This window comes from Balaenoptera borealis (genome assembly GCF_965194805.1).
Source record: "Balaenoptera borealis genome assembly, chromosome: 8".
Classification (NCBI taxonomy): domain Eukaryota; kingdom Metazoa; phylum Chordata; class Mammalia; order Artiodactyla; family Balaenopteridae; genus Balaenoptera; species Balaenoptera borealis.
In genome coordinates, this window is record NC_138865.1 from 104,897,265 (window position 1) to 106,050,697 (window position 1,153,433).

Below are 1,153,433 nucleotides of genomic sequence, written 5' to 3' on the forward strand. Positions count from 1 at the left end.
ACAGTGGTGTTCTCAGCACAGCGGTCCAATCCCTTTTTCTAGACCCGTGGCACTCAAATTTTCACGTGCATCAGAATCCCCGGAAAGGCTTGTTAAGATTTCTGGGCCCCACTCCAGAGCTTCTGATTCAGTAGTGCTGGAGTAGGGCCCAAGAATGTGCATTTCTGAAAACTTTCCATGAGACACGTTGCTGCTGATCAAGGGGCCACACTTTGAGAACCACAGATCCAATCCCTCAACCGTCCATATACTCACACACCTACTCTGCTAGGTGACGAGGATTCTAAATGGATAAAATAAACACCACATGGCCCCCGCTCTCAGGGAGTTCCCAGTCTATTGGTAAAGACATGAGAGTGGAAACACATGTTTTCTAATGTCAAAGGCCAAGACTGAGAGGGACTCAGGCTTGAGGATAAGAATTTGATGATCAAATGGAGCTTCGAACATGAAGACCAAGAAGGGAGAGAAGGGGGTTCCAGGCAGAGGGAGAAGCCTGGATAAGAGAATGCTGGTGGGAGAACGCATGGTGAGGAATTTCAGTCAGAATATTGTCAACACGTGGGCAATCAGAGGAGATGGGGCTGGAGAAGAACCCAGAAGGCTTCTTCGAGGAGCCTTGAGATGAGCCTTGAAGAACAAGTAAGGCTTTAGAAAAGAGAAGGAAGGGTATTCTGGCTGAGAAAACCTCAGGTTCCTCTGACTTCAGAGACCCTATACTGTCTCCCTCATTTCCTCTTCCTTCTTCAATGTATGAGGGAGCGCACAGATATTGTCCTTTGACAAAAGTTAGTCTAGGAGGCGGGGTCCTCCCCTGTGGCTCCTACCAGGAACCTGTCTGGGCTTTGCAAGGAAAAGCAGCAGCTCATTCTCCTCAATACATTTGCACTGAACAAACACATTCCTTTTCAGGATTAAAAACATACCGAGGTAACACAGACCACGTGTAGGACAAGAAGTAACCAGACATCTCATTTTCTCCAGTTCCTGGACAGACACAGTGTGTCCATACATCCATTCATCTGTACACACACACACACACACACACTCTCTCTCTCTCTCTCTCTCTCTCTCTCTCCAAGCACAGGCCAGGGAGGCAGAATTCCCAAGGACCAATTTCAAAACCTCTTCCCAAGGAGCCAAGGAGAAAACTTAGTTTCCAGACATTTAGTGCACCATCCAAGACCCAAACCCAAAACCTTGATATTTCTCTTCCACTAGGGGCATAGCTTTCTGTTGAGCCATTACTAATTTTTCTCTGTGTTGATACTTTAAAAATATTTTCCATGAAGCTCCCTGCCAAATGCTTTCATCTCAAACATCTGCAGTTCTCCTGTAACTCATGTTAACACATATAAAGCATCAGTTATTGGGACTCCATTCACCTGTAAATTTGTCTCAGAGCCTGAGATTTGGAAATAGGCTCACCTCTCAAGGATACAGCTGCCCAAAGTTTTAGATTCTGCCTTCCTTGTAAGGCTTGTCTTTTGCTCCCATCCCCACCACCACCTACCCACCACTCACTTTATGCTCCAGCCAAACTGAACTTCCTTCGGTTACTGTAAAGTGCCATGTCCTCTTAGATCTGAGCTTTGGACTCAGGCTCTGCTCTTTACCTGGAACACTCTCCCTTAACTACACAGAGCTCACTGCTATTCATTCTTTAAGTCTCAGCTTAGATAAGTGTATTAATAATTAGTATTATAGCTTACACTGATTGCAGGCTCACTACATGCCTGACACGGAATTAAGTACTATGCACTCACTTATTTAGCACACACATAGTCCATTGAAATAGATACAATTATCAGTATTCTCGTTTTATACATGAGGAAATTGAGGCAAGAACTTTTAAATAACTTTCCCGAGGTCTTAAGACCATTAAGGGCTGAAATCTGAATTTGAACCCCCAACATAACTATGTCCGATGATGCTCCTGGAAGCCTTCTCCAAGCTCAACCCAGCCTGGAAGACCTGTGAGTCCCCTCCAGCCCCTATTTCCTCCCAAACTGCCTCAACCATACTACACTAATTGTCCATTTACTTCTTCCATTTCTCCAAACACACAAGCTGCTTCCCATCCAACCTGTATCTCATGGCTCACCATAGGTCTTCTGGGGTTGTTTGAGGAAGACACGAATAAATATGGACAGAGCCTGAGTTTTAGGTACCATTCATGAAGAAAACACATGTTAACCCAGTGAGTGATACAAACTCCAGGCTGTAACTAAACCAATGGAGAAAACAAAAATTTTCAGCACTTCGGTAAAGTGTGCTAACACAAAAATTATATTACCAACCTTTTTCATTTTTTCATTAAAAAAGGTGCCCTGAAGACGTCCAATTGCTCAGACTTAACCAAGACAAGCATGTGGTTAGAGACAGAAACATGATTTTTAAAAATGATCAGTAATTCCAACACTTAGCACAGCCCAATTGCCTGTATTTGAATAGAGTCAAGTATGGAAAATCAAGTAGAAGCCTATGCTTAAAGTGTTGATGGCAGGTGGGGAACTGGGCAAACGGAAGGACATTGGAGCATCTGAGAAGGGACTGTTGTAACCAAGACTAGCCCACCCGCCCAGGCCATCTAGTGAGTTTCAGTTGGAAGATGGGTCTCAGCCCTCAGAGGCTCAGATGTGAGGGAGTGCCAAGCTTCTGTGCCTCAGGCTGGGACAGGTTCTGCAGTCTGGACCTCCAACTGGCAGCAAGGGGAACGAGGTGGCTTCCTGGACTGACCTGCCTTGCCTCTCTTGACATCCTCAGGTTCCGAATGAAAGGGCTGCTGGTTATCAGGTAGTTAACAGAGCTGATGATTGACTGGACGTGTGGGCTTTGACTCCTCATTGTGTGAACAGGATATCCCAGACATCTGACCTCCTGACCATCACCTGTCTAGGTCAGTTGGAAATTTGGTTCTATTCTTTTCAATTTTCACAGGTATTCTAATAAAGCCACACACTCTCCTTTTCCTTACCACCCAGAGTTGGCCATGCTCCCCCTCTTCCTTTCTTCTGCTTTCTGCTTCTCTTTTTGAGCTTCTTATCCTAAGGCAATTGGTCAGAAGGAAGCTGCAAACCAAAAGATAACAGGCTATCCTGCTACCAGAATGATACATAAAAATCCCACTGCACTTATGCTACAGACCAGACTCCATCGACGGCCCAGATCGCTCTGCGTGATCTAGCCTGGCACCGTCCAACACAGTAGCCACTAGCCACATGTGGCTACTGAGCATTTGAAACATGGTGAGTTTGAATTGAGATGTGCCACACGTGGAACATACACTTGGATTTTAGTGACTTTGCACCAAAAAAATAAATAATTTTGATAATTGTTTCTATTAATCACATGTTGAAAGGATAATATTTTGAATATTTTGCATTAAATAAAACATACACATCTTCCTTGATTTATGATGTGGTTACGTCCTATAAGCCCATCATCAGTTGAAAATGTCATCGTAAGTTGAAGATGCATTTAATACACCTAACCTACCAAACATCACAGCTTAGCCGAGCCTACCTTAAATGTGATTAGAGGGCTTCCCTGGTGGCACAGTGGTTGAGAATCTGCCTGCCAGTGCAGGGGACATGGGTTCAAGCCCTGGTCTGGGAAGATCCCACATGCCGCGGAGCAACTGGGCCCGTGAGCCACAACTACTGAGCCGGCGCGTCTGGAGCCTGTGCTCCGCAACAAGAGAGGCTGCGATAGTGAGAGGCCCGCGCACCGCGATGAAAAGTGGCCCCCGCTTGCCACAACTAGAGAAAGCCCTCGCACAGAAACGAAGACCCAACACAGCCAAAAATAAATAAATAAATTTATTTAAAAAAAAATGTGATTAGAACAGTTACATTAGCCTACAGGTGGGCAGAATCATCTAACGCAAAGCCTATTTTATAATAAAGTGTTGAATATCTCATGTAATTGATTGAATGCTGTACTGAAAGTGGGAAGCAGAATGATTGTCTGCGTCCAGAATGATTGTAAGTGTATTGGTTGTTTTCCCTTATGATCCTGTGGCTGACTGGGAACTGCGGCTTCTACTGCCCAACATCACGAGAGAGGATCGGACCGCATATCGCTAGCCCAGCAGAAGATCAACATTCAAAACCTGAAGTAGCATTTCTACTGAATGTCTATCACTTTTGCAGCATCTTAAAGTCGAAAAATCGTAAGTCGGGGACCATCTGCATTATTAAATTTAATTTCACTCATTTCTTTTGAACTTTTTTACTGTGGCTACTAGAGATTTTAAAATCACGTGCATGACTGACACTATATTTCTATTGGGTGTCACTGATCTAACGAATACTTAATATTCAGCCTCAATTCTTGCTGCTCTTCCTACCACAATCCACGCTCCAGGTACACTGAACTCCTCCCAGGCCTTCTAGCCTTGAACGTCCTCTATCTCTACCCAGCCCTTATTTATCTGGAACATTTTTTCAGTTCATTTACTTTTACTCATCCTTTGGGCCAGAGTTCAAATATTATTTCCTTGGAGTAGTGTGGTGCATGTTCAGCCTTTCAAATTTGGGTTTAAGGGTCTCTCTCTGCAACCTCACAACCCCCTCTGTTTCAGTCCATCACAGCACTTGCCAGGCTGTGGGGACTGACTCTTTCTGTCCCTCCAGTCTGTAAGCAACAAGAGTGAAGGAACTGCTACTATAGCTGGTACATAGTAGGTGTTCAAGAAATACTTAAGGGATGAATGCAGGACACCTAATCTGATCATACTGCCTCAAGAGCACCCAACACCCTGCAACAGGGATCAGCAAACTACAGCCCAGGACAAATATAGCCCGCCACCTATTTTTGTAAATAATTTTTTGGGGGAACACAGCTATGCTCATTCGCTGACCTACCATCTATGTCTACTTTTGAAGTAGAGGTAAGTAGTTGCAACAGAGATCATATGGCCTACAAAGCTTAAAATATTTACTGTAGGACCCTTTAAAGAAAGTTTGCTGAACCCAACCCTATCAAATAATGCCCAGCTCTTCAGCACACATTACGGCTTACGTGTCCAGCCTTATCTCATGATGCTCCACCTGTAATACCTCTCTGTTTTCAGGTGTGTTGAACTACTGGCGGTGCCAGTAACCTCCCACACTCGTGTTCCTCCATTCCATCTCCAGTACACACTGTAGCTCTCTACATTCCCATATATATAAATATATATATGTGTTGTGTGTGTGTGTGTGTGTATGTATATATAAACACATGTATACTGCAATTATAATTATATATTATAAAAATGAGTATATATTCACTTATAAGTCTTTCTCCTCTAGACTGTGAACCACTCAAGAGAGGGAACAACACGTTCATTCAACAGTATGTATTAAGCACCCAACATGTTTCAGGAGCTAGAGACAGAGTGGTCATGATGTTCATGGCACTTATAACCAGTGGGATGGGGCAGTGAGACCACTCTCCCTCAACTCTGTCCCCACTGTCCGACCCAGGGCCAGGCATGTTGTAGTCGCCCAGCACATGTTTGAGTAAATGAATGAATGTCTCCCCCCAGAATCACACTTTTATCTTTACACAATGCTATCAACATTGAAGTGAAATTAGGAGTCAGACCTGTTTCTATGCCCTGCTTTGACAGGCAGGCAGACATGAAATAATGGTTTAGAACATAGATCTTGGAGGCAAACTTCCTGGGCTTGAATCTTGGCTCTGCCACTGGCTCTCTGTGTGATCTTGGGTCAACTGCTAGAACCTGGTGTGATTCATTTTCCTTGTCTATAAAGTGGGGATTAAAAAAAAAAAGCCATTTTGCAGAAATGCCATGTAGATTCAATAACGAATACTACGTATGCAGAATGCACAGACCAGTGCTTGGCCCATAGTAAGTGCTTTGTAAGTGTTGTCTTCCATTATTATCATTGTCATTGCTATTGTCATCACTGCCTAAGCAGGGGCATGTGACAACTTTAGGAGCTTCATTGGTCATGTGGGGACAGTGATATCTGTTCTGCCCACTTTGCTGTGGGAGTCTGATTAGAGACAACAGTGAAAGGGCTTCATAACCTGTAAAGTGCTCTCCAGATGACAGCCATGGGGATGATTATCTCCCAGATGTGTGGGCCACGCCATCACGGGCACATCTGCAAGGAGCAAACATCTGGAGGCCTGGTATTCCATCATCTCAGCCTCTGCCTCCTTTTCCCTCCTGCTCTAGTTCCTGCCCTCACAAAGTCCTTTCTCCCACCCAGGGGCAGCTTGCCAGTTCCAGGGTTGGAGCAAGAAGAATATCATTCCTCTGTTCTCTGCCCAATGTGGAAATTCCATCTCTTTGTAATTTTCATCATGTTGGAGTTGCAATGAAGGTCCATTAAGCCTTCTTATGGGAAGAGAGAAGGGTGTGGAGAGAGAGGGGGAATGGGAATCCCTTTCACTGGGATTTTTACTAGAACCCCTCGATTAAATCTTTCCATCCAGTCACCAAAGCCCTCAGTGGGTCATGGCTACTGCTAGAATGTGATTTTTTAAAAACAGACCAACAGCAAAAGAGTGCTTCATTGAATTGAAGCACACAACCATTGCAATTTTTTCCCCCAACCTTTTTTCCCTCTTTGCTTTCCGAAATACACCACCATCTAGGTTAGTTCTCAAAGCAGTTTTGGATTTAAGGCTGAGACTGCTTTGTAGGGAGTCCCCCAGAGTAAGTCAGTTCTGTTCAATACACATTTATTTAGCATCAAGGATGCTTCAGGCACCGTGAGGGGCCTCAGAGGCCCCGAGGTGAATGAAGCACTGCCCGGCTGTTGAAGATCACACAGCCTGGAGGGGGAGACAGTCATAAAACCCAGAGCTCTCTGAACTGCTGTGGCAGGGCTAACATAGATGTGATCCCTGGCACTTGAGGAATCTCAGAGGAGTGGGCAGGTACCTAGCTTTTGTGTTGCCTGAGCCCAGCATAGGACCAAGCACGTAGTAGGTCTTGCACAGGAATATCATGAATGAATACATGAGCCCTATATCTGAGAGTTCAAGGAAGGCTCCCCAAGGAAAACACTCTTGCATCATGGTTGAATATCCATTCCAGGGTTCATAGGTGGCAAGCGGCAGCAACAGAATTTGACACAAGGAGAACTCATCATGAGCATTTGGGGGAGCTTGGTCCACAGGTTTCCACCTGTGCAGAAAAGAAGGCTGGAGAACAAGACTTGAAAGAGCTAGAAAGCCAGGTGGGGTCAGGGGCTCAGTAGCAGGAAGAGCTCAAAAATCTCATCCAGGCTCCGCGGCTAACCCCCCACTGTTCCTCTCCTGCATCACTCTGCTCAAGACTCAGAGTCCTGAGAGTGAGGCTCTAGTTGGCACCTCTGCCTGGATTATGAGAGGAATCATCAGTAGTGGGAGAATATAACACTGCAATTTACATTCCACCAAGACCATACCCAGTGGGGTGGTTCCCACCCTTTCCTTCCAAAAAAATCAGGGTGTTGCAGAGAAGGAGTAACTGTTGCTGAACAGCCAAAAAAGACATTGCAACTACCTAACAGACTCAGGCAGATGAATAAAGACAGCCAGAGTATGCACACTCATGGAAGCAGGATGAGTAAAGTTACGGAGGTCTGGAAAAATAAGGAATGGGCAAGGAATTTCAAGCAACTTGGTGTTATTTACATATAAGGCATGAGAAAAAAAGTAATGGTACGAACAGGGGCACAACATGGTGATGCTTAAACATGAAATTGCACCATGGAGTGACTGGGATAATGAAGGAGGCTAGGGAATGCCACTCTTGCCTGTGTCCCTGCTGCCTGGAAATACTACGTTGTTTTTGCCCAGCGTCAAGGACTGCAGCGTGTTCTGTAACTGTTACAGCCCACTGATACTGGGACAAATAGATTAAACAAGTCCAAATACCATTAACCCAATTACAGATGTACTGAGCGGGCTCTGAGCTTGACTCGTCCCCAACTGGAAGTTTCACTTGAACACTTAAAAGGAACGAGGGCAAACAATTCTCATCGGAGGCCCATGCCCCCTGCCCCCAACCAACTAAGGAAACCTCTGCTGTCCAATAATCATCCTTTATTCTGTTTTTGTTTGTTGATTTTGTTTTTAGCACAAGACCCAGTTTCTTATGTGAAAGATCGTGTGGTTGGGTGAGACGCTCTTTCTCCCTGAAGTTAGGTTTTCCTGGAACTAATAGTGATGCCAAAGGAATGAGCAAGTGAAAACTAAAGCAAAAGTAAACCACATGCCTTTCTTGAACACCTACTGTGTGCCAAGCTCTATGCCAGGCCCTTTCTTATTTATTTATAATGTGTTCCCTACAATGTCCCAGTGAGGTAGGTGAATCTGGTGATTCCTGTTTTTCTGGTGAGAAAATCTAGCTTCAGGTCTATACAATTCCCATGCTTGGTGAAGCTGGAATTTAAATCTAAGTTTGCCTGACTCTAAAGACCCCTATTCATTCCTCAGAATGACTCTATCCCTTAACACCTCTTTCTGTAGTTATTTACCCCTCATCCCAGAGACCTGAATCTCAACCTGGTTGACTCTCAATTTGTACCTGTCTAGTTATGCGAAGGTAACCACCTCACGAAAAAAACAGCCCTTCATATGGAGACAAAACCAGTCTCCCTGGGCAAACCTCTGGTCCCTACTCTATTCTCTTAAGCCCCAACAGAAGAGTCCATTCTTCCAGCTGCACATCTACTATTACAATATCTAAAGATGAGATTGGGACTCTGTGAATTCTCTGTGTAAGCTCACAGACTCTTTGTGCTGTGGTTGGAAAGGTTCTTGGAAATCATCTAGACCTGTGGTTCTTAAACATGGCATGCATCGAAGTCACCCTGGCTCATGCAAAAATACAGATTCCCAGGGCTCTCCCAAGTTTCACTCGATTGGAATCTCAACAAATGGGGACTAAAAATCTGTATTTCTCCTAAGCTCTCAGGCTATTTGGACGTTTCAATCCAATTCTCCAAATTCTATTACGTGGGAGATCAAGACACGAAGAGGGGAAGACATTTGCCCAAGGCCACGCAGCCAATGAGTCATATTTTACTTTCCAAGCAGGCAGGGCCAGCCTTGCTGATCCCCTCAGACAGTCCCTCTCAACGCTGGGCTCCTGCTCCGCCCATGGAAGGCTGTGCATTGACTGTGGAGCTGAATAGCTTGCAAGCAAGTAGAGAAACTACGTCATCCCCGATCGTAAAACCTGGTGAGCCGCAACCTGGCTGGTATTTGGACTACAGAACTGCCTGGGGAGGCCGGCCTGACTTGGCACTGGCCTTGTCTCCTGAACAGAGGTAAGGCTTTCTTCCCTGCCCCTCCCCACCTGCCCAGACGTCAGGAAAGAGGATGGGCCTGAGGTTACCAAGGAGGGGTCAGAAGAGCACTGGAGATAAAATCGGAATATTCCACACTCGATTCTGTCAGCTGCATGACCTGGTACAGGTACTTCTTCCTTTCTGGCCCTCAGTCTTCCCATTTAAAGAATGGGAGCATTGGCCTCTGGTGTGGTTATGAGAACAGAGCTGCAGAGTCACCATGTCTTAAGTTAGACTGCATCCCAGCTCCTTACTAATGGTGTGACCCAGGCCCATCCCCTAACCTCCCTGAACCTCAGGACGTGTTCTGTAAAATGGGGATATTGGTAGCCATGTCATGGGGTGTGTGTGACAACTAAATGAGATAGTGCAACTAATGTGCTTGCACAGACCCTGGCCCTGGAAAGTGCTCAACAAATGGTAATTATTGCTCTTGTTGTTATCGAAATTTGTCATTTCTCATCTGAATCCCCAAGAGACCAGCCTCTCTGGCCCAGGGGGAGGGTGCTGAGGCCTTACATTTGAACAGACTTCAGTTCCCATACAGCGGTCTTCCAGCCCCCCAGTGGCACCTCAGCAACTCCACCAAAGGATGTCTTGGCATACCCCAAAGGGGATGGCTGGCTCTGGGGTCAGAGGTAAGAGGCCAAAAGACCTGTTCTGGCCTGGAGATCCTGTGTGACCACAAATCCAGCCTCAGTTTCCTTGTCTAAGAAGTACAGATCGGGACTTCCCTGGTGGTCCAGCGGTTAAGACTCCTCGCTTCCACTGCAGGGGGCACAGGTTAGATCCCTGGTCGGGGAACTAAGATCCCGCATGCCGTGGCCAATAAATAAATAAATAAATAATAAAATAAAAAGTACAGATCTTCTAGCCCTGTCCTAGAAGACTCACATAAAAATGGCTTCAAGACTATGCAGAGCTGCATTAGCACATATCTTCTGAGCACCTGCCATATGGTTTGACCAGTCCTGGGCACAGAAGACATAAAACATGGTCCGACCCAGGAGTTCACATGTTAGGAGAAAACAGAATCCTAGAGGCATAATTAGAACTCAGTGGACTAAGCAGAGACATCACAGAAGTATGGAGATTGTGAGAAGCAAAAGGAGGAGCCCCTGTTCTGGATTTGGGGGTCACAGTCAGAGCAGCTTTCTTGGAATAAGTAACACTTCTCCTCTGGGGGTTTGACTTGTAAACAACTGCATCCTCTACAAATACATAGGATTGTTTACCCTCTCCATTTCCAGTGTGGGCCCTGAGGGCTTGAGAACCTAGAATGTTAGAGCCGAAGGATTCGTCAGTGAAGTGCTATTCTTACCGATGTGTTTATGAAAAGACACCAAAGGCAAGACTGGGGAGAAACGAGCCCGGGGTCCCCTAGCCTGTTAGTGTTGGAGCTGGGTCCAGAATCTGAATTCTTAACTTCCCATTTGGGGCACTTGCTGACAACCTCCTCGCCAGCCTCCTCCTTTCTCTCTCTCTCACACTCTCTCACACACACACACACACACGTACACACACGCTTGTCCAGCAGAGCACACCTGTGGCCCCTCGCCTTCCCCTCCTGCCAACTCCTGTAAAACAGGAAAACAGAGCAGCTTGGCTTCAGCTGTAACGTGTACAAATACACGCAGCAAAGTTTCCAAAGGGATACGGATAGTGAGGGACAGTGAGAGCCTTTCAGGGTCTGGCAGGTTTACGGGCGGACGCCAATTAAAAAGCACACCCCACACAGAGCCCATGGGTTTTGTTTGGCTGCGGCCTTCTTTCCAGAACCTTCCTGTGTGGCACTGATGGTGCAGACTGGAAGGGCCACTGTTCTCAAGGGGTCCTGGGCATTCATGTGCTTCCCAGGATCCTCCCTCAGGATCCCCTCATTCTAGGCATCAAGCTCGATTTTGCTGGATGAATATATACTTTGCTCTGAGCTAGGCCCAGTGAAAGGCTCTCAGGTACAGAGAGAATCCTGCCCAGTCCATGCACGTGCATTCCTCATGGTCCTATGGGGGACAATGACACTGAGTGAGGAAAACGCTGGAATGGAGGCAGGGAATCCTCGCCATAAGACCCCAGAGGAAAGAGTTACCAACTCCCTCTGGCAGAGGCAAAAGGTCTCAGGGAGCCAGTGAAAGACATTTCAGCTGGAGATGCCCAAGCTGGAAGGGCACTGCTAAGAGGGGGATCAGCATATGCAAAGGCTAAGAAGGAAGGTGTGAGAGGGCATTTCTGGGGATTTTTCAATGCGGCTGCAGAGTAGGGTGTTGAGTACAAGAATGACAACAACAACTAACACTTACATAGTACTTGTTACATGCCAAGTACTATTCTAAATATCTGACATATACATACATACATACATACATGACATATGTGGACTCATTTAATCCTCACTCTAACCTTATGAGGGGTACTACTACTTCCCGCAATTGGGCAGAGGAGAAAACCAAGGCATGGAGAGGTTGTCACTTGTCCAAGGCTGTTGGACTCTTAGCAACCAGTGGTTGTATGACCACGAGTGGGACTGCGGTTGTTTCTAGGGCACTAGAGTTGGCTGGGGATCCAGGATCTATAGCCCTGCTGGGACCTTAAGCCTGTCTAGACTGGCCAAATGGAGCCATTCATTCTGCCATTGTCAACCTCAAAGGGAGGTAGTGAAGATTAAAGGGAGAGAGAGGTGAAAATGTTCTTTATACATGAGTCATCATCTAATATACTTCCTCATGTCCATGGCACATACATCTTCCCCACTATGGTGGGGGCATACGGAGAACCCAAGGCCCACAGAGAGGGAATGGCTTGCTCAAGGTCACCCGGCCGCTCTACTACACAGGTAAGACTAGAGCCCAGAGCCACCCCCCACCTCAGAAGGCAACAGAGTTGTTCTAACAGTAGTTAAAATTCTGGGGTCAGATGATACCTGGATTGAAATTTTGGTTCTGCCACTTACTAGCTGCCTGAGACCAGGGAGTTTCTTAAATCCTCTAGGGTTCAATTCCTTCATCTACAAAATGGGGTGATAATTTATATATCACAGAGTTGTTATAAGAAGTATATGAAATATATATGTAAAGAATCTGGCATATGGTAAGCAATCAATCAATTAAATGATAATGGTGATAAGGATAGTGACGATGATGATGATGATAATGATGATGATGATGATGGAGGGGGAGGGGGGAAGGAGAGAGGAAGAAGAGGAGGAGGAGGAGGAGGAGGAGGAGATGATGAAGAATCCAGCACTCTTTTCGTAAGTTCGGTACTTAACTCCTCCACAAGATTCTATGCTGGCTTTACATAGTCCCTCACTAGGGGACATTTGGAACTCATAACGCATTTGTGCATAGTGACACACAGTTCCATGCATGGCTTCCACATAAAGCTAAATTATACTCTTGGCTCTCTTACCTTCCAATGACTATATTTGCATGATACAAATCCTGCCTCATCCATGCACTGTCCATTGAGCCCAAGTGGACTTGTCATCCGCTTCATATCCCACGTTCTGCCCAGTCTAACACTCAGACACCAGAGAAGAAAGGGAAGACCCAAGTCCCTGGGCCTCTTAGTTAGCAAGTCTTGCTGAGTCACCTCAGATCCAGCTTCACCACTGCAATGGCCCTAGCTCAGGCATTCTCTTCTCCCTCCTAAACAACACTTACCTAGTCTAGCCTACCCTACCCTATCCTATCCTACCCTACCCTACCTTACCTTACCCTACCCTACCCTACCCGACCCTAACCTACCTTAACCTACCCTACCCTACTCTACTCTATGCTGTCTAGTGCCACTGGCTCTCTCCCTTCTCCCCAGTCTCCTACTTTGCAACCAGAAGCGTGTTCTCAAAATGCTTATCTGCCTATGTCACACTCCTGCTTTCAATCTAATGCCTTCCAATGGCCGGTGTACTCTACACTGCCAACTTCTCCAAACACACCCTCCCCTCTCAGCCCACACCAATTGCTAACCATCCCTCAAACATGGCACACTCAGAAATATGCTGGTCTCTCTGCCCATAATGCCCCTTCTCTTCCACTCTACTTACTGAACTTATACATCCTTTGACTGTAAAGGCTTTCCTGGTGACTGTCTTCCTGATGCAGAGTTAATCTCACCCAGCCCTTCTCATGTAAATAAGCCACTGTAATAACTATTTATTGAGAGCCTTATTCTCAAGGCTTTATATACATTATCTAATTTAATCTTCCCAACAGTACTTTAAGGTAGTGCATTCATCCCCTTTATAGATGAAGAAAGCGAGGCTTAGAGAAGTTAACGTCAGCTAACCTGAGCCTCTTAATTAGCAAGACCTGTTGAGTTTGCTTTATACATTTCTCTCAGGGTCCAGCCCTCCCTCACCATAAACTGCACAGCCAATATTTAAACTCAGATTGGCTTGATTCCAAAATGTCTGATTTTATCACACTGTATTTAGTTAGCTAAGTTCTGGGAGTTTCTTAAGGGCAGGATCTGGGTCCTGTTCATCTTAGTACCCCAAACCTGGAAATTAGTACTCAAGCATTGGTTGGAAGTTAGAGGGACTTAGTTTCCGACTTAAGATGGAGAAGGGGGGCATTACACCCATTTGCCCTAGAGATAGTAAGCACAGCGCTCACCAGTTTGAAATACTTAAAGTCTGTCCAAGTTTAGATCTCAGGATCTCAACATCATGAATTGCTAACTACAGGATTTGAGGCAGGTTATTCAACCTGTCTAAACCTCATTTTCTTTAATTGGAAAAATGGTAACCACACTAGCACGTGGCTAGTGTTTTGCATGTTTTGCACATGGTTAAATGTGATAAGTATGTCGAGTCACTGCGAGGAGAACTCCCCGAATGGTAGTTATCAGCATTTGTCCGTGAAATGCACTCTCTATCATGAAACCTGCCTAGAGAAGACACTTCTTGACCATACAGAGAGAGGATGGGAGTCATGTAGAGGCGATTTCCTGGGCGCCCCTAACACACACCTCTGTGTGTTCACGACTCCTCTGTTCAGTGGTGGAAACCATATGGAAAGTCCCATCTTCGCCAGCAGAGTGAGACATGAGCGTCCCTGGCATTTGTTGTGGCAGTGCATGAATCAATCTGTCTGTGCCGAGGACAGGGCGCTGGACCCAGAAGCTTCATTTGCACCTCAAGAATTTTTCTTTTTCCAATGAAACGGCTTAACAAATACTGGTTTAACCTCCTTGCCTGCGATGGCAAGGCCCCCCCCCCACCACACACACACCTGTCTCTCCAGGCTTCTCAATCCCACTCCTGAGGGCCTTATGGTGGCTGGGAAGGGCAGGAGGCTCCACAGTGCCAGGAAAAGCAGGCTGAAACCAGAGAGGGGCGTGGACGGGAGAACGAGCTGGGCACAGCCTGATGGTGGATATTCACAGGGGCCAGCCACCTTTGGCAAACTGGGCAGCTATCCAGAGGCCACAGCCATCTCTGAGAGCCTCAGAGAAAAGCACATACTTCTTGGGGCTCTTGCTATTGTGTTAAGTTCCACCACTGTGGCCACTGCTCTCTGGGTTAAACTTTTGATACTATTTACAACCCATATACCTCACAGGGATGCTAGTCATTAATTCCTGCTCTTAATCAGAGTTCTCTATGACTTTCGCAGACAGTGTCCTACTTATCTCTCCAAGATGAATAGCATTATGCATATTGTCCATTAGGAGGAAAAAAAGACCCTACTGTGTATTGTGCTGGGTGCATTATAGTTGCTATCACACTCAAGCCTCACAATAACGCCACGGGGACAGACTATCATTTACCACATTTTGCTGATAGGGACACTGGGGTTCAGACATCCAATTACTCATCCAAGGGCAACAGCTCGTGAATAGTGGCAGATGCAGATTCAAACTGAATCAGGCTCAGACCACAGCCCCAGCGCACTGGGGAATTTAACTTTATGCAACTGTTGAGCTAAACTCTTCCTCAGGTTGTGTCAAGACAGTGGAAAGCTATAGCAATGGGGTGACTCGCTAAAGGCCTGGGACCTAGGGCTCCGGAAAGGGTACACATGACAGCAATTTAGAGTAGGGCCTGGCATGGGGCAATACTGCAGACTGAATGTTTGTGTTCTCCCCAGATTCATATGTTGGAACCTAATCCCCATTGTGATGGTATTTAAAGGTGGGGCCTTTAAGAAATGATCCCATAAATCCCATAAATGGAATTAGTGCTCTTATGAAAGAGACCCCAGAGAGATCCCTCTCCCCTTCCACCATGTGAGGACCCAGCAAGAAGACGGCTGCCTATGAACTCACCAGCTCTCACCAGACACCAAAGCTGCTGATGCCTTGATCTTGGACTTGCCAGCCTCCAGAACTGTGAAAAACAAATTTGTATTGTTTATAAATCACCTAATCTATGATGTTCTTTTATACCATAACTGACTAAGATAGGCAAGAACTCTATTCCTTTTCTTTTCATCCTCCTTTTTTTTGAAAGAAGCTTATTCTTCTCTGACTATACTATACTTGGAAGAGTAGTCATCTACACTGTAGTGGGAATTTATTCATCTAAATTCCACCTTCATACTTACAGAAATGTAAATCCAATAATAATAAACTTTCTTAAAAGAGCACCTTTGAGCTTAGAGTGTTGGAGGTTGAGCAGATCTTTACGCACCTGAGTCGTCTGGAAGGATCCCCTTCTGCTTTATTTTTCCATGTGGATTATTACGGTCCTTTGGTGGGAATTCAGCATGTAGGTTTTCGGGAAGGGGATTATGGATCTCATCAGCACTCATCAAAACCGAGAAATACGCTTATTTTCAACTGCTTTTATTCTACTGATACTTAGTATTTTCCCCTCTGAATTCCCATTGCGCCCTTCACTCTAACAGGTGTCGTCCCCACATTATGAAACACCTGACCTACGTCCCATTTCCTCCAGCAAGCTAGCATCTCTGAGGAAGATGCCAGGAAGTTAAGGACATATACAGCCTCTCTGTACTCATTACCCTCCCCGGGAACACAACGGAAGTAAACAATTGCCATTTAAAAGGAGACTTAATGGTGGAAGGTTTCCCTCATTACCTCAGGATCCAAACTGCCATCACTTCTGGAAAATGACAGTAGTCACCGTCTTCAAAGCCTTTGCCGGTCCGACCTCCATTCTGGCGCTGGAATGGTTTTTCTTAAACAGCAAGTTGACTCCTCTGCGAATGCTCCGCAGTGGCTTTCAGTTACTTCAAATACCGTCAAACTTTTTGTCCACGGCTTCCAATGCTCTGCCTAGCTCCCAGCCTTACCTCTTGCTTCTTCCTACTTTGATCTCTATTCCCAATGAAAGTGCTTGCAGCCCTCGAAGGAGTATGCTTTCTCTTATCTCTGGGCTTTTATCCACAGTGTCCCACCTGCCTGGAGCAAATCCCATTCTCCTCCCCCCATCTTTTGGGCATAGGCATCACTTTTTCAGAACCCCTCCAGGTTGTCTCACGACCCAGCAATGAGTTCAGAGAACCTCCATTCTTCCCCTACCACAGGCTGAAATAACTGGCTACCTCTCTATAAGTTCCATTGGACTGTACACTCCCTGAGGACAGGGAGCGTCTCTGTCTTTAGTTGCGTGCCTAGTGTATAGGAGAGAATGAATAAATACCTGTTGAGTGAATAGACAGAAGGCCCCCATCAGTAAGAAACAGCACCCGAGCAGAAAGAGAGACAATAGGAATTTTTAATGCATGGGGAGCCCTGCAGGGACTCTGGGCAGACCCACAGGCAGCAGGAAGAGGCAGGGGTCCTGCAGACTCAAACGCGTCCGAAAAACAAAGTCCTAAAGACCCGAGCTTCCTCACTGCAACAATCCTCGGGGATGCCCTCCTGATGCTGAAGAGGTCCAGTTGTCTCTCCATAGGTCTCCTCCTGGGGTCCATGGCAGGAAGGAAGCTGAGTGTAGCAGGAGGAAGGAAGAAGGGGAAAGGCCTCTTGGTCTCCACCTGAAAGCTCCTGCCTCGGGACTGACCACCATCCGGAAGAAAATGTTTAAAAAGGAGAGACTTTGATAGAGTCAAATAAGATCTTAGAAAAAAATAAAAGATAGGGGGAAATGAATAATTCCAGTGGTTACAAAGTTCTCTGTCGGCTATCCACAAGAGGAAGAGTTTGCTTTGGCCTTGCTGGCAAGCCTCATCTGCCAGGCCCGTCCTCAGCTGTCCCCCAGCCCACCCAGGCCCCAGGATCCGCGAGAGCACCGCTCCCCCTCCCACGGAGAGTCTCTGTGCTCACGGAGGGCAGCAACCTCCCTCACCGGCCCTTGAACTCCCCATACGTGTTGCGGGCCATGGACACCATCTTCTCCTCGCATGTGATCTTGGTGTCCTTGAGGATGCTGTACCACACCATACCCACAGGCCGGACCTCCTCGCTGCGGCAGAAGAGGTAGGGCACGCTGTCCACGCGGCTCTGGATGTAGGCGCTTCGGAGGAGGCCGGAGCAGCGGCTGCTCACCCTCTCCAGACGCCGCAGGACCAGGTGGGCCTTCCTGGAAGACAGAGGAGGCGGCAGTGAAGGCAGGGGCCTAGGTCAAGCATCAGGCCTTTGAGGGGGGTGAGTAAATGTCAGTGGGCAGACGACGACTTCTTGTCCCAACAATCCCCTAGCCGCGCCTGATTTGAATGTGGTATTTTGAACACCTGTTCAGAATTACCTTGGAACTTGTCCTCTTTAACTGTGCAATGTGTAAAAAGTAAAAGAGCGGTATAACCTTTGACCTAACACTTTCACTTCTGAGATGCAAGCGTTACAAGGTGAGCAGCCTGAGGACTCTGACCAAGTAAGTGTAAACTATTATAATAATGATAAATGACAACAAGAACAGAAACTAAAATGCATTAACGCCATGGGCTAGATGCTGGGTAAGTACTTTATATACATTTAAAAATTTGTATATAATCTTCACAACAGCCCTGAAAATATTGTTATTTCCACACATATTCAATGGCTATGGAGCCCAGGTTTCAGAGAGGTGACACTACTTGACCAAGGTCAAACATCAAGCTGACCATTGGAGTTGGGCATTTGGATCTAGGCCTGAACACTCACCAAGTCCCTCTCTGTCCACTTTCTTACTTTTCTAATTCTCTCATACTCTTTTCTCACAGTCAGAATCAAATCTTGTCCTCTGTGCTTCTAATTCATGAAAGCCTTTCTATCTCTATACCCAAATCAGAACTTCTCTATTTCATTTTTCTTATCTCTACAATAGTGATGGTGGCCTTACTGGTTGTGAGATTAACTAAGAGAAATGCCCAAAGGCTGGCCCTGAGTAAGCTCCCAATGAATGATAGCTTCTATTATAGAGAATTGTTGTGGTGATGTCTCAGGATCAAGGTCATACTGGACACTAGTCTCAGCAAGAATCGCCCTGGACTGCGGTGATCATCATTAGGAACTTATCTAGAGCTCTTTATGTAGCACCAGATAGCGGATCCTCGGGGAGACCCGATGGCTGCAGAGAAAATTAAAGCAAGCATCTTTGCGATCACCTAGTCCAAGGCTTCTCAACAGGAGCACCATTGACATGTGGGCTGGATAACTCTCTGCTGTGGGGACAGTCTTGCAGGACATTTAGCAGCACCCCCAGGCCTCGGCCTACAAGATACCAATAGCACCCGCAGCCCCAGGCATGACAATAAAATTGCCTCCAGACATTGCCAAATGTCCTCTGGGGACCAAAATCACCCCATTTGAGAACCAGAGACTTAGTCTGACGTAATCTCATTAAAGATGTGGAAACTGAGGCTTAGAGAGGGAAAGGAACGACCTTTTCGCGGGTCATACCATAAGTCAGCTTTGCTGTCCAGGTGTCCATCTCCTTGTGGAATCCACTTTTCTCTACATCTCAGCATCCTCAAGATGCCTAGGGATCCTGAGGGGCTAAATGAGAGGCTCTCCCCTGCTGTCCTCTCCATGCCCCTCTGAGACCCCAGGAGGGAGGGCGTTTTACGACAACAGACCCCACAAATGGGAGACTGTTTTAGGCACCTGCGTGGCGGCTGGAAAAGGGCTGGGCTTATGCGTGTAGCTTTTGTGGGCACGATTTATGAGGTGCCTTTCAAAAAGTCCTCTTTGTATAGCTCACCACTTGGGTGGAATATTTCCTGAGGTGCCAAGAATTCATAGCTTCATAATCACACTCGAGTTACCACTCGACCCACAGGCCTCTTTCACCTCTGGCAGGCGCCTCCTCAGGGGGAGCCCGAGGAGCTTACTCTCAGCCCTCCTTGTTTCAGTTCTTGCTCTGTTCCTTAGCAGCTCGGTGTCCTTGGGAACCTTACTTAACATCTCCAAACCTGTTTCTTCACTTGACAAATGGGGCAGTTGAGAAGTTAAAGGAGACAAAGTCATTGGTTGCTCCTTTACAGAGCATTTATTATATGGCACAGCTCCCGATTCAGTAGGAAAAGACAGACAGATGGAAAATTGCAACACCCGTGGCAAGAGCAATGATAAAAGAAGGCGTGAGAGCTGTGGGAAACAGAGGACAGTGCCTAGGTAGGATTGGGAAATCCAAGAAGACTTCCTGTAGAAGGGGAACTTGTGCTGAGCCTCATGAATGAGTAAGGTTTAGGTAAAGAAGAGGGCACAGGCATAACAGGAAGCCTAGGTAAAGGCACAGAGAGAAGGGATTTCATGGTGAAATATGGTGTGCAAGTGGGCTCACAGTGGGAAACGGGAGAAGTGGCAGGACCCCAGCCACTGGAGCTTAGAAGCTGGGGCGTTTGTTGTATAGAGTAATGGTGTACCACACAGGCTCTAGAGCCTGGTTGCTCAGGTTCAAATCCTGCCTCAGCCACTTACTAGCTCTGTGATATTGAGGAAATTGTTTAACCAGCTGTGCCTCAGTTTCCTTATCCATAAAATGGGAATAATGACTACATCTACCACAAAGGTCGTTTTAAAAATCAAAACAAAAGAAACATTAATGAGTCTGTCATACAGAGTGAAGCAAGTCAGAAAGAGAAAAACAAATACCATATGCTAACACATATATATGCAATCTAAAAAAAAAAAAAAAAGTTTCTGAAGAACCTAGGGGCAGGACAGGAATAAAGATGCAGACATAGAGAATGGACTTGAGGACACGGGGAGAGGGAAGGGTAAGCTGGGACGAAGTGAGAGAGTGGTATGGACATATACACACTACCAAATGTAAAATCGATAGCTAGTGGGAAGCAGCCACATAGCACAGGGAGATCAGCTTGGTGCTTTGTGACCACCTAGAGGGGTGGCATAGGGAGTGTGGGAGGGAGACGCAAGAGGGAGAGGATATGGGGATATATGTACACGTATAGCTGATTCACGTTGTTATACAGCAGCAACTAACACAACAATGTAAAGCAATTATACTCCAGTAAAGATATTAAAAAAAAACAAAACAAAACATTAATGAATCTATAGTAAGCCCTCAATAGGGGTAAGTGGGGAATTATTGAAGACTTTCAAGCAACAAAGTAGCAGGTTCAGAGACAAACTGCTTAAAAACGTTTCTAGCTGCATTGAGGAGAATGAAACCTGGGGAGGGCAAGACCAGCACCAAGAAACACGTACAGACACAGCCAGGTGTTACGTGTTTCCTGTCACTGTACTTAGGGGTGCTGGCTTGTTTCTCCTCTTGCTTTTAAAAAGCTACTTGTTCTTTCTCTTTCCTTATTTACAAAAAGGGAATAACATTTGCCCACCTCATGGAGTTGAAGTGAGGATTAAATAAGTTAATAAGTGTAAAACTCTCTTAGAAAAGTAGTTGGCACATACTAAGCCCCTGATACATGTCAGAAAGTACATCACCATCACCACCACCTCCACCATCAGGATTTGTGTACTGGTTTAAGCTTTGAGCACTTACATAAGTTAGTGGCAGGAGACAGACAGACAGAAATAGTAAGAACCTCTAATTTAGGGGGAGAGTTCTGGGTTGGAAAATATGCTGGGTGCTATGGGAATATATAAAATGGACACCCAATCATTAGTTTGGGGGCTCTGAGAAATCTTGCCAGGAGACATAACATCTGAGCTAGGTCTTCAACGATGAAACAAATTTTTCAGGTAGATGGGAAGGCAGAGGAGATAGCTCATCCAAAGTTGGGCTAAAGAGGGCATAAAGCATCAGTTTTTTGAAATGGTTAAGTGCAAAGAATGGGTGAGAGATGAGTCAGTTTGGTAGAGATCAGACCATCCAGACTCTTTTGAGCCATGGTAAAGTACTCTATTTTTTGGGTGATGGAGAGTCATTGTCTGATAAGTCATAAATACAAAATGAGTTGGGAAGGACAAGTCCTCCAACATGACCAAATGCTTTGTCTCCAAGGGCCCAGCTATTTCCAAAGAGAGAATCTTGGAACTCAACTGGGCCAAGCCTTTGTATGGATGGGGAAACTAAGGTTTGAAATTAGAAAATAATTTGCCTAAAGGAACACCTTAAGTTAGTAACAAAGGCAAAGCTAGAACCTGGGCTCCTAAGTATACAGAGCTAAGGATGAAATATTTGGCTCTGGAGTCCCAGATTCAAATCCTAGCTCTATAACTTAGCTATGTGGATCATAAGCAAGTTCTTCCTACTAACTCTTAGTTACTGCAAAGTAAAATGGGAATAACAATGTTTTTGGAAGATGAGATAACCTGGGTAATTTGCTTAGCTTCTCAGTAAATGTTAGCCAAGATTCAAAGTAGTATTTTATAGTAGAAAGGACATAGGCTCCAGAGCCCATTAGGGCAAGCCACTCCTTCTCCGTGAGCCTCAGTTTCCTCATTTGTAATATGGGGACAGAGACAATTATTTTGTAGTGCTGCTGCTAGGCTGGAGTGAAATTACCGCCATAGGCATCTAGCACAGGAATTTGCATATAATACACACTAAACCAATGTCAGTTTGCCTAACTGTCCCCTGCTCTTTCTCCACTGTACACTATGCCTCAGCACCTTGGTTTGCAATGAGACAACAAAGGCAGAAGAACTCAGAAGGTGAAGCCATGAAGAGAAGGGTTGGAGGTGCTCAAAGGCCGAGTAGGGGGACGTGGGTGAGAGACAAAAGGTGAGAGTGCTGGGTGATAAATTGTAGGCAATGGAGATTCATAAATCAAAGGCCAGGCATGCCCCAAGCTTTGCCTGGAGGGGGAAATCGCAGGTCAGAATGACCACTTTTCTCAAATACCAGAAATGAAATCTTCCTCCTTGGAGACAGGACCCAGGCCTGGTGGGATAGGAAGTCAGAGGTAAAGGAGGGACAGCACATATTAATTTATCATTGTCCCAGCAGGCAAGATCGAGACAGGAATGGCTTGTGAAGGAGTCAGCAGCTAGACTCAGATGCCGCTTCTTCGGGAACTGTAGAACCTTGGAGTGACCGTTCTCTTCCCATCACCATTACCCGATTCACTGTTGACACAGTTCTCAGACAGAGACCTAATTCTAAGGGGGCCTTGGAATGGAGAAAAAGAGGACAGACAGTAAGGAAACATCCCCATTGGCCTCTCTCCCTCCTCTCTGTCTCCTGAGCCGAGCTTAAACGTCTCTGTGTTAGCTGACCTCAAACTTAATGAGAGTCAAGGGCATAGTGTAGTTGCAAAAAACTGGAACACAACCTCTGGAAGTAGAGAGGGCAGATTAAGGGAAATAATGACTTCCATTCACGCTGCCCTTGTCAGGCCACATCTGGAGAGCCCCACTCACTTCTGGTAAGAGGGACATGTGCAAACTGCAGCCAGATCATGATGCTGAAGGTTGTCTCAAAAGCAAGTCTTCTGTGGAAGTGCTGAAAGCAGGAATCAAGTGTCACTGAAGCGGGGATTTAGGAAGATGGTTATGTTGTTCCAGTAACTGAAAACAAGAGGGGAAAACCCTGAGGGTCAGGGATGATAATGACTACAGGTGACTGAGGACCTACTATGTGCCAGAAACCTATGCAACATCATCTTAAGTGTAATCCTCACTGCAATTCTACAGTGCCTACTTTAGTCCCAGTCGTCAGGTGGTAAAAGTAAGCCTCAGGCTGGTCATATGATTTGACTAGGGTTAACAGAGTAAGAACAGCATCTCAGATCGCTTCAGCAAAGCACCTAAGTGTTAACAAACCACTCAAAAACTAACAGAAGGCACACACACACAAAAAAAACCTTAAAACTAAAGTCTTCTAAATGTAGATGGGGTCTTTCTATACCTCCAGTGGGTTCCCCTTCACTGGAGATGATCAAATCGAGCATGCCTTAGAAAAGAGTCTGTCTTAGTCTGTTTGGGCTGCTATAACAAAATACCATAGACTAGGGAGCTTACAAATAACAGAAATATCTTCCTCATAACCTGGAGTCTGGGAAATCTGGGATCTTGGCACCGGCAGATTTGGCGTGGTGGTTGGTGAACCTCTTCCTGGTTCATGGAAGGCACTTTTTCACTGTCCCCTCACACGGCAGAAGGGACAAAAGACCTCTCTGAAGCCTCTTTTATGAGAGCACTAATCCCATTTATTAGGGCGCCACTCCTATGACCTAATCAGTTCCTAAAGGCCCCTTCTCCTAGTTACATCACCTTGGGCATCAGGTTTGCAATACTGTCTATGAACTTTGCAATGGCACGGACATTCAGACCACAGCAGAATCTAACGGTAGTGGGAGTTGGAGCAGATCTTTGTTGCTTTTGTTTGTTTGTTTGTTTTTAATCTAAGAGGAATTAGGGGCTTGATTCATAGAGAAATACCATCTGATGAGCAGTTCACAAGAGAACATGCTGTGACAACTGTCATAGCATCGGGTACCTGAGATGAGAGGACCACATTCACTGAGATTCTATTCATGTTTCAAAGCCACGCTAAAATTTCATCCTCAGGAGGTCTTCCAGATCTTCCCAGCTACCCTAAGTCACGTGTTCCTCTTTGTTGCTGAAGCATTTCATTTCTCTGTTGAGATTCATACTATATTATCTGTTAGTTGTGCACATATTTTGGGATGCAATGTGTTATACTGGATAGGACACTAGTTTGACATCAGAAGACAATACTTTGAGCTCTGACACTTACTAGTTGTGTAACTTTGAACAATTTACTTAACTCCACTGATTCTCTGTTACTTCGTCTTCAAAATTAATTGTTCAGGAGATGAAATGAGATAAAAATGACTGGGCCAAAATAAATGTTCAACTAATGTTTCCCACCTGCTTCTTGGACAGTGTATAGTTCCCCTGGTATCTAGCTCCTCCTGGTTGTGCAAGAAGAAGGGATTAATAATTTTCAGTCCTTAGCTTTCAAAATACAGCACTTTTCTAGCAGAGGTTGATAAAGGGAATGAAATAACACAGGAGCATCATGTGGATCTAAGGAAGTAATCGGGCAAGTGGGCAAAATATTTCCCCAGATTTGTTTATAATAGAAAAGAAGTTGGAAGGAATCTAGTTGGTCTTTAACAGAGGACTAAATTAATATGTGATGCATTCATATAATTAACTGGCTAAAAGCCCCTTCAAAAAGACAACGTATTTACACATGCATCCATAGGAAAAGACTTGTACGTGTGCTATTAAGCGTAAATAGGCAGAAAACAGAACAAAGTGTATGTACTTCTTAAACATAGCAGAGTTGATGGAAATGGAACTGTGGTCTGTAGATGTCAATGTATCCTTAAGTCTGTACCCGTTTCCCTACTCATAAGCATATCCATGTCACATCCATATCGATATCTGGAGAAGTACGTGCACACTTAATTTTATCTCTAGGTGGGGATTAGGGGTTCAGGGGTACAACATTTTTGCTTGCCATTATATATATATCTGTCTCATTTACATGTTACAGAATGAACAAGAATTACTTTAGGATAAAATACAATAAAGGCATTTCCGTTTTGAAAACATGCATACACTCACACGTATTTTAAAGCTGGTGCAATGAGTATGTGCAATGAAGCCATGGTTTTATGGCTTCCCAGTGGTTCACTGGGGTTACTTTCAGAATAAATCCACATCAAGTTTAGCCTCAGACCACCCCCACTAAACAGAAAACCAGAAGCTCAGGTACTGCCACGTAAATATATTTCCTCAACATCAGGTTTGAAATATGATTTGTAAGGTGACTAGTGAAAATATTTACATTTGGCTTTGTCTCCTCCTTGTTCTCTCATAAGAAACCATGAGACCTTCCAAGAATTCATTCCTAAACTGATGGTAAGAATAACTGGGTCTCAATGAACCCAAAAGTATTTCGATTTTGAACTGATGGAAACTTCAAGATAATTATGTACATTGCTATATTATCAGTGGGGAAAATGTTCTGTGGGACATTTGTTCAAAGTCATAGTTTGTCTTGTTTGTATTTATCCATTCTAAGACATCATCAATTTTAAGAGATGCTATTGATTTAATTACAGCCTTTCAAGAAAAGAAGAAAGAATACAACACTTAATGTGCAAATCTATTGTGCACAATCCTTCATGATTTCCGAAATGCCAAAATACGCAGAAAAAAATAAAAGTGCATCTGAAATGACAGGAATATGACTCTAGAAGCCTAAATTTGCTCTTGTTCTCAATGTCCTAGAAATTCCAAGAGAGTGAATCCAAGATATCTAAGGAAAGAGCTAACATAATCTTGGAATGAAAAAGGTACACTGACATCCCAGGCTTGAATATTTTCACTAAGAACAAAGCAATGACAGTTCAGAGCATGTGCTAATCCTTCTCAGATGGGAAAAACTTCTTGTCTGCCTGTGTTGAGAAAGATCCCAGAATGAACCAATCCTGGGATGATTTCTGTGAGCTATTAGCAATGTCTGCCATGGAAGCAAGAGGGGCTGACATTAGAAATACACCATTTCTAATCTAGCCAGATAAATTCCACTGAAACAAATCTCTTCAAGTGCTTGCTTTCTTTTCCCTACTCTATCATTTTACTCAGGCATAACTGAAGAGGATTGAGAAGCTCAAGAGTGGTCAAGGGTATTCTGACTGGAGCAAATTTTGGTCCCTGGCCACCTATAAGTTCAGTTTTTCAATTCTCCTAATAGGAACCGTATGGCTGGGACAGCTGGGTGTCAGCGGGTCTTCTCTGAACAGCTGTTTGCAGTAACCTGTGGTTGCCATGGGAACCAGGCTCTGGAGGACATTGACCTGATAGATTTATTAGGTAGCAGCAAGAGTCACCCTTTTGTCACTAAATTTTATGGGGGTACATGACCACAAATCCACAGAGGAGTAGAGAACATTTTGGGGTTTGGTGATTATAGGCCAACAAAATCCTAACTGAGCTCATCCCATGATACCAGCCCTCAGAGTGCTCCTGGGAAAAGCTCTTATTATCCTAGCCATCCTAGGTTCCTGAGAAACAAGCCATGCTGTGCTAGAGGTGAAAGGACACTCATGGTGTGCCTCTTCTCTGGTCTCTATGACCTTCAGGGCTTGCTGGTTCCTTGGCTTCGCAGCTGGAAGGGACTTTGGAGTCCAGTTCTTTCATGTTGCAAACGAGGCCCAGAATGGAGATGAAATTTGTCCAAGGTTACACAGCAAGTGGGTGGCAAAGCTAGGACATGAACTCAAGGCAGGGTCTTGCTCTCTCTCCTTTACACTTTGATGTTCTGCATACTTGCTAACCCTTAAGAAGCATGGTACATTTACCCACAGTGATCCTCTGTTTAAAACCTTTACCCAGCTTTTGGAAGAAAGAACAACTCATGAACAGGGCTCGTTAGAGCCATTATGATCTGACCTCTGCTGAACTCTTCAGCCTTGTTCTTTTCCCCTTTTCCTTCTCACCTTGAACTCTCTGCCCCACTGAGATTTATCCTTCCTGACGAAGGTATATTCTCTTACCCCACCCTCTCTCACCCTTGCACTGGTTGTTCCTTCCAGTGAGAGCACTCCTCCCCTTCCACCTGGAGGACTCCTGTTCACCCTTTACTTCTGAGCATACACTTCACTTTCTTCTCCAGGAATTCTTCCTTGAGCTCCAGGTCTGGATTAGCTGCACCAACAGCTGCATCCAGAACCGTGTCACTCAAAGTGTGCTTTTTAACTAGCCGCATTGGCATCACTGAAGAGCCTGGCAGAAATGCACACTCTCAGGCCTATCCTAGACCACTGAGTTGATGTGAATTTTAACCAGGCCCCTGAGTGATTCGCCGGCACGTTGAAGTTTGATAAACGTCGTTCTAAAGCACACTGCTCACCCTTCTTACACTGTGCTTCTTGTGACATATTTCACTGCATCTGCCTGCTGACCAGTCTTGTTCTCACTAGATGTTGAGCCTGGTAAAGGCAGGAGCTGTCTTCTTCACTCATCTGTTTCCAGCCCGCAGCACAGGGTCTGGCACATAGTAAGCACGTTAAATGAATCGATGACTCCATAAATTAATAAGTGAGGATATCCTCAAGTCTCTTAATATTTGCAAGGACAATGCATTTTTTTTTTTTTAGAATGTTATTTTTAAGCTAGAAAAACCTTAGAGTTTGCAGAATTCAGTTGTTTCCAATGGGGATCTATAGGTCCTTGATAGCTCAGGTAGACCTCAGGGACCCTTAGGACTGGAAGGGGGAAGTGGAAGAGGAGACCCAGCAGGGGGGCTCCAGGCCACCCACTCTAGCTTCTACCAGAACAACTCTGTAGTCATCTGGTTCACACATCTACTCATCCCATTATCCAATGATTCAATAAGTAATCGTTTAGCCCCTACTTACAAAAGTGAATGGGGCATAAAGGATCACTAGCTATACATAAACTGACATTGTAGTGGGGATAATACCTTATAGATAACTCAGAAGTAAACACATAAGCAATATAGGATACTAAAACTAGTAGCTACGACACAGAAAATTAAAACATGAGGATGTGATAAAGTGAATGGGTAGAAATTTCAGAGGATTCTCTGAGGAGGTGACTTCTAGCTAAGACCTGGGGTTCTCTGTAAGCTTTATTTAGAAAACAGCTTTTTCACTGTTAAGAAAAAAAAAAAATGTACTACAAAATGATAATTTTGTTAGGGGAACCACTGACCAAAACCACTGCCCTGGCCAAGCCCTATAGTAACCACTTGCATGAGTTATCTTACAACAGGAGGTCCTGGTAAGGAACTCAGAACTAACAAGCTACCACCAACTGGAAGAATTCGGGAAAGGTGAAAAGGAGAGAGGAGAAGCCAGTCCATATGTCCTACAAACCTCCCAGAATCCTTCTTGCTGGAATCCATCTTGGCTGAGCGATGCTCGAGTGCCACCAGGAAGGACCCTGAGTGAGAATGATTGGCCAGAGACAACTCATAAACTAACCCCATTACCATAAAACCCGAGACTGCAAGCCACATGGCAGAGCAGTTCTCCTGGGTTCCCTTACCCTGCTGCTCTCTGCCCAGGCGCCCCTTTTCAATAAAGTCTCTTGCTTTGCCAGCACATGTGTCTCCTCGGACAATTCATTTCTGAGTGTTAGACAAGAGCTCACTCTCGGGCTCTGGAAAGGGTCCCCCTTCCTGCAACAATCTTATAGATAAAGAGACTGAGTGCCAGAGAGGGCCACAGGCCAAGGTTGCACAGTGAGTTTATTAGCAGTGCCAGGATGGATTAGGATGCAGCTGCCTTGATTCCTGCTGATGCCAGTGTGGGACATCAGAGAAATCTCAGATTCCCTCAAGAGACGAGAAAGACCGAAGGAGGAGGGAGTTGGGTGGCACAGTGGGTGTTGGCAGATAGTGCCTGGTGACTAGCTGGCCGGAGGTGAATGGGTCCATGACTGAGTGGGTTGTTCTGCCTCTGTGGGTGACCAGAAAGCCTTTCCAGAAGATTTATGTCCTGGAAGGACCCCAGAAGATGATAAAGACAAAGTCAGGAGTGAAGCTCTGGTTTAGCTTCCACCTAAAATCCCTGAACCCTGTGGGAAAGCCCAATAAAGTAGCATGCCTTTCCCTGTCCCCAGGCAAGATGGCAGCCCAGATGACTCATGCAGCAGCTTTCATCTGGGGCTCTGTGCTTCTGTCTGTCTGCTCTCTTTTAGCTTTTATCTAAAGAACATTTCTTTCATGTGAAAGGGAGAAAGTTACAATCCAGGACCCAGCAGAACAGATAAGGCCCGCCCCAGGGAAAGATCCTTTTTAATCCCTCAACCAAGCCTTGAATTCTTGGGGTTTACTGCAAGTGTTGTAAGGGCTCAGGGTGAAAGCTCGGGGCAGAACCGGACTCCACAGCAAACTCTGGGCAGCTCATTTAACCCTGTGGGGCCTCCAATTCCTTTTCATTCATAAAATGGGGAGGGTACCCTACTTTGCCTAGTTTACAGGGTAACTTTAAAGCTATTTAAGGCATAACACGCTGCCCTACTAAGTATTTCAGGAAGTCACGCAATCCTCTTCAGTGCCACGGACACTAGCCTGTCCCAGGGCACTGCACCGTCTCTCCTGGATTAGTGTTACAACAGCCTCTATGGCCTCACTGCCTCCTTCTGGTCTAGACACCTCTAGTCCAGACTTCCAACTGCAGTCAGAGGGATCTTTATCCCTTGAAGATCTGATAACATCTCCCCCCTGTGAAAAACACTTGAAAAGCTTCCCATTACCCTAGAGAGATAATCCAAACTCTTTAACCCTACTTACAGGGCATTCGGAACTGGCCCTTGCTGACCTCTCCCTTCTTATCTCTTCCCACTCCTGCTGTCACACACTTTGCTCCAACTACACAGAAATTCTTTCAGTTCCTCCACACAGTGTTTACCGAAGTGTGGAAGGAGTTCCCCTGGGGCAGGAGAAAGGATTTTAGGTGGTACTCAGGAAGATCACAGATCCAGTATTAAACAACAATGAATCACACTGAGGAAAAGCATTTAGATTCCCATTTTCACTCTCTTCCCCTCCTCCAGATTACTTTAAGAAAGAGAGTTTTAGTTCAGGACTGTGTCTTAAGTACTTCTCTAACACTTGCTAATCTCCCTTTTTAAAGGGAAAGCCTCAGGCTCAGCTAGGCTTGAACTACATTGTTTTCTGGTTTTGTTTTTCTTCCATTGTACTGAATGCTTAAGTTTAATCTTTATTAAGGGTAGATGGTGCTAGTTTTCCCTTTACAAAATGATACAGTGTTTTCTTTTCAAATGTATTTTCAGTAAGTGGACCTAAGGAAGAAATAGAAAATAAATGAACTGCATATGGTATGGCGATATGACAAAAATCATAAAGGTGGCAGGCAAATGACCAAAATTTAAGAGGAAAACCCCTGCCTATGTAGTATTATCTCCTCTGAACATTTCACAGGCTACTCCCTTGGCCCCAAACCCTCCAATCCTCCTCTCCCTCCACTGGTCGGACACCTACTCACCCTTCAGGCCTCAGAGTCTCAGCCCTTATGGGGGCTTCACTGGGTTATCTAGAACGAGTGTCTATGCCTTGCCTCCCCAAAGGGCCCCTTTCGTCCATTCTTTTGACCCTTATTATTCCTATTCTTTCCAACTGCTTGTTTAATTACCTGCAACAGTAAGCTATGCGTAGGTAGGGACAGTTTCTACATTTTTAACATTGCATTATCAACTACCGACCTAAAAGAGGGGCTACTAAGTTTGTGCTGAATAAATGAATGGATGTCATTGTTGGGTGCAAGGCGTGAAATGCAGCCGCAGTTTCAGATACTACTTTGCGAAGCTTCAGAAGATAGTGACTGCGTGTTCGTTACGGTTGAATCCTCCATGGCAACTATCACAGTGGTTGGCATAGTCACTGCTGGTGACAAAAAATCGTGCCTTAGGGCTTCCCTGGTGGCGCAGTGGTTGAGAATCTGCCTGCTAATGCAGGGGACACGGGTTCGAGCCCTGGTCTGGGAAGATCCCACATGCCGCGGAGCAACTAGGCCCGTGAGCCACAACTACTGAGCCTGCGCGTCTGGAGCCTGTGCTCTGCAACAAGAGAGGCCGCGATAGTGAGAGGCCCGCGCACCGCGATGAAGAGTGGCCCCCGCTTGCCGCAACTAGAGAAAGCCCTAACACAGAAACGAAGACCCAACACAGCCAAAAATAAAAATAAATAAATAAATTAAAAAAAAAAAAAAATCGTGCCTTAATACATGTTGAATTTATGAATGTATTTAGTCTTGGTTACCAAGGGACTTTATTCCAGAAAAAAAAAGCACTCGGATTTCTTACGAAAGAGTAGGAAAAGCCCTAGATTAGGGGCCATGACCCTGTCACCATGCTCTTCTACGATGTTGGTTAGGACATATCCCCTCAAGGAGGCTACGCTTCCCATCTCTAAAACTGCAAGTGGAAGGTGAATAAGGGGAGGGATTGACTGAAAGAACACTGAGGTCTCTGATCTGACATTCCGGGAGTCCAAGAAGCTAAAATTCCAAGATTCTTTCATTCTCCCTACCCACTTCCCCTCTCGAACCCTGACATGACTAGGGTTGACTGCCACTCTTATTTATTTCATAAAGCCCATTCCCAGCCTATGGAAGAAAGGCTCCAGTAAAGTCAAACGGAAGCAAGAAGAATTTACCACCCCGCTCGCGCTCACATGCCCACGTACCTGGGCCCCAGCTCATCCTCACTCCTCCAGACAAAGTCACCGAACTTCTCATAGTGAGAGTTGTAGTGGTGCTGGACTCGAAACAGCATGGAGGCTGAGACTTCCATCAGTGTGTTGTAGGCAGTCTGCTGCTCCTTCCCACTTGTGTACCCATTGTACAGATTGTAGATCTTGTCAGCTATCTCTGGGGAGGAAGAATTGCAGGCACAGATCACTGGACAGTAGGAAAAAGGGAGGACGAAAGCATGCCTTGCAACTAGGAAGGCATATTCATGCAGGAGTTCACTAGTGCGGTCTTTGGGGACAGACAAACCTTAATTCCATCCTGAATATGTCATTGACCAGCTGTGTTCAGTTTTCCTATCTATCAACCGGAGATAACGATATATAGTCTGGAGGGACATTGGGAGGACTAAATTAAAACGTGGATGTAAAGCACTCAATACAGGGTCTGGCACAAAGTCAGTGCTTATAATTGCACTCACTAACATAAGTTTTGTGGCTATGATTTAACAGAAAATTCCAAACAAGTGCAGAGGCTTAAATAAACTGTCTTGGGCTCATCTCAATAGTCAACTTCTATCTCCTCTCTGCAATACTCCCAACACATTTCTGTGATCAGGTCTAAAAGCTCTCCATTCAAAAATCTTTCAAAGAAAATCTAGACCCTTCTGTTTGCCATTCATGGCAATTTCTACTCTTTCAGTCATTCCTACTAATTGATGTAACTAAAATTCATTATGGGCTGCTCTCTTGAATAGGAGGCACATTCTTTCATCTTTGAAGACTTTGAACAAAATTTATGTATGTTCCCACATTACTGCTAATGGCAATTGCCTTCAGGACAGTCTGGGGGACTTGGGTTCAGGATGGGAGGAGCATTTACTTTGTACAGTTTTCTACTCTGATCTTTATTGTTCTTATTTTTTTAAACCATGTTCATGTGTTATTTTAAAATAAAAATACTTAAAAAAATTACCAGGAAACCATCTCAAATCCCCTCCCTTTTGAGACTCAATAGCTCACCATCTCCTCTTGTCTGGTAGGTAGCACACAAACATCTATCATCAAGCTTATGACTGAGCCATTTGAAGAAATGTCTCTCTCTCTCTCCCCCTAGAATGTGAACTCCTGAAAGATGAAGAGCATGTCTCTTCTGCATTGCTTGTACCAGGGTTCTTAGAAAATATTTGCTCAACTTGAAGTGGACCACCAGGTCTCATGAGCTACCATCATGTTTTTGTAGAAACTGTATCTACACATTGTCTAAGAACTAAGTATATGGTAGATCGGATTTATTGGTTCTATTTTTTTTGACAGGTGTTTTGCCTAATGCTTACAACTTCATGGACGAGGAACAGCAGAAAAGGTTTCATCTTGCATGCTAATTCTGACAGATAGTTACTGACTCTAGCTCTATGCTGAGGATTCTGAGGCCTCCACTGGGCTAGATGGGAAGGTGTGCTCTGATCAGCTAATGATATCTGCCATGAGCGCAGCAAAGCCAAGTGGTCCTCTAGGTGCCACCGATTTGCCAGCTCTAGCGTAGCCTGAAGTGGAAGAAAGGGATTGGTCCCTAAAAGCCTAGGCCAAGGGGCAAGAACACAGTCATGGGGTTCTGACTCTCCACCATTCCTTGCCTCTAAGTCAGAACACAGATTCTATAAAAGAGGAGCAAGTCTTTCTACTGGCAAAGATACTGCTGGTCAGTCTCAATTTCCTTCATGGCTTTGATTAATTTATCTCCAGGTTCCTCCTTAGTCCCTGGGCTTTCTTCTCCCTGTGCCAATATGCGTGTGAGGCAGGAAAGCAGTGGTAGTTAGTGACTGCCGGGTGCAGAATTTAGAGAGCGAGAATATGGGAGTTACCTCGGAAGTGAAGAAATGGGTCACCTACCTTCTGCCTTACTGTCATCTACCAGCGGACAGGCGGTCCTCAGGGTCACTGTGCTGAGCTCTGAGTGCCTCCCCCGTGTATCCACTGCATAGAGAGTGAACCTGTAGCACAACAAGAAAACAGCACAAGGCTGTAACTTCAGAAAAGGCCCTGGAGGTTCCAAAGAGGAACACAAAATCATAGCACAGGAATAATAGTTGAAAGAACTCAGGGATGCTTAGGCTGCAGGAAAATGATTTGGAAAGAAAAAAAAGATAATTATTAAGCATGTATTGAACACCAACTGCCTTGCTGGGCATTTTGCACATAATCTCATAATTTACAAGTAGCAAACCTAGAAGGCAGGGATTATTATCACCTGCGTTTCACCAAGGAGAAAACTGAGACTTAGTTGTGTATCTTTCCATGGTCTCACAGTTACTGGGGGGCAGAGCAGTCTGAATCCAGGACTTGAGAAGTCAACCCCGATGCTATCTTGCATGGCTTTATATATTCTTTCATTCATTCATTTAACAAATTTTAGTTGAGCATTAACTGTGTGCCAGGAATTATTTTAGGTGCTAAGATTATAAAGATGAGCAAGAGAGTTAAGGTCCCTGCCTGCATAAAGCTAAACAAAAAGTAAGCAAAAAAATAGATAATGGTGAATGATAATACACTAAAGTGAAGGGGGACATGGCTGCTTTAGACAGGTGTGTCCACAAAGGCCTTCTTGCTGAGAGGTTTGATCTGAGACATGAAAATGAGAAGGAACTAGCTTATGGGAGGAAAAGCATTCCAGGCAGGAAAAGCAGTAAGTGCAAAGGTCCTTAGGCGAGAAGGATCCAGACTGCTGGAGGAGTAGACGGTTAGTGCGGCTGTAGCAAAGAGAGATGAGTGGGAAGATGGGTGGGTGGGGACCCTGTGGGCCATGATAGAGTCTGGGAGTTATTCTAGGTACAAGGTATGTCCCCAGCTTTCCGCGTTGTTGCCTGCAGCTCCATGCTGTACTGGGGGGAGTAGGCAGCCTGTGTGGTATTCGACGGAGAGAATTGGTAAACTGCAGACCTGGTGGATTCAGGTCCAATCCAGGGCACAGAATTCTTTCTAGATTAGACACAGTTGTCTGGCCTACTTTGAGAAGGCTCTCTGACCCTTCACACTTCCAGATTCTCCAAGTTCTGAAGTTTAAACAAAGTCAAAGGAGTGAGTAAACTTTCAAGAAGAGGTAATCCTTGGAGGCCAGCGACAATCTGAATAGAAGGGAGAAGGGCTAAGCGTCTCAGCATCCTGTCCTTGTCATGCCATCCTCTTTCACCAGCGTTCAAGGGTAGAGCAGTAGTGTGGAGTGGGAAGAGGGTTTTCTGGGTCAGGTAGAAGCAACTACAGTCCCAGGGGCCCTATTTCCTCTCCTCCTTCTCCAAAACCTCAACTTAACCGCATGTTATAAAATGGGCATAACACTATGACTGCAAGTTGTGGAATGATGAACCCTGACTGACTGCACATATTAGGTAGTTAATAAATATGAGTTGGTTGTCCAAATTAACTAATTTGACCTATGAAGTTTTATCTGCATTATTGCTATTAATTCCCCCAGATGATCCTAAAAGATAACTACTACTACTCTCCTTATTTTATATATGAGGCTCAGAGAGGGAAAGCAGCTTGCCCAGAACCACACAGTAATTACTGAGACTGGCAATTAAGTCTAGGTGTGTCTGACTCCAAAGCCCATGCATTTAACCACTATCAGCTACTATCCTCTGACTAAAGGTCTGTGGATATCACCTCTGTACAAATACACATCCATTAGGCACACTTGCCAAACTCCAACTATGTTGAAACAGTGCCATTTCACATGTTTTTCTAATCTTATGAAAACCTCCTAAAATAATCACTCTCATTATCTCCATCTTTCAGAAGAGGAAACTGAAGATCAAAAAATTAGGCAATTTGTCCAAAATCACAGTTAGACGATGAAAAAACCAAGACCTGTATCCTGGTTTGTCTCACTCTAAAACCCATACTCTGAACTCTCAGCTGCCATTTTGCTGCTCCAGCTCCAGCACTACTAGCTCAGAGGGTCTGAACCTGGAAGTCTCAGAGGGCCTCTCAGCTTTAATACCTCATGAAATGATCGTCCAAAGGTTGTTTTTATAAAAGGCACTATAAATCAGAACTTCTTGGTACAAGGGGCACAGTAAGCAGAAGCCAGTATCTTTCTGGAGAAACTACCATTTGTCTTTTTTGTGTGAAAGTCTCCTTTTTAAGAATAACTCAATTTCTCTTTTGAAGAACTGTAAGAGGTACTCATGCCATCCCAAGAATGTGTTTTTAGCTTATTCCTTGATACTGATTCTGAGTTTCGTTGTAACTCAGACAGTACCTTAGCACCATCCTGCCTTTACGAGGAAGCTGGTGTTTTTGGTGCACATGGGAATTCATCCATCAGTCATGCCAGGTCTGTGTGTATGACGCCACGAGCCAGGCTGGCAGCGAGCCTCATAACCATATACGCTCCACATTCTTTGCTGCTATGGGTCACTGCCACTAGGCCCATGACAGACCCACGGAGACACCTCCTAGCACTGCAGGAATGTCAGCACTGAGCTGTCCCACCAACATGCTGCAAAGGGAACTGGGGTGAGGGGTCAAGCAGGGAACAGGTCACCCAGAGCCCCAGAAGCAGGAGCCTTGTAGACAATCAGCATCCGCTCAAACCTTGGCTCTGAGGTTCACTAGCTGTATGACCTTGGGCTGGTTGATTAACCTCTCTGATTCTAAGTCTCCCCAAATGTGAACCAAAAGAAACAAGTCCCCCCTCCCTGAAGAATTGTCAGTCCAAGTGCAGGAAAACTAGCCCACTTCCTAAATGTAATGATAGGCTTGGCTGCCATCTAATAAGTGCTCATCGGTGTTGGGTCCTTTGTATGCACTATTGCAGTTAATCTTCCTAATGTATGAGTCAGGTACCGTGACTGTTTGCATTTTATCAGTAAGGATGTTGGTTCCAAGGAGGTCAAGTAATTGACCTATTATTACATATTAAGTAAGTAGCAGTGGGGGACCAGAACTTAGGTCTGTCTAAATCCGAAGATTATACTCCTAACTACATTGTACTATACTATCTTGTCAAATCTAATTTCACCTTTTATCTTTCATCAGCTAGCTTGGAGTGCTGGCAAGGGTAAACAAGTGTGGGTCTAAACCTAATAGATGTGACTAAGAGACCTAAATATGGAATATTTTGGCCCCATCTTCAGATGCAAGCCAATCTATTCATCTGCTTTCTGGACCTTTTGGGTTCAGCCTTTGGCATGAGAACAACAGCATTGCGATGTGGGGATTATCTCTCTCCACCTGTCATATCTCAGCACTGTGAGCGGAGCTCAGTTCTAGCACTTACTACATCCAGGATTGTCTCAGTCAAGGGAAGCAGCAGGTGACAGAGGAAGAAGTCTGGTCTTGGAGATGGCCAAGCTTGCATTCACTTTCCATTCTATTCCCTGGCTCTGTGACCTTGGACTAGTCACTTTACCCCTCTGTGCTTATTTCACCTCTCCGCATCAAGCATCTGTGGTAGGGAGGCTGCTGTCCATTACACAGGTCAGCGTGGATGAATGTGAAATGTAAGTGCTATACAAGGTGAGTTACGACCAGGAAGAAGGGTCGGAGGCAAGATCGTAGTCAAACTCCAGGATGTGAGAATTAGTAAGTGACAAAGGAGTGAGGTAAGGAGAGTATTGGGTAACACTGTGTAAGCACTTACTACCCACATGACATCTAGGAAGTGGCAGAGGCAGAACCCAAACCCTAGCCTGAAGCTTGGGTACAGCTATATCCCTGGCACTTAACACAGTACTAAGCATATGATAGGCACTTGAAATATTTGAGTAAATGAATGAACTTGAGCATATCCCATCGCATTTCTGAATTTCAGTTTCTGCATCAACAAGATGGGGCTAATTGTAGAGACAGTGCATGGCTATCTCAAGGATTACATAGAGTGATGCATGAGAAGTGGCTTGTAAGTTGCAAGTTTTAATAAAGGCCATATAAAGAGCACTTATTTGGACAAGGGTACACATTTTTAAAATGTTTTCTTGGAGTATAAGAGAAGGAGATGCATTTCAACTGAGGGGAACATAGAAGGCTGTAGTAAATATGTGAATGAGTCTCCAAACATGAGGAGTTAGAAGAAATTTTAAACACTGCTTTCCCACTGGCCAATTATGTTTCCAGGATGCTTCTGTAATATATTTCCTCCACCAAGAGGGTCCAGGGTCACCTCTCTCCTTAGCCAAGAAGCATGAATAACAGCATGCTGGGAAAGAAGTAGTCTTAGGTTTTCAAATTATAAAACCTGGATAGAATCTTGCTTTCCCCAGTTGCTGGCTGAGCGTTCTTGGGAAGTCACTTCACTATCTCTGAGCCTCAGTCTCTGCACCTGGGAAAGAAGTAGTCTTAGGTTTTCAAATTATAAAACCTGGGTAGAATCTTGCTTTCCCCAGTTGCTGGCTGAGCGTTCTTGGGAAGTCACTTCACTGTCTCTGAGCCTCAGTCTCTGCACCTGTAAAACAGGGTGAAGTTAACCATATCTCACAAGTTCGGGATCAAGACTCAATGATATACTGATTGCAGCATGCCTGGTTCAATCTTTGCTCCCCAAAAGGTAGCTTCTATTTGTGTTATTAGAGTAACCCAACATGTCAGTAGAGGCCCCAGGATAGAGGAGTCCTCAGGCCACCCTGCCAGTGGGGGTGGAGGGGTGCCGAAAGAGGAAGATGTCAGCCTTACGGGCCTGGGTCAGAAGTCACAAGGCCATGTGCTTTCTGCCTGTCTCAGCTGTAATTGTAGAACTGTTCCAGAGACACATCTGAAAGCTGTTAGCAGACCAGGCAGGGCTTGGAGGGGCTCTTTGAGAGGGGCAGAAAGTGGCAGCCCCTGATGTGGGGAAAGAGAAGAGAATGAGAGAGGCAGGCTGAGAAACAGATATACGCATACACACCCACAAAACAGAGTGAAAAGGGGAAAGAGAGAGATTAAGAGGGGACACGGTCAGATCTGTGTTTCTCAGGGGTCGGGAAGGGTGCCGGCTACCTCAGCTCGGTTCTCTCATCTTTACCTGCTGAGGCAGGCTGAGATCCACTGATAATGTGGACGAGAACTCCTGAGCCATCACCGAACTCTACAGCCTCACTTTACAGGTGAGAAAACCAAGGCCCAGAGAGGAAACAGACTTGCACAAGGACCCGCTGCCAATAAGTTCAGAGTAAAGACACTGGCTTTCCCGACTTCTCCTCCAGTGCTCCTCCTAGACACCATCCTGCTTCTTGCACAATTGACTGACGTAGCTCCAATTGCACCTATGGGATAATTTCACTATAATAAGAGGTGACTCCAAAGATGAAGTGGGGGGAATCCCAGGCTCAAACCCTTGCTACTCCTTCCTCTTTGTTTCAGGGGAAAGAACACTGGCCAAGGTGGTTGAAAACTTGAGTTTGCATCCCGGCTTTTCCAGAGACTGTGGGTTGTGAGATCTCAGATGCCTACAGCTATAGGATCTTGGTGTACTGGGATTTCAATGTGTGGGGAAGTGCCTTGGGATTGACGACTCAAATGCAAAGTGTTTTTCAATGTTTCTTCACCATCTTCAGGACAAAGCACAAACTCCTTACCCCAGGCCCCCAGCGTGACTCCTTGATGTTCCTTCATTTGACACCATCAGTTTGAGACTCTGTCATTGAGTCTCAAACTCTGGCCACAGATCCAGCCTCGTTTAACAATCTCTGCTTCCTACTCTGTTTCATAGTAGAACCACATCCAACTGCTAATGGATCCCACCTCTTTGCCTTCACACTTGCCGCACCCTCCATCTGGGTCACCCGACCCCTTCTCCACTTGACCCTCTCCACCTTGTCCTTGGAGCATCAATCAAACCTCATCTCCTCTGGGGAAGCCATTTTCCCTGCACGGTGCCCTGTCACGGCGCATGTGGCATGGCTAGGTCAGTGCCCAGACACTTCTCTCGTGCCCCCACGAGTATGTGAGTGTCTTAAGGACTGGACTATGGCTTTGCCCATCTCTATCCACCTACATCTGGTGCTCAGACACCTAAAGCATGTGCTGCCCAGCAAATACTTTCCAGAATGAATGACAGACTGAATGAATGACTCAATCAACTATAAGGCAGTAGTTCCCTTGTCTAGAAATCAGTTTCCCCATCTGTAAAATGAACAAAAGGTGATTAGATTAAAAGGCCATGAAAGGAGATAGAATAACAGAGTGGCCCAAAGCATGGCCTTGGAATCAGGCAATTTGGTTTTAAATTCTGGCCCTCCATTTATTGGCTGTGTGAGGCCTTGCCTCAATAAACTCACCTGTAAAATAGGAATCATAATATTAAAACCCACTAAATAGGGTAGCTGTTAGAATGAGATATGGCAGGAGATTGCTCACCATTGATGCCTGGCATGTTAGCAGCCAACGAGAGAGAGCTGTGGGTACCATTACCAATATTATTATTACTATTATTATTATTAGGCCACAGCCCAAGGCTCTGACACCCTCCCCCCACACCCAGAGTAAGTTGTCCTAGTGGAGATTAGAGGAAGGGAGGTGGAAAGGAAGCTGTTGTTGGTCCCATCCAAGACCCCCGGAACCCTGTCACAGCAGGGGTGAGAGAATGAAACCAAGACATTAATTGGCGGTGAGAGCTTCTCATGGATCTGACAGGGGGTAAGAGCAGGGACAGGCGTTCAGAGGCCCACGTCAGAACTCGGTCCCCGAGAGGACGGGAAAATGCGTTTGAAGTCTCCAGGCCAACGCCTGCTCTTCCCCAGCCGCCGCGTGATTTAGGCATTCTGGGGAGGCAAAAGTCTCCTCTCTGATTTGAAGGGAAACAGATGTTTCCAGGCCAGAGGCCCTGGTCTTGTAAAATGCTCCTTCCCCCACACAGCTTTGGCAAACAACTTCCCGTTAGTTCATCCCCCCCACAACCCCCCTCCATCAACTACCATCACTCCCCTCCCTGCCATTCCCAGCACAATGTGGAAGGCAGGGGTGGTGGGAAAAACACTGAGTCCCGGCTCCAGCTCGGGGTCTGTGCAGTCAGATGGCCAGGGACACCTAACTGCCCTTTTCTGGGTCTCAGTCTCTCGTCTCTGCAAGGAGGGAACTAAACCAAGATCAGCGCTGAGGGATGGGCTAGCTCTGATCTTCTAGGGGCTTTGCCTCTGAAAGAGTTGGGATGATCCATTCCAGATCTTTCTCCATTGGAGTCTATGGCAAAGAGCATGGACTTGCATTAGCAGGCTCTGGGTTTGAGTTTGAACTCCATCAGCTACAGGGCAAGAGCAACTGAACCACTGGGCCTTGGTTTCCTTATCTGTAAAATGGGGACCAAGGTTCCATCTCACAGGGTTGTGAGAATTAAATCAGAATTCAATCCCCCCACTCAAATTTTAGGTTTCTTATGAATGAAATTGAGCACCGTACCTCTTTCCTTGGTCTACCCATGGTGCTCAGAACAGTCTGAACCCAGAGTAGGTATGCAATAATGTTTCCCACTGATTCTTGGCAGGAAGACCTGCTAGACACCTGGCAGTCCCAAGACTCAGGTTCTTAACCCAGTTCTGCTTGAATAGTAGAAAGAGAATTCTCATTTTCATGATCACAAAGAAGCAGGATGGGTCATGATTAGAACAGACTTTGGAGCTCAAATGTTGGTTCTACACCGTACTATCTTTATGACCTTGGGTAAGTTAGTTAACCTCTCTGTTCTTCAGTGTTCTTGTCGTTAAAGTGTGGATAATATCACCTCCTTCAAAGGGATGCTGGAGGAATAAAGAACTCAAAAGAGCACCCGGCACGTGGTAAGTGCTAAATAAGCTTTCACCATTTTTCAATGTGTGTGTTTAAATTATGAATCTCTTCTATAATGATTTTAAAATGAGATCCACCCCAACCCAATTCTTTGACATTGTTCCCATTGAGAGGCAGAAGCCTATGTCCCTTCACCTTGAATGAGGCGGGTTCATGAGTGCTTTTATTAATAGAGCACAGCAGAAGGGACACTGTGTAACTTGTGAATCTGGGTCATAAAGGGCTATACAACGTCCACCTTGCTCATTGAAACATTCTCGCTTGGAGCCCTGAGCCTTCATGCAGGACATCCAACAACCCTGGTGTGAGGAAGGCACGCCACGCAGAGAGGCTACGTCAGGCACCTCAGCAGCATGATGGTCAGGTCATCCCAGCTAATCCCCAGAAAGATGCACAAAGGAGCCTTCAAGCAGTTGAGTCACCTCCAGCCTTTGAACCCTTGCAGCTGAGGCCCCAGACTTAAAGGAGCAAAGACAGCCCAACCTGCTGTGCCCTGTCTAAATGCCCGATCCACAGAATCCATTAGCATAATCAAATGGTTGTTTTAAGCCACTAAATTCTGGGGTCATTTGTTGTGTCATCAGTAGTCACTAGAACAATTTCCAAGCATCTAGAGCAGGAGTCAGCAAACTATGGTGCACAGCCAAAACTGGTCTGCTGCCTGTTTTTGTAAATAAAGTTTTAATGGAATGTAGCCACTCTTGTTTTCTTAAAATCGATTTTCTGTGGATGCTTTCACACTACAGTGATGGGACTGAGTGACTGCAACCGAGAACATATGGCCCACAAAGCCTGAAATATTTACTATCTGGACCTCTAGAGAAAAGTTTGCTGACCCCTGAATTAGAGCTTTGACAGTACTTAACATTAAAATCATTTGCTTACATTATTTCATTTGATCCCATTTGATCTGTAAAATGGTCATTCCCATTTTACAGATAGGCACAGTGAGTTCAGGTGACTTGTCCAAAGTCACACAGCTATTCTGACCCCAGGTCTAATTCTGACTGCAGCTATTCTGACCCCAGATCTTCAACAGCCTGCTGAAGATCTGGACTCCAGTTTCGCCCACTGAATGGGCAGTGTGACCTTGGAGCATGTCCTGCCCTCAGTTTCCCAGACTGTGAAACGAGGGCATTGGGCAAGATGGTATGGACTGGCTGCAAGAATTCAGATGTCCCAAGTTTCCCCCAGCTGGGTGCTTTCCACCAGGCAAAATATCTCTATTAGTCCAGGTATATCAAAGTAGGACTTGAGAATGATCAGCCAGGGGCTGTACGGATACCACATGCAGCCCACCTACTCCCCAACACCAAAACCCAACCTTCTTATCTCCTAACTCGGGCTGACAACCCATGCTTTCTGCCAACATAAATATTTAATTCCAATGCCTGGCACAGAGAAACTGTCCTGGTATTAAGGACTCTAGCCCAGGTTTCTACTTTCAAAACAACCTAGTCTGAGCCGTGATTGGGAGGCCCTGCTTGGGACAAAGGTGAGGCGGTCTGCGGTTGGACTCCAAACATCAGTTCCCTACACTTGCACCCCTTTCAACCCCCCCAGCTCCATGAGCTAACAGGTAAAGAATCAGGGGAAGGGGGAGCCAGCAGGGAGAGCTCTGGGGGAAGGCCAAGTTTGGAAACCAGTGTGGGCCTAAGCTCAGGCAGAAGCAACAACAATCTAGAATCAGTGCTAGACATGCGCTGCTCTGACTGCCAAGACCCCCCAAATTCACTGGGTTATGAGCATTACCTTAAAACTCACAGTGCCAAGAATACCAGAACTCAGAAATAAATGCTTCGTGTACTGACATTTAAAATGAAATAGATACAAACTGATTTACAATGAAAACATGTCGAGGGTATCTCCAATAACCAACTGAGGAACGAGTGACTATCACAGCAGCTCCACCCTGTGTGTGCCTGCCACTGGTGGAACATCGGATAGACACCTGGCACTGTGCCAAGCAGGGGAGAAACCACTCACGGGTAAGAAGAGTGTGGCCCCTGCTTTCAAGGAGCTCACAGGAGAGCAGGGAGATGGTCAAGTGAACAAGAAATGGGACGCAGTGCTATGGCACTTCAATAAAAATTTATTCTTGTCCCTACGTTTGCTTCAGGTGTGTCCCTTCTCCCTTCTTTAAACAGTGAACTAAGCCTTGGAAATGCATTCAAGGGCCACCTGAATCCTCTGTCAGCTGCAACCTACAGGGAATGTCAACCGTCTATAACAATCTCATTTTCTCCTACAAAAAAACATGGCGGACAATCCTGACCTTCCCCACTCAGAAAGCCTTAGAGGCGTGACTATGCCAATGGATTTTAATACACAAGTACTATGCACATGGCCTGTCTAAACTCATTCATTCACCTATCAGGTATAACCTGACCTCTCTTGAAAGAAAAATTCTGGTCCACACTTGACTTGGCTTTAGCAGCAGTTCCTGCCTTACTCCTTCCTTTTCTTCTTCTCTGTCCCTTCCCCTTCTCACCCCCTCTCTTTTCCTACTTCTCTTTTTTTTCAGGGAGTGGACAACATGACAACACATAGTTGGACTGACCACAGCTCTTAGTTGGAGGATGTTCATCTTTTAATAGGTTGCTTTAAGGTGAAGCAGACACAGTCTAAATTTATGGTTCCAAGTGAAGGAATGAATTATGCATGGAATGCCCAATTCCACTTCAACTTGTATTCCTGGGATCTTTAAAGCAAATTGTGGCCTTTTTCTTATATCTTTATTGCATACTGGACAGCCTCTCTGAAACCCAGATAAAAACAATAATTTTTAAATGACTTCCGTTACAGAAATTTTTACAGGAAAGCATAACTTGGAAATATGTTGATCTGAGAGACAGAGGACATGATTTGTAGGTTTAACCTTGTCAACTAGCTATGTGGCTTTGGTCACATGATTTGACTTCTCTGTGCCTCAGGTACCTATTGATAACTCCACAGGGAGGCTGTGAGGACCAAGCAGTCATTATGGATGCAAAAGTGCCTTAGAGATTCCACACACATTTCTTGGGCACCTACTCTGTATTAAACACAAAGCTGGGAACTTTTATACAGTTGTCTTCTGTTCTCTTTACAACTGTCTAAGGGATATGTATTATTAAGTTTGTATTTACAAGGAGGCAAGTGAACCATGGAAATTTGAATTGACTTTCCCAAGGCTGTGCAGATAGTAGTTCAGCCAGGCCCCAGTGTAGGTCTCCTAACTCAAAGTCCAGTGCTGTTTCCAAATAGAATTATTAGGTATTCATTGGTCCCAACTTGGTCTTGAGTCACAGTTCAGAGGAGGTTAGAGTTTATTAGGAGGATGAACTCCATGTTCCCAACTTTTGACAAGGAAGAGATCTTAGTACAGGAACACCATCGCCGTCACCCCGTTTCAACACTGACATTGCTCCTCTTTCCACATCTGACCCTAGAGTCCTTCTCTTCTTCTGTGGTGCCTTTTGAGATTGCATTTTGCCAAAGCCAAGTGCAGAGGAAAGGAGGCCAAGTAGAGGTCACCAACTTGGATTTACCCTTGGACACTGAGTTAGGGAACACTATAGGCAGGGTGGTCCTTATATACTTCTGGCTGAGCTCAGTCTCTACCACATATGTGAGCTTTGCTTCCCCATGGGTGGATGGATGGATGGATGTGGGGAGAAGGCGCCAACCCCTGTGCTTGGAGTCTGAGGGACTGAATTTGATCATGGCTCTATTTCCTGTTCCCGTCATCTCTGAGAGCCTCAGTTTCCATACCTGTAAATTGGAGTCAATAATATCTGCCTGACAAGATTGTTGTAAGAATGAAGTAACATGGAAAACACCTAAAACAGTGCTTGGTAAGGTAAATGTTATCTTGCTTGTCTTGCTTATTCATGATACTCAAGTGAGATAAAGTGGGAATATTGCTTTTTTGAAAACCAACCCCCTGGGCAAAGAAAATCACCCTGGAGGGTGTTGTAAGCAATAATACCACTGCTTTTCATAAGGTTTGGTTAGAGCTCTAGCTCAGCCACTGGGTGTGTAGCTAAGCCATACTATGTCTCTGAGCCTGTTTCCTCATCAGTTGCATAGTGACAACAATACCTGCTTTCAATAGCAGTAGGAGAATTAGAGACAGTGCATATAGGGAGTTACTGGCTGAACTTTGGGCTGCTCCAACTTTGTCCTGATCAACACTATGACCTTGGGTGAAGTCCTTCCCCATGGACTTTGCTTTCCTTTCCTATGAAACAATGGGCCACCAGATGTCTTCACTGGTGAATTCTACCAAATGTTAATGCCAGTTAACACCAGTCCTTCACAAACTCTTCCAAAAAAAATATAAGTAGAGGTAACACTACCAGCTAACTGTATGAAGCCCGTATTACTCTGATACCAAAAACAGACAAAGACATCACAAGGAAAACACACACGCACACACACGCACAGAGTCCAATATCCCTTATAAATATAGACACGACAAAATACTAACCAAGTATAGTAACATATATAAAAGGGACTATACACCATGACCAAATGGGATTTATCCCATGAAAAGAAGATGGATTCAGCATATGAAAATCAACCAATATAAATACATCATATTAATAGAATAAAAGACAAAAATTACATGATCATCTCAATAGGCAGAGAAAAAAGCTTTCACAAAACCCAATACCCTTCCATGATAAAAACACTCAGCAAACTATGAATAGAAGGGAACTTCCCCAATCTGATAAAGGATATCTGTGGAAAACCCACAGTTAACATCATACTTAATGGTAAAGACTGAAAGCTTTCCTCCTAAGGTCAGGAACAAGACAAGGATGTCCACTTTCACTATTTCTATTCAACATTGTTCTGAAGGTTCTGTTCTAACAGGGCAGTTAGAACAAAAAAGAAAATAAGTCATCCAGATAACAAAGGAAAATGTAACACCTATCTCTTTTGCAGATGACATGATCTTATATATAGAAAAGCAAAGGAATCTACACACAGACACACACACACAGACACACACACACAGAGATCTAAAAGAAAAGTTCAGTTAAGGTTACAGTTTAAAAGATTAATACAAAGAAATCAATTGTATCCTATACACTAGCAATGAATGATCAGAAAATAAAATTAAGAAACAATTCCATTTACAGTACTGTCAAACAGAATAAGACATTTGGGGATAAATTTAACAAAGGAGTACAAGACATACACACTGAGAACTATAAAGCATCATTGAAATAAATTAAAGAAGACCTAAGTAAATGGAAAGATATCTTGTGTTCATGGATTGGAAGACTTAACATTGTTAAGATGAAAATATTTCTGAATTTATCTATAGATTCAACACAATCCCTATAAAAATCCCAGCTGATTTTTTTTTTTTTACAGAAATTGACAAACTACTCCTAAAATTCATATGGGAATACAAGGTACCCAGAATAGCCAAATAATCTTGAAAAAGAGGACAAACTTGGAAGACTCACACATCCTGATTTCAAATTTTACTACAAAATTACAGTAATCAAGACTGTCTACTACTAGTATAAGGATAGATATCGATCAATGGAATAAAATTGAGAGTCTAGAAATAAACTAATATGGTCATTTGATTTTCAACAAGAGTGCCGAGATAATTCAATGGGGAAAGAATGGTTTCTTTAATAATAGTTTCTTCAGCAAATTATGTTGGAACAATCAGATAGCCACATGCAAATGAATGAAATTGGACCGTATTCTTACACCATATAAAAAAAAAATAATTCAAAATGGCTCAAAGACCTAAATGTTAAAGTAAAAACTATAAAACTCTTAGGAACAAACATAGGAGTAAATCTTCATGAACTTAGATTAGGTAATGATTTTTAGTTATGACACCTGAAGCACAACCAAAGAAAAAGATTATTAGACTTCACCAAAATAAAAAAAATACTTTTGTGTTTTAAAGGACACTATCAAGAAAGTGAAAAGACAACCAAAACAATAGGAGAAAATATTTATAAATCATCTATCTGATACAGGTCTAATATTCAGAGTATATAAATAAGTCTTACAACTCAATAATTTAAAATGGGCCAAGGATTTGAATAGACATTTCTCCAGAAAAGATATACAAATGGTTAATAAGCACATGGAGATAGGCTCAACGTCATTACTCATTTAGGGAATGCAAATCAAAACTCTAATGAGACATCTCCTCTTATCCATTAAGATGGCTATGATAAAAAAGACAAAAATAACAAGTGTTGGCAAGGATGGGAGAAATTGGAACCCTCATATACTACTGATGGGCATGTAAAAATGGTGCAGCCATATTGGAAGAGAGTTTGGCAATCCTCTCAAAGTTATCCACAGAGTTACCATATGATCCAGCAATTATATTCCTAGGCATATATTTAAGAGAACTGAAAACATATGTCTGTAGAAAAACTTGTACACCAATTTTCAGAGCGGTATTATTCTTAATAGCCGAAAAGTGGAAAGCAATTCAAATAACCATCAACTGATGAATGGATAAACAAAATGTTGTATATCCATACAATTGAATATTATCCAACCATAAAAAGGAATAAAGTCCTTATTCACACTACAATATCACTGAAAGTTGAAAACATTATGGTAAGTGAAAGAATCCAGCCTGAAAAGGCCACACATTGTATGATTCCACTTATATGAAATGTCCACAACAGGCAAATTCCTACAGACAGAAAGTAGATTAGTGGCTGCCAGGGCTGGGAGGAGGGGGCAATGGGAGTGACTGTTAATGGGTACTGAGTTTCTTTTTGAGATGATTAAAATATCCTGGAATTATTGTGGTGGATGAACACATTTGTGAATATCCTAAAATCTACTGAATTATATACTTTAAAAGGGTGAAGTTCATGGTATGTGGATTAGAACTGGGGTAAAAAAAACAAAACAAAAAACTCTATAAAAAAAACAAACAAAACCAGTGGTGTCAATCTAGAAGTATCCTGCCTCCAAATGGTGGCCATGGCAGGCATTTGGGGCCTCGGTCTCTTATATGTGCAGCTTTCTGAGGTCTGAATTTGAGCAAGCACCTCCTGCCCCAGCCCCTGTCCCAGAGTTTCTTAAAGGAGAAACAGGACCTTCAATGGAACCTTAAGTGGGTAGTTATGGCTTTGGTTTATCTGTGAAGGTAGGAGCCTGCGGACTGCAGCACAACTGTTCAAAACCTCAGTATGATGCCGAGGTCAGAGGCATAGACTTGGAAGTAGGGAAAGTTCTGTGTTTAAATATCCTCTCTGTTGCTCACAGGCTATGTGACACTGGGTAAGTACTTTACTTCCTCACCTTCGTTTTCTTGTCAATAAAACAAACACATTTCCACCTGTCTCACAGGATTGTTAGGAGGAGTCCTCAGAGTAGGTAAGATGCCCTTAGCCAAATTCTCAATCCATAGTTAGAATTAGCATTTTTAATAATCCTCATCTGCATTTCCTATTTCTTTGATAAACAGAAATAAACAACTGTGTTCAATCCAGTGGGGCTTCACCTTGAACCTCTGGCGTACTCCCAGCAATGCAGGCTGGCTCCTCTCTCTGCCTGGGATTCTCTCTCCCCACTTCCTCCCCTCACCTCCTTCAAGCTTTGTGCCAATGTCTCCTTTTCGATGAGGTTCCCTTTTAAATTTCAACTCCACCCCAACTGCTGCACCTAGAAGTCTATTAGAATATCATTCACTTAGCTCCCTGTTCTTCTTCATAATATTTGTGATCTTCTAATACATAATCTCCTTGTTTGTTATATTTACTGATTTTGTTTGTCACTCCCATTTGAATATCAAATTCACAAAAACAAAGATTTAATCTGTTTTATTCACTGAGCTATCTCCAGTGCCAAAAACTGTGCTAGATCACATGGTAGACCTCTAATCAATGTTTATTAAATAAATGTATATACATAAATGTGTGTGTGTGTGTGTGTGTGTGTGTGTGTGTGTGTGGACTGGGGGGTAGGATGTGAGAAATCACATGTGCATTGCTCAGGGCAAAGGTGGATCCTTTTTTCCCCCACATTCAGCCCTTGGAAAGCTGGGGAAAGGATGAGGTAGAGAGAGAGGAGGAGAAGGCATTACGGTTTCACAAGCTCAAAGACGCAGGAAGGCTACTCCCTCTGTGGCTGCTGTAACACTTGTTTGCTCACATCACAGTATTTCTAGAAACCTATGTGCACCCAAGAGCCTTGAGTGCAGCAGGTGCAGCCCAGCAATCCTATGTGCCAGTGGATACTATGTGAGATGAGATTAAAAAGAAATACTATAAAACACAGTCCTTGCCCTTCAAGGGGCTCCTGATATACTCGACTACACGATATATATATATACACGCATACACACACACACACACACACACACACACACACACACACACACACACACACACACACACAATCTCATACATACATATCGTCTTTGCCAATCATTGGCTATACGTTATCTAATTTACTCCTTACAACAGTCTTAAGTACTAGATCATATTATCTATATTTATCTGTATTTTCAGATGAAGAAGCAGAGTCTCAGAGACTCAGAGATCTCAGAGAATGAAATGAGATTCCTGAATCCCATGGGTAGCCAGTTTCAGAGCAGGGTCCCATCCCAGAGGCTACTTGACCCCAAATCTGTGGTCTTCGTGTTATACAGCGCCCCACCATGAACTAACAACACTTTAGTCCTAATCCAAAAGGCACTCACCCTCCTCCTTGAACAGATAAGACATGTCCACAGGCGCCAATGGTGAACAGGACAGGACAGAAAGTCAAGCACTGGTAAAACTACTCAGAGAGGTGAAAAGGGGTTGACAAAACCTTTCCTTAGGCAAGAGTTATAAGCTGTTAGCTTCACCGATTTAGGAAGGCCAAAGCAATAGTGGGTAAAGGTGGGTGGCGCAAACAGTATGATTTAAAGATCAACTATCTAATCCCAAATGCTGATAAAAAGGTTAAAGATGATGAAAACACCCTGGACTTGGACTTGTGATATCTTAGAATTCTCAACAGAGGTGGGAACTGCGGAGGGGCTGGAAGCAGCTGCCCAGAAAGCTTGAAGGAAGCCTTGCCTATGTCAGCCCTAGGTTCCTAAAGAGAACTCAAAAGCATTCTCATAAGCTGAACAATTGTTAGCACCAGGATAGCACCTTATCAAATAGTTCATTTAAACCCTTTGTTTAACTAAGGCTCAGAGAGGGCAATCAACTTGTCCTAGGTCACACAGTAAGTTCAAAGCAAATCCAGAATTTGAACCCAGGTCCCCTGCCTCCAAGGCAGGATGCTGTATAGGCACTTAGCAATGGTAAGCAGATTCACAGTGAGGACTAAGAACAGTGCTGACAGCGGGGTGCCATTTCCCAAAGGTATCACCCTGCCTCTACCCCACTTAGCCTGAGCTGTCAGTGAGGTCCCCAGACAGCCTTTACACTGGGCAGTTGTTGCTGTTTTGATTTTCTTTTTTCCTCCTCTCACTCCTTTGATGATTGCTCTCTGGGCCACGTGCCCTGTTCTTTGCTTGCCAGTAGGGCCCAACTTCTTCCCATCAGCCATAAGTAAGTGTCAAGGGCTATGGGTGCTACATGCCTGATCCCTGACATCCCAAGAAACTTGCGAAGGAGGTGCCTCTCCCTCCCTCCCCCATGTGCAGACTGGGGGCTCAGGGCCCTGCAGTGACGCGGCAGAGTACCGGATTCAAACCCAGGTCTGTCTCTCTCCACCACCAGGGCCACATACTCCCCAGTATGCTGTCCCTCTTCGCTCTAGCCAGCAGGTCTGATCCCTGCTGTGAACTCAGGCAACCCCACATAGCCTTCGTCTAATATCTCAGAGCCCCAACTCAGAGCCCCATCCGGCTCCCTTTGCCCCATGAAGATAAGCCTCTCTGGTCCATTGGACACGACGGCCTTGGAAACCTTGAGCCACCAGAATAAGGGAACAGGCTGGCTGGGCACGGTTGGGGCATCCGGCCCTGATAAGACCTCGCCACGGCTGGACAAGCTCTCAGAGACGTAAGCCTTTGCGTAAGCACAAGATTAGAAGAATACATTATTAACATATTTATTTATTTTCTTACAGGTATTGACATAAAAAGGGGGGAAAAAAAAGGTTCCCAGGAGAGATAAGACACAGTGGGACTTTCTGTGACTATGGTTGTTACAGAAATTAAATTAAGATTCATAAAAAATAATAACAAAAGCTGCAAAATATCAGTTGGAGGCAGCTGCAGTTTTAATTTGCTAACATATGAGACTAGGAGTGATGGTGGAAATTAAAAAGCGAAAGAAGAAGCAAACAAATAAACAAACATAAACTCACTCTGTTCTTTGGACTAGACTGATACAAATTTAGGACGGTGGTTACATCTTAGCAGGGAAGGAGGGAACAGAATAAGACTGGTGGGGAGGAGGCAAAATAATCTTCAATTTTATCTTTAATTTTAATTTCTTTCAGGAGAAAAGAGCTCTGAAGCAAATGTGACAGAGTCCTGACATGTATTAATCCTGCATGGTGGGCACATGGGGGCTTATTGTACTTGTCTCCATACTCTCTGCATTTTATTTTCATTTTCATGATTAAAGCGAACAAATGAATGCATTCCTGACACCTATCAATTTACACTTTGCAAAGCTTATTACACAAATAACCTTGAAAGCAAGACAAAGCAGGGTTTATTGCTTGCGTTTTACATTCAGAGAACTTGATGTTTTCCGGGAGGGTGAGGAGGGGGCTTTTCAATCAAGGACAGACACATAGTGGCAGAGTGATAGAGCTGGCACTTAATCAACTGCTGGGTGAGGGCTGCTGCATTCACCTTGACTTTGAAGACAAAACTGTTCTGTCTTGCAGAAAAATCTCTGAGGTTTGGATTGGTCCAAGGACTAAGACAGTACCAAGACACTTCTGATCTCCAGCTTCTCGGCCAGTCTACGTACCTTCATGTCACTATGCTCTCCAACAATGAGCCCTGATGTCATTGGCTCAGCAAATGTTTTCTGAAGCCTGGATGTGAGGCTGGGGCTTCTAGGCAGTTCTCTACAGCACCCTGCTTCACATTCACACCAGGCCATTCTCCGGGGGCTCTCCTCGCCTAGTCCCATTTGTCAGTTTGGTTGCTGCACCTGAGTGGGGTCTGCCACCTCCATCTCTGTCCCCCCAGAAGGAAAACCCACCTCAGAATGCAGCCAACACACAGGAAAGTTGGGGCAGAGACACAAAGTCCATATCACATCATCTGAACTCCTGGATGTCTCTGGGGCTGCAGCCAGCACACCTGTTGAACTTGCCAGTTGATACAAGTGGATAAATTCCAGTTTTTCATAAGCAATTTTGATTTGAGTTTCTGTTACTTGTATCCAAGGGTTCAGACTCTTACATACCGTTCTGAAATATCTTTTAGAAAGTTATTGTGAAGATTAAACATGCTAATGCTGTTTAATCACACACTTAACATAATATCTGATGCATTTCTACATGCTCAAGCAGCAGCTGGGGAGATAGCCGTCATCGTTAATAGGACTGTAGTGGATTCTTGTCCCAGAAGGAGGACTGTCCCTGTGCTCGGCTCCGCAGCTCAGCTTAGTGACCAGCAAATAAAACCTCTACCACTGCCTGGTCATGCGACTTTGGTCAGATCTCTCTCTACCTGGCTCAGAACCACTTTTGCAGGCTCTGGGAAAGACCCACACCTCTTCAGATGGGACTAATTGCTTTTTCCTCTGAGTGTCTTAGTACCTAGGACATGAAACCGTGGAAGCACTGTCTTCCTCTATCCTTTACTTGCTGTCATCCCCCTGGCATGTGAGCTCTCTGGGAGAAAGAAACCATATCTCATTCTCCTTTTAACCCCATCAGCCTCTCACATGGTAATGGCACCTCTAAATCATTTCTTGCTGTTTCAGAAGCAGACGAGAGTCAAGTACTCTTAAAAATCAGAAACAGAATAATGGGGACTGTTGCCAACTCCCACAGGCTTACTTAACTTACTTAATTTTTATCTTCCAGAGGACAGTCATCGCCCATAGTAGGCGCTTAGAAAATGCTTTCTAAATAGAAAAAAAAAAAGAAAAGAAAAGAAAGAAAGAAAATGCTTTCTATCTTGGGCTAGCCCAAAAAGCAAGGGACCGAAGTTGAGTCCTTACCAATAAGCATTAGGCAGGATAAACTGGTGCATGCTGATGGGTTGTTTCTGGCCCACTACTCACCCTCTCTCATCCTGTTCATCAGAGGCTGTAGATTTCAACCACCCTTCTTTCTTCCAATTCTGGTCTATATCAGACCTCACTGCTTCTCCCCCAGGCCTTGGGAACAGCTTCCTTATTTGCTTCCAACAGTTCTCTCCCACCTCCACCCTACTGCCAGTATATTAGCCAGAGTGCTCTTCCTAAAATGCAAATCTGACAATGTCTACTGAGCAGCTTAAAACACTTAACGGTTCCCCTTCCCCTCAAGATAAAGTCCATACTCCTTAGCCTGGCAATAACATCCCTTTATGATTTGAGTCTTATCAACCTCTTCAACTTCATCACCCAGATTTGCCCCATTGCCTCGTGGTGACTTGAGTAGGGTTTGTAAATTGCCAAGTTGCTTTGTTCTTCAGTAACTTTGTACATATGATTTCCTCTCCCTGGAAAACCATTTTCCCTTCTATCTTCACCTTACTGATCCTGTTCATCCTTTAACACTCAACTAAAATGTCACCCTTTCTGGCCAACTTTCACTGGAATAGGAGGCATTCTCCCCTCTGAGCCCTCATATCATGGGCCACATTTTATCAGGAACTCTAAGGTGGCAGGGACGATTGTGTTCATCTCTGGGTCTTCGGGATATAGTGCACAGCCCCACAGAGAAGCAGATACTCTAAAACAAATGGAATGAATGAACACCAATGCTGATAGGGAGGATGCTACATTTGAACGTACCCATAGAAGTTAAGTGTACAGTGTCTAAGAAAGGCTACAGGAGGTCATGCCTGGCTGTCAAAAACTTCCTTGTCCACCATCTTTTTCCCACAGGTCATCATTTGTATGATGCTGTAGAACCACTTGACCAGTTTTAATTGGCTTGTGGTATGGTGGGCTCCTCCCAGTAGAACAGGGAGCTCTTTAGGGCTGACACTATGTCTCATTCCTCTATGTGTCCCTTATAGGGTTTCACAGAAGGGAATACAGTGAGGAGGTTCAGAGCATGGGCTCTGAGGTCAGAAAAGACCTGCTTTCAAATACTGGTTCTGCCATTTACTCTCTCAGTGACTTTGCCCAATTTACTGAACCTCTGTGAGCCTTTATTTCTTTAAAGTGAGGGGAAAAAAGTGTCTGTCTCTTAGGATTATAGTCATGATTAAATGTAATATTACATGTATTCAATTTTTTATCAAATAACTATTTACTGAGTGCCTTCTGCATGGGTGCGTTTGAGTATATGGAGACAAACAAAACAGACACCATCTTTACCTCCACAGACTGCCAAGTCTAATACGGGACAGACGTTAACACACATGAATGCGTGTCATTGCAAAGTTTAATAACTGCAATAAAGGAAAGGGACAGGGAACCTAGCTGAGATTACAGGTTCTGGGGATGCCATTCTGAGGAAGCAACACTTAGGCTGAGAACTGAATAAGAGGTGTAGCATGTGCCCAGGCCCTGTGATGGATGAGAGCACAAGATCTGGTGTGCATTGGCTCATTAAATGCTAATGTGACTTCTGGGGAGGCTGGGTTAGTTAATGGTTAGGAACTTGGGCTCTGGAGCCAACCTGACTGAATTTAAATCCTGGCTGTGTTACTGACTAGTGCATGACTTTAGCAAATTTCTTAACTTTTCTGGGCTTTGGTTTTCTCATCTATAAGAACGGGAATAACAAAATACTGGCCTCATTGGGTTATTGAGAGGATTGGATAAGTTAATTTGTGTAAAGCATTTAGAACAGTGCCTGACATATTGAAAGCACTCTAAGTAATAACCGTATGTATCATTGATTCGTTCATTTTTCCACTGAAGTATTTATATGGATAGTATTATGAAGGAGGAGGCAAAAGTCTTGCCTGAAGAAGACATAATGAGGCTAGGAACTGAGAAAAGTAATGGGAAATAATGGCAGGTTGTCTAATAAAATACCAGGAACTCAATTTGCTTCTCTATAAATGGTATAATCCTTGCCTCTAGAGTAAGCACATGTCATGGTGCCAATGGCACTCCTGAGACAACTCCAAAGGACTTCCTTTGGCCGGCCATTGGTTATCTGGATTTGGACAAGGTTACTGGGATTCCTGGGAGAAAGTATAACTCCATGACATCGTATTATTTTAAAAATTAACAGGATTATAGCAAGAACAAACAAAAAACTCCAGGGATTACCACTGCTTTTTTTTAAAGATGCTTCTGTGGATTTAATATCCATCTCTAGGAGCCAGCAAAATTGCTGTTTATTTATCCTGTAGCTTCTGAGTGTCTTTCTTGCCCCTATGTGCTCTCTCTCCCTCTCCTCTCCCTGTTACAGGCCATGGATAGGATTAAGAAAGATCTATTTATGGTCTGCAGTTACTATACTATACATGTTGAAGGAGAGATTTCTGGGGGCAGGCCTGTGATAAGGGTGAGAGGAGTTGGATACAGTTCTGGGAGTCAGGCAGGCAGCTCACCCACCCATCAACCTCTCCACAAGTGAGGCAGCTCCCTGGGCCTTCCTTGCCTGTTTGAGTCTGTGAATGTTTCCCAGAAAGAAATAGTAACTTCTCCTTTTTCTGGCAGGGGCGCCTGATGAAAATCCCTGAAAACAGGGCCTCTCCCTCCCCTTCATGCTGGCCTCACACATGCTAATGCAAATGAGTCCTGACCCAGCCAGGGGTCTGCGGGAAGGCGGCCAGGAGCTTTAGAACAAACATGCAAAGAATGTTATTTCATTTCTGGCATCCTGGGGAAAGAGGGACAGAGAGAGGGAAGTTGGGCAGTAAGGGGGTGGAGTGAGAGAGAGAATGAATATGAATGCTCACCGCAACAGGACTAAAGCAGATGGAAAGAATGGGAGGAAATTGATAGGAATAAAGGGCCTACTAGGTGCCAGAATCTGACATATAGAATACATATATTTTCAATTCCACATGCACATTTTGAAGTCGAATGTATTATTACCACTTTTTGGATGCAGGTAAAGGCTTGGTCTCAAAACTTAGGCATTTCTTCGTAGGCTACCCAACTACAAACTGGTAGAGTCAGGATTTGAACCCAGATTTTAAATTTTCAAATCCTGTGCCAAGTCTTCTCAGTGAGGCTTATGTCATTTGATAGATTCCCAAAGAAAACCGTGGACACAACAGTCTCACATCCTAGGACTCTCTTCATCCACTTACTCCTCTCATCTCTCTCTGCCGCCATCCTAATTCCAGATTCAGTATCTCTTACCACGGTCCCTAACTCTCCCTGCTCTAACCCACACTCCACAGATATCATTCTAAAACCCAAATGTGGCCTCCTCACTGCCACTCAAAACGAATCAATGGTTCTTTGGTCTGCATTAACAAGGCCCTGCAAGTCCTGCCTCTCCAAGCTTTCATACTATGTATCTCAACTACCCTGAACTTTCTGCTGTTCCCTTATGTGTCCCTTCAATTCCCCACCTCCTTGTCTTTATTTCAGCTGTTCCCTCTGCTGGTGATGCAATAATGGCCCTAAATCTAAATGGTCAATGTTATCCACTCTTCCAGACCCAGCTCAATGCTATCCGGTCTTTCAGGCCCCCAAGGTACACTGACTATTAGAGACCACAGCCTCTTCAGAACTCCCATGCTTTATTATGAGGCAAATCACCCTCTATCCCAGGATGATTAGCTCCTTACAAGTTTGTTCCCAACACTGGGCAAAACTCCTTTGGTCTAAGCCATAAGTTTTCAAATTTCAGCTGCACCACTGTCTATGAGAGAAATGTGAAAGAATATCCACGTGTGGACTCTGGAGCCAGATATCTTGTGTTAGACTCATGGTTCTGCCATTTACTAATTAAGTGACCTTGAACAAGTCATTTAGTCCTTCTGTCTTAGTTTCCTTATATATAAAGTGGGGATATTAGAGTACCTATCTTAGAAAGTACCCTATTGTGAAGGTTCAGAGAGTTAGTGGACATAAAGATCTTAGCACGTTGCGTAGAGGTAGTAAGAGCTTGATAAATGGTTGATGACAATAGTGATCGGTAGGAAGTGGTCATGGCTTTGCTATGTAGGTCCTTGGCTAATAGCTGCAGATGTTTACATGAAGGCCTGACTCCATCCATTCAACCCGCTATACTGCTTCCTGACCTTTGGTGTTTTCTAAATTGAATACCTACTAAATCCCAGGCCATATGTTAGGGATTCACAGACTCCTAAACGTGGTTTCTAAAACCTGTCCTACTCTTGGATTGCTGACAATCTTATTTCTCTATGATTGTGAGAACTACATTAGGGATGGGCTCAAGAAACCGTAGAAGGAAGGAAAAAAAAAAAGGAGAGAAGGCATCTCTTGTTATGTCAAATGTTTGGGCAAAATGATACCAAAATTGCCACATCATGTCCAGAGGGCTCCTGGAAGATGCTCAGAGAGAGCAGAGACATGTAAGCAACTTCACAGAGGGCAGGACAATTAGCCAATCATGATTCTCTTTCATGGTCATCCCTGATGAAGTCCTACTAAAGAAACGTCTTGTATGTACTTGATATTGAGCACCTACTGTGTGCTGGACCTGCTATGCCTGGGAGCTTTGCATGTGTTAACTACTCTATATTTGTATCACAGCAAAACTCTAATGTAGAGAGTACCAATACCCTCACCTTACAGATGTGGAAATTGAGACCCAGGAAAATAAGTATGTTGTACAGCCAGAAAGTGACTGAGATTTGAATTGACACTAGGACAGTCTAACTTAAAATCCTAGGCTCTTAGCCTCTCAGATGCCCAAGATGATTGGGGGCGTGTACGCTCGGGCCTAGGACCAGAGAGCAGCAGCTGGTCTATGTTGGAATCTAGAGCCCTGGTCCAGCCCGGCTCTGATGTTGGTTCTCTGAGTGACCAAGGGCAGGCCCTTGCCTTCCCTGAACTTCAGTTTCTCCTATAAAGAGAGAAGGATCAGGTCCATGATGTCTGAGTCCTCAAGCTCTATTGTTCTGTGATTCAAATGTGAAAGCAGAATGGGGTTGTTGGTACATGGGGGAATCTGTCCTTGGGGGAAAGGAGAATAAAGCAAAAGGAAAAATGCCAGAAATCTGGATTCTGTCTTGCCTCTGAGTTTCTGCACATCATTCATGGTGATCTCCTGTAGTCTGTTAACACCTTTCCAGTGATGACCTCAAGACTGCTCATAGCAACAGTCTCCTTCACAGATGGAGGTGGGAGTTTAGAAGTGTGTGTGTGTGTGGGGGGTAGGCCCTCAGCATGTGGTGTTGGACCCACAGCCAAGATAATGGGAGCAGGGAGAGGCCTGGCTTTGAGTGTGGGTCCATTCCTATTTCAGGAGTTCCCAGAGTCCTAAAAGGTCAGAGAAGGAAGGGACTCTGACATCCAGTCCCCTCACTGTGATGAGGAAGAAACTGAAGTTCAGGAAGAGGACGCTCTTTGTCCAAGGCCCCTGGCTGATGGGCAGTATAGCTGGGCACAGAGCCTAGTGTGGCTTGTGACTCCATCCTGGGAACTCCTCTCCACGCTGAGATGTCTCTGTGCCTTCCCCCTACCAAAGCACCCCCGAGGTAAAAGGCAGGGGGTCAAGGCCTGCTGGTAAGAGCCGTGGATTGAGGGCCAGGACCCCTGTGTGCTAATCCTGGTTCTGCCTTCACTGTGAAGCCTATGGCTCTCTCTGGGCCTCGGCTCCCTTATCTATATACTGAGAGAGTTAACTTAGATTCGAGATTTTAAAATAATAACCTGCAGGCTAATTGTGACCTACAAAATTGGTTTATATGACCAGTATTAAATTGGTTTCCAGCAAGTACTAATTAAGAGATTTCATTTAAGCCTAGGTTTATGGCTGACGTTCTCACATAGTAGTGATGAGCCGGAGCTAAGAATTCTCTGCTCCATTTCTCGTTTACCACTGTCCCCACCGCTCCCTGCTCCCTGCTATCAAGCACCTGGTCACACTGACCCACTAATGTCACTTGCCAGTTCCTCCTTATAAAGCCCTGCTGAGAGTTTGTTCCATCTCCCTCAGCTTCCTGCTCCCCAAGCGTGGGGCTTACCATCCCCTGAGATTAGCAGCCCACTGAGGGCCAGCACTGGGATGTTTCTTGACAGTGACCTGAAATTGGCCTTCCTCGCAGCCCTTCGCCTCATCCTGCTCCCCGGGGTCAGAGTGAACACAGCTGTGCCTCTGCTACCTGTGTGGCTCTACAGGGGGCTGAAGACGGTGGGCCATCCTCCTGGGTCCTCTCTTAACTTGAACAAACCGTCCAGGCCCCTGAAATGTTCCCCAGGGGCATCGTTTCTAGGGCCCTTGCTGACCTGCTTCCTCTCCTCTGGACATTGGTCAGATGTTTAGTCTTCCCCCTGCAAGCCAACTCTCCTTGCAGCCGTGAGGCTCGTCCACACCATCCTCCACTGAATCTTTCCCACGCTGCCCTTGGGGCTCCAACACGGCTGGCGAGGCCCTCGCCTGCTCAGTAGGCCCAGCTCTCTTACTTCCCCTCGCCCTCCTGACTCCAGATCTACTCTCTGCCTCATCATGCTGTCTCTCAGTTTCCAGGCTTCTCATAATCTATCCTCTGCCTGAAACCCCTGTATGAGTTTCCTGTAGCTGCCATAACATATTACCACAAACATAGTGGCTTAAAACAACAGAAACGTATTATCTCACAGTTCTGGAGGCCAGGAGTCTGAAATCAAGGTGTCGGCAGGGCCAGGCTTCCCCCCGAGGGCTCTTGGGAAGAATCCTTCCTTGCCTCTTCCGGCTTCTGAGGGCCCCAGGTGTTCTTTGGCTTGTGGTAACATAACTCTAATCCCCACCTTTATCTTCACGTGGCCTTCTTCTCTCTGTGTGTCTTTTCCTCTTAGAGTGACACCAGCCACTATATTATATTGGACTTAGGAACCAACCTAATTACAGTTAAATCTCATCTTGATCCATAGTTCATTACATTTTCAAAGACTCTATTTCCAAGGAAGGTCACATTCTGAGGTTTCAGGTAGTCATGAATTCTGGGGGGGATGCTATTCAACCCAGGGCAACACCTCCTCTTCTGCAGGAAGACTTCACAGTAGTTCTGCAAAATAGCCCTGCACTAGACCCGTCTGGGTTAGCGACCCTTCCTTGATATTTCCACAGCCCCCGGTCTTTCCCAGCAAAGCGTGACGTGAAGCATCACAGAGCTAGTCTCCTCTGCCTCCCCACCACAACTGTGAGCTCCATGAGGGCAGAGACCTTGTTCGGCTTGGTTAGTTCTGAACCCCAAGTGACTAGCTTGGTACAAGGCACATTGTGGATACCCAACACATATGTCCTTTTCCTGAGTGCTCGGCACAGCCACCAGTTGTTAAGAAGAGGAAAAAGCTGTTTCCGGATGTTTCCAGAACTGAGCCGAGCCCATGCTGCTCCACTTCGGCCCAGCACATGCCCTACTCAGGGCACCAACTCACTGGATCCCCAATGTGTGAGGACCTCGCCTTTACTTGCACCAAATGGCCTCACTGTCTCTCAACTCAACCCAGCCTGTTCTCCACACCCCAGTCAGGGTCGTCACCAAAAACACAGGTTTAAATATAGCCTGGGCCTGCTCAACAGCTTTTCTTGGCTCCCCACTGCCTGCAGGACCAAGTCCAGCTCCTATGCCCGGCGTTCAAGGCCTAGCTCCCCAGCACGGCCTCAGGTCCCATCTCTCCGCCCTCCACGAGTTTGCACAAGCAGTCTGTGCCCTGTCCCTCTAGAAGCCTGGCTGGCGTCCCATTCCTGGATGAAATCCTGATGCAGTTTGAGGAAAGAACAGCCTGCCTGAGAGTCCCCAGCAGGTTTTAGGAGCCTCACTGTCTGTCGGCTGAAAAACAGCATTATTTTTCCTCTACGAGTCTCTCTTGGCTTGGGACTCACGGCTGTATTTGCTTCTGGCTTGAGGACAGTTCTTTCCCTCTCTGGGGCCCCAACTGAACACTTTGGAGAGGTTAGTGTGACCTGACGCTAGATGGAATTGAGTCTTGAGTAGCTAGGCTGCCCCCCGTCACCCCACCCCCTGACCAACAGGACAGGGCACCGCAGCCAGAGAAAGTTCACATTCCATCTGGGTTATGGGACATCAGAGGCGCCCGGCCCCTGCTGAGCTCTGGGACCCTTGGCCACACCCAACTGGCTGCTCACCCCAGTGTCATATAATAGGTCCAGACCTTTGTTCTTAGGCTGTGGTAGGAGGGGTAGAGCGGGTGGATAACGCACAGGAACATGGAAGAAGAGAGATCATGGGACCAAGAAAGGCAGAGACTAAGAAGTGATAAGAAAAGGAGAAAGAGGAAGGATGTACAGATACAGAGAGAGCAAGTATGAGAGAAGGAGACACAGACACAAAAGACTGAGACAGACAGACAGACAGACGAGAAGTCAGAGTGCTGAGAGAAAGGCAGCATCCCTGCGCAGAGCAGAGGGAGAGCAAGGATGGGACGGGAAGAAAGAGAGGGAAAGAAGAGTCAGAAACAATAAGAAATGGACAAAAAGGGGCGGCGGGGCGGGGGGTAGAGGAGAGATGTTAGAAAAACAGGAGGGGACTCAGGGAGAGAGGAGGGAGAGAGGAAGGGGGGGGAAGAAAAGAGGAAGGAAGGGAGGGAGGGAGGGAGGATGGAAGGAGGGAAGAAGGCTGTGGGAGGGAGAGAGGGTTGAAGAGAAAAAAAAAGGACTGAGAAAGTTTCACAGTGGGGAGAAAAAGCCAGTAAAGAGCGAGGCAGGAATTGTCAGGCCCGTCCTGGCTTCTTTCCCTTCTGTGTCCTGGATCAACCTTGGGCCTCAGCCTCAGCTCTCAGAGGCTACAGCCCAGGCCCCGGTCAGCATGGAAGGCTTCCTCTGTGCATATCTCCTTCCTCCCAGGAGCTGAAAGTCCCCCGAGAAGCTGGCCCGGTCACGCTGGGACTTGGCTCAAGAGGCCCACTGCATAGACGGGGGTCACTGAAGCTGGAAGAGGGAAGAAGCATGGAGCCTTAAGCTGAATGATACTCTTCCGCCTGGATTCCAACCTTTCCCTCTCTGATCGCCAGGGGTTGGAGTCCAAATCCTTGCCTCCATTATCTCCTGAGATACACAGCCTCCGAATTCATCTGAATTCACGAAACATTCTTTGGGATGGCCCCATTAGACCCCTCTTCTACAAAGGGAGAAACACAGGCCTCCAAAATGGAAACTCCTTGTCCAAGGCTTCATAGCTGCTTAGGGCCAGACACAGGATGACCCTCCAGTCTCTCGCCTCCCTTCATCTGGGCAAGCATTCATAAACGCCAGACCTGAAGGGCTCCTGATGACTTTCATGCTTTTTCCAGTAAATTCTGTGCTGATTCTTGGCACAAAGAGAGGAAATGAAGAGGGTAGGGTAGGAATGTAAATAAAAGGAAACTTTGGGATTCCATCTAATATGTAATTATAGTATCCATGGCGGTGGCCCTGGCTGCTTCTTCGATGTGCTGCCCTGGCTCTGCCCGGGCAGGGGTTGGGGGGGTCCTGGAGGTGATGGGGGGCCCAGCAATGCTCCATCCAAGGTGTCAAGGCCCCCTGGGCTTTTGGAATAGTATTTTGGGGCAGGGAGCCTGGACTTGTTTGCAGAAACACATGGCAGACTGGGGACATTGGGAAACAACTCAGCAGATGAGAGCTGGAGATACTGGGCATCTCAAGAATGGCATTGGGAGTACATCCCCAGGAAGAGCAGGGGTCCTTGTGCAGACTCAGGGCTCAACTGTTTACGTGGCATCACCAGGATTGCAGAGGCAGGGAGAAGTCTGGAGTTCAGTGGGAGTCATGTAGCTTTTGGTGTCAGGACTCAAAATCTGTTTTCCATAGTGTTTCCAGCTCATCTGAGTATGGATCTCTGCACAAAAGATCCCTGTAAACAGCTTCCACCCCTGAACCTTGTCACTTCTACATGTCCAATTCTTCTCATAAACTAGTGTGGTAATTTCAAGTTCAAGCTCTGGAAATAAATTGGCTGAATTCAAATTGTATCTTCTCCATTTACTAGCCTTGAGGCTCTGGTCAACTTATCTAACCTCTCTGTGCCGTAATAGCCTAATCTGTTGAACAAGAATAACAGTCACTGCCTTAGAGAGTTGCTTTCAGGATTAAATTAGGTAAGATTTAAGATAGATAGATGGATAGATAGGTAGATAGATAGATATAGAGACATAGAAACCTAGAGATAGGTATAGGGATATGGTACCAGACCACAGCTGACACACAGTGGCTGTCTCCTGAATACTTGGTGAGAAAGTGAGTTAGAGATGGTGAGTGAGTGAAGGGGAGAAGTCAGTATCTTCAGATTTCTGCACTGACTTAGAAATTTGTTCAAATCATTCAACAACAATTTACTGGATTCTTTACTGGCATCAGACACTGTTCTAGGCACCAGGAATACAGGATGATGAAGGCCGACATAGACCCTGCTCTATGCAGCTGACGGTCTAGTGTGAAAAGACAGACAACAAACCAATAAATTAGATACTGAATCACTACAGCTTTAGTAAGTGCCACGGCTTTATGCGTCTGTGTGTATAGCAGGTGTTATCTGTTCTAGATAATGTGGTCAAAGAAGGCCTTTCTAAGGAAATGACATTTAATCCTAGACCTGAAGGAGAATAAGGTACTGATCATGTGAAGAGCCAGGAGAAGGCTATTCTGGGGAAAGAACAGTAGAAGCAAAGACCTTAAGGAAGGTACATTCTAGTACATTCTAGCAAGTGTGCCTAGGGAGTGATGAGTAAAGGAATCAGTGCCAGATGAAGGATTAACTTGCTCTCCCCACTGGAATGCTGAGAACACAGTGGCCAACAGTGGCAACACCAGGCCCGATGCTTAGGTAAAGTATATAATCACAAAGAGTAATAACAGTGGTTATCCTTCCCCCTCTCATCATTTATTAAGTACTGACAATGAGCTAGACACTCTCTTGTGCTCTTTACATGTTTCAGTTCATCGAATCCCCACAATCCTATGAAATAGGCCCTGTTATGATTCCATTTTAAAGTTGACAAAATTAAAACTCAGAGAGGTTAAGAAATTTGCCCAAGGCCACACAGCGCAGGTATTGGAGCCAAGGTAAAAACTCACCTCTGTCTGATTTCAAAGGCCTAACTTAAAAATATGTATATTGTGGTGGGGTGTGGGAAGGGATGTGGACTCAAGATATCTATTGCCCGTCCCTTGGTTGCTTTTCTTGACAGAGTGATCATAACTTTTCATGTGCACACAATCTTAGGACAAATTCAAAGCACTTTCTCATATACTACCCAGTTTAATCTTTGCAAAAACTTGGGGAGGTATAATTAATTAGCTCCATTTCATGGATGAATGAATTAGCTCCATTTTACAGATGAGAAAGATGAGGTGTGAAGTACCTTTCCTGAGGATCTGGGTCTTCTTGTCCCCAATGTTCTTTCCATTGCAAACGTTTGCTTGCAGTTAGAAGGCCCTCTTCCACTCTTCCACTATTCCTACCAGGTACTTCTGACAACTCCACATGTGTGAGTGGACGAGGACAGGGGCAGCATGTGGGGGAAGGGAAGGGTGGGTCAGCTTGGGTACGACTCTCAGCTCTTTCGCTTTTTATCCTGTGACTTTGGGCAAAATGTTTACTTCTTTAAGTCCCAGTTTTTCCCTCTGTGAAATGAAACATGACGATGATGATGACACCAGATCCCTAGGGTTATGGCGAGGATGAAATGAGACAGCACATGTAACATCCTTAAGCACTGTTCCTGACACATAGTGAGTGCTCAATAAACTATTATCATCACTACACTCCTGGTATCCAGGAAGTACTGGGGGCACTGAGAATCAGGACACTGGTCTGGAGTCTCCATCTCTACCTCAGTGTGCAAGTCAGAGAGCTCACTGAGTTTAACTTTTCCATTTCACAGATGAGAACATCAAGGCCAGAGGAGCAGGAGGAACTGGGCCCAGGTCTCGCTGGGAACAAGCGTGGGAACTGCTGTCTGACTCCTGACCTCAGGCTCTTCCCTCCTCCAGGGCCTTGGTTTTCCTTGTACTCCTCTCCTCCAACTCCAGCCACCCCTGATAAGAAGGAACATTTCCCCTGAGCCTCTGGTCGCACCATGGATGTTGGCACGTGGTTGCAGGACGCAGGCTCCCTTGGCATTCCTTTCACAGAGCTGAGGCCAAGGAGGTGAGGGCGGGCCTGGAGCAAGCCTCTGAATGTGTGGGAATGAGCTCCCACCCCAGGAATTAGGCCTGGCTGCTGCTGTGTGTTTGCGCAGGACACTTTGGCAGTCGTCCACGATCAGAGAAAGGCAAGGCAGCCAAGACAAGACAGAGGCTAATTACCTTGGACAATAGGAAATTGGGGAGTGGCGACAAAAAGGGTGTCTAGGCCTCCGGCCAGGCAAGGGCAGGGATGGTGAGTGCCCAGCCTGGGCTGACCCTTCCACCTTGAGTGGAGGTTCCTGCTCAGGGTTACCCCCGGACTCCAAAAACCCAAAGGTGCAGGAGCTGGTCACACCGTCAGAACGTCTGCGGACCCTCTCCCTCTGCTGCTCTTTGTTTGTTTTCATTCAGAAGTAAAACAAATGAAACAAACAAGGAAATTCAATTTAAACAGGCCCAAGTGCTGATGTTTCTGTTTTGTTACACCAGGGTGAGCTTAGGACGAGAGAATCAGCCTTGACTTTCACTCCTCCAACTGGTCTCAACTCGGCGGTGCTGTGTAAAATTACATGGATAGAGGGGCTGCAAAAGCAATTTGCCTTCCTAAGTGGGGTGGAGAGAGGGAGTGGGGATCAAGGGGGGCCCGATTCAGAGAGAGAGAAGGAGGAACCAAAACTCAAATAAGAAACAGGACAGAGAAACAGAAATTAAGAGATTAACAGATAGGAAGGCAAAGAAGGAATGATTGGAGAATGGCAGACAGACAAAGACAGTGAACTATGTAGAGAATACTCACACAGGAGAGGGCATAAAAGGAAAGGGGAGATGGACAGAGATGCAGAGAGGTACGATAGGGTAAAACAAAGGTGAAGTTGGAAGGGCAAGAGCCCAGGAAGAGAAGAGAGAGAATGAGAAAAAATTCCCACGGCAGAAGTACGCATTCCCAGAACTCTCTAGCTGGTGTAGATCTAATGCATCTTCATTTTGAAGATCCTGAACTTGTGAAACAAGGAGAGGATGTGAACATTCTGCCCAAGGTCCCAGAGGCAGGAGTGGCAGTAGTGGGATGTGAACCCAGACTTTCTGCCTGAGAGACTGCGCCTCCATGCCTGTGTCACCTGAATCCTTCCATCACACCTTCTGGCAGCATGGATGGAAGGTTTGGTGCCCAGTTGTGCTTAATTAAAACTCAGGGGTCTGGACCATGCTCTCTTTTCATCCTATTTCTGCCCAAATGATCCTGGGTGCTCATTCTTTTCAGGGCTAGTGGGACCCCAACCTGCCTCATAGAGAATAGCTCTTCTGGGATTGTCCTTGGAAAAAAGAGACACTGAAAACCATCAACTGAGTCAAGGAGAATGAAACAGGAAGAAGCAAAAGTAACTAACATTTCCTGCAGACCTCCCGTATGCCATGCATTCTGATAAACCGTTCGTGGAGTTTCTTACTTAATGCTCTTCCCTATAACTCTACGAGAATGGAAAGATTACCAGCCCCCCTTTCCCAGCGGGAGAAGCTGTTGCATAGAGCAGTGAAAAAATGACTTGCCCCAGGGCAGGTCGTGAGTACTCAGCAGAATCAGGATTTGCACCCAGCTCCGCTTGCCTCCAAAGCCTGCGCTCTTTCCACTGCCACACATGGCCTTTTTGGCCCAAGAAGAAGAAAACTAATTTTGGTAAGAAACAAGCAAGCAGAAAATGAAAACCCCCAAGAACTGACACTGGAACTATTTTAAAATTTGAGACCGAATCGGTCAGACTTCAGGGAAGGAGAGCCGCCAGTGGGATAAGAGACGGGTCCAAACAACACCCTGGCTCCTTGTCAGAGTGCCCAGGTCCCAGGGCCATTAATAAAATCGATTTCAAAAATAAAATAGAGAAGTGTTCAGAGTTAGGGATGACAGGCTCGTGACAAGCACATTTCCAGGACAGGAGAAGAAAGGATGTTCTTGCTTCAAGAGGTGGGAAGGAGATGGGGGCGTGTGTGTGTGTGTGTGTGTGTGTGTGTGTGTGTGTGTGTGTGTGTGTGTGTGTGTGTGTGTGTGTGTGTGTGTGGAAAAGAAGAGGCGAGGGAAAGCGCTCATCACTTCTATCTAAAGGATGGCAGCTGATTTGTCAGCTCTAAGTGTTAATTGCTTTCGGGGTTCCATAAAATATTTCACTGCTTTCTACATAATGGGCCTGTGGGATTCCAGCCTGGCTAACTCCAAGTCCCCACAATGTCACCCAGAGACAGGGTTACTACTTGTGTCTCAGCAGACAGGAATCACCTGCCAGGGCTCGGTCCCTCTCTGCTAGATGCTGTCTCTCCCAGCAGTTGGAGAACGGAGGCGGAGGGAGTTGAAATTAATTATTACTACAGCAAGGGCAACAAGAGCAACGGTGATAACAGCTAACACTTCTCACTCTCCTACTGGGGGCTTGTGACAAAGTGAAGAACTTCTGCGCATTATGAGCTCATCAAACCTCTTGGGGTCCCAGTGAGCCAGACACCGTATTACCTACATATTCACAAAGGAGGAAACGGAGGCTGGAAGGTTGAGAAGCTCACTCAATGCCAAGCTGATAAAGCGCAGGGTGGAGATCTGAACCCAGCTCTGTCTGCCTCCAGTCTATGCCCTCAATGAGGGACAGAAGATCCAGAAGCCAGCCATAGGCAATCTTTCAAAAATGCTGTTTTCTTCATTTGATCATAGTCTTTAGGGTTGGAGAGGATCATACAGCTCATAATCTAGTCACATATTTGTGTTTCATAGATGCAGTGACCCTAAAGCCCAAGGGGTTGGTGTCAGAGCTTACTGATTGAGAGGCTATAGACTCTTGCTCCCAAGATCTAAATACCAAATCATTATTGAAGGCCTGAGGTAAATGCTATCGCCTCTGTGAAGTTTGCCCACATGTCCCGCTGGAAGACACCTGATACCATATTGTATTTCTGGGATTCCATTCCTAGAGCTCTCACTGTCCCCAGTTGATTTTGCCCTTCTGTATAAAATAAAACTTGGGCCCTAACATCTATGAGATAGTCAGTGGCCAAGCCAGAGTCAGAAGTCCTGATTTCCATCTTACGGTGATATTCCTGAGCTTGGTACGTGAACGCATTGGGTGTTACCAATGAGCCGGAATATGTCACATGTTCAAAAGAGCCCCATGGTCTTCAGAAAAGTCATGGTCTTCCAGAGGAAGTGGAGATAGGATGTGTTTTGGAGGTGAGGGAGATTTACAGATTGTGAAGGGGCTAATATTTACTGAGCACATACTTAGATACTATGCTAGGTTGCTCCTGGTTTAATTCTCATGCAACTCTGCAACCTGGGTTTTATTATTTCTCTTTTACTGAGGCTCATAGAGGTAAAGCGACTTATCTAAGGCTACACAACTAAATATGTCATAGCCGGATTTGAATCCACAGCCTGTGGTCTTCCCTACTACCATTAAGTTATAAGTTACCTGAGGATAGAAACTTTGTCTTAGGCACATTTATACTTGCATTCTAGCACAGTACCAAGACATAGGAAATCTTCAGACAATGTCTGCTGAATAAGTAAATGAGTTACAAATGAGTAAATAAAAATGTGAATGAATGAAAGAATTGATGAATAAATAAGTGAGTGAATGATGGAGTATAAGAGTGAACAAATAGATGAATGGAATGGATCGATGGAGAGATGGATAAATGGTTGGATAGATGGATGGATAAGTGAATGAGTCAAGGAATAAAAGAAAAAAATGAATGAGCTGAATAATTATTTGGTCAACAATGCCTACCTTATACCCTGAGAAAACCATAATTCAAAAAGAGGCATGTACCACAATGTTCATTGAAGCTCTATTTACAATAGCCAGGACATGGAAGCAACCTAAGTGTCCATCAACAGATGAATGGATAAAGAAGATGTAGCACATATATACAATGGCATATTACTCAGCCATAAAAAGAAACAAAATTGAGTTATTTGTAGTGAGGTGGATGGACCTAGAGTCTGTCATATAGAGTGAAGTAAGTCAGAAACAGAAAAACAAATACCATATGCTAACACATATATATGGAATCGAAAAAAAAAAAAAATGGTTCTGAAGAACCCAGGGGCAGGGCAGGAATAAAGACGCAGATGTAGAAAATGGACTTGAGGACACGGGGAGGGGGAAGGGTAAGCTGGGACAAAGTGAGAGAGTGGCATGGACATATATACACTACCAAATGTAAAATAGATAGCTAGTGGGAAGCAGCTTCATAGCACAGGGAGATCAGCTCGGTGCTTTGTGTCCACCCAGAGGGGTGGGAGGGAGACACAAGAGGGAGGAGATATGGGGATATATGTACATGTATAGCTGATTCACTTCGTTATACAGTAGAAACCAACACACCATTGTAAAGCAATTATACTCCAATAAAGATGTTAAAAAGAAAAAAAAAACAAAAACAATGCCCACCTTGTCAACAACTGCAGCTTTCTAGATTAGTAAGGGAGGCGGCCTATGGTTTCATAATTAGAGAATGAAGAGAGCTGGTTGCTAGAACTGTATGTTATAGCTTATGATGGTTGCATTCGAATGTGGCAACACTCACTGAGTTGGGAAACAGAGAAAAAATGAGCCCCTTTTCCCTCTGAGATGAACAGATGAGTCTCAGAATGACTTCCTTTGCATCTCCAGAAATTTGGATGCAATGACTCTAATCTACCCTATGAAAGAGTGATGATGACACTATCACTAAGGGACTGGATGAATCTACTAATAAAAAAATTATATGTATATATACTACATATACGTATACACTTCTGATATGCTAATCTAACATTTTTCAGAGGAAATATCATGGAATTGAGAAAAGAACACCAGGCAGGGACTCCTGTCACAGCCTTCCTTGCTAACTTGCCACTTTCCCTCTTTGGGTTGCAGATTCTTCATCAGTAGGAGGGATGGTTTTAAGTTACTGGCCTCCACGGACACTTTAGCACTAACCTTGTATGATTCTGTGACTCACTGTGGCCATATGTCTCCAATGGACACTTCTAAGCCTTAGCATATTAAGGTGCACACACAGAGTGGCCTATAAACCATTCGGCTGGCCTGAACAGATTACTCAAGCCTTGCCTCCCAGACTTAAAATTGTCCTGTCTGCTTCACGCTCCCCACACACAAAGTATGTCTTACTTGTAAAGACCATCGGGCTCCAGACACTTGAAGATGACGGAGTAGATACTGACTTCAGGGACCTCTCCATGGCTTCGACCAGCTGCTACACAAGATGTACCCAGGCCAGAGAGTAAGTCATCGGCAAAACTCAGGAATTCTCCTGGAGGGAGACAAAGAAAGATGAGCTCCCCAGTTCAGGCCTTGGTGAGCAGACATTCCTGCTATTGTCCAAACCCATCAAATGTCTGGATACCATTATTAAGAGGATTAATGGACGGAACAAGCATAGGATACGAAAATGACACAGATCAGTGTCTACTCCTGATGACTCGTTTTTAAATTTATGCCTGAATTTTCTCAATTGTGAAGTGGAGATACTAATACCTACCTTTATAAGAGTGTAGCAAAGCTCAAATGAGGTAAATTACTGTGTAATAAAAATGCATGAAAATGCAACAGGAGGACAGGGCTTTCTGTCTAGAATAACTATTCTGGCCTTGTCACTGCCACTAACTTCCTCTTAACTCCTTAAGCAAGCCTCCTTGGAATTGCTGTTTCCTTCCTTGTACGATGAAGGAGTTGGACTAAGGATGTAAAATAGGTCTCATGTCATACGGTCACTCTTACGCACTGGTACTGGATTCAGGGAGTGTCATGTTGAGATGGGCAGAGACTGGTCCAGCTAAGGGGGAAAGAGTTCCATGACTGATTAGTGATGAAGGTCATGAGATAGGAAGGGACAACAGAAGAGAAAGTGCCCCGAACCCCATGATTTCTAAAAGTCAGTCTAGCCATTGGATTTTAGGAGGCTGCTGAAGTTTACTAGAAACAGAGCTAATAAAGAAGACGAGATGAAGACTGGAAAGAATAACTGAACATCTGGGATCTTGGGATCTAGTCTTAGGTTTGTGAAGCATTTGCTGTATAGCTTTGGAGAACTAAATTCCCATCTCTGTACTCTAGTTTTCTCCTCTGTAGAGTGAAGGTGCTAGAGTCACTGTTAGGATTTCTGACAAAATAAAATAACATAGATGTGCACAAAGATTAAGTTATGAGGGTAAACACTGCGGTACTATTTAAACTAGCAAGCATTTTAAAACAACTAAATGTTCAATGATATCAAAACAGTAATATCAATTATAGTTCAATGATGCAATGGAATATTTTATAGCCATTAAAATAATATTGTGGAAAAATATGAAGTTATTTGAAAGGATATTCATGGCATAGTAAGTTTAAAAAGATAGGTTACACTATTACAGAATAATTTTTGGTGGACATTTTACACATATATCTATCTAGAAAAAGAAGGAATAAAATATAGCAAATGAATAATAGTGGCTTTGTCTGGAAAGTTAGATAATGGGTACTTTTTCTCTCTTATTTTTGCTTATCTCTCTTTTTTAAAATCATCTACAAGGAACATGTATTGCTTTTGTAGCAAGAAAAAAAAATCAATAAAAATTACTTAAAAATAAAGTAAATGAGCCAGACTAAATGGCCTCTAAGTTCCTTTCCAGTTCTAAAACAGGATGATTTTAGAGGCACGTGAGGTATTGTATACCACACGATATGAAATGATATGAGGCCTCCCAACTGTTGATTCCTTGTTCTTCTTCATGCCTGATATGGAGGGCCTTGCAGTCTCTCCTCGCTTAGATTCTTGGTAATAAACAGGAGGAGAACATCTGTTAACTATCTTCTCTCTACTTGGGATTAAGGACAATCCAACGTGATGGTACCATCATGAAACAATAATGTTGGCCGAGTGTCTGAGAAGACACGGTGCTTCTCTACCAGGGAACTGAGTGGAGAGAATTCACAGATCACTTCCTTTTGGTCTTGTAAAGAAGGGTTTCATCCTTCACTCACAAGTGAACCATGTGACATGTGTCTGACTGAACTGTCTAGATGGCCCTGGGATTCAGACGGACAACAGTTCTAAAACGTATTTGTCCCTATGGTCCAACAAAGCAGATCTGATGAGTAGTGTTTTTTGTTTTCTGCTTTTTACAAAGACAGTTCATAGACTCGATATGTAGATGCCAGAACAAGTGTCTGAATCAGGCTAATGTCAGTGACATACAAGTTCAGCTGCTATTGCCAGGCAGACTTGGGACTGAATTTGAGTTCTCCCATTTATTACAAGTCCCTTAACTTCTCAAGTCTCCGTTTTCCTTTCTGTAGCAAGGGGTCAATGACTCTTTTATGGGTCTGGAATCTAGAAAGAAAGGCTGAGTCCAGGAAGAAAGTCTATCTAGAACCAGAGGTTTTGCTATTAAAAAATGAAGAGGTAAATTTAATGTTTCTTTTATCTCAATTTTTGGCATCCCTATTTCTTCTATAGGCCTCTTATGTCAAGCTTCTTCCATAGTAAAATCATAAACCAACAATGTCTTCCAATAGGTATCAAAGCAGAATAATGTATGGGGTGAAAAATAAAGGAGAAAAAACATGGGACTATTCACTGGATGGAGTGAGGGCTTTGTTTCTCTTGGTTTTTCACGATTCCACATCTGGCTGCTTGCATTTGTTTTCTTTGAGCTTGGATACATGTCTGTCTGCTTTTCAATTTGTTTCCAGATAGCCATTGAAAGAGTTGGCCCTTCGTGAGGGAATTCAGTATGCCTGTGGCCTGTATTAATTAACTGTCTTCAAGCCAAAAGATGGTTGACATTCATTTTCAAATGGACATAGTTTTCCAGGTATTTCCATGCATTTCAGAATAATTTAGACCATGGATAAAAGCCCCATAAATATGTCTGGTCAGTAAGACTGGCACACAGTTCTAAGGTTTATAATAGGTTTAGTTCAAGTGAAGAAACTGGATAATGTGGAGTATATAAATAGTCATATCAAGCACATTATAAGGATATTTAGTGTCCAATTCTGTTTGGGACTATATATACATAATAACCTTCAAATGAAAAGAGTTAATATGAAGGAAACTGATATTTTAGTAGCAACTTTTGTTTTTCCCATTTAATCCTCACAACATTCAATCTTAATGAGTTAAATGTTAGTATCTCTGTTATAAAGCTGAAGTTAAGCTCACAAATTTAGGAAGAGACAGAGCTGAGATTTGAACCCATATCATCCTAATTCCAAAGCCATACCTTTTCTTTTATGTTATGCTGCCTCCTAGAGAATGTTTAAAAAAAACGATAGTGTTAGAAAGGGAACTTTCTCAATTCTTTTCAATTTGAGATTGAATTCATGCCACTCTCTTAGCTCTATGGGCTTGGGAAATTAAACAATAAAAGACCTTCTACAGCTTGTAATCTGACAACAGGAAGGGTTGTTAAATACAGACCCATAAAGTGAATTGTAAGATTGCTTGTTTTGGCACTCTATTCCAGAAGGTTTAAATGCAACCTAGAAGGGGACAGGTGAATGCAGCGACCCTCACTGCCTTTCCTTTCCTAGCGGAGGGGGAACTAAGAAAGGCCTGGGGGCTTCTCCATGTACAAAGGTGAACCAGTGCAATTCAACACATGTATTGTGGTTCCACAGTATACCATGTTCCACGCAGCACTATAATTGAATGAACAATAATAAAGTGCAGTGGTTAAGAGGTTGGGCTCTGCATTTACACTGTCTAGAATTAAATCCTGGTACATCCCCACTTACAGCTTGCTTTAGACAGGTTCCTTGACTCTCTACAGCTATTTTATCATATGTTAAATGGGTATAATAATGCTATCTAATATATATTGTTTACAAATAACAACTATTTGTAATTATTAGCACAATGTCTGGTATACAGTAAGAGCTCAAAAAATATATCAGCTATCATTATTGTTTTTGTTATTATTGTGTCATCATAACAGAGGAGATATAAGGACCCTTAGAGATTATTTTCATCCAAATTGTTCCTTTTCCAGGTGATGAAAGTAAAGCCCAGATAAAGAAAGTGGCATGTCTGTGGCCATACACAAAGTGGGAGGTAGACTTGGAACAAAACTTGGACTCTTAACTCCTATGGCCTGTGAGATAATTCATATCAGCCAGCGTATTGAGATAAAATCACTGAGAACTGAAGAGCTTCCAAAGCTGCCCCAGGAGCCTGTGCTCCTCAATTTTTGACCAACTTTACTCAACACGAATGTGAGCTTTATTTACTGGACATTTACTATGTGCCGGGCACTGTATGTACACGGTACACAGCTCTACCCTGTCATCTTCTTAAACTTGAAATCTCTGAGAAAGACAGAACGCCCAGGAGAGACAGAAGACGTTCAACAGGCTTCACACATGTAATAAATTCTAACAGTGGCTTGAGAATTAGAATATTTAGAACTCTGGGGATAAGAAGAAATGGCAGATATGGTGGGTGCTGAAGTCTGTCTCCTCTATACCTATACTAACCTTCAACCAGATCAACTCCAGTTTGATCTAATTTATATACTAATAGTCCATGTTTTATTTAGGTTGAAAATAAAAACTGTTTTAAAAATCTCGGCTTAAAAGTTTTATTGCTTAAAATATTCGAATCCTAAAACTCTGCCACATTCCCTGATAGAGATATAGAGGCTCAGGAATGTTACACCCCCATTCAAGGCTTCGAAGCTACTCCCAGGCAGAGGCCAGAACCCAAATCCAGCTCTTCTGCCTCTGAGCGCCATGCGCCTTCCACTAGGACACTCTGCGCAGGCCACTTCTGTCCCCTCCTCTCTAGGAAGTCGTTATGGCCACATGGCAGAACCCTCCTGGACCCAGGCTGCTACTGCCGCCTCGCCCATGCCTGTCCAAGACTCTAACATTCTTTTTCTGTTTTTCTTTCCTTGAAAACAGATAGGGAGTTGGGAGTCGCTGTACAGGAATGCGCCTGTTCCCCATTATGGCTCTTCTGGGGCTGTAACCCGAGTGGGCTTGGGCCAGACCCTCACACACATTTCTTTATCCACTCAGACTCGAGCCTTGCTCTCATTACCATCCACAGAAAAGGTCAATCACAATTCTGCTGAAGCTACAGAACCAACCCAACAAAGCACAGAGCGATTTTTCTACAGGCCCCACCCCCTGCCTCAATTCTCTCTCTCTCCCTCCCCTTTCATCACTCCCTCCATCCTCTTCCTCCTTGTTTTCCCTCTCCTTCTCCTCTCTCTCCCTCTCTCTTTCTCTCTCCCTCTCTCTCTCTCTCTCCCTCTCTCTCTCTCTCGCTTCTGATTGAGTTGAGGTCACAGTCAAAGCTGGCCACAAGAGCAAATTGAAAACAGGTTGGGAGAAAAGCAGCAAAGAAATTCCAAAATGGAAGGGGCCAGAGCAGTGAGTTATTTAGCCCAGGTGGGGAGAAAGGTCCCTGCTTGGGACTCCACACTCTTTTCAAGAAACACCAAGGGGATTTAGAGCTACTCTGGGCCTGGCCTCTCTCTAACCTACAGATGCTCTTTGCTGCAGTGCCCAGGGAGAGGCAGGGCTCTGCATTTCCCCACCTTTCCTTTACTTGGACAAATGTAGAAATTCATTCTGAGACCTTGTCAGTGACAAAATGCATCTCTGAGGGCCTCACACCATTCAGCTGCAGTTGGTTCACTTCTTCCAAAACAATGTTATTTTAAATCGGAAGAACCAGTGTGTGACGATTCTCATATTCATTGAGAGAGGCAGTATGAGATACGAAAAAGAGAGTGTGTTTGGGCGGCAGATGACACCTGGTTTTGAAGCCAGGCTCCAACACTTACGAACTGTATTACATAGGGATGGATGATTAAACTCTGAGAGACCACTTCTTCATCTGGAAAGCAGATGATCAGAGAACTGGGCAAGGAGTAAGTAATAGATGCAGTATACCTGCTACATGACTGGTTCACCAATGTTAGCGCTCCCTCGCTCCTGCTGCCTCATCCCCATCATGTCTCATCAGTTTGCCTGATGGCAAAATTTTTAGTGGTCAAATTCAGCTGCTTTTAGAAACATTACATAATACCTAACTCCCTAAAACCTTCCCTATTTTTTTGCAAAATGAAGTAATTTTAAAAAGAAGGAAGGAAGAAAGGTAGGCAGTCAAGGAGAGAGGGGAAGAAAATGTTTATTTAGCTCTTATTACACGGCATCAGCAGTGCTAGACATTTTTACTTAATTATCTTGATTAAACATTCAAAGCAATCCTGTCTTGATTAATATTCAATACAACCTAATGAATTAGGTTAATTGTACGTTTACAAATGAGGGATTAGGTTCAAAGAAGGTTAAATGCCTTGCCTAACAAGATCCACCAAGGAAGAATGGTAGAGAAAAGGCAAGAACCAGGACATTCGTCATCCAAAGCCTGTGGTTTTCCTGCTACACATTTGCCTACAGACTGTAAGATGCTTTTGGTGAGAGTTGTATTTTGGTTACCTCTGTGTCGCCAGTACCCAGCATAGGGCTGGCCATGCAGGTATTTGCGGAATTCTGTGAAACCAAACTTCAGAGGTTGAAGCCTGGATCCACACTCATCTCCCCAACACTAGCACTTGTCAATAGAACTTTCTTTTGGGAAATCAGGCTGCCTCCTGCATGATCTCTTTCAGGAGTGCATAGGACTCCCATGGTACAGGAGAGAAGGGACTGCCAGAGACGTAAGGGATCCAAAAAAGGCCGTGGCGGTCTAGCAGATATCTACTGAGAGCCCCTATATGCCTGTGTTGTGCTAAGGGACTTCTGGCACATCCTCATACAAGCCCTCAGGTGGACATCTGTAGGTTTGACCTGCTCTAAAATCTGTCTCCTTCCACTTATAGCATGCCGGATTCCCACCGGGGAGCCAACTCTCCCCCAATTTCAGTCTATATGATTTAGGTGGAGCTATGGCCTCCTGCCTCCTTCAGAGATGAGCATGTGATCAATGGCATGATATGCCATACCAGAGACCAGCACGAGATGAACAAGTGACCCAGGCCTGATCAATCAGACTAACATCTGGGACAGAGACCAAGTCCTGATGACATCACTTGAAGCCTTGGATCAGCTGTGTCTGAAGCTAGATATACCCTTGGATATTTCAAATACATGACTCAGTATTTTCCCTTCTCTGCCAAAGCTAGTTTCTATTTGTTTTCCGTTACTTGCAACCAGGAGTCCTACCAGATACAAATCCTATGAGGTAGATTTTGTGATTGCCATTTTATAAATGAAAAACAAACAAACAAAAAAGGTCACAGGTCTTAAGCGAGTTGCCCAAGGTCACACTCCATCTAAATAACAAGGCTGGACCTCAAATCCAGAGCCGTCAGATGCCAACACCGGAGCCTTTCCCATCATAAAACACTGCCTAGGGCAGAGGATAAAAGGATTCTATTATTCAACAAATCACCGAGTTATGTCCAGCGTCCTGCTTCCTCTGGCCTTGTCTTCCGACCTCACTGCCTGTGCTCCCTCCCGCCAGGCTGGTATCCCTCCTCCTCTAATATGCAGACCATGCTCCTAACACAGGGCCTTTGCACCTGTGCTCTCCATGCCTGGACAGTTCCTCCCCATGGCTTTGCGTGATTCACTCCCTCTCCTTAGCCAGATCACTGCTTAAACGTCACTTCCTCAGAAAGGACTTCTCCAGCTACTCAATCTAATCCAATCCCTCTCTATCCCCTATTTCACTTCATAAAACATATCGTTCTCTCTTATACTGATGAATTACTGGACTGCCTGCATCCCGCCCTGTAAGCCCCCTGATGAAGAGACTTTCTTCACTTAGCAAGCTGCCTATACACAGCATGTTCTCCATAAATACTTGTCTAGGGAATGAGTGTATTTACTCTGTACTGTAAAAAGAGCTGAGGGCTGTGAACGCAACATGAAGAAGAATGTCTTAGTTTGCATTCCCTGGAGAGCAGAGCCTAAGAGAAGGGCTTGGGTGCAGAGGGTTTATTTAGAAGGTGACTCCAAGAAGCAGGCATGGGGAAACGGGAAGAATGAGGTAGGGAAGAGGAACAGTCAACACAGAGGTGCATCACTAAATTTGCCGCTGTGAGTCATGGGGGCTTGATCCTATTGCGACCTTCTGAGGAGGGAACGGGATGTCCCCCAGAACTGTTCGGCTGAAAGTTGGGGGGCTGGAGCACATATCCGCCGATGATTCCTGATGGCCATCAGTGGAGAGCCTCCCTGGGAGAGTGAATTTCCCCACACGTTTTTTACTGCAGCTTGCCCCCAGGCCTAGGGAGCTCAGTCTCATACAAGGCCATGGCACAGAAAGTACAAGTGTGCATTTGAGGTCACTGGCAGCACAAGGTGAGCCTGGATGTGCACCACAGTTGCAGCTGAAATAACCCTGGGCCGAGAGGCTACGTCACTGCCCCAGTGGCATCTGCTACAAAGACCCAATCTCTGCCTTTGAGGAATTGATAGAAAGATCCACGGATAAGCCTTCCTCACTGAGGTCTAGGATAGACCCGATAGCTCCACTGCTGAAACAGTCCACAGTTACCGAACACCCACTCCATGCCAGGGAGAGGATTGGGCACCGCAGGCACAGTCCTGAGCCGCACAGGCAAAGCCCCCTCCCTGGGGTGCTCACAGCTAAACAAGGCAGAACTGCAATGGCCGCTTTCGTGAGCAACCCTCCAAAGACTCTTGCAACTTATTATTAATACAGAATTTAATAATATTAACCTCAGCATTAATATGCAGTTGGCTAATAGAGCCTGCCCTTTTCTACAGTTGGATTCAGTAGGGCCGCAAAAGCCCTCGTCATCCCCACCATCTTGAGGACAAATGATGCTAATACATTTGGCTAGACTGGGTGTTGCTAACGTGTGCGAGGAGAGCCGGTCTGGGGACCGGACTGCGGAAGAGGAAGGGCGTGGAAGGAGAGCCAGGCCCCCCATCCCCCTCGCCATCACTCTTTGAGGGCCACAGTGTGTGTTCACTGCCATGACAGCACTCATCCACGGAGGGCTTTTTCTTTTTTAAATCATATCCCTAAACATTACATTGTTGTGAAGCAGAAAGAACCAACTGTACACTATGTGCTTCTCATCAGACTCTTGGTTCCTCTAACACATCCTACTTTCTCCGGGCCCCAGTCTTCATTCAGCGTCTCCCTCTCTGGGCAAAAAGGCAGAAAACTTGTGTGCTGACGGTGGGCCCTAATAGCCCCTCTGACTGCAGTTGTGATGAAACAGCATATAATCTGGCAGAGCTGGGTTATTATTCACATTTTGTCAAGAGGACAAGAGAGGCTCAGAGTTGGGGCACACTGCCCAGCCACACACTTAGTACACAGCGAGCCTGGGACTTGAACCCGGGCTGATCCGGTGCCAGAGCCTGTGGTTTTTCCACCACAACACGCACTCTTCCTAATTGTTCTATCTCTGTGGGCCTCAGTCTCGTCGTCTCTAAAAGGAGGATGTCAGCATCTACTCTGCAAGGGGCTCATGAGGAGTGAATTCAATTAAGTCCATTAAAAAATATATATATATGTGCCTTATAATTGGCAAAGAGTGATGCACCTGTTGTTAGGGGAAATCCACAGAGTGTAGGTAAGATGATTAAAACGTCCGGTGGGTGCTTCTGGAGTTAGAAGGAGGGAGAAGAGACCGTCCTTTGGGGGGTAGTGAGGTACGTCGGTGTTCAGCCCCAAGGACACACCAGGGAAAACAAAGTGTGAGGACGAAGGACCTTTACGAGCCCAAAAACATAACCACCGGTGACACAGAGCAAAGAAGAAAGGGGCCAGGGGAATGAGGATGCTATAGGGCAGGGAAATCTAGGGCTAGCTCCCCGGGATTGGAGCTTCCAAACTCTTCTCAGCTCTGGAGAACTGGCTTCTCTTCCTTGATTTCAGCTGAAGTTCCACATCCTCAGAGCCTTCTGTACCACCCTGTCTGAAGGAAACCCATACTGCTCATTCTCAGTTATGCCTCATCATAGAACTTGTGATTTTCTTCTGAGCACTAGTGACAAGCTAGTTACTATGGTTGTTTGCTTTCCTCTTTATTTTCATTTGATTACTAAAATGTTAGCTCCATGAGTTCAGGAGCCTTGTCCATCTTGTTCGTTGTCTCCTCAGTGGCTGGCAGAGTCTGGGGGACACAGCAGCCATTCACTAAAGATCCACTGACTGAATCGGGGGCAGGTGAGGCTGGAGAAGAAAGTAACTAATGACTCAGCTAGGCTTTGTAAATGTGTTGAGACAACTTAAGTTTTCCCTCATACCCAATATCTTTCTGAAAGTTTCCCTTGGTCACCCCTCCATCCAGCAAGAGTCAGACTCCTACTCTGGGCTCCCACGGTGTGGCCTTGCTTCCCACCATTGTGGCCCTTAACCCACTGTCCTGCGATCACCTACTCAGTGTCTCCCTCCCCCGTGGACTTGGAGGACCTATGGAAAGGGACCTGCCTTATTCACCGTCTGAGCCCTGCGATGGGCACGCAAAATAAGCAAGTTGATGAACAAGCAGGATGAAGGCCCACGAGGGGAGCAGTGCGCTAGGGCTTCCTCATGCAACAGCCTTTGAATTGTGTCAGAAAGAGCAATCCCAAGGGGCCAGCAGATCTCGTGTGAAAAGGCCCTGAATCCAGAGTAAGAGGACACGGGCTGCACCCCTGCCTCTCTGTGAGACTCTGTACAAATCACTTCATCTCTCTCTGCCAATGCAAATGGCCATGATAGAAACAAGCACCCTCCCATCCCTTACCTGATCTGATCTTGCAGCTAACCCCAGCGTTGTGACCCTTTTATTTTCCTCTATACGGGCCTATCACTTTGCTTCCTCAGTCTTAGCTTCCCTGAGCTCTTTGTCTAGTTGTCAGCCCCCGACACACACCTCAGGAAACTTCCCTCATTAATATAACTCCTCTTGATCTCTGCCCAACCCTGGCATTTCTATGCAGACAAGCCCTCTGCTGCATCACCTCAGCGTCCACACTGGCTGTCCATGAACCCTTTGATTCTTGCCTCTGCAACGAGAAATGCCTTTCTCTTCCTACAGCCCTCTCCTTTGTAAAGCCCTTTACAGTTTGCATTGCATGCCCCGGCCTCCGCATCATATTTAAGCTTCACAAATGCTCGGTGAGGTGGGCAAGACAAGATGGAAGTGAAAAATCACATTCTACAAAAGGGGAAACTGAAGCTCGGGAAAGAGGTACTGGGGCTGGAGCACACATTTCCTGACTCCTGATCTAGTGCATTAGCAGCTGTACCGCGTGCTCTTGTCTCTTCATCCAGACTGTGAGCCCAACCATGACTAACACAGCTTCAGAGCCACGCCCTGAAGGCACATTTATGAGGCACTCACCCTTACTGAGCCCTCCACATGTTACTGACTTAGACTATTATATTCACTGAGACACCAGTATCAAATACTGGGTGGCGGGAAAGTAGCAGAAAAGGCAGTATTGTGCTCAGTCCTGGGTTTAAAAACTGACTTTGCTAAATGACTCTTCCACGCAAGTTACTTAATTTCTCTAAGCCTCATTTTCTTCATTTGTAAAATGGATGTGAAAATGCCTATATTAAAGGAATCAGTGGAATCATATTGAGAATTAATTTAGACAATTAGCACAGTGCCTGGCACATGGTAAACATTCAACAAATGGCAGCTTTACTGTTATTACTGTTATGAAAAACACCAATTCACGGAACATTTCATATGGGGTAAGTAGAGAAGAGAAATTCAACTATCCAAGGAGGGACTTCCCTGGTGGCGCAGTGGTTGAGAGTCTGCCTGCCAATGCAGGGGACGCGGGTTCGAGCCCTGGTCTGGGAAGATCCCACATGCCGCGCAGCAACTAGGCCCGTGAGCCACAATTACTGAGCCTGCGCGTCTGGAGCCTGTGCTCCGCAACAAGAGAGGCCGCAACAGTGAGAGGCCCGCGCATCGCAATGAAGAGTGGCCCCCGCTCGCCACAACTAGAGAAAGCCCTCCCACAGAAACGAAGACCCAACACAGTCAAAAATAAAAACAAAACAAAACAAAACAAAAAAACAATCCAGGAAAAGTGAATTATCCTCATGAATTTAGTACCTCTTGCTCCTCCCAGACCAGAACTGCACAAACTATGTGCCCAGAGATTAAAAACTGCTGAATGCCCAAAACTTCTCCCCTTTTCTAAATATAAGCCTCAAAGCCTGGGGTGAGCAGATAGTTGGGGTATCTTCAGTAGATAAGGGAGCCTCTGCTTGTCTTTCTTCTTTCCCCCTGCGGGGAAATGTAAGCTTCAAACCCAGTCTGACCAGGACCCTCCAAAGGTGGCCTCAGGGGTACCCCATCGAGGCACCAGGGAGGACTGAATGAGATCCCGAGTCCATTCCATTACCCAACCCGCTTCCTCGCCACCCTCACGCATGCACACTGCTCTCCTCATCCCATCCCTGCACTCAGGCCCCACAGCAGGGAGCATCCAGGAGGGTGGAGAGAAGGCCAGCAAAGATGAGTCAGGTTTTCCGGTTGTGCGAGCAACACCATTCCACCAGGCTGAGGTGCATCACTGAGAAGGAGGTGGGACCTGGGAGGTGGCAGAAGGAGGTAGATGTCCAAATGAGAGAGACAGACAGACAGGCACAGACAGAGAGAAAAAGACAGAGACAGACACACAGAGAGAAGGAAATAGGGAGGAATAGAGAAGGGCAGTCAGAGAGAACCACAGCCAGGAAATACTAAGAGACAAAGAGACTGACGTAGAAACAGACAGCGGTAGAAAGGAATAGAGAGAGAAAAAGGGAGAGAGAGTCATAGACGGGAAGAGAGGGTTGGAGAAAGACAGATACAGGTAGAGACCAAAACAGAGGGGAATGGAGACAGAAGGAGGCCAAGATTAAGAGAAACAGGGAGGAAGGGAGGAAGGCATAAAGGGAGGGAGGAAGGAAACTACCCAAGAAGAGAACAGGACAAGACAAAAAAAGAAACAGCAGGGGCAGAGGCAGAGAGAGATGTGGGGAGCGAGCGAGCTGGACGTTGAGGTCCAGCAATGCAAGACGAGGAGCGAGGACGCGTGGCTCCCCCAGGGCTGGCTAGCGTCCCTTCTCCTCTTCCCATTCTCCACGGCCTGACCCAACGCCCTGACACAGGACACAGACCCTGGCCCAGAGGGCGGACGCTGCTCCCTCCCCTCTTCAGCTCTGGACCCCGAACCAAGATAGCCAAAGACCCTATTTACCCACAGCCTGACTGGAGGAGGGCCTTGGGGTCCCTCTTAAACCCCACGGGGAGAGGTGACTTTCTGAAGAGGCTCAGAGGCCAGAAGTGCTTCCACCAGAAATAGGCACCCTTGAGCATTTGATCAGGGCAACTTTAGTGACCTCTGGTTCCACCTACCCCAGGGGAAATGATCTGGAAGGTGAAGAAGGGAGAACGAGTAGGCAATAGCCATGTTCATCTAAATCCCCTCTTCTATCCCTCCCACACACAGATTTATTTTTTTCACTCTCTATTGAAATGACTCCCTGGCCTCCCCATTTATATTAAAATTTTCCTTTAAATAGAGAAGGTGAAATGAGTCCTCTCTTCAATCCACAATGAAAGCTATAAGACAAACCGTCGTCGGTTTTCAAGCTTGGAAAATTTGTCTGGTCAGTTTTTCCTACTGTTTAATACATGCCTTAGGTTACACTGAATGGGTAAACACAGTTTATAAGTGACTAACTCATACCTAACTCTACAGGTTTATAGCCATATATATATAATATATTGTAATATATATAAAGTATATTATACATATATACCATCTGCATTTATATAGCATACATAAAATGTATCTGTATATATGCATGTGTGCATATATATACACAATACACATATATTTATATGTACACACATAAACACACACACATATAAATACGCATACACATGCATGGGTGTATAAACAATCCCTCAAATTTGTACAGCTCCTTAGGGTTTACAAAGCCCTCTCTTTCTCTTGCTTGATCCTTACAACAACCCTGGGAGGTAGACAGGGTAGGATTATTGCCCCCAGTTTACTGGTACCTGTGGTTAAGGCAAAGGCTCCAGGGACCCTCAGGTCTCGAAGCGGTCACAGTTCCCCTCTCCACAGTCATGCAGACTGATTTCATGAGCACAGGTCGGGCAGTGCCCACTTCTGGACCTGAAAGGATGCAAAGCCAAGGGAAGCCTGAGGCATCACCTGTTTCAGGGCTTCATTTTACAGACTGGAGGACTGAAGCTCAGAGAGTCGCTGCTAACCTATACGGTGCCTCTGTGCAAATTAGAAAAAAATAAGCATCCCTTCCTTAAGACACCTTCCTTCTATGTATCTGAAAATTGCCTTAGCATTCTGATTTCTTAGAACAAGACACTTGATCAATCATTAATACGTGCCCACAATGCCTACAATTGGAATGGTGGGCTTTTACATGTGGTAGCATTCTGCACTGTAAAACTTGTACAACTGTATGTGGCATTCCTAGGAGTGAGCTCGGCCAAGGTCAGGGCAGAGAGGAGGGCAGGAGAGAGGGTTGGGTAGGTCAGATGAGGAGGGACCAACCTGGATTGCTGGGGTCCAAGAAGACAACTCATTTCACTTAAAGCTTAACAGGAGAATGATAATAACTAGTGTTTATTAAGCACTTAATCATGTCTGATGCTTGCAGTAACCCTTGAGAGTAGGACATATGTCTAACCATTGCTTGCATTTCTTCCATGCCTTCTCAACTAATATTAATAATAAATATTATTCATAATCTTTTAGGTACTATGCTTAATATTTCATGCATTTCAGCTCATTTCAGCTTCACAAGAACCAAAGCTATTTCCCCACATTTCAGATGAAGATATCAAGACTCACAGAGGTGTAGTAACTCACAGAGGTGGCCAAGGTCACGTGGCAAATTGTGTGGCTGAGATTTGGGTTTTATAAGGAAAGGATAGAGGTAGAGATATTGTCACATGTTGCATTCTCTGAAGATAACTGAAATGCTTTCCACACTCAGTCACTACTGATCATCCTAGCACACCAGACCCTACTTTGTATATAGGGCATCAATATCCAGCAAAGGGAAGGGATTTGCCTCAAGTCATATCACATGAAGCAGCAGCCAAGAATGATAGCAGCAAAAAAAAAAAAAAAAAAAGAATGAAAGCAGCTCTCTGACTTCTCATTCTGTGTGTTTTCCAGTGTCCAACAGTCTACCCATTCCTTTAATCACATTGAGGCTGCTGATGAATGGAGCCATCTGGATTCATCGAGTGTCTGCTCTGCGGACACTATAGTGGCTCCAACTCAGCTTTTCCCTGGTAACTAGCTTGCCTCCTTGTTTCCACCTCTCCCTCACCAATGATGCAAATGGATATGAAGAGTCATCAGAAATATAAAAGGGAAGAAAGGAAGGAAGGAAGGAAGGAAGGAAGGAAGGAAGGGAGGGAGGGAGGGAAGGAGGGAGGGAAGGAGGGAGGGAAGGAGAGAGGGAGGGAAAGGAAAGGCAAAACAAAATCAATGGCAGAAGTCTGCTGCTACAGGCAAAGAAAGCACTGTGTTTGGACACCAACAGAACTGGGTTTCCTGCCTTCAGCATCCTCTTGTATAAATGGGAATAAGTACTCCCACTTTGATGGAATGTTTTAAGGAATTAATGTGATGTAAAGTGTCTGGCCCAATGCTTGCCCTTGACGTATAAAATATGCTTCCAAGGCAAGGAGAAGTGGCTCTTGGGTAGGGGCACTCATATTGGGCTAGAACTTTACAATGTACGTGTCATCTCATATCCATCAACTCCTTACCATGGTCTGTAAGACCTAAGTGGTCCAGGGCCGCACTACTGCTGCAGCTACAGCCCCTTGCCCTCTCCGTTGGCTGACTCTACTTCAATGACTCTGAAGTCATGTCTTCAGAGAGGTATTCCCTGATCACCTTAACAAAAATGGCATCCCCCCGCCTCCATCCCCAACCCCTGCTTTCTTTTATCTATTATTTTATCATCATCTCCCCTTCTCCCACTTCATGATAGGGAGGCAATTGTTGTTGTTGTTGTTCAGTGCCATGTCCTCAGCTTCTAGAACAGTGTTTGGTACACAGTAGGTGTTCAACAAGTGTGTACTGAAGGAACTCATGGTTCCTCACAAAACACCAAGAGGCTAGCCAAGCTGGCATTCTGATTCCCATTTTACACATTAATAAACTGAGGCCTGGGGATGTGAAGAAACTTCTCCAAAGGCCTCCCACTGGTAAATGACAGAGGAGGGACTGGCAAGCTGAGCTGTCAGACTTAAATCCAAAGTCATTTCTATCCAACCAAGTTGTATTTCCCATTACCGCTCCCCTTCACCTCCAAGTAAACCCTGGGGAGTGGTGTTACTTGGGATTCTGTTGCTTAGGTGATGTCGCAGGAGATGGAGGTGTGAGGAGTGATTTCCCCGTGTGTTCTCCACCCAGACATGGGCCTTGCCAGGGTCATCCGGTAGACAAACCAGAGCACTGGTGCTCGGCTGGGAGCAGGCAGCAAAGCATCCGTGTTGCAGACCAGCCAGCAGCAGCCAAGTGGAGGAAGGGATGGTATCAAGTTGGGAGAATGTGGGAAGAGGGCAGGCAGGGATTGCTGTAGCCTCTCCAAGGCTCCAGAGAGCCAGGCAGGAGAAAGCCAATTACCCTTTCAGAGCAATTTCCGCTCTATAAAGAGGTGATGACTTACTTCATCGCCCCGAGGTTTCCACTTGCCTCCTGGGGATGGCCGAGTCCGACATGGGAGGGAGGGACTCATGGACTCCTCAGTTCCCTAGAGAGGAAAAGAACCTGGGCTTGGACTTGGGCTGTGCTTTGACTTCCTTTGTGATTCACCTGCCCTCTCTGGATGTCAGTTCTCTCGTCTATTAAAATAATTCTTGGGCCTAGAGGAACTCTGGGGATTGGTTTGGGGGAGATGGTGTCGAGAAAAACATGTGCCATGTCACGTGCCCATGCAACAGCCTGGCACTGTGCTTGGTGCTCTACGTACGTGATTGCTTTAATCCTCACAGAAACATGTGAAGCTGGCATTATTATGCTTATTTTTCAATTGAAGAAATGGACGTACAAGATCAACAACTCATACAGATGGTGAACAGCCACGTTGGGATCAGAACCAAGGGCTATCCAGGCTCTAAATAAGATGTCCCCTTCAAATGCAGAGTTGGGGTATTGTCATTTGACAGCCTCAGAGTCAGAGCCAGGTCCCTTAGGGACCACTGAAGTGAATCTTCCATTTCCCAGATGGAGAAGTAGGCACAGAAAGGAAAGTGAGTTGCCTGAGGTCACACAGCAGGCTCAAAGCAGAGTCAGATGAGTTCAGGGAGGAGGCATTAGACAGTGGCTACATGGTGGCGGTACTGACACAGGCACCACCTTCATCATCTCACCCAGCTCTACAACCTGCAGGAGTTTCACCATGCTCCACTATCTCTTCTAGAACTTCAGTGCCCTTTCAACAGGACCAGTCAACAGACTGTGAGGTAGGGGGGTGTGTGCGTGTGCGTGTGTGTGTGCGCGTGCACATGCGTGGTAAAGACACCCACTGGCAAGTCCTCCTCCATGAAGGCATCACTGACGCCCTTGCCCACATGCATCATAGCACTTTACAGTTTACAGGGCACTTTCCTTTTCTTTCTTTCTTTTGATCCTTACAGCAACACTTCTGAGCAGATGATCTTACTTTCACTTTGTAGATAAGGAAAGCTGAGGATCAGAAAAAGGAGTTGACTTGTCACAGCAATAAGTGTGAGACATGGAATTGTGAAGGATCTAGGAGCCGGATGCAGCTCCGCTAACTTCCTGTCAAGTGACCTTTCCTCAGCATCCCCACACAAGATAAGGGATGATTAGAGAGCAAAGAGGGGAGTGCTTCCACAGAAGGAAGCACGGGGAAGAAATCAAGGCAAGGCTATGGGACAAGGAAGAGGTAGTTTGGAAGACCTGAGCAAGACGGAGTTGAGAAGATCCCCCAGGTGCAGTTTTCCAGGTGGCAGTGAGGGTGGAGGTTTCAGCCTTTGCAGTATCCTTTCCATCCCACACCTCTCCCCATCTCTGAATTTTCAAACAAATTCCCTGGTAAGCTGAATTTTCAAACAGTTCCCATTTGGATGTCAGTATGAATCTTGATTTCTCCCTTCTTCTGGAGACAGAATGCTGATTTTGATTAGGGTCAACCTCCCCCTCCCCACCACCACAGACAGAAAACAGCAAAACCTACATCATAAGTCAACTGTTATTTGTCGATGGTTGCTTTGGTGGTGGGCATGTGAGCCAGGTGTAGGGAAAGTGTGCTGGAGGGCTCTCGAGAAAGGTTTCCTCTCTCTCTTGGGATAGAAACGCAGGAAGAGAGCCCATTTCCTCCCTTGAACAAATGTAACGCTGCAAAGCCCTCCGGTGATCTCGTGGTTGGTGCCAGGCAGCCCTCTTGCTACAGGCTTGGAGAAGAAACAAGAGCATTACAGAGAGCTGGGGCTGGATCTCCCAGAGGTCACACTTGGATCCACCCGACCTCTGGACTTATGGTAACATGAGGTAATACAGTTCCTTATTGTGTAACTTGCTGTCAGTCACAGTTACTGTTACGTGCAGCCAAAGGTCACCTGACTCCTCCTGGTGGCTCTGATGTGTAGCCTGCTTTGTGACCCCGTGCAGTTCTCAGTAATGGGGTTGTGACCCACTGAGTCAGGTCATCAGAAGTTATTAGTCACAAATAAGAAAGATAAAATATTTAGGAATGTTTGGGGCTTCCCTGGTGGCGCAGTGGTTAAGAATCCACCTGCCAATGCAGGGGTCACAGGTTCGAGCCCTGGTCAGGGAAGATCCCACAGGCCTCGGAGCAAGTAAGCCCATGAGCCACAACTACTGAGCCCACGTGCCACAACTACTGAAGCCCGCGCGCCTAGAGCCTGTGCTCTGCAAAAGAGAAGCCACCACAATGGGAAGCCCGTGCACCGCAACGAAGAGTAGCCCCTGCTCGCTGCAACTAGAGAAAGCCCGCGCGCAGCAACGAAGACCCCAAAAATAAAATAAATAAATAAATTTATTAAAAAAAAGAATGTTTGGATAAACAACAAGGTCCTACTGTATAGCACAGGGAACTATATTCAATATCCTGGGATAAACCATAATGGAAAAGAATATGAAAAAGAATATGAAAAAGAATGTATATATGTGTGTAACTGAGGCACTTTGCTGTACAGCAGAAATTAATACAACATTGTAAATCAATTATACTTCAATTAAAAAAAATGTTTGGCTTTTTAGAAAATCTAGACCAATGGTTCTGAAACTTTATTATGCATCATTTATTATGGTGGGAGATTCTTTTTAAAACAGAGATTGCTGGGCCCTCACCCCCCAGAGTTACTAATTCAGTAAATCTGCAGTGGGGCTTGAGGATTTAAGTTTCTAACAAGTTCCCAGATACTGCTGTTGCTGTTGGTAAGAACCACATTTTGAGAACAAGTGATTTAGACAATTTTTATAATAATGTCCCTCACACTTATCTGCATATAAATATGATTTCTCGGGCAAGAGAAGAAAGAAGAGGAACTATAGCGAGAAGTCAAACTCCTGGAAATCTCTTGGGGAGGTGTCTTGCATTGACTACACTCTTCACATGTGTCATGTGGAAATAAGGGTTGAGATACAAGATTCCAGATGCCCATGGCTTCAGACTCAGAGAGACTATGACGTAGGTGCAGTGATTGATGACACAGAAAGATGCTCGTCTTCATCCCCTGCCACAAGGCTAACATGTTTGTGAGCTCAAAAGGTACTAATATTGTCATTATCCATATCTCTGTTGTCATCATTTAGACTTTATATATTCCTTTCACATCCATCATCTCATTTAACCTTTATAACAACACTGTGAAAAAGATCATGATGATTATAAAAAGGATGAGGAAGACAAGGGAGAAGAGGAGGTGGGTGAGGAGGGGAAAGAAGAGGTTGACTGCCACTGTACAGATGTGGAAACTGAGGCTGAATGACTTGTCCCTGTCACACAGTAAGTAAATTCCTGAGCTAAGACTCAAAGCCAGGTCTGCCTAAGTTCTGTATTCTACTAAACCGTGATATTTTTGGTGAGTTGGCACAGGTATTAACTGTGGATAAGAAAAAGAAAATTCAGGTACTCTAGGGCTATCTCACTTTCCAAAAGAAGGCTAACTTCTTGCTTTAGAAGCAGAGCAGACCTAGCCTACTGGGACAGCATGGTATCGAAAAGAGAGTATGTTGACCTTGGGTGGGTTACTAAACTTCTCTGAGCATCCATCTCCTCGGCTTTACAAGGTCATGACGCCTTCCTTGCAGAACTGTGAAAACTGGCAATATTATATAGAAAGACCCTAACAGTCCTTGGCCCAAAGTAGGCCCTGAATAACAGGAGGCTCTTGTGATTTTGATACTGATGATTATTCAGGAAGGTTCTAAGAATGAACATGTATGAGGCAGGTGGCAGGAAATGGTTCAGATGGGATGGCTTGCAGGGTTGGCTTGTGTAGACATGGGCACTTCCTACTTAACCAGGCCTTTGATGCCAGCTTCAAATATTATTTTCTAAAGTCATAATTTGCTAAACCGAGAAGTTCACAGGCCTTACTTCACAAATTATTGCTTTCCTGTTTCAAGAGCCTCCCATAACTAGAACTAGTCCTCCATGAAGTAGGCAGAGAGTAGGAGCTGACTTCCACGAAGAAAGCATTGTCTCAGGGGCAGCAGATGCATGGAATATATTTTTTGGTCAGTGCTCATTGGATTTTTAGCAAGGAGAGAAAGGTCAAAATGTTAAAAAAAAAAAAAAAAAAAAAAAAAAGAAAGAAAAGAAAAGAAAAAAAAATCACAAAGCTTAGATGCTCAGATTTGGATGGAAGTCTGTCTTGCTCTAAAACCCGGACCCTCACAGATGCTGCCTCCCCATTTCATTGACAGGATGTTTCTAACATGGGTTGGACACCCTGGTGGAAGGAGAAGAAAGGTGATTCTTGGTGGGATAAATATTGAGGCTCCTATTTTTCAGTGGCTTCTGCAAATGTCTGTATTCTTCACCAGAGTAAGAAAATGTCTTTTATAATTTTGTTCTATAGTCTTGCCTAGTAGGTGCTACGTGAAACGTAACTAAGTTGACGGGAAGGCAAGTGAGTTGCTGAAACACAGTGCTTTACTATTTGAGCTGTAGATCTTAACCACCTTGGGTAAAAATGTTTCCATGGGAAAATGTGGTCAGAGTTCCCTTCCATGCTGAGGTGCCAGAAACACCTTTCCTTTGCAGCCTTTCACTGATTTTTGTGAGGCAGCATGGCATAATGGAAAGAGCTCTATATTTAGAGCAAAATGACATGAGTCCCAGTCCCAGTTTTCCTGATCTCTTAGATGAATGACCCTTGGAGTCATTCTCTGAATCTCAGTTTCTTTATCTGTCAAACAGGCATGAAAACTCCTACTTCTCTGGGTTCTTCTGAGCTTAAAGGAAAATAACGTTTGCAGAATCACTTTGAAAACCGTAGAGCCCCTGTGCAATTTTGAAGAGTTGTTAGTAACTCTCCAGTCTGTGAGGATGTGAGCCCCCCTACACAACTTCTACATGAAAGTGGGCATTCACTCCTCAGGGCTCTGTGGCCAAGGTCCCAGGCCTCTCTGTGGAGATGTGCCCGCTTCTGTCTCTAAGCTGCCCAGGTGTCTCTGCTCCAAAAGCTCCAACTTCCAAAAGGCATAAGCCCCGAGATAAAGAGAACTAAAAGAGAGCGATGATTGCAACACTTGTGGACAATACGTGGAGTAGCTCTTGCTTCTGCCTGGGGCCCTGCTGGCAGAGCGTAGGGTGGAGGGTGGAAGGTGTGGCAGAGGAGAAAGCATCCGAGCCCAGGTGCAGGAGACTTCCCCCGCGCAGGGGCTGGGGTCTCCTCACCTCGTTTACCCTTGTCCAGCCTGGTAGCCTAAACACCATGGACAGCTTCTGCCCTCTACGGCCACTGTAACATGTTAATAAATCAAGCAACAGCTTAAAACCCACATCCAAAAGCTATTTGTCTCATCTCTACCACTGGTCCTTGGGTTTGGGTGATAAGGTTAGCCCAGGGCAGCAAGCAAGCACAAGAGATTTATTAAAGCAAGGCACCTGTGTTCAACCGCTGTGGCAGAGAGAAGTACTGAGAATTCCCGAGGTGCGAAGGGAGGCTTCTTGCTCCTTTATCCTACAGGTGCCCGCCTTAAACAAAGCTCTTACCATACCGTTCCCCTATTGAAAGGTCCTTAATTATTCACGATGGGTCTCAGAAGAAGGTTCAAGTTCTTTAGAGTCACCCTAAGCAATGTACTCCCAACCACCATTCCAGACCCACTTTCTGCACAAACCATCCCTTCTGGATTCATCTCCAAACAGCTCACAGTTTCGTACCTCTTTGTTTTTGCCTGAGCTATTCCCTCAACTTGGCAGGTCACTTCATCCCATCCCCTTGCCTGCTGCTGGCGTAGTCCCTCTTACTGAAATCCTACTCATTTCCAAGGTCCAGTTCAAATGCCGTCTTCTCGTGCCTCCTGGTCCAAAACCCTCTCTACAGCCCTATCCATTCCTTCTTCTCTAATCCACAGTTGACCTCTATTATTTGGTGCTAATTTCATTCACACAAAGGCTAAGACATCAGAAGGCTCAGGTTTGCATACATGTTGTCACCTCCCCTACAGGCATGGTGCCATATGGTGGAGACCTCTAAAAACTTCTCTTTCCTTACCTGTTGTATGGGGATAATTATAATCCTCGCCTTATGAGGTTGGTATGACTACCAAATGTGACAAGAAATAAAAAAATAAATGTTAATTTTGGAAACATGACATTGTGATTTTCAGTATGCCTCCCCAGTTGGTTTTTGTTTTTTAACTTCCTGGTGAGCCCAGACTGATATCTGTACCCTAGGTGATCAGATCCAATTCTAACATAGTGCAAGTGATCAGAAAATGTTTGATGAATGTGGAAGCAACCTAAATGTCCATTGACATATGAATGGATAAAGAAGAAACGGTATACATATACACAATGGAATATTACTCAGCCATAAAAAAGAATGAAATAATGTCATTTGCCGCAACATGGATGCACCTAGAGATTATCATACTAAGTGAAGTAAGTCAGAGAAAGACAAATATTATATGATGTCACTTATATGTGGAATCTAAACAATCATACAAATGAACTTATTTACAAAACAGAAACAGACTCACAGACATAGAAAACAAACTTATGGTTACCAAAGAGGAAGGTGGGGAGGGATAAATTAGGAGTTTGGGATTAGCAGATACAAACTATTATATATAAAATAAACAACAATGTCCTACTGTATAACACAGGGAACTATATTCAATACCTCGTAATACAATCTAATGGAAAAGAAAATACAATGGCTGATGAATAAACGAATGAAAAAAATGAGTGAGTCGATCAAACAAGAATCAGGAAACAGGACAGAAGACTTATTTTGACATGAGAATGACCCCTTTCCCATCAACTAAATTACAGTTCCCCCAATATTCCTTTTCATAACACCTAAGAGTTCCCTTCATAGAACCTATCACAGTGTGAAATGTCTATGTATATATGTTGGTTTAGTATCTCTCAGCTGCATTTGAAAAGCCCTCCAATGATGGGGACCATTTCTTTTTGTCCACTGAATATCCAGTACCTAGGACAGTACATGGCATGCAATAGCCACTAAATATATAACTGTTAAGTGAATAAATACAGATATTTTAATTTTATTTATAAAAACAGAAAATCATGCCTAGATGAAAGGTGAAGTCATAGTGTAGCTTTTTTATTCCATAACTGTTTATTAATGTAAGCAGAAACACCTTCTTGTTCCCATCCCATCCCCCAGTCTGCGTTAGGGGCACAGTCTTTACTCTCACTGTCTCTCCGTTTCCTCCATGGAAACACTTAGGCTGTATTGCATTTGTCCGTGTCCTTGTCTGCTTGCCTACTAGACTCTGGTTTCTAAAACAGAACCACCTTTCATTTATCTTTATGTCCTAAATGCACAGCCATGTATGCAGAAACACAGTAACAGAGCACAAGTGCAATTATGAAGTTCTGTTTGACATGTGGTTCAAGGTCCCTCTGCTTGCTCGTAGTTGCTTTTTTCTTCTATTTGGCCTATTTGTTCACCAAAATGCCTCCAGGTTTATACAACGGTGGAACAAACATAACTGAAATTTTGGTTCCACGATTTACATTGGTAACTTCACATTCATTTGGCAGTTCTACCACATTTCTGACAACTGCAGATTTCCTGTCCAGCTAGGACCTGGACATACAGGAGATGAAGTGACATGTTTAATGTGTATGTGTGGTAGGGTCATTGGGAGCTGCAAACACACAGGGAAGTCCTGGGAGGTGAATAATTGAGATCTGATGGAAGCTGACTGACCTTGAGTTTCCAAAGCCAGAAAACCCAGCAGAGTACTTCGGAGAAAAGCTTTAAAGACAGCACAGACTTTGGAAAGAGTGTCTACTGCACATGGGTGAAACCAGAGTATTTAATTGACAATCACATAATCAGAAGAGCTGGGACAGCTGCTACACATGGGTAATAGGTAACCAGCATAGAATCAAAAAATTAAAATTTCAAGTCATAAGTACTGAGGGGTGGTGGTAACGATTCAAGCCAGAGAAGACCTGAGCCAGGGCAGCTGGGATTGGAAGAAGTATTGTCTGTAAACATGAGGCACTATCATGTGTGATTTCACATAGTTATCACAACAACCCTCTAGGCTGCTATCATTTTACAGAGGATGGCACTGAGGCTCAGAGAGGCTTCATAAATTGCCTAAGGTCACACTGTTCCTAAGTGGTCATGTCAGGATTAGAAACCAAATCTGCATGTTCCATATTCTCTAGTGACACCTTCTCATTGATGCTTAGGATACCTCTGGCTGATCTGTCAGGAATGGGCTTGAGCTGTGGTTCCTAGTTCTGAACTAGCTTCTAAGAAAAAGAAAGAAGGAAAGAGAGAGGGATTGAGAGAGAGAAGAGAAAAAAGAGCGAAAGAGGAAAAGAAAGAAAAGACAGAAAGAGGAAGAAAGAGAAAGAGTGAAAGAGAGTAAAAGACCAAGTGGGAGAGAGGGAGGGAAGGAGGGAGAGGGAGGGAGGGAGGGAGGGGGAGACAGAGAGAGGGAGGGAGGGAAAGCAAGCAAGCACAAAAGAAAAAGGAAAGAAAGAAAGAAAGGGAGGGAGGAAGGAAGGAAGGGAGGGAGGAAGGACGGAGAAAGGGAGAAAGAAAGAGAAAGTGAGAGAGAAAGAAAGAAAGAAAGAAAGAAAGAAAGAAAGAAAGAAAGAAAGAAAGAAAGAAAAAGGGAGGAAGGAAGGAAGGAAGAAAGAGAAAGAGAGAAAGAAAGAAAAAGAGGGAGGGAGGCATGGAGGGAGTGAGGAAAAGATTCTGGTTCTTTGCCAGCCCTACTGAAAAAGGATCTTCATGGCTGTGACCTGTGACATCATATTTACAAGCTCTCTCCAGGTGGCTCTCATTCCCAAGGTCAGAGACCCACAAATCTGGAGGGGACTCTTGCTCTGGGTGGTGTGTGACATGTCAACTTCTAATATCCCTTCAAGTTCCTGGGCTGTGTGTCCCAAGTCTCGCTGTTTGTTGGTGCTCAGAGTAAACTCTCTTCATGGTGATCTAAGGAAAAGTACTGAAGATATATTCCATGCTTTATTAATTCTAGAATACATTCCTTTTTTCATCTTTCAGTATGTCTGAAATTGAGCTGTGCCTGACAAGTGATGATGACGTCAAACAGCTTCCGTCAGCCTGGCAGCAGATGTCACCGCTTGTGCTCGTGTGAACTTGGCTGTTGTTCCTAGTGGTACAGTTGGATGCGGACAACCCTCAATATTTCAGGCCACAAACTACTTAAGAACTAATTGTGGAAGGAACATGAAACCCGACTGTTGTTCAATGGGCTTCACTGACAACTGCTGTTAAGGTCGAGAAAGCACCAGCAATAAAACTTGAAGGAAAATCCCAGGGAGAATAATGGAGTCTTCTTTTAAGAAATAAGGTAATAAAAATGAGTGATGTACTGACACATGCCACAACATGGGTGAATACTGAAAACAATATGCTAAGTGAAAGAAGCAAGTCACAAAAGACCATATATTGTAAGATTCCATTTCTGTGAAACCTCCAGAAGTGGCACATCCATGGAGGCAGAAAGTAGACTGGCGGCTATATAAGACTAGGGAAAAGAGAGGAATGTAGGGAGCGACTGCTAATTGGGTAATGGTTTTATTTGGGGGGGGAGGGTGTTGAAAATCTCCTAAAATTGGCTGTGGTGATAGTTACACAACTCTGTGAATGTACTAAAAACTATTAAATTGTACACTTTAAATGGGTGAATTATATGGTATGTAAATTATATCTAAATACAACAGTTAAAAAAAACTATTGGGGAGAGGGGAAGAAATACAGCATAACCAGTCCTCTGGCAGGCAAAGAACAGGACAGTATAAGGAGAACCCTGGGATTCAAAGACCTTGAGTCAAAAAGTGATTAAGAAAAGGCAGAAAGCTTACTGTGAAAAAGTTTTATGATTATCTGAACATTTATTTTACTTTTATATCACAAGAGTGATGTATTATAAAAACAGAATCAGAATAAATGGGCTCTTTCAATAAGTCTAAAAATTCAATTCATAAGAAAGCATTGGGGTATAGTTCAGTTGGCAGCATTTTCTTTTCTTTCTTAATAGCACCTAAAATAAAGTGGCTCTTAAAATCAACGGCATCTCGAAGTGATGAAATATAGTATTTGAGTCTCAGCTACTTGAAGCTCGTTTTTCCAGTCAATGACTAGCTATGAAATACTGGATATATCCCTTACCTTCTCCATTCCTAAGCTTATAAATCTCTATAGTGGATTTATTTCTAAGGATCCTCTTGGATCTGAGATGTTCTAATTTAGATTTTTATTCATGCCTGGTGGGAAATTCACCATTCATTAGGTCTTGCACCAGACCACAGGCTTGACAAATAAGGAAGAGAGGAAAATATCACATCCATTTAAATTTATCTCCTGAAAGGAATATGCTAGAAGAGAAAAGTAAAATGATTTCTTGTACTTTTCCCTTGATTATCTGTAGTTTCATTTCTTAATCCTCTCTGAATCCCAGATCCCCAGAGATCTTTTTTTTTTTTTTTAACATCTTTATTGGAGTATAATTGCTTTACCGTGATGTGTTAGTTTCTGCTTTATAACAAAGTGAATCAGCTATACATATACATATATCACCATATCTCTTCCCTCTTGTGTCTCCCTCCCTCCCACCCTCCCTATCCCACCCCTCTAGGTGGTCACAAAGCACTGAGCTGATCTGCCTGTGCTATGCGGCTGCTTCACACTAGCCATCGATTTTACATTTGGTAGTGTATATATGTCCATGCCACTCTCTCCCTTTGTCCCAGCTTACCCTTCCCCCTTCCCATGTCCTCAAGTCCATTCTCTAGTAGGTCTGCGTCTTTATTCCTATCCTGCCCCTAGGTTCTTCATAACCATTTTTTTTTTTTAGATTCCATATATATGTGTTAGCATACAGTATTTGTTTTTCTCTTTCTGACTTACTTCACCCTGTATGACAGTCTCTAGGTCCATCCACCTCACTACAAATGACTCAATTTCGTTTCTTTTTATGGCTGAGTAATATTCCATTGTATATATGTGCCACATCTTCTTTATCCATTCACCAGATCCTCAGAGATCTGACAGTGAATGGAATAACACAGTAAAAGGGGAAACTCTGGGCCTGTGGTCAAATGTGTTCACCACGGCAGCCAACTGCTTGGGCGGCAGCTTTGGCCCCTGAATGAGTTCTCCCTGGTGTGTAATCGTCCAGCCTGTAGGCAGCTTCCCGATGCTCTGTGTACAGGGCACCAACGAGGACTTCTGAAGCACTAACCCCAGAGGGAGCTCACACAGAGACAGGACTTTCAAAAAGAATAGAAACACAATGGAGGAAGAGAATGGCTTGTAAGCTCAATCAGAGAATGTAAATTTTTTAGTAGGTTTGAGATTCCTTTTAATTATCAGACTTCGCATAAGATTATTTTTGTCTACAATGCAGAGGCCTATGTTTATTTTAGCACTCTTCAAAATAAGTGAGAAATTGGAAATGCCTAAATGTCCAACACTGGAGAAATGTTAAATAAAATCTGGAATATCCATATTATTAAACAGTATACAGACCTTAACATATTTGCGAAACGTTTCTAACACTATAAGGAAAGGTTGGAATTCCACTACCTAACAAAAAAAGTAGAAAAAATTTAAAAATATATTTGTTCTCCATGACATAAGGACTATGCATTCTCTAGAAAGGAAATATGCCAAAAGTCTGATCATCCCAGACTGGTATAGTTCTGAGTGATTTGTTCCTGCTTCTGCATTCCCATTCTCTAATGAATGTGCAATAGCCTTTTCCATCATGACAGTTAATTCTATATAACTTTAAACATTTTTCTTATCATAAAAAATAAAATACGGTTGTTATAGAAAATGAAGGGAAAAAGAGGAAAGTATAAATCTGCCAGACCAAACACAAAGAAACAATTTATAAAGCACAATAACAACAGTATATATTCTTAGAGTCATTGTTGCTTGAATATATATACAACACACACACACACACGTACACACATACACACACGCACACACACACGCACACACATACACACATGCACACACATACACACACGTACACACATACACACACGTGCACACATACACTTATACACACAGAAGACCCATAATAGTTTGAACCACTGTGAGATCTACCCAAACAGGAACTCTGCTTTCTGAGAACTGGTGCCAACAGGCATAACACTGGGCTGTTTTAGCTGTAGTTTTCATAGGTAACCCTATCCCTTTTATCATAGCTGATTGAACCAAGAGTAAAAACTTAACCCAAAGTGGCCCAATAATATTTTTTTCTCCAGGAAATTAAAGCTGGCAATACCAAGATACTAGGAGGAGAGGCAGCTGGCTGAAACACAGGACTGGGGCAGAGACTCTACTCAGTGAGCAGAGGCCTGAGGTGATGGGCCTCCAAATGATGAAGACAATAGCACCTGTGGTTCACAAAAACTCCCTAGTTCCTGTGTCTTCTTGATTTACAACATTTCCCCTTCAGCTCTCAGTAAATACACCCACACCCTATAGCCAGAAGTGTTTTAATTAAGACATCTCATATACTATTTTGTAACTGGCTTTCTTCAATGGTAATGTTTAGATGATTTTCTTTTCTTTCCTTTATAGTTAACACTGTCATGAACATCCTCACATGTAAATCTTTTATGAAAAATTTTTTCCTAAAATATGTTGTCTTTTGATATATATTGATAATTTTCCTTTAAGAAACTTTTATTAATTTATATTAAATCAACAAACTATAATAAAGTCCAATGAACATTATTATATGATTTTTAATGAAATAAAAAGGTAATGTAAACTTTTAATGGTTTATAAGATCCTCTAATGTCCACTGTCTTATAAGGGGGGAAAAATAAATCCTGTCACTTCCATTGAATAAGTTGTTTTAAAATCAGATCAATTCAAGTTAATATATATTTTACTTTTGGTCAAAGATCACTGCAAGGGTGTCTCCCCCCAAAACGTAAGTTCACTATGAAATTTAAAAATAACTTGGGCAAATCTGAACAAAGCCAAGTTATAGATTCTGGGAAACACAGGTAACATTTTGGAGTTATTAAAGACCTTCATCAGTTCCATTCATCAAAGTGTTGTTTTAAGAGTATTATTTTTGGAGTAACCTTGATGTTCCTCTTTTGAAGTGTCCACTCCAAACAAAAAGTCATATAGTATGTGTGCTGGACAGCAATATAGCTTTTTTGGGACTATTTTAAATTGAATATTAGCTCTACTAAATATGGATCCTAAGGACCATCTGGCAAGTTTTGTTTTGTTTTGTTTTTCTGATGGATAGAAAAGGTTTGAAGGAAATGAGGGAGCTCTTCATACTGTTGAGTCTCATAAAGGGAAATTGATACTCACTTTTGCTGATTATGACATAGTTTTGAAACAGATTGTCAAAAAGAAAAAAAGAAGCTTAGTGAACAAGGGAGGTGTTAATATCTCTTCAGGATCCTGATTTCAATTCCTTTAGATACACCCAGGAATGGGATTGGTGGATAATATGGTGGTTTTATTTTTAATTTTTTGAGGAGCTTCCATACTGTTTTCCAAAGAGGCTGTACCATTTTACATTCCCACCAACAGTGTATAGGGTTCTGATTTCTCTACATCCTGGCCAACATTTATTGACTTCTGTTCTTTTGATAACAGCCATCCAAACAGGTGTGAGATGATGTCTCATTGTGGTTTAGATCCACAATAGCCAAGATGTTGAAACAACCTAAATGTCTATCACCAGACGAATGGACGAAGAAAATGTATAATATACATACAATGTGATATTACTCAGTCTTTAAAAAGAAAACCTGCAATATGTGACGATATGGATGAACCTTGAGGACATTATGCTAAGTGAAATAAGCCAGTCACAGAAGGACAAATCATGAATGATTCCAATCATATGAGGTACCTACAATAGTCAAACACATAGAATCAGAGTGTAGAGTGGTAGTTTCCAGGGGCTGGTGGGGGGTGGGGGAGGGGAATGAGTAGTTGCTAATCAATGGGCCTAAAGTTTCAATTTGGCAGGATGAATAAGTTCTAGAGATCTGCTGTACAATGCTGTACCTATATTAACAATACTATATTACACACTTAAAAACTTGCAAACTTGCTAAGAGGGTAGAGTACATGTTAAGTGGTAAGAACCACAATAAAAAAAATTTTTTTTTAGAAGCTTAAAAATGGCAGACCTTCAAGATGGCGGAGGACTAAGACATGGAGATCACCTTCCTCCCCACAAATACATCTACATGTGGAACAACTCCTATAGAACACCTACTGAACACTGGCAGAAGACCTCAGACTTCCCAAAAGGCAAGAAACTCCCCCACATACCTGGGTAGAGCAAAAGAAAAAAGAAAAAAACAGAGACAAAAGAATAGGGACGGGACCTGCACCAGTGGGAGGGAGTTGTGAAGGAGGAAAGGTTTCCACACACTAGGAAGCCCCTTCGCGGGCTGAGACTGCGGGTGGCGGAAGGGGGAGCTTCAGAGCCACGGAGGAAGGTGCAGCAACAGGGGCGCGGAGGGCAGAGCAGAGATATCCCCGCACAGAGGATCGGTGCTGACTGGCACCGGCACTCACCAGCCTGAGAGGCTTGTCTGCTCACTCGCCGGGGCGGGTGGGGGTTGGGAGCTGAGGCTCGGGCTTCGGAGGTCAGATCCCAGGGAGAGGACTGGGGTTGGCTGCATGAACACAGCCTGAAGGGGGCTAGTGCGCCACAGCTAGCTGGGAGGGAGTCTGGGAAAAAGTCTGGACCTGCCTAAGAGGCAAGAGACCATTGTTTCAGGGGGTGCGAAGAGAGAGGATTCAGAGCACCGCCTAAATGAGCTCCAGAGATGGGCGCAAGCTGCGGCTATCAGCGCGGACCCCAGAGACGGACATGAGATGCTAAGGCTGCTGCTGCAGCCATCAAGAAGCCTGTGTGAAAGCACAGGTCACTATCCACACCTCCCCTCCCAGGAGCTTGTGCAGCCCGCCACTGCCAGGGTCCCGTGATCCAGGGACAACTTCCCCAGGAGAACGCACGGCACGCCTCAGGCTGGTGCAACATCACTCCGGCCTCTGCTGCTGCAGGTTTGCCCCGCATCTGTACCCCTCCCTCCTCCCGGCCTGAGTGAGCCAGAACCCCCGAATCAGCTGCTCCTTTAACCCCGTCCTGTCTGAGCAAAGAACAGATGCCCTCGGGCGACCTACACGCAGAGGCAGGTCCAAATCCAAAGCTGAACCCCCGGAGCTGTGCAAACAAAGAAGAGAAAGGGAAATCTCTCCCAGCAGCCTCAGGAGCAGTAGATTAAATCTCCACAATCAACTTGATGTACCCTGCATCTCTGGAATATCTGAATAGACAATGAATCATCCCAAAATTGAGGATTTGGGGAGCAACTGTAGACTTGGTGTTTGCTTTCTGCATCTAATTTGTTTCTGGTTTTATGTTTATCTTAGTTTAGGTATTTAGAGTTTATTATCATTGGTAGATTTGTTTATTGATTTGGTTGCTCTCTTTCTCCTTTTTTTAATATATAGATATACATATATATTTTTTCCTTTTTCACTTTTTGTGAGTGTATATGTGTATGCTTCTTTGTGTGACTTTGCTTTTACCATTACTTTGCTTTTACCATTTGTCCTAGGGTTCTGTCTGTCTGTTTTTTTGTTTTGTTTTGTTTTCTTTTTGTTTTTTTTTAAATATAGTTTTTAGTGCTTGTTATCATTGGTGGATTTGTTTATTGGTTTGATTGTTCTCTTTTTTAATTATTATTACTTTTTATTTTAATAATTTTATTATTTTTTATTTTAATAATGTTTTAAAATTTATTTTTATTTATTATTATCTTTTTCTTTCTTTTTTTCTCCTTTTTCTTCTGAGCTGCGTGTCTCACAGGGTCTTGGTGCTCTGGCCGGGTGTCAGACATGAGGCTCTGAGGTGGGAGAGCTGAGTTCAGAACACTGGTCCACCAGAGACCTCCTGGCCCCACGTAATATCAATTGGTGAGAGCTCTCCCAGAGATCCCCATCTCAATGCTATGACCCAGCTCCACCCAATGGCCAGCAAGCTGCAGTGCTGGATGCCCCATGCCAAGCAACTAGCAAGACAGGAACACAACCCCGTCCATTAGCAGAGAGGCTGCCTAAAATCATAATAAGGTCACAGACACCTAAAAACACACCACCGGATGTGGTCCTGCCTACCAGAAAGACAAGATCCAGCCTCATCCACCAGAACACAGGCACTACTCCCCTCCACTAGGAAGCCTACACAACCCACTGAAACCAACCTTAGCCACTGGGGGCAGACACCAAAAACAACAGGAACTACAAAGCTGCAGCACGCGGAAAGGAGACCCCAAACACAGTAAGTTAAGCAAAATGACAAGACACAGAAACAAACAGCAGATGAAGGAGCAAGGTAAAAACCCACCAGACCAAACAAATGAAGAGGAAATAGGCAGTATACCTGAAAAAGAATTCAGAGTAATGATAGTAAAGATGATACAAGATCTCGGAAAGAGAATGGAGAAAATACAAGACACATTTAACAAGGACCTAGAAGAACTAAAAATCAAACAAACAATGATGAACAACACAATAAATGAAATTAAAAATTCTCTAGAAGGAATCAATAGCAGAATAACTGAGGTAGAAAAACAGATAAGTGACCCGGAAGATAAAATAGTGGAAATAACTACTGCAGAGCAGAACAAAGAAAAAACAATGAAAAGAATTGAGGACAGTCTCAGACACCTCTGGGACAACATTAAACGCACTAACATTTGAATTATAGGGGTCCCAGAAGAAGAAGAGAAAAGGAAAAGGACTGAGAAAATATTAGAAGAGATTATAGTTGAAAACTTCCCTAATATGGGAAAGGAAATAGTTAATCAAGTCCAGGAAGCGCAGAGAGTCCCATACAGGATAAATCGAAGGAGAAACCTGCCAAGACACATATTAATCAAACTATCAAAAATTAAATACAAAGAAAAAATATTAAAAGCAGCAAAGGAAAAACAACAAACAACACAAAAGGGAATCCCCATAAGGTTAACAGCTGATCTTTCAGCAGAAACTCTGCAAGCCAGAAAGGAGTGGAAGGACACATTTAAAGTGATGAAAGGGAAGAACTTACAACTAAGATTACTCTATCCAGCGAGGATTCAACAGAGAAATTAAAACCTTTACAGACAAGCAAAAGCTAAGAGAATTCAGCACCACCAAATGAGTTTTACAACAAATGCTAAAGGAACTTCTCTAGGCAGGAAACACAAGAGAAAGAAAAGACCTACAATAACAAACCCAAAACAATTAAGCAAATGGTAATAGGAACATACATATCAATAATTACCTTAAATGTAAATGGATTAAATGCTCTAACCAAAAGACATAGACTGGCTGAATGGATACAAAAATAAGACCCATATATATGCTGTCTACAAGAGACCCACTTCAGACCTAGGGACACCTACAGACTGAAAGTGAGGGGATGGAAAAAGATATTCCATGCAAATGGAAAACAAAAGAAAGCTGGAGTAGCAATTCTCATATCAGACAAGATAGACTTTAAAATAAAGACTATTACAAGAGACAAAGAAGGACACTACATAATGATCAAGGGATCAATCCAAGAAGAAGATATAACATTTGTAAATATTTATGCACACAGGAGCACCTCATTACATAAGGCAAATGCTAACAACCATAAAAGGGTAAATAGACAGTAACACAATCATAATAGGGGACTTTAACACCTCACTTTCACCAATGGACAGATCATCCAAAATGAAAATAAATAAGGAAACACAAGCTTTAAATGATACATTAAATAAGATGGACTTAATTGATATTTATAGGACATTCCATCCAAAAACAACAGAATACACTTTCTTCTCAAGGGCTCATGGAACATTCTCCAGGAGAGATCACATCTTGGGTCATAAATCAAGCCTTGGTAAATTTAAGAAAATTGAAATCGTATCAAGTATCTTTTCTGACCACAACGTTATGAGACTAGATATCAATTACAGGAAAAAGTCTGTAAAAAATACAAACATATGGAGGCTAAACAATACACTACTTAATAACCAAGAGATCACTGAAGAAATAAAAGAGGAAAGAAAAAAATACCTAGAAACAAATGAAAATGAAAGCACAGCAACCCGAAACCTATGGGAGGCAGCAAAAGCAGTCCTAACAGGGAAGTGTATAGTAGTACAATCCTACCTCAAGAAACAAGAAACATCTCAAATAAACAACCTAACCTTACACCTAAAGCAATTAGAGAAAGAAGAACAAAAAAAACCCCAAAGTTAGCAGAAGGAAAGAAATCATAAAGATCAGATCAGAAATAAATGAAAAAGAAATGAAGGAAACAATAGCAAAGATCAATAAAACTAAAAGCTGGTTCTTTGAGAAGATAAACAAAATTGATAAACCATTAGCCAGACTCATCAAGAAAAAAAGGGAGAAGACTTTCTCCGCTGACACTGACTCAACTGACACTGCAGAAATACAAAGGAGAATGAGAGATTACTACAAGCAACTATATGCCAATAAAATGGACACCAGGAAGAAATGGACAAAGTCTTAGAAGAGCACAACCTTCCGAGATTGAACCAGGAAGAAATAGAAAATATAAACAGACCAATCCCAAGCACTGAAATTGAGACTGTGATTAAAAATCTCCCAACAAACAAAAGCCCAGGACCAGATGGCTTCACAGGCGAATTCTATCAAACATTTAGAGAAGAGCTAACACCTATCCTTCTCAAACTCTTCCAAAATATAGCAGAGGCAGGAACACTCCCAAACTCATTCTACGAGGCCACCATCACCCTGATACCAAAACCAGACAAAGATGTCACAAAGAAAGAAAACTACAGGCCAATATCACTGATGAACATAGATGCAAAAATCCTCAACAAAATACTAGCAAACAGAATCCAACAGCACATTAAAAGGGTCATACACCATGATCAAGTGGGGTTTATCGCAGGAATGCAAAGATTCTTCAATATACGCAAATCAATCAATGTGATAAACCATATTAACAAACTGAAGGAGAAAAACCATATGATTATCTCAATAGATGCAGAAAAAGCTTCTGACAAAATTCAACACCCATTTATGATTAAAAAACCCTCCAGAAAGTAGGCACAGAGGGAACTTACCTCAACATAATAAAGGCCATATATGACAAACCCACAGCCAACATCGTTCTCAATGGTGAAAAACTGAAACCATTTCCACTAAGATCAGGAACAAGACAAGGTTGTCCACTCTCACCACTATTATTCAACACAGTTTTGGAACTTTTAGCCAGAGCAATCAGAGAAGAAAAAGAAATAAAAGGAATCCAAATTGGAAAAAGAAGAAGTAAAGCATGATACTATACACAGAGAATCCTAAAGATGCTACCAGAAAACTACTAGAGCTAATCAATGAATTTGGTAAAGTAGCAGGGTACAAAATTAATGCACAGAAATCTCTTGCATTCCTATACACAATGAAAAATCAGAAAGAGAAATTAAGGAAGCACTCCCATTTACCACTGCAACAAAAAGAATAAAATACCTAGGAATAAATCTACCTAAGGAGACAAAAGACCTGTATTCAGAAAACTATAAAACACTGATGAAAGAAATTAAAGATGATACAAACAGATGGAGAGATATACCATGTTCTTGGATTGGAAGAATCAACATTGTGAAAATGACTCTACTATCCAAAGCAATCTACAGATTCAATGCAATCCCTATCAAAATACCAACACCATTTTTCACAGAATTAGAACAAAAAATTTCACAATTTGTATGGACACAAAACACCCTGAAGAGCCAAAGCAATCTTGAGAAAGAGAAGCTGGAGGAATCAGGCTCCCTGACTTCAGACTATACTACAAAGCTACAGTAATCAAGACAGTATGGTACTGGCACAAAAACAGAAATATAGATCAATGGAACAGGATAGAAAGCCCAGAGAAAAACCCACACACATATGGTCACCTTATTTTTGATAAAGGAGGCAAGAATATACAATGGAGAAAAGACAGCATCTTCAATAAGTGGTGCTGGGAAAACTGGACAGCTAAATGTAAAAGAATGAAATTAGAACACTCACTAACACCATACACAAAAATAAACTCAAAATGGATTCAAGACCTATAATGTAAGGCCAGACACTATAAAACTCTTAGAGGAAAACATGGGCAGAACACTCCATGACATAAATCACAGCAAGATCCTTTTTGACCCACCTCCTAGAGAAATGGAAATAAAAACAAATATAAACAAATGGGACCTAATGAAACTTAAAAGCCTTTGCACAGCAAAGGAAACCATAAACAAGATGAAAAGACAACCCTCAGTATGGGAGAAAATATTTGCAAATGAAGCAACTGACCAAGGGTTAATCTCCAAAATTTACAAGCAGCTCATGCAGCTCAATATCAAAAAACAAACAACCCAATCCAAAATTGGGCAGAAGACCTAAATAGACATTCTCCAAAGAAGATATACAGATTGCCAACATACACATGAAAGGATGCTCAACATCACTAATCACTAGAGAAATGCAAATCAAAACTACAATGAGGTATCACCTCACACCAGTCAGAATGGCCATCATCAAAAAATCTACAAACAATAAATGCTGGAGAGGGTGTGGAGGAAAGGGAACGCTCTTGCACTGTTGGTGGGAATATAAATTGATACAGTCACTATGGAGAACAGTATGGAGGTTCCTTAAAAAAGTAAAAATAGAACTACCATATGACCCAGCAATCCCACTACTGGGCATATACCCTGGGCAAACCATAATTCAAAAAGAGTCATGTACCACAATGTTCACTGCAGCACTATTTACAATAGCCAGGACATGGAAGCAACCTAAGTGTCCATCGAGAGATGAACGGATAAAGAAGATGTGGCACATATATACAATGGAATATTACTCAGCCATAAAAAGAAACGAAATTGAGTTATTTGTAGTGAGGTGGGTGGACCCAGAGATTGTCATACAGAGTGAAGTAAGTCAGAAAGAGAAAAACAAATACCATATGCTAACACATATATATGGAGTCGAAAAAAAAACGGTTCTGAACAACCCAGGGGCAGGACAGGAATAAAGACGCAGATGTAGAGAATGGACTTGAGGACACGGGGAGGGGGAAGGGTAAGCTGGGACAAAGTGAGAGAGTGGCATGCACTTATATATACTACCAAATGTAAAATAGATAGCTAGTGGGAAGCAGCCGCATAGCACAGGGAGATCAGCTCGGTGCTTTGTGACCACCTAGAGAGGTGGGATAGGGAGGGTGGGAGGGACATGCAAGAAGGAGGAGATATGGGGATACATGTATATGTGTAGCTGATTCACTTTGTTATAAAGCAGCAAGTAACACAACATTGTAAAGCAATTTTACTCCAAAAAAGATGTTAAAAAAAAAAAGAAGCTTAAAATTACTTTAAAAACAGAAGCTTGGGAAGGTAGAATAATGTATTGCTATTCCATAGCCGATATTGCTTAGCTGCATCAGTGATCCCTTTCATATCATGTTCCCTTAAGACAACAGTCTTTATTTTCCTCATCCCCCTCTCTAGTGGCCTCTCTTGAAAAATCATCCTCAGCCACAGATGGTCAACATTATGATGGAATTTTGTTTTCCTCTCGTGTGAATTTGGACCTGATAGAAGCTTCTCAGCTCCTTGCTGGGACCTGCTGACAAACTCGCTGGCCCCAGCACTATCTGTGACATCAGAATGATGCTTCTGAGGTTCCTGTTGGTACCTTCTGCCGAGCCATGGGGCCCCTGGACAAGCACTAATGAGAACTTGGAGTTCAGACTTTGTCCTCGCTCCTTGAAAAGCCAACGTGACCTGGGCTGGATGACTGAACCCTCCAGTGGCTTTTCCGTTAGAAAATGACAGAGTCTGGTTGTAACAGAGAGAACAGGGAATGGGTTAGCAATATCATATTCCCTGAGGAAGTACTTGGGAAGGAGCTGCCAAAAAGGACCTCATTTACAAAGTAAGGGGGTTGCACTCAAAACTCTCCAAGGGCACTTTATGGCTGACATTCTAGTATTCAATGATGAATCAACCCTGAAACTTGCACTGAGGCAGTCATACTAAGGAATATGCAGTGTCTTGGGAGAAGGAAGATATTTGCCATAAAAAAATGGAATGTCCCCAGATAGTTAGGCAGAGGAGACAGGAAGCAACTCAGAAGCCCTCCATGCCTAATCAAGTTACCATAGGACAGCATCCCCCCCCAAAAAATGTTTATCATCAAAAATTATCCTTGACAAAGGAAACAGGTATCTTAGACATGATAGTGGTAGGTCTTTCCCTGAAATGGTCCACGTTTTTTTTTTTTTTTTTTTCCTATGGGTGATTCACTATGTTTACACATCCCAGGTAAAAAGGAAGGATGACTTGGACTCCTCTATTTACATAGATTCAATGCGCGTTTGACATTTCTATCACATTTCTGACAGTTTTACATTTTTGTTCCTGGGTTGTCTGCTTGATTAGTTCTTAGGTGTATCAGAAGCTTACACTGGAACAGAGCAAGGGCTCACAGACCTTATACTTTTGACATCAAAGGTCACACTTTGGATTAGGCACTGGGGGGCAGGCCTCTAGACCACAGGAGCAAACACAACAGCAATTTTCCAGGAGCCAAATCAGTGGGAAACATGGCAAAGAAGATGAAGCCGAGAGACATTTTTGTGGCTGTCTTATGGACATAAAAAGTCATGAAGCATAAAAAGGCCTCAGAGGGATTCCCCCATCTTTCTTCCCAGCTGCAGAAACATTCTCCCTAGCTTGTTTTGGAATCTGAGCCAGAAGACCCTTGGTGAGAATGCCAATGGCCTGCTCCTGGCCCAGCTACCTGCTCCCTGGATGCCTGAACAAACACGGATGGGCCCTGCTCCTCTGCCACCTCTGGGACCGTTCCTTCCATCTTCCCAGAGATGTTCTTGGATTGCCCCAGCAGCTCCTGGCCCAGAGTTGGGCCAAGCTCCCAGATGTGCCAACTTGCAGCCAGGGATGCCAGACCTGGCATGGGGGGCCACCTGCCTGGGGCCATGGGCTATCCTCAAGAAAACAGAGGGTTTGAGAGGGCCTGGAGTTTCAGCCCCTAGCTGTGGCCAGATGCCAGTGAGGTTCTGTAACTTTCACATGTGTTCCTGCAGAAGTATCCTAAAGATTTATATAGAAAGTATTTCTCCCAAAATTGGAGAATGAGCTGTGGATTGGAGTCTCCACATACACCCCTCCACTCTCTACGGACTCCTTAATTTGCGATATGCCAATGACTTCTCGTTACTTTAAATCACTCATTTTTCAAACATCTCAAAGCAGTAGAATCCACTTTTCCTAAACTTTACACATACATCCCATATGAAGACAGATGAGAGAGGGGTCAAGAGATTGTATCCAATATCTCCCCACACCCACTCCCATCAGCTATTCTCGCACACAGCTTGCTGTTCCCTGAGGTGTAGCCACAGATCTCTTAAGCTCAGAGAAACATATTTGAAAATCATGGTTTAAGGATTTTTATAAACAACTTAAAGCTTTCTTAAAATCCAATTTCAAAATCACTAATTTTTAGCAGAAAAAAAATGTTAAGCAAATTCACATGTTGTCAGTGTCAGAATTCATTCAACAAGCATTTTCTGAATAGGGTGCAGGCCAGACACTGTGCTAGGCATTGGGGATGAAGAGATAAATATGACACAGTTCAAATACCAGATAGACCTTACTGCTGAGTGGCCTTAGGAAAGCCACTTGCATCTCTCTGAGTCCCTGTAGTTTTAGGTCCCTGTGAAGAGAAATGTGCTAACAATGTGAGAGGTGATGATTACTGTCATCTGGAATCTCTTCATTTTCCACTAAAAGAAGCTGAGTTGCAGAGTAGGATATCAGATTCAAGGCCCAGACTCAACTTTTGGCCCCCAGGCTTCCAACTGAGCAGTGTTTCAGATTCCCTGGTGGCAAAGCACGAGAAAAGACAGCAAGGAGACACTGATGAGAACGACTTGGGAACAGCAGGAATGGCAGTGATGCCTGAGTCTTCTGACCCCAAAGTGAAGGGCTGAAGATACTGAATCTTAGATGATGGTGTGAAAGGATTCCATGGGCAGGGTGCCCAGAACCTAGCAGAAATGACGCTGTCAAATCTAATTATATCAGTCTGATAGACGCTGAGTTTCCATTACAGATAACATTCCCTTCTACTTTGCAAACGTTCACTGGTCGTATCATATTTGATCTTCCTCCTGAGGATTTGGGGGCACACGAGAGACATCATCCCCATTTCAGAGATGGAGAAATTGAGTCTCAGAGATGTGAGCTGAGTTGCCCAAGGTCAGACAACTGGTAAGTAGCAGAGCCTGAACGTCTCAAAAAGTAAGGAGCCTCGAGCCCCTGTTCTAGGCGAGTAATAGATTAAGTTAGAGATAGGCCTGGGAGTATGAAGATGGAGTGACTTTAAGAAAATGAAAGAAGGCAGTTGACATTAATTGAGTATATACCATCATATGCAAGTGAAGCCAGTGATTGCCTTGTGGAGTTTTACCGTAGAATGGGGATGACAGGCATGTCAAGAGGTAAATAGTAGCTGGTGTGATGAGTCCTTCACCAGAGATACACACAGGAGCTTGCATAACTGTAGCAACCAGGTGACAGATGTGTTTTATTCCCAACTCTCTAATGAGGAAACTGAGCTCAGAGATGCTAAGGAACAGCGCCCAGGCCATGCAAACAGTACGTGGAAGGAGCAGGAGTTGAACTCCAGTCACTCTGACACCAAAGCCCTTGCTCTTTGGACTTTCACCCAGCTGCCCTGAGCTTGGATGAGAGCATCTGCAGGCATGCTGGATGGAGGGGGCAGGAATAATATTCTTTCTTTTATGGGGTGCTATGATATTTATCTAGAGGCTTTCATCTGAGAGATGTGAAGTGTTTTATAAACAGGTTCTTATTATTGCCTCTCTCCTCTTCCACTCCTCCACCTGAGTCCTTGGGAACCAAAGAGGCTGCCAGGAATGGCCAAGGTCACAAGTATGGACAGGTGTATGTGTGATGGTGGTTCCCTGAGTGTGGACACAGCTGCGTTTGGCGATAACAGCAATAATCTCTTATTTGTATATCTCTCTGTTGTTTACTAACCTCTTTCATTTGATCCTCACATCAGTCATGTGAAATAGACAGAGAAAGCACTGATTTACAGAGGAGGAAATTGAGGCCCAGAGAGGTCAATTCACTTGCTTAAAGACACACGACCTGTCATAGAGGAGTGGGGATTCAAACTCAGTTCTGCTGATTCACATGAAAGCAGTGCTACATAGTGGCTCTGGACTATGGACTTAGGAATCAGGCAGACCTGAGATTGAGTTGTGCATCTACTATGTGCCTTCAGGGCTGCATGCCTGGAATGGTGGACTTCCTCTCTCTGATCCTGTTTCTTCATCTGTGAAGTGGACAAATTAATCATTCCTACCTCAGTGAGCTGTGAGGAATCCCCATGAGAATTATATATAAAGAACTTATCATAATGCCTGACATGTAGGGAGTTCTCAATAAACAGCAGCTATAATGAAGAGCCCAACCAAGGTCTCTATCCACTATAAACGCTGTTTGCAGGGGAGGAATGGAGCTTGTGTACACTCAAGAGGGTCTGCTTGGAGGCAGGTCAAGGTACAGGGTTTACCTGCAACTGCCACCCAAGCTGAAGCATCAGCGTCCGTGTGGGGTGCGTTCTCAGGCAGCCAGTTTGCAGCTGAGGGAGGCATGTGCCCCCCGGCTCACCCTGCAAGTGGCCCTGCCCACCTGTCTCCTGTCCTCCCCCTCTGGCAGCCCCACTTTGCCCAGGAGAAGAGCAGCAAACCTGCGTCCTCAGGTGCTCTCCCAGCTACCCCACCGGGGGACACAGCCAAAGAAAACCAAAGCACTCTGTTTGTTTTCTAAGCCGGAGCCAGGAGCGATTCCCGTAAGGCACGCCTGGCTTAACGGGGCTGTGTCTTGCCTGTAAGCCAGGCTCTGGCAGAGTCCGAAGCCTGCTCTCCTGCCTGGCCCCCCTGCAGGTGGTGGCATTTGCTTAAGGTGACTCCAGGTCCGGGCCAAGGGGGCAGAGATGGCCGGAGGCTTGGCTCTGGTTCTCTCTAGCCTGACTCACCATGTGACCCTGGACCTGTCCTTCTCCCCACTCTGGGCCTCAGTTTCCCCACCTTTACCAAAAGGCAGCTTCTTCTAAATCAGTAATTGTCGCTGCTGGGGAGCTTTTAAAAAATGAATGCCTGAGCCCCACCCCATAAATTCTCATCGAATCGGTCTGGTGTGGGGTCTGGGCAACAGCAATGGTTAGAAGCTCAATAGGTGATTCCGGTAGGCAGCCAGGGTCTAGATCCATGACCCTAAATGAGTTCTCAGAGCCCTGTGAACACAGTCATTTAAGAAATCTATGAAAGAGGCAAAGGCGCAGAAGCAGCGAATTCTAGAAGGAGAAATCCTAATGGCTCTTTGTCTTTAAAACCCCATCTAATCAAGCTGCCTCACTGGACAGATGGGCAAATTGAGGCCCAGAGAAAAGGGATGAGTCTAAAGCCTTCTGGTGAGTCACTGGTAGCCTGGTCTAAACCTGGGTCTCCTGAGTCACATCACAAATAACAAAATGTAGACAATAAGAGGATTTGAAGAAGGGAGAGGAAGATGCTGAAAATAAAGGAAAAAAGAAAGTAGAGGAGGGCAGATTTAAAAAGGAAGAAGAAGAGAAGGAAGTAAAAGGAAAGAAAAGGAGGCAAGGGAAGAGAAGGGGGGATGAGCAGAGGAGAAAGAAAAAGAGAAAGAAAAGCCTCGGCAGGGGCACGAGCCACTTGGTTAGTTCCCAGTGAGTCAGGGCAGCCCTGAGCCACTCTTGGCTGTACAGTGCGTATTCGGCAAATGCAACCCAGGCAAGAGCTCCATCCCAGCTGGGGCCCCAGGCCCGGGCTGGAGCCTGCATGGGGGCGGGCTGACTCACAGCTGCTGCTTCCTTACTCCGCCTCCAGCCTCTTGCTCAATCCAGGCAGCAGGCGGGAAGGATGCTCTTTTGCAAGGTGATCCCAGCAGAGAGGGCCCTGCAACCTTTAGGAAAGGACGTGTGCTAGAGATAGGGAACAGATGAGTCAGGAGACCCTGTGCTCCGGCCCTGCTGAACAGCTGCGTGGCTCTGACACAGGCCTATTCCAGAACCCTGTCTGATGCCCGCCTCCACTGGAGTGCCCTTCCCCACAGACACCCTATGCAGCAGGGCATTCGACATCTGCTCCTGCAACATCTCTTTCATCACCATGCCCCTCCATGCTTCTTACACTACTTGTAAAACCATTTACTTCCCCAAATGTGTGTAGAAGTTTCCTACCTTCATACCTTTGCTTATGATGTGCTCACTTTCTAGCCAACGGACCCCATAGGCATCCTTCAAAATCCTGCTTAAAAAAATCCTATATGAATTTTATGACAGAAAAAAAAAATGTCAAAAGTAACAGCAAAACCAGTACAAAAGGATGAGTAAAACGATTTTCGAAACACCCATAAAACAGAAAAACCCCAACAAGTGTGACTGGAAGAGAGAGAGGGAGGGAGGGAGGGAGGGAAAGAGAGAGAGAGAGAGAGAGAGAGAAGGCAAAAATGAGTTAATATTAAAAATGACAACCATAGATATAGGGGTCATTGAAAGAATAAGAGAATGTTACATCTATCTTTTCTATTGGGCTAATTCCTACTTGTCCTTTAGAATTGTGTGCCTAGTAGGTTCTTAGTAAATGTTTCCTAAAAAAAACAAAAAAACAAAAAAATCCTATATGAAATGTCCCTGTTTTTTTTTTTTTTTAATTGTTTCTATGAGGGTAGCCTTTCTTCTTTCTTTTAAATTGAAGTATAGTTGATTTACAATATTGTGTTAGTTTCAGGTATATAACAAAGTGATTTAGTTATATATATATATATTTTTCAGATTATTTTCCATTATAGGTTTTTACAAGATACTGAATATTGTTCCCTATGTTACACAGTAAATCCTTATTGCTTACCTATTTTATATATAGTAGTTTGTATCTGCTAATCCCAAACTCCTTATTTATCCCTCCCCCCTTCCCATCTGGTAACCATAGATTTGTTTTCTATAACTGTGAGTCTGTTTCTGTTTTGTACACAGATTTAGTTGTTTTATTTTTTAGATCCCGCATGTAAGTGATATCATATAATATCTGTCTTTCTCTGACTTACTTCACTTAGTATGATATTCTCTAGGTCCATCCATGTTGCTACAAATGGCAATGTTTCATTCTTTTTTATGGCTGAGTAATATTCCATTGTGTGTGTGTGTGTGTGTGTGTGCGCGCGTGCGCGCACACACACACACACATACCACATCTTCTTAAACCAATCATCTGTTGATCGGCACTTGGGTTGTTTCCATGTTTGGGCTATTGTAAATAGTTCTGCAATGAATATTGGTGTGCATGTATCTTTTCGAATTAGAGCTTTCCTCTTTTATGGATCTATGCCCAGGAGTGGGACTGCTGGATCATATGGTAGCTCTATGAAGTGTGCCTCCAAGATATCCACAGTCAGAATCATTCCTCTCAACTTCTATAAATCTATATCAAGTGTCTTGTCTCTCCTCTGCAATACTTAGCACTCTGGACTTCTGTATCAGACCACAAAATTGAAAGTTCCTAGGTGACCAGATTTACATCCATGTAACGTCTCTGAGAATAAGCTGTGAACTCAGACAGAGCTGGGTTTCAGTGTAGGTCCTGGCACCAGCTGTACCTGTGCTTTGTATAGCAGGCTGCAAGACAAGGCTACCAGTTCTTACCTCCTAGGGTAGTTGTGGGTATCACCATCAGAAGCATGGGTGAGGAGGCGATCAGGAGAGAAGAAGGAAGAGAAAACAAGAATGAACCCTGCAAGGCTGCAGCTATGAAGATGCTGTTATGCTCTTTCACTGATAAGGAAACTGAGGCTGGCAGATCTGAAGCAACTTTACACTAAAGACCTCATTCCCCCCTCCTAATAGTCCTGTGAGATAGGCAGGAGTTCCCATCCCTAAAAATGGAAAAATACCCTACTCAATGTAGGGAAGCTTGGGACAAGACCAAGGACAGATTACAACTCAGACTCTCCTGACCCCTAAGATGCCTTGCTTGCTCTTGCTCCACGGCTCTGTGGCCTGCCAGGAAGAGAAGCAGGCTTGGCCCCATTGTCAGTAGATGTCAGCCTTTGGGCACACAGGGACCTAACCTTGGGCCTAAAGGAAGCAGCGCACTCAGTGAAGCCCCGCCCGCTCCGCCTTTCACAAGAAGCCAGGATGTGGTGCAGGGAGAGGGGAAGGGACATTCCAAGGGCCCACAGAACCCTTTGGGAAAACATTTATTTGGTTTCATCATCCCAAGGAGCTTCTCAATCATGGTGACTCGCAAACATTAGTAGATATGGAATCACTTGGGGAGTGTGTAAAAAATAAAGATTCCCAGAAATTCTGATTCAGTAGCTTTGGGGTCAACGCAGTAATTTGCATTATTAGCATGCTCTCCCTGGTGATTCTTATATAAATGGACCACACATTGCAAAATACTTTAGCCCAGCCCCTGATCTAGATCATCTCTCTCTCCTCCCCGCCTAGCCTGCCCCTCCATCAGAATTCATCTTTTACTGAGAACAATGACTAAATCGATGTGGACACCCCATTCCATTCTGCTATTATCCACTATTTCCTCCTGTCTGGCTTCGTCTGGCCCCTAGACTGGGGGAGGAGTATCTGAGAGGGCAACGGAACCCCTCCACCTCTGTTAGGTCAGCCCCTGCCCATGAATGTCAGGTCCCTGAAGCCTCCCTTCCTGACTTTTTTGGGACTTAGTTCTATCAGCTACTTCAGTTCTCTTTCTCCAGAATTGCTTCTTCTCCTGTATTTCCTTCCACTGGGAAACTGGTATCAACATCCATAAAGTCAGTGGTCCTGACTCAACCCTCAGAGTCTATATCCGCTCTGACCATTCAGCCTTCTCCTGAAGCAATCCTCCAGCAAAACACACATGCACACACGTACACACACCACACACACACACACCACATACATACAACACACACACAGACACACACACACACCCCACATACATACAACACACACACAGACACACACACACCCCACATACATACAACACACACACACACACCACATACATACAACACACACACAGACACACACACACCCCACATACATACAACACACACACACACCACCACCACCACCTCCACTGTCCTATGGCTTCTACTTCTTAGCATCCCTCCCCCCTCCATCCTCACTGCTGTCTCTCTAGTTTAGTCCCCACTTCCCCCTGGAGCACTGCAGTTCAGTGAGACTGAAGAGTAGAGCAGGAGGAGTAAGAAATCGTGCTGGAGAGCAAGGAAGCAGGACCTTGCTGTCTCAGATTCTCAGGAAATAGAAAGAGCTGTAGAGAATTAGGGCCAGTCAGGGAAAGGGAATACGATGTCTAACCAAGTTTGTAGTTCTGCCCATAAGGATATGGCCAACAGATTTTGAAACAGCCTGCCATATGTGTGTATACACACGCACACACGCACATGTATGTGCATGTGTGTATGTGTATGGATGTATATGTATACACACACACACATGAACATATATACACACGTGCACATACATATACATATATACATACGTCCTTGATTATAATAAACTTCAGAGAGGGCTTCCCTGGTGGCGCAGTGGTTGAGAATCTGCCTGCCAATGCAGGGGACATGGGTTCGAGCCCTGGTCTGGGAGGATCCCACATGCCGCGGAGCAACTGGGCCCGTGAGACACAACTACTGAGCCTGCGCGTCTGGAGCCTGTGCTCCGCAACAAGAGAGGCCGCGATAGTGAGAGGCCCGTGCACCGCGATGAAGAGTGGCCCCCGCTTGCTGCAACTAGAGAAAGCCCTCACACAGAAACGAAGACCCAACACAGCCAAAAATTAAATAAATAAATAAATAAATAAAAATTAAAAAAAAAAAACTTCAGAGAAATGGAAGCGTCCATGAAGAATTTGGTCCCTTGTTCCAGCAGTTTCCAGAGGCCAAAGTTGGCCCACTGGACTCTTGTAACGCCAAAGAGTCTAAGAGTCCTCTCTCATGCGATGTGTGAAGGTGTGGGTGAGTGAGCAAAGCACCTTCTTAATCAACTTCCTTCCCATGACTGAGTTAATCTATCATCCAAAATAGGCATATTACTAGGGAAATAATGCATTTTGCTTGTTTTCATTTATTTTCTTTGGGGGTATTGTTGTGTGTATATGCATGTATATAAGGGGGTGGGTGTTTTTTTTTAAACGGAAAGTGAGTTTAGAAAATGGGTGTTTTAAACTCTTTTAAACAGAGAACCACTTATTCCTAATCAAATCTCAGGGGAAAACCCAACAGGTAAAGGTAAGGCACTCTGATAGTAGCAGGAAGTGAGTGGGTGCAAACTCCTGTCTACTGTAATTTACCTTCCTTGGTGGCTCTTGGGGTTCCTCAAAGTATACCTAGGTTTCTAATAATATATTTTTAGAAACTGTCAATCTTGTCTAAACTCCTTATTTTGAGAACCAGAGAGAAGGAGACTATGCAGTAGGCCATGGTAGAACTGGGATTTGAACTCTTTCATACCAGTGTCCCTCCAGCTAAATGGCTCTACCTTACATGCCTGTGTGAAAAACCCAACTCAGGGGTCAAAGGAAAGATGAAGATCCAAGGGCCGGTGCCCTGAAACTTGGCATCACCTTGGACCAGGTTTGAGTCTGGACACTCTGGACCAAGCCGCCATGGGTACGGCAAATGAGAAATGACCTCTGTAGGACAGTCAAGAACTGTTGGTGGGATTTTATAGCTTCCTTTGGAAATCCATGAAATTATTTGTGTGAGGAAGAGGATGGGACAGGTTCTGGGGGAGAGGAGGCAGTAGGGCGGTAGGCAACAAGCCCCATACAGAGAAGACAGAGGCAGCATCAAAGGATAGGGCCAGGTGAGACAGAGTTGAAGGTTTCCCCTGGTTGAGAGTCTTAAGAGATACCTAAGCCCAGTTCAGGCAAATCCCCTTTTGAAGAGCAAATTTTTCCTCCTCCCCTTTGCTTTTTTGTTTCATTGCTTTTCTTTTCTTTTCTTTTTTAATGGTCTGCTGGTTTCAGGAAGATTCTGTGAATCTTCAGACATGTAAGGGAAGAGGCCAGAGAGTCCACCTTTGACTCTAAAACAAGACTGATCAATAACCAGTCTTACTTCACTTCATTTTTGTTCCCAAATTAAAAATAAATTAAAAAGATGCAACTTCAGATGTTTATAGTATTCACCTCCAAGGAACCCTAAGTGAGGTAATAAAGTCCAGAAAACACTGAGCCAGGGGTCAGTGCTTATTTTTCTTCACTTTTCTCTTCTGGATCTCAACTTTCCCCATCTGTTATATCACCATTATCCTCGGCAGATATTTACTGAGCAGTAACTAAGTGTAGGGCACAGTGTTAGGCCCTGAGATGGAATGGAAAGCAGATGTGAGAACAACTGTCTGCTCTCAAAATGCTTATAAGCGTGTAGCTCTGAACTGCAGTAGAAAAAGTGCTAGGTTTGGAATCAGAGAGACTTGAGCCCAAGTCAAATTTCTATCTGCCCCGGAGGGTGTTACTTGGGCAAAATGCTTCAGCTGAGTCTCTGCTCTACGCACGAGGCTGTGGTAACAGCTCCTACCTAGCCCAGCCCTGGTGCAATGTGCGTACTCAACTAAGTTACAGCCTCTCTTACCTCTCTTAGAACACCTGGGGAAGTCAAATTCGGGGTAAACTAGTCTATTGACTCCTTGACCTTGAACAGAAGTTGAAGTTTAGAAAATTGCTATGGAAGAACAGGACAGCAGGCTCCAAAGGGTCTTCTACCAGCTATAGGTAAATGTATCTGAAGGTATAAGTTACTCAATGAGTACCAAATGAATGAATGATTAAACTATTAATAATAGTCAAAGTTCAGCATGCTTTCAGATGATTTACTTTCTACTTTTTATAATTTAGCACGAATTACCTTATCACTATAGTAGTCACTTAATTCACTCAGTAAAGCAGAGTGAATGCTGAAAAACCCAATTATCTTTCTTAACAATACCACAGACACAGAGTGCTGTGATGGCAAAAAATAATAATAATAATATAACCTTTTTCTTGACAAAATCCTTACCCAAGAGACCCTACTCCTGAAAAATGAATTGTTCCATGCAAAGAGGCAATTTGGTGTGTGTTTGGGGGGCAGGGGAGAACCCACTCTGGAACCCAGGGTCCGCAGTCTAGTCTAGTCCCACCGTTGTCACAGATTTACTGTGTGACTAGGAGCCAGTCCCTTCCCTGGTAAAAACCATTCTATCGTGTTACAGGGTGTTTACCAAAGTGTGGGACACATCAGAATTAAATCATTTAATAATAATAAAAGAACTTTCTAATTTTCTTTCAGTCCTTCCAATTCAGTCTTGGAGAATGGCTTGGTTTAGTGCTGATATGCTCTTGACAATTCTGTAACATTTGCCAGCCTTCCTTTCTTAAAAAAGGCAGAACAAGGCTGCAGTTCAGAACCTTCCAGAGGCAACAACGTCTGTCTAGAATTATTAAAAAAAAATTGTTTTGTTTTCCTTGTACTGATTTTTAGAGTTATCTTCTATTTATGGCAAGTAGTCCTGGTTTTCCATTTACTGGTAGTGATAGAAATTTCCATTTAAAAATCATTGATTTAACCAAAAATAAAAATAATAAGAATGAGTCAATTTTAAGAAGAACACATTAAGTTAATAATATCCCAGGTATGACAAAATTGGGAACGTGATGCTCAAATGAGGGGTAGGAGAAATTGTGCTTGATGATTTTCCAGGGTCCTTTGAGGAGGGGAACTCAGATTATCTGTGCTCTTCAAACCCTGAAACTGCCAGCCAGAACATTCTTAAGGGGATCAAATGAACTTTGGTTTTCAGGGAAACCAAGTTTTGGTTTCCAGGAAAATTAATTTGTATAATGTGATTCCCGGATATTCCGGAGCATCTATTTTCCTCAACCAGTTGCCTGTAAGGGAGAGAAGCAGGTCTACAGAGGCCCTTGGAAGAGCGAAGTGCCCCTTAACTTTAGAGGCCACAGAAAATGGCCTACAGCTGCCCAGAGGCCACCACCGCAAGAGGCTGAGGCCCTATGATTTCTCTGAGCTCCCCACCCTGGGCCTCTCCGCTCCCTGGCCAAGAAAAGAGGCAAGGCCAGCTGCACAGGCCAGCCCACTCGTGCGCAGCTGGGATCTCTGAGCCAAAAGCAAGTCAGGGGCCTGGATGCAGAGCCCTTCTCCTGTACCCTCCCCCACGCCACCTCGGCTTGAAACACAGCAGAACAAGAGGGTGAAACCAGGACAACCCAGAACTGCAGAGAACGGGTTTAAGGAGGATGGGGGTGGGCTTTTCCCTCCCCACTTAGTACATTTCACCTCCTCTCCTCCACCACCCCCCAGGCCATCGGAGCTCACCAAGACCTCTGACTGGAGCTGACCTCAGGGAAAGCTATTAAATAGTGTTCTGAAGACACTGGTAAGGTTAGGAGTGGGGGAGGAGGAGGTCCCCAGCTCTGGAGTGGGGAGGAGGGGAGGAATGGAGATGGATTTCTCCATGGATTTAGCATTCACTGAACAATAAACGGGGTCAGCTAAATTAAAAAGAATAAATCCCAACCCTGGAGCTGATAGCTGAATGACAGGAGCTGTTGGCTGTGGAATGAGGAGAGGCGTCAGGGTGTAGGGGTGTAGGGAGGGATGGATTATTATTTAGGATAATTAGCCTCTCAAGTTAGGGGCTGCTAGTTCTGTGAGTATATTGATCCATCATGTGGACGAGTCATAAACTCACAGCATGGCAGCACCAGCCTGAGCAAAAAGGATCTACTACATTCATCCAGCTGATCGTCCATTCAGCAACACTGTATTTAACACCCACAAGGTGCATGGCTCAGAGCTAAGTACTGGGAGTGCAGTGGAGAACAGTCCAGGTGCTGCCTCTGCCCTCAAAGTACTTTACCTTCCAGCAGGAAAATAGAAAATCTCAATAAATAATTGCAATAAAGTGCAAAGAGAGCTCTTAGGTGAGGGAATGCTTGAGGCCCGCTTCACCTCTGCTTAGAAGTTTCTGAGACACTTGGAGAAATGTCTTTGCATCCCTGGTCTTAAGTTTCCTCAGTGGTGACAAGCATGGGGGTCTAGATCCATGGGTTTTAAGTCCTAGGGCTCTTTAGAAGAGCCCAGGGGCTGCTGAGAAGGAGACTTCAGCCTAGATCCCTAAGCCGCCTGCTTTTATTTTGTTTTGAACGTTAGGTCTTTCTAAATCGTGTTTGAATAAAGAGTTCTGCTGATACTAAAGGAAGGAGGGAAAGGAGACAGAGAAAAGGAAGGGAGGGACAGAGAGAGGGTGGGAAAGGGAGAGGAAGAGGGAAAGAGAAAGAGAGAAATCAAGGAAGGAAGGAGTAAGAAGAAGAAAGGGAGGGAGGGAGTAAGAAGAAGAAAGGGAGGGAGGGAGGAAGGAACAAATAAAGAAAAACTGAGAAATCAAGAAAGAAGGAGGGCTTCCCTGGTGGTGCAGTGGTTAAGGATCCGCCTGCCAATGCAGGGGACAAGGGTTCAAGCCCTGGTCCGGGAAGTTCCCACACGCCGCGGAGCAATGAAGCCCGTGCGCCACAACTACTGAGCCTGCGCTCTAGAGCCCAAAAGCCACAACTACTGAGCCCTCGTGCCCCAACTACTGAAGCCCGCACGCCTAGGGCCCGTGCTCCGCAACAAGAGAAGCCACCGCAATGAGAAGCCCACGCACTGCAACGAAGAGTAGCCCCCGCTCACCGCAACTGGAGAAAGCACACATGCAGCAAGGAAGACCCAACGCAGCCAAAAATAAATAAATAAAATAAATAAATAAATTAAAAAAAAAAAAAAAGAAAGAAAGAAGGAAATCAAGAAATCAAGAAGGAGGTTGATAACTAGGTCATCACCAAATTCCTCCCAGGTTGGCTTTCAAGGGCCATGTGACACAGATGTTCCCAAATTTAACCCAGTAGCTCTGAGTGATAAGAATATATCTATGACCACAGTCACACGTTGAAGTAATTTTCTACCCACTTTATCTATTTGTTTTCCTGCAAGCACCTAGGAAGTCACTGGAGTATGTGTCCACACATATGCATGTGCACATTATAGGTAAAGTATATGCATTATATATACAGACAGAGAAATGTAGGTAAAGAGATATGTAAATAGATGTACCACTGCATGTGACTAAGTGTTGTTCAATTCAGTGATGTAGTGGTTAAAAGCCCAGTGCTTTGAGTCTAAATGACTGCTACTTTCTGCATATGTGATTTGAAGGAACTTAACTTCTTCAAGTCTCTCAGTCTCTTGTTCTGTGAAACGGGAAGAACGATGTCTAACTTTGCAGTATTCTTGGGTGGATGAAATATGAGAGTGTGGTGACAGCACTCAGCATGGTGAGTAGCACATAATAGAAGTTCGTAAGTGATATCTTCTTCCCCCTTTTTGCCCCTTCCTAAATGCCTAGGCACGGACAGCCACCATTGTTCTGATGCGCCTTTCTTGTTCTCAGTGCAGACAGGGACATTGCCACTTGGAAATTGCCCTTAAAGAAACCACAGGTTGGTACAGAAGTTAAAGGACTGTAATTTGGAGGATCTTAGGCTGAGTCCCTTCACATTCCCACATAAATTACTTAAGTGATGCATGGCCCTCCAATGGAATAATGGAAACTATATATGAGCAAAGATAGAAAAAAAAATATGAATTACCTGCAGTCACTGCACTTCAAAATAACCACCGTTGGCATCTTGGTGTGTATTTCCCCTACCTTTTTTCTAAGTATATATAAACAAATGTAATATTTTCTATGTCTCTGAGCAATTATAAGGCCCGAGGAAGAAAGAGGCACCATAATACAGACAAACAAAATGCTATAACAAACCAACACAAACACTTCTCATTTTGTTCTTTGCTTCCTTAGCAGCTCTGAACTTGCATTTGCTTCAAGTACTGTTCATGTTCCAAGAGGCTATGATTGGATACACATTGTTGGATTTTTGTTTTCATAGAAGTCCCATCACAGAGCTATAAGCACAGAAATAAGATGACCATGTCCATGCATTGTGATCAGTCTTTCAGCAACTGAGCCCTGGGCTCTCACTAGGAGCCAGCGTGTATGTGATGGGGACTGAGATGAAGACTTCGTGCCTTGCCCTGGTCTGCTCTGGCTGGCAGGAGACCCCGGACAGATACCAGGTTAGCCTGTCTTTCATAAGGTACCAGATTGTTGGGGCACAGAAGAAAGAGCCAGGACTGAGGCCGAGGTGTACATCCTGATGATGTGAGCTTGTCTGAGCCCTTGTTTCCTCTGATGTAGAACAGAGATGAGAATTTTACCTACTTCATAAGACTGATAAGAGGGTCGAAGAAATCACGTAAAATTGCCTGGTGAGTGGCAGATATTTAATAAATGCTCGTTCTTATTCATTTTCTCATTCATTCAGTAAATATTTATTGAGTATCTACTGTGAGCCAGTCATTCTTGTAGGTGCTTGGAATAGACCAGTCAACAAAACAAATAAACAAAACCACAAATGACAGCTTGTTGCCTTTCTAGAGGTTACATCTGGGGAGCAGGGGAAGCAGTTCTCACTCCACCCTCCCTGCCCTCTTTCTCGCCAGCCGGTGCCTCCTGTGGAAAACCTGAGCCTTGTGGGGCTGGAGGAGACCTCCTCTCCTCTGCTCTCAGGTGTCAAATGTTGCCCAGAAGGACCTTTGGAAACTCCATGCTAGGCCTTTGTTCCAGCGTAAAGCCTTTGTCCTAAACTTACTCCAGCCCGTAGACCAATGCAGAAGGCTGAGACCTTGGAAATCTGATCAGACCAGATGCACAAGAAAATAACTTAGGGAGGAGAAATTCAATAGACACGCGTTGAATACATCTCGACACCAGCCCTATGTGACTTGTACTGAGAAACAAGATGAAGCACAATCGCAGTTTTTTTCACAACTTATTTAGAGGCAAATTCTAATCTGAATTCATTGTGAGCTGTCTATGGTGTTTTATCTTTAATTTTACTTAGTGTGTTTGTGTAAGTACATGCATAGCTGCAGAAAAAAAGAAGTTTGATTATGGAGTTGTTGACAGAGAACCCAATAAGAATGTAACAAAGTATATGGCATATGTACTTCATTACATTCTACAAATTAAAAGAAGAAAAGAAAAGAACATCTGAATCCAGAAACACACCTACCACTAAGGATTTTGGGTAAGGGATTGTGGGCCTGTAGTATTGTTTTCTCTATTTTACAGGTAACGAAGCTGAGCTGCAGGAAACCTAAGGGATTTGTCCAAGGTTACACTCTAATAACAGAATCAGGATTTGAACTTTGGAAGTCTAATTTGAGAATGTGTGTTCTCTATACTCTCCGTACAGGCCTCTATACTATTCTCCCTTTCTTACTTGCTGAACTATTATTGTTGCCAGGCAACTTATCTTCTTTCATTTTTTCATTTAATCCTCACAACAATCAAACATATACCTACGATTATTGTCCATATTTTGTTGGTAAAGGAACAATTGCTCAAAGCAACATATTTAAGGTCATGCTGCTTAATAGGAAGCATGGCTGGGATTTGAACCCAGGACCATCTGGCTCCAATCACTGCATTATACTGCCACAGCCCCGTGGGGTCCAAAATGGTCTGCCATTACACATAACTTTACATGTTCCTTTGGTTTATGTACATCCCCTCTCTCCACTCCTTGTAACTTATTCTCTATATAAAAGCACAGTGATACTTGTAAAATAAAATCTGGTACTATCACTAATTCACTTAGTCATTGATTCAGTAAACATGTATTGAGTACCATCATGCCAGGCACTTTTCTTATCACTAAGAAGACGGTGAAGAATAAAATGAAGACTTGCTCCTTATGGAGCATCAACCTCTTCCCCGTATTTCCAATATATTTAGAATAAAACCCAAAAGCCGTAACATTAGACCCAGGTGATCTGACCCTCCCCACCTTTCCTCCTCCTCACTTCTCCTCCGCTCACAATAGTCATCAGTGAGTTCGTCCATCATTCCAGCTTCCCTCCAGCCTCACATCCTTAACACACGAATGTTCTCTTTTCAGGAATGTATTTCCTTATCCATTCATTACTTTAAAAAATTCAATTAATGTGTTTGTCTCCCAGTAGACTGTAAGTGCCATATGCCTTTTCTTGTTGACATATGTATCTCCAGCCTCTAGAAAAACGTCTCTGGGACCCAGAGGGCATTCAATAGTACTTTTTAAAATAAGTACAGATAGAAATACTATGTTCAAGGCACAGATATTTTTTTTAACGCTGAGCCAAGTGGTGTACTATTATGACATTTATTTTCTTGTATAACATTTTTAGTTTCCTGGGGCTAACTCCTTCTCATTTTCCCTGAGATTTATTGAGATAATTATTGACATACTACATATGTAAGTTTAAGGTGTACAATGTGATGATTTGATACGCATAAATATTGTGAAATGAGTACCACAATAAGGTTAACAGTTGCATCCACTCTCATAATTACTTTTTTTAAAAATTTGTGATAGTAACTTTTAAGAGCTACTCTCTTAATACTTTCAAGTATACAATTCAGCACTGTTAATTATAGATGCCAGGCTATACATTAGATTCCCAGAACTTACTCAATTTATTACTGAAAGTGTGTATCCTTTGACCAACATCTCCCCCTTTCCTCTACCTCCCAGCACCTGGCGACCACCATTCTGCTCTCTCTTTGAGTTCAACTTTTTTAGATTCCACATATAAGTGAGAACACACTTTATTTCTCTTTTTCTGTCTAACTTATTTCACCTAGCATAATGCCCTGAAAGTCCATACATGTTGTCACAAAAGGCAGAATTTCCTTCTTTTTATAAATAAATAATATATTATTCTACATTTTCTTTATCCATTTATCCATTGCTGGACACTTAGGTTATTTTAGAGGCACAGAATTCAAGTATTCATATTTGGGCCTGGATAGAAGAAGGAGAAGGAAGATAGTAAGGAAGCTTCTCAGAGAAAGTGAAAGTTATTTCAAAGAATCATGACTGGTGTTTGACAGGCAAAGGGACAGAGAAAGGTGCCACGGGAGCAAAGAACAGTGTGTGCACTTGCTAGCAGGACTGAATGTAGAGGTGTCCAGATGAACCCTGGTTGTTTATAAAAATGAGGGTGAGAGAGTTTGGGAGAAGTAAGTCTGGAGACATCATATATGCTGAAAACCAATGCTCAAAAAAAAAAAAATCAATCAATCAATCAATCAATAGTCCCTGCTTCAAACTCAAACTCATCCCGAGAGCACAGATTCTCCAAACATCCCCCGGGTCCCCTCTTATCTTTCACCCTCTAATCCAGTGTGTACCACGATGTATTCGGTCACCTTTCTGTGTATGTCTCCCCTACTAGGCTGGAAAGTTCTGGTGATCAATAGCTATGATTTATTCATCTTAGTTTCCCCAAAGCCTGGTATAAAGGCTCTGGTAGAAGTTCAAGAAATGTTTATTGATTTAAACTGAATTGAAGTAAAATAAAATAAGTTGAGGCAAAATTGGTTGCTTTTTTCTTATCTCTCTACTGTACCAGTTCTCATCTTTTACTTCTTTTTTTTTTTTTTTTTTTTTTAAATGAGTTGCCTGTCTTTTGATCACTGAGTTTACGAGCTTTTTTTTTTTTTTTTTTTTTTTAACTTTTGAGTTTATTTATTTATGGCTGTGTTGGGTCTTCGTTTCTGTGCGAGGGCTTTCTCTAGTTGCGGCAAGCGGGGGCCACTCCTCATCGCCGTGCGTGGGCCTCTCATTATCGCGGCCTCTCCCGTTGCGGAGCACAGGCTCCAGACGCGCAGGCTCAGCAACTGTGGCTCACGGGCCCAGTTGCTCCGCGTCACGTGGGATCTTCCCAGACCAGGGCTCGAACCCGCGTCCCCTGCACCGGCAGGCAGACTCTCAACCACTGCGCCACCAGGGAAGCCCTCATCTTTTACTTCTTAAAGTTTAGCTGGATCATCAGGTTCCAGATCAGAAAAAGCCAAACCAAGTTTGTGAGACAAAGGAGACCACCAAAGAGAAAAAAAGAAACAGAGAATAACTTTGAGAAAGACACAGACATAATGAGACAGAAAAAACAAGAGTCTCCTTGTCAAAATTTGGAGGGACTGGTTGGCGTCTCCCACAAGCCCCAGGGAGCAAAGATAAAGATCCCATCCCTATGGGCATCACACTGCACCCATTACACCCACCACTAATTTAATTTTTACAGCATGAACTGACCTGCCAAACTTTTATTGTTGAGACTACTTAAGAAGGTACTATGGAGGGTAAGAAGGAAAAAGCCATGCCCTCCTCTTCTACAGGCCTGGGTCACACGTGTTCCCTTATTCCCTTGGCTTTCTCCCAATTCTTATAATTGTGACTCCTTATATTTCCTTAGGGGTTCCCTACTGGCCAGGAAAATTTTAAAGTCTGAGGTCATTTTGCCATCCTGAGCAGCCTTTCTCTCAGCAGACAAGCAGGAGGTAGAAACCAAAACCAAGGTGGCTGCCTTGGGCCATGAGGCTTGAGTGACAGACATCAGCTGAGGTTAAACCAAACCACACTGCAGAAGCTGGGAGAGTCCCAAGTAAGGTTCAACTGAGTATTTCCTAAAGTGGGATCCTAAAGATTGCTCCTTTGGGAGATACACCATGGTCATATGGTCAAATACATTTAGGATACATTCCCTAACAGTCCCTCTCCTTGAGATTCACAATGACCTTCACCATATTCAAGTCTCTGAGAAGTCATTGCATAAAGAAACCCACTTAGACTTGATTAACCAATAATTTCCCTAACTAATCCCAGGACTCTTTTTATGTTCTATGGCTCACTTATTAGACTTCCATAGTACTAGTGTTCTCCTGTGTAGACTCTGAAGTTCAGGTCAAGGAGAGGTGGGTGTGACCTTGACAAGTTAAAGAATGCTTCTTGGAGAATGCAAGGTTTAAGCAGGACCTTGAAGGATGAAGAATGAGGAGGCACTGATTAGACAGAAGAGAGGGGGAAAGTCAGAAGGCTCATTTGTTTGTTCCATAATGTATTTGATAAGTATTCATTCAGTTTCTATTCTCAGCCAGAGGGTATTCTTGGTGTTGAAAATACAGAGATAGCCAAGAGAGTCATGAACCTTGGCCTCATGAAACTTGCATTCTGCAGTGGGAGTATAGATCTAAGCAGGCCACCAGAAAGCAATTCCTCTGACAAGATGCCCAAGAAAAAGGGGATGGGGCCTGAAGGTTAATTAAGAATTCTCCCAGCAGAGAGGCAAGAAAAGGAATTTGAAATAGAGCACAGTTCCCCTACCACTCCTCAAATACCACCTCAGGACTTTGCATATGTTTTTCCCTCTGCCAGGGACACTTTTCCTCCAGGTTCTTCATCTTTGTTTCTTTGGTTCACTCATGCATCCCCCGCACCTGGTGCCTGGTACACAGTGAGCACTTCATAGGCATATGTTGAGTAAATGAATTAATGAGTGAATAAAAAGTGTAGGAAATTCGAAGGACAAAGAAAGGAGGGAGATAATAAGCATTTATTTAGCATAAACTCTTTGCAAAGCATATAGATCGTAGAAATATTATAAGATCAATGTTACGTCCATTTTATAGATGAGTCAACTGAAGCTCAGAAAGGTAAAAGACTTACCCAGTGCCATACAGCAAATAAGTAGAGAAGCTCAGATTCAAACCCAGACCTGATTCAAATAGTTAAAAGGACTCAGGCTTGGTTAACTTTTAATGATCTCAGGTGGCTCTTTGGGTTCTTGCTCTTCACCTTAATGCACTTCTCCCCTGAACTAAATGTGCAGCTTTCTGAAGTGGCCCAGAGTGCATGGAACTGGTTGGCTCCTCGTCATGGGACTGATGAATAATAGCACAGCAGCCCTTGGTGCTGGGGATGACTCAGCAGAGCACAGGTGGGGAAAGGAGCCCATCTCTCCCCACCCCAAACACCTCATTCATTCTCTGATGTCAGGCACCTGACTACTCCCATGCTGGGCCAGTTAATAGCTCACCCTATAAACGGGTGTGTAACAAAGTCTACTGTAAGGCCGTCATCCCTTCATCAGGTTTGGCTGATCTCTGTGCTGGCCACATGATTAATTCCAACTGGCCACTGTCCCCTGCCTGGGGTCATTCAGAACTTCTTCACTCCTTAGCTGGGAATCTACAGACTCACAGTGTCTGTGAGAGGATTCAAGAGTTTCCTTCCTCCCTCCCTCCCCTTATCCCCTCTCACCTTTCCTTCGTTAATCCATCCACTCAGTTTTTCATACAGTTATATATCTATTCATTCATTCATGAATTCATCTACTCCTTCATTCATTCACTCATGAATTACTACTGCATTCATCTATAATCATATCCATTCATGTATTCACTCATAAAGGCATACATTGATCTACTCATTCTCTTAATTTAACCAGGTATTGTATAGGATATTATGAGAATTATCTGATCTTGCAGAAATCACTTAACCTCTCCAAACATCAATTTCCAGCTAAAAGAGGTAGAGCGGCAGGGGTGGGGGTGAGGGGGCCTCAATGATACAAAACTTCTAAGTCAGTTAGAATGAAAGACCTCCTCCAATTCTATTATTCCTTGAGTTTACAATGTGTAAGATACAACCCTTGCCCTACAAGAGTTCATAACCTAGAAAAGGGTCTTCCAAACTTTTTTTTTACTGTGATTCATATATTCTACATCCCGACCTAGTATACACATGCATTATACATGTTCTAAACAAAGCTTTATGAAATAATATTTACCCTTGCTATATGCAGTATAATCTAATATATTATATTATATATTTATTTTAAATGTTGGCCACAATACAGTAAGTTGATTTCATGGCCCACTAACGGTTATAATCGGAAACTATGGTTTAGAAAGTCAAGAGAGAGACTTGGTTACAAGTATGTTTAATACAAGCTAGCTACCTGGACACCATGATAGACTCTCTACTCTCATAATCTTCCAAATCCAACAGCCACCTAAATCTACTCATGTAGGCTCTGTCTCTTAAATGCCTCTTGATTGAATTTCCTTCTCAACATTCATGCCCCTGCCATCTCCCTCCCACATGGGCCTCACCTCCTGTCCTGACTTCCTGTCTCCTGTCTTACCTCTCCAGTCCATCCTCCAAACTGCAGCCAGTGATTATTCTAAAATACGCATTTGATGAAAAGTCTGTAATACTCCTCACTTATCTACGGTCTACAAGATGAATAAATGTATCCAATTCCTTAGCTTTGTCTGGCCTTGATTCCTTCTCCAGGGTCATTTCTCACTAACTCCACTCTTGTATCTTACGCTGAACCCATGTTGATTTGCTTGCAAGTCCTTGAATCTTCCGTGTTCTTTCATGTCTCTGAGCCTTTGCTTTTGAAGATTTTTCTGTCCAGGATTCCCATTCTACCCAATAACGGGCTCATTCAAGGGTCACTGAACCACTTATTTTTCTATGCAGTCTTTAATGACAAGCCTCCTCACCATCCTGCTTATTTCTCACACTTTCCTGCATGTGCCTGTTTACTTGTCAATCTCGCTTGTATGGGTCCCTAAGGTCAAGGACCATGTTTCGAACCTCTCTTCATCCTCTAGACTCAGCACAGTGTTTGGCACAGATTTAGGTGCTTAGAAAATATCTTTAAGGTTGTATGATGTGATCTGGATAAGACATATCCAGTGGGATTTGACATGTTTATATCTGTGGCAGCCTTGAGAATGCATCTTGGAAATTCAACTATATGAGGCTCATTTAACCAAGAGCCCTAGTCTGAGTGTTCTGAATTCCACTACTGCATTTGCACAGAGGCCACGCTTCCTAACAGGCTGCTCCCAACCAATGACTGGACATGGCAGGGATACTGAGACACAGGGCTCCTCCTTGGATGCTAGGCTGTCTTGAGGACTCCTCGATGGCCTCACCAAACATTCCTTAAGCCTTCCTTCTCTCTCTCTTCCACTCAGGGCCAGATTTGCACCACAGTCTGATGACACTCCTGGTCTTCACAGCAACTTCTCATCTCCAAACACGTGTTTCCCCTAAGACAATCCTTGGATAGTTCATCCCATCTCAGCATCTGCTTCTCAGAGGACCTGAAATAACACACTATCCTCAATGGATATATGAGGGAACTGAGGGTCAGAGAGGTCACATGACTTGTGAACAATTCATGAGACTGAGGTCCAGTGGTGTGCTGGTAAATGTTTAACAACTGGCTCTCTGGATTAAAAAAAAAAAAAAAAAAAGTGGGGGAGGCACTGACTTGTGGCATTGGCTGATTTCCATGGTGTAAATACTCCCACCATAGCCAGTTTTACACTTTTATTTATTTATTTATTTTTACAATTTTCCACTGCTGCCAATGTGACATCACTGAACATGGAGTTGGGAAGAGATGTGCATGACTGTTCTCAGGACCCTGTGCAAACCGGCTCCGGCACACCTCCGCCAGGCTGCAAGCCTAGGTTTCTGTCTCTCTGTTGGGCATCTTTGGACAGCCCTCCCCAGTTCCGCTTCACTCCTGAGTACTCTTCTCAGGAGGGCCCTGCAGCCAGTCTGTTTCTGGAAGTCTCTGTTGGGTCACCAGGTTGGAGACCTTGTGTACTTTTGGCTTCTGCACGAGTCTAGGAGGTGGATGGGGGTTCTAAGGTCCCTGGAAATGGAGGCTCTGCTAGGGGGAAGCAGTCATCTGCTGTTTTCTTAGAGAGGGCCTGTGATACCAAAATGGCCTTGTGTGAACTACCTGGCTGTGATGTGGAAGACGGATTGAAGGAGAGAAGGCAGAAGACAACGAGACCCGTAAGAGGCGGTTTAAATAAGAGATGCAAAGCCTGAATGAAAGATGGTGTTGTGGAGACCGTTTCACAAAGGACATCAAGGAGGCGAGGGAAGGAGGGATAGAGGGAGGGATAAAGACCATAGTTACGAGTTACTGAGCCTTTACTACCTGCCGAGTCTGTACGAAGCGCTTTCTCATTTCACACCCCACCTCCCAAATACCAAGGTGAGAGTTACTGTCTCCATGTTACAGATGTGGAAACTAAGCCTCAGAGAGACTGTGCCTCTAATAATAACAAAAATGAAACAGGGAGCAAAAACAGTAGCTAACACTCATTGAGCCTTTACTGTATATGATACCTCCCAGCAGCCTTATGAGGTACTATTAGCGTTCCATTTTAAAGATGTCATTTAACTACTAGCAAATGGTGGAGCTGAAACTATAATCCCAGCACTTTGTCTCTTGACCAAGGTCTAAGTATCTTGTTCTAGATGCCATTAATTACTCAGATTAAGTTCCCAAATGTGGGATACACTCTTTTTCACTTCTCCTTCCCGAATAAGGACAGAGATTAGGAACCACACAATGTAAAAAGGAATGACACTGAGATCCATTTTACAGATGGAAAACTTGGGGTGCCTTCGCTGTGGGGACAAGGATGCTTGGAATTTCAGCCCACGATGGTACCAATCAACCAGCCCACAGTGAACTCATCATACAGAAGGAGTTTTGGAGATGCTTTATCCTAAGTCATTAGTATCCTAAGTAGACTGATAACCAAGAATAGCTGGGGAGGAAATTAAATGTATTTGAGGACAAAGGCGGCCATTGACCTCTCCGTCCTGGGAATCTGAGTCTGTAGCCAAATCTCAGCAGACACAGCTGGATAAATCCAGTGTAAATCCCCTTGCTCAGTAAGAGACAGATCCCACCAGAATAAACAACAACATGTGAACACAATGCCCTCTAGGCTTTACCAGCTAACCCTCCATTCTCAACACGTATGGCCTTGGTGAGGAAACCTGAAGCCGGTTATGTCACCAGCCTGAAGCTGGCCCCTCTCTGAACCCAGGGCCAACTATCACATAGCACTTGTACGTGGATAGGGTCAGGCCTTAATGAAGAGAGCTAAAGTCACCTAAGATGGAGCAGGAGCTTGACCAAACTGAGCCAGTCAACATTCAAGGGGTCAAGAGGTAGAGGGTCCTCCTTCCCAAAGGAACCACCTGGAGGACAGTTAACAACTGTGTGATGTACTAAAGGGGCCCAGGAGAGGGAGAACACCACTTTCTAGTTATTCCAAAGGGATCCTTTCTAGGCAAAGTGAGGCCTTTTATGACTCTGACACCAAGAAAAGTGATAGGGTCAGGGAGCAGTAGGAAGGGGAGCAGATGAGAGACGAGGGGCTCTGGGTTTTGATAATCGGCTCTGTGACCTTGAACAAGATACCCTTCTCCTCTGACCTGTGTTCTCTTCTCTCTAAATCGGGGGTAACTGCCCCTGCCCTTGTCTCCAGGTTGGTCAGGGAAGCCACAGGCCAGAGCAGTTAGGAGTGATTGCTGAGAGTCAGACATGTCTGGTTTACACCTCTGTGCTGTCACTGGCTAGCTGTGCAACCCATGGCAAACTACTGCGTGTCTCTGAGCCTTGATTTGCTTGTGTGTGAAAGCGACAAATAGAGCGCCTGCCTTACAGGAGTGCTGCGGACGTGTGATGAGACAATACGTGCAAAGTGCTTAGCATGGGTCCTGGCATAATAGTAAGTATTTAATAAATAGTTGCTAATATGATTATTAATGAAAGCATAGCAGTAATATCAATAAGTTAATAAGGCATGTTATCAGACCTCAGCTTTCCCACCTATAAAATGACTAGATGATTCCAAATGTTCCTTCCGCCTCTGCTGTTATCTGATAACAACGTGAACTGGAAAATAGAATTCAGGTCTCTTCAGCCTCAATCCACATTTGGGCTCACTGGTTCTCCTGCCATTTCTTCTTTTCTTGACCTATAGACACTTTGGGAAATCCAAGAAGCCAGAGATCCATCCCCACACCCACCTCACACGGTAGGCGGCGTCACGATGGAGCCGAGGGATGAAGCACACGAGGACAGAGGGCATCACCAGGAACTTGGGAACCACATGTCAGCACCTAAGCTGAGACCTGATGCCAGGCCCAGAACCTGGAAGACATAGGCCTTCTTACTGGTGGGAGAGTCCAAAGTATGCCCTCATGCCATCTAACTCAGAGTCCCTTTGCTGTGATTGTCTCTCTCCCCTTTCTGTTGGCGCTCACTCAAGATCTGAAAAGCCAGAGGAAATAATTAGTACCATATAGTGAAAAGGGGTCGTGGGCTTGAAGTCAAACTGCCCGGTATGAATCTGGACTTCTAACTGTGCTGCCTTTGGGCAGGTGGCTTCACGGCTGCAGCCTTGGTTTCTTCATCTGTAGCATGGAGCTGTTAATCCCCATCTGCCAGCGTTCGTTTTACGAGCTTTAACCAAGATAATGGATATACAGTGCCCAGCACAGTACGTGTAGTAGGCTTTCAATTAATGTTCACCTCTTCGCCCTCTTCTTTCCTTATCAATATAAAAGAAACCAAATTCTATGCATTCACTTAACCCTTTGCCCTTGTTTTATAAGTTTTACATTGTGTCTCTTTCCCCCCTTAGGCTGTACATTTTGAAAGGCAGATTTTGAGTCTTTTATTTCTATATCCCAGGACCCTGCATTGGCCTAGACCAGGATGGTTGCTCAAGAAGATGTGCTGATCTGAATCTGTTTCACTGAAAATCTTGAGATTCCAAGAAGAGAGTTGTATTTACTCAGCCTCACAATAAGCAAGCTTTGAGGAGTCCTTCACCATCCTGACTGTTCTGTCATCTCTGGAGGGACACCCCCTCTTAGGATCACTCAGGTTTTCCCTTTTTATTTTGAAAAAGTATACTTTTAAAAGGGAGACTGAAATATACCCTGAGAGTTTGGTTAGTAGTTTCTATGTGATACTGCTGCCAGGGGCCAGCCAGACTGTGGAGTGTAAGCGGCTCACATCAGGATTAAAGGAGATGAGTGGGTCAGGGGGGGCCTCGCTGGAGCTGCAGGGCCCCAGGGAGATGGAGCTATGGTTTGGTGCCTCTGACTCCGCTGAGAATGAGGCCCAAGCTCTGGCCCCAGGCTGGTGGCTCACATTCATGGGGGCACCATCCACCCCAGCTGTAGCCACTGAGTCTGTGCGGCCTCCCCAAGGGCACCACCAGAAAACAGCTTGCTCTCTGCTCCGGTGACTGGGGAGGAGAGGCGAGCAGAGTACCAGATCTGGTCCCCAGCCCTCCTCCCTGGGTCTGCCCCTCACTCTCTCTCACCTCCCTATCCTTTTTTCCATCTTTCTCAACCTTCTTTCTCTTCTCTCGCCCCATATCTGGCTTCCCTTTCTTTTCTCTTACAGAAACATTTACTGAACTCCGAGTGCTTCTGAGGCACGTGGACCTGTGCCCACACAGCGAGTGTGAGCATCGTGTGGTGTGTGCTGTGCGAGTGGATGACATCTCATGTGATAGGCGCGCCGGTTTGTGTTGGGGGGATCAACGTGGCATATGGTACGTAACATATGTCTTTACAGTATGCCTGTGGGGAGCTGGCCATGTTTATACATCGTGTGTGCTTCTGTTGCTTGTCTATGATACGTCTCTGGGGGTGTCTGTTGTGTGTGGTGGGCTATCCCCAGGCTGTGCGTCTCCGTCAGTGTTGTGGGTCCACTGTGTGTGCCTGTGTGCTTACCATGCGAGTCTTTGTTATCTGCCTTTTGTATACTGCACACGGCTGAATCTGCCTGGGGGTGATGTGTTTACATATGTGTGTGCGTCTGTGTGTTGTCTTTGTTGTTGCTTAGCTGGGTGAGATGGCCGTGTGGCGTGTATCTTTGTGCAACGGGTTGCGTTCATGTGGGTCTGCATCCTGTATGATTTTTTTTAAATTCCTGGGCTGTACGCTGTGCCTGTGCGGTAGATACTGCACGTGTCGTTTGTAGGTGTGCTGTGCGTACGCTGCGTGTCTCCCGTGTCCCCATCTCTGTGAAATGCATGTCTGTGTTTCCCCTGCCGGCTCTTCCTCCCCTTCGGGTGCCCCAGTCTCCCTCCCGCCCCTCTCCTCCCTAGGCTGTGACCGGTCTCAGCTGACACCTCCGCTGCTCTGGCAACCCGAGAACTGCCTGGAGAAAGGTCAGCTGGCCCCCTTCTCCCTGGGCCTGCCGGGAGCCAGGCCTTCAGTGTTGTGTGGTGTGGGAGCGCCCTCTGCCAGCCGTGTGGCCCACACTCGCGACTCGGGTTTCCTCTTCCCTGTCTGGATCATCGCTGAGACTTCCAGCCTCATTAATAAAGGGCCTTCATTAGAAGGGGAAATGACCATATCATTTCTCGCTCAAACCAAGATGCTTTTGGGAAGAAAGAGGGTGTTATCAAGTGCACTGAGGCAGTGGGTACACAGCAGAGGCGTCCTGAGTGCAGGGTAAGGAAGACTTCCCTGACCGCCTACTCGGGTCACAGCCCCGCAGAAAGAGACTGCAAAGTGTGTGCTGGCCCTGGCTGGTGAAAGTAACAGCTACTCCCAATTTATATTCACGCAACTGAGAATCTCAAACCCACACCTACCCAATGACTTCATGCATTCCCCCCCCCCACCACCCTCTGAATAATTCCTCAAGGCCTCAATTTCCCCCTTCCACAGAGAGCCAAGGTTGAGACCTAAGGGTTCCAGTTCCAGAAAGAGAGAGGGGTCAACTGTGCAAAATGAACACTGAAACTTTTGCAGTGGATTGAACGCAAGGAGGTCAAAGGCACCCTTGTGAGAGGGTTTTACTTAGTGGAGGAAAAGGGAATAGTCGTGGATGTACCAGGACTTGCAATGCCCCAGGTATGTGATTCTAAGAGCCTCAGCGGGAGGAGGAAGGAGTCATGTGCTCACATGTGGGCATGAGTGCAAACACACACACACCTCCAAAATGCAGAACTCTCAAACAGCCTTCTTGGCAAATACCCCTGGGGCCTGGGAGCACGCACCTTGACTACTTCGCTACTTATAGAACAAACAGACGTAAATGGCACTATTTTGTACAAAAATGTGGGTTTCCGTTGCATTCCTTCTGCTGGTGATTGAAGAGGAGGCTGATAAGGAGAAGCTGTTTCCGTAAACACAGACAAGGTTGCTGGGGGACCCAAGGAACACCTGGCCCAATCAGTTTAAAGTGTGTTTTCCAGAGCATTACCTCTCATGAGACATTAATAGTTATTTCAAGGTGTGGCCAAATAAATTTGAAAAATACAGGGTTAAATAAAGTGAAACAGATTTCTTTCCCATAGGCTGTCTCACAGCTTTTAATATGATAATATGTTTTATAAATTTCTGAGAAAGGGGATGACTACATGCAGTGTTTTCTAGAAGTACTTGGAATTTTTTTTTTCCTCCCAGACATCCATGGGAGAAAATTTTAAATTTACACATTGGTAAAGCAAAATTCCAAGCAGCATAAGTCAACTACCATTAAGTTCCCACTTACTACAGCAACCATGTGCTTTGTTTTTGCTTTTGTCAGTTTTGTTTCTTTGGATCTGACAATAACCTGGATAGGTAGGTGCTTATGTTATCATACTAGATTACAGATGGGAAGAGAGGATCAGGGAGGTGAGGTGCCTTGTTCCAAGTCATGACATTGGCCAGGGACAGAGCAAGACTTGACTCTCCAAAACACATATACTTCTACTTTGCTAACTACTACTGAACATAACTTGACAGAAAGGTTAAAATGTGGTCCCTGCCCACAAGAGCTGTACATTGTACTTAGAGAGACTTTTTCAAAGTATACATAAAAAGAGGGGAAATATGGTAGTAAAAGTTCATGGATAATAAGTGGCATCATATTATGGGAGGTGAGCACCCTCAGGGAGAACTGGGAAGGTCAGGGAGAGCTTCCTGGAGGAGGTGAATTTAAGCTGTGCTTTGAAAGGTGGAGAAGCCTTAGTGACATCAGGTGTCAGCACCTTTTTAATGCAAAGGGCCAGATAGTAAATATTTTCTTCATGGGAGCCTTCCAGCCTTTGTTGCAAATACTTGACATTGCCGTTGTTGTGTGAAAACAGCCATAGACAATAGTAAACGAATTGATGTATGGTTGTGTTGCAATAAAACTTTATTTGCAAAATAGGCAGGTAGTCCGTGGGCCCTAGTTTGTCAACCCCTGAGGCAGATGAAGGGGGGAGGGGAGTGAAACCTTTCTGGGCTAGGAGAACCTTTGTACACAAGTGCAATGAGCAATAGACTCTAAGGCCAGTTCCAGGCCCCAGGCCTGCTCATAACTGTTCCCTTTCTGTCTCCCACTCCACCCCAACCCCAGCTGTGTTCTACACCCTGAGGGTGAGCTTACTGCAGCTTTGCAAAGAGCAAGCTCCCTGCATTTGAGATAAGCTGAAGTGGAAGGTGCCTATGAATTTGTACTTGGATTTAGTCTGTTGGAAAAGCAGAGAAAGACAACAAACCTAGTTTCCTGTTGGAAAAGGGAAATGCTTCCCTGTTTCTATCTACTAGATAGCCAAGCCAATCTGCAGAAGTCCCAGCATTCATCACATGGAATATATCAGAGCAGCGTCTCCATTCTTCAATCTCTAGCACAGGCCCAGTGATGTTACAGTTCTCTCCACTTGGTACAGAATCAAAATTAAGTGCTCCAGCCTGGCATTCAAGGCGCTGTACACCTGACCCCAGTCTAAGACTCAACCTTATTCACTTCAGCATCCACTCTAGCTAAACCACATTTGTCTCTGTGTCCCTGTGCGTGATTTACAAGTTCTGACCTTCAGGCCTTGGCACTTGCACATAGAATGCCCTCCTCCTTCCTTCCTTTCATCCAAGTCCTACTGTGACCTTCACGACTCTACTCTGAATTCATCCTGCTTGGTGAATAACCTCCAGTTCTCCCCTCTAAATTGCCACAACCAGATACTGTGTTTCTTATGAGCAGTATCACTTTCCTGGGCTTAATTTTTCTTTGTTATCCAAAATGAAACTAACTTTTTAAAGATTATAAAAAATACAAACTTACTGTTTAAAAGACCCAACCATTCCAGAAGAAATTATAATACCAGAGAGAGAGAGAGAGAGAGAGATTGAGAAATTCAGAAGGGGGATAAAGTCTGAAAAGATGAAAGGGGTACTATGGCACAGTCTTTCAGGAAGTGTAGTCGCTTCGGTGTGGCTGAATCAGGGGTCCCTACAGAGGAGTGAGGAGAGATGAGGATGGGGAGATGGCAAGGGCAGAGCATCCTAAATTCTGTAGGTTTCATTGAATCTTAATTTATAGATTGCCAGAGAAAAAGCGAGAAAACGGATGGCATAACCCCACCAAGTGCCGAGCTTGACACATAGTAGGTGATCAATAAATATTTATACGTTAATGTAAGGTTGGTCTTGGGGTATAGGCTGAGAAAATACCTCTAATGGGATTTCCTAACATTGTTCACATAGGAAGGCATCAGTGAGAGAGAGAGTCTGCCGTAGTAAGCTCAGGGGGACTGGCTTCTGCAGAGGGTCCTGTAAACTAATTTCTTAATCATTTCCCCCTCCAAACATTCACTGAACGCCTCCCTCTCTATACTGGCATGTGTGCCGAAGCTAGGCAGGAGAATGTGAGTGGCTAAGGTCCACCGTGAAATTCTGAGGGAAAGCGTTTAAAGGGCAACTCTGGCGCTGTGCTAGGAGAGAAGCTCAGGGCGGGGCAGAGGAAGAGTACAAACAGCCCCCTCGTCTGCACACTGATCATCTCAGCCTGGGTAGTATTTTACAGAGTAGCAGAATCATAAGTTTGGAAGAACCCAAAAGCCCGATGCCTCTGAGCCCAACCCCTCTCTCCACATTTGAGTGCCATCTGGCCCCGCCTTGAACACTCCCAGTTACAGGAAGCTAACTCAACCTGTGTCCAGGAGGCTGGCACAAAACTGCTTCCAGGATGCGAGTGTAGACAATGAAAAGAGGAAGGGGGACTAATCCCCTAAGAAGACTTAGTATATGTTAGGAGCTGACTCGCTGTACTACTTACATTGTTCTAGGTAACCCTCATGGCAAGCTTGTGAATGGGGATTAATACCCCTGTTGCACAGGCAAGGAAACTGGTGCTCAGGGATATTGAGTCATTGGACTTAATTACAAACCTGCTAAGTAGGAAAGCTGGAATTCAAACTTGGGATGGTCTACCACCCAGGGTCCATGGTATTTTAGTTTTTCAAAAGGAGCTTCCAATCAGACCCAGAAAAGGCAAGATGCTTTAGGTAGCCCCCGCAAGGGGCTGCTGTAGAAGGGGTGGCCCTGTTGGTAGATATGGCTGCAGAGGGAGCGTGAGAGGATTCTAGGCTGGGGTGGGAACGCAGGAAATGCTTCAGGACAGGATTAGGGCACCTTGGCAAGGACGGTCCTGCTGGCTCACGTGATGTTGCTTCTCTTACGACTGTGCCTGTGCCTGCCCCATGATGAACATTTGGGCACTCTCCCCTTATCATCCCATCCCCAACTCTCAAACGAAAGAGCAAGAGAGTAGGGCTCAGGGAACAGGACTGCCCTGGCCTGATCCCATAATCGCACAAAGCAAGCCCCACCCTGGATCTGTTACCAACTCTCCTCTGAAAACCATCAGAAAACTCATCGCACACTCCCCCTTGCTTACAGAGAGCTTTCATCCTTTCGACAATCTTTGCATCTTCTCTGGCCAGGCACTAGGTCTACAGAAGCAACAACAACAATAGCAAACACCTACCACGTTCTTTTTATGTGCCAGGGGCTCTGCTAAGTGCTTTACGTGCATTTTCTTACTTAACGTTAACAACAGCCTTGTGAGAGAGATGCTGTCATTGTCCCCGTTATACAGATGAGGCACTGAGGCTCGGACTAAGTTATGCAAAGGGACACACATTAAGCGATGGAACTGGGATTGAAATCAGAACCCACGTGCAGAACCTCCAGGAACTAACGCACAGGGCCGTGAAAGAGGAAGACACAGGAGAGGGCTGCGTGCTGAGCCTGTGAGAACAGAGTCTGAGTTGGAAGCAATGTCCAGGAGGCAAGTGACGAGGATAAAAAGAGGGAGGACACACCCTCTGAAAAGCACTCAGTATACGCCCCGTGCTGAGAAAGGTTAGTTACAATGGTTGTCTCATTTAATTCTGACTGAGGAAATATAGTATGTAATACGTTCTTGGACAAAGTTATTTTTGTCCATGGCACTTTCTTCCCTTTGGAAGAATTATAGAAGGTTCAGATCATCAGAAAAGCAGTCTGGAAATTTCATGCTTTAACAAGTTCCAAATATTTTCGTATTATTATTTACTTATTTTCTTAGGAAGTAGATTCCACACTTGGAGGATGGGGGGGCCAAAAAGTAGCCACATACAGAGGTTTTGATTCCCTCTCAAGAAGGAAGGCACCTGGAGAAACCGCAGCCTCTGATTATTAAGCCCCTACTATGGGTCTGTTACAGCCCTAGCTCATTTAATTGTCCTGACAACTGCAGGACAGTGGTACTATTATTCCTATTTTATAGATGGGGTTACTCTTGCCTAGAAAGGCGCAGTCCATTGTCACCCAGGTGAGAATGGAAGGGCTAAGGTTTGAATAAAAGATCTATCTGTCATAAAGGTTTTCTCTTCCTCCTGCAATTTACCACGTCCACTTCCATAGTGAGCCCAGCTCATCTCTTTCTTTTCCCGTGCCTGACTCTACGAGAAGGTAGCAGATGCAAGCATCAGCAGGGTATAATGTAAGGAGTGGAGCACACACCATCCCTCCAAGCCTACCACCTTTTCTCCCCACCTCTTGCTGTCTGAAATGGTTACTATTAGAGTCATCTTTATGAAGACAGGAAAGGGCATTGGACTGAGAGTCTGCCCTCAGGTCTAACCATGGCTCTGCTGGGCCATGGGTGTGGATCCACAGACACACTATCTCCCTGACTGGCCCTGTCACCAATCGTAAAACGTGAGGACATGAGAAGGTATCAAGAGGCCCTTCACGGTTCCACATTCTAGGATGTTAACACCTCAGGGGAGATGCAGGGTGTCAGTTCTCAGAGCAAAGGTGAACATACACGGGACAGAAGAGGCAGAGATGGGAGGGTGGGGAAGAGGGAACAAGACTGAAATAGGAAACAGGTCTTAAATAGAGGGGGCAAGAGGCATCCCAAGTTGACAGCTCTGCCCTCTTCTCTAGAGCCTCACAGATAAAGTTCATCCCTTGGCCCTGGGAAGAATATCAATCAGAATTTGAGATTGGGGAAGGGGAGCAGAAGACAGCCAGTAGAAAGATCTTCCATTCACTCTGGATGCCCTGAGACCAGGCTATGTTCTAAGTCCTCTCTTTGCTGCAGGACAGCCGGATTGGTGGCATGGGAGAGCCAAACGTAATTGCAGAGCCAGCCTGGTCTTCCCTTTCTTTTTACCCTGGCTGCCATTTATTTTCACATGAAAACCATAAAAGATCCCAGAAATGGGAGGTGCACTTAATGGGTTTTTTTGGCACCGAGAAATTAATCTTTTTTAAACCAAGGGGATTTTTTTTTTCTTTCCTAAAGATCTTTGGCAAACAGAAGCTAAATTGCTTCCAGACCTCATGAAAGGTATTTTGTGCAAACGAGGTGTGATTTACACTTCCTTTAATTAGTCTGAACCCTGGAAAAAGAGAGAAATAATAGAAAACAAGAGCTATGTAGAAAACAAGTCCAAACAGCCCTAAAATAACAATTTTGTAAAAGCATCAGTTGAGGGTGTTAGAAGGAGACCAATAACAAAAAAAAAAGAAAAAAAAATCCTTCTAATTCTGGGAGTGGAGCAATTATAAGTGAATTGAAGTTTTGTTGGACCCCTTTCCCCAGGGATGGGGGTGGGGAGAAAGTTTGGCAGAAAGGAGCTTTAGTGTTCTGACTGAGTTTCAAGTTCTGGTTGACCTTCCTTCCGTTAAGCCTCAGTCTTTTCTGAGGGCATTTGGGGTCTAGGAGCCAGTCAGGGAGGGAGTGGACAGTTTTGCTTGCAATCACAGACATTTTACCATCCAGTTTGTCTCATGGCCGGGTTGCAATATAGTGTTTTGGAAGGGACATGGCTTTTGGAATCACAGATGTGGGTTCAAGTTTTGCCTCTGCCATTTACCACCAGAATGACTCTGGGCAACTCGAGTCTGCCGTCTCCTGACCACTCCCTTACTCCTTGAAGCTCTCTTCTTCTGGTTGCTCAATCCCCCCAATCTTCTTAGTGTCCCATCTGCCTGATCCTGCTTAGTCTCTTTTGCAGGGTCAGCCTTATCTACCTAGAATTTGGGGTTGCTCAAGGCTCAGTCCCAAGCCCACTTCTCCTCTGGGTCAACTGGCTTTATCAAGACTGTGTATCCACATGCATTGTTTCACCTTTCATCTGATTAACCCTCAAAGTTCCACTGGACGGTCCCATCTTCTCCCTTGGTTGGTCCTCATATCCAACTGTGTTGCTATGCCTTTACTTGAGTGTTTCCAAGTACCTCAGATACAACATACCCAAAAAAGAACTCAGGATCTTCTACCTTAATCACGTCTGCTTCCCAAAGAAGAGCATCCCCACTTACGCACGTGTCATCTATCCTGGACCCTCATTCTCCTGCACCTTCTATATCTGATCCAACACCAGACCCCGCTGACTTTATCTTTGCACTGACGTTGCATGATCTGAGCCAATCTTGCCCCATCTCTGGGCAAATTGGGAAAGTTGAGTGAGATGATCTCTGAGCACGTCCTGGCTCTGACATTGTGCGACGACTCACTGGTGATCATCTTCCTTCACCCACTCTCCTCTTCTTACTCTCTCACTCAGCTCACTTAGAGTGTATTACAATTTCTGGATCCATCCAGAGCCTGGGCCCAGAAGCCCTTGTAGTAGTTTAAGTTATTGAGACAATACAGGACCCAGCAAAGCAGCCTCTGGTATGAATCTCATTGCTAATCCAGTTCCTTCTGAAGACTCATATCCCTCAAGGTGGGGGCGGCAGGGGGGTGGATAAAAGAAACCAGAAACTATCACAACACTTTTTAGGTAAAAGGAATGGCCAAAGTGATGTGCTACATAAGCTAGAAGAACAATTTCATTTGACCTTGAGAATGTTTAAGGGCCTAGGGCTCCATTCTACCTCTAGAATACGGGCGATCGTAAGGCCAGTTTCATGGATAAATGCTCTGTCCATAAAATGAATGAAGAGTAATGAACCAGAGGTGCTGGGCTCCAGTCCTGGCTCTGCCTCTGACTCGCTGGGATCAGTACTTTCTACTCTCCAGGGCTCTACCCTCTTGTCTATACAATGAAGGGGTTGTACTAGATGACTGACATGGGCTCTGGCAGCTCAAAGGTTTGCAGGAATTTTTTATGAACGATGCAGAGAATGAGAGGGTCTAGGGATTGTCCTTTATAGCTTTCCTAGAAAATTATGCATCTTCCCCACGAAAGGAAGAATACAAATAACAATGGCTGAAATTTATTGAGCACGCATTATGTGCCACACACTAATGTCCACAATTGGAAAAAAAAAAAAAAAAAAGAAAAACTAAGAGGGAGGGAAAAAATAAAGGTTAACTGAGATTTCAAACTTCACGCTGACTGATTCCAAGCCTGTGTTGGACACCTTACTCTCCACCTATCCAGCCGTTTCTGTTGTTGTTGTGCCTTTGTTTGTTCATGCATCCGTTCATTCATGCTACAAACATCCCCTGAGTATTTCCTCTGTACAGGGAACTGAGCGAAACACAAGGAAGCATGAGAAAAGGTCCATCAGGAAGCTCATAGATGGGCTAAAGAAACTAAGAATCATGAGCAGGAAGTTTAGAAAAGTTATATTTCTTTCCAAAGGGCCACTCTGATCATGTTTATGATCCTCTTCAAAAGGCATCCTAAGGCTTCCCTTTGCCTGCAGGATGAAGTCCAAACAGCTTAGCCTGTTTTCTAATCCTTCTGTGATCTGGCTCCTGTCTCACCTCCTCTCAACCACATTCATTCAACAACATTTGTTAAGTATTAACCATGTGCCAGACTCTGTTCTAGAGTACTGGAATGCAATGTTGAGGGACAAAGGCTTGGGCCCTGCTCTCCTGGAGCTTACAAATATTAATCAAATTATCATATCAATACAGAAGTAGGCATTTCCTTAAGCTTTCCATGGTCCAGCCCCTCTAGATGCAGGGTCTCCCATCCCATCAGATGCTTCCAGCCCAGGAAGCCTACAGTGATGCAGTTCTTGTTGGATTCACTTGAAGATCAGCTGACCTCTTAACAATGTGACTTGTCCTACTCATCATGCAGAAATACCTACTTCTAAAGAGAGACTTTTTTTTTTTCTTGGTGCCATAAAATTTTTTAAATTTTGTTTCCAGATAGTTTTTCAACAGTTCTTGTGTACACTACCACACAGTGGCATGCCCTCCCTCCACAGGAGTCACTATGCTTAAAGTCAGTTTCTTATTGTCCATCTCCCCTACTCAACTCTAAATTTCAAGAAGGCAGAGGTCTTGTCTAGTCTTGTTCACCAATGGAATCCAGCACTTAGCCCAGTGCTTGGCACACTGTTGACATTCAGAACATGTGCTGGTTACACTGAATCATCCTTAATGATCCCTAAAGCCTTAATTGAAAAACACACTGTGGCAGACATAGATTTTTACCACCACTCCCTCTTTTTTTTTTCCAGGATAGGGAAACAGAGCCTGAAAGGAGAAGCAACTTTCCAAAGGCTGCAGAGAAAGTTGGTAGCTCAATTAAAGTCAGAACCGAAGAGAATCTGATGTCCAGAACTCCTGGGTACCACATCCATTCACAAACCTTGAGTCTGAAATGGTCAGGAAGTTATGGCCTCCGGGGAAAAAGAGTGCATGACTGGAGGCAGGTACAGTCTCCCCAGCCTTTGCTGTATACGCATTCATCTCAGAGAGAGTCACTGAGAGGACTGTTCCAGAGCTAGAGGAGCCCATCTGCATGGGAGAAACCCTAGCCTGCCCTCAAACCAGGCCTCTGAGAAAAAGATTCAATCACTCCCTCTAACCCAAACTCTCCAAAACACTATTTCCTATTATGTCTCGAAAACCAAATTTAACCCACCCGCGTCTCGAGATTAGATCTGTGAGCTCACAAAGGCTCAGTCACTCAATTAAGAGGAGGGAAAATCTTATCCTCTCCAAACAAAGTGAAATGTGACATAACCCAGTTGCTAGGATTATGTCTCATTCAGGAAGAAGGAGAGGAGCAGAGAGAGAATGGGTGGGTATGTCATTACAGGAATTTTCCAGGGGAATTTGAATGGTGTGGCCCTCCAAACTTCAATGTTCCAGTCCCCAAAACAATGCTGAAGGCAAGGTCCTGGCTTTAGGAGAGGCATAAAGGTGAAGAAGCCTCTTCTCCCCTTGCCCTGGATCTCTGGGTAGTCTCCAGGTGCATTCTGATTCCTCCCTGGATGCCTGGCCTGGTATCAATGAGGAGCCTAAGCCCAGAGAATCCTACAGGCAGGTGCCAGTCTCCAAAACCTACTTGGTTAGGTTAATGCAGAGTGTGGGAAAATTCCTCTTAAGGACTCTTAAGACCCTCCTCCGGGTCTTAATTTGCACATGCTTGGAATGAAAGTTGACAGACGTTGACTTGGATAATATCTAAAGTCCCCCAACAATGATGGTCTATGATCAGTAGTTAAAAGATACTCTGGCATACCAGAAAGGGCAGGGACTCTGATAGACCTTGATCAAATCCCAGTTCTGCACTGGAAAATTGATTTCACCTGACTGAGCACCAGTTTTCCCTTCTTATAAAAAGGACTAACAATTTATAGTTTACAGAATTGCTGTAAGGATTTGAGAAAGTATATCTGATGTCCTAAGCAGAGTGTCTGCATACAGACATATGCAGTAAATGGTAGTAAGCATTCTGAAAAGGTCTTTGGGCTTTGGCTAATGAATGACTGATTTTAAGAACAAGACCTTTAAGATAAAATCTTGACAGAAACTTTGAGTTTAGAAAGAAGCCATGTTCTCAAGTTAAAGATTCTGCTATCAAAAGCAACTGCTTGTCTCCTAGAGGCCACTAATTCACAGCTGGTGAAACCTCACTTCCAAAAACCAACTGGTCATGTTAAAAAGCAATACAGTTACAGAACATCTAGATCTGAGGCCAGGTTTGGAAGGAATCATTCTTTCCATGTGGAGGGTTATTATGTCTTGGGTATGGATTCAAGGGTAGAAAAACTGGGATAACTTCTGCTGGGTACCAAGCCACGTAATTAATTTTAGGCCATCCACATTACCATGCCCAGGTTTCAGTTTTCTCTCATATATAGTAGGATAATGATATAAGTTTCTAGAGTTGCTGAAAGGATTGACTGTGATAAGCCCAAGCCCTTGCAGTGTAGCTGGTTGGCAACAAGAGCAGGAGTCCTTAATAGCTGAGACCCAACTGTACCTCTTACTAGCTATGTGTCCTTGGTTAAATCACTTTCCCTCTCTGAGTCTCCATTTTCATATCGGGAAAAGGAGTCCAAGGATACTCTATGTTGTAGGACTATTGTAAGCAATTGATGAGACAATATATGAAAGGGGGTTTATAAAGTAGAAGGATTACTCAAAAGCAAGACTTGTTCATGTCTACGCCCAGGCCTTTCTAGAGAATATTCTAGCATCTCCCTCTTATTCTTCCAGTCTTAAAGTGATTGTACTTCCATGTAGACAAGAATTTCAAGGTCCCGGGCTCATCTCTGCCCTGTGAAAAGGTTACCAGTATTTTTTCTTGCCATTTAGAGTGACCGAGGGGAAATTGGCCAGACTGTTGTCATAGGTCCAGAGTCTTACTACAAAACTGAAACTCCACCCAGAAACCTGAGTCAATTAAAGAATGAGGCACTGGGCATAAACTACGCCAAAACTATCCACCCTCTGCTTTCCAGGATCCCAAATGACCCTGGTCATTGAAAAGCCATCCCTCTTACCCAGAGGGAAATTTCAGCTCTGCTTAAGATGAATTTAATGCCCAGCATTAGTTCTTAAAACGCAAACAGGCCCTTCCAAAACTGTGACCTTCTGTTCAAAGACTTGCTTTTGTTTGGTTGTATCTTGTAAAACACTTTAGCAGCAAATTTAGGACTTATAAAATAGAGTCGATTGACAGCCTCGGGAACTGAAAGTCTCTGTTTATTCATTGAGTAGAGACAGTGACAGCGGTAGCAACAGATGAGATGGTGTCTATGCCAGAATTTCTAGAGGAAAGATATCTCCGAACGCAGAATTGTAATAGGTCCTGGAGTGGGAATCAGGAAAGGCTTCGTGGAGAAGATAGAGCCAGTTATAACTGCAGTAGGCTTTAGAACAATGATGGGTAAAAACTGGACACCACTGGACCTTGGGTATATTAGCATCTCAGAACATGAGTGGCCTCATCGGTAAAATGTAATGATACACTTCCTGCTTCATTTTTACTACTGAACAGTATTATGCCACAGGGCTCAATAAATGATATTCTTCTCTGACATCTCACACTGATTTTTTTAAATTGAGGAATAGCATTTATATACAATAAAATGCACAGATTTTAAGTACATAACTCAATGTTTTTGAAAAACAGCTGGGTTCTCTGGCATCACTCTGGCATCTAGGAAACACAGACTTACATGGAAACTTATACATGAACTGGTACAACATTTTTTTCTTTTTCTTTCATTGGGAATACTGAGGTCTAGAGAATTGACTTGGGGAGGTGGATGTGGGGAAGGTCATATAATTCTACGGTGATCAAAATGATCCCCCAAAATAGCAAAGATCTATTCAGTGCTAAGTATGTCCCGGAAGATAACTCTCCCCACAAAATGCTTCATTATCAACCATATTGAAAGAGGTGCAGACACATGGAGCCTTTTAACCATAGGTCAACATACTTGTTACAGTAAGAAAGATGGGAAGAATGAAAAAAAGAAAAAAATACAGTCCAATATTCCTCATGAAAATAAATACATACAGCTTCAGCAAAGTACTATCAAAGCAAATCGAGCAGAACCTACAAAGGATAATTCATAATCACCACATTGGGAAATAACCTAAATGTCTTTCAACTGATGAATGGATGAAAAACAGAATCTTGCTCAGCAAATAAAAGAAATCAACTACTGATACATACAACATGGATAAATCTCAGATGCATTATGGTTAGTGAAAGAAGAAATACTCAAGGCTATATACTGTATGATTCTATTTATATGACCTTCTGGAAAAGACAAAATTATAGGAACAGAAAACAGATCACTGACTGTCAGGATGGGGAGAAAAGACGACTACAGAAGCACAGCACAGAGGAATTCTGGGGGGTGATAGAACAGTTCTGTGTCTTGATTATGCCATTGGTTACACAACAGTGGGCATTTCTGTTGAACCTTGTAGAAGTCTATACCAAAAGGCATACATTTTACTACATGTAGATAATACCCCAATAAAAAAGAGAATTAAAAAAAAAAAAGAGAAAGATGGGAAGAATGAAAAAATGCTGAAGGGAGGAACAGATTGTAGTTGAAGATGTATAACTTCTGAAAGCACCAAGCATATTGAATAGACAGTTAACAGAAACTCCATAAATAATCATTGAATGAATGAGTGAATGAATGAATGAATGAATGTATCATCTGCAGACAGCTGCATCAACTTGGACCACAAACATTTATTTCAATGTTTGGAACAGTGTCCCTTAGTTCCACATGCACACATTGCTGAGGAATCCAGTGTCTCTCTCGAGGTTAACCCCTCTGCCTTTGAATTGTGAAAGAATTCTAGATGTTTTCTCAGTCAAGTCTCCCCAGTGCCTTATGGCAAGGTCTCCAGTGGTGCCTCTTTCCTTCTTTGCCTGTAATCCCTGCCACTGCCACGTGACATCACTTCGGAAAACAGGAGTTCTGTATGCCGGGTCGTGGTGAAGGGAGAGGCATTAGAAAGTTGCCTTACACAGACCACAACCATTCTCCAAGGGAAGACATCCCCACTCCCTCGGCCACAAGAGACCCAGGCTCAGGCTCCCAAGCATACAGCTCCTTAGATTATGTTTCATTCCTCATCCCCAGGCCATGCCCACTGTGCCAAGGTGCCTGTGCCTTGGCTTTGAGCCCGATACACCAATCAGACTTCTTCCTCCCAAATGTTGAGACACCCTCCATGTGGGGATGATCTTAACCCACCTGAGAGTCTCTAGACTTTACCAGGGAAAGCGATTGGATCTTCCACCCATTTGTTTCCAGTGGCAACTCATTTTTTAAAAAAATAAATTTACTTATTTATTTATTTTTATTTTTGGCTGCGTTGGGTCTTCATTGCTGCACGTGGGCTTTCTCTAGCTGCGGTGAGCAGAGGCTACTCTCCGTTGTGGTGCGCGGGCTTCTCATTGCGGTGGCTTCTCTTGTTGCAGAGCACGGGCTCTAGGTGCATGGGCTTCAGTAGTTGTGGCACGTGGGCTCAGTAGTTGTGGCTCGCGGGCTCTAGAGCGCAGGCTCAGTAGTTGTGGTGCACGGGCTTAGTTGCTCCGCAGCATGTGGGATCTTCCTGGACTGGGGCTCAAACCCATGTCCCCTGCATTGGCAGGTGGATTCTTAACCACTGCACCATGAGAGAAGTCCCAGCAACTCAATTTAAAATCAAATTTTCATAGCTTCTCCTCTTGAGCTCTGCATGTCAAATGTCATTGAGAGGGTAGGCTTCTTCAGGCCACCAAATGCCCTCATCAAAGCCTTCCCCCAGTGCAATTAAAAGTTACCTACCAACCTTACCTTTATATTTATATCTAAGAGAGGCCATTCACAAGAACCTTCTCAGACAAAAAACCTCAGCTCCAAGCTAACTTGTTGTCTCTAGATATAAAAACTTCTGCCATCTTTTTAAATGGAAGCTTCCCTTAAGAACAAGAGAAATGATAATAATAACAATAATAATGATGATGATGATGATCTACAACTCCAGCAATATGAATGAGTCTCACAATATGGTGAGCAAAAGAACCCAGAACGCAACAGAATGAATTTGTACATTTTTTTTCTTTTACATATAGCTTAAAAAGCAGGCAAAATTAATCTATATTAATAGAAGTCAGGATAGTGATTTACCCTCGAGGGAGGGTCTATGCCTGAATGGGAGCACAGAGCCGACGTCTGGGAGGCTGGCAATGTCCTGTTTCTTGATTTGGGTATTGGTTTCAGGGCTGTGTTCACTTTGTGAAAATTCGTCAAGATATACATTTATGATTAGTGTAATTGTGTGTATGAATGCTACATTTCCAAGGAAATTTCGAAAAACAAAGGCACTCTGCCAAAAATGAATAAAAGAATAGAGGATAGTATATTTCTTTAATACTCTAGAGGCTCGAAATCATAAACCTTAAAGATAGAAAGGCCTCAGAGGTGATCCATTTCAGCCACCTCATTTCAGAGGTGGGGAAAATGAGGCCCACAGAGGAGAGTGCCAAGATCACATAGGGACTCAGTGTCACATCAGGTCTCCCGCAACCCAGCCCTTCCTAATGTTGCTTTCCTTCTTCAGATGATAAAGAGGAGACGCAGGTGAAGTCTAAAGATAAGCCATGAATCTGGGTATCCAGATATAAAAATTTTCAGACGTCGATTAGTATCTGCCTTGCAAATGGCCTTGGCAGCTGAGACAAGGCAGATGTGGCCACACAAATATGCTGCCCATGACACATGGGTTGGAAGAGTGAGGCAGAGGCAGCTCTAAAGGAACAAAAGGAGAACATGTCTGCCTGGAATGCACTGGGAATGAGGATTCCCAAGAGGTCATCCAGGGAGAAGCTGTGCCTGAACCCCAGAGAAGGCTGGGTACATTTACTCACATTCCAAACATTTGTGCTTTTGCAAGGGCGATAAAAGGGAATCTGCTTCCCTGCCTGGAGGCATGATCCATGGGTTTCCCAGGCACTGGGTGTGGGCCGCTCTCGAAGGCATGATGCAGTGTTTGATGGATGAAGGCTGAGGACAGTCACTAGGCCACACATTAATAAAAAGGATCAAACTGCCCTGGTTGGTGGAATGGGACGCTAATGCCATTCTCCATGTGGACATCAAAGGCAGAGAAGGTCTGGAGGGAGCTAACCTGCTTTACATCTTTACCTTGATCCCACTTGTCCAAATTAGAGCCTCTGTTCTGTTGCCCAGACCCTATGCAAGCCAAGACTGGAGGGGCTCACCCTATACTGCAACCACCCATGATACCTCACCTGCATCTAGCCATTCTTAACTGAGAATGAGAAGGTGTATTCTAATCACAACTTAGCCCCTTCCATCACTTTCTGCTGCCCAGAGAATGGAGTCCAAATATCTTCGCCTGACCTTCATGGCACTCACCCACTTGACCACAAACCCCAGTGCCTCTCACACTATGTTCCTCCAGGCACGTTTCTTTTCTGTCTTCATGTCTTTCTTTTTTGGTTTATGCTCTTTTCTCTGAATTGCCTCTTACTCATCTCTGTTATTGAAACTCTTCTCATCCTTCTAGGCTGATGTCAAGGCCACTTTCTTCATGAAGGCCTCCTTGATTACCAGTTCCCCAACCCAAACTATTTTTTCTTCCATTGTAAGTTGTTGTATATATTTAGTCATATTTCATTTTTATTCTATGATCATACAATTGTCTATTTTTCATTTCTCTCTCCCTAGATGGAGTGCTCCAAAAGAGAAGGGATAGTATTTATCATGTTCCGCATTGGTTTCCAATATGCTTGAAATGTGTAGCTGTTCAATATACACATTTTCTGAATGAGTATATAAGACCATCCTTGAGGTCACCACACACTCCTAGTCTCTGATTTCAGCCTCAACTGCAGTGGACAGTTGCAGTGTGAGTTCAGACTCACTTTGTCCTGCTCCAATAACTTCCACCTTGAGATACGCCAGGTGTGTCTTTCTGCTTTCTGGCCTGAGACCTTCCTTGATGCCATGGGAGTCCTCAGTTCAAAAGGGTAAGCACAGCCCAGACAGAAGTGAAAGGAACGAAAATCTTCAAACATCATGGGCAGGGAGCCAGAGCAGACATACTCCAGCTTTGCATCCTCAGGCAGCAATTCTGAGAGGTATCTGTCTCCTTCTCAGGAGGCACCAGTGGAATCAAGCCCATACCACTCAGTAATTACCTGTGAACACACCCTTGTATTGGTTTTCTCTTCTTCTGGTGTCACTGCCCAAGCTGCCTCACAACTGTTTCCTGTGTGTTCCTATCAAGTAAGCCATTTGCTCCCAATCCTTGCTCAGGCTTTTCAGGTTAACCAAAATGAAAAACAAAACAAAACAAAAACAGGATGAATAGATGTCCTCTACTTTGACTTACAGTTAGATAACCCAACTAACCATTTCTAACATTTCTCCAGTGTCTGGAGCCAACTTTTCACCTGGTAGATAGTCCATAATTGTGTGTCAGCTAGAAATGAATTTTAAAATATGAGCCACTAGTATCAACTTAGCATGCAGAGGAAAATCCCACTTATAAACTAGATAATCATCAAGACAGGTGTGTCCATGTAGCTATCTTTAGGTGACAAACATTAGGAGAATCCAATCTCACTGACATTTGATTGTGTTGTCATTTTAGATTCAGCCAGTTGAGTCTACTCACTGCATCTCAGTTTCCTCACCCCCTGCCTCCTTATGCTAGAGGCCCGGAACTCCCCTGAGATGCTCAGCCACTGCAGAAGAGCCAGATGTGATCTTCCGTAGGTGTGATTCATCATGCACCTGATGACAGCACATCTGCACCAATGTGTGAAACATGGGGACCTGTAGCCCCAACCCAGGATATGACCCAAGTGACTCAGAGTTTAAGTTTCCTCATGATTTCTCCCATGAAAACAGTGCCTAGCCCCTCCTACACACCCCCAATCAAAAACACACCTCTTAAAAATTGTGTTTCTTTTTAATTACATAATCCTCTCCATTTTTTCATTTAAAAAACTTGTTTTTAGTTCTTCCCCCTTCAGGGATTCCTTGGAAGCTATCAAGAGTAGGGACAAAGAGTAGGGACAAAGAGTTGGGTTCAAATCCTAACACTGTCTCTTGACAACTATATGTGCCTTGGCAAGTGACTCTGCCCCCTGAACCTCGGTTTTCCAAGCTGTCAAATAAAGATAATAATAACTACTTTTCAGAATAACTCTGATGATTAAATATTATAAAGACACCTGGTATATAAATGCTCAATAAACGTTGGTTCTCTTCCCTTTCCCTTTAATTAGCTGTACACTTTCCATAGTGCCTACGAAGTTCTAATACGGAGCAGGTGCTTAACAAATGCTACCCCTCTTGCTTCATTCTCGCTCTCTTTATATTGGATAACTTTCTGCTTCTTCACTCATGGTGGTTTTAACTGCCTGGTTTCATGAGCTCTGATAATAGCATAATTTATATTTTCGGTGCTAGGGATATAGCATGGATTGAGACAGTCGAGGTCCTCACCCTTGTAAAGCTTACATTCAAGAGCAGGGGAATCAAAAATAAATGGGCAAAAACATAAATAAATGAGATTTCAGAAAATGATAAGCGATGTGAGAGCAGTAATACTGGGGGATGTGACAGGAGTGACAGAGGAGCAACCTTACATTTGGGTGGTCAGGGAGACCTCTAAGTGAAGATGACAATGGGATGAAGAAACCAATTGCTATGAAGGTGCTAACAATCCAAACAACTGGGGGCAGGAAATTCTAGGAAGAGGGAAGTAGATGTGAAGCTTGATGTGTCTGAGGATGAGAAAGAAGATGAGTGTTGACTTCTGCCCTTACACATTAGGTTAGTCATCAGCTTCCTAAAAGCCAACTCAAGAAGGGAAAGAGTTGAGTTGTATTGTTCTCTTTTCCAAATATAAAGGAAATATATATCAAGGATGGTTATATAAAGGAATTTATGTTCTTGCCTACAAGAATGTATGGCCTCTGTCTTTTCTGGCCTTTGAAAATGGTATGCTCCTTTCTTGGAGGTTTTCTGTCCGGACCTCAGACACCCCCAAAAGATGACTGCTGCCTGGGGTCTGAAATAATAAGTGAGTGAACCCAAATCCATAGGTATTGTGATCCAACTCTTTGGCACCTGTATGGTCAGTGTTGAGGGCAGTAATTATTCCAGGACTCTTGTTATGTCCTCTAGGTTTACAGAATTAAATCATGAACTTTGAATGACCTCAGTCAAGTCAATTCTCCTCTCCAAGTCTTATTCATCATCTGTAATGATTGAGTAAGAGGTGAAGGGTGGGTGGTGGACACTGGGTAGAGGTTTATCTGTGATCTCTTATGGTTCCTTCCAGATTTCCTGTGATTCTAAAAGGCTCTTTGGAGTCATGGAGGGAATACTCCCAGGGAATTCTTATGTGTTGGAAAGCTCTCCTACATCACTGATGTCAGCTGTGCCTAAGGCTTTTAAATGGGTCAACAGTCTCCAAACACAAGCTGGAGAGAAACCTGGAAATTATGGATTAAAGGACAATTACAATAGGGCCCATAATAACTCCCTTAAAAGCCCATCTTCATTGTTGTTTAATAACCAAATTCCCTCTTTCCAGGGTACTCCACCCTCACCTTCTCCCACGGGGATGGGTGAGGCCGGATCAGGGCAGGCTAATTTAGTTCTTCCTGGGGAGTTTGGGGTCAGGTGAACACAACTCCTTGATCTCATCTCACATGGCTCCAGGGATGTACCCAGAATCTCTCCCTTGGGAGACAGGACAGGATGACTCAGGAAGAGGGAATTCAATCACAGGAAGTTTATGAAGAGTGGAAATGGGATTGGTGGCCAAATCCAAGCCCAGATACTCCTAAGGGCACATGGTATGGGAACCAATGCTGGGCTGGGGGCCAGGAGATCCTGCCTAGGTGCTAGCCTGAACTTACCAGGAGACTGAGAGGAAGTTCCTTGACTTCTGAAGTTCAGCTTCTTCATCTGAATTGAGGAGATTGGCTTAACTGATCTGTAAGGATCTTGTAAGTATGATATTTTAGGATTCTAGAAAGCTTATGATGCAGTGGGCTACTTCTGTGTCTCAGTTTCTGCTTTTGTGAAAATTAGAATAACAATAGTAACTTCATCATAGAATTATTTTGAAGATTAAATGAGTTTACCACAGCGTCTCTACTTCGTTCATTTAGTGTATTCCTTTAATGGTTACCCGCTAGGCTTCTACTGCAAACCATACTCTGTACTAGGTGAGAATGAGCAAATGAATTCAGTGATCAACTACAGGGATACCTTCACAGAGCTAGAAGTCTTGTGGGAAACATAGTAAAATTCAAAAACTAAAGTAATTTTAATAAGACATTTCTGTTATGATTTGACAATCAGCTCAAACCCCATCCATGTATGGCAAATAGCAGGCAAAAACATTCCAAGAAGTGGAGAATACAAAACTCTCAAGGGAAGAGAGTTCTCTGTCCCTGGCCTAAGTTACAGATGACACATTCGAATATCCACAGGGGCAAAGCAGAGAACACAAATTAATGTAGCAGGTTGAATGTCAGACAACCTGGAAGAAGGGGATTATGGCAAACTAGAGTGTACATGCATTCTCTAAAGGGGGCAGCTCAACTCTCCTGTCTACTGCTGCCATGTGGGAATGTGAGCCCAAGATTAACAAAAACTACCCTTTTTCAGCAGAAGCCAGGAATCCAGATTTTTATGTAAAAATCTTGCAGATTTCAAATGATGACAACATACTCAAATATTAAAAAAGAACGCTATGTAGCCACTGGTTTGCTACCTAGTTTAAGGCAAATTATTTCAGATAAGTAGGAGCATTATGAATGTTTTCAAAGATGGTAAGAACAAAGGAAAGAGGATGAGTGATTATTGTATATCTTCGATGCACCAAGCATCTCACACACATCATATATCATTCCATTGGTTGCTCACAACGATACTGAGAAATATTGATGTTTAGTACTGATTTTTTTTTTTTTTCTTAGGAAAGTCACATATGGGGAATGTGTTTTGGGAAACACTGGTATAGACAGATAAGAATGGCAGTATGAGGAAGACTGAATATAGGGACAAGACTAGAAGCAGGGGAGCCTGGTGAGGAAGTTATATTGGAATTATCTAGAGTGGTCTTAGTGGGGAAGAAAACAAAGACAGAGTCGAGGCATAATGGAAAAGTAATTAACTAAGATTTTTTTTCAAGTCAGTCAGTAATGTCTTAGAAGGAAAATCTACTTCTCTCCCACCTCCCCATGTCAGGTGGAAGATGGAGAGACCTTACAGGTGTACCCCTTTTCTTCTATTCTCTTTTCACCTTAGGGCTATCTCTTTGATGCCTCTTCTCAGTTCCATGTTGGCCATCTCTCCAGGTGGGCAACAGAAGCTGAGTCTTAGTCCTACGGACCGGGCCACCTGGTCTAACCCCTACTGCCACACAGAATCCTTTCTTAGGGCAATAAAGTTCTGTAGAAAAAGACCATTCAGCCATTCTTTTTGCTCCCCCAATCCAGGGGCTCCTTGCCTCTGGCTAGTATTACACTGCCAGTGAGAAAGAAATGTGGATTAAACAGTCAGGAGACCCAAATTCAATTCCTGACTCCGCTCTTCTTAGAAGTTTGACCTTCAACTATCAACTTCACAAGACTTATCTTCAACTCCCTCACCTGTAAATGGAGATAATAATTCCCCGCCACTTGGAAGGAATAATTTGCAGATAAAATAATTGGCGGATAAAATGAGATAATGGATTCAATTCATCTTCCATAGGGCAGCCAGGGTGATGAAACTTTCACTCTTTAGCATGCGTTAAACAACTCCCTGTAATTTCACCCCTGCTATAGTCTCTTCTCTTTTATTTCTGCCACTCAAAATTTAAACTTGAGCACACAACCCTTTTATACTTTAAGGTCACTGTACATGCTTTTCCCTCTACCTGGAATACTCTCTATCCTCATGTACCTCTCAACCTTCACTTCATCTCTTTCTTCCTGCTCACACTTCAGGTCCTTATTGGGTGCCTCCTATATGCCTGGCATTTTACTAGGCACTGGGCTAGAGTCATGAAAAAGATGAACATAACTCCACTTCAGAGGAGCTAGTATTCTAGCGAGAAAGGAAAATGCTCAACCTTTCTTCCCCCCAAATCAAAATGCATTCGTCATAATTATAGTAAGTGCTACAAGAAGAATATTAAATGCTAAAAGTTCACATAATTAAAGAAAGGGCCAAATATAATCTGAAGATTCTGATAAATGACATTTAAGCTGAGACCTGAGTGTATAGACCTAAGTGGGAAAGAAAATCAGTGCTATCAAGAGCAGACAGGAGACTGGAGAAGTAGGCAAGAACAGTTATTCATAACCTTAAAGGCCATGTCAACATTTTTTTTTCCATTTAGTTAGAAGAGTAATGGAAAGCTCTTAAAGGGTATAAATTAGGAAAATGATACTTATAAATCAGATATTCATCAAATATTTATTGAGTGTTTATGATATGCCAGGCACTGTTCTAGGCACTGGATAGGATCCAAAGCTGCATTTTGAAGGGTAACTCTGGCTTTAGAATTGATAACTGAAAGGGATAAAAAGTGGCTAATATGAAGACTAATTAGAAAGTCATTGCAGGCTTCCCTGGTGGCGCAGTGGTTGAGAATCTGCCTGCCAATGCAGGGGACACGGGTTCCAGCCCTGGTCTGGGAAGATCCCACATGCCGCGGAGCAACTAGGCCCATGAGCCACAACTACTGAGCCTGCGCATCTGGAGCCTGTGCTCCGCAACAAGAGAGGCCGCGATAGTGAGAGGCCCGCGCACCACGATGAAGAGTGGCCCCCGCTTGCCGCAACTGGAGAAAGCCCTCGCACAGAAACGAAGACCCAACACAGCCAAAAATGAATAAATAAATAAATAAATTTTAAAAAAATGTCCCCATTCCTCTACCTTAAAAAAAAAAAAAAAAAAAGAAAGTCATTGCAAGAGATGATGGGTGGTTTAGACCATGCAATGAGAATAGAAACAAAGGAATAGATTCAAGAGATAATGTTGTATGTCAATTATATTTCAATAAAACTGGGGAAAAAAGATAATGGAGATCAAAGCAAAACAACTTGGTTGTAAATTGAATATGAGGATGAACTAGAGAAAAGAGTTAAACCTTGGGATTTTGCTTCAAGGAACTGAATTTATAGTGGTACCAGTTATAGAGAGAGTAAATGAGCACGTAGACAGGCGCACACTAGTGGGGAGATGCTAACAAGTTCAGTTTTGTATGTGTTGGGTTTGAATTGCTTGTGAGACATCAAGTTGCAGATGCTTCTAGTCAGCTGGATATGAACAGACAGTTCAGAAGAATGAGGTGGAAACACAAATGTAAGAGCAGTGATTATACTGATCATAACTATGGGAGTGGATGTTAGCCCAGAGAGAGTTTAAATTGAAAAACGAAGATAAAAGACCAAGGTCTAAGCTGCTCTAGGATTTAAAGAGCAGATGGGGAGGACCCAGTCTGCAAGGGAGGCTGAGGTGGAGTCCGAGAGGCGGGTGTAAAACCAGGAGGGAGAGCATGGTGTCAAAGAAACCAAAAAAAGCAAAGGTTTCAGAAGAGAATGATGAATCCTGTAGAATGCTTGAAGACATCAAGTAAGTCTATGGCCCAAAAAAAAAAAAAAAAAAAGTCATTGGATGTAATGACATGGAGGTTACGGATGTTTGTGGAGAAAAATGTTTCAGTAAACTTGGAGGTAGCAGGAGACAGAGTGGAGGGAGTTAAGGAACCAGTAGAAAGTGAAGAAATGGAGTCAGCCACTGCAGACTCTACTTTCAAAAGTGTGTTTATAAAGAAGAGAAGTGAGATAGTTATGAGAGTGTAAGATGGAATGCTTTTTTTTTTAAAGAAAAACATATGAGCACATTTAAACAATGGTAAAAGTAATCTACTAAAGAAGGAGAGATTGGAAGCATAGAATATAGAGGGATAATTGATATGTCAAATTTCCTAGAAATTTAGTAGGGTACAGGAAACAGTGCAATAGAAGGATTAACTTTATAGAGGAAGAAGGGCACCTCCTACATTGCTACAGGAGGGAAGGGAAAGAATACGCAGAAAGAAGCATACAGATTTAAAATAGTTAAGGAGGGAAGTTTACCTACTCCCTATACTATTTTCTCTGAAAATGAGGACCCAAGATTATTTGCTGAGAGAGGGGTAAGAATAAGGTGCCATGAATTGAAGCCTGGTGAAAGAGAAAGTAAATTGATAGGAGAAGTCTAGTAGGATTGCCAGGTAGCATGAAGAGTCCGGTTGACATTGGTGACTGTTGATATATTTGTGCCAAATATTCTCAACTGTGTGCTTCTCACTAGCTGTTTGATGTATGTATTAGCAGAGGAGAGGATGGAGAGCTGCTGTGTGCATCCAGTGTAGGGGTTTGGCCAAGCAGGGCAACGGAAGAACAGAAAGGCAAGAGAGATCAGGAGGTGGTTGAGAACAGTGATTAAAATATGAGCCATGAACTCTACCATGGTGTCTCAGTCCTTCCGGGTTGCTACAACAAAATACCATAGATGGGTAGCTTATAAGCAACAGAAATGTATTTCTCACAGTTCTAGATGCTGGAAAGTCCAAGATCAAGACATCAATAGGCTTTGGGTCCACTTCCTATTAGATGGCCTTCTTCTCACTTTAACTTCACAAGGTAGAAGACTGAGGGATTTGTCTGGGGTGTCTTTTAAAAGGGCACTGATCCAATTCATGAAGACCTGCCCTCATGACCTTATCACTGACCAAGTGCCCCACCTGTTAATACCATCACCTTGGGGGTTAGGCTTTCAACATATGAATTTTAGGGGGACATAAACATTCAGTCCATTTCACATGGATAGGGAGATGACTAAAAAATAGTTGGAACTGATAGACGGAGATAGAGCAGTGATACCTAGGAACAGGGAATCATGTTGAGTTAAAAGACAGATATGGTAGGGGTGAGAGATAAAAAACAAACAGGATAAAAGAGAGTGGGATATTGGAGCTAATGATTTTGATGGGACATCATCACATGAGGACAACTCCAGGGTGTGAACTAGGAGTGGGTGGCTGAGCTGGACCGGAAGAGAGTTCACTGGAGATGAGCAGGCTAAGGAAGTGAGAGACTGGGTGGTAGGGCTCGGAACCCAGGAGGACCTGAACACATCTACTGTGATGACAAGAGCATAGATGGAGAGAAAACTCAAAACCAGCAGCTTTGATACTTGGAGCATCAGTTCCAGTTGAAGCAAGAAGATGAAGGCTGGATTCTATTTAGCTTTATCTTTTGGGGAATGACTGCATTTCAGGGTCATAAGGAAGGACGGATTTAATCATGACAAAGTCTTTGGATGGGAGGTAGGCACCTACCTACCATAATTCTTCCCTGGCCTAGAAGGAGGTTCTGGAGAGTACAGAGGGAAAGCTAGCTTTTCTTCTCTTGGCATCTATAATGGGCAGCTGCTACGAAGGTCAAGCATGGTGACAGGTGGCAGCAGGGAGAAAGGGAAACCTCAAGAGCAGTCTTTTCAGCCAGAGGGTGAGCTCCACGTGGGGAGGCTGATAGTCTTAAGTGAGGTTTGACCAGTATGATTAATTACTGGGACCAGAATTTTGAACAATTGCCTCACTTCCTCTGCATAGCCTTTACCGATGCCACTAGACTGAGTTAGAAACCTCTAATCTGTGCTCTTACAGTGTATGAACTGTTTCATCACCTACCATGCTTTAGGGTAATTTCTTGCTAAACTGTATTTATCTCCTAGTAGACTTATAAACTCCCCAAGGGCAGGATTCATGCCCTCCTTGCTCCTGTTCCATGCCCAACACACCCTGTAGTGTCTGGACCACAGTAAGAGCTCCATACACATGAATGAAACAGACAAGCGTGCTTTGTGAACTGTTAAAAAAACAAAACAAAACAAAACACTCGGTGATATAAAAGGCAGGTTGGGTGGCATGGGGGAATGGAGAGAATTAAGACCCTCCAAGTACCTTTTCCCTTTGGAGGCCCTTGACTTTAGAAACCTCTCACCCAAAGAGCAGCTGGAGTGACAGAAACATTTTCTGAGGACCTGAGATCAGTTCCAGATGTTTGCAGGCATGTCAGTTTGTACCTCACCCTGTAAAACATATTTCCTTCACCCCCCTCCACTCTAGCTGAGGGAGTGGGGCCCAGTCTCCAATGACATCACCTCCCTCAAGTTGGTCCAGGGCAGGCAGACAGCAGGCGGGTGAGGGCTCTTCTAGCTTCTCAGACAAAGAGTAGGGCTCAGCCATGGCCTGCACTGTTTGAGGAGCTATGAGTAATTTCCACGGAATTTCATAAACAGCTCCGATGTAATCACTCCATCACAGCCGCTGCTGCCACCATCCTCTCAGCTACTGGGGGATGTGAGACCTTGCTGTCCTTTGCTTTAAGTTATTCCCCACACAAACCCACCTCCATAACTGCTCCCCGTCACTTGAGAAGGTCATCGGTCTAAGGTCTAAGATGGGATGGTGTGTGTGCAGGGAGAGGGTGTGGGCGGTGTCCTTTCAGTCGTAGATTAGACTTAATGGAAACAGGGAGGGAGGGTTTAGAGAATTGCGTTGGGGATGGAGAGAGGTGTCTTCTGACCCTTCAGGATATTATTCTTAACCCAGATCTAGATGAATCTAGATGAGCAGCTCATGCCTAAGCAGCTCGAAGAGATAAAGACAGGAAAAGATAGACTGAGACATAGGCAGAAGGTGGCACGAAGTAAAAAAGGAAAAAGAGGAGACAGAGAGAAAGATGTCAAGAGGGACACACATAGAGGAAAAGAAGGAAGGGAGGAAGGAGAGAGCGAGGATAGAGAAAGGAAGACACAGAGATAAGAACTGAGAGTTGGCGGGAGGGGAGCCTGGTGCTGATAAGCTGGGGAGCAGCCCATCAGGCTCCCAAATGCCAGGACAGAAAGGGGCACTGACCGGCTCCAGATGTTGCTGCCTTTCGTGAGGAGATGTGGGGGATGGTAGAGAGGGCCCACTGCCTCGTGCGGGGTCCGACAGAGCCAGCTGGCCTTTCAGTCCTGAACCAAAACCCAAAGCGAAGCTGGGAATCCCATGGGGAGAGGGAGAAGTCTCTGATTTTTAAAAGGTTAAAAAATATTCCAGCAGCTGACCAAAGAAACTTCAGGGGAGTGTGGTAGGAGGTTATGACGTTGGGTGAGACCCTTCCACTTCTTGTCTTTCCTTTTCTGATCCTTGCAATGAGGGAGTTGGACTCACTGCTAAGGTCCTGCTACTCTAAAGTTTTGGGATTCTCAGAAGCTGGCATGTATGACAAAGAAGCAATGAGTCTGGAGAGCTACATTCTCTAGAAGAGCCCCCCAGCTGCCATCATATGTCTAGATACTCCATCCTGCCCAGACACACAGATACCCTGTATCCCCTAATTTCCATTTGCTTCTTGGTTTATTCTCAACAAGAACAAAGCACACCAGAGGTAATATCACTGGTGGAAAGATATTTGGACTTGGCAGGGAGAGCAGGTAAAGAAACCAGAGCCCCCATTCTAGCACTGACTCTCCCACTAGCTCATGTGTGTAACCTCGGGACAATCCCCCCTCCCGCCTTCCTCAGCCTTTTTCTCCGTAGGTCAAACATGGTATTTGGATTCATTAAATTTGCTTGTGCCTCACCCCGCCTTCTTATTCCCACCCCCCTGCATCTAGCCCTGCCCAAGAGGCTGAAACCCATGCCAATTGCTCTGATGAGGCCACGGGGGAGAACCAGACGTCTGTTTTTAATATCGATGACAGATTAGCGTGCGGGGAATTCAGCCACCCCCCCCAAAACAAGCCCTGTCTCTGCTCAAAACAACTGGAACAGGAGGCTAGTTATGCTTGGCTTTCCCAATAGAGTCCCAGGACCGACAGAGCAATGGCTTCTCCGAAGGAAACAAAGAGGGCGCCAAACCCAGGGGTGGGGGACAGGAGAAGGAGACAGGGAGGGAGAGTACGCATTTCAACAGCTAGTTCAAAAGGGTGTTGAACAGATGGCAGTCATAAAGCATGTGTGTGTGAGAGAGAGAGAATGTGTGTATGCATGTATATCTGTGCACACGCATGCGTGAGCTTGTGAATAAATAAACAATTACAGCACTGCACTCGGCTGCCAGCAAAAATCCAGAGATCAAAGAAAAAGCCCTCATTTCCTTATTCTGGCCTCACCTGGCCAAATGTGTGAGCAATCCTAACTCTCTAACAAAACAAGTCTTAAACCTTATTTTATTGTTTGTTTTCTTCCTAACATTGAATTTTCCTTTTTCTTTTTTTAATTCATGGAAATTAGAAGCAACTAGCATTTATCAGTACTTACCATGTCTCAAGAACTGTGCTACATTTGACTCTCAAAGTAGCTAATGAAATAAGTGTTATTTTCCCCATTCCACAGATAGGGAAACTGAGACCCAGAAAGGATGTCGACTGGCCCTAGATTTCTCATGGAGAAGTGGTAGAAACTGAAAGCAGAAGCCAGGTTTTTTTGGGGAAAAAAAAAAATAGCCCACGCTCCTTAATTTGGCTGGTAACCTCTAAGATAAAGTTCAGTCAAGTTGACTGAAATTTTCAAATTTGGTCCAAGTTTACTTTTGAGATTGTTGAGACGTAGTAAAAGTGGCAAGGAGGCAAAGAGATGAGGTTTCTGCTTCAGATATCCACTGCCAATCATCTACAGCATCAATTAATCATAACACATTTTAGAAGGCTTACTATGTACTCAGCTAGTCTCTAGAACTACATAAGACCTCATAAGACCACACAGTACTCAAAGAATTAACATCAGAGTTGAAAAGTTAAAACATGTATATGCCTACCCACATATAATTCAATTCAGTGAACACTGAACGTCTATGTACGTCAGGCACTGTGGAAGGATACCAAATTATAAAGACATAAGAGTCATTATCCTGCTTCTTTAAAGACAATTGTCCACTGAAAAATTCAAGAATTGGATGGTGGAGAGAATTAAAGTCAAGTAGCACAAGAAAGAATTAGAAGAACCTGTAAAGATGGTGGCAGATATGTCATTATCTTCAAACTTCTGAATGGCAGCAGGAAGAAGAAGGGGTAATATCTCTGTGGGGTGTCCCCAGACCATGTAACTAAAAAGAAGTTTTATCTCTATCAAAAAAAAAGGAACTCTTGGATCAGAACACTGGTTCCTAGACAATCAGAAGGAAGAATCTTGGATTTCCATTTCTGGACTAGATGGAGAAACAGAGACTAGATTTATTTACCCTACTACCTGAAACATTAAGGATTTTTTAAAAAGAAAATAACATAAAACAAGTTTTCAAACTGGAAATCTGGCAACAGAGGACAGAGATCTTGAAATATGGAAAACAAATTCTGTGAGCCCTAAAATTTCTGCAGCTTCCTGCCTTTAGAGAGTTTCTAGGTCACTGCAGGGAGATGCCTGGAAGATTCCCTAAATTGAGAAGGCAGAGTTCTTAGTCCAGGGAGATGAAAGTGACTAGAGTTTATAGGATAGAGTAATGGAGAGGAGAGAGCTGTACAGAGAGAAAATTGAAGAGATCTGTGTAGGGTCCCCTTTCAGTACTCAGCAAAGTACTGGTTAATGGATGTATGTAAGGAGCCTACCAATCCAAGAGGATTAGACAGAACAATGCCCATTGCTCATACAGGGGCCAGAAATAGTGCCTATTCCTCCCAGTCACACTGGAAAATCTCATAATTCATGGGTCATTGTGTAGAACACACTGAAGGGTCTTGCCTCAGTAGTAGGGAATAATTAGCCCTAGACTAAACACTGCTCTGGTTCCATCTAACAAATCTTAAAAGTAAGACCCAAAAGAATCAAACTGTCTCCAAATAACTTAACTGTGGCCCAGAATAGAGTTCAAAAATATTTATAGGAATACAAAAGTATCCAGAACCCAACAAGGCAAATATCACAATGTCTGGCATTTAATCAAAAATTACCTGGCATGCAAAGAAGAAGGAAATTCAACACATAATGAGGAGAGAAATCAATCCATTTAAACTGACCCAGAACTGATACAGATGTTAGAATTAGGAAACAAGGACATCAAAACCATTATTATAACTCTATTCCATACTCAAAAATGTTATGACTATATATGCCATATACTAGCCAGATCAAATTGAACTTCCTGGGACTTCCTTGGTGGCACAGTGGTTAAGAATCCACCTGCGAATGCAGGGGACACGGGTTTGAGCCCTGGTCCGGGAAGATCCCACATGCTGTGAGGAGCAACTAAGCCCGTGCACCACAACTACTGAGCCTGAGCTCTAGAGCCCACGAGTCACAAGTACTTTAGCCCACGTGCCACAATTACTAAAGTCCGTGCGCTCAGAGCCTGTGCTCCGCAACAAGAGAAGCCACTGCAATGAGAAGCCCGCTCACCACAATGAAGAGTAGCCCCCGCTCAATGCAACTAGAGAAAGCCCACGTGCAGCAATGAAGGCCCAATGCAGCCAAAAATAAATAAATTAATTAATTTAAAATAAATGTTTAAAAAAACAAATTGAACCTCCTAAGATGAAAATTACAATGTCTAGACTTCCCTGGTGGTGCAGTGGTTAAGAATCCTCCTGCCAATGTGCCAATGCAGGACAGAGTTTCGATCCCTGGTCCAGGAAGATCCCAAATGCCCCGGAGCAACTAAGCCCATGTGCCACAACTACTGAGCCTCTGCTCTAGAGCCCGCGAGCCACAACTACTGAGCCCACGTGACACAACTACTGAAGCCCACGCTCCTAGACCCCATGCTCCACAACAAGAGAAGCCACCACAATGAGAAGCCCGCGCACCGCAACAAAGAGTAGCCCCTATTCGACACAACTAGAAAAAGCCCACACACAGCAATAAAGACCCAAAGCAACCAAAAATAAATAAATAAATAGAAAATTACAATGTCTGAGTTAAAAAAAAATCACTGCATAGATTAACAGTAGATTAGATATTGCAGAAGGCAATGAAGACATAGCACTAGAAACTATCCCAAAGGAAACAAGCAAAAAGAAATAATTTTAAAAAATGAAAAGAGCATCAGTGAGATAAAGAACAATTTCAAGTGGCTGAATACACATATTTTTAGAGTCACTGAAGGAGAAAAAGATGGAGAGAGAGAAAAATAATGGCCCCCAATTTTCTAGATGGGCTAAAATGGTAAACCCATAGATCCAAGAAGCTTAATAAACCTCAAACACAATAAATTGCTAATGTAAGCAAGACACAGGAGCAACATCTTTAAATTACGAAAAGAAAAATATGCCGATCTAGAATACTGTACCCAGCCATAATAGCTTACAAAAGCAAAAGCAGAAAGAATTCATCATGAACAAACCTGAACTATAAGAAATAATAAAATATATCCTTCAGGCAGAAAGATAATGAAATCAGATGAAAATATGGATGTATGTAAAAGAATGAAGAACACCAAAAATGTAAGTACATGAGTAAACAATAAAACTATTAATTAAATATACTTAAAGGATAATTACTCTTTTAGGAAAATAACAATGAATTATGAAACTTATGTATATGAGTAAAATGTATGACAATATAGCATAAAGACTTGGAGGAAAGAAATAAAAGTATACTATATAAGGTTCTTTTACTGCATATGAAGTGTTATAATGGCACTTGAGGGCACACTGTGATATGTTAAATATGAATATATAAACCCTAAAGTAATCACTAAACAAAAGAGAGTTATAATAAATCAACAAAAGAAATAAAATGGAATAATTAATACACTCAATCTAAAAGAAGATAGAAAAAGAGAAGGAAACAAAGAAAAGTGGAACAATAGAAAACAAACAGCACAATGATAAACTTAAACCTAACCACAACAATATCATATTAAACATAAATGGTCTAAACACCCCAAGGTAAAGATAACAATGTCAGCTTGGATTAGGAAAAAAAAAAAAAGAAGAAAAAGAAAAGAATAAAGACCTAAATGCATGCTGTCTACAAGAAACCCATATTAAATATAAAGGCACAAGTATGGGCTTCCCTGGTGGCGCAGTGGTTGAGAATCTGCCTGTCAATGCAGGGGACACGGATTCGAGCCCTGGTCTGGGAAGATCCCACATGCCGCGGAGCAACTGGGCCCATGAGCCACAATTACTGAGCCTGCGCGTCTGGAGCCTGTGCTCCGCAACAAGAGAGGCCGCGAGAGTGAGAGGCCCGCGCACTGCGATGAAGAGTGGCCCCCGCTTGCCACAACTAGAGAAAGCCCTTGCACAGAAACGAAGACCCAACACAGCCATTAAAAAAAAAAAAAAAAAAAAAAGGCACAAGTAATATAAGAGTAAAAAAATAAAAAATGGTAAATCATTCTAACACTAATCAGAAGAAAGCTGAGAAAGTTATATTAATATCAGAAAAAAGTAGATTTTGGAGCAAAAAATGTAACATGGATACAGACAACCATTTCACAATGATAAAGGGACTGATTCATCAAGAGGATATAAAAATTATAAATGTTTATTCATTTAATAACAGAGCTTCAAAACGCATAAAGTAAAAACTGATAGAACTATAAGGAGAAACAGATATATCCACAATCATCATCAGAGGTTTCAGTACCATTCTTTCAAGTATTGATAAAACAAGAAGACAGAAAATCAGAAAGGATTTAGAAGACTTGAACAACACAATCAACCAATTTGATCTAACTAGCATTCATAGAAAAACTCATCCATAAATAGAAGAAAATACATGATTTTAAACTGGACACTGAAAACAATGATAGACCATATCCTGTGCCATAAAACCAGTCTTAATAAATTTAAAATGATCCAGCAACCCCACTCCTGGGCATATATCCAGAGAAAATCATAATTCAAGAAGATACATGCACCTCAATGTTCATTGCAGCACTGTTTACAATAGCCAAGACATGGAAGCAATCTAAATGTCCATCGACTGAGGAATGGATAAAGAAGATGTGGTACATATATACAATGGAATATTACTCAGCCATTAAAAAGAATGAAATAATGCATTTGCAGCAACATGAATGGACCTGGAGATTATCATACTAAGTGAAGTAAGTCAGACAGAGAAAGACAAATATCATATGATATCACTTATATGTGGAATCTAAAAAAAAAAATTATACAAGTGAACTTATTTACAAAACAGAAACAGATTCACAGAGTTAGAGAACAAACTTAGGGTTATGGGGGAAGGGTCAGGCGGAGGGATAGATTAGGAGTTTGGAATTGACATATACACACTGCTATATTTAAAATAGATAATAGGCCCTACTGTACAGCACAGGGAACCCTGCTCAATATTCTGTAATAACCTAAATGGAAAAAGAACTTGAAAATATGTATAACTGAATCACTTTGCTGTACACCTGAAACTAACACAACTTTGTTAATCAACTATACTCCAATATAAAATAAAAATTTTAAAAAATAAAATGATTAAAGCCATAAAAAGTGTATACTCTGATATAGTGGAATCAAATTAAAATTCAATGACAGAAAGTTATCTGAAAAATCCCCAAATATTTGGAAATTAAGTAACATGCATCTAAAGAATCCATGGGTCAAAGAAGAAAACAAAAGGGAAATTAAAAGATATTTTGAACTGAATGAAAATGAAAACACAATTTATCAAAAATCTGTGGTAAGCCACTAAAGCAGTAATTAGGGAAAATACTTGTCTTACAAGAAAAATCTCAAATCAACAACTTCAGCTACCACATTAAAAATCTAAAAAAAAGAGGAACAAACTAAACCTAAAATAAGCCAAAGAAAAGAAATAACAAAGGTCAGAGTAGAAATCAATGAAATGGAAAATAGCAAAAATAGGTGAAATCAAAGCGGATTCTTTGAGAAGATAAATAAATTACACAACCTTCTTTCCAGATTGATCAGAAAAAAAGAGAGAGATGACAGAAATTACCGATATCAAGAATGAGAATATCACTATAAATTCCATAAATATTAAAAAAATAATAACAGAATATCACAATTTTTTGCCAGTAAATTTTATAACTTACACGAAATGGATAAATTCTTTGAAATACACAAGGTACCAAAATCACTTAAGAAGAAATTCATAACCTGAATAGCCCTACATCTATCAGGGAATTAAGTTAGTAATTAAAACCTTCTTACAAGAAAAGCTCCAAGCCCAGATTATTTCACTTGTGAATTCTACCAAACAATTTTTTTAAAATACATTACTAATTCTACCCAAACTCTTTCAGAAAACTAAAAAGGAGAAAATGTTTTGCAATTTATTTTGAGAGGCCAGAATTATCCTGACCGCAAAACAGACACAAGCATTACCAGAAAACTACTGATCAAAATACCTGACAAATAAGGATGCAAAAATCTAAACAAAATTTTGACACAATAAATCCAACAATATATAAAAAAAGATAGTGCATCATGACCATGTGGGATTAATTTATTCCAGGAATACAAGGTGTTTTTTTTTAATCCTTTGAAAACGCATCAATATAATTTACCGTATTAACAAACTAAGAAACATAAACTATGATCGTTTCAATGGACACAGAGAATTCAACATTCATAATAAATAAAGATACAAGCACTGTGCTGGGAGTAGGACAGACTGGCTGTGGAACTTTGGGAAGGTCACAGACCTCTCTGGGATTCACTACTTGAGCTATAAAAATGTGCCTGGTAATCATTCAGAGACTAATGTTAGCAACGTGGCGGCATAAGAATTTTCAGCACTTGTCTCTCCCCCACCCCCCAACGCCCCCATCACCCCTCTAACAACCTCCATCAAAAAATCAATTTGAACCAATCCGAGTAATGGCATCGTGGGGACAACTTGAACCGAAAAATCAATTTGAACAGCTGTCCGTGCACAGAAATACTTCACAAGAACTAAGGTTTCTAGGTGAGGGATCATTGCACCTGGGTGAAGCACAAAAATAAGAAAAGATGCTTCGAGGAGGTTAGGAAAGATAGATTCTCATTACTCTTACAACCTCTCCCCCAAGCCTGAGCAGCCCAGTGCAGAGAGAGAAACCATCCCTGTGGAAGGAAAGAGAAAAGTGAGACCAACTTCACTTTGCACTCCAGAGCCAGCTCCCATGGCTGTAGGTGGCTCCCAGAAGACCTCTGTGTGAATCCAGGACTCTGGCTCATCCCAGCAACTGCTGTCTCCAGGGGCCCCAGCAGCTTCCATGGCACCAGGCTCCCAGTGGGCTCCCACGAACCCAGGTCTCCAAGCCACCCTGGCACCTGCCAGCTCCGAAGGCCCCCAGGTGATCTACCCTTGAACCCGGGTTTCCGGCTGGGCCCAGCACTAGGCCAACTACCACAAGCTCACGCTTTTGACCCACCCTGGAACCAGGCTGGCTCCCAGGCTCCTGACACTCCAGCACCCCAGGCCTGCCCTCATGGCCCAGCCTCAAGGCCAGCTCCCACAGACCCAGGCTCCCTGCCTGCCCTAAGCCAGACCAGCCCTGCAGACCCACCTCCAGGATGTCACAGCCTCCTGTATACTCTTTAAGTATACTTAAAGCACTCCGTAAGATCCACTTTCCGCATCTTCTCCTGCATGTCTGAATAATTTCCAAATCCTCTTCCCCAGCATGAAAGACAACTATCTCAGTACATCTCACTAGAAAAGGCAATTCCTTGAATTTCTTTATCGCAGTCCCAGAGATAATATATTTACAGATCAAGGTCTTCAAAAATGTAACCTGTAGGCCTTCCCAAGTAGAAACGGTCAAATCCTTTTCTGAATTAACTAACACTTTAATATATGACTTTGTGGATCCAACTTAGAGAATCAGAAATTCCCTACAAGTACAATTTGCTACCTTCCCCTGCAGAAAATCATACCAAAAAGCACACAGGTGTGGGAACTAGGTAACAAACACCAAACAGTGAAACTTCCCAATGCCTTCCCAGTTCAGAGGACACCAAGTCTCCAAAGGTATTTAGAAAATCCCAGTTTCCCTCCTCTGTCATACCATCTCAACGAAAGAGGAAGTCTTGAACTTTCTACTTACCCGTGTAGAGTTCCGTATCTGTGTATTCATCCACTTTCTTGTGCTGCAGAATATAATCAGAGACCTTGGTCCCAATAGCTGGCTGAACATCTACCCACTCCAAGGAGACCACGGTGCTGGAGGGCTCTACTGCTGGGGAAAGCCGCAGCCTAGGGGGGTGACAGGGAAGGTTGTTTGTTTGCCAGCCAGTACTGTCTGGGCCCCAAGAGTTTGCACAGGTCAAGATTAAAAGCACAGGATTCGGTCTGGCTTCAACCCGCCACCATACCCCTTGTGTAGACTTAGGCAATTAATTACACCTCTTTCAGCCTCCGTTTCCTTGTTCATAATGGGGATAAGAAAGAGCCACCTTTTGGATCAATGTGGAATCCAGTAAATTAATCCAAGTACACAGTATGTGCTCACAGCAAGTTGATTAGCTTTCCATTTGTTTAAACTATATTCTCAATGATGCTTCGCTGTCAATTAAACTGGCAGTGCCTTCAAACACAGTCATCTGCCAACCTCTCTGCCATTCTCTTCAATCCCCCAGTATATCAGTCAACGCTTTAATATCCTTAAATCAATACTTCCTCACAGAGGGCAGCGATCCTGGGGAATCCTTTTACAAAGCAAGAAATAACGGAATGTTTGAAGGTGAGAACTGGGAGGGTCCTTTGAGAGAGGAGGTGCAATCCCCTCATTTCATAGAAGGTGAAAGCAAAGCCCAGAAAAGGGGATGATCTGCACAAAGTCACACAGCAAGTTGGGGACAGAACCATGATGGTGACTTTGCTTGTGCCCAGCCCAGATGCCTTCTCTCTTTCCACTATACCCACTAACTCTGCAATGACTATCTTACAATGGATCCTCAGTATTGGCTCCTGCCCAGATCTCTTCTGCTCCTCACACCACTCTCCCTCTTAATCACACTGCCCCAATCAAGATGACCTTCCTTTACTTCCTCAAGTGGTGAGTTTCCTGAGTCAGGGCTTTCCCATGGGCTCTGTCTTTTTCCTGAAACACGTCTGTTGCCATTTGCTGCCTGGCAAACTCTGACTCTAATTCAGGTCTTCTCAGAGAGGCTTCCCAGACTATCTCCCTCTCCTCCAACTAAAGCATCCCCTCTTTGTTCTGTCCATTAGCACATCTTTGTTTTTCTTTCATATTTTTATTATTTAAATGTTTAAACGGTATCATCCTTTCCTGTTTTTGCTTTGACATCTGTCCCCCTCACTAAACGGTCAGTTCCCTAAGTGCACAGACTGTGCCTGTCTTGCTCATTAATGAATTCCCCAATGTCTGACACATAGCAGGTGTTCAAAACTTATTTGTTGAATGAACGAATAATATAAAGTTTCTTAGAAAAGGTCCTACAATTTCTTTATCTCAGTAGTCCCAGTGGTCAACACAGGAACTGGCAAAGCAGTAGTTAGTGCCCAGTAAACCTCTGCCGAATGGATGAGTGAAGAAAGTAATGATGGCTGGCTTGGCGCTATTAAAATAGCACACGCTGCAGTGTAAGTGTCTACCCCTGAGCCACGATTCCATTCTGCCAAAGCTCCCTGCTTTCTCAAAGAAGGAGGTAGGCCCCCAGAGACTTCAGGCATCTGGTGAAGCACCTTAGGAACAGAAGCAAGCCATGGCCTACACTGGCAGGACAAGAATATGAGTCCATGGAAAGGGGTGGCCAGAGGAAGAGGGGCCATACATACGTACACCGGCTGCGGGAGAGGGCTGCAGTTGGGGAGCCCACTGGCATCAAAGGCGCTGAGGTCACACCTGCACCAGTCATCGATCACATCCCCTTTCCCTGAGCACCAGTAGGAGCTCATCAGTGCACTCTTGAAGGCCTGGAATAAAGGAGGACAAAAGAGATGATTATGACAATGGTGGAGAGATGGAGAGCGAAGGTCCCAGTGGCCATGACAGTCATTGACCCAAGCTTCAGAGGAGCTCTCCTGGGCACAGGACACCATCTCTTGCATAAAGCCCCAGCATTCTACCACTGGGTTCTTCTGTTTTGAGCCATTCTCCACCCAATAGCCAGAATGATCACTGAGACAGGATAGTAAGAGCATCCATTGAGAACCTCCCCTGGGCCTGACACTCTACACATATTAACTTATTTCATCTTCAGTACCTCACACGATAGCTGTAATAAAAATTATCATTATTTCCCATTCTACAAACCGGAAAATTGGGGCACACAGAAGGTAAGTAATTTGTCTGAGGTTCATAGCTAGTAAGTGATGGAACTGAGATCTGATCCAAGACAGTCTGGCTCCAGAACCTGCCCTCCTTAACACCTTGCCACACTGCTTCTTGTAGAAATCTGACCACCTCACCACCACCCTGCTTCAAAACCTTCAGAGGCTCCCCATAGCCCTCAGGATAAAGTCTAAACTACTTGCTCTAGCTCCTGACCACCTTCTTAGTCTCATCTCTCACCACTCCTCTGATTTTCCTTTGCATGCTACCGTCTACCCTCATGCAACCATTAAGATTTCCACCAACAGTGAATTCCTGCTTATGAAAAGTGTGCTCTAAATCAGGAGACAGCAAAGTGTTTCTGCAAAGGACCAGACAGTAAATATTTTTGACTTTATGGCCAGGCAGTCTCTGCCACAATAACTTAACTCTGCCTTTGTACCATGAAAGCGACACAGATTATACTTTAAATAAACGGGCATGCTTGTGTTCCAATAAAACTTTATTTACAAAGACAGCTGACAGGCTAGACTTGTTCTGAGGTACACTGTCTGCTGACCCTTGCTCTAAATGATGATTGATTGATTGATTGAGTATTATTATTTTGGCTGTGTTGGGTCTTCATTGCTGCTGTACGGGCTTTCTCTAGTTGCGGTGAGCGGGGGCTACTCTGTGTTGTGGTGCACGGTCTTCTCATTGCGGTGGCTTCTCTTGTTGCGGAGCACAGGCTCTAGGCACGTGGGCTTCAGAAGTTGCGGAGCATGGGCTCAGTAGTTGTGGTGCACGGACTCTGTAGTGCAAGCTCAGTAGTTGCGGTGCATGGGGTTAGTTGCTCCACGGCATATGGGATCTTCCCGGACCAGGGCTCAAACCCATGTCCCCTGCATTGGCAGGCGGATTCTTAACCACTGTGCCACCAGGGAAGTCCCCTGATGTTCTATTTAATTGCAGTGTGCTTCATTGTCTCTTTCTCTCTCTCTCTTTTTTTTTTTTTTTTTTTTTTTTTAATACATCCTGTCCTCTCTACTGGAATACTCAACCCCACCCCTACCTTGGAATCCACTTCACTCTTTTGGTCTCAGATGAAACCTTCTTTTCTATGGGAACCCTACCTTAACTTTCTTAAGCCTGGAATCAGGCTCCTCTTCTGGACACCACAACACACTAGACCACACCTAACCATCACATTCCCTTGCCTGTCTCACCCAACAGACTCTGATCCCACCAAGGGCACAGGCCATGCCTTGTTCACATGAGTGTTCCCATGGGACTGAGAACACTTATTCAGTCAATATTTACTGAATAAATGAACGGACACTGAAAAACTGATCATGAGGCTGAGGTTCAGATGTGCTTTATGCTTTCGTCACTCCATTTACACTGACATTTCACGGCACTGGGGATTCAAAATGTTTGACAGCTCTTTTTCAAACTTGGGGATTCCAGAGAATGTTGATCTCTTACTCCTTTGCCAGGTAACAGACTACCTGCTTGCTTTCTTTTTTCTTTTAATTATTATTATTATTTTTTATTTTCTGTGTACTTTTCAAACTAAAGCTTCACAAAACCTACTACCAAGGACACTTGATTACCCAGGTGACACTATTTCCATCTTGCATTGCTTTTTTGTTTTTTATTTATTTATTTATTTTTGGCTGCACTGGGTCTTTGTTGCTGCATGCCGGCTTTCTCTAGTTGTGGCGAGCGGGGGCTACTCTTCGTTGCGGTGCGTGGGCTTCTCATTGTGGTGGCTTCTCTTGTTGCAGAGTACGAGCTCTAGGCACGTAGGCTTCAGTAGTTGTAGCACACATGTTCAGTAGTTGTGACTCGCGGGCTCTAGAGCACAGGCTCAGTAGTTGTGGTGCACAGGCTTAGCTGCTCTACAGCATGTGGGATCTTCCCAGACCAGGGCTCGAACCTGTGTCCCCTGCATTGGCAGGCGGATTCTTAACCACTGTGCCACCAGGGAAGCCCTCCATCTTGCATTGTTGACAAGACTCAACTACAGCATGCTTGTGTAAAGTGGGTCTGGGGTCTGCCTCCTTAGCCAGAATACAGATCTAGAAGGAGAACATGTGTATCAAGGACACTACTGTGTAAGCCACCAACACATTCCTCTCAGTGCCTCTGGTGAGAAGGCTCCGATTATTCCTGCCATATGTCCTTACTCATATCCTCTCCAAGGGGTGAACAAATGATCTAATTTCTCCTGAATTAAGAACAGTGACCCAAAGAAATAAAAAAGAATTATAAGAGCTAATGTTCATGAAGCACCTAATTACACAGTGGAAGGTACTTTAAGGGCATTAAAGTGTAATTCTCACAATAGTCCTGAGAAACAGATACTGTGATCTTCATTCACAGGTGAGAACTAGGAACCTGAACAGTGAAGAAATATTCCCAAGATCACACAGCAAGCAAATGATGGAAGCAGAATCCCAGCCCAGATCTCTGTGACTCCCAAGCATAGGTCTTTTCTATTTAACCACTCAGGACAGTGGGGTTGACTCCAAGTAGGATTGCCAGATTCAGTAAATAAAAATACAGGATGCCCAGTTAAATTCACATTCCAAATAAACAACTTTTTTTAGTATAAATATATCCCATTCAGTGTTTGCATATAAATTATGTGGGCCAGAGTCTGGCAAACAATAATAGCACTGTTCTTACAACAAGTTAGAACCTATGTTAGGAACAACATAGGTTCTCCTACTGGCACCAGAGGGGGCACTCTCATGAGGGCAGAAACCAGATGGGATGGGTCATGCTGACTGACAGACTTTCTTCTCCCTCCATTTGCCGGTTCCCTCTGATTTAAATTAACATGTACAACTGCTCGTGGTTTAAGATTCTGTAACATCTCCAGCTAGAGCTAAGGGCTTAATTATCATAATGGTGAAATCCAGGGCCATGGGTGAAAGTGACACAGATGGTAAGAGATTGCCTTGGACTCCAGCAAGGGGAGGAGAGAGAACATCCTGTTTTGTGTACGTGTTTTGTTTTTGCGTGTGTGCGTGTGCGCACGTGTGTGTGTGTGTGGTTTTTGTAATCAATAGTCACTGGAGCTTGTGAAAAACAAAACAGGAAATCTCTCTGGACTTTGTGAGTTTCACCATCCAAGCAGCTCTTGGGAAGAAACATTGCCTGTGAGTCTCCACATCCACTGGCTCTTTCCCAAACCCTGAGGAACAGAACGGGGACTGCAGCAGTGGCCAGGCAAACCGTGGATAGAGCTCAAACACACCCTGATAAAAGGCCTACATCAAACAGGGAGCCCTCGCAAGGCAGCAGAAGCCAGCATGCATCAGCCCAGGTTCACTCTTTTCTTACATCTCCAGTCCTTGCAACACTCCATCCCGAATCCAAATAGATCCCAAGGGAGGAACAGCATAGAATGTTCCAGCTTCCAGGGACTCCATAAATCATCTAAGTGAATCTGTTTTACAGATGCACATACAGTGGCCCAGAAATGCTAGTTGGCTGGCCCAAGGTGATAGAGCAACTTTGTGGTGAAATGACTCGATTCCTCCATTTAATCCTCAAAATTACCCTTTGAGATGGGTGTCCTATTCCCATTCACAGACACATGGCGGAGTAGGATTTGAACTGAAGTTCGTCTGAATTCTGGCACGCCGGACTTTCCCAGGTCGCACAGGAACTATAAATGCCAAGATTTCATCCAAAACATCCTTTTCAGCTGTTCTGCTTGTATCACGTGCTTATGTGTTATTTGTTGTGTGCATGTGTGTGTGCCTGTGTGTGTTCTCAGAGGAAAATGAAACCTTACACTAGAGGCATTGTTGACTCCTAGCTTTTGAAAAAGTGAAGGCACTTAAGAAACAAATCCTGTACTTAATACAGGGCTAAGGGCTACATTTGCATGGTCATTGGTTTTCATGACAATGAAGGTTTGCATTTCCACTACTAGCGAATGCTTCCAACTTCTGGCTAATTAGCTAGCAAACCAAGCCCCTCAGGATGAGAAAACAGCCACAAAAAATGTTAAGCAATCAAAATAAACTAGGATTTATTCTTGACTCTACTGTTACTTCCCTAATTGAACTTTGCATAAGTTGTTTCTCTAGTTAAGCCTCAATTTGTCCATCTGTAAAATGAGGACACAGAGGTTTTATTTTGGAGGGTTTAATTAACTGAACTTCCTCCTCCATACTACATGCCATCTAGATGCTGAGAAAGACGATGGACTAGACCCAGTCACTAATTTCAAAGGATTCACAGTCTAGCGATGAAGACGCACACAATTACAATTAATATGGTTCAAATGCTGTGAAGTAACATGCAGGAGGTTATGGGAATACAAAGGAAGAGGACTTTCCAGCTCTAAAAATTTTGACAATGTCTTGGGAATCTTAAACTTCAAGTTAACACTCCGTATTTGATTAAGATAGATTCTTGGGACCATCTATACAGAATGCCACTAAGCCTACGAATTAAATTCCGTACTCTATACTTACAATGACTATTTTTTACACTGAAAAATTATACTCAGGGGCTGACATCAAGTCTGCTATTTTTGATACTGAGATGGTTCTGCTTTGTATAACCAAAAAGATGCCCTGAAGTCCTCACTCAAAGCTTCGTGAATCTGTTGTCTTCAGTACTAATAATAAGCTTGGTCAGGTGGTGCTCAACCCATACCAATTGAGGAGACGAAAGGCCCTCTGGAGAAAGAAACAGATTACCTTTTTACCACCAGGCTTCCTTTCAGTACCTAACGCAGTATCTAGCAGATAACATAAGTCAGCCAATATTTGTTAAATTGAATTAAAAATTCACATGGAATGCTGAATGAAATGAACCAAGTTTATAAATGATATCATAAAGCCAGGAAAATGTGTGTGTGTGATGCTCTCCTTCCTCAAGATTACTTGTATCTCCCACGTCAGTGAAGGGCACTCCCATCAATTTGATGCCTCCAGACAGAAACTGAGGGTTACCCTGGGCTCCTCCCTCTACCTCATAACAGCTTTCAAACCAACTTCTCTCCCCCGGCCCCATGGCTGTCTCCTGGGTGCAGGTTAGTAATGCCTCTTCTCTAGGCAATTGTCATAGCCCCTGGACTGGCCTTCCAGCTCCAGTCTTTTCCAGCACATCCTCTCCCAGCTTTCTAAAACGTCACTGCCTATTTCACCCCCTTGCTTGCACCCCTTCAAATACTCCACCACCTTCTGGTTGAAGCCTCTACTTCTTAATCTGATTTCAAAGTCCTCTGTTGTTCAGCCTGTGGCTTTTCTCCCATCTTCTCCTTACTGTTCCTACTCTGTGCTCTAGCACATACCATCTTATAGGAGTGCACTGCTTCATACCAAGCCTTTGCTCATGCTGTGCCTTTGTCTAAAATGCCCTTTCCCCACTTACGTTTCCTTGCTGAAATCCAGGAAACTTTTTGTCCACCAGGACCCTGTCACTTGAGAGGTTCTGTCTCTCTCCTCTCGTTCAATTTTTGCACATGTCACAGTCCCTTGCAATTTGCTTGTTTATGTGTACTTCTTGCTTATCAGACTGGGAACTCCTCCAGGCCAAGGTGATATACTTGATTCATCTCTCTCTCCCCAGCTCCAACCAAAAGCGTCAACACATTGTAGGGTCCCCAAAATATGTGTTAAATGCCATAGATATATGTAATAGGATGCTCGCCCAAAGAATAAACTTGCATACTTGCTGGGGTTTTTTTTCCAGCAAAAGAGATGACAGAAGTGCAATTGGTCACCTTAAAAAGACTAAATTCCTTGATGTCGTTGAAAAGGGGTCAGGGTGGTGTACGGAAGTAGAATCCCTTTTGGAGGCATTTGGGATGACTGCTTGGAGGAGAGTAGGTTGGTAGTTCTTTGCCCAGGAAGCACTTGGGTCTAAAATAACATGCTCCTATGTTCCTAGAGAGAGATGGGAGGAAGGGAAGTGGGTGACATTCTAGTTTTGTAGGAAGACTAATTCCTGAGCCCATGCTGACCACATTTGATTGGTCAGGAGGGACTAGGATTGATGAACATAGAAGGGTTGAAGAGGACATCATAGCAGTGCATGTGCAGAGGCAGAAATACTGGTTTATAGCCTGGCCTGGACCTCTCGGATAGGACCTACCTGAGCCACCTGCCATTCAGTCATCAGCACACCCCCTAGAGTGGTTATAGGAGATGCCAATCACTCCTTGCCCTGGTAGTTATAGGAGCTGGAGACCAGGGGCTGGAGCCCCCATTCTTTGGGAAAAAAAATAAGTAATGCTGGTGTGTCCTGACAGTGAGGAGATTAACTGGTCATCTCGTTACAAATCAATGACTGCATACTTAAGCAGCATGTGTGAGAACATTTGGGAAGAGAAGTGGGTAATGTTAGTTGACTTAAGAATTCTTATTCCCAAACAGAGCAGGAAGGCAGGTGTGGTGACTTTAAAACATGACCCTAAATATCTTTGACATTTCCCTCACCATGAGGCGGGATCCAGGTTCTCTCCGCTTGAGTCTGGGCTCTACAATTGCTTGACCAAAATAAGTATGGCTGCTTCAATTTCTGGGCTCAGGCCTTAAGAAACTGGCAGCTTCCACATCATGTCTCTTGGAATGCTCACTCTTAAAGCCCAACCACCATGCTGTGAGGAAGCCCAGACCACATGGAAAGGCCACATGTAGGTATTCCAGGCAACAGACCTAGCTGAGGACCCAGCCAACAGCCAAGGTCATCTGCCAGATGGGTGAGCCATAGACACCTGCTGACTGCAGCCACATGAGGGAACCAAGTCAGAAGTGCCCAGCTCAGCCCAGTCAACCCCCAGATCATTAAAGACAATAATAAAATGATCATTGTTTTAAGCCACCAATTTTGGGGATTGCATAGGAATGAATAACTGGAACAGCAGGTAATTCACTTCTGAATAATCCTGAAAGATTACTTAGAAGAGGTAGCAACTAGGGAGCAGCTGATCAAAGGGAAGTAGACACCTTAAATTACATACTTATCCCAGGAGTTAGAGGACTCTGAAGTGCATACACACCTACTCATTGCCCCAGATCCCTGGCATTTCAGACCTGAAAGAGTCCTGAAAGGTGAAACTGGCCTTCACAACTTTGCACAGACTAAGGGGCTCAAAAGGAAAAGCGACCTGTCCAAGTTTACACCACAAGAATCTGGCAGAAAATAAACTAAGTTTTTCATATCAATTAACATTCACTATACAAGGCTGCTTACCTTTGGAACTGGCTTCAAGCCACTAATTTGTTATGCTTTTAGATAGGAAACAAACATAATAGCAACATTTACTGAGAATGTCATAAGCATTTTAATACACATTAGCTCATTCAATCCTGTCAATAGCCTTATGAAGCAGATTCTGCTATTACCATCCCCATTTCACAGGTGAGGAAACTGAGGTCTGAAGGGTGAAACAACCTATTCAAAGTCACCCAGCTAAAAAGTGGTAGAACAAGGATTTGAACTCAGGTCATTTGATCCTACCGTCATGAACAATATTCTCACTAACTAGAGGATATTAGTAACAGCACTTAACACTTATTGAGTGCTTACTACAAGCCAAGCATTGTTCTAAACACTTTATATGTATTCCTTCTCACAACAACCCTAAGTACTTTAGACATATTAACTCATTTAATTCTCCCAACAACCTGTGAGGTAGGCATGATTATTATGTTCCATTTTACATTTATGCCCAAGATCCTAGGGCTAGTGAGTGGCACAGCCAGGATTTCAACCCAGGGAGTCTGGTTCTAGAGTCTGTGCTCTGAAATGCAAAGCCTCCAAACACACAATCCATTTTTTTTTTAAATGTTATTTATGTTCCTGATTCCCCCCACCTTTAGCATATATTGAGATTTTTCACTGTACCTATGGGAATGGGCCAATGAAAATGCTATAGGTAACTGCCATTTACATTTAAGTCAAACGTGAGCAATGTTATATAGTTCAATGTAATAGAAGCCTCAGGAGTGAATAAAGTCTCACAGGAAGAGGCTACAGAGCTCAGACACAAGAATCCCAGGGAACTCTAACATTTTCTGCCTAACTTGCTGTGTGACCTCTGTAAGTCATTTACCCTCTCTGGGCCTTATTATCACCTGTATTTTCTTCAACTTGGACATACATTCCACAGCATTGCTGGTTCTAATCATTTTTTGATTTGTGTTCTGGAATTTGCTTTTTCTCAAAGCTGTCCACAATTTTCCCACCCCCTTTAAAACTTCTCATCCCAGATATACTGCCTGGGATCCTTAAAAATTCATGCCAGTAGGCAAAACCATGGGGACAGTAAAAGGACCAGTGGTTGGCAGGGGTTGGGGGAAGGGAAGGATGAATAGGGGGAGTGCAGAGGATTTTAGGGCAGTTAACCTATTCTGTATGATACTATCACGGTAGATACACATCATTATACATTTGTCAAAACTCACAGAGTGCACACCAAGAGTGAACTTTCATGTAAACTTTGGACTTTGGGTGATAATGATGTGTCAGTGTCAGTTCATTGACTGTAACAAATGCATTACTGTGGTGTGGGAGGATGATGATGGGGAGGACTCTGGGGGGGTGGGGCGGGGAGTGTATGGGGACTCTTTGCACTTTACACTGGGATGTTGCTGGGAACCTAAAACTTCTCTTAAAAATAAAGCCTATTTTTAAAAATCCTGCCAGAACACTCTATGACATAAATCACAGCAAGATCCTTTTTGACCCACCTTCTAGAGAAATGGAAATAAAAACAAATATAAACAAATGGGACCTAATGAAACTTAAAAGCTTTTGCACAGCAAAGGAAACCATAAACAAGACAAAAAGACAACCCTCAGAATGGGAGAAAATATTTGCATATGAAGCAACTGACAAAGGATTAATCTCCAAAATTTACAAGCAGCTCATGCAGCTCAATATCAAAAAACCAAACAACCCAATCCAAAAATGGGCAGAAGACCTAAATAGACATTTCTCCAAAGAAGATATACAGATTGCCAATAAACACATGAAAGGATGCTCAACATCACTAATCATTAGAGAAATGCAAATCAAAACTACAATGAGGTATCACCTCACACCAGTCAGAATGGCCATCATCAAAAAATCTATAAACAATAAATGTTGGAGAAGGTGTAGAGAAAAGGGAACCCTCTTGCACTGTTGGTGGGAATGTAAATTGATACAGCCACTATGGAGAACAGTATGGAGGTTCCTTAAAAAACTAAAAATAGAACTACCATACCACCCAGCAATCCCACTACTGGGCATATACCCTGAGAAAACCATAATTCAAAAAGAGACATGTACCACAATGTTCATTGCAGCTCTATTTACAATAGCCAGGATATGGAAGCAACCTAAGTGTCCATCGACAGATGAATGGATAAAGAAGATGTGGCACATATATACAATGTAATATTACTCAGCCATAAAAAGAAACAAAATTGAGTTATTTGTAGTGAGGTGGACGGACATAGAGTCTGTCATACAGAGTGAAGTAAGCCAGAAAGAGAAAAACAAATACCGTATACTAACACATATATATGGAATCTAAAAAAAAAAAAAAAAAAAAAAATGGTTCTGAAGAACCTAGGGGCAGGACAAGAATAAAGATGCAGATGTAGGGAATGGACCTGAAGACACAGGGAGGGAGAAGGGTAAGCTGGGACGAAGTGAGAGAGTGGCATGGACATATATACACTACCAAACATAAAATAGATAGCTAGTGGGAAGCAGCCGCATAGCACAGGGAGATCAGCTCGGTGCTTTGTGACCACCTAGAGGGGTGGGATAGGGAGGGTGGGAGGGAGACACAAGAGAGAGGAGATATGGGGATATATGTATATGTAGAGCTGATTCACTTTGTTATAAAGCAGAAACTAACACACCCTTGTAAAGCTATTATACTCCAATAAAGAGGTTAAAAAAAAAAAAAAAAACTCCTGCCAGTTAACATCTCTGTAGAAGAGGCCCCACAGATGATGAGCACGCCATTGATGGTTTGTGAGCAAAGGGGGGAGTGGGATGAAGAGGAGAGACACCTATTACGCATTTCTTTACTCCAGGTCTGGTGCTGGGATGTCTGTCTCTTAGCTCCTGTAAGACTCCTAGCAACCTGTGGATATGGCAGCTCTTACTGTTCCCAGTAATCCGAACAGATGAGCAAATGTAGGGTCAGAGAAGAGATACCAGCCCAGGTCCCCCAGATTGAATGCAGCAGAGCAGAGGGCCTCTAACTCTGAATCCCAAGCTTTGCCCCCTGACCTCCCTTACCCTACCCCTCAGTTTCAGCCTCTGAGTTAGATCCCCCCCACTCACAAGGCCACACAGTAAAGGAATACTAATAGGCAAGGACCCATTTCCTTATGAGAAATTGTGCAGCTCAGTCTAGGGCTCTATAAATCACAGGAACTGACACCTAATTTCCCCTGTCAGGATAAAGTTTGCTTTTCAAGCCATTCTCGCCTGAATGATGAGAGCCCGACAAAACAGCTTGTTAATGTGGGCGACAGGGGGAAGACGTTTAGGGGCAGCCAAACCCCTTCTTGCCACACTTACCTCTGCTAATGAAAAAATATTAGAGAAATAAATACACAACCCACTGAGACGTTCCTACACAGGGCTCTGTCAGCTGTCTGTTTCCCAAGATGTACAGAGACAGGATGATACGGTTATATGATCCTCAGGCAAGGAGCTATTTTTCTTGTCAGTTCACTCCATATTTTAGCTCCTGTCCATCTCACGTAGAGGATGAAGTGCTGGGTTTTAAAGCATTAAAAATAACAGGGAGCATTTTTGAGCAAACCTATATGTCACACACAGTGCTCAGTGTTTGACATGAGGAGGCATTTCATTTGCACAGCAATGCCATGATTCGGGTACCTCTATCACTCCCATTACACAGAAGATGAGACTGAGGCCCCAGGGAGTCTGGGTTCCTTGCCTGTGTCACATAGCCAATATTTGGCAGAGCAAAATTCAAACTTAAATGTGTCAAATTCCAAAGCCTAAATGTTTTACCACTGTGAGCTTATTTAATCCTCATAATAAGCCCGTATATTAGGTTGCATTGTCTCCACGCATTCTTCGAAAAAGTTGAAACTTTAAAAAGATTTGGGGACTTCCCTGGTGGTCCAATGTTTAAGACTCCGTGCTCCCAATGCAGGGGGCCTGGGTTCGATCCCTGGTCGGGGAACTAGATCCCGCATGCATATCGCAACTAAAGATCCCCGCACACCGCAATGAAGATCCCACAGGCCGAAACTAAGACCCAGTGCAGCCAAATTAATTAATTAATTGGCCTCGTGTGATCAGGTGACTTGCACAATGTCACCAACCTAGGGTGACTCAGATTCAAACACATCACTTCCTGCCACCATGCTTTTTATACCCTATTTTCCAGCTATGCTTTCTCACCTCTCACCTCTTACATGCTATTTTCTCTCCTTGGAACACTCTTCCCCCATCCAATAATTTCCCCCACTGACCAGCCCATCAGCTCTCAGCTTGGAGACCACCTCTTGCAGTCCCTGGTCCCTGGGATAGACCCCTTCCTTTGTAACACATCTCTTCCCACCTTCCCCTATCACAAAACTTATTTTCCTGTGTTGTATTTTATTGTCTGTGTCATTGCTTGTCTGTCTCTCCTCTTAGACTGTACAAATTGAGGTTGAAGCCCTGTCTACTTTGTTTACCATTTAATCCCTCGTGCCTGACAGAGTAGGGGCCCAGTAATTGATTAATCAATTGGTCTGTCATAAGTTAATTAATGTTAAGAACCCTAATCCTGTCACATCTCTGTCCCTTTGCCTCCTGTTGGCCTTAGCTTGGAAGATTTCTCCTTTACCTGGGGCCTCGGGATAATCCTGGGCTCTTAACCTCTGCCATGCTCCTACCGGATGCTCACTTTACACCTGAGACCAGCCCAGGAGATCTAAGAGCCAAAGTTCTTGACCCAAAAACCTTCCACACCCTCCAGTAAAATATGGAAGGGCTTTTGAGCTTTTTGTACAAAGCATCCCAAAGATCAGAAGGAACAAGTGCAAAATTACTTTGAAGACTCTTTCTTAAATATTTATGCAAATGACACTCTGCAATAGACTTTGATTGCTTTTAATATTAAAACAATGGAGTTTTTCCCAAGGTGTTTCTCATAGTATGATTCCTGGCCCTCTTGCCTCATTAATGGCCTGAAACACTTATTAGAAATTCAGATTCCCACTCAGACCCACTGAATCGGAATCTTGGGAGAGGTGCTACAGAACCCATGATTGAATACACTCCCAAGTGATTCTTAGGTATTATTAAGTTCAAGAATCTCTGATCTCTTTATCCTGTGGCTTTAGATATATCCTGGCATATCACAGTATACCCCCCTGAGTCAGGGTACTTCAGTTTGAGAATAAAAACTGACAGGATTTTTAATAGATACCCTTCAGGTTATCAGATACAAGGGATGGTTTGGTGTGCATATTTGAACTAAATAAAAATAACCCTGTTGCTTTGGCCAAGAGTAGTGGGACCAAAACTGGCCCAAATTGGAACAATCACATGTTTTCCCTGGGAATTTAGATTCAAATGTTCATTGGTCTCTGAGTGCTTGAACTGGTATGAGATGCAAGGCTAGACTTGGCTAGGCTGGGCTTGTCATGTTGAGCCACATGGATGGAAAGCAGAAAAGGTGGGAGGCGGGGGAGGAAGGAAAGAGAAAGAGAGAAAGAGAGAAAGAGAGAAAGAGAGAGAGAGAGAGAGAGAGAGAGAGGGAGAGGGAGAGAGAGGGGGACAGAGAGAGAGAGAGACCAATCAATTGCAGAGGGAAACAGAATGTCAGGCTCCAGGATTACTGCTGACAGTGGCTTCCTGGATGCTGGTAGCTCAGCTGTGCTCTCTGTCCTTGAGTTACATGAGAAATCACTGTATCATTATAATAATTTCTCCATTTTTTGCTTAGACTGTTTCAGTGGGTTTCTCTTTTTACCAGTAAAAGAGCTATGACTGAGACAAGTATAAAGATTCTGTTTCCTAGCCTGGCACACAGGGCCCTTCACACAGTGATGCCACACAATCTCCTTAGCTCATCTCCCATGACTATAGTCTTCCTTGGTCCTACATACCATCTACATTAAACCACCTGCCATGGACCAGATAGGTGACACACTTTGATGCCACTGTGTCTTTGCACATGGTTTCCCTCAGCCTATAATGCCTTTACTCCATTCTACCCTTGATCAAACCATACTCATTATTTAAGACCCACTACAACTGCAATCTTCTCTGGAAACTCTTTTCTGATTTCCCAACAGAACTGAAGGCCTCCACTGCACCTTGGACAACACATCTGTTAGTGAACCGCAATATTTTATAGAACTATTTATTTGCATATCTGTCCTCTCTACTGAACTTTGAGTTCTTTGCCTTATTTTATCAGAAGCTCCTGCACAAGGCCTGACCCAAAGAAGGTACTCCATAAATGTCTGTTGTATGAGTAAGTGTTGCATGAATGAGTGGTAAATTCTGAGGATTAGAAGACTGAGAGCTCTTTGGATGTCTAATCTATGTTATCCTAGTAGACCTGCTCAGTCATCAGGGCAATAGATTGTGCTTACATTGTTCCAAACTGTCTCCAGACCATTTGTCCTGCCTGTCACTGAGCTGATAGCAATTGTGAAAGTGATGAATGAGCAATAGGAAACATCAGTTATAACTCCAGGGAGAAGACACAGCCATATCAGTAGCCTCATACATCTAATCGTGAGTCATCTTCCCAAGGCATCTTGCCCTGTGACCTTGAACTGCCAAGGGCTTCTCAGTCCTGTACAAATCCAAGTTCTTCAGAGGATGGCTCCTCCTCTCAGCCTGTCTCCTACAAGGCACTGCTCCTGGCCCGCTCAGTCCTGGAGGGGGAAACCTGGATGGAACTCACACACTTTTCCCAAGGTAAGCCTTTAGCCAAGGATCCCAGCCCCACCCAACAGACAAGACCTGTCTTCTAAGGCCTGCTGTCCTTTGACAGATAGTAACTCCTCTCCCCTGTGGTGAGAACATCTGGAGATGACGGGCAGGTGGGAAGGTTTCAAGTGGAGGATCCGTCCAAGATTGTGGAGTTTATGTTGCTAAATGCTAGCTTAAGCTAGTGGTGAGTTCCTGAGTAAAGGACTGCAAAATTTCCCTTCTGTGGCCACTGGTGACCTCATTTTTCCAGTACACCCATTTTCCCTTAGGAGGCATCTGAAGGAGGTAGTCTCTCCAGCTGGTGGGGCTTCCATGGTTGGGCCTGTGGGTAAGGGCAGGGACAGAAAGGTCGGAGGAGAGGAGGGGACATGCTGTCTAGACCCATACTGAGTTTACCTTTGCCTTTGAGAAAGTGCCTTGGAATTTTGGCTAAAAAATTATGGAAAGGGAGATTTTTACCAGGTTCATTGTAGCCATATTTCCATGCTGATAAGTTGGACTCTGAGAAGTCTTGATCCCTTAATCTAGCAAAGGACGTTACATATGCTGGAGGGATGGCAGAGCATGGAGGTTAAGAATACAATCCTTGGAACCAAACCCCTGGGTTCAAGTCTTAGTGTCATCAAAGAGCAAACTTGATAGAAGTGACTTCAATTCTCTATGCTTCATTCCCACATGTGTAAAATGAGGATGTATTAATACCTACCTCAATAAAGAACAGCATAAGAATAATTTATAAAGTGCCTAAAATAATGCCAGAACCACATATGTGTTCACACATATACATATATTTGATAATTAAAGAGTACTGACGAAGCTTTTAAACTTGGATATTCTCTAAATGGAAGCAAGATAGTTATTATGAATTATTATTGTTTATTATGAATGTAGTAAAGTTATTTACAATTACTTACAGGCAACAGTGATTCTAGGCACATCTATGCTCAGAATTATTTTTATTCTTTTTAACATTTTTACAATGGGGAAAAATATGTCATTAGAACCAACTATCAGGGACGGTAAGATTACCTTTGCTTTGGGGAAGCATGCCTTTCCTAGTCTCTGTGAACTGACTACCCTTTCAGTTTTTTAATCGGCTGATGCCTGAAGGTAAGGCAATTACAATTATTGTACACCTACTCTGTGCTGGATGCTTTAATCAGAAGCAATAGCAGAAGCAGAAGAGAGAAGGAGGAAAAGAAAGAGAAAGAGGAGAAAGATGAAGAAGACAAAGGTAGAGGAAAGAAGCTGCAACTAATATTGATTGAGTTTCTAATCATTCTAGGCATTGATAAGTGCTCTGCATATATAATCTTATGCAACCTAACAACAACTCTGTGAGTTAAATACTGTTACCATCCTCACTGAGATTCTGAGTATTTAACTTGTAGCTCCAGAATATCTGGTAAAGTAAGAATGTAAGCCTAGGTCTATCTGATTCTTATACTGCCCTTCTTTACATCTGTCATCTGATATAATACCCAGAAGCAACCTAGGCAGCGAGTCTTCTTACCATCCCCATCTGACAGATAAGAAAATGAAGTTCAGGTAGGCTAAGTCACCTGTTCACTACAGGTAAGCAGGTAACGTTCAACAGGTAAGCAGATTTGGAATTCAAATCTACATCTGACTGACTCCAAAACTTGGGCCCTTTCAATAACAACTCACTAAAGCACCTAAAATTTCAAAATCTCACTAATAAGTCTGTTTACTTTGAATGTAACTAATGTAACTCCCTGGAAAGAAAAAAAATTAGTAAATAAAGCTATCTATCTCTCTCTATATATATAAGTATAGAGCTATACCAATATACCTACCTTAGACATATATCTAAATTCCTATTTTCTCCCATTCCATTCAAAATGGGATCCACACATTCAAGAAACAACTATGGGAGAAGCACCATGGAGGGATGGACAGAGTCTCACTAACGTATGATCCCCCACCCCCAAGCAGCTACCATGCTTCCACTTCCTGGCATTCCCTCTGAGTTTTTGAAGGGAAGCAGTAATTTCTGGAAAGGATTCAGGTTGGGCAAACTAAAGTCGAAGGAGCCAAGCCCAAGCTCTTTTAAGAATGGATTGGGCTTCCTTGGTGGCGCAGTGGTTGAGAGTCTGCCTGCCAATGCAGGGGATGTGGGTTCGCGCCCTGGTCTGGGAGGATCCCATATGCCGCGGAGCAACTGGGCCCATGAGCCACAACTACTGAGCCTGCACGTCTGGAGCCTGTGTCTCGCAACAAGGGAGGCCGCGACGGTGAAAGGCCCGCACACCGCGATGAAGAGTGGCCCCACTTGCTGCAACTAGAGAAAGCCCTCGCACAGAAACGAAGACCCAACACAGCCATAAATAAATAAATAAATAAATAAATAAATAAATAAATAAATAAATAAATAAATAAATGCTGGCTTAACTCCTAGAGAGTTTCATTAAAAAAAAAAAAAAGAATGGATTGATGCTTCTAAAAAAGGGTTGAGAAGAGGGTGTTGGCTTGAGTAAACAGGTCTTTGTTGAGTTTTAAGACGAGAACTTCAAGCAGATGGTGTAACCAAAGCCAGCTTCTAAAGGGCTGAGAAGTGACCAAGAGGTAAGAATGGAGCGAGATGTTTTATCATCAAGGAAAGGTGAGGAAAAAGATAGTGATAGGAGGTGACTCTAGATTCCAAGAAAAGCTACTTGATGATGGAATAGCTTGTCCATGTCCAAGAGTAGAGGAAGGACCAATGATGAGGTAGTCTCTCTAGATTATGTGTTGAGACCACAGGCTATGGGACCACACAGACACAGGTTTAAATTCTGGTTCCATAACTACTGGCTTGTGACACTGATACGAGATTTTCCCTCTGAGCTCCCGTTTCCTTTAGCGAACCAAAAATTTTGTTTTGAATACTATGAGCATGACAGTAAAGATAGAAGCTATTGTGACCCAGGGCAGATCCAAAAGTCTGGAAGCAAGAAACTTGGATTCTACCCTAATTCTGCAGGCAAGTAAAGCAGTCTCTGTGTATTCTAACTTCTTTCTTCATAAAGCGTACATCAAGAAGGACATAGGCATACTGAGTTCTTTCAGAGGATAATACTCAGAATGGCTGGGATAAGACTGAGTCTGAGATAAGAAACAGACTTGTGATGAAAAACAATTGCAGGAACCGGGGATGATTACCAGAAGAAAAGTCCAATGGAGACCAAAGATGTCATCAAACACCTGAAAGGTTGTCACTTAGAACTTAGGAGAGAGGACAAACTTTTATTGAGCTGCTTCTATAAGCCAAACATTGCTGCTAAGCACCTTACGTGGATTATTTCAGTTAATCTGCAAAACAATTCTATAAGGTAGACATTATTAATCCCATTTTACTCATGAGAAAAAAAAGAAGCTTAAAAACTTAAGTACTGTGCCCAAAGGCACAAAGAAATTTTGTAGCAAAGCTGGTATTTGAATCCTCATCTCTCTGACTCCAAAACATATGTTCTGTCTGGTAAGTCAATAGGTAAGTCCATCTCAGTACAGTGTTGATGGATGGAACTGGAAACAACAAAGACAGGGCATGTACAGGAAAATAATTTGACTCAATATAAAGACAGATATTCTAGTAGTGAGAAAACAGGCTGCTTAGGGATCACTGAGCAAGCTGTTCCCGGGAGTATCCAACACAGGCTCCTGCAGGGTATGGGTGAAAAGAATCAAGCAACAGACTAGGGCTGGACTAGATGCCTGGAGAATCTCTTCCATTCTGAGTCTGTCTTCTCTTTCTCTCTCATACACGCTGTTTTGATCATAAAATATAATAATGAAACGTGGGAGAGACGAAGGAGGAGGGACAAGGGGAAGAACAGGAAGGGAGAAGTAAAACAAGTAAGGGCTTGTCTATACTCAGCACTTGCTACGTACCAGGCACAAGGCTAAGCATGTTAGATGCCCATCTCATTTCATACAATAACCTCAGAAGTCAGGTATTATTATTATTATTAACCCCACATCACATCTGAGGGAACTAAGGCTCAGAATCCCTTGCCAAAAGTTACAGGAGAAAGGGAACAGCCAGGACTTGATGACAGATTTGACCGGCATCAAAGACAAAACTGTTCTTTTAGATCACTTTGATCTACAAGTCTATCAATACTGGCGGTGGTGGACTGCCAAAAAATCAAGCCTGGTCGAGCCTCTAGACCTAACTACCAACTTACAAGAAGTACAGGGGTAGAGGAACATGCTAAATAATACCATGGGGCTGCAATGAGCAAAATCTCCTGGGAACTATACCCAGTTTTCTTGATAAAATATCACAAGGAATAAAAACAGTTGGGGGAAGAAACCTATAGATTAAAGGAGACTTAATTATCAGCCAATCATAATGTTTGAATCTTATTTAGATCCCAATCTGAACAAACAAACTAGTACCAAAAATGTACAACAGGGCTTCCCTGGTGGCGCAGTGATTGAGAATCTGCCTGCCAGTGCAGGGGACACGGGTTCAAGCCCTGGTCTGGGAAGATCCCACATGCCGCGGAGCAACTAGGCCCGTGTGCCACAACTACTGAGCCTGCGCGTCTGGAGCCTGTGCTCCGCAACAAGAGAGGCCACAATAGTGAGAGCCCCACGCACCGCGATGAAGAGTGGCCCCCGCTTGCCGCAACTAGAGAAAGCCCTCGCACAAAAACGAAGACCCAACACAGCCATAAATAAATAAATAAATAAATAATTTTTTTAATAAAATAAAATAAGACAATCTAGTAAACATGAACAATGACTAGATATTTGATGGTGTAGAGGAATTATTAGTTTGGAAAGCAAGGCAATGATATTGATATTTTTTGAGTCCTTATATTTTAGAAATATGATCTTTAACATTTACATATCAAATTATATAGTGTTTGAGGTGACAGAGCCGGTGATGCAGGCTTGCAGTAAGTTGATTATTACTGAAACTAGAAGATACGTACATGGAGGTTCATTATACTAGTCACTTTAGCTTTGTACATGCTATACTTTTCTAAACTAAATTGGTTTGGAGTTAGGTAGCAGAAAATCCAGGAATATGACAATGCTCCCCCAAGTGGGAAAATTTGGAGATGAATCTAAAAAAGAAAAGAAACATGTAGTTCAAGAAGAAGCTAATTACTTGAGGGTTTCTCCTCTTCTTGGGACTTAAATTTATGGTCTGGGACCCTTCTGCTCAGAAACTCAAGGAATGACATGACTCTGTTGACCAGAGAAGGCTCTGCACAGATTTACCGACTGTGTAATGGTACAAACTCATGCTGCTTTCAACTGCATCTGCCTGGTGAATTGGGAGGCACATCTGGAATGACTTTTTTTTTTTCTCCTAAGATTAGAGAGAAATAGTCAGAGAGAGTTGAATTGTTGGTGAATTCTCTCTGCGCCCTCAGCGTCACTGCTGACTGAAGTTGCCTAATGACCCCAGAAGAGCCCCCTGTGAACAGGGATAAGCTCCAACAGGGATGGGGCCTGCAGCTTGCTCTGTTCCTGGAAACCCAGCACTACCCTGGCTGCTTTGCATGACACCCACCCAGATAAATGATGGTTGTATGATGGATGAGTGCTTGTGGGACAGCTGGAAAAGGGATTCCAGCCCCAGCTCTGACATTTGGTAGCCCTGTGTGGCTTCAGAGGGTGGTACCCACTCTTTGTGAGCCTCAGTTTCCTAATCTGTAAAGTGAAAATAAACACTGCTACCTTCATAGGACTATTGAAAGAATTAAGGGAGTTAGTGTACGTGAAAGCACCATGCAAGCATGCCGATGCAAGTTGGTCATTCATTTTTCACACGTTCATTTAGTTATTCTCATTAAAAATATACTTATTGAACTTCTACTATGAGTCAGACACTATAGTAGAAGCTATTGGTGCAATGCTGAACAAAAGTTTGTCCAGACCCTGGTCTTATGGAGTTTACCTCTTAATGTACAGGAAAATATTTTGACTCAATATCAGAATGGATATTCCAGAAGTGAGGGAAACAGGATGCTTAGGGGTCACTGAGCAAGCTGTTACTGGGAATGTTCAAACACAGGCTCTGTAACATTTGTGAGGTGTGGCAGAAAGGAATCAAGAAGTAGACCAGGGTTGGACTAGATGCCTTCATTCCTGAGTTTATCTGCTCTTCCCTCTGCATTGGCAATGTTGTCATGATAAAACAAAATAATAAAATGTGGAGGAGGAGGAGATACAGACATTAATCAAACGATTAGAAAACATACACAAAAGTATAATTAGAAATTACGATAACTGCTATGAAAGAGAGATAAAAAGCCTCAAGAAAGTAAACAAATAAACAAACAGGGGGATCTTATCAAATCTAGAGGCCTCAGCAATCTGGTGGGTGAATAGCAGTCAAGTCAGTGGAAAGAAGAAAGGAGGGGGAGGGTAAAACAAGTTCCAAGTAGAGGGAACAGCATGTACCAAGGCTCTCTGGCATCACAAAGCACAGTTCCAGAAAAGTGGACGATCAGGAGTTTTAAGAAGTTAGAAAGGCAGTCCCTTGTAGGCCACGGTAAGCACCTTGGTCTGGATCCCGAGAGCAGCTGGAGGCCAGTTACGGGTTTTCATTGGAAAAGTGATGTGAGCAAGTTTTAACTTTGAAAATATCACTCTGGTCACCAGGAAGAAAATGAGTGAGAGGAGGTGAGGGTCATTGTTAGCCAGTTAGGAAGCTACTGCAACAGTTCAGCCAAGACTTGGACCAACATGGGTAAAAGTGGACATATTTGAGAAATTCCTAAGAAGAAAAGTCTACAGGGTTTGTTAATGAGCTATAGTTTGGGGTGGTGGGGAGTGAGCACGGTAGGAAGGACAAAGAGTTATCAAGGATGTCTCGCTGGTTTCCAGACTACAAGAACTGAGATGGAAATCAAAAGGTGCCTATCAAAAGAAAGGCAAAGTCATTCATGGCCAATGTGGTGTCTGCACGGGTTACAAATGAGGAGAAGCTACTGTATTTCCACTGCGTGGAGGGAGCCAGCCCTGGAATGAATGGGGGTGAATCAGTGTAGACAGCAGAAGTAGTCTATTCTTTCAAATATTTTGGCCACTGAGTAAAAGAAATGAAGACACAGTGGCAGGAGAAGGTAATATTAGGCAATGATAGTGTCTTTAGTAGACATTAGACTTCCATTTTTTTACACTTTATTAAAAAGTTGAAGGGAAGTAGCTAAGAGAGAGACTACAGCAAAATGAGAAAAAGCAGAACTGCTCAGGTCACACCCTGGCTCCACCAGTTCTTATTTATAGGATCTTGGGACAAGTGATCTAACTTCTCTGTGCCTCAATTTTTCCCAAAGGGAAAAGAAAGATAATAATAGTGCCCATCGTGTGGGGTTGATCAGAGAGTTCAGTGAACCAAGTACATAAAGTGTTTGAGCTGAGCTCCTGGCACAATTGAAGTGCTCAGTAAGTGGTTGTTCTTAAAAGTACCAGGAAAAGACATTCTGTGATTCTCTTTTTTATTACATTTGTTAACTGAATTCAATGTCCCATGGGGGAAAAAAAAAAGCTCTACACTCTGACACGCAAAAATGCTTGCATTTGCTAAGTCTGTTTGTCTTGCATATCTTACTGAATCTGGTAGTTTTCTGGTCTCATGAAATAGCTATGTTTTCCAGTTTTGCAAGCAGACAAGCCAAGCATTAAGTTCCTCTTTTGTAATTGACCATGAGCGTGTTGAGTAATATGTGGATTATATCCCCCTCTTTTCTTTGATCTTCCCTCTTGCCAAGAACTGCCTGACAGCCTGGTTCCTGGCCAGTTCACCTCCTTCTCATAATGCACCGATGGAGAGGAAGTGGCCCACAATAGCAGAGATTTACTCCAGATTATAAGTACTTGACTTTCTTAATCCCTAAGCAAGGAATTCCCTGAAGGAATATCAGAATGAGAAAGACGTATGAACCATGGTTTTGAGTAGTGGTTCTCAAGCTCAGTGTGCATCAGAATCACCTGGGAAGCCTGTGAAAATAAAAATTCTCAGCCTCACTCCTCTAGAGGAACAGAATCAGTAGGAGGAAGCCAGGAATCTGCATTTTTTAAATAACACTTCCCCCCTTCTCAACCTAAGTGATCCTGATTGACTTTGTGACATTCTGAGATCCAAGTCTCCACACTCCACTACACACTCCTGACCTCTTATTCTGCTTTACTTCCCCTCCCCTTTGCCTTTTAATATCCTATACTTTTCACTATTTTTATTGTTTACTTTATGTCTCCCACATACACTCCAGTAGAAATTAAGTCCCCAGTTGGTTGAAATATATCCCTGTTTTGCTCCCTGATGTATTCCGAAAGCCCAGAACAGTGCCTAGCCTATGGGAGACCCTTAATATACATTTGTTAAAATTATCTGAATTGAGTCCCCACCCTCCCAGACATCCCATACATGGACTTCTGCAGTGGACACCCCAACTAACTGGTCCTCTTATCTTAGTGTTCTACAACGTTTGGGTCAAAAACATTTAGAAAATTTGCTGATGCCATGTATCTTTTCCCCCAGAAGAAAAATGCAATAATATATAATTCTGCATAAACTTCCTGGCGATGGAGATCCAACAACCCAGATCCAAATCAATGATCTGCAGACCTGAAATTAATAACCCTTGACATAAAACCAGCCCTGGTCCCTACAATTCGCCCTTCCGCTGTTGATGATGTAGTTATTATCCAGAAATTCACATCTGGTTACGGCTTTCCCTTGACCCCCAATCTTCAAGAGCTCCCTATTGTTCAACATGGTACTCCAATCCCTCAGCACAACGTTCAAAGTTTCTGCGACCCAGTTTTCTGCACATCACTTCTCATTTTATCTCTCCCAAATTTTTCACACCCGTAGTAAGAATGACTGACTAAACATACATTTTGGACACAGACTTCCTGGGTCAGAGTCACTAGCTGTGTGATGGTGATGAATTATTTACCTAAGTCCTCAGATTTTTTTTTTTTTAATTTGTGAAATGGGCATCATAATGCAAAGGTGCCAGGGGATAGAGTGAGAGAACACATATGAATACACATAAGGCACTTTAAAAATGCCAGGCATATAGTTGGCACTCAATGCTTGTTGGGTTTTATTCTTCTATTCTAAATGTTTGTCACACAGCATTTGACATAACTTTCTTTCCTCTTCTTTTCCAATATACCTTAGTTTAAACCAAGGTTTGTCAAATTTTTTTTCAGAGGACTACAGTAAATATTTTTGGCTTTGCGTGTCCTACTGTCTTCTGGGGCAACTGCTCAACTGGGCCGTCATGGCAGGAAAGCAGACATAGAGATGTGTAGATAGATGAGTGTGGCAGTGTTTCACAAACTTTATTTATAAAAACAGATGGCAGGCTGGATGTCACCCGTGGGCCAGAGTTTTCCAACTCAGGCCTAGGTTAGCTTCAGAATCTCACAGACTTGGGTTCAAGCTTCTCTGAGCCTCAGTGTCCTCATCTATTAAATAGGGATGATAATAATATTCCCCTCAGAAGTTCTTGGATGATTGAATGAGATAAAGCACAGAAAGCCCTTGGCAGTTTTTGGCATATAATGTACATCTGGTACCTAGGATTATCTTCATCATCAACAGAGTAGTCTCAAGCTATATCCACCATCTGTCCACATCCACCTTCCCTGCTGCAAGAACCTGTTCCAGATTTACTGCCCCCCAACCAGAGTTTCTTTCTCCCTCTTTTCTAACACTGTTGGAATGTCTATTGTATTGTTCGAAAATAAGTCATGAATTAATGTAACATGTGTAAGCAATTAGTTACTTATGTGGCTCTCCTGCCTCATCTCCTAGACTGTGAGGTCCTTGAAGGTACAATCTGTGTCGTGTTTCCCTCTGTATTATCTTTCCTCGCACAGTATCTACACACACCCAGTGAGAGGTCGTGGTGGTGATGCTGCTGCAGCAGTGGTGATGGTGGTTGTGATAAGGGTAGTGGTCACAGTGGTGGGCATGGCTGTGGTGGCAATAATGGGGCGGGGGGATGATCTTGGCTGTTAATTTCTTTTCAAAGAGCAGTCATTTGGAATTCTCTTCTCAGTTTGAGCCAAGAAGTGTAAATTGAGCAAACAAATCTTTCTGGCAGAGGGGAAGGATCTGCTAGAATATTAGAAAACCACAACAAGACCAAAATTACACATGGTTCTTCCTAGGGCAGCATGGAAAGAAAAAAAATATATCACATTATTGGAATTCAGGGGACCCGAGCAATAGAAAAAAAAAAAAAAAAAAAAGCATCCAGATCTACAGAGTATTTTATAGTCTTCAAAACACCAGCAAACAGTCTCTTAATTTTTCTACATGAGAGCCCTATGCGGAAAGTTACCACCATTGCGCAGATGAGGACACCGAGTCTGAGAGAGACAAAAGACATCTCCAAGGTCAGAAGCCATGGCTGACTACTTCAAATTCAGACTTGGCTGTATGCCCTACAGCAAGTCATTCCTGTCTCCAGGTCTCAGTTTTACTATTTGTAAAATACAGAGGGTATGATTTTAATATCCATCTCTACTCATAAATGCTTTGTCATTGGGATGGAGTACAAGATATGCGAATCTTTCTCTTCCCAATGTTAACTTAAGGAGTAAAATTGGTAATATCTTTGGATGGAAAATAAATTGCAGGTCACAAGGTGCCTCATCCAACATCAAAATATTTCCCTGATTTTCAGGGCAGAACCTAGATCTGACCCTAGATTTGTCAAAAAGGACTGTGGGATAAAGTTAGCCCATACTTTTCGTCATACAGATAAGGAAACAGAGACCAAGACAGTAGAAGCATCCATGCCCAATGCCATATAACAATCAAGGACAGAACCTGGTACAGATTCCAGGTGTCCCAGTTCTTCCAAAGAAAACTCCCAACCCCAAAATGGATAGGGGTAGATACTGTAATGTCTACTTTATAAATGAGTAAAATGAAAGGTCACCCAGACGATCAACGGGAGAGATGGGACTCAAATCCAGCTCAATCTGGCTCTTCACCATGACACAATTTTTCCTCCTGCATTTGGAGCCTCTCCTTATTCACCCAAAGGCTAAGTTAATAACCACACACAGTCTTGTACATTTAAGCACTAGTTGTGCTTAGCTAAGCTCTGTGGCTTTGGGCTGTGTAAGGGCCATTTAACAGGTGGAGGGAGAAGATTAATGCATTAATCAAATTCTCCATCATTAAGACTTTTTTCCTGCTTTGCTTATTCAGAACCACAGCACAAAGTGTAATGAAAGGCTCCTTTCCATCTGAGGCAGAAGGCGTCATCCTTTCCCATGCATTCAAGGAGATGGACCCAAGGATATCCCAACCACCAAAGGAGCTAGTGTCCAATGGTCCCCAAGGCTATGAAGAGCACACCCTGGCCCTTGCCCAGAATCAGAGGCCTGAACAGTCCCACAAACCTCAGGCAAGTCACACCCCCTCTCTGGTACTTCCTGACCATGCCATATAATGGGACTCAGCAGCTGACTTAGCACCTCAAATAACTCAAGGAGACAGGTGTTCTCCCAGAGAAGAATGGTTCCATTCTGCTTTGGAAGGTCTACAGAAGGAAATCCTTTTACTCATGTGTAATTCCACCTATGGTATCCTTTCCTATAAAGTACAAGTTCCAGTAATATTTATAAAGTGAGAAAAATGCTCCTGAAATCCTTCCGTTTGTGATCCACCCTTTTAGGTTAATCTCTTGCATACAAAATGCAGACCCTACTCTGAACGTCATGGCCCTAGCACTTTGGGCATCTGCAAAGTTATCGAGTACTACCTAGAAGAGGAGATACCAAAGGAAGCACAGAAAAAGGAAGGAATCAGTTTAGACAAACGTCATTTTTATCATTATCATAGGAAGCATAAGCCCATTACATGCTACATGCCAGGTACTATACATTCATTATCATCTGATCCCCATGAAGTAGGGATCACAAGAGTCCATTTTATAGACATAAAAACTGAGGTTTGGAGAGGTCATTCAGCAACACTCCACAGGAGTAGGGGATTGAGGCAGGATCCCAACTCAACCTGAGTGGAGCACAGATCTTGCACTATCTGATTCCACTTCGGCAAAGTCCCTTGTAGGAAACTCAGAAAGAAACTCACCCAACCTCTCTGCTTTTTCAGGTAGGAAAAGAGAGGCCCAGGGAGGAAAAAGGACTTGCCCCAGCCTCGCTATGACTCAGTGTCAGATTCCAGGCCAAGGCCCTTTTATGTCTTATCCATGTGGTCCCTGCCTCTGACTGCAAAGAAACGCAGAGAGATGGAGAAGCCTTGGGAGAAGTGATGGGGGTTTGGGGAAGAGGCAGAGGAACAAATGATGGCCAAGATGAAAGTGGCTGCTTTCTCATCACACCAGTCTCTCTCAGGGGCCACGCTCCCCTCCTCCAGGATTGTTTCCAGACCTGCACTGGGCCTGTCCTACCCACTCCTACCACAGCCTGGCTCCTTTGAAAAGGCCTAATGCACAGCAGCCCCTAGGCTGCTGTGAAACTCTAAACAGGCCTGTCTTTGGGGGCTGGGGAGGGAGAGAAGAAACTAGTCAAGCAGCTCTAACATTCCTTTGCAGGTATAACTTAGAGGAGAGGAGCTTGGCGCTGAGAAGACAGCGTCTACCTGTCTGCTCTAATGCCTCTATGCTCCCCACTATCGGGGGCCAAACTCCTCACCACCAGAGCCTTCAGAGCTCTGCCTAGCCTGACCACCGTGGCCTCAGGGAAATGGGCCACGTTTGCACATCCTTCAGGTCTCTGCAGGAGCTAGGCCTTCGACCTGGAATGCTCTCAGGCTCCTCCTCTCCCCCAAATCCAGTCCTCCACTTTCACTTTAGGGACCCGACCCCCAAGAGCTAATTCCAGTGTCATTTCCCTAAAGAAGCCTTCCTTGATCCCACAAAGCCCTCGGTCACCCGATTTTAACCCAAAGGCCTGGACTTCTCTTGGTACTCAGCACGGTTTGTTCTCACTTATTTGGTGGGAGTGTTTCAATAATATCTGTCATCTCCACAAGTCTGTAAACTCCACGAAGATAAAGACCACGCCCATTTGTGTCCATTTGTCCCACTCTTCACTTCTTGGGGCGTGACACCCACTTCTTGGGGCGTGACATGGCAAATAGTAGGTGCTCAAAAATACCGAATTAACGAAGGAAGGACTCGTGCTTCAAAAGCAGCAGATGCCACATAAGGAGAACAGTGACATCTAGTGACCGCTTTCACATTCCTGGGCTTCTCTGAGAGAACGTGAATCAGCCTCAGGAAGACCCATTTCCAGAACTGACGATGCTGAGGGAAGCTGGCATAGCATCTGGACGTGGGGAACCTGACTCCTAAGCAAAGAGGAAAGGAACCAGCGCTCGTCTTGCCACCACACGTGCCAAGAACACATCATAAAAGTCCTGTGACTTGGGGCTTCCCAGTGGTTAAGAATCCGCCTGCCAGTGCAGGGAACACGGGTTCGAGCCCTGGTCCAGAAAGATCCCACATGCCACAGAGCAACTAAGCCCGTGCACCACAACTACTGAGCCTGCGCTCTAGGGCCCGCGAGCCACAACTACTGAGCCCACATGCCTAGAGCCCGTGCTCCACAACAAGAGAAGCCACTGTGATGAGAAGCCCGCACGGTGCAACAGAGAGTAGCCTCCACTGGCTGCAACTAGAGAAAGCCCGCGCACAGCAACAAAGACCAAACGCAGCCAAAAATAAAAAATAAAAATAAATTACAAAAAAAAAAAAAAAAGTCCTGTGACTTAGCTAGTATCGAACCACCTCAAAGATGAGGAGTGTGTGGCCCAGAAAGAGCCGTAAATAGGGATATTCATAGCCTCTCTCACCAAACCCTGGAGAGCTACCGACGTGCTGCTTTTTTTTGTCTGCACTGACACGGCACTGGTCAGACAACCCTTGGTATTTACTGGAAGCTTCAACAGCCTCCTCAGGGGTCTCCCTGCTGCCACTCTTACGATTCCACAGTTGACTCTCACCCTGAAACCAGAGGTTTGGAGATGTATACACGTTTGGCTCTCTTGGCTTTTCTGTTGTTGGTCTGGGGACCTCTGATGCAGAGTTAGATGATTTGAGATGCACGGCTCGTGACTCAAGCTCATTGCTGCACCATGCATGGTCAGGCTTTATGTGTTCATCCAGTTAGTATTAGCTGGTTAGCTACTTTTAGCACTTTCATAAAGCCCCACAAATCCAGCACCCAAACATCAGCTAGAAACTTGACTACCATCATGTAACTAATGCTCCCTCGTGCCATTACCCTGCCTCGCTTGACTTAAGATTACCATCATCCTAAATCCTACGTTCATCATTTCCTTGATTCCTTTTTTAAACTCTCTATTGCATCTGTATTTATTTTTAAAAGGCAGTGTATCTGATATGCGTGTATGTGTGTGTGTGTCTGTTTTAACTTAAAATAGAGGGAAGGGTATCATGCTATATAAACCGTATCTTTGGGATTTCTTGTCTTCATTTCACATTATGTTCATCAATCTCATATTAAGTGTCACTATAGTTCATTCATCTTGGCTGTAGTACAGTGTTCCACTGTATGCATATTCGACACCTTATTTAACTGCTCTCCCATTGGTGGTCATTTGGGTTGTTTCCAGAGGGCTCTTTCTGCCACACAAATCTAATCCTATCAGCTTCCTGCTAACCATGTATCTTCAGCATGTCACTGCCCTCCAGATAGTGTCCAAACTCCAGGACCTCGCTTATAGTATCCTAAATAATCAGGTGCTTTCTGTCCCCTCTGGCCTCATATCTGCTCTCCCTCCATCTCTTGGTCTTAGTCATGGGAAATTTCTATAGGTCTTTGTACAGACCATGTTCTTTTCTGCCTCAGGTCTTCTACCTGATGATACTCTCCTCACTTCCTTATTCTCATCCCTGATCTACCCTCTACGAAGCCCTACCTGACCACTCACCATGCACTGGCACTTACTCAGCCCAGGAGGATGCTTTGGGAGGGGCACGCAATCCAGAGCATCCGACTGGACTTGGTCAGTGGTCTACCAGATTGCCTTCTTTGGAGGCCCAGGGTTGTCCAGAAGTTGTTGCAGAGGGAAGGGTGGGGACCAAGTAGAGATGCTTTATCTGCCTTCTTCCTTACTGAAGGAGTGGCATCACTACTCCTAGTTTTATGGATTGGGGTTCCTGAACATTACATTTGGAAAAAATGTTCCACGAACACAAGTGTGCAAACCAGTGAACTAAATCATTGATACAGTCCTCTCAAGCCCTGACATGCTATAATTGAAAGTCAGAGAGATAGAAAGAGGAAAAAGAGGAGATATAATTTCATGATTAAGCATGTAGGCTCTGGAGCAGACCAACATGGAGCAAATCACTCAACATCTTACATTTCCTCACTTGTAAAGTGGGCATGAGAAAAGGATGAACCATATGGAATTGCCATTTTTATAAATAAAAAAATGGTCAAATGTCAGAAATTCCATATGAATCAACTCAATATTTATAAGTAAATCATAGATCTGGAGGGTAAATTAAATGAGATAACCCAAGTATAGTACAGAGGCAGAGGCTGCTAGGTTTTCACCAAACCCGTAGCTTCTTCTCCCAGGCAAACAGATAGAATACATTTCCCTGTCTTCATCTGCAGACAGGTGTGCCCAGTGGCTGAATTCTAGCTTAGCAGAATAGGAGCTGAAATGATAATTTGCCATTTTCAGGCGTGGCCCGTTTAAACTTCTCATGTGCGATCGTCCATGTTCTTTCTTCTTCCACAGCAGCCGTGGAAGCATCAGATTAATGGAGCACAAGATGGAACAGGCTGGGACCCTGAACTACTTCTCAGAGTAAAGCCACCCATCAATCAAAAACTTCTACTTAGGACTCTGCACAAACAAGAAATAACCTCAATTGTACTAAGCCATTGAGATTCGAGAATTTGTCAGTTACAGCAGCTAGTGTTACCAAGTTATATACGTGCTTACAACATGGTAAGGGATCAATAAATGCTAGCCCTCACCATGCTGTTGATGACGATGATGACAATTCCGATGGACAAAGGGCCCACGAGGGCAGGAGGTGGGAGGGTTGGTTCTTAGATTTGACTTAGTGGCTGTGTCAGGGGACCTCACCTCTTTGGTGCCATTGTCCTGGATGAGAGTGTAAAGTGGTACCACGCGGTTGATTTCCAGGAGCACCGGTGTGGGGCTCAGCTGCTCCTTGCCCGGTCGGCGGCAAAGGTGGCAGGTAGATGGACAGCGGCCTTTCTCCTCACAGCGGATCTCCACACCTGAGATGAGCTGGTCATCAGACAGCATCTGGGCCGTCAGCAGGCCTGAGAGGTAGGTGATGAAGGGCATGGACTTGAGCTCCTTCTTGCTGCCCAACTCCGTGGTCTCTGGAGAAAGAGATATAAGTTCAGTATTGTTCAGTACTGTTCAAAAGGTCGGACTCTTGAACCCATTACGATGTGCTAAGGAGGTAGTCATCCACTGGAAAGGGAAAAAAGATGATAGAGTGGTTCCTTCATGATGCTTTGGAAAGAGCACTGACCTGAGGGCTCAGAGACCAGAATCGTGTCTTGTTATACCATTTTTATTAAATAACCCTTTGCTTTCTCTGGGCCTCACTTTCTTTATATTTAAAGTCAGTAGGTTGGACTAGAGAATTCTTCAAGGACCTCTGTAAGATGTAAATATTCAAGCATATTTTTCCCAATAAGAAATTCTTTTGTTTACTGTTAATTTGTATAAATTCTACCTTTTTTTCAAAAACTTGTTTCGGTCCTATATTTTTCATGCAGTTCCATGTAATGGGTGAGAGACAAGCTTTGGAGTCAAGTCAATTTCAGTTTAAATCTCATTTCTGCTGGATAATAGCTCTGCTGCCTTGGGAAAGTCTTTGAATGTCCAAGAGCCTATAGTGATTAATTCTATAATGTGTGGTTAACAATAACAACTGAAACAGTTATGACTGGTAAATGAGATAGAAGGAGATGGACCTGTCTGGAAAAGGCATTATTTCCCCTTTCTTTCCATGCTCATCTGTTCCCTTATTCAAATTTCTTTTCCTCAGTGTGCTGTCATGTGCATGAATGACGCATGCCCCATTCTGTGCTGTCCCTCTTTATCCCTACAAGTGGCATTTCACACCTCTGTGCCTTTGCTCACCCTGCCCTACGTTTCCCCTCTGCCTCTCCAAATCTTTACCACCCATGAGCGCTCCGTTCCAATGTGACCCTCTTCAGGAAGTCTTTCCTCCTTTCCCCAGCCCTTCTTCTCTGATAAGTATTTCTGCTTGTAAGACCCTATCTTGTTAAGCTCATTTTCTGTTGACCTCTCCAACCATAAAATCAGTTCAGGGAGACCAGGGGCCGTGTCTCCCACTCCTGTCCCCCCAGTATTCAGTGCCTAGCATGGTGCTAGGGATATACTTGAGACTTTATCAAGAGAGAGATTATATAACTGTGAATGGTTAGAACAACATTTATGATCTAGTCTAGAGGCTCCAAAATTCATCTGAGGAATTCTAGGGATCCCAACAGCCATCTCAGCAGCTGGTTGAAGAAGGCAAGAGGGAGACTGAGCAGGCAGGACTCTAAACCTGCATCTCAGCTTCAAATAGAGTGGTTCCACTTGTATCTCTTTTATAGACTGGCCTTCGGTGTAAGATTTCATAAGAAGAAAGGGCTCAAAGCTTGAAAAAGTGATTTGTACAACTCAGAGGGTTCCATTTACATCACGGATGATGTAAATGGTGTCCTCAAAGTTGTGCAACATACAGGCTGAGTGGCAAAACAAGGTGGTCCTGTACTAAGGCACAAAACTTGGTCCAGATGGCAGTTTCTTCCAAGCCTGGTGAAATCAGGGCAAGCTCCTGCCTCAGTGGAAAACAGGGGCCCTGGGCACCGAGACCTGGGAGAAAGAAGGTTGTCTCCTGCTTTTGCTCTCGGCTTGCAGTGACATGCAGCTGATCTGGAAATAGGCTTGCCAATTAGAAATACAAATAAACGCAGTCTTCATTCATTACTCTCTGGGCCCTCGGGCTTGGGATCTGGGCTCCACCTTTTCTGTCTGGCTGTCAGCAAATACTTATGAGCACAAGATCAAAGGCTCTGGGGGAAGACGACAAGGCAAATTCCAGCTAACCAATCCTTCAGAGGGATTAAAGAAGGGTAGTTACTAAGATAAACAAAACAAAGCTGTGAAGAAGGCATCTCAGCAGCTGGGGAGACAGAGACAGTCTTATATACAGACATGTCAAAAGAAGATGATGATGATGACTTTTGGAAGTGCAGGCCAGAGGGATAAATTTTGGAGAAGGGGGACTTCCAACTTGGGAGAGAATAACTCTTCAGGGGAGAAGGTCAGGGAAAGTCAGAGCTGCGAGGACATTAGGGAGCAGTTAGCCCACACTGTGACCCAGAGTTCACTAAACTATGGTCTGTGGGTCAAATCCAGCCCTCTGCCTGTTTTTGTAAATAAAGTTTTATTGGAACACAGTCCCTCATTTGTTTATATATTGTGTATGGCTAAAATGCCAGAGTTGAGTATTTGCAACAAAGACTCTATGGCCCACAAAGCCTAAAATATTTACCATATGACCCTTTACAGAAAAGGTTTGGAAACCTCTGCTCTATAGCCCTTGCTATAGATGGGGAAACTGAGTTTCAGAGAGAGGTTACACAGGAATGTGGCAGTATGATGGATTAGTTAAAGGAAAAACTTTGGAATCAATAGACCATCAATACACTTGGATTATTAACCTCCAAGGAGAAAAAATAGAGTGGGGCACCTTTTCTCCATAAAATATCTTTTGAAAACTATCGAAAAAGCATACCTTTGAAAAGTCTAATCTGGTAAAACCCTCCCATTTAAAATGAGAGGAAACTGTGTCCCAAAGAAGGAAATTGGCTTTCCAAGGTCACATGATGAGTTAGTGATCCTTTCAGCACATGACCCCAGCCGTCTGTTAACCAATTCATCACTTAAACTAAACTACTCTTGTTATCTCATTTTTTAGAACACAGATGCCCCATCCCTCATAGCACCTTGCCATAATTTAATTGGGAAAAATATGTAACATGGTGCTCGGAGTAAGAATTCCCTTGATCAAACAGACATTCAGAGACATTGGGTTAAAGATCTATCTGTTTAACAACAAAATGAGCTATTGATCTTTGCTGGTCTGCTTTTGTCCAATAAATCCTTTTTTTTTTTTTTAACAATCGATCAGTTCAAAAAAATGGGGTTAAAAACTCATAGTCTAGGCTGAAAACTGAATTCTAGTAGCAGTATAGAATTCAAGCTGAATTTAAGGGCTTGTTTTGCAAAAGGAGGGCGCTTGGGTATCATCTGGTCCAAACCCACGGCTTAACAAGTGAGGAACCTGAGACCTAAATGGAAAAAGGGATTTACCTCTAAGTCCCATGCATTTATTAACAACGATCCTTTTCATAAAGATTGTGTCATACCTAAGTTATGATCTGGAGGAGAGTTACAGCAGGGAAGACCATTAGCCATTCCATTAATTATTCCTCTGTAGATACTACAATTGCGAAAGCTAATTGCTTCTGAACCAACTTCACTCTGTGGCTAAAGTCATCTTTTCAAAAGGCAAACTCTATATTCTCCTCCTGCTTAAAACTCTTCCATGGCACTTCACTGCTCTTAGGATGAAGACCAAAATCCTTACCATGGCACATAGGTAATATGCGATCTGGACCACCTGTCTGCCTCTGCAGTCTGATCTGTCATCCTGTTCCTCCCGATTCTCCTACTTTCAGCTACACTGGCCTTTATGTTTCTTGGCTACACCCTGTCCTTTCTCTCTCAGTCTTGGCACGTGCTCTTCTCTATGCACAGAACGCTTTCCCCATCCCACCCTCTGGCCCTGCCTTCTCCTGGCTCTCACTCACACTCACCCTTCATATCTTAGTTCAGGGGCCAGGTCCTCAGAAATGCCTTCCCTGAACTCCATCCCCATGCCTCCAATCTCTATTAGGGTTTCATACTAAAGATCCTCACAGCATCCTGTTCTACGTATCACCTGTTAATGTCTCCAGACTATAAGATCCATGAGGGCAGAGACAGTGTTAGTTCCGTCGACTGCCATCCACTTTACGTATTACCTGGAACACAGTAGGCTTTCAATAAGATTTTCAATAATATATTTGAATACATGTATATTAACATACCCTGATCACTGTGCCATCTCATCAAAGCATTGATGAGTCTAAGAGCGAAGACTTGTGAATTTCAGGATTGACAATTAATTGATGGCTTGTAATCAAGTGGTAAGCTCTTCTCAAAGTAAAATTAGCTCTCTCAGTTGAAAGGTTGACAGATGAATAGCTGATCAATTTGCCAGTTGCTCTGACCTCCTCTAGGTTCTCACATAGGCCCTTGCCATTGAGGGGATGGGAGAGTTTAGTTAAAACAGGCTGTCTTTAACAGGCCAAGGATAAAGAACATTTTTGAAGAGACTTATCCTCTGTTCACATTTCCCATCCCTCTGAACAATGCTTCCAAAATAGGATCATGTCTGGTTTCAAGCCCAATTCAGTTCCAATGACACTACAACCCATTCATTTGAGAACCTGCCAACTGAACTCTCTTTTTTCTCCTCCCAAATTCCTGCTGGGTATTATTTTGTTGCCACCAGAAAGAAAAAAAAAAAAAAGCCTCAGTTGAAGTGACAACTCCTTGTTGGGAGGGCAGCCAGGGCTTTTCGGCAGGAGGTGATGGCACTGCTTGCCCTCATCCAGAAAACAAAACAAAGGCATCAGACTAAGGGCTTCTGGGAGAGCCAAAGCTGCGTGAATGTTTGTTCAATATTCGGCAACAGTGCAGGGCGCTGCGTCCCGAGTCAGACAGGCTTGCTTTGGCAATAGGCTTGCACTTGAAGCATTTAAAGGCTCCACAGGGACCAGAGGGGCTCAAATTAGAAACGCTGAGGATGGGGGTGGGGGGAAGAGGGTGAGACTTTTATATCATAAAGAATGGCCTTTATTACAGCAATGGCCTCCCAGGAATTGCTGAAATGGGATCATTTCTTAGGCGGAGTTACTGTCTCCTCTTGGAGGAAAGCAATTGCTCTGAAGCCTGACTCAAGGACCCACAGAAATATCCTTAACAAAGGGAAAGTAGCCAGCTGAAATGGCATCGGCAAGGACTGAACTTCTGCGTTATGCAATCTGAACTTCTCAGCCTGACAGTCAAACTCCAGCACCATCAGCGTGCCCTTTATAAATAATAGTGCCATCCTGAAAGACTACTTGCAGGGATTAAATAAGGTGCCCGGCAAAGGTTTAGCACTCAATCCATACTAGTTGTTATCAGTGTTGTCGTTGTGATTGTTTTAATTATTGCTGTGCTGTTGTTGTAACAAGATGTTAAAACTGAAATTTCTGTTGAGACACCAAGACAGAATAGAATTGAAATCCCAGAGCCAGGCCCCTATACGCAGAATTTACAAAGGAGATGAATCCTGACTAGTTTCATAACTCTAGAAACCTCAGCCAGAGCAAGGAAGTAAAATGAGGTCAGAGAGTAGATGGGAAGGATATAGGAGAGATTTGCTTTGGAGACAGCTATTACCTAACGTTCAGAGTCCCCAGCACCCCAGGTGGGTCACGTAGAGCACGTTACCTTCTAATCCCAAGGTTTGTGATAAGGAGCCTCAAAAGAGTGCCTCCTGGAGAAATTGCTACGTTTTCTCGGCCACGGGGAAGATAGCGGACTAGGGTCGTACCCCACCTGCAGACGTTCTAGTGGCCTGTGGCGGCAGAGCAGAAGAGGCAGCATAGGGGTTCGCCCCAAATCCCAGAGGTTGCCAGTGGGAAAGATGCTTGAGTATTTCCCCCAGACCAGATGTGGGTCACATAAGAGAAAGAGCTGGGCTGGATCTGTTTTAAGTCTTACCCAGGAGGAATTATAACAGAGGTTGAGGGGTCCCCACGGTGATAGTCTCCATAAGGTGAGCAGCCAGAGAAACAGAGGGTGGAGGGGGATCAGCAATAGCCAGCCGCAGAGATGCTACATCGTCTCAGGTCTTGGGAGAAGGCCCCGGCCACAAGGACCGCTGAAAAACCACAGAACGCCCCCCACCCCGCCACGAGAGAGGGTCGGTTTTAAAAACCTGCCAGGACCCGAGAAAACAGAGCCAGATACAAAGGTATCAGGGCAAGTATGAGCTTCCTAATCCTTACCATTCCTCCCTCCTGCTTTGACTGTAGAGGGAGAGGAAGAAGAAGAGCAAGGGAGAGAAACAGAACGAAGGCCAACTTTGCCCCACCTCCTAATATCCCCACTGGGGAGGGAGAGGAGATCTGAGTTGTCAGATTTAGAGATTTGATTAAAATCTTGAACTAGACATCCTAATTCCTGATGTGAAACTGTGTTATCAATTTAAAATGTCTATAGCACTGTCTGTTCCACAAAAGTTATAATAGATTAGATGTGGCTTGCTAAGATTTTCATCTAGGAGCAGAGGAAGGTTATCCAGGGAATATGTTAAAAGGAGTGTGGGAACCAACTATGATATGTACTTTCGAACATGCATATATTCATAAACTATATTTTGATCATTCTCAATTTGTACTATCAACTGAACCGTTTACATCACCATCATCATTATAGTGCTTATCACATTTTAAATTTTAGTTAATGTTAAATTAATATCTGCCTCCCCAACTAAACTGTGAGCTCCATAAGAGCAAGAACTATGACCTTTTTCAATGACCGCGTGCATCCCCAGCACAGAGTTCAATGTCTGATGTCATGCAGACAGTTTGCAGGTGACTATCTGAATAAATAAACAGATGAATGTGTACTCTGATTCTTTTTTTCCTTTAATCCCCTCTATTCCTGTAACCCTTATCAGACTTCAAATCCACTATCTCAATCTTATCACCATAGCCCAAAAGGCAGACGGTCTTAAACCTTACTTTATTAATGTACAAATGACAACTCAGAGAGGTAAAGCAATTTGCCCAAGACCACAGAGCTTATAACTAGGTGTTTTTTGCACCTGGTCCTACTACGCCTTTCATTGTCCATATTTCTTGCCGAAAAATTGTCAGCACTAATTCTTGCTCCTGCACAAGTCATCCCTGTTGTAAACACCTGGGCCTTCCCCGTTCCTGCCACCCCCAGACAACAACCCTAGGCTTCCCCACCCCTTTCCATGGGCTAAGGGATCTCATGGGTAAAAGGCACTTTAAAGGTCAGCTGGTCAGAAATTCCATCTAATGTTTCATTCACCACCAAATGATCCTCTGACTGCTTTTTGGATGCTTCTAATGACACAGAACTCATTACCTTTTTAGGCCTCCAGTTCCATCATGGGGCAGCTCTGTTGAACTTAGACTGGCTTGCCATCTAAAAACTGCAATTCTCATTCTAATCATAAGACCCAGACCCAGAGCTATGCACTTTGTGCTTTTTGGACACCCTATCTGCAGTACTCAAGCGTGCCCCTGCTTGGGGTCATGCTAAGATTAACCAACAAACTACAGTTCAGGCAGGTGAACTCCCACCCTCAGGAACTGTGGGGCACTCTTGAGTGCTTTCTGATTAAGGTGTGTATGTCCAAGTGTGTGTGCGTGTGTGTGTGTGTGTCTGTGTGTTGTGTGCATGTTTGAGGAATGGAAGGGGAAGCAACAGTGGAGACTCTAAAAAGAGGACAGGTCTACAAAACTGCCAAATCCTAGGACAACTGATCTCCTGTTCTAACCTGATTTGCAGCTTCTTCCCTAAATTCACAAGTAATATGCCAAACTGCAGAAGGGAAGCTATAGGACAGTGACTTGTTTGGGTTTAAATTCTAGCTTTTCCATTTCCAGCTGGATGACCTTGGACAAGTCATTTAACCTCCCTGAGGCCTCCATTTTCTCATCTGTAAAATGTCAACAATACTAGTACCTAAACCTTGGATTATTTCGAGGATAAATGAGAAACAGAACTCAATGAAGAATTTATAAATTCTAGGGTGTCAGGTGCATCATCAGAGGTCGTTTGTTCCAGTGCTTGGCCTTCAGCTCAGCATTATTCACTCTTGTGCACGTCTGAATCTGTAAAGCTTCCCTTGTAACCTGCTGGCGCTTTAACCACACTGTCAGGAATCTCCTTAAACTATCCACTTCCTACCTGGTGGAACATAGTAGACAAGGGTAGAATTGAAAGCTTAAGTCCAAAGCTATTAAGTCAGACTACCTGATTCTGAATTCTGCATAAGTCACCTCACCTCTCTAATCTTAGTTTTCTCATTTGTAAAATGAGGACACTAATTCCCCATTGAACTGCTCTGAGCATCAAAGGAGAGATGCAGCATCTATAATCTCATATAGTCCTAGCTATCATCCTACAAAGTAGAAATTGTTGTCTCTGTTTACAGAGGAGGGAACTGATACTCAGAGTGACAGAGTATAACCTACGAGAGGATACTTGTTTCAAGTGACAGCAGGTCAATCTCTGAGGAAGGTCATATTCTCTGTGGGGCAGGGAGAGGGACCCCTGGATAATGCCCAGTAGCCCAGTAGTGGCTGATGTCTTTTGTTTGCAAATTAGAATTATTTTAATATTTTTAAAAAGCACAAAAATAGCCATGTGGTCCTGCTGTATTATTTGCCCTAAAGTAAGGGGCAGAGTGAAGAATCCCAGTGCAGCTCAGTGGGCCCAAAAGTGGTTCTTCCCACAGACTAAGGCATGCTCAGCCCCCGCCTCCCCCTGACTTACATCGCTCTTGCTGTTCAGGGAGCAGTCAGCATTGCAGTGTATCATTTACTCCTGCCTCTTGAGACAAGGTGGGCTGTGGCCAGTAACAGGAAGGTGAACAAAAGGCCATGTGTGATCTTCTGCTGCCCTCTAGTGCCTGCTTAAGACAATTGCTCTTGGGAAAAATCTTAGTTCTTTCATGCCAAAGCGTGATTACTGCGGGCAAAGCAACTTGCTAGGCACCGAGGGCAACAAGAAGGAGAGTAAAGGCTTAGTTATGATATAAGGAAGCCTAGCGTGATGACTACAGGGGTTCTGAACAAGCATTACTTAGAAGGCCTACCAGTGCCAGGTTTGGAGCTAGGTATGGGGTGGGGGTGATATTATGAATAATGATTTGTTTCAATCCTACCGGTACTTAAGTGCAGAGATTTGATGGAGTGTATCAGCTAGGAAGGAAAAGCCAAAAGAGAAGGAAAGGGGAGAGACGGAGATAAGGCAGAGAGAAGAGATAAACAATGGAGCAGGATCTTAAAGGAAACAGGAAGAGATGAACTCCCAGGTAGCGCTGGAAAGGATGTGGTCTGAATGTCGGTCAGATCTAGGTTTGAATTTCAGTTTGATCAAAACTATGCATTTGACCCGAGCTTCTGTGTACAGTTATGCGAGTTGTGTACTGCACGACAGTGACAAGGCAAGGGGGTGAGTGCGGGGCTGCATCCTGTCTCAGCTCCACTGGCCATGCCTGTACCCACGGGGCTGAATCCAAGCAGAGGAGCACCATTTCCTAATTCACGCAAAATGTGACTTATGGGCTAGCTAAGGCCTTGGGTGTGACCATGGACAAGCTACTTCCTCTCTTGGAACCTCTGCTTGTTTATGCATAAAATAAGGCTATTATCACCAATAATAAAAGTTACTGTAAGAATTTAGATAATGTACGCCTGTGCCTCTCCAGAGATTTCCGTTCTTACTATTACTAGTATTATTATAACAACCTCATTTCATTTTTAAGATGTGGTGGGACAAGTGCTTGAAAAGGGGAGAGGGTAGAAAGGAAATTCACATTTCCTGAGCTTCTATTCTTTGCCAAACACAAGACACTGTAAATCTCATTGAATCCTCACAACAGTGCTTTGGACTAGGAATATTACAATTTTTATAACCATATTTTACAGCCAAGGAAACAGAGATTCTGAGAGGTGACACACTGCAGCCAAAGGCCATTAGGCATTCAGGCTTTGACTTCAAAGCCTCTTTTCTGTCTGATGAAGAGCAGAAGCATCATTAATAAGAAGCCTGCTTTCTCTTCCCTGGGATCCCATTCCTCCTCTTTCTTAAAAACTCTACTCAAAACTTATCCCCTTGAGGAAGGATTCCAAAATGAGTTCCTCCTCAATTCCTTCCCCCTCCTTCCAGTAGCTTCTTAGACTAGGGATCAAGGAGGACATGCCCAGAAGGAATCATCCCTAGACAGGATTTAGGGAGCGAGAGGCCTCTGAGATGCTAATGGCCTGTTTGAGATGAAGACTCCCAGATCCTACTTAGACAGGACCTTGAGGCAGCAGAGCAGGCCAACAAGACAAACCAGGCCACCTGGGGCTGGTGACAGGTTGCCAGGTTCAAACGTCAGGGAGGGTATGAACTTGGGATGGCTCAGTTGGAGGCTTTGGTGCCATCAGAAAAGAAACTGCCACCCTCTGACCACTTTCTTAGGGGTTTTGCTGTCACACTTCTAAGTCTTCATATTCACTGAAATCTTAACAATACTCAGGTTGAAAGGTCACCTTTAAACATGTTGATAGGCGATGCTTTTGGAGAACATGTTCAGGGTGTTACTTCTCCCACTAGCTTCCCTCTTCCCCGTAGCTGTGCTTCTAGGGACAGGAAAAGGGACTAATGAGCCTACCCATCAAAAGATCAAATTAAATGAAAATAGAAATAAAATGAAAATAAAGACTGAGGGACTTCCCTGGTGGCGAAGTGGTTAGGAATACACCTGCCAATGCAGGGGACACGGGTTCGATCCCTGGTCCGGGAAGATCCCACGTGCCGTATAGCAACTAAGCCCGTGCACCACAACTACTGAGCCTGCACTCTAGAGTCCGCGAGCCACAACTACTGAAGCCCAAACGCCTAGAGCCCGTGCTCCGCAACAAGAGAAGCCACCGCAGTGAGAAGCCCACGCACCATGACGAAGAGTAGCCCCTGCTCGCCACAACTAGAGAAAGCCTGCGCGCAACAATGCAGACCCAACACAGCCAAAAATAAAAAATTAAATTTAAAAAAATTTTTAAATTAAATGTAAAGCAACTATACTCTAATAAAGATTAAAAAAAAAATTAAAGGATTGAGACCCATATGGGATTCTCTGTCTTATCGCTGAGAAAATCAGTAAAATTAATATTAATCATAGCTATGATTTTACATGCACATATTCCAGGCCAGAGGTACTGTTATTTGTCTTGCATACATTGTCTCGTTTGTTCTGTATAAATCATAACAATGAGAGTCTGGTTGCATTATCGTATTTTAAAGTTGAGGAAATGGAAGCTCAGAGAGGTGTAATCAGGGAGAATTAGACTTCTAATTTGACTTATCCTACTTCTAAACATGTTCCCACTATCTAAAACTGCCTCCACTATGTTATCTTGCTGGAGATTCAGGTTATAAGTTCTGAAAATCAAATGTACAATTCCTGTTGCTTCTGCCCATTACATCATAGTGATAAACAGCATGACCCTTAAATAATAATTTGTGGACAATAAATAGAGAATTAGTTAAAAGACTAGGAGTCTATATTCTTAACAGGAACTGGGGCAATCTTTATATGTGATATGGAGTAATCATAATACGTTTTATTAAATGGAAAATACAGAACAGTATTTATAGTGCTTTCTTTTGTATAAGAAAGAAGAGGGAGTATAGACACATACATACAAAAAGATGTAATCATATCTATCTATATCATATCTACCTATATGTAAAGAGTTAGATATAATATGTATAATACCTATTAAGAAACACTGAAACAATTAACCAAAACTAATAAAAATGGTTACCTACTGGGGGATTGAGCAGATAGGGTCAAGAGAACAAAACTTGAAGCCAGAATTTTTTTAGTGAATCTTGCTTTATAAGTTTTAGCTTTGGAACCACATCAAATTTTTACAGAATATTTTTTAATCAAAAAAGAAAGACAGGGAATTCCCTGGTGGCACAGTGGTTAAGAATCCACCTGGCAATGCAGGGGACACGGGTTCGAGCCCTGGTCCGGGAAGATCCCACATGCCGCGGAGCAACTAAGCCCGTGCGCCACAACTACTGAGCCTGCGCTCTAGAGCCCGCGAGCCACAACTACTGAGCCTACGTGCCACAACTACAGAAGCCTGCACACCTAGAGCCCATGCTCTGCAACAAGAGAAGCCACCGCAATGAGAAGCCCACGCACCACAATGAAGAGTAGCCCCCGTTCGCCACGACTAGAGAAAGCCCGCGCACAGCAACAAAGACCCAACGCAGCCGAAATATAAATCATTTTTTTAAAAAAAGAAAGACAATACAATCTCTACAAATTATACGCAAACTTTAAATGTATATATCCAGCTATATATCAAAGTGTTGGCATAACTACACAGAGAAAATAATTATGTTGAAAGGCTTTAAAATGCAGTATTTTGATTTTACATGCTTAGGGAGAAACAGTCCAAAGAAAAAAAAATGTTCTGCAAATAAATCTTAAACTAGATTTAATGGACTTACTGCTAGTTGTAATACTGGTATTGCTGTTTTGAAACTATTGTGTGTAACCTGTGGGCTATAGCAGACAAGCCACCATGTTACCGTCATTAGGAACTAAGATCATTCCTGAATTGTTTATCTCTTATGTTTATAAAGTCAAAGAAGTTGAGAAAAATTCTGTACCTTGAAATTTCTATTGGAAATCATATACACTAATGATCTGCTTTTCTCTTTAAAAAAAATAAACATTTCATAGCTCTGTCCACTGAAAAAGCCTAGAAGTAATGGTAACCTAACAGCAATAAATACCCTTAACACCCATACTCTTGTTTTTAAATATCATCTTCCCCTAAAAGGAACAAAAGATTCTTGGAAAAATTCCTTATTCCAAGTCTGGGATAGGTATGGTACAAGCTGAGCCTGGGAAGTCTTGCTGCGCCCAAAAGCGAGATAGCTGCCAAAGACCAATGTGGTCATTTCAAAAGGACAGGGAGACCAGTTTAGAGGGGCTCACACTGGCCTAACACTGAATAAAGTGAACAATTACTGTGATTGATTAAAATAGACCAGATAAACAAATTTCCTATAATTCATAACATTCCTCAAATCAAACCCAAAACCAAAGCCAAAGCCAAAACTCAAACTGGAAAAAAACAAACAAACAAAAGCTCATTGCTCATCACTGGGGATGGCTAAGAGACCAGCTCATTATTCTGAAAACTGGTAAAAGAATCAAGTAGTAGTCAAGATTTTAATCATGAACTGGATTTCAGGGTAACCACAATTTACTTTATGGAAATACTGCATTTAATACAGGCAGGAAGGATGACAGAAAATTACCATTTTGTAATCTCTAATAAAATAATAGATATAGACAGCTATCATTGATGAATGCTAAAACCATTAGTAGAAAGGCTGACGGGAGATATTCTAATGAATGGATCAGACTCGCTGCACCTGAACCTGCTGATCAACTTTAACTTCACTAAAAGTAAAAATCAGACATTAAGTGCCTTTGATATATGCCATAGGAAGTACATGGGACAGCCTGTATACTTCAGCCAGGGCTTCTTAAGCCCATGGATAGAATTCAATGGTCTATAAATTTGTATATGGGGAAAAAAATACATCTTTATTTTCAGTATCCTCTAAATGCAATTTAGAACATATAATGCAATTTTATGCATTATAAATAACTGTATATCAATTTTTTTAAAAAGCAATAATATTTGCCTACTTTGGGAAAACTAAATTAGAATAATGGATAGCAGTGACATGAAAAGAATATGTGGGTAAAGGTGATGAGGCCAGTTGGGGAAAGGAGACTGTCTCTTAGTCTGCTGCCATCCAGTCCTAAAAGATCTCAACTGGGAATTCCCTGGCGGTCCAGCGGTTAGGACTCCATGCTTTCACTGTCGAGGGCCTGGGTTCAATCCCTGGTCCAGGAACTAAGATCCCACAAGGTACGTGGTGTGGGCAAAACAACAACAACAAAAACAAAACACCGATGGATGGACAGGGTAATGGTAGCCACGATAAAGAGAAAGCTGCTGAAATCCTGGAGCCAAGAGGGCAGGAGATCTGGACTGGGGTTGATATGTGGGGCTTAGGAGAAATGAAGCACATGGCCAAGCTTCCAGTAGCCTCACTTCGCACTGAGTCGAGTTGAGGTTGGTGCCACTGCACAGGGAATGTTCTCTGAGCAAGCCTTCAATGCCACTAACGTTTACCAAGTCTCTGCTCAGTCACTGTCTGATTACTGCTGACCTTTTGTAACCAGGCAGGATCCTATGGGGCCTTCCCAGAACTGACACCACTCCATCCCCACCCCGCCATGTCCTCCACCTGCCTCTTATCTGTATAAAAATTTTAGCCTCCTAAGGCCTTCTCCAAGTTCCAAAGAGTAAATTTAATCAGAGAAGTGAGAAAACGCAGAAAGGAAAACAGCTAAGCAAGACAAAATAATAATAATTTAGCCATTAAACAAAGTCCAGTACTTTTAGTTCCTCCTCAAGGTCTACAGATAATATTCTGAGCCGTATCCTTTGAGCTGTTCTGCAGACACTGAAACCCCCACCAGGTGGAACAAGTTAATGATATGCTGCCCAGAAGCACAGAGACCCCAGGTGGGTTGGAACCAGAAGGCTGATGATGTTGACTCCCAATTACCTCACCAGCAACCAATTAGAAAACTGTCCACAAGCTGATCACACACCCGATAGCTCCCTCCTTCACCCTTTCTTTAAAAACCTTTCCCTGAAACGCACTGGGGAGTTTGGGCCTTCTGAGCACTAACTACCTGGACCCTTTGCTTGGTGCCCTGAAATAAACGCTGCACTTTGCTTCACCACAACCCAGCGTCAGTAGATTGGCTTTACTGCCTGTGGTCAAGCGGACCAAAGTTGGGTTCGGTAACACTTTGACTATCCACACTAGTTCAAACCACTACAAACTGGATCTGGCCAATGCACGTAAATGTGATGATATTGAAATAAAAATTCAAAATCCTAAACCAGCTGTTTCCATATCAGCACAAGGAAATAAATCAAACAAAAGAAAGCACAAAGGACATTTATGCAGTTTTATTTGTGATGGTTAAATGTTTAAAGATGAGCTTTCAACTTGACAAATTCTTATAGCCAGTTTGACAACCATAAAGGCCAGAAAAATATGATTTCAAACATTTTTCCATAAAGTAAATAAAAGATAAAACCTTATATTTATTTTTAAAAAAATGTTGGAGACCCAGCATGGTCACAAGTATGCATGAACAGACTAAAAGGAAACTCGGTAAGTATTTACATAAATATAATCAATATAATGGTTATATTAGGTGATGGATAAAGTTGACTTTAAAAAATTCTCTTTTATGCTGTAAATTTAAATAGAATTCAAACATTTACTGAGCACTTACTAAGTATCAAGTATAGGCTAGGTTGAGAAACCCACAGGGATTGAGTATGACATACAGAGATTGGAGTCAGTTTCAACAGAAAGTAGACAAATGACAGACAGACAGAGGTAAGATAAGATATCTATGTAAGATGTACATAGATATGTACACAAGCAGCATGAAAGACCAAGGGAGGGAGAAGAGAAAGGAGGGAGGAAGTGGGGAGAGGGAGAGGGGGAAGGTGGGTAGGAGGGATGGAGCCTCGAAACCAGCCTGTGATGATCTTACCTCCTGATACACACTGTCTGTTATAATCTCTTCCACTTGAGTAACTTGCTTTTAACCAACAGACAAAAAAGGCTATGACCTCTCTCTTGCTGGTTTTGCTGAAACAAGCTGTCCTGGAATAGCTCCTGTGGCAAGGACCTGAAGGCAGTTTCCAGCCAAAAGCCAGCAAGGAAATGAAGCCTTCAGTCCGACAGCCCTTTAAGAACTGAAAGCTGCCAACAACAACCTAAGTGATCTTGGAAACCGCTCCTTCCTGAAACTTTCAGGGGAGACCCCAGCCCTGGCCAATAACTTGATTGCAGCCTCTTGAGAGACCATGAAGTAGAAGATCTAGCTAAGGTGTGCTCAGATTCCTGACTCACAGAACCTGTGAGATAAGAAATGCGTGTTGTTTCAAAGCACAAAGTTTGGGGGTAATTTGTTATTCCGTGATAGATAAGTAATACAGATAGACAGATATAATTTTCCATTATTTCATGGAAATGCTAGCAGTTATAAATCTCCAGACTCAGACAAATTTGGTTAGGATGCATTCGAGTTTTAACTCCTTAGATTTTCTATCCTATTTTCCATAAACAAGACCTTTATCTTTCTCCTCAATTCAGCTGCTAATATGAGAAGGAAAAGAGAACATTTTGTCAAAATAGTAATAATAATAATAATGACACTAATAGCTATCATTCATAGAGCACTTTTCCAGGAAGTCCTCTAAAAACAAGATCTATTAAATCATCTAAAATTTACAACATTACTATGAGGTAGATAACTACTATTATTCCCATTTTGCAGGGGTGGAAAGTGAGGTACAGAAAGGCTAATTAAGCTGTCCAAGGTTACACAGCTTGTCAGCTGCAACAAGTTACTAAGCATTACTTCGAATCATCTTCTAATCTATTCCCCAAACCTTCCAGGTGGGTGGAACTGGGGTTCCAACCCAGGTTTGTCTGACTCAGAAGCCCTCTACCACACAATGGTGGACTTAATAAGCAAACTTAATAATAATAAATGCAATGCAATGGACATTACTGCATGTTAGGCAATATCCTAATATGTAAGTGCTTAACACCCATATCTTATTCTGCTCCCAACGATGTTGTGAATTAGCTGTTGTTATCACCATTTTAAAGGGAATGAAAGAGAGGTTAAACTACAGATCTTATTTGTAAAGGGAGAAAACAATGCTTAGCTGATAGGGGGACGTTATCAGTTGAACTGTGTCCCCCAAAAGATATGCTGAAATCCTAACCCCCAGTATGTCAGTATGTGACTCTATTTAAAAATAGGGTCGTTGCAGATGCAATTAGTTAAGATGAAGTCATACTGGAATTTTAATTGGGTAACATAGAGGTCATAATCTAATAGGACCAGTGCCCTTAAAAGAAGACACGGGTATGGATGCAAAATGTTGCCTGCCATATCAGGAGACAAAGAATGTTGCGGCCATCAAGCCAGCAGCCACTGAAGAAACCCCCACCTGTGCACCCTGAGGGGATTCAGGATGGAGAAAAGCAAGATACTGGCCCCAGATAGTTAAGGTGCATATCAAAGGAATGATTTCAATCAGCCCAGACTCTTGCATCTTCTCATAAATAAAAAAAAGCACTAAATTCATTAACTTGAAAAGTCTGGTTTTCTTTAACTAACAGTAATCTTTTGATGTTCAGATTACCTGGTTTTGGTTGCAAAACTCCTACATATCCTGGCTCCTCCCTTACCTCTTGGGAGCAGTCCCATAGAGCTATCTGAGAGGCTGTCTTCTGGGCTTAAGTCCCCAGATTGTCCGCCAAATAAAATATAATTCTCAACTTTTAGGTTATGCATTTTTTTCAGTCAACACAGACACACAAGGAGAGGAGAATGCCATGGAAAGACAGAGACATACAGGGAGAAAATGACCATGTGAAGCCGAAGGCAGAGATTGGAGTTATGCTACCATAAACCAAGGAACACCTGGGGCCAACCGAAGCTGGAAGAAGGCAGGATCCTCCCTAGAGACTTCACAGAAAGCCTTGCCCCACTGCCACCTTGATTTCAGACTTCTAGCCTCCAGAACTGTGAGGGAATAAATTTCTGTTTTAAAACACCCAGTCTGTGACACTTTGTTACAACAGCCCAAGCAAACTGATACAGGTGGTTTAAATGTTAAATTAAAAAAAAAAAAAAGTTACGGTAAAATGCTGAATAAAGAATAAAGTATTCCACAAAGAGTATTTTTTAAATGTCTCTGTCTATGAGGAAAACTAATAATGTGTCAAGGGTATGCAAAGCCACAGGATTAAAATAAGTGCATTTTCCCAGGGTGTTTATTTTACTCTGAGATTTTTGTGGGAAGCATGGTAATTAATTTAACTGGTAAGTAATTTAAACATTTTTTAAGGCAAACAGATTTTTTTTTTAAGAGAAAAGAAACGGTTTGTTGTTGTTGTTGTTTTTTGAAAGCATGATTGGACTATATCCCCAGACTGTCAGGAGTACCATTAGCTCCTCCCTATGATAGGGGAAAGGTCAGTAAAAAAATATGATGAGTCCTGAATTGAGACTTTGGGCTTGTAACTGTGGTTTTCATCAGAGTGCTAACTCCCCACCTTGTCTAAGAAGGGGGTATAAGTGAGGTCTCGAGGCTGGGAATAAACAGTTTGACAGTAACTCTCGCATCTCCCCCACCTGCAACACAGTGGTTGGTAGAAGAACCCCAGGCCTCTGTCCAGAGAGGCTCCTTGCCATTCCGGTGAAACAGGTTGCACTAAGTCTCCAACATGGCTGAAACCCAGGGCAGAGGGCAGTCCCTCCTTTTCGCTGGCAATGTTGCTCAGAACAGATCATCTGAGGGTCTTTGCCTTGACAGGATCATGATCTGTGGTCATAATGACAGGCACCATTTGCCTCATTTTCCTTGAATTCCTAAATATCATCTCTCTTCTCTTTTGAGACTTAAAAACAAACCTTACTTAATAAAGTATCAATAGAAAGATAGCTGGTGTCGTAAAATGTGGGTAGTCTTTGGACGGCGGTTTGGAGCATGTCATGAGCCTAACTGGCCTGGATTTGTACTCCAGCCCTGCCACTTCCCAGAAGGTGACTGTAGGCAAGCCATTTAATCTTGCTGAGCCTCGGTTGCCTCTTTTGTAAGATAAAGCTACTGATGCCTACTTGAATCATTGCTGAAAAGATTAATTGTGACATAGGGCAGTATCTGTGGAGTGTCTGGTATATTGGTGGCGTTCAAAAAATGGTCCGTTCTTATTCGATTGACCCCACTGAGTCATTCCGCAGCTGGACTAACTCTAGGTCAGACAGGGGACGTGATTTGCCTAAGGTCACATTTCTGAGTCTGACTCACTCAGCAACTTCTGCGTGCTGGGCACAATGCTAACAGATATGACAACCAGCAGGCAGTGTCCTTCAGGGAGTTCACGGCCCACTGGTGACAACTGCAGGGAAGTGGGTAATTAAAGTCCAGCCTGGTGTGTGCTTTGTGAGAAATCATCAAATTGCAAGTACTTGCTGGGCAGGCAGTGAGCATACCCTTCATTAAATGCAAACCACTATATATTAATAATCTCAGTTAATCCTATCGCAAACCTCATCTCCATTTAGAAAGAAAGAGGGACTTCCCTGGCGGTCCCTTGGTTAAGACTCCGTGCTTCCACTGCAGGGGGCACAGGTTCCATCCCTGGTCGGTGAACTAAGATCCCTCATGCCCCATGGTGTGGCCCAAAAAAAAAAAAAAAAAAAAAAAAAAAAGAAGGGCCGAGAGGTTAAGGGGCTGGGTTCTCAGAATCAGGTTCCAATCTTATCAACTTGGGGCCCTGTTATTCAGTCACCTCGGCATCAGTTCCTTATCTCATAGGGTCACTATGAAGACTAAGTGAACTATGCACGTGAAGTGTTTAGCTGCAGCCGGCCAGTTTCGCTATTGTTTTTGTTCGTTGTTTTATCGTTGTGAAGGGTCACAGTGTCTACCCGGGATGTCAAATTCAAGCCCATCCTCCTTCAAACTCCTTCTTATTCCTAAGCTATACTATACGGTCACCTGCAGGAGCCTGTAGTTGGCCGCAAACGACCCAGGGCCCTCGCCTGCCAACAGGCTAGACCATCTCTTACCTGCGAAGACTCTTACCCCTCCTGGCTCCCCCAAAACTAGACTTGGTTTTGGGTTCCTGGGTAGCTTCAATCTACAGGGACAGAGGCTGGAGAGTGTGCTCTCATATCTACCTCCGCTGTCGGCCTCCCAGCTGAGTAGGAGTCAGAATCCTTCACGAGAGCAATTTGTTCATCAGATAAACTTATCTCTAGGCTGCTGCGGTGTGTCACACGGAGAACTGAGGGGCCCGAAGCGCTACCTTCCCAAGTGCGTCCAGGTTCTGTGCTTGCCCGAGAGTGGATGTTGTATTGTCTCCTTGACCCATTTCTCAGATGGCAAAGCTGAGGTGGAGCGAGGCCTTTCTGACAGGTGCCAAGGCTTGGCTGACGAACACTCCTGGAGGCCATGGTTTAGCAAAAGGGTTGACACAGATTGGAGTCAGACACGTGAGTTCTGGTTTAGCTCCCGACTTGCTGAGCGAACTTGGGCCTCAGTTTCTTTAACCGTACAACGGGGACAGAAAACTGAACTACGTGTTCCCAAGACACCTCGCCCTTTCCAGAGGGCTCGCCGCCACCAGGCTGCCGGGCCGCGAGCTCGAGCCCCGCTGCCTACAAGCCCCAGCATGCCTCGGGGGGGCGGGGCGCAGTGACGGACAGGCGGCTCTGCGAATTGGCGCCCGCCAAGGGACGCGCGTTGGCGCGTGCGCAGAGCGCGGCGGGCGGGTGGGCTGGCAGCGGTGGACGCGTCGGAGCCGCGGGCGGTCAGGTAGGGGGCGGGATGGACGGTGGGGTACGCGGGACCGAGGCCGGAGTCGCGGGCGGTGGCTGCCGAGCGGCGCGGGGGACTGTGCCGGTGTGCAGCGGCCGGTCCACGCCAGAATGGCAGGGTCTGGGGGACCGGATCTGAGGAGTGGGACCGGGGTGGAGGTGGGGCTGCGCGGGGGCAGGCTCGGGAGGCGGCGGGGGTCCGAGAAGGGGCTGAGGAGCTCGGAGGAAATGCGGCCGGGGAGGGGAGCGAGGGACTCTGAGAAGAGTCGCGGTGCAGCATCTCGGGAGGTATGAGGTAATGTGGGGCCCTGAGGAGAGACGGGTGCAGCATCTGGGAGACGGGAGGGGATCTGAAGGCCTTGGAGGGACCAGGGTTGCAGAGTCTCGGACATATGAAGGAATGGGGGAGGCTTGGTGAGGTTTGGGGTGCAGAATCTCAGGAGGTTTGAGGGAGTCTGGGGGCACTAGGCTTTGGGGCGGGGGGCGAGATCTGAGGTCAGAGGGAGCAGGGTCCGGGGCTATCCTCATGGCTGAGGAGGAAGCGTTTTCCCGAGTGGAATCTGGGGAAGAATGAGGGGCTGAGTTCGTGCGGGAATCAGTGGGAAGCAGTATCTGGTCGGCAAAAAGAAGAGACCTGGCTAAGGCTTGAAGCGACAGAAGACACGGGTGGGCAAAAGAGGAAGGAGCAGGGCTTGAGGGCGGGGCAGGATTCCTGATGGCATGCAGGGGGTGGAGGCTCAGCTTGAGAGAGGGCACACATGTGAGGTGTGGGACTGGGGTGTTAAACTGTGGTGCAGGGCTGAAGGCTGCAGAGGTTTGGAGACAGAGATTAAAGGATCTGTGTCAGAGCGATTCAGGGCACATGAGTGAGCAACTGGTGAGGCTGGCAGGGTAGAGCCCAAAAGGCTGGAATTCCGTATTGTAGGAGAGTTGGGAATGGGATTCAGGAAGGGTTGAACGGTGGGGTGGAGAGGTACTGATTGGACTGTAGAATTAAGAGACTGAATAGAGAGTCGTGGATGGGTGTCTTGGGCCGCTAAAGGAATTCTCCTGAAGTCTCTGCATGGGAAGCAAAGGGAGTTCTGGGGACCCAAAGACCTAGAAGTAATGTATGAAACTGTATATGAGTGTATGGAGTTGAGCAGAGTTCAGGGGTCCAGCAAGAAAGTCGTAAGTCTTTGAGCTCAGGACTCCTGAAGGAGCCTGACTTTGCCTGTGAGGGTCAGAACCTCCCTCAATTATTAGCCAGAGATCCCTTATCATGAGGCAGCCGTGGTACGACCATTGACTCCACTCTGAACCCCAGACCTGCTGAAAGTGGTAGGCTTCGGGGGGGGGGGGAAGAGAGCGGTCAGTGGAATAGGAGGCTCTTCCAGGTCATCTGTCCCAGCCCCGCCTTTGCCTGTCCCTTCAAGCTGTGGTGACAGCTAGTGTGTGAGACTTCCAGGGGATGAGTGGAACATGATCTCACGTCTTATTTTCCTTATCAGTGATATAAGTAGATTGGATTAATCCCACATGAGGTGTTGGAACTGGGAGAGAGACAAGAAAAGGGGATCTCAGATGCATTGAGCATTTAGTCCTGGGCCAAGTTCTAAAGAAATGGTTCCTAACTGGCAGTGGTTTTGTCCCCCAGGGGACACCTGGCAATGTCTGGAGCCATTTGTGGCTGTTATAGTCGGGGCGGGGAGGACTACTGGCCTCCCGTAGGTGACACCAGGGACGCTGTTAAACACCCTACAGCGCACGGAACAGTCCTCACAACAAAGAATTATCGGGTCCAGAATGTCAGTAGTGCCAAAGTTGAACTCTGCACCAGAGTCTGATATCCCGGATTCCGATCTCGGCTCTGTCCTGAATGAGTTACTGAGCCTTCCTGTAACTGGCTCTTCATCTGTAAAATGGGGTTAATAACAGGACCTACATCACAGATTATTGTGACGACTCAGTGAAGGAGATCAGAGTGCTTCGTGTCTGGTGCATAGTAAATGCTCAACATTCAGTAATAATTTCATTTTCATTTCTACTTTCTTACTCATTTTCATAACAGCCCTACAAAGTAGGTGCTACAATATCCAGTTTTACCCATAAGGAGACTAAGGCTTAGGCAGTGACTTGTCTAAGGTTCCATAGCTAGAGATGGCAAAGGTAGCTTCATATTCAGATCTCTGGAATCCTGTATATCCTCTCTTCCCTTGCTTTTTCTTTGCTGGGGCCTGCCTGGTCTTACTATCTATCTCAGCCCATTCCCCTCTAATGAAAGGATGGCCCAGTGAGTATCGCTGAGTATCATATTGAACTGTAAAGGGAATAAATCCATCTGATTAGGTAGGGAGTAGCCCTGGACTTTGTTCTTGATTTGCTCTTAGACCAGGACCAGTGGGTAGATAAGGAGAGGATCTTGAGGTTAGCAGGCAGGATGAGGTGCAGGAGACTAGAGGGTGAGGTATAGAGGCCACTGGCTTGAAAAAACACTTCATAGCAGGGACGGAGGCTGAAGGCATCCATACTCTGGAAAGTAACTCCTGTTCTGAATGATCTCTTGTGGGCTTCTTTCCCTTGGAAAAGAATGACAGCATTTGCTCTGTCAACTCCAGGACTAGCTATAGCATTGCTGAGACCAGCTCAGAAACATAGTAGGACTGGATCAGAAGGCCAGAGACTTAGCTGGAATATCCACACACAGCCCTAAGGAAGATATGTAATGGAAATGGAATCAGCCTGGGAATCAGAGGCTTAAAGTTCAAAATCTTTCCTCTGCTGCTAATTTACTAGGTGATCTTGGACAAGTACTTGCCCTTATCAGCTTCAATCTCTTGAAAAAAAATAGCTACCATTTATTGAGTGCTTATTGTGTGCATTATCTCAGTTAATCCTGCCAATGATCCTGCTAATAATCTAGGTGCTCTTCTACATTTTACAGATGAGAAAACTAATAGGTTAAATGATTTACCCAAGGCTCCGTAGCAAGTTGCAAAGCAGGGATGTGAGCCCAGATCTGTCTGACTCATAAGTTACGTTATACTAGTTTTAGTAGAAAGGCTTTTTCAATACTTAAGAGCCCATACACTCAGGTCTGGAGAGCGCTTGGCGGTCAAAAGTTTACAAGGCCCTTGAAGTGGACCATTGTCATGCACACGGATGCGCTGCCTCTGTGACACTACCTCCATTAGGTTCTTCTAGTGGAACAATCAGATGAAAAACCCATTCCTAGGTACCTGTACCAGCCTCTCAGCCAGAGTGCCTAGAGCTAATGGTAGCCTAATCAGCTAGGAAACTATAATACACCTTTTGCGTGGCTGTGGTTTTATGGCTGGGAGTTGACACACCTGGATTTGAATCTCACTTCTACTACTTAGCAGCTTTGAGACCTTGGACAGGTTGCTTTTCTTTGAGCCTAGTTTCCTTATTTATAAAGAGGAATAAAACATACGTCACATAGTTATTATGAGAATAAGAGGTAATCTGTAAAAGGTGCCTGACATTCAGTAAATCGCAGTTTTATGAGAGGTAGCAATTATGAGAGGATGGTGAGGCTGGAAGGGGACTGAGTATTGCTTTGCCAAATTTCATTGAACCTAAGCAGCCCCCACTGGCCTCCCCCAAATCCCCATCCCCTCCTGTACCTTTCCCAGGATCTGCTTCCTGATCCTTTAATCAAAAGCTCATGGTTAAATGTGCATATGCTGAATGCAGAGAAAGGAACTGAGAGTTGGGTGGGTCGAGATCAGTTGGAAGTCCCCCGAGAAGACTGCTGATTTTCCCCTTGTCCTATATTCTTTGAGTCTTATTGGCAGCATTGCACATGTTTGTGGAAGATTCAGGGCATCCTTTCTAGGTCCTGCAGTTTTGGAGGAAGACAGAGGACAGACAAGTGTTTTTTTTGTTTTTTCCAGCAAACTCTATTATTGATTTAGAGTTCTAGCTAAAGGTTTTTTTTCGCTACAAACATGCCCTTCTGGGTTGTTTTGTGTGCCCCACAGTGGTACAGCTTTGGGGTCATGCCTGCGTTTCCCGATGAGCCCCTACTTGCAGAGTTTATCTTAGCTGTTGGCAGGTACCTTAAATGCCCTGAGTAATGTAACGTTAAGAATCCTCTCCCACACACAGAACTGGGTGAGTGTCAGATGAGGACCTCACTGACTTTCTTAAAATCAGCCCTTGCTAGCCACTCCTGGAGAGTGACCATTGGTGGCAGGGAGATGGTTATGCACTTGCTTCGCATTCCATTCAAATGCTGGAGGAATAAACAAAGTTTAGAAAGCTGTCATGAAAGGAAATGTGATAAGCCTTGGGAAAAACCCAGTCAAACCAGGGGACTGTATCAGAAGTAGGATGGACTTTTATGTCTTGTGAAAGGAAATGTAGGTGCTGTTTCACATGTTTTCTAGTTTTTATGTGAAGAACTCTGTTCCTGTCTGTTTTTGCTCAAAATTATATCTCCAGTGTTTTCATGGGGCTGGACTCATAGTAGGTGCTCAGTAAAGATTTGTTGTTTAATTAATTTCTTAAAGTCCTGCAGTTTTGCTCATAGCTTAAGCCCCCCAAGGGGCTAACAGGTTTAGGGAATAGAGACATCTAGAGAACTATCCCATGGTGGGGATTCAACCACTGGATGGCAATTTGAAACCTTAGGTCATCTCTAATCCTTTGATTTTGAGAACAGATAAAACAATCTCCAGGGAAGGTTCAGAATTTTAATTTTTGGAGTGTATTATCTGGTATCTTGGGTACTGCCTGCCTTTCGAAAAGTGCCTGTTCATTCCTTCTCACTGGCTGGGTGGTAGCCACCGCCACCACTGCTGCTACTCCTGCTACTACTAAAATCTGTTTTTTATTGCATAACTACTTTTATGGCCCTCTTGGTATTTTCTGAACAAGAGAAGTTGTGAATTCATTTGCCAGTTTCTAACATGGATATCTAGTGTCCTCAATCAAATTCCTTCAAAGCTGACAGGTTCTTTATTAATCTTTATGTGCCTTTATATGCCATAGAAGGAAAGATTCTTCATCCTTTCAAATGCAGTTTGTAAACTAAATGCTTTGTTAATACTAGTACTAGTTGTTAGAATGTTAATGCTGTTCCTGATTGTTACTAAAATTATGATAAATAGCAGTTTTTCATAGCATACCTACCAGTTTTCAGACTAAGCACTTTCTGTGGATTATTATCACAGTAACCGTTTCATAAAGTAAGAAATTATCATCACAGTAACCTTTCTATAAAGTAAGAAAACAGGTTTAGTGAGATTAAATAACTTGCTTCCTGTCCCACAACTTGTAAATGACATGCTGATTTGATCCCAGTTCTGTCTGACTTCAAGGTTCATGGGTTTTTGTTTTTGTTCTGCTACCCTTGTTATTTATGTCATAGACTGGGGAAAGCCTAGTGGTGCCAGAAGCAGCTAGATCAGGCTAGGGTATGACTATAGAATTTTCCTGAGTCTTAGGGCAGCTGGAGCAAACACAGCTTAAGGGGTAGATTCTCATCTGAAGCTGAATCAGAGCTGGGCTAGTATCAGTATGGGGTTTGCAGTACTAATCATGAGATCAAAGAAATTGGTGGGGGGGGGGCAGTAAGCTGAGGTGAGGGGTCAAGAGTTGACAGTACAAAGTGCACAACAGGAAATATGTTCAAAGTATCAGGGAGGCAGCCAAAATTGTAAATAACATGTTGGGGGTTCATTCTGATTGGTTTTAGATTTTATAGCTGGCAGAAAATGGGCAGCTAACTTAAAGACTTGGGATGATAAGACAATTCCTTTCACACGTACGTCTTTTCAAGGGAAACTGAGTTTCAAATTGACTTTCCACCTGAATCCTTCTCGGTGTTAACAATAATGACCAGCTGTATCCTTCTGGAAGAGAGGGGCTGTATCTGCCGGTCACATAGCCTCAGACCTAGGAAAGGCCTGAACCATGTCTCCCATTTCTACAACCTGGGAACACCACTTTCAGCAGGAGCCTAGCCTGATACACAGCTATCTCCACGCCTGACGCTTTAGTGATGGGACCTCATGTTTCCTGGCAAAGCATGGCAGCTTTAGGAAAGGAACCTTGATATTCTCTTTTGCCTCAGAGAGCCTAGTGAAGCTGCATACAGCTGAGATATTTTGGGGAATGGGCGTGGGCATAGTAAATTCATTTTTTAAAGTGGATGGCTTAAACAGGGAGGCAGGAAGCTTTTTAATTGAAGGAGGTGGTATGATATTCCAGAACACTGGAGAAAGAATTTGCTGGTATTTTTACAAGTTGGCAGACTTGTTTAATTAGCTGATCTGCAGTGCCAGTTCTGAGAAGAACAGATGTCCCTGTGCACTGTAAAGTAACATGCTCTGGATCCAGATACCAAATGTTGCCCTCAGTCTGTTGTCCCAGATGATGGAAGAGAGAACTGAAGCTATTGGTTTGGAATTGAGGAGGTTTGCATGGATCCTGAGTTGAGGTTTCTATCAGTGTTTCTATACGATTGCAGCCAGACCCATGACATTTAAGCATTCAGCATTCACAGCTTCGGAGAGTCCCATGAGACCTTTTAGGTTCATGGTATGTGGTAATGTGTTATTTTGTTGAGGCATGGATTTGAATCATAAGAGGTTGCCAGGCTGGTGTGTGGGAGTGGGTCACTCAGCTAATAAATCAATCTAACCCACTCGAGAGCAGCTAAATCTCGTTATTCTTTCTTAATTGTGGAGACAATTCTATGCTGTTAGGCAGCGTTTCTCAGAGTACGGTAAGTGTTGTATGATGGGAAAAAAAAAAAGCTTGAAGTAATGTTGGGTTAAATAAAGTTAAAGATATCTGTACTGCATGGTTCTACCGTGTTTGCACCATGTGACCTTGAGCCAGTTTTTCTGAGCCTTCGCTTCCTCATCTGTAAAATAGGATAATGAAAATAGTACCTACATCATAGGGTCATTATGAGTATTAAATGAGATTAAGTATATGGAGCATCTAGCATGGTATCTAGCACATAGTAAGCACTAGATGTGTACTCTTTCCTTTCCAGTAGAAGGAAAGTGGGATTTCAGGGAGGTTGGATTGACTTTAGACAGATTGTGCATGTCTGCTCCCGAATATCTGTCAGACTGTGATACGAAGCTAAATATGGGGAAATTTGTAACACGTATCTCCGTGCTGACTCCCCTTCTTCTATATGGGTGGAGAAAGCATTAACGACATTTGCAAAGCTTTTCTCCGCTTGCTGCATTGCCCTTAAAACCAGGCTAACTGGTCTTCCTCCTCCTCCTTCTCGATGGTTGACCATCTGCAGATCACAAGACTGCACAGGTGCAGCTGTAGGATTTGCATTTAAGAAGGGCTGAATTTATCCTTGTGCCTCACCTTCCTAGATCTATTCATTCTTATTTTGGGGTATAAATTGACATTGACATAAGGCTGCAGAGAGAGCACTGAGACCTCTGTGGTTCTACTTCATGAGCATATGTGGATCGAGGAGGGTGGGAGAATTCATGGCATGTACTGCTTGTAGGAGGGGGTATTTCAGGCCAAAACTAACTTCCTGATAAGGGACTACCATTTCTCAAATCATCCGGGCTTGAGTCTTTGGATATCTTAGCTCTACCACTTCCCCACCCCAATCCACTCAGCTAACAAATCTTAGTGATCGTACTTATGGAATATTGCTCAAATGCATCTTCTTTCCATTTCCACCACCTGCTCCCTAGTTCAGGCTCCCTGTAACTTTCGCCAGGCAGTTTTGCAGTATCTTCCGAACTAGTTTCTCTGCCTTTCCCCCCACTCCATTCAAGGCTTTGATCATATTAGTTCCCGGCTCCAAAACATGCATTGTTTCTCTGTGTTCATCAGAATGAAGTTCCAAGGTCTCACTTTGGCTCTGAAGACTTCTTATAATCATTCCCCAATTTACCTTTCGAAACCAGTCGGTGACTGAACTGAGTGATGGCAGCCATTGTCTAAATGTGTCTTGAGTGCTTCAACTCGTAGAGGCAGTGGAATAATGGCTTCCTTTTCTCTTTAGCAGGGTTCAGCCCTCTGGAGCATGGACACTAAGCCGTTCAGTCCTGGGCTGTGCTAGCAGCCCCTCAGAGCAACAGCCATGGCTGCGGCGGCAGCTTCTCACCTGAACCTGGACGCCCTGCGGGAAGTGCTGGAGTGCCCCATCTGCATGGAGGCCTTCACAGAGGAGCAGCTGCGGCCCAAGCTCCTGCACTGCGGCCATACCATCTGCCGCCAGTGCCTGGAGAAGCTGCTGGCCAGTAGCATCAATGGCGTCCGCTGTCCCTTTTGCAGCAAGATTACCCGCATAACCAGCCTGACCCAGCTGACGGACAACCTGACGGTGCTGAAGATCATTGACACGGCTGGGCTCAGTGAGGCCGTGGGGCTGCTCATGTGCCGCTCGTGCGGGCGGCGGCTGCCCCGGCAGTTCTGCCGAAGCTGCAGCGTGGTGTTATGTGAGCCCTGCCGGGAGGCGGACCACCAGCCTCCTGGCCACTGCACACTCCCTGTCAAAGAAGCAGCTGAGGAGCGGCGTCGGGACTTTGGAGAGAAGTTGGCCCGTCTGCGGGAGCTTATGGGGGAGCTGCAGCGCCGGAAGGTAGCCTTGGAAGGAGTCTCCAAGGACCTTCAGGCAAGGTATAGAGCAGTCCTCCAGGAGTATGGGCACGAGGAGCGCAGGGTCCAGGAGGAGCTGGCTCGCTCTCGGAAGTTCTTCACCGGCTCTCTGGCTGAGGTTGAAAAGTCTAATAGTCAAGTGGTAGAGGAGCAGAGTTACCTGCTGAACATCGCCGAGGTGCAGGCTGTGTCTCGCTGTGACTACTTCTTGGCCAAGATCAAGCAGGCAGACGTAGCACTACTGGAAGAGACAGCCGACGAGGAGGAGCCGGAGCTCACTGCCAGCCTGCCCCGGGAGCTCACCCTGCAGGATGTGGAGCTCCTTAAGGTCGGCCACGTCGGCCCCCTCCAGATCGGGCAGGCGGCTAAGAAGCCGCGGACGGTCAACATGGAAGACTCCTGGGCCATGGAGGCTGCAGCCTCTGCTGCCTCTTCCTCTGTTACATGTAGAGAGATGGACATGAGCCCTGAGGAGGCGGTTGCCAGCCCTAGGGCCTCGCCTGCTAAGCAGCGGGGTTCTGACACAGCCGCCAACACCCAGCAGTGCCTCTTCCTCAAGAAGATGGGGGCCAAAGGGAGCACTCCAGGCATGTTCAACCTTCCGGTCAGTCTCTACGTGACCAGTCAAGGCGAAGTGCTGGTTGCTGACCGTGGCAACTACCGTATACAAGTCTTTACCCGCAAAGGCTTTTTGAAGGAGATCCGCCGCAGCCCCAGTGGCATTGATAGCTTTGTGCTGAGCTTCCTTGGGGCCGACTTGCCCAATCTCACTCCTCTCTCAGTTGCCATGAACTGCCATGGGCTGATTGGTGTGACTGACAGCTATGACAACTCCCTCAAGGTATACACCTTGGATGGCCACTGCGTGGCCTGTCACAGGAGCCAGCTGAGCAAACCCTGGGGCATCACAGCCCTTCCATCTGGCCAATTTGTGGTAACTGACGTGGAAGGTGGAAAGCTCTGGTGCTTCACCGTTGACCGAGGGGCAGGGGTGGTCAAATACAGCTGCCTCTGCAGTGCTGTGCGGCCCAAGTTTGTCACCTGTGACGCTGAAGGCACAGTCTACTTCACCCAGGGCTTGGGCCTCAATCTGGAGAATCGGCAGAACGAGCACCACCTGGAGGGCGGCTTCTCCATTGGCTCTGTGGGCCCTGATGGGCAGCTGGGTCGCCAGATTAGCCACTTCTTCTCGGAGAACGAGGATTTCCGCTGCATTGCTGGCATGTGTGTGGATGCCCGTGGTGATCTCATCGTGGCTGACAGCAGTCGCAAGGAAATTCTCCACTTTCCTAAGGGTGGGGGCTATAGTGTCCTTATTCGAGAGGGGCTCACCTGTCCCGTGGGCATCGCCCTCACACCTAAGGGGCAGCTGCTGGTCTTGGACTGTTGGGATCACTGCATCAAGATTTACAGCTACCATCTGAGAAGATATTCTACCCCTTAGGGGCTGGGAAATGGCAGTTTCTTCTGCTCCCCAACCAACCTCCCTTCCCTGTTCCTTGGTTGTTGGTGGTACTATAGTGTAGACTTGGCCCGTGTCCTGATTCCAGCTGGCTAGTCCTAGAAGTTTAGAAGCTCTGTCTTCTAGTGTGTTTCATTTGCATTATTTCCTCGCCTAGGTTTAGAGCTTTAACAGATGCATTACCCCAAATAGGACACGTGATATGAGGTTAGCTGATGTTTAATTAGAACTTAGGCACTTCTAAGGCTTCAGTAGAGAGCCTCTTTCCCCTGTATTTGAAATTTCCCCGTGTACTGAATCCTCGTTGATTTTCCTCTCTTTTGGCTTTGATAACTCTAGTCCATTATTTCCTTCCTATTATAACATGCTCCGTCTGTGACACTTTCTCTTCAACTCTGCTGCATTTAGTGTGCATGCATTTAGTGGGATCTACTCTACCTTTCAGTGACACTTCGGACATCATATTCCTGTGGCATGATGTCTCAGGTCTGACCACCTTTACCAGTGTGAAAGACCATTCATTTAGTGCCACCATGGGAGCTATATAGTCCCTTTGGGAAGCAGTACCTCTTGGCTCTGGGGGTTTTGTGCCATTTTGGATTGGTCTGTAATTGCAGGTGTGACAGAGAATGGATTGACCCTCGTTGGTGTCGAAGGCTTTAGCCTGGAAATCACTTGCCTCTTAAAGGAGCATGTGGATTGGAATTATGCCAAAGCATAGGACGTTGGAAATAAACAAAAATAAATGCTAATATAGTCAGCAAACATTCTTGAATAGTCTCTAGAGCACATCATTTTTCACATTACCTCTCTCCACTGCCCTGTGCTAAGAGTTGTCTGTGGAATTGTACTACACGGGCCAGGGCCTACAAAGTGGGGAGGTGGACACATCTCGTTTTCATTGCTAAAGCAAAATTGTTTGGTCCTTATTCTGTATTTTCCTCAAGTCAGTGCATAATATTTGGTTTGGGGATTTATTTCCATTCCTCTATCAAGCATTAACTAATTGATAATTGTTTCTTCATCTCTGGTGTTCATGTCTTTTAATTAAATATGGAATTTGGGAGGGGAGGGGAGGGGAGGGATAAGTTGTACCTTGCTGCTTTGCTTCCATGTCTGACACTGCATTCTTTGAGAGTAGTACGAATCTACCTAGGTCAAAGTTCAGCAAAAAGCACTATTATGTAAAGATAATCCAAAACTTACTTGCACATACACGTGTACAGAATCAGCCCCCAAGGTCTACAGTCACCAACACCCTGTTCTAAACTCAGCCTCCACCATCTGCTTTATCCTTATAATTACAGTTCAACAAAGGAAGAAACTTGTGCTTTTAGGAAGCCGAGAAGTGGGTGAAGGACTTTGTGACAGGGTTCCTCAGGCTTTGGTGTTTACCAAGCAACATATCTTGTACTCTGGGTGCAGGGCTGATGGCAAGCCAAAAAACTGTTACCTTGCTTTCACAGACGCCAAAATCTGCTAAGCCGAGCTACTCAAAATTGTTTTTTTGGTGGTGGTGTTGCTTTTTTGGCCTCTCTTGTGATAGCTGCCAAAGGATAGGAAAGGAGCTAATTAAAATGATGTTGAACTGGTCTGTCTTGTGCTTTTCACCTGGAGAAAGCCCCATGTTCTGATTATGAAATTGCATCTGATTTCTAAAGATTGTATAATTGAGAGGAAATTGATCCAATTAAAAGTGCATCACAAATGACTCCACTAGTTGTTAGAGCCACTTTATCCGTGGTAGCACCTGGAAGCAGGAGATCTGTCTTTGCTGTCAGTGGGGGACTTGCTGAGGCAGTAACGGTGGCCGGCCGAGGCCTTTGGCACAAGGTTTGCAGCAGAGATATGGATATAACATTGTGGGCTGGCTTGACATAAACAATGCCAGGAAACCTCCAGCTGCCTATGCTTTTTGAAGGAAGTGCTGTCACTTGGCCTTCAGCATTTAGGTCTACCCCATCTCTGAACCACACTCATGCCTTGGCCTTCAAATGCAGCAGGTATCTGCTGGCTCAGAATGGAAATAAATGTGGTCTGAATGTTTTTGTTCCTTTGATGTGAATATTTTAGGCTGTGCTGAGTACAGTCAATTTTTCAGTTATTTACCAAGTTGACTAAATTGCAGAGTATAGCCTCAAGATACTGCTTTGCTCAATTATAGCAGTTTTTTGTTTTGTTTTTTTTTTGTTTTCTCTTTTTAAGCAGTAATACCTTTATTCAGATAAAGTCTTACATGCAAGTCAATTATGTAATAAATCAAAATGCAGCTGCACTGATTGAAGCAGGCTTGTGGGCCTGGAGAACAGGCTTATCCCCTCACCTAACCTGTGTACAATTGCAAAACTCGTGAATCTACAGAACACTTTCTGAAAACCACTAAACTACAGCATTGCTTATCTTCCAGTTCCATCTTATTAGCCATGTGGCCATTGGCAAGTCACTTACCCCTTCCTCTTCTGGAAAATGACGAAAGTGATCCCTGTCTCCATGACGGGTGTAAGATGTGAGATAATAGATGTTAAAATACCCGCTACAGTTCTTGGCATACTCAATCAGTGAGAGCTATTATCTTCTTCTATTGAGTTGTTCAAAAGAGTGGGGTTAGGTTGTCCAACCACTCCGAATAATACCTTCCATCTTTCCTATTGTTACAGGTTCCTATTTGCCAATCAAAACCTTTCTCAGGCATTTCCTCCCACTAGCCGTAAGTCTTCAAATAAATCTGGTCACCTGTTCCTTTTTACTATCACTCTACCTATTTCATGTTTCTATTATTATATAATTTACTGTGTTGCAATTATTTGCCCATATATTTGAGCTTTATTGAGGGTTAGCTTTAATCTCTAGCTAAGAGCACATAGCATGGTGCCTAATATACAGTATGTCCTCAGTTATTTAATTGGCTGTTATTTATATGACTTAGTGATGGTAGGCCCTCCAGTAACACCCTCACATTGGCTAAAAGGTAAAGGCAGACAGATGACTTATAGGTTCATTAACTCCCTGCTTTCCTTTATCATTCTGAGTAATTATATAGAATTTAAGGTTTTGGAGCAATGATTCATTCAATATTGAGTACCTACTGTGAGCCCAGTACTATGCCAGGTGCTCAGAAAATTTTAAAAAATGGTAAGTAATATTAATGTGTTTACTTTCTCATAAGTTATTTCACAGTCTTTCTAAAGTATTTGGAATTGTATTCCATTGCCCTGGGCTTCCTCAAAAGCCAGGAATAGGCACCATGTGGATGATTGTGAGGGTCAATCCCAATGTGCACTGCAGCCTGAGATACGTCCACAGACAGCCACTCCGTTATTCCAAACAGCAGGATAAACTTGGCTTGAGTCTGTGTTCCTGTGGGTAAGACAAGTAATGCTTAAAGTAGTTGTACTTTTAGTCTAGTACTAATTAATGGCTTCTTAAAAGTGAAGTGTTACCCAGCTCTATAGGAGGGAAATGGAAGGCAAAGTCTAGTATGAAACTCAGGGCTCTACCTTATACCTGACTAGGCTGCTGATTTGCATTCAGGACGTGCAGCTCCTCAAGGGATCACAAAACAAATTACAGGTAAGAAACAGCAGATGCCTGGATGAATTTTACAAGCAGGCAGTGGTAAGGCAGGAGGGTGTTTAGCAAAATACTTACACTCCAGAACTTTGGCTGTATCTTGTCGATATCATTAATATTCATGGTACTCTGACTAAGTCTGAAGTTAGGCAGTTCTGGGACTGGCAATGCATTCTAGTGGGAAAGCCACTGGGCTTGGTCTGGATTGTATCACAGCTCTAACTCTTTACTAGCTATGTGGCCTCAGATGATCACCATACCTCTGCATCGGTTTCCCTGTCTATAAGATAAGAAAGTTGGGTTAGATCATCACTAAAATCCTTTCTAGCTCTATGATTTTAATTATTTTACCAAATAGAATTGTGGTTGAGTTTTCCCCCAATGTTTTTGCATAATTTTGCTGTAATTTTATCATGTTTACATTAGAGTAGTAGAAAGAACCTGTACTTCGTAATCAGCCCCAGCTTGGTCCAATTGCTTACTCTACCCCAACTATTGTGACCTTGGGCCACTTGCGAACTACTGCCACTCTGTTGAGCTACTGTTTCCTCATCTTGTAAAAGGAAATGACAGTTTATGTTTTAAAGGGCTGTTGTGAGAAATAAAATATACTAATGGGATAGTTATATAAAAGGACCTAATTCAGAAAATGTGACGTGCCCAGAAAATGTGATTTCCACTGTAGGGGGCAAAGACCTCCTTTCCCTCTTGGTGAACTGATGCAAATTTTTCATGTTAACACTGGGGGAGATTTCAGACCTGCATTGGTGATTCAACCACACTGCTCAGCTTCTTAATTAAAAAGCCTATCGGAAGAAGAGTGGGATTGCCGGAGGGGCAGAGGCAAAACTTTCACAGCAATGTATCCCACTAGGAAAGCTGCACATAAAACCTAAAGGCTAATTATTTGATTAAAGTAATTAGGATGGCATCTTGACTTTTGGCAGAAACATGCATGTTTAGCTATTCCTATAGATGGCTAGCATAAAGGGATTTTTCCCTCCGGGTCAACATTCATTAACCCAAATAATTACACAATTTAAAATAAGCCTTAAATCTCATTGTCAGGTGGAGGTAATATAACATATTGTAGTTAAAACTTGGGCTTTGTAAGCATGGGGCGGGGTGGGGATGGGTTGGTGGCGAGTTCAGTCTTGGTTCCTCCACTTAGTAGTTCTATGACCACTGAGTCATTTAGCCTCTCAGCCTCAGTTTCCTCATAAATAATAAAACGATACTGTTTACTGCATTGTTCTGAAGAAACGATGGATGTAACACACTTAGCAGACTTTCAGACATTTCATAAACTTTCAGTAGTGCTCAGTATCTTAATATTATAGTAAATTAAATGTATGAAAAGATTACCCATATTTTTTGTGACAGAAGGATTTTATGAAACTGGTGAGGAAAACATTTACTTCCCTCGAAGGAAAATTATTTAGTAACTCACTGAAATCCTGAGTGTAAACACAAGAGTTTGTGTGACTGCAAGTCAAATGCATATCTTTCCTATAAAAATAAAACCAGGATTTTCTTTTGGTGATTTACTCAGTTTACCTAGCTATAACTAAAATGCCACTGTATATTTTCACAGAATATTAAGATTTAGATTTCATTCTTTCATTTATTCATTCACTTACTCATTAGACATATATGACATCTACTGTTTTTTATTAATAGCAGTAATTATATGAGTAATGAATGCAAAGATGACTCAATCATGAACCCTGCAGTCAGGTAGCTTGTAGTCTGGCTGGAGAGATAAGGAGTGTAAAAAATAATACAAGTATACAAAAGAATAAGATAAACGGTGCAAGATGGAAATAGAGTGCCAAGTGTTTAAGAAAAGACTGCTTTTAGTTGAGAGGATCTGGTTCCTGAAGGGCCCTGCAAGTAGAGGGAGTGTCATGAACACAGGTACAACATACCAGGGAAGAGTGAGAAGCTGGTACCAGCAGGAAGTTCAAACCACAAGAGTGACTGGGCATTAAAGCAATTCAAAGGTCAAAAGTGGTCCATTTGTCCATGACCCTTCAAATAATAATGCAAGTGGTTCTCTTTTTCCTGTCCTAAGCCATATCATTTACTCCTATCAGTAATCATGGCTCAAGGAGGCTTCATTCTTATGGAACTGGTAGGGTATGAATCAGAATCTCCTTGGAGACCTGAGGGAGACCAAGGTGGAGGAAGAAGGTGTAGTTTGAAAGTACACCTCCCCGCACCACCCCCCCCCCAAATATTCTAATATACCTCCTTACTGGGAATGCCTGATGACATTGTCTCAGAAAAAAAAAAAAAAAAAAAAATCCTGAAATAATATCCAGTTGCTCCCCCTCAAAAGCCTAAGCCAAATGAGTTCTGCAATCGCAGCGACATAACTTTGTACTAGTCTTACTGCCTTTTTGATGTTTGATGTTGACAGCTTTCAAAACCCACCATTCTCTCTTTATCTTCTGCCCTATATCTGGACATGCGGCTAAGAAAGTTCAAGTACTTCCACCTTTAGTGCCAGTGGGAAGTCCCAACCACACAAGTCCTAGCCCCTGCACGGGAATCCTCACCCCAGCCCCACCTTCAAGCCACCATAAAAACCAATCTGGCCTCCTTTTCCTGCTCTCAAGCTATTTCTGGACCTGCTTGGTAGGCCACATTGCTCTCGCCAGAAACCCTCATCACGTGAGTTAGAAATCTTTTCATGACCACTTGGTGGATATATAGCATCATCAATCTCAACATCCGAACCGAGTTTTGGGTGGTCCCCCTCTTCTCTGTGGGATAACCACACAACTGGCACAGTAAGCACATTGTTAGGCAATGACCACCATCCCAGGGGCTCTCTAGTCTCGCTTCGGTTTGCTAACTGGCTAGCTTGTTTTTTGAGGCACTGCCTGCCGGCAACCTTGTCTTTTAAGCTGTGCAGCTTGCGCTGCATTTGCTGAGCCCTACCCTGCCTCTCTTATAGGTTTAGCTGAACTGAGTTGGAAGATACGATAATTGGCGTTAAGGGGCAGGAGCAAAGTGGCCCTGGGTCATGTGTCTTGGTCCAGATCTATGTGTGTCTCAGATGGAATCATGTGTCTAGATTCCAGCATAAGCTGTGACTTCAGGGGAATGACTCTTGCCCTGTGACTACTGGTTGGTTGTCTCAACCAGGCATTGCCCCCATTCTATAAAGTGCTCAGGGAAATACTGATACCTTATGCAATATATGGGTCTGTCGGTGGTGGTTCATGTGCAGGAAGAGCAGTCAGCATGTGGAACGTTGCGGTCTACACTCTAAAAGCAGATGGCTCATTAGGACTCTACAAAATGTCTTTGCTGCTGCTTTGTCACTGTTGGCCAAAACAAAAGATCCTGATCTTCAGGGTTATAGAGAAGAGCATCCATGGTTCCCTTGTGGCATAGCTGAGGGGTTAATTCAAATTCAGTTTAAGCCCAGGATCCTTAAACCCTATGAAGGTTATTGCCATGAGGGAGACCCTAATCCTGATGACACAGATTTGCAACTCTGGAGGAAGAAACTTATGAGTAGGGTAGCGAGGACTCCCCCTGGCCCCTCCCCACAAAACTATATACAGTAACCACCAAAAGGAAAAAAAAAACAAAAAACAAACAGTGAATACAGGAGGAGGAAACAAACACAAAACTCAAATAGAGGTCACAATTTGACCCAATTAGAATTTCAAAATTTACTAAAAGAATTTATACAAAAAAAAAAGTTCGAAGATTGCTAATTGGTTTTTGTGCCTCGACAACCTAAACTCTGAAGTAGCTTTTAACATCTGCTGAAATGCCCTAATTACCAAACTTTCATGGCTTTAATCAATACTGGGGCTCAAATTAGATTTACATGTGGGAATTCCCCTAAATTTAAACAAGGTACGCCCTATAATCTTAAGCGAGTTACTAAGGACATTTCAGGATATGTAAGGAAGACAAATAGGTATACCTCACCTTAATCATCAGAACTAATGCCTTGCCTAAATTCCCCATAACCATAACACTCATTACCTTGAAATATTCCATACTGAGTATGGATGCTCTGACCCAATGAAATAAATTAAAATTGAATTAAGTTTTGGTACTTACAATTGGCTTACCAAAATGGGACCACATGGACCCTGCCCTCCCCCATTAGTTAAAATAGTTAATATGGCCCATTTTAAACAGAACCTTTGAGGTTTAAAATCCATATACAAGACCTATTTAGAAAAAAGAGTGATTATCCCCACTGCTTCATTATTTAACAGCCCAGTTTACCCTGTTCTTAAACCTGAATGAAACCTCACAATGGATTACTGTAACCTTAATGCTGAGGCCCCACCCATTAATGCTTCCATACCAATTACTGAAATAATAAATTCCATCCAATCAATAACTGGTTAATACTTTGCACTCATAGAATTGGCTGATATGTCATGTTCAGTGCCTATTTCAACAGCCTCTCACACACAGTTTGCCTTCAACTTCAAAGGGACACAATCCCCCTTTATCTGGCTACCCATGAGGTACCTCAGCAGCCATGCCTTCACACACAATCTTGACAGACAAGATCTTAATGCAACAACCAACTTTCTCCAGGAGCACGGTAATGCCATCACACTGATCACACCCTCTTCCAAAGACATTAATTTGACACGCTCATTGAGGACATACAAACATTCACAAAATAACTCACAAAAAGGGACGGGCCATTGCCCTATACATTGTACAAGGTCCTGCCACTTTGGTTAAATTCCTGAAAGTTATTTAGCTGAGGACCATTCCGTTCCTGACACTGTCAAAACCAGCAATTATAATGTTAAAATAAGTCCAACTCCTTTCAGGCCTTTTGGGTTCTAGAGACAACATATTTCTCATTTACAAACTTTACTTAAGCCCATTTATGCTATTACTCACAAATCAGCCTACCTTGACTGGGATCCTGTACAACAAAAGACTGTAGAATCTACCCAAATTGCAATACAGCAGGCACTCCAATCGGTGACCCCCAGAGACTCCTTCACTGTAAAGGCTTCAGCGATCTCCTCTCATGCCTCCTGGAGTCTCTGAACCACATATGATAACCGTAATTTGCCCCTGGACTTTTGGTACAAGAAACAGCCCTCCTCGTCTCCACGCTATACGCCATTACAGTGCAACATCAGGCTGCATACTGGGCTCTCCTGGAAACAGAGGCTGTGACCCCCAGCTGCCCACAGCCTTAGATCATGGCAGCAGCACCCTGAAAGCTCTGCACAGCCCCTGAGGCCTCCTAGCTCCAGCATAGGGCCAAACCTCTGGCATATCACATTTGTAGGGGGGTGCCCCCCATCCTTACTCCTTTGTCAGATGTCATGGTGCTGGAGAAGATCACCCCCTCCCTTTCCCAGACACCTTGACCATCTGGGGAGTCCCCTGGGATCAAGTGAATGACCAGCAAAGGGACTTTATATGCTTTCTAGATGGCGTCACCACTATCATAGAATATGGAGTTTGCTGCTTTTTAGTCCTTAACTGAGATGTCCCTGATAATGGGACTGGACCCAAGAGTCAGCACAACTGGCCAAACTTCATGCCGTCTCCTTTGCACTGGATGCCCCGGCCAACAGTCAGCCCCATCTGTACATTTCTACAGACTCTCGGGCCATTGTCAATGATCTGCTCATCTGGTCTAGACAATGGCAGCGACAATTCCCTATCCAAGTTTGCCTCTTTGAGGTAAAGAATGCTGAGAATCTCTTGTCTCACAGATACCCAAAATATAAAAATCAAGGTCACGTATGTCTCTACACATAGTAAATCCACAATAAAGGGTCTCACCTAGGACACTCTTCCTCCCCTTCAGAGTTCCAGACATTATTGATAGTGACCAAAGCACTCATTTCATTTCTCAAAATATATCATGTTGGGCTCTCATACAAGGCATTTAATGGAACTAATATTTCCCTCACCACCCTCAGACCGCAGGCCTCATAGAGTGACATATGGGTTACTTAACAAGTTCAAGTTCAATTAAATGAAACATGGCACATTTCAGTCATCAGTCAAATATCCAGAGTGAAGTGTAATAAAAATTCTGACTCCATATTTGATCTCTGCCAGCTTTCAAGCCCCGCTACTCCCCCTTCCCCACTGGCCCCCTCACCTGGGCAAGCCTAAGTGCTCCCACCTTTGGTGCCAGAGGGGAGTTCAAACCATGCAAGCTTCAGCAGGCATATGGAACCCACTCCAACCCCACTCCACCCTCCTTGCCATTACGTAAAAGCCAAGCCAGTCTCTTTTCCTTGCTCTCTCAAGCCATTTTTGGACCTGCTTGAGAGCTACCTTTGCTCTCCCCAGAAAGCTCCGTTACATGAGTGACAAATCTTTTACAGTCCTCTTGATGTGTGTGTGTAGCACCATCCGTTTCATCATCTGAACCAAATAATGGCTGGGAGTCCATCCCCCTACTTCAGAGTGACAACAAATGTTTAGAGTTAAATATTAAAAACAACGTCATAATATGATAAACAAAAAAATTGTATAATTTTAATTTCTGAGCAACCACATGAATAAAACCATGTGCTTTTGTGAAATGACATTTAATATTTACACTTAAAAATAATAACTCTCTAAATCTCTCAGCCCCAAGAATCTGAAACTTGTTTGACAAATTTAATGATTCTGTAAAAATGTTAGAAATAAAGTTAAATAAAAAATATTACACTCAAAGAGTAGAGAGGGCGCAGGCATGTGTATTACCTCACCTGATCCATGACTCTGGGGCTGGATCTAGGAGAATAAAACTTTCATTGATTGATACCCTGGAAGAAATGTACGATGCACATACAAATGGCACATATACCCTGGATCCTCCAAAAAGGTTAATTAATTGTTAGCTAAATGAAAGGTGCAAATGATAAAGGAAAAAAATCTAAAAGTATGTATTCTTCTCTTCTGCTCTGGTGACCATTGCCCCATATGCCTGTTTTTCTCCTCAATGAAATGGGGATATTAACTCCAGCCTACTTAATATGTACCAGGACTATTCTTAATGTCCCGTAGACTTTTTAAAATTTTTATTGGAGAATAGTTGCTTTATAATGTTGTGTTAGTTTCTACTGTACAGCAAAGTGAATCAGCTCTACATATACATACATCCCCTCTTTTTTGGATTTCCTTCCCATTTAGGTCACTGCAGAGCACTGAGTAGAGTTCCCTGTGCTAAACAGTAGGTTCTCAGCAATCCCACTACTGGGCATATACCCAGAGAAAACCATAATTCAACAAGATGCATGCACCCCAATGTTCATTGCAGCACTACTGACAATAGCCAGGACACGGAAACAACCTAAGTGTCCATCAACAGAGGAACGTATAAAGAAGATGTTGTACATATATACAATGGAATATTACTCAGCCATAAAAAGGGATGAAGTTGGGTCATTTGTAGAGACATGGATGGACCTAGACACTGTCATATAGGGTGAAATATGTCCCATACATCTTACACAAGTAAAAGCTGGCCTAAAATGGGTAGCCTGGACAGCCTCTCTCTGAATGAGATAAAGCCTCTCTAAATAAAACATCAGAAACAATACTGGGTGTGGCAGGGGGAAAAGCAGCTCCCTAAGGAAACAAGTTACAAAAGAGGAGCTTTATTTTTATGCTGGGAGATGTTGTTTTCTTCCTATGAATTCAATGACCTATGAAACTAGGTCTCAAACCTGCATTTTTCAGCCCTTACCTTCCTTTTGAGTGGTATATATCCAGCTGCCCACTTTATATTGCCAGTTGGCACACCAACTGTGGGCTGGTGTATTCAATGAAGATATCCCTTAGAAAACTTACACTCAGCATATTTAAGACAACTCAGCTCTCCAATACCTGCTGTTCGCTACTGTTGCATTTACGGAACACAAGCATCAACTCGGGCATGTAGGCTGAAACTTTGGCACCATTTCTAATCACTTCCCTCACCTCTCACCTCCCACCTCCCACCTCCCACCATTCAATCATAAAGTTCTCATCCTGCTAGCAGCTTAATATTCTTCACACCCCTTTATTCTTTTCTTCATCCTCATAACTATGATAATTTAAGCTCCTACTAACCTTAAATTTAAGCTCTTGAAACACTGTTACAACTTCCTAACTGATCTTGTTAAATCTAATCTAGCATCCTATCTACTACACTTCCTCCCATCCCAAATCAAGCCCAATCCCACACCAGCCAGAGTCAGATTTAAAACGTAAGTGCTAATAATATTACATAAAACATTTAAATGGCTTTAAAATGCTCCTGGTAAAAGGAAACATTCCTTAACACGGTCTACATATCCAGTGGGATTTTATTCCCACCTATTTATCTTTCTAGATTTATCTCACCACTGCTTCCATCCCTCTCTAGGCCGTTTTAGTACTTGCTTTTCTGCTACCTAAAACACTTTCCCTCTCCCTACCCACCAATGTCTCCTAAATCTTACCTCTTCCAGGTCTTCTGAGGTACCCTTCCTGATCCACTGCACAGATTGAGTCAGGTGTCCACACCACCTTTTGTGTTTCTGCCTTTTAGCACTGACACATTGCATTGTGATTTCCTTGTTGCCTACCTCTCTCTAAGGCTAGACTGAGCTCTGTGAAGGCAGAGCGACTTTTAATTTACCGCTGCATCTGCAGCATCTAGCACGGCACCTGAAACAAAGCAGGCACTAAAGCAGTTGCTGGATAAAACCAGGGCAGGGGGTCAGCTTAGCTCATATGTTGATATACAGGAACACTTTGGGTCACATTTAGCACCAGCTGATTATGCCACCTCCTGCTCCTCCCACCAGCTGCCTCGCTGAATCCCTGACTGTTAGTTGCAATAGAAAAACGGGATGTGGTTGAAAGCTGGGGGGAGTGGTTCCCTCAGATTTCACTTTCCTTAGAGAATCTTCTCAGCTATAAAATAATTAAAAGTTGTGTTCCCTTCTGGAAATTCAACCCAAACTTTGTCTTGGTGCAAAGTCACCAGTGCTTCCAAAGAAGGCTCAAAAAGACACCTTCGATTGTGTGGTATGTAAATGATATCTCAATAAAGCTGTTAACAAACAAAAAAGATGTACCTTTGAACACATGGTCCCTTGAATTGCCTCTCAACACACTTTCTTTGATGGGGAAGAGAGAAGAAGGAGCTAGTTCGAGTCCTAATCCTGTCACTAATGTATAATTCCTTTGAGCAAGTTGCTTATTCTCCCTGGGACTCCATTTCATTATCTATATTAATAGAGTCATTAAATTAAGGATTTTTTCAGTTGTAAATGTCAGTGATTCTGGTGCCCCAGATCTTAGGGGCTTCTTGAGCCAAGAGCTCCAGAAGGAGTCTTCCGTCTCCCTGGACACCTGTGGAATGGGAGGGGACAGAAGTGCAGATCCCAAGGACCCTAAGGAGGTACCCCTGGGGCACAGAGCTGGTGTGTCAGATGAAGACAGCCAAGGCCAGCTCCAACCCAATGGATCACTGGTCAAGTCCACCTCTAAGGCCTGCGTCAAAGCCTGCACCCTGACCCAAAGCCAAGGTGTTGCTAGGAAACAAGAATCTGGAGCCAGCGGGCCAACATCATGCAGGCTGGAATCATGTTGGTCTATCTGCCTCTTTTCTCACTCTTCCTGACCAAGTACTTCTAATTACTTCGGGGGAAGAGAAAGGCCTCTCAGAGAGAACACACTTGTTGGAGTGCGCACTGTGGTTAAATAATAGTAAAAAGTAAATGGTGAGAGGACTGGAGCGAGAAAGGATGGAAGAAAGAGACAGCAAGAGAGAGTACCTTTTACCACCTGTGTACCTTTGGATTATATATCTTACTCACTCTGAGTCTCAGTTTCCCAGGCATAAAGATACCAGCTTTAGAGGGTTGTTTGGAGGATTAAATGAGATCATGCATGTGAAGTGCCAGCGAATCTCCTGCCATATAGTGGTTCTCAGTGCATGGCTTTGGTTATTACAGGGGGGCAGTAGGGTATGTGGACTTTGGAGTCAGACAGTCCTGTGATAGAATCCTGCCTCTGCCTGTTACCAAGCCACATGACCTCGAGCACATGAGTTTTCTCATTTAGAAGATAAGGATAATAACCTGGACCTCACAGGGATTTTACAAACACAGTGTGAGATCGTGTGATTAATTGTTTCATAGTAGAAATAGAAAACAAGTCAGTCATTGCTGCCCACTCCTCTGTCACCCAGCCCCCGCCCTCCCCCCAACACACCCCTACACATTCTTGACCACTATAAGCTTGGTGTTCGGCTGTGCAAACACGGTCCCCTGTGCTCCACCGCTGGGCTCCAGGCTGTGCTTTCTGATAACTCTGCCTTCTATTCCCACCTCCAGGCTCAGGCAGGACTAAAATTCACAAGCTGGCAGATCAACAAGAGACAAACAGCCATGGTGTTAGAAGGTCTGGCAGAAAGAGGGCTTATATCTTAGGCTGCCGTAGTCAGGACTGGAAAGAGCTACATCATTATGCTTTTTCTTTAGTAATAAGCATCATCACTAACTTGATTGTGTCTCACAGTAATAAATGATAATAATACTAGCTGGCATTTCCTGAGCACTTCTTATATGTCAGGTGCAGCGATAATCACTTTACAACCATTGATGCTTTTAATTCTCATAACAATACTGTGAGGCAAGCATGATGAGGCCCATTTTAAAGATAAAAGGACTGAGGCTCAGAAAACCCTAAGTCACGTCTGGCAAATGGGACGGATGACTGACACACAGCTTGATTTGTATGTTGTTATTTGTTGAAAGGTAACCTCTGGTAAGGAGCGGGTAAGAATGACTGATTTCACGTTGAGTTCCTACTATGGGCCGATTAATCACATGATCTCATATCACCTTCATAACAACCCTGAAAGGTCCAGATGTTTTTCCAACGATTCCTCTGGTACCTCCCATACCGGTCCCTTGTTTTCATTTAATTTTAGGCATTTGGAGATTCAGCCTCTCCTATTAGTGAGAGTTCTCTGCTGTGGACAGAGCCAATGGCAGAGGCGCAAAGACATACAAAGCTCTAACAAAGAAGCCAATGGCAACCCTCAGGAATGCCGGAGGGGATTCGGGCACTATTGCTCCCAACTGCTCTGGGAGGACTCAGCACCTGCCAGGCTGCCCCACACACCCAGCCTGCGTCTTGCCTGTGCCATCCGTCTACACCTCCCTAGATGGCAAATGCCCTCACCCCCCAGGGCTCGGCTTAGAATCTTCTCCAGGGAAATTCCCAGCTCATCCCAGGTGGTTAGGGGCCCACCTCCCCTCCTCCACCCTGGCCCTACACGACACACACACACACACGCACACACACGCGCGCACACACACACACACACACACACACACACACACACACACACACACACACACACACACACACACACACACACACACGCCTTATGCTTCCCTGGCGCAGCATGTATCCAAAGGGTCGTAATCATCTTTTCACCTGCTGAAAATCTTTCCCATTTGACTGTGAGCTCTTTGAGAGCAGAGAGCGTGTCTCATTCACTCACCTTGGCATCCTCAGCACCGGACACAGGCCCTGGCATATACTAGGGGCTCAGAGCACTGTTGTGGAAAGTTGGGGGCTGAGAAGGGACGAAGGGAACATGTGAGACAGGGGAGGGAAGGCGCCCTGTGGTGTGAATCTGTGGGTGACTCTGCCCTCAGGGTGGAAAGTTCGACCTGCTAATAATGACCTGGGAAGGCAAAAGCTTCCATCTGGGTATCTGTGTTCCCTCCAGACCATTTCGTTCTCAGAAGGGGGCTGAAGGCAGAGAGAAAACAAAATCCCCATATTCATCTCCAGGGAAATTCCACATCCTTAGAGCAAGACTGATGCGAGAGAAGGGTCCTATCTAAAATCCTGCTCCCTGAGTCCCTGTGAGACCTTCCTGGGAATGGAACTGTGATAGAGGAACAAGTGTGGTCTGGCCCCAGTCTGAATAGAATCAAGGTAGCTACTTTACAAGAGTGTCAATCTCTGAACGCGTCCCCTAACTAGGACAATAGGGACAGTCTCCAGTGGTTCAGGAAATGCTGTTATTTGTGCATGTGTTTTTGTGTGTGCAGGAACTCTGAAATAAGACAACGGGCACGCTGCCAGATGAATGGCTCCGTGATCTATGAGCATGTGGGGGGCTGTGGTGACTAGGAGTCTTTGAATTTGCTGTAGGTTTTCAGGTGAAGAAAGACCAAATTATGCCTCTAGCTGGTTATTAAATTTCCCCCTTTGCAGCGGCAGGTCCTAATGGATTACCGAAACTGACCTCAACTTTCCCATCTGTAGAATGGGAATAGCTAACCTAGACGGGGATGGAAAACACCTTACACATGAGTCACCATTTCTCACTCTCACATTCACGGCAGATACTGCTAAGCGATTCCTCCCCACCAAGCCTGGTCCCGACCCAGAATCTCTTTCAGTGCATTATTCCAGGCAGCATTTCACCGCCATTTGATCATAACTGACACATACAGGGAAACGCAGGTCTGGCTAGATGATTGCTAAGGCCTCTCTCAGCCCTGACGTTTTAGGGTTTGGCTTTACCTTATAACATTGCTCCTAAGTTATGCTAGAGAAGCACGTTGTGCAGAGGGGTGAATAAAGAGAGTACTTCCACCCCTGCCTGGGCCTGAGGGACTAAACTCTTGAGTCTCAGCTTTCCCCAGTTCTTTCAACTGTGGATGAGAGAGACAGAACAGGAAAGCAAACAGTTCCCCTGGGTCTGATGCCAACATCTGAAGAGGTTTCTGAGGCTGCTGTGATAGAGGTGGACAAGCGAGGTCTTTGTGCTTAAAGCGGCCTGCGTTCAAACCCCTGCTCTGCCAAGTTCCCTGGGGTGAACTCCCGTAAATCATCTCCCCCGTCTGAGCCTCAGTTTCCTCAAGCGTGAAATGCAGATAATGCTGCCTACCTTACAGGCTGGTTGTGAGGAGTAAATTGGATGAAATAATGTATGTGGAAGTGCTTTGTGAGATGCGCTGTGCCGAGCACAAGCGGAGGATTATTATTCTTGGGATGTACCAATAGGAAAAATACTAGGGTGTTCCGTTCCAGATGGACTCAATCTAAACGGGGGGACAAATGCTTTTTTTTTGGTAATTTCATCTGGTAGAAACAGCAGTCTCATGGGCCTATTTGTATTTAATGAACCACATCCGGTATCGTCTTTTTGCATGGTTCTGAGGAGAAAATAAGTTGGCTGTCTCCTTTGGCGTGCTGCAGGCTCGAGAGTGTCCAGCTCATATTTAACGTCCTCCTGTCCTCTCCAAGAAAAAACACCAGCCCAGAGCTAGACCTATCCTACAAACAGCTGCACGGAGGCCAAGGGGCCAGGGGAGGGGCAAGGAATACTCAGACACCTCCCATCAGCACACTGGGACCTTGTCCAGGCTGAGACTTTAACCCAAGTGATAGTTAAGGAGTACACGGCTCAACGTGACGGGAAGGCAGAGAGCATGGAGACAGATGGGGCTAAGGAGGTTGATGGGGACACAGCAGATCTGAGAGGGCCCTGAGGCCATGGGGAGGAGTTTGGAAATCAGCCTCAGGGCAATGACAAGGCACCCAGGAGTTTTCATGGAAGGAAGGGCACGATGGGATCTCCATTTTAGAGACATCCCATGATGCTTAATTTTTTACGTGGACTTGACTGGGCCATGAGGTGTCCAGATATTTGACCAAACGCTATTCTGGATGTGTCTGTGAGGGTGTCAGTGAGGGTGTTTTCGGCAAAATAATCAGCAGCCTGAGTAAGGCAGATTGCTCTTTCTGATGTGGTGGGCCTCATTCAATCAGTTGAAGGCCTTAGTAGAAACAAAGGCTGACCCTCCCATGAGGAAGATGGAGCTCCTCCTGCCTGAGTATCTGAGCTGGAATGTCCATCACTTCCTGCCTTTGGACTCGAACTGAAGCATCGGTTCTTCTTAGTTCTAGAGCCTGCCGGCCTTGGAACTGGATCTCATACCACTGGCTCTTTTGGATCTCCTGTTTGCTGAGATCTTAGCTTGGACCTTCTCAGCCTCCATAACCACATGAGCTAATTTCTAATAATAAATCTCTCTCTCTTTCTCTCTCTATATATATATCTGGATATGTGTGTATGTATACATACATACATCTATAGATACAGAACCAATTATATATATAGCTCTCACATATATTATACATATCATAAATATCATATGAATATATATCATATATATGTTCCTATCACATAGAATAAAGAGAATTTTATCTATCTACCCATCTATCCTGTTGGTTCTCTCTGGAGAACCCGGACTGATCCATGTCCTCAGGGCTGCGCAGCTGGACTGACGTGGGACAAGAGTGGATGCAGGGAGACCAGGTAGGGGGCCAACGCTAGAGTCCAGACAAGCCATGACGGTGGCAGCAGTGAGGTGGAAAGAAGTGGGCAATTTCAAAAGCTATTTGGTAATTAAAATTAATAAGACTTGGGACGGTTTGGAAATGGGGGGAGCGAGGGAGAGGGAGATGTTGAGGATTTCTAGGTTTGTGGCTCTGCCTCTAAACAGATACAGGTGCTTTTCACCAGAACCCTGGAAAAATTCTAGGCTGTGTGGGGCAGAGTTTGGGCAGGCAGAGAGCTACCGTGATAGCTCATATCAGAGGAAAGCTTGGAGGCAGAAGTATAAAGTGGGAGTCATCAGTGTAGGGATGGCAACAGAGAGCGTGGCTGAGAGTCCCCACAGAGACAACGGCAGTCCTGCAAAACCATATTGACTGGTTTGGCAGAGGAGAATAAGCCAGCAAAGGAGACAGAGAAGGAACAGTCAGGAAGGAAGGTGGGCAACCAGGAAGATCCGGTACCACGGAAGCAAACATAGACAGTGCCTCAAGCAGGAAGTGGTCAACTCCATCAAATGCTAATGAACGGTCAAGCAAATGGGAACTGAAAACTGCCCCCAGATGATTTCACCGGGGAAGTAGACCAGTACCCATGCAGGTCTCAGCTCTGAGGTTGACTCCTGTCATGTCTGGTTGGCATCTATGAAGCAAGTTCCCTCAGGAAACTGAAAGCCCAGGAGAGTTCTCCAGCTCACATCAGCCCCTTGGCTACACCTGTCCTCACAAAAGGAAGTGACACTTGACTACATCTTTCCCTTCTCCTCCCCCTCCCCAACCCCTGAGCTGCCTTTCAAACAGCCAAAATTCCTTTAAAGAGTAATCTAGGAATGTTTCAGGTGACATTCAAAAGGGCATTGTAATTCAAATGGAAATGCAGAAATTCATTCCCTTGGACAGTCTTGGGAAATTATAATAGATAAAACATCTCTTAAAGGTGGCAACAGGCATTTATCTGTGGAGACATCTCTATGCTATAGGCTCTCCCAATCTGAACTCAAGAGCAGTTCAACCTTCACATGGAGAACGTCCTTTCATCAGGGTCACCGAGTCTCTAAACTTGAAAAAGACATTAATCTCATACACTTTCTCTTCTACACTTTTTGTTTCTCCATTTCTCTTTGTGGATTTTGGTTTCCCTGTGTCTATCTCTCTTTGTTTTTCTGTCTCCTCCTATTTCCCTCAGTCAATCTCTCTCCGTCTCTCTCTGTCTCTGTCTCTCTCTGTCCCTGTCTCTGTCTCTCTCTCACACACACACAGAATGAACAATTCCTTTACATGCACACATCATTTACCTTCCATAGTCACTTTCTCCGTGAAAAAGAAGCAACTGAAAATTCAGGAAACCGATCAGACCCTTAATTTCTGCATTCATCACTATCCCCTCTGAATAGAGAATGACAAGGGCTAACAAAAGTGCAGGGTCACAGAGCCCTTTTGACACCTCCCTAGTAGAGCTCCAAGGCTCCCTCCCTCACTGGCTCCACCCCAGCAGTCCCTCTCCACCTGAGTCCAGTCTACCCCCGTCCTTAGTGCTGAGTCAACTGACAAGAGAGCGGAGTAAAGTAGCAGCCATATCTCCCCCTGCCCCAATATATACACGTGTGTACCTACACACATACATCTGGGATCATGGTTACCTGAGTGGATGCGGCAGCCATGGGTGGAGGGAGTGGATTGGACCATGATAGTAATTAGATGCCTGGCTCAGTGGTAGGTAAATAAGTCCATCATTGATGTGTCTGTGCTGCCATCGGATCCCGTATCTTGCATATGGGAAAGTAGATCTTAGAGTGTGAACCGATTTGCCCAAGATCACACAGCTTGTAAGAGGGAAGCTGGGATCTGAACCAAGGTCCATCTGACTGCAAAACCTGTGTTTTATCTGCAAATGAGGAAGTCTTTATCCAAGATAGCCAGAAGAAGGGTAACTTTATACAGAGTCTTAATCATGATATAAGACTCATATGTCAAGGTCATGGCTAGGAAGAATGTGTGAATATCAAGTCAAAGAGTGAAATGAAGCCTCAATTGGGAGAAAAGTAGCTTCTCAAAATATAGGTGCCTCAAGAAAACAGTAGCATATAGTGAAAATATTAAGCTGCGGCAAGAAACTAAAAACTTGACGTGGTGCTTGGAGCACGGCCTGGGAGCAGAGGTGATGGTTAAAGGAACCTGACAGGCTGAACAGCTTCCAAGCTAATCATGCCTGGGCTGGAGCTTCTGGGGATGACTTAAGTTATTCTAGTTGCCTTCTAAGGTCCAGCTCTTCCTGGCTTTGGCTGGTACCATCTAATTGACCTGTCCAATGCTCCAGTCCCCTCTAGACTGGTGGAATGCCCATAATATCCACTTGGTGATAGGAAACCCCATCTCCCTGCCTGGATCTTTCTAGTCCTTCTTGGCGTGCCCAGTGCCTCTCTGGAATCATCATCAGAAGCTGGGTCTGTTGTTCAAGCTTTCATTTTGCCCTATTACAGGGAAACAATACAAAGGTATGGACGACCACTATCCCTTTCTGCAAAGAGCAGATACTGTTCATTGATCACAGCGTTCTTTCCCAGTGATCCCAGTGACCTTCATACAGTGGTCTAGAAAAGCCACTCCCCAACTAATCAGAAGTGGTACACGAAACAAGTTACGGGCGATCGTATGACAGTGACTGGGTCTCCTACCACATGCCAGCCACCTGCCTTTCCCAGCCGCCTATCAATAGATTAAAAAAAAAAGTCTATCACAAGAATGACAAACTGTTGGAAAGCTAATACAGGCTGGACCCACGTGAGGACAGCACCCATGTCTTGCCTACCGCAATGCCCCAGCATGTGGCGCGAGGTCTGCAGAGAAGAAGCACTTAGGAAGTACCAGTGAACCAGAGGTTAATGAATGACAAATGTGACTTTTTTTCCCCCCATGGAATGCACACTCAGAAGCACTTAGGGGAATGAGAGTGAAATAAAACTCTCGTGGGAGATATTTTAATCACGCACATTCACCCCAACCCCCTTGACTTTCCATGACTTCTACTGGCTGGATCACAACAGTGGCCAGAGCCCCACCATTAGTGAACCTGGAAAGGCTGGGACATTTGTTTCTAATGTCTGGGGATGCTGGATGTGGGCTCAGGTTGGAATTTAAACACCAGCTCATTCAGTAACAAACTGTGTGGCCCTGGTAAGCCCCCAATCTCTTTTAAGTTCAGATTTCCCTTCTCTAAGATAAGGGGTGAGTATTCGTGCCTTCTTTGCCTCAAGGGGTAGGTGGGAGGACCAAAGGAAGGCTGTGTGTAAACTGTGAAGGGCTGTACGATGTCCGTGGTTGTTATCCACACCCTGTTTGGTCTCTTCACAGCCTACTCTTTCAGCCTTGGTCTTTCCTACCAAGAAGAAACCACCATCTGGGTCTAAACATAGATTTCACAGAATCCTAGAGCACTCCACCCTCTACCCTTGCTGGGTTGAAAAGATATTTGCAGGGACTAGTGACACAGGTGCTTTTCAGGGAGAAATGAGGGCTGTGGCCACACATTAGCAAGAGCTGTGGCCAGGACTACAATCCTCAGCTGATGTCCATAACGTTCACTTCACGTTAAGCTACTGTTTTTTATGTACTTATTGTATGCGATGTGTTTTACCTGTATTATCTCATTTCATTCTCCCAAAAGCCTTGTAAGGAAATTATTATCCCTCACTTACCAAACAAGGAAACTGAAACTTAGAAGTTACTTTGCCTGAGGTTTCCTGGCAGGGATGTAAGAAGAGTTATCGACTTGAAATCCTGTCTGTCCCACTTCGACACTGTTCTAATCCATCTTCTTCCCACAAGCTCTGCCCCAAGAGTGACCAGCTTCCAAACCCAGATTCATCCTGACCTGGTCCCCAGTGAGCCCTGGTTTCACAGATGTCAATGACACACAGTTGACATTTAGATGTCAGTGACACATAGGTGGCTGGGGAGAGAAGGGACACACACCAACTATCTCTGAGTCCAGAGTTCTTTCTGTCCCTCATGGGAAAATTCCCAGCTTCTCATCCACCTCCTCCCCATCATCACTTGCAAATTTAAAAAGTAAAACTATAGTGTTTGATGTACCATCCAGGTGGTCACATCAGGTAGAGACAGAGAGGAAGAAACACACAGATCAGCCGGCCTCAGCGTATCCCTATGCTCTTCTGGCAGCGAGCACGGATGAGGGAAGAAAGAAAAGTGCCTTTGCCCTGGAAGCCCAGAAGTAATAGCTTCTGTACCAAGTTCACTCAGCAAGTTTGTGGCAAACTTGAAGTTTCTCTGAGTCTTGAAGGGGGTCCCCAGCTGCTGTTTCAGCATTCTGTCTGCCCTCCTCCCCATCTTACTTGCCATAGATTCCATGCATCCATTGTGTATAAGAAATAGCACTTTCTGGAGTGAAAAAGTCCAAGGCCTGGAAGCAGCCGAGGGTGGAGATGGGGTGGGATCCAGCATTAGCGCAGCGTCCCAGGCCCCAATGCCGGACGAGGCAAATTGGTTCAGTGGCCACAGTGAGCGAAGGTTTTTATAAACATAACCTAATTGTATTACTTCAAAGTCCGGAAGCTTATTGCCCTGCTTAATGATGTGTCACCTTATTTATAGGGTAGCACAATGAGACTTCTATTGATTTAATGCACTTCCTTAAAGACAGTCGTTGTCACAGCCATAAACCAGAGCTATTCCCAGACAACTCAATTATTCCCCTGCGCCTATAAACCCCCGTGCCCCAAACAGTCGCACACACGAGAAAGGGAGGGATGAGACCATGACAGGGTGGAGGGTGCAAAGGGAATTGTTGGGGAAAAGACAAAGGCCGGGGCTTCATCCAGCTGGGGACGAGGGGCAGCATGAGAAGAGCTAGACAGCAAGTGTGCAGCAACCCGCTCTGTCCTGGCTCTATCCAGAGGAGCGGTGTGACTCTGAGCAAGATTCCTCTTCCCTTTCAGCCTGAGTTTTCCCAGGTGTGCAATGGGAGTGCTGAGCCCAGTGAGACCTGTCAGGTCCCTGTGGCTCACACATTCTGTGGTTTTAGGAGTTACGGTCGATCTGGTTCTTGGAGATAGGATGGTTGGTCCATATGGAGAAGGTGCAAGCACGTTTTAACATTACTCCTCACCCTTTCCGTCGATCGATCGAGAGGCTTTCTTTTCAAATGAATTGATACTAATAGTAACAATGGTAACAGGAAGTGATCCTCACCCTGCTACGTGTGTCCGCGGGGCACCTGACTTGTTGGCTTATCTGAGACTCATCTTCTCATCTGTGAAATGGGGCTGTGACTACATGGACCTGTTATAATACATAATGCATGTATGCCACAGCTCCATCTTTCTCAAAATGCTACTGCATAAACCACCTTCCTTTAATGTAGGAGGGAGACAGGAATGGCTAAAGTACCCATTTCACAGGAAGGGAAAACTGAGGTGGGAAGGGAATGGATTTCCCAAGGGGAGTGGCACAGACTGGTCTCCCGCGTCTGGGAAATTCCAATTCTGATAATAGCTGAGAATCGGAGGGAAATAAGATCTGCTGACCCTCTCTGAGGATAAAAGTCTCTCCATGGCAGAGACTTGAAACTGTCCCCCAGACAGGAGGTGATCGCTCCTAAAGGAGCCAGAGCTCTTCTTGGGTTCTTTCAAGAACCTGAAGAGAAGAAGATGTCAAGGAGACACCACTCCCACGCCACAGCCTCCTCCACCCCCCGACCCTGGCAGTTGTTTTGAGGGGAGAAAGTGGGAAACAAGGAGCGTGCAGTAGAAGGCCAGGGTTCTGGAGTCCAGAACACCACCCTGGGCTCTCAGGAAATGCCTGAACTGAAAGACTCCTGAGAAATCATCACACGGCCCTGCATTCCATCCACAGTGAACGAGAAGCCCAGAGAGGGGCAGGGACTTGCCCAAGGCCACTCAGTTTCTATGGGGCAGAGCCCGGATTTAGCTCCCAGGGAGCTCAGTTATCTCCCCAGCAGCCTTACCTCCGAACCGCATCTGGCCACCACCTCCAGCAAGCCCTCCAGGCTTACCTTTCTGATACTGGAGCCACAGCTGCTGCTGGACCTTCTTGCTGGGGAAGTGGATGACGCAGGTGAGCTCGGAGCCATAGAGGGCTTCTGCGACGTAGTGCGAGCCGTAGTGCTGGATGAAGGACAGCAGCTCCTCCCGACTGCTCTCCTTGGTCAGGATCTTGAGGACGTCAGTGAAGCCTGGACAGAGGAGCAGCACGCAGAGGTGGTCAGGCTTGGGAGGCTGGTGGTCGGCAAATGACAAGCCTGGATTTGGTGCTGTATCCATCACCATAGTGTCAGCCAAATGTGCGCAGCTTTCCCTCACTTATTTTGCAAAGACTGCTCTCTCTGGTGGACACACAAGACGCTAGGTCTGACAGGGAATCAACAGCAGAGGAAGGCCTATAGCTGGCGACCTGAACATCACAATCAGGAAAAATCAAAGCCGATATCTACTGAGCACCTAGCGTGTACCAGGCACGCTGCTAGATGTTCCAGACACTTTAACCTCAGCCCAGCACTGCAGTCCCAACCATAATAAGCCCTGTCAACTGGATGAGCAAGTCAAAGGTCATAAACTGGAACTGATTTGCCTTGGTCCTCCAGCCAGAGGAGCTAGGATTCCAACCCACTCCTCTTCTCACCCCAGGATGCATGCACTTCCCATGTACCCAATTATCCAGGGCCTGAGCTGTCCACGGCTGGAGCCTGTGGGCTGCACTGGCCCAGGCTCAGCAGACAGTCTGTGTCCTCATATCTGATCCCTGGCTTAGCTTCCTGTAACATCACTTCCCTTTCTGTCCCTGCCTCAGCCTCCCTAAAACAACAGATATGTCCTTTCTCCTGCCATTGTCAAGGGCCTCCTTGCTGTTTCATTGCCTTCAGTCCTATGCCAAAGGGGCCTGAGTCCTCAGTGCCTGGCATGGGGCCTGCACAACAATCACTCAGTAACCACTGCTCCCCTGCCCTCTTCCTCCTCCTACAGGCAGGTCACCAAGCTATTTTTCCAGGGGACTTAAGACCTTCTGGGCTCCTCCCTGCTATGGATAAAGCCCAGTGACCTTACCTGGGTATCCCAGGCCTCCAAGGTCATCTCCCGTGAGCTACAAACATCAGGCTTTACCTCTGGCCAAATCAGTTTTCTTATTTCTCCTGAGTGTGATCTGGGATTTCCATCATTCTTTCTTTATGTATATCCCTCCCCCACTCTCAACACACACACACACACACACACACCACGATTTACCTGGAATGGACTCCCACTTCCTCCCTAAGTCACACCCATGCTTTCAGGCCCCAGGAAGTCACCCCTCCCCCAAGAAGCTTTTCCCACCATCCTGGCATGGAGCACCTACCCTTTGCACCTTCAACAGGCATCACCTTGAAAGCAGAAGATCTGTCCCATTTGTCTCTGAGTCTGCACATGCATCCTTCCCCACCCCCAACTCAACCAGGTTCATGGCACAGATCCCGGACACGGCAGACACACCGATGCCCGTTATTATAAGAGCAACTGATTCTGTGCCACATCAAAGTAAAATGTAAAAGAGCAAGCTCTTCTTCAACATTAGAAATGAGCTCCAATTTGCAAACATTTGATTTACAAGGGGGTTCTCGGGAGCATCATTATTGATTCATTAAAGCAGATACACCTTTGTAGTTCTAACAGGAACACGGCAGTCTTATTCACAAGCGCGGTGTAAAGGTGTGGGTGGTGGTGAAAACAGAAACAGGGCTCAAAGAGTGGGTCCTTGATTAGAACAACCCCTCTCCATCAACCTGTTAACCCATGCAGCTGGGTAATTAATGCAGCAGAGTTAATAATGAGATGGTTTCTGTTAAGTAATAAATAACACCATGGAGATGCCCTGTGGCTCTTGATCCAGGCAGACAACACTGCCTTCAAATCCCTGCCCTGCTCCTGTTCTGCCACTTACTAGCTGTGTGACCTTGGGCAAGTTACTTAACCTCTCTGACCCTCAGTTTCCTTACCTGAAAAAAAACAAAAAGTGATAAAGAAGGCCTTCCTCTCGAGACTGATGTAAGCCCTAAGATATGAAACGTTATAAAGCGCTTGGGTGATGTCAGCCATAATTACTATTTATACTTCCCAATACCCAGGCTAAAAGAGTTCCATGTTGCTCACGAACAAAGCGATATTGAAAGAGAAAAGATAAGAAAAGAGCTCCCCCACCATTGCAAGATACTTGGAGAATAACCCAGTGGCAGTGCTATGAGTAAGAGTCAGGGTAGAAAACCCAAGGCCAGGCCCCGTCTTTTCAGTTTTCGTTTCCTTACTTTTCAGTTTTCGTTTATCTTTTATTCCTTCATCAAAAAGGAGCACCAGTCATGTGCAGGAATGTAAGGTATAGGAATAAATAAGACCCAAACCCTACCCACAGTTCTCAGGTTAGTGGGGGAGACAGACAGGATTCTGATATGAATCAAGCACTTGTTAGTGCTTTAATACAGGCAGTTGAGCACAGGGAATTCCTTGAATTATTCCAAAGGGTATAGATAATGGGGGAGGCATCTCCGAGTATTGCAGGATGTGCAAGGAGATCCAGGCGGAGGAAACAGCATGCGCAAAGTCACAGAGACAAGAAAGAAAATGTCTCATTTTGAGAACTACAAACCGTCCCCGTCAGCTGAAGCACAGGGTTCATGTGGACAAAGTGTGAGCAGTGCGTGCGTGCGTGCGTGTGTGTGTGTGTGTGTGTGTGTTGGTGGGGGGAGGGGAGCAGGGAACGCATTACTGCTGAGTAGGAAATGGGCAGGAAAAGAAATCAGCCAGGAGAAACCGGAGGAATCAGTGCCTGAAAAAACTCATACCATCCACACGCCTGAAGTACTTCGAGAATGTGTGACCTAGATTTGCCCCTCTCTCCTACTCATCCCCCACACCCTGCTCAGACACCCCTTCCTCCAGGAGCCTCTCTGACTCCCCAGAATGGACAACGGCCCCGTTACTGCATTGACCTGCTGCAGTGTGTGGACACCACTGTCCTGCCTGCTTGTCAATCCGCCCTCCCTGTGAGATTGTTGATGGCGGGGGGGCGTGGCCTCATTCCCTCAGCATCTCCAGCGCCAGCATCCTTGGGGGACCTGAGCTGAATCACGCCAAGTCCCCTGGCCGCGGGCGGCAGTCCTCACCTGCCGAGAGGGTGATGGTGCTGAGCTTCACGCGGTACAGGTTGCTGCGGACCCGCCATTGCTGCACCATGGGGTAACCCATGGCCTCATCATACCTGACGTCTCCTGGGGAGGGAAGAAGAAGCTGATGTGAGCCCAGCATCTAGAGGCCTCACCCTACAACCCCACCCTGCAGCCCTGGGCTCTGGGTAACAGCCGCCTCTTCTAAGTGGACAGAGGATCGGCCCTAGAGTGCGGGCTCTCTCTGGGGCTGGCAGTTTTATCTGGACTCCACCTCCAGGCCTCTTCCTTCCTGGCCTCTGACCTCAGCCCCAACCCCGCCTTTTCTCTCTGCTCTACAGCTCACATGGCCCCCTTTACCCTACAAGCAAGAATGGGTTTACGGTTCCACTAACTCTGGCGGCGATTTGCCATGGGGTGCTAGATAGCACGGTGCCTCAGTTTCCCCACCTGATACCATGGCTGCCTGGGCTGATCTTATTTCACAGGCGTATTGTGAGACTCAAATAAATTAATAGCAGTGGAAGTCCTTTGGTAACCTTGAAATGTCCTACGTGTGGACTGGGGGCCAGAGAACCACAGCCCATTCATCACATACGGCCTAAGGCTACTTTTGCACAATGACAGCAGAGTTGAGCAGCTGTGACAGAGACCACGTGCAAAGCCTAACACATTTACTATCTGACGATTTATGTTTGTTCACCCTCTACAGACTGTTTGTTTCCTAACATGGAAACATAAGATGTCCTTTGGTATCTCGTAAAATACCTGTGCGTACACATAAAAGGTTCCCATTTCAAACAAGACCAAGAAACACTGGCTAAATAAAGTTAAAAAAGATTTAAAAAAAAAAAGCTGTATAATTTCTCAGCGCCTTGAATAAATTAATACGCATTTTAAAGGTACATGAAGATAGTGCACAACATTTTGCAAACTTTTTTGACCAAGGAGCCCCGTTTTTAGGTTTCACTGGAACTCATGTTCCGTAGAATGCATTGTGTGAAACACAAGTGTAGACAAAATATAAACAAAGAAAAAAAAAACACAACAAAATGTTAGCAAGTGGTTAACATAGTGTGGTGGATGTGTGAAAGATCCTTGTCTTCTGATTTATATTCATCTCCGTTTTCTAAATTTTGTACTCTAAGCACTGCAGACTCTCTTTTTTTATAATCAGGAAAAAATATGTGAAAAAGAAATGCCAGTCACATCAGCAGTTACTATTATTGTTGTGTATCCTCTGCAAATGGCAGGCACATTTTCTGTCCTTTTCTCTTGTCCCCTGGTGAGGAGGCACTTAAAGAGATATTTGATACCAAGATGCAAATGAGAATCTCATTGGAACAAATGATTTCTTCCTGGACATTACTGCAGTATTAAAGTTGTCCATTACTATCAACTTTTTTTTCCCCCCTTAGCCTCAGGAATAATATAATTTCTTAGAGGCTTTCATTTTAAAGTAAAATATTCATGATCCCCAAAGATATGTCCACTGGAGGGAGGTTGTTTTGTTACAAATACGTCCTCTCTGTTTATCTGCTCTGCCTGTCCTTCCCTTCCTCCGCAGACACCGGGGAGAGAAGGAGAGAGGGCGGGAGAGGAGGAGAGGGCCGTGTTTTGAGTCAGGGCAAAGAAAACAGTCTGTACAGGAAGACTAGACACCAGCACCCAGGCAGCCTCTGCCCCGTCTATGACTGCTTGCCCTAATTCAGAGCAGGCTTGGAGGGGCCATCCCCAATAAAGGGAGGCAGATATTTTGATGCACACTGTTGATGCGGCTTATGCCCTTGGTGGAATGGTGTCCCCAAGGAAAACAAAACAAAACAAAAAAAACCCTACTACCTCTTTTGATTATCAAGAAATTTACCAAACCATCTTCTCTGCCCCTCACCCCATCCCTGGGTCTCCCCCATAAGTGATCATCACTCCATCCCTCACTATCCCCATCTCTGGTCCCTCCTGGATTCCAGCTTGAAATATAAGCCCCTTCAGTGAAATGTCAGCTCCTTGAGGTCAAGGCCATGGTCTATATTATTCCCGCTCCTGCAGAGACAAAACAGAGCCTGACATATAGTAGGCTCCCAATAAATACCGATGTACTGACTCACTCACTTCCTTGCATACCATTCCTGACCAAAAACCCATCCCGGACCTACTCAATCCCTGACCCCCATCTTACCTGGCTCTATCCTAGATCCCCACCAAAGGATTAGGGGTAAAATGAAGCCCCGGGATTGGGGGGCGGTATTTTTTCTGGTAAGTAAAAAAAAAAACAAAAACAAAAACCTCTTAAAATGTAACAGTTCCTTTATGAGGACACCTCCAAAGATCCCCAGATCAAAACAAATAATCCTAAGAGTTTGTACCACTAATGCAGAACCGCAATGTACTGTATCACAAAAGCAGAGCCAGGGTCCTTACATCTTGGGAAAGTCCCCCAAAAGGGCAAGAGAGGAACTGGGAGAAGATGAGGCAGAACAGATGGGCATCCCGCAGTGGGATAGAAAATACAAGCCTCAGGAGAGCCTGCAAAAGACGGCTTCTCAGTGGGGGAGAGACGGAGGTTGGGGGGGTGGGGGGACCGACTGCAGAGTGGAGTGAAAAGGGCAGAAGACCTGGAGCCATGGCACCCGGTTTTAGTCCTCGCGGATTGACTGTGTGACCCTGATCGGTCCCTTCACCTCTCTGAGTCTAGATTCCTCACCTATAACACGAGAGGAATGATACCCACGCCCCCAGGATGGCCCAGTGCCCACATTCAAAAACAGCTTGTGTAACTGAGATGCTGTCACCGAGAGAGGCTCCTGGTTGGGGTGGGGATGGGGGAGGTCCACTTATTTTATTTTAAAACGACTTAAAAGTGAACTGCATGATCTCACTTCTATGTGGAATCGAAAAACGTTGGACTCACAAAAGCAGAGAGTAGGGTGGCTGGAGGCAGGGAAAATGAGGAGATGTTGGGTAAAGGGTACAGAGGTTCAGTTATGCCGGATGAATGCGGTTTTGGGATCTAGCGTGCAGCCCGGTGACTACAGTTAATAATACTGCACTGTGTACTTGAAGTTTGCTAAGAGAGTAAATCCGGCCTCGGCTCGGGAAGCCCCTAGCTCTGCACAGTCCATACGAGTCCAAGAAATGGTAGGTAGGTCCCTTTCACATCCCATCCCTCGCGAACACAGAGGCTAGGCAGGGCCCATCTTGGACGTGCTGAGAGCTGAGATGGACTGGAGAGCAGGTGTGTGGTCAGGGAGGCTGGGAAGGGGTCCAGCATGTGTGTCTTACCAGTGAGCAGCTGGAGGTCTGGGAGGGGCTCGGAGAGGACCCCCCGGCACTGCTCCTCCACCGGCAGCGGGATCACCGACAGCCCGTCGGCCAGCTGAGGAAAGTCCTTGATGAAGTTGTTCTCCCTGTGGAGAGGAGCAGAGAGGCTGCCAGATGGAGGAAGCGGAGGCTGCAGGTGCTGCTGGGAAGGAGGGCAGGGAGCTCGTAGTCACAGAAGAGACTGACTCGTGAGCCGGTGCACGGCCTTGCTGGGATGCCTCTGGCTCCCTGAATCCCAGCCCTGAGGCCATGGTGCTAAGGACGGGTTCCAGAATCCGGCAGGCTGGGCTTCAATCCTGACCCACCACTTACTAGCTGCATGATCTTGAGCAAGTTCCTGGTCCACTCAGAACCTCAGTTTCTTTTTCTATGAAAGTCAGATCTCAGGGTAGTTTTAAACACTTAATGGGAGAAAGCTGCCAACTGCCTAAGACACAGTCTGATATTCTATAAACTGTCTCTTTGGCTGCTAAATGTCCCTTTACATAAGCGGTGACAATGGTGAGCCAGGATGCGAGGGAACTGAGGAGAGCGTGGAGTGCTTGAAGAAAGAGCGGGTGAGACTAAGCTGGAGAAAGGAAGGCTTGAAAGAATGGGTGTTTGCGTGCTAAAGTGGAAGGATCCTAAGAGATTTTTTGGATCAAACTCTTCCTTTTAGAGATGGGGAAACTGAGGCCGGGAGAAGGGGAGCAAATTTCTCACAGACAACCAATGGGTTAGACTCAAAACCAGATCTCCCCACTCCTAGGCTAGTGCTCTTTCTTGCCCTAAATTCTTCAGGTACCTCTGGCGCTTGTCTGCAGGGCCACTCCAGGAAACAGAAGACAAGCCTCGGGGTGCCCTTGGGGCACTGAACCCTGAACAAAGGTAGTCTTAAGGTGTGGGGGATGAGGTGATAGTGCATTGCAGGGAGGCAGGCTTCAATCTTCCAGACAATAGACCTGCCTAAAAATGGAACAGCCTGCCACTGCGAGGTGGTGAGCTTGCTGTAGCTGGGAGTATGCAAGTAGGAAACTTGATAGCCACTTGGCATGGACGGTATCCAGGGCATTTCTGTATTCAGAGCTGACTTTTGAGGTCCCTTCTTATTCAGAAATCCTCAGAGTTAGAGACACCAACTACAGTCTGGAGAGGACGAGGAGCAGGAGGAGGAGGGGGATTGAAGAACAAAGGGAAGGGGATGTTTAGCGCTTCATTTTGCCACCTGGAACGGGCAACCTTGAAATGAAAATCAGAAAGAGGCAAACAAAAATCTGTGATGCCAAAGCAATGCCTTTGAAGCCTGGATCGCGGGCAGTTCAAAAGCAGCCAAACAAGCATTGTGTGGCCTGGGTCACCTTCCTTTCTGTACTCCACGTCCCCATGCACTCCACCCTAGGCACCTTCAAAGCTCACCATCTAGTCATTCATTTAGTGAACACCTTCTCCGTGTCCGATCATTTAGTGAACACCTTCTCCGTGTCCGACCCCTGCGGAGGTCAGAATCCAGGGGAGGACCCATTGTCTCCATCTTCAACATCACCAGCATCTTCGTCATCATCATCATCGTCATCTTTGACAATTATTGATTGAATCCTTAATTTGCTAGGATCTCGCTAAGCACTTTGCATCCATTTAATCATTTAATCTTCACAGTGACCCACAAGATAGTTATCATTATCTTCATTTTACACGAAAGGAAAAATGAAGTTCAGAGTTAAGAGGTGGTAAATTTGGGATTGGACCCTGGTCTCTCTGACTGCACATCTGGTGAGGTAAGCGGCTGGGCCTTGGACTGTCTGCTGGGCATGCGTGTGCACGATGTTGAGTTTCTAGGCCCACACTTGTACAGCTAAGCATGCTATTGTGTGCATCATGGGTGTGCCCATGTTTGTGTGCAGAGCCGTACTTGCTTATGTCTACACGTGTGCCTGTTGTCATGGGTTCCACCTAGGTGTTTGTGGCTGGCCTTTGATTTGTCTGCAAACTTGGACATGTGGATCAGCCATGTGAATAGAAAAAGAGAACCTGCCAGGGGCCATGGAAGTGCCCCCAAGTAGCATGTAACACCCACCAGGGCCTAAGGAACTAAGTTTCTTCCTGTCCCCCTCATGAGGTGGCCTCTTGTGATACAGAGCTTCCCTTAGAGATGCAATGAGGTGGAGGCCGTCTCCCTGCCCTAGTCATTCAACTAACATGCGCTGAGCACACACTCGGGGTGCAGCCCTGAGCTAGGTACTCAGGATCCAGAGATAGACTGGCTTCTCCCCTTGTCCTTTAGATCTTCCCAGCTGTGTGGGGGAGACAATGGATCAGCCATGCGGAACAGTCAGTAGGGCCAGCTATCAGGGATTTGGATGGGCTGGAGGCTTCTGGCCAAGGGTCCCTTCCCCCCGAGACCCAAGCACTTGTTTTATGAATAGGAGAGGGCAAGACTGAGATGGCTCTGAAGATTGAGTTCCTGATCTGCCCACACTGCATCCTAGCTGTGAAACCTGGAGCAAACCACTCAAACCTCAGTTTTCTCATCTGTAAAATGGGGATCCAAAGCGCGCTTCAGCCTGCCTTAGTGAAATCACAATAATAACAATGATGGCAATAACTGTTTGTTGAGTACCTCCTCTGTACCAGGCGATGTTCCAAGTACTTTACATTAGTTCTCACCCAACCATATGAATTAGGTGTCCTTAAGACCCCTAGTTGGGAGGTGGAAAAGCAGAAGCACAAAGCAGTTATGTAACTACTTAAAACCACACAGCTGGGAAGCGGGAGATCTCAGGTGGTCTGGTCCCAGAGCCCACACGCCACATCACTGCACAGGTGCGGGGCACTGAAGACGCTGCCTGTGACAGTCACAGGCTGTCAAAGCTGGAAGAGCCGTAGCACCCCTGGGTGCACTGAGCCCAGACAGGCTGCAGCCGAAAGAAGGGGTCTGTTACTCATTGTAATCTGACCACATACGAGGGGCTCTGCTCTCCAGGTGACTTCACTACCCTCACTCCAATGTTGTGAGATGGGCGTGATCACACCCCCTCTTGACTGATGGGGAAATGGAGGCTCTGAGACGTGAAATGACTTCCCTGGACTTACACACCAAGTGCATTTCGGGAAGAGGGATCTGAAGGCAAGCTTATCATTTTTCACTTTACCACCCAGGGTCACGACTTCACATCTCTGGCTATGCGTTTATAATCGCAGAGGAGGGGGGCAATGACACCCTCGCCAGCCCCACGTTCCTCTCCTCTAATCCTTCTGCCTTCTGTTTAAGCTGGGCTTGACTCTGGGCAAATCTGACCTCAATCTGACCTCAGGGAGTGTCAGCACAGTGGCCGACTCAGGAGGGCAGGGGGCCGGCGCACACTCCCCTTCTCGGAGGAAGGTTTTCGCGGGACGCAGGGAGGGTCTCAAGGAAGAGCGTGAGAAGGTAGGAGACCATGGAAGGGGGGTAGTTCACAGGCCAGTGCGGAGAGCGGGGAGGGAGGGAGGCAGGGGTGGAGCAGGGAATGACAAGACAGCTGCAGCAAAGACCAAGGACCAGTGATGGTCCCTCAGGACTGGGCCCCTTCGCGGCTGCCTGGGCGATGGCCACAAGTCCTGCATGGCCTCTGCCAGCAGAGGGCGCCCAGGGCCTTTGCATTAGTCAGCTCTCCCGCGAGGCAAAACAGGATGGGACGAGCAGAGCTGGGAAGGTGCCCCTGGGCTGAGGACCTCAGACAGAACCCAGGCAGCAGCTTCAGAATCCACCCACCTGGGGAAGGTGATGGGGAGGATGGCAGGGTGCTGGCTGAAACTCAGTTGGCTCGAAAACAAATCCAGATTCTCAGAGCTCGTGTGTGAGTGGCTGTGTGTGTAGTAAAAACTACCAGGCAGCTAACGAATCCTAATAAGAGGAAGATAGGAAGAAGAGTAAGTAATATTTGTTTATTGATCCTATTTGTTGATCATCAGCTATGTTCTAGGTAGTGTGCCAAGATACATGTGAATGTGTATGTCATTTTCACCACGTGAGAATTCTATAACTACTATTATTATTCCCATTTTATAGATGAAGATATGGATACTCAGAGAGGTTAAGGAACTTGTCCAACTGAGGTCTACAGTTAGGAAGTGGTAATGGGGCTGCTAGCTGAGAACCTGGTACTCAGTAAGCACACATTCAATGGATCAATCCAGAGCCCGTGCTCCTGATTGATCACCGGGATAACCTGAGACCAGGCCAGAGAGGGGTGTGCTTCTGAGCCCAGGGATATCACTGTACGTGCATATCTGCGTGTGTGTGGGTCTGCATAAGCTGTGTCTCCAACGGCGACAGGGTTACTGTTTCTTTGGACAAACATCTCCCCCCCAAATATCCATGAAAACAGTTCAATCTCAATTGACATTATATGGAAACAATTCACAAGATTTTTAAAATAGCAGATCCTGGGGTTCTGGGGACTCAGGAGAACTGTGGGAGTGGGAGGTCTCTTTCACTCCACAAACGTGTTTGGGGGTCTCCCATGCACACTAGGGGTACGGCAGTGGGAATTCAGAGGAGGTGCCTGGTGGAGAACGTAGGCACTGTGTGAAGGTCTCAAGGCCTCTACCATCTAGCCCCTGCCTACTCCTTCTGCCTTGTTTCATGAACCACTGCCCCTGCCTGCTGTCCAGCTGCACTGATTGGCCGTAAGTTCCTCTTACGGGGCACACTCACTTCCTACAAAGGGTCGGCTTAGGATTTGCCCTCTCTCTGGAAAGCTCTTGCCCCCCAGCCCCCTGCAGCAGGCCAACTCCTACTTGTCACTCAGACCACACATTATTCCTCTGCCCTTCAGAAACCTTCCCAAGGCCAGTTCTCCCTCTCATAGCATCTTGCTCTTTTCTTCTAGAAAGAGCTTCATAGTTCCTAACCCAGATGTGCTCTTGGGGACCTTGTTGGATATCTACTCTCCCACTAGACTGTGAGCTCCACGGGGGCCAAGACGATGCCTGTCCCATTTGCTGCGCCTTCCCCAGGGCCTAGCCCAGTGCCAACTGCATACAAAGTAGGTGCTCAATGAACGTTTGTTGAGGAAGCAAAGGAAGGAAACCCAGAGACAAAAGTAATGTGTGTATGACCTATGTGGAGTCCTTTCTGATGTTTTGTTACGGGGTACCCAAATGCTTTAGTTTCCAAGGGATATTGGGGATTTTAGTCTAAACTGCCAGCCTTTCCATAAGAAGCTTCAAAACCCTACTTTTTCTTCCTCTAACTTCCTAATATGCAGACACCCTGGCTCCCATGGAGCTCAGATAGGGGCCAGGGCCACAGAGCTAGCGGGCACGAGAGGGGAAAAAGTGATCTCACTCAGCAGAGGCTGGCCGGAACTGCCACTCTTGGTGAGCACATGAACACACGTGTGCACTCACATCGGGGAGGTGCAGGGGATGGGGTGGGGGGTGAGGAAGGCTAGGAGGAAACAGGAGGACCAGTCCAAAACCCCCCCCCTTCCAAGAAACCATGTCAATTTTCCCCACTTGGAATAAATCTTTCTTGTCACTTTTCTCTCATGCCTCTTGTTTGTGAGTAAATTCCAGCAGTTACCTTGGGATCTGGTGGTGGAAAGGGCATGGGCTCAGAAATCATACAGATATGGATCCAGATTCTGGCTGTGTGACCTTGGAGAGGTCACTTGCATTTTATTCAGCCTTCCTAATGTCATCTGTAAAATGGGAGTAATGAGTTTAACTTCAAGGGGTGAGGAGGAGGATCCATACAGAGTTAGCTTTTTTTTTTTTTTTTTGGCTACACCACGCGGCTTGCGGGATCTTAGTTCCCCGACCAGGGATTGAACACGGGCCCTCAGCAGTGAAGTGCGGAGTCGCAACCGCTGGACCACCAGGTAACTGCCCCTGAGTTATCTTTAATGCTAGTCCCTTTTCCTGAACCCCATACCAGATGCTGGATTCCTTTGAGAGCCTCAGAGAGCCCAGCCCGGGGCCTGCTACAGCACAAGCCCCCGCAAGAATCTGTTCAACTGTGTACAGAGTAGGCGCAGGCTTCTTCACCCCCCATGCCCCCTGCATACGACCTCCAAGCGACCCAAACCTAGGGGGCCTTTCCCCGGAGCAAGTACCTTGCGTAGCTTCCGTGTCATCAGCCATGCTGACAGGAACGACAAGCCAGGGAAGCTGGGCTCCTCGGCCATCCTGGCTCCCCCCCCCCCAACCCTTCCCGCGGTTCTCCCTCCCTCCTGTCCCCATTTAGGAATAGGTGAGTGAGTGTTTTGGATACACTAATACACAGCCACCAGCATGCAAGAGCCGATCACCCCTGGGTTCTGGGGAAATTAGCATTTAAATTGAGGTATTCCAGAGAAGTAAATCATCCCAGAGCCAGCCAGCACTGTCTGTAGCTTTTCCTTAGTCAAGGGAAGACTGGGAGTCTTGGCCTGCATGCTGCTGTGTCCGCAGGGAGGGGGCCGCTCTCCCTGGCTCTCCCTAGGCTGCCCGCAGCCTCCTGAAAGGGTGCCATGAAGAGCCCGGTACCAACGAGGACACCTCCCCTGGTCTGAACCACGACCCATCCTTCGCCTCCAGCTAAACTAAGCCTTTCTGTCAAGTGAGAGGCAACTTTGACTGAGATGTGGTTTCCTCTGTGATCAAGGAGTTGGGTCCCTGTCCTCATCTTGACTCTGTCACTGCCTTTCTGGGTGGTTTTGGAAAGCCACTCCCTACCTCTGGAACTGGGAGGGGTGGGCGGCTGGTACAAAATATTTGTTTCTCTGAACCCCAGGCTGAGACGCATTGGGCTGGATTTTGTAGCCATTCTGTAGGTGCTGGAGTCATAGGGTCTCATGGTGAGTAATCTGATACTCACGCTTGTCTGCCCTTCTTGGGTACAGTTAGAAACTCTGTTCTCATGTGATTTGCTTCTTAATTAGGAGTCTTCATGCAAGTTTTCTGTTCAAGCACCCTGAATTTAGTCATTCTTTCATTCAACCTTTCATTCATTCATTCAACAAATTTTCACTACTGTGTCCCAGGCATTGGGAAAACGATGATAAGACATTCCTCATCCTCAAGGTGCTCACAGCCTAGTGTAAGATACATGTTATAAATTGTGTGAAAATGTGTGCAAGGTGAATGATGGTACTGAAAATGTTAAAATGAAGTCTTTTTCATTCCCTATGAGTCATATTGGTCTAAATCAAAGGCATCTGTCCTTAGATAGAAGAGCACATACCTTCTAGAAAAGAAAGGGAGCCATCACTCAGCTTTGGGCTAGATCTCAAAGCTGACTTTGTAGTGTCTTGAGCTAGACAATAGTTTTGAAAGCCAACCTGTGCTGGGAGTGAAGGTCCCTTATACATCAAAGGCAGGCCTGGCCAACCGAGATCATAATATCTTATTTTAATGTACAGTTGGTACAGGCTATGACCTCAGGGGAGTTCCCACAGGACAGAAAAAGGAAGGCGAAAACCCTTTTTTTTCTGCCACTAGTTCTGGGAGGAATTGCCCAGGAGAGAAGACCAAGAAGCCAAGAGTTCAGGCTTCAGAGTCACCAATCCTCTTTCTGGGCTTCTTGGAAGTCAACATCCCCTCCCTACTCACCCCAGCCTTGAGGGCAGTACCAACAAATGTTTAAATACCAACAAAGGTTTGGGGAAAATCCAAGGGGGATGGGGGTGAGCAGGAACAACGGGCTTTGCTCCCCTAGATCAGGGTATAATCTGGGTGGGGGGGGGTTGTGAGCCCCTTTCTCTGAAAAGCCAACAGAAGGTCCCATGAGAGGGTATCAGTAGGTGAGTAAGAGGCCAGCAGAAGTCAGCCCCCCAAGTCCTGCACCCGCAGGGTAGAGACAATAAAGATGACAAGACTTCTTGGCATAAGACTCCTGCTCCCAAGGAAGCGGGGATGGGGAAGGAGGCCTGAGATTAGAACAAGGGTCCCATAGAGAGTGGGGACTTTGTGACTGTGGACTTGGCAGTGGATTCCAATATGTAGCCCCTCTCAAAAGAAATACCCAAGACCACCCATATCACAGTGGCAGCCAGTGCAAGGGCTGAGAGCCAAGCTCAAACAGGAAATCACAAAGTGGACACCAGCAAGGATCCAGTAGACCACATGTTTACCAGCCCCCATCTGCACCCTGAGGCCAAGCGGAGGTCAGGGAGACTGCCTGGTAAGGGAAAGACAGGGCTGGCTGTTGAGGAGTTCACCTTTGAACAGACTAAACAGTTACCCTAAAGAGTATGTTCTGTATCCTTAACTGGCAAGTTGAACTACATTTTTTGCTGTCAGTGGAATGAAAACTTGAGGGAAACATTATATCGGCTGTAGAAAATTAAGAAGACTACAGTGTTTTGCATAACTGAGTTGCAGTGAAAAAAATGTTTGAACCCTTAACTATTTAAAGACGCGGTTATAGGGCTTCCCTGGTGGCACAGTGGTTGAGAGTCTGCCTGCCAGTGCAGGGCACACGGGTTCGAGCCCTGGTCTGGGAAGATCCCACATGCCGCGGAGCAACGAAGCGCGTGCGCCACAACTACTGAGCCTGCGCGTCTGGAGCTTGTGTTCCGCAACAAGAGAGGCCGCGACAGTGAGAGGCCCACGCACCGCGATGAAGAGTGGTCCCCGCTCGCCGCAACTAGAGAAAGCCCGCGCACAGAAACGAAGACCCAACACAGCCAAAAAAAAAAAAAAAGAATCAGATTTATATTAAAAAAATAAAAATAAAAAATAAAGATGCAGTTATAGGTTAACGTGGTAGTTTAAGATTCATAGAGGAGGTTCAGAGACCCAGGGAGGGGCACTTAACACAGACTGGGGAGGTCGGGAGGGCTCCCTGGAGGAGGTGAGTCTTGACCGATTGGGAGGGGTTACCCAGGGAGAGAGTGAGGAAGGGAGGTGTGGGTGAGGTCCAGGCAGAAGTAATAGCACGTGCCAAGTCCAAAGGTAGGGGTGTGTGTGTGTGTGTGTGTGTGTGTGTGTGTGTGTGTGTGCGCTAAATGATGCTAAGGAAGGTGCGCTTTATTCTGAGGGCAAGGAGACCCATTATAGGTTTTAAGCAAGACAGTGATGCCATCTGATTGGAGCTTTAGCAAGAAGGCCTGGATGCAGGGTGGAGGATGGGCTGGGAAAGGAACAAGGCTGGGGGGAGGGAGACCAGGTACGAGGTTTTGCAGCAACCCAGCCAAGACATCATGGAGTAGCTGGATGGCAGAATTTAGGTGAGAGGCACAGGTCTGAGAGAGACTCAGGAGGTAGAACCTGTTGGTCTCCATCATAACTGCATGTGGTGGGGAGTAGAAGAAGAGTCATGGGATAAGTCGGGTAGTGCTGCCACGGATGGCTGTTCTCTGCACGTCTGTCTCCATCCCAGGCCCTGTAGGTCTCGGTTGTAGGGATCTATTCGGCTGACTCCCCTCGGATTCCAGGATCTGGTACAGATGCAGCACATAACAGCTGTCTGTTCTGGTTTAAGCCATCATCCCCTCTCCCAGGGCCTATGGCAACAGCCTGTTAACTGCGCCCTCTGCATCTGGCCTTGCCCCTCCGACTTGTTTACCATCCTGTGGCCAGAGTGATTTTCTAGAAGGACAGTCCTAACTCAAAGATATCATTGGCTCCGTGTATTGGTGTTCTGTTGCTGCCATAACAAATCACTGCAACCTTAGTGCCCCAGAATGACATAAACTTATTATCTTATAGCTCTGTAAGTCGGATGTCTGACATGGGTTTCTGGGCTAAAGCCAAGGTGTCAGGCGGGTTGCACACCGTCTGGAGGCTCTAGGTGAGAATCCATCTCCTTGCCTTTTTCAGCTTTCTGAGGCTGCCCACGTTCCTTGGCTCCATCTTCAAAGCTAGCCAAGACAAGTCAAATCCTTCTGGAATCACATGGCTCTGAGCTCCTCTCTTGCCTCCCTCTTCCACTTTAAGGATGCTTGGGATTACACTGGGCCCACCTGGATAATCCAGGATAATCTCTTTGTTTCAAGATCAACTACGGGCAACCTCATTTCTACCTGCACCCTTCATCTCCCTTTTCCAGGTAAGATAATTTATTCCACGGATTAAAATGTGGACATACTGGGGGCCGTTATTCTGCCTACCACACTCAAGTTTTGTGGGGTCTTTTTCCAGGATTATGTCAATGCCTCTCCCTTCATTTGCGGGTTCGATGCCCCTTCCCTGAGTTTCCACAGTACCCTATCCTAACATTTTCACACTGGACTTGTGGTCCTGGTCACTCCTTGTCTCTTTCACTGGACCAAGGGCACTGCAGGACAAGGACCATGTCTGTCTTATTCACTTTTATGCATCCATCCCTGACACAGCGGCTGAAGCACACTAGGGGCTTAATAAGTGCTTATTCAGTGAATGAACGAATGCCTCCTAGCTGAATGGAAATGCGGGGCGGGGGGAGGGCGAACAATGCCTTCAGCTGTGGGACTGCAATCTCCCTCCCGTGAGGCCTGGATCATTGCCTCACTCATCGCTGCCTCCCTACCCATCTTGCCCTTTCTTCCCTAGATAGCTAGTATCAAAATAGCAGGATCATTTGTAAAGCTGATAACTATTGATTGCTTACAATGTGCTAGACATCATTCTAAGGGCTTTGCACATATCTCATTTCATACTCACAACAATCCTGAAAGGTAAGAACCCTTATTCTAATTTTTATTTTTATTTTTTTTTAAGGAGAGAACAGAGGTACAAAGAGGTTAATTAAGTTCACAGAGCTAGTAAGCTGGACGTTGAACAGTCTAACTCCGTGTTCTTAAAAACGATGCAAAAATATGCTAGGGATGTTTTGTTTTCCCCCTAAATGAAATGCTGAAAAATGAAGGTTGAGTCACTGAAAATACCAGTGCTGGTTGAATGTCCCAGATGGATCCCCACATTAATAACAGTAACTGCCCTTTATTGAATGCATACCATGTGTTAGATGGTCTGGAGGATTTGTTTCTAACCTTCTCATTACAGACTGAATGTCTGTGTTCCCTCCAAATTCATACATTGAACCTTAACCCCCAATGTGATGGTATTTGACGGTGGGGCCTTTAGGAGGTAATTAGGTCATGAGGGTGGATCCCTCATGAATGAGATTAGCACCCTTATAAAAGAGGCCCCACAGAGCTACTTGTCCCTTCTGCCATGTGAGGACATGGGGAGAAAGTGCCATCTATGAGCCAGGAAGTGAGCTTTCACCAGACACTGAATCTGTCAGTGCCTTGATCTTGGACTATCCAGCCTCCAGAATAGCGAGAAATAAATGTTTGCTGTTTAGGCCACCCGGTCTACAATATTTTGTTATAGCAGTCTGAACAAACTAAAACACTTCTCAACAATTTTGCAAAGTAGGCATTATTACCTCGATGATGAACGTGAGAAACTGGGGTGCAGAGAGGCGAGGTCATTTTCCTAGGGTCACATACAATTGCATCAGGGCTGTCAGCTCCACTCCTCTACCCGCCTCTCCGACCATGCTCACACCTGTCTTTCTCTCTCCTGCCCTACCCTCATTCATACACAGGTGTGTATTCACACACACACACACTGAATTTGAAGCCTGGGTCACACATTGCACAAGCCTTCCCTCTCTAAACGCAAAACCGCTTCCACCGGTGGCACCAAACTCACTTTAGCATTCCAGGCATGGCTGTTACTAACTCCTGCCCTGGTAACTGCGATCCCTGAAATTGAAAGAAATTGCAGGCTAGAGAAACATTATCTTCTCCTCAGCCGCTTCGCCCTCCATCTCCTCGCCTGTGTGTCAGCGCCGGGATTCCTCATCCTGTCATAACACGGGGAACAAGCTGCTGTCACTACGTCCTCCAGAGCGTCTTCCCGAACGGTCCCTCTCAGTTCTCAAGAGAAGGAATCCAAGGCCCTGACAGCCGGGCATAAAACTTTAGAGCTGGGGGTGGGGAAAGTTCGACATCACTAGGTCCAACCTCTGCATTTTTCCAACCAAGTGCTATCATTATCTCTTTTTTTTCAGACGCTATAAATGAGATTTGAAGAGGAAAATTAGCCTTGCCCCAAATACAGCCCAGATGCAGCCGGATGAGATCCAAGCCTAAAACCTGCCCCCTCCCACAGATCTGCAGGGTGTGAGTGCAGAATCCCCTGGTCCGAGGTGGCAGCTGCCCCGCTGAGGGAGGGGCACCACTCAGCCTAGATCTGTCTCTCTCCATGCCCTGAGCTACGGGTTCCAGTGTACCTCCCTCCCTGAGAGGTCTAGCTGCTAATTCTATCACAGTCAAGGGCAGAAGCCAATATCCCTGAACCTTTAAAGATATTTCAAGTCCAATTAGGATCTTCATATTCTGGTGTTCAGGGCCCCTCCACCCCACACCATTATTCATGTCTGTTTCCAGGATCTAGCAGAACAGCAGACGTAGAGCAGGGGCACAAAAGCACTTGCCAAATGATTCCAAGGGCTGAGGCACTGACTCTCCCTGAATCCTAGCGTGTGTTCTCACCGTTCCTCATGTGCGTTCAATCCTGCGCTGGAGGAGACCAGTTCTGTGAAGCTGTGCCATTAACTTGCTGTGTGGCCTTTAGCAAGTCGCTTCCCATCTCTGGGGACCCTTTCAGCCCTGGGTCCATTTCCTTGACGAACATGGATATCCCTAAATGGCTCCAGAGGGCTAAGAGGAAGTTCCCAAGAGGGGAAGCCCTGTTCCCATGGACACTGTATGTCTTCTTTCTTACCTTTTCTGAAGCAGTCTTTGCAGTCAGACACACCTGGATCTGCATCCTGGTTCCACCTCCCATCCCCTGTGTGGCTCTGGTTGGACAAAACATTGCATTTTTCTGGGCCTCTGTTTGTTCATCAGAAAAATGGGAATAACAGTCATCCCTGCCTCACATACTTGCTGTAAAGATTAAGAGAGTCCATAATATGAATAGCTTAGCAGAAGGCCAGGGACTAGCAAGCTCTCAATAAATGGTAGCTACCGCCGCTGTCGAGAACACTGTTCCAGCACAGTTTAATTTAACATTCTCAAAAAGCCTATCCTGATGACGAATAAGAAAGATGCAGATTTTAGAGCTGGAACAGACCTCAGATTCTTTTGTTTTACTCCTTTCCACACAGCATACACAGCTTGTCCAAGTCACATGACAGAGCTATAATAAGAACCCAGGGACAGGTGGCCACTGATTTGGAATTCTTTTCTTTATAACATGGGTTTTGTTTTTGTTTTTGTTTTGCTGGTTGATTTGATTTTTTGCAACCACATACCCTACTCCTGACTTTTAGGAGAGTTATTTATGCTTGAGGCAATGCCCCCCAGCTCCATGTGTTGAATCCTTCTCTTCTAACCTCAGCACAGAGACTGTTGTGAGGTGTCTCTTCCCCCCACATTGAGAGCAGAGACTGTGTCTTCCTTCTCCTTCTCCAGCTCCCAACAAAGCCTTAGATATATAGAAGAGTCTCAAAAACATTTGTGAAATTGAACCTTTAGTAGGTTAGACTCCAAATTAAAAGAATAAAAAGATGTTTCAACGCTAATTATTAGAGAGATGCAAATCAAAACTACAATAAGCTATCACTTCACTCTGGTCAGAATGGCCATCATCAAAAAGTCTACAAATAACAAATGGGGGAGAGGGTGGGGGGAAAAGCGAACCCTCTTGCACTGTTGGTGGGAATGTAAATTGATACAGCCACTATGGAGAACAGTATGGAGGTTCCTTAAAAAACTAAAAATAGAGCTATGATATGATACAGCAATCCTACTCCTGGGCATATATCTGGAGAAAACCATAAGTCAAAAAGATACAGGCACCCCAATGTTCATTGTAGCACTATTTACAATAGCCAAGACATGGAAGCAACCTAAATGTCCATTTACAGAAGAATGGATAAAAAAGATGTGGCACATATATACAATGGAGTATTACTCAGCCATAAAAAAGAATGAAATAATGCCATTTGCAGCAACATGGATGGCCCTAGAGATTATCGCAAACGTCATATGATATCAGTTATATACAGAATCTAAAAAATGATACAAATGAACTTACTTACAAAACAGAAACAGACTCACAGACTTAGAAAACAAACTTATGGTTACCAAAGAGGAAAGGTTGGGGGAGGGATAAATTAGGAGGTTGGGATTAACATATACACCCCACTATATATAAAACAGATGATCAACAAGGACCTACTTTATAGCACAGGGGACTCTACTCAGTACTCTGTAATAACCTGTATGGGAAAAGAACCTGAAAAAGAATAGATATATGTATATGTATCTGAATCTCTTTTCTATACACCTAAAAATAACACAACATTGTAAATCAACTATACTCCAATAAAAAAAAAGAAATTAAAAAAAAGATGCTTCAAAACTCTAACTTAAAGCAACAGATAGGAAAAATCAGAGCCACATTTTAACCACACAGCATCAATGCACTTATAATAACTTTATTCCTGCTAGTAGAGAGGGAAAACTTTTATTTTTTTTTTTAATCCAAGCCATGAGGTGAATTTTAGAATCTGAACATGTGACCTCAGAACAGCTGGTTCTGGTGTGAATTTGTGGCTGGGGTCACATCTCTGAAAGTTTCTACTTCCCTTTCGTCTTTCCCATTCCCCCTGGGGCATCTTGGAAGTCTTCCCGTATAGCCGTCTCTAATGAGCTTTTGCAAAATGAGAAACCTACTGCAGTAGAAGAAAATCTAATAGCAATTGCTTTCTTGTTTGCTCTCTCTCTCTCCCTCTTTTTTTATTAGTCATTAGCAACGGAGGAAGAAAACACCCAAAGGCAGTAGAAAAGGCAGCACTATTTGCACGTACTTCCTGCAACACTGTGCTAATGAGGAGCCCTGACCATCTCTCACATCCCTTCGTTTTCAATTCCAACACATCTGACATCAGTTGTAGCCAAATCCAGAACCCAGCTAGTGTGGACATTAGCCAGTTTACATGATAACCAAGGTGAAGTGTGCATACTGTTATAGGACAGTTGAAAATGGCTTTTAAGTGCTCCTTAAAATCAATGGATGTCAAAACTTTAAAGGGGCCTAGGAAAACAAAAATCCAATTAATGAACACAATTTTTGGCCTTTTCAAAATCTGACACCAAAATATAATTAAATTCAGTTTCTAAGACCCTGGATCTAGCTTCCAGCCTTGTTAATTACTGATCACATTGTCATATGAAATCACATGGCCATGCTCAGCCTCAAGTTTGCCTATAATAACTGTATCCACATGCACTGAGAATGGATCTTAAACTCCACCTCTTACTAGATGTGTGATCCTGGGAAACTTATTTCATTTCAGGAGCCTCAGTTACCGCACTTGTTAAGTGAGGATCATAATAGTACCAATTTTGATAGACTCAGTTACAAAGATCAAAAGGGGCAATGAATGTAAACAGCCTGGTATATATTTAACTGAGTTGTGGTTACTGTTGCTATGGTTATTATTTGTTTCCTAGTAAGAAGGACAAGGTTTAAGTCTTGTTCTGCCTTTTGCAACTTTGGATAGACTGCCACACTTTACTAAATTTCAGTTTCCTCATTTGTAATAGGGACTAAATAATAATACTGGTGATTGTAAGTTGTTGTGGAATTAAATGAGATGGTGCATGTGGCATGCACATGGCACCTCCTACTATGCACTCTTAACTACCATCATCATCATCATTATTAATAAGAATGTAATTTTTAAAATAATATTCAATAGAAAATCCCAAAGAATCAAGAGCAGCAACCAAAAATTCCTGGAATAAGTGATTTTGTCAAAATTACAGGATACAAAGTTAATGTACAAAAGTCAAATTATTTCCAATATGTCAGCAATGAACAATTGGAATTTGAAATTAAAAACACAATACCATTTACACTGACACCAAAAAATGAAATACTTAGGTATAAATCTAATATGTATAAGATCTATAGGAGGAAAACTACAAAATGTTGATGAGAGAAATCAAAGATCTAAATGGAATAATAAATGGAAAGATATTTATGTTCATATTCAATGTTGTTGAAATGTCAGTTCTTCCCAAGTTGATCTATAGATTCAGTGCAATCCGAATCAAAATCCCAATAAGTTATTTTGTAGAGATTGACAAACTCATTCTAAATCTTATATGGAAAGGCCAAAGACCCAGAATAGCCAATACAAAATTGAAGGAGAAAACAAAAGTCAAAGAACTGACATTACCCAACTCTAAGACTAAATAAATTACTAATTTATTAAATAAATTTATTTATTAAATAAACTACTAAATAAATTACTAATAAAGCTACAGTAATCAAGACAGTGTGGTTTTGGTGAAATAATAGATAAATAATAGATCAGGGAACAAAACAGAGAGCAAAGAAATAGATCCACACAAAACTATCAACTGATATTTGATAAAGGAGAAAAAGCAATTCAACAGAGAAAGGATAGTCTTTTCAAAAAGTGGTGCTGGAACAGATAGACATCCACATGCAAAAAAGAAAAAGAATCTAGACACAGACCAGACATTACACTTTTCACAAAAATTGACCCCAAAATAATCATACACCTAAATTTAAAACCCAAAATTATAAAACTTCTAGAAGACAACATAGAAGAAAATCTTGGTGATCTTGGGTTTGGTGATGGATTTTTAGATACAACATCACAAGTATGATCCATTAAAGAAAAAAATGATAAGTTGTACTTTATTAAAATTAAAAACTCCTGCTTTGTGAAAGACACTGTTCAAGAGAATGAAAAGACAATCTACGGACTGGGAGAAAAAATCTGTAAAACACATATCTGATAAAAGGCTTGTATTCCCCCTCAAAAAAAAAAAAGACTTGTATCCAAATTATGCAGAAAACACTTAAAATTCCACGATAAGAAAACAAACAACCAGATTTAAGAAATGACAAAAGAGCTGAATAATAGACACCTCACCAAAGAAGATATCTAGATAGCAAATAAACATATGAATAGATGCACAACACATGTCATTCTGCAATTGCAAATTAAACAACAACAAAATACCACTACATAACCATCAGAATGTCTAAAATGGAAAACAGTGGTGACACCAAATGCTGCTGAAGATGTGGAGGAAGCAACAGGAAGAGTTCATTGCTGGTGCGAATGCAAGATGGAACAGCAACTTTGAAAGGTGGTTAGTTTCTGACGAAGCTGCTGTGCTTCTTGATATTTACTAAAATGAATGGAAAATTCATGTCTGTATAAAACCCTGCACATGAATGTTGGTGACCTTATTCATACTTGCCAAATTTGGAAGCAACCAAGCTATCCTTCAACAGATAACTAGACAATCAAACTGTGGTACGTCCATACAATGGGGGTAGTTCTCAGCAATAAAAATAAATGCGTTATCAAGCCACAAAAAGATACGGAAGAACTTTAAATGCATATTTCTGCATGAGAGGAGGCAGTCTGAAAAAGGCTACATGCTGTATGATTTCAACAACATGACATTCTGTAAAGGGTAAAGCTTTGAAGACAGTAAAAAGATCAGTAGTTGCCAGGAGTTCAGGGAGAGAGATGAAGGGATAAATAGATGCTACAGGGGATTTTAGGACAGTGAAACTATTCTGTACGATACTGTAATGGTAAATACATGACATTATGCGTTTGTCAAAACCCAAGAACCGTACAACATAAAATAAACTATGGGCTGTAGTTAACAGTATAGTATCAATACCGGCCCATCAGTTGTAACATATTTACCACACTAGGGCAAGATGTTAATAATAGGAGGAACCGTATGGTCAGGGTTATTGAGGGTAATGGGAACTCAGTACTTCCTATTTCATTTTTCCATAAATCTAAAACTGCTCTAAAATAATCTATTCATTAAAATAATGATAATAAGCATAGGCAGATAGTTGTTTACTAAACTGTGTCCTTGTACAGTAGAGGTTGACAAACGACGGCATTCTAGTCTATGTGGCCCCCACCTAGTTTTGTAAGTAACATTTAGCTAGCACACAGACCTGTCCATTTATTTATCTATTGTCTGCTGTTGCTTTCATATTACACTGGCAGAGTTCAGTAGTTGCCATAGACCTTACATGGCCCACAAAGCTGAAAATATGTGCTATCCGGCTCTTTCAGAAAAGAAGTTTGCTGACTCCTGTTTTAAAGTAGAGGCTTTCAGGCCGGGAAGTACATTTAGAAGTTGCTGAGTTCAATTACCTAATAAATTTTGGTATCTGTACTATCTTATCATCCCAAAAGGAATAGTTCCCTACTCTAACCTCTGCAGCTAGTGTGAACTGCACATTAACCTTGCTATTAGAAGTCAGCCTCTCTTCCTCCCTCTGCTATCCCTTTAACCCACCAAGCCCAGTCTTTCCATCCAGAAATACCACGTCAGAGCAGAACTTGGGCATGTACTCATCATGCAAAGTCTTCATTCTGAACCACACTTCCTGACCCAGTCGTTTCTGCTTCCAATACCTTTCTGGTTATTGACCTTACTGTTCATACCTGTGCATGCAGCCCCTGCTTCTGATTTCTAGTTTCACTGCCAGACCCAGTGCCCCAGCTATGGCTCTGGCTCCTCTGGATCCATTTAAATTGAAAAGTATTGTGGCCTAAATAACGGCCCCCAGAGATAGCCAGGTTCTAATTTCTGCAACCTGTGAATGTTACCTTATATTATGGACTGAATTGTGTCTCCCCTCAATATTTATATATATATATATTTTTTTTAATTTTTTTTAATTTTTATATTTTTATTGGAGTATAGTTGATTTACAATGTTGTGTTAGTTTCAGGTATACAGCAAAGCGAATCAGTTATACATATACATATATCCACTCTTTTTAGATTCTTTTCCCATATAGGTCATTATAGAGTATTGAGTAGAGTTCCCTGTGCTATACAGTAGGTCCTTATTAGTTATCTATTTTATATATAGTAGTGTGACTTCAATATATAGATGATTGGGATTGACATAAATATTTTTGCAGTATCCTCCAGCACCTCAGGATATGTCTGTATTTGAAGATAGAACCTTTAAAGACATGATGATGTTAAAATGGGGCCACTAGGGCGGGCTTAATCCAATATGATTGGTGTCCTTATCAGAAGAGGAATTTCGGACACATGGAGACACTAGAGATACATGAGGAAGACCATGTGAGGACACAGTGAGAAGGTGGCCATCCAAAGCCAAGGAGAGAGGCCCCAGAGGAAACCAAACCTGCTGACACCTTGCTCTTGGACTGCCAGCCTTCAGAACAATAAGCAATAAATTTCTGTTGTTTAAGCCACCCAGTCTGTGGTATTTTGTTATGGCAGCTCTAGCAAGCCACTATACCTTATATGGCTAAAGGGACTTTTGAGAGGAAGAGTTCCCTAGTCTAACCTCTCCATCCATATTAAAGTTCCTAAAATGGGGAGATTATTCTGGATTATCAGGGTGTGCCCTAAGCATCATCACACATGTCCCTTTAAAAGGGAAGCAGAGTGATAGGCCCACAGAAGGGGCAGAAGGGGATGTAGAAATGGGAGGGGAGATTGGAGTGATGTGGCCACAAGCCAAGGAATGCCAGCAGCTGGAAGAGACAAGCAACAGATTCCCCCCAAAAGCCTCTAGAAGGAAGACCTCCTAACACTTTGATTTTAACTTCACATGACTCAGTTTGGACTTCTGGCCTCCAGAATAGTGAGGGAATAAATGTATGTTGTTTTAACTACTAAGTACATAATAAAGTTTGTTACAGCAGCCATATGAAACAAATATGTACACTTTCTCAGATAAATACCATTTTGGGGTTAGTTTGGTATGCAGACTCCCCTTCTCCGTGGCCACCTAGCTCTCAAGCAGGAGTCAGGAGGCCACTTAACCACTTTCCTGCCCAAATAAGAGCAGCGCGTTCATATAACCACATCTGTAGGAACTCTGAGGGGCAAGGCTTTGCTGTCAGCCAGGATGAAATTTGAATCTCCACTCCAAAACATCTTATCTACATGATTTGGGGCACATTACATAACCCATTTAAACTTCAATTTCCTAATCAGTGTATGGGGATCAAATTGACAGCCTTCTAGGGTTGTTGTGAGGATTTTAAATGATATAGGTAAAATGAAGAACACACTTTCTGGAATAAAGTCGGTTTTTAATGTTCTCAGTAGGTAAAAGTAATAATTGTTATTATTAACTATGCTAGGTTCTGCAGTAATTCTGAGTGTACCTGATTTCCTTTTCTCAAAGCCAATCATGGACTTTGTAAACCATGGTGTGGGGTGTAGCTCTGGCACCAGTTAAATTAATTTGTACCAACTACTTCCTTCTCTCATCCATTAGTATCTCTAACTATCTATGAGATGCTTAGAACCAAAAAAAGCATGGTCATCACTGACCCCAATCCTGCTATTTGACACTCAGGAGAAGTCCTAAGTGGCTTAACTTCAGAGAGGCTAAGCAACTTGGCCAAGGTCACATAGCTCATAAGTGACAACTTTGGGATTTAAGTCCAGGTTTTCAATATGTTGTCCACTATATCACACTGTGTCTCATCTGCTAAGCCTGTCTCTCCAAATTCTACACCCAAAGATAGCGTGCTCGCACCTACAGCACCTCTTGAACCGGGTCAGGTGTTTCCTGACTATAAATAAGGCCAGACTCCCTCCTTCCATCCTGTGGGGACTTCTTTCCCTAGGGCAGCTCCTAGAGAAGAGACAGATGGGAGGACACCCAGTGGGTGGCAGGAAGCCTTGCATTGGAGAAGGCGGTGACACACCTAATAGTCCTCCCTCCCCCCAGGAAACCAGGAAATCGGCAGTCACCGAGAGCGCCTTCCCACTCTGTCAGCAATCCAGACCATATGGTTAATTAGCTGAAATTTGCGACCGCATCTGTGATGCTATTTCTCTTTTTGGCATGTGTGAACTTAATTACTGGAGCCATGGGAGGCTCCTGGCCCACTGGGAGTGCAGTGGGCTTGGGGGCCACAGGGCATGCCCATGGCTCAGGAAGTGGGATGTGTGGGTGACTGAGGGTCAGAGAAATAGAGGATGGAGAGGGCCATCTGACCAGCTGAGGATGGGGCTTTTATGGTGGTTGTATCGAAACTGGGATATAACGTCACAAGGCCCCCATCTGTGTATGTTGGCAAGTCTCCTCAAAAGGAGGCCAACCTTCCTGCATGGTAGAATGTAGGGTTCATCCCCTGGTCACCACTGTCATTCAATTCTATCCTTAGTTACTACAGAATATCTGTCTGGCCAGCACATACATACCACTGTCTCCCCAGGACACAGGACAAGGCCCATATCATAGAAGGTGTCCAATAAAGAAGGCTATGGGCCAAATGAACGAACAGATCCTTGAGTCTTTGTTTCCTCATCTGTAGAATGGATCATAAAAGCTATATTCTACCAGTTTGTTAGGATTAAATGAATAAAAAAAATACATGTAGCACCTATCATGGTCCCTGACATAATGATAGGTGTTCAATAACAAGTTGTTGAACGAATGAATGTATGAATAGCAGAATCACAGAGCCAGTGAATGTCAGTACTGGAAGAAGCCTGAGAAGTCAAAATCAAGTGCAGTCCTCCCACTGTGCCTCAGCTTCCTCATCTGCAAAATGGGGACAAGAAAATCACCTCCCTTATGGGGTTGCTTGAGGATGAAAGAAATAATATACACAGATCTTTGAGAAGAGTTCCTGGAAGGTACTAAGCACTCAGTAAATACTGTTGCTGCTGTTGTGAATGATAATGAAAAGGGGAAACTTGCTGTGAGGGAGGGAAAGGGCTCTGGTCAGACAACAGCAGTCTGTGGTACATCCTGGACCATAACTCAGGGCTCCTCCTCCCAGCCCATACTGCTGCTTCCTGAGCAGCAATGGGCTGGTGCCATGCTGAGAGTCCCAGGGCTTGCTCATGGGACAGACGTGTGCCAGCTCTCAGGGGTCACCGGTATAATAAGGGAGACACAGTGTCCCCCCTTTGGGGACCACTCAGACTAAGAATGAAGACAGAGTCCAGGGATGCTCTGACCTATGTTGGGTCAGAAGCGTCTTGTCCATTGTTGGGATGGTGCGGGGTGGTGGTAGGGGGGTCTCTCCAGGACTGCCACGCGTGACCTTATAGATCATGCCACTGCCGAGAGGGCGAAGAGAAGGTGAAAGCCAGCCTTGCTCTGCAAGTCAAGCTCGGTGCCGGGGGTGTCTGCCCAGAGGGGGCTCCCTGTTCTGACTCATACACGGCTGCCCTATTGGCAGCTGTGGGCTTGGTGCTTGCTCTGGGGCCAAAGGACAGCTTGGAGACAGAACTTGAAGCCTCAGAACACAGGCAGACGTTCACAAGAGCAGGACCTGTGTCTGTCTTACTCACCTCTCGATCCCTAGTACCTAGGACGGGGCCTGAACTGGTGGACACTCAAGCAATTACGTGTAGAATAAATGAGCCATTGTATTCTTAATACGTATCACAGACCCTGCTGTGGGGTGTGGGCTCAGCGCGTGCTGGATAAACGTGTCACTGAAGTAGCAAGAGGGGAAGGATGGGAGAGAAAAAACATGATTTCCTGGACTTTAAGCCCCATAGAGTAATAGTAGCCAACTTACTGAGTACTGACTTCATACAGACATAATATAAAGAGCTGTATTTGCATTATCCCCTAAAATCTCAGAACAGCCTAGTGAGGAAGGTACTATGACTGTGTGCCATGTACACACCAGGGCCCTGAGGCTTAACGAGGCTAAGAGATTATTAGCCTGTGGTCACATGGCTCCTACGGAGTAACGCTGATGCTACAACCGGTATTCTGTTGCCTCTAGTGCCCTTTTTAACCACCATGCTCTTGTCCCCTGAGTCGGTGAGCTGGCCTGTGAGATATCAGGAGACCTCCTGTGCCTTCTGTCTGCTACGCGATTTCCCTCCACTCTCATAGTCCTCACCCCTTCCCTTCATTCAGGCCTCTGCTTTACTGTCACCTCCTCCGAGAAGCCTGCCAGGGCCACCTCATATGAAGGAAAACTTTCCAATTCCTTACCCTGCTTTATTTTCCTCCATATCCCTCACCACCACCAGAAATATATGTTGGCTTTCTCGTGGCTGCCTCCTCATCCCCGTCCCTTCCCAGAAGGGTGAGCTCGATGAGGGCAAGGACCTTATCTGTCTTGTTAACTGCTATGCTATTAACATCCAGAATGGTACCTGACACATAAAAGTGCTTGCCATGTATTTATGAAATGGCTGGAAGGATGGCTGGATGACCTTGGGCCCATTATTTAAATGTCTGTTTAACGCCTGACATTCTCTTTCAAATTCTCATTCTCTGGCTCTGGCTTCTTCACCCGTCAGACAAGATACAGATACCAGACCTGACACCTCCCGGAATGTATGAGAAGCTGCATCAGGACAAGTTTGGGAGCTCACCAAAATAGACAATATCATCATCATCATCATTATTATTATTAAACATCTATGCATGCCCTTGTGTACACAGATCTTTGGCCCTGCCCAAGGGTGAAAGTCCAGGTCACTGCCAAAGGCTCCCCACCTTGCCAGGGCTGGGACGCACAGCTCAGCCTCAAAGTCCCAACTTTTGCCATTCCCAGGACAAAGGTCTCCACTAAGACAAGCTGGTGTTAGGTAGACTTAAGACTGCCTTTGAACAGGGAAGCAGGGGGCAGCTTTTTTGGTAGCACTGTTTCATGGCAACATTATTTTGGGGAAGTCATTTTGTCTCAATTACCTCTTAACACAAAACCAAAGTGAGGGTAATACCAGTCTTACAGGGTACTTGCTAAGATGGAATAAGCTAATGATTCTGAAAGTACTTTGTGAAGTGTAAAGCTTCACACAGGTGTAGGGCCCTAACCTTAAGGGGAAAAGCCGGGCTGGGCAGTTCAGACCTGACTGAGAATTGGGAGCATGGGAGGATTTGGAGCAGGAAAGAGACGCATTAAGACGTGGTCTTTGGGGAGGGAATCTGGTAGTGTGTACAGACAGGCTGGGCCTCCAAGGTGCCTTTTTCCCTTCTAGACTGTGCCTGGGGAAGAGCGAGCTAGAGGCTGCAGGGTGAGGGATCCCCTTTCCAAGCATCACAAGGCAGTGGGGCTGGCAGGGAACGGGCCTGGGTGACAGGCACCGCTTGTGCCACCCTGATTAGCTGGGAAAATGCAAATCTGCACTTCCTTCCCCGCCGCAGCTAACAAGATAATGAATATTTTCATCAGCTGCAGAGAATACAAACATCTGTAGGAACACCAAACCTACTCTCGGGGGTGGGGGGAGGAGGGGAGGACACGGAGGTGGGGAAACGCAGCTTCTCAGCAGTTTTAGGGAAGAAGAGATGTGCTGAAATGCTGGAAGGGTGGCGGGGAACTCAGAGCCCTGGGTGGCGCCTCCTGCACGTGGCACGGTGGGAAACAGATAACTACCCACCACAACCTATGGCCGCTGCTCATTCAGGGTTGACGTGCAGTCCTGGGTGGACTTTGCTCACAGCGCCCCACCCTCCCCGGTCCATCCAGTGGCAGCTGCATCCGTCCCCCACCCGCCCACTGACCTGCTCCACAAACATTTACTACTGGGGGCCAGGAATGAACCTAGGCTCCAGGGGCATACACATCCCTTGCCCTTAAGAAGCTCATTCATTTACTTAACTATTAAATGTCTATTCGTGAAGTGCCTACTCTGTGCTGGGCACTCACATTCTAGTCGGAGAGACAGATATGTGAACTGGTACCTATTGAAGGAGGGCTCTGATAAGAGGTGAGAGCAGAGGACCACCTAATTCTTCTGGAGCAAAAAGGTTCCAGGAAGACTCCTGGAGGAGGTGATAGACCCCTGGTGTAAATCAAGGATGAATTAAAGTATTTCAGGCAGAGAAACTGGAAGAGCATTCTAGATAGAGGGAACAGCATGTGCAAAGTCAGGGAGGCAAGAGGAACCCCATGGAACTCAGGGAACCACAAGTAGCTCAGTAGAAATGGATGGGACCAGGCAAGGCAAGGGCCAGGAGCAGTGACAGAGGAAGCCTAATAGGTGGGCTTGAACCTGATTAGGTGGAGCTTGGTCCACCACGCTAAGGAGGCCAGACTTTCTCCTGGGCACAATGAGGAACTGCTGGCAAGTTCTGAGCAGAGGAGTGGCATGATCATATCTGCGTGTTGGAAGACCACTTTGGCTGCAGCATGGAGAGTGGATTCAGAAGGAAGGCTAGGGGGTGAGTAAGGGGGCTGATGAGAATTCCAGCTGGAGGCAGCCTGGCTCACGTGCAGCACTGAGGAGGGCTGTTCTCTCGGGCCTGGCAGATCCCCCCAGATACAGACATGGCTTTGCCATTTAGCAGCCTCTGTGATTTTGCAGAGCATGCAGAGCAAATGAGATAGTGTGTCACAGTGACCTACAAGGTGTAAGACGCTGTAGAAATATGAGTTATCAGTTATTTACTTACAGCAGTACTATTAGATCTAATCATTACTTCACTCTGCTGTCTTTCTTCCCCATCCCTGATATCCAGAAACAGAAAATAGCACAAAATTAGAGCCTCAAAGGCTCCAGTTTTGACACTTACTGTCTGTGAACTTGGAAAGTTCCCTGAATTTCTGTGCTTCCGTTTCTGCATCTCTGAAATGGGCATAACATTCTTCTCTTTGCCTATTTTTCAGGGTTCTTAGGAGGGCTAACCTGGATGGCTGACATTCAAGTGCTTTGCTTTGAAAAACATGAATCTTTAGCACCTTGAATGGGAAGTGGGTGTGAACTCCAATCCACTGAGCACCTCCACGGGCTACACATTTCAGATTAGTGGTTGGCAAACTACTATGGCCAAATCTAGCCCCCTGCCTGTTTTGTTGTGTAAGCCACGAGCTAAGAATAGTTTTTACATTCTTAAATGGCTGGGGAAAAAAAAAATCAAAAAATCATATTTCATGTGACATGTAAAAATTACATGAAATTCAAAACTTAGCGCCTATAAATAAAGTTTTATTGGAATACACCCACAACACACCAAGGGGATGAGTGGGGAGATGGAGTCATTGACACACTGTCTATGGCTGCTTTCCCCCTACAACAGCAGAGTTGGTTATTTGTAACAAAAATCACATGGCTGCCCCCACTATGGAAGACAGAATGGAGATTCCTCAAAAAATTAGGAATAGAACTACCACATGAATCAGCTATCCCACTTCTGGATACTTACCAAAAAAACCCCACTAATTTGAAAAGATATATTTACAATAGCCAAGATATGGAAACAACCTAAGTGCCCATCAGTGCGTGAATGGATAAAGAAGATGTGGAATATACACCTAATGGAACAGTCCTCAGCCACAAAAAAGACGAAATCTTGCCATTTGTGACAACATAGACTTTGAGGGAATTATGCTAAGTGAAGAGAAAGACAAATACCACATGATTTCACACATATGGGGAATACAAAAAAATCTAGTAAACAAAAAACAACAACAAAAACGACATAAATGAACAAACCAAACCAAACAAAAACAAACACACAGGGGACTTCCCTGGTGGCACATTGGTTAAGAATCCGCCTGCCAACGCAGGGGACACGGGTTTGAGCCCTGGTCCGGGAAGATCCCACATACCGTGGAGTAAATAAGCCCGTGCGCCATAGCTACTGAGCCTGTGCTCTAGAGCCCGTGAGCCACAACTACTGAAGCCCACATGCCTAGAGCCTGTGCTCTGCAACAAGAGAAGCCACCGCAATGAGAAGCCCGCGCACCGCAATGAAGAGTAGCCCCTGCTCACCACAACTAGAGAAAGCCTGTGCACAGCAACAAAGACCCAATGCAGCCAAAATAAATAAATAAATAAATTAATTAATTAAAAACAAACAAACACGCAGATACAGAGAACAAAGCAGTGGTCACCAGAGGGGAGGGGTGGGGGGAGGGTAAAATGGGTAAAGAGGATCAACTGTATGGTGATGGATGGAAACTAAATTTGGGGTGGTGAGTAAGTTGTAGAGTATACAGAAGTAGAAATATAACATTGTACACATAAAACTCATATAATGTTATAAATCAATGTTACCTCAATTAAAAAAAAATAATCAGGTGGCCGCAAAACTCATTTTTTTTTTCTTTCTGTCTGTTTTCTTTTTTTTTTTCTTTTTTGTTCGTTTGTTTGTTTTGGCTGCACCGTGCAGCTTGTGGGATTTGGGATTTTAGTTCCTCGACCAGGGATTGCACCTAGGCACTCAGCCGTGAGAGCGTGGAGTCCTAAACACTGGACTGCCAGGGAATTCCCAAAACTCATTTTCTATAAAGGACTCAGATATTTACTCTCTGGCCCTTTATAGAAAAATCTGCTGGCCTCCAGGTTAGCTATATTGCCCTATTTAATTATTGCAATCCTATGAGGTAAGGATTTTTTTTTTTTTCTCTCCACTCACAGATGAGGAAACTGAGGCTCAGGGAAATTGGATCACAGGATGAAAACTGCCTCAATTCCATGACTACTTTATTTCAAAGCTGAATCTCTTCTTACCTCACCCTGATCCTCCCCGATGGAGCTAATTTCCTCCTTCTCTGGAGGCACACCCACTAATCACAGGTCCAGCGGCTGCCTTCTTCACCAGACTACAAGCTAAGTGAGGGTGAAGGCTGAGGACGCTGTGTTCCTCCCTCTCTGCAACGCCTATCGTGGTGCCTGTCCCACAGTCGGTGCCCGATAAATAACAGCTGCCACTTCGGACACCTGGCTGAGGTAGCCATTCCGCTCTATCACACCACCTCTCCAACACGCACACCCAGCATTCATAGTCACCAGCCGCAAATTTATAAGACAGATTCCTTTTCTCCCTTGCCTTTTTGAAAATGAGTATAAATCTGCCCCCGAGTGCAGCGATTTGGAGATGCCCGCGTACGCTCTGTTCCCGGTCTCTCGACAGAAGCCCAGCAGTCGGTGTCTGCAATGCTGTGTTGCACGCAGCTTCCGTGATCAATGCCAACCTGTCTCTTCCTCCAGCTGCACGGTGGCCGGGAGCCCCTGAAAGCCACCTTCAAATACCCAGAACTTCAACTTCTCCAGGCAACCCTCATCACTCCGACTAAAAACAGGCAGGAAAATCCCCACCGAGGGTGCAGCGCTGAGAGGAAACACCGTCTGTGTTTGTCTGGGGTTGTGGAGTCAGGCAGGTGACCCTGAATTCTTACCTCATCCGCACTCTAGCAGTGAGTTGCTGTATGACTGGCCCAGGGCAAGAGCATTCACCTGCTGAGTTTGTTTCCTTATAGGTAAAGCGGGGTTGCTAAAACCCAGCTGTCAGGGTACAGAGAGGACTGGACAGGATATGATAGACGAGAAAGCGCCTTGCAGCGTTAGGCTCACGGTAGATTCTCAGTAAGCGCTACTATAGTTCCCTTTCTACAACGTGCAAAGCACTGTGCAAGGCCCCCTGGGAGTGGGGTGAGGGGGAGAAAGAACCAGATAACTAAGCAGCAGGGAAGGCAAGAGGGCTGCAGAGGGAGCCCGGAAGAAGGGAAATGAGAATATAACTTTTACTAACGACCCTTGGGGCAGAATAGTGTGCTGGGCACACCCCTTAGAGGACCTCTTAATCCTTCCAGCCTTTCCATTATATAAGGGGGGGTTCTCTATACATGGATAAGAAAGCTGATCAGAGAAATTACATGGCTGTCTAAGGTCACACAGTTAGCGTGGCAGGCACTGTAATGCTCCACTCAGGTCCCCCTTCACTGTCGTCCCAGATGCTAGAACCAGATGCTAGGTGTGCTGTCAGCGTGCAGCCCTTTTAGGGACTGCTTTGGCCGCAGAGAGTCACCTAGCCTAAGATCCTGCCCCTACCTGGGTACCCTGCACCCATGACTGCTCATTGCAAGGGTATAAAGGATTAGCCATCCGGGCCCAACTCGGGCCAAGCTGAAGGGCCATTTCAGCCCAGAGCTCCCCAGCTGAGGCTGTGGTTGAACCTGCAGTGCACTGTGACTTCTTCCCAGCCCTGCTCCACACCTACTAACCCCAAAGCCACTCCCTAATCAACATTCTGCTTATTGAACTTGGATTCTGCATCCTTAGCAAACCCAACTTGCAAGGATAGCTAGCGAGTGATGCAGGTAACATTTGAACCACTTCTGTTCAGTCCTCAACTGGAACCTCTTTTGGTGGACGACTTCAAGATGAAAGTCATTCATTCATTCATTTCAACTCTTCACTGAATCTTCCAAGAATCGTCATCCCTTTCTTCATCCCTGCCTTCATGAACTTGGAGTACAACAAACTTACATTTACTGTTTCTGATACCACTCTCTCTCCACCTTTATGTGAGTTCTGGCATCTGAGCATTTTAACTGCCCCCTGTTATTTTAATTGGAAGTTGAGGGCAGGGTAAATTTTAAAATATAATAATGGTCTAATGCAGGCATCTATCAGATCCTCAGTTCTTCTGAAAGACCCCTCTGTACCTCGGCATCTGCGTGTGTCTGCATACTGAGCCCCACCACTCCGGCTTTGTCTGCCTTCTCCCTTCACAGTTCTGTAAGGATCCTCTTTATCTTTGAGAGACGCTGCGTGAAATGCAGATGCCTCTACAGTACGCTTGCTAATGACAAATTTGAGGACCAAGACAGCATGGGGCTGAATTAGGGTAATTCAGCCCAAGAGGGTTCCTTCTGAGTGGAGGCCAAGTTCTACCTGAGAGCACCGTCCGATGTGGCAGAGCAGCCTAATGAAGCTTTCCGTGCAGAGAAAGCCCTGTTCCGCTTTCCCTGCATTAGTCTTCCAGGCACCCCGCAGTGGAAACCGGAGTCCTGGATCAGCCAAGCCCTGAGGCAGTCCAAATCCTCCTCCCCACAACAGTGGAGTTAAATCAGGACCAGCTGCCTTCCCTCTGGCTAAGCCTCTACATCTGGGACTTGAAATGTAAACTTGCTCAACCTTTCTTGAGGCTACGTGGCATCAGGAATCAACAGTTCAATGTGCATGCTTCTTGCCCAAGAGGTTTTGCTTCCTGGATTCATCCTAAGAGACAATCAGTCAAATGTGCACAGCTGTATTTACAAAGATGCTTATCACAACATAGCTTATGATAGTGAAAAGCCGGCAAATATCTAAATGTCTATCAATAGGGGATTGATTAAATGAATTATAAGTCTGGGTAATGGAATATGTGCAGGCATTTAAAAACGTATAGCTGATCTTTATAAATTAGAGAAAGATCTCTAGGGGATATTTTTAAGTGAAAAAAATGATAAGCATATACCGTGCCACCCTAGTTATATACATTTTTCTATACATAAAATGTGACTCTAAGCACAAGAGGACATTTGACAGGAGGTTCACAAATGTGAAGGCGGTCACACGCAGATAACACTCCAGGTGATTTTTAACTTCTTTTTTTTTACAAATATTGCTTGGATTTTCTATAGAAATATATATTAACTTTATGGTGGTGGAGAATAAAGGCTGTGGCCTTGGACAAATAATTTTCCCTTTCAATCTTTTGTGAAAAGAAGACTAATATTACCTACTAATAAGGCTACTAAATATTCAATTAAAACTTATCTAAGTCACTTAAAACAGAGCCGAAGACAAGCCTCAAATGATCACTGGTAATAAAGAAGCAGGGATTGGGCAGACATCGTGGACAAATGGCCTAGACCTGTGACAAGGAGATGTGTTGACATCTGGGCCAAACACCATCCCTCCTATACCCACCGGTACACACTCATATACCGACACAAATATACACACTCACATACACGTAAACACACACACCAGCACACATTCTCACTTATATACACACATACACATAATTACACACAAACACACACATTCACACTCACATACACATACATACACACACCAGCACACATTCACACCCACATACACTTAGGCACACGCAGACATAAACAAATACTTAGGCACACACACATATACTTAGGGCACCTGAAGACATACATATATATATATAAACACACACAAACACACTCACACACACATCTATATATAAGCACACCCACGGGGGCACGCATGGCGAGGAGTGGGAGAGGACCAAGCCTGCAGAACTAACCACTGATCCGGTTGCCTGCCGCCCCCCACAGCCCTCCTCCGGTTGCGTCACGTCCCCGCTGCCTGCTCTGCGCCAGCTCCCAGAGCTCGGTTCCCTGCGAACAGCGGGCGGGGTGGCTGGGGAGAGGGGAGGGTGATTGCTGGAGTTTAATTAAGCATGATGCCCAGAGACAGGCTTGGAGGATGCCCTGTAAGAGACATTCTGCTGAACTCGGAATCCCTGTTCTCTAGGCTAACGCAGGCCTGACAAAACATTTCAAAGCAAAAGAGAACATTAGAACGAAGGAGCTGACAGCTCTTAATAGCACAGTAACAAGGAGACACTAATAACGAGCGTGTCTGTGGGCTGAGCAGCTCCGGAGACAGAGACTACGAGGTTTCTTCAAAGGCACGCTGGCAATGCCTGGGCCTTTCTTCTGGTGTCTTCTGTCTTCCATGCATCACAGTAGAGGGACACACTCCTGGTGAACTGTGCTCAGAGCCCGCTCTGCGAGCAGGGGTCCCTGCAACCAGCACTGTCGGATCGGACCTCAGGAGCCCCCCTGGGGTTAACGCGGTGGGGACCACAGAGTGATGGAGTCATGCGGTAAATATCTCAGGAAGGAAGGAAAGGAGGGCAGCAGGAGAGCGGAAGTAAGAAGGAGGGAGGAAGGGAGGGAGGAAGGGAGGGAGGAAGGGAGGGAAGAAAATCTCCCAGTTCCTGATTGCAGATCTATAGGAAAAGAGAGCTCATAACTTCCATTAACAACCTGTGTAAATGTTGATGGTTTTAATCCTCTTTTCAAGACTAAAGTTACTAAAGACCTACGTTGGGTCAGACCTCGTGTATTGAAGATGAAAACAAAACAAAGCAGAAGAACAATGACCCTGTCTTCAAGCATGTAGTAGTCTAGTAGGGGAGTCATACAGGTAAAAAAAAAAGATAACGATAATATATTGTAAACTCCCCAAATCCAATGTTTTGTCTCCTCTTTCTGCCACAAGTCCTCCTTGTAAAGGAGTTATCACACTGACTCTGATTTCTCACCTCTCATCCTCACTCAGCCCATTCCAAAAAGCCTTTGGTCTCATGCATTCCACATACCTCACCCTTACCACGGTTACCGATGACCTTCAATCTGACAAGCCCCCTGCTCTCCACCTTCATCGAGGGGACCTCAGAGCAGCAGATGACATAGATGACCAAACTCTCTTCATGAAGCATGTTCTGAAGACCCCATGACCTCCCTCCCTCTGGTGTTTCCCCCTCCTGCCTCCCCAGTCACTTCTTCTCTGTCACCTTGGGTGGCCCCTTCTCTTGTCCCCACCCCTAATCTGTTCTGGCTCTTTTCACTATCTGTAGTCTCTCCAGGAAATCTTATCTCAAAGGACTTTTAAAAAATAATTATCTCCATGCTGGTGACTACCAATGGGTTAGTTCAGAACTCAACTCTGAGGTGTGTTTGCTCGTCAAGTAGTTATCCTTGGGAGGTTGGATATACCTGACGTTAGCTGAAGATAGGCCCAACTGGTGTGCAGGCTTGGAAGAGAGCATACACGGAGCATGTGTAGGGAGAGAAGATAAAAGTACTGAGGATCGAGCCCAAAAAGACTGGGAAGTGTCTATGGAGGTGAGAAGGAAACCAGGAGTGCGCAGTACACAGAAGCCAGGGAAGAAGTTTTCAAGAGAGAGTGAACACTGGGGTCAAATCAAGAGAAGAGCTGGTGTGAGGGAAAAAGTGAGAGGTGTATTAGATGGGACCATGAGCAGGTGTCCCGCTGGCCTTGGGGGAGGCAGTCTCTGTGGATGACAGGAGCAGACGCCTATGTGGTAGGTGGGGAAGCACGTGGGAAGTGAGGGAGTACAGACCATTTGCATAGACTTCTCTTTCTAGAAGGCTGGCTGTGAATGGAAGCCATACGGTGGTAGCTGACGGCAACTCAAAGTGTGGGGAGTGGATGAGATGGGAGAAATGAACACATTTATGGGCTGAGGGGAAAGGATCAGGAGAGAGGGAGACATTTAAGGTAAAAAGAGGGTGGTTACTGATGATACAAGTTTCTTAAAAGATTGGAGGGGATGAGATGAGTATTAGTTAGAAGAAGAAACACTTCTCCTAAGACAGGAGTGGGTGTGTATGAGGGTACGTGTGAAGGAGGTTTGGAAGTTATGTCCTTTCTTGCCTGATGGTCTCATAGTTTTTTCCTTTAAAACAATAGGAGAGAGAAGGCAGCTGAGGCTGTGTTAGAGGCTTAAACAAGGACTCTGAAGGTTTAAAAAAAAAAGCCACTGCAGGGATGGAGAGGAGGGAAGAGAACAGTCTACTAGAGCTGAGGAGCCAGCTGATACTGGAGACCACGGATGGGTATTGGTGCCAATCTGCATTTTGGTGTGAATGATGCAAACGATCTGTGGCTAAATCAACTATATTCCAATAATAATAATAATAATAATAATAATAATAATAATAATAATAAACAACAACAAACTACGTGTGGCTGTCCCCAGGTTGGAAGGAAGATAAGTGATGGGGTTGATTCAGGGCTGGGGAATCTATGCAAGACTAGCCCTTCCTTCACTTACTTCTTCCGCAGGACAACAATGACAGCAAGAGCGGTTACCACTTTGTTGAGTGTTGGTTAGTTGCCAGGTGCTTTACATACAGTATCTCTAATTCTCAGGATAGTACTGTAAAACCATTATGTATTCTCCCCTTTTGCCCTGAGGAACTCAGTTCCCAGAGAAGTGATGTAATTTTCTTCAGGTTTTACAAGCCTGTCTGGTTGCAAAGCCCAGGCTCTCTCCCTCACTCCCTACCTTGTCGTAATCTACAGATGTGACCGTAGTTGCCATTTCCGCCCCCACCCCGCACCCTGAGTGTTTGCTTCTCTAGGATAAACAACTCCAGGCTTTGAACACTTCCTTATGGGACCTCATTTCCATTCCCCTCACTCTCCCATCGGCCCCTTCCAGTTTGTTAGTTTCCTGTTTCCAAACACGTGTGTTCCTGCATGCACTTTTTTCCAGGTGGTAATGAGTTCCCTATGGGAAAGCCAAGACTCCTCAGTAAAAACGTCTTGAGAAGGACTCTCTGGAAGGTTTTCCCCAAGGACACATTCACATGCTTCTATCTAGTTTTCGCCCTAAGCAAATTTGCCAACTAGGAGGTCCTTCAAAGAGCCATGGATGTAGAGCCCAGCATTCCATGACCTTGATCACCTCTCCACCTCTCCTTCCAAAGACTGACCCTCATGCTCCACAGAGACCAAACCATTTGGAGTCTTATGTGCTTTCTTTTCAAGTTTTGTGCTTCTTTACTTGCTGATCTCTCTGCCTGAAATATCCTTTCCTCTGTCCTTTCCTATCAACCACTCATTCTTCAAGATTCAACTCGGGCATCGCCTTTTAGAAACCTTCCCAGGTGGCCTGGCTATATCAGGTGCCCCCTGGCTTTCACGCTTCTTCTCTCATAACACAGAACAAGCAGAGGACAATGATTAAACAAGTGGGTGAGGGGCTCATTAGTCAGACTAGACAAGAGCTGGTTCAAGGCACTTACTACTTGTGTCACTTAACCTCTCAGTGTCTCCATTTTCTCAGCTGTAGGATGAGGATAGCGTACACCAACCTCATGGAGTTATTGTAAAGAAGATATAAACGAATCCCCTTAAAATAAACTAATCCCCACTTGACTTAGTAACATTTGTCAAATATACTGTATTTAGTTTATGCTTATATCTACCCCACCAGCCCATGAGTACCAAGAAGGCAGGGATAGCATCTAATTCATGTTTCCATCTCTAGCACCTCATTCAGAGTTGAGCACACAGTAGGGGCTCATGAACAAATGAATGGATGGATCTAAGTCACCTCTGTATACTGTCCTTGTAATCACATTATCTGAAATTACCTACTTCATTTCCATATGTTTTGAGAGAAGTTGAGGGATAAGATATATGTTCTTCATTTGCAGGGCAGGAGGCCTCCCCAAGAACTGGCTGGATGCTGGGGGGATTTGTGCATTGAGTGCCAAGCTCTGTCCAGGACCATAGATAGTGGTGGTGGCCATACCCAAATGGAATACAGTCACGTCCATCTAGAAGCGGCAAAGTCCAGAGGCCAGGCAGCCAAGCATGTAAGCAGACAAGAGAAGATCCAAGTCCCATGGAGCAGTGGGGGGTCAGCATCAGGGTGAACTTTCCACTGGTTCTCATACACACAACCTTCCTCGCTGTTTATGGCTGACAGTAAATCTGAGAGCTCCATCCAGGTCCATTCTGATTGTTTGGTACCCATGCCATTACATTTTCAAAATATATTAGATATTACCCTTTCTCTGAAACATAGGGACCCTAGGTTCCCAGCAGGACTGAGGTAAGTGATGAAGAACCCCAATTACAGGTTTGCAGATCCAAAGGCTAGATTTTAGGTGGCCACAAGCTAAGAGCAGAGAAGCAGAGTTCAGGCCAGGCAAAGCCAGCCATTGGGCTGAGTCAATGAATTAGCAATCTGAGCCCTGCTACGTAAGCTCCCCCTTAGAAGACTCTACCAGCCAGCAGTTCACTATGGGTTAAAATGATCAGCCCCATTCCCAGGACTGCCTTCCCCTCAACCATTATCCCTCCAGCTCTTTTCTTCCGACACCAGAGCCACCTGACTCCAGCCAGCAGCCTCGTCTTGGCTGCAGTCACCAGGACCTGACTGCAGTCCAAGGCAATTTACGAACCTCCAGGTCAGAGCTCAGGAGGCTTAACTTCACATTAGCACGTGCTGCTCATGTCTGTTAAGCATGCACCAAGTGGTAGAGTCATTATTTCTTTACAGATGTGTGTTTCCTGCTAGCCTGAGGCTTGCCTAGAAGCAGTACATTGTTTTAAAAAGGGGGTGGGAGAAATAAAGAAAGGAATGGAAGGGGAAGAATTAGGCTGGCTTCTGGTTTTACTCTCATTTTAGGAACCAGTTTTGGACACTGAGCCTCCATCCCATATCTGTCTTGATAGCCTTGCCCAGCAAGCCATGTTCTTTTGATGCTTTCCCTCTAAGAACTAAACCTCTATTTCTAAAATTTTATTCTTTGGAACATACCTAGTTCCCATTGCAAAGTTCTGGGCCCCAACTCTGAGCCACCATCTACTTGCACTGTCCTCAGGGTCCTGTACTGAACTTTACAACCTGCTACAGTAAAGTATTTTTCCTTTCCGGGAGTCTTCTGCCAACACTTTGCCCCAGACGTCTGTGGATTTGAAGGAGGAAATGCTGTAGCCTAATGGGGATGTCATGAGGGAGAACAGGGGTCACAGTGAAGATAGCTAATGACAGGAAAGGTAGGTGGGACCATGTCTTCTTCATAAGAGAGCACTTGACCCAAGGGCAGGCCTCGAAGTATAGGAATAAAACAGAATTCAGAATTCAGGTGGGGAAGAGGAGAAAAAAAGACATGCACTGAGCGCATACCACACGCCGTGAACTGTGGAATTATGTATATGATGTCACCTACGGTCCCCATCACCCCTTGCAGTAGAAGCCAGTGCCTCCATTTTATAGATGAGAAAACTCAGGTTCAACGAGGATAAGAGACTTGCTCAATATCACCAAGCAGGTAAGGGGTAGAGCCCAGAATAGAATCAGCTCTAACTGTAAAGCCATTCCTGCCTCCTAAAGAACTAGATCTCTAGTCTAGATAAACAGACTAAGGATGTCTCCACGCTTTTAAGACATGCCTTGTCCCAAACTAGTTCAACATCCTCAAGATAATTATCTCTTATAGTTTAAGAGAGCGGTCACTGTTCCCTCTGCTTACCTCATCCCTTCCATGAAGAAGTTGTAGAATCATGGGCCATCAAAACTATAAGAACATTAGTATCTGCTAGAACAGTGGTTTGCTCATTTCTTTTTTTGTTTTTTTTTTTAACATCTTTATTGGAGTATAATTGCCTTACAATAGTGTGTTAGTTTCTGCTGTATAACAAAGTGAATCAGCTCTATGTATACATATATCCCTATATCTCTTCCTTCTTGCATCTCCCTCCCACCCTCCCTATCCCACCCTTCTAGGTGGTCACAAAGCACCGAGCTGATCTCCCTGTGCTATGCGGCTGCTTCCCACTAGCTATCTATTTTACATTTGGTAGTATATATATGTCCATGCCACTCTCTCACTTCATCCCAGCTTACCCTTCCCCCTTCCTGTGTCCTCAAGTCCATTCTCTATGTCTGCGTCTTTATTCCTGTCCTGCCCCTAGGTTCATCAGAACCATTTTTTTTTTTAGATTCCATATATGTGTGTTAGCGTACGGTATTTGTTTTTCTCTTTCTGACTTACTTCACTCTATATGACAGACTCTAGGTCCATCCACCTCACTACACATAACTCAATTTCATTTATTTTTATGGCTGAGTAATATTCCATCGTATATATGTGCCACATCTTCTTTATCCATTCATCTGTCGATGGACACTTAGGTTGCTTCCATGTCCTGGTTATTGTAAATAGAGCTGCAATGAACATTGTGGTACAGGTCTCTTTTTGAATTATGGTTTTCTTAGGGTACATGGCCAGTAGTTGGATTGCTGGGTCGTATGGTAGTTCTATTTTCAGTTTTTTAAGGAACCTCCATACTGTTCTCCATAGTGGCTGTATCAATTTACATTCCCACCCACAGTGCAAGAGGATTCCCTTTTCTCCACACCTTCTCCAGCATTTATAGTTTGTAGATTTTTTGATGATGGCCACTCTGACTGGTGTGAGGTGATACCTCATTGTGGTTTTGATTTGCATTTCTCTAATGATTAGTGATGTTGAGCATCCTTTCATGTGTTTGTTGGCAATCTGTGTATCTTCTTTGGAGAAATGTCTGTTTAGGTCTTCTGCCCATTTTTGGATTGGGTTGTTTGTTTTTTGATATTGAGCTGCATGAGCTGCTTGTATATTTTGGAGATTAATCCTTTGTCAGTTGCTTCATTTGCAAATATTTTCTCCTGTTCTGAGGGTTGTCTGTTCGTCTTGTTTATGGTTTCCTTTGCTGTGCAAAAGCTTTTAAGTTTCATTAGGTCCCATTTGTTTATTTTTGTTTTTATTTCCATTTCTCTAGGAGGGGGGTCAAAAAGGATCTTGCTGTGATTTATGTCATAGAGTATTCTGCCTACGTTTTCCTCTAACAGTTTTATAGTGTCTGGCCTTACATTTACATCTTTAATCCACGTTGAGTTTATTTTTGTGTATGGTGTTAGGAAGTGTCCTAATTTCATTCTTTACACGTAGCTGTCCAGTTTTCCCAGCACCACTTATTGAAGAGGCTGTCTTTTCTCCATTGTATATTCTTGCCTCCTTTATCAAAGATAAGGTGACCATATATGCGTGGGTTTATCTCTGGGCTTTCTATCCTGTTCCATTGATCCTGATCCATTTCTGGTTTTGTGCCAGTACCATACTGTCTTGATTACTGTAGCTTTGTAGTATAGTCTGAAGTCAGGGAGCCTGATTCCTCCAGCTCTGTTTTTCTTTCTCAAGATTGCTTTGGCTATTCGGGGTCTTTTGTGTTTCCATAAAAATTGTGAAATTTTTTTGTTCTAGTTCTATGAAAAATGCCATTGGTAGTTTGATAGGGATTGCATTGAATCTGTAGATTGCTTTGGGTAGTAGAGTCATTTTCACAATGTTGATTCTTCCAATCCAAGAACATGGTATATATCTCTCCATCTGTTTGTATCATCTTTAGTTTCTTTCATCAGTGTGTTCTAGTTTTCTGCATACAGGTCTTTTGTCTCCTTAGGTAGGTTTATTCCTAGGTATTTTATTCTTTTTGTTGCAGTGGTAAATAGGAGTGCTTCCTTAATTTCTCTTTCAGATTTTTCATCATTAGTATATAGGAATGCAAGAGATTTCTGTGCATTAATTTTGTATCCTGCTACTTTACCAAATTCATTGATTAGCTCTAGTAGTTTTCTGGTGGCATCTTTAGGATTCTCTATGTATAGTATCATGTCATCTGCAATCATTTCTTTTCTTTATGTGCAGCAGAACCTATGTTTGGAACTCCCACACATGACACTGATATTAGGTAGAGTCTTCTCCAGCCCCATCTACTCTTCTGGAAGGGACTCTTGAAGCTCTTCTGAAGACCCTGTGCTCCTCCATGAAATGCAATCTGATCCACTTTGCCCCCTCATTTGTGGCTGAGAAGGCTAGGGACCAAGATCAGGAAGGGGTCCACCCAAGGTTACTCGATGACCTTGAGGCAGAACTGGGACAAGAGTCCCCATCTGTTGTTTCTACTGTTCTCTATTCTATACAGTGGACAAGTCATATCCATCAGAGTAGAAGAAAAGGTGTTCTGTGTCTATGCAGGCCGGCTGTGTGGGAATGGGATCTGGAGATAGAAACTTCCTTCTGGCAGAGGAAGCAATCATTAATAATAGTGGCCCACATTAACTGAGCACTTTCTATGCTGCTAGGCACAGAACAAAGAGCTTTACTTGCATTATTCCATTTCATCCCCTCAGTGGATTACAATCCCATTATGGAGATAAAGAAGGTGATTCTTAATTCCTCAGCATTAGGTGACCCAGCCAGTGAACTGCTGTGTTAGGATTTGATCCCCAGCGTTCTCACCCCAGAGACCATCTCTTAACCAGTTTGCTGTACTGTCTTCCTAGGTTAGATTCGTTCATAGTTACCAATCTCTCCTCCCCTCTCCTCCTGCCAATCTCCCAGCAAACGCTCTGCATGATGAGACATCTCATTTTCCTCCCATGACCGCCAATATGCAGGGTCTTGGGTATAAATGTGCACCCCCCGCTACCCTTCCTCTGACCAACTCCCAGGCTCTGTACACACAGGCGGCTGGTGCGCTCATGCATAATGCATGATGCCACGGTCTCAAATCCTGCTAAATTGAGATTCAGCCGGCTGTTGGGTCTGGAGACACCTCAGTGCCTGCGTCATTAGCTGAGCTCTGAAAGCCGTCATTACTGTAGCCACTGCGGCTGAGTCACTGACACCACAAGCAGGTAACAGAATTGTGGGGACAGATAATAAAAGGGAATGGAATGGGACTCAGGCCAGCAAGGAGGACTCTCAGTTATCCGTTTCTGAAAGGTGACATGTAAACAAGGAGCTCCAGGCCCCCAAGGTGCTGGTTCTGCTGAGTCCCTCAGCAGCGGATAATAAATGGCCCAGTTATAACCTCCACACTCTGAGGTTTCAAAGGACAGGAAGGAAAAAAACAAAATCAATGAAATTAATTTAATGTGGACCCATTTTTTATGTTTATTTTGCCGCAGCAGTTGTATGAGATACCCCTATAGACCTGCTTATCTTTCCTCCACCCACTGTCCTATCCAGCAAACAAACAGACAAAACCAAAACAGGACTTCAGGCATAGTTTTCTGTGACATCTCAAAGAAGAGGGACAAACCAGAGAATCTCAAGGCTGGAAGAGACTTTAACACCTCACCTCTGGGGACTTCCCTGGCGGTCCAATGGTTAAGACTCCGTGCTTCCAACGAAGGGGGCACGGGTTCAACCCCTGGTCAGGGAACTAAGATCCCGCATGCCGTGCAGCATGGCCAATAAATAAATAAATAAATGAAACAGAACTATAAAAAAATGTGTTTAAAATCTCATCTCTCGTGGCCCAGGGGAAGATGCAGGGTCTCTACACACACTTGTGCAGGTTGTGCACTGTGCAAGGGTCCCCACTGATGGATGACTGGGGACTGAGATGTAGCTCATGCTCTACTGGACAAACCATGATCTTTGCATGGGGTTGCATCCACCTGTAGATAATTAACGAGGAGGAGCCAGAGGTAAATGTATGGACTTACACTGAACAAGCACTCAGAGACATGTCTTCTGTGGGGGGTCTATGTGATCTTTTGTATGTCTCTTTCCTAGACTGATTCCCTTCTTTAAGAGAGGGCATTAGATAAATTACAGGTGAAGGGGACTACCATTAACAAGGCACCAATTTCCCGGCAGGCACAACACTTGAGGGTATGAAGCATCTGTCTTATTTAATCCTTTCGGTAATCCCCCTTGAGGTTTATTTAGTCCCATTTTACAGATGGAGGGAACAAAAGCTGAGGCTCAGAGAGAGGTGGCCACCTGCCCCAGGTAATGAAATACTTGAGCGGAGGAGAAGCCAGGCTTGCAGTCCAAGTGCAGCTGGGCTCCTTCCCCACAATACACCTCCTCTTTAAGGCTGTTTCACCTCTAGCTTCCTGTGATTCTATACGTAAGATGGCCTTGGTTATTGGAGCATTGGGGTGTGGGGGCCCGAGGAATAATATTATTATTCTCCAAGTCAAGCAACAGGGAATGCCACCCAGGAGGAGTGGTGGGTCTGTGCAGAAGGAGGCAGGAGGTCGGGGAAAGGTGGCAGTGAAACTGACCAAATGCAGAACTGGTCTTCCAAGGAGGCTAATGAGATGTAATCCTGAAAATCACTGTCTAGTAAGCCTGGTGTCAATATTTAGTAAAATAATTGGACAGATGTGCCCAGAGAAAATCTGTAAGCATTCGAGAGATAATGGAATAGTGAGTGATAAGGAGCACTGGGGGTTCATGCAGAACAAATCATCCTGGACAACTTGATAGCTTTTCCTGACAAAATTACAGAATTAGTGGATGAAGGAAGTGTAGTAAAGGTTATGGATCTGAGCTCCAGCAAAATACCGAATAGTGTCACATGCGATATTCAACTTGCTAAATTAATTCAAATTGCCTCTGATTCAAGCTGCATTGTGCGGATTAGTGCTATTATTGAATCTGGTTGAAGAACAGAGCCATCAGGTGCTGACAGATGGTGCTGCTATAAGGGCCAGGGCCAGAGACCTCCTCAGCCCCATCTGTGGTCTGGAAGGGAGTGTCATAAAAGCCACTGGGAGCCCAGGCAGAAATGCAGACATATGTAAAGCAGTGGAAGACTCTGGGTCATCAGGAGGAAAGGCTGTATTATAGATAATTTGATTATCACAACCTCCCTATGGGGCAGATGTTATGACCATCATCATCTTCATTGTCATCAACATAATTTTGCTTATATGGTCAGAGAGGGAGTGACTGACCACATAGACAAGAAGTGGAGGTTCCTAGGTTCCACTCCAGGTGGGTCTGATTCTAATGGCTGGTGTACTTTCCTCTATGCTCAGTCATTCTCAAACTTTGCATGCTTCAGAATCACCAGGGAGAGTGGTGGGGTGAAAGGAGGCTTGGGGGAAGGTTGCTAAAGCACAGACCTCTGGGTTCCACTCCCAGAATTTCTGATTCAGTGGGTCTGGAGTGGGACCCAAGAGTTTGCATTTCCACCAAGTTCCCAGGTGATGCTGAGGTTATTAGTCTAGGGATCACATTATGAGAACCGCTGCTCTAACCCAGTTCTTCTCAGATACTAATTTGCATATGACTCACCTGGAGATCTTGTTGAAATGCAGATTCTGATTCAGTGGATCTTCTGGGGGATGGAGGATTCTGCATTTCTGATAAGATCCCAGGTGGTGCCCATGCTGCTAGTTTGCAACCACACCTTGAGTGGTATACGCCTACGCCATGATGCTGGGAAATGAGAAATCTAGAGAGACAGCACCATAACTTAAGAATCTACTCTGGAATCCAAGGTAGAGGAAACAGAACAAAAAGGAAAATGAAGGACATTAATTTGGGAGATCTGAGTTTAAATTTTGGCCTTGTCTTCCTTTGATTTACCTTATGATTGGAGGAATTTCTTTAACTTCTTCAGTTTGCTTATTTTTAAAGCAATAATCTTCTTCTTATAATGTTTATTATTCTTTAATGCCAAGACTTTCATCTGACAGTCAATTAAAAAACGTTCATAGGGAAAATATTTGGGGATGTCTCAGAACAATTGTGGAAGACATGCCGCATGGCATTGCTCAACATTCTTGTGTGGGAAGCCATGGATAAAACAGTTCTCAGGATGCAGTGCTAACTCGTCTCTCTCTCCTCTGATGACTGGCTATCCCTCCTTCCACCTACAAGCAGAACCCCGTATACTCTCCAATGTCGAAATTTTCCCTGGACTCATTCATGGTACTGTTATGAGAGTTCTAGAGTCACTCCATTATCAAACTTAAAATAACATATACCCCTCTGCTTTAAGTATCTCGCTGTGTGATGCAATTTATTGCTGCTTGTCTAAATTCCTGTAGGATTCTGCACAGCAAAGGAAACCATAAACAAGACGAACAGACAACCCTCAGAATGGGAGAAAATATTTGCAAACAAAGCAACTGACAAAGGATTAATCTCCAAAATTTACAAGCAGCTCATGCAGCTCAATATCAAAAAAACAAACAATCTGATCCAAAAATGGGCAGAAGACCTAAATAGACATTTCTCCAAAGAAGACATACAGATTGCCAACAAACACATGAAAGGATGCTCAACATCACTGATCATTAGACAAATGCAAATCAAGACTACAATGAGGTATCACCTCACACCAGTCAGAATGGCCATCATCAAAAAATCTACAAACAATCAATGCTGGAGAGGGTGTGGAGAAAAGGGAACCCTCTTGCACTGTTGCTGGGAATGTAAATTGATACAGCCACTATGGAGAACAGTATGGAGGTTCCTTAAAAAACTAAAAATAGAACTACCATACGACCCAGCAATCCCACTACTGGGCATATACCCTGAGAAAACCATAATTCAAAAAGAGTCATGTACCACAATGGTCATTGCAGCTCTATTTACAATAGCCAGGACATGGAAGCAACCTAAGTGTCCATCAACAGATGAATGGATAAAGAAGATGTGGCACATATATACAATGGAATATTACTCAGCCATAAAAAGAAGCGAAGTTGAGTTATTTGTAGTGAGTTGGGTGGACCCAGAGATTGTCATACAGAGTGAAGTAAGTCAGAAAGAGAAAAACAAATACCGTATGCTAGCACATATATATGGAGTTGAAAAAAAAAATGGTTCTGAACAACCCATGGGCAGGACAGGAATAAAGACGCAGATGTAGAGAATGGACTTGAGGACACGGGGAGGGGGAAGGGTAAGCTGGGACGAAGTGAGAGAGTGGCATGGACATATATACACTACCAAATGTAAAATAGATAGCTAGTGGGAAACAGCCGAATAGCACAGGGAGATCAGCTCGGTGCTTTGTGACCACCTAGAGGGGTGGGATAGGGAGTGTGGGAGGGAGACGCAAGAGGGAGGAGCTATGGGGATACATGTATATGTGTAGCTGATTCACTTTGTTATAAAGCAGAAACTAACACACCATTGTAAAGCAATTTTACTCCAAAAAAGATATTAAAAAATTTTTTTTTTAATAAAATAAAATAATTTAAAAAAATAAGTAAATAAAGTCCTGTAGGAGAGCAGAAAGGGCTTCAATCTAAAGTCTTGATTAAGTGAATTCACACGGCAGGAGAGAGGGCTTTTGCCCAACCTCCTCTTGAAGCATTTGGGAAGTTCACAAGAGAGAAACTCAAAAGGAACTGTTGTAGACTGTTAGGTACAATAGGAATGAAATGGTTAATTATTGTTGTGATTATTATTATACACTAAACACTAATTACACTTTAAACTTGATATTTAAGGACCTTGTAACAAATAGACCCCACCCCACATAATTTCCCAGCCTCAGTTAATTCCTACCATTCTCCTCATCATCTCTGTGTGCCCTCCCCACCTGCTTCTCATGTTTTCCCTACCATGGCCGGACCACAATGCCTAGCACAGTAGCAAATTTAAAATATTGATTTATTTCTTAACATTCCTCAAATTCCAGAAAAGACAACAAGTTTTGCTCAACTCCCAGCCTCTTTTTTCCATTTTCCCAGAATGACACAAATTTCCCCCAAAGCCATGTGCCTTGTATGGCTCTCCTTTGCCAACATTAAATCCAGGTTCCTCCCATATCCACCTGGGGTCAATAATTAATTTATTCATTTGTTTACCTTTTCATTCAGTCATTTTTTTCATTCCCTCAATAACATTTCTGCCCTCAGCCATTCCCTCATCTATCCCGGCAATTTTTTTTGTTTTTCATCACTTCACTAATCCATTCATGGGTTCATTTATTCATGCATTTATTCTCACATACATTCATCTATATATTAATCATATTTGAACATATATTCATATATATTCATGTGTATATCCACTCACTAATTCATTCCATTTTTCATTCACATCAGTTCTCTCATTCAGACATTCATTCATTTACTCATTCATTCAATTACTGATCATCCACAAAATTCACTGGGTGTTCACATGGTCAGGATCTGCCTTAGCCATTGATTCACAGAAGATATGTCCTCTGCTCTTGAGAAATTCACAAGCCAGTCAAGAAGACAAAGAAACAAACATATAATTGCAAATACTGTGTGACCAGGGGGGTGCAAGGAAGGCAGAGGAGGGCATGAAGTTGACAAGAAAAGTAATAACATGCCTAGGCTATTAACTACGTACCTAGTAGTCTGCACGCATTTTCTGGTTTAAATGCTCCCTTCCTTTCAAAAGATGATGAAACGAAATTTACTTAGTACATAGATTCAGCTGAGATCTGAGTGCAGGCATTCTCTTTCCTCTCCCCAGGCTCTTAACCACTCTGCTGCATTCACTAGTAATATCATCTGTGGCCTTAGTTTAGACTAGCGTTTCTGGGGAGTGATGTGGGAAAAATCAAATTAGAAAAGTGTGAGAAGCAACTGGAAAGTGAGGAAGTGGAGACTATATGCTATACGTTTCTATCAAACTTAAGATAGTCTGTCCTTCAAGGGGAGGAGAGGAAAGAGTGTAACCGAATAGGGGCTGAGAAGTGAGCGCTAGACAGAGTCTCAGAAGAATCTCATGTATCAGGACAAGCATGGCTATCACTGAAGCTGTCTTCCATTGTCTTCCCTTAGGTGACCTCATTCTTCTTGCCCCCAACACGACTCTGAGCTGTTCTATTTACTTCTGTAAATACTAGGTCTTCACATAGGGCTTGCCACAATACAGTTGCTAAATTAATACCTATACAATGAATGTCAAATGCTCACCAATGGATTCACACATTGCCCAGAATTGCACTTTACAGAGAGGAGGAAAGAGCAGGTCAGCTGGGTGGGACTGCCCACCAAGCAGTCAGCCTAACCAATTGGGTCTTGGAAGACTGGTGATACAGAGGGAGTGACTGTGATAGCCAGAAAAATAAGCAAAGTCAACATTGATAAAGAAAGTACAGGTTCAAATACAGGGAAAAATTGAATTCAAGTATAAGCAGGGGGCAGGATCAAAGCTGGGGACTTGAGTAGGTGTATAGGATTGTCTTAGAGTAGACTGGACGCTGGCCATAGAAAACAGCGCCAGGGAGCGAATGTCACATGCCTATAATGTTTGGGTGTTTGCACAAGTTCCTGGCAATTTGCCTTGGTTCAGGAGCCCCAGCAGAAAAAAATAGTCTTACAAGTGTGGAGAAAATGAAGGTTTTAGCTCCAGCAGGGTGGGTTTTATTAGAACTGTTATTAGTCTGTTGTGCAAAAAGCTCATTAGAAACTCATTGGGGCTCTCAAAAGCGCTGTACATTTTTAATCATCGCCTTCCTTTTGATTCCTCCATGGGTTTCTTGACACCGCCTGAGCATTGGATCTACTAAAGGTGTGTAGAGAGGGATAGCTTCTGGCTCACTTGTCCCTGGAGTCCAGGGCCAGATACCTACAGCTCACGTCCCGCATATTGCTGAAGGGAAGAAAGGCACCCGGCAGGTGGTAAACTGTAGCAGGTGTTTTGACATGTAGAGTTTTATATTACAACAGCCAGAGGAACCAGAGGATCAGATACCTCAAGTGGCTTTTACAGGTTCACACAGCTAGTCAGTGGCAGAATCAGCATTCACACCCCAGTTGGTCTAACTGCAAAGCCTGCACCCTTTCCGGGACTTCAAGCTGCCCCCAACAATGGGATTGCCTTTATAAGAGGAGGGATTTCTCACTTCACGTTGGCAACCTAGGAGGTGGGGAAGGGAGAGAAGGAGGGGGTAGGAGGAGAGAGGGAGAGGAGAAAGAATCATTCCATGCCAGTTTCAGACTCAAAGATCACTCTCCAGCTGTCAGCTGAGCCCACGATCACTGTGGAGTTTTATTAAGGCGCAGAAGTCATGGAAGAGTGAAGTGACAGATTTAAAATTAACTTGCCAAACTGCCCATCAATATTGTGACAGTCCCCAAGTACCAGTTCAGCGACCCAGTGCACCAACTTGACAATATTAATATAACTTTGTCGGAACAAAAGCTTCCCCTCTGTCTTTCCAAGAAAAGCTAATTTGGGGGAGACAGGCATTCTTTGCCTTTTCTGGCACCTCCGTGACAGGTCCCTTTGGGCCAACCCAGGAGTGCAAGTTCCATAAACTTCCATTCTTCTTCCGTCTTTCTGGGGATTGCCACCCACAGCAGGGTGGCAAAGACAGGCAGAGAGGTGCTTCCCCCCTTTAGGGACCTACTAAGTGAATGAAGACCAGGAAAGAGAGCCCCCCCACACATGCTTGCCACTTTCTGAACACCAGGTTGAATTCCCTTTAGTCTTTATATTTGGAGCAATATGCTCTCTGCACCAACTCTTATCAGCTCACCATAGTCTGTTCCCTTCCTTCCCTTCACCTAATCACCGCTTACTCACCCTTCATTTTTCATCGTAAACATTACTTCCTGAGGAGCACCTACCTGGACTCCTAATCCCCCATGTGGGTCCCAGATGTTTGCTCTAAGAGCACCCTGACCTCCAAACGCCACAGTGCAGAACTCGCTTGATTGAATTTCATTTGAATAAGCATCTTTCCTTTGTTATCTATGAACTCAGTAGGTAAAGTGACTATATAGTTTATCATCTAATCCAGGTGACTTTTGTCCAGGGATAAATGCTAAAGTAGACAGGACTCTGGGACAACAGGCATAAATGAGAATTGTCCTAGTCAAAGTGGAATGTATGGTCACCCTACAAATATGGGTACATGCTGCCACTGTCTGGCTCTCTCTGTATCTCCATCACTTAGGACAGTGATTAAAATTTATTAAGTTCAGGATATCTGTTCAATGACTGAATGAAATGGGTTCTTTTTAAAAACTAGTCCTAATGACAAGCTTACAGAACCTTTTCTGACTTCCTTTTTTCCCCTCTTCCTCCCTCTCTTCCTTCCCTCCCTTTCTTTTCTTTCCTCCTGCCTTCTAACTTGTTAATCCCTTCCTATGCATTAAGGCCTGTTTATTTTTATCACTGGGCATACAATAAATAAACATGGTTTCTTCCTTGAGGGTGAGAAGGAGAAATAAGTAGCCAGTACTAAGCATCTACCATGGGTCAGTTGATTTAAACACCACATACTATTTAACCACCTGGCCAATGAGGCAGCTAATATAATCACCTTGTACAAATGAGGACAATGAAGTTCAGAGAGGTCAGGTGACTTGACCAAGGTCACACAGCTAATAGCAACAGAGGTTGAATTCAATTCCAGGTCTGCCTGAGTCCGAAGCCACAGTCTCATCATTAAACTATGCTATGGCCTCAGCTTCACAGAGGAAAACTGAAATATAAAGGAGTACAGGGTGTAAAGAATGAGGGAAGTTCCCAGTCTTGGGTGGGCGTAAAAGCTACTCTGACCCACAAATCTCATATACTTTACCCACAGACTTTAAAAAGTAAATCAGCTTGTAAGTTACAGCTACCATTTGTTGAGACCTTAGGCATGTAGACACTTTGCTAGGTCTTGGGGACTTAGCATGAACTTTCAACAATGGTTCCAGGCCTCATTTCAATAGGGAAGGTAGACATTAAATAAAGAATCACACAAATATTAACTTATTTGGGTATCTACAAGTATTTCAGAGGAAAGAGAGTACAAGGACCGGACATAGGATTTTTTTTTCATTACATTTTCACGGATAAGGAAACTGAGGCCGGGTGGTTGAATGACCAAGACCACATCGCAGAGAGCTAGGATTTGAACCCACTATGTTGCCCTTTCTTCCCCCCTTTTCTTCTGAATAATGCAATCATAAACCCATCAGTGGAACAGAGCAGATCCCTTGCCACCACTTTCTAAGCTCTGTTACGTCCGTGTCTTTGTATGCAGAATGGATATTACATTGGTTCATCTCCATAAACTTGTTGTGAGGATTAAAGAAGATACAGCATTCGAAGCACTTCACAGAGTGCCTGACCCACAGATACGTGCTCAGTAAACAGCAATTATTATCATCGTTAATATTATTAGGCAGCGTTGAATTATTGACTAAGATAATTTGGTGGTCGATCACACACAGAATGTTCTGCATTGTTAGTTTAACTTCTAACGTGGATGTTTTTATAACATTCTCCCTGTCCCCTAGTGCCACCACCATCAAGTCCCTCAGTCTAGCGCCGTGCTACGGAGGGAGTGGAGTGTGTGACTCTGTGGTGGAAGGGATGGGGGAGATGGATATTGGAGCACAGGTTTGGAACCAGACTGCCTACATCCCAGTCCTGGCTCCACCATTTACAAGCTGGATGACATTAAGAAAATGAATGTCACGCTGCTGTAACAACTGAGTGGGTTTAAACGGGCAGGACTAATCCCGGCTTCTCCTCTTACGCTACAGCGGGCTCCTCCCCAGCCTCCAGCACTGGTGGCTCTTCATCCCTTTGACCTCCAAGTACAGGAGCCCCTGGGCTGGGGACTTCGGTTCTCCCCTTCTCTAGCTCCTCCCTGGTGAACTTGTCTCTTCTCATTACTTTTATACCATCTATAGGCTAAATAATCTGAAATGTGCATTTCAAGTCTGGTCTCTCTTCTGCTGGATTGTATATCCTGCTGGCTTTCTGACATCTCCATGAGGATATATATGTTAGACAGAACCAGATGATGGTGACCGAAGCAGGGTGAGGAGTACCTTGGGTTTTATTACACTATTGTCTATTGCTATAAATGACGGGAATTTTTCATAACCAAGTTAATTTTTTAACATGGTCACAAACAAATGTCTATTTCTACTCCCCTCCTTTCTGCCCGCTTCTACTGTGGTCCCTACTGTCTCCGTCAATGGTGCTTCCTTCTGTCCAACCGCTCAAGCTAGAAGCAGGGAGCCTCCCTTGCCTCCCTCCTTTCTTTCCCCCATCAGTAAATTCTGTTGCTCTACCTTGAAGATACACCCAGAACCCGTCCCCCTCTCGCCATGGGGACACCTACAACCAGCCTCCGTTGTCTTTCACCTGAGCCACTGCAAAAGCTCAGAACTGCTTTCCCGGCTCCCACCCTGCCCGCTAAAGTCTATTCTTCACACCCCAGATGGAGTGGTCTTTTAAAAATATGAGTGATATTATAGCCCTCTTCTGCTCAATCCATGTGCTGGCTTCTTTCTCTTCTCACTCAGAGTAAAATCCGAAGTACTGTACCTATGTGACTCATAGGACCCTGTGCAAATTGCCACGCTGCCCCTCTTGACGTCCATTACCTTTGTATTTATAGCCTTTTCTCCTACCATTCGCCTGCTCTTTCATTACTTTCCATCCACCTCTGGGCTCCTTTTTGTCCTTGGAACATGTGAAGGTTCTGTGAACTTACTGTGCCCTCTGCCTGGAAGCTTATCCCTGCATATCTGCAAGACTCACTGCCTTACCTGTTAAGATCTTTGCACAGATGGCACCTTAGCAAAGAGGTCTTCCCTGTCCAGCCTAGTCTCCTTCTCCTGCTTTCCTCCATAGTGCATACACTTGACATAGTATATATTTATTTGTTGATTGTCTTCCACACTAGAATACAACTCATGCGGGCAGGGTTTTTATGGGTTTTGTTCACCTTTGTAGTCCTGGTACCCTAGAACCATGAGTGGCATGTAATAGGTACTTAATAAGAATTTTTGATTGAATCAAGATACAGTGGTTGATGACTAATAAGAACCTGCAGTATAAAAAAAGAAACAAACAAAAAGATACAGTGGTACCTCGTGGGGGGTAAATACTGTATATGTTTGTTATTGTTATTATTGTTACTACTACCACTACTGTTACTTTTATTGGGACCAGGCTCCTTATATTTCTTATCTTAGTTTTCTCACAACAACATAATGAGATGTAAGGATGCTTATTTTACCTATGAAGAGATTAGGCCAAGAAAAGTGACATCACCTGTGTGAGGCCCAAGAGGTGGAATCACCCATCTCCAAAACCCAGGTCTCTCCATCTCCCTGGGGCCCCTACTTTTTCTGTGGTGGCATGGTATTTACCAACGGGATCCCAAACCCCAGCACTAGAATGTTCTGTGTCATTACTGAAAAATGTGTTGTCTGTGGAGAGATCTTTAAGAGATATAAATAAGTGAGGGTGGTGAAAAACAATATATTTTATGCATCTTTTGTGAGAGAAAGGGGAGAATGCTATTTAATTTTGTTTGCTTGAATTTATATAAAGAAACACTGGAAAAATACCCAGTAAATGAATAAAACTGGAGAGGAGGTAGGAGAAAAGGAATACAGAGAAACAGGGAAAGGAGTACCACTCCTCACTGGGTGTCTCTTATACTGCTTTTGTTCTTGAACTTCGTAAATTGAATGCCTATAAAGAATCAAGTAAAACAACCAACCGACCCCACTGTCACAGCCAAGAGGAGCCTAAGGAGACAAACAGCTAAAGGTAAGGTAACAACTAAGCCGGCTTAAGGTTTGCCCAGCTCGGTCAAACTTCAGGCAAGCTTCTTCCCGACTCCAGGTCCCTGACCTCCCTTTTCTTACAGCATTTCCTTTAGAAAACTTGTCACTGTATATTCCTTCTCTGCCCTGTAACATATTAATCTTTTTAAAAGCCTCTTGTCAGTTTTATAACCCAGGGATGACTTTCTCAAGGATCTGGGAGCCATCTCTTTGAATGTAATCATCAATGAAGAAAGCAGAGAAATACATTTTTTAATTCAGACATCACTACACTGTGTGGGCATATCCCACTGGTCCACCTCCCCCTGAAGTCCTCCAGGACCTTTCCACTCCCATAGCCCAGCATTACAAATCCTTTGTTTCAATGGAATTGAGTCCAGACCTCCCTCCCCTTATTGCAATAGCCTCGAATAAAGTCTTGCTTGACTGTTTGACATTGTCTAGTGCCATTTTGCTCTAACAGAGCACTGGATCAGATCCTGGATCAGAAAAAAAGGACACTGGGTAAAAACTAATGTGAATAACTGATTTTATTCAAGGTTATTGCAATAGGGTTGAGAGGTCTGAACTCAATTTCATTGAAACAGAGAGCAGGAGGGGTTTTTAAGGCTGGGCTGAGCAAGTAGAAAAGTGCTGGAGGACTTCAAGGGGGAGGTGAACCAAGGGATATGCCCCACACAGTGCAGTGATGTCTGAACTTGCAAATGTATTTCTCTGCTTTCTTCATTGATGATTACATTTCAAAGAGATGGCTCCCAGGTCCTTGAGAAAGGAACAAATTAAGAAACACAGCCTTAGATAATACCAAGGAGAAGAACATTCTTTTCGCCTTTACACCAATGTTTGACTCTGTGAGTCTTGTTCAGCTTGCATCTCCAGAACCTGGCACATAATAAGTACTCAATATATATTTATTGGTTGAATCACAAGGCTGAAGGAGAACTTAATTGCAATTTAGTTTAATTTCAAGCTAGGTTTCTACCTCCTTTGCAAGTACAGCTGCAAGATGCCTGTATAGCTTCTGGGCTTGTATCTTTCCCGTGGCTGGGTCCTCACTAACTCCTCAGAAGTAGTTTGGTAATTAACAGAAACTTGGAAAGGTATCCCTTGGTGTAACTTTAGTTCTCTGAGTTATGAGACGGCAAGGAAGACCAACCCCTTTATCCTATGTCTTTCCTCTTACTCTAGAAAGCATTCAACACGAGCTAAATAGCTTCAAGGTCACAGCACTAGGACACTCTCAGAGGATGGAGAGGTGGCTGGCTGATTCAGGGATTAAGGCTGTTTCACAGTGGTAAGGGAAGCACTGAATGCCTGCGTCATAGGCTCCTGGCTTGTGCCTGCTAATTAATTGCCCACTTAACGGGCACCTCTGAGCATCTTATGAGACATAAAAATAAATGCTCATTTTGGACTCTTAAAAGCCACCTTTGAGGTGTTCCACTACATTATCAGTAATAGTAATTTTTCAGTGGTGGTGTTACATAAAAGCCCAGCCACTGCCCTTGGAGCTTTCTGTATTAATTCACATCTAATAAACTGTGATCGTATCTTTCATTAGAATTGTTACTAAATACATTTCTATTCAGGGCATCTCCCTGAAATGGAAATGTTTCCCTAAAAATTAATTTTCTTGATTCACATGCATAGGCTTATTAATGTGAGCTTAGAATAGACTTACTTTCTCATTTCTCTGGAAGGAATACAAAGAAAGTAATGCTGGTGAATTTGCATCTCACATGATCTCAAATGTGCCAGGACGCACACTCCAGCACATAATTTCGGAGTAAGTGGTATCTCACAGATGCTCAGATTCATGCTAGGAAAATGTCACTAACATTTGCACATGTCTTTACACTTTACAGAGCATTTTAACCTGACTTTTCTCATCACCTCTCCGCCCCCCCACCCCCACCATAATTCTCCTATGGGACTGGTACTATTACGTTCCCTGATTTAGTGATGAGCAGACTGGACCCAGAAAGATTAGAAGACCGTGCAGAGTCTTACAGCCAGCAGTGGTCCCATTACTGTGGTGCTTAAATAACCCTTCCCGATTGAAGGTCCATCCTTCATCATGGTTTATCTCTACAATCCCATCCCCTCACCCTCTTCATGATCCACCCTGATGTTCATGTCTGCAGATGCTCTGTGCTCTTACTTGCCAGGGGCACTCTCCCAGCTAGCTAACTGTTCATATCCTCCAGGTTTCAGCCAGCATCTCTTTCAAAAAGTCTTCCCTGCTGCTTACCACACCAAGGCTGGACCGGCGGTCCATCTACATCAGAGTAGGGACCTTGCCTATCTCCATTTTTTCATCCTCAATGCTTAATACATCAGAGGGGTTATTTAATGAAAACTTGTTAAATAACAAATGAGAAAAAGTGGTAAAGCCAGGCCTGGAATCTCTGACCTCAAGTGCAGTCCTATGGTGACATCCCATTCCCTCTTGTAATTAACAGAACAACAATAACAAGAACAAACTACTTCTGAAGTGTGATTTCTTCAGAGAGTAATATACCGGCATTGCCTTAGCATAATGCAAATATAGTAAATTTCAGTGCTGCAGACTCCATTAATTAAGGATGTATAATACTTGGCTAGGGGCTAGTCTGGCTTGTACCTTTGGAGTGTTTATTTATAAAAGAGATTGCTAAGCACATTATTACATTAGCAGTGTAAACAAATGGGGGGGGGGAAATGGCAGAAGATATTTAAGAGAACAAACCGCCTGAAGTCACTTTGGAAGCACCCATTATGAACAAACAATCACTGTGCTAATTACAGTTGCTCTGCTAATTACAATTACTGTGCTAATTACAATCTATCCTTATCTGCTCCGAAGGTTCCCTCCAGACTTTACCTTCTGAGTGCTTAGACCTGCGTGAGTTACTGCCTGCATTTGAGTGTAATGAAATTGCGGTTCCTTAAAAAAATGTCTCTGCTTCAGATGCCTCCATGATTCCAATAGGCTCCCGACTCCGAGAGAAAGAATGTAGTCAGGGATTTTGAAGACAGAAAATTAAAAACAAAACCAAAAGGAGTGGGGGTTAGGTAGAAAACTGAGAAGAGAAGTGAAACGGACCTGGTTACTTTTGTTGTTTTAGTACCTTTTGCGGACTACAGTTACATCTTTAGGTTAGTTGGAGAACGTTCAAAATATGCTGTGTATAATTTGTTTTCCTCATAAAATGACCATGCTTGGTATATTTAGAGATGTGAACATTGAGAATAAAATGTTTTTAAAAATAAAGTAGCTCTTTTTCTTTCTTCTCTTACTATAATTAGGGATGGAGATTAGAGAGTCCTTGTTTAAAAATGGATTGCAATTCCCTGCTCCCCACAAAAATAAATAAATAAAAAGCATCTTTCACTAGGTCTTAATTTTACTACTCTCCTTCTGTCCCCAATTAAACTAATGAGCGTCGACGGTACGAGATTTTGGTCTCAGCGCTTAAGAAAAATAAAGCTTCACCCAGACCAATGTCCCCTCCCAAATGGATTTCTCACTGATTTTCTAGGAGTCTGCCTTCCACCTTTGATCTAATGCAGACTGTAGCCCAGCTCTCCGCTGGAAAGTACCTTCCACGGCATCCAGTGATGGCTGGAATTGTAGTGTGGGCAGATGGAGGAGGCTATGATCGGGGCACCCAGCTGCAGCTTCAGGACACTGGAGTCAGGATAAGTGCCTCCCCGATCGGCACTGACGCTCAGTGTCCTTGTACCCAACAGTGAGCAGAGCAGACGAATGGATACAGAGAATGAACTGTGCTACATGACGCACTAGGGGCCTGTTGAATTGCAGGACAGCACTGTCCGCCCTGGCTGCTGCAAATCCAAAACCGTCTCTGCACTTGGTCACTCTGAGGGGAGACTCCTTTGGGACACCATGGTGCCCTTGTGCCATTGGACTTGGGACTCAGTTGCTGCTTTCAAACAGGCACATGGAGGGGAAACCATCCTTTTCCATTCTCAGGCCTAACCTGGGCTCCCGTCTAGCATAAAGTTCAGTTTAACACTTTGCTATTCAAACTGGTCCTCAGACCCAGGAGTTCATTTGAAATGCAGAGTCTCAGGCCTTACCCACACCCCACTGAACCAGAGCCTGTGTTTTAGCAGGATACCCTGGCGATCTGTATGCACATGAGAGTTTGAGAAGCACTAGTGCATTTCATGTGTACTGAGTTCTGGCTATAAGCAGACGTATGGAAAATTCCTACCTTTAGATAGAGGTTTTGTGTATAATGACGATGATGAGCTATTATTTGCTTTCCTGCTCTTTGAGGATCATATGGTTTTAGACCATATGCACATGGCACTTTGGCTGCCACACCTCACCTTTCTGAGCTTCAGTTTTCTCATGTAAAAAGTATGATAGGCAATCTGCTCTGTCCACATGTGTCATGGGAGAAACGTCTGCCTATGCCCCTCAGAAACAGGATTTAAAAAGAAAAGAAAAAATAGTTTTACAATATCAGTCATGCTTAAAGGTGTTGAGGAAATGTACCAGAGGATGTGATGAGTTGATAAGAGCGGGAGGAAATCAGGAAAGGTGGAAGGTGAGCGAGGCTGATGTGAGGTCCAGAAGGGCTTACAGCTAAACCTTCATTCTGTTTGGACGGACGTCCTCTTTGATTGGTCAATGTTACTTCTAGGCTGATCATTAAATATTTTTAATATCACCCTAGAGGTGGTAGATTAACATACTTCTGGAACTTTTGGATCTGGGCCCAGGTTATCAAATTCCACATAGCACACATGAGCGTCTAAATGTCACATTGCTAATTAGATGTATTTCACTGTAGGTCATTCAGACAAAGGGGGCTACCCTATAGGACACAGGTGATACAACACATCAGCGAGACTGTATCTTTCCAAAGCCTGGGATAAATACTCCCACAAGAAGGTGACCTTGGCTGCTGCCCCATCCCACGTTGCTGGCTGAGCTGTCCAACTCCAACAGACCCATAGAGCAAGAAGGGCTACATTTCTGTCTCTACCCTGGGCATCTCACCAAAGCAATGTATTCACCAAAACATGTGTTAGTTGGAGGACGCTGGGAGGACGACCATGACTCCAGTCCAGAGATGAGATTTGGGGGAATGCAACAGAATACATCTTCATCAACCATGTGGCTTCTAGAACTATGGGGAGAGGAATACAATTGAAGGAAAAGAAAACAGTGTTTACTGAAAGCCTACTGATCTAGGACCCTTGCTTATTAGACTGTTAAATCCTTACGATAGCTCTTTGAGGATATTTTGGGGTAAAACCCACTTTACAGTTGAAGATCTTGAGATTCAGAGAGATTAGGGATTTGTCCAAACTCACAGAGCTAGGAAATGGCAGATGTGGGATTTGGATCCTGTTACTTCTGATGGTGGCACCCCGACACCTTGTGTTGGGTCACAGCCAAGAATGGGATCAAGTTCCTGCAGAATCATGCACATAAGGATGGCCTTTGCCTAAGATTCCTCCTTAGTTATTGACTTGGCCGCCCGCTATGGCACCAGGATCCTCCCTGTCTGCTGAGAATAGGGATGAAACGGGGGCCAATCTCATTTAATCATCACAACACCACCAGGAAGTGGGTCTTGTTATTATTCCTAATTTAGAGATAAGGAAAGTGAGCTTAATGAGCTAATGTGCCCAAGGCCAGACAACTGGTTAGTGGCAAGTTAGAACGTGGACTCTAGAGCCTGGCATCTTAGACATCAGGCCACTATATCTCCAAATTGCTGGATAATGTAAACCACCTGGGAATACAGTGGAAATGCACTTTCCCAGGCCCCTTATCTGGGGAAAAAAAAAAAAAAGATTGGTGGGTCTTGGCATAGCCCTAGATGATTCTTATGATCAGGTAAATAGGAAAGGCTTCACTAGGCCCCTGGCCATGGCAGTTGAGTAAAAAGAGTGCTGTATTCTAGGTCAGAAGCCCTCAGTCTTTGTCTGAGCTCTGCCCTCACTTTAATATACAGAAGAGACAACAGAAGTCAGAAGGGGGGAATGGCCAAGAGTGGCAGAACAGGAATGAAGACTTTCTGATTCCAGGACCTCAGGTACACTGGACATATTGGGTTTGACTCCTGTGGATGATGTTAGGAAACCTTGGAAAAATGGACACACAGAAAGGAGATTCTTCACAGTCAGCCCAGGAGTCAGGACCCCAGGGAAAATTGCCCCCTGACTCCTGTGATCCAGCCTCCAACTTCTGTCGCTCAATCCACTTCAAAGATCTCACCATTGATCCCCCAGAGAAGGTAGCATGCAGCTGTGTCTCTAGGTGGTTAGTTGAAGATTTTGCCAAGAGCTGGAATATTACTACATAGAGAGGCTGGGAATGTCCTTGAAAATCAAAAGCTAATGCTACTTTCCACTGATGATTTCTCCACTACCTGCCTCCTTTGCTTTCTTTTTTACAAGAAGATCGTGGTATACTACAAAACACTCAGGCCTAAGAGTTTAGAAAAACAGCTCCCCTGCCTGGCTCTGCTGTTAATGATGGAAACTTGGCCTTGGTGTTACCATCTGTACAGTGTGGGAGTTGGATGCTATTTCCCTAAGCCTTCCAAGTGAATACAGAGAAGACCAATAGACTGGGGGATAGAGGCCTGACTTATTTATTTACTAGTTATATGGGATTTTAGGTAATTCACTTAAAAACTGTGAGCCTTGGGCATCTCATCTACAAATGGAGGGGGTTGTACAAACTGTTCTCCAAGGTTCTCCCATCTATAAAGTCTATCGTTCCTTGGGATTGAATGAAGGAAACTGACAAGAAGAGAACAGAAGTCTAATTACAGTTCTCAGAGGTGGTGACATGAAGTAGGAGTATCCCGGGAGCCTGGGAGGCACTACTGCTAAATGGGCTTTGTTGTTAGACCCGTGTGCTGTCAGTTTTTAGCTGTATGACTGTCAGGCTAGTTAGCCTAACATCTCTGTGCCTCAGTGTGGTAAACAGTATTGATGTCGCACATATTTCTGGGTCTCTGCTTCTCTGCACGTAATAGGATTTCACGTCTCAGCTCAACCCTTGGAGGGGCACCATGGCCATGAGATTTGATTTGACCGGTGCAATGTGAGCAGAATGTCACCTCTAGGAGGAAGTAATGAGAGTCAAGTTCCTTCCCCACTATGAGAGCGTTCACGGAAGCACATGAAGACGATGCTCTATCAGCCCAGGTTCCCAAACACCAGGGTGTGCAGAACCACTGTGATTCTGTCCGGAGCACGTGGTATGAGCCACACACACACTTTCCTGTGAAGCCACCGTGGTTTTGAAGTTGCGTGTTATCAAGACAAAGCTTAATACAGTCTGGTTGACACATTCATTTCCTTTTTTGTAAAACCAAGTTGTTAAGAGCTACTTTGCAACAGGTCTTGGAAAGACTAAGTGAGAAAACAAAGTATGTCGTATAGGACCCGGCACATAAAAACGTACACACATGATTAAAGTGTAGAAAACAGGGAATGATACAGAAGCAGCGTGTACAATTAACCACGTCCCAGGAAAGCAGCAGAACAGCCATAGCTTTGGAGCAACTTAATGAGATGTGACTCAGGAACTTCAGCGGGGGAACAAGTGGGTGCCACCAGTGAAAGCCAGCTTTCCTCAAATCTTTAACGAGAATCCTTCTGTCTCATCAGGCGTGGGTTGGTGGTGCCTCATCCTGAATCCCACATCTTACCCAAGATCGTCCTCTTATGCTGTACAACACGCACATCTGATAAGCAAACCAGACTGGCAAGCGCCCTTCTAGTAAATTTTTCATGAGCACCTTACATTCTTTGTAGGTCGTTTGTGAAGGCCTATGAGTAAATGTCCGTGGCTGGTAGAACAGTCTTCTTTTTGATGAGGCTTTTACAAAATCCACCACTGTATTCACCCCCATTCCCAAGCAACTTCTCAGTGCAATTTCTGAGACTCCAGGCTCAATAATAGTTCTTGACTGATGTTTATCTAAATCTCTGCAATCTATAAGCGAAGTTGACCTTTCTTTCTTATAAAAATGAGGTAGGATGGATAAGGATGGGAGAGGGAGGGAAGTAAAATACAAAGGAACAAACAAAACAGCAAATACCACCAAGCTCTGATGAGTTTATCTCACTCCAACAGTCTGTGCCAATCCCTCCTTGATCAAGAGTTAAGGGAAGGGAATTCTGACAGTGATCTTGCATGGGTCATTAAGACCAACACAGCTCACAGGAAGGGATTAGAAACAGCAAAGCCTGACATCATTTACTGAGTTTGGGGGCAATTCAGAAGTGAGATCTTTGACTTTTCACATTTGCACAGAACTTGGCATTTTACCAAAGGACTTTTATGTGCATTCATAATCCATCTGAACACATTTCCTAATCCAGAGCTCTCTCCGGGCACCACCCAGTCTCTTAAAGCAACCCTTACTCCCTCCTGGGAATAAATTATATTGTGACTTCAGTGTAAACTCTGTGTCCTTCTTTCTCTATCACTTTAGGTCCCTCCTTCAAGCCTTTCACCTTTCTTTTTTTTTTTTCTCAGTACATATATACATATATGTATATATACATGTATCTATTCTTTTTCAAATTCTTTTCCCATTTATGTTATCACAGAATATTGGGCAGAGTTCCCTGTGCTATACAGTAGGTCCTTGTTGATTATCTATTTTATATATAGTAGTGTGTATATGTCAATCCCAAACTCCCAATTTATCCCTCTCCCCCTGCCTTTCCCCTTTGTTAACCATAAATTTGTTTTCTGAGTCTGTGAGTCTGTTTCTGTTTTGTAAATAAGTTCATTTTACATATATACAATGGACTATTACTCAGCCATTAAAAAGAATGAAATAGTGCCATTTGCAGCACCGTGGATGGATGGAGATTATCACACTAAGTGAAGTAAGTCAGACAGAGAAAGACAAATATCATATGGTATTGCTTATATATGGAATCTAAAAAAATGATACAAGTGAACTTATTTACAGAACAAGACTTTCATCTTTCACTCCTTCCCGACTCCCCTACCTTTCACCATCTACCTCCTTATCTCTTTAACCCTTGTCACTACTCTGTATCTCTTTAACCCTTCTTGTGCCTGGCCGTCCCTCCTTCTGTACTCTGACTCTCAGTATCTCCTCCATCCTCGTCTCTCCGCACGTCTCAGCTTTGCCTCTCTGACTGCTTCTCCTTATCGCTCTCACCCTGCCGCTACCTTTCTCTGTGTCTCTTAGCGTGCTCCATACTTCATCTTCCCACATAGTGGATAAGTCCTGGACTTGTCAGGGTCCTAAACGCCTCCACACGTCCCTCTCCCACAGACAGGCTGCAGCCTACGTGCGGCAACCCGAGGAGATAGCCAGGAATGCGGTCAAGTTCCTGCAGAATCATGTACATGCAAGTGGGCTTTGCCTAAGATGCCCCCTTCGTTATGAATTTGGCATCCCCAAGGCACCTGAGTCCTCATTCTGCTGACAGCAGGGGTGAAGCAGGCGGTTCGTCTTAGCACACACTAATATGGGGGTACGGAGAAGTTACATACATCCCTTGTAACAGAACCAGAAACCAGGAGAACACTGGTTTGGGAGTCACAAACTCAAACTTTCAGTCTCAGAGGGGCCCCAAATCATGGTGAGCACTGCGCAAATAATATCCTTTCCTGGGCCTCAGTTTCTCCAGCTATACGATAAGACCTTAGGTCTGAATTTTGTTAATCTTTAAGAGTTTGTCCAGCTCAGAGATTTGAAACGTGAGGCTTTTTGAAAGGAGGAATCCAGGTTGCTCTTTCAGAGATTCAAGAGAGGACATGAGAGGCAGACCTGTCTTCTATCAGCAGTTGCTAGGCGTGGGGATCCAGGTAGGGGCAGCGGGGAGTACAAAGCAGAGTTGTGACTGTCGCAGTGCAGATTCTTTAGCTGGGAGAGAGTCTGAAATTCCAGGCCAGGCAGTTGTCAGGAAATGCGGCATATGGGGCTGGTGGGGTGCCTGCTGGCTACTCTGGAGGACTGGACCGGAGATTACTTGGAGGAGGAGAGCAAGGAAGGAGGAGGAGGCGAGAAATGACAACAGCCTTTGATGCTGAAAACCTTACAGGCCTGCCTTCTGAAACTTGAAGGACAAAGGAGCCACAGCCTCCCCTTTATCTGGGGCTCAGGAAAGGAGACTTGAAAGAGATAAATTTAGATTCATCAGAAGCCACTCGCCTTCCCACAGAGGGAAGTCAATTGCCTTAGCATGTGGCTCCAAGAGGTGACATGGTCTGGGGACAGAAATAATTGCAAAGAAAGTTTAACTGAAGCCGAGGATGAGCGAGCTGAAGTGAAATGGGCTACTCTAATATAATGGTAGTCTGGGGAGTTTCCTAAATCTGGAGGCTGTTGTCAAAAGAGAACAGTGTGGTCTCTTCACTATACTGCTTTTCCTGAGCAAATCAGGGAAGATCGGCCCTAGCTATTCAGAGACAACCCAAGATGGAAGGGCTGGGAACAACAAACAGAGTGTTTGAGGCAGAAGGATGACTCCTGATGGGGCTAAAATTCTGTCTGAGCCTGGAGAGTCGCAGGTCAGCCTTTGAGAAGCCAAGCTCTCCTTACCAACCAGTCTATTGGTAGGGGGAAGGCAAGCATGCTGGAAAACCAGGAGATCTGAGTTTATAGGCTAGCTCCGCAATGACTTGCCTTGTGACCTTAGCCAAGTCCCTTCCCCACATGCAGATGAGATCCTGGGATTCCATGAAGTCCCTTCAGGATCTAGCATCTTACGACCCAATTTGTATCCTTCTTTTGGACCAAGCTAATCTTCACACTTGAGAACGGGAACTAGTGCATTTCATATTCATCACATGCCAGTCACTCTGATAGTTGCTATGAGAAATCAAACTACATAAAACAAGCCATGTTGCCATATTACAGTTACTGGTATCTGATTAAACACCCCTTTTTAAAGATGAGGCAGTAGGACTATGCTTGTCACAGATGGGGCCAGGATTTGGAGCTGGGTCTATCTGGAGATTTTTATTTCCTGTCCCTCCCACTCCCCTCGCTTATCAATATATCTGGGCTTCTGCATGCTCCTTGCTGGACAGGAAAATGCCTTTATAGCTCTTATCTCTCCCAAGAGGCACTGTTCTTTGCCATCACTTCAAACTCCAGTTCATAAGCCTCATCCTTTATGAAGCACTTTGTTATTCCTTCTAATTCCTTTCAAAAGTCTTCGTATGGGAACTCTGAACTCTGAAAACCACTGGCATCATTTGGAACATTTCTTTGCAAATTAAGTGTTCACATATCTGTTTTCTAATTGAGTGTGTGTCTTCTTGCAAACTTGTAAACTCCCTTCTTGAAGGCCAGGGACGATTAATGTTTTCCTTCGGATTCCATAAGCTTTATTCTATCCATCATGGTACTCAACACAGGGTTTCATAGACTATTAAAACTATAGAAAATCAGGACTGTAGAATATCAGAATTAAAAGTAGCTCATCCAGATTGCCCTTAAATTTCTCCGAGAGTTTTTTAACGAAGTAGCGTCGGCCTTGGCTTGAGCGTCTGGGAGTTGGAGGACCCGACTCTGCCATTAAATTGCTATGTGGCTGCCAGTACTTCTATCACCCTTGAATCCTCCCTCAACCTTACCCTTCGCCTGCAACTGTTCCCTGGCCCTTGTCCATTATACCTTTCAAATATCTCCCCAAATCCCCTTTCTCAATTGTGTTCCCATCATCCTGGTTGAAGCCACTAACATTCTCAAGTAGCTTCCACAACAGACACCTAATTGACCCCATTCCACTGTTTTCCTTTCCACCCTCATTGCAATCTACTTCCACACAGCTATCATGAAGTCAAAAAATACAATGCAATCATGACATATTCCCCTCTTTTAACCATTTAAGAGTTCTCCTCTTTGCTATTAGAATAAAGACTTTGCCTGCAAGACCCCCATAATCTGTCACTGCTTACCCCTCTGGCTTCACATTCCATATTTACTCAGCTTCAACCACACCACATTCTTCCTCTCCTGAAACCAACCAAGTTCTTTTCCTTCTTAGAATATCTGTCTCTGCTTGAAACCTTTTACAATGCTAGCTCCAATTCATCTTCCAGGTATTAGTTAAATAACACTTCCTATGCAAGGTAGACTGTGAGCCTTATTGTTTTCTAATCCAATAGATGTACTCCCCCTCCGCCACGCACACACTCTACTACGACTAAATTAGATCCCACTGTTAACTGATTACCTGGAACACCGCATCTTTACTTCATAATTCCTGCCACAAATTAAGTACTTAAGATTACACACACACACACACACACACACACACACACACACACACACACACTACATCTAAGCACCACAGGGTGTGAAGCATGGTACCTGGGACATAGCAGGTGCTCAAAGAGCATGTGATAACTACATAGATGAATAGTTTTATGGAATTCACATTTTCATTCTAGTTCTATAAAATGGGAAGTGATAAGGTATGTTGCATTAGAAGATAAGAGCAGGGCTTTGGAGTCAGCCAGATATACAGCTGAATCCTTACTCTCCCTCTCACTAGATGGTGACTTTGAGAAAGTCAGTTTACCTCTCTGGTGTTGACTTTTCAACTGTAAAATGGAGCCCATGATATCTCAAAGGGTTTTAATTGTGAAGTTAAAATGGTACTACCCTGGTTCTTTTACTTTCTATAAGGGGGATTTGGGAAAGTCACTTAACACTACCACTTCTCATCTGTATAAAGGGGATGACAACAGCCTCTGCTTCATGGGGCCATTGTGAGGATGACATAAAATTAAGGAATGGAAAGTGCTTCGAATGCCCACAGCATGTGCTAAATTAATGTTAGTGGTTATTATTATTTTTAAAATACTTAGCAAAGAGCTTGACATATACAGCATTTCCTGATAAATAGTAGCCACTCCTACTACGATCACAATTATTATTATTATTTTTACAATTATTATTAATTAGAGGACAGGATGAGGACGAGGATGATTATAACGGTGATGTTTCTTACCAGTTCTGACTTTTGTTGACATGACCTCAAATGGTAGTGAGAACCCTTCTTTGTGATAATATCCTATTACATTTTTATGCAAAACTGTCTAAAAGTATAGTTTTTTTTTTTAAGATAATCATTTCTTATACACGGAACATTTCTTCTCATGCTACCATCTTATGGCTTTCAGATTTTGAGGCATGAATAAATCCCACCTAAGGCCTTTCTTCTCCAGATAGAACAGCCCCAGTTTCTTCAACTCTCCCAAGAAGACGTTCACAAGGACACTGCATGTCTAATCTTCATAAAATTTGGCCAACCCAGTCCCAGTTCTGTTTATTCTTATTGTGAGAGTAGTCTCAATCTTTTAATTTCATATGTACCTCTGTATTTATTAACAGGGAAAGAGGTCTTTGACATACTGATGAGCAAAAAAAGCAATTTCTAAACAGCTTTACTGAAAGTTGGCATGTTTGTGTGTTTGTGTGGTGTGTGTGTGTATGTGTGTGTGTACACTGATATACAGATAGAGAGGGAAAGAGAGAGAGAGAGGTGTTTTAAGAATGTTCAAGAAAATGTTAATTCTGGCTATTTCTGGGTGATGGGCATTTTTATTTTCTTGTTCATTAAATGTCTTTATTTTTGAACTGCCTGAATAGCCTACATAAGATACTTATTTTTAATAGACGGAAAGATTAATCACATTAGAAATTCCATTAACTGTACTTACAGGATGACTTAAGATTGAATTGCAAATATGTGGATAGAGTTAGAAAATGGGAGGGTGGGATAAATAAAGGCTAGGTCAGTGGAAAAGGAACTTCAGGGAATGGACTTTGCTGACTGCTGATACTTCATGCATAGGCATTAGTGATTTGGGGGAGATGCTGACCAGTGTAATAGATCTCTATCCCATGGTGCCCATGGCTTCCTCCCCCTGCCCAGATTTCGGGTCAGTGACTTGAGGAGTGAAGTGCAGGTGTCTGTCCCATACCTAAAGGTCATCTGGAAGACTTGGCCTTGGTTCACATGCTGGGTCCGGTTGTTGTAACCATGTAGCATCTCTCCAAAGAGGGTGTTGTTGAACTTGGAGTCAGGTTTGAGGCACTTGGGGCCCTCGCAGACATCTGAGAGCATTAGGCAGGATTTTCCATCAGGAGCCAGCTTGAACTCCTCCACACAACTGCATGATAAAACAGGGCCGAGAGTTAGCTCGCATGCTGAATGCCCCCATCGGGGGTGACCTAAAACCAAGGCCTCCTTTGCCTGCAAAACAGGTCAGAATTTAGCAATGGATACACAGCTATTCTGGCTGGAATCTATCTAGGGCACAGGTGTCTAGAGAGAAGCACATTAATCCTGCAAATTGGTAAATTCAAGGAAAGTCATTTGTGACATTTTGGAGGAGTCGAGGGGGAAGTCAGAGAGCACATCCATACACAAAGCAAATTTAAAAACTGTTTTCCATGAACACACAAACTTTAAAAAGCATGACAGACCAATTCACAGGGAATTATCAACTAGCTTCTCAAACCAGAACCTATTCCCAGTGTATCTGCTGGCCAAGGTTGAAGACTGTAGCAAAAACAAGGTTTTTATTGCCCTTGTAGCTCAGAGGTGATCCTTCCAGGACCGTGGACAGCACATGGGGGGGGGCAGGGGGGCAGCAGCCACAGCTTCTGCTCAATTAGCAATGTTAGCAGCCTCTGTTGGTCTCTAAATACCTAATCCTGACAGCAGAAGGGCCCTTGACACACCTTTGAAACTGGGATGGGCTCCACTATGGCCCAAACAGGCATCTGAACGGGGTGTGGAAAAAATATTTGCAATTTGGGATGTTTACAGTGGGAAGGAAATCTCTTAGAGAGGCATGGGGGGAAAAGAGAAAGCAGAGGTCCTAGCCTATGAAAAATCAATTCAGAAACTGAAATTCTGTGAATGTCTATCTGTTCATGGTCCTTTGCCAGGCACTGAGGGTAGGGTGCACATAATAAATAAGACACACAAGAGAAAAGGCTGTACAATTGAAGATAGCTGCAAAATGTCATCTTTGTTCCTTGTGATGTATGTGAAGCCAGGCAAGTCATTTTACCTCTTTGGTTTCCAGTTTCCTCATCTGTAAAAGGCGGTAGACACTACTATCCTACATTAATACACTAGGCTGTTATGAGGTTCCATGATACACTGACTGCATAAACAGTTGGAAATTGCAGTGTACTTAACAAAATAAATATAGAGAGGGTGTAATGGTGGCAATGGTGGTATTTACTTGTTGAGCATATGCTATTGACTAGGCACTTTGTATGTTTATTCTCTAACCACGAAAAAGGTAGTATCATCATTCCTGCTTTACAGAGAGCGACATGAGGAGCCAAGAAATAAAGCATGTCACACCATGAGTAAGTGGCAAAGCTGGCACTCAAAATCAGGTCTGTTTAGCAACAAAGGTAACTTTTCCTTCACTTGTTTTTTCCAAATCCAGTTGTTCTTATTTGCATGATATGACCCTGGTTACACTATGCTAATTGGAGTCAGTAGAAAGTAGTCAGTCTCGTATCGGCCTTTCTTCCATGGGATGAAGTGAAGATGTATTGAATCTGACTGCAAAAAGGCTCATGTGGGAGAAGGGAGAGGCTCTGTGACATGGTTTGGGAAGAAAGTGTACCCAGGATGCAGGAACCACTAGCTGATGCTAGAGACATAGAACCCAACTGAAGGCAGGAAGTAGGCAGGCAGAGGTGAAAACATGACCCAAGATCACTCCTATTGAAAACTCAGGAGCACCTTACGTCTGAAGCAAGCTGTCACTCTGTCCTTGTTTTCCTATAAATCCCAGTGTATTGCACAGATGCACCGACTGTCTTTCCAATGTTTACATGCTCCTGCCCAAAGTACAGTGGAAAGTTCTTGGAAGGAGGGCTATCCTGGTACCTTGGTCAAGTCTATCCTGTCTTCTTTTTGCATCTATTAAATACATGCAACTCTCCCTTCATAAAGTTTCAGTACAGATAAAGTGAGTTATATAAATGTGCGGAGTATATGGTAAGTTCTCAATAAAGTATAGTTCCATCCATTTATTCCAAAAGGTTCCTAGCAAATACGAGAAATCATATACTGGGTAGATCTCACGCTCTTCTCTCTCTCCCTCCCCCCGCCCGCCTCTCTCACACATACACATACACATACACATACACACACACACACACACACACGTGCACCTATGAATGAATACATTGTTGTTGTAAAAGATTAGATATTATCAAAGTCTACAGAGTAAAACACAGAAGTTCTTCATTTCCTACTCCACTCCACGCATATCCTTACTTCCTGTTCCAGTGGTCATCATTGTTAATAATTATGTATTCTTGTAGGGTTTTTTCAATGCATTTAGAGATCTACTATATACATATTACACTTTTTATAATATAAAATATATTATTTTAATTTTTTTATATCATATATATTTTAAAATTATAATTTTTCATAATAAACTCATAAACAGAATTACCCTATACATTGTTGTGAGATATGCATTTGTACTTAATATAATTTCTTGGAGATCTTTTCAAATCAGTATACATATAGATCGATCTTTTTAATGACTGTTTGGCATTGCGCAGTATGAATGTACCATAATGATTTTACCTAATCTTTATTGATGGGCATTTTGGTTGTTTATAGCTGTTTGTTATTACAAATGGTGCCACAGTGAAGAATTTTGTACATATATCACTATGCATGTGTGTGTTTCTATAAAACAGATCCTTTTTTTTTTTTTACCATCTTTAGTGGAGCATAATTGCTTTACAATGGTGTGTTAGTTTCTGCTGTATAACAAAGTGAATCAGCTACACATATACATGTATCCCCATATCTCCTCCCTCTTGCGTCTCCCTCCCACCCTCCCTATCCCATACCTCTAGGTGGTCACAAAGCACCGAGCTGATCTCCCTGTGCTATGCGGCTGCTTCCCACTAGCTATCTATTTTACATTTGGTAGTATATATATGTCCATGTCACTCTTTCACTTCATCCCAGCTTACCCTTCCCCCTCCCTGTGTCCTCAAGTCCATTCTCTAGTAGGTCTGCGTCTTTATTCCTGTCCTGCCCCTAGGTTCTTCAGAACTTTTTTTTTTTTTTAGATTCTATATATATGTGTTAGCATACAGTATTTGTTTTTCTCTTTCTGACTTACTTCACTCTGTATGACAGTCTCTAGGTCCATCCACCTCACTACAAATAACTCAATTTAGTTTCTTTTTATGGCTGAGTAATATTCCATTGTATATATGTGCCACACCTTCTTTATCCATTCACCTGTCGATGGTCACTTAGGTTGCTTCCATGTCCTGGCTATCGTATATAGAGCTGCAATGAACATTGTGGTATATGACTCTTTTAGAATTATGGTTTTCTCAGGGTATAAGCCCAATAGTGGGATTGCTGGGTCATATGGTAGTTCTATTTTTAGTTTTTTAAGGAACCTCCATACTGTTCTCCATAGTGGCTGTATCAATTTACATTCCCAGCAACAGTGCAAGAGGGTTCCCTTTTCTCCACACCCTCTCCAGCATTGATTGTTTGTAGATTTTTTGATGATGGCCATTCTGACTGGTGTGAGGTGATACCTCATTGGAGTTTTGATTTGCATTTCTCTAATGATTAGTGATGTTGAGCATCCTTTCATGTGTTTGTTGGCAATCTGTATATCTTCTTTGGAGAAATGTCAGTTTAGGTCTTCTGCCCATTTTTGGATTGGGTTGTTTGTTGTTTTGATATTGAGCTGCATGAGCTGCTTGTAAATTTTGGAGATTAATCCTTTGTCAGTTGCTTTGTTTGCAAATATTTTCTCCCATTCTGAGGGTTGTCTGTTCATCTTGTTTATGGTTTCCTTTGCTGTGCAAAAGCTTTTAAGTTTCATTAGGTTCCATTTGTTTATTTTTGTTTTTATTTCCATTTCTCTAGGAGGTGGGTCAAAAAGGGTCTTGTTGTGATTTATGTCATGGAGTGTTCTGCCTATGCTTTCCTCTAAGAGTTTGATAGTGTCTGGCCTTACATTTAGGTTTTTAATCCATTTTGAGTTTATTTTTTGTAAAACAGATTCTTAAAGAGGGATTGCTGGATCAATGTTTTATGAATTTTTAAATTTTGATAGATCTACTAAATGGCTATCTGTAGAGGCACTGCCAGTTTACAATCCTATCACTGATGAATGAGAGAACTCATTTCTCCATATCTGTCATGTTCATTATTGCCAATCTGGGATGGCAAAAATTAATCACTTTTGTTTGGATTTGCATTTCCCTGATTACTGGTGAGGTTCACCATCTTTTCATGCCGTGGTCATTTGTATTTTTCATTCTGTAGTTCTCATTATCCATTCATGTTTTGTGAGACTTGTCTTTTTCCTTATTGGTTTGTATATGTTTTGTATATTTTCTCAGTAGTTATCTTTCACCTTCCAAATTTTCTTCCAGTCTGTACTTGCATTTTAATATTGCTTTTGATGTCTTATAACCTCTTTATCCTGGTCCTTTATTGCTTTTGAATTTTGTGTGATGCTAAGGAAGCCACAAAGATACCAAAAATAACCAATCTTTCTTTATATTCTTCTCATATTTATACAGTTTTTTCATCTTTGGTTATTTAATCTGTGTGGTGTTTATTTCTGTGCATGGTGGGAGTGGTTATTTAACTTAATTATTTTTAAAATGGGTAGATGATTATCTGAAGGAGCCATCTTTTCCCTAAGTAGTTTGAAATGCCTTTTTGTCATGTATTAAATCCTTATGTGTACCACGTATACATAGTTGGAAATTTTATTTAATTATCTGTATATTCCTGCAATAATTCTGCACTATTTTCATTAATAGAGTTTTATGGCATGTTTTGAATGTAGCAAGGTAAGGCTTCTCCCTGTCAAGAACACTGATTTCCTATTTCAAAATTTCCTCACTGTTCTTACTCATTTTTCCCTTCAGATAAAGTTTAGAGTTGGTTTGTCAAATTTCATGTGAAACTTTAGTGGAATTTTGGCTTGTCTAAATTGAATTTGTAGACTAAATGAGGGAAAGTTGTTAATTTTTTCCTTTAAGACATATGCATTGAGAGTCAACTCTGTGCTGAGCACTGTTGACAACTGTGGCAGAGATGATGTCTTATGTTCACCACACTGGATCCTCTTTGTGGACACCCTGTAGACTACGCATCTAAGCTGCCCGTGCAGTTGGGTTTAAGGGACCATGTGAAGGGATTCTGAGAGATGGAATCTGTGTTGCTGTGATATAAGTCATTGCAGATCCAGCCCTTACAAACATGTTGCATGATTCTCAAGCCCTCTCTTCCCTTGCTATGGCAAGCTTGGAGATCACGTGTTCCAGATCCATACTGCAGGATGGAAGAATGCTGCCTCAATTACAACGGACCTTGTGTGAACCAGAAACCAACTTTTGTGTGCAATCTCCTGGTTTGGGAGGCTTCATTTGTTACAGCAACAAAGCCTATCTTATCCTGGCTGATTGATACAGCATCTTTACAGTTGGGAGTCTTCTAATTCAGAAACATAGTTTGCATCTCCATTTAGCAAGTGTTCTTTTAAAACCTTCACTGAAGTTTTAGACTTTCGGCCATAAAAATCTTGCACATATCTGGTGGGGGTTTATTCATAGGTATTTATGCAATGCACTATGGTAGAGGTTACAAGCAGGTGTTTTGGATCCAGACCACAATAGTCCAAATCCAGATTCCACCATTTTTTGCTGTGTGACCCTGGACAAAATGCTTAACCTCTCTGTACTTCCTTTGCTTATCTATGAAGAAGTTCCCACCGCACAGAGCCACTGTGAGGATTAAATGAGTTGTGTCTGAAATACAGCGTGCACAAGGATATAGTAGAGTGATAGCTTCTATTATTACAGTATTTTCCACTTGAGGAATATGATCAGTTTTCATGTTTGTTTTCCCTTATATTTTCTAGTTAGTTATTGCTGATATTGAGGAAAGTTATTCTTGATTTTTGAAAGTTGATCTTTCATCCTACCACATAAGGAGCCCATCAGTTCTAATACATCAACCAGATTTTTCTGGATGAATGAATATATATTTGCCCAGTTTGGGTATTCAGATTATGCTAGGATTATGGAATAAATTAGAAAACTGTCCTTTATTTTCTTTCTCTGGATGGGTTCACATAAGATAGAGGTTATCCATTCCTTGATGATTTGGTAAGACCTGCGTATAAATTCACCTGGGCTTGATGTCTTCTTTTCAATTGTAGACATTTAGCTCTCTCTTATCATTTTATTTTATTTGGCTATTTAGATTTTCTACGGCATCATGACTCAAACTTGGTAATTTATATTTTCTAAGGAAATAATGCATTTTATCAAGACTTTTACATTTATTGGCATACATTTGCACACAGTATTCTCATTAAATTTGTTTTATCTTCTGTGCTTCTATGGTTATGCCCCTAGCTCATTACTAACGTGTTTACGTTCTCTCTCTCTCCTTCGAAGAAGCTTTTGCATTTTACTGGCAAGGCTCCTTTTTTTTTTTTTTTCTATGTCATGTATTTCAGCTTTTACTTGTATTAATTCCTTCCTGCTGCTTTCTTTGAGTTTGTTTTATAACTCTTTTTCTGGCTTCTGGAGTTGAATGCTTCATTTGTTTATTTTCGGTCTTTCTTTCTTCTTAGTAAATGCCACGGAGCTCCTGACTACTGCTTTGCCTCTGTTCCACGAGTTTCATATGCAGCTTTCCAGCTCCTGCTCGCTGCTAAAGAGGTGATCATTTAAGTTTGATTTTTTTATTTACCCAAGTGTTATTTAGAAGGTTTTGCTTTTTGTAATTCCCAAATATATAGATTCATATGCTAGACAGAGTGCTGTTAATATCTAATATTATCACATTCTAGTCTGAGAATGTAGCTTGTATAATTTCTACTTTGGTGAATTTATTGAGATTCCAGGCCCCCTTACCTAAAGGAGACACACCATGTCAAGTTCAGATTCTGGATCTAATTAATGCTGTGGTCAAAGAGAGGCTGTACCACCTCCCAGCTGTGTGACCCTGATCAAGTCTGTTAACTACCCTAGGCCTCAGTGTCATTATCTATTAAATGGGGATAATAATAATCCTTATCATAGGGTTGATGTGAGAATTAGAGATAACTTACATAAAGGATAAAGTAGTATCTATGATGTAGTGGCCAATTAATGCATCAGCTGCTGTGATGATGATGATTAATGTTACTGTGATGATGCCTATGATTGCTGCTTAGCCCATTAGCCAATTTACACTTCCCAGAGAATGTACATCTACTTCCAGTGGTTCTCAGATCTTAGTTGCTGGCCTCTTTCTAGATCCAGATTTCTTAAAGCCAACAGAGTTACCCTTTTCCGATTTTTTTTTTTTTTTTTTTTGCTTCAAACTACGTAATTGGGACATTATCTGTGCCATTCACTGGAAATACGTTGTACATATAAACATACATTATACATATATTTTAAATATATAACTTTATATATTTATACATGGGTGATTATTACATATAAGTTGAATATACACATTATATATGCACATATATACATGCATATGCATACATGTAGTGTGTGTGTGCCTACATGTGCATATATATGTATGTACCTACACACATGTATACACAAAGCTCAGTTCTGCATTCAAGATTCCACAGTCTAGTGAAATTTTTTTTTCTATATATTTTTCTCCTTATTGCAATCTGTAGTGGATAGAATAATGGTTCCCCCAAAACATCCATCTCCTAATCCCCAGAACCCATGAAATGTTACCTTACATGGTAAAAGGAACTTTGCGGATGTGATTAAGTTAAGAATTTTGAGATGGGACAATTATTCTGGATTACCTGGGTGGACTCAATGTAATCAAAAGGGTCCTTATAGGAGCATATGAGGTAGAGAAGAGTGTCAGGATCAGAGAAGGAGATACAACTTGGAAGCAGAGGAAAGAGACAGACAGACAAACAGACACAGAGACTATGTCTCCGGCCTTGAAGTTCTGCCGATGCCTAGATTTTAGAACTTCTGCCCTCCAGAACCATAAAATAATAAATCTGTATTGTTTGAAGGTACTAAGTTTGTGGTAATGCATTGCGGAAGCACCAGGAAACTAATATACAACCTTCACAGGGAGTTGTTGCTCCCCTTTTCAGATGAGAAAACTGAAGTTTAGGGAAGTGAAGTGACTTGCCCATGGAGATACACCTTGGCAAGAGTGGTGCTAGGAGTTAAACCTGGAGCTCCTATTTCAAGAAGTGTGTATATGAATGTGTGTGTATGTGTGTGTATGACTTTAGCCATATTACAACTGTAGGTGCATGGTGATTTTCTTTTGCCTGGGGGTGAGAAAAGACGGTAGCTCAGCAGGAGAGGAAGGAAGGGAGATAAAAGGCCGGGTTCGCTTAGTAAGACCCTTAGAGATGTAGGGTGAGAGACAGAGAGACAGAGAGAGAGAGAGACAGAGAGACAGAGAGAGAGAGACAGAGAGAGAGAGAAAGAACTCATAAATGCAAATGATCCTTTGAGTTTTAAAACGTGAGCAACTCTTTCCCCCAAGCCACCTCAGGGCACAGGATGATTTATGCAAAGGTCTATTTAGTTGTTGGTTTCTATTTTTTTTTTTAATCTTATTTTTGTACCATGCGACATAATTATACAGCTCCTTTAGAACATTCTGTCGTCTGGGAGATTTTCTTACAGAAATTCTAAAGAGTGTAGGCTCACAGGAAACCAGCCAAGATCTGCATGAAACTATATTTATACACATGCCAAAATGAAAAACATAAAATAAGTACAGAGATACAAACTGGGCATTTTAGCTGAAGGCAGTGAATGTGTTACCCTGAACCCACCCATCACATTACAGAGAATACTAGAATTGGATGGGGCTTCAGAGCCTGTACCACAAAAGCTTATACATGTTTAGCCAAGAGCATGTTTTATTTAATCCTTACAGCAATGTCATGAGATGGGTACTTTCATTCTGACATTGCCACCAAGGACCCTGAGGCTTGGCATTTTAAATCCCTTGACCAAGATCACACGAGCACTTTGGAAAAGCCAGGACCTGGACTTGGATCTTCTTCCTCCAAATCTAGGGCTTATTCCACTTTAGCACAAATGACTGCTTCCAATCTTGCTTGTTTTTCAAAAAAAGGAAACTGGGGCTTAAGAGAAATGGCATTTATACAAATTCTTAAGGCAGGGTATTTATTTATTTATTCACGTATTTACCTGCGCATTCATTCATTCATTCCTCAATGGCTATGGAATCAATAAAATTATGTAATGAAATGCATAGACTAGAAACTTTTTTTTTTTAATGGGGAAGGGAATCAAATCCCAGAAAAAAAAAAAAAAGAATAGAGCAAAGTTAAGGGTAAGAAGAGCTCAAGAAACTGCATACCACATAGACTTGGACTAATGTTAGGGATGAATCTTAGCATCCTACCACCAAGGCAAGAGAGAAGCAGGCGTTTTCTCAGCTTTGCTGATCCTGACACCTGTAAGAAATCCCACTCTGGGGTCATCAGGACCAGGACCCTCTGTGACCTAGCAGTTAAGGCCTTCAGCCACATGGACCCCACTTGTGTTTCTCATGAAGGTTCTCAGGACTGTCCCAACATTGACCAATGTGAAGATTAGTAAAACTCTTGTCAGAGTGGCCTCCATCTGCAGGTTTCACTCAAGGGAAAAATTTAGAGTTTCTAGAAAAGCCATTTTGAAGGTAACATACTCAAGAGTATTCTTCAGAAAAGAAGGAAGGAGAGGAAAAGGAAGGGAAGGGAAGGGAATGCCATGGGGAACCCTGGGCTAAATTATATAAAATATTTTATCTACTCTAAGACCCTCTACACCTATAAGAAACACTAGCATTTCACCTAACACTAAGAAAAATCAATTTTTAATTAAACTCTATCAAACCATCGATAGTAAAATACATCCTAATTTCAAAAATGTTAAAATGTGGAAAATCTGGGCACTTTAGAACCAACAAAATATGCTATGTTTTACCACTGCAGGACTTAGAGCTTTTATTATCCTCAGGTGCCCTGTGAACCTTCAAGAGACAGTTCTAGAGTGCAGACTTTTCTGTGTGGGCTTGACCACTGGAACATCCCTTTTTTTGTCTTTGAGCATCTCATGGAACTAATGTTTTACAGGACCCACATATGAAAACACCTATCTGAATGAATGGCTGGATTTCGTGTGCTTCCATTAGTTGTCTGTGAATATGTCTTGCACTTGAGCTCTTGCAAACGTTTTGAACAGCTAAGAGTTCAAGGTTGTACTTTTGTGACAAGAAGCTGGCAAGTGCACGTTCTATGTCCACTCTGAGCGGTAAAGCCCCATCTTTCCATCAGCAGTCGGAGAGGTCAGAGCTCAGGCCTAGCCTAAAGTTTGAAACTACAACAAAACAAGTGTGTGAGTGAATATTTCCCCACACCTCTACAACTAGTTACTGACAGTGAAAATTAAAATCTCTGTCTGCATTCTCTAGGTCAGTGTTTTCCATTATGAGAGCCAACTTCAGCTTTGGCAATGAAAATAAGAGGCTTCCAGTTAACAATGGCTATTAAACACATGTATTTATCTCCTCTCCCTCCTAAAATCACATAAAAATGACATTAAATAGATAGCCTAGCAAGGACTACTGAGGCTGGATGTGCTCTTTGAGTCCATATTTTTACGTACATTTTCACTGCACTTTAAAGTAAATTATATTTAAGTATATTCAATATATTCAGATTAGAATAGAGTAGCCTGGGACATCTCCTATCCCAATTTCACGTCCTCACTGGCTGTGAGACCCTTCTGGGCCTCAGTTTTCTCCTCTAAATGATGTGAGAAATACTGAAACTTCATAACTGTTGATGGCATTGTTCACTACTTCTTATATAGGTATATATAGGAAACATCTCTCTTAGCAAATTATGTCAGGAAAAGGAGTATATCCTCTGGAAAACAAAACAAAGCAAAGCAAAAACCCCCAAAACTGCAAACTTCCTTTTCTCAAGCAAGGACAATTCTATAATCCACCATGTTTTTTTCTGCTTACTTTGGTTGCCAAGACAAACAGCGCTAAATTTATCTCACATTGAGTAATTCTCCCATTTCAGGCTCCTGAAACCATTTTCTCCCTTTCCCTTTCTCTCCTTACAAATGGCTCTGATCTGTCCTGTCCTATCTTTATATTATCTATTTTTTATAAGTTGGATTCATGTGGATAATATTAACTTCTCTTGGAAGAATGCACGGTATATGCTGTAAACACACGCACAAATGAAACAAACTTGGTTGCTAGGTAACTTGTGTAGGTCTTGTAGAGAAGAAGTGCTTCCTCACCCATAAGATTCATCCTAAATGTTTCATCTTAGTATCCGATGACCTTCTCAACCTCTCTCAAATCCACCTGCTTCTCTTATCGTACTGTTACCTGTAGTCTATCAACATCAATCAGGACCAAGTGAGGCTCAGACAGCTGTCCCCAGAGTCCGCTTTGCCCCTGGTGGGCAAGGACTTGTACTCAATGCTTCTTTGCATTCTTATCACCCCACAAAAGACCAGGCACAGAGTTGGTGCAGCAAATCTTAGGTGGATGAATTCTTTAATTCGACAGTTATGGCTTTGAAAAAGTCCTTGGGCAAGCAGTGACAACGGGGACACACAGGTGATTAAGACCTAGTCCCTGCTCATGAGGAGTTTACAGTGCGACAGGGACCAGACAGGAAAGCAGGTAAGTCAACACAGCAATGGGGCTGCGACAGTGAGAAGCACGGGGTGGGGGGCTGTGTGACTCCAGAGAAAGGATGCTTGACTCAGTTTTGAGGAACGTGACCTGACTAGGGCTGACAACCAGAACAGCCAGCCAGTGGTCCAGTCTGCAAGAGGTGTCAAGATTTCACTGGGATAAATTAGAATTGGAGACAAAATGTCAATGGCCCTTCCCTGGTAAGAGGGCCCTATGGGTAGAAAAGAAAAAACAAAAAAAACAAACTAATATAAGACAAGAAAAACAGTCTTTCCTATAAATGTTAAGATTTGATAAATATTAAGCCAACATTTAAATGGTATCCATTTGAAAGGGCAAGGCATTATATACCCAGCTCCACGGTAACTGCACATCTCACTTTTGGACTTCTCTTGGGACTCTGAGAAGACTGGCTGAAGAAGGTTAAGATCTATACCAAGACTTGAGGATGAAACAGAGCATTCAAGCTAAAGGGCCACGGACAAATGGGGGGTAGTGGGGGGGAGAGAGGAGGAGAAGCAGAGGGAACAGTGTTGAACACTCCAGAAGCTGAAGCCAAGATGCCTAATTCAGGAATAGGGACGTAGCTGGAAATACAGCTGAAAAGGCCAGACTGCGAACAACTTCCTTAGCCCTGTCAATTGAGGAACTTAATTCACAATTATTAATTGAGCACCTACTACATGCCAGGCACTGTTCTAATGTGCTGGAGATAGATAGAGCAGTAAACAGGACATATAATTCAGTCATTGGAGGATTAAATGAGATGGCTTTATACCTATCAGACTAATTATAGCTACCATGTAGTGAGTGCTTACATGTGCTGGCCTCTATGCACATGTGATTTCAATTAATCCTCCCAATGCTGCTGCAATCACAACTGATTCTACATGAAACAAGAGTCTCAGAGATGTTTAGTGATTTGCTCAAAACCACATGGCTGGGAGTGGCCAGAGGCCAGGAGTGATATCAGATCTGTTTTCACTAATACTGGAGCCCCGTGGACTGGGTTTGAATCTCGACGCCCCTATTTATTAGCTGTGTGACCTTGAGTAAGTCACTGAGCCCCTCTGTGCCTGGTTTTCTTGACAGTAAATCGAGATCATAATACTAGTACCTCCCTTGTAGAGTTGGTATGAGAATTCAACGGGCTAATGTCATCAAAGTACTTAGCACAGTCATGGCATGTAGGAAGTGCTTAATAAGTGTTAGCTGCTACTATTAACCTGCCTGCAAATAGGTTTATTAAACCTGTGCTACCCAGGAAACTCTCAGAAAAGGCACAGAGCTCTGAGCAAGTCTGACAAGGTCCCCTTGAGCAAGGGTTTGTTTTCCTTGTTTAATTCAGTAGCCTGCTACTTCTCTAGACCAACTTTCACACAAGTACCTGCTAATGGCTTTCGTTGTTTTGTTTACAGTGCTTCTAACAAGTGTGGCTGACTTCTCATTTGTATCCTTAATACACGATTTTCAAAGCATGTTGACATTGCAGTTGGTTTTAGGAGACCTGAGTTTTATTCTCGTTTTTGTCCTGTTTATCAGCATTTGGATGACCTTCAACGGCTCACAGCACCCTCTCCCAATTCAGTCTAACTTAAAACTTTAAGACACCTTTCTGGGTAGGGAAGGTTAGTTTGTCCTTGTCTCACAGACCCGGAAACTAAGAGGTTGAGCACCTCAGGTCACTGAGCAAGTGGAGGGCTGTTGTCATTACTATCATTCACTTTAGCTATTTTATTTAACAAATACACACCAGTGCTGACTCTGTGCAGGGCACTGTTCCAAAGGACTTTAGAAATATTAATGTAAACTGTGATGTAATTAATGTAATGCATTTAATCCTCATAGCAACTCTATAGAGAGATGCTATTATCATCTTTTCTACAGATGAGAAAACTGAGGCATAGAGATGTCAAGTACCTTGTTTAAGGTCACACAGCGAGAGGTGGTAAGCTACATTACCAGCCGTGTGACCCTGGGCACATTACTTAACCTGAACGGAGTAATAAATGTACTTTGCAATCTTCACAAACATCAGTATGTTAATGTAGATATTATTAAAATTTTAGAGATGGAGAAACTGAAGGTCAGGGGTCCTGAGAGTTGCCTGATGTTTAAGAGAAAGTTAGAGGTAGAGTTAGGATTAGAACCCAAGTCTACTGATTCCCCTTGACTGCTGCAGTGTGCTAGGGATGAACAGTGGTGACAGTTTCTCAGTCAAAATCCACTACTGCCGTTGCCCCTGCTGTTACTGTAATTCGCAACAGAAGGACACTTCTCCCCCCAAGTGCAATAACAATGATAAGAACACAGCTGATTCACTATTCAAGTCTCAGATTTAAGCCCACGAATAATTTACTCCACACTGCCCTGCAGTCACTTAAACTGAGGAGAGACCCTATAAATTCAGGTCTGCATACAATACTTTGTTTCTTATTTATCTTACTGATACATATCTAGGGCCTCCGGCAAGTTGCTTTAACAACTGCTCAAGGGCGCCTGCAGCACCCAGTGTAAATGGGGCTGGAGACCCTGAAATAAGCCCCAGAAGGAAAACCAGACTCCGTGGACTAGATCCATGCAGGTAAAATTAATTTTCTGTTAAACTGAGATTAAACCCATACACATTCCCCCACCTCCTCTTTCGTAACACGTAGGACTGAAAAGTTTATGCTTTACTCTGCTTTTCTATCTTAGTAAAGCACTGAGCACCCTTCAATGACCAACCATCTTGCACAAGCAAAGAATTATTTTTCTGAGTCACAGAATGTCAAAAAATGAGCAACTTTTCTAATATGAAGACATCATCAGAAAAGGAATGAAGAGAAGAAAAAAGGCTGCCATTTTCTCGAGTGACTGCTGAGGACCAAATGCTATGCTAGAAGCTCTCCATGGCAGAGGTAACTCCCACTGCAGACTTTTTCAACAAGGAGAACAAGATAAATTGGAACAACTATTAGGCGTCCTTATCCAAAGATCTCATTTCACACGTCGTCAAACTGCAGCCCAGAGAGGGACAGCGACTTGTCCCAGGTCACTCAGCAAGTTGGTCCTAACGTGACCCCCTCTTTCAGTCTCATACTAAGTTTAAAACTCAGCTGATTTCTTAGCATGAGCGAGAACTTTGAGCTTTGCCTGCATTGTTTCTTTTCCACCTCACCTCCCCCAATTAATTATCATTATTGATAGGGGCATTAGGACAAAGAGGGGGTAACCTCTGAACTTGGCACTGCTTAATCCCTGAAATAAGAAAGTTGAAAGCCTGGGCTAAGCCCCTGTTCTTAAGCGCCACACCTGCTGGTTTCTCAGGGACACCTTCAAGGTGCCTGCTTTTGTCTCCAAAATACACTGACCAGGGCTACAGGGTGATGCAGAAGGGGCAAGAGACTTTTGCAGAAAAAAATCCTGACCCTAGGATGCAGCCTGAGCAAGGATTCCGTCTGTTATAACCATTAATCAATTATTTATTTTTCTTCTTCCATTCTTCTTTTCAATCCCCAACAAAAGGTTATATTGTTGCCTTTTTCCTCTTGGGCTGAAAAAGCAGAGGCAGAAAGGCCATTTCACTGAAGGTCAGTCCCAGCTGGGCCAGGCTGTAGTTCCTGATCTTTTTTCTGCATCCCTCCCACTGCTGGGAAGGGAGAGGCCGGGCCTCGGGGACAGAGACTCACCCGCAGAACATGAAGATGGTGCTGGAGGTGGCATCGTAGGGCAAAGGCAGTGTTTGCTGCAGGCACAGCTGCTCGCAGCCACCGTTGAAGCCATCGGAGCAGTCGATGCCTTGGGAGTGATCATAGCAGCCGGAGCCGTCCTTCATGGGCTTCAGCTCCTCAGGGCACTGCTCAGAGAGACAGCAACAAGTTGGTTACAGCTGAAGAAGTGGAGGGTCTCATCACGCCCTCTCCTCCCACCTTCTGAAAAGGGGTAGGTGTCAGGACTGTAGAGACAGGCTGAAAGTCTCATTTGACCAACTAATAGCTGTGTGGCCTTGGATAAAGTCCTTTACCTCTCTGAACCTCAGTGTGCCCACCTGTAAAATGGAGCTTTTGTCGATATCTATCTTGTAAAGTTGTGAGAATGAAGGGAGATGGTGTGTGCAAAGTACTTAGAATTCTGTGGCTCATATGGCAACCATACAGCAAATGTGAGCTGCTATGAATACTGATATTGCTGGGATTATCATCATTATTGTGTTTATTATTATTGTCCAATAGGGTCACCATGGGAGGCAGCCAGATATATTTTAAAGAGCTTTTACCAATATGAGTTTAAATTCCAGATCTCCCCCTTCTCCCTGTGTGATCTGGGGCAAGTCACTCGCCCTCTCTGAGCTTCAACTTCCTTATCTGTTAAACGAGCCTAGCACCTGCATCTGTGGATTTGTTGTCAAGCTTAAGTTGGACCACAGGGGCTGCATAACTTACTTCAGCATTTGGCATGAAATTTGGTACTTCTCAAATGTGAGTTCTCTTCCTTCCTGTCTTGAATGTGTCACCTCTTCTCCATCCTAGTACCTGAAGTCCTAAATGAGACTCCTGCATCTTCACAAAGGCCTCCTAAACAGTCTGCTGGTCTGCAGTCTGGCCTGCTGCATACCATCCTCCTAATGGTCTCCAGAGTGATATTTCTAAGTAGTATCACTCCCCAGCTTAAGTAAATAAATGAATTCTAAACAACAACAAAGTGAATCTTCCTAAAGCTGACAGCCAAGGTCCTCTGCAGATGATATCAAACCCTCTGCCAGGCCATGTGCACTTTCCTCTAGGTAACCAAACGGGTTGCCCTCTGGTCCCTTAAAAACCCCAACGATTCCAACCTTGAGTGACCTCAGTCGAATGCTCTTCTGGTGTGCCCAGCTAAGGGTGTACCTGCTAAGTGCTCCGTAAATGGAAGCTCTTATACCCTCGGTAAAACCACCTATTTATTTAATTTAGTTTCCCATCATTTGATGAGGCTGAGCTCATCTCCAGTCCAGCAGATGGAGAAGAAGTTCCAATTCTCCTGCGTTTGGGAGAGGAAAATGAGGTACTAGGTTTTAATTTCAGTCACCCTGCTGGCATTTCCTGTGTCCACCAAGATTAACACCCAGATCCCGGCCCCCTTCATCCATCACTGGACATCGCTGATTAAAATGCCCTCCCAATGTTCCTCTCCTCCCAACCAGCTCCCTCGTCCCCTGCCCAAGCCGTCATCCTGAACAACATCAATAAGAAAACACACACCCCCCAAAATTAATTTACAAAAACCACAATAACAAAAAAAGGTCATCTCTCTTAGAAATTAAATTTTGCCTAAGAAGAATTCATAATTACAGATGCACGAGAGAGTTCTCCAAGATATTTGAGACTGGCGCCAGGAAGGGTGACAGAGAGAGTTGGTTATAAATGGCCTTTGTCAAGCTGCAGAAAGGTTATAAAACTGGCTACATTTTGTGCTTAAAAAGAAAAATCAATTTTCTATGGGAGTGAAGTGCTGTACATATTAATACAAGCTCAGAAGAGGCCCCTGCTTGGCTCAGAACATTCACTGTCAGACAGAAAGGCACCTAGTCATGGGGTCATTGGGAGCTGTGTGCTGGTACCTGGGGCTCGGTCGTCTGTCTGCAGAGATGGAGGGGTGAGTGCTGGAAGGAAGGGCTGACCTTCTCACCAGGAAACAGGAGATATCTGGGGTGGGGTATTACTCACAGTTCTTTCCACCCCCCACTGATTCCCTACCACTTTTATTCTTTAAAACAATATGTTCTATATTCCAGGCATAATCTAAACACTGTATCTAAGTAGTTAATCCTTATGGCAAACCTATGAGGTGGTGTGGCAGGGCTAATAATGGCTCCCAAAGATACGTCCCCATCTTAACCCTTGGAACCTGTGAATGTTACCTTCTATGGTAACGTTGTTTTGCAGATGGAATTATATTAAAGCTCTTGAGATGAGGAGACTAATCGGGATTATCTAGGTAGCTCTAAATGCTGTCACAAATGTCCTTATAAAAAGAGGCACAGAGAGATTACACACATGCAAAGGACCACGTGGGGATAGAGCGCAGATTGGAGCGATGTGGCCACAAGTCACCAAATGCTGCAGCCACCAGAAGCCGGAGAGACAAGGATGCTTTCTCCCTTGGAGCCCTTTGAGGGAGGAGGACCCTACTGACAATCTTGATTTCAGATTCCTGGCCTCCAGAACCTTGAGAAAATACATTGCTATTTTCTTAAACCACCCAGTTTGCTAAGCCACTCTTAAATTTCTAATCCTTAAAAATGGTGTGAGATAATAAATGCTTTTTGTTTTAAGCTGCCCAATTTGGGGATAATCTGTTACACAGCAAAGGATAACTAATACAGTGAGATAAATGTATCAAGTGCTTGGCACAGTGTTCGGCAAATGGTAGCTGTCGTTCTGGGTATGATTAAGAAGCTTAGGATCTAGTTTGAGAAATGAGAAATACACATATCTGTCAGACAGAGAACTAGTTATAAAGCAAACATGAAGAAGCACAGTATAACTTGAATGGGAAAATGGAAATTCTGCAAATGTGATTGAGTGGGGAATATTGGAGTAGGGAGGCTTGGGTCGGGGATGTCTTCTTAGAGGAAAGAGATGAATGTCATTGGGGCAAAAGGGAGATTCTGGTGTACTAGAGAGAGGAAGATCAGAACTCTTCTCAGGTACACCACTCACCCGCCCGGTGACCCTGAACCTAATTGGGCCTCAGCTTTTCTTCCTTAAATGGAGGCAACACCTTGAAGACGGGACCAGTAGGACTGATGTTAGTCTTGAATTGCACACAGGGCTTTGACACTGAGCATCTAGGCAAGTGCTTCACCTCAAAGGCAGCCTCAGGCTCCTCATCTGTAAGATGGAAATAAGAATGCCTCTCTGGGAGGCATTTCTGGCAACCCTATGAGAAAACAACCTAAAGAATCTGGCTTAGAACCTGGCACACAATAGGCACTCAATAAATGAAGGATAAATGAATGGGTAAGTGGAACAAATGATAAATGAAGGAACCCATTCTGTCCCATAAAACCTAACTGGGACTATCTGTTTATCTTTTCTTTCTCATCCATATAAGTCCTTCTTTGGATCATTTAACAAATGTATATTGAACATCTACTCAGTGCTAAGCAAAGATGCTCGGTGCTGGACATGCAGTAGTAAAGAAGGCAAGAAAGACCCTGCTCTCATGGAGCTTAAATTCTAGGGAGAAGACAAATAATTAACAAGAAGTAAAATGATTATTTCATAGAGTAAAAAAGTACAACAAAAGTGCAATATGATAAAAAGTGAACGGGGATGGAGTAAAGGAGGCATACACTGAGCACTTGAACTAAGCCTGAATAATAAGTGGAATCTCCCAGGTGAGTATAAGTGGGAACAGTTATCCAAGAAGGAACAGCAAGTATGAAAGTCCTGAGGCAGGAACAGTGTTGGCCTTGTCCACGGAACAGAGGAAGCCAATGCAGCTGAAGCTCCATGAGACAGGGGGAAGCAATGTTAGCACAAGGCAAGGGGTGAGACGTAGAAAGTGACCCAATCACTTAAGCCAGAAGTTGGCACACTATGGTCTGTAGGCCAAATCCAGTCAGAGGCCTGTGCTTTTTTTTTTTTAGTTATATATATTACAATTTTGAGATGCTTATAGATTCACATGCAACTGTAAGAAATAATACAATACAGAGAGATCCAGAGTATTACCAGTTTTCCTCAATAGTAATATCTTGCAAAACTATATCAAAATATCACAACCAGGATATATACATTGATAATCAAGATACAGAACATTTCCATCACTACATAGATTCCTCCTCTTGCCTTTTTAAAGCCATAGCCACTGCTCACTTGACTCCCTTCCTTAATACTTGGCAACCACTAATATGCTCTCCATTTCTATAATGTTGTCATTTCCAAGAATGTTACATAAATAAAACCATATAGTTTGTGACCTTTTAGGGTTTTTTTTTCACTTAGCATAATTCTCATATTCATCCAGGTATCTTCATGTATCAATATTTAGTCCCTTTTATATTGCAGAGTATTTTGCCATGCTATGGATGGACTATAGTTTAACTGTTTGCCTGATGAAGGACATGTGGGTTGTTTCCAGTTCTTGGCTATTATGAATAATGTTGCTATAAACATTAGTGTGCAAGTTTTTGTGTGGACATACATTTTCATGTCTCTGGGGAAAAAAAGCCATGGAGTATAATTTCTGGGTTGTACGGTAGTTACATGTTTAATATTTTTAGGAAGCTGCCAAACTTTTCCAGGGTGGTTGTACTATTTTAAATCCCCACCAGCAAAACATAAGCAATCCAGTTTCTCCACATCCTCATCAGCATTTGATGTCGTCAATATTTTTCATTTTATTTACACATCCTGACAGGTGTGTAATAATACCTTCACTGTGTTTTTTCATTCATTCATTCATTCATTCATTCATTTACTTTTGGCTGCGGTGGGTCTTCGTTGCTGCACGTGGGCTTTCTTTAGTTGCGTCAAGTGGGGGCTACTCTTTGTTGCGGTGCGCAGGCTTCTCACTACGGCGGCTTCTCTTGTGGAGCACAGGCTCTAGGCATGCAGGCTTCAGTAGTTGTGGCTCGCAGGCTCTAGAGCGCAGGCTCTAGAGCGCAGGCATGGCGCACGGGCTTAGCTGCTCTGCGGCATGTGGGATCGTCCCGGACCAGGGCTCGAACCCGTGTCCCCTGCATTGGCAGGCGGATTCTTAACCACTGCGCCATCAGGGAAGCCCATCCACTGTGGTTTTAATTTGTATGTCTCTAATCGTTAATGATGCTGAACATCTTTTGTGTTTATTTTCCATCTTTATATCCTTTTCAGTGAGATGTCTCTCAATGTCTTTTGTTCATTTTCTAATTGGATTGTTTGTTTTTAATTGTTAAGGTTTGGGAGTTCTTTATATATTCTAGACACTAGACTTTTGTCAAATATGCAGTTTGCAAATATTTTCTCTCCCACTCTGTAATTTGTCTTCTCATCTTCTTCAACTGAGCTTTCACAGAGCAAATGTTTCTAATTTTGATGAATTCCAAGTTATTTTCTCTTTTATGTATCATAAAATCTATATCTTGGAATCTAAGAACTCTTTGCCAAGCTCAAATCTCAAATATTTTCTCGTGTGTGTGTATGTGTGTGTTCTAGAAGTGTTATAGCTTTACGTTTTACAGTTAATTCTGTGATACACTTCAAGTTAATTTTTGTATGAGGTGTGAGACTTACACTGAGGTTTACATCTCCAGTGAAACTACCCAAGCTTAGAGATTTCTTTTGGGGGAGTTTTTAAGTTACAATTTCAATTTTCTTAATAGCTATAGGGCTACTCAAATATCTATTTCATATTGGGTGAGTTGTGATATTTTTCATTTTTCAAGGAATTGATCCATTTCATCTAGGTTGTCAAATATATGTGTGTATAGCTATTTGCAACAGTCCTTTATTAATCCTTTTGACATCTGCAGGGTCTGTAGTGATATTATCCGTCTCATTCCTGGTATTGGTAACTTGTGTCTTCCCTCTTCTTTTCTTTAAAAGTCTTGCTATTTTATCTTTTTTCAATTTTCTTGACATTTTCAAAGAATCTTTTTTTATTTTTTTGGTTTCATTGACTTTATCTATTTTTCTGTTTTCAATTGCATTGATTTCCTTTCTTCTGTTTGCTTTGAGCTTCTTTTGTTCTCCTTTTTGTAGGTTCTTGAGGTGGGAACTTAGATGATTAATTTGAAACTTTTTAACTAATGTATGCATTTATGGCTGTAAATTTCCTCCTCATTAAATATAAAGACTTTTACTTTAAGGAAAAGATGAATTACTGTGCTACCTGTGTCCCACAAATTTTGATATACTGTATTTTTATTTCATTCAGTTCAATGTATTTTTAATTGCCCTTGAGACTTCCTCTCAACCCATGGATTATTTAGAAATGTGTTGTGTAGTTTCCAAGTATTTAGAGATTTTTTTTGTTATCTGTTATCGCTTTCTAGTTTGATTCTGTGATGGCTGGAGAACACACTCTGTATGATTTAAATTCTTTAAATTTGTTGAGCCTTTTACCAAGGCCCAGAATATGGTCTATCTCAGTACATGTCCCATAGGTACTTAAAAAGAATGTGTATTCTGTTCTTGCTGCACAGAGTGTTCTATAAATGTTAACTAGATCCTTTTGGTTGCAGGTGTTACTAACCTAATCTATAACATTGCTAACTTTCTGTCTAAGTGTTGTATCAGTTGTTGAAGGAGGGGTGTGGAAGGCTCCAACTATAACTGTGGATTAGTCTATTTTTCCTTTCAGTTCAATTAGTTTTTGCTTCATATATTTTGCAGCTCTGTTGTTTGATGCATAAATATCTATGATTTCTATGTCTTCCTGGTGGACAACCCTTTCGTTATTATACAGTGTCCTTCTCTGATAACTTTCTTTGCTCTAAGGCCCACTTTATATGATATTAATATAGCTGCTCCAGCTTTTGTTTGCTATGTATATGTCTTTTCTGATCGGTTTACTTTCAACCTGCCTAAATCATTATATGTGAAGTGAATGTCTTGTAGAGAGCATATATTTGGGTCATGATTTTTAACCCACTCTGCCAATTTCTGTCTTTTAATTTGTGTATTTAGATCATTTACATTTAACATGATTATTGATAGTTTAGAACTTAAGTCTACTGGTTTACTTTCTGTTTTCTCATCTCTGCTTTTCATTTCTCTGCTTTCTTTGTCTTACCTTCCTGTGGGCTACTTGAACATTTTTTAGAAATTCTTTTTAATTTATCTATAATATTTTGGGGTACATCTCTTTGTAAAGTTTTTAGTGGTTGTTCTAGTATGCATAACTTACCATAGTGTACTGGTGCCATTATTTTACCAGTTTAAGTGATGTGTAGAAAGCTTACTTCTCTTGGGACTTCTCTGGTGGCGCAGTGGTTAAGAATCCACCTGCCAATGCAGGGGACACGGGTTCAAGCGCTGGTCTGGGAAGATCCCACATGCCACAGAGCAACTGAGCCCATGTGCCACAACTACCGAGCCTGCACTCTAGAGACCGCGAGCCACAACTACTGAGCCTGCATGCCACAACTGCTGAAGCCCACGCACCTAGAGCCCATGCTCTGCAACAAGAGAAGCCACCGCAATGAGAAACCCGTGCACTGCAACGAAGAGTAGCCCCCACTCACCGCAACTAGAGAAAGCTTGCGTGCAGCAACGAAGACCCAACGCAGCCAAAAATAAAAATAAATTTTTTTAAAAAAGAAAGCTTACTTCTCTTTATGTCCCTTTATCCTCTCCCATTTATAACATAATTTTCTTAAATATTCCTCTAAATATACAGTTGTCCCTTGGTATCCATAGCAGATTGGTTCCAGGAGTCCACACAGATACCAACCTCCACCGATGCTCAAGTCCCTCATATGGCCTGGTCCAATAAATACACTCAGCCCTCCACAACTGCAGGTTTCCCATCCACAAATTCAACCAGCTGGGAAATTTACATCAGAGGTTGGTGGAATCCGTGGATGTGAAACCTGGAGATATTGGGTAGACTGTAGAATCACATCAGATACTGCTATCATTTTGGCTTTTAACCATCAAACACAATGAAGATAAGTCAAGAGGAGAAGGAAGGTCTAATGCATTTACCTATATTTTTGCTAACTGTGTTTTCTTCCTTCCCAGTGTTCCAAGATCCCTTCTTTTATGACTTCCTTTCTGTTTGGTAACTTTCATTAGCCATTTATTTAGACTAAGTCTGCAGGTGATAAATTTTCTTAGGTTTCCTTCACCTGAGAATGTCTTCATTTCTCCTTCATTTCTAAAGGATATTTTATTGGACATAGGATTCTGTATTGACAGCTCTTTTTTATTTAGCACTTGAAAAATGTTGTGCCACTTCCATCTGGCCTCCATGATTTCTTATGAGAATTCCACCATCATTCAAATTGTGTTTCCCCTATAGATGTCATCTCTCTCCCCTTGCTTTTAAGACTTTTTCTTTTGAAAAACTAAAGATATTTTCAGAAATTTGACTATGATGTGTTGGTGTGGATTTCTTTGTGTTTATCCTTGAGTTTGCTCAGCTTTTTGAATCTGTAGAATGAGTCATTTTGCTAAATTGGAAGTTTTTAGCCATAATTTCTTTGAGTACTTTTTTAGTCCTGCTCTCTTTCTTCTCTTCTTCCGGGCCCCCAATGACACAAATGTTAGATCTTTTTTCACAGTCCCACAGGCCCATGAGACTGTGTTCATTTTCTTTTCCAATCTATTTTCTCTTGATGTTCAGAGTAGGTAATTTCTACTGTTCTTTCAGTTCACTGATTATTTCCTTGTCCTCTCCATTCTGCTGGTGAGTCAACCCACTGCATTTTGTAAATCAATTATTGTATTTTTCAGTTACATAATTTCCATTTGCTTCTCCTTTATATCTTTTACTTCTTGGCTGAGATTTTTTTTTTTCCATTTGTGCGTATAATTGCTTGCTTAAGCATTTTTATGATGGCTATTCCAACATATTTATCAGATAATTCTAATATCTCTTTTAGCTTGGTGGTGGCATTTACTGGTTGTCTCTTTTCATTCTGTTTGAGATCTCCCTAGTTCTTGGTATGACAAGTGATTCCCAATGGAAACCTAGCTATTTGGGACATTATGGTATATTATTTTTAAAATTCTGAATCTTAAATATGTCTTTTTAATCTGGCTTTTTCTGACACTGCTCCAGCAGGCGAAAGGGGAGACACACCTTGTTATTGTCAGGGAGAGGCAGAATCCCAGTTTCCCCACTTGGCCTCCACTGATACCCAAGAGGGAAGGGTCCTCATTACTGCTGGGGGGTGGTGGGAAGCTGACTCCCTATGAGGACTCCACTGATAGTTTCCTGGATGGGAATGGTAGGTGTGCTGAGTTACTGTTCCCCACTGACACCATCTGGGTGGGGTGGAGGGTGGCTTCATCACTACTGATCAATGGTCAATGGTCCTGACTTTCCACTAGGCCTCCTCTGGCAATACCTCAGCAGGGAGGGGAAAAGTACCCTGTTACTGAAGGTTGGGGTGAAGTCCAGGCTCTTTATTTAGTCTCCACTGACACTGGATGGACCTTGGATGGGGGTAGGAGGGTTGCTCATTACCTCTCAGTGGGGATTAAAGTCCTGGCTCCTTACTTGACCTTGTCTGACACCACCCCAGCAGGGAGGGGGAACTGGGTTGGCAGATGGTCTCAGTACAGCCTGCCAAGGATGGAATCTAGTTCTCTCCTTGGCCTTTATTAGCACGGGTGGGGGAGGAGGCATGTTGTTATCGTTGTTAGTATTATTATAATTTTCTGTGATGTTTGGCCTGAATAGAATGGTTAGTATCTAAAATTTTCTATCTTGGTCAGCTGCCCTTTTCCTGATACTTTGCCTTAAGAAAGCAGGCTTTTTTTTCTTATTTTTTCTTTTTGTTCGCTTGTTTGTGTCTTTATCTATCAGCCTTTCTGAGTTGCTGTCTCCTTGAGCTCTAAGTTTGGGACCTATGAGGCAAAAAGAAAACCCAGGGAATGACCACTATGTCCTTCCTTGTGTCTCAAAAGCCCTAGCTGGTCTGCCGCCTTCTTTTCTCTCCACTTCTCACAGTCTTCCATTTGTTTTATATATAACCTCCAGAGTTTTTAGTTGTTTTTAGTGGAATAGAGAAAAGAACTCCACTCCCCCCCACGGCCTATTTTTGCACAGCCCCAGAGCTAAAAATGTTTCTTTACATTTTTAAAGTTTTTTTGTTTGTTTGTTTTGTTTGATTTTTAAAGAAGACTATGAGGCACACACACACAAAGGGACCACGTGTGACTTGCAAAGCCTAAAATATTTACTACGTGGTCCTTTACACAAAAAAGTTACTGACCCCGGGCTTCTGTCATGAGAAGGCGTCTCAAGTTTATTCAAGTATAACCGGAAGGCACTGGAGGGTTGTTGGCAGAGGAGTAAGTGATTTGACTTGCTACTTTGAAGAGATTACTGAAGTAAGTGAATTCAGTTATCTCTAAGTACTTTCTTAGAGCTCACAGAAGGAGCCCTGGGAGGTGGGCTCTGGGGGACAAGGCGTGGGCAGGAGAAAGGGGGCAGATCCAGCCGAGAATAACCCCATTCCCTGGAGTGTTGTTCCTTTGCCTGAGGCTTTATAGTAAGTAGGTGAGAGGGCTTGGGGTCTAACTCAGGTCAGCTGGGCTCTAGAGCTTCATAGCCCCCATTCTGCCCCATCTCAGAAGAGAACCCACAGGAAGACCCTGGGCCTGGGTCCCTAAGGCTTAAAGCCTCAAGGATCTTAGCAGGTGGAGGGGAGGCAACTGGGGGATTCCCAGCTGTTTCCAGCACAGGCTGCCCTGCCCTGCTCTCTCCAGCCTCCTCCTCCATCCCCTGTGCTCCTTCCCAGCCTGACTTTTCATCTGCACCAAGCCATTTGTTTCTGTTTGTAATTACGCATTTTAATGTTCATTAATTATGGAATGCAAATTGCTCCGAGCGCAAAATTTGTAATGAGCTGTCCCACCACCCCACCCCCAAGTCTAGAAGGTGGACCAGCTGTTCAAAGCAGAAGGAAGAACAACCAACTTGCAAAACAGAATAACTTTTCCTGGGGCCGGATTGACTCATGTAGGCAATAAGCCTGGGGGATTTCCCAGTGGTGCTGGAGGAGGAGCCCCGCCCCTCCCTGGGGCTCTGAACTGCTTGGTTTGTACCAAAGCAACTATGGATCTTGAAAAGGGGAGAACTAGGTCTAAAGTATTTCAGAAGAAAATGGGGAGTTTCCTTTGACTGAGGGAGCGCACTTTAAGAAATCACAAGGATGCCTCCAAACCTGCCTGACCATGGGCAAAGCTTTGTCCTCGTCCAAGGGCTCCGGAAGCATCTGCTTTCTCTCGCATTGCCAATGCAAGCAGAACGACGGTACTACCTCCTGGGAAGAGCGATGCTTCCTAACAGTAGCACTGCCCCATAAGATCACGGTCAAGATTAAATGAGACAGCGGCAACTGTGAGCTTAGACGTGAATGAAAGGCTGAGCACGCTGGCAGCTACACAGCCTCCCCACAGCTGCGAGTAAAATCCGGCCAAACCATTTCCTTGCTGTGTGCCCTGGCTTCCCTGAGCCTTGGTTTCCACATCTCTCCACTGGAGAGAGTCACTCCTACCTCTCTGGGCTTGTGAGAGAACCAAGCTAGATCATGTACCTGACACATACCTGCCACAAGGGCAGGTGCTCAAAAAACGGTAACTCCTGTTGTGGATAGCTCATTACTTTCCCCCAGATAGGAAATACATTCAGGAAGCAATGGAAGGAGACCCATCACATGTGGAGAGGAGGCAGAACACCTCCACAGGCAGCTTTTGCTTTTCCCATCAATGCTAAGGTAGGACCAATATCATCCTACTCACTTTTCAGATGAGGAAACTAAAGCCCAGAGAGGCCAAGTGACTTGCCTAAGGTCACACAGCAAGGGAGAGGCAGGCTGTGCCCACCACTGAAGATTCCCTAATTGTAAATGAGGTGCTTTTTCCCCTGATCCACATGGAGGTGGCCTGCCTGTGATGTCGCAAGTGGTTCAGACTGGCTTGGGCTACACAAGGATTCTGAGAACCTTATGGGAAGGTCCCTATGATGAGTTAATGAGGGGACTCAGAGAGGATGCTGGCAGGATAGTCTTGGATGCACAGATCAGATACAGAATCCTGGTAAGAGGAAGAGGAAGGGAAGGAAGCAAGGAAGGAAATGAAATGGCTATTTATCGAGCACCTCCCATGGGCTGCATATTTCCCATATGCTATGTCTACAAATCCCCACAACAAAACTCAGAGGCCCCTCTGAGATGCACCCATTTTGTTGGTGAGGTCAGTAAGGATCACATGCGCTGAGTCCTTTAGTAAGAACCGCCCCGTTGATTAGGGACTGAGTGAGCCTGATTCTCCTCATCCCAGGAGGCCTCTGGAGTACCGCCAGGAATGGGAGTGAGTGGGGAAGCTCCCCGTCCCCTGCCCCCTCCCGCTCAGCCTCAATCTGTCAGCAGGGCCTGTCTATTACTGCCGACATTGATTTGGACAACCGGGCCAGTCGAGAACCCATAATTACTGGGAGTTTTAATCAACTCATGTCAATTCAGCTGCCGCTCAATTTGTGCTGGGCTGCAAAGCTGACACGGAGGGAGGGTGCTGGCATGCAAAAAGGGATTCCAGGGATCAATAATAGTCCAGGGTAGTGTCTGTCTGCAGCTGCCCGCACCACCAGAGGGCCTCGGACCCGAGTGGAGAAGGCAGAGCCCGCCTGCCTCAGTCCCGAGGAAAGCTCCCAGGCACGTTGCCCAAAGCACCACCCTGCCTCATCTGTCCTTCCACCCGCATCTGGAAACCACCTGGGCCAATGCCCAGCATTGCCTGCTGTAGGCAGGGTCCAACCTCAGTACCTTTGTCCATGCTCTGCCCTCATCCGGGCCTGCCCTCCTCTTTCTAAAGAATCGTATGTATCCTCTAAGTTACAGCTCAAACAGCCCCCCTTTGTGGATGCCTTCATGAGCTCAAGAAGCAGAAGGCTGCTGAGGAGACAGAAAGAAATGAAGTCTAATCCAGACGCTGCTACTGCCTAGCTGTGTGACTTTGGGCAAGTCACCACACCTTTCTGATCTTGCTTTCCCCATTTTACAATGGACCTGATAATAAATAACGGCCTGCTGGGTGTTGCTAGGAATACCTGGTGCCATGAGAAGCCCCTGTGTAGAAGTTCTGACTTCCTTTTGATGCCTGGAGTCAGCAAGAACCATTTTTCCTTCTCTCCCACGTTAATTATTCTTCTAGTACAAACTTTGTTCTGCCAGGTGGGATGGTTTCTGGTTCACAGTCTGTCTCCCTCTGAGCCTATGCGCTATTTCAGGGCAGAGAATGTAACACACACAGCTTCCGCCTGTCAGCACCGCCCCAGTGCCCAGCACAGGGAAGGGAGACACCCCGTGTGCACTTTGGGGTCAGGCAGGAACCCCACCTGGTGTTGCCATTTAACTAGCTGTGTAATATCAGTCACTTCATTAACACTTTGAGTCTCAATATTCTCAGTGTGAAATGAGCCTAATTATATCTACTCAATAGAACGCCTGTGGGGGAAATAAAAAGTTAGACATTTAATGTCCGTTACCTAGTGCCTGGTACGGGGTAAAATGTCCATTGTTATAAAAGTTTAGGTATTATCACTATGATCACTCCATACTCAATGCTTGGTAAATATTTTTGGAATGTAATAAAATGTCTGGTTATGTTGTTTCGTTTTGGCCTCTGTTCCAGTGAAATGCCAACAGGCCATTCTCCCCACATGCCAGCCATCTGTGCAGCTTCAACGCGTTCCTACTGAAGACACGAGGAAGGAAATTCAAAGGCTCTGAGCACCTATGCAGGCCAGGCACTACACGAGGTATCTTCACTAGTCTACTTTGCTGAAGCCGGCAACCCTATGAGCCTGCTATCATTAGCCTAATTTTGCAGAAGAGGAAACAGGTTTTAGGGCCAGAAGTGCTTTTCCCAGGTCACTCAGCTTTCCAGGAGCAGAGCTGGGGTGCAAACACAGGTGTGTCTGACTCTAACCCCACGCTCTCTCCACTCACCACACCACCCCTGTCCTATGGAGACACAAAGAAGCATCCAGACCAACAGAGGAAGTGGGTAAACCCTGAGAGGCTTATGCTCGGTTTTTGCTCAAGAACAGTACTGAAATACAGGGAACTGTATTCAATATCCTGTGATAAACCAGAATGGAAAACAATATGAAAAGGAATATATATAGATGTATAATTGAGTCACTTTGCTGTACAGCAGAAATTAACACACTGTAAATCAGCTACACTTCAATAAAATTAAAAAAAAAAAAAGAATAGTTTTGAGATAGCAATACAAGCAGACCCCAGAGACGTTGCGGCTTCGGTTCCAGAACAATGCAATAAAGTGAATATCCCACTAACATGAGCCAGATGAACTTTTTGGTTTTCCAGTGCATATAAAAGTTATGTTTACACACTTAATAGATAGTCTATTAAGTGTGCCATAGCATTATGTCTAAAAAACAATGTACATACTTTAATTTAAAAATACTTTATTGCTAAAACATGCTAACCATCATCTGACAATGCAGCGGGGCCACGACACTTCAGTTCATAAAAACTGCAGCATCTGCGAAGCGCAATAAAGCGAAGCGCAATAAAGCGAAGCGCAATGAAACGCGGAATGCCGGGAGTGGTGGAAAGCATGGCTGGGTTTGCTCACAACATGCTGATCAAGGCTGGCTGTATGAATTTATAGTCGCCTGCCTTTCCCATCAGAGGAGCCCAGGGAGTTGGAAGACACAGCTTACGGTCCCTGCTTTGGGCACTTCCCTTCTCTGGCCCTCAGTCCTCCCATCTGTGCAGTGAGAAAGCTGGCCGCTGGTCTCCAAGGGCCCTACCAGCTTGGACATCCTATGGTTCTCTGCAAGCGGCCGACAGGGATTCCCAGGGAGGTCAGGTGAGAGGTTCTGATAGTCAGTGGCACCTGAGCTGGGGAACCGTGGAGAAGGTTATTCTAGAGGGAGCGGCTTGAGAACATAGCTTGCAGCTCACTCCTACAGCCTGGGCACCCTTCTGCTGGGAGTCATCAAGACTTCTGCAACTCTCTGGAGCCCCCCCAGGGCCCTGCGTGGGCTGGGTGTTCAGTCCAGCAAATGCTTATTCACAGCCTGCTGTCCTCCAGGCCATCACATCTACGAAACCTTAGCCCCAGCTCTCAAGGAGCATCTATTCCAAAGGGTGGGGTGGGGGGCATGGGGAGAAAAATAAGTGCACACATTCTTACAGCCCTTGAGGTTTTCTATATGGTACAAAGAAGCACCGAGAGCTGACAGAAGGGAGGCCAGGGAACACTCTCCCAAGAAAATCTGCCAGGAGTCCTGACGAATGTCTATTCAATAACTGTCTAGTGATGATAATAAATAGCCTTTGTATAGCTCATTAATAATAATAATAGCTAACACTTAATAGTGCTTACCATGTGCCAGGCACTGTTCTCAATGTGTTATGAATATTAATTCATACTGTTGACCCCAGCCTGATGGTGCAGGTACACTACTCTCCTTATTTTTCAGAGAAGGAAACTGAGGCACAGACAACTTTTGTCACTTGTCCCAAGGCCACAGGGCACATAAGTGACAGAGCTGAGATATCGAGCCACGCTATGCTGCTTTTCACATGTGCATTAAGGTTTCTAAAGTACTTTTCCATTCATTACATTGTTTTAACTTCATGGGACTGCAAGATAGAGACTCAGATCCCAGTTGGAAGAAGAGGACCCTGAGATGTGAGATGTCCGAGGACTTGCCAAGGTCACACGGTGAGCGGGTGTGGGGTGGAGTGGAGCTCATACACTGAGCTCAGGTCTGTACCATCCCAACGCTGCGCCTGCCGGGCTGACAGCGAGACACCCTCCCACCCGTGAAGAAGCCCCTCTTGTCAAGGTCGGGGCTGTAATCACTGACACCTGGGTTTAGTTAGGCACTTTGTGGTTTCAGGGCGCTGGGAGGGAAATGGACATTTATGATGCTCTCCCCACATGCCAGACACATTGCTAGGGTATATTATCTTATCCAATCTCCACCACCACTCAGAAAAGGATGTACTATTATTTTCACCACTCACAAATGGGAAACAGGCTTGGAGAAGAGAGATGGCTTTTTCCAGGTCTACACCATAGATACTTGGATTTCTTTTAGTTTTCAGAAGCCTCCTGTCCTCTTTCCTCTGTGAGTGGCACAGAGCAAAAGGGCATTTTGACAAGGTATGCCTGCTTCAGACCTGTGTGCAAGGGGGCACTTGAGGAAAATGGCCTTGGACATGATCTGAGCGCTTAGTATGGAACCAGGTCCCACTTTAAGCAGTGAACATGCATTAACTCATCTCTTCCTCGGTGGTGGAAACTATCATCATGCACACTTAGATAGGGAAAATGAGGCACAGTGAGGTTCGTTCACTTGTCCAAGGTCACGTCGCCAGTAAGTGGGTGGCAGAGACAGAAAATCCAGCACCAGGGTCTGTTTCCTTAACCCTTTGGTTGTACTTCTTCATACAATGACCATGAAAGGTAGGTACTATTACGTAACCCCTTTTTTGATACTGGGAGACTGAAACAAAGAGGTTTAAGGCAACCTGTCCCCAATACTACACTGTAAGTGGCAGGGTCAGGATTTAAACCCACACAGCTTGACTCCAAAGAATCCCCTCTCAGCCACTCCTATGCCTCGTCAAGAGCAAGACATCCAAGGGCCACAGCCAGGTCCTTGATAGGACAGGCTGGAGATGCGGACTTCTCAGTACCTGCTGGGTTTCACTGGCTGGTTTCCCTTCCGAAGCCTTTGTAACTAAAAACTCAATTTGCAGCTTAAGGCTGCGTCCTCACGCTGCACCTTCTCATTGATCCCCCGGACTCTGCGTGAAGAATGATTTTATAAGCTAGTTGGCTTTGAAACGCAGGGAGTAGCAGCCATTGAACATATGCTTCTGTGGGTATATATTTATTCAGCGTATGTGGAGTGTAATTTTGGGCAGTTTGCATATTTTATTTTTTGTGTGTGTCGCAGAGAGCAAAAAGAGAAAGGAGGAAAAAAATCCACCCCAGAATGGAGAGAGATGTCACATATGTTGGACCCTGAGGTTCCCCAATCCAACGTTTCGGGAATGGAGGTGGGCGGATGGGAATTTACAAGCGCTGAGAACTAAGCGTCAGCTCTGATGCTCTCACATCCCTGCCACCCACAGCAGGGCACTAAGCATCCAGCCCCACGGCGGCATCCTTCAAGACTTTAATTCCACAACCTCCCCAGTGGTCTGTCTGACTCTGTCCTCTAGCTACTATTTACTGAGTACTAAACATCGGCCAGACCCTGGGCTAAGCACACACCATTCCAATCCCACTGAGCTATCCCCTCACCCCATGTTGTAGTGCAGAGCGGTGCACGTGAGAACACTGACATTTCGTTGTCCAGTGTCATCAACTACGACAACACGGATCTGTGCTCCAGGAAGCCCATCCGCCCACCAGTGCTCTCAACTTTTCCATCAAGGTTACCAGAGCCCCTCAGATTCAGGTTCTGATCCCAATGTCGCCCATTCCCATCTGAGGGACACTGGGTACGCCACCTCTTTTCCTGAGCTGGCTTCCACACTCTCAGAATGGGGATGGTGTTAGCATTTGGCTGGGGTGCCGTGAGGATTCCAAGATCCAAAGTTACACTTACAAGCAGCTTAAGAGACATTTGTTCTTTTTCTCTCTCTAACCCCATCCCCTGCCTAAAAGGTTTTCCTCTCACCCAGGATGAACCCAGGATGTAACATTTTAAAGTATGCCCTGGGAAAAGCCTGCAAGGTTTTGGACCAGCTGGAAAAAAGAAAACTAATATGTTCATATGGGTGCCAAAGATTCAAAGGACAGGACGCAACAGCCTAGGCCACAGTCTACACAAGAGGGAATCATTAGGAGAACGTTTATTGCGTGTTTGGGCCGTAAGGAAGCATCCACATGTGATTCAATGGTAGGACCAAAGCATCATTTTTTAGCCAGGTAAATAGATTGTGAGCTTTTTGCTGCCAGGACACAGTTCACTGCTGTAACTCTGGAGCCTAACAGAGTGTCCTACATATAGTAGGTACTTGGAGGTTACATTGTAAATGCAGCTAAAATTTGAATAAAACTGTGAACCAGCTGATAGCCAATTCTGGCCTCAACCAAAGGAGAATATCAGTTTTACCTAGCTTAATTAGATGTGTTGGATGCTAGGTAATCCACCACCAACAATCAAAAGAATAAAATAAATTGTTCTGTGTATACATTGGTGGGAAAACTATAAAGAAAAGATAAAGGACTTGATTAGCATGAAGGTCTAGAGGGGAAGAGGAGCTAAAACGGGAAATAGAGAAACAGTGGGTGTGTTAGGGGAGGGCTTGTGGAATGCAGGCGATATTCTAATTCTTGACCTGGGTGATGGGTATTACTTAATTACTACTGATGAAACGGCATGTAATGTTTTACCCATTTTTCCACATGTCTATTATATTTCATAATAAAATTGCTAAATTATATGATGCAAAATTTTCTACCTGTTATGCAAAAATTTCTATCTATTATGCTAAAATTTCTATCATGTAGAAAAGCTACTAAAAGGAAATATTGAAATGTTAATGGTGATTATTGGAGGTGGTATAACTATGGGTGATACTTTTCTTCATTTTCCTCCCTCTGTATTCTAAACATTCTTAATATGTGCATATAATAATTTTATAATTGAAACAAATAAGTTTTTAATTGAGATGCCTCATTATCTAAAAGAGGCAAAAACAGAATCATGGAGGTTGGTTACAACACTCCTGCCTGAAATTCCACCCTGTGGAGGATCCCATCTTCTCCCTAAGGTTTACTGTGCACAAAAGAACAACTGTCCAAGGGAGGGTGGGGAAGGGTACAAGTCCCAGTGGCTGTTGTATAGGCTGACCTTTGGGTTGTTTCCTCTAGGGAGGCAAGCACAGCTTTGATTTACAGACTGTTGCAGAGAAGGAAAGAGCCCCAGAATCAAGTTAAAGTCTCTGAGTTTGTAGAAAGCATAAAGGGTTTAGCTAAGAATGCAAAATAAGTAGAGCCACACTGAGACAGAGGATCATGTTACAACCTAGGTCTATACCATCCCCAGGACAGTGGGCTCCTGAAATCACCTTTCCTTTCAATGATGGTGAAAAAAAATTCTTGACTCAATGGAAGCCAGAAGAGAATCCCAGGTCTCCTAGCTCACCAAGCTCCTCTCTATCCAATTGGTACTGGCCCTGGCAAGTGAGATTACATAACTGTGTCTGGCTGGTACCCAGCTATTCAAACTGGGGTCAGCCAACAACATTATAAGGCACAAGGACCATTCCTAGTTTATGGACAGACAAGATAACAAAGGCTCAGATACATTCGGCAATTTGCCCAAAGCCACCCAACTTCCCAGTGAAAGGGATGTGATTTGAACCCAAGTCTGTATCACAGCCAAGTCTGCTCTTTCCTCTGGACTGGAATTCTGATTAACTAGCCCACTTCCCAAGAAACATATATAACTCTATCCAGGTGCTATTTGCTCAGTGAGTAAAAAGGCTAATGACTGTTTTATGAAACCTTCTCACTGTTCGCTCCCTCAAGGCTAAAAGGTATCATGATCGTGGCTGGTGGCAGGAGTCGAGTTATTCTTTTTCCTGTGCTCCAAACAGTTTGCCATCCCTGGACAACTTCTATGGTCTCCAAGGATATCTGGGCTGGTGGGGGAAGACTTATGAAGGCAGGGTTCAGGAAGAAGCTGGAGAATACAGGAAAAAAAGAATAACTTTTCAAATTAACAACAATAATGATGATGACATCATTTCTCATCCACTTATCCCAAGACCCATGATAAAAGATAAAAGAATGATGATAAAAAATAAAAGAAGGATACTACATGTGTGGAAGAGAGGGTCCTAGATTGGAATTCAGGACACCCAGGTTCAAGCCAAGCATCGCTCTTATGTTTTCTGGCCTCAGTTTGCTCATCTTAATTTTTGACATAAGGAAAAGGGTTTACATATGGTTAAGATCAAGTTAGGGAGCCAGTTTAAAAAGAAGAAAGGGAAATGCTCTTTGAAAAGCATATATAAAGACATGCAGTTCTGACATATAAAGTTACCCCAAAAGGACACGACTGTATACTTTTTATGCTTCCATTTAAAAACTTACACGTATAAATTCTTATTTATATTTGCATATGCATGGGGGAAAATGTATAGGAAGATATACATATAGCTCAAAGTGTGGCACAGTTATCTCTAAAGTAAGTGATAAAGAGGACCTTGGGGCTTCCCTGGTGGCCAGTGGTTGAGAATCCGCCTGCCAATGCAGGGGACACGGGTTCGAGCCCTGGTCTGGGAAGATCCCACATGCCGCGGAGCAACTAGGCCCGTGAGCCACAATTACTGAGTCTGCGCGTCTGGAGCCTGTGCTCCACAACAAGAGAGGCCACGATAATGAGAGGCCCACGCGCCGCAATAATGAGAGGCCCACGCACCACGATGAAGAGTGGCCCCCGCCCGCCACAACTGGAGAAAGCACTCGCACAGAAACGAAGACCCAACACAGCCATAAATAAATAAATGAGACTTGCACTTGTGTGTAAAAAAAAAAAAAAAAAAAAGTAGGACCTTGTTTCTTTTTCTTTTCTTTATACATTTCATCAGTGTTTGAATTGGTTTTATTTTATTTTAAAATGAGCATGAGTTACTTAAAAGAAAACTAAAAAAAAAAAATAAAAAGAAGATTGAAAACTGGATGGGGTCAAATACCTTATAAATGCCAAAATTCTATTACTATAATTAAGACAAACACAGTTATTAAAGGTTTCCATTTCAGGGTTAAGAAAAAGGTGTCTAATTATCAGCGTTCCAACAACTATGGAGTCCTTCCTCACAAGCACTCAGCATGGCCACTAAGAACTTCGCAGTCACTGCCTCTGACCCCCTCAGGTCCTGAACGAGATGACAGCTCTGCTGCCTCATTTACTCTTCTCTGCACCATTCCTCTGCTTTGGGGCTCTCTTCCACATGCATTTCTGCACAATTCATCAGGCTCTACTTCCTCAAGTATTACTTTTATTCTATCACTCCCTTCTTCAAGGGCCCATTCGGCCCAACACCCTTGAGTTGGATCCACAACAAAAACCAGCACCCAAAACAGGAAAAGCTTAGAAAACCAGAGACAGCTACTCCTTTTCATTTTAATCCATCCCATACCTTCACCAAAATCATGGAGCAAGAACGCAATTTGAAACCGTCCTTACAGACTTCCGGAAATGTATTTGAAAAAAATAAAACGCAGAAGGAGCTTTCTGCCCAAAGATGCTCAGAGCATATTGTTTATAATAAACACTCAAAATGTCCAGCAATAAGACAAAAGTAAATGATGGAATATTCCTGTCCACAGAAATCAGGCAACCACTACGCATGATGTTTATGAAGAATCTGCCTCGGTTTAGGATGAGAGTTCTGGCATCAGGCTGCGTGGCTGAAATCCTCTGCTCTAGAATTTAAGAGCTGTGTGAACCTGAGTTATTTATGTTCTCCCTGCCTCAGTTTTCCTACCTATAAGAAAAGGGACAAGAAGGAGACCACGTCAGGGGCTCTGGACACGGCGAGCACTCAGACAATTCGAGCTGCCACCACCATCCTCATCATCCCTGCGTGAAACATCAGATAATAATAATAATAGTGATGATGCTTCATGCCTGCTTAGGGCCAGGTGCTGGCCCATTGTGTATGCATTATCTCAGTGAGTCTTAATAGCAGCTTTGCCAGGTATTATTATCCCATTTTGCTCAACAGGAACCCCAGACTCAGAGGCCTTGAGTAATCTGTCCCAAGGTCACACGGCTAGTGAGTGACAGAGCAAGTTTTGGGCCCAGGTTTCTCTGATGCCAGAAACTGTGACCTCCTGAAGGCAGAGGTGATGGTAGAAGGAAATACATTCTCTCTCGTGGTACCTTCCTAAGGTGAAAAGGTGTTTGATGCAGGTGCATGAAACACACAATTAAAATGTCAACGATGACTCCAGAGATGCTTACAAAAGGGAAGCAAAGGGATGGAGATCCACCCCCCCACCATCCCTCTCACTGTATGTTTGTTTTCCCCACCAGCCAATGAGTTAAGCCCTGGCCTCCACCCCATGCTGCCCGTCCCTGCCCTCAGATCTTTCCAATGCTAGAATCACTGCCCTCTGGGAACATATGTCATGAGATTTCAGGGCCCTTAGCAATTCCTCGGGCCCTCTCCAGGCTGGTCCCAAGCTTCCTCTCTGGGTCCAGCATGCGGTCCACACAGATGGCCACCACCTTCCTGAAGGGTTTTATTCCAGCTTGCAGACAACAGGTGGCAGAACCAGGACTGAAGCTTCTATCCCCTGCCTCCAATTTGGGGCTCTTTTCCTCCACACCATCCTTCTGGGAAGCAAAGTGTAAACCCCATCACTTTGGAAGGGCGGGGGCTGTTCCTTGACTTTAACAGATAATGACTTCCATACAACAAAACCAGCTTACCAGAAATACCATCAGACCCAGCAAATCTGGGTCCCAAATAAATAAAATGAGGGGGGAAAAATAGAGACAGCTTCAAACGTCATGGGAGGAATAATGTTTAATATCATAAAAGGGTGCATAGGCTTTAAAAGAATGCCACACATTATAATCTTGGAAACCCCATACTGCACCCGCCTCACCCCCATACGTAGAAGGGAGGAGGGCTTTATTTGAAGTTCACAAAGAAAAGATGCAAAAGCACAGCTCCCAACTGAAAGAGAACACCCTTCCTTTTCACCTCCCAAAGTCTGAGCCTTGTGTACAGGCATTGAGTCAAGAGGCATCGTTCCAATTTCCTTCTTTGGAAATTTCCTTCACTGACTCTCCCTTTTTCCAATACTCACTCCCTTTTTCTTCCTCCAGATCTCCTGGATACAGACGAGGAAGAAGGAACCCTGGACATTGACGGAGGGTGGGGAGAAGGAAGTGTCCCCTCCTTGTATGCTCCCTGACATGGGGACATTTGCTTTATCCTTGGGGAACTATCCTCAGCCTCTGGAAATTGCCATCTGATGAGGTAAGAGAGTAGCTCTGGATTTAGATAGACCTGGGTTTGAATTTATGCTCTGGTCAAATTTCTCATGCTTTCTGAATCCCTTTTCCCATGGACAAGACAGGAGTAGTAATCATGCCCATCTCATCAGGCAGCTATGAGGACTCACTGTGATGATGCATTTTAAGCATTTATCCCAGGGCCTGGTCCATAATCAGCACTCAAACACTCTCTAGATGCATCTCCATCAGTGAGACTATTATTGATATATTTGATAGCATTTATTTATTTATTTATTAATGCCATCGGTACTAGTATTACTGATAAAGGTGCATATAGAAAATTCTCTGTCTGGATAAAGAAGATGTGGTACATATATACAACGGAATATTACTCAGCCATAAAAAGGAATGAAATTGGGTCATTTGTAGAGATGTGGATGGACCTAGAGACTGTCATACAGAGTGAAGTAAGTCAGAAAGAGAAAAACAAATATCATATATTAATGCATATATGTGGAATCTAGAAAATTGGTACAGATGAACCAGTTTGCAAGGGAGAAATAGAGACACAGATGTAGAGATCAAACGTATGGACACAAAGGGGGGAAAGCGGTGGGAGGCGGTGGTGGTGGGATGAACTGGGAGATTGGGATTGACATATATACACTAATATGTATAAAATAGATAACTAATAAAACTGATTAAAAAAAAAAAGGCAAATATCTCCTTGAAGCCATTAAAGAAGAGGTTCTTTACACGCACCACACCGCATATGCACGTGGTACTTTCTGGGCAGTGTATATGGTTGAGACAAACAATAATAAAATGATTTGTCAAACAAAGAAAAGAAAAGAAAATTATCTGTCTATGGACCTGTTTGAGCAGAAGACACTTTGATGAGGATACCATATAAAAGATGCTTCACCCTTTAAATCCTGTTTCCCAGACCAAGCATCTCGGAAAGAGTCTGCATAAAGATGCTTTGCCTCTTGACTGCATATTTATAAAGATGGTTAATAAGAAAACCGTGACAAGCGTCATTCCTCCTATTTTGGACCCTGGCAAAACCTATCCTGCTTGTACCATGAATCCATCACACCCCCTGTCGCTGACCTGCAGGGATGGAGAGTCCGTTTCTGGGGAGGAAGACCCACTTGGCAGGGCCCAGACCCCACCAAGGCTCAGCCCCGCTCTGCCCGTACAGAAGGGCAGGAAGCCAGGCACACTGGGCCGGGCTTCCCAGTCAGCAGGGCCTGGGCTGTGCTTCAAAGCGATTTCTCAACTCTTCTGATTCCCCTTACTTGTGTTCCCTGCTCTTCTTGAGTTTTGTTTCCTTTCATTACAGTCCAATTGCGTCACTGAAAGGGGAAATCATGAGGAATGGAAAGAAGCAGCCTCACTCTCCCTAACTGAGCCAGATGCCAGTCTTCGCTTCCCTCTGAGTGGTGCCAAAGAGGGGCCTGACCTATAATAAATGAAAATTTGTAACTTTACTCATCTTGGCTTTTTAAAAGGCAGCATTTTGTTTTGTTGCCTCTCAGCATTTCAAGGGCAATCAGGGGTCCTCTGGTCCTTCCTAACACCTGGGAGGCCAGATGGCTTTTTAGGTCAAAGTGGGAAAAAAAAAAAGAGGGAGAAGAGGACGTGGGAATGTGGTTGGGTGACTTGCAGGGGGTGGGGTAGAGTGGGATTGGTCTGGAATTCAGAGGCAGGGCTGGAAAATGACATTAGACACACCTCCTAAAAGATACCATCACTCTATAGGGTCCAGCAAGTGTATAAATCTCTATACCTCTTTCAGTCCTAAATTTCTAGGAAGGCTCCTAGCACTGCCCTTTCTTCCCACACTCCTTTGCGCTTTTCCCCATACTCCCATTCTCAACCAGTTTCATTTTCCTCATGTGTAAAGTGGAGATAATCATAAAACCTAGCTCATAGGATGACTGGGAGAATTAAATGGGTTAAAATAAGCCAATCACTTAGAATCATGTCTGGCACGCAGTCACTGTGAGGATGGTTGCTCTTATAGTACTAGTTTTTCTCTTTTGTAAAATGGATACAATAATACCCATCTAGGGGGGTGGTTATAAGCATTGAACTGCCATGAACATAAGTGAAATGCCACACAGTAGGTGCTCAATGAGTGTTGGTTCTCTCCCACATCTCCTCCCTTCCCTCTGGTGTTCATATCAGGCCTGATGGATATTCTTGTGCAGAGATACAAAGTGACCTGTTCAAGGTCACGCTGCAGCCCTGCCGAAGTCCATCTTGCCTTCTGAACTAGCTTATAAAACAAGGCAGGGCTGTTGTTCTTGTATCCTCTGTTACATTCACAGTGCTGGATACAGTGTTGCTAAGTCAATATTTGGACTGCTACCGTGGCAACGATGATGCTAAAAGGCCATGACCTAGGAAGGTACAACTGCATGGAAGGAGTTTTGTGATCAAATCTTGATTCTATTACTGCTTCCCTACATGAACTTGAGTGACTCCCGCATCTTTCTAGCCCTTTGTTTTTCTGTCTGCATAGTGGGAGAGGTGCTGGCTTGGTTAGAAGATCTCCAGGGTCCCTTCCTGGTCTGTGAGTCCAAGCTGCAGGAAAATGGGTAGATTAAAGATGGCCACACATTCTTGGCTACTCCTCTCATGGACAAGTGAAGTCTAGTTCATTTCCCTTGAATCTGAGCTGAAATCAATGACCTGTTTGACCAATAGATTGTGATAGAAATGATGTCCTGGAACTTCTGAGGCTCGGTGCTAAGAAGACGTACAGCTTCCGCCTAGGCTCTTGGAGCACTTGATCTTGGGATAGTTCCTTTGCAAATCCAGCCTCCATGGCATGAGAAGCCCAAGCCAAATAGAGACACCATTGAGATGGACCCAGCTGAGGTCTAACAGAGCCAAGATCAACTGTAAGCCACACCAGCCCCAGAACCAGACATGTAAGTGAAGGGGTCCTCTGGAAAGCAAATCCTCCAGCTACAGATACACTACCTGCCATGGACCAGAGACAAATCACCCAGCTCAGCCCTTCGCATATTCCTGACCCACAACACTGTGAGCAAAACAAACGAGTTGTTTTAAGCCAGAGTTTTTTTTTTTTTTTTAAAGGATAAAAGTTTGTTTTTTTTGTTTGTTTGTTTGTTTGTTTTTTAATTAATTAATTAATTTATTTATTTTTGGCTGTGTTGGGTCTTCGTTTCTGTGCGAGGGCTTTCTCTAGTTGCGGCAAGCGGGGACCGCTCTTCATCGCGGTGCGCGGGCCTCTCATTATCGCGGCCTCTCTTGTTGCGAAGCACAGGCTCCAGACGCGCAGGCTCAGTAGTTGTGGCTCGTGGGCCTAGTTGCTCCGCGGCATGTGGGATCCTCCCAAACCAGGGCACGAACCCGCGTCCCCTGAACTGGCAGGCAGATTCTCAACCACTGCGCCACCAGGGAAGCCCGAATTATTTTTTTTTAACTCATTCTTTTCTTAATGTAATTAATTTTTCAAATTACTAACATTCTCTAAAAATCAGGTATGATCTTCATACAGCCATATTTTTTTAAAAATGAGAACTATAAACTGTGTTCTAGATAAACTCTGTTCAATAGAACTTCTTTTTTTAATTTTTATTTTATATCAGAGTATATTTGATTTACAGTATGTTATTTTCAGGTGTATAGCAAAGTGATATTCATATATATATGTCATATATATTATATATATATGATGTATATATGACATATATATGAGATATATATATATATATTGTTTTCCAGATTTTTTTCCCATTTAGTTTATTACAGAATATTGAGTAGAGTTCCCTGTGCTATGCAGTAGATCCTTGTTGATCATCTATTTTATATATAGTGGTGTGTATATGTTAATCCCAAACTCCTAATTTGTCCCTCCCCTGACCCACCTTTCCCCTCTGGTAACCATAAGTTTGTTTTCTATGTCTGTGAGTCTGCTTCTGTTCTGTAAATAAGCTCATTTGTATCATTTCTTTAGATTCCACATATAAATGATACCATATGATATTTGTCTTTCTCTGTCTGACCTACTTCACTCAGCATGATAATTTCTAGGTCCATCCCTGTTGCTGCAAATTAGGTTTATTACACAATAACAGAAAATTGGAACACTGACGGTAAGCTGTGAATTGACATTTCTAAAGGGGCTGAGGAGGATACGTTTTGATCACCAGATTGTCTGGGGTTGAGTCCAATACAAGTTTCCTTCTGGAGCTGGGAAAACCAGGATAACACAAGGGAACAGCGGCAGTGAAATGCTTCAGGGGGCAGCAGCTACTCAGAGACGGTGGGCATGTCCTCCACAGGGTATCATGATTAAGGGCTTACGGTTTTCTTTGGTTTTGCCCTCTATCTTGATTAGAATTTTGCAATGTTTATACTGCCACACAGAATAAATGGAACCATAGCTTACTTTTCTAGCTGTGTGTTGCTGACATCATTGTGTTTGTCACATTTAGACCACTTCTAATAGATAACTTTTTACTCTTTAGCACATTGAAGGGGAGCACAAGACTCCCTCCCCCTCCCTCTTTTGGTGCTTCATTCACTTTTACTTTCTCTATCCCTGGTCAAGAGGTGAGGGTCTCCCTGGAAATAATTAAAAATCAAAATAACAGGATGATTTTTTATATGTTATCTCCAGGATCAACCTCCCTTCCCACATTATTGCTCACCTGCATTAGTGTTCTACTGCTCTTGTAACAAATTACCATGAACATGGCAGTTTAAGAAACACAAATTTATCTTGCAGTGCTACAGGTTAGAAGTAGGAAAAAAGCCTCAGTGGGCTAAATTCAAGGTCTCAACAAGGCTACATTCCTTTTCTAGAGGCTCTAGCTGGAGGCGGCGGGGTGGGGGGGGAGCGGAAATCCATTCCCTTGCCTCATCCAACTTCTAGAGACTTTCCTTAACTTATAATCCGCTTCCTCTGTCTTCAAAGCCAGCAATGCGGCATCGCTCTGAATTCCTCTGCTGCCTCCCTCTTCCATATTTAAGGACTTTGGTTGCATTGGGCTCATCCTGATAACTCAAGATAATCTTTCTCTTCAAAATTCAGCTTATTAGCAACTAAATCCATATGTGAGTTGAATTCTCCTTTGTCATGGAAGGTAACATATTCACAGGTTCTAGGCAGTAGAATGTGGACATCCTTGGGGGTCCATTATTCTGCCTACCACACATCCTACGACCCTCCCCAATTTGGGCAGCTGCATGCCTGAGGACCCATTATCCCAGGAGAAGATTAGCACAGCAGAATCAGAACACCAAGCAAGAGAAGGAAATTTTTTTTTTTTAAATTTTGGGTTTCAGAAGTTGAGGTCTAATTAGAAGGAATAATGATAATAGTAATAATAGGAAGAATCTGTGATCTGTTAGAGAAGTGGCCTCCCTCCCACCCATAAAGACTACTTGATCTGGGGGGAAGAGAGCCATGTTGGGAGTCAAGCAAGATGACCTTGTTAAAGAGACCCTGTCTCTATTCCCACCAGGCTAATGACATGGGTGGTTGGAAAGGACGAGGGCTGTAGAAAATCAGGTGGGTTTGAAGGATCTGAAGGCAAAGGGGGGATCTGTGTCTCACTTGCCAGATAGTGTCCAGTGGATGGTAAATGTGGTCGAGTGCTCTGCCCTGACATGAAAGCTGCCATCTACAAATGCCTTCATGGTCTGTCTGGATCAAGAGGCTTTGGCCAGCTCCCCTCAGACCATCATGTCCTGAGGGTTGTGTAGAAGAGCTGCTGGACATCCCTCATTTCCTCAATAGGGTGGGTAAGCTATCTAATGGTTAAAACCAGATGGCCTCAAATGACGAGTGGTGGGGATGAAGAGAGCCGGAAGCAGATACCAGGATGGACCATGCACCTATAAATCAGGTGGAACAGGGAGGTCCTGGCTTATGCCAAAAAGGAGGGAGAGTGATGGACAAGGGCCAGATGAGACAGCAGGTACTGGAGTTGAGAGGTGATGGTTGAGCACCAAGCATCCCCTCACTCCCATGCCTTACAAGTACCTCAGTCCCCTTGAATTTAGACATTCAAGAAGTGGTAGGAGGCAGCACACCTAAACTGACTACAATTACGTCTCCACTGCCAATGGATGGAGCAGAAAATAAATAAAATTCAGTTGTAGAAGAACTACAGGAAATTAAATACATGGTGTTCTTGAATTTTTGTGGCCCCAAATATCATATCATATCCCCTACATAAATACATCAGTAGCTGTGGCTTTCATCATATCACACACAAATGGCACTGGGTAAATCTCAAATAATTTCCAGTTACATCCTTTGGTTTTTCAGAAAACCTGTGAGTTCAAGAGCTATTGCTCTCTTTGAAAGATTAAGAAACCGAGGCTAATGAGGTCAACACAGATTTTAAAGCTCGCCAATGACCAGGTCAGGGCATAAGCCCACTTCACTCAGACCAGCCTTCTTTCCAAGGTTCTTTGCTGCTGTCTCTTCTCAGCTCCTCAGGAAAGCAACCCAAAGTGGCTCTAACACTGATAGTATTGGACACATGTCCTTGGGCCTCCATCCTGCCACCTTGTGGTGAGACCTTGGAAAGTCACTCTGCTTCCCACATTGGTGGCAAGTATATTCAGGAACAACAACTAATTAGCTCCATTTGGCTCTAGTGGAGAATGAAGTAAAGTGATGGCGAGGTTGGAAAGGGGCCAGATCAAGAAGGCACTGAATACCCGGCTAAGGTGTTCAGCTTGTAGGACAATGTTTCCCAAGTGTGCTTCCAACACACTCCCACGTCTCACACATATACACACTCATTACATTGTTACAAATTCAGATTCCTGGGACAGAAACCCATCTATAGAACCAAAAATTTCTAGTGTGGAACCTGGAATGTGCATTTTAAACAAGCACCCTTGGTCATTCCTCTAAAACAAATCATCCAGTTAAGGGCCCTCTTCTATAAGCAACAATGATCCTCACATATCTTCTTCTGTGTTCTTATCCCACATTTGATATTAAAGCTCCATGTAAACAAGGCCACCACGCCCCCTCCATGGCTTTGCCTTGGCCATCCCCACTCTTCTCCTAATGTACGTTGACCCATCTTTTGAAGCCAGTTAAGACACCAACTTCTCCAGGAAGCCTTCTACAAACCTTAGGTCTCAGCTGAGACTTCTCTTCTGCACAGGTGACATGTTCCCCACTGAGTGCACAGAAATAAGGCAGGCCCTACCTCACTCTCAATTGGACTGTAAGCTTCCTGGAAGGCTAAACCCCAGTGTGAATACACTGGGGAGGGCTAAGGCCCCAACTCATTTCCATTCTGAGCACCTTTATACATGATCCTATCCAGAGGTGCTTCTGGAGATTTGTAAACAGAATTCCTTCAAAGGTGTTCATTGTTCTACCTTGGGATTGAGAGTGACCACACCCTCAGACCCTTAATCCAATTAAGAGCTTGCAGCGGATTGGTGGATCTTGTACCGGTGGGGCAGGGCAGGGGCAGGGCCTGGGGTGTTGGTGAGCCAGAGGCCAGGAGCTCTCAAGGACCTACCTATTGGGTACTAAAGCTCTAATATCTCATTTCATTCCTCCAACACTTCCAGGAGGTAAGTTTAATTATCCCGCTTTGCAGATGAGGAAACCAAGGCAGCCTGGTGTGCTGAAGGCCACAGAGGTAGGTGCTATGAGTAGCATGACCTTCCTTGACCAGCTGCCCCTCACAGGGAGGGGCCTCCAGCATGTAGCCTTGGCACCTGGGCCGGCACCATGTTCATAGGCCAATGGCACTTACCACACATCCTGAGGAGTCCACCTGGCGGTCAGACACACACTTGAAGTTTCGAGTACAGCCCCCATTGTTCCGAGAGCAGTCACGGACGGGCCCAAAGGAGGACAGCAGGTCATTGATGGTTTCAAAATATGTGGACAGCATGGCTTCTTCCCTTGGAGAGAAAGGAGATGGTTAAATTCCAGAGACATCTGTATCATTGGGTTAAAAATAATTTTAATGTGCATTTATTACTTTTGAGATCATCATTTATTATACTTACAATGAAGAAAATGAAATACATATTTAAAAAATAAGAAGTAAAGAAAAACAAAAAGAAACAAATTCAATAGGTATATCATCATATGACATGATGGTTGTCTAGTTTTTTGTTGTTGTATTTTTTTTGGCTGCACCTCGCGGCTTGTGGGATCTTAGTTCCTTGACCAGGGATCGAACCCCAGCCCCAGCAGTGAAAGTGCCGAGTCCTAACAACTGGACTGCCATGGAATTTCCGATGGTTGTCTAGTTTTGATAAAGAGGAATATAATTGGAACTTGGTACCATTTATTTCACTAATCCTCATAATTTTGCAAAGTAGGCATGAGATTTCCATTTTACTAATAAGCGAACTGTGGCTCAGAAAGGTGAAGTATCATTTACAAAGCCAAGACATGGAAGCAACCTAAGTGTCCATCAACAGAGGAATGGATAAAGAAGAAGTGGTACATGTATACAATGGAATATTACTCAGCCATAAAAAGGAATGAAATAGTGCCATTTGCAGCAACACAGATGGACCTAGAGATTATCATACTAAGTGAAGCAAGTCAGACAGAGAAAGACAAATATTATATGATATCACTTACATGTGGAATCTAAAAAAAATACAAATGAACTTATTCACAAAACAGAAACAGACTCACAGACATGGAAAACAAACTTACGGTTACCAAAGGGGAAAGGGAGGGAGGAATAAACTAGCAGAATGGGATTAACAGATACACACTACTATATATAAAATAGATTAACAACAAGGATTTACTGTAGAGCACAGGAGACTATATTCAATAACTTGTAATAACCTACAATGGACAAGAATCTGAAAAAAAAATGTATATAATTGAATCACTTTGTTGTACACCTGAAACTAACACAATATTGTAAATCAACTATACTTCATTTAAAAAAAAAAAAAAGAAAGGTGAAGTGTTTTGTTGAAGGCCACCAAGCCTGTACTGTGGCAGAACTAAAGTCCGTGCCAAGCTCCATCTGAGTCCAAAGAGAAAGTTCTTCCCACTACACAACTCTTAACTTGCATTATTCATGTTTCTACAGAGTCCAGACCTCCCCATAACAACTGTGCAACTCTGCAAAATTCCTATTATTCCAACGTTGTGTATATAAATTGAAGCTATGGGGGGTATGGGGCTTACCCCAAATTATTACACAGCCTATAAACAGCAGAGCCAAGATACAAACACAGAACTGTCTGACCCTCGTACCCTAGAACTTTATTTTTCAGACTGTTGCATACAAATCACACCATCAGTAATGGTAGCATCAGCTGTTGCAAAGGTGATAAGATTCTAGGCAAATGCATGGCTCCTCCCAAATGAGGTTCACAAGAGACAAGACTAGACTAGCGACCATAATCCATGGATCTGCCAAAATTCTATTACATGAGAGATACAAATGGAAGATTCTGGAAAAAGGGCCCCAAATAAGGAATATCCTAGCACTGGGTTATTTATGATGCCTACACTTGCAGGAGATATTATTAAAGGGACACTACAGGCAGTAAAAAGAGGCACTATATTCTTCCATGTTGTATGCCTCATGGAATCTGGAATTTTGAAAGAAGGGAGATGCTGGTACATGTACATGTTGTAAGAGGAGGCCAGTGAGCACTATTGCTGATGTCTCTGGACCATCCTTCATCCCTTCCCCCATCCTTTCTCTCCTCAGGCTTGGAGCTCCAGGTTTCAGTCTCCTAGCTTATTCCCTGACTCCGGCCTCATTCCCTTCTATCCCATCTTTCATACTGACTGCCAGTGAACTTAGTAAGTCCCCGCTCTAATTAGATACGCCATGGATCAATAGTTCTCCATTACTTATGGAAGAAAATCTGAATTAGTTTCATTGGCATTCAAGGTCCTTCATAATCTGGTTCCTGCCTACCCGCCTGGCTACATTCTACCTTGTCCTCACAGTCTCCCTTTGATAGCCACAGGTCTCTTCTCATTCCCTAAACACACAAACTTAGGTCAGGTTCGCTGAAAACAGACTCTGAAACAGAGCATTGCATATACGAGGTTTATCAAGGAGCCCTCGTGGGATATACTTGTAGGAAGTGAGCAAGGCAGGACTGGGCAGGGGAGAGGCTGTCCTGCCATGTGGTTGATGCCATGTAGATCTGAAGCCTCAGTTGGTCCTGAGGGGAGCTCTGGAGCTTGGATGGCCCTTTAGGGACACCCTGAATGGAGGCAAGGGATCCAGGCCTCTGCAACGCCACGTCAGCCAGTCATTGGCATGGCTGCCATCTGGAAGGGGGTATCCTTGGGAGAGGCAGTTCCTTGTGGCTGAAGGCAGTGCCCAGTGAGGGACAGAGCTGTGAGCCTCAGCCACATTCTGGAGGATGGGTGGGTCAGCCCTGAAGAGGGGATCTGAGTACACTATGTACCTTTACCTTTCTGAATCCTTAACCATGCTTTACTGCCTGGGATGCTCATCTCCACATTTTCTCCCCCGCAAAATCCTAAGAATCCTTAAAAATTATTCAAATTCAAGTTCATATTCAAATTCATTCATTCATATATTACAAATGTTTATTGAGTGTTTACTATGTGCCAGGCAACATTCTAGGTACTAGGGATGCAGTAGTGACATTGGACAAAGTCCTTACCTCCACCAAGCTTACTGTGACCTCCTTTGTGAAACCTTCTCTACTTCCCCCAAGCAGAATTAATTCCTTTTTCCTTTGAGTCCATTGTTTGAATCTATTATCTTACTGATCTTCATCAACAACTCTGTGGTTTCCCAAAGAGACTGTAAGCTTCTTGAGTGAAAGGCTCATGACTTAGTCATTCCACTTTAGCCCCCAGCACAAGGCCTGGTAAGAACTTGTGTTAAGTAAATGTTTTTCAAGTGAAACAAAGAAAACACCAGAAGGCATGGATGCCACCGACACCAATCAGTAATTTTACCAAGAGTATCTCCAGCGAGGACACTCCCCTGCCTACCCCCACCTCTGGGTTCCCATCCCAAATCCTTCATGCTCAGGGCTGTTGTATAGGGACAAAAAAGAACATGTGAGGAAGAGAGCTGCAAGCTTATCCATCACTTCCTAACTTTGTATAGACTGAGGTCAGGGTAACAGGTAGATGGAGGAAGTGAATCAACAGTCCCTGAACTGAAGCTCTTGGGAGATCCGCCACTTTTGAATCATGGAAAGGGTTGAGGGTCCTGGAAAGACATTAAGGCTATTAAAATATTAACATCCTGAGAAGAAGTGATAAGTGAGGGAAGGAGATAAAGACAGAGGGAGAGACAATCTGAGAGAGTGTGAGAGCAAGAAAAGAGATAAACATAGAGAATGTGCTAGAAAGAAAGAAGAGAAACTGAGAGGCAGAAACACCCTCATCCAGAAGAAGGTGGATGGATGGATAGATGGAAGGATGGATGAATTGACAAGTGGACAGATACACACAGAGAAAGAGGGAGACAGAGAGAGTTAGAGAGACGCACCCAGGAGTGTCATAGAGAGGGAGATTAAAAGAGAGGAAGACGGAGGGTGTAAAGAAAGAAAAAATGCAGAAGTAGATCAGGAGAAACAGGAGTAAGACCCAGAGATTAAAAAAGGAGAAAATACCAAGGTAAGGAGAACAAAAGTGGAAGTGTACTGAGGAGGTGGAGAGGAGGGAGGGAGGGGAGGGGGGAGAGAGGAAGGGGATGGGGGAAGGAGACAGACGCAGAAAGACAGAGAATGAAAGTGCAGAGAAAGATACTGTGCGAGTGGAAAGAGCAGAGACAGAACAACAGAGAGAAACAAAGGAAGAGGGGAGAAAAACAAGCAAAAATTTTCACCTTCCAGGGCAACCTGGTGACAGCTCAGGCTATACAAATAAAGAGGCTGTTAGCTTTTGAAAGCACTGATTCTGCATAAACATCGGTTATACCAGGGGAACATTATTTAAAACACAAAGCCCTGACACAGGGGCTGTTACTGAGTTGAGAGCAGTGATTGTGTCAGTCTGGGAAGTGACAGAGGGAGCTAAGGCAGACGCCGGCATTTTCTTAACTCAGGACTCAATCCCTCATCCCAGCTGCTGAGTGCCGGATTTGGGGTCTGTTGGAGCTCAGAGCTGCCCCAATAGCAGGGCACAAAGGGATGGAGGGAACAGTTCTGGAGGTGGAGGTGGGCTGGGGTGATGGGGAGATCCGGCTGAGAGTCCTAGCTTTGCCAGAAATCACCATCATCACCAACATCATCTCCATCCTCTATGACTTCCTGAGCACCTGCTACGGGAGAACTGTGCGAGGTTCCTTTCCCATGCTGTCTCCATAGCCTTAAGGTGTACATTTTTACTCCCCTTGTACAGCTGGAGAAACGGGATACTGGGGAGAGACGTCACTGGCCTGGGTCGCGTGGATGTGAAGTGTTGAGGCCAGGGTCTGCATGCAAGTCTGTCGGACGTCAGGTCCTGAGCTTTCTCCAGGCCACCGTTGAGCTTGTCCAACCTGCTCTGTGCCCTTGGGCAAGTCAGAGCTCTCCTAACTCTAAAGCTGGTAGAAATCTATAGCCATCCCTCTGTGTCTTAGGGGAGGAAGAACTGGAAGAACAGAGCCTGTGCCACCTTTGCACACTGCCCAGTGCCGCCTCCTGGTCTATGTACATGTCACAGTAGCCTCATTCGGAATTGGAATAAAAGGGGACAACACCAGTGTACTGGTTTCCTAGAGCTGCCATAACAAGTACTATAAACCAGGTGACTTAAAACAACAGAAATGTATTCTCTCACAGTTCTGGAGGTTGGATGTCCAAAATCAAGGTGTCAGCAAGCCCATGACTCTTCTATAGGCTCTTGGAGAGAATCATTCCTTGCCTATTCACAGCTTCTTGTGGCTCCTGGCAAACTTGGCGTTCCTTGGCGTGTAGCTGCATCACTCTAATCTCTGCCTCCATTGTCACACGGCCTTCTTCCTTCTTCCTTGTGTCTGTGTGTCTTTTCCTCTTCTCACAATGACACCACCCACTGGATTTAGTGCCCATCCTAATCTATTATGACCTTATCTTAATTACATCTGCAAAGACCCTATCTCCAAATAAGGTCACATTCTGAGGTTCTGGGTAGACATGAGTTTTGAGAGGAGGCTAGGCAACCCACTACTCATGGCTCAGAGACACATCCTTAAGCTGAGTCGGACGGTAGGACAGAGCCGAGATTAACACCCTGGTCTTTGGCTCTTAACGCCAGTGTTCCTCACACCACACCTTCCAACTCCATGTTCTGCATGTTACACTGTGGTATTTACAAGGCCGATATAAAGTCTGAGAAAAAGGATCCCAGTAAAGCCATTTCTCCTTCATCTGAGAGGAGAAAAGACCAACATTAATTAAGTACCTAACACACCCCAGGCAGAACAGAGGTTGGCAAACTTTGCTATACAGAAATCCATAGTCAATATCTTAGGCTTTGCAAGCCATATGGTCTCTGTTCCAACTACTCAATTCTGCTTTTACAAAACACAAGCAGCCATAGAAAATATGCAATGACAATATGCAAAATGCAGTGAGTGAGCACGGCTATGTTTCAATAAAATTGTATTTACAAAAAGACACAGCAGACTGGACTGCCATTTCCTGTTTTACATGGGAAAACCTGCAGGTCAGTGTTGGAGTTTAGATTTGAACTGAGGTATGTCCAACTCCAGAACCCACATTCTTTCTCCTACATCAGCGGTCCCCAACCTTTTTGGCGCCAGGGACCGGTTTTGTGGAAGACAATTTTTCCACAGACGGGGAGGTGGGGGGCGGGGGGAATGGTTCAGGTGATAATGCGACCGATGGGGAGGGATGGGGAGCAACGGGAGCGACGGGGAGCGATGGGGAGAGACGGGGAGCGGCAGATGAAGCTTCGCTCGCTTACTCGCTAGCTCGCCTGCCCGCCGCTCACTTCCTGCTGTGCGACCCGGTTTCTAACAGGCCGCGGAGCCCTGTCCTCCATGAAGTTTCTTCTGAACCTCACCCTTCTCATCTGCAAAATGGGAACAGCATCCTTCTAGCTCCCAACCATGTAGGATTATTGTGAGGATGCAATGACAAGATGCATAGGATCACGTTTTACAAACTCAAAAACCCAATGCAAATACATTTATCATTCATTCATTCAACAAATATTTGAGCACCTACTGTATGCCCGGCACTGAACTGGTTATTATTATGTCTCTCCTTTGGCCTCAGTCTGCCTGTATTTCTGCATCTATTAAGTCCAGCCGCTGTCTAAGATGTTTCCAAGCATCTCTCCAGTTCTAACACTCTAATTCTTTTTGGTTTTTTTTTTGATAATACTGGTTTCAAAACAGAGTCAGCCAGACCCTACCAGGCTGAGTGGGGCTGCCATCCCCTCCCTAGCTGATTCCTTAAGTGTGAACGCATCACCTGGGTTCCATTGGGCCGGCCGAGTCAGCTGAGCCCCATGCGGGCGGCTGGGAACAGATGCTGACGTGGCCCCCTGTTAATAAACACTAGGAAAGGTCTGTGTCACTCACAGAGAGGTGCTAATGGATGACTCAGGGCCCAGACAGTAACAAGACCCCCACGGGTGCAGACTAATCACTCTCTGATGAGAATAGGCGGCCTTGTTCCCTGAGCTCCCAGAGAGGGAGGAACGGAGGACAGGGCTTGTCAGGAATCAAGCTGCCCTCCCACCCTGCCCAGCCCCGCCCTGGGTTCAGGGAGGCTCTCAGCCCCAGCGGCAGGGGCAGCGTGGAGAACAGTGATACGTGGCAGGTTTGTCCCCCAGCTTCACTCACCATGAGACCTGGGGTGAGTCCCTTAAACCCTGGGCTTCCATTTTCTTGTCTGAAAAATGGGGATATTAATACCTAGCTGGCAGAGTTAGCGAGGGCGATAAATTAGATAATATATGCCAATTATTATCAGAAGGTGCCCAACAGCCAGCTAAAATTAGAATCATCTGACTGTCCTGCAAAACTGCAAAGGCCATGACTTGAGAATGTAAGGAGCTCGATGCAGGAGAAAAAAGGAGGACCTGGGGCCTCAGAGTATCCATTTACTCACTTAAATTTTTTCATTGATACCTAATTTGGCCCTGGGCTGGTTTCTGGTGGGGTGGGGGGGACGGCACGGATATAGGGATAGATATGCCATAGCATGTACTAAGGAGGAAGGGAAAAACAAAAACAATTAACCTCACAACATAACTGGGGCCACAGGACTATAAAGAGGCCACCCCATCCACCCAGACTTTGGTAGTGGGGGGTCAGACGAGGCTTTTTGGAGGAGGCAGTATTGAACCTGAGGCAGAAAGGCTGAGCAGGAATTAGCCACATGAAGGAGGGTGGCATGAGATACGGGTGTTCCAGGCAGAAGTAGCAGAGGGTATACCCTGATTGGGGGAACTTCAAGCAATTCAGGGAAGCTGGAGTGTCGAGGAGGAGATGGGGTATGGCAGAGGCTGCCGGGAGACAAGCTAGACAAGGTTCCGCGTGCCAGGCCTCGATGATTCTTCCCTTCACCCTGGGAGCTGCACGCATCCACCAGAGGGTTCTAGAAGCAGATTCTGCTTTTATTTAGACTAATAACACAGACTACGATTTTATATAATCATGATGGCAATAACAACAACAGCAGTAATGATAGTTCATGATTACTGAACGTTCATAATATGCCAGGCAATGTTTCAAGCATGACATGTGTCAGCCTTCCTAATCCACATGAAAACACAGTGACGCAAATGATATGATCATCCCTGTTTTATGAAAGAAGGAAGTAAGTCCCTGTTTTGAGGATTAAGCGGTTTTGAGACCAGCTGAAGATCATGTTAGGAACAGTGTCAGGACAGTGGCTGGCACATGGCATCTGCTTTATAAAGTTTAGTTGGTAGATGGCTTCTGGGCTGGGGTGAGCTGGCACATGGCACAGGGAAGCAGATTTGGGCTTTTTTAAAGTCAGAGCTATTGAGCAATGGGAACACTATCTCCCAAGGTCCTGCTGCTGCTGGCCACTGCAGGAATGCAACCTGAGGAGGGATGGCCATTTTCTGGGATTGGGGTGGAGGAAAGTCAAGCTTCCGGGGGAGGGCAGCACAATACCATAGTGATAGTCACAACAATGGCTACGATCTATGGAGAACTTACAACCTGAGAACTTAACATGGGTTATCTCGTTATTTCTTTATTTTTTTAATTTTTAAAAAAATTTTTCTTCTGGCCACATGCATGTGGGATCTTAGTTCCCCGACCAGGGATTGAACCCGTGTCCCTTAGCATTGGAAGTGCGGCGTCTTAACCACTGGACCACCAGGGAAGTCCCTATCTGATCTCGCAGGGCTTGCTATAGCCCTATGGGATGGTGCCATTCTTATCCCCATTTTGTTGATTAAAACAGAAATGCACACACTTGGATCAGGACCTGGTGCTTACAGAGGGGAGGGGACTTGCCCTGTGACACACCGTGGCTCTGCTCTGGTGTGTCTGTCTCCAATCCCAGTAGGGTCCTGCCTTCCTCCTTAGGATCCCTTCCCACCTGGAGATTCTGGGACTGGTGTTGCAGCTGACCCTGATCATTCCCCTTCCTTTAGCAATTATGGTTTGCACTAATTTAGGTCAGGAATACATATCGCTGTGCTGAGTGGTCTCAGAGCTTCTTGTGAGTGCCTGTGTCTTTGAGGAGCCTGCCAGCTTCCTGCGTGCAGAGATCCTCTTCACTCTCTTCCCCCTGCATGCTGGGTATGTGGCAGCTGTTCACTGAATAAGCAAAGAGGAGAAGGAAGAGGAGGAGGGGTGAATGAGGCCCATCAGCTGTGTGGTCTTGGGGACAAAGAGAAAATGATTCTGTGTGGCCACTGCCCATCTGTGAAATAGGGACAGTAAAATTCAGCTCACAGGGTCATGGTCAGGACTCAATGAGATAGAAGATGTAGAAGGCCTTCACCATCATCAGGCTCATACAGACACCTTCATAAGGGTCAGCTGTATCTTGGAAATGCATTTGTTCATGTCACAAATATTTACCCAGCACTCACCACCATGGAGGTTGGAGGTTAAATATACAGAAAAGAGCAAAACAGACATGGGCTTTGCTCTCCTGGAACTTATAGCTCAGTGAATGGAACAGAGCCACCCAGCAAGTCCCTGTCACTGTATCTATACCTGTATCTGTATCTACATCTACATCTATATCTGTGTCTATATCTATAATTATAAATTATGATAGATGCTTACAAAATACAGGATACCAGGAGAGCATATGGCAGAGGGGACAATCTAACCTAGGGAACTGGGGGTGGGAGTTGGGTGTCGAGGGGAGCATATTTCCCTGGGGAGTGTCAGGCCCTGAAGCAAAACCAGCCAGTGGCCTGGAGGAGTTCTGTCACATCTGGGCTTTCCCCAGGGGTGCTGGGATAATGTGTGACCCACACACACACAGTGACCTTGGAGTCCATCTGATCTCTGAGACCATCCTTCTTTGGCAAAAAGCCACCTCTTCCTCCCTGTGCTGACTGCTCATTCATAGAAAGCCTCCTCCTTGCCAACCCGCCCCCCTTTCTCCTGCCCCTTGCAAATCCCATCGTTATATTCAAAAGAAATCAAAAAGGTTCAGTGACAATGCGGAGGCTTGATCTCATAGGGAAGCTCATTAAGGTGGGCTCCAAGAGGTGGAAAGGTGCTGTGTTCTCCAGAAGCCCTCTTGCCCGGCGATGGTGGGAGACCCTGGTGTCCTGGGAGGGCAGAGGGGCTTGCCTGACAGGGGCAGAGGAGAGCCCACCATTAGGGAGTAAACAGGGCTGCATCCTCCAGCAGGAAAGGCTCTGGCTGGGGGTTGGAGGAGTGGGATCTGGGTCTAGCTCTACCTTGTACTGCTATGTGTCCCCAGGTAAACCTCTACCCTCTCTGGGCCTCTACTTCCACATTTATAAAATGATGGGATGATTGCTAAGGGTCCCTCCAGCTCAGATTTCTAGTAACCTTATGTGACTTCCCAAGAAGGATAGGTGGAAATGTAAGAATGAGGGAGGGAGGGGGAGAGAATAGCCATGGTTTCCATTGTATCCATCATATCCAATATTTCCATTGTTCTGCAACTACGGAAATCAAGGGTCGTATACAGTCAGCAGGGAAATGAGAAATAAATACAACTGTGCTACCCAGGAAGAAGCCCTGGGCTGAAACCCAGACCCTGCCACTTATTCGCTGAGAAGACAGGTCACTCCGCCTCTCTGAGCTCAGTTTCCCCATGCATGGATCATGGATAATAACCCCTAACTCTTAGGTTACATGAGGATGACATGAGGTAATAAAAGCTCTGCGAAGGCCGGGGCTCTGGCACGCTCACTGCAGTCCAGTGCCTGGAACATTGTACCCAGACTTTTGTTGGACAGATGAATGAATGAATGGGCGAATGAGTGAGTGAATGGATGCAAATGTATGTGAACCACTCCACGGACACCCTCGCTTTTATTGTTGTGGTTGTTACTGACAATAGCCTGCTTTTCAGGCTGAAACCCTGAAAGTTACTCCAAGCTGGGAAAACAAGCGTTCTTAACTCAACCTGTAACCCTTTTGTCAGTCTAGAGAAGCATATGGGCCACATCTTAGAATAATGTTTTTAAACGCACAAGATCAAATACAAAAAGCGTTACATAAGAAACCATTTATCAAAACATTTTTTTAAAAGCCAACTGGCATCTAATAATATATATGCTTCTTTATTGACACATTAAATAAAAAGGTCTAGGAACAGATGTAATAATGACCGTAAATTGGAAGTAGTGAAGAGAATAAACTATGTTTTAAGACATCTGCAACAAATGAAACAACAAACGTAAGATGGTACAAAACTACATGTGATTTCTCTTGGCGAAAAAGTCACAGGTGCTATTAATACACCCATGTCTGCAATGGAAGGAAATGCTAAATTTCACTGAGAAGTTGGTGAAAGTGAAAATTTATTATTAGGGGATTTCATGGACCATCAGCACAGACCCTGGGTTGAGAGCCTCTGCCTAGACTTTGATAGAGAAAGCTTCTCTCTAAATATCTGTCGATCTGTGAATATAACCAGACGCTTGGGTCCAGATAAGAAGAGACAGGAAATTAAAACTCAGTTACGATAACACCAAAATCACTCCTTCCTGGTGGGGCATATGTGGTGTAGAGAAAGGGGGACAGACTTTGCCTTCAGAAAAAGAAAATTTTAAACTCTTAAGGGCGTGTCCTCACCCAAGTGACCTCCCTCTCTGAACTTGAGTTTCCTCCTCTATAAATGCATCATTGCAATGTTCCCTCAGTGCCTGGGGGACTGGGTGAAATAAACGAGGCAATGCACCTTGTGCAAAGAGGCGAGTGCTACCCCTCAATGCCCCCCTTCTATACCTTCTAGGGTGAGACAAGATTTTTGCAGCCACTCACTCTTAAGAGCTGCTGAATGTACCACAACAGGGATGCACTGGCACCTACTGAGTACCAGGCCGTCTGCTAGATATTCAGCGCTCAGAGGTGCCCAGACAAAGCCCCACTCTCAAGAAGTGCATAGGCTGCGGCCAGAGACAACAAGACTTATAAAGTGGGGTGAATACTTACAGCATAGATGCATAAAAATACATGAGATCTCCAAAAGGAAGCAATGAATTCTTCCTGGGCTGGTTGGGGAAGGATTCTTGGAGGGAGAAGCAATACACTGGCTCTTGAAGGAAGAGGGGGACAATGAGGGGGAGGAGGAGGAGCAGGAAAGGAAGAGGAAACGAGAAGAAAGGAAGAGGAAACGAGAAGAAAGGAAGAGGAAACGAGAAGAAAGGAAGAGGAAGCAAGAAGAAAGGAAGAGGAAGCGAGAAGAAAGGAAGAGGAAATGAGAAGAAAGACAGGGCAGGCGTTAGAGGGTAATGCGTGTGGGGAGTGGAGGAGACAACATGCCAGAGAAAGGAAAAGAAGCCTGGAGAATGCAATTCTATCCCAGAAAGTAGGGAAATCGATTCTGTAATATAGGTGCAGGAAGGAAATAACATTCCAAGCATTGTTAGAACAAAGGAAGAAAAGAAACGTGAAAAGAGAATAATTTGAAACACCAGAAAGCATTCGGGATGCCAGTGAGGGGACTCTGAGCCGGAATCCCAGCTCTGCCTGGAAGCTTCACTGTGTGACTTCAAGAGAGTCACTTGGTGTCTCTGATCTCGGCTTCCTGATTGGTCAAATGGAGATTATAGCACCTCCCTCTCAGGACAGAGATGACAATGAAATGAGATAAACCACCTAAAGCACCCACGTGTTGTCCAGGACCGAGCAAGAGTCCAGCCATTGTAAAGTCCCTCTTACTGCCCTTCTCAGTCAGCACCTGGGGTGCCTGCTGCCCTTGCATGGTAGTGACAGGTTAGGAGAAAACGCAATTTTTCAAGAGACTCCAGCTTGCGTAGAACACGAGGCACCTCTACCAGCCTACACACAATTACTTTATAAAATGTAAATTCCAGGCAGGAAAAGCCTGCGTCTATCAGCTACTTGCCAAAACATATAGTAGTGGATAGTGAGTTATGGTAATTAAACACGAGTTAATTCATTTACTGAAAAGAAATATTGCTACTTTGAAGCATCAGGGTTATCTGTAGCACAATTTAATGAATGGAGTTTTTAATGTGGTGGAAACCGCTAGGTAATTGCCAGCTGATCATCCATAATTACAAGACTGTTAGGTACGCAAAGGCTGAAACAATGTTTCCTAATTTCTTTAGGATCAACAAAATAAGCATCCATCCATCCGTCCATCCATCCATTCATATACCCATCATTTCACGTAACCATCCATTACTAAGATACTTACTGAGCACCTGCTATACCCTCCCCTGTGCTATGAAGAGTCAGAAGTACAGACAAGACTAAGCCATGGTCTCTGCCCTCCAAAAAGCTAGCAGTGTTGAAGAACAGAGAAGACACAGCAAAAAGGTCCATGGGAAGTCAGAAGGGGAGGAGGTTACTTCCAGTTTGGGATGAGGGGAGTGGGTGGTTAGTTGGGTGTGTGGACCAAGAAAGACTTCTACCTTCTTGTATCTTTGGAATTTTGAACTGTGTGCATATATATGCTTCTTCAAAAATAAGTAGATATTTTATTTCAAAAAATAAGTGAGAACTGGAGAAAGAGGAAGAGGAGGAAGAGGAAGATAAATATTATGGACTGAAAATAGGTCATTAGAGTTGAGCTTGCACCATGGGTGGTAATGCAAAAGGCATTGGCAAGAATGTAGCAGTTCTCACCAATCAAGTTGGCAAGTATTTTTGTCAAATGATAATTCTCAGTGCTGACGAGGGTAGAGTGAAATGATATTCTTCCTATTCTACTTGTGCTGGTATAAATCGCCAAAATTTATGGAAAGCGATTTGGCAAAATCTACCAAACTTCTGAAGTGTTCATACAGTTTGACCTAGTGATTATAGTAGTACATTGTAAAGGAAAAAAGAGCAGCCAGGTAAAGAGATACGTTCAAAAATGTTCATCATAGTATCATCCATAACAGGGTTAAAAGTGGGAACGATCTAAATATCTACAGTGACAATACGATCCATTCATATAATAAGTTATGTGAAAATTTATAATTATGCTTTCCAGGTATAGCTAATTACATGGAAAAACTTTATGATATTATTTTTTCCCCCCAAAATCAAGAAAGCATTACATATACACAAATGCACATGCATACATAATTAACAAAAAGAGACACTTCAAGGAGGCTGTGGTATTTCACTGGGTTGGATGTGTGATAAAAGGGGTGAAACTATGCAGTAGACAGCCCTTAGATTTGTTCATACAATATCTATGCCCCCTTCTGGTAAAAGCACCCCCTTAGCTTTGCGGAAATGTACATCACTCCCCCATACACACATACACCATGGATAGAGCCTTGTAGATTCATCAGTCAAGGTGCTTGCATTCCTCTGTGAATGAGTGAGGTGAGTGAGGGAATTGATAACCAGGCCAAGCAGAGGCTCACTCTTGGGAATGTGAATCTTAAGCAGAATGTCATGAAGGTTGAGGATGTGGAAATCAATTGCTTGTAAACTACCCATGATCACGCCCCTTTGGAATTTCTTCACGGTGCCCCTCTGTGGCAGGTCTACTTGGGTTTGCTGACTGTTGTCATAAGCAGTGCCCGGCCATTCTAAGTTTCTGAACAGGGGAATGACATAAATAGAGATGTGTCTACAAATAATTAAGGAACACTTCAGTTCAGAGCTTCTAAGTCTGGTTCAGTGTGTCTTGAGTTTTGGCAACAGAAGATCCAGATGAAGATTCAGGGCTTTTGGAGAAGGGTATTGAGAGAGGACACTGAGTTTCAGGCGGTCGTGACCAGGAGGGATGTCTGTCTTGTGCCTTATGAGAGAGACCAGCAGAGGGCAGAAGACAGGGGAAGGGAGGCCTCCATCACAGCCCTGCCGCCATCTGGAAGAGCACGGAGCAAGGAGGAGGGAAGGAGGAAAAGCAGAGAATGCACCTTGAGACCAATGGTAATAGAGTTGCTTCTAAATTCAGTCTCACACCCAGTCAGGCAGGCTTTATCTAGAGGCCCTGTTTCTTATGAATCCGGGGCCTGAGCTTGGGGACCTAGGAGGCCGTGAAGTACAGAGGAAGCCACTGAGCCTGGAACCCAGGAGAGTAGGTTCAAGTCCTCTGCTCTGCTGCTCAGGTGAAAGATCCTGGACAGGCACTTTCCTTTTCCCGAGCCTCAGGATAATTTGCTCATTCATTTGGCAGCATGTTCATTCATTCATTCATTCATTCAGCAAATATCTATTGAATGTCTACTAACTAGCATGTACTACCAATTCATTCATTCATTCATTCATCCAGCAAATATCTATTGAATGTCTACTAACTAGCACGTACTACCAATCCATTCATTCATTCATTCATTCAGCAAATATCTATTGAATGTCTACTAACTAGCATGTACTATCAATTTAGACATATGCAGGAAAATTGGTTCTTTATGTCAAAAGGAGGCCCTCGGTGGTACTGCTCAGGGAGTATGGGGGAGCCGTGGGCTCCTCCCTTCTGGGTTTATCCCCTTGTCTCTACTTCTTAAGGATCTGGGTGGACCTAGATCAGGCAGCAAAGAGCCACAGACTCGCTGACAGAGAGACGTACAGCACAGGGGAAGATGCAATTACCGCCTACAGGCCCGCGTTGCCTGTCTTGTTCTAGACAAGGCCACTATTTGGCCTGCTGGGCTGGGTGGATAGAAAAGACAGAGTGTGGGGGAGGAAGGAGGTGGAGACCGTGCTTACGGGCAAGTCCCAGGGTCCGTGAAGCACTCAAGTGCAGACGGTGTACAAGCATGTGGAGGAACTGACTTCTTCTGCAAATCGTGTTTTCTTTTTTGGTGGAGGAAAGACTTTGCTCTTTTAGAAATATCAAATGTTGGGCATTATTCTACATATAGTAAAGACTGTGGTGTATAAAAAAAGAGTCCCTTCCCTCATGGTATTTATATTCTACTAGGAAGAGAAACTTCAAACAAATTTAAAAGGATTAAAGAGTTAAATGGCTGAAGTGTTGTACAGTTACTGTGACAGAACGAGGCTAGGGAGCGTTGGCGGTGGGCTGAGGGGTGGCGTGCTGGTTTACTAAGACGTCAGGGAAGTCCTGTGGGGTCATGGAGATGATCAGCGGGGTAATGAATGCAGAGTGACTAGCACAGCATCTGGTACAGAGCAAGTGCTCAAGAAATCACTGCTGTTAGTGTTATTGTGAATTACGTTCTAAATTCCTTCTCTGAACGTGGGGACAGCAATGCCTATTTCATAGGGTTGCTGAGTAGATTAAATTCGGAAATATGTAAAAAGAAATTTATGTGACAAATTCAATACGGGATTATTGAGAGCCAGCCATGTTTCAGGGGAGACTGGCATAAACAAACACATAAATGCATAGTATAAAGTCAGAGTGGTGAGTGAAGGACGGAAAAGAACGCAGAGGCCGAGATCGAGATTCCTGGTGTGGGGAGACCAAGGACCTCCAAGGCTTGAGGAGATGACCTTTGAACAGAAGCAGGGAGGAAGTGCTGGAGAGAACAGGGCTGGGGAAAGCATGTCACAACGGGAGGAAACAGCAGGTGCAAAGGCCCAGAGGCAGGGGTGGGGTTGGCCCTGAAAGGAGCATCAGGGGCCAGTGGATCTTGGAGGTGACAGCAGAGGTTTTGGGTACGAAGCAAAGGTGCTGGAGGATTTTGTAAAAGGAGTATGATGATCTGATTTACCGTTTAAAAGCATAACTCTGTGTGTAGTGTATATTATTCATCTTATTCATCTTGGTGTATCATGAGATCAGAGGTAGCATAGGCAAATGATGTGACACTCGTTCTAAAAGCAATGTATTCGTTGCATGCCTATTATGTGTAGGCTGCTAGATACAGCAGTGTAGATGGAGACAGCCACTACTTCTTGCCCTTGGGGACCTTCTGATGGTTCTATTGGCACAGTGTAGATACTTCATAAATTATCATCACTTGATATGAACTAATATATATTACATTGCATTATATTTTACTATATGAATAGCACAGCATTTGTATTTTTATCTCTCTTGCCCCCAAAGTGACAGTGTTACAATTCACCAGAGGCTCATTCTTGAGGAGAAAGGAGCAGCAAAAGAAAAAAAAAAAAAAAAAAGAGGAGGCAGAAGTAAGCACAAGGGAGCAGGGGCGTGAAATTTCTCACCACTGTATCTCTGACTATGTGGCTATAACCGTCCTCTCATTTGACTGTCTGGTGGACTCCTATTCACATTCCGGAGCCCAGCTCACTCTTCGCCCCCTGGAATCCAAGAGCCCTCCCTCCACCGTGCCACTCGGTCTGAACTGCTGTCCCCTGCCTGTCCACCCTCCTGGATCCCGGATGCATCCCTCCTGAGGCACCTTGAGGGACACATGAGTATGATGTTTACTCACAGTGTTCATTCTTCTCGTTTATTGGGTTGGCCAAAAAGTCCATTTGGGTTTTTCCATAACATCTTACAGAAAAACCCAAGCGAACAGTTTGGCCCACCCAATATTTGTATAACCTCAGAGATTAACACAGGCTCTGATGCGGCTGGTGTAAAAAAACATCTACAGAAGAGAGAAAGGGAGAGAGGAAGAGAGGGAGGAAGGGAGGGAGGAAGGGAGGAGGGAGAGAAAGGAATACAATTCTTTCCTTCTTTTCCAGGCAATGCTAAAGCTCATTTCAACCAGCAAGTGCTGAGCTTACTGATCAACATTTCTGAGGTACTGAACTGAGTTTCTATTGACAGAAGTAACTAGCAACTAGGCTGGGGGAGAGAGAAACGTGCTGACAGCCAGCAAATCATAGCCCTGATATCAGAGTGCCTGCCTATGCCAAGGGGGACAATCATTAATTTCCTGTTCCTTCACAGTTCCATTTCTTGGGCTGACTGACAAGTTCATTTTAGGGATTCATCAGGCCCTTTATAAATAAACTCCCTTCTTATGCCATGTTTCTAACTGCACCTGCCACCCAGATGATCGGCTGCCTGGGACGCACATAAACATTTCAAATTGCTAGCAATAGCTCAACATAGTAGTTAAAGGAAATCTTCCCATTTCTGTATTATATAATCAAGAGGGCCCAATTCCCCGGGCTCAGGCATCTCTATTCTGTGCACAGAACTGAAGAAGATTTCATTTATTGATTCCCTTCCCACCCACCCCCCCACCTTTAAATAAATGATACCCAAGCATTTAGTTACAAAATCATTTGTTGGCATGCAGACCTTGAAATTAAGTCCCCTGTAAAAGCTGTGTGACTCTGAGTAGGGTACTTAACCTCTCTGAGCTTCAATTTTCTTGCGTGAAAAATGTGGACACATTGTGAATGGCACTGTTGCTAAAGAAGACAAGAGCATGTTTAAAGAGGGGAGACGCACTTGTAATATTATCTCATTAAGTCTCATAATGAGTCAGCCTCATGATTGCTATCTCCATTTTACAGGCAAGCAAATCATGTCTCCAAGAAGGGAAGTGGCCTTTTCCTGGCTGGTAGTGGCAGAGGTATGAGATCAACCTAGTTCTGCCTGAGGCAGCTGCTCAAAGAAAGGCAATTTCTCATTAATCTTGTTAGTGATTTTACCTCTCTGCCTGGCCTAAAATTCCATTTGGTGCCAGTGGCCTTGAGGTTAGCCTAGGAAGAACTCAGCTCTCTGCTAGCCTTCACATACACAAAGCAATTCCGGTCTCTCTAGAAACAATTTTGCAGGCTCCACTCATCAAAGCAAAGTTCTTAGAATCCAAATGACTGGTGTTGCTGCATCTAATGTATTTGTATTCACTGTTCAGTTTATTTTGCTAACAGTAGCCAGAGGTACCTTGATATTTGCATTAGTATACAATTTCTCTTAAAGACTGTTTATTTTTGAAAAGGTTCTGAGTAGTTCTAACTATTAACTTGAGCAGGAAAATTTCTCTGCTTAAAGACAAGGAGCCATATGCGGTGGAGCTTCGGGGCTGAGACAGACATTTACTGAATACCTACTGTTCAGTGATCAGTGGTATTCAGTCAGCCTGGTCCTCTGGCAGCTTCTGTTAGAGTCGGGAAATGAACATTAATCCCATAATGCTATGTCTCCTATGTGTCAAACAGGGAGCGGGGCAAAATGTGCTATCTTACCCCAAACCCATGAAACAGCACCTGTGTTCCTTACCCCCCTTTTATAGATGAGGAAACTGAGGCATAGCGAGGCCTGGGGACAGGCACAGTACTCCACAGCAAGAAAGTGGAGGATCTAGAATTTGAATGCAGGCTGGGATGAGCAATATGGTACCACTTGATTCACAGCTGGGCTCTGAGCTATGAGGTGAGGTTACTCCAGCTGGGTAATGGGCATATGGAGATCTATTGCACCAGTCTTTCTACTTTTGTATATGTTTGATATTTTCCATAAAAAAAAATATATATATATATATATATATATATATATTTTTTTTTTTTTTTTTTCTTTTTTAAGTGCAGGCTCTGGAACCAGACTGCCTAAGATCTTAACTGTGAAACAGAAGTAACAATACCACTCTGGACATGGGGTTGCTCTAAGCATAAAATGCATTAACACAGACAAAGGCATTTAGAACTGGTCACAATGTAAGTATTCAAGACCTGTTAGCTGTTATTTTTTTTTTGTGCCATGTGGCCTGTGGGATCTTAGTTCCCAGAACAGTGATCGAAGCCGTGCCTCCTGTAGTGGAAGCACCTAGACTTAACCACTGGAAGTCCCTTAGCTGTTATTTATTGTAACAGCTAAGATGGAAAGGTCTGCCGTGTTCCTTGTCTAGCAAGCCCTTCCCCAAGTATTACTGAATATAAGGAAATTCACCACCACCTTCCTGAGAAGATTTGAAGTGTTATTTGATTTGCCTGAAAATATAAACTTGACTTAGAAATGTAAATGAACCAGTCATATATCTACTTAGAGTATTTCATGTATTACTTTAGTAATACCCCTACCTGTTTAAAATCTCACATTACACATAATAATACATTTAGAATTACTGCTCTTGCCTACTCTTTTTGAACAAAACTACTGTATTCCAACTCTTTACCTGTAATTCCTGATCTAGCCTAATGTATCTTCCCCCAAGCAGTTGTTGTTTAAAAGAAATTAGTTGCAGAAATACCCTTCATGTGTGAGAAAGCCATACCCAAGGTGACAGCCTCCTCTGTCGGGTGAATTTGTGGAGTAGGTGCTGCCCTCATATACAGACATTTACGGTTGGTTACCTGGTCTGAGGGTAGATGGTTTGTTAAAGAGGCAAAGGGGAGGGGGCTGGTTAAAGTGGGTGGGGTGGCTGGGGGCCTGATTTGCAGGAAGCAAAGGAGAGAAGATGGATAAAGCTAAATGTCAATCCTGGTCAGGCCAGGCTATACCCTTATCCAGCTCACTGACTTTTAATCAATTTTTTTTTTTATTAGAAAAGTCATACATTGATGTTTTAAGGTGTTTAGAAAACACTGAAAAGTAAAAAGAAAAACAAATCCATTAATCTCGCTGCCTAGAGAGAGCTACAATTGTTATTGTGCTATCTTTGATCCAAGCACAAATGCTCTTTCCCCAGACAGCCTCTTGGCTCAAATGTCACCAGCTCAATGTCATTGGATGACCACCTCATATTAGGGGTGCCAGATTTAGCAAATAAAAATTCAGGACATCAGTTAAATTTGAATTTCAAATAAACAGCCATTTTTTTCTTTTTAAGTATAATGTGTCCCAAATATTGCAATTGTTCATTGTTTTCCAGAAATTCATACTTTTCACTCCAGGGCAGCAACAACCGGCCATCCCTACTTCCTTACTTCAGTCAGATACTGACCAAAAGCCTCTTCCATGCAGGCTCTGCTCACACAGGCTAAAGGGGGATCCCAATGCCAAGACAGACATTTACCTGCCAGTTTCTAGAAAGAAAACACGTGGGCCCCCTTTCTGCCCAGGACTTGGGGCTAAATTGGGCTTTACTCTTGGTTTTCAAAAGAAAATGGTAAGTAGGAACATGTGTTGAATGATCACTGATATTTGAAGGTGACCAAAAGAAATATAAGTTCTTTTTAAAAATACAATGACTCCATTTCAATTAAAAAAGGAAAAAAAGCCAAATGGCAGCAATCACATAACAGTAGGAGCCCAGTGCCCTGCTGTGCGCGTCAGGGGTATTTTCTGTTATTCTGACAGCAATCTCTATGCCTCCTTTTACAGGTGAGCAAACAGAAGTTCAGAGGGGGCAGGTGATTTGCCCAAAGTCTCAGTTAATCAGGGAGGAGCTGGGATTAGGATTCGAGGTCTGTTTGAAAGGAAAACTCCTGCAGCAGTTTTGGACCTGAGGCTCCCAGCAGTAGACTGTGAAAGCAACCAGCTTTTCGGAAGTGCTCTTGGTCACGTTATTTATTTATGGCAAAGGCACTTTGCCTCCCTGTGCATTTATGAAAGCGGCCCCACGAGAAGGGAGTCTTTGGGCCGAGATCTCGGAGACCCAGCCCGTTCTGAAAGCAAACTTTACATCCATTTGTACTTACTAAGCACACAAGTCTGGTCTTGACTGTCTCTGTTTTTAAAGGGGTGCGAGTGGAAGCAGGGAGGGGGTGGGAGAGGAGGTCAATTAAGTCTGGACGCTGGAAGGCTCTCTGGAGTAGGTGGTACCCTATCAAGGCTCTAGTAGTTTGGGCACAGTTTCCACAGAATCCAATTCTCCCGAATTAAACAGGACGGCAAATGAAGACTACATTGATTTTCTGCTCAGGTCAATACGTAAGATAAATTGACCAGAAGAGCTAAACACTGATCAGGGTGAACTGAACATCAACATTTGCTAAGAACAGAGGGAAGAGAAACATATATATCAGAAAAATGGAGATGGCGATAGCGCGTCGGGGCAACTGCTTGGTATCCAGCGAAGGTCTGTGTTTAAGGATTAATATTTTAGTCAGGTCTTTCCCATTAAAAAAAAAAAAAAGCAGTGGAATTAACTTATTACAGTAAAACTTCATTTAGTCAGACTGATTGCTGGGAAGACTGATTGCCTTTTTTTTTTTTAAAGAATGTCATTGAATTAAAATGCACAGATATAAATGCAGCACAAAGAGCACTGCACGGAGAGTCAGAAGACCTGGGTCACTGGCCTGTGACTTGTTAAGAGCAGCGAATCATATATTATTCATTTCTTGTATCCCCTTACGCCTGGCACAGACCCTGGCATACAGATGCAGTCTTTGAGTTGCGTGAAGAGCAGACCTTGAGACAAGGATTTGGGTACAGGTAGTTGATTTGGGAGGTGATCCCAGGAAGCAGGTGAGGGGCTGGGAAGTGAGAGAGACAAGGGAGGGAGGAAAGCTAACAAGGGTGTGTTAATAAGTGGGTCACCATGTGGGAAACGGTTGCAGTCTTGCTGGAGTCTCTCAGAGGCTGGGTACGATGCACCCAGAATCTTTCCACCAAGGGGCAAGGAACCTGGGGTATTTTTCCACCAGCTTCCTGTCTGTCATTTGTTGAGGGTTGTGCCAATTTTCTGAGGGTATTACTCCTACCACTGCCCCCCTCCCAAGTTTCTTCTAAAGCCCGAAGGCAGAGAGAGTCAGGTGTAGCGCATACCTGAAGATGTAGGTGACCGCTGCCAAGAGCCAAGAGGAGGTGGGAAGGACACAGGTAAACAGTAAAGCTCGCTGAGGGCATGCAAGAAGGACCTCTGGGTACTGTGACCACGGTCAAGTCCCTTCGTCTCTCTGGGCATCAGAATCTAACCTTAAAAGGAGAGGTTTGAATCTTTACATTCCCTCCAAGACTGAGTGTCAGTAACTCTGTAAACCAGATGGTCAATCCAGATCCCAGGATCAGAGGCCCTTCTGAAAACTGCTTCGCACACAGATAAAAATGATCTATAACGAGCATTCCACTTGTTAGCTTTTAAGTGTGAGCTTTTCAAGGGTGCAAACATACACGCATAGATATATGTGTACAAGGTGATCACCGAGGCACTGTTTGTAACAGCAAAGCATTGGAAACAACCTAAATAACCTTCAATCAGGGCACTGTGGAATAAAAATGGTATATTCACGTGCTGGAATGTTCTCCTGCAGTTAAAAGGAATGGACTGACTCTATATGTGTCAACATGGGTAGAGCTCAAAAATTATTTCTGAGGGGAAAAGCAAGATGCAGAATGTTATATATAGTATGACACCATTTAAGAAAACAGGCACACATTAGAGCTTCCCTTTGGGTAGGTGACATATATGGAAAAGTATTTTTAAAGGACTGAAAAGCGACAACAAACTCATTTAAAGTTATGTTGGAAAGATTAAAACCGCATTTACACGAGTGGCTAATTTTGAGGAGAGAAACTCAGAAATAAAGAAAGGATGGGACTAGCAATGGTGAATGTGGGTGGGACAGTCAGGGTGGTTTCAGCTTTAGTGATATTTTTCTAATTTATAAAAGCAGAATCGAATCATGCATTTTTAAGTCAACTCTAAAAATGAGAAATGTCTAGTACACAGTCTGGTCATCACAGAAGACAACAATAATGTGGAAAGAGTTTGGAAAATGGAATCAGACCTAGTAATCCTAGCAGATAACTTCTCTGCTAAGAGTCTCTGACTCTCCAGTTGCAAAATGGACTTTGCAAAGCTGAGCGCCAAAAAGTAGTCAATAGTGTCTCCTGTCTGGGGCATAATTTGCATTCACATATTGTTTGTTCCCTGCACCCTGGAAAACAGGACATGCATTTTTTTGCCATGTTTCTTACACTTAAAAAAAAAATCACTCCTTTAATGAATTAAAAGGTGAAGTTCCTTCCTAGTCTCCATGGAGTCAGGAAACTGATTTAATGGATTCAGAATTAATGAGTTTTTTAAAGTTTTTCTAATTGTCATAGTGTCAGTCAGGGTTTTAACTGAGCAAGGTTTCAGCTGAACTGGAACACGTCCTTTGCCTTGCTTTGTGGGTATCAATGAGTATTACAGAGGGGCCACTTCACAAGGACAACACCAGCAGTGGGATCAAAGTCAAAGTGTCATTCAATGACCTTGAGTTAGAACTGGTGGGGTTAAGTCCACACAGGCGAAGCTGTCAGCGCAGGGGAGCATCTTCTGTAAGAGTGCCTTAAGCTTTCAGGACCTTGTGCTTCTACTAGGCTAGTCCTCCACCTGGAATTCCATCTTTTCCCACAATGTCCACATGCCTACATCCTATTTTTCTTGTTTTTTTTTTTTTAAATTAATTAATTTATTTATTTATTTTTGGCTGTGTTGGGTCTTCGTTTCTGTGCGAGGGCTTTCTCTGGTTGCGGCAAGCGGGGGCCACTCTTCATCGCGGTGCGCGGGCCTCTCACTATCGCGGCCTCTCTTGTTGTGGAGCACAGGCTCCAGACGCGCAGGCTCAGTAGTTGTGGCTCATGGGCCTAGTCGCTCCGCGGCATGTAGGATCTTCCCAGACCAGGGCTCAAACCCGTGTCCCCTGCATTGGCAGGCAGATTTTCAACCACTGCGCCACCATGGAAGCCCCATCCTATTTTTCCTGATGTCATTTTCTCCATGTAGTCTTCATGGATACCTCCTCCCTCCACAACAATGACCATGATGCTGATGGCAGCTACCATTTACAGAGCAACATTAATTACCAGGGACCATGCTGGGTTTTCATCTAATCCTCATGGCAACCCTGAGAACTAAGCATCCATATTCCCATTTTATGGATGAAGAAACCAAGGCTCAGTGAGTGTGGAAGGATGTTAACAGGGAGGGGTGGGGGTCACCATTTTCTAGGGGCTCTGCTTTTTGACACCTCTCTCCCTTATCATGTTCTTGGCTTCTGAGGGTCTACGGTTTTCTTGTTATTGATTTATAGAGAGAGAACTCATTTTCAGAGATTGTCCTGGGCTGTATTCCTTGGGCTTAATCCTCAGAAACAGAAAGTTTAAACACAATCAGAGAAAAACAATAGAGCCCTGTGAAATGATGCATTCTTTGCGGCAGGAGGCTTCCCACTCATACTAGCTAATCCTACAAGATGACTGAGGAAGAGGATGGGACATCTGGCCACCAGTGCAACCCCTCGAGGCTACCCCCAGCTGGGGAGGGTAGGAGCCTCCAGCAGTTTCCAGAATAGTTTCCATCACAAAGTCCCAAGGGTGAGTCTCCAGTAGGAAAAGTCTCTCACCACCAGCCTAAGTGCTCCTTGCCTGCTCCCTCCTCCCTCTACCCACTGTCTCTCCTTCCTCTTCTCCCCTCCACCCACACCTCCTTTAAGTTCTGAGGCTCCACAGGAAGCAAGTGGGAGGAGACAATACATTTATTACACACTGTGAGGGAACCAGCAGTCCGGTTCTATTCTTTAGGGTTTCTTTGCCTTAGGTTAGCTCCTGGCTTGCCAGGCGGTAAAACTATTTACTACATCAAATGAAGATTTTTTTTTGTGGATTTCTTGAAAACCATGATAGAAGTGTGAAAAAATGTGTCCAAGATCAAACGTAGTGGCTATAATTTGCAAGTTCTGAATCCCAAACCCTCTTCTGGTTACTGATATTGTGTGTGTGTGTGTGTGTGTGTGTGTGTGTGTGTGTGTGTGTGTGCTTAAAGCTGCATTATTCCTATAGCAATTCTTACTTTAGCTCCCCTTACATGACTGCTATTGATGTACCTGAATCACCTTGAGAGCAAGACCCAGCTTGGATTCATCTCTGCATCTTCCAACAGCTCAGCATCATAGAATAAGTGCCCGTAAATGATTGTAGGAACAAATGGGAGAGTCAGGGACAACCTCGGTGTGCTGACTCTTAAGCTTTCCTGCACATGACATCTCAGTGCAGACAGCGATGTGGATGGGGCGGCACTGTCCCAGCAAAGGGCAGCCTCTGCAGGACCTCAAAGGTGAGGAGACTGCAGGCAGGAGGCCGGAAAGGCCAGAGCAGCCTGGCAAATTGGTTTGGGACAGGCAGCTCCAAACCACGCAGATAACTGAGACCTGGTTGCTTTGATGATCTCCTCCTTGGAGGAAGGTCACTGAAATAAGATCAGCCTTTCCCAAATTGTTCCAAGGAAGTATGCTAATGGAAAAAGTTCCTGGAGTCAAATATATTTGAGAAATGATGTGCTGAACTAAGTTAAACAAGGTCTTTACTTCAGGACTTTTCAGAGGAAGTGCACGTTGTAAATATTCAGAAGGGGAAAAAAATGAAGGCGGCATTTTCCCCATTGATACACCATAAAAACCACGGTCCCAGAGCATTGTATAGGGCTACCATTCCACAGGAAGTGGGTACGACACCCCACCCAACCGCTTAAAGGACAAGTTGTGGGGAACAAAAAAGAGTCCAATGAAATTATCTGAAAGAATAAGAATCATTTCTCAAGAAAGAGGGCTCAGGGGGAGCCAAGACAAGAAGCCCACCTTCTTCCCTCTGCAAAGACTAGCCAATGTCACAGGACAGATAAGGGGGTGTTATGGAATCATGCTTGACACCTACCTTTCTCTCTCTCTCTTTTTTTTTTTTGAGGAACAAGAGCCCGGTTTTTTTATTTGATCAGTTCTTGCATTGGAAGTGCTACTCAGTGACATCCTTGGCCTGAGCCTCCTTAACCACCACGCAACTGCAACCGACCCCTTTAGGGGGTTTTCCCTCACTGTCACTTTTACAGAGGCCTACGCATTCCCCTAGATTCTTGCTGTCATCAATCTTAATCAGGTTGATTTGGTGCTCGGCACAAAGGGCCTCCACCCACTTGACCTATATAGGCTCATCGCAGTTGGATGCAAGCACACAGAGATGCGCTTGGTGCTTGTCCAAGGCTTTGGCAGCTTCACGAATTCCACGTGCTAGGCCATGGTGGATGAGGGCGGTCTTCAGCACCTCTTGCAGCGCAGTATTAACGTCCATTACACCTCCTCCGGCAGCGATGCCTTCCTCGGCCAGGGCGGTGGGTTTCGGGTGCAGCCAAATCTCCAGGGCACCGGAGCTTCCGCCTCCGCGCAACTCCGCGGCGGCAGGGGGAGAGCCCTTTCTCTCTTTAAGGAGATATGAACTTCAGAATACTTCCTGAATCTAAACCCTTTTCCCGACCTCTACTGCCACCACCCGGACGCAGGCCACCATCACCTCTCACCTGGATTACTGCAGTATCCTTCTACCTGTCCTCCTCACCTGCGACCTCCCTCCCTTACAGTCTATTCTCAACAAAGCAGCCACAGTGTTCCTTCTGAAAGTTTGGTTAGATCATGTTTCTCTTTTTTTCAGGATCCTCCAATAGCTTTCCATTTCTTTCAGAGGAAAAGCTCAAGTTCTTCTATGACCTGGCCACCTACTGCTCCTTTGACATCACGTCTTACTGCTCTTCTCACTTCCTACCGCAGGAACACGGATCTCATCATTCTTCAAACACCCCAGACATTCTGTGCCTCAGGGCCTTTGCACTGGTAGTTCCTTCTTCTCGGAATGTTCTTTCCCCGGATATATACACACTCATTCTCTCTTCTTATTTAATTTTATTGTTCAAATGACATATTCTTGGAAAAACCTCCCTGATTATATTATTTAAAATTGCTACTCTCTTACCATATGACCCAGCAATCCCACTACCGGGCATATACCCAGAGAAAACCATAATTCAAAAAGGTACATGCACCCCAGTGTTCACTGCAGCACTATTTACATCATGGAAGCAACCTAAATGTCCATCAACAGACGAATGGATAAAGAAGATGTGGTACATATATACAATGGAATATTACTCAGCCATAAAAAGGAACGAAATTGGGTCATTTATAGTGATATGGATGAACCTAGAGTCTGTCATACAGAGTGATGTAAATAAGAAAGAGAAAAACAAATATCGTGTATTAACGCATATAAATGGAATCTAGAAAAATGGTACAGATGAACTGGTTTGCAAGGCAGAAACAGAGACACAGATGTAGAGAACAAACGTATGGACACCAAGGGGGGTGGGGGGGTGATAGTGGTGGGATGAATTGGGAGATTGGGATTGACATATATACACTAATATGTATAAAATAGATAACTAATAAGAATTTGCTATATAAAAAAAAAAAATTGCTACTCTCACCCCACACTCCAGACCCCCTTATCCTGCTCTTTTTTTAATAGCACTTATCACCTCTAACTTGCTACATACTTTATTTGTCATGTTATTGTCTGTCTCCCCCACCACCACCCCTCTCTGCTTGAATATAAGGTCCATGATGACAGGGGTCTTTGTTTTATTTTCTGAAGTATACTTAGCATCTAGAGTGGTGCCTAGTAAATAGTAAATATTTGTGATAGATTGTATTTTCCAAAGATAGCTGCAACACTATCTCCCATCCCACACACACTTCTTCCAGGGTGACCTTGGCACTCTTTTCATTGAATGCTAGGGTCTCTGCCTCTTTTCCTTGAAACTGGCTTGATGTGTATGACTGTGTCAACCAATAAAGTACAGTAGAAATGATGCTCTGTGACTTCCAGGGTTAGGTCATAAAATGCCATCCCATGCACCTTGCTCTCTTGGAACTCGACCACCATACTGCATGGGAGCCCAAGCGGTCCATGGAGAGGCCCAGTTGAAAAGTTATTGGGTCCCTCAACCTGCAGCCCCATCTGAGCTCCCAGCTGGCAGCGAGCACCAACTTGAATGCCATCTTGAAAGTGGAGCCTCTCTCGCCCTAGGTGAACCACTCCAGCTGACTTGCATAGAATGGCTGAATCACTCACACTGAACCTTGCCCAGTTATATAAAGGTTAATGAACAAAATAAATGATCAGGAGAATGGTGTTGCCTCAGCCAGACCACCAGGACTAAACTGGAATTTTACAGTCAGGGATTCCCTGGTAGCATTGAAATCACTCCTCAAAGGCAGGTCGGATGTCAGGGCACTGGTGTGAGAGGCCTAGGCTTGGCAATATCCCGACCTCCATGCCAAGCCCACCTCCTCCTCTTCCTGGACAGGAGACAGATTCCCTCTCTGGGCCTCAGGTTCCTTGTGAGAAGGATTAAATGAGATGACACAGTTAGAGAGTTCAGATCAGGGTGTGGTATGTGACAGTCACAAGACTAGTTTGATATTCTTTTCCTTCCATGCAGAGGTCTGGAGCCCAAAGGAAATAAGTCTCGAAAGCCTCTTTGCTTGCATGACCAGGCAGGTGCCCCTGTGGACGGGCTTACCGGGGACGGGCGCGGCTGGCAGTCAAGAAGGGATAGGCTCTCACCTGCCTCCGGGTCTCTGCCAGGAACACTGTTCGCCACCCTCCCTCCCTCTGCTTTTGGCTTCACTAATGCCTGCTAATTGTTTGAGTCTCAGGAATTAATTATTAATTGCATCTAGAAGGCCCCATCAGCCTCCCATGGGTGGGATTTCTGCTGCGTGCCCCAGGGCACCCATCCCTCTACCAACCTGGCCAGCATCACACCAGAAGGTGAGTGCCTTCCATCCCTCTCCTTTGCCTGCACGAGGTGAGGACAGGCACAGGGATTCTCGTGCCTTTGCTGAAGCTCCAGTGCCTACCACAGGGCCTGGCATAACAATCATGTGAATAACTGGGGGAAATCTGTGTCTCTCCAGGACACAGGAGCACCAAGGGTTAAGGCTGTATGAGGCTCCTATGTTGTAGGGGCAGGTACTCTTAGAAGGCCATATGATGGTTTCTTCTTAGGATCCTGAGAGTCTGAGATATAACCAAGAGGTGATAGGTGGGACAGCATGACTCTTCTCAGACACTGGTTAGGGGGTGAGGCTGCTCATCTCCAAGAGGCCAGACCATGCTGTGGTTGAGACCTCATCCTGGGGGCCAGACTGCCTGCTCCCCCATCTTGGCTATGTCACTTACTAGCTGTAGGACCTCCAACAACTTACTTAAGCTCTCTGGGCCTCAGTTTCCTCAACTGTAAAATGGGAATAATGATATCACCTACCCCAGGCATTGGAATTGCAGAGATTTCACCAGTTAATATGTGTAAAGCACTCAGAACAGGGTCTGGCATAGTTTAAGTGCTAAGGAGTGTCTGTTATCAATCTGCCTGTTGAGTAGGATCTATATCTGTTCTCTACAGCAGAAAGGTCTGGGCCTCTTCCATCTCTTCAAAAATTCACATAACAAACAGGATTATAAAAATAAACTCGAGATCCAGGCCGTGTGATGAACATCTTTCAGTCCTCCAGTGCTTTTCTGGGACTAAATGCTCCAGAACTCAATTTGGAGGTAATGTCAGAGCTCTGTGTTTGCAGTGAGACTACGAGGCCCAAGCCAAATGTCTCCAGCACTGTCCTCCGAGATAACTCTCCCCCAGCCCTCTAAAGGCCCCTCTACGCCCTCTTTTTGCAAAGAATGGGGAGTAAACCAAGCCTTCGGAAATCTTCCCCGTCTTGGAAGCCTCCTAACACCACCTCCTTCCTCGGAGTCCGGGTTATTTCAGGAGACTAAAAAGATCACCCAGGGAGCTAATCTTTGGGCTTCACTTCTGGGGGAGAGGGTGTGGGCAGGTGGGAGAGACAGATTTTTCTTGTACAGCAGAGCGCGTGTTCCTTTTTGAAAAGTCCTAGCGGAAATAAATGTACAACTTACTGTGGGCTGCGAAGAGCCACCAGCAGGAGCTGGAGTGATACAAAAGGGGCATTTGTGCCGGCACAAAACATTTAGCACTTTACCAAGACGTGCACAGGATATAAAAGGAGACGAAGCCTCCGCGAATCCACCAGGCAAGCGACGCGCCCTGAATGCTGGACGGCCCCTCACGCACCCCGACACACAGTCTCTCTCCTCTCCCGGGGGCCCCTGCCTCCTCTCGCGTGGAAGGGAGCTCTGCGTGAGGGCAGGTGTGCAAGGCCAGGCCTCCTGCTCAGGTGCTCGCCTTGTCTTCCTAAGCAGACCTGCCCACCCGCACGTTCAAGAGGACAGCTGGAAACCCGGGTATAACGAGACGAAGCATTAGAAAGTTATACATTAAAGTAAGACACTCCATAAATGTGTTTTATCCTACTCAACTGACAAGTATACAGGGGTCCCCCGCTTTTCAAAAGTTTGCTTTATGCCAGTTCGCTTTTGCGAAAGACCCACATTCGTACCTCTTTTCAGTAATCAAAAGAAATCCGAAGAGGATTTTCACTTTTGCAAAAAGCAAAAAGCAAAAACAGCGTTCAGTGTTTGTTTTGCAGGGAGCCTTCTAGAAGCAGCTCGCACCCTGAGCAGTGAGACAGGCACCACCAAGCTCCTTACCTGGGAGCTACGCTCAGCATCTCAGCATCAAGCTGCCAGAGCTTTGAACTGTGTCTGTGAGCATCTGTGATTTATTCTCTGCATCCGTTAGCAACATGTGTCCTAAGGTGATCGCTTCTTCACTTTACACCATTTCAGCTTATGAAAGGTTTCATAGGAATGCTCTACTTTTGGACAGCAGGGGAGACCTGTGCCTTCATAACAACCTGGAAGGTGAGGCTCAAATCCAGCTTCCTTGGAAGAGGAGGTGGTACCTCAACATTCACAATGCCCAGAGCATCCAGAGGCATGGGCAAGGGAACGTGGGACTGAGTGTATGCCCAGTCTTTTTTGCTTTAAGGGTCTAGGAATCACACATCCTCGTGAGGAGACATGCAGGAAATACTATCTGCCCTTGAACTTAAACCTGTCTCTCTAGAGCTTTCTTTCATCCTTTTCAGCTTTTCACTCCCGCCCATCACAGGCACACAGAAAAAGCAGATCTCTGTTCTCCACTGACCAGCCAACCCTCAGATGTCGGCCAAAGTCCAGGGGACACCTCCTGTATGGCTGGCTCTGCTCGGAGGCTGGGGATAAGCAGGGGAGGCTGCAGGGACCCTGCCCCCACAGAGCTCACAGGCGACCCAGGGAGACGGCCAGCCAGGCCCACGTGAGCTAACTCAATAACACACATGATAAGGATCAAAGTGAATGATGTGTAAAGCAGACACATCTGGGAGCAAATCCTGGGATGTCAGCCCGTAAAGGGACGAGAGGAAGCTTTTTGTTCGATGTTAAAAAAAAAAAACTAGCAGCAAAACATTCTATTCAAGCTACACTTTTTCTGGGATCTGGGTATAGAAAACTGAAGAAAGCAGAGCTGCTCTCTTGGATTGAAGCAGGTGGGGGCAGGACATGGATGCCTCCAGACTTTTCCCTCTCTTTTCCCTCTGGTGAGCAGAGAACCCGGGTTGCCTCCCCACCTTACAATATCAGGTGTCTGGGCAGCCCCATCCTTAATACTGTTGCTCTAGTACAACCTCCTCACTTACAGGAAGAATGATTTGCTTGCGTGCCCATCCCTCCCCCACGCCCCCCACCCCACCCCGCCATAGACTGTCAGCTTCTAGGAGATGCACCTTGGACCTTGTTCCTTTTTATACCCCAGAGTCTGGCATATAGTGGTCGCTCAGGGAGTGTGGTTGAAATGGATCAAAGGAGAGATGCCAGCCCAGAATTCAAATGTGGAGGGTCTTATGTGAGGTCATTCGGTTAGTGGGATGCTTGAAATCCTTTTTAGAAAAGTAAGGAAATCTTGAGAAAGAAAAACGGAGCTAGAGGAATCAGGCTCCCTGACTTCAGACTATACTACAAAGTTACAGTAATCAAGACAGTATGGTACTAGCACAAAAACAGAAATATAGATCAATGGAACAGGATAGAAAGCCCAGAGATAAACCCATACACATATGGTCACCTTATCTTTGATAAAGGAGGCAAGAATATACAATGGAGAAAAGACAGCCTCTTTAATAAGTGGTGCTGGGAAAACTGGACAGCTACATGTAAAAGAATGAAATTAGAACACTCCCTAACACCATACACAAAAATAAACTCAAAATGGATTAGAGACCTAAGTGTAAGACCGGACACTATAAAACTCTTAGAGGAAAACATAGGCAGAACAGTCTATGACATAAATCACAGCAAGATCCTTTTTGACCCACCCCCTAGAGAAATGGAAATAAAAACAAAAATAAACAAATGGGACCTAATGAAACTTAAAAGCTTTTGCACAGCAAAGGAAACCATAAACAAGACAAAAAGACAACTCTCAGAATGGGAGAAAATATTTGCAAATGAAGCAACTGATAAAGGATTAATCCCCAAAATATACAAGCAGCTCATGCAGCTCAGTATCAAAAAACAAACAACCCAATCCAAAAATGGGCAGAAGACCTAAATAGACATTTCTCCAAAAAAGATATACAGATTGCCAACAAATACATAAAAGAATGCTCAACATCATTAATCATTAGAGAAATGCAAATCAAAACTACAATGAGATATCATCTCACACCAGTCAGAATGGCCATCATCAAAAAATGTACAATCAATGCTGCAGAGGGTGTGGAGAAAAGGGAACCCTCTTGCACTGTTGGTGGGAATGTAAATTGATACAGCCACTATGGAGAACAGTATGGAGGTTCCTTAAAAAACTAAAAATAGAACTACCATACGACCCAGCAATCCCACTGCTGGGCATATACCCTGAGAAAACCATAATTCAAAAAGAGACATGTACCACAATGTTCATTGCAGCTCTATTTACAATAGCCAGGACATGGAAGCAACCTAAGTGTCCATCGACAGATGAATGGATAAAGAAGATGTGGCACATATATACAATGGAATATAATTCAGCCATAAAAAGAAACGAAATTGAGTTATTTGTAGTGAGGTGGGTGGACCTAGAGATTGTCATAGAGTGAAGTAAGTCAGAAAGAGAAAAACAAATACTGTATGCTAACACATATATATGGAATCTAAAAAACAAACAAAAAAATGGTCATGAAGAACCTAGGGACAAGATGGGAATAAAGACACAGACCTACTAGAGAATGGACTTGAGGACACAGGGAAGGGGAAGGGGAAGCTGGGACAAAGTGAGAGAGTGGCATGGACATATATACACTACCAAATGTAAAATAGATAGCTAGTGGGAAGCAGCCGCACAACACAGGGAGATCAGCTTGATGTTTTGTGACCACCTAGACAGGTGGGATAGGGAGGGTGGGAGGGAGGGAGACGCAAGAGGGAAGAGATATGGGGATATATGTATATGTATAACTGATTCACTTTGTTATAAAGCAGAAACTAACACACCATTGTAAAGCAATTATACTCCAATAAAGATGTTAAAAAAAAAAAAAGTAGGGAAAATATATAGGTGAGAATTCTCAGGAAAGACAGAAACTGGAGAGAAAAAAGCAGCAGTAAGAAGCTAAAAAATACCTTCAAGTGAGAACCTTATATTATTATCATATCAATAAATATAAAAATATCTATAAACCTAAAAATTTCTCTGCTTGGTATTTTTCTATTTTCATTCCTCTGTTAGCACTTCTTCATTAATCTTCTTACTGACTTATAGTAAAAAGTGCTAACAATTACGAAACAACTATTAAGTATTCTTTACATTCTTTAAGAGCATTGCTTGCATTTTCTCATCTAACGCTCAGAACAACCCTTTCAGCTGGAGTATGATTCCCTTTACATAAATGAGAAAACTGAGAACTCAGAGAGGTTAAGAGGCTCGTTCACGATCGATCACTCGGCCGTGAAGTGGAGAAATGTGCACTGGAACCCAGGCTATGCATTCACTGACTGTTTCACAAGAGTAGGTGATAAATTCAGTAGTTTGGAGGACCAGTGCCCTTTTCCTCGGCCCTGTGGTCACAGAGCTGGGTAATGTATTGCTCCCACTGCCGCTTAGAGCCTGGAGGTTGGAGTTACCTATGTTCCAGGCTTTCTTTGGGGCCCAAAAGATACCTCAGCCTTTAGTCTGGGTCCCTAAGGGCACCAGAGAGTGAGCTGCAGCCCCACACAAAGCTCTCTGGGCAGGCTCCAAGTAGCGACAACGCGTCCACAGCCCAGACCCAAGAAAATCTTCCAACCTAGACCTTCCAACCTAGAACCTGGAGTGTGCTTCATCTAGAAAAGCAGGCCTGCCTTCGTGGGTTTTCCCGCTGGTGTTACACATGGCTAAAGAGGGGCCGTATTTCACCCTAGAAATGGCTGCGTTTCAGGAGCAGAGTGTGATTAAGAAAGACGGATGGTGGGCAATATCCTTTACCAACACCTGTACTGTGCGCAGGGATCTATTTGGCAGGAAGGAGCTGTGTAAGAACAAGATCATTACCATTTGAACTAGAAAACAAAACGTGGTGGAGGTGGTGATGAATGAGAGTGGGGGGGGAAGAAGGAGGGTGACACCGAGGTGGAGAGGTAGGCACTATAGAAAAATGTTGGGCGGCAGGAGGAGCTTCATGCCTGGAACCAGAGGACTGGGTCCTTAAGCCCCAGCTCTGCCACGAACTGACTGAGAAGGTTGGGGCAAGCCTCCGCCTCGCTGGCCTCAGTTTCCCCATCAAACCCCTCGGAGGTCTTGTCTTGCTCAGATACCCAAGGCTGTAAGAGGCACTGTTTGGAGGCGACCACACCCAACGACAGACTAGATCAGCCTGGAGAACGCCAGAACTGAGTACTTAGCCACGTGCTGATGGCATCAGCACCCCCCCCCCAACCCCCCATTGTGAGAGGCAGGGACCTCTGGCTGTGGAACTTCAAAACTGCAGCGTGAAGGCATGCAGGCTGAGGCTGCGGGATCAGGGAACAGACACTGGCTATGGGGCTGGATGGACCTTCGTCCCAGTGTTTCTACAGATCATGTGGGTTAATAAATTTGCCTTTCTTTGTTTTTTTTGGCCTCACCTCACAGCATGTCGGGTCTTAGTTCCCCGACCAGGGATCGGACCTGTGCCCCCTGCAGTGGAAGCGTGGAGTCCAAACCACTGGACCACCGGGGAATTCCCTAGGTTAATAAATTTGGAGTTAACAACTTCAAAAAGGGAAAGAAAGATGAAAGGCACTAGGATAAGACAAAAAGAGACTTTAGAGTTAAGTAGATTAGGGCGGGGGTACCCACCCCTACACTTGTTTGCTTTGTAAGCTCAGGCAAGTCGCAGTTCTCCAAGCTGGCCTTTTTCCTCGTCTGGAAAATGGGGATAAGGACCACCCCACAGAGCTATTATGAATATTACATGGAATAACGGTTTGTAAATTCTTAGCAGAGAGCCCGACATAAAAATAAATGACTTTTTGTTGCAGTGGTAAATGGGAGTGTTTTCTTAATTTCACTTTCAGATTTTTCATCATTAGTGTATAGGAATGCAAGAGATTTCTGTGCATTAATTTTGTATCCTGCTACTTTACCAAATTCATTGATTAGCTCTAGTAGTTTTCTGGTAGCATCTTTAGGATTATGTATAGTATCATGTCATCTGCAAACAGTGACAGCTTTACATCTTCTTTTCCGATTTGGATTCCTTTTATTTCTTTTTCTTCTCTGATTGCTGTGCCTAAAACTTCCAAAACTATGTTGAATAACAGTGGTGAAAGTGGGCAACCTTGCCTGGTTCCTGATCTTAGTGGAAATGGTTTCAGTATTTCACCATTGAGGATGATGTTGGCTGTGGGTGTGTCATATATGGCCTTTATTATGTTGAGGAAAATTCCCTCTATGCCTACTTTCTGGAGGGTTTTTATCATAAATGGGTGTTGAATTTTGTTGAAAGCTTTCTCTGCATCTATTGAGATGATCATATGTTTTTTCTCCTTCAATTTGTTAATATGGTGTATCACATAGATTGATTTGCGTATACTGAAGGATCCTTGCATTCGTGGGATAAACCCCACTTGATCACGGTGTATGATCCTTTTAATGTGCTGCTGGATTCTGTTTGCTAGTATTTTGTTGAGGATTTTTAGAGAAATGGAAATAAAAACAAAAATAAACAAATGGGACCTAATGAAACTTAAAAGCTTTTGCACAGCAAAGGAAACCATAAACAAGACGAAAAGACAACCTTCAGAATGGGAGAAAATATTTGCAAATGAAGCAACTGATAAAGGATTAATCTCCAAAATTTACAAGCAGCTCATGCAGCTCAATATCAAGAAAACAAACAACCCAATCCGAAATTGGGCAGAAGACCTAAATAGATATTTCTCCAAAGAAGATATACAGATTGCCAATAAACACATGAAAAAATGCTCAACATCATTAATCATTAGAGAAACGCAAATCAAAACTACAATGCAATATCATCTCACACCGGTCAGAATGGCCATCATCAAAAAATCTACAAACAATAAATGCTGGAGAGGGTGTGGAGAAAAGGGAACCCTCCTGCACTGTTGGTGGGAATGTAAATTGATACAGCCACTATGGAGAACAGTATGGAGGTTCCTTAAAAAACTAAAAATAGAACTACCATACAACCCAGCAATCCCACTACTGGGCATATACCCTGAGAAAACCATAATTCAAAAAGAGTCATGTACCACAATGTTCATTGCAGCTCTATTTACAATAGCCAGGACATGGAAGCAACCTAAGTGTCCATCGACAGATGAATGGATAAAGAAGATGTGGCACATATATACAATGGAATATTACTCAGCCATAAAAAGAAACTAAATTGAGTTATTTGTAGTGAGGTGGATGGACCTAGAGACTGTCATACAGAGTGAAGTGAGTCAGAAAGAGAAAAACAAATACTGTATGCTAACACATATATATGGAATCTAAAAAACAAACAAAAAAATGGTCATGAAGAACCTAGGGGCAAGATAGGAATAAAGATGCAGACCTACTAGAAAATGGACTTGAGGACACGGGGAGGGGGAAGGGTAAGCTGGGACAAAGTGAGAGAGTGGCATGGACATATATACACTACCAACTGTAAAATAGATAGCTAGTGGGAAGCAGCTGCATAGCACAGGGAGATCAGCTCGGTGCTTTGTGACCACCTAGAGGGGTGGGATAGGGAGGGTGGGAGGGAGGGAGATGCAAGAGGGAAGAGATATGGGGACATATGTATATGTATAACTGATTCACTTCGTTATAAGCAGAAACTAACAGACCATTGTAAAGCAATTATACTCCAATAAAAACGTTAAAATAAAATAAATGACTTGATAAACAGAGGCTATCACCTATATGCTCCCCCTCCCCATTGAAAACATCATCATCTTCATTATCACCGTTGCCATCCTCAGCCTGGATAAGGAAGTTTTCTCTTTTTATTTTGGTGGTTTCACTTCTCTAAAGGCTCTCGCAGAGCAGACGGAGAGCCCTGTTCTTTGTGGCCCCAGAGGGAAGCTAGGATCCACAGGAGGTGGGGAAAAGACAGGGTGATAACAGCACACACTTGGCACACTCTGTTCTGCTTGTTCTTGTTTTAGGGGCTGGGTATACAGAACTGAAAACAACATAAGCATATCATGTGTAATATTATACATGCATTATACACTAATAACATATGCATGCACAAAGTGGATTCAAGAGACCTGGGTGAAGTAATGGAACCAGACACAAACATCTGGGAGATGTGTAAAAGCTTGGAGTGCTAGAAGGAGAACAAGCAGGCCAGGGATGGAGGGAGTGAGTGAGGGCGTGGTAGGAAATAGCAGAAGTCGGCAGAGGCCAGCTCAGAAAGGGTTGATAGTGGAAAGGATGTTGGATTCATTCTAAGTATGCTTAGATGGTTGATGTCATCGGGGGTGGCATTGGAGCAGGGGGTGGTATGATATGATTTTTATTTTAAATGATAATTCCAGCAGTTATGTGGAGAATGGACTTGGTGGGGATGAGCAAGAGGGGAAGCAGAGACCAGTCTTGAGGCTTGATACTGGCTTGAACCCGGAGGTCAATTGAGGGTGTTGAAACATTTTTGAATAATGGATATATTTTCAAGGTGGATATATTTTAAGGTAGATGTACTTTCAAGGAATATTCTCAAAACAGGATCTGCTGACAGTTTGGACGTGGACACGAGAGGTAGAACTAGTCAAGGATAACTCCAAGTGTTTGCGCCTGAGTAACAGGGCACATGGGCGTCGGTGCCTTTTCCAGGATGGGAGACTGTGGGAGGAGCAGGTGGAGGGCATAATGAGTTCGGTTCCAGACATGCAACGTTTGAGATGCCCATTAACCATTCAAATGGAGGCATTTATGAGGTTGGGGCTGAGCTACTTGGCATTTAAAACCAGGGCGCTGAATGAAATCCGTGTGGGAGGGAGAAGTTGAGGAGTGTGCTGGGGTGACCTCTAACATTTAGAGGTCGGGAAGCAGGGAGGCTCCAGCAGAGGCCAGCGAGTCAGAGCTGCCTATGAGAATCAGGAGAGAGTGTTGCCTTAGAATAAAGAAGATGTTTCTGGCAGGAAGGAGTGACCAGCTATGTTACACAAAAGGGTCCAGGAAATAGAGACTGAGAATTGGTCATTGAAATTTGGCAAGACCAAGGTCACTGGGGACATTGACAATGAGATTTGAGTGTGTTGCTGGGAGGGAAGCGGGGGTGAGAGCCCGGTGGAAGCGGATTCAAGAGAGAAGGAAGATGAGACACTGGAGGTGGTGAATACAGGTAACTCTTTAGAGGGGTTGTGCTATAAAAAGAGGGCAGAGAATTGGAGTGGAGCCCAATTCCTATGGAGGGGTCAAGGAAAGGGTTTTGTTTTGTTTTGTAAGATGAAAGATCTGAAAACACGTTTATATTGATGGACATGATCCAGGAAAGGGGAGAAACTGCAAAAGCAAAGCCTACAGTGGTGGAAAGGGAGCCCAGTGCCTGAGTTCAGGGACAGTCCAAATTCTGTGGGACCTGCACTGATGCAATCCAAAGAGGCTTCTTTTGAGAAAAAGAATTCAAAATCATGAATTCAAAATCAGTTATGGAAATGAATATTTACTTAATACGAGACGAGAAATCATAGCAAATCAACAACACTTTAAAGATGCACGTATCTTTCTTCTGAGATTTCTTTAGGATGGGATTTCTCAGTCTGCACAAGATTGACATTTTGGGCCAGATAATTCTTTGTTGGAGGGGGGTGTCCTGTGCATTGTAGGATGTTTAGCAGAATCTCTGGTGTGTACCCACTAGATGCCAGTAGCAGCCGTCCCCCAAGTTTGACAACTCACGATGTCTGAGACATTGCCCTCCACCACCTTGAGAACCATAGGCTTTAGATAATTTACTTGAAATGCTAACATACAAATGTATGTATACATGGTCACAATCTCCACCTCAAATATATACAAGCTCTAGAAACCTCTAGCACTGACAGGCGCCAGGGAAATAAAGGTCTCTGAAGCTTAGGCTCCCTTTGCTTCTGATAAACCCACCTCTGCTGAGTTGAGGGCTTGCACTTAGACTGGAGCAGGGAGAACACCCATCATAAAAGAAGGCAAATACATCCTTTATCCAGATTCACCAATTTGTAACATTTTGACACATTTGTTTTCTTCCTCTCTCTCTCTCCCACACACACATATTGTTATCTATTTTCCTGAGCTATTACAATAGTTTTCAGACATCATGCCTCTTTACCCTTTATGTTTCACTGTGTATTTCCTAAAAACAAGAATATCCTCAGAATAGTTGTCAACATCAGGAAACTGCACATGGATATGATACTTTTATCAAATCTAACTTCCATACTCTAATTTTTTTCAATTGACCCAATTATGTCCTTTATAATTGTCTTTTCCATTTTCCATCCAATACAGGGGAAACAGGAGGGATGGGGGCAGGGCACAACCTTTGAAAGAATGAAATAGCCCGAGGACATGACATAAACTGTTTAGAACCAAATGGGTCCAAGATGGCAGACAAGTCAACTTCCACTAGACCTTGAGCCTCAGTATACGCTGACATCAGCAAGCTAAATGACACACCCACAGGTGCTATGACAGTTCCAAGGCCGACCATAAGGATCAAAAAGTGGGCGGTGGCCCAATTCCTGGAAATCCCCACCCCTTCCTGAAATAGCTGGAATACTCCTCCCACTCATTAGCCTATGAAATTACCCACCCCTATAAAAACTGACAACCCCATACCCTGGTGCCTTTGTCACCCTCTGAGATGGCCCACACTCTGTCTGCGGAGTGTGTTTCTCTCTAAATAAATCCACTTCTTACCTATCACTTTGTCTCTCACTGAATTCTTTCTGCGATGAGACATCAAGAACCTGAGCTTCATTAAGTCCTGAAACCAGGTGTGTGATTTCAGTTGGAAGACTGTGGGTTTTGGCTGGGTTCAAGTCCCGGCTGCGTGGGTTCAAGTCCCAATCTGGGTTTAGGCTGGGTTCGAGTACCGGCGCAGGGATTCAAGTCCCAATCTGAGGTGCGCGGTTTCACGGGACCTGCTCCAGGACCATATATTACATGTAGTTCTCATGTTTCTTTAGTCTCTTTTTACCTGGAATCTCAGTTTGTGTTTGTCTTTCATGCCAGTGACACTTTTGAAGAATAAAGGCCAGTTTCTTTCCTCTGATGTTCAATAATAAAATATTTGGTATTTGGTAATTTCTATATGTTTACATTTTAATAATAAAATATTTTGAATCTGCAAAATAAATAAACAAATAAATAAAAGAAAAGAAGGCAAGGCAGAGTTTAGGGTATAGATACCAGTAAACTAATAGACTCGAATCTTCTCATTACTTGTGTTTTCTCAGTGCAATAAAAAGCAAGGGCCTCCACTGACAGCGTGATGGCAGGAGGCTGTGTTAGAGTTTTGCAGGAAGGGAAGGAATGAAGTAGTCACTCTGTAGAGTAAGAGAGTGAGCGGACTGGGGTTCCTGTAAGCCTTGTAACGGACTGGAAGTGGGATAGAGAAAGAAGACCAGTCCCGGCGGCTCGAGGATGGGATGGGTGCCTTATAAATAAGTGCACGCCTCATCGCCGGAGCAATCTGCCCTGTGATGGGCATTCAAGCTGCAACGGCAGGTCAGACCACATGGTCCTACTACTCCTTCTAGGTCTGGGATTCTGTGATTATAGAGCAAAGCAACCCGATGCCCTAGACTTTACCACGCAGAACTACTCCGCGGCACCTTCACTCCCAAGAGCGTAAGATCAGTCCCATAAATAACGGCTGTGTTGGCTGAGCACACTGGCCCTGAGTGGGGGCTTTCCAGGCCTCATCTCATTCAATACTCTCAGCAAGCTAAGAGAATTGTAGAAAGTGTGAGTCATGGATCCACTGTCACACAGCTGGTGGAAATGGTGTGACCCAAATCGAGGAACATTCTACAAAATGCCTGACCAGTATTCCTCATGACTGTCAAGGTCAAAAAACAAAACAAAACACAAGTGAAGACTGAGAAACCGTCTCAGACCAGAGGAGACTGAGGAGACATGATAACTCAATGCAATGTTATATCTTGGATTGGATTCTGGAACAGAAAAGAGGGTATTCCTGGAAAAACTGGTGAAATTCAAATGAAGTCTCGGGCTTCATGAAGAGTAAGGTACCGATGTTGGTTTCTTAGTTCTGACGACTGTGTCATGGTAAGATGTTAACATCAGAGGAAAACAGGTGAGGTGCCAATGAACACTCTCAGTATTATCTTTGCAATCTTTCTGTAAATCTAAAATGAGTTCAAAATAAAAACTTCCCTAGAAACAACAATAACAGCAGTAGTAGCAGCAGCAGCAGTAACAAAAACAAAGACGTGACTAATTTCCAGGCATTCTGACTCCAGGAGCTTTGCTTGTCTGTGATGTTCCGGCCACTGGGAGCTGGAGGTAGTTATCCTGCCTTCAACATGATGTGTCTAAGGCCTCTGCTTTCTGCTTTTACACCGACATGTGTCCTCCAGCCGAGAGGCAGCCTGGTACGGTGCAAAGGGATGGCCTTGAATCCAGGCGAAAGCTGGTTCAGCATCAGCTCGCCTATTAACTAACCATGTGTCTGTACAGAAATCACTTTCCACCTCAAACCTTTGGTTTCCTGCATCTGTAAACTGCAGCCCATACATAATCTCTCCCTGACCCAGGCTTCACGTGAGACTCCAAATGGAAACAGAGAAAAGCACGACACTTGGCACGCAGTAGGTGCTCAATAAACACGAGGTCAGGCTTCTTTCTTAAGAGCTCAGAACCAAGAGCAAACCCAGCCTCTTTCTTTCTGACAAGAACCTTTCATGTTTGATTTATAGGCTGGTTTAGGTAGTTGAATTTTAAATAATTCATAGCCTTGCTGTTAATATTTGTAGTTGTTGAATTCCTCTAATAAAACATTTAGGGATTTCTTCCCTCCCTGAAGTGTATTTCGCCCGGAGAATGATATGTTTTCTGAAATCTAGGACTTGGCTGCCCTCTCTTTACTTTCCTTTCTGCAGCTAATCCTGTCTATTGCTGTGGCAGGGGTGAGAGATGCCAGCTTGGGTTTTGCTAAGTAGCTATGGGTGTGCAAAAAATAGGGGCATCAATTCAACTGTGGCTGTGGCTTGGGAGATGGGATCACCTTATTAGGACCTGTGTGGTGGTTCCGAATCGACTTCCTATTAGAGCTGAGTTTGAACTCAGATTTGCCATGTCCTCACTGTGTGATCTCATACAGGTAACCTAACCTTTCTGTGCCTTTGTTTTCTCGTGTACAAAAATGGGAATGAAAACACTCTTAGTTACTTTGCCTGGCATGCTTCTGGGTCTTCAGATTCTGCCCGCACCCATAGAACCTGTTCTTCCTAATCCTTCCCAGCCTCAGCCCCTGCCTCGTGCATTTGATGTGACAAACAGACTTCCCATTTATTCCTTTTTCCTCTCACTTTGGTTTGGGCCATTTCCACGAGAACCCCAGTCTCTTTCTTGGACAAAACCCTGCTGGCTTTGTCATTTCTCAGTTGCCCTAAATTTGGGGGAAGGGACGGATGATTCGAGCATGCTGTGGCATTTTCTTAAGGAGGCTCTGGTTCCCTCTCAAAGATGCAGGAGAGTCTGAAACACAAGGCAAGCTTCCCAGGTGCCAACTGTATTGTTCAACGAATATACTCCCCTTTACGGCACTTATATTTCATTCTCTACTGCCAGAATGGAGACACATGCTGCGTTTCTGCATTCGTAATTGGGGAAGAACAGATGGGAGAGATGCAGTTGGAAGTAATGCTGTCATTAAAATAATCTATACTGCTCGTAACACTCTGGCATGTGCGAGAAGGTGAGTAGAGCCACGTGGACCAAGTGTCTTCACATCCATTCCTCGGGGAAATTATGGGGGGTTCGTGCTTTGGTAATATCCACATTCCCTCATGGCATACCTCTGTGGGTGCACCTCTACCTCCGGGGCCCCGAAGACAAGAAAAGGTGCAGATTGGTGGAAATATTTCCTTAGGTGAGGTGGGCATTCTGGAGAAGAACAGCACGGGCAAAGGTGCAGAGTCTGGAAAATAGGGGGTGTTTTCAATTACTAGTAAGAAGAGCAGCTTGGCTGGGGTGGAGATCTTTTTAGGGAAGGAGTGGGGAATGTGGCCGGAAGAAGAACAGGGGCCATGGTGTTGAGGGTCTTAATGCCAAGAAATGTTGAATGAGAATCCCTAAGGTTGGTACCAAGAGCCCTAGCCTGGGAGTCTGGCTCAGTTCAGGCTGTTACTAACTAACTATGTGAACATGGGAAAGACCTATCTTTCTTGGGCCTCAGTTCTTCATCTGTAAAGGGGAGTATATTCTTTGATGATCCAAGTAAAGTCTTCAGTAGCTTGAAGGACAGTAGCTCCGAACTTCAGCAGGACACATCTAATTCCTGAGTATTTATTCTCTTCTGGCCATGAAGGTCAAGTTTAAACTGAGGTTATCCCAGTCCCTATTGTTTTATTATTATTAATAATAATAATAATAATAATAATAATAAGATAATAAGGCTCCCTGTTACTGAGGGCCTACTTTGGGCCAGGCACTGTAAAATTCTTTATTATGTGTCTTGATCTTGTTCACCATCATCAGAAGCCCATCATGCAGAGGTTGTCACCCCTTCACATCTGGAGCTCAGAGGGAAGAGGACGTATTTGTGTCACCCAGGGCTGAGCGGCAGGGCCAAGAGCCATGCCTGCCTTCGGCAGCTGCCCTATTCTCGCCCGTCCCCTTGCCATGACAAAATGGCACCTCCTAAAGCAAAGAACTCTGTGGAAATCTTTAATGCCCATTGGCTAATTTAATCCTTTCCACTGCCCTTCAAGGGAGATCCTGGGATCCCTATTCTATAGATGAGTACACCATGGTCCTGTAAAAAGAAATCACCAGTCCAATGTCATAAAACCAGGTTGTGACATAGGGGGGCTTCAGCTTCACATTGGCCCTGCATAAAGGCTCTGGATGCTACCTTAGGTGTTTCTGTGCTCAAATTCACACAGGTGGAGCCTGGAATTAGGGAGCAGCTCCACAATCTCTTCCCCCAAAGTCTGGGATGTTCTTTGCAAACTTTTTTCTCAAGGAGGCCCCATGCTGCCAAACTTCCAAACTGCCCTCTCCTGCCCTGGGAAGCATTCTCTCTGCAGACATGTCAATGCCATTGTCACAAGGGGAACATCTGGGCTGATACCTTCAAAAGTCTGCAGCAGCCTTAGACTTGCTAGAAGGCCAAGGATTCCCTGTAGCTGTGACCAACCTCTTCCTTGGGGAAAAGGCTTTTGACCACTAGACCAGCATGTCGACTCAAGCTTTAGAAGATGATTTTTCACCATACTCTTCAGAGGGTCACCTTATTTCTACACACTAGAGTTTCATACTGTTACCTCCCCCCACTATCGATGGGCCACCACCAATGAAAAGAGCTGGTGAAACTCCCTGGACATCACTTTAGGGCATCTGAGGTTGGAAGTTGGGAGGGAGGAGGGGAAGTTGACTGAGTAGCTGTTTTATACAAATCATCTCAAAAATATCCAATCACAGCCCTGCAAGGTAGGTACTGCATTACTATCCCCATTTCATAGATGAGGAAATTAAATTTAGAAAGGTTTAAATGACTTGCCCAAGACATGTGATAAGTGATAGAAGCAAGGTTTGAATCCAGGTCTTTTGTTTTTCTGACATCAAAAACCTGTAGCCTTTTTGGCTGTACCGCATGACCTCTGATGCTAAGAAAACATAGATTTGGCCCCCATCTGTCTCACCTCCACTCTCACCTTTCTCATTGATCCAAGATTTCTCACTACCTTGGGAAATGCCATTGTTCCAGCCATGTGGGCAACAAAAGTGCTAATTTCTCTAGGAAGGTATTTCCCTGGCCATGTTTTGCTTAAGGGACAAGGATGTCAATTTTGGACTCCTGTGTGTTGCAAAGATCCCAGTGATGACCATATTCTTGCCACCCACAGAGTCTTTGCACATGCTGTTCCCTCTGTCTGAAATGCTTTTCCCTCACCGCTTTCTCTCTTTAAACCTGCTCACCATTTAGATCTCAGATCTACTGTGACTTTCTCAGGAAGCTGCCCAGAACCCATGTTGAGGTCAGCCCCCTCCCATCCCAATGAACCCTCAGAGCATTGCACTACTTTACTCTCTGGCACATAGCTCAGTTTCCAAGTATTGATTAATTGGTGAGTTATTGGGTTTATGCCAGCCTCTTCCACTAGACCATAAGCTCTAAGAGGGCAGAGAGCACATTTACTTGGATCACTACTGAGTCCTCAATTCCAATCACAGAGCTTGGAACATAGTAGACGCTCAATGAGCATTTCTGAATGAATGCATGGATGCATTAAAGTATAGGATGCTAAAATGCCTGGGTCTGGAGACAACAGAATTTCCTAACTTGTGCTTTAAAGAGGCATAGCTTTCTCTTTGTGGCTAGTTAGAAATACAGAATTTCCGGCTCCATCCCAGACCTTTCTGAATCAGAATCTGCATTTTAACACGATCCTCAGATGATTCCTATGCATATTAATGACTGATCAGCGCTGCAAAGGAGAAAGGAAGGTAGAAGGGAAGGCTGTGGTAGCCCAAGGTAATAAATCAGTTAATTGGTTCACCAATTAATTTGGTAAAATTATCTGAGCACCAACTATGTGCCTAGTACTACATTGGGCCCTGTGACTCTGGCGTGAACACAGTAGATATGATGCCTGCCTTTAGAGAACACCTTACACCTGCCTGGATGAGCAAGGCATCTAGAGCTACCAAAGCAGAGGGAGGAGATGCTTATCGATCTAGGGGCAGGAGGGCTTCCTGCAGGTGGTGACTGGGAGTGGTGGGTAGAGGGGGCAACCTCATACTCAGTGGAGCTTCTTGTCACATGTCACCAGGCTAGAGGCTGACAGATGGCTTGGGAGGTTCTTGCAATAATCCAGGCTAGACATGCAAGCTGGTCTTTATTCCCCTGTAGAGTCTCTCCTCCACTCTCTCCTGTAAGCCTTTCTACAAAACCTGTGAATCAAGTAATGGCCTAATCCCATGACCTCTCTCTCCCATGAGAGCCTCCCTTGTTCTTTTCTTATTTACACTCTGCCTCCAAATGTCAATTTCCCACCTTCTTCTTGACTCCCTCTATGTTTTCTTCCCCCTTCCACCAATGCTTTTCCTAGCATTCCTCTGATATATCCATTATGTGGACTATAATGTAGCTGTTAGAAATTATGTTTACAAAGACTGTGTGATAACACGGAACACACTTAGGTTATAACAGGAAGTAGGGTGAAAAATCATATAGGCATATCATTACAAGTCTTATAAAAATAAAAACACTATGTATCGTTAAAAAAAAAAAGCAAAACTCGAGAAGTATCAACCAATATTTACGTTTGCATGGGGACTTAAAAATACTTATTTAAATTATCTCTATTTTCCATTTTTTTGTGACTTGGGAATGTCTTTTATAAAACAAATGAATAAATAAATACCACAAATTAAAAACTGCTGCCATTTATTTACTATGCCATTTTGGGCAAGTTTGTTAATTTCCCTGAGCCTCAGTTTTCTCATCTCTAAAACGGGGCCAAGAATTGTGCTCCCCACACAGGGTGTTTTAAGATAGTGCTCATTGAGCCTGGCAGGACAAAAAAGACTAAAACCATAGCAGTATCATTGTTGTGATCAGTTCACAGCTTAACTGTTCAGTGCAGGTTGGGATCAAAGAACAGGACAAGTCTGATGACATAGGGACAGAGGTTGGAGACAGGAGGTCACTATTTGGGAGTCCTGAACTTTGGAATTAATTTTACTCCTAATTGGCTGTATGACCTGGGTAAGTCCTGTACCATCTCTGGGCTTCTGTTTCCCCAAATGTTCAAGAGGAATACAGCCTCCATGATCAACAGAACTTCCTGTTACAGGTCAAAAAGATACTACCTCAATTTCCCTGGAATTCACACCATGAATGCTTTAACAATCCTAAAAATTCTATTGGGCAGATACTGCAACCTCTTTCAAATGTCTCTTAGCCCTCTGAGGTATGCTGACCTATGAATAAAGGTCCGTCTCTGTTAAGGTCAGGAGGCCTCATACTTGCTTTCAAAGAGCTACAAGGCCCCTCCTCCCCTGCTAACCACAGAGCAGTTTTTAGAGTTGCTTAGATTCTGTCCATTGTTTTTTAAAAATGCCACATTAAATTAACACAACATTGTAAATCAACTATACTTAAATAAAATTTTTTTAAAAAAGATCATGAAAAAGATATCCCATGCTCTTGGATTGGAAGAATTAATATTGTTAAAGTGGCCATACTACACAAAGCAATATACAGATTTAATGCAATCCCTATCAAATTACCCATGACATTTGTCACAGAACCTAGAACAGATAATCCTTAAATTTGTACGGAACCTTAAAAGATCTAGAATTGCCAAAGCAATCTTGAGGAAAAAGAACAAAGCAGGAGGCATAACCCTCCCAGACATCAGACAATACTACAAAGCTACTGTAATCAAAACAGCATGGTACTGGCACAAAAACAGACACATGGATCAATGCAACAGAATAGAGAGGCCAGAAATAAACCCACACACCTACAGTCAATTAATCTTCAACAAAGGAGGCAAGAATATACAATGGAGAAAAGACAGTCTCTTCAGCAAGTAGTGTTGAGAATGTTGAACAGCTGCACACAAGTCAATGAAGTTAGAATACACACTCATACCATACACACACACACACACACACACAAACACACACACACAAAAACTCAAAATGGCTTAAAGATGTAAATATAAGACATGATATTATAAAAATCCTAGAAGAGAACACAGGCAAAACATTCTTTGACATAAATCATACCAATGTTTTCTTAGGTCAGTCTCCCAAGGCAATAGAAATAAAAGCAAAAATAAACAAATGGGACCTAATCAAACTTATAAGCTTTTGCAGAGCAAAGGAAACCATAAACAAAACGAAAAGACAACCAACAGACTGGGGGAAAATATTTGCAAATTATGCTACTAAGAAGGGCTTAATTTCCAAAATATACAAACAGCTCATACAACTCAATAACAGAAAAACAAACAACCCAATCAAAAAATGGGCAGAAGATCTAGATGGACATTTCTCCAAAGAGGACATACAGATGGCCAACAGGCCCATGAAAAGATGCTCAACATTGTTAATTATTAGAGAAATGCAAATCAAAACCACAATGAGGTATCACCTCACACTAGTCAGAATGGTCATCATTAAAACGTCTACAAATAACAAATGCTGGAGAGGGTGTGGAGAAAAGGGAACCTGCCTACACTATTGGTGGGAATGTAAACTGGTGCAGCCACTATGGAAAACAGTATGGAGGATCCTCAAAAAACTAAAAATAGAGTTGCCATATGATCCAGCAATCCTACTCCTCTACTCCTGGGTATGTGTCTAGACAAAACTATAATTCAAAAAGATACATGCACCTCTATGTTCACAGCAGCATTATTCACAATAGCCAAGACATGGAAACAACCTAAATGTCCATCAACAGATAAATGGATAAAGAAGATGTGGTACACACACACACACACACACACACACACACACACACACACACAATGGAATATTATTCAGCCATAAAAAAGAATGAAATAATGCCATATGCAGCAACATGGATGGACCTAGAGATTTATCATGCTAGGCAAGGTAAGTCAGACAGAGAAAGACAAATACCATATGATATCAATTATATGTGGAATCTAAAATACAACACAAATGAACATATCTACAAAACAGAAACAGACTCACAGATATAGAGAACAGACTTGTGGTTGCCAAGGGGGAGGGGAGGTGGGGAGGGAAGGATTGGGAGTTTGGGATTAGCAGATGTAAACTATTGTATATAGAATGGATAAACAACAAGGTCCCACTGTATACAGGGAACTATATTCAACATCCTGTGATAAACCATAATAGAAAAGAACATGAAAAAAAAAAAATATATATATATAACTGAATCACTTTGCCGTACATCAGAAATTAACACAACATTGTAAATCAACTATACTTCAATAAAATTAAAAAACAAATCATAAAAAAAATGCCATGTTGATATGTTAGGAATTAGGGTGGGCAGTCCCCAGTTCTCGGCTGTCAAGCACACACCGCCTTGCTCTTTGCAATTCAGTCCTTAAAACCGATAAGTCTCGTTTCAAATACTGCCTCCTATTTCTCCCAACACTGTACAGTGAAGGTGGGGGGTTGGATCAGATTCTTCTCTAAAAAAGGCTTTGAGCTCCAATAGTCTCCTCCTCGCAAGGACAGCAGCAGTTTCAGTAGATGAAGGAGGACCTTTCTCCTGAGCACATGGCTCTGACCCAGAAGTAGCCCCTCTCCCCCAACCCCAGCCCCCCACCCCAGTCGACACGTCACGTTCAGAGGAGTCAGACCAGCTGACTCTGCTCTACACGAAAGCTTTAAACAATCTGGTGGCATAAAAGCCAAAGAGCTGTTCTCCAGCTCCTCCTATAAGAGGAAGATTAACTGGGAATAATTTAAAGAGGAGAACGCAAACGAGGAAGACTGAAAGGTAAAAAGAAAGGGAAGAACGGGAACAATCAACTTTCAGGATCCCTTACAAAATCCTGGGTCAACATCCTACTGGTCTCTTGCAAGCCCTGTTCATGCTCATGACATCTGCTTACCTTAGCAGCTTAAACGAAAATGCTTCACTATGTCCTGTGCACTATGTTAAGCTCTTGAGCATGCATGGCCTCATTTCACCCTCAACTAGAATGTCAGCTCCATGTGGACAGCGGTGGGTTATGTGGCATGTTTGCTGTTGCACCCCCATTTTTTAGGACAACACCAAGGCCCCTTGTATGTGTTCATTAAGTATTTGGTGATACAATGAATGATGACTCTCTGAGGCTACTAGGATTACTACCTCCATTCTACAAAGCATAAATTGGAGTTCCTGGAGATTAAGTTACTTGTCTAAGGTCATGCAGCTGATAGGAAGTAGACCCAGGATTCAGGTCTGTCTGACCTCAAAGCCTGCTTTGTTTCAGACCCTGTGCCCATCAACCATGCCTACCCACCTCTACCTCCCTATTTAAGGCTCCTTCCTCTTTCATGTGACTGCTCCAGGGCCACCTCCTTCTGGAAGTCCTCCTTGATCACTTCTTTGGAAGGTAGGACTCCCTAGGAGTGACATAGCCCACAGCCCTCCTATCCTTTCCCAAGTCTAAAGCCACCTTCCCCAGAAGGCCCCTTATTATTACCCTGAGCAGTGTCTGAGTACTTGATACCTGGTATTGTTACTGTTTGGAAAGTGTGTGCCCATAGCAAGTTATAAGCTTCTGAAGGAAGTCTCTGTATATGATTTATTTTATGTATTGCAAGAATGCCTGATTCATAATGGGTTTTTAATCAATTTATGTTCAGTAATGACTAGTTTAAGCGTTGGAATCATAGTGTCAGGGGAGCAATTTGGCGTTGCCTATCGAAATTTAAAATATCTTTTCTTTTATCATATAATTCCAACTTAAAAATCCTCAAACATAGTCATTAAAATTCATGCATGAGGCTGTTCATTGTAGCATTGTTTATATTAGCAAAAACAACAACAATAACTTAAAGGCCTATTACTGGTGGATGGTTAGCTCATGATACATCTGTACTATGGAATATTAATCAGCTATGAAACGGAATATTGTAGATTTGGGTGAACTGACATGGAGTCATCTTTAAACCATTGTATTAAGTAGAAAAAAGCAAGTTTCAGGAAAAATATATAGTTAAAATTTCCCTATATAAATGCATGTCAACTGTTCTAGAATCTGCACTTCAAATGCTAAGCAGTGGTGGGTACTTTTGGAGTGGGATGTAAGTTTGACGAGTGAACATTTCTGCTTTTTTCCTCTGAAAATGCGTCTTAAATTTTTTTTTGGTGACCTAAAACAACAGATGCATAGGACATGAAGCCTGGCAGAGGCACTGCAGGATGGGGCTTAGGCTCACTGAGTATTTATCATCTGCCAGAGACGGGCTGAGGTCTTTGCCTGTATTCCTCACTTACGCCTCATAACAAACCCTCAGAGGTAAAGGATCAGCAGTACCACTTTATAGGACATTAAAGTCTAAAGTTCAGACTCAAACACAGCCTGTCTAAATCTCAAGCTCATCCTCTTCAAGAGCTTAACACCAAGATTCTAATCAAAGTCCGTTTTGTGGATGGAGACGTGGAGCCCTCTGCGGTTTCACCCAGCTGGAGGTCGGTCAGCAGCCAGGAAGCTCCCTCCTGTACTGTGTCTCCCTCTCGTTGCTTTTCTCATCTGGAGGTCATCACCCCAGCCAGCCAAGTTGCTCTTTAAGGGCAAGGGCAAGGGCAAGGGCAAGGGCAAGGGCAAGGGCAAGGGCAAGGGCAAGGGCTTTGCCTTTTGTTTCTCTGCCCCCAGGTCTGAGCTGATCATACTTCCACAATGAGATAGTCACTCCTCGAGGGTCCAAGGCAGCACTTACGTGTCTTCGTTTGCTCTTTTGTCTTTAGAGACGGAGTTGAGTTGTCTTTGCAAAGCAGACTTCCAAGGAGGGAAGAGTGGTACCATCTGCATTTTTTTCAGAAGAGGTGAGTGAGCAGGAAGGAGCTGTAGGAAACAGTTCCTGTTTGGTGATTAGACCCAGCAGTCATTGATCAGGTTCGGCAGAGACATCCACAGCTTTCGTTCCTGGGGATGGTGATCGCGTCAGGGTCTTTGATGTCTGGCTGGTCTGCACTGGGGATGGACCATCTCAGAAGGAGTGAGAAGGTGGGAAATAACAATTCAAATTAGAATCCTTAAATCTCAGACTTGGGAGGAAGCTTAGCAGAGGTGATTCAATCCAACTTCTGACCCTTGTGAGGGAATCTCCCTGATTCTTCCCTGCAGAGTGACCACCAGGCCCTGCTCCAGTGACGGGGAGCTCACTACCTCACAGAGCAGTGTGCTCCATTGTTGAACAGGTCTCACTAGGAGAAGGCACTTGCTGGCGGTGCTGAGACTTGCTTCCCCTGAACTCTCATCCGCAGGGCTCTGAGGTAAAGAGACCAGAATCTTCGGCCCTGCCTAGTGTATGACTCAGGATAAGGCACTGAAGGTACTTAGGAGGCCTGAGAGATTCCTTAGAATCTAATCCCTCATTTCACAGATGGGAAGAATGAAGTCCAGAGAGTGGACATTTTATTAAAATCCAAGTCTCTTGACCCTCAGTTCAATGCTAGAAGAATACATCCACTCTGCTTCCTAATATAAAAAAGAAATAAGGACTCACTCCCTCAATCCCAATTACCAAAATATCAGACACTTCTTTTTAAGTACTCTGCTCAGAGCTACAGCCCCTACTGAATCATCACCACCACCACCATCATGGTAATAGTGATTATACACTGAGTGTCTACTATGTACTTAGGCAGTCCATCCAGTGTTTTACATTGAGCGGCTGCTTCTTAAGAACCTTGTGGAGAGGGGCAAGGAATCTCCCACTATCAGAAGGAATGGCCACCTATCATGACAGTTGTCTTTCAAGTAGCTTCTTAACGAATAAAAGATGTGCTTCCTCCTGCCAGATCTCATCATCTGGGGCTTCTAGTATCAGAGTGGGGCTGCTTTTCCTCTGCCGAAAAGGAAATGCCTGTGTACGTGCACACGCGTGCGTGTGCACACGTGCACACACACACGTGTTTATACAGGTCCCTGACACACAGATACATAAAAGGGAGCTCGGGGCTGACTCCAGGAACTGCCTTCTCAGGTGGAATTATCTACAGTCCCAGAGCACTTCTTTCAGTTTCTCAAACAGACCCAAACCTGGCCCTGCTGCTCCTATTTTTTTTTTTGCACATATTATAGGTCATGATTAATGATTAAGGAAGACCATGGTTTCTGCTTCCCAGCTTGGATCATATGTATCTCTCCTTCCCTATACCACCCTTTTCCTCCCTCTATACACAAGGATACACACACACACCTCCCACCCCCATACTCAGGCATGAACATTCATATTCAAAAGGGTCCAATGTCCCCTTATCGTCCATAAAGTTGAAACACCCTAGTCTAGAAATAAGGTCCTTTATGATTAAGTCTCATTGCTTCCTGCCAACCTTACTTCCTCCATTTTTTGTCATTCTCCATCCAAAGTGGTCTCCTGTGCACTCCATCTCAGCCCTTTCTCGGACGGTGCCACTGGCTGGAATGCCATCCCCTGTCCAATCGCCAAGGCCCAGTTCAAATACTACAATGTCCATGAAACCAGCAGTGATGTTCCTAGGATTCCTGCTGTAAATAATCTCTCTCTCATCAGAGCTCTTAGGATCATTTTCAAAAATTGCCTCAAAATACATATTGATCCCAACAATTTATGCAGGTGCCTGAACTGCTACCACCCATCCCCCACCCTCCAACATAGAGATTTATTTTTGGTGCACGTTTCCCTTTGGTACCTCCTATAGCCTTGGAAGCTTCATCTGCTCTTACAGGAACCTCTACTTACCTCTCCTTCTTTTTGTTCCCTGTCTTCATGTTATCAGGTCCCATTTCAAAAAACAAGCGCAGTGATTTTGCATTGCTATTATTTTTCATCAGTGTTATAAGAAATGTTTGAGCAACTCTTGTAACAATATGCCTGACTATGTTGATAATAATAAGTTAAATAAGGCATTTGATTATTGATTGCTTCATTTAAATCTTTCACAGAACCGATGAGCTGGCACATTTTTTTTTAAATTTCCATTTTATAGATGAGAAAACCAAGTCTTGGAGAAGTCAAGTCATTCATGCAAGTTAAGTCACCCACAGAGTAACAGAGCTGAGATCTGAACCCAGGCATAGCTGACTCCAAAGCCCAAGCTCTGGATCACAGAATAACCCAGAGATATTTATTCACATGCAGTTTACTATATAACAGGGAGATAGCCACGAGACCATTATTTAGAAATAAAACCTGGATTTATAAGAGAGCAGGAAGGAAAGAGCAAACAGTCGGAGCAGGCAGTCTGAGAACAATGAAATGTGGCTTACAAGTTTGGGGTAAACTAATTAATTGTGTTACAGCGAAGAGGTCAGCCTGAACAGTCCATCCTTGGGCGGGCTGCACATGAACACCAAAGCCTCGTTTTATTGTTTGTGGATAGTTCAGAAAACCTTGAGCATTTAGCTGGGAAGTGTAGGTGGCAGGGTGTCTCTGTCCCCTTCCATCAGCTCCTCTGCCTTTGTTAGGCCAGGTCTCCCCTGCTTCCTTCATCAGAACCTCTCCTTAGGGAACAATGCTTCTTACTTCCCCAAAGATTGATTTCTACAGTTAAAGGACACAATGCATGTGGAGCCCTTAGCATGTGTAGCTCTCACACGGTCCTACAGTGATAGATGTAGAGCTGTGTTAAGCCCACAGTCATGGGGCTGTTTATTACCTTTACATTTATTGTTACCAACGGGAAACTGGTGGGTTTTGTTTTCCTGGCTTTTGCCGGTGTTCGGGTTCCTTCTTCAGCAAGCTTCGGTAACTCACTTGCCTACCAGCATGCTCGTGAGTATTCATAGAGCGTACTGATTTGGACTGATCGGCTCCATCTATTAGAATTGTCTTGGCCACAATGAATATATAGTTATGACAGAAATCTGTCCCAGACCATCCTCCCTTTGATGCCTGCGGGCTCCCAAGGAACGGTGCCCGGGCTCCAGCTGGTTCAACCCCCTTGTTTATCCAAGTGTTATCTCCCACTCTGATAGAAGCATCTCAAGGTGGGGGTCTTTTCTGAAGCATCTTTAGCCCCTATTTCACGATCACACCTGTGGGAGATGCTTAGGAAGTGTTCTTGGACTGAATGAGTGAGTGATTGAAAATACCATTGTACTGCCCTATTGCTACATACAAAGGACTCTCAGTGCTGACAGCCCCCTGTGGTGTGTTCTCCTTCCCTGGGAAACCACACCAGTTTAGCTTTGGCCATAATTCTCTCCACGTACCCTTTCATGCTTGTGCAACAACCCGCTATATCTCTTCCTTGCTTTCAATTGGCTATAGTTCAGCATTTCCCATGACATTCTACAGCCAGTCTCAGCTTCCCTCCCTATCACTCTCCTAGGTCTCCCAACTGCCTCTCTCTTCCAAATAATGCTAAAACAGCTAGCATTTGCTGAGTACCTACTATGCGGCAGATTTTTTTTTTTTTTAAAGCTCTTAATTTTTATTTTATGTATATTTATTTTTGGCTGTGTTGGGTCTTCCTTTCTGTGCAAGGGCTTTCTCTAGTTGTGGCAAGCGGCGGCCACTCTTCATCGCGGTGCGCGGGCCTCTCACCGTCGCGGCCTCTCTTTGTTGCAGAGCACAAGCTCCAGACGCGCAGGCTCAGTAGTTGTGGCTCACGGGTCCTGTTGCTCCGCGGCATGTGGGATCTTCCCAGACCAGGGCTCGAACCCGTGTCCCCTGCATTGGCAGGCAGATTCTCAACCGCTGCGCCACCAGGGAAGCCCACGCGGCAGATGTTTTATATGCAAAACTTCACTGGATCCTTGCAACAGTCCATTAAGTAGGTCTATTACTACCTATTTTTCAGATAAGAAAACTGGGGCTCAGAGAAGGGACTTTACAAGCCTAAGAGAAATAACTGAAATGCAAACTCAGCTGACTGACACCAAAGTCTAGCAGTCTAACTATCTTCATGTAGAAACACTGATTAATTTTTTTAGCTATTCAAGGAAAATTGAACATATAGATTTGAATACTAATGGGTAGTCACATAGCCCTGAACTCACTTGTACTCACAAACCTTCATGGCAACAACTCTTCCTCTTCTAACCTTATACATATATCCAGTTTCTGCAGAAGCTACTCCAGCTCCCCATGTGTAAGGCTGAGAGCTGGGTGGGGCTTGGTACAAACTCTATACGACATAAATCATACCCTTGATGACTTTACAAAGGAACAGGGAGATGAGGAAAAAAGAAGAAAAGAGAAAAAAAAAAAAACTATATCAAAAGAATTGACTACTAGAATACTCTCAGAAACACACAAAGACTTGTGGAGGTTCAAAGGAATGAGTTAGGAAAGGTTAAAACAACAACAACAACAATATTTACTATAAGCCTGACACTGTAGTAAGTGTATTAATAACAATGGTGGCCATTTTAAAGCACCTACTATGTACTATGGGCTTTTCCATCATCCTTACAAGAAGCCAGCAAATCCTATCTCTATTCTTAGCACTATTTTACAAATGAGGAAATGAAGGCACAGAGAGGTGGAGCAAAGTACCTAAGAATACGCAGCCATTAAGTGGCAGAACCAAAATTAGAATTCAAGTATGTCTGGGTCCAAAGGCTGTATTCTTTCTGCTAGACCTACTGCCTGCAATTCTGGCATTTCTCACCTGAACCTCGTTACCTTCCAGTTGGATCCACCATATTATCCGCATTAACAGGTAAAGAGGAAGGGGCAGAGTTGGAAAGGACCTGGAAACTAGAAGGCTTGTTTGGGAGAAAGAAGGCTTTGTGCAGATGAGATTTGAGCTGGGCCTGAAAGGACTGATAGGATTTAGTGAATGGACACTAGGAAGGCATCCTCAAGAGAAAAGTCTTCATGATCACAGTCAGGGAGAAGTGAGAGCACAACACACAACAGAGGAGAGAAAAGGCTACCGGCCGGTGTGTCTATGGCATTAGGCGGCTGCAAGGGGACACAGCCAGAATCCTGTCAAGTCCAGCCAGAACTCTTGACTTTGGCAGATGGTTTGCTTTGAATTAAGGGTGTTGACACTGTGGAGTTGCCTCTGCAAGAATTTAACCCCAAGCAGAGGCACTGGGACTATTTTCAAGGGACCGTGGGAAACAAATCCATTTGCTCCAACCGGGAGGCACAATGCTCCCTAGACATTGGCTCTGTGCAGCGTCTTGGAGTGTTTTGTACGAATCTCTCCCCAACCTGGGGAAATAAAGTCCACAGAGCCTCTGAGAGACAAAATGGCACTTGTTCCCCACCCTCTAATCCGAACAGCCCTTTGCTGACTAATTGAATTACTCTGGCCCACAAACTGATAGACAGCTGCTAAAAATGGTTATTGCATTATTAATTCGCTCCAGCAATTTCACATTAAACCTATACTGTTAATAATTTTTCCCCCTTCTATTTCTTCCCTCTTAATTAGACTATTTAAAACTTTGAGGGAATAGTCTTCCCATGCTAAATGGAGGCATCGGGCAAATTACATTTTTGATTGAATACTTCTCTGATAGGCCAGCAAATGAGACTGTTGAGTTGTTAATTACTGTCAGAGTTCCACATGATGCCTGCTAATGAGGCAGTCAATCTCAGCTGTCAGTCCCCGAATATTAATGGAGGCCAGTGGGATGTACTGGGAAGGATGCTTGCTGGAGGACCAGGGTGTCCATTTCGCTGGCCGTACATGAAAGGGTGGTGACTTCCTGCTGCTAGAGCTAATGGAAACTTGTGATGAGTGTACAAAGAGGGAGACAGTAAAACAGAGGTGAGGACAGCCAGAATGGCTTCATGGCACCAGGTGGGCACCGCTGGGACGGCTGGCTTTGTTGGTGTTCAGTAATTATCGCTGCTGGCCTGGCAAGGCCGGCTGTGTGTTTGGAGTTTTGCGGAGGAGCTGCCGGGGATGAGGAAGTAGCCGTTGAGCGGTCAGGAGAAGGTACACATCTCAAGACTGTGATCTGGGCTCAGGATGATCTAGCCTCAGCGCTGAAAGATGCCGGGTTTCATTCAGCAAAACTGGGGGTGACAAAGAGGGGATGTCATCCAAGATTGGGCATCACAGAACTGTATATTTAGTCTGGAACAAAGCAGAAGCTCAGTAGAAGGACAAAGAAGGGAAAGAAATTGGATGTGATTCAATAAAATATTTACTAAGCACTTTGTATGCATGATAAAGACAAGTTCCCTGTGCTAACTCCCAGGGCAGGCATTTTTGGGAAATTATCCTTGACCTTTACTTCTATTTCACAACTGTCCACTCCTCCCTCCCCTCCACTGTGCCACTTCCTAAGGCTCTGGTTCTCCTTCACTAATGCTTCGGGAATTCTTTCTCTTCTTCATCCCCATTTCTCCTTCCCTGGTCCATGGCTTGCTTGGTTACTGCCCCATCTAACTGTTACTGGGTCTGCACTCTCTCACCCTCTCCTGCTGGGACCTCTTGGACCTCATTTCCTGCTCCTCCCCCAGTTTAGGCTGTTCCTCAAACATACCAGCCAGGCTTCCTGACTCCCCTCTGAGCTTTTGTTTCACCCCCTCCGAAACAGGGCATCGACTTGCTGTGGCATCTGGCAAGGGGTCTGGTCAACACATGCTAGTTTCTATCTCCCTGAGCTTCTCTTTCCTAAGCTGCATCACTCCAACTGATGATTAATCTTTACATCCGCCTATACCTCTGATCCTATTCATTTTATGATGACGTAGATATGGGTTGACGATGAGGATGAGGAGGCTGGCCTCTCAAGGCTACAACATCCTGGCAACAGGTGCCGGGGGGTTGATCCCTAAAATGGCAACTCCCCTCCCATCACATGGGAGAAAGCATGAAGGCAAATTCCTAACCTGGGAGAGGCAGTGGGCAAGAAGTTTGTGAATTCATGTAGGCTGATTTCTAGATTTTACTTTGCAACTGTGCGGGGTAATATAGTTAACAGAAAGAGAAAGAATGGAATTTAACTTCTAAAGATAAACTCTTGCCACTTCTCTAATGGAACGGTTGAGGCCACAAATGCTTACTGACAGCTTGCTAGCTACCAGACACTGTTTTGCGCATCTAGGATACTATGGATGACAAAACAGGCAAGATCTCTACCTACCAGGAGCTTATATCCTAACTTGGGAGGCAAAGAGAAGATAAGTAAATCCATCCATACATACATACAACGATTTCAGATAATGATAAGGGATATGAAGACCGTATCTCTTATGGCACGAAAGTGATAGTGGACCAGGCATATGTCTGGTTGGGCAAAGTTAGGGAAATATCAAGAGGTAGATTTGAGCCAAGATCTCGGCAAAGAGAAGTCAGCTAAATGAATAGTGGTCAGGGGAGAGCATCGTAGGCAGAGGTAACAGCACGCACAAAGGGCCTGAGAAGAAACATAGCTTGCAAGTTGCAGGAACAGAAATAATGCTGGTTTGGCTGAATCATGATAATGAGGGGTGGGAGGTGGATATAGTGCATTTGAGTTGAAAGAGGCCATGGTAATAAGCTTGGATTTGGCACCAAGGTCAATGGGAAGCCTTTTGTAGGATTTAAGCAGTAGAATGACACCATTGGATGCAGGTGCTTTTTTAAAATTTTATATATGTATTTATTTATTTGGTTGTGCCGGGTCTTAGCTGCGGCAGGAGGATTCCTCAGTTGTGGCAGGTGGGCTCCTTAGTTGTGGCATGCAAACTCAGTTGTGGCATGCATGTGGGATCTAGTTCCCTGACCAGGGATCGAACCCGTGCCCCCTGCAGTGGGAGCGTGGAGTCTTATCCACTGCGTCACCAGGGAAAGCCCCCTGGATGCAGGTGCTTTTTAAAGATTCCTGGTGAGCACCTTATAGAGGAAATCCGGTTGGTGGGTGTACAACAACAAAGTACATATGGTCACCGCCTTCTTAGAGTTCTAACGGTGGAGACAGACACACAGCCGGGTGTCTGATTCAAGGTAAGGACAAACAGACTGAAGGTGGACTTCCATGGCTGCTCTTCCTTTCCTCTATAGTCATAGACATTTTGGTTTGGTTTCTGGCTTCCCAGAATAAATATCACATTTCCCAACCTTCCTTGAGGCTGGGTGTGGCCGCTGGGTTCTTTCGTGGCTAACACGATATATGCGGATGTAGCTTACAGCAGCTTCTCCTTGGGAAGCAATTCGTTGTACAATTTGCTTTCTCTACACTGTCTCCATCCAACCGCTCACAGTGTGGATGCAACGGCTGCACTACCATCTTGGAGTCCATGGGGTAAGAGCTGGATCCCAGGGATGGAGGAACAGAAAGCTGGCGGGCGTCTGTATCTCTAAGCACCCCTGGAGTAAAGAGCTACCATTCGGCCCTGTATTCCTCCCTCTGAACTTTTGCCCAAGAGAAATTTACACCTCCGTCTCATGTGGAAGCAGGTTTTTATCTTGGGCCTCTGTTATTGCAGACTAAGAGTTACATGTGCTAATAAAGGGGTGGGGAGAGATTTTTTATGGGCATTCAGAGAGATAGGAGCTAATTCCAGCTCCTTTATAACAAATTGCCCACATTTACTCTGAGCTTCCCTCCTACTTTCTTCTCATTACCTGCTCTCCACTCCTTGCAGCTCAGTGCTTCAGGAGTGGGTAAGACTAGCTGTCTCTGAGACCTCACAATGGTCTTATTCGCGTTTCTTTGCCTACCCTCAGGCCCATTTCAAGCAGACAGGAGAGGAACCAGAGTGACGGTGAGCACGAGGCAGTCCCTTCCTGCAGAGAAGCTGGCGATTCTGTTTCCTGTTTATGAGACAGGCAGGCCAAGACAAGTCTGACAAGAGCACTTCAACAATTAAACCAGCATTCATTTCACAAGGCAGGAGGAAAGCCTGATGAAAACAGAACCTAGCTAACAGGAGATGGCAACCCTTTGGAAGCTACGACTTATTGGCAAAGATCATTCCTGAATTTTATTTTTAAAAAAGCCAAGGAAAAGTCACCATTGACTAAAATATCACCATTTAAACGCAATAGGTGGAACATACCAATTATGCTGGAATCCACATGAATCTGTGCAAGATGTCAGAAAAGAAAAAAAATAATACTGAGATGGTCTGCCTGTTCTGGACTGCTCTGTCTTCTAGTTAAATAATGTCTTCAGGCAGGAGTAACAGTCAAAGAATGGAACAGAGGGTACATAGAAAGCACTGCCAATCAACCAATCTGAACATGGCAGGATCCCGGAGCCTTCTGTTTTGTCAAGTGTTAGTCCTTTGTTTTCTGGATCAAGGAGACAGCTGGGGAGTCCTAGCAGAGGGGCTGGGGTCATCAGGGGCACTTGGGGCTCAGGAAGCAGATATTCAAGAACTGGTCCTAATGCATTTCAACATTTTTACAGCAGTCACTGTGTACTGTTACATACCTGCCAAAGATCAGCCCCACTTCCACAAATGAGAAACTATTGCCCCAAAGAGGTGCCTCAATGCCTTGGACCAAAGAAGCCTGGTTTCTTTTCTCAACAGCTGCAGAGATGCCAGTGTTCTGCAAGTTTTCTTCCAAGCCCCATAAAGGGCCCTGGAGTACCCATCAAAAGCAGTGCCAGCTGAAGCTAATACACACAAAACACTTTGCAATTAACAGAGCTGAGTGTGCCATTAAGACAACCTTATGAGGAAGGCAATACCCCCAAGTAAGCCTCAGAGTGCAATGGAGTTAGGCTGGTAAGCACCTAAGTGATGGCCTTGTAAAAAAAAAAAAATGGCTTTTGAATTCATTTAGCTCCCTAGGCTGAGGCATGATGCAGACAGATGATGGTCGGTCCATTATTTTCTGTTGACATTTATATGCACCCCTGTATATGGTGACTGTTGGAGAAATAGGTTTGGTTTTCTAGAGTCAGGCTGCTATGCATGAACATTCCAGCTCTTTTCCTGTTCTAGCTGTGCAAACTTGGGGAAGTTACTTAAATTCTCTGAGCTTTTATTTTTCTCATTTATAAAGAAGTTTGGGGGATAATGCTCATCCCGCTAGGTTGTTGTTAAGAGTAATTACAAAAGGTGTCAGTTAATGATAATTCCCTTAGCAGGCTTTAGGCCCGTGCTGGTCGAACATATACTGCTAGATCTCACACTTTAAATAAAACAGGACCTGGACTGAATTCCAAGAAGGGTATCCCACTGTTCACTACACTGGGGAATTAAGGCTGTGAGAGCCCAGGGCTTCAGAGAATGGGTTTTAGAGTTTTGCATACCTGAATTTGAGTCCTGTCCCTGCTGTTTTACAATAGCTGTGTGATCCTGGGCAAGTAACGTAACCTCTCTGAGCCTCATTGTCTTCATTTTTTTTTTTTTAATAAATTTATTTATTTATATTTGGCTGTGTTGGGTCTTCATTGCCGCGCTCGGGCTTTCTTAGTTGTGGCGAGCGGGGGCTACTCTCCGTTGCGGTTCATGGGCCTCTCATTTTGGTGGCTTCTCTTTGTTTTGGAGCACAGGCTGTAGGCTCACGGGCTTCAGTAGTTGTGGCTCGTGGGCTCTAGAGAGCAGGCTCAGTAGGTGTGGTGCACGGGCTTAGTTGCTCCGCGGCATGTGGGACCTTCCCGGACCAGGGTTTGAACCCGTGCACGCTGCACTGGCAGGCGGATTCCTAACCACTGCACCACCAGGTAAGTCCCTGTCTTCATCTTTAATATAGAAATAAATACTGCCTAGCTCATAGGATTGTTGTAAGAATTAAATAATGTAACGTGTGGGCCTAGCAAATAGAAGACACTCAGTAAATGTGAGCTTTTTAAGAGATATCCATCACTCCAGAAGCATGTTCCTCCTTGGGTCACAGCTAGATTTTGGGATGAGCCAGGAAAAGAACAAAGCTTCTCCTCCCACAATCTAGAGTACCATCTTGTCCTCAGGGAAAACAGGATTCAAATTCCATTTCCACCCTTTACTGGCTGGTGACATTGGCACTAATATTACCTGTCATTTCATTGTCATCATGTGCAAGATAAGGAAGCAATTCTTCCTCTATGTGGGGATATACATGTCCCACCTTATTGTTTTGAGCATTAATTAGCTTATATATTTATTTAATGCTTATTTATACTTATCATGTTGCAGAAGCTATCTTCACACTTTACAATTGTGACTCATTAAAGTTAATCTTCATATCAACCCTTTCAGGTAAGTACTATTATTATCCCCATTTTACAGATGAGAAACCAAGAAAGAGACATTGAGTAACCTGCCCAAGACCACATCTTAGTGAGTGGCAGACTTGGGGATATTCTGGCTTTGGGGTTGAGGCTCCTAATCACCGAGCTGCGGGCCACCACCATCACTGCTGCCACCACCATCACGACTGCACTCACCAGCACAACCACGCTTCTCCTGTGCTGAGCAGGCACCAAGCACTTTCACGCACGGCCTCATTTTATTCTCACCACAACCCTTATGGGATGCGTTAAGGGACCTGCCCAAAGTCACTGAGTTAGCGAGTGCCAGTGCTTACAATTGATTCAAGTCTCTCTGGCCCCAAAGCCCACGCTCCTAGGCACTTTACAAAACTGTTGAAACTGGGAATGCACCCAGCACATCACCAGGCACATATCTGACAGTCTCCAGAAGGCATTTCTCTCTTCCAGGAATTTCCAAGCTGTAAAGGTTGGATTTTCTGACAGCCCTTGAGCACTTTGATATCCATCTTTTCACCCTGTCTGATTTGAAGGGTGAATCTCGGATAACAAATGAACCCACACACGTCTCCACCTTGCTCTCATTGAGCACAGCTCTGTCCAAGGCCTGGCACCTTGTTTATGTCTTTGGAAAGAAGACTGATCAGCAAAGGTAGGTGGTCGAGCACTGCCTGTCTCCTTAGGGGCTGGACAAAGCATTGGATGTGAGGACACAGGTCTAAGACACTAGGGACCAGAACATAAGAGAAGGTGTGAATAGCCCATCATTGTTTGGATCATGTGTGTCTGATATCTAATTTGGTTTAATTTTACAGGCCTAGTATTTCACAGGAGAATGTTGGGCTCAGATGATTCTACGACAGTGACCTTGTTTCCCTCTCTGTCCATCTTCCAGATGAGCCAGAATAATGGTTCTAGAATGGAAATCCAGTAATGCTCTCTCTTCCTTAAAATCCTTCCATGGCTCCCAAGTGTTCTCAGGAAAAAGACAGGACCCCTGAATATAATCTATGAGGTTCTTCATGGTTGGTCCCTGGACCAACCACTGTCTCCTCACTTGGTCTTCCCCATCCTCCCTCACCCTCTGCCATCAGCCTTCATGCAGTAATCCAGAACACCTTGCCTTTCCCAGAATGTCTAGGTAATGTTTTCCCTTTGCTTTCTCCTGTCCCCAACTTTTCCTTCGGATATCAGCTGGGGACTCCACTTTTCTCTGGGAAGCCAGCCTGGATGATTCAAATCTGTCCATCCTCTAATCTCTCATTTATGAGAACTATCTATTATCTTTCCAACAAGGCCAGGGACTGGGTAGAGTTTTCCACCCTGTAAGTCAGTGACGCAATGGGTGAGCCCTTCATAAATATTTATTCATTGAATAAATACAAAAACAAGCATTTCCCAGGATTAACAACTACGTTTGTTTTTGGAGGCTGGGTAGAAGGAAACATATTTAAGGTTTAAGACAAGGTAAAGGTGCAAATGGAATTGAAATTTAAAGACAAATTAACAAGTGTGGTTCTCTGATTCCTAGTTGATCCTGGTACTATAGTTCATTCGTTTTATAAAGATTTGTTATTTTTTACTGAACCGTCAAGCTACATGATAGGCTCAGCTGCAAAGAGAAATATATCTTTTCTGCCCTCAGAAAGCTCACAGTCTAATGGGGGAGGCAGATACACCAAAACAAAGTTCACAAAATATATTTTGGCTGTTTGAGCCTGTACCAAGCCAATTTTTGGCACAAATCGTTTCTAATTTTCTTAGCAATCTACGAGACAAGCATTTATCCCACTTTTACAGATGAGGAAACTGAAGTGCAAGGAGATTTGCATAACTCAGGTTACTTAATTTAGGTAACTTCCCTTTGTTCAGTCATGCAATGCAGTGATAGATATACAAACTGGCTATCCTTAACATCTGTGCTCTCTTGCCATATTCCCTTAATTCATACTCCATTCTGCTGTAAAACACTTGAACAGCACTTTGTACATTTGCCATCATTTGTAGGCATATTACCTGATTTCAGTCTCACAAAGTACTCTTTCCGAGGCAGACAAGGATGCTATCGCAATCCTCCATTTACAGATAGGAAATCTGAGACCCTGAGAGTCTGGATGACAACCTCCTAAGTCACATATTAATGCAAACAGGTACAGAATACAGGTTTCTAGGTGGTGAGGCATATTCTTTGTCACTTGACAAATACAACCTCCAAAACCGTGCCCCTTCAACCCCAGACACGTGACTCCATTTGTCCACAAGAAACACTGACATTTCTTTCTCATGGTAGATCAATGGCACTGCCCTATGGCTGGATGATGGCATGTTACAGGCCCCAGGGGTCCTTACGAATCCCCCATGTCCCCAAGAAATGCTTACATTAAGTTCGCTTTCAGGCCTTTACCCATTGCTCCTCCCCTCAGCTGATACATGAAAGGGCTCTGGAGACCATGGCCAGCTCTTGGCCCCATTTGAGGACATCACATTGGTCCAAACCACAGCACATTATCTGGGTCTCAATATTTTATCACAATATTGTTCTTCAGATTGATAGCAATTCATTACTATAAGTACACAGGGGGATAATTCCAGAGAAGAATTGATCATCTCTCTGAGATATTTCTTGCTATTAAAAAAGAAAAAGAAGAACATTACCAGGAAGGGATTCTCTCTGCCCTTCATTGTTTCTCGAAGTTTTATTTCCTTAATTCAATTCAACAAGCATTTACTTTTTTTTTTTTTTTTAATTGCTGTGTGCCCAGCAGTGTTAAGATTTGAAGAACAAAGATAAACATGATTGGAACCCTTCCTCTTAGGTTACCCACTCTATTAAAAAAAGAGAGATGTGTGAAAAAGTAGTTCTAACTCAGAAAGATTGGATAGCACATTAGTAAAAAGCTTCGCCTTTGCTGGAGGCTACTCACGAGTTCCAATCCCAGTTCTGCCACTTAATTGGCAAAACATCTTTGGGCCAGGGACTTAACCTCATAGGGTCTTGATTTTAGTACCAGCATCAATGCCTTATTTAAGGATGACAGGAGATACTATATAGACAATCCTGCATAGTAGCTAGCACATAGTAAATGCTCAATAAAAATAATTGCTTTATTATTATTATTTTCTTACTTTCTGGCCTTCCGCAGGACTGTCAACTCCTTGAGGACAGGGATTGTATGTTTTTCTTCTTTGTAACTTCTCTATTCCTTATATCTAGCAAAAGGCTCATCACACACTTGACTCTCAATAAAAAACAGAAATAAAAATAAATTAGCCAAATATATTTTAGTCATACGGACAGAAATGAAATTATTCCTGTTATTCTTTTGTATTTTTTTCAAATTGACTAAATTAAAAAAAAAAAAATCAGTGAAAGCCTCCTGTGTGTGGAGGGCTGGAGAGAGAGACAAATAAAACACCATCTCTGCTCTCATAAATCTCATAACTTCATGGTGCCAGGGTGAAGGGACAAAATAAGAAAAACAGGATTTATTCTTCTTAAAGATTCGGATGGAAAATGATAGCACATGGAAGAAAACTGAAGCCACTAGTGTGGGATTTGGAAGCCTTGGTTATAGTTTAGCACTGTATCCCTTTGCCCTTTCAGGACTTTGCAGTCCCTTTATTGGGGAATTATGATAATCTAGGATACTGAGATTCTGGTCTGGCTTTTTTTTTGAAGTTTTTATTCTGGAATAATTTAGAGAAGGGTTGCAAAGACAGTACAGAGAATTCCTGTATACCCTTCACCCAGCTCCCCCTAATGTTAACATCTTATATAAGATAATCTCATATATATACATATATGAATATATACAGAGATTTATTATAAAGAATTGGCTCATGTGATTACAGAGGCTGGCAAGTCCTAAATCTGCACAGCCAATGGCCCAGTTTGAATTGCAAGGCTGGAGGTTGTCTTTGAACCAGGAAGAGCTGATCCCCAGTTCAAAGGCCATCAGGCAGGACATATGTATATGTATAACTGAATCACTTTGCTGTACACCTAAAACTAACACAACATTGTAAATCAACTATACTCCAATATAAAATAAAATACGAAATTAAAAAGAAAAAGAAAAAACAAAGGCTATCAGGCAGGAGAATTTCCTTACTTGGGGAGACTTGTTCCATTCAGGCCTTCAACAGATTGAATGCGGCCCACCCACATTCAGGAGAGCAATCAGCTTTACTTAGTCCACTGACGTGAATGTTAATCTCATCCAAAAACACACTCATAGAAACACCCAGAATAATGTTTGACCAAATATCTGGGCACCCCATGGCCCAGTTAAGTTGAGACATAAAATCATGTACATTTATCAAAACTAAGAAATTAACATTGAAACAATACTGTTAACAGACGACAGACTTTATTTGAAAGCCGATTACCTTTTCATTAGAATAACCTCTAGGCATATCAAATGGCATCTGAGTTAAGTCCCCAAGTTGGGACTGCTGGACTGTGCCGCCAAAACAGAGCAAGATATTCAGCCACCCAACACAGACAGAGGCGTAGAAAGAACACTAGCCCAGTAGACTTAATACTTGGTTCCAATCCTGGCTTTGCTACTAAAAGGCTGTAGGTTCCGTGCACACTGCAGCACCTTTCTGATTCTTCATTAAAGAAATCTAACTAGATAAGTCAAAAGTCCCATCAGGCTCTAAGAGTCTAGAGAAATTTAGGGAGGAGAACACACCACCTGCAGACGCGCAGCACCTGCACACACACGCGCATGCGCACACGCAAATGACCCAATGCGGTCCCACTGCTCTGAGGTTCCTTCCTGATCCGGTGGAGTGTGCCAGCTTGGAGTACAATGACTACCACTCAGGCCCTCAGCCCTCAGTGCTGGTAAGTTCAGTCTGCGCCTTGGCCCTTTTCCGGTCACAGCTAACCATCCTCTCCGTTCAACTTGAACTCCATCTGAACCCATCTCTCTAATCTCCCAAGACAGAGCCTCCTGTAGGATTTGCCCCTCTTCTCTGATTTTTGACCTCCAACCTCCCTTTGAAGTCAGTGGCTTCTCATCCACCTGACAGCTTTCATGAATTCCTTTGCCCTGGACCCCTTGGATGCTAGACCCAGATAGCCCCTAGGGTCCAGGATACTGGCCCTGCACTGCTTTCAGCTTCAAACTGCTTATTTTAGGAATGTGTGCCTGCAATAAATGCCCTGCCTTTCTTGCACAAGCTGAGACGCTGATTTACTGCCCAGAGGCACGTGTGCAAACACACACACTCTGCCCATCAGGGACAGCTTGTGAGGGCTCCCCTTGAGCAGGGCTCCTTTCTGCACCAAAGAAGCTAGACAGAGACAAGGGGTGTGACATTTAGAGAACATTTCCAGGTGCCTCGCAGAGAGAAGCAATGAGAGGTCAAGTTCAGCCCAACACAAACGAGGACTCAGGGACCAGCCAGGTGGCTTAGCTCAGAGGCAACAACTGCAGGAGACCAGAGGTGGCTGGTGCACTTGACCTGTAATTGCCGAAGAGGCAGTGGTAATTCAAAGTCTCTATATTCGTTAACTCTCCTCTTCATTGTCCCACACCCTCACCTGGATGGATACGCACTACAGGAGCATCAGCCCATTTCCATAGGGGAGTTGAGGGCCAGAACTATAACTAATGATGTTCTTGAGTTTCTTAACTGTCTTAAATCTCCACCTACTGTGTGCCAGGTCCAGCTGCCAATAGGTACAAACTGGGGAGAAAAAGCTAAATCAGCCATGATCCTAAACATCAAGGACCTCACAGCTTAGAGGGCAGGGCAAGCGGAAAAGGTACATAATAAATTATGCATAAATGTTGAGCCTAAGGAGGGAGGGGAAAGACTGAAGGGGGACAGACCTCATGGGACGTGGGGGTTAGGGTCCACGCTCTCCAGGGCCAAGGCTAGGAGTAAAGAGATGCCCATTCCAGATGCTCATTCCTGCCGCCACCACCTTCAGTTCTGGGCAAACCTACACAACTGGGCCCCTCATCGGCCTGTTTATGTGAGGGTTTACAGTTCAACCCGCACTGCTAGAGAAGCCTGATTCAAATGTGCTAAGACTGGATTCTGGTGATGGTTATACAATTCTGCAAATTTACCAGAAGTTGCTGAAATGTACACTTAAAATGGGTGAGTATTATGGTATGTAATTTATATCTCAGAAAAGCTCTTTAAAAAGGCAAATCCATCTTCTGGATACACTTGTGACTGTGTAGTTCTGTAGATCAAGCTCATCAGTGCTTCCTTAATTTGTTCAAGATAAAATCCATTCCTCTGGCCTGCCATTCCCAACACAAACACTACAGCAGAAAGGCTTAGCTCTGTATGACGCCTTTTGCTTTAAATGCACTGGCCTTGCACATGGCCGTGTATGTTCCATTTCATCCAGTGTATTCCATGCCTTTCCGTCCTATTTCATCCCATGTCATCCCATCCCACAAGATTCTGTTTGTTTTGTTTTGTTTTAAGCACTCTCTTTAGCAATGCATAGCTCTATGACAGGTGTTAAGGATAAAGAAATGAAGAAAACAAATTTCTGCCCTCACAGAATTCACAGACTCACCTGTTCATTGTGAAGACCGATATAAAACAGACAAATAGAACCATAACAGTGAATTTGTGCAGTGCTTACTATGTGCTGGACACCTTTCTCAGTGTTTTTACATATATGAGCTCATATCAGTTTTTATAACTACTCTATAGGGGAGGTACTATTATTATTTCCATTTTAGAAAGGAAGGAACTAAAGCAAAAAAGGATTAAGCAAAATGGTCAAGGTCACAAAGGTCGTAGGTGGCAGAGGTGGAATTCAAATCCAGGCAACCAGTCTTCTGGGTCCATGCTCTTGACCTTTATGCTATAGGCTCACAGATCAGAGGAGGTGACATCTCAGTTAGTTTTGGGAGAGGAAATATAATCTGCCCTAAAGACACATGGGAGAGGAGACCAAATGAAAAACAGGTGCAAAGATGTGAATGTATAGAGTGGGATGTGTTTGGGGAACCATAAACAACTTGATGTAGCCAGAATGTAGAGAGAAAGGGGTAATGTTGGTCAGAGATGAGAATTGAGATGTTGTGAGGGAATTAATTACATCAGGTGGAGGTGCTGTCTTCTTTTTGGCGCTTCTGCCTCAAAGAACTAGAAAAGCATGACTGAAAGTGGCTTAATCCATAAAGACATGAAGTGTCGCTTATATCACAAAGTTCAGAGATAGGGAGAGTTTCAGAGTTGTTCCATTCAGCAGCTCAACTGTGTTATCAGGACCCAGGTTTCTATCTCTCCACTCTAGTAAGCTCAGTGCTGGCTTATCTCTCATGAGGACTCGCCTCATGGCCTCCAGAAGGCTGAACATTTTCAGGCTTCCTGGCCAGACATGGCAAAGTCCAAGATCAGAAAGTAACCATCACTTATGGTGTCTGCTTCTGAAGAGCAAGGGCACATATCTCAAACCACCTCTCCACACCCACTACATCTCACTGGCCAGGACTGAGGTTCACACATCAACCTTGATCAAACTGGCAAGGAGAATCCATCATATTGGTTTAGATTATCATGATTAGCTCTTAGAAAGGGATGGGGCTTACTTTTCCCTGAATCACAGGGTAGATATTTCTATCAAATACCTGGTTTACGAGTAAAGAAAGGAGGACTGAATGTCAAGTTCGCAGCCAGTGTTTCTGAAAGAAAAACAGCCTTTTTCCTGAAGGTGATGGTGGTGGGGAGTGGGGAAGAGCAGGGCATTCAAAGTAAAGACACAACCAAAGTGATGGTTAGAAGCAATCTTTCATTCATACATCCATTGCCTTTTACCACTCTAGCCTGCATTCATGGCCCTTTCCTCCCTTTCTCCCTCCCTCGCTCCCTCCCACCTTCTTACCTTCCTTCCTTCCTTCTTTCCACTTTCCTTCTATTGAACACAAACCTACCAAGGTTTATAATTTGTTCAGTATTATTCTTAGTTCCGGAATCACAGTCCTGAGCAAGACACACAGTTCCTTCCTGCATTTTCTATGACCATGAGTCTTTGTCTCCCTTCAGCTTACCCCATGCCCCCTCTTCCTGCATGAAGCCTTTTATGAACACTGCAGCCCGCAGTGATCTCTCTCTTCTATCCAGAGTTTTTACCATCCCTGAGGCTGCTTGCCAATTCACTCGGAACCTAGTGTGAGAAAATGGGAAGATGTCCCCTGGGAGATTCTGGACATTAAAAGCATCTTAGAACTAGACAGTGTCTGTTTATTTCCCTCACCCCCAACCTAAACCCCTCTCTCCTCCTTTCACTGTCTTTTAAATTCTCTGATAATGATTATTGGTTTTTTAGTAGCCGAAGGGAAAAATTAATAAACTCCTCAGCCGCGCAACTTTCTTGAAATCTAATAACGATATTTGTTAGCACTGGAATGAAGGATGAAGACAATAAAACAGAAGCAGGGAAGGAGAGGAAGGCAACCTGGGGGGTGGGGGTGGGAATCAAAACAATCTACTAGAGTAAGATCAGGGAATTGAGCCTTTGAGAAAGGGGCAAGGATCTCACCTCAAGGTCTTGAGGTGGAAAGGTTATGGGGCAGGAAGAGGGTACATGAGAGTAGTGAGTGGTCCAGGACCTCCGCAGACCAGAGGATTCATGTGCCGTCTTTATCTGCCAAGACTTTTTGCCACCCCACACCCACCTCTGTACATAAAATTGGGACCCCAGTCTTGACTGGCCTGAGTGACCGGCCACAGGTATGCATTTTGTCCAAAATAGGATTGCCTTTACATTTCAAGATGGGAGAAAGCAGGACAAAGTTCTCCAGCGTGTCTTAGGCCAATGCAGAATATGCGTCATGGAGAGGAATGATATCTCTTTAGTAGTTATAGACTAACTGTTGCTGTTTCTTTGATGGAGACGCTATCTCTGATGTGATCTAGGAAGGCAGTGGGTGAACTCTAAAGGCATTTTGGAATCAGATCGTTCTGGATTTGAGTCACTGAACCATTATCTGCCAGCTGCGTGGTGTTGGTAAGTCACTTAACTTCTGGGGGGCTTAGTTTCTTATTGTGTGAAATGGGACTGATCTGTGTTCATTCTGCTTCTGTGGGCTGTTTGAGGAACAAATGGGATAATGAATGTGGAAGCCTCATGGAGACATCTGAGTTAGGTTGATGAGGTTGTTATTTCTTCTGGGAAGATACTTCCCAAAGGGACCACATAACAGATCTCACTGAGAAATTAATGTGTAAACAACTTTGATTTTCCGTCTCAATTACTTTCTCTCTCTGTGTATCCCATACCTCTAGGCTCTCTTAAAGAGATGGGCTGCCACTATGGAGAACAGTATGGAGGTTCCTTAAACAACTAAAAATAGAACTACCATATGACCCAGCAATCCCACTACTGGGCATATACCCTGAGAAAACCATAATTCAAAAGGAGACATGTACTGCAATGTTCATTGCAGCACTAGTTACAATAGCCAGGACATGGAAGCAACCTAAACGTCCATCGACAGATGAATGGATAAAGAATGGATAAAGAAGATGTGGCACATATATACAATGGAATATTACTCAGCCATAAAAGGAAACGAAATTGAGTTATGTGTAGTGAGGTGGATGGACCTAGAGTTTGTCATACAGAGTGAAGTAAGTCAGAAAGAGAAAAACAAATATCGTACGCTAACGCATATATATGGAATCTAAGAAAGAAAAAAAAAGGTTCTGATGAACCTAGGGGCAGGACAGGTTATTTGGCCCAAATTGCACCAAATTTGGCCAGTGGAAGCTTCTTCAAGCTGGCTCCTGTGTCCTTGAACACGTCCCCATGATTCTGACTTCAAGATGTTTTATTTTCCTTGCCTTAGCCCTGAAATCTGCCATTTCTTCAAAGAGCTGGGATTCCTTTCAGTGGAAGTGGTGTATAGAAGTCAAGATCTTGACACTAGGCATGCTCATTGCTATTGTGTGTTGGGCGGGGGTGAGCAGGGGTTGCTGGTCCCAGGCCCTTCACCTTCAGTAGGCAGAGTTTAACTTATGTGCGCACGCGCGCGCGCGCGCGCGCGTGTGTGTGTGTGTGTGTGTGTGTGAGAGAGAGAGAGAGAGAGAGAGAGACAGAGAGACAGAGAAACAGAGAAAGCGAGACAGAGAGGGAGAGGGAAGTATGTGGTTTCTATTTGTACTATAACAACCATATTTGATTAGCATGTCTCAAAACATACTCTAGTAAACTGTTAATAAATACTCTGTGAAAAAAGAGATCTAAGGTTAACTGAGTCTGGCAAACATTGGACTTCCCTGAGGTTTGAATATGCTCCTGTGCTTGGTGACCATCCAAAAAGGCCATGTGGTACAAAGCATCCATTTATATGACAGTCCCAGGCTTGAGTTTTCTATAACACATTTGTCATCACTGTTTGAAAATATACTAGAGAAATACTAATTCTCTCTCTCTCTCTCTCTCACACCTGCTTCATAGAATGCTGAAATCTTGTCCTCTGGAAGAAGAGGAAAAGATGAACTGAAACTGTGCCGGAATCAGTGCAGGTGTTAGAGGCTCAGGGAAGCTGGGTGCAGGGTCATATCATGCCCAGTTCCAGAATGTGTAAATGTCTATGAGGAAGGATGGATGAAGCCTACCCTCACAGCTTCTTGGTGGATACAGTGAGGGTTCCAAAGTCTTTATTGCTTAGTGATTAAAGGCACAGACTATGGAATCAGCCAGATTTAAGTTTGGATCTTGGATTTCCCTCTGAGAAGGATGTGAGACTTTACATACAATAATAGTACCTATCTCATAACGCCTTTGCGAGGATTAGATATGGCAGTTGCACGAAACTTTGTCCACTGCCTGGCATATGGTAAATGCTCAATAAATGGCAGGGTCTTTTTCTTTCTTCCTTGTTTGGTGGTGGCAGTTATTTCAGCATCAGCTGGGAGTGTGGATGGTCTCTCAGGGAGGTCTATAAAAGAATATGCAAGGCAATCAGGAACAAATTCTAGAAGAAGGGTCCAAGATTTCTCAGTCTCAGCACTAACGGCATTTCAGGCGATTCAGTTCTTCATTGTGAGGGGCTGCGCTGGGTATTATAGGGTGTTTAGCAGTATCCCTGGCCTCCACCCACTAGATGCCAGTTGCACCCTCCCATTTGTGGCAACCAAAATTGTTCCTGGACATTGCCAAATGTCCTGGGGGGTGGGGAAAGGGGGCAAAAGTGCCCTTGGTTAAGAACCATTGGGCTAAAGGAAGCTATTTACCAGTGAGCTGAGAAGTGGCTAGGAAATGACCAAAAAAAAAAAAAAAAATTTCAATAAATGTGGCTGTTCAGTGATGGAGAGATATGTGGATAGATAGAAGGAAGAACATGATTAAGAGAGGATGACTACTGCTTTTTAAAATTATCATTATTTTTAATGAGACATGGTTGGACATGTTTAAATACTGGGTAAAAAAACAGTCAATACTGGAAGATTGTCATGGCAGTTGTTTTCATTTGGTAAGCATCCCTTCTACCTTATCCTGATAACATCACCCAATTGTCTTTCTCCTTCTCTTTTCCTTTATTTTCCAGAATTACCTCTTTCTGACTTCACATGGCTATGGGGTTGGGGGGGTGGGAAGGAAAGGGACAGATATATAAGCACGCTTCCATCCTGGCCACAGCATATGCCAGACTCGACCAATTATAGTACTTTATCCCCTTTAGTAATAACTGTCCCAGTGAAGGGCACATGCATTGTCTGGGCCAGTACAAATCCTTCCCTGGGATTTTATATGACACACGGAGAAAGAGATGTTTGTTTCGTTTATGTTCAAGATGTAAAAATATGTCTCCAGAGCTCCTGGTGCCTACATCCCATACCTTAATACCTTACGGAGAATATGGAAATAATGTGGTCAGTACAGAGGCAGGAGGTGAGATAAGTGGTGGGGAGGGAAAGAGAGAGAGAGGGAGAGAGGGGGGGAGGGAGGGAGGGAGGAGCATGAGCTCTGTTTTTCCAGAAACTTCCATGTGTAAGCCCATCTCTATCATGAGAACCACTGGGTTCCCATTTATAGTGAAGCTGGTTAGAGTTGCTTTTGTCACCTGCTGTGAAGACAGTCTGGTTTCTATTGCAAAGATACAGGAAGGGGAGAGTATAAGCAATAGTATAAGGTCCCCCAATACACTAGAGTGCTTGGGATCCAGAGCTCAGGCAGAAGAATTTGCCCCAGACAGGAGAGGGCCATATCCTGGAAGTCAGTGAAAGCGGGGAAGGTACAGAGGAAGCCCAGCTGTTTATTTGGTGGCAGAAGCTCAGGGAGGTACCACAGATTCGGTCAGCGTGCAAGTTGTTACCAGCAAGTTATACACCATCCCACTTTTTTCTCTTCTATTCAAAGAAAAGCATTCCAGAATTCTTTTCTGAGGGCTACTATTTTACTTACCACTTTGAACAACTGTATTAAAAAAAAATCCCTCCCAGAGAGAAAATATTTTCAAACTTGAATCATTTGACTATCATTATTATTATTATTATTATTTTGCAATGTATCTAAACTCTGGGTTGAGACCCTGCACTTTCAAATATTACAAACCAGAGTAACATGAGTAATTTGTCTATTTTTAGTGTTACGTTTTTTTTTGTAATTTACCCCAAAATTTATTTGGACAAACCTGTGGGAGGGCTACTGTAGTTGAGAGCTACTGCATTGACTGAAAAAACAGTAAGATATAAACATTTCATTAATTGTCTATAATGGCATGCCCTATTTTTAACTACCTTTTATTTTCTTCTTAATGCTGCTGCACATTTGACAACAGGACTTGAGAGCTGTATGGAATAGTCCAACTATTACCATCAGTGGATGGAGAATTATAGATGGTATATGTCTGATTGACTACTTATTTTTGACCCACAGCAGACATCACTAATTGATTCTGGCTTTCATTCTTACTGAGCTCACATGCAGCCTCAGAATCCTTCTCAACATCACGCTGCAGAAAGTGCAAGATGGGCCTGAAAGTGGCAACTTATTTTCTATTGTTGATTGCTTTAAAAGCCCTTGAGGTTTGTTCCTATTCATTTCCTGGTGAAGAAGTAATGGCTCCCAGGTTCTGGCCAAGCTCAGAAGGACCCCAGAGCAGCCTCGAGCATATGGTGCTCTATTTCAGCATCCTTGTTCTCCCATTAAGTAGAGGTGAGATGTGATGAGAAACCCAGGCTGTGAGGCTTTGGGCTTTTATCTCTGGTGATGACATGGGCAGTGTGACATGCAGGGTAATGAACTGCCCTCTTTTCAGAAATGAATAAGTTGTGGTCAGTGATGCAATGATCAATTTGCTCCATCACGTTAAGCGGCTCATTCATCATCCACACTTGCTGTCAGGATCCCAGGGCCGCTGATATTGGCCTCAAGCCTCTGCCTCAGCAGGCTAAGCAATAGCCTTTGGAGCTGCATCCTCATGGCTCAAGGCTGCTTTTGATTACAACCTCCAAAGAGGGCCCTGATTCCTGCTCTGTCACCGATGACCCTGGAAAAAAGGACCTCTGCGCTGACCTGGACCACAGAGATGCAGCTCAATAAAATGCAGAGGGCCCCTTGACAGAACCCAAGTGGCCTGTTCCAATACCCACACTGTGTTGGAGGGACAGCTGCATGACATCTCTGTGTTCCACTTCTCTATTCTAAAAGGATGGGTTGGAGGAGTTTACTTCTCCGATTTCTGCCATCTCGGACCCAGTAGGTCCTCCACAAATATCTGTTACTGGCAGGGCAGTCTGTGATTTTAACTCTCCCATTCAACGAGGCAAATAACATTTATTAACTGCTGATTACTTGGCATCGGTGAATTGGTTCAATGGCTTTTCACAGCTGTAAAGACGGTATAATTATCACGTTTTATTGATGAGGAAACTGAGGCCTAGCAAGGTTAAGTGAGGTGCCCAAAACCACAGACAGGCTGGGTCAGAGTCAGAATTGAATCCAAATCGGCTTGACTCCAAAAACCCTTGCCCTTTCTGCTAGCAATCGAATTGGCTCGAGCGCAGGCCATTAAGACACTCTAACCAAGCCAATTTCCTGATAGTACCGCAGGTACCAGGTGCTGCTAGGGCCTGATGCCTGCTCAGAGGAAGGCAGAGAGGCCCAGAGGAGCCCAGGATGAGACAATAATTTTTGCATCTCCAATTTCCAGTTTGAATTTTCAAGCCCCTGGTTAGGACTCGAGTTATGGAGTCCAGCTGGTTGGCCAGCAAGAATGTTGAGAGGCTTTTCAGTGTCCTCTGGGGTAGCTGCTGCTTCTGGGATACAGCCAGCCCTGGGTATCCATGGGGGATTAGTTCCATGACTCCCGCGGATACCAAAATCCGAGGATGCTCAAGTCCGTTATACAAAATGGTGTAGTATTTGCATATAACCTATGTACATCCTCCCACATATTTTAAATCATCTCTAGATTACTTATAATACCCAGTACAATGTAAATGCTATGTAAATAGTTGTAAATACAATGTAAATATTATGCAGATCGTTGCCGCATGCAGCCAATTCAAGTTTGCTTTCTGAAACTTTATGGAATTTTTTTTTTTCCAAACGTTTTTGATCCGTGGTTGGCAGAAACCATGGTTGGTGGAACTCACAGATGTGGAACTCACGGATGCTGAATAAATGCCAGTCATATCATTATTGTTATTTTTCCTTAGCAAACATGTTTGGTGTCCTGTACTGTGCATGTTCTGAGTGCCAGGCCCTGTGCTGGGCTCTTAGCAGGATCCCAGCTAAGATCCTCCATCATTTGGGCCTTATAACTACCTGATGAGGTTAATTGGTCACAGTTTTGAATGGGGAAACTGAAGCTCAGAAAGGACAAGATACTTGCCCAAGGTCATTAAGCTCATTCATGGCAGAGGAACCATCAACCATCTGTCGGGTATTTCCAGCAATGCCGGTGAAGTGGAATGGGCCATGAAATGGGCTCAGAGCCAGGACCCTCGTGCTAATCCACTCTCGACTTCCTACTCTGTGAGCCTGGGTGGGCCACATTTCCTCCCACATGTATGATTGAGGCCCTGACAGAGGTGGGCCTGTATGAGCAGAGATGTGAATTCCCCTCTGCTCTGATCTAATGGGTGTGGTCCTAGGCGAGTTGCTTCACCTTTCTGAGCCTCATTTTTCCTTCTATAAAACGGGCCAGTGTTACATACCCCATGGGGTTGGAGAGAGAGTTACAGACTTTGACATTTATTTTTTTCCAGTCTTCTCTGTACCAGGCACTATTGCTGTGGATATCATGGTGAGCAAGAAAGAAACCATCCCAGTTCATGCAGGATTTGCAGTTTAATTGGGAACCTTAATAAGAAACCACAGTCAACTGTGACACATGCTGTGGTGGAGAAGGACAAAGGCTTCTTCCCAGACAGGTTGATGCAGAACTTCTCAACCCTTGCAGTACATTCCAACTAACTGGGAGCTGTTAAAAATTGCCACGGCTGAGACCTTCAAGATGGTGGAAGAGTAAGATGTGGAGATCACCATCCTCCCCACAAATACATCAGAAATGCATCTACGTGTGGATCAACTCCTACAGAACACCTACTGAACACTGGCAGGACACCTCAGACTTCCTAAAAGGCAAGAAACTCCCCACGTACCTGGGTAGGGCAAAAGAAAAACACAGAGACAAAAGAATAGGGATGGGACCTGCACCAGTGGGAGGGAGCTGTGAAGGAGGAAGGGTTTCCACACACTAGGAAGCCCCTTCGCGGGCGGAGACAGGGGTGGCGGAGGGGGGAAGCTTCGGAGCCATGGAGGAGAGCGCAGCCACAGGGGTGCGGAGGGCAAAGCGGAGAGAAATCCGCACAGAGGAGTGGCACCGACCAGCACTCACCAGCCCGAGAGGCTTGTCTGCTCCCCCGCCGGGGTGGGCGGGGGCTGGGAGCTGAGGCTCGGGCTTTGGTCGGATCGCAGGGAGAGGACTGGGGTTGGCGGTGTGAACACAGCCTGAAGGGGGCTAGTGCGCCACAGCTAGCCGGGAGGGAGTCTGGGAAAAGTCTGGACCTGCCTAAGAGGCAATAGACCATTGTTTGGGGGTGCGCGAGGAGAGGGGATTCAGAGTGCCACCTAAACGAGCTCCAGAGACGGGCGCGAGCCGCGGCAATCAGCGTGGACCCCAGAGACGGGCATGAGACGCTAAGGCTGCTGCTGCCGCCACCGAGAAGCCTGTGTGCGAGCACAGGTCACTCTCCACACCTCCCCTCCCGGGAGCCTGTGCAGCCCGCCACTGCCAGGGTCCCATGATCCAGGGACAACTTCCCCGGGAGAACACACAGCGCGCCTCAGGCTGCTGCAACGTCACGTCGGCCTCTGCCGCCGCAGGCTCACCCCGCATCTGTGCCCCTCCCTCCCCCCAGCCTGAGTGAGCCAGAGCCCCCGAATCAGCTGCTCCTTTAACCCCATCCTGTCTGAGAGAAGAACAGATGCCCTCAGGAGACCTACACGCAGAGGCGGGTCCAAATTCAAAGCTGAACCCCAGGGGCTGTGCGAACAGAAGAGAAAGGGAAATCTCTCCCAGCAGCCTCAGGAGCAGCGGATTAAATCTCCACAATCAACTTGATGTACCTGCATCTGTGGAATACCTGAATAGACAACAAAACACCCCAAAACTGAGGCAACGGACTTTGTGTGATTTTGTCTGTATAGCTTTGCTTTTACCATTTGTCCTAGGGTTGTATCTGTCTGTGTTTTTTGTTTTTCGTTTTTAGTATAGTTTTTTAGCACTTGTTATCATTGGTGGATTTGTTTTTTGGTTTGGTTGCTCTCTTCTTTCTTTCTTTCCTTTTTTATTACTTTTCAATTATTTATTTTTAATACTCTTTTATTTTTTATTTTAATAACTTTCTTTTTTCTTTCTTTCTTTCTTTCTTTCTTTCTTTCTTTCTTTCTTTCTTTCTTTCTTTCTTTTTTTTTTCTCCATTTCTTCTGAGCCGTGTGGCTGACAGGGTTTTGGTGCTCCAGCCAGGTGCAGGTCTGAGCCTCTGAGGTGGGAGACACGAGTTCAGGACATTGGTCCACCAGAGACTTCCCGGCTTCACATAATATCAAATGGCGAAAGATCTCCCAGAGACCTCCATCTCAACGCCAAGACCCAGCTCCACTCAACGACCAGCAAGCTACAGTGTTGGACACCCTATGCCAAACAAATAGCAAGACAGGAACACAACCCCACCCATTAGCATAGGGGCTGCCTAAAATCATAATAAGGCCACAGACACCCAAAAGCACACCACCAGATGTGGTCCTGCCCAACAGAAAGACAAGATCAAGCCTCATCCACCAGAACACAGGCACTAGTCCCCTCCACTAGGAAGCCTACACAACCCACTGAACCAACTTTAGCCACTGGGGGCAGACACCAAAAACAACGGGAACTAAGAACCTGCAGCCTGCGAAAAGGAGACCTCAAACACAGTAAGTTAAACAAAATGAGAAGACAGAGAAACACACAGCAGATGAAGGAGCAAGGTAAAAACCCACCAGACCAAACAACTGAAGAGGAAATAGGTGATCCACCTGAAAAAGAATTCAGAGTAATGATAGTAAAGATGATCCAAAATCTTGGAAATAGAATGGAGAAAATACAAGAAACATTTAACAAGCACCTAGAAGAACTAAAGAGGAAACAAACAATGATGAACAACACAATAAATGAAATTAAAAATTCTCTAGAAGGAATCAAAGCAGAATAAATGAGGCAGAAGAACGGATAAGTGACCTGGAAGATAAAATAGTGGAAATAACTACTGCAGAGCAGAATAAAGAAAAAAGAACGAAAAGAATTGAGGACAGTCTCAGAGACCTCTGGGACAACATTAAACGCACCAACATTCGAATTATAGGGGTCCCAGAAGAGGAAAAGAAAAAGAAAGGGACTGGGAAAATATTTGAAGAGATTATACTTGGAAACTTCTCTAATATGGGAAAGGAAATAGTCAAGTCCAGGAAGCGTAGAGAGTCCCATACAGGATAAATCCAAGTAGAAACACGCCAAGACACATATTCAACTATCAAAAATTAAATGCAAAGAAAAAATATTAAAAGCAGCAAGGGAAAAACAACAAACAACAGACAAGGGAATCCCCATAAGGTTAACAGCTGATCTTTCAGCAGAAACTCTGCAAGCCAGAAGGGAGTGGCAGGACATATTTAAAGTGATGAAAGGGAAAACCCTACAACCAAGATTACTCTACCCAGCAAGGATCTCATTCAGATTCGACGGAGAAATTAAAACCTTTATAGACAAGCAAAAGCTAGGAGAATTTAGCACCACCAAACCAGCTTTACAACAAATACTAAAGGAACTTCTCTAGGCAGGAAATACAAGAGAAGGAAAAGACCTACTATAACAAACCCAAAACAATTAAGAAAATGGTAATAGGAACATACATATTGATAATTACCTTAAATGTAAATGGATTAAATGCTCCAACCAAAAGATAGACTGGCTGAATGGATACAAAAGTAAGACCCATATATATGCTTTCTACAAGAGACCCACTTCAGACCTAGGGACACATCCAGACTGAAAGTGAGGGGATGGAAAAAGATATTCCATGCAAATGGAAATCAAAAGAAAGCTGGAGTAGCAATTCTCATATCAGACAAGATAGACTTTAAAATAAAGACTATTACAAGGACAAAGAAGGACACTACAAAATGATCAAGGGATCAATCCAAGAAGAAGATATAACAATTGTAAATATTTATGCACCCAACACAGGAGCACCTCAATACATAAGGCAAATGCTAACAGCCATAAAAGGGGAAATCGACAGTAACACAGTCATAGTAGGGGACTATAACACCCCACTTTCACCAATGGACAGATCATCCAAAATGAAACTAAGGAAACACAAGCTTTAAATGGTACATTAAACAAGATGGACTTAATTGATATTTATAGGACATTCCATCCCAAGACAACAGAATACACTTTCTTCTCAAGTGCTCATGGAACACTGTCCAGGATAGATCACATCTTGGATCACAAATCAAGCCTTGGTAAATTTAAGAAAATTGAAATCATTTCAAGTATCTTTTCTGACCACAATGCTTTGAGACTAGATATCAATTACAGGAAAAACTCTGTAAAAAACACAAACACATGGAGGCTAAACAATACACTACCTAATAACCAAGAGATCACTGAAGAAATTAAAGAGGAAATAAAAAATACCTAGAAACAAGTGATAATGAAAACACGACGACCCAAAACCTATGGGATGCAACAAAAGCAGTTCTAAGAGGGAAGTGTATAGCAATACAATCCTACCTTAAGAAACAAGAAACATCTCCAATAAACAACCTAACCTTACACCTAAAGCAATTAGAGAAAGAAGAACAAAAAACCCCAAAGTTAGCAGAATAAATCATAAAGATCAAATCAGAAGTAAATGAAAAAGAAATGAAGGAAACAATAGCAAAGATCAATAAAACTAAAACCTGGTTCTTTGAGAAGATAAACAAAATTGATAGACCATTAGCCAGAATCATCAAGAAAAAAAGGGAGAAGACTCAAATCAATAGAATTAGGAATGAAAAAGGAGAAGTAACAACTGACACTGCAGAAATACAAAGGATCATGAGAGATTACTATAAAGAAGAAATGGAAAAATTCTTAGAAAAGCACAATCTTCTGAGACTGAACCAGTAAGAAATAGAAAATATAAACAGACCAATCAGAAGCACTGAAATTGAGACTGTGATTAAAAATCTTCCAAGAAACAAAAGCCCAGGACCAGATGGCTTCACAGACGAATTCTATCAAACATTTAGAGAAGAGCTAACACTTATCCTTCTCAAACTCTGCCAAAATATCGCAGAGGGAGGAACACTCCCAAACTCATTCTATGAGTACACCATCACCCTGATACCAAAACCAGACAAAGACGCCACAAAGAAAGAAAACTACAGGCCAATATCACTGATGAACATAGATGCAAAAATCCTCAACAAAATACTAGCAAGCAGAATCCAACAGCACATGAAAAGGATCATACACCATGAGCAAGTGGTGTTTATCCCAGGAATGCAAGGATTCTTCAATATACGGAAATCAATCAATATGATACACCATATTAACAAAGTGAAGGATAAAAACCATATAATAGTCTCAATAGATGCAGAAAAAGCTTTGAACAAAATTCTACAACGATTTATGATAAAAACCCTCCAGAAAGTAGGCACAGAGTGAACTTACCTCAACATAATAAAGGTCATATGTAACAAACCCAACCAACATCGTTCTCAATGGTGAAAAACTGAAACCATTTCCTCTAAGATCAGGAACAAGACAAGGTTGTCCACTCTCGACATTATTATTCAACATTGTTTTGGAAGTTTTAGCCACAGCAATCAGAGAAGAAAAATAAAAGGAATCCAAATTGAAAAGGAAGAAGTAAAGCTGTCACTGTTTGCAGATGACATGATACTATACATAGAGAATCCTAAAGATGCTACCAGAAAACTACTAGAGTCAATCAATGAATTTGGTAATGTAGCAATACAAAATTAATGCACAGAAATTTCTTGCTTTCCTATACACTAATGATGAAAAATCTGAAAGAGAAATTAAGGAAACACACCCATTTACCATTGCAACAAAAAGAATAAAATACCTAGGAATAAACCTACCTAGGGAGACGAAAGACCTGTATGCAGAAAACTATAAGACACTGATGAAAGAAATTAAAGATGATACAAGCAGATGGAGAGATATACCATGCTCTTGGACTGGAAGAATTAACATTGTGAAAATGACTATACTACTCAAAGCAATCTACAGATTCAATGCAATCCCTATCAAACTACCAATGGCATTTTTCACAGAACTAGAACAAAATATTTCACAATTTGTATGGAAACATAAATGACCCCAAATAGCCAAAGCAATCTTGAGAAAGGAAAACAAAGCTGGAGGAATCAGGCTCCCAGACTTCAGAATATACTACAAAGCTACAGTAATTAAGACAGTATGGTACTGGCACAAAAACAGAAATATAGATCAACGGAACAGGATAGAAAGCCCAGAGATAAACCTACGCATATATGGTCACCTTATTTTTGATAAAGAGGGCAAGAATATACAATGGAGAAAAGACAGCCTCTTCAATAAGTGGTGCTTGAAAAACTGGACAGCTACATGTAAAAGAATGAAATTAGAACGCTCCCTAACACCATACACAAAAATAAACTGAAAATGGATTTATGACCTAAATGTAAGGCCAGACACTAAAAAACTCTTAGAGGAAATAACAGGCAGAACACTCTATGACATAAATCACAGCAAGATCCTTTTTACCCACCTCCTAGAGAAATGGAAAAAGCAAAAATAAACAAATGGGACCTAATGAAACTTAAAAGCCTTTTCACAGCAAAGGAAAACATAAACAAGACGAAAAGACAACCCTCAGAATGGGAGAAAATATTTGCAAGTGAACTAACTGACAAAGGGTTAATCTCCAAAATTTACAAGCAGCTCATGCAGCTCAATATCAAAAAAACAAACAGCCCAATCCAAAAATGGGCAGAAAACCTAAATAGACATTTCTCCAAAGAAGATATCCAGATTGCCAACAAACACATGAAAGGATGCTCAACATCACTAATCATTAGAGAAATGCAAATCAAAACTACAATGAGGTATCACCTCACACCAGTCAGAATGGCCATCATCAAAAAATCTACAAACAATAAATGCTGAAGAGGGTGTGGAGAAAAGGGAACCCTCTTGCACTGTGGGTGGGAATGTAAATTCATACAGCCACTATGGAGAACAGTATGGAGGTTCCTTAAAAACCTAAAAATAGAACTACCATATGACCCAGCAATCCCACTACTGGGCATGTACCCTGAGAAAACTATAATTCAAAAAGAGTCATGTGCCACAATGTTCTTTGCATTTCTATTTACAATAGCCAGAATATGGAAGCAACCTAAGTGTCCTTCGACAGATGAATAGATAAAGATGTGGTACATGTATACAATGCAATATTACTCAGGCATAAAAAGAAACGAAATGGAGTTATTTGTAGTGAGGTGGATGGACCTAGAGTCTGTCATACAGAGTGAAGTAAGTCAGAAAGAGAAAAACAAATACAGTATGCTAACACATATATATGGAATCTAAAAGAAAAAAAAAAAAGGTTCTGAAGAACCTAGGGCCAGGACAGGAATAAAGACACAGACGTAGAGAATGGACTTGAGGACACGGGGAGGGGGAAGGGTAAGCTGGGACGAAGTGAGAGAGTGGTAGTGTACATATGGACTTATATACACTACCAAATGTAAAATAGATAGCTAGTGGGAAGCAGCCGCATAGCACAGGGAGATCAGCTTGGTGCTTTGTGACCACCTAGAGGGCTGGGATAGGGAGGGTGGGAGGGAGACGCAAGAGGCAGGAGATATGGGGATATATGTATATGTATAGCTGATTCACATTGTTATAAAGCAGAAACTAACATACCATTGTAAAGCAATTATACTTCAATAAAGATGTCAAAAAAAAAAAAAAATGCCACTGCCTGAGTGTCACCTCAGACCAAGCCAACAAGAATTCCTGAAGGTAGGGACTATAGTATTTTTTTTTATTTTATTTTTTTACTTTTTAAGTTAATATAATATCAGACTTACAGAACAGTTTTAAGAGCTATGAACTCTTGCCACTTGTATTTAACATTTTACTGGAGGTTCTAGCCAGAGAAATCAGGCAAGACAAAAAAAGACATCCAAATTAGAAAATAAATAACAGTATCTCTATTTGTAGATGACATGATTTTGCATATAGAAAATCCTAAGGAATACCTACATACATACATACAGATGCGCACACACACACACACACACACACACAGACAATTAGAACTAATAAATGAGTTCAGTAAGACTTCAGGATACAAGGTCTGAGTCCAAAAATAAATTGTATTTCTACACACTAGCAACGAACAATTCGAAAATGAAATTCAGAAAATGATTCCATTTTCCATAGCGTCAGAAAGAATAAAATAAATGTAACAAAAGAAGTGAAAGACTTGCACCCTGAAAACTAAAACAATGCTGAAAGAAATTAAAGCAGATCTAAATAAATGGAAAGACATTCTATGTTCATGGATTCAAATATTTCATGTTGTTAAGATGGAAATACTCCCGAAACTGATCTACAGATTCAGTGCAGTCTTCATAAAATCCCGGTTGAATTATTTTTGGCAGAAATTGATAAGCTCATCCTATTCATATGGAAATATAAGGAACTCAGAAAAGTGAAAACAATCTTACAAAAGAAGAACAAAGCCGGAGGACTCAGATGCCCCAATTTTTTTCTGTTTTCTCTCTCCTCTCCCTCATTCTTTCTCGCTGTCTGTACACACACCACACACACATCCACACACATTGTGTAACTGTGTGTATTTAAATGGTGTACAAACACTTCTTTCTGAACTGTTTGATAATAAGTTAAAGGTGTGATGTCCCTTTATCCTCAAATACTTCAGTGAGCATTTTCTAAACACAGAGATATTGTCTTTTATAACTTTTTAACACAATTATTGACATCAGAGATTATCATCAGTATAGTGCTATCATCTAATCAACATATTCCTGCAAGTGTCTTATGAATGTTCTTTATAACAGAAGAAAAGCCCAGCTTGGTGGGAATCTTCTCACAACGTATAGGCATAGCAAATCATCACATTGTACACTTTAAATATAATAACAATTTTATTTGTCAGTTATACCTCAATGAAGCTGAAAAAAAATAAAGAAAAGAATATCACAGTTTATGTGCTGTACCCTGTTGCCACAGTCTCTTTGGGCTCTTTTAATCCAGAAAGCTCCTCACTGGGCTTTGCCTTTTGTGGCCCTGATGTTCTTAAAAATACAGGTCAGAGGGTAAGAGAGTGTCATGGACATATATACACTACCAAATGTAAAATAGATAGCTAGTGGGAAGCAGCCGCATAGCACAGGGAGATCAGCTCGTGCTTTGTGACCACCTAGAGGGGTGGGATGGGGAGGGTGGGAGGGAGGGAGATGCAAGAGGGAAGAGAAATGGGAACATACTGTATATGTATAACTGATTCACTTTGTTATAAAGCAGAAGCTAACACACCATTGTAAGGCAATTATACTTCAATAAAGATGTTAAAAAAAAAAAACCCATGAAATTGTCATAGTGTACACATTTTTTCTTTTTTTCTTATTGTCTACATACCAGAGTTTTTTAAATGCTGTATTTTAATTGTTCACATTTTATTTTAAAGATATTACTTAGAATTACCTTGTGTTTAAAAATGAATATACTGTAGAAAAGAGACATTCTCATTTATTCTTGATGAAAGTGTAAATTTTTCAAACTCTTTGAAAGGTAAGCTGCTATTATCTACTTAAATGTGATAGGCATACCTTGTGATTATTTGTTATATACATACGTGTGTATATATGAGAATTATTACTCTATTGATATATGTTTTATAATAACAATCTATATGTCCTTTAATAGATAATTTGTTAAATAACATAGTTATGAAGTGGATGCTATCTCGTTTCTGACTATAGGCACATTTATGTATTTGTCTAGCTATCTACCTCCCTCACTTTATATCTGTATATTTTGTTATAAAATTAACTACTTCATGGTTAAGAATGGGAAAAAAGAAAGATGTAAATCAGTGTGAAACTATCTACCATTTGTGTTAATAAAAAAAAAAAAAAAAAAAATACAGGTCAGCTCTTTGACAGAATGCCCCTCAATCTTGTTTCTTCATGGTTAGATCTGGGTAATGGGTTTTTGGCAGGAGTGCCCCAGAAGTGATGCTATGGCCTTCTCAGGGCATCACACCAGGAGGTTCTTGTGGAGAGGTACTCTGAGGTGATGTGAATATTCTATCCCTCTTCAAACATTCAACCACTAATTCTATCCACGATTTTTAAAAGCTCACCAGGTTAGATGCATGTAGCCAGGTTTGAGAGCTGCTCAACCTAACCCAATGTAAGGAAGTAAGAGCTGGCCTCCTGAAAGAGGAGATATTTACACTGAGGCCTAAAAGATGCAGATGAATAGCCGTACTCATTGGAAACTGGTGTGTATGGGGGTGCAGATGTTCTACGTTCAACATAAGGCCAGAGACAAACAAGCATAGAAGATACCTAGAAATGAACCAAGGCCAGCTGGCCGGGCACAGACTGCAAGGTAGGAAGAAGGTTGGAGGTGCAGGCAGGGGACACGCAGGAGTTTGAACTTCTTATAAGAGCGAGGAGAGACCATGCCATGGGTTTCATCAGAGGAATGACATACCTGGGTTTTTGTGTTGGAAAAAAAAATATTCTTTTGACTACCATGTGCGGCATTGATTGGAGGGTGTCCAGAGTGAAGGCAGGAAGTGCAGTGAGGAGGTGACAGTGTCTAGAGAGAGGAAATGGTGACCTGGATGGTGGAGTAGGGATCACCAAATACAGTAGCACTGTGTGAGGGTGAGTGTCAGACACTGTGGACACGCATGGACTTCTACACTGGGCTTGTGGGATCCGAGAAGGCTTCCTGGAAGAGGTGGCATATATGCTAATCCCTGTTGCTGAGTGGAAGGCAGCCGGATGAAGGGGCAGGAGGAACAAGACTACACATGGAACAAAAAAGCCCTCAAGAAGGTTGGAGCCTCTAGCAGGGAGCATGGGGATGCGATGTAAGAGAGAAGCAGGGCTAGAGCACCAAGGGCTGTGTGTCCCAGTTAGAGGTTTGGGCTTCACCTTCCTGGCAACAGGCAAGGGGTGCAATGGAGGGGTCTAGATCAGGTTTGCAACCTCAAAGCATCCACTCCAGCTGCACACAGAGGATGACTCCGAGGGCAGGGGTTGGGAGGCAGGAAGAAAGTCTAAGAGGCTGGTTTGTGAACGTCGTGGAGGAAATATCTTCAAGGCATGGGCACAGACCTGTGCTCCTCACGTGAAAGCTATCATCCTAACTCACAGCTCGGGGAGGACCACCAGGCAGACCCATCCAGGTCTTTGCAAGCTCTAATTGGGGTCTTTCCTGCAAACCTTTGGGAGAACAGATTAAAAGAAGAAAACCCCTCCCCAAGCAGAAGAGAGGGAGGAAAACAACCTGTTGGCTGGGGATGAGGAGAGAGAAAGAGCGAGGGGCTCCCTCCAGTCCAGAATGAAGACAAATGGGCAGTGAGTTCTGGAGAATACATCCTTTCTCCGGAATGCTTTCTTCTCCATCAGGGCCCCTCACGGGCCTGTCAGGCGGGAGCAGTGCTTTTGTGTGTGTGCCGGCTGCGCTCCCGTTGCCATGGTGATGGGACCATAAGTCATGTCTGCTGCTGCTGCACAGAGGCGCTGTGATTTATGCCTGCCTGGCTGGGATTGTAAACTTTTTTTTAATGTGCAAAATCCGTCACAGCAAGGGAGGGCAGGGTGTCTCCTGCTCACTTTGGAGGTGCGGGTTGCCGTCAGACCTGCCTGCGATGCTCCTCCTGGCCCCACAGCCAGGCCACTGAACCTATGCAGCCCAACTGGGTTCTGCAGAAGTCTCTGAACCCTACTGAGAAGGGTGCCAAAAGCCCGAGGATGATACTCATTCCTGGAGCCAGGGCACTGCCTTATTCCTGAGACCAAATCTTCCTCCTGTCTCCCCGGGCTACGTCTATGCATACCATCTTTCCTCTTCATGCTTCAATTTCTGGCTTAACAGCTTGCACTATGAACCAGCCTCTTTAGAACTGGGTCCCTTGAAGGGGCTGGGGTATAGTGCAAGTTATTAATGAAATGTGAATGTGAAATCATACCTCTTCAGCCTCAGTTTTCTCATATGTTCAGTGGGGCCAGTATAACCATCTAAGGTAGGGTTTCTCAACCTTGGCACCACTGAAATTTGGGGTTGGATAATTCTTTATTAGCGGGGCTGTTCTGTGCGTTGTAGGATGTTGAGCAACATTACTGGCCTCTACCCACTAGATGCCTATAGCACCTTCCCAGTTGTGGCCACAGAGGATGCCAAACGTCCCCTGGGGGACAAAAATCATCCCTTTTGAAGCCCATTTTACAGATGAGGGAAGTGAGGCTTTTCCTTTGGACCTCAGCTTTCCTGGGCAACCAAACTCTCTCCCCGAAGACCAGGCTCCTCTGGGATATGTGGAAACATAGACTTCCATGACTATTTCCTGTCGTACCTTCCAAAAGGCTGTGTTCACCCTGCTGGAATGGACACCCTCACAGCTGACTCAACCATCCCCTAGCACCTGTGCACCTTGTGTGCAAATCCAGATTCATGTCGGGCTCTTCAGTGCATTTAAGTCGTTCCTGTTGTACACAGGAGGACAGTGGCAGGGCTGGAAGGTGCCCTAGAAGGGAGGAGTGGGGAGAGATGCACTATAGAGCCATACCCTCTCTTCCAGGAACGCTATACCTAGATAGCCTTTGAGGTGTCTGGCATGGCTTGCAATGACTGGCCAGGCTGGCCATTCATGTTTCCCCCTAAACCATTCCCTTCCACTTCTTATTCCTTATTTTTTTCACTTTACTTTCCACCCCCTTTTTTTGTGGTAAAATATATATAGCATAAAATTTACTGTCTTAACCGTTTTTAAGGGTACAGATCTGGGACATTCAGTACATTCATGTGGTTGTACAACCATCACCACCACCCATCCCCAGAACCGTTCATCTTGCGAAACCGAAACTCTGTGCCCACTAAACAATAACACTCCATCTCTCCTCCCCCCAGCCCCTGGCAACCGTCATTCTACTGTCTGTCTCTATGATTTTTTGACTAAGTGCCTCATACAAGTAGAACTACACATCATTTGTCTTTTGGTGACTGGCTTATTTTATTTAGTGTAATGTCCTCAAGGTTCATCCATGTTGGATGGATGGATGGATGGATGGATGGATGATTCATGTCAGAATCCCCTTCCTGTTTGAGGCTGAATAATAGTCCACTGTATGTATATACCACATTTTTCTTATTGTGAATAATGTAAAATAAAAACCCATGGACACTTGGGTTGCTTCCACATCTTAGTTATTCTGAATAATGCTGCTATGCGTCTTTTCGAAGCTTTATTGAGCCACATTCCAACAACAATCCTCATGCACTTACTGAGTACTTACTGAATGCAAAGCACTAAGAAGGGAAAGTGGAGTTTACAAAGGGCATGAATCACAATCCCATCTGAGAGGCAAGCGTTTAAAAAGAGCCTCATAAGAAATTCCTACTGTGGATTAAGTCTGGGCTAAATAACTGTAACATGATAACAACAATAACGGCCACTATTTTTGTTCCAAACACATCATGCATTAATTCGCTTGATTCTCAACAGCAACCCTACAGGAAAGGTGCAGTTATCTGTTTTTGCAAATGTGCACGTGGAAGCAGAGGAAGGTCTAGTAACTTGCTCACCTTCCCCCAGACAGTGTGTGGCTGAAATGGGATTTGAGCACTAGAGCAGGTGCTGACAACCAGGCTGGGCTGGGCTTAAGAGTCTCAAAAGGCTGGGCGGCCACAAAGTTTTTCCTCTCTCTCACTACTTTTTCTCTCTGCTACTTCCTTTTCTTCCTCTGCCAGTTCTAGGTGATCTTTGAGTTCTACTCAGCCAGGATTTGTTCCCTCTCCGGAGTATCCAAGCATGCCCATCCTATCCCAACCCTGCCCCCCTCATGAGGGCCCTGTGTCTTCTGCAGGGCCAGGGGGATAGAATGTGGAGGTCAGCGGCCGGGTGCACGAAATAATAAGCCAACAGGATAGAGGCCAGCTTCCCCCTCTTCCCAAAGAATGTGAACCAAATCCCCCCTTCTCTGATGTTTCGTTTCATGTGTGTAGCCTCTGAGCCTCACTGGGCTAACACGGTATTACTTGGAGGGGGTGTCAAGGAATGTTGGTCCTGAGCCTGCATCTAGTAAAATAGTTTTGGGGAAACAGTAATGTGCAGACTTCACTTCCTAAAGATTCATGATGTTCATTAATTAATATATTAATGTCCTTGGAAAAGCTTCCACCAAGGAAATCAACATAGCAACTTCCTTTATCATAGGATTTCTCAAACCTTTCAAATTAGGGAACACTCCTGTTTTATTTTGTTACATTTACTCTTCCCCAAATACAGGTGTTATTTGGAACCACTCTGAGACAATGCAGATTTTTATAATACAATACAGTGAACACTGTGAGGCAGGAAGTTTTGAGGCTGTTTGATACAAAGAATATTTCCACGTTAGGGGACTGGGTGATGCTTCGAGACGGCATAAATATATTTTTTTGAGCAATTTATTGGTAATATCAAAACATCCTCATGACTGTGCCAACAAAGCCACATCAAATTGGGGCCTCAACATGTTCCATATCCTTCCTCTGAGCCACTTACTTGCCTAGAACTAGGAATGCAGAGATGGTTAAGATTCAATTCTTAACCTCCAGGAAGACATAGATCACCAGCTGAGGGCAGAGGGGGGATACCCTTCTACAATTAACCATAATGCAAGGGCAATGTGCTGTCCTGTAATTAAGGAAGAGGTATGCTAGCAGAATGAATATAGCAATGAGAAGGCTATGATTCTGGTGGATGGAAGGAGGGAATGTTCTGGAAAGGCTGCTCAGAGGAAGTGCCACTTCTGCAAGACTGTGATGGACGAGGAGTAGTTTGCCAGGGACACAGGGGACTGTGTGAGCATTAGGACAATTCAGGCACAGGGACGGCACTGCCAAAGGCAAGGAGACACTAAAGTGTATTCTGCATTTTGAAGAAATGGCAGATGAGGACATGGTGGGAAATGAGATCCCAGAGGGCATGAAGGCCAGATTCTGAAGTGCTAGGAGGGAATGCGTACCAGGTGAAATGGTTTGGATTTTGATCCTGAGGCTATGCGGGGCCGGTGATGGGGCTCTGAGTGGTTCCAGCAGAAGAGAGGCATGGCCTGGTCTGTGTAGGAGCTGGATTGGGCATGTGCATGGGGGTGTGGGGTAGAGGACGGAAAGCAGTGGGACTCTTTAGGAGGGTCTGAGCCTGGGAGTGTCAGGGAAGATGGACGGGGTGGGTGGGGGATATATGAGGGATATTTTGAAGGTAAGATGGAAGGGCCTGGAGTTTCTGCTGGATCTCCTCCATTTGCTCCTCCTCCCTCCACCTTCAGCTCATCTGTACTCAGCTTTGTGCCTCAGGAGGCTGACTTAGATGGACCACCTCAATGGGCTCTCTTGCCTGGGTTCCCTTGGGTCAGCCAGTGGCGGGCACCAGCAGAAGGTCTGGCAGGAGGTGGGTGAGTAAGGTTGGGACATTTATTCCTCTGGCTTCTTTCCTGTCTCTGTCCCTTGACCAAACGTCACAGCTCCTGCAGGAGTCTCCATGGAATTCCCCCTCCATGTTCTGGTAACCTCACCCTCACCTGGACCCACTGACACCACCCACAGTGTACTGAATACCCCATTTCTAGGACTTCCCCCCAACTTTGTGCAGAGCCCCCTTTGAAACCTTTCCCACTTGAGCATACCGTCTGCTTCCTGTTGGGACGCTCTTTGATATTGGTTTCCTTAGTTGGTGAGAAGAAAAGGAATTAAGCTTAATATCCAGATCAATTCATGACTCACTGGACTATCCAATCATCTTTCTGACCAGACTGCATGGTGCATGTGTGTGTGTGTGTGTGTGTGTGTGTGTGTGTGTATGTTGGGTACAGAGGGGACTGGTATTTATCAGGCAGAGTAAGATACACTAAAGGAAACAGGTGGTCCTACCTACCCGCAATGAGTGGTCTTAGAAGGAAAAATGATTGCTCAACTTAGCTTATCTTGATGATCACTGCCCAGAGTTGCTGCTTGCAGACTCTAAAGCCTGGCCTGCTTAGGTGAGACCAGAGCAGGGATTTCTAAGGGAGCAATGTGACCATACACCCAGAGGCTAGGATATACCTACAGGCAGAGGTGGACTGTAGCAGTTTAGAACCATCCGAGTGATGGCAGGGGGAAGGGAAAAAAATGACTCCGAAGGTCACATGCAGTTTGTGAGTTTATAATTGTTTAAACCTGCCTTTGAAACTCTAAGATACAGTTCAAGGCCTCTATGTTATGAGTGGTTTGTTTACAGCTTAAATTAGAGCGTTCTGTTTTTAATACATTACAAGTGACAGCGATAGTGCCAGACAGTATCTAGGAAGCACCTAGATGGAGGCCTCAACTCTGTCTCAAGCCAGAAATCTATTTCAGGAAACTAACTGGCAGCAAGATGAGATTATCCAAATATACCTCCCGAGATAACAGACAGATGGATAGAAGCAGATAGATGGAGTAAGACAGCCCCATTTCTAATTCATCCTCAATATCTCCATCCACAGGGCTGTGTTTCTCCTGCATCTCAGCAACCAGAAAATCTCTCTTCATTTTACAGAGGAACATGATCATCAAGTCATCAGATGCAAAAACAGGAGGACCTCTAAATACCACCAAGTTCAGAGATGGCAAGTACCTGACCCATCTGTCACCACTCCCGTCCCATATTGAAGGCAGGCATCGTGAATTGATCATAACAATCTTCCCATCTGAGTCAGTCTGTAGCCTCAGAAATCCTCCCAACTTAACATCCTAGGCAGCCCCTGCCCATTTATCTGAGTTGGCACATGAGATGTCTGCTATCTGCCATCTCTGATTTAGTCCAACCTCTCAGGCAGATGGATACACAGGCAGATGGATACACAGAAGCCCAGGGAGGATCTTGAAGACATGGGTTGGAGTAGATGTTCAGCTCATGGTCGCCCCACTTCCTTCTATGGCTGTGTCTGTACACTGAGATCCTGTACCCTCATCACAGGTGACTAACTGAGAGGTCAGCTCCTAACTCATGTCAGGCCAATAGATTCCTTCTCTAGGATTCTTCAAACTGCAACTCAACGAAGAAAAGCATTCATTCTTTGGTGGTAGGAGTACAATAGTATTGGAAACTCATGACTAACACAACCCCACCATGGGGGTGTGAGTGGGGAGGAATGAAGCCATTGTGGGATGATGCAGAGAGGAAAGTCAGAATCCTAATGTTGTATAATTCCCTCAACCCCCCTCATCTCTGTGGCTAAGCTGATCTTTCACCCTCCCGTGGCAGCCTTCCGGGGCAGTTGCCGTTAAGCTAATTTGAACTGGGTTTCTCTCTCCTGAAACCAAAAACATCCTGACTAATAAAGAGCAGAAAGGGTTTCCATGCAACAAGTGGGAGGAAGACATGGTGTCATGATGATGGAGTAAAGGTCTTGAGATCAGAAGCCTTGTGTTCAACTTCCAATTCATCCTCTTATCAGCTGTACTATTTAGGGTCTTAGAACATCAGCTCCTTCATCTGTGAAATGGGGGGGGGGATAAAAATAGCCTTGGCCTTGGAAGATGAGTGCAAGGAACACATATGAGATGCTATATAAAAGCCTCTGCCCAGTCAGGCATGCCCAAAATGCTGCTTCTATTGCTGTCTTCAGTGTGGAGTCAGGACTGAAACTCAGGCATCCCAACTCTCAGCCCAGTGTACTTGCCAAAAACTCATACTTTTATGTGTCTTTCTCCCTTCTCTCTCTCTTTTTTCACTGAAAGATCTGCAGTCCCATTTCAACATCAGAAGTCCCATTTGAAAAGTGTTTAACTTCTAATGCAGATATACCAAGTCATTTCTCAGTTTCACTGTATCTACAGAGCCTTCCATAATTCAACATCAAATATTTATTATTACATTTATGAAACTTTTAATAATTTAGCATCTCCTGCATGTAAGAGAGAAGCTTAGCTAACTGGTTCCCCTTTATCCAACTTGGGTCACTTCAATATTTATATTCCAAAGTCTCCGTTTGAGTTTCATTTAGCAGAGGCTGTGCCGTGGGCCTCTGCTCCAGTTGACAGTCAGCGCCTGCTGCAGCCTCCCCAGTGGCAAAGACTAACAGAAATCTGGTGCTGAACGGTGTTTGAAGAGATTTACTGAGCCTGGGCAGAAACTCATCCTAATAGACTTCACTTTTATTAAGATCACGAAACTAAAATGAGGAGAAATATATATGTCGCTGGGCTCACTGGCTGAATGACAGGCAGCAAGGCTGTGAAGGGATGTGAGTAGAGAGCAGATCCATTTGGTGGGAGTGTGCAGGTCTTTATATTAATGCTTCTCGGAGGGGCTTCATTCTCCTAAAAGAAGGGAGGGGTGCAGTGGTGCAGGGCAAATTCCAACGCCCAAATCCCATGAGCCCAGCTGTGAGTGCCAGACAGATGCCCTACTGCCCCCAAAGTCTCCCCTGACCCCCATTTACTCTTCCACGAGCACGGAATGGACTTCCACACACACTCAATGGACTAAATGGTCAACAAAGAGGAAGACAAAAAGTCCAATGCACCTACCCCTTAATCTCACAGAGAACCCCTTGCACCAATGGTAGCCAACATTTACTGAGCTCTCACCTAACGGGTTGAATTCAAACCCTGATTCTGCCACTCATTGCCTGGAACATGTTGGGCAAATGATTTAAACTTCTTGTGCCTCAGTTTCCTCCTCTGTAAATAGTAGTAACTCCATCACTGAGTCATTGGGAGGAATCAGAACTAATGTATGTGAAGCGCTTAGACAGGGCCTGATACAAAGTAAACGGTCAGTACCTGTGAGTCATGATTATATCTGACTACGGGGCTAAGAGTTTAAATGTATTATCTCATCAGTTTGCAAAAACATCCAAAGATACAATCGCAATTATCATCCCCATTTACAAACTGGAAACTGAGGCTCAGAAAGTTTAAATACCTTGCCCAAGGTCAGCTAGTAAGTGGTAGAGATGGGATTTGAACTCAGGTAGTTTGACTCCAGAGCCTTCACTATTCTCTTTGCCCAAATCTCCCTTCTTCTGTGTTTCAAGCAGGTAAGTGGGTTGCCTGTTGAAGTCCTCTTGTCCTTTGGGAAAAGAACGTCTGTGTGAGTAATTGGTGAAGCAGGGGAAAGTGGGGGAAGCTTCTTGGGGCTGAAACTGTCTAATAAGGGCTTCAGAAGCCCACCCCTGTCTCAGCATCTCCCTGGGAAGGAAAGTATGCTTCTCGGTTGCCCACCATGCAAACACACACATACATACACACACACACACACACACACACACACACAGAGTCACTCATTTGCAAAAGCTGTCAAGGTTGTAGGGAAGGCAAAGGCAAGAAGTCTGAGTTTTACTCACCTCCAATAGGAGGGAGCGTCTTGAGTATCAAATCACACAAGGCCTCCATTATGGGGCTCCCCCAACCGGAGGCTCTGCTGCCCTGGGCCTTCCCATCCAGGTGTCCCAGTGTGACACATCACCTGCCTTGGCCGAGCCTCACCCCTGCCTACCCCACACACCCTGGTGTTCCGCTGCTCTTACCCTCCCTTACTTCTGCTGTTGATGCCTAAGGAGATCAAGAGGAATGCAGGGCATCCCTTCTGTGTCCACTTCTGGGCCTTGAACTACATCTTTTATCACCTTAACCCAACTGCATCATACAGTGATTTCCTTATTTGTACTAAAATGCCGACTAAAACTTCAAAAACTTCCCACGATAGGGTACGCGTTACGTGTCAGGTGCTGTACTAGTTACTCTGTCTACACTGCATAATCCTAACAACAACCGTCTGAAGGAAGCATAACAATCTCTATCTTCCAGGTTCAGAAATGGGGGTTGGAAGAGGTAAACTGACTTGGCCCAAGGAGTTCAGGGAGCAATTGTGGTGCCAGGATTCGTATCCATATCTGTAGGATTACCAGCCTATGCTCGCTTTCCTACGCCCTCCTCCCCTTCTGGTCTTTACATTTCCAGAGCCTACACAGTGTCCATCACACAGGGAAGTACCTAGAGTGCTTTTGTTGAGGGTTTCACCTTAAGACGGATGGCCCACGTTTCCAGAATACACTGTAACCGACTTGGGGTACTGCCTGGGCAAAAGCCAGATTCTGATATCTGTAGCATCTACACAGGAGCATCTGCTGGGGGCCCTGGCGTGGTGAATATACTCTCCTCAAGTGCCCTCAGAGTCTTTGCTGTCTCTAGGCCAGGTGGCCCAGAACTGAGGAAAGAGGGGGAGAGGGAGAAAATAGCATGAGGTTCCGTCTCCTCTCCTCTTCTCACTGTATTCTCTGCCACGTGCCCCTTGGCACTACCCACAAGACACACTGACCTGGACCCTGGAAGCTCCCGCATCAGGCATGCCACTTCAAGACCCCGTGCCTCATCCATGGAGCGGACATCCGTGGGTTTTGCCTTTTTTTGTTGTTGTTGTTCAGCATCCGTTTGCTGCCTGTCCTGATTCCCCCCTGCTTTCCCCCCTATCCTACCTGCAATCTCAATCCACAGGGTAAAGATCCCCCTATCCTTGCTGGTTTGAGAGTGGGTCAGTGACCTAGGTCTGGCTAATTTCAGGCATTGATTTGGGATATTGGCAAATGTCCCCAGATAGGCCAAACAGAAGCGTCATAGCTTAGAGGTGAGGAGCATGGAGTCAGGAGTCAGAGTCTCAGGATTCAAATCCTGGTTCTGTCACTTACTGGTTGTGTGACCATGGGCAAGTTATAAGACTCGCTGTGCCTCAGTTTCCTCATGCATGTAATAAGGCTAATAATGGGTAAAGATTAAACGAGTTCATTTCAGCAAAGCACTTGGGACAGTGCCACATAAGGAGGAGCTCTCACTGCTGTCACTCAGTGCCAGGACTTTTGCTTAAAGCTTGGGGAGACAGGACATCTCTTTACTCTGGCAATGCCCCACTGAGGCTGTAAGCTTGGAGCTGTTGGTGAGAGTGTGCCCGAAGAGCACGTTAACCCAGAGGAAGACAGAGATGAGGGATGAAGAGAGACAGAAATACTGAGTCCCAACAACACTGTAGAGCATATAAATCCCGCTGGACCCAAAGCCCTTGCCACCCTGGAGTTTGCAAGCCCTTCCATCCTTTGTTTTCTGTGGCAGCCAGGTGAGCCTTTCTTTCTTTTGCTGCCTAGTGCTTTATATGCATATGTTAGTGGGCATTAGAATCATCTGAAGACTTGTTAAGCCAGATTACTGGTTAAACAAGATTACAAGGCCCACCTCCAAAACATCTGATTCAGGTCTTGGGTGACATATGTGTCTCCTGCAGCTGCTGGAATAAATCACCACAAACTGGGATGGCTTAAAACCACCAGAAGTCCAACATCAGTACTGTGAGGCCAAAATCAAGGTGTTAGCAAGGCTGCACGCCCCCATGAGGTTCAAGAGGGAGAATCTGTTCTTTGCCTTTTCCGGGTTCTGGTGGCTGTTGGCATTCCTTGGCTGCGGTTGTGTCACTCCAATCTCTAGTTCCCTCTTCACGTTGCCGACTCCTCTGTGTGCGTTCAATTTCCCCCTGCTTCTCTCTTACAAGGGCACTTGTAATGGTATTTAGGGCCCATCCAGATAATCCAGGATAATCAACCTACTTTAAGATTCTTAACTTAATCCCATCTGCAAAGACCCTTTTTCCAAATAAGGTAACATTTACAGGTTCTAGGGACTGGAAACTGATACCCTTGGGGGTCAATGTCAGTCTACCAGAGATGGAGTCTGAGAATCTGCCTTTCTAACAAGTTTTCCAGTGAAGCTGAGGCTACTGGTCCAGGGACCACACTTTGAGAACCAGTGACCTAGTGACTTCCTGCTAATACCTTGCGATTTCCCTCAGAGGTCCTCTCCTCTGTGAGGCCTTTCCTTTACCTCCCATGTGAGTTTAACCACCTCCTTCCTCCCTTGGGTCCCTTCTCTGCCCTGAACTTTTCCTCTAACCTTTGCAAGGGTCACAAAGTGCAACACTGTTTTGTTTGCAGTTTTGTCTCAATGCCCCAAGATCTTTGTCTTAACATTTCTCTGTCTCTGATACCTAGCCTGGCACATGGTAGGTGTTCAATAAATTCTTAGTGCTTGGAATCGAAAGGCCAAAAGAACAAGGAACTCATCTTAATTCTATCCAGAACTAATTCAGTGTGAAAATTGTCACCAAGTGAGCAATGCTGGCTTGTATTCTGATGTCCCATTATTCTTTCAACATTGTGTGGGAACTAACAGTGTTTCACCATTTCATTTTCATTGATTTGAGATCACAGAAAAATCACTCAGGGGCTCCAAAAGCTGGGCTTTGCAGATGATTATTATTCCAACCATAATAGCAATTCTTGCATCTCTCTTATAAGAAGAATCAGCTCTTGGTGAAATTGTGAAGAAGGCCCCGTGTGTAGCAATAAGTGTTGTTTGCCATGTTCTCTCTCCATGACTATCTTTTATTTCATCTCTCAAGTCAGTCTCTTGTTCCGTGCTCCTTACTACACCATGAGATCCCTGAAAGCCAAGGTGGGTCTTATTCATCACAGTATTCCTATGGTACCTGGCACAGTGCCTGGCACACAGGAGGGGCCCAGCTAAGGTTTTCAGAATTGAAAGGAATCCGCACGCAATTTAACTAGAGTTCGCTCCTCCACCTTTGTAGCTGACATCATTAGTGTCTCGAATGCTAAAAATCTCATTTCCAGCAGCTTCCTGCTGGAACGGGCTGAAGAATGGGAGCTGTCCAGGGGAGAGGTCTTTTCCTCGGCCCTTCAACCCTTCATACTTGAAAGCCTTCTCTCCCACCTTAAATTCCACACAGACAAATCCTATGCACAATTCAAGGTTAACTGCCAATGTTCTCTCTCCTGCAAATACTTTTCTAATTCCTTTGGTCAGGAATTCATTCTTCCTTTTCCATCCCCAAGGCACTCTATGTGTACCGCACATGTGTCTCTTCACTCATTCTGCAAATATTTCCATATGCATAAAGCCGCTAGAACTACCACACCATACTAGATGTTATATATTCACTTAAGTCTTCCTCAAACCCCAGGACAAAGGGATTAATGCGAACTCTCAATACTAAGACCCTATCGATTTTAAGGTATGTCATAGATTGGATGTGTCCTTTCAGCAAAAGAAAGAGAGAAAAATAACAACAAACGTAATAACTGATGCTTCTAGAGAGTTCACCATGCACCAAACTCAGTACTTTACAGGTATTATATCCTTCAATTCTCAGCACTCCCCTATAGGGCATAGATAGTCTTCTATCCACATTATCCACAAGGGCCAACAGAGCTTCAGGAAAGCTCGTGCAGGAAGCAAGTGGTGGAGTTGGGATTTGAACTGACGCAGTTCAGTTGGGCTCTATAGCCTATGCTTTTTTTTAAAAAAATGAACACCCTTACCTAATAAACTTTATGTTTAATCAACATATGGCATGCATAGAGAAAAGTGTGCAAATCCTATCTGTACAGCTTGATGAATTTTTACAGAATGAACACACCCATATAATCACCACCCAGATCAAGAAATCAAATATTACCAGCATGCTGGCATGTTTCCCTTGAATCACTGGCCCCTCCATCACCCAAAGGTAATCCCTCTTCTTTTTTCTAACATCCCAGATTAGTTTTTACTGTTTTTTTGATCTTTATTTAAACATACATATTCATTTGTGTCTGGCTTCAATAATTCAATCTTATATTTGTGAAATTCATCGTTGGTGACATGTGTGGTGGTTGTGTTCATTAATCCTGAGCATTAATAACATTCCGTTGTTTTGTTTTATTTATCTACTTATTTTATTTATCTACCATCTTGTTATTGATGGGCATCTGTGTTTTCTTCCCCCAGCTTTATGGCAGTACAAACGAATGCCACCATCAGTATTCTTGAACATATTATTTGTGGTATCCTATTTGTAGGATATGTAGATGTTCAGCTTTAGTAGATACTGCCCAGTAGATTTACACAGTGGTCACACTAACTTACGTTCCTGCTATAAAGGTACGGTAGTTCAGTTGTTCCATATTCTCACCAACATTTATTATCATCAATTGTTTTGGATTTAGACACCCAGGTGGGTTGAGCCTTTACTTTTGACTCTAACTTGCTCTGCCTCCCCTAGTTTGAGATTCCATACTTTCATAGTAATCTGTCACAGACTTAAAAACAAAACCAAAAAAAACAACAACCGGGAAAGCACCTTTTCATTTTCCTTCCCAATCCTATTGGAATGCTTATCTCTTCCTTTCTGACGTTGCTTTTTCCTTTAATCTCTCAGTTGTGATTCTGTGGCATATTATTGGCTATCTATAATTATGATCTATTATTTATTAATTTCTAACATAGCATCTGACTGAAACTTATTAATTCTTTGAATGCCCAGGATATGCTTGCCTGAGTGGTGTCATGTCAAACAAGGTTTATTAGTGCAGCTTGGAAAACGCAACCTACATAGCATGGATTCTTTTGAATCGCAATGATTGCAATCTTTTATCTACCCTTGCAGTGAAACCAATGGGTATGTGAGAGGTAAGATGAAGATAAGACTTAAAAGGCTGTCTGCAATTGCTCCAAGCCCAGACAAAGACGTGTGGGCACCCCAAGCAGGATAATAATTTAGTGACTAATCAAACCAACATACTTCAAATATTTGAAATACATTTCAAATATTCTTCAAAGGGTTGAGAAGAAGGACCCATAATTGCAGAATATCATCCCCTCTCCCATCCTGAGCAACTCTGCTCTGGTCCCAACTCGGTGAAGGCACACCCTCCATGTAACCAGGCACAGCATTTTTAGCAGTTTACAGCATCTAATTGTTACTGGATCATGCCCTTCAAAGGTCTCACCCCTTTCAATTTACTACAGTATTTCTTCCAACTACAAACAATATTGTCACTGAAATAAATTCTAGTACTATACTTTCCTCAATTTTGTTTTACTATTTCCAAAGATGTTTCAGAGTCCCTGTAGGTTGATATTCTGTTCTTCTCCGTGTCTGGTTTGCTGTTTAATGTAATAATTCAGATTGGAGCAGAAAAGGCAACTGAATTATCCTACAGACCATGGTCATTCTCAGCAGTATGACATAGTACTCAAAGTTCCTGACTCTGCCTTCCCCACCATCACCAGTTTCTACTTGAACTCTATTGTAGTGGGAATTGAATTTATCTAAAATTGGTAATCCTGTACCTTTGGGAGTATATTATGTACCAGCATTTACACATACTATTTAATTAGTACAACAATTCTTGGGAGGTGTTTCAATGAAATAGTTAAGAACATGGGTTCAGGAGGTGGAGAGATCATAGCGTGAAGCTTGGCTTCACTACTTACTAGTGAAGGGATCACCTTTATGCCCCGGATTTTATTTTTTTTAATTTGTAAAATAAAAATAATGTTAGCATCACATTTGGGATTGATGTAAGAATGTAATGAGATCATGTTAGTAAAGGGTTTGGGAATGATCAATGGAGATGAGTTATTATTATTAATTATGATTATTATCATCATCATATTCTGTGAGGTAGGCACTGTTATTATCCTCATTTTGCAAAGAAATGGAAAGTTAGTAAGTTGCATGTGGCCAGAATGATATAGCTCATCCATGGTAGAGATAGTACTGTAACCCAGACCTATTTGACTCCAGAGGGAGTGTTACTATCAGCCAGTCTGACATTTATAGCTTCACTGAAATCACACATTCAATGTCAACAGTACAGAACTCTGAGGAAAGCTAGTAGAGACCTTTTTTCAGTCGATTTGAGACACGGTCGTAGGGTCTCTTTGAGAATAATCCTTCAACCAGATGGTCTTTTCTCCATCTTTAAAATATGTAATGCAGAGAAACCTTAGCACATGCTTTACTAAAGTCTCACTGACCTCAATTCTATCAAAAATGGAAATAATGGTAATTTGCCATGAATCAATTTGTGTGTGCATGAAACCATCTTAGTTCTTAGTAATTACCACTTCATTTTCTAAGCGCTATCCCTTTAATTTTCTATCCTTTTTAAAATTACCTCTTTGGAGAAATACCAATAAAAAATCATGCTGTGTTCATCCCTCCATGAAATGTTGAGAAGGTGAGAATAAATAAATTGTAAAGCAAGAGACGTGGGTTCTAGGAGCTTCCTATCAAGATGCCGTGGATATATGATAGCATCTTAAATTCAAAATGACCCAAAGACAGCTAGACATTAGAATAACAGTCACTGGAAGTATGAGGGCCATGCTTCCATTTTCCAGTTCAGGAGTTCATAAGCTGTGTACAAGCCAGTTCCAAAAGTAAAATCAGAGTCCATTTTATGTAACATTTAAATTCTAGAATTCTTCCCTTAATCAAATTGGGAGGGGGAAAAAAAAAGAACCTCCATTAGAAAGCTCCAGAATAGTGCTAGGATCAGATCTAAGACCACTGGTATAATTAAATCAATAAACATTTAGTAGCTGTCCGATATGTACTGGGAACTGGGGATTGAAAAGCTAAATAAGTTATTTTCTTTGACCTTGAGAGATTCGCCACATAATAGGACAGAATGATATGTAAGCAACTAATTAGGACACAGTAGAGTCAGTCTACAAGGAAGTTAACTACAAGGTGTAAAATGTGTAAGGAAAGATGTAATCTCCATCCTTTCATGAGTAAAAAAACAAATTCATTTGACCTTGACATTTCAAACCTATGGATTAGCCCAAAATCTGTTCCCGGTATCTGAGTCATGAGAGAAAGCACCTCATTCTCCAATCTTTTACCTTCATGACTCTCCAATATACTATTAAGTAATCATCTTTTATAAGAGAAGATCATTAAAGATCCCAGGATGAGCCAGAGAATGTGGTCGCCTCTCTCATGTTTTATATAAACCCCAAAGGAAAGTAATTATGTTGAAATATAAAGGCACTGAGGCCCACCATGGAGGTCACTTTCAGGAGTGTGGAGCATGGCATATTGGACAGTGTTTTTTATATATCGACTAGGCAACTGCCTACTTCAACAACATGAAGAGTACTTTTCCACAGGAGTTCCTGAGATCCCGAAACAGAGGGGCTTCCAGGGCTCTAAGAAGCCCGTGGTACAGGTGCTGGAGATGACATCCCTACCTGACATCTGCAGGGTCTTCTGTGACGAGCACATCGGTCTTGCAGCTGGCCAGGGGGTTGATGGACAGCTCCACGGGTGGGACCACGAAGCTTTTGCTGACAGGAAGCCAGAGTCCTTGGCCCAAGCTGAAAGTAGACCTGCAATGTAAGAGTTTCCATTGGGGGACTCCCTGGGAAGCAGAGACAAAACAGAAAAAAGGGGCCCCTCCACCCTTCCCTTCTAGAACCTTCTCTCACTCCCCCACCCAACTGAGTCCCCTGCATTCTCCAAGGCATAATGTTGGCCAACTTTGCCCAGACTTGGATGGTCATTTCTTCACTCTGTTAATCATTTAGCCCATGCACTGTTCTATGTTGCTAGTTTTATTTTCCTGAGTTTAAATCCTGATTCCCATTTACCAGTGGGCTTTGTGAGGAGAGGAACTATTTCAGCTCTGCTTTCCCAAGCAGTCCTGGTAGCCAGCAGGAGGACCATAAGTGACTGCTAAGTCAGCAGGGGCAATCTGCACAAAGGTTAAGAGCACGGACCCTGAATCAATTTCAACCAAAATCTGACTCCCAGTTCTGCCACTTAATTTGCTGTATGTCTTCATCAGCTTAGGTACTGAAGTTTCACACAAGATTTCATGGTAGTGGCAGGAAGAGGTTCTATGGCTATAGAATATTTTTAAACCACTGGACTAGATAATCAGTAATGTCTCCTCCAGTTCAAGTATCTCAATTTATGTCTATACCAGACAAATGGGAATTAGATTCCCATAGCAACCTGGGCCATTGCATGCCGGAAGTGCACAGGCTCGATAAACTAAGGAGGTGCGTAACTACACCTCCTCATTAGACCCTTCTCCATACCCCAGTGTCATGCCCCAACAGACTGTCAACTCACCTGAGAATCTTTTCAGGGGCTTGCTCCCCTGTCACCAGATCATAGCCCCTCTCGAGTGTCGTGTAAGGCCAGGGTCTGTGGGAAGAATTGAGACAGGGAAAGAAAAAGGGATAGAAGATGCTATTAGTCAGAAGCAGGTGGGATACATATGTGGACACTGTTTGGAGTAGCTTTACAAACAATCAAATTTTGCAGAGGTAATTACTGGGTAAGACTATTTATATTATAAAAGGCTCCATTTCACGGAAGGACTCAGCACTTCAAAGTCTACTTTGTCCATTTTGGAGATTATGTATAAAAAACCCAATTCTTCTTCATTAGTCCACTCAAGAGAGTGGTCTTTGATTACCTATGGTTTGGGAGGGTGAGCTAAACTTCAGCCTTTGTTCTCTAGAAGATTCATCAATCATGTACCTGTAATACTGAAATGTGATTCAGTGGGAAATAGGATTCACTTTCCATCAGGCTTTGCAGGGACACAACTGTTGCAGAGGAAGAGTCCTCTTTGTGGAGCAGTTTGGGGCATCTGGTAATGCCACAGGGAAGGTGGGCCCTCCACTGTCTCTGCCCCGATGTCCTTGGCCACTCACCCTTCACTCTGTCCCCAGTCACTGCGCACACACAGGTGTCTGTGAACCGGGTCAGGGGTGTAGCCTTCATGACAGCTGCACTCTCCTGTAAAAGAGAAAAGGATCTTGTGAAATACTGCCTGCCCTTCTTTCTGGTTTCCTTGTTTTCTTAGAAAATAAAGCAAGGTGGCTAGTTGTAGAAAAGGTCACAGAAAGAGGGTGTTCTGGTTTACCTGCCACTGTGGTTAATAAAGAGTTTATTCATTTGTTCATTCACTCACTTATTCACTCAGCAAGCCCTGACCACACTCCCTGCCAGGCTCTCTGCTCAGCCCTGGGGATGCAGAGGTCAAAGGTACAACCCAGATGCTGAAGGAGCTCATGGCTTAACGAGGGAAACAGAAAGTGACCTGGTGGCTACACATGGAAGTCCTATTTTCAAATATTTAAATTATGATAAAGTACACTTGCACGACAAGTGTAATCAGGAAATTGAATTCTCTCCACCTGAATGAACTACTCATGTTCATTTGTAAGCCCCAAAACAAATGCCACCTCCTCCAAATACCTCTGATTTCCCCTTTTGGAAAAATTATTTTCATCTACCATCTCCAGATTTTATTTTGTTTTGTTGTTGTTTGTTTGTCTTAATGGTTTTACTCTCCTCTTCCCTCCTCCTCTCATTTCCCCTCTTGTCCCTTCCCTTCCATCTATCCATCCATCCATCCACGTATCCATGTGTCATTGTTTTCTGGCCACGCCTTACACTTGGTTGCACACATCCCCACTAGCGTCCCACACTGCCTTAAGTATATTTTCCCATTAGCCAAGTTCATTCTGGGGGCACATGTCTTGTTTCCTGGTGTATCGTCAGTGTTCAAAATTCTGGAAGGGTCCTACCTCCTTGCTACTATTAGTCTTGCTTCACTGTACACTCCTTAAGATTGGGGGATATTTTTTGATTCAATTAGTTGTTAGATTTTCCTAAGATGTATTTGTGGAATGTTCCCAGATGCTTTACCAAAAATAGATTCCATTAAAAAACCAAAAATAGATTCCATTAAAAAAAAGTTTGTGAAAGACTGTACCATTCCTTAGTGCCAGTAGAGTATGATTCTTCATGAGGGTGATAACGTATACAGTTTTCCCTAAACTTATTTCACCTTGGAAGGCTTGCTGGTGAAACAAATCATAGGATTAGTGTCCTGTGGAACACACTTTGGGAAACACTGGTAGGAAGTGCCCTGGCTGAACTCACTGCATAGAACAGTGTAGGTGCTCAACGCTGTGAGTTGAATGAATAATTAACTATCTATGGCTTTGATCAATTTCCAGACTACTGCTGTCACGTTGCCATCTTCCTCATCTTCTGGTAATCACATTCATGCACATACCCAGATGAACCTGCAATTCTTCAGTCCTACAGTGATTCTGGTTGGCTTGACCCAAGCGTTTTCAAATTATGTTTCATGGAAACGTCTAGCTCAATGGGGGAGATTTAGGGACTTTGCACCTTTTAGATTTTAATGTTCCTTAAAAAGTTTTATTTTAAAATCTCTTTAATAATAAAAAAAAAATGATGGCTAAACGCTCAGATATTATATGCTAGAGTTGAGGACACTGAAGGGCACTGTCACTTTAAGTCTGGTTGCCAGGTAAACAGATTTTACGCAGGCCTCATTAAAAAAAAAAATTCTCCTGTCATCTTTGTTTCACTGAAGAGGACCCTGAGACTGTGAGTCCAGGTGCTAACAAGCTCACGCTTTTTACAACTTCAAGTCTTGTGAATCAGGATTTTCTCAACCTTGTGCCACCAAAACAAAACATAGCAGTGAATAAGACGCTAGGGTTAACACAGTTCTACAACTATCGCCCACAACTCCTGATTTCTAAGTGTTTGTATTTATGGAAGAGCCTTATTGTTTTCACTGATTCACTATAAATGTTATACATTTGACCTTATACGAAGTATTCCGAGTGTCAACAGTTTCATTTGTTTTATGCATTCCAACGCTGCTTAATCTTTGTAGGTCCAGCACCAGCAAGTATCTGGCAAACAGCCTGGGCTTAGTAAATGTTGGTTGAACTAAAAGAGTAGTAAGACAGAATATGGAGAAAAAAATGGGTCAGAGAGAGTATTCACAATATTCAGAATAAGACTGTTAAAAGGAGAAAGAGAAGAGAAAGAGGGAGATCTACCTTTCCCCTTCTCTGGATACCTGGTATATGAGAGGGGGCTGCTTGCAGGCAGAGATGCTGTCTATAGTTCTCCTCTCCAATAACATCCCAGGGTCTTCCACCGAATGCCTGGGCTGTAAGTACGTGCAACCTAATGGACTGATTGATTGTTGCCAGAGGTAAGGAAAATGGACGGAAGGAGTTGAGATCCTTGAGGTTTGGATGAGAATAATCGACCAAAGTGGGAGGGGTAGCAGTCACTAATGATGTGTTAAAATGCAGCAGTCCCTTCATGAAATATTCACCACTTTAAACACGTCTAATATTAAAGATTAAAAGTCCTGGGATTTGTCCTCGAGACTCCCAGGACTGATTTATGATCTGCCACAAGCCACAGCCTTCATGATTCATGATGGGAGAGGTAAAGCGGTTACCTCCGGCAAAGGGACGGGAAGTCGGGCTGGGGTGAGCCAGGAGCATGGTGGGAAAGGAGGCTCTTTCTACTCCAGGGAAAGGGCTGAGGTTCCTGTCTCTCCTCTCAGTGACTCAGGACAGGGCACAGGTCATTTTTTTCCCCTTTCCCTCCTTTTGGGAATATTAGTGAAAATGAGAAATCTACACAGAAAAAGGGCACTGCTGTATTTTTCTCTTTTCGTGTGTGCTTACTAGGCAAGTTTCCCCTGCCTTGGAACGGATCATTAATTACTGCCGCTCACTGTACAACAAATATGTATTTTGCAAATGAGAAGCATCCACCCTGGAGGCTGCGTGGAGAACAGGAAGTGAGGCAGAGGGAAAAGCACATGAGTGCTGGAGACACACAGAACTGGGTTCCAATCCTTACTTTCTCTCTCCCTAAGATGTGTGGTCTTGGAGAGGAAGTTGCTTCATGTTTTGAAGAGGTCTCAGTTGTCTCATCTATAGAATGAGAATGACAGTTCTGCTAATCTCTCAGAGCTGATATAAGAATAAATTGAAGTACTGAAGGGTAAAGCTCATGGCTCATGTAGAAAGTGAGTAGACGCTCAACAAATTCATTCCCTCCTCTTTCCCTTTCATTCCAAGATGGCAACTGGGTTCTGACATATGCTGACACATTAACTCTACGGACACTGGGTAGGTAACCTCCTCCTTGCTGGGACTTAGTTTCCCCATCTGCAAAATGGAAGCTTGGAGTAGATGTTCATCAGTTCTGGGCCCCAGTGAGAGCCAGTCATTTCCACTGCCTTTCCGAATCGCTCACATCTAGTTTTCTGAATACCCTTTGTTTTAACCTTAACTCTGATCACTCTTAGCATTTGGGTTGGGTGTCTCCAGCAGGATTTTCCCTCAATGCCATGACTGTTGGCTTTATTGGCTCCCATTTTCCATTTTGCTGGCTCAGCGACCTCTCTACTATTCACAACCAAGCATTTACTTCTTGCAAGATGCAAGCCTCTGACAGCGGGAGCTGAGGATTAACCCCTTCCCTGGGGGGGTCCCATCCTCAATCCTGCCTTGGTATACCCAGGCCAGCCAGGCTGCTGAAGATCAGCTCTCCAGGGACATACGTTTACACGCTTTCCCTGTGCTGACTGTGAATGCCCGCGCTCCCTGACTCTCTCACCACAGCAGATGCTCCCTGGAAAAACGGATGGGCCCCATCTTGCTCACCACTGCGTCCAGCACCTGCTGCCCTACCCGGTACATAAATAAATGAGGGGGTATCCTTCACAATAGTAATGCCTATGCCTATAGGATAGGGACATTTTGCCTATTTTCCCCACTAAACTGGGAGTCTCTTGATTGCAGAAACCTTTTCTTAATCATCTCCATATCCTAGTAGTCAGTATCATACCTGATGAAGGGTAGGTGACTCATTTGTTGAATGAATGAATGAATGAATGGGTGAGTGAATACGTGAATTAGTGAATACATAAATATACGGTAATCATCGTGAATTCAGGTTGAGTTCCTTTAGCATAATGATGATTCTGCTGAAGACTGGAAGAAACTTTCTTACATCCATGACAGGTATTTGCCAAGGAAATGGAAAGTGTAAACATGAATGCTGATGAAATGGCTAAAACAGAATTTCTATTTCACATCAGAGTAGAAAAAGGCTCATAAAGATCATCTAGTTCAAATCTTCCCAGCTTCATTTTTCAGATGGGGAAACTCTGGCTCAGAAAGTGAAGACAGGGCTTCCCTGGTGGCGCAGTGGTTGAGAATCTGCCTGCCAATGCAGGGGACACGGGTTCAAGCCCTGGTCTGGGAAGATCCCACATGCCGTGGAGCAACTGGGCCCGTGAGCCACAACTACTGAGCCTGCGCGTCTGGAGCCTGTGCTCCGCAACAAGAGAGGCCGCGATAGTGAGAGGCCCACGCGCTGCGATGAAGAGTGGCCCCCACTTGCCGCAACTAGAGAAAGCCCTTGCACAGAAACGAAGAGCCAACACAGCCAAAAATAAAAAATAATAAATAAATAAATAATTTAAAAAAAAAAAAAGTGAAGACATTTAGCCAAATAACTGTAATAGCCTCTTGGCCAGTCCGGATTAGCACCCAGGACTCTTGGTCATTACCTCAGCGTCCTTTCCACTACACTAGTGGTCTCAGTAGTTTAATACACCCAGCAACATTTTCTTGCATTTTTTTTTTTTCTTTGTACGCCTCTGACGTTTCTGAGTTTCCTATAATGTATCACATTTAAAACCAGAAATTATTTTTTAAATATGATGATTTTTAAATACCCTTAACACCTTAAAAACATACATTTATAAGTGATTGGTAATGTAGACCTTAACAAAGAGTTTAATCTCTTCGTTAAAGTGGCTCCCATAAGGGAATTCAACTAAGTGGATTTTCATTGTGCTAGTTACTAGAACTCTATATTATCAGTTATGGATGAGTTGCATTGGTTTTAAAATATTCACCCTTTACGTCTCTCAACCCCCATTTATCGAGTTCTCATTTTATGTTATATGTGTTCTCACTCCATAAACTCTTGGGTGAGAACAACGGAATCCCTCAATTATGAACAATCTGAGTTTCTCTTGCGTGGGGCTCCCCTAAACCACTTCAAAGCGGACGGTGCCTTCGTGCCAATCATATGAAGCCAGCAGACTGGTGAAATAGTTCAGAGTGTGCGCCCTAGAATCCTCTTGTTTTGTCCTGGATCTGCCACTGAGAACTTGCATGAACTTCAACAAGTTGCTTCACCTCTCCGAGTTTGTTTCTTAATCGGTAACGAGGCTGATATCACCTATTTGCTGGAAGATCGGTGATGCATTTGAAAAGTCCTCAGCACAGTCTATGGCGTATTTCTCCTTGCTGAAAACGTCATTAGCTATGTCAGTGTTTTGGTTATTTTTTTTTTTTCCTGGACAGGAGGGGCCACTTTAGCATCTTGTTTTACTGGAAAGAAAAGGTGCTTTCTAGATGAACGATGGTCTCAATTTCAAGGTTTGCCCTGTGCAAAGCAAAGCGAAAGGAACTTCGGTTTCTTTATCTGTTTGTTTGGGGCAGCTTGAAAGAAATAATCTCCCAGGCTGGTCCCCTGTTCTCAGAAACACCTGTTGCCTTGGTCTATGGCCTCTTCTAGTGAAGGACACACAGGTACGAATAAGGGCGTCAGCCAGAGGGTCTTGCCTCCTCTGTCTTCCACAGCTCAGAAGAGCTCGTCGCCTGCCTGTGAGAGTACGAGATAAGTGCAAAGACTTCTTCCCAATCCCACCCGGTGGTCTGGCTCCCCTCCTCCCACCCTGTTATCCCCTTACGATTCCATTTTCACTTGCTTCCGACTCAGTCGTCACTTATCATCGCAGGGCAGGGACACTGGCTGCTGTTCACTGTCCTATTCACGCTTCTTGTCGCTGCAGCTTGAAAAGGCCTCACCCCGGGCCTCAGAACAGTGAGTGTGCATGTCATCCTTCCCTATTCTGACTCCGACGGGGCCCCCGTGCGCCTCTGCACTTCTGTGTCGCTGCAGCCCAGCTCAGGGCCAGGCATGCGGTGGGGGAGGCATGCGTTGGGCATAACATGACGGGGGGTGTGCTTTGTGCTAGGAGTGGTGGAAGACGCTTGACATATGTTATTGCATCTCATCTCTCAGGCCATACCCATGACCAGTACCAGGAGGAAGGCACTCTGTCCTCACTGTAAAATAAGGAAACTGAAGCTCAGACTCAACTAGTCACTTGCCCAAGGCTGTAGAGTCAGGTCTTCAAAGCTCCTGCTTTCATACACTCACAAACATCACAGCAATAAACATAACCACAAGGGCAAGAGCAAGGGGAGTTGCCTTGAATTTGACAATTCTCATGAGCGAGACACAGGGTTTAGGGAAGAAGAGGCAGCTCCAACCCGCCCACGTTGAAATTGGCATCCTGCTGATTTCTAAAATTCCACTATAACTAAAGGTTAAGAATTGCTCTTGCAAATAAGCCCTGTCCAAAAGCAAATAAAAAGTAAATACTTTATATATGGATTGCATTGAATTAATAGGACCCACATAATGAAGCGTTGTTGGGCTGATTTCTAGCTAGCAGGGGTAAGCCTCAAGGGAAGCATCATACCTTCTGTTAATTGAGCATCTACTATGTACCAACCTTACCCAAGTGATTTTTGACATCCATGACAACACTGGGAGGAAGATGTCACTGGCTCCTTTAAATGATATGAAACTGAGGCTTGGAGAGAGTGAGTATGCTGCCGAGAATTGTGAACAGAGGAGCAAACGTCCAAGTCCAGGACCTTTCTGACTCCTTCCCAAGCCATGTGATGGCTCTCTAAGAGGACATGCTTTCAGAGAGTCTGGACAGGCATAGGAGATCAGGGGGTGCTGAAGGAAAATTTGTCCCGTGGTAGACTGAATTATTGGTGTCAAGTCCTCATTTCTCTAGAGTAGTATTACGCATTCACATCCTTGCCATGCCTGATTGTGAGAAGAATGAGATTTCTTCCCTATCCTGTCTTCAGGCTTGGCTTAGGACTTGCTTTGGCCAGTGGGTTGGTAGCAGACATGATGCGAACTAAAGTTTGAACTGTGCTGTGGCTGGGCTTGCTCTCTTGCATTCCTTCCTCTTGCCATGAGAAAACCACATTCCAAGCAGTGGCTGGTCCAAGGAGGATGAGGGTTACATAGAACAGAGTGGATGCAACCTGAACTTGGAGCCAAGTGCAGCTGAGTCCCAGGTGGATCAGTCCACCCAGACGTGGAACAAAGGGGAAAACTGCTTAGAGCTGTGGACAGTAAATACCGTGGTTCTTGTTACGCAGCATCAGTGTAACGAAAGCTGCCCAATGCACCTTAAACCTGTTATTTCCCTCTTCCCAAACTGGAAAAATCTCTGACTGGACTCTATTTTTTTTTAACCCTTAGTATCCAAATGGCACCTGAATCCCACTAATTCTGCTCTTTTTTGTCACTTGGATCCATTCCTTCCCATCTCTCCTTGGTGCAGGCCCTGAACATTGTGTCCATGCGCACTACTGAAAAAATCTTATCACTGGAAACCTGCTTTCAGTGTCTGCCCATCAATCTAAGTGGTGGCCAGTTACCTTTTCAAAGAACAGTTGCACCCATGGCTCGTTCTAAAAACGCTCCAGGGACTTTGAGTTGCTTTCACAATACACTTCATATGCCCTAGTCTAACCTTCAAAGTCCTTCATGACTGGCCCAGGCAATCTTCCCCCTTATCAATTACTCTCCCTCCCTGTACCTTTCCTGCTCTAACTTCCCTTGAGTTTCCCGATAAGAACAGGGCTGTGTGAGACTCAGTTGCAGACCAGGACCTGCTTCTTGCAGCAGGTCTGCCCTGATCCTAATTCTTGAGAAAAGCAGAGCCTGAGAATTGGAGAGGGATGTATTCAACAGAAGAGAGACCAGGGGTTGAGAGGGAATATGAAATGAAGGGAAAGTTAAGTGGCAAAATAATTATTTAGAGAAGAAATGAGATCATTTGGGCAGTTTTGAATGTAAGCAATGTCATCAGGGAATACACTGTACAGTGCTGACCCATCTGCAAACTTGGGCAAATCACTCTACTTTTCTAGGCCTCAGTCTTCCCATCTGTAAAATGAGTAGCTAGTACTCAGAGATCCCCAAACAGCCTTCCAAACCTTGTTCAGATTCCTTGATTCTACCTCTAACATGCTCTACTCTTGTGTCTTGAAGTCAGCATTTCCCTAGGGATTGGAGGGGGAGGCAGGGTATGTATGGAAGGGTTGGGGGTTTTGAAAATAGAGGCTTGGGAGGCAGAGAAACATGACTGGAGTGAAATAACAAGAGGATATAATTCAGACCTTTATGAAGTGAAGAGGACTTCTTTAGAAGTCAACTCAGCCAAACGTGCTGAGTGACCTGGGCAGGTCCCCTCCCTCCCTGAGACTTGGTTTCTCTATCTGTACAGTGAGGAGGTGGGTCTTGATGACATCTTTAGGAACCTTGTGTGTGTGTCTCTGATGTCCCCTTTTTCCTTACAATGCTGGAGTGAGATGTTTTGGCCTTGTTCTTCCCAAAGCATTTGAGACAAACTTGGATGCCTGCATTTCAGCTGCCAGGCCCTCATTGCCTTTCATAATCATGCCTTTGAGAGCAAGAAGAAAGAAAAAAATAGAGGCCAAAAGGTTGTGGCAGCACAGGCTGGTGACCGGGTCTGATGGAGATCACAGTCCTTAATCAAGGATACATGGGGATTAACTGGCTATTGACTTAGCTCATGTGGGCAGCCCATGTGGGATGGCCTGGGCCCTGAAAGGCCACCGGCCAGGCCACGCCGGACCCTGACTTCAAGGTCTCAGCCATGGTGACCCCCCTCAGCCAGCTCCATTCCCTCTCTTCCCAGCCTCCTCCATCCCTGAGTGCAAACCCCCACACAACTATCTACAGATGAGTGTCTGGGGGGAACGCATAGGGGTAAGAGACTCCCTTAAAATTATGGCTGATTGAAGATTGAGAGGGGTGAAGAAATCTCACTAGCAGCCTGGAACAGATACAGACGCAGACATCTCCAATAACCAGGAAGGATCTGGTTCCAGTTAAGCAACGTGGGGTTACTAAGAGGGATACACAGAGCTGTGTCTGCTGGGCAAGGGGCTGCCATCTCCCACCACCACCCCGCAACCTCCACCCCAGAGCCTGCCTCATCCAAGCTTCTCAGATCAGCCTGGAATGGGTTGAGGGGGAAGTCAAGGGTCATCGACCTATGAAGGTGAATGGCATCAACCCGGAATCAAAGCAATCTGAGGCTGAATCCTAGGTCTACTATTTATGGACTGAGTGGCCTTCACGCCAGTGAAGATGGAGGTAATAATAAGAGGGAACTCTGAGATCCCTAACTGCCAGGCAGTGCTGGAACTTCTCTATTTATATTAATTCATGTGACCCTACAAGCCTATGAGGCAGGTTCTATTTTCGACTCCATCTTACAAATGAGGAGACTGAGGCCCAGAGGGGTTAAGTAACTTGTTTACCTAGAGTCACAAAGCTAAGAGGATCGGAATCCAGTGGGCCTGGTTCCAGAGACAGTGCTGCTGTCTCCAAGCTGCAATACCTCTCTCTCAAGGGGAAGGAGGAGTTTTCCAGACAGAGGAAATGATGGGTGCAAAGGTAGGTCAGGGCACAAATGGGAAATCACAGGCCCTTTTGTTTCTCTAGATCAGCTGGTCAGGCACTGAGAAATTCCACCCTAGTTCCACAAGTGTGGGGAAACAACCCCTGGAAACCCACATATCCCCTCTCAAATCAGTCACTCCCAAATGCCGAATCCAAGCATTCTGCATGGAGAGAGTCAGTTTACAGCAGAGAAGACAGGAACTGGGGTTAGAACAGGCTTCAAACTGCATTTGTCACCCAGTGGCTCTGTGACTTTGTATTGAATATAATTTCTTGTCTCTGGCCAAGACTCAAAGTTTCCTCAATTCTACACTGAGGTTAATCAGGCCTGCCCTTTGCACTGAATAACACCAAGGATGCTCTGTTCCCAGTATGGGCTCCAGAATCATAACGTGCTATCGCCATGATTATTATTAGGGAGTTGGTTGTCTTAATGTCCTTTCCTGACCATAGCTTTTATCTTGTACCCCTTGGTTATAATTTGGGGAAAGGACAAGTTTAAAAGATGTGCATGGATCTCATTCAGCATGTGTTAATCCACCCAACCACTCTGTGAATCAGGTGCTAATGTCCTAATTTTACAGGTGAGGAAACTGAAGCTCCCGGGGTTAAGTGACTGGCCTCCAGATGATAAAGTGGGAAAGCAACAGGGTCAGGATTCAAACCCAGTCCTGCGTGACTCTGGAGTCAGAGCTCCCCGACAGGATGCCAGGTAAGATGGAGGAGTTCAACATGACCCTGTGTCTCACTCAAAATGACCCACCTTGGTGGCTCTCCCTGGCCGCCTATCACACCTGTGCTGGGGGTAGTCATGCCACGGGACCCTGCGGCTCTGTTTCCCCGCCATTTAGCGGGTGGCCTTGCTCAAGCCCCTTCATCTCTCTAAGCCTCATCCTTCTCTTCTAGAAGACGGGGAACAGATGCCTGTCCTCTCCCATTCACAAGGATGCTGTGAGGATAAAATATAGACTCAGACTCATCCTATTCAGAACACATGATGATTAATAACACTGCCGTCCCTGCCGCCTGCACAAAACCTGAAACAGCAAAGTGAAATATACAAAATAAATTAAGCAGAGGGTAATTATTCATTTTGCAAAAGAGTTCTTCACTCCACAAAAAAAGAGGCATTGATCTTTTTTTCCCAAGCATCAGCTATCTTTGTGAGTTTAAAGTCAAATTTCATTTACAGAATTAAAGCAAACAGAGTCATGATTTTCCAGATGTGCACAGAGTACAGCGGGCCACACGCATGTGCCCTGCCCATTCTGCCCATGCCATCCAGGCCAGAAAGCGAGGGGGTCCAGACACCCACCAGCATGGACCTTGGCCTTCCTCTATATAGTCGGGAATTGTGGGAAATGGAGAGAACCAGGGGAGGGCATGTGACATCTGCACTCTGCTTCTGAGGGGGTCCCTTCCTCAGAGTGACCCCAGCCACAGCTATAGGCAGGTGATGAGGGTCAGGCCAGCTTCCCGGGAACTGGGAAGATTGTCATTTCCAGTTCCTTCCATCTGGAATATTGTACCATTTTACATCATGTGTATGTTCAGCTGAATCCAGCTCACTTTCACTCCGTTACCCTCATGCCTGATTAAATTCACACATACGTTCTTGCTCTCACCTCTCCTCCCTGTCTCTCTTCCGTTCTATGGTTCACTCTTTTCCCCCATCTGTGTCTCTCTTTGTTTCCCAGTCTTTGTGTCTTTTTCGCTGCTTCTGTGTCTCTCTTCAGTCTCTGCTTCCCTGTCCTGGCCTTTGCCTCTGTATGCGTCTTCATATTCCTCACTGTCTGTCTGTCTGTCCCATTTCCTTTGTATCACTCTGCAGTGAAAATAACTGAGCTTGAGTCAGAGGCCCAAGTTAAACCCCCAGACCCACCATCAATTCCTCTTCCTCAAATAAGAGGTAATAAAGGACAGTCGGTCTGCTTCAAGGGTTAATGCAAAGATAAAGGTTATGTGAGATACGGTGTGTAAAGGTGCCCAGAACAAAAAATACAGTCACATCCTGCTCATTCCAGGTCCCCTCCTCTTCTGCCTCTTCCTCTGGATTTCTCTCATTCTCCTCATTCCCTTCCTTCCCTCTTCTCTCTTCCCTTCCCATCCATCCCGCTCTCTTTGCTCACCTCTCACACGAGCCCACACACTGTTGCCTCTGCCCCCCTCACCCCTGTCCCAGGCAGCCTCCACTTTCTGGCAACAACTTAGTTGCAGGACAGCACAGTTCCCACTCCTAAGATGCACATCCTTCTACAAAACATTTTTATGCCGCCTTTACTGGTATAGGATGGTAACTCATCATGAATCATTAAATTTAAGCAACGTGAGTCCAGGCGGCCTGCTCCAGGCTTCACCAGGAGGTCAGGCTTCACTGTCACATCCATTTGTGGCCACTTGAGAAATTGCAGCTGTCCGTTCACGGTGCACAGGGCGAGGCACCTGACCTTGCTTGGCTTGAGAGGAGCAGCTTGAATTCCTGGGTGCCCCGTCCTGATGGACAGTCTTGGTGTGCTCAGCATAAAATCCACACACCTCCCTCACTCCCCGTGGTCCGGGAGACACTCATCTAGTGAAGCTCTTTATATCTTTTTTAAAAAATTAATTAATTTATTTATTTTTGGCTGTGTTGGGTCTTCGTTGCTGTGCGTGGGCTTTCTCTAGCTGTGGCGAGCAGGGGCTACTCTTTGTTGTGGTGCGCGGGCTTCTCATTGCGGTGGCTTCCCTTGTTGCAGAGCACGGGCTCCAGGCATGCGGGATTCAGTAGTTGTAGCGCGTGGGCTCAGTAGTTGTGCCTTGCAGGCTCTAGAGCGCAGGCTCAATAGTTGTGGCACACAGGCTTAGTTGCTCCGCAGCATGTGGGATCTTCCCGGACCAGGGATGGAACCTGTGTCCCCTGCATTGGCAGGCGGATTCTTAACCACTGTGCCACCAGGGAAGTCCCGTGAAGAAGTTTTAATGAAAAGACCACTTAACACTGTAGCCAAAAGGCTGGGGCAGGAACACACACACACACACACACACACACACACCCCTCCTATTCAGAGATCTTTAATCATCTACATTGAAATGAAAGCTGCCTTCAGTCAAGAAAGAGAAGAAAGATAGTGTGATGCAGTGGGCTAGCTCCCTAAAGATGGCATCAAATAACCAGAAAAGGCCAGTACTATTGCTAAGTGCAGTGTTTTAAATGGTTTCATGGAGACCACTTCTGCTCCAAAATCTGTCATCACGTCTTCCATTCCATCACGATTAAGTCTTTTGTGGGTTAAGCACCGCCAACACTGGGGGTTCTTTTTGCCCTTGATTCAATAATTCCCATTTACTGAACATGTATATTTGCCATATAATGTAGCAGGTACTTTATACTGCTATGCTGATTATAATTATCACAATAACCTAGCAAAGGTGAATGAATACCTTCTTCTGGGATGAAAAAGAGCAGGAAATTGAGGCTTGGGAAAAATTAAGCAATTTGCCTAAAACTGTACCAATACTGTAGTTAGAGGCAGAGCCAAGATTTTAACCCAGATCTGCCTGACTTCAAAGCCTTGACTCTTACAATTTTGTTCTGACTGCCTCTTCAAAAACAAAACTGAGCGTACTATGAGGGCAGCTTGACTACGAGCGAAGAGAGGGTGGTGGCAGGGTCTGGTCCACTTCCCTCCCTGGGAACTGACTCAGTCTTGAGGCTCAGTCATTGTTTGTGGAAGAAAGACATGAACGAAGCGTATGGGGAACCCGCCACGCTCCAGATGCCCAGCACTGAAACTCTTCCTTGCATGAATGAGTGGATCTGATCGCAAGCATGCAAGATGAGCCTGGAAAAGCACTGCTGGGAGCCGAAACGGCCTGCACACATTGTAAAAGACTCCTGAAGGCATTGGGTCAAATTGCAGGCAGGGGCCTACATCCCAAGGATGAAATATTTTGACAGCTTAAAATGTTCTCAAGAGGTAGGGAAATCGAGCCTTAGCAGGGTAGTCAGGAGACCTCTGCTCTGCCACTGACTTGACTCTGGCAAGGCGCTGATCCAAGGTCAAGGGTGATGACCCACCCTCAGCAGCTGTAGAAGGAGGGGGTGAGTTAGATGATTGGCACGGTTCCTCCAGCTCTGCCTCTCTTTGTTCTGGACACCCGCCTCCAAACTTGCCCCTGCAGGAGAGTCTTTATAAAGGCTTCTCAGGAGGTCTGGAGAGGCCACTGTCGTGAGTTAATACTTTCCTTCCCCAAGAAGGGGCACTCAGGGTTGTGCAAGTTCAAAGTTGCCACCTGAGAATGACACCTTAGGTTCTGTGCTAAGGCCCCTCACTCTCGTCCCAGCCCTGTGTGGCAGAGTGCCCAGGAAAGCTCTGCCCAGCCCCCTCACTTGCATCACATGTTTGTTTCACTGTTTTCCTTCTTCTCTCATCCTAGGTCATTGGTGTCTATTACAGACTGAATGTTTGTGTCTCCTGCAAATTTCTATGTCAGATCCCTAATCCCCAATGTGATGGTATTTGGAAATGGGGCCTTTGGGAGGCAATTAGGGTTAGATGAGGTCATGAGAGTGAGACCCTTGTGATGGGGTTAGTGGTCTCACAAGAAGCGGAGGAAAGAGAGATCTTGCTTTCTCTCTGTATGCACACACCAAGGAAAGGCCAGGTGAGGACACAGGGACAAGTTGAGACACTGGCCATCTGCAATCCAGGAAGAGGACCCTCACCAGGAACTAATTCAGTGTATCTCAATGTTAGGCCTCCCAGCGTCTAGAACTGTGAAAAATAAGTTTCTATTGTTCAAGCCACCCAGTCTGTGATATCTTGTCATGACAGCCCAAGCAGACTAAGACAGAGTCACCCTCTCCTGGATCTTTTCTTTAAAGACAGTGTGAAAACTGGTCCTGGAGCTCATACACATGTGGGGGACCTAAAAATTGGATTCTTCATCTCTGACGTCAAAGCCTGAAACCAATTCATTAGACAGAAAGCTTCAAAGGGACAGAGATGGCAGCTTCTTTTTCTCACTATCCCCAGTACTGGGCATGATGCCTGGCATATAATTGGCATTCACTAAATGACTGCAATGAATGAAATGCAATATCTAGATTCTGACCACTTCTTTCCACCTCCACTGCTACCACCCTGGCCCAAGCCACCAGCATCTGTGGTCTGGATTATTCCATCAGTCTTCCAAGTAGCTCCCCTGTTACCACTCTTGTCTCTATCCCTATAGATTTTTTCTCAACAGAGTGGCCAGAGTAATTCTCTTAAAATATGTTAGATGACATCAGTCCTCTACTCAGAATGTTCTATGGCTCCCCCTTGCATTCAGGTTGAAAGCCAATGTTCTTAAAAAGCTCTACAGAGGCTCTGGTCCTCTGGTCCCTCTCTGACCCCATCTCCTAATATCCTCCTAGTGTCCAGCGAAGCCCAGCCACATTCTCTCCCATGATCTTCCTCAAATATGTGAGGCAGAGTCCACTCCCAGAGCCTTTGTACTGGCTATCTCCTCCTCCTGGGCTCTGCTCTCACCAGATATCCACAAGGCGTGTTTCTCCCTCACCTCCCCAACAGTGCCTACCTTGAAGAGGCTACTAAAATGTGCAACCATCCCTCTTTTCCGCATTCACAGCCCCCCTTCCTGTAGTCTTTTTTTCAATAACACATCAACTTCTAACATAGGATACAATTTATTAATTACTACCTATATTCTAATCATCTGTCTGTCCCATGCCCCTACCAGAATATGAGCTCCATCATGGCAGCAATTTTTATCTGTTCTTTTCATTCTGTCACTGCCTGATATCCTGCTTAAATTAGGTGCTTGATAAATACCAGTTGAATGTTAAATGAACAAATCCACGAATGAAAGAATAAATACCAAACCCAGTTCTTTAACCCAGATGCCAAAGCATTAAATCAGTCTACTAGACCAGGGGTTGGCATTTTTTTTTCTTTAAAGGGCCAGATGGCAAATATATTAGGTTTTGCAAGCCACAGAGTTATGACTACTGAACTCTGCTGTTGTAGCTATAAATAGTCATAGGCAATATGTTAACTAGTGAATATGGCTGTGTTTCAATAAAACTTTATGAAAAACAGCAGTTGGCTGGTGGGCTGTAGTTTGCTGACCCCCGCACCAGACCAGGCTCTACCAGGCCAAGCAATGTGTCTGGTTTTGCTCACTGTTAAATCTTGGTTCCTAGCACATTACTCAGCACAGCATTGTCACTCATAAATATTTTAAATGAAATAAAATATATATGAAACATAATTTCACTCTTCACTCTCTGTCACAGCTGTCTAATTGAACTTGCTGCAATCAGAGAAATGCTCTTCAATACACAGCCACTAACCACGTGTGGCTATTGAGTACTTGGAACACGGGGACTGTGGCTTAATTCACATTTTAATTTAGCCACATATGGCTATTTGCTACTATGTTGGACAGTGTAGGTCTATCACAATCATGCTTTTGCTTCATGGTCCAACTCTGGTCTCTCCCCCTCCAAGAAGCCTTCCCTGACTGCTCAGGTTCATAGTAAATTGCCTTTTTTTTAAACAGTCCTACAATACTCATTTTATTCAATTCATGTTTTGAGCACAGCTCTAATAATAGCTAACATTTGTTAAGTGTTGTGTACCAGGCATTGTGCTAAGTGCTTAATATGCTTTACCTAGTTCAATCCACGTAATCATCCTCTGAGGACTGTTATGTTGATATCATCTACCACCATTTACCACTGAGAAAAACAGAGGTAAAGAAAGGGTCGGGAACGTGTCCAAAGTTGTGCAGGTCCAAAATGAAGGGGCTGGAATTTGAATCCAAGTCCACTGGAATCCAGAGCTCAAGTTCTTGACCATTACAAGATGTTTATTAAGAGTTGAAATGTGTGGTGGTCCCAGTTTCCTGTTTGTATATTCCTTCAAGAAATCAGGAAGCATGAGTGATCCTATTTCTACATCCTCCAGAGCCAGAGTTGGACACAGCATTGGCTTTCAGTGCACATTTTCAGTACACAGAATTTCAGAGCTGGAGAGCACTTAGAGAAATCTAATGTAAGCTCCTCTTATATTAAATAGAGAAACTGAGGCCCAGAGACAAAGTGGCATGTCAAAAGTTACACCTTGAGTAAAAATTGCAGATCTAGGAGAAGCCCATGGAATTTATCTCCAAATCCAGTGTTTCTTCTTTCATCAACTCATTCCATTATTCATCATTAAACATCAGTACAATGGGATAAAGCAGAGAATAATATAGACACAATCCTTGTCTTTTTATGGCATACAGTCTCTTAGATAACAAGGAATTGAATACAGAACCACATAAATAAATGTATATTAACTATACATTGTAGCATAGGCTAGCGGTTAAGAGGATAAACTCTGAAGCCAGACTTCTGAAACTCCAGTCTAAACTCTACCATTTCTTAGATGTGTGACTTTGGGAAAATCCATTAACTTACGTAATTTAGTTTCCTCACATGTAAAATGGTGATAGTAATAAGGCATTCCACTAATTCTAAGACACACAACTTTCCACATTTCAATATCCCTGAAAATGAGGACTTATGTGGTAATTATTAGTATCTTACGGTTATTAGTGGCAGCATTTTTTCCTTAATAGTGCATAAGATATCGGTACATACATCTGTTTGTGACTTGGTTTACTTAAAATATGACTCTATCTACCTCACAGGGTTATTGAGAGGATTAAATGAGATAATACATGTGACTTGCTTAGAAGAGTGCGACACAGAGTTTGTGCTATATAATGTGCATTATTATTATTATTATCATTGTATTTACTATAAAGAAAAAAGTAGAGTGCACAAATGGAGCTTAAAACATGGAGGAATAACTGAGTCTAGAAGGTCAGCAAAAATGTCCTTGAGGAAGTGACATTTAAACTGAAACAAGAAAGACAAGGATGAGTGAAGAAAGTGAAGAATGGGACTTCTACGAAGCGGGGGTGGGTAGAGGGCAGCCTGAAGCCTGCAGAGTGAACACACCTGCAAAGACCTCTCACACTGGCTACTGGAAATGCCTCGCCCTTGACAAGCGTGGACACTTCACAACATGGCTTTGTATCCTAATAACATTCCCATCTCCAATCTATACTTTTGCCCATACCTTTGTTTATTCATAATCCATTGGTCATAAGGTATTACAAATATATTTAGAAGCTTCCTGAATTTTTTTTTTAAATAGTAGGACACAGAACATTTTGGGGGGGGGGCAAATATATTTCTTTAATACATTTGTTGGCTAAAATTAAACACAAACTCTAGTTTAAATGACAGTAGATTATTTTCTGGATGATAAAATCTAGTTTTAGAAGCTGAGAGCCCTCTTCCTCATTGGTACAATTCTCCTGGAGATAATTACCAGAGATGCATCTCAGGTTATCTTCCTCCATGCAACTTTACAATATGAGGTTCTCACAACCTCTTTCTTTCAAGTTCAGAAGTAAAGGCTGCCTTGAACTTCCAGTGGGACTGGCATGTTCCCAATAAGAAAATGTTTTCAAAGTCTCTTTTACAGCCCATTCTAACCTTCCCGTCCTTCCCAGCACTTGAGCAGGCAGTCCTGTGGCTTGCTGTCGTGGGCTCTCTGAAATTTTATGACCTCATCTTTGACACAGATTGCTCTTTTCCAAGGACCTCAACCCTCTTCCACAACATAACATTTTACAACACATTTAAACCAGATAAAGCCAGACTCCCAAACAGAGATTAAAAAATGGTTTCCCTACAACTCATAAGTGCTGTCCCAGTTTCACCTCTCTGGTTCTGCATGTTTCCCACATCCCCAACCCAATCGGGTCCTTTTATTTTTTTCCAAGTCAACTTATTCTGCAAATTCTTTGTCCAAAGGATTTATGCCTGCCTCTGAGAATTCTCAGCAAATACCTACCAGAGGGAGAATGCCAGAATGTCTCTCTCTTCTCAGTGCTAAGCAAACCCTCTCACACACTCACTCTCAATACAGTAGCTCTTCACTCAGTCTGGGTCCAAATCCCAGCTGAGACACTTAGTAAATATATGACCCTGAGAATGTCAATCAGTTACTTTAAGACACAGCTTCTAGTACGGAAAACGGAAGCAATAATAACCACCTAGATGTGTTGTCATGAAGACCAAGAGAGTTACTAAATCAGTCTCAGCATGATACCTGGTACACAACAAGTACATAATAAACAGTAGATGCTGTTCCTGTATTCATGTACCTCTTGATATCTCACCCAAATTCTACCATCCTTCTCTTAACTGTAAGCTATATTTGGTCACTGTCTAACATCCTCATCTGCTATAAATAAATAATGAATGCATCAAATGGATCAGTCTGATGTGATAAAGGTGCTTTTATGATTAACATTCATTTCACGGAATTTAAGCAGAAAAATCTTGGTCTGTTGTTGTTTGAACGTCTTTAGTTGGAAATGGTGTTGGATAGTTTGTTTCCATTATCTTGTATGTCTGCAAAATAAGGCGTTGGGTTCATTAATTTACAGTCAGTTTAGATGAGTTTTGTTTAATACAGCTCCCAGTAAAGTTCGGGACCAAGGAATGGTGAGGTGGAGAGCATTTTGGGTTCTGAGGATCGGTGGCTCACTTTATGAAGGACTGATTTCCCCAGTTGAGGTCCACTGGGGTAACAGCATAGCTGGACGTGGATCGATCCTCACCAGATAAAGGACAGAGCTTACTCTGAGTTCAAGAAAGACTAGTGATACCGAGCTCAAGGGAGAAGGTGACTTTCAGCAGAGAATTAATTGTCCCAGATAAAAATCTTCAGCAAAAACACACTTAGCCGAAATGTCATTGTCAGCACCCTTAGGGCTACTCCTGGTCTTGACTCCAGAACTCTACACCCAACCCACTAACCAACCCTTGACCTTTCAGCAACTGAAACTTGCTTCTCATGCATTCATTAATTCACTCATTCATTCACTCACTCATTTATTCGTTCAAGAAAAGATGTATTGATGCAGGAACTGTTTCAGTACCTGATACGCAGCAATAAACAAGATGAGCAAAGGTCAACTATTTATAAAACTTATGTTCTCATATATAAATTTCTCCTCTCTGGTCTGCCAGAAAGTTGGCTCTCTTTGGATAGATCTCAACTTATTTAACTGCACATCTCACTAAGCACCACCCAACGTAAACCCTATGTTATCTACTACATTACCTAGAAACCACCCATGCTACAATCCCCTTCAAGGCAGAGACATTCTTATTCTCTGTGAATTCTTGGTCTTTACAACTTCATAAAGTCCTTGTGTCCCTTTAAACGTTAATAATACAGGGATCAGCAAATAACAGAAACAATCTATAAACAACTGGAAACATTTAGTACATTATAAGACATACATAGGACATAACTACACACTTTGTATTCTCATTTCATATCCAATTGTAAATGAAAAGTGTCTGCTGAAGACATGAAAATAAACTGCATGTGATGGCAAACATGACTGACATCTCTATCAATTTGAAAAGAAAATCCAATCTGCTTTAAATGCCATTTACAAATTGTTTCAATCATACTTATGTTCTAAGTTATTAGTGCTTAAAAGGTCACAGAAACATGAATTTTAAGCTGGAAAGTATCATAGGAATTATTCAGGGTTGTAATTCGTATCTTGCCACTAATTGACTGAGTGACACCAGGCAACCTGCTTAGCCTCTGTGACCTTCAATAGATCAGACTAGATGATCGCTAGGGACCTTTCTTGCATTAAAATTATGTTTCCACTAATCTCCTTGTTGAAAAGAAGGAATATGAAGTTCACAATACATGACATGCCCAAGGTCAAATGACAAATCTGTGGCAAAGCTGGCAGTAGGATTGAGAGCCTATGGCTTTTTTCATTGTACACGTTTAAAAGTCACACAAGGACTAAATGAAAAGCCAGCAGATGGAAACATCCAGGTTACTGAAAGTTTCTTCATTAGGTGCTCAGGTCTTAGAGGCCAGAGGCTGTATCTTACTTTCTTCTCACATAATCTAACACAGTTGTGCATTGCTGAACTAAAGGTATTTCATAAAATAGTTATTAAATTAATTGAAATGTTTATTAAATTAATGAAGTGAAGACACTACGGACTAAATAACTGATTATAAAATAGCAGTAGACACTATGTTTTGAGTGCCCACCATAAATTAGGTACCATACCAAGTGCATTTTAAATGTGATTTTTCATCTTCTTCTCACAACAGCTGTGCAAAATGGGAATTATCTGCCTCTTTTTGTATATGTAAAAATGAGGCTTGGATATGTTAAATGACCTGCCAAAGTCAGTAAACAGAAAGGCAAGCATTTGAACCTAGTTCTGTAGGATTCCAAAGGATATTCCAATTCTACTCTGGTTCACTAAAGGCTTGAATGAATAAACGAATAGGTGAAAGAATTAGTGACTAAATGAGTTAGTGTTCTGCAGTTACCTGCCTCATGTGGTTTGGGGCCATACCGTCAATGATCCTGTATACAGAATTTAACATGATACCACCCATCTGCAGAAATTTACTAAAGCTGTTTCACACTAAGATTCACCCATGATGACATTTTCTAAACTACTTTTACTGAGGTAGCTGGTTTGTAACACTGTACATTTCATGTGCACATTGTATTTCTACTTCTGTACACATTCCAACATGCTCACCACCAAAAATTGAGTTTCCACCCATCACCATAGAGTTGATCCCCTTTACCCACTGTCACTCTCCCCATTCTTAAGGTCAAGGCCTGATCATTTGGACTGTGCGGTGCTGCATTTGATCAGACCACAGCACGTAGTCCTTGAATGTTCACTTCCTACCTTCAGAGAGCTGAAGGGTAATGGTAGTTTATTCTGGAAGGGAGCATAATGCCGCCCTCCGGCAACGTTTTCAAGCCTTCTCTGAGCCATCACTGAGACTCTTCTTTGCCTTGGTCCTTGATTAGTTTGTTCTCATCCCATCCACTGTTATGATGGTAAATGTTTAACGATTGGCTTTCCAAAGAAAATAAGCCATGGTTTGTAACATTTACCAATTTTGTTGGGTATAAATACTCTCATCACAGCCAGTTTCCAAGCTACCTGCATGACAGAACTGAACAAAGAGCTGGGATGAGATGGTAACAATCGACTCTCATGAGTTCACAGAAAATAATGAAAGGAGGAAGAAAGGGAGGGAGGGAGGGAGGGAGGGAGAGAGAAAGGAAGGAGATTTCCCTCTCTATGCTCCTTGAAAACATCGAATTCACCAACTTTCAGTTTCTTCCTCTATTTCCGCCTATATATAAACTCAGATTTTAACTCCATACAAGCCAGCTCCAGCACACTCTGGAATCAATTCCATAATCAGCCCTGCAGGTGGTACTAATTATTGAAATCCCTGGAAAAACACACCTGAGCTGGGCTATGGCACAGAGTCAGGAAAACTTGACCAGGCTCCTTCACACATCACGGCAATTATATATTCTTCAGCAACAATATCTCCCCAGTTTCCTTCTCCTTTCTGGTCAGTTGGGAAGAATGATCCTTCTTGCCGACACATCCAATAAAGCATTAAGGCATGATGATCAGAACTTGGACTCCATGACTTGGTTCAGCCCTATAGATCCCACCCACAGAAGGCAGGGCTCATTTAAGGGAAGCTAAGCCACTTTTGTCAGATCTAAGATCTGAATATGTACAGGGCTTGGGGGTTTTGTTTTTCCATGACTTCCCCAAATTCTAATTCTTGGTGGAAGGCTGAGGAGAGAACACCCAGCTATTCCCTTGGGCAGTTAGATGTTCCCTAAAACAACTGGATAGATAGAAGGCAGGTTTCCCTTTTTCAGTGGCCGATGTAGCCTTACTAAAATCCCTGGTGGTTCCCAGAATCGTCAGATCCTCATCTTTCTGGGAGCTCTCTTCACCCCACCTTTCCAGCCTTATCTCCTTCCATTCCCCTAGTTCTCTTCCTCTACCTCACATGTAGCACATTCTCCAGAGGCCAGCCCAGCTATGCTGCTCTCTGCTTCTGGGAATCCCTCTAGACTTACTCCCTCTCTTTCTCCATCATCAAGATTCCTCTGCTCAAGCACCTTTTATTCATACTCCCTACTGATTCTACAAGGCTCAGCTAAAAGGTCATCTTTTCCATGATGGAGCTCCAGAAATTCCCATCTAGAATACATTTCTCCCTTTTCTCCAGGCATGAGGTACTCTATAAATGCCTGTTCTTGATTTATTCTACATTGTGTCTTTTATAATAGCTGTAGAGGAGCGTATTATTTTTATCCCAGCAAAAATGTGAAATCCATGAAGGCAGGAACATTGTCCAGTTTGTCTGTGATTTCCCATAGCACTGAACACACAAGACTTAATGCATCTGTGGAATTAAGAAAATCTTGCTTGAACGGATATAACAAATTGAAATAAATTTTACATAGTGGGTTTGAGTCAAGCCCCATGAAAATATATTCAGGGAACTTATGTTCCTATTTCCACTCTTTATCTGTAGATCACCCCATCCCTTTATGTCTTGTGATTTATAAGAGCAAGGTGCTCTGCTGAAGGATAAATAAGATACAGTAGTAAGCTTGAAGGAGCTTACATTTTAGCGTTGTAGTTTCCAAATAATAACTCATGCTTTAAACAAATTTTTAGTCAACAGAAAACTCTGGTGATACTGTAGAAGTCATCCATTCTACAGAGAGGAAATGAGAGGTAATTAAGAAAATAGAATTTTGGAAAGTAGATAATTAAAGGATAGAAGAAATTTCAGGTAGAGGGAAGAGCCTGAACTCTAGTCAGAAGGTAAAACTCTGCATAGGGTGTTTGGGGGGTGGGAGTATTGTGAATGTGAGCAGAGAGGAGAATGCAAAGGGGAACGTTCTTGGGAGGGTGAGACTCTCTAGCTGGTCTGGCTACTGGACAGCTCTTGGTGACCCAATTTCTCTAGTGCTGGAAAATATTTAATCTGAGTTTATATGTAAGTGGATATGGAGGAAGAAGCTGAAAATTGGTGAATCAAATTTTTTCAAGGAGCATGGGAAGGGAAATGTCCTTCCTTCCTCCCTCCTTCCCTCTCTCCCTCCTTCCCCCTTTCTTTTTTTTTTGTGAATGAATTACATGTCAGTATAATGATAAGTTTTAAAGATACACAGATGGGCAAGACACATGCTTTGAATCCCCCTCTCCAGCCCCTAGCAAAGCTTACAGTCTGGTGATAGATCCAGACAAGGAAAGAACAATGACTGCCCAGGCACAAGGGCTATAACACAGGGAGGCACGGAGGCTATGAGAGCAGAGAGGAGGACCCCTGAGTTTGGTCAGGGCTGGGGGTGGCGAGTCATGAATGCCTCTGAGAGGAAGGATGTTTGGGCTTCATGAAATGGAAATAAAAAGAGCCCCTGGTCTCCAAGTAAAAGGAGGAGAAAGACATTTCAAGGGGGAGGAAAACAGCCCGTGAAAGGGATGCAGGCATGAAAAGGCATGGTGCCTTCAAGGAAGCACGGTATCAGTGTACCTAGAGCCCATGGTATGTGACAAATAGAGGCAGAAGATAAAGTGATAAAAGTGAGCGTGATTTTGTCAAGATAAATAATGAATTAACAAACATGGCGACTGGGCCTCTCGCTGTTTGTTTAGAACATGAGAGGACTATTTGGGAAGAAGAGGTTAGAGCTTTGCTGTACCAAGGGTAGTACTTGGGTCAGAAATATCAGCAAGAGCTGACAGCCTTTTAGGGATGTAGAATCTTAGGCCTCACTCTAGACCTACTGAGGGCTTGAGAAGCATTGGTTAGGAGCACAGGATCCTAGGTTTGAATCCTGGCTCTGCCACCTGCTGGCTGTGTGACTTTGTTCCTTTTATCTTTCTTCTCTGGGTATCAGTATCATCAGTGATAAAGTTGAGAAGGTCAACCCAGTGGATTCTAGCAACATCTTCAACTCTAAGGGGTTGAGTGCATGTGTATGCGTGTGTGTGTGTGTGTGCGTGTGCGTGTGCGTGTGTGTGTGTGTGTGTGTGTGTTGGGGGTAAAGGGACACTCCTTAGGGTGTCAGTGCCTTAAAGTCTAAATGTTTTAATTAAGAGAAAGAAGATTCAGCTATCTGGTCCAATGGTATACTAGAGTTGCATCACATTTTCTGAATAGCTTCCCCAGTAGGCCTATGTAAAGGCTGGAAAAATGTGTCTGAATATAGGCTCCCAACTAAAGGATAAGGAGGGAATGATGGTTAGAAAGCCTAATCCTTGCCTGATTCTGCAGAGACACAGGGGTTAGCCTGGAGAATCCCCCTCCTTACTCCTGAATTGCTGCCCCATGGAGAAGGGGAAGAGAATTTGGGTAGAGGAAGCAAACTCTTGACCTGGGCCACTGAGTCTCCTCAGCTCTACAGAGGCTTCCTCGCGGCATCAGTACAGTGAGATTTTCAGGCAAGATGGCCAGAATCTTGTTAATGGAGAGGCAGGTGAAATTGCAGAGAAAAATATACCAGTATGAGTTGTAGGGAAGAGCACAGGATGGGGAGAAGGAGAACTGGGGTTCTAATACCAGCTTCATTTCTAACTTGCTTTGTGATCTTGGTAAGCTTTTCTCCTCTCTAACTCCTATTTCCCTGTTTGTGGACATTAATAACTCTTGGCCAACAACTATGAGTAAGATGCTGTCCATTTACTAAGCAATAACTGTAAATAAGATGGTGTCTTTTGGGTTAATAGTATCCATATGTTGTTGACTCACAAATTTCTATCTCCAGATAAGACCTCTTCTTTGAATACGACTTTTGGATTCAAATGCCTATTTTTCATCTCTACCTGATGTTTAGGAGTCATCTTGAACTAATATCCAAAATAGCAGTCTTGATCCCCTTCACCTCAGCCCTGACCCGCCTACAGCAGCTTCTGACTCAATAAATGATAAGTCTGTCATGTCACTATTCAGACTGAATGATTTGGAATCATCTTTGACTCCTCTTTATTTCTCATCTTCCATATCCAATAACAAGTTCTGTCAAGTCTACACTCTAAATATATCCAGAATTTGATCACTTATCACCATCTTCTCCCCTAATCCCTGTGTTCCCAGCCACTACCAACTCCTGTCTACATTGGAAAAACAGTGCCCTTGAACGCCCTCTAAGTTGATTTGTCACACAGCAGTCAGAGTGGTCCTGTTAAAATGTAGGTCGGATCATGTTGCTCCTTTGCTCAGAATCCTCCAATGACTTCTCATCTCACTCAGAGTAACATCCAAAGTCCTTTTCCTATATAAGGCCTTCCAACCTCCCCCCATCACCACCCCCTTCCCAAGCTTCTTTTCAAGTTTGCATCCTAACTTCTCTCTCTCTCCCCTCCAACCATACTGGTCTTCCTGCTAGTACTGAATCCATGGGATCTTCCTGTGCTCCTGCTGCAGAGGCTGTCCCTTGCTATTCTCTCTGCCTAGAATGCTTTCCCCCCAGATGTTAGCATGGCTTCCACCGTCTCCATCTTAAAGTGCCGGCTCAAATGTTACCACCTTGGAGAAGCCTTCCCTGACCACCCTTTCTGTAATAACAACTCCGCCCCTACTCCCAGCTCAGCATCCCTTATGCTTCGTGCTCTCCACCCAGCATTTATCATCCCCTGACACAGTATATCCACATTTACCTGTTTGCCTATTGCAGCACTGTTCCACAGAACTTTCTGCAATGATGGTAATGTCCCGAGTCCTCCAAGAGGTAGTCACTGGACACATTAGCTATGGAGCACTTGAAATGTGGCTAACATGGCTGAGGAAATGTTTACTTTAATTTTAATTAACTTAAATTTAAACAGCCACAGGTGGCTAGTGGCTACCGTCTCAGGCAGTGCAAATTTAATGTCTCTGTAGAATATAAACTTAATTAGGACAGAGATTTTGCCTTTTTTGTTCACTGCTATGTCACCAATGCCTAGAAAAGTGCCCAGCTACTCAATAAATATCTGCCAAATGAATGAATAAATGAGTATACTAAGAGATTTCCATACATTATCTCATTTAATCCTAACAACAGGCTTGTGAGTTAGATGCTACTTTCATTCTCTAGTACTCAGAGAGAGAAAGCATCTTGCTAAAGAATGCCCAGCTAGTTTGTACCCTATAGCCAACATCTCCCCAGTTAAGGTGAAAAAGTTCTGGGGATCTAATGTACAGAATGGTGAACGGTTAACCATGTGGTATTATATGTGGGAAACTCCTAAGAGAGTAGATCTTAAATGTTATCACCACATACACAAAAAAAGTAAGGTGATGGAAGTGTTAATGAACCTTATTGCTGTAATCATTTATATGTGTATTAAATCATCACATTGTACACCTTAAACTTATACAATGTTATATGTCAGTTATATTTCAATAAAGATAAAAAAAAATGATAAAGAATACCCAGCTAGTAAAAGGTATTGATAGATAGGATCTAAGCTCAGGGACGTCTGGTGACATTCAGACACTCTGCTTTGCTGAAATTGGACGAGATGTTCTCCGTGGTCCTTTCGGAGATGCTGTGGTTTTATAAGAATTTGCTTTGTTGTCAGGCCATGGCAGCACATAGTTTAACCACCAGTGGGATTGATGGACCTTTACATAAAGCCCCTTGTCAATCACTCAGAAGCCATGATTCTTCAGGCAGAAGGAGTGCAGACCATCTTCCAGCCGACACCCTCTCTCCCTCCATCCCCAGCCCTGCTCGTGGCTCACCGGTTTCTGGGTCACAGAGCTGCTCACAGGCATCCGTGGTCCTCTGTCCACAGAGGTCCCTCACCCATGGGGAGGTGGCGTTGATCTGGTAATACAGGGACAGCTTGGCCGGGTTCAACCAGTCGGAGACGTCCAGGTAGCTCCCTTCACTCACCACAAAGCTGCTCCCTGTGGGGAAACAGAGAGAGAGCTACTTTCTCCACGATTTTAGGGTACAGGTGTCTTGCCACTGATGCTGCAGGGCAGGAACAGAGACAGGTGCATACAAGCCATCCGCCCCACCATCCCAGGTCCTCTGTTCTCGCTTAGCTACACACATTCACAGAGCATCTACAACGTGCCAGTCATGGTGTCAGCAGCCAATGGAGACAGGCAAGTCAGACATGAGAGGCAGTTCAGCCTAGTGCTAAAGAGTCAGGCCCTTAGGACTGAGAGAGACTTGGGTTCAAATCCTGGATCCACTTTTACCAGCCGTGGACTTTGGACAAGTCACTCAATGCCTCTGGGCCTTGGCTACATCATCTGTAAATAGGAATAGTAACGGAACCCACCTCACTGTTGTGAAAATGAAATAAATTAATGTAGATAAAGTGCTTAGCCAGTGCCTCATTTGTCCTAGTAAAGAATGATTAAATATTCAAATTTAAAATATAAAAAAAGCTTTTGTTTCTGTCACCCAGGCATCCCCCTTGGAACAGGGGTCACTAATACCCCACAGGGGGAAGGCAGATTATATTCCTCGAAACCACTGGCTGAGCATAAGGGAAATAGCGTCCTGGCCCCCTGGCCTAGGTTGCGTTTTGTTTTGTTTTATTGTATGAGAGATAGAGAAAGAGAGGGTGAGAAAGAAAGAAAGAGAGAGAGAGAGATGGAGTCAAAGAAATCTGTAGCACCTCTAAAAGAAAAGCAGCACTCATGCAATGGAAGATGCCTTAATGTTGGGATATAATAAGGAAAGATGGAGTTTGGGGTGAACTGGGTAGTACAGGCTCTATCAAAATGGAGCAGCTGCAACTCAGCTCTAGCCAGCTCTTGCCAAATGGGTCTAAAGGTAAGTGGTGCAAGGACTTCAGGTTTTCATCAGGGGAGGCTGAAAATTTAGATTTTTACTGTGATCAACCAATTTGGAAATGATGGTTTAAATTTGTTCTTGAAAGCTTGTGTAGGCCAAACAAAAGACCCCCCCCACACACACGCATACACACTTACACAGCCATATATGGGTTACATACATATATACACATATATATATTACATATATTCTTTGGGGTCAAGGAGCAGAAGCCCACTGAGGGTGGCCGCATATTGGGTGTAAATGGTGAGTGTATATATGTAGGAATATAGTGAAGGTAGAATTTCACAGAGGGAAACGGGGGAAAAAAGAGGTCAAATAGGACCAGGTTTCACAAAGCTGGACTTGGAGAGTGGTTCTAGATTTATGGCAGATCTAGAGACCTCAGCAGAAGGAGATCTTAAATTGTTTCAAAATTAGCATGACTTGGCTTCTCTCCCTACATCTGCTTCTCTCTACCTCACTATCAAGCAACAAAATCTTTCCATGTATGCAATTTAAATTTTCCAAAGAGGGACTCAATTAATAGACATCCTGTGGGTTTGGCAGCAACCTCTCTGTCAGGTCCCATCAGACCCTGCTGGCTAACCAATGGTCAGGTTTGTCTTGCCTCTGGTACCCAGCTGTGGTCCAATGGGCAATGGTCAGAGAGGCAGGGCCACGTCAGACCCTACCTGGCTGCCCTGAGGATCTAAGATTCCCTGGAAAGGATATGGGCATGGCAGCCAATGTTATCTTCTCTAAGTCATACACATGTTATGATTTATATCATCGTATAGGATGAGTTCCTAAATAAAAGCACAGCGGACAATATGGTTTTGGTGAGGATGAAAGAGGACTCTACATGAAAAGCATTAGGAGTAGATAGCATCGGGCTGGGAGAAAAGGAAATGACCACATTTGAAGTTGGCCTTAAAATCCTTGGCAGCTAAAGCAAAAAAAGAAGAAGTCTGTTGGATTCCATATTTTAAATTTCTGGCAAGGGGAGATATGCAAATCGATCTCCAAAGCCATATTTTCCCCTCTGGAACTAAGCCCGAGCAGAAACATGTCACATGGGTCCTTGTGCAAGGCACCGAACGTCAGTATCAACTACAGATTTTTCTTTTAAAAAGCACAGTCATGCTGTTTAAGTGGATAATTCTTGTATTTATTCTCACTAAAGACTGAGGGATGGATATTGAATTATGTCCCAGGGCTGAGTTTGGCTAATCCCACTACTTTAGGAAAGCTACACAGCACAGGGATAAAGAGAATAGAGTCAGCAAGATATGTATTCAGATCTTCACTCTGCTACCCACCAGCTCTGTAAACGGACAAGAAAACAAATCCTCAGTTATATCCTATGAAAGCTGTGGATACCGATTTCCCCTTCACAGGGTTAAAAAAAGATAAAGATTTAATGAGACAACACATTTGTCTTAGGTCAGGTTCACCAGAAATCAGACTCAATGGCAGAGACTGGCATGCAGGAGGTTTTTTGGGGTGTTCTCTTGTGAGGGCATGAGCAAAGTGGGACTGGGCAGAGGGAGAAGGTAGATCGCCATGCCGTTGTAGCAAAGCGCTCAGATGATCCCACGGGAAGCCCTGGAACTGAGATGGTCCTTCAGAGTTGTTCCAAATCAAGATAAGGGTGTCAGGTCTTCGTATCCCCATAGCCAGTCATAGGCTGTAAGACATCCCTGGGGAAGGGACATAAACTTGGATGAAGTGGTCCCTTTTAATGGAGGGCATTTCTCCAAGGAAGACTCAGAGAGAGTGGTCAACCGTCAACATTCCAGGCGGCTGGGGGAATGAGTGCCCCTGTTCTAATGAGAGATTTGGAAGCAGCATTACAACATCCACTATAGTACGTGAAGTCCCTGGCACATGGGGGAATCTCAACTTGCTGGAGCTATTTTGATTACTATTTGGATTTCTTATGAGCTTGGAAGCTCTGAATGCAATACTGGTTAACAGATCTTTTCAAACATGAGAAATATGATTCTCATTGGAAGTGACTCACTCAAGAGCAGGTTATCCTCAGCTTCTTTAAAAAGACACTACGCCAAGGTGTACTGTTGGTTTAATGACACGAGGAAGTTACCATCCTTTGAACGCACTCTCTGGTCCAGATCCTGGGATGAATGCTCACTTAATCCTTACAAGAGCCTTGCAGCATAGGTATGTCCCTGCTTTTACAGAAGGACAACATGAAGTTCAGAGAGATGTTGACTTAGCCAAACTTGCACAACTAGTAAGTGGTCCAAGTGGAAACTGAACCCAGGTTTTTCAGCATTCAAAGCTGGGACCTGCCCATTATTCCAGACTGTCTTGAGAATTGGAGCTTTGGTTGGGTATCAGGCAGAGTTGCCTTCCTTGGTCTTTCTACTCCTCCTCTGGGAGTCTGTGCATCCCCCTTCAGTGTGTTCCTATAGTGTTGAAGGGCTTTTGCTTTCTCTGATAGGTTGTGATCTCCTGCAGGGAAGAAGTCATGATTTGTTCATTACTCTGTTTCAATCCAGCTCTCAGTAAAAAGGCTTTGCGCATACTAGGAGCTTGGTGACTATCTGTTGAATGAAATAATGAAATCAAAGTTCCATGCTTGACTAGAGGAAAGTTCAGCTTACTTTATGATGGAATGGGGAAGTAGAAATGCTTCCTCATTGATCCCAAAGTTTAGTTTTTTTCAGCCTGTGGGAGCCAGAACACAAGATTAGCCCTTCAGAGTCTCCCTAGTTCCAAAGCAAAACTTGAACTTTGCTATCGTGGCTCATGAGCTCTTGTTCACCCCATGGGCTTGTGATGTGGATGATTAGAGATGCCAGAGGGACTCCGTGTGAATGAGCAAAGGTGTGTGGCAGGGAGCTGCCATATCAGAGAGTGAAAGGAAGTAACTGAAAATCTAATCAAGGCTTAAGCCATGTGTTCATTCAGCCAACAGTTATTAAACTGCTCCTTGAGTAAGAAATAGACACAAAGATTGAAAAACAGACTGATTCCATCAAGAAATCTGTAGAATAATGAGGGAGATCAAACGTATGCACAGGTAGATATAATACATCCTAGAGCGTTGTAAGAACTGCCTGAAAGGGATGGGCATTAAGTGGACATAAGGGGAAGGAAAAAGGGGGATCGGAGAGGAATCATTAAAAGAGTCGATCTTTAAGCTAGACCTTGAAGAATGCAAAAAAGAACAACAAACTAGGCGAAAGCTGAGGCGGAATTTGCCCCTTAAGCCTCGGCTTCAGACCTGGCTCATATGCCTCTTAATCTCTCTAATACGTACAAGGTATTCCACTCAACTAACAGCTATATATGCCCTGTTATAGATTCATCCATTCATTCATACATTTGTTCATTTAACAAATAAAGCGCCTACTATGTGCCATGCCCTGTTCCTATGCTCTGGATGAGCAAAACATGGTGTCCGTCCACTGAAAACTTGTAGTCCAGGAAGGAAGGAAGGAAGTTCAAAGTGGCAAATCTAAGGCAAAGCATGAGTGGTTCTAATCCCCTTTTTCTTACTCTCCCATCTAGATTGTGTATTTCTTGAAGGCAAAGACCGTGCCTTATGTAACTGTGCTATCACCACTGTGCTTAGAGTATAGTGGAGGTTCAGAAGATGTGTGTGTGTGTTGTGTATGTGTGCATGTGTGTGTTGAATGAGGACGGGGGAAGGGAGAGAGAAAGTGTTATAAGCCAAAGAGTAGCAAGCAGTTCTCCCTGGGTAAATTCTACCAGTACTTCGAGAATAAATATTTACACAGGAAAGGAATAAAAATGCCTTATTCCATGTGTCTCATATATCTCTAGTTTTCCAGCGGACCCCTGTTTTATTTTCTTGACTTTGGATCAAATGCATTCCCTTTTTCTGGGTGCTCTGAGAGTCTTCTTTTGTGCTCAAGTCAATTTCCTCAGAGTGCAATGACTCCGGAATGAATCTTTGCCAAAATCTCAACTTCAAAATGTCATGTTTCCTTATTTTAAAATATATACATATTTTTCTCTCACTGGCTGTGGGAATATACATCATCTAATTAGCCAAATGGATTTTCATTTCAGCCCAATCGTTTCCTTATTTTGCATCTGAAGTGCGGCGTTGCTCAGGGGACCGCCTGGGCACGGAGGTACTCATTAACTCTGATCTTCAATTACATTGATTATAAGCCTGCTTCTGTAACTGTGTGGCATAGATCGGGGTGAGCTGGGGAGCTCAGGACACTCCGTAGTGGAGTCGGAAAAGCCAGAGGCACATCAGCCCCAAAGACACAGAGAGCTACAGATGAGAACTAAAAATACCACGGAAGGAGGTAGCATCAGACAAAACCGCCTGGAGAGCCAGACAGCCGTGCAAATCTCTTTCATTACACCTCAAATCATGACACAGACCTCTGAAAACCATGGATAGAAAATTTCAAAAGAAGGCTCTGGTCACAGTGGTGAATGGGGAGCAGAGGAGGGAAGGATTGTATGGCTGAAAGATGGTCTTCACATAGGAAGCTCAGGGAATTTTTTTAGCCCAACGTATTCTGCTCTCTCTTCTGTTCCCTCTTTCTTTGGGTGCAAAATAATTACAGGCTTCCTTCTTTCTGTTACATCATGTTTCCCCATGAGGATCCCATCTGACTTGGACCTGGGAGAAGCGTCTTTCTGGGACATAGGAGGAAAAACAAAGTGTGATGAAGCAGAAATAAGGAGCGCATCTACCTTCAGCCCAATAGACCCCTGAAGAATGCACCCACTCCTACCTCTCCCCCCAACCCCCCAATCCACAGAACCCCACAGAATGTAGAATGAATACATTCTACCACCAGCCATTGACTGAACACTGTTTAAGGAGTGATCAAATCTGCAAAAACAAGGTTAAAAACAAGAGTTTGAGGGTTTGGGAGAGGGAGCAGAGCCAGTGTGGGTAGCTGGAGGTGCTCAGCCTCTGGGAGAGAGCAACGGCTCTCTAGGGTCGCAGGGTTGGGGGGTGGTTCTCTTATAGACATCTCTGAGAGAGGACTCTGCCACTTACCTTGATGCCTTAACCTGACTTTCTCCTTCCAGCTCTTTTCCCTTCTGCCATTTCTTTCTTTTTTCCTTGGATCAACTTCAACCTATTTCTCTGTACTCTCTCGATCTGTTATGGGCTGACTTGTGTCCACCCCAAAATTCATTTGTTGAAATCCTAACGCCCAGTACCTCAGAATATGACTGTACTTGTTGAAAGGATCTTTTAAGAGGTAATTACGGTTAAATGCAGTCATCAGGGTGGGTCCAATACGGCTGGTGTCCTTCCATGAAGAAGCGATTAGGATACAAGCACACACAGAGGGAAGACCGTGTGAAGACCAAGGAGAAGATGGCCATAAGATAGCCATCGACAAGCCAAGGAGAGGGGTCCTCAAAAGAAACCCTGCCAACACCTTGATCTCAGACTTCCAGCCTCCAGAACTGTGAGGAAATAAACGTCTGTTGTTTAAGCCACATAGTCTGCGGTACTTTGTTATGGCAGCCCTAGCAAACTGATGTATTACTTCTTTTTTGACAGCAACTATCTCTTAAGCCTGGCATTTGCTCCATTTATTAACCTTTATTTTGTGTCATTGGTCCCCGTGGATCACTTCTCAGAAGAAAGTTTTGAAATGTATAAAACATAATGCATAGTATTACAAAGGAAACCAGTAACTGAAATAGAGTTCTATCCATGGACCCCTTGGGGGTTAGTGGAGTCCGGGATAAAAACCCTCATCTGAACTAAGCTATTTTCATTCATTCCACAGGTGCCCAGTCTGCTGCCTGACCTGGTTCCAAGTACTCCCAACACCACTGGATGGGCAGAGGGAATGGCGGCTTGGCTGCAATGAATATGTAATCTTGCTGAAGTATATGAATGAGATACATATGACAAGGAGAAGAAAGACACTAAGAAAACGCTACGATAGTCCAGTGGCTAACTGAAAGAAGGTTACCCTTTCCTTTTGTTTATTGTACATGAAAATACTGTTTTTTAAGGTCTAAGGAAGATAGAAACTTGGTGAAGATCAGAATTTTCTTGGAACAATCATATAATAGATCAGAATTGTATGATGCTAAGTTACAGGTTTAATTCTAAACAGTTAGAAAACTCTGAGTTCCTCTACTCCAGAGTTTCTCAATTTTTTTTTTTTTGTGTATGGCCATGCCACATGGCTTGTGGGATCTTAGCTCCCTGACCAGGGATCAAACCCGAACCTGTACTCACTGCATTGGGAGCGCAGAGTCTTAACCACTGGACCGCCAGGGAAGTCCCGCTCGACTTTTAATTTTTTTTATTATCACACACGAAAGAACCTTTTTAGACCTTTTTCCCCTAATCACTCCCCCACCCATAAACTTTTAATACCACAGATATACTGTATATCTGTTTATGTACTGTGCTTTTGTTGTACATAAAAGGAGTAAGATTTTTTGTGCCCCCCTCCCCGTACTTCCCAAGAATCAATTTCACCCCTTTGGAAGTATTACTGTCCTCACTGAGAATGGATGCTCCAGGGAGACCCTCTTCTTTTAGAAGTAAAGAAACTGAGGGCTAAGGAAGGAGAGAGATGTGCCCCAGATCCCACTGGGATTAGTGAAATGTCTATAACTAAAACCTAGATTTTACGACTCCCAGCCTCTTAGCACCGTGAGGGAGGTGAGGGTCAAAGAGGTGAACTGAATTTCCCAAGGCAACAGAGCTGGAAAGTGTTGAGGCTGGACCAGAACCCGAGTGCTGTGACTTCTAGCTCAGTGTTTGTTCTAGGATTTCACAATGACGATCAAGAATAAATCCCATTGCTGAGTATTACACTGTATATATACACCACATCTTCTTTATCCATTCGTCTGTCCATGGACATTTAAGTTCCTTCCATGTCTTGGCTATTGTAAATAGAGCTGCTATGAACATTGGGGTGCATGTGTCTTTTTGAATTAGAGTTTTCTCTGGATATATGCCCAGGGATGAGATTGCAGAGTCATATGGTAACCCTATTTTTAGTTTTTTTTAAGGAACGTCTATAAAAAAAGAATGAAATAATGCCATTTTCAGCAACATGGACGGACATAGAGATTACCATATTAAGTGAAGTAAGTCAGACAGAGAAATATCATATGATATCACTTATATGTGGGATCTAAAAAAAAATGATTCAAATGAGCTTATTTACAAAACAGAAATAGACTCAACAGACATAGAAAACAAACTTATGGTTACCAAAGAGGATAGTGGGGGCGGGTGGGGAAGAGAGATAAATTAGCATTTTAGGATTAACATATACACACTACTACATATAAAATAGGCAAAAACAAGGGCCTACTGTATAGCACAGGGAACCATACTCAGTATCTTGTAATAACTTTTAATGGGAAAGAATCTGAAAAAGAATATATATATATATATTCTGATATATATATGTATCTGAATCACTTTGCTATACACTTGAAACTAACACAACATCGTAAATTAACTACACTTCAATAAAAAATTAAATAAAAAAAGAATAGATTCCATGAGAGTAAGTTGTCATGAGGCTAGAGATCCTGCGATGGGAAGATGAAATGCTAATACCCTTGCGAGGTCCATGTCATAGAAGAAACATTGAAGAATCCATCACTAGATGTCCCAGAAAAGGAAGCATGGCTATAGACAGGCCACTGGTGTTCCAGGTTAGCAAAAGAGTTATTTCCAAATAAAGCTGTTTCAAAGCCTTGCTCCCTCTCCCCAAATAGAGGTTTCCCTGTAGTGCCAGACCCATATTTCCTCCAGGCAATTGTGTTTCTACGCTTTCTATCTTTCCCACCTCAAATTGTGATCAAAGTCTAGCTAAAACAGATTGCCACAGAATTCCACAAGCCTTTATGTATCCTTGCTCTTGCTTCAAAGTTGAGTTAGGGGTGTTTCAGTCTGAACAAAAGAGGTTTAAAGTGTTGAAGTTTCAAAAAATTATTTTTCTCCCCAGAGATATAACAATTTGGTATCAAGCTAGGCAGCAGGGGAGAAGAACAAAGTCATAAAATGCTTCCCGTTTTTCTTTGTTACTTAAAATTTTAAAGAAGAATTGTGGTTAAAGATTAAAAGCAGCTATTTACTTTTAATTTAACAATTTGCTTATCTTTTCTTCCTTTCTTTAAAACAAAAAAAAATTCTTCATTAATTCATTGGGAATTTATGCATCAAAACCAATCTCAATGTTGGATTTCTTTTTGATCCAATAAGATCAGTGCTTCTTGAATGAACGTGGTGGACAGTTGCTCCTAAAACTCAAAGATCCTTTAGGTCTGACTAATATTGAAAAACTTCCCTCTCTGTCAGTTGCTCACATAAGACATGAACTTGAATGGGAGTCAGAGGTCTGGATTTTGGAGTCAAACAAGCATGGACCAAATCCTAGCCCAGCCACTGAGTAACTGTGTGACCCTGGAACAAATCACCTAATCTTGGCAAGCCTCCTCCATTTCCACATCTGTACAAAGGGAACAGTTATTTCACAGAGGTTCTATGACCATTAAATGAAAAACACTTGAGTTGCCTAAGAACAGGACTGCGCCTGGCTAGGGCCTCTGAGTTGTACTATTCCAGGGGACAAAATTTACATAGCAAAAAAAAAAAAAAATTCATGCTATGCATAATCATGTCTATCCATATATACCATACATGGTATATATATTATTGTATATTTCGTATATACAATATAATTGGACAATTGAGTGTGCCTATGTATATATGCTTGCGTATGTGTACATACACAGACACAGATAATTCTGTGAATAACTGTACCCTATTTAGATGTTGCTCCTGGAGCTGTGCAACATGGCGGCCCTGCCTGGGAAACAGTCAGACAATAGCTTCATTTAAAAGAAGAAAACCTTTACCCTGTCTACCCAAGAATGGTCATTTCCCCTGTGTGGATTCATGGCTTATCTCAGCAGCATCTCTGATTTTCACAATTTCCAGGGGCAAGCTGGCTAGGGCAGGAACAAGGGATACTATTTTAAGATACGTTGCAGGAACTCTACTCAGTACTCTGTAATGACCTATATGGGAGAAGAATTTTTAAAAGAGTGGATATATATATATATTTATAACTGATTCACTTTGTTGAACAGAAACTAACACAACATTGTAAATCAACTATACGTCGATAAAAATTAAAAAAAAAAAAATGTTGCAGGAGTGAGGTAACATTGTAGAGGCCCTGGAGAAATGCCTGGCACCTATTAGGTTCAATAAATTTGTAATGAAAATACAAAATTTGTGGCTGGGACATGACTGGCTGGCTGAATTAACAAATGCATGAATGTGCCCTGTGATTTTCTAGATCCAGCAGCTTAACTACATTCCTTGCCCCATCCCCCCTTCTTCTGGTCCACCCTTTTCTATGAAATACGCTTCTTTTTGCCTTTCCCAAGCAATCTGCACAAACGTCAGGGCCTGTTTGGCAAGGACGACTCACTCACAACTGTGAGCGCTAAGAATAACCATATTAGCAATTCCTCCCGGATCTGTTTCATCGCCACACCGTGGGTTCAATGCCAACCGACCAAATTAGGTCCAGGCACCTGCCTGCTTTTGTGTGTCTGTCATTGCGTGCGTGCATGTGTGCATGTATGTACACGTGTGTGCGTTCCTTTCTCTCTAGATCTCTTACCTTCTATTCTCTTCTCTTTTGAATTCAGTGGGAAAAGCACAGACCTTGAAATTGGCAAACCTGGATTCAAAAAGTGTCCTTACCATTTTTTATTTGAATGACCTTGCCATCTGCTTAATATTCCTTTCCTCAGCTTCCTCATCTAAAAGAGGATGAATAATATTTACCTTGAAGCATTTGAAGGAATATCATATGTGACTCTGTGTACCTCACTTATCAAATGGAAGTTTTTATTACTGCTGCTGCTATTAATCTAATTGATCCTAGAAATAACTCTGGAAGGCAAATGTTACTTTTACCCCCATTTTACAGACAAGGAAACTGAAGCTGAAGGATGTCAAAGGTACATGTTTTAAACTGCACAGCTAAGAAGCTGATGATTCCAAATCAGAGCTCAGTCCACCCGTCTCTGAGTCTAGAGCTCTGTCTGTAACACCAGGTTGCCTCCCATTCTTCTTACTTTGAGGAAAACCAATCCACACTACTAAGATGTGTGTGTGTGTGTGTGTGTGTGTGTGTGTGTGTGTGTGTGTGTGTGTGTGTGTGTTTGGCCTACGTCAATATTCATCTCTGGTTATTTCCCTAAGTACTGAGCTTCTCACGGTGGTGCCTGAAACATAAATCAGACCATGCTGAGAGTGTGTGTGAATGAGAGAGAGAGAAATGGCAGGGGGAAAGTGACATAATACTGTAATTCAATACTTAATATCTCCAAAGACATGTAATATCTCCTCTTGACATTTCCAGAAGATATTTTCTGGAAACCGGACAATAATTCAAATTAATGCTAAGCCTAAATTTAATTGTTTTATGATGCTACAAAGGAGTACATGGGGCAAGGCTTCCAAAAATCAGAGGTTTCAACAGTCATGTTGATGAAACAGATTTCACCGTCTGGCACAGATGAGAACAGCTGCTTAAATGCAGAATACTGGTACCCGGAGCAACATAACAAAGGAGGCTCAGCTTAGGCTCACTGCGGCGTCCAGAGCCTCCAGCCCCGCACCAGCCGAGCCTACTATGAATTCTGGGAAAGGTGAGGAGAGAAAGGGTAAGATTTTTATTTGAGGACCAAATGAAGGTCTTGAGGCTCAAACAGGATATAGGATGACTGAGATCCACATTTCTGGTACATGGCATGTGAAGGATGAGTTCTTTCATTCTGTTCTCAGGGGGTGTAGCTTAAGGGAGCCAGGCTCTGAAATCAGAAAGGACTGGTTGGAGCCTCAATCCTGCCACTTACCAGCTGATGAACTTTATGCCCATTATCTGACTTTGAGGGCTCCTCTTCATTCATTCATTCATTCATTCATTTATTTATTTATGGCTGCGTTGGGTCTTCGTTGCTGCGCATGGGCTTTCTCTAGTTGCAGCGAGCGGGGGCTACTCTTCGTTGTGGTGCGCAGGCTTCTCATTGCGGTGGCTTCTCTTTGTTGCAGAGCGCGGGCTCTAGGCGCACAGGCTTCAGTAGTTGTGGCACGCGGGCTCAGTAGTTGTGGCTCTCAGGCTTAGTTGCGCCTCAGCATGTGGGACCTTCCTGGACCAGGGATCGAACCCGTGTCCCCTGCATTGGCAGGCAGATTCTTAACCACTGCGCCACCAGGAAAGTCCTGGCTCCTCTTCTATAAAATGGGGACAATAATACCTATCACATACTCCACATACCATACTGAGATGTCCATGGTTGATGAGGAAAGCAAGTTGCCTAAGAATATGTAGGATCTTATCTCAGGTTTGAAACAAACAAACAAGCAGCAATTCAGGGTGTGTGTGTGTGTGTTCATGCATGTGCGTGTATGTATGTATTTGTGCCAGTGTAGGAGTAGCAAAAATTCTGGAAGAATATACATCGAGAGAGTCATCAACCCAACAGACTAGGACTAGCAATATGAATTTGGGCATATTTAATATTTACTACAATCACTCCTGTATTGCTTTAATAATAAGAGTACTGCTGTTGCTGCTGCTACTATTACTACTACTACTACTACTACTGCTGCTACTACTACTGCTACTAGTATACCAACAACTTCAGAAGGTTTGGGGAGGAATAAAGAATAAAATACACACATACACATATACATATATTTATAGTATTGAGTCAAACACATAGTTGGTGACCAAATGTGCTTGCTATTTATTTTTGTTGTCCCTGGCAACTAAGGAATATTGTCCCCTCTCCCTTGGACTAGGAGAGGCACTGGATAAAAAAGGCAGCAACTGACTACATGGTTCTGCTCCTCCCTCCCAGGCATGTCCTTTCGAGCCCATCCATCCTTTTGTCTCTGCTCAGGTTGTTCCCGTATCCTGGAGCATCCTCCTAACCACGCCTGTCCTCCGGGTCCCAGTCAAAGGCAATTTGTCCTCCCTGGTCCTCTCACCTGGAAGTGGCCTGTCCTTCTTCTGCCCAATGGCCTAGCATATGAACCTCTCTCCTTACACGATTGTCACTATTAAAGGATTTGAGTTCAGCACAAACTTACTGAGTATCCCCCACGTGGCAAGGTTTGGGCAAGTTGATGTCTTATCTACCTTGGAAGAGACTGAGCTTTCGGAGGGACAATCCATATCTAACTCATCTTCAAATTAGGGTTCCTTAGCACAGTGTTTGGCACTTAGCAGGTAATCAGTAAACATTTTGCATGGATGGATGGACGGATGGATGAAGTGACAAATGGTGCTTTCAGCTCTTTGAAGAACACCACATTAGATGTTATCAAATGGAACAAAAGAAGGCGACCACACAGTTTTCCCCCTACGTTCTCCAATAGTGCTTCAAATTTCACCGGAGACTCACTAATGAGCCTTAGTAATAGGCAATGTTTGTTCAGCACTTAAGATACTGTCTGACACCTTTACGTGCAATATCTCACTTGATCTTCACAGCAAGAGATATTAGAGCTTCTGGAGTCAGACAGATCTTGTTCAGCAGCTGTGTGAGCTTGGGCAAACCTATTACCTTCTTTGGGACTCGGTTTCCTCATTTCCTCATTCCTGTGCTTCATCTAACTGTCACTTTACTTCTCAGCAGTCTGGTTACTGAGTTTAAGTCTGAACATATTTATTCACATAGTTGACAAATGTTTAGTGAGTGCCATACATATGCCAGGCCTGGTTGGAAGAACTGGGTATTCAGCAGGGAACACAAAAGACACAGCACTACAGCACTTGGCTGCAGCGAATGTACAAGGAAATGAGCATCAAACAAGTAAATGCACCAACACGTACAGGATTACAAACAAGGAGTGCTGCGGAGAAAGAAAGGAGCTGCTGTGAGTACTCAGCAGGCTGTGTGTGTGTGTATTCGGGGAGGAGAAGGGAACGTGGTGATATCAGTTAAATAATGTTTCTTGCAAAAAACAAAAAATATATAAAGTACGTTAAGTTCTAAGATGGAAAATCATTGGGTTCTAAATATTTTCGGTTGGAACCAGCAGTAAAGCAAATGATGTTAGCTAAACTAGGGGATGTGTAAGATTTGGCGTGCATTTATGCTTTTGCTTTCAAACTCAATTGTCCTTTCTGCGGTGCTAAGTATCTGAAAGAGCACAGTTAAATACCCAAACTAGGATTCTGTGGATCTGAACTCAACCCCACAGTGCGGCTTACAATTTACACAACAGGATCGGGCTTTACCGGAGGCCAGGTAACAGATCAAATAGACACTAACATAATTTCACTTTTGCAAAGAACTAGTCAATTTTCTCTATTTTTTGTTGTTAAGTTCATTCAGATGATGAGGCCCTTCCTGTTTTTTTTTTATTTTATTTATTTATTTATGGCTGTGTTGGGTCTTCGTTTCTGTGCGAGGGCTTTCTCTAGTTGCGGCAAGTGGGGGCCACTCTTCATCGCGGTGCGCGGGCCTCTCACTGTCGCGGCCTCTCTTGTTGCGGAGCACAGGCTCCAGACGCGCAGGCTCAGCGATTGTGGCTCACGGGCCTAGTTGCTCCACGGCATGTGGGATCTTCCCAGACCAGGGCTCGAACCCGCGTCCGCTGCATTGGCAGGCAGATTCTCAACCACTGCGCCACCAGGGAAGCCCCCTGTTTTTTTATAGACGGAGAGTCCAGTGCCGTGTTTAAGAGCTGGACCGTGGAGTCAGGCGGCCCGTGTTCTTGTTCCAGCCCAGCCACGCACTAACCCAGAGATAATGATCCAGTTGAATGGGCCTTGGTTCCTCAGCTATAAAACTGTGGATGAGAATCTCATAGGAATGTGGGAGGTAATATATGTAAATTAAATTTCCATTGTTTTAAATTACTCACTTTTAATGTAAATGAGGTCATCTACATAAAGTCCTTAAAGCAGTACCCAGCACATAATAAATGCTTAATAAGTGTTAGCTATTCTTATACTATTTTTTACTTAAATATATGTGATAACCCTATTGTGAAATACAAGGGAATGTTGCCTTGTTCAAATACAGTTTGGCAAAAACAAACACAATAACAGAGACTCCTGCTTAAGCTTTGAATATAACAGGGTAAACAAAGGCTCATTCTGGGACTCATGTCTATTTTCTTAATTGCCTGCTCTTGCTCTGGACCTCAGCCAGGAGTCACTCATTAGCCAGGCCATGGATACATGCACATCAGACTGTGTGTGTGTATCAACAAGAACACACAGCTCCTGTTGCTTCTGAGGGCTGCAAAGAAAGGACATTAAAAGTGAGTGATTTGAAACAACTGAAATTTAATTAAAAACAAAATTAAAAGTTGTTTCAAGTCCAGCGTTTCAGCCAGCAAGACTCAGAGGAAATTAGTAAGTGCTACTAATAGCTGGATCTAATTCACAAGCCTCTAGGAAGAGAGTCAGAGGAAAGAAGACGCATACTCTTTAGATGAAACAATTAAAGATCACTTCTGAGAAATAATCACGAACAGTATCCCAGGGCAAAAAGGAACATTATTTGCTGGTGTGTTTCTTTTCGACTTTCTCATTTCCATTACGGGAAAGTGCCCTGAGATTCCCCAAGTAGCATCTTCTATGGCAACGGAGAAGGATTTTGAAAAGCAGACTTAAATGAATGGGAGATGGGGGCAAATTCTTAAAAAAAAAAAAAAATAATAATAATCGTCATTCACTGCCTGAAATTCCATCTTACCAATTCCTTTATCCTTTGAAATTTCAAATACTCAGGTTGCTTAGTCAAATTCTAATCCCTCTCAAATTATGGACCTCAAATAATGAGGTGACAAGGAGTAGCTGGGAACTGGGAACTGGGAACTGGGAACTGGGTGTCAGGATGGTTAAATGAGCTGGTTTCTGGGTGCCATCGTGCATGGAATCAGAGTGGGCAGTGGGGCTGTGTCTGAGATGGACCTGGGAGGCATGTCCCAATGGGAGGTCAATCTGTCCCTGGTTCTCAGGGCAGCGTGGAGACAGGCAGAGGAAAAGAAGCAAAAACTATGTCAGGAGTCAGGCAGACAAAGAACAGAACTGAGGGCAATAAATGAGGGAAGAAACGATACGTCAGGGGGAGAAGTGACCAGAGCAGGGATGCTGAAACCTTTCATGAATGGTAACAGGCCAGGAGTGGGGTGGCCCAGCTTAATTTAAACATACAAAGTCAGGGCAGACAGGAAATGCCTCTGAACAAAGGAATGCTCATGAGAGCTCTACCTTGCTGAGCATCAGATGGAAAGGCAAAAGAATGCCTATGCCACAGAAGACCCGGTTCCTGCTCACCTATGCAACCCCACCTCACCCCATCCACCCAACCATGCTGACCCTGTCCCAGCTTCTCTGTCACTGGCTTTGGGTTTGCTGTTCCCTCTACCTGAAGTACCCTTTCTTCCTTCTTCACTTCACATCTCAGTTTAAAAGCCACCTCCTCGAGAGGTCTCTCTGATCACCTTATCTGAGATGACATCCCAACTCTCCTCTTTGTTTTAATTATTTTACACCATTTTAATTATTTTCACAGCAGCTCTCACTTATTTCATTGCCTCGACATATTCCATTATTTTGCTAACTTGCTTTGGTGTGTGTCTCCTGCTGAGAATGAAAGCATTATGAAGGCAGGGTCTTTATAATGTGTGTGTGTGTGTTGTTGTTTTTTTATTTTCCAAGACATCATCTCTAATGCTCCAGGACACATAAGGAACATGAAATAAATATTTGTTCCACGAGTGAATAGGTTCTGGAAAGATTAAGACATATTAGGTAAAACACTTGGTACACTGCCTGCCACATCAGGGGCACATTGATGACTTTTAGTTGATTATTTTTATAATTAACCAATATTATGTTAATTTGGATTCTAATAGTGAGCTTGATCCTGGGAGGGCAGAAGGATGGAGATTCAAAAGGTGACTGGAGGGCTCCAAATGCCAATTTGCTGTCTCACACTGTATTTGAAACACCCGATATGCCATAAGTATGTGCTTGTTGTATAGATGGATCTTATTGGGAGCGTGAGGATGGGGAGGGTGTGAGGCTGGGGAGGGTGTGAGACTGGGAGCTGCTGAGGGCTGACTCAGCAGATTGATAAGGGAGGGGGAAAAGCTGAGCTCAATTTCCTTTTGCACAAACCAGTCTCATCCTCTCCTCAAACACATTCTTTGAAGGGGTTGATGAATCTGTCCAAGCCCAACCTACCCTTAATGTTCAACTCAACCCCTCCTTTCTCTAAGAATCCTTTGAGATCAACCTCAGTGAGAATTGCATATAACCACTTTGGAGAACAGTATGGAGGTCCCTTAAAAAACTAAAAACAGAACTACCATATGACCCAGCAATCCCACTACTGGGCATATACCCTGAGAAAACCATAATTCAAAAAGATTCATGTACCACAGTGTTCATTGCAGTTCTATTTACAATAGCCAGGACATGGAAGCAACCTAAGTGTCCATCAACACATGAATGGATAAAGAAGATATGATATATATATATACATACATACATACATACAGTGGAATATTACTCAGCCATAAAAAGGAATGAAATTGGGTCATTTGTAGTGATATGGATGAACCTAGAGTCTGTCATACAGAGTGAAGTAAATGAGAAAGAGAAAAACAAATATTGTATATTAACGCATATATATGGAATCTAGAAAAACTGTACTGATGAACCTATTTGCAGGGCAGGAAAAGAGACGCAGGTGTAGAGAACGGACTTGTGGACACAGGGAGGGAAGGGGAGGGTGGGATGTATTGAGAGAGTAGCACTGACATATATACACTGCCATGTGTAAAACAGATAGCTAGCGGGAAGCAGCCACATAGCACAGGGAGATCAGCTTGGTGCTTTGTGACCACCTAGAGGGGTGGGATAGGGAGGGTGGGAGGGAGACACAAGAGGGAGGGGATATGGGGATATATGTATACATATAGTTGATTCACTTTGTTCTACAGCAGAAACGAACACGACACTGTAATGCAATTATACTCCAATAAATTTTTAAAAAACAGAGAAATAAAGAAAAAAATAAAAATACAGAGTTTCCACTCCTTGTTGGATACTGTGACAAAATTTGGAGGCTATCAAGGTGGAGGAGAGAGACCCTGCCTGAAAGTAGTGTATGGTTCAGTTGCAGGATAACTAGACAGTTACCACAGACCATCACCAAGGTTGTGATGAAGATGAAACAGGGAGCTCTGGAGGCACAGAGCTGGGGCCCTTGTCTCCCCTGCAAAGTCAAGGTGGCCACATCTGAGCTGAACATTTAAGTACCAGGAAGCAGCAGCTAGGTGGAGTGGAGGGAAACGAGGATTTAGATGACAGGAAAGGAATGGCTGTAAAGGAAAAAAAAAGAGAACCTGGGCCTTCAGGAAACAGCCATTTCATTTGGCTGGAGTGCTAACGAGACAGGAAACGAGAAAAGATAAGGCTGAGAATATTTTTTGGCTCTCACATTCTGCAATTCAGAAAATTGCCAAGCTGGCTGCTTTGCCATGTGCCCCATGGCCACTGTGTGCCCTCACCCCTGCACCTACGTTCTCTCTTGAGGAGGCAGAAGCTGCCACTGTTAATTGTTTCCATATTTCAAATGTGACACCAGCTCCAATCACTGGGCCCCTGGGCCCCCCTTCCAGCCTCTGCTTCCATGGCAGGCTGCACGCCCGGCACGTTCATGCTGCATTGGAGTCTCTTCAGGAAACGGCCACCCCCGGAGCCTTCACACTCAGCAGTCATGTCAGCACCTGTGTGAGGGCCAGGACTGATCACTCTCTCCATTCTCCATCCTGGCCCGAAGACTGTGGTGAGACTTCACCTGAAATATTACTCAAATGATTCAAACCTTCAGGAGCGCAGCCTTCAGAGATCTGGCAAATTAATTTTGCTCACAGAGCACAGTGACATCTCTTACTAATAATTTCCATCCAGGTAGGATTTGTAAAGGTCCTAAGACCGTGTGTTCTTCAAAGTTCCTTGCATTTTTCTTTCCTTCTTTTCTACAAACATAACCAAGAGGTGGGCACCTGATTCTTGATCTCACGTAGGAAAGCTGGTGCGTGAGCAGAATAGTAATAATAGCTAGCTTTGGGGTGTGTTTACCATGGCCAGGCTCTTGCATTTAACAACCACTTAATCCTCAGGATCCCAGTCTGATTCCCGGTGCATTAGCATCTCTGTTTTTCCGAAGATGAAGTAGCATCATAGGGAAGGCGGAGTTAGGACTTAAACCCATGCACTCTGCTGTTGGTGTTCATGCACTTCACAGCTTGGCAAAAAGCACTCTCATTTTGATGTCTGGGGTCACCAGCCTCTAAAGGATCCCAGGAGGCAGATGTCAAGTAGTCTTTGACTCCTTTCCCTCTTTGGCTCCTCCTTGCAATGAACTGCTAAGTTTCCTTGCTCTCGTTCCATAGGACTCCCTTATCTTCACTCTCACTTCTAATGCCCTTGTTCAGACATTATTATATAGACTAAATGTAACAGCCCCCTAATAAATTGCTTGCCTTCTGTCTTGGGCCCTCAGACTCACCTTCTACACAGTGGTCAGTCTGTCCACAGATCTGTATTGAATGCTGACTGTGTACTGGAGACTCCACAAGAACAATACAGCTACAATCTTAGCTCTTAGGGGTTTAAAGTAGCATTATCAGGGGTATTGTTTCCCAAGTCTCGACTATGTGCCGAGCCCTTGTCAAGTGCTTCATATACAATCATTTGACTGCCCTTTGAGATGGTTTACTGCTATCACCCCCCTTTCAAAGATGAGTAAACAAGGGCTTAGAAATTAAATAAGTAGCTCAATGCTTCATGGCTAGGAAATATCAGAGCCAGGTATTGAACCCAGGGAGTGTGAATCTACAGCTCAGACTCTTATCCAAATTAGACATCAAATAAGCAATTGTGAATGTGCTGAGTGCAAAAAAGAAAAGTTCAGGATCATTTAAGAGGGAGACTAGCTTAGACTCGGAGAGAGTGATGAAGATGATGAGGTCAATAAAAACAAGTATTACCCAGTGTTCAGTGCTTGCCAAACATTCTACTAAATACTAGAGAGATAATATCTCATTTAAATTTCCTAAGAGGGAGCTATTATTATTATGTCCACTCCACAGATTAAGAAACGCACCGGAGGGTTAAGTAACATTTGTAAATATCAAATAACTATTAGTAAGTCATGGAACCAGCAGTTGAGCCCAGATACATCGGACTCTACAGCCTGAACTCTGAATTGCCATACTGCATTGCCTTTTAAGCAACTACCTTGCTTATACTCCCTTGCTTAAAACCCTTTAGCGGCTTTGTGACCCCAGACCACCTCCAAGGTAAAAGCCCAACACAGAGACCCTTGCTCTTCTCATCTGCTCCTCTTTTTGGTCCCGTTCAAGCCCCATAGAGCCGCAGATGCTCTGGATGCTACCTGCTCCTGCCACACCTTTGCTCTTACTGTTCCTCCTGCCTGGAGGGTCACCCTTCTTGTCTTCACTCTCTCTCATCGTCTCCAACAAAGCATAGAGTCTCACTTCCAATCCCTGCCCATCCAGCTTCCTCTGATGGGACACATCCAAGGCAAATTAAATCCTCTAGCTCCTTGAAGCTTTACCCAGATCTGTCCAGTGGAAAACACCAGGTTTCCCTGGCAGTCTTGCTGACTCTATTTTTTTGAATTTTATTTTATGTATTTTTTTATACAGCGGGTTCTTATTAGTCATCCGTTTTATACACATCAGTGTATACATGTCAATCCCAATTGCCCAATTCATCCCATCACCACCGCCCACCCCCCCGCCACTTTGCCCCCTTGGTGTCCATACGTTTGTTCTCTACAACTGTGTCTCTATTTCTGCCTTTGCTGACTCTTAACTATATGCCCTGCCTGGTCCAGATTATGATCTGCCTTCTAGTGTTGTCTTTTGGTTTACAGCTATCCAATCACTTTAAATAACAAGTGCAATCCCTTTGAGGGCATGCTTAGCATTTACTGAGCACCTGTTATAGGCTATTTTCATACCACTTTCTATTTCAACCTCATCAATGCCCTGTGAAGTAGAGGCGAAGAGCTGTACTTTTATAGATGGTGAAATTGACGGTTCAGAGAAGTGAGGTGACTCATCCAAGATCCATAGTTAGTAAGTGGAGGAGTGCAGATTCGTACTGGAGGTTTTCTGCTTCTAAATCTCCTGTTCTTTCCCCTACCTCACACTCCCTTAGTGCAGATAGTATCTGAGTGAATTCTAGAGTATGAGTCCTGGCACTGAGCAGACACTCAGCAGTGTCAGCTGATGGTCTTGATGGATGGATTCACTGATAAAGTCCAAATGAGAATCAGGGTGAAAGCAGGGGAGGGAAGACATGGAAAGTTCAGGGGTGGTCCAGGCTCTGGGAATAATTCCAAGTAAGGGTGAGATGCCCAGGGACTACAGCAGAGCTCCAGGAAGTTGCCAACAGCAGCCAAAAAAAAAAAAAAAAACAACAAGGATGTGCAGCTACAGATATATTTGGGTTAGATAACTCAGAGGCGTGGCTAGGGAGGAAAGCCAAACGGCAAGGCTCTGCTGGGCACCACAGGCCGGGAGTGGGGAGGGGGAAGTGGGGAGGAATGAGCAGGGGGAGGTAGAGAAGCAGGAGGGATACACAGGTTTTAATTATTCCTCCCATCTCATCATTTCCTTCTGAATATGATGCATCCTCCCCCTCCCATACTCTTGCTGGCATCCGAGAGGTTCAAGGTCCCTCAGCAGCTGAAGCTGGGAGTTAGAGACTGAGAGCCATCTTTCCCACCACGGCCCAGCTCCCCACCACTTTCTGTTTCATCCCAGCAGCCCCAGGAGCCTGCGGTCCCTGCACAAGCTTGGCTGTGGTCCTTCTAAGCATTCTTCAAATGGCAACTTGTGGGCTGCGAAAGGTTTGCTCAGCTGCCTCTGCTCCCAAGATCCTTGCTCGGGGGCTGCCTAGCCACAGACTGTCCCAAACAAGAGTCAGAAAGCACTGAGGACTGAGGATGCTAATGGAACGACTGCATAAATACTCCGGAGGCCACATACCTACTGGGATGAGGAAAGAGGGACTCTGAACCCCAGTATTTCTCATTCTACCGTTCGAACGTTAGGCCAGGGAGGAATTTTAAGACCATCCTGTTCCCTTTCCCACATTTTACAATGAAAAAACCTGGAAAAAGCCTGGAGAAGTAGAGATTTGCCCAAAGTCAAGGTGAATTTGTGGCAGAGGTAGAACCTGATCTTGTCATTGAATAATTCTCTGTCTACCACATCCTGTGGCCACTAATTTGAAATAATTCTGCTCAACATGTTCCTGCCTGTGTGACACTGAGGTGGTCACATAAACTCCCTCAGCTTTAGTTTCCCTTAAATTTAAAAAGGGGAAAATGCCCGGATCTACCACAGGTGGTAATAGAATTAAATGAGGTAATGCTTTGCAAAGCACTCAGCACGGGGCCTGGCACTTAGCAATGTTCTGTAAATGTTACCAATTCACAGTGTCGTTATTATCACAATTACCAGGAGGCTTGAGCAGCAGGGTCTATAGGGATGCAGTGAAGAGTGTCCATGACCCCTCTGGAAAGCCTGTGTCATCCATCACCCACCTCCAGGGAAGCACCAGTGGCTCTAAGACCCAACTCAGGTAGCACCTCCTTAAGACATCCTCTCCTTAGCACCACACCCCATCTCCAGCTTGGGGTACTTGGCTGCCCGTCCCCTATTTTCCCACAGCACACACTGCAAACCCCGTTAAGGCTCTTACCACACTGTGTTTCCTATTTCATCTGCTTGGTAGTGTCTTACTACCACCAAACTGGGGGAGGTCAGAGATAGTGTTTTATCCATATCTGCATCCCTGAGCATCGAAGCATGCCACAGAGAAGGCGGTGTGCAATATTTGCTGACCACAGGAAGGAGGGAGGAAGGAAGGGAAGAAACAGGCACTATATATGAATCAAGAAGTGGTGATATTATTCATGAATTTTTAACTATTTAATTTCTTCTTTGGGGCCAAGCTAAGCCTCTCTAAAATTGTACCTTCTTCTTACCTGGCCATACCCACTAAGACCTTTTCTCAACCTCTTTGTCTTCAAAAATAATAAAACACTGAACAAACAGAAAGGGAAAAGCACAATGTTCTCATCATCAGAGCTATGTTCACAGCTGGCCAAGTGCATGCACACTCACCAGCCCCACTAACGCTCAGTTGAGGCAAGGAATATCAACACTGCTTTTGGAGAGAAAAGTGAGCAGTGGGGGATGAATTAACATTACCAAGGTCAGAAAACTAGAAATCAGAAGAACTGGGAGTAAAACTCACATCCACTGGGTCACAGATCAATGCACCTAACCTCTGTACCATGTGACCTTCTCTGTCCCAGCACTGCACCACTGCCTCAACCCTACACCACTTTGCAAACACCAAGCCAACAATGATGGAACATCTAACTCCATAGTCCCGAGCTCCATCCCATCAAAGCTCCCACCTGCTATTCTCTCCTCCTAGTCAAAAAGTCAAAGTGGGCTTCTGCTCACAACAGCAGAATTATTAACGAGAATAAACTAAATTCCCCTACCCCCTGCAAGCATCCTCTGCCTCTAGTTCCTACTAATATATTTTTGGACTTGATGTGCTATCAAAACACAGAAATTAGTCTCCAAATTTGGATGTCAAACTCAGTTATACCTTTTGTTAAGAAGGGAAATTAGTAACAATTCATCCTGGCAGGAAGCCAAGTTAACATCGTAGCACAAAGTGCCATTAAAGATCGCAACCGAAATGGCTGTTGTGATATCTTTAAAAGCTTGAACATGTTCAGCTGCTTAGAATGGTTTTCCGGGGTTTGTTCTCCCTCAAGCCCCTTGTCACTTTTAACCTGGGGATTAGTTACTATTTAAGGAAGAAACGGCTTGAAGCATTTTTTCCTTCCATGGTTTTGTGGACTTAGACTTTTGTAATGAACAGATTTGAGGCGAAAAAAAAAACCCAAAACAGAATCCACTCTAGGGGCTCTCCACAGCTCCCAGCACCAGCTCCAGGCCATTGCTTAGCAAGCTGTCCATTAAGTACAAGAAGAGGGAGAAGGGAAAAAGTTTTCACAGTTTATAATTACATTACCAGTTTCATTACCGATTTCATTTTAATTCTGACTGAAACCTAGGCTTGCCTTCTCCTGCACTCTCTCGCATATAGTTATTAAATCTGGGTTGGAGTTCAACCTATTCTTCCTGATTTCAGCATATTAATATGGTTTATTGGTATTTCACTGCCACCTCCCCCCCCTGGGTGTTCTGAGTCTCAGCTCAATTTATATTTTCCCCTCTTCCTGGGCTCTGGGATAAGGCTTGTTTCATTTTGGTGTTGGAGGGGGAGAGATGTGAGTTTGATTGGAGTTTCTTATCTTTGGGGATGGGAACAAAAACCTTGGGAAGTGAAGTCAGTCATAAGAAGAGGAGGCAGCCTCAGATTTCTTGCACCGTCGTTCCCCGGAATGTATCTTCTTAGGGCATCTGCATCCACCTGCCTGACCTGTCTCCCTTCATTCACTTCACAGTCATAATTTATTATATGTCTACTGAGTCAGAACCGTCGTTAGGCTTCACAATAGTTTAGAGCATGAATAAACTGTGGCTTTGCTCTTGAGGAAATCTCAGACTAGCTATTAAAATCATTTTATTTATTTATTTATTTTCATTCAACCAAAGCTTTGGGGGCACTCCGTTTTGGGTGCTGTCCTAGGTGCTGAATATAATGTTCAAAACAAACAAATATGATGTCTATCCTTAAGGAGCTGGCAACCTAGTGGGAGAGCTCAACATTAACTAGATAAGACTATAATTACAAATAGAAATGAGTGCAATCAAGGAATAGAGCGGGGCTCAAGGAGAAAGAATAGTTAAGGGCCCAGCAGAGACTGGGAAATGAAAGGGGAGGTCAACCACGGTAGGGTAAATGGAATTTGTACCGAAGAAACTGAGGAAGTGGGGAGAAATTTTCCGAGAGTAAGAAGGACATGTGCAGAGGCCCTGAGGCAGGAGACAGCCAAGGATATTTAAGAAAACAATGTAGAGGAACTGGTATAAGGTGAGGTTAGAGAGGCAGGCAGGGGCCTGATCTTGCTGGGACTTAAAGGCCATGTTAAAGAGTTCAAGCTTTATAATAAGTACAATAAGAAGTACTTGAACAGTTTTATGGGAAGATGTAACATGTTGAGATTTTTCATTTTAAAAGACTGCTCTGTTTGCAATGTCGAGAAAAGACTGGAGAGGCGCTTGATTTAATGCAGGAGGCCAGTTCTTCGGACTGTGTCAGTTGTTCCAGTGACACATACATAACAATAACTGTGATGGAAATTAGACTGTGGGGTTATTAGAAAGATACAAATACAGTTCTATGTAATTTTCAAGGAAGGAGAGATTATTTCTGATGGGCGTTTCCTTTGAAGAAGTTTTGGGGTTTTTGTTGAAGAAGGTTTTCTGGAGAAAGGAGAAAATTAAGTTAGGTCTTAGACATGGGTAGGATTGCAATACACAGAAATGAGGTAATACAAAGCCAGGCAGTCTATCTGTCTAAATAGTATCAAGTGCATGCAAAGGAGTTAAGAATGGAAAAGGCAGATGTCATACTGTAGAGCACTTCTATACCTGAACATGTTCCATGGTGCTCAAAAGTCTGAAATAAAAACTGAACATTTTAAAACAAAGCTCCGGATGATTCCAGAGAGCAAGATGTCCAAGGAACTACTCTTTTTAGACAAGTTGCCTGGTGGTCTGTGACTAAGCAGTCACCTTCAGTGTGGTGTAACTTCCACTTCTAAGAATTGAAAATACTCCTCCCATGTACTCAAATCACTGCAAACTTGCTCTGAAGTCACTTATGAACCTCATTCCTTATTAACAGCACAGCCACACACTAGCTCACTCTCTTGGGTTAAAAGACATAAAGTAGGAGTGCAAGCAAATAAATGTAGAACAAGATTCATTGTATATAATTTTGTGTTCAAAAGCAGCTACACATGTGGCATATTAATGAACCAGGCCATCCTAATGATGAACGTTTCCACTTGAGGATTTCATAGGCTGGTAAGGAATCCATAATCCCCAATTCCTCAGTCGTAGGGAATAGAGAAGACTTGAATACACCTTAGTCCAAACCCAAAGTCAAGGCTAACACATTAACTTGACCTTAACAAACAGATATTTTGGCATAGATATTTATGAAATGAGCATATCAACATAAAAGAACACAGTCTGTTCTTGGGTAGGGGGGTGTATTTAGTCAAGAGACATCACTGGCCATAACCCATTCCTGGGTCTCACTCCATTTCTGAGCCTAGGCAAAGAATGGGTGATACTCAGGGATGAGGAAGTAAAGAATAAACAAACATACTCTAAAGGTCCTAAAAATTTAAGTGTTTTAAAAATTTATAGTCTGATAAAATGGTTCTGATTCAAAATATTTTGTACCCTAGCCAAACACATTTCTTCACTTTTCTTCTACGGCTTCATAGAAATGTGGTCATCTATTTTCAGGAAATTCCCTTTGGTGGGGAACTCATTACCTTACAGTGACCCCCTTCCAATATTAAAAAAGTATTATCACAACTACTAACATGTATATGATTTATTGAGCCATTACTAGGTCTCAGGTACTGAGCTAAAAGCCTTATGAGCATTATTTCATTTATTCTTCACAATAGCTCTAGGAGATATGTACTGCTATAATCCCCCACTTTATAGATGACTAAAAGCTTAGAAAGTGAAGACATTTCCAGATTAAGACTCAATCTTCTCCCATCTCTGACCACCCTCATCACCCATATAGCTCTAATTTTGTTTCCTGGGGACTTCCAGAACAAGCCTGCTCCCTTTTCAAGACAAATGATAATTATCATGGTCATTTTTGTGGAAGCATGGGACATGGAAAAAACTTGGATGAGAGGTTTAGGTAGACTTGGGCTTTCATACCTTGCTTCACTTCTGTGTGTTAATCTGGCCAAATCACTTAACATCTCCAAAAACTACCTTCCATTTATGCAAAAAGAGGATGCTAAATCCTGCCTCAGAGTTCTGATATGAGAATTATATTAGTAACTCCATGTAAAGTGTTTTGAACACTTCCATATTCATAACAGATTTGCTCAATAATTCTAAGCTCACTTTTTGTCTAAGTTCCTTCAACTCTTCTTATAGAATGATTCTCCTCCACCCTTTCCTTAAGGGATTATTAGGTATTGACAATGTTTTTCCAACCTCTTGGCTGCAATTCCTTTATTTTGGATGCCTTCCAATATATCATTGACCTTCTGTGCTTCTTAAAGCACAACTACCAGAACAAAATGGAACAGAGAACTCTAGGTATAGTGTTATCTATCTACACTAGAGTGGAACCATTTCACCCATTTGATCTAGACAGCTTATTCCTTTAAAAGTTGTCTCTTCTACTGGCTTACTATAGGGCCAGGATATTTGGTGAATATATCCTGACATATTATACATTGGGAGCCTCAAGGGATGAAGAAACTAACATCTCAACTCATATGAGCTTTTAATGTTAACCAATAACCATTCATCAATAATGCTACCTGTAGGGCAATTTGGGTGAAGCCCAAATCCATGTGATGAGAGCTGCCTTGTTATAAAACTCATATTGGACCATTCACATGGTATTCAGTGTTACGGGCAATCACTGGAATTGTACCATAAGGCAGCTCCATTAATACAGCATTGATCAAGTCTAAGATGGAAGAAACCAAAGCCCCTTATCAGGGCTCCAAGAGGTCTCAAGGAGTTGTTAATCTGTTAGATGAAAAGAAAGTAACACTTAAAGAGATACTGATGCAGCTCTCAAACTTCTGTTAAGGGATCACCTCAAGTTCTTGTTGAGAATATTAATACTTGGGCTCTACTCCTAGAAAATGCGATTCACTAGTTCTGGGGATCATGAGCCCAGATAACCCAAATGAATATCACTTATAGGCCTCAGATGAAAAACAAGTGCCAAATTCAGTAAATTTGGACACAAACCTAGTCCATCCCTTCACTATGTGCTTAGCAGAGCAAAAAGCCACCAGTGGCCTTGAGAAGGCACAGACAAAGGAAGAGACAATATTTGCCAAGGGCTTGGAAGGGGACTCTGTTAGTATTTATTGTTCTTATCAGCTGAGCTCTGGACAAGTACTTTATCATGCTGACCTTTTTCTTGTAATGGGCAGCAAGCATCAAGTACAACTATGCTGTAACACAAGTGCAAAATTCATTTTCTTCCTGAAGACCGAACCCATTACTCAGCCATCTCCAATACTTCAGCACCACAGACAGCCCAATGTACAAGGTTGGCTGAGAGCTCTGTCTACTAAGAAAGGGCTGGCAGCTTGGCAGCTTAAGCTTCATGGGGGAAGGTAAGAAAGGTGAGAGCAGCCTTGGCCATGGTCCTTGGGTGGCCTTGTCTCAATGGATTCTCTCCCGTTTGACAGGGGTTTCTCTCATCCTGATAAGCCTCATTATGACGGTACTGCTGTTTATAACTCAGCCAGTGGCCTTGGGTGGGGGTCTATATTTTGATCTGGCTGTATAATATATGTAAAAAAATAATTTAGTTACACACATGCAATCTGCATTCTTTCTTTATTCTATATCTCAATGCATTTATAAATATTAATGCCAAGTGATGATAAGGGTTCAAGAAAATAGGCACCATCATCATCATTTCCCCTCTTGCCTCCCTGCATAACACTCTCATATCTCCAGAAATCAGAGCTAGAGGCCCCACTAAGTCCAACCCATATGATATTTTCTTTGTCAGATCATGTTCCACCCCCCATGGAAAGCAAGACTCTACTGCTTTTCAAGTCCTGGTTTCTTTATCTGTCAAATAGGGATAATAAAGATCACTTTGGAGACCTGTTGAGAGAATGAAATGAGCAATGCACAGAGATTATCCACCCACAAGAGGCACTGGATTGTGCTGCGGCAGGTCTGCTTGCCTAGAACTATTAGACAGCTGTCCACCTGACTTCAAGCGTTGGTTGCTTTCTGGATTCCTGAAGATCCCCAGAAGATGGAGGACCTTCAAGTGTTAATGTCTTCCACTGGGAAGACATTACAAGACTTCCATGGGCCAGGGGTTGGGGGGCATATAATGGACTCCCTGTTCCATTTTCCTGAGAATAGCTACTCTCATCTACATAATTTCTTATACCTTCCTGTCTGACTACAGTCCAGCTTCTGAGGTCTCTTCCGTTATGGATCATTTTAGGAGTAAGAGTAATAACAGCTGTTATTTATTAAGCAATCCCAGTGCTTTAGATCCTCTGTTGGTACTTTATACATATTATGTCATTCAATCTTTTCAAAATAATCCCCATTTTACAGATTAAAAAAATGAGACTTACACAAACATGTCCCATTTCAGAGGGTACATCCCTTACAAAGATATTATAGCATGTAGGGAAAGAGGGTTCCATTACGCCTCGAGACTGACACACTTTGGGTTAGGTCCTCCTAACGGTGTGTGCCATGTTTGCTAATTGTGTCTCTAATCTTGTATATTCCATGGTTATTTCCAATTTTTTTGACTTCTATGCATTCTCTGCCTTAGTGTTCCTTCACTCAGTCTCCCCTTTCTGCTTAGACATCTGGTAGAAGAATCCCACAGAACTTTTCATAATTCTGCTTTAATTTAGGCCCTGTTCATTCATTCAACACATATTTATTGAGCATCCATCACAGGCCATGTGGTATGTTTGTCACCAGGGATACTCTTGCCTCACAGACATTCCAGTCTAGAGGCAGAAACAGACAAGTCTACATGTAGTTATAAAGATTTAAGTTTATGACAGAGATCAGAATAAGAATTATCAGGAAAGGGCACCTTTTAATTTACCACATTTTTGTCTATCCTTTGAAGCCACCACAGTAGTTTTACAGTTTTCTTGGGTAATCCTTTGATTTTGCTATTTCCCACCGACATGCTATCTAAAAATCTGATAAATATGGAATTGTAGGCTTCACAATAATCCTATGAGATAGGTATTATTATAATTCCCATTTTATAGATGCAGAGATTGAGACTCAGAGAGGTAAATAATTCACTTGGCTACAGAAGCGGCAGGTAATAGGGCAAGTATTTGAATTTTGTTTGTATTATTCTATAGTCTCTGATCTCAGCCATTAAACTATTTATCATGACCCTGAGCAAGTTACTTAGCCTCTTAGGAGCTCCATTTCTACATGCGTGAAAATAAATGTTGAAAATGTGATGTCTCTAAGACCTAACATTCTACAATTAATGAATAGTGACTGGTGGCGATAAAAGGTAAGTTCACATGCCTCCAACAATGGTCAAAATTTGCCCTATTGGTTTTCATCACTCTTACTCTCCCATCCCATGTTCCAGCCACACCCAGGTTCTGGCAATTTTTCCAGTCCCAAGCTCCACGAGCCTATGTGCCTAGCTGCTTCAGTAAATTTTGTTCCTTCTACTTCTGCTATGCCTCTGCCATTACATATTCCCATATTTTCCTGTCTTATGTGCACATACGATTTGATAGGGATGAACCAAAAGTCTTCTGCTTTGGTCAAAAAATCAACTGAGTGCATATAAGATGAGAAACACTAAACTTACTTGCAGTTCAGTTGAAAAATAGAAATAAAAAATAAAATATAAAATTAGCTAGTGATTATAACAGAAAAGAAACAGACTCACAGATATAGAGAACAAACTTGTGTTTACCAGAGGAGAAAGGGAAGGTGGGAGGGGCAAGACTGGGGTAGGGGATTAAGAGGTACAAACTACTACATATAAAATAAATAAGCTGCAAGGATATATAGTATGACACAGGAAACATAGCCAGTAATTTATAAGAACTATAAATGGAATATAGTCTTTAAAAATTGTGCAAAATATGTTGTACACCTGAAACTTATTTAATATGGCACATCAACTATACCTCAATAAAAAAAATTTAAAAAAAATTTAAAGTAGGGGCTAGTTCACTATGGTGAAGTAGGAGTAAACACAGGATGCTTTAGTATAAGTCTAGGAGAGAAAGGAGGTGAAAGTTCCACTCTGCACAGAACATACTGAAGGGATTGGTGCTAAGTTGTGAACACTGTAACTTAAAAAATTAGAGATAAAATCGAGTTGCATTAAAATATGGCTGACAAATATAAAGGATCTCAAAAACATCTGATATATATCTAACGGGAAAAAGATTTTAAAAAATAATAATGGTACTAATATGGTGCTAGAAGGGTAGTTATCCCTGGGATGGGATTCACTGGGAGGGGGCATAAGGAAGCTGAAGGTGCTGGAAATGTTTATGTTTGATCTGGGTGAACTCATGTAAAAATTCATTAAGCTGCATACATAATATTTCTTCTTTATTATATTTATGATAACTTTCAATACATTTAAAAATAATAATACTAATAAGGACTCACTGTATAACACAGGGAATTCTACTCAATATTCTGTAATAACCTATATGTGAAAAGAATCTGAAAAAGGAATGAGTATATGTGTGTGTGTGTGTGTGTGTGTGTGTGTGTGTGTGTATATATATATATATATATAAAATGTATATATGTATTCACTTTGCTGTACACCTGAAACTAACACAGCTTTGTAAATTAACTATACTCCAATAAAAATTAATAATAAAAAAGAAGATGTGGTACATATATACAATGGAATACTACTCAGCCATAAAAAAGAAGGAAATAATGCCATTTGTAGCAACATGGATACAACTAGAGATGATCACACTAAGTGAAGTAAGTCAGAAAGAGAAAGACAAATATCATATGCTATCACTTATATGTGGAATCTGAAATATGGCACAAATGAACCTATCTACAAAACATAAACAGACTCATGGACATAGAGAACAGATGGGTGGTTGCCAAGGGGGAGGGGGGAGGGGAGGGATGGAGGGGGAGGTTGGGATTAGCAGATGTAAGCTATTATATATAGAATGGATAAACAACCAGGTCCTACTGGATAGCACAGGGAACTATATTCAATATCCTAAGATAAACCATAATGGAAAAGAATGCAAAAATGTATATATATATGTATAACCGAATCACTTTGCTGCACAGCAGAAATTAACACAACATTGTAAATCAACTACACTTCAATAATAAAAAAAAATTCTTCCCCCAAATGGATACATTTCTGTTATAGAGAAATATAATTTTTTGTAATGTATGTAAAGGAAAAGTTATAATATATGTAAATTGTAAAAATAAATAAGTAATAATGCCAAGCATTTGGGGAAACACATCACATTCTGCTGGAGTATATAAACCTGAACAATTTTCTGGAGGGCACTTTAGCAATAGATATCAAGCACCTTAATCAGTTTCTTGGACCATGCTTTGCGAATGAGTATAGCGACTACAGTGTCTCATTAATTCAAACTAATTGGGTGAGGAGTAAATGGTAGGATATAACATGCTTGTGAAGGACATTTACAGCGAATGAGATATGAGTATAATCCAGGACACTTAGGAAGTTCCAACAAAGCTCATACAGTCTTCTTTGTCGTATTTTTAAAATAGGAAAGACTATTTTGGGGGGCGGGGCGGTATTTTTAGTTAGGCATAGGATGCACAAGCATGATAAGAAAACAGTAGGTTCTCTGAAGTAGCTCAATCTTTCTGCACGCACATTTGAATTCTTTCTTTATTAACAAACCTTACCCTTGCCCATGGAATAAAAGCAGTCTTTAGTTCCATTCAAATAATCCAGGATTTTCAAAGATAAAGACCTCTTTTAAGGTCTTTGGATGCTCTCTCTCTTTTTTAGTAATATAATTCTGAGGCTGGGCCACGCATGGGGAACATTGGAGCACACAGGGGTGCAAGGTGCCGAGTTGGTGCGGGGCATCTCCGACGCTCAGCTCTTACCGTCTGCAATGAAGTGCTCGGGCACATGCAGAGTCACCTTCACAGTGAGTGGACAGGACATCTGACTGCCACACACCATGGCCAGGATGCAGGAGCTCACAGCAATCAGCATCAGGGCCGTCTTGTTCACTGGGCTTTTCAGCAAACCTAGTAACATAAACACACACAAAGATACATAAGTCCATGGGGTGAGGAAACAGGAATAGCATGGAATTTGGGAATTCTGTTGTTTTCCAAATGAGAAGCTGGAAAAAGGAACCACATTTTCCAACCTCTGTGCTTGTAGCGACAGCTCAGTGGTCCCCTGTTGGGTCTTTGTTTAACTCTCTGAAAAATGGGCTTATTAACCCTTTTGGTATAGATGAAAAGAAACAAACTTCCTCAAAATTGTGGCAATTCTTACTCTTCCCCTCTCAATTAGGCTGGTCATTTTTGATAATATTTAGATGATACTAAACTTTCTACTCACTTTAGAAGCAACCGAGAAGATACTGTGTTGTTGAATTCATAGGGCCTAGGGAAAGGAGCATGGGCTTCGGAGTTTGACCATCCTGGGTTCAAATTTGGGCTTCAGTCCTCATTGGCTGTGTGACCTATTTCAATTTCTGAACCTCAGTTTTCTTATGTGCATGATGAGGATAATAATAGACAGCTCACAGGTGGCTGTGATGATCGTGTGGCATAGTGTATATACAATGTCTGTCATCTAGAAGGGTTTCACAGACTTAGAGGCCGATCAGTTCAAGTTAATTTCCCAAGCATCTACTGATGACCTACTAGGTGAGACACACATAGAGCAGAATAAGAATAGTTCTTGCTGTGCAGGAGCTTACAGGCTAGGGGGCAAAGGCAGGCTTATCCACAGCTAATTAGAATCCAAGGCAAGTTGTGCTAAGAGCTAGTAGAGAGGGCACGAGATGAGGAGGGGAGTTTTGCCTGGGAAAATTAAAGACAATTTCACGGTCACAGTACAATGAGTAGATTGGATCTGCCTGGCAAGGAGAGTGCTGGGCCAGCAAAGAAATTCTAAGGACTACATCCTGAGCCCCCAACGGGTCTCATTATTTGGCTTTACTATTCACATCTAATTTCAAGGCTTTGATTAACATGTCTAGAACAATGCTTCCCAAATTTCTATTACCCACTCTGCTCTTATTTGGAACAAACATTTATGCCCAAACCTCCCGGACATCTGTCTCTGAATATCCCATGAGTATGACAAAACAACATGTTCAAAACTAGACACATTATCGTCTCCTTAAACCTCTTCCTCCCCCTTCTCCTGGGCTCCCCTAAGTATTGAAAGCACTGCCATTTAAACTGGCCAGAAACCTAGATGTCAACTTTCAGTCTTCTGTCTTCCTCCTTTACAGCAACTAAAGAGCATGCGGTCCTATGTACTCTATGTCCTTAGCATTTTCACCTCTTACCCCTCATCTCTTCTATTGTCTGTTTGCTTGTGAGATGAGGGAGGTGTAGGCACATCTTTCCATCTCACTCCCTGGTGGAACCCCTTGAGCTGTTATAGAGCAACTGGCCACAGGATGTGGTCCACACTGATTAGCCTGGCATCTGAGGCCTTCACAGTGGGTCCCTACATTCATACCTCCTTGCTGCTCTCTGCTACCCAGCCCAGGAGCTGGCAGGGCTGCATCACTGCAGTGATGCCAAAGTGAGTGCTCTTCATCATGTTAATATTAGCATAGGAGCTATTTCTTTTGCATAGAAATCCACTTGTTTCCTTGTTTCCCATCACTCACTGAGATTAATCATAAGTGTAAATCCCTCTCCCTCTAGGGAGAAAGACTGCCTACATTTGTTATGCTTCCTAAAATATCTTATTCAAACACTAGAACCTAGTAACTTGATGGTAAATTCCTTCAGGGCAGGCACTGCGTCTTCTGTTCACCACTGTATCGCGATGCCTACCACAGTGTCAGGAATGTGGTACCATCTCAGTAAATGCATCATATCTTCCAGCAGTGATGATAATTATATTAGCAACCAGACACAGGCACTGAACTATCAAAAATCATGCCAACCATAGATAACCAACACTCCCAGATAAATGGACCCTAATGGAACAGGAGCCCCTGACAGTCCACTTTCAGATTTTTGTATGAATATCTATTTTTCTTAATAATCAGTGAGCTGCTTGAGGCAAGGGATCCCATCTTTACCATCTTTATGTCTCTCCTGCCAGGTTCATTGCTCAGAACCTTGAAATTGCTTAATTTAAGAATAGGGGCTTTGTGGACAGCTGCCAAGAGGCCCGTCTCCTCAGGACCCACTGGGTCTTTGGCTTCTGGAACACGCAGGGCTGAGTCCATGCTGATAGCCCGGGCTTCAGGACAACCCGGGGTCGAGTCCACACTAACGGAAGCTGGGTCTCCTCAGGACCCACTGGGGCTTCAGCTTTGGGAAACTGTGGGGTCCAGTTCTCTCTCACAGGAGCCTGGTATCCTCAGGACCTGCCGGGAGGTGATGTCACTGAGGGAAAAGGCAATCGCAAGACCCAAGACATGGTAGCTATTAATATACTCCTCCCACGGTGCCTCTTAATATCATGTGGACTCCTACAAGGGAAATAAGTATCACAACTTTGGTTGAACTTTGTCTGGCCGTGTGGCTGATATGGTCTTGGTGCTCCAGCCGGGTGTCAGGCCTGAGTCTCTGAGGTGGGAGAGCCGAATTGAGGACATTGGTCAACCAGAGACCTCCCAGCCCCACGTAATATCAAACTGCGAAAGTTTTCCCAGAGATCTCCATCTCAAAGCTAAGACGCAGCTCCACTCATGACCAGCAAGCTGCAGTGCTGGACATCCTATGCCAAACAACTAGCAAGACAGGAACACAACCCCACCCATTAGCAAAGGGGCTGCCTAAAATCATAATAAGGTCACAGACACCCCAAAACACACCACCAGACGTGGACCTGACCACCAGAAAGACAAGGTCCAGCCTCACCCACCAAAACACAGGCTCCAGTCCCCTCCACCAGGAAACCTACACAACCCACTGAACCAACCTTAGCCACTGGGGCCAAACACCAAAAACAACGGGAACTATGAACCTGCAGGTTTCGAAAAGGAGACGCCAAGCACAGTAAGTTAAGAAAAATGAGAAGAGAGAGAAATACACAGCAGATGAAGGAGCAAGGCAAAAACCCACCAGACCAAACAAATGAAGAGGAAATAGGCAGTCTACCTGCAAAAGAATTCAGAGTAATGATAGTAAAGATGATCCAAAATCGTGGAAATAGAATGGAGAAAATACAAGAAATGTTTAACAAGCACCTAGAAGAACAAAACAGCAAACAAACAATGATAAACAAGACAATAAATGAAATTAAAAATTCTCTGGTAGGAATCAATAGCACGATAACTGAGGCAGAAGAACGGGTAAGTGACCTGGCAGATAAAACTGTGGAAATAACCATCACAGAGCAGAATAAAGAAAAAGGAATGAAAAGAATTGAGGACAGTCTCAGAGACCTCTGGGACAACATTAAATGCACCAACATTCAAATTATAGGGGTCCCAGAAGAAGAAGAGAAAAAAAAAAAAAGACTGAGAAAATATTTGAAGGGATTATAGTTGAAAACTTCACTAATATGGGAAAGGAAATAGTCAAGTCAAGGAAGCACAGAGAGTCCCATACAGGATAAATCCAAGGAGAAACACGCCAGGACACATATTAATCAAACTATCAAAAATTAAATTAAAAATAATTAAAAGCAACAAGGGAAAAGCAACAAATAACATACAAGTGAATCCCCATAAGGTTAACAGCTGATCTTTCAGCAGAAACTCTGCAAGCCAGAAGGGAGTGGCAGGATATATTTAAAGTGATGAAAGGGAAAACCTACAACCAAGATTACTCTACCCAGCAAGGATCTCATTCAGATTCAACAGAGAAATTAAAACCTTTATAGACAAGCAAAAGCTAAGAGAATTCAGCAACACCAAACCAGCTCTACAACAAATGCTAAAGGAACTTCTCTAAGTGGGAAACACAAGAGGAGAAAAGGACCTACAGAAACAAACCCAAAACAATTAAGAAAATGGTCATAGGAACATACATATCGATAATTACCTTAAACATGAATGGATTAAATGCTCCAACCAAAAGACACAGGCTTGCTGAATGGATACAAAAACAAGACCCATATATATGCTGTCTACAAGAGACCCACTTCAGACTTAGGGACACATACAGACTGAAAGTGAGGGGATGGAAAAAGATATTCCATGCAAATGGAAATCAAAAGAAAGCTGGAGAAGCAATACTCGTATCAGATAAAATAGACTTTAAAATAAAGAATGTTACAAGAGACAAGGAGGACATGACATAATGATCAAGGGATCAATCCAAGAAGAAGATATAACAATTGTAAATATTTATGCACCCAACATAGGAGCACCTCAATACATACGGCAACTGCTAACAGCTATAAAAGAGGAAATCGACAGTAACACAATCAGAGTAGGGGACTATAACACCCCACTTTCACCAATGGACAGATCATCCAAAATGAAACTAAATAAGGAAACACAAGCTTTAAATGGTACATTAAACAAGATGGACTTAATTGATATTTATAGGACATTCCATCCCAAGACAACAGAATACACTTACTTCTCAAGTGCTCATGGAACACTCTCCAGGATAGATCACATCTTGGATCACAAATCAAGCCTTGGTAAATTTAAGAAAATTGAAATCGTTTCAAGTATCTTTTCTGACCACAATGCTTTGAGACTAGATATCAATTACAGGAAAAACTCTGTAAAAAATACAAACACATGGAGGCTAAACAATACACTACCTAATAACCAAGAGATCACTGAAGAAATTAAAGAGGAAATCAAAAGATACCTAGAAACAAGCGATAATGAAAACACAACGACCCAAAACCTATGGGATGCAGCAAAAGCAGTTCTAAGAGGGAAGTTTATAGCAATACAATCCTACCTTAAGAAACAAGAAACATCTCCAATAAACAACCTAACCTTACACCTAAAGCAATTAGAGAAAGAAGAACAAAAAAACCCCAAAGTTAGCAGAATAAATCATAAAGATCAGATCAGAAGTAAATGAAAAAGAAATGAAGGAAACAATAGCAAAGATCAATAAAACTAAAACCTGGCTCTTTGAGAAGATAAACAAAATTGATAGACCATTAGCCCGAATCATCAAGAAAAAAAAGGGAGAAGACTCAAATCAATAGAATTAGGAATGAAAATGGAGAAGTAACAACTGACACTGTAGAAATACAAAGGATCATGAGACATTACTACAAGCAACTCTATGCCAATAAAATGGACAACCTGGAAGAAATGAACAAATTCTTAGAAAGGTATAATCTTCCAAGACTGAGCCAGGAAGAAATAGAAAATATGAACAGACCAATCACAAGTAATGAAATTGAAACTGTGATTTAAAAGTTTCCAACAAACAAAAGCCCAGGACCAGACGGCTTCACAGGTAAGTCCTATCAAACATTTAGAGAAGAGCTAACACCTATCCTTCTGAAACTCTTCCAAATATAACAGAGGGAGGAACACACCCAAACTCATTCTACAAGGCCACCATCACCCTGATACCAAAACCAGACAAAGATGTCACAAAAAAAGAAAACTACAGGCCAATATCACTGATGAACATAGATGCAAAAATCCTCAACGAAATACTAGCAAGCAGAATCCAGCAGCACATGAAAAGGATCATACACCATGATCAAGTGGGGTTTATCCCAGGAATGCAAGGATTCTTCAGTGTATGCAAAGCAATCAATGTGATACACCATATTAATAAACTGAAGGATAAAACCCATATGATAATCTCAGTAGAGGCAGAAAAAGCTTTTGAAAAAATTCAACACACATTTATGATAAAAACCCTCCAGAAAGTAGGTATAGAGAGAACCTACCTCAACATAATAAAGGCCATATATGACAAACCAACAGCCAACATTGTTCTCAAAGGTGAAAAACTGAAACCATTTCCACTAAGATCAGGAAAAAGACAAGGTTGCCCACTCTCACCACTATTATTCTACATAGTTTTGGAAGTTTTAGCCATAGCAATCAGAGAAGAAAAAGAAATAAAAGGAATCCAAATCGGAAAAGAAGAAGTAAAACTGTCAGTGTTTGCAGATGACATCATATTATACATAGAATCCTAAAGATGCTACCAGAAAACTGCTAGAGCTAATCAATGAATTTGGTAAAGTTGCAGGATACAAAATTAATGCACAGAAATCTCTTGCATTCCTATACACTAATGATGAAAAATCTGAAAGAGAAATTAAGGAAACAATCCCATTTACCACTGCAACAAAAAGAATAAAATACCTAGGAATAAACCTACCTAGGGAGACAAAGGACCTGTATGCAGAAAACTATAAGACACTGATGAAAGAAATTAAAGATGATACAAACAGATGGAGAGATATACCATGTTCTTGGATTGGAAGAATCAACATTGTGAAAAGGACTATACACCCAAAGCAATCTACAGATTCAGTGTAATCCCTATCAAACTACCAATGGCATTTTTCACAGAACTAGAACAAAAAATTTCACAATTTGTATGGAAACATAAATGACCCCAAATAGCCAAAGCAATCTTGAAAAAGAAAAACGGAGCTGGAAGAATCAGGCTCCCTGACTTCAGACTATATTACAAAGCTACAGTAATCAAGACAGTATGGTACTGGCACAAAAACAGAAATATAGATCAATGGAACAGGATAGAAAGCCCAGAGGTTAACCCACGCATATATGGTCACCTTATCTTTGATACAGGAGGCAAGAATATACAATGGAGAAAAGACAGCCTCTTCAATAAGTGGTGCTGGGAAAACTGGACAGCTACATGTAAAAGAATGAGATTAGAACACTCCCTAACACCATACACACAAAAAAAACTTAAAATGAATTAAAGACCTAAATGTAAGGCCAGACATTATAAAACTCTTAGAGGAAAATATAGGCAGAACATTCTATGACATAAATCACAGCAAGATCCTTTCTGACCCACCTCCTAGAGAAATGGAAATAAAATTAAACAAATGGGACCTAGTGAAACTTAAAAGCTTTTGCACAGCAAAGGAAAACATAAACAAGAAGAAAAGACAACCCTCAGAATGGGAGAAAATATTTGCAAATGAAGCAACTGACAAAGGATTAATCTCCAAAATTTACAAGCAGTTCATGCAGCTCAATATCAAAAAAAACAAACAACCCAATCCAAAAATGGGTAGAAGACCTAAATAAACATTTCTCCAAAGAAGATATCCAGATTGCCAACAAACACATGAAAGGATGCTCAACATCACTAATCATTAGAGAAATGCAAATCAAAACTACAATGAGGTATCACCTCACACCTGTCAGAATGGCCGTCATCAAAAATCTACAAACAATAAATGCTGGAGAGGGTGTGGAGAAAAGGGAACCCTCTTGCCCTGTTGGTGGAATGTAAATAGCTACAGCCACTATGGAGAACAGTATGGAGGTTCCTTAAAAAACTAAAAATAGAACTACCATACGACCCAGCAATCCCACTGCTGGGCATATACCCTGAGAAAACCATAATTATTCCAAAAGAGTCATGTACCACAATGTTCATTGCAGCTCTATTTACAATAGCCAGGACATGGAAGCAACCTAAGTGTCCATCAACAGATGAATGGATAAAGAAGATGTGGCACATACATACAATGGAATATTACTCAGCCATAAAAAGAAACGACACTGAGTTTTTTTGTAGTGAGGTGAATGGACCTAGAGACTGTCATACAGAGTGAAGTAAGTCAGAAAGAGAAAAACAAATACCGTATGCCAAAACATATATATGGAATCTAAAAAAAAAAAAAAAAAAAGGTTCTGAAGAACCTAGGGGCAGGACAGGAGTAAAGATGCAGATGTAGAGAATGGACTTGAGGTTATGGGGAGTAGCAAGGGTAAGCTGGGACGAAATGAGAGAGTGGCATGGGCATATATATCTTTTTACATAAAGATGTAAAAAAACCAAAAAGATGTTAAATAAATAAACAAACAAATAAATAAATAAAAGAATAGGGGCTTTGTCTTTATTGCCAGCCTTAGAATAAAGCATAGCCTATGGTAGGGATGATTCATATATTTGTGCTTGTTATAGTTGGTGAATATTAGTTAACTAGAAGAGCAGTTAAGATAAAAAGATGGTTCTGGTGTCAGGAGACAGAAAATCTCTTAACTTAAAAGGACCACATAAAAAAAGGAACACATTTTCTCTCTCATCTGGGAGCCACAGGAAGCTGTTTCAAACTCTGATAATATTAACCGTTTCATAATTAAATAGCAGAAGCAAGCTAACGTCGATGTTTTCTACCAGAAAGGGTATGGACTAGGCGTTGTTGCCTCGCATAGGTCTTTCCTTAAAAGGTCAGCATATGACTCCTAGCCTAGATATTTAACATCCCACCCCACCCCCCGACCCCCATCCCCAAATAACAGTTAGCAGCAGCACTGAGTTTCCAGTCTAGACTCTAAGGAGGCTGTTCTGAGAGAAAGAACATGTAAACATGAGTCCAGCAGGAACAAACTCTTGGCAAGGTGAACCAGGTCCAGAGTGTGAGATGTGAAAGGTGGTTAGAGGCGCCTGGCATCGGGGAGTGGACCCCCTGGAAGGACAGTAGTGCCCTGTGAGTGTCCGAGAAGGCATCTCTCAGACTGGCCCACGCAGCAGCAGAAACAGAGGTGACCAAGACATTCCTTTCACTAATTAACCAACTACCAGACATACCACCCAGGCTCCACGGGGCCGATTTCTAGTTGGGGGAAGAGGGTTGACGGGTAGGAGTAGGATTGCTTGTACTAGCTCCCTGGGTTCACGCTGGGCTAATTGCATCCCCTATATTTAAATCTTCACGGTAATCCAAGGTCTTTAAGAGTCAATACGGTGGGGAGTAAAGTCACATTAGCTTGTTGGCCCTTTGTTTTCTTATCTGGAGAATAGGAATAAAATGACATTTCCTTCAAGAGTGTTATAAGACCTAAATGAGACAGAAAATGTCAAATGACCAGCACAGTTTCTGGCACATAGATAGGCCCTTGGTAAATGATCTTTCCAAGCCAGACATTGGTATTTATCTCCTAGCTGATGGCAGAAACCAGGACTTATTTATCTCTTTGTCCAACCCATTATCAGAACATACTAGGAATTGAATTATTCTTTACAGAAACTAAAGACACACAGAGTGGAGAGTGCAGGGAGAGTTTTAAGAAGCAGAGGGAGTGGAAGAGAGAATGCAAATTAACAGCATCCTGGGGTAGCCATTTACTCAGAGAATGCCTGAAACACCACAGCTGTTTCTGAAGTCCAGGAGGAAGAAAGCACGCAGGTCAAGTCTGCACTCAGGCCAGATGCCCGTGGAGCAGCCACTAGGGCTTGGGGGGTTTCCATGGTAACTAGGCCTGGCAGAAACTTCACAGTGGGACTCAAACAGAGGTGACTTTTTAAGAGTTCCTGGCCTAGGGAACTGATCATCAGCACTTAGCTCTGAGTAGGGGCTGTAGACAGCGGCAAGGTAGAAACTATCTATCCCATAATACCCAACCCCGCCTCACCCAGGCTCCACACTGCATCACAGTGAGCAAAGACAGGGAAGAGAACCTCCATTTGTTGGCTGCTTACTACGATCCAGGAACTATGCCTAACACTTATATCCGTCCATCCCTCCCGCCATCCGTCCAACAAATTTTTATTGAACATCAACTTTTCCCTCACACTGTTCTAGGCACAGGGGAAAGGATAGTTAACAAAACAGCCAAAGTCCTTGAAGCTTACATTTTAGTGGAGGGAAATTATCTCATTTAATTCTTACAGCAAACTGTTACTACTATCTCTGTTTTGCACAGCAACAGACGGGCAGAGCGATAAAACGGCTTTTCTAAGGTCACTCAATCCATATGTAGCAGAGTCAGGATTAGAACCAGTTCTTTCCATCCTCTCCCCCATATCACACTACCTCCCACTTCACCAGAGAATAAGTGTCCCAGGATGGCATCATGTACTTGCTGAAGGAGCATGGCCTTTGGAGACAGGTATGCCTTTGTTCAAATCCTGCCTAACCACAAAATCTCACCTGACACTTGCCCATTGACCTAACCCTGAGAAGACACAATGTCTCCATTTGAAGAAATGGGAACAATGGTCTTCTTTCAGAGCTGATTTGAGGACAAAATAAGATAATTGCACATAATTGGTAAAAAAAAAAAAAAAAAACAATAAATCATAGTTCCGTATCACACATCACGTGAGCATCCTTGGATGGCTAGGGTCATGGTTATCCCTGGCTGACATCCCACTTTACAGCTCCCTCCCCGTCACTTGCAAGGGTGCGAGCTGTGCTGTGGGAATAGAATTTCACCAGGGCGTATTGATTGCTGGAACTGGAGAAAGTTAATAATCTAATTTCCCTTTCATTTCCCCTCCCTCTTACCCCTCAACTCCTCTCACGGCAGCAGAGAATGGCATAAAATTCATTGCTTGAGAAATTCAATCGGAAATAACTCGGCATTGTTGATCCACATGCTGCCTATAATTTGGGGTTTGATTAATTCTCAGTTTGGAAATGCCAGGTTGAGAGAGGAAAATCAAATTTAAGTTAAATTTGGAATTGAATCAATCACATTTTACAATGAGGACAACAGATCTAACCCCATCAGACCCGTGTGTGTGGAAGACTTAAAAGCTGCTGTACTCCCACCAACTCCTTCCTCCTGATATCACGGGGTATGAGAGGCTAGGTCCTAAGCTGAGAATTCATTTCTTTCTTTAAATGGCATATGGAATTGGGGTGAGGGACAGAGATTCTAGGAACCCAGACATTAGGGTAAAGGAGACCAAAAGGTAGAAATGCCACTTAGAACAAAAGAAGGGTTCGCTTTAGGTTCTGGACATAGAGATTTAAATCCAAACTCCTCCTGTTAGTAGCGTCTAACTTTTGGCAAGTCACCTACACTCTCAGAGCCTCGGTATTCTAATCTATAAAATGACAATGATAATCCCTAACTGGTAGGCAAACTGTGCAGATTAAATGAGAGATCACAGTTACAACACCAAGCATACACACTTAGGGATCCATATACGCTCTTGGTGTCATTCCTTTTATCTCAATTCCTTAAAACCCCACTGCCCAACACTTGGCATCTACATGGACATCAAGAGGCCGGTGATACTCCGGTTGAAGCTGGAATTCTAGCTTTTAACCTTAGCTGCTGGCCCCCATGGACAAGTCACCTTACTTCTCTAAGTCTCAATGTCCTTATCTGGGAATTAATTTATTCAATAGGTAATTATTTAATGTGTATCCACTATGTGTCAGACCTCATTTTTTATGCCCTCCTATTAGCTCCAGTGTCTATAAGCATGTCTGGATATATTAGGTGCTCAATAAACATCTATTGAATGAATGAGTGAATGAATAAATGCTTAAATGTTATTCCCCATTCTACCAAGAGGTGTCAGTATTGGAATATTGCTATTGGTACTTTCCTAGTCAAATGTATTCATTCACTTTCTTTAGCAAAGATTGGTCCCTGGCCAGCCAGAAATCATACAAAAAGCCCTGGAGAGGCCACCCAGCCTCCTGCATATCAGGGTGACCACCACAGATTGGTGGGGTGCCCCATTAACCTCACTGAAGACCTCACGGGATTCCTGCCACACCTGAGCTCCAGCGCCTCTGTGCTTCTCTGCGTATTTCTGGAAACTAAAATTGGGACACATCCTCTGACAAGTGCAAGTGTCACACTGGAGGCAGAAGGAAAGAATATTTGAAATTGGGGCTTTCTCAGAACTCTGGGGAAGGCAGCCGCCTTTCCTCAGCCTGCCTCGTGTCTACATTCTGCACACACTTCTTCAGTGTGATGTGTCAATATGGGGCATCCTTTTTGGGGCATCCTTTTCCCTGTCTTGCTCATCAGGGGCCAAGTCTCTCCTCACCCTCTGCCCCTCTATTTCTGCCATGAACTAGTTTCTTGTGTTCTCTGGCACTTTGAACCTGGCGCTCTCAAATCCATAGTATCCTTTAAAATCTCCCATCTTCCCTAGGATTTTCCTTTATAAGATCTCATGTGCAAGTGCTCATCCAGCCTTTGCATACTTCCAGAGACAGCAAACTCACCCCCTGCGAAGCAGCAATTCTATATTCAGACAGTTGTACTAAACAGTCCTAGAATTTCACTCTGTGAGCCAACTTCTGCTGTCCAAGTCAAATAGGATGTACCCAAGACCTCCTCCTCCAGGCTATTTAGTTAGTTAAAGGTGGCAATGCAGTTGCCTTGAGCTTTCTTTCCTCCAAACCAAATACTGCTAGTTTTACTTTATTTCTCTGAAGTCATATTTTGAGTCTCCTTATTATACTTTGCATAGATTTGCTTTTTCTACAATGGCTTTCCTAGCAAAGAATATCATCATCATCATCATCATAACTAACATTCATAAAAAGCACTTTTGTACCAGAAAATATAATTAAACATTTTTCACGTAATATCTCACTTATCTTCACAGAAACCTCATCAGATGCTGTCTACTCTCCCCCACACTTGACACAAGAGGAAACTGAGGCCACCGCTTGCTAAAGGCCATGCAGCTCAAAGGTAATAGGGCTGAAATTTAAAAAAAAACTGACTTCAGAACCCAAGTTCTTAACCATTATGCTCCACAACTTCTCCATCAGTATGCTAAATGTGGCCTGAGCCAAGAAGAATCAACCCTAAGTGTCAATCTGCTGACAGATTGGACCTATGGTGACTGTGGGTGGATGCATGGTGGCTTCAGTGTCCTGTGGACCTATGGTGACTGTGGGTGGATGCATGGTGGCTTCAGTGTCCTGTGGACCTATGGTGACTGTGGGTGGATGCATGGTGGCTTCAGTGTCCTGTGGACCTATGGTGACTGTGGGTGGATGCATGGTGGCTTCAGTGTCCTGTGGACCTATGGTGACTGTGGGTGGATGCATGGTGGCTTCAGTGTCCTGTGGACCTATGGTGACTGTGGGTGGATGCATGGTGGCTTCAGTGTCCTACCTGATATTGACCACAGGTCTTTAAGGGGACCTCTGCATCACCAGAGAGAGGCTTACAAGGAGGGCAGATGGTGGGAGGAGCAAGCTAGCTGGCTGTTTCTTTTCCTCTCTGAGCCCCAGAAAATAGTTCAGTTGAGCTGCCTGGGGTCAGTCACTATCCACGAGGCCCCTGGGGAGCCCCTTGGGCTGGCTCTGCCCCGTGGACGAGGCGCGTGCCTGCAGTGCAGGCTTGGAGCACCCAAGAAAGGCACCGACAGCAGACACTGAATGGGGCTGCACACAGCTGGCTCTTGGGATTTCTCTGTGGCAGTTGCAGACACCTGTTCCCGGAAGTGTGAAGGTAACTTCAAGCTGATGACAGTGGTGTGGTGACAATGGCGTTGGTGATGAGGATGGCACGCCATATTTTTTTCAATTCTTGTTAGTTTACAAATTATTCACAGCTATTTCATTCACTTTTCACCAAAATCCAACGCAGTGGGTGTTGCTATTATCTCCAGGATACAAATGAGGAACCAGAGACTCAATGGTGAACTCACATTTAGGCACCAAGGGAATAACGGGGCCTGAGAGCCACATCTCCTGACCTGCAGCCTAATGCTCTTTCCATGACACTCGACCCAGGTCTCACTGGTGAAATGTGAAGGTAGGATTAGAATCTGTGAGCCCTACCTCCAGAACCACTGACCACACAAGTGTACCCAAATGCCCCACAGAGCCAGTGCGGTATTGCCCACAAAACAAAATGTATCTTAAAAGAAAAAAGACATCAATTTTCAAAAATGTCTGGGATATGCTCTATTCTATAATCAAGTCTTAAGGTGCAAGAGTATATACCTGATATTAAAATCTCTGAAAAGGTCTACATTAAATTCTCTTTAGCAGAATTTAACCCAATATTTCCCCAAAGTATTGCTATACTGCAGAACCATTGTTCTATGGAACAAAGTAGGGAAAATAATGAGCTACTTTAATAGTTCATACAAAGGTGACTGTTAGGAATATCAGCAGTTCCCAGTAATTAACTGCGGCTGCTATGCCAGACACTGGGTTAAAGATTTCACTTACATTTGCCTGCTTAAACTTTTCAACAGTCTTGCAAGGCGGAGATTACTGTCTCTATCTAAAAGTGGGGAAACCAAGCCTTAACCACTGGCAAGTGATGGAGGACAGTTTCATAGTCAGTCTTGCCTGACTCCAAGTTCTGTATCCTTCTGGTTCCTAGGTATAGTTTTACACTAACATGAAAAGATATCTGCACCCCCATGTTCACAGTAGCATTATTTACAATAGCCAAGACATGGCAACAACCTAACTGTCCATCCACAGATAAAGAAATTATGAGAGATACACACACACACACACCCCAGAATATTATTTAGCCATAAAAAAATGAGGAAATCCTGCCATGTGCAAAAACATGGATGGACCCTGAGGGCATAATGCTAAGTGAAATAAGTCAGCCAGAGAAAAATAAATACTGTATGATCTCACTTATCTATGGAATCTAAAAAAAAAAAAAAAAACTATGCAAAAAGAGATCAGATTTGTGGTTACCATGGCTGGTGGGTGGGAAGAAGGGGAATTGGAAGACCTGTGAACAAAAGGTACAAACTTCCAGTTATAAGATAAATAAGTACTAGGAATGATGACATCAACATGATGACATGTAGTTAACCCTGAGGTATAATATCTATGAAAGTGTTAAGAGGGTAAATCCTAAAAGTGCTTATCACAAGGAAAACACATTTTTTTCCTTCTTTTTTGCTTTTTCTTTTTATTGCATCTATTTGAGATGATGGATGCTAAGTAAACTTATTGCAGTAATCATTTTATAAAATATGTAAGTCAAATCATTTTGTTGCACACCTTAAACTTATACTGTGATGTACACCAATTATATGTCAACAAAGCTAGAAAAAAATTTTTAAGGAAAATGGACTTTAGAGTCACAAGAAAATATGTGCAAGAAAGGAAAAGAGGCAGGTACAAGAGGCCAGTGTAGAAAGTTAAATACTATTCAACTGGAATTTAACAGGCTGATGGAATGCATTAGGGGAAAGAAAAAGATGCTATACTCCTTAGGTGAAATTGCAGTGCCTGGATGAGAAACCGTGGAGATGATTCAAAAGAGCTAAAGTTCTAGAAAGGCTCAGAAATAAATGGGAAAGAAGGAGGAAGAAAAGGTCACACTTGAGTTTCAGATTCACAGGTGATCATCAGCTGGTACTGACTTACAGAAGAGAAAAAAAAGTTAAGATACCTGTGCTTGATCCCTGGGTTCACCCTCTTAGACTGTAGGCTGTTTCACTGCACCCACCACCTTCAGCTCACATCACTGATGCAAAGGGGAGTGGCAAGGAAGAGTAGGGACCAAGCAGTGGGTGCAAACGGACAGAGCAAAAAGCAGCCACAGGTTTCCATGGCTACCAATGAAGATCAGGGCCAATCATCTCCCATCTTTTTGAAAGACACATTTCTAGCTGCTTTTTCTCAGAGCTTGCCAAAAAAGTCACTGTTCCATTCTCTTAGAAGACGTCACTGAACTTCGGTTCAAGGTTTGTGAAAGCAGGAGGAGAGGAATGCTGTTTATTGTACATTTCATACTTACTAGGTCTGCTGTGGTGGCTTTTACCACCAGAAACCCTTTTATTTCACATGTCTACTGTCAATGAGGCTGTTATTTGACATTAGTGGAAATGGAAACTCAGAGTTTAACTGACTTGCCCAACGGCTCAGAACTAGCAAGGGGCAGAGATGGAATAGGAACCAAGACCTATTGACCTCCAAACTCAATGTTTCCTCCATTGCATCACATTGCCTCTAAAGGAAGGGGGCTTCCTCAAACCTCCGTGTGCCTTCCTCCTCACCTCTTTCTCCTGATTCTCAGGTTATACCTGAGAAGTAACAGGAAATAAGGCTCTGCCTGATGTTCCATAAACCCCCTGCCACAGTTAAATCTGCCTGTCCCTTCCTTGTATCAAGCTGCATGCATTCCCTACACCTATGTGTTTTCCTGCCTACTTTTCTTAATATGTCAAAGGGAGACCAACTTTTCAAGACCAGAGACCTCCCATCTCCTGGAAGTCTGCCCTAAGCATCGCAACTCACAGGAACGCCAAATTCCCCTTAACTCCTGCCACATGTATCATCTGTTTTAATTTGAATCACAGAAACTCAGGATCACAGGGGACTAAAAGGGCTTTGACCCTAACATATAACACAATAATACAGGTAGTTTCCTACAATGCTCCCCGCCATGGTCATCCAACCTGTGTTTGAATATCACCTAAACTGGGAGCTGATTAGCTCAAAGAAAACCCACTTAATTGCTGCTGCTGCTGATAATCTTTTCTTTTAAAGCACTCACTATGTATGACACGTGGTACAAAATACTTTACAGATATTACTTGAGTCAATCAATCATAAAGTTTTGTTAGCTCCTCATTTTACAAATAAGAAAATTGAGTTTAGCCCAAGTCTAGAAGGCTATTGAGCTCCAAAGAATTCAAATCCAGATCTAGATCCCAAAGTGCAAAGTCTAAAGCACAGTAGATTAGAGTAAAAATGGGGACATTGGAGGTTAGAGAAACTCGCTGCATTATTTTCTGGCTGACCTTCAAAAAGTCTCATTATCCTAATCCATAAAACGTGAATGGTATCTACTCCACAGGATCATTAGAAAGATTAGGTAGGAAAATATACATTGCATAGTAGGTGCTCAATGCATAGTAACTTTTATCATCATCATCATTAAATATAAGACCAATAAATGTAGAGACTGAACTTTGAATCCAGAAAACTATCTGTATAAATTCATGATGGGTCAGAAGTGGGAAAAAGGTCATGTGGTCAGAAGGGCAGGGAGTTTCTACTAAGAGAAGGGTCAAACACATACAGAGTAACTACTATGTGCTAAGCCTCTCCTGGGCCCTTTGCATCCATTATTCAGTTTGCTCTTCACAACAACCCTTGGGTCCCCATTTTATGGAGCAGGGAAGTGGAGCTTAGGGAGGAGAAATAGTTTGCTCAAGGTCACATGCCTAGTAAGCTGCAGAGCTGGTAATGTAACTCAGGTCTGCATGATGCTCTAAGCAAGATACAGAAAAGTGGTCCATGGTCTGAAGACAGTAACCAGGGTTAGACTGGAGATTATGTCACGAGAGGACACCAGAGGAAGGATGCAGGATATTTAGCCTTGAAACAAGGAAGATTCAGGCAGAGGGGCCTCTTAACGAGGACGTCATGGAAGACACACAAATGTAGCAAAAGGGGAAGGAAACAGATATTCCACGTGAGCAACCATTGTGAACCAAGGCTCGGAGCTTGACTTGTATTGTTAAAAAACAGCCCTCTGAGTTAAGTACCATGATCTCTATTTTATAAATGAGGAAAATGAAGCTCAGAGGGATGAGACCCTTGTCCCAAGCTGCACAAACAATCAGAGGCAGAGCCGGGATTCCACCTAGGTCTACCTGACCCAAGAAATACCCTTATTCTTCATACCAGGGCTTGTTTATCATAAGACTCTCTTGCAAATCTAAGAAACTAGAAGGAGCTTTGGCCCGAGGAAGCAGATTCTCCAACCAAGGGTCTTGCTCCGCACCCAAAACCTCACTCTTATAAAGGAAGGAGCTGGGGTCCCATGAGGGACAGAGGACTCTGCCCTTTCCTGGGTGTAGGAGTTGGGCTGCCCATCACCTGGGAACTTGACTGGGAAAAACACACTTGTCTCCAGCTCTTTACATAGAGGGGCATTTTCCTCCTTGGTTTTCCAATCCACCGTCTCCTCTTCAGACCACTAAATTTTAGCAAAAGCACATGGCACTGTGTTTAAACAGCCAACTGGAGATAAACATCTTTGCCTTTAGACCTTTGAGGAGGGAATATAAAAGAGAATAAAAGAAGAAAAAAGAAAAGAGGAAAAAGTGTTCCCGTGAAGCGTTTCTGCCCAAATACATTTCCATACAGAGGCCTCTACCCATTTCAGGCTGACATTCTGGGCCTAAACCTTTCAAACCTGCTGGTTGAAAGATGCCATCTCCAACAGAACAATAGTGGTCTTTGCCCAAGGGCCACGCTAGACCCACATTCTGTCTCATCCTTCAGTGACAAGGGCAGGCCTGAAGGTGCTGTGGAAAGAGCTGTGTTCTGGAAGTCTAGAGACCAAAGTTGAACACCACTCTGCCACCATTCACTAAGAAACCTTTGGAAAATCTCTCCCTTCTCTGGACTTCTGTCTCCCCGCCTATACCAGGAGAAATCCATTCATTCAACGAATATTTACTGAGAGTCCATTCTTCACTGAGCTCTGTGAGTAGGGGATCCAGAGATCAGAGTCATCAAGGGCCTCAATGCCCAGTGGGGTAGCAGGTCCCCAAACAGAGAAAGTAATGCAAGGGGATCACCATGGTGGCAGAGGTCAGTGCAGGTTTGGAGGTCAGAGAACCATTCCTCAGAGTTGAGGCTTGTAACATGAGAGTTAGCCAAGTAGGAAAACAGAGCCTGTGGTCCAGGAGAATGGAACAGCAAGGGTGAACAGGGCATTGCACATAAACTGGAATGGCAGGAGGTACATGTAGTAAAATGCAGGCAGCAGAAGCAAGAGAGGTAGTAAGGGGCACACAAAGAAAGTCATGGCCCACTGCCAGGAGAGTGGGCTTTATCTGAGATGATGTGGTCAGTCCTTTCAGGCCAGCTCTCCCGGCACTGTGCAAACCTGAAACGTGTCCTCATTTATTCACTTTGTCCACAAAGATGTTCTAGGTATCTACTAAGTGCCAAACATTGTGCTGGGTGCTGAGGATGCTACAGGAACTTTATAATCTCAAGGGGTGGGATCCAAAGACCTTGTGACAAAGGATGAGATGTACAACTGTACCTCTGGAGTGGAGGAGACGGAGAGGCACTGGGTTAGAGGCACAAAACTTATCCTGCAAAGACACTCTGTAACACACCAGAGGACGTTTACACCAGAGGAGGCTGAAGAACATCCTGGATAGAATTGGAGAACCTGAAGCTTGGTGATAAGTCGTTCTTCAAGCGTATGGATGCAAATAAGCATAAGTTGCCTGAAATGAAAGAAAGACCTGGTTTGCAGAAAAGGAAAGAGGGCAAGTGGACCAAGGGAGGCAGCTTCTAAAATGGCTCCCAGGGGCCTCTCTGGTGGCGCAGTGGTTAGAAATCTGCCTGCCAATGCAGGGGACACGGGTTCGAGCCCTGGTCCGGGAAGATCCCACATGCCGTGGAGCAACTAAGCCCGTGCGCCACAACTGCTGAAGCCTGCACGCAATGAGAAGCCCCTGCTCGCCGCAACTAGAGAAAGCCCGCACACAGCAACAAAGACCCAACACAGGGAAAAATAAATTAATTAATTAATTTAAAAAAAACAAAAACAAAAACAGCTCCCAGTGGTTCCCGCCTCCTGGGATTCACACCCGGGTGTAATCCCCTCCCCTACAGACTTGCTTCCATCAGGTGGACTATAGCAAAATTATGGGCTGTCACTTCCTACTGTAGCGTAGGTACAAAAGATTGTCCCTTCCTTTTTTCTTACACTCTCTGGCTCGTCTCATTTTCTTGCTCTGCTGAAGCCAGATGTTATGTTGTGAGCTGCCCCCTAGAGAGGCCCACACGACAAGGAGCTGAGGGTGGCCCTCATGGGACAGATCCTGCAACAACCTCATGAGGAAGCTGGGAAGCAGGTCCTTCCCCATTGAAGCCTGGAGAGGAGACCACAGCCCTGGCTGACAACATCACTGTAATCTCAAGGGAAACTCTGAGCTGAAGGACCAGTTACGTGGTGCCTGGACCCCTGACTCAGAGAATAAATGTTGGTTGAGGTAATAAACGTTAATAGATAAATGCTGGTTGAGATAAGAAATGAGATGATACCCGTTTGCTGTTTTGACCTGCTAATGTTGGGATAATTTGTTACATAGGAACAGATAACTAATCCTGGGGCTTACTTGAATGAATGACTGAGAGATGATGCAAAGCCCGCATCCCGAGCAGGAAACTCGGGGTCCTTCAGGTTCAGAAGAGACCTCCAGTCATTGCAAAAAGGTTGCCTGAGCACTTGTGTGTGCCATGCCCTGGGCAAGTCTCAGGACTCGCCAGGGAGCTAGGCACGGCCCAAACCTGCAGGGGCACAGTCAGGTACGCGAGAAGGTTAGGAGAAGACATAATTGCACTGTACCTGGATAACTGCTAGGTTGTTTTACTAAACACTTCACAACCTAGTGAGAGCTGAGAGGAAGGAGCTGCTGAAGTGTGCTTGACAAAATCAGGGCTGGCTTCACAGGGGAGGAAGTTCCTTTTATCTGTATAAAGGCATCTCTCTCTCTCTTTCTCTCTGCAAGATCCTATGTTCACACACTGATCCCAGAAGTGAAGTTGGTGAAACGGAAGGCTTATGAGCTTTGCAGTCAGACAAATTAAGCTTGAAACCCAACTCAATAATTTCTCAACAATGTGAACTTAGAAGTCAATAAAAAAGAAGGATTAAGATCATAGCCCTTAACTTCGCACCGAGCTGGGATCAAGCACTGGCACTGCCCATTACTACTTGGAAGTTGCTGGTTCAATATGATCTTTCTATGTTTCAGTGTCCCCATTTATAAAACAGGAATAATTAAAATGCCTACTTCACAAGATTACTTGAGTGAAAACAAAAAGTTTTCAGCACAGTGGCTGATAATAAGAAAGGCGCAATAATAGCGAGTAACGCTGGGAAAGTTACTTAACTTTTTATGTGTCTTTATGCATGTAAAGTTCTCAGCACCTTGTATGGTATATACTGAGCGTTCTTAGCTGCTCTACCTGTTAATGTTACTGAGCGTTCTTAGCTGCTCTACCTGTTAATGTTACTAGCGGAGGCCTTGGACCCAGTGATTTGTCAGGCTTCCTCCTAGACTAAGGGCTGGCCAGCAATGATGCATTCAAGTCACACATCCTTGTGTATTTATAAAAATGTTCCCTAGCCCACCCCCAGGGGCACTTAGTTCCTTGTGCTGGGACGGAAGGACACAGATTATTTCTGCAGCAGGAGCTGTGCAGAGGCATCACTCAGATAGAGATGGCAGGGACACAGTAGCAGTGGTTCCCTAAGTAACTGTAATTCAGGTGCTACACACACCTGGAGCTTCCTGCATGTACTGTTAAACTTATGGGACAGCAATAATAGTAACAGAATTAGCGCATATTTATTTACACAGTGTCCACATCGGAACATCTTAAAGAGCTGAAATAGAAGCCCTACTCAATTTCAGAGAAATCTATGTATATATGTGAGGATGTGAGTATATGTGTAAGTGTATAAGAACTGAGATTAGGATGTATGTATGCTTAGAGTAGAAGTAACAGCAGCCCTGGGAATCATAACTATGCCTTTCTTCCTCCCCTTCAATCATCACCCAGGGCCAGCATTAGCAATGCTGCTTTCTTCTTGGTTTTCTAGTAGTCAGCAGCTCAAAGAATAGAAAATACCATTGCAAAAGTCAGCAGAGTTCAAATTCCCAGATTCACCAGTTTCTGGCTACATGACCTTGGGATGCTCATTTCTGTTTTTGTAGTGTCTGGTTCTTGAAATGATAAAATGGGCATAAGAATGTCTTGGTTGGTCCTATTCAAAGTTTAGTGTGGGAAGTAGATCCTCCCTCCTTCCTTCTCTCCCTGCCTTCGTATTTCAACCTACAAAGGATAGGATATAGCGAAAGTTTATTGTTTTTTATAGACTAATCCTCCAATGGGCTATTTGCAAAGTTATTTAGCAAAATCCTATAACTAGGGAGAGAAGAATGTAAACCTGCCATTCCCCCCATGAGACTCCACTTTGCTCAAAGGCATGTACCCTGCCTTATACTCTCCACCACTGGACCTGGTACTGAGTAGCAGCTAAACTAATATTTGGTTAATGAACAAATGGATGAACAAATGAACAGAAAAGTTTCCAACCAATGACTTATTTTAGAGAGAAGCAGCAGCTTTCACGGGTACTTTCCAAGGATAAAAAATAAAATCCAGGCATTACCTCCTTGATGAAGAGAATGAGGTAAGCATGAGTTTCAGATGAAGTATCACTTTGTCTCCCAATAAAATAATAATAGCTTAACCATGGTTAAGCACTTAACTCTGTGCTGAGTCCTGGACTAAGGGCTTTACATGGAGTTATTTCATTTAATCTTTATAACACTCTGTGATGGAGTTACTGTTAATACACCCATTTTACAGAGGAAAAAAATTGAATCCCTATGAATGCAACTGCCTACCTGAGATCACAGAGCTAATAAAACTTAAAACTGAAGATGGCTGACCCCACAGTGAAGCCCCCAAAACTCTCTGTCACATTGCCTCCCAGGTGACAGCCTTCTGACCCATGAGAGGAGACCTCCCAAGCCCACGTAGCTACCTCTCCAGCACTGCGGGGCAGAGGGAGTCAACGCAGAACCAGATGTGGTCCCCACTCCCATGAATTTCTCCATCTGGTGAGGGCGGGCATTGACAGATGTGAATATATCATGTGCACTCTGATTCATGCTAGAGTGGAGAAGAACAGGGTGGGATGAAGGACCTCTTTTAGAAAGGGATAGTTAAGCCCAGTCCTGATAGGGGGAGGAAGGGTGTTCCAAGCAGCAGGATGGATGTTCCAGGGTGGAATGTGGTGGAAACAGTGATGTGTGACACGAGATGAGGATGGATAGGTGGGCAGGAACATGCAAAGCTCTGAAGGCCAGGTTAAGAGGTTTGCTCTTAACCCTAAGGAACAGGAGAACAACTGAAAGGTGCTGAGAAGGAGGGGGCACGATGAAGTCATGGGTTAGGCTGCTCAGTCTGGCTGCTGGGGGACAGTGGTGTCATGACCAGCGTGGTGGTGAGGAGCAGGAGGTGGCATGACTTGATTGTGGTGGCAACACTGGGGCTGGAGAAATGTCATCAAATGCAAAGCACGTCTGAAGGCAGAGTTGCTGGCTTGTGATGGGTCAGAAAGGGAAAGGGATAAGTAGGGTTTTGACATCTCCACCCAAACTGTACCTCCAGGCAGAATTTCTTCAACAGGTCATCTCATTGTCATAGAGAAGTACAGAGAAGCACACAGAATCTCCTAGTAAGAAGATGTTGTGTTCTTCTTATTTCAGGGCTGAAGACACTATTTCCCATCCTCCTCTCTAGTTTTGATTATTCATGAATCATTCAATTGTTTATTTATTCTTTGATCAACAAATGTACCGAGTTTCTGTATTTCCTCTATGGGCCAGACTATGTGAGGTGCAGGGAAAGACAAGATAGCAATTCCTAGGAGATACATCCCAGGTTGGTCAGTGGGACTGGAGCAATGGCGTACTGAGACTGGCTCCAGCTGACTCAAGAGAGCTAATTGTTAAATATTCAGGGAGGCTGCTTGGTACTTGTTAAATCTATGACTTGAAATGACATGGTAGGAGAATGTACACCAGAGAAATAAGCAAATGCTATAAATAAGGCTTTTTACATTTTCTCAGAGAGCCAGCCTGCCAGCATACCACTGGGTTAGCACAAGTTGCCTCAATGGGGCTGACAGTCTGTGGGTTCATCTTCCAAGTTCAGAGAATTCAGAAATACGTGCAGAAGCCTAGGTCACAGTTACAAAGTACACACCAATCCTTTTTAAGAACTCTAAGCATTTCAGGGCCAGATCATAGACTGGAGTCAGACAGACCTGGGTGTGTATCCTGCTGTGAGCACTTACTGAAGATCCAGATCAGGCAGTCTACTTTACCATTTTGACTTTCATTCCCCTGCCTTTAAATTGGGGACAATGTATACATACTATATGCTTGTGAGCGCTTTGCACAGTGCCCGGTATTTAGTAAGCACTCATTGAATGCTATGCATTATTATTACTGTTCTTTTTCTTTTCCCTATTATTTTCTAGCCTTTTTTCCCAACCCTTTCACTCTTGATTATCCTTAGTAGCGTCCAGCCTTAACTTATACACTCCCTAGAGCAGGAATGTCACAACTCTCACTGCAACTCATTCCATCTCGAGTCAGCTCTGAGTATAAGAAAGGTAATTTTGTAACCAGAAGACAGTGTAATTTCTACCAATAGTATTCATTTATCTAATAATGTGTTATGCAAATATTCGCTACATCCACATTAAATTATTCAAGTTGCATCAAGGCTACAGCCCAAAACAACCAACAGTGCAATATAAATTGTGTCTACTCTGCTGAGGAACTTGTAAAAGGCGACCACTGGCTCTGGGACTAGAAGACCTGGGTTTAAATTCCAGCTTGATATTTACTAGCTGTGTGATTTCAGGCAAATTACATAACCTCTCTTTGCTTTAATATCCTCATTTGTATATTCGTACTCTGTAGGTATTTGTCAAAGATCAACTTAATCAACATGTCTTCCATGTTTACAAAAGTATCTCATAAATATAAGCTAAACATGCCTCATGGTGGTTAAGAATCCGCCTGCCAATGCAGGGGACACGGGTTCGATCCCTGGTCTGGGAAGATCCCACATGTCGCGGAGCAACTAAGCCCGTGTGCCACAACTACTGAGCCTGTGTTCTAGAGCCCGCGAGCCACAATTACTGAGCCCACGTGCCACAACTACCAAAGCCCGCGTGCCTAGAGCCTGTGCTCTGCGACAAGAGAAGCCACCGCAATGAGAAGCCTGCGCACCGTAACAAAGAGTAGCCCCCGCTCGCTGCAACTAGAGAAAGCCCGCGCACAGCAACGAACACCAAACACAGCCAAAAAAAAGTAAATAAATAAAATAAATTTAAAAAAAATTGTGTATTATGCACATTATGTGATTTGTTGTATAAATTGTTGATGCCAGTCCAGGCTGTGGCTTGTTTACATTCTCTGAACAGGAAAATAAATACTGTCATCCTTGAACTTTCAGTGGGAGAATGAAGGAGAGAAGGCCCTCAATTCAGTCCTCAGAAGACTTTCTTGCCCCTGGGCAAGGAGAGAAGGAGGAAGGAAGAGAGGAGGGAAGGAAATATTTGAAGCCATCTAGTCTAATAGTTTCTTTACCCACATTATCATGCTTCAATCTCATTATAACACTGTCAGTACTTCTACACATCAGGGAAGCTGTGTTACTTGCCCGAAGCCTTGAAGGTGCTAAGTGGGGTGGAGCTGGGACTTTACACCAGGTTGAAGTTCAAAGGATGAGCCCTCCCTGTGCAGTACATTGAACTCTGCACAGCAAGGAGCATGATCCCATCTGGGGCCAAGTCCATCAGGACTGGCCCCACAGTGAGGCTGCTGAGTGGCCCAGCCTGCCCCCAACGCCATTCTCATGGACTTAAGGTGTCACCCATCCCTGCCTACCTGTCTGATCCAGTCACCATTAGAGCATCTTCTCACCTTTCAGGGGCACAGGGCCACCACTACCACTAGACAGCCACTCTTAAACCACTGACCGATACCTAGCCCCTAGAAAGCAGCTCTCTTTCAATCATATCTTCACCCTATTGAGCAGATCCAGCTTTGCTTGCTCCCTAGCTCAGAATCCCCTACAGGGCTTGTTGCAAATACAGTGCTCTGGCCCCATGATAAGAACTACTGAACAAGACTCTCTGGGGTGAGGTCCAGAAATCTGATATTTAAACTTTTTTTTTCCTCCTAGAATTGTTCACCATTATTCCTGCAGATGGAAAATCAAAGAAAGTTACTATTAAATCAACTATACTCCACTAAAAATTAATTTTAAAATATTCCTATAAAAAAACCCATTGAGATTCTCATTAGTTATCTATTTTATACATAGTATCAATTGTGTATATATGTCAATCCCAAGCTCCCAATACATCCCAACCCCCTCTTCCCCCCTTGGTATCCATATGTTTGTTCTCTACATCTGTGTTTCTATTTCTGCTTTGTAAATAAGATCATCTATACCAATTTTTTCAGATTCCACATATATGTGTTACTATACGATATTTGTTTTTCTCTTTCTGACTTACTTCACTTTGTATGACAGTCTCTAGGTCCATCCACATCTCTACAAATGACCCAATTTTGTTCCTTTTTATGGCAAAATATTAAAAATAAAATAAAATTCACATGTTCAGAGGGAAAAAAATTAAAAAAGAAAAGAAAAAAACAAAACATATAGAGATGAGCTATACATTCAGTGGAATCTACACTCAAGCCCCAAGCCATGCCCTTGGGTGCCCATGGATGCTGATACCTTCAGAGCAATGGTGATGGTGTGTGTCTGACTGCGTGTGTGCGTGCGTGCTCCCACGCCCACAAATGCTCTTCCAGCACACTGTATAGAAACACAGAAGACGTATTTCTTTAAAATTAACTTCATAAAGGATATTTATATGTAGTGAATGTGATACTATTCATATTTCTCTTACATAACAGATTAATTAGGTTTGGAGACAAGACTGGAAACTTAATCCATATTCATAATCTTATCAATTTGCAGGAAGACTATGCAACTTTTTGAGGGGCCAGCCTTGGCTCCAAACTGCCACTTTTACTATTGCCATAGCTCAGGCACACCAGGGTAGAGGTTAGACAGAATGCTGTGTGCAGCCTTAGAAGCTAACCAACCCTGGCGTATTCTCTTACTTCAAGTGCATTCTACATAAGTACACTTCTTATGAAATAGCCTTGGAACCCAACCACCTTAGTTTGCACAGACTTTTATTATATACTTGCTATGTCAGGCATAATTCTAATTCAAATATATCGCATGGTAGAGTGCCAACTAGGGCTATTCTTAGAAATAACCACACTATATAACCTCGCCACCCTTAAGGTACATTTTTTTCAGGTTAAAGAACCATTTAGGGCTCATCTGGGCATCTCAATAGTATGGTAATGTTTTTGACCCACTAGGAGGTAAGTCAACTTTTGTGGGCTAGCCTGGAAACTTTGCCGCTGTTGATGTATTTGTTTTGTATGAGAAAGCACGCTCTGCATGCCAAAAGATCTTACAAACAAATTGCTGGCCACCCAGTGGGCTCCTAGGTTGAGCTCCTAGGGGTTGTAGCAAAAACTTACGAGGGGTGCACCACAAGAGCTGTATAAAGGCGGCACAGGCTGAGAGCTAGAAATAGTGTGCTAAGTGACCCTAACAAGCTCTCCTATCCACTGGGGCTGCTCCAACAGATTTCTCATTCGGATACATGAAAGCAGCTGAAAGGATTGTTTTCCCGAGAGCTTTTTGCCTGCCCTGAGCGTGCCAAGGGACTTTGCTGTTTCTAATTATCTCCCTTTATGTTCAGGCCGGGACTTGTTAATACAATAAACCCACGTTTCCAGGACACGCTCACAACGCAGAAACATCTCAGGATGTTTTACAAGCAGAAGATCATGTTAAATCAAATCAAATACCAATTAAAGATTAACAGCGGTATTGGAGAGCTGTTATCACGGTCCAGCCAGGGCCGCTGGGACGGCCGGTGTTTCCTCCAACCTGCTGTGGTCCAGCTCTTGTCCAGATTGCTGTTTTGGGGTCTACTGGGCAAAACAGTCTTTGCCTGAGTCCCAAGGTATATCAACACTGGAAAGATGTTAAAGATCATTCTCAGCTGAGCCTTGTTGTTAAAGATGGGGAAACTGGGGTCTAGAGAGAAGGGGTGACCCAGCTTCAGTCAGCATCAAGAATCGAAGCTCCTTGAGATGTTCCCAAGAACCCCCCTTGTTGGCACAGGGCCCCATCTGGCTGCTTTCCAACACCTATGAACATTTTCTCTGATTTCCACCTGTAGTGGCTGAACTGTAGCTCCCAAAAGATATGTCCATCTGGAACCTCAGAATGTGATCTTATTTAGAAAAAAAAAAAAAAAGTGTTTTCAGATGTATTTAAGTTGAGCATCTTAAGATGACATCATCCTAGATGTAGGATGGGCCCTACATACAATGACTAGGGGCCTTTTTAAGACAAAGACAAAGGGAGGTTTGAGACATTCAGAGGAGAAGGCCATGTGAAGATGGAGGCAGAGATTGGAATGATGCAGCCACAGGATAAGAAATGCCAAGGATTGTCATTAGCCACCAGAGGCTAGGAGAGAGGCAAGGAATGAATTCTCTCTCAGAGCTTCCAGAAGAAGTTCATTCGGACAACATCTTGATCTTGGACTTCTGGCCTTGAGAACTGTTAAGAGAATGCATTTCTGTTGCTTTAAGCCACCCAGTTTGAGGTGATTTGTTACGACAGCCACAGGAAACTAATATTGGCCTCCTCCTGGAATGTCCTTCCTCACCTCTTCCATGCAGTGAGGACCTCCTTTTCTTTTAAGTTTGAGTGTTGCTGCCAGCCTATGTGTGAGCCTTCCTGACTGCACCTCCAATTAGAATAGATCCCAACTTCCTTGGTATCCCTAAGTGCATATACCCATAAAGTTCATCTCAGCATCTTTAACTTGTTATTTTAGTCATTTGTCCTTCCCTCCTACCAAATTCTGGAGCATAGAGAGGATGGGCTACATCTGATTCAGTTTTGGGCCCCAGAACTAATTACACTCAAACAAGTACTTAGGAAATTCCTATAGAATTAAGGTACGCATAAATGAATGACTCAATCTGTGTTCTCTCCCTTCCTTTCCAATTATAGAAACCCATACCTATTGCATCTCCAGGCCCATCTACTAACCTTTCCTCCTCCCCTACCTGAAGTCTATTAAAAATAAACTTAGAGAATTTCAGGACCAGGCATGAGACAGTATAATGTCAAAGATACAAGCATCAGCTTTGGGGTCAACCTGGTGTACATCTTGATTCTATCACTTTTTAGTAAGTAACTTAACCTCTCTGGACTTCAGAGCCCTCATCTTTGAAATGTAAGTAGAAGATTACATGGGTTAATGCAATTAATCTGGACAGTAAGTCCTTTCAGACAATAACATCATCACTCCCATTGTACAGATTAAGACCTTGAATCCAAGAGAAGTTAATGGTTCAGGGTGGCACCGTCAGTAAGTGACAGTGCATGACTTGAACTTCAGACTAGCATTCAAGTCCATGCTCTTGAACAACATATTATACAGAATCTCAGGCTCTCTACCACCCCAACAAGAACACCTAATCCATGTGCTGAGTGACAAAGAATATTCTATTGTTTCCCAGAATGAAGCTGATCCAAAATAGCACATATCCTTGAATTTATCTCGTTCAGTCTTCAGGCTCCTTGGGAGGCCTCTAAATTCGTATCTAATACAGTCTTCCGAGTCTCAGCTGGTTTGAGACACTGTGAATCGTAATGCAGGGAGTATGAAAACAAATGCCTTCTGCCCAAACCATCATCTTTCAATTACAGATCACTCTCCCCATTTGGAAGCGCTTCCCTTTGGATACAGGCATCTTGCAGTCTGGTGCTAGTTAGAACTGGGAAGAAATAAAGAGAAGGGACATGGGGAGAGAAGGAGATGGGGGGACATCGAGGGGAAGGAAAAAGACAATGCAATCATCAATTTGAACAGATGCTTAGATCTCATCTTGTTCAAGGCCCTTGTAGCACAGTTCCAGGGGCCCAGTTCCCCTGAGTCTACGGGCTGGAACCCAGGAACTGAAGGTGGCTGCTGGAGTTGTAGAATATGTTGGCACAGACACAGTGCAACTCATTACTTTTTTAGACAGTGGATGAAACCAAGGTAGAGAGAAGTTAAGTGGCTTCTCCAACCAGTCAGCAAGGTAACAGTAGAACCAGGATCTTTGACTTCTAACTGCTGTTCCGTAGTAGACAGGAAGTTAGATATCCAAAAAAAACAAAAAACAAAAAACAAAAAAAGACTGGAGGTACAGACCAAGGGAATTTTGCAAGGAAGACAAAACAGCCTTAAGGCTTTTGAGGAGAAAAGAGAGGAAGAAGGATTAGAGAGATGGAAGTAAGGCAAGAAGACATCTACAAAGGAGAAGAAGAGGGATGAGGAACATGAAGATGGGGCAGACAAAGTGTGAGAAAACAGGGAAAGCCAAAGACAATATACTGTAGGAAAAATTCAAACACAGGGAGATGGCAGAAATAAAAACATGGGGTAAGATAACTGTTCCATCACTGTCTGATGAAGATGCTCTAACACTTCCCCGTGCTTGCATCCACCAAGTCCTCGCTCCTTACCCAGGTCCCCAGCCTTCTGTGACTGAGCTTGGCTGATCTCTCCCACCCACCCCCAACCCCCAGCCCAGCTTTCTGCCTCCAGGACTGCCTTCCGCCTTGATTGCCCTTCTCCTCCATTCCATTCCTAGATATTGCTAGGTTCATTTCACCTAATCTTTAAGCTCTCCTTTCCTTCAGGAAATTCTCCTCCCCACTCTTCCTGTTAACTACCTTCCATTCCAGACAGGGCTGGAAGGCTCTCCTCTGTGTTCCTGTAACACCCCATAAACCTCCATCGTATTATTTATCGCAATGGACTTTACATCTCTGTTTTCATGTTACCCTGCTTCCTCCAGTAGGCTAAATTTCCCAGGGCCAGGAACTAGGTTTGATCCATCCTATATCTCCAGCACCTACCACAGGGTAAAGCACGAATTACGCAGAACGCAGGACTGGTGAATGCCTGACTGATGAATGCACGATCGCACAAAGGGTTCCTGCTCTCAGAGTGAAAAATTATTTCTAAAACCACTGGGAGGCGCTCTTGGGTAACTCCAGCAATGGACCCTGGGCGAGGAGACAAGAGTAGAATTTCTTTCTACCAAACATCTCTGCGAAACAGAGAAGGAAAGAAGAGTAATTCAAACCTGGAGAAATCCTTTCAGACTTCACCAGGTGAGGCTGAGAATGGAACAGAGCCTGCCCTGGTGGATTAAAGACTAAAATGAAAGTCAGAAGCACAGGACTCTAGTCTGTGGAACTGGTTAGCTCTGCGGCTTGGGGAATCACCCATCGTGGAAGGGCAACAGCTCACTCCATTCACACCAAGCCCGGGCGAGGCCGCTATTATCACCAGCCCCCACCTGCCAGGAAGAACAGGATGAATGAGCAATAAAGCATTCTGATCTGTCAGGAAGAAACGACCTTAACGATATAGGGGATGAGCGTATCTGGGATTCTTCTTCTCACTGGGAACATTTATTGCATACCTACCACCTCAAACATGATTTCAGACACTAGCAATACGGGTGTGAGCAAGTCACCGCCCCTGGTCTCCACTCAGGAGGGGAGTAGAGATATACAGGACTAACCATGATTTTAAAGAAGAGACAAGGACTCGATGATAAGAGAGATATAGGTAACATGCCACGGGGACATTTTGTCTGGAGTGATCAGGGCGAGCTTCAGAAAGGTGGTGACATTTATTCCAGCCAGACCTAGAAGGACAGTCCGGCTTTATTAGAGTTGGGTTGACAATGCACTCTAGGCTGATCGAACCACACCAGCAAACACTAGCAGGTGAAGATGTACGGGGTGTGCTTGTGGGTGTTTGGGCAGAAGATGGAATGGAATTTCAGGCTAGACAGGCAGGTTTGGCTAAAATTAACAACAGGTCATAGCAGTCAGAACAGTGGAAGTAGCAATGGCGAGTGGGAATGGCTGCAGCCATAGGGACAGAACGATGGAGCAGAATGCCGAGGGTGACGTTAAGGGCTGTGCACGCGATGCCTCACTGAGTCCTACGTATGCATATACGCACACATGCAGAAGTATATCTGTCTGTCAATATGTTGCTTTTTATTTCCATTTCATAGGTGAAGAACATGAAACACAGAGGGGTTAAGTAACACATCCAAAGTAAGGAAACAGTGAAGCCAGGATCTACACTCAGGACTGTCCATCTCCAAAGGTAATGCTTTCCAATGCTCTGCTACACCTCACCCAACGTCAGGCTAAAACGTGGAGAATTTATTACGAAGGCCAAGAGGGAGCTGTTAAAAGTGGATGAGGGAATGACACGACCTAACAAATGCTTTCAGAAGATGACTCTGGTGTCACACGTACCCCATCAGCTTTGGGTGATTCCTACTTTCTTACTCCTCATGAAGCCCCTTCTGGGGTGAGCAGGGGTGGACATGGTCCATTTGTAGCAGTCCCCAAGTGTCCCAGAGGAGCCCTGGATGAGCCCAGCCCCTCTGACAAACGCTCCAGCCTCCCACAGCCCCAGGGAGTGATTTTTTCAGAGCAGCATCGGCGCCTCTGCCCAGCAGCCTGTGATCCAAGGCTGGCAGCCCAGGCTGGGGTTTTTAATTAGCTGAGAGAGGGAAGAGTCAAGCCCTCTAGGACGGAAAGAAAGGGAGACACCAAGAAGGCTCATAAATCCAGAACCAAGGATCCATCGGCTGGAGTCTGGCAGGGGGCAGGGAGGAGGGGGAGGGACAGACTGACTGGCTACCTCTTTAGCTTTTTCACAGTCTCCCTTGCTTTCTGGTCCAGATACTACAGAGAAGATGGGAATCTGTGCCACCTTTTACACAGGAATCCCTGGGATGCACCTTTTTTCTAGCGTGGCTGTATGACCAGAAGCCAGGGAACCTCATTTCTAGTTCCTGAGTTGCTGTGCAGTTTTGAGACCAAAATCACAACACAAAAGCTTGCAGGTCTTGGAGTAAGACATGAGCTTAAATCTCTATCCTGTGATCCTTACTTAAAATGTGACTTGAGCAAATTGCTTTTTCTCTCTGTGCCTCAGTTTCCCCATCTACAAAATCAGAAGACCTTGTACTGAAAGGATTAAATGAGAACACAGGTAGAGTGCTTGGCCCGTAATGGATGCTCAATAAATAACAGCTATTTTTAAATTTATTTCCCTCCCTCTTGGCCTTAGTTTCCCCATCTGTAAAATGCAAAGTTGTGCCACATGACTTATAAGGGCTTTTCTAGCACTGATTTCATCTGGGCATTTTTATCTGGACACAAGAAGAGTTAACCAAATCCGGGCGGGAGGGAGCTTACTTAGGGAGGAGATTGAAAATTTACTCTTTGCAGGGGTCCAGAGGCAGGGCGGGGGCTGAGGTAGGGTGGAAATCTTGAAAGATGCATATTTCACACCAGTGTACCGAGACAATTCTGAGAGTCGCAACTATTGGCAGCCTCAAAAGTGAGTGAGCTCCCCATCTCTGGAGAATGCAGGCAAAAGCTGGCCAACAGTCTGGAGCTGATGTTCTGAAAGAACTTTCAACATTGGATGGGGGGGGGCAGAGTATTTCCTTTAAGGTCCTCACCAGCACTGAAAATATCATGGCATAATGCTTAGAGGTGTACTAACTGATTGTATTGTTTCTCAGTTAACTCTCATAACCCAGTGGGGTAGGGAGTATACACCTCCACCTTCAGATAGGAAACTCAAGATGCAGAGAGTGAAGTCACTTGCTCAAGGTTGCACCCAGACAGAAGGAGGCAGAGCAAGGCCAGGAGCTCTGGTGAACCTAACTCCCAAGCCCCTCTCTTTTTGTTACGCAGCCGGATTCCCATCTCTGATTCTACACCTGGTGGCAGCCCCAGCCTGGCTAATATTGATTGCAGCTGTCCCTTCCTTCTTCCCCAGCCCCTGTCTCTGTCCCCCGACTGCTCCCTCATATGTATTTACGCTGGGCTGCCTAGTAACAAACGGCTCGTTACCATGCAGAAGGCGACAGTCGGGCGATTAGTGAAATTTGTTACCCATGCGTCTCCGAACAAAATTAAATTAAAAGTGCTGCTTCGCTGTCAAGATAAGGGCCAAGCTCCTGAGATAATTTTTCACTCTCAAACACTCAATTACCCAGTGAGGCTGGATCAGATACAATCAAAGGGGAAAAAAAGAAAAAGAAAGAAAAAACTTAGAGGCAGGACCTCCAGGAACAGATGTAAGAGTTGTTACCACTCTCTCTGGTCAGGGATTTTAAAGAGGATGTTGCCATGGTGATGGGGCTGGACCACATGAGGGAGGTAGTGGGTGTGGCCTGTGACTACATCCTGTAATAAAGGAGATGCTCTCCATCCCCACCATCCCTGTCTTAGGCCAGAGGTACCATTTTTCACCTGAATTATTGCAACAGCCACCTACCTGCTCTCTCTCACCCCATTCTTGTCCCCTTCTATCCCAGCTTCTACAAAAGCTAGAGTGACCTTTCTACCACACAAGTCAGAAAACATCACTTCTTTGTTGAAATCCTTTGATGGCTTCTCATTGTCATCATGATAAAGTCCAAATCGCTCAGCCAATGTCACCTCTAGCTCTCTGCTCTTCAAAGTTTACATTTCAATGAAACGAAGTAGACATATCCTTCCTTCCCTTCCTTTTTTTCTTCCTTCTTTTTCAACAGGAATAATTTTGAGGCCCTACAGTATGCCAGGCGTTTTGCTCAATCTCACTCTATTCTCAGTCCCCTCTGTATGCAGTAGTCTTCTCTGACCTTCTTCCCTTCAACACCACCACCCTGCTCTTCAGAACTCAGCCTAGATATTTCCCATGCCAGCATCCCTAGTCTGATCCCACCAAGCTGGTCAGGTGCTCTTCTTTTGTGCCAGCACAGAAATCACCACCAGCCTCTATCACAGCCCTTTTCACGCTCTATTGTAATTGCCCATTTGATTCTTGCCCTTACCAGACTGTGTGACCCACAGGGCAAAGACCGTGCCTCACTTGTCTCTGTATTCCCAGGGCCTACACAGCAGGCTTCCAGTACAAGTCTTGTGAACTGAAATTACCTTGGACTTAAATGGTGGAACGCCTGCTGGAGACCTCTTCTGGAATGGGAGGAGTCTCTCTTCTCCTTGTTTCTAGTTTCTCCAACAGAAAGAAAATTATTTCGTTAGATGTGTGTTTCAAGATTTTCCTTTTCTGAAGAGCTATCCTTTATTTTTGGACCCTATGTACCCCAACTCCTCACTCTAAACCGCCTCAGCCATCAGCACGCGGCTAATACTACATTTTCTTACATTTGCTAAAAACAAAACAAAAGGTATCCTTCAATTAGAACCACAGAATTGCAGAGCCAAGAGGACATCCTAGAATTATAATCTATTTGATTATAGAGAGATAATAGAGAGAAACGGAAGCCACTGAATTTGATGGATCTGGTATCGCTCTACCAGGCTGAACATGCCTTGAGCACATGGGCCACCAGTCTTACTCTTCTTTGGTGTGGTTCCCTAAGGCAGCGATTCTCAACCACGGCTGCACCTAGAGAGCTTTTATAAAAACTCAGAAATGCTCAGGCTCTACCCCAAACTTTTAAATAAAACTCTGGGTTGAAGTCCAAAGGTAGGTATTTGTGTTTTAAACCCAAACATGTTTCCTATGCACATAGGGTTGGGAACCATGTTAAAGGGGAAAGTAACTTTACTCAAAACATCATTCAAGGACAGAGTACAAGGAGATCATTCTCATGGTCCAGGACGCTTTCCACCTGGACACTTAGTTTTGACTTCTTCATCTTCTTTCTTTTATTTTTTTTTTCCATTAGGTAAAGATGAAATGCATTCATGCCTCCAGAGATCCCAAGACCAGACACACAAGCGTTTGAATGAATAATGAAAGAGGGATAGGCAACATTTTTCAAGATTCCGAATCAATTTAAAGATAGAATAGACCTTTGAGATCATCTGACCTAGCTACTTAGACACACTAACCTAGGGTATAAAGGGAAGTGGGCAGATTTATCCATCACCTACCATCTGCCAGGAACTGTGCTGACTGCTTTACTTGTATTATTCCATTTCAACCTCAAAACCACTTTTAGAAGAAGAAGGAACTACAAGTATGTATTACAGAGCTGAGGAAAGCAGGAGCCAGTGGGTTAAAGTGATCTTCCCAACATCACTCTGCTAGGACTCACAACCACCTTTGGTTTGTTTGTTTGTTTGTTTGTTTAGTATTTATTTATTTACAGTAAGTTCCCTACATACGCATACAAGATCAATTCCGAGAGCACGTTCCTAAGTCCAAGTTGTTCGTTAAGTCCAACAAAGTTAGCCCAGGTAGCCATCTAACACAGTCGGCTATACAGTACTGTACTGTAATAGGTTTATAATACTTTTCACACAAATAATACATAAAAAGCAAACAAGCACAAAAAATAAAACATGTTTAATTTTACAGTACAGTGCCTTGAAAAGTACAGTAGTACAGTGCAACAGCTGGCATCCAGGGGCTAGCATTGAGTGAAGAGGCAAGAAGAGTTACTGACTGGAGGAGGGAGAGGAGGTGGGAGATGGTAGAGCTGAAGGATCGTCAGCAACAGGAGACGGAGGGCAATCTGCAATTTCACTCATGCCTGACGCTGATGGAATGCACGTTCGAATCTTTGAAAGTTTTCAACTTGAAGGTTCGTATATAGGGGACTTACTGTATTTATTTATTTGGCTGCACCGGGTCTCAGTTGCGGCACGTGGGATCTTCGATGCGGCATGCAGGATCTTTTTTAGTTGCGGCATGCGGGATATTTTAGTTGCAGCATATGGGATCTAGTTCCCTGACCAGGGATTGAACCCAGGCACTCTGCATTGGGAGCTCGGAGTCTTAGCCCCTGGACCACCAGGGAAGTCCCTTCCACCACCTGTTTACTTCCAAAGACCATGAATCAAGCATTGCACATTGGTGCAATTACCTCCAGCAAATCCACTCACCTGAAATCCCTTTTGAGAACAGGCAGAGTATAACTGATAAAGAGAAGGATAAATAAATATACATATTGTGATTCACCCAAGTATATATTTTAAATGAATTGTTCTGTTTGTCCTCGGAAGTAAGCGCTGTGGTTTGTGAATTCCGCCCTTCTTAAAAAATCATTCTCAACAATTATCTGGCTGCATAATGTTCCATCAAGTTGACGCATCGTAATTCACTTAGCCATTTCCCTATTGTTGGTCATTCAGGCTCATTCTAATTTTTCAATATTACAGATTATGCTACAATGAGTATCTTCAGGTTCAGAGTGTCATGGAAAAAATATGGTCATAATATAATGTTGAGTAAAAAAAAGAAAGCAAGTGAAATGTGTGTGTTGATTACAGTTACAATGATGAGAAAAATATATATGTAAATGACGATGAGGAAAAATGAAATACACTCTTTGGTCTAGAAGGTTCTTGTTTGTTTCTATTTTTCTATTTTCCTCTAGTAGTACTATTACATGATTTTACACTGGTGAAAAATGATAGAAACAATAAGCATGCCATCCCCAATGTTGTTGAAATATCTCAGTTCCCTGAGTATTCTCACTGTGGAGAGATGAGCTTGGGATAGTCAGTGGTCTTGACTTTTTCCACATACAGCAGCCAGAAGAGGAGCTTCTTAAAGGCTGGAATCACATCTTATTTTTTATTTCTGGCCATGTTGCATGGCCTGCAGGATCTTAGTTCCCCAACCAGGGATTGACCCGTGCCCTCGGCAGTGAAAGTGCAGAGTCTTAACCACTGGACTGTCAAGAAATTCCCTGGAACCATGTTTATTAACCCCCGATTCCCAAAAAAGTCATACTGTTCCTGGAATGTACAATGTATGTCCAATGAATAAAAGCATAGAATTTCAGAGCTGGAAGAGGCCTCAGACGTAGTTTATTCAAACACCACACCCCAACTGAATGGATGGAGAGCCAAAGAGACTTTCCCAATGTTCCCCAGCATTTGAGTGCAAGAACCAGAGTTGACCACACTCCTTCCAAAATCTACTCTAATTAAAAGAGGCAGATGGTTAGTAAATTTGCTCAACGGGAGCCATGAAGGAAGAGTCCTTTTCCAGTCTGACACAGAATAGGTTTGACTCAGTGAACTTTAGTTACATATCTCCCCTGAATCCCTATGTCCCACAGCCCCTAAGCTGTTCTCATGACCAATGCCTCTGGGCTGTGGCATCTGCTTCCTCCCCATGGAGCACCAGGTGGTTTGACGGTACCTGTGATGCTGACAGAAGGACATTTTCAACCCAGAATCCATGACTGAGCCGAACAACCTGGAACTCTTCAGTTTCCAGTCTACACTCTCTCCTAGGAGAGTTGGTTCCTCCTGTGCCTTTTTTATCATCCAGTGGGCGGGGGGGGGGTCTGAATTCTAAAATGGCCCCCAAGATTCCCATGCCCTATATATCCTCTGTACACCCCCTCTTCTTGAATGTGGTTGGGTCTGTGAATATGATGGGATATCACTCTGTGATTAAATGATGTTATCTGAGAAAGGGGAAGGGTTTTCAGATAAAATTAAGGTCCAGAAGCAGCTGACTTTGAGTTAATCATATAGAAGTTTACCCTGGATAGGTCTGGCCAAATCAAATGAGTCTTAAGAGAGACTGGGGCCTTGAAGAAAGACAGTCAAAGTGTAAGAGGTGCTCGCCAGCTGCCCTTGAGGAAGCCATGCTGTGAACTGCCATAGAGGGGGCTGTGAGAAGGGCCAGGGAGTAACCTATAAGAACTGGGAGTGGTCCTGGCTGACAGCAGCAACAGAGCAGGCACGTCAGTCACGCAGCTACAAGGAAATGAATTCTGCCAGCAACCACAAGTGCTTGGAAGAAGGCCCTGAGCCTCAGCTGAGACCAAAGCCCCAGCCGACTCCTTGATTTGAGACCTTGAACAGAGAGCTTGGCAATGACATAACTGGACTTTTCGATGACAGACATACTGTGAGATAATAAATGTATGTTGTTTGGAGCCGCTAAGTTTGTGGCCATTTGTGACGCAGAAACAGAAGAGTGAATGCACGGCCACGGAGTGCTGACATTCCCATTCCCCAGTCAGACCTCTCCTGGGCTCAGAGCTGGCTGGCAGTTTCTCCATCTGGATGGCCTACAGGCACCCCAAAGGCAGCAGCTCTACAGCTGAGCTCACCCCTCCCCCTCCTGAAGGCCTGCTGCCCTTCCCTTCCCTGGCGCTGTGCTTCTCTCCAGCCCGCCCCACCCCCCCCGCCAGAATCCAACGCTCATCTTCAGCAATGCTCACGGGTTCCCCTCCTCACAGCCAATCAATCACCAGCTCTAACTGTATTTGAACATATCCCTAGCAGACATCCTGTCCCATGCTCTCCCAGAGGGCCCCCCTACTACCTCAACAGCCTCCTAACTGGTCTGTCCCCCTCCAGCTCTTCCTCCACTGTGGAGAGAGTGATCTTCTTAAAACAGCACAGGGCGATGCAACTCTCTTCTTCAAAAACCGTCCTGCACTCCCCATTTCACATAGGTTCAAGTTCAAGCTCTCTCCTGCTCATGTGGAGATGTGTTTTCTTAGTACCCAGCCACCCCCCATTCATCCTTCAGATTTCAGCATTTCTGCTGGTTCCTCAAAGATGTCTTTCATGGGGTCTTGGCAACTGCAATAGGGTGACCCCATCTGAAAGGGCAAGTACTTGTGAGGCTAGAGCTCCTACATTTTCAAGAGAAAGCAGAAATCAAGATTTTTATCATATTTTTTAAATGTTGGATACAATAATTTTATCCAACACAGCATGCCTGTGGGGATGAATTTGGCCTCTGGGCCCCAGGTTTGCACCTTTTGCATATGGCCTGTCTCATAAGCGTACAGATGTGCAAATTCACGCACATCACAAAGTTGTCACATAAGAAGCATTGCCTAGCTAAGCAATTTTGTTTTTCCAAATCATTCAGGTGTTGTCTCTTCACAAATTCCACTATTCCAACTCATAGGCTGCCACGATCCCTTCACACAAAACTGCCTTTTTTTTAGGAAAAGATAAGATGGAAAGCATAGTGTGTTTTCATACACTGTTAGGTTAGAAAAGATATGCAGGGTTTGAAGTTGTGGGATAATCAGTGCAATTGCAATTTTAGATGTTACTTGGTTGAGCGTGCCAACATTCACAGCAGCATTACTCATAATAGCTCAAAGGTGGAAATAGCTCAAATGTCCAACAGCTGATGAATCAATAAACAAAATGTGACATATCCATACAATGGAATAATATTTGGCAATAAAAATGAATGATGTGGCACAGGTAGATGCTCCAACATGGATGAACCTTGAAAATATAATGCTAAGTGAAAGCCAACCCCCAAAGATAGCACTGTATGATTCTATTTATATGAAAGGTATAGAATAAGCCAAGCTGTAAAAACAGAAAGGAGATTAGTGGTTTCCAGGGGGTGGAGGGAAGGGGAACTCAGGACTAACTGCTATTGGTACAGGGTTTCTTTTAGGGAAGACAAAAATGTTCTAAAATTAGATTGTGGTGATGGTTGCACAACCCTGTGAATATAGCAAAAACCATTGAATTGTATGGTATGCAAATGATATCTCAAAAAGTTGTTTAAAGAAAAAAAAAAAAGATGTCTTTCATGACTCTCCCCATGATATGAGTTTCCCCCTGTATTTTCTTCAGTGGCACTTCTCACAGTCGGAGATGATATATTTCTTTACGTGTTTGCTTGTGAGACCCTCTCTCCCTCCCCATTTCTCCCTGGCAAGACTATATAAGATTCATGAGGTCAGTCCCATGATTGGTCTATTTGCCACTCTATACCTGATCCTTAGCATATAGTCTCAACAGAATTAGATATTTAGTCAACATTAGTTGATTCAATGAATGAACAGGTGAATGAACTTGACAATCAAATTCTTTCCCGATCTGGGTCAATTCACCCTTCCCAGCCGTGTTCGGATTATCTTCCTTCATATACCTTGTATTCTAGTGACACAAGACTCTGCTGGATCATCGCCTAAATCCTATAAATTGGGATTCTCACCTCCATTTTTTAGAAAAGGAAATTGAAGCCTGGAAAGTAACTAAGAGTCAGGGCTACATGAGGTCATGCATGCAAGCATCTCACAGGGCACTTGGCACACAGTTGGCAATCATGCCAGGTAGTTTCACCTCTTTATCTGGGAAAGAGTTTTGCAGGGTAGGAGAATCCTGGCCACCCCACAGGATTGTGAAGAAAAGGGATGACAGAGTGCTGATGCTTGGGTGGGAAGCAGAGAGTCACAATCCCTCAGTGTAAAGAAAAGGGGTGGGGGTGAGGGAATACTGCTGAGCCTAGTTGAAAAACAAGAAAGCGAGAGAGACTGATTATTCCTTCTCGCTAGTGTAAGCAACTAAAAACGACATGTTTGCTTTATTGCCTTTGGTCTCCCATTTGATTCCTGACAGCCCTCTCCCTCCCCTTGGATGCTGGGCTGTCAGGTGCTGAGCTGGTTGGCATCGCTAAGGAGGAGGAGAAAGAACAATTTAAGCAGTATTTCAGGGACCATCACGAGCTTGGGGAGGGAGCTTTTGAAGTTGTTTGACTCTCTCACTGCATTCAAGGAACCCTTGTCTGCCAAGACAGCTTGATGTTTGCAGGTTGGGGACAGCTGGTCTGGGAGGGACCTTTAAGAGAGAAAAACAACAACAAAAAAACCAATGTCTATTTCTTCTGAGGTTTGAGGGAAGAGAGAGAAGAGAGACATCAGACAGGAGTTTTTGAGCCTATAACAATTTCTGAATACGCAATTTTCTCTTCACTGACGTCTCGTTAAATGGGGCCAAATGCAGGCGTAGATCAAAGCTAGGTTTCTGCATTTCACTGTTCCTTCAGTAAGAGAAATCCAAACTCCCAGTATCATTTCTTCATGAGAGAAACTAGAATCTCTCTATAAAGCCTGCAGGAGCTGCTGGAACATTCTGGAGGAAGGTATCTACCTACTACAAATAACAAATAGCTAATGACCAGGGCAAGAGTTATGATAAGAGGGAAGAAGTTAAAACGTGTAAGATTCTCCTAAGGGGCTGATGCTGGGGTATGGTGACAACAGATTTTGGAAACAACTGGAATGGGGTTCAAGACTCAATCCTGCAACTTACTGAATCTATGACCTTGGAGAAGTTACTCTGCCATGTTTTAGTTTCATTCTTTTGCATACAGAGACAAGGACAGTAATAGATCACACAGGATGACTGGTGAATATGCAATAGATCTGGCACAAAAGTGGCAATAAATGGTTGTTCTAAGTTGTTATCCCTCTTAGAACTGGGAGTCGAGTTCCTGGCTTGGGAAAGGGGGATACACTCGGTGGGAGCCAATGCCAGAATAAGAACAGGGATGTACTGTTAGCTAATATGTCAAGGGAACTGTAGAGTGGTTTTTCTCAACTCTGGTTGAAAATTAGAACCTGAAAATAATTTTATACCAGACCCCTTGGCCAGACATTCCCATATAATGGGTCTGAGTTAAGTATTTGGAATTGGGTTTTGTTTTTTTTTTTTTAAGTTTTCCAAGTGATTCTGCGGTTCAAAGAGGTCAGAGAACTGGCTAGCCTCTGACAGCCCCTCTTACCACACAGCTGAGGACACCTGATCCACTGTTGGCTCTGACCTGACCCAGATTCTATGACTCATCGTTCCTTCAAGCGGGTAACACCAGAGTCTCCAACCTCCTACGCAGGCCCTAAATATCCAGCCTCCCCAGCTGACCTTGTCTTCTGTTTCAGAAAAGAGATCCTCTGTCCAAAGCCTTGCACTTAGTAGTTTGCTTTGTCCCAGGCCTAGTGCATTGTCCTCTGGGAAAGATTCTGGATTGCTCTATTTCTAGAAAAAAGCCCTTGCACTCTGGTTTGTAGCTTAATTCTTACTTCTTACTGACTGTTCTTCTCAGTGGTGTGCTAGTAATTATTTAACAATGGGCTCTGAGGAGGAAAGGGAAGCCTCCATCGCATTGTTTGCCGATTTGCACGGCGTAAATACCTCTAGCATGGTTGCTTATAAGCTGCTATTGTGACGTCACTCACAGCGGAGTTGGGAACGATGAACGAAACCGGCTCTCACGACTGGTATGGGTGGGTACCAGCACAGCACTGGAAGATCTCTTTGTCATACGTTTTCCTCCCTGACCAAATACCAGGACCCCGGGAGGGCTGGTCCACATGGATGCTGCCTTTTCCCTCCACACTGAACTGACTTCTCAGTGTCTGAGCTAGTTCTGACCGTCCCTGTTCCCAGTCCTAGCTCCTCCAGGGCTGGCGCTCTCTGAAGGGTTGCAGAGTTCGCACCAGGACATTCTCAGGGATCTGATCAGGCTGTGGTACCAGCAAGACATGGGTACCTACCTCCTGTCTCGTTAGTATGTATCTTATGCAGGTACTGTGGTACGCACTGCATATATATTATCTCAGTCATATAATGGTCTGACCAGGTTTTGAAACCAAAGAGCTGAAGTCCAAATCTCAGCTCCCCTTACCTCATGGTAGTCTCAGGTAAGTGACCTAAGTCCCAGTTTCCTTAGTTGTAAAACAGAGGTAAAATAATCCCTTCCCATGGTATTATTTGGAATTCTATAAGATGGTGCATAGAGAGAGCACAGACCAGTGCAGAGAGAGTTCAATAAATCAAACGTGGTTTTGTCTTTTCTTTTCCTCTTTCTCCCTCCTTGTGTCTATAGTTTCCATCATGACTTCTCAGACTGGTACTGCTGAGAACTTAGAGGGCATCAAGTTGTACCTCACTGATTGACAGCTAGGAAACTGAGGTCCAGAGCCTTGCTCAGTCCTCATAACCAAAGAAGGTTACCCCCAGGATTAGAACCCAAGTCTTAAGCCTTCCAGTAGCTTCATGACACTCCCTTGCTTGGCTCTTCCTCCCCCGTCCCTGTCTCCCACCTTCCCTCGCAAGTTCACTCAGCACTCCCTCTCTCTGGCTTTCCACCCAGCCTAATCTGCCCCTGCTTTCCCTATGCCCATGTCCATGCCCTAGGATAACAGATGAACCCACCCCTGAAAGCTCTAATGCTTTCACTTCTGGGGCTACCATCTACCCTTTGTTTTAAGCACCAGTCATGCTGTCCTCAGTAGGAATCCCTTTTGGGTAGGGAGAGCAGGCCATTTGGGCAGAAGAAGTTGAGAGAAATAAGGACCCTGGAGCCTTGCTTCTCTGCCCTAACCAAGCCCCCCATACCCACCCCACATCTGTCCCACGTCCCCTCCACAGCCTGGGCTTTGGGTCACTCTCTCCCGGTTTCTCTAGCTACAAAGGCTTAGAGGATGATTGAACACCAATCGATCTGTCTTCAGTGTTTACTCCTTCCTGAGTAGTAGGTCCTAGGGGTGTGCTCCGCAGTCTGGCAGAGGGTAGCCTGCAGATGTACCCGTGAAAGAGGCTGACCTCAGCAAGGGGCAAGATGGCAAAGACGAAAACCATATCACAATGTCCCCAAGAGGACGGGCCCACCACGTTTATGTTCTTACCTAAAATGCCTTTTTTTTTTTTTTTTTTCCCTAGAAGCAAGACCAATTTGCAGACCAGCACATTGGAAAAAGGCTATGGAGTCGTGCCTGGACCAGACACTGATTTGCTGTACTTAACTGATTACCACTTCGTGAACATTGATCACATGGCAGGCACGCTCCACTAAGCATGCCCTTTGCATACATCCCCTCCTTTAATCCCTGCAACAAGCCTAAGGAAGGGCAGAAGGACTAACACTAGGCTTACCCTTCGTTACCCAGGGGAAACTGAGGCTCAGAGAAGGAAAGTGCCTTGCCCTACCTCATGCAGCTAGGAAACAGCAGAGCAAGGATTTGGACCCCTGGGTGCTGATTTCCAAACCTGTAATCAGCCTAGAAGGACTACTGTTTACCTACTGTTTTAGTCTGGAAATAATCTCAAATTTATGGAAAAGCTGTAAGGATAAGAAGAGTACAGAGAGGAGCCATGCATCCTTTGCCCAGATTCACCTATTGTTAACCTTTTGCCCCATTTGCTTTGTCATTTGAAGAGATGACACTTTAACCTTGGGAAAAATGCTTCCCTTCTCTGAGCCTTGTTTTTTTGTGTGTACATAAAATGGACAACTGGATGGATTATCTTTAGGGCTGAAAGAAACGCTGTGGCATGATGAGAAATGCTGAATAAAGAATGGGATGGGTGTCCCAATGGTCAAGGCATGGCTCCTGCTTATTTCCCCAGCCCATCTGCCATTATTCCCGAAGCTATAGCCTTGGGCTCTACCTAGCTTCTGGGATCTCTCCCGTCCCCACCCTCAGAGCACCTTGTACCTCTGCCCTCATACATGGCAGGTACTGTTCTGTTGATGTTCACCTTTCACCCCACTCCATCCCCATTTCCTGGAGTCTCTGCTCCATCCAGGCATTCTCAGATTAAATTTCAGAACAGTCTCCTTCTCTCAATCCCCAAAGGCCTCCTTTTCTGCAGATATGGCTTGAACTTTCCCTCACCTGTCCACTTCCTCTAAAACATGATTAAACTGTGCGTGCGTGCGTGTGTGTGTGTGTGTGTGTGTGTGTGTGTGTGTGTGTGTGTGTGTGTTGGTGGGGGAGAATCAAAAGCAAAAAAAAATTCACACATCCATACAAAGTGTTGCTTAAATTCAAGAGTTCTTATTACTACAGAAAATCTCAGCATAAGAACTATCACATTGGGCTTCCCTGGTGGCGCAGTGGTTGAGAATCTGCCTGCTAATGCAGGGGACACAGGTTCGAGCCCCGGTCTGGGAAGATCCCACATGCCACGGAGCAACTAGGCCCGTGAGCCACAACTACTGAGCCTGCGCGTCTGGAGCCTGTGCTCCGCAACAAGAGAGGCCACAATAGTGAGAGGCCCGCGCACCGCGATGAAGAGTGGCCCCCGCTTGCCACAACTAGAGAAAGCCCTCGCACAGAAATGAAGACCCCACACAGCCAAAAATAAATAAATTAATTAATTAATTTAAAAAAAAAAAGAACTATCACAGTAAAACAAGAAACTAAAACAAACAAAAAAAATAAGCCAAACCAGGGGTCATTCATGCCCTGGTTCTCTTTGCTGGGGAACTAATCAGCAAAGATTAGAGGAAAGTGCATGGGATTGGGAATCAGATAACCTGAGTTTCTAGAGCTGGCTGAGCAACCAACAGAGGTCCAGAGAGTGAGAGAGACTCGCCCAAGGCCACACAGCCACCCACGCAGAGCTGGGCTGGGAGGTCGATGCTGGGTGCTTGTCATGCTGGACTCAGCAGCAGCTGCCCTGCTCTGTCTCCTGCTCAGCCCTGCGCCTGTGGCTGGACACGCCATCGGCAGTTCTCATCCGGACCTTCAGTTACACGTGAGCTTATCCTGATCAGCATCACTTCTCTGTGTGAGCTGCATTCCCCCCGCAAGGAGGTTATAACCACCTTGAGGCTGGGGGCCCGGGCCCTGTTTCCCACACTGCCCAGCATCATTCCCTAAATGTAGGTTAGATTAAAATGAGCTTCAGACTTGATGACATGACATGTAAATATCCTTGTTTCACAGATAGGAAAACTGAGGCCCCAAGAGGGCACACGCTAGCCAAGGGTCTCTGAGTGTGTTGGTGGTGGGACTACAGACTTCACTCCACATCTCCAGACTATGAGTCCAGAGTCTTCTGTTGTGTGTGGTGTCATCTCTAGTTAATAAAGGTGGAATTCTGCCAAGTGGGAACCTACCATATCCAGCTACCTCAACAGTTAGTTCTGTCAAATACCACCAGAACTGGCACAGCCCAAACAAATGATGGAGTAGATGGGTATTCACTTGACCAAACATAAAACTCTTTGCTTCACAAAAAACTCCTTTCAGCAGCAAGACCATGTGTGCCCTGAGATCAGATTCATTTCACAAAGCATTGTGAGATTTCACTCTTGCTTCCTGGATCGGTCCTAGAGGTGACCTGTATGATACTGATGGTTTAGGGTAGGGGTCAGCAAACTGTGAGCCACCGGTGAGATCTGGACCAGCATCTGCTTTTGGAAATAAAGTCTGATGAGGACACATTATGTTCATTCCTTTATGTGCTGTCTGTGTCAGCTTTCAAGGTAAGGTGGCAGAGTTGAGTAGTTCCAATCGTGCCTGTTAGGTCTGCAAAGCTGAAAATGTTTACTAATTAACCATTTACAGAGAAAGGCTGCTGATTTCTGATTAGGGAAATCCCACCAGACGCACATGTCTCTCAGTCTCTGTTTCTCAGTCCCTTTGTCTTTCTTCCTCTCCACCCACTCACCATATTGAGGACTACAGTTCTTTGCTTTGGGATGGGGTGCTACCTGGCCATAGCAGACACCTTTGAATAACAGTCCCATTTCCCTGACAAAGAACCTGAGGCTCAGGGAAGAAAGGGTTGATTTTCAGACTGTATCATAAATCTCTTTTCCAGTAGACCCTATTGCCAAAATTGAGATTTTAGCTGATTCACTTTGGGGTGCAGACTGTTTTCAAGGGAAGGGGAGTTTCAGGAGGAAAGAACAAAAATTTTTGAGCACCTTTGGGTGAGTCCCATAACCTTCCATCTCTAGACTTGCTAGCTCTGTGAGGTAGTTATCAATAGCTCGATTTTATACAGAGAGAAGTACCCAGAGGTGAAAAGCCCATCCATGGCCACACAAAGCAGATGAGGTGAAGTCAGAATTCACAGCCAGGACTGGCTGAATCCAATGCCACTTGTATTTCTCTCATGGGACAGGCTAAAGAGAGAGACCTAGAGAGGAGAAACCTGTGAGGTGTCTCTTTTCTCCTCCCACTCCATCTCCTCTCTCTACCATCAGCCTTGGGTGCACCCTCCTCTGCCAGAGAACCTCCCAGACTTGTTACATCCCTTCAAGTTGCACTTGCTCCAACCATGCTCGAAAAACCCAGGCAGAACTGGCTTTCAACATCAGTACTCAGGCCTTCCTCCAACTACCAGGCACATCCTTCCCTGGTGGCTTGAGGTGGAAGAATGGGTAGGCCTGAGGCCTTAGTTCTACTTACCAGGAGCGGAAAAGAGAAGAGGAAAGGAGAGGAGACCTTTTTTTTTTTTCCAGTAACTGGGAATGGAGTGAGAGAAAACAAGAGGGGCCAGATGGAAAACCACCATTCACCCTGAGCGCTCGTAATAATCCAGACACTGGGCTAGGAATTTATTTCATTCATTCGTTAATCCTTCATTTGTTCAAATATATGAACCCATAGTTGAACCAAAAATATGGACCCATCCCTGTGTTTGGTGCAGGGATGGAAAGCTGGATACAAGTGACAATGGATGTACCTATTTTCGTGAACTTCCAGTTTAGTGGAGGGTACAAACATTGCCCAGAGAACGTATTGGTAAATGTAAAATTCCAGGGGTGAAGTCTGCAGAGGGAACAGCACAGGAGCTGGTGTAGAATGAAACAAGGAAATCAGATGTAGGACGGCTCAGCTAAGACACGCCATTTAAATGGAGATGTCAGAGTGAGTAGGAGTGAGTCGGAGAGGTCGGGGGAAGTGCTCTGGGAGAGAATGTTTGTGAAGTTTCTGGTGGGACAGATGGGGAAGTGCTGGAGAAGAGAGCTGGGGAGCAGAGCAGACGGAGCCCTGGAGAGATGTGTGGGGCCAGACCACTCAGGGGACTGTAGGTGTGGCAAGAACTTCACATTCTCTCCCAAATGCAAAAGGACGGATTAAAGCTTCTAAGCAGAGAAGAAGCAACATGATCCCTATTTACATTATTAAAATGATCACTCTGGCTGCAGGGTTGAAAATGGGTTGGAAACAGTAAGTGAGAATATTGAGAAGGCGATTGTAACAGTTTTTAAGCAAAGGATGCAGGGGACAGGCATTAGGATGGTGGCCGTGGAGAAAGGGAAAACTTGTTGCCGGGAGTTGTAGTTAAACGGGAGATGCTCTGCGGTAGGTCCTTATTAGTTATCTATTGTATAGCACAGGGAACTCTACTCAATACTCTGTAATGGTCTATATGGGAAAAAATCTAAACAAGAGTGGATATATGTATTTGTATAACAGATTCACTTTGCTGTATACGTGAAACTAACACAACACTAAATCAATTATACCCCAATACAAATTTTTAAAAAATAAATAAATTAATTAAAAAAACTAATAAACAAAAAAAACCAGGAGATGCTCATGTTTCCATCAATCCCCACTATTACCCTGAGAGGGAGGTATTGCTACCCCATCTTAAACATGGGAATGTTAGGATTACTGCTTCTGTTCTGTGGATGAACAGTGACAGAGCCAAGTTTGGGCCCAGGTCATTGTCTAGCTTCGACTTCCAGGAAGCCCTCCCAGAGTCCTGTTTATTGGAACCAACTGGAGAACTCTCTGTCTGGTCTCTGTGTCAGGTAAATAGAATTTCCTGAGCAAACGCTAGTTTTATCCTGTAGACCCTGTGCATTTTACTGCTGTATGTTTCCTTTTGCACTTTGGTTGCTAAGAATCTCTGAGTTAAGCTGTCAGCTCCTTCTAAGAACTACACAACACAGCATGGCACGGATTACCGTGCATACATCTAAGCTGAATTTGAATTATTTTCCTTACTCCGATTTTCCTTTCAATCCGATTCTCTATTGTGATGGATTTTTAAAAAACTGCATAAACTTAAATCCTTTGAGGAATGGGGTAAGACAGAAAGCAAATAGAGACTGAGTATTCAGGGTATCAGACGCCAAGTTCAGGGTTAACTAGATAGGGACCAGGCTGAAGAAGATTTAGGGTTTGTTGTGGAGCACAAAAGCTGCTTCCCAGATTTTCCTCCAAACCCTGGTTCTGGAACCTTCTCAAGGACTCTGTTACCTTTGCTGCGGCGACGGCTTCGGTACTGCTCCGTGTAGAACGTCAACTGCGTTTCATCGTCTGCCTCTGAACCCGACGTCCCCTTGGTTCTCCCAAAGCTGATTCCCCCTGTGCAATAATCACAATCCATCAGTCATCACAGGCCTCCAGAAGCTTGTTAAATCCCTCATCCATCCCGAAGATCAGCAACCCCATCCCCGGACTCCTTTCTGTAAATCCCAAGTGACCCAGGAGTCGGCATGATTTATAGAAGGCGTTCAGGCTCTGCCATGACTCGGACCTGGGTTCTAACCATGGCTTGGCAGCCTTGGGGCTGTGTGACCTTGAGGAGATGCTTCACCTTTCTGAGTCCTGGGTTCTTTCTTTCTAAAATACGGGAAAAGCTCTTAACCTTGTGGGGTTGCTTTGAAGATTAAAGGAGATATGATACTTAAATACCTGGTCCGGGGTGGGTACCAGATAATTGATAGGTACGTTGTTGCTTAGAATGATGAACCTGTCTCTGAGAAAACATTCCAGGTGACTTAATTTCACACACACATTTCAGTCAAGTGCTTCCTCTATGCCAGGCCCAGAGCCAGACACAGGACAAGCAAAGATAGATACCACCCGGTCCTTGCCAGCCAGGGGATCATAAGCTAGTCAAGGGGACAAACGGGATCCTAAGGAGCCTTTACTCTAACTCATGGCCATGTTTCCCACACAATGAGACACTGGGAATATGGGAGAGAGCAATCCATCCCAACACGGAGGACCCGGGAAGGCTTTATGGAGGAAGGGAGATTTTAGGTCAGGGCTGGAAGGATGGATGGGGGGCTCCAGTGGTAGAAAATGGAGTTGGGAGGAGAGGTGAGCGCTGGAGCATCCCTGGGGAGGGGGGGGGGTGTGGGCAGGAGGAGGCACCAGAGCAGAGTGCTGACTGGGAAGGATCTGCTGGAGCCACCCAGGGGAAGTCCCCGAGTGCCACACTGAGGACTGGGGGCTTAATTCTGGATGTCACGGAAGGTTGTGAAGCAAGAGAATCAGTTCAGCAGCTGTGCATGCCAGGAAGGACATGCGCTCTGAGGCTCACAGACCTCAGAATGGGCGCCAGGGAGGGAGCACAGCCAGGAGTCTCAGGGATCACCAGGTAAGAGGAGATGGGGGTCTAGGTGAGGCCAGGGGTGGGGAGGATGGAGAGGAAGAGACGAGTGCAAGGGATGCTTCAGAGAGAAACTCAGAGGAACGTGGAGGGGGAAAAAGGCGATGCACTCACACGCTAGGAATGGTTGATTACAAAACCGATAAAGGAATAAAGGCTAGAAAGAAATATACCAAATTAGTAATAACCGTTAATTCTTCAGGGAGAAATATGGGTAATTTTTATTTTCTCTGTGCTCTATTTATTTATTTATTTTTAGTCCAGGATGTGGAAAGAGAGGGCTTAAAGGACTGGTGAACTCTTTACCCTAGAGAGGAAATAGTGATGGGAGAGCCTCAGAGCATGTTGGGGTGGGAAACAAGAGGGAGTCTGGTTTAGGAAACTGTTTAGTGAATGGAGCTTCAGACACCTACATCGACAGACTACATCTGGGAGGAGACTCAAGGATCTGGTAAACATGGTTGTCCTGGATGGAGACGTAAATGGCTGAAGGATGGCGCTGGAGGAAGACTACTTTTCCCTGTAAATGTTTTGTATCTTTTGGATCAGGCACTGTGCAAACCTATTACCCATCCCAAAAATTCCACCTGAAGAAAAGAAAAATATACGTTAGAGGAAAATGTTGTTCAATTTGTGAAAGGATTTACTTTGTCATTTCCTCTGGTGGGGCATTTGAAATGATGTTCAGTACACAAAAATCCCACTCTTAGACATGCTTTCTATAACAGTTATAACACATTCATTCATTCCAGCAACACATGTAGGAATCTACTATGTATCTAGAAGATGTCTACACATGATTACATACAATCCTTATTGTGATATACTCGTAAGGAAGGTGTAATTAACAAACAAGACAATAATATAAAGACACACATAGGCAAAGTTACTTGCCAAAAGTCACACAACTGATGAGTAGGAGAGTTATGACTCAGGGCTACACTGTCCAGCTCCAAATTTGGGCTCTCCGGTATGTAAACTGCTTTCCCTGCAAACAACTCAAGAGGGAACCTTGGGGAAAGAAGACTGTCCTTTAAGCATCAAGGTGTCCAGTGCTGTGTTATGAGCTTTGCACACATCATCTCATTCCAAACTCATAGTCCTCATGGGAGGGAGGTATCATGATGCCAGCTTTACAGATGAAGCAACCAATGTTCAGAAAGGAAGGTGATTTGTGAACAATGAGTGAAGTCAGACTTGGTACCCAAGGGTGTCCGACGGCCAAGCTCAAATTTTTAACCGTTATGACACTGTTTCTCAGTTTAATGCTCTGTAAAATGGAAACAATGAATACTTGTCCTCCTCCTTCCTGGAGACAGTATGTTGTAATGAATGGGAGAGGACAAGGGACAACAATACCTGATTAATGTCCCCAAATGTGTCTTCAGCTACTATCTGTCCCTGTCCCTTAGTGCTCATCTCCCCAATCGCCAGCAACTAAAAGCTGGACCTGGAGACAGCAGGAGACTCCAGATTCTACCAGATGCAATTCCCCATTTAAAGGCTCTCCTTTGAAATGGAGTTGGCAGACGCCCCATGGAGATTCTGGAAGCAGTGGAAGAGCAGAGGTCTTAGAGACCAGTAGGCTTCTAAAATTTCCATTAAAATATTTTACTGTTACAGAAAAAGGAAGGAAGGGAGAGAGGGAGGGAGGGAGGGAGGGAGGGAAGGAGGGAAGGAGGGAGGGAGGGACTTTTGTTCATCTACGCATAATTTTTGGCCAAGGGGAAAACAAAGGCATGTGATGAGATAGCTGCCTTAAGTAAAGGGAGCATCTGTCATACTTCCTGCTGTGTTTGGGCAGCAGAGGAAAAGGGAGGGATCTGCCTGTCAGGGGTCTACTCCATGCCCTTTACTGCCACTGCAGTACTCTTAAACATTCCAGCTAAACCCTCCTTTCCTTCCTTCCTCTCCTCCTCTTTCTCATCTTCCTTCCTTTCCCAAACAAATGGCCTATTATGGTGAATGTGGAAGACAGAATTCAGACAGGAATCTTTCCCTACTGGGACATTCTAGCTGTGGCAGGGGGTGAGGGGGAGTAGGGGATAGAAAAGTCACCAGGCAATTCGAATATAATAAGAAAAGCTAAGCCTTCCATGGCACTGTCCCTCTGCCAGGCGTGGTTCTAAACCCTTTACTTGCATTGCCTCGTTTAATCCTTACAGTAACCCTAAGAAGTAGGTTAATACTTTCCTTCCCCTTTTAACGGATGAGGAAATGAAGGCACAAGGAAAGTCAGTAACCTGCCCGGGGTCACACAGCTCGTAAGCTATAAACCCACAGTTCAAATCCAGACGGTGGCTGCAGTCTATTCCCTTAGTCCCGAGGCTGATGGACAATAAAATATGAGTAAAGACTTCATTTAATGTCCACAGCCATCCTTGTAAGGAAGGCATTATGAACCTTGTTTCACAGATGAATAAGCTGTGCCTCAGAGAGAGGTGATGAGGGGTGCTGAGTGAGGGAGCTGGGATTGAAATCAGGTCTGCCTGCAAAGCCTGCCTCATGGCTACGATAACCAGGGAAAGTGTGTGTGTGCGTGTGCGTGTGCACGTGTGTGTGTGCGTGACAGCAGAGGTAGACCGGTAGCAAAAGCTTGATGATCTTGACCTCTGAGGATTAGCAAGTCCGTCACTTGCCCCCAGCACCAGGGCACATTTTCCACTTTTCACCGCTCCTCCCTGGAACAGCCATCCTTGTAAGGAAGGCATTGTGAACCTTGTTTTACAGATGAATAAGCCATGCCTCAGAGAGAGGTGATAAGAGGTGCTGAGTGAGGGAGCTGGGATTGAAATCAGGTCTGCCTGCAAAGCCTGCCTCATGGCTATGAAAACCTGGGAAAGTGTGTGTGTGTGCGTGCGTGTGTGTCTGTGTGTGTGTGTGAGAGAGAGAGCAGAGGTAGAGCAGTAGCAAAAGCTTGATGATCTTGACCTCTGAGGATCAGCAGGTCTGTCACTCGTCCCCAGCACCAGAGCACATTTTCCACTCTTCACGGCTCCTCCCTGGAACCTCAGCAATTGTACTATCGAAAGGAACTCTCATCACACTCAGCTAGATCGTAGTGATGCCTCCAGCATTCCACGTGTTCCCATACCCCAAGACCAAGCCCCTAGCTTCTCCAGGTCCCCCCTCCCACAACTCTGGCCCTCACGTCCCTCCTGTAAGTACCAAGGTACCACGTTCAGAGTTGAAACTGAGGCTCAGAGAGACTGCCTCTACATCAACCCCAAAATATAATGCAAGCCACAGATGCAACTTTAAATGTTACTAGCCACATTAAAAAGGTAAAAAATAAACAGATAAAATTAATTTTCAGAATACATTGGATTCAACCAATATGTTCAAAATATTATCATCTTAACTTGTAATTAACATAAAATTATTATTACTGAAATATTTAATATATTTTTCACAAGTTTTCAAAATCCAGTGTATATTTTATGCTCACAGCACATCTCAGCACAGACTAGCCACATTTCAATTGCCTACCACATCAGAGAGCACAGTTCTGAAGGCACTTATATGACACATTTCCTGAGGATAATTAAGGACCAGAATCTGGAGAGATGAATAAGCCATGGGCCCCACGAAGGTGTTGAATATTTTTAATGTGATTTGGATGAAAAATGGTGTAGTTCAGATTCCATTAAAAGACAATAGCCTTGGGCTTCCCTGGTGGTGCAGTGGTTGAGAGTCTGCCTGCCAATGCAGGGGACACGGGTTCGAGCCCTGGTCTGGGAAGATCCCACATGCCGCGGAGCAACTGGGCCCGTGAGCCACAGTTACTGAGCCTGCGCGTCTGGAGCCTGTGCTCCGCAACAAGAGAGGCCGTGACAGTGAGAGGCCCGCGCACCGCGATGAAGAGTGGCCCCCGCTTGCCACAACTAGAGAAAGCCCTCGCACAGAAACAAAGAGCCAACACAGCCATAAATAAATAAATAAACAAATACTTCAAAAAAATTTTAAAAAAAAGCTAAAATATTAGATTTAAAAAAAAAAAAAAAAAAAGACAATAGCCTTTGTCTCTGCCCTCAGGCACTTAAAGGCTAGTAGGTTTTTAGATTGGTTTAATCCATGAGTCATGAGAGGTCATGCACTTCTGTACAATAAATTAGGGTACTGGAGTCAGATATTCGTTCTAACTGCGGTCCCACTTATTAGGTGTGTGGGCTTGGGCGAGGCCCCCAAACTGTCTGAATTCATCTCTAAAAAGAAGACAGTAAGTTTCAGCTCACATGGTCACTGAGTGGGAGTGGCGACTCCCTGCCTTCTGTGACATTGTAGGGACGTGACAGCCTCCCAAGGCGTACAGCCTCTGAGTGTCCACAGAATCTGCAGGGGCCACAGGCCAATTACAGACTGACCTGGAGATGATTCAGACAAATGGAAAAGGGCCCCCTCTGCTAGCATTTTAATATGAAATTGGTGATACAGTGAACTAAAGTGCAGCCGTTAATTATACAGGGCTGCTCAAGTATTTCTATTTAGGGGCCGAGATAAAGTGAGAATGGCAGAGGCTGGCAAGAGGAAAGGAGAGGAAGCAGCAGCTCCTCTGCCCTTGTTCCACTGGCCTCTGTTCATTCCGGTCCTGAGTGGTCTGGGATGGAGCATGAAGAAGACGGGCAAAGCACATACCATAGTGGGATAAGCACCGCTCTGGACGCCTGATACACAATATCCCATCCACGCTTCACATGGGGTCTGAGAGGTAAGAATCATCCCAGTTTTATTGAGGGGCAAACCAACCTTCAGAACCTCAATACTGCTTATCTAAGATCACACAAATTATAAGTCGCGGAGCCCCCCAGTTTGAACCTGGATTTTGTCTGATTCAAAACCCCCCTTAGTCATTAGGGCAATGCAAATCAAAGCCACAATGAGATAGATACCACTTCTTAGGCACTAGGTTGGCCACAATCAAAATAATGAGAAAATAACAGGTGTTGGAAAGGATGTAGAGAAATTGGAACACTCATACATTGCTGGTGGGAATGCAAAATGGTGCAGAAAGTGTGGAAAACAATTTGGCAGTTGGTTCCTCAAGAAGTTAAACATAAAATTACACATGACCCAGGAATTCTGTCCCTAGGCATATCCAAAAGAATTGGAGAGGATATTCAAATAAATACTGGTATATGAATATTCATAGCAGTACTAGTTACAATAGCCAAAAGCGGAAACCCACATGCCCATCAGCTGATGAACAGATAAACAAAATGGGGTATATTCATACAATGGAATATTATCCAGCCATAAAAATGAATGCTGGACACATGTTACAACATGGATGGACCTTGCAAACAGCACTTTGGATCTTAGCAAAACATTTTGCTAAGTGAAAGAAGCCAGACATAAAAAGTCATATGTTATATGGTTCTATTTATAGAAAACATCTGAAATAAGAAATAGTGATTGCCAGGGCTGTGCAGAGGGAAGAGAAGAATAGGGAGTGATTGCTAATGAGTATGGGGTTTCCTCTTGATGTACTGGAAATGTCTTGGAACTGAACAGAGGTGATGGTTGCACACCTTGTGAGTGTATTAAATGGCAACGAATTACACACTTTTAAATAGATAATCGTTAATTTTATGTTATGTGAACTTTACCTCAATAAATAAAATGTTTGAAAAAAAGAGAGAGAGACCCTCTGTTTGCTTTGTAACATCACAAGACTCACGATAAAACTGTAGGATGGGGAACTGTGAGAGCAAAGTGGAGACATCACAGAGCCCTGTTGAAAGCGTCCAGGCTCAAGGCATCCTGACCCAGTGTTTGAGGTCACAGAGGGTGACCAGTCAGTCTGTCCCGGACCCAGTAGTCACCTCAAATAACCACAACACTCATTTTTGTATTCATTCATTCAACGATTATTGACCAAGCGCCCACTCTGTATCAAAACACTGTTTCTGGGCACTGAGGGAGGATAAAGCAGTGAATAAAACAGACAAAACTTCCTGACCTTCTGGAGTTTCCTTCCTGTTGAGGAAGCAGTTAAAATATTCCAGGCATGATGTTGAGCCCTCTACATGGGAATTATCTCAATTTTGCTGATAAGTAAACTGAGACATTCAGAAGTTTATAGAGACTCCCCCAAGATGACACAGATATTTTGTGGCAAGGAGAGACCTGGCCCCAGGTTTGCTCTGGGGCAAATCAGGGCATCCGAACAACTTGAAAGCCATATTATGGAAAAGGTTGGAGCAATTGTTAGGATGTATAGTCTATCCTGGGCCTGAGAATTAACTCACTGCAAATGTACTTTCTCTTACTGGGCTGCCCTGTCCACAAACCTGCTCTGCAGCCCCCAGTTGACCCACTCCTCCACACTCCATCTCCCGTGCTCTTGGTATCATGATGGATGGTGGTGACATGTTAAATTATTCAGACTCCGTGTCTTCCTCGAGCTGGTGACAGCGATACTGCATTTTTAGATTGCTCAGAACTGTGCCAGATAGAGAAATATGTAGCTTGGGAATGCAAAACCCATCTGACCCCCAACTGTCCAGGGAATACAAATGGTACCAGTCAAGGGAAGAGGACAAAAGTGGCTAAACTTCCCACACCCTAAACCACACAGCTCACAATTGCTCTGAGCTCTAGGGCTAAACCACAGATGTTCACACACATCCACCATTTGGAGATGCTCTGACCACAACTGCTACCTGTCATCAGGTACCACTATAGGCCAGGCACAGTGCCAGGCACTTCACCCACAGGTGACTACACATATTCCTATTCCTCCAACATGGAAACAGAGTCTGGGAGAGATGGCCCTCCTTGTCCATAGTCACAAAGCCAGGAAGTGGCAGGACCTGGATTCAAACCCAGGTTTATCTGATCACCAGAGAAGAAGATTCTGCAGCAGTCTTGGGATTCATGTTGAATTTTTAAAAATTGATCTTTATGGTTAAAAAATATCTTTATGGTAAAATATAATTAAACATGATTGTTTATAATTTCAGGAAAAACATATATGACCTAGAGGCCCATTTATAGGGGACTGCTTAAAAAAATGGTGGCATATCTCTAATACAGACGTTTATGAGATCATTAAATACAGTGACATAAATCTCTATTTACTGACATGCAAACCTCCCCATGATATATTGTTGAATGGAAAAGTAAAGAGAAGAATACAAAGAGGGATTTCACTTGGGTAAATTTATACATATTTGCTGATATTTGGTGGGAATTCCACTGAGTATGTGTAATAAAATTAAATATATTTTAATTTTAAAAATAAAGAAGAGGAAAGTAGAAGTCATTCTGAGATATTCATGATCTAGGGTTATGAACCAAGCTTAAAAAAGCATATTGCAAAACGATCCTATTCTGTTTTAAAAATACACACACACATAAAGTATGTAAATATATGCATATATATATATACTTATATACACACACACGTACACGCACAAAAAGATATTGAAAGAAATATATGAAGATGCTCTAGTGGTTATTCCCTGGGTAGTAAAATTTGGAGTATTTTTAAAATTTTTCTTATTGTTCTTCATCTGCATTTTATAATTTTCCTCCAATGAATATCTAATGCTTGGTTACTGTAAAACAACATACTTAATAAAAGTTATGTTTATTTTTTAAAAATGGATTGTCTTTATTGCTCCAGCTTAAGCTATTCCTCACTTGACCTTTAGTGTAATATGACCAACCCAGAGGTGATCATTCCACTATCCAAGAAAGGACAAATCTCAATTTATCCCCAGATTTTGGCCCAAAGAACTGCTTGCCTATGGAGGGGAAGCTCTCCGATCAAGCTTAACTCAGTATCTCATGACAGTAAAGCTTTATCGTCTGGAATATCCCATTGCTTCCTGTGGGAGGCTGGATTTTCCAAAGATAGCCATAACAAAATCTCCCATCCCACATTCTCTTCTGCAATGTGACTTTTGCCATTCCCCTGTCAAAGGTGAAGGCTAATTTCTCTCACCTTGAATCTGGGCTGCCTTAGGCATGCGTTTTTAATAAAGAGGCATGACTCTGCATAACCTTTGGGCTGGGTCATAAAAGGCGATGCAGCATCTGCTTGGCTCTCTTGACATGCTGATTCTCTAGACACTTACTCCATTTTTGGAAACCTGCCCCTCACTGTGAGAAGTCTTAGCCACAAGGAGAGGCCAAGTGTAAGAGGTCCAGTCAACAGTCACAGCTGAGCCCAGCTTTCAAGATATCTCAGTCCAGTGGGGAGGGGGAAGGGTAAGCTGGGACCAAGTGAGAGAGTGGCATGGACATATATACATTACCAAATGTAAAATAGATGGCTAGTGGGAAGCAGCCGCCTAGCACAGGGAGATCAGCTCGGTGCTTTGTGACCACCTAGAGGGGTGGGATAGGGAGGGTGGGAGGGAGATGCAAGAGGGAGAGGATATGGGGATATATGTGTGCGTATAGCTGATTCACTTTGTTATATAGCAGCAACTAACACAACATTGTAAAGCAATTATACTCCAATAAAGATGGTTAAAAAAAAAAAAAGGGGCTTCCCTGGTGGCACAGTGGTTGAGAATCTGCCTGCCAATGCAGGGCACACGGGTTCGAGCCCTGGTCTGGGAAGATCCCACATGCCGCGGAGCAACTAGGCCCGTGAGCCACAACTACTGAGCCTGCGCGTCTGGAGCCTGTGCTCCGCGATAAGAGAGGCCGCGATAGTGAGAGGCCCGCGCACCGCGATGAAGAGTGGGCCCCGCTTGCCGCAACTAGAGAAAGCCCTCGCACGGAAAGGAAGACCCAACACAGCTAAAAATAAATAATAAAAAAAAAAAAAAAAAAAAAAAGATATCTCAGTCCAGGTGGCAAAAATGTGAGAGAAGAAGCTTCTAGTTGATTCTAGCCTCCAGACATCTGAGTCACCCACAGGTGTTTGAGTATTTCCAGCTGAGTCTCAGTCATTGTAAAGCTGACACAGTCTATCTTCCCTTTCTTGTTTATGAATTCCTGACTCTAGAATCCATGAGCATAATAAGACTGTTGTTTTAAGGCACTGAGTTTGGGGTGGCGTACTATGAAGTAGTAGGTAACCACAACACTCCCCTTTGTCTAGTCCTACAAAAACATCCACACTCCTTCCAACCTGTCCCCATATGGCAGCCCTGAGCAATGGAAAGATGAACTGGGTGTCCAGAGACCCACATCCTAAGTCTGTCCTGTTAATAACATACTGTATGACTGAAAAAAAGCATTAACATCTAGTAAATACTGGGTTGGCCCAAAAAGGTTGATGTTATGTAAAAACCCGAACGAACTTTTTGGCCAACCCAGTATTACATAGCAACGCTTTACTTTTTTCCCAAAGATAGTAATTCATTTGACCCCCACAATAATTGCATGAGCTATTGTTATCCTCATTTGAAAGATAAGGAGACTGAATCAAAGACACTACAAATGACTTACTCCAGGTCACAAAGCTCATAAATGGCAAAGACTAGAATACAGTGGCAGGCCCAGAAGGTATATACAAGAGAATAAGAGAGCAGATTCGGGTCTGTTAGGCTGGCCAAGAATGAAGTTCCCCTCTAGATTCTGTAATAAATAATTTCCCCTCTAGATTCTGTCCAATCTTTTAGAATCATGGGCTCAGGCTGTTCCATGACCCCATACAATGGCCTTTCAGCTGTCTGAAGACTGCTCATGTGCCCATTTATAATCTTTCCATCCAAGCAAAATATCCCTACTAATACCTTCAGCCATTCCTTATATCACACATTTTACAAAAATTATGATTTTTTGGATTACAGAGTCAATGCCTATTTATTGTAGAAAATTAGAAAAACAAATAAGAAAGCACAAAGAAGAAAATAATAACCAAGTCAAATACTATCACTACCAACTGACCTTCCTTACTTCTAGGTTTTTACCTTTTATATGCATATGTTTTTACAACTAGATTTTATGGTCTTTTTACATGAGTACATCTTGTGAGTTTTGTTAAAAATATCTAAGCATATATTGATTTATTCACTTATGTCAGAAATACATACTGGGATCCAACTATACGCTTCACACTTTTGCTATTACATAAATTACATATATCAAATGTGTGTGCATATGCACACATCTAGATCTATATCTAGATTTATATGTATATCAATATCATCATCTATATATATTTAGATACCTAAAACCACCAAAGTGTTAATAGTGATTTTCTCTGAATACTGAGATTTTCTTCTTCTTGTTCACCTTCCTGTTTTTTTTTTTTTTCTTAATGAATTGAGATTGCTTGTGGAGTTAAGACAAAGCTAAATAAACTACGTCACACACATTATCCCATGTCATTAAGTATTGACTCCAATATCATTTAATGCCTGCAATATATTCCACTCTATCGATGTATATTTTAAATCAATTCTCTATTGTTTACATTTTATACTGTTTCCAAGTTTTCACTGTAATATTGCATCACACCTTCCTAAAGACAAATCTTTCTGCACATCCCTATGCATCCATGTGTAGAATTTTCTTGAGAGTAAAAAGATGAATCTCTGGGTCAAAGGGTATTGACATAGTTAAAGCTTTTGATCCATATTGTCAAGATGTCCTCCAGAAAGGTTATACCAATTTCATCCTGATCAGTTGTATATAGGAGTGATTATTTCACTACTTCCTCTGTAACACTGGGTATTGCACCACTGTTTTCCCATCTTTGTGATTTTGATGTGCATCCCATATTTCAAATTCATTTTGTCAGATTCTTTTCAACATAGTCCAATTTGCTCAACTCCTTTTTGAGTTTTGATGTCCAGAACTAGGCATGATAATCCAGGTGTGTTCTGACCTACACTGAGCAGAAATGGACTGTCACCTCCCTTTCTCTGAACACAAGACTTATAATAATGCAGTCCAGGACTGCTTCCGCTTTACCGGCAGCTGACTTGTGTTCAATATGCCCTCAGTTCTTTGTTCACATGCACTGCAAATAAATCTGGTCTTTCCCATCATGTATTTGTAAAATTGATTTTTCTAAAACCAAAGTAAAAAACATTTTATACTACCAAATTGTATCTATTTCAGCACTTTCTTCTAGTATCTCAGGATATTTTTGGTCCTAATCCTGTGATCTCATGTTTTCATTATTCCCTGACTATATGCCCCCGGTGAATTGGATAAATATGAAAAGGAACAGGAGGTAAGAAAAGGAATGAAAGTTTACTGAGTGTCTACAACATGTCAAGTCATAGATTAGATGTTTATGTAACTTAAAATCATATAGTACATTTAAAAGTATAATGAAATTGATGCTGGCATCTTTGTTTCAAATATTAAGAAACTGATATGTGCAGAGATAATTTGTCTTCAGCAAAGCCATACAGCCAGTACAGAGAAGGGATGCATTGGGAAGTCTACCTGTGGTCCTTGCTATTCCCAGGGTTCCATGCCAGGCCTTCCCTTACCTAAGGCAAGGACATCAGTGCTGAAGAGAACTAGATGGAGAATAGAACTTGATAGCTCATGGCTATAGAACTCTCTTCAAATTGACATCAGTCCCTTAATGAAAACTCTTTGGAAACATATAATTGAATAAAATTGACTATACTATCAAGCACTCTACAATTTCCTCCTTTGAAAACCAACAAAAAAATGGTGTTCATTCAATAAATATTTGTTGAGAGCCTATAATATACCAGGAAATGGATATGCAGTAGAGAGTAAAACAGAAATATTCCCTGCCATCACAGAATTTGCACTTAATTGGGAGGATGGAATATTCAGATAAACACATGTAAAAAGCAATACACCTATGAGAAGCTTTGTCAAATATCTTGTTGACATTCAGATATCCTGTTTCATGGTATCTCCCTGATCTACCTGTGCAACAAATGTATTCAAAGTAGAACTGCAGTTCACCTGGCATGATTTATTTGCAGTGAACCCAAGATGGCTTCTAATGCTCCCAACTTCTGATCCCACACACTCACTATGTAAATTTGGCCAACTGATCTTATCGTTCTTGGGGATCAAAATCATGTTTCAAAAGTGCTTCACCACTTACTTGAAATCAGGATAAGATTTGTGCGTTTCAGATTTTTGGAAGCTTCTCTGCCTACCTTTATTCCTTCAAGAGTGTAAGTAACTCTGTGGTTCTGAAAACATATCTTCATATTATTTTAGCCCTGGAAAAGTAAATTGCTTGGGTCTAGAGACTGAACGTGAGGAAGACACTTCAAAGTAAATACTTAGTACCTCCTCTGTGTGTTAGAACTCCATTCCTTATGAAACATCTTTATTCTCCCTTTCCTAGTTTTCAGATTTTTTTCTTGATATAAGTGACAGATCTGACAGACTCAGAATGAATTTAGTTTTATACTTTCATCTGGTTATAAGGTTTCAGTTGTTTCATGCAATGGGACAATCATTTTGTTCTTACTGTTCCAAAAGCAATTTAAAAAGCTTGTTTTATTTGTTTGTCTTCTTTCAAATTTGTCCACCAGGCACTGACAAATTTGAAGTCTCAGCCTTTCTGGGAGTATTTTCATAAGCTTAGGCTAAACTGTTCCACATTTTGGCCTTTTTTCCATGTATTAGTTTCCTGTGCAAATATAGCTTCCCCCTCTATGCTTCCCAAATTCCTCCTTCACTGTAATTCTCTGTGATTATTTGTTCAGAATTTCATTTTTCAGAGTCTTCCTCTCTGTAATACATCTATTTCATTTTAGAGTCTCCGGTCATAGAAGCAGAAAAATCTATCTTCTGGCATTAAAATATTATGTGTATATGCGTTCATAAATTCTTGGTTATAATTTTTCATCTCTTCAAATAGAAAAATGTTATTTCTTGGTTTAATAATATCCAGTGCTGGCAAGGGTTTTATGAAATGATCATTTTCCTAAATTGCTGCAAGCAGTGCAAATTTGCACAGCCCTTTTGGGAAGCAATTTGGCAATATAAAAAAGAGCCTTAAAAAATCTCCATCCCTTTTGACCCACTTCTGGGAATTCACCCTAAGGAAACCATCCTAAATATAGGAAAGGCTTTATGCAGCATTACACTCATTGCCATGTTATTTATACATATAGAAAAATGGAAATGTCCAACTTGAGGAGAATAATTAATTATGCTGGAATATTAAAAGGGTCTTGATGAGGATGAGATGTTGTAGAAATTACTTGTGTCTGACCAATATCCATTTTGAGAAAGGAGGGTAAAAAACATAAACTCTATATTATAAAATAATAATCATTGAATATAGTAGAGAGTCTGCTTATGGCATAAAGGAGTAAAATATTAGCAGGCCAACCCTCTTGCAGATAACAACAATAAATTTTGGACAAAGAAAGAAAAAAAAATGCTACCTGAGGGCTCTGGAAAGTAAATAAAAGCAGGTATGTTTTGGGAAGGAGTTGAGACTTGGAGAAAGCAGGCAGCATTGGGTGAATTTCCTATGTTTCAGGGTTGGTCCTGAGGGTAGGTCACAGTTTCTGTATGGCTCAGGGCAACAGAAACAACAGGACAAAGACTGATTTTTTCTGGACTGAGGACCCAGTGGACTGATCCCAGATCAACCAATGCTCCCAGGGAGTGAGGGAGAGACCCAAAAAATGGAGAGACCTAGAGAAGGGTTTTGTAATCTGTGTGTAATCTCTGCCCACATCTCTGGCTGACCTCTGGACTATATATGTTTAAGGCAGACTCCAACCAGCTCAGCTGGAGGAAAAAAGTAATAATAATAACTGAGATTTAAGCTGCTGCTCACCACAGGCAAGACAGCTGGAGTCGAACCAAGTTCACTGCCTGCAAAACAACATTCAACATTCTTTGGAGAAACAGAATCCAAGAATCTTCATACAATAAATTCACAACTTCTAGAATTCAATCCAAAATTATTTAACGTATGGTGAACCAGGAAAGTTTCATCCATTCCCAAGGGAAAAGACAATCAGCAAAGGTCAACCTAAGATGATGCAGATAGACGAGGACCTTAACACAACTACTATAATTGTGCTCAGTGGGGTAAGGAAGAAGATAATTATAATGAAGAAAAAATATAAGAATTATGAGCAGGAAAATTATACACAAACATACATACAGCAAATGAAGGTTTAAAAGCAAAAAAATTAAACATATATGTGATTTTTCTTAACCACTGTATGGGCTTAATAGAATGGAGATAACAGAGAAAATAATCATTGCCTTGAAAACAGATTAATAGAAATTCTCTAATCTGAAGAAGAGAGAAACGAAAGATTGAAAAAAAAAAATTAAACAGTGTTTAAGGGATCTATGGGACAATACCAAAAGTTCTAAATATGGATAAAAAGAGTTGCAGAAGGCAAAGAGAGAAAACAGAATAATAACTTTAAAAATTAAAGTAATAATGGTTGAAATGTACAAAATTTAGCGTAAGATATAAACTAGCAAATTTGTAAAGCTCAGGGAACAGGATAAATATGAGGGGGAAAAAGCCTATCCTTATAGTCAAACAGCTGAAAATCAAACATACAGAAACAGCTTTGCTCTAGCCATTTCAATATGGCAAGAAAAAGAAATAAAAAACACAGATTATAAAGGAAATGAAACCATATTTTTTGCAGATGACATGACTGTTTAGAAAAAGAATCATAAGAAATCTACAAAACAACTATTAGAATAAGTGACTTTAGCTTGCAAGATGAAAGTTTCATATAAGAAAGTTAATTGTACCTTTATATATAGGCAGCAAACAACTGGAAAATAAAATTTAAAAAACAATTCCACACAACAGTACAAGAAAATCTAAACTACACAATGATAAGTTTAACAAAAGGTATGCAAGATCTCTTCAATGAAAACAACATAAAACTGCTAAGAGAAATGAAAGAAAACCTTAATAAATGGAGAAATATACCACATTTGTGGGTTTCAAGACTCTATATTGTTAAGATGCCATTTACCCCCAGATGTATCTATACATTAAATGAAATACTACTTATAATCCCAGCAGCTTTTTTTGGTAGAAATCAACAAGGTGATTCTAAAATTTATATGGAAGTGCAAAAAACCTCGAATAGCCAAGTAATTTTAAAACAGGACTAAACTGGAGGACTTAACACTGCCTGTTTTCAAGGCTTGCTATAGTGCATTTTTGGCTAAAGGACAGGCACATAGATGAATGCAACAGCATAGAGAGTTCAGAAATATACACAACTGATTTTTCATAAAGTTGTCAAAGGAAAATCTTCTCAACAAATGGTGCTGGAACAACTGGAGAGCCATATGCTAGAGGAAATGAGCACAGACCCTCAGTTCATGCTGTATACATATATAAATTCAAAATGTATCCTAGAACTAAGAGTAAATACTAAAACTATTAGCCTTCTAGAAGAAAACAGGAAAAATGTCTTTGTGACATTGGGGTAGGCAAAGATCTTAGATGGGGAACCAAATGCATGAACCATAAAAGAAAAATATATATATAAATTGAACTTTATAAAAATGAAAAAAATTCTTCCAAAGATATCACTAAGACAAGACAAGCCACAGAATGGGAGAAATTGTCTGTAATACATATATCTGACAAAGGACTTGTATCCAGAATATATAAAGACTCCTTATAGTTCTATAAAAAGAAAACAAAAACTCAGTTGAAAAATTGGCAAGTTATTTGAAGAAATACTTCAACAAAAAACCAAATCTCAGAATGGCAACAAGCACATAAAAAGATGCTTAAACTCTTTATTCATCAGGAAAGTGCAAATTAAACCACACTGAGATACTACTACACAACCATTAGAATGGCTAATTTTTTAAAAAAAGATCAGCCTTACCAATTTTGACAAAGTTTTGAAGCATGCGAAATTCTCATACACTGCTGATGAGAATGTGCATCAGGCACTTACTTTGAAAAAAAAATATTTCTCGAAAAGTTAAACCCACAACAACCATATGACACAGATATCCCATTCCTAGTTATTTACTAAAGAGAAATGAAATCATATGGCCACACAAAGACTTGTGCATGAATGTTCGTAGCAGCTTTATTCACAGTAGCACAAAAGTGCAGTCAACCCCAAAGTCCATCAACGGGTGAATGCATAAAATAAAGCATATCCATAGAAATGGAATAATAGCCAGTATTTTAAAAGGAACTCCCAATACATGCAAAACAGATGAATCTCAAGGTAACTAAGTAGAATGAAAGATACCACACACAAAGAATATATACTGTATCATTCCATTTAAATGAAATTCTAGATGAGGCAAATTCAATCTACAGTGACAAAAAGAGGATATGTGGTTGCCTGATGCTGTGGATGGAAAGAAGGGTGTATTATAAAAGGTGACAAGGAATCTTGTGGAGGTGATGAAAATGTTCACTGGTATATACATCTCCAAAACTCATTAAATTGTGTACTCTAAATGGATGCAGTTTATTGTACATAAAATATACCTTAATTTAGTTGATTTTTAAATTGCATATAGAAAACTATAAATCAAGCTTGAAAATTAACTACAGCAAAATTTAAATGTTGGTAATATTTAGATAATGGGGTTACAGGAAGTTTTTATTTTTCTGGTGGCACTTTTAGGAATTTTAGAAACTTGCTTTAATGAACATAAATCATTTTAAATTTAAAAAATAAACCAGTTTATGCCATGTATTAGATTAAGAGCAGCCTCCTGTTCCTGGTTACATGTATGATTAAGATATCCTTTTTTGTCTAAGACATATTATTTCCAAACAATACTTTTTGTTGGTCAGAATCAAGGGCAAAGAGGTAATCCCAGAGGGATAAGTGTTCTCCTTCTCATCTACATTTCAGGCGTGAAACTGGAACACAGACAATTCAATAATTTGTCATAAATAAAGTTTTTAGCAGAATAAGTCTTCCTGTACCTATCTGAAGAACTGAGGCCTTCATTGATACACTGCATTAGCTCTGAACTGTACTGTGTATTCAAAATTCATTATACACACACACACACACATCTCCATCCATCATGGAAGATCCAAAAACGCTTGGCTTTGGAGTCAGGATGCCTGAGTTTGAGTCTTGGTTCATTAATTCTGTTTTACTGTGGTGGTTTTAAACACAGCCCCCAGATTGTTTAACACACCTCTCATTGAGAAGTACAATCTCCTACCTTTGAATCTGGGTGGGCTTGTTCCTGCTCTGACTAACAGAGAATGGCAGAGGTGAGGCTGTATGTCTTCCAAGGATCAGTCAGAAAAGGCCATGAAGGAATGGATAAAGAAGATGTGGTACATATATACAATGGAATATTACTCAGCTATAAAAAAGAACTAAATAATGCCATTTGCAGTGACATGGATGGACCTAGAGATTGTCATACTGAGTGCAGTAAGTCAGACAGAGAAAGACAGATATCATATGATATTGCTTATATGTGGCATCTAAAAAAATGGTACAAATGAATCTATTTACAAAACAGAAATAGAGTCACAGATGTAACAATAGGAAACAAACATGGTTATCGGGGGGAAAGGGGTGGGAGGGATACATTGGGAGATTGGGATTGACATACACAACCCACGATATATAAAATGGATAACTAATAAGGATCTACTGTATAGCACAGGGAACTCTACTCAATACTTTGTAATGGCCTATATGGGAAAAGAAAGAGTGGATATATGTATATGTATGACTGATTCACTTTGCTGTACACCTGAAACTAACGCAACATTGTAAATGAACTATACTCCAATAAAAATTTTAAAATAAGGAAAAAGAAAGAAAAGGCCATGAAGTTTCTCCTGGTTCTCTTGGGAGGGTTGCATTGAGAGAAGCCAGTCACCATCTAAGAAGTCTGACTCTCCAGAGACTACCATGTTGGAGGGGCCACCTGTAGAAGCACTAGTCAACAGCCCCAGCTGAGCTCCTAGCCAACAACTAGCATTAGCTGCCAGCCATACAAGTGGGCCATTTTGGACGTCCTGCCCAGCTGACTCTTCAGACGACTGCAGCCCAAGCTGGTGTTTGACTGTAACCACATGAAAGAGTCCAAGCCAGAGCTGCCCAGCCAAGTCCTTCCCAAATTTCTGACCCACAAAATTTTGGGTAAAATAAAATGGTGGTTGCTTTTAGCTACAACATGTGGGGCAATTTATTATGCAGCAATAATACCTGTACTCACACAGTGATCATGGGTGAGTCACTTGACATCTTTAAACTCTGAAGTCTTACATCTCTAACGGAATATCATGTTAGAACTGTTGCAAGGATGAAAAGGATCTTGTGAACCTTGGAGTTCTGAGCTAATACTTGTAGTTTTATTTTATTTACTTATGTATATGTTTACTTAATACACTTATTGAATGCCTACTGTATGTCAAGCCTGTGTGGTATAGGCTAGGGTATCACCATTAACAGGATACAGTCCCTCCAGTCAGATAACTCAGATCTGGATGGAGGAAGTGGTCAGGAAACCAGGAGGTGGATTGAAGTGTGGAAAGGCCACCACGTGGGTCAGTGCAGGAACTCTGGAACACATTGTAGAGGCTCGTTCCTACCATCCTGGGGGCAGCAGAGAGAATGGTCAGGATTCCGGATTAGAAGTGTGGAAGTGCGGGGAGGCATGAGAGTGGAGGAAACACCACTGCATAAGAGAAACAGAGCATCCGGCTTAGCTCAACAGTCCGTGAGTTGAAACTAAAAAAGGAAAGCGGACTGTTGTACAGAGGAAGGGGGTTTCTTGTGACCTATGTAAATCTTGGTGAAAGAAGACTTCACAATGTGGCATGACAGAGTAGTGCCTTCTGTGCCTCTGTCTAGGCACACAAGAATAAAACAATAAACAGGCAAACAAATAATCAAGAACAACAGACTCACATAATTGCTACCCTTAAATCGTCTTTGTCACTTTGGACAAGCAAAGCAGGAGGTAAGGTTAAGGGTACAAGATTTCACGAGAAACTTCTCATTCTGCTCAATGCAAGGATGGAGGATGGTAAGACTAGGAGGCCACCATGGAAGCTTGGCTCCAAAATCTTTGCAAAACCCCTCTTTCCAAGTCAGAGTTACACAGGGATAGGCCTGCCTTAGGCCTAATGGCTGTGCCATAGTCAGTAGAGTTATTCCTTGATTGTCAGATGATCATGACCATACTCACAAAGTGTGTGTGGGGGGGGGGGGTTAGGGGAGGGGGGGATCAAGAAGAATCTAAACATCAGCAAAAAACAAAAACAAAAATAAAAAAACACATCACCTTCCCATTCGTCATTTAAGTAGGTCCATTTAACAACTCCACAATGTAAGCAGAATGGTGTTCACCAATGTGTAAGGCAGGTGTCTAGGAGACGACAGAAGAATAACTGATTCACAACCAGCTCTTGGGTGTCTCCACCCAGGGCTCTTCCCCTATACCTCTTGCGGACAATATGATAACTTAGCACTTCGGAATGGTGATGGGTGGTGACGACAGTGAGGTTCTCAGAGTAATCAAGGCCTCAGGCAGGTGAAGAGGGGAGAGAAGGGGGCCTGTTTGGAACGAGGAACCTGTCTCCCCTTCATTGGGAAAGGTCCAATACTCTCTGCGGCAGAGACATGAGGGGCTCTGGACAAATGCCAAATTTACTGAGCTCAGATCCATGCGAAATGAACTCAGTGCAATTTGCTCTTTGCACTCCTTCTTTTCTCCCTTGGAGAAGTTTACGGTTTTTAAATAGCTTGGGTTGGGGGCAGGGGTGGGGAGTAAAGTTAGAAAAAGAGGAAGAAAAAGAAAGACCAAGCAGCTGTAATACCCAGAGTGGTGCCAATACAGCTGTATTAGGAAAGAGTTGGGGGCTTTCTTGCGGGGCAGGAAGAGTTCTCCCATAACGTCTCAAAATGTAGGCAGGGGCTTGTCCCCTCCCTTCGTTCTTGGTGTGGAACCAGGCACACAGTAGGTGCTAGCAAGGGCTGGCCAGAAAGAATGAAGCGGGAGGAGCTCTTCTCACCAGCACCCCCGAGGTGTGATGCTGCAGATGCTTTGAAGAGACTTCTCCAGCTTGTTTGCTGAGTTATTAGCCTTTCAATCGCGAACAGAAATACTCCACCATGCCCTGAGAGTCTGCTTTTTCAGTTCCCTCTGCTACCACTCTCCCGCCTCAGCCCTCCCAAATTTCCATCCCAGAAGAAGACAGCATCATTTCAAAGCAGACACCACAACTGAGTCTTTCTTCAGACATGGCCATCTAAGGGCGCACTTTGCATCCCTCTGGGTGTAAGGTTCCACCCAAAGGTTCCTGCATCTTACAACAGCTGGGCAGAAGGCAGGTGAAATCCCTTTTTAAAAGCACTGTTATGCAAAAAAACATATTATTTCCAACCTCTCTCCACTTCCTACAAGGGCACAAGCGCCAGGGAATTTCATTGTCATTCAAAAAGGGATTCACTGGCAAGTTACACAGACTCATTAACTAAGACCTAGGATTCCTGGGTCCTCACCCTGGCTCTATCAAAGTTGCCATGTGGCTTCTGGTCAGTCATTTAACTTCCCTATTTTCTTATAAGAGAAAAATAATGGTTATCTTCCCCATATATTTTGCAAAGTTACTATTCAGTTCAGATGAGAAACTCTTAAATGGCCAAGTCAGAATTCTTGATGGGTCTTCTCCAACCTGCTACTCTCCCAGGCTCCCCATCTTAAATAACAAAATGATCTCTAGTCATGCACTTACTCAGGCCAAAACATGGCAGCCATCACTGGGCCCTTTCTTTCTCTCCTAGAGAAAAGACAATCCAACCTCATTTCTTTCCGTCCTCCTTGTCACTCACAGGGAATCATTCGCCCTGGCCTTTTTTCATCCAACACATTAACCTTGTTCTTGCCCCAGTGTCATGACATTGCTCTTTCCTCGTCTGGAATGTTCCTTTTCTACTTCATGCAGGCCTCTCCTCAAATGTCACCTCCTCAGAGAAGTCTTCCCTGACTACCCTATCTGAGTACTATTTTTCTTTTACTCCCAAATGTTCTACTTTATTTTTCCTGCTTTATTTTTCTGCATAACATTTATTAATATCTGAAATGATGCCATGTCTTTGTTTGCTGCCTCTCTCTTCCATCAGAATAGAACTGTCAGGAGATTAGGATCTCTGTTTTTCCATCACCATACTCTGCACCTAGTCCAGTGCTGGCATATAGCAGACACTCGATAAAATATTTGTGGAACGAATGAATAGCTAATGCACGTAAAAACATGTGGAAAAGTTCAAAGCTGCACAGCTGAAGGGAAAATTATACATTATAGCTGTCCCTGCCCACTCCAAAGAGAAGAAGACTTATGTGTAGGTTTGGAAATCTCTTGTAAACACATATACGTTTCAACATGTATACGTTTCAGGAACGACTCACCTGCTTGGTTATGTGAGGAACTGTCTGGGGAGATGAAGGAAATGAAAAACGCATTTTGTTTTGCTAGGCATGGTGTGTTATTTCACAGATTGCGCTGGATTTCACAGGAAACGCCTTCAGGCTGAGGGGGTGAGAGCGCCAAGGCGAAGTACAGTGGGACCTACTGAGGTCCTGGTCCTCCTACTGAGGACCAGATGGGCTTGTGTTGGGGGCGGGGGATGGGGAGAGAGCACAGAGTGGCCTCCAGTGTCCCTGCCCCTCCCGACACCTCCCTCACCACACTCCCTCATCCACTGGTTCCAGAAGTTTTCACTCCACACTTAATGACAAAGCCTACCCTTCCAAGTGCTAGAAAGAACACATGATGTGAGCTCAGCCTCTTCCTTGCTGAGTGAGTTTTGAGAAAATTACTTAACCTCTTTGACTCTTTTCTGCATTTTAAAAAATGTTGTGTAATGTGAAAAATAGGGACACTTATTCCTGCCTCGCTAGCTCTTCTTTGAGATAAGGTCCTTGTGAGTGACACGAATCAGGGGATCCCATTGGGACATGTCCGTTACCCCGAATTTTCCCAGAAGGTGATGGAGCCTGACTTTAGAATCTTTTCCATGGGTAGATGTTGCTGAGTGAAGGTGAAGAGGTAAATAGCACTGGAACATGAAAAGGTAATTTCTTAACATAGCCCAACTATTATTTCACATTAAAGGAATTTATTTGTATTCATAGATTACATAACAGTGAAACGCTGAATGATTATAAAATATTTTGGCTCCTATTGGGTATGGGGGAGAGATGAAAAACCCTGAAATAGAAGAAGGTGGTGGCTCATAGGAAAATTTTATCATTTCTGTTTTGAAGGACTGAAGACTCCACCTTCCCACACACATTCTGAACACTTCCGGCAAAGTGAGTCATCATGTTATGACAGCAAGTATTTGCTAAGCTTCTACTATGTTCCTGTTTCTGGATCTAAACCAGTTCTCAGATATGAACTCACTGACCAAAGGAGAGCCTGGGTACCCGCGAGGAAGGCTCCGACAGCACAGCAAGTGTACATAGCAACAGTTCCTCCAGGTCTTTCTCAGGGGATTTATAGCCATTTATTTAGGTAATCAGATACCCAGGTAAGAGGAATATCCAGACTATTCAAAAAGAGTTGAGTACAAGTTGACATTGATACCCAGGGACCCAAGGTATAGTTAGAGTGGGGGAAATATGGACTGCCAGGTAACAAATGGAGTCCTCACCTAGGTCTATTTCACAGTGAGATGATCATTTCCCCGGTCCCCAAGTGGATAATTTACATGGACATATGGAGTAGTCGGCAGAATCCTCCTCCCATTGTTTCCTTGGTCTCTATTGTAAACTATCATAGTGAGGAAGGCAAGTGCAATCATCTCCATCTCCAACCCAAAGAGGAAAGTAAAACCAGGATCACATCCTGAGGGTAAGTAGGTGTGGTAAGTGATACTCTTAAAGACCCTGAGGATGCAGGGATGGTGGTCTCCATCATATCTCCATGTAATGCACCAACCCTGTCCCTTAACAATTCAGATGGGTCCAGGAGGATGGCAGTGAGCTACCACACACTCAAACAAATTGTAGGCTTAATTGCAGCTGCCAGATGTGGTGTCTACGCTACAGCCAATTAACACAGCCTCGGGCATATAGTCCGTAGCCATCTATCTGGAAAATAAGTTTTTTCCCATCCCTCTCGAAGAAAGATCAGAAGCAGTTTCCATTCACATGGGGTGGGCACCACGACACATTTACAGTCCTGCCCCGGGGCTGTATTAACCATCCAAGCCTCTGTCATAACAGTCTGAAGGGACATGGACCACCTGGACTTTTGGTAGAATATCACACTGGCCCACTATGTTGATGTATCCTGCTAACTGGACCAGAAGAACAAAAAAGGGAAAGTACATTCAAGAGCCTGGTGAGATACATGCACTCCAGAAAGTACAAGATAAATCCTATGAAGAAATAGGGGCTTGCCACATCAGTGAAGATTGCAGGTTTCTGTGGTCTGTGGTATGCTATATATCTGTTCTAAAATAAAGAAGAAATTCCTGCATCTTACACTTCACAACTCCAGGAAGGAAGCAGAATGCTTGGTAGGCCTCTTTGGGTTCAGAAAGCAGCATACGAAACACTTGGGGATATTACCCTGACCCATTTTCACAGTGGCATGGAAGGCTGCCAGCTCTACGTAGATCGCAGAGCAGGAAAAGGATCTGCAGTGGGTCAGGCTGTGCTACAAACAACCCTGCTATGTGCATTACGTGATCCAGCGGACCCTATAGTATGAGAGTCATTGGTGGTAATAAATACTCTGTGGAGTTTGTAGCAGGTGCCATTTAGGAGACTCATAATGTAGACCCCCCAAGCTTCTGGAATAAGGCCATACCGTACGCAGCACAGAGCTATGCATTTGCAGGGGGCTGGTGGGGCCTATACCTGGTATGCTGCCAGATCCTATCAAGAGCCTAGGAAGCCAGAGCTGCCTATCATGAGCTGGATTCTGTCAGATCCACCAAGTCATGTGGGAGAGATGGCATAAGATGAAAGTGGCGCATCCAGAATCAGGCCCAAGCAAGTTCAGAGGGCACAGGTAAACTGTTAGGGAACTGCTGATGGAAACCAGCCGCCTTGGCCAGGCCCACTTGCCTGAGCTGTCTCACAACAGGAGGTCCCAATAAGGAACATGGTACTGCTGCCGAAAACTAACCTGGAGAATGTGGGAGGGGCCAAAAGAGGGAGGACACACCAATCTCCCAGAGTCCTTCCTGCTGGAATCCATCCTGGCTGAGAGATGCACGCACCGCAGGGAAGGACCCTGTGTCAGACTACGGGCCAAGCAAGGTGATTGGCCAGAGACAACCCAGAAACTAACGCCATTACCATAAAACGCGAGACTGTAAGCCACGTGGCAGAGCAGTTCTCCTGGGTTCCCTTATCCCGCTGCTCTCCGCCCGGGCGCCACTTTCCAATAAAGTCTCTTGCTGTGTCAGCACGTGTGTCTTCTCGGACAATTCATTTCCAAGTGTTAGACAAGAGCCCACTCTCGGGCCCTGGAAGGGGTCCCCGTTCATGCAACAAAACTACACATGTGGACGGCCCAGATCCCATGCCATCCACCACTGGCACCCTTCCTTATGCTTATGTAAATGGCGGGGGTTGGGGGGAGGCATGGGGGTGGAAGGCCAAGCTGATTTCACAGAGAGATATTAGCTTCGTACATATGGATACAAGCCAAAAATAGGCCACTTCTGCACAAAGGACAGACTTCAAGGGGTGCACTTGGCCATCCACTTTGTGGGGACAAAGGTGAGGTTCAAGGTGAGACATAAGTGGATGTATGACTTGATTGGCTGTTCAGGGGCCTTGGCAGAGAAAGACAGCAAAATTCCGCCCCCCCCCCTTGCTTGTTCAACACCAACTTAAACAAAAGTCTTTGAGAAGTCAGTGAGGCACTCCTGCCTGTGGTCATCAGTGGGTGGTGGTTTATTGAGGAGAAGGCAAACAGAAGACTGTGGAACTTGTCTCTTCATTTTCGGAGGTTCAGACACGTGCCACAGTTCACCAATTCACGCTAAACCTGGCCCAGCTCCTTGGAGCCTGTTTGCAAAGCTTTCAACCCTCAACCTCTTTTAACCTGACTTTGACTGCCCATGTGAAATATACAGAATAGCACCAAAAAATGGAGACCAGATGAATAATACAAAGCTCCAAAAGGGGCTGGAATCAGTGACCAGCAGGGTCCCTCTGGCCCTCAGATTCCATGACAAAGGAGCCAAGGCTGGGAATAGTTTCCTAGTGCAATGGCTCCCTCACTTACTCGTGCATCAGAATCACCTGGAAAGCCGATAAAACACAGATTGCAGGGCTCCACCCTGGAGTGGGGGAGTGGCGGGTCTGAGAATTTGCATCTCTGTCGAGTTGTCAGAGGATGCTGATGCTGCCCATTCAGAAACCACCCTTGAGAGTCACTGTCCCAGAGCAATGGGGACTCAGAGGCCAACCTTGTGAGCTCCATCACCCCCTGCTCTAGCAGCCAGCTTCAATGATGGAGAACATGTGTGTTGCAGTTAAGAGCCTGGGCTTTGGGGTTCTACTGATCTGAGTTCAAATCTATACTCTGTCACTGATCAAAGATGTGAGCTGTGGCAAGTGAACTTTATCTTATGAACCTCAATTTTCCCATCTGTAAAATGGGAGCCATGATAACAACAACCTTCAACCTTACAGAGATACTGTGAAGATTTCATTAGATACATTGAAAAAATAGGCGTGGTGTTTGGCACATAGTAAGCCCTTGGTAAATGAGGATACAATGTCAACAGGTGATGCTAGTGTTTTGTAAACTGTAAAGTGCTGGCCAAATGTAAGAGATTACATTCTACTGACATCTAGCCTTTATTCTTCAATTCAAATTTTCATCTTTGGGGACTCAGAGAGGTAACAACATTAGGAGGAAAGCAAAGAAAAGATACTTTGTAATGGGGTCAGTAGCTCCCCCCTCCCCAACCTTCTCTACCCCATCTCTCCTCAGCCCTGTTCTCCAAGGTCAGCTTGTTTAAATGCAGACTTGAACTTCCCTGGAAATCAGTTTCATGTTCTTCTTACCCACAGTGCCACATGAGGGTAAGTGGTCATATTCCTGTGTCCACAGTATGCCTCCCTGTGCTTTTGTAGGCTGATGTAGCCACAACAGTTAGCACAATGCCTCGCACGTAACATTTGCACAAACAACATTTGTTGAAAATGAATTAAATTTATATAAATTAAGGAGACAGGATTTGGGATCCAGTTCTGTCTCTGGGTCAGCGTGGCCTTCGGTAAGCTACTCCTCTCACCTAAACCTCAGTTTCTCACTTGTCAGAAAGGAGATTTCTCAGGCCTCTTCCAGCTTAAGGTTACAGCTATAGTGTAGTGAACAGAGATCTGAACTGGGAGTCAGTAAAGCAGGGTTGGGGGTTCAGATCTGCCACTAACTCATGGTAGAGAAGTCATTTCCCCTCTTTGTGCCTCAGTTTTCTCACCTGTACTACGGGATGATTTGTAAGTACCCAGCTCCCATTCTACAGTCCTGAATTTCTAGAATATTTTATTGTAGGTCTATTTGGAGTTCAAGGTCAAGGTCTTTAAGGAGTATTCGATGTGATGAAAAAACAGTGTGTTTCCTCTTATCCTGAAGTGGCCACATTTCAGTGGTGGCCTCTCGGAGCTTATTGGATGAAATCTCCCATAATACTGCAAAGTAATAATGATCACTAATATTGCATGTAATCATTAAAGTAAGTAGCATATTACTCTCGATTCAGATGTTATCTTTTATTTTTTATTATTTTTTTTTAGTTTTATTGATCTTCGCAATTGTTTTCTTTGTTTCTATTTCATTTATTTCTTCTCTGATCTTTATGATTTCTTTCCTTCTGCTAACTTTGGGTTTTGTTTGTTCTTCTTTCTCTAGTTCCTTTAGGTGTAAGGTTACATTGGTTATTTGAGATTTTTCTTGTTTCTTGAGGTAGGCTATAAAGTTTATAGGTAGGCTATAAACATCCCTCTTCGAACTGCTTTTGCTGCATCCCATAGGTTTTGGATAGTCGTGTTTTCACTGTCATTTGTCTGTAGGGATTTTTTGATTTCCTCTTTGATTTCTTCAGTGATCTCTTGTTTATTTAGTAACGTATTGTTTAGCCTCCATGTGTTTATGTTTTTTACGTTTTTTTCCCCGTAACTGATTTCTAATCTCATAGCATTGGGGTCAGAAAAGATGCTTGATATGATTTCAATTTTCTTAAATTTACTGAGGCTTGATTTGTGACCCAAGATGTGATCTATCCTGGAGAATGTTCCGTGCGCACTTGAGAAGAAAGTGTAATCTGCTGTCTTTGGATGGAGTGTCCTATAAATATCAAATAAATCTATCTGGTCTGTTGTGTCATTTAAAGTTTGTGTTTCCTTACTAATTTTCTGTTTGGATGAGCTGTCTGTTGGTGTTAGTGAGGTGTTAAAGTCCCCCACTATTATTGTGTTACTGTCGATTTCCTCTTTTATAGCTGTTAGCAGTTGCCTTATGTATTGAGGTGCTCCCATGTTGGGTGCATATATATTTATAATTGTTATATCTTCTTGGATTGATCCCTTGATCATTATGTAGTGTCCTTCCTTGTCTCTTGTAACATTCTTTATTTTAAGGTCTATTTTATCTGATATGAGTATTGCTACTCCAGCTTTCTTTTGATTTCCATTTGCATGGAATATCTTTTTCCATTCCCTCACTTTCAGTCTGTATGTGTCCCTAGGTCTGAAGTGGGTCTCTTGTAGACAGCATATAGATGGGTCTTGTTTTTGTATCCATTCAGCCAGCCTGTGTCTTTTGGTTGGAGCATTTAATCCATTCACGTTTAAGGTAATTATCGATATGTATGTTCCTATGACCATTTTCTTAATTGTTTTGGGTTTGTTTTTGTAGGTCCTTTTCTTCTCTAGTGTTTCCCACTTAGAGAAGTTCCTTTAGCATTTGTTGTAGAGCTGGTTTGGTGGTGCTGAATTCTCTGAGCTTTTGCTTGTCTGTAAAGCTTTTGATTTCTCCATCAAATCTGAATGAGATCCTTGCCGGGTAGAGTAATCTTGGTTGTAGGTTCTTCCCTTTCATCACTTTAAGTATCTCATGACACTCCCTTCTGGCTTGTAGAGTTTCTTCTGAGAAATCAGCTGTTAACCTTATGGGAGTTCCCTTGTATGTTATTTGTCGTTTTTCCCTTGCTGCTTTCAATAATTTTTCTTTGTCTTTAATTTTTGCCACTTTGATTACTATGTGTCTCAACGTGTTTCTCCTTGGGTTTATCCTGTATGGGACTCTCTGCGCTTCCTGGACTTGGGTGGCTATTTCCTTTCCCATGTTAAGGAAGTTTTCGACTATAATCTCTTCAAATATTTTCTCTGATCCTTTCTCTCTCTCTTCACCTTCTGGGACCCCTATAATGCGAATGTTGTTGCGTTTAATGTTGTCCCAGAGGTCTCTTAGGCTGTCTTCATTTCTTTTCATTCTTTTCTCTTTAGTCTGTTCCGCAGCAGTGAATTCCACCATTCTGTCTTCCAGGTCACTTATCCGTTCTTCTGCCTCAGTTATTCTGCTATTGATTCCTTCTAGTGTATTTTTCATTTCAGTTATTGTGTTGTTCATCTCTGTTTGTTTGTTCTTTAGTTCTTCTAGATCTTTGTTAAACATTTCTTACATCTTCTCGATCTTTGCCTCCATTCTTTTTCCGAGGTCCTGGATCATCTTCACTGTCATTATTCTGAATTCTTTTTCTGGAAGGTTTCCTATCTCCACTTCATTTAGTTGTTTTTCTGGGGTTTTATCTTGTTCCTTTGTCTGGTACATAGCTCTCTGCCTTTTCATCTTGTCTACCTTTCTGTGAATGTGGTTTTTGTTCCACAGGCTGTAGGATTGTAGTTCTTCTTGCTTCTGCTGTCTCCAGATGTTATCTTTTAGCTAAGAGTCTGCTGATGCTTTAGCAAGACAAATGAAGGCAAAGAGGGACTACTATTTGAGCAGATGTGTGACTATGGGCCAGTGCCTCAACCTCCCTGAGCCTCCGTCTCCTCATCTGTGAATGTTTCTCTGCTCACATCACATGGTTGTTGTAAAGATCACCTAAGATAATGGATGTGAAAATGTGCTGTAAACTGTTAAGCTCTCTGCAAACACAAGGCATTGCCATTATGGGAACAAAAAGCAAATAGCACATGAATATTTCACAAGCATGGACTGGGACAGATTATTTGTAAAGTATTCCCATCTTATGGGGTTTTATAAGTACACACACCCTCTCCTTATTACGAACTTTCTAATAATCTCTTTCCAAATCTTATCTTCAAACTCCCTTTGTCTCTCCCATCATTTCTTCTTAATGTCTCCTTACTTTCATAGCTATTTATTACTGAACTCTGGGTCCCATTTGGGGAGGTGGTTAGAAAAATACACATATATATATTTAGTAGAGAGACAAACAAAATGAAGCCAGGACACCTCAATTCTAAACTAAGATATTAAAAATTATACATCTTCTTTGTAGGTCTGTTAGAGCTGTTCATATTAGCGGTACTTAGTCTAAAATTAAGTTTCATATCCCATCCCCATATGTAGCATCACATCCATTCACAATGTGGCATTAATGTGAGGGCAGGAAGAAATGAAACAGGCTCGGGTGCAATTTTTTTCTTTTTTTTTTTTTCTTAAAAAAAAAGTAGAAGAGTTTTACAAAGCCCTTTGGGGTCTCTCTTGGCTAAAAAGGAAATCCTTTTGCCATTAAGAAAAGCAAGCTTGCTAGCTGCAAGATCATGATGAGGGTAAGCATTAATTAAGTCTAACTGTGAGAGAATAATTATGTACACATAGCCGTCAGGGCAAGTTGTCACTACCCAGTAACAAAGTTGGATACAAACTCCATCAGCAGAACTGTTAGGCGGCTGTTAAAAGGATATAAATGTGTCCCAAAAGGATCATTTCATTTGGGGGTGGGGGAATTGGATTGCAAAGGATTAATGAGGCGAGGGGTTTGTGTTTTCAACTGGATGTAAAATGCAAACTGAGTAAGTTGTGATATCATCATTTAACCTTAATGTTTAGCTGCACTTGGATTTCTAACACGTGGTGAGGACAATTAGACCTTGTACATCAAACCAACATTTTCCATCCTGAAATGAGATAAAAGGCTAGATATTTTTAAGCTGCACTGTGCAAAAGTTTACAACAAAATCATGAAATCTAATTGACACAGACGACATATTCTTAATAATAATCAGGCAAGAAAATGAATGCAAATCCCACTAGGGTGATTAGGGGATTCAAAAGGGTCTGTTTTTGTGGCTGACTTTATTTCTGCCAAATTTCAGTCTAACCTCTGAGGCCTGTGTATGTGCAGAGACCCCACACAGGTGATGTGAAAGCAGGTTTGGAGGCAGGCACTGAAAAGAGAGATAGCTACAATGTGGGAGAAAGGACATCAGTGCTGGAAGCAGACAGATCTAAGCTGACATCCTTGACTCCATCACCGACTTGACCACATGAGCTTGGGCAACATACTTCATGTCTCTGAACATCGATTTCTTTTGCAAAATAAGGGTTAAAGAAAGCTGGTTACAAGAATACATTTGAAAGCACCTGGAACAGTGACTGGCACAAGGCAGGTGGCCAATTATTGCTACTGTTTCCTACCAGATATATGTCCTAAAGTAGGAAATAGAATAACAGCAAACTACACCCTCAGGATCTGCTCCTCTGGACTTGGCAGGGGGATCTGCTCTTCCTCATCTTGGCTGGGGAAGTCACAGGCAGGGATGATGGTTTCTAGCCAAGGCAAGGAAGAAGAAGCCTGGCTGGTTTTACCTTAGGCTTGGTGGACAACTATGACAGCCAACACCAAGGTCATTTCCTCCAGTGCACTTACAACAGTCTGTAATCATTGTACCCGTATGCTTTCTTGCTTGATCGATAACCTGTCTGTTTCCTCCTACATACATTGACCCCCACAGGGGTAGGGACCTCGTATACCCAGTTTTCTGCTGAAGTCTCAGGACTCTGCATGGTGTCTCATACTTGGGAGGCACTCAGTTGAAAGAATGATGACAGTAAGGTTGGAGGCCCTGGGCAGGATAATCGCAGGAGGGGCTAGAATCCAAGAAATGGGAATCAGCAGCAGGATCGCTAGGGAGCAGTTAGGAAGAGTCTCATCCTATGGCAGGAATGATGATGCCATAGTGATGATCTGACTTCTCTGGCTGTGTTGGGACCAAAGAAGCCGATCTACATCAGAATGAGGCCAGAGATAAGTCAGGCGGAGAAAGACAAGTAGTGTATGATATCACTTATATGTGAAACCTAAAAAAAGACAACACACCAGTGACTATAACAAAAAAGAAACAGACTCACAGATAGAGAACAAACTAGTCGTTACCAGTGGGGACAGGGATGGGGGAGGGGCAAGATAGGGGTAGAGATATAAGAGGTATAAACTATTACGTATAAAATAAATAAGATATTATTTATAATATTAATTACCAGTGTAATTATCTAGTCTTAAGTTCTCAAGACCTTGCAGAGTTACTGCTATGCAATCCTGCTTAAAAGGGAAATGACTTCAAGACCTTTTCCCATCTTGGAATCTATAAAGGTTACTGCTAATGTCACATGATTCCATGAAGGGAATCACACTGACCCTTCTTCAGGCAACTCCTTGGGCAAGGTAACCAGACTGACACAGATATAGGAGGTCAGACACTACAGTTATTTCCTTCAAACCTTCACAACTAGATCATATAGAGGTAATCTAGAGAAAGCCCTTCTGGTTCCAGAAGCTATCCTGACAAAATGGACTATTTCTCTGGCCTGAGGAAAAATATGAGGAATATGGATTGAAACAAAATACTACTGCTTTGTTTTGACAGCGACTATTTTTCTGGAAGGGTTCTCCTTCAACCACAACCTCCCCTATACCCTATTCCCCCGCAAAAAGCAAAACCAAAACAAAATCAGTACACATAGATTGCTACTCCCTGCCTCTTTCAGAGGCACAAAAATGAATTCACATTTAGTCATAAATGTTGCAAAGAGTTATCACTGAAAATAAAATGAAATGTCAGGAAATTGGGCCAAAGCCAGAACATTCGGGTCATAAGATGTCAAGACCATTAACAGAATTTCTCAGTTCTTGAGAAAAATCTTTAAACTCTAATTCTTAGGGACAGAATTTTATATATGCCCATTTTATTGTATTTTTAATAGTACAGTTCAATTTGTCCATATTATTAGTAGCATTTTGCTTACTTGATCTAATAGGAAGATTTCTATAAAAAAATCTCCCACTTCGATTAGGTATCCATCTACTTGTTGTTCTACTTCAATTTTTTCTTTATATGTTTTGTGTTGTTTGCATATGTAAGTACAGATTTTATTTGTCTCCTGGTGAACCATTCCTTTTATGATTAATTAATGACACTCTTTATTCCTCACGATTTCTTGTTTCTTCTTGTTGTAAATTTTATTTTGTCATATACTTATACTTCTCCCAAAGCTTTCATTTGATTAGTATTTGCCTAGTATATATTTTTCTCTTCCTTCACTGTCAAACTTTTTGTGTCTTTATGTTTTAAGAAGTTCTTTGGTAAACAGCACATAAATAGATTTTGTGTAATATAATCTAGCTCTGAATTTTAATATGCAAATTATAGTTATTATGATTACTCATGCTTTAGGGCTTTTTTCTACCAAGTTATCTTTCATTTCTTCCTTGCTCCTGCTTTCTTTTTATTTTTATCCCATCCCATCCCACTGCCCACCTGGAGTCACCAAGACATCAGCTTCTAAACTCAAAGCTTAGGTTTTTGCATTTCCTCCTCATTCCTTACAACTGAGGAGTTGCCTTTCTTCATTTTTGAGATAAATTTGTGTTTCAAAAAAAAAAGTTATATTTTACCCAACCTGTGTGTGTGTCTATGTGTGTGTGTGTGTGTGTGTGTGTGTGTGTGTGTGTGTGTACGTAACAGGAAGAAGGCCCTTGCTGGCTTTCTTTCCACATAGGAACGGGAGCTTCTGTCATAAAAACACTTTTGTTTTTAAAAGTGTATATGCTAGAATTGGGGCTTTTCTCCAAAAATGTTGAAGCCCGATACATACATCTAGAATAGGAGCTTGATGAAAGAGGCCTGCCTGCACAGCGATATCCCTCTATGCCTGCTCGTCCCCTGAGCACCTATTTGGAGCACAGCTTAAAAACTCCTGCTGGACTTCCCTGGTGGTGCAGTGGTTAAGAATCAGCCTGCCAATGCAGGGGACATGGGTTCAAGCCCTGGGCCGGGAAGCTACCACATGCCGCGGAGCAACTAAGCCCGTGCACCACAACTACTAAGCCTGCGCTCTAGAGCCCGTGAGCCACAACTACTGAAGCCCGCATGCCTCAACTACTGAAGCCCGCGCGCCTAGAGCCCATGCTCCGCAACAAGAGAAGCCACCACAATGAGAAGCCTACGCACCGCAACAAAGAGTAGCCCCTGCTTGCCGCAACTAGAGAAAGCCTGCGTGCAGCAACGAAGACCCAACGCAGCCAAAAATAAAATTAAATTAAAAAAACAGACAAACAAACAACTCCTGCTAATGGCTTGTGAACTCTACCCCATATCCTCACTCTGGTTCACCATGTCTTTCTCAAACATAGGAAAACACAAAGCCTTCTCTTTGTAATCTTCTAAATGATTTACTCATTTGATTGCAGTTGAATTAGAAAAGAGAACAATCTGCCAGCTTCTAACTACGTGTTTTATCCAAATTCCCCAGTAGTCAATCCTTATGTACGTAATATGGCCTACATAATTTTACATGTTCAAATAGCATGAAACGAGGACAATTTTGTGGCATTCCATCTCTGGGTCTGCTAGTTTCTCTCTACGGCAGACAGAGAGGTCTCCCGCTCCACCATTTTCCACATCTACAAGCAAGCTGGATCAGATGAACTTGAGATTCACTTCCACCTTTGGTGGACTTAGAGAACACAAGGAATTGTTTCCCCTCTGTTGTGTGCCTAGGAGCCTGGGGCAACAGTGGCTCTGGGACATTAAGGATTCGCCTCAAATCACAAATCACACAGCAATTTGATAGTCATGGGGGGGTGCTGGATCTAGGATTCTCTGAGTCCAAATGTGAGATGCTCCCTTATGCCAGGGATTGTGGGCCAAATGTGGCCCACTGCCTGTTTTTGTATGGCCCAGGAGTTAAGAATGGCTTTTACGTCTTTAAGTGGTAAAAACAAATCAAAAGAAGAATATATTAAGACGTGAAAATGATATGAAATTCACATTTTAGTGTCAAATAAATTCCATTCTTCTCAGTAGTAGAACTTTGCTACAAAAAATGGTACTTGATTATTATTATATTTTAAATTTCATCAATAAAAATCTGTGGAAAAGTTTTTCTCATCGTATAGGTGCCTACATACTATCTTGAAGTTTGCCTCTTGGTCAGAAAGGCCTAAAATATTTTCTATCTGGCCCTTTACTGAAGCATTTTACTGACCTTGCAATAGACCAAAAGCCCTTGCAAGGATGGAGCCAGGATGCAAATCTACCGCCCTTCCATACGCCACAAGCCAGGCTGTATCTAACAATGGCTTGATATCATGAAGTCTTTAGCACTGTTAAAGAGGGACAAAGTAGCAGAGGTTAAAAAAAAAAAAAAAAAGTATAGTCTTTAGATCAGCTATTACAAGGATTAGAATCAAGGATCTGGTTCTCCCATGACCAGATGTGCCACATCATAAAGTTTCCTTCATCTATATGAGTCTCAACTTTTCCATCAGCAAATTAGAAGTAATTATGCTGAGGTTGTGAGGATCAGCTCAAGCTTTAGCATAAAATAGAGGCTTCGTAAAATATGAGTACTTGTAGGTTACAAAAGTCATCCTAATATTTTGCCCCTTCTTCAAGAGATGAACTCTGTTTCTTTACCCTTTGTGTCTAAGATGGCCTCACAACTTGCTTGTGAGCAAGTGAATGAAGTAGAAAGGATGAAGTGTGTCTTCTGAGCTTAAGCCTCAAAAGGCCTTGCAGCTCTTGTCCTTTCTGCTTTTGGAACCCATGTGAGCCAGCCTTAGAGAGCTGGCTGACCACAGGTACCTGACTGAGGTCAGCTGAGCCTGCCCGATCCAGACCAGAACTGCCCAGCTGAGTCCAGGGCCAAATGCTTGACTTGAATTAAGAGCCAAATACGTGGTTTCTGTTTTAAGTCACCAAGTTTCAGGGTGTTTATTATGCAACAACTCTGACATGGTACTGTACCATTCTGATGAAAGAAATATCCTAGAGTTATATCCCCAGGCCCCGCCAAGACCTGGTCCAGAGCCTTCTCTTAAGGCTGCCTGCAGTTGCCTCTCCACCCAGCCAGACCAGACAGAATTGACTGAGGGCCCCGTGACATATTTCAGACAGACAAGGAAAACCGCCTGGAGGAGACATGCACTTTTAGGAATGCGAACTTCTCTGAAAGACACATCAGGGAAGATTTATGGAGGCAGCTATGTGCTCTGACTATAAATCAGCTCTCCCGGGCCTCAGTCCAACCTGACCTGGGATCACTGGGCTGTGGTAGTACTGGCCCTGGCAGCACCTCCTGGAAGCAGCATGTGGTCCAGGAAAGGAAAGCCAGAGCCCCAGGGAAAAGGCTCCCTGTTCAAACCTGCATGTTATTCCGTCTTTGAAGGTGCCAAGGCTATGATTCCAGGATGCTGCTAATCTACAGTGTGCTTTAAAAAAGGATTTCAATAAGTATTCTAGCACATTCTCACAACAGCCTTGAGGAACAAGAATAGCAGATATCACCACATCTCCAGGTGCTGTGGATGGAATCCCGAGAAAATTAATTAATTTCTCTGAGGACCCACTGAACTTAAGAGCTGGGGTTCAAATCAGGGTTTTCTGACTCCAAATACTGGACTTTTCACTCGACAACAACGCTTGCCAATCAGATTTATAGTCAAAGACCATGTGAGGTGGAGGAGATCTGCGGAAATTATCTAGCCCATCACCTTTGCTTTCCAAATGAACAACAACAAAGATTTATTACGTACTTATTAGGTTTCGTGTGGCCTGCTGAGCCCTTTACATACATTAAGTCTAATCCTCCCAGCCTCCCTATGAGGTGGCCGAGTGTATGATTTACAAATTAGGTAATGACAATTTAGCACAAGTTACTTTCAAAAGTTGAGGGAGTCAGAGGCAGAACTGCGCTGTCGATCCTCATCTATCTGATTCCAGAACCTGAGCTCGTTTCCACAGAGCCACACAGCTTCTTAGATGGGGGCAATGATGCCTGGAGAGTGGAAAGTCGTGTCCAAGATCACACAGCCCATGTGATTAACCTAGTCTACTAATGCATCAAGCATTAACTGAGTGTCTGCTATTTGTCAGGACTAGTCTAGTCAATGGAAGCACAGGCATGACCTGTACATAGTCACTGTGTTTCAGGAGATTAATTAAGGGAGAAGAGAAGTGGCCTTAAATTACTCTCATAAAAGGTAATAAGTGACAAACATCATAAGAAAGATAGAGAAGAGGTTATCGAAGTTTGGAGAAAGTATGCATGACTTTCATGTGGGAAAAATTTGGAAAGACTTCCCAAAGAAAGTAGCTTTAAGGTTTTGTTTGGAAGGAAGAGTAGGGTTTGGGGCATGTGGCGATGGAGAGAGGGAGGAAAATCAAGCAGGAGAAATGTCACAGAGGTAGAGAGGCAAGGGGTTATTTCATCATAGATTTAGGGCTAGACTCTAGGTAGCTGGGGTCTATCCAGTCTTCTTTCTATCCCTGTAACTATCTCATGGTTTCAAGTTGAATGCCATTTTGATTATGCAGTTTCAAAACTACCTTTGGCAAAAGGGGGAGTGAGCTCCACCCAAAACTCCTTGGTAGGAGGGGTATGCTATTAAGGGGGCACAGGGAACAAAGATGGAAACCAAAGAAATAAAGACGTATCTGGTTGGCTGTCGTTTTAATGGTTAAGCGCAGCAACAATCCAATAAGGCAAATAATTTAAAGCCCTTAATATTTATGAATATTTTTCTCCAACTAAGTGAATAATCCATAGCTACTTACTAGTAAAGAGTACACACACACACCACATAAACCTGCATTCTAAAGGACAGTGTCCCCCAGTAAAAGAGCACATCAAGGCTTATCTATCGGGGAGGATAAAGAAGCCAGAATGTGCCTCTCTTCCCAGCGTGGGGACGCAGCTGGGGATTGTGGGAGTGATATCCAGAGCCTGGCTCTGATGGAGATTCTGATTCCTGCCCACTTCACCAGCACTCGCTTTGTTCACAGTTTTCCCCAGATATTCCCATAATGCCCTGCACAGTGTCACTCACATGTTACCTTTGCATATTTCTTTCTTCTGCTAGCAATACCTTCCCAATCTCTCTCCGCAGTTGATACCACTGCATTCTTCAAGGGCTACTTCCACAGTGAAGCCTTCTTTAGTTATTCCCCCAGCTTTGTAAACACCCCAGGCCAGCTCCCACCACCTTCCTATGCATTCCTTGTGGTGCAAATGTCTAATCACCTACTTCATTCACTAAATGATGAAGTGCTGGTTGGCAGGGATCTGGGTGGCACATCCTACATTTGTATGACTTAGCGAAAAAAGCTGGGTGAGTGCCTTTCAGATGCACAGAACACTGGACAGTGGCATAACCACTGGGTTTGCTGCTCCTCAGGTCATAGAACTGGCTCTCTGGGGCCAGAGGGAGCTTGTAGGGGGGCAGTCCTGACTCTTTGTTAAGCTAAGAAACAGAGATACCTCACTTTCCAGAACCTTGTAGCTCCTGATCCACCCTCACAGAAGCACTGATGATACAGGAACACCTACCAATGCAAGAGAACTACAACCTCTTCCTTCCAGTATCTAGACTAGGCTGATACAATTTCACAGCTCAAAGATCTTAGCCAGGCTAGCTAAGACAAAAACTATAGTCATCTGGGAACTGAAATATGGGCTCTGTCTAGGCTCTGAATTCACAATTCTACAGTCTATTAGCTGGATACACTTGGGCAAGTCACTTAACCTACCTAAGCTTGAATTTCCTGTTTTGTAGAATAGGGATAATTATAGTCCTTACCTTATGGGATGTGGGGAGCTTTTAAATGAGATAATATATGATGAGTATAGTACTGAGAACACACTAAATGCTCAGTAAGTGCTAGTTGCACCACATCTTCTTAACCCTTTGTATTCCATGAAGCTCCCAACTAGCTTCTTTTATTCATCCAGGCATTCATGCATCCATCCACCTATTCGTATATTCTCCCATTCAGCCAATTGCTATTCTATGCCAGTTCTATGTTAGGCATTTGGTCTTCAGAGAGACATAAATCACTGTCCTTTCCATCATGGGACTGTCAGAGATGATGAGGGAAGCAGATGTGTCCCGTCATGAAGGCTGTGATAGAAAGCAGCACGGGGGCTACAAGTGCCCAAAGGAGCAGCTCACTCAGCCTGGATTAGGGCTGAGGGTGGGCTGGGGGGTGGGGTCTTCACAGAGAAAATCTTGAGACCAGAATTTGAAACATGAGTAGCAATCTGCTGCCTAGAGAAGAGAGGGAGGGGCTTTCAGGTAAAGGATGATCATTACACAGATTTGGAAACCAAGTCATTTTGGGGGAAGAGGAAAACGGACAGTGTGCTGGAGGCTGCAGAATACAGTGGCTTGGGGGGATTCAGAGGTAGGCTGGAGTCCAGGCTAGGAAGGAGCCTTGTGTAGCCGGCTCTGGCAACTTTCTAATCCTATTAAACAGTGTGCCCTAAATCCTACAGACTCTTCCTTCTAAAACTGGGTAAGTGTATCCTTAATGGGACATTGAAAAATAGAATGATGTTGACATTATCACTGTCATGAGAGTGATACTGACAAATGTAAAAGTAATAATAAAACAGTAGCCATAAGAGTAGTAAATAATAAAATAATAGAACACATGTTCCGTGTGCACCTTTTGCCTGTCTCTGTGCTCAGTGCTTTACAGGCATTATCTCTCTGGATCCTATGGAAACCTATTGAAGATGGTACCTTACTATCCTAGTATAATCAGCGAAAGTATGATTCTTCTTCTCGGGACATCGACATTACCTAAAGACTTGAGAAAATGTTAAATAATTTAACTGACAAATAATATAATCTAAACTAAAATAAATATGCACATATTACAGAATAGAATGGCATGGATTTTTTTTTAGACAGAATCTGGAATTTGGGGCTTATGATGATGTTTTATGAGCACAGCTGCAGACTGTTTGGGGGTGTGTGTTGATTTTCATCTGCCTCCAGGAAGACTTCACTGCAAAAGCCTCAAAAGCCCTCAGTGCAAGTGACAGAATATCAGGAAAATGTTCTAGGCAGGAGAGTGACATGGTCTGATTTAGTGTGTTTTCAAAAGATCACTTCACCCACCGGGGTGGAAGATGGATTTGGGGAAGAAGAGGCTGTCACAGGAATCTGGATGAGGGATGATGAAACCTTAACCAAGTCAGAGGCAACGGCCCGGGGAGGAGGGGATGGATTTGTGAGCTGCTGGAGGCCAGATTAGCGGGACCCTGATGGCAATGATTGAGGGTCAACCATGAGCCAGACACTGAGGGTCAACCATGAGCCAGGCACTGGACTAAGCATTTTGCAGGTTATTATCTCACACCCTACATGTGATTTCAGCATTATTAGCACTATTTTACAGATAGGAAAACTGAGGCTACAAACAGCTTCTTTGCTTATTAAAGATCAGTCAGTTAGCCAGTGGTGGAATTCAATTTCAAATATAAAGTCCCACTTTTTAAAGACCACTACCTAGACTGCATGAAACTCAGCAGCCTTTCCTCACATCCACAGAAACCTTCCTCTGCTTTATTTGAGAGCCAACACCTCCTCTTCACTACCTGTGGACCTGACTACCCAACAGCTGCCTCATAAAACGCTGTCACAGACAAGAGGACAGCACGGGGCCCTCCACCATTTTCCTCTGTCTGCCTGAGGACAGTTCACGTCAGCATCTGCCAGGTCTCTCAGGAGGAAGCCCTAACTACAAAACCACATTGGAGCTGATTTCAAGCATGTGCTCAGTTTCATGACACCGGTTCTCTGCTACCGTTCCATCTGCTGGGACCCGCTGAGCACCATGGGCCAGGCGCAGAGCCCAGTGAAGCAGAGAGAGGCCAGGTGTTCCCACCGTGGGCCAGAAGGCCCACGGCCACTTCAGCGGCAGGGGGAAGAGACAGTGAAAAGGCTGGGGATTTTGACCATGATAGCTGGGATCTCTGATGGTCAGTGGAAGCCAATGGAGCGCTTCCAAAACTGTGTTTCTATGGCTGCGTCTGTGTTGCCAGATGTTCACACATGTTCCAAGGGGAAAAAGAGGGTCTGTGGTCAACGTGGTTTTACAGATGATGAACTAAACAAATCTGCCCAGCTCTCTGCACTGCAGGACTTCCCAGGGTCTTTCACAGATTAAGATGCGTTTGGGAATTTCCAAGAGAAAGAGGGAGTGTGCGGAATTTCCAAAACAGTTATTGACCATGGGTTTCTTCTGTCCAAGAAAATCTTGAGGACATGTGGTGGAAAGTGTGTGCGTTGGGAAGTTTAGGACTGGCACGTACTAGCCTTTCTCTCTCTTGCAAAAACCTTATCCAATAGTGGCAGCAAAACCGTGAGCACAACGTTATTAAGCCATTTTGAAAACTGCTTTGACAGCAACCACTTGAGCACGTTTCATGTGCTATCCATCAATGAGTCTATCTCTAGGGGAAACAGGATCCCCTGGAGATCTGTACTGGGAGGTTTGATTTTATCCTGGATCCCTCTTCTACCATCAATTTGAAAGTTATAAAACGAAGCCACTTTTCCACAATCTTTGAGGTTAATGCACTCATTTATTCAACAAATATTTATTAAGCACTTTCTATGTATTAGGTTTATGAATATGAAGCTTACATTTTAGAGAGGAAAACAGTAAACAAGCAAACAAATAAAAGTGATTTTAGACCCTAATATTAGGGAAGGAGCGAAAAATGGTTATGTAACAGATAGTAGCAGGTTGGGGATGGAAAGGAGTAAAAGTCTGGGTACCCCCGTTTGGGTAGTCATGGACGACGGTTCTGAGGAGCTGACATTTGAGTTAGGAGCTGAAAGGTGAGAAGGGGCCAGCCAGGAGAGAATCTGGGGGACAAAAAGAGACATGGCAAGGAGAAGTACAGCACGTTCTCAGACCCTACACTGGGGCTCCATTCGCTGTGTTCCTGGAACATGATGAAAGTCATTGTGTCTGGAGCACAAGGAAATGCCAAGTGAGCGAAGAAGGCAGGGACAGATTCAGATGGAACAGAAGCTACAGGCCATGGCAAAGACTTTGGACTGTGTTCTAAAGATAACAGGAAACCACTGAAGAATTTTAAGCTGAACAGTGACCTTATCTTGTTTATATTTCTAAAAAGGTTACTCTGGCTTGCTTTGGGGAGAATCTCAAGGAGGGTATAGTCAGAAGCAGGAGATAAAAGGTGGCAGTGGTCATAATGGTGACAAAGAAAGGGAGGACAAAATGAATTTCTTCCTGTATCAGTTCTCTTAGTTCCCACCTAACTTATAAATTAAAATAACTTGATATTCAATTAGAGTCTGTCAAACAATAGATTTCATGAATTATCTAATTCTGCAATTCAAGAGGGGAAAACAGACTCCAAAGTGAAGGGCAAGTTTTATGCAAAAAAAAAGGTTCTACATGACATTGTTTATAATGGGCAAATAATTAGAAACAGCCCAAATGCCTTACAGTAGTGGCCACGTTAAGACAGTTATGGTACATAAAAGAGATTGTTTTTGGAAGAATTCATTGACATAAAAATGTTTAGGATATGACACTAAGGAAAAAAATTCAGATTGATAGTGAAGAGGAGGGAGGTTATGGACTTGGAGTCAAGTGTATTTATGGGGGCCGTATTTCTAGAGAGGATATGGGAAGGAGATTCTTGGTGAATATTGGAGCAATAAAGATGGCTAGTTAAAGCTGAGAGAAATTACAAGTGATCCTGAATGCCCAAGCCATGACAAATATAAGATAGCATTTATTCAGTTCCTAATACACATTAGCTCAGCACTCCAAGGTAGTCTATATCCATCATTTCATCAGATCCTTACAGCAATCCTCTGATGTAGGGATTGGCATCCCCATTCTACACAAGAGGAAACTGAGGCTCAGAGACATCCAGTGACTCTTCCAAAGCTAAGCAAGTTGAACTGACAGGGCTGGATTAGCACTCAGACATTGATGACCTCAAAACAACTTTTCTTTATCATTATACAATGGTTCAACCTGGGGTTTACCACGAGTTCCAAAAAGGAACTCCATCATCAAATTCTGCCTCGATTTATGATCTCACCTAAATGTGTAGATCTTGGTTTTTCACCGGATACAGGAATTCACAGGATTAAGACCTAGACATTATCTCAGCAAATAACAAGTGTCTACTATGTGTGCAGACATTGATTTAGACCCAGAAATTCAAAGATGATTCAAATAAGATATTTCCCGCCTTCAAAGAACACTGTCTAGCTAAGGAGAGAGACAGACAAAAGCAAATGATATTACACAAAAGTGAAGTCAGTGCTTAACACATGGATAAAGATGTGGGAGAATTCACACATGGGAGAATTCAGGGTGAACTGTGATGGTGACAGTCAGTGATGTGTTTGCCAATATACGTCACGCACGTTAAGCTTGGAAAGAAAGGTAGGGCTTCACCAGGATAGAACCTAATGGTTGATTAAAAAAGTCTGGGACTCAGACTGCTTAGTTCTTTCTGGCTCTGATAATTGCTAGGATGTTCCTTCGGGCAGGTGGCTGCAGCTTTCTGTGCCTCAGTGATATCATCTGTAAAATGGGCATCATCACCATACCTGTTTCATAGGGTTGCTGAGGATCAAATGAGATAAGATACGTACAGCATTTAGCCTGCTGCCTGGAGTACGTGTCAATAAATGCCAATGACTATTCATAGGGGCTAGGGAGGGGTTTTCACACAGAGAAACTGGCCTGGAAAGAAACGTGGAAGGGGGGGACACATGGATTTAGAAGAGTCAGCAGAGAGACTGGAGCTCTTTGGGGGCCTCAAATGCCGTTTCATAAGCACGAACACTTCTGAAGACCCTGGACAGCCACTGAACTTACAGGAGAAGGGAAATGACATAATCAAAATCAAGTTACAGGAACTAGAGAAGTAAAAGTCAAGAGGAAGAGTGACTGGCTGGAGACCACTTAGTGCACGGAAGGATAAAGACGACATTGGGAAAGCAGGCAATGGTGAGGGGGTTCGTCCCAGACACAAGGTCACGAGAAGGACAGAGAAGGAGACGACGATGACGATGATGATGATAATGATGATAACGTTGGGGAGGAGAGACAGGGAGAAGGATGAGGAAAAGGAGGAGGAGGGAAAAATCTACTTTTGATTGCACGCCGGCTGGGCACTGCGCTGAGATGTTACAGGAAGCTGGGCAGAGAGGAGTGGCTTGGGGAAGTGGAGGGACTGCCCAAGGTGACAGGGTTAGGTAACAGCAAAACCAAAATTTGAATCCAGTTCGGTCTAATACACAGGACTCCTGCTTTGACCGCTAGATTACTCAGGCTATTAAAGGGTGGGTCCAAACCCTGTTCTGTGATCCCAGTCTGAGGATGTTTTCCATGAGAACATCCTGGCTTTCTCACACTCTCCAAAGTGACACCAGCTACAACTTGAAGAGCATCTGCTGTACCCTGGTCCTGTGCTGGGCACTTTCCATAGACTGTTGCTAACCTTTTCAACCTCTCTGGAAGATGGACATCTCATTCCCGTTCTCAGATGAGGCAGCTGGGGCTCAGAGAGGTTAGCTTTACACCCAGGGACACAGGTCCTCTCGCTGCAAGGCCTCAGCTGAGATGACTTATCAGGGGGACAGTGGCGTGGGCTCTGTGAGCACAGGGAAGCAGGGGGAAGAGGGCATAGCTCTTCCTGGCACCTTAAGGACCTGTGCACAGCGGGCGGACATCCTGGCCAGAGGCTCTGGGAGGACCTACCTCGGGACCTGCTTCTCCTCTTCCGCCTCCCTGCCGAGGCACTGCGAGGCGCTGGCTGCAGCTGACCGATCTCGATGGGCGTGTTCGCACGGAAACTCTCCTTGAACTTCTGCATCAGGGACTCCACTGGCTCCTGCGTCGCCTCAGCTGCCGCTACGGGGTGGGCAACGGGGCTGAGGTTAGGGCTCGGCCCACCCTCAGCCCCTGGAGGACAGGACCTGGCCCCCCGGAGTGTCTGGAGCTCCCTCCTGGACCCAGTGATGACGCAGAAGCCATAGGGGCCAGTAGAGATGAATCTGCTGGCTTACGCATTTATTTCTTCAACACCGACTGTGTTCTCAAGGGTACTGCCCCAAGCCCTTGAGATATGATGGTGAAAGTTTGACACAATCCATGATTCAAGGAATCCATAGCTTGGTAGGACACATATCCAGGCATTTCCAACACTGTGCAATACTTCCGCGACAGTGGAGTACAGAGTACCAGAGGAGCACCAAGAAGGGTCAGCTCACCCATCCTGGGAGTCAAGGTAGGCTTCCTGGAGGAGGAGGCAATACCTCCACTGAGACCTTAAACAGGAGTAGGAATTAGCAAAGAAGATAGAATCAGGGTGGAGTTGCTGAAAAGATTTGGGATAAGAGAGTGCCCTGGGTGGACGGAGAGGCATGTGCAAAGATCTGAAGCCAGAAAGAACACGGTGCTTGAGTCACTGAAAGGAGTTCAGTGTGGCTGCAGTGGAGCCCGGGAAGAGCAGATGAGGCTGCAGAGGGCTGAGCACCTTGTAAGCCACCTTGCGGAGCTTGGATTTTATCCCAAAGGCAAAAGATGATCATTGAAAGGTTTTAAACAGGAAACTGGCATGTTCCAATTAAGCCCCTGTGATAACAATTACTAACCAGAGTATGGAGAATACACACAGAAGCAAGGACAAAGGTCTGTACAGAGGCTTTTGCAGGAGCCAGCCAGAGGCAATAATGCCTGAACCAGAACAGTGGCAATAAAGGTAGACGGCAGTACATGGGTCAAACAATATTTCAGGAGACAAAACTGCAGTGCAGTGATACGTAGATCACTTGGTAAAAGAGCCCCATTTTACTAAGGGAAATTGAAGTCCCACCCACCCCAAACAAGGCATACAACTAGCTCCAAGCTAGCAAGCGGTAGAGTCAAGCCTTCTAAATCCTACTCCAACATTCTTTTTGTTTCAATATCCTCCAAGGAGCTGCTGGTAGCCACATTTTCAGAAATTTCAAAATTGAGACTGGTAGAAAGTTATAGAGAATGGAGAGAGTGATGGCAGAAGGGCAGAGGGGAAAAAGGTAGAAGATAAAAGTAAAAAAAAAAAGCAGAAAAACTTGAGAAAGAAGGAGAGAGCCAACATAAAAGAAAAGGAGAGGAAATGAGAAAGAAGAAAAGAAGATTGGCTGAATGATCTCAGTGTCTTTGTTCTGAGAAATCTCCAAAGAGAGCCCTGACTTTGAAATCTTCAGACTCAACCCTCCCTCCACCTATGTCTCAAGAGGCTGGGAAAGTTCTTCAGTTTATGCTACTTGCTGTCTGATGACAAGGAATGGGATGTGTTAAAGATTCCTGTTTCTTTGATGAGCTTTTCCCAGAGTGGACAAAGAAGGCTTCTGAACATCCCAACACCAATTTTAAGGAGATCCTGTTTTCCCAGGAAAGTTTATCAGCTTAGACACACATGTGTCTGCAGGGTAGGTCATACCCAGAGGGCTGGTTTGGGTATTGGGCTCTGTGAGAAGCCTCATCTCTAGGGACATAGAGGGGCATCTGTGTTTGCTAAGGAAAAGATAATTGACAATACAAATGACCCTGTAGTAGTGTAACATACCTGCCTCTCTTGCTATCTGTCTCCCCAGGTATCTCAGTTAGGTCTACTTAAAGGTAAGCCAAGAAGAAAATCCCAAACATGGGCCCCCTACTCCAAGCCTAGGATACAGAACCCTCCAGCAAGAGGCTACAGTCTAATTCTGAGAAGCACTGTCATGCCCAATCCAGATGCTTTAAACCCAGAGAGGAGAGTGATTTGCACAAAATTGTAAGAGTTGGGCTAAACTGTGGTCAAAAGTCCAGAGCAAGCCACTGTCTGGAATCCTCCAAGGGAGGGACCCACACACATCTGTGAAAATTCACGCATTCATTTGTCTCCTCACTCATTCATTCACTCTACAGTATTTTCAGAAAATATGTCTTAGTCTGCTTGGACTTGTATAACAAAAATCATAGACTCGATAACATAAACAGGTCAGATTCTGGTTTGAAGACGGCTGCCTTCTCACTGTCTGCTCACGTGGCCTTTCCTTGGTGCATCCATGTTGGGGGAGGAGAGGGAGAGATGGAGACAGAGGGGGAGGGAGGGAGAGAGAAGTCTTTCTCTTCTTATAAGGACACCAATCCTATCAAATTGGGATCCCACCCATATGTTCTCATCTAATTTTAATTACCTATCAAAAACTCTATTTCCAAATACAGTCGCATTGGAGGTTAGGGTTTCAACATGTGAATTTTGGAGTACACAATTCAGTCTATAGCAGACTATATTTGGAGACAGGATCTTTAGGAGGTAATTAAGATTAAATGAGATCATAAAATCGGGGCCCTCATCTTATGGCACTGTGGCCTTAGAAGGAGAGTAAGATCTCCCCGTGAGGACACCAAGAGAAGGTAGCCATCTACAAGGCAAAAAGAGAGCCCTCACTAGAACCCAACCATGCTGACACCCTGATCTCGGTCTTCCAGCCTCCAGAACTGTGAGAAAGTAAATGTCTGTTGTTTAAGCCACACAGTCTGTGGCATTTTGCTCTGGCGGGTCTAGTAGACAAAGTCACAGTCACGTTGGGGGTTAAGGCTGACTTTCAGTCCATAGCAGGGTAAGATGGTGAAAACAACAACAAACAAAACCCCCTCGTGATGCTCACCATGTAGACAGGAAAACCAATAGTAATGAAATAAATGACAGAGAAATGTAAAATTTAAAACTGATGTATACCATAAAGGAGAGGTGAAAGATGATATAAGAGGCTCTAGGAGAGGAATATGACCTTGTCTAGGAAAACCATGGAAACTTGCTTCAAGGAAGTGAGCAGTTGTGACTAAGATCTGGAAAGAGTATGAGATAATCAGGTGACAAGGAAGCTGCGGGGGAGGGGGGAGGTGAAGAAAGCAAAGGAGTCAGAGGAAAGAGTCTAAATCAAGACCCCTCGGGGAGAGGGAATATGCAAGGGGCTGCAATCACCACAGGGGCTGAAATGCTGAAAGCAAGCAGTGTGAGATAATGCTAGAGAGGCAGGAAATCCTAATACTAACGCTAACCTTGACCCTCACCCTAACCCCCACCCTGACCCTAACTCTTCTGGGCCTTGTTAAGAATAGAACATACTGAAGGTTTTAGATAGGAAAGTGACTTGGTCAGATCTTCACTTAGAGAAGATCGCTCTGGCAGTAGAAAGGATGCACTGGAGAAGGACAGAAATGGAAGTGAGAAGACCAACTAGGAAGGTGGTACCACATTACAGAAGTCCTTGTAGGAGATGCTAGGTAGTAGAGGTGGAGATAGGGACAGAGCAGGAGAGAGAGTAGAGACAGAAATGTTAGAACAGTGGAGATAGAGCAGGGAGCACATTTGAGAGTTATTTTGTAGGTACCCCTCCCTGAGAATGTGGTGATTTATTGGAAAAGGGGGATAAGGGAGAGCGAGGTAGAGAGGATGGCTCCTGGCCTTCTGGCAACCACAGAAGCAGAACGATGGTACCTCTCAGTGAGAGGAGGGACACTGAAAGAGGAGTGAACTGAGTTTGGTTTTAGGTGAGAGCCCTTGGTGCCTCCCAGATGTCTACGTGGAGAGGTGTTGAGCAGACAGCAAGCTATGTGGGTCTCGCACTCACAGAGAGAACTGGACCCTGTGGAGGCCCCACACATGCGTTCTTTGGAACAGGCAGAGAGGCAGTGTGTGTAGTGGTGACGCATGTTAGCTTCTGGCACAGTGGAGGCTACGGAACATGTATCCATTCCTGATCTGCACTGCCTGATCTCCCTTTGCACCCCCAGATCCGTCTTCCACCCACAGGTTCATTCTGCCCCACTCTATGGCCTGGAGGCAGACCCTCAAGGGGCTATTTCACAGATCTTTCTTATCTGGCTACTAGTTGAGTTTGCCCAGGGAGATGCTCTGGCAGGATATGGGAGGAGGGAATTTGAGGGGATGTCTTCCCTTACTCCCTTCCTGTTTTTGCATCGTATTTCTGATAGAGACGGGGACACTCAACAACCACAGCTTCTGCCAGGGCCCCTTTCCCACAAATCCATTTTCCCCAGACTCCAGCAAAACCATGTCCTCTCCCTGCACCTTCAGTTCTAGGAATTAGTGGTGGCTTCCTGATAATTATTTTTCCTGGTGCCTCAATACCCCCTTCCCCATTGATTCTCTTCACTCTGTCTACACCTCTATAAATAGTAGCTTCGTTGAACTTCACCTAAAAATCCCATTGGAGGGTGCCTTCTTTGCCCAGCTGGAACCTTGACTGATACATCATCCCTTTTCATCGAGGCTCTGACATTCAGCAATTCCTAAAGGTCAGCCTCTTCCCGTCCTGTTATTTCTGCTTTACTTTCTCCTAAGCTGATGCAGATTTGACCAGCGGGGAGGAGAGGAAGACACTCAGAGAGGCAAGGTTTGCTCCCCTGAGCTGCAAGGGAGCTGCAAGGGTTTCTGATCCCGACTGTGGCAAATCCCATCCATCCGTTTGGCTGCTCTTGCCTTGGCGACAGTGCCAAGAGCCCAGACAGGCTTAGAGGGGGAGGTGCTTATGCAAACCCCTCCACGGCCTATTTCATCCTCTGTACCACTCTCTCCTGACCCCTTCCCTCTCAATCCCATTCGGTAGCTCTATCAATATCAATATATCAAGTTGTCCAAACAAGCCACGTTACCTCCTGGTACCCGCTGAGCTCTGCCTCCCCAGAGCAGCAAAATGCTCACCCGTCGCCTGGATGAATGCAACAGATGGTGCTTGATCTGAGCATCACAGCAGGCCCAGGAAAGGGAGGGTGAAGAGGGGGAAGCAGCCCTTTCTAATTGACATATGAGAGACTGTCAAGCTTAATGGGAATGAACCACTGGGGACCGTGGAGAGAAGCCCCGGTCCCCAAGCCAAGACAGAGAGAGAAAAGAGGAGAGAAAAAAGGAGGAGGGAGAGAAAACAAGAATGGCAAGGAAAACTGTGCTCAGTAATCAAGGGCAGGGGGTGAAAAGGGAAGCAAAGAAGAGTGGAAAGGAGGGGAGAGAGCTGGAAAATAATACAGAGAGAACAGAAAGGGAAGGGTAGGAAGGACAGGAGAGGAGACAGAGACAGTGAGAGAAGGGAAAGGAGAAGGCAGACCCCGAGTACCACCGCAAAGGCATAAGGGTTGTGTTTGTTTCCAGCCAACAGGCAAGCTTCAGCCTGATACTCGGCCCTGAAGAACAGGCACTGCATGCCCTGTCTACACTGGCATTCAGCAAGTCCCCATTCAAACACTCACGCGCTGTTCTCTCCCCCGCACAGCCTGGGATGTTCTATCACTGTAACTTGTATGGGTTTGGGTTCAAGTTCCTGTATCACCTTTATCATTACCCTCTTTAATTTTTCTAGACTCACCCAGCCTACATAAGAAGAAAATTCACAATGCTTGAAAACTTCACCAATTCTCTGCCAGGCAAGGAAGCTGGCATTTCTTTATGCTTTCTCATTTATTCCTCCTAACAACTTTGAAAGGTAAGTGTCATTAGCTGTTTAAAAATGAGAAAACTGAGGCTCAGAGAAGTTAACTAAGCTCCGAGGGTCACACCCTTAAAAATGGCAGAGCTGGGATTTAGACTAAGGTTATGATGACTCTGACGCCCGGGTTCCATTCACTGCACCACCGCACACTTACTCTTTCTGTCCCTCCTGGTGGATGGACATGGATATCCCAGTCTTTGAGTTTGGATGTGACTTCTCTGAGCCTGGGAAGTGACTCTAAAAGCTCAGCCCCTCTTAAATCATCTGGGCAAGGAGCTCCCGGCAATCTGGTCCTGGCTGGAGTCAGGGGCTCAACTTGACTGGAGTCTGACCTTCTCTGCCAAGGAACGTTGTTCAGTGTCGATGGTCAAGACTGTCCAGCCTCGAGGTCCTAGGCTCAGCTCATGCCCTGCGTTGTCAGTTTTGTCTCACTACAGAACTATGTTCAGAGAACCAAGCAAAAGGTGGGTATTACTTGGCCATACCGCCTAGTGCAAAGTGTGAGAAAGCCCACCCGAGTTCCAATGTCAGCTCTGCCATTGTGTGACCTAGAGCCACTCCCTTCTCTTTTACAACTCTCAGTTTCCCTGAATGTCTGCAGGGTTGTTGGGAGGATTAAACATAATTATGTACATAATTGTCTAACAGAGCTTCTGGAACACAGTAAGTGATCAAGAGTGGCCATAACCCAACTTTCTCTCACTCTTCAGCTTTATGATTGCTCAATCCATCCATCCATTCATTCATTCATTCATTCACTCATTGTGAAAGGCATCTGCATTGTAAGATATTCACTTTGAAAATTATTTTAGAGAATATACATTTTCCCTTTTACACAGATGTGAAAACAGAGGCACCATGAGACAAAGTCATGATAAAAGTCAGCAGCGGACCAAGGTCCAGCACTCAAGTCTCCTATTTCTACTTCTCCACTCCATTTCCCCAAATTCTAGGATCATTTTAACCTCAGATCTTATGACGATTAATTTTACGTGTCAACTTCGCAAAGCTGTGGTACCCAGATGTTTAGTCAAACATTTTCCTAGATGTTCCCGTGAAAGTATTTTTTAGAGGACATTAATATTTAAATTAGTAGCTTTTGAATAACACAACCCTCCATAATCTGGGTGGGCTTCATCCAACTGAAGGCCTTAACAGAGAAAAGACTGACCTCCCCCCAAGGAGAAAGGAACTCTGCTAGCAGGCTACCTTCAGACTTGAGCTGTGACAACTCTTCCCTGGACCTCTAGCCTCCTAGCCTACCTTGAAAATTTTGGACTTGTCAGTTTCCACAGTCACATGAGATGATTCTTTAAATCTCTCTAGATATCATTAGATAGATAGACAGACAGACATCCGGATGGGATGTATATAACCAAAAGATGATGTATCTACACGTGTCTATATCTACATCTCCTATTGATTGTTTCTCTGGAGAACCCTAATATAGACCTCAATTTTCATATCCAAGCTTTGGGCTGGGCACACTCAAATGTCAGGTTTGTGGGGGCATAGGTAATAAGAGAAGACATCCCAGCCCTAAAGAACATCTCAGCTAGGAAGACCTGGTATAAACGCAAAGAACCATCAAATTTGGAAGTTGTGAGAATCCAGTTCCAGAACCCGACATTCCATTTCATATAGGAGTCATCTTTTCATGAAAGAAGAAAGAAGTAGCAAAGAAAACAGCCAGCCAGTATTCCCTAGCCAGATGAGAATGCTCCATGACTAGAATACATTTAAAACCCATGTACGCATTTTTTTAAAATGGTCAGCTCTTCCCAATTCTCAGGGATAAAATTGATGGATAGAATTTTCTTTTTAGTTTTTTCTTCCATATATTTTCTTAAACCTTTGGTGCCTGGCACAGCTTATCTTCAAACAAGTGCCAGCAGACAAGACAAATGAACAAACAGCAACAAATATAAATTGGAAAACTTGGGACTAGCCTTTTCTTATGTACACTATCTTGGGTCTGTCAGTTAATACTGCAGACTTGTAGACTGATCATAATTTCTGCTGGAGAACTGCATTGAGTTTGAATGACTGAATTAAATGTAGTGATATTTTCCTCTGCTCTGTTAAAAACACAATACCATCCAGGTTCTATGGAGCTGGTTCCACAGTTCCTAGCCAGGGCACAGATGGTCTTGAAGATTCCTTGCAGCTCCATGGCCTTGTAGTTATAAATGTAAATGAAATGTGCTTTCAACAAGATGAATGCAATAACCACAGGCACTGCTTGCTTCAGTCTGCAAAGCACTTTCACCTCTCTCAGCTAATGCTGTCTTTACCACCTCCCATTTTATAGAGACCATAGAGGCAAAGGAGATTTCCAAAGGGTGGGCTGGAGTTGATACCACAAATCAACAATTCCTATTCAAGGGAGAAAGGGTGAAGCAACTAGATAGGCTGGGCCAAAGACTTCTTGGTCACTTTATTACCACCTTGGTGGCAAGGCATGGCTATGGAAAGGCTTTGGAATCGGCCATAGTTTGGAATGTTAGCTATGTGTCTTACCAGCTGCAAAACATGGGCAAATCACTTAAGCACTCAGAGCCTCTGCTTCCCCAAGTGTTAAAATGAGGCTTGCAATTCCAAATTCATAAAGCTGTTTTTGGATTAAATGAGATGTTAAAATGCTTATCACAAATGCTGATACAGAGTAAGCATTTGAAAGATGACAGTTAATACTGTTACTGCCAAAAAGATCTTAAACCGTCGGTCATAGCAAATACAGGTCTTCTACCCAACCCCGGGTGGCATGTGCGTGCCCAGAATCTGACGGAACTCGCAGTCACTAGTCAGATTCTTTTCCTAGATTCATCCTTTCTATAACTGCACAGGAAGGCTATGTATATGGCTTAGCACTCCCTGTGACTAGAGGGCCACCCACATTCTACAACTGGAATTCTTCACCCAACGCCATTACTGGGTGCTGTATCCAGAGATGGGCACTGGGGACACAGCCATGAACTGAACGTCGAGCCTTCTTTAAAACACAGCACTGCTTAGTGGAAGAGACGGATAAAGATAAGAAAAACACAGCGTGCTGAATGCCTGGTGATGAGACGGCTGGAAATGTATCCTCTAAGTCCTTTTGCATGTGGAAAAGCTACAGAAAATCCCCAGAGGAGATGTGAACTTGCCCGACCCTTAAAGAATGCAGAACCAGGTAAAGAGGATGACATAAAGAGGAGCATCAGCAGGAAAAAGGGGCAGGAATTGTAGAGAAAATCCCACACAGTTTGGTTTTTCAAGAGCTTGACATGAGAGATGATTTCATTATAAAGAAAATCCATCTTTTGAGCTATGAAGACTGGTCCGGCTCTTTCTGCGGACTCCTACCTCCTTTCCCAGACTACAGTTCAAAAGGTCCACCTCTTTTGAGAGCCCTGCTATCCAGCCTCACTACCCTTTCCTGTGCCTTTTATATTTATCTCAGATACCCTGGGTTTAGCAAGTGCATGTGGTTTAAGAATCTGACAGACCTGGGTTTAACCTTCATTCTATCACTTATTCATTATGGGACTTAACCTCTGTAAGCCTCAGTTCTCCATGTAAAACCTTGAGCATAAATCTCTCTCAAGAACTGTGGGGTTCTGTTTGTTTGTTTACTTGGTTTGGTTAAGATTCAAAGCAGTAATATATGCAAAGTGCTTAGCACAGTATGCAAAATGGGTTAAGCACTCAACAAAGTATAGCCTTTATTATCATTCCTGTTAGTAAGCTTAAGTGACATAAGCTTGCCGAAGGCCTTGCACTGAGTCAAAGCTTAATACAGACTAGGTTCTCCACTTCCCTTGTGGGTAACTCAGTGCCTTTGACTAAGGACTCTACCTCCCTATTGTGCTCTCATGTATAAATCTTACCATCTTCCCTGACCCCAGGGACACCCAGGGCTTGCGCTCTACGTCAGCCAACCCCCATGGTTACACCTTGGATCTAGCCTAACCTGGGACCTGGGTATGGCTGTTACACTAAGCCTGGAAATCGATCTTCTGCTCATGGCCCCCTGTCCACTCTCGTATCTTGCTCTTTCATTCTCATCAAGTTTGTGCTGTGACCTCTAAGAGATCACCAGGTCCTGAATGTAAGGCGCACTGTGGCAAACATGTGGGATTATATATAGGTATATATAAAGAGAAAAAGAGAGAGAGAGAGAGAGATCTGTTGCTTATGAAGATCTAACTCCATAATTTTGAGCCAGAGGACGTTGTTTCTCTGGCATCTGGTTGGCAGGGAAGGGAGAATCCCACTCTCTAACCCCTACTCTCTTCCTTCCCAGAAATTTCACCTCCTCCTGGTTTCACTTCTTCCCCCAGAGAGTTAGCTTGGATGTTTCTGGTTGATCTGTTACTGAGGTTCACCTAAATGTAACATTCCAATTTGCCAAGAACACCTCACTAGTCACGTAATCACAAGAATAATAATATTTACCATTTATGGAGTGTTTATAATGTAACAGGTAGTATTTTAAAGTAAACAAGCCATGGTTGAATGTAATTCTCATAATGACTACGGTACATGGAACTTTTAGCCTTTTCACCACTCCTTGTACCTACCTCTTGCTATAACTTCACTGTGGATGGAGTGTACTTCATTGCCCCTTGATTTGTTCTTGGCTATGTGACTTGTTGTGTCCAGTGGTATGTGGGGAGAAGTCAGTGTGTGCCAGTTATGAACATAGGCTTCAAGAGGCATCACATATGTCTGCTCAAACATTTATACCTGCCACCACCATGAGAAGCCTACCGGTCCAAGGAGGATGACGGACATATAGTGAACTCACAGCTCTTCAGCATGGAGCGGAGTCACCCTAATCCTACAGCCTAGGGCACTGACACCAGCCAATCTGTAGATGAGAAGCAATCCATCTGAGATGTGCACAACACTCCATCTAATCCGCAGACACTTGGAAAGTCAATGTTTATTACTGGATGCCACTGAGATTTCATAGTTTTTTATTAGGTAGCATTATTGTGGCAATGATTGACTGATAAATTTCCATCTTACAATAGGGTAAGGGAGGCACAAAACAAGATTAATTTTTCAAGAGTCATGTAGCCTATAAATAGCAGAGCTAGACAAATAGCTTCATACACCTCACCATGGCTTGTTTTGGAATGGGACCGATAAACACGGTTTAATGAATAGACTTCCACATTGGAGTGGATGAAAGGAACCCTCTTAGCCAGCTTCCCTTTAGACCATATGAATGATAATTATAAGAATAATCCCAGAAATAACAACCACCTGAAACCGAGATGTCTCTCTTCAGTGGCATGAAGACTGCTAGCACATCCATTCAGAGCTTTCAGGGTTGGGCTGTGCTTGCTGAATGAATGAAAAAAAAATGTTTCACATTGTATATGACTTGCCACCAAAGGAGAGGTATGAAAAATATACATGGTGATACAGATGCATTACCGACCCATGCTGATGTGGGGGAGAAGAACACGGAACTGGGAAAGTTCTCACCTCTTCAACTGGCAGACTTTCCACCCATGTTCCTTTAAACTAAGGGCAAATCTTCCCAGCGCAAGAAAGTGGTTATAAATTTAAACACATGTAAGTCAACTATAGCAAATGGCAGGGATTTCAGAGTGAGACGAATGCAGCTGCATTATAAATATGTCCTATTTCTCAATATTAAACTCTTAAAAATAGACTGGCTAAATATATAGACAATAATGGATTGAGGCTGAGTTGGCATTACTATAAGGCTTGGGGTTTTCCATTTAATGGCTTACAATTTCAATTTCCCATTTCCACATGACAGTTAGAGCAGCCTTGCTTTATTATGTGTAATTACATGCCACCGCCACACAAAAATGCAAGCAGACGGCTAGAGAGCAACAGTGGGGGGGGGGGACGGCAGGGGATCCTGAACTGAAAACTCAGCAGATGTGGAGAAAGAAGACCAGATCTTCAGTTTCAGCTCAGCTGCTGTGTGACTTTGAACCCCTCACTAGGCCGCTCTGAGCCACAGGAAATAAAAATGCCTGCAAGATTCATGTGAGACAGTATACATACAAAGAGGTAAGACAAAACTACATGGTAAAAACTCGATGCAAAATGATTTTATTGTTGCACTAAGGTTCAAATCCTGGATCTGCCTCTTAGCATTTGCTCACCCTTGCATACAATGGCAGTGCCTCTCCGAACCTTGGTTATTCTGTTCATTTACTAAATGGAGATGAGGATATCTACAAGAAAGATTTAAATAAGCACACCAGTTATACTATAAACTCAGATTTGTTGACCTGTTGAGTATCTACTCTATGCCAGGCACTGCTGCCTCATATGCCACTCACCACCAGCCTGGAAAGTGGGTGACATTAGTATCCCCATATGGGAGCAGAGCCTGACCTGGAGCCCAAGTTGGCCTGACTCTCTGATCTTAACCACTGCTGATATGATGCAAATAGGAGGAGAAACCAAAGAAGGATGTGGGAGAAGCAGAGAGAGGGTCAGCCTGTGGAATGGTGGGGCTGTCCGGGCTCACATATGCATCTTAGGAATTATTTTTATTCCAAAGCTAGATAATCCTGAATTATCTTCTTTTCCCTTATTTAGCCTGGTTAAACTGTCTCAGCTAAGTATTATGGATACCTTTTTTCTCTCTACCGTTTTCCCAGGGAGCAGCCAAAAAAAACTGAGCTAAGGCAGGAGAGAGGACTGGAAATCATGTCTTTAGTGGAGCAGAACAAATTCCTCCTCTGATGTTTTTTGGTGAAATAATAGAGATCCATCCTAGGGAGCCATTTGTTCAGGGAGCCTGCGTGCACGGGCGGATGGGTCTTGAGGAATGCTCTCATTTTGCTAGATGTGCACAATGAAGTAGAGAAATGTGATAAAAAAAAGAGACAGAGAGAGATGCGTAGAGGCTGTGAGAGAACCTCCAAACTCAGCTCATCCAGTAGCAACACTGGAGATTCTGATGGCCCTGGAAGGGGGCTCACGCTCCAGCTACTGTTCTGAAAACGGGTACTCCAGGATTATAAACAACACATGCTATTTCTCTTCTGAGTCTGCCTCTCCTTCTTCACCTTTTATCCCTCATCACTCATCTCCTGATTTAAATGTCTAGAATTTGGACCTTGCATGCCTGGATTAGATGTGGGTGTCCAAGTAGGTTTTTTTGGAGTCCTCACCAATAACATAAATTTTATAAACACATGTTCAGCTGGGCGTTATTCCTCTCTCTCCTTACCCATCATTTCCATTCAATAATTTGGGCATTAGAGATCTCAATGTAAGTTAACAGTAAGGTGGCCACTGAGAAGGTAACATATTTTGGGGCTACATTAAAAGAAGCATAAAGTCTTGGAACGAAGAACGGGACGTCTCTACTGCGCATTGTTCAGACCACACCTAGAGAGCTGTGTTGAGATCTGAGTGTCACATTAAGAATATTATTAGCAAAATAGAACAGATCCAGAGACGACAAGCTAGACTAATATGAAAGCTTGTAATGGAATCATAAGAAATAATAAAGACACTATAAAAAGTAAACTCACCTGCCTTCGACTATTTGAAGGGCTGTAGTATTATTAGTACTTATAATACCAATGTTTAATATTCTTATTACTGTTAACTATGTCCCACGCACCATGATACATGCATTATATATGTTATAATTACAGGAGCTATTTTTTTCAGTGCTTACACTGGGCCAGGTACCTACTAAAGTGCTCTGCAGATATAAGTTCACGTAATTCTCAATGATGTTGTGAAGCAAATTCTACTCATCTCTCTCTTACAGATGGGAAAACTGACCCTGAGACAGTTAAGCTTCTTGACTAAGGCAAGATTTCTCAATCTTAGCATTACTGACATTTGGGCCTGGATAATTCTCTGCTGGGGGAATGGTCCTGTGTGTTGTAGGATATTTAGCAGCATGCCTGGCCTCTGCCAATTAGATGCTATTAGCCTCCTCCTTGAGGTGTGATAACCAAAAGTATCTCCGGATATTTCCCAATACCCCTTGAGGGGCCACATCACCTCGGTTGGGAACCTCTAGAGTAAGGTAACCTAGGTGGTAAGTGGGACGGCTGGGATTCAAACTCAGATCTGTGTGGTACTAAGAACCATGATCTTAAGAATAATAATATCAATAACAATCATGATAGTAATATTGATTACTTATGAGCACACTACATGACAGAGCTTTCTAACTATGGAAAGAAGAGCTAGTGGGGCTAGTTAAGTCCTCTGAAACTGGAAGTAAGTAGGCAAACGTGTCACATTCCAAAAATAACATAGAGGAGATTCAAGTATTAAATAGAAAAGATGGACTAAAAGACAGCTCAGACCAATGATAACCCTAAAAATCCATTATTCTGTGAATTTACAACTCGAGGCTTTAATTTTAATTTTAAGTGCCTTTCAATAATTACAGAGGAAGAAACAAATCATAATTTGAATTGTCTTATCCTTAGTAGAAACCCAAAGAAATTTGCCTTGCTCTTATACTTAGGAGATTGGGAAGAGGCCAGTCCTAACTCCCTTTCTTCATCCCTCCAACACACACGCAGATACAAACTCTCTTGTCCATGCATCTGGGCTCAGAAACAATTGGTCCATTATCTGGTTCTAAGAAGAAGAAACTGAGATACAATATAGCAAGTCATCAGCTGTGCGGCAAATTGGCAAGTCTCCACTGGTGTGTAATAAATTAATGGTGCCTGAGAAAGGAAGACATTGACAAGAGGGAAGCCCACAGCCTCCCACCTGCCTCTTTTCATGGCCAAGGCATCTACCTCCTGAGCCGTGTTTGAACACAGAGGAGGAAAGTGGAGGAAAGACATGCACATCTCTATCAGTTAGAGACTGGTATGAGCAAAGGCGCATGGATCTAAGTCAGGAGCAAACCTGCTGGAAGCCAATCATCTCGGTGACATTTTAGAGACCATTCCCATAGAGCTTGACGATGCAATAAATTACACCAAGATGAAGTTAAATTAAAGCTGGACTAAGTTGGACTGGACATCAAAAAGAATTATTCAATTAACTGGTGACTCAAGCACTAAAAAAAAAAAAAATGACAAGAGGAGGATATGGAGTTCATGTCCAGAAGGCCAAGTAGGGAGAGATGGCTACCTGTCTGATGACTTTAGCGCTCCCCTGCAAAGCACAGGGACTGAAGCAACACTTTGATGCTGGGTGTGGTATATCAAAGAAGGATGACAGGGTTTTCCCGGGTGGCATATAGAAAGAGTACAAGTCCAAAGACATCTTCAGTTCAAAACATGATGAGCCACTTAGTATGGCTAGAGTCCAGTGTCCCTGGAGGGATGCTGCTACAGATGAGGTGAGAAAGAGCTTGTGACCACATCAGGAAGGAACTTGAATGCCAAGCTAAGCATCTGAACTTTAGTCTGTACAGTAGGGAAGATTATATGGGCATGTATTATAAGATATATATATATATGGATTTTGATCAGAAGGGTGGCACTGTCAGAGAAGTACTTAAGAAAGATCAATGTGATGTCAGTGTGGAAGAGGGTTCCTAGGGAAAATAACACATAATGATAATAATGATAAAAAGAGCTGAAATGTATTCAGCCATTCAGCATGTGCCAGTAACTGTGCTAAGCATTTTACCTGAATTTTCCAATTTAATACTCACAACAATCATACGGGGTAAGCACTTCGATAAACTGCTTTTTGTAGAAGAAAAAAAATTAAGCTTAGAACTCAAATTGTGTTCAAGATCCCAATACTTAATGTTGATGGAGTCAAGATACTAACCCAGGTCCAATTCTAGTGGCTGTGCACTTATTCAAGAAGTCTCTATAAGTCCAGACAGAAGAAGATACAAATCTTGACTATAACAATGTCAAAGGAAATAGAAAACAAGGTTTATATTTGAAAACATATATATTTAGGGGTTAGAATGGGCAGGAATGATAGGACTTAGATCTAAACTGGAGGATATAAGAGAAGTTGAGATGCATCCTAGTTATTCCCTTTGGGAATGATATATAACTATACAGTTTCAGGGTTAACTATACCCCAGTACAGCCAAAGGTTGCCTGAATGTTCCCCTTTTCAATTATAAAAGGATGACTTGTCATTGATGCTTTACTTACCATGATCAGCTTGCCTACAGAACTAAATTAAAACATTCATTACAGAAAAGAAGAAAAACAAAGTCATGGCATGAAAAAATTTCTTCATCTCACCATCATCCTCAATGAGGGATGGCAGAAGGGCAGAGATCGTTGGGCAAGACCATGACCAGACTCTGGAATTTGGGCAGGATTACAGGGTTCAGGCAGACAGCCAAGGATGGCACTGGTTTCATGAGCAGGAGGGTTTGTGGATGACTGAACTTGCAACTTAAGTAAACACAACTCATGCAAATATTTACACTCACCTGTTCAACAAGTTTACCATGAATGTCTCTGTGGCTCTGACCCATAAGATAAGTCCGATTCTTAAAGTCTCACTGTTCCTCCTAGATACCAAGCATACTGCCTGCTCTGAGCTTCACTGTTTTCCCATCCTCAGCAAAGTCTGAATTCCCTTTCTCACCCTTGTCCTTCTGGATGTACCTGACCCTCCCTACCTTAAGCTCCAGTCACAGCTCTCATTCACTTCCAACCTAATTGTTTCCATCAATGTGTACAAAACAACCGTTTATGGGAAATACCACAGGATGTTAATTTCATCTGGAACTGGGTAACTGTGAAAAGAGCTTCCTTTTTTTATTATACAGAATGAATAAGTACTGCATTAATAGTGCCATTTTCAGTTACAACCACAATCGCAGACCTGTTGTCCACTAACTGTGGGTTATTTTTCTTGAAGCATTTTTCTGAACAATTTTCTTTTCAACTCCTCCCCCCTACTCCCGTCCTTGTATCATTGTAATTAAGATAATGCAGCATAGTTATAAACACATACTGGAAGCTCAAATGCCAGCATGGACTATCCAGCTAGTGCTACGTGCTTATTGAAATTTATCAAGCAAAAAGGAAAAAGGGTTGGAGTCACTGTGGAGTGAGAAGAATGAAGACTGGTGAAGTCAGTAGGAACAAGCCAGAGTAGTCCAGAAAACCTGGCCAGAGTCCACATCGGGGGAGCTGAGCTTGCTTGGATATTTCTAGAAGGCAACCAGGAAGCATGCTCAAAACTTTTGAACATTGAGAAAAATCGTATCAAGCATCTACTATGTTGGGTGCTTCACATATATCATCTGATTTACTCATCACGTCAACTCCACAAAGTTTGTTTTTTATTACCATTTTACAGACAAAGGAACAGAGTCTATAAGTTAGGGAAGTTGGCTAAAGTGAAGAGCTAGAATGGGCTAGGTGAGATTTAATCCTCGATTCTAGTATTAGTCATTTACTGCTATTAAGAACCACTCCAATTTTCTTTTTTTTCATTCAAGATTGTATGCATTCATGTGCCTATGGGCCACATGAGGATGAGATTATTTAGGCTGGGATTAGCTTGGCTGCAAACTGCAGGTTGAGTTCAGGTCTGCTTCGCATGCCTATCGTCCTCTTTGGACCAGCAGGCTGTATGGAACATATTCCCATGGACATTTCAGAAAGCACAAGAAGGAAACTCCTCTGTGAGAGCACATATCAAGCTTTTGCTTGTGTTACACCTACTAATATCTCACTGGTCAAGTAGGCCAGATGGCCAAGCTCAATGTCAACAGGAAAAGAAAATATGTCCGACTCACAGTGGCAGATGGAAAGTGAATATTTGCTGAACAATCATCTAAGCTAGCACACCCAAATATCTTTCAAGTTTCCATAACACCATGAAAACCATACCACTGAGGGTCTAAGTTTCTGGACTGTAGGGGCTCATGTCAAAGGGAGGTGTCCACGGTGACACAGAAGTGGTAGTGAGTACATGACCTGGAGCTTTTCTCATCTGTCTAAAAGGCAATAATATTGGCCAATCTTCCTAAGAAGGCTGTTGGAAGGTGACTGAGATACAGAGTTTTAAAAACAGGATGCTTCTTCGTATGTTCATGTTCTGTTGCACTGCTCTGCTTTATTTTTCTTCATCAAATCACTGCTGACATTGTGTTATATATTTATTTTATTATTTTTCCCCCCTTAACCATTCCAAATGTAAGTTAAATAAATGAAAAGACATTGTCTATTTCGTTAACTATCATATCACCAGCACCTAAGGTACTGACTAAAATGTAGCACACACTCAATAATTTTTTTTTTTTTTAGTAAATGAAATGCAACATTATAAACCCAACTTTATAAATACTCTTTGCATGCAACACAACAAACTCAACCTGTGCCCGTCTAGGTACTATCTTGAGCTCTGAAGGGGGACAAGGTTTTTTTGAGAGGTACAGTAGAATGGTAATGATGATGACAGTGGTAGCTGTGGTTTGATGCTGGTACTAAATATAACAGAAATTAAAATAATACATATTTAAAATATCACTGGGCTTGGAATAAAAAAAAAATACTGATGACTCAGTTTCATATCTTTCCAGCTGTGCTGCTTTGGAAGGCCTCTTAACCTCAGCAATTCACAGTGATCTCATCCATGTAACTGTTTTACATGTATAGACTTGGCCAGAATATCTCAAGTCTCTGAGATAATCTATTAAAGTGTCCGGCACAAACTAGGTAGCTAACAGGATGAAGATGAGGATGGTGACGATCATGATGATGAGCATTCTCTTAACTTGTAGCTTTTCCTGGAAAAGGTATATAAAGCTAACTGTTGGAAAAGCCGGCAGAATTAAACTCCATAACAGGTGTAGCAAAGGGATGGGGATTAAAAGTTGAAGAAATCTTCAGGGAGCAAGAGGCTTCTGAACTGACTCTTAAAGACCACATCTGATTCATATATGGAGAGATGGGAGAGCAAAATCCCAGAAAAGGAAAACAAAACAAGAAAATTTCCAGAGGGAGAAAAGGGCAGAGGTCACAGTTACAACTGTCCAATCAATTTTCACACTTCTTTTAGAAATTTTAGGTTTACCTAAGCAATTCCGGATTTATTATATAAGTTGATCTCTATAGTAACCATGTACGATATATAGAAGAGTTATCATCACTATGTTATAGATGAAGAAACAGAGGCTCAAAGGGAGTGCATCATTTAACTTTGCAGCTGTATGAGAAATGGAAAGTTTAGCTGAGACCCCAAAGTGACACATATCAGACATCAAAATGAGTTACAGATAGATCACTCCAGTAGCTCATGTGAAAAGTGGGTAGCTAGGAACCAGTGAGTGAACTATTTAACCCCTCAGTTCTAACAGGGGAATGACAAATTACTTTTTTTTAAGGTTTTTTGTTTTTAATTGAAGTATAGTTTATTTACAATGTTGTGTTAGTTTTGGGTGTACAGCAAAGTGATTTAGTTATATATATATATATATATATAACATAACTTATATTTATCTATATAAATATATGTATATATGTTTATATATATTCTTTTCAGATTATTTTCTGTTATAGGTTATTACAAGATATTGAATATAGTTCCCTGTGCGATACAGTAGGTCCTTGTTGTTTATCTATTTTATATATAGTAATGTGTGTCTGTTAATCCCAAACTCCTAATTTATCGTTCCCTCCCCCACTTTCCCCTTTGGTAACTGTAAGTTTGTTTCCTATGTCTGTGCGTCTATTTATGTTTTGTGAATAAATTCATTTGTATCATTTTTTTAGATTCCACATATAAGTGATATCATATAGTATTTGTCTTCCTCTTTCTGACTTACTTCACTTAGTATGATAATCTCTAGGTCCATCCTTGTTGCTGCAAATGGCATTATTTCATTCCTTTTTAATGAGTAGTATTCCATGATATATCTATACCATGTCTTCTTAATCCATTCGTCTCTTATGGACACTTGGGTTGCTTCCATATCTTAGCTATTGTAAACAGTGCTGCTATGAACAATGGGGTGTGGGTATCTTTTCAAATTAAAGTTTCTCCATGGCCCAGGATTATGAGCCAGAGAAAACTAGCATGGGGCTGAAGTACAAAATAGCTGTTCAAAGAAGGACTCTAAGATAGACTACGTGAGCTCAAATCCTGGCCCTTCCACGTTCCAGCTGTGAGATCTTAGGCACATTCCTTAAGCTTTCTAAGGCTCAGTTTCTTTATCTGTAAAATAGGGATGATAATCACGTAATAATACATACTGTAAACATAGGTAAAATATTTAGCACATTGTAAGTGCCATACAAGTGTTAGCTACCGAAATTATCTTAAATTCTGAGGAACAAGGCTGCCTGGAAGGGTGAACAGATCTCACCGGAGGGAAGCTGGAGAAATTATGAGAGTAACAGAATGAGTGAACCAACACTTGGAAACAGGGGTGCAGCCAACCACATTAAGGGACCTCAGAGGAGGGATCATTAGGAATGGGGGCTGGTCTGCGAGCAGATCATGAAAATGCCTTCAGACAGAGAGCCAGCTCTAACTCTCCCCGGATCACTGAAGTTGAAGTCATGTTATGACAATGCCAATCAAGTCGGACCTTCCCCGACTTTCCTATGTTTCCTCCCTCTTCAGCCACACCCCAGCCCCATTGTTGTTGGAAACAACAGCTAAAAAGTAAGGGAGGAGGTAAGTGAGAAAGAGAAAGCAAGCAAGTTTCATCGACCTTCTTCAGCTGCCAAGATAACTTCGGCCCTAATTGGGGGAGCAGCAGAGAGACCTTCCTTTCAGTGGAGACTGAAGGGTTGGTTATTCCAAGACACTGGACAGCCCTGAATTGAGACTGTGTTTTGCTGTGTTAAGTAAATGTCAGTCTTTTATCACCTAATGCTCCTCAGAAAAGTCACTGCGCTTTTATTTCAGGGGCAGAGAAGAAACTAATACCATAATAAATACTACTCAACAAGGACGAAGGAGTGATAGAAGACAAAACTAAAGATGCTTTGTGAGTGCCAGGCAGCACACTAGGCTACAACTCTCTAATACAGTCGTCCCCTACATATGAACCTTCAGGCTGCGGACTTTCAAAGATGCGAATATGCGTGTGCACGTCCGATCACGTAAGTTAATTCACGTGTCTGGTGTACACTGTCATGTGTGTGCATCCTCTACAAGTGGTTGTGCTTTTATGTATTGATACTTTACTGTATAGTACTGTATAGAGTACAGTAGTACAGAATCTTTATTTCAAGCCCAGGATGTCCGGAAGCAAGCGTAAAAGCAGCAGTGATGTAGCTGGTACTGCTGTACTTTTCAAGGTACTATACTGTAGGATTAAAAATGTTTTCTTTATTTTTTGTTTGTTTTTTATGTATTATTTGTGTGAAAAGTAGTATCAACCTATTACAGTACAGTACTGTATAGCCGATTGTGTTAGTTGGGTACCTAGGCTAGCTTCGTTGGACTTATGAACAAATTGGACTTATGAACACGCTCTCGGAATGGAACTCGTTCACATGTAGGGGACTTACTGCACTATTTTTCTTACACACTAGTTTATTATTTTAATACAGTTTTTCCACTCTAACTAGGACTTCCTTTTTGTTTTTAATTTAATAAAATCATCAAAACATATCCAGATAAAAATTACCTGGCAGGGAAGTGGGAGAATTTGACTTGAGTCTGTATCTCCCAATTCATGAATCATTCTCCATACCAGGAGACAATCGATATATACAGTTTATGGTTATAAATGATGTACTTTTTCCCTTAGCTCAAACTTGGGTTAACCATTAAGTCTTTCTTCCATTGGATTAGGTACTTTTTCTATATTTTCCCATCTTATCATAGAGTCCTAGCTCTTGTAACACTTCTCATATTTGCAATGATGTATGCTTGTTATCTCTCCCAGGTGGAAATGAGCTCTACACTGGCAAAACCATGTTGGTATAATTTACTACTGTTTGTCCAGTGCACAGTGCGTCACAGAGTAGGTATCTGGTGTATGTCAGGTAAGTGAATGAATGAATGGATTAAGTAACAGAGACTCACTACTTTTATTCTGAGTTTCAAAGCACTGGTTTCAAAACAATGGGTTTAATATACATAGTTCTGTCTTAAAATACCTTCCCAACTAATATATCACTTGATTAGGTTTTAAAATCAGTTTTAGAAGTATCACCATTTGGAAGTGCATAAAACCTTCAAAATATCATTTACAGATGGCAGAACAAGGTCACAGAGATTGGGGATGACACCTGAGGCTGGGTCAGGATGGGAAGGCAGGTAGGTGTTCACCTCTTCGTCCAGGGCTCTTTCTGCTGCACCGAGCTGGCTGAAGAACCCTCTGGCCCTTTGCAGCTGATTGTTTTTATGGATTCACACTTCACGGCATCACCTGGTGAGACTGCCACTGGGTGTAAATGAAAAGTGAACAGAAGGCTGGAGGAAGCTTCCATTCTGGCATTAATGAATGTGCAGCAAAATCCCAGGCTAATGTTGCATGAAATTTGGGGAAAGATCAATAGCAATAAAGTCAAAACAGATTTTCAGCCTCCAGGTCTCCCCAGACCTCTGCCCCCATCTCTTCTAGGCAGCCAGTGGGCCCTGAAATGTGCTACTCATGCTGGGTTTGAACGAAACGTCTTTATGAGGCATGGGTCTGAGCCCAAGCAGGGGAGGTTCCTTCAAGCGCAAGACACAGGGATGAGACTTTGCCATCGGGTGTCAGGCTTTGGTAGAATTGTCCTCATGCCTCTTGTGTGAACTCTGCTGGGATCCTCCCTCCTGCCCCACTGGGCATGTTATTCTCAGGAGGACAAATGGTGATGGCCAAGGTCGACTTGTTGCCTCCCCTACATTGGCACTGAACTCAGCACATATATGGATTGTCTTTTACTTCCCATGATAATCCTATGAGTTACATAACTTCTTATTATAGCCATTTTACAGATGAAGAAACTGAGACTCAGGAGGGTTTCACTAACTCTCCGAAGGTCACAGGGCCAGTGTAGGGTAGAGGAAGACCACTAAACTTCATAACTCCCACTGCCTACACAGTGCCCGTGCAATAGCTTGGGGAGGTCATGGCCGCCTCCTCCAAGTGCCTCCCCTCTGCTGCCCTGCTGTTCCACATCTGTCCTGCCATATGCATCTGTACTCACACAGAGGGCATGTGTGATTTGCTGAACACCTACCACATGTCTTACATGATTTGGGTACATTACACTCAACACTTTACTTCAACCTCTGCAAAGTAGGTATTGTTACCCTTGTCTCACAGATGAGCAAACAGAGCCTCAAGGAGGTGGAATAACAGCCGCGCCAGCAAGAGGCAAGGCTATGATTCTGAGTGGGAGGCCTGGGCTCCTTTCCAAGTGCCCCAGTATAACTCTGCCTGGCTGTCCCAACTCAAAGAAGAGATTCCCTCACCTCTCAGCTGGCACTTCCCTGCCCCTCTCTCGTGGAACACAGCCCTATACAGCATGAATGTTCGACAGTTACTCCTAGGAATGAACCATTTGTGCCATGAGGATGCGGGTTCCCAAGAGCAAGAGCCATGCATGTTCACTCTATACTCCCCACAAACCCTTTGCCCAAAACCCTGCTCACCACAGATACTTGAAATTCCAGTGGCAAAACACTGTCCCTTTCTCCACACATTCAGCTGTGATTTGCTGAACAAGTCACTTCACACTTCTTGAACGCTACTCTCCATGTCTATCAAAATGGGATAATACCACCTCCCCATAAAATTGGTTGGAAGATGAAATGAGAAACTAGATGTAAAAGCATGAGTATGATGCCTAACACAAAATAAGATCCAGTTTTTGTTTTTGTTTTTGTAAGAAAAAGCTATTATTATAGGAACATCTGCACTGGAAGCGCTGATTATCTGAGGTTTCTAAACCCCCGGAACATTATCATGGACTAAAAATCATCTTGTTTAGCACTTTTTTTTTTTTTTAATTTATTTATTTATGGCTGTGTTGGGTCTTCGTTTCTGTGCGAGGGCTTTCTCTAGTTGCGGCAAGCGGGGGCCACTCTTCATCGCGGTGTGGGGGCCTCTCACTATCGCGGCCTCTCTTGTTGCGGAGCACAGGCTCCAGACGCGCAGGCTCAGTAGTTGTGGCTCATGGGCCTCGTTGCTCTGCGGCATGTGGGATCTTCCCAGACCAGGGCTCGAACCCGTGTCCCCTGCATTGGCAGGCAGATTCTCAACCGCTGCGCCACCAGGGAAGCCCCTTTTTTTAGCACTTTTAACAAATAGTTCTTAACTTACTCATGTAACTGGTTCCCCAATGCACAGGCACTGGGTCTTATCAATAAAATAAATAGTGGTGCTGATGATAATATCAAATGCATAACACTCTACGGCTTTAGAGTGTGTCCATTTAGAAACAGTGGACTGGAAAGAGGGAGACAAAGATGCAGATATGGAGTCTGAAGGGTCAAGTCACGAGGAGGAGCCCAGGGCATATGGGGCTGCTCCTCCTGCCCTGCGAAGCCTCTGGTTGCTTCCACTGTCTCTCCGTCCCCAGTCGCACCCTCTCCAACCCACCCTCCCCACTGTAGTCCGTTTGATCCGCAAAATGCAAATGGGATCTTTTGATTCACCAGTTTAAAGACCTTTAATGGCTCCCCCAAAGACCTGAGAACAAAGTCAAGTGCTCGTGCACGGTTTGCAAGGAAAGCCCTTTATAACCTCATCCACACCAGCCTCCTCACCATTCGCTGTTACGTGTTCCTCTGTGATCCACACACAGCCAAACCGAAGCTCTTGCAGCATCTTCCCATGCCCTGTTTTCCCCTAGCTAAGTACTACTTGTCCTTCAGCTCTTCAGTAAGCTCTCTGCTGTTTAGAAAAGTCTTTGCTGACCCTCTGAACCAAGGGGGTCCCCCTGTTAAACAGTTTAGCACCATCTAATTCCCCTCTCATAGTATATGCTTATGGTTCAAGATCTTTTCCACAAACTGCGAACTTCCCAAGAAACAAAGAAGACAGCCCAAGTCTAAAAGCCCAACCCAGTACCAGTCACATAATCTGATGTTTGACTCCTCCCCTCTGGGCCTCATTTTTCCTCAAAGGCCAAATGATGTTGAAAACATCCATTCTTTCTGCTACAGGGGATTGGTGAGAAGATAAAAGGTCACATATGAGAGATTCCTATGAAAACTTCCAACCACTGTCCACACAGTAGATACTTCTTTAATTTTTTTTTTTAATTTAGAAGGATAACCTATCGAAAACATACATGCACCCCAATGTTCACAGCAGCATTATTTACAATTGCCAAGATATGGAAGCAACCTAAGTGTCCAACAACAGAAGAACAGGTAAAGAAGATGTGGGGGGTGTGTGTGTGTGTATACACACTCACTCACACACACACACACACACACACACACACCACACACAGGATTATTACTCAGCCATAAACAAAGAATGAAATAATGCCATATGCAGCAACATGGATGGACTTGGAGGGTATTATGCTAAGTGAAAGAAGTCAGACAGAGAAAGACAAATACTGTATGATATCACTTACATGTGGATTTAAAAAATACAACAAACTAGTGAATATAACAAAAAAAGAAGCAGACTCGCAGATATAGAGAACAAACTAGAAGTTACCAGTGCAGGGGGGTGGCAGGGGCATTACAGGGGTGGGAGAGTGAGGCGTCAAATACTGGGTGTAAGATAGGCTCAAGGACGTACTGTACAACACGAGGAATATAGCCAATACTTGGTAATAACTGTAAATGGAAAGTAACCTTTAAAACTATATAAAATTAAAAGAAAACATAAACAAATAAAATATGTTTTTTAAAGAAGAAAGATAAGCTAAAAAGGTAAAACCAAACTAAATCAAAATATAACAGGGGATTTGGAGAGGTAGGATTGACAAACAGAGAAAAGTACTACCAGTTGGACCCTGCAAAATCCCCAAATTTCATGACAAGTGCAATATACTATCTACATCTTTCTCTATATCTGTCTATCTATCTATCTTGTTTTGATTACATTATTTTTTTTTCCTGAAAACATCTTTCCTTAATTGCTAAATTCTTGTGAGTTTAAAGAGAAATGAAATCCGTATAGTTCTGAGTCATCTACAATTAAATCATTAAAATACTATTTAGCAATTACGTATTTTAGTGTCTTGGATATTTTGGAGTGACTTAAATAAATTCCTTAAAACCACTGTTTTCCTCCCTTTATTTTAACCATTTTTCCCCAAATACGATGCGACACTAAGGAAAGGAACAATGGCCCAAATCAATTTACAGTACATGCTGAACATAATATCGAGGCAAGACTTTCTGAGAGTTTGAAAATTTAGCAGAAATATTAAATTACTGTCTCTCTTGAACCTGTATGTGGTGGACAAAACAGACTGTGAGTCAGAAAAACAAAACAAAATCATCCATTCAGTAAATATTAAGCACCTATTATATACTAGGCTCTGAACAAAGAAGACATTGACCCTATTCTGATGGGACTTATATTCTGGAAAGGGAGCTAGATGTCAACTCAAGTAATTTCATGAGTGGCAGGTCCTGCATAGGAGGCTGTGTGAGCATGAAACAGGGAAATCTGATGTGATCTGGGTGGTCAGCAAACTTTCTCCTGAGGAAAGAATATTTTAGCTGGCATCTGACTTGGCCTTTATCCTAAAAGCAGTGGATTTTAGTCAGGAGAGTAATAAGGACCTATCTACATTTTAGAAATATTAGCTGAGTAGCTTTGAGGAGAAAGGACCACAGGGCAATGGGCAGTATGGCAGGGTGAAGACCATTAACAGGGACCACTTACCAAGTCAGCTTCTTTGAGACTCAATTTCCTTACCTCTAAAATGGGGGTTACACAGCAATCCTACTACTGGCATATACCCATAATTCAAAAAGAGTCATGTACCATAATTCAAAAAACCATAATTCAAAAAGAGTCATGTACCACAATGTTCACTGCAGCACTATTTACAATAGCCAGGACACGGAAGCAACCTAAGTGTCCATCGACAGATGAATGGATAAAGAAGATGTGGCATATATATACAATGGAATATTACTCAGCCATAAAAAGAAATGAAATTGAGTTATTTGCAGTGAGGTGAATGGACCTAGGGTCTGTCATACAGAGTGAAGTAAGTCAGAAAGAGAAAAACAAATACTGTATGCTAACACATATATATGGAATCTTAAAAAAAAATGGTTCTGATGAACCTAGCGGCGGGACAGGAATAAAGACACAGACGTAGAGAATGGACTTGAGGACATGGGGAGGGGAAAGAGTAAGCTGGGACGAAGTGAGAGAGTGGCATGGACATATATACACTACCAAATGTAAAATAGCTAGCTATTGGGAATCGGCCGCATAGCACAGGGTGATCAGCTCGGTGCTTTGTGACCATCTAGAGGGGTGGGATAGGGAGGGTGGGAGGGAGACACAAGAGGGAGGGGATATGGGGATATACGTATGCATATAGCTGATTCACTTTGTTATACAGCAGAAACTAACACAACACTGTAAAGCAATTATACTCCAATAAAGATGTTTAAAAAAATAAAAACTAAAATTTTTCTTTTTTTAGGAATATTTTTATATATTTTTTCCAGTTTTATTGAGATACTGATATACTATATGTTTAAAGTGTACAACATAATGCTCTGATATATGTGTATATTGCAAAATGATCATCACAATAAGTCTAATTAACACCCATCACCTCACAGTTACATTTTTTTTTCCTTGTGATGAGAACTTTTAAGATCTAGCAACTTTCAAATATACAACACAGCATTGTTAACTATAGTCACCATGCTATACTTTACATCCCCAGAACTTATTTATCTTATAACTGGAAGTTTTTTTTTTCATTTTATTTTATTGAAGTATAGTTGATTTACAATGTTGTGTTAGTTTCAGGTGTACAGCAAAGTGATTCAGCTATATATATATACATATATATATATATATGTATATATATATATAACCTATAAGGGAAAATAATCTGAAAAACTATATTTATAGTTGGACACATATATGGATTTTTCAGGGTCCAACTATATATATAGTTTTTCAGATTATTTTCCCTTATAGGTTATAACAAAATATTGAGCACAGTTCCCTGTTTTATGCAGTAGGTCCTTGGTTCAAACCTTCTTCTGCCTCGCATTCAGACTTGCAGGGAAGAGTTAAGAGGATAGTGGGAGGGGCTAAGAGGGAGGGAGGGGCTAAAATGATAGTGGGAGGAGCTCTGAGGATGATGGGGAAGCTAAGAAAAGGTGAGTGTGCAAATGCTTCACAACTTGTGCATGTTAAATTAATGGGAATAAAAGTTGCTTTATCAATATCTTCATTTCCACAGGAAAAAACATAGTGTGACAGCCTGTGGGCACAGTCCCTCACGTGGGGATTCTTAACTTATACTTGGAGGTGGGAACGCAACATCCTGGGGAATCTAGTGTAAGTTGGAGTCCTTTCCTTAGAAAAACGCTCGGTGGAAGACATTGGTCTATAACCCCACTGGTTTCTGGGTACACATGCCCTGAAGTCCATCCTTAGTCATCAGGCTAGTACCTTCAGGGCAGAGGAAGCATTCAGTCATCACAGCAGCTCCTTTCTAACTTGTCAGACTGGAACCCATAGTAAAACATGCATTTTAAATTGCGACCCAACTGAACAAAAGCTGCATGAAGCAATACTAATATGATACACTATACTGTTTTTTAATTCTCTCTTACTCTACTGTTCTCTTATTTCATTGCAGTTTGTTTTTCCATATTTTTGAATGCTGACCACGACTCAATAAATTGAACCTAACTGCAGTTTAGAAAACTGTTTAAAGAATGGCAAGCATGCTTCTTGAGTTTTGCCTCTGTCAGTTAATTGCTGATGTGATCTCGGACAACACACATCCTCTTGGCGCCTCAACTCCCTCACCTGTGAAATGGGGATAATAATGCCTACTTTAAGAGCTGGGAGAATTAAGGTAATACCCTGGGAAATCACTACATAGATTTCCTGGCACAGAATAGGTGTTCAATAAACGGTACTGATTATAAATAGAGGCTGCTAATGGGAGTGTTAGAGCATAGCTAAATCCCTTTTGCCTCAGGGGGAAGAAAAAGGAAGAAAAAGAAGAAAAAAAAATCTCATTCATTTTCTACCCAGGGGGTCTTCCTGTCTTCCAAATGTAGCTATTTGCTGTGGGGAGGGGAACTTGGTCCAAATGCCTCTGTTTGCTGTGACAGGATTTATAAATAAGTAAAATGCTTCATCAAACATTTATAGTTGTGTGTGAGAGTCAAAAAAAAAAAAAAGGCACGTGGGCTTGGGGTTTATTTATAGTGACTCCCTGTTTTCCCTCTCCACCATGATTTCATAGCTTAGCTTTCATTTGCTTGTGATTGTTCTTGGATGAACTTCACTTCCAAGCAGAAGGTATTAATTATTAAAACACAGACCAGAAAAAAACAAGCAGGCTGCTGCCCCAAACATTGACAGGATGATGCAGCAGAAGGGAGCCACCAGAAAGATGGGCTTAGCATTGCCAGCACATGCTTTCTTATAGAGCCAACCCTTGGCAAAGCACATTTTAACAAACAATCTGAGGACACCTGCTACGTGTCACATGGGGGCCGTGCCAGCCCTAGTGGGGGACAAAGATGTCAAAGATGAATTAGACAGTTTCTAACCCACCTCCCAGGGAAGGGAGGGAGCTCCCAGCCAAAGGAGGGAGGAGGGAGGTAAACACCAAACTACAAGCCAAGGGAGATGAGTATCTCTGCATGAATCTTGCACGTGATATGTTGACTAAAAGAAAGCTGGACACAAAAGAGTGCACAGTGTAGGATCCCATATACATATAGAATAGGAAAAACCAACTGATGGTAAAAGTCAGAATACGGGTTACTTTTGAGAGCCTGTCATACAGCTGCCCACTAGAACTTTCTGCGATAATAATGTTGTTCACATTCTGTGCTGTGCAAGGCAGTAGGCACCGTATAAAACCAAAGGCACAAGTGACTGCTCAGTATCTGAAATGTGGTCTGTGTGACCAAGGAACTGGTTGTTTGAGTTTAATCAATTTTAACCACCTTAAATTTAAATGGTTACATGTGGCTAGTGGCCCATGTTTTGGCAGGTACAATCTAAATCTTCACCCGGATGGTGGTAACATGAATATATGCATATGTTAAAAAAAAAAAGTAGCAAGGATATACTTAAGATTTGTGCAGTTTACAGATTACCTGCTTTATCCTTCGAACATTACCTAGGACTATTAATTTATTACCTGCATTACATCACATGGTCCTCACAAGCAGCTTGAGGCAATGCAGGGAGGACAATCCCTATGGTGTCCGTTTCTGCAGTGGCTACACTGATGCTCAGAAAGGTGGTCGTGGTCTGTGAGGGGTCCTGTAGCTTGTAAATGGCAGGGAAGGGGGCAAGCCCGTCCAAGCCTTTCACAAATGGGAAAAAGTCATCACAAAATGACCGGCTGAGATGATTCCATTCAACAATGCATTCATTCAATACATATTTTTTGAGCACCTGCTAAGTGCCAGGCAGTGTTCTAGGTGCTTGGAATGAAGCAGTGGACAAAGCAGGGGTAAGTCCTGGCTTTCCTGGAACTGACATTAGAAATCCTTGCTCACCTCACTCTGGCCACCATTACAGAGTCTCTGACCTAAAGTGATCTGACCACGGACCAAATCGTGTAAGATCAGACTCAGCTAAACATCTACCAGTTATCTATTTCCTGCCAGATAATCCTAGATTTTATTCCCGATTCTCTTATGAGCTGACTAACTTACTTGTTTTCCAAGTCCTAGCTCTTTCATTTATAAGACAAGGGATGAAAGAATATATCCTAGAGAAATACTAACTAAAAGAAAGTCAATAAGCACCATCAGCAATAAAGATATTAATGATTTAATGATAAAAGATCAACTCCCTACAAAACATTAGAAATCCAAAACTTTATTCACTTAGCAATGTAGTCCTAAAACATAAAAGAACACAAATTGTCAGAAATAAGTGAAATTAACCAGCCTACCAGCCTAGATTTTGATTGGGAGATTTTAACACATCTGTCTCAGAAACAAGAAGAACCAAAAAAAAAAAATATATATATATATATATATATATATATAAAGCAGACAAAAATTTGGACATGGACATTTTGGTCAATAAAATTAAGAGGCAGGATCTAATGGTTATACGTGAATATTTTGTCTGATAATTAGAAAATACATGATGTTTCTCAAATACATAGGAATCATTTATAAAAAGTAGCCACGTCCCAGGGTACAAAGCAAGTCTCAACAAATAAGCAACGATAGTATCCAGGTCATATTTTCTGACAAAGTATAATAAAATTAGTGTCAATAACAAAAAAAAGCTTTTAAAATGTATATTTAGAGATTTAAACAAAAAACATTTGATATAATTAATTGTTCAAAGAAGAAGAAATTTAAAAAATATTTAGGACTAAATAACAGCAGGCACATTATATAGCAAAACCTGACCTCTAGAGATTAAAACAATACATAGAATAAAGTTAAATATCTAATGCAAATATTAGTGAGTGAAAGTTTGAAAATTAATGACCTAGGCTTTTAATTCAATAGTTTACAAAAGAATAATGAAGTAATAATAAAGGATATAAAGCAAATAATTAAGATAGCAGAAATTAATAATATAGAAAAGAAATAGCATAGAGTTTCAACTGTGGCTTAATTAAAAAAAATATTAATAAAATAGATATAACACCAAAAAGATTGAGAGAAGAGGCCCAAATAAACCCATGTCTGGAATTAAAATGAGGATATAATTATAGGTATGGTAAATATTTGGGAGATACGCATACGCACTCATACTTACACACACACATATACATACATACATATATAATACTATTTGCTAAATATTTAACACATAAGACTAAAAACACAAAACATTACGTCCATAAATGGGACAATGTAGACAAAAAACAATGACTCTAAGGAATATTATCCAAAACCAAAATTGATTTAAGAAGAAATAGACAACTGAAATAGCCATATAAGTACGTGAATCAGTAGACAGAATTTACCATCTAACATACAGACGGATAAATATCAGGCCCAGATAGATTTAAGCATTAATTCTAACAAATGTTAGAATGAGATAGCTCTCATTTCATATAATAGTTATACATTTGAATAGTTATATATAACAGCATGATAGAATAAGAGGGAAGGCTGCTTAATCTCATATTTTATGAAGCTAGAACAATGTTGGTATTGAAACTTGTCAAAGATGTTAGAAAATGTATGGATTGTTTACTAATAGAATATGTATATATGTAGAATGTGTATGTATATACAGACACTACACAATCAGGTTAAAAGAGAAAATATGATCATCTCACTTGATGCAGAAAGACTATTTAGTAACATGTAACCTTCAATCATGATTTTTAAAATTCTTAATATACTAGGAATAGAAGAGAAATTTCCTTATTATTAAAAGCTTACTAGCTTTTACTATTTGATTATCTATGGAAAACCTATAGACACATAATATGTAACGAAAGAGTTTTAGGATTCTTCCCTTTAAAGTCAGTAACAAAAATGACTGTAAGTTCAGTAAGACAAGAGAAAACAAATATAAGACATACAGATCTGCAAAATGACTGTTAATGGTATATTACACGATTTTTTTACACAGAAAAATCTATAGGCAAAAAGTAATAAAATAATCATATTTTCCGGATTCAAGATCAATGAAAACCTAGTATATCTATACACAAGAAAGCAACAATTAAGAAATGTAATAAAAATGAAAAGATACAATTTGCAATAATAATAGAAAGTGGGGATGCTCCTAGAAATTAAATATAATAAAAAGGGTATGATAGGTGTATAGATAAGTTTCTAAAACTCTATTCAAAGACATAAAAGAAGACCTAAAGAAAGAGACCTATTATTTCATGGATAGGAAGTCTGAGTTTTATGAATTTTGCAAATCGATCTGTAAATTCAATGCAATCACTATACCAATCACAGAAAGCCATTTCCTAAAATGGAAGAAAGTTATCTTAAAATTCACACAGAAAAGAACAGCCAAGATACTTAAGTGAGAACAGTGAGGGGGCATTGCCCTATCTGATACCAAGACATTATAAAACTCTAATAATTAAAAGCAGCATGTTACTAGAGCACGGATCAATAAGTAAGCCAGTGAAAAAGAAGAGAGGGCTCAGAAACTGTCCTCCACATACATGAACTTGTTATTACATGACAGCAGTATTATGAACCAGTGGAGTAAAGATGTAAAGATGGACTCTTAGGGTAGTGGGCAGAAAAACTAGCTATCCATGTGAAAAATAAAGCCATTAGGCCTCTAAATCATACCATATATAAACAAACCCATGTCTAAAGACCCATATGTAGCAAGCCAAATCTTAATAATTTAGAAGGAAATACAGGAACATCATTAAGACATTAAGAGAGTGAAAGATATTTTTCCATCATTCACAAGAATTATAAACTAGAAATGAAAATAATAATTTTATAGCATTATAATGAAAATTGTCAAAATGACGAAATGATTCTCCTAACAAAATCAATATGTAAGTCATAAACTGGAAGAAGATATTTTCAAATGACAAAGGGCTACTTATTTTTGTTAATTTTATTATTATCAATAAGAAAAAAAACAACCCACTAGAAAAACGTGCAGTGGATATAAATGAGTAAATTGACAGAAAAATAAAACTTAATATACGAAAATATACTTTAACCTCTAGGAATCTCTGACATGAAAATTAAATCACCACTGAAATCGTAATTTCATATCTTACAGACAGGCGAAGTATAAACTGTCTGATAATAAGTGTTGTTAAGAATTTGGGAAAACAGTAGATTTTATACACTGCTGGTGGGAGTGTAATAAAATAGAAAATTTAAAAGCATGGGAGACCAGCCCAGATATGATCATGAAGTCAAAGCATAAACATTCAAATAGAGGGCGACATGAACTCTGGGGTAGTGAGGCATGCAATCAGTGGAGGAAATGATTTAGCTGTGTAATTTAGTATTTTATTTATAAAAATATATCTGATGTATACTACAAAATACTTATATTTGTTCTAATTCAGTGGTAAGAATATATATACTGTATATATACTGTATATATAATATATAAATATTTATATATATTATGTATGTACATGCATTGCATATTATACACTTAGTTTACTGCATGGTTAAAGTAGCTCATGATCTAAAATAAAATATATTTTAGGAGGATTTTAAAAAAAGATGTAATCCACGAAAAAAAACAATAGATATAAGGATATAAAGATGAACCCAAGGGAAAGAGCGGCACTCAAAATTAACATATAAAAATTAACAACTTCCTAGAGTTTCAGTTTCACATGAGACTCTGAGCATCCCAGCGGACAGCACAGAGAGGGGAAACTGGTTACAAGACTCAAATGTCCATAACGTTAAAATAATCACCTGGCCAGGGAACACGGGGATCTTGGTTCTGATTCCTGAGGTCAAAGTTCATTATTTGCTGCCCTGTGTAAGTTATTAAACAATATCCTCAACTAGACCTTCTCAGAGTGAACTGCAGCAAGGGCTAATGACAAAAGCAGCTCCTGTGTAGGCCAAGCCACTTTTCTAAACAGTTCATGCTTTATAGCTTATTTAATACTTAAAACTAGCCTTATTTTATGATCGCCATTTCATGTATAAGGAAATTGAGGGGAAAAGAGGTAAACAGTTTACGTCAATCCCATAGCTATGCAGTGGAAAAGCCTGGAAGAGAACTTAGACAGTCTGGCTCTCCATTACCCTGTATTAATGTCATTATAGCAAAGCCAGTTACATAAAAGTTGTTTTATGATCTTAAAGTAAAGTGGTCCGGGTGTGCAGCTGCCTGAAGGTCTGACTTTTCCAGCAACTGAAATGAGTGCTCCTGACTCCTGCCTATGTCTGGGAGCTTTTTCATCGAGTGACAAAGCTGTGGATCCTTTTTGTCACAAAATTGAAGATATCCCCAATTTTGCAAATAATTTCAGGGGAAAACTCAAACATGAAACAACTCAAACATTAAAATCCCCCTACTTTGGAAAGGAGTGAACAAATTGCATATTCTCATTCAGTGAACCATGGATATAAATTCTCAGCACTGAGTATTCTTAATTTGGGAGGACTGTTAATGTAATTAACACAGAGCACACAATAAGTAGCAGTTGTGTGCATAGCAGTGACTATTGTTATTGTTATATGCAGCAATCTCCTAACTGTTCTCCCAGCTTCCATGCTCCTCGTGTGCCCTACAATCTCTATACTCCCATCAGCAACAGGAATTTGAACTTGCCGCTGCTTTGTTCTACACCCTCCAGGGCCTGCAAATCACACCTAGAAAATCCCAGCTCTTTGTCATCACTCCTAAGGCCTGGGGTGATCTGGCCCCTCGTGAAGTTTCCCATCTCAGAGCCTATAATTCTCCCCCTTTCTCATTCTGCTCCATCCCCACTGTGTCTCCCATTGTTGGAACCCATCTCATAGCCTTGGGAGTTATGTTCTCAGAATAGCCGAGCCCAAACTCTTCTCACCCTTTATGTCCCTACCGATCATTCACTTACCACGGCCCTGCATTAAAGTTTCTACAAGTGGATTCCTATGATGAATGTCTGTCTTTTCCCCCACCGCCCCATTAGAACGTTAGCTCCTGAGCACAAAGACTTGTGTCTACTTCGAGGACTGCTCTGTCCCCACCATCGGAAATGTGCCTGGCATACAGGAGGTGCTCAATGAGTGAACAGAAGAAAAGGAAGGGAGGGAGAGAACTTAGTTGGGATTTATGATATGACTCCTGGACGCTGTCTTAGACATGTCCGTGTGTCCAACCTTGACAGCATCATAGGGTAGACTGGCTTCACTCTGGGCTCCTAAGGACAAGGAAAAAAAATGCGTGTGCAATGCCAGGGGACATCACAGAGAAAAAGTGGCAGCAATTTCCCCAATGCCCGTAACTATCTGCTCAGGGCAAGCAGAGAAGTGATGCCACTTATGTTCTGAAAGGGTAAGTTTCTTGGGTCCCAAGAATGGGATCCTCAAGGTCAACCCAGCCTGGCACCAGACCCCTTGCACTTAGATCTAATTAACAAGGCCCCAGAGAAGGAGCCCACAAGGAATCAGAGCACTGAACACTGACAAAATGTCATCTGCAGGGGGAGAGCGCTGGGCCCAGCTGGGCTGCGCCAGTGGCACCGGCTCTAATTAAGTTGTTAGATCCACACCGCCGCGGCCGTGCTGCTCAGGGGCCGCCACCAGCAGACAGGGCTGGCCGGGTGGGAGGCTGACGGCTGAGGAGGCAGGCTGAGCTGCCTCCTGTGCTCTCACAGCCCTTTCAGCCTTCTCCTTCCTTTATTTTTTTTTGTCAACATGGTAGACAAAATGGAGACTCCCCAGTAAGAGTAGTAACAGATTAATTCACATGTGCACAACGCTTTACAGTCTACATTGACTCCATTAGCTCATTTATTTTATTTATTTAACCAATATGTATTGAGGACTTACTATATGCCAGGAAGTATTCCAAGTGCTGGGACAGATCTCAGATTCCAACTCTCCTGGATCTCCAACATGCTGGAACAGTCTTTCCAAGAGGTAAAAAGGACTATGTACTGTGAGATGTCATCCTAATACAAGACCCCATGGTTTATAGTGATAGCAAAGAGACGGGGGGTCGGGGGGGGCGGCTTCCCTGGTGGTGCAGTGGTTAAGAATCCATCTGCCGATGCAGGGGACACAGGTTCAAGCCCTGGTCCGGGAAGATCCCACACGCCGCGAAGCAACTAAGCCTGTGCACCACAACTACTGAGCCTGTGCTCTAGAGCCCGTGAGCCACAACTACTGAAGCCCACGTGCCGCAACCACTGAAGCCTGCATGCCTAGAGCCCGTGCTCCGCAACAAGAGAAGCCACTGCAACGAGAAGCCCGTGCACCGCAGCGAAGAGTAGCCCCCACTCGCCGCAACTAGAGAAAGCCCGCGTGCAGCAAGACCCAATGCAGCCAAAAATAAATAAATAAATAAATATTTATTTAAAAAAAGAAAGAAAGAAAGAGATGGGTGATATTCTCCCTGCTTCTAAAGGGAAGTCTCTCATCTTCTTCTCAGTTGCCTTCCGTTCTTGCATCTCTCCTTTGTCCTCTATTTCCTTCTTTCCCTCAATAAATCAAGGTGCAACATAAGGACACCGGGGATGTCCCCTCCCTGTCTGCCTGCTGCAATCCAGGCTCGCTGGCGAAGGGCGGCAGCATGGCTTTTCTGTCTGACTCTTGTGTCTCCAACCCCAGGTTTCCCTCCCTGCCCTACTGCAGATCTGTCACTCAGATCTGTGCAAAATCTGTGGTTAGGGACTTATCTTACTCTCTCTTCCTTTTATTTAGCCATCTTCTCACTTCAGACAGCTCCATCCTCTTTACCTTTCCTCCCAACGATATAAGAAGCAGGAGGTGGATGTCCCCTCAGAGATCACTGGGTCTCATTTAACAGATGGGAGAACTGAGGTCCATAGCAGGGTGGCCAAGTCAAATCACATGGCACATCTGCAGAAGAGCTCTGAGTCAAACTCAGGGAGGTCCATTCCCAGATAAACTCTGTGGCATCTACTGGGGCATCCCAACTCCTCATCTCTCATTTGAATCACAGAGGCAGTCTGCCATCAGTCTCCCTGCCCTTATTCTAATCTCTGCTTATCCTGCCATTTCAATCATCTTTCTGGGAAGGAAAATATCTGGGCATGGCACTCCCTATTCAAAAGTTTTTATGACTGCTCAGTCCCTTCCAGATAAAGTCCAAGGCCCCTGCGATCTGGCCTCTGTGTTCCTCTCCAGTCTGCTATTCCTGCGCATGTCCCCTTGATCCAGCCACTGTGGACTTCTTGCAGCTCCTAGAATGTGCCCTTCCTTCTTGGGTGCCTCAGGGACTTTGCACATCCCCTCCCCTTGCCCCTTGGGTTAACTGATGAGCTTCTTATCTACAAGATGTCACCTCCCGAGGAAAGCCTTCCCTGGCCCCCTCGGCATGTTTAAATGCTGTTTCCTGTGTGCTCCTAGAATACTTGTTCGTTTCCACATTTCAGCACCTCCCCAGCAATAATTTATGGACTTCTCACTAGGCACCAAGCACTGTTCTAAATACCTTACATGGCACATCTCATTTAATCCTCAAAGCAATTTTTTAATCTGGGTATTCCTGTATAACTGTTTTAGAGATGGGGAAACTGCATCCCAGAGAGGTTAAATAACTTGCCCCAGGTCACAGAGCTGGTAAATGTCAGAGCTAATATTGTACACTGGCTCCACTCTCAAATATATGTCATACTGCTGTGCAAACCTGTTGAACCAGACCTCTCACACACCATGAACTGTCAAAGGTGTTCATCCCCAGAGAACCCCGGCACTTGGCACAGCGACTCAAGTCTCTGCATGGAGTGTACACTTTGTAGGTGGCCACTGAATGAATAAGGCACTTCTCTCTTGCTTTTTTCGTTTTAATAGCATGCTAGAGTACAGGATGGTGCAGTGGCTACAAAATGCAGACTCTGGAGCCAGAAAGACATACAGACATGGGTCCCAATCCTAGATCTACTACATCTTTCAGCTTGAAACAGTTCATCTCTCTCTCTCTCTTTTTCCTTTTTGGCCACACCAAATTTTTTGGCATGTAGAATCTTAGTTCCCCAATGAGGGATCAAACCTGCGCCCCCTGCATTGGAAGCACGGAGTCTTAACCACCAGACTGCCAGGGAAGACCCAACAGTTCATCTCTCTGAGTCCCATTTTTCCTGGTCTGTAAAATGGGGCTCCCAATGATACCATGTAGGATATTTGTGAGGATTAAGTAAAGAAATGCATCAAAAGTGCATAGCATAGTGAGTGCCTGGACCTCAGTAGACAGCAGGTAATCAATAAGCATGCGTTATGATGGCCATTATCATTCAGGGTGTTCCTTCCCTTGCCTGCTCCTCTCTCTCTCTTTCTCCCCGTGTCTCCCCTTAATCAACAGCAAGGCTCATTTGGGGTCTGGGAAGGCCAGGAGGGGAGCACGGTTGCTCTGGCCCGCTAAGCCCGGCACCCTCCTTGCCCACGCCCCCCTGCCACCTTCCAGCTGTGAAATAGAGTCCCTGCTCCACTGGCCCCGGAGCTGTCAGGGGGCTGCCAATTTCACAGTTCATGAGGCTGCTGTTCCCCCCTGATTAACGGGGTGCCCGCAGCCATGGGCAGGGCCGAGACACCAGTCACATGGGGCCCTCCCTCTGCCCCAACACAACCCATGCTTCCTGAGGAGGAGCGTGCAGGCCAGCCTCATGCATATTTATGCAGGGAGAGAAATGATTTTGTACTGCATGCCTTCCCAAAAAATAAATCAGATTTCACCCACGTCCCATGCATTTCCCTCAGTGAAGTCAGCAAGCTCTGGGGAGGAAAACCACACACACACACACACACACACACACACACACACACACACACACACACAACTACGAAAAACTGAAAACACTTTATACCACTGATCTGAGCAGGGGATTCTCATGCCAAGGATGACCCAGGGGACACAGGAGATATTAAACCCTGGAGCGTGGATAAGGTTATTCAGAAATTAATCCAGTTCTAGCCTGTAACCCTAAGGGAATTAGAACAGATAAGGTCCAAACTCAGCTGGGAAACTCGAGGCCCACCCCACCACCTTCTAAGTCACTGCCCTCTGTCTACATCCCTCAGCTCAGACACAGCTGCTCTCCATTCCCTGTACAAGCAAGCCAGAGCCAGCCTCCCCGGTATCCTCCCTAATGAAGCAGGAAGGAAAGCTTCCATCTCAGGCACAACCCAACCCTTCCATGCCAGGTAGGTCACCTCTGGAAAGACATTTAACTTGCCGTGCCTCAGTTTCCCCATCTATGTGTAATAGAGCACTCTGGCCCAGTCCCTCATTGTGTTCTAGTCACACTGGCCTACCAGGTCACGGAACGGGCCAGGCTTTTGCTTTGCAAAAGTTCTTCCGCTGTTCTTCAGTCCTTCATCTGGCCAAACACTGTGCATCCTTCTGACTTCGCCTTAATTCTTCCTTTCTCAGAAAGGCCTTCCTGAACAGCCAAATTGAGGCCAAGTACCCCCTCTCCTCCCCAAGAACACTCAGCACATGTTTTTCCTGGAGGCTTCGTGTTGGTTAAATGAGTAACTGTGATAATTCAGTTCAGGTCTCAAGCCTGGGTTCCCACTAAAGGACAATGTCTCTCAGGGCAGGGTCATGCTGGTCACTTTTGCTGCTCTGTCCTAATGAGTCTTTGGTAAATGAATGAACAAATGAATTGCCTTCCCAAAAGTAGTTGTGAGAACTAAATGAAGCAGCTTACAAAATGCCTAATCTATTTGTAGAAGATTCTCAACATGATAATAACTAACATGAATGGAGGCTTTTCTTTGTCAAAAGCACTCTTCCAAGCCCTGTGACATGTTTTAACTCATTTAGTCTGAAAACTCATGGATGCAACTCTGACTTCCCCAATTTTAAAGATGAGGACTGGGCTTCCCTGGTGGCGCAGCAGTTAAGAATCCGCCTGCCAATGCAGGGGACACGGGTTCGAGCCCTGGTCCGGGAAGATCCCACATGCCGCAGAGCAACTAAGCCCATGCGCCACAACTACTGAGCCTGTGCTCTAGTGCCTGTGAGCCACAACTACTGAGCCCTTGTGCCACAACTACCGAAGCCCGCACGCCTAGAGCCTGTGCTTCACAACAAGAGAAGCCACCACAATGAGAAACCCGCGCACCGCAATGAAGAGTAGCCCCTGCTCACCGCAACTAGAGAAAGCCTGCACGCAGCAATGAAGACCCAACGCAGCCAAAAAATAAAATAAATTAAATAAATAAATTTAAAGATGAGGACAGTGAGAGACGGGGACATTCACTCCTATGTTAAGGTTATGCACACCTAGTAAATCTCAGAAAGTATCCGGAGTCAACTAGGGCAGCCTAGCTCCAGAGCCACATGCCTAACCACCAGCCTTTAGAGAGATCTTAGCTCCATCCCTACATCTTCCCTCTTGGATCTTTCTCAGCCTTAAATACTCCCATGGAGTCTTTGCTGGCTTACCAGCCACACTCTCTTAATTCTGGAAACTCACATCCCCCTTCCACAGACCCATGCATAGAAAACTGAGGTTACAAGATGTAGCCCTTGATATCAGAATAGTTTCTACCATGCTCTGGCCCTTTTGAAGGATGAGGCAAACCTCATTTTCTTACAAGGTGAGGACACAGGGTCCCACACATTCAGACCCCCCAGGACCAAATTAACCTATAGTACCCGGGAGCACCCCCTGTAAGGATATCAAGGTCACCTGCCTCCTGAGATACTGACAGGTTAAGAGCTGGATGAGGGTGTAGGGGTCTCATGGTGCATCTGATCATCAGGCTGAGGCCCAGGGGGGAGGAGGACTCAACTCGGGCCACACGCCCTGCTAAAGCCAGATCCCTCCCCTCCGCTCCCCACGGTTTCCTCTTCTCCAGAGGAGATCCTTGGGTACCACAAGCAGTCATTGCCAAGGACACAGCTGAATGAGGGGGAGCTGTGCTGAGCCCAAGCAGGCTGCCTTTTTGTCCACTGGCGAGGCTGCTTTCCAGAGGGGTGATGTACTGCGCCAATCAGGCGGCACTTAACATAATTATAATGAAGTGGATGCATCTGGTCTTGGAAGGCTTCATTCACAAGGGAAATGATGAGGAAGTGATATCTCTCTCTGCCGACCTCCTTGGGACACTTAGGGAAGAGTCCTGGAGCCAGGAGGCTATAAAAAGAAGCTTGAGACTGGCCTCTGCCACCTATTAGCCCAGTTAGAATGCAAGTGACTGGCGCCCCTTTTCTTTCTGCATCATTTCTGTCCAAGGAGTATGAGGAGATAAGGGTTTGCGTGAGAGAAAGTCTTCCTCTCTTCCTCTTAGAGACCTCCTGGTTTTTCTAATACCCTCTCCCCCCTACTCACACACCATTAGTCATGCCAACGAGGCATGTGGCACTGAGTTCTAGCTCAGTTTCCACCGGTCCCATGCATCCACAGCCCCAGAATTCTGGTGAAAGTGAGACAGGCTGGGACCTGGGACCGTTTGCCGCAGTGCTTGCACCTGGACAAACGTCTCCTCCAGGAACAGAATACAAAGAAACTATAAGGGACTAAAAATAACTGCGTGCATGCACAGTTGGGGCAAATTATGGTCAACAAGATACAAAAAGACTGAAAACCAACTGCCACTTCTGAAGAGCTGGGAGCAAAAGCAGGGTACTGCGTATGCCCCCTGCACACACCACCACCCAAGGGCTGGGCAAGCCACCTAAGCCCCGCCTCTGGCCCGACCCCTGGACCCGCCCCTTCCCTCACCCCTATATAAGGAACAAGCTCGCCCCCTCTCGGGGAGTGAGCAAGGGAACGTGTCACTTGTTTTTGCTCCCCCATACTACAGCAGGGGCCCAATAAAGCCTTGCCTGAACTTCTTGTCTTGCCTCTTATCAATTCCTATTGATTGGGGAAGGCCAAGAACCCTGGTCAGTATCAAAAGGGGTAGAAATTGAACAGCAAAGGTCCAAGCTGCTCATTATACAGATGGCAAGACTGAGGTGCAGGAAGGAAATAAGATTTTTCCAAGACCATGAATATTGATGGCAGGTGGCCTCCACACAGAGCTATTCATATATTACTGAATTTCATTCTCGAAACAACCCTAGGAATCTGACACAATTATTAAAACAGTTTCACAGAGGAGGAATCTGAGACTTAAAGAGGTTAGTTAACTTGTCCAAGATCGAGGTGTTATGTGGGGACATGATTCACACCCACATCTGCCCCATTCCAAACCCATCACCCTGCTGCTGACTATTTCTTAGAAAGCCAGGCCATTACGGTTTTGCTTTGGTTTAAACATTTCAACATTTTGGTAGGCTAAAAGTAGGTTAAGGGACTTCCCTGGTGGTGCAGTGGTTAAGAATCCGCCTGCCAACGCAGGGGACACGGGTTCGATCCCTGGTCCAGGAAGATCCCACAAGCCGCGGAGCAACTAAGCCCGTGCGCCACAACTACTGAGCCTGCGCTCTAGAGCCTGAGAGCCACAACTACTGAGCCCACGTGCCGCAACTACTGAAGCCCGCACGCCTAGAGCCCGTGCTTCACAACAAGAGAAGCCACCACAATGAGAAGCCCGCGCACCGCAACAAAGAGTCGCCCCCTTCACTGCAACTAGAGAAAGCCCGCGCACAGCAACGAAGACCCAACGCAGTCAAAAATAAATAAATAAATAAATTTATTAAAAAAAAAAAAAAAAGTTGGTTAAATCCCACCTTCTTTTCCATGCACCGGTGGGGTGCTACGTACTGAAAGGGATCCTGTGGTGAATGCTTTTGTAAAATAAAGAACCATTTAGGAAAATAATCTGTCACTCTCTGATTTATCTCTTCACTAAGCTGAGTTACTCACAAACCAGGTTCTTCTGAAGCAAACACAGCAGCCCAGCTCTAAGCAGATGTACTCCACGCTGTTCTGGACAGGATATGATGCTTTGACGCATCATACTCACAGATGCCTGCTTTAGTGAAAAGTAGATGTAGGTGCTTCATCACCCAGGGGGTGCCCTGCTGGGGACTCTGAGACTCCACCATCTTGGCAAAGCTGATGGGACCAGAGCTCCACATCTGAGCAGAGGCAGACAGCCCCAGATTCACGGGTGGGTGGTGGTGTGGCCTGGTGTGAGGATTTGCCCATTAGGACTTTCAATATATCGAGTGTGACAGATTCTTTCATGGGCTATTTGAATAGGAAACACAAGAAGATAGAGACAAAGAGCGTATATCTCACAAGGAACACAGAGGAGCCAGGAGCAGAAGCTGTGAGGCAGTAAAAGCAAGCAGTGGGCATGCACAGCCTAGGAGATAAAGAGAGGTCATTACCAGATGGAGGCACATGGGTCTCAGAGAGAGACACCCCATTCATGACTTTAGCAGAGCTAAACAATGGCAGAAACAATGTGCCAATTTTTAATATATCCTAACAATGGCTCCTTCTCCATGAAGCCCGAGACTGTTTTATATTACCCCTGGACCCTGTGTTCTCCAGTAGTAAAGGCAGCAGAGTATTGGTGAGAAATGAGCATTTCAAGGTCACGCAGACCTAGGTACAAATCCTGGCACGTGATCTGGGGCAAATTACCTGAGCTCTCCCAGTCCCAGTTGGCTCATCTGAAAAAGGGGGCAATTAGAGGTACTGACCACACCAAATTTTTTTTTCTTTTTTTAGAAAGGTAATTTTAAATTTATTTATTTATTTATTTATTTTTGGCTGTGTTGGGTCTTCGTTTCTGTGTGAGGGCTTTCTCTAGTTGCGGCAAGTGGGGGCCACTCTTCATCGCGGTGCGCGGGCCTCTCATTATCGTGGCCTCTCTTGTTGTGGAGCACAGGCTCCAGGCGCGCAGGCTCAGTAGTTGTGGCTCACGGGCCCAGTTGCTCTGTGGCATGTGGGATCTTCCCAGACCAGGGCTCGAACCCGTGTCCCCTGTATTGGCAGGCGGATTCTCAACCACTGCGCCACCAGGGAAGCCCCACACCAAATTTTTTGAGGATTAAATGTATAAATATTTATTGAGTGCTGATCACAGAGCTTGGTCCATACAGGCTAGCTAATATTACTCCTATTGCAACTAAAAATAAACCTGCATTAGGTAAGCCAAACAGTCCATTCTTTGAATCCTAAGCAAGCTGAAGAAAACGCTCAATGTCAGCCATGCATTGACTCATTTACTCATTCAATTTATCCATTCATTCGAGAAGTTATTTATTTGTTGTCTGCTCTGTGCCAGGCAATGTTCTAAACAAGTGAACAGCATTGAACAAAAGAGACAAAATACCTGGGGGAGGCAGACAACAAACACACAAATATTTATGATGGATCAAAGGGTGACAAAGGCTATGAAGAGGAAGTACAGGAGAATAGAGAGTGTGGCATGTGTACGTGTGATCGTGTGTATTGTGCTGTTTCATACGGGGTGGCCAGACATGGCCTCAATGACAAGGTGAGATTATAAGGAAAGATTTGCCTGGAGGTACCTGCGGAATAAACCATGCAGATACCTGGGGGCAGAACTGTTCAGCGATGCAAAGGCATCGGTGAACAAATGTAGATGAACAAATGTTTCCCTATTTAAAAAAATGTTTACTGACACTTCCTGACACCAGGGGTGTTGAGCTAAATGTATATCAAGAACTATAAAACAGGGGCTTCCCTGGTGGCGCAGTGGTTGAGAATCTGCCTGCCAGTGCAGGGGACACGGGTTCGAGCCCTGGTCTGGGAAGATCCCACATGCCGCGGAGCGACTAGGCCCATGAGCCACAACTACTGAGCCTGCGCGCCTGGAGCCTGTGCTCCGCAACAAGAGAGGCCGCGATAGTGAGAGGCCCCCACACCGCGATGAAGAGTGGCCCCTGCTTGCCGCAACCAGAGAAAGCCCTCGCACAGAAACGAAGACCCAACACAGCCATAAATAAATAAATTAAAAAAAAAAAAAAGAACTTTAAAACATTCAGATCATTTTACCCAGTAATTCTACTCCTGGAAATATACCCTGAGGAAATAAACCAGGATGGTGAAAAACAAATTTAAGTACAAAAATGTTTGTTGCTGATGAAAACAAAATAGCAAGGGAGGGCTTCCCTGGTGGCGCAGTGGTTGAGAGTCTGCCTGCCAATGCAGGGGACATGGGTTCGAGCCCTGGTCTGGGAGGATCCCACATGCCACGGAGCAACTGGGCCCGTGAGCCACAATTGCTGAGCCTGTGCGTCTGGAGCCTGTGCTCCGAAACAAGAGAGGCCGCGATAGTGAGGGGCCCACGCACCGCGATGAAGAGTGGCCCCCGCTTGCCACAACTAGAGAAAGCCCTCGCACAGAAACGAAGACCCAACACAGCCATAAATAAATAAAATAAAATAATAATAATAAAAAAAATAGCAAGGGAAAAAAAAAGCAACTGAAATGTTCATCAATAAATCAACTGTGAGATAGTTTTACAATGGAATGATAAACATATTGAAGTATGATATTTAATAAAAGTATAACATGTAAAATAACAGGTTTTTGCTTTCAATACGTAAAAGAAGAGAAGATGAAAAAAGGAAAAAATGGTAAGAAGTTACTGTGGCAATTTACTGAGGTATTCTGAAAAGTGATAATCTATACTTTATTTTTTTAAGTTTTCTAAATTAAGCATATATAACTTTTATAACCAGGAAGTATTAGGAAAAATAAGGACGAATCATAATTGGACAAGGATGGCATTTTATTGCATCCCCAAGGTGGACGAGGATACGGAAGCCAGAGGCAGGCTGAGTCCCCGTGGGGAATTGCATCTGAGCTGCCTGGACTCCCTGTGTGACAGTCAGGCCCCCACTGGGTGATTTCCAGTCATTTCAAGGGAGGCCAGGATGGGAGGAAGAGAGTCCCCTGACTACTGGGAAATTGCTCCAGCTCTGATCAATCAGGGAACAGTCTCTTCAGCCCCTGACATTTATCAAACCTCCTTCACCCTCATCTGTCAGTGTGCGGTGGGGCTGCCTCCCCGGGCACAGTCTAATCAAGTCAGAATGCCCTGAGGGTCCCTGGAGACAAAGAGGAGGGGGGAGGGGTCTGAGGGAGTCGGGAGAGAGGGGAGACAGGGAGAGGATCACGAGGCAGGAGGGGGAGACCAAATGTTCAGAGCACACCCCGTTTGTTTTTCTATTGTGGCAATTAATGCTGGGAAGTGACATTTTAAGGGACTCTGCTGACAGCTTTGGTGACATTCCTGTTTGTGATTCCATGACAAATCTCTGTCTATATCTTATTTTAGAGAGTGTGGAGACAGCTCAGAGGATGGCTGTCTGGGGACGCTGAGCTCCTGTCTTTTGAAGACACTGCTCCCTCCCGGCTTTGCCAGCCTAGGCTTTTAGGCACCAGGGCCAAGGTCCAGGAGGGGAGGGGCTTAGAAACCAAGTCAAAAAGCTCTGTTGTAGAGTCAGGGTCTGGTCTTCTGTAGCCTTGTTAACTCCACTATGTGGTATGATTAACTGGAGCAAAAATGAACTTTCTACCATTCTACAAGTGATCAGTTGCAGTTAAAAGAGAAAGAAAATAAAAAAGACTCAATTCTGAACACTTTCCAGGCTAACTAGTTTTAAGGAACCTATATTTTCAAACACATCTCAGCCCCCTTTTACAATCTGAGAATTAGAGGGATTACTTAAATTGCGTCTAAATCTCCAACCCTGCTACACCATCCTTGACAAATGGTTACCCAATCCTGTGTGAATACTTCCAAAGACTAGGAGTTTATGATCTTTAAAATTAAGAGTGGGAAGGCAATGTGGATGTAACAAGTTAAACAACTTGATATTCAGGATACTGCAGGGATAAATACAGTGTGGCAAAATGAAAACAGTAGTGAACCTGAACTCAAGAGATGTAGGTTTAAGTATTGTGGGATGTGATTTAATTTCTCTGAGCCCGAGTAAGGTCCTTTGTCTCTCAAAATGATTCGGTAACACACAGGGTTTATCATATAATGTTTATGAAGCCATTCTATAAATGTTAAAGGACTATATAAAATAAAGCAGCTATTACTGTTTTATACCCCTCTAAACTGTGAGCTTCTAGGAGAAAACTATTTTCCATTTTTGCTTTGTATCTTCTGCATTAAACACAGTGCCTTGCACATAGTAGGTGCTCAGTAAAGATTTGTTAAATAAACGAATGACTGAGTAGTGAGGGGGAGGTATACCCAAAGAGAAGATGCAGGGACTAAATTGTCAGCTTTCTTCAGATGTCTGATGAAGGTGCACAAGAGACAGAAGGCACACCAAACAGCCCCTGGAACGGTTTCCAATGCAGACTTCAAAAGGTGTTTTGGGGGCTTCCCTGGTGGCGCAGTGGTTGAGAATCTGCCTGCCAATGCAGGGGACACGGGTTCGAGCCCTGGTCTGGGAAGATCCCACATGCCGCGGAGCAACTAGGCCCGTGAGCCACAATTGCTGAGCCTGCGCGTCTGGAGCCTGTGCTCCGCAACAAGAGAGGCCGCGATAGTGAGAGGCCCGCGCACCGCGATGAAGAGCGGCCCCCGCTTGCCTCAACTAGAGGAAGACCTCGCACAGAAACGAAGACCCAACATAGCAATCAATCTTTAAAAAAAAAAAAAAGGTGTTTTGAACAATGAGAGGGGAAAGGCAGTTTGGTATAAGGACGTCAGGGGAGTTTGGTGGAAGAAAGTCATATCCAAACCTTTCCTCTTTTTATGCTGGATTGCCCATCTTTCAAAAATAATCTTAAGTGGAATCCCAGTGTGTAAACCAGTTTAAAACGACACTGCCCATTCTGCTTTCCTCTTGTCCCCAGGTAGCCCAGGAAGCACCCTGAAGGCACTGTCAAAATGGGAGTTGCCGTTAGGAAGGAGTTTCCCCAAGCTCTTTGAGAAGCTCCTTCTGGGCTCCAGGACAACTGGGAAGAGGGAGCTGTTGAGCTGCAGCTTAATGGATGGGTGGAGTTTCCTAAGCAGGGAGCAGAAGCGGAGAACTTCAGGGGTGGGGGGTGAGCGTAGACGAGAAAATATACAAGGAAAGAAGATAAAGGTGACACAAAGGATCCTTTGGGAGGGCAGGTTGAGCAGTTTCAAGAGAAAGTATGGAGATGATGGGACCAGCGGGCCAGAGGGTTGGGTGAAAAACCCCAATGGGTTGGCCACAGGGACAGTGGTGTAAGACATAAAGCCATCATGCGGGCCTTGCCTGTCTCAGGCACCATTCCTAGTTCCTCTACCAACCCCTTACCTTGAGTCTAATCATCTTCATCCTTCAGCTCTCCAGGTAAGGAACACCTCCAGGAAGCTATCACAGACCCAGTGATCAGGGATCTGTCCCTCTGTGGATATCCCAGCACAATGCAGCCTCTCTGAGGCTGAAAGGTCTTTGAACTTTAGGTTATGACCTCCTCATAAACTGTGAAATCAACTCAGTGGTTCACACCAGCATCAAAGAGATGACAAAAAAGAATAGAAAATATCAGAGCACGCCACAGGTAATAGGGGAAGGATGCTTTTGCCAAACTTATTTTAGAGACACATAGACACACAGTCACAAGAATATGTCTCCAAGAAGGCCATCTACAGATGGTCAACAGGCCCATGAAAAGATGCTCAATATCACTAATTATTAGAGAAATGCAAATCAAAACTACAATAAGGAATCACCTCACACTGGTTAGAATGGCCATCATCAAAAAGTCTATGAATAATAAATGCTGGAGGGGGTGTGGAGAAAAAGGAACCCTCTTGCACTCTTGGTGGGAATGTAAATTGGTACAGCCACTATGGAGAACAGTATGGAGGTTCCTTAAAAAACTAAAAGTAGAATTACCATATGATCCAGCAATCCCACTCCTGGGCATATATCTGGAAAAGATGAAAACTCTAATTTGAAAAGATACGTGCATCCCAATGTTCATAGCAGCACTATCTACAATAGCAGCAATATTTGCAAGACATGGAAGCAACCTAAGTGTCCATCGACAGATGAATGGATAAAGAAGATGTGGAATACACACATATATATATAATGGAATATGACTCAGCCATAAAAAAGAATGAAATAATGCCACTTGCAGCAACGTGGATGGACTTAGAGATTATCATATTAAGTGAAGTAAGTGAGAGAAAGACAAATATCAAATAATAGCACTTATATGTGGAATCTAAAAAAAAAAAAAATGATGGAAATGAAACTATTTACAAAACTCAAAGACACAGAAAACAAACTTATGTTACCAAAGGGGAAGGATGGGGGCAGGAGGGATAAATTAGGAATTTGGGATTAACAGATACACACTACTATATATAAAATAGACAAACAACAAGCACCTACTATGTAGCACAGGGAATTATATTCAATAACTTGTAATAACCTATTATGGAAAAGAATGTGAAAAAGAATAGACATATATAGGTATATATAACTGAATCACTTTGCTCTATACTTGAAACATTGTAAATCAACTCTAATTTAAAAAAGAATGTGTGAAAAAAAAAAAAAAGAATGTGTGTGTGGCCACAGCAAAATATATTTCTCATTGTGGTTGGTATTCAACACTTGAGAAACACAACTCTAAGAGACTTAGCTTGCTAGCATCTAAGCCCATGTTTTACCTTCTCCTGATCAAATAAATGGACAGGGTTATGCTGTGCAATCTTCACAACATGCTTGGGTTTGGGAATTAGACAAAGCTGGGTTCAAATTACGACTCCATTACTTTTAACTGTATAACTTTGGGATGATCTCTAAATTTTGATAAGGATAATTTCTCCCTTGTGAGATGGATGGGAAGATTCAGCAAATCATTGATTTGAAGATACTAAACACAGTTCCTACAGTTCAGAAAAAGGATAAAGAGTCCATGCAGAGGTTACCAGCTTGTGGAAAGACACTAAGATATCTCCCTATCCGTTCATTCACATATCCACCCCTCCATCTATTGACCCAACACATATTTTAACATCTATTATGTGCCAGCCACTCTGATAGTCACAGAACAATGCAAATAGACCTGGGACATGATCTCATGGAACCCTGAGGCTAGTAAGAAGTAAAATATTTAATAAATTAATCAAAATAATGATGAAGCAAATAAAACACAATTTAGGGATTTTGGTTGATTATGAAGTCAGTACGAGTCTACAGTATAATAGTGGTGCCATGTAAAAGTTATCTCAGACTGAATAATGCATTAAAGTGTGTGGACTCTCCAAAAAATAAAATAATAAAATAATAATAATAATTAAAAAGTGCTGTTACAGAAGACAAAAGGGGAGAACTCATAGGGAAAAGAGCTTTGTCTGATGAAGTAGGATTTAAGCTGAGACCAGAATGATGAGAAGGAATCAGCCATGACAGATTGGGGAAGGAAAGAGAGGGATTTTTGCAGACAATGATAATCATGGCATATGCAAATAGCCGGTGGTGGAAGAAGCTTAGCAGGTTTGAAGAACAGAAAGGAGGTCACTGTGGCTGGAGCATAGCGGATGAGGATCAAGGGCAGTGAGAACTCTGCAAAACTTTAAGCATGGAACTGTGGTCATAACAGAGGGAAAGCTGTGTAGAGAATGGAAGGGGAGGGCAGGCATGCAAGCAGGAAGGTATGTGAGAATGAGGTGTTTTGGAGACATCAGGAAGACTGATGTGGCTTGAAGAGGGGATGGATGAGTAGGGGTGAAGATGAGGGAGCTGGAAACAGGCTAGAGTCTCTGTGTAAAGAAGTCTGAACACCAAGATAAGGCACTGAATAAGGGGTTGACTATGAAAGAGCTCTGGAATTTCAGAAAGTGCTGCACAAGGGTGACATTTACATGGCATTCACAGGAGGTGTCAGAAGGGTGAGTTAATAAACAGCTTCTCAGTTCTCTGTCACCCTAGAGTGCTTTATTGACACCAAACATGAGTTCCCTGCACCTTTGGGGACCACTCCAAACACTCTGAAAAACTGGGATCTTCCTGTTGCAAAGTCCCTTCTGCCGATTTAGAAGCTCAGAATTACTCTATAGTAGCATCTTGCCTTGGAGAATAGATGTTAGTTACCTATTTTTCTTGCCATATTTGTGAGTGACGCAAGCTCATGGGCTCTATGCTTCAGCTATATCCCTGGGACTGCAGGAGCTCAGTGCCTTCCCAAGGATCATGTAATTCAGTGTGGTGTCATGTGTTCACATTCCAGCTCGGCCCCTGAGCATGGAAGCTCTCATGCCAGAGCTTTAACCTGGCTCGGCCACTTTCTCCTGTGCGACTTTGGACATATTATTCAACCCTTCTTAGCTTCAGTCTCCTGCTTTGTAAGGTGGGGCAATATTAGTACGTAACTCATAGGGTTGATGTGAGGTGTAAATGACATAATTTCTGGAAAGTTCCCAGACACTGATTATCACTAAGTGGAGGTTAGCTGTCATCTTTGTCACCAGTAGCAGCAGTTCTGGTTTCCTAGCCAGCTCTTCCATCTGCCTTCCCCGCAGGGTTAATTACAAATGGCTCACTGAGATAATGTATAGGGCAGCAGCTGGGCTCCTACAGGGATTCAATAAAGTCCCGCCCTCCCCATCCTCTCAACAAAGGTCCCATTCACCCTGAAACTTTCTGGCCTGCTATCTTGAGCAACAGTAAGGTTTAGCCTACTGGTCCATGTCAGAGAGACAGTGACCCCGCCGCATCTATCACTGTGGGCCGCTGCTGGTATTTGACGCCATTTCTCTTTCCTTTTTCCACCCTAAGTCCTGAACTGAAGTGGGATAGCAAAGAAAAGCCTTTATTTGGCATCACTTCACCAAAGAATCATTGCTCAGGGTAACCATGAGGACTGACTTCTGACCAAAAAAAAAACAAAAGAAAAAAAGAATTTGGACCAAAGTTAATCAGAAAAAAAACACAAAAATCAAAAGAGAAAATTGCACATTTAAAATGATGGCAACTATATAGTTAAAGACCAGAAGGGTCCATGCTAATATATGAATAGTCAGTGTGATGGGGGTAGCGGGCGGTTTGTGCAGATCTGTGTGTGAGAGGATATACTGTCTCCCGAGAGAGTACAAAACAAATTTTAAAGTGAATAAATATGGCAGTATTTCCCCAAATTGTAAATGTGTAATTTGTAATTACAAGTGTGTAATGTGCACCCTTTAAGGCAGATATTCTGCTTTTAGGCGTCTGTTTTACAGAAACAGTCAAACTTTGCAAAAATATATACGTGTGTGTGTGTGTGTGTGTGTGTGTGTGTGTGCGCGTGTGTGTGTGTGTGTGGATGTTTACTGACTCGTTGTAAGTGCAGCAAATTGAGATAATGATCCACAAAACGGGGTAGAAAAGCAAATGTTGGAGTGTTTGGTGTGTTCCCATGATGGGATCCTATAGAGCTTTCAAAATGAAGAAGATAGGTGTGCAGGGCTGACATGGAAAGATGCTTTTCATACATTGTTTGGTAAACTGTGAAATTGCTGCAGAATGATGAACGTGGCTGAGATGGCCCTATTAGTGTATATCTGGGTGCAAAATGCGTATATTTATATCTATACCATACATATATAACACATACATTCCATATATGTGTATGTATATTGGAAAAATATTCTAGAAGAATATAAATCAAACAATTATCAAAGATTAGCCTTTGGGTCCCATTAGTGGGATGGGATGGAGAGACAACGGCAGGGCTTTTAGTTCTTGCTTTATACAACTCAGACCTATTCCTTCCTTGCTCCCTCCCTGTCTTCTTTCTTCCTTTTCTTTCTTTCTCTTTTTCTTTCTCTCTCCCTTCCCCTCTCTCTCTCCTTCCGTCCCACCCTCTCTCACACCCTTCCATTACAAATAGTATGCATTTCTTTCACGATAATAAAACAAAATTAAGAAAACCCAATATCCATTCAGCCATCCCCTACCCTATCCCTTGATAAAGTGATAAATGTGTTATTTTAATATCCTTGAGCTTCCATGCGTAATATTCAGGAAAGGGAAACATAAATTTGAGGACGGATAAGGAGAATTGGAATTAAAATGCATCAGGTTTCTGTCATGGACCCAACGCAGTGCTGAGCAGTCACATACTGACATGATTAAATTCCTAGCAACTGGCTAAGGTGATATCAAGGGTGATGGTTGCAATACCTGAGAATGTCTAAGGCGCAGGCACTAACCACCAAGACGGGATGCCAGCCATAACCGTGGGGAAGCAGTCTAAAGCCACCCTGTCCTGGACAGCGGGGGCTTCAGGAGGGTCCCCGGGAGGCGGTGGGATGGCTGGGCATCAGGAGGGCATGGGGAGGGGCACTCAGGGCGGCAAGCTTCTTACTGACCGGCAATGAAGAATTTCAGTGTTGAACAAAGGGTATGTCCACATGAGTGTGTATCAGCGGAAAGTCAGCCCGATCAGTACAGCGCTCTTGGGGGTCTGGGAACCCAAGCTCTTGTCTCTTGGTAATGAAACTTTCCCCCTCTGCCTCCAGATGGTCCCTCTATTATTTGCAGGTCCAAGCTGCAAAGCAGGCTGACGGTGCTCACATATGATGAAGCAGTCTGAAGCTACGGGGAAATTCTAAGTGTGAGAGGGGCAGCTGGGACTAGCCCTTGGCAATGTAATTTCAAAGGCCTTTGGGATTACTTTTACAGGGATCGCCTAGCCTCTGATACCCTCTGGACAAAATGCATAGCTATCCCCAGGTCCCCCCCATAAAAGAAAGAGTCTCATGGTTCTCTCCAAGAGCCACCTGAGGCAACAGAAAGCACATGGGGTCTAAGCTGCTGCTGTTGTATCTTCCACAATCTGCCGGCAGAATCATCCCTCTTCTGTCCAGGGAAGGAGGACCAGGAGCTCAGGGGCCACAACGCGGCAAGCACAGCCCCCAGCCACCATGTCCCCACGGTTAGGGTGACCAGTATCCTGTCTGGACTCAGGAAAAAGTGTGTCTTCTACTTTCTTCTCACCCAGGTTTCTTCCTTTCCTACCCTTATCGGATCTAAGGGCAGCTGGGATACAGAATTAAATGAAGTGCTTGGTTTTATTCCAAATCGTACTCGGTTTTAAAACCAACTCAGAGGAATGTGAAAAAAAAAATAACGTGCTCAGATGAAAACAGGTGAGACAAAGGCATGGATTTGCAGGTGGCTAAGAGGGTCGCCAGGGCCACGCAGCCAGTGCGCTCAAGAGCGGGGTGCCAAGCCCAAGCCCGTCTGTTCACCCCCCCTCCACCAGGCTGCCTTGCAAGGACTAGGTCTTGTTTCTCATGCATTCATACTCATCCTCTTTCGATTTCCCTCGTATGCTTCTCACCTAAAGTTGAGATTTCAGAAGATAAGAGTCTGCTTTTGTTATTGTTGAGATAGAGTTCTGCTTGAAAGAAAACGCAAGGGACAGGGGCATCTTTAAGCCACGACGCAGTGGTAAGCCTGAGAGTGTGCAGACTCTGGAGGACCCCGTGGGGAGAGGAGGCCAGAGCCCCCACCCCTCTCTCAGGAGTTAGTCCTCTGTATCCCCTGGATCCAGCACCATTCTGTCCCCTGTGCTGTCTCTGTCATTCAAGAGTCAGGTCTACGCTTTGTGCGCGTGAATAACTGGAATGTCCAGCAGCTAGAATGGCAAGCCTGAGGGTTCTCTTTAAGGAACACAAGACCTGGCAGGCCCCAACCCCAATGAAATGGGCCGTCATCATGATGCCATGTAGGCCATTCTGAGCACGACAGCTATCTACGGCAAGGGTGCTCTCTGGCCAGGAGGCTGGAGCTCTCACCTCGACTCTGCCACCCCCTTGCTGTGTGGCACAGAGAGACCCAGGACTATTCGAGCTTCAGCTTCGGTTTCCAAGGAGGTTTCCTGCCATGCTCTTTAAGGGCAAAGGTTCTGCTTTCCTCACCTCTATTCCAGAGTCTATCATGGCCTCTGGCACAGTGGGACAACTTTGAGGACTGATGGTATGAATAACAATGACAGAAATGTGTACTGAATGTTTACTGTACCAGACTCTCTACCTGTGTTACCTCATTTATGTTTCCCAATCACCCTGGAGGTAGAATACTAGTATCATGCCCCTTTGACGGGAGAGGAGTAGGTGACTTATCCAAGGTCACAGAGCTAGTAAGCTGGGTGGTAAATTTAATTTCTGTACTGTTCCACCTCCTGAGGGCAGAGTGTTTATCTCCATACTGTATCACCTTCCGGCTTGTGGGGGGAAGGAGGGAGAGGGAGGGGAGGGCAGAGGGAGCGGGGAGAGAAGGAAGAAAGGAAGGAAAAGAAGTCAGACAGGATTATCGGCAGTGACCTGCTTCCCCATTTTGAAGATGCTTTCCGTTCTCCATATGGAGCTTGGTGGAGGCAGTGGGCATGGGGATGGGGGCTGGGGGGAAAGAATTTGTCTCTGTTGGCGGCTTCTTGGCTCTGCTCCTTGGTGGTTACTCACCTGTCATCAGTGACTCTTCCTGGGTTTTCACCCCCAACCAGTGGCTACTCTTTTCTGGGTTCTGGTCATCACTACTGATGGCCTCTGCCAACACTTTGGTTTCCAGGGTCCCCAGATTTGAGGACAATGAGATAATTCGAGGTCTGGAACTAGAGAATTTTGGAGTCTCACCAACCCCTGGATTTATCCGATCGACCAAATGATTGAGGGGTTGTGTTAATCATCCAGTCAACAAGTATTTTCAGAGCACCTATTAAGCGTTAGCCACTGCGCTGGACGCTAGTGAAACAAAGATAAGGAACACTGCCCTTGCTCTCAAAAATCTCCAAGTCTTATAAGTAAATCATGGGGATGGAATGTACGCCATGGTGACTAGAGTTAATAACACCCTATTGTATATCTGGAAGTTGCTAAGAGCATAAAGTTCTCATCACAAGAAAACAGTCGTCATGATGTGAGGTCACGGATGTTAACTAGACATTGTGGCGATCATTTCTCAATATACACAAATGCTGAATCATTACACTGTACACCTGAAACTAATATGTTATATGTTAATTATATCTCAATTAAAAAAAAAATTTTTTAAATCTCCAAGTCTAGTTAGTGTAGAAAACAGAAAGAGAAATGGATTATTATTGAACAGTGATAAGTAATCACAACCTGCTCCAGGAACTGAAGGAGACATGGAGCGCTCCTCTTGGCTAGGCTGGGGAAGATTCTGGTGTGGAAAACAAATGCCACACCTTTCCTAGAAGTTTTCTGGGAAAACTTCTTCAGCGCTTGCCGTGCATTTATCATTTGATCCCCGCAGCAAAGCTATGAGATGGGCGGACTGGCTGCTGATTCACCCATTTTCCACATAAACACAGTGAGGCTCAGTAAATTAGGCTGCAGAAGTCCAAATCTAAGCAAACGGGAAGATGCTTTCCGTCTTACCCAAGCGACTTTCTACATTAGACAAGAGAGGCACGATGCTCTGGCCTGACCGCATTGCTCCCAAACAACCTCACTCTCTAGGGTCATCTTTCTTGTCCAACACTCACTGGACATTCTTTACACGTGAGGCACTGTGCGAGGCAGGTACTACAAAATGTGAAGATATGAAATAAATGCAGACTGTTCTTGTGCTAAGATGAGAAGTCACATGAAAAAAAAGATAAATAATGCTTGAGAAAGCAAAGACTGAGGAAACTGTCAGTAAACCAACAGTTCAAAGACAGAAGAGCATGGCGGAGAAGGGCAATGAAGTAGACATTCCAGGGCACTGAGCAGACCATGGTGGCACTTAGAGGGAGGCTGGCGAAGAACAGGGAGCTGGATTAGGGAGCATCTTAGGGGCCCAGGAAAGACCAAGGGCCTGAGGTCTACAAATACAGCTCTCAGGGATTCAACACATACCAGATACTAGGCCCTGCATTAGGTACTTTACACACATTTTATTTTTATATTTAATCCTTCCAAAAATCCTTCAGTGAGGAAGCTGAGACTTGGAGGATTGAATTCCCATTTTTCCAAGGTCACCCAGCAAACAAAGGAGACGAGATCTGAACCCAGGTCCAGACAACTCCAAAACCTGTACTCTCGCTTGTTTACCACTCTTTTCCCTCCCTGGGTTTCTAAGTTTAACAAAAATGCCTCCTTTTTAAGAAGCCCCCAGTGTTCCTATTTGCCCACTGGCATCACGGAAACATGGATCTGAGAGGAAAGATCTTAGATACGGAAGAAAAGAATGTCGAGTTCACAGCTCCAGGATTGGGCCAAGCAGTGATGATGGTTCCTCATGGCTCACAAAGAAGAGTAGTTCTAACACTGGGGCCTCAAGGCCAAACCTTTAACCCATCACCAGCCTCACAAAGACAATATGGGAAGAAAGCAGAACAGTACTTTTGTAGTATTCATCTAAAGGAAAAAATAGCCAAATTCCATCTATAAGCCAGCTGGAGCCATAACACTCAATAAAGACAAATATAAACACATCCTGCACTTATGTCCAAATAATCAATGGTCCTCCAACAGAACAAAGGGAATGGGTCTTTGCAACAGCATACATGAAAAAGAGTGAGAGGTTTTAGTCATCAAAAAGCCAACTATGGGCCAGTAATAACGGCAAAAAAACCACAAAAAACAAATGTGATCTTCAAACTGCATCAACAGAAGCATAACAGCTAGCAAGAGGGATGTGAAAATCGCTTTTTTCTCAGCACAGGAGCATTCCCACCTTGAGGAAGAGGAGCGTCTGTCAGTTCTGGTGTTACACGCCAGGACATGACAAATTACAATCTTCATCTAGAGAAGTGATCAAAAGGGTGAAATGTCTCAAAATATGTCACATCAGGGTAGCTGAAGAAAATGGGATTGTTTATTGAGGTTGATTTCTAAAAGTTACAGGGTGCCTTTTATTTTTTTCTTTTCCTTTTGTTACATTTCCCAAGAGCTGCCTTGAAGAAGAAAAATTCAGATTCACTTTCTGACACAGAGGGCCAGGGAAACAGACTGCAACTCAGTATAAGGAAAAACCTTCCAATAGTAGTGTCTGGAAATGATATGAGAGCTCTCCTGAGTAGTGAGAAGGCCATCAAGGGAGGTAATCAAGAGACACTGGAGAGATGTTGGACTACATAACTTCTGATGCTCCTCAAAACTCCAATTCCAAGCACATTGACACTCTCTTTCTTTCCTCCCATCAACACTGAAGAATCAGAGAAAACAAACTCTGAAAACCCAACGGAAGTTGGCCACAAATCAAAAATGGCTTAGCCCAGAAGACAGTTCCGGTGTCCCCAACCGCCCAGCTCCTGCGCCTCTTCCCAGCTCCCCAAAATGCCCCCTGGAAGGTGGGATGCAACAAGGAAGACTCACCTTTCTTCTCAAAGTCCCCTTTCTCTTCCCCTGGTCGGCCCAGGCTGTCCAGGGTGTGGGTCACCTGACTGCCAAACTCATCCTCACGGGAGACGTGGTTGGCCCGCCGGGGCGGGTCCTCCTCCTCCTCGTAGTCATAGTCATCCAGGATGGGGGTCTCCCGGATGGGCACGCCGATGACGGAATTGTGGGCCTGCAGCCGGGAGGAGCGGAAGCTTTCCCGGGCCTGGGGGCCCAGCAGCACGGAGGGGATGTAGTGGATCTCGTGAGTGGCTTCCGTGCTGGCGCTCTTCTGGGGGATGCGGCGACGCTTCTGCCAGCGCCGCTGGGCGTACAGCGCCACAGTGAACACCAGCAGCAGCAGCAGCAGTGCAATGAGGCCACCCTGCAGCGGGAGGGAAGAAGGACAAGCAAATGGGCCACTGCTCTTCGGGCCGGAGTGCCAGAGGGGGTCTTCCGTCCACCACACTCAGCCCAGATCCCTGGGTTTGGCTCTCAGACCCTCAGAGCGACCCCGTTTCCAAACCTGGCTTTCTCATCAACAAGCTGTGTGACCTTGGACAAACTGCTTCACCTCTCTGAACCTTGCTTTTCACTTGTATAAGGGTGAGTAAGAACCCCTGCCCTTCCTTCTTCAGAAGGTCGCCATGAGGAGCAAATGAGATGGATAATGGTCACGCCAGAGTGATGCAGACTGCTAAACACTGGGATGAGTCAGGGCTGTGGCTTCAAACACACAGTGTCTGAGTCCTGAATGTGCCTTCTACCAGCTGAGTGACCCCAGGACATTTGCTCACACCCTCTCAGCCTTGCTTCCTCATGTCTAGAATGAGTCCACTGAGGGCTCAAGAGACAGCAGCCTTTGTTCCATCCTGCTGGGAATATACAATAGTGTTGTCAAGTCAAACAATTTCTGCATAATGTATATTTTTATTATCATAAACACTGATTCCCAACAGGGGGCCTGGGACAAACTAGGCGCTCCATAAATATTTGTTGAATGAATGAATGAACAAATGCACTGTTCTAGGGCTCCCTTAATCAGAAATTTAAGGCATACTGATGTTTATTTTTCTTTAACACATCCAACCAGTAAATATTTGGTTGAGTCTGCACACCATACATGAAATTGAAACAGGCTAAAGTGTTTACGAATGGATCTTGCATGATTCATGAGACTCATGAAATATCCTGCTCTGTGAACCCCTCAAGGGCAGGGGTATTTCCAAAGCACGTCTGTGTTCCCCACAGAACCTGTCAAGGGCTGGAGGTGGAAGGTTTGTATTCTCCTCGCCTCCCTTCTTTCACTCTGTGCCAGAAGCATCTCCAATGAACAGGGGTAGCCCCTTTGGTTATCCTGCTTCACTTCATTATACATTGCGCTTTCTGCCTGGGAGATTCGGGGCCACTTCGTTGAGTCCCTGATGTGTGATCCCTACACTTGGGGAGGATCACGCTTGTGGTTTAGGGGGAGAGAGGCAAATAAATCAAGAGACTCTAGAACTCGGATGGTGCACAGCAGAGCAAGCTCTGAGCCTCACTGTGTATGTGTGTGTGTTTGGTTTGGTGTTTTAGCTCTAAAGCCTGTATTCTTTCAACCACACCCATGTGGCTGATTGTTCTTCCTTAATTATGATCGCATTGAAGGCAAGGACAATTTCTGAAAACTACTTGTATAACATCTAGCAAAGATGACAGATGTTAACTAACCCTGAATAGATTATCTTGGGTGGGGGGGTGACTGCTGTAAAGGATACCTGCTTAGGCCAAGAAGAACATTATTTACTAAAATGATTCAGCTGTCCTGCTGACTACATTAAAAAATGATGATTTCCTTTCGCAAGTCCTTCAACTCACTAAGCTAGAATTCATCACCTCCACGGGGGATGGGGAGTGGGTGGTAAGTGGGCTAAGAGGTGACCAGGGTTGCAGGTATGGCTGACAGCCCCGTCTTGACTCTGGCGGTGAGTTACTGTGGGATCCCCAGGAAGGTTTCTGTGGATGTCAGAACTCAAAAATAAATATACTAAAAAAAAAAAAAAGCTATAAGTATGCATATTTATGTATATGTGTGTGTGGGTACAATCTGTCAAGTGTATGTAAAATGTGTGTGTGTGATTGGGCTTGACATATATACACTAATATGTATAAAATGGATAACTAATAAGAACCTGCTATATAAAAAAATAAATAAAATTCTAAAATTCAAAAAAAAATGTGTGTGTGTGTATAGTTTAGTACCTCTGGAGCCCTAGAAAAACAAGAACAAACCCTTTTTTCCCTCCACAGAACATACAATAGAGATTGCTCTACATCTAGAAAACATGTGTGACATGGTATTACTTGTCAGTTTTTTACACCAGAGATAAGAAAGGAAAGAGACAGAGGGGGTAGTGTGGACAGAAGAGATAATAAGAAAGATAAGTGAAGAGAAAAAGGAGGCAGGAAGAACACTACCACTCAATAAAACAGTAGCAGGCCCTCTCCTTACTACTTTTACTTAATGTTATTTTATTTAATCTTTAAGGCAATCCTCTGTAATAGTTTCTGTTCCATAAATGAAATGAGGGAAAGGTGGTTCAGAGAGGTTAAGTAACTTGCTTAAAGTCACACAGGTTTTGATCCTAGGTCCAACTGGGAATAAAAGGCCAGGATGTGGTAAGGCAGGGGATCTGAACCCAGTTCTTCACTGCAGAGCCAGTGGTTATTTGACAGCATAGTGATTCTACAGAGCAAAGGAAGGGAAAGGAAAAGTGGGAAAGATGGTGAGGGTGTACAAAGTAAAAGGGAATCCCGAGAAGGAAAAGGAAAACATTGTTTTCAAATCCAGGATTCAGTGGGCACATCTCGAGGCAAACTCTTCAGAGAAGCTTTTAATTTTGGTCCATGGATACCCTTCGGGAAATTGCCTTGCCTGACTCAGCCCTCTATCTTCTCCCCTTTGGGTGTTTCATGCGCTGTGAGGGGCAGACCTTGCCTGGTTCCAGAGCCCTTCATCCCCGGCCCCTTCTGCCCACCATGATTATGGGTGTTTGACCCTGTGGGCAGACACAGGACCAAAACTGACCTGGGAAAGATGAGGCTTAACGAACCTGTCCACAGGCAACCACCACCACTACTCCCTCCCCCCACTGTATCCCAACAAGCCTCCCTGGATTCCCACGCAGCCCTGGATCAGCTCATAAAGCACCCCCAGGGAGCTCCTGGAGGGCAGGAAGCCCCATCCTTTGCTTCCAGAGCCCTCTAGCTGTATCTGGCACAGAGGCTAAGAGCTGACCTCAGACTGACACAGTTTTAGTCCAGATTCTACTGCGTAAGAGGCTGGGTGACCTTGACTAGGTCACTACTTTTCAGAGCCTTGGTTTCTTCATTGGTTAAATAAGGGCAGTATTCAGGGTCACCTCAATGGATCATTGTGAGGCTAAGTGAGATGCCTGCAGAATATTTAGTGCCGTGTGGGACACATGGAACTGCTCACAGACTGTTAGCTATTGTTATTGCCAACGGCATTCAGCAAGTGTATATTTAATGTTGAATGAATAAATGAATGAATGAATGGATGACTGACCTTCTGCCCCTGAATGCTCATTCTGCAAAACTTGTCTTGGGTCCCTAAATCCTTCTCAGTCTGGACCAAACACTTACATATGCTCTGTCATTTACCTTTACATATGTGCACATAAGGCGTCGTTGTCCTATGTTACCTGAGGAAAGAGGCCCAGAGACAGGAGGCTGTTTACCCAGGTAGTGTTGCTGAGATTCAGGTTCACTGCATCATGGCTTCACAATTTTGCTTGCGGTGGGAAGGGACAGGTGCATCCAGGGTGTAGTCAGCCCCTGCCCAGCCTCACCTCTGCCTCCTCAAATTACCTCGGCAACTTCATGCACAGATTTCCCAGCCTAGGGAGCTTCCAGAAGGAGGCGGCAGAGGAAGACCACCCACCTCCCTCAGCCCACTTTGATGGAAGCTGAGCTTGGGAGTCCCTTTAGCTCAATGATCTGCTGATTCATTTGATATGACCCCAGGCCAGTGGCTCCAGCCCTCCTATTGGAGCACAGGCTCCCTTCCCTCACTCCCCAGCCTGCCCTGACCTCCGCTCCCACCAGCTCAGCTAAGCCAATGACCACACAGCTTCCATTACAGATCAGGGTTTCACTGTGAAAACTGGGCCAAAAGAGAATTCCAGTAATCAAGGTCTCACTGTGCCACTGACCAACGGAAACAGACATCCCCAGGCTGGGCTCCTAAAGGGCTCAGGGGGCCTCACCCAAGACATAGCAGCAGCTCGGGTGATGTTTCAAGCACCACTGACCAGCCCTACCTTCAGAGGTAGGCTCAGAGCATGCAGGAAAAGGTTCTGAATTCAAGTCTACTCACTATGTGATCTCGAATTTCCCAGATGCCCTAGATACCCTCCGTTCACTCATCTGTAAATTCAGCTTGGTAATACTTGGAATAGTATAGCACATAGTTAGGGGCAAAGACTGGGGGTCAGAAAGACGTCTTTAAAATCTCATGCGATCACATAAAAATGGGGCAATCCTGGACAAAGGGCTGAACCTCTCTGAATCACAATTTTTTCATTCTCAAGACCGTGTGAAAAGCGTCCTTAGAGAGGGAGGTTAGATGTGAGTTCCTGGACACGGAGTGCTGTGCTCAGTGCCCGGCACGTGGTACACCCGTGATGCTCACGATACTCAGTCATGGTATCCGCAAGGTTGTTGTGCAAATGAAATCCAAACACCGCTGTGACGGCCCCTGCCAACTGAAGGGTGCTGTGCACAGGCAAAGGAGCTCAAGAGAACCACAGAGCCACCTCTGTCCTAGTGGAACATTTCACCCAAAGAAAGCAGATGAGTAACTCAAAATCGAGAAGAAACTATGATCTGCATCCACCTGGATGGGTCCGGGCTGCCGAGCCGCTCCACTCCTGCAGAGCTGAGCCCCCTCTTCTCTGCGGTCTTCCTTCACCAGGGCAAGCAAACAGAAAAGCAGGCTCTGACTCCGGAGCGGGGAGCAGGGCGGAGTGTCCAGCCACTGAGGCCACCCGCCAGGAGCAAACACAGACCCCAGCGGTGGAGAAAACGCTGCAAGGCAAGCAGGAGCCCAGGAGGGGAAAGAGGACGTAAGGAGAAGGCTGTGAACTTTTAGAAAGCAAGTTAAGAAGAGGCCAAGGCTCGAGGGGTGGCAAGCTGAGGTCCTGCTGGCCTCAGGGACAACCGAAGCCAAATCTGATGTGGACTGTGTTTCCTCTAGGCAGCCCAAGACAGACAAGGTTGGACACGTGGCCATGAGTTGCAGAAATAAAAACCTCAGTCTGTTCGTTAGGGGTAGGTTTCTGTGAGACCGCAAGCAGCACAAGCCTCGGGTGATTCGTTTTACCTTCTTATGGGTCTGAAGTTGTCACTGAGCTGTCAGGCAGGAAGTGGGAAAGAGACAGGAGAAGGAATATGTGTTCCCATCCGTCCTGGAACCTTCCCTACTAGAAGCCTCTCTAATGATAGAAGCTCACTCCTTCTATTACGGGTCTCAGATCGCTCAGTGGGGCCAGGCAAGGGTGAGCGTGGGCGATGTCAAGGGCGGAGTGATGTGATGGGGTAAGCAGGTATCCTGGGGGCACACAGGCCAGCGTGGGAGCCCCTGTCCCTGCTTGCTGTTGGCCATGACAAGTTGGCTGCGACATTCTACCTCCTTGTGCTACAACAGACTCACCTAAAAAATGTGCTGATTGGTCCCAATGTGAAGGGTTAAGCTAAGGATTAAACAAGACAATGAAAGATCTAGATAAAAGTCTGGCTCCACAAATGTCAGCACCACCAGCCTCAGTCCTTCAGCCTCTCTATTCCTCTATCCCAAATCCAATCCTTTCATACCCTTCCCCTTTGTTTGAAACCCCTTCCTGGCTCCCTTCTCCCACCCTCAGAATAATGTCCAGATCCCTAGCCTGGCACCTAAGCCCCTTCATGCCTAGGTCTCTGCTTCCTTCTCATGCCTCCCTTCCCTACAAGTCCTACCTCATACCCTGTCCTGGAGTCACACTGTGTGATTAGCATCTTCTCAAAGTGTAATGATCTGAGCACTTCCCCAATGGCTTCTTCCTCAGCCCAGAGCGCTCAATCATTCCCTCCTCGTAGTGGTTCGAATAATACGCACCCCCAAAATCGTGTCCAACCAGAACCTCAGAAGGTCATCTTATTTGGAAATAGGGTCTTTGCAGTTGTAATTGATTAAGATGAGGTCATACTGGATTGGGTGGGCCCTAAATCCAAGGACTGGTGTCCTAATAAGAAGAATAGAGGGGACTTCCCTGGTGGTCCAGTGGTTAAGACTCTGCGCTTCCAACGCAAGGGGCGTGGGTTCTATCCCTGGTCGGGGAACTAAGATTCCACATGTCCCACAGTGCGGCCAAGAAAATATACTGAAAACAAAACAAAAACTTTAAAAAAAGGAATAGAGGACACACACGCACACACACACACACACACACACACACACACACACAAACACACACAATCATGTGAAGACAGAGACTAGATTGATGCATTTACAAGCTAAGGAAAACCAAGGATTGCCAGCAACCATCAAAAGCTATTGGGAGGCATGGGACAGATTCTCCCTCAGAGCCTCCAAATGAGCAAACCCTGCTGACATCTTGATCTGGGGCTTCTGGCCTCCTGAACTGTGAGAGAATAAACTCCTGTTGTTTTAAGCCCCCCAGTTTGTCATAATTTGCTATGACAGCCCTAGGAAGCTAATATACTCCTCTTCATCTGCTCAGCTCAACTCACCCAGCCATCTCAGCTGGGACATCACTTCCTCAGGGAACACCTTTGCCTCTGCATGTTGGGATGAGGCTGAGCTCCCTTCCCTCACAAATCCCATGGTTGTCAGTTATCCGGCTACACTGCTACCACCTAATCATCTGGTTGACCATTTTCCCACTCTAGTTTCTGAGCTTTCATTTATCCAGCCTAAAACATAGTGCTAGGCCCAGGAAGGTGCTTAATAAACATCCAGAAGCCTAAAATCTTGCCCAGACTTTGCCAGAGGAATGTAAATCTGACCCCAGCATCCAGAGGGCACCTGATCAGACCTTGTATGGCCCCTCTTTGCTGCTCTGCCTTTATCCCAATGCTCGTGCCTCCAGCTGGTTTGCTTACATACACAATATCAAACGCTGAAAAACACACAGAGGTGAAAAATAAAAAGCACCCCCAAAACCACCCCACCGAGACAGCCTTCTGAAAAGTCAAAGTTAGAACTCCATTCAGCCTGGCCCCATTTTAATCTATTTTTCTGGTTAAAACATCCAGGCACAGGAGAAGGAGCCAGAGAAAGGAAAGAAAGGGATAATGTGAGAAATGCTTTATTTGACAACGTGTCATTCGGAAACTGATTATTTCTGTCTTTGGCCTTTTTAATATTCCCTCACAATGGCCAAGCCACAAAAGGATTTGGTATTCTAAGAATGGATTTATAATAGTCTGTTGGGCAGTGATAAGAACATGGGCCTTTAATCCTCAGAGCTGCGAACATGCATATTCTCCCAAGTAACGTCCTTCCCTTCTCGTCACTTGTGTCTGGTCCCGACAGCCAGCCCCAGGACAGCTGAGGCCTGATGATCCACTGGGTGTTCTCCTGGCCATTTGCTGAGTGACAGCTAGCAGGGAAAGGGGCTGGGTCTGCAAGTTCTCTGGGACATCTTCTTTCAGGCCTCAGACTGTGTGTAAGCTGGAGGGATTATTAGAAAACAGTCCAAACCCTTGGTGCTACAGGTAAGGAAACAGGCACAGAGAGTGGAAGTGACTTGACGGAGATCACAGAACATCCTGAAATGGTTTTGGAGGCAGACTATATAGCCAACACTCCCCAAAGTTGCTGAGAAATCATCAATCTTGACAGTTTGATCTACAAAATAGTTTCTTTCCCCAACCTTTCTTTCTCTCCATCCTATGTCCCAGTCACCATTACCTTTCACCATGATAATTTCAATACACTCTGAACCATCTCCCAGGCTTTATTCCATCTCCTTCACTGTTCTCAACCCATCTTCTATCATAACTAAGGCACAGCGGGAAACAAAGCCCCTCCCCACTGAGTAAGCTGGAAAGTCCTGCAGTTTGACAGTTCATGTTCATCAATAGCTTAACTTATATCTCAAAATGTATGCCTCTGAGATTATCTTCTCAAAATGTATGCTTCCCCCATCCATGCCACCAACCCTACTGTGTGCCTACGATAGGGCACCATGCTAAGTATTCAACCACGAGGGAACTCACTGTTTCTATTTAATGTTCTGAGATTTCCTCTGCCTGGAATGCTGCCCTCCTTGTTATTCCTCACCCCCACATCTGTAAGCTGAAATATCAGGCAGACTTCACAGCTACCTTCACTGCCATCTCCTTGGTGAACTCCTCTGGGATCTCCCAGTCTGCAGCCTCAGCCAGAAGGAATCGCTTTACCCTCCGAATTCCCAGAATACTTCATCTCAACCCTTACTTCAGGAGCTTTAGCATTTTCTACCTTGTATTAGAGTTACTGATGCTCAAGCTCCCCAGTCGGTTAGATGATTATACCCATTGCTTAAATGAAAAAGTGGAGGCTCGGAAGATAAACTCGCTTGAGAACACACAGCACGTGGCAAATATATGGGATAAGACATCCCACCTGGGGCTATTTCCAGTAAAACTGCAGGCCCACTCCCTCACAGACTGGGAATGGCCACTGGAGCTGCAGGAGAATAAGATGATAACATAGGTCAGAACCATAGTGCAAATGGCATGACTATTCTTTAGGCATTAAGGATCCGAGCCTTTTTTTTTTTTAAGCAATAGAGTGGTGAGATCACATTGGATGTATGTGGTGAGGAGACTGGAAACTGGGAGACCAGTGAGATAGCTATTCACAATCGTCTAGGACAGCACTTCTCGACTGGGGGCAATTTTGCCCCGCAGGAGACATTTGGTAATGGAGACATTTTTGGCTGTCACAACTAGGGAAAAGGTGTTACTGGCATTTAATGGGTAGAGGCCAGGAAAGCTGTAAGCATCCTACATGCACAGGATAGCCAGGAACAACAAAAAATTATTTCTTTCAATAGTGCAGAGGTTGAGGAAGCCCTGGTCTAAGACAGAGAAGATGAGACCTGAGATTAGGGCAGTTGAAGTGAGTAGTTAGCTAATGGGGTAGAAATAAGACACACCACAGGGTGGAAAGAATTGGTGTTTGATTGGCAGGAAGGGGAGAGAAAGAAAGTGCCAACGTGACAGTGAGGTGTGGATTCTGTCACTGGCTTAGAGGTGAATCTATCTATGTGTTAATTTTTTTCCTAGGTAAGCTCCCAGAAGGTTATGAAAGATCCCAGCACAGAATCAAATGAAGAGATAAGTTTACACGTGTGAACAATTAGGAGCGGATAAATGCACAATAACAAAGATGTGTATGTATATAATATATATTATATACACGTATGTATGTATTCATGTATATAAAAATATATTCACAACTATCTTTATATATATATATATATAGCTGGCTATATTTATCTATAGTTATCTCTTTATCACTAGACAGATGTAGGGTGACCTATTTAAGGAGGTCCCATTATAGAAAATGAAACCTTTTTCTTTTAAAGTAATCATCTACTTATAATGTATCTTTTAGCGACCCTATTTTATTTCCCAAGATGATGACAAGGGAATAAAGTAAAAATGCAGAAATTCTTTGAGACATACTCACTCCCCATCCAGCTCAAACTTTCTTAATCATCTTTAAATCAGATCAGAATGGGGGCCAAATCCTGGGCGATCATTCTGAATGCTATAGCAGTTCATCAAGAGGAAAGCTAATGAACATTGAGTCAGGCAGACATGGATTTGAGTCATGGCTGTGCTACCTTTCCTTTGGGTGTCATTGGTATATCACTTGTGTTTCTTTAGTTTTCTCATCTATAAATTGGGTCACTAACACCTAACTGAGAGGGTTTGGGGAGGATTAAATGAGATTGCATTATAGAACACTGAGCATAATGGCTTGCAAGTACTAGATGTCAGGAAATGTTAGCTTCCTTGTTATTGATGCAAGGCCTTGTTTCCTGAAAAGTTAGATACAAGGTAATGGTGAAGCCACCAAACTGCCTCCATTAAAGTATGAGATATTCTCTGTACAGTCTCCCAAAACATTCCCCTGATCACCCTGCTCTCCTCCTACAGATTCCAAGCTGTGTGACCTTGACCATGGCCCTTCCCCTCTTCAGGGCGAGTAGATAAAGTTGGCTTGTTTCTAACAGTCCTTCCAGCTCCAATATTCCAGATCAGAAAAGCAAAGGCAAACGTGAAAGCATTTTTGAACAGATGAAATATATATATTTTCATGACATCCCGCCTCGCATTTCAGTTGTATAAGCATGAACTAACACCAGTGAAACATCCTGTATCCCTCGCACCATCTCACGCAGCTGTGCTTTCGCTCATGCCACTCACTCTGCCTGAAATGTCCTTCCCCCACTTCTTTGTCTAGTCCTTTAAACCTCAGCTCTTTGGTCATGAGTTCTCAGCAAGCCTTTGTGAAATCTGCTGTCTCTGGCTGGTTAAGTACTCACCTGTTAGGACCCTCAGTGACTCATGCTTCTGTCTTCCAACTACCCTCTCATCACCCTGAGTGCCCCTGGAGGGCATCCTTAATCAAATCCATGTACCCAAGACCAAGCCCAGGGTCCAATACTGAGTAGATCTCATTATGCATTGATTGTATTTCTACAGTGAGAGGCAGTGAAGGGAAGGGCAGGGTTTTATTTATTTCTGAATAAATTTGAATGGTACATGGTACATAGTAGATCCTCAATTACTTCTTGGAAGAATGAATGAATGAATCCATTATAAATACCTCTTTGACGGTAGGTGACTGACATATACCTACATCTGTGTGGCAATTCTCCATCTGTGTGGGAGAGAGCTGAAAACAATTCACAGGAGGCACTTAGCACAAATCAGTATCCTTCTCCACATCCTCAGGTGGCCTCTCAAGTTCTCTCAGAAATCCCACTCTGAAGATGGATGGGGGGGGCACCTTTGAGAGGATTGATTTTTTTTCCTATTCTTTGAGTCATGAAGATAAACAGATGAACCCAAGTGACTGTGGAGGAGCCTTGCACTCATTCACTGATTCACTCATTCACCAGATTAAGGGCATTCCTGGAACCAGGCAGGCCCAAGTTCAAGTTCTTGCTCTACCACTTTCCAGTGGTGTGACCTTCTCTCTGTGAAGCTCAGTTTTTGCAGTCCCAACATGGAATAAACCCATTCACCAAAATGGGCTGTTGTGAGGATTAGATAAGATGATGTATGTAAAATATGTCATACAGCCCTTGACCTATAAAAAAACATTCAATACATGGCCGTTATTGGCTTGACTGTTACTGTTATTATTGTCATACTCCATCCCTGTGCCAAACCTTCTGCCTAGATTTAGGAATACCCAGATAAGGCCGCAAGAACTTGCAGTCAGTCTGGGGAAATAGATAAGTAAGCAGATAATGACTGCAATGCCCAGTTTGATAAGCTCTATGCCAGAAGGAAACAGAGTAAGAAGCAAAGGTTCTGACAGCTTCTAAGTGCAAAACATAGAAGAAGTGGGAATAAAAAGGACTTCCCTGTCATTCCAATTACAGTTAAGTTCAAAGGTGGTGGAGTCGGCTGGCCCATCTAACCAAGTATACTCATACCCAAAATGTGACAGAGAGACTGGGTAACCAACTAAACAGCCTGGGTAACCATGCAGGAGGTGATGGCCCCGCGTTCCGGTACCTGAGCTGTCGTGTACCAGCTGTGCAGCTTTGGGTGGGCCATTGCCCTTCTCTAAGCCTCAGTTTTCTCACTGGGAAGTTGAGGAGAGCAGTCTTCACAGAATGGGGCTATTGTGAGAATTAAACAAGTAAATGCACAAAGCATTCAAGATGATGTTTAGAACAAAGCCAGTGGTCAGTAAATGGCGGTTTAAAAAATTCTGACAGAGGAAAACTGCCTTAAGAAAGAAATCAGAAAACTTATGTCCTAGCCCTGGCCCTACTCCCTCCCTCATAAACTGAAGAAGTTTGCAGAAAGTTCACTGGTGCTCATGTGTAATTTTTTAACGAGGTGGCCGTAGCAGCCTTGTGAGTGAAGCGCTCTTCATTTAACAGACAAGGAAAGACAGCTGCCTAGAAGTGCTTTTGCCCAAGGTCGCAGAGTCAGTTAGAGGCAGGGCACACATTTGGTTCCAGAATCCAGAGTCCATGATAATCCTGAAGCTCTCAGTTTGTCCCTAGAGTCGGTGGTATCCGGAGCCTGTGGCCTTTGCTCAGGGCATCGTTCTCAGGGAATGTGCTGCAGACACACACGGTCCATGGAGAGGTCCCTAATACTGTGTCAACCTTAAACCACTGTGCCAACAGCCCAGCCTTCTGAGACAGAAAAGAGAGCTCGGACTCTCAAGGAAGCCGGAGGCTACGGAGAAGCTGGTCAACACTTAATACACTCAAAATAACTTTCATACAGGCAGGGAGCTTCGCACGTGAGCTGGCTTCTTGAGAAATCTTGGGTGGGGAAAGGAGGTTTGGTGGAGGTGCTGGTCTGCAAACAAGACACAGCCTCATCGGTGAAGACCTCCCTTTGCACCCCTGGTGAACGGCGCCCCTCACTCTGGTGTCCATCACAGCATCTCTGTCTCTTTTCCTTGATTTAACTGGTTTCAAAGGGGACTTACCTCTCCCTGCTGTTATATTATACATTCATGTGTTAACTTTGTTTATGGGTCTAATGGAATAGAACTTCCATAAGATAGGACCCCCATTTTGTTCATTACTTTATTGTCAGTGCTGAGAGTAGCACTCAGTGCTTTGTTGGTGCTTACTAAATATCTTTTGGATGGATGGATGGATGGATGGATGGATAAGTGGATAAATGAGTGGGTAGATAGATGTCTCCAAAAATGGCCTGGAAGCCCCAAAAGGGAAAGGGCTGAGTCTGAAGCATCCTTGAGTCCTGTCCTAGGGCTAGAAGACTGGAAGATACTTAGTGAATTCACACACACACACACACACTGCTGTTAGCCCCCTCCTAGGGCCAGGGAAGGAGCACTGTGGGTAATTAAAAGGCAAACAGGACAACAGTCAGGCTACTTCTCCTTGCTTTGGGGGCAAAGAGAAGTTGGTCTGCATTCCAAGCCTGTTTAATCATTTACTTACTTGTAAATGCTCAGGAGACTATGAACCAGAAAGCAAAGAGGTGAGGTGATGTCCGACCCAATTATTCATGCACAATCACCTTCTACAGAAAGCAAACTGATAGCTATACCTATTTGCTATTCCTAGTCCTATACCTGGATGGAAATAATAGGACTTTAAGTGAAAGGGGACGTCCATGATGTAGCATCAAGTCCTGGCTGTCACTGATCAGCCATACAGCCCTGGGTCAGCCACTTCACCTTTCTGAGCCTCAGTTTCCCCATGTTTAAAAAGACCATGATAACAGGTACCTTTTCCCCTTTATGTAAGGACCCATCTTGAGACTCATGTTTATAAGAGAACTTTCTCTGTTGCAAAGTGATTTACACAGAGCAATGCTTAGTAAAATAAGTGTTGAAAAAGAAAGAAGAAACCCAATACCAGCAGTAACTCCGGCAGAGAGTCACTGAAGTCACAGAAAGCAAAGCTGTAAACCCAGAGGCTTTCCAATATTTCCAATGCCTTCATAATCTACCCATCAAGTTTCTTCAAAACTTATCACAAGTCACACACTAGGGGTCTTCTGGAGGCACTGTTTTGCTGCCATTTCCCAGCACCAGTGATGGAGGTGTCAACTGTCTGGAAGGCGTGTTGTGACAGCCTGGGGGGGTCTCCCCTACTGGGCCTGATCAGGAAAACCCCGGGAAAGGTAGTTACTAAGGGCAGAGGGTCAAGCACAAGATGACAACCAATGAGAACGGCGAAGAGAGGAGACTCAAGGGGAGGCTGATTTGAGCAATGACAGAGGCGGGAAGCAAAAATCGCTCAGTGACCTCCTTGCAGCCATCAGGGCTGACCTGGTACGATTCACCCTTTCCTCTTCACCTTCCTGCTCCTTGTCTCCTGAGTTTTCAAAAACACAGAATTCAGCATTTCCTGAGTACCCCAAGTTAGCGGAGAGAATCACCAGCCACCTACTGCCTTAGTAACTCTTCTTACCTCGGTGATGCCCTCCGCCCTGAACCCAGGGCACAGGCTGCAGGGGGCGCTGGTAGGTGATGCTTTCCTTCCTTGTTCAGGGAACACCCCAACTGAAGCACGGTTAAGCCCCTACCCCCCGCCATGAGTGCTAAGCACCTCAGAACGTGTTCCCTGAGGCCTTGCTGTCACAAGCTGGGCTGCTCCAAGGCAGCTCTCCAAGTTCTGCTTCCCCAGTCCCTCCCTAAGATTCTGCATCTATATCCTTCCAAGGACCTCCCTCAGATCCAGCCCCAGCTGGGCTTCCAAGACTGTACATTGTCCTTAGCTCAAATCCAGGGTGAAGTACAGGAACCCCAAACCTCAGCACTTCATAGCCTAAAGGGGTCAGCGATAGCTCGCCCAAACCAGCCACCCAAGAAGACATATCATTCAGGGGCCACTAGAGCCTGAGGCTGGAAGGATGAGGTATGGGAGAGCCCAGGAACTGTGTCAATTAAAGAGGAATTAGATGCAGCTCAACTAAATGACCATGTCATAGAGTCACCTCCTTCCCACGTTGGTGACGGGTTGAGCTCAATCAAGAACAACTAGCTTGGGTTCCTGGCCCCTCCAGAGCCCTGTGGATTTTGAACCAACCAGAACACCCTGGAGGAACAGGTGGAGGTGGGATAGGACTGCCCCAGAGAGAGTCCCTGTTTCTGAATCTCTTCTTAATCCTGTGCCCCCAAGGAAGCTGGGGATATCCATTTCCAAGGCTGCCGTAAAAGTCACCACAAACTGGGTGGCTCAATACCCACTACTTGGTCCATAGATGTTCTCAGCAAATTGTTCTGTTACTATTATCATATTCACCAACAACTGCATTGTCTCTCTTTCCTTTATAGGGAACATTTGTGTGTGTGTGTGTGTGTGTGTGTGTGTGTGTGTTTCTCTCTCTCTCTCTGAAAGCTTTTACATCCCCCTGCCTTTTATCCATACTGTTCTGAAATTGCACCACAATGCAACTAGGTGTGGGTTTTTCCTCTCCTTTTTGTTCTCAGTGGACACTTTCAATTTGAATATTTGTTTCTTTCTTCTGCACAGGGAGGAATTTTGGCATGATTCCCTCCCTCCCATTGTCTGTGCCTGGTTTCTGGGGCTCCTCCCCCTTTGCTGTCAACAAGGGAGTTTTCTAGGGGCTTCGCCAGGGTCTCCCGTTCATGAAGCCTCCCTGTATGCAGGGCTGCGTGCCCTTCCAGGAGGCAGAGAGCAGGCTGGCAGTGGAACTCCTGAGGAAAGCAGGGAGGGGCCGGATTCTGGAAGGATGCCCTGTCTCCAGTTTCCCTCAAGCAATCGCTCCTCACTCAAAAGGAAGATATCACGGAAAATTGCTGGACCTAAATCAGTATCAGGCTCAGTGGAAGCCAGGAGTTCAGAACTTAATTCTCTTAATGAGATTTTTGGGCAAGTCACTCAAGCTTCTTTCCTCACCAGTCAAGTGGCAATGATGATTTACCTTCCCTGACTCCCAGGGTGGTTGGGAGGAGCAAATGAGAGGATGCAGGTGAAGAGGCTTTGAAAATCACTAAGTGCTATTTACATACACGTGTATGTATGTAAGCAATACACATGCATGAAATTAAAATATACTCTCAAAACTCTCACTGCATTATAAATACTGAAACCTACATTTCTGCTCATCCTTCAAGATCCAGTTGAAATGGCCCTGTTACTATTTACCTGACGCAGCACCTGAAATAATTGTCTTGAATTTAGAACCACACTTAAAAAAAAGCAAGAAAGAAAAGGATATGTTTAAACAAGAGAACTGCACACAGGACACAGCAGCACCGACTGTGAGTAGTGGACATTCAGGCTGACCAAGGAAGACAGCAGTTTCATGTTTCCCATCGCATTTTCCCTCTGGATTATAAATGCTCACTGAGTGTAGCAGTGAGAAAATGACCCAACTTCTTAAATTCCTGTCTCCGTATCTCTTGTCATAAAACATATATAGGTTAATTCATGCAAATTAAATGTGCATATGATAGGACTCCACTGTTATAAAACGCTCCTTGTATCTGTCTTATGAACTGGAGATCCCTCCCTGGAAGATTCCATTTGGACCAATGACTCCCCGCTAAGATGTTGATGGACTCTCGCTGTAACAGAAGCGTGTCTTTGCAGTGCTGTATACAAGGGCTGGGCAGCAGGAAGGCGAGTCACAGGAGAAGTAACTGGCAGAGGGCTAGAGGCAGAGACAACCCTCTCTCCCCAGATCACAGAAGGCAGCAGTGGTACCCAGCTGCCCGCAACCAGGCTGCAAAGGCAGCTGTGGGCAGGGATGGATGGTCTCTGGGATGCAGAGTCGAGACCAGTTAAACTCAGCAGAGACCATACAGACGTGCCCGGCAACCAGACCACTGCCCCCTGACCCCGCTTCCCCTTTCTCTTCCCGGTCCTCCAGTGCCAGCTAAGCTCTCCTGATCAGGCCACGCGTCTCATACCATGCTCATGCCACGCTCACGCCATGCTCGGCAGGGGCTGGAGAGAAACCTGGCGGGAGCAGACACACTCATCTTTCTACACTAAAATCTCCCTTTCCAACTGTCAGAAGAGAAAGAAAGGGACTCAGAGTTCTTCAGGTTAGCCAACACTGTTATCATTAGTTTGTGAACACTTTCCTTTTTAAAAAATCTTCATTGGGTACCCATTTCTGGAAAAAAACACAACATAAAAAATTTCCAGTTCAAGTGAAGATTGGGAGTCTGAAATTTCTAGGGTTCCATGGAACAGAACTAGAAAAAAAGGACTCTTTCATTTCGCCAAGGGGAATATCAAGACATTCATCGGCACTGACAAATTAATTGCACTAACAGAATCAATCTTCACAGGGAATCTGAGGTTGGTGCTAACATACCCATTTTGCAGGTAAGAAAACTCAAAGAAGTTATGTCATTTGCTCCAGGTCCCAAAATGAATCTGTATCAGACCCGACCCATGATCAGAACCCAGACCTGTAAGACTCAGTAGAAAATCTGGGAGGGTTTCTTCTCCCCTCTGGAAAAATCTCCTCCCATCTAAAAGCGTATTACTGTAACTACAAGCAAACAATATAAACAACCACCACTGCAACAAAACAGCATCATTTGCACAGCACTTAGGTTTAACAGCCTTTCCCTGCAGTACTCCCTCATTTGAGCAGCTAGCTCTGCATTACACAGCTGGGACCAGGGCGAGGCGAGGGAGGCACTCATCTTGCATGCAAAATGTAAAGGGATGCCAAAAACTCAGTAATCAAGATAAATAATATTTTAATACACTACTTTAAAAAATCAAAATGAATGCATTCCTGAGTGTTTTGACAACCCTTTCAATTCCATGCCCAAGATGAGTGAAGCATTCATTCCCTTACTCTAGCCCCAGCCCTACAGCCTGAAGATCTCTGAAATGGGGAGAAAATGTATTATTGTACTATTTTACTATGAGGAAGGTGATTAAATAACATTTCCAGGGAACTAAAGGCAGGTCCTTCTGACTCCAGGCCTTAAGCTCCTCTTAGGCCAGCTGTGGGCCTCTCAGCCCTGGGAATCCGGTGATGTCGGTGTGATGGGGCTAGGGTAGAGCTGAGTCCCATTACACATACCCCGAAACCAAGGCACACAGTAGCCGAATGAGTTGTGCAAGAACCCAGGGCTACGGTGTGGCAGAGCTCAGCAATAAATTCAGTTCTGATAGGATCCCACAGTCCACACAGCCTTCCATCATTACCAAAACATGAGGATTATTCTGAATAAGACGCAGAAACGTGAAGGCTCTGAGAGAGCCCGCAGATGGCCACCATCCTGAAGCAGTGCTAACTGGGCTCTGTGCTTCCTACCATCCCGGGGAAGTGCCAAGGAGGCTGTCCTGGGCTGCAGGCAGTGAGCTGGAGACAATGGGGCAGTGGGCAAGCAGCGGAAGAAACACCAGCCTGCTGGCTGGTTGGAGACTTGTCCAAAGAATGTCATGAGCAAAGGAGAGGGTACTCAGGGCAGGATGTGGGATCCCGGGGGCTGGCTCTGACATTTGAGTCTCCCTCAGTATTGCGCTGTAAGCTCTGTGAGAGCAGGGGTGTTATCTGTTCAATGCTTGGCATCTTCGGTGCCTGAAACGATGCCTAACACATAGCAGGGGCTTGATAATAGACAAGGTAATGGACGAATCTCAGACTTTGAGATTCAGTTGGGTACAATGAGCCCTAGACTCTGAGTTCTTCCACTGCCCCCACGCAAGGGGCAACCTCTCTCTGCCTCAGTGTCCTCACCTGTAAAATAAATACAACGTGCCTCATGGGTATGTTGGAAGAGAAAGGTGAGTTAATACAGGTCAAGCTCTACGTACAGTGTCTGGCACCTCATAAGTGCTACATATATTAGGCAAAAGAGTAATAAGAAAAGTTAGCTCCCAAAAGCAAACAAAACAGAGGTAGCTGATATTTTCTTTTTGTGTCTGACATTGGTTCAGGCTCCACTGCTGGCCTCAGATGAGAGAATGCAGAGCAAGGCCTGAACCATGGAGGGAGAGAGACAACCAGTGTCTGGCACCTTCTACCCACCAGTCCCTGCCTTCCCCACTTTACCAACATTATTTTACTTAATCCTTACAAGTTTGTGAAGTAGGTTCTATTATTATCCCCTTTTCCCAGATTGAGCCTCAGAGAGAGGAGGTAATTTGTTCAAGGTTGTTAGAAGGGCTGGTCAATGAGGCCAAGTAGTTCTGAAGGTCAAGTCCCAATGGCCGCTGTGCCACGCTCTGGCACTCCTCACTCTTCCTCTCTGTGCACCCGTCTGCAAGCAGGGAGTCAGAGAGGAGACGCTGGTGCGAGGCCTCCTGCCTCCAGCACTTGGGGTATACGGGCTAGCCAGTGTCCTTGGAGACACGCAGTCGCGTTTCCCAAGGAGCCCAGGGTGAGGGCTGCCACTGGCCATGGTTTTGGGAAGGTGGCAAAGTGAAACCCCACCGTCTTACAGAGCTGCAATTACCACCCCACTCCCTGGAGGGAGGAAAGAGGTATTTAATAAAGACACTCCCACCCCCACCCAGTGCAGGAAGGAAGGGCGGAGGTGCATCTCCGGAGGCTCTGGGCAAGAGGACCCACTGGTTTGCAGGTACTCCCTCAGGTCCCTTGGCCCAGCCCTGTGTATCCATGGCCTGGGAACAGGGGCTGGGCTCCCTTTGTAGGCTCTCACTGAGGGACAGTGGGATGGCAGGGATGTAGGTGACAGAGTTCAAACCCAGATCGGCCTGACTCTGGGAGGCTGGTGAGCGATGCTGGTCAAGTCCTTGCTCCTCTCAGAGCCTCATTTATGAAAGGAGATTGTACCAGGGGGTCTGCAAGGGGCCTCCCACTGCTGAACAGCTTATGAGCGTATGAACTGATAAGGCCACAACCAACATCTCTGGCTCTGGCCCAGCCCGTGACTGAATCTCTTCCACAACACCCTTCAGTGATGAGAGACTCATTACTTCTTGGAAAGCAGAGCACCCTAGAAGAAACTTTGACTCTTTTCTCTGACGAGCTGTGTGACATAAGAGAATGAATTCTCTTCTCTGAGTCTCAGTTTAATCAGTAGAGAAACAAGGATGCCGGTGCCCACCTGGAAGGATTGCTGTAAGGATTAAATGAGCTAATGTGAGTGAAGTTCCTGGTACCCAGTAGCACTGGCTATTATTCTCCAAGTTGCCAAGCTGCCACTCTCCCAAGTAGAAACAAACAAAAAGGGGAAAAAATGGTCTATTCAACATGCAGATACTAAACTTCCAGTCTTTCTCAGCTGGAAGATATTCCACAATACTCAAGGATCCATCAGGCAGGGAATGCTTCTTCGTAGAACCTTAGGTGCATCACTTTATCATTGTGAAAACTGAGGCCCAGAGGGTGTATCTGCCCTACCCAAGGTCACACAGCAAGGCAGCAGCAGACTCAGGATTCCTGAACCCCAAAGTCATCATATACTCTACTGGGGTAACCAAGAGGCCCTGTCATCCTTGGCTAACAGCATCCCCCCAGAGACAAAAGGCAGCACTGAGTCCCCACAATCAAGTCAGCCAGTGTTTCCTAAGCCAGACACTGGGCAGGACACTTGGAGCCCAGAGAGGAATGAGAAGTGGCCCCTCCTCCCAGGGGGCTGCAAGTGGGGGAGGGACAGCAGGAGGAGTTAGGGAAACCTGTCCACAGTTTCCGGAATATGATCCTCCCTCACTCCTTTTTTTCCTCCTCTCTCTGTAAAAGGCCCAGCGAAGCAGACAGATGTTGACAACATCTGGGCCGCTGTTGTCAGGCAGCAAGTGGCTCTCAGCTCCCACTGGAGAAAGGACGCCGTTGGTGTGAGGAATGATAATCAAGGGCTCACGTTTGCAGAGTGTTCTCTCCGGTTTCAAGAGACATCCCCAATCCTTCTCACTCCCGCTCATTAGCCCCAGTGAGTGCTGCAGACAGCAGCTGTCTGAAAGCCAGGCAGGGCCATTTCCACTGCTTAGAAGGCAAAACCGAGGCTCACAGAAGTTAAGCTTCCTGCCCCAAATCACAGAGCTCATAAGGCAGCTAGGGCCTGAACATAAAGTCCCATGACTCCTAGAATAGTGTTTCTTTTCTGTGCTAGGCTCAGGCATGGGCTGCAAGTGAGCACAGAAACGAATGCAGCCCTCTCTCTATATTTAAAGAACGTGAGTGAGCCCTAGGTGCCAGGCACAGGATCACGTGGTTAGTATGCTTACTCGTTAATTCTCTCAACATTATGAGATAAATGTTATTTTGATCCTTCCTTTTTGGATGCAGAAGTTGAGACTCAGAGAGATCAAGTAACCTACCTGTGGTCACAGTGGCGACTAAGATGAGTCGCTGGTCAAGTAGAAGGTCCAGGGACTTGGTGGGAAGAACTGGGGACATTGGGTTCCCGGCCCTGCCACCTTTGCCAACTGTGTGACACTCTTGGTAAGAGGCAGAGCCGGACTTGGAATCCCAAAGCCAGTCGACTTTGGGTGTGACTGTGTGTGTGATAGTGGAAGGGGACTGGGAAGGTTTCAAGGAGGAGGGACTGAGTCTTGAAAAGTAGGATTCTGCCAGAATAAAGAAAAGGGAGTTACAGGCTGAAGCAATGTCCTCCACGGCTTGTGCCTGGCATGCTCCCAGAACATGAGGTTGCTACAGCTGGAGCAGAGTGAGGAGGGGGAGAGGAGGAGATGAGGTGGGGACATACCACGAAGCCAGAGAGCAGAGGACCAAGAGACCAGGCAGTGACAATAATCCAGGGCAGTCGTCGTAAATTCAGAGCAGACGCTCGAGCTGCCCTTAGATGGTCCTTCTTACAGACTTGCCCTTCCGTAACGTGTGTCAGGTCTTTCTCCAGGATAACAATCTTTGAAAGGGTTTCTAGAACTTATCTAGTCCAATCCCAGTTTTGCAAATGGGGGTCTAAAGTCCAGAGACGGAAGGGTTTTGTACAGACTCACTCAGCACATCAGGGATGTAACTCAGGATGGAACCCAGGCTTTCTGCTTCCCTGGTAGACACTCTCCAGCCCTCGACACCATACTCTCAGTCTCATCTTCTGCATATCATAAGGCTGTAGCACAAGGTTCACATTCACTCCCTGACTACCTGAGTCCTGGTTAAATTTGTCCTTATGATGCTTTTCAGAGTTGACACTGTAGCTCCTCAGAGTCTGCATGACTCATGAGTTCTCTCTAATGGATTAGTTTGGGTACATTTTCAGCTAGAAGAAACTTTGACAACTGCACTCTTACAAGCCAGGAGTACCTTCTAAAGGATCCATCTGGTTTCATTCACACTAGAGGTCATTTTGACTTTTGTATCACTTCAAGCAGTGAGTATCTTGTGAAGAAGGGGCCTAAACACAAATATCTACAGAGAACGTACATAGGGAAGGGAGGAGGATACAATAAAAGAGACAACAGGGAGTGGTGCGGACAATGGCAAACTACAGCACATGTGATCTTTCCAAAGGGTTATCAGCTACTGAAATCCAGCCAGTCGTTGCCATCCAAGAATGTGGATCCACTGTGCATAGGGCATGCAGTTTTGCACGTGCACACACACATAATCTATACGTTCATTGGAAACCTGATTTTCAAATTTTGGGCAACCAATTTTTTTTTTTTTTTAAACTGTGGACAAAATGAGACTCATCTGTGGCTTAGAGATGGTCTTGGGCTCCCAGTTTACAAACTGTTCTACAGGGTCCAATTAGTTTCATTTAACTTGGAGCTAACTTTGACATTCGCATTACTATAGATCCTCTTAGAGAGTGCTTCCTATGTGGAATGTTTCCCCTGGACTCAGCTGACATCCTCCTGAGCATTCCTATAGACTGCCGGACTGAAAACTGGCAAGTTTCCACCTAGAGGCTGTAACCTATAAATATATTTCAAACCTCCATTTCTTTACACTCTGCTGGTGGATATAATTGAGTTTCTCTCTGTACCAAATGAGCTCCGCGTTCTTAGTACTTGATGTACTTAATGGAGGAAAGTCAGGAGGAGTCTGGAAAAGCAAGAATAACATGGAAGTGTAACAGGGATATGTGGGCTGGAGGTATCATAAAGGTTTCATCGCCTCTTGTTAGAAGAGAAAAGCATAAGTAATGTTATCATTTCCCTCTCTGCAAAATCAAGGCTTTATGCTACCCTGCCCAGCTACGTATATACAGGTGGCCTGGAGACATGGACGAGGGCTCGGCCACTGCTAGGAGTTGATTCTCAGTAGGAGGCAGGTGGGCCCAAGGATAACTGGAGGTGATGTTTGGCTGGGAAACCTGCTCTCCCAGGAACATGATAAGAAGACGTCCCTAGGGGGGTTCCCCAACACATGTCATGTGGGCCCTGTTGGCATGTGGAACCCGCCATGCAAGGCTGAGGCTGCCCAGAGCAAAACCTGGTGCCAGAATGCCACAGGGCTTTTTGTGTGTCCCCTCTGTGTGGCCCTGCAGATGGAGGACACCAACTCCAAGCTTCCAGTTTGCCTGCTGACTCATTCATTCTTTCACTTATTCATTCATTCCATAAATACTGAGTGATTCATCACCGTCACTGTCACCATGATCACCAGAAACATCAATGTCATCTATTTAGAGTCTTCTATTTTTCAGGCACTTTGCATCTGCATAGATAATTCTCTTCAATTCTATAAGAAATCTGCAAGGAAAGTACTGCTATTCCATTTTACTAGTAAGGAAACCAAGGGCCAGCCAGGTCATATGATATGTGCCAAAGTCACATATCTATGAAGTGACAGAGCTGGGGTGTGAAACTAAGTTTCCTGATCCCCCAACCCCGCTAAAATTGTGGTTTTCTCATTGCAAAACACTACCTTTGTTAATAGTATAACATTTTATAGTGTGTTGGAAAGAAATTCTTTGATTCTCATAACTGGGAGTGGATCGAATTATATTCATTTTCCAGAAATGAGAATGAGTCTCAGACAAGTTAAATGACTTGCCAGAGCCACACAGCCATTGTGTGGGTCTGAAATATAGGTCTTCTCCCTCCAAGCCCAGAATTCGTTAAAATAGGATATAATACCCACCTATATGGTGGTAATGACAATCATTCATAACCCTGGAAGCTGTCAATTATTGATGCTTCACTGTGTGCCAGAAGCCCTACTAAGCACTTGAATAGAATAGACTCATTTAATCCTCATAACCACCCTATAAAGTCAGTGTGACTATTACCATAATAAAGAAACTGGGCTCAGAAAGTACACAATGCTTGCCTGAGCTACACAGCTAGTAAAGAGCAGAGCCAGCGCTGATACCAAGGTTTTTCTGACCTGAATTCCTAACCACACCCACGATGTACAAGGAAGGCCTTGTGAGGGATATCAAAGCTGAATCAGAGCCAGACACTTCGTCAAAGACTTCAAGGTGCCTGTCTAGTATGTATTCTCCCTTTCTTCCTTAGTGACAGACCCTGATGTTATTTAAATGGGTACACTTCCAGCTAACAACTGCATCTGTCAGGTGAATAAGTTCTGGTCAATGAGATATTAAGTATAAGTGTCGTGAGGGATTTCCAAAAGCTCCTTAAAGGGAGCTGCTTCAGCTAGGAGGTGTGCCTCATTTTCCCTTTCTTTTTTCCCCTTCCTGCTGCTTGAGGCTCAAATATGATGGCTGACTTTCCTGCGGCCATCTTGGACCATGAGGATGTAGCTACAACTTAGGATGATGGGAAAAAAAGGAAGAAAAGAGGGAAGGATGTAGGAAGAAAGGGGAGGGAGGGAAGGAGGGAGGGAGGGAGGAAGGAAGGGAGGAAGGAAGGGAGGAAGGGCTAAGTCCTTGAAGACATCACAGAGCTGCTCTGTCAGCCCTGACTATCCTCTCATCAGACTTGTTCTGTATGAGAAAAAAAATAAATTTCATCTTGTTTAAGGCACTATTATTATGGCTTTCTTGTTATATGTAGTCAGACCCAATGCTAATTGATACAGATCTGCCCTCAAGTAGCTCCCAGTCCTGTAGGGAAGATGGATATGTAGCAAACTGATCACCATGATATAAGAAGGGGGCTCCAGCCCCAAACAAAGGTGAGAAAAGGGTTCCATTCATCCCCCGTGGGCTCTGCTGTCATGGCCCTGACAGCAAAACCCATGGGCTAGGGCGTGCTCTGTGTAATGGCAATGGATAAGCTGTCCATTCTGAAAGGCAAATGCATCCATTTCAATTAGATGTGCCCAGTGCAAGAATTGTAACCAATTAATCCTGCCCATCTGAAGGCTGATTGGTGGGAATATTTGGGTGAATGGATAATAACAGGCTAATGAGCCTGCTATATGAATGCTGCCTCACGCCTTTTCCTGACACAATATTGTGGATGTGTTTGCAGCGTCTGTGACTAATCTTTGAGTGGCGCGAGGCCCAGCTGCAGGGCAGCAGAGGGCTGGGGCTCAGGGCACCACGGTCTCAGCAGCTGGCGCCGGCTCCGGCTAGTCCTCGGCATCTGTGTTTGAACCCACGTGGCCCAGGCTCTCCCCCTAACTGCCCTTCTGCCTCCTGAAAAGCAGAGGCCGGCAAAGGCGTCCAAGGAGTCTGGACACAGGCCGGGAGGCGGGTGGTCTCTGCCATGGCTTCCCATCCTCCCTGGATCCACCGGGCAACTCAAGCAAGTCCCTTCCTCTTTCAATTTACTCATTTGAATGGCTCACAATCATTTTTTTAAATCAAGGTAATAACACTTAACCTGACATCTACCCTCTTAACAAACTTTTAAGTGTACAATGCAGTACTGTTAATGAGATCCCTGCGGCTGATTTCTAGAACTTATTCATCTTGCATGACTAAAAATATATACGTGTTGAATAGTAATGCCTCATTTCCCCTCCCCGCCAGCCACTGGCAACCACCATTCTACTCTCTGCATCTATGTGTTTGACAATTTTAGAGACTGCATATAAGTGGAATCATGCAATATTTGTCCTTCTGTGTCTGGCTTATTTTACTTATAGCATACGGTTCTCAAGGTTCATCCATGTTGTTGCCTATGGTAGGATTTCCTTCTTTTTCAAGGCTGAATAATATTCCATCACACACACACACACACACACACACACACACACACATATTCCATTCTATATCTATATATCACATTTTCTTTATCCATTCATCTGTCAATGGAAATTTAGGTTGTTTTTACATCTAGGCTATCATGATTATGAACAGGGCTGCAATAATCTTGAACCAGACTTACTTTGCCTTCTGGAATTTGCACATACTCTCCCTGCCTGGTACATCCTTTCCCACCACTGTCTGCCTAGTTAACTTCTTCCTATCCTTTAGATCACTGCTTCCTTCTAGAAAACCTTCTCCAGCCACCACTTACCTAGGGCCCTCTATACTACACAGCATTCTGTGTTCCTGGCATCCTCACAACTGCGTGTTTACTAGCTCCCTGAGGGCAGAGGCAACGTCTGATGGCCCACAATTATGTCCTTGGTGCCTGGCATAGCACATGGCACAGAGATAAAACAAAAATGTGTGTGTTAAAGCTTTGTTCTGCCCATGTCACTAAATAGAGTAAGAGGCAAGCAAATGAAATGTAGGATTGAGGGAAAAAAAAAAAAAAACACTTTGCAAACCTCCAAATTGATATACAAATGTTAAGGAATTAGGAGTAATGAAAAAGTCCTTGAAGGTACAGAAAGAAAGCATTTCAATTCTTTAAGAGCTTCACACTTGCTCAATGTGTCACCAATAATTACCCTGGCTTTTCCTTCCCTCATTAGTTGTAATTAAGACAGAGTGTCTTTGTTAGTGGAGAAACCAAGGTCCACGGCAGCAAGCGATCATGCAGGGTGCAAATCCAGGCACGTGGCAAAACGACTGCATGGCCCTGGACAAGTCCTGCAGCCACTTTGGGTCTTGCTGTCCTTCCCTGTGCGACGGAATGAAAATCTCCACCCTCGAGCTCATGGGTTGTCGTGAAAATCAAACAGTTAATCTGTATAAAATGGCTTGTAGTCTGCAAAATGCTATGGAAGTGTCACTTTAATAGCTTCCTGCTGGTGTCTCTAGCAAACAGACAGTGGATATTGGAATTTGGATTTCCGATCTCTACATTCTGGGGAAGAGGACAGAGGTAAAGGAGAGTGTGGGGTGTCTGATGCATTTCTTCACTAAGTTCACTATGTACTGAGCACCTACTATGTGCTGAGCAAAGTGCTATTCTAGAGACTGGGGTATAAGAGGTGATCAAAGCATGCCCTTCCCTCAAGGACCTTCCACCCTGGTAGGTGGGGGTGAGGTGCGCAGGCGGGTGAAGAAATGGTTACTATATGGCAGGTGTCTCTGCAGAGCTGTGAGCTGTGGGAACAGAGGGATGGTAGGCATTGACATTGACACAACTGTTCAGACCTGATCCTGAAGGAACTTCTGGAATAGGTGAAGGTGCCTGGACTCTACCTTGTGAGGGATTTTGAACATGAAAATGACCAGGTCAGATTTAGCAGTCAAAAGAACATTCTGGAAACAGGCAAAGAGGCAAAAGCACCAATAAAGGAAACCATGACAGAAGTCTTCTCAGAACTTCGGAGAGAAAAATGGAGAAAGAAAAACTGTAGCAGAACGGGAGAGAAAAATAAGAGAGAATCAGAAAGGAATGTTAATTGAAAATGTGAGGAGAGAATGTCTAATAAGAAACTTGTAAAGACAAAGACAGAAAAAGCAAGGATTAATGGCTTGCCTCCTTATCTTAAGGCTTTCCGAGGCCATCCACTGCCTATGCTGTTCATCACTCAGGCTGCACTCCTGGCTATAGGACAGAAACCTACCCAAACGGACTCTCTATCACTGAAGAAGATGCAAGAAACAGAGGGAAAACAGAGGCACGGATTCTGATCCCAATTCTGGTCCACCTGCATTGAGTGAGGTAGGGAAGTTACTTAACCTCTCTGATCTGAAGTCCCTTCATCTGCAGCACCTACATCACAGAGTGATGAGAGGGTCAAAGGAAAGGATACGTGAAAGACACCTAATATAGTTCCTAGAACAAAGGAGTGCTTTCATGTCCTTCCCCTTCATCCAACCTTTGCCTCACTCCAGACCCACGATCACCAAACAACACTGAGCACCCACTATGTACCAGGCATGGAGGAAGACGATGCCTTGCCTGGGGTCTTGCTCAAGGAATGCACCATGTCTCACTGGGCACTCAGGATTGCTGGGAAGTAGGTAGGTAAGCATCATTCCTACTGTGCAGACATAGGACCTGAAGCCAAATGAAGGGAAGAGAGCATCCCTGCCCAGAGCTTGGATCTTTGAACTAACCCAAACCTCTCTTACCCCAGTTACAGCTAGGTCCTCGCAGAGTGATCAGAGGTGGATCCTATGTCTCAGAAGAGCCTCTTCCCAGTGCGAGCAGATGCAAGCAGAGCCCTACTGTGTAGTCCTGTTCCCAAAGCCTGGTGGCCCACTACAACGTTTCTCTCTCTTGCCCTGTCATCTACACCTGGACAAAACCCCTGGCAATTCATGTTTATGCCTCTTTTGCGAAGAATCGTCTGTGGGAACCTAAGGAAAATGACTTCATCCTTTTAGACCTTGGTTTCCTCATCTGCAAAATGGGAAAATCCTCTCTAATCCTGCTGCATTCACAAGGGGCCACTATTAAAATCATATATGAGAATATACGTGAAAGCATCATGTACAAACATGATACTTTTGACAATACTACTTTTAACCAGAAACACAAAAAAATTTTGTTCTCTTAAACAGACTTGTGGTTGCTACGGGGGAGAGGGGAGTGGGGGAGGGAATGGACTGGGAGCTCAGGGTCAGTAGATGCAAACTATTACATACAGAATGAATGAACAACAAGGTCCTACTGTATAGCACAGGGAACTATATCCAATCTCCTGGGATAAGCAGTAATGGAAAAGAATATAAAAAAGAATGCATATATGTGTATAACTGAGTCACTTTGCTGTACAGCAAAAATTAATACAACATTGAAAATCAACTATACTTCAATTAAAATAAAATGAATATTGTTCTCTTGACTGTCAAGGTTTTTAAGAGCATCTTAATCTTCTTTGGATCTAAAATGCCTGCTGGAGTCTGCCAGAGCTTAAGCCTCATGACAGCAGAGACTCCAACTTGAATAAGGTGCCTAATATTTAGTAGATAATCAATAAGATATGAATGAATGAATTGAATTAAGTATGGATAGATTAATGGATGGATGGATGGATGAATGAAAAGGGACATATTTTAACTTCAAAACACTATTATATCATGAAATGAAGTGTATGCAGTACATGTGTGTGGAGTCATCCCTCCATAACTGCAGGTTCCACATCTACAGATACAGAGGACCAACTATATTATACCATTTTATATAAAGAGCTCAAGCATCTGGGGATTTTGGTATTCACAATGGTCCTGTAACTAGTCCCCTGTGGATACCAAGGGCCAACTATATACAGACACGCACCTTCCGGCTGGAAAGAATCTCAAAGAGAAGGTAAATAGACTCTATAGTTTGTAGAAAGGGAAAATGAGGTAAAGGGATGGGAAGGGGCACTGGTCCAAGGGCAACAGTGAATAAGTGGCCAAGCAGTAAAACCCTTGTGGCTCAGGGAAATGCACCCTGGGCTGGAGGGTCCCAGACACTGGTCCTTCCTCTGACCCTACATTCACGCATGCTTTTGGGAAAAAACCCTTATACTCTGTCCCTCAGGTTTTGTTTTGTTTTGTTTTGTTTTCATTTATGAAAGTATACTGGCCAAAGAGTGAGAGGATGTCTCTAATGAAATAACTTTCCCTCTCTGTAGTGCATGTTCTCCTTCCTTGGGGAGTTTTGAGTGTAGGTGAAACGGTGAGCTAGTTTCTTCTCCCTTAAACTCCCTGAATTCTTATTTCCTTTTTTTAATTTAATTTTATTTTTTATTGAAGTATAGTTGATTTACAATGCTCTCCTTTTTTTAAAGCCTGTTTGGATGAAAAGGCAAATAGACAAGTTTCAAGGCAAGAAAAGCAATGTGTGAGGGTCTCGGGTATGAAATAGTTTGTCCTGTCACGGTCCTGGAGCTAGTCTGAGTTTCTGATGCATGCAGAACAAGGAAGTCAGTGCGCGTACCCAGGGCAGAAGCTCCATCCTCACAGCAGAGGCAGGGCTGCAGTTACAGACCAGCAGCTGCCCACACCTCTAAAGGACTGGCCTCAAGACCTAGCTGAGCTGCCCTTCTAGAAATAAAGCCTCATTTCTGAAGGACGAGGAGAGGTAGAAGGCTGTGTCATCCTCTTTTCCTAGATCTCTCAGGGGCTTGGCACAAGGCTCTGGGTGCAGCAGGAGATCCTGAGACCCAATCCAGGTGTGTGACTGTTAAAGCGACAGCTCCCTTATCCATATGAGGCATGGCTTATGAAGCCCTTATATATATATATATATATATATATATATATATATATATATATATATATATATATATATATATATATATACATACATACATATATATATATACATATATATATGTATATATATGTATGTATGTATGTATATATATATATATATATATATATATATATATACAGTCTAATTTTTCCTCTCACAGACTGCTGTCCAATAGCCTTAGTCTCTGCATCCCTCAGACAAAGAAAGTAAAATTCAAAGGGGCTCAGGTGTATTCAGGTAAACAGACACATGCAGGTCTATCTACCTAACACTTAACTGGAGAATTGGATGGAGCCTCTGATCTCACAATGTTCCCTGTCCTGCAGGACTTCAGACAGGAGGAGGGGCCCTTGACCAGATTCAATAAAGTGTTATGGTCAAAGGGAGCTTAAGATGATCTGCCCACACTTAGGACAGTTGTACAATTCAGACAGTGAGGATGAAAGCCAGGCTGGTCTCGTGAAGAAGCTGAGACTTGAACTGACTTATAAACAATGAATATTGACTCTGACTTAAGTAGACTGAAATAAAAAGAGGAGTCAGTATTCCAGGTGGAGGGAATCGTAGGAGCAAAGGCCTTCTGGTTAAAACATCATGGAGCATTTTAGATGCTATAAGAAATTCACAATGTCTAGCCGAGACATAAATGTGAGGTTGGGAGTGGCAGGGGATGCCCTAGTTGCCTTAGATACAAGGCCAGAGAGCTAGGACTTAATCCTGATGGGAATGAGAGCAATGGAACATTGCAAGCAGGGGGGAAGATGTGTGTCCAGTGACAGGGTTGGGACCTCGGCCCTTGTCCCACGATCTTGAACATCAACAAAATAAGATCTATGTTGACTGTACCTTTCTAGAGACGGGAGCAGAGTACGTGTAGTTCCTGCATTACTGCACAGTCATGTATTTGATCAAAAAGCAGAAAGGTAGCGTGTAGTACAGACCCCAAACCGACCCCAAAGATATAATGTCAATAATCTGCATTTAAATTCAAGGTCAGGGACTTCCCTAGTGGCACAATGGTTAAGAACCCGCCTGCCAATGCAGGGGACAAGGGTTCGATCCCTGATCCGGCAAGATCCCACATGTCGCGGAGCAGCTAAGCCCGTGCGCCACAACTACTGAGCCTGCGCTCTAGAGCCCGCGAGCCACAGCTACTGAGCCCACGCGCCAGAACTACTGAAGCCCGTGCGCCCTAGAGCCCGTGCTCCGCAACAAGAGAAGACACCACAACGAGAAGCTCGCGCACCGCAACGAACAGCAGCCCCCGCTCGCCACAACTAGAGAAAGCCCATGCGCAGCAAAGAAGACCCAATGCAGCCAAAAAATAAAATTAAAAAAATAAATAAATAAATTCAAGCTCAGCAACTCCCACAGTGCCCTTGAACAACTCTGTGTGTTGTGTCCCTCCATCAGTGACTGCACCCCTTATAGCTAGACGATTGGCTGCCTCGCTGATGATGCCGTGACTTTGGGCAAGGTTCTTCCCTCCTCAGGTCTCCATCTCCCATCTGTGCCATGAGCAGTGGAACCAGAAGCTCCCCATGGTTGCATCTACCCCAGGTACGTAATGAGTTTTACTTTCTGAGAAAATATTCTTTATTTTTTTTTATTGAAATATAGTTGATTTACAATGTTGTGTTAGTTTCTGATGTACAGCAAAGTGATTCATATATATATATAGATATATACATATATACATACATATATATTTTTTACATATTCTTTTCCCATTATGGTTTATTACAGGATATTGAATATAGTTTCCTGTGCTATACAGTAGGACCTTGTTTATTTTATATAGTTTGTTTCTGCTAATCCCAAACTCTTAATTTATCCCTTCCCTAGCCCCTTTCTCCTTTCATTACCATAAGTTTGTTTTCTATATCTGTGAGTCTGTTTCTGGTTTGTAAATAAGTTCATTTGTATCGTATTTTAGATTCCACACGTAACTGATATCATACCGTATTTGGCTTTCTCTGTCTGGCTTACTTCACTTAGCATGATAATCTATAGTTCCATCCATGTTGCTGCAAATGGCATTATTTCAGTCCTTTTTTTGTTTTTTGTAAGCACCATATATGCATTTGTTAATTTTTTAACATCTTTATTGGAGAATAATTGCTTTATCTTGTTGTGTTAGTTGCTGCTGTATAACAAAGTGAATCAGCTATACATACACATATATCCCCATATCCCCTCCCTCTTGAGCCTCCCTCCCACCCTCCCTATTCCACCCCTCTAAGTGGACACAAAGCACTGAGCTGACCTCCCTGTGCTATGTGGCTGCTTCCCACTAGCTATCTATTTTACATTTGGTTGTGTGTATATGTCCATGCCACTCTCTCACTTCGTCCCAGCTTACCCTTCCTCCTCCCCGTGTCCTCAAGTCCATTCTCTTACATCTGCATCTTTATTCCTGTCCAGCCCCTAGGTTCTTCAGAACATTTTTTTTTTTAAGATTCCATATATATGTGTTAGCATACAGTATTTGTTTTTCTCTTTCTGACTTCACTCTGTATGACAGACTCTAGGTAAATCCACCTCACTACAAATAACTCAACTTCGCTTCTTTTTATGGCTGAGTAATATTCCATTGTTTATATGTGCCACATCTTCTTTATCCATTCATCTCTCAGTGGACACTTAGGTTGCTTCCGTGTCCTGGCTATTGTAAATAGTGCTGCAATGAACATTGTGGTACATGACTCTTTTTGAATTATGTCTTCTCAGGGTATATGCCCAGTAGTGGGATTGCTGGGTCATATGGTAGCTCTATTTTTAAGGAGCCTCCATACTGTTCTCCACAGTGGCTGTATCAATTTACATTCCCACCAAAAGTGCAAGAGGGTTCTCTTTTCTCCACACCCTCTCCAGCATTTATTGTTTGTAGATTTTTTAATGATGACCATTCTGACTGGTGTAAGGTGATATCTCACTGTAGTTTTGATCTGCATTTCTCTAATGATTAGTGATGTTGAGCATCCTTTCATGTGTTTGTCGGCACCCTGGATATCTTCTTTGGAGAAATGTCTATGTAGGTCTTCTGCCCATTTTTGGATTGGGCTTTTTATTTTTTTGATATTGAGCTGCTTGTATATTTTGGAGATTAATCCTTTGTCAGTTGTTTCGTTGGCAAATATTTTCTCCCATTCTGAGGGTTGTCTTTTCATCTTGTTTATGGTTTCCTTTGCTGTGCAAAAGCTTTTAAGTTTCATTAGGTCCCATTTGTTTATTTTTGTTTTTATTTCCATTTCTCTAGGAGGTGGGTCAAGAAGGATCTTGCTGTGATTTATGTCATAGAGTGTTCTGCCTATGTTTTCCTCTAAGAGTTTTATAGTGCCCGGTCTTACATTTAGGTCTCTAATCCATTTTGAGTTTATTTTTGTGTATGGTGTTAGGGTGTTCTAATTTCATTCTTTTACAAGTAGCTGTCCAGTTTTCCCAGCACCACTTATTGAAAAGGCTGTCTTTTCTCCATTGTATATTCTTCCCTCCTTTATCAAAGATAAAGTGACCATATATGCATGGGCTTATCTCTGGGCTTTCTATCCTGTTTCATTGATCTATATTTCTGTTTTTGTACCAGTACCATACTGTCTTCATTACTTTAGCTTTGTAGTATAGTTTGAAGTCAAGGAGCCTGATGCCTCCAGCTCCGTTTTTCTTTCTCAAGATTGCTTTGGCTAACCGGGGTCTTTTGTGTTTCCATATAACTTGTGAAAATTTTTGTTCCAGTTCTGTGAAAAATGCCACTGGTAGTTAGATAGGAATTGCATTGAATGTGTAGATTGCTTTGGGTAGTATAGTCATTTTCACAATGTTGATCTTCCAATCCAAGAACATGGTATATCTCTCCATCTGCTTGTATCATCTTTAATTTCTTCCATCAGTGTCTTACAGTTTTCTGCATACAGGTCTTTTGTCTCCTTAGGTAGGTTTATTCCTAGGTATTTTACTCTTTTTGTTGCAACGGTAAATGCGAGTGTTTCCTTAATTTATCTTTCAGATTTTTCATCATTAGTGTATGGGAATGCAAGAGATTTCTGTGCATTAATTTTGTATCCTGATATCTAACCAAATTCATTGATTAGCTCTAGTGGTTTTCTGGTAGCATCTTTAGGATTCTCTATGTATAATATCATGTCACCTGCAAACAATGACAGTTTTATTTCTTCTTTTATGATTTGGATTCCTTTTATTTAGTTAGTTTTTTTCATCTCTGACTGCTGTGGCTATAACTTCCAAAACTACGTTGAATAACAGTGGTGAGAGTGGGCAACCTTGTCTTATTCCTGATCTTAGTGGAAATGGTTTCAGTTTTTCACCATTGAGAACGATGTTGGCTGTGGGTTTGTCATATATGGCCTTTATTATGTTAGGTAAGTTCCCTCTATGCCTACTTTCTGGAGAGTTTTTATCATAAATGGGTGTTGAATTTTGTCAAAAGCTTTTTCTGCATCTACTGAGATTATCATATGGTTTTTAATAATTCAATTTGTTATTATGGTGTATCACATTGATTGATTTGCATATATTGAAGAATCCTTGCATTCCTGGGATAAATCCCACTTGATCATGGTGTATGATCCTTTTCATGTGCTGCTGGATTCTGTTTGCTAGTATTTTGTTGAGGATTGTTGTATACATATTCATCAGTGATACTGGCCTGTAGTTTTCTTTTTTTGTAACATCTTTGTCAGGTTTTGGTATCAGGGTGATGGTGGGCTTGTAGAATGAGTTTGAGAGTTTTCCTCCCTCTGCTATATTTTGGAAGACTTTGAGAAGGATAGGTGTTAGCTCTTCTCTAAATGTTTGATAGAATTCACCTGTGAAGCCATCTGGTCCTGGGCTTTTATTTGTTGGAAACTTTTTAATCACAGTTTCAATTTCATTACTTGTGATTGGTCTGTTTATATTTTCCATTTCTTCCTGGTTCAGTCTTGGAAGGTTGTTCTTTTGTAAGAATTTGTCCATTTCTTCCTGGTGTCAATTTTATTGGCATATACTTGCTTGTAGTAATCTCTCATGATCCTCTGTATTTCTACAGTGTCAGTTGTTACTTCTTCTTTTTCATCTCTAATTCTGTTGATTTAAGTCTTCTCCCTTTTTTCTTGATGAGTCTGGCTAATGGTTTATCAATTTTATTTATCTTCTCAAAGAACTACCTTTTAGTTTTATTGATCTTTGCTATCATTTCCTTAATTTCTTTTTCATTTAGTTCTGATCTGATCTTTATGATTTCTTTCCTTCTGCTAACTTTGGGTTTTTGTTGTTCTTCTGTCTCTAATTGCTTTAGGTGCAAGGTTGGGTTGTTTATTTGAAATGTTTCTTGTTTCTTGAGGTAGGACTGTATGGCTATAAAATTCCCTCTTAGAACTGCTTTTGCTGCATCCCATAGATTTTTGGGTCATTGTGTTTTCATTGTCATTTGTTTCTAGGTATTTTTTGATTTCCTCTTTGATTTCTTCAGTGATCTCTTGGTTATTTAGTAGTGTATGGTTTAGCTTCCATGTGCTTGTATTTTTTACAGATTTTTTCCTGTAATTGATATCTAGTCTCCTAGCGTTGTGGTCAGAAAAGATACTTGTTATGATTTTAATTTTCTTAAATTTACCATGGCTTGATTTGTGACCCAAGATATGATCTACCCTGGAGAATGTTCCATGAGCACTCGAGAAGAAAGTGTATTCTGTTGTTTTTGGATTGAATGTCCTATAAATACCAATTAAGTCCATCTTGTTTAATGTAACATTTAAAGCTTGTATTTCCCTATTTATTTTCATTTTGGATGATCTGTCCATTGGTGAAAGTGGGGTGTTAAAGTCCCCTACTATGACTGTGTTGCTGTCGATTTCCCCTGTTATGGCTGTTAGCCTTTGCCTTATGTACTGAGGTGTTCCCTTGTTGGGTGCATAAATATTTACAATGTTATATCCTCTTCTTGGATTGATCCCTTGATCATTATGTAGTGTCCTTCTTTGTCTCTTGTAATAGTCTTTATTTTAAAGTCTATTTTGTCTGATATGAGAATTGCTACTCCAGCTTTCTTTTGATTTCCATTTGCATGGAATATCTTTTTCCATCCCCTCACTTTCAGTCTGGATGTGTCCCTAAGTCTGAAGTGGGTCTCTTGTACACAGCATATACACAGTTCTTGTTTTTGTATCCATTCAGCAAATCTATGTCTTTGGGTTGGAGCACTTAATCCATTTACATTTAAGGTAATTATCGATATGTATGTTCCTATTATCATTTTCTTAATTGTTTTGGGTTTGTTACTGTAGGTCTTTTCCTTCTCTTGTGTTTCCTGCCTAGAGAAGTTCCTTTAGCATTTGTTGTAAAGCTGGTTTGGTGGTGCTGAATGCTATTAGCTTTTGCTTGTCTGTAAAGGTTCTAATTTCTCTGTTGAATCTGAGTGAGATCCTTGCTGGGTAGAGTAATCTTGTTTGTACGTCTTTCCCTTTCATCACTTTAAATATGTCCTGCCACTCCCTTCTGGCTTGCAGAGTTTCTGCTGAAACATCAGCTGTTAACCTTATCGGGGTTCCCTTTTATTTTATTTGTTGTTTTTCCTTTGCTGCTTTTAATATTTTTTCTTTGTATTTAATTTTTGATAGTTTGATTAATATGTATCTTGGCATGTCTCTCCTTGGATTTATCCTGTATGGGACTCTCTGTGCTTCCTGGCCTACACTGACTATTTCCTTTCCCATAGTAGGGAAGTTTTCAACTATAATCTCTTCAAATATTTTCTCAGTCCTTTTCTTTTTCTCTTCTTCTTCTGGGACCCCTATAATTCGAATGTTGGTGCGTTTAATGTTGTCCCAGAGGTCTCTGAGACTGTCCTAAATTCTTTTCATTCTTTTTTCTTTATTCTGCTCTGTGATAGTTATTTCCACTATTTTATCTTCCTGGTCACTTATCTGTTCTTCTGCCTCAGTTATTCTGCTATTGATACCCTCTAGAGAATTTTTAATTTCATTTATTGTTTTGTTCATCATTTGTGTTTGCTCTCTAGTTCTGCTACTTCCTTGTTAAAAGTTTCTTATATTTCTCCATTCTATTTTCAAAATTTTGGATCATCTTTACTATCATTACTCTGAATTCTTTTTCAGGTAGACTGCCTGTTTCCTCTTCATTTGTTTTGTCTGGTGGGGTTTTACCTTGCTCCTTCATCTGCTGCATATTTCTCTGTCTTCTCATTTTGCTTAACTTTATTTCAGTCCTTTTTATGGGTGAGTAATATTCCATTTTATGTGTATACCACATCATCTGTTGATGGACATTTATGTTGCTTCCATGTCTTGGCTATTGTAAATAGTACTGCAATGAACATTTGGGTGCATGTATGCTTTTGAATTAGAGACAACAAACTTTTCAGTGAGTATTGACAACATCCATTCTCATGGCCAACTTCTGCAAGTCACGCTTGTAAGAGAACAAAGATGATCTGATCAAGTTGTGGCTTGATAACGCACAACTGCTGAAGTCCTATCAAGTTCTTCAAGTAGCTACTTGGACAGAAATAGGAGAAGGGAAAAAGGCAACAGAATCGTGAGGGAAAAGAGGGAAAGCAAAGGTTCATGGGAAGCTACTTCTCTCTGGTCTTAAATCTCAAAGTCACAGACAATGACGGCAGCTTCTTTTCATCCCCATTTAATCCCACAGCTGCCTCCCTGCAGCCTGCCCTCTTTCTTTCCTTGAATGAGTACTTGAAATTGAAGGCTTTATTTTCACTCTGATTCTCCTTTCACAGATTGCCCAAACCGGAAAACCATTTAAGATCATTTTGGCCAGAGGTTTTCAAACTTCATTTTGTAGCAGAACACTTTGTTCAAATGACACTTTATACTCAAAATCCCACATACAAAACCTGTAAGAGGAATGTTTCTGTAAGAATGAGGGGGCATGTTGTACCTTTCCCTGCTCTCCACCACTTTCCTTCTTGGCCCAGAAGCACAGCCACGAATCCCTGAAGTCCCAAGAAGCATGATTTAAAAACCACTGACCTAATCTTTATTATTATTTTTTAAATGAAGAGACTGAGACCCAGACTAAAGAAGGCACTTGCTCAAGCTGCGACACTATACAGTAACAGAGTTGGAACTAGAACCCAGGTCTCTGGGCCCCCAGACCCACATGTATGCCACTGTCCTACTTGCCTTCTTTGTCCCAGCCAGTTGAGACAACAGCCACAAGGGCCCTCAAGGTGATATTCTCTCCAGAGAATGTCACTGCCTCCTCACCTCCTTTTTCCCTTTCCTCTGGGCCCCCAGACCCACATGTATGCCACTGTCCTACTTGCCTTCTTTGTCCCAGCCAGTTGAGACAACAGCCACAAGGGCCCTCAAGGTGATATTCTCTCCAGAGAATGTCACTGCCTCCTCACCTCCTTTTTCCCTTTCCTTGGAGAATCAACTCACTAACCGCCCACACTCAGTGCCAACACTGCTTTTTGGAAGCAGTTGTATCAGCCTCCCCTGACCTGGCAGACATATTCTCAGAGCCTTGGGCTTTTCTTTTGCTTGCTGCCCATGCCGGGACTTCTGAGTCCAGGTGGGAGCAGGAGACTTCGTAGGAAACACCACACACACACGCCTGCACACTCACACAGAGGCTTTAATGCTGCAGTCCTAGGAGCTGGCAAAGCTTGCAGTGGGCAGAGAATCAGAAGACTGAGTTTGAGATCTGGTCCTGTGCTTTTCAACCTGGTTGATCTTGTCTGACACAAGCTTCTTTGCCCCTTGAGGTCTTCACACTTCCCTCACTACCTCACTAGTTTGTTTGACAATCAAGTGAGATAATGAAGGTGGAAGGATTGATAAGCTGTAAAGTACTTCACACATTCAGGGAATGATTTTATTTGGTACGGTTTCCATCATTTTCCTTAGGACATTTTCATCAATTTCAGTTAATACTTTACAAGTATTTCCATTTGTTCATTAATTTATTAATGAACTCTTTTTTAAAAAGACCTTTCTAATCATTATTTGATCCAGACTTCTACCCAAACAGTTCATTCATTCATTCATTCATTCATTCATTCAACAAACACTCAGGAGCACCTACTATGTAGCAAACGTTGGCTCTGTCGGCCTTACAAAGCTCACAGTCTCATGAGGGGCACAGACACTAGTGATCCTGTGGGCAGTGGTGGAATGGAGGAAACAGAGTGATGGAAGCACTTAGGGGCACATACCCCAGCCTTGGGCTGGGAGAGTCACCAAAGGCATCCAGGAAGAAGTAATGTCTAAGCTGATATCTGAAGATGGACTTGCAGTAATCCACGAAAAGGGAATGGGATGAAGGTGAGAGAGGGAAGCAGAGGACCACCCAGATGGAGAGAGGAGCAGGAGGAAGGAGGCTCTAGGGGTTTGGTGTGGCTGCACCAGGCAGGGAGGGGTAAGGGATGAGGCTGGGTCAGGAGTAAGCACAGGTCAAAGCCTGAATGGTGCTATAAGTAAAACTAAGAAGTCAGAACTATCCCAGAGAAATTATCTTAGAGAAGAAAGTGAGAACAACAGAGATGAAATGATCTGTCCAAGGTCGCAAACGGGAAGCAACTGGAGGTAGATTGTCAACCCAGGTCTGTCCCTCTGCCTGAAACTCTACTCCCCCAGATGCCTGAGTGGCTTGTTTACTCTCTTGCCTCATTCACAGAACCAAGCCAATGAAATCTTCTCAGAGAACTGTCTCCTGGTCACCTTACATAAAATAGAACCACTTGTCATTGTCTAGCCCATGACCCTGCTTCATCTTTCCTCATGACACTTATTACAGTCTGATAATATAATATAAATTTATGTGTTTGTGCATTACCTTCTTCTCACAAAAATGTAAGCTCCATGAAGATAAGGACTTGTTTCTATTCATGCTATATACCTGGTAGTCATAACAGTACTCAGCACACAGAAGGAATGCAATAAATTTTGAATGAATGAAATTCACTCAATCACTCATTCAATTTAAAATCCTTGCTCTGATACTCAATGCTGTATTACGCTCCCATGACTGATAGGGAGCCTGTGACCTTTTAGTTACTATTGGCAGGAAAACAACACGACAGGATGTGGCTTTAGAAAGTCCATGCTGGTAGCAATGTAGAGGATGAATTCGACAAAGACACACTTGGGGGCCAGGAGAACAGAGACGAGACAGTGCACTATTGTTTGCCAGGGAAGCTGATGGTCTAGACCAGGGAGTAGTAAGAGGGACGAAGAGGAAAGACCCCCACAAAGGACCTGAAGCCTCAGGCAGACCATCAGCCCAAGACTTGCCGCCCACTAATAAGAGGCCAGAGAAGGAAGGTCACATCTCCAGGAAGGCAGAGCTATTCCCATTTCTGGAGATTAAACATAAAAGTGGCAAGAACAGTCTCTCAAATTAAATCTTTCCAGAACAGCCTCTGATAAAATTACACTGTCTATGGGTTGGAGGAGAGGTGTCTTTGGAAAAGGAAAAAAAAATTTTTGTTCTGCCTAATAATGATGGGGATGAATGTCTAAATCACGTGGAAGTCAAGGCCAGGCTCACCTAATAGTCAGTAAGGTAGATACCTAAGGCAGAGCCTTAGGGTAGCAGGCTGACCCCCTGGACAGCACTTCTAGCCTCCCTACTCTCTGCATACACCTGGCCATCTACGGCCAAGAATGGAGAGGCAGAACTAAAAGGTGGTGGTTTTCATTCCAACAAAACCTGGAAAGAAATCAAGAAGGTGCTGTACATATCTAAGTTAATTGCATTCATTTACTTGTTCATTCATTCATTTAGTCAATCATCAACTAACGCTTCTGATACCCTCAAAGACACAGCACTGCCATGGAGAACAAAACAAGCAGCAGGACAGAGCTAGTTTGCATCCACATGGTGTGAACAGCCCAGTGTTTCCTGACTACATTCTTCGCACAAGGCCATTACAAAAATCAAATCATCGCTACCTCGTTAGAGTGTTTTATATTTGTCAGGGACTAGACGTGTCTTGTACTATTTAATCAGCAACTCTGTAAGGCCATTATCATCACTCTCATCTGTCAAACAAGGAAGCAGAAGCTCAGGGAGGTGTAGGAATGTGCCAGAGAGCAGGCAGCCTGGGATGTGGGAGCACAGATTTAAACCCATGTCAGGTTTTTGGCCAAAGCGCTTCCACGGTCCTGGGCAGCCTCGTGCCTTTGCAGAAGTTGGGCTCTGAAGTCAGACAGCCCTGGAGTGAATCCAGGCATCACCCAGTACACCCTAAAGCACTTAGAACAGCACCTGCCTCTCGGTGAGTGCTACGTGAGGGTATCTGATGTCGATGTTATTATTACTAATAGGCAAGTTACTTCATCTCTGAGTCACAGCGTCCTCCTCTGTGAAATGGGAACACCAATGCATCACAGAGTTTAATGAGAATTACAAACATTTAAAGAGGTGGTGTATACTGTGTCCCCTTTGCTGCCTGGCCCATTGGGTGGTTATCAATAGCAGACTCAGAGCGCTTGACTCAGAGCCATGAAGGGGGATTCAGGGCACAATGGGGAAGCGAGTGGGTTTGTAATGATCCCGACTCCCCCTGCCAGCCTCCTGTCCTAGAATAAGGCTGAACTCACCTCGGGGACAAGTGGCCTGGAAAACACAGTTGCCTGATCCCCTCCTGTGACTTCTGTTTGGCAGTCTCGCCAGCCACATACCCAGCGGATTTTTATCTGCATGGGTGGCCAGCTTCAGGAAGCCTTGCCAAGTCTGAACTGTTGTGGCCTGTCTACTTAACCTGCCTTGAGCGGCCTCTGAAGTGCTTAGAGAGCACGGAACTCTTGAACCTGACAGAGAGGGTGGGGTAGGAGTTCTCATGCCAGCTCTGCTTCTACTGGGATTTACCTCCTTTGGCAAATCGCTCTGTCTCTTCGAGCCTCAAATTTTTTCATCTGTCAAATGGGGACATTAATAGCTACCGCCAAAGGATGGTGTGAGGAATATAGGACAAGAGGCATCGAAGCACCTAGTAAGCATTAGATAAATGGTGGTAGTTGAGGAGGCGGGGTGATACTGAAGATAATTCTCATTCATTGAGCATTTACTATGTGCCAGACCCTGTTCTAAACATGTGAGCAGTGACTGATATCCCTAAGTAGAACTTATTGCTATTATTGATATATTTCCTTAAATCCACTATACACTTCAGCTTCCATGTTTTTGTAGGGATGACTGCCACAAAGCTCAATGTTTTCTTGGCCATTTAATTTGACCAATAGATCTTGAGCTTCTATAAATGGCCAGGCCCAGGTTTAGAGGATGGGGAGACCCAGATGGGGATTAGTTACAGTTCCTGGTCAGGGAACTGACCATTAGCTTAAGCAGTAAAACAAGGGCATAGCTGACTACCAAACCATAAAGTAGTGAATTTATTTTCCATTAGAGCTTGCAATAAGACATACATAGTTTTACATATGTGTATGTATGTATGTAACTGACCTAAAAAAAGTTTCACACACTAAAAACTACTCGCCTTTAGTATAATGGATGAATGCCAAAATGTCTGTTCTGTTTTATTCTATTCCATTCTATTCTATTCTATTCCATTCTGTTCTATTCCATTCCACTCTATCCTTTTATATTCTGGTCTGTCATTTTCTATCCTTTTCTATTCTATTTCATTCTATTCTGATCTGTATCATTCCTTTCCATTGCATTCTGTTCTATTATTTTCTATTTTGTTCCATTCTATGCTTTTATATTCTGATATCTCTTAAAAATGTTTGTTGCAAGCCACTCAAAATTTTATGGCCCATTAAATGGTTTTGACCTATCTTTCAAAAATCACTAATATAAAGAAGCTGTTTGTTCCAGTTATTTATATCTGAGATACTCTCTTGAAATTAAATCCTAGCTAATACTAATATCTTATAATTATTAAAAAAATAATTGGAGTTACTCTGGCTGAAAGGGTGAGGGCCCAGAATTAACTGGCTACTTCCACCTTTCTAGACCCCTAATAATTGGTGAGGATGACTTAGGGCTGATATTGATTATAAAGAGTCCCCTCCTGGGCTTTCGGAGAAAGGATGGGAGGGAGATGATTTAAATTGTTGGTTAATTCAGTTAATTTGTATATACTTACCAGATGCTTATGTGTGCCATGCCAAGTGCTAGAGCTGGGCTTAAATAAGATGATTCTTACCCTTATGAGGATTTATCAAATGCCCACCAAGTACTAAAGTACTTTACACACAGCCTCACATTAAACCCCCACTGTTCCCTTGAGAGACTATTGGCGTTGTACCCATTTTACAGATGAAGAAACAGGCTCAGAAGTAGCCCATGGTCATACAGTGATACATATTAGAGCTGGGATTTAAACCCAGGTTGTTTAAATCTCAGATTCTTTAGTTCTAGCTAGAGCAATCTAAGAAAGGGTCTCAGAGGAGGTGCTTTCTGAGATGACTCTATCTTTAGAGGCAAAGGAAAGCCTTTCCTCTGCCTCTCAAAAAAAAAAAAAGAATAGTGTGAGCAAAATACAGGAAGAAGGCTGGAGCTACAAAGCGTGTTGGGAGAACATGGAGAAGCCAAATTTGGCTGGGGTACAGATTGCATGAGAGAGAGAGAGGATTTCAGTGGTGCTTGGAAGCTACACGGAGTGGGGGGGGGAGGGGAAAAGCAAGGTGGCTGGGCTGTCTGGTGGGGGCCCTCCAGGGCAAGTCCCAGGCTGAAGGGCAGGGTTGACAGGCCTCTGGCAGAGGTTCAGCTTCAGCCCTGATGTGGGAAGGGCACAGTTCATGGCAGGAACAAATTACTTCTTTAGAAGCACATGTCCAGAGCTGGCCATCATCTCTCCAGGGGAAAAAACAGACTTGGTCTGAATTAAAATTATGTAGACAAAAATAAAATTCTCCCATTTGGATCACTAAAAACCACTGCCTCATTTTCAATTTCATTTGATGCTTACCCCCAGCCTGTGAGGTCAGTAGGCAGAGATGATCATTTTCTCTGCGTGATGACGGGGAAATGGAGACTTAGGTGTCAACACGCAGGGCTTGGTGTAGCCTCACCCAGGACTCCTGTGATAGCTCTATGCTTCCTCTTTCCATGCTTTCCAGGGAACCCAATCTCCTTTCCTTTTGCAGACGCTGCTACCAAAGTGAGGCAGCACAAACACTGATTCCTGGAATCCTGAGGCATCTGCTTCTGGCACAAGCCTCAGAAATGCCACTATTTCCAGAAGGTTATTAGAGAGCAACTTCATCGCCAAGAAACCTCTTGGAGAGATTCATACACATCTCCCTTCCCTGTTAGTGGATCTGGGCTCACCCCAATCCTGGTTGAAGAGACTGACTTCAACCTATGAGAATATGAGTCCTTCTGAGGGTGGGGATCTGGGAGTGGGTGGGACAGGAGAAAGGAACTTATTATTTACTGAGTTCTATGATGTGTCATGCACATTGGATAACTTGTTCAGTCATGAAATCTTATTGTTTTTACAGGCTGGGATTCCCACCTTAAAGGTAAAGCAACTGAGGCTTAGAGAGGTTAGAAGACTTGTCAAGATCATACAACCGTGCAAAAGGCTGGGCTGGAGCTTGGGTCTGTGTGTTCACAAAGCCCAAGTTCATCTCACCATATCATGATGTCTCTTGATTAAAGAAACAATAATGGGAAATCTAGACTGTGCTAAACTAGCATTAAAGAGGAGAAAGCATAAAAGGAAGAGGAGGAGGGGGGAAAAAAAGAAGGAATCAGAGAAATGATCACTACTCTTTCTCCCATGAGTACTACCATTCCACCACTACTATTGTAACTCAGACCCTCTCACTTTCTAAGTTAGTTTCACATTCAACTCCATATTTGATCCTCACAAAAATGATGAGAGGAAAGATGCATGCCACTTTCTCTGCATCTAAGAGATGGTGAGACTGGGGTTCAGAAAGGTTAAATAATTGTTGAAAGATAGTTACAAAGCTGGAATGATACCCAATTCAAAAAAAGTTTAGCCTAAAAAAGGGAAGACTGAGCAATATTCCTTGCAATGTTTTTATAGCACTACTCATGGTAAGAAAAATTTTTTTTCTCCAGCTTTATTGAGATATAATTGAGAAGCAATATTGTATAAATTTAAGAACCCTTATACCCTGTTGGTGGGAATGAAAATTGGTACAGCCATTATGGAAAGCAGTATGGAAATTTCTCAAAAAAATTACAAACATAATTACCATATGATCCATCAATCCCCCTTCGAAGTATACATCTGAAGGAAATGAAATCACTAAGCTGAAAAAGTATCTGCACTCCCATATTCATTGCAGCATTATTCACAATAGCCAAGACATGGAAGAAAACATTTTTCAAGGGGACCCACTCAACATATTCACACATACACACACACACATGCGAACAACAAAATTTCAGAAACAAGACTGGTCCTTACTTTCTACAATCAATCCTGATATTCTCCATTGTATTCTATTCTATTCCATTCTATTTTGTTGCAGACAGCGATGGTCCTGACTCATTAAATGGATTGAATAGCTTACTAATGAGTCAAACACAGGAGTCTGAGAATGAACCATGAACTTTCAGAGCATGAAAGCATGAACCAGCTCAAAGGATCCAGAGGACTCCCACATGGAAGAAAAAGTAGATTCACGCTTCACTGCTAGAGATGGCAGAACTATGACCAAAGAGTGGAAAATGAACACAAATTTTAGGTCAACATAAAGATGTCTTTCTAAATAGGTAACACTGTCCAAAAAAGAAAGATCACCTTGGGAAGTAGTGAGCTCCCTGGCACTAGAGCCATACAAGCTGAAGCTTGAAGATCACTTGGCAGGGATGCTGTAGATAGAACTGAAGGTGACCCCCAAGTTTCTTTCTAGACTAGAAATACAATTTAATGTCTGTTTTTCTCATTTTTCTCCCTATGGCAGCAGCCATCACAGAAAATTTGGCTTTGATGTCAGAGAGGACACAGAGGAAAAACAGAGATGCAGAATTTTGATTCCACTGGCAAAATGGGAAATGTTAACACACCTCTCTCCATTCTCAGAAAATAGGGGGAATGAGGAATAAACTAGCAGTCTAGGGGGCAAGTCAAGGTATAAAAGAGTACAGGAAATCAAAGAACAGGAGAGATTTGTTTTAGTCCCTCCTCTGTTCTTTTCTCATTGTGGGACACAGCCTCATTCTTCCCAGCTAAGCAGTGGGGATACAGTTGAACTACATCTCCAAGGACTATTTCTGGTCTCAGGTTCTAGGTATTCCTGTTGCCTTATTCCTGGGTTCCCTGTCACCACTCATGAGGCCAGCTCAGCAGCTAAAGAAGGTGAAGGGAAGAGTAGGGTGTAGCTTAGCCTCTCCTTTGGAGGAAAGAAGTAACGAGCAATTGTGGTCCATCCCCATGGCCTTGTGCTGACTTATAGAGAGTCTCATCCCATCAAACGTGTGGGTCATGGAGTTCAATTCATTAATTTTGGTGGTGGAGGGAGGCTGACAGGCCTGGTGCTGACATGAATAATGGTGGATCATCAGGAGAGGGCCCAGCAAAATCTGCAGCTTAATCAGACCCAGAGAGTCTCCCCGGGCATTAATGTAGGCCAAGTGCTTTCCAGCCAATCAGACCTAATTTCAATTTCATGTTGCAAATTGTTACCACACAGCTCAGGCTCTCAACAGCTCAACTCAGACTCACACTGGGTTACTCATTTGTTCCCTATCCCTGCGCCTTTGGAAGCACCTGCCTGGCCATGGTCTGCACTACGGCTTGCAGCAGGGGAGGCAGCTAGACTGCAGTGGCAAGAATTCACGCAGGGCCAAGCCAAGCCCCAAGCCCACACCCCCGCTCCACCGCTCTGTACTCTCATTTCTGAAGTCTATGCTGTGCTCGCTTATGAAGACCTGCTGTTTCTCCACAGCCTGCAGGATAAAACTCAAGTCTCTACCGTCAGACTGCTCTAGCCTTACCACCCACCATGCTTCCCCAAGCAACCTGTACCTCAGTCACAACAAATCACTTCCACTCCTGAAAAAGCACCGTGCTCTCACATCTTGAAGCCTCTGTGTGTCTGCATGTGCTATGCCCTCTGCATGGAACGCCTTTATTTGCTCCTCTCTGCTCTCCACCTCACCTCCATCTACCATCCTTTAATCCAGAGGACCCTGGCCACAGTAAAAGCCACACACCAAACTTAACGGAGCCTTGAGGGGCAGGGACTGTCTATTTCACCCTTTGTCCAGAGTAGATGGCTCAAAAATAGTAGAATCTATGAATGAATGAGAGTATAACTTTGGACAAGACATTTCAAGTTTCCAATCCTCTGTTTTCTCAGATATAAATAAAACGACATCCTTCGCAGATATTAGTGTGACCGCTCATAAAGGAGGCTTTCCTTTTCAGCCCTCCCACCTTCCCAGTGCCTTTCAGAGCTCTCCTTGGGTGAAAGTATCAACGTAGATTCTTGTTCTCCAAAAACCCTCCTCTTAGCTGCTCTGTGCTTCACTTCTCTGCAGCTCAGTTTCTTCATATGTGAAGTGTATGCACTAAATTCTAGAGGGCTGGGGAGATTAAACACATTCATTCATTCACCCCTGCTTTCAGTATATATGTCAGATGCAAATCATCGAAATGATGAATGCTAAAGTGACTTTCGTAGGATAAGGTACAGAGTGGAAGCTCGTTAAAAGCTTTCTAGCTCATTGTCTCATGTCCTCTTCTACTTTTATCCTTCCCTCTCGTCCTGCCTTCCTTCATTTCTTCTCTTACTAGCCCCTCACACCTTCCTTTTTCCCCGAAGTATGATTCTGGAATTCTCGTGGCCTTGGGTGAAGGGGTTAGGCACAGCCCAGCTTTATCCCTGAGGACCGTGATACAACTTCAAAGCTCTCTACCCCTTCAGCGGGACACATGAATGCAGAGCAGTGAGATGACAGTGGTTCTGCCCCTGCACTGCGCTTTGAGCTCCACTGAGCAAGCTACCATGTGAACAGAGGGTGAGAGGGTTATTATTAATTAAAGGAATTGAGAATTCCTGCTATTCTACTGAGGACCCATCTTTAGATGCAAACTTCATCATTCCAGTCTACTTCCTAGTAAACAAGTGCCCAGATTGAGGGAAGATCTGAAGCAATGTGATTTTAGTTCCAAAACTTACTTCTTGGTAACACACTTTATAACTTTTACACATAAATTCCCCCCCAAACCTGCTATATATTTATATGTGTGTGTGTGTGTGTGTGTGTGTGTGTGTGTATAAATGACAGAGATCCACACCATACCTGGTGTTAGGAAAACACGAATATTTTTGAGAGAATTAAAAGGTCAGGAATCGTGATTCCTTCAGGTGGTCTTTAAATTTAGTCACCAAAGTGGGGGAACTGAAAGGTCTGGAGAGTGACACTGTGTAGGAGGAGGTAAGGGAAATGTCACTGTTCTCCATTTACTGTATGACCTTGGGCCATTCATCTCTCTCTGAACTTTAGTTTTTTAGTCTGTAAAATTAACCTAGTTCAGTTCAACAAAAATACTGCATACCTACCATGTGCTTTGCAGACACGGAGCTAGACACAGATACAGAGGCAAATGACATATAGCTTAAATTGATTAGGAAGACTGAATTTGGAAGTATTCCATACATGATGAATTCCATACATTATAAGGTGTGCTACAGGAAGACTGTAGCTCTTTTGATTGTGTGTGTGTGTATGCATGTACATAGGTAGGTATGCATTATTCCAGTGAGTGAGTGGAAAGTGAGGACAATATGACTAGTAAATCCCTCTGACCCAAACTTAGCAAGTGTTTTGTATGAATGAGATTTGAGACCCTGTAGACAGAACAGTGAACATAATCAAGTCTCTGCTTTCATAAAGCTTACATTCTAGGGATGAAAATGTCACATCTGAGGGGGAAAAGAAGGAGCCCTGGGCTTTTTCACCCAGTTATGGAGGTATAATTAGGGGTGGGGTTTTGGTCACAAATAGGAGCCAAGACAAGTTGAGGCTGTGTTCGGCAGAAATCGGACCAGGCAGTAGTTTGGACATGTGCTTATTCAGCACCCAGGACAGCACCCTGTCTAGTAGCTATGCCTTGGGCATTGCTGGGGCAGCTGATCTGTTCAATCTGACTTTGGCTTAAAAGACCTTACAGATCCTCAAAGTGCATGTGTTTTGTATGCAGGACCTGATTCCACTTCCATAGCTATGCCTGAATTGTCTATATCACTAAAGGTTTCCCCATTAAGCGCCCCAGCCAAGCTTCCTGCTTAAACACTGTGGACTCAAAAGTCAGAAAAAAATTTAATAGCACATCACTTCCCCTAAAACACCTCTGATGACTCTCTTCTCATTCTTACCTCTGCTTTCTATATTTTCCACCATCTGTAGCCCTAAAGTGTGCATATGACTGGAAATGTATCACTCCAGGCACCTGTGGTGGAGTGAAACTGGTTAGGATTCCATGGTCCCATCCTATTTCAGCTAGCATCAGGCAAGGAGGGGGAAATGTTCAGTTATGGGCAGACCCATACTTTTTGCTTTTCTTAAGGCAAAGTTTGGGAAGAAAGGTTTTTTTCTGTTGTTGTTGTCCCTTTGGAATTATTTTGCTGAAGACTTGCATGGAATCTTTTAGAATATGTCCTTAAAAATATCCTTCTCGGGTGAGGAAGACAGGGTTCTTCATTTCTTAAAAAAAATATGTATGATACCAGAACGTTTTTGATTAGCATTATTGCAGTGGTCAAGAATCCTGCTTGACCATTTGGGACTCTAAAGTATGAAAAAAATTAATTAATACCACTCCATTTCTCCTAAAATGTCTCCCATGACTCTCACTAGTTGATTCTCTCATCTAGGAACCAGGAAATCATATAAACAAGACAGTAAGTCTGGGCTTAGGAATCCCCAGGGCCTTATCTAGGAATAGAGAATAGAATTCTTATCCATTGAAAGAAATAAGCTATATCCTTTCTCTGTGGTTAAGCACAGCCATCAGATATGGTATTCAAACATCAGAATATGAAAAAAAATCTTTGAAATCACTAATTTCATCCCCTACTTAATACTGAATATCCCACCCCACACTGTGGTTGATTTTTGTAACCCCCTTAGCATCTCTTTCCTCTTCATTTGTAACAAGGACCTAGTTTTTCCTTGAGAGACTACATGATACCCCTTCAAAACTCTCAGTCGACATGGTCTGGCTCTGGCTTACTGGAATTTAAGTCTAGGGGTGGCCACCTGACCCAGAGTTGACCAGTAGAGCATCACAGTAACTTATTTAGGGTTTGTGGTAGTCAGAATAATGTCCCCAATCGGCCTACGTCTTTATCCCTGTAACCTGTGAATATGTTAGGTTACATGGCAAGGGAAAATTAAGGTTGCAGATGGAATTAAGGCTGCCAATCAGCTGGCTTTTTGAAGGGTAGAGTGTCCTTGATCATACAAACAGGCCCAATATGATCACAAGCGTCCTTATAAATGGAACAGGGAAGCAAAAGAGGAGGTCAGAGTGATGTGGTGTGAGAAGAACTCACCTCAATTTTGTTAGCTTTGTAGATGGAAGAAGTGGGGTGCAAGTCAAAGACTGTGAGCAGCCTCTACGAGCTGGAAGGGGCAAGGAAACAGATTCTCCCCTAGAGCCTTCAGAAGGAGCATAGTCCTGCCACCAACAGCATGAAAGTAACTCAGCGAGGACCATTTCAAATTTATGAACTGCAGAACTATAAGATAATAAAGGTGTATTTTTTAAATTAATTTTTATTGGAGTATGGTTGCTTTACAATGTTGTGTTAGCCTCCACTGAACAACAGAATGAATCAGCCATACACATACAGATATCCCCTCCCTTTTGGCCTTCCCTCCCATTCAGGTTACCACAGTGCATTAGGTAGAGTTCCCTGTGCTGTACAGTATGTTTCCATCACTTGTCTGTTTTACACATAGTATCAATAATGTATTTGTGTCAATCCCAGTCTCCCAATTCCTCCCACCCCACCCCCTTCCCACTTGGTATCCATACATTTGTTCTCTAAAGGTGTATTGTTTTAAGCCACTAAATTGGTGGTAATTTGTTACAGCATCAATAGAAAACTAACACAGGATACACACATGAGCAAATGATAGTTTGTCCAGGCACTTAACTTAAAAATAAGAAGCACTTTCTTTCCTTACTGGTGGTGCTAAGTATAAAGTAATCTTATCGTGACCTGGGGAGAGTTCACCCAAGAATGAAACCTACCCAAAGGAAACCAGTGTGAAGGAACAGAGACATATTCCTAAAGACTCTATATGGACATTTTGATCTAACCATCCCTGCACTAAAGCTAGCCTTTGATACTTCAGTTCCTTGAGGAAGGAAAGACCTTATTTATCCTTTAGTCAGTTTGAGTTGGATTTATATCACTTGCAAAAAAAAAAAAAAATCCTAACACAGGCATGGTGGAGTGAATACCACCTCTTGAAATATCCTATTCCAATTTTGGATACTTTTGTTACTGTTTCTTTTTAAAATAGAGCTGGAATCGGCTGCCATGTGGCTTCCCCCCACTGCTTCTTATGTCTAAAGGCCACACAGGACAAATATAACTCCCATCTCCCCTTGAGAGATATTTAGGATTTAAAAGAGTAATCCCCTCCAAGATCCCCTAGTCTTCTCTTCTCCAGGCTAAATTCCTCCCAGTCATCTTCAGAACTTTGGTAATATGGTTTTGAATGCTTTCACTACCCTGTGGTTAATCTTCCTCAGACACACTCGATTCTGATTATGCTTTTTTTTTTAAAGATGATACCACAACTATGCACAATATTCCAAGAAATGACTAAGCAGATCAGAATATCCCTGTTCTAGGTAAGAACTTATACTGATGAAATCTAAATTGAAAAAAATATTTTGCTGTTGAACACTGTTACTTCACTCAGTTTATTGTCCAATAAAACCTACCTATGTTTTTCCAAGGTGCTGCTGCGTCATTTCTCTGCCCCTCCCTCTACATTTACCCAGTTCTTACGATTAACGTTCTGAAGTACACAGAGGTCTTTAGAGTTATACCTATCGAATTTCATCATGTAGAGAAGCAGGGAATAGGTAAAATACAGGATTTCAATTCAGATGAGCCTGGATTCAAACCCTGGCTTTACCACTAACAGTTATATGACCTTGAACAACTGCATAATCTCTCCCAATCTTAGCTTCCTAATGATAAAATAATAATAGTACCTTCCTTATATGGCCATTGTAGAAATAAACAAGATAATGTATGGAAAGTGCTGGCATAGTGCCTCTCATGTACTAAGCTCTTAAAAACGGTACCTACTATTATATTCAATCAGGAAACAAACAAAAAAAAATAGGTCAGAGCTTTCACGCTCAGGATTGTCTTCTTCCGTGTGTGCAAATGGAAAAGTTAGTGCAGGTAGAGGGACGGAGAAAGAGGAGGAGGGGGGAAGAGGAAATACGACTACCCTTCCCCATATTCTGGGTTTACATCTAAAGTCAAAGACAAGTACTCCTAGAAGACAGGATAGCCAAACTTCCCTACCCCTGAAAGTGTTAAAGAGTTTGTTTTGAAAATGGGACTTGGTAGGCAGGAAGCATACAAATTTCCTTAAAGCAAATTAAATAAATTCCTGGAAATCACACACATAGGGGGAAATGAAAGTGTCTGGAAGTTGAAACCTCAGAACAAAAACTTCAGGAGGGGCTTTGGCAACACCTGAGCCAATGTCTCCCCTTACTAGTAAGGAATGTAGCCTCAGAGAGTGACAGTGTTTGGCTCTATGTCAACCAGCAAATCAGTTTCAGAGTCACTGGAAGTCAAGGTCATCTTTTTTCTTTTTCTCTTCTGGGCCCAAACATCCTGGTCAAAGAGGCCACAGAGGAAGCCCACTGAAGTCTGTCTTTCTCCAGAAGAAATTCAGAAAAGGATCTGAGTGCACGTGGTTATTTGGAAAGTGATTCCAGGAAACGCTCATAGAGAAGTGGGGAAATGAGGCGGGGAAGGGAAGGAGTCCAGTAAAGGATGGTTTATTAAGCCAGATACCATAGTGGACCACAGGAGGTCTGTCCTGCTGGGGTGACAGGGGCAGGGGCGTATGTATTAACCACCCTCCAGCAATCATCAGCTAAGGGCTGCCACTGCAGAGCTGATGACTCCCTGGCACTCCAGCCTGCCTCAAGCCTGGGCAGAGGGATACCGAGCTGCCAGAGAGCCTCTAGCCAGAGGCACACGTGCTGGCAACTGGAAGTCAAGCCAGCATGCATGGAAAGGGTTAGTGCTGAGGGGATCTGAGCTGGACACCAGTAGTGTCTGCTCCAAAGTTCAAATGGTAATGAGGCAGAGTCTCTGAATGAGCCTAAAGCTACCAACCAGCAGACCGACCAACCCACTAATCAATTAAGAAACAATCATTAATACTGTGTTACTATTCCAAGATGTTAGAGAGAGAACATTCAAGTGCTTGATCACTCTACTGATGCCAGCAGCCTACACAACAGTTCCTCAGAATCAGAGATATAATTCTAGGCAAAATGAGTAGGAAGCCGCCCAGTATTTTCATGGGTAGGGAATTTCCTAAGATCCTTAAGCTCTTGCATGCTATTTTCTGTTTGGAATAATTCCTGCCACCCTCATCCCTTCAAGCACCATCTCAAAGGTCACCTCTTCCATTAGATTTGCTCCAAGGGCTAAACAAGATGATCTGACATACTTAACTCAGTGACCCGCACCAGATACACCCTAGATGTGCCAGGCATGGGCAGTTTATACATTCCTGTGCTTCCCCATCCTTGAGCTTCGAGTCAGCTGTATTTTATCATCTAGATCTTATGGAACCTCGCCAAGGATTCAAGCTGCTCTAAGTGACTGCTCAAAGCTAAGATACGGGCAAAGGAAGGATCCATTATTCCCTTCCTCCCTAAATTCCAGGGGACCCAGTAGTAAACATACATACAGAGAAAAAAAGAAGCACGCATACAACACACATACAACACACACATACACGTAGAAGCATAGAAACTGTCTGATGCTTTCTCATAATTAGACTGGGATTACAGACTTGGAGGAAGAATGCCAGAAAGACCAAGTGGCCTTCTCATCACATCATATCAGCAGGTGTGTGACATCAACAGGATTTATTACTTATGATGTTAACCTTGAGCACTTATGTGAGGGGGTGTCTGCCAGGTTCCTGCTTCCTCAACCAGGTGTATTTTAAAATGAAATCTGGAGAAAAAAATAGGCAAGTTCGGTGCTATTATATTGCTCCATGCTGACCTTTTCCTAACAGAGTTAAAAGAGCCTCCCCCAGCCTCAGAGTGTGATGGTTACTGGCAGCGCCATGGTGACGCCAATTAGAACACTCCACGTTGAGAGGAGGTCGGCAAAGCCGGTGAGGATGCCGCAGCTCCTTTCTCCACGACACCTGCCCTGACCCAGGTCCACCACCTAGGAAAGAGGCTGGCGTTAATAAGCGTGCACCCTTTTTCTTCTTCCTTTCCTGTCTCCTTTTTTCCCCCTTATATTTTTGTTTTTATTTTGCTTTAAAATTCCTTTTTTCCACTGCAGTAATAAATCACTGCAGGCAAGATCCACTGATGAATGCTAAAATTAGTGGGAAAAAACCTCATGGAGATACAGGATATCTGTAGAGTCTCAAAGTATCTATCCCAAATATTTATTAATTACGGTGGTGGTTTTAACAAATACCCACACATTCTTTGACACCTCTCTCTCCAGGAGGTGGCCCTTAATCCCCCTCTCCTTGTGTGTGCTGGACTTTGTAAACTTGCTTCCAATAACTGAGTATGGAAAGAGAAAGATATAAACTTTACAGTGGAGAAACCTGGCAGACACCCCCTCACGTAAGTGATCAAGGTTAAGATCATCAGTAATAAATCCTGTTCATGTCACATACCTGCTGATATGATGTGACGAGAAGGCCACTTGGTCTTTGTGGTGTTCTTCCTCCAAGTCTACAATCCCAGTCTAATTATGAGAAAGTATCAGACAGACCCAAATGCAGGGACATCCTGCAAAATACCTGACCCAATACTCTTCAAAAAGGTCAAGGTGATAAGCAAGAAAGACTGAGGAGAAGGAGACTCAGGAAACAGAACAACTAAATGTAATATGGTACCCGGGATTGGGTCCTGGAACAGAACAAGGACATCAGTGGAAAAACTGGGGAAACAAAGTCCTTAGTTAACAATGTGGCATCAATGTTAACTTCTCGGTTTTGACAAATATACCATGGTCATGAAAGATGTTGACGTTAGGGGAAGCTGGCTTAAAGGTATATGGGAATTATCTGTGCTTTCTCTGCAACTCTTCTGTAAATCTAAAATTATTTCAAAATAAGAAGTGAAAAAACACCACCACCATCACCCCCCCCCCAAAAAAACCCCCAAAACCAAAACCATCCCTTCTCTCAATGGTGTTGTAGAAAGCCTTGGGGTAGGATGCTAGAGAGCTTGCGCCTGGTGCTGGCTTGCTCACTGACTCCGGCCTTGAGTAAGTTCCCCTCTCAGGGCAGCCCCTCCATCTATTACACGATGGGGAGTGGACGGTGCCTTAGTCATATTCAAGCCATGTTCACAGGGCACAGCCTTCGCGGGGCGTGGCTATGCCACACAAGTCCCGTCCACCCTCACCCCCCATGAACTATTCCAAAGTTCCAGCCAAAACAGATCCATTTTTGTCTGTTACATATTAGGTATCTACATGACATTTCATTTAGATGGAAGGTTTCTGGTGTAAAATGTTGAAAAATACTGGAATCGATCACTGATACGGTTCTTTTCTAAACTTACGTTCACCTTCCCCTGCCAAGGCTTCCCTGAATTAACTAAAAAGGACTTAAACACTCCCTTCCTTCTCTAGTCTGTGAGATTTTCATAGGAGGAGCCATGTCTGTTTACCTAGGTTGGTCAGTCCCCTGCCCTTGTCTTGGGACAGAGTGGTCAATACCACGTGAATTGGTGAATAGGAAGCTAAGAATCTAATAACCTCTGGGAAAGAGGATGAGTGTGGAACACATCCCTGACCCCAAAGTCTTGCTAATATCAGCTACTGCAGAGAGATCTTGACAAAGAGGCAGAAGTTGTCAATTACTGACTGATGTCCAAATCCATGCCACAGTTTAAGACCTGGATGAATTTTCCCTTTCCCCAGGAAGTTTCCCTTGATCCCTCCAGCTAGAAGTTACCTCTTCCTCCTCTGTTTTCCCACTGTCTTTGATCTAGCCAATGACACGGTACTACCCTGTCTTCCTTGAATACTTGACTCAACACCCCTACCCAAAGATATGAAACCTTCATCTCAGAACCCAGTGTCATGCTTAACACAGTGACTTGTGCATATGAGATGCTCCATGAAAGTAGAAGAAGTGAAGGAACAAGCTCCAGGCCTCCTGGTTCAAAGGAATCTAAACAGGACTCCAGGAGATCTAGGTTTGAATTCCAGCTCTGCCAATTCCTAGAGTGTGACCTTAGAAAAGTCGCTTAATGTCCTTGGGGGCCTCAATCTCAAGTCAGCCTCTGGTTAGTGCTGTTAATAAACCCTATATATATATTTTTTATATTTATTTATTTTATTTATTTTTTAACATCTTTATTGGAGTATAATTGCTTTACAATGGTGTGTTAGTTTCTGCTTTATAACATAGTGAATCAGCTATACATATACTTATATCCCCATATCCCCTCCCTCTTGCATCTCCCTCCCTCCCACCCTCCCTATCCCACCCCTCTAGGTGGTCACAAAGCACCGAGCTGATCTCCCTGTGCTATGCGGCTGCTTCCCACTAGCTATCCACTTTACATTTGGTAGTGTATATATGTCCATGCCACTCTCTCACTTTGTCCCAGTTTACCCTTCCCCCTCCCTGTGTCCTAAACCCTATAGACCAGATCACACAAGCCCAGGGGTCTGACACAGTACTTGACATCCAGTGGGTGGTTGTTCAAGAAATATTAGTTTTGGGCTTCCCTGGTGGCGCAGCAGTTGAGAATCTGCCTGCCAATGCAGGAGACATGGGTTCAAGCCCTGGTCTAGGAGGATCCCACATGCCGTGGAGCGGCTGGGCCCGTGAGCCACAAATACTGAGCCTGCGCATCTGGAGCCTGTGCTCTGCAACAGAAGAGGCCACGATAGTGAGAGGTCCGCGCACCGCGATGAAGAGTGGCCCCTGCTTGCCGCAACTGGAGAAAGCCCTCGCACAGAAACGAAGACCCAACACAGCCAAAAATAAATAAAAAATAAATAAATAAAGGTTTAAAAAACAAAAAAACAACAAAAAAAAATTAAAAAAAAAAAAAGAAATATTAGTTTTATAAATACTAAATTGTAGCCTCTCTGAGTTTCTGTTTCTTTATCTGTAAAGTAACGCTACAAATACCTACCTGGCACCTCTGTGGTAAGATTAAATAGCAGAGGATGGTCGTACATTCAGCACAACGCCTGGTGCATGGCAATTGCCCAACAAATGTTTGTTTCTCTTCTAGTCTTTTCCCATCAGGCATTCTCTCCAATGGGGGGACTCACTTTAGCACTTCTCCCGGCCACGTGCTTCATTATGGAGGCCAAATTAAGAATCCAAGGTGCTTACATTTGAGAAAAAGCAAAACATGCTAGACCATGGAGTGCAGCATGTGTAATGTACACACAGTCGCTCTGCTAAGAAAGCATCCAGGCCCCCAGTTGAGAGACTAACGCAGCACCATTAGCATAATAGGACGACACTTTAAAGACAAACCCCCCCAATGCATTCCCCAAATGCAGGAGTGCATATTTAATTACACTTAATGCTATCTTTTTCCTCTAGCTCTGTGCATGGAGGGGACACATCACTCCACAAATTTGGGAAGATTTTTATAGAAATGGCTGGAATCCAAAACTGCTTCCCAGCTCCAGTGTCCAAAGGAAGAATATCAACAGTGGTGCTTCAGGGAAGGAGCCATGGGCTTTCTTTGTTTGCTTGAGGAGCATGGAGCTGAGAGACAAAATCGTGGGATGGGACAAGCAGAACACACTGGGACCCAGGAGAGTTCAAGTTCACTGTGGGCAAAGCCCTGGGCTGATCTTTGTCATAAATTAGTTTTAACACACACAGCAAACAAAATGGTGTAGGTATAACCACCATTCTAATTTTTCTAGAAGAAAACTGAGGTTTAGAGGATTTGAGTGATTCCAAGGTCACAGAGCTGATGATGGAGGATCTTAGAGTTGCACTCAGGCCTATCTGGTCCCCAGCCCATGTGTTTTCCTCCTCATCGACCATTCCAGAGACTCTCACTCAGTGGGCACGTGCTCTGCGGACATGCATTGTACCACCCATTTCACATACATCATCTCACTGAATCCTTATCCTGTTTGGTAGTACTTTTTCTCTATTTTACAGAAGAGAAAACTAAGGCTCAAATAAATTAACTTGCCCAAAGTCATAGGTAGAGGGGATAGAAAGTTTGGGGTTTAAACTCAAATGTGTCCATCTTTTGTCATCAATGTCACACTAACTTACTGTGTGAGTTTGAAGAAGTGAATTTCTTTCACTGGGCATTGGTTTACTTCTTTTTAAAAATGAAACGCTTATAAGCAGAGATTTAAAGGTTCCCTGTGCCTCTAATATGTCATAATTGTATGTGCTTCTCCAACACGAGTTCTTCCCTATTTGCCTCCACAGGGCAACCTTAACCTTCCAATTATCCCCAGGGGATGCTGAGATATTTGGTAAAAGGAGATTTGGCTTTACCACGGAGTCACTGTGTGATTTTTGACATGATGAACCCTTCTAAGCTTCAAGCAGAGCTAATAATAATAATAATAGCTACAATATCAATGTCTAAATACCCAAGGATGGTTTTTGAAGATAAAATGCAATAGTAGATGCTGTGAACATTGTCTTGAAACTGCCAAAAGCACTGTAAAATATTAGTTAGCATTAACAGTATTATTATTGCTAGGATAAAATGCATTCTTTGAGGATAATTAACTTCCAAATCCAAATAGAGTTGATGCATGAAAGTGTAAATGGTCCTCATTGGCCCTCACATGAGAATCCCTGTGTTTTACAAGATCTGCTCTTCAAAATTCCTCACTCAGCTTTTAACAGATACTAGGATATCTGTTACACATGGATACTCAAGAGCATTTCATGGAGAAGGTGAGGAGGTCCTACTATAGCACAGCAGCTAAAGGCATCGAGCTTGGACTTCTACAAGCCTGGGTTCAAGCCTGAGCTCCATCACTTCTAAGAAAAGAATTTGCTGCTCTTAGCCTCGGGTTTCTCACAAGTAAAAGGCAGTAACGAAAAGCCTCCTCACTGGACTCTCATGGAGATTAGATAAGCGTGTGGAAAGCATCTAGCACTGTTCTTGGCACATTAAAAGACTCAGCAGACTCTGCTATTATTAATACCAAAGTGGTATGAATGCACAAACTGCAGTAGCCAAAAGAACGGGGCCATGCACGTGGGCACACAGAAGTGGATTAGGAAGAGGGCTCAGGTGTTCTTTTCAATGCCTGTTTCCCGGGTGCCCCTGCTCTAATACGTACCCTTTCACCTGATGTTAAAGGGTGAAAACCGCATTTGCTTAAAATCCATCTGCTTTTTATAACTTCCAGAGACCGGAATCTGCATGGGCAGCCGTTCTTCGCTTCTCCTAATTAATTCCTAAACAAAGACTGCTCCAGCAGCAACACGGTTTATGAAGCCAGTTGACCTCCTGGTGCAGAAATGATGACACAGATGTTGTTGCTGCTTCACAACCTCATTTGTCACTTTGCACCACTTGGGCAGGCCAGCCATGTCTTCACCTTCCAAGGAGCAGGAGGTGGTCCCCAGGGTGGCTCCGAGACCCCAGCTGTCACCTCCCGTGGCTGCTGGCCTTCCTCCATACAGGGGCCTCCCACTAGCAACCTGGGGTGGGACAGGCCAGAAAAGCATCATCTTTGTCTTCGCTTTATGTAAGAGATTCCCAAGGTGAGGACTCCCTAATCTGCATGGGGTTTGGGAGACTACAGGTAATCATAATCACAGTCACCATGAACTGAGCATCTTTTACGTGCCAGGCACTATTCTGGTATTCCACCTGGGTTATCTCATTTCATCCAACACAGTCTTTTAAGGTATGAGTTGCTCTTCTTGATTTAAGGTCCAGGAAACAGGATATTGGAGACAAGAAGGAAGGTTTGCACAACTTCAGAGCTGCCCGTTACAGAGCACTTCCTACAGACAAGGCACCGAGCACCGCACTGTGCTCCCTCGTTGAAGCCTCCCTCCACCACTGTGAGGATCTCTGTCAGGTTAGACGACTTTGTCTAGGTCACACAGGTAGTAACTGGGTAAAGAGAAACCTAACAATGTGTGGGTCTCTCCTCTGAGTGAGCTGTTCTTCCAGTTTCACTGGCCTCAACGTGCCAACAGGGAGAGCATGGGCTTGAGACTAAGAGTCCAGGTCTCTGGCTGCGTGTGACCTTGGGCGATCTCAGTTTCCTCATCCATCAAATGGGCACAGTCTTACACATCTCATCTGTGAATAATCACTAACAGGCAGTTTTGTAAATTTTAATGAAGTAGTGTGTGAGGAAGACCATGCAAGCATATAAAAGGCACTCTCAAATAATTGTTGCAATAACTAAGTGGAAGCTGTTACCATCAGCGCCTCTCCCTGCAAGCTGGGAATCTGCACCCAGTGTTACAATGTTGCAAAAAGTTAACAACTGTAACACATGACAGGATCCAATCATCTACCTCCCAATCCATTCATCTAACAGTTTACTGAGCTGCTAGTATATGCCAGACACTCTAAACACCTCTTTCCCTTCTTCTCTCCCCTTTCCATCCTGTCCCCTTTCTGCTTTGTGATCACTTCCTCCCCTCTTTCCTTTTCCCTTGTGTCCCAGGAATAAGAGCCGAGGAAAAGGAAAATATGTATTCCAGCCATTGTCATTCAGCCATTGTCGGCCAGGGAGGCACTAATCACAGTTCTCTTCTGTATTAGTTTGCTCAAGCTGCCATAACAGCATTCCACAGACAGGGTGGATTGAACAACAGAAGTGTATTGTCCTATAGCTCTGAGGCTGGAAATCGGAGATAAGGTGCTGACAGGGCTGGTTTCTGGTAAGGGTTCCTTGTAGACGGCCACCTTCTCACTGTGTCCTCACATGGTCTTTCCACTATGTTCCTGCATCCTCTCCTTATAAGGACACCAGTCCTATTAAATTAGAGCCTCACTCTTATGACTTCATTTAACCTTAACTAGCCTCTTAAAGGCTCTATCTCCAAAGACAGTCACATTGGAGGTTAGGACTTCAGCATATGATTTTTTGGGGGGTGGAGGACACGATTCAGTTCATAACACCTGCCACTCAATCTCAAAAATGAAGGGCAGGCAGAGTATCCAGCCCAAATTTTACCGTGGACCCTAAATTACCTGCTACGGGACTTCAGGCAACCATCCACCAACGGCCCCACCTACCCAGTTCTGTCAGGGATCCAGAGACTTCTTGTTCTGGTGCTGACCAACTGTGTGACCCTAAGCAAGCCCTTTCTCTGAGGCTTGGCCTGACCTGCTATAAAAGGGTGTTAAAATGGACACCTACTTAATAGATTGTCAAGCTTTCATTGAGATGTTAAATGACAACATGTTCTATTAACATGAATGGGTCAACAGTGTTAGAGCTTTAAGAACAGCTACAAAGTACTGAGAAACTTCTAGGTATCATATACCAAGCTTGCACTTACCATGGATGCTTCCGTATCTGGCAATGTTTTTATTAGAGGAGGTACTATTGTTACGCTTATTTTCCATCGGAGGAAATCAAGGTTCAGAGAGGGCAAGTAGCTAGCCCAAGATCACAGAGTTCGCAGAAGGTTGTCAGATCCGGGTCCAGCTCATCAGCCTCCCCTCTCAGCCATGCTTCTGTAATCATTGTAATGGCACAGACCTGCCCTGCATGAGTTTCCTTTACCTGAGATCATCTGCAATGAGGGGAAGGGGGTCTCGTCTCCCCCCACATCTCCTCCCGGGGGCTCTATGAACCATCTCAACAAAGCCCCTGGCACAGACACCAACATATTTCACTCCCTATAAAGGGAGGCCAAGACAGGGCAGGCCTCTAGACGCTTCATTAGGGGAACAACAGGACACATAAGGACTATAATAGAACAGGAGCTGAAGAGAGTGTCCATGGGGAAAGCACAGAGCCACTCTTGCTTGTGCCCCTGCAGAATTTGAGAGAAGGGAGGGAGGGCTGGGGACATAGAGGGTCAAGGGCAGGAGAGGGTGAGATGGGGATGCTGTTTAAGAGCTTTACAGCCAGTGAGGCAAATGCAGGGTCTAGACCCCAGCTTGGCCTCTCCCTAGCTGTGTGACCTTGAACAAACCCACTTAACTTGATGTACTTCAACATTTCAATCTGTAAGATGGTGATACCAATGCCTGCATGGCAGGGTTTCGTGAGTACTAAATAATAATTTAAAAAATTAGTGGGCTGAGGCTGTGGGTTTCCCACTGCTGGTCTCAAGGAGCTGCAGGTGAGTGATTCTCCACCTTTGCTATCAGCAAGCATTAGGGGCAGAGCCTGCCATAGTGGAGATTCCCCAGAACCCCACAGCAGGTGTTCAGCTCTGGCAGACCTGGGGCAGGGCCCAGGAAATTGCCTTTTAAACAAACACCTGAGGTAATTCTTATGTACAGAAAAGAGATCTGGCTCCACATCTAGTGAAATACCAGAAGTAAACAGTAGAACTTAATAATATTAGGCAATTTTTTAAAAATCCTAATGCATAGAATGGTAATGCAAGGGCTTTAGAATCAAGACACTTGGTTTCCAATCTTATGTTGCTTATATTGGATGAAATGCTTATCATCTATGGATTTCAACCTCTTCCCAGGTAATAAAGACAAACTACCCTACAGAACTATTTTAAGAATTAAGTAAAATAATGCACATAAAGCTCCCAGCACAATCCCTGGCATACAGTAAGTGCTCAGTATTATTCCTCTACAAATGCATTTTCACCTTGAGCTTGAAAGGAACTTGCAATAACCCCATAACTGTGGAAACCCAGGGGTGGGAACAGAGGCACAAAAATTTCTTTCTACCTTAATTCCAACCTCACGTTTGTTTAATCAAGCAATTTACAGGGGGCAAAAATAATTTGTGGTTTTAAATGCTTTGATACAAGCAGGCACTGCAATCATGATAAATCATCTCCGACATATGCCCAGCTCCTCCAAGTGACAGATGACAAACAAAAGCAGGACAAGGTCCTCCATCACAGGCAGAATCATTGAGTTAATGGAAGAATTATTGCCTCTGAAATCCACTCCAGTCCTATTGAGGGGAACGTACCAATTTATCAAAGCCAAATGAACATTAATTGCAGCAGTCTGGTAAGTTTTCCAGCCGCTATGACCTTCATTGAATTTTAATCCAAAACAGATAAGATTTCCTTCCACACAAGAGGAAACAACACAATTAGCTCAAAATGACAGCTAGATTACAAAGCAGGCACACACAAACAATGCATACACATTCACACTCACGCACACCCCCCCCCCAGTGAAAATATTGATCCTGCTTGACTTAAAATTCAGCACCAAGGAGGTGGGCAGAGAAAAGGTAAATACAGACAATCACACATCTGCATAAACCCCCCCTCCCTTCATTCAGGAGAGAAATTTTGGAGGCAGAAGTCAAGATGGAGAAGGTGGCAGGCAGTAATGGAGACAGAATTTCCGTTAACTGCTGTAATTAACGTTATGTCTCATCGGGGAGAGATTAGGAAAAAAACAGAGAGGGGAGGAAGGAAACACAAGTATTATTTTGCTATTAAAGACACCCTTGAGCTGGGGAACATTAGCCGCAGAAGTTTGAATTGGGTGATTGTTTGACTGTATTGGTAGATTTGCAGACAGCATGATTACCACAATGAAGTGAAATATCATTGTGCCGAACCTATATGTTTACGGCTCCCACAGCACAGAGTGAAGGGCCATCTACTGAGTGCAGATCACAGCTGGGGTAGGTTTAGAAGGTGTGGTGCAGTGGGGGCCACACACACACACACACACACACAGAGTCATGAGATCTAGATGGGAAGGCCAGCTCTGTCATTGATCTGCCACATGACATTGACCACGTCACTCTTTGAGACCTACAGGCTTAGTTTCTGTATTTGTTTTCACTCTAAAATGAAGGAGTTGGACTAGAGGAGTTTTAAAGTAGCTGTTTTTGTTTTTTGGGGGGAACCTCAGAAATGTCTGCTCTCATCACTTCTAAAGAAGATACGCTACCTCCTTCCACAGTCCAAGGGCAGACCTGCATTAACAACACACAGAGTCAAGTATTAACTAGATGATTATGAAGATGGGCCCCTAAAAGGTCTTTACCCATCCTTGCCCCTGTAAGAGAAGAAATACTATAGAGGAGAGAGATCACTTGGAATCAGAAACTTAACTTTAATTCTGGGCTCAGGCACTGGCTGTGTGATCTTAGAAAAGAGTAGTTTTAACTGTCGAGGCCTTGGTTTTATCATTGGTGAAAGAGGAACAATGACAGTAGCAATATTAATGAAATTGATGATACAACATTTGTGTAGAGTTTACATGTGTGACCTCATTTTAATTCCAGGAGGTAGAAACTATTATTATCATATTTTACAGTGGAGGAAACTGAGGCACGAGGGAGTAACTTAACCATGTCACTCTGAGAGGTCAGCCATGAGTCCAGGACCTAACCCAAACAGTCCTGCTCCAAAAGCAATAGTCTTTCTGTTTTTAACTCTATTTATATTGAAATAATTATAGACTCACCAGAAGTTGCAACGTTAGTACAGAGAGTTCTTGCATAGTCTTCACTCAGTTCCCCCTAAAGGTAACATTTCTCATAACAAAATACAGTTGGTCCTCCTTATCTGCAGGTTCTGTATCCATGGGTTCAACCGATCCTCTGTTAGTTGAATCCACATATGCAGAACCCATGGATACGGAGGACCAACTGCACTACATCATTTTATCTAAAGAACTTGAGCATCCATGAATTTTTGTCTCTGTGGGGGTCCTATAACCAATCTCCCATGGATACTGAGGGACAACCGTAGAATAATCAAAACCTGGAAGTTAACAATACAATCCCATCAGCTAAACTACAGACCGATTTGGATTTCACTAGGTTTTCCACCAACATTTTTTTTTGGGGGGGGGGAGGTGGGGGCCGGGTCTAACCCAGGATCCTACGTGACATTTAATTTTCGAGTCTCCCTTGTCTTCTCTTATTTGTGACAATTTCTCAGTCTTCTCTGTCTTTCATGATCTTAATACCTTTGAAGAATGCTGGTCAGCTATTCTGTAGCATGTCCCTCACTTTGAGTTTATCTCTAATGTTTTCTCATGATTAGAATCAAGTTACACCGTTTTTTTGGCAAGAAAACCAGAGAAACGGCATTGTGCTCTTCTCAGTGCATCCTATCAGGAGATTCAGGTTGTCCATATGTCTTATTCCTGGTGAAGCTAACTTGGATCGCTTGGTTAAGGTGACGTAGTGGGTTGAACGGTGGACCCCCAAAAAGATATATCCATATCCCAGTGCCCAGAACCTGTGAATATGACCTTATTTTGCAGATGTAAGTAAGCTAGGGATCTTGCAAGGGGGAGATCATCTTGAATTATCCAGGTGGATCCTCGATCCACAGACACATGTCCTTACGAGAGACACAGAAGAAAGGACACAGAGGAGAAGGTGAGATGCAGATGAAAGCAGAAATTGGAGTCAAGTAGCCACAAGCCAAGGAAGCATGGAGCCACCATAAACTAGAAGAGGCAAGGAATGGATTATCCCCTAGAGCCCCGGAGAGCATGCAGCCCTGCTGACACCTTAATTTTGGACTTCTGGTCTCCAAAACTGTGAAAGCATCAACATCAATTTCTGTTGTTTGAAGCCCCTCAGTGTTTGGTAATTTGTTATAGCAGCCCTAGGCAGTTAATGCAAGTGGTATCTGCCAGATTGTTCCACTGTAAAGTCACCATTTTCTTTTTGTAAGTAATACATATCCGAGGGGGTGGGTGGTGGTGTAATTCTTTGAGACTGCAAATATCCTGCTGCTTCTTGAAGTTTCACCCATGAATTTTAGTATACATGGGTGGATCTTGTTGGTAGTAATTATTACAGTGGTGACGGTCTAATGGTGACTTTCCAGTTCCCTCTTTCCTCTACATTTATTAATTGGAATTCCACTGTAAGAAAGAGCTATCTCTTCTATCCCATTTATTTCTTAGTCAATTATTTACATCAGTATTTTAGAGTCAATATTCTTAATAACTCCTGACCAACTTAGCTCTAAGGATGTTTTCCAAGACCAAGCCCAACAGTGAATTAGAAAGGAATTTTTAGGAGGCTAAAGGAAAAGAAAGGGATCTTCTCTGAGCACTGTTCTAAGACACTTCATGCGTCTTTTATCATTTATTTCTCCCCTGAGCCCCATGAATGAGAGATTCACAGCCTCACTGGAAATTCAGGAGAAAGTAAGAATCAGAGAAGTTCAGGAATACATCTAAGGTCAAACAGCAATATGGGAAAGAGCACGATTTGAATGCACACTTGTCTGTCTCCAAACACACATCACTTCCACCAAACCAAGCTGCCTCCTGAAAATGGGGAGAGGGGACAAAGGGGAGTTAAATGAAGCAGGAAGTGGAAGCCCACTAATGAACCCAAAGGAAGCCCACCTCGATCTTTACTGCGGATAGACTCAGAACATGTGGGAAGGGGAGTAAACAGTGGGAACATGGCACCCCACTTGTACACACACCCCCATTCGTTCATTCCCTGTTGCTAGAACACCATACGAAAGCCCTGGGTTCTTGAAGGAAAATGAAATGTGGACAAGAGGCTGGAGGAAAGCAGGTGGGGCGTGGCCATGGAGAGGACATTCTCCCTGACTTTCCTGCCAGCCCATCTGGCCCCTCCCCGTGTTGCCTCTCTGCAGTCTCTGGATCCCCCCCCACCCTCCAGGACTCGGCACTGCAGCCTCACCCACCTCAACCTCCGCGGCCTCTTCTCAGATCCGCTGGTCCCAAAGCCCCACCTCAGACCCTCCCTGTCTCTGCTGGATGTTGCCCCATCTTCCGGACTTCAGCCTCCTCCTCGCTCCTAGCACCCCACCCTTCACCCCGTCAGTCCACCCTCCAAGGCTCTTTCTGGGGATCCCAATCTATCTGGTCCCTCTCAACTCTGCTGTTTCTCTTTCCCTGTTTACTTGTCTCTGTGTGGTTTCCTCCATGTCTTTTATTCTCTGTTTCCTCTTTCCCCGCCTCTGCTTCTATTGCTAAATCCTTTTCTGTCTGTTCCTGCCAATTTCCCTTTATTTTTCTACATCTCTCTCATTGTCCTTGGCTCCCTTTTTCTGTTTCCTTTTATTTCTCTCTGCCGCTAGTAGTTTCTACACATCTAGTGTACAACAGTTGCTCAATAAATACTGGTGGATGTCTGTTTTTCCTATCTCTTTGCCCCCCCCGTTATGCAGATTTTTTTTCTTATATACATTCCCATCTTGCATTTCTTTTTGACCAGAAGGCTCAAAGGAACTGCCTCCAGGCCCCCTTCCTGAGATGCATATCCAGGATGCCTTTGTCAGCCTTCTCCAGCTGGGCTTGATTGCTGGCCCAGACGAATGGAGTAGGGATGGAGAACGTCCATTTTCTGGCCTCATTTTTCTCCATCTGTAAAATGAGGCGTGGTCTCATCTAATTGCTATCTGCAATTGTTCACATGCCCATTCTCCATATAGGACCGTACACCCCTACCACTGGCTTGGCCACACGATATGCTCTGGCCCACAGAATGTGAGAGAACCCATGTCTAAGCATTTGGTTTAAGAGCCATCCTAGATTTCTGCCTGCTGTCTTGCTCATTGCCATGAAAACCAAACGTCTCAGACTGGGGCTCCCCTTCAGCCACAGTCCCAGCATGAGAAGACAAGCAGATCTGGGCCACCGTGACTGCAGCTGCTGACACGTAACGTGCATGAGAAATAAAGCATTGTTTGGTCAGTCACTGAGGTTCAGAGTGATCTGTTCACAGAAAAAGCAAGCAAAAGCTGACATCTCAAGAATTGGATTCTGCAAGGTCTAAGGTGTTTTCAGCTCCAACCTTCCAACCAAACTGTATGGTTCTACTTCTTTGGGGGGAAACCTAGCCAAATGCTTTCATGTGCATTATCTCAGTTCAATGTTATGATTCTAATTTTATTTCCATTTGGCAGATGACCAATCGAGAAGCTCAGAGAGGTGAAGGTTTGTCCAAATCTCTGCAGCTGGTACGAGGTACAGTTTTAACTGGAAACCAGGCCTCCTGACACCACCTCAGGCTCATTCCATCAATACTTCCCTAAGCTGCATCCCTAAATGTTGTGGGAGATAAGCCATGTTTCCTTTAGGACAGAAGCTATGGCTTATTCTCCTAATCTTCCCATTAGCCTAGCTAGAGACCCTGTGGGCTTTTAGTTAATCCTTGTTGTTGAGGCAAGCCATGGCCAAGCTTCAAGGTACATATGATTTACATTTTTTAAAACTAAAAAAAATGTATTTGTGATTTTAAAATTTTCACTTTCTGGGGAAAAAAAAAAGTAAATGGGATTCACGAGGTATGGCACACATATAAAAATGTACTTGGGATATTTGTACTTCCAAACTTCATCATGTCTTGGCAACAGTTATAAGCTTGAGGATCTCAACTTACAGATGGGGATACTAAGGCTAAGAAGGGAATGTGACCTGCTCAAGGTCATAGAGCACATGAGGGGCAGGGCAGGGACAGCTGAGTCCCAGGCCAGAGTTTTTTGTGCTATGTGTATCACATGATTTTCCTACCACTGGCTTTTTGCTGTCATCTTTTTAAAAATATTCCTCTTAGTCATGATGTTTCCCCTTCTACTCTGCCTTCACTCTGAAAGGCTTTGGGTTCTCCCACCTTGGCTGCCCTGGGCTTCCTTCATTAATATCACTTATAAATAACACAGCAATAGCACTTATTGTTATTTCTTGAATTGTGTCCCCACCAAAAAGATATGTTGGACTCCAAATCCCCAGTACCTCAGAATGTGACCTTACATGGAGACTGGATCTTTACATATAGAGGTAATCAAGTTATGATGGTGTCATTACGGTGGGCCTCAATCCAATGTAACCAGTGTCCTATAAAAAGGAGAAAATTTGGACACAGAGATAGACACCCACACAGGGAGAATGCCAGGAAGAACAGAGTTATCTTGCCACAAGCCCAGGTGCTATAAGAAGCTAGGGGAGAGGTCTGGAACAGATCCACATCTTAGCCTGCCCGCAGCTTGATCTCAGATTTCTAGTCTACAGGACGGTGAGGCAGTAAATTTCTGTTGTTTAAGTCACTCAGTTTATGGTACATTGTCATGACAGCCCTAGGAAACGTATACTTGTAAACAGCAGAGTCTTAACACTTATGACGACCTGACTCTGTGTCAGGCTCTAGCATATGTGCTTTATGTGTATCATCTTAGGTGATCCTCACAACAGCATCCTTTGGCAGGTATTTCCATCCTCACTCCATTGTAGATGAGGAAATGGAAGAAGCAGAGGGAAGGAACATGCCCAAGTCACATGGCCGGTAAGTCAGTTACGAACCTTGGGCTACCAGGTCCACAGTTCTTGCATGGTAGTTATATTCTCTATGCCTACATGTTCTCAAAAGTAGAACAGGAGTAATAATGACATCTATTGATTTAGGATTATCGGAAGGATTAAATGAGTTAACAATCTGTCAATGGCTATAACACTAACTAAGCATTATAACAGTGCTTGTTAGCATTATTATTTTAAGACTCTTCGCTGTCTTATTTTCTCATACATTTTCTACTCAGTTATTGTTTATCTTAACATATGATCCCCAAAAGTAAACACAATATTTCAAGTCTCACCTAGAACCTTCTAAAACTAGTTGCTCAGAAAACTGGTTTTTCATGAATACAACTTAAAACGTAAGACCCCTTTTAAAGATCAAATCCCACAGAGTTGGCTTGTTCTGACCCTGTGGTTGATTTTTTAGAGCCTTTTGTTTTTTTTCTTTTTTTCTACCAGATAGGATTTTCATTGTTGGGTTTAGTGGGCAAGTAAAGCATTGCATGATTGAGTGATTAAATCAATAAACTAAGGAATGCATGATATGCTGTGAATGAATAAATGCAATGACTGGGGAAATGATCTAAAGCCATTTTTCACAGAAAGCTTTAAAATGTACTATCCCCATATCACACAGATCCTTTAAACAAAGCTACTGATTGAGAATGGTAATAATAATTTCTTCGATTTATGGGGCAGTTTATAATCCTCAAAGTGTTTTTCTATATATTATGCCATAGAATCATAGATCTTCAAGTTTGAAGGAACTACAATAGTCATCTAATTTAACTATTATTCCTCTCAAAATTCTGACAAATACGGCTTCTAGCCTTTGCTTGCATACCCTCAAAGACAAGGACCTCACTACCCTCTGACTCAGTCCCCTCCATTTCTGGAGAGCTCAAACACTTTGGATGCTTGGTCCTTTGTAAGCCCTCCTCACTGGGGCCCACCAGTACAAATCTGTGGCATTTTCTGTGGGATGGTCCCTTTGAAAGAAACATGTCCTCAAAGGTCTTCTCTTCTTACACATCAAATCAAACATTTCCTTTCATCCCTTTGCTCAAAACATTGTGGCAACAATATTCGTCACTGTTGTCACTACAGCTAACATTTTAATGACAGCTACCACTTTGTGAGCACTTACTGAATTTCAGGCACTGCACCATGCAGAATCACGCCCAAGAGCAAAGATTCTTATTAATTTGGGCAGACTGGAGTTGGAATCCCAGCTTTGGTACTCATTGGTGATGTGAACTTCAGCAGGTTATAAAATCTCACTAACTCCCAGGTTCCTCATCTGTAAATGAGGGACAGGAGCAGTATCTATCTTATAGAGGAACCAGAACAATTAAGTGGAATGCTGCATGTACCACACCTAGATTGTGCCTGGCATACAGAAAGTCCTCAGTGAGGGTAGCCATTGTTTTTATTATGCGTGTGTGACCTCATTCAGTACTTAGAAAATAATCTGAGAATTAGGAAATATTATTGCTATTTTACGGATGATGAGGTTGATTTGGCCAAGGTCATAAAGCCAGCAACAGAGATACTGTTTAACATTGGAGTTGACTCCCAAGTCATAACCCCTCTTAACACACCCATAGATTCCACATGAGGTGGGAGTCTTTGTATTAATTTGTCCATAACATCTTATAATTTAAGTCAGCAACTAATTCAGGGAGAAGAAAAATGATGGTCTGCTTTACAGATTAAGGGCAGAGGATCTGGAGTCTGCCTCTATAGAACTAAATATTGGTTTTACCATTTAACCTTGACCAACTCACACCAATAGCTATTGATATTATTAACATCTCAGGTTCCACATCTATGAAATAAACATAACAATAGTATCCACCTTAAGATCCGTTGTAAGGCTTAAATTTAATAATGCATGTAAAACAAAATTTGGAACACTAGCTGGAATGTAGTGAATACTCAGAAAATGTCAGGTATTGTGAATATTTCTCTAGATCAGATAGCAAGATAGCAGCAAAAAGAAGACTCAGTCCAATGTCTCCTTACTCCTACATTAGAGTCCTTTAAAATTGCTGCACCGGTAGTAGTAATAGCCACGTTTATTGTATACCCACAATGTGCCAGACTAGATATTAGGTACGATTTATATATTTCTTCCACTCTTCTCAATAACCCTGTGAGACTGGTAAGATCAGTTGTTTCATAGATAAACTGAGACTCAAAGAGGTGATGGAACTCCCAAGAGTAAAACCATCAGGAAGCAGGAAGCAAGAAAGACCATGCCTTCCGAACCTCTGCTCTGTTCTCTGCATCCCTTGTGCCCCCCGCATGGCTGAGGCAGGCATGGGACGGCTCAGAGTAGCTGAAGTTGGGGCTGCAGACTAGATGAATGACCCTCTACTTTCTTCCTCTGCCCAGGGTTTCACCGAGTACACCTCTTTGTTGCCTGACTCTTGGGATATTAATAGTCAGATGATGCAACCTTCTGGGATAAAGTAGATGCTCAACTCAGGGCTTAACAAGCCCAAAAGGGCATGCTGGTTCCACTCCAGTAGGCATGGACTGTAGCAGATTCCAGTGACTGAGCTGCAACTGGTTGCCCTGCGTGGGTGGGCGGGATATTTATGCTGAGGGAAGCGGACGGAAAACATTGACTCTGACCTCCAGGTTCCTTTTGAGATCTGACTGGATGATTTGGTCTTCTCACAAACCATCTCAGATCTTCACTGAAGATGGTAACAACGCAAAGTTTGACAGAGGGAGAGTCATGGTGTCCTCAGCAGCCCCGTGACATGAGTTTGGAATCTTGGAAAAGCCTGGGCCCAGAAGTGCCTTCTTGTTAGCCACGCAGCCTTCGGCAAGTCACTTGAACTCACTGAATCTCAGATTTTTTCATCTGTGAAATGGGAAGGCAGGTCCCAGCCACCATGAATGCCATTTTAAATGTTTGGGATTTAAAAATCTAAAAGATTCAAGATGTGTTTTAAAAATTAAAAAGATTGGTAAGGTGGGAGTGGGGAGAACCAAACGCTCTTTTTGTTCTTGCTGAATTATCTGTGGCCAGAATGGCAAGGACAGAGTCTGAGGCACGGAGAGGTCTGTCCTCCAGGCCAAGCCCCGCTGTCTGGCTGGGGGTCCTGGACAAGTCCTAGTCTGTATTTGGACCTCAGTTTATCCATCTATGAAATGAATGGGTATAATACATCAGCACGTCTCCATAAGAAAAGTGTGCCTAATAATAAAAGCTAATGCCCTTGTATGCCAAGCTCCTCCGATACCAGTGCTCTGATGCACAGTAAGTATTAGTATAATCCTCATTTTTATAGATGACAAAACATGGCATAGAGGGGTTAAATACTTTGCCCAACATCACCCAGAGCGCTAAGTGGCAGAGTGAAACTTTACACCCAGGGACTCGGGCTCAGGTGTCTATGCTTATAACCATGTCATCCTACCTCTGCGTAGAGGGCAGGGTTCTCTGAGGCATGTCCCACCTCTGAGAGGCTGGGCTGCCATCAACGGATGCAAAGGGGACCAATGCTTCCTGGACAGGACTGTCTGCTGAGGGTAAGGGGAGGACAGGAAAGATGAAGATCTGGGAGCACTGAAGGGGGAAAGAATGGGTGGGACCACAAGGTGGTAGCCTTGGGCCGCTCCAGCTTGCGGGCAGGGAGGGTCTAGAGACTGGCAACCTCCACGTGACCTACTCCACCAGCCACATCCTGAATTACAGGGAACTGGAGCGACATCTGGGTCTTAGTGAGTTCTTCTTTCCAAGCTAAACTCACTGAGCAGAAAAAAGTGAGAAATGCCTTTCGTCTTTGGGGAGGGGTCTGATTTAACCAACACTAACACTGGGCATGGAAGCAGAGAAAGCCCATGCAGGACTCACTGCTCATTGAGATAATACTGTCTAGGCCACTGGGTTATGGGAAGGACGGAGGTGAGTAAACGCCATGGCGAACAGAAAATGCTTAATAAATATTAGTTCAAACCGAGTCTCACTCAGACATTAAGAGCCGTCACGCCCATCAGCCCCAGGCCCCTTGAGGAACTCAGCAAGGACCCTGAGAGGGTGCTTACAAACTTGCAACCCAAACTTAGCATGCAGGCACCCACTTGGCTTGGCATGTGGCTGCATCACTCGCTAAATATAAAAATGGGAAAAGTCTATCACACTCATTCCGTGAATAACACAAAGGCCTTGATTTGTTCCCCCACGTGACGAGCATACGTTAGGTCCAAATTTAACGTGGCTGTCTGGCTGGGGTATGTGTGTGCTTTTCCAAAAAGAGAAAACTTCCAAGCACTTACTCAGCCCTAATGAGAATGTCTAATGCACAGTGCAGGTTGAAGAGGAACCGGGAGAACAGAGCCCAAAAGGCAAGATCTGCTCCATTGCAGGCTCTTGGTAAATACTGTTGACTATTGAATGGAAGGAAAAAATGAAGGGCTGGGTTATAGCCCTATTTTGCTGAGTGGCCTTAGGTCAATCACTCTACCTCTCTGAGCCCCACCTTCCTCACACATAGGTTGGGAATAACTTTTCCTACCCTCTTGCATCTGGCAGAGCTGTGCTAAAGGTAAAAAGGGAAAAATAATGTAAGAACGGCTTCAGGAGTGAAAAGCACTAGAGTGATGTCAGCTGTAGCTATTATCTGATCTCTTCTTGAGCCAATTAGACCCTGTACATTCTGCACATTGCATTTTTTTCTATATACTGTGCAAAGCCATTAATTACAGCTTTTCTAATACATCATTAATGTGAATCTATATACACTTTAGACTACCATTCAGGCGATTTCTGTCCTAGCATCCTTTTCTGAGGAGGCAGCAGCCTGAGTGTTCCAGATCCTGGGGCCAACAGACAACAGATCTCTCTGTGTCCATAACTTCATCTCTAACATGGAAGTGACATGCCTGACTTCTTGGTGAAAATGCAATGAAATCATGTCCATGAATGTGCCTGGTGCAGTGCTTCACACATGGTGGATAGTCAAAAAGTTCTTGCATTGAGAGAGAGAGTGTAGAGGACATAGTTCAGTTTTTGTAGCCAGATACACATGGGTTCAAATACCCAAGAGTAGCTCCGTCTCTTCCTAGCTATGTGACCTTGGGTAAGTTTCTCTACCCCTCTGACTCAGTATTCACAGCTATAAAGTGAGGGTAATGGAGGGGGCTTTGGTGTGTGACAGCCCCGGCTCTGCCCAGTCCAGCTCCAGGGACCACCATGCACGGTCTACACTGCAGGGGGTGTTGTGAGAGTTAAAGCACCTGGCACATCAAGGGCACTTGGGAAAGGGCAGCCCCATTCCAATTTTGTTTGTTCAGTCATTCTTGGAACGGCCGGTTGTGGAGCGCTGAACCTCAGCCCTCGGCAAAGCAGGTCAAGCACGTGACAGATGTTAAACAGCTATTCCCAGAGATGTCGGCCAAAAGGCCAAGGAGTTGGAGACCCTTTATTTTCTCCTCTGAAGCACAATTAGTTTGTCACAGCTGACAGATGATGGACGAGTATGCATCAGTCCAAGTGACACCACGGGATCCATCCGACCTTCTGTTTATCATTCTAACCTCTCGCACTTGGCCAGCTCCTTCCCTCCACCTGCTGGCAATCCCCTGCCTCCTGCCGCGGTCTCTCCACTCGCCCTTCCCTTTAGCCACCCCCCAAAGCCCCAAGTGCGTTCCCACTCACTCACCATCACAGAAATGTGGAGGACGTGCATCTGCTCCTCTACAATCTCCGAGGGCTCCTGGAGGGTGGGGGCAGTGGCCCGGGCCAGCTGCCCGGAGCTGCTCATGGAGACGTGGAAGTACAGGGTGCCGTTCTCCAGCCACTGCTGTCTCCAGTGCACCAGCGAGATGTCCGCTGCCGTGCCTGACATCTCTGCAAGACAAGACCCAAGGTGCTGGGTGAGCGGCAGGTCTGGCCTCGGCGCTCCGCAGAGGAGAGGGGCCACGTGTGATCAGGAGCTCTGAAGGCGCCTACCTGTACCGGGATGCCTCTCCCCACATGGCATCTCTGAGCCAGAGACCATCACTTCCACTTACAGATGAGGCGACTGTAGCCAAGGTTATCCCCAAGCAACAGGGTGGCAGAGGCAGGATTCGAACCCAGGTCTGCCTGGTGCCCTTTTGGTACCAGCAATGCATGATAAGGTAATTCATTCTACTCCCACAGTGGAGGCGAACTAAGCAAGAGGTGACTGTGCTTACGTTCTTCTGAGGGCACAGAACTATAAGAAGGTGAAGGAAGGACATCTCTGAAGAGTTGGGAGCTCAGAGTGTGAACTCTTCAGAAGCTGAGCTGGAAATGCTCGTGGCAGAAATGCAGAACCTCAGAGCCGGCAAGGCCCAAAAGAACATCTGGCCCAGCTGAGATACCTCAGGATCATCCTTTAAGGGAAAGGAGCTTGGTAAGTGGGTTGTTCTGAGCCATTTCTCCTGCTTCAGTCAGAGCCACTCCATTTTTTCCCTCATATTGTATATACTGTACTCTCAAGCAAGGAAGTACTGGCACAAAGGTTTCCATGGCTTAAAAATACTTGAAAACCCTCTTTCCTACTTCAATGTTCTCATATAACCAATGGGAAGTTAGGACTTTCTAGTCAATTGTAAGGTCACCTGACTTGAACTTCCTAACTCTTGCCTCTATGCTGTTTTTCCCTCTGAAAATACAAAATAATAAGTATCACTTTAATAGTACTTCCAGTCAATGTAATTGTACCAATATAGCTTCTTATTAAGAAGGGTGAGAGCATACAGTACCAAAAGCGTCCTTGCAGTGGGATCATACAATCTTTTCCTAGTGCTATCTGCTAAAGGGATGTGTCCCTGAAAATAGTTTGAAGGACAAGGCCTATCAATGTGTCCTGTGAATAAAGGGGAAGGCTGATGGGGTTGGTGAATTATCAGATCTTTCCTCAAGTGAGAGTTACTGTAGGAAACAGAGGCAATCAATCCATCAATAGACAAGTGGCCTTAATAGTGTCTGACGTTTGGACCTCTGGACGAAGCTATAGAGCTGACCTAGAGACAGTGTTTCTACAGTCCCCAAAGACCTCATGTACATGCACACAGACATGAGCTTGAGGAGGACTGATGAGGAAGACGAGTTAGAACTTCTTCTCTAGTCAGCTCACCCCATGCCCACGGCAGCCCCCATCACACCTGGTGACACTGAATAAAAGAGTCACCTTCAGATGAGATGATGATATTTGCTCACCAAATTCTACTGAATTATTCTTATATGGTCCATTCCCAGTAGACTCTAACTCCTTCAATTTCACAATCAAAAGTCCTTAGGGGAAGAGCACCTGGCACTGAATAAGTGCTATAAAAAGTTAGCTATTAATATTTATTATCATTATTATTATTAATAGGGACAGGATCTAATTCACCCTTCAGACGCTCTTGAGACATTCTTGATTGCCTGCTTTCTCTCCCGCTCTTTATCCAGTCCATCAGGAAATCCTTCAAAAGGCATCCGAAATGCAACCCTTCTCAGCTCCTCTACTGCAAGCCACCTGGGCCAAGACACCCTCCTCTCTTGCCTGGCTTACTGCAAGGGCTCCTTAACTTGACTCTTTTCTTCCACCCTTGCCTCTCCTGTCTATGTTCCACCAGAAGCCAGAAGAATCCTGCCACAGCATAAGTCAGCTCACGTCACCACTCTGCTCTAAACCAACAGCCTCCCACCTCATCCCAAGGCAAAGGCAAAGTGGCTGGAATATAGTAAGTTATTAGTCCAAGTGAAAACCTGCTTGGGCTTCCCTTGCTGCAGTAAGAGTGGAGCAGGGCTGGACATCATCTGAGGAGTACATCGGCTCCTAGAACTTAGGCCCCAAAGGGCCCCCAGAGCACCCTGTGTGGCCCCGGGGAGGAGACTGGCTGGGAGCCTAGTCTATGAAGCATGTCTCTCCCCAGCACCTTCTCTCCCCGACCTCCCAGCCTCAGCATCGGAGGACGTGGAAGCAGCTTCTCTGGCAGCCGGCCAGCTGGGCCAAGGCAACACGAAGACATTATGGTGAATGGCCTTGCTCAGCGCCTTGCTCATTTTTCTCTCTGTGCATCAAAGCCAGAACCAGATGTCCAGGGAACCCAGCGCTGGGATTTGCCTCTGGAAATTGTTGTCTCTCATTAAGCAGCTCAAGAAGGAGGGTCTGTGTGCTGTCAGCTGGGCAGGCACTTACTGTGTTAAGAGTCCCTGCAATGGCACCGGCAGAGAGCCCCAAGGCAGGCCACATCTGGTTGACACAGCCTGGGACAGGAGCAGGCAGAGGAAGTGGAGGAATCCTTCCTGAAATCTGCACCCCTTACTTCTGGAGCTCTCCCCACCCGTGCCTGAAACCCCACCATTAAAGGAGCTTGCCATCCCCGTGTTCAGATTAGAAAACAGAGGGCCACGCAGGGTTAGTCACTTGCTTAAGGTCACTGGTGAGCTGGTACCCAGCTGGACCCAGTGGATTTCCAGTCTATATAATTTCTACTATGCCAGTTGCTTTTATAACATCTCCTTTTCCTTGACTAAATTAGCCCATGAACCAATTGAGCTCTTTGTTTGCTACGGCGATGAGTGCACAGTCAGCAGACAGTAAACGTTAAATGATAATAACAGTGTGTGAAACACAGTAAATATTGAATCACAGAGAACAGCTCTGGCCTTACTCTATTACAAAGAGGGAAAAAAAACCAAAAAACTACTGTTGGGAAGGGAGAAGGGGCATGAAACCTCAGAGGGAAAATTGCCTCAGTGGAAGCAGAAGGTCTTGGTCATTTGTTCTGTCCTTCATTCATTTATTCATGTGTTTCTTTGTTTAGACACTCAACACACCTTACTGAGGACTTACTCAATAGCAGGTGGCTTAGTAGCTTGGAATCCGGAGTGAAATGAGACATAGCTTTGTCTTCGGGAAGCTCACAGTCCTTTAATGGCAGAAATTCTACCCCTGCCCCATGTCACCGTGCACACAGGTGCACGCTTTCCATTTAATGTGACCCAGGACACCCCCCGCATCATCCGCTCATCGCATGCCCCAGCTCTACAGGAATTACAACTACTCCCCACACAGGCCAGGCTTCCTCTTGTCTCAGCACATACAGACTTTCTGTCCAGTGTCTCTGGAACTCTCCACTCAAAGCTTGCAAGCTGGCTTCTTCTCAGCCTTTGTCTCTCAGTCCAACTGACACCTACTCAGAGAGGCCATGCCACTCTTACGTAAAGTACTCCTCTCCAAAACTATAGTTCGAAAAGATCCATGCACCCCTCTGTTCATAGCAGCACTCTTTACAATAGCCAAGACATGGAAGAAATCTAAATGCCCATTGATAGATGAATGGATAAAGAAGATGTGGTACATATCCACAAAGGAATATTACTCAGCCATTAAAAGAAGGAAATAATGCCATTTGCAGCAACATGGATGGACATAGCAATTATCATACTAAGTGAAGTAAGCCAAAGACAAATATCATACAGCATTGCTTATATATGGAATCTAAAATTTAAAAAAGATACAAATTAACTTACTTACAAAACAGAAATAGATCCATAGATATAGAAAACAAACTATGGTTACCAAAGGGGAAGAGGGGGAGGGATAAATTAGGAGTTTAGGATTAACATATACACACTACTATATATAAAATAGATACACAACAAGGACTTACTGTATAGCACAGGGAAATATACTCAATGTTTTGTAATAACCTATAAGGGAAAAGAATCTGAAAAATATATAATAAAACTGAATCACTGTGCTGTAGACGTGAAACTAACATGACATTGTAAATCAACTATACTTCAATAAAGAAAAAGATTAAAAATAATAAAGTACTTCTCTCCATATACCTGCACTCTCTATTGTACCGCCTTTACAAACACTTTCTATGGAACTTATCACTATTAGAATTTTACTTCATGTATTTTCTTGAACATGCATTTAATACCTGTCTCTCCAGGATGGCAGGGACCCCGTGTGTCTTATTCCTGCCACATTTCAAGTACTTCGGCACATATAAGTGATCAATTAAAAAAAACAATACTGAATTGCTGAATGATGAATACACACACACATATACACTCATACACACATGTGTTTATACATATCCATAATAATAAGATGAAAGCAGTGTTGAGTTTCATTAGGGAAATAAAGAAAAAGTAAAGGTCCATTGGGAACTTGAGGGTGGGACAGGACTTTCCTAGCTTTGAGACCAAGAACCACTCCCAAAACGTGGTAACATGAGTGTTGCAGAGGATGGGCATCTTGTTAGCCCTCGGAGGAGAGAAGGAGGCAGAAAGATGGGCTGGGTGGCTGGGTATCTCAGGGCAGTGAAGCCACATGCACAAGAAGGAGGGCAGTAGAATGTCAGGGTGGGAATATGGTTCAGACATAGAGTTAAGAGCTTTGGATGTCTGGCAACAGAGTATACATTTTTCAGCATGCAGTAGGGAATCAGCGGGTAGACTTGCTCCGAGAGCCGGTCCTGGGTCCATTAAAAACAGGTCAAAGAAACAGTAGCATAACCAAGGCTAGGTTCTTGAAATTCCCTGATGATTGATTTTCCAATTGCATTTTCCCTCTCCTCTTCCGCTAGCCCCTGCATATAAACATTTCATTGAAGTCTTCAAGTCATATTACGATCAAACTTAAAGCAAAAGGGAGACTAAACGCATTTGGTTGGTAACAAAGATGATTCCCATAAAGGCAGATTATGCTGACATGATGAATATAAAATGAAACAGCAGATATTAAAGTGGGAGAATTGGTGCACCATGCCTTCCGGCGGTAGACTGACTCCAATGCCTGCCTCCCTCCCACCCCGAAGAGCTTAGTTTTATATTGGAATCGTAAAGAAACCCAGGGATTGCCTCTTCACCTTTCACTGCTCTCCCCACATGGGCTGCAACTCGTGAAATATTCAATAGGCTCAAATCCCCTCCACTGCCCGCTAAAGCCAAGCAAGAGGATCAGCCTTCATCAGTGATTCTGGGAAGACCTCCACCCTGCCTCAGCAGCCACGGATGCCTTTCAGCCTCCTGGAAAAGAAATAAAAAATCCCAAAGGCGTGTTGTGGTTTTAATTGGCTTGTTCTCCCTAATCTATGGCACTCATTGTATTTTTATTTAATTCCTGAAGGTCATTATGAAAATAAGCAGCTCTTCTGATCACCAGCCATCTTGGTAACGTCTCCCAAGTGGCTAACTAACCCGTCTTCAGATTCCACAGCACCAACTGACCCTCCTGCAGATTATGCACGTAAGGCCAGAGAGCGCTTCTGATGAGTTTGCAAATGGTCTTTGCCTCGCCAGGAGGGGGAAAGCAGATGTTCTGTGAGATGAACTCACTGCCTAGGTAGAAGGAGCTGGGAAAGGTAGTGACACTGACTTCACGCACCCCTGACATTAGCTGTTCCAGCCTCCATGGGCGGTCACCTCTACGCAGTAAGTCCTGAGGAGTGGGCTTGGGAAACAGATCTCAAATACACACCCTTCCTTATCATCTCTACAATATCAATCTCTACATTGTTATCTCTAAGTGGTTGCCTTACTGCGAACCTTTATCATCTCTCTTGTGGACTGCTTCAAATGGCTCTGTGCCAGTCAGTGTCTCATCAGAAAAGAGAAGACACACTCAGTAAGGTGACTGAGAAGTGTTTAATAATGGGACCATTTACAAAGGCTTTGGAAGTGTCTTAGGGTTCTCAGAGACGCAGAAGCAATAGAACATATATAGCTATATAGAAAGAGACTTATGATGAGGGGCTCGCTCACATGATTAAGGAGGCTATGAAGTCCCACAGTCTGACATCTTCAAGCTGCAGGCCCAGGAGAGCCAGTGCTGTGGTTCCAGTCCAAACCCAAAGGACTGAGAACCAGGGGAGCCAATGGTGTAAGTCCCAGTCTGAGCCAAAGGCCTGAGAACCAAGAGGGCTAATGTCAGGGGGCAGGAACAGATGGATGTCCTGGCTCAGGCAGAGAGCAAATCTCCCCTTCCTCCACCTTTCGGTTCTATTCAGGCCCTAGAGGGACTGAATGATGCCCACCTACACTGACAGAGGCCTTTATCCTTTACTTAGTCCACGCATTCAAATGCTAATCTCTTCCAGAAACACCCTCACAGACGAGCTCAGAAGTAATGTTTTGCCAGTTCTCTGGAAATCCCTTAGCCCAGTCAAGTTGACATATGAAATTAATCATCACAGGCAGGGTTAAGGCCAAGCAATGATGAAGCACCTCAAAGCTGGCAACAGCAAGGAGCTGTCACCACCCTAGGCCTGAAGGGGCAAAGGGAGGGAGGCTTCTATCACCCTGAAAGAGCCATAGCTGTAGGAAAGGGCTGCTAGTCAGCTGCTGTGGCTTTCAGGTAGTATTGAATTCAGGGGTGAGGCGGCTGGAAGAAGGACCTCAGTCCTTGTCTTCTTTGAAGAAGGAATTTAGCAAAGAGATCAAGATTGTGAAACAGATAAAGCATTTATTAGAAGCAGTGGGCATGTGGAAGAGCACACAGGTGAACTCAGAGTGAGTTGCCCCCAATAGGGGCAACTAAGGTCGCTTACGGGGGAGGCAGTCTTCCAGGTGGTCTCTGGCCAATCATCTTGTTTGTGCCCATATTTGGCCTGACTCAGGGTCCTTCCTGGTGGGTGTGCACATCTCCCAGCCAAGATGGATTCCAACGCGAAGGTTTCTGGGAGGTTGGCAGGACATATTAAGGGCTGGTGTCTCCTCGCTCCTTGGGCTCCTCCCTAGACTGAGGACCCTCTCTGCACATGTGTCGGGCTGCGAAATCCCCTTGGCCACAGGAATGAGGAAATCGTGGTCTCTTTGCACCCACCCACTCAGGGCCCAATGCACCTGCTAGTATCTTATCTCAAAGTGTCAGCAGGAGACTGGCTGCAGCTGCTCAGCCTGGGGCCCACCTATCTCCTACCTCAGTATAATCCAGCAGAATAACCTAACTCTGACAAGGCATGACCAAGCATGGAGGTGATGGGGTAATAAATGCTTCAACCTCACCCTCCTTGTACCTGCTAATCTCTTACAGATGCCTAACATGGGCAAACCCCAACCAAACACCCAAGGGTGCTCCAGTGAAGCAAATCATATGGGTCAGCCTTCCAAGGCACAGAGCAGGGGGGAAAAGCATGGAGAGTGGATCTCAAGGGGCAAATGGAGACTACCGAGTAGCCCCAACTGTTATCCTTGCCCCCAGTTTTCCTTCCTTCCAGCCATCCTTCAAAGGGCTACCATGATTACGTGTCTAACTTATAAATATGCTCATGTCACTCTTTTGCTGAAAACCTTTCAATGGCTCTTGATTCCCCTTAGGATAAAACTTAATTTCACCAACCTAGCACCTGCATTTCTCCTCTGCCTTACCTTATTTCACTCCTTTCTTTGCACTTATATGTTAAATCTGATCAAAACACTTATGTAATCTTCCACACACACTATCCTGTTTCTTACTTCAACATCTTTGAAGACATTTTCTCAGAGCTTTCCTTTCCTGGTGGGAAAGGTATAACCTTTCCTACCAAACCCCACCCCTCGCTCTGGAAGACTTCCTTGACCCCCGTATGACCCCCTCTTTATGCTTCCATTAAGAGGAAATACTGCCTGCTGCACAACATTATAGACTGGAGACCAACTGCTGGATTTTGAACCCCAGTTCCCCTGTGTTCAAGTTGTATGTCTTTGGACAAGCTTTTTGGCTTCTTCATGCTTCAGTTTCCCCATCTATCAAATGAGAATAATATTAACAGCACCTGCTTAGTAGGGTTGTTGTGAGAATTAAATGAGATAATACAAACAAATTAGCTTTTAACATTAATCTTGATCCTCAGTGAGCATTCCACAGTTCCATTTGTTACATATTACTTCATATACAGAGGTGATAGCATCTTATTGTAACATGGTATTTATCTATGTTAAAATGGTCTGTTTACATAGCTGACCTCTCTCACTGGGCTCTAGTGCAGGGATACATCAGAGCCATCCGTGTGCCCTCATGCCTGACACAGTAGCCGAATACAGAGAAGAAGGTTCCATAAATCTTTAGTGAGTTGAACTGAGCTGTCCTCATATCTGAATTCAGATGGGCATCCCCAGAAGACAGAGAAAGGAGATGGCAACTCAGGATGCTAATGACGGCTTGATGTCCATATAACTACTCTACAGAAATTTATTCAACAACTGGCTCAAGTTTAAGCACCCTGAAGAACGCAAATGAAGAGAAAGACAGAACTTTAACTTTCAAGGAGGTTGCATTCTCATGGAGCAGAAGAGGAAGTTTATATAGAAAATACACGGTCCCTATGATTCTGTTTAGAGATAAGTATATGCATATACAGCTGGGAAGAAAAACACTGGAACATCAAGAATGGGGGGATCAGAGATGATTTTAATCATGTTATGATTCATTTTTCTCTACATTTTCTACACTGAATATATATTACCTCTGTAGCAGATGCAAATATGTGCTCACCTTAAAATTCACTTAGTCAACCAACCTTTTCTGAGATCTGGCATAAAGAAACTATCCTCAGGAGCTCAGTCCAAGGAACAGAAAAAAATCATGCTATAAGTAGCTATAAATCAAAACAGGAAGCTTAGAGCAGAGGAGAGAACATCTGGCTGAATATAGAAAGTATTCAGAGAGGAGTCTTAAAGGAAGGACAAAATTTCAACAGGTAGGTACCCATGTAGTAAAGGGTATTTCGGATGGAGGAGTGGCACAAAGACAAGAAGGCAGGAAGGTTGCACGCGTGCAGAGGAGTGAAGTGGGAGGATGCCAGTAGAAAATACGGAAGCTCATCATTGCAGAGGAAACACAGAGAGACAGCATTTTGTAGAGAGGAAAGTAAAAAGGGGGTTACCATGCTATACCTATGGACAATCTGCTAGCAGAATAAAAAGTGTTAGGTCCAACTTGGGACTCCCTCATGCAATCAGACCAAGTCCTAGTTCAGAGGCTAATGAATCTCTTCAAATGCTATAAATGAAAAGGAAAAGATGGATGGATGGATGGATGGATGGATGGATGGATGGATGGATGGATGGATGGATATATTCTTATGTTTCTGACTTCATCAATAATCACACAGCCTGGGTTAGTGAAAGAAACACTGAATTTGGAGTTGGAAGCCTAGGTTTGTGTGATACCTCTGCACCAACTGGACAGTTTACCTGAGGACAAATCACAAAGCTTCTATGATTTTCTTTCTTTCTTTCTAAAAGTGTGTGTGGCCGGCAGTGGGGAGGGGGGGTGGTCACGATCTGTCCTACTTACATCACATCTAATGTAGAACTGAGAGAAAATAAGGTCATCCCTAGCAATGTGCCTAGAAATCTGCAAAGTCCCATGGCCAGTCCTGAAAGCAAATACAATCATGATTCCCATCATTCAACAATGTACCTTACCATAAATATTTATTGACTGTCTAAAATGTTCCAAGCACAGTGTGAGGTTTTGTGGATAGATTGGATAAAAAGATGCATTTCATTGCTGCCTTCAAAGACCTTCCATTCTAGTCTGGATTTTCCTCTGTTCCCACTAAGCAACAGCAGCACCATTTCCTCTTGCTTCCATTCACTCATTCTTTCATCCACTTATTCATTCATTCATTCATGGCAGAGAATTGTGTCTGTCTAGGTAATTGCTATCCTCAGTGCTTAGCATACAGCAGGTGTTCAATAAATACTTGTTGAATAAACATACCACTCGATGCACATTTTATAAGTTTCCTGTCCTCAAGTAAATCATAATCTAGGAGAGCAGAAAAGGGAAATCAACAGAGATCACCATCTGGTTCCATAAGAGAGTATGCACAGTATGTCACAAGAACATGCAAGAGAGTTGAGTTAACGCTCCTCGTTTATCACAGGTTTGGATGAGGCCAGCAGTCAGAGTTTATAAGCTGGACATTTTATAGGTCGAGATCCTGATGTCTGGTGAGGTTAAATGCCTGCATGATGGCATCACTGTGGTGCTAGGTTTAGGAGGCCCCCTGGGGAGGGCAGGGACAGAAGGTGGAGAGATGGCAGGGGCAGTGACCCAGCCAGGCCCTGCAGCAGCAATTGGAAGAGAAAGTCCCAGGAGAACCTCAGACCCGCTCCTTCCCAGCCCCCATCTGTCAGCGTTCATCTCTGCCTTTGCCTCCAATCTGCACATTCCCACCTCCATTAGTAAATGCATCTTTTAAACAAAACTGTTTTCCCCAGCCACATGGTGGAGATAAATAATATAGTTATACCTGGTTAAATAAGGGAGGGGAAGAGAAGAATTAAGAGATATTGGCGAGAGGGCAGACAGCAGAAGCAAGAAGAACTACAATCCTGCAGCCTGTGGAACAAAAACGACATTCACAGAAAGACAAGATGAAAAGGCAGAGGGCTATGTACCAGATGAAGGAACAAGATAAAACCCCAGAAAAACGACTAAATGAAACGGAGATAGGAAATCTTCCAGAAAGAGAATTGAGAAAAATGAGACTGAAGATGATCCAGGACTTTGGAAAAAGAATGGAGGCAAAGATCGAGTAGATGCAAGAAATGTTTAACAAAGATCTAGAAGAATTAAAGAACAAACAAACAGAGATGAACAATACAATAACTGAAATGAAAACTACACTAGAAGGAATCAATAGCAGAATAACTGAGGCAGAAGAACAGATAAGTGACCTGGAAGAAGAATGGTGGAATTCACTGCTGCAGAACAGAATAAAGAAAAAAGAATGAAAAGAAATGAAGACAGCCTAAGAGACCTCTGGGAAAACATTAAACGCAACAACATTCGTGTTATAGGGGTCCCAGAAGGAGAAGAGAGAGAGAAAGGACCTGAGAAAATATTCGAACAGAATATGGTTGAAAAATTCCCTAAGATGGGAAAGGAAATAGCCACCCAAGTCCAGGAAGCGCAGAGAGTCCCATACAGGATAAACCCAAGGAGAAACACACCGAGACACATAGCAATCAATATGGCAAAAATTAAAGACAAAGAAAAATTATTGAAAGCAGCAAGGGAAAAATGACAAGTAACATACAAGGGAACACCCATAAGGTTAACAGTTGATTTCTCAGCAGAAACTCTACAAGCCAGAAGGGAGTGGCATGATACACTTAAAGTCATAAAAGGGAAGAGCGTACAACCAAGATTACTCTACCGGGAAAGGATCTCATTCAGATTTGACGTAGAAATCAAAAGCTTTACAGACAAGCAAAAGCTAAGAGAATTCAGCACCACCAAACTAGCTCTACAACAAATGCTAAAGGAACTTCTCTAACTGGGAAACACAAGAGAAGAAAAGGACCTACAAAAACAAACCCAAGACAATTAAGAAAATGGTCATAAGAACATACATATTGATAATTACCTTAAACGTGAATGGATTAAATGCTCCAACCAAAAGACACAGGCTTGATGAATGGATACAAAAACAAGACCCCGTATATATGCTGTCTCCAAGAGACCCACTTCAGACCTAGGGACACATACAGACTGAAAGTGAGGGGATGGAAAAAGATATTCCATGCAAATGGAAATCAAAAGAAAGCTGGAGTAGCAAAACTCATATCAGATACAATAGACTTTAAAATAAAGAACGTTAGAAGAGACAAGGAAGGACACTACATAGTGATCAAGGGATCAATCCAAGAAGAAGATATAATAATTATAAATATATATGCACCCAACATAGGAGCACCTCAATACATAAGGCAACTGCTAACAGCTATAAAAGAGGAAATTGACAGTAACACAATAATAGTAGGGGACTTTAACACCTCACTTACACCAATGGACAGATCATCCAAACACAAAAGTAATAAGGAAACACAAGCTTTAAATGACACAACAGACCAGATAGATTTAATTGATATTTATAGGACATTGCATCCAAGAAGAGCAGATTATACTTTCTTCTCAAGTATGCATGGAACATTCTCCAGGATAGATCATATCTTGGGTCACAAAATAAACCTCAGTAAATTTAAGAAAATTGAAATCATATCCAGCATCTTGTCTGACCACAACGCTTTGAGATTAGAAATCAATTACAGGGAAAAAAAACGTAAAAAACACAAACACATGGAGGCTAAACAATACGTCACTAAATAACCAAGAGATCACTGAAGAAATCAAAGAGGAAATCAAAAAATACCTAGAGACAAATGACAATGAAAACATGACGATCCAAAACCTATGGGATGCAGCAAAAGCAGTTTTAAGAGGGAAGTTTATAGCTATACAAGCTTACCTAAAGAAACAAGAAAAATCTCAAATAAACAATCTAACCTTACACCTAAAGGAACTAGAGAAAGAAGAACAAACAAAACCCAAAGTTAGCAGAAGGAAAGAAATCATCAATGTCAGAGCAGAAATAAATGAAATAGAAACAAAGAAAACAATAGCAAAGATCAATAAAACTAAAAGCTGTTTCTTTGAGAAGATAAACAAAATTGATAAAGCATTAGCCAGAATGATCAAGAAAACGAGGGAGAGGACTCAAATCAATAAAATCAGAAAGGAAAAAGGAGAAGTTACAACAGACACCTCAGAAATACAAAGCATCCTAAGAGACTACTACAAACAAGTCTATGCCAATAAAATGGACAACCTGGAAGAAATGGACAAATTCTTAGAAATGTATAAGCTTCCAAGATTGAACCAGGAAGAAATAGAAAATATGAACAGACCAATCACAAGGAATGAAATTGAAACTGTGATTAAAAATCTTCCAACAAACAAAAGTCCAGGACCAGATGGCTTCACAGGTGAATTCTATCAAACATTTAGAGTAGAGCTAACACCCATCTTTCTCAAACTCTTCCAAAAAACTGCAGAGGAAGGAAAACTCTCAAACTCATTCTATGAGGCCACCATCACCCTGATACCAAAACCAGACAAAGATACTACAAAAGAAGAAAATTACACACTAATATCACTGATGAATATACATGCAGAAATCCTCAACAAAATACTAGCAAACAGAATCCAACAACACATTAAAAGGATCATACACCATCATCAAGTGGGATTTATCCCAGGGATGCAAGGATTCTTCAATATATGCAAATCAATCAATGTGATACACCATATTAACATATTGAAGAATAAAAACCATATGATCATCTCAATAGATGCAGAAAAAGCTTCTGACAAAATTCAACACCCATTTATGATAAAAACTCTCCAGAAAGTGGGCACAGAGGGAACCTACTTCAACATAATAAAGGCCATATATGACATACCCACAGCAAACATCATTCTCAATGGTGAAAAACTGAAAGCATTTCCTCTAAGATCAGGAACAAGACAAGGATGTCCACTCTCACCACTATTATTCAACATAGTTTTGGGAGTCCTAGCCATGGCAATCAGAGAAGAAAAAGAAATAAAAGGAATACAAATTGGAAAAGAAGAAGTAAAACTGTCACTGTTTGCAGATGACATGATGCTATACATAGAGAATCCTAAAGATGCCACCAGAAAACTACTAGAGCTAATCAATGAATCTGCTAAAGTTGCAGGATACAAATTTAATGCACACAAATCTCTTGCATTCCTATACACTAATGATGAAAAATCTGAAAGAGAAATTAAGGAAACACTCCCATTTACCACTGCAACAAAAAGAATAAAATACCTAGGAATAAACCTACCTAGGGAGACAAAAGACGTGTATGAAGAAAACTATAAGACACTGATGAAAGAAATTAAAGATGATACCAACAGATGGAGAGAGATACCATGTTCTCAGATTGGAAGAATCAATACTGTGAAAATGACTATACTACCCAAATCAATCTACAGATTCAATGCAATCCCTATCAAATTACTAATGGCATTTTTTACAGAACTAGAACAAAAAATCTTAAAATTTTTATGGAGACACAAAAGACCCCAAATAGCCAAAGCAGTCTTGAAGGGAAAAAACAGAGCTGGAGGAATCAGACTCCCTGACTTCAGACTATACTACAAAGCTACAGTAATCAAGACAACATGGTACTGGCACAAAAACAGAAACATAGATCAATGGAACAAGATAGAAAGCCCAGAGATAAACCGACGCACCTATGGTCAACTAATCTATGATAAAGGAGGCAAGGATATACAATGGAGAAAAGACAGTCTCTTCAATAAGTGGTGCTGGGAAAACTGGACAGCTACATGTAAAGGAATGAAATTAGAACACTCCCTAACACCATACACAAAAATAAACTCAAAATGGATTAGAGACCTAAATGTAAGACCGGGCACTATAAAACTCTTAGAGGAAAACATAGGAAGAACACTCTTTGACATAAATCACAGCAAGATCTTTTTTGATCCACCTCCTAGAGAAATGGAAATAAAAACAAAAATAAACAAATGGGACCTAGTGAAACTTAAAAGCTTTTGCACAGCAAAGGAAACCATAAACAAGATGAAAAGACAACCCTCAGAATGGGAGAAAATATTTGCAAATGAATCAACGGATAAAGGATTAATCTCCAAAATATATAAACAGCTCATGCAGCTCAGTATTAAAAAAAACAAACAACCCAATCCAAAAATGGGCAGAAGACCTAAATAGACATTTCTCCAAAGAAGACATACAGATGGCCAAGATGCACATGAAAAGCTGCTCAACATCACTAATTGTTAGGGAAATGCAAATCAAAACTACAATGAGGTATCACCTCATACCTGTTAGAATGGGCATCATCAGAAAATCTACAAACAACAAATGCTGGAGAGGGTGTGGAGAAAAGCAAACCCTCTTGCACTGTTGGTGGGAATGTAAATTGATACAGCCACTATGGAGAACAGTATGGAGGTTCCTTAAAAAACTAAAAGAAGAATTACCATATGACCCAGCAATCCCACTACTAGGCATATATCCAGAGAAAACCATAATTCAAAAAGACACATGCACCCCAATGTTCATTGCAGCACTATTTACAATAGCCAGGACATGGAAGCAACCTAAATACCAATCAACAGACCAATGGATAAAGAACAGGTGGTACATATATACAATGGAATATTACTCAGCCATAAAAAGGAAAGAAATTGGATCATTTGTAGAGACGTGGATGCATCTAGAGACTGTCATACAGAGTGAGGTAAGTCAGAAAGAGAAAAACAAATATTGTATATTAACGCATATATGTGGAACCTAGAAAATGGTACAGATGAACTTGTTTGCAGAGCAGAAATTGAGACACACAAGTAGAGAAAAAAACGTATGGACACCAAGGGTGGAAAGCGGCAGGGGGTTGGGGGTGGTAGTGTGATGAATTGGGTGACTGGGATTGACACGTATACAGTGATGTGTATAAAATTGATGACTAATAAGGACCTGCTGTATAAAAAAGTAAATAAAATTAAATTTTTTTTAAAAAGAGATATTGGCAAGAGAGAAGAGCATATCATTTCAGATTAGATTTGAAAATAGATGGAGGGTTGATGGAATTGATTCTCATTACCCCTAGCTATTCTCTCCTGAACCATTTTCCTCCCTCCTTGTTGCATTTTTTTGCCTGTTTTTCTTTGTCATTTAGCTTTCGCTATGCACCCTTGGTTTCTTTGTGGGTTTGCTGTTTCTTTTCTTTTTTCCTTTTTTAAAAAAAATTACATCCAAACAGTCCATGAGTTTTTCTCCCCGCCCCTCTCCGCCATTCCACAAACTGATGCAGAAGGAAGACAGGGTCTTTCACCAGTGCCTACTTATGTGCAAGGCACTAAGCTCGGAGCTTTCATTCACTGCCTTGGTAGCCCTCATGAGAAACCCACATGGATACAGTAGGTAAAAGAATGCCCATTTTTCACCTGAGATATCTGAGGCCCCAAAGGGTGACTGGCTTTCCCAAGATCTTCCATCTAAGTAAGTGGCAGAGCATGAATTCAAGCTCTGGTTTCCTGATTCCAAATCCAGTGTTTTCTGGATTAGGGCTGAGAAAAGGAGTAAACAGACTGAGGGCTCAAGTCCACACTGCAGGTGTGATAAAAGTACCCAGGCAGGCATCCACCTGGGTGAGTCAGATGCTCTGTCTATACATCCCTTCTTATAAAGTCATTTGCCAGGGTTAAGTGGTGTGCCCTTTGTTTTTTAAGATGCAAATCTCCCCTGGGAGAGAGGAATAGGAAGCATTCTGTCTTACAGTGAGTGAAGTTTTAGGACCATTTTGCTCCTTCCTATATTCCACTGGGTGACCTTTCACAAGTTAAGTTCACCTCTCTAAGCTTCACTTGCCTCACATGGAAAATGGGAATCATGAAAGCAATGCCTTGTGATCTTGTGAGAATTAAGGGCAATAAAGTGTTTGGAAGAGCCAGCCAGCATTTAGCGTATGCACATTCCCTGTCAGTTGTCTGCCTTCTCTTCACTCTTTTTCTAACTCGCCACTGGCAAGACAAGAACAATCAGGTTGTTTTGAGAGCAGTGGAGGATGACACGGTATCAAATATAGAGAAAAAGGAGGCAGAGGTCACAGAAATAAAACTTCCCGTTTCACTTGGAGTCTTCAAGACCCTTCTGTCTGGTTCCCAGTGCCCTCCACCCTTTTTAAGTCACTCCTATTGGCTCTGACCTGGAAGCATGGAAAAGCACAACAGGAAAAGAGTGCAAAGGTATGGTGATCAATGATCTAGTCTACCACTGTACTGACTGGGAACATGAGGACCAGAGAGAGATAGCAATTTGCCCAAAGACACACAGCTTCATAATCCAGTGCCATTCACGGATTACAGGGGTGCCAGAAACAAGGATTTACCACAGAGGTGGGGGGAGGAGGAGAAATGGATATACAGGGACCAGCACAGAGGTGAGATGTGGAACCTCTCTGATGCCTAAAAGGGATTTTGCAGCAACGGGGGAGTGTGTAGAATTCCCTCATAACCCCAGGTCTCCCTCAGCCCCTCCTGAAGATGCCACCGGGAAGGCTCCTTATGTCTGTTGCTGAGTCTGACTTGTCAACCTCCAGCACCTTCACCTCAGCCCACAGAGTTCCACGTGTGAGTGTCACACGCTTGGATTGCGACCTGACAGGTCACAAAATGTGATGAGTCAGGAGAGCATGGCACCGTGCAGTGCTGTGGGTGCTGAGAGAGGAAAAATGACACCTTAAAACCCAGCAACGAGCAGATGAAGAGAGTGAACACACCTGCCACTGACTACCAGCTATTTGCAGCAAGGGGTGAGGGGCTGGACCAGGAGGAGTATCTTCACATGATGGATTCATTCCAGGGCCATACTCTGGACTAAGCCCATTGCCTCTGTGCTCCAAGCCACAGCCCACAGGCCCCAAGCACAGCCCGACCTCCCAATCTTGGTTCATGCTGCCTCCTTCCTGGGACGCTCTAATCTCTTCTTCTGCGCACAGACGTTACCTACCCTGCAAAACCCAGCTGAACCGACCCCTCTGAAGAGCCCTCCCCAAAATGCCCTCTCCCTCCTCTGAGCTCTGAACTCCTCTGCCGGGTTTCTACTCCGTCTCATGATTCAACAACCTCACCTGTCCATGATTCTCATTTCCTTTGCTAGATCATGAGATCCCTTTGAGCCAGGAATCCCTATTATCTCCTCTGACTCCCTCATGGTAGCTCAGCATTTTTTGCAATAACAGCTGCTTGATAAATACAGGCTGATACAAGATGAAAATAGAGGTCCAAGAGGGTGAGACTCCCTGGTCCAATTCACAGATGGTAATGTTAAGGCACAGTGGGTGCCAAAGGTACTTAGAGAGATGGAGACCCAGAAGTAGAAGGAACTGGGTAAAGTCTCTTATCCTAAGAGCATATGGGTCCACCTGTCCCCCACCCTCGCCCCCATCACACTCTATAGCCTCTGCAGCATCTATCAAAACAGGACCAACCTGGATCCTATGGCATTTGAAGGTCAAATCATGACAAGGGCCCCTCCTGTGCCTTGTCTGTGTCTCCAGTTGTGTCACTCCCTCCCTGTCTCCCTGCCTTTAGAAGCATACCTCCATGCTCTTGTTCACACTGTTCTCTCTCCCTAGGCTGTTCTTCTCACTGTTTTTTGCTTGCCTAATCTTCAGAATTCAGCTGTAAGTAAACTAAACCATCAACAGTTCTTCTCCTCCTCACCTCTACACCAGTGTAATGTGACAGTGCAGATCTCCACTCCTCCCATCAAGAGACAAGTCTGCTTCTTCTCCCTTTGAATCAGAGTCAGCTACATGACTTTCTTTGGCCAAAGGGGCAACGCCAAAAATGACACAAGCAGGGACTTGAAAAGTGTTTGTGAACCAGGGTCTTGCTTTTTCTTGCTGCTCTTGAAAACTCTGAAACATCCATGACAAGAAGCCCGGGCTAGCCTGCTGAATGATGAGAAACATGGTCCATTTGCCCACAGCACCCCAGACGAAGCCTGCTGCTAACCACCAGACACGCAAGAGAATCCATCCCAGATCATCCGGCTCCCAGCAGAACTGCCAGCTGACCACAAGAACATGAGAGAGCCCGGAGGATATCTTCCAATACCAGCAGAAGAAGTGCCCACCTAAGCTCAGCCTAAAGTACCAGCCCGCAAAATTATGAGCTTAAAAACTGCTCTAAGCACTAAGTTTCGGGAGTGTTTGTTGCACAGCAATAGCTAACCGGAAGAACAACTCAGATGTCTCCTCCTTCATGCAGCCTCTCTCCCTCCAGAGCTGCACTGGGGACCCTGCTCTCTGCTTCCTTTCACTGCTGTGCTTATCACATTGTATTATAATTATCAATTTAGTTATTTCACAGTTCACCTACGTTCTGCTCCCCAAGTCTCCCAGCTTCTTTAAGAAGCCTTAGTCTCCCTTACTGCCTGGTGTCTCCCTAAAACCTAGCTCAGAATAGGTGATCAGTGGGCACGTGTAGAACAGAACAAATGGATTCTGAAAACTTCCCAGAGCTCGGGATCCTACCATATCCCCCCAGCCTCTCCTCCTCCTAATCAAAATCTCCGTGGCCCTGATTTGAAAGAGTGAGTAGGTATTGACTGGCTCTGACTGCATAGCTTCGGGAGCATAATCTGCCTCTATATTCCTTAAATAAGCCCCGTGCCTGTTCGGTGTGTTCATAGCAGCCTTGATTGTAATTCAGCCTTTACTCCATTACTCTTATTTATAACGCGGCAGAGCACAGAGCCCCGGGCCGTGGGCGGAATGATCACAGGATCCTTTTGACTTGCAATTCCACACCATTCAGTCCAATTTAAACCTGCTACAGATGGTGCCCTGTGGCAGGAAAGGGAGGATAAGAGGATGCCAGGCTGGGGCTGGGGAAGGTGAAAGGACCCTCTTGATTTTTTTGACTGCGTCACAGCAGAAGGAGAAAAAGGCTCAGGATGTCCAATATCCTTCTGGACCAGGACAGTGAAGCCTTAATGATGGCAAATCATGGACTTCTCCGACAGGCTCAGGCCCAAGGACTCCTGTGACCGTTGCTGGACACCTTTTTATTTGATTTAAATCCCAGACTCCCCGGTGAGTGGACAGAATGTGGTTCCCATATTGCCAGGCTAGCAGTCAGGAAAGACGAATTCCACTCTCATCTTGCCTCTGTGACCCTAGGTGAGACCTCAGCCTCCTCATCTGTCAAATGGGAGGACTGATCCCTCCCCCTGACTCCTTCACTAGAAGACTGGAATAAGTAAAGGGAGAAATTCATGAGAAGATCCTTTGAATAAAATGTTGTCTGTGCCAAATTCATAGTTATGATTAATACTATTCAACCTGATGGAAGATGTCTGGAAAACTGAAACCAAGAGGCTCAATGAGAAAGGCCACAATTCCTTCCCATGTGTTAATACCCCAGCTCCCTAATACAGCACAGGGGCAGGGCTTGGTCTCTGAAACCAGCCACCTAGGTTCTCACCCCTGCCACTCTCTTTATTTGTTGAGTAACCTTGCAGAAGTCACCTAACTTCCCAAGGTCTCATTTTCCTCATAAACTGGGGGGAATAATGTCATAATAATCACTGGAGTGTGAGTTCCAGGAAGGCACAGACCGTACTGTCTTCTTCATCCCTGTACCCCAGTGCCTAGAACAGCGCCTGCTATAACGCAGCCACTTACCCTGAAAGAATGGAATGACTGACACTTATGAAGTGCTTACGATGTGCTAAAGCTCTGTTCCTAGCTGTTTGCATGTTTCATCTCATTTCATCCTCCCAACATCGTTATGGCTTACAGATCATAATAAATCCACATGTGTGCAGCGTTGAGATAACGTGTCAGCACAAGACCTGGCACCAGCACTTGCTCAATGAGGTCTGTAACAGAATGTGCTGCTTCTCCCACCAACTCTTCTGTGCTACACAGACTCATTGTTTTTATGCCAGTTAATGTGGAGTTTGGGGATTGCTTGCTCTGAAGCTCCGGGGCTTGTCTTTGATTGTAAATTTCTGGAGAATAAGAATCACATCTGTCCAATTACCCCTTCAGGGCACTGTGGTTACCACTTGGAATATCCTCGGGCCATGGGATTAGGAACAGTGATCTCTGAAGTGTCACACCTCCCCCACCCTCACACCACCTGCCGGCTCCACTTCCGGAACCACAGAAACTACACTTAGACTGAGCCAACACAGCCCACTCAGCCTTTGCCATGCCAGGCCCTGTGCTGGAGTTTTTAGGCATCATTTTCCTGAATCTCCACTTCTCATTTAGAGTCAAGAAAACTGAAACTCAGAGAGGACAGGGTGTGGTCCCAGATTACCTAGTAAATCAGGGATTGGGTCGGCAAGAATCCAGCCTCTTGACCTCAAGGACAGACTCTTATACTCCATCTGCCAGATTCTAACTGGACTCCTGGCTCCACCAATGACCTGCTTCCCTTTCCGAACCTCACTTTTCTCACCTGTAAAATGGGAACAGCCATGCCATCTTCAGAGGCTGTTCAGAGGATTTACTAGAGAATGTCACTAGTGGGAAAGGTTCTTGGACCCTATTCTGTATCTTAATGCTATCAGAGAACATAGAGAACCATGTCTCCCACTTCACGGTCTGCATGGGGACTCTCATCCACAGGCGTCAGTTCTATCGCATGATAGTTACAAATGGAAACGGGGAGCAGAGGGCCCCCCCAACATGGTGTCCCACGCACTCATCCCATACACCTTCCTGACAGGCTTTTTATCTTTTCTGAATTTTGCTCTTTAATGACCACTTCGTGGTTTAACTCCTACCACCATCATCACCACCCAGGTTCTTGTCCACAGAGTGATGTGGAATACACTAGAAAAAACCGTGCTACCAGAATGCTCTTGTGATTGGCAGGTGTGCCCATCACAGGGGCAACCAGGCAGTGTGCTGGCACTGGAAGTGAGGACAAAGTTAGAGAAATCATCTCTAGAGAATATATAAGGGAATTAGCCCAGGGGAGTTATAGGTAAGCAGGAAGTCAGGTTTGCACAACCTCAAAGTACCTGCAGAGACGCCCAGCAGGTGAGCATACACATTCATCTGTCTGTGCTCCCAAAGTACAGCTGTGCTCACAGACACATGCACCTCCTCACGAATGTCTGCATCAGTGTACTTCCTGGAAGGCATCCACATCTCCTTGCACACACAAATACACGTGTTCACACACAGTCATTTTCTCATGCACGTGCATGAATACACAGATCGAAGCATTTATGTACGAAACAGACACCAATGCTACAGAATATGTGTGGTTGCATGTACACTCACATGTACATCTTTCAAAACTGCTCCCTTCCTTACACTAGCATCGTGAGTAGCTGTGCGTGCACGCACACCCATGCATCCCCCGACACACGTAAACACGGGTCTCCGTGTACATATCCACATACATATGTGGACACTGACAACACAGCAACCACAGGCGCATGCAGGATCCTCACACATGCACACTCTCACCGTGTGTTCACCCCATTTGCACACTGCCGTGCATGCTCTATCCTGCATATCCAAACTCACCTGTATGTGCACTGGTATCTTTACACGTAGGTGCAGATGGCCGCATTCATGGGTAGAAATTCACAGATGTGCTCAGGCGCGCACACACCTACAGCTAGGACTACATCCAACCTAAGGATATACCCGGGCACTCATTTATGTCCTCATATAACCGACATCAGGAAAAGCCCCTCTCTGCCCTGGGAATATCTCTGGATCTGTCCTCCAAGAGGCCTGGTTTTGCACTCACGGAGGAAGACCAAATCCTCTCCCCCATAGTCTCTGAAAGCTGTTTCCTCTTTCCTAGCATGACTGACAGGCCATCGTGGAGCAAAAAGAACAGAACAGTCTCTGCTCCCTGCCTGCCCATCCACTTAATGCTCTCTGATTCTGTTATGGGGGAAAAAAAAAATTCCTATTTCAGCCCACAGGCTGATGTCCTTGAAAGAGAAAGACTCACATGAGGCAGAAAGAGACCCGCTGATGCCGGGCCCCCGGCGGCCCTGGTGACACTCCCGTGAGGCTCTGACTCCACGTCCTGTGCAGGCAGCTTGGCTGGCGAGCCGGAGCCAGTGCCCTGGACGCAGGGGCTGGAGAGTCCGGAGCAGAAATAACGTGCTCCTAGTCCTCCCCACGCTCTTCTGACGGCCACACACGATGCTCAGCGTCGTCACACAGTGAATTCAGTTGATCCTCAGGACATTCTCCAGGGAGCTACAAGCAAGCCCATTTCACAGAGAGGAGACTGGCCTTCCAAGAGGTGAAGGCACGTGCTAAGGTGCTACGGCAGGAGTGGAAATGTGAACTTGGCTCCTCTCGCCCCAGAGCACTTTCTGGACTCAGGGGAACCTGGAGGGACACTGGCCAGCCCTGGGTTCCTGCCTGGCCTCTGGAATCTTCCTGGCTTCAGGTGCACCTTCAGGAGTTTCCTTCCAGAGCAGAGCTCTCAGTGCACGGCAGAGGTGCTTCCCAGCCAACAGGGAACTGGATGAGAAGATGAGCAAGGAGAGTACGTTTGGGGGGATAAAGGAAGGGAAGCAGTCAGGAAGGAGAACAGGACAGTGTTGGGAAGAGAGGGAGGAAGTGAAGATGGTGACGAAGGGAAGCAGCTGAAGAGGTGGTAGAGTCCATCTTTCATCTAATAATGTGCGCTGAGCCCCTTCCTGCTGCTGAGTCCCGCGAGAGGTGCCGGCGGGATTTTCCACTGGGGAACTCCCAGACTAGCGGGGCCAAGGTCTGTTTCATCTTAAAGCTGGACCAGATTTTTTTTTTTTAACATCTTTATTGGAGTATGATTGCTTTACAATGTTCTGTTAGTTGCTACTGTATAACAAAGTGAATCAGCTATACATATACATATATCCCCACATCCCCTCCCTCTTGCGTCTCCCTGCCACCCTCCCTTTACCACCCCTCTAGGTAGAAACAAAGAACCGAGCTGATCTCCCTGTGCTATGCGGCTGCTTCCCACTAGCTATCTATTTTACATTTGGTAGTGTATATATGTCCATGCCACTCTCTCACTTCGTCCCAGCTTACCCTTCCCCCTCCCCGTGTCCTCAAGTCCATTCTCTAGTAGGTCTGCGTCTTTATTCCCATCTTGCCCCTAGGTTCTTCATGACCTTTTTTCTTTTTTCCTTACATTCCATATATATGTATTAGCATACGGTATTTGTTTTTCTCTTTCTGACTTACTTCACTCTGTATGACAGTCTCTAGGTCCATCCACCTCACTAAAAATAACTCAGTTTCATTTCTTTTTATGGCTGAGTAATATTCCATTGTATATATGTGCCACACCTCCTTTATCCATTCATCTGTCGATGGACACTTAGGTTGCTTCCTTGTCCTGGCTATTGTAAATAGACCTGCAATGAACATTGTGGTACATGACTCTTTTTGAATTATGGTTTTCTCAGGGTATATGGCCAGTAGTGGGATTGTTGGGTCATATGGTAGTTCTATTTTTAGTTTTTTAAAGAAGGTCCCTACTGTTCTCCATAGTGGTTGTATCAATTTACATTCCCACCAACAGTACAAGAGGGTTCCCTTTTCTCCACACCATCTCCAGCATTTACTGTGTGTAGATTTTTTGATGATGGCCATTCTGACCAGTGTGAGGTGATACCTCATTGTAGTTTTGATTTGCATTTCTCTAACGATTAGTGATGTTGAGCATTCTTTCATGTTTTTGTTAGCAATCTGGATATCTTCTTTGAAGAAATGTCTACTTAGGCCTTCTGCCCATTTTTGGATTGTGTTGTTTGTTTTTTCGATATTGAGCTGCATGAGCTGCTTGTATATTTTTGTCCTTGTTAAACATTTCTTGTATTTTCTCCATTCTATTTCCAAGATTCTGGATTATCTTTACTACCATTACTCTAAATTCTTTTTCAGGTAGACTGCCTATTTCCTCTTCATTTATTTGGTCTGTTTGGTTTTTATGTTGCTCCTTCATCTGCTGTGTGTTTCTCTGTCTTCTCATTTTGCTTAACTTACTGTATTTGGGGTCTCCTTTTCACAGGCTGCAGGTTGGTAGTTCCCATTGTTTTTGGTGTCTGCCGCCAGTGGGTAAGGTTGGTTCAGTGGGTCGTGTAGGCTTCCTGGTGAAGGCCACTGGTGTCTGTATTCTGGTGTATGCGGCTGGATCTTCTCTTTCTGGTGGGCAGGACCATGTCCAGTGGTGTGTTTTGGGGTGTCTGTGAACTTAGTATGATTTTAAGGAGCCTTTCTGCTAATGGGTGGGGTTGTGTTCCTGTCTTGCTAGTTTGGCATTGGGTCTCCAGCACTGTAGCTTGCTGGTCGTTGAGTGGATCTGGGTCTTAGCGTTGAGATGGAGATCTCTGGGAGAGCTTTTGCCATTTGATATTATGTGGGGCCGGGAGGTCTCTGGTTGACCATGTCCTGAACTCAGCTCTCCCACCTCAGAGGCACAGGCCTGACACCCAGCCGGAGCACCAAGACCCTGTCAGCCACACAGCTCAGAAGAAAAGGGAGGAAAAAAAAAGAAAGAAAGAAAGAAAAAAATAAATAAAATAAAATAAAGTTATTAAAATAAATATATATATTATTAAAAATAAAAAAATAAAAAGTAATTTTAAAAAAAGAAAGAAAGAAAGAGTGAAGACATCAACTAAACCAAAAATATCCACCAATGATAACAAGCACTAAAAACTGTACAAAAAAATTTAAAAAAAAAACAAAGAAAAAGGACAGACAGAACCCTAGGATAAATGGTAAAAGCAAAGCTATACAGAGAAAATCACACAAAGAAGCATACACATACACACTCACAAAAAGAGAAAAAGGAGAAAAAAAAAATTAAAAAATATATATAAAAGGAAGAGAGCAACCAAATCACTAAACACATCTACCAATGATAATAAGCTCTAAATACTAAACTAAGACAAACATAAAACCAGAAACAAATTAGATGCAGAAAGCAAGCCCCAAGTCTACAGTTGCTTCCAAAGTCCACCTCCTCAATTTTGGGATGATTAGTTGTCTATTCAGATATTCCACAGATGCAGGGTATGTCAAGTTGATTGTGGAGATTTAATTTGCTGCTCCTGAGGCTGCTGGGAGAGATTTCCCTTTCTCTTCTTTGTTCGCACAGCTCCCGGGGTTCAGCTTTGGATCTGGACCCGCCTCTGTGTGTAGGTCGCCTGAGGGCGTCTGTTCTTCGCTCACACAGGACCGGGTTAAAGGAGCAGCTGATTCGGGGGTTCTGGCTCACTCAGGCCAGGGGGAGGGAGGGGTACAGATGTGGGGCGAGCCTGCAGCGGCAGATGCCGGCATGAGGTTGCACCAGCCTAAGGTGTGCCGTGTGTCCTCCTGGGGAAGTTGTCCCTGGATCACGGGACCCTGGCAGTGGCGGGCTGCACAGGCTCCTGGGAGGGGAGGTGTGGAGAGTGACCTGTGCTCACACACAGGCTTCTTGGTGGCGGCAGCAGCAGCCTTAGCGTCTCATGCCCGTCTCTGGGGTCTGCGCTGACAGCCGCGGCTGGCGCCCGTCTCTGGAGCTCGTTTAGGTGGTGCTCTGAATCCCCTCTCCTTGCGCACCCTGAAACAATGGTCTCTTGCCTCTTAAGCAGGTCCATACTTTTTCCCAGACTCCCTCCCGGCTAGCTGTGGCACACTAGCCCCTTTAGGCTGTGTTCACACAGCCAACCCCAGTCCTCTCCCTAGGATCTGGACCAGATGTTTTAAAAATATTTGCACGACTACTTTCCAAAGCAGCAAGGAAAGAGAGATGCAAAATGACCTTAATATACCCCTCTGCCCCTTGCCACAATGAGAAGCATTAACTACCCACCAACCCTTTCACACACACTTTCCCACATAATCCTCACAACCACCTTTCAAGACAGTTATTACAACCCATTATATGTTCATAGATATTTGTGTATGTGTGTGCATATGGATGCATATATCTGTATATACACACACATATACATACATACACATTTGGGTCAGAGAAATGATGCTAAGCAAAGATCACAAGGGATTTCAACAGCAGAGGTAGCATTCAGACCCACACAGCCTAAGTCCATGATCCTCACCCTACAGTATTCATTCCTCTTACTGGCCCTCCTGCAGCTGCATCTACTACCTGAGGTAGCTAGCTAATCTCGATAATATTGGCTATTTAGCAGAGGATAGCACCGCTGGATGATCCCTCGGAGATAATACAGATTTAGCAACACTGAGGTTGGAAGAGGTGAAGTGTCTTGGCCAAGGTCACTGTACAATAAATGTCTGGACGGGGACTAGGGCCTGCCCTTCTGACCCCCAGATCAACACTCTTTTCCGAATGCGCTCTGTGGCAGGCGATGCATTTTCAAGATGAGAAATCCTGACCCTGAGGTCACTGACCCAAAAGCAGGAACAGATATGAGAGAGCTCTCCTCTCCTAGACGAGGGTGAAAGAGCTGCAGGGGAAGTAATCCTTCCATCCCAGAGGCAACAGGATAACCTTTTTTTTTTAAACAGATAAGCCAACGGAGGCCCATGGAGAGGAAGGGATTTGCCTGAGAAAAAAATGGAGCAGGCTTCTCCAACAAAATCCAGGCTCTTTTCATAGAATGTACTCTGACCAGCACTGGAAGCCAGTGAATGTTGATGTTAAAAAGACAACGGGTGGGCTTTCCTGGTGGCGCAGTGGTTGAGAATATGCCTGCCAATGCAGGGGACACGGGTTCGAGCCCTGGTCTGGGAGGATCCCACATGCCGCGGAGCAACTAGGCCCGTGAGCCACAATTACTGAGCCTGCGCATCTGGAGCCTGTGCTCCGCAACAAGAGAGGCCGCGATAATGAGAGGCCTGCGCACCGCGATGAAGAGTGGGCCCCGCTCGCCGCAACTAGAGAAAAGCCCTCACTCTGAAACGAATACCCAACACAGCCATAAATAAATAAATAAATAAATAAATAAATAAATAAATAAACCCAACGTTTAAAAAAAAAAAAAAAAGACAATGGGTGGTGACAGGCACACCAGTGGTTTCAGAGGTGTCACTTATACCTCTGAGATCCTTGACCAGAGCCAGCTCCCGGTGTATGACTTGTGAGATCACACAGGGCTTAGTTAAGCTTAGTTAAGGCTTTGCTGTCACCATCTCGAAAGTGTTAATAATTTGTGAACAAGGTGCCCCGCATTCTCATGTTGGATGCGCCCTGCGATGCCACCCCTGGTCCTGTCTTCGACACTTCCCCTTTCTGAGCCTCAGTGTCCTCAACTCTGAATGAGTTAGTGATGGTGCTATCTTGGCAGGGTGTGTAGCCAACACCGTCTGTGCCTTACCCGTATCCTCCCTGGGACACATCTTCCCTGCACGGGCGACAGCACTTTCTCCTGTAGGTACCTGCACTCCACCCAGGCCCTTCCTAACCCTCGTGAAGAGGCCAGAAATGCCAGGGAGTTTTAATGTCCTCCACCTGTTTCCCCCCCATCCCTCAATGTCATAGCCCTTAGCCAATGACAGATGGGAGGTGGGGAATAAATGCCCCAGCTTGGGATGGTCCTTGGCATGTTCTAGACTGTCACCCAGAGTTCCTCAGTGGGACTGAGTCCCTGATGCCCACAGGAGCCCCCTGCTCAGCTATACACCCTTTGTTGGCTCCCTGCCCGGGCCTGCCTCATTTGCCCTATTGGGGCTTATTGGGACCAACTGCCAAATACATTACTTGCACTCATCTCCTTGTCCCAGGGTCTGCTTCTAGAGGAACCTAATTTAAGACAGAGCTGCTGTGAGCTTCATTAAGATAATGCATGTAAAGTGCTTAATAAAGCATCAGGCATAGACATGAGCTCTCAATAAACGGTAGGCTTACCCTCCCCCCACCAAAGAAAAGCTGCTTTATGAGAAGACATGAGAAGACTACAGAACGTTTATAATTGATTTCTAAATTTATCCTCCTAGTGAAATCATGTCCACAGACCCTGCTCATGACCAGTCAGGGCTGATTTTCAGGGCCCCACTTCCCGCCAGAGGCAGATGCCAGTCATTCTGGCTCCTAGGACCCAACCCCAAGTGAAAGCTCAAGGAATCACCATCCACTCCCTTCCTGGACTCAGCAGCAAAAGGGAAGCACAAACCCACCCAGAATCTCAGAGCCTAGAAACTGAACATCTTGTCTACCCTTTGTTTTACAGATTCAGAAACTGACAGAAATATGCCCAAATATGCCAAACTAATGCATAAAGGGCAAGTTCAAAAGAAGAAATCAGGTGGCCTGCCTAATAAACATCACCACTTATGATTTATTATTTCTTTTTAATTGCCCTATGCATACACACATATATACTAGAGAGCAAGCTCCACAGTTGCAAGGATTTTTGCCTGTGTTGTTCACTGCTGTGTCCCCCAGGAGCCTAGTGCAGTGCCTGGCACATATTAAGTGCTCATTAGTATGTATTAACTGAGCAAATGCTCTTCTCATGGTACCCATAGTATATCCCTGCTGAAGCTCTTTCTGGCCTTCCTTGGGGGAAACAATTCCAAAGGGCCTCTGAGCTGTCCCCCCATTATGATCAGAATAGCATGGTAAAATGGGGACCTGGAGCCAGACGGCCAAGGTGACCCTTGGGTCCACTGTGAGTTAGCCTCTATGAGACCTTGGGCACGTTACTGACCCTCAGTCTCCCCATCTTTAAATAGGGCAGTTGACTGTATCTATCAAAGGAAGTAGAGTAGGTAAAACACGAACCCCAGAGTAAGCACTTAGTACAGATTAGCTATCATTAAGGTAACAAGAAAAGCCCTCTTGCCCCTAAGGCTTCTCTCTTGCTGCTAATATATTAGGGGAAATTTTCCAAAGTGCAGGGAGATGCACGGATGCTGGTGCAGAGGATGACCGCATGCAGTCCATTTTCATCAAATTAATGAAGAGAGAATAACAACGTGAGAAAGCTATATCCTCTCCAGTGTCTTTTGGCCCTTCCGCTAACCTCAAGGAGGAAGTATCGGTGAGGGGCTACAAGGTCCCTAACAAGCCAGAGAGAGCAGCCCTCAGGCTCAAATCCCCCTGGCTGCTAGCACCAGGGGCTAGAATGTAATAGCACTGCTTTGCTTTCAATGTACTCATTTTTATAGTGGCCTTCTAATTTTCGTAAGTGATGCTAGTTTTCCATTTATCATCATAATGTTAAAGTTTCCATTTACAACACATATATTACTTTAAGGAAAAAAAGAAGTAAAAAAGAAAATGCAGATATGGCCGAAATGATGATGATATCCCTGAAATGACGAAGGTTTGGGAGTTCCGGTCTAGACTTGGCTCATAAGTCTCCCTAGAATAGGCACATGGGGTCAGGGCTCCAGACCCAACCCTGACATTCACTTATGTGCTATGACTTTGAACAGACCCATTCCCCTCCCGGAGCCTCCATCCTCCCATCCCTAAAATGAAGGGCTCAGAAGTCCAAGTCTTCTGAACATTTTTGAAATGTGTTAAATCCTTTCAGGATTGCAATAAAAACTGGAACAAACCCGTGGAAAATGCATCAAAGCCATGTGGCCACCGCGCCTATCTTCATGATGTCTCACTCCCCGATGAAAGTTTACAGACTCCAGAGACTGTGGCATCCCTTTGTTTACTAACGTGGTTTCACTTTTTATGTTGCTTCCCCCCTCCCTGCCCAACTCCTGACAAAGGAAATAAAGCCAGCATTAAGACTCCTTGTTTAGAAACCTGACTCATTGCAGCCCCCCTTGGTTGACACACAGCACTGGGTGCCACTTTGTCTCCTTCGCCCCTCACTGTCTGCACTGAGGTCCTCTGTGTGGGGTTTTGATGGAAAGGGTCTTGGGGAGGACACATGTGTGGTTAAGGCAGACCCTCAGGACACTGCAACCCAGGGCTTTGCTTCTGACCTGGCTCTTCTGTTTGGATTATTTCATATTTACTGAGCTCCAGCTCCAAGGAGCCTGTGAGCATGAGATGGCCAAGAGACAGGGAGGAGTCAGACCAGGTCTCCTCCTGCTTCAGTGAGGCCTCAGGTTGGTGGGGTGAGCATTCAGCTCATCAACGCACCAGAGTGAGAAATGCAGCTCCGGAATCATGCACACGACAGAGAACTAATGCACAGGAGGAGATGATTAACTTTACCTTAAGGGGCAACCATGGAAAGTTTCCTGGACAGACGGTGTCCCAGTGCACCCATGAGGAGTGGTCAAATGTTTGTCAGGTGAAGATGGGAAAAGCTTTCTAAAAGCTTTCTGTGCAAGAAAGTGCAAAACCCCGTGCTGAAGATAAACAAGGCCTTGGGTGTCCCTGACTCACGACGCTGGGGCCACTGCCTGCTGGGTGACCTTGCAAAGTCACCAAACCTCTCTGAGACATGAATCTCCAGCACCGGCCAGTCCCGACAGGTGTCAGACATTGGGGATGATCTCACACGTAAGACATGTGGTCCATCTGTGATCAGATCGCTCAGGATACAGTCATGTATGCGCAATGAAGACCAGGACCTCCGTGCCTCATGGTAATTTGGAAAAGGGTATAGAGGTTTTGAAAGCCAGACCAGAGGAGACCTGTCTCAACCTTCTAAATGTTCTCTGGAACTTTCTTTTCTTCCTTTGTGCTTTGACACTGATGTCACTGCTTCCTAAGCGTTCCTTCCACCTCTCTCTTCCTGCAAATCCCCTTCTTCTCAAGAACAAAACAAAAACACTATGTATCACTTCCCTAACTAACAGGCAGAGGCTTTTAACAGGTTTCTAATGCACTGCAAGACAACGCCTTAAGGCTTGAATCCCCAAGGACACCTAGTTGAAAAGGAGAGAGAATCTGTAGTTATTGGGGCTTTGGATTTTATTGTTTTCATAAAACACTGCTAAGAACGTGTCTGTTTCACTCACAGGCAGACACACACAGAGTGAGTCTGCCTACCCCCATCTTGAATGTTTAAGTGAAGTGACATATAGATGGAAGCCTAATTTCATTTTGAACAAAGAGCATCCCAGGACAACCAGGGTCTGCGTTAGCAATGAAGACACAGGGTTCAGAGAACGGGCGTCAGTGGCCAAACCTGAAGCTCACTTCCATCTCCCAAAACACCATTCAGATCTCTTTTGCCAAGATCTAAATATCACTCCCCACTTTACCAACTCCAAGACAAGGCCCTGTGGCCCTACAGTTGTCCTCTTAGCTTCCAGGGTTTTCTGGATCATCCCCTACCCAGCTCTGACCTGAGTATGATTATTTAAGGACAAATTCTTTCAGATCTTTACTGGTCACCGAAACCTACCCTTGCTGTGTCCTATCCTTTGATATTTTTATAGGTGAACGCTCAGCTTCTTGCTGATTCGTAGCGTACCCGAGATTGTTCCCTAAGGCCACCTATGTCAGTAAAGAAAACCCTTGGGAAGTGTTTCCACATAGAAGGAACCGAGAATGATCTGAAATTGAGATACTGCAGCAGGGCCACAAGAGAACTGCTCAGCAGGGTACCTTTGGACTGGCTCCTTCGAAACAAATCCATGACACGAATAACAAATACTTACTCCAATATACTCTGATGTTTTCCATCAAAATCCCCCGAATTTAGAACCTCTAGCCTTGCGAGAACCATAAGTGATCACACCTTCCTAAATGACCTAGGTACTTCACAATGTTTTATGAACTTTAAAATATTATACAGGGTAGTTTTCTCCCCTTTTTTGTATTTCAAAGAATAAGCACAGCAATATTTAAGAAGTCCTTACAGAATCCTCAGCAGTGAAAGGGTCGAGCCCGTTTTCCAGTTTTCTTTAAGAATAACAATCCAGAGACACTGTCCATGTTACTCAGCTGAGTTGCTAAGACATTGAAGGTCAATTGCTTCACCAGCTTTCCCGCAATTGCCAACCTTGGCCCACAGTTGGGAGACTGACAAGCATGTGTCTCTGAAGCCAGCCTGGGTTACAATCCCACCTGGACTTCTTACCAGACATGTGAGCTTAGACAAATCCTTCTCACTCTCTAAAACTCAGATTCCTTATCTAAAAAAATAGGATCATAGCACTTTCCTCACCAGGGCTTCTGTGATCCACCCAACATCTGGCAAACAGAAATTCTCTGCAAATATTTGTTCCCTCGTTTCTTTCTTCAAAACTTTGCAGTTGTTTCTTTGAACACTTGAGCAGCACTTTTCACTGTGTTAAATTTCAGTTCCCTAAATTCAGTCCAGGATGGAGTGAGCCAGCTTTCCCTAACTCTGACCTCTTAAGATACATCTTTGCTGGAGGATCTTAATTTGAATCTCCCACTCACTGTGGTCAGATGGTAATAATAGGTAATATCAATTGAGGGCTTGCTGTGTGCCCAGAACTTCTAAGTGAACACAACAATATTAGGAGGTAAATATTCATACCAATCCTATCCTACAGATGAAGAAAACAAATGACAAACGTGAAGTGCTGAAAGATTTGATCACTGATTGCAAATCACACACTCTCTGGCAATCCAGCCCAATGCAATTAACCACTCCTCTGTGGTGGCTTCCCTGACTGTGGGCTTTGGAATCAGGCAGCATTGTGAAGTGTGTAGGGTCCAACACGGATTGCCTGAGTACCTCCAGGTAAGCCAGTTCCTCTCTCTGTGCTTGGGGATCTCATCCATAAACCAGGGGTAATTAAAAAATAAACATAACTTGACAAACAGTATTGATAATTCATTGAAGGGGGGTGGGGGAAGGAGAAGGAGAAGGAAGGAAGGAAGGGAAGAAGGAAGGAGGGAGGGAGGGAGGGAGGGAAGGAAGGAAGGAAGGAAGGAAGGAAGGAAGGAAGGAAGGAAGGAAGGAAGGGAGGGAGGGAGGGAGGGAGGGAGAGAGAGAAAAAGAAAGGAAGGAAGGAGGTATGGTAGGCTTTCTCTCTATGGCAGCATCTTTACTCTCTCCCTTACAAGAGCCTCTTGGGGGGCTGGAGGGAGGAGAGGCACTGAAAGGGATGAAGCTGTTGACTCCTGGGCCATGGTACTCTACGTGGTCAGGAAGCAGCCCGGAGCCCTGCCTGGAGGGATACATACAGGAGATGTTCTCCCTCTTCACATGCCCTCTGGCTGAGGGCATCACCCCCAAGATTTGCATCCCTGCCCCCAGGAATACCTGGACACGGACTCCCTAAAATCTGAGTACTGCTGGGCCTTCCACTTTCAGGTTTCCTAGTGGGCATTGTGGGGAGGAGAACAAACCACAGACCAGTGTGCGGCCGGCAGATTCCTGACAGACACACAGACAGCTGGTGGGATCCTAGTGTAATGCGGACTCGAGTCCCGGGATCCTTTTGCCTCTGAGGCCAAGGGAGATGAGAAGCTATGCCAGAATCCATGAAAGCTGGAGGGAAGCGGAGTGGAGCTCAGGAGGGTACACTCTGTGGGTCTATCTGGGCTCCAGGAGCATACACAGAGAACCCTCTGGCTCTGTTTACTTGTCCCTTTTCTCACCTCTTCCCTTTGTTGCCTCCTCCTCCTTTATTCACTGCTCCTTCCGCTTTCTACTTTTCTGTCTATTGTCCCTCCTCTATCCGTCACCACACCGTCTCTTCTCTCTCTCCTCCCCTCCTCTCTCTCTCTCATTCACACACGCTCACACACACACAATCTCTTCTCCCTCAGGACGCAGAAATGAAACAACTTTGGAGGCTTGCACCCCTAGATGAGGTTTCAGAGCCTCAGGAAGCATCTCCACATCTCTGCCTCATATACGCCTCCCCACCCACCCGCCATAAGCTCATGGGCCCATCGAATGCCAGGACTGAAAAGGAACCTGGGGCTGGCTTTACTCAGCTGTTATTCACTGCTGAGTCAGGAGAGCCTAAAACATGCCTGGGAAATAGCAGGCACTCAATACAGATTTGTTGAATGAATAAAGTAATGAAATGTAAGTTCTTGACCCCAATTTTACAGGTGGGGAAACCAAGGTTCCAAGACAGCTGAGTCTCCTTCCCAGGATCACACTGTGAGTTAATAACAGAACCAAGATTTTGCCTCACATCTCATTTCTTACCCCCCTCACTATTGGGATTGTCAAACCCAGGCCTTTTATTTAAGGCACTGAAGATACCCCTGTGACCCTGCAGATCCTCCAGGGAGAAGCAGCACTTCCATCCATTGCCAGCTATTAACACCGCTGCAGAGACCACCCCCCAGCCTTGGGAGAACTGAAGGGAGGAGTCCCCAGAGAGCTGGGTCCTGGATACAGGAGCAGCCCTCCCGGCTACAGTACTGGCAGGGCTCCGACACTCGGTGAAGGCAGGCCAAGTGCCAGCCCCTAGCTGCCCACTCCAGAGAGGGGCCGGGAGCCAGGGCAGAGAGCCAGCAGGACTGGGTGTGTGGAGGGTAGTTGAACCCCTGGTCAGAGACGCTGGCGGCTCAGCAAGGTACCAGATCCAAGGTGGCCCAGAATGCCTCTGCTTTCTTTTGGATTCCTGTTGGAGCCACAGTGGAGTGCAGGCAGAATGGAACTGTCCTGCCAAGTTACAAGATGCTCACTAGTGAGGCTGAGTGGCCCAGGGTAAGGGGCCTGACTGAGTCCAAATCCCTCCTCTGCCATTCGCTGGTCTGTGGGCCTTTCAATAGTTGCTCATGTTCTCTAGGCCTCAGTGTTCCCATCTATAAAATGGGGATATAATAATTCCTCTATTCCTGAATTTTGTGAGGATTAGATATGTTATAATGTGTAACACGCTTACAACTTTGGCAGGAAAATCTACATTTTATAAATGCTAGCTATTATTATTATCATCGTGCATCTGAATATAACGCGACCACAGCCATCTCACAGTTTAGGTTACTCCAAACTCCCCAGGCCCCTGCTCCAGGCTTGGTCCATCTTAGACTTTCTTTCTTCCTGGCTGAAGGAAGAAGACACTTGGGAGAATCAGCAGACACTGAAGAGCCTCTGGTATAAGGGAGGCCAGGAATCCAAGGTCGGGGCTGATTTAGTGGTGTTGTGCTCTCTGAGGGATGTGTCACCCCTTTCCTCTTGGCCCAGCTTGGGGCTCCGAGTATAAGAGAGCTAACTCAAACGTGCAGCATGACTCTGGAGGGGGTTCAGAATGCACGCATGCAATGCCCTCATTTTGTGATGGAAACCTGGGGCCTCCAGTGGAAAAGGTGTGCCCACGGTCACCCAGGAGGTGCCCAAGCTGGATGATAACCAAGTTGTCAGCCACTGGCTGCCACTTCTCCCACGCAGGGCTGCCCGGAGAAAGGCCTGAGGTTACAGAGGCCACCAGACCTAGCTGTCAGAAAGCACTTTGTGAACACAGAGTACTGCAGAAGGACCAAACCCGATGCTGGTTCTGCTGCTCTGAGGCGAGGGGACTCAACTAGTCACTGTGAGAGGCAAATTAAGGCACATGTGTTTTATACAGGGCACCACTTAGAAAACCGCTTCTTCCAAAGGCTCCTGGGAATAATCCCTTCTCTTCCAAGGAGTGAGCCTTTCGCTCTAAAGGAACCATTTATTCTGATAAGATCAAAGTAATCATTAAGGGTCGTGCTCCTCTCTGAACATGCTTTTTTATTAAATATGTAGTGAGGCCCCATAATGAGTTGCTTCATGCAGATCTATAGTTGCGCCTTCACGTGACAGACTAACACTCAATGCGATTCCACCTGTATTTGAATCCAGTGCTTTCTCCCGGCAGCACAGTGAGGCCTCCAGCCCAGCAGGAAAAAAATAAAACCTGGATTCTCTCACTTTATAACTGTAAAACCTCAGACAAGTTACTTTACTGTCCTATAAAATGGTAATAAGAAATTCATCCCCAAATGGACTTGAGGACACGGGGAGGGGGAAGGGTAAGCTGGGACGAAGTGAGAGAGTGGCATGGACATATATACACTACCAAATGTAAAATAGATAGCTAGTGGGAAGCAGCTTCATAGCACAGGGAGATCAGCTCGGTGCTTTGTGACCACCTAGAGGGGTGGGATAGGGAGGGTGGGAGGGAGACGCAAGAGGGAGGAGATACGGGGATATATGTATATGTACAGCTGATTCACTCTGTTATACAGCAGAAACTAACACACAATTGTAAAGCAATTATACTCCAATAAAGAGGTTAAAGAAAAAGAATAAGTGAGGAGTCTGAGTTCACTCCCTGTCAGTGGTCCCAATTTCACATATTAGGAAACTGAGGCCAAGAGATCTGGACATGGAGGTAAAAATGCCCAAGACCCACAAGACACTTAGTGGGAGAGGCAGGCTGCCCAATTCCCAGCTCCACAATTTCTCTACTATGCCCTGGGTTCGAGTTCATAACATTGGAACTGACACACTGAAAGCTGATGTAAATGTAGGAACTGTTTTAAATCAGCCTTTTGGTCCTCTTATCTCATCCACAAAATGAAGATAGTGAAAATATCTACTTTACCAGGCAGCAGGGAGAACCAAATAAAGCCACCAAGTGAGCTTGTTTTGCCAGCAGGGGAGAGATGTGTTGATTTAAGAGATCACAAAGGTTTGTTTCCCCTGCTTATTTATCCCCAGTAAGGATGACTGGGATGTTCCTTGAAATGCATATTCCCAGGGCCCACATTCACTGGACTCATACAGGAATGTGGCAGGAGCCAAGGCATATGCATTTTCATCAGCTTCTGCCTGGGATGGCTTTGTGCCCAAGTTTGAGAATCACCAAACAAGACTGTTCTGTGTGCATTTCAGAGGAGAAGACGGAAAGCCCTTTGCATATAGGACCACATTTACTTCTTAGAATCAACTGACTAAGAAACAAGCCCGGAGAGGTTAAGTAACTTGCCCAGGGTCACAGAGCTAGGAAGTGGTAGCTCTGGACTTTGTACTCCATGAAGGTCTACATTTGAAGTCCATGTTGACCCCATATTGTCACTCTGCCCCTCCTTACTGACCAGAACCAGCACCTTCTGTTTCCTTTCAAGGCATGTGGAAGAGCAGAACCTCTGCTGTGTTCTCAAGACTCTGGACATGAGCTCAGTCAGGTGTACTAATCGCCCCTCTCATAGCTCTTTGCTTTCCTGGCCTAGAGCCTAACCAAGAAGTCAGACAGTCCCTCCTCCACCCCAGGCTCCCCATAAGGGCCACCCACTAACACCCAAAGCCCAAAGAACGCAGCCCAAAGAACAGCAACCCATTTCCTCTTTGCTTCCCTGCCTGGGACAAACACAACAGCAAGAATCAAAGAAAGCCTCTGGAAATTAAAATGTGAAGCGTGCAGAGGTGGCCCGGGCTGATGGGCAGCCTAATTTTCCAGCTCCTTGTCCGCTAGCGCACATTCCTGATGCATAAAAAGGCACATCTCCTCCACCACTCTGTCAAGCAGGGATGAGTACTACATACTACACTCCATCAAGTTTCTTTCACTTAATGCTGTCAGACACAGACCGAAACCAAAGTCCTAGCCCAGCTGGTGAGAGGGACACAGCCACTTCAATCCATGGAAAGGCGACCTGGCTGTTAAAAGGCACCTTGGATGTGAGTCCTGGTTCTGTGGCCTTTAGCAGTGGCATCCCCTCTCTGGGCCTCAGTCTCCTCATCTGTGAAATGGAGTGGTAATACCCAAACCACGAGGTCCAGCACTGCACAAGGCGCCTGGCATACAGTGGATGCTCAGTGAATATTTATAGACCAAACGGAAGAACTGATGAGTCCCTAAGAAATGATTCAGTGACACACCTAGATCAGTACCGGGTCAAGAGCAGATGATCAATGGAATAGTTGTGATGCTGGGAAAACCACTTACACCTCTCTAGCTACAGAACCCAATGTGGCTTTCCTGGCCCTCTAAGCAACCCAGTTCCAGAACTTTACGGTCCCCATACCCCCCACATCCAAAGCTGTGTTCCCTGCTAAATGACTGAATAATCTGATGAAATGATTCAGGCTAAGGTGCAAATGGCTGCTAATGCCTAATTCAGATGGATGGAATCAAGTCATAGATCCCATGTGCATTTCAGTCACTGTCATGAATATTCAGTTCTAAGAGGGGAGTGGTCAGCACCATGACAACATTAGGGGATATTTGGGACAGGGATGGGGGATGAGTCTTTAACTAAAATCAAAGAGGCAACACCTAAGGAACCACCTTCTCTACCAGGCCAGGTTCTGATGTTCCAGAGCCGGGTTTCTCCACCTTGGAACTACGAACATTTGGGGTCAGATAATTCTTTGTTGTGGGGATCCTCCTGTGCTCGTTGGGACACTGGGCAGCATCTCTGGCTTCTATCTACTAAATGCCAGTAGCACCTCTGCCTCCACCAGCTGGGACAAACAAAAATGTCTCCAAACATGGCCAAATGTCCGCAACGGGGCAAAATTGCCTCCTGGTGAGAACCACTGGTCTAGAGTAAAAATAATAAAAATGTACTAACCCAGTAATACAGAACTAATCAATCCCAGGGTCCTGAATGCACCATGGTATCTCTTACCACCTGCACATTCTGTTCCCTCCGTCTGGAATCTTCTCTCCCTGCCCGTCCCCACCGCACCACCTGGCAAGCCTCTACTGCTCCCCAACTCCTGGGCCATTTCCTCTGCCAAGCCTTCCAGGGCCTCCTGAAACTGGGACAGCAGAGAGATGCTTTCCACGTCTACAAGCAAGTTATGCTCGCTTGGTCACACTGTGGTTATTTCTCTGCACCCTTGAAGGAAACCTTGCATTCTTATTCATGTCTAAATCCCAAGCTCCTAATACTGTGGCCTAGGATTGAGTAAATAAATGCAGGAATGGAACACTAACCCTTAGTGATTGCCTAGGACATGTCAGGCCCACCGGGCATCTTATGACTGCATGTCGTCATGCTGATGTCCATGAGCATCATGGGCTGTTATCACCACATGTTTCTAGTGAATAACAGACTCCCAGAGAGCAGGGAGGACTCACCAGTGTCACACAGGCAGCAAATGGCACAATGGGGCGTGTGCACTTAAGTCTGTGGGCTCCCGCTCTGCCAGCCTGACCTCCTGGCTTTCCACTCATGGGCTCACCTGCCTTGCTTCCTACCATAGCCGGATGGCAGAGCCCTCTGCCTTAGGTCCTTGGGGCTCCAAGGACCCCCCCACTGCTTCCTCTCGCCAGGGCTCCCGACCCTGCTGGCTCTGGGCAGTGGGGCAGCAGGCAGGGGGGTGTGTGTGGTGTCGATGGTGGGTCCTGCCCCCAGCACAGCGCAGGCACAGGTGGGCTCCAGCTCAGCAGTCAGGCTTCTCCCCAGCTCTGCTTCCTAAGCAGAGGATGTGGGCATCCTCAACACACTCTCCTGTCTCTGGCAGTGTTATTACACTCCTTCAACCTACCCAGTAATGGGAACCTTCGGGGGTTAGAATAGAAACAATGATTTTTTTTCCCCGTCTCCCAGAGTCAAGACCAGAATTTAATAAAGGTTAAAAAAAAAACAAAAACAAAAACAAACAAAAAAAAAACTAAGGTATTCCAATTCCTCCTCTCTCTGTTTTTTGTTTTTTGTTTTTTTAATTTAGTTTTAGTTGTGATGTTAGATTGACAGTCCTGAGGGCTGAAGTTTATCCATTCCCATAACGGGTCTGGTGCAGACATAGAGTGAGCCATTTTAATGCACACACACACACACATACACACGCACGCACACAGCTTGAAAAGAACAACTTCTTTTACAAAAACAAAAAATCAGCTGCAATAAACTGATCTGGGCACAGTCTGTCTGCCCCATCTCTGATTCCTGAAGGCACATTCTCAAATGTAAACTGACATTCCAGGCAATCAATTAAGACCTTCGTTCTGATTCACTTTGTTATAAAGCAGAAACTAACACACCATTGTAAAGCAATTATACTCCAATAAAGATGTAAATAAATAAATAAATAAATGTCAAAAATTGTAGGTTCTAAAAAAAAAAAAGACCTTCGCTCTGGCCAAGCACCACACCACCATATGATCCTACCTGCTTTCACTCAGTGTCTGTAATTGACTTCTTCGTTCTGGCCCTTCCCAGATAGAGTCTCTTCAGGGAACATGAACATTATCTTCCAAAAAGCTTTATGGCTTTGCCAACTAAAGACCTTCCAAAGTCCTGGTGAAAGGCTCCACTCAGGCCACCACTCTGCAGAATACCATCCCACCCCCTGCTTCATCCTGAATCACCAACACTGTATTCATGAAAAGAAGTTGGGAGGGGTGGGGGAAGATTCCATGACCACAAAGAAACCTTCAGTATTGGAAGTCAACATGCTTTTGGGGCTTCCCTGGTGGCGCAGTGGTTAAGAATCCACCTGCCAATGCAGGGGACACGGGTTCAATCCCTGATCCAGGAAGATCCCACATGCTGTGGAGCAAGTAAGTCTGTGCACCACAACTACTGAGCCTGCGGTCTAGAGCCCACAAGCCACAACTATTGAGCCCACGCGCCACAACTATTGAGCCCACGCGCCACAACTACTGAGGCCCACGCACCTAGAGCCCGTGCTCTGCAACAAGAGAGGCCACCGCAATGAGAAGCCCGCGCACCCCAACGAAGAGTAGCCCCTGCTCACATGAACGAGAGAAAGCCCGCGCGCAGCAATGAATACCCAACGCAGCCAAAAATAAATTAAAAAAAAAAAGAGAGGTCAATATCCTTTTAGTATGAACTATGTCCAGGATTGACTCTCATCCCAATATTATTTATGTCCCTCGTATGGAATCATGTAGCAGACATTCTAATTGTTTTTCTTTCTTCCTGTACATTTTTGCTTTTCATCTTCATTGTAGGAAGGTAGATATATGACGTAACACACTTTGTAGATGAGGAAATAAAGGCTCAAAGTAAAATGAGTTGAATCTACTTGTATTTAACTCAATTTATGTAATCAATCAACCAATATTTACTAACTGCCTAACTATCAGCTGGATACCATGCTAGACTCAGGGGACACAAAGAGAAACAAGACAGACATGGCCATGTGCCCTCCTAGATGCGAAGAAACATGTGCCAATTAGCCATATGGTACCCACAGCCATGTGGAAAGTACTCAGTGAGTTGAGCACAGCGGGGCTATGGGAGTTGAAGGAGGAGACCCAACCCTAGCACGGTCTTACAGGCTCATGGGAGGAGGTAACATCTCCGTTGAGAGCTATAGGGTCAGTTGAGTTTTCAAGGAGGACAAGGGGAACAAAAGCATTCCATCCAGAGGAAGCACATGTGAATATACAGGAAAAAATGGTGAATATGGATCCTTCAAAAAACTGGGAAAAAAAAATGCAGCATAGCTGATATCTAGATTTGAGGAAGCAGGAAGAAGGCCACGGTAGGTAATGAGGCTGGCGAGATGGACAGCGGGCTGGGTCCTGCCAGGCCTTGCAGGTCATGCTTAGGATTTGGAATTTCCCCTGATATCCAAAAGGAGCCTCTACAGAGATTTAAGCACCTGAAAAAGAGATGAGACTGGTAGGCTGGCCCTCCTCCTCCTCTATTGCGAAAGGAAGAGATCAGATCTGAAGGCAGCTGGAGGGGGTTAGGAGTGGTGTTGAGGGAGACGTACTGCAGCAGGCAGGACCCGGCCTGGGTGACCTACAGCTGGAGAAGCAAGGGTGGCTTGGGCATAAGGGGAAATAAGGGGTCGAGCACACTGCATGTTGTGTTTCAGGAGCGACACACTTGAGAGGGCGGGAGTGAGATGTTGCTGGAGCAGCTGGTTGGCGAGAGACTGTGGCATCGCCCGTGTAACTTATTTAATAATAAAGCAGGCAGACAAGAGACGCCATCTGAAGTGGAGATTCTTGGCCCCCGTCCCTGAGGGAGAGGCCGATGACAGGCCAGACTCTTGCAGGTCCAGCACAGACTGGCTTGCCCTTCCAGAAGGCACTAGACTGTTCCGGATTGTCCACAGGAGGGGTCTGGGCCAGAGTGCAGGGGCTCACCTCTCACCTCCTGGCTCCACAACACAGACACAGACAGCACAGCCCTCCTCCCATCTCCTCTGTGGCCGTGGGCTCTCCAGGTGCCCTCTCTGATGTCTGTGAGAGCAGCCAGCCCAGCCAGTGGCGAGTCTGAGCTAGGCTGACCTAGACTGATCCTATGACCAAGAGCCGGGCACTCGGGGCTGGAGCCCCACTGTCCTTCCTGGATTCAGAGACTCCTCTTCCCTTCTCCCTTCCCCACCAGACTCTTTAATGATGAAGAGTGGCTCATCAATTCCCCTCCTAATTACCTGCTGTATATCCTCATGGAGACTGATAAGGAAGTAATTAGGATGGACATGCAGGGATTACAGGAAGGCAAAGTATTCCGCCATCAAGATATCAAGATAAGGCCACTTTCCCACCACCCCCTTCCCTGACAAATGACTGAGCAGGATTGGGGGATTTTTAGAGATGGAGAAGCTGGAAGGGGAGTCAGGGAAATGGAATGGAGGAAGGGGGTGGAAATGCACGAAAGGAGCCCTGAACTCTCATCCAATTCAGGAGTCCCAACATCAAAGCCTTTCAGACGCCAGGCTGGTAGTTGAATGAGGGGCGCAGAATGGATGGGGGAAAATCAGCAGCATGTACATGATGATAAATGACAACTGACACTTGGCCTCAGGGAGTTACCGGGGCTGGGGGGTGCGGTGGGGGGAGGGACGGGGACTTCATATCCTTTTCAGAAGAATCAACACAATGGAGCCCCAGCAGCGCATTGCCATGCAGGAAAGAGGCCCAGTTTTGGCAGCTCTTCTAATTTTTCCAGAGAAGCTAGAAATCCAGCTGTTGTGTGAAATTTCTCATGTATTTTTTTTTTTCATTCTAGAAACCTATCCACTTCTTTAAAGTAAAATATTTTACGAGCCAAGCAAAATGATATCTGCATGCCAGATGTGGCCTGCAGGCAGCCAGTGTGAGATGGCTATTTTAGTCCAACACCTTCTTTACAGACGTGGAGACTACACAGGCATTCAGAGTCAAAGAGGGCCTTGCCCACGGTCATGGAGCAAGTTTACAGTCGGCCAAGACGCAAACAAGCTTTCTTGATATCCCACCCTCCCGCTGTTCACAATACCAAACACTGGAGGCTGATCACAGATCCCAGGAATCAAACAGGCATGTAAATACTACTAATGAGTGCAAGCTGAGATATCCAACTGCACAAAGCAAATTCTACAGTGGGAAATGAAGAAATCACTTCCAGTGGTGGCTGTGGAGGAAGGAGGAAGGGTAGACAAAAGGCTTCATATGGAAGAGACTGAACCATGTATTGCTTCCGTATGAGAATCTCGGAGCACCCACTTCTGTGTTAGGGGGTTAAGATTGGGGACATGGGCACAATCCCAACCCTTTAAGCAGCTGGTAGACTGGAGTGGGGGGAGGCAGACCCATAAATTGATAGGGGTGATAAAGCGTTGCAAGTGCCAAGAAAGAATCTTCAAAGAAACAGGGCCAAAAAAAGGGGTGTCTAATCTATGTGGAAGTGATGACGACAAGAAGGTCCTCAAAAATAAAATGACACTTAAGATGGAGTTTGAAGGATAATTAGTTGACCATGGATAGGGGCAATGACTTACAGGTTAACCCTCAAGGACTGGGACATTTGAGACTGAGTGGAGAGCATGGATTTCAGGCAATGGGAGCACATAAGCATGGTCCTGAGATGGAAATGCAGAGGGAGTATATGTAGCTGGGAAGCAGAGGTCATTTCAGCTACAGTATTTGTTCAAGATGATAGCCTTGAGTGGCAGGCCTGAAGAGGGAAGTCAAGCCCACACCTGACAAGGCCGAGTGTGCCAAACAAAGAAGTACGTATATGTTAGGCAGGAAATGGACAGTTGCTGAAAGTTTGTGAACATAGACCAGAGGTGACGACACTACAAGAGTCATGTATAGAGTGAACTGGAGGGTAAAAACCTGATGCAGAAGCCTCTTGAAAGGTTGCTAAGAAAGAGCTCAAAAGTCCTTGTTCAGTGACTATTTGTTGAACAACTCTCATGTTCCAGGCACTATGCTAAGAGCTGGAGATCCAGTGATGAAGAAAGCAACCATTCAATACATATCTTGCACACCCAGCATGTACAAAGCACACATTGAGAAGAAAGTTTCAGCCTCATTTGCTTGACAGCCAAGCACAGAGCTTGACATAGAGTAAGTGCTCAGTGATGGTTTGCTCCATCTAAGTGGACAGGCCCAAAGGATAAATCGAAGGACCAAGTTTGAGTAATTCCAGCAGAGCTCAAAGGCATGGTTGAGAGAGAAGATGCATGGTGGGAGAAAAAGATCTCTGATTCTGAGATCAGGATTCTGGATTTCTCTTGAGTCTTTGTAATTGTTATACAACCCTAAACGATTCCCTTTCCCAGCCTGGGGGTCAGTTTCCACATCTACAAAATTGAGGAGCTTGGAGAAGTTCCAAGCTTCTATGTCCCAAAAGTCATATGTGAAATTGAAATCATGGTAAAATGGGGTAGATTGAGATGGAGGAAGAGAGTATAATATGTGCGAAACCTCTGAGTCTGGAAAAATAGAGGGCCAAGAAGAGGAAGGGGAGGAAAGCCAGATTCGGGAACCTTTGGGGCTACTCAGAGCTGTAGAGCTGGATATCTGCCAACTTCCAGAATCACCTCTCTACCTTGACCTGCCCCTGTAAAGACCTCAGGTTGAATGGCCAATGCTGTTTCCCATCACTTGCATTATTATAATTACTGAGTTCATTGGTCTTCTCTAGATATTCCATACATTGCAGAAAAGCACTTTCCTGATGAGTGTTAATTAATCCCTCACCACCCCTGGGCATGGTAGAGACTGCTGAGCAACCTCATTTTTCATCCCAGGGAAATGGGCACAGAAAGGGGCTGAAGGGTCACTCAGTCAGGCTGAGGCTGAGTCGAGACTGGAACCTGGGGTCTTTCTACAGCCATTCATCACCAGCCCCAGGGTCAATGCAGCCAGAGAGGCACAAAGTGATTGAGTGAATAAGCAACGAGTCACTGCAAGAAGAAAGCGATGGCGAACCCTTCACAGAGTGGGTGATGAATAAGAGTCTCATGGAGAGAAAAAGAAGAGTGGATGCTCTTTGGAGACTGAAAGGGAAACTGAAGGCTTGGGTACCATCCCAAGGAGTCTGGGCCTATAGGAGATGTCTCACCAGAGAAAGGTAACCTCTGGTAAGAGGGTCATAGCAGGTTCACCTCTAGTTGGAGGACCAGGGATGGGTGACCTTCTATAGGAGGGCAGGGAAGACTTACAGAAAGAGGACGTATTTGAGTTGACTGCCCTTAAAGAACTACAGGTCAAAAAAAAAAAAAAAAGAGCAGACATGGGGAGCTACTGTCACAGCTCTGAGCAAGCCGCAGCTGCACCACCTTCTTCAGGACAAGCAGTTAATTTGTCCAACTCGCTGCTCCCAAGTCTCTCATTTTTTAACATGCATTCAGGATCCCTGTCACTGATGGGTGAGGATGAATTAGGATAGCATTTTAAAGGAACAGAGGGGAGGAGAACCACCCAGAAAGGGGGAGAAGAAAGAAACCCTGCTGTTTTTAATCAACTAAATGACGAAGGAGGGGAGCACGGAGTGAAGGTGAAAAGAGGGGCCACGTGCACTTACTTCTCCAAGATCACTTGGCAAGAGGTGCAAGCTCTCAGGACTCCATGTAAAGCGGGCTGTGCTCGGTTGCCGCTGAGGTCATAAATGCAGGGCCCAGAAAAGCCAGGAGACTGTAATGATAATAGCTTCCACTTATTGTTTACTGTGTTCCAGGAATGGAGCTGGACACTTAAATAATAATCGACATGATGACCGTTTTCAAGCACACACTGTCCTGGGAGCCTGTACTTGGCCATTCTTGTACACTAGCTCTTTTAATCCTTAATCTGCCCTGTGAAGTATGAACTGTTATCACCGTTAAATCTAAGCAAAGAAACTGGGACTCACAGGGGTTATGTAGTTTCCCTAAGGTCACCAGTGACTCGCAGAGCAGGGACTCAAGCCCAGGACTTTGCGACCCCACAGCCCTTGCTCCTAACCTCTATGCACCCATTTGAGCACTTACTTGTCTGCACCTACAGCTTCTCCACTACCAGGGAAATAAGCTGATGAGGCCAGAGACCCTGAAGGAGAGATCCCCAAGCGAGCCTGGCTGCCCTCATCACACCCTCCCGCTAGGTCACTCCAGCCAGTTCCCAAGAGGGAATAAAGGTGGTAAAGAACTCCTTCGCCTTTTTTTTTTTTTTTACAGCCTCTGCCTAAGCCTGCAGGAAACCCAACTGACATGGTTAAGAATGAGTCCACCTGAGACACAGAGTACGAAAGCGTAGCCAGATGTTGGGGACGGATGGAAACACAGAGCAGAGCTTTTCACCCTGAGCCCCTCTCCAAAGCCCCTCTCGGTTGGTTCCTGGAGGACTCCCTGGGGACCGATGCCAATGCAGAGAACAGAAGGGAAGAGAGAAAGGCGTCACACCTTGGACTCCGGGAATGAAAGCAGCCAGTAGCTCACAGCCCCCCATCTGGACTTCAACACTTCAGCTGGACCTTTGGTGCAAGATCCTGCCTCCACCCAAATAACTTTTTCTCTGCCCCCTCCTCACCACACCCCTCCTCCGTGCCAGCCTCCAAGAATACAAGTAGGGACAGCGAACACAGCAGAGATGGTTCACGCTCCACCCGACACACCGAAAACACAATCTTCCCCTCTCAGCAGGAAGAGAATCCCCCAAGTTTAGCTGGGCAATTTCCACCTTCCCTTGGAGCTGATTGTGACCATACATCTGAGTCCTGGCTACAGGGATGCAAATGGAAATTAGTTGAACTCGACCTAATTAGTTTAACCCTACCCGAAATGAAATGAAGAGGACATGCCCTTCTCCTGGACACTTGTCCTTCACATGGCTAAAATTTGGACACAGTGGATGCTGCTGGGACAACCGTGTTGGTCTAGGAGGTGAATTTGAGAATGCAGGCCACGTGCAACAAGGTAAAAGGACCCAACACAGTGTCCTACGCCAGAAACACCTACGAGAGAGGCAACCATCTATCTTGTGTAAGCCACTGGAGTGTTGGATTTCCTGTTACTTGTAGCTTAATCAATACTTACACAGAGAGAAGGGATTAGATGGTGAAGACTATGAATGTCTTGATTGCAGGAGTCACATTTCCTATGTCATGTGTTTATCCTCAAACAGTGCAGGTTAATAGAATGAACAAAGTCTTGAGACAGACTAGAATTCCAATAGGTTTCTACCACTTACTAGACAGCTTAACTTACCAAGCCTCAGTGTTCTCATCCATTAAATGGGGCTCTGAGGGTTAAATAAGCTAAGCTATATCCCGATGGAGGAAGGGCTGTGTCAGTCTTGATCACTGGCATATCTATCCAGCAACGCTAGCAAAATGTTATTGGTACATGGTGAATGCTGGATAAAGAACTGATGAATAAATGGGCAGGGTACACCAAGCACGTGGCCCATCGTGGATGCACTCGGAACATTGTTAATCACCAACACAGTCCTAATATACCTTCCCTATCGGATCTTTTGAAGATAAACCAAAAGACTATCAAACACAGGGAAAAAAAAAAAAAAAGCTCGGTCTGTGAGTTAAATGTCTGAGTTTTGCTGCAAAAACACTTAGGAAGGGTCTCTTTACCCTTTTAAAGTTGGAAAGCTGAAGGATAATTACCTTCCTCTCTCTACAACCTTCCAAGAACATTTCTCCTCAACAACTGCTCCATTTATGCTCCATTTAATTTTCACAGATATTCTAAGATGCTAATTTTCTTTCAGACTTCACCAGGAAGGCTCCTCGGCTTCTGCCTGAAAGGGACAGAACCCCAAAATCTAGAAAATATAAGGCCCACTATGGGGGAGGGGGTCAGCTCCCTGCCACCAAGGAGCCTGTAGACTTAACACAAAAAGTAAAGAGAGGAAGAGACAAACTCCTTTTTGTTTTTTGAGAACTTGCTTTGTCTCATAATAAGAGTAAACAACTACTTATCAGACATCTATGCTATGGCAGGCTCTATGCTAGATGTCTTACCATGGGTTCTCTTATAACCCTCACAACAAGCCCACACGCATGCAGGCTCAGCCTATTTAATGGATGAAAAAATGGAGAAAATGGAGGTTCAGGGAGCTTAAGCTGCTCACCCAAGGCAAGAGCTGATGCCTGCCCACACACAGAATGGTGTATGAATATTTACAACCGCATTACTCACAATGGCCAAAAGGCTACCCAAGTGCCCATCAACTGATGAATGATCAACTAAATATGCTATATCCATACAATGGAATATTAGACGGTCTTAAAAAGGAATTTACTGACACATGTTACCACATGGATGAACCTTGAAAGCATCATGCTAAGTGAAAGAAGCCAGTCGTAAAATACCACATATTATACCACACATTATATGATTCCATATATACGAAGTGTCCAGGGAGTAGATTCGTGATTCCTTAGGGAGGTATTCACTAAAGGGCACGGGGTTTCTTTTTGAAGTGATGCAATGCTCTAAGACTGACTAATGATGGCTGCACTGGTGAATATACTAAAATCCATTGAACTGTATAAGCTAAATGGGTGAATTATAGTATGTGACATAGCTCAATAAACCTCTTTTTTTTTTTAAGCTGATGCCTGAAACCATGTCTGGAAGGCTTCCAATTCCTGTTTATTCCACCTCATCACCTGGCCCTTGGCATGTGCCACCTCACTGAATTCTCAGTATGGTTCTGTGAGGTGTGGATGACTGTTCTCATTCCATAAATGAGGAAATTGAGAGCCAGAGTGGAAAAATAATGTGTTCTCTTTCCAAAGGCAATTTTAATTTACAGAAAAGAAAACTGATTTTCTCAACATCTCCATAGAGGAGGTACCCACCTGTGCTCATTATAAACAGAGAATCTGAGAGCCAGAACAGATCCTAAAATGATCTAATCCAGTGATTTTCAAATGGCCCCAAAGTGTCATCCCCTAAAGATGCCCATGAAGGTCTTCAGGGGGATTGCAGGGGGATTGGGAGGCTCAACAGAGCAGTTTTTAAATTCTATTTTACATGCTGGGCTTCCGTATAAGATTTTTATGGAAAATACGGATAAGATAGTTTGGAAGCCACGGATCTTGTCCAATTTGCTCATTTTAAACATAAGATAATTTACACAGGAGAGAAAAAAGGTCTCTTTTGAGTCACGTGGTGAGTTAACGTTAGGGCCGGGCAGAGGGCTAGTTTTCCTCCCCCTCCAAATCGCAGGTTCCTCTTAGCCCAGATTAATGGCCTGGAGCAAGAAGACGAGGTTGGAGAACTTGGTTCTATTCACCAACTCATGTTCCAAACCAGAGAGGTCAGCAAACTTTTCTGTAAAGGACCAGATGGTAAATATTTTTGGCTTTGCCTGCCGTGGTCTCTTTAGCAATTCACTTGGCCACTGTAGTGGGAAGGCAGCCACAGACAACACATTAAAAAGGGGTGTGGCTGTGTTTCCATAAAACAGATAGGGGAGGAGGGCACCCTTTGCTGACTCCTGCCCTGAACAGCGCCCTCACTGCCACTCATGTCTCTCCCCAGGGATGGAAGGGGCAGGATATGATGAGGCAAGCGGCCCCTCCTCAATGCCTTTGTTAGAACTGCCTCAGGTGGCAGTGCGGTTGGGTGGAAAGCCCTGTACCTGGAGTCAGGCAGATTTTCAGGTCCAGACATCCAGCCCCTTACCTCTGAGACGAGACTAAGTCGGCCACCTCTTTGAGCCCTTTTTTTATTCGCAACATGGCGACAACAGTGTTTGCCCTAGGGGATACTGCAAGGATTACACGGAAGCGGTAAGTCAGGGCTTCCTTTGACAGTGCGGAGAATAATGATGATCAGCAAAGCCAGCCCCACTTTCCGCCTTCATCTCCCATCATTCTGCTTCTACCCACCTGGCTCCCTGTTCTCACCCAGCTCCAGCCACAGCGCCTACCTTGCTAAGTTCCTTTTACCCACTCTGCTGCTTTACGCTCACAGGTACCTCTCCCTGGGATGCCTTCCCCCAGACCTTCCTACAGCTCATTCTTCTCATTTTCCTAATTTCTGCTCAATTGCTACTTCCTGGCAGCGTTTTCCTGATAACACTATCTAAATCAACAACCCCTATTTTACCCTGTACCTCCAGGCACTCTATCATATCACCTTGCTTTATTTTCTTCATAGCCCTTCCCGCTACCTTAAATGCCAACACTTATGTATTTATTTACTTGTTTATTGTCTGTTTCTCTCTATGCTCCAAAAAATCTTACTGGATCCTTCTGGTTTCCTAGAATCAAAATGGTGGCTGGAACATAGGAGGCACTCAGTAAATATTTGTTGAAAGAAAAAAAAAAGGAATAATGATTCCCCCCACACTGCTACAATTTTCTGAATTGACTTCTCCACCTTAAGCTCCTGTGTTTGGGGAGTACTGGGCTTGAATATAATATAAACACCTCCATGTTAGGAAGGTCAATCTAATGATATACCCTTCAGTTAGGTACAGATTTACTTGGAACTCAGATATACTGTTTGGAATGATCTGGGTCTCTAATGACATTAATTGCCAAGAGCTGGCATTGCACCCAGATTGCAGAAAGGCCATTTCATTAATCTCCATATTAAATTAGACCTGCAAGCATCCTTGAACTCCCTCCCTACTTACATTTTGCTGATAGAGAAACTGAGGCTCAGAAAGGAGAATGGACTTTCTCATAGTCTTCCTCTTCACTGAATGAGGAACCACTTAAATCAGTCAAGTCATAAAACTGTAGTGCCATAAGGTCCCTTAAATATCACCCCATCTGATAATACAGACGGAGAACTCAGGGCAAGAGAGAAAATTGGACTCGCCCAAGATCACACAGCATGTCAGTGGCAGAATTAAGACTAGAACCCATGTCTGCCTGTACCCAGAGTTCCACCCTCCATGCTGCTCTTTGGAGAGGAACAGAAAAGAAAGAAAAGGAAAAGAAATTATTCCAGGCACACATTTAGCAATGCTCATAAATCCTGACAATATTAACAATACACGACAGCTTTGTTGAACAAATTGGCAACCAGTATAGGCAGCTTAAGGAGGCAAGAGGTCTGGGGGAAAAAAAAAAAAGACCAGAAGGCACACAGAAATCTTCCCATTCTGATCTTTTCTAAGTCTGTCTATAAAACAACGGCTCAAACCAGAGACACTGGGGTATGGTGAGAGTTTGAAAGATTTGCATGCATGACCTGTGTGTGTGCGTGTGTGAGTGTGTGCACGCATGCTCACACAGCTCCCAAGAGACTACATGGGTAATAATCCATTCGTAAGATGTCACTCATCTGTTATACAAATTAACCTCCACCCCCCTCATGCCGGGATTAATTTGCTCTTTGTTTCCTTGACATTCAGCTGGGGAGATCAGAGGAGAATTAAAGAAAGTTCTTCAAGAGGTGAAAAGGGAAAGTCAGGGCTTCGGGGCCCTAGAAGCCTGGGCAATTAGCACCTGCCGCCCTGCTTCCCCAAGGGGACAAAGACGAAGCTTGCCTTCGTCCTTATTTGCTCCATCCTGTCTCCAGATACCGGTAAGTAATAACACTATCTCATACCTACTCTGTGCCTCGTGTGTGTTGACTGATTTGCAAGCACCTTACCAACTCCCACCACCTGACTTCTATCACCGTCCAGCCAGCTCAGTCTTCTACAGTGTCCCCGACCTCACTGAGGAGGTTTGATTATTCACCCTCCAGCCAAGTGACTTCCTGTAGTAAAGGACCATCCCCATCACTCCTCCCACTTCCCAAATGGTTTCTCATTCCTTTGTTCTGTACTCAGAAGTTCCAGGTCCCCGTGTGTCTGTGCCTTCATTGGGCCATATCATGTCAATTTCCCCCAAGTGGAAGCCTGAGCTGCTGTGACAAGTTCTGCTATAAAGGGTGAATTTAAAAAGAAATGCAGAGCTTCAAGATGGCGGAAGATTAAGAAGTGGAGATCACCTTCCTCCCCACAAATACATCAGAAATACATCTACATGTGGATCAACTCCTACAGAACACCTACTGAACGCTGGCAGAAGACCTCAGACCTGCCAAACGTCAAGAAAGTCCCCACGTACCTGGGTAGGGCAAAAGAAAAAAAGAAAAAACAGAGACAAAAGAATAGGGATGGGACCTGCACCAGTGGGAGGGAGCTGTGAAGGAGGAAAGGTTTCCACCCACTAGGAAGCCCCTTCACGGGCGGAGACTGTGAGTGGCAGACGAGGGAAGCTTTGGAACCATGGAGGAGAGCGCAGCCACAGGGGTGCAGAGGGCAGGGCGGAGGTATTCCCGCACAGAGGATCGGTGACAACCAGCACTCACCAGCCCGAGAGGCTTGTCTGCTCACCCACCAGGGCGGGCGGGGGCTGGGAGCTGAGGCTCGGGCTTCGGTCGGATCCCAGGGAGAGGACTGGGGTTGGCGGCGTGAACACAGCCTGAAGGGGGCTAGTGTGCCACGGCTAGCCAGGAGGGAGTCCGGGAAAAAGTCTGGACCTGTCGAAGAGGCAAGAGACTTTTTCTTGCCTCTTTGTTTCCTGGTGCACGAGGAGAGGGGATTCAGAGCGCCACTTAAAAGAGCTCCAGAGACGGGCGCCAGCCGCAGCTATCAGCGTGGACCCCAGAGACGGGCATGAGACGCTAAGGCTGCTGCTGCCACCACCAAGAAGCCTGTGTGCGCAAGCACAGGTCACTATCCACACCTCCCCTCCCGGGAGCCTGTGCAGCCCACCACTGCCAGCGTCCCGTGATCCAGGGACAACTTCCCCGGGAAAACACATGGTGCGCCTCAGGCTGGTGCAATGTCACGCCGGCCTCTGTCGTCGCAGGCTCGCCCCGCATCCGTACCCCTCCCTCCCCCCGGGCCTCAGTGAGCCAGAGCCCCTGAATCAGCTGCTCCTTTGACCCCGTCCTGTCTGAGCAAAGAACAGATGCCCTCAGGCGACCTACACGCAGAGGCGGGTCCAAATCCAAAGCTGAACCCCAGGAGCTGTGCAAACAAAGAAGAGAAAGGGAAATCTCTCCCAGCAGCCTCAGAAGCAGCAGATTAAATCTCCACAATCAACTTGATGTACCTGCATCTGTGGAATACCTGAATACACAATGAACCATCCCAAAATTGAGGAGGTGGACGTTGCGAGCAATGATATATATATATTTTTTTCCATTTTTCTTTTTTTGTGAGTGTGTATGCGTTTGCTTCTGTGTGTGATTTTGTCTGTAGAGCTTTGCTTTTACATTTGTCCTAGGGTTTTGTCTGTCTGTTTTTTTTGCTTGTTTGTTTTCTTAGTATAGTTTTTAGTGCTTGTTATCATTGGTGGATTTGTTTTTTGGTTTGGTTGCTCTCTTCTTTCTTTCTTTTTTTTCTATTACTTTTTAAAATTTTTTTAATAATTATTTTTTTATTTTTAATTTTATTGTATTTTATTTATCTTCTTCTTTCTTTCTTTTATTTCTCCCTTTTATTCTGAGCCATGTGGTGACAGACTCTTCGTGCTCCAGCCAGGCATCAGGTCTGTGCCTCTGAGGTGGGAGAGCCAAGTTCAGGACACTGGTCCACAAGAGACCTCCCAGCTCCACGTTATATCAAATGGCGAAAATCCCCCAGAGATCTCCATCTCAACGCCAAGACCCAGCTTCACTCAACAACCAGCAAGCTACAGTGCTGGACACCCTATGCCAAACAACTAGCAAGACAGGAACACAACCCCACCCATTAGCAGAGAGGCTGCCTAAAATCATACTAAGTTCACAGACACCCCAAAACACACCACCAGACCACCAGAAAGACAAGATCCAGCCTCATCCACCAGAACACAGGCACTAGTCCCCTCCACTAGGAAGCCTACACAACCCACTGAACCAACCTTAGCCACTGGGGGCAGACACCAAAAACAACAGGAACTACGAACCTGCAGCCTGTGAAACGGAGACCCCAAACACAGTAAGATAAGCAAAATGAGAAGACAGAAAAACACATAGCAGATGAAGGAGCAAGGTAAAAACACACCAGACCTAACAAATGAAGAGGAAATAGGCAGTCTACCTGAAAAAGAATTCAGAAAAATGATAGGAAAAATGATCCAAAATCTTGGAAATAGAATGGAGAATATACAAGAAAAGTTTAACAAGGATCTAGAAGAACTAAAGAGCAAACAAACAGTGATGAACAACACAATAAATGAAATTAAAAATTCTCTAGAAGGGACCAATAGCAGAATAACTGAGGCAGAAAAACGGATAAGTGACCGGGAAGATAAAATAGTAGAAATAAATACTGCAGAGCAGAATAAAGAAAAAAAAATGAAAAGAATTGAGGACAGTCTCAGAGACCTCTGGGACAACATTAAATGCACCAACATTCGAACTATAGGGGTCCCAGAAGAAGAACAGAAAAAGAAAGGGACTAACAAAATATTTGAAGAGATTATAGTTGAAAATACGCTTAATATGGGAAAGGAAATAGTTAATCAAGTCCAGGAAGTACAGAGAGTCTCATATAGGATAAATCCAAGGAGAAACACGCCAAGACACATATTAATCAAACTATCAAAAACTAAATACAAAGAAAAAATATTAAAAGCAGCAAGGGAAAAACAACAAACAACAGACAAGGGAATCCACATAAGATTAACAGCTTCTCTTTCAGCAGAAACTCTGCAAGCCAGAAGGGAGTGGCAGGACATATTTAAAGTGATGAAGGTGAAAAACCTACAACCAAGATTACTCTACCCAGTAAGGATCTCATTCACATTTGATGGAGAAATTAAAACTTTTACAGACACGCAAAAGCTAAGAAAATTCAGCACCGCCAACCAGCTTTACAACAAATGCTAAAGGAACTTCTCTAGGCAGGAAACACAAGAGAAAGAAAAGACCTACAATAACAAACCCAAAACAATTAAGAAAATGGTAATAGGAACATACATATTGATAATTATCTTAAATGTAAATGGATTAAATGCTCCAACCAAAAGACATAGACTGGATGAATGGATACAAAACCAAGACCCGTATATATGCTGGGTACAAGAGACCCACTTCAGACCTAGGGACACATACAGACTGAAAGTGAGGGGATGGAAAAAGATATTCCATGCAAATGGAAATCAAAAGAAAGCTGGAATAGCAATTCTCTTATCAGACAAAATAGACTTTAAAACAAAGACTATTACAAGAGACAAAGAAGGACACTACATAACCGTCAAGGGATCAATCCAAGAAGAAGATATAACAATTGTAAATATTTATGCACCCAACATAGGAGCCCCTCAATACATAAGGCAAATACTAACAGCCATAAAAGGGGAAATCGACAGTAACACAATCATAGTAGGGGACTTTAACACCCCACTTTCAACAATGGAAAGATCATCCAAAATGAAAATAAATAAGGAAACACAAGCTTTAAATGATACATTAAACAAGGTGGACTTAATTCATATTTTAGGACATTCCATCCAAAAACAACAGAATACACTTTCTTCTCAAGTGCTCATGGAACATTCTCCAGGACAGATCATATCTTGCGTCACAAATCAAGCCTTGGTAAATTTAAGAAAATTGAAATTGTATCAAGTATCTTTTCGACCACAATGCTATGAGACTAGATATCAACTACAGGAAAAAATCTGTAAAAAATAAAAACACATGGAGGCTAAACAATACACTACTTAATAACCAAGAGATCACTGAAGAAATCAAAGAGGAAATCAAAAACTACCTAGAAATAAATGACAATGAAAACACAATGACCCAAAACCTATGGGATACAGCAAAAGGAGTTCTAAGAGGGAAGTTTATAGCAATACAATCCTACCTTAAGAAACAAGAAACATCTCAAATAAACAACCTAACCTTACACTTAAAGCAATTAGAGAAAGAAGAACAAAAAAACCCCCAAAGTTAGCAGAAGGAAAGAAATCATAAACATCAGAGCAGAAATAAATGAAAAAGAAATGAAGGAAACGATAGCAAAGATCAAGAAAACTAAAAGCTGATGCTTTGAGAAGATAAACAAAATTGATAAACCATTAGCCAGATTCATCAAGAAAAAAAGGGAGAAGACTCAAATCAATAGAATTAGAAATGAAAAAGGAGAAGTAAAAACTGACACTGCAGAAACACAAAGGATCATGAGAGATTACTACAAGCAACTATATTCCAATAAAATGGACACCCTGGAAGAAATGGACAAATTCTTAGAAATGCACAACCTTCCGAGACTGAACCAGGAACAAATAGAAAATATGAACAGACTAATCACAAGCACTGAAGTTGAAACTGTGATTAAAAATCTTGCAACAAACAAAAGTCCAGGACCAGATGGCTTCACAGGCGAATTCTATCAAACATTTAGAGAAGAGCTAACACCTATCCTTCCCAAACTCTTCCAACATATAGCAAAGGGAAGAACACTTCCAAACTCATTCTACAAGGCTACCATCACCCTGATACCAAAACCAGACAAAGATGTCACAAGGAAAGAAAACTACAGGCCAATATCACTGATGAACATAGATGAAAAAATCCTCAACAAAATACTGGCAAACAGAATCCAACAGCACATTAAAAGGATCATACACCATGACCAAGTGGGGTTTATCCCAGGAATGCAAGGATTCTTCAATATATGCAAATCAATCAATGTGATACAGCATATTAACAAACTGAAGGAGGAAAACCATATGATCATCTCAATAGATGAAGAGAAAGCTTTCGACAAAACTCAACAGCCACTTATGATAAAACCCCTCCAGAAAGTAGGCATAGAGGGAACTTACTTCAACATAATAAAGGGCATATATGACAAACCCACAGCCAACATCATCCTCAATGGTGAAAAACTGAAACCATTTCCACTAAGATCAGGAACAAGACAAGGTTGTCCACTCTCACCAATATTCCTCAACACAGTTTTGGAAGTTTTAGCCACAGCAATCAGAGAAGAAAAAGAAATAAAAGGAATCTAAATTGGAAAAGAAGAAGTAAAGCTGTCACTGTTTGCAGATGACATGATATTATACATAATCCTAAAGATGCTACCAGAAAACTACTAGAGCTAATCAATGAATTTGGTAAAGTAGCAGGAGACAAAATTAATGCACAGAAATCTCTTGCATTCCTATACACTAATGATGAAAAATCTGAAAGTGAAATTAAGAAAACACTCCCATTTACCATTGCAAGAAAAAGAATAAAATATCTAGGAATAAACCTACCTAAGGAGACAAAAGACCTGTATGCAGAAAATTATAAGACACTGATGAAAGAAATTAAAGATGATACAAATAGATGGAGAGATATACCATGTTCTTGGATTAGAAGAATCAACATTGTGAAAATGACTATACTACCCAAAGCAATCTACAGATTCAATGGAATCCCTATCAAACTACCACTGGCATTTTTCACAGAACTAGAACAAAAAATTTCACAATTTGTATGGAAACACAAAAGACCCTGAATAGCCAAAGCAATCTTGAGAAAGAAAAATGGAGTTGGAGGAATCAGGCTCCCTGACTTCAGACTATACTACAAAGCTACAGTAATCAAGACAGTATGGTACTGGCACAAACACAGAAATATATATCAATGGAACAGGATAGAAAGCCCAGAGATAAACCCATGCACATACGGTCACCTTACCTTTGATAAAGGAGGCAAGATTATACATTGGAGAAAAGACAGCCTCTTCACTAAGTGGTGCTGGGAAAACTGGACAGCTACATGTAAAAGAATGAAATTAGAACACTCCCTAACACAATACACAAAAATAAACTCTAAATGGATTAAAGACCTAAATGTAAGGCCAGACACTATTAAACTCTTAGAGGAAAACATAGGCAGAACACTCCATGATATAAATCACAGGAAGATCCTTTTTGACCCACCTCCTAGAGAAATGGAAATAAAAACAAACAAATGGGACCTAATGAAACTTAAAAGCTTTTGCACAGCAAAGGAAACCATAAACAAGACCAAAAGACAACCCTCAGAATGGGAGAAAGTATTTGCAAATGAAGAAACTGACAGAGGATTAATCTCCAAAATTTACAAGCAGCTCATGCAGCTCAATATCAAAAAAACAAACAACCCAATCCAAAAATGGGCAGAAGACCTAAACAGACATTTCTCCAAAGAAGTTATACAGATTGCCAACAAACACATGAAAGGATGCTCAACATCACTAATCATTAGAGAAATGCAAGTCAAAACTACAGTGAGGTATCACCTCACACCAGTCAGAATGGCCATCATCAAAAAATCTACAAACAATAAATGCTGGAGAGGGTGTGGAGAAAAGGGAATCCTCTTTTACTGTCGGTGGGCATGTAAATTGATACAACCACTATGGAGAACAGTAGGGACCTTCTTTAAAAAACTAAAAATAGAACTACCATACGACCCAACAATCCCACTACTGGCCATATACCCTGAGAAAACCATAATTCAAAAAGAGTCACGCACCACAATGTTCATTGCAGGTCTATTTACAATAGCCAGGACAAGGAAGCAATCTAAGTGTCCATCGACAGATGAATGGATAAAGAAGGTGTGGCACATATATACAATGGAATATGACTCAGCCATAAAAAGAAACGAAATTGAGTTATTTGTAGTGAGGTGGATGAACCTAGAGTCTGTCATACAGAGTGAAGTAAGTCAGAAAGAGAAAAACAAATACCGTATGCTAATACATATATATGGAATCTAAGGAAAAAAAAAAAAAGGTCATGAAGAACCTAGTGGTGGCAAGATGGGAATAAAGACGCAGACCTACTAGAGAATGGACTGAGGATATGGGGAGGGGGAAGGGTAAGCTGGGGCAAAGTGAGAGAGTGGCATGGACATATATACACTACCAAATGTAAAATAGATAGCTAGTGGGAAGCAGCCGCATAGCACAGGGTGATCAGCTCGGTGCTTTGTGACCACCTAGAAAGGGTGGGATAGGGAGGGTGGGAGGGAGGGAGATGCAAGAGGAAGAGATATGGGGACGTATGTATACGTTTAACTGATTCACTTTGTTATAAAGCAGAAACTAACACACCATTGTAAAGCAATTATACTCCAATAAAGATGTTAAAAAAAAAAAGACATGCAAAACAACACTAGGTCCATACTCAAAAGTGTAGACCTTCCATTTTCCCCCTTAGCTGTGTATCTGTTTGTTGCCACTATTTGTATGAATACATAGCCATGTGACATTATTTTTGGAAAGAGGAGCAATATAGATAAATACATACATAAGAAGAAAGAGTGCTAACGTTGAATGAATGAAGATGGATCTTAAAAATACCATATGCAAATCACACTTAATGTGAGGGGTCCAAGGAATCATACACATCCCTCCTGCACCTCTGCCCCATGTAACAAATTACCGCGAATTCCTACATGAGTTCCTATCGTACAGATGGGTCCACAGAGCACAATGGGAGAAAGGCAGCCAGAAGTTAAATGGCTTCTTCAAGGAATTAAAATTGTTTAGTTGCAGGGCAATGACCTGTGACTTCTGGGTTCCAGAGATCAAAATCCTTGCACATTTGTCCAACCTAACAATCCTAGAGAAGTTATAACAGAGAGCAATGAAAAGAGAGGTCATTTTCATGCGTTTATTATGCACCATATGTTGCACAAGACCATGTGAACAATCATGCCTGGCACTAGACAGGGTGGTTTGCACGCATTACTGTAGTTCATTCCATTATCTTAAAAACACCATGAATTAAAAGTAGTACCATACACCCATTTTTCAGATGAGGATATCGAGGATATTGAGAGAGAGAAAGTGACTTTCTGGAGACAGAACAGCTTTTACACCTAGTCAGTACGTATGTCTAACTCCAACCCTTGCAGTTTTCACTGTTGAGATTCCCTCTTAATGAAGCAGATCTCAGGTAGTGAGGCATCACAACGGGGGGGAAAGTGGAGAATTCTCCGCAAATAACCAACAAGTACAGACTCTGTTTTAAGTGAAAACGCTGTGTAGGGCGCGCTGAGTAAGCTCAGAATCAAGGGGAGACGCAGAAGCACACACAACTAATCTAATATCCAAGGAGGATCAACGGCAATGCGCTGACCAGTGCTCATGACCTTGGGCAAGCCGATCTAGTGGAAACAGTAAGTCAGCTCATTTTCCCTCATGCAGCTGAAGTGTTGCCGAATATCCATCTGAATCTAATTCTGTTCTTATTCATATGAAAAATAAAACAAATACGGAACCGCTATCTATCATTTATCTATCTATAATTTTACAATGTGAAATACTTTCTAATCATCCTTTCATCTTCACAGACTACCTGGAGAGAACAGGGGGGTTAGGAAAGATTCCCATTTTGCAAATAAGAAAGTGAAGCTACCAGTACTCTGTGTAATAGCTGACTTTTTAAAAAAATTATTATTTTCTACTCACGTTAGCCTTTAGGACATCTAATATCCTGAGTCACATTGAACATAATCTTAACAGATGTGTCCCCCCCCGCCAGTCTTTTAGTTCCCCAAATAAAACATGCCTACTTATTCCTTCTAGATCTACACCTAAAGACTCCCTTCTTTAAGTGGACAAGCACTCAAGCCCAAGCTCTTCTCCATTTATCTGTTCATCCATCCATCCAACCACCCATCTGAAAATCTGTCCGAAAACTTTTTCAGATGGAGTACCTTGTGATGGGCACTCATAAGACAGGATCCTTGCCCTAAAGGGCTTAGCAACTAATTGTAAATATAGATGATATTTGTAACATACTCTGAGACATAGAAGAAAGTGATAAATGCACTAGGGTAAGAAAGACGAAGATCTGTCTCTGTGCAAATGCAGGTAAAGGAGAGGGGGAGAGCAGGACACACCTCACCGCAGAGGGGCGCTCTCACTTACTATGCACCCAATATGTGTCAGGCATCACACTAGGCACATTTCATTTACTGTCTTACTTTCTTTTAACAATAAGATAAATCAATTATATAAGATAAATATAAAGGGAGGAGTGTCTTCTCTCTCCCACCCCCAGCACAACCACTAATCTCCCAAGCTTTAGCTCTTAAATGGTTCGGTGAGACCTATGAAAATGATTGGGTCACCTTCACTTTCAGGCTGGGTCACTGAAATCAAACAGCACATCCCTCCCTTTTCTACGTCTCCTGACCCCACAGACGGGTGGATAAATTCATGGATACATTCAATCACCCAGCTTTGATGGCTCTCTCTCATCAACCATGAGGGTTGGGTTCATGCAGCTATCCAGAGATATTTAGATCCCACAGTCTAGACCAGCTGGGAGGTGATGATGGAGGACGTGTAGACCCCATTTTGGGCTGCTGTTAAGCTGCTGGTTTCATCCCAGCCTTCCCTCAAGCATTGCAAAGTAACCCTCCAGGTGACCTTGGATCCCTCAGGAGAAGAAGAGGTGATGGGCATGGCAGGATCCAGGCATCGCTGGGTTCCTGGCTACAATACTGCCAATCCCCCCATTTTGCTCTTAGCAACTGGTATTAGTATTTCCCATTTTGCCAAGGAGGAAACTGGGGCTCCGAGTGTTCCAGGTCACAGAACTTTCAAGGAATAGGGTCAGGATAGGAATGTAAATGAGTCTAACTCCACAATGACTGATATTTCTACCACGTTGGAGCTGAGATTTGAAAGGTACAGATGATCCTTGTATTGCAGAGGCAAGAGGAGGCATGGGAACAGGCTCCCAATCCCAAAGGTCCCCTGAGATATAGCTCTCTCTCTCACACACACACGCACATAATCTGTTGCTGCCACATCTCCAATGTCATCAGACCAGCAGAGAAACACCATGTTTTCTCCAGGAGAAACTTTTTTCTCTGTTAAGAAGCAAGAACCCAACAGCTTCCCTGAGACCCATTTTTCATACAATTAATGTCAGGCCTCCCATGTTTCCTAATGAAATCTGACACTAACAGAGAAAAATGGATACATTGAGTTCATTAGTAAATAGATTACCCAAATGTTTGGGGTGAGGGGAGGAAGAGGGTGAAGGAAGAAAGAGAAAGGGGGAGAGAGGCACACACACCCACTCAGCTATTCTGACAAGAGCCTCTCTGAGGACCACATGCTGATCAAATATTTATGGATTTTAATGCACTGATCTGTTAAGTCTGGAAATATTCACCCTTACCAAAAAGTAACTTTTTTGAAGAAAGACAAAGAAGACTCATCTTGATGCTGACACACCGTTGAGATGGGAACTGAGGCTTGTTGAGGAAAAGGTAGGGCCCAAAGAGAAACCTCTATTCCCTGCATGGGAAGGACAGATGTCTCTTTTCCTGAGACAGCATACCCCCTCCCTCACCCACACCCCTCCCTCACCCACACCCCTCCAGGCCAACAGAAAGACACATGGAAAAGAGGGAAGGTGTGACCATGTCGGAAGAGATATTAGCCTGGCAGGAAGAGAGGTTGTAAAAGAAAAATGCCTGTGTGCCCTGCTAAATACCCGCACCCAAAGAATCCGTCAGTTGCCTCATGGCTACCAGTCTCTTCCATGCTAAGCCCTTTGGGGGAGTGAAGCCAAAACAGCAGCAGAAATGTGTGGTCCCAACCCACAGAGCGGAAGAGTCTGGTTCTGCCCCTTTCTTGACTGCTACCTTGGACAGCTCTCTTCACTTTCTGCCTCTGTAAAAAGGAGATACCAATGGCAGTCTTAGCCTATCTCACGGAATCGCTGCCTCCATGGTCAAATGAGGTTACCGACAGGGAACCCTTAATATAAACTGTAAAGTACCATAAAAGGCATGACAATGTTGTTTTTGGAAGAGATCCCCATCCCTTTATGTCTATAGGATGAGTTGGAAAGTAAAAGCAAAGAGAGCCAGGCCAGCAGTCCCAGCTCTGCCAGCTATTACGTGTGACCTTGAGCAGCTATCACATGTGACCTTCATCCCTCTGGGCCTCAGCTTGGCCATCAGCAACACAGTCAGCCTGGACCACTGCTAGATAACCCCTCAGGACCTTTGCACAGCCTCGTGCCTATGACAACCCGGAGGAGACTTCAGGAGGAGGCTGGCCATGGTGCTGGCTTCTCTACAGACCCAAGACTACCCTTGGTTAAGGTTGGAGTGGAGAGAGAGAGAGAGAGAGAGAGAGAGAGAGAGAGAGAGAGAGGATCAGATGGTCTTTCAGAACTACTGTCGCTCTCACATTTTGTGAGATGGGACATTTTGTGTCTCTTAAAGTCCTTGGGCAAGGAAGTTTCATGTCATGCTCTGAGGAGAAAACAACTTAATAAAAGTGAGGACGGAAAGAAACAAGGAAGTAGTCCAGGTAGAAATGGACCCCAGAGAGAGTATATGTTCATGAATCGAATAGTTTCTTTTCTGGTCACTGCCTTTTGTTCTGTTATGGGCACTTTATTCATTGAGATAGGAATGATCTGCCAAAACATTTTTACACACAAGAGACAGAGATACACAGACAGATGGTGAGAGACAGAGGCAGACACAGCCTCCAAGCTAGAGGCAGTAAGTTTCCTCATCTTTGTGAGCCGGAGGTTAAGAAAACAAAATGAGGAAGAAAAGAAAAGAAAAAAATGTAAAGCAGCAAACAATCATTGAAAAAGACAATGCCATGTTCAGAGCAGGGTCTCTGTATTCCAAACAGCAGTGACATTTCTTTAAACAGCAAGATGAATCCTTTTATATAGGCCTTTTTCATATGGGTCTCTTGCCACCCAATTTTAGCAGAAAGAGAAATGCATGGGAAAGAAGGCACAGAGCGTAGGGGTAGATACAAAGCAGGAACCAAAAATGCATTTTGTTCCCCAAATCTCCTAATGTGACTCACTAGCTCTATTGTGACAAAGTGAGAGGTCTCTGGGGAGTTCATTTCACGTCTCATCCATCCTGAGAGTAATGGGAAAATCCCGCCTTGTTTCTGCAAAATATCAGCACACACTGTGCGCCACAGACACTCAATTCCATTAGACATAATGGAACAAGATTGTCCCAGAAGTTGTTTTCAATTGCTTGAGTGCATCCTTCATTTAGGGAAACAAGAATATATGAGCTGTTTGACTCAAGTGGAAGTGTGGACTCGAGTTTGCAGTGATAGCCATGGCTATTTTCTGGTATGGTTGGCTAGGTGGACACCTGGTCAAACATCACCTCTCCCCGTGGCTGAAGAGGTAATCTTTAACATCTCCATTTCATGGCATCTATTACAAAGCAGCACAGAGCTATTCATTAACTGTCGTTAACCAAACACAGATCCCTGAAAGGTCCACACCCACCAAGGCATCTCCATTCTGTGAATGGCACAATCAGGTTCAGAGTTGCAAGAATGCATAAGCTAAAGTGCCAGATGGTCAGGAGTTTGAATCCCCCATCCTGCCACTTCTAGCTGCTTGACTGCTGGGAAGTCACTTAGTCCTGCTGAAACTCAGTATTATCAGGTGAAAACTAAAACAAAAAATACATGCTTGGCGAGATAATTCGACTTAACGTGGCAAGGACGGCAGAAAGTCTGTGGGAAGCATAGAGAATTTGGGAAAGGCTAGTTTGCAGTGAATTGGAGCTTCCCAAACTGAGTGCTATCTCTGGATCCCACTCCACTATGTGGACTTAGAGTTGGATTTTCAGCGCCAGGAAGAGGAGCTTAGGGACCTCCTGTTTAACTCCTTGTGCTGCCACTGATTCACCAGCAACATTTGGTCATTTGTCTCCCCTGGTTGAGTCCCTGTTTCTTCACATACAAAGTGAGGGGGGTGGACTTGACATGTAATTTAGCAATTTTCAAACTGTGTTTTTAGAACAGAATCATTTCTTCAAACACAGCTTTATACAGAAGTACAAGTAGAACATGCCTAGCAAATGAGAGTGGATATTTTCGTGGGCATGGGGGCCACAAGTCCCACTTATACCCCTGCCCCTGCCCCTGACTACCTTCAGTAGCATCTCCTCTGGAGAACCCCAGGCCATTGTGGAATACAATGAGAAAAAACAGTGTCTCAGTGACTCTGCGGTCCTAAGGACATTCTGTGAGACCACAGAGGAGAGGTGCTGTGGGAATTTCAGGAGCTTGGTTTGCTGGACAGCGCTTTCCTGACTTCAGCTTGCGAAGCTGGCTTCTGATCAGGATGGCTACTGGTCATGCGGTCATGCTTGCTCTTTCACCCTCATCACGGAAAAAAAAAAACAAAAAACAAGACAGGGAGAGCTGATAAGAGAAGCAAAGCTTTAGGAAAGAAGAGGCAGCCAAAAGGAATCCTATCCACTGCCATTTCATTCCCACACAGGGACAGCATATCTACTAAGAGGCCATCCCTGTGCTGGGCTGGAAACACACGCAAATATCATTATTGTTTGTATTTGTTTCCTCTGACTGCTGTAACACACTACCACAAATTTGATGGCTTAAGCCAACAGGAATTTATTCTCTCACATTTCCGGAGGCCAAAAAATCCAACATCAGTTTAACTGGGCCAAAAGCAAGGGGTGTCAGGAGGGCTGTGCACCCTCTGGAGGCTCTAGGGGAGAATCTGTTCCTCGTGTCTTCCAGCTTCTGGGGGCTGCCGGCATTCCTTGGCTTATGGCCGCGTCACTCCAATCTCTGCCTTCTCTACTTCTGTCTAAAGTCAAATCTCCTCCTGCCTCCCTCTTATCAAGGTATTTGTGATTACTTTTAGGTTCCACTTGGATAATACAGTATAATCTCTCCATCTCAAGAGCACCAACTTAATCACATCTACAAAGACCTTTCTTCCTTATAAGGTGACATTCACAGGTTCCAGGGATTAGGATGTGATTTTTTTTTTTCTTTTTTTTGGTGGTGGGGCATTATTCAGCCCACCATATTGTTGTTCTTTATTCATAGTCACAATGCAAACTTTAAGAATGCAAACAAGTACACCCGATAATTCACCTTGGAAGCTTTTTAAACTCTGCAAAGAGAAAATCTCCAGGGCCCCTTTGTCACTTTGCTCATCTGTTCCTTTTGTGAGAAGTACACTCAGCTCTCACCCCAAATACAAATACACTTGTACAGAGTCTACTCACCCTTAAGAATTGATATGAAAATAACTCATCCAAGACGATTTCTCAGATCACCCCAGTACCTGAACTCACTTTTCCTGGGAGAGCCTCACAGAAAACATTAGCTGAACTGTCATGATGTCACTGAAAAGTGGTATTGACAGATGATGCTTGTGTAGCACTAAAACTCAGGCATAGGGCTGACACTTCAATGAATAACATCATTGCATCCTCACAAATACCCTGTGAGGCAGATCTTCTTATTTCCATCCCCATTACAGAGATGGGAATACTGAGACTTGGAGAGGTTAAGTAACTTAACTTGCCCAAGATGGATTAACCAACCAGGGGTGGAAAGAGATTCCAGCCCCACCCATGTGTATGGTTCCAGGATCCCAGCTCTCAACACAATCTATACTGTCTACTCCCCTGCTCATTGCCTACTTCCCAAGCCCATTCTACCCCACATTAATTAGTTCTCTACCAACTTTCTCTTTCCCCCTAAAATGTGCCTTTCTTAAAGGCTGAGCTAGCACTTTCTGCAGATTTGTACCCCTCCTGCCACTGGCCTAATCCTTGGTGCCATGAATAAATGAATAAGGGAAAAATAAATAAAAAGAGAAAATTAAGGAAGAAGAGATCAAGGAAGGTACGGAGAACAGGAGAAAGTAGAAAACAGGAGAAGAGAAAAGGGAAGGAGGAGGGGTGAAGGGCTAGAACTACTCACAAAGTATCACCCGGAGAGTCTGCCACTTAGATGTTACTCCAAAAATTCCTGAAGCAGGAGAAGCAAATTCCCAAGGTGGCCCCACCATTAGTTCTAGTAGAGAGACATACGGAAAGAGGGGGAAAGGGAGGAAGAGAAGGAGGGGGAGAGAGAGAGAAAGAGAGAGGAGACAGAGCTCCAGCATAGCACGACTGAGAAAAGAAGCCAGAGAAACTACACAAAAGTCTACACAAACACGTGGAGGGAAAACCCATCCCCAAAAGCAACATTAACAAGAGAAAATTAAACCCTACACCATGGCACAGCTAATAAGACTTCAAAGCCCTCTGCGTATGGAAATGAATCCTTCGGGCAGGTTGGGAGCCAGGACGCCTTGTGCAGAGGGTGATGAAAGCAGAGGCAGAGTGGAGATGTCGAAGCCTTAATGAGCCCCGAACCCCAGAGACCCTGTCCCTCACCAGCTTTGTTCACCCCCAGGACCTTGGAAGTCCCAAAAGGAAAAGGGCCATGTTAACTCTGAGCACCACAGACATCTGGGGAAGCTCTCTGGATTCCGGAGGACAGCAGTGCCCAGGGGTGGCCATATTAATTTGTGTGTACCCACACCCCAGGCTCACACACCCCGCAGAGTGACACAGACACACAGGTAACACCTCTCCCTGCTTCGAAGCCCTGTTTCCTTCTTGCAGTTCCCCCTATTTCTTGATGATTTATTTTGTTTTCATTTCTTCATCCCCCCAGCCTGAAGCTAAGGGAAGAGGAAAGAATGAACATGGGTTTCAACTCTAGACCTAAGAGTAATGAAAAGCGTGAGGCAAGAGTGGCGGGGAGGGGAACAGCCGGCGGAAGTCTTGTGAGCGATACTAATGCCAGCGCTGCCCTCCCATCGCTCATGTCTCCTAAGGGCCCCAGTGCATTTTTCATCCAAACATAAATTAGTTTTACTTACTTATTTTTTCTCCAGAATGTGGAAAGCCATGCTCACACGTGCAGCCTGCACAAGAGTGGAGGACGTGCCCCATCACCTCCCCTCCCAGGGCACGGACAGGCTGTGGCTGAATGAAGAGACCCAGGATCCTAAGGGAGCCAGGGTGACAGGTGGGAGGGTCCATCAGAATAAAAGAAGCCACCCCAATGTTCTGCCCTGGAACTGCGTTTGCCGCAGCACAAAGGAGCCCAGGAAGGGCCTGCCTGGAGCCACGCCTGTGTCCGTGAATCCTCCAGCCTGCAAGCCTTGCCCTTAACGCTCACTCTTTTATCTTTCTTTTTTTAAGTTATTATTATATTTTACATTCATTTTAGTCATGCAGCCAGTATATGCTGAGTACCTAATATGTGTCAGACATAGACTAGGTTCTGGGTGTTCAGTGGAGAAGAAACAGACAAAATCCTTGCCGTTATGGATGTATGTAGAACATAACCAAGTGTGAATCACAGCCACAGCTGCTTTGTGAGAGCTCTCCATGTACCTCGCACAATTCTAAGTGCTTAAGACGTAGTAAATCGTTTCATCCTTACAAAATCCCTGGATGGGAGATGAGGAAACTGTGACTCACAGACTATGAACTTGCCTAAGGCCACACAGCTGGGAGGTGGCAGAGCTGGGTTTTCAAACCCAAGCAGTCTGGCCTTTATCCAAAAATCAAAACAAAACAAGGACCTACTGTACAACACTTGGAACTATATTCAATATCTTGTAATAACCTATAAGGAAAAAGAATCTGAAAAAGTATATACATATATATGTATAACTGAATCACTTTGCTGTACACATGAAATATTGTAAATCAACTATACTTCAATAAAAATTTAAAAATTAAAAAAAAAAACTTTTTTAAGTGCATGGTTACAATCGGTGTTAAGTACCAGAGGAAATGAACAGCATGCAGCAATAGAGAATAACTGAGGCAGAGACTTTTTAAGACAGGACAGTCAAGGAGGACTTCTCAGAGGAGGTGACATTGAAACCGAAGGAGGTGACAGATGTGGAGAAACTGGCTATGAGAAAAGCAAGAAAGAAGCTGATTTCAAGAAAACACACACCCTTCCTTAGCCCATTCTCTTTTATCTCTTCTTCTTTCTCTCTTCTACCCTATCCCTGTACTCTGGCTCCTCCATTACTAACATTCTCCATTCTGTCGTTTTCTCTCTCCCCTCTAACACCTTCCTAGTCCCATTAATTAGTTCCCTGCACCCACTATGCAGGTCTTCTTGTGGCTCCCACTCTGGCCTATATTTTAATCTTCACTTCGCAGTTAGGCCAACTGATGGGCAGAGAAAGGAAAGGAGGAGAGGGCATGATGACACCAGGCATCTTCTAGATTTTATCTTGTCTAATCCCCTGTGGAGACTCAGGGGCGTTATGACATTTGCCCAAAGCTACGTGGCCCGTGGGTGTTAGTCAAGACTAAACTTGTGTGCACTGATTCTCTGTCCAGTGCAGTACGCTATTCCACCAGAGTTCTTGTTACTTTTCAAAAGCATTTGCAGATATCAAATCAAGGCAAAGCATAGAAAACTAGGAAACTGAGTATGACCAATATAGCATTTATTAGTTTCTCAGGTAGAACCCAAAACTGCACATCCTACCAAGCTCTGAACTTGACCACCTATTTACACAGCATTTGTCCACCATCAACCAAACTAACACGTTCACCTGCACTCACCCTCTAGAATCCTATTATCTTAGTGCAGGAAGGGCTGCCCAATTCTCTCATTTTGCAGACACAGAAACTGAAACCAAGCCAAGAACAGAAGCTAAGTTTACTGATAAATCATTAAGCAGAAATAAACAATTAAATTGCCCTCATATGTTAAGGAGGAATATAAGTGCCTTAGATTTTCTCCTCCATCTCTTTCTCTTGCCAGTGATGTGAATGAATCTGCCCGAAGCCATCTCTATATTCTCAAGGGGATGTACATACTACATCAGTATTGAAATTACAAGATCTGGGTTCAAACTCTATCACTGCCAACTCTGACCAATTTACTTAATTTCTCTGAGCTTAACTTTCATTGTCTGTAAAATGGGGACACTCACACCTACATATTTAAGGTTGGGATGAGGATTAAATGGGGAGTCATGAGAAGAACTGGACATGATGCTTACAAATAATCCGTGCTCAATACAGATGCACTCCCTTTAACATCTGGGGAAAATGAAATGCAAGGTAACTGACCAGAGTCAGAGATGCAGGTAAGTGTCATCAAACTGGTCGGCGCTTACTAGTCTACCACCAACCTACAACCTGAAGGGTATCCTGCTGCTTCAGTGGTGTGTGTTACCTGAGGCAGGGTGACCTGGTATATCTGGTACCCATGGACATCCAAGGAGCAGATTTTGGAGTGGAAACTGTGGAATATTTAACGGAGGTGCAGTCAAGGAGAAAAGGCACATGCAACATGGCTCCAAAATCATTAAGGGGCTTCCAGTTAGGAAGCACTCTCTATAATGACTAACAGACTTCAGGGAGAAGTGAATTTTTTGAGCGTGACACTTTAGAAATTACTACCTAAACATATTATACTGAGAGCTCACTTGTAAATGGTTCTCAGTAATCATACAGGCACTTCCTACTTCAGTATCTCATTTGCTTTCACCACCACCCTGGGAGGTTGTTCCTGTTATCCAAGATTGTATCAATGAGAAAGCCATGGTTCAGAGAGGTTAACAATTTGCTCAGAATCACACAGCTATTTAGTAAGGTCTTCTGCTTTGTCTAGTGCAATTCCCTTTTTCCACTACACTCAATGCTCTGTCCTTTATATATACATATGTCGTTCTGGAAATAAAAAAAAAAAAGGTAATAAACAAAAAGTGAGAAGATGATGGCTATAACCACAAAAACAGAAGCAGGTTCTCAAGGGCAGAGAAGGTGTGAATTGCTAAAAGGGAACAAAAAGGTGCATCTGACCTCACGACTCTTGGGTAAAGCACTCAGCACCAGACGACAAGGGCAGAGAAGGCCCAGGGACCTGCGTGCTACATGTTCAGCTTTCTGAAAACTAAACTGTCACAGTCATTTAGATTCCAAAGCCCTGTGCGTGCTGTTTAGCTGGAATCTAGAGGAAATGAAAAAATGCTAATCAGAGAGTCTATTACCAGATCAGAAGATTACACTTAACCTACATTCTCATTATTTTTAATGTCTCTAACCAACACTGCACCAAGCTTAAAATCAGAAAGGAGCACAATCTATTTATAAGTAAGTAGGTAGGTAACTGGGGGGGGGGGGGGGGGGTCCTGCTCAGCCTGGGCCTGAGAGTTCAGGTCAACCCTGCTCCCAGGATGGGGAAGACTAAGCAATTTGGCCAAAGGAAAAATGAAGCAGGGATTCAAGGCAATTTTCCAGCCACTTCAATCTAAAATTTCTCACTCTGACTGAAGAAGCAACACAACTGAGCACAAAAAATACTGGTGATTTGCTGTATCTCCCTTTTAAGTCTACACATTCTTATTTCAATTCACCACTCTTCTGCGTCCATGTGATCCAAGAGGTGCTGGGCAATGTCAGTTACATTCTTGTTTCTCAAAATGTGTTCTGTGGAACCCTACATTTGTTAGTCATTAATAGGAAATAGAGTCTTCTTTGGTCGAATAAACTTAGGAAATGCTGAGACAAGCAAAGAGAAATGCATCTATTTCCTGTAAAGCTGCTCAGGGCGTACTTCCTTGATACACTGATTTGTACTATGAATCTCTAATGTGTCTGTATATGTGTGTGTTTGGGTGTAGAGAGCCATTTGTCCACACTTATTCTACATCAGAGCTTGAAAATTCTGGTTTCGATTGTTGCAGCTGTATTCTACTGTGGAAAAAACAGAGGCAAGGAAAGAACTCTAAGCTTTTATGTTACAAGTGCCAGACACTTTGTGTAAAGCCAAGGGCTTCATTGCTATGATATTAGGTTGGAGTATTTCATTAATAACTGATTTCTTAATTCATGTTTTATGATCCTGTCAGCATACAGAGGCATTTGTCTCTGCCGAAAAAGAAAGTGTGTGTAGCTTCTAATCGTTTGCCCCCCCTCCCTCTGCTCCATTAACTTGGAAAAGAAGAATCAGTGGAAAAGGTGGACGAAAGTCAAAACAATTGAGTTGTCTCTTTATGGATTTATCGAGTGACAACTGGTGCCATAGAGAGCTAGGCGGGGGCAGTGAAGCATGTCGGGAAGGCCATTGATCATCAGGCACGTGGGTCAAAAAGGATTTTATCTTCTGTCCTCAAATCTAAATGGCAAGCTCAAACATAGATGCAGCAGACAGGGGCTAAGGGCACTGGCAGAGACTCGGTCCCCCCCTCGCTAGCCCTTCCCATGAAGAGGTCTCCAAGGTCACAGCAGAGTAAAAGCACCCAATTTGGGAGAAGTTAAGTTGGGGTCATATTTATTGCTGAGCATCTATCATGAGCTAAATTCTGAAGAGACAGACAAATGAGACATGACCCCTGGCTTCAGCAGTCCACTTCTTAATGGGGGCTGGGGGGAAGGACGGCAGACAAGTGAATGCCAATGGATCAGAAAAAGTACTGAAAGGAAATAGCTCCCTGGTTCTTAAGGGGCGAGGAAGGCTCAAAAAAGGAGATGGTTATGCCCCCCTACAGGAGGTAGAGCTTGATTCCCCTCTCCCTCAATGTAGACTGCACTTAATGACTTGCTTCTAAGGAACAGAATAAAGAATTTGAAAAATAGTAACTTTGCAGTGGAGAAACCTGGTGGATACCACCTTAACGAGGTGATCAGGGTAACATCAGGTTGAGATTATATACTCTTTGATATGATACAATGACCTCTGCAGTGTGCTTCTCCATACCCATATGACCTCTGTCTGATCATGAAAAAACATACCAAACCCAAAATGCGGGACATTCTATAACATACTTGACCAGTTTCTTTAACAACTGTTAAGATAATTGAAAACAAAAAAAAAAAGAAGAAAGAATGGAAAGAAGGAAGGAAGGAAGAGAGGGAGGGAGGCAGGAAGGAAGGAAGGGAGGAAGGGAGGGAGGGATCAAGGAAAGAAGGAAGGAAGGGAGGGAGGAAAGAAGGAAGGAAGGAAGGGAGGAAAAACTAAGAAACTATCACATATCAGAGGAAACCAAGGAGACACAATGATTAAAAGCAACACGGAAACATGAATTGGGTCGTGGGAGTGAAAAAAGGGGATTGGTGGAAATCACGTAAAATCTGAATAATGTCTGTAAGTTTAGTTAATGGTAACATACAAGGGTTGATTTCTTGTTTTTTTTTTTGAGATGTATTTTTTTTATTAGTTATCTATTATATACATATTAGTGTATACATGTCAATCCCAATCTCTCAATTCATCCCACCACCACCCCCCACCCCACTTTCCCCCCTTGGTGTCCATACGTTTGTTCTCTACATCTGTGTCTCTATTTCTGCCCTGCAAACCAGTTCATCTGTACCATTTTTCTAGATTCCACATATATGCATTAATATACGATATTTGTTTTTCTCTTTCTGACTTACTTCACTCTGTATGACAGTCTCTAGATCCATCCACGTCTCTACAAATGACCCAATTTCGTTCCTTTTTATGGCTGAGTAATATTCCATTGTATATATGTACCACATCTTCTTTATCCATTCGTCTGTCGATAGGCATTTAGGTTGCTTCCATGACCTGGTTATTGTACATAGTGCTGCAATGAACACTGGGGTGTGTGTGTCTGTTTGAATTATGGTTTTCTCTGGGTATATGCCCAGTAGTGGGATTGCTGGGTCATATAGTAATTCTATTTTTAGCTTTTTAAGGAACCTCCATACCGTTCTCCATAGTGGCTGCATCAATTTACATTCCCACCAACAGTGCAAGAGGGGTCCCTTTTCTCCCCACCCTCTCCAGCAGTTGTTCTCTGTAGATTTTCTGATGATGCCCATTCTAACCAGTGTGAGGTGATACCTCGTTGTAGTTTTGATTTGCATTTCTCTAATAATTAGTGATGTTGAGCAGCTTTTCATGTGCCTCTTGCCATCTGTATGTCTTCTTTGGAGAAATGTCTATTTAGGTGTTCTGTCCACTTTTGGATTGGGTTGCCTTTTTTTTTTAATATTGAGCTGCATGAGGTGTTTGTATATTTTGGATTTTAATCCTTTGTCCATTGATTCGTTTGCAAATATTTTCTCCCATTCTGAGGGCTGCCTTTTTGTCTTGCTATAGTCTCCTCTGCTGTGCAAAAGCCTTTAAGTTTCATTAAGTCCCATTTGTTTATATTTGGTTTTATTTCCATTACTCTAGGAGGTGGGTCAAAAAAGATCTTGCTGTGATTTATGTCAAAGAGTGTTCTTCCTTTGTTTTCCTCTAAGAGTTTTATAGTGTCCGGTCTTACACTTAGGGTTCAATCCATTTTGAGTTTATTTTTGTGTATGGTGTTAGGGAATGTTCTAATTTCATCCTTTACATGTAGCTGTCCAGTTTTCCCAGCACCACTTACTGAAGAGTGATTACTGGTCTTTTATCCATTGTATGTCCTTGGCTCCTTTGTCATAGATTAGTTGACCATAGGTGCATGGGTTTATCTCTGGGCTTTCTATCCTGTTCCACTGATCTATATTTCTGTTTTTGTGCCAGTACCACATTGTCTTGATTACTGTAGCTTTGTAGTATAGTCTGAAGTCAGGGAGTCTGATTCCTCCAGCTCCATTTTTCTTTCTTAAGATTGCTTTGGCTATTCAGGGACTTTTGTGGCGTCATACAAATTTTAAGATTTTTTCTTCTAGTTCTATAAAAAATGCCATTGGAAACTTGATAGGAATTGCACTGAATCTGGAGATCGCTTTGGGTAGTATAGTCATTTTCACAATATTGATTCTTCCAATCCGAGAACATGGTATATCTCTCCACCTCTTTGTGTCATCTTTGATTTCTTTCATCTTATAGTTTTCTGAGCACAGGTTTTTTACCTTCTGAGGTAGGTTTATTCTTAGGTATTTTATTCTTTTTGTTGCAATGATGAATGGGATTGTTTCCTTGATTTCTCTTTCTGATCTTTCATTGTTAGTATATAGGAATGCAAGAGATTTCTGTGCATTAATTTTGTATCCTGCAAATTTCCCAAATTCATTGATTAGTTCTAGTAGTTTTCTGGTGGCATCTTTAGGATTATCTATGTACAGTATCATGTCATCTGCAAACAGTGACAGTTTTGCTTCTTCTTTTCCAGTTTGTACTCCTTTTATTTCTTTTTCTTCTATGATTGAATTGGCTAGGACTTCCAAAACTATGTTGAATAATAGTGGCAAGAGTGGACATGCTTGTGTTGTTCCTCATCTTAGAGGAAATGTTTTCAGTTTTTCAACATTGGGAATGATGTTTGCTGTGGGTTTGTCATATATGGCTTTTATTATATTGAGGTAGGTTCCCTCTATGCCCACTTTCTGGAGAGTTTTTATCATAACACGGTGTTGAATTTTGTCAAAAGCTTTTTCTCCATCTTTTGAGATGATCATATGTTTTTTTTTCTTCAAACTGTTAATATGGTGTATCACATTGATTGATTTGCGTATACTGAAGAAGCCTTGCATTCCTGGAACAAATCCCACTTGATGATGGTGTATGATCCTTTTAATGTGTTGTTGGATTTTGTTTGCTAGTATTTTGTGGAGGATTTTTGCATCTATATTCATCAGTGATATTGGTGTGTCATTTTCTTTTTTTGTAGTATCTTTGTCTGGTTTTGGTATCAGGGTGATGGTGGTCTCATAGAATGAGTCTGGGAGTGTTCCTTCCTCTGCAATTTTCTGGAAGAGTTTGAGAAAGATGGATGTTAGCTCTTCTCTAAATGTTTGATAGAATTCACCTGTGAAGCCATCTGGTCCTGGACTTCTTGTTGGAAGATGTTTAATCACAGTTTCAATTTCATTACTTGTGATTGGTCTGTTCATATTTTCTATTTCTTCCTGGTTCAGTCTTGGAAGCTTATACATTTCTAAGAATTTGTCCATTTCTTCCAGGTTGTCCATTTTATTGGCATAGAGTTGCTTGCAGTAGTCTCTTATGATGCTTTGTATTTCTGCGGTGTTTGCTGTAACTTCTCCTTTTTCATTTCTAATTTTATTGATTTGAGTCATCGCCCTCATTTTCTTGATTAGTCTAGCTAAAGGTTTATCAATTTTGTTTATCTTCTCAAAGAACCAGCTTTTAGTTTTATTGATCTTTGCTATTGTTTTGTTTCTATTTCATTTATTTCTGCTCTATCTTTACGATTTCTTTCCTTCTACTAACTTTGGGTTGTTTGTTCTTCTCTCTCTAGTTCCTTTAGGTGTAAGGTTAGATTGTTTATTTAAGATTTTTCTTGTTTCTTGAGGTAGGATTGTATTGCTATTAACTTCCCTTTTAGAACTGCTTTTGCTGCATCCCATAGGTTTTGGAATGTCGTGTTTTCATTGTCATTTATCTCTAGGTATTTTTTGATTTCCTCTTTGATTTCTTCAGTGATCTCTTGGTTATTTAGTAACGTATTTTTTAGCCTCCATGTGTTTGTGTTTTTTACGGTGTTTTCCGTGTAACTGGTTTCTAATCTCATAGCATTGTAGTCAGAAAAGACGTTTGACATGATTTCAATTTTCTTAAGTTTACCAAGGCTTGATTTGTGACCCAAGATGTGATCTATTCTGGAGAATATTCCATGTGCACTTGAGAACATAGTGTAATCTGCTGTTTTCAGATGGAATGTCTTATATATATCAATTAAATCTATCTGGTCTATTGTGTCTTTTAAAGCTTGTGTTTCTTTATTAATTTTCTGTCTGGATGATCTGTCCATTGGTGTAAGTGAGGTGTTAAAGTTCCCCACTATTACTGTGTTACTGTCAATTTCCTCTTTCATAGCTGTTAGCATTTGCCTTATGTACTGAAGTGCTCCTATGTTGGGTGCACATATATATTTATAATTGTTATATCTTCTTCTTGGATTGATCCCTTGATCATTATCTAGTGTCCTTCTTTGTCTCTTGCAACATTCTTTATTTTAAAGTCTATTTTATCTGATATGAGTATTGAAACTCCAGCTTTCTTTTGATTTCCATTTGCATGGAATATCTTTTTCCATCCCCTCACTTTCAGTCTGTATGTGTCTCTAGGTCTGAAGTGGGTCTCCTGTAGACAGCATACATATGGGTCTCGTTTTTGTATCCATTCAGCGAGCCTGTGTCTTTTGGTTGGAGCATTTAATCCATTCACATTTAAGGTAATTATCGATATGTATGTTACTATGACCATTTTCTTATTTGTTTTGTGTTTGTTTTTGTAGGTCCTTTTCTTCTCTTGCGTTTCCCACTTAGAGAAGTTCCTTTGGCATTTGTTGTAGAGCTGGTTTGGTGGTGCTGAATTCTCTTAGCTTTTGCTTGTCTGTAAAGCTTTTGATTTCTACGTCAAATCTGAATGAGATCCTTGCTGGGTAGAGTAATGTTGGTTGTAGGTTCTTCCCTTTCATCACTTTAAATATATCATGCCACTCCCTTTTGGCTTGTAGAGTTTCTGCTGAGAAATCAGCTGTTAACCTTATGGGAGATTCCTTGTATGTTATTGGTCGTTTTTCCCTTGTTGCTTTTAATAATTTTTCTTTGTTTTTAATTTTTGTCACTTTGCTTACTATGTGTCTTGGCGTGTTTCTCCTTGGGTTTATCCTGCCTGGGACTCTCTGCACGTTCTGGACTTGCTTGACTATTTCCTTTCCCATATTAAGGAAGTTTTCGACAATAATCTCTTCAAATATTTTCTCAGACCCTTTCTTTTTCTCTTCTTCTTCTAGGACCCCTATAATGCAAATGTTGGTGCGTTTAACGTTGTCCCAGAGGTCTCTTAGGCTGTCTTCATTTCTTTTCATTCTTTTTTCTTTATTCTGTTCCAAGGCAGTGATTTCCACCATTCTGTCTTCCAGGTTACTTATCTGTTCTTCTGACTCAGTTATTCTGCTATTGATTTTTTCTAGTGTATTTTTCATTTCAGTTATTGTATTGTTCATCTCTGTTTTTTCTTTAATTCTTCTAGGTCTTTGTTAAACATTTCTTGCATCTTCTCGATCTTTGCCTCCATTCTTTTTCCAAGGTCCTGGATCATTTTCACTTTCATTATTCTGAATTCTGTTTCTGGAAGGTCTCCTATTTCCACTTCATTTAGTTGTTTTTCTGCTGTTTCATCTTGTTCCTTCATCTGGTACATAGTCCTCTGCCTTTTCATTTTGTCTATCTTTCTGTGAATGTGGTTTTCATTCCACAGGCTGCAGCACTGTAGTTCTTTTTGCTTCTGCTGTTTGTCCTCTGGTGGATGAGGCTATCGAAGAGGCTTGTGCAAGTTTCCTGATGGGAGGAACTGGTGGTGGGTAGAGCTAGCTGTTGCTCTGGTGGGCAGAGCTCACTAAAACCTTAATCGCTTGTCTGCTGATGGGTGGGGCTGAGTTCCCTACCTTTGGTTGTTTGGCCTGAGGCAACCCAGCACTGGAGCCTACAGGCTCTTTGGTGGGGCTAATGGCAGACTCCAGGAGGGCTCTCACCAGGGAGTACTTCCCAGAACTTCTGCTGCCAGTGTCCTTGTCCCTGCAGTAAGCCACAGCCACACCCCCGCCTCTGCAGAAGACCCTCCAACACTAGCAGGTAGGTCTGGTTCAGTCTCCCATGGGGTCACTGCTCCTCCCCCTGGGTCCTGGTGCACACACTACTTTGTGTGTGCCCTCCAAGAGTGGAGTCTCTATTTCCCCCATTCCTGTCGAAGTCCTGCAATCAAATCCCACTAGCCTTCAAAGTCTGATTCTCTGGGAATTCCTCCTCCCATTGCCACACCCATAGGTTGGGAAGCCTGACATGGGGCTCAGCACCTTCACTCCAGTGGGTGGACTTCTGTGATATAATTGTTCTCCAGTTTGTGCGTCACCCACCCAGTGGTTATGGGATTTCATTTTAATGTGATTGTGCCCCTACCATCATCTCACTGGTAGGAGTCTTCTCCTTTGTCTTTGGATGTGAGATATCTTTTTTGGTGAGTTCCAATATCTTCCTGTCGATGACTGTTCAGCAGTTAGTTGCGATTCCGGTGCTCTTGCAAGAGGGAGTTTTGATTTCTTATTTTGACAAATATACCAAAGGTTGACATCTAACATTTGTACATGTACAAATGTAAGATGTCAACCTTAGGGGAAGCTGGGTACAGGGTATATGGAACATCTCTGTGCTGTCTGTGCCCATTTTCTATATATTTAGAAAACTTTTCCAAAATTAAAAAAAAAGTCTAAGAAGATAAAAAGATATTGTGCTTAAGAAGGGTTTTGAGAGATTAATTACTCCTGTAAAGCAGTCTGGTGGAGGGAGGAATAAAAACCATAGGAAGACACTGTCATCAGAGGGAAACATGTGTACAGCGTGATGATGTGTTCAGAGCACTTTGTGTACCTGCTATGGCAGGAGGGCTGCTGGGCAGAGGGAAAGAGACTGAGTATCAGAGACAACAGCACAAAGAATCTACTAATTTAGGTGAAAGATGTTAGTGAGTCGATGAATATTTTAGAGCAGAGAAAGCCTGTAAGATAGGAACAAAGTGTCTAGAAGTCAGAAGAGTTGGCAAAGACAACCAGCAAGTCCTGTTTAATATGGAAGCAGCAAAATGGGGAAAACAGCAAGTATAATAAAATCACAATGAAGCCATCCTATGTGGGCCCTGCTCTGATGTGACTTCTATGTTGAGTGGCAGATGGGAGAAAGTGAAATGTTTTTCATGCTTTTTGACTTGAAAGCATAAAGACCACGAACGTGGAAGTCTGTTTGTTCTGCTTGCAACACCCGTGTCTACACTGCTACTCAGAGAACTGGGAGAAGGATATGGGTAACTGGATACAACCGAGAAATGGAGTCACAAACATTAAGATAAAGTCATGATGGCAAATCTATCACTAGATAATGAAGAAGTAGTAGGCTTTAGGGAAACTGATCATGGCAAACCCAACTCAAAAACCTTAATAGCTACCTAATGTCTCCAGAGTAAAGTCTAAACACCTAAGCCTGGCATTCAACACCTATTATATTTGCAATAAACTACCTTTATATCTCACTTTCTTCTTTGTTGCTTTACTACAGATATTTCAACTCTACATCCTATAAAAATAAAAACTTGAATTTCCAATTCTTGTGCCTTTGTGTAAGTTGTTCTCTCAGCCTGAGCTGCCTTGACTTGAGCCCAGATCCTAATACTTCATGCACATGTCACTGTGTCCATGAAGGCTTCCCTGACCACACAGACAGTGTAAACCGTTCCTCCCTTCAATTTTCTACATCCCAGCTTTCTTATGTATCTGTTTTAGGATGTATTCCATTTATGATGGTTTTGGTTTGCTGGGCGCATGCATGTCCATACCTTATCAGTATCTATATTTCCATTGCACCTTGCACACAGGTGTTTAGGTAAATAGTGTTGGCTGGCTACCCAGTGCTCGATTCCTAGCCACGTCTTCTCTCTATAAAGAATGAAAAAGCTCACTTTCCCAGACTCCACTGCAAATAGAGGTGGCCATGTGCCTCACTTTTGGCTAATGAACCATAAGGTGAAAACTTTGAAGGCACTTCTGGAAAAGGCTTTTCTTCTAATAAAGGAAAAAGCTCACAAGGAAAGCTGCTTTCTGCCTGCCCTGCCTTCATCCCTGCTTTAGATTATACGTTAGTTCATGAATCTTGGGGCTCTAAAGCCACCTGGGAACTGGGAACCCCAAGGAGAAGGCTACGACAACCAGAGAGATTCCAACCCTGGGTACTGCAGTCTTCAGCTGCAAAGTCACCAATTTACAAACTTTTTGTCACATGAGATGATTAAATGTCCTCACTGTCTAAGCCTCTGGGATACAGGTGAAAGTATCCTAAGTAAGACATTGACTAATATCTTTTTAATTGAACTGAATGTGAGAATTCCCTATCATTTGAGTCCCTTTAAGAGGAAAACCCGGACTTCTCAATGTACCTCTTTCAGAGAGAAACAGTCCCTTGCGACTCAGAATCTATGCCTCCAGCCCTGGAAGGAGAGAACACAGCGTATGACCCCAGAAAACAATTACTCTCTCATGTGAATTTCTAATCTGGCCCAAGATATGCTATCCAAGGCCAAGTCATAATCTCCTTATGACTTCATCTACTTTTAAATGTCAAGTGCTGATTTCCTCCACACTTCCTCTGAGAGGAATTATTAGTTTAATGAGGAACACAGGCCGTCATCTGCATCCTAGGAGTTGCGAAGCTTCAGAGGCATTATCTCCACCGACCTGGAACCTCCCACACATTAAACACACAGAGGTCAAATAAAATACTCTGCTCACACTCCACAGTCCAAGAATCAGAGCTGAGCTAATGGGCCCAGAGAGAATCAACAACTGGCAAACAGTTGCTGAGCTTCTAACACACAAGGATCCAGGCACCGAGAGGGTGGTTGACAGAGATGAAGGAAAAGGGGCAAGAAAATTAACACTGCCGAACTGGAAACCTTATCCCAACTGCTTTATCTTTGGCGAGTCTTCTAATCCTCAGCGTAATCCTAGGATTTAAGTATTAATATACCCATTTTATTGAAATGAAGCTCAGAAATTAAGTAGATTATTCAAAATCGCATCACTGAACCAAAAGGTGGAAACAATCCAAATGTCCATCAGTAGATGAGTGGGTAAACAAAACGTGGTATATCCATAAAATGGAATACCATTCAGCCATAAAGGTATTAAGTTCTCATACATGCTACAACTTGAAGTTTAAAGACACTATGCTACATTAAAGAAACCAGACATGAAAGGTCAGATATTGAATGGTTCTACTTATATTAAATATCCAGAATAGGCAAATTCATAGAGACAGAAAGTGGACTGAGAATACCAGGGGTTGGGCGGGGTGGGGTGGTGGTTGTGAGTGAGAGAGAGAAAGAGAGATGGGGAGTTACTGCTTAATGGTTGCAGAGTTTCTGTTTGGGGTGATGAAAAGATTTTGGAAACAGATAGTGGTGATGGTTGCATAACAATGTGAATGCAATTAATGCCACTTAATTAACTGTACACTGAAAAAATGGTTAAAATGGCAAATTTTATGTTATATATGTACATATACATACCCTGATTTAAAAAACTGCATCACTACTAAATGTTTTGACAACAACTCAAAACCTATCTATGACTCTGAAGTCTGTAATCTTTCCAGAAAACCATAAAGAGGTCCTCAAAGATTTAATCCATTGCTGTTTTAATCCATTTAATCCAGCACTTTCTTCCACAGTGAAATGTTCTACATCTGCACTATCTAATATGGTACTCACTAACCACATATGGTTACTGAGTACTTGGAATGCGGCTAATATGCCTGAGCAACTAAAAACTTAATTTAATTTAATTAATTTAAATAATAGCCACTTAAGCTCCAAAGATAACCAGCACAGCCTCCAACCTGTCTCCTTGATTTTGGTTCACCTCTACCTCCAATCCATCAGGAAAAGCAGCCTTAATAATAGCAGACCTGATCATGTCATCTGCTTTCTAAAATCTCCACTAAATAGGAACCTTCAACACATATACTAAGTGAAAGAAGCCAATCTGAAAAGGCTACATACTGTATGATTCCAACTACATGACATTCTGGAAAAGGCAAAACCGTGGAGACAGTAAAAAGATCAGTGGTTGCCAGGGGTTCAGGGAAGGAGGGAGGGATGAATAGGTAGAACACAGAGGATTTTTAGGGCAGTAAAATTTCTCTGTATGAATAATAATGGTGGATACACGTTTTGTCAAAACCCACAGAACTTACAAGACCAAGAGTGAATCTTAATGTACACTATGGACATTGGGTGATAATGGTGTGTCAGTGTAGGTTCCTCAGTTGCAAATGTACTGCTCTCGTGGGGGAAACTGATAGTGGGAGATCCTGGGAGTGGGGGCAGGGGGTCAACGGAACTCTGTACTTTCTGCTCAGTTTTGCTATGGACCTAAAACTACTCTAAAAAGGAAAGTCAATTAAGAAAAAAAAACACTAAAAGGTAAAATTCACTCATCATCTGGCCCCTGCCTCTCCTCCAGACCCCTTCTCGTTGCTCTGGAGATTCACGCCACGTGCCAGTTCCCTAAGCTCACCAGCGACTTCTCCCACAGACCGTGTTCGCATTTGCTCTTCCCTCAGAGTTGAATGCTCCTCATCTCTCTACTGGAGATGCTTGGTAGACTCCCGCATATCTTTTAAAAACCAGAATCCCCCTCTTTGAACACTTTGTTGAGCCATGAAAACTGAGTTAATACCCCCTTCCTTTGCCGGTCATGCACTGAATAAATATCACAGTTTTTATCCTTGTTTTGTTACTGATCTTCTCTTTTAACAACCTCTCAGTTGCTCCAGGGTAGGTCTTATTCCTCCCCACCAGATCTTGCAATGACCTGGCCCCAGGCAATCTCTTAAGGCCCCGTCACGCCTGCCTCCCTCCCTCCTTCCAGCCAAGCACTGGCCTTCTCACCATCCTAGAACACACCAGAACTCCTCTGGCTGCTGGCTCTCTTCCGTCTGCTGGAACCCACTCCCCAGCTAAACCTCAGCAAACTGACCTCAGACTCCACCTCTTGGGGAAGCCTTCCCTGATTTCCCAGCCTAAAATAAACAACCGAGTTATACATTCACAAAATAGTCAATGCTTTCTCCTTCAAGGCATTTACTAAAAATGTGTCTCAACAATTACTTATAAAAATATTTGTTTAATTCTTATCTTCTTCTTCAGGCTTTAAGCTTCTTACCCTGTTGTCCTTTTTTTTTCTTCCCCCCACAGTTGTACCCATGGTTCCTGCCATATCAGACGTTACCAGTATATATGTGAATAAATGGATTAATTTCTCTATCCTCCAGAGACCCCTCTAGGGTCCGGGTGGGTGATAATTATTATTTGTAAAATGACTGTATTTCTTTTACCTCCAGGGTCTAGGACAGTCTCTGACACAGAATGAGTGGTCAGCAAATTCAGTATTTGTTGCATGAACAAATGAATGAGAAGTTCAGGAATCCTTGCATAAATGAATTATTCCACTCCTTCATGGTAGAAACTATTCAGCACCATTTGCATTTCTGACTGAAGACACCACTGCAAGTGTATGCAAAAATAATGCTCTGAGTATGATGACAACAGTTCTTTTCATTTACCAAGTATTTTTCAAGCATGCTCTCTCACCTTATTCTTTCAGTAATGTCGGTGTTGGGTGATAGAAACCCACATCTAGAAATGGGTAATGGAGTTCACAGAGAGAACCTGACCTGCCATGTATAACGTAGTGAGTGAGGCGCCAACCAGATGCCAGGCTGCTGGCTCCCAGGGTGAGAACAGAGGCTGAGAAGCTGCCAGGACAGAGAAGCAAATGAGCCCTCTTGATTCCTGGGGACCAGAGCCAGATGGGGAGAGACAGAATGGACCCTGATTACAATCTGAGGGGGATTCTTCTCTGAAAGAGAGTTGATTGGATTGTGCTGTAATGCCAGAGTCTGTGGGCAATCAAACACCCTCTGGCTACCTCTGAGCAGCTGGAATTGGAAATGTGGAGGCAGAGGCTGGCCTGCTGCTGGGGGACAGGCTGGGGGACACAGGAGCACCTCAGCTTCAGGTTACAGCTAAAGTGGTGGATGACAGATTTCCCCATTCACAGCACTGCTAATAAAAAATGCTTCCCCCAAGAACCCAGAGAAGGGGAGCAGCTTGTCCTGGGGGTCAGGGGACAGAGGAGTAATGGAAACAACCCCTTACAACTGCAGAGTGTGCAACAGGTTCCGAAGTGTTATAACTTCTAGTCTCATTAGATCGTCCCCCAAACCCTACTGAAATCAGTGTTATAATGCCCATTTTATAGATGCATACACCTAGGCTGGTAGAGGGGAAATGTCATGCTCAAAGTTATAGGGTATAAAGGTAAGGCTGAGACAAGAGTTACAAGTCTGCCCTAGTCTGTCTCCAAGTACCCTGTAATCAATCCAAAGCAAGAGTCTCCAACGTAAAGTCAAAATTTTTAAATACTGAGAGGGGTTCGATTTTCCCAGGAAGATGATCATGGATCTGATTCTTCTCGTATACCTACTATGTGCCAGCAGGCACTCCCTATGGGCCATCACTTACAACCTGTGGGGATGAGATTATTATTTCATATTTGACATGATGAAACTGAGTGAGGTTCTGAGAGGCGAAGCCATTTACTGCAAGCGGCAGGACCAGCAGTTAAAACACACCAAGGTCTTTAGATTTCACTCTGAGAATAGGAGAAGCAACACCAATGCAGAAAGCCAGCTCCTTTACCTTTTCTCAAGAAATATGCTGGGACTGGCTCTACACTACAATGAAACAGTGGTACCATGTCTGTTCAATCTCACTTCCCATTTTTATGGGCTTCATGTAAGTATGGTTGCTTAAAAAATAAAACGAAGTTGAAGTATGTCAAGAGTGGTTAGGAAAGGGGCCTTTAGAGAAAAGATGAAAGAAGGTACAAAAAATCCCTCTTCATATCATCTCAGCAAAGATAAAGAATTGAATATGAAGCATGTCCTGGCAGGGCTGGATTATCCATCAGGCACTGTGTCTGGAGCCCACAGACCTTTTAGGAACCAACAAAAATGTTTTAACTTTTCTTGAAACCAGAAGCAAAAATAACGTTTAGTTCAAAGAAAATGTTTCCATGTATGATATTAATATCCTTATCTTTATACAAACACAATTGTACAATTTTTAAAGTAAATGACAATAATAAGATAACTTTTTCAAATGTTATAGAGGAACAGCCCACAAAGGCACAAGTGCCTAGTCCCTCAAATGTCATAAAGCTGCCTGTCTGCTGACTTTGTTACTATATAACCTTGGCCATTGAATGTGCAGCCAAACTGAGCTGAGGAGGATGAACGGGATTGGGGAAGAGCGTTTTCAGCTATGTTCTGATGGACACTTGCATGGAATTATCATGGGCAGAGCTGAGGTTCTAGCATTATCAAGAGAATTGGAATTATGCTCCTGGGTTCATGCTGGCACTTCCCCTTTGGCTATGCCAAGCAGAGAAGGCTAAATTAAAGTTACCTTTAGCTTTACCATTTTCTCCATTTCAAGAATCACACTTATTATGGGTCCTTGGAACCTAATGGGATTCTGGAGGTTGAAATCAATACCCAATCAATGGCTAAGCAGGCCTTTGATGCCTAACCCAAACCCCGCCTATTCTAGCTACAGTCCTTAATTTTGCTTTTTAAGAGTGAAAATCTGCAAATGTTGCTTTCCTGGCATTGTTGCAAGGCTTTCCTTCTAATAAGGTCCTTCTGGAAGTTTGAGTATATAACCTCTTGAATGGACAGAACACTTGAATGGCAGTGAGAAGACACAGACTGTAGTAACAGTTCCATCGTAAATGTGTGTGACCTGGGCAAGTCACTTCCCCTGCTGGGCCTTGGTTTCCCCTATCAGAAAAAGGAGAGTTACAGGCATATATAAATTTGAAAGACCTTTTAATACTGGGCATTTAGGATATTATGGATGATCCTATCACAGATCCACTTATAGTAAAATCAGTGTTATAGGGAGGATCTATCATGTTTGGTGTTTAAGAAGCCTTCTTCTATCTAGTTTGTCCAAAAGTCAGGATATGCCGCCTGTTAGTTTCTGCACAGACAGTATAATTTCTAAGAATTTGCAGAGAGACAGTAAAGGTCAGACAGGCTAGGTAATACACACACACACACTCAAATACATACACACATGTACACACTCACACACAGAGAGAGTAAATCAGGGGCAATGCGAGGTTCAAGACCTGGGGACAGTATAGGGGTGCGGCCATGGCTATATCCCCTGCTTGAGTTGTCATATTACAAATACCTCCAACCCGGAGTTGAAAACTCTCCTTCTGGGCATGACAGCTGAATGGGAAATTCCATTTCCTTTCCCATCATTTGAATGAGAAAGGGGCCAACATTAAACTGGGGGCAATTGTCTTTACATCACCCTGGGCACCACCTCTAATCACAAACTTGCAGACCACCAGCCTCCTGTGGCACTGACATGGAGTGTGGAAATTATCATGTAATTTACAACAGGCAGTGCCTGAAAGTGACTTTTCAGCATCTGCTCTCTAGTAGTCCCAAGAGCAGGGGAATGAAGAAAGCTCTCCGGGCTGCTGGAGAAATGTAATCTCCTCCCGTTGCATCCAACAGTTCAACAGCCTCCCCCCAGATTCCTCAAACATATCTCTTTCCTCTGCTTCCCTCACTCATCCTGTCATGCCTCTCTCTACACCTGCTGTTGAAGTTCTACCCATCCTTCAAAACTTCCCTTCATAAATCCCACTTTTCTCCCAGAACCTGCCTACGCCAACTCACCTCCCGCTCCTCCGCTCCTGACACGTCAATTTCCACTACCTGTGAACTGGGAGGGGAGTGGGGAGTTAAGCACAGTTTGAGTTCGACCCAAATACAGTTACTCTAGGAGTAAACCCTGGTTGGTCCCTGATGTCGTTCAGAGCCCTTTTTTCCACGTAGCGCAAGGCACGATTCAATGATAAACACTGGCTACTGTAAGAGGACCAATCTTATATTCTGGACCCCTGGGTTACTGTTCCGGTTCTGCCCCTTCCTAATGCTGTGCCCTTGGTCAAGCCCCTTCCTGCTACTGAGCCTCAGATTCCCCATCTGTAAAATGGGAAGAAAGGGCTTAAACCTTGATGGGTTGTTTTGAAAAGAAAGCAAAATATGATTGCAGGCAATGATAATGCAATATAAATGCCAGGAATGATTATTACTACCACTCCAAAAGGAACAACCGGTGTGTTAAAGAAAGTAACAAAGCCGATATTCCTCCCTTTTCTGTGACTCAAGAAAGGCAAACGCTGTCTTCGAGTTCTACCTATTATATGCTGAGATAAGGGTTTAGTCATTCAACTGTGAGTTAAAAGATAACCATTAAATACCTATACACCCATCGAGGTTCCAGAGTTAGCATGCCATCAAAACGCCATACAAAGAATTGGCCTATATGCCTTAACACTGTTGAATCATATATGGTTCTTAAAAGCTATGGGCCCCTGTCTGGAGAGTGGGAGTCTTTTGGTGAATAGCCAGCACAGCGTCAGTATGTAGTCAGTATTTGTGAAATTACTGCATGAATATTTAACAGAAACTTCAGTACTGCAGTTCAGATTTGGGCCAGGTTCTCTGATGAGAGCAATACAAGTTGAAAAAGGAAGACAGGAACTTAGACCTAAACTATCAGAGGCAGGAGAGAGGAGTGAACTCAGGGATTACAGACGCAATTCTGACCTGGCCTCTCTGTCTTGATATGAGCCTGTATAAGTAACTTGACTTATCTGAGCCTCAGTTTCCCTGAAAGTCAGGAGGGAAGGATGCAATGACTATATAAACCAAGGACAACTTGATGAACAACAAAATATAGAATTAGGAGATAGGAAGTCAAATAAGGGTGGACAACAGCTTTTCTCAGCAGGGATAAACCAGGGAAAAAGAAAGTGGATGCAAACCCATTGTCTCCTACTGATTGCTAAACATGAAGTAGTAGAAATTGATGAGTGTCTTTATGACTCATTGAGTCTCAGGACATGTGGGTAGTTGTCCAGCACTCGGAGATCCTTGGATTACACTCTGAGGTTAGGACCCTCTTAATTTCATCCTTCATGGATCTGTCAAACATTTATGGAGTATATCTGGCCCTGTGCTAAGCATACTTACTGAAATAAATACGAGTAAATAATCCCTGCTCTCACAAAGCTTCTGGTCTAGTGGGTAAGAGAATTAAACAGGTAATGAAAACGAAGCATAATGTAGAAATCAGGAAAGAGTCCAGGGAATATGGGACTATACAACAGGGGGTATCTAACCTAGCCAGGAGTCAGAGAGCATTTCCCATTTGAAATACTGTGCAAGTTAGAATTGAAGGATGAATCAAAGGTAGTCAGTTAAAGAAGAATGGAAACTATACCAGAGAAAGGAAATAGCAAGTGTGCTGGAGACACACAGTTAAGTAAGATGTGATTCCTGCCCTCATGGCACTGTCAGTCTAGTGGACAGAGTGTAGTCGGAGCTGTACAAACAACCGGAATCACATGAAGTTCCTTCCCACTTCATGACTCTGCATCCGTGGTGGGCAGGGTATATAATGCAGTGGACACTGAGACCAAGCAGCCGACCTGATTTCAAGGCTTGGCTTTATTAGTAGCCTTTGTGTGACCATGAACAAGGCTCTCCCCTCTCTGGCCACACTCACCCCATCTGTAAAAGACGAGACTATTCCAGACCATCATCTATACCTTTCTCCACCGAAAATTCTATGCTCCAAATGACTTAGCAATTTTTAGGATTTGTTCTTTACTTCTCATAGAATCACAGTTGGTTTTTTCTTCTTCTTCTTCTTCTTCTTCTTCTTCTACATTAGGTCCCTTTATGTGGAATGGGTGACATTATTTATTTCTCATATCCTCAGGACTTAAATCGCTGAATTATTCTAAATCTTGCCCAGGCCTGCCATCATAAATAAATTCTCAATCCCAGGGGCATGGAGATAAATGGGGGCTGCCACTCCTGTGACCTCCATCAGGGATTTGGCTCCTCCACGGGACCCAAGGAAAATGTTGTACCAAGTCAGGCTGGAGGGAAGAAGGACATTTAAAAAAAAAAAAGGAAAGAAAGACACGTAAAGTAGGGCAATTGTAAAAAGACAAAAGAAACAGCTTCCCTCTGGATGCATCTCAAAGACCCCCAGCATACTGAGGGAACTGAATTTTGGATCTTTGTTTCTCATTCTCAAAAGGAAGGAGCCAGCAAAGCCAGGCAGAGCAGGAATTCCCAAAACCTGGGGCCATGCAGAACTGACTTGGAGCCCTACCCCATTCAAATCTGTGTGATTTCAGGCCAGTGATTTCATTTGCTCTGAGACTTGGTTTCCCCTGCTGGAAAGTGAAGCCACTATCATTTCCTCAAGGAATCACAGTAAGGGTAAAACAAAGCTGCATAATGAAGAGGAGCTGAAACTAAAGCAAGGTGGGGCTCTGTGGAAAGCTGGCAGGAAGGGTCTGTGGCTCCCAGCTCTCTGGTGCCAGACACCTCACGTGGGGGCTTCTCCAGCCCCCAAGAAGAGAAGGGACAGGCACAGTCCAGTGTAAAGCATACCGGCGATGGAGTTACACAGTGTTGGGTGTACATTTTAGCTCCACCCATCTTTAAGACTCTAACCGCTCTGAGCCTCAGATTCCCCAACTGTGAAAAGTTGTACCTACTTAAGGTTGTTGTGAGGATTAAAAAAGATCCTGCATATCAAGCACGACACCTGGCACATGAAGTGTGCGTAGTACATGGCGGCTAGCAAAGGTTCAGAATCTCACTGGTTTCTATTGGATCCCTCTCTGCTGGGTGTCCTCCACGCGCTCTGCCCCATCCCCAAACCATTTTCTGTGACGCCCTTAACCCCAGGATGCTGACTGACCTCTCCAGACCATGTCACCCAGGTTCTCTTGCCTTCTGCTTCCAGTGGGTTCTGCTCAGGAGACGCAGTGGCAGGAGATGCGTGAGCAGCAGGTCGGAGTATTAATCATGCTCACTCCCTCCCTGCTGAACTGTGTTCTCAACACAGTGAGTGCGGGTCCCATGTGGCCAGTCCCTGTAAGCGGGGTCCCCCTTCCTGGCATCACTGTTTCCTCTCCTGCCTCCTTTGCGGTGGCAAGATCTTCCCCCTTGAAATGAGCAGTCTGGCTCCTATTTTTGATGTTTGACCACAGACAGTTTTTAAGCCTCACCTTTCCGTCTCGCCTCTGTGCTTTATATCTGAACAAGCTCATAAGAACGCCTGAATGCTCCCTCCTTTTGGCACTGGCTGGAGATTCAAACTCTGCAAGCCTCTGCCCATGCGTGGGATCTCTCACCCCAGCCCCACCCTTGAACCAAATCAAAACTGAGGCCAGTCCCTTTTGCTGGCTCTCAAGCCGTTTGGACCTGTTGAGAGGCCTACCCAGCTCACCGCAAGGACTTCAGTTATGTGAATAATCAACCCTTTCATACCGTGTGTGTGTATGTGTGTGAGATCATCGGACTCAACGCCTAAACCAGATTTGGGTGGGAATCCCTCCTGCTTTTGCCAGGAGACGGAGGCACCCCAGATGCTAACCTAGAATGCCTCATGACCCCGGGTCAGTCCCCTTACCCGTGCCACACCCTCCATTAAACTCTCTACCCTCTTCTGAGTGTGTTCAGAAGGGAGCTGTCTGTTTCCTTCCTGGGCCCTGACTGATATAACACTGAAGGTCCAGGGAATTCCCTGGTGGTCTAGTGGTAAAGAATCCGCTTTCCAACGCAGGGGACACGGGTTCGATCCCTGGTCGGGAAACTAAGATCCCACATGCTGCGGGGCAACTAAGCCCACGTGCCACAACTACTGAGCTTGCGAGCCTCAACGAGAGAGCCCGCATGCCGCAAACTACAGAGCCCATGTACCCTGGAGCCCACGTGCCACAACTACCGAGCTTGCGTGCCACAACTACAGAGCCCAGGTGCTCTGGAGCCTGCACGCCACAACTAGAGAGAAGCCCGCGTGCCGCAAGGAAAGATCCCGCATGCCTCAACGAAGATCCTGCATGCCGCAACTAAGACCTGATGCAGCAAAAATAAATAAAATAAATAACACTGAAGGTCCAGGAGCACGTTCATTCATCAAGCATCTGTTCATCACCTACTTGTACAAGTTACACTGGGTCTGGGGGGCAGATGGCCTTACAGCAGCCACTGTGGAAAACAGTATGGAGATTTCTCGAAAAACTAAAACTTGAGTTACCATATATATTGGTCCAGAAGTGGACCAGCGATTCCACTTCTGGGTATATATCCAAAAAAAGCCAAAAGCACTCATTTTAAAAAAACACGCACCCCAGTGTTCACTGCAGCATTATTTATAATTGCCTAAATGACCATCAACAGATGAATGGATAAAGAGGAGGTGGTACAGATATAGATATAGATATAGATAGACATATATAGATATACACACACACGCACAATGGAATACTACTCAGTCATAAAAAAGAATCAAATTTTGCCATTTGCAGCAACACGGATGGACTTGGAGGGCAGTACGCTAAGTGAAATAAGTCACACAGAGAAAGACAAATACTGCATGAGATCACCTACATGTGGAATCTAAAAGAATACAACAAACTAATGAATAAAACAAAAAAGAAGCCGACTTCCATATACAGAGAACAAACTAGAGTTTACCAGTGAGGAGAGGGAAGGGAGGAGGGGCAATACAGGGATAAGGGGAAAAAAGGGTTATTACAGGATTATATGAAATCTTGTGTGTGAAACTTCTGAAAATTGTAAAGCACTACAGAATTTAAAGACTCTTTCATTCAATAATATATATATATAAAATTTAAAAATAAATTAATCAATAAAAAACATATGACAACAACCACCAAAAATTCATCCCCAAGGGCTTGTGTTGCAGGCCACAGGGCACAGTTTGCTGACTCCTATCTGCTATCACACATGGCAGGTTAAACCGAGAAACAGATCAGGTGGGTCTTTCTTTCTGTGAGCAGAGAAAAACACGAGCCTTATAAACTTGTTTGAATTCTCCGACAAGTTTAATCAAGTGCGGAATAAAAGGCAGGATGATTTACTTAGTTTTTCCAAACGCTGTTGATGAGGTACCTCCTAAAAGACTACAGAAGATAAACAGCCAGGGGATGGGGTGTAAAATATGGTTGCAGAACAGGAGGCAGTGAAGTCTCAGGGAATGAAGTTCTGGCAGCTTCGAAGAAGAAAAAAATGCTAGTTGAGGAAGCGCAAGAAAATCACCCTAGACTAACAGATGTGGCCGGGCTCAAACTTGGATTACAAGGTGCACCAGGAACTCTGAGTCCCCACACCGCAGCATCAGGGACCCTGTGAAGAGGCTCAATAAATAAGAAAACCGGCATCACTGGACTCTCCCCACCTCTGTCACGACATTGCTCCTATACCAGTTAACATTCGCTACAGCCTGTTTCAGGAACAACTCCCAAACCTCAGGGGCTTAAAGGATCACGGTGGATGTTCTACTCATGCTATACTATACGTCCATCCCACGTCAACAGGGTACCTCCACTCACTAGTCTCTCAGTGACCCAGGCGGAGGGGAGAGCCACCAGGTCAAATGTTGCCCGTCTCCACATGAGAAGCAAAGGGAGTTCGGGAGGGCCTTCCCCTGGCAGGTAAAATGCTCTGGCCCGTAAGCGGCACCGATCACTTGTACTCACAGTGTAGTTACTGGAGACTCGCAAAGAACAGTAAGCCAGGAGGACGGGCAAGCCTAGCATGAACTCAGAAAGGAGAAGCATCAGAAAGACTGGACAAAACAGTGCTCAGGGTCTGGCCAACGCAAGCCCCCAGGAAGCCTGCCGTGTCCTGATGACACGGGAGGCTGAGCAAGCCTCTGAGCTTTCCAGCAAAGGGAGAAGGCAGCTTGAATCCGTGGCGGAAGGCACCAGCCTGGGAGCTGGTAGGTATCCCCGCCCTGCTGCGCGTGTGTGATGCTCTCCGAGCTCCTTGTCAGCGCTCTCCCAGCGCAGAGTCGCCTCGGCGGGATGTGACAAGTTAACACAGCATTCCGCTTGCTCTGTGCTCCTGACGCGTTACACCACTTAGCCCTGTTCTGCAGTTATCCCGGGTCTCTGCTCATTTCCCCTTGTAAACTCCTTGAGGGCAGAGGCCTTGTCTGACTCATCTTGCAAAACCTAGCATACTTCTTTACATACTGGAGGCGCTCACCGCATCATGTTTGTTTAATAAACGAACAGATTAAAATTTCCAAAAAAACAATGACTTCCAGGACTCAGCCCAGCCAACTCTGTGGATGTCCCAATGAATGCATACAACGATAATACTGACGATGTCAGTGATCAGCTAATAATATTAATGATAAACATCAAGAAGAAAATAACATGGATGGAGCTCTTTCCAATGTACAGATCCTTTTCACCTTTATTCTCTCTTTTGATGTTTTCATTAACCCTGTGTGGAAAGCAGAGCAGAAATTGTCATCAGCATCTTAAAGATGAGGAAACTGAGGTTCCCAAGAGGGAATGGGACTTTCCTCAAGGTCATCTAGCTAGTAAGCTAGAGCTGGGCACTTTTTGCCCATGATCTTTCCGTAAGAATTTTTCTCCTCTCCCTAACTCCTCCCATAACAAGGGAATAAGCCCTTACTGTAATAAGTGGACTCAGTCTTTCCCTGCATCGTGCAGATTAGACACCTGAGCCATCCTTATGACCTTGGCCTTGATCTTGGTGTGTGAACTCCCTGTCCCCACCACAGCCACCGGCTTTGCCTTCCTGCTCCAGCAACCCCCGCTCTCTGGGAACACCTGCTCTGAACTACAAATAGCATCAACTACATCTTCTTCCGTGAGTTCTGTAATCAGTGGGGACATCGTCAGAGCAGAATGGAGGCTCGGGCTTACACAGACTTCACTACTTCTCCATTTTGTGTGTTTTAGAGCAACAATGATAAACACAAACCAACTACAATAAAAACAAGTCATATTACTGTACAGGCTTCTCTGGACCATTTCCTGTAAGAGTGCTTTCGATGAAGCAGGGCCACCCATTTCGTCGATGAAGAGCTTGAGGTCTGTAGAGATTAAGCAATGGGAAAGGCAGTCTGGTGACTATTTGTGAGCCTGAGACCTACGAGTCAGCTCGATCTGGTTCTAGAGTTGGCTCTGCCACTTACGAGCCCTGTGACCTTCAGCTCCTCACTGACACCTCTAAGTCTCAAATTCCTTCTCTGCAAAAGGAGGGACATTTTCCCCATCCTCTTAGGGTTGTTGTAAAGATAAATTAGAGGATGCATATGAAGCTCTGGCAGAGGCCCTGCTCACGATAAACAATGAGTGCATGAATCATTTCCTCATGTCTGCCTTCCCCTAGATGGGAAGTTCCTAAAGGCTGAAGTCCTCTCTGCTTGTTCACAGCCGATTCCCCAGAATGTAACACAGTGCCTGGGTTATGGTCACTGCTTATCAACGCTTGAAATTATTATGGGACTTGATTGAGTGCACACAGATATTTATCTATCAAGTCACTGATACTCTTGCTTCTCAGACACATAGAACTTGGCTAGCTTTCACCCAATGTTATTTTTAGGTTCAGTTAGAATCACAGAAACCTTGAGGAAGAAAGGACTCTAAGCCAGCCCCATCCACTTGCAAAAGTCATCTCTGCAATGCCCTGTCTTATTTCCATACGATGAGCTCTGTACAGTATCCCTCTACACAGCGTGCAGTATGTGCTCTTTTAACAAACAACTTCCACTTGTAATTCTTCAGTTTCTCACTTGTAAAACAGATAGCAACCTGACCACAAGAAAAATGAATCAAAAATGGCTTTCCTGTAGCTAACAATCTGGGAATGGACATGGCTTAAGCAGAAACTAAGGATCAGGAATTCACAAAGGTAGTGTAATATTTATGTAGTAATTCTTCATTGACTTTGGAAAAGTACAAGAATTGACAAGAATAAATCTGAGAGATTTAGAATTCTTATTAGGGGTTTGGGGAAATATACCATGAGCATGTGCACACACAAACACACACGCATTCACAGTTATGAATATCACACCCAATACAAACTTAAAGAAGGCATCCACTGAAACAAAAACGAAACAAGAGTCATAGGCGTTCTTTTTTAAACCTGCTAAAAGTAGCCAATATCCTAAATAATGACCTCTTTTCACCTGGTGGTGAGAACTGCCAAAGGAGGTTCTCATACATGGTTTCCATTATGAAGCCTGCACCTCATTCCAGAGGGTTTAGACTAAACTAATTCCACGTATTTTGTAAGGGAAAATATATGATTATACCTTCCATCTCCCTTATTAATCTTCCCAGTGTATGTAACAGATAAGGTTTTCAAATGATCACTGGGTTAAGGGCACAAGTGGGTGGGAGATAGTATCCTAACCCTCTATTGAAAAGGAAAGTAAACAGCTCTCTTTTGTCTACACTAATCCACAGAACTGTTTGGTTCCCCAGGGACCATAATGATTGTCATGTGCTGTTTAAGAGTTCTGATCTGAAAAACTTGTACATAAAAATAACGCACGTTTCTAACATGTTGGTTTATAAATATAAAATCCCATTATCACAAAGCCACAGTCAGCCAAGTCTCCAAGGATTACTGTGCATGTAGCACGGGAGGAAGCATAATCAGTTGTAGGCTTAAGAAATGCCCCAAACCTTGATGGCAGGTGTCGGCACGGAATAGTCCTGGCTGAACTTAGGTCAAGTAACATGGGGCAAATCTATAGAAACCATCGTTTACTTAGGGGAAACTAAAGCGCTGCTCATGAAGACAGAAAATCTTACAACACACACAGGATAATACCTGCCAACAAAAGTAGAGGCCAGCTGGGATTAATGAATTCTCTAAGTGTTCTTCCCTGCCATGGCTGTTTGTTAAAACTGGAAGAGTGCTATTCAAACGTAAAGCATTCTTCTTCTCGTTAATAATATTATTTTATTTTTCTAGGCACCAGTGATCCTGATTGCTCTTGGAATCTCTTGGGAAATGAGTCTCTATGTAACGTGATTATAATGATTCATTATATTTGTGTACGGTTTTGCAGCCTGGAAAGCACTTTCCCATCCATTATTAGTATTATCATTACTAATAATAATAGCTACCATTTATTGTGAGCATTTTAGGGTCCAGGCACTGTTCAGTGAACAGTAAACACAATATCTCTAATCTTTACAATAACCCTACAAGGAGGTTGTAACACTAGTTCTATATGGGAGGAAACCAAGGCCCTTAGAGGTCAAATAACCAGCCTAAGATGACACAGCTCATAAGTGGCTGAGATGGGACTGAAACTCCTGCCTACCTGACCCCAAGATCCAGGCCATTTTCACTCTAAATATGGCATTTCATGTGACCTTCAAGTTACTTGTTAACTATCTATTATGTCATCCTTTTACACTAAACACTCTTGGAAGGCAGGAAATGTATCTTATTCAGAGTCCTAACATCATTACCTAGCACAAAGCTTGGAACACTGCAGGCACTTGACGAATATTTGCTAAAAGAATGAATGAACACATGAGCAAATGAGTGAATTCTTACATCTCTTCTGAGGCAAGGAGATTACTTGATATGTTCTCTGTTAATAAACAGGGATGCTGAAACTCTTAAGAGGTGAAGCGACTTCCCCAAGGGCACAGAGCTGTCAAGTGCTTGGTGCCAGGACCCCACCCTCAACCCTCTGACTCTTGGTGTGATTGGCCATCCGCAGGGCCAGGCTGCCACCTGATAGCATCAAAAACATGTCTATTTGCTGTGTCATGACACATTCGTTGACAAGCAGTAGGCAGGAGCTGCAGGCCAGCCGTAAGCCCAGGTATACTGCCCACCTCCCTCCACACCCCCATCTCTCTCTCAGCCCAGTTTGGAAGCCCACGAGTGATTGTGGGTATAAACATGGAGGCTCCTGCTTGGGGGTAGATGAGGATGCAGAGGGTAGTAGATGGAGAGCTGACAGTTTAGGCAGCCAAATTCAATTTGAGGGAATTTGGTTCAGTGCTTTCCATTAAAAACACTCTAAGAAAAATAGAATTCCCAGGACTAAAGAAGAAAGGAGAAGGGGGAAAAAAAAAAAAAAAAAAAACTTTTCAACCTGCGCAGTCAATGCAAAGCAAATCAATCACACTCTTTCTCCCGGGCCCTAGCAATGCCTCGGTGAACACCAAAGGCCCAGGGCCCCTGAGCTGCAGGCCAGTCCTCAGGGAGGCAGCAGTGGGAGAGAGAAGGATCAGGATGAGAAACAGACCCACAAAAGGTTATCTACAGTCCGGGCCATGTTCAATCATCCGTAGGAACCTCTACAGTTTAGAAAGCATTTTAACTACATTCGGTCATTTGATTCTCACAAACACCTTTGGAAGTAGGTGCTACTAGAATTCCTACTTTATAAATAAGAAATGGAATGGGAAAAATTAAGTAATGTGCTCAATATCAAACAACTACCAAGTGGCTGGGATATGAACCCAGGTCCCTTGAACCCCGTAGGCCAAACTCTTAAACTCCACATTAGCAAATGGCCCTCATGACCCAAGGGAGAGCCAAGACTAAATCCAGCTGGAAGTGCCACATCCCCAACTGGGGGTATTCTATTTACTCCAATGCAAGCTCATCCCAGCAGAGGAACTAAAAGGGCCTATGTAAACTTTAATATAGTAATATCACTCCCTGCCTTGCCTGCCCCATCCAAGTAAAACTTGAACAAAAATAGCAATGCTTTAAATTCCCTTAGTACCGTTCCCGTAAAAGTGTCCTGTCACCTGCAGACAGGGAGGTGGGGAGCCATGTTTCCAAGGAAGACTGACTGAAAGGCAGCAAGGCACAGTGGTTAAAAATGCAAACTCAGTAGCCAGATGATGTGAATTCGAATCCCAGTTCACCCTGAATAAGGGTCACCCTGAATGACCCTGAGCAAGACCTGTGACCTCCTTGTGCCCCAGTTTCTTGATCCGGAAAGCCAGCATCACAGTGCACCTCACCCCACAGAGTTGTTGTAAGGATTAATGAGATAATACCTGAAGCACTCAGACAGTGTCTGGAAGATGGAAAGCATTTCATAAAATTTTGTTATTATCATCGTTAGATGTCAAAGCGCTGATGGATCATAGGATGCAAAGTCGGGGAGGCCCTTGCAGAGTCATCTAGTCTAATTTTCTTATTCTGCAGAGGAAAAAACTGAGGTTTGGAGAGAGGAAGCCCCTCCTCCCACCTCGGCACCAGAACACTCAGAGAACCAGTGATGGCTTCCTGTGCCCAGATGGCGGTCCTGCTGCAAATGCACACTTTCCTCAAAGTCTCCTATCCCCACAGGACTGCTCCCCTGCAAAGAGCTTCCCTCTCTTGCTTGTGAGAAGTGGTGGGCTGGCCTTGGCTGAGTAGAGTTTTCAGGGAATCCTTAATGCTGCTTGGCAAAGCAGCTACTGATATTTCCAACATCTTGTTGAACACCCTCGATCCAAGAGCTGCACGAGGCCAGACTGCAGTCCCCAGGGCCAGTGTGGGCACATTAACTTCCAGCCAATGCAATGACTCGAAGGCTGATTATGTCCTTGGTGGATTAGCCATGTGCCTGGCTTTTCCTCTCTCTTACAGATGCCCCTTAGTCATTTCATGGCTCATTGACTCTGTCCCCCTAGGGGGTGAGGAGGGGAGGGGAGAGCTTCTGAGTGGCTGATCAAACACTGGTACTAGTTAGCAACCCTCACCAAGGCTTCCAGTGCAATGGCTGGAACACGAACCCCATTCATATGGACATTTGAGAGTTGAGGGGTGTTTCCACAGTCGCAAGCTAGGATCCTGGATTTGGAGGGTGCAAATCCTTAGTGCTGCCACTTGTTAGCCATGGAATGTAGGCAACTCACTTTATCTCACTAAGCCTCAGTCTTTCCATCTGAAAACTGGGAAGAACAGTAGTACCTACTTCAAAACACTGCAAGAATTACATGAGATGATAAATGCAAAACACACAGCACAATGCCTGACATATAGTAGGTACTGAATAAGTTTTATCTATTATTAAAAATATTTTTTAAAAATACATTCTGGCTAATGTATGCTCGAAATCCCAAGGTTTTGCAGCTCACCACCCCTTCCCTGCTAACTCCTGGCTGATGTTGGCTGCCTGGAGGAATACTTTGCAAATTCATCCGGCAGGTTCCTGTCTGTAAGCACATTGGAAGGTAGAAGATAAAGTGAACATTTGAATGTGGAGACAGATTTCCACTCAGTTCCCATGGTTCTAACACTTCTAAGTTGTAGCATTATGTCTGGTAAGTCACTGAATTTCTCTGAGACTCAGTTTCCTCATCTCTCCACTGGGGATGATGGCATTTCCTGATCTGCCACCATAAAATGAGTGTGGGAAAAGGTGATATACACATTTTTGTTGCTGTCACTAGCATTGCTATTATTGTTGTTATTATTATTATTAGTGAAGGAGCATATTCATAATTATCGAATGCTAAGCATAAGGCATGCATTTAAAAATTTACCTGGTTTTACGTGCAAACTGAACAGTTAGTGTTAATCATTCCATTTTATAGATGCGGAAATTTACATCTTATAAAATACCTGGTTAAAATCTCACTTCTGTAGTCGTCTCTGATGTCCACTTGCTCAAACTGTCAGTCTGGCTTGCACTCCCTTAGCTGCTAATACGATCTTTAACATTTTACTGTTTGTTATTTGAGCGTGTGTTTATCTACACGAGGTGCTCAAACCAAGGACAGAGCTATCTTCACTTCTGCCTCCCTGGTATCTCACATGGTGCCTTGCATTTAACAGACATGAGTAAATTATTGTCCATTGCCGTGAAAAACCATCAGGTCAAAGGACGGGATGCAGACCAGTGAAATGTGCTGGTACAGTGTGAGAAGCATCTGCTCAGAAAGGTCTCTTTTGAAGGGGAGGTGTGATTTCAGAGAGGCTGAGATTATCAAGAGTTCTTAGAAGGAATCCAGGTGGGAAATCAGAGAGCGAACTGGAACATATTCCTGCCTTCATAATGAGGAAGAAAGGAAATTAACGATGATTCTAAGGTGGCAAAGATCCTGAACCCGTCTTTGATAATCTGTCTTTTGCCAGAAAAAGAAAAAAAAAAGGAAAGAGAAGAAATGTGGACAATTAGGAAGTAATTAAGTTCTCACAGAAACAGCTATGACAGAAGGCAGTTAAGGGAATACTTAGCGATTTGGGGGAAAACACAAATCAGCAGGTTGGACAGCCATGTATCCTAAGGTGTTCCAGAGAAGAGCTAATATAGTTAGTGAAGCACTTAACAATTATTTCTGAAAAGTCACTGTAGAAGAGCAACAGAACATATACTTAAATTTTTTAAAACATCAAATATCATATTGATCTTTTAGGGAGAAGGGAAAAATACATGAAGTAGGAGCTTTAAGAACTAAGAGAAGAGGGAAATACCTCCAGCTGGTATGTGACAGGCATTGTCAGACAGGGCATCTCATTCAATCATCCACTTGCAAGCCAGGCTTGGGGTCTTCCCATCTTCCAGACCAGGAAACCAGACCTCAAGAGGCGGAAGCAAATTGACCAAGGACAGCCGCTCGTCCCTACCTGAGCTGGAATTCAACCCCCGTCTTTGCCTTGCTCTGGCAGGGCCCATGTCTTACCATTTTTATTGCCCTTCTACACCAAGGATTAACAAATTGGACACAGCCCAGGGAAACAAAGGAATTATGAGACTGCATAAGGCCGGGGTTATAAAAAAAAAAAAATAAAGCACCGATCACAGCCCATAAACATGATAGCTTTTCAACAGAATTACAAAGACAGTGGATGAAAAGATCACAAAATGACTTAATCTGGACCACAATAACTCAAAAACGTTTCTCGCAAAATTAATTCAAATGGACTGGGAGAGGCTGTATAACTGCAAGACTCAAAAATTAGCTCCAAGGCAGTAAACAAAGGATAATGGTGGGAGTAATTCAAATACAGGGGAAGGCACTAAGTCAGGGGAGCTCAGAGCCCCCCACAATGCCATTTTATGAATCCTCCCATCTGGTTAGTAATGCACAGCAGGGCTGGGTGAAGGAATCTTGTTGAACGAAGCCTCATTTGAGGCCTGGGGTTAATAGAAGAAGTAAGGTCCAGATAAGGACGTTTCCTTTCTCACCATTAACACCTACAAAAGAGGAGCTGTGGGCATGGCATAAAGGAGGAATTAGGCGGGACAGAAGCCTGAATATCTGGATGTACCAAATACCATCAACCCAGAATTAGAGGCCCATTACGTCAGGTCCTGCCTAACCACTGTGGTCCCCACCCTGCCCTTTCCAGTTGACCAGCAGGCTGATCTTTAGAACCAATCCTTCCTGCTGATGGATCTCCCTGAGCTCTAGTCCTTACCTAGACTCACCTGTAAGGTGTGGGGTTCAGGCTGATCATACTAAACCAAACTCCCTCCCATCACAGTTCAGCTTATGCAGCAAGAATCTCCATGAACAATTATGTGACATACACTGCATTAGATCATAGAGAGATGGACAAGGCAGGAGTCTTTGCCTCGCCTTCCAGAAGCTCAAGCTAGACGAGGATGTTTGAGCTAGGGTCTGCACAGTGTATTCATTTAACCTTGCTTGAATTTATGTTCAGAAGATTCATCGTCCTTCATAGAGGTTTAGGCATATTGTCCAAGATCACAGAGTTGGCAAATACTAGAGCTGGCATTCCAATCTCTTTGGCACAAAAGCCCAAGTATTCTCCACTCTACTACACAGCTCACCACAATCCTCCACCACTGATATCTGTACCACCAGTTCATGGCTATAGGTCAAGGAAATTAATAATCTTCATGACTGAGCATCTGTTTTGTTTGCCAGGCATATTGCTTAGCACATGGTCTTACGCAAATTTCACAAATCCTACTGAAGAGTCATCACTAACCTCATACTGCACATGAGGAAAGGGAGGCTCCGAGATGCATAAAGTCACCCACGGCTTGTAAGTACAGAAGTGAGAGATTCAAGCTCCATTTTGTCTTGTCTGCCTTATGGACTGTAAGAAGCCCACCATTTACTGAGGATATGTATCAGTTTCCTATCACTGCTGTAACAAATTACCACAAACTTAGTGATATAAAACAACACAAATTCACGATTTTACAGTTCTGGAGGTCAGAAGTCCAAAATAGGTTTCACTGGGCCAAAATCAAGGTGTTGGCAGGGGTGCCTTCCTTTCTGGAGGCTCTAGGAAAAATGCCACTTGCTTGCCTTTTCCAGCTCCTACAGCTGCATTCCTTGGCTCCTGGCTCCTTCCTCCCCCGTAAAAGTCTCTCTCTGTCTCTCTCTCCACATCTCCTTCTCAGATTCTCAGGCTAGTGCTTCACTCCTAAAAGGATTATATTGGGCCCATCTAGATAATCCAGGATAATCTTCCCATCCCAAGATTCTTGAGTTAATCAATCTAATATAAAGTCCCTTTTGCCATATGCCATACCACACTCATAGGTCAGGAGATTCGGATGTAGACATCTTGGGAGGGGCAGTTATTCAGCACACCACAGGACAGCAGACGCACACATAACTATAGTAGAAACTATAAATAGTAAGTCCATTGTCCTAAAGAAGACACCGAAGTTCACAGAGGTAAAGCGAGCCTTTTGGGACGTGTGCGCAAGTGGCAAAGGTAAAGGAAGTCTGAACCCAAATCAGTCTAACTTCAAAGTCCATTTTTCCCCCCTTCCCATGACACAGCCTCCAGGAAAATGTCAAAGCTAGATAAACCATTTGGCACAGTCAAACAGATAAGCAGCCAAATCCAAATGAATAATCATCAGGGAAGGTTTCAAGACAGACTTAGTGATTCTCTGGGTTGGCAGGAAATGGCTGTGAAGGATCTGATGCTTTGAATCTTTGGAAATACCAAGAAATACATGTTTGGGGGTTAGTTGAATGCTGATGCATGCAGCTAAAGGTAACAAAATAAATAAAATAAAACAAACTAAAATAAATATATTTTTTTAAAGTCCTCCTTCTCAGCAGTCACGCACAGTGGGGGAAGAAAACCTGGGCTAGGCAGTCAGACAGCTGTAGATTCAAGTCCCAGCTCCCGATTCCAGCTATAAGTAGGTTATGCCATGGCTCTGGGCTCAGTTTCCTCGTTCGAAAATAGGGACAACAAGGTCTTCTTGGGAAGAGCTGATGACGTGCCTCCCCAAGGTTATATCCAACACAGAGTAGGAGCTGAATAAATGTGGGCATTTTAATCTTCTCTCTTTCTCTGTCCTGACTCAGGCTTCAGAGTAAGAAACAAAGACAAGTGGGCTTTGTTTGAAGAAAGACCGCAGGCGTGGCTGAAAGCTTAAGAGACACAAGGCAGACAAAGGAGGAAAAGCAGGCAGGTGGAGGGAAGAATGCAGCCATCCATCTGACCAAGAGAGGATGAACACAATGCATTATTCAGGGCGTTGGGTGGTGGGCCTTTGTCAGGAAGGGGCGAGGGAGCTGGAGAGGTCCTTTGAACTCCTCGGGACTTGGCCGATCTCTGAGCGAGGCCAGATGCCGCAGCCCCTATTAGTCAGCTGTTTGCCAGCCCTTGGCGATCCACTGGGACATTCTCAGGAAACCCAGGGCTCTGAGCTGGGCAGGAGGTTAATCAAGCCACCTCCCCATTCTGGAAAGCCTTTTCTAAAACCCTGTTTGGAAGCCATGCAAGCGCTGAATTGCAGGAAACCAGACGCAGAAGGCACTGGGGGCAGGACCCGCCTGACCTGTAAACGGAATCACTAATGGCTTGCAGAGGGTGTTTTGAAAGGTGATGGACAGCATCCTGGACCCACAAAGATGCCCTTAAAATTCCACTTCGACAGTTTGAGTGTGAACTGGTACAGCTATTTTGGAGGGCAATTCAGCAGTATCTATTCAAATCGAAAATGCTCATATTCTTTGACCTAGCAATACTAGTCCTAGGCATCTAGCCTATAGAAATACTCATACACAGTAGAAAGCTTTCTATACAAAATGTTCACTGTAGCATGCTTTTGACAGTGAAAGATTAGAAACAACATAAATGCCCATCAATAGGAAAATGCATTGGATAAATTATAGTATATCCATACTACCAAATGAGGTCATTAGAAATAATGAGGTAGATCCAAATGTTCTGATATCGAAAGATTTCCAATTATCTCTAAGTGAAAAACACACACAGGCAAGTCTCAGAAAAAAAGAGCCATAATCCTGCATATGGGTAAAAGCACAGATATATGCTTGAACTTACACATACATGTGGATGTAAATAAAGATAAAAGTAATTGGGATTGATATATACCAAACAAACGGTGATTATCTCTAGGTAGGAAGGGAGATGGGGGATGCCAAGGGCAGACTGTTACTTTTTACTCCGTGTGATTTTGTTTATATTTTTACAAAAAGAATGGCTTTATATATTATTTATGTAACTTAGAAAAGTGTAAATTTAAAAAATGAAGCCCATTTCAACAGTTGATGAGAGTGGGAAGAGGCTCGACAGGTGGATCCAAGTCCTGTATTTCTTGGATGGGGAGAGCAGACAGAGACTGAGGGAGTGATCTGTCCAAGGTCACTTGGTGGGTTCAGAGAGTAGACCCAGGCCTCCTGGACCCCAATCCAGAGCTGTTCCCACCACCTTCAAGGCCTGGATTCCTGGGGTATCCGTGTTATGAAGGAACATTCCCACTAGATAGCAGGAGAACTTTAATTATCATGAGACTCCCGGGGAACGTGTGCTGCAAGTGGCCTGAATCAGGATGTTATCTCTGCCACTGATGGGGATAGAAGAGGAGAGTTATACAGGTAGTTGTAGAAGTCCCAGTAGGGGATTATAGATAGAGAGGGAAACCTAGGAAACTTTGGGAGACCACTGTAAGTTAATGATCGCTCAAGAAACTATTGGAACATCGTGGAATGAAGCAGGCTTGCTTAACTATAAAGCCATAAATAAAAGCATGACATGCCCCAGTTCATTAGGTGAAAGAAAAATGTTACCACCCTTCTACTGATTTGAATAAGCGCTATGACAGCCCTAGTTTGACCTCACAGGATCAGACACTCTCCTGCCTGATACGAAGGAGGAGCTAATGACGTAAGCCTGACGTCCACTGGAAGAAGGCGGTCTTTTCCCCTCCCCCACTTTCCTTTGATTACAAAATTGTAGCCCACTTAATCCTCGGGGCAGAGCCTGCTCGCCTGCCCACTTACATCTCTCACAAGTGTCCTATATTAATAAATCTACCTCTTGCCTATCACTTTGCCTTTCGCTGAATTCCTTCTGCACTGAGACACAAAGAACCTGAGCCTCAGTAAGTCCAGGCACCAGATGAGTGATTCTAATTAAAAGACTGTGGGTTCAAGTCCCAATCTGGGTTTAAGCTGGGTTGGAGTCCCAATCTAAGGTGTGCAGTTTCACTCATCCCCTCCCCTTCTTTTATCAGAGGGATATCTCTCCTGGAAAAGGTCAGGGACAATTAGGTTGAGTGCGTCTCAAAACTCAGGGTTTGAATTTCTGCTCCACCCTAGACCCATCTGGTAGCATCTGAGAAAGTCTAAAACATTCTCCTTCTTTTTTTTAAACATCTTTATTGGAGTATAATTGCTTTACAACGGTGTGTTATTTTCTGCTTTATAACAAAGTGAATCAGCCATACATATACATATATCCCCGTATCTCCTCCCTCTTTCGTCTCCCTCCCATTCTCCCTATCCCACCCCTCTAGGTGGTCACAAAGCACCGAGCTGATCTCCCTGTGCTATGCGGCTGCTTCCCACTAGCTATCTGTTTTACATTTGGTAGTGTATATATGTCCATGCCACTCTCTCACTTCGTCTCAGCTTACCCTTCCCCCTCCCCATGTCTTCAAGTCCATTCTCTACATCTGCGTGTTTACCCCTGTCCTGCCCCTAGGTTCTTCAGAACCCTTTTTTTTTTTTTTTTTAGATTCCATATATATGTGTTAGCATACAGTTTTTGTTTTTCTCTTTCGGACTTACTTCACTCTGTATGACAGACTCTAGGTCCATCTACCTCACTACAAATAACTCAATTTCGTTTCTTTTTATGGCTGAGTAATATTCCATAGTATATATGTGCCACATCTTCTTTATCCATTCATTTGTCGATGGACACTTAGGTTGTTTCCATGTCCTGGCTATTGTAAATAGTGCTGCAGTGAACATTGTGGTACATGACTCTTTTTGAATTATGGTTTTCTCAGGGTATATGCCCAGTAGTGGGATTGCTGGCTCATATGGTAGTTCTATTTTTAGTTTTTTAAGGAACCTCCATACTGTTCTCCATAGGGGCTGTATCAATTTACATTCCCACCAACAGTGCAAGAGGATTCCCTTTTCTCCAGCATTAAAACATTCTCTATATTTTAGTGTGCACCCCTATCTCCACCCCCTACCCCACAATTCTCTGAATGCCTTTGGATCCTTCCTACTTATCAGGAGGAAAAAATACATACGTCTTTGGGTCAAAATTCTGTCATCAGGAACAAAGGGTTCCATGTGCTTCTCCATCTCTGGGGTCTGGAGCCAGAGGGTCTGCACAGGAAGGGGCATGTGAGGCTAGATGCCCCTTGGAGGAAAAAAAGGCACCCAGGGTTCTGCAGCTTGCAAGAAGGAGAGTCACTAACCTGACTCAGGGAGAACTAGCTTCAAGTTCATGTAAAGACGTGGCCTTGACAACATGAGGTGGTGGTGATTGGCTGGCTCCAAAAATATCTCCCCAACCAGCCTGCGTTAGATGCCTGGAATTCCATCATTAATCCTTCCAGTTAAATCTTCCAAGCCCTTTGTTAGCATGTAAATGTTTCTCTTGGGAGGAATAATAAAATTTAATCCAAGTGAACAAGCATTTACTGACAGTTCCTTTAAACCAGGCACTTGTGAGGCATAGTGGGACATCCAAAGATGAATAGGATACTTTCTTGTCTTCCAGGAGCTTATAGCTCATTAGAACAGTAAGATGTGTGCCAACCAAACTTAAAACAAGGGAGAAAACTCAAAAATAAGGTAAAAAAGAAAGAAAGTTCCATAACTGCCCTTTCTTCTGTATATTTCATCAAGAGCTCAACTACAGTACATATCACCTTGGGGGGCTTTCATCAAAATGGCTCAACATTTTGCACTTTATTTGAAATATAATAGGTAGCCATGGATATTTTCCGAGTGGCATGATTTTTTAAAGTATTTTACGAAGATCAATCTGACAGTTCTGTGGATGATGGGTAAAAATGGCAAGGCTAGGGGCCGAAAAAAAGATGAGAAGTTAATGTGAAAGATTTTAGAAAACAAGAAACCACAGGTCATGGGAGTATACAGTAGAAGATGAAGGAATCGATTCATGTTTTTATTCAACAGATCTTTTTGGGGGTAGGGCACTTACTACATGCAAGGCAGTGTGCCGGACCCTCAAAATACAACAGATGAGTTCTACCCTCCTTGAGCTCGGTGTTGACTGTGGGGGTCACAGAATAATCCAACATCATAAAAATACATATACAATTCAAAAAGCATGATAAGGATTCTGGAGGAAAAGGTCACAGGAAGCTATGAAAGAACAGTAAGACCTGTTCTAGTTAGGAGTGATGCCATTGGGGGAAGTCTTCCTTAAGGGGTTGATATTTTATTTGGATCTAAAGGATAAGGAAGAAAAAACTAGGTGAATAAAATACCACCTTCATCCCACTAGGATGGCTATAATCAAAAAGACAAACAATAAGAAGTTTTGGGGGCTTCCCTGGTGGCGCAGTCGTTAAGAATCCGCCTGCCAACGCAGCGGACGCAGGTTTGAGCCCTGGTCCGGGAAGATCCCACATGCCGCGGAGCAACTAAGCCTGTGCGGCCCAACTACTGAGCCTACACTCCAGAGCCGGCGAGCCACAACTACTGAAGTCCGCACGCCTAGAGCCCATGCTCCTCAACAAGAGAAGCCACCGCAGTGAGAAGCCCATGCACTGTAACGAAGACTAGCCCCTGCTTGCCACAACTAGAGAAAGTCCATGTGCAACAACAAAGACCCAACTCAGCCAAAAATTAATTAATTAATTAATTAATTTTTAAAAAGTTTTGTTAAGACTGTGGAGAAGTCAGAACCCTCCTGACTGCTGGTAGGATTGTAAAATGGTGCAGCTGTTTTGAACTTTTAGAACATTTCATCACCCCAAATGATGGGAGTGATTATCATTCCCAAGAGAGGGGAGAAAATATATTGATGACCGTGGGAGGGGAGATGTGGTCCTGTGGTTCATAGGAGAACTGAGGTCAAGGTCAATGTGGCTGGCTGTTGGGAGCAAGGGAGAGTGATGGTATCTAAGACTAGAAATGTAGGCAGGGGTTGACCATGGGTACTTTTAGGCCACTTTAAATAGCTTAGTCTGTATCCTTAGAATAATGGGATATTGGTGGGAGCTGTGAGTGTGTCATACGTTCACTTTGCCTGTATTAGGCAGCATAAATTGGAGGGAGTCACAGGGAGGGTGTAGAGGGTGACCAGTTGCACAGGTCAAAGCAAGAGAAGGTGTCAGGTCAAGAGAGGGTGATGGGGGTGGGCGTGTGTACATGGAGGGAACAGGCTATGAGTCTGTTGGTTTGGGAGTGGATGACGGGGAGGATTCTGAGTTCACCAACCAGGAGGAATAGCAGGTTTGGGCAAGTAGAACAAGTCTGTTCTACAAAGACATTTAGTTAGCATCTACTGTGTGTCAGAACTGAACAAGGCATTTTATATCTGTACTTCTTTTAATGTTTGCAAGAAACCAATGAGATTAGTTTTATCATTCTCCCACTGTTTAGGGAGGAAAGCTGAGGCTCAGAGAGGCTGCAAGTTGCCCAAATACAAAGAAGTGGTAAGTGGCGGCACAGGAATTCAAATCCAGTTTTGTCTGATGCCAAAGTTCTTTGCATCTTTGCTCAACACTATAATGCTCCTAGAGCAGGACGGCAAGTGACCTTCAACACATACTCAACTCTGATCTTTTCGCAGTGACTGCCTCGAGCACTGACTTGAGATGAATTCTGAGCCCAAATTCAGGCCAGCAGGAAAACAGACCATGATTGATCAGGAATCGAAGCCATGGGCACAGAAAGAGGTGAAAGCACACCGTATTTGCCATTTCCGCTCTGGGAGTTCAAAGAATAAGACACAACATTCTAGCGAAAGGAATTAGAAATAGCCACTGGTGAAGTACCCTTATACACAACAATAGATGAATCGCAAAAACAGTAACCTGAGCAAAGGTGTCAGAAAGAAGAGTGTATAACAGATCACGGAGAAACTTTTTGAGTGAAGGGTCAGATAATCAACAGGTTAGGCCTTGGCCAGATAATCTGTCGCAACCACTCAACCCTGCCATTGCAGCCTGAAAGCAGCTATAGACAATACACAAACCAACGGGCATGACTGGTGCTAATAAAACTATATATGAACACTGGAACTGGAATTGTGTATATTTTTTATGTATCATTAAATATCATTCTTCTTTTGATTTTCTTGCCAACTATTTAAAAATGTAAAAACCATTCTTACAGGGAACTAGATTTAATATCCTGTGATAAACCATAATGGAAAAGAATATGAAAAAGAATGTAGTGATATAGATGTATAACAGAGTCACTTTGCTGTACTGCAGTAATTAACACAACATTGTAATTCAACTATACTTCAATAAAAAATAAATTTAAAAAAAAGATTTCAAAAAAAAGAAGAAATAGGGGCTTCCCTGGTGGCACAGTGGTTGAGAATCTGCCTGCTAATGCAGGGGACGTGGGTTCGAGCCCTGGTCTGGGAAGATCCCACATGCCGCGGAGCAACTGGGCCCGTGAGCCACAACTACTGAGCCTGCGCGTCTGGAGCTTGTGCTCCACAACAAGAGAGGCCGCGACAGTGAGAGGCCCGCGCACCGCGATGAAGAGTGGCCCCCGCTCGCCACAACTAGAGAAAGCCCTAGCACAGAAACGAAGACCCAACACAGCCAAAAATAAATAAATAAAAATAAATTTAAAAAACAAACAAACAAAAACATTAAAAAAATATAATAAAAAAAAAAAAAGAAGAAATTAACTTGGACACAGATACACAGAGAAGGAAGACAGAGGCAGAGTCTGGAGTGATGTGTCTAGGAACACCAAGGATTGCCAGCAAGCACCGGAAGCTAGGAGAGTCACAAAACAGATTCAGAGCCTCCAGAAGAAATCAGCCCTGCTGACTCTTTGATTTTAACGTCTGGACTCCAGAACTGCGAGAGAATACATTTCTGTTGTTTTAAATCACCTAGTTTGTGGTATTTCCCAGCATCCCTAGGAAACTATCACAGTGTAGCTCCTTCCATTTATTTGTGCTCTTGCAAAACACAGATTGCTTCCTATGACTAACTTTAATTTACCTAAATTATATTGTGCTGTGGGCCAAAAAAAAAAAAAAAAAATAGCGTTTATTATATTCCCTAAAAAAAAAAAATTCACTCATAAGTCACACAAAAAGAAGTGATGGCCTATATTTGGCCCATAGGCCATAGTGTTCTGTTCCCTGTATTATATGTATCCATTTATAAGAGATCAAGAACAGACAAAATTAATTAATAATGATACATATTAGCCCAGTAGTTGCCTATGGGTGGATGAAGGCTGACTGGAAGGGATCCCAAGGGAACTTTCTAGAGTGATGGAAATGTTCTTTATTTTTATTTTTTTAAATTTTTATTGGAATATCATTGCTTTACAATGTTGTGTTAGTGTCTGCTGTACCACAAAGTGAATAAGCTGTACATATATATATGTCCCCTCTTTTTTGCATTTCCTCCCCCATTTAGGTCACCACAAAGCATTGAGTAGAGTTCTCTGTGCTATACAGTATGCTCTCATTAGTTATCTATTTTATACATAGTAGTGTATATATGTCAATCCCAATGGAAATGTTCTTAGTTACATGGATGTAAACCTTTGTCAAAACTCACTGAAATGTACACAGAGAGCTCGGCATTTCACTGTATGTAAATTTAGCTTCAATTTAACACTATTGCTTTGAACTGAAACACTGGGGCGGGTACGAAATGGCGGCACGGAAGAGGTGCCATTTGAATGAGCCTTGAAGAATGAATTCAGCTTCCAAGGTGGGGAAGAAAATGTTGAAGGGGAGTGGGGATAAGATTCAATCAGGGCTCGAACACTAACCAAAAAAATGGGGTGAAAAATTCTATTTGGCGAGAAGCAGTGAGAGTATACCCCCATCCACATGCCTTAAGCTCCCGCTCAGAAATAATTGCCTTGCACAATAATTGGGGGATGCAGTCTGGGAGCTGATACAAGTGGAGCCAGGTGCAATTTGGGGAGATTTGTTACGCTCAGCTCCCTTCTATCAATTCCAGCGGCTCAGATGTTTCTGACCTGTTGCTTGGCGTATTGTGAAAACGGCTTTTATTTACTGCACTTCCATTCAAAGATGAAATCCACAAACAGGGGCTCACAGGCCAGAAAATCACCTTTTACGTCTCCACTTATCTCCTGTCGGCAGCCAAGAACCTTGTCTCCTCGGCGCCTGGGACCTGGCTTCAGCTGCCAGCTTCAGGGAAGCCTGGGAATATCTGGAGAGCAGTCCACGTGTGGGTAGTAAAACTGGGCCACCAGGCAGGGCTGGACTGGGTAAAAATGGTGGTCCTTGCAAGGTGAGCAGACAGCGTGGTCACACAGGACAAGGTTGGGTTGCGTGAAAAGGGATGGATTGTGGAGTCTAGTTCTACCTAGAACTCAAGGTGTCTTGGGAGATCTGGGGATAGAGTGGTGTGGTTCATTGGAGAAAGTACTGAAGTGGACTGGTGATTCAAACACAAAAGTGAATCCCAATATAACCTTCACCTAAGCAAATCACTGGTCCTTTCTCAGCAATAACACACAACTGAGCCTAACCACGTCAAGAGATTTCTGCTCAAATGTCAGTTTTGCTGCCAGATGAATGGTAGTAGTAACATGGTACCAGACCCTTCCCACCTCTGAGCCTTGTTTTCCCCATCTGTGAGAAGGGGAGAGCAAAGTCAGCAATCTCTTTCAGCTCTACAGTTCTTTCCATCCAACCTTGGTTCTCCAACTTGACAGGTGATGCTGAGCAAGTCACTTCCTCTGAACCTTGGGTACCACATTATACGGTGAGAGGGCTGAAGGTGACAAATCGCTGAAGACCCTCCCAGATTTGCAGTCTTCTGCTCTTGCCTGCTCAGAAGACTCAGGGCATTTATCTCATGGCTCTCATTAGATTGCACTTTGGATTACAGTTGAGCATACGTCATCCCTCCTACCCCAACCTCTCCTGCCCTGAATGCTCCCTAAGCGTACTAATCCCATAATTCTTAGCACAGAGAATGGATGGATGGATGGTAGATGAAGAGGCAGAAGGGCGGATGGGTAGATGGCTGATGGATTAATCAGTGGTATGATGACAAGATGGATAAATGGATGACAGGCAATTGGGGAATATTGGAGAACAGAGAAATGGGAAGAAAGACATCCACAGATAATATCTCAGCACCTCCTTTACTACCATAGCTCAGTCCCAGTACACGGAGTTCCCACTGTGATAAATCCCATTTTATAAATTCTCGTAATTTCCAGAGCTTTCTGAAGCCCCTTCTTCAGGAAACAGACCATAACATTCCTTTTGTTTCACAATAAGCACGTGAATTATAAGCACACGTGGTGCCTATTAATATGCTAACTGTGAAAAGAATATAAGGGAATATGTGAGCCCTTCACCTATGGGAAAGCATAACTCAGATCCAGAAAACCACGTCGTGCAAAGAATAAAAGAATTAATTTTTTAAAACAAACTGTTTCTAGATTATGTGGTCCAGACAATAAGCATTAAATAAAGAGTTTTAGGCAGAGAGAAATATGTGTGAATGGGGAGTGCAGGTAACTAGATTTCCCAGGAAAGAGCTTTGGAAGATGGAAAGCAGTTGTGCAGGGGATGAGCACAGAGCAGACTGGGGAGATGCAAGGGTGAGAGGATGGGGATATTGACAACTGCTTGATCAAGACCATGGGGGCAGGAGTGTCCTGGAGGGTTGGGAGGAGCTCAGCAAGGGAAGTGCCAACTGAGAGTGCATAAATCTCTAGTCTTCTGCCTGCCCTAGGAAACATAGGGAATTCCCTGCATCTAGGAGTTTTCATCCTCAGTTGAAAAAGGACGAGGATGAGGCTGAATTTCCTGCGGCAGCAGAGAATGGCCAGGCAGCTCTGGAGCCAGCTCTGGTGGGGAAGGTCTGGAGTTCGCTAATGCCTGCAGGGAGCAATCGTGCCTCGCCCAGAGCACCCAGTGCTTGGGCAAGTGGGGCACCTGGAACCCTGTCTCTTTCTCCACTGCCAGCTCTGAGTTGCTAAGGTTACCTTCTCAACCGCCTAATTAGAGAAGCTGTCACTCTTTGACAAAGATCAAGAGGGAAGGGGGAAAAAAATGAAAGCAGACATTTCATACACTTAGACAAGAAGAAAATAATACAGCTAGCTCCACAATCATAGAAACTCTGCCTGCAGTCAAAGAAGACTCGGCCTTCACCAGGACCACCCTCTGTCGCCAGCTTAGAGAGAGCTGGGAATGAGCAGCTATTTCCAATTAATAGGGAGCTGCTGACAGCCTCCAGCAAGGTTAAATGGGGTATAAGAGAGGCGAGGCGAGAAGAAGGGGGATTTGTACCCATTTTGCTGCCATGATCTGGTGAGTCTCAATGACCCAGAAACATGGTGCTCTTTTTAACCAGCAGGGCTAAAATGAACTGATGCAGCCTTTGTACCACATCAGGACCCAATGATTTGGGGACAACACTACTGGGACCATGATGGAGCATGAGCTGCTTTCAGAGTACATTTCTGGAGGAGAGAGCTGAGAAAGAGATGGGAAGCGAGGCGGAGCAGGTAGGGACCTGGGATGCAAAGGAGAAGGCAAGCTCCCTGAGGTCACAGAATGAACGTCTCTCTCTCTCTCTCTCTCTCTCTCTCTCTCTCTCTCTCTCTCTCTCTGACAGCAGAGGGCATAGCACTCTAAGATGCCAGCTCAATTCCTCAGCTGCCTTGGGTACCACAGGGAGCATCTGGACTGCAGAAACCCACGTGTGCTGCTGCACCCTCCTTTGCTAAGCCCCTGCCCTTACTTCCTCTTTCTGCACCCACACACCTCACCCTTGTCTAGCCAAGCCTACTTTCTCCCTGGGGGAAAGCACTTTCGGTTGTGTGCTAAGAAGTCCATTTCCGAATTATGGTTTTCTCCAGATGTATGACCAGGAGTGGGATTGCTGGATCATATGGTAGTTCTATTTTTAGTTTTTTAAGAAACTTCTATACTGTTCTTCATAGTGGTTGTACCAACTTTCAATCCCACCAACAGTGTAGGAAGGTTCCCTTTTCTCCACACCCTCTCCAGCATTTATTGTTTGGAGACTTTTTGATGACCATAATTCAAAAAGATACATGCACCCCAATGTTCACTGCAGCACTATTTACAATAGCCAAGACATGGAAGCAAGCTAAATGTCCATTGACAGAGGTATGGATAAAGAAGATGTGGTACATATATACAATGGAATATTACTCAGCCATAAAAAAGAATGAATTAATGCCATTTTCAGCAACATGGATGGGCCTAGAGATTATCATACTAAGTGAAATAAGTCAGACAAAGACAAATATCGTATGACATCACTTATATGTGGAATCTAAAAAAAAATGATACAAATGAACTCATTTACAAAACAGAAACAGACTCACAGACTTTGAAAACAAACTTACGGTTACCAAAGGGGAAATATGGCGGGGAGGGATAAATTAGGCATTTGGGATTAACATACGCACTACTATATATAAAATAGATAATCAACAAGGACCTCCTAAAGAGTGGTCTATGTATAGGTATAACTGACTCAGTTTGCTGTACACCTGAAACTGACACAATACTGTGAATCAACTATAGTCCAATAAAATTTTTTAAAAAAAGAAAAAACAAAAACAAAACCTAAAAACAAAAAAACCAAGGACCTACTGTATAGCACAGGGAACTCTACTCAATATTCTCTAATAACCTACATGGGAAAAGAACCTGAAAAAGAATGGATATATGTATTTGTATAACTGAATCACTTAGCTGTTCACCTGAAACACAACATTGTAAATCAACTATACTTCAATATAAAATAAAAATTAAGTTTTAAAAAGTCCATTTCCACTAATTACATTATTCTCCATAAGAATGGGAGAAACAGAGAAGCACTGGACCAGGAGTCAGGAAGTTCAGGCTTCAATCCTGGCATAGCCACCAACTCACTGTGTGACACTGGTCAGGTCACTTGACCTCTCTGGGCCTTACAGTCTACACCTCTTGACCTCCTGGGGGTGGGCTGGGGATTAAATGAGAAACAGCAAAATTTTCCTGACCAAGAAAATGAGCAACTCAGGGGTTGGATCTATGTCTTTATTTAGAGATCCATTCCAGCCCCTAGGAGAGGACCTGGTATACAGAAGGTGTTCAGTTCAGTAAATATGGAACTGAATCAACACTTTGAAAATCGTATGATGCTCTATATTTATTTCTCCATTCTACATACATCTTTTGGTATCTAATAAGGTTTGATTCCTGCCTTTACTGAGCTTACAGTTTAGTAGAAAAGATAAACCTCAAAAAGAAATAAATGTATAATTAAAATCTGTCACTAAGTGCTACCAATAACAGGAGCTTATATATAAAACAGGGAGACCAGCTCTAACCTGAGAAGTCAGAAGGGCTTCTCTGAAGGAGTGATATTAATTAAGGATCTGAAAAATTGGTAGGAGTCAGACAGACATAAGAAGCAAAGGAAACAGCCTGTGCAAAGGCCCAGAGGCAGAAGGGGGATTGTTACATTAGAGGAATCGAAAGAAGCCCAGCAGAGACGGAGAAACAGAGAACACAGGGAGACCGGCAAGATGTAAACAGGGCTCGAACCAGAAGGTCCACACACCTCCTACCTAGCATCATTTCCCTAAGGCAAAGCCTTTCTCTCTAGAGGGAGATGCTAAGTCCTGACTCTTCTGGGCATGCTTTGGGGCATGAGTGCAGCAGGTCACATGAAGGTCATCATCTTTGCCAGGCAAATCAGAGGCTGCTCAGCCCAGTAACTACTTCCTTGAATCCCCCTCTCCTCTACGCAAGTCTTTATAGAGCTCTTGACTTAGATGCTCTGTTTTGCTGCAAAGGCCAGGGCTGAAAACGGTCCTGGAGATCATATAGTCCACTGGTACCTAACTGCACTTCATGGACCTCTAGGTTCTAAATAGATATTTCAAGGACCGCTTCAGGGGAGGAGGAAGAGAAAGCCTAAAGGGCAGGGCTTTGGGCCTCCTCACCCCTACTTCAACCGAGCAATACGGCTTTCCTCTGGTTTTTACAGTAGGTTGCCCAAGATTCTATCTGAAGGAAAGCTTCAGATGCTAAAAGAGGATTTGGAAAACCACAATCATCTTACAGATGAGAATACCGAGGTCCCTGATGAGGACATGTGTTGTTTTTGCTACCCAGAAACCATCTTGGTATCAGCCCCTAGACTCACTTGAAAAATATAGCTCTCTCTCCAACAAGTGCAGCCTGGAGGGAATGTCAATCCAGGTGTCCTCTTCTTCCCTAGATGAGGGGTACATACGAGACCACTTTGAGGCAACGGATGCCGAAGTGAGAGAGGAAAGGATGGACAAGCACTTGGAGCCCCTCTGTCCTGATGGGGATGCCCGGATGAGACTGTGGAGAGGTTACTGCTCTCAAGATCCCCAGAGCTGTCCTTTCTGAGCCTGTGTCTTCAGCTCTTCCATCCTTCTGAGTCACCCCATAAAGTCTCTATGCTTAAGTAAACAGAGCTGGTTTCCATTGCTTGCGACCCCCCTGATATAGTTGGAGGTTGTATGGATGACTTGTTCAGGGCACTCAAAGAGTTAGAAGTATACCCAAGATTAGAAATCAGAGCTCTTCAACCACAGCCTGGGGCTCCCTGGGTTGGTAACTATTTGCAGCTCCACTTGAACTGGGTCCTTAATTCCTAGTATTCTGCCTTGTCTTCCCAGCCTCTTTTCCTCTAAGTCTCATGAGGATAAAAAATATAGTTGCTTACCTTCCTCTCTATATCCTTCAACAGAGCTCACAGGCTATTCTGCCCTCGGGGTCCCTCACCGTAAATCTGACATCAGTCACTCCTCATTGGCTAGAAGATAATTTGCTGAATGTGCAGAGAAACAAGTACAGATATTATGCCGGGAGCTAGAACTCAAGCCAAACAAAAACAAGAAACATTCTTAACTGCTTCCTGACTCTGCTTCTCCAATGGTATGTGTGTGTCTCTCTCCCAACTAAGCAAGGATTAAAGGAATCCTTTGCAATTATCCCTGCTTCAGAAAGCACCTGTGAATATCCTGTTTCTATATCACTCTTCCCTTTGCTCACAATCTAAAGGCAATTTAATTTCCTTATATGAAAGAAGCAGCAAAGGGGACTGGCACTGGAAGGCCAAGGGTAGGGCTTTTGGTTTTTCTTCTTTCAGCTTGCTCACTGACTACAGAGCTGTTTCCTACAGTAGCCTAAGTCACTCCCAAGGCACCTGAAGGAGATGGGAACACACGAGCCTAACTGCGTTATACTGCGGTTTGACCAAGCAATCCCTAACTTTATTGCAGAGAAAGAAACCGGAAATGACAGAGACAAGTTTAACTCATCCATTCCCTAACTTAAACGTGGGAGACCCAGGCCATCAGCTGGAGGGCAAAAAGATCAGAGGGGAACGCCCATGGGTGGTTAAAGAAATTATTCTGTGTTCTGTAGGTCCCTTCAGGAGTGGAAGGAGGGTGTGTGTACATTTCATCTTACCCAACTCCAGATATCACCGCTTTCCCCGATAGTCTCCTCTGCTTGCCATTATGGGGGCAAGAAGGAGGGATCTATTCAACTTTCAGACCTAGCCATCCATCTGTTCACTTGCTCAGTAACATTTACTAAGGACTAACCGTGAAACACACGTTTTGAGAAGCACAGTGCTAAACACAGCCCCTGTCCTCAAAATGTCTGCAGTCTAGAGAAGCCAACAGACAATAAACACGGACAGATAGCCAAGTACAGTTTAGATCGGGTGGGCAGGGAGGGATTCTGTGGGGTTTGGCAAGTAAGAGAGAAGCAGCATGGGTGGAGGCAGAGGTTGGCAGAGCCCCCCCTGGGCCGTGGCCATCAACCCCAGCTGTGTGTTAGAACCCCTAAGTCACCTGGGAAGATAACAAACAAAATAATATTCCACTGTCTGGCTATACCGTAGTTTATTTATCTATCATCTGTTGATGGACATCTTGGTTGCTTCCAAGCTCTAGCAGTTTTGAATAATGCTGCTATAAACATTCGCAGTCAGGGTTTTACATGGATGTAAGTTTTCCACTCATCTGAGTAAATACCAAGGAATGCAATTGCTGGATTATATGTAAAAGCATGTTTAGTTTTGTAAGAAACTGCTGAACTGTCTACCTCCCAGCTACATTGCTTTAGTTAGTCTAGGGTAGATCCCAGGCCCCGGCATTTTTAAAAGCTTCCCATGTATTCTAAAGTGCAGCTATGGTTGAATATCATGTAGGCCTTGGTTGGGGACTATGTATTTCATTATAAGCACAATGGGAAGTCATTATGAATTTAAGCAGAGAAGAGGTGTGATCTGGTGCACAAGTTTACGAAGTCCTTCTGGTCGTGTTTGAGAATGGATTGGGAAGGGCTGGGAGGGGAGTGAGAGCAGGAATGAATCTGAGAGACCAGTTAGGAGTCTACTGAATTACAGGTCAGAGATGAAAGGAACTTGTACCAGGATAAAGACAGAAAGCAATGGATGCATTCAGAACATATGTTGGGGGGAAAACTAATAAGCTGTGGTTACAGGTTAAATATTGAAATGGGAGGAAACAAAGAGAAATGCAAGGATTGTAAAAAGATACTTCCACTCCTGCTCCAGAAGCAAATTTAAGTCTACCCTATGGATAGACACATAAGATGACTAGACTATTTTATTTTCTGTCTTCTCTCTTTCCCTCTACCTCTTCTTCCTCTTCCTGTCCTTCTTCTTCACCATTTTCTTTATTTTGTTCTTTTGTTTGCTTTGTATTTTTGGAACAAGAAATCCTGTTGACTCAGGACCAATTGCTATTTTAAAGTTAAGAAACTCTTGCAAGTTTCATAATTGAGCATATGCCCTTAAGGCCAATCTCAAAAGGGCACATGATATTTGGGGGATAAGGTAACTTGGCTCCGATGCCTTTTGTTGTCAGTTACAGCCAAGGGTTGAAATTTCAGAAGAAATGATCTCTTAAGAAGGTTTACCATTCTTGCAACTTTTCTTCTGAAACTCTCCAGCAGATGTTTCTAATGCCTTGAGGGAAAAGAGAGCTGATGAATAGTGCTAGAGCAGCAGAGGGGGTTGAGAAAAAGGAGCCCACCAGAGTTGCAGAAAAAGAGCTTTGAATATTTAGCAAAACAGAAACTTTAAGACACTCAGATGCTTTGTACCAACTGCTCTCAAAAACCCACCTCACACTGAAAATCACGGTCACAGTCAAATGTGTCCAATATGGACCAAATGGTCATCGAGGCCTCTAAACTCATTCAGGACATTTGGAATCACATTTGACAACAGGGCCAGGCAAGGAGGCAGCCCTGTGAGGAGGAGGAGGGAGGCCCTGACACTAGAAGCAAGCTAGACCTGCACCCTGCAATACCCCGCGCACCTCTGGTCTCCACTCCAAATACCATTCTGGGCCAGAGGTGAAGACCAGAGGTAGCCAGTTCTGAGCTGTGCACGGCTCCATGTTGGTCAACAAGGGGCTTGATCAGGGAAGGCAGACAGGAGGGACTTGTGCTCAGGAATTCTTAAGAGAACTCAAGGCTGTGGGGAGCAGACAGAAAGGTTAAGAGAGGCATGGAGATACAAGGAGGAAGACACACACACACACACACACACACACACACACACACACACACACAGCAAGGTAGGGAGAAAGAAGGAAAGAGACATTAAGAGTAGTAAAGAGAAGAAAGGAGAGAAAGACAAAGAAGAGAGAAAAGAGGTTCAAGAGAGACGAGAGAAAGTGGACATGAAGAGAAACTTAGGAGGAAAAGAGAAGAAGGAAAAAGGATGGGGCAAGAGAAAAAAGAGAGACCCTTGTATCCCATTCTCATCCCATCAGTCACAGGGCAGAGTTTTCAGGAATTCTCTCTCCAAGAAACACTCATAAATCTTCCAGGAAGCAACAATGGAAGCGCAAACCTGTGCATTCGTGTCAGACAGGTCTCTCCACACCTGTCTCCCAGGAAATGAGAACTCCTGGGACTGCTCTTTCTAAGTCCCAGCTATGGGATGGACCTGCTCTGGGAAGGGAGGGAGGGGATTAAGATGGGAAGAAAAGGCATGGCTGAGAAATGACCCATCAAGGACCTGGAATTCCTACCAGTAAGTGTCATTAATGGATTAACCTAAGACATCCCAGACTATAAGATGTATCAGGCTTTGCAAAGGAAAGCCTAAGAAGCAATATTTTTATTAACAAACCTTGGTGTGTCTTAAGTAAATTTCTGTGAATTTCTTTCTTTAAAACTGAATCTCGGGACTTCCCTGGTGGCGCAGTGGTTAAGAACCCTGCCAATGCAGGGGACACGGGTTCGAGCCCTGGTCCAGGAAGATCCCACATGCCACGGAGCAACTAAGCCCATGTGCCACAACTGCTGAACCTGCACCCTAGGCCACAACTACTGAAGCCCGCGCACCTAGAGCCTATGCTCTGCAACAAGAGAAGCCACCCAATGAGAAGCCCGCACACCGCAACGAAGAGTAGCCCCCGCTCGCCGCAACTAGAGAAAAGCCCGTGCGCAGCAACAAAGACCCAACGCAGCCAAAAGTTTTAAAAACAAATAAATTAATTAAACAAACAAAAAAAAAAGAATGACATCTAAAAGTCTGATTATAATTCTTGAAGGCAGTTCCCTGAAGTCATGTCCTGAGCCAAAGTCTTTGCAGAGACAGAATCATCCAAGAAAGGTGAGCTTTTTCACAACGATTTGCCAGCCCATTAACCTATACTGCAGGATCCCTTCCCCCAGTGTCATCCCCACCGTGTCCCCTCATAAGCCACTACGGGCATATCATCCAAAGAGAACTCGGAGGAAAAAAGGAAACAAAGAGCAAAATGAGATGGAGAAGGTATTTAAAAAAACATGTGCTAGGGAAGTCAAAACAAATTCCCAGTCATTCCTGCTGGAGGAGGTTTTACGGGGCAAGACATCCCCAAAATGGGTTTTTATACTGAATTATATACTGTGCACCTTATAAAGCACGGAAACTCCTGGCAACCTGCACACACACACACTGCCCTCTCGTTACCTGACCAACCGTACCCAGCAGGTAGGCATGCTGGGAGGCCCAGGGCCATGCAGGCAGCCCAGTGGAGGTGAAGGGACTGGGGTCTGCACTCAGAAGCAGCCCCCGCCCCTTGACGTTAGTAAGGTACTGGCCTCCCCTGGGCCTGGGTCTCCCTCTGTGCAATGAGAGGGCTGGTCTGGATAGGCCTGAGGGCCCTGAGAGTTCTAAATCTGGATGGCCTGCAATGTTGGCTCAGGGATGGACAGAGTTACAAAGATCCCCTGTAAAGCTGGGCCTTTATAGAAAGATCTGGGGTGAGGACAAAGAGGACTTGAAGTGGAACCCCTGTTCTCATTCCCTCCTGAAGTGAAGGAAAGATAAGGAGTGGTCATAGGTGGAAAAAAATAGTTGATAAGACCTAATTATTTGAAAAGATATTGAAAAACTACCCTTGAGCAAAGGGATATTCGGCATGGCATGCAGGAAGTTGGCCTGATCTGGGAATTGAACTGCAGCTCCATCGGGCTCTGCATCCCATGCTAGGTCACTTCAGTATCCGAACCACAGTTTCCTCATCTGTAAAACAGGGGAAGTGTAGGGGTGCCTCCCTTCAGAGGCCACCCAAAAGGAAGGGGGCATCATGACAATTGCTGGGGAGTCCCAGGAGGGGCCATGAACTCCAAGAGCCTAACTGACCTTAGTTCCTGACACAGGTCTGGGATTCAGTTTTCCCATCTTTAAAAAAAAAAAAAAAGTTTCTAGTTTTACCGAGAGACAATTGACCATAACACTGTGTAAGTTTAAGCTATACAATGCGCTGATTTGATACAACTATATATTGCAAAATGATTACCACCAGAGCATTTGCTAACACCTTCATCTAGTCACATAATTACCATTTTGTTTTTGTGGTGAGAACATTTAAGAGCTACTCTCTTAGCAACTTTCAAGGACATAATACAGTATTGTGAACTGTGGCCACCATGCTGTACATTAGATCCCCAGAATGTATTCATCTTATAACTGGAAATTCGTACTCTTCGATCGACATCTCCCCATTTCCCCCACCCGCCAGTAACCACCATGCTAGTCTCTGTTTCTATGAGTTTGGCGTTTTTAGATTCCACATATCAGTGATATCATACACCATCTGTCTTTTTCTGTCTGACTTATTTCACTTAGCATAATGCCCTGGAGGTCCATCCAACATTGTTGCAAATGGAAGGATTTCCTTCTTTCTTATGGCTGAATAATATTCTATTGTATGTATAAACCACATCTTCTTTATCCATTCATCCTGAGATGGACGCTTAGGTTGCTTTCATATCTCAGCTACTGTAAATAATGCTGCAATCAACATAGGAGTGCATATACCTTTTCGAATTACTGTTTTCATTTTCTTCAGATAAATAGCCAAAAGTGAAATTGCTGGATCATATGGTAGTTCTATTTTTAATTTTTTTGAGGAACTTCCATGCCGTTTTCCATAGTGGCTGCAAAGATTTACATTCCTCCCAAAAGTGCAAGTGGGTCCCCTTTTCTTCTTCTTTAAATAAGGGTTTTTGGGCAAAGTGCTATCTAATGGCTCAACCACTAAAATTTCTGTGACATTAATGCCTCTGTCAACCTGAAACATGTATAAATTTCAAAAGCTTTCAGTGGGCTTCCCTGGTTGCACAGCGGTTAAGAATCCGCCTGCCAATGCAGGGGACACAGGTTTGAGCCCTGGTCCGGGAAGATCCCACATGCTGCAGAACAACTAAGCCCGTGCGCCACAACTACTGAGCCTGCGCTCTAGAGCCCGTGAGCCTCGACTACTGAGGCCCGCACGCCTAGGGCCCATGCTCCGCAACAAGAGAAGCCACCGCAACGAGAAGCCTGCGCACCGCAATGAAGAGTAGCCCCCGCTCGCCGCAACTAGAGAAAGCCTGCGCACAGCAACGAAGACCCAACGCAGCCAAAAAATAATTAATTAATTAATTAATTATTTTAAAAAAGCTTTCAGCTAGGCTTCTCTGCACTGACCGCCAGCTGCATTTTTACAGAGCCAGTTTCCCAAACCTGTTTATGCTTGTTGTGTTTCTCATAACTCTAAAATATAATGAAATGTTGCGCAGATTAAAAATTTATGAGCGTCAAACGAAAGTGGCTTCTAGGAGGACTGAGCTGATCTTACGATAAAAATAAAGTCACTTAAATATTGCTATTGAGTTAGGTCAGGTGTGACAACTATAAAAATTTAGAAAGGAATCATAAAACTCTAGAAGAATTACTTGGCAAGCATCTTTAAGTTCTCAGTCCCCTTTAATGAGACCAACATTGGAGATCATATTCGGAACATTATGAGCATGGCTTATACAAGAAAGATGACATGGAACTCCAATCAGTTGACCCAGACTCGAAGAAGAGGCCCTGGGCCTACATCAAATCATTGGCAAACGTATACACATTTACGAATTTTAAGTTAAAAAGGAAACGTTTTATGTGCATTATTATTTTTTTAGGATTCCATGCTTTAATACACTCTTTCTATTAACTCGACCAGCTGCCAATCTACATGGCTTCATAAACGAGGGCTTCTAAAGGAAGCAACTCAACCTAAGCCCAGGTAACCCTCTCCTGACTAGTCTGTCTCCCCACTCAAGTGAGAAAATAATTTAAGGAAGAAAAGAAGAACTGCTTTACCCATCATGTCAAATACTGTGCCAGAAAGAAAGAGACACCCACCCCAGACTCGTGATAATTGTTTCCTTTCTGGCTCCTCCCTTGCTGGGTTCAGTTTCTTCTTTTAGTTCTGCAGAGAGAAGAATCATTATCCTAGTCTCTATCTCTCATATGTATCTATATGTATGTACACACATACGTGTATATATATGTGTGTGCGTATATACATACACACATTTGTATATATACATATATAAACACACATTATATATGTGTGTGTGTATATATATATATATATATACACACATTCACATAGGGTCAGTCAAGAAGAGGACTCCCTGCCTGTGGTCTGGAAGGAATCTGCAAGTATGCAAGTAGATTCTGGGACCCGGAGCTGGCTTAATACTGGAGCGTCTCTTTAGCTGAAGCCCAGAGCGACTCATCTTCCCCAGATCTATCATGGAACCCAGTTTGAAAAACCAATGCCCTAACAAAAGATGGTTTCATTAATATCCCTGAGCTGCTTGCAAGAAACTTGCCGGATGACCTTGGACAAGTCACTTCCTCTCTGTCGCATCACCAAAGGTGGTTGGTCAGGCACATACTTATTCTACATTTCACTAGGATGCCAGCAAGCTCTTCATCATGATCACTTCTGGGGAGTGAGATTGGGCGGGGGAGAGACTTTCACTTTTTCCCGTATAATATTCCTGAATTGTTTGAATTTGTTACTACAACAAGCTTGCATTCCTTTTGTTGAAACCTAAAATTAAGGTTAAAAATTTACTAAGTATGTATGCACTCATTGCTGGAGTTACAGATATTAAAGAGACATGATGTTTAACTCAGGAAGCTTACAAGACTAGCAAGAGAGACAGACAATTAAACAATCACAATATTTTCATGAAAATACGGACTGCAGTGAATATACAAAGTGCTTGCGAGATAACTGTTCTCGGGGGAGCCAGGAAAGTCATCTTGGAAGCAGCAAAGGAACATTCAAGCTGGATCTTAAAATACGGGTAGGAGTTATGAGGCAGGAAAGATATTATTTAAATGTATACGTTAAAGGAAATCTCACAATTAAGTGGACAAAATTTAAATTTTAAATGAATATCTTTTTCTCAGCGATTGGGTTAAATCCATGTTTCCCAAAGTGTGGTATGAGAGATTAATTTAGACGGCACATGGACACTACGCTAAGTTTTACAGGCTACCTTCCATTTATAGCAAGTTATTCTGGTGTTCCATTTGTGAGAGTGATACGAAGATTCCTTTTAAAAAATAAATACAGCTAATCCCATTTACTATGTGACCTTGTGCAACTGACTTGATCTCTTTGAATGGCTACATCTTCATCCCTAATATGGAGATGCTAAAAATACCCATGAAAGGGAGGTTTTTTTTTTTTTTTTTTAATCAAAAAGTTCAGGTGTTATTATCCCAATAGTTTGTGAACTCCCTGCATTTCTGTGCCCCCAAGGGACTCAGCACAATGTCTGGGATGGAAGAACGACTGAATAATGACTGAAGGGGTTTAGCTCCAAGCAAGGGGAACTTAAGGTGAACCACAGGTTTTGGGTGAACTGGTTGAGTCCAGGGAACGTGAACAGAATTCATCATCCATGCAAACCCCAGTTGATCCTAGTCACTGATGAGGCATCTGAAGCTGTGATTAAGTTGATTAGCAATGTCTGATCACACACATTTTCCATTTATTCATTCCTTCATTCAACTAATAGTTACTGAGTGCCTACTATGTGACAGGCACAGCTCTAGACACCTGCGATTCCAGTAGTGGACAGGTCCGGAAGGTTCCTCCTCTCTCATGGAGTATCTTATGCAGTCCAATCTTCCCCACCTACCCGAAGGACAGATGGCTCTGACAATATTCACTTAATCTTATCTGAGGCCCAAAGAGGAACTGTCATTTATTTGAGGCCACAGCAAGTAGACGGCAGAAACAGGACTAGAGCCCAAAGCATTCACCTCTAATCTAGCACAGTCTGGTATTTAGCAGGCTTGCAAAACCCGCTTGGCTTTCCAAGATCCGCAGCTGCCCCTTCTCGGCCACCAGCCTTCCCACCTGTTGTCTCTCTTGGGGGAGGGGCTACCTTCTCTTCCCCAGCTGGGAGCCGGGGGGGGGGGGAGGCAGGTGAACTGGGGCCATTCCCTGGAGTGTTCTGCAGTTTGGAGATGGTTTACGGGCCAGCAGAATAAAGTGGAGAAAGAAAAGGAGGGAGGGAGGGACGGTAGGAGTCCTGCTATTGGCAGACAAGTAATTGGTTACTTTGGGCGGTCAGCTTCTTCCAGTCTCCCTCCCTGGGGAAGGCTAGAGAAAAAGTAATTGAAGAAGGTGCCTGAACAAATTAGTGTGAGACTGGGCTTAAAAATTTGAGTTGCACCTGGGTTCAGAGCTGAGGGTTTGATCTTCAGACGCCCCAGAAAGGATGCAGAGATGGAGGAAGGAAGGGAGGGAGTCGGCTTTATCCTGCTGCAGCAGAGCTTCCAGCCTCAGAAGCTCCTAAAGGGAATCTTTCTTACCCTCCTGGGCTCCTGCTGAGCTGAGGGGGCTGAGAAGAACCTCAAATATCACTTGTTTTAATCTCATCACGTGAGAAACGGTAGGAAGCCCAGAAAGTGGAAGGGACTTGACCACAGACACCAGCAGAACTGGGACCAAACCCCAGGACCCCTGGCTCCTAGTTCCAGCCACCAGATGACCCTGCCCCCTGGCTCCATGAGGTCTTTACTCACAGGACTTCCTGTGAATTGCCCTAAACATGCTCCAACTGCAAATAAAGTGGGGAGGGGATGTGTCCTAGGTATTAAAGTATAGGTCTGTTTATCTTTGTTTATTTAACAGACACCTAGATGGCATTTGCTGAGTGGTGGGCACTGGTCTACATGCTCTACAAACTTTAGCTCTTGGAATCCTGATAGCAATCTCCTGATAAGCAACAGAACAACACAATGAGGCGGCTACCTTGTAAGATGGTGTTCACAAACTACCACCCCTACCACTGCCCATGTGTCATTCATTTGGTCAGGAAACATCTACTCAGCACCTACTATGTGCTGCGTAATGCATTATATAGTGGAGAAGAGCAAAAAAAAAATTGAACAACACACATTCCCTACCATCAAGGAGCTGCCAGATAAAATTTTTGGGGTTTTTTTTTTTTTTTTTTTTTTTTTTTTTTTTTAATAAACGGGATAGAAAGCTATGAGGGGGACGGTGTACCAGGGAAGGCTTTGGTCAGGGAAGACTTCTTGGAGGAGGTGACTTGAGTTCTATGAGAAAAGGAAATATGAAGCCAGAGAAAAAGGCAACATTTTTTAAAGTTTCTAGACTGTGAAAAAGAATTAAGATTTTATCTTAAAAGCAATGAGAAGCATTTAAAGGCTTTAAACAAGAGAGTGGCAAGATCCAATTTGCTTTTTGAAAAAGATCACTCTGGTTACTGTATACAGCAGGGCTGGCAAACTTGTTCTGTAAAGGAACAATTAGGAAATATATTAAGCTTGGTGGGCCAGATACTCATTGTTGCTACTACTCAACTCCGCTGTTGTAAAGCAAAAGCAACCACAGACAATACATACACAAGGGAATGAGTGTGAGTGTGTTCCAATAAATCTTTTTTATTTATGGACACTGATATTTGAATTTCATATAATTGTCACATATCACGAAATATTATTCTTCTTTTGACTTTTTCAAGTATTTAAACAACTAAATAGACTTACAGGCCACACAAAAGCAGGCAGCAAGCTGGATTTGGCCCATGTGCTGTATATCAAAAAATATAAAGAAAGGATAAGGAGGATGGAGAGGCAGCAGGAAGACCAGTTAGGAGACTGAGGTAATAGCCCAAGTGAGCTTGGACAAAGGTGATGGCAGTAGGACATCATGAGAAGTGAAGAATTTTGAGAGTCATTTTAGAAGTAAAACCAACAAGGTTGGTTGACTGAAAGAATGAGAGAGGCAAAGGAAGGGAGATATCAAAGATGATACCTTTGCTTGAATAACTGGGTGAATGGTAGTCTGGTTTCCTGAGATGGAAGGGATGTGGGGAGAGCAGGTTTGGGGGACAAATCACACATTGGTAATATGATTCCTGACAGCAGAGAAACAGGGTCCCTGCAGGTTGCCAGATAAAATACTGGCTGTCCAGCTAAATTGGCATTTCTGATCATCAGAGAGTCATTTTTAGCATAACTACATCCCAAATATTGCATGGGACATATGGGATGTAGTTATACTGAGCAAGTATTCATTGTCTGAAATTCAACTGGACATCCGGCACTTTATTTTTTGCATTTATTTTTGTTCACAAAATATGCCAACCCTACTAGGGGGGGGTAGCCTTGGAGGAGAAAGAAAGGTTCCTCAGAAGAGTTAATAGCTGAGCTAAGGCTAGGAGATGGCCAGGTGAATGAGAACCCAGAAAAGCATTATAAGCAGAGAAAACAGCATTTCAATTCAGGAGTCAGGTAGGGGGAATATGCCTGGCTCCCCCCAGAAATCTGCCAGTCATCAGTGAAGCTAGAGCCCCAAGTGCCATGGGGAACGTCAGGAGGTGAGGCCGAAGAGATACCCAGGACCACTGCACCCAGGGTGTCCAGGGACACACCAAGGATTTGGTACACTTCTTAAAAGTACAGATTCCCAGGCCCCTCCCAGGCGCTTCCACTGGTCTGGAAGGAAAAACCTGGCTTCTAAGGTGATTCTGAGGAGTCGCTAACTTTGGGAAAAACTGGGTTAAATAATCTGGGACCTTTCCCAGTGACAAATCCCAGAAGCCTAGGAAGTTGCTGCCGGCTGTGAAGCCTTGAAAAGAGTAACCCAGGTAATCAGAGCAAAGGCAGCAGAGAACAAGCCTGCAGCCTCCCAAGGGGACTCCTGAGAAGGGGGTTCTGTCCATCTGGATGGAAGTAGGTGGTCCAGAATATTTGTGCAAGGACCCACCCAGCTCCCCAAGAGTCCCTAGGCATCTGGTACCTGGTTCTCATTGGCGCTCTCAGCTCCTGCAAGGAGATAGACGTCTCCATGCCTCTCCTTGCCGCCCTGCCTCCTTCCCTCCTCAGCCCACAGCCACCACCAAAATGATTCCCCCAAATGCAGCTATGAGTGTGACTGGAAGTCTCTTTACTGCGGATTCTGCCAATGGAAATGCTCCTTCCCTTTGCGGCTGCTTGCAAAGCCACTCGTGACTTCCCCCGGGGCCTGAGAGCAAGGCTTTGTCAGTAGGCAGCCACCAGAAGGGAGACGGTTCTGCCCCGATTGCCTCCCCCAAGACCCGCCTGCCTTAGACTCAGCTTTCCGAGTTTTTCTGGCCAAACTGTCCTCAGACAACCTGGGAGCCCCCCACCCCACCCCACCCCACCGCTTCCCCCTGCTCTTGGAGAGGGAGCAGAGATCAATGGTCAATTTCATCCTTTTTCTCCTCGCTGGTGGGGAGAGAGGGAGGGAGGGCAGAGGCCAAAGCCAGCATGCTGGAGTGGAAAGAGGGGGAAGGGAAAGGGAATTTGCATTCATTAGTTATTCGTACCTCCACCTCCTTCCATAAAAAGGATTCCAGGTGGCTAAGAGGCATGGAGCACAAACAGTGCCAGACGCTGTGCTAGGTGCTCTGCACACACTGTCTCCGCAAGGATCATACGGCTTTAGTGTGAGTAACACCTGCTGTGTCACCTTCACTTTCTTCATGGGCATACAGAGGTCTACAGTTAGGGAGTAGTGCAGCCCCAGGGCTTTGGGTCTTCAGAGCTGGCACACCCAGTCAGAGGAGCTGGGCTACAGACTGGATTTTGCCATGGCTTAGCTGTGGGACCTTGCAAATGTACTTCTTTTTGCTAGGTAAATGAGGGAGTTGGGCTGGATCTCAAAGGCATTCTTTTACCCAGTTCTAATATTCTAGGAGAACTATACACTATTTATTAGGACTTTCATAGCATTATAATATATATATATAAATATTATATATTATTATATATATATCCCATATGTATAGATAATGTAATATAAATTCCATTTTCAAGGTAGGAGCATAAAAACTGCACAATGCTACTGAGAAGCACTAGGGGACAAAAGTCAACTTGGGATGAAGGGGAGGAGTGACACGGAAGTTCGCCTAGTCAAACGGGCTGCATCTCAGATAACAGATGCTTGACAATTTCTAGAAAAAGAATGTAGAGCTCCTCTAAGTTCCTGGAAGGTCTAGGTAATAGGTCCCCTAGTGTAACAGTGTGCCCAGCAGAAGGTGGGAATTCCCTAAGCACTTGGGAGAAGAAGGAAGTGGAAAGGGAAGAAGGAAGGGGAAGGAGAGAGGGAAAGAGGAAGCGAGGAAGGAGGGAAGGAGGAAAATGAAGAAGGCACGGCAGCATCGGAATTTGCTTGGCAAGTAGTCCAGGGGAAACGAGCGACATCTAGAGAAGATGAGACAAGGCCCGGTGCTCTGCTGGCAAACCAGCAAGGAGCGACAGGGCCTGGGGAGATGCTGAGTCAGCTCCTGGCAGCCCAGAAATGAGGTGTTCAGTCCCTCAGGCCTGTGAGGCTGTCACACCTGAAGTTCCTCTATAAGAAACGTCTGCAACTTCTCGGTAATGAGACGAGGAAGAGAGAAAAAATACAAGAGGTTGTCAAAGAGGTGAAAACTCAAGAGCACTCCTAGTTCTGCGCCGTATGGAAGGCAGAGAGAGCATGGAGTTTGGAACCAGGCACACCTGGGATAGGACCCAGCTCAGCTGTATGAGAGCTGTGTGATCTTGGGTATGTTTCTTAACTCCTCTGAGCTTCCGTGCTCACCTATAACATGGGATGAATCCTATCTGTCTTTCAGCACTATGGAAAGAAGGAAATGCAATAACAGACGTGCCAGTACTGCATCCAGGGCCTAGTAAACGTTCAATGAATGGTTGCTTTCTTCATAGCCTACCCCATGCCAGAAGGGTGAAGTCCAGCATACCAGCTCCCCCCACCCCCAGTGGCCTGGACTAAGGTGGGAGGAAGGCACACCAGACTGGGAGTCAATAGATTGGCTCTGGTTCCTGCTCCACCACCGCCTTGCTATGGTGACCTTGACTTCTCCATCTTTATATAAAAGGGTTTCGTTTAGAAAATGTCCTAAATTCTTACCATTTATGGCAGGTGATGGTCCCAACACCATGATGGATCCTCTCCCCCCAGACATTCAGTGCCTCTCTGTTTGGCACGATGCAAAGGTGCCAATCCCTTAGCTGGCTTCCATGATTCTCAAGAAAAGGTCTTCCCTAAACCCAACTCTTTTTCCTCTAATCAAACTGGTCTCATTCCTCATCCTACAAACACCCCAGAATAATAAGGAGGCAGGAGAACGTAGAGGCAGCAGCTGTGGAAGCTCAGAAGAGGGAAGGTTTCATGGAAGAGGTGGCATTCCAGCTCAGCCTTAACAGAGGAGTGGAATTTCAACACCTCTCCAGTTCTGCACAGTATGGATTCTGAGATGAGACTTGGCAAACCTAAGTTTCTAGTCATCTAAGATGCCCTGAACACCTAGGGTGTGCCAAGCACAGGGTGTATCACCGCAGCCCCAGAGATGAAGGAGGGATGTTCTCTGCCTGCAGAGCTCTTTAGGCAAGCGGCACAAGACAGACAGAGAAACACGTGAAGTTCTGCTCTCACTCTGCCCCAAGTCACTGTCATCTCTCACCTGAACAGACTCCTACAGACCTTCCTCTCCCATCCTTGCTCCTCTACAGAGCGGCCTGAGTCATTCCTTTGAGACAGAAGTCAGTTACGGACACTCTTTTGCTTAACGTCCTGCCTGGTTCTCCATGGCACTCACAGTAACAGCCTAAATCCTGTCCTGTCCCCCCCCACTCACTCCACTCCGGCCGTGCTGGCCTTCTTGCTGGCCCTTGAACGCCCCACGTGTGCTCTGGAGTGAGCTCTTTGCTGGAGCCGTTCTCTGCCCGGAATACTCTTCCACGTATCTGCTTGGTGACGCCTTCATGGCCTTCAGGTCTTGGTCCAATCCTATAATCTCAGTAAGCAATCCTTTGGCCCTATTTAATATTAAAACTGATTTCCTCACCTCAACAATGTTCATTTTCTTTTTGCCCTTTTTTTTTTTTTTATAGAATCTATCACCTCACATACCACATAATTTTCCCATCTATTATGTTTATCATCTTCTCCCCAACACACATACACATGCACACACACACATGCATATGTACACGTACTCCTGGATATGAGCTCTCTGAACACAGGGATCTATGTCTTTTGTTCTCCATACATCTTAAGTGGCTGGAGCAGTGCCTAGCATGTTGTAGGCGCTCAGTAGTTCTAAGGGACCAGCCACTGTTACACCAGTCTTTATAACGCTAGTGGGCACCAAGGCCCAGAGTGTCCAACTTTTGTGCCAAGAGGTCAGGAAAGGCTTCAAAGGTAAGTTCATAGTTGAATTCAGCCTTGCAAGGTAAGAAGGAATTTTCCCAGGGCCTTTGGGGCAGAGTTACAGAACAAGAAAGAAGGCTTCTTAGCATAGGACAGTCTGGGCAGCGTCTGATCATGGACCTTGTAGCTCAATAAGGAGCTTGAACTTCATACTAAGAATTATGGGGAGCCAGTGAAGTGCTTTAGGAGAGGATGGCCATGATCAGATTTGGGCTTTTAATGCACTCCCTCTGTCTGCAAGTACAGACGATGGATTAGAGAGGATAAGACTAGAGGAAGATAGACCAGTGAGTTAACAGCTGAAATCGTAGTCGAGAGAAGTGTTGACGTCTGATCCTGCCAGGGGCCGTGACAACGGGCATGGAGAAAGGGTTCCTTCTCAGGTGAAAACCCTAATGGCTTATGACATACAACATCCTTGTCAATTTTCGACTCACAGAGGGGCCGCCTGCACGCTCTAGTATGCCAGTAAGGAAGCTAGAAATCTTCCAGTCCTGAACCTTACATTGGGTTGTCACCACCCCACCCGCTTCCAAACCAAAGAAAAGTCTTCCTGGGGGCTGTTGTCCTAAAGAACTGCAGACGGCAGTGAACAGCCAGTGAGAGGAGAGCGAGTCCTGCCCAGCACCGCCTGCCTTCTCCGGGGCCGAGAGGCTGCAAGCTCTGCTGGGAGGAAAGAAAAGCCGGCTCTCTCTCGCTATAGTTAATCTTCTGTTGCCACTAGCTGGTCAGTATGAGAACTTGGGGAAGTATCAGCCCTGCAAAGAAAGCATCCCCGTAATGCTGCTGCACCTCAAGGTTAAATCTGACTCTTTCTTTCTGTTTCTGGAAAAGAGCAGGCTTCTGATCACCCTCAAGGCAGCTAGAGTGAAAAGCAATGAGGCTCCCTCCTCCCCAGCACAAAACCCATTGGCTCAGACTCTCAGGAGAGACTGGAGCCAACAAGCTGGATACCTTGGGCAGGAGAACAAATTCAACTTCCCCAGGGATATCGTTCTCCTTAGATTTTTGTTTCTTTGTTTGTTTCGCAGGGAGAGGAGGAGAGACTTGGTGCACCTCATGATGTTCAACCAAGTTGCAGACCTGAGGCATATTTAACCCAGAGCCACGTGTTGGTAGTCAGTGTGATGGAAAGGGATTCAAGACCACTGGGTTTAAGTGTGAACAGCTGGTCCTTAGGTAGCTTACTTCCCTTGTCTGGGACTCAGTGTTACCATTTAAATGGAGGGGGTAGATTCAATGTGCTCTGAGAGTCTGTGATGCTGTAAGGCCATCAAAGATGATGGTCATGGTAACAGCTTTCATGGCTTTACCCAAAGAAGTCGCTGTCACTCTCCATCCTTCTCTCTCCCCAGCACACATGTTCACACCATCCTATGGCAGCCAACACCTAGCTTACAGCCAAGCAAGGAGGTAAGAAGCAGGAGGCTTTGCCTGCCAGGGGCCTAGGCAAACCTGCTGCTGGACTTGCTGTAAATTAGTATCATTGAATGATCTTGCAGCCTGAGGGCCCCATTCAGGATAATGATCAAGCGCTGGGTCACAAAAGCTCGCAGAGCTGTGCTGTCTTGATGGCTAGTGTTCCTGACCCCCAGAAACAGCAAATCTGGATGGCCTTGACCCAACCTGGGCCTCTCTAACAGCTAAAACGAATCCTCCTCTCACCCTGCCCCATCACCCTCTCAGTAACATAGTATAATGGTCCCTTGGTATCTGCAGGAGATTGATTCCAGGACCCCACCCCCTTCCAAGACCCAAGGATGTGCCAGTCCCTTATATAAAATGGCATAGTGCAGTCGGCCCACGGTTGGTTGAAACTGCGGATGTAGAACCCATGGCTACGGAGGGCTAATTGTACTTTCTGAGGGCAGATAATATATCTGTCTCTGCCCTAATTGTTAAATAGAGTTCATCAGATCTGAACTGGCAAAGGGGTGGGGATGGAGTAAGGGAAGTGAGTGAAAAGGGGGAAAAACTCAGATCAGAGACCACTGAACCGCCGCCCACCCCCCCTTATTTACAATATCCCAGAAACCTGGACCATCAGAGCAGGACGGGACCTTGAAGTCTGAGTGCTACTGAAATACTTTAGTGATAAGGGACCTGGAGCCCAAATGAGAAAATAACATTTTTTAAGCCTAGCTTTGTTTGAAAACATCAAATTCGCCCTCTCACCCACCCCAGAATCGCTCGCTCTTACCCATTCTGGAAAAAACACTGGAATTGATTTTAATGAATATTCTGTGGTCAGAAATCCCTACAGAAAACCCAGCTTATACTATTTGTATCTGTTTTTTTTCTCCCACTTAATAACTGTCATCAACCTTCAGAATCAAGGCAGAAACCAAAAGGGGCAGATAGCCTCAATGCCTCTGGTCCTTTCTCCAAATGCCTGCCAAATAGCTGTGTGGTCCCTGCTTGAAGACTTCCTCCCATGTGGACCCTGTCATCATTTGAGGTCAGAATGCTTGGTTGTTGGACAGCTCCCAGGGACACATCCTCCTGTCATGTTGTACTCCATCCCCTTAGTATTTGCACCTTTAGGACATTCCTTAGAATCAGACAGAAAAAAAAGCACGTGCCTCATTCCCTGTTGACGTTTGAAGAAAGCTTCTCCAGCCCTTGTGGACAGTCCTTAGGCTAAACTCCCTGCTTCTAGCAACCTTTCTGACCTTGTGCCTGGTCCCTCACTCCTTCTGGGGGCTTTTCTCTTTTGCTGTCCATTTTTGTCTGTATTTTAAGGAATCTTTGCAGACCTGACCAAGTGGGCACTTCAGAGCATCTTTGTCTTCCACCCAGACCAATCAGCTTCCTGCCAACAGCATCCTTTCAGGACAGATCTTGAGGACACTGCCAGATCTGCTCATGCAGATGCATTTAAAAACATACTACTGGATGGTTTTTCTTTCTCCACACACCCTCCCCCAAATATAGAGCACACTTCTCACCTGTGTGATTTACAGGACAAGGTAAATTAGTAACGGATGCTGACAATGAGTGGTTCCTCAGTTTTATCTCCTTTCCCCCTTCTGCTGAATCAAGGCTCATGGTAAACAGTCCAGCCTGGCCACTATCAAGCACAGCAAGAAGGATGCCATTTCCCTAGCGGTGGGCCTGAAAGCTAAATCCACAAGCAGACTCTGGAGCTGCCTGGGGGCAGATGAGAACTGGGTGATGTGCGGGTTCACCTCAGAAGCCCTGCACGGACAGTTGCTCCCATTCAAATTCTTTCTTTTCCGTCAGTCCTTCCCAACACCCCCACATTACCAGCAAAGGAAAGGAGACAGTGAAAAGCAAGAGCAGCTAGTCAGAGTTACAGAGTGGGTCAGCACACTTCAAGTTCATAGAATCTTTGCACCGAAGGATTATTTTAGGGCTCACCTACCCCCACATATTATTGCACAAAGAACTGAAGATACGGGATAAATGACTTGTTCAAGGTCAGAGCGGGCCACAGCTGAGAGTTCCAGGTCCTAAGCAACATCAAGTCCCCAAGCTGTACTGGAGCATTCAACTTCTCCTCCAGCCCATTCTCCATGACCTCACTCGGTTTTTGTTTTTGTTTTTGTTTTTTTCCTGTCCAGGAAATGTCCCCAGCTTTCTCTAAGTCTAAAGAGATATCTCCCTCCCTGATGTTACAGAATGTGTCATATCCATCACTCACTGGCACCACTACCTAGAATGCCCTTTGACGTCCCATGAGTCATGGAGCTCTGAGTTGGCAGGGTCATTGGAGGTCATTTAACTCATGCCTCACTCTCACACTCTCATACTTCAGCACCAATGTAGCTAAAGCTCCCCTGAGAAAGGTTCTTGCCGTGCTGCTGATTGTTATGTTTCCTCTCCAGGACCCTGCACCATGCCCTACATAAATGTAACCAGCCCTTCAGTGCATATTTGGCTCAAGATGGCTGTTTAGCAATTACCAAGAATGTAGGTGTCTGATGGGCTGAGATCCCAGTCCCAGGTCTGCATTTACTCAAAGTGAGACCTTGGACTAGGCACCTGACCTCTCTAAAGAATGTTTCCTTACCTGTAAAATGGGAATAAATTACAACAGTGCCCACTTCATATATTTTATGTGAGTAAATAATAAAAGGCAAGAGTAAAGCTCTGAGCACCACATTAAGGATTCAACAACTGTTTGCTATTCCTTGATCAATTTCAAGGAAATTCACTTTATCAGGACCACTGACTTAGATTCTAAAGAAGAGGCCCAGACATAGAAACTTGGGGGGTATTTCACCTCGGAGGGAAACTTCCACCTACATAAAGCAGGCTGGAACATGAAGGGAAGATTAGAAACATGAAGAGGAAAAGACCTGAAGAAAAGTCTTTTAAGTCTGGGCACTACCAATTACAGAGCCAATAATTCAAACAAGAGAGGCAGGCAGAATGGAGGGAGGGAAGGCCAGGTATGTCGGTGACTTGGGTGAACAGGGATGGTAGACAGCGTGTGCAAAATAATTTTGAGCTTCCCCAGCTGGACTTGGAGTAGAATGGGAACTCTACCTTTTATTTGTTTGTTCACCGCCCCTTCACACCAGGGACATTTTACCACCACCAACTCTAGACCCACAACCCAAAGCATGGCCTGAGGGCTTTGGTAGACACTATCACCCCCTAGTGGTGGCTCCACACACCGCGCTATTGGCAGGATTCAGCATTTACCGACTTTGCATGTGCATCTGTGGCGCAAGCCATCTCCAAATCCCTTGAACTGGTGACCTGGTAGTGAAAGACTCACCCAACTCGCCAGAGACAAACACTAGGCAAGGATGTCTAGAAGGTCTGAAGATGGGATGATGGGATGGGGCTGCCTGGGGACCCAGGGGGAGATACGGCCATAAATGACTCATAGTACCCCCCCCCCGCCCTCATTTTCAGCCAGCCTGGCCCTCCCAGAGCTCACTGTGCACTCTGTGTTTACACACAAACAGTGGGAGAACAACACAAATAAAAAGCCCACGCCTCCCTACACAGATCCTGCTGTACTCGGCCATCTGGCGACTACCCCGCTAGCCAAATCCCCGGTAGGAGTGCCTTGCCAGTCCAGGGCGCTGGGGAAGGAGGAGGAGGAGGAACCTGATTCCCCAAAGGGCTCGGGGCTTCCAAGGAGGACGGCACCTGCCACTCCACAGCAGGCGGTCCCCAGCCGCCAAGGCTCAGCCGCCTGAGTCAGAGAAGGCGGAAGCCTCCAAGTGGAGATCACCAGCAGACTCTCATGCTGAAGCACAGGTCTGGGGGATTTGACACTTCCAGCTCCACACTCAGTTCCTTACTCAGCCTGCCCTGGGCTCCCGGGTACCCATTTCCTCTTGAAAGCCAAAGTTTAAAAACGCAGAGATTGCCAGCTCCAGGAATTCTGGAGCGACTCCTGTAGCTGGCTGGACCAGGTCCTCCACATCCTAGGGAAACTGAAACGCTCTGGGGTCCTCGCTTCCAAGTCATGCCATACCCAAGGATGTTCCCCCCCTTTCCCCCTCATTTGAACAGCCATTTAGAAGGATCCCCACTCCCTCCCTCTCCGGACATCCGGGAGTAGAGAGATCTCGAGGGTGGAGGGAGAAGGTTGGGATTGGAAGTGGTGAGGGACACCCTCCGTTTCTCTCGAAGGACCCTTCCCTGCGGCGGGGTCATAGGAGTTGGCCATGAGCCCAAGGTTAGCTCTTCGCCCTAAGGAACCCCATCTTCACCCCCATCCCCTTACTTGGAAATGGGCAGCCCACGAGTGCACGTGGAAATGGCTCTTGGTGTGTGTGTGTGTGTGCATATGTGTGTGTCCGCGCACGCGTGTGTATGCTTGAACGTGTGTGTGGCACGCCAGACGCGCCGCCGCGGAAAGTCCCCTGGGAACCTGCAAGGCGCTCTCCCGCCTAGCATCCCAGAAAGCTCAGCACGCTCAAGTTACAGCCAGCTGGGGAGAGCCCGGGGGCCAGAAACCCGAGGCACGTGCTCAGACCAGGAGAGGGCCTGGCACTCGCTCAAGTCTCCAAAGGCGGCCAGCACGAAAGGGAAGCGGCGGGCGGGCGGGAAGGGGGCGTCACAAAAATACATCAAAAATATTATGGCTCCCAGGAGAGAGGAGTCTAGTCCATTGATTACTCTTTGGGGCTTCTCGGGCGAGCAAGGAGTTAACCTCAGAGGTTCAAGCCGGGACCCCAAAGGCGCTGACATCGAAGGCCCAACACCCCCGCGGTGCCGGAGCTGAGCCGGATCCCGAGGAGGCAAGGATCCGCGGAAGAGGTCTGGAGTCTGGCGCGAGCCCCCGGCGCCTTCCTGGAGCTGCTGTTGGCCAGACTCCGACAACCAATCGCACCCCGCTCCCCCAAGAGGGGAGGGGGGAGAGAGAGACCGGCGAGCGCGGGAGAGCTAAGGGGGAACAACATTTTTGTAAACGCTCTCCGAGGTAATTAAGCGATCAATTACCCGGGTGGGAAATCAGCTGCGCCTCCCACAGCTATCTGGAAGGGCCGACTCCTCCGGGATTCGCGCTGGGAACCAGCAGGCAGCAAGCTGCGGGCGAACTTTCTGATTAACTTTTACGTTTGAGCCCCCACCCCCATCCTTTTCCTCTCCCCTTCCTTCTTCAAGCCTTTAAGTTATTATTATTAGCCCAGTGAGTGAGCTGCGGGGACAAACGTGCTCTCCGCCGGGAGGGGGGTAGGAAGGCGAATGCGACCACGGGGATGGAGGGAGAATCTGAAAGTGGAGGGAGACCTTGGGTTCCGAACGCCAGTGCTCGGAAATCACTCAGTCCTCCCCAGCCCCATTTCACAGATGGCTAAAACTGAGGCCCACAGAGGCGAAGCGACTTGGCCAAGGTCACCCAACCCATCGGGAGGCCGAATTTATGCGGACTGAGGGATTCTACATGGAGCGACTCCGCTCCCATTCTCGAGAAAATCGAACCGGAAGAGCAGAGCCGACGACTCCGAGGCGAGAGCGAGGGGGCGGTGACCGCGGGCGGCCAGTGGCCGTGCCCCAGGAGCAGTGGGCGGCTGGACCCAGACCTGGCTCCCGAGCGGGGGACTACCGCGGCCCCCAGCTCAAGCACACTCAGGCAGTTGGGGTTTCGGCGTCAGCGACGGATCGCGGCAGAGCTCAACGTCTGCACTGAGAGACGGACGGACAGGTCCCCACCGCGGGAGGGTTGGCACGCCCCCGGTCTCCCGCCACGCGCTCGCCCAGATACTGCCCCAGACTCATTCCAACCACCTGTACGCCCTCCGGGCCCCTCAGCTGCCCTCACTCAACCCCGCTCGGGGCAGCCCGGGGCGGGAATCCCCAGGGCGCCCCCACCCGTCTGGCTTCACCTGGGGGCTCCCGGTTCCCTGGGACCCCGCGTGTGCCGGCGCCCAGCCTTACCCAGGGTGAAGAAGGGCAGCTCTGTGTTGTCCAGGTCGTCCTGCACCGCGATGCGCCCCGGCAGCTCGTTACGCACAAAGAGCAGGAGGCGCGACTCGGCGGCGGTGCCCGCGGAGCCAGCGGAGCCCGGGGACGCGGCGGCGGCGGCGGCGGCTCCTGCCCCGGTCCCACTCCCGGCCCCGGCGCGGGTGCCACTCCAGCCGATGTCGCTCTCCCGCAGGGCAGGCAGCGTGGACACCGTGACTGTCTTGAGCCGGCATGGGCTGTCGGGCTCCCGCGAGGCGGCGGCGGCGGTGGCGCCGGCCAGAAGCGGCGGCGGCGGCAGCAGGAGCAGGAACAGCAGCAGCGGCGGCGGCGCCGGGTGGAAGCCGAGCCTCAGCCGCCCCCGGAGCCCCGAGCTGGGGCCGGGGCTGCGCCGGGCGCCGGCGGCGGCCATGGCGGGAGGGGCTGCGGTGCTGCGAGCGGCGGTGGCGAAGGAGGAGGAAGAGACAGCGGCGGCGGCGGCGGACGCCGAAGCGAACCAGGACGCCGGAGCTAAGGAGCCGTGGGAGCCGCTCGCTAGCAGCCCCCGGCTCCGGGCTCCGCCTCCCGATCGGCCCTGGCCCGCCCCCCCCGCGCCGCCTCCCCGGGCCCCGCCGCCCGCCCCTTCTCTGGCTCCCCACTCAGACCCCGAGCGTCTCGGAGGCTCCGCCCAGCCTCGTGCGAATCCCAGTCGCCCCCTCTCCTTTCCCAGGATCCCCCAATCCGCCCTCACAATATTCTTTAGCCACAGCACCCCTCTGCAAATTCCTAAGACTTAGGGACCCCGGGTGCTTCCCCTTATTCCCCTGGGCTCAACCCAGGTCGCCCAGCTTTACCCCACCCCTGGCCCAACCCAGAGGCTGCACCTGGGGGCGCGCCTTAGCCCAGCCTTGCTCCAGACCCCGCCTTCTGGGGGGTAGGGGCGCCTGAGGATGGTCAAGACAACTTTGTCTCCCCTCAAGCGCAATAACAAGTCCTGTGCCCTTTCCTAGTCCCTGAAATATTCCTCGTGGCCTTAGAGACCCCTGCCCACCCACTTGCCCACAACTCAGGCATTCCTTCTCCCACCTCTCCCATCTACCCAGGCCTCGGAGGTTGCACCAACAGCTAATGGACAAAGCGTTGTCGAACTCCACCCTCTAAGGCCCCCACCCTCCTGCACTGACTCCAGGAGGATGCTCTGGCCCCCAGCTGCCGCCCTGCAAGCCAGCGCTTTTTTCTGGATCCCGTTCCCAACCTGGACAGCACTACTTGGCTGCTCTGCGTGTAAAATTCCTGAAAAGGGTGTGAGATGGAGACCTACTACTCTGTCCGCTTCTGGCTCCCATGGGCTCCCACATCCTTTATCCCCCTCCCGGAGGAGAGGTCTGTTCACCGACTCTTCAACCCCGCCCCGCCCCACCCCACCCCCAAGCCCGGTCGTTTTTCTCCTGCATTCAAGCTGAGCTCTAAACCTAGGTCCTAGGACACAGGGCAGCCTTTTGGCCCTGGGCAGGTTCTCTCTGACCCACATACCTGGTATCCCCCAGCGAGCCATCACCTCTGCAGGAATCTGGACCTTGAGTGGCCCCCCCTTCTCTACTCCCCTCCTTTTCTTCATCTTTCCTCTCTCTGTTCTCTCTTTCATCTCTCCACTCATTTCATTCTTAACCTTGTCTTGACTTTAATCTTATAAATGCTTCCTACCTATTATTTGTGAGCCATTTCCCATCTCCCGGTATTTCTTGCCCGTCTGCACCTTTGGTGTGGTCTCCTCCGTGCATTAACTTCTCTCATCTTAGCTCTTCCCTCTTCTGCCTCTTTTCTCCTTTCTGTATTTAACCCTTCATAGGAAAGGCCTTTTTCCCTCTCCCAGCACATTTTATTTACTTTTTCATGACTTTGGATAAAGGGAGAGGACTCAAAAGAAGAAAAAATCAAAACCTGTTTTGTGAACTTGGACTTAATTATACTGTTTATTAAGCATTCTCCAAGTGCTAGACATGTACCTATGTTAACTTTTATACATAAACATACTCCAGTGAGATGGGTATTATGATTCCCATTTTCAAGATGAGGAAACTGAGATCAGGAGGTCAGGGAGGTAAAGGGACTTCCCAGGGTCACGCAGCTAATGAGCACAAGAGCTAAGATCTGAACTCCAAGCTCCAAAGCCTTGGCTGTTTCCACTGAAACACACTGTCTTCAGTGACCTTGGAAAAGCCCACCTATCAAAGATGTTGTGAAAGGCACATCTGCATGAGTGCATTTGGGTCTTTTTCAGCTCTGAGGTTTGTAAGGTATGCTTCTCCTGTCTCAGTTTACTAATCTGTGAACCCAAGGAGGGGGTGGGGGTGTGGAAATCTGGCTTTTCAAGTCCTCTGATTCTAAATTGTCTCCTGCCTCTCTGATGCCTGCTCCAGTTCATTTACCCCTCCAAAATATGTCGCCCTGGCTCCCTCAGTCTCTCCTTTGTACCCTTACAATCCGCCACTATCCTCTGCAATGGGGCTTTCTGATTTTCTATGCCCCTTTCTTCAAATATGCTGACATAGTCCATTTATAGAAGTGCACACCAGGAAAAAAGGGCTCCCTTATGTAAGGCAGAGTCTGTGCAAGTCCTTCATGGACCCCTGGTACAAAGGCCTGTCGAATGAGACTAACACTTTCATTCATTCATTCACCACCAAATATCTAGGGCTCCTACCAGGCACTATAAGGGGATGCAGAGATGCATAAACACAACTCCTGCCCTTGGAGAGTTTATAACGATGGGGAGGGAGGTGTGGGGATGAGAGAGCACAGAAATATCTCAGATACCAGGCAGGCAGGCAGGCAGGCAGACAGACAGACATGTGTTTCTTTTATGAGGTGCTCTGAAACATATGCTTGGAGAAATCAAAGAAAGCTTCCCAGAGGAGGTGGCATTGGAATTGAGCCATGTAGGACTAGCAGCATGGGGTTAAATCTGCCATTTGGCATTCCTGGCAACTGCTCAGCATCTGAATGAATCCCTTAGAGGGGGCTTTACTCTCTAAGCCACAGCCCACCTCCCATGAAGAGGCGACAATTTCCAGATACTTTCAGCCTCCACTGCATCTAGGACTTGAGCACGTGACTCAGAATTCACCAATCAGATTCACCCACCCCAGATTCTGAGAAGGAAGCTGGAATTAGGCAGAATCCACTTGGGGACCAAAGTGGTAACAGGTGGGGCAGTTACATCCAGATTTCATCACTAGTAGAAATGGTTCTAACACTGCTGCTCAGAGCCCAGTGTCATATGGTGTCAGAAGTGTGAAATGCCTTCTTGGTGCCTGGCTGCAGCTACAACAGTAGCTCCATCAGCCAGTTCTGTGATGTGATTTGGAGTGGAGCTCTCAACTTCACAGACTTTCAGCCCAGATACCGTGCTCTCCTGGATATTCTGAGTAATATCACTACTGAATTCTGTTACTGCTTAAATTAACAGAATTGGTCTCTGTTGCTTGTGACTAACACACCTGACCGAGAACAGAAAGTGGAAACAAATGGAAGGCAGCGAGGGCAAAGCTCATGAAGGGAAATGGAGGAAGTTCATTGAGAGGGAGAGGAGAGATTGAAGACAAGACAAAAAAAGGTAGGCAAGGAATTTGCTGTTCATTTTGAAGGAGGACCTACTTTGTCTAGTAGGCAGTGTCGAATCAGGAACAACCACAGGAAAAGAACTCATATTTCTGAACACATACTCTGCAGCTTCAAAACTTTATGCAGAACATCAATGAGTGATGATAACAATTCCTGCCTCCTGGTGGTAGTGAGGCTTCAGAAACCATTATGCAAAGTGCTTAACACAGTAGGTGCTCAATAAATTATAACTGCTGTTTTGATGTCTAATTCCAGCAACATCTGGAGGGAGGCTTGTTATCCCCATTTGATAGATGTGGAGTTTGAGGCTCAGGGAAGCTAAGAAACTTGACTTTGATCACACAGTTACCAAGTGTTGGAACACACATCTGCCTGACTCCTAAGTCCTTGCTCTCTCTGCCACAGCACGCCACCTTTCTGCCCCAACCCTTCCCACCTACCCTCAGGATGCTAGGACTTCCCTATTCACACTCTGATACCCTGTCTTGTGGCCAGTGGTACCACTCTTCTCACCCTTCCCCTCTCCTCCTAAGTCACAGTTCATGATTGATTTAATTAGCTACAGTTCATGACTGATGTAATTTAGTCTCCTAGAGGGTCCCCACATATCCCCATCTCTGACTCCACTGATCTGAAATTCCTTTTCGTTCTTTCTAACCCCTTCCAGCTCCCCAGCTCCCCAGCAAATGCTTCCTCTTGCTTCATCTTGAATATTTCATATTTGCCTTTCTAGGTAGTTTTGTAACGTTTTTCTCCTTTCCTTCTTCCCCCACCTTACTCTATCCTGTTTTTTAAAACTTCCATCTATTCAGACCACGTGACTGAGACAGCCTAGTGTATTTGGAGAAGCAAGGATTGGGGGGAGACAGGCTTGGCTGAGATATCATCTCTGCTATTTACCTATTGGGTTAAATCACTCAATAATGCCCCTGTTAGACCTCATTTTCTTATTTGTGAGAGGAGGAAAGTAGTACCCATTTCTCAGGATCATTATGGGAATTTAATGAGATCACATATGTGAAAATGCCTAGCCCATAATGGGTTCTATTAACATTATAAGTAAATCCAAACATCTTCTGGGATCTCACTCCCTGTTTTCCTCTCCAGCCCCATTTGACAAGATCTTCAGCACCATCACTCTGTTCTGGCCAGATACACCTCTTTTTTGTTCCTGGAATGTTTCAAGCTCTTGTGTCCCCAGTGTTTTCCCAAAGGTTCTTCCTTCTGCCTGGAGGGATCTCCCTCCAGACTTCACCTTGCTACCTTTCATTTACATGTAAGTCTTAGTGAATAAAGCACTTTCTCTAAGATGACTAAACCCCCAGTTTAAGCTAGCTCCTCTCTGACTTCCCTGTTATTTCCTTTCATATCTCCTTATGTATATTTTAATTGCACTCATTACATATTTTAATAATTGTCCATTTATTAGTGTGTTTCCTTGATGCGTCTTCCCCTCTAGACTGGGAACTCAAAGAAATCAAAGGCCATGTATGTCCTGCTTACCACCCTGTTCGTACAAGCTAGCTCTGTAGCTGACATAGGGTAGAGACACAAAATCAGTATTTTGTTAATGAATAATCACGCCTTTCTTGACTTTTAAGTCTAAGACAGGTATTGTATAAGGCACTAGCCATAATTCTGCAGTGAAGAAAGGAGACCCATCCTTTTGGTTTTCCACAATGAGTACAAGTCCTGTACCCTTTCCTAGTCCCTCTGTCTGTCTGTCCCTCCTTCCCTCCTTTTATTCCTTCCTCCTTTCCTTCTTTCCCTCCTTCCTTCTTTTCTCCCTTCCCAGATTTCCATGATTCTAGTGATTTTTTTTAACAGTCTTTCTTCTTTAAGCTTCAAAATGATGTCTAGAACACAAACTCCACTTCAGGAGAAGAGCTTGTTATTTCTTGCTCCATCTCTACTTTATCTAAGCTCAATCCTCCATCAGTCCTCTTCGTACCCACACATGTCCACCGTTTGTTTTCTCTTGCTTCAGTCATGGCCCTCTCTGTAATTCACCTCATTCTTTTAATCCTGCCTCACTCCCTGCAGCATGTTGAATCCATTTACCCCCCAGCATATGGTTTCCTTTTCTTCCCTTCAGCCACCTCCCCCCAGACACTCTCTCGTTTTAGGTCTGCCAACCTCAGCATCTTAAACCATGCAGGGCCCAACTCCATCCGCTGGTACAGGAGCAATTACAAGACGAAGGTCAGTCTTGAAGCTTTTCCTTTTACTGTTGATGTCTCCAAATTAGATCACTGTAAATATTTCTATTGCTGCTGTTTCTTTGACTCAGACCTCTCTTTGACCTAAGCTCAAATTCATTTCTCTATCACTTACTAGTTGGCTAATTTTAGTGATTCACTACCTCTCTGAGCCTTAATTATCTTTCTTGTAAGTTGGGTGATGGGAAAGTTGGATGAGCCAGCAGGTATAAGTGGAAGCACTGAGTGCTCTCTGGCACATAGTAGGTCCTCAGTAACACTAGCTTGTTTCCAACCCCAAATGTCTATTTATTTGGTCCTTCTGTGACCTTTCTGTCTCTTTGCTTTCCTCCCTCCATTTCTCATCTCCCTTTCCAGAACATTTCCACTATATCTCATTTACAGCAAACTTTTACCATTGTCTCTAACTTCTCCTTCATGAAAAATGAAAGAATATTTTAATCACCGTTGTCTTTCTTCATTTCTACTTGCATCTATTTAACTGATTTCTGCTTCAACCCAGGACTTCTCTGACTCTTTTCCCTTAACAGTTCTCAAATTTATTATCTTTTTTCTCCAGCTCATACCTTTCATTACCTCCCACATTCCCTGTCCCCGGTCCTCTAAATCAACCCCTTCTTGTTCCATGATTTACGCAGTCATTTCAAATCCTTCTTACACTATCTAGTCAAAATCCTCGCAAAACTCCTTGAAAGACTCTCTTTCCTCATTCATCCTGTTGCATTCTCTTTTCCAAGTTCTCTCATCTTTAATTCATCCCCATCATTCATTTGCTTGTGTCCAAATCTCTGTACCTCTTTGCTTACTTAATCATTTCACTTGTTCGTGTTTCCTTCTTCCTTTGTTACTCTTGTCATCTTTCATCCTTAGCACATAGCAATAGGTGATATTCCTCTGGATCTTTTTTCCTTCCAAATCTTACTACTGGTGTATTTTCAGGACCCTCTGTCTGGGTTCCATTGGCTCTTCCTGTCTGGAATATTTTCTCTCTGGAACCCTGCTTTAGTTTTAAAAAAAAAAGCCTTGCAGTATCGCTCTATATTTATTCAAGCTGAACTTCTAACCTGGTACATTAGAATGTATGTTACTAATGAAAAGTGTAAGCTTTATTCTCTGCTAGCGAGTACTAGGTCGTTTTCCTTTCTGCAGCACATTATTTGTACTATTACATTTTGAACTGGTGAAGGTGATGGCAGCATAGAGTGACTATTTCTACAACATTTTCTGGGTGTCTACTATGAGTTAGGCACAAAACATATTTTCTTATTTAATTCTCACAACCACCTGTGAGGTTGCAATTGTTAATCTCAGCTTTACATTGAGACAATTGGGAACACGTAGAAAATGTGCTGCCTGCAATATACTAGGCAATTTACATCTAATGAAGTCCTTCTAACTTCTTTGGGTTGAAATTCGAAAGTAAGCCCCGTAGGCGGAGGGCAAGGAGAGACCAAAGAAAGAGACAGACCCCTCCAGATTGGCAGGTGGCAGTGCTAATAAGATGAAAGCAATTTACATGCAAGGCTTGTCTTGGATGCTGCAAGACAGGTAGATCTTTGCACCTGTCTGCCAGAATCTTGAAATTCTGTATGGAGGCCTTAACGGGGTTCAGTCACATACACCGTCCAGATGGTCTCAACAACACATTGCTCTCTCAAGGCTGCGTTCTTGACATGTTTCCAGGAACAATGGATGGAATGTACATTTCGAAGACCCAGGAGGGGGTAAGGAACCCAGGTCCGGCTCAAAGGTCAACTGGCAGTCATGTCCTCTCTGTGACCTCCTCCAACAAGACAGTATAGTGTAAGGGTTAAGAGTTTCCATACTTTTGTAACAGCGATGATAACAACCACTTTGCAGGAGTGTTATTTGACATTTGTCTTCCCTGTTAAATTATAGTTACCACTAGGGCAGAAATCCTGTCAATTTTGTTCTCTGCTGCCTGGCATGTGTTAGGTCATCAATGATAATTTGTTAAATGAATGAATGAATGTTAAAAGAACAACCTCTTGCATAAGATGACACTGGTTTTGAATTTCAGCTCTGCCATTTAATACCCATGTGACCTTGAACACAGTAGGGAGAGAGCAGGCATCTTTCAGTCTGTATCTTTAAGTTTGTTGATGCATGCTGTTGTATGCATATAGTTTTTTAAATTTTTAAGTAATCTTATTTAGCAACCCTTAGAGTCAGGCAAACCAGGGTTCAAATCCCAGCTCTCCCAGTTGCCAGTTTTGATGCCTTGGGCAAGTTAATTATCTCTTCAAGCATCACTTCTTCATCTATAAAATGAGAATAATGCAGTCTCTCTATTATACTCAAGGACAAGTGCTAGTTTGGTTGATGATCTGGGGTGAAACCCCAAGACTGCCTGTTTTCAAGTCCCCTGCACATTTTATTACACCAGGGATCTCACTGCCCTGGACTCCCAACTCCACGGCCTCCTTTCACTATTTCTCCCACTATCTTAAGGAGCTTTATGTAAACATGACTCCAAGGGCCTCTGCTTAGATGTATCTCAGGGATACGGAGGACATCACCGACTCCTGACCCACTTACCAAGCTATATTTGATGACTATTGTATGAGAATCTGCAGACTCAGCAAGACTGGGGCTCTGCAGGCTCCCTAAGTCTCCTGAAAGTCCAGCTGCATTCCATCTCATTTAGAGAGGCTTTCAGCGAAATTTATTGAAAGTCCCTCATCTCAGCTCTAGGCACTATATATAATATACATGTAATTTTTTTTTTTACTGAGACTCTGGTCTATGGAGGGAAAAATAAAAAAATATTTAAACTCAAAAGAGCCCTTTCTTCCTTCCTCCCTCCCTCCCTTTTTCCCTCCTCCCTCCCTTTCTTCCTCTTATCTCTCATTCATGGAGGACTATGGAATACTGTGCTCCAGGAATGTGGATACAGTGATGATCAAAACTAAAATGGTCCCTGCACTCACGGAGCTAAAGGGGAGCAGAATATGCCACTCCAAAATATGCCACCTTGGCATACTGATTGCTTTGAATTAAAGTTACTTAAGAAACAGCCGGTGTAGGAACTCTGATCCTCCTTTGTACCCTGAAAGTAGGAAATACATCTTCCATGTGAAAAGTACCCTCTCTGTACCATGAGGCAGAGAGACATCCTTATCACCAGAGACAGAGAATTCAGGGCAGAGAAGGCTGTATAAACAAACTTGTTACTTCTTCACTAATTAGCTGCCCAAAGCCCAAACTCCTTTGTTTTGTCAATTCTTTAGAAATTTATTGTTTCTTTGTCTAAAAGATATAGAAGCTGCCTGCTTTGGTCACTTCTTGGAGGCTCAGACTTTTATGAGCTTCCATACTTATGAAATTAAATTAGTTTTTCCTTTTTTTTTTTTTTTTGGTCTTATGTCAACTTAATTATTAGACCAGACAAACAAACTAGAAAGGAAGAAGGGAAAGGTTTTCCTCCCCTACAGAGCTTACAGTCTAGTCAAGAGACAGACAAAAACAAATAATCGAAAATGAATATATGGGAGGAGAAAATGGGGAGATGCTATTCAACAAATTGGTATACAGTTTCAGTTTTGCAAGATGATCAAGTTCTAGTGATCTGCTGTATAACACTGTGCAATACTATATTGTATAGTTAACGATACTATACTGTATTCATAAACAATCATGAAGAAGGTAGATCTCATGTTCTCTTGTTACAATAAAAAAGAGAATATATGATTTTAAATGTTCTGTGATAGAAAAGGACATAGTTCTATGAAGTGGATTGATGAGAGATGTATTGATTTATATTTGAGGACCAGGTGATGCATCTCTGAAAACATGGCGGTCAATTAGAAACAAGGAAGAATGAATAGCATTGTTATGGGAAGGGAAGTGAGGGGGGAAATCCAGGCAGAGGGAGCGGCAGGCCCAAATGCTACGAGAGATAACTTGGCAAATTCTAGGAGCCGAACATTTGAAGTCAGCGTGGCTAGGCAGTTGAGAGGGAAGACTAGAAAAGGATAAAATGAGTCTCAGAAAGTTAGTATGGCTTAAATTATTCAGGTCTATGTAGGCCATGGCAAGGAGTTTGGGTTTAATTCTAATTTAAATGGAAAGCCCTGGGCAATTTTACGTAAGAGGATGGCATAGTCAGATATACATTTTTTAAAATGCTTCTTTGGCTTTAGGTGGAGATGGATTTGCATAGTACAAGACAGAACAGCAGGAGTCTAGCATGGAGTCCATCACAGCTGCCCAGGTGTAAACCTCTCTAGGACGCAGACTTTTCCATTCCAATATCCCCCCACCGTGAGGTCCTATAGCTTTCACACACTGATAGTGGGTACTCATTATCTCCATTGAAAACTGGTTCTATCCTTGGTTGGTTCTGACCAATAGAATGTACCGATTCATATTTTCCTTGTTTAATCTACCACTATGGATTCAAATTGTATATATTTGAGAAGCTATGTGGGGCAAGTTTCATAAAAATTCTCCAAGTATTTGAAGGCATCTACCTCCTTCTCCCTTTCAAGAAATGACTGTCCCTGTCAGCTACCTCCACTATTCTCTGTATGGGTATGAAAATAAAAACAACAAAAATTAACAATAACTTTCATTTACAGTGAATGCTTCCACATTCATCACCTTAAGTTTGACTTCCATAACCTTGTGAGGCAGCAAGACAAGAGTTTTTAGCCTCAATTTATAAGTGGTGAGAATAAAATTCAAAGATGTGACTTACCAAGTTTGGACAAATAAGTGGAAGAATTGGGTCCTGAATCAAGTTCCTCAACTCCAAGTGCAAGCTTCTTTTAACCCTAGAGTGAGAGGCAGCATAGATGTAGAATAAGCTCAATTGTTCTGGTATCAGATTGATTGTCTGTGTTCGAATCCTGACTCTGATACTTGCTGTGTGACCTTGGAAAATTTATTTAACCTTTCTGAACTTTGGTTTCTTTATCTGAGAACAACAAAAGTAACTACCTCATGGAGTTGGATGACGTTAAATGAGCTAATAGATTAAAAGCATGAAACAATGAAAGAGTGTCTAGCCTATATTAATCATCAATAAACATGTAATCAATAGATGTTAGTTATTATAGTATCTTAGACCTTCTTGGTCTAAAGCAATAGTGGTAAAATAAAAGTTGCTTTGGGTTTAATATAAGCTATCTGGGTTTAGAATATTGACTCTGCCATATTGTCATGGATAAGGTATATAATCAGTGAGCTGGTTCTTCATCTATAAAGTGGACATAAGCATACCTGGCTTACAAAATTGTTGTGAAAAGTAAATTCTGTAACTAATAAGAGAAATCACCTAGCACCAAGAACTATGTACTCAATAAATGTTAATTTCCCTCATCTTTGCTTTGATTTAACATCATTCCCCCAAGGAAGGCTTCCCTGATGCCCCAGGCTGAGTTAGACACCCTCCTTTCTTTCCTCCTAGCACCTTGCATCAACCTGGAGCAGAGAAGAGAATATGCTGCATTAAAAGTATCTGCTCCTCTGTCTCCACCTTTAACCTGGAGCTGTTTGATGTACCAGGTACTGTTCTAAGCACTTTACAAATAACAATGTATTTAATCTTTCTATAAACCTAGGAAGGTGTACTATCATTCTCTGTGTATCAGGGAACTGAGGCGAGAGGGGCTTTGAATTATGCATCCCAGTTTGCACAGCCGGCACAGATGGGGTACTCACTTCTTCCTTCTGCTTGTTGAGGTCTCGGTGGAGATGTCATCCCCAGAGAGAGGACTTTCACGACTCCCTACTCCACAAGTACCACCCATTCACCATCATTTCTATGTCGATATTTTCTCCATCACAGCTGATTCACGGGTTGATTGATGGACTGCCTCCGTCACTCAAATATAAGCTTTACTAGGAAAGGGGTTTTGCCTCTCTCATCCACTGCTGTGTATCCAGCCCTTAGGAGACACGCTGACACACAGGATGTGCTCAATAAGTATTTGATGGAAAATTAACAAATGCATGCATTTATTAATTATGGAATTTATTTTGTAACTTAAAAACAATGGCTAGGTCAATCTCTACTTTTTACGTTCTTGTGAAAGTTAGTGGCATTTTAAACGAAGTTGGGTTGGGGGACGAGGAAGACTGCACAGATGTAGGACTCCCTTTGGCCCTGCACTGGGTCTTCTGGGCTCTCAATAGCATAGCTTCTGTCTGAAGAGCTGGCCAATAGCTGGTTCTCACCCTCTTCTTGGAAGGCAGGAGGGGTTTCTCTTCAAGGTGACAGGATGGGAAAGCAGAGGAAGGTGCACAGGGGAGAGATATACTGCAGTCGTGGCATTAAGCCTGGGGTTTGAGATGCCCACTAAGATTCACTGGGAAAAAATAATACTTGAAAAAGTGTAATGTCTAGTATCTATCACCTCGGTCTATTGGTAGCCCATTCTCCCTGACATCTATGGAGAGTCTTAGGAACTAATATATTGTCTAACACCTACCTTGACAATGAGCCATGCACTTTTTTTGTTGTTAGCTTTAATTCTCACCTGTTATTCTCTAATTAATTGTTGCTGCTCTAAGTCTTATGTAACCCATTAGCATGATATTTAAGTTCTTAAACAACCTTTCTGATCTACTGTCTTGCTATTTTTTCTTCCTGTAATCTCTGCCCTCATCAAAATAGATGTCCTTACTATTCCCTGTACACACTCCAAATTCCCTGTTACCTCTGTCTAGATTATTTTTCCCTAACTAGCACTCTGCATGCACAGATAGCATCCATCCTTCAGGGCCATTTCTGATTCTCATCATATCCTTTATGTGCAATAGTTTTTTCCTTTGTATGTCCTTATTCCTTGTATAACTTATTTATAACATTTAATATTTTCTATCACATATCCTATTTGCATTTAAGGCTGTGATGCTTTAGATTATTGTCCAATAAATATTCATTCCCTTCTTCCTCTGTGAGTAGAGAGTCTTCCCCAGAACTTGTTGATGTTGACCTTGGCCATGTGACTTGCATTGGCTAGTGAGGTACTGGCAGTCGTGATATGAGCCAAGGCTTTTGCAGTGATGCTGTCTCTTTGTGCTTCTGCCATTGTCATGTGAGTAATATGCCCTGTCTAGCTCACTGGTCCGTGTAGGGTGACAGATATGATAGAAGATCTGTACGTAACCCATAGTTTGGAGACAAGCCTAGCCAAGCCAACCCAAATCAGCAGACTCCCCCAGCCAACCTTCAGATATTTGAGTGAAAATAAGTTATTGCCATTTTAAGCCACTGAGTTTTAGAATAGTTTTATTACACAGCATTATTGTGCCAACCACTGACTGATACAAAGTTTTAACTCCTTTCCTATACTCTGAATTGCTTGAAGCTAGGGACAGTTTGATTCATCTTTTTTCACTCATGCAAAATTCCAAAACACAATCCTAATACATATTTTTTTAACAAATGAATGGATTAATAAATGAATGATTAAAGAACTCTAGAGAGAAATTCAAGATTCAAGAATCAGTAACACTAATGTACTCATTAGTTCAACAAGAATTAATTGAATACTTATTTTGTGTCAGGCATTGTACTAGAGGAACAGTATTCAGTGCTAAAAAAAAGCCAGACTTGGTGTCTTGATGCTCCTTGGTGGCTTGGGAAGGCTCGAGAATCAGGAATTCATAATGCAGTCAACGTGCAAACTCTGATTATCCTTGAATCGCATGCGAGGGCAGCAAAATAATCAGAGAAGTGATAATGGATAGAAAAGAGCAGAAGATCCCTCTCTCACTGCTGATTCCCATTATCTCAGGTTAAGAGCAAATCCCCAGACAGATGGGAGGAATTTGCATCCATTTGAGAAAATGAGTAGTAGAAGCTGACCCAAGGGTAAAATTGAAATCTATAGGGACAGGTACTGGTGGGTCATTTTCTGATTGCTGAATGACACCTCTATCCCTTTCCCCTATCATGGAGAGGCTTTTGGCAGGCTGAACCTAAATGCCGTTATCATCTGTAAATCAAAAACCTGGATCCATGACGTCTAGATTTGACAGTGTGACCTCAATGCCCTTTTCTGAGAGCTTTTCCTGATTATTAAGCATTTCTGTCACACTTTCCTGCCTACCCCACCCACTCACCCCAAAGGTGTGGCTAAAGTAGCCTATTGCTGATGACTTCCATTTGGCAACACAAGGAGCTCTAGGAATGAGGATAAGAGTGCTAAACTTCCTGAATCATGGAAGGCATCAGCAGAACCAAGCGTTAAGTCCAGCTTCCTTGCCTTGGACACCAGCCACTGGGGAGCAAAATTCATCCAGCATGTGCTTTAATATCACCTAAGGCTTTCTGTTTGTGTCTGTGTTTTTGAAAGAGCAGGTGGCTAGTACAGACGGACTGTGAGAGAGAAAAGGCAACTTCTGCATGGCTTGGAGAATGACACGCCAAAAGAAATGCATGGCCATTTCCAAAACTAGCGTCTCTTAGCCTGAAAGAGTAAGTTGGAATTTTTTACTACCTTCAATAAATGCCACTTTGATGTGCTAGCAGACCCTAATGGGGACAGCAGCCATAAGAAAATAAATGTTTTGGTCAAGTAGACAAATATCAACAGAGGTCTATTTTCCAATCACTGTGCAATTTAAATATGATAACGCACATACGACATTTAGTACACTATTTAGCGTATGACAGCAACAACAAAAATAATAATACTATCATTGATTGAGTCCCTATAGTATACCAGGCAGTATGCTAAATGTTGTGAAGGTCTAATCTCAGCTAACCCTTTCAACAATTGTAAGAGTTAGGAACTGTAAGCATCGCCATCTGTCATATAAAGAAACTAAAGCTAAGAAATGTGAAATTCCTTGTCCAGAGTCACACACCTAATAAGTGATGAGGCCAGGATTTGATCTCAGGCATCTTACTCTAGAGCTCCTGGTTATAAATCCTACTTCATATCCCCTTTCATCATCAAGATCAGACATACAATGAATGGAAGCTAAAATCATCATCATTTTATTATGATCATAATTATTAGGTACCATAACAAGAAAAGTCACTGCATGAGAGTATTTTCTGGAATGTTTCTACTGAAAGAAATGGTTGATTGAAAAGTAAGGGTGCAAGTTTAAGTGTGGTCTTCAGGGCCAAACTGTAGGAGACAAATAAAAAGGAAGGGAAAGGTTGAATCCAAAATACCTGGTTCTCACTTCACCATATGGTAGCCTAGGCAAGGTGCTCCCTGAATCATTTGAAAAATGAAATGCAGTAGATCATATCATGGTCCTAATTCTTCACCTCTCTCAGTGTCTTCAACCTTTGCCAGGTGTCTTTACTCTTACTAAAGAGCCAGAATCTCTTTCTGCACTCTTTGAATCAGGGCATGTCCATGTGACTTGTTTTGACCAATAGAATGAGGCAGAAGTGAATGGTGGGTCAGTTCCCAGCCCTGTGTGTTCTTGCTTTCTGTCTTATGCTTCTGCACTCGCTAGAAGCACAGGCCTGGGCTAGCCTACTGGTCTCAGAAGGAAGACGACAAACACGTGGAGCAGAGATTTCCCAGTTAAGGTGCTGCAAGCTGAATCCCTGCTGACTCGCAGATGCATTGATGAGCGTAGCCCGTATAGCCAACCTCCAACCAACCCACTGACGTGTAAGCTATAATAATAAACAATGGTTTTAAGCCACTAAATTTTGGGGTGGTTTATTAAGCAGTAACAGGTAACCAGTACAGAGAATGTTCATATATACCTATGCCCAGTGTCTGACACATAGCTCCTGTTGAATAAAAAATAGTTCCCTTTCCTACCTCTTTAATCAATCAGAAAAGTTTTAGTTCCTGCCAGTAAAAGTCCCAAAATTATGTTAAGATCATCAGTCACACAGGTGGAGGAAGGAAACTCAAGGATACCTTGTATCAATGCTTCCACTTTGGCTCCTTGCTGAGGTTGGGAAGTGAAGCAAGAGGCAGCATGTGACGGACCCTCTTGTACCAGGAGCTTGCAGCTCCATCATCAGCACACACGATGGCCTGACAGCCTCAGAGCAAGTTTTCTAGAGTAATTATTTCCATTGCCACGATTGGTTATTTCTGTTTCAAAGTCAGTTCCCCTCTTCACTCCTGATTTTTCATTTCTGTAAAAAATGACAGTGAGTAACACACCATTGTAAAGCAATTATACTCCAATAAAGATGTTTAAAAAAAAAAATGACAGTGAGTGTCTGATTTAGCTCTTGGAAGAAGACAGGGTGTTTAGGGAAGGATGGAAGCATGGAAGAAAAAGTCAAGGGAGGAAAGAAACAAAATGCCTGACCCAAAATGGGTTTTACAAATGTAAAGCGCTAATGAAATTCGAAATAATGATAAATTATGCTTCCAAGGCTGAAGCCTCACGTTTCTCACCATGAATATTCATCTCCATGTTATCTTCCGAGGGAATAAAAATTGGGTGAAACAGCAATGCACATGTAGGGTGTTTTTTTTTTTTTTTTTTAACTTTTCTTATTCTATTTTTGTCTAGACCAAGGCAGGTCCCTGGCTTGATACTGTCTGTATTGTAATAGTCTCTGTAGCTGTGATGCGTGTCTCACTGGATGTCCACATGCAGACGTCTTAACTGGAAGATGCTTAAAATGTCAATAAAATGTTAAGTTGAGAAGAAGTGGGGGGGGGGAGAAAAGCTGAAACTACTCTCTTTGTGGCGGCTAAATGGTCACAGGTAGAATAGGATCGTGACTTTGAGCTTGGCAACCTGGAATCTGGACAAGGGAATCCAATGCATCTTTCATCAACTGGCATGGAAGAGGAGGAGGCTATTGATAAGCTATCAATAGAGGGTTGCAACTTGCTGACGGAAGAGGTCTGCAATTGGCTCCCAAGCTCAGAGGAGCATCTGTACAGCAGCAGGCATACAATGCACTGTACATGTAGACATAATGTTATTAGTCTGCTCAGGCTACCATAGCAAAATACCACAGGCTGGGGGGATTAAACAACAGAAATGTATTTTCTCACAGTTCTGGAGACTGGAAGTCCAAGATCAAAGAGCAGCTGGATTGGTGTCTGGTGAGATCTCTGTTCTTGGGTTGCAGATGGCTGCTTTCTCTGTATCCTTGATGTGTGCCTGTGGCCAAGGGTGGAGAGAGCGAGACAGCGAGAGAGCTCTTCCTCTTCTTATAAGGCTACCAATCCTATTGAATTAGGGTCCCACACTCATGACCTCATCTAACCTTAATTATATCTTAAAGGCCTTATTTCCAAATACCATCACATTGAGGGGTAGGGCTTCAATATGTAAATTTGGGGGAGACAATTTAGTCCATAGCATACAGTATGGTCAACCTTCTCTGTGAAGGTGGCATGGTTCCCACTGTCCCCAAGGAGGAAAAAATGGCTCATCTTACCCAGCTCTGATGTAATCATTGGTCTGTATTTCACAGCTGAGAGTCAGAATGTCAGCACTGACGACACCAAACCTGAGGGGTTGGGGGCAGGGGAATTTGGGGCAGAGAAAGCAGAAGAGTGAGACAGGAATCAGATGCTTTAGCAAATCCCAAAGGAACAAGGAGACCCAGGAGCTCTGAGCCAGAGGGCTTCCTTTCCCAGGGCTCTGAGAAGCAGCCAGGTTTGCCTAAGTCAGTGATCTGGGATCCCCAGAGACAGGAGAAGGGCCTAGGGGAATTGCTGAGTACTGATGTGCCCTGGGACCAGGAGGTACCCGGGTCAGTAGGCTGACAGGGTGGGAGTGGGAGAGAGAGCATGATAAGATGGTAAATGTTGACACATTAAGACTTCCCCCAAAATAGCTCTCCTGTCACCCACAATTTTGCTTACAAACCTTCAGCAGCTTTTTGGTACCTTCATAATAATGGTCTTAAGTTGGCATTTGTGGCTCTGTGTGCTGTTTTTCAACTAACTCTTCCAGCTTTTTGAGATGACTGGCAGAGATAACATTTAGGGCTTGTTTATTTGAAATGGCTACTGCTCTGAGCCTTCTATACATATAAACTCACTTAATTCTGACAACTTGAGAAGACAGGACTTACTACCCTCATTCATTTTACAGATGAAGAAACAGGGTTCATGGAAGTTTAGTGGCTCAGCCAAGGTCACATAGCTAGTAAACAGTAGAGCTAGAATTCAAACCCAAGACATCTAACTCCAGAGCCCACGCTCATAAATACTACACAATATGCTTGCTTCATGTACTTTATGTGACAGAATCTCTGGCCTTCTGCCAAACACGTCCTATATTTTTCCTGTTCCTGGGGTATTCAACATCATCCCATTCTCTGCAGATCCCAACTCTCACGAATATTCAAGACCAGATTCAAGGGGTGTCTCCTCCATGAAAATTTTCATGGTCCCTCCCGCTGTAAGTGGCATCTCCCAATTCATCTCCCACTGAGCATTTTGTCTTCTCTTGTGGTGATTACCATTTGGGGACTGAAAAGAAAATTTATATGACTGCAGTGTAGCGTGGCACATAATCATCAGATATGGATGCATCAAAGCTCTCCTACAGGCTGTGAGCTTCACACAAGCATGGGGTAGGCATGTCAGCATGCCTCGCAATCCCTAGAACAGTGCTCTGCACTTAGTAGTTATATCAGCTAGGATTAGGTTCAGTGGAAAGTAACAAAAAATCAAAAACAGTGAATTTAATGATAGAAGTCTACTTATCTCTCTTATAAAACAAGTCTGGAAATAGTACGGACCTGTTCTAGCATTTCTTTGGCCATCAGGTACCCAGATTGCTTCTATATATTTGCTTCTTAATCCCCAAGGTGTGGCTGTGATCTTCCTGGTCCAAAATGGCTGCTTGAGTTCCAGCCATCACATGCATGATCTAAATAGTAGGAGAGAGTAAGAGAAAACTTCATGGAAGTGCAACACAACACTTCTGCTTATATCTCATGGACCAGATTTTGTTACACAGTTACTCCTAACTGAAAAGGAGCTGGGGATGTCTTTTTAGTCATTTAGTTGGAGTTATGACCTTCCAGGTAAAAATGAGTATTATTTTATTAAGGAAGAAGGGATAAGTAGGTGTTGGAAGCAACCAGCAACCTCATCATTGTAGGTCCTCAGTAAATATTCAATTCAACAACTATTTCTTGAAACCTACTCTGTGCCAGTCACTGTGTGAAACACTAAGGATACAGAATTCAAAAAGAAAGCCCACCATCAGACCCACCATATTCTAAGCATGGCTGGCCCACTTGTTATATTTTGGACAAATTACTTAACATCTCCAAAACTTAGTTTCTTCAATCTGTAAAGGAAATAATATTACTCTTTCACAGAGTTTGTGGGAGAGGTGATACAGCACACAGTAGGTGCTCAACAAATGTTAGCTTTTTAAATTGAAAGCCAAAAGGATGCAACGATTACCACATTGCACACACTCTTCCCTTCTTGCTTCTACCTTCTGACACCAGGAAGCGCCCTCCAGCTTTGACACAAATCAATTTTGGATGAAGCCGAGATTGAATTTGATTCTTCTTCCTTGAGTTGACATAAAGGGGTCTGAACCTTAATTACTAGTCATTGCCCTTCACACACAAAAAATGGTAACCTGCTCAGCCCATCAAAGCATGCCCTTTGAAATGCTGAACTAGACAGTGAACAGAAAGTATCTGACAAAAGGCATCTTTTCTTCCAGAGATAAAAGCAACTTGAAATGCATGTAAGTCCTATGCCCTTGTTAATTAATCAGGATTCGCATTAAAAGCTTAAACATCTTTGATGCAGGAAGCTCAGAGAGCCGGAACCTTTGTTCTGTTCTGTAGAGGGGAGATGGGTGGACAGGGCAGCCCAAAGATGTGTGTGTGGGGAGGGGGTGGAAGACTAGATGACCTGTTGCCTACCAGGACAGATGTAACAGGCAGGGAGGAGACTGGTTCCAAAGTGAGAAGACCACCACATTTGTTCAGGTCCTACCCATTCATTAAAGAGAAATGCAGGGCTCTGAGCTACTAGTGCTTCTGACACAGCTTCCTTCCCAACGTTCATTCGTTCAGGAGGAGTTTATAGTAGGAACTTCTGTTCATTCCTGCAGCATATGATTAGTGGGCTTCTACTATTATACCTGCCAGCCTGGGGACAGACTTGTGCAAAAGACATAGTCTCTACCTTTGGAAGAGTCTGGCACAGTGGTTCTCCAATGAGGGTACTTTTGTTCCCAGGGGACCTTTGGAACTCTCTTGGTTGTCCTAACCGTGGGGGCAGGGTGGGGTGGGGAGAGAGCCCGGCATCTAGCTGGTAGAGGCCAGGCACGTTGCTTGGCATCCTCCCGTGCATGGAACAGCCCCACAACAGAGGTACCCAGTCCAAATGATCCAGAGTGCCAAGGCTCAGACAGTGGGAGAGCAGAAATTCCAACACGCAATTTCAGTAAAGCGTAATAAGTGCCATGCTCTAGCAGGAACAAGTAAGCAAGTGTCAGGGAAAGCCTCCATGAAGAAGTGGTATATAAGCTGAGACTCTGGAGATGAGTACGAGTGAAGGGGTTGGACGGGGCAAGCAGAGGGAACAGCATGTGTGAGAGCTCAAAGGCAGGAGAGCTCGGAGCCACTGAGAACGTGAATGGTCAGTGAAACTGGAGTGGGGAGTGAGAAGGGGAAAGGCACAGAGGTGGGGGTGGCAGGCTAACAGGGGCTGGGACTTGTGAGCCGTGCTTAGTGATAGGGTTTTGTCTGAAGATGAATGCAGAATCGCTGAAGGCTTTTAAACCAAAAAGCGACACAATAGAAATTTGTTATAGGAAAACATATTGCTAGGCACTGTCCCACGTACTTGAGAGGAAATACAAGATCATCTGTGCCTTGGCAGTCTAATAGGCAAAATAAAATAAAGTCAGAGAGCTGTGATACAATTACGTGTAAAAGAAGACTTGAGACAGATTGGTTTCCACTTACAAGGCCAGGGGAAATCAGTCCTGGCTTAGTCAGTGTGGGCTGCTATAACAGAATACCATAGACTGGGGGATTTAAACAACAAGATTTATTTCTCACAGTTCTGGAGTCTGGAGATCCAAGATCAAGATGCTGGAAGATTCCATGTCTGGTGAGAGCTCTCTTCTCAGTTTGCAGATGGTTGCCTTCACCAGTGTCTTCACGGGGTGGAGAGAGGTCAGCTGTGGTCTCTTATCCCCTTATAAGGGCACCAATCTCCTCATGGAGGCTCCACCCAGAAGATATTATACAAACCCAATCACGCTGGGAGGTGCTTAATAGTCTGTGGGGGAGGGATTGGAGCTGAAGTTGGTGGAGATTAACATCAGGTGTGAAGGTGCAAAATCTAAGGGGAAGCTGGAAATAAAGACATAAAGAAGTTGGCTTTTGCTTACCACTTACCTTTGTCCAGACTAAACATCTTTCAGTTTCTTAAATGCAACAGGTTCTCTCTTGTCTCCCGGATGTGCTACTTGGAATATTCTGCCTTCTCTTCCTTCCCAACTTCCTTTCATCTGATTAACACCCTCTCAGCCTTCAGGTCTCAGGTTGGACATCACCTTTTCTGGAAGTTTCTCCATGGATTCCTCAGTCTGGAGATTGGAATTGTTTGTCTATTGCTCCATTAGATGATAACCTCCATGAAGGCGAGCACATGAATTGTTGCCCATTGCTGTGTCCCACGACTTAGCACAAGCCTAGCAAATACCAGGTTCTTGCTAACTATTTATTGACTTGGCTTGAGTTGGAAGCCAGGAGCATCCAAACAGGGTGGAATCTAATCTGAGGAATGGTTCAGGGTCAGAGTTTTAGAACCAGGGCTGCAAACTCAGAGCGGGTTGGGCACCCTATTTATTTGGTGCCAGTTGAATATTGTGAGGGTTGGCATGGGTGCTTAAAGCTCAGGGCTACCCCAATAAAGTGCCCCAACTACACAGATCTGGGAGAAATTAATTGTTTCAGGGAGAGACAGGAGCCCTGGGAAGCTGTGTGGATAAAGTGGTATTTCTGCTTGGCCTTGAGGGACAGACAGGCTTGGTGCTGCCATTGCACAGCTCCGTTCTCTCTCTGCCTTGGCACCTGCTGATCTTCCAAATTCTCTGCACACCGCTGTCTCTGTCAGAGCACAGGTGTGGCTTAATGTGTGGAGTGTCACCTAGGTTACATCCCACAGAGGACACCCATTATGTGCTGTTACGGGCTGGGATCTCCAGGCACATGCATTCAAAGCACAAAACACCTACAGCATATTCAACGTGGCGCCCCTTATGTATTCATGATCGTGAATAGTGTATGTGTATGTGGATCCATAAAAACTTGCATTTCATTCAGAGGCTTAACTTTTCAGAGAACTTCCATGACTCGAACCTTGTTTCCTTTGCATAGCAATAATATGAGGCAGGTGAGGAAGACATGGTTGTGCTCACATTGCAGATGAGGTTAAATGACTTGTCCAAGGCCACACAGCAATCCTTATGCAACTAGGGATGGGACCCAAGGTGTCATAATGGCCAATTAATCAAACCCTTCCAATCCAGTGTCAGTGAGCTCTCTACTTTGTGATAAAATACATTCAAATGTGTTAAGGACAATTGCCAGTGACTCAACCTGCTGTGCAATGTTTAATAAAGTCTTAAAATACGATCTTTTGATACGTGAATGATTTTTAATTGTTATATCTTCCTGATTGACCAAAGAAATCAATTTCTTCGATTATAAAAATTGGGTCCTTGTGCTTTACTAATATGTGTAATGGTGAATGCTAGAAACAAATGAGTAATTGGTAATAACATGAACTTATATTCATCTAAAGTTAAAAGCATTTGGTTACATACCTGGCTTATAATGAAATCAACTGAATTAAATCACTAAGGATCAAAATCCTTCAGGGAAACTGTTTCTTCTCTGAATTTAAACACTAGGCCAAGTAACCAGAGGGTTAATGTTTAGGTAATCTAGCTAATGGCAAAGCATATATACATATGCAACTATAAAACTCCAACTAGTTACACTGCTATGTAGAGTACTTATAACACTTTCAACTCAAACTTGGAGCAAATGCATTTTCTTTGCTCCCTTACCCAGAACCCTCCCACCAAGCTCTGTTTTCTCTGTTTCTTCTTTTCTTCCACCCGTTTCCCTCTAAGACTATTTCCTCTCTGTGAAGGTTTTCACAATAAAGCCAGTGATAAGGCAGGCTCCTGATTCTGAAGAAGAAAGAAGTACAGCTGTGTTGAATTAGTACAGCTAAGAAGAAAGTATAGCCGTGAAATTCATTTCTGTGGTCTGATGTCTTTCTGCAGCATGTGTTTTTGAGCATTCGTATAAAGAAGTGCCTTTTTAGGGCATTCACGTTGTCTTTATCTTTCACTCTCACTGCTTCATGCACACGCGCGCACACACACACGTGCTTGCAGAGACAGAGGCTGTCCCTATGCAAGCTTTGCCAAAACAGTGTTCTCCCACAGATAAATCACTTCCTTCCCAAGGAAGCAAATACCTGTGCCACATGGCTGCAGTGGGTGGGAGGACTCTGCATCCTGAAATACCCTGTCTGTCAATCGTTTAGCACCGTAGTGAGGAGAGCCTCTCTGATCGCTGAGCAGTCAGGAGAGCTGCCCACACTGGACCACCAGCACCAAGGCCCTTTCCTCAAGGTGACTCTCGAGACCAGTTCCGGGATGGTCTGAAGGACCCTGTGTCAGAAGACAGATATGATTACTGGTGGTACCTTCCAGGGTTACTTCTGCGATTGGCCCAAAGAGCAAAGCCTGCATGTGCTTCCCAGAGCTAATGTCAAAACTAAGCGGAAGCCTCGGGACAGATGAATTAGGGCTTGGAGATCCCGTGGTGGGCATCCTCCCACTGTACTCAAGAGGAAAAGAATCCCACACAACATACTGATAGGTTGCAAATATATGAATGCTGATATTTGCTTCCCCTATTGCACAAAGGAAGAAAACACATAAATGGGTTAATTAGCTCCTATGCAGCATTTAATTAGAGCATCTTTGTTCACTCTGCTTTAGCCAGAATCTCAATTATCTATCTCTATTTCCAGGATTTTTGAGCACAGACGTACATTTTCACTAGGGGCTCCCCATCTGAAGCTTGGGGTCTCAGAGATCTTCCATGTGGCAGTGGTAGCCAATTTCAACATGAAATTTTGATTACTTTGAAGTTATCCCATTATCACAGGGAACAATGGCTCCTTTCAACACTCAAAAGGCATTTTTTTTTCACGCTGTATGTGTATAATTATAAATAGGTTTTTTAGATGTCCAGATTGGCGTCAGTGCTGGGAACTTGGTGACTTTTCTTCCCATAAGATGAAGCAATGATAAGTGACCTTGATTATGTAAAAACTCATTCAATCCTCACAACAATCCTCTAAGGTAGGTATTACTATTTTTTTATCATCATTTCTCAGATAGAGAAACTGAGTCACAGAGAGGTTAAGGGATTTGTCCAGAGACTTGATCCCAGGTGGTCTGGATCCTGGGTCTAAACTCTCAGTCATTGTGCTTCTATGTTTCTCAACAATACCATAGTCTTTGCTGCATGAACACCAATATCAATTCTATTGGAATCATAAATTGACACAGATCATTCTTTTTATAAGAATGATATTAGAACTATTTTGATTCTGAATAAAAGAAATCAGACTCATACTTAACATATGCAAAAGGGGAAATTTATTATAAGGGGGGAGGGGATGGCTCTTGAAGCCAAGGGCAGGAATGCAGCTGGACGTCAGAAACAATGGGAACCAGGAACTGAAACAGCATTAGGATGCTCTCCTTGTCTCTTTTCCTTATTTCTTTCTATTATCACCTACACCTGCTTTCTTCTTCATTCTGTCTGTCTGCAGAGTTACATCTTCAAATCCCTGTTCCTTACAGAGGAGAAGCACATGCCCACAGATTCTGAGCTTTATTTTTCACACACTTGGACCCAAAGAGAGACTAGTCCAATATTTGCTCCTAATATGTCCATAAAGCCCAGTATGAAAGTGATGATTATTATCGTTGTCACGGAGGCCCTTGTGGTGGATAACTATTGATTTCTGTGTCTGGTGCTTGGACCAGCTCCTCTGCCCTACCTCCTCACATGCCTGAAGTAGGAGCAGCTGCCTTTAAAGCACAAGCATTACAAGGGTCCCCAGTCCTTACTGGGCCAGTAAGGAGCTTCCTTGGACCTTTACAAATCTGTAACTGTTTTCCAGAATTTGATACCTGAAACAGCATCAAGAAGTAGGAAAAGTGGTTACTACTATTCTTTTTCTTTTTTTTTTTTTTTAACAGATGGGGACTCAGAGGTTCAGGGAGATGACAATACTTACCCAACTTTGCATTGCTGTCAAAGTGGTAAAGTCCTTTCTCAATGACTTTTTGTACAATGAAAGCAAAATTCAAAATTCAGCTTTTAGTCCTGGTGTACTCTGCATTGGAGAATCCAAAGGCAGTGCACCTGATCTGAAGATTAGGAGCCAGGTCTCCCAACTTCTGGGTTTGCCACAGAATATTTCTCCGCACTCATAAGGGCTTTGAAGCACGCATTATTGTGACAGCCCAGGGTTCAGAATTTAACCTTTTTCCTAGAATCATTCCTTTTTTGGCACAGAGCACATACAATTTTCTTTTATTATTTTCTATTTAGCTCTTTGTTTTTTCTGCCAACGCCGGATTCTGAGAAAGTGGCCAACGTTGCAGATGTCAAAGCTATTGACTGTTCAGATTTCCCACACGGAAGTGATGAGTTTCCTTGCCTTGTCCCCCACCTTCTTTTAAGAGCATTTAAAGAGCATCTCCACTCAGCAACCTATGAATCATCGTCATCAATTAATACACATGGGCACCCACTCCTCAGAGCTTCACACTAAGCTGGGCATGGCTCCCTGTAGGGGCTCGTGCAACACATTTTCAAGGAAACTAGAACAGATCTCTTGGGTGAGTGGTGTCCTACAAATCATGAATATGTAGTTAACCAGCTGTACAGCATCTCTCACTCTATGGCACAAAGAGTGGGTTTTAATTCAGAATTTACAGCAAAAAATATTCAGGTTGTAGCTAAAAGAGAGCTTCTTGATCACCCAGGGGAAAACACTGGCATGAGCCATTCAATGAAGATATTGCATCTCTGTCCCTAGAAACCTGTTCTAGTGCCGGCTCTTGTGGTAGCCAGCATCCAAGGTGGTCCCCAGTGATTCTTACCACCTGGTATTCATGTTATTGCATGGTCCTCTCCGACCATGAATAGGGCTGACCTGTGTAACCAATAAGCTATTAGAGAAATGACAGTGTGCTACTTCTGAGGTTAGGTCATAAAAGGCATTGCAGCTTTCTCATAGTCTTTCTTGAATTGTTTACACAGGGGAAAGACAGCTGTCATATTATGAAGAGAGTCAAGAAGCTCATGAAAAGCGCCCCATGGGAAGGAACTGAGGCCTCCTGGACAAAGCCTGCATCAACTTTCAGGCATGTGAGTGAGCCCCCTTGGATGTGCATTCTCCAGCCCTGGTCAAGCCTTCAGGTGACTGTAGCCCTAGCTGACATCTTGACTGCAACCACAAGAGAGATTTTGAGATAGAACCTCAGCTAAGCTGCTACCAAATTCCTGACCCACAGAAACTGAGATAAAAAATATTTACTATTATTTTAAGTCACAGAGTTCTAGGGCAATTTGTTATGCAGCAATAGATGACTAATACAGGTTGAAAATTCTGCTCTGTCCATATCCCAGTTTAGAGAAGCTACCTTTATATAACTCTTAATGAATGAGCATAGCTGAGCTGAATCAGCTCAGTATGGTGGGTGCTGCTTTTGAAAAAGGAATAGAGAGTTGGGGGTTTTGTCAGCCACCATGAGCCAGGGACAAGCAGAAAGCAGAGGATGCTGTGACCGAGGAAGAAGGACAAGAAGCAAGAGAGAAGCAGAGAAGAGGAACAAAATAAAACAAAAATGAGAAAGTAGCTTCGGATCCTAGAGGCTTCTCAGTCCCTCTTCTCGGGGTACTTGAAGCCAATTCTGAAATTCCAGGTCTCCATGACGTTTCAGATCCTTTGATTTCAACCAACATAAGGTGCACTTCAAAGGGTCCTGAAGCAAAAGTGCCATCAAAAGTTATTAGAGGATCACTTTTCCAGATGTTGGGATATTTACCTAGAGGAAAGGGCTCTGGATTTGAGCTCTTAAGAGGCAGTGTTTCATGGAAGAAATAACATACTTTCCTTGTCATCTCTTTATTTTAAAGGCAAATAAATGGCTTAGAGAAAGTGATTTTCACACAGTCCTATTGTGATTTAAAGAGATAATGCAATCTCTCTAGTATCAAATAGAGACAAAACTAAGAAAACGATGTCTTCTGTAGATGCCTGTTCACTCATTTCTACAAAGCCCAGGTTCAAGAACAGAAGAGATTTACACAGCATTGGAACAATGATCTCTCCCCTCTGAATCCCGTGACTTGCCATGATGAATAGCTGGACAGGCAGGAGTGATGTCACACCCCTGCATTGCTTATTGTTGTGGACCCTGTCTCAGGGAAAGAACACTTCCCTGTGGGGCTCTGCATTGGCCTGGATATTAATTTGGCATTGAAACTAAGCCCACTGTGTGCAAAGGAGCTCTGGCGAGGAGCTTTTATTTTCCATAAAACAGTAAATCTAGATACCCAGATTATGGTCCAGCTTCTTCCTCTGGAGAGAACTCACAAAAATGCATCTCAACATGTGAAAAGTAGTAAGAGTTCCTTTTGCTTTTCATTGCAAGAGGGTTAAAAGATAGTATATATGCACCTGAGAACATGAGGTTTGTGAGGTACTCAAAGCCAGAGGAAGTCAGATTAGAAAGGATGGGTGCCGCTGAGGAAGTCTGCATGCAGGAGATGGGGTATAAACTGTGCCTTGCACAGGTCAAGAGGTGCAAGGTGAACCTGCAGACCAGAGGCAGAAGAATGCAGCTCTTGTGTTAATTTCCAAAGGGAGACTGATAATATTTCCATCATGAATGCTAAATAACGTCTCCTGCAAGGAATGTTTCATGCTTCCATAAACAGCCCATGCCTGTGTGATATTATGGAAGAAATTCTCCATAATGGTGAGGGATTTCTACTTACAGGGAGTTTTTAAGTGAGCTGCAATGAAGAGTCTTCAATAAAAGAAGAAATGAAACATCAGAGACACAGAGACAGTCTTGGAATGTGTAATCATCTTTTTTTGGTCTCTCAAAAGAACACTGCTGCCTTGTTTTTTGCTTCTGCTTCTCAGCCCAGGAGATTTAAGATTTTAGGACCTTGGCTCTGCTGACCTCTCCAGCCTCAACTTTGACCATGCCCCCATCCAAATCTATTCCAGATACATTGAACTATTGCTGTTTTCCATCTCCAAGCATATGCACCTGCTAGTCTGTCTGTCTTGAACACTCCCCCAGGCCTGTCTTTACCTGGCTAATTTCTTTCCTTGTTTCAGAGCTCAGCTGAGAGATCAATGCCTCTGAGAAATTGGTCATGTTCCCTTCCACATTCTATCCCCCACAACTCTCCTGTGGGGATCTGTAATGGATCCTTGTCTTGCTTTTTCTGCTACTCAGCAGCTTTTGAACACACACATATACGCACACACACACCACACACACTCTGGTTGGGTAATGTCCTGCCTTATTCCAATTTGATTGGCTATAATCCCAGCCTGACCAACTGGGCACACCCAAGAGAAACCTTGAGTAGAAAGTCAGGAATGTGAGGAAGGAGATTTGCACAGACTCTCTTTCCTGCTGATAGTAGAAGCATTTGGGGTTCAGGCCACAGGAAGAGGGAGTTCTGGTGTCCAGCACCCAGGGCCAGTGGGATGTGCTGCCATCTTTGGGCAGGGGCTGGCAGGGTGGGGTTTGCTGGCACATTCCCACACTATGGTTTGGGTGCTGTGTGGTGGGCAAGGCTGGTTCTCTGCAAGCCACGATTAATTCATTCCTTTCCTCAATTCTTTTTCTGCTGAAAGAGTTGTTTTCAGCTGAGAACCCTGAATGAGACAGTACGCCCTCCTCTGTGCCCCTACAGCCCCCGAACTTCCCCTTCACTCCATGTTATAAGTTGTTCTATCTGGCTATCTGTCCTCCTATTTGTCCCATCCATTTCCTCAGTGTTGGGCCAGTAGACCTTCTTCATAATGATATCCCAGTTCTTATTGTGACACCTGGTGAAATAAATATTTACTGATTAAATAAGCATACAAATGAAAAAGATTTTTTTCCAAGTGCCTTGTACCATTCTCTGACTTTGGAAGACCCTTGTCAGCTATGCTTTCACCCGGGATGCCTTATTCCCAGAGCACACGTCTGTGGACACCAGGGTATCCTGAGAGAGTGGGTTAGAATCCAAATGGGAGTGGACAGTTGCCCGGAATAGCCAGAAATAAAACAGAGGTGCTTGAACCTAAAGAAACAGACAAGTTCATTACCAGGCAAACTCAGTATCAGGGGCTCCTGTTGCATTCAAGAGGGGAGTGCAAGTTCACAGGGAATAGGGAAACCAGCGTTGGAGGCAGAGGGCAGAAACAGGCCTCAGGGGTGCAGCGTCAGGTGGGAGGGAGAGTGAGCAGGGCTCACCTGGTGATGAGTGGGGGTGGGCAGAGGGAAAGCAGCTGTACAATGACCTTGAGGTGGAATGTCTGGGCACATGCCAGGAATGGGAAGATAGCTAGAGATCCTGGGGACGGGTTCAGCGGTATTGGCACGGAGAATCCATGTTGCCTGGGAAAGTCTCTTTGGCTTTTGCCTGGAAAGCCGCAACTCAATCTTTACAACAACTTGAGCCTAAGATTCCTGCCAGAGGATTTTTTTGGGACCTTGGGCTTGGTTTGGATCATTTATCAGGAACTCAGAGACACCTGCAGTTTCTATTCAAACATGAATGGCACTAGAGTATAGTTATCTGTTTATATGCTTATTTAATAATAGTAGTAACAATAATAGTTACTAATTGCTAAATGCCAGGCACTTTATGTACATTATTCATCTAATCCTTCCAACAGCTCTATAACTTAGGTACTGTTATTATCCTTAATTTTCAGATGGTAAAAGTAAGGTCCAGGGAGGTAAACTGACTAGCCTAAGGTTGCACAGCCAGTAAGTGGCAGAGAGAAGATGTGACCTCAAGGTGTGAATTTCAGAGCCTCTGCCCTTAAACACCAGGTTATAGTGACTTGAGTCTATATCTCAGCTGAGTAAACAAGCATTAGTTTCCTTACCCCTTTTGCAGTTCAAGAAGCCATGTGAGGATCTAGGAGCAAGGAAAGGAAAGAAACTTGTCTGGAGGACACAGACACAGGCAGAGCTGGAACTAGATCCCAGATCTCGCAGCTAATCTCAGACGATAATCTTGCTTTGGGAGAACAATTTAGGAAGCTAAGTTTGGCCCAAGTGGATGTGGGAGGAGGAAGAGGATACCAGCGACTGACTCTCTAGATGGGCCAAATGTTAGTGCTCAGAGAAAACGCTTTTTGCACAGAGACTTTGCAAAGGCTGGTAGTTAATGTCTTGTGAGTCCAGACGAGCTGCTGCCGTCCAAACACCAGCAAAGCCTGTACAGTCTTGCTGCTCCACTTGCCTGACATATCCAGACGTTAGATGCTTCGAGGGGAAAACGCTTCTGATCTACATTGGCTCCAGTCCCAAAAGGCTGATATTTATGGGCAGGCCCATGGGGGAAGGGTTGAGACTGGCTCCAGGCCCTATTTCAGCTGTCTCTACATGGGGCCCAACCCCCTTTTCTTACTTCCCAGCCGAGAGGTAAAAGGACACAAGAAGTATGGAACCTGGTCGCGTCTTCTGGGATCCCCTTAGATGAGGACGTGGCTGGTCCTCACCATTATCCGGGGCATCGTAAAAAACACACATTGCGAGTCTCATTTAAGACCCTAGAGGCCTGGGTTTTGCACTTTTCAAGAGCACCTTGGGAAATGCTGATGATCAGGCAGCTGGAGGAACCTTTGATCTAATTCGACAGAACGACAGTCGCATGCTGCAGATGGGGCAGCGGAAGCACAGGCGGGGAGGAGCAAGGAGCGAAGTGGTTAAAGCCTGAACTCTGCCATGTGCTTGCTTTGTGGCTTAGGGAGAGTCGCGGGGTCTTCCCAAGTTCCAGTTCTTCATATTTAAAAAACAGACACAATAAGAGACCCAGCAGCACTGTTGTAAGATGTAAGTGTAAAGTTCTTAGCTCAGTGCCTGGCCAAGTAAATGTTGGCTCTTATTAATGAGCGGGGAAGCAGCCAAATAATTATACCCTAGTAGGATAAATAATTTTGATTATTTTCATTGTTGTGGCTGTTCCTTTTCTTTTATAATTTTTTTGTGAGATTCAAGACTGCTCACCGTTCTTTCTTTTGTGCCCTGCTAGAGGAAATAATTTCCTGGACCACAAGCTGATCCCAGGGTACATGTCTATACAGAAGAACTCCCTTACTGTGACAACAGGTCTCATTTTGTTCTCTGAGTTTTCCCTTCCCATCAGGTCAGCCTGCAGAGACCTAAGCAGACCCCACGGCCCGACCTGCCACCAAAGTCCCTCTGGTGTGGAGCATCTGAGAGCGAAGGCCCATCCCACAGTCCAGGGACACAACAGCAAAGGCATGGCTAATTCCCAGTTACACTGGCCCAAGGTCTGGCCCCAGGGCATCTCCAGCTCAAACTCCCCCGGGGGGGGGGTCCCCGCTCTGGAAAGAGACCAAATGCAGAGAGTCAGCCAGTGTGAGTGAGTGGCCCTGGATGTATTTGCATATCTGCATACCAATGCATCTATAATGCTAGATGAGAATATAAATATTTTGGGTGCTGAAGGAGAGGAGAGGGGCTCACAGTGTCCAGCATGCAGGAACCAGGATGCCAAGTGGGGACAGAATTTATACAAGCTGCTATGAGATGCTCCAGGCCATGTAAGGTGGGATTATGCCTGGGGGCTGCTGGCACAGATTTTAAGTGTTAAGGCAGTTTAGGGAAAGGGGGAGCCTTTGCGAGTCACAGTCATCTGGAAAGGTTCTCCAGGTGTGAGGCATTAGGACATCCTTCAGGAATGTCTCCTCTTACCAGGAAGAAACAATAATTATGATAAAAATGATCACTACAATTTATTAAGCATTCAATCAATTCCAGGACATGTACTAAGTGCTTTACGTGCAACATCTGGTATGTTTCTCACAAAACATGGGGTCGGTGCTACGACTATTATTCCCACTTTATAGATTACAGGTGATTTGCAAGGTGAATGGCAAGACGAAATGTGAACTAAGACCATCTGATTCCACAGCTGGCACTCCGAACGGCACCCACTCCCAGCATCTCTGAGTGTGGTTACAACCCAACTTACATGACTAATGCCACTGCCGCCACCACCAGAATCATTGCAAGCCCTAAAGGTGCTTTCGATAGGCTACCCTTTATGTAGACATTTCACACTTCTCCAAAATGCCTTTTCATGCCTCCTCCCCATTGCTTCTCAACACCATCCCACAAGGAAGTTGTGATGGGATTATTCCCATTTTGCAGATTAAGACAATGAAGCTCGGAATTTGTTTCTTGCCGTAAGAATACATTTAGTGACAGAGATCATACCAGGACACTTGGCTCCAAATGTAGCCCTTTTCCTTCAGCATGATGTGGAAGTGTCCCCGGAGTGAAGTGTAATTTACACCTTTAGCAAGAGGGTAAACTGAAGCACAGAGCGGACCACCTGTTTGCCTGGGTTCCCTCCTTACTCTCCTCTCTGCTTTGGCCGCCCTACTCTGTATGCCTGCTGGAAGGTTCCCTGGTGTCATTTTAGACAGGAGAGCAGCCCTTGGGTAGACCCGCATATCTCAGTTCAGCACTCAGCAGAGAGAGCTCAGATGTCATTAATCACTGTTCTGTTTCCATAAATGCGTCAGCACCCTTACCAGGCAAAGGCAGATACCCCCGGGGGAGAAACTCTAGAAACAGAAGCCAGAGCATGTACCCCAGCGCCAGATGTGAAGGAAGGGGCTGAGGTTACTGCAGTGTCAGAAGGAGAGTGAGATCTTTATCGTGCCTTTGGGGAAAGAGCTTTGCTTAGAGACCTGTCAGGCAACCAGAACCTCAGCCTCCAGCAGCAACTCACCCAGAATTAAATCCTGATGCCCTCTGTTGGTGTTTTCCAGTAATGGTAAAATTTTGGAGATCTAGAGAGGAGACAAGAATTTGTGGGTCACAGACATAAACCCCATACTCACACATACACACAAATTCACAGGCACCATGATTTTACTCTCAGAGTCTTCAGAACAGAATCACAGACCTTCAGACTTGCAGAAACGTTTTAAACATCTGAGTCTTGCCACTTAGTTTTGCAAATGAAGAAACAGAGGCTGTCAGAGGGAAAGCCATTTTTCCAAGGCAAAATACGTCCCGCATTCTTTACACATACCATCACATCTAATCCTCACTGCAGCCTCACATAGTAGGTATTATTCTCTCCCATTTAGAAGAGGGAAGGAGATAAAGGGAAGTCATGGAATGTTTCCGAAGTTCGTAAAGCTATATACTACTTGGCAGGTGTAGGATGCTAATCCAGGCAGATTTGGCTCCAGAATCCATCCACGCTGCCTTTCTAGTTAGATAGAGCTTCAACTTGAACTTGGATCACCTAACCTTTAATTTTGTGACCTTTACACAAATGTGTGCAAAATATACGTATTCAGCCTCTCCCCGTCCACACAGAGACACGATGAGCTAATTTTAGGCTCATGCCCTGTATATCACTATGGAACATAAAGTTTGTTCCAATAAATGACATCTTATTTTCCACCCGTGTTTAGAACCAATTGAGAGGCAGGCACAGGAACCAAAAGAGAAAAATCAGTCTATCACCATTGTTACCGTCAAAGCTCTTAGATGATGTGGCTTTGGGTCTGTTGCCCAGGCGGGCCTACCAACACTTTATCTCTGAATAAGTTAAGCTTACCTGCCCAGTCACTGGTACAGTGGGCAATCCCAGTCTTCCATGCAGACAGAAAACTGCTCAACTAAGCTTAGCACATGACAAAGGGCAGCTGAGCAGGCACCCTCCTTACAGGCAGGCAGACCTGAAAAAAAACAATACAAACAAACAAAGATGCAAATTGAGCTTCGCATACCCATTTTTGGGGTAGAATTCACCAATCAGATAAGTCACTTCCCTGGGGGTATAGAAAGACCAAGAATAATATGCTAATGGAAGTTCCTTTACATGGAAATATGAGAAGCTGAGTATAAGCCATTCCACTTAATGCTATTATTTCAGGGGTCCACTAAGAGTGAATAAAATTCCTTTCATTATCTGCAAAGTTTGCCAAGTAAGTTAAAGCTTACTAATCTAGAGTACACAGAATGATTAGACTCCTTAAGAGAACAATTTTCAAGCACTGTGTTATAACTAGCATGTTATATGCTAGTTACCAATGAATATTTTTCTATTTCCATCAACATGTCCCCACAGGGACTTGAATTAACTTCTAAAACATGCACTTCTGGAGTTTAGACTGGCCTTCCCTTAATTAGTACAAATGACAGCTCTGGCTCTATGTAGATGAGTTACACAGTTCAATCATTGTTAGCTGCATCATAGCAGGGAGGACCGTTTTCAATATAAGCCCAACTTTCACCTGCTTGAAAATTCTCTGAAAAGCCTCCTTTTGAGTGGTAACTTGTCAGACCCATTTCTTGTCCTAAGTTGGAGGAAAATCAATCCCACTATTTGAGAGTTGGACTCAATCTGAAAGCTTGTCAAATTCAATTATTTCACACTCCACTCACCAAGCCTTGAAAGTGTCAATTTCACCTGAGGGGTAATGGGACCAGGGAAGAAAAATCTGACCAAGTGTGGGAAAACAATAAATTATCGTTAACAACAAAAGCAACCTTTGAAAGTTAGAAAAAAGGTTTCCCCAATGAGGAGCTAGAAGAGGGTTAGAAGAGAGAGATTTGCAGATTGATTTTCTCCTGATGTTTTTAATAAAAAATTAGAATTCTGGAAAATACGTGCAGAAAGGGTCCTTAGAAATTATCAAATCAAAACTTCTTTAGTTTATTCATACATCGACTAAGGTATCGCTGACATTTAATAATAATAGTGATAACAATAACAACCACCGTTATTTATTCAGCATTGAATATGTGTCAGTCACTTTTCCAAGGTCCCCAGCCAGTCAGTGGAAGAAAATAGGCCAGAGGCTAGGTTTTCCAACTGCTACTATTTTTATACTAAATTCTAAAGTAAGTGAGGACCACATAGAAAAGCCTGATAATTTTACATTTTATCCCCTTCAAATTCAAAGAATAGCAAAGTTTCAATGACATCTGTTTAACTCTGGCATAGACCATAGCATTGAAATCTCCTCCCACAGAATCAGGACTGATAGATGTTTTTAAAAAAGATAAACAGAGAAAACAGAAAGGTCATTAACATGGTACAATGTCTTTGTTCCTGTAAGGCTATGAAATGAATGAAAATATATCCAAAGCTTGTTATTTTCAGCAGTTGGGGTGATGGAGGAATGGGGGTTAAGATTCTTAAACTACAACATTTAAGGTCATGGAAAATGATGATTTGATCCAAGTTGCTAGATGCAGGAGACAAGAAAGCAAGAGTTAAAGAGAGTTTTTCTGCACAAAATAAAGGAATTAATGTGTGTGTCTCCATTGCAATCTGCAATTTCCCCAAGTTCATGAGTATAGAAAAGTGGAACAATCTAGTATGTAAGAGATCTGATTTAGACAGATATGGCTTTGCCTCTCACCTCTGCTACCTAGTCACTGTGTGACTTTGGTAAGTAACTCAACCTCTTCTTTTTAAAAATTGTAGTAACATATATATAAGATAAAATTTGCCATTTTAACCATTTTTAAAATGTATGATTCATTGGCATCGATCACATTCACAGTGTTGTGCAACCATCACCACTATTTATTTCCAAACATTATCACCCCAAACAGAAATTCTCTACCCATTAAATAATGACCCCTCATTCATTCTCCCCTCAGCCCCTGGTAACCTCTAATCTACGTATTTTCTGTTTCTATGAGTTTGCCTTATTCCATTTAAGTGACACAATACTTGTCTTTTTGTGTCTGGTTTATGCCACTTAGTACTATGTTTTCAAGATTCATCTATCTTGTAGCATGTGTCGGCATGTGCTAAAAACTGAATAATATTCCATTGTATAATATTCCATTGTATAATTTGCCATATTTTGTTTATCCATTCATCTGCTGGTGGACATTTGGGTCGTTTCCACCTTTTGACTACTGAGAATGATACTTGTTGGTTTGAAACCTCAGGAGCTTCCCAGGTGAATTCTGAAACTCGCCCCCATACACAGAGGGCAGGGAGAGAGCAAAGAAAGAGGCAGACCCCTCCAGGTTGGTAGGTGGCAGTGCAAGGGAACTTACATACAAGGCTTGTCTTGAGCGGCTGCAAGACAAGTAGATCTCTGCACCTGTCCACCAGACTCTTAATTAAAAGTTTATATAGAGGTCTTAACGGGGTTCAGTCATGTATAGCGTACAGATGGTCTCAACATCACATTGCTCTCTCAAGGCTGCATCCTTGAAAGCAGCACCCACTGTGGGAAACGTGTGCAGAATGCACATTCCGAGGACAGGAGGGGGTAAGGATTGCCTGGGTCCAGCTCCTGGGTCAACTGGCAGTCACATCCTCTTGATTACCTCCTCCAACAATGCTGTGATGAACACTGGTGTACAAGTATCTGTTTGAGTCGTTGTTTTAAATTCTTTTGGGTATATACTTGGAAAGTGGAACTGCTGGGTTATATGGCAATTCTAAGTTTAGCTCTTTTTTTTTTTTTTGTGGCTGTGCTGCGCGGCTTGCGGGACCTTAGTTCCCTGACCAGGGATCGAACCCATGGCCCCTGCAGTGGAAGTGTGGAGTCCTGACTACTGTGCCGGGGAATTCCCATAAGTTTAGCTCTTTGAGGAGCCACCACACTGTTTTCCACAGCAGCTGTACTGTTTTACATTCCCATTATCAATGTAATACAAGGGTTCCAATTTCTCCACATCCCTGTCACCACTTGCTATTTCCTATTTTTTTTTTAATTAAAAATTTTAAATTACAGTCATTCTAGTAGCTGTGAAGTGGTGTCTCATTGTGGTTTCGATTTGCATTTCCTCAATGAAGTAACTCAATCTCTTGGAAATTCAGGATCACCATTTACAAAATGGTTAAAGTGATGCTTGCCTTGTAGGTCTTCTGTGTAGAATAAATAAGGTCGTATTATTTGAAACATAGAAAAATCCAACAGAGGGTAGATGATGACACTGATGCTGTTGGAGGTGATGATACCTCTTTATATCCAGATTGTTCCCTCCTTTTGGAATATCCTCTTTTATCACATTTCCAGGTTTTCAAATTATAGTTGTCCCTCAGTATCTGCTGTGGATGCCTAAGTCCCTTATATAAAATGGCACAGTCTATGCATATAACCTATGCACATCCTCCCATGTACTTTAAATCATCTCTAGATTACTTATAATACCTAATATAATGTAAATACTACGTAAATATTTATAAACACAATGCAAATGTTATGTGAATAGTTGTCAGTGCAGCAAATTCAAGTTTTGTTTTTTTGGAATTTTCTGGAATTTTTTTCCCCAAATATTTTTGATCTGTAGTTGGTTGAACCTGTTCCATATGGGTACCACATCCTTGGGTATGCCAAGGGTCCACTGTATACCCATCCTCCTGCCTGTTCACAGGAGTAACAAAATACACACTCAAAGTTAGAGAAGTGGCAAGGATCTAGGGAAATATCAGCCTCAGCTAACATTCATTCTTCCTTATCTTTATTCACCAGAAATAAGAACTTTTTTTTTTCAGCCTTTTAACACTTTTTGTTTTAAATATTAATTAAATAGGGACACTTGTTGAGAAACCTTCACCTCTTTGTTTTTCTTAGAACATTTTACTTTGTCTCCTAGTTGATATGTAGGATCTAGGTATTTTTACTTTATGTTTAATCAATTAAGGCAAGATATGAGCAAGGACCAGATGGATACCACTTGCAGCCAGATGGTGGGCATATCCCAGAAATTTTGGTAGGTGTTTTAAATCACAAGATGCCAACAGTCAAAAGGAGAAGAAAACTTTCTAGACAAGACCTTTGAGTACAAACATCTCTGAATTGGAGGCAGTGGTTTCTTATGGTCTTGCTTCTCTGCCTCTTCTGAGCATTCCCTCACAGCTTAAATTAATTAATGAGAAAATCAGTTATAATATATTTGAATCATTTAGACCAGCACCTATCACAGGTTAGGAGATGAGAAGTATTAGCTCTTATTATTATTATTGTGGAGTTCACCTTGTGTTGTTATGGTGTTGGAGCTACTGAAATGAGGGAAGATTACAAAGGATGCAATGGGGAAATCATTCTTTAATAATCAATAGAGTGGGATAATATTTTGAATTACTAACATGTTTTTACCTCACATTACCTTACACACTGTGGCCATCCCCTGGAACCAGGAGTAGGGGCATTCCATTTTCACACCCTCAGGGAAGCATTGTTCCAGCAGAGTAGGCTACAAAAAAATCAATTCTTAGCCTTTGAATTTGGAATCGATAACTTTGACAATAGTTCAAAAGGAACGGAGTTTGAATTTCAGGATTCTGGACATTAAAAATAAATGGAAAAAAATAAAAAATAAAAAAATAAATGGCCCTGGGGCTTCCCTGGTGGTGCAGTGGTTGAGAATCCGCCTGCCAGTGCAGGAAACACTGGTTTGAGCCCTGAACCGGGAAGATCCCAGATGCCGCGGCGCAACTAAGCCCATGTGCCACAACTACTGAAGCCCGCGCAGCTAGAGCCCGTGTTCCACAACAAGAGAAGCCACCGCAACGAGAAGCCCGCGCACCGCAACAAAGAGTAGCCCCCGCTCGCCACAACTAGAGGAAGCCCACGCGCAGCAACGAAGACCCAACACAGACAAAAATAAATAAATAAATTTATAAAAAAAAAAGGCCCAAGATTTGCATGATGGATAAGTGCTGAATTTGTTCCTGCCATGATGCCAGAGGCCACCATTGGGTAAAGACAATCACCTACAATTCCGGAAAGACTAGCTTTGGCCAAAGGTACTAAGGTAAGTTTAAATCTTTATCATGGTCACACTTTCATGGGAAACTTGTATCACCTTTTGGTGGGAGAACTTATTGATCACTTTTCTTTTTTTTTGGCTGTACTGCGAGGCTTGCGGGATCTTAGTTCCCCAGCCAAGGATTGAACCTGGGTCCCCCTGCAGTGGAAGCGTGGAGTCCTAACCACTATACCGCCAGGGAATTCCTGATCACTTTTGAGATTAACTGGTCTCATCTGCCCCAAATTTCCTAGTAGTTTGTTTGAACATTCCTTAGAGTACTTGATCATTTCATATATTTTACTATATGAATTTGCACACATAACTTTCCTTTCCTACTCTTTAGGACCCTGGAAAATAGGTACTGCAGCTTATAAGTGTTATTATAGTAGATATAAAATGTCATGGTGCAGATGAATCACTTGGAGATAGCTGATCTCCACCTACAGAGATTCTGATTCAGTCAATCTCCCATGGCACCTGGGAATCTATCTTATAAGCAATTATCCCAGGTGATCCTATTGTTAAGTCTAAAGACCACATTTACAAAAACATTTCTCTGTTACACTGAAAACTGTGTCTTGCCCACAAAATGTATGCAGTAAATGAGTGCTAGATTAATGCAAGAGTAGACTAAGGGGTTAGCAGTTTCAAGAATTGTTATTTTTGTTGAGTTTTTATATTTGAAGGGACTCGTAGTGTGAGTGAAAAATGTTGCCTGCCATATCAATAAACAAGGGATTTACAGCCATCAAGTTACTACCGCCACCCCCTATGGTGAGCCTGAGGGAACTCAGGATGGAGAGAAACAGACTGCCCTTCGCCAAGCCCTCAGCCACGGAGGCCAGCCCCAACGGTGCGCCCTGAGGGACTCAGGATGGGAGAGCACAGCATACTGGCCCTAGACAGCTAAGATGCATATCAAAGGAATGATTTCGATGAGCCCAGGCTCTTGCATCTTCCCATACAAAGGAAAGTGCTGAGTTCATTAACTAGAGATACCTGGTTTTCTGTATTTCACAGACGACCCGGTCTTTGTTGCAAAAACCCCTAGATATCCTGGCTGCTCCCTTACCTCTTTGGAGCAATCGCTCAGAGCTCGCTGAGGGGCTGTGTCCCGGGCTTAAGTCCTCAGTTTTTTCTGCCAAATAAAATATAATTCTCAACTTTTCGGTTGTGCATTTTTTTTTTTTTTCGTTCGACATTAGGAATGAGTTGGAAGGGAAATAAAATGTGCTTAGCTGAATGCCTCCCAATCAATCAAATTCCTTGAGGGCCAGGAACTTCTTTCCCGTAATCCTGCCAGGCCATCTACCCAAGAGGAAACTGAGGCTCAGAGAGTCAATCTCTTGCTCAAAGTCACGGAGCTAGAAAGTAGCATAACCAGGCTTCACATCCTGGTTGGTATTATTTTTAAATTCATGCTCTTTTCATTCCTCCAAGCCTCCTGGGTTGCAAAGCTCAGACACCAAGGTCCAGAAACAACCTCTCTCAGTGGTACTGAGAAAGGCATTTAACCTCTGTGTGCCTTAATTTACCATCAGCAAAATAAGGGCAAAGATACTTAATTAAATAGGGTGTATTATAGAATTAATCAGTGGAGGTGTGGGACGGGAGGTGAAAATGTAAAAGCAGCATCTAATCATGCCATCATTATTATGAACAATAATAACATTATCAACATTGGGTTCATAATTTAATCCTTGAAGCACTGACCCACCAGCTCTGATTATTATTATTGATAATTATAAGGGTAAGATAGGAGGTTAATGAGGGTCCTTTGTGGCTTCAAATCTTTACTGGGTAGGAAGAGAGGAAAAATAATTCTTTTCTTTATGCCAAATGTAACAGGATTTGGATTTGTCTATTTTTGTGTTTCTTTCTCTCTTAAAATTCCCTGAGGCCCACTTAGAAGACTGGAGTAAATGAATCAGTCTATAAAAATGCATTTTAAAGCCCACAGTGGTGGTGGCTACAACACGTGGTAGCTGAGACAGTGGCTCATCAGGGAAGTGTTCAACCCCAAACTTGCCCATTTTCTGAAATTCAGAGGGAAGTGCTTGAGAGGAATATAATCCCCTATAAATGTGAGCCTAGGAGTTAGGAAACCTCAGAGAGAGCTCTGGTTCGGTGATTAACCCATGCGTGAGTTTAGCTAAATTGAAATACCTCCATGATCTGATCTGCAGAACAGGGGTGACAGCCTTTGTTCAGCTTGCAAGGCTGTTTCGAGGATCAAATGATGTGATGTATATGAAAGTCCTGTTGGCCATTAGCTCAGTTTGCAAAGATGGTCAGAAAGAGAAAGCAGACTTTGAATCCTAGATACACACACAAATTGCATGCTTTATTAATAGATTCACTAGTGAGTTATAAAGTCAGAGGAATGATCTGGGTCTCATGTTTGGAACTTGCTGCTCCAAAGTGATGTCTATATTGCCTGGCCACCGAACGCAGACACCGTCATCCCGGGCCGTGGTTATCTACCTGGGAAGGTGTGAAGTGCTCAGCAGACGCCCCTCCTCAGTGCAGCAGAGACTCGGGCACCTTGGTGATTTGCTTACGGAAAATTGGTGATTGAATACATTTCCTGAATATAATTTGACCAGAGAAGTGACCCCGCTTTCACCTTTTCATTACTTCTAAACTCAGCATCCATACAATATAATGCCAAATAGCATTTTGGAAAATTAGGAGAAATTGTTCCATTATTAGAAGCTCATAGAGTAAATGCAGAACTGGCTGCAATTCTTAATCTTCCCCTATATCCATATCCTTTGCAATACAACTTGGCTGCCTCTTCCGTCAAGTGGTAAAGTCTGGTTCCCTGTCCCTTGAATGTGGCCTTGTGACTGAGGCTGGCTAAGAGAATATAATGGAAGTGACAGTGCAGTGATCCTAAATCGAGGCCTAATGAGGTGTTTTGCTCACTTTCCTTTGGAACCCAATCATTGGCTACGTCAAGAGCCCTGGCTAACCTTTTGGGGGATCAAATTACTTATGGAGAGGGCCGAGCTGAGGCCATCTCTGAGCAATTTACAGTCAGCAGAGTTGATTAACTGACACACAGCTGCTGGCAGATTCACAAATAAGACAAGCTAAAACAACAAGAACCACTCTGTTGATACACACACTCAAGAGAAAAAAAATGTGTGTTTTAGGCCATTAAGTTTGGTATGATTTGTTAGGCAGCAGTTGATAACTCTTATAAATATTACAATGGAGACCTTCAAGTATAACATTTCTTTTTTGTAACATTATGAAAAAAGAAAGTAAAGGGAAAGAAATATTAACCTAGCGTGAGTTTACCATTAACCAGATTTGTCCAATCTCTAATTGTAGTTTTTGAAATTTTTAAATTGTGATGAAATATCTAACTGTAGTTTTATTGTTCATAGTAGAAAAGATCTTGACTACCTATAGAGTTGAGTGTAAGAGGCCATGCAATGACCTCTTTATTTCATGGATTCATTTTAAAACAAAAATAAAACACTTTTATTGAGTACCTGCTCTGTGTCATAAGTGCTGTTGACATTTATGTTGTCATAAATGTCAAACATAAGGCATGTTTGACATTTCATCTTTAGCAAATTATCCTTTGGAAATCTGCTTTTAAATAGTCCCAGAAGTTAGACGATTTTAAGCTGGTCTCAGTGACAAATATAGATGGAATTCACTGTATGTTTTCACTTGACTCTTTTTCCCTCACCTATGATCAATTTTCTCATCTGAAAAACAGAAGGTTGGGACCAAGCTCTCTTCCATCTATTAATTGACGTGAGAAACTTTCCTCATTTTCATTCCCAGATGGTACATGACTGATACAGTAACTTAAGAGATACCAATGACTTAGCACAAAGCATTAGTGAAAATAATGGTGAAAATCTTGGACACTGGATTTCAGCTCCAGCATATAAAGAGCTTGGGACTAATCACTTCAATCTTAAAAACAAGACAACGCTGGAAAAATGGAAAACCAAAGACTGTTCTTGGACCCTTTAGAGAACTGATCCTACCTTTCTGAAATCTGGGGAGAGAGTCCTATCCAGAAAGACACAGCTAGACTCCCTCCAAAAGCTTCTGGAGCCATACACTGGTAAGAACACTGTAACAGTAATTTTGAGAATTGCTTGTGGCTGAGTATTGACTAGCATGGGAGCAAAAATGCCTGGGGACCTCAGTCTCAGGGTACTCCCCTACCCTTTTTATGGGCTTTACCTTCAGGAACCCCACCAGATTCTCATTTTGAAGATGTGAGAGGAACCCTGTGTCTCTGGCAGGTGAATGGGAAAGGATAAGTAATATTTATGAAATACTCGCAGAACCTCTTCATGACAAATGCATGCACTCCAAGTGAGAGCCCTGTTCCAGCTGGGGAAAGAGGAAGGACATTTCTATTACTCCTTCTAGCATTCCTGTTTCACCTAAGGGGAGAAGGAAGAGGAGCACAGTCCATAGCATTTGGGATTCAATGACGTTGATTGAGAATGCTTCATCCTGGGAAAGGAATAGGAGGCGGGTATAAAAAAAAGAGAAATAAAGTTATAGCATTGAGGAGACAACTGTGAGGGGCACAGCCCAAAGACACAGCCTCAGTGAAACACTCAGTGAAACACTGAGTTTTGTGGGGTATTTTTGAATTTTATTTTATTTATTTTTTATACAGCAGGTTCTTATTAGTTATCCATTTTATACATATTAGTGTATATATGTCAATCCCAGTCTCCCAATTCATCACACCACCACCAACCCCCTGCCACTTTCCCCCACTGGTGTCCATATGTTTGTTCTCTACCATCTGTGTCTCTATTTTTGCCCTGCAAATGGGTTCATCTGTACCATTTTCTACATTCCACATATATGCGTTAATATATAATATTTGTTTTTCTCTTTCTGACTTACTTCACTCAGTATGACAGTCTCTAGATCCATCCACGTCTCTACAAATGACCCAATTTCATTCATTTTTATGGCTAAGTAATATTCCATTGTATGTATGTACTACATCTTCTTTATCCATTTGTCTGTCAATGGGCATTTAGGTTGCTTCCATGAGCTGGCTATTGTAAATAGTGCTGCAATGAACATTGGGGTGCATGTGTCTTTTTGAATTATGGTTTTCTCTGGGTATATGCCCAGTAGTGGGATTCCTGGGTCATATGGTAATTCTATTTTTAATTTTTTTAAGAAACCTCCATACTGTCCTCCATAGTGGCTGTATCAATTTACATTCCCACCAACAGTGTAAGAGGGTTCCCTTTTCTCCACACCCTCACCAGCATTTGTTGTTTGTAGATTTTCTGATGATGTCCATCCTAATTGGTGTGAGGTGATACCTCACTGTAGTTTTGATTTTCATTTCTCTAATAATTAGTGATGTTGACCAGCTTTTCATGTGCTTCTTGGCCATCTGTAGGTCTTCTTTGGAGAAATGTCTATTTAGGTCTTCTGTCCATTTTTTGATTTGCTTGTTTGTTTTTTATAATATTGAGCTACATGAACTGTTTATATATTTTGGAAATTAATCCTTTGTTCATTGATTCATTTGCAAATATTTTCTCCCATTCTGAGAGTTGTCTTTTCTTCTTGTTTGTAGTTTCCATTGCTTCGCAAAAGCTTTTAAGTTTCATTAGGTCCCATTTGTTTATTTTTGTTTTCAGTTCCATTACTCTAGGAGATGGATCAAAAAAGATCTTGCTGTGATTTATGTCAAACAGTGTTCTTCCTATGTTTTCCTCTAAGAGTTACATAGTGTCCGGCCTTACATTTAGGTCTCTAATCCATTTGGAGTTTATTTTTGTGTATGGTGTTAGGGAGTGTTCTAATTTCATTCTTTTACAGGTAGCTGTCCAGTTTTCCCAGCACCACTTATTGAAGAGACTGTCTTTTCTCCATTGTATATCCTTGCCTCCTTTGTCATAGATTAGTTGACCATGGGTGCGTGGGTTTATCTCTGGGCTTTCTATCCTGCTCCGTTGATCTATATTTCTGTTTTTGTGCCAGTACCATATTGTCTTGATTACTGTAGCTTTGTAGTATAGTCTGAAGTCAGGGAACCTGATTCCTCCAGCTCTGTTTTTTTCCTTCAAGACTGCTTTGATTATTCGGGATCTTTTGTGTCTATATAAAAATTTTAAGATTTTTTGTTCTAGTTCTGTAAAAAATGCCATTGGTAATTTGATAGGGATTGCATTGAATCTGTAGATTGCTTTGGGTAGTATAGTCATTTTCACAATATTGATTCTTCCAATCAAAGAACATGGTATATCTCTCCATCTGTTGGTATCATCTTTAATTTCTTTCATCAGTGTCTTATAGTTTTCTGCATACAGGTCTTTTGTCTCCCTAGGTAGGTTTATTCCTAGGTATTTTATTCTTTTTGTTGCAATGGTAAATGGGAGTGTTTCCTTAATTTCTCTTTCAGATTTTTCATCATTAGTGTATAGGAATGCAAGAGATTTCTGTGCATGAATGTTGTATCCTTCAACTTTATCAGATTCATTGATTAGCTCTAGTAGTTTTCTGGTGGCAGCTTTAAGATTCTCTATGTATAGTATCATGTCATCTGCAAACAGTGACAGTTTTACTTCTTCTTTTCCAACTCGTATTCCTTTTATTTCTTTTTCTTCTTTGATGTTGTGGCTAGGACTTCCAAAACTATGCTGAATAATAGTGGCGACAGTGGACATCCTTGTCTTGACCCTGATCTTAGAGGAAATGCTTTCAGTTTTTCACCATTGAGAATGATGTTTGCTGTGGGTTTATAGTATATGGCTTTTTTATGTTGAGGTAGGTTCCCTCTATGCCCACTTTCTGGAGAGTTTTTATCATAAAGCAGTGTTGAATTTTGTCAAAAGCTTTTTCTGCATCTATTGAGATGATCATATGGTTTTTATTCTTCAGTTTCTTAATATGGTGTTTCACATTGATTGATCTGCATATATTGAAGAATCCTTGCATCCCTGGGATAAATCCCACTTGATCATGGTGTATGACCCTTTTAATGTGTTGTTGGATTCTGTTTGCTAGTATTTTGTTGAGGATTTTTGCATCTATATTCATCAGTGATATTGGTGTGTCATTTTCTTTTTTTGTAGTATCTTTCTCTGGCTTTGGTATCACGGTGATGGTGGCCTCATAGAATGAGTTTGGGAGTGTTCCTTCCCCCACAATTTTTTGGAAGAGTTTGAGAAAGATGGGTGTTAGCTCTTCTCTAAATGTTTGATAGAATTCACCTGTGAAGCCATCTGGTCCTGGACTTTTGTTTGTTGGAAGATTTTTAATCACAGTTTCAATTTCATTACTTGTGATTGGTCTGTTCATATTTTCTATTTCTTCCTGGCTCAGGCTTGGAAGGTTATACCTTCTAAGAATTTGTCCATTTCTTCCAGGTTGTCCATTTTATTGGCATAGAGTTGCTTGTAGTAGTCTCTTAGGATGCTTTGTATTTCTGCGGTGTCTGTTGTAACTTCTCCTTTTTCATTTCTAATTTTATTGATTTGAGTCCTCTCCCTCTTTTTCTTGATGAGTCTGGCTAATGGTTTATCAATTTTGTTTATCTTCTCAAAGAACCAGCTTTTAGTTTTATTGATCTTTGCTATTGTTTTCTTTGTTTCTATTTCATTTATTTCTGCTCTGATCTTTATGATTTCTTTCCTTCTGCTAACTTTGGGTTTTTTTGTTCTTCTTTCTCTAGTTCCTGTAGGTGTAAGGTTAGATTGTTTAGTTGAGATTTTTCTTGTTTCTTGAGGTAGGCTTGTATAGCTATAAACTTCCCTCTTAGAACTGCTTTTGCTGCATCTCATAGGTTTTGGATCGTCGTGTTTTCATTGTCATTTGTCTGTAGGTATTTTTTGATTTCCTCTTTGATTTCTTCAGTGATCTCTTGGTTATTTAGTAACGTATTGTTTAGCCTCCATGTGTTTGTGTTTTTTACGTTTTTTTCCCTGTAATTCATTTCTAATCTCATAGTGTTGTGGTCAGAAAAGATGCTTGATATGATTTCAATTTCCTTAAATATACTGAGGCTTGATTTGTGACCCAAGATGTGATCTATCCTGGAGAATGTTCTGTGCGCACTTGAGAAGAAAGTGTAATCTTCTGTCTTTGGATGGAGTGTCCTATAAATATCAATTAAATCTATCTGGTCTCTTGTGTCATTTAAAGCTTGTGTTTCCTTATTACTTTTGTGTTTGGATGATCTGTCCATTGGTGTAAGTGAGGTGTTAAAGTCCCCCACTACTATTGTGTTACTGTCGATTTCCTCTTTTATAGCTGTTAGCTGTTGCCTTATGTATTGAGGTGCTCCTATGTTGGGTGCATATATGTTTATAATTGTCATATCTTCTTCTTGGATTGATCCCTTGATCATTATGTAGTGTCCTTCCTTGTCTCTTGTAACATTCTTTATTTTTATGTCTATTTTATCTGATATGAGTATTGCTACTCCAGCTTTCTTTTGATTTCCATTTGCATGGAATATCTTTTTCCATTCCCTCACTTTCAGTCTGTATGTGTCCCTAGATCTGAAGTGGGTCTCTTGTAGACAGCGTATGTATGGGTCTTGTTTTTGTATCCATTCATCAAGCCTGTGTCTTTTGGTTGGAGCATTTAATCCATTCACAGTTAAGGTAATTATCAATATGTATGTTCCTAAGACCATTTTCTTAATTGTTTTGTGTTTGTTTTTGTAGGTCCTTTTCTTCTCTTGTGCTTCCCACTTAGAGAAGTTCCTTTAGCATTTGTTGTAGAGCTGGTTTGGTGGTGCTGAATTCTCTTAGCTTTTGCTTGTCTGTAAAGCTTTTGATTTCTCCGTCGAATCTGAATGAGATCCTTGTCGGGTAGAGTAATCTTGTTTGTAGGTTCTTGCCTTTCATCACTTTAAGTATATCATGCCACTCCCTTCTGGCTTGTAGAGTTTCTGCTGAGAAATCAGCTGTTAACCTTATGGGAGTTCCCTTGTATATTATTTGTCATTTTTCCCTTGTTGCTTTCAATAATTTTTCTTTGTCTTTAATTTTTGCCACTTTGATTACTATGTGTCTCAACGTGTTTCTCCTTGGGTTTATCCTGCTTGGGACTCTCTGCACTTCCTGGACTTGGGTGGCTATTTCCTTTCCCATGTTAGGGAAGTTTTCAACTATGATCTCTTCAAATATTTTCTCGGGTCCTTTCTCTCTCTCTCTTCTCCTTCTGGGACCCTTATAATGTGAATGTTGTTGCATTTAATGTCTCAGAGGTCTCTCAGGCTGTCTTCATTTCTTTTCATTCTTTTTTCTTTAATCTGTTCTGTGGCAGTGAATTCCACCATTCTGTCTTCCAGGTCACTTATCCGTTCTTCTGCTATTGATTAGTTATTATTCTGCTGTTGATTCCTTCTAGTGTGTTTTTCATTTTAGTTATTGTATTGATCATCTGTTTGTTTGTTCTTTAATTCTTCTAGGTCTTTGTTCTTTAATTCTTCTAGGTCTTTGTTAAACATTTCTTGCATCTTCTCGTTCTTTGCCTCCATTCTTTTTCTGAGGTCCAGGATCATCTTCTCTATCATTATTCTGAATTCTTTTTCTGGAAGGTTGCCTATCTCCACTTCATTTAGTTGTCTTTCTGGGGTTTTATCTTGTTCCTTTATCTGGTACATAGCCCTCTGCCTTTTCATCTTGTCTATCTTTCTGTGAATGTGTTTTTTGTTCCACAGGCTGCAGGATTGTAGTTCTTCTTGCTTCTGCTGTCTGCCCTCTGGTGCGAAATGCTGAATTTTAATGAGAAGATTCTAGAATACTCCTGTGATATGCTGAGTAGTGGCCCACAAACGATAGCCACATCCTAATCCCCAGAGCCTGTGAATATGTTACCTTACATGGTAAAGAGGACTTGCAGATATGATTAAGTTAAATGATCTTGAGATGGGAAGGTTATCCTGGATTATCATATCCTAATGGGCCTTAAATTTAATCACAAGGGTCTTTATTGGAGGGAGGCAATAAGGTCAAAGAAGGAAGTAGGAGATGTGAAAAGAGAAGAAAGAGGTTGGAGTGATTCAAGAAAAGGGTCACCAGCCAAAACATGCATGTGGCTGCCAGATGTTAGAAGTCAGATGTACAGATTCTCCCCTAGAGCTTCCAGGAGACACCAGCCTTGCTGACATTTGTACTTTAGCCCAGTGACACAGATTTCAGACTTCTGACTAGAGTGTGTGTTGTTTTAAGCCACTAAGTCTGTGTTAATCCATTACAGCAACAATGGGAAACTAATCCAGCTCCCCGTTCCTATGCCTTACCAACACCACAACAGGGTTACAGAATAATGACTGTGGATTACCCATGAAACAGCTGAAAGACACAGACTCTTTTTGAGGAACAGTACTTAGGGAAGCCTGAATTTAAGAGGGGAGACAAAAACAAGGACCTAAAGGAAGTTGAAGCCTCTGGTACCTAAAGCTACACAAAATATTAAACACACCCAAATCCTAGCCAGTTTCTCATAAATCCTCACACTGAAGGACTATTTGCCACAATTCTTGTTATTTGATACAACATGTCTGCTTTTCAACAACAACAACAAAATTACAAGATATATTATGAGGTCACATAAAGCACAGTCTGAAGTGACAAAGCAAGCCTCAGAATAGATTCAGTTTATGACACAGATGCTTGAACTATCAAGGAATTTAAAGTAACTATAATTAATGTGTTAAGGCTCTAATGGAAAAGATTTACAACATACAAGAACAGATGGGTAGTATAACTAGAGAGAAGGAAACTGGAAAAGAGCAATTTAAGCCTAAAGCAAGCAGAAGAAAGGGAATAATAAAAATTAGAATAGAAAATGAAATTGGAAATAGGGAAATAGAGAAAATTCACAAAACTCAAAGCTGTTTCTTTGAAATGATCAGTAAAATTAATAAACCTCTAGCCAGGCTAACCAATTAAATAAGAGAGGAGAAACAATTTTCCAATATCAGAAATGAAGGAAGGGTTATTACTACTGATCCCATGGATATGCAAAGGAGAATAAAAGAATATTATGAAAACTCTATGGCTGCAAATTTGATAATTTAGTTGAAATGAACCAGTTCCTTGAGAGATAAAAACTACTAAAACTCACACAAAGAGAAATACGTAACCTGAATATCCCTGTAAGTATTAAAGAAATTGAATCAATAATAGCAACCTTCCAAAAAAGAAAACACCAGGCCCAGATGGTTTCACTGGTGAATTCTACCAAGCATGGAAGAATACCAATTCTGCACAATCTCTTTCAGTAAATAGAAGTTGGGAGTGGGGAGGGAATTTCCAAACTAACTTTATGAGTCCAGCATTACATTAAAACTAAAACCAGATAAAAGAGATTACAAGAAGGGAAAACTACAGACCGATATATCTCGTGGTCATGGATGTAAAAATCCTCAACCAAATATCAGCAAATAAATTCCAACATTGTATAAAAACAATTATATGCTGTGACCCAATGAGATTAATTCTAGGTATGCAAGGCTGGTTCAACATTTGAAATCAATGTGTGATTTCAATGTATCAACCATATGAATGGACAAAGAAGACAAGGCATATGATCATATCAGAAGACACCAAAAAAGGATTTGAAAAAATCCAGTACCCATTCATGATAAAATAATACCCCTCAGAACATTAGGAATAGAGGGAAATGTCCACAGCTTGATAAAGGACAGCTAAAAAATCCTATAACAATGTCATACTTAATGGCACTCTCCTCTTAAGATCAGGAACAAGGCAAGAAAACCTTTTCTCACAACTTCAATTCAATATCATAATGGAAGTTTCATCTAAAGCAATCATAAAAGAATCATTAAAATATACAGATTGGGAAGGAAGAAATGAAACCATGATTCTCAGATGCCATGTGGAAAATCCCAAAGAATTGATTAAAAAAACAAACAAACAAACAAAACTCTTGGAATTAATGAGTGATGACAGCAAGATTTCAGGATACAAGAATAATACACAAAATTGATTGCTCTCCTATGTACCAGTAATGAATTTTACTACTAAAAATATCATTTATAATAGCACCCACAAAATGAAATATTAAGTATAAATCTAACAAAAATTTGTTGTAGTATCTATATATGTGGAAAATACAGAACACTAACGAAAAAAATAAAAGCAAAACTAAATAAATGGAAAGATATTTCATATTCACAAACTGGAATATTCAATATTGTTAAGATGTCAGTTTTTCCCAACTTGATCTAGAGATCCAATGCAATCACAATCAAAATCTCAGCAGAGTATTATGTAGCTATTGGAAAACTTATTCTAAAGATTATATGGACATTCTGACCTTCAAGATGGCAGAAGAGTAAGAGGTGGTGATCACCTTCCTCCCCACAAATACATCAGAAATACATCTACATGTGGAACAATTCTTACAGAACACCTACTGAACTCTGGCAGAAGACCTAAGATTTCCCAAAAGGCAAGAAACTCCCCACGTACCTCGGTAGGGCAAAAGAAAAAAGAAAAAAACAGAGACGAAAGAACAGGGATGAGACCTGCACCAGTGGGAGGGAGCTGTGACGGAGGAAAGGTTTCCACACACTAGGAAGCCCCTTCATGGGCGGAGACTGAGGGTGGCGGAGGGGGAAGCTTCGGAGCCACGGAGGAGAGCGCAGCCACAGGGGTGCAACGGGCAAAGTGGAGAGATTCCTGCACAGAGGATCGGTGCCGACCAGCATTCACCAGCCCGAGAGGCTTGTCTGCTCACCTGCCGGGACGGGCGGGGGCTGGGAGCTGAGGCTCGGGCTGCGGTCGGATCCCAGGGAGAGGACTGGGGTTGGCTGCGTGAACACAGCCTGAAGGGGGCTAGTGCGCCACAGCTAGCTGGGAGGGAGTCCGGGAAAAAGTCTGGACCTGCAAGAGACCACTGTTTTGGGGTATGTGAGGAGAGGGGATTCAGAGAGCCGCCTAAACTAGCTCCAGAGATGGGTGCGAGCCACGGCTGTCAGTGCAGACCCCAGAGACGGGCATGAGACGCTAAGGCTGCTGCTGCCTCCACCAAGAAGCCTGTGTGCAAGCACAGGTCACTATCCACACCTCCCTGTCTGGGGGCCTGTGCAGCCCACCACTGCCAGGGTCCCGTGATCCAGGGACAACTTCCCTGGGAGAACGCATGGCGCCACAGTCTGGTGCAACGTCATGCTGGCCTCTGCCACCGCAGGCTCGCCCGCATCCGTACCCCTCCCTCCCCCCGGCCTGAGTGAGCCAGAGCCCCCGAAGCAGCTGCTTCTTTAACCCTGTCCTGTCTGGGCAGAAACACACGACCTCACTCCACCTACATGCAGAGGCGGGGCCAAATCCAAAGCTGAACCCCGGGAGCTGTGCGAACAAAGAAGAGAAAGGGAAATCTCTCCCAGCAGCCTCGGGAGCAGCGGATTAAATCTCCACAATCAACTTGATGTACCTGCATCTGTGGAATAACTGAATAGACAATGAATCATCCCAAAATTGAGGCGGTGGACTTTGGGAACAATGATATATATATATTTTTCCTTTTTCTCTTTTTGTGAGTGTGTATGTATGTTTCTTTCTGTGATTTTGTCTGTAAAGCTCTGCTCTTATCATTTGTCCTAAGGTTCTGTCTGTCCGTTTTGGGGGATTTTTTTTTTTTTTTTTTACTATAGTTTTTAGTGCTTGTTATCATTGGTGGATTTGTTTTTGGTTTGGTTGCTCTCTTCTTTCTATCTATCTTTTCTTCTGTTTTTTTTTTCTTCTTTTTTATTACTTTTTAATTTTTTAAATGTTTAATAATTATTTTTCATTTTAATAACTTTATTTTATTTTTTTCTTTCTTTCTTTCTTTCTTTTTTTCTCCCTTTTCTTCTGAGCCGTGTGGCTGACAGGGTCTTGGTGCTCCAGCTGGGTGTCAGCCCTGTGCCTCTGAGGTGGGAGAGCCAAGTTGAGGATATTGGTCCACCAGAGACTTCCCTGCTCCACATAATATCAAATGGCAAAAGCTCTCCCAGAGATCTCCATATCAACAGTAAGATCCAGCTACATTCAACGACCAGCAAGCTACAGTGCTGGACACCCTATGCCAAACAACTAGCAAGACAGGAACACAACCCCACCCATTAGCAGAGGGGTTGCCTAAGATCATAATAAGGCCACAGACACCCCAAAACAAACCACCAGATGTGGTCCTGACCACCAGAAAGACAAGATCCAGCCTCATCCACCAGAACACAGGCACTAGTCCCCTCCACCAGGAAGCCTACACAACGCACTGAACCAACTTTAGCCACTGGGGGCAGACACCAAAAACAACGGGAACTATGAACCTGCAGCCTGTGAAACGGAGACACCAAACACAGTAAGTTAAGCAAAATGAGAAGACAGAGAAACACACAGCAGATGAAGGAGCAAGGTAAAAACCCACCAGACCAAACAAATGAAAGGAAAAAGGCAGTCTACCTGAAAAAGAATTCAGAGTAATGATAGTAAACATAATCCAATATCTTGGAAATAGAATGGAGAAAATACAGGAAACGTTTAAAAAGGACCTAGAAGAATTAAAGAGCAAACAAGCAATGATGAACAACACAATAAATGAAATAAAAAATTCTCTAGAAGAAATCAATAGTAGAATAACTGAGGGAGAAGAATGGATAAGTGACCTGGAAGATAAAATAGTGGAAATAACTACCACATAGCAGAATAAAGAAAAAAAGAATGAAAAGAATTGAGGACAGTCTCAGAGACCTCTGGGACAACTTTAAATGCACCAACACTTGAATTATAGGGGTCCCAGAAGAACAAGAAAAAAGAAAGGGTCTGAGAAAATATTTGAAGAGATTATAGTTCAAAACGTCCTTAACATGGGAAAGGAAATAGACATCAAGTCTAGGAAGCACAGAGAGTCCCATACAGGATAAATCCAAGGAGAAACATGCCAAGACAAATATTAATCAAAGTATCAAAAATTAAGTACAAAGAAAAAATATTAAAAGCAGAAAGGGAAAAACAACAAATAAAATAAAAGGGAACCCCCATAAGGTTAACAGCTGATGTTTCAGCAGAAATTCTGCAAGCCAGAAGGGAGTGGCAGGATATATTTAAAGTGATGAAAGGGAAAAAACTACAAACAAGATTACTCTACCCAGCAAGGATCTCATTCAGATTTGACGGAGAAATTAAAACCTTTACAGACAAGCAAAAGCTAAGAGAATTCAGCACCACCAAACCAGCTTTACAACAAATGCTAAAGGAACTTCTCTATGCAGGAAACACAAGAGAAGGAAAAAACTTACAATAACAAACTGAAAACAATTAAGAAAATGGTAATAGGAACATACATATCGATAATTACCTTAAATGTAAATGGATTAAATTCTCCAACAAAAGACATAGACTGGCTGAATGGATACAAAAACAAGACCCATATATATGCTGTCTACAAGAGACCCACTTCAGACCTAGGGACACATCCAGACTGAAAGTGAGGGGATGGAAAAAGATATTCCATGCAAATGGAAATCAAACGAAAGCTGGAGTAGCAATTCTAAGAGGGAAGTTTATAGCAATACAATCCTTACCTCAAGAAACAGGAAACATCTCAAATAAACAACCTAACCTTACACCTAAAGCAGTTAGAGAAAGAAGAACAAAAAAACCCCAAAGTTAGCAGAAGGAAAGAAATCATAAGGATCAGAGCAGAAATAAATGAAAAAAGAAATGAAGGATACAAGAGCAAAGATCAATAAAATTAAAAGCTGGTTCTTTGAGAAGATAAACAAAATTGATAAACCATTAGCCAGACTCACCAAAAAAAAAAAAAAGGGGGAGAAGACTCAAACCAATAGAATTAGAAATGAAAAAGGAGAAGTTAACAACTGACACTGAAGAAATACAAAGGATCATGAGAGATTACTACAAGCAACTGTACGCCAATAAAATGGACAACCTGGAAGAAATGGACAAATTCTCAGAAAAGCACAACCTTCCAAGACTGAACCAGGAAGAAATAGAAAATATAAACAGACCAATCACAAGCACTGAAATTGAGGCTGTGATTAAAAATCTTCCAACAAACAAAATCCCAGGACCAGATGGCTTCACAGGCGAACTCTATGAAACATTTAGAGAAGAGCTAACACCTAGCCTTCTCAAACTCTTCCAAAATATAGCAGAGGGAGGAACACTCCCAAAGTGATTCCACGAGACCACCATCACCCTGATATGAAAACCACACAAAGATGTCACAAAGAAAGAAAACTACAGGCAAATATCACTGATGAACATAGATGCAAAATTCCTCAACAAAATACTAGTAAACAGAATCCAACAGCACATTAAAAGGATCATACACCGTGATCAAGTGAGGTTTATCCCAGGAATGCAAGGATTCTTCAATATATGCAAATCAATCAATGTGATACACCATATTAACAAATTGAAGTAGAATAACCATATGATCATCTCAATAAATGCAGAAAAAGCTTTTGACAAAATTCAACACCCATGTATGATGAAATCGCTCCAGAAAGTAGGCACAGAGGAAACTTACCTCAACATAATAAGGCTATATATTACAAACCCACAGCCAACATTGTTCTCAGTGGTGAAAAAATGAAATCATTTTCACTAAAATCAGGAACAAGACAAGGTTGCCCACTCTCACCACTATTATTCAACACAGTTTTCGAAGTTTTAGCCACAGCAATCAGAGAAGAAAAAGAAATAAAAGGAATCCTAATCGGAAAAGAAGTAAAGCTGTCACTGTTTGCAGATGACATGATACTATACATAGAGAATCCTAAAGACTCTACCAGAAAACTGCTAGCGCTAATCAATGAATTTGGTAAAGTAGCAGGATACAAAATTAATGCACAGAAATCTCTTGCATTCCTATACACTAATGATGAAATATCTGAAAGAGAAATTAAGGAAACCCTCCCATTTACCACTGCAACAAAAAGAATAAAATACCTAGGAATAAACCTACCTAAGGAGACAAAAGACCTGTATGCAGAAAACTATAAGACACTGATGAAAGAAATTAAAGATGATACAAACAGATGGAGAGATATACCATGTTCTTGGATTAGAAGAATCAACATTGTGAAAATGACTATACTCCCCAAAGCAATCTCCAGATTCAATGCAATCCCTATCAAACTACCAATGGCATTTTTCACAGAACTAGAACAAAAAATTTCACAATTTGTATGGAAACACAAAAACCCCAAATAGTCAAAGCAATCTTGAGAAAGCAAAACGGAGCTGGAGGAATCAGGCTCCCTGACTTTAGACTATAAGACAAAGCTACAGTAATCAAGACAGTATGGTACTGGCACAAGAACAGAAACATAGATCAGTGGAACAGGATAGAAAGCCCAGAGGTAAACCCACGCAGATATGGTCACTTTACTTTTGATAAAGGAGGCAAGAATATACAATGGAGAAAAGACAGCCTCTTTAATAAGTGGTGCTGGGAAAACTGGACAGCTACATGTAAAAGAATGAAATTAGAACACTCCCTAACACCATACACAAACTTAAACTCAAAATGGATTAAAGACCTAAATGTAAGGCCAGAGACTACAAGATATAAAACTCTTAAAGGAAAACATAGGCAGAACACTTTATGACATAAATCACAGCAAGATGCTTTTTGACTCACCTCCTAGAGAAATGGAAATAAAAACATAAATAAACAAATGGGACCTAGTGAAATTTAAAAGCTTTTGCACAGCAAAGGAAACCATAAACAAGACGAAAAGATAATCCTCAGAATGGGAGAACATATTTGCAAATGAAGCAACTGACAAAGGATTAATCTCCAAAATTTACAAGCAGCTCATGCAGCTCAATATCAAAAAAACAAACAACCCAATCCAAAAATGGGCAGAAGACCTAAATAGACATTTCTCCAAAGAAGATATCCAGATTGCCAACAAACACATGAAAGAATGCTCTACATCACTAATCATTAGAGAAATGCAAATCAAAAGTACAATGAAGTATTACCTCACACTGATCAGAATGGCCATCATCAAAAAATCTACACACAATAAATGCTGGAGATGGTGTGGAGAAAAGGGAACCCTCTTCCACTGTTGGTGGGAATGTAAATTGATACAGCCACTATGGAGAACAGTATGGAGGTTCCTTAAAAAACTAAAAATAGAGCTACCATACGACCCAGCAATCCCACTACTGGGCATATACCCTGAGAAAACCATAATTCAAAAAGAGTCATGTACCACAGTGTTCACTGCAGCTCTATCTACAATAGTCAGGACATGGAAGCAACCTAAGTGTCCATCGAAAGATGAACGGATAAAGAAGATATGGCATATATATACAATGGAATATTACTCAGCCATAAAAAAAAACGAAATTGAGTTATTTGTAGTGAGGTGGATGGACCTAGAGTCTGTCATACGGAGTGAAGTAAGTCAGAAAGAGAAAAACAAATACCGTATGCTAGCACATATATATGGAATCTAAAAACAAACAAAACACGTTTCTGAAGAATCTAGGGCCAGGAAAGGAATAGAGACACAGACGTAGAAAATGGACTTGAGGACACGGGGAGGGGGAAGGGTAAGGTGGGACGAAGTGAGAGAGTGGCATGGACTTATATATACTACCAAATGTAAAACAGATAGCTAGCGGGAAGCAGCCGCATAGCACAGGGAGATCAGCTCGGTGCTTTGTGACCACCTAGAGGGGTGGGATAGGGAGGGTGGGAGGGAGACGTAAGAGGGAGGGGATATGGGGATATATGTATATGTATAGCTGATTCACTTTGTTATAAAGCAGAAACTAACACACCATTGTAAAGCAATTATACTCCAATAAAGATGTTAAAATAAAATAAAATAAAGTTTATACGGAAAGGCAAAGACCTAGAATAAGCAACACAACCCTGGAGAATAACAAAATTGGAAGACTCTACTACCTGATTTCAAGTCTTATAAACCCACAGTAATCAAGACAGTGTGGTATTAGTGGAAGAAGATAAGCATATGGAGCAATGGAACAGAAAAAGCTGCAAAATACACCCATACAAGTATACTCAACTCATTTTTTACAAAAATGCAAAGGCAATTTAATGAAGAAAGAATAGTCCTTTCAACACATGACACTGTATCAACTGGACATCCATGTGTAAAAAACCATGAACCTCTAGGCATGGACCTCCCCAAAAAAATTAACTCAAAGTGAATCATACACCTAAGTTTAAATGTAAAAGTATAAAACTTCTCGAAGCAAAAGAAAATCCACATGACCCTGGATTTGAAGATGAGTTTTCAGATACAACAGCAAAAGAATGATCCATAGAAGAAAAAATTGGTACGTTGGATTTTAGTAAGATTAAAGACTTTTTCTGTATAAGATATTCTTAAGAGAGTTAAAAGACAAACCACAGACTGAGAGAAAATATTTGCAAAACACAGATCTGAGCTTGCAGTCAAAATATGCAAAGAACTCTCAAAAACAGAACAACAAGAAAACAAACAAACCAATTTAAAAATAGGAAAGAGATCTGGACAAGCCTCACCAAAGAAGATACACAGATGGCAAGGAAGCATATGAAAAGATGCTCAACATAATTTATCATTAGAGAAATGCAAATTAAAACAACTAGACACCACTATACACCTATTAGAATGGCTACAATCCAAAAAGCTGACAATAGCAATTTCTGGCAAGAATGCCAAGCAAGAAGAACTCTCATTTATTGTTGGTATGAATGGAAAATGATACAACCACTTTAGCAGACATTTTGGCAGTTTCCTACAAAACTTAAGCATAGTCTTACCATACTTTCAGATAGTGGGGGAAACCTATATTGGATTATAGCCTAAAGTATAAAATAAATATCCATGAGTTCACTCTGATGTAGACAAATGATTGAGTAGATAAATAAATAGGGGAATATAGATAAATCTCCCACGCAGAATTCCAAATAATTTTTCTGCCTACTCTGTCCTCAAGTGTCCCCCATTCTTTAAAAGTGGGCTTCGCATAATGACTCCCTTACAAAGATTACAGTTTGAAAGGGGAAAAAAGGAGTAAATGCATAGTGGAGAAACCTGAAAAACACTATCTTAGCCATGTGATCAAGAGGAACATTATCAGTGATAAGTCATGTTGATAAAATGTACCCTTGGTATGAGGTGATAAGAATAACACTTCACCTCTGTGATCTCCCTCCCCAACACCCATAACCCCAGTCCAATCATGAGAAAAAACATCAGACAAATCCCAATTGAGGTATTTCTATGAAATACCTGAATAGTACTCCTTAAAAACTGTCAAGGTAATCAAAAACAAGGAAAGTCTGAGAAATATCTCAGTGAAGAGGAGCTTAAGGAGACCAGATAATAAATGTAAGGTGGGAACCTGAAACTGAAAAAGGATATTAGGTAAAAACTAAGAAAATCTAGATACTATATACATGTTAATAAATAATAATATATTAATATTAGTTCATTAATTGTGACATGCTAATATGAGATGTTCATTGTAGGACAACCTCACTGCGGGTTATAGGGGAACTCTGTACTATTTTCATAATTTTTCTGTAAATCTAAAAGTATTCTAAAATTTAACAAGTTTATTAAAAAATACTGCACACTACAGCAAGCTTGGTGAGAAGAATATTTTTTGGTAGAGGAGGAAGCCAAGGAAATCAGCATAGTGTATGGAATTGGGCATTAGCACTAGACAGACCTGGGTTCCAAGATCAACCCTGCTACTTTCTGGATGTGCGTCGCTAAGCATCTAATTTAACCTCTGTTTCCTCGTATGTTAAATGAGTGTCATCTAATGATTACAGTTGAATCATAGAAGGCATATGGCACATAGGCCATGTAGCTGTTGCTGTAGCTGGTATTGCCATCCTCATTGTGACGTGACTCTTCTCAGTTTGGTTAACTATGCTGATTATCGACACCCACTGGGTAGATGTCTATGGTGTGTTTGGATGACAATTGCATTAACACAGTGCTTCCTTGTATTCAACTCCAATCCAGCTTGCTGTCGTTCAAACATGTCCCCTCTCGGGGAGACAGAAAGCAGACGCTCCCCTTTCCTTGAACAAAGATGCCAATTATTTAGTCAGATTTCTCTGCAGACTTAGGGTTTCTTTTCTCTTTGTGTTCATGTAAACTGGTGCTTTTTTTGTTTGTTTGTTTTTAAATTTTATTTATTTATTTATGGCTGTGTTGGGTCTTCGTTTCTGTGCGAGGGCTTTCTCTAATTGCGGCAAATGGGGGCCACTCTTCATCGCGGTGCGCGGGCCTCTCACTGTCGCGGCCTCTCTTGCTGCGGAGCACAGGCTCCAGACGCGCAGGCTCAGCAATTGTGGCTCACGGGGCTAGTCGCTCCGTGGCATATGGGATCTTCCCAGACCAGGGCTCGAACCCGTGTCCCCTGCATTGGCAGGCAGATTCTCAACCACTGCGCCACCAGGGAAGCCCAAAACTGGTGTTTTTATTATCACAGTTGAAGGAGAGTTGAGGCTGGAATATTTATTATTCATGTTATAAATAACCTTTCATTATTTGTCCTTATTATGAAAACAACAGATATTCAATATAGAAAATTGAAAACATTCTAATAATCAAAAAGAATTAAAAACCACTTACAATGCCAATAGTCAAATGGTTTTATAACCTGCTTTTTAAAATCAACATTATATCTTGTAAACCCCTGATCATGCTTATGTCCCTAAATATTGTCACACAAATAATTTTAAATTGCTGAATAGAATTCCATATATAATGACTGCACCATAGTTTATTCGCTCAAGTGCCTGCTTTTGAGTGTTTGGGGAGTTCCCTCTTACTTATTTTTTTTGATATTATAAATAGTTCGGTGTTGAACATCCTTGTAGTTAAATCTTTACATATGTTTTTAATTATGTCCTTGGGGTGGTGTGTTCTTTGTCATAGTTGCTTGAGCTGGTTGGCCTCAGGAGGATCCTAAAGGTAGTACTGCTCTTAGGCCAGAGGAAGGGTGAGAGGGAGGAGTGGCATGTAGGGAGTTTGAAATTCATACTTGGGTAATTCAGTGTAAAATGAAACAAAAACAAAACTTGTATTTATGCTAGATTGGACTTTGCATCTCAGTATCTACACTTCTGCTTCATTCCAGTTGTAAAGATTCCAACCACAACGCCCTTTGTAGCTAGATACACGGGTAAGAGTCTCAGTTATGCCACATCCTAGCAGCATGACTCATTATATTCATCTGTAAAATGGGGGTGGCCTTGTGAGAACTAAAATAGATAACACATATAAAGCCCCCCGGTGCATAATGCAGGCTCAATAAGCAATGGATTGCCTCCACCTGAGAGATGCTTGAATTTTTTCCACAGCCCACAGCAAGGCACTGGTCCCCTCAACTCTGGCCAATTTATAATATCTAGGCAATATTTTCCTTCTGAGAAAAGCAAAAGGACATTTTTCTGCCTCTTTTGCATTCTGCATCCTCACAGCCCCAGGCCCTTCTGAGACTCCTATGACCCCTAAGTCACTTCCATTATAATCAAGACTGGAAGAATGTCTGTCCCTGACAAACAGGGTTTTAATTCATCAGTGGCCCCCTGATACCTCAGTGTCCAAAATGCTTTATCTGGCATTTGCTTCGCCAATGAATGGGGAAGGAAGAAAAGGCAAGACGCTATGCAGGGTTTAAATCTAATAAGCCTTAGACAATTCAACTGCTGCTTCCTCCACCCCACCCCTCCCTCCCCTCTTCTTTTGGAGCTACTCATTTTCCAACATCCTCAATTTTATATCAGAAGGGGAATAAAGAAAAGGACATAAGCTGGGTAGCCAGGCATATCAGGGTTCCACTCCACGGCTCTGCTATTTACTGGCTTTGTGATCTTGGGCAAGGTAATTCGTCTCGTTGAGCCTCGGTTTCCTCACATGCACAATGAGGATAAATACAGCTGGTTGGTAATAATTCATGATTAATGAAAAACGCATAGCATAATGCCTCCCACACAGCAGCATTTCCCCATTTATTGGTTCTATCACCCCTTGCAACTTTCCTTTACCACACCTCTACTAAAGTTACCTGGGAGAGAGAGAAACTTTTCATCAGTATACAACCCATTGTGCCTTCCAGAATGGTTTGGTTAAAATTGCTGCCTAAAAACCTGCCTGATTAGACTTACTTTTACCCAACTAGACTCGTTCATTCATCCATTCACTCAGCTTGTGCCAGGAATTATGCTGGACACTGAAAATGCCAAAATGAACAAGACCTTCTCTGTCCTCAGGGAGCTCACAGCCTAGTGTAGGACACAGACAAGGAAACATAAAATTATAATTCAGCAACAAAGCGTTCATGTTATGGCAGAGGAATGTGTAAGGGCTTGGCAGGGCTCCTAACCTAGCTGTGCTGGGGACGGTGGCGTCCTCAGAGAGGGGCAACTGCGCTGAGCTTGATGAGCCAGTACAAATCAGGTCGATGTAAGTTAAATCATGTAGTCTTTATGACAACTCTGAAAAATAGATATTTCCATTTTTCAAATGTGGAACCTAAGGCTCAGAGAGACCGAGTTATCTAAGATCACCCAGAAGTCTGGGGACCCAATAAAATCCAAGGGAGCCTGGCTCCAGAATATTTCCTTGATGGTGGAAGTCCAGACACCTTGTCAGTATTGCTGCCTACTTAATGGAAGCTCTGTAGTATGCTTTTCAGCTTCCTTTCAAATCACACCCTCTCCCCCCCTTTTTCATGCTGCAGCTCTTCTTTCTCCACGGATATGCTGGGGATTTGGAGAAAGCAGGGACTCAGCTTTGCTCCTACTGCCTAGCCCCATATGTGGGCTGCACGAGTGTCAGTCACCTCCCAATCATCATTCTTTCTTCCAGGGACAGAGTTACGGCCCCCGGGAGAGGTCTGTTCCACCAGAGTAGTCAGTTACTAACGAGCTTCATGCTGCTTCTCTGCCCCCGGCTCCCCAGCCATTCTCCACCCCAGATCTCCTAAGTCACCTTCATCTGGCAGCTGGAGACTGATGGGAGTCTGTGTGGGGAAGCGCCCAGCCCTGGAGCTAGAGCAGGTCCCTAGATCCCTTGGGTATACGCTGAGTGTGAGCCAACCGCAAAGGAGAGGAGGAGACAGGCTCAGCCTCTTGGACCACTGCCCGGGACAGAGACACCTGGTCTCAGTACATCAGACCTGTGGGTCCCTCCCTTCTGGGGAAAGGCACATTTCTCTGATGCCCACAAAACTCTGGTCCTTCTCTGCTAGAAACCCAGGACCCCTCTGCTGAGCCTGTCCCTATGGTGTTACAGGATTATATAATATCATATGGATTCGAATTGGGAACACCAATACCATAATAGCCACCATTTATTGGGAACCTGCTATAGGCAAGATATTCTTTTTTAATAAATTTTTATTTTTATTTTATTTTATTCTTGAAGTATAGTTGATTTACAATATTATGTTAGTTTCAGGTGTACAGCATAGTGATTCAGTATTTTTACAGCTTATACTCCATTAGATGTTATTACAAGATAATGGCTGGGCTTCCCTGGTGGCGCAGTGGTTGAGAATCTGCCTGCCAATGCAGGGGACACGGGTTCGAGCCCTGGTCTGGGAGGATCCCACATGCCGCGGAGCAACTAAGCCCGTGAGCCACAGCTACTGAGCCTGCGCGTCTGGAGCCTGTGCTCCGCAACAAGAGAGGCCGCGACAGTGAGAGGCCCGTGCACCGCGATGAAGAGTGGCCCCCACTCGCCGCAACTAGAGAAAGCCCTCGCACAGAAACGAAGACCCAACACAGCCAAAAATAAATAAATAAATAATTAAAAATAATAATAATGGCTATAATTCCCTGTGCTATACAATGTATCCTTGTTGCTTATCTATTTTATACATAATAGTTTGTATCTCTTAATCCCATACCCCTAATTTGCCCCTTCTATTTTGTGATCACTTGTTTGTTTTCTATATTTGAACCTGTTTCTGTTTTGCATGTATATTCATTTGTATTATTTTTTAGATTCTACATATAAATGATATCATACATGCAAGATATTCTTAAATACCTTATCTGAATTACTTCATGTGCTGCTTACCGTAAACCATGAGGCAGATACAGTTATTATCCCTGTTCTACATAAGGAAATTAAGGCTCAGAGAGTTTAAGTAATGTGTCCATCTTCCCACAATGGACAGATCCAGGATTTCACCCCAGCAACCTGACTCCAGACTGTGTGCCCCTAACTACCAAGATACAGGGAGCTGAGCTAACGTTTGAGCACTTACTTTGTGCCGGGCATTGGGCTAAGCTCTGTGCATGGACTACCTTAGTGGCTTCTCCCAACCAGCCCAGTATCCTTATTTTACAGATGAGGAGCCTGAGATTCAGAGAGGCTGAGTTTCTCTAGGTCACAGAGCGAGCAAGTGGCAGATCTAGGATTACGGTCCCAGGCAGCCTGACTCCTGAGCCCACCCTCCTGGCACCACGCTGTACCAACTGTGCTGGGCTGAACAGTGCTCCACCGAAGTTCATGTCCACCCAACCTCAGAATGTGATCTTATTTGAACGTAGGGTCTTTGCAGATATAATCCAGTTAAAATGAGGCCATACTGGATTAGGGTAAACCCTAACTCCAGCGACTGGTGTCTTTATATATATAAGAGGAAGACGAAGGAGAGTCAGACAGAAAGACACACAGAGGGAAGACAAGCGTGTGAAGACAGAGGCGGAAATTGGAGCAATGTACCTACAAGCCAAGGAACGCCAAGGATTGCTGGTAACCACCAGAAGCTAGGAAGAGGCAAGGAAGGATTCTTCCCTAGAGCCTTGGAGGGAGCATGGCCTTGCCAGCAACTTGATTTCAGACCTGTGAGAGAATAAATTTCTGTTGTATTAAGCCACCAAGCGTGTAGTGATTTGTTATGGCAGCCCTAGGAAACAAACACACCATCTGAATACCATGTCATCTTCTTGAAAACAGGAGCCTGGGCTCCATGCTCTCCTGGAATACTTTTTGGCTCCACGAATTATGATTCTATCATTTTTAGTTAAACCAAAGAAGGGCTCTAGAGCTCCTAAGGAGAATTATGCGGGGGGAGCCATGGCCGTCACTGGGGGGGTCTAGCAGCCTGGATCCCCCTCACCATTCCATGGTGTTCTCTGGAGCAGGGGAAATGGGCCTGAGTTTTCCAACAGCAAGGCTTTGGATGTGTCAGTTAACCTCTTAGCCTCAATGTTCATATCTATAAAATGGGAGTAATTATATCCTTGATAATTGTGAGGATTAAATAAGGTAGTGGATATACAGTGCCTGATAACATGGAAAAGAAAAATATATGCATTAGCCCCCTACCCCCATCTCAGGGAGATTTCTTTCAAGGCAGTGGCATTTTTGTAAGGATGTTCTCAATAGGAGAGGGGCCAGGGCTATGTGTGGGTGGGAAGTGAGGGGTCCAGGGCAGCTTCAGTGGGTGTCATGGGGATGTTTGTACAGCATCTCTCTGCTGGTAGGGGAGGGGTGTTCAGCAAGATTCAGGAGGTCAGTTCAACAAAACATTTGATGACCCTCTACTGTGTCCTGGGCACTGGGCTAGGTGCCATGGTAGGGGAGGAAACACCCTGAAGCTGTGTGCCAGATGGGGTTGCTCGCTCGGCTGCAGAGCTTAGCTGTACCTTTCTATATTTAGATTCTATCTTTGTCAAGCAAGAAGACTTGTTTGACAGGGCTCTGGTTTTTCATCTCTGAAAAGCCACTCATCCATAAAGCTTGGGGTTTGGGGGGAGAGATAAAGGGGAGGGAACCTGGCTTCTTTCCCTCACTCTGAACAGATGGGATCAGAACAGGGCCCTTCCACCACCCCAGCCAAGATGCCCGAGCCTTGGCAGTGGTCCCAGGACACAGACAATGGGGTCTGATGGCAGCTTCTCAAGCCTGGCTTTCCCTGGGCAAGAGGCTTCTCCTGAGGCTGGCAAAGCCATTTCTTCAGGCTCAGAAATAGGATTTGGGGAGAGGGAAGAGGGGACTGCATTGAGGCAACTCCTGACAGCTTATCCTGGAAAACTAGGACACAGCTTGTGGGATCCTAGCCCAGCGGCCCTGACATCTGACCCTTCTTCTGTCTCTGCAAGGACCGTTGTCTAGGGAGACAGAGGCAGAGCTGGCCCAGGAACAGTGGTCTGCTGGCTGCCGACAAGAGGATGGTACAGAGGATGGTGTATGGGGTGAGAGGTGGGGGAAGGAGGGTCAGGCTGTGGGATGGTACAGTTGGTTTGAGCCTGACGTTTCTCTTTATGGGTGAGGCAGGCTGTGGAGGGAATGGGTAAGGACAGTTGGCCTCTGAGCACAGCTAAAATAGAAAAGATTTAGCATGAGGTAGGGGAGGGGTCCATCTGCCCGTACGTCTTAGACAGAGACCTGAAAAATGAAGGAATCAGATCCTGAAGAGCCTTTCTGAGGTGCCTGTGCCAGACTCCTGCCTTCAGAAAGATGAATTTTGAAGCCACCCAGGGAGAAGGGCTGAAAGATAATCCCTCCAGTGATCTCCTGTTGACTCCGTACTGCAGCCTGAGCCACTTTCACTCCCCATAAGTCCTCAGCTTCCTCTCTTCCTAAGTAGGGGGACTTACCCATTCTTCCGCAAAACTAAGTCCATCTGGTGCCATCTTCCTCCACTTCCTTTCTCCCTCTCTGAAAATGTGTTGGTTTTCAGCCCCGCAGACTGTAAGCTTCTCAAGGGCAGGTGCCCTGTCTTATTCCTCGTCTGTGTCCCCACATCATGTGGCATAAAGGCAAGGGGAGAGAATAGAGAAGAAAAGAGAGAGAGGGAGAGGAAAAGGGAGCGGGAGAGATGCAGCTAGGTAGAGGGAAATGCAATGGAATAACAGACCTACAGAAAGAAAACCAGAGACAGAACACTGGCATACAAAATCCCTGTCATGTGATACGCACAATGTTAGGTAAACCAAATGCATTTTTGGGGGGACGTTTCACTGGGTTTTCTCTTTAGCTTATGAAGGGCAGTATAACTTATGCTGGTTGATAGATGAATACCTGCCAAACTACTCAGATATGAACATAGACAAAACCAGTAATCTTCCCTTCCATGTTTATACCCCGCCCCCAGTAAGACACACATTGTACTAAGTATCAACAATTAAGTGTGTTAGCTTTTGTCCTACCTGGATTTCCCATATGCTTGTATAAACATAGGCTTCTTTTTATTCTACTTCCTTACAGAAAAAACGATAACCTGCTATGCCTATTTACTCCACATTTGCCTTTTTCACTAACAATATATCGCAGACATTCCTTTCTGTCAATACACATAGACCAAACTCTTTCTTTTAATAACTAAACAACTCTCCAGAGGATAGATGCATAAGAATTATTCTGCTATTGATGGACATTCAGGTTGTTTCCAGACTGTTTTATGTTATAATAAACAATTATCTAATAAAGATCCTTGACTATCCATGTATACTGGTGTTTTTATTTCTGTATGCTGGATTCCTCCAAATGGGATTGCTGTGGTAAAGGTAGACAGGTTTTAAATTTTATTAGATCCTTCTAGCTTAATTTCTGAAAATGCTACAGCAATTTATATTCTCACTGGCAATATGAGACAGTTTTTATTTTCCTACCCCTTTGCCAGCTACTAAATGGAATCAATCTTTAATTTTCGTGCATTGGTTGGGAGAAAATGTTATCTCATTGCTGTTTTGATTTGTATTTCTCTAACAACTAGGGGAACCTAATGCTAGTTTAGGCTTGTACTAGCATTAGGGCTTTCTCTTCTGATATTTGCCCATAATATCCTTTTCCTTTTTCTACTGGGATGTTCCACCTTTTCTTACCAATCTGTAATTGATAAGAAATTGCATATAATACATATTATACATGTATTATTTAATTTAATCTTTAGAATGACGGTTCCCAAATTGTGCCAAGGTGCCTAGGGGGGCCACAGAAAACTTAAAGGGGCATGAAGAAATATTTAACACTTTAGGGAGAAGCTCAGTGATATTTAACGTCTGCTGAATACCCTGGAATTACCAGGGTGAGAGAGCTTACCATCTCACCATCAGATCACACTACAGTCCATTCAATGACATCATATATAGGTGATGCTGGGTTTTAGTGAGTTGCTCTAATAACAAAGCAAGTAACTGCAGAGGAACTCCCTGGCGGTCCAATGGTTAGGACTCTGTGCTCTCACTGCTGTATGGTATGGTCAAAAAAAAAAAAAACAAAAACAGGCAAGTAACTGCAAACACCAATGTGGAACAGGAAAGAGGGATGTCGGTATTCAATCTGATTGTACAGTGTCCACAGTCCCACACATTCCATGAGTAATTAGGTGATGGTGTTTATTTAAGAATGAAATGATAGTGTTACCTTTCTTTCAAATTATGTATATAAAGTGATAGGACATACATACTTTTGAAATTGTTTGAACCCAACTACTTAATACATGGAACTGTTGTGTATTTATTTTGGCCTAGGGGCCCTGTGAAAAACTACTGAGATACTAAAGAAACTGTGAATCAAGCAAGTTTGGGAATCTGTGCTTTGGAACAATCCAATAACATTGTTATGGGTGGTGACATCTCTGTTTTGCATATTTTTCACAGATGTGGAAACTGAGGCTCCAAGAGGTTAATCGATTTATTCGAGGTCAGAGATTTAGAAAGTGACAGAATCAGAATTCGAACCTAAGTCTGCCTTGCTCATACCCTGAGATTTTCCCACCCCAGAAATCTGATATGATTCATTCACTGATGCAAATCTTTACTGTGCCTGAAGTCGCAGAGGAAAGTGACCCTTCTTTCTGAAGTGCAATCCTCCAACACTGCCTTCAATTGCACTATTGATTATTTCTTCTCTCTCCTATATCTTTGATCCCTCCCTCTCCACTGAATCCTTCTGTAGCCCATGAAAGTGTTCAATTCTTATCTTCAAAGAAGAGGGGGGGAAGTTCCTTGACCTTGATAATCCTTTAAGCCGTTTTGCCACTGTGCTCCTTGACTACAAACTTCTCCATAGTTTGCCGGTACCTGCCCTTCTTCACTTCCCCTTATGACTACACATCATTGTAATCTAGCCTCCTGCACTCTGCGGATCCCCAAGGCTACCAAGTGATCTTAGAAAATCTTTACAAAGTTTAGGGCTTTTTTCAGGATCCACATCCAACTTGTCCTTGTGCATATCGGAATTGCATGCCCTAGGCGCTCAATGCATGCCTAGGACACACTGGCTCTGCAGGTCTGCCTCCTATGTCTTTCCTCAACTCCAGGCCCCTGTTAGTTTCCAGTTGCCTTCTGAGCACCCCTAAGTACGCGAACTTCTGGAGGATTATCTATGTAAATCAATTTTCCTGACTGCCTCTGAACTCCACATCTCTCAGCCCTAAATCCTCCTCTTCACCCACCTCCCACTTTTTTCCTTTTTCCATTGTTAAATAAAAGTTCAGGAATTTAAAATCTATCCAGAGCTAGGTTTGAAATAATCTCTTATATAATCTTGGGCAAGTCATTTTGCCTCTCTGAGCCTGTTTGATCATCTGTAAAATGAAATAATAATAATAGTAATAATGCATTTTATGTCTGTTATAAGGATTAAATGAGAGGTTTCACAGAAAGTATCTAACATAGGGCTTGACACTTAGTAGGACTCGAAACATGAAGATAATGTGTTAATGATCAGCATCATCTTTCGTCATCATCATCACTATCATCTTCCCCACAAAAGACCTGTTCCTCTGTTCCTGACGGAAGATAATATGCTTTAGTGCAAAGAACACTGGGTTTGGAGTCAGAAGGACCTATGTTAAAAACCCAACCATACATCTATTCTGTGACTTTGGACAAATCACTTCACCTCTTTGAGGCTCTGTACCCTCCTCCATAAAGGGGGATTCATATCATTCATCCATGATGGAGTGTCTAATGAGATAAGAGCTGAGAAGACACTTTCTAACATATATTGCAACACAAATGTAACTTTTAGCTTATGATTTATTATTGTGTCCATCGGGCTACCATTCTCACAGGAGAAAAGTTCAAAGTAATCTTTGACATCCAGACTCTGCCCCTCTTGCCCTGACTCAAAGTCCAATGACCACCTTTCAGTTCCTAATCTTGCCTGTGCTCGTCAGAGACATGCACTGGATCAAGGAGCACTTTCTCTGCTTTGTGTTTACTCTGGGCTCGCAATTCATATTTAACCCCCAGCAGGGCAAGAGATTGAGCCCCACGGCTGCTGCCCCAGCCTGATAAGGTTTTCTAACAAAGTGAGTATACTTTCTGAGTATCTCCATATCTTAATGGAAAATTCTCCTGCAACTTTTCAGACACTTTATCTGTTATTAAATATTAACGTTTCCAACCAGCATATTTTTCATTGGAAAGTGTGAAATATTACAAGATCCTCTCATGTTGTCTATTCACACGACTTCCTAAAGCTGGTGCCAGATCAGGGAGCTGATTGGAAATACAAAGAACATTAAAAAAAGGAGAAGGGAGCACCAGTGCTGGGGGTGGGGAAGGAGAAAGAATGCAGAAAGACCCCTTGAGAACTGCAGGAGCTGGCTTGGAACTGTTCCTCTTTATTATGCCCTGATTGGCAGACACCTCACAAGGTTCCCAGATATCCCCTGCCCAACTGATGTGCCCCGAGTTTTATTTACAGGACTCACAAAACAGGGGTAGCAAAATGCCACTGTCAGGAAGATATTATAACCAGAATCTGTTTTTAATGCAAAATCTTTAACTCACTATCTTATCCATCTTCAGAAAAAGGTTTTCCTGTCCAAACCCCTTGCATCAGAACTTGGTGAAACGTATGAGGGAGAGGAAGGAGTTCGCTTTAACCGATAGCATTCACCATTTTTTATGGTGCTATTCATCTAAGTGACAAAGGCAGAAGGCAAACCTATAGTTCTTTCTAACTTTTTATTGCTTTTCATCCCAGTGGGAACCAGCAGACGGGGAGAAAGAAAAAAAAAAAATCTTTCGAATGGTGAAATGTGCTTAAGATTTTTTTTTCCAGAAAGAGGGAGGAAAAAAATGACCAACAAATACAATTCGAGTTTGTTACAGCCTGGAGAAAAATGTTGTTGAAGCTTGGCTTCTGCAAATTCTCTGTGAATTCACTTCTGTGAATCCAGCTAGAGCTGAAGTGTAAAAGTGAGAAAAAATGAAGAAGCTACTGTGACTTGCATTTTGGCTTCACAAAAGAGAGCTTAGCACACAGAACTGTGTTCAGAGTGAGCTACTGTATAAGGTGGTGAGGTCCCCATCACCAGAGGTATTTAAGTATATGCCACTTGGTGGAGATGTTGTAGAGAGAAATAAAAAAATGGAGAACAGGTCAAGTGGATGACCTCTGAAAACTTTTCTAGGCCTGAGAGGCTGTGATTCTTTAAGGTCAGGGGCAAGAAGAAAAAGGGTGAGTGTGTGTGTGGGGGGGGCTTTGGTAGTAAAAATACAGAAATTTTATTTTCTCCCTGTGATCCAAATAGAACTGAGTTTTGATCACTTGACTAAGAGGGTATATATCCCATTTTATAATGGGAGGGACTAATAATATTAACATTAGCAACAACCACAGTGATAATAGTTAATTTATTTTTTGTGTTGGCTATGTGCCAGGCACTGTCTTAAGTGCTTTCCAAACATTTTCTACTTCACTCCTCAGAATAACCCTTTAAGGAGGAGACTGTAATTATTCCTCTCAATTTAGAGTTGAGGGAACTGAGATTCAGAGAGGTTGTGTAAGGTCACTAGAACCTCCTTTATAGATGGAAAAATTATACCCAGAGGACTAAATAATTTATCCAAAGTCTCAGAGAGTGTTTGAAGCAGAACAATCGGAAAGGATGGGGCACGGGTGGGGGGAGGGATGAATTGGGAGATTTGGATAGACATATACACACTACTATATATAAAATAGATAACTAATAAGGACCTACTGTGTAGCACAGGGAACTCTACTCAATACTCTATAATGACCTATATGGGAAAAGAATCTAAAAAAGAGTGGACATATATATCTGTATAACTGATTCACTTTGCTGTACCCCTGAAACCAATACAACATTGTAAATCAACTATACCCCAATAACAATTTTAAAAAAAAGAAAGGATGGGGGGATTTGGAGTCAGAAGACCAGGGTCCTTCAGTTCTAGGTATCAAGTGCAGTGATCCATGTACTATATTGTGAGATGAAGTGAATTAACGTACTCAGTACATTAATTCACTTCATCTAACAATAACCATGTGAGAGTGATATTTTTATCTCCCTTTTAGAGATGAGGAAAGTGAATATCAGAGAGGTTAAGTAACTTGTGTAATATTGCACAGCAAGGTTGAGGTAAGGATTGACATTTTCAGATTGATGGCCCTGTTGGTGCACAGAGACGTTCCATACATTCATCAGATCTCAGGAAAGTCATTAAACAACTTATAGCTTTGGATTTCTCATTTTAAAAAGGAGACAACATTACAACTGTCCTTGGCTTGTCAGTTGTCCAGGGTTGTTATAGGTCCTAATAATGCAGACTGAATATATTGTGAATCAAGTGTAGTGTCTTTAATTATTGCAAACATTGGGTCTCCTGATTAGAAGCTGAGGGGGATCCTCCTACTTGTCACGGTTGTTTGTTTGTTTGTTTTGTTTTGGTTTTGGTCCCTTAAAGCAGCAGCTGGAGGCCAGGACTTGGAGGTTCTAAAGGTGGGTCCATGTTCTTTAAGTGCCAAGGCCTTGGTGGGTAGCAGCACCGTATCTGTAAGCATGTGAGAGTAGATGCTGGCCTCCCTGCCTGGCATTGTACTTAACGGGTCTCAAAAAGCAGAGAGGCCAGGGGAAAATGCCCTTTGAGTGAGCCTGACATAATGGGACCAGGCTTCCCGAATCCTTATCTGGGTTCTCTCTCATACGAGTGACGGGGTCTCTCTGGCCTTGTTTGCACCTGCACAGTAATCGTGGCAGAGCTGCCCTATGTGCCTCTGCCTAAAGGTGCTTCCACTTTGGGCTCTTTCCCTTAAAGCTCTCCTAGTGTTTCCAGTCTGGAGGATAGAATCTGACTACCCTAATGGTATGCCTTCTTCCTTGCTGGTAGCCCTAAAATTATCCCTTAATAAATTTCATGTTGGACAGGTTTTTTTCTTTTTTTCTCAAAATGTGGGATCCATGGAGGGAAAAGCCAAACCTTGAGATTTTCACAGCACTTCAACGTTCTATAGGACACAGAGCCATGGAGCCAGGAGAAGACCTAGCATTTGCCTCTTGCCTCTGCCATGAGATCTTGGGGAAGTCATGTTCATTTAACAATTTCCTGTCTACTGAGGAGATTGCAATGCAGTAACAGAAGCGTACACTGGATGGGCGCATGGGGTGCTGAGATGCCCAGAGCAGGCACTCAGTCCATTCTGGAGTGAAGGCTTCCTGGAGGAGGTGTGATGTAGCTGAAACTTGAAAGATGCATTAAGTTGACAGGTAAGCAGGTGGAGGAAGGGCATTCTGAAGAGGGACCAGTTTATGCAAAGGCACAGAGGGACGGTGAGAAGGCCTGGTGCATTCAGGGACCAAAAATCATTAAGTGTGGCTGGAGCTCAAGATGAATCTTAAGGGATGCTGAGGCCAGATCATGAAGAGCCCTGGGTGCCAACAGAAGAGTGTGTCTTTATCCTGACGACGATGGGGAGACTTCAGGGAATGTGAACCCATCAAAGGAGAGGTGGGATGCATACTAAAAAGTGACTTTGGTTGCAGTTCAAGGGGCAGATGGAAGCAGCCAGTAGAGACTAGGATAAGACAGGACACTAGTGCATAATTCCAACAGAGGATACACGAGGCATAATCTAAGACAGGAGTGATGAAGAAGAGGAGGAGTTTCAGGGTACAACTTGCTTTTTTGGGCTCCACTTTCCTCATCTATGAAATGTGGGGATCTCTGTGGCCCAAATCCTTCATCATTTCACGATTAAGTTTTCCTTCTATAATTTTTTTCCCCATAGACCCCCAATGTTTCAAGGGGTTATGTCTATTAAGTTACCTTTATTAAGGGATAATGAGTTTTCCAATAAGTACCAATTTTAGTTGATATAATTCCCACCAAAAGCAATTAAAGTCTGATTTTATTGCGGAAATGTATGATTCCCGTTAGCATTTTTGAAATATTGAAGTGTTCATGGACTGCCATTATACCTTTGGGCTCTTCTTGCCAGGGAGTGTAAAGCAGAGTTGGGGAACCACTGGATATGTTCATCTGTAAGGGTCACCTCTGAAATTTTATGCGTCTAGGAAATATCCTTCTTCAACAAGTACTTGGTGAGCTGTAAATCACTCTGTAAGTGTGAGAGATTGTTAGAACTCATTATGATTATGCAGACTCTCCCAAAATACTAGACTTCAGACACATGAGGTAGTAAGCTGGGAGCTACTATCATTTAATATATGAGAAACTGGAGACTTAAAGAAGTTGAACAACTGGTTTTAAAATTCAGCAAATTAGTAAAAATAGCAGCAGCTGTTTCCCCTCCTTGACTTCCTTGGGTATCTGTTGATTTTAAAGAATGCTTGAAGTTATCCTCTCCCCACCTTCTAAGATCCCCACTTAGTGGGAAGTGATTCATTTCTTGGTGCAAAGGAGCAAGGAATCAAATAGTGGTACAATAGGAAACTCAAAGGAGGCTTGTGGCAACTCCTAACTAGAACTGACCTCAGGGATGAGGAACAGGAGATACCCTGCACCTTATCCCAGAGAGAACTGCAGAGACAGTGATGAGCTGGGGAGATGCTGGCAGAGCAAAACCATGGGCCATTAGAGCAAGGCATTTTGAGGGCATTCAGTTCAGCTCCCAGGAGGAAGGAGACTGATGACAAGATTAAAAACCAGTAAATGGAGTGAAATTAAAGCCCTACGCTAATTTGAAATGAATATGGAAGGAACAGATGGAGTCTGAGTTTAAATATCAAGGTGTACCTAAATACAACATATTTTAAATGGAACAAGCACATTGTGAGCTAATAGGTCTAGTATGACCCCATTTATATATTAAAGAAATAGCAACTCTGTCTCAGCTTTTTTCTCTATACATTGGGGGTAAAAATAGCACCTGTCTTATGGTGTTGTTCTGGAGATAGTGAGTTAGTGTACATTGTGTTTAGAAACATGCTTGACATGCAGTTAAGTGCCACAAAAATATTTGCTCTTGTATTTATTTCTACATCTAAACATTTCTATGCCTCTGACTGAATAAGATAGATTTGAAAGAGCAAATCTAGGCGGAAGAAGCAGGATAAGGATGTTGAAGGAGGCCCTTTTTTGCTGTAATTATTTGTGTATTTTTACTTTGTTTTCTTGTAATGATTATTTCTTTTGTGTGAGACCATATTCATGGATTACGTATTAAGAAACAAATTTGGCTTACTGGAAACTCTAAGAGCATAACACAGGTCTGGAAATGCAAAGCCAACAAATGAAATGTTTTCACTTATTTGTTTATTCATTCATCCTTCATTCATCTAGTTCCTATTGCATGCCTATTTTGCACTAGGCATCCTTTTAGGAACTAGTGATAAAGTGATAAACAGAAGAGAAAAACCATCCTTACTTTCCTGTGAAAGGTGGAGACACAATGAATAAATAAGTAGAATATTTACTTTGTTAGATGGAGGTATGTTCAGTGCTATCCATTGTCCAACAATGAATATGTTCTGTGGGGAACAGTAAAGCCAGAAGAGGGATAGGAAGGACCAAGAGGGAGAAGTGCTGCAGTTTTAAATGGGATGGATAGGAAAGGCCTCTCAGAGAGGAGGCATCTCAGTAAAGGCCTGACCTGTGTCAGGGAACTATGCAGCTATTTGGGGGAAGAGCATACCAGGCATTAGTACATTTAATCCTCTCAATAATCCTCATCATAGGAAATGTAAGTTGGTGCAGCCACTATAGAAAACAGTATGGAGGTTCCTTAAAAAACTAAAAATAGAATTACCATATGATCCAGCAATCCCATTCCTGGGTATATATCCAGAAAAACCTCTAATTCAAAAAGATACATGCACCCCAATGTTCATAGCGGGACTATTCACAATAGCCAAGACATGGAAGCAGCCTAAATGTCCATTGACAGATGAATGGATAAAGAAGATGTGGTATGTATCTATATACCACATACATATATTCCATACCTTCTATACATCTGAAACTAATACAATAGTGTAAATCTACTATACTTCAATAGAAAAATTAACAAGAAATAACCCTCACTATAACCCTGGGAGATAGGTATCATTAACGTCCTCATTTACAGATGGGGAAACTGAGGCTCAGAGAGGGGGAGGTTGCTTAGCTAGTAAGTGGCAGAATTGAGGCTCAGCCTAGTGATCTTCCTAATGTGCTAGTGGTTATCTTTGCCCTGGATCTAGCGTCAGAAGAACATTTGTTGCTGAGTGTGGGGCATTTTGGTGCAGCTCTAAGATTGCTCAGGAGCTATAGGTCTGGTGGAAAGTGTCCTCTAGTGCCACCTTTGCTGCTCTTGCAGTATTAGAAGGTGACACACTCCTTCTCCCTCTCCCTCCCTCTTCCTCCTTCATCCTTTTCCTTTCTGTCATCTCTTGTCCTGAGCCCAGGAAGGACGCATGTGGGCAGAACATAGCAACTGGTTTTGAACCTTCACAAAAGTTTCCAGCTCTCAAATGTTGGCTCTCCCAAAGCCCTCCCGACACACTGATACATGAGTGGGAAGCAGAGTGATGATGTGGAAGAGCATGGGATTTGGAGACAGAAGACCAGGCACTTTGCCATCTGTATGAACATGGCCAACCCCCTCATGGTCTCAACTTCCAATTTTACCTGGCCTAACTCACAGATCTATATTGCAGATCAAATGAGAAGACAATAACTAAGATTCTGGTCCCAAATTGCAATGTGTGTATTTGGGGGTGGGGGAGGTGGTTTGACCACACCAACAAGCAACGCTTGGATACCAGCCGTGTATCCTACAATTCAGCTCAGTTCTAGCACATCTTCCTGGAGATAGCACCAGACTCCACAGGTTAAGGGCTCAGTTCCACAAGACTGCCCTTCACTTTAGATGCCAATTGCAAGTCCAGGTTGTCACCTGTGCTTTTGAGTGACTGGCTATAAATCAGATGTTCCAGTGACCCCGAACTTGGGTTGGATTAATTCACTAGATCGGCTCACAGGACTGAGAAAAACATTTTACTTACTAGATTGCTGGCTTATTATAAAAGGATATAACTCAGGAACACCCAGATGTAAAAGACGCATAGAGCAAGGTATGGGGAAAGGGTGTGGAGCTTCCATGCCCTCTCCAGGCACTCCACTCTCTCCAAATCTCCACATGTTCACCAACCCAGAGTCTCTCCAAACACCATCCTTTTGGGTTTTTATGGAGGCTTCATTAAGAGGCATGACTGATTAGATAATTGGTCATTGGTGATCGATTCAACCTCCAGCCTCTCTCTCTTTCCTGGAAATCAAGGGGTGAAACTGAAAGTTCCAACCCTCTATTCCTGGTTTGTTCCCCTGGCAACTAGCCCCCATCTTTAGGTGCTTTCCAAAAGTCACCTTCATTAATATAAACCCAGTTTTGGTGGAAAGGAGCTTGGTTTGAATAACAAGACAACCCTTTTGCCTTTACTGAGGACTACAGAGAAATTATTATAACAGAAGATGTTCCCACTGCTTTTATTTATCACTCAGGAAATTGCAAGGGTTTTGGGAGCTCTGAGCCAGGAACTATGGGTTGAGACCAAACATAGATGGGAAATATATATTTGGTCATTTGACCAAATTTGACCTTATTTCACATGACCAAATACATATTTCTTATAAATCACAATATCACAGTAATTTTATTAGAAGTAATATATAGATATTAGATATTTAGATGGACTAATAAATGTTCCATTAGATAGAGGTCTACACTGAGGCTTAAGGTCTGGACAGCAAAGGTAGCAAGAACAATCAAAACAAGAGCTCATTTAGGGATCCAAATGCACACATAATACTGCTATCATTTTACTTTCTAAAACAAAACTTAATGATGTATGATGAGAGAGAAAACAATAAATATTCTATTTCATAACTTGGAAGCAAAATTCAATAAATGTGGTTGTAGATACACCTTCCCATGCCCACTCCACTTTCCTCATCCAGGACACCACCAATTACGATGGGGTGTAATTAGCTCTCATCATCTCTCATTCAGTCGTGTGTACCCCACACAACATCCAGAGTGAGGTTCATAAAATACGGAACACGCTACTCCCCTGCTGAACACCCTTCCATGGCTCCCCATTGCCCTCAGAACAATTTTCAAACTTTCCAACATGGCTCCAAAATCTCTTGATAATGATTAGGTCCCTGCCAACATCTTCAGACTCATCTCTCGTCATTATCATTATTCCCCATTTTCTCCCCAGCATGACTGTGAACTCCAGCCAATCTGAGCTGCATACAATGTCCACAAGCAGCCACGCTCTTTCTCATCCCCTGGATTTCTCCGCATACTCTTGCTTTGCCTAGGGAATGTCTATTTCCCCTCCCCCGCTCCTGCCCGCTCCTGCCCGCCACTGCCGAGGCCGGGTGGATCGACCCCCTCCTCTCTGCTGCCACCACTCCTGCTTGTCCAGCCACAGCCCTTGTCACCTCGGATCATAGTTGTTTGCAGTCAGTATTTCCAATTAGATCGTAAAGTCCGGGGGTCGGGGGAGGGTCATGTCTGTCTGCTTCATTTTTTAATGCCCAGAACCTACTACAGTTTCTGACATAGAGGAAGGCGTCAGAAAAAGTAGAAAATAAGTATAAATAGCTGCTATTTATTGAATTCTTCCTGTATACTGTGCCAAGCACTTGACACAATTATCATTTAACTGTCGTAGTAAGGCACTGATCCTTCAGAAAGGACTCGGTCCAGGGTGTCAGAACAAGGATCTCTTGTGCTTGGCATTAATTCTTTAGTAGCTGGAATGTTTATTTGCCCAGTGCATCCAGGGGAGGAGGCGGGACTGTCCAGGTGTATATGTGTTTGTGTGTGTGTGTGTGTGTGTGTGTGTGTCCCCGCACATGTGTGTGTGCAACTGCTGTCTACCAAAAGGAATGAAATTATTATCAAAATATTTTAGCTAACACAGGATGGCTAAAACAGCCATATTTAAGGTGATGACATAATTTAGAGTCCAAGTTGGGACATCTGGAATTGAAAGACGGCACTATTAATAAGTAAATAAATCCGTGATTTAAAGTGAAAACTTTAGTGTCCATCAGAATCACTTTTTGCTGAGCTCCACTCAAAAGAGTTTCTGATTTGGTAGATCTGGGGAGGGGCATGAAAATTTGTATTTATGGCAAGTTACCAAGTGATTTTAAAAAGAAGGCAAGCAGGGGAGGAGGGTGCAGAGAGAGAGACACGGAGAGAGAAGAACAAAAAGAAACGTACAACGAAAAACAATTACAGAGCCTAGAAAAAAATGAAGTGACCTAATTTCTCTGTCTTACTCTCTTAGATTTTCCTGAATTAATTTTTCTAGTTTTAAAGCAGTTGTTATAGTGTACTTTTCTTAATAGAAGGTAGTGTAGTTCAGTAATTCTCGAATTTTATTTTCTGCTAAACTAGTTCTAGGATATGGTAATAAGTGATTCCTGAGGGAAAACAAAAACTTCTGTGGGTCAGATAACATTTCTAGCATAAAGGCACTGAGGAGGTCTGCACAAAGAAATTTGCATAATTAAAATTCAATTTTATTTATTCTGTGAATGCTTTAAATTTTTTTTTTTCCCCTAGAGCACATTTATTATCATTTCATAGAACTAGACTTCCTTTACACCCAATTTGGGAAATAATTAGTGAAGTGAAAATGTTTGTAAATGTAAATAGCCATTTAGACTACACAAACATTAACATATGTGTGATATTTTTACACTTTGTAATGCACTTTAAAACGCGTAGAATAGTTTCATAATCTCATAAACCTGGGAACTTGACTGAGAAGGCATAGTGGACGTGAAAACCAAGAGTCAGAGAAGTTGTCAAAGATTACTCCAGGAAGAAATGGCAGAAGCAAGATTTGAAGTTAGGTTTTTCTAGCTCCCTGACATCAGGCAGGATGCAAGAAAAAGCAAGTTGAAAAATTTGAGTCAGAACATCAGGCAAAGAGGAGATGTGTACATTTTTACAGCAGAAAAGAGCATCATGAGAAAGCAAGTCCCACCATAGCCAAGCTTATGCCAAGAAAATTCTAAGATGTTCATCTGATATTAGGGGGGTAATGAAAAGAGGAAAAAACAGATTGTTATCATTCAGGGCCCTGTGTGGACCAGAGAGCAGGTTCTGGCCAGATAATGTGTGAATGATATTCTGTAATTAGTTGGCAAATAGATGCTGATATTTCTTTTAACTGCTGGAACACGGCCCCCGGCACTGTGCCTCCATCCTGCTGGAGCCAAACATGGAGTCCCAGCTGCTGTCACAACTATGGCTCTTTTGTTTTCTCCCATGTCATTTCTGATCAGGTCATGCAGATACCTAATTTCACCATCTGAGAGCTCAGGTTGCCACAGTAACCCCGTCAAGGTGCTCAGATGCTGCAGCTGAAGCTCCATCATCTGGATACATTCCACTGGGTCCCCCTTGGGCCCTTGCTCTCTTCAAGAAGAAACAGATGAAACAAAAATTAATATAAAAGGGATATTGCAAAAGGGGGAAGAAATAGGTTGATTAATTGAGCGCCTCCTCTGTTCATAGATTAGTACATCTGATTGGACCACTCAAAGATATTCTATCTTGCCCACTTTAGAGATGGGAAAACTGAGGCACAGAGAAGTGTCAGATGTCTCTGAGTACAGTGAGTCAGAGGCAGAAAGAAGGCTAAGCTGAAACTTCAGACTCCTTGCACAGTGCTCTTCCAACACCAAATTTTACTCAAAATATTTATGGCCAACTCTCTTCAAATTGTATTCTCCAGGCTTACGGTTTTTCAAGAAAAGTTAGAAAAAGAGGGAGTAGAAGAAGAGACAGGGTGACCTGTTCCTCAAAGGGAATCTGAAAACGATTGCTCCAGAAGATTTCATAGAAAATCATTCTCCATGTTTGGATAGGTTTGGATTTCCTTGTATGACGGGATGTTTATCTATGTATTCAATATGAACATGGATAAAAGTTACCCTGGCTTTCCGAGCCAGAGACCAGAAGAGTAAGGCCTTTCATTTATTTATTCAACAAGGCCCTGCTCGGGACACGGAGCATACAGCAGTGGACAAAGACAAAATCCTGCTTCTGGAATGCTTAACCTCTGCAGAACTGATGAATTCTCCCTGATTCCAAAATAATAACCCCTTACAAGGGTGGGGTGACATCTGACATTAAAAAGGGCTCCTACACCTCTTATCTCACTGGAGAAACTCAGCAGATCCCTCAGAGGGAGGTGGCATAACATGCTCACTTCCTGAGAGAAGCTTGTGGTCACAGAATAGAAAGAGGCATAACCAAGGCCTCTGATTCGCACTGAGAAATGGTGTCTGATTCTTATAAACCTGGAGCCCAGCACAGCTTCTGGCATACATGTTTGACCAAATGGTGTGTGAACAGTAGTGACGATGATGATGATGAATATCTTACATCAGTCAGTGTTCTTCAGAGAAACAGAACCAATTATACAGGTGAAAACACTGAAGCTTACAGAAGTGGTGCTGCATATCTGAGTCTCACGTGTGGCAGCCACTATGTGATATGCGAAAGGCCTAGAGGTTAAATATATACACAGGGGGTTTGGGAAGACTTCCTGGAGGAGGTGATATCTCAGGTCAGATTTGGATTGATGAATCTAAAGTTTATCATGCACGATAGACAGAAGGGTATTCCTGTCAGAGGTAGCAGCTTTTCAAAGTAAAAAGATGGCACGAGAGTAGGGGAAGAACTGGGGAGTTAGGGGTCAGATCATGAAAAACCGGAATATGATAGGATCTTGGAGTGTGGGCATCAGAGGCTAGTGGAAGGTTTGAAATGGGGCTAACATGATTTTCCTTGCGTTGCAAACATGATTGTGAGGTTTGATAAACCCAGCTAACGTAATACTCTCTCTACGCAATGGATTCTGGTAGTCGCATGCCTGCATCAAAGCACTTAGTACCAAATTCTCTCAGCTGATTGTTACCTCCACCCAGAGCGCAGGTAGGAGGGGATCGCAGCTGGAGCACATTCATGGCTCCATCATCTGGAGAAATAGGACAATACTCTCCTTTTGTAGGTGAGGGGTCAGGCCCAGAGAGGACAAGGGACTCCCCGAAGGACACTGAGATAGGTGATGTCAAAGCCAGGGCAGAGCCTGACTTACTTCACACGAGGGGTTTTGCTCCTTCTCACCCCAGGAGACATTTAGCAATGTCTGGCTGGGGAAGAGCTACTGGCATCTGATGGGTAGAGGCCAAGGATGTTGCTAAGCTTCTTGAAATGCACAGGACAGGTCCCCACGACAGAGAATGATCCAGCTCGCAACGCCCGTCATGCTGAGTTGAGAAACCTCTCTCTACACCCTGACTAGATGAAGCTCTTGTTGCATGAGGTCCTTGGAAACCATCTGGTTTCCTTCCAGCTGAGTGAATCGAGATTCAGAGAAGATGAGTGACTTCTCCAAAGTCACACAGTGGAACCGAGACTATTGTCATGGCTTCATTAACTTCCAATTCAGCCCTAACATGCATTGCCTCTCACAAGCCTGAGCATAAGTCAGATGTCTGATGGGGAGAGAAGAGAGATGATACCCAAAATGGCCAGAGGAAGTTCTTCTGACCAAAGTTGTACAGCAGTCACTAACATCCTCAATTAGAGGGGGAAAAAAACCCCAGGCTCCAAAGGAACAAACAATCATGCTCTTCACGTATGAACTCAACATATTTACAGGGTGCCTGTTCTTGTTCAGGCACTGTGATGAACACTGAGGATTCAACAACGAACAAGACACGGTCCCTGCTCTTTCAACACACACACACAGGCAAAGAAACACGCTTCCCACTACCCACACTCTGATGATTCAGTGCTTGGGAATCCAAGCTCTGAAAAATTAACTTACTTCATACACTTCTTCATCATGTCCTAGCTGGTGCAGCACAGGCAAGGAACTTAACCTCTCAAACCTTCAGTTTTCTCATCTGTATAATGAGAATAATGATAGTACCTCCCTCATGGGATTGAGGACTGAATGAGGCAATTGATAAAAAGTATTTAGCCTAGTGCTGGAAACAGCAGGCAGAAGTAAGAGCGCTAGTAGCAGTAGTAGTTATAATTATTATAGACAGAAGCCCTGAGTACTTGTCTTACTTTTCCACTTTCAGCCAAGTCATCTTATTCCTCTTCATTCCTAGGTCTCAGCAAAATGAAGAGATTGGACCAGCTCTCTGTGGTCTATGAAGTTTACCATTTGTCCCCTAACTAGATGACTCCTGAGTCCAGCACTGCCCTTCTCTTCTGGGACCTGGCCATCCCTCCCATCCCACGCTAATGTCATTCATGGTCCCACACTACCCACAAGCCAGCCAAGGTGGACCCCTGAGATTCAGCAAAGTGATGACAAAGCTGCGGTTTCGGGTAGGCCAGCTTCCTGGGCTGCCCACGGGCTGCGCCTAGCTGCTTGCAATGCATATCAGTGCCAGCCTGCAGTGATCATGAACAAAGCCATTAGAGGGAAGATGGTAGTGTTTTTATTTTTAACAAAATGACTCATTCCCCCTCCGGCAGTGAGCTGTCGAAGGCTCAGGAAGGAGCAGGAGATGTTAGAAGTGCAAGTTCAGGACACTTTCACCTCATTGGAAGCCAATTCCAGGGGATGCCACACGCTTTTGCCCAGCTTAATAGGGCCTGGAAAAAGGTGCTTAAACCAAAGAGGCTGTCTCAGGGCTGTAGATTTACGGGCAAGGGGAAAGACGGACAGTCATACAGCCGGTAAGTGACAGTGGCAGAGTTAGAACCCTGGCTAGGGGTGGGAAAATCTACTGATGGAAGCTTAATGTTATGTGTGATCAGGGGCTGGGGGCTTTCTGGAACTTAGTTTCCAGATGTTGGCTTAAATCAGGAGCTTTTAAATTGTGTTCTGCAGAGTCATAGTGCTTCCCCTGGAGCCCCCCGATGTGGTTCTGGTTCTCTGCCTGGCTTCACCTGGAGTGGCTCTGCTTGCATCTATTTCACATATTAAAATCTCAAGAGTTAACATAATTATTGGGTCCTTATTATGTGCCAGGCATTGCACTAAACACTCAATACGTATGAAGTCATTTAGCTTCATAATAGCCTTATGAAATATTTACAATTACTATTGCTATTTTATACTTTATGAAACGGAGGCTTAAAGCCAAGGTAAATCATTTGCCTTGAGTCACAGGGCTAATAGGCAGTTTGCCAGGGCTGGAAATCGGACCTGTCTGTCGGCAAAGCCCATTTTCTTAACCACAATTCTACATGGCCCCCATGCTGGGTTTCCATACAAGCTTTCATTTTCAAAAAGTGTTCCATGGTTATTTTAAAAGGAATAAAATAAAAGTTTGAAAGTGACTGATTAGATGTTCTGAGATCCCTCCCAGCTCCAGATTTCCAACTTTTATGATTTACAGAAGGAAGAAAGCAGAGGCCATGTTACACAGCTTAGTGGTGGGAGACAAGACAGGCTGTGGGATAATAATAGTAGCTAATATCTGAGTATCTCCTAGGCCAAGCAACGCTCTAAGTCCCTCATATACATTAACTCAGTCTTTGTACCAACCCTCTGTAGTAGGTGGTGTTCTTATTATTCCCATTTATAGATAAGAAAACACAGTATAACAAGGTCATGACTCATTCAAGGTCACACAAATTGAAGGCAACAGCTAGATTCCAGAGCCTGTGCTCTTCACTGCTCTGCTGTTGAGATGACTTAGTCTGGGGGAAAACTACTTCCCTTAATATCAGCATTTATTTTTTAACATCATACCAATGCAAATTTATGTAAATAGACAAGCAGATCAGCTGCTACCCTGGCATTGGTGCCAGCTTCCTATCAGGAATGTTGATGCAACAACATTTGACCATTGTTGCTGATTTGAGCTATCACAGCAGTAGACATTTCAATAATTCCCCACATTTCTCAGGCTTGGAAGAAATAAATGCATATTAGACAGCTATAGGCCTACACATGCTGCAATTCTGCATTTCTTTTTTTTTTAAATTAATTTATATTATTTATTTATTTTTGGCTGCATTGGGTCTTCGTTGCTGTGCACGGGCTTTCTCTAGTTGCGGCGAGCGGGGGCTACTCTTCGTTGCGGTGCGCAGGCTTCTCAGGGCGGTGGCTTCTCTTGTTGTGGAGTACAGGCTCTAGGTGCGTGGGCTCAGTAGTTGTGGCGCACGGGCTTAGTTGCTCCGCGGCATGTGGGATCTTCCCGGACCAGGGCTCGAACCCGTGTCCCCTGCACTGGAAGGCGGATTCTTAACCACTGTGCCACCAGGGAAGCCCTGCATTTCTTTTTCTTTTAGATATTTTTCAAACTGTGGATAGTTGGTAGCCATTGAAAACAAGATGCTGTCTAGCACTGCATTTTCATACTGAATGATGCATTTGGGCCTTGCCACTGTCCCGTGAAGAAGGTCCCTCCCTTCAAGAGGCAGGGACAGAGTGGAAGGGGCTTTCTTAGAATATTCTCAGAATTTGTTGGCCTGGTTTGTCTATGTCTCCTAGCCCCTCCATCATTGATTTTTCCTAACATGGCAGTACTGCTTTCTTAGTTGAATGAAGGAAAGCTAGTGTCCAGTTTGTCCCATAGAAAGAAAGGAAAAGAAAACTGTGCCACCTGTCCCTTTACAAATGGACATAAGCATTCACAGTAGAAAACCAGCAGCCTAATAAAGAAGAGAAAACCTAGGATTCCTGGAGTAACTACTACACCTGGCAGGGTGCCCTGTGCTTTGGATAGGCTGACTACATTGTTTATCACCCAAAGAATGAAAAAGGGTGCTATTAATAATTACATCCTGGGCAAACTGGGATGTATGGTCACCCTTGCAGAAGAGATACTATTCATTTCATATTCACCATAGCCCCATAATGTAGGTGACTTTCCCTTTGCTCTGAATCTCAGAAAGTGAGATGCCCAGGGTCACAGAGCAAGGACTTGGCAGAGCTGTCTGTCTAATTCTACATCCCGGGGTCAAGGCTGGCATCAGAGATGGGGACTCTTGACATTCTATCCACATAAGAGCTGATGCTAGAGGTTGATTAGCTGTCAAGCCTTTCTTCTCCCCACCACATTCCCAGCCATTGCCCTCGGCCATCGGATCCGGGTGGGGCGCGATAACTGTGCTTCTCCAGCAGAGGGCAGTGTTGCCATGCCAGCCACGACACAGGGCTCCAGGAAACAGGACGGAGGCCCAGACTAAGCCGACCTGGTGGCCTGTGCAGCGTTCCTAAAACAGCCAGCCTCAGAGGGCTGCCTACATCCAGCTGCTTCCCTGGCGCCCATTCCCTGAATGCTCACCGTGGATAAACCCGTTGTCCCCTTCACCTGTCTCTTGGCTCCCAAGATAAGACACCTGAACAAAATCAAGAGCTCTGTGCCACCTGGGGTGGAAAGAGACCCAGGGAGGGTTTCCAGATTGGAAACAAGAACTGTTGCCATTTTCTTGTTTGCTCAGAATTACTCCAGAGCTGGGAGCGCTGTTGACATACGTGTTACCACTTAATCTTTCATAAGAAATCCTTTTCATGGGGAAGCTGAATTCTGGATCCAGGCCAGTTTAGATAATTACATTCCCCCCGGAAGACCGAAGCTCTGAAGGCTGCAGTCTTTCTCCAGCAAGAGTTAGGGGTTTCAAGGGTGTGGGTGAGCATTGCTGGGGGTGACAGAACAGTGCCTGGAAAAAGAAAAAGCAGGGTTTGATGAGGAAAAGTTAACCTCTAAGTGTTACCCACTAACTAAGAGTTTCTTTTCTTTTCTTTTCTTTTTTCCTTCCCTTGGCCTCACTCAGAGTGAGATTCATTTGTAGTTTTTGTCTGTAACTAGGAATTCAATTTTTGCTCTTTTAAAAGAGACCTGATTTAGAGGGGGTGTGAAACAAAGCAGAAAATGATAAGAGGAGGAAAAAATAACAATTCAAATGGAAAAAGGAGAAAGAAAGGAAATCCTTTTAACAATTTCTCTCTTCTAAAGCGGATGGGACAGCATTTTTATATTAAGTTCAGCATTTTGTCAGGAGGGGATGACAACGCCCTGTGATGCTGGAACTAAGAATTGCTGGTGATGTTATACCCTCCTGCTGGCATAGATCTTAATCAACCAGAAAACCTCAAAATGACACACAAACAAAAGACAGCTTTGCTCTCTGAGGTTCATTAGCTCAGGCCAAGGTTGAGAAGACGCAATAGAAATAGGCGAGCTTGATAAGTCACTTTGTGGGTAATTCTCCCCTCCCCAGGGCTCCCAGCCCTGTGCTTCTCCCTCCGGTAACCAGTAGCCTTTCTTGATGGCTTCCTGGAGCTTGTACTTCTTAGAGCCGGTGGTGAGAGGACTTGAGCCTGATGGGGCAGGTGGGGAGGAGGAAGGGGCTCTCCGGTGTGCTGGCTCATGCAGAGTCCAGAGTTAATTCCCTCTGCTTTCAAGGGCGTTTGCCAGCCTCCTGAGAATCACAGCAGACCCAGGCCAAGCTCCATCTCCTCATCTTCTTTCCCAGCCCAGCTCCTCTTTCTCTGATCCTTCATCATGTTCAGAAGGCATTACCATCTCCTGGACCGCTGATTAGAAACCCCAGAGACACCTACCTATTCTTCCCCTCTTTCTTTCTATGACCAGTTTTCTAAGTCCTATCAAAACATCTTCCAAATCTTTCTTTCTTTCTTACATATCTTCTCTTCTTTCATAGCTCCAGGTCTGGTTCTCCATATGTTTCTCCTTAATAACTCCTTAGCTATTTTCCCCACCTCTCTATGCATGACAGCCAAAGGAAACCTCCTTAAGCCCATTTCTGATGGTATAATTTCTCTCTAAAATCCTTCAGCAGCTCACTACCACCTACAGGATCAAGCCCCAAATCCTTAGCTTGGCATTTAAGGTCCTTGATGATCTGGCTCTCTCTTGCCTTTCTCTGTTAGTGTCCAGTGTTTCTCTAGTCCCTGGACTCCAGCAATACAGAGCCTCCCCTTGCTCCTCAGCACATTCTTCTCCAGACCCGTTGTGTTTTCTCAGCTCATTGCATGCACTCATATGCTTCCCTTGGCCTCACTGATTCTGTCCAAATTCTGTCTACTTGTTATGCTTCAGCTTCAAGGTTAACTTCTCCTAAATAATAATATGCTTCCTACCCACCGTATCTCTGCCCCAGATGGAAGTAAATCCTCCCTGCTTTTAACTTACACGATGCTTTACTTGCAACGCATTTTTAAATTGATCTAATATTTACCATTGTATGCACATGTTTTTTCCTCCTCTCTTAAGTGTACTTTCCATGAAGATAGGGAATCATCTTTATTCCATACATAGATTAATTCAATGCTTTTTTGGTATGGTCAGTTTTAAACGGCAATTTGTTGAACAGATTAATGAATACTTTTGAGAACCCACAAATGAAGGAGTGAATCAAAGTTGCATGGATGCATGAATAAATGACGTTGTGCACAGATGAATAAATGAATTTATGTACTTATGCATTCAAATATATCTTGGGAGCCTACTATGCAAATTAATCCAGGAATAGATGAATCCTCACATGCATAAATGGATAAAAACATCCATGCATGAATCTGTGAATGAGTGACTAGATGGCTGGATTTCTGATTCTTAGGATTGTCTCTCAGAGAAATGTTGGTGAAGATACTCTTACATACTGCTGTGGTGCTGTACCTTCACCAACATTTCTTGACTACAAGTAGGTTTTTACTAACTAAGAGCCTTAATTATGTTTATATCATTAACCAAACAAATCCATTTTCTTTCTTTAGTGGCCCTTTAGGCGAGTAGGCCCACTTTTGCACATACCATTGAAATTGGGCATAAGCAATAAAATAAAATAAATAATAAAATTAATAAAATTAATTCCAGGCAGTTTCCCAAGGCTTCTTCTGCATCTTGACTGGGCTTCCTATTCAACTCTTAGATTGTGATTCTTTTTTGAGTCTAATTCTAATTTCTATTGAGGATGGTCTCTGCCAACCCCAACCAAGACATCCCAAGAAGGAGGGATATTCTGCTCTTATTTGTACTGAAGTAGTTTGGCTCTTTCTCTGGGAAGGCACTAAACCATCAGTTCTTAAGTGTTCTTGAAGGATGGTGTCTTTACCTCTCTGTATCACATAGTGGCCAACGTCTATGGGTTTTCTTTTAATCCACATTAGAGATTATCTGCATTCTAAGTCCTTGTTAGAGGATTTGATTGCGAATCGAATGAGAACCAGCACTTCTCAGAGGCTCATTTACGATATCTGATGTTTGACAGACAAAGTCTAATAGATGTGCTAACTATCCATTCATCTCCAGTCTCCACTGGAAAGGAAATACCTGAGTCACATTATCTCAGCCCATGGCAGAAATGCTGTCCCTGAGTCACGACTTAATATTTTGCTCTTTGCCTTTACAGAGGGTTGATAAGAAAACTGCCCAGGAGAAAAAAGTGTGTCCGTATTTTTCTGAAACCGTGCTCTAAGACTGGATCCACTATTTAACTCACTGGACTTCAGAGTCTCTATTTATATTATAGAAAGTGTCCTAAAATTAAATGATGGACTGTACCATGGAGCTAAGCAAGGAATATGTGGACTGTACTCTCCCATGACGGACATGCCCCCGTGAAGGGTATGGCATAGCGATCAATGATTGATGCGGGCTGTATCCAACACAAGAAATGCCAGGCTGTGTGATTTAGGACCTGGGACCAGGTCTGGGCCATAAGGTATGTGTTGGACAGAATGGGAACTCAGAGGCCACTAATGTTTATTTATTTGTTTGCCTGGCTTATCACCAGGTATCAGAGGTGGGAGTCCAGAGAGCATTCTAGAACAGAGGTCACAAAACTGTTGCCCTTGGGCTGGCTGCCTGCTTTGTAAATAAACACAGCGGGACATTATTGGAACACAGCTACATTCATTCATTTGTTCCTTATTTGTGGCTGTTTTCATGCTGTAAAGACAGAGGTGACTAGTTGCTACAGAGACCTCATGGCCTGCAAAGCCGAAAATATTCACTATTTGGTCCTAGAGAAAAGGGCATTGGGACAGATCAAAGGACATGGGTTAGAATCCAAGTTTGTATGTGTTTAAAAACTCCCCATACCATTTGAGATGCAGTATCCTCAACTGTAAAATGAGACTAGTAATTCTGTCTCTATTATAGGCTTTTGCAAGATTGAACAAGAAAACATGGGTGCAAATAATTAGCACGGTGCCAATAGAGCCACCAGGAGTAAGGCATCATGCTAGCTCTGAGTGAGGCTTAGGGACCAGGACAGGAGGACACCTAGTCTGGGGCCAGACACAGACATGATCTCTTCCAAACAAAAGTGGGTGCTTCAGTTTCTTTCTAGGAGAACCACTCCTGGAAGTATTTTCTCCATAAGCCATGGCCTAGAGGAAGACTATTTTCCTGCCAGAAAGAAAAGCAAGGGGTGGGGTGAGGGGGGGCGGATTGAGAATCCTCTGTCTGCCCTTCTTATTACACAGGAACTAAACAGAGATAATCTCAGGTGGGGAAAGCACGATGAACTTCTTCCAGGGCCTCATATGTCAGGTATGATTTTAATTTCAGATAATGTCTAAACTAGATAAGAATCCCATTGGTAGTGTGAGCAGATCTTCTGGTGCTGCCTCTGTCTGTGGCTGGCACCCTCCTCCCTCCCTCACCCCAGCTCCAAGGTAGGGGAGACCCCATGAGGATGAAGGTGCACTCAGCCTCATATTTCCTCATTGTTTCCTGAAGCTGGATTCCCTGATGAAAATTTCCATTTGAGATGCAACATTGCTCTAGTCCCTGAGTTAAGCAGTTCTTGATATGTCTTTATCCCCATTGCCTAGTACTGAAACAGGAGGGAAGGGGGCAGGGCACAACCTTTAAAAGAATGACATAGCCATAGGACATGAAAACAACTGATTAGAACCAACTAGGTCCAAGATGGCGGAAGATTTGACTTCTAGTAGACCTCATTATATACTCATTGTAATACATCAGCATCTAAATAACGCAGCCACCAGAACCATGACAATTCTGAGGCTAACCATAAAAGGCCAAAATGTGGGCCGTGGCCCAATTCCTGGAAATCCCTGCCCCTTCCCAGAAATAATTGGAATAATCCTCCCACTCACTAGCCTATGAAATTACCCATCCCCTAAAAACTAACCACGCCATATTTCGGGGCCTCTCACCTTCTGAGATGGCCCACACTCTGTCTGCGGAGTGTGTTTCTCTCTAAATAAATCCACTTCTCACCTATCCCTTTGTCTCTCACTGAATTCTTTCTGCAGTGAGACATCAAGAAACTGAGCTTCGGGACTTCCCTGGTGGTGCAGTGGTTAAGAATCTGCCTGCCAATGCAGGGGACATGGGTTCAATCCCGGGTCCGGGAAGATCCCACATGCTGCGGAGCAACTAAGCCTGTGTGCCACAACTACTGAGCCTGTGCTCTAGGGCCCGTATGCCACAACTACTGAAGCCTGCGTGCCTAGAGCCTGTTCTCCGTGACAAAGAGAAGCCACCGCAGTGAGAAGCCCGCGCACCGCAACGAAGACCCAGCGCAGCCAAAAATAAATAAATAAATTTATATTAAAAAAAAAATAACCTGAGCTTCATTAAGTCCTGAGACCAGGTGTGTGATCTCAATTAAAAGACCGTGGGTTCAAGTCCCAATCTGAGTTGAACGGTTTCAGTACCAGTATGTCCAGTGTGCACAGACCATTCAAATGGACTTGGTCCATCCAACATACAGATGCAGAGGACAGAACTCCACCATACAGCACAACACAGACACTCAAGTAATTTCACTTCAAAGAGAATTGAACAAAATGAGTTTGGGTCTTGCCGGGGATGATGACGATGACGATGATAATGATGATGATGATGATAATGAAAGCAAGAGAGTGGTGGTAATGAAATGGTGGCAGCTACAATTAAGGGATCAGGGTGAGGCTTTGAAAATTGAAATGTATTACATCAGGAATTAAGTAAATGCTCAAAGACTGGTCTGCTGCTCACATACCCTGGGGGCTCTCAACTGAGATGACTATGTACATAAGGGAAAATATCCTTATGGAAGACAAAGCTCTTCTGGATTAACAGCTGAACCAATACCCAATATTCTCCAGTGATGAGCTCTGGTAAAAGCCTACTTGCAGCATGAAGCTAAGGAACCTAGGCTGGTCTATTTAACCCCCTTCTTAAAAACTGAGGTGGCTGAGTCTTCAGAGGAGTAACTTGTAGCAGGAGTTACTCACTTGGTTACAGGCACACATGAAATGGGGTAGACACACAGACACACAGACTTGTTTTCTCCAAGGAGGCAAAAATGTACCCAGATTTTCTTACCCCTTGGGAGCAGGAAGGAACCCTGAACGTTGCTAATTAAATGTCCTGGGGATGACCAATTAGACTGACTATGCAAGAGGCTGGCAGAGATGGAAGCATGAGGAATGTGGTAGAAATTTCCCTCTCCCTGCAACTTGTCATGTTAAAACACTTTGCTGAGCATTTACAAGCATATTTTTCCCTTTAATCCTCACAACAACCCTAGGAAATAAACAAAGTCATTTTCCAGGTGAGGAAATAGGTTCAGAGGAGTTAAGTAACTTGCCTGAAGTCATCCAACTAATAAATGGCTGAACTAGATCTCAGACTCCTGTCTGCTTGACCCAGAAGCCCTTGCTTTTCCCCCTATACCCTTGCTACTCAAAATGCCATCTCTGGATCAGACACTCAGCATCACCTGTAATCCTGGAAGCAGTTTAGGAGTGCAAGGGTCTCAGGCCCACTCCAGTCCTACTAAACCAGAATCTACATTTTAACAAGATCTGCAGGTGATTTGTCTGTGTAGTAAAATTAGAGAAGTACCATGTTACATAATACTGCCTAGTTCCTACCATTCTCTTTTTTCAGAAAACAAGAATATTCATCATGGTCACACCATGCACAGAAGGCTGACCTGGATTTGGGAACCCCCAAGTAACTGAACTTATTCTGCCCGCTGAGTTGGAACCCTAAGACCTGCCGGACCATGGTCTAAGTTTCCAGAGGCCCCTGGGCTTTGTATTCATTGGTCAGTTGTCTTTACTGAGGCCAATGTCCCCACATCCTACTCCATCTTCCTTTACTGCCATTCAGTCTGAGGCCATGACATCCCAGCAAAGGGTGGGCAGGTTTTATTCAAACATCCCAATGTGTGGCCACCCCAGACCCTCCGAGGAGGAAAGAGTCGGCTATATTTCCCCCTGAGGAAAAAAAATGCACATATCCGTTTGTGGAATCTTGAAAATCCTGAAGAAATGAAGTGCCAGGATAAGCTAAAAAAGTTTCTTGGGAATTTAAGCCATTTATTTTCCTTTTTCAATTTTGGTATAGTTTTGCTATTTCTCAGTGTAATTTCCTATGGCAGATTAAGATCCATAATGTTCCATGATACTGTGATTCGTGCATAAGAGATATTTGAAATGAAAGATACATTTCTTGATACTACTGCTCAGACACTTGATAAATATTCTCTCACTGTAGGCTCAAAACCACACTCCGAGGATGGGGGAACTTATCCTCATTTTATAGATGAAGGCAATAGGCTCAGTCTCTGGTGATGCTACCAAAGCCAGTTTTCAAGTGTAGGTTGGTACCATCCCCAAGATGCATCTGCTTGAGGCGAATGACAGGTAACATGTGAGGGGTGAAGGATGACTAGAAATGAGTAAGACCTAGGGGCCTAAATGACCATCTGATGTGAATACCCGAGGTGGGGAAATTAATGAATTTAACTGGTAGGTACTTTTAAACTTTTAAAAAGAATCATGAATATATTAAGGAGTAGAAAGCAAACGTTGAAATGTTGAATAAATTTAAGACCAATAGAAGATTTGGTAAAAGTACTGAGATTATGGATGGCTAACTTTTCAATTCTGTCCTGCAGTCCTGGGGCTAGGTTTTCACTATTTTCTCTGCTGTTAACAGTTGCAGCAGCAGCAGCAGCAGCAGAAATAGCAGAAGCGACAGTGGTAATAGCCTGACAGTTACTGTATTATCTATGCTGCATAACCACTTCTCCCCAAACTTTGTGGCTTAAAGCAACACATGTTTATTATTTCACAATTTCTGTGGGTCAGCAATCAGGACATGGACAGATGGGTGCCTGCTTCAGTCTCACACAGGGCACAGTTGTGCTCTTGGCTGGGGCTGCAGTCTCATTTCAAGGCTTGACTGGGGAAGACTCTCCTGTTGGCTGTTGATAGGATTTGGTTCTTCATAGACTCTTGGATTGAAGGTCTCAGTTCCTTGCTGGCTGTTGGCCTGAGACCACCCTCGGCTCCTTGCTACATGGATTTCTCCAACACACCACGGCAGCTAGCTTCATCAAAGTGTGTAAGCTGAGGAGGCAGTAGTGAGAGTCCAGCAAGTCACAGCCTTTCATAACTTCATCATAGAAGTGATATCCTATCATATTTGCTGTATCCTATTTGCTAGAAGTAAGTTACCAGGGGAGGGGATTACCTAAGGACTTGAATACCAGGAGCAGGGACCATTTGAAAGATGCTCATCATAACTACCATTCACTGGATATCTCTACTGTGCCTGGAATTCAGCTAATCACTTAATTTACATTATCTCATTTTATATTCACAATTTTTAGTTGCAGTATAGATCACAATACCCATTTTACAGACAGGGTAACTGAGAAACATAAGGTGAAGCAACTTATCCAGGGTTACCTAAGTAGCAAGGTCAAGACGAAAATCATGATTTGTGTAACACTAAAGTTCATGTTCTTAAGTGAACTCTTTAAAAATGTTATTTTCTCTCATGGGGTCCTTGTAGGCAGCAAGGACCAGGGGCCTCTTTTCCAGCCAAGTTCTTGGAACTTAGAGGTCTCACACATCCAAGGGGCTCAACCCAGGGAGACAGATACTTATTAGAGAAACATTTTAGTAAGTGAATTAAGTGGGCATCTATTTACATGAATTACTGTTCATAGGAACATCTAGTGTTGACTGAACCAGAAGGAAGAGATGCTGGGGAGGTAAGAAAGGGATCAGAAAGATGACAATGGATGGAATGGCCATTGGCCCATGCCACCATGATGCATTTTGTTCAGACACCTCTGAGATAGGGATTAGGGCTAGAAACTGAAAAAATAGTACTTGAGCAAGAATTTAAAAGTCTCTGAACATAAATAGAACTGCTTTGGGAGCCATGAGCCAAGGAATAGAACAGAATTGGCATATAAAAGGGAAGATGTTTTTTTGTGAGGAACAGAAAATCATACTGGCTAGAAGTTCAGAAGTAGGGTGGATTTCAGTTTGCTTTGATTTACTGACCGTATGGTGTCATCAAGGCCGTGGTTTCTTCCTGTTTATTTGCTTTGCCTTCTACAATGCTGACTTCATCCTAAAGCTGACCCCATTTCTTGTCCATAAATTGACTATCAGAATGTCCGGGGCTATATGTCTCCTCACCCATATCTAGAGATTCTCTCTGAGAAGTACAGTCAGCCTTGCCCAGAAACTCTCTGCAAACTGCTCCTCCCTTCTTGCTGGCCTGAATTTTGTCATATGTTCATATAATAATTGTGTGGGGATCATGCTGATTAGCTAGAATGAGACACATGCCCTATGCTCAGATCCCTTTTCAATCCAGTTTGTTTCTGCTTTCTGTTTTTTGCAGGGTTTGATAGAACCTGGCTGAGATTGAACATCAACCTCCTTGAGAATGAAAGTTCTCTCACCTCATCTGCAAATCTCTGTCCCTAGACCTTCCTCATATCTGGACACAGAAGTCAGGGACAACAAGGTTTATTGAAAAGAACACTGAATATGGAATCAAAATACTTTTGTCTTAGCCATTCTTCACTAAGTGATCTTAGACATTTTACAACTCATTCTATTAATGTTAAGAGTCAAATGAACCTAGGGCCATGTGCTGTGCTAGGCTCTGTGGGAATGACAAGAACATGACAGATAATGGGCCTTCATCTCATGGAGTTTCTAGTGGGGACAAAAGCCATAAGCACACAGTTTTCTTACAGGCTAAAGATTACATTTAAGAAAGTATAGAATACTGTGAGAGCACAAAAGGGGTGCATGTAATACAAACTTCAGGGAAAAAGATATGTCGACTGACATTGAAGGATGACTTCCCATGAGACAGTCCAAGGGGTGGGGTTGACAGAGGAGAGAGGTCCACAGGGAAGTCATTTAACATCAGGGGCCTCAGTTCACCTTTCTGTACTGTGGTCAGGGCCGGTTATGCTAAGTGAACTTGAAGGTTCTCCCCCTTAAAAGACTTCACGATTCTGTGTTCCAGGATAGTGGCACAGAGTAATGTCAGGATAAGACCTATTATTGTGAGGACCTGAATGACTTTTGCCAGCTGAAGACCCATGATCTTGGATCTCTCCTTCCCAATGGCAATGAAATGGATGGAGCCATCGGCAGCAGTTTCCAAAAGGTAGAGTATGAGTTGGAAGAAGTTTTGAATAAAACACGCGTGCATTTTTGTAGATGTTGGAGAGGAGGGGCTTTATGATGAAGATGGAAGGAAGTGTTATGCCTAATTGCCCTAAAAAGTGAAGGACTTAGCAATTACAACTGTATGTGTTTATGACATTTCCATTGGTTTTTCTGCCCTAGGACAGAGCAGAAAGGCACTTTACTTCTCTGCATCACATGGAGTTCTGCATGTCTCAAGAGGGACGATCAGTGTTGAAAAAGGTTGAGCAGATTTTTTTAAATGAAGGACTTCTCAGAGCCTATGCACTAGAGTTTCCTGGAGAGGGGGTTGGTATCATGCATCTCCAAACATATTGGACCACAGAGCCCTTTATTGAGATTATCATGTACAACTAGTGAACTGTGAAAAAGAATTTGGGAAATGTTCACCTGAAGGCATTGTGGTGTTAAAAGAACACTGCTCCCCACCTATACCCTGAGAGTTTTGGAGCGATACTTCTCCGTGTATAACTTTTCCATAATTGTGATTATTTATGTAGTTATGGAATGTCTGGTCCTCCCTGTCTAATGTAAATACCATGTGCTTCTTTCCCATTGCTAATAGATGTGCATCTTCAATGCCTCCCAAGTAAGTGCTCAATACATCTGTGATTGAATGATTCGATGCATGATTAAGACTCAAGAGGTCTGGATTTCAGTGCCAGTTTTGTGGCTGACTGGGTATTTGACTCTGGGAAAGTCACTTCCCTTCTTGGCCTCGGTCTACCCATTTTTGCAACAGAAGAAAATGCAGGTGAATGATCTCTGAAAGCCTTTCTAGCTCTAAAATATTATGATCTACTTTCTTGTTTCTTTCAAAGGTGGCCAATTCCATACTTTTCTTACAAATAAGATATTAAATATCTTGGAAGATACGAGAGAGTATGTTTTTCACAATAAGTGAAATAGGTTCTATAAAGCACTTACCAGATCCCTAGTGAATGTTTAGTAAGTGGCGGCCCTCTCTGCTCTGTGGTTGTTGATGGAATTTGGAGTTCAGGTGCTTTGACTGCTAATCTAGCACTCCCCTTAATTTTACTTGAATACACCAAGGCTTCTGATGCAAGCATGCTCCACAGGACCGAACACACACCAGGAACTCGACATGTCAGTTGAATGCATGAATGTCTTTTGATAATATAAAGTCAGACAAATGTCACTAATCAAAATATCCCCAAATAGTACAAAGTGCAATTCCAAAATTCCAAGCTAACACTTTCCTTTTTCCTATGTTTATACTGATCATGGCCTAAATCCCCAACAGTGACTAAAAACACTCCCCTCCCTCCAGCTGCTCGTAAGGGCTGCGGGGTCCATATCAAGTGAAATTTTTCTCCAGTATAAATTGATCAAATTAATCCGGATGGTATCAGATATGAAAGACATCCTTAAAGAAGAAAGAATTGAATAGAATGGGTAGAGCAGAACAGAATGGGTGAAGAGAAGTCACAAACCACTGAGTGCATGTTAAGGATGCACTTGAAAGCGGAGAAAGTTAATGCCCTGGTGCTGATGATGGGCAGGGCCATTATAGACTGATTGTATGTACATGAAACACTGTATTATTTCAAATTAGTCAAGAGAAATATAGGACACTAGACACCAGCACATTTTTTTTTTTTTTTTTTTTTTTTTAATGCTATTCTTGTCTGCTTACATTCTTTTTATGTATGTATGTATGTATGGCTGTGTTGGGTCTTCGTTTCTGTGCGAGGGCCTTCTCTAGTTGTGGCAAGTGGGGGCCACTCTTCATCGCGGTGCGCGGGCCTCTCACCATCACGGCCTCTCGTTGCTGAGCACAGGCTCCAGACGCGCAGGCTCAGCAATTGTGGCTCACGGGCCGAGTTGCTCCACGGCATGTGGGATCTTCCCAGACCAGGGCTCGAACCCGCGTCCCCTGCATTGGCAGGCAGATTCTCAACCACTGCGCCACCAGGGAAGCCCCGACACCAGCACATTTTAAAAGGTATTATTTTCAGTGAGCACCCATTAAAAACAAAACCACCCCACTGTAATAAAGCATGCTCCATTACAGTGGAGAGAGTGATGACAGTATGATCCTATGGGCAGGAAATGACCTGTATTGATGCCAGTATGTCTCAGGTCACTTCACAGCCACAGCATGGTGTGCATTTTAATGGACAATGACCATTACATCACAGAAGTCTAAGTGGCAATGGGTGTGTGTGTTTTTTTTTTCCCAGAGAGTTTGGGGTGATAGTGTTTTTTTAAGAGTTAACTTGCAATTATGCAAATATATGTATATTGCATGTTAATTTAAAAGACAATTTTAAGAGAACCAAACTCCAGAAATACAGTTGCTCCAAACAGAGCAAGTCCAGGAAAGGCCTCGTAAACTGTCTACTGCTTTTTCTTGTTTGTCTGCTTTCCTTTTCACCTCTATTCATTACTTAAGTTTTGGGGGAAGGGCTTCTTAATGTGGAACTCTATATGGATTTAGGTGGTCAGGAAACTCCTTGAAATTTCATAAAATTTTGTACATGGGAGGAAATGCATTTTTTTTTTCTGAAGAGAGTGTCTCACATTCACAAAGCAATGTGTAAGAGTATCCATCCACTCCCACTCCCACGTGAAGAATCATTAAATTAATTGGAAGGAACAATGTACTGTGAAAAGAGCCATATGTTTTAAGAGTAAGATAGAGAGGATTAACCAAGATGGCGGAGTAGAAGGACGTGCTCTCACTCCCTCTTGGAGAGCACCAGAATCACAACTGGCTGCTGGACAATCATTGACAGGAAGACCCTGGACTTCACCAAGGAGGATACCCCACGTCCAAGGACAGAGGAGAAGCCACAGTGAGACGGTAGGAGGGGCGCAATCAGAGTAAAATCAAATCCCATAACTGCTGGGTGGGTGACTCACAGACTGGCGAACACTTATACCACAGAAGTCCACCCACTGGAGTGAAGGTTCTGAGCCCCACGTCAGGCTTCCCAACCTGGGGGTCCAGCAACGGGAGGAGGAATTCCTAGAGAATCAGACTTTGAAGCCTAGTGGGAATTGATTGCAGGACTTTGACAGGACTGGGGGAAACAGAGACCCCACTCTTGGAGGGCACACACAAAGTAGTGTGTGCATCGGGACCCAGGGGAAGGAGCAGTGACCCTGGGGGAGACTGAACCAGACCTACCTGCTGGTGTTGGGGGGGTCTCCTGCAGAGGCGGGGGTTGGCTCTGTTTCCCCGTGGGGACAAGGGCACTGGCAGCGGAGGTTCTGGGAAGTGCTCCTTGGCGTGAGCCCTCCCAGAGTCTGCCATTAACCCCACCAAAGAGCCCAGGTAGGCTCCAGTGTTGGGTTGCCTCAGGCAAAACAACCAACAGGGAGGGAACCCAGCCCCACCCATCAACAGTCAAGTGGATTAAAGTTTTACTGAGCTCTGACCGCCACAGCAACACTCAGCTCTACCCACCACCAGAGCCTCCCATCAAGCCTCTTAGATAGCCTCAACCACCAGAGGGCAGACAGCAGAAGCAAGAAAAACCACAATCCTGCAGCCTATGGACCAAAAACCACAGTTACAGAAAGAAAGACAAGATGAAAAGGCAGAGGGCTATGTACCAGATGAAGGAACAAGAAAAAACCCCAGAAAAACAACTAAATGAAGTGGAGATAGGCAACCTTCCAGAAAAAGAATTCAGAATAATGATAGTGAAGATGATCCAGGACCTCGGAATAAGAATGGAGGCAAAGATTGAGAAGATGCAAGAAATGATTAACAAAGACCTAGAAGAATTAAAGAACAAACAAACAGAGATGACCAATACAATAACTGAAATGAAAACTACACTAGAAGGAATCAATAGCAGAATTACTGAGGCAGAAGAACGGATAAGTGACCTGGAAGACAGAATGGTGGAATTCACTGCTGCGGAACAGAATAAAGAAAAAAGAATGAAAACAAATGAAGACAGCCTAAGAGACCTCTGGGAAAACATTAAACGCAACAACATTCGCATTATAGGGGTCCCAGAAGGAGAAGAGAGAGAGAAAGGACCCAAGAAAATATTTGAAGAGATTAGAGTCGAAAACTTCCCTAACATGGGAAAGGAAATAGCCACCCAAGTCCAGGAAGCGCAGAGAGTCCCATACAGGATAAACCCAAGGAGAAACACACCGAGACACATAGTAATCAAAGTGGCAAAAATTAAAGACAAAGAAAAATTATTGAAAGCAGCAAGGGAAAAACGACAAATAACATACAAGGGAATTCCCATAAGGTTAACAGCTGATTTCTCAGCAGAAACTCTACAAGCCAGAAGGGAGTGGCATGATATACTTAAAGTGATGAAAGGGAAGAACCTGCAACCAAGATTACTCTACCCGGCAAGGATCTCATTTAGATTTGATGGAGAAATCAAAAGCTTTACAGACAAGCAAAAGCTAAGAGAATTCAGCACCACCAAACCAGCTCTACAACAAATGCTAAAGGAACTTCTCGAAGTGGGAAACACAAGAGAAGAAAAGGACCTACAAAAACAAACCCAAAACAATTAAGAAAATGGTCATAGGAACATACATATCGATAATTACCTTAAACGTGAATGGATTAAATGCCCCAACCAAAAGACATAGACTGGCTGAATGGATACAAAAACAAGACCCATATATATGCTGTCTACAAGAGACCCACTTTAGACCTAGGGACACATACAGACTGAAAGTGAGGGGATGGAAAAAGATATTCCATGCAAATGGAAATCAAAAGAAAGCTGGAGTAGCTATACTCATATCAGATAAAATAGACTTTAAAATAGAGAAGGTTACAAGAGACAAGGAAGGACACTACATAATGATCAAGGGATCAATCCAAGAAGAAGATATAACAATTATAAATATATATGCACCCAACACAGGAGCACCTCTATACATAAGGCAACTGCTAACAGCTATAAAAGAGGAAATCGACAGTAACACAATAATAGTGGGGGACTTTAACACCTCACTTACACCAATGGACAGATCATCCAAAATGAAAATAAATAAGGAAACAGAAGCTTTAAATGACACAATAGACCAGATAGATTTAATTGATATGTATAGGACATTCCATCCAAAAACAGCAGATTACATGTTCTTCTCAAGTGCGCACGGAACATTCTCCAGGATAGATCACATCTTGGGTCACAAATCAAGCCTCAGTAAATTTAAGAAAATTGAAATCATATCAAGCATCTTTTCTGACCACAACGCTATGAGATTAGAAATGAATTACAGGGAAAAAAACGTAAAAAAGACAAACACATGGAGGCTAAACAATACGCTACTAAATAACCAAGAGATCACTGAAGAAATCAAAGAGGAAATCAAAAAATACCTAGAGACAAATGACAATGAAAACACGGCGATCCAAAACCTATGGGATGCAGCAAAAGCAGTTCTAAGAGGGAAGTTTATAGCTATACAAGCCTACCTCAAGAAACAAGAAAAATCTCAATTAAACAATCTAACCTTACACCTAAAGGAACTAGAGAAAGAAGAACAAACAAAACCCAAAGTTAGCAGAAGGAAAGAAATCATAATGATCAGAGCAGAAATAAATGAAATAGAAACAAAGAAAACAATAGCAAAGAGCAATAAAACTAAAAGCTGGTTCTTTGAGAAGATAAACAAAATTGATAAACCATTAGCCAGACTCATCAAGAAAAAGAGGGAGAGGACTCAAATCAATAAAATTAGAAATGAAAAAGGAGAAGTTACAACAGACACCACAGAAATACAAAGCATCCTAAGAGACTACTACAAGCAACTCTATGCCAATAAAATGGACAACCTGGAAGAAATGGACAAATTCTTAGAAAGAATATTGGCATATTCTTATGCCAATAAAATGGACAACCTGGAAGAAATGGACAATTTCTTCCAAGACTGAACCAGGAAGAAATAGAAAATATGAACAGACCAATCACAAGTAATGAAATTGAAACTGTGATTAAAAATCTTCCAACAGGGGCTTCCCTGGTGGCGCAGTGGTTGAGAATCTGCCTGCTAATGCAGGGGACATGGGTTCGAGCCCTGGTCTGGGAAGATCCCACGTGCCGCGGAGCAACTGGGCCCGTGAGCCACGATTACTGAGCCTGCGTGTCTGGAGCCTGTGCTCCGCAACAAGAGAGGCCGCGATGGTGAGAGGCCCGCGCACCGCGATGAAGAGTGGCCCCCACTTGCCACAACTAGAGAAAGCCCTCGCACAGAAACGAAGACCCAACACAGCCATAAATAAATAAAAATAAATTAATTAAAAAAAAAAATCTTCCAACAAACAAGAGCCCAGGACCAGATGGCTTCACAGGTGAATTCTTTCAAACATTTAGAGAAGAGCTAACACCCGTCCTTCTCAAACTCTTCCAAAAAATTGTGGAGGAAGGAACACTCCCAAACTCATTCTATTAGACCACCATCACCCTGATACCAAAACCAGACAAAGGTACTACAAAAAAAGAAAATGACAGACCAATGTCACTGATGGATATAGATGCAAAAATCCTCAAAAAAATACTAGCAAACAGAATCCAACAACACATTAAAAGGATCATACAGCATCATCAAGTGGGATTTATCCCAGGGATACAACGATTCTTCAATATATGCAAATCAATCAATGTGAAACACCATATTAAGAAACTGAAAAATAAAAACCATATGATCATCTCAATAGATGCAGAAAAAGCTTTTGACAAAATTCAACAGCCATTTATGATAAAAACTCTCCAGAAAGTGGGCATAGAGGGAACCTACCTCAACATAATAAAGGCCATATACGACAAACCCACAGCAAACATCATTCTCAATGGTGAAAAACTGAAAGCGTTTCCTCTAAGATCAGGAACAAGACAAGGATGTCCACTCTCACCACTATTATTCAACATAGTTTCGGAAGTCCTAGCCACAGCAATCAGAGAAGAAAAAGAAATAAAAGGAATACAAGTTGGAAAAGAAGAAGTAAAACTGTCACTGTTTGCAGATGACATGATACTATATAGAGAGAATCCTAAAGATACCACCAGAGAATTACTAGAGCTCATCAAGGAATTTGGTAAAGTTGCAGGATACAAAATTAATGCACAGAAATCTCTTGCATTCTTATACATTAATGATGAAAAATCTGAAAGAGAAATTAAGGAAACACTCCCATTTACCATTGCCACAAAAAGAATAAAATACCTAGGAATAAACCTACCTAGGGAGACAAAAGACCTGTATGCAGAAATCTATAAGACACTTCTGAAAGAAATTAAAGATGACCCCAACAGATGGAGAGATATACCATGTTCTTAGATTGGAAGAATCGATATTGTGAAAATGAGTATACTACCCAAAGCAATCTACAGATTTAATGCAATCCCTGCCAAATTATCAGTGGTATTTTTTACGGAACTAGAACAAAAAATCTTAAAATTTGTATGGAGACACAAAAGACCCCATATAGCCAAAGCAGTCTTGAGGGGAAGAAAACAGAGCTGGAGGAATCAGACTCCCTGACTTCAGACTATACTACAAAGCTACAATAATCAAGACAATATGGTACTGGTGCAAAAACAGAGACATAGATCAATGGAATAAGATTGAAAGCCCAGAGATAAACCCACACACCTATGGTCAACTAATCTATGACAAAGGAGGCAAGGATATAAAATGGAGAAAAGACAGTCTCTTCAATAAGTGGTGCTGGGAAAACTGGACAGCTACTCGTAAAAGAATAAAATTAGAACACTCTGTAACACCATACACAAAAATAAACTCAAAATGGATTAGAGATCTAAATGTAAGACCAGACACTATAAAACTCTTAGAGGAAAACATAGGGAGAACACTCTTTGACATAAATTACAGCAAGATCTTTTTTGATCCACCTCCTAGAGTAATGGAAATAAAAACAAAGTTAAATAAATGGGACCTAATGAAACTTAAAAGCTTTTGCACAGCAAAGGAAACCATAAACATGACGAAAAGACAACCCTCAGAATGGGAGAAAATATTTGCAAACGAATCAACAGACAAAGGATTAATCTCCAAAATATATAAACAGCTCATGCAGCTAAATATTAAAAAAAACAAACAACGCAATCCAAAAATGGGCAGAAGACCTAAGTACACATTTCTCCAAAGAAGACATACAGATGGCCAAGATGCACATAAAAAGCTGCTCAACATCACTAATCATTAGAGAAATGCAAATCAAAACTACAATGAGGTATCACCTCACAGCAGTTAGAATGCCCATCATCAGAAAATGTACAAACAACAAATGCTGGAGAGGGTGTGGAGAAAAGGGAACCCTCTTGCACTGTTGGTGGGAATGTAAATTGATACAGCCACTATGGAGAACAGTATGGAGTTCCTCAAAAAACTAAAATTAGAACTACCATATGACCCAGCAATCCCACTACTGGGCATATACCCTGAGAAAACCATAATTCAAAGAGACACATGCACCCCAATGCTCACTGCAGCACTATTTACAATAGCCAGGTCATGGAAGCAACCTAAATGCCCATCAACAGACGAATGGATAAAGAAGTTGTGGTACATATATACAATGGAATATTACTCAGCCATAAAAAAGGAACGAAATTGGGTCATTTGTTGAGATGTGGATGGATCTAGAGACTGTCATACAGAGTGAAGTAAGTCAGAAAGAGAAAAACATTATATCGTATATTAACGCATATATGTGGAACCTAGAAAAATGGTACAGATGAACTGGTCTGCAGGGCAGAAATTGAGACACAGATGTAGAGAACAAACATATGGACACGAAGGGGGGAAAGCAGCAGGGGGATGGGTGTGGTGGTGGGATGAATTGGGCGATTGGGATTGACATGTATACACTGATGTGTATAAAATTGATGACTAATAAGAACCTGCTGTATAAAAAAATAAAATAAAATAAAATTTAAAAATTAAAAAAAAAATCCTCCATATGATTCTAACATGCAGCCCAGGTTGAGAGTCATACCTTCTAAGCTTGTTGTCTGACACTGAAGTGATAATTTCCTGGAGCATTACTTCTCAAACTTTCACGTGCATACCGATTACCTGGGATCTTGTTAAAATGCAGACTCTGATTTAGTAGCTCTGGAGTGGGACCCAAGAATCTGTATTTCTCCAAGCTCTCTGCTGCTGCTGCACTGCTGGATCTGCTGGTTCATGGACCATGCTTTGCATACCAAGGTCCTCGCGTTCTTGACAGGAAAGACAGGGGAAAGTTGCAAGCCTGATGAGCTAACTTACTGATCTGGCTGCAATGAAACGAGAGACTAGAAGAGAGCATGAAAATTTTGTTCATAATTCAGTGACCCTACCCTGGGGTACATTCTCCTACCTCTGTCCTGGAATCTGACCTAAACAGATTAGTAACTTTTCTTAAAGCAAGGTTGGGTAGGGAGGAGAATGGTATAGGAACATCTTTCCCCAACAATGTTTGCAGTGATAAGAGGGGCAATATGAGGTTCATCTCTGCCTCTTTACTCTTCTTCCCTTTTCTAATCAATCCATGGCCAACTTTTGTGTTCTTTCTCTAGCATATCCTCCACTTTCTTCTTCTCTTCATTTCTGCTGTAACTATTGCATTTTGGTACCTCATCATCTAAGTTGTATGTCTGCCTCTAGTTTCTCTCTTGCCAAAATTGTCTACATGCTGCTGTTAGGTTAATCTTCTTAGGAGATGATTCTGGTCATTCACATAATCTTATATAAAATAAATTTGTAATTCCTTAGCCTGTCCTGTAAGCCCAGCTCACTGTGTCCCCAAATGGGCTAGGTCCCAATCCCTGCAGACTTGCCATTTTCTGAATACATTAGACATGATTCCATTCATGCATCCATTCATTCATTTGTGCATTCATTCATTCAAGGAACATGACAACAGACATGCAGACAAAGAGTTGCGACATACTGTGATATTATCTGAGAGCATCAGGGAAGGCTGCATAGAGGTGGTGATATTTGAGCTTGAGTCTTCCAGGAGAATAGTTTTTCAGGTAGATAAATTAATTTTGAGTCCAAGAGACAGCAAATGCAAGCTTAGAGAGGCATGAAACAGAGGACATGTTGTTCAAAATGTACAAATGGTTTTGGTGTAGTGTTTGTTAGGAAGCTAGGTGAGGTAGGATAATATAGTGAGTGGACTAAGGCTGAGAAACTATGGAGCCATGAGATGCGTTTTAGGCAGCAGGGAATTTAGAAGATTTTATTCTAACAAAGCAACATTGAGATGTGCATTTTTCGCCCTTTGACATTTGCCTCTGTTCTCTCTCTCTCTGGAATATTCTTTCTCCTCTGTTTTCCTGATGAGGGTCTACTCACTTGTGCTTTAGCTGAAATAATTTCCCCCTGTTCAATAGAATCAATCTTTCTTTCTGTACTTTGGACTCAAGTTATTTAGGTGACATGTGTGTCTTTGCCTAGATTTTAAGATATTTATACAGCAAATATTATGCTTTATTAATCTTTGAATCTCTTTACTCTTTAACACCTAGGCTTTCTCGTGGTACATGCTACCTGTTCAATAAACAGTTGTTGAATTAAACAGGATAGGAAAAGCCATGCCATCAATTACAGCTTAAGAATTCACCATCTCCACTCGTTATATTTGACTTGAGTGTTGATCAAAGGGTATTTACTAACAAAACCATGTATTCACTCTAGTGCTGTCTCCACAGAGACTTTGCTGCAGAGCAAAGGGTTGGGAGTTAAAAGGCCTCTTGCATCACAGCCAAATTGATGGCTTAATTTCTCCTGTCAGGGTTTCAAGTCCAGATGCTGGGTACCACCAAAAAGCACAGATGGATCGTCTTATGCCAGCTGGAAATGAACGAACAAAAGGATAGAAACAGCACCCACAATTTCACCTGCCTTTGCTATTAGCTCTTTGGAAACAACAGCTGTCTACCAGGCCATTCTCAACGCTGAGTGTGCATGGCATAATAATGGTAGTTATCATTTCTAGTGCACGTACCACAATTCAGACACTGTGATAGGCATGTCCTGTAAATTTGCATGTAATATTTACAACAAACCTGCAAGGTAGACATTCACATTCCCTTTTCATAGATGGGGAGACTGAGGCAGTGAGTGTTAAATAACACGCCCAAAGTTGTTCAAAGGGTACCGGTGAGTGTTGGAACTGGGAATTAAGCTTAGGCTGTCTGACTCCAAAGCCCAGGTCTTTAACCATTCTGTCATATTGTCTCAAGGGATTAAAAAGGATGCTCTGAGAGTCAGGGAATGTGCTAGCAGGTGCAGGGAGGGCATGAAGAACTTCATGCCAACCAGGGGTCTTTAAATCTACACCCCCGTTGTCATCAACTCCCATCGATGCGATAGCAGTGGGACACACAGGAGCATTTGAAAATGTTCCTATTGATTGGAAGTGAATAATTATTACCTTTTCTATATTGCGGATTCACTATCAGAAAGTAATAGCAGAAATGCTAAACAAGATTAATGGCCATGTTTCATTATTTTTAATGCAAACTATTGATTTTAAAGTGGTGTAAGGTATGGCAGTTTATTACAATAAAACAATAAAATAGACTATATGAAATAATTGAGAATAATCTTTTCCCTTTTTTTGCTGAGGCTATGGGACATAATGTGCCGTGCATGTTCAGGCATTTATGGCGAGCTCTATCCAGCGATGGCAGTTTAAGCACTCTATAAAGAAGCACTTTGGAACCAGAGTATTATAAATAATCGGCAATAAAGCTGGTAAATGGGCCTTTAATTTGATTCCATTATGTCACAGGATCACAAGGACCAAGGGGGCCCAGCACCAAAAACACTAACTGCTGAGCAGAACACTAAGGTAAGTACATCAGATGGCCTCAAGGTGGCCTTCCCACCAGGGAATTTTCAGGTAAGAGCTGGACCATTGGAGTCCGGATGTGGGGTAATACGTTACATGTGAACCGATGCATCTACGGTCAATGACCCCCCCACTCCCATCACAAGAGTCTAGTCTCCTAACAGTCTTCCTCACCAGGCTTTGTTTCTCCTCTACTTTCATTCACTTTATCCATTTCCAGAGCTAACAGTCGACACCCTCCGAAGCAATTTCTCTCTGGACTCATTCATTCTGCTGATTAGGGCCTTAGAGGCTGTTGAAATAATGTATGACTTCATCGCCAGAAACAGACCCTAAAGGATGAAGGAGGGGACAGGCCAACTGTACATGTTATGTTAATCAGGCCACACCTGGAGTAGTGAATGCAGGTCTACACCAAACTCCAAAAGCAGATTAACGCTGGACACACTGAGGAGAGAGAAGGCTGATGAGGAGATGAAGGTAAAATCATGGCAAATGAAGCGTGTGGTTGGACCTGTGGTCATTGGAACTAAAGGAGACTCAGGCAAACGTAAGAATTGTTGGCTAATATTTAAAAGGCTGACATATGAAGGAAGATCTAGGCTTGTTTTGTGAAGCCCTAGAAGAGAGAAATTTGGTGTCAGCCAGACATGGGCTTGGGTCCTATCTGTCTACTTATAGCTGTGCAAACCTATGCAAGTGAGTGAATCTTGCTGGGGCTCAATTCGTTTGTCTGTACAATAGAGATAATACTAATACTTACCCCACAGGGTTTAGGGGTGAATCAAGTGAGACAAAACAGAGCAAGTGCTTAGCACAGTGCTTGGTACAAAGCAAGAACTCAACAAACACTAGCTTAAAAAAATAAACACTGACAATAACAAAAGGAAAACTGGAAGGCCGATGGCACCTTTTTTTGAGGAGTTGGAACAGACATAGTTGACGCTGAAATTGGGGTCAAGAGGGTTTGAACTAGCTCCATAAAACTAGCCAAAGCATTTGGGAGATCCAATCTGAGTCTGGAGTGGGAAAGTCAGACAATTCTTTTCCTTTAAAAGTATAGTGGATTAGCTTTTCCTCAGCTGCCGCTAAGGTGCTCTGTCCTTCCGAGGAAGCTAAGGCCACGTTGGGGTGAGTCCCTCACTTCATCCGGTGACTAGCACCGCGTCCGGCAGCCCCTGCCTAGCACTCGCCCACACCATGGCCTCCGTCTCGGAGCTCGCCTGTATCTACTTGGCCCTCATCCTGCATGACGATGAGGTGACGGTCACGGAGGATAAGATCAATGCCCTCATTAAAGCAGCCGGTGTAAATGTTGAACCTTTCTGGCCAGGCTTGTTTGCAAAGGCTTTGGCCAATGTCAACATCGGGAGCCTCATCTGCAACGTGGGGGCAGGTGGACCTGCCCCAGCAGCTGGTGCTGCCCCAGCAGGAGGTCCTGCCCCCTCCACCACTGCTGCCCCAGCTGAGGAGAAGAAAGTGGAAGCAAAGAAAGAAGAATCTGAAGAGTCTGATGATGACACGGGCTTTGGTTTTTTGACTAAACCTCTTTAGTAACACGTTCAATAAAAAGCTGAGCGCAAAAAAAAAAAAAAAAAGGTATAGTGGATTAAAAAATGAAAGCCAAATTTAGTCCAATTTTAGATGCAAGCATGGGGCCAGAGGCAAAGCCAAGAGGAGGGATAAACAAGGGAATGGGGAGAAAGTGAGAAGAAGGGGTAGAAACGAGAGGTGACAACTGGTTCTTAAAACTTTCATGAGTTGTCTGTGGCTCACTTTGGTGGCCTCTGATTACGTAGTGAGTAGGATGGTTGGGTTTTGATAGTCTTAAGCTTAGAGTGGGTACCAAAAGACAGATTCCAAGTGGGTATGAGGAAGACATTGCTAATTGGGAGGCAGTATACTACAATAGGTGATGGCAGGAAGTAGCATGCTAGTTAAGAGCACAAGCTCTGGGGCCAGACTGCCCAGATTCTAGCCCTGACCACTCCAGTTCGACCTGCCTAACCTCTCTTTGCCTCCACTTCCTCATCTGAAAAACAGGTATGATCATGAAATCTACCTCTTTAGTTGATAAGGATTTAATGAAAATGATGCATATAATGATAGTAATGATGGTATGGGTTTCCACACATGAGTCTACGGTCAGCAGCTGAAAGTAGAAGGGCTTTGATTAATTTCACCACCCATATTTCTGAGCAGCAAGCCATGCCCATTTCCCTAGGGTGAGAGCCTATTGTTTATTCCATCACCCACGGCAGAAAGGACATTGATTAAAAATAAATTTTTGCTTTAAAAAAAAAATGCCAGGGACATCTGGGGCTAGGGTTCAATTACAAGAACGTGCTTCAAAGAGCAATTTGGAGGAAGTGGTCCCTTCCCAGCCAGGATATAGATATAGATATATATATATATATATATATATATATATATATATATATATATATATATATATATATATATATACACACACACACACACACACACTGATCACAATGGAAGCTGAATTTATTGAGGGCAGTTTTAACCCCTGATCCTGGCAGAGCTTTGTATCATCTCTTTCTAGACTCTCATCCTCTTCCAAAACTCACGGAGGTATTGAAGGTGGGACTGGGAGTTGTTGTATTCTTTGCAGCCTGGGTCCTTTCTCCTTCTTTCTACCAAGGAAAACCTATTAGATCCCTTATCCTCTAGGGTCATACCCCTCTTTGCTGCTCTACTTCTCTGAAGTCCTTTAATTTTATGGAACACAAACCCAGGAGTCCGGTCAGACCACTAGAGTTTGTCGTTTTGCCAAGATGCAAACCTGTACCTTGACCTTGTCTCCGAATCCTCATGTCCCAACCCCACTCATCACTCACAAAAAGTCCTCCAACTTAAAACTGAGTGTAAACACTGTGTGAGCAAGGAACCCGTCTGCTTGGTCTCTCCTAACCACTAGCACCAGTTACCTTGGGTATGTAACTTTTTCTCCCTGAACCACAATTTTCATTTATTCAGGGATGGTAGGGTTTCATTGAGCAGATTGTGAGCATGTGTGGAAGACAGTGTCTGTTGTCTAAACAACAGCTACCTCCCCTTATTCCACTTGACAGAACCCCAGCACCAAGCTCTAGGTGATGGAACATGGTCGATCTAAGTGAATAATTTCATATCCACCCTTTACTCTCTCAGCCTACCCCCTGCAGGTAAAGAAGGCCCCCCATGCAGATATGGCCAAGGAGACACAACGGGAAGTCAGCCAGAGTGTGGTTCTAGGAAAACTCTAGTTTTCCTGATGAAAATGACCTGAAGCTCATCTTTCTTCCCTTCTTCCTGCACTGAAGGCTGACTTGCAGGCCCTGGTATTACTAAGCCTCTGAACAATGCCAGCTGACACCTACCTTGACACTCATAATATGAGAAACATAAGCCTCTGTTCATTTAAGCTATTCCTAGTCAGGGTTTTAATTACTTGCAGCCAAAAACATCCCTAAATGATATTGGGAGGGGGGTTGAATTTTAGGCTGAGGAAACTAGTTAAGCAGAAATGAAGAGATATGAAAGTGGTTAGTGTATAAGGGGAAGAGAGGATGCTATGGGATAGTGTTAGGGAATGGATGGGCAAGATGGAGATGAAACATAGTGGGAGGTTGGGTCAATTTAGAAGACTGAACAGCAGGTGTTCTCAATACTGGCTTGCACATTTGAATCACCTGGAGAGCTTTATAAACTGAGGCATGCTCAGGCTCCTCCCTATGAGATTCAAAATGAATTGAGGACAGGGCATCCGCAGTTTAAAAATTCTCCCAAGCATTGAACATCAGGGCTGAGGACTACCGCCTCGTAAGGCATCACATGGCCAGGTATCTCCCAAGCATTGAACATCAGGGCTGAGGACTACCGCCTCGTAAGGCATCACATGGCCAGGTCCCTAGCTTCCTGTCCGCCTTCACTTCTCTCCCTTGAGCAGGAGGCTCTCAACACACTGCCCTTCTTGAGCACATCACAGGGTTTCTCACCTCCTACTCAGGCTCCAAGCTTTACCCAGATTGTCACGCCTTCAGACTCCAGAGACCTCCCCCAGCCTCCTCATACCAACCTAAGTGGGATGTCCTCTCTTATTCTCTTATAGTCGTGTTTATTTCTTAACTAGAGAGTTCAAAGCTATATATTTATTTTTGTGCTCTTTGTTTATTTACTTATTTCTTTCTCTACTGTGACAGCAAATGTCGTTGCCCATTTTAATCACTGCTATATCTCCCAATACCTTGTACAATATGCCTGCCATATACCGGGTACTAAATAACTATTTGCAAAGTGAATTAATAAAATAAAGGCTCTATGTGTCAGACTCAGTTGTATAATGGCAATTTCTGCAGTCACTGGAGGGAAACAGTCACATTAGTGCTTTATCAAAGGGCTCCAGTGTGCCTGTGGAGGGAAAGACTGGAGCAAAATGGGGAAGGGACACTAGTCAGAAGATTATTTCAGCATCATAGGAAAAGAGATGGGAACAAGCAGACACATTCATCCGTATGTACCCAGCTCTGTGCCTGACACCGAACAACCCAAGAATATCTGGAAAGTGAAGGAATGGAGGGCTGAATGAGTACTGATGAAAGAGAGTTTTTATACAGAGCAGAATTTAATAGAGCAAGAGCTCTCTGCATTTTCAAAGAGAGGAAAGGATGCAGAAAGTGTGCACGAGGGTATGATAGATTAATTTTGTCACATTCAGCGCACCTTTTGCAGACATTAAGAATTTTATGAGAGTCCTCAGCTAGTGCATGTAGTGGAGGACAGCAGGTTAAGGCAGCTTGTGGCATTTTGTTTTCTTTCTTTGTTAGTAAAGGGAGAATTTAAATGAGTGTAACCTTTGATGATCTGGCAATTGTAAAAATCAACCCACCAAAGTTCAGGCAGTGTCAGATGCAGAGACACCCTTTCCAAACAGCTCATTTCCCCAGACCTTTCTCTGTCAAATGTCAAAGCCCAAATGAGTTTGTTTGGAAGGCAAATTACACGTTGCAAGCAGTCATTTTCCGTAGTGGGTGACTTCTATTTTGAATAATTAAATAATACAGCAACAAAAATACTCTTGTCTTCAAGTCTAAACATAAGGGTACATATATGTAAAAGTGTCCTCCTAGTCCCTGGACATTGGAGGGTTCAGGTCTTGAATCAGACATCAATAGTAATCTACCCAGAATTAAACATTATTTAAGGACTGCAATCTGTTTGATGTAAAGGCTGAGTTGTGAGCACAATTTTAATGGGACAAGAGAAGAGAGAGAAATTATTTTTTTTTCTGGAAGGGGAAGGGGAACAGGACAAGGTACTATGAAAGATTAAATTAATGGGTAGAGCTTGGCCTGTGAAACCAAAGGGAAATGGTTTCTGGAAAGGCGTGGCTGTCCTCATCCCCATCCCCATTCTCATCCTTACCCTCCTCTTCCGTATCTGCACAATACAGCCCTCACATTTACATCACAGTTTAATATTCAGAAAGCGCAAAGTGAGTTGACCTGTTCTGCATGTAAGCAGAGAAGGTCTTACTACCATCCTTTAGCATATGAGGAAACTGAGGCTCAGAGAAATAAAGTGGTCCATTAGATAGCCCAGCTGGTAAGGAAGGAAGTCCAGAGGGCAGTGTCAGGGATATCTCAAGTGTTCTGACATCTGCGAGACACTGTGTGGTAAGGAAGGCAGTAAAGAGTGTAGACTCAGAGACAGTATGCATATGCCCAAACTCATCAAAATTTACATTAAATATGTAAAGCACTGTATATTATGTAGACCTCAATAAAGCTGGAAAAAAAGAACGAACTCTGTATCTAGATGTGTGGCCCTCAGCAACTCAAATTATATTGACTCCTCCCAACACTGCTTCCTGATTCAGGTGCTCAAATCTCTCACCTGGAACTCTCCAGCAGTCTATTCACTGATCTCCCAGACTCCAGTCTGAAGCTCACTCTTATCCATCCACCACCGTACAATGAAACTAATCATTCTAAAACATCTACTTGTCAAGATCAAATCATGCCCTTTTGTAACTCCCTATCTTCCCATAATCAAATCCTAACCTCCCAAGCCTACTCATAAAACCACCAAGATCTGAAACCATCTACTTTTGAACTTGGCTTCTCCCAAATTCTTTCAACTCCTGGAGCCCTAAGCTCTAGTTGTTCAATGAGTTAGAACGTGTAAAATGCTTAGAACAGGGTCTGGCACGTGGTAAGTGCTAAAAAAGTGTTAGCTACTATATTTCTATTACTTTTATTATCAGCATTCCTGTCTTATCAGCACCTGGATTTCCCAACAAGCATCATGTTCTCACCCTCCATGCATTTACACATGCCTCTCCTTCATCTGGTTAACTCTAGATCTGAAAAACTTCGCTCAGATGTTGCTCCCTTTGGAAAAACTTTCTTGACTTCATCCAGAAGAAAGTGGTACCACGTAAAGTGCTCTGTGCTTCTCATATGGACACGTTTATCAGTTTGTATTGTAATTCTATTATTTGCTTTTCTGGCCCATGCTTCTTCCCTGGCCAACAAAGACTTGCAGTTTTCTCTATAACTGTACTTAGCATGGTGCTTGGCACAAAGTACATTCTCAGTATATGGTTGTTAACCGGTCAATGATGTGGCTGAGACGAAATGAGTGGCTCTAGATGTCTATTTCTTGAAGTACTGTGTTTGGAGATCTAAATACACTGTAAATGCCCTTCATTCTCTGTTCTTTTTTGAAAACATTAACTGTGGATAGGCTGGTTATTTATTCTACTTAATTTTCAGCCACCATCTTCCACACCAGTTAGTAAGTGTGTAATAAATGGCTGTGGCTCTGACCTCGTGGCTCCCTGGGGATGAGGGCAGCCTGGCTGGGTGGCTTGAGGAAGGGACTAAAATACAGTAGCTCCAAAGAGTCCCCAAAGGGCCATTCCAGTTGATTAGGCTCTAAGTGTGAGGTGGAGCTACATGTGCAGCAGAGAAGGGAACTAGATTCTTCAGGACTGCAGCACACAGGCAGAGACACTCACACACACACACACACACATTCCACACCATACTTTAAAAGTCTTTGCCCAGCTTCTGCTTTCCAACATCTAATTCACAAATATTTTTGCAACCTATTCTGTGGACCAGCCACTGGGTGAAGAACTAGTAGTGAGCAAAACAGGATGCTTGCTCTCATGGAGTTTGCAATCCTGTAGGGAGACAAATTTGAAATAAGTAGTTGAGTCCAGAGATAAATGCTATGAGCTCATATGATGATGAAGATGATGGTGATGATAAAATTAGTACTCATTTGTGTGTGCTTACTTTAGAGGAGGCCCGGTACTAAGCGCATTATATGTATTTTCTTGTTTAATATTGCTGATGATGGTATGAGATATATGCCACTATCCTGGTTAAAAAATGAGGAAACTGAGGCTCAGAGAAGTTATGTAACTTGATGAAGTTCAGCTGCGACTCCGAATTAAGTTTATTCTCTCCAAAAACCAAGCTGAGAGGAGATGGGAGTTGAAGGGAAAGAAAAGAGAATGCAGAGTAAAGGGATTAGGAAAAGTGAAGGCACTTTTCTTCGGAAGGTAAGCAAGTTAGGAAATGCCAGGAAATCAGAGGTGCCCTTAGATCCTGTGGGTAGAGGTATGTCTGGGGCATCCATTACAGTGGCTGTTACCAGACCAAATGTGGGTGAAAGGGAAACACAGCCATCCAAGAATCCAGCCACATAGAGAAAAGGTCTGGGGTCAGGCATGCAAAGATGCCAGTGTTACCATGCCAACAGCAATGGTACAGGGAGAGAGATGTACCAGCACTGGGGGCTGGTGATTATTGGGGTTGGCAGAAGAGTTACCATCATGGTCCAGGGCACTACTTAGAAAACCTACTCACCATGGGTAGGTTTTTGATTTACAGACAAATTGTTAAAATCCTGGGTTTTCATGGCAGCTCTTCCTAGATTTTTTTAGATGGAGAAATGTGTAGGGACCAGAGACTTGTCCGGAGTCTGACAATGAGTTAGTGGTGGAAAAATGACTAGGAGCACAATCCATTTTGCTCTTTTCCTCTTCCTCTACAGGAGGAAGGGCTGCTTCTGCTCTGTGTTCTGGCCAGCACAGCCAAGAGTCTCCATGGCTACCTGCGGCTTGGCCCACAGTTACATTCTCTCCTGTTTCCTCTGTTTTTGGATTTTTCACTATGCCTGCCTGCTGGCAGGTGCAGAGGCCATCAGAGAGCCTGCTGGTCCCACCTGCTCAGGCTGTACCTGAGCTCCTGGTCCCAGCAGTACTTCTTGGAGTGGGCCTCTGGCCAAAGCAAATGCCAGCCCTGTACCAGAGGGACTGGCCTTTAGGGCCCTGACTGGCAGGCCCTGGACATTCTCCCTCTTTCTCTGTCCATCCTCCCCTACCTTCTTGGCAGACCAGAAAGTCCCCGGTGAGAGAATCTAGCTCTGGGCCAGTGATGTTTTGCTAGGACAATACATTCGGAAATTATATCTTCCTTAAAAAAGTGTATGATGGTCAAAAGTATAGAAATCAAACTATAAACTACTGTTGTAGAGGAGGGTTATTTTCCAAAATAGCTAGAAAATAAATAAAACTCATATGTGTCTCTAATTTTAGAAAAAATCTTCTCCCACAATGTATTTTCAATATTTCATATATGCTTTTTGATTTTGATTTTCCTCCACAATTAAGTATAAAGCCAATTGGATTAAGGGCAATTAAAATCAGAAGTAATAAAACGATAAGAAGAACCACAAAACAACCAGGTATCATGCATTGAAGACTTGTGATATGATTGATATGTTGTTTAAATTTTCATGACAAATTCAGGATAAACATAATATTGTTCTAAATTTGCAGATGAGAAAACAGAGGCACCAACAGGCTGCATAGTTCACCACAACTCACACAATTTCTGAGAGGCAGAACTGGAATTTAAATCTAGATCAGTTAACTTCTGAGCCTGCTCTTCTCCATCATAATTTATGTCAGTATCAGCATTAGAGTGCATTAGAATTACCTGGATTGCTTGGTGACGCACAGATTTCTGGACCCAGTCCTAGAGTTTCTGATTCAGTAGGTCTGGAGTGGGGCTGGAGAATTTGTATTTCAAACAAGTTCCCAGGTGATGCTGATGCTGCTGGTCAGGAAACTCTATTTTGAAAAGCACTGCCTTACAGGGTGTCTAAATAGCATCTTTCATGATTATGTAATTTAATCCTCACATAACGTATGAGAAAGGAGTTTCATTATAATCCCCATTTTGTAGAAGACAGAAAAAGCATTTTGTCGAAGGTCATCCAGCTAGTAAGTGACGGAGCCTAAATTCAAAGCAGCTGTCATTCAGAGCACACACACATACTGGACCATTAGGCTGGAGCAATTTCTAGCTTTTCCTCGATTGCATTACACTTATTATATCTCTGCTTTTGCTACAAGTAGCGGCACTTGCGTTTTTCCACTTTCCATTCACAATTATAAGACAGGGAGGACAAAATGCAATAAAAAAGGCAATCCCTTGGACAAACAAACCCTGCTATACAAAGAACATGGCAAAACTGCCCACTCTGAACTGTTGGCTGGCATGCAGTGCTACTAGGTGGTAGCTCAAAATGTTGAATGATCAACAAATGCGCAGAACTCCAAATCCAGTTTTATATACTGTTGAGTAAAGTTAAAAAATGGTAATAGGTGATTGTTTCTAATTGGCTTCTGTGTCTTGGTCCTCCTAAGCCCTGGGCATCAGCCAGACTACCACGCTCTCTGTGTGAGAGACTTGGTTCACAGGGCTAGCACCCACAGTTTGCACAAATGAGGCCCAATGTGACATCTCTCCCCAACCACAGACCCATTTCTACTATTGCACAAATCAACCAAACTCAGTGAAAGGAAACAAAAGTGGGGAAAGGCATTAAAAATTGCTAAGTGCTTACACTTGCTGTTGATCAGAAACTCTTAGCTGGTTGAAAATGATTAGGCAAAGCACTTTTTTTTACACACAGGGAAGAAGGGAGGTCATTTTGAAATTATTCATTTTTGTTTCGTTGAAGAAGATTAGAGAAGAGGAAGTTTTATATTTTATTTTTTAAAGAATCAATTTTATTTATTTATTTATTTTTGGTTGGGTTGGGTCTTCGTTGCTGCACACGGGCTTTCTGAAGTTGTGATGAGCGGGGGCTACTCTTCGTTGCGGTGTGTGGGCTTCTCATTGCAGTGGCTTCTCTTGTTGTGGAGCACAGGCTCTAGGTGCGTGGGCTCAGTAGTTGTGGCGTGCGGGCTGAGTTGCTCCGCAGCATGTGGGATCTTCCCGGACCGGGGATCAAACCTGGGTCCCATGCATTGGCAGGCAGATTCTTAACCACTGCGCCACCAGGGAAGTCCTGAGTTTTATATTTTAGTTTAGCCCTCTGTCTGGCCATGACAGAGAATCCTCCAATCTCTCGGGCTTGGATTAAATGAGATTAAATGAGATCAAATGAGATCATGCTTCGTTAACTGTAAAGTGTAATGCCAGAGGGTGAGATTATTATGATGAAACACAGTGGAGTGAAATGGTCAATTTTATAGCTTTGAAGACAGACAAATTGAAGTTTAAATGCCAGTTATGCTAATAGCAGTGTAGTTTTAGAATGAAAATTGACCTCTCTGAGCCTCCTTTTTCTTAACTATAAAATAGAGATATAATCTTATTTCATGAATGTGATTGTGGGGTTGAACTGGGAAATAAAAGATGGTCAAAAAGGTATTATGACTGGATATTATTTGGGGGTAATACTGGTTTGAGATTTTTTTAAAGGCAAGAAAAAAATATAACCTTAGTTAAAATTCTAAATAATTTATAAATTAAGCAGCTGCCTAATGGTATCAAAAGTATGGTTTTAAGACATCCGAAAGATTTAAAGTTATGCCCAATAGGCCCTCTCAGTTAGACAAAGGACTTCTCAGAATCTTAAGAGCATTATTTTTTGTTTCCACAACAATGTGTGGTCAAAGTAAAGAGAGGCATATAAAAAAGACTGTAGCTGTTGCTTCTATAAAATGAATTGGACATTTGATTCTACATTTCTACATTAATATGTAGAAAGCCCATAAAGCTTTTAAGGGAGTTGTATCAAGAATGGACCACCAGCTTGCATTAAAAGTGACTGAGATTGCTCTTGTTTCTAAAAAGCTTCCAAGCCCTCAACTTCCTATAGGCCAGAAATAGGCTAAAAAATTTACTTAGCTGTAAACAAAGGCTGTTTCTTACAAAACAGCAAGAACATCTCAGACAGTGAAGTTAATATCCCGTGGGGAGAGTCAAGAGCTAAATGAAGTAATAGACTTGTTCAACACAGCAATGGAAGTCCTAGCCACAGCAATCAGACAAGAAAAATAAGTAAAAGGTATCTAAATTGGAAAGGAAGAAATAAAATTGTCACTGTTTGCAGATAACATAATACTATATATAGAAATCCTAAAGACTCTACCAAAAAACTATTAGAATTAATAAATTAATTAAGGTTGCAGGATACAAAAATAATATACAGAAATCTGTTGCAATTCTACATATTAACAATGTTCTACCAGGAAGAAAAATTAAGAAAATCCCATTTACAATTGCATCAAAAAGAATTAAATACCTAGGAATACATTTAATCAAGGAGGTGAAAAACTCTGAAAAATATAAGACACTGATGAAAGAAATTGAAGACAACACAAATAAATGGAAAGATATAACATGCTCATGGAGTAAAAGAATTAATATTGTTAAAATCTCCATACTACCCAAAGCAATATGCAGATTCAATGCAATTCCCATCAAAATACAAATAGCATTTTTCACAGGACTAGAACAAATAATCCTAGAACGTATATGGAGCCACAAAAGACCCAGAAAGCCAAAGCAATCCTGAGAAAGCAGAATAAAGCTGAAGGTATCACGCTCCCTGGTTTCAAACTATACTATTGATACAAAGCTACTGTAATCAAAACAGCATGAGTTGCTTTGCTGTGCACCTGAAACTATGTCAACATTTTAAATCAGCTATACTCCAATATAAACTAAAAAGTTAAAAATAAAAACAGTATGGTACTGGCACAAAAACAGACACACAGATCAAGGGAACAGAATAGAAAGCCTAGAAATAAACCTGCACTTACATGGTCAATTAATCTAGGACAAAGGAAGCAAGAATATAAAACGGGGAAAAGACTGCATCTTCAATAAATGGTGCTGGGAAAATTGACAGCCACATGCAAAATAATCAAACTGGACTACTTTCTCATACCATATATGAAAATAAACTCAAAATGGATTACAGACTTAAATGTAAGACACCATAAAACTCCTAGATGAAAAGATAAGCAGTATGCTCTTTGACACAGATCTTTGCAATTTTGGGAAGGGGTCTGTCTCCTCAGGCAAGGGCAACAAATGCAAAAATAAACGGGACTACATCAAATTAAAAAGCTTTTGTACAGTGAAGGAAACCATCAACGAAATGGAAAGGCAACCTTCTGAATGGGAGAAGGTATTTGCAAATTATATATCCAGTAAAGTGTTAATATTTAAATTATATAAAGACGCTAAACAACTCAATATCAAAAAACCCAATCTAATTAAAAAAGGGACAGTGGACCTGAATAGACATTTCTCCAAAGAACACACACAAATGGCCAACAGACACATGAAAAGATGCCCAACATTATTAATCATCAGGAAATGCGAATCAAAACCACAATAAGATATCACCTCACTCTTGTCAGAATAGGTATCCTCAAAAAGAAAAAAAGAAAAAATGTCGGCGAGGATGTGGAGAAAAGGGAACCCTTGTACACTGTTGGTAGGAACCCTTGTACACTGTTGGTAGGAACCCTAGTACACTGTTGGTAGCAATTTACAAATGTAAATTGCTGCATCTACTATGGAAAACAGTATGGAGGTTCCTCAAAAAACTGAAAATAGAATTACCTTATGATCCAGCAGTTACACTCCTGGGTATATATCTGAAGAAAATGAAAATACTAATTCAAAAAGATACATGCACCCCAGTGTTCATAGCAGCATTATTTACAACAGCCAAGACATGGAATCAACCTAAGTGTCCATTGATAGATAAGTGGATAAAGAAGATGTGCTATATATGTACACAATGGAACATGACTCAACCATAAAAAAGAATAAAATCTTGCCATTTGTGACAACATGGATGGACCTAGACGATATAATGCTAAGAGAAATAAGTCAGACAGAGAAAGACAAATACCAAATGACTTCACTTATATGTGGAATCTAAAACACAAAACAAACAAACAAAACAAAACAGAAATAGACTTATTTCTTATTTCACAGAGTGCAAACTGGTGGTTGCCAGAGGTGGGGGAAGGTAGAGATTTGGGTGAAATAGGTAAAGGAGATTAAGAGGTACAAACTTCCAGGTTTACAATAAATAAGTCACAGGGATGTAATATACAGCATAAAGAAATACAGTCAGTAATACTGTAATAATTTATATGGTGACAGATGGTTACTAGACTTATGGTGGTGAACATGTGTAGTGTATTTAAATGTCAAATCACTATGTTGTACTGAAACTAACAATATAGTATGTCAACTATATATCAATAAAAAAAAAAAAAACAAATAAATAAAGGGAGTAATGAATTTGGGAGCTACTCCTAGGGAGTAAATGCAGGCCCTATTCAAAGAACAGTAACTGTTCCTAAATTACAGGGTCCTGACAAAATTTACCTAGAATCGTGACAGCTAAGTCACTTTCATTACTCTCCCTTTTAGGTGGGATTGTCCTTTGTGGTTATTCAACCTCTAGCTCACCACTGTATGTTGGGTCAGTGGGGGAAGACGTTGCCTTTTTAGGTCACAGGTTTTTAGATAAAGAGTGATACACATAAAGATGTACCTGAGGAGTCTCAACCACATCTGGACCTGACTTAAATAATAAGACTCTAGAATTGGAGTCTGAGCCTATAATGGCTTTGGTCAGTGGCTCCTCCAATAGCTTCAGCAGAAAATAAAGGGAAAAGCCAACTATTTCTGGGAGAAGAGGATCTCTGATGGACACTTGCTGGCAGTCCTGTGGAAACAGATTGCGGGTCTATTTGTGTCTTGCTACAGTAAAACCTCCAGTATGGAGATCCCTCTGGAACTATCTTTCCATTTAGTAAAAGTTCCCAGATGGCTAAGGGTCTGCCACGTTAAGTTCCAAAGGGTTGTCTTTCAACAAATTTTAGAGCGATGCATTTCTGAGATGTATCATATGCTTCCCTGATTCTTGAAATAGCGAAGTCAGAACATCAATTTTGTGTTTTCTTATGACTGTGCCTTACTTATACTGTTCCTTCTCCTAGAACAATCCATCTGATTTCCACCTATGAGAATCTTCCCCATCCACTAGAAGCTGCTGAAATACCACTTATTTCATGAAGAATTTCTTGATTGTTTTCTCCAACTAATTTAATAATAATATATAATTATCATGATAACAGCTATCATTTATTGAGCAGTTACCATGCACTAATTACTTTGCCTAAATGACATGCTTTTAAAAAAACAGTCAAATAACTGTTGTCCTATTATTATTTGATCCACTGAGGTGATTTAGTAAACTACAGGATTTTTCAACTGAGGAAAATGAGGTTTAGAGATTTACTGAACCTGCAGAAGTCATAAACCAAATGGTGCCTGTACGTAAAAAAAGTCAGGAAGAGTCCCAAAATGTACTGCTTCCAAATCAGACTGCTATCCATTCCACATATGAAGATCTGAATGACCACAGGGAAAGGATGATATTCTTTTTCCCGTTCCCACCTCTCCTAGGATATTTCTCCTTTCCATTCTAGCAAACCTTGTGAAGCTATATAATGGAGGGATTTAAAAAGTCAGTCTCTGGAATGAGACTGGCTGGATTAAATGCTGACTCTCCCTTTTACTAGCTGTTACATCTTGGGCAAAGCACTAAATATCTCCACACTTCAGTCCTTACCTATAAAACAGGGACAAGAGTAACCTCCCTATAGACCCATTGTGATTAGTAAATGTATTAACCCATATGCGACACTATGCTGGGCACATAGTAAGAACTCAATAAATGTTAGCTATTATGGTCTTATTCTTTCCCCTTCCCTCTTGTTCTCTCTACCATTCTCTCTTCTCTCCTTATGTTTTGAGGTTTTTAAAAAAAAATAACAATTTGGCCTCGATTGATGAAGCTGAAAAGTAAATAAATAGCAGGTGCATGTGGAAAGCAGGTGGAATTCACTCTGGGTTTCCCTTCCTGTTAGCTTTGGACAGGTTTGCTGTTTGCATAAATTGTTCTCTTCCTTCTCCCAAACAGCCCTGTATGGGTGGGGTCTCTGTTGGTTATTTAATTCACAAATTATTTCCAATTCTGTTTCCTCCAGGTATGCTACCTCATCCTTCCCCTCTACAGTAATATCAGTTGCCATTTATAGAGTACTTACTCTGTGTCACGCATCCTCCATTCTCTCTTATATAATACTCACATGATCCCTAAGACATCAGTATTATTATTTCCTTTTCACAGATGAGGAAACTGGGATTTCATAGAGAAAACCTAGTAAATTTCTGCTTGTGATTATTTAATATTTATGTAACATTTAAAAAAAAAGATGAGAGGGTTCAACTTGTATACAGAAATTTTTATCTTCTGAAATTCTCTCTTGTAGAAAACAGAGAAACAACCACTCTTCACTGGATGTGTATTTTTTAACAAAAATTGTAACTGAGTTAAAAGATAACTTTTAGGAAATAGGATCCAGGCTGGAGAATGTTTGATTTATCAGAAATATTGCCCTCAGTAAGAGAAAGGAGTTGAACCAATTGTAGTGAGATGACGTCTTTTTACTTGGACTTGGGAAGAAATAATAAGGGTTCTTTTATCTGAACACTTCAGATAAAATATAAGGGCCTTAGGGAGCTGCTTCTACTCTGATGATAGGTGTAGGGAGGAGGCTACACACAAGTCTCAGCTATGATTGGACACTGGGGTTATTGCATTTGGCATTGTACCCATCTTGTCATTGTGATCTCCTGAGATCCAACCTATTCCTCCAGATCTCTTCAGGAGAGAAATGTTGAGATATTATTCTTTAATTCTTCCTGCAGAATAACTTCCTTTGCTTTCTTAGCGGTTCTCTGCTTCCTCATACCTACAATTGTATGTGACGTTGCAAACTCTGTGGTTAGCTCTAGGCCTGAGTGTATATGTATCAGTCAGTTTTTAACCAGGGTATGCTGGATAATAAACGACCTCAAAATCTTATCAATGCATATTTAATACTTAAATGTCTTGGGGTTTTGGGTCAGCTACAGCTCTGTTAGACTTAGCTGGATTCCACATGTCTTCTCATTCTGTAACCCAGGCTGAAGGAGAAGCTACAATTTAGGACATGTTGTTCTCATAGAGGTAGCCCAGAACAAAAGAACCCAGCCAATCCAAGAAATCAAATTGAAAGCTTCTGTATATATGACACTAGCATCATGTCTGCTCATATCACATTGGTCAGGATATGACACATGGCAAAGCCCCACGAAATGGGGCAGGGAAGCATGACAAGGCTGGGGAGGAACAAATAATTGTGAACAAAAGATATACAACAATAAGGAACATTGAACCTGCCATGTCAAGAGCCCATTGTTAACTGACTATAGCTTGTGTCATATTAAAAATTCTTGATGGAAGTTCTGATTCACTTAGGATAGCCCAAACTATGGATTAGTTTTCCTGGACCAGGTGTCCATCCTTGAGTCAATCATGAGTGGCCAGAAAAAGGGGATATAATAACATTATATAAAGGGAAAAACAAGATCTGCGGCCAGAGGCAAATTCTTTAGGAAGTATGCATCGGAAAGGCATGTAAATTCACTGAGCTTGTGTTAATTGAATGTTGACCTATTGGTTTTTTCATTATTATTAACCACATTATTATCATCAGCTTCAGTTTTACCACCTCTCTACTATTGCCATCCTCATTAACATCATCATCTTTATTACCTTGATGGCTTTACCAACTTCGTCCTCTTTATTCCTCTCCACTACTTTGTCATCTTCATCATCTGTACCACTATCAGCATCATCTTTACCCCCAGCATTGTAGTGTAGTATTCCTTCCAACATCACTTCTTTTTTTTTTTTAACATCTTTATTGGAGTATAATTGTTTTACATTGTTGTGTTAGTTGCTGCTGTACAACAAAGTGAATCAGCTATATGTATACATATATCCCCATATCCCCTCCCTCTTGCATCTCCCTCCCACCCTCCCAATTCCACCACTCTAGGTGGTCACAAAGCACCGAGCTAATCTCCCTGTGCTATGTGGCTGCTTCCCACTAGCTATCTATTTGACGTTTGGTAGTGTATATATGTCAATGCCACTCTCCCACTTCATCTCAGCTTACCCTTCCCCCTCCCCGTGTCCTAAAGTCCATTCTTTACGTCTAAGTCTTCATTCCTATCCTGCCCCGAGGTTTTTCAGAACCTTTTTTTTTTTTTAAGATTCCGTATGTATGTGTTAGCATACAGTATTTGTTTTTCTCTTTCTGACTTACTTCACTCTGTATGACAGACTCTAGGTCCATCCACTTCATTACAAATAACTCAATTTCATTCCTTTTTATGGCTGAGTAATATTCCATTGTATATATGTGCCACACCTTCTTTATCCATTCATCTGTTGATGGACACTTAGGTTGCTTCCATGTCCTGGCTATTGTAAATAGAACTGCAATGAACATTGTGGTGCATGACTCTTTTTGAATTATGGTTTTCTCAGGGTATATGCCCAGTAGCGGGATTGTTGGGTCGTATGGTAGTTCTATTTTTAGTTTTTTAAAGAAGCTCCATACTGTTCTCCATAGTGGTTGTATCAATTTACATCCCCACCAACAGTAAAAGAGGATTCCCTTTTCTCCACACCCTCTCCAGCATTTATTGTTTGTAGATTTTTTGATGATGGCCATTCTGACTGGTGTGAGGTGATACCTCATTGTAGTTTTGATTTGCATTTCTCTGATGATTAGTGCTGTTGAGCATCCTTTCATGTGTTTGTTGGCAATCTGTACATCTTCATTGGAGAAATGTCTATTTAGGTCTTCTGCCCATTTTAGGATTGGGTTGTTTGTTTTTTTTGATATTGAGCTGCATGAGCTGCTTGTAAATTTTGGAGATTAATCCTTTGTCACTTGCTTCATTTGCAAATATTTTCTTCCATTCCGAGGGTTGTCTTTTCATCTTGTTTATGGTTTCCTGGGCTGTGCAAAAGCTTTTAAGTTTCATTAGGTCCCATTTGTTTATTTTTGTTTTTATTTCCATTTCTCTAGGAGGTGAGTCAAAAGGATCTTGCTGTGATTTATGTCATAGAGTGTTCTGCCTATGTATTCCTCTAAGTGTTTTAAAGTCTCTGGCCTTACATTTAGGTCTTTAATCCATTTTGAGTTTATTTATGTGTATGGTGTTGGGAAGTGTTCTAATTTCATTCTTTTACATGTAGCTGTCCAGTTTTTCTAGCACCACTTATTGAAGAGGCTCTCTTTTCTCCATTGTATATTCTTGCTTCCTTTATCAAAGATAAGGTGACCATATGTGTTTGGGTTTATCTCTAAGCTTTCTACCTGTTCCACTGATCTATATTTCTGTTTTTGTGCCAGTACCATATTGTCTTGATTACTGTAGCTTTGTAGTATAGTCTGAAGTCAGGGAGCCTGATTCCTCCAACTCCGTTCTTCTTTCTCAAGATTGCTTTCGCTATTCGGTGTCTTTGTGTTTCCATACAAATTGTGATTTTTTTTGTTCTAGTTCTGTGAAAAATGCCATTGGTAGTTTGATAGGGATTGCATTGAATCTGGAGATTGCTTTGGGTAGTATAGTCATTTTTCACAATATTGATTCTTCCAATCCAAGAACATGGTATATCTCTCCATCTGTTGGGGTCATCTTTAATTTCTTTCATAAGTGTCTTATAGTTTTCTGCATACAGGTCTTCTGTCTCCTTAGGTAGGTTTATTCATAGGTATTTTATTCTTTTTGTTGCAGTAGTAAATGGGAGTGTTTCCTTAATTTCTCTTTCAGATTTTTCATCATTAGTGTATAGGAATGCAAGAGATTTCTGTGCATTAATTTTGTATCCTGCTACTTTACCAAATTCATTGATTAGCTCTAGTAGTTCTCTGGTAGCATCTTTAGGATTCTCTATGTATAGTATCATGTCATCTGCAAACAGTGACAGGTTTACTGCTTCTTTTCCAATTTGGATTCCTTTTATTTCTTTTTCTTCTCTGATTGCTGTGGCTAAAACTTCCAAAACTGTGTTGAATAATAATGGTGAGAGTAGGTAACCTTGTCTTGTTCCTGATCTTAGTGGAAATGGTTTCAGTTTTTCACCATTGAGAACGATGTTGGCTGTGGGTTTGTCATATATGGCCTTTATTATGTTGAGGTAAGTTCCCTCTATGCCTACTTTCTGGAGGTTTTTATCATAAGTGGGTGTTGAATTTTGTCAAAAGCTTTTTCTGCATCTATTGAGATTACCATATGGTTTTTCTCCTTCAATTTGTTAATATGGTTTATCACATTGATTGATTTACCTATACTGAAGAATCCTTGCATTCCTGGAATAAACCCCACTTGATCATGGTGTATGATCCTTTTAATGTGCTGTTGGATTCTGTTGGCTAGTATTTTTTGAGGATTTTTGCATCTATGTCCATCAGTGACATTGGTCTGTAGTTTTCTTTTCTTGTAACATCTTTGTCTGATTTTGGTATCAGGGTGATGGTGGTCTAATAGAATGAGTTTGGGAGTGTTCCTTCCTCCACAATTTTTTGGAAGAGTTTGAGAAGGATAGGTGTTAGCTCCTCTCTAAATGTTTGACAGAATTTGCCTGTGAAGCCATCTGGTCCTGGGCTTTTGTTTGTTGGAAGATTTTTAATCACAGTTTCAATTCCAGTGCTTGTGATTAGTCTGTTCATATTTTCTATTTATTCCTGGTTCAGTCTTGGAAGGTTGTCCATTTCTAAGAATTTATCCATTTCTTCCAGGTTGTCCATTTTATTGGAATATAGTTGCTTGTAGTGATCTCTCATGATCCTTTGTATTTCTTCAGTGTCAGTTGTTACTTCTCCTTTTTCATTTCTAAGTCTAGTGATTTGAGTCTTCTCCCTTATTATCTTGATGAGTCTGGCTAATGGTTTATCAATTTTGTTTATCTTCTCAAAGAACCAGCTTTTAGTTTTATTGAACTTTGCTATCGTTTCCTTCATTTCTTTTTCATTTATTTCTGATCTGATCTTTATGATTTCTTTCCTTCTGCTATCTTTGGGGTTTTTTTGTTCTTCTTTCTCTAATTGTTTAGCTGTAAGGTTAGGTTGTTTATTTGAGATGTTTCTTGTTTCTTGAGGTAGGATTGTATTGCTATTAATTTCCCTCTTAGAACTACTTTTGCTGCAACCCACAGGTTTTGGGTCATCGTGTTTTCATTGTCATTTGTTTCTAGGTATTTTTTGATTTCCTCTGATTTCTTCAGGGATTTCTTGGTTATTAAGTAGTGTATTGTTTAGTCTCCATGTGTTTGTATTTTTTTTTACAGTTTATTTCCTATAATTGATATCTAGTCTCATAGCATTGTGGCTGGAAAAGATACTTGATACGATTTCAATTTTCTTAAATTTACCAAGGCTTGATTTGTGACCCAAGATATGATCTATCCTGGTGAATGTTCCATGAGCACAGAAAGTATATTCTGCTGGTTTTGGATGGAATGTCCTATCAATATCAATTAAGTCCACCTTGTTTAATGTATCATTTAAAGCTTGTGTTTTCTTATTTATTTTCATTTTGGTTGATCTGTCCATTCGTGAAAGTGGGGTGTTAATGTCCCCTACTATTATTGTGTTACTGTCTGTTTCCCCTTTTATGCCTGTTAGCGTTTGCCTTATATATTGAGGTGTTCCTATGTTGGGTGCATAAATATTTACAATTGTTATATCTTCTTCTTGGATTGAGCCCTTGATCATTATGTTGTGTCCTTCTTTGTCTCTTGTAATAGTCTTTAAAGTTTATTTAAATTTAAAATTAAATTTAATTTTTTTTTTTTTTTTTTTTTAGTACCCAGTACTGAATGTATAGGCAGCAAGGGGATGGGGTGGGAAGTGCCCTGTATCACCTTCCTTCTTGAATGAGAATCCAGAAGCCTGCCTTCTAACAGTGCCAGCCACTAACCTGCACATGATGTTGGGCAAGTGTTTTTCCTTTTCGGGACTTTACTCTCTCCATCGATAAACTGATAGGGTTAGTTCAGGTTCTAAGGAGCCTTGGATTCTAAGGTGGATTTCAGTCTTTCTGAGCAGTGGGGAAATGCATTTTAATAGATTTAGTATTTCTCAATAAGTCATACATCTAAGTTTAGTAGCCTATAAGTCTAAAAAAATAGAAGTAGAACCATAGACTGTAAGAGCCAGAAAGGACAATTGAGATCATGTAATCCAACTCCCTTATATTTGAGATAAGGAAACCAGGGTCCAGAGAGGTTAAGTGACTTACCCAAGGGTACCTAGGCAATTTCATGGCCTTGCTCTTTTCCTACTCCTTATGACGTAAATTTTATCTGATTTCCTTGAGATAATCCTGCCCTGCCATCTCTTTTAACATTGAGAATTCCCCAGTGGAGGGTTATTTTTTTTTCCTTCCTCACATAGCAAATGAATTACAAGACCTCTTCCCAAACGAGGCTGTTACTTAGTTATTCCTGCAGCCTCAGGTTCTCCTAGCCTGACAGTCAAGGTGAGTTGAATGAATGAAACTAAGTGAGAAGTGAGGTCATTTTAACCATTCCTCTGCCTCTGTAATGCTTTCCCTAAACTATTCCAGATGAGTTGGTTGGGTGACATTTTAACCTTTAAAGAATTAGTTTGGAAACACATTGAAGAGCTGAGCTTGTATCCCAACTATCTAGAAGATGTTAGGGAAAGACTAAGGAAGAGTTTCCTAAAATCATCTGCATTTCTATACCACCAGCCCAGATTACCTGTCTCAAATTTGCTTTCCACTTCTGACACACCTGTCAGGTAATCATTGATAATGGACATAATGGTTATTTGATTATTTCACTGTGACATCGTCAGTTCTGCCAATTAATAATCTATTAGCCTTCTTTGTCCAAAGTGAGAAGAGACATGTCCTCCATGACCTTTGCTGACCTCCTGAAGCTGGGAATCAAAAGGGAGATTTTATTTTGTAATTATAAGGAATAATGTAAATGGGGACCATTTGAAAGTGGCTCCTTGGAGTCCCTCCTTTGGACTGAGATCTGTGAAGGAGGTTGTCTCCTTATTCTGTTTTGAGTAACCTGTAGGCATCATAGTAAGATCACAAAAAAAAGTCCCACATTCTCCTTGAAAGAAAAGAAAAAAAAAATCTATGAATTTTCTGAGAAACCATACTTCGGGATCTTTGCAGGGAGTTGAGACCCAGCTCCTGCTCAGTCTCCTTTCTGAAACTCAGAGTTAACAGACCAAGTTGAATATGGCTGAGCTTGCATCTCTGTGACCTTCTTTACCTCTTTTCCTCTTTCAGACACAAGCAAGGTCATGGCTTCAGAACATAAGTCTCACAGAATGCCCTTCCTAGAAGCCAGCATGTCAGGAAAGCAGCTGTGGAGTCATGGGATGAGAGTAAGGATACCTGGGTTCAAGCTCTAATCCTGCCACTTTCTGGTTGTGTCACTTTGTCACTCAGTGTCTATTTTATTCATCTCTTAGGGGGGATAATACCTACTTCACAGGGCAAGTGTGTCTGTTATGAATTATATAAATAAGATGTTTGGACCACAGTTGGTGCTCAACAAATAGTATCTGCCGTTATTATTATACTAATAGCCCCCAAGTTGGGAGAAAGTATTGTTTAAGACTAATAAACTCAAGAACAGTGTTTGCCTAACTTCAAGATGCACAGAAATGTCATTTGATCCTAGACATTAGTCCCAGAGAGTCAGATTCAGTTGGAGTGAGTCTAAGAATCTACATTTTAAACATGAGCTCCAGGTGATTTTGATGCAGGTGGTTCATGATCCACACTTTGAGTAAAATGTCGTGAGGAGGAAAATGAGCAGCAAGCAGGCTTAGCAAATATTTGTTGATTCATTGATTGACTCATCAGGGACTCACGCTCTCACCGGTAGAGGAGACTGAAAGTAGGCATCATTTTATCCCTGCAGTTATCAAGAAATCTCTCCATTTGTTTAACTGCATCCTTGCCTGCAGTAACCAAAGCCTGTTCCTTTTAGTAAAAGTGACAACAAGTGATCTGCAGCCCCATCATAAAAACTCTTTAGATATTTGCAGACAGCGGTCATGTCATCCCCTACAGTCATCTCATGTTTTCGGAAAACTCTTTTATTTGCTGTAATTTTGAGTCATTACTAAGACTCAGTAAATGATCTCTAATGAATAAAGTCCTGATAAAACAGGAATAAGGATCAAAGAATATCAGAACTCACTGGGAGCTTGGAGATTTTCTAACATAAATCTCTCATTTGGCAGATGAGCCAATTAAGACTTACAGGTCACATCACACATTGGTGACAGGATAGGGATTTAGACGCTGGGCTTCCTGTATTCCATGTCAGTACTCTTAATGCTATATGGTGTGGACTCTAATTCATTTTAAATCAATGAACACTACTCTTTCCGAGGCACTGTGCTGATCCCTGTCGGGAATGAGGAGGTATGTTGACCTAAGAAAACAGTCCCTGCACTAAACATCACTGTCTTGTGGAGAAAGCATAAAGCTAACAGGCTGTTGACAAATAACATAAAAATTGAGAATTGCCCCTATTGTAGTAAGATGGAAACTGAGGACCAGAGTGGGTGAGTAACTTGCCCAAGATCGAGTAGTATCTGAAAGAGCCTAAATGTGGTCTTTTAATTCATTCAATCAACAAATATTTATAACAGACTTTTACTTACTACATGCCAGCTGTATACTAGTCATTTGCTATATAATGATGAATGGGATGTCCATCACACCAGTGTAATGAGTCAAGCATGCAGCATAATAAGTCAAGTCCTGGAGCTTATGGTCCAGAGATCTGCTCCCTCTCCCTCTTTAAACAAAGACTAACTGGTTGGCAAGCATCCTGCGAATCTCAAAAGGCAAAGAAGGCAGTTCCAGAGAGCTCATGCCAGGAAAGCAAAGATTCTTTCCAGCCTAACAAAAGTAAAGACATAAACCATGGAAAGTCAAATCAATCTTTCCTTACTCTCTTGGAACCCCAACTGCTAAGGACCCCTAAAGATGGATGGCCCATCTTAAGGCTGTAAATTTTCCATAATTATATTCCCAGCAGTCAGATGCTAGGGCCATGAGGGAAGGAAACACACCCTGGTTACCCCCACTCACGTTAAATGTTGAATTATCTTACAGTTGATAGTTCCCTAGATTCCTCGACCTTTAAATGCCAAACACTACTCGCCTTTTGAATTTTAATCAATTTATTTTTTTCAACTGGAAATGTCAGGCTTCTGTATGGAATTACTCGGTGCTGCTGATGTGACAAAAGACTCAGAGTTCAGTGTCTGAAGTCCTGGAGTAGCAGAGGAACCAGCACACATCAAGAGACATCATTTGCAGGCAGCCAAATAAGGGAGTGAGAGAACATATATTTTTCATTAGCTTTCATTTAGAGGTTCAGGACTTGAATTTATTTTGTCTCCTATCCTCCAGCATGGACAAAACTACTCAGGATTGTTAATGACTTAGACCGTGTCACTAAGACAGCTGAAGGGGGAATGTGTTCTCTTATTTATAAAGAGCCTACTGTGTGTCTGAAAATATTATCATGTAACTCTCACCCAAACTCTGTGATATAATAAAATAGTTATGATTCTTATTTCATGGAAGAAGAAACTGAGGTTCAGAGAAAGCTGCTAGCTACTGCAGAGTTTGTGACATAGAACAAACTGTGGACTTGCTGAGTCCAAAACACCTGCTCTTGCCATTATACCAACTGCCTTGAACTGAGTCAATATTCCTTTACCCATTTCTCAGGATAATAATCAGTCTTCAAGTGTATTTAAGGTGAGCCAGTCGACTTCCATCTGCTCTTGGCTTAACTGATCTGACCCAGGGCCTTCACACTCATGTATTTTGTATCCACATAAATAACTTCTATAATATTTGACTTCTGTGAAAAAATAATGTCGAGCCTGTTCTCCACCATATGGTCATCAGTTTGACCACCAGGAGAGGTGTCTGGCACATAGTAGGCATTCAATACATATTTGTTGATTTTTTTCTCTTTTTGTAGCTGTCTCTGTCTCCAATTCTTTCTCTTTCCTTCTTTCTCTTTCTCTTCCCTCGATGTGTATTCCAGCATTTATCTCTAGGTTAAGAAAATGCCAAAGTGATCTTAGAAATTCATGGGTCTTCCCCTTCATTAAGCCATTACTGTCTCCTTGGCTGACTAAATAAAGCTAACATTTAAGTCACAGAACAGTTCCCAAGGTAATAATGGAGAAGTAGAACTCCACTAATCACCGACTAGTTTCATCTTTTAAGAAAAGGCTGTTTGGTCAAGCCCACAGATCCACAGCCCACACTCCATCTATATGCCCACTTTCTGTCTAGAGAACTATCTGCCCAGCAGGTTTAGCAGACTGAAAATTCCTAGGCAGGAGTGGACTTGTCCAGGGCTGTCACTGCATGCTGCCTCTATCTCCACAGCTAGGGAGGTGCTAAAAGCTTATTTAAGCAGCTAACAGCAGACAGGCTCAGTACCCAGTGACTTCTCCATCAACTGGTCCCCTGGGGAAAGAAACCTGCCAATGCCCCAACCCATCTTTGTAGCTTCACCTGTTGCCACCTACTCTACATCTTCTACTCAAAGGATTGAACTCAAATGCACACAGAGGCCGAGCAGTTAATATAAATGCATACATTGGCCCAAGAGAATTAGACTAGATGGTGCCTATGAAAAGGGCAGCTATTACCTAGATTCACAGATTGTGCTCAGGGGGAAAGATGGCTCTGTGCTGCTAGAGCTTAAAATTTTCAAAAGGATTCTGATATCTAGTATATTTACATCTGTCAATCTTAACTACCATTTCAAATGTTCTAAAATTAGGTGTGTGACTGTGGAAACCCCTCTTCCTTCGTCTTGTGATTCCCTATAATCTGTGTTTGCTGACCCCTGGATTTTCTTCAGGCTGTCCCCTCTACCTAGAATCTTGGCCCTCTGTCCCCATCTATACACACTGTGAGATGCCATCTCCTCTGTGACGCATTTCCCCACTTATAACTGACCTTTCTCTCCTCTGTGTTCCCAGGATATGTTTCATGGACTTAAATAAATGCAACACTTTGTAGACTTTGAGGTCCTTGGATCTTACTCAAAACTTCATTCCCCCTCTTCCCACACCATCCATCCCTAGGTCTAATACTCAATAAATATCTTTAGAAACAAGGATTAAATGAATAAATGAACTAATGCACAAATAAAAGATGGTGTAGTCTGATAGAAGGAGCCTGAATCTTGGAGACAGACTTGGATCTTTGGGTTCCAATTGAAGGTCTGCCAGATACTAACTTTGTGATCTTGGAAAATACTATTCTTGTTGCCTGTAAAAGAAAGAAAAAGATGTCTACATTGCAAGGTTGTTGTGATGATTAAGGAAAATGCGCTTCAGAGCTTGGACCTATGCTCTTACTTCTCCTATTGCAGTGTTTTTTAAACATGGCTGATCATAAGAATCACTGAGCCATTTATTATTAATCATCCAGGGCCCACCCAAGGCATATTGAATCCAAACCATTAGTGGAAGAGCATAGGGATATGTGTTCTTATAACCAGAAGGGATTAGAAAATAAAACACACTCTTTGTTACCACTTCTATACTCCTAATAGCAGCCTCCTGGATGTCTCAAGGTATTTCAAAGTTTTGGGGTCACACTGACTGCTAATATTTAAATAAAAATGGAACCCACCCTGATTCCTTTCCTTAGTCTGATGATGAGGTCATGTGCTAAGTAAAAGCAGTAATTGAAGATTTATTGGTAGGAGTCTTACTATGAAAGTTATTTCAAAAATCATTTCCTGACTCCATAGGGTCCCATTAAAATGTTAGCACCATAAGGGCAGGGAATTTTTTGTTTGTTGTTATATCCCCAGAGCTTAGAACATGCCTGAAACATAGGTGTGCAATTAACATTTTCTGAATTAGATCAGATAACTCGGTTTGCAGCACATGTGCTCTAAGAATAGGCTCACATATTGAATATCAAATGGTTCTTTCACTTCAACTCTCAATCCCAAACAGCACCTGGGGTAAAACCATGCAAAGGACACTTCAAGTCCCAGATCAAAACCTCAGTAGCTGAAACTTTAGCAGAAGAGTTGATGGTTCTATCACTGCCTGTGTATCTTCTCATTAGTCACTTTATTGACAGTCTGTCAAAGCACATGCCTTCATGATGTATAAGACCAAGGGATGGATAAGAAAGAGGGAAGTATTAGTATGGCCATTCACTGTGGCAGGCTCCAAGGAATGTTTCTGATGAAAAACAAGTATGAAATCTTGAACTGTTCATTGTTAAATCACAATGGAAAGAAGTAGAAATAGAGACAATTTATTTACTCAATTGTTATATTGGTCAGCAACAACAACAACTATAAATTGGAAAAATAAAAAGAACCATATTGTGTTGAATATATGTTTGTTTACACAATCCAAGGGAGCAATGTTGTAATAACTCACTGATTAAATCAGGAGTTAACTTTAATTTTACAATTTATTGAAAATAATTAAGTATATAGTGAAAGGAAAATGCCCTTTGCCAAAGGAGGAAGAGGCAAGATAAGGATTAACTACCAGGTGGCCAAGACACAAAATTCCATACATAAATAACCAAAAAACAAATAAATATATTAATATATAAATAAATAACATGAGTAAATATTTCAGGACAGGGAAATACTGACTATATAGCTGAATGATATCATGGGGAAAGATAATGTAAGATTATGTAAGATTTCACAGTCATTTGAAATAAAAGACCTTTAGTTAATTCTTCCTATTTCAGTATGATTCCTTTGCTAGAATGTACATTTTTCTTTTTCTATTTTTTACTCCTTCCTTTTTTTATTTTTTATTTTTTAATTTTTTTATACTTCTTCCTTTTAATAGAAGTATACACCTATGCCTTTGTCATGTGGCTTTGATGCCTCTAAGTAGAGTAGGTGGAGTATACATCCCCACCACGACCCCACCTCCAAACACTTTGGGCTTAGTCATCTGGCTTACTTCAGCCAATAGTATATTGACAGATACGCCATGAACAGAGGCTTTAAATGTGCTTGCTCAATTTGTTTTGGTCTCTTGTGCTTTTGCCACCCACCATGAGAAGACCATGCCATGGGTAGCCTGAGGCCCAGAATGAAACACCTGTGACATGAATGACACACAACCTGTGGCAGAATACCTACTCATCCTCTTTGCAGGCAATCCATAAACTAGTGAGTGAAAGAGTCAGGATCATACATGATTTTGCTGTAAAACCACCAAGATTTTATGTAACATCATCACAGTAATATATGGCTACTATAGTCCCCAAAAACCTGCAACTTTTGATGAAGATTACTATCGTTCAAGGTGACCTTCACTTCACCTGAATTGCTCTAGCTCCTTGCATGCATGGAACTTGGGCTGTAGGAAGCAATGTAATTTATAACAACTCTGGTAGAATCTCATGTAGCTATTTGTGACAAACTGGGTGGTATGTATACAGATAACTCTAAATCTTAATGACACCTGGTCCTACCTTGAGCAGTAACTGTACATGGAACTAGGGTCATATGACATTGTGCTGAATAATGAAAGAAATCTTTACTGGTAAGGAAAGTCTAGATTATGATGCCGTGATTACAAAATTCTCAAAAGGGAACCCTTCTACACTGTTGATGGGAATGTAAATTGGTGCAGCCACTATGGAAAACAGTGTGAAGCCTCCTCCAAAAACTAAAAATAGAGTTGCCCCATGATCCAGCAATCCCACTCCAGGGCATTTATCTGGAGAAAACTATAATTCAAAAATATACATGCACACCTATGTTCACAGCAGCACTATTCACAATAGCCAAGACATGGAAGAACCCCAATTGTCCATCAACAGATGAATGGATAAAAAAGATGTGGTACATATATAAAATGAATACTACTCAGCCATAAAAAAGAATGAAATCATGCCATTTGCAGCAACATGGATGGACCTAGAGATTATCATACTAAGTGAAGTAAGTCAGAAAGAGAAAGACAAATACCATATGATATCACTTATGTGTGGAATCTAAAATACAACACAAATGAACTTATCTATGAAACAGAAACAGACTCACAGACATAGAGAACAGTCTTGTGGCTGCCAAGGGGGACAGAGGGTAGGGGAGGGATGGATTTGAAGTTTGGGGTGAGCAGATGCAAACTATTGTATATAGAATGGATAAACAACAAGGTCCTACTGTATAACACAGGGAACTATATTCAATATCTTGTAATAAACCATAATGGAAAAATATGAAAAAAGAGTGTACATGTATGTATAACTGAATCACTTTGCTATACAGCAGAAATTAACACAACATTGTAAATCAACTATACTTCAATAAAAAAATTTTTTGAAAAATCTCAGTGGTTTAGAAAAACTCAGGTATTTTTTTAAACATCTTTATTGGAGTATAATTGCTTTACAATGTTGTGTTAGATTCTGCTGTACAACAAAGTGAATCAGTTATATGTATACATATATCTCCATAACACCTCCCTCTTGCACCTCCCTCCCACCCTCTCTGTCCCACCCCTCTAGGTGGTCACAAGCACGGAGCTGATCTCCCTGTGCTAGGCAGCTGCTTCCCACTAGCTATCTATTTTACATTTGGTAGTGTATATATGTCAATACTACTCTTTCACTTCGTTCCAGTTTACCCTTTCCCTCACCATGTCCTCAAGTCCATTCTCTACTTCTGCGTCTTTATTCCAGTCCTGCCCCTAGGTTCATCAGAACCATTTTACTTTTTTAAGATTCCATATATGTGCGTTTGCATATGGTATTTGTTTTTCTCTTTCTGACTTACTTCACTCCATATGAGAGAAACTAGGTCCATCCACCTCACTACAAATAACTCAATTTTGTTTCCTTTTATGGCTGAGTAATATTCCACTGTATATATGTGCCACATCCTCTTCATCCATTCATCAGTCAATGGACACTTAGGTTGCTTCCCTGTCCTGGCTAGTGTAGATAGTGCTGCAATGAACATTGTGGTACATGACTCTTTTTGAATTATGGTTTACTCAGGGTATATGCCCAGTAGTGGGATTGCTGTGTCATATGGTAGTTCTATTTTTAGTTTTTTGAGGAACCTCCATACTGTTCTCCATAGTGGCTGTATCAATTTACATTCCCATCAACAGTGCAAGAGGGTTCCCTTTTCTCCACACCCTCTCCAGCATTTATTGTTTGTAGATTTTTTGATGATGGCCATTCCGACCAGTGTGAGGTGATACCTCATTGTAGTTTTGATTTGCATTTCTCTAATGATTAGTGATGTTGAGCATTCTTTCATGTGTTTGTTGGCAATCTGTATATCTTCTTTGGAGAAATGTCTATTTAGGTCTTCTGCCCATTTCTGGATTGGGTTGTTTGATTTTTTGATATTGAGCTGCCTGAGCTGCTTGTATATTTTGGAGATTAATCCTTTGTCAGTTGCTTTGTTGGCAAATATTTTCTCCCATTCTGAGGGTTGTCTTTTCGTCTTGTTTATGGTTTCCTTTGTTGTGCAAAAGCTTTTAAGTTTCATTAGGTCCCATTTGTTTCTTTTTCTTTTTCTTTCCATTTCTCTAGGAGGTGGGTCAAAAAGGATCTTGCTGTGATTTATGTCATAGGGTGTTCTGCCTATGTTTTCCTCTAAGATTTTTATAGTGTCTGGCCTTACATTTAGGTCTTTAATCCATTTTGAGTTTATTTATGTGTATGGTGTTGGGAAGTGTTCTAATTTCATTCTTTTACATGTAGCTGTCCAGTTTTCACAGCATCACTTCTTGAAGAGGCTGTCTTTTCTCCACTGGGTGTCCTTGCCTCCTTTGTCATAGATTAGTTGACCATAGGTATGTGGATTTATCTCTGGGCTTTCTATCCTGTTCCACTGATCTATATTTCTGTTTTTGTGCCAGTACCTTACTGTCTTGATTACTGTAGCTTTGTAGTATAGTCTGAAGTCAGGGAGCCTGATTCCTCCAGCTCCGTTCTTCTTTCTCAAGATTGCTTTGGCTATTCGGGGTCTTTTGTATTTCCATACAAATTGTGAAATTTTTTGTTCTAGTTCTGTGAAAAATGTCATTGGTAGCTTGATAGGGATTGCATTGAATCTGTAGATTGCTTTGGGTAGTATAGTCATTTTCACAATGCTGATTCTTCCAATCCAATCGTGGTATAAAGATATACCAAGAACATGGTATATCTCTCTATATGCTTGTATGTATCATCTTTAAATTCTTTCAACAGTGTTTTATAGTTTTCTACATACAGGTTGTTTGTCTCCTTAGGAAGGTTTATTCCTAGGTTGCAATGGTAAATGGGATAATTTCCTTAATTTCTTTCAGATTTTTCATCATTAGTGTATTTTTTCTTTGAATTTAATTTTTTATAGTTTGATTAATATGTGTCTTGGCATGTTTCTCCTTGGATTTATCCTGTATGGGACTCTCTGTGCTTCCTGGACTTGATTGTCTATTTCCTTTCCCATGTTAAGGACATTTTGAACTATAATCTCTTCAAATATTTTCTCAGACCTTTTGTTTTTCTCTTCTTCTTCTGGGACCCCTATAATTCAAATGTTGGTGCATTTAATGTTGTCCCAGAGGTCTCTGAGGCTGTCCACAATTCTTTTCATTCTTTTTTCTTTACTCTGCTCTGCTGTAGTTATTTCCACTATTTTATCTTCCAGGTCTCTTATCTGTTCTTCAGCCTCAGTTATTCTGCTATTGATTACTAAATTTCATTTATTGTGTTGTTCATCATTGTTTGTTTGCTCTTTAGTTCTTCTAGGTCCTTGTTAAATGTTTCTTGTATTTTCTCCATTCTACTTCCAAGATTTCGGATCATCTTTACTATCATTACTCTGAATTCTTTTTCAGGTTGACTGCCTATTTCCTCTTCATTTGTTTGGTCTGGTGGGTTTTTACCTTGCTCCTTCTGGATATTTCTCTGTTTTCTCATTTTGTTTAGCTTACTGTGTTGGGGTCTCCTTTTTGCAGGCTGCAGGTTCGTAGTTCCTGTTATTTTTAGTGTCTGCCCCCAGTGGGTGAGGCTGGTTCAATGGGTTGTGTAGGCTTCCTAGTGGGGGGACTGGTGCCTGTATTCTGGTGAGTTGGGCTGTATCTTGTCCTTCTGGCGGGCAGGGCCATATCTGGTGGTGTGTTTTGGAGTGTCTGTGAACTCAGTAAGACTTTAGGCAGCCTCTCTGCTAATGGGTGGGGTTGTGTTCATGTCTTGCCAGTTGTTTGGCATGGGACATCCAGCACTGGAGCTTGCTGACCATTAGGTGGAGCTGGGTCTTAGTGCTGAGACGAAGATCTCTGGGAGAGCTCTCGCCAATTGATATTATGTGGGGCTGGAAGGTCTCTGGTGGTCAAATGTCTTGGACTTGCCCCTCCCACCTCGGAGGCTCAGGCCTGACACCCGGCCGGAACACCAGGACCCTGTCAGCCACATGGCTCAGAAGAAAAAGAATAGAGAAAACAAAAACAAACAAACAAAAAACAAAAAGCAGACAGAACCCTAGGACAAATGGTAAAAGCCAACCTATACAGACAAAATCACACAAAGAAGCATACACATACACATTCACAAAAAGAGAAAAGGGAAAAAATATATATATATATTAAATAAAAAAGGAAGAGAGAAACCAAACGATAAACAAATCCACCAATGATAATAAGCACTAAATACTAAACTAAGATAAAAATAAAACCAGAAAGAAATTAGATGCAGAAAGCAAACTCCAAGTCTACAGTTGCTCCCAAAGTCCACTGCCTCAATTTTGAAAAAATTTGTTGTCTATTCAGGTATTCCACAGATGCAGGGTTTATCAAGTTGATTGTGGGGATTTAATCCGCTGCTCCTGAGGCTTCACAGAAAAATCTCCCTTTCTCTTCTTTGTTCGCACAGCTCCTGGGGTTCAGCTTTGGCTTTGGCTCCACCTCTGTGTGTAGGCTGCCCTCAGGAGTCTGTTCCCCACCCAGACGGGATGGGGTTAAAGCAGCGGCTGATTAGGGCTCTCTTGCTCATTCAGGCCGGGGGAAGCGAGGGGTACGGTAGTCATAATTGGAATGCAGGGCGAGCCTGAAGCGGCAGAGGCCGGCGTGACGTTGCAACACCCATGCCGTGTGTTCTCCCGGGGAAGCTGTCCCTGGATCTCGGGACCCTGGCAGTGGCGGGCTGCACAGGCTCCAGCGGGGCTGTGGATAGTGACCTGTGCTTGCGCACAGGATTCTTGGTGGCTGCAGCAGCAGCAGCGTTAGCAGTTCATATCAATCTCGGTGGTCCGAGCTGATAACTGCGTCTTGTGCCTACCTCTGGAGCTCACTTAGGCAGTGTTCTGCCTTCTGTGGGCACATTGGGAAGGAATCCCCTCTCCTCGCACACCCAGAAACAAAGGTTTCTTTCCTCTCTGGCAGGTCCAGACTTTTTCCTGGACTCCCTCCTGGCTAGCTGTGGTGCACTAGCTCCCTTCAGGCTGTGTTCATGCAGCCAACCCCAGTCCTCTCCCTGGAATCTGATCTCCGAAGCCTGAGCCTCAGCTCCCAGCCCCCACCCGTCCTGGTGGGTGAGCAGACAAGCCTCTCGGGCTGGTGAGTGCTAGTCAGCACTGATCCTTTGTGCGGGAATCTCTCTACTTTGCCCTCTGCACCCCTGTTGCTGCGCTCTCCTTCATGGCTCCAAAGCTTCCCCCCCTGCCCACTCCCCATCCCCACCAGTGAAGGGGCTCCCTAGTGTGTGGAAACTTTTCCTCCTTCACAGCTCCCTCCCAGAGGTACAGGTCCCATCCCTATTCTTTTGTCCCTGTTTTTTTCTTTTTTCTTTTGCCCTACTCAGGTACATGGGGATTTTCTTGCCTTTTGGGAAGTCTGAGGCCTTCTGCTAGCATTCAGTAGGTGTTCTGTAGGAGTTTTTCCGCATGTAGATGAATTTTTGATGTATTTATGGGAAGGAAGGTGATCTCCACTTCTTACTCCTCTGCCATCTTGAAGGGCTCTCTGTTATATTTTTCACTAAGACCAACTATCATCCATCTGGTGACTCAGTGATAGAGGCTGATGGAGGTTTTATCATCCTACAGCTGTGCCATCTGGAACACATGGCCTCCATGGTCAATGTGGCAGGTAAAGGGAAGTGCAAAAAGGCCTTAGAGTGGAAATTAAATATTTCATCTCAGAGATGATACACATCACCTCCTCTCACAGCCCATTGACTAGTACTAGACACATGGTCCTATCAGACTACAAGGTAGTAGGGAAATGTAATTATTATCCTGTGCCTGAAAGAGAGTGGAACTGGATATAGGTAAACACTGGAAATCTCAACCACAAAATCATATTGTTCTAGTTTATTAAATGGAGAAGATAATCAGTGGGTTGTCATTGTGCTGATGATAATTACTGTGTCAAACATGACACATGACAAACTTCAGCTGATTGATGTGTGAACACAATTTTTAAAACGTATCCTGAAGTATAACTAGTGACATATACACTTAAAGTGAGTATCTCTATTAACACGAAAGAATATTCAGTAAGAGCTCACCAGCACTCTTGAGTGGTGGAAGCCTCTTAGATACTACTTTCTATACCTCGGTTTGGGGTAATGAACCTGTCTGTTATAATTGGAATCCCACAGAGAAAAGGGCACAACCTTTTGAGACCTTCTGGGAGTAGAACTGTAAAGGATATGAGGTAGAAGGATGGAGCATTTTAAGTCTCTCCAGAGACATAAATGGCTTTGGGGTAGATAAAACATCCCCAAATTGCTCTGAAGCTATCCAAGTATTAAAAATTCCATGCAACAGAGAGCTGTGTTAAACTGAAATAAGACACCATGTAGACATGCGCCTGGGGGAAACAACCAACTCTACTCTAGAGGTCATGGTTGGCGGGAGGTGGGTTGATCATGGAAGTGTGTAGCCATGGCTCATAATGCATGAACCTGACAATGTTTGCCTACCATCTAATGAGCTAGACTCTCCAATAAGACATCAGTGCCCAACATACTGAAACTGTGAATTGGACGAAATAACCACAGGGATAATAAAACTATTTTATAGGCTTAGAAAAATAGAAAGCAGTGTTTCAAAATGAGTCATGCTATACAATTGGTAAGTCCATACAGGAAGAAAAATTGGTAATAGGGAGTTAATAAGAGAGAACTAGATGAAAACTGTGCCTTTGTATCTTGGCTATGATTTTATTTCTAACATCTCTATTGGGTATAAAGAGTAAGAGCTGCCTGGGAAGTAACATTGTCCAGACACAATTCTCAGAAGTATCATTTTACTTTTGTTCTTCCAAGCAATTGTGTTAAATTTATGACTATCCCAAGCTGCCAGCTACACCTCCTGAGTGTAATCTGCTGGATCACAGGGCTCTATTTTCCCAGCTCAGCTCAGAGTCCTAGAGACCTGTTCACTGCAGCTTCTGTAAAACTATCTGGTTCTGTTCTAAGGAAGAGTGGATACAATAGATGACCATTCTTCAAATGGTGAAAAAATATGAGATGACTCTAATATTGGGTTGAAAAACTGTATATCCATGTAAATAAAGTGACATACATGCCTGTCAATGTTCTTGGGAGGGTCACTGCCTTCAAGGTTCTGGGATATCTAACTGTTAGCTCTTCTTTATTGGCTGAGGGTAAATGGTGTACTTCAGAAAGAATCTACAATGTTTGTGTCAAATTTTTTACAGGCTAAGAGTGTCATTCTTGTACACAACATTCTGAGGTGAATTAGAACTTACATCACTTGTAGGTCATCTTGCATAAAGTTGAAAACACATGAACCTAGCACTACACACACACTCACACATGTGTACACATATACACACACATATACATGTATGAATTGACTGTTATTATTTTAGTGGCCATATGCTCCTAGGAAACACTAGCTTCTTTCTTTAATTTACCATGGATTCTGGCCAAATGCAAGGATTTCTGTACTTTGAAGAGTACAGCATTACAGCATTCACCTTTTTTTTCCAATTAGTAAGAAAAAGTAAAAGTAAAATGTATCAGAGACTCTTAGAAAATCTTTCCCTGACAACCAAGGCATTTTGGCCATTGTCATGATTATAACCATTCCTTTACCTGGGGACAAGAATGGACTTGAAACGTTGTTACCTAGAGACCATAGAACACAAGGTGTGAGCCCTTCAACTCTCAAGGGAAAATGTATGTATGTTACCATAAAAGTAGACAATAAATGTTGAGATATTCTGTAGTCTTTTTATCTTGTATCATGGCATGATAAATGTTTCATGCTTATTACCTTGCTATATCCCTATCAGTAAATAGGAGAAACTTAACCTACTTTTAAATATTTTTCCTAGAGAAGAGAGGAAGCCCCACTTACAGAGCCTCACATGCAAAAGGAAAACTTGTCACTGGATATTACTACTGTCACACATACTGAGAATAAGTTCTAATAAGTCCTGAGACAGGCAGGTTCTCACCCCCAGGAGAAATAGTGTGGGAGTGTGGTCTGCTGAGGATAACAGGGCTGGTCACACATACCTGCTCACCTCTTCTAAGATGGAAAAGGAGGGCATAGCCTTCACTGCTTCCAGAAAAGAAAAATAATTAACCTACTCCAGTAACAAGACAAGAAGCCATACCAAGCATTTTCTTCATTTTGCACCAAGACATTTTAAGTTGAAAATAAAAATATTTTTCTAAAGGAACAATCTTTCCTTACATGTGTCATGTGTCTTCTAACACATCCACTCACTGCCTTATACAAAGAATCAAGCGTATCTTTGCTGATCTCTAGAATACCAGCTTCCTGCTGTATTCATGGAGTTCTTCCTTTTCCCTTATCACATCTTCTCCTTACTCCTTGCATTTAAATTATTTCTCTCATTCCCATCTTACCTTTTGAAGGTTTTCCTTTCTCTTTGTCATTAAATTATGGGATTCAGACATTTTTCCTTGAAGTACAAAATAAACCACTCACAAAGAGATTCGAGGTCCTGGTGGAACTTAAATCACAGCATTGGCAACCTAAAATGGAAAGTGACAGAATGAAATGTTTTAATTTGGGGGGTTTATAATCTTCTTAATTATTTTCATTTCTCTGTCTAATGTTTTTGTCCCAATGGGGAAAAGAGAGGTGTTATTTATCCATCTCCTTCAAACCAAAATATAAATTCTATGCAAATTTAAACATTCCAGATCATCGAAGTCCCTTGGCCATTATACCATCTAAATTTGCTCATTGGTTATCTCTCCCTCTGACTTAAGTACCCTTAGTCGCCCCTCTGTCCCAAGATCTACCCAATCACCAACATCCCCTGCCTATGTGCACAATCCCTCTTCTCCTCACCTGGTAATTAGTTTTCTTTATCTCTTTTTCTTGGGTTTACCCAAGTAACTCAAAATCCCTCTTATCTTTTTTTTTCCCTTATTTTTCTATTGTGTTAATATATACATAAAAATTTTTATTATTTTAATCATTCAAAAGTGTACAATTCAGTGGCATTAAATACATCCATAATGTTGGCTAACCATCACCATTTTCTATACCCCAAACTTTTTCATCATCCTCTACAAATACTCTGTACCCATAAAATTATAACTAATCCTTCCCCTCTTCCACTAGCCCCTGGTGACCTCTATTCTACCGTCTATCTCTGTGAATTTGCTTATTATAGGTAGCTCATGTAAGTGGAATCATACAAAATTTGTGTATCTATATCTGGCTTATTTCACTAAGCACACTCTTTTGAAGGGACGTCTATGTTTTAACAATTATCAAAACTTTAGTATTTTTTTCTATTGAATATTATTCCATTGTATGTATATACCACATTTTATTTATCCATTAATCTGTTGATGGGAACTAGGGCTATTTCCACCTTTTGGTTATTGTGAATAATACTGCAATGAACACTGATGTACAAATATCTGTTTGAGTCTCTGCTTTTAATTCCTTTGGATATATACCTATGAGTGGAATTGCTGGGTCGCATGGTAGTTCTATGTTTAATCTTTTGAGAAACTGCCAAACTGCTTTCCACAGTGGCAGCATTTTACATTCCCACCACTAATGCATGGGCGTTGAATTTCCCCATATCCTTGTCAACACGTATTATTTTCCATTTTTATTATTATAGTCATCCTATTATATGTTAAGTGGTATCTTGTTTCCATTCACATTTCCCCAGTGACTAATGATGTTGAGCATCTTTTCATGTGCTTACTGGTCATTTGTATATCTTCTTTGGAGAAATGTTTATTTAAGTCCTTTGCTCATTTTTGAATTGGGTTGTCTGTTTTTTTGCTTTTGAGTTTTAGGATTATTTATATATTCTGGATATTAATCTCTTAACAAGCATATGATTCGCAAATATTTTCTTCCATTCAGGAGGTTGTTTTTTCACTTTCTTGATGATATCCTTTGATGTACAAAAGTTCTTAACTTTGATGACATTTATTTTTTTCTTTTGTTGCCTGTGCTTTTGGTGTCATATGCACAGAGTCATTGTCAAATCTAATGTCATGAAGATTTTCCCCAAAATTTTCTTCTAAGAGTTTTACAGTTTTAGCTCTTAAGGTTAAGTCTTTGATCCATTTTGAGTTAATTTTTGTATATGATGTAAGACAGAAATCCAACTTCATTCTTTTGCATGTGGTTATTTAGTTTTCCCAGCACCATTTGTTGAAAAGACTGTCCCCAGCTCATCCACTTTATATTCAAAGCAGCCAATAGAGGTAAATAGTAGAGCAATTTACCCTAGGGAGACAAGATTCTAGAAGCATGTCCAGGCAGTCATGATTTTATAGAGGAGGAATGATTTACTATAAGTTCCATGAAAGGAGAAACTGTTTCTGTCGAGTTCAATACAGGAACTGACTCAGCTGCTAGAATCATGCCTGGCACATCATAGGCTCTCCATAAATATTTGTTAGAAAAAAAAAAAAATCAATGAATAAAGGACTTATCCTTTGCACTCTAAAATAAAGTGTAAGAAGAAGGCGAAGATTGTGTAGGCTAGTGATAGATTTTAAAGTTCTGACACATGGTAATGGAGATATTTCTGGGGAAATTCAGCCTTCTTGATCTCAGTGACACTAGAATGCCACCACCATAGAGCATACACAGCTGCAATCTGCTGGTTTCTGCTGGCTCTCTCCTTTACTAGAGTGAAACTGTGAAGGCAGCAACACCCTTCATACTCCCTCCTCACGGTTTTGTGCCTATACTCTGTCCTTGGCCTAGAATACTCTTTTCACTTCCCAATTACACTCATCTTCACACCCCACACACAATTGAGCATATACCCAACACAGATATGCACACACACACTTCGCCCAACTAATCCTTATCATTTTGGATGTCTCAGCTCAGTATCGCTTACTCACCAATACCTTCTCTGTCTCTATCCTGACAAGGTCAGTCCTCCAGCCAGATCATCCTTACCACTCAACATATATCAGTGTATATTTGTGACATGATTTGATAAACGTTTCTTTCCCTCAACTGTCATAAGCCTACCACACTTCTATGTGCTTAGTAGGATCTCAAAAATTGCCCAGTAAACAAGCTTATAGGAGACACCTCAAGTGTGGTTAACTGTCATTATTCAGAATAAATCATTATCTAGATCTAAAGATGATATTAAAATAGTGAGTTGGACTGGTAGGCAAAGACCATCAGACAACAACCATGAACACAATGACAAAAACAACTCAAGAGAAAAACTCTTTACTGTGTTCTTCTCTCACTAATCGCAAGCAAGCAACATTCACATTTGAAAATGAGTTTAGCTGAGGACTATTGATTTTCTCTCTGCTTTGCCTCAGGCTTTGTGCTGAGACTCTAGCTCTCAAGAGGGAGAACACCCTGCCCTGATTCCACTTGGCCTTGGTTTACCTCCAGCTCAAACATGCCTGCCTGTCTGTCAGATTTAATTAAAGGGCAAGATAATAGCAAAAACGGCAGAAGCAGGGTAGTCAAGAGACCTTGCTTGTTTTGTGAAATGGAACATTTAAAGAGGATTTTCAGAAGGCAAATGGAAATCTTCCCTAATTTTTATTAGGGAATCTTTCCATCTTCCCCAATTTTTATTTGAAAAAAAATGTCCAACCCCTAGAGAATCTGAAAGAATATTATAATGAATGCATATATATTCTTCATTTAGATTCACAATTGCTAGCATTTTGCCACATTTGCTTTATCTGTGTATATATGTGCACACACACACACACACACAAACACACAGTGGATTTTTTTCCCCAAATCTTTTGAATGTAACTTGTAGGCATCATAACATTTCAACCCTAAATACTTTAGACTATATCTACCTGTAGAACACAAGGACCTTGTCTTACAGAACTACACTACTATTATCACACCCAAGAAATTTAACACTAATATGGTAATTGTCTAACATGTAGTCTTCAAATTACCCAAGTTCTCCTCAAATATACTTTCATAGCTCTTTCAAAAATCCAAGATCCAATTAAAGGTCTCTCATCGCATTTGTTTTTTATGTTTTCTTATTGTCTTTAATATATACCCTCCTCTCCTTTATTCATCTATGTTTGTTTGTTTGTTTACTTTTATTCATGGGCAATTTTTTAGCGCATTTCATGCTAGTTGTCTTGCAGAATTGCCCCAAATTTTGGATTTTTCTGATTCTTCATGACTGAATTCAAGTTAAACATTTTGGGGAAGATATTGTGTAACTGACTTTGAATAACATCAGGGGGCACATAATGCGAGTTTATCCTATTATTGGTGTTGCTAAATTTGGTCAGTTGGTTAAGGTGTTAGTCCCCAGGTGTCTCCATTATTAAGAATCTCTTTCCTCAATTAAGAAGTGACCTGTGAGATTATGGTTTGAAATCTCATAAATGCCCTTTTTTTCAAGACACTTTTAACCAATGGCTTAAACTTCTGTTATTGACCCTCCATGAATCAATTATTTCTTGATGTTACCAAACAGTGACTTTCTATTCTATTATTCCAGTGACATATATTAGTTAGTATTCTTATGTTAAGAAAGCTCCCTTTTCTCTTTCAAAGGGGGGAGGTGGAGATTGCATCTTGAAGACAAGACCCAAAAGTTTGTAGGAATAAAGCCCACAGTACTAATCACATCCTGCTTAAATGTTCCACATGTAGTTAGACGTTTTCCTGTAAGACTGGTCTTCTCTGATGTGGGTCCCAAGCCCTCCAAGATCTTTGGATACCCCCAACAGCATAGGTGTCTGATTTTCCTGGCTCTCTGAGCATGAAAATCACCAACATTATATGAGAAATTTAGAGTCAAAATTATGGAAACACTCTTGTAAACTATGCACGTGTAATTCCTTATTAGGGCTGAGGTTAACCCAGTAGGGGACCAGTTTGTGGTGGAAATAGGATAGGAGATCTTAGGGTTCATATTGAAACAGTTGTGGCAAGGAAGATGCATTAAGTACTGTCAAATAAAAGCTTAACGCCTAGTGTACAAACCGAGCAGGATAAGAGGAATAAAGGAGAATGAGCAAGAGATGGAGCTTCCAATATATGTCTGAGACAAGTAGGATAGGGGCACAGAGGGGCTCTCTTATCTACTTCAGAATACTTTGGACTTACTGAAGACTGAACGCAGTTTTAGCTCCCCTCAATGGAGCCCCTACTATGTGAGAACAGACTGTGTTAACTTCATCAAATGTCTGATTGGGGTAGACAAGATTGTTGGGGCGATGTCCACCATGACACTCTTGCACCTAGTCTCTGTGACTCAGTTCCAGTGGGATTTGGTCTTCTGAGGTCTCAGCAACAAAGCTGACATGTAATCTCTCCATCTCTACGTGGCAAGGAAGTTCCTGCAGAGATTAGAAAAGGGGAAAGTGGGCTTCCCCTAGTGGCACAGTGGTTAAGAATCCGCCTGCCAATGCAGGGGACACGGGTTCGAACCCTGGTCCGGGAAGATCCCACATGCCGCGGGGCAACTAAACCCGTGCGCCACAACTACTAAGCCTCTGCTCTAGAGCCCGCGAGCCACAACTACTGAGCCCACGTGCCACAACTACTGAAGCCCGCATGCCTAGAGCCCGTGCTCCACAACAAGAGAAGCCACCGCAATGAGAAGCCCGCACACCGTAACAAAGAATAGCCCCCGCTCGCCGCAACTAGAGAAAACACGCGCGCAGCAATGAAGACCAAATGCAGCCAAAAATAAATAAATAAAAGAAAGTAAATAAAATGAAAAAAGGGTGACATTTAAAAAAAAAGAAAAGGGGAAAGTGAGTACACGTGTGGGTGGTGGGGGTGTACGGCGGCAGGGAGCAGAGGGTAGAGACAGGTGTATTTAAAGCAGCAGAACAATCAGTACTAGGTGGGGCAATTTTGGGATTAGCGTTTTGGATTCTATTTTATTCTAGTTTTTATAAAAAGAAAAGATCTCTCTCTGATGAAGTCGTGCTGCTCTATTGTTGTAGTCTCACCTCCACTCACACAGTTTCACGCCGTTTCATTTGTGACCCACTTCCTTCATCTCCTTTGCTTGTTTCCTTCAAGAGCAGTTTTAGCTCCCAACCCCAGCCAGTACCTTGCTTAAACTGCTTTAATCCCCAAGTGCTTCTTATATTGATTTTAAGCAGTTAAGCTGCCAATCAACTCCTCTCCTTGTGCAGCAGCTGAGGGCAGAGAGATTAACACAAACAAACAAATAAGGCTGGAGCCAGGAAGTTGGTTAGAATTTCCAAGTGAATGTCAGCACATACCAGCAGTCCCTCTTTCCCCCTCCCACCATGGAGGTGCAAGGTTATTACAAACAGACTATGCTTAGCTTTGTAATGTTAACAATAGCCAGCATTTAATGAATAGTTGCTCTGTGCCAGGAACCCTTCTAAATACTGTACTCTTATTAACTCATATAATCCTTGCAACAATCACATGGGGTAAGTCATATCAATATTCTGTTCTAACAGAAGAGGAAACTGAGGCACAGAAAGGTTAAGTGACGCACCTAAGGTCACCTTAGCTAGTGAATGGCAGAGCATGATACCAAAGGCAGTCTGTCTTTAGAATATGAACTAGTAGCCAGTAAGCTATATGGACTCCCTTGCCTTGTTACAAAGTCTTCCCCAGGCTGTAGCACAGAGAGGAGCAGGAATGCCCCCTTCCAAAATGCAGAGGGGAGACTGGTCAACACAAGTAAAAGTTGAATACCTTTTAATCCAATAAGCATTCATGAAGCCCTGGTTATGTACGGGCACTAAGCTTGATGTTGGAGATACAGAGATGGCGAAGATGCAGTTGTAGCTATCAGAGATGTCAAAAGAGTGAAGTAAGTCAGAAAGAGAAAAAACAAATACCATATGCTAACACATATATATGGAATCTAAAAAAAAAAAAAAAAGGTTTTGAAGAACCTAGGGGCAGGACAGGAATAAAGACGCAGACATAGAGAATGGACTTGAGGACACGGGGAGGGGGAAGGGTAAGCTGGGACGAAGTGAGAGAGTGGCATGGACATATATACACTACCAAATGTAAAATAGATAGCTAGTGGGAAGCAGCCATATAGCACAGGGAGATCAGCTTTGTGCTTTGTGACCACCTAGAGGGGTGGGATAGGGAGGGTAGGAGGGAGACGCAAGAGGGAGGAGATATGGGAACATATGTATATGTATAGCTGATTCACGTTGTTATAAAGCAGAAACTAACACACCATTGTAAAGCAATTATACTCCAATAAAGATGTTAAAAAAAATCTAACGGAATCTAATCACAAATAAGCAGTCCACCTGGGAAGATGGTAGTGAAAGAGGAAGGAGAGGCAGGCAAGTGATCAAACAGCTCCGAATCGTTCACTTTATGACTCAAACCTCACTTCTTCTAGGAAGCCTTCCTTAACTACCTTCAGCTGCTTTGCTCTTGTCATATCACTTGCTCTTTTTTTTTTTCCCTAAAGATTTATTTATTTATTTAATTTATTTTTTGGCTGCATTGGATCTTAGTTGCGGCACGCAGGCTCCAGGGTGCATGGGCTCTGTAGCTGTGGCGTGCAGGTTCCAGAGCACATGGGTCTCTGTAGTGTGCGGCACGCAGCCTCTCTAGTTGAGGTGTGCGAGCTCAGTAGTTGTGGTGCGTGGGTTTAGTTGCGCTGCAGGGAACTAGGATCTTAGTTCCCTGACCAGGGATCGAACCCGCATCCCCTGCATTGGAAGGCGGATTCTTTACCACTGGACCACCACGGAAGTCCCCATGTCACTCACTCTTGAACACTGCAATGGTAGGATCACTTGTTTCTCCAACTAGATAAGGGGCCTGCAAATGACACCTTAAAGGGCAAATCTGGCCCACCACCTGTTTTTATAAATATTTATTGAAACACAGTTGTGGTCATTTGTTTACGTATTGTCTAGGACTGCTCTTAAGCTACAACAGCAGAGTTAAACAATTGCATCAGAGACTTTTTGGCCTGTAAAGCCTAAACTAATCACCATCTAACCCTTTTCATGAAAAGTTTGCTGACCTCTATACCAGACTATCAATATTTTTAAGGCAGGAGCTTGCTCTTTATTTCTGAATCTGTAGTAGCCAGCACTACAGATCATTCTGGGTAAATTTGCATCTGTTATTCCCATGGAAACATCATTTAAGTTTGTCCTGGGATAGATTCTTAAAATGAAGGTTCCTGCTGGACAGAGAAGCAGAGGGGATGCTGGAACTCCTACCCAGCTCTTCTGTTTCCTGGCTCAGTGCACATCCCACCAATGACACAGCAAATGGACAGGTGATTTAGCAGCCAAACCCAGGCCTGCTGAAACCACTCTGTAAGAACTAACACCCATAACAAAGAGATGCTTCGGGGCAGGCAGAGGGAACGAAGTGGAGACAAAGATAAAATAGACCATGTGTGGGATGATTTTCCACTTTAATTTTCCTAGGGGGTGATATAACTTCTGTGGCAGGTACGTTTATTTTGGTTCTTCATTAGAACCCTTATTAATATGGTATTGGATGTACCTAACCGCACCTGCTGTGTTAGGGATCGTAAAGTGGTGTGTATAATGTTGCATCTATCTTGGGAAGGAACAAATGTGAGCTGGTGTGAGGGTGGGCAAGCAACAGATTGGATGGCGGGTAGAAATTACCTGCAAGACTTCCGTGCTCTGAACTGGTAACAAGCCCAGCATGAACACTTGATCCAAGCAATTGCTGGCAAGAGGGTCATCCGTCTTGAAAGAGAACATTTTTGCTCGAATCGCAGTGCACCATGCAAGAGCTCAGCTGGTCTGAACATTTTTTATATCTTGGTCCGCAGTTTTCTCCCAAGTGGTATGTGGGGAACAGTAAGTTTTCAGAGGGCTGGCTGCAACCTGCAGAGTCAGGAGGGAGGTGTAAACCTGCTGAAAAGGGGTGACACATGATCCCTAATTTATATGACTAAGACATTGCCAGAGTGAGACAGGCTGAGCTTTTGTCGTCGTTGTTCTGGGAAATCTTGCTACGTTACACTTCAACTTGAATCAAGCACCCCAAAGGCTTTCAGAGTCTATATTCTTCCTTCCTTGTGGGACAGCTGAGAATCTCCATTCCCCTGTCATAGGTTGGTGGTCATTAGAACTTCAGGTTTAAAGGGATGTTAAAAATGTGCTTCTATCACTTAACTGTCTATTACAATTCAATTAGGGAGCTCTTACAACTGATGGTGCTTGAATACCTAATTTCTTGCATACCTCTTTTCTTGAAGAACTCAGATTTCCCAAAGCAGGCCATAATATCTTGGACCGATTTAACTATTAGAAAATTGTACAGTGCACTTCATATAGTACAACAGTGGTCTTCTTGATGTCAAAGGATGAGCCCAATCTTGCTTTTAGATAATACATCTTCATGTGTTTGTAGATTGTTTCTGTCCCTACCCCCAAATCATAAGTATTCTCTTCTCTAGCTTATATAATCCCACTTCCTTCAACCTTTCCCACAGACGTGGTTTTGATTGCACTCATAACTTTGATTGATTTTTTGGTAACATGCCTCAACCTGTCTTTAGCTTTATTTTAGTCTGTTATCCAGAAGGAATGCAGTGATGCAATGCTTCTTTCCTCCTGCTAAATGTGCTTCTCTCACAAGACAAAATACAGTACTTAGGACCACTCTCAGATGTCGAAAATAATCAGCTCTCAAGGAGAAGGCCTCACACCCTTATCATAAGTTTAAGTCCAAAGACCAGAAAGCATTTCATGGGGGAGGGGAGGTATTAGGCACAGTGGATTCCTCCTCCTGATTTCAGAAGTACTCACCCAGTCACTGGAACATTGAGTTCTCTGGTTTAGATTCAAAGATAAGTCTTATGGGTTTTGTTGTTGTTGTAATTTTTCTAGGATTTGGGAAAATTTGTTCATAAATTTTGAAATTATTTTTTTCTTAGAGACTGTTGTGCAATAAAATAAAAGTAACCTGAATGGTTGTTAGCAACACTTTGTTAACTTACGCCACTCACCTCTGAACTAACTCCTTCTTGGCGACTGCAGTGCTTTGAAAATGCAGAGCTAATTTTCATGAGTTAACCCAGTGAGCTACGTTTTCTTTTTTTCTCTCTATGATTTTGGCAAGAGTTTTACTTTCCTAGCTATTCAAGTGATTCCCAAGCCATTTTATGGACAAAGATGTGGCATTTTGCTTGGGCCAGAACTTTTTCGAAAGAACCAAGCTGTAGGATGTCAGCAGTGGAGGAATCTGAGAAATCATCAAGCCAATGCTCTAACTTTGTGAGTGAATGTCAGCTGTAGGTGATCCTGGACTGAGTCGGAACATGAGCCAAGGCTTCCTAAGAGTCATTAACTTCTGCTGAAATTGAGGGGTCTCACTAACATTCTTTTTTACTCTTATAGGATGGTAGTTATCAGAAATGCAATCATGGAAAATTAGACAATTTCTGTACTGCTTTTATTTCCTTCTTTTTTTTTTTTTCCTTTTCCTTTTCCTTTGGCTTTTTTCTAGAGTGCTTCTTGAAAATGTCAGCCTGTCTCAGCTACACTGAGGGGAGATAAGAAAAGGGGGATTATCCGACACTGAAGTACAGTGTTAGGGAGAGGGCTGTGAATCCTGGGAGCCTGTGGTGAAGGTGGAAGACAAGTCAAAGCCAGAGAGAAGGAGACGGTAGATAAGCACCCTGGAGTGGGCCATGCAAAGCCATCTCCGTGAGGCTTCCGGGCACCCTGCTATTCCGGGCACAGCCTGAACCACTGTGTTCCATAGCCCCAGGGGACGATGGGGTGGTCAGGGAACCCTGCAGAAACTGCAGCTAGCTCGAAATGGCCCCAAATCTCCCATTTTTATCTTTAAAATTTTATGTGAATTGTAGATTGTACTCCATATTACTACAATCCATAAAATCTAAGATGCATTTATTGTGAAACACATCATTGTTTTATCACTAAGAAAGAAAGAAAAAACACTGTAAATTAAACTGTGACATAGCATTGATTGTAAAAGGCATTCTGATTTCCAAGGTGTTAAACCATGAATGAAATATTGGATATTTGTCTGTTTTTAATATAAAAACTTTATTTTCCTTCTGTCTTCCCCCAATCTTTAAAATAATTTTACTTCATAAAATGCACGATGGTTGTCCTTTGGCTTTGTGTATCCACTGGTACCACACCACAAACCGCCAGAAGTATTCACACTCCCATTTAAGACACATTAATTACACCATTTCCTGGAGTTAGTGGTACAAAGCATCTTTGGGGGATACAGGGAGAAGCTGTGGAACTATTTTCATTTAAAACCCTACCAACTCAAGAAAATTAAAAATGTATGTTCAAACAAAAACTTGCACATGAATGTTTATGGTGGCATTATTCATAACAGCCAAAAAGTGAAAACAAGGCAAGTGCCCATCAAGTGATAAATGGATAAACAAAATGTGGTGTATGTGTGTAATATTATTCAGCCACGGAAAGGAATGAAGTACTGATACATGTTACACCTTGAAAACATGATGCTAAGTGAAAGAAACTAGTTACAAAAGACATGTATTATAGGAGTCCACTTATACGAAATGTCCAGAATAGGCAAATCCATAGAGACGGAAATATTAGTGGTTTCCAAGGGCTGGAGGAAGGGGAGGATAGGAAGTGATGAGTGACTTTAATGAAAATAGGTTTTGTTTTGGGGTGATGAAAATGTTCTGTCATTAAGTAATGGTAACAGTGGTACAGCATTGTGAATATACTAAAAGACACTGAAATGTACAGTTGAAAATGGTTAAAATGATGAATTTTATGTTATGTGAATTTGATCTCAACTTTAAAAAAGGGTTAAAAAAAACTATAAAAAATTTTCCTGTTTCTCTCTGAGCCACCATCCCAGTTAAAAGCAGAAGCAACTGTGTTGGAAGTAGAATTGGGGGGATGTTCTAGCTCAGCCTTGCTCTTGCTCCAAGAGTAACCCCTGAGGTCCTTCTGCAAAACCCTGGGGTTCTGAGGAGCTAAGATGAAACCCACTGCCTTAAACTCTCCTCACAAAGTGGCTCCCTCTTTCCTGGTGAGCTTCTCCAACATATGTCCCCTCTTTCCTTCCCCAGATCTTCCAGGTACTTCAGATTCAAACTGCTCCCTCCCTGGCACCAAGTTCCTCACACGTTTGGGAGCCAAGTTTTTATACCACCCACATCCTCCATGAAAGGCCAGGCATGAGGACACTGGAGAAGTAGCATGTTCTGCTGGAAAGATTATTTCCAACTTAGAATTCCCTTTGGAGTGATGCACATGCACAAGTACATTTCACACTCACATGTGAAGTATGTGCTTTGCTCAGGCCAGGTGCTGCTGTGCTCAGAAATGTCCAGGTGAGCCTGCCCTATGCCCAGGATGTTTTGAGAGTTGATCACATCAGACTCATTTATTCTATGTTCTGACTTCGCTTATTTTTCACAGTGACTTACTTGCCCTCCCCCTCCATATCCCTAGTTTCATGGCAGACATATCATCTCTGAGCCCAGATTCGCCTGGTCCTCATGCCTGCCACTGTGTATTGTCTCCTTCTAGTAACTGTTGGCTCTCAGAGCAGGCTGGATAGAGGCAGCCAGGAGCCCCAGGCTCTACCTATGCTAAGTCACCAAGATGGAGCCCATGATGCTTTTTCCCACTTCTTTCTTTATGCTATTTTCTCTCCTTGACATACCCTTCCTTCTTCTTTTTGCCTGACTGTCTCACTCATGTTTGAAAACTTAGCTCAGACCCAGTAAATGGAGGCTTGGGCATGTCTGGAAAGATTCATCGTATCTCCCACACTATAAACATAAAAAATGTTAGATATTATATAATAAAAAGTAAACAATACACATCCAGTCTTAAAGCATAGAGAGGGAAATCCACAATACCTGGAGTTGGAGCTATGAATACAGACTGATCCCTAACTCACAGGGGTAGGGAGAGGTCATATAAATGAGTATGGGCTCTGCTCTCCTGGGTGAACTGAAACCCTGAAAAAATTCACAAGCCTTAAAAAATGCCCTATATATAATATAGGGATTTTACCACTAGCCCTCCCCTCCCAGGGCTATAAGTGGAAATTAGAGCCCTGTGAGAACTCAGAATCCTTGGCCAAAGCCAAATATACTTGTAGACTTTAAATCCACATAATCTCTGGAGTGTTAAGACTCCAAATGAAAAACTAATTTATATATAAAAAAAGAATCTCAAACTAACCCATCAGGTTGCTTCTATAAGACAATACACAAGCGGCTCCCATTATACACACCCCTACTGAGATGACTTCCTAGTAAAAATTGTGTACCACACAAGGAAACAAGCCACAACGAAGGAGAGTCTACATATGAAGCAAATGGAAGAATTTACACTGAATGAACCTGAACACTAGACAATCTGAAAGAGATTTTAAAGTGTATTTAAAGCGGTCAAAGGAGATAAATGAAAGTAGTACACGTAAGTCAAGAACAATAGAATATGGAACAAATAATAGGTGGATTTAAAAAAATAAATAAGTTTAGAAATTAATGTATTTGTAGATATTAAAAACACAATGGATGGATGATACAGTAGACTAGAAGAGAAGAGAATTTGTGAACTGGAATATAGCTTTGAGGAAATTACCTCAAACTGCAAAAAAAAATGCAGTTCACAGATGTAAGAAGAAGGATAACATTAGATCTCTAAAAACTGTGAATATCCAACATGCATTTAATAGAGAAAATGTAAATCTAGAGGCAAGTGATGTTCACAGAAAAATAGGCTAATTTTTTCCAGTTTTTTTATTGTAGGAAAAAACTCGTAACATAAAATTTACAATCTTAACCATTTTAAGCGTATGGTTCAGTAGTGCTAAGTATTAATATATTCACATTGCTGTGAAACAGATCTCCAGAAGCTTTTCATCCTATAAATCTTAATTATATTTGTTAAACAACAAATCCTCACTTCCCTCCCTCCCAGCTCCTGGTAACAACCATTCTACTTTCTGTTTCTATGAATTTGACTACTTTATATACCTCATATAAGAGGAATCATATAGTAAATATTCATCCAGTTTTGAAAACAGATCAAATCAACATAGAGGATCCTAGTTAAGAAAAGTAAAAACAAATCTATACCCAATATATTTTATATCAAAATGAAGACATTTTCAGACAGAAGAAAGACTGAAGTGGTTTGTCTGCTCACTGGCCTCTCCAAAAGGACTATTAAAGGTTGAACTGAAGTGAAAAAGGAAGCTGAATCTGAATGGAAGGTATAAGATGCAGGAAGCAAAGCTGAGTAAACAGTATTAAGCATACTGTTAGCACTAAATAAACAGAAACCTCAAATATTTACATATATAGCTGTGTGTACACATACACACATACACTAATAATGGAGGGGTTTTAAAACAGTGGAAATAAAATATTTGTCAATACATGGAAAACACAGTTAAAGGGTCCTATGTGCTTCACAATATTCATGTAGAAAACAGAAATGATCAATTTTAAACTTATTAAATACAGCATGCATGTTTAAAACTGAAGATCAATCTCTAAATTAAGCCAAGCAGAATGTATAGCTTTCAATTTAAAAAGAGGAAATAAAGACAAACTCTTCCAATTAATAGAAGGCAGGAAAGGAGGCGAAAAGAAGGCAAGATAAGGAATGCTACCCAGCAATGCAAATGAATGTCTAGATCTGGATGGGTAGATCACAAAAACATAACATTCAGGATAAAAGAGAAAGTTGACAAAGTTTAGGTATGATTCTAACATATGTACCTCCTATAACAATGATATGATATGTATTGTTCATGGATATGTACAAATACATAAATACAATTGTGAAGTTCTAACATCATTACCAGGCTAGGTGTTGCTTCTAGAGATTTAAAAAAAAAAAAAAAAAGCATAGAATTGAAAAGTCCCACAAAGAAGTTTTCTACTATATTGGTAATCTCTAATTCTGTATAAGTTTTGAAGCATCTATGGAACAATGTTGGTATTAGTTACTTCCAGGTGGGGAGTATGTGTTTTATAATGTTGTACTAGTCTTATACATTTCTATAGATTTAAAACATTTCATGTCTATAGAAAGATTCAGCTCAGGATGCCTCTCTCCCAGGAAGCCCTCTCAGGCCCTTTGTCTCTAGACCACATGTGATACCTCTCCCCTGTGCTCTCAAAGCTCCATGCACTCACCCTATCAAAGCACCTACTGTACAATGGCTTAGGAGGTGTTCTCCAGAAGCAGAGCCTGAGATAGGGGTTTGGGTCCGTGCAATTTACACAGGGAGAGTACTAAAGTAGGGTAAGGAGGGGGAAAGAGCCAAGCACAGATGTGGTCTGAGGCACAGCCTAGCCTTGGCCTGATCCACAGGACAGGATTCTAGAGCAAAAACCACACTACAGCATTGTCTCTCCTTAGTGTCCATTTGGCTGTGAGCTGCTCACTAGTGGAGGTGGGTGGCTTCGGGCAGCCAAGTGTCATTCTCTCAAGAGGAGGTGTGAACCTTACCTGCCAATACTCACTGCAAGTAGAGCTCAGTGCATTGACCCTGTAAATGGCATATGGGTCAGCCTCTATAACACCTACATTATCTTAAAATGCTCATGTTCCTCTCTACCTTTTCAGTATATGAACTCCTTAAATCAGGGGCTGGGTCGTACTAGTATTCTGACCTCCAGGCCTACCTCAGTGCCTACATAGTGTAGACTCTAACACACATTTAATGAGCTGAAATGAACCTGGAGGAAAATGATCCAGCAATGCTAAAAGGGGAAAATCAATAGGAAAAAGGCCAAAAGTCTGTTCTTGCTTCTGTATTCCTGAACCCACTGGTGGAGGGCTGACTTGTTGATTTTCTGATAAATATATATGCATGCATGCATCTATTCATCAAGCATTTATTCACCATCTACTGTGTGCCAGGTACTAGAGATTAAAAACTGTATGTATTAAGCTTATATCCTCAAGGAGATTACATTATAGTCAAATGAGTAAGGCAGTTGATTCCTATCAACTTATATTCATGGAAGGCCCAGCTTCCAGGATCAGTGGGAACATTCCATGCTGAATAATTGATGTTAACTGCCCATAAGCGCTTACAATTCAGAAGGGGAAACAGGACTGCACGTAAACAAGTTTGGTATCAGATAAGCTGCTGTAAATGCAATAACTGGAGTTCAACTATGTGATATATGTTCAGTATGATATATCATTCATTCATTCATTCAATTATTCTTTTGTTCATCTTTCCTTTGAGCAAATATTTAACAAGGAACAGTTGTGTACTAAACACAGATGCACTGGGAATAGAGTGTTGAACAAGATAACATGGTTCATAAATTTATAGGCTACAGACTAGTAGGAAAGGCAAATATTCTAAAGTTACTTATGAATAAATATATAATGGCAAGTTGCAGTAAGCCTAGCTTCAAGTTTCTTGCACGTGAAGAAAACCAAGTGCTATGAAGCAAGGTTATGGGGGATGCCCTGATTTGGTCTTAGGAGATATGAAAATCATCTCAAATGAATTAATTTTTTTGTTTGCTATGAACAAAGAATTTGGACAAGCAAGGAGTGAGGAAAAGAGTATTTCAGATGTAGGGAAGAAAATCACAAAGTTTCTGATGTTGGCTGGCATTTAGCACAGGATTAGAATGAGTTGGAGAATGGTTGGAGTGGGATCTTAGGGGCCAGATCATGAATTACTTTGCAGGTCTCCTTAAGATATTTGAATTTCATTCCAAATGTAAAGGGAGGCCACCAGAAAGTTTAAGCAGAGGAGTGATATGATCCAATCTGTATTTTTAAAAGGATTAGTCTACTAGGGTGGAGAATGGATTGGAGGCAAACAAGAATGGATATGCGAAGGAAAGATAAACAGTTGTCCAGCACTGAGATGATAGCAGCTTGAAGCAGGCATGACAGATTCAGTATGTATGTTGAGGGTTGGATGGACAAAGCTGGGATGTAGATTGGCTATGAGAGGTGGAGGAGGGGAAGACAAGAATGATTCCAGATTTCAGGCTTAAGCAACTGGGTAGATGGCAGGACTATTATCTGAGATGCAGAAGGATGGAGTAGAAATTAATGCTGACTGAGAGAACTCAGGAAGGCCTCCAGGGGTAAGTGATATCTGGATGACAGGAGTTATAAAGGAGGACATTTTAAAAGATTAATATAGGGAAAGGGGGTTGTTCTAAGCAGAGAACGATGTGAACAAAAGCCTGGGGATGAAAGAATACATGGTCAGGAGAATGGCAGTGAAAGAGTATGGCATTGCGTATGCAGAGTGACACTGTGCAGACGTTGCTATCAGGATACAAAACTTAAAATTTAAGTGACATAGGACATCAAAGTCTTTGAAATTAATTTGGGAAAAAGATAATCTTTAAAGGTTTTCAGACAGTGGAATAATATGTTCAGAACTGGGTTGTTATTTTTTTTTAATTTTGTTTAAAAAAAAATTTTTTTTTTTTAGTTTTATTTTAGGAAGATCTCCAGAATTTCTGGAGCTCTGAAAGGGAGAAAAAATAGTTGGTGTTGGAGAAAGAGACATTTTGGGAAAACTGAAATGTATGCAATCTTTTTTTAGCATCTCTAACAGATCAGTTTAAGAATATGAGCATGCATTATGTATAATTTGGGTTGTTTTTAAAAGTATCATGTTTCATGTTTGTTATATATAGAGCTGCTAAGGCCTGGACAATTCTTGGAATAGATTTTATTTTCCCATTAGGATGGAGCTGTGGGTGTAGTGGTTACCCACTGGTCAACAATATTGCCTGGTTAAATCTTGCCATTTCCAACCTCAAGTTTCATATCTCTTTTATAATTCAAAAAAGAAAGGCTGTTTTTTTAAATTTTTGGATGGCCTGCTCTATTGCCCACTAAAGTGTTCTCTGGACCAAAAAGCAAGGGAAAGAAAAATACGAGTGGGAAATTATGGGACAGCATATACTATTCATGGTGTGGAATTACAAAAAATATATAAAAATAATTTTCCTAGTTATGCTTTCCTGGTACTTTTTACATTAAAAAAAAAAAAAAATCAAAGCAGTGTCCTTGACCAGGAGTCAGTAAACTTTTTCTGTGAAGGGCCAGATAATAAATATCTTAGGCTTTGTGGACTCTGATCTCTGTTGCATCGCTTTAACTCTGCCTGCAGCACCAAAGAAGCCATAGCTGATACACAAACAAAGGATCATGGCTGCGTTCTGATAACTTTGTTCACAAAAACCGGTGTTGAGCCATATTTGTTTGCCCAAGACCCCCAAATCTGATAATATCATAAGGATTCTTTTTTTGGCTACTCTTTGAACGTGTCTATTTCTGCCTTTGTAGATCATACATAGTTTACAGAGTATCACTATGGCTCATTTGCCACTTATAAATGTTGCTCAGTGTAATCCATTCATATTCGGGTGGAGCCAGTCCCCAGTAAAAGGGAGCCCCAGGTATGGTAGCCCTTTGTCTTAATCAAGGTTATGGAAATTTGTTCCCAAATTCGAACTTACTTTAATGTCCCCCACTTTTGATGTGTCTTGAGTTAATGTTTTTAAACGTCCTGCTTGATGACTAGTACAATTTGTTTCTCGGGTAAAATTCTCACTCACCCTCAGAGAGTGGGAAGAGAAGCAGCAGCAGGAAGAAAAGGAAAATGAGAACGAGGATGACGCGATGGATAAAGAGGAGGACGCTCTGCATTTTTTCGGCTGTTGCTGTGGCTGTTGTTTTGCATAGAACTCGCGGGCCAGGCTCTGCGCCAAAACACTGCAAATGCTATTTCCCCCAACAGCCCTACAAAGGAGGTTACAGTCACCATGTAACTCTTGGCAGGAACACTTTTAGGTTGGGTTTCCCCACAGACAGATACTGGGACAAGGATTTGCATGCAAATAGTCAACCAGAGAGATAATCCCAGGAAACAAGGGGAGGGAGGGAGCAAATGAGCCAGGAAAAAGGGAAAGACCATAGGGAATACGTTATCGAGGGGACAGCTGACACTCAATCCATCTGGGGACCCTTTCAGAGACTGTGGAACACACCTCACAGCTGTCCCCCTGAGAAGCCAGGAAGCTTATTTAACCACCAACCCCATCCCTTGTTGGTTAAGTTTGCTCCTGGGGCCCTTAACCCCTTGGATCTTCCATCTTGCACCGCATGTGGGCTGATCCCATTCCTGAAGCTGGAGAAAGGCTTTAGGGAGAGACAAACAGGTGCTAGAGGCAGGAACTGATGGTGTGTACAGGAATTGTCCACTGAACTTCCAGATGACCTCTGACAGGGACCAAGGAGCTATGGGCAGGGCACCAAGAGGATGGGCTATAGACACTGAGGACAAAGTCTCTAGGGCATGCATGGTTCTATTTTACCTGACTCACACCTATTATTTGTTCCTCTTTTGTCCCCACTCAACACTATTATCAGTCCTAGAGCTAAAGGGAAGTCTAGGGCCAATCTCCAAGAAGGGGCTTCAACTGATAATTCTAATTTTTCCAAGCCCTCTCTCTTCCCAGTATGTCAGAGCCCACTCTTAACGCTAAAAATTTCAGTTTGCATTCACTCTGGCACAATACAATTTTAGTAGGAAAGAAATCAATGCAACAGAGTCACAATCAATTAAATCATCCCCAGCCTTGTCATTTACCTGCATGGAATACAGATGGATTTACTAGGTAGCCACCCATAGATGGTGTGGTTCACAAGTCTGATGATGGCTATTTTAACAGCAATGGGGAAATTTTCTTTGTTTGCAAACTTAGAGGCATACACCCAGGAATGGAGGGAAAAACGTGTTTCAAAAGAAATATTAAGTGCTTTATAAGTGTTAGCTAGTATCATTATCATAGATTTTTGAAAAAATAACTGACTAGTTTTTAACATACCTTCCCCTCCCCTGCTTTAGCTCCATCTTTCTGAGTTGGAATAAGCAGGAGACTGATTTATTTATAGCACAAGGGCTAACATATGGGAAAGACATGAGACCTTGTTTCTGTGTTCCTCTAGAGGGCAGAGCCAGAATTGACAGAGGGAAGGAACTCCAAGAAATAATTGAACTCAATATGAGGGAGAACTTTCTGGCCGTTAGCATGATCCAAGACTAAAGCTACACTGCCTTGTGAAGTACTGAGTTCCCCATCACTGGAGGGGCTGGCTTCCCAAGTGTTGCAGCCAGAATAGTGGGAGAGCTATGGCATTAAGTGAATGCAGGAAAGAGATATCATCACTGCAGTTGCCTTGAAATAACCGTCTCTGGAGTCTGATAGCCTGGGTTTAATCTTGGCTCTGTTACTCTTACCTACTCTGAGTTTTAGTCTTCTAATCTGTTAAAATGGGGGTGACAATAGTATATTTTTATAGGTTTGTTCTGTGAATCTCCCAAGATTATGTCTGTAAAGTGCTTAGCACAGGGTCTAGCTATAATACTCATTAGACTGATACTGTTCTTTGCTGTTATTAAGGGGCTCTAGCAATGTAGGGATTTACATAGAAATTCTCTTGGCAAACGCATCCTGAGCGCTCTCTTTGTCTCAGGCTTGAGCCAGATGCTGAAATACAGAAATGGATACATTGGATTCTTTTCTGCAAGATACTCCAAGCATACATGTCCTTGTGTACAGGGGTCTCCTAAGGATAAATTAGTCCAGGGAGATCTGCTGGCCTGGGCTTTAGGGAATGACCATCTGGCTGAAGCCCAGCAGCTCTGCCTGGGAGAGAGTTGTTCTTATGGGTGATGGAAATAGGTGAGCTACATTGTCACATGCCATTTCTAGAGGGGCACAGTAAACTCCAGAGGATATAGGCAATCAGACAAAAAAGTCACACGTGTCTATCTAGGAAAATTAAAATGAATGCTAAAATCAGCCTTCAAGGGGAAAAAGAAGACTCAAAAAGTCAGTCTGTCAATATGCATAGGGGTTAGCTTGTTCTAGGCCCATGAAAACAGTAATTGAGAGAAAATGGAGCTGCAAGGAACTATAATTTGTTGAGCATTTACTAAATACCAGGCACTGCCCTAGATACTTCATATGCATTGAAGTATTTAACCTGTTTGGTAGCCTTATGATATAGGTATTGCTATTATTATTTCACCATTAGAGGACAAACTGAAGCTTGCCGAGGTTAAACTACCCATCTGGGGTCACAAGGTGCACAGGTGGGGAGAATTCCATTTACCCTGAAGAGGAGGACTGTTGGAGAATCATCCATTTACTAGCCATTTTCCCTAAGCCAAAATGGTCCTGATGGTGGCTTCTGGGCTTTTTGGGGACAGCTGAGCCTTCTGGACCTGCGATCTGCTGCTGACTTGTTTTTGCCATCCCTACTTCTCTGTTGTAACCTGGAATCACAACTGTCGGTAAAACTGCTTTGAGGTGAATAATATGAAATGGGGAACAAGGATTGAGGACAGAAGTGGCAGTTGCCATGGAAATGCAGGGATCTTTGCAGAGCCCAGTTTTGGGTGGTGACACTCATAAAGGTGTGTGAAATGAGAACGTTCTCCTGTGACGGTATATAAAGGTGGGATGATCACAAGGGAGACCTCTTTTCTGAAACAGTGCTTGGATGGTTTGACTCAAGTGGGAGTACAGAAATAGTCTACTATTTATAAGCCCAAATTCTATGTGATTTCCCAGCTATGTGATCTTGGACTGGTCATTTAACCTCTCTTGGTTTCAACTTTCTTTTAGGTAGCGATGTCTCCTTTGCAGGATTGCTGTCCATGTTAAATGAGTTAATAATTCAAAGTGTCAAGCGTTAAGTCAAATATTTCAGACTGTTAGTCATATATGAGCCTTTGTGTGACCTTGGATTTATTCTTCTACCTGTCTCGAGTGAGCTTCATTCAATGTGAAAAACGGGCCAGAGCTCAGCTTCTCTCCTGATCTGGCAGCAGAGTAAAGGTGGGAATGGTTACCTCTGCCAATTTCAGCTAGGTCTGACCTTGTGGACAATCAAACAAACAGAATCTTATTTTCAATCCCCACAGGAAGAAGCATGTGTAGGGGTCACTCTTGCTCTGCCAACTATTGGCTTTCTTTCATGGACATGTTAAAAAATATATTTCACTGGTAAAACAAAGCCCACTGGCGTCTGGCAGAAAAGCAGAAAGCAGAAGGAGGCTTCTACTCTCCTCTCCCTTATTATTAATGCTTATCCAGGCCTACTGATGAGGAAGCAGTATCAGTGTTAGAAGGTTGGTAGCTACAAAGTAGTGATACCTAGGGCTTTCCAGAATGTTTCAGCCCCAGACTTATAAGCAGAAACTGCTCCAAAAACAAGACTGGACACCAGGAGAAAAGGACATTGTGGTTATATGGTAGAGTTTATCTGTGATGTCTAATGGTTCTAAATGCATTGACTGGCACGCGATATCTGCTCAGATCTTTCACACCTTTACCCAACTAACCACCCTGCCTTCCCCCCTCCCCCCAAAAAAATACAGTCTTATTAATATAAAATCAGTGAGCTTCCACTATATGGATTCTAGAGAAACCATCTTGACCAGGTGGGAGATGACCACTCCTTTCATAACTGTGGGGTCTTGAACAAATGACTATGTCCTTGGGGTTTCTGTTCCTTCCACTATAAAAGGAGGACAGTGCTGCTTACCTTGAAAGATCATTATGAACATAGAGACTTCCTACTAACTTATAAATTAATGGCTACGTAATAGGCATTATTCTGAGGGCTGTGCAGGCAGGGGTGAATAAGACAGAATTGCCCTTCAGGAGTCTGTGTTCTTACAGGGAAATCAGACAATAAACACATAAGCAAATAAGATAGTTTTAGCTGCTGACATGAGCTATGAAGAAGATAAAACAGAGTCATGTGATGTAGAAAGACAAGTGATGCTACTTTAGTGAAGTGATTAGAGGAGATCTTTGAAGTGGTGACCTTGGAGTTGACGCACGAATGATGAGTGGGTGTCAGCTCTGCAAATATCTGAGGGCAGGACATAGTTGGGAGAAGAAATAAGTGGAAAAGCCAACAGATGGGAGCACAATTTGGAATACCTGAAGGTTGTGGCTGGCAGTTAGTGAACAAAGGAAATATTGGAGAGAGATGAGGGATCTCAACAGCTTTTTAGCCACAGTAACTCTTAGCTGACTCTCAGTTCCAAAGCTAAAATCTTAGTGGAGAGAATTCTGGTTCAGCTTGAGTGAGGTGTGTACCTCTCAACCTGTTAATTTTGGCTGGAGGGTCAGGTTTATATCAGAACATTGTAGCTCCAATGGTAATTATATTGATGGGGTGAGGGGAAATGTAGTTCCCAGAAAAAAAAAAAAAAAAAAAAGGAGAGTACTGTTCCCAAAATGAAAGAAGAATGGCTGGTGCTTAAAATGAGTCATTCATGAGTCAACCCATGTTCTGTGGTTCCAAAAAATTTGACCTTCCTGGCTGCCTCTTGAGGTAGGTTGAGCAGGTCATCCTATGTCCAACTTAGGAAGAGGAACCATGCTGCAAAGACTGAAAAGTTTTATCTAAGGTTACATAGGTTATAAAAGGCTAAATAAGACAGGTAATCAGATTTGAGGTTGAAATCCTAAGACACCATCCTCTATTCTTTGTTCACTTAACTGTTCAAGTTTACTTGCTATTTATTATATTCTAATAGCCGTTGTCCTTTAAAAAAGTCTTTTCTCAAAGAACTTTGCAAAAAAAAACAACCTACTATGTTATGGATATTCTTATATTAGCATAAAAAAACAAAGTTCTTGAAGTACAGAATTTATTAAAATTTCTTCGATCACTGAACTTGCTTTCTACTATGTGAGATGCTACACTAAATGTCTTTTAGTTATTCCTATTCATTTGAAAATTATATATCAAATATTACTGTAAGGTATAATGGAAAAACAAGGAGTTGAAATCAAAACATCTGGTTTAATTCCAACCTCTGCTGGGTGATGGTAGGCAAATGATCTATTTTCTGTACACTGGGTTCCTAGTCCTTTACCTATAAAACGAGGAGAGTTAGATTAAATGAGGCTAAAGTCTCTTCCTGCTCTGATAGTCAGTAATTGTATTTCCATTCCCCAATGCTGTAAAAGTTACAGACTAGAAGAAATATGGTTTTGACTTCAAGGAATTTACATTGCATTTGCAAAAGGAGAGTGCACAGACACACACACACAGGATCATAAACGTGTGATTATATAGTCCTAATTATACATAACCTTGCTCATCTCAAGGTGAGAGTAACGACAATGTTGTTTGGTTGTTCTATGAAGAGCACAGGGACAATAAAAAGGTTACGTGATTTCCCCAAAGCCACACTATGTTTAATTGCAATTGCTATTGCCACACACGTCCACAGTTTGGGACCTCCACAAGTTAACCCATCCTTAGAATAGAATTTATGCTGTTTGGAAAAGTACAAAATGGACAAAATAAGAACTCATATTTGTACAACTCTTTACAGTTTAAAAAGTTTTGCTTGGACATATTTCACCCAATCTGCACAGCCTAGTATATATATCATTATGACCACTATCTTTCATAAATTAGAAAGCTGTAGTGCAGAGCATTTAAGCAACGTGTTCTAGGTATAATAAGTGGTAGGGCTACTTCTGTCCAACTCTATAGCTATTTGTTTCCATTATTCTGCCTTCACTGGCCTAGTAAAAACATTGTATTCCTAGACCTGGAGGTCAAAAAGAGATGACTCCCCTGTCTACACTGAAATCCCAATATTTCAACCCAAAATGGGAGAAAAGATACCATCCCCATTCCCTTTTCCCCTCACAATGTGAATATTTTCATTCCCAATTTTGTTTTGTTATTTGGGATATTTGAGATGGAAAGGAAATAAAAGATATTAAAGATATTACTCATCCTAGTACATACTTAGTGACTCGCTTGGCATTTGCTCCTTGATGGCAGGATGCAAAACATACAAATCCCTTAGCTATTACTCTTAGTTTCCTGGAAAAATAGTTCTCATAGAGCTATATTCAGAATTGAATATTACACAGGAGAGAGCATATTTAGAATCCAAAATCCCCAGTTCCTGCAATTTAAGGGTTGTGGAGTCTTGGTTGATTTGCTTCTTTGAATCTCAATTTCTTAATCTGTGAAATAGGAATAATTTTGATATTTTAATAATCAACTGCTCTTGTTAAGATCAAACAAAATAAGCCTTGGACATGCATTTTAATCTTCCATGAGAGATGCACACATAAGGAAATACTACTTTAAGAATGAATGTTATAGTCAAGAAAAGTGTTTGTACAAGAGCTCAAATTTTGTTGTAACTAGATTAAGAAAGCTTTGTTCCTAGGAGTCATATACCAAAGTACAGAGCTTTAGTCTACATAATTCTGCTTTTTCATTGTAATCTTTTTGAAATGAAATTTGACCTGTCTTCAAGAGAGAGTGTAGCTAGATGTTGGCGTCAGGATTTGCGAAAGACAAAAGGCAGCAAAGGAGAGGGGTGTGAAGGAGAGAGGGGAAATAGTGAGCAAATCATGACTGTGTGGATCAGCGTCCAGGTGAATCAAATCCCTTCCCTGGCAGCTTCCAAGCCGCATCTGGGTAAACACACATTGTCAGTTGTCAAGGCCATGTGCTCTCCCCTACCTTGTCTAGTGCCTGTCAGTCACAGCTTCTAAGCTCTGACAATGGGGAAGAGTTTAGTAGTCTGTTTGCTGTCACACCCAAGTATCTGCAAGCAAAACTACAGCAGCCACAGGCAGGGTGCAGTGAGAACTCTTCAACTGGGACAGGATTCCAAATCCCTGCTATGAAAAGAATGCTAGTATTTTATAGCAGTGTTTGAGTTTTACCACCCTTGACCTTCCCAAGGAGAGGTCTCCATCCATTTTCAGTATTCTATAAGATAGCACATATGGACTTTGGGACAGACCTGGGTTTGTCTGAATAGCTTGCCTCAGGCAAGTCACTGCACATTTCTGAATATGTTTTCCTTCTTTATGAAAATAATCCTCGAAGAGTTATTGTAAAAATTATAAAGGGTAAACAGTGAAAGAGATTAGTTCATTGTTAAGGTCACCATTAATTCAGCGGCCAAGCAAACGTTTGAAATTAGGAATTTTGGCAGTCAGTTGGATACTCCTTTTACTGTTTCTTTCAGGGGTCAGTTTGAACGAAGCAGAAGTCTCAGGATGAAAAGAACCTTGTATTTATGTCCAATGGGAGGGTTAGATATATTTTGAGAATCCCGTCTATGACCACCAGATAATTGGAACTAAAATGTTCCATGGCAAATTGATTGCTTAAATTTGGGGCAAAGATGCCTGCCTCACAAAGAGAAGATGAAAAACATACGCTGCCAACTGCCACTATAGGCTGTGATTTCCACAAAGCTGCACACTTAGGGAGGAGGGATGACACAGACATAGCCCATAGCCTTTCTATCAAGAGGTTAACCAAGCCCCTACCAGCTAATTTCCACCTTGAAGAACTTCTACACCTATGCTTCTCAGACTCTGTGTGCAAAGAACAGTTGTTGTTGTTTTTTTCCCCCTATTTCAACGCAGAGTTGTTGTTTTTTAGTAAAATACAATTAAAGTAAATTGAAAAATGAAATAAAATGTAGACATACAAATACAAGATCAAATTTTGTTGTGTTAGATTTGACAGAAATAAAATTGCTTTGTCAAATGGATATAAAATTTTCCAGGGCCTTTCTCTAAATTTTTATACTTTTCTCATCATCGACAGGTTACAGTTTGTGAATCATCACCATTGTGGTCTTCACTTTAAATAATCATGCCTTATATCACAGTAGAGCAGGAGCCCCTAACCAACACTCTGGACTGGGAGCCCTGGAGGAACAGATGCAGTCAATTATGAGATCATTAACATGCTATATGATTTATACATGTGTTATGTCTATTGTCTATTTCCTTCCATTGGAATGCAGGCTCCATGCAAGGAGTGATTTTTGTGTGTTTTATAGCCTAGATATCCCCCAGAGCTACATAAGGACTGTTGCATAGTAGCCACTCAAATCATATTTATATATAAATATGTGGATGATACAAGAAGGGGTGAGAAGAAGAATAGGGAGAAAAACAAACTTCAAAATGCACACACACACACTTTCACATATGAGGAAAGTTAATACTGAGAAAATTTGCCAGCAAAACCAATCATCAAAACATGAATACACCATGAATTAAATCAATTCTGCAAAATCTTTGACAAAGGTTCATAATAAGAATATGTAGGTTAATCATAGAAAAAAAAAAAAAGAAAGAAAACTTGAATCACACTGGAAATTAGGAAACAAGCAAAAAAAAAAAAATGAAATTGGAGAATGTGGACATAAAAAAGAACCAGTTAGAAATTTTGAATATGAATACATTTAAATAAAAAATGTAACGAATGGAAAAAATGCTAGTTAATAAACAATAAAAATGATGATTTGGAATGGAATAATAAGAACCTCATCCAGAATTCTCCAACAAAGAAGCAACTAAAAAGCTACAGTAATCAAGACAGTATGGTACTGGCACAAAAACAGAAATATAGATCAATGGAACAAGATAGAAAGCCCAGAGATAAACCCATGCACATATGGTCACCTTATTTTTGATAAAGGAGGCAAGAGTATACAATGGAGAAAAGACAGCCTCTTCAATAAATGGTGCTGGGAAAACTGGACAGCTACATGTAAAGGAATGAAATTAGAACACTCCCTAACACCATACACAAAAATAAACTCAAAATGGATTAAAGACCTAAATTTAAGGCCAGACACTATAAAACTCTTAGAGGAAAACATAGGCAGAACACTCTATGACATAAATCACAGCAAGATCCTTTTTGACCCACCTCCTAGAGAAATGGAAATAAAAACAAAAATAAACAAATGGGACCTAATGAAACTTAAAAGCTTTTGCACAGCAAAGAAACCATCAACAAGACGAAAGACAACTCTCAGAATGGGAGAAAATATTAGCCAATGAAGCAACTGACAAAGGATTCATCTCCAAAATATAGAAGCAGCTCATGTAGCTCAATATCAAAAACTCAAACAACCCAATCCAGAAAGGGGCAGAAGACCTAAATAGACATTTCTCCAAAGAAGATATACAGATTGCCAACAAACACATGAAAGAATGCTCAACATCATTAATCATTAGAGAAATGCAGATCAAAACTACAGTGAGGTATCACCTCACACCAGTCAGAGTGACCATCATCAAACAATCTACAAACAATAAATGCTGGAGAGAGTGTGGAGTAAAGGGAACCCTCCTGCACTGTTGGTGAGAATGTAAATTGATACAGCCACTATGGAGAACAGTATGGAGGTTCCTTAGAAAACTAAAAATAGAACTACCACACGACCCAGCAATCCCACTACTGGGCATATACCCTGAGAAAACCATAATTCAAAGAGTCATGTACCACAATGTTCATTGTAGCTCTATTTACAATAGCCAGGACAGGGAAGCAACCTAAGTGTCCATCGACTGATGAATGGATGAAGAGGATGTGGCAAATATACACAGTGGAATATTACTCAACTATAAAAGGAAACGAAATTGAGTTATTTGTAGTGAGGTGGATGGACCTAGTTTCTGTCATACAGAGTGAAGAAAGTCAGAAAGAGAAAAACAAATACCATATGCGAACACACATATACGGAATCTAAAAAAAAATAAAAATAAAATGGTTCTGATGAACCTAGGGGCAGGACTGGAATAAAGACGCAGAGGTAGAGAATGGACCTGAGGACATGGTGACAGGAAAGGGTAAGCTGGAATGAAGTGAAAGAGTAGTATTGACATATATACACTACCAAATGTAAAATAGCTAGTGGCAAGTAGCTGCCTAGCACAGGAAGATCAGCTCGGTGCTTTGTGACCAGCTAGAGGGATGGGATAGGGAGGGTGGGAGGGGAACGCAAGAGGGAGGATATATGGGATATATGTGTATGTATAGCTGATTCACTTTGTTATAAAGCAGAAACTAACACTCCATTGTAAAGCAATTATACCCAAATAAAGATGTTTTAAAAATCAATAAATACAGTTCCCCTTGAAAAAAATAAAATAAAATAAAAAGAGAAAAAGAGAGATATCAAGGATATCTTGAGAAGCTCCAACTTAGACCCTGTAAAAGTTCCAGAAGACTTAATGAAGGAAAAAGGAGGAGAAATATTTGAAGAGGTAATTATTGGCTTTTTACACAACTGACGAAATACAAGTCCACAGACCAAAGATCCACAGAGAAGAATAAATCATACCAAGTAAATACCTACTCCTTGAATGAAATGGTAGAACTAAGGCAAAAATACAATCTTAAAAATTACCAGAGATAAATGTCAAAGTGGCCACAGAATCATAGTATTTAGACTGACAAGATTTTTTCTTTCCCATTTTGACAATAATGATGCCCTAAGATCAAAGGGTAATATATCACTGTATTGAAGGAAAGCATGTATTAACTCAGGGTTTTAGACCCAGCTAAACTTTTAGTTAAGTTTGAAGGCAAGGCAAAGCATTTTTTTAGAATGCAAAGATTAAGCGAGGTTAACACTCTCAGGTTCTTTCAAGAAGAAAAAATGCAGGTTGTCTTTTATTAATAAGGAAATGGTAACCCCAAATAAAGATGTGGGATATAAGAAACATTGTTAAAAGTTAAAAAAAACAAAATAATGGGAAAATTTCTGTGAGTACAGAATTGAAAAAAATACCAGTACATTTAATTAACTTTAAATGTAAAATTAATAATAATTATGTTTGTGTAAAAAATGTAATTCAAAGTCTGAATGGGACTGGCTCCAGTACCCCTGTGAAATCCAAAATCCACAGATGTTCAATCCCTTATGTAAAATGGTATAGTATTTGCATTTAACCTATGCACATCCACCCATATACCTTAAATAATTTCTAGATTGCACCTAGTACAAAGTAAATGCTATGTAAGTAGTTGTAAATACAATGTAAATGCTATATAAACAGTTGACAGCATGCAGCAAATTCAAGTGTTGCTTTTTGGAACTTTCTAGAATTTTTTTACCAAATATTTTCAGTTTGAGGTTGGTTGTTTTTGCAAATGTGGAACCCCAGGATTTCGAGGGTTGACTGTATCTATGTATGTGAAAAAAATACATTCCTGAAAGATCAGAGGAGAATAATAAATATGGAAACTATATCAATCCTAGCAGAGTCGAAAAAAGGGAAAGAAAAAAAGAAGGTAGAAATAAGTCTAAATATATCTGTAATCACTATTAATGTGTATGAATAAAATTTGCCATTATAAGATATATTATCAGAATGGATTTTCAAAAATACAGTTATAATGTTCCTTAAAAGAGAATCACTTGAAAGAAAAATCACACAATAAGTTTGAAAGGTAAAGTAAATGATATATTAAGTAAATACTAATGCAATGAAACATAATGAGGCAACATACCAGCAAAATGAAATCCAAAGCAAAGAAGCATTACTAGAGATAAAGAAATATATTACTTAACAGTAAATTTTAAAAAGTTACTAAGGAAACATAATGTAAAGAATACTGATGCACTTAACAACAGATCCTCAAAATATAAAAGCAAAATTGATATCATTTTTTTGCAAAATTAGCAAACGTCCTATCATTAGTGGGAGTTTTTAAAAATATCTTTATCAGAAATCAATAGATTAAATAGACAAAAATAGTTAACAAAATTAGCAAGGTTTGTCGTATGTACGTGTGTACTTGTTCATATGTATAAATATGCTATACACAAAAACTGGTAACATAATTTTTCTAAAATATACCAAGTATACATATATAACTATCTACACATATGCATTTGTGACATATATGGTCATAAATAAATTATCAAATATTTTTAAAAATTGGCATTGAACAGACTACATTTTCTTTCTGCAATGCAAATAATTTAGACATTGACAACTAAGCAGTAGAAGTGTACTTTACATTTGGTAAGTAAGATAAGGTAAGAGGGACATATATTTTGATAATCTTATTGATTGAACATTGGCATCATCCAAGGGGACTATAATAAGCACTGATGCCTGGATCTCACCCCCAGTGATTCTGATGAAACTGGTCTCTGGGTATGCAACCTGGGATTCTAATGTGTAGTCAAAGCTGAGTACAGTGGTCTCTCAGTATACAGGATTGGTTCCAGGATCCCCCCCACCCCATGCCCATCTCCTATGGATACTCAAGTTCCATACATAAAATAGTGTAGTATTTGCATATAATGTACACACATCCTCCTGGATACTTTAAATCATCCCTAGATTACTTCTTATAATACCTAATACAATGTAAATTCTATGTAAATAGTTGTAAATACAGCGTTAGTGCTGTGTAAAGAGTTGCCGGTGGGTGGCAAATTCAATCTTTGCTTTTTGGAATTTTCTGGAATTGTTTAAAAAATATTTTTGATCTACAGTTGGTCAAATCCACAGATGTGGAACCTGTGGATACAAAGGGCTGACTGGACCACTAATCTAAGTTCTGCCAATATTTCTAACCTATGTATGTTAAAGCCTTTAAAGACTCTATTACAAAGACAAATGCTTCATATTTCTCTTTAAGGATTATCAAGATACAATCTTCACTGAAAGCCAAGTGTCTCGTGATGTAATCAGTACAGCAGCTGTCAAAGTGCCTTCAGTCACTGTGACCAAATTCCTCCATCTGTGCTTTATTTCCTTGGTTTACTATCAAGCACATATCTTTTTTAAATTTTTTAATTAAATTTTAAAAAAATTTTATATTGGATTATAGTTGATAAACAATGTTATGTTAGTTTCAGGTGTACAGCAAAGTGATTCAGTTATACACATACACGTATCTGTTCTTTTTCACATTCTCTTCCCATCTAGGTTATTACAAAATATTGAGCAGAGTTCCCTGTCAAGTACACATCTTAATTGACCCTTACACAGAAGACATCTGACTGTGAGTTGCTGTGGTCTCTGTATGTGAAGGGGTCTGAGTCAATCATTTTGCCTCTCTTCTCATGGGAAAGAAAGTAGCAGACACACTGAAGCATTTCTCCTCGGTCTAACCCAGAGGCCAACGTGATGGAGATGAAGTTCTTCCTGAAGAGGAGTGAATTGGAGTGCAATCCAAATGTTCTGGCGTTGGCCAAAAGCAAAGATAGATAACTGAGATTTTCAGGAATAGTATTCTATATTGTTTGATACATTGTATGCAATAACATATAATGTATGAATTCATGGGTTTTGAAGTTAGATATATTAGGAACAAGTCCCAGCGCAGTTAATTATGAGCTATGTCTCCTTGGGCCCATTACTTATTTGTAAAATTTGTGACATTTAAATGAGATGATGTGGATACAGTACTCAGCTCAGTGCCTGACATATAGTGAGTATGTGGTCCATGGTATCCATTACTATTGTTACTGCGGTTATTATGCAGTAATTTTCCAAGGATACGTATCACAAGGGTCATGCTAGCTGTCAGTGTCTGAAAGCTAATGCATCTTTCTTCCATTAGAGAGGTGACAGGATGGGCTGGGAGCTATGAAACATGTCTTAGAAAGTGAGAAATATAAAAATGTAAGTCCAGAGAGGGACAGAGACTTTTAGCACTGAAATACCTTAGTAACATGATTTCCAGGTTTCGACAGACAGTGATTTTTCTTGAGAAAGGGTCACTCCAATGGGGCAAGGTACTCTAAAGCTTTAGCATGGTGATTGGTAGATGATATTTTTTCACACCATTACCCCAACCAAGAGAACAACAACAAAAAAACATTTAAATTTAAAGTGGCCCAGGGCATTGAAGCTGAAAGCTGCAGATCTCATCATCTCCCTTCTCCAAGACATGGACAGACACCTATGCATTCTGCCACTTCCTCCTCTTCCTCTAATACTGCAACCTAGGTACTGAGATGTCATGATTTACATGTTTTAATGTGGGTCTAACAGGTTACTTTCTTTTCTGATAATCCATCCACTTCTATCCAAGTCTTCTGTCCTACATTTTTGTGTTCAGTTTTCTCTTTCTCATTCATAAGATACACCAGACATATTGTTTTCCTCTGCTCTGCATGAAGGCTTGTATCTCATGCCATAACACCTCTTCATTGTGCTACAAAGTATTTGTTGAGTACCTACTATGTATACTGTGCTATGTGTTAGGGATGTGGGAAGCAAGAGTCCCTTATCTCAAGAAGAACACAGTCCAGTGGAAGAATGATGGAAACAAGTTATGATGGAAACGCAGAGAACAGGAACCGAACCCAGACTATTGAGTATTCGAACTGTGGCAAGTCCTAATTAAGATGTACTGAAACTGTAAAATATACATCAAATTTCAAAGACTTAGTCTTGGAAAAGAATATACAATATCTCATTAATCATTATATTGAATCCATGTTAAAATGATAGTATTTTTTGATATACTGATTTAAATAAAACTACTATTAATTTTGGGGGGAGGGATAAATTGGGAGATTGGGATTGACATAAACACACTACTATATATAAAATAGATAACTAATAATAAGAACCTACTGTACAGCATAGGGACCTCTACTTAATACTCTGTAATGGCCTATATGGGAAAAGAATCTAAAAAACGAGTGGATATATGTATATGATAACTGATTCACTTTGCTGTACACCTGAAACTAACACAACGTTGTAAATCAACTATACTCCAAAAAAATTTTTTATAAAATAATTTCACTTGTTTATTTTTACTATTTAAAAGTGGCTACTAGAAAAATTAAACTTATATATGCATCTTGCATTTATGGCTTGCATTATTTTTTCTATTTTTCTGAAGCACAATGTGCTTCATTAGAGGCTTTTAAAAGACAGAATATGTGATCATATTTAGCAATATTTTTCAAAGATGGGTATTTCCTTAATATGATAAATATACTGCTTAGTGGAGAGAAACACTAAACTCTAAAAACATTTCCATTAAAGTTAGAAACAAAGAACTCACCATCAACAGAAATAACAATGACAACAAAACCCACAGCTATTAGTTAATCTTTTTTTTTTTTTTTTTGCTGAAGGTGCTAGACAGTTCTGTGGGACAAGAGAAAGAATCACAGATATAAACATTGGGAATGAATATGTAAAAGTATCACTACTGTAGATAATATGATGGTATACTTGGAAAACCTAAGAGAATAAAGTGAAAACTTTTACAAATAATCAGATAATTCAATAAAGTGGATGGGAACAACATTAATATACTGAAATCGATAACTTTCACAATACAAATAACACACAGTTAAAACAGAAAATAAAATGGAAGAAAAGATTCAATTTAAAATAGCAATAGGGACTTCCCTGGTGGTGCAGTGGTTAAGAATCCACCTGCCAATGCAGGGGACATGGGTTCGATCCCTGGTCTGGGAGGATCCCACATGTCGTGGAGCAACTAAGCCTGTGAGCCACAACTACTGAACCCACACACCACAACTACTGAAGCCCATGCACTTAGAGCCCATGCTCCACAACAGGAGAGGCCACCGCAATGAGAAGCCTGTGCACTGCAATGAGGAGTGGCCCCTGCTCACCGCAACTGGAGAAAGCCCATGCACAGCAACGAAGATCCAATGCACCCAAAAATAAATGAATAAAATAAAATAAATTTAAAAAAATAAAATAGCAATAAATAATAAAATGGCCAAGATCTATACAAAGGAAAACTGTAAAATGTTCTTGAAGAGTTGAACAAGTATAAAGACAGACCATGTTCTTGGATAGTAAAACAATATTTTTAATTAAACTTTTATTTTGAAGTAATTGTAGATTCACATATTGTTGTAAGAAATAATGCAGAAAGATCCCAGGTATACTTTATCTAGTTTCTTCCAATGACAACACATTACAAAACTATAGTACAATATCACAAACATGAGATTGACATTAATACAGTCAAGACACAGAACATTTCCATCAGCAAAAGGGACTCTAATGGGGTCTTTTAGAGCAATATTCACTTCCATTCCCCCTCCTTCTATTTCTAACCCCAGGCAACCACAAATCTGTCCTCCATTTCTATATTTTTTTCATTTCAAGAAAGGTATATAAATGGAGTCATAGAGTATATAGCCTTTAGGGATGGGATTTTTCACTCAGCATAGTTATGTAGAGATTTATCAAGAAATTTGTGTATCAATCATCTATTCCTTTTTCTTACTGAGTTGTATTTAAGTTCCATATATTTTTCTTAATGTACTATAGTATGCTTAATCATTCACTCATTGATTGGTAACTGGATTGTTTCCAGTTTGGAGCTATTATGACTAAAGTTCCCATGAACTTTTGTGTACAGATTTTTGTGGGATCATAAATTTTTATTTCTCTGGAATAAATGTCCAGCAATTCAACTGCTGAGTCTTTCGGTAGCTACATATTTAGTTTTTTTAAAGAAACTGTCAAAATATGTTCCCGAGTGATAGCACCATGTTACAGTCCCACCAGCAGTGTATGAGTGACTCAGTTTCTTCACATCCTTACCAGCATTTGATGTCACTATTTTTCATTTTAGTCATTCTTGTAGACACGTAGATATATTACAGGCTGCTTTTGATTTGTAGTTCTCTTATGGCTAGTGATGTTGAAATTTTTTCACGTGGTTATTCGTCACCTGAGTATTGTATTTGGTAGAAGATATGTTCGTGACTTTTGCCCATTTTCTGAATGGATTTTTTTTTCTCTGTTGAGTTATGAGAGTTCTTTATATATTCTAGATACTAGTCCTTTGTTGAATGTGTGGCTTGCAAATATTTTCATTCAGTCTGTAGCTTCTCTTTCAGCCTTTAACAAGGTCTTTTGCAGAAAAAAAGTCTTAAATTCTGATGAAGACCAATTGATAAATTTATTATTTTTTTCCTTTTCTTTTTATGGATGGTACTTTTGGAATCTAACTAAAGAACTTTTCACTTAGCATTAGGTGTTCCATGAATTCCAAAGCTCTTTTATTAGATGCCTACACATTTGTATAAGAACTCTGCTTAGGCTCAGATCTCAAAGATGTTCTCCTATGTTTTTTCCAAAAGATATATAGCTTTATATTTTACATCTAAGTCTGATCTATTTTGAATTAAATTTATATAAAATGTGTGGTTTAGGTGGAGGTTCTTGTTCTTTTTTTTTTTTTTTCTCCCTGTGGATGTCCAATTACTTCAGCACCATTTGTAGAAAAGGCTATCCTTTCTCCCTTGAATTGCGTTTACACCTTTGTCAAAAATCAACTGGCCATATTTTTGTGAATTCAGTTCTCAGTTCTTTATTTTTTTTCATTGATCAATGTGTCTATTTTTCCACCAACATTACACATCTGTGATGACTGTGGCTATATAGCAAATCTTGAAATCAGGTAGCCTGATTCCTTCAGTTTATTCTTCTTTTTTCAAAATTATTTTAATTATTCTTTTCCCTTTTCCCTTTGAAGATATACTTCAAAATAATCTTGTCTATATATACAAAAAATCTTGCTGAGACTTTGATAGAAATTCTGGTAAACTTATATGTCAATTTGGAGAAAACTGACATCTTAACTATGTTGAGTCTCCCAATCCCTGAACGTGGTGACTTAGTTAAATTTTCTTTGATTTCATTCATTACTGTTTTATAGTTATCAGCATACAAGTCTTATACATGTTTTGTTAGATTTGACCTTAAGTATTTGGGGTGTTCTAGTGATTGTGAATGGTATGGTATTTTTTATTTTGATGTTCATGTATTCATTGCTAGTATAAGAACAAATGGACAATGCATTATTTAGAAGTGTGTTGTTTAGTTTTCAAATGTTTTAAGATAGTCTTATTATCTTTCTGGTATTGATTTTTAGTTTTATTTTCTTGTGCAGAGAATGCATTCTATTTCATATCAATTCATTTAAATTTGTTGAGATTTATTTTACATCTGAGCGTGTGGTCTACATTGGTATAAGTATCATGGGTATTTGAAAAAAAATTGTGTATTCTGGTGTTGGGTGTAGTGTTCTATAAGTTTCAATTAGAGACTTTTTTTGATGGTATTGTTGAGTTACTCTATATCCTTGCTTTTTTTTTTTTTTTTTTTTGGTCTGGTTTTCTATCAATTGCTAAGAAATGTGTTGCAGTCACCAACTACAGTTGTGGATTTGTGTATTTATCCTTTAAGTTCCAGCAATTTTCTTCATATATTTTACAATTCTGTTGTTTGATGCACATACATTTAGGGTTGATATGTCTTCTTGGTGGATTGATCCTTCTATCATTATAAGATCTGTCTCTGTTTTTGGTAATTTTCTTTGCTCTGAAGTCTATTTATCTGTTATTAATATAGCTGTTCCTGTATTCTCTTGATTAATGTTTGCATGATGTATATTTTTTCATCATTTTACTTTTAACCTACCTGTATCATTGTATTTGAAGTGAGTTTCTTGTAGACAGCACACAGATAATACCCATTTAAAAATCCAGTCTGTCAATCTCTGTCTTTTAATTGGAGTGTTTAGACCACTTAAAATGAATATAATGATTGATAGATGAGGGTTTAAGTCCTCCACTTGCTTTTTTGTTTGTTTTCTATTTACCTCTGTTTTGCATTCTTTCATTTTTTCTACCTTCCTGTGGGTAACTTGAACATTTTAGAATTCCATTTTGATTTAGCTATAGTGTTTTTGAGTATGTTTATTTTTAGTGGTTGCTTTAGGTATTACTTTTTTATTATTTATTCTTTCAGCACTTGAAAAACATTGTGTCACTTCTGTCTGACCTCCATAGTCTCTGATGAGAACTCTGCTATAATTCAAAGTGCCCCCCACAACTTCCTCATAGCTGAAGTATTATTATAGATACTTAAATGCATGCAGAAAACAGAGACCATTGGTCACCTTTCATGTCGAGAACTGGGTTGCTGGTGAATGGGGTAATATATTATTTTGTATTTTGAACTATATGTATGTTTTAGCTATTAAAAGGCACGTTTAAGATTCCTCAGCCAAATGTTACCATATGTTAGGATGCCCCCAAAAAACTTTTAATCAGGGTAAAATGAGATCTGACAAAAATATTAGAGGAGGAGAGCAGAGTGTGGGTAAAGACAGGGAGTACTATCATTTTGATAGTGAGAGAAATTGAAGAGTGAGAAGTTCAGTGATATTGTGAACTGGTTAAATATGCAGGCACTTGAGTTAGGCAAACCAAGAAGCATATACACATTTGGTTACTTCCTAGCTAGAAGACCAGGGACTAGTTCCTTATCTTTTCTGAGCTTTAGTTTCCACATGTGTACAATGGTGATGATAAAACCAGCCTTATGTTGTGAAGAATGATAAAATAATTTGGTATGTGCACACTACATACACAGGGTGTGACATATAGGAGGCTTTCAATATAGGAAAGTTATTATTCTTTTTTTTTTCTTTCTTGTATTTATAACAATACCTACACTCATCTAAAAATCTTATTTCATGAGAAATAGGATCACATCATAAAACTCTAAAAAACTGTTCTGCAAATTTTGGCCTTAATTTAAAATATTATGAGCACTTTTCCCTGTCAGGGCATGTGATTTTACCTCAATTTTTAAAATGGCTAAGCACTAATCCTTTGTTTGCAAGTACTATGATTTATGTCTTTATTCCACAGACAAGTACTGTTAGGTTTTTTCCTAATATTCTATTCTTACAAATAAGGCTGAATGAACACCTTAGACCCCTATGTTTTGCACTTATTTTGTAGGATTTTTCCTATATTAGATTATTATTATTTCTATTTAAGTGGTCCCAAAGTTTGGTTAACAAATGAATTTTCTCTAAGTCAGCAAAGCTTCTCAGAACTCTTTGCCTTTCATTTCAAGATGGGTCCACTTGAAGGTATTCCTCTGTAGGACTAGAGGACGAAAATCACCAGTGTGACCCCAGTGGAGAGTGTCCTGGTCTCTGCAATTTCTCTAATCACTCTTTTCAGCTTGATGGATGCTGAAGGAGACAGATGCCTGTTGGCTGGGTAATTTCTACAGAGCTATAATGGTAGATTATTTTTAAGTGAGCAAAACTCAAGCAGCACATTCTGGTAATGAGGTGGGAAGGAGAGTAATGAGTAAAGTTCAGGGTATGAAAACATCATGATAAAGAAAACTGCTTTCAAGCAGAATGACTAGGAGAGTGATTAAGGAGCAATGTTGGGAATGAAATGATCCCAGGCGCAGCAGAAAGAGCAAGGAACCACAGAGCTTAGATGGGCTTTGAAAGGTCATCCAGTCCTTTCCCTCCTTATAGGTAGAATTACTGACTGTTAGAGTCGGAGGGTGTCTAGAGACCTATGGATCTGTGCCAATCAATAGGAGTCTGTGCAACCCCATAGACAAAGCCTCAGAGGTTCAAGAAGCCTATGTGCCTTTTATTTGGAAGACTTTTAAATATACAAAACAAATCCAACAAACAAAAGCACAGCAGAATAATATTGCAAACAATCCTCTACTCAGCTGCTTAGAATTAACAAATATTTAGATTGTTATTTTGCCTTACACTTAAGAAATAAAACACAGCAGATACAACTGAAGACTCAGCCTCTCACAGCTCCCTCTTCTTTTAGTCTGCCAGAATGTTATGTATGTGAGTGTGTGTGTGTGTTCATTTAGCAAAAATAGCTGTCATACATCCTTCCCTTTCTTGCATGCTCATGGCACCATTCTTATCAAGAAGTAAAGTCTATTTCCCCTCCCCCTGTATCTGGGATTGTGACCTGTATTGACCAATAAAATGCAGCAGAGGTGACATTTTAGGGCTTCTGACCCCCGGCCTTAAGAAGTTTGAAAGCTTCTGAATCTTCCCTCCACAAAGCCAGCTGTCATGTAAGAAAGCCAACTACCCTGGGATCACTATTTAATGAGGAAACCCAAGCTAGCCACGTGAAAAAGCCATGTCGAAGAACATCGAGGTTCCAGATATGTGAATGAATTCGTGGAGCTTCTGGCCTAGACCATTTGTAGCTGAATTCAGCTGAGTGAGCGACCCATCCAAGGCCACATGGAACAAAAGACCCATCCGGTTGAGCCAAGTCAGCCAACAAAATTATGAGCAAAAAAAAAATGTTATTATTTTAAACCACTAAGTTTTGGGGTAGTTGATTATGCAACAGTAGATAAATAAAATATGCCTATATACTTATACCAATAAAATGTTAATAGTGTACATAAACAACAGCTGTTTCAACTAATGGGCAAATAAACCTCTATCAAACTGGTCCTCCCATGGATAACAATAAATAATGGACAAAATATTAAAAAGCAACTACTTCAAGGCAATGGAGAGGGAGCAGAAGTAGGTGTTATCCTGGAGGGGACTTGACACTTGGAGGAAAAATGAAGTCTTCCTTTTCATAGCTTATCTCAGCATGAGGGCAGTCCATAGTCTGCTCCATGCAGAGCAGTTAAAGCTCTGATAGAAGGCACACAGCCTTTCTGGCTTCAATAACAGAAGTTAGAGTTTGGAGCAATCATATTTGCTGGAAAGTGAGGGGCAGATCTTAGAAAGGACAGAGCCAGAGATGGACAGCCCAAATTCTGTATATAAATTCTTCCCAAATCTCTGTCTGACAGCTGAATCACTCATGCATGGAGTAGAGTTTAAATAAGCTAGCTACGGCTAAACGAACTGAACTTTGAGCTGCTGTCCAAGAGACAGAGTTTGCATTCTGCACTCAACCATGTTATCTTCTATTAAAACAAACAGAACCCTTCACTTTTTGAACGAGTCCAGAAGAATCTGCCATCTCCATACCATAACATTTTCAATATCTAGGAGATAACCATAAATAACTTGATATATGAAGAAACAAGAGCATGAGACACATCCTCAAGGGTATAATGACTTTGCCAACAGCAGAACCTACCATTTAATGAATGACTCTATGCTTCAGGACATATTCTATGTACTTTTACACATATTATGTAAATCCTCATGGCAGCTCTATTATGTTGATACGATAACCTTATCAGTCAATATGGAATTAAGAAAGCAGAAACCAGTTTAGGTATTTCAGGCAAAGAGACATCAAACATATAAATATAGAAATTTGAGCTATTTAGTAGTTAGAAGGACCAGAACCGCACTCCCCCTCCCCCGCAAAGGGCAGTGTTATCCAAATATAAAGAACTGTGAGAAGCCACTACTGTCCTAAGATGCCTCACTGGGTCATCGGCTGCTACTGTTGCAAGAGTTGGCCATTGTACAGCTGCTACAAGAGCCTGCTATGGCCACCAATTCCATGTAAGGGAAGTTCCCTTGTCTCCTGCTACCAACATCACTGTAGGGGTCAATCTTGGTCTGCTGCCACCATTGAGGCTGCAATCAAAAGAAGAATGACCCTTCCTTTCTTTTACCGTATCATCTTGCAGAAGTGCTTTACATTGGTGGAACCTACATTGGAACACTACTGGTAAGGATGTAGAGGAAATGTAGTTTCTAATCTTCTAGGCCTTGTAATACAGGGAAGAACTTAGAAGGGCAGGGAGAGTGTAAATATGAACAGATATTATTCAGCACAATTGCCATTATTATTTACAGAACAGAAGCAATTTTAAGCAACTTGCCCAATATCACACATCTAGGAAGCAGTGGTTAGCATTAGAACTCAGAAAGCTTAACTCGAGAGGTAGTGTTCTTAATATGATGGGCATTTACCTTGTTTTTAATTATTTAATATTATAAACAAAGTCACAGAGAATATTTTTGTCTTTGGGTCCACATGCTAATTATCATTCTGATAATGACTTAAAAATAATTTTGCATTCCTTAGATTTTTCTAAATTACAATGTTACAATCAACACTACCATCTAATTTCAAAACCTGTATTTCTATTTCTTTTTCATAATTATGTCAATGCCAGATTACGATGCCAAGTGGCAGCATTTAACTTTTAATGTGTTGGTAAGCAAGTTTGACAGCATGTAGCTTTCACATCTTAATGTCAAAATGACAATATTTGCTCTGCATCTGCCACTGTATTCATTAATCCTTTAACATTTATTATGACAAAATTACTCTTTCTCAGCAATGGGTTGTATTCAAAAGATATTTTCATGGACTATGAAATTAATTTATTGACTTAGTTGATAAATTAAGAATTTAATTTGACATCATGAAAATGATTCAGTGAAGGGGAGTGTCACACTATCTTGAATGTTGCAGGCTAATGAGAAAACCGTACTGCTAAAGACTTCAGAATAAATGATGCATTTGAGAGCCAAGTGACCTCATGACAAGCTATAGGGACAAATAGTCCTTGGCAGTTTGAACAAAGAAAAGTGGAGGCAGAATTGAGTCATCAGAAGGCACACAATGATGTTCCTAAAAGAGAACAAAACAAAACATGTGCCTTTGCACTTACTGTTATAATTAAGTTTTGAGCAAAACTGGAACATAGAGCTCTTCTTTATATATATTATGTAATATGAGTTTAGCAATAAATTTGTGAGTAAAAACATTAGGAAGAATTCATGTGTATATAAGTAAATGTATATAAATATACATGCACATACTTATTAACCTATTGTAAGGTATTACTACCAAGGTAGGTTCTGTTATAGTAACTGATAGATTCAAAGTTTTTAGTTTTTAATCCAATCGATGTTTACTTCTCACTAACATAACAATCCAAGGTCATAGGTGGCTCAACTTCATATGATAATTCAGTTTTTTTCTATCTTGAAACACTGCCATTCTCTGAGCCTCACCAACATCATCATTTACATCCAGCAAAAAGAAGGAAAGAACTCAGAAGCTTATATAAGTTGGCATGGAAGTGAAACAGACCATTTCCAATCACATGCCTTGGAGATCAAACAGAATGTGCAGTCTTATTTGCCTAAAAAATCAGACAGAGTTTGGGAGTGCCAGAGCAACTGGGAATTAAAAGGGGGAAATGCTAGAAGCGGGGGAGCCACAGAAAATTAATTCTAAAATCTGATTATTAGCTTCCCTTGAATCCTTGGCTGACTCCTGACATGCATGCCAGAGGCATGAAAATGCAAGTGGTCCACAGGCAAAATAGCACCTTCTGATCAGAGGTTTCAGCAGCTCCCTACCTCATGGAAGTCAGAGTTTTGGGTTTAGGTCAAGTTACATAAGAGGGAATCGGTAAACACCTTGGGCTTGTATTAGAAGGATGACACAGAAGAAAATAACAGGTCTCAGATTAAGGGATTTGTTTTAGAACTCAGGAAAAAACTGGAATAGGTCACCTTTCCAAGACCCGAATCTAAACCTCTAAGATCCAGTTAGTTGATCTGCTAGTAATTTAACTGTCTGCCAGAACAAAACTCAACACTATATAGAGGAAGATAACAGAATCTAGAATCTTCACTGTTTATCATTCACAATATCTAGTTTACAATAAAAGACAGGTATACCTTGGAGATACTGTGGGTTTAGTTCCAGACCACTGAAATAAGCAAGTATCACAATAAAGCAAGTCACACAAACTTTCTGGTTTCCCAGTGCATATAAAAGTTATGTTTACACTATACTGTAGTCTATTAAGTGTGTAATATCATTTTGTTAAAAAATGCACATACCTTAATAAAAAAATACTTTATTGCTGAAAAAATGCTAACCATCTTCTAAGCCTTTGGTGAGTCATAATCTTTTTGCAATAGCAACATCAAAGATCACTAATCACATATTACTATAATAAATATAATAATAATGGAAAAACTTGAAATATTGTGAGAATTACCAAAATGTGACACAGAGATACGAAGTGAGCAAACGCTGTTGGAAAAAAAGGCGCTAATAGACTTGCTTGATAGCAGGGTTGCCACAAATCTTCAATATTGTGGCAAAACACAGTAACTGCAAAGCATAAAGCAAAGCACAATAAAACGAGGTATGCCTGTAATTATTAGAAATATACTAAATATAGCAATATGATCTGTAGTCAAAAGAAAAATCATTCAATAGAAACACTGACAATCAAATATTGGAATTAGCAGACAAGGACTTAAAAAAAAGAGAAATATGTTAAACAATTTTCAGGAAAACTTTAATATAATTAGTGAAAAGTTGTGGAATTTCAGGAAAATATTCAAACTGTAACAATGAACAAAATGAATATTCTAAAACTGAAAAGTAAAAATTAAAATTTGCTACCTGAAATTAAAAAAAATATATGGGTTTAGCAGTAGATCGAAACATAACAGAGCCTCAATGACTTTTGATATAATATCAAGTGTTATTTTACCTAGCATGTTAACTGAAATCTCAGAAGGAAATGAAGAGAAAGAATAAGGCAGAATGATATGTGAAGAAATATTGGTAAAAATTATTCCACATTTAATCAGAAATAGAAACAGAGATTCAAGAAATTTAGAAAACTTCAAGCAGGAAATACATGAAGAAAACCATACATAAGCACATCATAGTCAAACTACTGATAGCAAGAGAAAAAGAGATTAAGAAAAAATCTTAATGGCAGACAGAGAAAAAATGTACATATATATACAGGGAATGCTGGCTAAATTCTTGCCAGGAACAATGCAAGATATAAATCAATGTGATGACCTCTAAAGGGCTGAGAAAAACAATAACCAAAATAACTGTTAACTAGAATTATTAATCCAATAAAAATTTATTTTGAAATTGAAGTTGGAATAAATATAATTTCAGACAAATATAGGTTGAGAGCATTTTTTCCACTCCAAAAAATACTAAAGGAAGTTATTTAAGCGTAATGAAAACACTAACAGATAGAAATTCATATATACAGAGAGTAATAAAGAGAACTGAAAATGGTCAATATGTGGGTAAACAAATACAAAATTATGTTTTTCTTAAATTATTTAGAAGTTAATTGACTAAGAAAAAATAATAATATATTTGTTTATATCATATGAAGAGGAAAATATACGACAGAAGAAGAATGAGAGGGAATGTACATGAAATTATACTGTAGTAAAGTTCTTACAATGTATATGATATGGTACAGTATTAATTTAATATATATTGTGAGAAGTTAAGGTTACATATTTTAATACTAGAGTAACTAGTAAAACGTAAATAAATAAAACAAAGAAGCATAGGTTTTAGGGACTACCTTGGCTGTCCAGTGGTTAAGACTCAACGCTTCCACTGCAGGGGGCACGGGTTCAATCCCTGGTCAGGGAACTAGGAACCCACATGCTGCACAGCGTGGCCAAAAAAAAAAGCAGCATAGGTTTTAAGTAATTATAGAGAGATAGAATGGGATACTAATAGTACTTCCTTAACTCCAATGAATAATGGATTTAAGTGACATAGAACAAAGAACAGGATCTATTAAGAGGAAAAAAATAGCAAGATGGTTGGCTTAAACTCAATCATATTAATAATTACACTAAATGTAAATGGAGTAAAAACTTTGGTTAAAATGGGGGAAATTTTCAGCATAGATTAAAAAAACGATGTCCCAAACATATGCTATTTAGAAGAGTCACAGTTCATTAAAGAAGTTCAAAGTAACAGCATAGGAAGAGATCTACTACACAAACTCCAAACCAAGGAAAATTGGAGTTGCTATATTGATATCAAACAAGGTCAATTTCAAGATAAGACGTCCTGCTAGAGATAAAGAGGGACATTTCAAATGATTAAAAGGCAATTCTCAGGAAGGCATGATGACGTAAATGTGTATCTTCTTTTTTTTTTAAACATCTTTATTGGAGTAAAATTGCTTTACAATGGCATGTTAGTTGCTGCTATATAACAAAGTGAATCAGCTTTACATCTACATATATCCCCATATTTCCTCCCTCTTGCGTCTCCCTCCCACCCTCCCTATCCCACCCCTCTAAGTGGACACAAAGCACCGAGCTGATCTCCCTGTGCTATGTGGCTGCTTTCCACTAGCTATCTATTTTACATTTGGGAGTGTATATATATCAATGCCACTCTCTCACTTGGTCCTGGCTTCCCCTTCCCCTTCCCCATGACCTCAAGTCCATTCTCTATGTCTGAGTCTTTATTCTTGTCCTGACCCTAAGTTCTTAAGGACCTTTTTTTTTTTTTTTTAGATTCCATATATATGTGTTAGCATACAGTATTTGTTTTTCTCTTTCTGACTTACTTCATTCTGTATGACAGTCTCTAGGTCTATCCACCTCACTACAAATAACTCAATTTCGTTTCTTTTTATGGCCGAGTAATAGTCCATAGTATATATGTGCCACATCTTTATCCATTCATCTGCTGATGGACACTTATGTTGCTTCCATGTCCTGGATATTGTAAATAGAGCTACAGTGAAGACTGTGGTACAGGATTCTTTTTGAATTATGGTTTTCGCAGGGTATATGCCCAGTAGTGGGATTGCTGGGTCGTATGGTAGTTCTATTTTTAGTTTTTTAAGGAACCTCCATACTGTTCTTCATAGTGGCTGTATCAATTTACATTCCCACCAACAGTGCAAGAGGGTTCCCTTTTCTCCAAACCATCTCCAGCATTTATTGTGTGCAGATTTTTTGGTGATGGCCATTCTGACTTGTTTCAGGTGATACCTCATTGTGGTATTGATTTGCATTTCTCTAATGATTAGTGACGTTGAGCATCCTTTCATGTGTTTGTTGGCAATCTGGATATCTTCTTTGGAGAAATGTCTATTTAGGTCTTCTGCCCATTTTGGGATCAGGTTGTTTGTTTTTTTGATATTGAGCTGCATGAGATGCTTCTATATTTTGGTGATTAATCCTTTGTCAGTTGCTTCATTTGCAAATATTTTCTCCCATTCTGAGGGTTGTCTTTTCATCCTGTTTATGGTTTCCTTTGTTGTGTAAAAGCTTTTAAGTTTCATTAGGTTCCATTTGTTTATTTATTTTTTTATTTCCATTTCTCTAGGAGGAGGGTCAAAAAGGATCTTGCTGTGGTTTATGTCATAGAGTGTTCTGCCTATATTTTCCTCTAAGAATTTTATAGTCTCTGGCCTTACATTTAGGTCTTTAATCCATTTTGAGTTTAAGTTTGTGTATGGTGTTAGGGAGTGTTCTAATTTCATTCTTTTACATGTAGCTGTCCAACTTTCCCAGCACCACTTATTGAAGAAGCTATCTTTTCTCCATTGTATATTCTTGCCTCCTTTGTCATAGATTAGTTAACCATAGGTGCATGGGTTTATCTCTGGGCTTTCTATCCTGTTCCACTGATCTATATTTCTGTCTTTGTGCCAGTACCAAATTTTTTGATTACTGTAGCTTTGTAGTATAGTCTGAAGTCAGGGAGCCTGATTCCTCCAGCTCCATTTTTCGTTCTCAAGATTGCTTTGGCTATTCGGGGTCTTTTGTGTTTCCATACAAGTTGTGAAATTTTTTGTTCTAGTTCCATGAAAAATGCCATTGGTAGTCTGATAGGGATTGCAATGAATCTGTAGATTGCTTTGGATAGTATAGTCATCTTAACAATGTTGATTCTTCCTATGCAAGAACATGGTATATATCTCCATCTGTTTGTGTCATCTTTAATTTCTTTCATCAGTGTCTTATAGTTTTGCATACAGGTCTTTTGTCTCCTAGGTAGGTTTATTCCTAGGTATTTTATTCTTTTTTGTTGCAATGGTAAATAGGAGTGTTTCCTTAATTTCTCTTTCAGATTCTTCATCATTAGTGAATAGGAATGCAAGAGATTTCTGTGTATTAGTTTTGTATCCTGCTACTTTACCAAATTAATTGATTAGCTCTAGTAGTTCTCTGGTAGCATCTTTAGGATTCTCTACGTATAGTACCATGTCATCTGCAAACAGTGACAGTTTTACTTCTTCTTTCCAATTTGGATTCCTTTTATTTCTTTTACTTCTCTGACTGCTGTGGCTAAAAATTCCAAAACTATGTTGAATAATAATGGTGAGAGTGGGCAGCCTTGTCTTGTTCCTGATCTTAGTGGAAATGGTTTCAGTTTTTCACCATTGAGAATGATGTTGGCTGTGGGTTTGTGATATATGGCCTTTATTATGTTGAGGTAAGTCCCCTCTATGGCTACTTTCTCGAGGGTTTTTATCATAAATGGGTGTTGAGTTTTGTTGAAAGTTTTTTCTGCATCTATTGAGACGATCATATGGTTTTCCTTCTTCAGTTTGTTAATATGGTTTATCACATGGATTGATTTGCATATATTGTAGAATCCTTGAATTCCTGCGATAAACCCCACTTGTTCATGGGGTATGATCCTTTAAATGTGCTGTTGGATTCTGTTTGCTACTATTTTATTGAGGATTTTTGCATCTATGTTCATCAGTGATATTGACCTGAGTTTTTCTTTTTTTGTGACCTCTTGGTCCGGTTTTGGTATCAGGGAGATGGTGGCCTTGCAGATTGAGTTTGGGAGTGTGCCTCCCTCTGTTATATTTTGGAAGAGTTTGAGAAGGATACGTGTTAGCGCTTGTCTAAATGTTTGATAGGATTTGCCTGTGAATCCAACTGGTCCTGGGCTTTTGTTTGCTGGAAGATTTTTAGTCACAGTCTCAATTTCAGTGCTTGTGATTAGTCTCTTCATATTTTCTATTTCTTCCTGGTTCAGTCTTGGAAGGTTGTGCTTTTCTAAGAATTTGCCCATTTCTTCCAGGTTGTCCATTTTATTGCCATATAGTTGCTTGTAGTAATCTCTCATGATCCTTTGTATTTGTGCAGTGTCAGTGTTACTTCTCCTTGTTCATTTCTAATTCTATTGAATTGAGTTTTCTCCCTTTTTTTCTTGATGAATCTGGCTAAATGTTTTATCAATTTTGTTTATCTTCTCAAAGAACCAGCTTTTAGTTTTAATGATCTTTGTTATCGTTTCCTTCATTTCTTTTTCGTTTATTTCTGATCTGATCTTTATGACTTCTTTCCTTCGCTAACTTTGGTTTTTTTGTTCTTCTTTCTCTAACTGCTTTAGGTGTAAGGTTAGGTTCTTAACTGGAGATGTTTCTTGTTTCTTGAGGTAGGATTGTATTGCTATAAACTTCCCTCTTAGAACTGCCTTTGCTGCATCCCGTAGGTTTTGGGTCATTGTGTTTTCATTGCCATTTGTTTCTAGGTGTTTTTTTATTTCCTCTTTGATTTCTTCAGTGATTTCTTAGTTATTTAGTAGTGTATTGTTCAGCCTCCATGTGTTTGTATTTTTTACAGCTTTTTTTCCTGTAATTGATATCTAGGCTCATAGTGTTGTGGTTGGAAAAGATACTTGATACGATTTCAATTTTCTTAAATTTACTGAGGCTTGATTTGTGACCCAAGATATGATCTATCCTGGAGATGTTCCATGAGTACTTGAGAAGAAAGTGTATTCTGTTGTTTTTGGATGGAATGTCCTATAAATATCAATTAAGTCCATCTTGTTTAATATATCATTTAAAGCTTGTATTTCCTTATTTATTTCCATTTTGGATGCTCTGTCCATTGGTGAAAGTGGGATGTTAGAGTCCCCTACTATTATTGCCTTACTGTTGATTTCTTTTATGGCTGTTAGCATTTGCCTTATGTATTGAGGTGCTCCTGTGTTGGGTCCATAAATATTTACAATTGTTATATTTTCTTCTTGGATTGATCCCTTGATCATTCTGTAGTTTTCTTCTTTGTCTCTTGTAATAGTCTTTATTTTAAAGTCTATTTTGTCTGATATGAGAATTGCTACTCCAGCTTTCTTTTGATTTCTATTTGCATGGAATATCTTTTTCCATCCCCTCACTTTCAGTCTGTATGTGTTCCTAGGTCTGAAGTGGGTCTCTTGTAGACAGCACATATATGGGTCTTGTTTTTGTATCCTTTCAGCCAGTATATGTCTTTTGGTTGGGGCATTTAATCCATTTACATTTAAGGTATTCATGGATATGTATGTTCCTATTACCATTTTCTTAATTGTTTTGGGTTTTGGTATTGTAGGTCTTTTACTTCTCTTGTGTTTCCTGCCTAGAGAAGTTCCTCTAGCATTTGCTGTAAAACTGATTTGGTGGTGCTGAATTCTCTTAGCTTTTGCTTGTCTGTAAAGGTTTTAATTTCTCTGTCGAATCTGAATGAGATCCTTGCTGGGTAGAGTAAACTTGCTTGTAGGTTTTTCCCCTTCCATCACTTTAAATATGTCCTGCCACTCCCTTCTGGTTTGCAGAGTTTCTGCTGAAAGATCAGCTGTTAATCTTATGGGGTTTCCCTTGTATGTTATTTGTTGCTTTTCCCTTGCTGCTTTTAGTATTTTTTCCTTGTATTTAATTTTTGATAGTTTGATATGTGTCTCGGTGTGTTTCTCCTTGGATTTATCCTGTATGGGATTCTCTGTGCTTCCTGGACTTGATTGACTATTTCCTTTCCCATACTAGGGAAGTTTTCAACAATAATCTCTTCATATATTTCCTCAGTTCCTTTTATTTTTCTCTTCTTCTTCTTGGACCCCTATAATTCGAATGTTGGTGTGTTTAATGTTGTCCCAGAGGTCTCTGAGACTGTCCTCAATTCTTTTCATTCTTTTTTTCTTTATTCTGCTATGTGGTAATTATTTCCACTATTTTATCTTCCAGGTCACTTATCCGTTCTTCTGCCTCAGTTATTCTGCTATTGATTCCTTCTAGAGAATTTTTAATTTCATCTATTGTGTTGTTCATCATTGTTTGTTCACTCTTTAGTTTTGCTAGGTCCTTGTTAGACATTTCTTGTATTTTCTCTATTCTATTTCCAAGATTTTGGATCATCTTTACTGTCATTACTCTGAATTCTTTTTCTGGTAGACTGCCTATTTCCTCTTCATTTGTTTGGTCTGGTGGGTTTTTACCTTGCTCATTCATCTGCTGCGTATTTCTCTGTCTTCTCATTTTGCTTAACTTACTGTGTTTGGGGTCTCCTTTTCACAGGCTGCAGGTTCATAATTCCCATTGTTTTTGGTGTCTGCCCCCAGTGGGTAATTTGGTTCAGTGGGTTGTGTAGGCTTCCTGGTGGAGGGGACTGGTGCCTTTGTTCTAGTGGATGAGGCTGGATCTTGTCTTTCTGGCGGGCATGACTGCATCTGGTGGTGTGTTTTGGGGTGTCCGTGAACTTATTATGATTTTAGGCAGCCTCTTTGCTAATGGGTGGGGCTGTGTTCTTGTCTTGTTAGTTGTTTGGCATAGGGTGTCCAGCATTGTAGCTTGCTGGTCGTTGAGTGGAGCTGAGTCTAAGCGTTGAGATTGAGACCTCTGGGAGAGCTTTCACCGTTTGATATTACATGGGGCCAGGAGTCTCTGGTGGACCAATGTCCTGAACTCAGCTCTCCCACCTCAGAGGCTCAGGTCTGACACCCGGACGGAACACCAAGACCCTGTCAGCCACACAGCTCAGAAGAAAAGGGAGAAAACAAAAGAAAGAAAAATATAAAATAAAGTTATTAAAATAAAAAAATAACAAAAATATTATTAAAAATAAAATATTAAAAAAGGAAGAAAAAAGAAAAAAAAGAATGGAGAGTGACCAAAGAACACATCCACCAATGATAACAAGCGCTAAAATCTATACTAAAAAAACAAAACAAACAAGCAAACAAACAAAAAAACCCGGACAGACAGAACCCTAGGACAAATGGTGAGAGCAAAGCTATACAGACAAAATCACACAAAGAAGCATACACATACACACTCATAAAAAGAGAAAAAGGAAAAAAAAAATATATGTGTATATATATATAAAAAAGGAAGGGCTTCCCTGGTGGCGCAGTGGTTGAGAATCTGCCTGCCAATGCAGGGGACACGGGTTCAAGCCCTGGTCTGGGAAGATCCCACATGCCGCGGAGCAACTAGGCCCGTGAGCCACAACTACTGAGCCTGCGCGTCTGGAGCCTGTGCTCCGCAACAAGAGAGGCCGTGATAGTGAGAGGCCCATGCACCGCGATGAAGAGTGGGCCCCACTTGCCGCAACTAGAGAAAGCCCTTGCACAGAAACGAAGACCCAACACAGCCAAAAATAAATAAATAAATAAATAAATAAATAGATTTAAAAAAAAAAAAAAGGAAGAGAGCAACCAAATCAATAAACAAATCTACCAGTGATAACAAGCTCTAAATACTAAACTAAGATAAACATAAAACCGGAAACAAATTAGATGCAGAAAGCAAACCACAAGTCTACAGTTCCTCCCAAATTCCAGAACCTCAATTTTGGGATGATTCATTGTCTATTCAGGTATTCCAAAGATGCAGGGTACATCAAGTTGATTGTGGAGATTTAATCTGCTGCTCCTGAGGCTGCTGGGAGAGATTTCCCTTTCTCTTCTTTGTTCCAAAGCTCCTGGGGTTCAGCTTTGGATTTGGCCCTGCCTCCACATGTAGGTCACCTGAGGGCATCTGTTCCCCATCCAGACAGGATGGGATTAAAGTAGCAGTTGATTAGGGGGCTCTGACTCACTGAGGCCAGGGGAGGGAGGGGTACGGAATGCAGGGCAGCAGCAGAGGCCAGCGTGATGTTGCAGCAGCCTGAGGTGCGCCATGTGTTCTCCCGGGGAAGATGTCCCTGGATCACAGGACCCTGGAAGTGGCAGGCTGCACAGGCTCCCAGGAGGGGAGGTGTGGATAGTGACCTGTGCTCGCACACAGGCTTCTTGGTGACTGCAGCAGCACCCTTAGTATCTCATGCCCATCTCTGGGGTCCACGCTGATAGCCGCGGCTCACACCTGTCTCTGGAGCTCATTTAGGCGGTGCTCTGAATCCCCTCTCCTCACATACCACAAAACAATGGTCTCTTGCCTCTTAGGCAGTTCCAGACTTTTCCTGGACTCCCTCCCGGCTAGCCATGGCGCACTAGCTCCCTTCAGGCTGTGTTCACGCAGCCACCCCCAGTCCTCTCTCTGGGATCTGACCTCCAAAGCAGGAGCCTCAGCTCCCAGCCCCCACCTGCCCCGGCAGGTGAGGAGACAAGCCTCTCAGGCTGGTGAGTGCTGGTCGGCACCAATCCTCTCTATGCGGGAATCTCTCCACTTTGCCCTCTGCACCGCTACTGCTGCACTCTCCTCCGTGGCTCTGAAGCTTCCCCCCGCCCACCCTCCATCTCCACCAGTGAAGGGGCTTCCCAGTGTGTGGAAAAATTTCCTCCTTCACAGCTCCCTCCCAGAGGTGCAGGTCCCATCCCTATTCTTTTGTCTCTATTTTTTCTTTTCTCTTTTGCCCCACACAGGTACGTAGGGAGTTTCTTGCCTTTTGGGAAGTCTGAGGTCTTCTGCCAGCATTCAGTAGGTGTTCTGTAGGAATTGTTCCACATGTTGTTGATGTATTTTTGATGTATTTGTGGGGGGGAAGGTGATCTCCACATCTTACTCCTCCGCCATCTTGAATGTCCCCCCCCTGTATCTTCTTAATAAGAAATTTCAAATACATTGATTAATCTATAGGGAGAAGTAGGACCAAAGCTATATTTTCTACCCCTGCAAAGGTGTTAAAACTATAGCTTTTATCCCAAAGAGCAAATTTTTGGACCAAATATTACTGAAGTTCTCTTTGGTATTCCCTTAGAGTACTTATGACTGTTTGTTTCTGGAATTTAGGAATATACTTTTAATTTTAGCTTATTTTCTCTGTTGAGTTAGTTTTGTCTTTATTTCCTGTTAAAAATAATTGTGCATTTCTAGGTATTATAGACAAAAGGGGGGCAGTGTGCATTTGTTCAGACTGACAGTATGCCTGAACTAAAAATCACGGACCAAAACAAATCTTGTATGATGCATTGTGACAGCTTCTAAAGGTTGGAGAGCAAAACTAGAGTCTGCAAGCAGGTGAAAGTAGGTAAGAAAAATGACTACTATGTAGTGAGCCCACACTATCACCAAGGCTCATGCTGAATACTTTACATACATCACATACCTAATTCTTGCAATATCCAATAAGGTAAGTATCATTTTGCTAGTTTTAGATTTGAGGATACTGCCTGAGATCACATAGCTTATAGACAGTAGATATGAGCTACAGATTCTGTTTCCCATGACTCTAAAGTCTGTATCTCTATATCACCAAACCAACCTCTACCAGTGATGAGTCAATAAGACCTAAGCTAAGGAAGATGGAGGAAAAACAATGCATCTGTGACATAGCACAACTGTGACATGCAAGTCTGATCATTAAAATGACTGAGGGAGTCAAGGAAAAGAAACTGAAAGAGAAAAAAGGAGTTAAACATCTTTTCAGAATAAAACCCTGGTGCTAGATTGTAGCCTGGCTCTCACCCACTCCCTGGGTTGCCTGAGACAAGACTCTCTCCCTTTCCGACACTCGATTTTCTCATCCATAAAATGAGGTAAGTAGAGAGACAGGTTTTGAAGGTGGCATCCAGGTCAAATTTTCCATCTTTCTCAGACCAGGCTGCCAATTTCCCCATGCCAGGCACAGTGGCCAAAAAATGCACTACAGGACCTTGTCAAATCTGTATCAGCAGGAGAAGCAAAGGTAGAGAAACCACCTCAGGCCAAACTCGTTAACAGTTGTTTCATTAATCACAGTTTGTGTTTCAAATCCAAAGACAATCTGTCCAATTAGCATTAAAGCTCTGGCAGCCATGGGGAGACCTTTAGGAAAAGGCAGTTTGACACAATTGCTAATAATGCTCACATTTAGAAAAGTGGCTCCCAAACATAACATTCTCCTGGTGACAGTTAGAGTCCTGTCCAAAGAGGGAGCACAGGCTTCAGGCATCTCCACAATCTGACCCCCTTCTCTCCACCCAGCCTCACTGCCCTGGATACCTATCACATGCCAGTTGCCTTAGCAAGACTAGTTTTCCAGAACACACCACTGTCATTCACACCTCTGTACCCTTGTCCATTTGAACCCACAGCCTGTTGTCAACCCAAGTTCATGTGTCCAACATGAAGCCAAACAAACCAAAATGTTGGAGTTTGGAGCAGAGAAAGGTTTACTGCAAGGGCCAAGAAAGGAGTATGGGCGGCTCATGCCCAAAAGACCCAAATCCTCTGATGGCTTTCAGGGAAGAGTTTTTAAAGGCAAAATTTGGGGTGAGGGCTGGGAGTGAGTGTCTTCTGATTGGTTGGTGATGAGGTAACAGGTGGTATTCTAGGAATTCTGTGCCTAGCTTGGAGTTACTATTCTTCACCTGGGTGGGGGGTCCTTAGTTCCTGTAGAAGAACTCAAATATATGTATCAGATTGTTATGTATATCCATTGGAGGGGAACTAGGTCTCTGCTTTATAGCTGCATTATAATTTATTGACTGCTTTTTTCTTTGGTTCTGCATTCCCTTACTTCCCTAATTAGGAACTGTTTGACTCTGCCCTTTGGAACTCAAGGAAGGCCTACACAGAGCAAGTTTTTGTACCCAGGAGGAACCTGCAGGGTCAAGCCCACATGTCTTCCTGATTATTCTGAGGTCTATTCTAAGCTCCTCCATATTATATTTCCAGTAATAGTTATTTCAACAAATAATTATTGAGCTGTGTTGAGACTTGGGTTTGAATCTCATTTCAATCAATCATCAATCTGGGCATGCTTTATGTTTTAATTTTCAAATAATACATATACACAGACAAAAACGTTCTAATACTACAAAGGGCTATACAGTAAAACCTAAATCTCCCTTTCTCTCTAGCTACCAGGATCCTCCTTGAATGCATTCTCACTTAATAATATTTTGTATTTTCTTCCAAAGATGTGCATACAAGAATATAAATAAATAAAAATTTCCCCCCACACAAATAGTAATATATTAGGCACACTATTTTACCCCTGACTGAACAAAGTATCTGGGAGATTGTTCCATATCAGTACATATAAAATTTACCTCTCTGAGCATCAGTGCCTTTATAGCTGAAGTGGCATAATAAAATGATTCAAGCCTTGCTCTTGGGTGCCTACTCTGGGTACATACCTACTCCCTGAGTGCATAGCACTTAGGACACTGTTTTATAATTGTCTATTAGTACTTTGTGTAACTCTGGCAACCAATTATTTATATTTGTGGAGTGAATGACTGTGAATCTAAGGAACACTGTGGAGGTGTGATAGTCACTTTTATGTGTCAGTTGACTGGGCTAAGGAAGGCTGAGATACCTGGTAAAACATTATTTCTGGGTGTGTCTGTGAGGGTGTTCAGGAAGAGGAGCATTTGAATTGATGGAGTGCATAAAGGAGGCCACCCTCACCAATGTGGGTGGGCAACACTCAATCCATTGAGAGCCTGAAGAGAACAAAAATGCAGAGGAAGGGTAAGTTTGCTCTCTTTGCCTGAGCTAGGACATCAGTCTTCTGCCGTGGGACATCAGTGTTCCTAGTTCTCAGGCCCTCAGACTTGGACTGGGAGGACCTACATCATCAGCTGCTCTGATTCTCAGATCTTTACTTCAGACTGAGATTGAATAATGCCAGTAGCTTTCCTGGTTCTCCAGCTTGCAGGTGGCAGATCATGGGACTTCTAATAAATAATCTCTATCTATCTATCTATCTATCTATCTATCTATCTATCTATCTATCTACCTATCTGGCATCTATCTTCTACCATTGGTTCTGCTCTCTAGAGAACCCTGACTAATACAGGCAGTTACACGAGATCACACATCAAGAACAGTATCTGGGGCTTCCCTGGTGGCACAGTGGTTAAGAATCCGCCTGCCAATGCAGGGGACACGGGTTCGAGCCCTGGTCCGGGAAGATCCCACATGCTGCGGAGCAACTAAGCCCATGCGCCACAACTACTGAGCCTGCGCTCTAGAGCCCATGAGCCACAACTACTGAAGCTTGCACGCCTAGAGCCCGTGCTCCTCAACAAGAGAAGCCACCACAATGAGAAGCCCATGCACTGCAACGAAGAGTAGCCCCTGTTCATCTCAACTAGAGAGAAAGCCTGCATGCAGCAACAAAGACCCAATGCAGACAAAAATAAATAAATAAATTTAAAAAAAAATAAAGAACAGTACCTGACACGTGGAAGGTAGGTAATATGAGATTCCTCTTCCTCTCCTCCTTACTTTCATAATAGGCACAGGCTTAACTGTACAACAGAGTACTGATCTTTATTCTCCCTTATTTACCAATGTGCGTGTGTGTGTGTGTGTGTGTGTGTGTGTGTGTGTGTCTGTCATGATCTCCAGATACACTGGAGGCAGAGAGGTAGACTATTTAGAATGAGCACTAGGAAGAATGATCAGGTCAGGAAAGTTGTCCCTTCCTCACCCACCACTTCCCTAAGGAATTTTTGAATGGGAAAAGCATTGAGAGTTAGAGAGAAGCTTTGGTTGAGAGGCACAGTTGTACCAGTTCCATGGAGCAATCCTATGACTTCCCTCAGGCTTTTGTCACTCACCTGCATAGTAGGAGTAAGGGATTGAGCCTGGGTAGGGTTATTGTGAAGTCTAAATCAGATGATGCATAGGAAAGCACTTTACAGGTGGAGTGGCTTTAAAAGTGACCACATTATTGAGGGGATCATGCTTTGACACTCTTGCCCGGCTGCCTTCCCTACTTCTAACACATTCCTAAACCAGGAACCAGATAGCAAAATGTTCCAGGCAGATAGTAACAATAAAGATTCATGAAGAATTGCAACGTATTTTTTTGTGATCTGCCCATTTGTTAAAATACCAATCCTTCTGTTCGCGATATGGTAAACAGGAGACTCCTGGGGCTGAAACAGGCAAGGGCTGGACTCTAGAACCCCCAAAAAGTGACTGAAGGTCATGGTGAGCAGTCCTTGAGGGAGTCTGAAGTATGGAAAGTAGAGAGAAGAGAGGCCACTGTGTCAGGAATACTCTTCTATGGATAAACTGCTAGATCCGGCAGTTTCTAGCAAAGGTGGATAAAGACAATCTATTTTACAAGTGCTGGTTTATTGAGAAGTTGGGTGTCAGGGAAGGGAGGAAACTGCACAACTTTGAAACTGCCTAGGTGCCCATGACTTAGCCAAGACACCCCAAATGTGGAGTCTGAAGTTAATAATATATTTTCTGCCCTGGACAGGAAAGGCTCAGGTATTGCTGGGTGGGGTGGAGGGTCCTTTGGGAGAATCACACATGGAGAAGTAAGGAGGGATCAAAAAGGAAGCCTCAAGCATTGCTATAAACTCTCCCAGAGCCTGGCCTTTCTGGAGGGTTGGGCACCTCATTGCTCACTGGTAATTACCAGATGCATTCAGCTGCTCAGCAGGCTCTGATGTCAGAGGATGGTGCCTCCCTCCCCCCTCCTCTCTCCTCCTGCTGGCTGGCTCTCCCTGGGTGCCCTTGCCACTTTTCTTCAGATTCTTGCTGGCCCTGGTGAGGCAGCAGATGAAACAAAGGTATCATCCTGTTGATTCTTTTCTCTTTTCCCCATGGAATCATTGAACTACACCTGGGGAAGGGGAATGGAGGGAAATGAAGGGGTCATTAGATACCAGGGGAGGAGGGGATGACCTTTGAGACAGTCTTTTCTGAGTGACACCTGAGCAATCCAAGCCTGCAATTTCCTCCATGACTGTTCAGCCTCTTCAGATAAGTCCCCTAATGACAGTGTGGGCGATGGATGGAGACAGGTCAGTTGAAGCTTAAAATATATGCCAAGGAGATATTAAAAGCCATAGAACTACCTGGGGGTGGGGAAAACAGGCAGGAGAGCAGAGGAGATGGGAGAGGAGTTCTGCTGCTTGTTGGTTAAGAGACTGGAATCGTCTTTTGTTCATTCTTCTATTGTTCTGCACGCCATCATACTGATGCTTCATAACGCCTTCAGTAGCTCTCCACTTCCTCTCTATTTCCAAAGTCACCAGGCTAGCCTAAACCTTAATTGCTTTTCTCCTTGACAATTACAGTTATAGACACTCTGACTCCAGGCTCTGCCACTTCTAGTCTACCCTGTAGATGTCACCAGATTGAATATCCTAAAATATCACTTTAAACATGTTATTTTCCTGCTTAAAAATTTCAACGACTCCCCATTGTCTGCAAAGCAAAGGCTGAAAATCTTAGTCTAGAAATCAATGCTGCCAAGACCTGAGACATTCTGTGTCCACTGTGAAGGCTGCAACCAGATCTTATTAATCTTTCTGTCCCCAATACTGATACGTAAGCTCTATGAGAAAAAATAGGATTTATTCTTCATTGCTGACATATAATAAGCTCTCAGATGATCATTGTTGGATGAACACATTAATTAACTCCTTAATAGTGTATGGCACAGTATATGGTAGGTACCCCAAGTCTTTGTTGAAGGTAAGGGTGAGGGGAGACAGGCAGGGAAGAAAGATGATGCTGTATTAAAACAGGCAGCTACATAGATAGATGGCAACTATGGTTATGGGCCTCTAGAATCAGAGCAAGGCAGTAGAAACTTTACAAAAGGAGTTAAAGATACGGATGAAGCAGAGGCTTAAGGCCATCTGAGGTTCAGACCAGATATTGGGAATGGAAGTAGACCAGAGAGGGAGACTGAGCAAGTTGAGGGACTACTAGTGGGCACTGGTTAAGAAGACAGGCAGTTATGGAAGCAAAGCTGTAAGCGGGGAGCTTGGGAGCCCAGGTAAGGGGACAAGGAGTAGTGAGCCATCTGGACGAGGAGCCAGGAGCTCAGAGAGTTTGCACACCAACCAGGATGTGCCAGATACGTTTTAATAGCCACGATTGCTTTATATGGGTAGTGCTTCAATTTTGGATATTGTGAATGTCTTTGAGACTTGCATGACAGCTGAAAGACCTGTTTGTCAGAAAAATAAGTAAACCCATAAAATTTTACACATAATTACAGAGGTTGAGAGATTTCCCTGAAACCAATCCCCAGGTTAAGAAAACCTGTTTCATGTAGTCTGGATACTTCACATTGACATTTTATCATCTATTAACTTGAAGGTTTTTATCATCCATTAATATGTTGAATCCTTGCAACTCTCTGAAATTGGTAATAATTTATTCCTATTTTGAGAAAACTGAGCTTTCTTGAGAAAATATGCCTTGTCCAAGGGAGAAGTAAGTAGCAACATATTTAGAGTAGAAGTCAGGTTTGTTGGTTGCAAGTTGAATGGTTTGTTTTCCCCATCATATGTTAGCCCAACCAAGCTGTGCGTGAACCAGAAAGCCCTTGTACAAGTACAGACTGAGTACCGGCTGTGTCAGGCTCTGTGCGAGGCACTTGGCGTATACCAGGGAACAAAAACAGCCAATATTCCTGCTCTTGTGGAGCTCCAGACCCAAACTGAGGTCAGTGTTTTCCCAGCCTGAAAGCCTGGATCAGAACATATTCTGGTCATAACTGTTGATTCAGGTGCTTAATGAAAAACTACAATCCAGCAGGCAGCAGCATCCTAAGTACTAGTTGTCAAAGGTAGGGTTTTATGTCAGTTAACACTGAACAAGCACGCCTCATCCCCCATCACTAGCTAATCACTAATTTTCATTTCTTTTTGTTGTTGTTGTTGTTCTTCTTCCATTAAAAACATTTTAAACTTGAAGTCTCTCTGTTTCCCATCTCAGCAAAAGAAATAAGGCCCAAGTAAGTCATCTAACGCATGGTTGTTCAGAAGAGGACTAATCAAAACCAGGTTAAGAGTTGGGAGACCCAGTGCCCCAGTACCAACTCCGTTGTTTGTGGTATTCCTTTTCCTTGGGCCTTAGTTTCCTCACCTGTAAAGAAGTCTGTATGTTTCTGTGCTCCTTTGTCCTAAAATGCAAGGGATGCCTAGGGGCTTTAAGCCTGTCTGAGAGAAAACTTTTATAATTGCAAGGTGGTGAGATACAGATGGTGAGAGAAAACTCACCCCCGCAATTAGTAGCTGCCCACCTTGGCTCTGGGAACCAAACAGTTCTTAGCTGAGTGGGATGTGGGGGGAAAGAAAGGTAAAAGGCAGGACACAAGCTTGGTTTCTCATCAGAGAAGGAGCAAGACTGATCAGTGGGTTGGATTGGTGTGTGCAGTATGTCGTGGGCTGTATTTCCTTCTGAAAAGATCAGTGCACTGTCAAGCCAGGGCTGCAACATGGGGTCTTTTTAAAAGCAGACAGGCAGAGAGGCTGCCACCGAGCTGGAGAATGTGGGGCAATCTCAAATTTATGGCATGTCAGAACAGAAAGGGACCTGATCACGTTTGTGCAATTCCCTCCTTCTATTTTGCACATAAAGGACACTGAGGCTCAGAGGGTGTGGTTAGGAGAGGTGACATGCCCATGGTCACAGAGCTTGCAGCCAGCAGGGCCATGACGAGAGCCCAGGAACTCCCCATTGCTGCCTAAAACAAAGCAAACCTCCCCTTTGTTCTGCTTGTTGCCACCTTTAATGAAATCATTCTTTTTCTTCCATCTGCTACTTGCTTAGCATCTCAGAATTAATAAAATGTGGTAATAACAGTTATCCCTTCTTGACAGCATGGAATCTGACACTTAAAAATTCAAGATGTGACTCATCAAATCTCTAGGTATGTTTTTAAGAGTTATTTTGTAAATGATTAAGTGTTTATAATGAGAGTTGACAAAATTGTACCTTTGGTTTGGATTTTCAGTTTAAATACACTCTCCTCCATTCTTTTTCTTCTTCACTCTCCACCTGGTCTGAGTTCTCTCTCCAGTGAAAATAATGAGAAGCTCTCTCCCTGCTCGTACCTAAAATATCTCACTGGATTCTCACAATGGGTATTGTCCCCCACCCCATACAATGCCTTACCCTTCTGGATTGATTTATACCCTATGCCCACACCCTCGCCAACCCCACCCTGATCTATTGGAACATCATTATTGGTGAAAGCAATCAGGCAGGCTTGAGAGAAAAGTAACCCTCAGCAAAATTATTCAACCTCTCTGTGCCCAGTTTGATTTTCTGTAAAATGGAGATAGAAGTAATTCTTAACTCTTAGGTTATTGTAGGGCTACATATAAAAATAATTCCTACTGTTTCTCCAACACCTATCTGTGCCACAGGAAGCCCTTTACACATCTTATTTAATTCACTTATCGTAATTGTTCTCATTACTACCTGCATTTTACAGCTGAGAAAACAGGATCAGAGAAATCCCAGAATGGCCCAGGGGGTAGAGCATTTGAATAACAAGTCTGTCTAACTCGAAGAACCATACCTTTTTCTAGCTCACCACATGGATTACTAGGTAGCACTGGTTCTCAACCTGGGCGACTCTGCCCACCGCCCCCCAGAGGACATCTGGCAATGACTGGAGATAATCTTGGTTTCACAGCTGGGCAGAGGTGCTACTGGCGTCTAGTGGGTAGGTGCCAGGGATGCTGCTAAGCTTCCTACGATGCACAGTGCAGTGCCCTACAAGGAAGTGCCCAGCTCCAAGTATCAATAGTGCCAAGACTGAGAGACCCTGCTGAGTGGCATCCCATTATATGAATTTACCATGATCTGTTCTGCTGGATGGACATAATACGATGCATACGAATGGCCAAGCACGTAGCAAACCTTCAATAAGTGCCAGCTATCCTTGTTAGTATTGCTACTTCTAGACATAGTTCACACTTCGCCTCTCCTCTTCTGAGGTTATTCCTGATACCTGCTAGATAGAAGTAGCAGTTCCCTCATCTCTTTCAATAACTGCTTACTTTCTTTAGTATTTGATACCATTTATTATAGTCACTTAAACACATTCTCTATCCTCTTTAATAAGTTGCCAGTTTCCCAAGGGAAGCAGTTGTGTTTATTTTCTTTTGTATCTCCCCATGTATTTAGTACAGCGTCTGGCCCATACTCATTGAATTTGAGAAACTGGACAATTTTCTGAGGAAAGGAAGGCAGGAACTATTATGCCTATTTTATAGCTGAGGAAATAGACTCAAAGTGACCAAGTTATTTACGGCTGTATGACTTATAAATGACGGGGCTTGTACTAGAGCTTACGTCCAGTCCAGCATTAGCTTGTTTAGCTGCTATTTATGTAATCAATTACAAACCACCAGAACTGTAGCCCATTCTTTTAGAAAGAAGTTTCTAAGAGAACCTTTGGATTCAACAAGCAAAACTGATAAGGAAATAAGTTCCAATGTGCATCTGATCTGGAGATGCCTGTTGTGGTGTCCACAAAATAGAGCTGGGGAGAGCTTACCACGAAGGTCAATCCATGGAGAAAATACATGGCAGGGAGTCCAGGCACCTGGATATGAGGCCTGAACTTGAATTAGTTAGTGGCGCAGCGTTGGATAAGATATGGTACCTCTTTGCTCCTCACTTTCCTCGTCTGTCAGATAGGGACATTATGTCCATCCTAACAAGCCCACAGGTTGCTCTGAGGAAACGGATGCCAAATACAGTTAATCCTCACTATTCATAGCAGTTATGTTTCATAAAATCACTGCAAACACTGACCTGGTGAATACTGAACCACTGCTCCTAAGGGAGATATCGGTAGGGTTGCTGTGAGCCTCTGATCACATTTTCATCAACCAATCAGTATATAAACTTGGTTTATGTGTATTCCCTTTAAAGACACCTTATTTAATATTCACTGTCAATTCATTAACATTGAACTTACAGACAACAGCCCTATAACTCATGCCTGAACAAAGCTGATTTAACACATCTATTTTCTAAGTAAGGCACATTAGAGCCTTCTTGAGCTTAGGAACCCTAGACAGCATTTTAGCACTATGCTTGGGTATCGTTTCAAACAGTGAAATCACCAACAAAAGCTCAAAAATGCAACAAACATGGCGGCAAATGTACTACAAAAAGGACACTTTATAGGATGAAACTGAATTAAGAAGGGAAAAGAGTATAAAAAAGAGTGGATATATGTATATGTATTACTGATTTACTTTGTTGTACACCTGAAACTAACACAACATTGTAAATCAACTCTACTCCAATAAAAATTCGAAAAAAAAAATTGTTCTAAAATTAAAAAAAAAGAAAAAGAAAAAGAAGGCAGGGCATCACCCTATTTGATCTCAGCTGGGAACGTGCACGTCTGAATACAAGTTTTCACTACTCTGCACATGTCTGTGAATGACCGTGAAAGCAAGTGAGTACTGACCTGGGGTTACAGATTAGTTTTAGAAAGTAGGAGAATTTAGAAATTGAGTCCATAAATAATGAGGATCGACTGCATGTAAGCTTTAAGAATCGGGGTGTTAATATGAGAACGATGACAGGTAATTCACAAGAGAAAAAAATTTTAAATGGCCGACGAACATATGAAAAGATGTTCAACATCACTACTCATCAAGGAAACGAAAATTAAAACCAAAATGGAATACCACTGGACATCTACCAAAATGGCCAAAATGTAAAAGACTGATGATATTAAATGTTGGCAAAGATGCGGAACAATGGGAACTCCAGGTACTGCTGATGGATGTAGAGAGTCAGTACAACCACTTTGGAAAGCTATTTGGTAGAATATACTGATGTTGAATATACGCCAATGTTAAGGCCCAAGAATTCCACTCCTAGATGTATACCCAACAGAAATGTCTACACATGTTTACCAAATTACATGTGTATGAGACAGTTATCTCTGATTGCCTAAGAGATGAAAGAAACTAAATGTCCATCTAATAGAATTAAAAAAGCATGACTAAATTCACAATGGAATACTATACAACAGCAAGAATGAAGGGACTACAGTTACACTCAACAACACAGATGACTCTCATAGACACAATTTTGAGCCAAAGAAGCCAGACATAAAAGAGAGTATACACTGTATAATTTCATTTATATAAAGTTCAAAAACAGGCAACATCTATAGTGCTGGAACTCAGAAGAGTATTTATTCTTGGGGCAACAGTGACTGGAATGGGCCTGACGCTACTCCAAGGAGGCTGGTGACATTCTGTTCTTGATCTGGGTAGTTACACAGCATCCTCACTTTCTGCACACTTAGGAGCTGTGCACTTTTCTGTGTGTACTTTATACTTTAATAAAACTTGAAAAATAGATTTTTATAAGCAGAGGTAGAGACAAAACACTTAATGAACACATACTATGTGTCAGACATTTTACTCAGCATCTCATTTAATCTTTGCAACACCCCATGGGTTTTCATAGCTTGCCTAATAATAAAAATCACAGATGGCACTTGCTAAAATTAGAAAATCACCAGATCTCACTTCAGGTCTTATGAGTTAAAATCTTTAAAGGATGGTACTGGAACAACAGCCATTTAAATAGATGATTATATAATCAGCCATTGACATATATTGACTGGTATGTGTCCTGAGGAGTGAGTTTGATATGATGTTTAACATATAACATGAACATAAATGGTAGCTCTTTTTATTTTTAGGTAGTTGCCTCCATTATATAGATGAAGAACCAAGGTGCAGTGAAGGAAAATGATTTATTCAAGGTCACAGCTGGAAGAAAATGTTTTATATGTTATCTTACTCTATGCTAATAACCAGTCAGGGGAGTAAATTCCGTTATGTTTATCTTACCCAGGAGCAAACTGTAGCTCCAGGAACTTAAGTAACTTGCCCAAGGACATTTAGCCAGGAAACGGTGGGGGTGGAGCCAGGTCAATCTAACTTAGGAAGCTCTGATGGATTCATTTCTCATAGGTTCTGCCACAGGTTAGGAAGGGTAGAAGAAAGGCAAATCCAGGAGCACAGAACACAGACTTTATTTTTACATTTCATATGCCCGGTCTTTAACATACACTCTCTTTCCTACTGAGTATCGTCACCTCTGAGCAATTAGGGTAGGCTGCATACTTCCCTGGTTCCATCTTTAAATAGAACATGACAGGGGTGGGGGGAAGGGAGATGATAGGATGCTTGGGTGATGTGACCAGTGTCTAGGATAGTTGTAATCTGTGTCATTTACTCACACAGATAACATATCTTATTTGGGCTGCTGTCATCACTGATTGGTGAAGCTAGAAGGCAGCCTTACCACAAATTTGGGGAAATTCTTTAGTCTTTTTGGAAGGTAGCTCTTGGAAAATCCCTGTTTGAAACAGAGCTTTCTCTTGTCCTTTTTCGTGGCTAAGTAATACCTCTGGGAGTCAAGGTGGTGGCTAGAAACTTATTTTGCAATGTCAGATGTCATGAGCACTGATTCATCATTATTGTCAAAGAGCAAGAATGCTTCTGTCTCAGGTTAGAGTGAAGAGGGTGATTTTTGACCCCTTTTGCTCATAGAGTAGAATAATCTTCAGTCTCACTGCCTACAACTTTTACTAGTTCACCGTCATTTGTTAAAAATCACGGGACTTCCCTCGTGGTCCAGTGGTTAAGACTCCGCACTCCCACTGAAGGGGGTGCGGGTTCGATCCCTGGTTGGGGAGCTAAGATCCCACATGCAGCACAGCGTGGCCAAAAAAAAAAAAAAAAAAAAAAAATCAGGACCACATTTTATTAGTGGGCAGGGTCTTCATACCTTAAAGAAAAGAAACAGACACTGACCTATTTTTTTCCCCCTTCCTGTACTTATATGTCATTCATTTCCACTAACCTGTGTTCATCTAGTTGAAAGAACCAAGACTTTTTCCTTGAGTAGGAGGTGAGAAATCTTTACTCTGTTCTCTGTAGCTTGTTTTGGAGCTCTGGATATAGGCTGCACAGTTTAGGTCGCTTTAACACTAGAGACCGTGGAAAAATGGGAAAAACGTATTCTCTCTCATCTGTCTTGCTCCTTTTTTTATGCTACGACACTGATGGATGTCATGTTGACTTAGTTTTTATGACATTGCAAGGGCAAGATCCTAACCTTAAATAAAGCTTCAATGGGAAGGAGTTAGAAACGCCACTGAAGACTCCAGTCCAGCTTTTGTTAAGAAAGCCATAATTGGGGGCTTCCCTGGTGGCGCAGTGGTTGAGAATCTGCCTGCTAATGTAGGGGACACGGGTTCGAGCCCTGGTCTGGGAAGATCCCACATGCCGCGGAGCGGCCGGGCCCGTGAGCCACAACTACTGAGCCTGCGCGTCTGGAGCCTGTGCCCCGCAACGGGAGGGGCCGCGATAGTGAAAGGCCCGCGCACCGCGATGAAGAGCGGTCCCCGCACCGCGATGAAGAGTGGCCCCCACTTGCCGCAACTAGAGAAAGCCCTCGCACGAACCGAAGACCCAGCACAGCCAAAAATAAATAAATAAATAAATAAATAAAAAAGAAAGTCATAATTGGTTTTTTGCTTGCCTACTGGTCATGTGCATATAAATTGCCTAGCCAGAGGACCATCTGTTACATGCTCATATCCCACCATCATTGTAGTCATCTCATTTTTATCACTGTCACCATAATTATCTTTATTCTCAACATTAGAAAGCTTTGACTACTACTGACTAAAAGCCTTGACCACTGCTGACTGATATCCTACCATGGCAGCAGCATCATGCTTGGTATATTGAGTAGTGCCCAGAGGCACAGACCTCTCTGTCATTCAGACATGACTGACATAGTCCAGCCTCCACCCCCCTCTTCCTTTCAGGGGATCATTCACAATGCAAACAGATCATGTTTACTTACAGTTCTGGATGAAACACAAGGATGACAAAGATCTCTCAGTGCTTATGCAATCCCGCCTTTTCTGGGAGGCTCCTAAACAGATAGATGTGCTGAGCTTTCAGCTGGGAGAAACGGAAAACCAACCAGACTTGGAGTCAGAAAAAACAACTGCAGCCATTTTTCTAACATTCTGGCTTTGATCAAATATTACAGTTTTGCTTCGAGCAATTTTGCACCTAATCATTTAACTCACATGTGGTGGGGAAAGGTACATTAATCGATCATGTTTTAGATTCACTGACATTCAGCCCAAATATTCTGGCCTTGTAAGAACAGTCCAATTTCCCAATGCCTGCAGGCAGTTGCTAAGCTGTTGCCCTGTGTTCCAGAGAGGGGAAAAGTATCCCTTTGTGTAAGAGACAGAAATTCCTAAATCCAGAGAATGGGGAGGAAGAGGAGGAGGAATAAGAGAAGGAAGAGAAAGAGGAAGAGGAGGGGGAGGAGGAGAAGGAGAAGAAACAAGGAGGAGGGGGAGGAGGAGGAGGAGGGACAGGGAGGAGGAGGGGAGTGCCAAAAATCCTTTTGTGCCCTTGCTCAGCTTTTTCATTCCAAAATGGGGGTGGGGTTGGGGGAGTCATCTGGCTCAGGGGTGAGGCGATAAATGGAACCAGGGAAAACTTTTAATTAAGAGACAGCTGGGGACTTCCCTGGTGCTGCGGTGGTTAAGAATCCACCTGCCAACGCAGGGGACACGGGTTCGAGCCCTGGTCCTGGAAGATCCCACATGCCACGGAGCAGCTAAGCCTGTGCGCCACAACGACTGAGCCTGCGCTCTAGAGCCCGCGAGCCACAACTACTGAGCCTGCGTGCCACAACTACTGATGCCCGCGCGCCTAGAGTTCATGCTCCACAACAAAAGAAGCCATCACAATGAGAAGCCCGCACACCACAATGAAGAGTAGCCCCCGCTCTCGCCGCAAGTAGAGAAAGTCTGTGCACAGCAACGAAGACCCAACACAGCCAAAAATTAATTAATTAATTAATTATTTAAAACGTTAAAAAAAAAAGAGGTTGGCACAAAGGACAGAACATTGCCTTTGAAAACAGACAGAGTGAGATTTGAGACCTGGCTCTATCACTAATCTGTTGTTGTTACTTTGGACAAGTTTCCTCACTTCTCAGCTTCTCAGTTTCCTCAGCTGTAAAGTGGGGATAAAATCTTGATCTTTCAAAGGTTGCTCTATGGATTATAGGTAATGCACCTCATACAGGTGCTAGCACATTGCTTGGCTTTCAGTAAAAGACAATTACTAGCATTCTTTAATTCTAGATATCGAATAGATACAAAGATATAAAGATAAATAGGATACACAGTTGGCTCTCTAGCTGTTCACTCTGTAGGAAATGAAATGTCATGTTTCCTGGATACCATTAATAAAGGTGGACTATAAATCCATGTTTGATTACAGCATCGCAATTATTCCCGTCTTCCAAGCAGATAGCTTGAGGTTATCTCAACTCTTCTCCATCCCTTTATCCCCACATCTGATTATTCACTAAGTCCTACCGCTTTCATTGTTAAAGTATTTCTCACATCAAAACCTCTTCTTTCTATATCTGTTCTTACTACCCTTGCCATAGTTCTGAACCTAATCTTCTCTGTCCCAGGTTGTTGCAGCTTTTCTTAACTGAGTTCTTCTAAACTTTTTCCACATTACTTTGTTTTCCAAGCAAGTTATTTTTTTGAAATGGCTCAAATTCTAATCAATGTTTGATTATCCTATATTGTTTACTAAGCAGGGTTTTATAGTTTGTCTTGGTAGTCAGGATCGTCAACCTTTTGGTTCTAACCTCCCTTCCTACTGGTGGATCTCAAGTGACTGTGCTCTCCAGGGGACATTTTTGGTTGTCACGACTGGGAAGGGGGAATGTTACTGGCACGTAGGGGGTAGAGGCTGAGGATGCTGCTTGACATCCTACAATGCCCACACACCACACAGAATCATTCAGCCCAAAATGTCAATACGCCAGGACTGAGAAAACTTGCTTTACAGCTGAGGTAATCAGAACAAGGCTGGAAACAGAAACAGTAGGTGCGATTGCTAGTTAACAGATGGGAAGTTGGGAGAAAGCAGGATGGAGTGTGAGAAAGCAAGAGGAGAAGTTCAAGACTGATGTGCCCTTCGTGTATATGATTTGCTCCACAGAAGGAAATGAGAATGAATGATAAAGAAATTGAGCTGCACTGGACAGCTGGGTATAGGGGAACCTTCAGGAAAACACTGGGCAATGCACGCGTGAGGCAGCGGGTCTGGGAGAGGAGAGGAGTGTTGCATTTTCTGCAGGGCACCTCCTAGACAAAGCACATGTGACAAACAGGCTCGCCTCTCTCTCAGAGGCAGCAACAGGGATTTTTGATATGTAAATGCAAACATATATAAAAATCATCTCTGGAACTGCACTTTATATCATTGAAATATGAGACCAAATTAACTCCAGTAACAGAAATTTAACGAGAACAATGATGATAATACTAACAATTATAATAGTGATTTAGATTCATGTCACTTTTAACCTGAAGAGTTTGATGAAATAAAGAAATCATAATTAAGTTTCTATAGCGATATAAGAAACTGTGTGATAAAACCTTTAGTGATGTTATTTTCAGATAAAATATAAATTTCTAAAGTTCCAGATGCAAGGCAGTGAAAAGTGTTTTTGTTTTTGTTTTTGCAATAAGCCACTGAATGCGAGATAATTTCAAAGGGGAATTTAATGATAAGATTTATGCAGTGAAGATACCAAGAGGGCCACAGACACACACCTTCACTTTCTTAGGTTGCTGTGGCTGATTTGCACTTGTATTAGGACGTCTGTGAGGTGACATGCATGATTAATCACTAATATTATCATTAATATCTCTTAATATAGAAGATGGATCATGGTGTATCTAAATTGCACCCTGCCTCAGCTGTTACTTTATTAAAAAACTGAGACCAACAGTCAGAGAGAAATATTAATGGCATGCAATTTAGTTTAAATCTTAGTTCAAAGAGATCTCAAAAATAATTGTATGTTTTGCCAGGAGGAATACCTGTTATGCAAAAACTGTTTTGGACCAATTCCCTTGCTCTTCAGATCAAATGAATGTCTGTTCCATATTAACATGTTTATTTGATCTCAGGTTGTCAATAAGACCATTAGAGAACATTCAGCTTCAAAGACCGAGATGGCACAGTAAAGATACAAGTGTAAAGGACAGGGTGAAGCGAGGAATTTATTTTTAACCTCATGGAGGATTGGACTTTAATGAGATACTACTTTAGGTCTGAAATGAGAGGTTTGCAGCAAGAAAAAAAAAAAGTTGAATGTGATTATTAACCCAATCTTGTCTTTACAGGATGCTTTCTAAATGACTATAGCTTACATTTGGGTAATACTGTGGCGCACCTACATACAGAGCACCTACGTATGGGCTATTTCATTTGATGTTCACTGCAACCTAGCCATCAGGCAGGGCAGAAGTTACCATCCCCATTTTACAGATTACGAAACAAATCATTCAAAAAAGACAAGTGATTTCTTTAAAGTCACCCAGTAAAATACCCCCTCTTTACAGCCTTATCTAAAGTAGGATTTTTTTTTTAACTAGGTGACTATTACAGTCTCTCCTAAACTTGGTATTTTAAAATATGTTTAAAAAGTATTTTACATTAAGAAAGTACTACATGGTTTGTATTCTGTTTCCAAGTGTATTATCTCATTTGATCCTCATGACAACCCACCAAGCTAAGCATTATTATCTCTAATTTAAAGATGAAGCCATAGATGTTCAAAAAGTTTAAGGGATTTGCCCCAGGTCACCATTTTGAGGACATGGCTGGAACTCAAGCCCATGTGTTGAGTCCAAATTCAAGGTGAGTTTCTACTATATTTATTCTGAAATGCAGCTTAATTGTTAGTGGATGTCAGATTCCTAGGACTATTTGACTTTCAATGAGACACTTGGAACTCCAGTGTCTTTAAAGAACCAGACAGATGAATCTGTCATAGAAATTTCAGGTTCTTCCAGGGATAGAGGAAGGACTTCATTTTTGGCTAGGCTGCCTTCCCAAATGCCATAAACCCTAGCGTGTGAGCAGCTGTGCTTAGGATATCCTAATGAAAAAACTGTCCTATCTGATTCCACTGTCCAAACGGAAAGAAATACAAAGAAGTTAAACATGAAAAACAGATGTCTAGCAAACCTTTGTTTCTGGGAGACCGGAGCAGTGGGAGGCTATGAAGAAGTCATTTATCATTTTAAAGGTGGCTATGTCCCTTTAAATGCAATCTGTAATGACTTATGACTCCAGCGACCCTTCTTGATTACTGCCTGTTGCCATCCATTATCACCATGGAAACAGCACTGTTGCCAGCTGTGTGCTTTGTGGTGGGGTGGAGGCAGTGCTATTGACTGGGGACAAGAGGCTAGTACATGTGGGACTCTGGACTTTTAGGACTCTTTTTTTCAAGAGGAAAGAAATTGAGGGGACATGGCTCCACTCTTCCCACAGCAGGCCCCTAGGTAAGGTGTAATCCACAGGGGAACACCAGACCAGATGGTCTCAATGCCCTTGCCTCTCTCTGGGAAGAAAATAAGATGAGATCAGAAACACTCCAGTCTGGATGATAATCTACCAGGTGGCAGAAGGCATGAGGAAGGGGCAAACCATGTGCAAATTTCATTAACACAATTTCTCATGGAGACTCTTCAAGCATGCAAGCCAATCTTCTCTGCTGCCTTGTTCCTAAGCCTCTAGTGTTTTCATCTCCAAGAGTGATCTGCAAAATCCATCCAGCCTCCCCCTACCTGACTCAGTCTTAATTTCATCCCCATCTTCCTTCTATTTTGGTTTTCTGCCCCTCTCTTTGCTCTTCTTGTATGTGACCCTTAGCCTTTTATGCCTGCCTGCTTTCTCTCATCTCCCCTTCCATATCTAAAGAATGATGTTAGCAAGATAGACTGGGAAAAGAAGGAGACAATCTATTCCAACCTCCTCCTGTTATAGACAAGAAAACTGGCATCCAAAGTGGTTTCAGGAACTCCCCAAAACCATTCAGAGCTCTCTTGGCAGCCTCAGTACTAAAACCCGCGTCTCTGAATTCCTAGCCCACTGCTTCCTCTAGCATATGGGTTTGCTCTATCATATTTTCCCCTCACTTCTTAGGCTAATTCTCTGCCACACAGAAGTACAGTCAAATCTCAACTCTAGGCCAATTATTATTTAGTGCAGAGTAATCCTTGCTTTCACGGAGGGTTTTTCTCTGCAGAACTTGGTTTGCCCCAGAGACTTCAGAGGATTCATTCTCATGAGATATTCAAGTTGGAGGGGTGCAGGGCCAGGATGGCTTAGTCATCTTTCTACTTTATTTAGAGTGAGCATTAAAGTCCCAGGGCATGGAAAGGCTCAAAATGGGTATATAAAAAAGTGCTAGAAAAATCAGAATATTGCACACTGCCCTGCTGAACTCTGCTTGAGCTGCAGGCTGCTGGGGGAATGAGAGACACTATCTCTGGGTTTGCTGCAAAAATGTTTCACACAAACATTATTTGGTTAGCAAAGGAATTTTTTACACATGACATTCCATTCAACTTCCAAGATCTCTGGAGAATGCCCACAATCGATGTCTGGTGTTAAGATAGAGGCAGGCTGGTAAAGTAGAAAGGATACAGAACCTGGAGACTGTTGACCTGGACCCCAGTCCTGGCTCTGCAGCCAAGCCTGCATTGAAGCTGTGATTAAACCCCTTCCCCTCCTGGACCTCTATGTCTTTGTTTGTGATGTCAGGTTGTACGCCAAGGTTATCTATCCTCTAGAACACCTTTTCCAACTTCAGCCTAATTGTAATGATAATAGCAGAGGCAGGATTGCTGCCCTTTATTTAGCCCTACTGTGTACCCAGCAACTTTGCAAGCATCATTATCCCATTAATGCTCATAACCTCTCACATAGGTAGGAACTGTTATCCCAAATTAGAAATAAGGAAATGGATTCAGACAGATTAAGGATCTTGCCTAGGGTTATTACATATTAATTTAAACAGCAAAACTAGGATTCATGCCCAGGTCTGTTGGTCCAACACCACTTTACCAAATGACAATGTCTTTGAAGAGTCTATGATTTTACTATCATTTCTGACTTTTTAAAAGCCACATATTCATTTATTCAATGAATATTTATTGTGTCTAATACATGCAATTTTTTCTTTGTAATACTTTTATTTCAGACTTACATAAAGGAATGAATACTTTTATCCCCTCTCTTGAAAGTAAATAGTCTCTTTGATGGTACTCTGATATTATTTTAGCCACTCCAGCTTTTGTTTGATTAGTATGGTATATCTTTTCTCATCCTTTTACTTGTAACCTATTTGTGTCTTTATACTTAAAGCATATTTCTGGTAGACAGTATATAATTGGGTGCTGTTATTTTATCCATTCTGACAATCTCTGCCTTTTAAATGGAATAGTGAGACAACTTATATTTAATGTAATTATTAATATGATTTGGTTTAAGGCTGCTACTTGCTATTTGCTTGATCTGTTTCCTTTTTCCTCTTTTCTGATTTCCTTTGGGTTAGTATTTTTCATGATTTTTTCTTATCTCTTTTGTTGGTTTATTAGATAAGGCTCTATGCTGTGTTATTTTAATGGATGCTTTAGGGTTTATACTATAACTTATCACAGTCTATTTTCAAATGACATTATATCACTTCGCGTATAGTATAAAAAGCTTACATTAGTATGTTTCCATGTCTCTCTTTCCTGACCTTTGTTCTTTTTTTTCTCATACATTTTATTTCTAATTATGAACCCCAAAATACATTACTATTTTTGCTTTAAATGGTCATTTATCTTTTTTATGGCTTTATTTTTTTTAAGAGCAGTTTTAGGGGCACAGCAAAATTAAGAGAAGGAATAACATGCAACTTTTAAAAAGCGGGGGATACAGTGATGAACAAAAGAGACAAAGCCCCTGTCCTCCTGAAACTCACAGTCTATTTTATGTATTCAGGGAACTGTAATCAAATAAATATGCACATAACTTTAGGTAGAAATCAATGTTCTGAAGAAAGAAATTGGATGACGGGATAAAGCCAGTTTAGGTGGCTTCCCTGAGCAAGTGACATCTAGGCTGAGACCTGAAACAGAAGAATGAATCAGCTATTCACAGAGCTGGGGGAGAAGGGTGGCAGGTAGGGAGGAACAAGAACAGAGTCCTGCGGAGGGAAGGAGCTGGTATTTCTGAGGGAGAGCAAGTGGAGTGGAGACGAAGGGGTATGAGTTCTGCGGAGCAATGCAAAGGGTGAAAGATGATCTGGTCAGAGCTGTAGACAGGAACCAGATGAGTACAGCCTTGAAAGTGCTGTGAGGTCATACAGCTCCATTTTAAGTGTGAGGAGACGTCAAAAGAATGTAAACATGTATAACCAAGATGTATGTATGTGAATACACACTCTCTAGAGTTTAAACATGAAATAGTTTTAAATCTTTCAACACTTACCTCAACTATACTCTATGCAAGTTTCATTAACAACATCTTTTGGTCTTGCTCCTTTGCTTCTGAGCCATTTTCATATATTAGAGCACTCTAGCTATACTATTGAATTCTTAGCCCTGGTTACTTTAATGCTAATCTAAAATTCTCTTTAAGATTTTGTCTTCTCACCTCCCCAGTACAGACTAGATCTATCCAAGGCTCTAGCGTAGGGGCCAGAAATGTTTTTCTGTAAAGGGGCAAATGGTAAACATTTTAGGCTTTGCAAGGCCATATGTTCTCTGTCGCAACTACTCAACTCTGCAGTTATAGTGTGAAAGCAGCCATAGACAATACAGAAATGTGCAGGCGTGGCTGTATTCCAACAATATTTATACACAGTGAAATTTGAATTTCATGTAATTTTCAGATGTCTTGAAATTTTATTCTTCTTTTCGTTTTCGTTTCTTTTCTATCTTGGCTCATAGGCCAAATAGAAACAGCCAGGATAGTTTTGCCTTCTCTGGTGATTTGGAGTTAGAGGAGGTATATGAAGTATATGGTCCACTTTTTATACAAAATTTATCCCTCCTCTATTTTTATGTCTTTCATCTGGTGAGCAGGGCCAGGGATGATAGAAGTCGTCTATGTGCCGACCCATGGTCTTTTTGCTGTATTTTCGCTGTTGGCTGTCACCATTCTTTAGGCTAACATTGAATGGGAGAAGCAGAAACTGTCAATATCTGTCCGTATCCCCTCAGCCTGTATCTTTTTCATTGACTAACTTCCAACTGCCAGAACCTATATCTCTTTGCTTGATAGTTTTCCTTGGCTTCCAGAGCACCCTCTTCTTATGCAGTAGTAGGTTGGAAGTGGTAGGGAATTAATATTCCTCAGGAGCAGCCCTCAAGTATTCCTCAAACAATGATTGACAGGAGAGGGCAGATAAAACCCCCAGCTTCCTCTCCTCCAGGATTATCCTAAGGATAATCCACATTGGCCTCAGCAGGATTTAGATACAGTTGTCCTCAGTGGCAACTTGCTTTATAACTCATTCTTTATTCGTTGCTTCCCGTTTCACTTCCTTACTCTCTTACAAATGTTTTTGAGGATCACCTCCCTAATAAAGTACTTGAACTTGAATCCTTGCCTGAAGGTCTGGTTCTAGTGGAAAACAAAACAAGATAATGGGCATCTAGACCCTCTGTGTCAACCAGTGTCCAATGCTGATCCCCTTTTAAGACACATAATGAGAGCTTTGGAGGTCTTCAGTGGGATCTGTCTGTGAATGGTTAGATGTGAATGTTGTCTTCAAATATCTGACATTTATCATAGAGGAAGGATTTGATTTAAACCCACGTGGCTCTAGAGGACAGAAATAGGATAATCAAATAAACATTATGGGAAGTATAGCTCAGATAAGAAAGAGAGTTTTCATAGTCATAGTTATCATGAATTAACTTGGTCTTCCTCATGAGTCAGTGAGATCCTAGTCTATGGATATATCCACATGAAATTTGACCAGTGACTTCTTGGTAGGGATATTAAAGAGTATGCAATCAGCTGACTGAAGTTAGACCTGCATATGCATTAAGATTCCTTCACACTCTTGCATTCTTGCATCTGGGGATTAAATAAAGAAACCTCGAAGCACTGGGAAAGGCAAACAAACCAAATGTCAGGAATTGATACATCACAGAAAAGAAACTTTATCCAAATTGTGATGACTGAGTTTAGGAAATTGTTTCTTATCCAAAAACTCATAACTCATTTCACAAGATAGTTTCCAAAGGATCCTGAAACTGTTGATGTGGAGAACGGTGACTCATAGCCCAGTCTGACACCTCTTCATACCTGAAGAGAAATTTATCCAAGTTGAACAACCATAATCTCCCCTAGGAAGAATTATGGCACCATTACCCTGCCCTCCAGTGGCTCTTTCTCCTCTCTTCCCAGAGAAAACTGAGCAAAAAGTAAAATATTTTATTGCTCTCAAAGTCATGTCAAATATTTATTGGGGCAATTCTCTAGTTGTCACCACCAATTGCACACCCTGGTCATGTTATAAATCTTATTAGTGTCATACTCATGAAAGAGAACAACCTGACTTGGGCACTTGGTTAGCAGGTCTTTCTTACTCTCTACAGAATGGGATTCTAAAATTTCATGTAGAAACTGGCAAGGGTAATGGAGATTAGGAATTGGTCAAAAAGTACAAGAAAGATAATGAATCATTTAGAATCTTAAGCGATGGAGTTAGAGACATTTCAGAGAATGTCAGAGCTAAATCTTGTGTTTCAGTGTTGAGGGGAAGGAAGAAAATAGCACACAAGCCATGGTATCAGCCGACCAGAGTTCTTGTCTCAATTTTGTTCCTATTTCACTAGGAAACAACAAGTAAGTAGATTCCCTTCACTGGGTTTCAATTTTTTTTCATTTTTAAAGTAAAGGGATTGAAACATTGACTGCTAAATTCCCTTCAGGTTTAAAATTGTGATTTATAGCTGCATCTATTATTATCCTTTTCCAAAGTATTTTTCCTATACATTCACTCAGTAATGTGAGATGAATATCCGCATGCTAAGTATACATATAAACACATATATGTTTATACATATACAAACTTGTATATATATTGTTTACATACATGTTTGTATATGTATGTAGATGGTTGTTTGTATTCATATACACTTATAATTAAATATACACAATCATATGTGTGTGCACGTGTGTCTCTGTACATACACACAGACAAATATAACATGCGTATATGCATAAAAAATAAGAAAGCAGAATGAGGAATATCTAGTGGAGGGATACGATTTCAAAGTAAGTTAGATGTGGGAAAAGAATCGCTTCACTTTCATCAGTTGAAGAAGGCTTCCTGGAAGAAGTAGAATTTTATTAATTATTTAACGAAGGAGTGCTAAATTCTAGATGAATTGATGGTGATGGGTCATGTGTGGTCATGCCATTTGCACAAATAATATCTTGAGAGCAGACTTGGATCTGAGTGGGACAATCCTTTTAAGATGGCATTAAAGTCATCATGACAATGGCCATGGGCAGGGATTTTTCAGTTGGATTAGTAGACCATTTCAGTATTAGCTATGTTTCAGCAATCTACTATTTTCACCCAAGTGCTAGAAATACATGGAAATTAGGAAAATAAGTAAGGTATATTAGGAAAGTAAGTGATAGAAAAATGAGACACGGTGTCTGCTTTCAAGAAGCTGACAACATGATGAGGAATAAACATTAAACAAAGATGTATTTATTAAAATGTGTACTAAGTTCAGAGTAACAAAGAAGAGGTGGAGAAGGAAATAAACACAGAAGGAAGAGACAGCATGAAAAGCTTGATGGCAAAAAACAGAGACAATTGGGTGAGCCTAGAGCAGGAGTCCCCAACCCCCAGGCTGCAGACTGGTACCGGTCCGCAGCCTGTTAGGAACCGGGCTGCACAGCAGGAGGTGAGCAGCGGGCGAGCGAGTGAAGCGTCATCTGCTGCTCCCCATCACTCGCATTACTGCCTGAACCAACTGTCTTCCAGGAAACCAGTTCCTGGTCCCAAAGAGAAGGTAGAAGCATCAGATTGTGAAAGACTTAAAAACAATGTTAAAGATATTGGTGTTTATAATGTTTTATGCAGAGGGGTGACATGATCTTAATTTGCATCTACTGGAGAATAACTTGGAGGAAGACTAGACTGAAAATAGGGAGAGAGAGAGGCTATTACAGTCATCCAAATGAGAAAAGGGGAGAACCACAGGTATGAAAGTGAGGATGAAGAAAAGATGGCTATATTAGTTCCTGTGGCCACTGTAACAAAGTACCACAAACTTGGTGGCTCAAAGCAACTCTGAGAGTTCTGGAGGATAGAAGTTTGAAATCATGGTGTTGGTAGGGCCATATTCCTTCCAGAGTTTCGTGGGGGAAATCCATTCCTTGCCTTTTCTGGCTTCTGGTGGATGGTGGCATTCTTTGGTGTTCTTGGCTTGCTGTTGTATTGCTCCAAACTCTGCCTCTGCCTTCACATCACCTTCTCCTTGGCATGTCTTAAATCTCCCTCTGCCCTTCTCTTATACAGATGTTTGTTATGGTGTTTAGGACCCGCCTGGATAACCCAGAATGATCTCCTCATCTCAAGATCCTTAACTTAATCACATTTGCAAATGCCTCTTTTTTCCAAATAAGGTAGCATTACAGCTTCCAGGAATTAGGATGTTTACATATCCTTGGGGGCACCATTCTGCTCACTACAATGACAGATAGTAGAAACACAAAGGATGGAAAAAATTGTGATCAAGAAGGATCAGGGGGAAAAGTCAAGTTTCATGTATAAAGTTCTAGCATGGATAACTGGGTAAACAGTAGTATAACTGGTTAAATAGTAGTGCCACCAACTGAAACAGAAAATAGCAAACGAGGGGTTGGTTTAGAAATTATGATGATGAGTCTTATTTTGGACCTAATGAGTTTGAGATGCTTTTGGTCATCCAAGTGAAGGCATATGATCCTGAAGTTAAAGAAAGGGGTCTGACAGAAGACACCTATTTGGGAGCCAGTGTCTATAAATTAGCCTGGAGGCCAATGAGATAACTTAGAACAAATGTGTAGTAACATAAGCAGTAGAGCAGTGATGTAAACCTAGGGAACACCACCTTGAGAGAGGCAGGAAAGTTCAAGGAAGCATAACAGACACTTAAAGTAGACACTTAAAGAGAAAAATGGTCATACATGAAATGGGAAGACCAGTTGAGTCTACAGATGCCAAGCAAAAATAAGAGTTGTCATCTCCTGACTATCTGGACTTGTGCCAAAACTCTACATACATCCTGGAATCCTCATAACTGTCCTGTGGTGTAGGTGCAATGATTCTACTTTTAGATAGGAACTAAAGGTTATGGAAGGGTTTTTGATTCAAGATCACAAAGCTAGTCCATGTTAGAGCTCAGATCCAAATGCATGTCTGTGTGACTTGAGAATATATGATCTTAGGCAATCTCTATTCTGTCTTTCTTTTGAAGAGTGGTTGGCTAGTGAATAGGAGAGGAGGGGAGAAGAGGACATGAACATAGCAAGTGTTCACTGGTCTTCCCACAGTTTGGCTGATAAAGGAAAAAAGACAGAGACTGAATGGTTAACAGAGAGTAACCACAGGCCAGATGATTTTTTTTTTTTAAAGGATATGTGAGCCCTGAGCTTGTTTATAGTATAAGGAGAAGGATTCTAAAAGGAAAGGGTTAATTATAAAGAGAGATTTTGATTTATTACCCCAAGGTTGTGGAAGAGGAGAGGGGTTCAAACGCACAGGTGGTTGCACTTGCTCTTGAATCTTAGTTTCCTCAACTGAAAAATATGGACAATAAACCCATCCCTTGTAGGAGAGTTGTGCAGATTAAATGAAATAAAGCTCCAGAGGCACTTTGTAAACTAACTACCATACTAATTATTGGTTTGTTATCCTTAAAATGATATCTAGAGGAGATGGATTGGTTGGTAAGAGACCACAAAGAAGCTGAAAGATATCGACTCATGTGGGTGACAGTTCTCTAAGCTGCAGTTGGCAAAAGATAGTGAGGGGATCTTAAGTTGTAGAAGCTGTGTTTCTTGGGAAACTAAGTGGAGTTGCATTCTTCCTGCCTTTGCCTGTCTTCTGACAAGAGCTAGTTCGAAGCCAGGAAAGTTCCAGCTGAGGACAGAAGGGGCTGTACCAGCTGTCATGTACATACTAGTGGGAAGCAAGGTTGGATTAGGTGTGTTGGTAAAATGTTTAACAACTAGCTCTCCAGGTAGAAAAAATCCTTATATAACATTTCCTGATGCCCTGGAAAAATTATTTCCATTGTGGCGGACTTCAGTCTACCAAGTGAGAGTGGAGTTGAAAGAGATGTAAACAATCAGCCTTGTGAGCCAGCATGAGCAGGCTCTAGCACTTGCTGTGAAGGAAACTTGTGGTTTAGAAAGTGAATATTTTGATTCCCAATTTCAGAGATGGAAGCAGAAGCTTAGCAGGATGAAATATCTTGCCTAATTTTATGTAGCTAGCCCATAGGGGAGAGAGGCAGTTAAAAACATTAGTTACACATACAAAACACTACGCTGCGTATTTTGTTTTTAATCTTGATTCAAGTGTTTAGGTTCCAAATCCTGTATTCTTTCTGTTAATTTCTGTGATAACTTTTAGGTACCTCTGATTATTTTCAATCCTTTCCCTGAAACACATATTCAGAGGTTTCTGCTTTCATATTGTTAAAGTCCAAGAGAACATGAAAGATTTATAAAGTCCTTCTTCCCAGACCAGGTTTTGGACTTAAGGCAAACAGAGTTCAAAATATTAACTTTGCTATAGATAAAGTTAATATTAAGAAAATGGTTTGTGTTGCATTAAGTAATCTTTCTAATGCTGACTCCAGCATTAGAGAGACACATCCAGTGACAGGTATGTTAGGCCAAGTTTTTGTTGAAACTTAGGGCACTGAAAACTGAGAAGAGCTTGCCCCTCCTTCCCTGAAAGTGGATCACTCACAAGTGAAAGAGAGAGAAGGGGAGGTTGTTTATGTCCAGCTGTTCTTTTCAAACTCAGCAAATGGTTTACTCCACTTCCTTTTATATGGGAATTAACCCCAATCCTTCTCAAACAAAAAAAAAAAAAAGAAAAGGAAAAATTCATTTTATGACACCACTATTACCATGATACCAAAGCCAGACAAAGACATCACACATAAAAAAATGAGAAACCTATATCCCTTATGCATATAGATGCAAAAATTCTCAACAAAATACTAGTGACTGAATCCAGCAGTATATAAAAAGGATTATAAACTATAACCAAGTGGGATTAATCCCAGGAATGCAAGGTTGGTTCAACATGTGAAAAGCAATCAATTTAGTACACATATTACTAGAATAAAGGGGGAAAAACCCCATGATCACCTCAATAGATGCAGAAGAAAATATCTGACAAAATTCAATACCCTTTCTTCATAATAACACTCAACAAACTAGGGGAGAAAAACCATATGCAAAATGCAATTGGAGCTTTCTTCACACAAAAGGAAACATCATCAGAAATAGGGAAAAAATTAAACAAAAGTGTGAATTTTGTCAATTACCTTGATTTTCTGACCCCACCCTGAAAAGAGCCATTTGATGGACACAGAAATTGTTATGGCTGGAAGGAATAGAAAGAACATTTTTGAAGCAGAACTGGGTAGACTGCATGCTATAACACAATTATACAAGTATTGGTTTAAATTTTGAATGATTATTTATTAGCGGTATGATCTTTGGGCATCTTAAGCTTTGTGATACTTAGTTTCCTCATCTGTAGAATTATTATAATACTTATTTGCTAAGGTTGTTACAGAGTCAGCGTTAGTATGTGTGAAGAGCTTAGCATGGTCAATAGTCAGGCACAGATTAGGCACTTCCTAATAATAGTTTTACTATTATTCATAGCTATGGGGAGCAGGATGATAGGATGGGAGGGGAGTTAGCTTGGCTAGGGGGACACCCACTTAAGATGTGGATTTGGGTATATACCCTAAAAAAGTGAAATCACTATTGGAAAGAGATATCTGCATCCCCATGTTTACTGCAGCATTGTTCACAATAGCTAAGACATGGAAACAACCTAAGTGTCAATTAAGGGATGAATGGATAAAAAAAATGTGGTGTATATACAAAATGGAATATTATTAAGTCATAGAAAAATAAGGAAATCCTGCCATTTGTGACAACATGGATAAACCTGGAGGGTATTATGCTAAGCGAAATAAGTCAGAGGAAGACAAATACTGTACGATCTCATTTATACGTGGAATCTAAAAATGCCAAATTCATAGAAACAGAGAGTAGAATGGTGGTTGCCAGGGTCTGGGGGATGATGTTGAAAGGGTACAAACTCCCAGCTATAACATGGATAAGTCCTGGGGACTATAGCTAACAATACAATATTGTATATTTGAAAGCTGCTGAGAGAGTAGATCTGAAAAGTTCTCACCATCATCACAACAGAAAAAATGATAATTATGTGAGATGATCTGTGGTAATCAATTCACAATATACATGTGTATTAAATCATCATGTTTATGCCTTAAAATTATACAATGGTATGCCAATTATATCTCAATAAAGCTAGAAAAAAAAAAAGAAATGGAGTAGGACAGCCCTCATAAAACAAGAAAGCAATAGAAGTTATCTCTAGTTTATTCTATGACATCTTGCGTAATTCTGGGTAAGTCATGAATCTGATTCTGGTTTCCACGTCCCCCATCTGTAAAATGGAATAGGTGAGTTACGTGATCTTTGGGGTATCTTTTAGTTCTGAAACTCAGTGACTCTCCAAAGTGGAGATGGCACAGAATAGAGGTAGGAGAATGCCACATGCAACCCTTTCAGTATAACTGTAGACTGTGTTTGAATACAAGCTCCAATTTACTTCTACCAAAGGTGACAAGAGGAAAGAACATCAACATGATGACACTCCTTTTTGGCTCTAAAAAGCTTCCAGATTGTGTCTAATTTTAAACCACTCTCTGGAGGCCAAAGAGGTGCCTGTGGACAGCTTGACGATAAATTTTTCAACACACATAACTCTTCTCCTTGTCATCTCAGTGTGAGGAACGTGAGCACTTCAAGCTTCCTCCTCCAGAGTCATCAATCTGACACCTGTCACCAGCATCTGATTCATTATAAAAATATTTAATTCTTCCGAGATGAATTGGCAGAATGTCCAAAGAGAGGGAATAAAAGGCACAGGAGAGATGGAAAAGGCTGTTTTCAGAGAGGGCTTCTGCTTGGCTCAGAATCCAATAAACATTTTTAGAAGGGAAGCCAAACCCAATGGTTTTCTTCATCACCAATATCAGTAGCATCATTTTGGTCAAATTCAGCAGTAATGTTAATAACCCATTGATCTTTCTAGCCTCACAGTTCTCTAAGGTTGTCTCCCGTGGGAATCCTTACCTCCTCTAATCTTTGGTAGCCCCACATATTCAAAGTCAAAGTTAAGAAACTTTCAGACCTGTTTCTCTCCCAAGATTTTCAGCTCAGGAGGCCTTTCTAATCCCAACCTTAAAGGAACTTTGATAGCTTCCCACACCTATAGGATAATGTTCAAAGCCCTCACTTTCAAAGATCAAAAATTGTCATATGCCTTCAACCTATTTTGTCTGCATCAAGATATTTCCATCACTCTGAACTAATCATGACCCCTGGCTTTATGTTCACCTTGTTCTGGGATGTTCTTTCTCAATAGCTTTACTTCAGAGCTTTTCAACCTTATGCCTAATGACATTTGGGGACAGATAATTCCCCAAAGCTGTTTGTGCATTGCAGGATGTTTTGCAGCATCCCTGGCATATCCCAAGTATGACAAACGAAAATGTCCACTGGAGTTTAAAAATGTCTCTGATTGAGAGCCATTGCTCTACTTGGAAAACTTCTAACCAGCCTTCACTATGCAGTTCAGATGTCCCCTCTTCTGTACAGGCTTTTTAACTTCTCTAGGAAAACTGACTGATTTCCTCTCATAACTTTATTCTCACTATGGTCAGGCATGCTCTGCTGTAGTTATTTCTGTAAATGCTTGTCTCTTCAGCTAGACTGAGCTTCTCTAGGGAAAAGACCTTGTCTTATTCATCACTGCATTCTCATCTCCTAGCATAGTAGCTGGCAGCGGAACTATGGTTAGTGATCAAAATCTGTTAATTTATCTGATATTTATATCAGTCCCATGATGTAAAAAGAGCAAATATTATTTTTTAATTAGGCAGATAATTTTTCCATTGGGCAGATGTAGTTCCAATTGCAACTGACAGGACTATAGCTCAAATTGGCCTGGGAAAAATATGACATATTATGGCTCATGTATTTAGAAAAAAATTTAAAAAAATCCAGGTTTAGACTTCAGGCATAGCTGGATCCAGGTGAATAGATCCTGGGCAGGAGAAATGTTAGTTCAGATTAGGTATTCAGAAATTTTTAGGTGTTGAGAAATTTTAAAGGAATTTTAGTGAACTTGCCCAAAGTACAGGATTAGGCAGAGATTGAGGATGGAAGAAAATAACAATGTGGATTTTATTCAAGTTTGCTTTAACCTCAGATCTAATGCTTCTTTTGGAAGATAAAATGCTTCTCAGGATTCACACTAGCACCTGAATCCTGACATAAGGATTCAGGTGCTAGTGTGGATCCTTGTTATTTCTATTATATCACATAAAAGTACTCCAGATTCACTGACTTTTAGATCCTGTGTAAAGTTTAATGTTTTCCAGGATGAAAGAGTCTAGAAATGTGTGATTTTATAGTCCCAGCGATATCTATTCCCAAGAATAACTTAATTTAGTCAATAATTCTGCCATTCATTGATCCCGGTCACCCAAACTTAATGTCTGGGTTCTGGGTCTTGAACTATGCTTTGCACCAGTGGTAAATCATTCTTCTCTTACATTTGACTGACTAGTAGGCCTAGGAGTTTTTAACTTATGTCCTTTTAGAGTTTTTTTTTTTTTTTTTCCTCTGAGGGAAAGCCTAGCCATAGACCACACAGCAGAATAGCTGGGACTAGATCTCTTGACACATGAGTGACGACTTTTCTTTATCAATATAGTATAAATTAAAATTCAATAAACTTCACAGGAAGGGAATACCACAGTTGGGTGGGCAGGTAGGTAAATTCCCTAGAATACAGATCAGATGAGGGATTTCTAGGGATCTAGAAAAGGTTGCAATTTGGAGATACCATACAAGGCAGCTCTTTTATGGAACAAGACTTTCCCCAAAGCCGTAAGACACACATTTGTGAGCTGGGATAACCATACAAAGTGAAAACACTCAGACTAGGTGTGTGGCAACCTAGGCTTTGGCAAGACCTTAGTCAAGTCACAGAATCACAGAATATCAGAGAAAGAAGAGATTTTAACCATAAGTTGCAAGTCTCTTATTTGTGATGGTGTAGATATTGGTCCAGAGGGACACAGTTCTGGGCCAAAACTATGCAGTGGCAGAGTCAGGATTAGAACCAAGATGTGTTAACGCTGCACTTGCAAACCAGTATTTCCTTTGGTATTCATGACGTTCCTACTATACAGGTATTATTATTATTATCTCCATTTTAGAACAATACCATCTGTATCCAAAGTGACTTAACCAGATTTCTTTAGTCAGTATCAGTGATGAAATCACAATGCTGGAATTGGTCTCCCTGTTACAAGCTCAGATTTTTTTTCAATACTGTCTATAAAATAAGAGCTGAGGGCTTCCTTAGTGGCCCAGTGGTTGAGAATCTGCCTGCCAATGCAGGGGACACGGGTTCGTGCCCCGGTCCGGGAAGATCCCACATGCCGCGGAGCAACTAGACCCGTGAGCCACAACTACTGAGCCTGCGCGTCTGGAGCCTGTGCTCCGCAACAAGAGAGGCCGCGATAGTGAGAGGCCCGCGCACCGCGATGAAGAGTGGCCCTCGCTCGCCGCAACTAGAGAAAGCCCTCGCACAGAAACGAAGACCCAACACACCCAAAAATAATTAATTAATTAAAAAAAAAAAAGCTGAAAACTAAGGGGGTCTTCCTGTTCTGGGATTGGTACCCACTCTTCTGCCTAATGAACCCTCCTCAGAAACCATCCCATGTACCCCAGTGGGCTTCCTTGAAAGCAGTCTCCTGGGAGAGCCAAGGCAGATGGACTCTGAGGAGGAGCTTTTGGGGAAGGCAAGGAGCGATCTAATTATAAAAGTACACTATGAACTCAAATGCGCTTAGCCTTTTAGTCACATTATCACATTTAATTATCACAATCATCCACTGATTAGATTTTGCCTTGCTTTACAAATAAAGAAACGGAAGCTCAGAGAGAGGTCATGAGCAGTTCAAGTTCATGCAGGTATTAAGTTGAGATCTGAATCTCTTCCTCTTGGTGCCAAGTCTGTGCTCTCTCTACGCTCCCTCCGGACCACTCCGTTGAGAGCAGTAGAGCAGGAGTGAAGATAATCTGATTTATTTTCCCACTAAAATTAAGATTAAACCCATACAGTTCCTTTGCCACCTGTCCGCCTCTCATCTGCATTTCAGCCTCAGCATCTCTCATTTTCTAGAAATACAAGCCTGCTGAAGGCTCCTTGACTTCCTTAAGTTAAAAATTTTACGAGAGTTTTAGGGAAGGTATGGGGAATATTTTTTAAAACTGAAAATAAGAATTTGGGAATTCCCTGGTGGTCCAGTGGTTAGGACTCCAGGCTTCCACTGCAGGGGGCTGGGTTCGATCTCTGGTCAGGGAACTAGGATTCCTCAAGCAGTGTGGTACGGCCAAAAGAAAAAAAGAATTTGATGATAGCTGAATTCAAGGCATTTATAGTGTTTTGGAAAACAGAAATGGTCTAGGAATGAGGTATATCTGGGTCCTAATACTACAACTGCCTCTCAGGTTAGGTTAGGTTAGGTTAGGTTTGGTTACTGTAAACAAAATCTTCAACCACTCTGAGTTTTTATTTCCTCATCTGAAAAAAAAGGACAACAGTAGTGACTCTGTCTTTGATATAATAACACACACCTAATGATATTGTTGTCTTAAAGATTAAATCATATAAAATAGTTGCATACTTAGTACTGACCCATAGTATGCCTTATGTATGTATATATACAGTATGTATATACTGTATATATATATACATGTCAAAGATATGTATACATATGTGTGTATGTGTGTGTGTGTGTATATGTATATGTATGTATATATATATATATATATATATATATTACTACTAGCTAGGAAGGTTTAACATTTTTAAACTCTATTTTACTCATCTGTAAAATAAGGATAATATTCTCCTGTGGGATTGCAGAGATGATAAAATGTGATACACAGGAAAGTACCTAGTATAATGTTAATGGGTGTTTAATGTATGTAAATTGACAAATGTTAAGACAAAGTCAAACAATTAAATTTATACATTTATGCTTTATGTGCCTCTTTTTCCCCAGTCTGTAGCCTGCATCTCACCCCCTGAATGACTATATTCTTAGAATTATTTGCAGTAGAGAAGCACTTGTGCTAGGTTCCCAAGCATATGAAACTCAATGACAGAGCTGGAGAGATTGGTTTAAATGCCATGGTTCTCTAACGAAATAATCAGAGCCGTGCACTTCTCTACCATCACAGTGTTGTTTCAGTATTAAAATGTCATTAAAACACACAATCTACCAGTAGAGAACTGTAAATTAAATTGTGAAATATCTACATGATTAAATCATATACAGCCAATAAAAAGCATCTTATATAGAATGTTTGACAAACTTATCTGATCATAGGATTCTCCTGGGATGATTTATAAAAGCATAGGCTCCACCCTAGACTTAATGAATCAAAATATCCATGAGAGGGAGTTGGAAATATGAATTATTATCAAGTGCCCCAGGTGAGTTTAATGATCAGGCAAATTTATTAAATTCTGTTAAAGAACATGTATTCTTCTAATGTGAAGAGAAAATAAAATGTTATCAAATAATACATACTATTCTTTAACAATTTTGTAAAAGAAATAATAATTAAAAAAAAAAAACAGGATCTCTTTCTCAGTGTTGAGATTACTTTTGTAATGTTAAGAGTATGGTACTTACTGTCAGAAGACCTGTTTCAAATCTCAGAACTGCTATTACTAGCTGTATAACACTAGGCAAGTACTGAAACCCATTATGTCTTAGTGTCCTCATCTTTAAAATGGGGAAAATGAAGTATATATCTTATGTGTCATCATGAGGATAAAATAATATAATCAATACAGTTTATTGGGGACTTCCCTGGCAGTCCAATGGTTAAGACTTCGCCTTCCAACGCAGGGGGTGCGGGTTCAATCCCTGGTCGGGGAGCTAAGATCCCACATGCCTCGTGGCCAAAAGAAACAAAACATAAAACAGAAGCAATATTGTAACAAATTCAATAAAGACTTTAAAAATGGTCCATATCAAAAAAAAATCTTTAAAAAAATACAGTTTATTGTTAATATTTTTAAGGATACTTCCACTTGCAGCCATGAGGAAATAAGAGTGCAGAATTACTTTCTCACCACAGCCCACTAGACAGCAGATAGGAAAAAAACGATTTGCAGAAAGTGGGCAGCAGACAGCTGAGGTTTAAGGCATCCACCTCACTTAGGGCTATCATCTCTAGCCTCCACCCACAACAGCCCTTTCAGTTTCCCTGGCTCCCTTCTTGACCTCTACTATCAATTTTCTACAACGCAGCCAGAATGTCCTTCCAAAGTCACTTCCCTGTTTAAACTGTCAGTGGCTCTCCACTGTAGTAAACAGACGTGGCCCCTCCTAGGATTCCATTTCAGTCTTCTGTCTCCTCACTCAGCATGTCTATCTCCCCCTGCAGTTGTACCCCCCGTGAAGACTGGACTGTGTCTATCTTATCTCTGCTGTCTCTCTAGAGCAGCCTTAAAACAAGGGTTGACTGAATGTTTGTGTGTCTTTCCTGTCTTCCCTTTTGTAGCTCCCTGACTCCACCCCAATCCTACCACAGGACTTGATGGTTATCTCTGTGCTCCTGGCTCCCCACACTGGATCTATGCCCAGAAGGTATCACTAAATACTGCCCCCATTGAAGCTCCTCTGGGTCTCAGTTTCCCTGGGTGAAGGGTGGCTTCCTGACCCACCGCAAAGTAATCTCATATTGCCTCTTGGCAAAGTCTCCGAGAAAAATACTCCTGCTAACTTTCACCTGTCCAATGAGCTTTCAGGTTCTATCCTAGGAGTTCAGCCTCCACATTTCTTAACAGCTCATTGGTCAAGATGTTATGATTGACATACACCTAACCCAGTGGGCGATGAAACCTGCCCTATGGTAGGTTGCAAAGAACATTCAGTGCCTGGAGGGTTGCCCTGGGAAATGCGTGACTTTTCCTAATTTCTTGGAGCTCCATCTTCTACGGACAGAGGAAGGGAGTCAGTTCTAACTGATTCATGGATGAGGGAACACCACACCAGCCTCTGAGAGCAGAAACAGACTTACCAACCAAAGGGTTACAGTCCAAAATGGAGGGTGGTGACACCTCAGAGGTAAGTGCAGCCCCCAAAAGACACCTAGATGTGTGACAGACCCTGACAGGCCCTGAGAAGCCAAAAGAGTCACTGATAGGACATGAAAAGTCATGATAGCCTGTGACTTGTCCTAAGAGGCTCTGAAAAGACCCTGAGAGATTGTCAGGCTACAAAAGATTCCAAAAGGTGGTGATTGATCAAAAAATCTAGACCAGAATTCATAAGACTTGGAGACACAGAGCTAATGTGGTAGGACCTGAGAGACAGTGAAAGGTGCAAGAGATAATAAAAAGACCCAGGGTGTATTGACAGGTAGTGACAGGAGAGGGGAGCTAAGAAAGAAGAGGAAGGTTGCCGGATGGGGACTAGAGATGACAGCCCAAAGTGAGCTGGGCGAGTCAGCTGAAGGCTCTGTCTACATGTACTTCAGCGGCTCCCATTCCCCTGAAGATAAAAGCCAGCCACTGTAGCGTGACCCTCAAAATCCGCTTCTTATTTGGAACTTCAGCCTCTCCTCGTTTATGATGTATCAATCTCGATGTGGGGAACACTTAGAGCTCTCCCCGCTCAAGGTCTCACAACCTTCTGTCCCCTTCATCGGGGACGCTCTGCTACTCCCCTTATCCTTCAGCGGCCAATTATCACTCAACTGTCAGGGCTCAGCTTGTAAGTCACTTTCAGCTGGAAGCCTGACTTGACCCCTCCGGGCTGTGCTTGGTGACCTCCACCTTGAGTGGGGAGAAGGCATTACCACTCTGTGGGAGGAGCAGTTAAAGACAGGGACAGGGTGTAAGGAATGGCGCCAGTACCCAAAAGGACCTGAAAAGAGGTTGCCTTCCTGGGGGATGTGAGAAGCAGACGTAGAGGGTGGTAGAAGGTCAGGGGCAGTGATGAGGACTGTGAGGACAGAAGAGCTTTTGAGAAGAGGTCAGAGGCAGCAGCATGAAGACAAGGGCACTGACCAGAAGGGATGCAGGATGAAAAGCGTGGAGAGGTACTGCCAGAGCCACATCCTCAGGAGAGTGGAGCAGGCGCCTCTGCCACTGACAAGGAAGATGGGCACTTCTGGGAGAGTGTGTGTGTGTGTGTGTGTGTGTGTGTGTGTGTGTGTGTGTGTGAGACGGGTGGTGAAGGATCTACAGCTCTATAGAGAAAGCACTTACGTATTCCTTCAGAATCCCAAATCCCCGATGTTGTTTCTTTAGCCTGGTTGAAGCCCATCTCTACATCCTGCAGTGAGCTTTTGTGAACCTTGGGATTTCACCTCAGAGCTCCAAGCCTGCATGGTCCTTACAGTTCAAAATCCCACAGAGGAGAAAGCATCCTTGTAGATAATTCTAAAATGTCCCAGGAGTGTTCTCATTAGCTTGGTGTGGGTCATGTGCTTGTCTTTGAACCAATCGCAGTGGCCACGATGACAGAAGCTAAGGTGTCTCTCACTGACCTGGCCTGGACCATGGACCCCCCTCCAGGCTTGGATGGGGGAAGATGTTCAGCTCCCACATCCAAATAGCATGCCTAACATTCCACAACAGACTTTGTTCCCACAATCTTTGCAGCACTATTTTGCTATGTGTTTTGGATACTCCCAGGCTCATAGAGGTCCATGAGAGAATTTAGAATTTTAAAATTAAGTCAGCAAGAGCCTTGGGCAGCTCTGGGAAAGACTCAGGTAAGTGTAAACCAGTAACTAATAAGTGCTTTCACTTTCTGTGCCATCTCATGCTCTAATAAACAATCTCTTTTGGTTTGTCCATCCCTTCAGGGTCTGGGTGAGTTTGATTTTTATTAAATTTGTTTTTCTTTTATAATCCTCCTCCCATTCAGAGCCAGGAAAATTACAAGCAAGCAGCCAAGTGCCAGAACAGCCTTAGGGAGACTTGCTGATTGAAGGGACAGTTTCAGGTCTCACAGCTGGACTTGGCCACCTGGAGTGCTGGGTGACCTTGGGCCAGTTACTTTATCTCTCTGGGTTTTCCTGCTCTCTGCTTTTGAAGAGGAACTAATCCATTTTAGCTGTCTCCCTGCATGTAGAGTTGGACTAGAGAAATCTCAGACAGCAGGAAGTCGTGTTGCAGGCCAGATGGATGATCTGCGTACTCTTACGTGACTCCTTTTTTCACCTGCACTCACCTGGTGCCCTGCTTCCCCCTTTCCCTGCTGTCCTCAGGTAATGAGTTGCTGGTTTTGGCTCGTGAAACATTCAGTGAAATAAACTCTCTCTAGGCTTACATACGGGTGGGGTAGGAGGGTAGGATAGAGCAGGTGAAAACAGGAAAAAGGGGGAAATGAAAGAAAGTCTTTGGAAAATATAAGAACTTTATTTCTGGCTGCAGGTTCAATCCTGGCACCAATAAGAGAGTTAGTTTATCTATTTACTATCCAGAACTGCTAAGAAAATATTCCCGTGATTGGATTGAATTACCTGCTCTGTTCATTCTCTGCTTAAAAAGATGAATTAACAGAGATAGGACAGACATGAGGGAGCCAAAGGAACCTTCCTGGATATTCTACAACTTGAATAATTTATCCCTAGATTACGGAAAACAACTTAGGTTTAAAATGAAAAAAAAAAAAAAAGTCAGTTGCTGCCACCTAAAAAGTAATTATTAATTAATTTGTTCAAGGGAGGAGAGGAGAAGATGGCGGAAGAGTAAGACGCAGAGATCACCTTCCTCCCCACAGATACATCAGAAATACATCTGCACGTGGAACTGCTCCTATAGAACACCCACTGAACGCTGGCAGAAGATGTCAGACTTCCCAAAAGGCAAGAAACTCCCCACGTACCTGGGAAGGGAAAAAGAAAAAAGAAACAACAGAGACAAAAGAACAGGGACGGGCCCTGCACCAGTGGGAGGGAGCTGTGAAGGAGGAAAGGTTTCCACACACTAGGAAGGCCCTTCACGGGCGGAGACTGCAGGTGGCGGAGGGGGGATGTTTCGGAGCCACGGAGGAGAGCGCAGCCACAGGGGTGCGGAGGGCAAAGCGGAGAGATGCCCGCACAGAGGAGTGCTGCTGACCAGCACTCACCAGCCCGAGAGGCTTGTCTGCTCACCCGCCAGGGTGGGTGGGGGCTGGGAGCTGAGGCTCGGGCTTCGGAGGTCAGATCCCAGGGAGAGGGCT

General features: G+C 43.2%; 2 protein-coding genes, 3 long non-coding RNA genes and 2 pseudogenes across 13 annotated transcripts; 4 read left to right on the plus strand and 3 right to left on the minus strand.

Annotated features, from left to right (window-relative positions):
* The first annotated feature begins 3,840 nt into the window (after positions 1-3,840).
* On the plus strand, positions 3,841-16,840 carry LOC309633443. The gene is made up of 3 exons (XR_014247526.1): positions 3,841-4,174; positions 9,049-9,281; positions 15,395-16,840. It is a non-coding gene; the product is annotated as an uncharacterized lncRNA (long non-coding RNA).
* A 124-nt stretch (positions 16,841-16,964) lies between these two features.
* ASTN2 (astrotactin 2) lies at positions 16,965-915,894 on the minus strand. Of its 3 annotated transcripts, none has more exons than XM_082402209.1 (23): positions 915,305-915,894; positions 774,551-774,738; positions 699,153-699,537; positions 640,552-640,704; positions 595,479-595,586; positions 546,030-546,176; positions 513,004-513,171; positions 485,569-485,653; positions 484,979-485,053; positions 484,093-484,230; positions 378,409-378,559; positions 347,638-347,804; positions 332,172-332,360; positions 266,589-266,713; positions 263,307-263,411; positions 260,172-260,351; positions 205,791-206,056; positions 175,277-175,410; positions 173,579-173,727; positions 70,980-71,121; positions 33,670-33,770; positions 31,774-31,957; positions 16,965-17,793 (listed from the first exon to the last, which is right to left on the minus strand). In XM_082402209.1, the coding sequence occupies exons 1-23, from the start codon at positions 915,738-915,740 to the stop codon at positions 17,556-17,558; spliced, it is 4,014 nt and encodes a 1,337-aa protein (XP_082258335.1). In that variant the 5' UTR covers positions 915,741-915,894; the 3' UTR covers positions 16,965-17,555. The 3 variants fall into 3 exon arrangements, with proteins under 3 accessions (XP_082258335.1, XP_082258334.1, XP_082258336.1); XM_082402208.1 differs by having other exon boundaries at positions 484,093-484,218; positions 915,305-915,826; XM_082402210.1 differs by lacking the exons at positions 595,479-595,586; positions 640,552-640,704; positions 699,153-699,537; positions 774,551-774,738; positions 915,305-915,894 and adding an exon at positions 580,702-588,745.
* On the plus strand, positions 226,081-247,316 carry TRIM32 (tripartite motif containing 32). Of its 5 annotated transcripts, none has more exons than XM_082402247.1 (2): positions 226,081-226,147; positions 234,152-247,316. In XM_082402247.1, the coding sequence occupies exon 2, from the start codon at positions 234,230-234,232 to the stop codon at positions 236,189-236,191; it is 1,962 nt and encodes a 653-aa protein (XP_082258373.1). In that variant the 5' UTR covers positions 226,081-226,147; positions 234,152-234,229; the 3' UTR covers positions 236,192-247,316. The 5 variants fall into 5 exon arrangements, with proteins under 5 accessions (XP_082258373.1, XP_082258374.1, XP_082258375.1 ...); XM_082402248.1 differs by having other exon boundaries at positions 226,085-226,147; positions 234,155-247,316; XM_082402249.1 differs by lacking the exon at positions 226,081-226,147 and adding an exon at positions 226,350-226,444 and having other exon boundaries at positions 234,155-247,316.
* LOC309632889 (small ribosomal subunit protein eS12 pseudogene) lies at positions 393,524-410,394 on the minus strand (annotated as a pseudogene). The gene has a single exon. The product of its transcript is annotated as a small ribosomal subunit protein eS12 pseudogene (transcript).
* On the minus strand, positions 553,644-580,690 carry LOC309633447. The gene is made up of 3 exons (XR_014247530.1): positions 566,967-580,690; positions 559,068-566,931; positions 553,644-558,827 (listed from the first exon to the last, which is right to left on the minus strand). It is a non-coding gene; the product is annotated as an uncharacterized lncRNA (long non-coding RNA).
* LOC309633600 lies at positions 683,879-685,991 on the plus strand. The gene is made up of 2 exons (XR_014247646.1): positions 683,879-684,553; positions 684,884-685,991. It is a non-coding gene; the product is annotated as an uncharacterized lncRNA (long non-coding RNA).
* A 108,930-nt stretch (positions 915,895-1,024,824) lies between the features above and the next one.
* LOC309633433 (large ribosomal subunit protein P1 pseudogene) lies at positions 1,024,825-1,025,298 on the plus strand (annotated as a pseudogene). The gene has a single exon. The product of its transcript is annotated as a large ribosomal subunit protein P1 pseudogene (transcript).
* The last annotated feature ends 128,135 nt before the right edge of the window (positions 1,025,299-1,153,433 follow it).

Coding starts and splice junctions, on each gene's coding strand:
- TRIM32 (XM_082402247.1), top strand. CDS start 234,230: ATGGCTGCGGCGGCAGCTTCTCACCTGAACCTGGACGCCCTGCGGGAA.
- ASTN2 (XM_082402209.1), bottom strand. CDS start 915,740: ATGGCCGCCGCCGGCGCCCGGCGCAGCCCCGGCCCCAGCTCGGGGCTC. Junction 513,172..546,029: donor CGAGCACTTCATTGCAGACG/GTAAGAGCTGAG, acceptor GTTTCCCCACAG/GGAGCAGCTTTGTGGTGAGT. Junction 484,231..484,978: donor GCCCCTGAAAAGATTCTCAG/GTGAGTTGACAG, acceptor CTTACATTGCAG/GTCTACTTTCAGCTTGGGCC.